The 1059171-nt window shown below is 42.0% G+C and overlaps 29 protein-coding genes, 1 long non-coding RNA gene and 5 pseudogenes across 38 annotated transcripts; 31 read left to right on the top strand and 4 right to left on the bottom strand.

Annotated features, from left to right (window-relative positions):
- Positions 1-1443: 1443 nt before the first annotated feature.
- LOC150060561 (uncharacterized protein C2orf78-like) lies at positions 1444-16889 on the top strand. Its single transcript, XM_090337561.1, is given in 5 exon segments — positions 1444-1504; positions 7881-7907; positions 7910-7963; positions 13019-13755; positions 15555-16889. Coding segments are annotated over 5 exon segments (2214 nt in total).
- Positions 16890-18622: 1733 nt separating this feature from the next.
- On the top strand, positions 18623-33977 carry LOC150060560 (uncharacterized protein C2orf78-like). Its single transcript, XM_090337560.1, has 5 exons — positions 18623-18683; positions 30216-30868; positions 31401-31422; positions 32662-33012; positions 33184-33977. The coding sequence occupies exons 1-5, from the start codon at positions 18623-18625 to the stop codon at positions 33975-33977; spliced, it is 1881 nt and encodes a 626-aa protein (XP_090193686.1).
- A 60521-nt stretch (positions 33978-94498) lies between these two features.
- On the top strand, positions 94499-107261 carry LOC150060559 (uncharacterized protein C2orf78-like). Its single transcript, XM_090337559.1, has 6 exons — positions 94499-94702; positions 99805-99874; positions 103391-104046; positions 104579-104600; positions 105947-106230; positions 106617-107261. The coding sequence occupies exons 1-6, from the start codon at positions 94499-94501 to the stop codon at positions 107259-107261; spliced, it is 1881 nt and encodes a 626-aa protein (XP_090193685.1).
- Positions 107262-120828: 13567 nt separating this feature from the next.
- Positions 120829-129817, top strand: LOC150060558 (uncharacterized protein C2orf78-like). Its single transcript, XM_090337558.1, has 5 exons — positions 120829-121692; positions 122141-122162; positions 123512-123727; positions 124599-124794; positions 128722-129817. Exons 1-5 carry the CDS (start codon positions 120829-120831, stop codon positions 129815-129817), a joined length of 2394 nt encoding a protein of 797 aa, XP_090193684.1.
- A 25702-nt stretch (positions 129818-155519) lies between these two features.
- On the top strand, positions 155520-156626 carry LOC150060557 (PRAME family member 8-like). The gene has a single exon (XM_090337557.1). It carries the CDS (start codon positions 155520-155522, stop codon positions 156624-156626), a length of 1107 nt encoding a protein of 368 aa, XP_090193683.1.
- A 17823-nt stretch (positions 156627-174449) lies between these two features.
- On the bottom strand, positions 174450-666268 carry LOC150060537 (uncharacterized). Its single transcript, XR_016536236.1, has 3 exons — positions 666179-666268; positions 641728-641803; positions 174450-174554 (listed from the first exon to the last, which is right to left on the bottom strand). It is a non-coding gene; the product is annotated as an uncharacterized LOC150060537 (long non-coding RNA).
- On the top strand, positions 220918-229915 carry LOC150060556 (uncharacterized protein C2orf78 pseudogene; annotated as a pseudogene).
- LOC150060555 (uncharacterized protein C2orf78-like) lies at positions 231643-247114 on the top strand. Its single transcript, XM_090336256.1, is given in 5 exon segments — positions 231643-231703; positions 238098-238124; positions 238127-238180; positions 243244-243980; positions 245780-247114. Coding segments are annotated over 5 exon segments (2214 nt in total).
- Positions 248840-264320, top strand: LOC150060554 (uncharacterized protein C2orf78-like). The gene is given in 5 exon segments (XM_090336255.1): positions 248840-248900; positions 255298-255324; positions 255327-255380; positions 260450-261186; positions 262986-264320. Coding segments are annotated over 5 exon segments (2214 nt in total).
- Positions 266046-281525, top strand: LOC150060553 (uncharacterized protein C2orf78-like). The gene is given in 5 exon segments (XM_090336253.1): positions 266046-266106; positions 272503-272529; positions 272532-272585; positions 277655-278391; positions 280191-281525. Coding segments are annotated over 5 exon segments (2214 nt in total).
- On the top strand, positions 283257-298733 carry LOC150060552 (uncharacterized protein C2orf78-like). The gene is given in 5 exon segments (XM_090336252.1): positions 283257-283317; positions 289714-289740; positions 289743-289796; positions 294863-295599; positions 297399-298733. Coding segments are annotated over 5 exon segments (2214 nt in total).
- Positions 317657-333137, top strand: LOC150060551 (uncharacterized protein C2orf78-like). Its single transcript, XM_090336251.1, is given in 5 exon segments — positions 317657-317717; positions 324114-324140; positions 324143-324196; positions 329267-330003; positions 331803-333137. Coding segments are annotated over 5 exon segments (2214 nt in total).
- Positions 334861-350333, top strand: LOC150060550 (uncharacterized protein C2orf78-like). The gene is given in 5 exon segments (XM_090336250.1): positions 334861-334921; positions 341320-341346; positions 341349-341402; positions 346463-347199; positions 348999-350333. Coding segments are annotated over 5 exon segments (2214 nt in total).
- Positions 352051-367667, top strand: LOC150060549 (uncharacterized protein C2orf78-like). The gene is given in 5 exon segments (XM_090336249.1): positions 352051-352111; positions 358511-358537; positions 358540-358593; positions 363797-364533; positions 366333-367667. Coding segments are annotated over 5 exon segments (2214 nt in total).
- Positions 392071-402019, top strand: LOC150060548 (uncharacterized protein C2orf78-like). The gene is given in 5 exon segments (XM_090336248.1): positions 392071-392113; positions 393015-393041; positions 393044-393097; positions 398149-398885; positions 400685-402019. Coding segments are annotated over 5 exon segments (2196 nt in total).
- On the top strand, positions 403743-419235 carry LOC150060547 (uncharacterized protein C2orf78-like). The gene is given in 5 exon segments (XM_090336247.1): positions 403743-403803; positions 410200-410226; positions 410229-410282; positions 415365-416101; positions 417901-419235. Coding segments are annotated over 5 exon segments (2214 nt in total).
- On the top strand, positions 438170-453646 carry LOC150060546 (uncharacterized protein C2orf78-like). The gene is given in 5 exon segments (XM_090336246.1): positions 438170-438230; positions 444626-444652; positions 444655-444708; positions 449776-450512; positions 452312-453646. Coding segments are annotated over 5 exon segments (2214 nt in total).
- LOC150060545 (uncharacterized protein C2orf78-like) lies at positions 455368-470858 on the top strand. Its single transcript, XM_090336245.1, is given in 5 exon segments — positions 455368-455428; positions 461823-461849; positions 461852-461905; positions 466989-467725; positions 469524-470858. Coding segments are annotated over 5 exon segments (2214 nt in total).
- Positions 472501-488082, top strand: LOC150060544 (uncharacterized protein C2orf78-like). Its single transcript, XM_090336244.1, is given in 5 exon segments — positions 472501-472642; positions 479047-479073; positions 479076-479129; positions 484212-484948; positions 486748-488082. Coding segments are annotated over 5 exon segments (2295 nt in total).
- On the top strand, positions 489727-505287 carry LOC150060543 (uncharacterized protein C2orf78 pseudogene; annotated as a pseudogene).
- On the top strand, positions 524211-539683 carry LOC150060542 (uncharacterized protein C2orf78 pseudogene; annotated as a pseudogene).
- LOC150060541 (uncharacterized protein C2orf78-like) lies at positions 541406-556875 on the top strand. The gene is given in 5 exon segments (XM_090336242.1): positions 541406-541466; positions 547857-547883; positions 547886-547939; positions 553005-553741; positions 555541-556875. Coding segments are annotated over 5 exon segments (2214 nt in total).
- On the top strand, positions 558600-573985 carry LOC150060540 (uncharacterized protein C2orf78-like). The gene is given in 5 exon segments (XM_090336241.1): positions 558600-558660; positions 564956-564982; positions 564985-565038; positions 570115-570851; positions 572651-573985. Coding segments are annotated over 5 exon segments (2214 nt in total).
- LOC150060539 (uncharacterized protein C2orf78-like) lies at positions 575727-591193 on the top strand. The gene is given in 5 exon segments (XM_090336240.1): positions 575727-575787; positions 582192-582218; positions 582221-582274; positions 587323-588059; positions 589859-591193. Coding segments are annotated over 5 exon segments (2214 nt in total).
- Positions 617673-626095, top strand: LOC150060538 (uncharacterized protein C2orf78-like). Its single transcript, XM_090336674.1, has 3 exons — positions 617673-617880; positions 621941-622699; positions 624027-626095. The coding sequence occupies exons 1-3, from the start codon at positions 617700-617702 to the stop codon at positions 625919-625921; spliced, it is 2835 nt and encodes a 944-aa protein (XP_090192800.1). The 5' UTR covers positions 617673-617699; the 3' UTR covers positions 625922-626095.
- On the top strand, positions 631130-666869 carry Stambp (STAM binding protein). 2 transcript variants are annotated; one of them, XM_090336677.1, is made up of 10 exons: positions 631130-631596; positions 636411-636627; positions 645155-645230; positions 646235-646330; positions 647392-647758; positions 652433-652557; positions 653637-653774; positions 661250-661362; positions 663655-663754; positions 666200-666869. In XM_090336677.1, exons 1-10 carry the CDS (start codon positions 631329-631331, stop codon positions 666254-666256), a joined length of 1557 nt encoding a protein of 518 aa, XP_090192803.1. In that variant the 5' UTR covers positions 631130-631328; the 3' UTR covers positions 666257-666869. The 2 variants fall into 2 exon arrangements, with proteins under 2 accessions (XP_090192803.1, XP_090192801.1); XM_090336675.1 differs by lacking the exon at positions 631130-631596 and adding an exon at positions 638083-638131 and having other exon boundaries at positions 636550-636627; positions 666200-666867.
- An 18079-nt stretch (positions 666870-684948) lies between these two features.
- On the top strand, positions 684949-704692 carry Actg2 (actin gamma 2, smooth muscle). The gene is made up of 9 exons (XM_090336673.1): positions 684949-685136; positions 692696-692857; positions 693492-693620; positions 696373-696483; positions 696725-696809; positions 698831-698992; positions 699947-700138; positions 703016-703197; positions 704473-704692. Exons 2-9 carry the CDS (start codon positions 692732-692734, stop codon positions 704614-704616), a joined length of 1131 nt encoding a protein of 376 aa, XP_090192799.1. The 5' UTR covers positions 684949-685136; positions 692696-692731; the 3' UTR covers positions 704617-704692.
- Positions 704693-711681: 6989 nt separating this feature from the next.
- On the top strand, positions 711682-744708 carry Dguok (deoxyguanosine kinase). Of its 5 annotated transcripts, XM_090336667.1 has the most exons (8): positions 711691-711886; positions 726533-726645; positions 734464-734651; positions 736879-737026; positions 740270-740353; positions 742342-742457; positions 743895-743994; positions 744466-744708. In XM_090336667.1, exons 1-8 carry the CDS (start codon positions 711745-711747, stop codon positions 744490-744492), a joined length of 918 nt encoding a protein of 305 aa, XP_090192793.1. In that variant the 5' UTR covers positions 711691-711744; the 3' UTR covers positions 744493-744708. The 5 variants fall into 5 exon arrangements, with proteins under 5 accessions (XP_090192797.1, XP_090192796.1, XP_090192793.1 ...); XM_090336668.1 differs by lacking the exon at positions 740270-740353 and having other exon boundaries at positions 711694-711886; XM_090336669.1 differs by lacking the exon at positions 726533-726645 and having other exon boundaries at positions 711756-711886.
- On the top strand, positions 719597-720436 carry LOC150060534 (large ribosomal subunit protein eL33 pseudogene; annotated as a pseudogene).
- A 24030-nt stretch (positions 744709-768738) lies between the features above and the next one.
- Positions 768739-872802, top strand: Tet3 (tet methylcytosine dioxygenase 3). Of its 3 annotated transcripts, none has more exons than XM_090336665.1 (11): positions 768739-769127; positions 781410-781469; positions 820373-822521; positions 842473-842563; positions 848228-848321; positions 854317-854525; positions 855847-855997; positions 859759-859848; positions 860846-860983; positions 863836-864172; positions 865208-872802. In XM_090336665.1, the coding sequence occupies exons 1-11, from the start codon at positions 768825-768827 to the stop codon at positions 866989-866991; spliced, it is 5406 nt and encodes a 1801-aa protein (XP_090192791.1). In that variant the 5' UTR covers positions 768739-768824; the 3' UTR covers positions 866992-872802. The 3 variants fall into 3 exon arrangements, with proteins under 3 accessions (XP_090192791.1, XP_090192789.1, XP_090192790.1); XM_090336664.1 differs by lacking the exon at positions 768739-769127 and adding an exon at positions 781022-781122; XM_090336663.1 differs by lacking the exon at positions 781410-781469 and having other exon boundaries at positions 768822-769127.
- A 12771-nt stretch (positions 872803-885573) lies between these two features.
- On the bottom strand, positions 885574-894325 carry Bola3 (bolA family member 3). Its single transcript, XM_090336125.1, has 4 exons — positions 894219-894325; positions 892055-892178; positions 889282-889370; positions 885574-885799 (listed from the first exon to the last, which is right to left on the bottom strand). The coding sequence occupies exons 1-4, from the start codon at positions 894270-894272 to the stop codon at positions 885734-885736; spliced, it is 333 nt and encodes a 110-aa protein (XP_090192251.1). The 5' UTR covers positions 894273-894325; the 3' UTR covers positions 885574-885733.
- An 8357-nt stretch (positions 894326-902682) lies between these two features.
- Positions 902683-921533, bottom strand: Mob1a (MOB kinase activator 1A). 2 transcript variants are annotated; one of them, XM_090336661.1, is made up of 6 exons: positions 921320-921533; positions 916439-916605; positions 911464-911557; positions 909491-909624; positions 905468-905631; positions 902683-903211 (listed from the first exon to the last, which is right to left on the bottom strand). In XM_090336661.1, the coding sequence occupies exons 1-6, from the start codon at positions 921331-921333 to the stop codon at positions 903134-903136; spliced, it is 651 nt and encodes a 216-aa protein (XP_090192787.1). In that variant the 5' UTR covers positions 921334-921533; the 3' UTR covers positions 902683-903133. The 2 variants fall into 2 exon arrangements, with proteins under 2 accessions (XP_090192787.1, XP_090192788.1); XM_090336662.1 differs by lacking the exon at positions 921320-921533 and adding an exon at positions 920090-920183.
- A 7616-nt stretch (positions 921534-929149) lies between these two features.
- Positions 929150-940154, top strand: Mthfd2 (methylenetetrahydrofolate dehydrogenase (NADP+ dependent) 2, methenyltetrahydrofolate cyclohydrolase). Its single transcript, XM_090336659.1, has 8 exons — positions 929150-929277; positions 933829-934013; positions 935622-935744; positions 936091-936243; positions 936855-936962; positions 937611-937703; positions 938070-938195; positions 939907-940154. Exons 1-8 carry the CDS (start codon positions 929177-929179, stop codon positions 940068-940070), a joined length of 1053 nt encoding a protein of 350 aa, XP_090192785.1. The 5' UTR covers positions 929150-929176; the 3' UTR covers positions 940071-940154.
- Positions 940155-942804: 2650 nt separating this feature from the next.
- Positions 942805-1044209, bottom strand: Slc4a5 (solute carrier family 4 member 5). The gene is made up of 27 exons (XM_090336660.1): positions 1044006-1044209; positions 1040441-1040495; positions 1023981-1024060; positions 1014537-1014728; positions 1004884-1005013; positions 984713-984873; positions 983754-983909; positions 982067-982162; positions 981059-981114; positions 978154-978311; positions 977703-977790; positions 976322-976476; positions 975852-976040; positions 973655-973829; positions 970548-970681; positions 969635-969906; positions 966482-966540; positions 964096-964296; positions 960068-960181; positions 958703-958864; positions 957576-957754; positions 956364-956436; positions 952333-952401; positions 951322-951495; positions 948528-948680; positions 945689-945756; positions 942805-943732 (listed from the first exon to the last, which is right to left on the bottom strand). The coding sequence occupies exons 2-27, from the start codon at positions 1040485-1040487 to the stop codon at positions 943567-943569; spliced, it is 3507 nt and encodes a 1168-aa protein (XP_090192786.1). The 5' UTR covers positions 1040488-1040495; positions 1044006-1044209; the 3' UTR covers positions 942805-943566.
- Positions 1024960-1025956, top strand: LOC150060528 (non-histone chromosomal protein HMG-17 pseudogene; annotated as a pseudogene).
- Positions 1044210-1059171: the final 14962 nt, after the last annotated feature.

Here is a 1059171-nt window from a genome sequence, read left to right as displayed (position 1 = left end):
AACTTGAAAGAAGAAATTGGATTGAGGGTGGAGAAAAGTTGCACTTGAATTGTGCATGGGAGGATTAAAGACATCAGAACCAACAGAGTCCAAGAGTAGGAAGAAAAAAGGAAAGGTCATTTTGTCTTTTAGAAGAATCATGGAGCCGTGTTATAAGACTGAATTTCTAAGGTTGGGTTCTAAATACTACTTAGAAAATACTTTTCAAAAATGGGAGAAAACAGCGCCTGGAGCATGAGCAAGTGGTAGAGTGCTTGCCTAGCATGCATGAAGCCCTGAGTTCAATTCCTTGTTACCACATACACTGAAAAAGCCGGAAATCACCCAGTGGCTCAACTGTTAGAATGCTAGCCTTGAGCAAAAGAAGCCCAAGGGCAGTGTTCAGGTGCTGAGATCAAGCTCTAGGAGTGGCAAGAAAAAGTACAGTAAAAGGCTCTGGGGTACTGTGAAAGATGTTGAGCTTTAGGGGGCAGGTGAAGCAGGGGACCCACACACTTTGAAGCCAGGTGGTCATGGCTCTTCCTTGTAATCCTAGCCAATCAAGAGACTGAGAGATGAATACTGAGACTCTAAGGCAGCAATGGCAGACAAATAAGTCATAAGCTCATTGTAATTTGAGCAGCATAGAGTGGAAAGGGAAGTTTACAGTAGCACTGAGTGAAAAAGATAAGTGAAACACACTGGCCCTCAATTCTACCCCCAGTATTGGCACACACACACACACACACACACACACACACACACACACACACACACGATGCAGTTATCTAAGATGAGAAGAAGAAAAGGCAAATGCATGATATGAGAGAAATCTACCACATTAGAGCCAAGAGCTCATGGTTATCCTGGGGACAAAGGCTATCCTGGGGCCTAGTCAGTGAAGCAAAGTAGCATAAAGTCCACCCTGAGAATGGCCTCATCATTTAGGATCATTTATTTATTTATTCAGTACCCATTTAATTATTCAGGGCAGCAAGATGTGCTATAATACTTCAATTAATCACTAAACACACAGGGCTAGTATCACTGGTCCACTTGATTTGTGAGGTTCAGCTGTGGGCTGGGATCACATTAAATTCAAAGGTCGAGGCCTCCAATGGAGGCCTGAGTGTCTGAATTCCTCAGAGAATGCAAGTGCACCCAGATTTCCAACCTAAATTTCCCAACTGAGGATCTGGAGTTAATGGGTGTACAAGATCAAATATGTGAAGTAGACAAAACACTAAATGTGTCCTGCAGTGCTCCTTCTTGCCTTGCTGGTTCCCAAACCACTCGCCGCAAAGGACCAGCACAAGCAAAATCTGCTCCTAGTGTCTATTTCAGGAGAACCCCAGGGAGACAGGCATTTGCACAGGCACAGCAGTGAGTCACTGCAGTCAAGCTGCAGGGCCCTGTGTTCCACTTCAGAGGCCACAAGAGGCACAGCTGGATGGGGAGTGGGCGATGGCGACTGAGAGGACAGGAAAGGAGAACCGAGTAGAAGGACACAGGGTGGAGGATCATTGTAGGAAGCTTACTAAATTGTGCTGAAAACAATTTCTTGAGCCATTGGCTCCTGCCTGTATTCCTAGCTAGCGCAGAGGCTGCGGACTGAGGATTGCTCTTCAATGACAGCCTATGCAGGAATGATCATTCCTGTGGCATAATTTTGTGTGACACTTATTTCTAATTTACCATCAAAAAGCCAAAAGAAGAGCTCTGGCTGATATGGTTGAGACCTGGCTTTAAGCCAGAAAAGCTCAGAGGGAGTGCTCAGACCCTGAGTTCAAACCACAGGACCCACACAATAAAACAAAAAACTTTCCTGAAATATAATTCATCACACCATTTAGACGTACACTAGTCAGAGGCACAATAGTACATTTTCAGAATGAAACCAAATGTAGTCTATATTGCATTGTTTTTTACTCATACTTGAGGCCAATGCACAGTCACTTGATCCATATCTACTTCTACCACTATCCTCGGGTCCCAGCTTCCTGAGGATTATTAGAATGGTTCACCAGTACCTCCCTACTTTTACACACCTGAATGTGTATCATTTCTCCTACTAGTCATTTTCACAAAGCCGTTACAATTGAATAAATTGATTTTAAAACGTTGAATTTTGGAGAAGATGGCAGATGGATAACTGACCCAACTAAGTCCCCTGAGGAAGCAGAACTTGAGGGTCCCATCAAGCTTTTCACATCTAGACAGTCACTCCAACGTAGCTATTCTTTATACAGAGATTTATACCAAAGAAGAAAATTATAAACTGCTCGCATAAGAAGACAGAATTCAGTACCCACGTACACTGATTGTGCCAGCAGTCACAACAGCAGTGGCTGCAGCCCTGGACCTATCCACGTACCTCTAGGAGGAACGTAAACACCAGGGATGGAGCCCACAGGCCACCTGGCTACACTGGGACAGAGACAACTCATCATATAATGGACCGGAAGCTGTTCTTAGGAGAGGATCACAAGGGCTCAATAGCTATGTACGTATGATCATAGAACGTTCTCTAGGATCAAAATGAACTCCAAGAAATGGAATCAAGAGATTTTTTTATTGTACTGTTTGCAATTCTTTCTTTTTTTTCTTTCTTTTTTCTCCTTGGTATATTCTCTTTTGTCACAATTTTTTTAAATATATGTATCCTTTGTATTATATATACGTTCATTTGGTTTGGGGAGGAGAAGGGAAAGCAGTAGGACAAAGGCTAAACCAATTCAGCAGTGAGACTCACTAGCCACTGTTGGAAATGAACTCTATAATCTGGCAGGGGCAGGGAAGAGGAAAGGGGAAAAACTGGGAGATAATGAGGGAGCAGATAATCCTGTTTAAAAGGCAATGTACTCATTAACTGATTTATCTGATTGTAACCCCTCTGTAAATCACCCTAACAGTAAAAATTTTTAAATTTCAAAAAAAACAGATGAAAAGAGGGCCGGGAGTTTGGCCTAGTGGTAGAGTGCTTGCCCAGCATGCACTAAGGCCCAGGTTCGATTCCTCGGTACCACATACATGAAAAAAGCTGGAAGTGGTGCTGAGGCTCAAGTGGTAGAGCTCTAGCCTTGAGAAAGTCCAAGGACAGCGCTCAGGCCCTGAACTCAAGTCGAGGACTGGCAAAGAAAAAAAAAGAGAGATGAAAAGAAATGAACAAATGTATATATAACGGCACAAAAGAAACTGATCAGTACCTTTGACATTGTCAAGGCGGCAATGTTACAACAAACATTGACAATTATGAAAAACTTCCCTGATTATAAAATTTCAATAAACATGAAAGTGAAAAGAAATCCCTAATATCATATTGGTTTGCAACTTACAATTGAGCACATTTATACTTCACATTAAATTATTAACAAATCTTTCCCACCAACCAAATGAAAAGATTTCTGCTTCTAACTCTTGCAAGTCAGGAAGCTGAGATCAGAGGACTGGGGTTGGAAATCAGCTTGGGCATGAAAGCCCCTTGGGCTCTTATCTCTAGTTAATCACAAATGAGAGTTGCAGTTTCAGTAGAGGTCTGATCATGAACAAAAATGCTCATGGACCAGGTCTGGAGTTTGCCCTAGCAGTAGAGTGCTTCCCTAGCAAGCACAAAGACCCGGGTTTGATTCCTTGGTACCACATACATAGAAAACGGGAGAAGTGGTGCTGTGGCTCAAGTGCTAGAGCTTCAGCCTTGAGAAAGCCCAAAGACAGTGCTAAGGCCCTGAGCTCAGTCTACAGGACTGGCTCATAAATAAATAAATAAATAAATACCATCCCTCATGGATCCCCCATCCTTTTAACCAGCATTGGTGGAATGTCTCACATGACCAGGTATTGTAACTATAGTATCTAAGAGAGTAGATTTCATCAATACAGCACAGCCTTAGTTGGATCATACCCAATGGGAAAATGCTATTTGATTTTTTTTTTTTTGATCGAGGGGTTTGAACTCAGGCCTTGGGCATTGTCTCTGAGCCACAGTGCCATTCCAGTTTTCTGGTGGTTAATTGGAGATAAGAGTCTCCTCGACTATGGTACCCAGGCTTCTTTGAAACTGTGATCCTCTGATCTCAGCCTCTTCAGTAGCTAGGATTACAGACATGAGCCACCAGCACCTGGCTCTTTTGCTACTTTCAAGACAAAATGTGGAATGCTGGTCTGTGATGTCCCACACCTCATGTCACACATGAACATCCCAAATGAACATCCTATGACTCCATCTTCTTAAAATAGACAATCACTAAGCCATTGGTTTGATTTCTGGAGCTCTTGATGGGAAATGGATGGTTGATACTGCCTTTGTACAACTATTTAAAGATAATAAAAATATACACAAGAATGAAAACAAAGATTGTTTCTATAATAAATGTGTCTTGTGTATATGCCTCTACAGTAGCTGTGGACTCTGCTAACAATCTGAACAGATGGCCTACTCATATGCTGTCTACCCAATACAGAAAACATGCAGAGACTTGGGGAATATCACAGAAGCTGGGCTGGAGATGTAGGCTCGAGAGGTCAGGCCTCATGAGGTTGAGCCAGTTATTACCATGGATAGTACTGATTTACCTAGGCAGGAGTAAAGTCATCTTGACATAGAAATAATCATCACAATTGTAGAAAGGTAACGCTAGTTGGTTTTCTGTGCAATGTTTCTCAGCAACTATAAGTACACAAACCAATAGATTACTATGTAGAGTTTGCAATAGGAGCCTTGCTCCAGAATATGATTGATAGTTTCATGTTAAGTAAAACCAGTTAATTTCAACTAGAATGACATCCTTTTTATCTTGGATTCCATATTCATTCCTTTTCTTCTGACACAAATTGTGGGGACTGGTCTGGCTATCACTGGAAGAAGCACAGAAATGGTGAGATAAAGGGTAAGCCAATTTAGCAGTGACACGGACTAGACACTATGTTGGAAATGAACAATATAACTTCAAGTGGGGAGAAGGCAAACCCGGGGGAGAATGAGGGAGGCGGTAACACTGTTCAAAAGGAAATGTACTCGTTACCTGACTTAAGTAACTGTAACCCCTATGTATATCATCTTTACAATAAAAGCCTTTTAAGTCAGACAGAAGTCTGCCTTCCTCTGTGTTTTCCATTTCTTTAGTATTTGCTTCTACTTTTCAAAGTATCAGGGCTATGCAAAAAAGAGACCTGTATCTCTAGGAGTTGACATCTATGAGTATGAGAATGCACAACTCGTGGTGTACTAGGGGCTCATGCCTGTAATCATAGCTACTCAGGAAGACCACAGTTCAAAGCCATCCCAGTTAAGAAAGTCTGTGACAAGACTCTTATGTACAGTTAAGCCACGAGCCAGAAGTGGTACTATGGCTTAAGCAATAGAGCACAGCCTTGATCAAAAAAGCTCAAGGCACAGAATCCAGAAAAAAAAATAAACTATAAAAGAATTGGTGGGGGGGGGGAAACCACACGGGTGGGGGGTGGGGAGGAGGGTAATGGGTACCAAGACATGTGAAAGTGTATCAATGTATGTGAATTAATGCACCTTCTATCTGGCAAATATCATGTAAAATTTTTATTAATTACAATAAAAAATTAAAAAAAAGAATTGCTGGGTGGGGCCTGGAGTTTGGCCTAGTGGTAGAGTGCTTGCCTAGCATGCACGAAGACCTGGGTTCGATTCCTCGGTACCACATATGTAGAAAAGACAGAACTGGTGCTGTGGCTCAAGTGGTAGAGCTCTAGCCTTGAGAAAGCTCAGGCCCTGACTTCAAGCCCCAGGACTGGCCCCCAAAAAAAAGTCCTTGTGAGATTCTTATCTCCAATCAGCCATTCAAAAACTACAAGTAGACTGGAATGTGGCTTAGTGGTACAGTGCTTGCCACACATGCATGAAACCCTGAGTTGGATTCCTCAGTACCATATAAACAGAAATAGCCAAAAGGGGTGCTGTGGCTCAAGTGATAGAGTGCTAGCTTTAAGCAAAAGAAGCCCATGGATGGTGCCCAGACCCTGAGTTCAAGCCAAAGAAGTGGCAAAAAAAAAAAAAGGATTGCTGGGAAAAGATCTTCCTTTTCAAGCCATATATGAAAGTCCTCATATCCAATATACGCAAAGAGCTTAAGAAACCAACCCCTACCAAACCTTATAAAGCAATCACTTAATGGGCAAGAGAGCTAAGTAGAGATTTCTCAGAAGAGGTGAGAATGGCAAAGATACACTTGAGGAAATGCTCATCAACCCTGGCCATAAAGGAAACGCAAATTAAAACAACTCTGAAATTCCATCTCACCCCTGTCAGATTGTCCAACATTGTGAATTTGAACTGCAAATATTGGTGGAAATCTTGGGGGGAAAGTAACTCTTCTACATATTGGTGGGAATGTAAAGCAGTACAACCTCTCTGAACAGCAGTATGGAGGTTCCTCAAAAAAACTAAACACAGACCGTTTTTATTGCTTCGCTATTCATAATAGGCAAGATATAGAGCAACTCAGATGCCCCACAATAGATGAGTGGATCCAAACTATGTGGTACCTATACACAATGGAATTTTACACAGCCATTAGGAAGAATAAAGTAATATCATCTGCAAGGAAATAGAACTAGAACAAACCATGTTAGGTGAGCTAAGCCAAACTCAGAGACACAAATCGTGCATATTCTTTTGGATGTGCAAAAATGAGATCTAAAATGCATTGGGATATAAATTAGAAAGGATTCTAGATAATCACAAACATTGAGAACAAAAGAGGGCACCATTAGGAGAGAAACAAAAATGCAAAGCCCATGTGCCTCTTTTTATTCATATAAAATTCAGAAATGAACTCCAAAAGGTGGAGGGAAGAAACATGCTTTTTCCCCCTTTCTTTTGTTTAGTTTTTAATTTTTGATGATCTGTCTTCTTTACCTTATGTATGGTGTATTCAAGTATACCTCTTCAGAAGGGTTTGGGAGGTGTACAGAACTCAAGGGTAAAATGACAAAAACAGCAGTGGAGCCCACTGGACACCAACGAAAGTGAGCTACATAACTTGTGGATAGAGACAAGAGGGACTGGGAGAGCATGAGGGAAGGGAAGATACTGTATAAATGGAAATATACTTATTACCTGACTTGTGTAATTGCAATACCTCTGTATACCACCACTACAATAAGAATAAAGTAAATTAAGTTTTAAAATGAAATAAAAAAGAATGCAAAACCTAATAGGTTTTCCAAGAACCAGTTCCTAAGTGAACAAGAGAAATATAAAGAGGGATCCAAGTCCAACATGGCTAGAACAACCCAGAATAAGGATTTCAGGGGCAAGAAACTAGAAAGCAAGTGCCTTAGATGACATCATCCTCTACAAGGTATCATCAACACTACTCTTCAACTAGGTAAAAGCTCTTTCATTCTGCTTCTACTATTTGAAAATTCAAATGGCTCAACTAAACGGTTTCAGAACAATGAAGTTTTCAATCTCAAAGTCCCTTTCCTTATCCCTCAAACATGTGAACTATATATGCAATATGTAATTATCATATAATATAGAAAGCAAAATAAGCAAATTAAAAATAACTATTAATGAACATTGGTGAGAAACACTGAGGTGATGTCCTCAATATAAGAACGTAGACGAAAGGGGATTTCCTGTCTGTCTTGCAGGACCTCAAGTCACCAAAGATCAAGCATTAGAGAGCTACTAGAGCTCTCCTGCCATTCTCTACCCAAACCCAGCTTCTGGTTCAGATTCTGATGTTGTGATTGGCTACTCCAGGCCTTTCAACTGCCTGAGTAATGACATCATTCTCCCACTGAACCTATCACTACTTGGTAGAATCTTGGGGTTTCCATGGCATCGTCCATGCGTATATTTGGATCATCGCTAGTGACCAGTGTCCAGTGAGCTCCGTACTGGACACACTCTTGCTCTTTAGCTTCAGCTACGCACACATCCTCTAGTGTCATTCTTCATCCCTTGTTTCTCCAGTTGATATTACCCATTGTCTCAGTATGTCAGGTAAGAAGAAAAAGGGATTTAGAGTTTTCATTAGACTCCCCTGCTCCCTAAATTTAATAGTAGAATGAAAACAGCTTCAAGTATTGAATTAGAAATGTTGGGCTGTGATGTTTACTAGGTATATATGACTTAGCCACATGATTTACTTTGTGACAAAAATCTGTGCTTTGTCTGCAACATGAAGAAAATGAATTGTTTATCTTGTGATAGCTTTGTTTTCCAGCACTGTATTTTTTTTTTGCCCGTCTTGGGCTTGAGCTCAGGGCTTGAGCACTGTCCTTGGACTTTCTCAAGGCTAGCAGTCTACCACTTGAGCCTCAGCACCACTTCCAGCTTTTTGCTATGTATGTGGGGTACCGAGGAATCGATCCCAGGTCTTCATGCATGCTAGGCAAGCACTCTACTATTAGGCCAAACTCCCGGCCCTCCAGCACTGTATTTTTAATGACATTTATGAATGGAGAATGAAGCTACAGATTTCTTCAGAGAGTCAATTTTAAACAAACTAATGGAGAAGGAAACCTAGTCGTGTTGAAATCCCTATACCAAGATACTTCATTTTTAACAATATCCTCTAAAAATTAGTTCCACTTTGGTATTTCAAATGTAGTAAAATTTTTTTAATTGGAGAATTTATTAACATTGATTTTTACATCATATTTTAAATGACAAGTTTAACCAACAAGTGTTCCAGGAGGGAATCTCTATTTACAATCACTGGGACTTAGTATTTAGAACTTAATCAAAACTAGGCTAAGGGATTGTATGTCATAGAAACATATTAATTTATGAAATAAAACATTATGTCTCTAGAGTCATAGGTTTTGATGTCTATATAGTTACGTTTATATCAAATGTCGTAAATTTAAGCATAGTGTGTGTTTCCATATTTCTGCTCAGACAAGGTAAAGAGAAAAACAGGAAGAGAGAGGGGATGACGGGACTAGAACGAGGCAGATGATCTAGAAGGAAAGGTTCACCAGGAACTAGAGGTGAAGAAAAGATGAAGAAGGTGATGAGAAATAAGACAGAGCCAAAGACATGAAGAGCATGGAGACATTCTCAAGAAAACAGCGGTGGTTTCAATAGAATGTTGAAGAGGATCAAACATTTTTAAATCCACACACAGAAAACCGAGGGCAATCTAACCAGAGCCAGGCAAAATGAAGTTAGTGTTAGCCACATTGATGGACCAAAAGCCAACTAAGGTTAAAACAGAGAATCATTAAAAGCAGTTTCTGAGATGTCACTTTTAGCTGGTTCCTGCTTTAGGTTTGTTATGTGTTTGTTTTTTTTGTCGTTGACTCTGAATACAGATGATGCTTTGAACGAGCCTTTTGTCAACCTGACTAACTTAGGGCCGGCACAGGTGCCAGCCACTCCTTTAGCTTTCTTTGTTTTACTTAGGTTTTTTTTGAAGATATGAAATTTTAGGTCAGGCAAATCTTGAACCATGATCCTACCACCTAGGAAGGACTCTCTTGTACCTTGGGCCACAGTCATGATCTACTAACAGAGGGCTTCTTTGATTGAGATGAGGTGTTCAGTAACCAGCCTAGATGGATCTCAAACCACTGTCCAGCAGACTGTTTCCCAAACAGGATTAGAGAAGGGAGCTACTGAGCCTTGACAGTTTCCAATGTAAACATTTTAGATATGTATTCCAAATTATTTTAAGGAATATTTCTTGAGAGGGATTACACAGAAGGTTCTGTAATATATTTCAACATTACTTTTCATTCTTATATTTAGACTTCATGGAAGTGTGTGTGTGTGTGTGTGTGTGTGTGTGTGTATGTGTGTGTGTGTGTGTGTGTTTGTATGAATACCAAGATTTAAACTCCAAGCTTGACACTGTCTCTGAGCTTTTTAGCTTATAGGTAGAGCTCTACAACTCATCAGGTCTCCAATTCCAGGTTTTGATATTTAACCGTTAATAAGAGTCCTACAGACTTTATGGGAAGGACTGGCTTGAAATAATAATTTTCAAACCTCAAGCTCCAGTAGTTAGGATTACAGCCTTGAATCATGAGAGCTGAACATGCATTTTTTAATAAAGTATTCTAATTTGTATCAGAAGCAGGTTTCAACTAAAAGCTGTAATAATGATGATAATGATAGACTTCTAAGTGTTTATTTTACATTTGTATCAATATTTTTCTCAGATTCGTTTTCAAACGTTTATATATGTATTTTTTACTGTTATATAAGGGTTACATGATATTTGCCAGATAGATGGTGCATTAATTCCCATTTCAAACGGTTTTTAAAGATTTTTTGATGCTGCTATTTATACTAAATTGATTTAAATACCCAGCTAGAACAATTACTATCTTTACATTGAGGTATGATATTTAGAGAAATCATTTTGGTTTGTCTTTCTTTGTTCTGATTTTTTCTTTTCTACATTTGTGCTATATTGTCCAATCTGGTATTAATGTCCTGACAAAAGTGATTGTCTGGGACTAGGAGTTTGGCCTACTGGTAGAGTGTTTGCCTCGCATGCACGAAAAAGCCAGGTTCGATTCTTTGGTACCACATAGATTGGAAAAAAAAAAACAAAGTCAGAAGTGGTCCTGAGGCTCAAGTGGTAGAGCTCTAGCCTTGAGAAAGTCCAAGGACAGTGCCGAGGCCCTGAGCTCAAGCCCAGGACAGGCAAAAAAAAAAAGTGATTGTCTAACCACACTATCCCATGTGCTAGGGATACTAGGTCTCCTGCACATTCAAAAATATTGATCTATGTCAATTATGACCATGTATATGGCATGAGGGATGATGTAAAAAAAAAACAAGTTACCTAACTTCCAGGATATAGGGTCAGAAGACAATGATTAATCATTCTCAAAAAGCAACTGGAAATTGAATTGAGAGTGCCATTTATACTACCAAAATTATGAGATACTTAGAATAATTACAAAAGATATGTGTAAGATGTACATGCTGAAAATTACCAAGCTTTGGTGAGAAAATCACTAGTCGAGTAAATGAAGAGTTATCCATGTTCATGAAAAGGAAGATTCACTATTGTCAATCCAGGGAGAAGAATGAGAGATGAGCGATATAAGAACAGATTGGAGTGGTATGCCTTTAAGTGGAGAAAGAAAGCTTTCGCTAAGGAAATTCAACAGCTTCCACAAGCTGAGAAAGACCAGAAAATAGAAATTCTGAGCCTCTGAGCTCTGAAAACTTTCACCGTGTAAACAGGATACAACAGTTACATAGCACATATTAGGCCCTATTGTCCAAAATAGTCCTTTCCAGAATTTTATCTTGAAAGTATAATTTCAAACATTTCACATGCAGAAGTATAAGAATAAAATCTGTATTTAAAAACAGCATGGGGGCTGGGAGTTTGGCCTAGTGGTAGAGTGCTTGCCTAGCATGCATGAAGATGCAGGATCAATTCCTTGGTATCACACACATAGAAAAAAGCTAGAAGTGGTGCTGAGGCTCTAGTAGTAGAGCTCTGGCCTTGAGAAAGTCCAAGGACAGTGCTCAGGCCCTGAGCTCAAGAACAGGACTAGCAAAAACAAAGCGTGACTGCTTGAATATTTACATTTAATGCATTTTTCTGCTTCCACACACATTACACCTATACCAACTTCAGTTCAACTCCCAGAATACAAAACACACACACACACACACACACACACACACACACACACGTGCACACACACAGGCACACACAGACACACACATATAATTCAAAACCACTTTCTAATCCTGTGATGGTTTTTGTCTGAAATAGATGAGAAAATGTTTGTTTTCACAACATTGCATATGTAATAAGATCACTTAATTTATTGGTAAGTATACTATAATGAATATTTGACATACATCCAAATTAGCTTTAATGTCTTTCTATTTTGTTCCATATCAGTCATGTATAATATGTCACTTACATTCATTATTCAATATTATTACTGATATCATTGTTTTCAGCATGTATAATATATCATTGATGAGTGACTTGAAGTTCAGAACGTCTCAGTCTTCTTTTTTTTTTGCCAGTCCTGGGCTCGAGCTCAGGGCCTGAGCACTGTCCTTGGACTTTCTCAAGGCTAGAGCTCTACCACTTGAGCCTCAACACCACTTCTAGCTTTTTTCTGTGTATGTGGTACCAAGGAATCGAACCCGGGTCTTCATGCATGCTAGGCAAGCACTTCAACCACTAGGCCAAACTCCTGGCCCCTTCCTTTTCTTCTTTTGTGTGGGTCATGGGTTTTGACAAGGGCCTGGGAGAATCCCTCAGCTCTTCAGCTCAGAGCTACCATCCTACCCTAGAGCCAAGTCCCAGTTCCCGTTTTCTGGAGCTTAATTGGAAATAAGAGTCTCAGGTCTTTTTGTGCTCCAGCTGATTTTGAACCTTAATCCTCAGATCTCAGCCTCCTGAGTAGCTAGGATTACCGGAGTGAGCCACCCAACCCAGCAGAGGGTTTCAGGTTTCCTACAAAAAGTATATTGGGAACTCTGAGGTGGTCATTGTAGACTTTACTTATCTTCTGGTCTGTGTTTTAAGTAAGCACTAAAAATTGGCCAGAGGTTTCGATAAGGTTACACAATAACAAGAAAAATGCAAACTATTTTCTCAAGACCAACATCTACTGGCTTATAGGAAGTTCAAGTTCTCCTGATTTCTGGGCATTCTTCACCTGCTCACCCTTTGGAACACGGTGCTCATAGTAATTCAAAAGAAGTACTTGAGCCAATCAGGCTGGCCTCTGCCCCTAGGTTTCCTGCTCTTGAATGGGTGATCTAACAAGTACACTGAGGATACCTGAGATTCAAAAGGCTCACATGCTAGGACACAGTTAGGAGTGACTCAGGGAAAGTCAGGACAAGAAGGAGAAGCCTGCTTCTGCCTAGGAAACAGCACAGGAACCACTTGGTGTCTCCTGTTGAACCTCTTTGCAAAGTTCATCAGAAGAATGTGGGTGGCTATTGGAATGAGAGCATTCCCAGTCAGTCACAGCCAGCTTCCAATATGCTGTTCCTCCAAAACAGGGAGAGTTGGGCAACCTTATCCATTTTTTAACCACCCCTTGCTTCTTGCAGACAATTTCCAGCATGCATCTTTACTTGGAGCTGCAAACTCACTACAGCTTCCTCTTCCTGTGGAGAACGATGCCACTTCTCTAACAGGCAACAGCTGCAACATCTCCACAGTCTCCACCCCAGCCTTCACTTCAGCATGGCCACTGCCATCAACCTCTGGCACCTCTTTGCAGCCACTCACGGGTCTTTGCCAACATTCCAGCACACCCATGCTGTCAGGGGTTACTGGCCAGAACCACATCTCCACTGCCGCCTCCTCCTGTGCCAGTGCTTTTGAATGGGAGTACACAGGACACAATAAAAAGTCCTCTGCACTGGGAGACTTCACAGTGACTCTCATTGACCAGGGCACAGCAGTCCCTTCAATGACTATGACATCTTGATATGCGGATGCAAATGCCATAGTCCCTCTGTATCCATCGCTGTCTGCCAGCCTGGTTCAGGGGACGTTATCTCACATCCCACAACAAGAGAGTAGTAGCTTGTTACTTCCCTGCCAACGAAACAGTCAAATTTACTACTATAACCGAAGCACAGTGGGCCCTCTGTTATCTGGAGAACCTGGTCCCTGCCTGCAATCATATGGCTCTGTGTCCTATACAGGGAGCAGGGTCTTTGCTCCTCAGCCAGAAATCGTGATGATGCTCCAAGAGGTTCAGCCCGCAAATGTCCCACCACCAGTCTCCACTTCTGGAATCTACTACTCTGTGTCTGCTCAACACCACCCAGAAACCAATGTTCAAGGTAAGCACAGACAACAGAAAGGAACAGGATTAGCAGCACAAAAAGGAGGGGCTGACCTGCATCTGCATAGAGTCTCCACTACTCCACAAATATAGTCTAAATCCTCAGTCTCACCCACCACACTCACAAGGAGACCTCCAATGTCTGCCATGAGGCAGAGGGCCAAGGGTATGGCTCCAGTGGTGGAGCACTGACTGCTTCAAACCTCAGTGCTGCCACTAATTGCACTGGATAATTAAGTAAATACATAAGTGAGGAAATATGGCTGTGCTGCTCTTAGATGCCACCCAAAGCACACTCAGTGAGGCCATGGTCTACATTGTCCTCACAATCCATTCTCCCTAATTAATCCCCTTCTTGTTCGAGTTCTTTGCTTTCATTGGAAAATATGTCAAACATTAGTTTTGATAATAGCAGATAAACTTGCTTTACTGTGTGCAGAGAACCTGCCCAAAGGAAGCAGGTGAGAATATATATTTTGCATATTTCATGGGCAGGAATTCCACCCTGAAGCTGAGCACCACTGAATCATGCCTGTGGCCTAGCTAATCAGGAGCCTGAGAGCTGAGGAACAAATTTCAAAGTCAGCCTGCAAAGTGTTTTCAACATCTCATTGTCAGTTCCCAAATGCAGACAATAGATGCCTAAAAAAAGCGAGAATACATCAGGCCTAAGGAAAAGTCAAGCAGCAAAAGAAAAAAGGCTGAGTTCAAGTCCCAGAAGCATCCAGTACATGATCACATTCTCTAGCTCTCTATTCTCCCCGTCTCTCCCTCACACACACATGCACATGGGCACACACTCAACGCTCAGAAATGCACTCAAAACATGCTAAACCTGTCCTCCCCTCCCTGACTGCCCCTCACTTGCCGTTCTCTCAGATCAGGGTGAGAATCAACACCTATTTTACTTACAGGACACTGGCAATAATCGACAACTATATAAATAGATGACACTTTATAAAGCTGGTTTTTTTGTTGTTTGAACCCAGAGTCAAGAACACAGTAAGGAACTACTTTACTTCTGACCCATACATGATGTCCAAATCATTTCCTACTTTTAAAACTTCTTTCATTTTTATTTCACTGACAACAATTCTATAGAGGAAAGGGGAAAAGAAATAATGACAATGAATTAGCACAAGTTTTACATAGAGTAGCTATCACGATCTTCCAACTCACGATCCTGTCCATGGTGCTTAAAACTAGCTGCTAGAAACACCTTGCTCAGTGATGACAATGCCCTTAAATCATTGGTGCATAAATGGAGCATCTTACTTACCAGGGACTGATTTCTGCTGTGATTTCTTTACATCAGTAGAAACTTCCATGGCAATGCATACACTTTTCTAGAATCACAACTTTCTAGAATCATAATTTTTGCCAGTCACAAACTGCAGACAACCCAAGTCCTACAAGCATAAATGTTGAAGTCCTTGAGAGAAACATGTGTCACCTGACTTTGGAGACATTCCAATATCAATCCAGTAGTAAACATTCCTAGTACCTTGGTCTTGCCTCCAGCAAATCCAGACACAGAGAATAAGCATTAGGATGAAATTGAAAGCAAGGTTTGAAAGCCTCTGGTTGCCTTTGAGAAACTAATAGAAAGTCAGGATACTCCACCTGACATTTAGCAGCTGCAGGTCGACATTAACCTTAGGGCCAAGAGAGAAGTCTACATGGAACAAGGCCAATTTGGATACTCTGAGTCTTGAGACAAATGGAATGGAATGTGACAGTGGGTAGCTAACAGATATCACTGTGATGGTCAAGACATTCATTTTAACCAGATTTTCACCTCCTTCACAGATTTTCAGCAATCCAATATTTCTACTATAACCCACATCAAAGATACAGACACCATCAATGAGATTCTGCTGCAGGAAAACTCCATGGTCACCAAGTATTCCACTGATCAAGTGTCCAAGAACAAGCACGACGCCTTGGAAAGTGTGGATGGAACTCCCGAGGCCAAAGGCCAGCAGCTGCAGCCACGGGGCCTGCTGAAGAAAGAGGAAACTGAGTGTAGCACCCCAGCCAGTGACAAGGCTTCCCTGAACACAGCCCAGCCTCCAAAGCCTGCATCCAGCAGGGTGAGCAAAACAAAGAGCCATGGGCAGAATGAGCCCAAAAGGATCAGGAGAAGCAATCCCAAGAAATGTGAAGAAACCAAGCAGTCAGGGAACAAACTGAAAGCAGAAGAGAAGGCAAGTATTCCCAAGATGAAGCACAAGAGAAGCCACCCTGAGCTTAGCCAAGAGACCTTCAAAAGACCTCGAACCAACCTAGGCGTGCAGATGTGGGAGTCAGTGCAGGTTTTTCATGCCCTAGGAAAGAAGAATGAGAAGAAAACTGCAAGCGGCACACGAGACTCTGCTATGAAATCATGGCTGGATATTCCACATGAGGGTAAAGGCCCTAGAAACATTCAAGTCAAGAAAAGGGAAAGGAGTGAAAGCCAGTGTCCATCCCCATCCCAGGATGAGCTGCCTCCCCCTGGCAAGGTCAAGTTGGTTCCTTTGCCTTTTCTAACCCCAGAGAAGCCTCAGGCTCGACCCGTTCCTCACAGGCCACAGTCTCTGGCCTCCAGGAGGCCCACTGTACCATACCCTGCACGGCCTCATGCTACCACGGCTCAACCTACCGCAGTCAGCCTGTCTCAACCAGCTTCTGCCAACACGAGTCTCAGAGGTTCCACCAAAGCATCTCAGCCAAGTGTAACCAATACATACACACAGGGATCGGCCAATGCTCCCCAGCCTAGTGTATCTCAGTCTGCTGTTGCTAGGCCTGAACCCCACTCAACCTCATCCAGCGCTTCTGTCCAGCACAAGCCTGTTTCCACTGCTGGGAACGAGTTCCGTTCACCGCCTAAGCCTCATAACCAGTACCTACTCCAAGATTTCAGCCGCCAACCAATTCCATGGAGGAAACCCGATATTCCTGGCCCTGTAGTATCAAATCCCATCACCAAGGAGCAAAGGCCAGAGCGTGAAGCCATGAAAAGGCGGGCCCAGCAAGAGCGTGAGAATGCTGCCCAATACACTGCTTTGGGGAAACTGCAGTTTTTTGTTCAGAGGCAAAGAGATATGGAAGTGTCTCACTACTATGGCTACACAGTGTAAGAGTTGCTGCGATTGTGGGTACCACATGTTTTCCCATGTATATATATATAAAAATATATATGTATATATATACAAAGATAAATATGAACATTTATATAGGCATATAGTATATGGATATAAATGCATAGATGTTGGTAGAATAATATTACTACAATATACCCAAAACTTAATAAACCTGAACGATTAAATGTAATGAAATTTAATATATGACTAATAAAGAACCCATTTGAGTTTTATGATATTGCAAAGTTTGGCTTCATTTTCGATAGAGTTTGGACTCAAAAGTTAAACTTGAAAGAAGAAATTGGATTGAGGGTGGAGAAAAGTTGCACTTGAATTGTGCATGGGAGGATTAAAGACATCAGAACCAACAGAGTCCAAGAGTAGGAAGAAAAAAGGAAAGGTCATTTTGTCTTTTAGAAGAATCATGGAGCCGTGTTATAAGACTGAATTTCTAAGGTTGGGTTCTAAATACTACTTAGAAAATACTTTTCAAAAATGGGAGAAAACAGCGCCTGGAGCATGAGCAAGTGGTAGAGTGCTTGCCTAGCATGCATGAAGCCCTGAGTTCAATTCCTTGTTACCACATACACTGAAAAAGCCGGAAATCACCCAGTGGCTCAACTGTTAGAATGCTAGCCTTGAGCAAAAGAAGCCCAAGGGCAGTGTTCAGGTGCTGAGATCAAGCTCTAGGAGTGGCAAGAAAAAGTACAGTAAAAGGCTCTAGGGTACTGTGAAAAATGTTGAGCTTTAGGGGGCAGGTGAAGCAGGGGACCCACACACTTTGAAGCCAGGTGGTCATGGCTCTTCCTTGTAATCCTAGCCAATCAAGAGACTGAGAGATGAATACTGAGACTCTAAGGCAGCAATGGCAGACAAATAAGTCATAAGCTCATTGTAATTTGAGCAGCATAGAGTGGAAAGGGAAGTTTACAGTAGCACTGAGTGAAAAAGATAAGTGAAACACACTGGCCCTCAATTCTACCCCCAGTATTGGCACACACACACACACACACACACACACACACACACACACACACACACACGATGCAGTTATCTAAGATGAGAAGAAGAAAAGGCAAATGCATCATATGAGAGAAATCTACCACATTAGAGCCAAGAGCTCATGGTTATCCTGGGGACAAAGGCTATCCTGGGGCCTAGTCAGTGAAGCAAAGTAGCATAAAGTCCACCCTGAGAATGGCCTCATCATTTAGGATCATTTATTTATTTATTCAGTACCCATTTAATTATTCAGGGCAGCAAGATGTGCTATAATACTTCAATTAATCACTAAACACACAGGGCTAGTATCACTGGTCCACTTGATTTGTGAGGTTCAGCTGTGGGCTGGGATCACATTAAATTCAAAGGTCGAGGCCTCCAATGGAGGCCTGAGTGTCTGAATTCCTCAGAGAATGCAAGTGCACCCAGATTTCCAACCTAAATTTCCCAACTGAGGATCTGGAGTTAATGGGTGGACAAGATCAAATATGTGAAGTAGACAAAACACTAAATGTGTCCTGCACTGCTCCTTCTTGCCTTGCTGGTTCCCAAACCACTCGCCGCAAAGGACCAGCACAAGCAAAATCTGCTCCTAGTGTCTATTTCAGGAGAACCCCAGGGAGACAGGCATTTGCACAGGCACAGCAGTGAGTCACTGCAGTCAAGCTGCAGGGCCCTGTGTTCCACTTCAGAGGCCACAAGAGGCACAGCTGGATGGGGAGTGGGCGATGGCGACTGAGAGGACAGGAAAGGAGAACCGAGTAGAAGGACACAGGGTGGAGGATCATTGTAGGAAGCTTACTAAATTGTGCTGAAAACAATTTCTTGAGCCATTGGCTCCTGCCTGTATTCCTAGCTAGCGCAGAGGCTGCGGACTGAGGATTGCTCTTCAAAGACAGCCTATGCAGGAATGATCATTCCTGTGGCATAATTTTGTGTGACACTTATTTCTAATTTACCATCAAAAAGCCAAAAGAAGAGCTCTGGCTGATATGGTTGAGACCTGGCTTTAAGCCAGAAAAGCTCAGAGGGAGTGCTCAGACCCTGAGTTCAAACCACAGGACCCACACAATAAAACAAAAAACTTTCCTGAAATATAATTCATCACACCATTTAGACGTACTCTAGTCAGAGGCACAATAGTACATTTTCAGAATGAAACCAAATGTAGTCTATATTGCATTGTTTTTTACTCATACTTGAGGCCAATGCACAGTCACTTGATCCATATCTACTTCTACCACTATCCTCGGGTCCCAGCTTCCTGAGGATTATTAGAATGGTTCACCAGTACCTCCCTACTTTTACACACCTGAATGTGTATCATTTCTCCTACTAGTCATTTTCACAAAGCCGTTACAATTGAATAAATTGATTTTAAAACGTTGAATTTTGGAGAAGATGGCAGATGGATAACTGACCCAACTAAGTCCCCTGAGGAAGCAGAACTTGAGGGTCCCATCAAGCTTTTCACATCTAGACAGTCACTCCAACGTAGCTATTCTTTATACAGAGATTTATACCAAAGAAGAAAATTATAAACTGCTCGCATAAGAAGACAGAATTCAGTACCCACGTACACTGATTGTGCCAGCAGTCACAACAGCAGTGGCTGCAGCCCTGGAGCTATCCACGTACCTCTAGGAGGAACGTAAACACCAGGGATGGAGCCCACAGGCCACCTGGCTACACTGGGACAGAGACAACTCATCATATAATGGACCGGAAGCTGTTCTTAGGAGAGGATCACAAGGGCTCAATAGCTATGTACGTATGATCATAGAACGTTCTCTAGGATCAAAATGAACTCCAAGAAATGGAATCAAGAGATTTTTTTATTGTACTGTTTGCAATTCTTTCTTTTTTTTCTTTCTTTTTTCTCCTTGGTATATTCTCTTTTGTCACAATTTTTTTAAATATATGTATCCTTTGTATTATATATACGTTCATTTGGTTTGGGGAGGAGAAGGGAAAGCAGTAGGACAAAGGCTAAACCAATTCAGCAGTGAGACTCACTAGCCACTGTTGGAAATGAACTCTATAATCTGGCAGGGGCAGGGAAGAGGAAAGGGGAAAAACTGGGAGATAATGAGGGAGCAGATAATCCTGTTTAAAAGGCAATGTACTCATTAACTGATTTATCTGATTGTAACCCCTCTGTAAATCACCCTAACAGTAAAAATTTTTAAATTTCAAAAAAAAACAGATGAAAAGAGGGCCGGGAGTTTGGCCTAGTGGTAGAGTGCTTGCCCAGCATGCACTAAGACCCAGGTTCGATTCCTCGGTACCACATACATGAAAAAAGCTGGAAGTGGTGCTGAGGCTCAAGTGGTAGAGCTCTAGCCTTGAGAAAGTCCAAGGACAGCGCTCAGGCCCTGAACTCAAGTCGAGGACTGGCAAAGAAAAAAAAAAGAGAGATGAAAAGAAATGAACAAATGTATATATAACGGCACAAAAGAAACTGATCAGTACCTTTGACATTGTCAAGGCGGCAATGTTACAACAAACATTGACAATTATGAAAAACTTCCCTGATTATAAAATTTCAATAAACATGAAAGTGAAAAGAAATCCCTAATATCATATTGGTTTGCAACTTACAATTGAGCACATTTATACTTCACATTAAATTATTAACAAATCTTTCCCGCCAACCAAATGAAAAGATTTCTGCTTCTAACTCTTGCAAGTCAGGAAGCTGAGATCAGAGGACTGGGGTTGGAAATCAGCTTGGGCATGAAAGCCCCTTGGGCTCTTATCTCTAGTTAATCACAAATGAGAGTTGCAGTTTCAGTAGAGGTCTGATCATGAACAAAAATGCTCATGGACCAGGTCTGGAGTTTGCCCTAGCAGTAGAGTGCTTCCCTAGCAAGCACAAAGACCCGGGTTTGATTCCTTGGTACCACATACATAGAAAACGGGAGAAGTGGTGCTGTGGCTCAAGTGCTAGAGCTTCAGCCTTGAGAAAGCCCAAAGACAGTGCTAAGGCCCTGAGCTCAGTCTACAGGACTGGCTCATAAATAAATAAATAAATAAATACCATCCCTCATGGATCCCCCATCCTTTTAACCAGCATTGGTGGAATGTCTCACATGACCAGGTATTGTAACTATAGTATCTAAGAGAGTAGATTTCATCAATACAGCACAGCCTTAGTTGGATCATACCCAATGGGAAAATGCTATTTGATTTTTTTTTTTTGATCGAGGGGTTTGAACTCAGGCCTTGGGCATTGTCTCTGAGCCACAGTGCCATTCCAGTTTTCTGGTGGTTAATTGGAGATAAGAGTCTCCTCGACTATGGTACCCAGGCTTCTTTGAAACTGTGATCCTCTGATCTCAGCCTCTTCAGTAGCTAGGATTACAGACATGAGCCACCAGCACCTGGCTCTTTTGCTACTTTCAAGACAAAATGTGGAATGCTGGTCTGTGATGTCCCACACCTCATGTCACACATGAACATCCCAAATGAACATCCTATGACTCCATCTTCTTAAAATAGACAATCACTAAGCCATTGGTTTGATTTCTGGAGCTCTTGATGGGAAATGGATGGTTGATACTGCCTTTGTACAACTATTTAAAGATAATAAAAATATACACAAGAATGAAAACAAAGATTGTTTCTATAATAAACGTGTCTTGTGTATATGCCTCTACAGTAGCTGTGGACTCTGCTAACAATCTGAACAGATGGCCTACTCATATGCTGTCTACCCAATACAGAAAACATGCAGAGACTTGGGGAATATCACAGAAGCTGGGCTGGAGATGTAGGCTCGAGAGGTCAGGCCTCATGAGGTTGAGCCAGTTATTACCATGGATAGTACTGATTTACCTAGGCAGGAGTAAAGTCATCTTGACATAGAAATAATCATCACAATTGTAGAAAGGTAACGCTAGTTGGTTTTCTGTGCAATGTTTCTCAGCAACTATAAGTACACAAACCAATAGATTACTATGTAGAGTTTGCAATAGGAGCCTTGCTCCAGAATATGATTGATAGTTTCATGTTAAGTAAAACCAGTTAATTTCAACTAGAATGACATCCTTTTTATCTTGGATTCCATATTCATTCCTTTTCTTCTGACACAAATTGTGGGGACTGGTCTGGCTATCACTGGAAGAAGCACAGAAATGGTGAGATAAAGGGTAAGCCAATTTAGCAGTGACACGGACTAGACACTATGTTGGAAATGAACGATATAACTTCAAGTGGGGAGAAGGCAAACCCGGGGGAGAATGAGGGAGGCGGTAACACTGTTCAAAAGGAAATGTACTCGTTACCTGACTTAAGTAACTGTAACCCCTATGTATATCATCTTTACAATAAAAGCCTTTTAAGTCAGACAGAAGTCTGCCTTCCTCTGTGTATTCCATTTCTTTAGTATTTGCTTCTACTTTTCAAAGTATCAGGGCTATGCAAAAAAGAGACCTGTATCTCTAGGAGTTGACATCTATGAGTATGAGAATGCACAACTCGTGGTGTACTAGGGGCTCATGCCTGTAATCATAGCTACTCAGGAAGACCACAGTTCAAAGCCATCCCAGTTAAGAAAGTCTGTGACAAGACTCTTATGTACAGTTAAGCCACGAGCCAGAAGTGGTACTATGGCTTAAGCAATAGAGCACAGCCTTGATCAAAAAAGCTCAAGGCACAGAATCCAGAAAAAAAAATAAACTATAAAAGAATTGGTGGGGGGGGGGAAACCACACGGGTGGGGGGTGGGGAGGAGGGTAATGGGTACCAAGACATGTGAAAGTGTATCAATGTATGTGAATTAATGCACCTTCTATCTGGCAAATATCATGTAAAATTTTTATTAATTACAATAAAAACTTAAAAAACAGAATTGCTGGGTGGGGCCTGGAGTTTGGCCTAGTGGTAGAGTGCTTGCCTAGCATGCACGAAGACCTGGGTTCGATTCCTCGGTACCACATATGTAGAAAAGACAGAACTGGTGCTGTGGCTCAAGTGGTAGAGCTCTAGCCTTGAGAAAGCTCAGGCCCTGACTTCAAGCCCCAGGACTGGCCCCCCAAAAAAAGTCCTTGTGAGATTCTTATCTCCAATCAGCCATTCAAAAACTACAAGTAGACTGGAATGTGGCTTAGTGGTACAGTGCTTGCCACACATGCATGAAACCCTGAGTTGGATTCCTCAGTACCATATAAACAGAAATAGCCAAAAGGGGTGCTGTGGCTCAAGTGATAGAGTGCTAGCTTTAAGCAAAAGAAGCCCATGGATGGTGCCCAGACCCTGAGTTCAAGCCAAAGAAGTGGCAAAAAAAAAAAAAGGATTGCTGGGAAAAGATCTTCCTTTTCAAGCCATATATGAAAGTCCTCATATCCAATATACGCAAAGAGCTTAAGAAACCAACCCCTACCAAACCTTATAAAGCAATCACTTAATGGGCAAGAGAGCTAAGTAGAGATTTCTCAGAAGAGGTGAGAATGGCAAAGATACACTTGAGGAAATGCTCATCAACCCTGGCCATAAAGGAAACGCAAATTAAAACAACTCTGAAATTCCATCTCACCCCTGTCAGATTGTCCAACATTGTGAATTTGAACTGCAAATATTGGTGGAAATCTTGGGGGGAAAGTAACTCTTCTACATATTGGTGGGAATGTAAAGCAGTACAACCTCTCTGAACAGCAGTATGGAGGTTCCTCAAAAAAACTAAACACAGACCGTTTTTATTGCTTCGCTATTCATAATAGGCAAGATATAGAGCAACTCAGATGCCCCACAATAGATGAGTGGATCCAAACTATGTGGTACCTATACACAATGGAATTTTACACAGCCATTAGGAAGAATAAAGTAATATCATCTGCAAGGAAATAGAACTAGAACAAACCATGTTAGGTGAGCTAAGCCAAACTCAGAGACACAAATCGTGCATATTCTTTTGGATGTGCAAAAATGAGATCTAAAATGCATTGGGATATAAATTAGAAAGGATTCTAGATAATCACAAACATTGAGAACAAAAGAGGGCACCATTAGGAGAGAAACAAAAATGCAAAGCCCATGTGCCTCTTTTTATTCATATAAAATTCAGAAATGAACTCCAAAAGGTGGAGGGAAGAAACATGCTTTTTCCCCCTTTCTTTTGTTTAGTTTTTAATTTTTGATGATCTGTCTTCTTTACCTTATGTATGGTGTATTCAAGTATACCTCTTCAGAAGGGTTTGGGAGGTGTACAGAACTCAAGGGTAAAATGACAAAAACAGCAGTGGAGCCCACTGGACACCAACGAAAGTGAGCTACATAACTTGTGGATAGAGACAAGAGGGACTGGGAGAGCATGAGGGAAGGGAAGATACTGTATAAATGGAAATATACTTATTACCTGACTTGTGTAATTGCAATACCTCTGTATACCACCACTACAATAAGAATAAAGTAAATTAAGTTTTAAAATGAAATAAAAAAGAATGCAAAACCTAATAGGTTTTCCAAGAACCAGTTCCTAAGTGAACAAGAGAAATATAAAGAGGGATCCAAGTCCAACATGGCTAGAACAACCCAGAATAAGGATTTCAGGGGCAAGAAACTAGAAAGCAAGTGCCTTAGATGACATCATCCTCTACAAGGTATCATCAACACTACTCTTCAACTAGGTAAAAGCTCTTTCATTCTGCTTCTACTATTTGAAAATTCAAATGGCTCAACTAAACGGTTTCAGAACAATGAAGTTTTCAATCTCAAAGTCCCTTTCCTTATCCCTCAAACATGTGAACTATATATGCAATATGTAATTATCATATAATATAGAAAGCAAAATAAGCAAATTAAAAATAACTATTAATGAACATTGGTGAGAAACACTGAGGTGATGTCCTCAATATAAGAACGTAGACGAAAGGGGATTTCCTGTCTGTCTTGCAGGACCTCAAGTCACCAAAGATCAAGCATTAGAGAGCTACTAGAGCTCTCCTGCCATTCTCTACCCAAACCCAGCTTCTGGTTCAGATTCTGATGTTGTGATTGGCTACTCCAGGCCTTTCAACTGCCTGAGTAATGACATCATTCTCCCACTGAACCTATCACTACTTGGTAGAATCTTGGGGTTTCCATGGCATCGTCCATGCGTATATTTGGATCATCGCTAGTGACCAGTGTCCAGTGAGCTCCGTACTGGACACACTCTTGCTCTTTAGCTTCAGCTACGCACACATCCTCTAGTGTCATTCTTCATCCCTTGTTTCTCCAGTTGATATTACCCATTGTCTCAGTATGTCAGGTAAGAAGAAAAAGGGATTTAGAGTTTTCATTAGACTCCCCTGCTCCCTAAATTTAATAGTAGAATGAAAACAGCTTCAAGTATTGAATTAGAAATGTTGGGCTGTGATGTTTACTAGGTATATATGACTTAGCCACATGATTTACTTTGTGACAAAAATCTGTGCTTTGTCTGCAACATGAAGAAAATGAATTGTTTATCTTGTGATAGCTTTGTTTTCCAGCACTGTATTTTTTTTTGCCCGTCTTGGGCTTGAGCTCAGGGCTTGAGCACTGTCCTTGGACTTTCTCAAGGCTAGCAGTCTACCACTTGAGCCTCAGCACCACTTCCAGCTTTTTGCTATGTATGTGGGGTACCGAGGAATCGATCCCAGGTCTTCATGCATGCTAGGCAAGCACTCTACTATTAGGCCAAACTCCCGGCCCTCCAGCACTGTATTTTTAATGACATTTATGAATGGAGAATGAAGCTACAGATTTCTTCAGAGAGTCAATTTTAAACAAACTAATGGAGAAGGAAACCTAGTCGTGTTGAAATCCCTATACCAAGATACTTCATTTTTAACAGTATCCTCTAAAAATTAGTTCCACTTTGGTATTTCAAATGTAGTAAAAATTTTTTAATTGGAGAATTTATTAACATTGATTTTTACATCATATTTTAAATGACAAGTTTAACCAACAAGTGTTCCAGGAGGGAATCTCTATTTACAATCACTGGGACTTAGTATTTAGAACTTAATCAAAACTAGGCTAAGGGATTGTATGTCATAGAAACATATTAATTTATGAAATAAAACATTATGTCTCTAGAGTCATAGGTTTTGATGTCTATATAGTTACGTTTATATCAAATGTCGTAAATTTAAGCATAGTGTGTGTTTCCATATTTCTGCTCAGACAAGGTAAAGAGAAAAACAGGAAGAGAGAGGGGATGACGGGACTAGAACGAGGCAGATGATCTAGAAGGAAAGGTTCACCAGGAACTAGAGGTGAAGAAAAGATGAAGAAGGTGATGAGAAATAAGACAGAGCCAAAGACATGAAGAGCATGGAGACATTCTCAAGAAAACAGCGGTGGTTTCAATAGAATGTTGAAGAGGATCAAACATTTTTAAATCCACACACAGAAAACCGAGGGCAATCTAACCAGAGCCAGGCAAAATGAAGTTAGTGTTAGCCACATTGATGGACCAAAAGCCAACTAAGGTTAAAACAGAGAATCATTAAAAGCAGTTTCTGAGATGTCACTTTTAGCTGGTTCCTGCTTTAGGTTTGTTATGTGTTTGTTTTTTTTCTCGTTGACTCTGAATACAGATGATGCTTTGAACGAGCCTTTTGTCAACCTGACTAACTTAGGGCCGGCACAGGTGCCAGCCACTCCTTTAGCTTTCTTTGTTTTACTTAGGTTTTTTTTGAAGATATGAAATTTTAGGTCAGGCAAATCTTGAACCATGATCCTACCACCTAGGAAGGACTCTCTTGTACCTTGGGCCACAGTCATGATCTACTAACAGAGGGCTTCTTTGATTGAGATGAGGTGTTCAGTAACCAGCCTAGATGGATCTCAAACCACTGTCCAGCAGACTGTTTCCCAAACAGGATTAGAGAAGGGAGCTACTGAGCCTTGACAGTTTCCAATGTAAACATTTTAGATATGTATTCCAAATTATTTTAAGGAATATTTCTTGAGAGGGATTACACAGAAGGTTCTGTAATATATTTCAACATTACTTTTCATTCTTATATTTAGACTTCATGGAAGTGTGTGTGTGTGTGTGTGTGTGTGTGTGTGTGTGTGTGTGTGTGTGTTTGTATGAATACCAAGATTTAAACTCCAAGCTTGACACTGTCTCTGAGCTTTTTAGCTTATAGGTAGAGCTCTACAACTCATCAGGTCTCCAATTCCAGGTTTTGATATTTAACCGTTAATAAGAGTCCTACAGACTTTATGGGAAGGACTGGCTTGAAATAATAATTTTCAAACCTCAAGCTCCAGTAGTTAGGATTACAGCCTTGAATCATGAGAGCTGAACATGCATTTTTAATAAAGTATTCTAATTTGTATCAGAAGCAGGTTTCAACTAAAAGCTGTAATAATGATGATAATGATAGACTTCTAAGTGTTTATTTTACATTTGTATCAATATTTTTCTCAGATTCGTTTTCAAACGTTTATATATGTATTTTTTTACTGTTATATAAGGGTTACATGATATTTGCCAGATAGATGGTGCATTAATTCCCATTTCAAACGGTTTTTAAAGATTTTTTGATGCTGCTATTTATACTAAATTGATTTAAATACCCAGCTAGAACAATTAATATCTTTACATTGAGGTATGATATTTAGAGAAATCATTTTGGTTTGTCTTTCTTTGTTCTGATTTTTTCTTTTCTACATTTGTGCTATATTGTCCAATCTGGTATTAATGTCCTGACAAAAGTGATTGTCTGGGACTAGGAGTTTGGCCTACTGGTAGAGTGTTTGCCTCGCATGCACGAAAAAGCCAGGTTCGATTCTTTGGTACCACATACATTGGAAAAAAAAAAAACAACAAAGTCAGAAGTGGTCCTGAGGCTCAAGTGGTAGAGCTCTAGCCTTGAGAAAGTCCAAGGACAGTGCCGAGGCCCTGAGCTCAAGCCCAGGACAGGCAAAAAAAAAAAAAGTGATTGTCTAACCACACTATCCCATGTGCTAGGGATACTAGGTCTCCTGCACATTCAAAAATATTGATCTATGTCAATTATGACCATGTATATGGCATGAGGGATGATGTAAAAAAAAAAACAAGTTACCTAACTTCCAGGATATAGGGTCAGAAGACAATGATTAATCATTCTCAAAAAGCAACTGGAAATTGAATTGAGAGTGCCATTTATACTACCAAAATTATGAGATACTTAGAATAATTACAAAAGATATGTGTAAGATGTACATGCTGAAAATTACCAAGCTTTGGTGAGAAAATCAAAGGAGCAGTCGAGTAAATGAAGAGTTATCCATGTTCATGAAAAGGAAGATTCACTATTGTCAATCCAGGGAGAAGAATGAGAGATGAGCGATATAAGAACAGATTGGAGTGGTATGCCTTTAAGTGGAGAAAGAAAGCTTTCGCTAAGGAAATTCAACAGCTTCCACAAGCTGAGAAAGACCAGAAAATAGAAATTCTGAGCCTCTGAGCTCTGAAAACTTTCACCGTGTAAACAGGATACAACAGTTACATAGCACATATTAGGCCCTATTGTCCAAAATAGTCCTTTCCAGAATTTTATCTTGAAAGTATAATTTCAAACATTTCACATGCAGAAGTATAAGAATAAAATCTGTATTTAAAAACAGCATGGGGGCTGGGAGTTTGGCCTAGTGGTAGAGTGCTTGCCTAGCATGCATGAAGATGCAGGATCAATTCCTTGGTATCACACACATAGAAAAAAGCTAGAAGTGGTGCTGAGGCTCTAGTAGTAGAGCTCTGGCCTTGAGAAAGTCCAAGGACAGTGCTCAGGCCCTGAGCTCAAGAACAGGACTAGCAAAAACAAAGCGTGACTGCTTGAATATTTACATTTAATGCATTTTTCTGCTTCCACACACATTACACCTATACCAACTTCAGTTCAACTCCCAGAATACAAAACACACACACACACACACACACACACACACACACACACACACACACACACGTGCACACACACAGGCACACACAGACACACACATATAATTCAAAACCACTTTCTAATCCTGTGATGGTTTTTGTCTGAAATAGATGAGAAAATGTTTGTTTTCACAACATTGCATATGTAATAAGATCACTTAATTTATTGGTAAGTATACTATAATGAATATTTGACATACATCCAAATTAGCTTTAATGTCTTTCTATTTTGTTCCATATCAGTCATGTATAATATGTCACTTACATTCATTATTCAATATTATTACTGATATCATTGTTTTCAGCATGTATAATATATCATTGATGAGTGACTTGAAGTTCAGAACGTCTCAGTCTTCTTTTTTTTTTGCCAGTCCTGGGCTCGAGCTCAGGGCCTGAGCACTGTCCTTGGACTTTCTCAAGGCTAGAGCTCTACCACTTGAGCCTCAACACCACTTCTAGCTTTTTTCTGTGTATGTGGTACCAAGGAATCGAACCCGGGTCTTCATGCATGCTAGGCAAGCACTTCAACCACTAGGCCAAACTCCTGGCCCCTTCCTTTTCTTCTTTTGTGTGGGTCATGGGTTTTGACAAGGGCCTGGGAGAATCCCTCAGCTCTTCAGCTCAGAGCTACCATCCTACCCTAGAGCCAAGTCCCAGTTCCCGTTTTCTGGAGCTTAATTGGAAATAAGAGTCTCAGGTCTTTTTGTGCTCCAGCTGATTTTGAACCTTAATCCTCAGATCTCAGCCTCCTGAGTAGCTAGGATTACCGGAGTGAGCCACCCAACCCAGCAGAGGGTTTCAGGTTTCCTACAAAAAGTATATTGGGAACTCTGAGGTGGTCATTGTAGACTTTACTTATCTTCTGGTCTGTGTTTTAAGTAAGCACTAAAAATTGGCCAGAGGTTTCGATAAGGTTACACAATAACAAGAAAAATGCAAACTATTTTCTCAAGACCAACATCCACTGGCTTATAGGAAGTTCAAGTTCTCCTGATTTCTGGGCATTCTTCACCTGCTCACCCTTTGGAACACGGTGCTCATAGTAATTCAAAAGAAGTACTTGAGCCAATCAGGCTGGCCTCTGCCCCTAGGTTTCCTGCTCGTGAATGGGTGATCTAACAAGTACACTGAGGATACCTGAGATTCAAAAGGCTCACATGCTAGGATACAGTTAGGAGTGACTCAGGGAAAGTCAGGACAAGAAGGAGAAGCCTGCTTCTGCCTAGGAAACAGCACAGGAACCACTTGGTGTCTCCTGTTGAACCTCTTTGCAAAGTTCATCAGAAGATTGTGGGTGGCTATTGGAATGAGAGCATTCCCAGTCAGTCACAGCCAGCTTCCAATATGCTGTTCCTCCAAAACAGGGAGAGTTGGGCAACCTTATCCATTTTTTAACCACCCCTTGCTTCTTGCAGACAATTTCCAGCATGCATCTTTACTTGGAGCTGCAAACTCACTACAGCTTCCTCTTCCTGTGGAGAACGATGCCACTTCTCTAACAGGCAACAGCTGCAACATCTCCACAGTCTCCACCCCAGCCTTCACTTCAGCATGGCCACTGCCATCAACCTCTGGCACCTCTTTGCAGCCACTCACGGGTCTTTGCCAACATTCCAGCACACCCATGCTGTCAGGGGTTACTGGCCAGAACCACATCTCCACTGCCGCCTCCTCCTGTGCCAGTGCTTTTGAATGGGAGTACACAGGACACAATAAAAAGTCCTCTGCACTGGGAGACTTCACAGTGACTCTCATTGACCAGGGCACAGCAGTCCCTTCAATGACTATGACATCTCGATATGCGGATGCAAATGCCATAGTCCCTCTGTATCCATCGCTGTCTGCCAGCCTGGTTCAGGGGACGTTATCTCACATCCCACAACAAGAGAGTAGTAGCTTGTTACTTCCCTGCCAACGAAACAGCCAAATTTACTACTATAACCGAAGCACAGTGGGCCCTCTGTTATCTGGAGAACCTGGTCCCTGCCTGCAATCATATGGCTCTGTGTCCTATACAGGGAGCAGGGTCTTTGCTCCTCAGCCAGAAATCGTGATGATGCTCCAAGAGGTTCAGCCCGCAAATGTCCCACCACCAGTCTCCACTTCTGGAATCTACTACTCTGTGTCTGCTCAACACCACCCAGAAACCAGTGTTCAAGGTAAGCACAGACAACAGAAAGGAACAGGATTAGCAGCACAAAAAGGAGGGGCTGACCTGCATCTGCATAGAGTCTCCACTACTCCACAAATATAGTCTAAATCCTCAGTCTCACCCACCACACTCACAAGGAGACCTCCAATGTCTGCCATGAGGCAGAGGGCCCAGGGTATGGCTCCAGTGGTGGAGCACTGACTGCTTCAAACCTCAGTGCTGCCACTAATTGCACTGGATAATTAAGTAAATACATAAGTGAGGAAATATGGCTGTGCTGCTCTTAGATGCCACCCAAAGCACACTCAGTGAGGCCATGGTCTACATTGTCCTCACAATCCATTCTCCCTAATTAATCCCCTTCTTGTTCGAGTTCTTTGCTTTCATTGGAAAATATGTCAAACATTAGTTTTGATAACAGCAGATAAACTTGCTTTACTGTGTGCAGAGAACCTGCCCAAAGGAAGCAGGTGAGAATATATATTTTGCATATTTCATGGGCAGGAATTCCACCCTGAAGCTGAGCACCACTGAATCATGCCTGTGGCCTAGCTAATCAGGAGCCTGAGAGCTGAGGAACAAATTTCAAAGTCAGCCTGCAAAGTGTTTTCAACATCTCATTGTCAGTTCCCAAATGCAGACAATAGATGCCTAAAAAAAGCGAGAATACATCAGGCCTAAGGAAAAGTCAAGCAGCAAAAGAAAAAAGGCTGAGTTCAAGTCCCAGAAGCATCCAGTGCATGATCACATTCTCTAGCTCTCTATTCTCCCCGTCTCTCCCTCACACACACATGCACATGCGCACACACTCAACTCTCAGAAATGCACTCAAAACATGCTAAACCTGTCCTCCCCTCCCTGACCGCCCCTCTCTTGCCATTCTCTCAGATCAGGGTGAGAATCGACACAGTAAGGAACTACTTTACCTCTGACCCATACATGATGTCCAAATAATTTCCTACTTTTAAAATTGCTTTCATTTTTATTTCACTGACAACAATTCTATAGAGGAAAAGGGAAAAGAAATAATGACAATGAATTACCACAAGTTTTACATAGAGTAGCTATCACGATCTTCCAACTCACAGTCCTGTCATTGGTCCTTAAGACCAGCTTCTAGAAACACCTTGCTCAATGATGAAAATGCCCTTAAATCATTGGTGCATAAATGGAGCATCTTTCTTACCAGGCACTGATTTCTGCTGTGATTTCTTTACATCAGTAGAAACTTCCCTGGCAATGCATATACTTTTCTAGAATCACAACTTTCTAGAATCATAAATTTTGCCAGCCACAAACTCCAGACAACCCAAGTCCTACAAGCATAAATGTCCTTGAGAGAAACATTTGTCACCTGGCTTTGGAGACATTCCAATATAAATCCAGTAGTAAACATTCCTAGTACCTTGGTCTTGCCTCCAGCAAATCCAGACACAGGGAATAAGCATTAGGATGAAATTGAAAGCAAGCTTTGAAAGCCTCTGGTTGCCTTTGAGAAACTAATAGAAAGTCAGGATGTTCCACCCGACATTTAGCAGCTGCAGGTCGACATTAACCTTAGGGCCAAGACAGAAGTCTACATGGAACAAGGCCAATTTGGATACTCTGAGTCTTGAGACAAATGGAATAAATGTGACAGTGGGTAGCTAACAGATATCACTGTGCTGGTCAAGACATTCATTTTAACCAGATTTTCAATTCATTCACAGATCTTCAGCAATCCAATATTTCCACTATAACACACTTCAAAGATACAGACACCATCAATGAGATTCTGCTGCAGGAAAACTCCATGGTCACCAAGTATTCCACTCATCAAGTGTCCAAGAACAAGCACGATGCCTTGGAAAGTGTGGATGGAACTCCCGAGGCCAAAGGCCAGCAGCTGCAGCCACAGGGCCTGCTGAAGGAAGAGGAAACTGAGTGTAGCACCCCAGCCAGTGACAAGGCTTCCCTGAACACAGCCCAGCCTCCAAAGCCTGCATCCAGCAGGGTGAGCAAAACAAAGAGCCATGGGCAGAATGAGCCCAAAAGGATCAGGGGAAACAATCCCAAGAAATGTGAAGAAACCAAGCAGTCAGGGAAAAAACTGAAAACAGAAGAGAAGTCAAGCATTCCCAAGATGAAGCACAAGAGAAGTCACCCTGAGCTTAGCCAAGAAACCTTCAAAAGACCTCGAACCAACCTAGGCGTGCAGATGTGGGAGTCAGTGCAGGTTTTTCATGCCCTAGGGAAGAAGAATGAGAAGAAAACTGCAAGTGGCACACGAGACTCCGCTATGAAATCATGGCTGGATATTCCACATGAGGGTAAAGGCCCTAGAAACATTCAACTCAAGAAGAGGGATAGGAGTGAAAGCCAGTGTCCATCCCCATCCCAGGATGAGCTGCCTCCCCCTGGCAAGGTCAAGTTGGTTCCTTTGCCTTTTCTAACCCCAGAGAAGCCTCAGGCTCGACCCATTCCTCACAGGCCACAGTCTCTGGCCTCCAGGAGGCCCACTGTACCATACCCTGCACGGCCTCATCCTAACACGGCTCAACCTACCGCAGTCAGCCTGTCTCAACCAGCTTCAGCCAACACGTGTCTCACAGGTTCCACCAAAGCATCTCAGCCAAGTGTAACCAATACAAACACACAGGGATCGGCCAATGCTCCCCAGCCTAGTGTATCTCAGTCTGCTGTTGCTAGGCCTGAACCCCACTCAACCTCATCCAGCGCTTCTGTCCAGCACAAGCCTGTTTCCACTGCTGGGAACGAGTTCCGTTCACCGCCTAAGCCTCATAACCAGTACCTGCTCCAAGATTTCAGCCGCCAACCAATTCCATGGAGGAAACCTGATATTCCTGGCCCTGTAGTATCAAATCCCATCACCAAGGAGCAAAGGCCAGAGCGTGAAGCCATGAAAAGGCGGGCCCAGCAAGAGCGTGAGAATGCTGCCCAATACACTGCTTTGGGGAAACTGCAGTTTTTTGTTCAGAGGCAAAGAGATATGGAAGTGTCTCACTACTATGGCTACACAGTGTAAGAGTTGCTGCGATTGTGGGTACCACCTTGAGTACCACATGTTTTCCCATATATATATAAAAATATATATGTATATATATACAAAGATAAATATGAACATTTATATAGGCCTATAGTGTATGGATATAAATGCAAAGATGTTGGTAGAATAATATTACTACAATATACCCAAAACTTAATAAACCTGAATGATTAAATGTAATGAAATTTAATATATGACTAATAAAGAACCCATTTGAGTTTTATGATATTTCAAAGCTTGGCTTCATTTTGGATAGAGTTTGGACTCAAAAGTTAAACTTGAAAGAAGAAATTGGATTGAGGGTGGAGAAAAGTTGCACTTGAATTGTGCATGGGAGGATTAAAGACATCAGAACCAACAGAGTCCAAGAGTAGGAAGAAAAAAGGAAAGGTCATTTTGTCTTTTAGAAGAATCATGGAGCAGTGTTATAAGACTTAATTTCTAAGGTTGGGTTCTAAATACTACTTAGAAAATACTTTTCAAAAATAGGAGAAAACAGCGCCTGGAGCATGAGCAAGTGGTAGAGTGCTTGCCTAGCATGAATGAAGCCCTGAGTTCAATTCCTTGTTACCACATACACTGAAAAAGCCGGAAATCACCCAGTGGCTCAACTGTTAGAATGCTAGCCTTGAGCAAAAGAAGCCCAAGGGCAGTGATCAGGTGCTGAGATCAAGCTCTAGGAGTGGCAAGAAAAAGTACAGTAAAAGGCTCTAGGGTACTGTGAAAAATGTTGAGCTTTAGGGGGCAGGTGAAGCACGGGACCCACACACTTTGAAGCCAGGTGGTCATGGCTCTTCCTTGTAATCCTAGCCAATCAAGAGACTGAGAGATGAATACTGAGACTCTAAGGCAGCAATGGCAGACAAATAAGTCATAAGCTCATTGTAATTTGAGCAGCATAGAGTGGAAAGGGAAGTTTACAGTAGCACTGAGTGAAAAAGATAAGTGAAACACACTGGCCCTCAATTCTACCCCCAGTATTGGCACACAGCACACACACACACACTCACACACACACACACACACACACACACACATACACGATGCAGTTATCTAAGATGAGAAGAAGAAAAGGCAAATGCATGATATGAGAGAAATCTACCACATTAGAGCCAAGAGCTCATGGTTATCCTGGGGCCTAGCCAGTGAAGCAAAGTAGCATAAAGTCCACCCTGAGAATGGCCTCATCATTTAGGATCATTTATTTATTTATTCAGTACCCATTTAATTATTCAGGGCAGCAAGATGTGCTATAATACTTCAATCAATCACTAAACACACAGGGCTAGTATCACTGGTCCACTTGATTTGTGAGGTTCAGCTGTGGGCTGGGATCACATTAAATTCAAAGGTCGAGGCCTCCAATGGAGGCCTGAGTGTCTGAATTCCTCAGAGATTGCAAGTGCACCCAGATTTCCAACCTAAATTTCCCAAATGAGGATCTGGAGTTAATGGGTGGACAAGATCAAACATGTGAAGTGGACTAAACACTAAATGTGTCCTGTACTGCTCCTTCTTGCCTTGCTGGTTCCCAAACCACTCGCCGCAAAGGACCAGCACAAGCAAAACCTGCTCCTACTGTCTATTCCGGGAGAACCCCAGGGAGACAGGCATTTGCACAGGCACAGCAGTGAGTCACTGCAGTCAAGCTGCAGGGCCCTGTGTTCCACTTCAGAGGCCACAAGAGGCACAGCTGGATGGGGAGTGGGCGATGGCGACTGAGAGGACAGGAAAGGAGAACCAAGTAGAAGGACACAGGGTGGAGGATCATTGTAGGAAGCTTACTAAATTGTGCTGAAAACCATTTCTTGAGCCATTGGCTCGTGCCTGTATTCCTAGCTACCGCAGAGGCAGCGGACTGAGGATTGCTTTTCAAAGACAGCCTATGCAGGAATGATCATTCCTGTGACATAATTTTGTGTGACACTTATTTCTAATTTACCATCAAAAAGCCAAAAGAAGAGCTCTGGCTGACATGGTTGAGACCTGGCTTTAAGCCAAAAAAGCTCAGAGGGAGTGCTCAGACCCTGAGTTCAAACCACAGGACCCACACAATAAAACAAAAAACTTTCCTGAAATATAATTCACCACACCATTTAGATGTACACTAGTCAGAGGCACAATAGTACATTTCCAGAATGAAACCAAATGTAGTCTTTATTGCATTGTTTTTTACTCATACTTGACGCCAATGCACAGTCACTTGATCCATATCTACTTCTACCACTATCCTCGGGTCCCAGCTTCCTGAGGATTATTAGAATGGTTCCCCAGTACCTCCCTACTTTTACACACCTGAATGTGTATCATTTTTCCTACTAGTCATTTTCACAAAGACGTTACAATTGAATAAATTGATTTTAAAAAGTTGAATTTTGGAGAAGATGGCAGATGGATAACTGACCCAACTAAGTCCCCTGAGGAAGCAGAACTTGAGGGTCCCATCAAGCTTTTCACATCTAGACAGTCACTCCAACGTAGCTATTGTTTATACAGAGATTTATACCAAAGAAGAAAATTATAAACTGCTCGCATAAGAAGACAGAATTCAGTACCCACGTACACTGATTGTGCCAGCAGTCACAACAGCAGTGGCTGCAGTGGTGGTCGTGTCTGAGCCCTGGAGCTATCCAAGTACTTCTAGGAGGAACGTAAACACCAGGGATGGAGCCCACAGGCCACCTGGCTACACTGGGGCAGAGACAACTCATCATATAATGGACCGGAAGCTGTTCTTAGGAGAGGATCACAAGGGCTCAATAGCTATGTACGTATGATCATAGAACGTTCTCTAGGATCAAAATGAACTCCAAGAAATGGAATAAAGAGGTTTTTTTATTGTACTGTTTGCAATTATTTTTTTTCTTTCTTTTTTCTCCTTGGTATATTCACTTTTGTCACTATTTTTTAAATGTATGTACCCTTTGTCTTTATCACATATTAATACTTAATCACTGTATAATGTCTTGATTATGGTAATTATAGACTGACCAGCTAATTCTTTTTTTGAAGATCATCCAAATAAGTGGAGTTTCTAAACTTAGTAGCTTCAACTTATTTGCAAATGGAATTAATAAGAACTATTACAATATACACTCTCGCCCATATATACACACACGATAAAAGTAAAATATGGTTGTAAAACATGGCCTGTTAAAAAATGACAAATCATGAATTCTCTCTCTTTCAAATTATTAAAAATAAAAGTTAAAAAATGTAAATGGAATTCATTTATCAATAAATTCTGTGTAAATCAAAAAGGCTGATATTACCCAGTAAAAATGAGAATCATGATTCTTTCCTTCTTTGATTTTATTTTCAGTTTACACATCTGTAGCAAGCTCCAAACTTATACTGCTATGGTCTAAAGATTTGTTTCTCAAATATCTTTCATCTAAAATGCAATGTTTTTGAAATAGGATAACTAATCTTTAAAATTCTATTCATCTACTCAACTTATTTTATGGGTTAAGCATTTTTATTTACTTGTTTATTCAAATTACACACCCCACCTGTTAACCATCTGCTTATAAAAATCATAGCTCTACACTGCTGAAAAAAATATATGATTGCTGAATAAAACATATCTAGCTTGTCATATAAAAGCATCCTAATAATGTGTTCTCACATAAAATCTCTTCATAAAACTGAATACATTTGTGTTACTGTATCTGGTTATACTCTAGACTAGTTTTATATAGTAAACACATTGTATGAATGAATATTAAGAGATTACTACATTCCAGGGATTTTTGCCTTCCTTGGGTTTATGCTTTAGTGTCAATACATAAATATACAGATTGAATCAGTTAAATTTAGAAAGATAAAGCACAGTGAATTCATAGGGAAATCTAATAAATAAAAATGACAGATAGTCTGGGTGGTAATGGGTCATGCTTGTATTCCTAGCTACTCTGGAAACGGAGGCTTGCAGATCATGGTTCAAAATCAGCCTTGGCAGAAAAATCTGTGAGACTCTTAATCTCTAGCCACTTAAAAGTCAGGAATGAAGTTATAAACTCAAGTGGCAGAATGCTGGCCTTTCACAAAAGAAGGGCCTGGGCACTGCCCCTGAGTTCAAATCCCAGAACTGGCATAACCGCGCACGCACGCGCATGCACACACACACACACACACACACACACACACACACACACTCACACACACATGGAATACATAGGACTGAACAAGGAATTGGCATCCATGGATAGAAAGGGAAGGAGATTGGTTCCGTATCTTTGCTATGGTGAATAATGCTGCAATGAACATTGTTGTGCTAGTGGATTTATTATGCCCTTGTGTCTGGATGGTTGGGTAAATGCCAAGTAGTGTAATTGCTGGGTCATAGGGGAGTTCTATGTTTAGCCTTTTGAGGCACTGCCACACTGCTTTCTATAGTGGTTGAACGAATTTGCACTCCCACCAACAGTGTAGTAGTGATCCCTCCTGGCCACATCCCCTCCAGCATCTGTTATTATTTGTTTTCCTGATCCTGGCCATTCTAACTGGAGTGAGGTGGAATCTTAGAGTTGTTTTGATTTGCATTTCTTTTATGACCAGAGATGTTGAGCATTTCTTCATGTGTCTATAGGCCATTTTTGTTTCTCTTCAGAGAAGACTCTCTTTAAGTCTTTACACAATGGAATTCTATGCTGCTGTCAGAAAGAATGACATCGCCCCATTTGTTAGGAAATGGAAAGACTTAGAAAATATCATATTAAGTGAAGTTAGCCAGACTCAAAGGAATTTAGGCTCAATGGTTTCCCTCATTCGTCATAATCAGTAGAAACCTTGGGCTCTACTAGCAGAGATCTGCAATAGAGCAAAATCTTGATACATAAGGCCATATAGTATGGAGCTAATTGAAAGGACCTCCAGGATATTGAAACAAAAGCCATATAGCGAAGGATTGTTGTCCTTAATGTACTATGTTGTCTCTCATCTCCTTTGCTGTCCCTTGGTTATCTCATATTGTTATAGTATCTCACCTTGTTATCTGATATATTGAATTTATTTGTATTTGGTTATTTGAAATTTGATAGGGAAGGGGGAAAACCAAGAAGGGTGGGGTGTGGGGGGGAGGGTAATGGGTACCAAGACATGTGAAAGGGTATCAATGTATGTGAATTAATGGACCTTCTATCTGGCAAATGTCATGTAACCCTTTTACTAATTACAATAAAAAAAAGAAATAGAAAAAAAGGGAAGGAGAACCCTCAATAAACTTGATAAGAACAATGGATAAAGGTACTGTGAAGATTTGCAGTTCTGAAAGGAAAAGATAAACCGTTAGACCTACCGAATAGCTTAAGTCTATATAACTGGTTTGGTCAAAAGTTTGAAGATATGCCTGGTACCAGGCTTATGCTGTAATCCTAGCTACTCAGGAGGCTGAGATCTGAGGATCACAGTTCAAACCAGCCATGAGACCCTTTATTTCCAATTAAGCACTAGAAAACCAAAAGTAGCCCTTTGGCTCAAAGTAGTAGATTGCTAGCCTTTAGTTGAAAAAGGTCAGGGACAGTGCCTAGGCAAAGAATTGGAACCTCATAACCACCACCACCAACAAAATTAGTTTGAAGATATTAAAAATGGTTAAGTCTACTTATGACTTTAGAAAAGCTGAAGTAAAAGAAGACAGTATCAGTGGAAAATATGGAGAGAGGCCATATAATGAGTGATTGTTGTCCTTTATGTACTACGTTATCTCTCATCTCTTTTGCCATCTCTGGGTTATCTCATATTGTTACAGTATTTCACCTGGTTATCTGATATATTTTATATGTGCTTAATTGGTTATTTGAATTTAGACAGGGAAGGGGGGAAATCAAATGAATGGTGGGAAGGGTGGGAGGGAAATGGGGACCATGTCATGAGAAAGGGTATCAATGTTTGTGAAGTTATGCATCTTCTACCTGGTGAATATAATGTAACCCTCTACCACTAGGCCAAACTCTCAGCCCTATGTTTTCTTGACTATTGCTTTTTACTATGTTTACTTTAGTGGATGTCTAAGTTCCTACTCCATATGTGTTTTATAATCCTTCAAACTGTGGTATGCAGATCACTTACTACAGGCATTGATACTATTCCAGTTTGATTATCCCCCTCCCCCACACACAGACAATGACCTTTTTGTTAGAATAATTTTTAAAATTTTTATTGATTGATTGATTGTGGGATTTGAACTGAGTCTGGATACTGTCCTTGAGCAACTCTGCTCAAAGCTACTGCCCTACCACTTGAGCCACAGCACCACTTCTATTTTTTGGTGGTTAATTGGAGATAAGAGTCTCATGGACTTTAGTTCGCCTGGCTGGCTTTGAACTGTGATCTTCAGATCTCAACCTCCTGAGTATCTAGGATTATAGGCATGAGCCTCTGAGCCCAGCCTGTTAGAGAAATTTTTTTTCATATATTTTTATTGTAATTTTTATTGTAATTAATAGAAGGATTACATTATATTCACCAGATAGAAGGTGCATTATGCATTACTTCACATACATTGATACCCTTTCTTATGTCTTGGTCCCCATTTCCCTCTCCCCCATCCCCACCCCCACCCCTCATCTTGTTTTTCCTCCTTCCCTATCCAATTTCAAATAACCAATTACAAATATATCTGATATATCAGGTAACAAAGTGGGATACTGTAACAATATGAGATGAGAGATAACATAGTACCTTAAGAACAACAATCATTCATTATATGGCTTTTGTTTCTATATCCTAGAGGACCTTTCATTTAGCGTCATACTATATGGCCTTATGTATCTAGGTTTTGCTCTATTGCAAATTTCTGCTAGGAGAGCCCAAAGTTTGTACTGATTATGACAAATGAGGGGAACCATTGAGCCTATGTTCTTTTCAGTCTGGCTTACTTCACTTAATATGTTTTTTTCTAAGTCTTTCCATTTCCTTGCAAATGGGGCGATGTCGTTCTTTCTGACAGCAGCATAGAATTCCATTGTGTATGAATACCACATCTTGTTGATCCACTCATCAACTGAGAGACATCTAAGTTGGTTGCATATCTTTGCTATGGTAAATAGTGCTGCAATGAACATCAGTGTGCTACTGGATTTAGTTTCTGGACAGTTGGGCAAATGCCAAGTAGAGGAATTATCTTAACTAAGAATGTAAAGGACCTTTTTGATGAAAACTTTAAAACACTAAAAAAGGAAATTAAAGCAGAACTAAGGAAATGGAAAAACCTCCCATGCTCCTGGATTGGAAGAATCAACATTGTGAAAATGACAATCTTACCAAGGGCAAGATTCTTTAAAGAAATAGAAGAGGCAATCCAAAATTTCATATGGAATAATAAAAGACCCCATATAGCAAAAACACTTCTTAGCAGAATGAACAGCACAGGAGGAATTTCAATACCAAACTTTAGACTCTATTACAGAGCTATAGTTATCAAAACAGCTTGGTACTGGCACAAGAACAGGCCTGAAGACCAATGGAATAGAACTGAGGACCCAGATATTAAACCACAGACCTATGGCCACCTACTCTTTGACAAGGGAGCCAAAAAAATAGACTGGAAGAAAGACAGCCTCTTCAACAAGTGGTGCTGGCAGAACTGGTTAAGCACCTGCAGAAAACTAAACTTGGATCCTTCTTTGTCACCCTGCACTAGAATTGACTCCAAATGGATCAAAGACCTCGAGGTAAAAGCTGACCCACTGAAAACTTTACAAGAAGGAATAGGAGACACACTAGGTCTCCTTGGCACAGGTCGAAAGTTTCTCAATCAGGACCAAGAAACACAACAAATCAGAGAAAGGCTGGATAAGTCAGACTGCAATAAACTGCAGAGCTTTTGTATGGCAAAGGACATAGCTCGTAAACTACTTAGGAAGCCTACAGAATGGAAGAAGATCTTCACCAACCATACGACAGACAAAGGCCTCATATCTAAAATATATCAACAGCTCAAAAAATTGAATCAATCCAAAACTAATCTCCAAAGTAACAACCATCCCATTAAAAGATGGACCAAAGACTTAGAGAGTCTTCTCTGAAGAATAACAAAAATGGCCTATAGATACTTGAAAAAATGCTCGACATATCTGGCAATAAAAGAAATGCAAATCAAGACAACTCTGAGATTCCACTTCACTCCAGTTAGAATGTCCATGATCAATAATTCTAATAACGACAGATGGAGGGGATGTGGCCAGGAAGGATCCCTACTACACTGTTGGTGGGAGTGCAAACTCATTCAACCACTATGAAAAGCAGTGTGGCAGTACCTCAAAAGGCTAAACATAGAGCTCCCCTATGACCCAGCAATTCCACTACTTGGCATTTACCCAACCATCCAGAATCTAGGGCATACTAAATCCACTAGCACAACAATGTTCATTGCAGCATTATTCACCATAGCAAAGATATGGAACTAACCTAGATGTCCCTCAGTTGATGAGTGGATCAACAAGTTGTGGTATTTGTACACAATGGAATTCTATGCTGCTGTCAGAAAAAACGACATGTACCCATTTGTTAGGAAATGGAAAGACTTAGAAAAGATCATATTAAGTGAAGTAAGCCAGACTCAAGGGAACTTAGGCTCAATGGTTTCCCTCATTTGTCATAATCAGTAGAAACCTTGGGCTCTACTAGCAGAGATCTGCAATAGAGCAAAACATACATAAGGCCATATAGTATGAAGCTAATTGAAAGGACCTCCAGGATCTTGAAACAAAAGCCATATAATGAATGATTGTTGTTCTTAATGTACTATATTATCTCTCATCTCCTTTGCTGTCCCTTGGGTATCTCATATTGTTACAGTATCTCACTTTGTTATCTGATATATTGAATTTATTTGTATTTGGCTATTTGAAATTTGATATGGAAGGTGGGAAAACCAAGACGGGGGGTTGGGGTTTTGGGGGAGGGTAATGGGTACCAAGACATGTGAAAGGGTATCAATGTATGTGAATTAATACACCTTCTACCTGGCAAATATCATGTAACCCTTTTATTAATTACAATAAAAATATATAAAAAATAGAGGAAATTCTTAAGCAGATTGGGCACCTTTTCTCTAGGACCATAATCCAAATATTCAAATAAAAAAAACTACTCAATAAGAAAATGTTTACTTAATTAACTGGTAAGTAGCTGAAATAAAAATGTAGCACATGGATTGCAAGTAAAAAATACCAACAAAGGCCGGGAGTTTGGCCTAGTGGTTAAAATTCTTGCCTAGCATGCATGAAGATCTGGTTTCGATTCCTCGGCACCACATACATAGATAAAAGCCGGAAGTGGTGCTGAGGTTCAAGTGGTAGAGCTCTAGCCTTGAGAAAGTCCAAGGACAGTGTTCAGGCCCTGAGCTCAAGCCCAGGACTGGTAAAAAAAAAATACCAACCCAGCATCTAATGAATTTCTAAACCTGATGCTCTTGGATCACTTACAGTATCCTAGCTACTCAGGAGTCTAAGATCTGAGGATCCCAATTCAAAGCTAGCATAGACATGAAAGACTGTGAGATTCATATCTCTAACCAGCAAAAAGTCAGAAGAGGAACTGTGGCTCAGGCTCAAGTGGTATAACACTACAATTAAGCATAGAAGGATCAAAGACAGTGCCCAGCAACTGAGTTCAAGACCTAGATCTGGCATATGCATGCGTACACAGATTTTCTATAGCTTATAATATTATATTCTATCAACATTTTGTAAATAAGCCTCATAGACATACATTCCTTCATGTAAATGTGGAATATTAAAATCAACACATGAAACAACAGAAAGGCTTGATACAAGCATGTATAAAATGTATTTTCTCAGTAAGTGCTCTATATCACTTACAATGACTGTGAAAGTATTTTTAGTTTCAGTATAGTTCTGTAGATAAGGTGAATTTCAAATACGTTGCACAAAGTAAGAGGCTGAAAAGAAATTATATGCTATATTGATTGAAACACAGGTGACCTAGGTGTCTATAAAAAGATCAAACAATAAATGATCCAGTAATCCTAGTCCTAGATTTGTAAACTTTTACCCCTGCAAAATGCAAACTAAGCACTATTCACTATTACCAAAGTATAAAATCGCCCAGATGCCCCTCAATGGATAAATATATTTTTAAAGATGTGGAATATATACAATAGGATTTTACATATGCATCAGAAGGAATGACATTGTTCCAGTTGTGAAGTCATGGAAAGACTTGAAAAAGAATATGTTAACTAATGTAAGTCAAACCCATATAGAAAAAGAATATGTTTCCCTTATATATGGACACAAGATTCACAAGTAAATATGCTGAATCTTATACAAATGTATAAAACTATAATGGCTAAAAAATGGTAGATTTATGGGAGATCTAAAATAGTGCAATTCTTTAGAAAATCAAGATCAAAAAGTAGCAAAATAAACACCAGTTTGCAGATATTCAAAAGAGGTGGGTTGGGTCAAGTGATGAAAGAAAAGAGAAGAGGGGGAAATACTGATAAGAATCCAATATATCCTACAAAATTAGGAAGATTGTAGGAAGCGGTGGAGGAGCAATGGTTGAAAGAGGTGAAATTGTATATAAATTTATATACAGTTGATCAACACACACACACACACACACACACACACACACACACACACACACACACGGAATTTGCCACAGACACCATAAAAGAGAATAGGTGTTTCAGTAAAAATCTTTCATGTTTTCATCAACAAATAAAAAGCAACAGTGATGTGGCTTGAATTTATCTACCACAATTTGTACATATTTGGTCTAAAAATGGCTAAATGTAGATGCTGTCTTAAAAATAATGTTAGTGTGTCTGTGATTTTTTGAGGATGAGATAAGCCATATATTAATTATTAATCAGGTAAATCTGTTGTCTAATCATAATAATTTCGAGAGAATTGATTAAATCTGAGTATTGTTATACATTTATGTAAGTGCTCTGGAATGCTTTGATTTAACAATATCCTGAGTAATGATTTATAGGAAGTAATTAGCAGAGCCATGAATTTAAACTTTATTTATTTGCCATGCATGCATTCAAAATCTTCTTGTCTAATGATTTGCAACATATAGTATTTTGTTATTTTCAATTCACTTTGCTGGAATGTGAGAACATGAGAGCTTATTCCTTGTATTAAACAATTGTGCTCATTGAACAACTTGTTCCCCTCCCCCTTTTTCCTGTTCTACCCAATCACTAGTGACCTCTATTCTACTCTCATCTTCCATTGTGATACACTCACTATTGAGATCAGCCATATGGTCTTTATCTTAACATGACCAACATGTGTCAATTAAGGTAATTTCTAATAGGTCCTCTGTGTTGTCACAAAGGACAGGATAGCATAAGGAAAACAAAAATGTGTGTGCGCACTGTGTTGAGGTAACATTGTCTTTACTAATTTATCTAAACATGGACCTCTAAGGTAATAACATATTCTGGGTATGATAAACATTGCTAAGATAAATATGGGATTATAAGCGTCTCCTTGAAGTAAGGTTGATGAATTTCTAACCCTTCAGCAATCTTAAATATTTTTTAAAAAAAAAGCAAGTCAGAAAAGAAAAAAAAGAAAAGCAGAGTGCTTAGAATAAAGAAAAATCAGTGGAAAGGAAAAAAAAGTCATTTTTTTAGATGGCTATAGCTAAAGCCCAAGTTAAAGTCTTTCAATTTCTATTGTTAAATGCAATGTAAGTCTAAACATCTCACCCTGTGGAATTTAGAATGGTTTATGAATACATTTTTGAAGTAAAAATTAAATTAGCTCCTTTCTTTTTTTTTTTTTTTTTGCCAGTCCTGGGCTTGAGCTCAGGGCCTGAGCGCTGTCCTTGGACTTTCTCAAGGCTAGCACTCTACCACTTGAGCCTCAGCACCATTTCCGGCTTTTGTCTATGTATGTGGTACCAAGGAATCGAACCCCGGTCTTCGTGCATGCTAGGCAAGCACTTTAACCACTAGGCCAAATTCCTGGCCCAAATTAGCTCCTTTCTTCTGTAAGTTCCTCCTAGAAAACATACAATAAATATCCAATAAAAAGCTAAATAAAATATTATCTACTATATCTGAAGGACCCTCAGTTTAATGACAGGCATGTTTGTAAGTGCAAACTCCAACAGAGCAAGTAACACTAGTTAGCAATATCAAATAAACTATTTGGGAAAGTAGATTCAAATGTTTATTAAACCAAGCCACTCTGTTTGACACAGGGGATCTCAGAATGAATAAATCCTTAGTCCTCAGGGAGAATACAGTCTAATACTATGTTGTGGAGTGACTGCCAATAACCGTAAAAAACTGCTAAGCAAATAAAACAGCCAGTTTAAGATATGTTTAAGTGTAAAATACACATTGGCCTTGGGAAATGTGTATTCTAAAAGAATTTGATTTCACACCAGTTGCATGTTAAGATTTTCATGCATTAATAATCCATAAATAATTTTTACCGGTTTAGTTGCACATTTTAATATGCTACTCAGAATCTATGTGATTCGTAGCTGTTGGATATGCTAGCAGAAGAAAATAGATTAGGAGGACTAGGCTGTAACAACATTTTCTAGGTACAGTATCAGTATAGTACTGACAGGAAAGAATAGAGCAAACTTTTTTATGGGGGGGGGTTATGGGCTTGAACTCTAGTTTGGGTGCTGTCCCTGAGCTCTTCAGCTCAAGGTTACCACCCTACCCCTGGGCCTGGGCATTGTCCCTGAGCTTTTCAGCTCAATGCTATGGCCCTACCCTTGAGCCACAGACCCACTTCCCCATTTTCTAAAGGTTAATTGGAGATGAGACTCTCAGCTCCTTTTGTGCCTAGGCTGGCTTTGAACTTGATGCTCAGAGCTCAGCCTCCTGAGTAGTTTGGATTACAAGCCTGAGCCACCATGCTGAGCTCAACATGTTCATGTTTTGTTTAAATTACCTACCTAGAGTTCTTCAACATCCTCCTTTTCCCCATAATTGTCTTTCTGATTCCTCTGTCACCAGCCAAAGTATGTCAAAAATGTGCCAGGTATGGCCTACAGGAGCAGCATGGCCAATACTCGTCGAGAGGAGCCCTGGTTCGATGATGTCTCTGAGCCTCCAGTCCCTCAGGTCTGGAAGAGCATCCTGAGCCTCAGGGACTCCCTGATCAGAATACAAATGTCAGTAAATATGGTGACAATGAAAGATACTTCTGTATGGAGTGACAACAGGAGGACACGTTGTAGGGAGAGAGCTGTGTTTCTTGGTATCCCTTCCTAGAGGACAACTGAAAGCCTGTGGGAAACTCTGGAGGCCACAGTTGTGTGAGGGAAGCCATGAAAGGTGTATGTAAAACTGCTCCTGTCCAACTAAAGCAGGTTCTACTCTTGCCCCAACAAAACTGAACAGTTAGATGGGGTTGGGACTGTAGGAGCAGCTGTCATCATGACTCCACCCATTCTGCCTGGATCACAAGACTCTGGTCACACCCCCTATTATTTCCTGTTTCTTTCCGACCAATGGGATAGGAGACTTGGGGCCACGCCCACTTTCATGTTGTTTATTAACACTGGGATTTCCTCTGTAGGCTTACACCACTACCAGCAGCTGATGGAAGTAGAGGTGGCTGAGTGGTGACCAGGAGAATCCGGGTGATTCGGCGATATACTAGAATAAACACATTTATTAGTGAGTGAGTGGGAAACCACAGGAGATTTCAGAGCCTGGGAATGTGGCCCATCCATCTTTCCCGTCCCAGAGCTAGGACATCTGAACAATCAAGACCAAAAAAAGGCAATGAAGAACAAAAAGGTCTGCAGGAAGAGCAGCAGAACAATTGTCTTCATGGAACTGAAAAATTCAGGATTAAAAAAAAAAATGAAAAGGGAGGTAACCCCAAGACCAACACCACTGGGGTCTGTGATTCACATGAGGGTGCAGCTAGAGACCACGTTGACCCTGAGACTTGCCTGCCTTCGGGCACAGTCGGAGCAGCCAGGGTTAAGAGTGTCACAGATCTGGAGATTCGCTACCAATGCCTGCTACTGGCCCTGGACTGGAGCAGACTAAGACACAAACATCTCTTCAGTGAAATCCACCAACTGAAGCAAGAAAAAAAAGACCTGCAGGAACAACAGCAGGAAGAAAATGAGAAGATGGCCCAGGAGCAAGAAATGCTGAAAGCAGAGTTAGAAGACCACAAGGTAGCCATCCAGACGTTGGTTTCAGAGGAAGGCCGCTTACAATCTGCCCTGGCCCACATGGAAAAGGAAGCCAACAAAAGTCAAGCGGAACATGAAGATCTGACCAGCCGCCTGCAGGCTTCTCAGCAGCACAGCTTAGACCTGGAGCTGGCCTTATCTGCACTCACCACCACGCAGAAGGACACTGAGCAGAAGAACAGACAGCTCATCCAAGGTCTGGGTGATGTGAAGCTGCAGCTCGAGGCAAAGAGCAGAAGCTGTGACAACCTGCAGGAGCTGAATGCAGCCTTGCAGGGGAAGCTGGACGTGCTCTGTACCCAAAAGTCCGACATGAAATTGAGAAGTGAGAAATTCCAACAAGCACTAGAGGAGCGGTCAGTACTGAAAGGAAGAGTAGAGCATATGAAAAGTGTGGTGAGTGCATTGAGGGTGGAGAGGTCCACATGGACAGAGAAGGTACGGTGGCTCTCACAGGAGATGGACCAACTCTCAGAGGAGTGGGAGGAAGACCTGTGGCAGATGGTGGATCTAGAGAAGAAGCTGGCAGAAATGGAGACGCAGCTGGCAGAGGCGCAGTGCCCCGCAGGACCATCTCAGGCTGATCAGCAGCACCAGGCCCAGGCCTGCCAGATGCAGGAAGACTTCAAGAACCTGCAGCAACAACTTAAAATCCAGGTTCAGGAAAATCAGAGCCTTAGTCTCCACAACCTGGAGCAGCAGGAACGGCTGCTGATACTAGAGAAGAAGGTAGAGGAGTGGGATCAGCTTGATGAGTCTCAGCCCAACATCCTTGACACCCAGAGATGCACAGATGGACAAATGAGGGAGCTGAAAGAGCAGCTGGAGCAGCTGCAGGGAGCTGTCCACAGGCTGAGCACTGAGAAGGACCAGCTCACCAGCCTCCTGACCTCAGAGCAACAGGAGAAGAAAGAGCTCCAGGAGAAGCTGGAGCAGCGAGAGATGGAGTTAGGAGAGTGGAAGGAGGTGGCTGAGAGAAGGAGCCAAGCGGCTCACAATCTACAGGAGCTCAATGCCCAATATCTGGCCCAGCTGCAGGAACTCGGAGCCACCTGTGAAGACAACATGGCCTCCACTCAGCAGCTGAGTGCAGAGAAGGAGGAGCTGCAGCAGCACCTGCTGAGGCACACCCAGCTGCTGGAGCAGCAGGAGGAGGACCTGACCTTGACCCAAAGCTTACAGGACACTTCCCAGTGTCTGGAAGCCAGTAAGGAAGAAAAGGAGCAACTCCAGGCCCAGCTGAGCTTCCTGGCTTTACCCAGAGAAGTTAAAGAAGGGGACAAGGAAGAAGCAAGGGCTGAGGAGGCAACTCCAGCCGCCATGACCATCCCAGAGGCTGTGGACAACCCACAAGTCATGCAGGCCTTTTACATAAAAGCAAAGTCAGTTGCTGAGGTGACCAAAAGGAAACTCAGCCAGCAGCTGCAGGAGCAGGAGGCCCGCTGCCAGTGCCTGGCCAACCTGGCAGCCCAGTGCCAGGCCAGGCTGGAGCAGCAGGCCCTGTTCCCCAAGAGCAGGAACCATGGTCCATCAGGGGACAGGAAGCAGGGCACGCGGGTGTCTAAGAAGAAGGCGAAAATCTGCTTCATGCAGGCCCCGCCTGACAAGGTGGAGCACCAGAGTCCAGTGGAGGACCTCCAGCACCAGTGCTCCCAGCTGTCCAAACACATCATAGCCCTCGATGACTCCATAATGGTGTACAAAGTAGGGATAGAAGTCCTAGACAAGCTCCATAAGGAGAAAGATGACTGTGTCAAGCAGCTGACCCAGGAGAAGGTGCAGAAGAAGAAGGAGCTGCAGGAACTCCTGGTCCTGCTTTTGGGAGAAGGCACGGAGTGCCTGGGCCAGATGCCAGCACTCCCCGAGACCCCTGCTGCTGAGGCCACTTCACACCTGCCAGGCCCTTCCACCACTGAAGAGAGCGAGGAGCAGAAAATCTTTGCAGATGCCCAACTCCAAGAGAGTGTGCAGCCTGCCCAGGTAGAGGCGGGGGGCTCTTGTTCCCTAAAGGCCTCCACCACAGAGCCCACTGTGATGCGGATGGCTGATACCCAGTCCCCTGAAGAGCTTTCTGGCCTGGGCAACGAGCGATCCCGATCCGCTCCTTTCTTCTCCAGGCTGAAGAAAATGATGAACTCGCGATAATGACTCTAAAGACTTGTCAGCCATCATGGCATACGAAAAAGATGTAAATATTATCTGCGGTATGGAAAATATTACAGAAAATCCCATGAGCACCCACTTTGTTTCATACCCTGTGATAAATGTGGAGCACAAGATTAATTAGTCCTTGTCTCTGTGATTAGAAGAACTCATGGCTCATTGAGAAAATAGGCTAATTGGTGAGCAAACTATGAAGTAAAAAGAATATTTGCTCCTTTCTTATGGCCAGAAATGGGCTGCAGTTAGAGACATATTAAACTATTTAGTTCCATCAAAAGTTCATAGGGAAAGTTGCATAAAAAAGTTACCAGAGCTTTGTGCCTTTTACAGTTTGGTCTTATGGGGAGCCAAGTGGCCTCACATGTCTGCTGGCACTTCTCCAGTGCATCACCAAACATTCTGTTCTTTTTTGATGTCATTCTGTTCTTTTTCTCTGTGACTCAAGTTTCAAAATCATCCCAAGGATGAATTTATAGTAGATTTTTAGAATAATGTGTTTTGTTCAAACCAGGTTTAATACAATGTAAAAAGTAAACTAAACCATACACAGTCACTCTGGAGGCATTAGAAATGCTTGACTTTTATGTCAAATACCAGTTCTTCCATTTACATTTTGCCCTCATCCTCATTCATTCTATCACTGAGTTTCTTCCTGCTGAAAAATGAGAGGCAGTAAGATGGTAAATACACATATAGTAAGAGTGTTGACTTGAAACAGAGAAAAATAAACAGTAATTAGTATCTAGTTCTTCATAAGAATTGCTAAATGATATACACGTAATCTGTGAACACTTATGTAGCATTACATTGTAAAGTTATAAACTCAAAGGGATAACCTAAATTAGTAGGGATGATTTTAGTTTATCATAGAAAAATAATGAAATGTAATCTCCAAAATAATATTTCATTCATTTAGATGATGACTGGTAAATTGTTATCTAACAGGTTAATATTAACTATTGCTTATTATTAAAATAGATAAAATAAAGGGTGCTGTCTGGCAGCATCAACAATATTATCCTAACCCGGTTAAATCAGAATAACTTAGTTTTTTTCTTACCAGACAAGTGATTTCTTTTTTACTTTGCAAAATTGGAAATGTGGGCAAAATAACTGAAAATTGTCTTGTATCTTATCTATTATTAAGGAAGAGTTTACTGTATGTTCTTGATCATTAAAAATCATAACTAGTTCACTCTATTTTGTTGTAACAAAATAAATTTTAAACATTGGGATCCACTAAATGATTCTTAATAGAACTGTAAGTATACTTTTCAAATAATGATTCTTTTTTCTTTATTTTGGAAATATTTTAGCTTTCTATTGTTTCTTTGACTTCCTATGGATGATATGCATGACAGTCTGCTTTCACTTTTACTCTCATGGTTTTATATTCTTTGAGTTATTCATGTTAATAGGCCTTCCTTTTTCATGCAACTTTGCTATATTTTATATCATATCTTTGTTTTGTCTGACTTTCCACTTCAATTTCATAGAGAAGATAATACTTGCTATTTTAGAAGATGTCAAATGTGTTTTTGAATATTTCTGTATTCATCCTCCATAAATAAATCACTTCTGATTAGTTCATCTTAAAATACAATGACCTTTCTTGTCTTTGTTTTATTATGTTAATTATTTGTTCTTCCTGGATATGTAATACAGAATGTAGTAAGTTCTATGAACAAAAGACATACTGTGAAAGACAATTCTGTAGATATTAACAGTGCCTGGATTATATAAAAAGAACCCAGTCATACACTGTCACAGTTCCATGTATCTGTATGTACCACGGGTTTTATTGGTGAACATTAATGAAGCCATTTAATTTGTACTGAGAATTGTTTTGATTCATTCCTGACCAACATAAATATAATTACAATTTCTGACCTAGTCCTTGATTAGAAATCACTTCTTGTCTTAATTTTTATTGAGATGAATAATAAGTACTATTTAATTTTGTACTATGCCCCTTTCCTAAGTGGACCAGCAATACGCATGTTCCTATGCACGTGCACACACATACATACATACAGACATACACATAGAAAAGATGAGAGAGAAAAAAAGGTGATGAAAGGTTTACAAAGTATCGGAACTTCATTTTTGAGCCAAATAATATTTATATGACTACAGGAATTATTCCAGTAATCATAAATTACTTGCAAAATTTCAAAGAGAGAATTGATGGAATATTGTATCTTGATAATCAAAGTTGTAGTCAATTAAGAAAATCAAATACTTTTCTAACCTCTTTTAGATTGAGAATTTTGTACATCATGAAGTAAAAATCTCTATTCTTTAGCCATTTTTGCTGTAGAATAATTTCCGTGGCATTCCATTCAAAGAAAGCAAGAGGGAAATGGGTGACAGGGAGAGAGGATTACTGGAAGGACAGAAAGAAAAAAGGAAGGAAGCAAGGGAAGGGAAAGTTTTGAGAATTTTCATCAAGACAAAGAATTATTTTAAACAGATCTGGAAAAAACTAATAATAAATTCATAATACCAATATGGAAAGCATGCTGTTAAGCATTGCTTGCAAGGATGCAATATCATGAAAAAAAAAACATGATCCCCCAAAATGATCAACTATAATAATGGCCACATGATAGCGAATTATATACTTCTTTAAACTATATCCATCATCTAAATTTGATAAAATGTTAAGTTCAATGGAGAATATTTGCATAGTATTTTTTTTTGTGGGGGGGACATGAACACACGGCCTCAGTGCTGTCCCTGAGCTCAGAGCTCAAGGCTACCATCCTACCCTTGGATCACAGCGCCACTTCCCATTTTTCTAGTGGTTAGAAGAGTATCAGGGTCTTTAGTGCCGGGACTGGCTTTGAACCACGATCCTCAGATCTTAGCCTCCTAAATAGTTAGAATTACAGGCGTGAGCCACTGGCACCTAGTTTTGAATGGTATATTTATTTTTATATTATTATTATTATTATTATTTTGCCAGTCATGGGGGCTTGAAGTCAGGGCCTGAGCACTGTCCTTTGACTTTTCTCAAGCTAGAGCTCTACCACTTGAGCCACAGCACCATTTCCAGCTCTTTTGTATATATATGGTACCTAGGAATCGAACTTGGGCCTTTGTGCATGCTAGGCAAGCACTCACTCTACCACTAGGCCAAACTCCAGGCCCTGAATAGTATTTTTAAAGTAACTCTTAGTGTTATGGTAATAGACTGATGTAGCCGACATCAGACTGCATACTTTACAAGACTAATAAATTAACAAATACGCAATTTTGAAAGAGAAGATTTTTTCAACATATTTAAAATTGAGAGGTTATAATTCCATGTGTAAGGAAATTTCAATGAACCTGGCACCTCCTTTTGTTTGCAGTCTTTCACATCATTTGCTTTCATGGGAGGTTTTTTTACCTTTGCACAATTCAAATTCTGATGTTGAAAAGAAAAATCTGTTTCGATTATTATATCATTGGGGGTTACTCTCATAACATCTGTCTTGTTTGAATTTCAGCGGAGGGGTCTTGAGAAGATTGCAAGCCTAGTTTTTTTTTTTTAAATACATTAGTAAAGAAAAGTGAACAAAGAGGCAGTGTTAACAAACTCCCATCTTGTTATACATGTAAAACCTTTTCTCAGAACACATATTTTAGGTACCATTTCATAGAATTGTTTCTTGGGGGCTGGGAATCTAGCCAGTGGCAGAGTGCTTGCCTAGCATGCACGAAGACCTGGATTCATTCCTCAGTACCACATTGCAAAAAGCCAGAAATCGTGCTGTGGCTCAAGTGGTAGAGCTCTAGCCTTGAAAAATCCCAAGGATAGTGCCCAGGCCCTGAGTTCAAGGCCCAGGATTGACCAAAAAAAAAAAAAAAAGAATTGTTTCTTGGGCTGGGCAGAGAATTCAGAAGCTTGGATAATTGAATATGTCAGTAGCCAAGAATGTGTGCCATTGGAAAAAATGCAGTTCAATCTCACTTTCTGTTTCAACATAAAAGATTATACAGAATAACTGTTTCCTGATGTATTTTTGTTTCTGGAAGATTATATAGGAGTAAATTATTTCTACCAAATTTTCTACTTAGACAATTTTCTCTTTAATTCTTTAATTCTGAACATTTCTTTCTCAGCACTTAAGTGACAAATGACAAACATTTCAGACATGGCAAATATATCAGTAAGGGGAAATTTGAGAGACGTAATTGAGAGGAGATATACAAACAAGTCTAATATACTTAATTTAATATGTATGTAGATTAACATCTCCTTTCTGGAGATTTTTTTGCAATTTTGACAAACTGAAAATTAGTAGTAGTAAAATGCAAAATTTATTGTAAAATGTGGGGTTTCAAAATATTAATGTACTAAAAAGGACATTTGGTTGATTCTTAAGCCAGTACCACCAATTGATTTCTTGGAATTCCTGACTCATAATGCATCATATTCATATTGTGAATAAATAGCTTCTGTTCCCAGAATTATCCTTCTAACTTCTTATTAGCATCAATCACTTTTATAAAGCAGAATTAGATAGTAGTTGTAAAAATGTACTTCGCCAGTGGACCATACTAGGTAGGCATTCCAGAGTCTCTGTTGAAGGAAAAGACTATAGCTAATAGACATAAAAGCTTAACTCCAGGCCGGGAGTTTGGACTAGTGGTTAAAGTGCTTGCCTAGCATGCATGAAGACCCGGGTTCGATTCCTTGGTACCACATATATAGAAAAAAGCTGGAAGTGGTGCTGAGGCTCAAGTGGTAGAGCTCTAGCCTTGAGAAAGTCCGAGGACAGTGCTCAGGCCATGAGCTCAAGCACAGGACTGGCAAAAAAACAAACAAAAAAAACCTTAACTCCATAAGTATCTGGCTTATGCATTATTTGCTCATTGCACTTGCTATTTGTGTATAGATGCCTATCTTTAATTGTTGACCACAGTGAATCTTTAGTATCAATCATTGTGTTCAAGTATTTTATGTCACAAAAATCAATACTCTACAGATATCACCTTCAATATATGTGCACATTTATGCATATTGCTGAATTTAGTGCTTATATATTATAGATTTATAATGCAACAAAGGGATGAGAAGTATTTTATATTCTTAGAAACATATACTACCCACATTTAGGTTTAGAAAAATGTTTATTTCAGTGAAGAATAAAATCATAGTCATGTAATGCTGATTTTGTACTTCTAGCAAATCAACAAGCTGAATTCAGTGGATCATGTTTCTTAGCCAGTATGGACAGAAAACTGCAAGAAACTCTAAATTAAAGTACCTAGCCAAAAGCTAAGCTAGAGCTATGGGTCAAAGGGTAGAGTGCTAGCATGAGTAATGCAAGTTGAATGAATAAGGCTCTGAGTTAAATTCCCAGAGTACCAAAAAAAAAAAAGTGTTCAAGAATTACAAATGTATGTTATGGCCTCAAAGGAAGACATTAAAGTCACAATTAGTTTCATTAATATCACAGATAACTTAGAACCACATTTTGTAATTATATGTTTATCAGGATTGATCTTTTGAGTCGGGAATGGTGGCTCACACCTGTAATCCTAGCTACTCAGGAGGCTGAGACGAGCAGTTCAATGCCAGCCCTGGGAACGAAAGTCCATGAGACTCTTATCTCCAATTAACCACTAGCAAACATAGAAAGCAAAGAAATTGGAATAAATTGCATAGTTAATAGTTAATAGTAATATACAAATTTTTCATCATTTGGGACACGTGTTTTATACTGATAAATAATGTTACTAGTATGGAAATTAGGTGTGGCTATTTGGAAACATAATGTCATTTCTTTATAAAGATCTTTGTATTGTGTACAACTATTCATGGGAGAAGAGATAGACTATACTTGTACAACATGGGAGAAATAAACAAAACCAATACAACCTTTGAAATATGAACCTAACGGCACCCCAGTATTTTCTTAAGTATTCTTAATAAAAATGATTAAATCCAGCTGGTTTTCAATCGCGATCTTCAGATTCAACTTTCTACTTAGATAGGACTACAGGCTTGAGACACTCACTACCAGCTAATTTTACTATTTTTATTACTACATATTTTACCAAAGGGTTAAGTGTGTAATTTCCAAGCATGCTTACACTGTACTTCCAAAGTCCTCCTCTGCTTTTCTCTCCTTTATCCCCTCTTCTTTCTTAAAACAATTATAAAATATTTTATTATACTAGATTCAAGATATTGACATGTAAAATGTTCAGTTTTAAAGTGTTAATGATGCATGCCATGAAGTATCTTAGTTAAGTTGTAAGTTAACTAGCCTACATTAAACTCATATTTTCTCCAGGTATAGTAAGTAGGGTCACATATACTACGGGAATGGAATACTTGTCTATAAACCTATCAGTATTAGGAAGTATTTCCCTCCGCATTTGCTGACAATATTGTTTAGTGTGGCAGGGTTTTTCAAGGATTATTTTTGAATTTAAATAGTGCAATGGATTTTTTAAAAAAGTACATTTTCTAAGGATTTCACTTAGGGTTACCAAATTTCAATACTCTCCAAAGAGTTATAAGGAACCCGGATAGAAGGGTAGAATGGGTTTACTAAACCAAGCTTTGCATAACTGACTGTTCACCCAACTTCTGAAAGTTGTGTGTTATTCAAAGACTTTTCAGCCAACCCTGTTCTGAATTCAGCTCGGAATCACTGCTTATACTGACACTGGCATGAAAAATTTCTGCCTTGAAAATAATGCACCAAAATAAATAAATTATTCCAAATTATTATTCCAATTATTATTTTCAGCCAGTGTTTCAGATAATGACAGCATCAACACACATATGGCTTTGAAATTTCAACTTCATCTTTGATCCTTCCCTTCATTTCCTGTTATTATGGTTAGAAAATATTTTTTAAAAATCAGATATTTAATTTCGCTGCTTAGAAATTATCATTATTAAAAATGTATTATATTTTATGTTATAAAACATTGTATGCTTATTGTAGAGAAATTAGGACCTGTAGAAAAATTAAGAGACTGAGTTACTCATAATCATACAAACCATGAAGCATTATCACTAAAATTATTTATTGCAATATATAATACTCTTATTAATGACTACAATTTTAGCAGAAACCATATGTATTAGATTAACATGTTAAATGTTTTATAAATATATTCTATTGCATAAATTGTTCCTCCAAGATGGCTTCTGTGTTTTGTTGTATATCACTAAAAGTAGTCTTTCCGGGAATGGACAGTTTTGAGTCATTTGACATCTTCTGCACCTTTGTCTGTTTTCCTTCAAACGTCCCACAAATATATTCTATAGTCATAAATGTGATGTTAAGGCATTCAAATATTTAGTTTTATTTTTTCAAATACTTCATTTTAATGAGTATTATCTTCCCCAATTTTGTGGTTCTACTAGAATTACATATATTCAACAGGGTAAAATTGTAGTTATATCTTTATCCATTTTGAATTAACTATCCATTTTGCCCCACTACTTAAGCATATGTGGCTTGTGTTTTATTTCTTTAATTTTATATTCAAGATTCATTATTTGTTGGGGAAGATTTCTAGGAGGGAAATACAGGGTGTACAGGGAAATAAAAGCCATTTTTTTAAAGAAAGAAATCAGTAAAAGTAAAAGGAAACAATTTTATGAAGAGGAAGAGATGAGGGTCATGAAAAGTTATTAATATTTTTATCCAAAGTTGACTTTTATCTTCTACTGTTTTCAATTGTTTTTCTTTTCAATACAAATTCATAGGTTTGATTTAACACTCAAAATTTTAATGGCATATAATTAAGAAACACAGTTTTATTATACAGAGTATTTTTGCATACATTCTTGTGCATAACAAAGAAAATTTTGATTATTGGTTCAGGCCATCTACATGTTTCAGCCTTCCCAAAACGTGACTACAGTTAGATAACATTTTGCTTTCTCTATGCTATTCTGACTATGACTTGACTTCCATATGTCAATCACATGTCATGTATCAGTACATACAATCAATCATATGGAGAACTTTTAATGATTTGTCTATAATTGTGAGCAATTGTTTGTACAACTATTTAGAGATACTAAAAATATAAGTTTTAAATGATCTCAATTTAAATGGGCATGTTTACTAATTGCTAAATGTTCTTTATTGCTCTTACTATAATAAATGAGAGTGAAATTCTACAAGACTAACAAGAGCTGCTCAATGGCCAGTATTTTCATCTTATTTCCTAGTAACTTTAAATTCCACCAACTTCAAGATCCAGGTAGCAAATCTGGAGAAGCAGGAAAGTAGGGGAAAATGAATTTATGATTTTGTTGGCATCGTATAAGCTACAGATGAAATTCTGAAAGCCATCTGATTTTGTAAATAGAAGAAGAGCTGCATTTTAAATGTATTGCCATGGATACTTTTGTGTTAGAATGTACAGTTGAGGGGTAGCATGAACAGAAACTATACAGTCCACAATGTTTAAAATATGGATCTTCAGAGAAATAAATCTTATGTTAAACCTTGTTCTGTATCAATAATTTGAAAGTATTAATATAATCTTTGCTGTACACAGTAAAAGTGAGGAAATTGGTTTAGAGCTAGCTTGATACTTCTCTTGTAACTGATTCAGATCATTACATTTCCAAAAATACTAGTCATGATGTTAATAATGTATCGCCACTATGTCAATGTGCTGGTGAGAAAAACTCCTGCCAATAAACTACTTTTCATTGGAATAAAAATACTGAAAGAATGGTTGGTGAAATGATAAATTAGGAGGGAAATCACAAAGCTATATATGAGACACACCAACAAAAATGCAAATTTTTAAATCCAAACCTTTATCCCAGATCAATTAAATAAAGTCTCTAACATAGATTAAGATATGGGATTTGTAACTCCTATTTGCAGCCATGAGCTGACTGATAATGCAGGCTAACATTTGACCCAGCTCCCTGTCTGCAGAGGTGTTTGAGATGAAACATGAGCAATGGATGATATTTGGGAGTAATTATGCTTCTATGACCATTTCAGTTATAGAAAATACTGTGAAGGAAGTGTACTTTGGAAGTGCATTGACCTATCTGGAATGTTTTAGATTTAAATGACCTTTGGGAAAGTTTGTGGGTTTTTTTTGTTGGTATGAATTTTAAGCATTTTTTTTGTACATTTGAAGATGAAAGTAGGAAGAGTTGAGGGAAAATGTTGCAATGGTGTCACATGCTATGTAATATAATAAAATTCAATGCACTATTTGCACAAACTAATCAATATTTATTTTAAAATGCTTGAAGCTCATCAAAACAGAGCTATAAAACAATTTTATTTTGAGAGGCATGGTGGCTCACGCTTGTAATCCTAGCTACGCAGGAGGCTAAGATCTGAGGATCAAGGTTCAGAGTCAGTCCAAGTACACAGGGACCTGAGACTCTTATCTTCAATTAACCTCTATAAAATGGGAAGTGAGGCTTGGCTCAAGAGTAAGGCAGTAGCCTTGAGCTGAAGAGCTCAGGGACAGCCCCCAGTCCAAGTTCAAACCCCATGACAGCCACCCACAAAAAAAGAAACAAGAAAAAGTTTTATTCTAATGCAGTGTATACAAATATATAAAAATGTAATTATGAATTAATCCTCATGAGGTCAAAAGGAAAATATATTGAATGACTAATTTGATTTCAATTACTATTTGATTTTTTTAACATTAAGAAAGAAAACAATGGTTCATTGAATGTCAAATAGGTGTAACGGGTAAAAAACAAGTGTACACTCAATCATTGTATGTACCTAAAATATAGTTTTCTTTAATTTAAAATTTAATGTAGATCAGGAATGGAATGTCAGGAATACAGATGCAATCACTAGATGGAGTCCTGTATCCTGAACGAATGAGAAATATCAGAAACGAAGACAATTTTGAATCTAGTGTTACCATGGTGACCCCTTTGGCTTTTTGTTATTCCATCTTCCTAAGCAATTTCTCCCCACTTTGTTCCTTTTAAATATGAGTTTTTCTTTTATACATATTGCTGCATGTTGTGTTAAAGTAAAAAATAAGAAATGCTCTGTGAATATTAGTGTTTGCTATGAATAATATGTGATATCTTCTCTCTGTATTAAAGGGAAGGTTAATTCATCATATTTACTATAAAAGAATTTACAATCTATTTTATGATAAAATAAGATATTAGTTGAAGATTAAACCCCAAAATAATAAGCCACCTCAAGGAATGCTTCCCTGTATATTAAGTGGACACTATTCTTGGGAAATGTGGTTGGATTTATAGGGCTCTTTGTTATGAATTATACGACAGGACTCTTTAATCTAGTAAACACTGATTTCATGCATTTTTTGAAGCATTAAAAAAATCTTCTTGACCAGAAAAATCTTCCAATGTTTCTACCTATATACTAGGTGTACCTGAATATGTAAGATCCAAAACATAACAGTATTTAGAAAAGGAATAAACTTGTCAAACCAAGGTTCAGAGATGGGCCTTCACAATTTACATTCATGTGAGCTGTGTGATTAACAATTTATATTCAAATATATTTTCAATTGATATGGTTTTAAATTCTAGGTGTCTTATAAATATAGGTGTCTAAGTTATAGATATCTATAAACCAAATCCAAAGGAAACATTTTTGTAATCTTTTAGCATTACTACATGAAATAATGTACACCTCAATCTTCCTTTTTTTTTTTTGCCAGTCCTGGGCTTGAGCTCAGGGCCTGAGCACTGGCCTTGGACTTTCCTCAAGGCTAGAGCTCTACCACTTGAGCCTCAGCACCACTTCCGGCTTTTTTCTATGTATGTGGTACCAAGGAATCGAACCCGGGTCTTCATGCGGGCTAGGCAAGCACTCTACCACTAGGCCAAACTCCCCGCCCTCAGTCTTCCTCTATGTAATGTAAAATTATTTTCTACTATGAACTACATGTTTATCTCCTTGAAAAATCACAAATCTAGTCAGATGCAGTGGTCACACTTGTCATCCTAACTGCACAGGAGGTTGATATTAGAAAGGTAACAGTTCAACACAAAAATTCAGTGAGACTATCAAATCTCATCAAGTAAACTAAATATGATAGTACTTACCTATAATAACAAGTATATGAAACCTATAGCTAAGAGAACCCGACTATAAAGACAGTCCTGAGCCAAAAATAATTAGCTCCAGACTGTATCTAAACAACCACTAAAGGTTTTTATAAAAGATCCAGGCGCAGTGGCTCACGCTTGTAATCCTAGCTCCTCAGGAGACTGAGATCTGAGGATCTCTGCTCAACTCCAGTCCAGGCACCAAAGACGGTGAGACTCACCTTCAATTAACCCCTAGAAAACGGGAAGTGGGGTTGAATTCCAGCCCCATGATCCATGGAGAAGAAGAAAGAAGAAGACGAAGAGAAGGAGGAAGAGGAGGAAGTAAAAACCAAAACAGCTAGAATAAGGAATGACTGATTAAAAAAGAAAAAAGTCTGACTAAAAACCACGGAAGCCTGAGATCAAATCCCAGTCCTAGCCTTCTCCTCCCAAATCATATCAAACCCCGAGCCCTGGTATATATGTCCACTGGGACTTTGGTAAGGTTGTGAGTGTTACCTTTGGTAATGGGGTGCGATTGATAGGATTAATGCCTGCAAGACAGGAAGCGAACCATTTCCAAGCTACATCTCCTCGTGGACTCTCTGATAAAAGCTGACAGGTCAGCTTTTATTGTGTAAGCTTCACAGTCTCTGCTTTTCTTTGAGCAAAGAAAAAAGGAACTGAGATGCCCACTTACAAAGAGTCACTGAACCCCAAAATCTAAAGATTTAGAGAATCCTTCACTATCACCACCACCCTAAATCCAACATAGTTGGTTCTGTCTTTCCCCACCCCAGACCCCAGGATCGTTTAGTCAGTCTCTTATGACAGCTGGATCTGCAACGTGTTCACTCTTTTCACAGGTAAGTACCCAGATGCTCTGCAACCTCCCCTTCCCTGGAAGATGCTCTCTTACCACAGAAAACCAAATGGTTAGAAGAAAGTAGTATAACCAGAAATACTATGTTAAACAATATTGGACTGAATTTTACATCCATAGAGTGAATTGTTTTTAATTATCTATATTTTCTAAACAGAAGAAAGATGTCCTCCTAGCAAATCACAGCTCAGATTCTTCCCTAGTGCCATATCCCAGGTAGTAGTCTCAGAGATGTTACATTAGAAACTGATTGACATGGATTTTGAAGTTCATATAAATCTGATCATAAAGCATGAAGTCTTTTGATGATAGCTTCTTTTGTTGAGGATGATGCTCATGAAATTCGTCAGATTATGCTTATTATTAACTTTTTTATTTGCCCAGTGAAATTGCCATTATGTGAATCTGACATGTGTGTTTTATTTATTCTAAGGTAGTCTTTGTTTTTCAAGGTTTTTATTTCTTTGAGTGAAACAGAAATGAACTTTCTTGTACATGAGTGTGCTCACAATATTTTCTCCACATATTTTTTGACATGTATATTAGATATTTTGATTTTACCATTTATCTTTCCTTAAATATGTGCTATTTGTTCTGATTTGTTCCTTTGGATGTTCCATTTAAGCATTTCCATTATTCTGTCTTGGAAATGACTAATCCTTCTTCATGTATTCTAAAATCTGAAATTGGAATATTCACTACGAAATTTCAAACGCTGGTTCTGAAAGGTCAAGAGATATTTGTGTTTAATACCCTTTGCTCTCCTTCACCATCATCCACCTTCCACTGATCATTTATAGCTGTGTTTATGACCATATTTGCCACACTCTAGTTGTTACATATCCTTTAATGTCACATTTATTGTAGGTTTAGTCCTGGTATTATTGGAAGGAAGTAAAATCTTGATTAGAAATAGCCCAATAGAAGAAAAAATGGTCATTGGAAATTTGCTGTGAAAGGCTATTAGAACATGCAGCCCCTTTCTGACTATCTGTATGTTTCATGACCGAAATGATGTTAGCAGTTAATCTGTGATAGACTCCACCTATGACAACCTGTGTTGCAGACCCAAAGAAAGGAAAGCTTTGCTGCTCATAGTTAATACAAATGCAGTCAGAGCTGCTTGGCTCAGGTAATTTGTACAATAAAAGAAAATTGTTTGACAAATTTTTGCTTACTCCAAATTTGGATTGTTTCTTGGTCTATTTCCCTTTTTTGACTTCTCATTAGTTACTGTATTGATTTTTTCATGTCTAGTAATTCTATATCACATTTTGCTTCTTACAGAGAGTTGAATATTGAAATTCAAAGTCTATTCTTCCACATAGTACAATTACTAGTAGTTTATTGTAAGGCTTATAGACCTTGGTGTTATTGAATTATGGTTGGTTCTGTACAGGATTTGCTCTTGCTCTAAGTTCAGAAGCCTTATCAGCAGTTGAAAATTAAGCATAGGGCATATTCTTTTTGGAGTTCCAACTGAAGGTCTCATGGTTGGTTCAATACCTTCATATACTTGAGTTACTTGAGAAGCATTTAGTCTTTTCACAGTTATTTTCAGGGGGAGAGAGAAGCTAATTTATCTAAAGCTATGTTTTACATTTGAAAAATTTTAAAAGCTGGTCCATATATAAACTTTTTCTCATGCTATTCTCTGAGAAGTTTCTAGCCAACTGATTAATGGTTTCAAAATTTATCTTAAATGAACAAAAAGGAAGAGTGAACATTTCCTGGTATTATGTATCATCTAAATATTGACAAGTTATTAGTAGCTCTATTTTATCTCCTTATAGTGTTTTATAGCAAGAGGATAAAATTCTGTTTAGGATATACTATTTGTTAGCTCATCATAAATAGAATTTAAAGTTTTCTAGGAGACCCTAACATTTAAGTTTAAAGTTATGGATAATCAATTTTCCTTTTTCTTTAACCATTTATTAACATTTTAACAAGCATAAAGGTGCCACCTACTGTGGAAAATAACTGGTAAGTGTTCAGGATACAGATGTATAAAATATCATATAAAAACACCATGAGGAGTGCAAAACACGCAGACTTCCTAAATCCTTCAATTATACATACAAATAAGTTGGTAGATTAGCCTCTTGTTCTTTGAATTTACTAGACTTGCATTCTCCAACAACCCTTTGGGCAGTAGCCCAAAGTAAAAGTGGAGGTAACATGCCTCTTATACCAAGGGGAACATTTTGATATCTGCCTTGGGAACACTTTGACATTTGTAAGGTGAAATATTAACATAGGAGCAAACTATGAAAGATTTACTAAAACATTATGTCTTCTGATAGTTCCAGGACTTCAGCTTAAGGTACTTTCCAGAATCATGTTTATACAGCCTAGAGAAGTGCCTCCTGTGTGACCTCCTGGGAATGGTAATTACTAATTTCATAACAGCTTCTGGGTTCCGGGGTGGGGAGTGCAAAGCAGTTTCAGGTAAACTGTTTGGGGGTGGTTTTTTAATTATTCATAATTCATTGGAAAAGTTAATTATTTCAAAATACTAAACGTTACCCAGAATAACTGAGTACAACGCCATTTCCCCATTGCTTCACTTGTTATTTTCACAAAAATAGTCATTTGAAAACAAAGCCATACTAAGGTCAGAGGACATTATATTTTACAATATTGATTCAAATTCTATGGCTGAAAGAAAATTTAGACCTCAACCTATTGAAATAAAGGTTGATCTGCTATTTTCAACTATTTTTCTACTGTCAAAAGCATTTCATTGAATTTTTTTTCTTTGTGGGTTTTAGAAGGACAAAGAAAGATTTATGAGACTATCGATTCAATCTGAGGTACTGGAAAAATGAGATACGATTTAAATGTGTTAATTATTATATGAGAAAACTTGGGGAAAAAAAAGACCTGAGAAAAGAAAGGAAGAAAGTGAAATGAAGGACTTACAATGTTATTTAATGTTACATTTGAATTCTTTTTTTTCATATATTTTATTGTAATTAATAGAAGGGTTACATGATATTTGCCAGATAGAAGGTGCATTAATTCACCTACATTGATACCCTTTCACATGTCTTGGTCCCCATTTCCCTCCCCCCCACCCCTACCCCTCATCTTGTTTTCTCCCATTCCCTATCCAATTTCAAATAACTAAATACAAATATATCCGATATATCAGGTAACAAAACGAGATACTGTAACAATATGAGATAACCAAGGGACAGCAAAAGAGATGAGAAATAACATAGTACCTTAAGAACAATAATCATTCATTATATGGCTTATGTTTCTATATCCTAGAAATCCTTTCATTTAGCATCCTACTATATGGCCTTTTGTATCAAGGTTTTGCTCTATTCTAAATCTCTGCTAGTAGAGCCCAAGATTTCTACTGATTATGACAAATAAGGGAAACCATTCAACCTAAGTTCCTTTGAGTCTGGCTAACTTCACTTAATATGATCTTTTCTAAGTCTTTCCATTTCCTAACAAATTGGGGCAATGTCATTCTTTCTGACAGCAGCACAGACTTCCACTCTGTACAAATACCACAACTTGTTGATCCACTCATCAACTGAGGGAAATCTAGGATGGTTCCATATCTTTGCTATGGTAAATAGTGCTGCAATGAACACTGTTGTGCTGGTGGATTTAGTATGTCTTTGTTTCTGATGATTGGGTAAATGCCAAGTAGTGGAATTGCTGGGTCATAGGGGAGCTCTATGCTTAGTCTTTTGAGGCACTGCCACACTGCTTTCCATAGTGGTTGAATGAGTTTGCACTCTCACCAACAGTGTAGTAGTGATCCCTCCTGGCCACATCCCCTCCAGCATCTGTTGTTATTCATTTTCCTGATCCTGGCCATTCTAACTGGAGTGAGGTGGAATCTTAGAGTTGTTTTGATTTGCATTTCTTTTATGACCAGAGATGATGAGCATTTCTTCATGTGTCTATAGGCCATTTTTGTTTCTTCTTCAGAGAAGACTCTCTTTAAGTCTTTGGCCCATTTTTTAATGCGATGGTTGTTACTTTGGAGATTAGTTTTGGAGTGATTCAATTTTTTGAGCTGTTGATATATTTTAAATACGAGGCCTTTGTCTGTTGTATGATTGGTGAAGATCTTCTCCCACCCTGTAGGCTTCCTAATTAGTTTACTAGCTATGCCCTTTGCCATACAAAAGCTCTGCAGTTTAATGCAGTCCCACTTATCCAGCCTTTCTCTGATTTGTTGTGATTCTTGGTCCTTATTAAGAAAGTTTCGACCTGTGCCAAGGAGGCCTAGTGTATCTCCTATTCCTTCTTGTAAAGTTTTCAGAGTGTCAGCTTTTACCTCCAGGTCTTTGATCCATTTGGAGTTAATTCTAGTACAGGGTGACAAAGAAGGATCCAACTTAATTTTCTGCATGTGCTTAACCAGTTCTACCAGCACCACTTGTTGAAGAGGCTGTCTTTCTTCCATTCTAATTTTTTGGCTCCCTTGTCAAAGATTAGGTGGCCATAGGTCTGTGGTTTAATATCTGGGTCTTCAGTTCTATTCCATTGGTCTTCAGGCCTGTTCTTGTGCCAGTACCAAGCTGTTTTGAGAATTATAGCTCTGTAATAGAGTCTAAAGTTTGGTATTGAAATTCCTCCTGGGCTGTTCTTTCTGCTAATTGTTTTTGCTATACAGGGTCTTTTATTATTCCATATGAAATTTTGGATTGCCTCTTCTATTTCTTTAAAGAATGACATTGGGATATTGATGGGTATTGCGTTGAATTTGTAAATAGCCCTTGGCAAGATTGTCATTTTCACAATGTTGATTCTTCCAATCCAGGAGCATGGGAGGTTTTTCCATTTCCTCAGTTCTGCTTTAATTTGCTTTTTCAAGGTTTTAAAGTTTTCATCAAAACTTTACATTCTTAGTTAAGGTAATTCCTAGGTACTTTATTTTCTTTGAGGCTATTGCAAAAGGAGTTGCTTTCCTGATTGTTGCCTCGTTCCTCACAATGTTGGCGTAGAGGAAGGCAGTTGATTTTTGAGGGTTAATTTTATAGCCTGCCACCCTTCCAAAGTTTTGAATCAGCTCAAGGAGCTTGGGAGTAGAGTCTATAGGTTCTTTAAATACAGGATCATGTCATCTGCGAAGAGGGAAAATTTTACTTCCTCTTTCCCTATTTGAATTCCTGCAAAGTATTTAGTCCACATCAAAAAAAAAAGGCCAACCTTTTGGGTGGGAAAAATAAATTTGAAAGCACATAGTTATTTCCTCTCTGTTGCTTGCTATATTTCTAATCATAGAACACACAAAAAATAATACAGCTCCTCATGTTTAATTTGACCATCCTTTAATAATATTTTAATACTTGTATTATAATTGTCCTTTGTATTTAGGAAGAAAGTCAGAATTGAAGTTTCTCATTTGTACTATGATATTAAAATTGGTGACTGACTTTGCTTTTAGTGTATCAAATAGATATTTGTTTTAGTCATGTGTTCTTCCTGGGAGCTGTATTCACTTGAAAAATTTATTCTGTGTGTGAGAAAAAGAACAATATCCAATATATTATATCTGTGCTATGAATTCATATGTGGAAGAAAAATTAGTTTTACTACTGAAGTAAGGAGATAATGGCAGGTACACAGCATCATCTTCTATGAAAGTACAGGATGTTTTAAACTATAATATTTACAAGTGATAAACAACTAGTCTTGATTCTCAAAGTCCATATGCAAATTTTACCCACTGAATTACATGAAATAAGAGATGAACACATAAAACCTGCCAGGCATCAGTAGCTCATGCCTGTAACCCCAGCTACTGAGTCTCCATGAGACTCTTATCCACAATTAATTACTCAAAAAAGAACAGTGGCACTGTGGCAAGTAGTGAAGTGCTAACATTGAACAAAAAGAGCTCAGGAACAACCCTCAGGCCCACAGTTCAATCCTCATGACTGAAAAACAAAAGCAAGTCTTGTAGGGGAAAGTTCATACCCAAAGATCCATCCTAAGTAATCTTTAGCACCACAGAGATCTCAGTCAGAGAGGAAAAAGGCAGAAAACGGGTACAAGAAGACAGCGTGGAGCTGTCAGAAAGAACTATATTGCCCTATTTGTAAGGAAATGGAAAGATTTAGAAAAAAATCTTATTAAGTGAAGTAAGCCAGTAAGGAACATAGGCTCAATGGTTTCCCTCATTTGTCATAATCGGTAGAAACCTTGGGCTCTCCTAGCAGAGATTTACAATAGAACAAAATCTAGATATATAAGGCCATATAGTATGACACTAAATATAAGGACCTCCAGGATAATGAAACAAAAGCCATATAATGAGTGATTGTTGTCCTTAATGTACTATGTTATCTCTCATCTCTTTTGCTGTCCCTTGGTTATCTCATACTGTTACAATATTTCACCTTGTTATTTGATATATTTTATATATGCTTAATTGGTTATGTGTGAAGTAATGTACCTTCTAGCTGGTGAATATTATATAACCCTTCTATTAATTACAACAAAATATATGAAAAAAAGATGAGTAAACCTGAGGAAGAATTTAAGTGCTAAAAAAAGAAAGCAATCATCCCCTAGTGTTACTATATCTGACTTTGGTGCCTGGTATATTGTATATTGTATATAGAAAAGTGAAAGGGAAAAACAAGATGATTGGGCAGAGGTAAAGTGGGAGAAAACATGGGAAGGGGTATCAATGTCTAAGTTTTAATAAACCAATTACCTGATGAATGTAACTGTAACCACAACAGCACCCTGACCAAAAATAATTTTTTAAAAAGCAGAAACCAAAATAAGAAAGTAATCATATGATAAATTCATATTAAACAAATACATAAAAATTGCCACATTGTGGCCCTGGAGTTGGCCTAGTGGTGGTAGAGTGCTTGCCTAGCATCCACAAAGAGCTGGGTTTGATTCCTCAGTACCACATACTTATAAAATCCAAAAGTGGTGCTGTGGCTCAAGTGGCAGAGTACTAACTTTGAGGAAAAGGCCTAAGGTCAGTACTCAAGCCCTGAGTTCAAGCCCCAGGACTGGCAAAAATAAAATTCTACCTTTTAGTCCATTCTCATAATTCTGATTATGTCTTAATTTGTTTTTTTCCTTATAAAAGTTCCAGAGTTGATAACATCAGTAATTTTCTTGTTAAATCCTCATCTCTGTGGTTTCTATCCATCTTTACCAACGTGTCTGATTAAATTCCAGACTTGACTTGATTCTATTGATGTTCAACTAAACATCAGAAAGAAAATATGAAACATACTTAATGTTCTCATTTCAAACTCAAGGAATTGCTGAAATTTCTGTAGAAATAGTTTACCCTAGTCATATGTTGTTTTTCTCTTGGTTATGTTATATACGCTTCTCCTTTCCCAAATTTCCACCGCTACTCTCAACTGAAGAATGTAATTACTATTTCACCCAAAAATGTAAAGCATTCTGAAAATAATTTCCACCACAATTACCACATATTCACTTTCTGTCCCTGCCTGTGTGCTGGGCAGTCATGTTCTTCTTAAGGGATCATAACTTAGTATTATCCAGAGATTTCCATCACCTCTTCCCTAATCAAGGGGGGATTGATCTACAATGATTTCCCAAGTCATAAATTGGTCTTCTTTCAGGTCCTCTTCAGCAATACGCAAAACATGCTAGTATTTCTCATGGGAAAACATTCTCTGCGAACCCTAATTCCCCTAGGATCATCATCATAACCACGTATTATTCTAGAAGTAAAAATTCCTCAAAAGTTCAATGCCCTCTTTATTCCCAAACTCTAAAGAAGTTGCTTTTGAGTCCCCTGAGTGATAATGTATGCCAGATTCAGACTTAGTTATAATCTAGTACATGAAAGTACTAAAGCATTAAATTGATTATTTTCCCATTGTATGTCTGAACAGAATTACTGTGAAATCTAAAGGCTTTTAAAAATCTGAATAATTATATTTCCTTTACCCTATTATAACATTTTCAGTATCAGAGTTTTCTGTCTTTAAGAATATAAAAATACTGTGCAAAATTTTCTTTCCTATTGGAAAATTGCTGTTAACCATTATAGGCAAATTTAATTATTTAAAAAAATGAATAGTTTTCTATTAATAGGAATTTTGTTAGACTGATCAAAAAACAGAAAAAAATTTCCATTACACAAACATTACATAAATTTTCACTTTGTTCTTTAAAATAATTGTAATTATATTTTAGATTTAGTTATCACATATGAGGAAAAAACATGCCCCATTTGTGTCTCTGAGCCTTGCTTACCTCACTTAACATAATTTTTCTAGGTCTAGACATGTCCATGCAAGTTACATAAAAAATTCTTTATGTAACCTGACTTATGGATTTGTAATCTTTCTGAAAAGCTAGTTAATAATAAAATTAAAAATAAAATACAATAAAAGGTTTTCTTGGGGAGGAACCTGAATTCAGGGCCTTGTACTTGTTAAGCAAGCATTCTACTTCTTGAATCATGAGTCTAGACAGTAAGGGGGTTTTGGATTGATAAAACTTGATTTTTGTGTCTGTAAGTATGTTTAGCTATTTGTTTATTGTTGATAAATTCTTCTTTTCTATCCCTAAAATTGCTCATCATTAATAAACCCTGATTTTGCTTTTCTCTGCCAATCTTGCCATTCCCAAATCCTTTCCTAGAATTCACAGTGAACTATTCAATCATGTTTTAAGTATGGTCAAGAGCTTTTTTTTTTCTTTACCCCTTATTTGACTTTTTTTTCTCATTTCCTTTTTATTACTCTTTTTAATGCTTTCTCATATGATAATTAACACAGTTAAGTTTTCTCTGAATTCAGGGAATCATCACCATTCTAATACTTGATAAATGCTACCAGCCATCATCATTATTATTATTATTATTACTATGAATTTTAAACAAGGGACTCAGTAACTGCCATAGTTTCACTGGAATTCTTGTTCTTCCAGAGTAGCTAGGACTACATAAATCCTCCAACAAGCTTAACTTCCTATATTAATTTAGTTATGCATTATTATAGATCAATTATTTCTAGACTCTATAATTATAATTTTTAATTTCTCTTTGAGCAACTACATAGAGGTGATTCAAATGTGTCAATTATAAGAAAAATGAAGGTTTATCTTCAATCAGAAATGATACACAAATTATACTGGCCAAAGTATGTAAGATTTCCATTCATGATCACATAAAAGCAATAATAAAATCATAATAAAAGTCAATAAATTGGGCCAGGAGCATAGACTAGTGAAAGATTGCTAGTCTAGCATGCATGAAGCACTGGCTTTCATTCCTCAGTACCACATACTCAGAAAAAGCTGGAAGTGGTGCTGTGGCTCAATTGGAAGGGCTTTAGCTTTGAGCAAAAAGTATCCAAGGACAGTGGTCAGGACCTGAGTTCAAGCCCCAAGACTGGAGAAAAAAATCAATAAATTTTAGTAAACTTATTTGCAACATTAAACCTCATTACAGAATACATTAATGCACGTTACATATACAAACTGCATATAATACATTTTTATAACTGTCAATAAGTGTTTATTAACTCCATGATTGAAGTCTGGCAGATAAGTCTCAATGAAAGTTATCTTTAATTCAAGTGAAAAAATTTATTTACATTCTCTTATATTGAATTATTAATTTATTCATTTAAAACATAAATAAAAATGTAATATTCCTTTTAATTTTTATGCATATTTGTATTAAAAATTCTATATCCTTTTATTTTATTTTATTGTCTGGGGTAAATGTATAGAGAGGTTACATTTTATTTGTCAAGTAATGCATACATTCCTTCTCCAACATTGACACCCCTTCTCATGTTTTTGCCCCCTTTCCCTCCCCCCCACACCTCCCAATCATCTTGTTTTCCTCCTTCCCTTGCCTATTTCAAATAAACATATATATATATATATATATATATACATTATACCAAGTAACAAAGTCAGATACAGTAAACCACATGAGATTAATAAGTAAGATCTGTCTCACTTTTTTATTGTAATTTTTTTCCAGTCCTGGGCTTGAGCTCAGGGCTTGGGAACTGTCCTTGGACTTTCTCAAAGCTACAGCTCTATCACTTGAGCCTCAGCACCACTTCCGGCTTTTTTTTTATATATATATATTTGGTACTGAAGAATCCAACCCCGGTCTTCGTGCATGCTGGGCAAAAACACTACCACTGGGCCAAACTCCAGGCCCCAATCTGTCTCATTTTTATAACCCTAAAATAAAATCATTTAATCTGTTTTTATGATGCAGATGTTTAAATAATTTTGTTGGTGTCATGACCTCTATTGAGCAAATTACTTACCGTGCCCAGTTCTGTTATTTTTAAGCTGGCATGAGTAATATACAATGCATAAATTATTATTATTCTTATGTTGTCAAAGTTTGATTTTGTGTTACATGTGTCTGTTTATTAAGTTTCACTGAATAGAAGGAGATGCTGGGAGAATAGATATCCTATTGTAAAATTTCCTGTTCTCTGATCCCAGTCTCACTGAAGTTTTCTCATGCAGTTTGATGTCACTTGTGACCATACTACTCTTTTTTTTCCCCGACCTTTCTCCGGCAACTAAAATTGGGGAAATTATTGCTTTGTGTGTGTGGGGGGGGGGTCATAGGGCTGGGGCTTGGCCTGGGCGTTGTCCCTGAGCTCTTCAACTCAAGGCTACCACCCTACCATTTAGCCAAGCCCCACTTCCCGTTTTCTAGAGGTTAATTGGAGATGAGAGTCTCAGGTCCTTTTGTGCCCGGGCTGGCTTTGAACCTTGGTCCTCAGATCTCAGTCTCCTGAGTAGCTAGGATTACAGGTGTGAGCCATCACATCCGGCTGAAATTATTGTACTTTTAACAACATTTATACATTCTGCTAGTTCTCTCTTTGAGTTTTCCCCTTCCTTTCCTCCTTCCCCTCTCCACCCTGTCACCCCCCTTTCCATTTCCCTCTCTCCAGCCCCTTTCACTCTCAACTCCTCCTTCCTTTTCCTTCCCTTTCTTATCCTCCCCTCCCTTCCCCTTCCCTTCCCATCCTGGAATGTAGGTGGAATTCAGGGCTTCATGCTTTCAGGACTAGTGATCTCCAATCTGAAAAATCCTTCCAGCAATACACTTTCCTCTGCTTATTTTTCAAATAGGTTCTTGCTCTTTACCTAGGCTGGTCTGGACTCCAGTCTTCCTGTGAACATTTCCCACAGAAGCTGGGATGATGAGTGGAGTGACTACACTCACCTTTATGGATTGAGCTAAGTGGTGGTCCCACTTTGATTGTCTAGGATAAGGAGAAGCCATGATGTCCCCAGTGTTAGCCTCCGGAGGAGCTGGGAGACTAACACATGTGAGGGGCAGAGCCTGGACTCTTCACTACAAACCTAGCAGACACACTTTCATTTCCTTTAATACACACCATTTGAGCAGCATGATAAAATGATTTTTATATCAATTTCATAAGAAAGCAAAAAGAATAAAAACTAATAGCCTCACTTCTGAGTACTTAGATTTTCTAAATTGATTTCCAAATTGGAGACCAAATGCAGCAGCATTGCAGGGAACCACTGCAAATATTTATACTCTGCAATTTGAGAAACATTAAAAGATGTACCCTACTGGACTTATGTATCTGTAACTCTTCTCCACATCACCTTTATAAAAATAATAAAAATTAATAAAGGAACTTTTAAAAGGCTGTAATTATGCCAATCGTGGCCATTCAAATGCAGAAAGGGGAAGGGTGTACTACCAGCATATTGTAATCAAAGAAAGTATTTTCTTTTTTGGGGGGGGGGAATTATTTTATTTATTTATTTATTTATTTATTTATTTTTTATAGTAATTAGTAAAAGGGTTACATGATATTTGCCAGATAGAAGGTGCATTAATTCACATACATTGATACCCTTTCACACGTCTTGGTACCAGTTTCCCTCCCCCCCCACACCCCCCACCCGTCTTGGTTTTCCCCCCTTCCCTATCAAATTTCAAATATCCAAATATAAATAAATTCAATATATCAGATAACAAAGTGAGATACTATACCAATATGAGATAACCAAGGGACAGCAAAGGAGATGAGAGACAACATACTACATTAAGGACAACAATCATTCATTATATGGCTTTTGTTTCACTATCCTGGAGGTCCTTTCAATTAGCTTCACATTATATGTCCTTATGTATCAAGATTTTGCTCTATTGCAAATCTCTGCTAGTAGAGCCCAAGGTTTCTACTGATTATGACGAATGAGGGAAACCATTGAGCCTAAGTGTTGGGGACCGACTGTGGGGTCAATGACCTTGGACCTGACCTTGGACCTACACAACGGTATACACAAGGAAGTAACTCTTATCAGGATGACTTTAAGCTATGTCAATCAGTTCTTATCATGATGACTTTAAGCAATGTCAATCTGATCTTATCATGATGACTTTAAGCTATGTCAATCAGTTCTTATCATGATGACTTTAAGCAATGTTAATCCTTTCTCAATTATCCTATATGTGATTTGTTTACTATTTTGTATGAATGTAGCCTCTGGCAACTCCCTAGTTTTAAGAAGAGTATTTAAGGTCGGAACTTAAAATAAACGGGACAGTCTTAAGCGGCAGTCTGGAGCTCACAGTCTTCTTGGACTGCTGACTTGGGCTGTAGTCCTCCCGAACTCCATCTGTTTGTCTCTCTTCTATTTTTTCCTAGTCCTTGCCCCTATTTCAGGAATCCCAATCCGCGAACCCTGGTTTGCTGCCGGCTGGCCCCGGCAACTGGCGCCCGAACAGGGACCTGAAAATCTGGGACAAGGTGAAGGACCCCCCCCTGTGGTGAGTAACACGTCGTAGGACTATTAGGAGAGTGTATAGTCAGGAGAAAAAATTATGGGTCAAGTTAATAGCTATATGTCATATTTACCGATCTTAACAGGCCTACTTGAAGCCCATGGAATGTGGGTGGAAAAAGGGGCACTTCAGAGCTTCCTACAGTTTCTCGAGGAGGCATGCCCGAGGTCTATAGAGGAGGAATTCCAAAAAGCCTGGCAGGGGATAGGAAAAAGAATTAAAGATTATTATAATGTATATGGCCCCGAAAAGACCCCAGTAGAGGCTATTGATGTATATAATTTAGTAAGTGAAGGCATAGATCCTGAACATGAGAATGCTGAATTTGAATTAAGGGAACTTTATGAATTAAAGGACCCTTCTGAAAAACCTGAAACTGAGCCATATGCCGCAGCCCAAGAGAGTCTAAGTGAGATCTTGAAAAGGGAACAACAACCAGTAGATATTGAGTATCAGAATTCAAATTTTAATATGAGGGAGGAAAGTTATGATGAGCCGATGGAGGACCGGATAGCTACAATAGAAAAGAGGTTAGAAGAAATGCTACATCTACTATCTAAAATGGGGATAGAGCAGAGAGCCCCTCCAGAAGTAGGAAGGAGATATGACCCTCAGGCCACTATGGTTTCTGATTCTAAATCCTATCCCTCACACCCACCGCCTCCGGCTGCAGCCTTACGGCCTCAATCCCTTTTCCAACCTTTCAAGCCTAAAGGCCCTAGCAATAAGTCCCTTTTAACAGGCACTACAACCAGGCACAGTGCATCGCAATTAAACCTGGCTCAGGCTGCTAGAGAGAGGGAAGATATTTCAGAGCCTCGATGCTTCCCTAGTTTAGTTGATCAGGATGAACAAGTATACCATCAACCTGTTACTGTTAAACTATTGCAGGATTTAAAGAGTGCCTGCTCCCAATATGGGCCAACTGCCCCTTTTACTCAAGTAATATTAGAGGCCGCGTGTGCTGGTATTGTATGCCCAAATGACTGGAAGCGGCTTGCCAGAGCATGCCTTAGTGCGGGAGAGTACTTATTATGGGAGACAGAGTTCACTGCACAGTGTCGGGCTAAAATTGAAACAAATAGGTCTAAGAACCTGCCTTACACTGTTGATCAGTTGTTAGGAGAGGGAATCTATAAAAACACCGAAGATCAATTGGGTTATGCAAAGGAAGCCTATTTACAAATAAATGCTGCGGCGAAAGAGGCTTGGAAAAGGTTACGTAATTCCAATCGTACAAAAAATTTAGTAGAAGTTAAACAGGGACCGAATGAACCTTATCTAGAATTTTTGTCTCGATTAATGGAGACTGCAGACCACCTAGTACAAGATGAGAACGCAAGGAATATTATAGTTAGACACATAGCCTATGAAAATGCCAACGCCGCCTGTCAGGCGGCTATCAGACCCCATAGGAATAAGGGAGGAATCACGGACTTTATTTCACTATGTGCTGATATTGGACCCTCCCATGTACAAGGCCTTACTTTAGCCGCCGCTCCTCAAGGAAAGACTGCTACTGAATTTCTAAAATATAGAGGCCAGAGGCCAGAGGCCCGGGCTGCTAGACCCCGAGGGCGTTGCTTCTCTTGTGGACAAATAGGACATTGGATGACGCAATGCCCACGCCAGGCCAGGTTAAAGAGAGAAAAATTACCTGGCACATGTCCACGCTGTGGTAAAGGGAAGCACTGGGCTAAAGATTGCAGGTCAAGAACAGATCGCAATGGCCGCCCGCTTTCGGGAAACTGGAGAAGGGGCCAGCCTCTGGCCCCGCAAAACCATGGGGCAGTCCCTCCCTCTTCTCGGCCACAAGTAAATCTTCTAACAACCCCCCAAAATCAGTCTCCAGCCTCTTCCGTGCCACCCGAGGCAGCGCAGGATTGGACCTCTGTTCCTCCACCTGCTCAGTATTGACCCCAGAGATGGGGACACAAGCTCTCCCCACGGGGGTCTTCGGTCCCCTTCCCCCGGGAGTGGCTGGATTGCTGTTAGGGCGAAGTAGCTCAGCCCTTAAAGGGATACAGATTACACCTGGCAAAATTGACCAGGATTTCACTGGAGAAATCAAAGTTATGGCCTCTGCCCCGAAACACGTAGTATCAATCCCAGCCGGTCAAAAATTAGCACAACTAATACTTGTCCCTTTATCTCATGGGGAGACTGCTAATTCTTCTGCCCCATGCGGACAGAGAGGATTTGGATCCTCTGATATCTATTGGGTACAAAGCATAAAACAAGAGAGGCCTGAGATGACTATATTTATACAAGAAAAACCCTTTAAAGGAATATTAGACACAGGAGCGGATGTGTCTGTAATATCTAAAAAGCATTGGCCAGCCCAATGGCCCCTGACAACCTCTATGACTTCCCTACAGGGGATTGGGCAAGCAACTGACCCACAGCAGAGCAGTGCGATCCTTGTTTGGAGAGATGAAGAAGGGCACTCTGGTCATTTTCAGCCATTTGTCTTGGATCATCTGCCAATTAATTTATGGGGTCGTGATATCATGGAAAAAATGGGAGTGTATATGTTTAGTCCTAGTGCTGCGGTCACTAAGCAGTTACTTGATCAAGGCCTCCTCCCCTTTAGGGGACTAGGCCGAGCAGCACAGGGGGAGCTAGAGCCACTCCAACCCCAGTCTCACCCTACGAGACAAGGATTAGGGTATTCTTTAACGGGGGCTGTTGTTTGTCCTGCCCCTCATGCTGATCCCATAAATTGGCTCTCGGAAGAACCGGTATGGGTCGAACAGTGGCCTCTTTCTCTAGAAAAGATCATTGCAGTTCAGCAGCTGGTACAGGAACAACTAGACTTGGGACATGTGGCCCCTTCTAACTCTCCATGGAATTCTCCAATTTTTGTTATAAAGAAAAAGTCAGGTAAATGGAGGCTGTTACAGGATCTGAGAAAGATAAATGCAACTATGGAACTGATGGGAGCCTTACAGCCCGGCTTGCCTTCCCCCATGGCAATCCCAAAGGATACTTATAAGATTATTATAGATTTGAAGGATTGTTTCTATACTATACCCCTGGCGCCTCAAGACTGTAAGCGCTTTGCCTTCAGCGTCCCCTCTGTTAATTTTAAAGAACCCATGAAGCGATATCATTGGCTTGTGCTCCCACAGGGCATGGCAAATAGCCCAACTTTATGTCAAAGTTTTGTAGCTAGAGCCATTTCTTCCACCCGTGAAAAATTCTCTTCTGTTTATATTGTTCATTATATGGACGACATCTTGTTGGCTTGTTCTGACCCTACCGTCGTACGACAAGCCTTTGGACAACTAAAGCAAGATCTGAGCCGCTTTGGCCTTATAATAGCAGCTGAAAAGGTTCAGGAACATCCCCCTTTTACGTATTTAGGCCATATATTAGGCCCACACTATTTTAAAAGCCAAAAAATACAATTAAAAACTTCACACTTAAGAACTCTTCATGATTTTCAGCAATTTTTAGGAGATATAAATTGGCTTCGGCCTTATTTAAAGCTGTCCACTGGAGAGTTAAAACCCCTCTTTGATCTCTTAAAAGGAGATACCAACCCTACATCCTTGCGCAATTTAAATCCTGACGCCGAGAGGGCCATCCAAATCGTAGAAAAGGCAATTTCCCAGCAACAAGTGAACTATTGTGACTACTCTAAACCATGGGGAGTTTACATTTTAGCTACTTCTCACTCCCCAACTGCTGTATTGTGGCAGGATGGCCCACTTTTATGGCTTTATCTACCATCAACACCTGGCAAAGTGCTGACCCCCTACTACGAATTGGTAGCTAATCTGATACATATGTGCCGAGTGGATTCCCGTAAATATTTAGGTCAGGAACCTCATTTTATCTGTGTCCCATATAATTCACAACAACAAGATTGGCTATTCGCCCATTGCGATTCTTGGGCCATTGCTTGGGCCAATTATACGGGAAAAATTTTGCATCACTACCCATCTAACAAACTCCTCCAATTTGCTGCGTGTCATACGTTCCTATTTCCTTCCATAGTACGGGCCTCGCCTTTATCTTCTGCCGCTTTAGTATTTACAGACGGATCCTCTAATGGAACGGCTGCTTTGACCATTAATGGGAAAACTCAATCTTGGGTTACGGGTTTTACCTCCGCCCAAGAGGTAGAGTTAGAGGCTGTTTTACAAGCACTCGTCCTGTTACAAGATGAGCCCTTTAACTTATACTCAGACAGCCAATATGTAATTCGTGCTCTTCAAGTCATAGAAACTGTTCCCTTTATTGGAACTACTAACTCCAATATCCAGACCCAATTTCGCCAAGTACAAACTTTGCTTTGTTCTCGCAACCACCCCTGTTTTTTTGGCTTCATTCGAGCTCACACTAATCTTCCTGGCCCTTTAAGTGAGGGTAACGCAGTTACTGATTCTTCCACCAGAGTTTATTTAACTCAAGTTGAACTTGCTAAGCAGTCACATGCCATCCATCATCAAAACAGCCGAGCCTTGCGCCGACAGTTTAAATTATCTAGAGAAGCGGCACGTCAAATAGTTAAAACTTGCTCCAACTGTGTGCCCTTCTCACCAGCTCCTCATTTAGGTATAAATCCACGAGGACTGCTTTCTAATCACATTTGGCAGATGGATGTCACACATGTTCCATCATTTGGCCGATTAAAATATGTTCATGTTACTGTAGATACTTATTCTAATTTTATCCTAGCCACCCCCCTTGCTGGGGAAGCTACTAAACATTGTATTTCTCACTGCATTCGATGTTTTGCTGTGATGGGGATTCCCTCGCAAATAAAAACAGATAATGGCCCTGGCTATGCAGGCCAAGCATTTCAGTCCTTCTGCCATTCTTATAATATCACTCATATTACAGGCATTCCTTACAATCCTCAAGGTCAAGGCATCGTGGAGAGAGCTAATGGATTATTAAAACATCAAATTGCTAAAATACAGAAAGGAGAGTCGTATCCCGCTACCCCTGTGAATATACTTAATCATGCTTTATTTGTTTTAAATTTTTTGAATCTGGATTCAAATAATTTATCTGCTGCTCAGCGATTCTGGGAAAAAAGAGAGCAGCGTGCTTTTGCCTTAGTAAAATGGAAGGATCCCCTAACTGGTGCTTGGCACGGACCAGATCCTGTTCTAACCTGGGGTAGAGGGCATGTATGTGTTTTCTCACAGGAAGAAAATGATGCCCGCTGGCTGCCCGAACGCTATGTTCGGATTGTGGAGAGTGACAGTGGTCATCCAAGCAGCGACCCACTGGACCTTCACCCCTAACCCTCCAGTAATGCATCCAGTAATGCAGAAAAGACCTGAATTCATGTTTTTGTGTTAAGTGTAAAAGTCTCTGTTTCTTTGTCTTGTTCATGTTACATATTTTTTCTTGTCCAGTTTTGTCTTTGAAATTGGTACCAGTTTTAAATATGGATCCTTATGTTTTTTCTAAAGTTTTGTTTTGAACCTGGTTCTCACCTGCAAGAGTAAAATTGGCAAAGCTCTCTTGACACAAACTTCCGGAAAATGAATGGCCAATATTAATTTTGTGCACTTTAAAATCTTTGAGTATGAATGTGTGTGAATGAGTGAGTGAACATGTTCAAGGTTTAATCAAGAAAATCATTTAGGTTTGAATTATTGCATTGTTTTAAAGAGGGGGGAGAATGGAATGTTAGATCAAAAAAAATGAACTTGATGATTGTATGACAGCTCTTAAGTCCCATTAAGAAGGTCGAATCAGTAGATTGGAGAGAGAACTCCGAGATCATAAAGGGAGGCACTTGGAGCAGAGAAAAGAGCCTCAAGAACCTACTAGTAAGGTCCCAGAACAGCAGAGACTGATCACGTTGAAAACGACTGCAGCTTCTGAAGAATGAGGAATTGCCAGCACTTCAGATCCACCAACAGCCAATATCAAGCCAACTGCTGTTGTTTCTACTCTAAGTAAAGTGACAACTGAAGCTATGGTTGGGAACAAATCAACACCTATGGCCAGTAGCCGTCCAATGGTCACATCTGCAACAGTCACCAATCGAACAACTCCGCAGATCTAAGCCCCAGATGGATGAATTCCCCCCCGAGAGGAATCGCAGTCAAGGATGGGATAAGAGGGGACGCTCTCTGACCAACCTAAGACAGGGCCTTCAGCTTGATCTGAAGAAGTTCCCCATGACGGGTAAGGCAGAGTCAGCGATCCACCCAACCTAAGACAAGCAAGTCGCATCTTTTAAAAGAAAGACGGGGGAGATGTTGGGGACCGACTGTGGGGTCAATGACCTTGGACCTGACCTTGGACCTACACAACGGTATACACAAGGAAGTAACTCTTATCAGGATGACTTTAAGCTATGTCAATCAGTTCTTATCATGATGACTTTAAGCAATGTCAATCAGTTCTTATCATGATGACTTTAAGCAATGTTAATCCTTTCTCAATTATCCTATATGTGATTTGTTTACTATTTTGTATGAATGTAGCCTCTGGCAACTCCCTAGTTTTAAGAAGAGTATTTAAGGTCGGAACTTAAAATAAACGGGACAGTCTTAAGCGGCAGTCTAGAGCTCACAGTCTTCTTGGACTGCTGACTTGGGCTGTAGTCCTCCCGAACTCCATCTGTTTGTCTCTCTTCTATTTTTTCCTAGTCCTTGCCCCTATTTCAGGAATCCCAATCCGCGAACCCTGGTTTGCTGCCGGCTGGCCCCGGCACCTAAGTTCCTTTGAGTCTGGCTTACTTCACTTAATATGATTTTTTCTAACTCTTTCCATTTCCTAACAAATGGGGCAATGTCATTCTTTCTGACAGCAGCATAGAATTCCATTGTGTACAAATACCACAACTTGTTGATCCACTCATCAACTGGGGGACATCTAGGTTGGTTCCATATCTTTGCTATGGTGAATAGTGCTGCAATGAACATTGTTGTGCTAGTGGGTTTAGTATGTCCTTGTTTCTGGGTGGTTGGGTAAATGCCGAGTAGTGGAATTGCTGGGTCATAGGGGAGTTCTATGTTTAGCCTTTTGAGGCACTGCCACACTGCTTTCCATAGTGGTTGAATGAGTTTGCACTCCCACCAACAGTGTAGTAGTGATCCCTCCTGGCCACATCCCCTCCAGCATCTGTTGTCATTCGTTTTCCTGATCCTGGCCATTCTAGCTGGAGTCAGGTGGAATCTTAGAGTTGTTTTGATTTGCATTTCTTTTATGACCAGAGATGTTGAGCATTTCTTCATGTGTCTATAGGCCATTTTTGTTTCTTCTTCAGAGAAGACTCTCTTTAAGGCTTTGGCCCATTTTTTAATGGGATGGTTGTTACTTTGGAGGTTAGTTTTGGAGTGATTCAATTTTTTGAGTTGTTGATATATTTTAGATATGAGGCCTTTGTCCGTTGTTTGGTTGGTGAAAGATCTTCTCCCACTCTGTAGGCTTCCTGATTAGTTTAGTAGCTATGTCCTTTGCCATGCAAAAGCTCTGCAGTTTAATGCAGTCCCACTTATCCAGCCTTTCTCTGATTTGTCGTGATTCTTGGTCCTTATTAAGAAAGTTTCGACCTGTGCCCAGGAGGCCTAGTGTATCTCCTATTCCTTCCTGTAGAGTTTTCAGTGTGTCAGCTTTTACCTCCAGGTCTTTGATCCATTTGGAGTTAATTCTAGTGCAAGGTGACAAAGAAGGATCCAGCTTCAGTTTTCTGCAGGTGCTTAACCAGTTCTGCCAGCACAACTTGTTGAAGAGGCTGTCTTTCTTCCATTCTATTTTTTTGGCTCCCTTGTCAAAGATTAGGTGGCCATAGGTCTGTGGTTTAATATCTGGGTCCTCAGTTCTATTCCATTGGTCTTCAGGCCTGTTCCTGTGCCAGTACCAAGCTGTTTTGAGAATTATAGCTCTGTAATAGAGTCTAAAGTTTGGAATTGAAATTCCTCCAGCGCTGTTCTTTCTGCTAAGAAGTGTTTTTGCTATACGGGGTCTTTTATTATTCCATATGAAATTTTGGATTGCCTCTTCTATTTCTTTAAAGAATGACATTGGGATGTTGATGGGTATTGCATTGAATTTGTAGATAGCTCTTGGCAAGATTGTCATTTTCACAATGTTGATTCTTCCAATCCAGGAGCATGGGAGGTTTTTCCATTTCCTTAGTTCTGCTTTAATTTCCTTTTTTAGGGTTTTAAAGTTTTCGTCAAAAAGGTCCTTTACATTCTTAGTTAAGCTAATTCCTAGGTACTTTATTTTCTTTGAGGCTGTTGTGAAAGGAGTTTCTTTCCTGATTATTGCCTCGTTCCTCTCACTGTTGGTGTAAAGGAAGGCAGTTGATTTTTGAGGGTTGATTTTATAGCCTGCTACTCTTCCAAAGCTTTGACTCAGCTCAAGGAGCTTGGGAGTAGAGTCTATAGGATTCTTTAAATACAGAATCATGTCATCTGCAAAGAGGGATAGTTTTATTTCCTCTTTCCCTACTTGGATCCCCTTTATGCTTGCTTCTTGCCTTATTGCACTGGCTAGGAATTCTAGTACTATGTTAAAGAGGAGTGGAGAGAGTGGGCATACTTGTCTCGTTCCTGATTTTAGAGGGAATGGCTTTAGATTTTCACCATTAAGTGTAATGCTAGCAGTAGGTTTCTCATACACAGCCTTTATTACATTGAGGAATGTTCCATGGATTCCTAGTTTCTCCAGAGCTTTTAACATAAAGGGGTGTTGGATCTTGTCAAATGCCTTTTCCGCGTCTATTGAGACAATCATGTGATTTTTGTCCTTGCTCCTGTTGATGTGTTGAATTGTATTAATTGATTTGCGTATGTTGAACCAGCTTTGCCTTCCCGTGATGAATCCAGTTTGATCATAGTGTATAATTTTTTTGATGAGTTGTTGTAGACGGTTGGCCAGTATTTTGTTGAGAAGTTTTGCATCGATGTTCATCAAAGAAATAGGTCTATAGTTCTCTTTCTTTGATGAATCTCTGTCTGGTTTGGGGATGAGGGTTATACTGGCTTCATAGAATAGTTTGGTAAGGAACCTTCATTTTCAATTTTGTTGAAGAGCTTGAGGAGTATTGGTGTGAGCTCTGCTTTGAAGACCTTATAGAATTCAGCTGTGAATCCATCTGGCCCTGGGCTTTTCTTAGGTGGAAGTTCTCTAATTGCCATTTCTATTTCAGAGCTTGAAATAGGCCTGTTGAGTTGGCTTAGTTCTTCTTGGTTCAGTGTGGGTATGTTAATATTGGCTAGGAATTCATCCATTTCATCTAGATTCTCAAATTTGTTGGCATAAAGGTTTGAGAAGTATTCCCTCATGATATTCTGGATCTTGGTAATTTCTGTCGTGATATTACCATTTTCATCTGCGATTTTGTTTATTTCGATATGCTCTCTTCTTTTTTTGGTAAGATTTGCTAAGGGCTTGTCAATTTTGTTAATTCTTTCAAAGAACCAACTCCTTGTTTTGTTGATTCTTTCTATAGTTTTTTTGGATTCCAAATCATTTAATTCTGCTTTGATTTTAATTATTTGGTTTCTTCTACTGGGATTAGGGTTGGTTTGTTGCTCTTTTTCCAGGAGCTTAAGGTGAGACATTAACTTGTTGGTTTGCAATTTTTCCAACTTGTTGTTGTAGGCACTCAGCGCTATAAATTTTCCTCTGAGTACTGCCTTTGCTGTGTCCCAAAGGAGTTGGTATTTTGTGTGCTCCTTACTGTTAAATTTCATAAACTGTTGGATTTCTGTTCTGATCTCTTCGATGACCCATTGGTGATTCAACAATGTGTTGTTCAGTCTCCATGAGTTACAGGGTTTTCATTGGTGGAGATGTGTGTTCAGTTCCAGTTTGATGCCTTTGTGGTCTGAGAGTGTGCATGGAATAATTTCTGTGTTTCTGAATCTGTCCAGGTTTGTTTTATGGCCTAAGATGTGATCTATTTTGGAAAATGTTCCATGTGCTGCTGAGAAAAACGTATATTGTGTTGTTGCTGGGTGGAATATTCTGCAGATGTCTGTTAGATCTAGTTGGTCTATATAGTTGTTCAGTTCTATGGTTTCTCTGTTGAGTTTTTGCCTTGTTGATCTGTCCATAGGTGAAAGTGGTGTGTTAAAGTCACCGACAATCACTGTATTTCGATCTATGTATGGTTTCAGTGTAAGTAAAGTTTGCTTGATGAAGTTTGGAGCTCTGGGATTGGGTGTGTAAATATTTAGGATTGTTATGTCTTCCTGGAGGAAAGATCCCTTTAGTAGTATGTAGTAACCTTCTTTGTCTTTTCTTACTAATTTTGCTTTGAAGTCTATTTTATCTGATATGAGGATGGCAACTCCAGCCTGTTTATGGGGGCCGTTAGCTTGATAGAGTTTATTCCAACCTCTCACTTTCAAAAGATGCTTGTTTTTTTGGGTAAGATGTGTCTCTTGAAGACAGCAGAACGATGGCTCTTGCTTTTTGATCCAACTAGACAGCCTATGCCGTTTAATTGGAGAGTTGAGTCCATTGATATTGAGAGTTAGGATTGAGAGATATTTATTAGATTCTACGATTTTTAAAAGCTTTTATTTGGGCCTGTGTCTTGACAGTTCTTGTGGTCCTTAGGTGGTATGCTGTTTAGGTGCCATTTCTTTCCCTATATTGCATTTATTTTGGTTTTCTATGTATAGAACATCTTTCAGAATTCTCTGTAGTGTTGGTTTTGTTGCAACATATTGTTGCAGCTTTTCCCTGGAATGGAATGTTTTTATTGTTCCCTCAGTTATGAATGAGAGCTTAGCTGGGTACAGTATTCTTGGTTGGTAGTTATTTGACTTAAGGGCATGACATATATGCTTCCAGTCACTTCTTGCTTGCATGGTCTCTGCTGAGTAATCTGGGGATATTCTGATTGGTTTTCCTTTATAGGTTACTGAACCCTTTTCCCTGGCTGCCTTTAGGATCCTTTTTTTGGTTTCTACTGATCCAGTTCGGATTATGATGTGGCGGTGGGATGTTCTTTTCTGGTCAGCTCTGTTTGGGGTTCTAAAAGCTTCTTGGATCTGGATGGGTCTGCCCTTCTGGATATTTGGGAAATTCTCTGAGATGATTCCCTGAAGTATATTTCCAATACCATTGACCTCTTTCTCCAGACCCTCCTCAATACCAATTAGCCTTAGATTAGGCTTCCTAATTGTATCTTTGACCTCCTGAAGCGCTCTCTCATTTTTCCTAGATTTGGATTGACTCATTTTCTGTTCTTTCTCTATAATAACTAAATTATCTTCAGCCCCGGAAATTCTCTCCTCTGCATTGTCTAACCTGCTATCAAAGCTATCTACTTTATTTTTCATCTCCCTTGCTACTAATTGCTCATTTTTGATGCCTTGCATCTCTTCTTTTAGATCATGTATGGATTTCTTTAGCTCCTTGATTTCCATTTGAGTGCTTAGCTCAGTAGCTTTATTTTCTTTGAACATTTGCTGGAGTTCGGTCACTTTTTATTTGTGGATTCTATGACTTCATCCATCTTTCTTTGAACAGCCTTTATTATGGCCTCCTTTATGGCTTCTTCTTTTTTACTTATCACCTTGTTTATGGTTTCCTCTTGTTCAGCTATGGCTTCCTCCCTTATCTCTTTCTTTATATTTTCACATTTTTCATTAATGATGTTTATCAATTGCATTTGTACAGCACTTGGAAGACTCTCCTCTAGGTTTGCCAGTGACTGTTCCATTGGCTGTTTACATTGGGTGGGGGAGGTGGGAGATGTTGTTTCTTGATTTGACATTTTTCTTGAGTTTCTTGTTCTGCCCATTTGAAAATGGGAGCAAGATTAATACTAAACACGATTATAGTTTTTCAGATATAACCAACCTAGACCTCTGTAGCTGGCAGACTCTAGATGTTCACAAGTTTTGATTGGTGTTATCACTCTTTCCTTTTGTGCAGTTACCGACTAGTCTAATTATTCACTGATAAGCGATTTATATCCAAAACAATAAGCCTCTCAATCCAATCTCTATTGTCTTTAAGTCCCTCTGAGCCTAGAGAATAATTAAACACCTAGATATACAATGTTGCTCAACAGCCATCAAGTGTAGATCCATGCAGTATAAGGGTTGAAAGACGAGCAGAGGTCCAGAGATAGAAAAATAGAATGAGAGAGGTCAGGGGGTAAGTAAGTAGAGTATTTGAGTACAAAGTTTGGAAAGTATTAGAATAAAACTTATGAGTTGCTGCGCGACTAGCTCTTAGCCCAACCAGTGACCTCACAGTGGACCATGGGATGGATCTGCGAGCTTCCATCTGAGCGCGGTTGGCGGACGTTTTCCTGTGCTGCTTCCAGGGGCGGCCCCAAGCCAAGGGTCTGGGGATTGAGAGTTTCAGGAGCTCTCAGCAGGACCAGCAGGAGGCCCCTCTGTTCCCAGGGGTGGGGCCCAGCTGGGGACGTGGGCTCCAAGGGCGGAGCTGCGCCTTTTTGGTTCTCAGAAGGGGAGCTTGGCTGCTGGTCGGCCCTTCAGATCCCTGCTGTGTTTCCACTGCTTTGTCAGAGTCTGTGACTGTGGGGGGGGCCCTCGGTGGTGTCTTGCTCAGGATTCCCAGCTGGAGGATGCCCCGCTCGAGAATTGAGGGGGGGCAGATGCTGGCTCCTATTTACCCACACCCCCTACCTACTGTTGTAAGGCAGGGTGCCACAGCCCTCCACTCTCCAGATCCAGTGGCCTGGGTGAGGAGCCTGGTGGGCGGGTGGGAGCTGGGACAGCTCCGCCTCCCCTGGTGGGGTGCTGAGTCTTAGGGTCTGCCCGCTTGTCAGTCTCCAGTCAGAGGGCTGGGGGTTGAGCCCGTTGGGCGGGTGGGAGTTGGGACAGCCCTGCCTCCCTTGGTGGGGTGCTGGGTCTTATGGGTAGCCCGCCTGTCAATCTCCAGTCAATGGCCTGAGGGAGGGGGCTGTTGAGGGGAGGGATAGGATTCTAAATTCCTTGCCCCCCTGCTCCCGCCAGTCTTTCTCAGGCGGGGTGTTGGGGTCTGAGTTAAGTTCTATTGCTTGGCACCCGCTCTGCTTTCCCGATGTGTTTGGGGATGCGCTGTATTACTCACATCTCTGCGTCCCTCTGCGGGTGCTCCACGGTGGTGGGGAGTCTTTCACTCCCCTCGGGTCTCCGCCGCCGCCTGTGTTCTGCATCTGGGTTCCACTGCTTGCTGTTCTGGTTTCGTATCTGAGTTCCCCTGCTTCCGCCGTTCGCTGGCCCAGTTCTGTGCTGGTTTCTGCAGCCGTTGGGCTCCCAGCCTGGTGCCCTCCACTGCCGCCGCTTTTCGTGGATTAGAGCCGGTGCCCGCACCCGCTTTCCCCGCGTGGAGCCTGTGCCCGCTCAAGCCGCTTTTCGCAGCTTGGTCTGGAGTGGCTTTCTGCGGTTTTGGGCGAGAGGTGGGGGAGGGGTCCTCGCGTTCCGAATTCTTTGAGAAAGTTGGATGTGAGCTTTATCTGGATTTCTTTTCCGCTTTGAGTCCTTCTCCGTTGCTTTTTGAGTTTGTTGTTGTGGATTTCTTTAGATAGTTGGCTCGTGGGACTCCCTGGTTCTCTCTTTTTGTCAGAGAAAACTAGGCAGCATCCCTATTGTCTCCACGACATCTTCCTTCCCTGGTACTTCATTTTTGAGGTTGTTGGGTTTTTTTTTTTTTTTTTTTTTTTTTTTTTTTTGGTCGAGGGGTGTGAACTCAGGCCTTGGGCATCGTCCCTGAGCCACAGTGCCATTCCAGTTTTCTGGTGTTGAATTGGAGAGAAGAGTCTCCTGGACTATGGTACCCAGGCTTCTTTGAAACTGTGATCCTCTGATCTCAGCCTCTTCAGTAGCTAGGATTAAAGACATGAGCCACCAGCACCTGGCTCTTTTGCTACTTTCAAGACAAAATGTGGAATGCTGGTCTGTGATGTCCCACACCTCATGTCACACATGAACATCCCAAATGAACATCCTATGACTCCATCTTCTTAAAATACACAATCACTAAGCCATTAGTTTGATTTCTGGAGCTCTTGATAGGAAATGGATGGTTGATACTGCCTTTGTACAACTATTTAAAGATAATAACAATGTACACAAGAATGAAAACAAAGAATGTTTCTATAATAAATGTGCATTGTGTATATGCCTCTACAGTAGCTGTGGACTCTGCTAACAACCTGAACAGATGGCCTCCTCATATGCTGTCTACCCAATACAGAAAACACGCAGAGACTTGGGGAATATCACAGAAGCTGGGCTGGAGATGTCGGCTCGTGAGGTCAAGCCTCATGAGGTTGAGCCAGTTATTACCATGGACAGTACTGATTTACCTAGGCAGGAGTAAAGTCATCTTGACATAGAAATAATCATCACAATTGTAGAAAGGTAACGTTAGTTGGTTTTCTGTGCAATGTTTCTCAGCAACTATAAGTACACAAACCAATAGATTAGTATGTAGAGTTTGCAATAGGACCCTTGCTCCAGAATATGCTTGATAGTTTCATCTTAAGTAAAACCAGTTAATTTCAACTAAAATGATATCCTTTTTACCTTGGACTCCATATTCATTCCTTTTCTTCTGACACAAATTGTGGGGACTGGTCTGGCTATCACTGGAACAATCTTTTGTCTTCTGTCTTCCAGGAAATTCTCCCCTAAGTCAATCCTGTCAAAAGAAAAGATAAGAGTTGTAGAAACTCAGGAACAGAACAAGATAAGCAGCATATGTCTACATAGAATTAAAATTGGGAAGTCCAGGGATTATCTCCAGGGTTTATGCACAAGTGACAGCTGAATTGTGCACCACATCCCTCTGACTCTCACATTCCTTCCTGTGGTAGCTTTAGAGTTCCTTGATGTCCATAGACCAAATAGAGATTAATCTGGTGTGCTGATGTTAAATATGGTATTAGCTATGAGTTACATATCAGTTTTATAGAATTTGCCTACTTAAAGTATGAAACTGATCCCAATGGAAGAAAAACATCTTCAAAACTTTATATACTTTAGATTGTCAAGTCCTCCAATGTCTCTTCTAACAAGCTTCATCAGCCACAGAATCATTCAAAGACTTCATACCTCAAAATAATTGGAAGCATTATTACAAGGGATGAGGAAATTTATCTTTGGAGGCCTACCTATGTGTTTGTCTTCTCACAGGCTCTTGGTATTTATATGTAGAATGAGTACAGCGCTAAGCTGCAATGATCTATACATGTCTTAGAGCTTACCACAAAGGAAAATGATTCTGTCCATACATTTCTTACCCTGAGCCAGCTCTTGCTCATGGAAATCATCAGAAACTCAGCCTCACTCAGTTTATCACAGACCAAGGGAAGTTAGTGAGGAGCCACAACTGAAGTCACAAGACAAATACTAACTGGGGGATGGGGAGCTAAGACAAAGCAGTGAGAGCTGGTTGGCTGACTACCAAATTTGATCCTGACCCTTGTTTGTACAGTATGACTCACAACAGTGCCTTTTCTAGAGCCTTTGTTTCAACAAAATCCAGCTTTGTTCAATGTGTTTCAAAATACATAATTGCCATGGAAAGAACATGCAATTAATTGGCGGTGGTGCTGTGGATCAAGTTGTGGAAGCGAGGATTGAGCAGGTAACACAAGGAACAGGGAAAGGAGCTGAGTGAGTTCCAGCCTTGGTACTATTTCCTCTCTATATTAAATAGGCTTTACTAGGAGCCTATGTCTTGGAACAGTAGTTCTAGCTACACAAGAAGCTAAAATCTGAGGATCAGAGTTCCAAGACAGTCTGTCAGAAATTCCAAGACAATGTTATAAAAATTAACCACCATAGAAAAGCTGGAGAAAAGCCAGGCATGATGGCTCACACATGTAATCCTAGCTAAATGGGAGGCTGAGATCTGAGCAAGGTTCAAAGCCAGGTGGGCAAAAAAGGACCAGAGACTCTGATTTCAATGAACCTCTAGAAAATGGGAATGGCTTGGCTCAAGGGTAGGGTGGTAGCCTTGACCTGAAGAGCTCATGGAAAACACCCAGGCCTAGGGATAGGGTGGTAGCCTTGAGATAAAGAGCTCAGGGACAGGGCCCAGGCCCACTTCAAGCCCCATGACCTACCAAAAAAAAAAAGTTTGAAATGAAGCCTGGCACAGTGAATCGTAGTTACTCAGGAGGCTGAGATCTGAGGATTGAGGTTCAAAGCCAGCACAGGCACTAAAGACCATGAGACTCTTATCTCCAATTAAACACCAGAAAACTGGACATGATACCGTGGTTCCAGGGGTAGGGTGGTGGCCTTGAGTTCAAGAGCTCAGGGACAGCGTCCAGGCCCAGAGATCAAGCCCCACAACCAAAAAAAAAAAAAAGAAAAAAAAAGAAAAAGAAAAAGCTGGAAATGTACCTGTGCCTCCAGTGGTAGACCGCTAAAGTTAAGCAAAAATGCTCAGTGCTATTGCCACCCTTTGAGTCTAAGCCTTACTATACAAGCATATACATAATCAAATAAAAAGCAGTACGTCTCAACTATATTGGATTACTAAGATGAAATAAGAAAATACAGTAGATAAAGCAGAAGGCTAGCGCTCTACCACTTGAGCCTCAGCACCACTTCTGGCTTTTTTCTATGTATGTGGTACCGAGGAATCGAACCTGGGTCTTCATGCATGCTAGGCAAGCACTTTAACCACTAGGCCAAACTCCCGGCCCCTAAAGCAGAATTTTTGAAAGCATTAAAAGTCTCAGAACATACTATTCAATAGCTTAAATGAGATATTTTACATAAACACAAAAAGAAAAACTATTCATATTTATCTTCCAAAATATTTCCCCTCATCTATACACCATCTGTACATCATCTTTATAATAAAAATTATATGTATTACTTATATAAATGCCTGAGTAGTTTCTGAACAAAGAGTACTAAATTGTATGATCCTTTCATACAAAATGAGGTTAAATTGTGTTGACTTATTTCAGGAGAAAAAAAAACCCTGATCACATGAACCTCTTTCTTTCCATATGCACATCTTTCCTGTGCTCTATTATTGTGTAGTTTCTCTGTTTGCCTCACTTTGCATATAGACAAGGGCCTCAGAATCCCATAGTAGTTCTCAATGAGGAGAAGGAAGCTTCAGGAACTGACACCCTTGTTTCACTTACAGGAGAGATAAAACAGCCTCCCTCCATGCTTCTGACATATGAAAGAACCAGACACTGGGTACTTGAATGGCCAAAGGAGCCAGGGATACAAATTTGAGCCAAAGAATTGTGTTTAAAGTGAGAAACATCTATCGGTACATTGAACAAATGAGAGAATCCATGTCTTCTGTTAGATAGTAAAAGACAAATAATTACACTTGGACATGGTTAATTAAACAGTACTCTAAACAATCTCACAGTGAGAACAAAAGAGGATATTCTTAGGAGAGGATCACAATGGCTCGATAATGATATCCAGCTGATTATGTAAAATTATGTTTATCATACTGAACTGCGAAAATGGAAGCAAGAGGGTTTTTAGAACTACCAGAGGAGGTTTTGTTTTTTAATTGACTATTTGTCCTGTATTTGGTTGTTGTTGTTTTTTGTTTGTTTTTGTTTTCTGTTGGTCCTGCTTTCCTTGAGCTTTACAGCTCAAAGCTACCCCCCCACCTCTGGAGCCAGAGCACCACTTCCAGTTTTATAGTGGTTAACTGGAGATAACAGTCTCCTGGGTTTTCATGTGTGGCCATTAGGGGCAACGGGCAAGGCAATGGTCTAAACACAGTCCTCACCACACACCGGGACCCCTGGGCAATGGAGAGGGCCATTGGAAAACTGACTGCCCCTCTGGGCTTAGATTACAGCAAGTAAGGAGGAAGGAAGGAAAAAATGAGAAAAGGAGGAAAGGAAGCAAAGAAGGAATGGAGGGAGGGAGCCAGGGAGGCAGGGAGGACAAAAAGAAGGAAAAAATCTAGTTCATGTGTTTGGATGTTGTTATAAAGTTGGGCTGCCTGTAGGACTTGGATTCTACACTGAAATGGAAGTGGAAATGCCTAGAGAGATTAACTTACAGGGTATGAAACCTTCTGTGCTCATTTGCAAAGGTAACTGGGCCATGTTGTTTATCCAAATAATCCTGTCACATTGCATCCATTCTGTTTGAACTCAATCTCTTGGTGAGACTCAGTCAAATTTGGATGGGGGTGGATCAGAAATTCCATCAAAAGCTGATCTCTGGTGGGTAGCCCGCCTGAATGGAGGGTGGGATCAGCTTCTCAAAAGGCCAAATGTTGATATCTCTTTGGTAACCCTCCCGTCTTGAGGGTGGGATCAGATAATCAAAAGGCAAAAGGGGACAGGGAAATGCAGAGTCCTGGAGCCTACAGTCAGTCACTCAGAAGCCCTGCACTCTGGAGAACTTCTGGCCCTCTTCTGATCCAGTTCTGATCCCTCAAGGTGAGCCTGGCTTCCATGCCCGTGAGCGTGAGATCCACAGCCTCGCTTCAGCACCTTGCCCTGCAAGGCCAACTGATCAACCGCTTCTTGGACTTCTAACTGCCCGATGACCTGCCAGGTCAGCTCTACCCCTCACTCTTTATGGAGGTATGTTCTAGGGGACACACAGAGGTGCTGAAGGCAGTCGTGCAGGCCTGGCCTTTCCCCTGCCTACCTCTAGGGGACCTGGAGGAAACTCCAGAGCTAGAAGCCTTCCAAGCTGTCCTGGAGGGGCTGGATCTGTTGCTTGCCGAGCACAAGCGCCCCAGTCGGTGGAAACTGCAAGTTCTCGATCTGAGGAAGGAGCACCCAAACATCTGGGTCGAGAGGCCAGGCACCTCCATGGCTCAGATCTCTTACCCTGACTCCTGCTCTTCAAGGATGAGTGAAGAGCAGCAGCCCTTGAGGATCACCGTGGAGCACGTCATCATCAAACATGGTGCCAACGACCCTTTGGAAGCACACCTGCTCCAGTGGGTCACCAAGAGGAAAGGCCGAGTCCACTTGTGCTCCAGGAAGCTGCAGATTCACTCAGGCTCTATCTACAGAATCCAGAAGGCTCTGCTGGCAGTGGGGCTTGATTGCATCCAGGAGCTGAACCTTCTGGACTCGAGAAACCATGAAGGCATTTGCTCCTTACCTGAGCCGGGTGAAGAACCTCCACGTGCTCAGCTTCTCCAAGATGAGTGTCAATTTCTACACTCGCAGGCACACGGATGCCTGGTATTCCTCCAAATACGCAGTCCACCTGGGGCAGCTGCAGCATCTGCAGGAGCTTCGTGTGCACCACGTCTTCTTCCTTTACGGAAGGCTGCCTGCCATCCTCAGGAGCCAGCCACCTTTGCAGATCCTGTCTCTGAGTTTTTGTCCACTGAAAGAAGCCGATGTGGAGTTTCTGTCTCGGTGTCCCTGCACCAGGCAACTCAGGCACCTGAGTCTGAGGAGTATGTTCATGGACTGCTTCGGGCCCCAGACCCTGCGATCACTGCTGCAGCATGTGGCCGGCACCCTGGAGACCCTTGCCCTGGAGGACTGTTCCATCACTGATGCCCAGCTCTTGCCCATGCTACCTGCCTTGAGCGAGTGCTCCAAGCTCACCTCCTTCAGCTTCTACGGAAACCACATCTCCATTGCTGCCCTTCTTAGTCTGCTGAGCCTCACGGCTAGGCTGGGCCATTTAAGCCAAGGCCTCTATCCTGCACCTCTAGAGAGCTACCAGCGTCCAGATCGGTGTCTGGTGAACACTGACCCTCAGAAGTTTGCCCAGGTTAAGGATCTGTTGCTGTCAACACTGACAACCCTACAGCCAAGCCAGAAAATCCAGATCTGCACTTAGTTCTGTCTTCGCACAAAGATGTGCAAACTGATTAGCTGGGAGCCCCAGGGCGACTGGTTAGTCACAGAGAGCTTCTTCCTGGCTTTTCTGCTCTGCCATGTTAGCCATGCCTTGTCTCTCCCGGGCTCCCTTCTGAGCACTCCCATATGAAAGCCAGGGGCCCAATCAACAAAGTTCCAGTGTTGGTGTATGACACAGTGTTTGCTCCTGACCTTTCCAGTGGAATAATAGCTCTGGAGCCTAAGGAGTTACTGAGTGCGTTTGGTGTTCTTTCCTCCTGTGCACACACCATCAGGAAACTGAACTGAGTTGAGCATGGACAGAACTGGATCACCATCTCATTTTTCTAAATGTAACCAATCGCCAAGTTGTGTACAAATCCCTAACTGTCTATAATTTGTGGTATCTCAAATTAAGTCAATGGAAATGAAAGAAAAAAAGTCTCCTGGTCTTTAGTGCCCGGTCTGGCTTTGAACCTCAATCCTCAGATCTCAGCCTCCAGAGTAGCTAGCATTACAGATATGTATCACCATGCCCGGCTTCCTTTTTTTCTTTGGTTTATTCCCTTTTGTCGCTTTTTTCTTTCTGTACCCTTTGTCTTGGATATGTTTATCTGATTTGGGGAGGGGCAGGAGAAGCACAGAAATGGTGAGATAAAGGGTAAGCCAATTTAGCAGTGACACGGACTAGACACTATGTTGGAAATGAACGATATAACTTCAAGTGGGGAGAAGGCAAACCCGGGGGAGAATGAGGGAGGCGGTAACACTCGTCAAAAGGAAATGTACTCGTTACCTGACTTAAGTAACTGTACCCCCTATGTATATCATCTTTACAATAAAAGCCTTTTAAGTCAGACAGAAGTCTGCCTTCCTCTGTGTATTCCATTTCTTTAGTATTTGCTTCAAATGGGCAGAGACTACTTTTCAAAGTGTCAGGGCTATGCAAAAAAGAAACCTGTATCTCTAGGAGTTGACATCTATGAGTATGAGAATGCACAACTCGTGGTGTACTAGGGGCTCATGCCTGTAATCATAGCTACTCAGGAAGACCACAGTTCAAAGCCATCCCAGTTAAGAAAGTCTGTGACAAGACTCTTATGTACAGTTAAGCCACGAGCCAGAAGTGGTACTATGGCTTAAGCAATACAGCACAGCCTTGATCCAAAAAGCTCAAGCCACAGAATCCAGAAAAAAATAAAGTAGAAAAGAATTGCTGGGGGGGAAACACCAAGATGGGTGAGGGGGGGTGGGGGGGAGGGTAATGGGTACCAAGACATGTGAAAGGGTATCAATGTATGTGAATTAATGCACCTTCTATCTGGCAAATATCATGTAAACTTTTTATTAATTACAATAAAAAATTTCAAAAAAAAGAATTGCTGGGTGGGGCCTGGAATGTGGCTTAGTGGTACAGTGCTTGCCACACATGCATGAAACCCTGAGTTGGATTCCTCGGTACCATATAAACAGAAATAGCCAAAAGGGGTGCTGTGGCTCAAGTGATAGAGTGGTAGCTTTAAGCAAAAGAAGCCCATGGATGGTGCCCAGACCCTGAGTTCAAGCCAAAGAACTGGCAAAAAAAAAAAGGATTGCTGGGAAAAGATCTTCCTTTTCAAGCCATATATCAAAGTCCTCATATCCAATATACGCAAAGAGCTTAAGAAACCAACCCCTACCAAACCTTATAAAGCAATCACTTAATGGGCAAGGGAGCTAAGTAGAGATTTCTCAGAAGAGGTGAGAATGGCAAAGATACACTTGAGGAAATGCTCATCAACCCTGGCCATAAAGTAAACGCAAATTAAAACAACTCTGAAATTCCATCTCACCCCTGTCAGATTGTCCAACATTGTGAATTTGAACTGCAAATATTGGTGGAAATCTTGGGGGGAAAGTAACTCTACTACATATTGGTGGGAATGTAAAGGAGTACAACCTCTCTGAATAGCAGTATGGAGGTTCCTCCAAAAACTAAAAACAGATCGCTTTTATTGCTTCGCTATTCATAATAGGCAAGATATAGAGCAACTCAGATGCCCCACAATAGATGAGTGGATCCAAACTATGTGGTACCTATACACAATGGAATTTTACACAGCCATTAGGAAGAATAAAGTAATATCATCTGCAAGGAAATAGAACGAGAACAAATCATGTTAGGTGAGCTAAGCCAAACTCAGAGACACAAATCGTGCATATTCTTTTGGATGTGCAAAAATGAGATCTAAAATGCATTGGGATATAAATTAGAAAGGATTCTAGATAATCACAAACATTGAGAACAAAAGGGGGCACCATTAGGAGAGAAACAAAAATGCAAAGCCCATGTGCCTCTTTTTATTCATATAAAATTCAGAAATGAACTCCAAAAGGTGGAGGGAAGTAACATCCTTTTTCCCCCTTTCTTTTGTTTAGTTTTTAATTTTTGATGATCTGTCTTCTTTACCTTATGTATGGTGTATTCAAGTATACCTCTTCAGAAGGGTTTGGGAGGTGTACAGAACTCAAGGGTAAAATGACAAAAACAGAGCAGTGGAGCCCACTGGACACCAACGAAAGTGAGCTACATAACTTGTGGATAGAGACAAGAGGGACTGGGAGAGCATGAGGGAACGGAAGATACTGTATAAATGGAAATATACTTATTACCTGACTTGTGTAATTGCAATACCTCTGTATACCACCACTACAATAAGAATAAAGTAAATTAAGTTTCAAAATGAAATAAAAAAAGAATGCAAAACCTAATAGGTTTTCCAAGAACCAGTTCCTAAGTGAACAAGAGAAGTATAAAGAGGGATCCAAGTCCAACATGGCTAGAACAACCCAGAATAAGGATTTCAGGGGCAAGAAACTAGAAAGCAAGTGCCTTAGATGACATCATCCTCTACAAGGTATCATCAACACTACTCTTCAACTAGGTAAAAGCTCTTTCATTCTGCTTCTACTATTTGAAAATTCAAATGGCTCAACTAAACGGTTTCAGAACAATGAAGTTTTCAATCTCAAAGTCCCTTTCCTTATCCCTCAAACATGTGAACTATATATGCAATATGTAATTATCAGATAATATAGAAAGCAAAATAAGCAAATTAAAAATAACTATTAATGAACATTGGTGAGAAACACTGAGGTGATGTCCTCAATATAAGAACGTAGACGAAAGGGGATTTCCTGTCTGTCTTGCAGGACCTCAAGTCACCAAAGATCAAGCATTAAAGAGCTACTAGAGCTCTCCTGCCATTCTCTACCCAAACCCAGCTTCTGGTTCAGATTCTGATCCTGTGATTGGCTACTCCAGGCCTTTCAACTGCCTGAGTAATGACATCATTCTCCCACTGAACCTATCACTACTTGGTAGAATCTTGGGGTTTCCATGGCATCGTCCATGCGTATATTTGGATCATCGCTAGTGACCAGTGTCCAGTGAGCTCCGTACTGGACACACTCTTGCTCTTTAGCTTCAGCTACGCACACATCCTCTAGTGTCATTCTTCATCCCTTGTTTCTCCAGTTGATATTACCCATTGTCTCAGTATGTCAGGTAAGAAGAAAAAGGGATTTAGAGTTTTCATTAGACTCCCCTGCTCCCTAAATTTAATAGTAGAATCAAAACAGCATCAAGTATTGAATTAGAAATGTTGGGCTGTGATGTTTACTAGGTATATATGACTTAGCCACATGATTTACTTTCTGACAAAAATCTGTTGCTTTGTCTGCAACATGAAGAAAATGAATTGTTTATCTTGTGATAGCTTTGTTTTCCAGCACTGTATTTTTTTTGCCCGTCTTGGGCTTGAGCTCAGGGCTTGAGCACTGTCCTTGGACTTTCTCAAGGCTAGCAGTCTACCACTTGAGCCTCAGCACCACTTCCAGCTTTTTGCTATGTATGTGGGGTACCGAGGAATCGATCCCAGGTCTTCATGCATGCTAGGCAAGCACTCTACCACTAGGCCAAACTCCCGGCCCTCCAGCGCTGTATTTTTAATGACATTTATGAATGGAGAATGAAGCTACAGATTTCTTCAGAGAGTCAATTTTTTTTTTTGCCAGTCCTGGGCTTGGGCTTAGGGCCTTAGCACTGTCCTTGGACTTTCTCAAGGCTAGAGCTCTACCACTTGAGCCTCAGCACCACTACTGGCTTTTTTCTATGTATGTGGTACCGAGGAATCGAACCTAGGTCTTCATGCATGCTAGGCAAGCACTTTAACCTCTAGGCCGAACTCAATTTTAAACAAACTAATGAGAAGGAAACCTACTCGTGTTGAAATCCCTATACCAAGATACTTCATTTGTTACAGTATCCTCTAAAAATTAGTTCCACTTCGGTATTTCAAATGTAGTAAAATTTTTTTAATTGGAGAATTTATTAACATTGATTTTTACATCATATTTTAAATGACTAGTTTAACCAACAAGTGTTCCAGGAGGGAATCTCTATTTACAATCACTGGGACTTAGTATTTAGAACTTAATCAAAATTAGGCTAAGGGATTGTATGTCATAGAAACATATTAATTTATGAAATAAAACATTATGTCTCTAGAGTCATAGGTTTTGATGTCTAGATAGTTACGTTTATATCAAATGTAGTAAATTTAAAGCATAGTGTGTGTTTCCATATTTCTGCTCAGACAAGGTAAAGAGAAAAACAGGAAGAGAGGGGATGACGGGACTAGAACGAGGCAGATGATCTAGAAGGAAAGGTTCACCAGGAACTAGAGGTGAAGAAAAGATGAAGAAGATGATGAGAAATAAGACAGAGCCAAAGACATGAAGAGCATGGAGACATTCTCAAGAAAACAGCGGTGGTTTCAATAGAATGTTGAAGAGGATCAAACATTTTTAAATCAACACACAGAAAACCGAGGGCAATCTGACCAGAGCCAGGCAAAATGAAGTTAGTGTTAGCCACATTGATGGACCTAAAGCCAACTAAGGTTAAAACAGAGAATCGTTAAAAGCAGTTTCTGAGATGTCACTTTAGCAGGTTCCTGCTTTAGGTTTGTTATGTGTTTTTTTTTTTTCTAGTTGACTCTGAATACAGATGATGCTTTGAATGAGCCTTTTGTCAACCTGACTAATTTAGGGCCTGGCACAGGTGCCAGCCACTCCTTTAGCTTTCTTTGTTTTAGCTAGGTTTTTTTTTGAAGATATGAAATTTTAGGTCAGGCAAACCTTGAACCATGATTCTCCACCTGGGAAGGACTCTCTTGTACCTTGGGCCACAGTCATGATCTACTAACAGAGGGCTTATTTGATTGAGATGAGGTGTTCAGTAACCAGCCTAGATGGATCTCAAACCACTGTCCAGCAGACTGTTTCCCAAATAGGATTAGAGAAGGGAGCTACTGAGCCTTGACAGTTTCCAATGTAAACATTTTAGATATGTATTCCAAATTATTTTAAGGAATAATTTCTTGAGAGGGATTACACAGAAGGTTCTGTAATATATTTCAACATTACTTTTCATTCTTATATTTAGACTTCATGGAAGTGTGTGTGTGTGTGTGTGTGTGTGTGTGTGTGTGTGTGTGTGTGTGTGTGTGTGTGTGTTTGTATGAATACCAAGATTTAAACTCCAAGCTTGACACTGTCTCTGAGCTTTTTAGCTTATAGGTAGAGCTCTGCAACTCATCAGGTCTCCAGTTCCAGGTTTTGATATTTAACCGTTAATAAGAGTCCTACACACTTTATGAGAAGGACTGGCTTGAAATAACAATTTTCAAACCTCAAGCTCTAGTAGTTATGATTACAGACTTGAGTCATGAGAGCTGAACATGCATTTTTTAATAAAGTATTGTAATTTGTATCAGAAGCAGGTTTCAACTAAAAGCTGTAAATAATGATGATAATGATAGAATTCTAAGTGTTTATTTTACATTTGTATCAATATTTTTCTCAGATTGGTTTTCAAACGTTTATATATATATTTTTTACTGTTATATAAGGGTTACATGATATTTGCCAGATAGATGGTGCATTAATTCCCATTTCAAATGCTTTTTAAAGATTTTTTGATGCTGCTATTTGTACTAAATTGATTTAAATACCTAGCTAGAACAATTAATATCTTTACATTGAGGTATGATATTTAGAGAAATCATTTTGGTTTGTCTTTCTTTGTTCTGATTTTTTCTTTTCTACATTTGTGCTATATTGTCCAATCTGGTATTAATATCCTGACAAAAGTGATTGTCTGGGACTAGGAGTTTGGCCTACTGGTAAAGTGTTTGCCTTGCATGCACAAAAAAGCCAGGTTCGATACTTTGGTAGCACATACATTGGAAAAAAAAAAACAAAGCCAGAAGTGGTTTTGAGACTCAAGTGGTAGAGCTCTAGCCTTGAGAAAGTCCAAGGACAGTGCCGAGGCCCTGAGCTCAAGCCCAGGACAGGCAAAAAAAAAAAAAGTGATTGTCTAACCACACTATCCCATGTGTTAGGGATACTAGGTCTCCTGCACATTCAAAAATATTGATCTATGTCAATTATGACCATGTATATGGCATGAGGGATGATGTAAAAAAAAAAAACAAGTTACCTAACTTCCAGGATATAGGGTCAGAAGACAGTGATTAATCATTCTCAAAAAGCAACTGGAAATTGAATTGAGAGTGCCATTTATACTACCAAAATTATGAGATACTTAGAATAATTACAAAAGATATGTGTAAGATGTACATGCTGAAAATTACCAAGCTTTGGTGAGAAAATCAAAGGAGCAGTCGAATAAATGAAGAGTTATCCATGTTCATGAAGAGGAAGATTCACTATTGTCAATCCAGGCAGAAGAGTGAGAGATGAGTGATATAAGAACAGATTGGAGTGGTATGCCTTTAAGTGGAGAAAGAAAGCTTTCGCTAAGGAAATTCAACAGCTTCCACAAGCTAAGAAAGACCAGAAAATAGAAATTCTGAGCCTCTGAGCTCTGAAAACTTTCACCTTGTAAACATGATACAACAGTTACATAGAACATATTAGGCCCTATTGTCCAAAATAGTCCTTTCCAGAATTTTATCTTGAAAGTATAACTTCAAACATTTCACATGCAGAAGTATAAGAATAAAATCTGTATTTAAAAACAGCATGGGGGCTGGGAGTTTGGCCTAGTGGTAGAGTGCTTGCCTAGCATGCATGAAGATGCAGGATCAATTCCTTGGTATCACACACATAGAAAAAAGCTAGAAGTGGTGCTGAGGCTCTAGTAGTAGAGCTCTGGCCTTGAGAAAGTCCAAGGACAGTGCTCAGGCCCTGAGCTCAAGAACAGAACTAGCAAAAACAAAGCATGACTGCTTGAATATTTACATTTAATGCATTTTTCTGTTTCCACACACATTACACCTATACCAAATTCAATTCAACTCCCAGAATACAAAACACACACACACACACACACATGCACGCACACACACACACACACACACACACACACACACACACACACACACAGACGCATACATATAATTGAAAACCACTTTCTAATCCTGTGATGGTTTTTGTCTGAAATAGATGAGAAAATGTTTGTTTTCACAACATTGCATATGTAATAAGATCACTTTATTTATTGGTAAGTATACTATAATGAATATTTGACATACATCCAAATTAGCTTTAATGTCTTTCTATTTTGTTCGATATCAGTCATGTATAATATGTCACTTACATTCATTATTCAATATTATTACTGATATCATTGTTTTCAGCATGTATAATATATCATTGATGAGTGACTTGAAGTTCAGAACGTCTCAGTCTTCCTTTTCTTCTTTTGTGTGGGTCATGGGTTTTGAACATGACCTGGGAGAATCCCTCAGCTCTTCAGCTCAGAGCTACCATCCTACCCTAGAGCCAAGTCCCAGTTCCCATTTTCTGGAGTTTAATTAGAAATAAGAGTCTCAGGTCTTTTTGTGCTCCAGCTGATTTTGAAACTTAATCCTCAGATCTCAGCCTCCTGAGTAGCTAGGATTACCGGAGTGAGCCACCCAACCCAACAGACGGTTTCAGGTTTCTTACAAAAAGTGTATTGGGAACTCTGAGATAGTCATTGTAGACTTTACTTATCTTTTGGTCTGTGTTTGAAGTAAGTACTAAAAATGACCAGAGATTTCTATAAGGTTACACAATAACAAGAAAAATGCAAACTATTTTCTCAAGACCAACATCCACTGGCTAATAGGAAGTTCAAGTTCTCCTGATTTCTGGGCATTCTTCACCTGCTCATCCTTTGGAACACGGTGCTCATACTAATTCAAAAGAAGTACTTGAGCCAATCAGGCTGGCCTCTGCCCCTAGGTTTCCTGCTCTTGAAAGGGTGATCTAACAAGTACACTGAGGATACCTGAGATTCAAAAGGCTCACATGCTAGGACACAGTTAGGAGTGACTCAGGGAAAGTCAGGACAGGAAGGAGAAGGCTGCTTCTGCCTAGGAAACAGCACAGGAACCACTTGGTGTCTCCTGTTGAACCTCTTTGCAAAGTTCATCAGAAGAATGTGGGTGGCTATTGGAATGAGAGCATTCCCAGTCAGTCACAGCCAACTTCCAATATGTTGTTCCTCCAAAACAGTGAGAGTTGGGCAACCTTATCCATTTTTTAACCACCCCCTTGCTTCTTGCAGACAATTTCCAGCATCCATCTTTACTTGGAGCTGCAAACTCACTACAGCTTCCTCTTCCTGTGGAGAACGATGCCACTTCTCTAACAGGCAACAGCTGCAACATCTCCACAGTCTCCACCCCAGCCTTCACTTCAGCATGGCCACTGCCATCGACCTCTGGCACCTCTTTGCAGCCACTCACGGGTCTTTGCCAACATTCCAGCACACCCATGCTGTCAGGGGTTACTGGCCAGAACCACATCTCCACTGCAGCCTCGTCCTGTGCCAGTGCTCTTGAATGGGAGTACACAGGACACAATAAAAAGAAGTCCTCTGCACTGGGAGACTTCACAGTGACTCTCATTGACCAGGGCACAGCAGTCCCTTCAATGACTATGACATCTCGATATGCGGATGCAAATGCCATAGTCCCTCTGTATCCATCGCTGTCTGCCAGCCTGGTTCAGGGGACGTTATCTCACATTCCACAACAAGAGAGTAGTAGCTTGTTACTTCCCTGCCAACGAAACAGCCAAATTTACTACTATAACCAAAGCACAGAGGGCCCTCTATTATCTGGAAAACCTGGTCCCTGCCTGCAATCATATGGCTCTGTGTCCTATACAGGGAGCAGGGTCTTTGCTCCTCAGCCAGAAATCGTGATGATGCTCCAAGAGGTTCAGCCCGCAAATGTCCCACCACCAGTCTCCACTTCTGGAATCTACTACTCTGTGTCTGCTCAACACCACCCAGAAACCAATGTTCAAGGTAAGCACAGACAACAGAAAGGAACAGGATTAGCAGCACAAAAAGGAGGGGCTGACCTGCATCTGCATAGAGTCTCCACTACTCCACAAATGGAGTCTAAATCCTCAGTCTCACCCACCACACTCACAAGGAGAACTCCAATTTCTGCCATGAGGCAGAGGGCCAAGGGTATGGCTCCAGTGGTGGAGCACTGACTGCTTCAAACCTCAGTGCTGCCACTAATTGCACTGGATAATTAAGTAAATACATAAGTGAGGAAATATGGCTGTGCTGCTCTTAGATGCCACCCAAAGCACACTCAGTGAGGCCATGGTCTACATTGTCCTCACAATCCATTCTCCCTAATTAATCCCCTTCTTGATTGAGTTCTTTGCTTTCATTGGAAAATATGTCAAACATTAGTTTTGATAATAGCAGATAAACTTGCTTTACTGTGTGCAGAGAACCTGCCCAAAGGAAGCAGGTGAGAATATATATTTTGCATATTTCATCGGCAGGAATTCCACCCTGGAGCTGAGCACCACTGGATCATGCCTGTGGCCTAGCTACTCAGGAGCCTGAGAGCTGAGGAGCAAATTTCAAAGTCAGCCTGAAAAGTGTTTTCACCATCTCATTGTCAGTTCCCAAATGCAGACAATAGATGCCTAAAAAAAGCGAGAATACATCAGGCCTAAGAAAAAGTCAAGCAGCAAAAGAAAAAAGGCTGAGTTTAAGTCCCAGAAGCATCCAGTGCATGATCACATTCTCTAGCTCTCTATTCTCCCCGTCTCTCCCTCACACACACATGCACATGCGCACACACTCAACTCTCAGAAATGCACTCAAAACATGCTAAACCTGTCCTCCCCTCCCTGACTGCCCCTCATTTGCTATCCTCTCAGATCAGGGTGAGAATCAACACCTATTTTACTTACAAGACACTGGCAATAATCGACTAAACTACATAAATAGATGACATTTTATAAAGCTGATATTTTATTTTTTGGACCCAGAGTCAAGAGCACAGTAAGGAACTATTTTACCTCTGACCCATACATGATGTCCAAATAATGTCCTACTTTTAAATTGCTTTCATTTTTATTTCACTGACAACAATTCTTTAGAGGAAAATGAAAAGTAATAATGACAATGAATTAGCACAAGTTTTACATAGAGTAGCTATCACAATCTTCCAACTCACAGTCCTGTCCATGGTCCTTAAGACCAGCTCCTAGAAACACCTTGCTCAATGATGAAAATGGCCTTAAATCATTGGTGCATAAATGGAGCATCTTACTTACCAGGGACTGATTTCTGCTGTGATTTCTTTACATCAGTAGAAACTTCCCTGGCAATGCATACACTTTTCTAGAATCGCAACTTTCTAAAGTCATAAATTTTGCCGGCCACAAACTCCAGACAACCCAAGTCCTACAAGCATAAATTTTGAAGTCCTTGAGAGAAACATGTGTCACCTGACTTTGGAGATATTCCAATATAAATCCAGTATTAAACATTCCTAGTACCTTGGTCTTGCCTCCAGCAGATCCGGACACAGAGAATAAGCATTAGGATGAAATTGAAAGCAAGATTTGAAAGCCTCTGGTTGCCTTTGAGAAACTAATAGAAAGTCAGGATGCTCCACCTGACATTTAGCAGCTGCAGGTCGACATTAACCTTAGGGCCAAGACAGAAGTCTACATGGAACAAGGCCAATTTGGAAACTCTGAGTCGTGAGGCAATAGAATTGAATGTGACAGTGGGTAGCTTACAGATATCACTGTGCTAGTCAAGACATTCATTTTAACCAGATTTTCAATTCATTCACAGATCTTCAGCAATCCAATATTTCTACTATAACCCACATCAAAGACAGAGACACCATCAATGAGATTCTGCTGCAGGAAAACTCCGTGGTCACCAAGTATTCCACTGATCAAGTGTCCAAGAACAAGCACGACGCCTTGGAAAGTGTGGATGGAACTCCCGAGGCCAAAGGCCAGCAGCTGCAGCCACAGGGCCTGCTGAAGGAAGAGGAAACTGAGTGTAGCACCCCAGACAGTGACAAGGCTTCCCTGAACACAGCCCAGCCTCCAAAGCCTGCATCCAGCAGGGTGAGCAAAACAAAGAGCCATGGGCAGAATGAGCCCAAAAGGATCAGGGGAAGCAATCCCAAGAAATGTGAAGAAACCAAGCAGTCAGGGAACAAACTGAAAACAGAAGAGAAGGCAAGCATTCCCAAGATGAAGCACAAGAGAAGCCACCCTGAGCTTAGCCAAGAGACCTTCAAAAGACCTCGAACCAACCTAGGCGTGCAGATGTGGGAGTCAGTGCAGGTTTTTCATGCCCTAGGGAAGAAGAATGAGAAGAAAACTGCAAGCAGCACACAAGATTCCGCTATGAAATCATGGCTGGATATTCCACATGAGGGTAAAGGCCCTAGAAACATTCAAGTCAAGAAGAGGGATAGGAGTGAAGCCAGTGTCCATCCCCATCCCAGGATGAGCTGCCTCCCCCTGGCAAGGCCAAGTTGGTTCCTTTGCCTTTTCTAACCCCAGAGAAGCCTCAGGCTCGACCCGTTCCTCACAGGCCACAGTCTCTGGCCTCCAGGAGGCCCACTGTACCATACCCTGCACGGCCTCATCCTACCACGGCTCAACCTACCGCAGTCAGCCTGTCTCAACCAGCTTCTGCCAACACGAGTCTCAGAGGTTCCACCAAAGCATCTCAGCCAAGTGTAACCAATACATACACACAGGGATCGGCCAATGCTCCCCAGCCTAGTGTATCTCAGTCTGCTGTTGCTAGGCCTGAACCCCACTCAACCTCATCCAGCGCTTCTGTCCAGCACAAGCCTGTTTCCACTGCTGGGAACGAGTTCCGTTCACCACCTAAGCCTCATAACCAGTACCTACTCCAAGATTTCAGCCGCCAACCAATTCCATGGAGGAAACCCGATATTCCTGGCCCTGTAGTATCAAATCCAATCACCAAGGAGCAAAGGCCAGCGTGTGAAGCCATGAAAAGGCGGGCCCAGCAAGAGCGTGAGAATGCTGCCCAATACACTGCTTTGGGGAAACTGCAGTTTTTTGTTCAGAGGCAAAGAGATATGGAAGTGTCTCACTACTATGGCTACACAGTGTAAGAGTTGCTGTGATTGTGGGTACCACCTTGAGTACCACATGTTTTCCCATATATATATATAAATATATATATATATATACAAAGATAAATATGAACATTTATATAGGCATATAGTATATCGATATAAATGCATAGATGTTGGTAGAATAATATTACTACAATATACCCAAAACTTAACCTGAATGTTTAAATGTAATGAAATTTAATATATGACTAATAAAGAACCCATTTGAGTTTTATGATATTGCAAAGTTTGGCTTCATTTTGGATAGAGTTTGGACTCAAAAGTTAAACTTGAAAGAAGAAATTGGATTGAGGGTGGAGAAAAGTTGCACTTGAATTGTGCATGGGAGGATTAAAGACATCAGAACCAACAGAGTCCAAGAGTAGGAAGAAAAAAGGAAAGGTCATTTTGTCTTTTAGAATAATCATGGAGCTGTGTTATAAGACTTAATTTCTAAGGTTGGGTTCTAAATACTACTTAGAAAATACTTTTCAAAAATGGGAGAAAACAGCGCCTGGAGCATGAGCAAGTGGTAGAGTGCTTGCCTAGCATGCATGAAGCCCTGGGTTCAATTCCTTGTTACCACATACACTGAAAAAGCCGGAAATCACCCAGTGGCTCAACTGTTAGAATGCTAGCCTTGAGCAAAAGAAGCCCTAGGGCAGTGTTCAGGTGCTGAGATCAAGCTCTAGGAGTGGCAAGAAAAAGTAGAGTAAAAGGCTCTAGGGTACTGTGAAAAATGTTGAGCTTTAGGGGGCAGGTGAAGCAGGGGACCCACACACTTTGAAACCAGGTGGTCATGGCTCTTCCTTGTAATCCTATGACTGAGAGATGAATACTGAGACTCTAAGGCAGCAATGGCAGACAAATAAGTCACATGCTCATTGTAATTTGAGCAGCATAGAGTGGAAAGGGAAGTTTACAGTAGCACTGAGTGAAAAAGATAAGTGAAACACACTGGCCCTCAATTCTACCCCCAGTATTGGCACACAGCACACACACACACACACACACACACACACACACACACACACACACACACACACACGATGCAGTTATCTAAGATGAGAAGAAGAGAAGGCAAATGCATGATATGAGAGAAATCTACCACATTAGAGCCAAGAGCTCATGGTTATCATGGGGACAAAGGCTATCCTGGGCCCTAGCCAGTGAAGCAAAGTAGCATAAAGTCCAACCTGAGAATGGCCTCATCATTTAGGATCATTTATTTATTTATTCAGTACCCATTTAATTATTCAGGGCAGCAAGATGTGCTATAATTCTTCAATCAATCACTAAACACACAGGGCTAGTATCACTGGTCCACTTGATTTGTGAGGTTCAGCTGTGGGCTGGGATCACATTAAATTCAAAGGTCGAGGCCTCCAATGGAGGCCTGAGTGTCTGAATTCCTCAGAGAATGCAAGTGCACCCAGATTTCCAACCTAAATTTCCCAACTGAGGATCTGGGCTAATGGGTGGACAAGATCAAACATGTGAAGTAGACAAAACACTAAATGTGTCCTGTACTGCTCCTTCTTGCCTTGCTGGTTCCCACACCACTCGCCGCAAAGGACCAGCACAAGCAAAATCTGCTCCTAGTGTCTATTCCAGGAGAACCCCAGGGAGACAGGCATTTGCACAGGCATAGCAATGAGTCACTGCAGTCAAGCTGCAGGGCCCTGTGTTCCACTTCAGAGGCCACAAGAGGCACAGCTGGATGGGGAGTGGGCGATGGCGACTGAGAGGACAGGAAAGGAGAACCGAGTAGAAGGACACAGGGTGGAGGATCATTGTAGGAAGCTTACTACATTTTGCTGAAAACCATTTCTTGAGCCATTGGCTCGTGCCTGTATTCCTAGAGACCGCAGAGGCTGCGGACTGAGGATTGCTCTTCAAAGACAGCCTATGCAGGAATGATCATTCCTGGGACATAATTTTGTGTGACACTTATTTCTAATTTACCATCAAAAAGCCAAAAGAAGAGCTCTGGCTGATATGGTTGAGACCTGGCTTTAAGCCAAAAAAGCTCAGAGGGAGTGCTCAGACCCTGAGTTCAAACCACAGGACCCACACAATAAAACAAAAAACTTTCCTGAAATATATTCATCACACCATTTAGACATACACTAGTCAGAGGCACAATAGTACATTTCCAGAATGAAACCAAATGTAGTCTTTATTGCATTGTTTTTTACTCATACTTGAGGCCAATGCACAGTCACTTGATCCATATCTACTTCTACCACTCTCCTCGGGTCCCAGCTTCCTGAGGATTATTAGAATAGTTCACCAGTACCTCCCTACTTTTCACACCTGAATGTGTATCATTTTTCCTATTAGTCATTTTCACAAAGACGTTACAATTGAATAAATTGATTTTAAAACGTTGAATTTTGGAGAAGATGGCAGATGGATAACTGACCCAACTAAGTCCCCTGAGGAAGCAGAACTTGAGGGTCCCATCAAGCTTTTCACATCTAGACAGTCACTCCAACGTAGCTATTGTTTATACAGAGATTTATACCAAAGAAGAAAATTATAAACTGCTCGCATAAGAAGACAGAATTCAGTATCCACGTACAGTGATTGTGCCAGCAGTCACCACAGCAGTGGCTGCAGTGGTGGTCGTGTCTGAGCCCTGGAGCTATCCACGTACCTCTAGGAGGAACGTAAACACCAGGGATGGAGCCCACAGGCCACCTGGCTACACTGGGACAGAGACAACTCATCATATAATGGACCGGAAGCTGTTCTTAGGAGAGGATCACAAGGGCTCAATAGCTATGTACGTATGATCATATAACATTCTCTAGGATCGAAATGAACTCTAAGAAATGGAATCAAGAGATTTTTTTATTGTACTGTTTGCAATTCTTTCTTTTTTTCTTTCTTTTTTCTCCTTGGTATATTCTCTTTTGTCACTATTTTTTAAATGTATGTACCCTTTGTCTTTATCACATATTAATACTTAATCACTGTATAATGTCTTGATTATGGTAATTATAGACTGACCAGCTAATTCTTTTTTTGAAGATCATCCAAATAAGTGGAGTTTCTAAACTTAGTAGCTTCAACTTATTTGCAAATGGAATTAATAAGAACTATTACAATATACACTCTCACCCATATATACACACACGATAAAAGTAAAATATGGTTGTAAAACATGGCCTGTTAAAAACTGACAAATCATGAATTCTCTGTCTTTCAAATTATTAAAAATAAAAGTTAAAAAATGTAAATGGAATTCATTTATCAATAAATTCTGTGTAAATCAAAAAGGCTGATGTTATCCAGTAAAAATGAGAATCATGATTCTTTTCTTCTTTGATTTTATTTTCAGTTTACACATCTGTAGCAAGCTCCAAACTTATACTGCTATGGTCTAAAGATTTGTTTCTCAAATATCTTTCATCTAAAATACAATTTTTTTGAAATAGGATAACTAATCTTTAAAAATTCTATTCATCTACTCATCTTATTTTATGGGTTAAGCATTTTTATTTACTTGTTTATTCAAATTACACACCCCACCTGTTAACCATCTGCTTATAAAAATCATAGCTCTACAGTGCTGAAAAAATATATGATTGCTGAATAAAACATATCTAGCTTGTCATATAAAAGCATCCTAATAATGTGTTCTCACATAAAATCTCTTCATAAAACTGAATACATTTGTGTTCCTGTATCTGGTTATACTCTAGACTAGTTTTATATAGTAAACACATTGTATGAATGAATATTAAGAGATTACTACATTCCAGGGATTTTTGCCTTCCTTGGGTTTATGCTTTAGTGTCAATACATAAATATACAGATTGAATCAGTTAAATTTAGAAAGATAAAGCACAGTGAATTCATAGGGAAATCTAATAAATAAAAATGACAGATAGTCTGGGTGGTAATGGGTCATGCTTGTATTGCTAGCTACTCTGGAAACGGAGGCTTGCGGATCATGGTTCAAAATCAGCCTTGGCAGAAAAATCTGTGAGGCTCTTAATCTCTAGCCACTTAAAAGTCAGAAATGAAGTTATAAACTCAAGTGGCAGAGTGCTGGCCTTTCACAAAAGAAGGGCCTGGGCACTGCCCCTGAGTTCAAATCCCAGAACTGGCATAACCGCGCACGCACGCGCACGCACACACACACACACACACACACACACACACACACACTCACACACTCACACACACATGGAATACATAGGACTGAACAAGGAATTGGCATCCATGGATAGAAAGGGAAGGAGATTGGTTCCGTATCTTTGCTATGGTGAATAGTGCTGCAATGAACATTGTTGTGCTAGTGGATTTATTATGCCCTTGTTTCTGGATGGTTGGGTAAATGCCAAGTAGTGGAATTGCTGGGTCATAGGGGAGTTCTATGTTTAGCCTTTTGAGGCACTGCCACACTGCTTTCTATAGTGGTTGAACGAATTTGCACTCCCACCAACAGTGTAGTAGTGATCCCTCCTGGCCACATCCCCTCCAGCATCTGTTATTATTCGTTTTCCTGATCCTGGCCATTCTAACTGGAGTGAGGTGGAATCTTAGAGTTGTTTTGATTTGCATTTCTTTTATGACCAGAGATGTTGAGCATTTCTTCATGTGTCTATAGGCCATTTTTGTTTCTCTTCAGAGAAGACTCTCTTTAAGTCTTTACACAATGGAATTCTATGCTGCTGTCAGAAAGAATGACATCGCCCCATTTGTTAGGAAATGGAAACACTTAGAAAATATCATATTAAGTGAAGTTAGCCAGACTCAAAGGAACTTAGGCTCAATGGTTTCCCTCATTCGTCATAATCAGTAGAAACCTTGGGCTCTACTAGCAGAGATCTGCAATAGAGCAAAATCTTGATACATAAGGCCATATAGTATGAAGCTAATTGAAAGGACCTCCAGGATATTGAAACAAAAGCCATATAGCGAAGGATTGTTGTCCTTAATGTACTATGTTGTCTCTCATCTCCTTTGCTGTCCCTTGGTTATCTCATATTGTTATAGTATCTCACCTTGTTATCTGATATATTGAATTTATTTGTATTTGGTTATTTGAAATTTGATAAGGAAGGGGGAAAACCAAGAAGGGTGGGGGTGTGGGGGGGAGGGTAATGGGTACCAAGACATGTGAAAGGGTATCAATGTATGTGAATTAATGGACCTTCTATCTGGCAAATGTCATGTAACCCTTTTACTAATTACAATAAAAAAAAGAAATAGAAAAAAAGGGAAGGAGAACCCTCAATAAACTTGATAAGAACAATGGATAAAGGTACTGTGAAGATTTGCAGTTCTGAAAGGAAAAGATAAACCGTTAGACCTACCGAATAGCTTAAGTCTATATAACTGGTTTGGTCAAAAGTTTGAAGATATGCCTGGTACCAGGCTTATGCCTGTAATCCTAGCTACTCAGGAGGCTGAGATCTGAGGATCACAGTTCAAAGCCAGCCATGAGACCCTTTATTTCCAATTAAGCACTAGAAAACCAAAAGTAGCCCTTTGGCTCAAAGTAGTAGATTGCTAGCCTTTAGTTGAAAAAGGTCAGGGACAGTGCCTAGGCAAAGAATTGGAACCTCATAACCACCACCAACAGCAAAATTAGTTTGAAGATATTAAAAATGGTTAAGTCTACTTATGACTTTAGAAAAGCTGAAGTAAAAGAAGACGGTATCAGTGGAAAATATGGAGAGAGGCCATATAATGAGTGATTGTTGTCCTTAATGTACTACGTTATCTCTCATCTCTTTTGCCATCTCTGGGTTATCTCATATTGTTACAGTATTTCACCTGGTTATCTGATATATTTTATATGTGCTTAATTGGTTATTTGAATTTAGATAGGGAAGGGGGGAAATCAAATGAACGGTGGGAAGGGTGGGAGGGAAATGGGGACCATGTCATGAGAAAGGGTATCAATGTTTGTGAAGTTATGCATCTTCTACCTGGTGAATATAATGTAACCCTCTACCACTAGGCCAAACTCTCAGCCCTATGTTTTCTTGACTATTGCTTTTTACTATGTTTACTTTAGTGGATGTCTAAGTTCCTACTCCATATGTGTTTTATAATCCTTCAAACTGTGGTATGCAGATCACTTATTACAGGCATTGATACTATTCCAGTTTGATTATCCCCCTCCCCCACACACAGACAATGACCTTTTTGTTAGAATAATTTTTAAAATTTTTATTGATTAATTGATTGTGGGACTTGAACTGAGTCTGGATACTGTCCTTGAGCAACTCTGCTCAAAGCTACTGCCCTACCACTTGAGCCACAGCACCACTTCTATTTTTTGGTGGTTAATTGGAGATAAGAGTCTCATGGATTTTAGTTCGCCTGGCTGGCTTTGAACTGTGATCTTCAGATCTCAACCTCCTGAGTATCTAGGATTATAGGCATGAGCCTCTGAGCCCAGCCTGTTAGAGTAAATTTTTTTTCATATATTTTTATTGTAATTAATAGAAGGATTACATTATATTCACCAGATAGAAGGTGCATTACGCATTACTTCACATACATTGATACCCTTTCTTATGTCTTGGTCCCCATTTCCATCTCCCCCATCCCCACCCCCACCCCTCATCTTGTTTTTCCTCCTTCCCTATCCAATTTCAAATAATCAATTACAAATATATCTGATATATCAGATAACAAAGTGGGATACTGTAACAATATGAGATGAGAGATAACATAGTACCTTAAGAACAACAATCATTCATTATATGGCTTTTGTTTCTATATCCTAGAGGACCTTTCATTTAGCGTCATACTATATGGCCTTATGTATCTAGGATTTGCTCTATTGCAAATTTCTGCTAGGAGAGCCCAAAGTTTGTACTGATTATGACAAATGAGGGGAACCATTGAGCCTATGTTCCTTTCAGTCTGGCTTACTTCACTTAATATGATTTTTTCTAAGTCTTTCCATTTCCTTGCAAATGGGGCAATGTCGTTCTTTCTGACAGCAGCATAGAATTCCATTGTGTATGAATACCACATCTTGTTGATCCACTCATCAACTGAGAGACATCTAAGTTGGTTGCATATCTTTGCTATGGTAAATAGTGCTGCAATGAACATCAGAGTGCTACTGGATTTAGTATGCCCTTGTTTCTGGACAGTTGGGCAAATGCCAAGTAGAGGAATTATCTTAACTAAGAATGTAAAGGACCTTTTTGATGAAAACTTTAAAACACTAAAAAAGGAAATTAAAGCAGAACTAAGGAAATGGAAAAACCTCCCATGCTCCTGGATTGGAAGAATCAACATTGTGAAAATGACAATCTTGCCAAGGGCTATCTACAAATTCAACGCAATACCCATCAACATCCCAATGGCATTCTTTAAAGAAATAGAAGAGGCAATCCAAAATTTCATATGGAATAATAAAAGACCCCATATAGCAAAAACACTTCTTAGCAGAATGAACAGCACAGGAGGAATTTCAATACCAAAATTTAGACTCTATTACAGAGCTATAGTTATCAAAACAGCTTGGTACTGGCACAAGAACAGGCCTGAAGACCAATGGAATAGAACTGAGGACCCAGATATTAAACCACAGACCTATGGCCACCTACTCTTTGACAAGGGAGCCAAAAAAATAGACTGGAAGAAAGACAGCCTCTTCAACAAGTGGTGCTGGCAGAACTGGTTAAGCACCTGCAGAAAACTAAACTTGGATCCTTCTTTGTCACCCTGCACTAGAATTGACTCCAAATGGATGAAAGACCTCAAGGTAAAAGCTGACCCACTGAAAACTTTACAAGAAGGAATAGGAGACACACTAGGTCTCCTTGGCACAGGTTGAAAGTTTCTCAATCAGGACCAAGAAACACAACAAATCAGAGAAAGGCTGGATAAGTCAGACTGCATTAAACTGCAGAGCTTTTGTATGGCAAAGGACATAGCTCGTAAACTAGGAAGCCTACAGAATGGAAGAAGATCTTCACCAACCATACGACAGACAAAGGCCTCATATCTAAAATATATCAACAGCTCAAAAAATTGAATCAATCCAAACTAATCTCCAAAGTAACAACCATCCCATTAAAAGATGGACCAAAGACTTAAAGAGAGTCTTCTCTGAAGAATAACAAAAATGGCCTATAGATACTTGAAGAAATGCTCGACATATCTGGCAATAAAAGAAATGCAAATCAAGACAACTCTGAGATTCCACTTCACTCCAGTTAGAATGGCCACGATCAATAATTCTAATAACAACAGATGGAGGGGATGTGGCCAGGAAGGATCCCTACTACACTGTTGGTGGGAGTGCAAACTCATTCAACCACTATGGAAAGCAGTGTGGCAGTACCTCAAAAGGCTAAACATAGAGCTCCCCTATGACCCAGCAATTCCACTACTTGGCATTTACCCAACCATCCAGAATCTAGGGCATACTAAATCCACTAACACAACAATGTTCATTGCAGCATTATTCACCATAGCAAAGATATGGAACCAACCTAGATGTCCCTCAGTTGATGAGTGGATCAACAAGTTGTGGTATTTGTACACAATGGAATTCTATGCTGCTGTCAGAAAAAAAGACATGTACCCATTTGTTAGGAAATGGAAAGACTTAGAAAAGATCATATTAAGTGAAGTAAGCCAGACTCAAGGGAACTTAGGCTCAATGGTTTCCCTCATTTGTCATAATCAGTAGAAACCTTGGGCTCTACTAGCAGAGATCTGCAATAGAGCAAAACATACATAAGGCCATATAGTATGAAGCTAATTGAAAGGACCTCCAGGATCTTGAAACAAAAGCCATATAATGAATGATTGTTGTTCTTAATGTAGTATGTTATCTCTCATCTCCTTTGCTGTCCCTTGGGTATCTCATATTGTTACAGTATCTCACGTTGTTATCTGATATATTGAATTTATTTGTATTTGGCTATTTGAAATTTGATATGGAAGGTGGGAAAACCAAGACGGGGGGTTGGGGTTTGGGGGGAGGGTAATGGGTACCAAGACATGTGAAAGGGTATCAATGTATGTGAATTAATACACCTTCTACCTGGCAAATATCATGTAACCCTTTTATTAATTACAATAAAAATATATATGGAGCATGAAGCTACAGATTTCTTCAGAGAGTCAATTTTAAACAAACTAATGGAGAAGGAAACCTAGTCGTGTTGAAATCCCTATGCCAAGATATTTCATTTGCAACAGTATCCTCCAAAAATTAGTTTCACTTTGGTACTTCAAATGTAGTAAAATTTTTTTAATTGGAGAATTTATTAACATTGATTTTTACATCATATTTTAAATGACAAGTTTAACCAACAAGTGTTCCAGGAGTGAATCTCTATTTACAATCACTGCGACTTAGTATTTAGAACTTAATCAAAACTAGGCTAAGGGATTGTATGTCATAGAAACATATTAATTTATGAAATAAAACATTATGTCTCTAGAGTCATAGGTTTTGATGTCTATATAGTTACATTTATATCAAATGTAGTAAATTTAAGCATAGTGTGTGTTTCCATATTTCTGCTCAGACAAGGTAAAGAGAAAAACAGGAAGAGAGAGGGGATGACGGGACTAGAACGAGGCAGATGATCTAGGAGAAAAGGTTCACCAGGAACTAGAGGTGAAGAAAAGATGAAGAAGGTGATGAGAAATAAGACAGAGCCAAAGACATGAAGAGCATGGAGACATTCTCAAGAAAACAGCGGTGGTTTCAATAGAATGTTGAAGAGGATCAAACATTTTTAAATCAACACACAGAAAACCGAGGGCAATCTAACCAGAGCCAGGCAAAATGAAGTTAGTGTTAGCCACATTGATGGACCAAAAGCCAACTAAGGTTTAAACAGAGAATCATTAAAAGCAGTTTCTGAGATGTCACTTTTAGCTGGTTCCTGCTTTAGGTTTGTTATGTGTGTTTTTTTTTTTTCTAGTTGACTCTGAATACAGATGATGCTTTGAACGAGCCTTTTGTCAACCTGACTAACTGAGGGCCGGCACAGGTGCCAGCCACTCCTTTAGCTTTCTTTGTTTTAGCTAGGTTTTTTTTGAAGATATGAAATTTTAGGTCAGGCAAACCTTGAACCATGATCCTACCACCTGGGAAGGACTCTCTTGTACCTTGGGCCACAGTCATGATCTACTAACAGAGGGCTTATTTGATTGAGATGAGGTGTTCAGTAACCAGCCTAGATGGATCTCAAACCACTGTCCAGCAGACTGTTTCCCAAATAGGATTAGAGAAGGGAGCTACTGAGCCTTGACAGTTTCCAATGTAAACATTTTAGATATGTATTCCAAATTATTTTAAGGAATAATTTCTTGAGAGGGATTACACAGAAGGTTCTGTAATATATTTCAACATTACTTTTCATTCTTATATTTAGACTTCATGGAAGTGTGTGTGTGTGTGTGTGTGTGTGTGTGTGTGTGTGTGTGTGTGTGTTTGTATGAATACCAAGATTTAAACTCCAAGCTTGACACTGTCTCTGAGCTTTTTAGCTTATAGGTAGAGCTCTACAACTCATCAGGTCTCCAATTCCAGGTTTTGATATTTAACCGCTAATAAGAGTCCTACAGACTTTATGGGAAGGACTGGTTTGAAATAATAATTTTCAAACCTCAAGCTCCAGTAGTTAGGATTACAGCCTTGAGTCATGAGAGCTGAACATGCATTTTTTAATAAAGTATTCTAATTTGTATCAGAAGCAGGTTTCAACTAAAAGCTGTAAATAATGATGATAATGATAGAATTCTAAGTGTTTATTTTACATTTGTATCAATATTTTTCTCAGATTGGTTTTCAAACGTTTATATATATATATTTTTTACTGTTATATAAGGGTTACATGATATTTGCCAGATAGATGGTACATTAATTCCCATTTCAAATGCTTTTTAAAGATTTTTTGATGCTGCTATTTATACTAAATTGATTTAAATACCCAGCTAGAACAATTAATATCTTTACATTGAGGTATGATATTTAGAGAAATCATTTTGGTTTGTCTTTCTTTGTTCTGATTTTTTCTTTTCTACATTTGTGCTATATTGTCCAATCTGGTATTAATGTCCTGACAAAAGTGATTGTCTGGGACTAGGAGTTTGGCCTACTGGTAGAGTGTTTGCCTCGCATGCACGAAAAAGCCAGGTTCGATTCTTTGGTACCACATACATTGGAAAAAAAAAACAACAAAGTCAGAAGTGGTCCTGAGGCTCAAGTGGTAGAGCTCTAACCTTGAGAAAGTCCAAGGACAGTGCCGAGGCCCCGAGCTCACGCCCACGACAGGCAAAAAAAAAAAAAAAGTGATTGTCTAACCACACTATCCCATGTGCTAGGGATACTAGGTCTCCTGCACATTCAAAAATATTGATCTATGTCAATTATGACCATGTATATGGCATGAGGGATGATGTAAAAAAAAACAAGTTACCTAACTTCCAGGATATAGGGTCAGAAGACAATGATTAATCATTCTCAAAAAGCAACTGGAAATTGAATTGAGAGTGCCATTTATACTACCAAAATTATGAGATACTTAGAATAATTACAAAAGATATGTGTAAGATGTACATGCTGAAAATTACCAAGCTTTGGTGAGAAAATCAAAGGAGCAGTCGAATAAATGAAGAGTTATCCATGTTCATGAAAAGGAAGATTCACTATTGTCAGTCCAGGGAGAAGAATGAGAGATGAGCGATATAAGAACAGATTGGAGTGGTATGCCTTTAAGTGGAGAAGGAAAGCTTTCGCTAAGGAAATTCAACAGCTTCCACAAGCTGAGAAAGACCAGAAAATAGAAATTCTGAGCCTCTGAGCTCTGAAAACTTTCACCGTGTAAACAGGATACAACAGTTACATAGCACATATTAGGCCCTATTGTCCAAAATAGTCCTTTCCAGAATTTTATCTTGAAAGTATAATTTCAAACATTTCACATGCAGAAGTATAAGAATAAAATCTGTATTTAAAAACAGCATGGGGGCTGGGAGTTTGGCCTAGTGGTAGAGTGCTTGCCTAGCATGCATGAAGATGCAGGATCAATTCCTTGGTATCACACACACAGAAAAAAGCTAGAAGTGGTGCTGAGGCTCTAGTAGTAGAGCTCTGGCCTTGAGAAAGTCCAAGGACAGTGCTCAGGCCCTGAGCTCAAGAACAGGACTAGCAAAAACAAAGCGTGAATGCTTGAATATTTACATTTAATGCATTTTTCTGCTTCCACACACATTACACCTATACCAACTTCAGTTCAACTCCCAGAATACAAAACACACACACACACACACACACACACACACGCACACATGCACACGCGCACATACACACACACACACACACACACACATATAATTGAAAACCACTTTCTAATCCTGTGATGGTTTTTGTCTGAAATAGATGAGAAAATGTTTGTTTTCACAACATTGCATATGTAATAAGATCACTTTATTTATTGGTAAGTATACTATAATGAATATTTGACATACATCCAAATTAGCTTTAATGTCTATTTTGTTCGATATCAGTCATGTATATGTCACTTACATTCATTATTCAATATTATTACTGATATCATTGTTTTCAGCATGTATAATATATCATTGATGAGTGACTTGAATTTCAGAACGTCTTAGTCCTCTTTTTTTTTTTGCCAGTCCTGGGCTTGAGCTCAGGGCCTGAGCACTGTCCTTGGACTTTCTCAAGGCTAGAGCTCTACCACTTGAGCCTCAACACCACTTCTAGCTTTTTTCTGTGTATGTGGTACCAAGGAATCGAACCCGGGTCTTCATGCATGCTAGGCAAGCACTTCAACCACTAGGCCAAACTCCTGGCCCCTTCCTTTTCTTCTTTTGTGTGGGTCATGGGTTTTGACAAGGGCCTGGGAGAATCCCTCAGCTCTTCAGCTCAGAGCTACCATCCTACCCTAGAGCCGAGTCCCAGTTCCCATTTTCTGGAGCTTAATTGGAAATAAGAGTCTCAGGTCTTTTTGTGCTCCAGCTGATTTTGAACCTTAATCCTCAGATCTCAGCCTCCTGAGTAGCTAGGATTACCGGAGTGAGCCACCCAACCCAGCAGAGGGTTTCAGGTTTCCTACAAAAAGTATATTGGGAACTCTGAGGTGGTCATTGTATTCTTTACTTATCTTCTGGTCTGGGTTTTAAGTAAGCACTAAAAATGGCCAGAGATTTCTATAAGGTTACACAATAACAAGAAAAATGCAAACTATTTTCTCAAGACCAACATCCACTGGCTTATAGGAAGTTCAAGTTCTCCTGATTTCTGGGCATTCTTCACCTGCTCACCCTTTGGAACACGGTGCTCATAGTAATTCAAAAGAAGTATTTGAGCCAATCAGGCTGGCCTCTGCCCCTAGGTTTCCTGCTCTTGAATGGGTGATCTAACAAGTACACTGAGGATACCTGAGATTCAAAAGGCTCACATGCTAGGACACAGTTAGGAGTGACTCAGGGAAAGTCAGGACAAGAAGGAGAAGCCTGCTTCTGCCTAGGAAACAGCACAGGAACCACTTGGTGTCTCCTGTTGAACCTCTTTGCCAAGTTCATCAGAAGAATGTGGGTGGCTATTGGAATGAGAGCATTCCCAGTCAGTCACAGCCAGCTTCCAATATGCTGTTCCTCCAAAACAGTGAGAGTTGGGCAACCTTATCCATTTTTTAACCACCCCTTGCTTCTTGCAGACAATTTCCAGCATCCATCTTTACTTGGAGCTGCAAACTCACTACAGCTTCCTCTTCCTGTGGAGAACGATGCCACTTCTCTAACAGGCAACAGCAGCAACATCTCCACAGTCTCCACCCCAGCCTTCACTTCAGCATGGCCACTGCCATCGACCTCTGGCACCTCTTTGCAGCCACTCACGGGTCTTTGCCAACATTCCAGCACACCCATGCTGTCAGGGGTTACTGGCCAGAACCACATCTCCACTGCAGCCTCCTCCTGTGCCAGTGCTTTTGAATGGGAGTACACAGGACACAATAAAAAGTCCTCTGCACTGGGAGACTTCACAGTGACTCTCATTGACCAGGGCACAGCAGTCCCTTCAATGACTATGACATCTCGATATGCGGATGCAAATGCCATAGTCCCTCTGTATCCATCGCTGTCTGCCAGCCTGGTTCAGGGGACGTTATCTCACATTCCACAACAAGAGAGTAGTAGCTTGTTACTTCCCTGCCAACGAAACAACCAAATTTACTACTATAACCAAAGCACAGTGGGCCCTCTGTTATCTGGAGAACCTGGTCCCTGCCTGCAATCATATGGCTCTGTGTCCTATACAGGGAGCAGGGTCTTTGCTCCTCAGCCAGAAATCGTGATGATGCTCCAAGAGGTTCAGCCCGCAAATGTCCCACCACCAGTCTCCACTTCTGGAATCTACTACTCTGTGTCTGCTCAACACCACCCAGAAACCAATGTTCAAGGTAAGCACAGACAACAGAAAGGAACAGGATTAGCAGCACAAAAAGGAGGGGCTGACCTGCATCTGCATAGAGTCTCCACTACTCCACAAATGGAGTCTAAATCCTCAGTCTCACCCACCACACTCACAAGGAGACCTCCAATTTCTGCCATGAGGCAGAGGGCCAAGGGTATGGCTCCAGTGGTGGAGCACTGACGGCTTTAAACCTCAGTGCTGCCACTAATTGCACTGGACAATTAAGTAAATACATGAGTGAGGAAATATGGCTGTGCTGCTCTTAGATGCCACCCAAAGCACACTCAGTGAGGCCATGGTCTACATTGTCCTCACAATCCATTCTCCCTAATTAATCCCCTTCTTGTTCGAGTTCTTTGCTTTCATTGGAAAATATGTCAAACATTAGTTTTGATAATAGCAGATAAACTTGCTTTACTGTGTGCAGAGAACCTGCCCAAAGGAAGCAGGTGAGAATATATATTTTGCATATTTCATGGGCAGGAATTCCACCCTGGAGCTGAGCACCACTGAATCATGCCTGTGGCCTAGCTAATCAGGAGCCTGAGAGCTGAGGAACAAATTTCAAAGTCAGCCTGCAAAGTGTTTTCAACATCTCATTGTCAGTTCCCAAATGCAGACAATAGATGCCTAAAAAAAGCGAGAATACATCAGGCCTAAGAAAAAGTCAAGCAGCAAAAGAAAAAAGGCTGAGTTCAAGTCCCAGAAGCATCCAGTGCATGATCACATTCTCTAGCTCTCTATTCTCCCCGTCTCTCCCTCACACACACATGCACATGCACACACACTCAACTCTCAGAAATGCACTCAAAACATGCTAAACCTGTCCTCCCCTCCCTGACTGCCCCTCACTTGCCGTTCTCTCAGATCAGGGTGAGAATCAACACCTATTTTACTTACAGGACACTGGCAATAATCGACAACTATATAAATAGATGACACTTTATAAAGCTGGGTTTTTTGTTGTTTGAACCCAGAGTCAAGAACACAGTAAGGAACTACTTTACTTCTGACCCATACATGATGTCCAAATCATTTCCTACTTTTAAAACTTCTTTCATTTTTATTTCACTGACAACAATTCTATAGAGGAAAAGGGAAAAGAAATAATGAAAATGAATTAGCACAAGTTTTACATAGAGTAGCTATCACGATCTTCCAACTCACGATCCTTGTCCATGGTGCTTAAAACTAGCTGCTAGAAACACCTTGCTCTGTGATGACAATGCCCTTAAATCATTGGTGCATAAATGGAGCATCTTACTTACCAGGGACTGATTTCTGCTGTGATTTCTTTACATCAGTAGAAACTTCCCTGGCAATGCATACACTTTTCTAGAATCACAACTTTCTAGAATCATAAATTTTGCCAGTCACAAACTGCAGACAACCCAAGTCCCACAAGCATAAATGTTGAAGTCCTTGAGAGAAACATGTGTCACCTGACTTTGGAGACATTCCAATATCAATCCAGTAGTAAACATTCCTAGTACCTTGGTCTTGCCTCCAGCAAATCCAGACACAGAGAATAAGCATTAGGATGAAATTGAAAGCAAGGTTTGAAAGCCTCTGGTTGCCTTTGAGAAACTAATAGAAAGTCAGGATGCTCCACCTGACATTTAGCAGCTGCAGGTCGACATTAACCTTAGGGCCAAGACAGAAGTCTACATGGAGCAAGGCCAATTTGGATACTCTGAGTCTTGAGACAAATGGAATGGAATGTGACAGTGGGTAGCTAACAGATATCACTGTGCTGGTCAAGACATTCATTTTAACCAGATTTTCACCTCCTTCACAGATTTTCAGCAATCCAATATTTCTACTATAACCCACATCAAAGATACAGACACCATCAATGAGATTCTGCTGCAGGAAAACTCTGTGGTCACCAAGTATTCCACTGATCAAGTGTCCAAGAACAAGCACGACGCCTTGGAAAGTGTGGATGGAACTCCCGAGGCCAAAGGCCAGCAGCTGCAGCCACAGGGCCTGCTGAAGGAAGAGGAAACTGAGTGTAGTGTAAGACACCCGACTCAGTGGGACGTCTTCCAGAAGGAGACCCTTCCCAAGGAACAACGAGACCACGCAGTCGGATGCAAACAGCAAGAGGTTTATTTGGGTACACGGGCGTCCGGGGCAACAAAGTCTCCTAGAAGACTTGCGCGCCGAGGCTGGGGAGAGGGGAGTATTTATGGGTAGCTGAAGCGGGGTTACAGAAGCAGAAGCATAGTTACAGGGTAGGGATTGGTTAATTCAAATGAGGCTGGGGGTTTACTCTGGGCAGTAGTGGAATTTTCCTTTTTGGCTAGAGAAGGGCTTACGTGTCCTTCTTCTGGTCATAACATGTTTTTCACATACTCCTTATCTTACTCCTTATCCTGTCTATACAATTTCAGTTCTCGGTCACTCTGACCGTGAACATCTTGCTGGTTATTTTTCAATTTCTTTTTATAACTAAACTGCAGCTGCTACACAAAATGGAGTCACTTCTGCTATCCTGGGAATTACAGTTAAAGCAGTTAAAGCCATACATCTCTCATTCCCCCATTTTCTTCTGGTTCCTTGAATGAAATCCTTCATTCAATGAAGACCGTCTCTTTATTTTTCACTTGCTGATATTGCTGGGTAAGGCTGGGCCACCAAGTGCCAGGAGTATGAATTTCGGTAGTTGACCAGACAACATCTCCTGTTTGAGATATTATTTGCCAAGTGATGGCTTTGGGAACATAGGGATTATCAGAAGCCAAAAGGAAAGGAAGTAGGCAAGAAAGGATTACAACTGAGAAAGTCTTATCTTTAAGGGGTTTTGGGTGCGCTGCAATTTCCATTCTGGGGTCTGGTTGGTGGAATTGTCCTGATCCTGACGAGCCGCTTTCACGTGGGAGGCGTGGACCCAGGCAGCGATTCCGTCTACTTTGAGAGCGGTGGGAGTTGTCAGCAGGACTGTGTTGGTTTGGTGTCGTCGCACCCACACGGAGTCTCCAATTTGGAAGGGATGCGGGACGATAGGCCTGTCCTGCTGCTCCCGATATGCCGCCACCAGGGGTTTCCAGACTTCCTTCTGGACTATCTGAAGAGCCTGTAAATGGGCCTGGAGAGAGGGGCTATTAGCATAATCAGAAACATAAGGATGGAGGAAGTTCACAAGAGGTGGGGGTGCTCCATACATAATTTCAAAGGGAGTTAGTCCATGAGGGCCCGGTGTGTTCCGGGTCCTATACAAGGGGAGTAGGGACACCCAATCCTTTACGCCAGTTGCTATGGCTAATTTAATTAAAGTCTCCTTTATGGTTCTATTCATTCTTTCTACCTGTCCTGAACTTTGGGGTCTGTAAGCACAATGCAACTTCCAATCAATCCCCAATAACTTGGCCACCAACTGACTTACCTTGGAGACAAATGCTGGCCCATTGTCTGTTCCTAGTACTTGGGGCATGCCATACCTGGGAAAAATTTCTTCCAGTAGTTTCTTAGTCACTACTCGGGCTGTTTCATGCTTGGTGGGGTAGGCTTGATTTCTGTAAAATTAATTTCCCAATGAACACCTGGGCGGTGTTCTCTCACTCTGACTCCAAGTCCAATTTTTGGCCCGCCCTGCGTTGACTCCAGCGCATGCAGAACACTGATCAGATACTCGCTGCAGGGCTTCATCTTTTCCCAAGAGATGGCCAAAGTTTTCTTGCCGGTCTATGAGAGTCTTCATTTTATTCTTGCTTAAGTGGGTTAAAGTGTGGAGATTAGAAATAAATTCAAAAGTCCACTTTTTGGGCCAAACTGTTTTCCCATCGAAAGTCCATTGTCCTTGTTTGGGGTCATAGGCCGCCCCCATTTTCTTAAGACACTCAATATCCTCTGGAGTGTATGGGAGTGGAGGAAGGTTGCAGAGGGACTTTTCTGTCATTGGGAGAACTCGCACTTGTGGAGTTCTCTGACCCTGGAGTGCAGCTTCCCGGGCCGCTTTGTCTGCTAGGCGGTTGCCTCTGGCCTCCATTGATTCCCCCTTTTGGTGGCCCGGGCAATGCATAATGCTCAGTCTTTTGGGCAAGAATAGTGCAGTCAACAGGGCTATAATTTCAGCTTTGTTCTTAATGTCCTTTCCTTCTGAGGTCAGTAAGCCCCTCCTTCTATAAATTTCTCCATGTATGTGAGCCGTTGCAAATGCATACCGGCTATCCGTGTAGATGTTGAGTCTCTTACCTTCAGCCATTTGGAGGGCCTTGGTCATGGCAATGAGTTCAGCTTTCTGAGCCGATGTCCCAGGAGGTAACCCTCCGGCCCAAATCACCTCAGTCTCAGTGGTGACAGTCACTCCCGCCTTCCGCTCTCCATTCTCCAAAAAGCTGCTGCCGTCTGTGAACCAGGTGAAGTCTGCGTCTCGGAGGGGAAGGTCTGTTAAGTCGGGCCGGGCCCCGTCTGTCTCCTCCCTGTCTATCCTGTCGCTGTCCTGTCACTACTGTGGCCAGTAACTTACTCATCTCCTTACTTCTTTTCCGGTCCCTAACATTCTCTCTCTCTTCTGCCTCCCTTCTTAGTCGCTCTTCTCTCTCTTCTCTGTCTCTGTCCCTCTGCTACCTCTCTCTCTTCTCTCTCTTCTCTACTGCTTCCCTTCTTCACTTGCTCTGTCCCTCTTCACTACTTACTGCTTCCCTTCTTCACTTGCTCTGTCCCTCTTCCCACTACTTACTGAGTCTCCCGCTTATACACTGCAAGAGACTCCTCACTTTTCTGGGTCACTTGCTTAACCTGAGCCAAATTGGTGGGGCGCCTGGAGGTCCCATGGAGACCCGCGATAAGCAACTGGCGATAAAGAATTAGATGGTTCCTACCTTCAGGAGTAGTAAATTCCCAATTAGGACACTCTAGAGGAAAAGCAGCGTTTATCTCATTGGGCAACTGGGTGGGGCGCCCATTGTCACCCGGTACATTTTTCAGAGCTTCCAGGAACACGTGCTGTTTTTCTTCCGAGGTCAGCAGTGCCTGTAACAACTGTTGGCAATCATCCCAGGTCTACTAAAATCTATTCATCTGGGGGTAGGACCTTGGGCTGTTTCTCAAGTTTCCTTTTTGGAGAGGCATTTTTTTTTCCTGCAGTTTAGGTTACTGCCTAAAACTCCAGCAACAGTTTAAACTCAAATAAGTTTTTTTTTTCCTCAATGCAAGAACTGCAAACATCATCAGTGCATCAAAAGTCTGAATCTGGACTTAGTTTCCTTCTTTTTCTGAAATACGTCCAATTGCAACCCAGTAACATACAGAGATAAACTTTTAAACATTCATTCCTTTTAAAATGCTAATCAGATTACCCAGATTTTACCATCAGACTTTCAGTGTCAGTCTGCAAAGAAAAAGAGCAAAGATGTGGATCTCAGTCCACCTGACCAGGTTAAGTGAACGGGCCTTCATTCCAGCTTATTTACCCAGAGCTGCATCTTTGCCAGTTCACCTCTCACCCCCCAAGATGGTCACACAGGACTATTCTAAGTTTTCCCATCCTTTCTCTTAGGTAAAGTCTCTGACATTAATAAATAAATTTACATTTTAATTCCTAATATTTATCTCCAAATTTTAACTTAAGGAAATAGATTCCAAATTCCCTAATACCTCTGGGCTAAACAGGACACAATGTTTACAATGTAAACAGCTCTATGCATATCAATATCAAATTTTTTTAATGCAAATTTCATTTAGAAAATACTTTTTACCAGTTTCTCTTTAAAACAATGCAATAACCCTTTGAGACATTGTAAAACATTTTAACCTAATAATTTTCTTGAAGTTTAGACTTAGATTTACCCAATTGCCTTTTTTTATTTCAAGTATAAATTTATCCATTGTTTTATACAGCATGCTGATAATTTAACCTTGAACATGTTCACTCACTCATTCACACACACTCATCAAAGTTGGCCACTCAGAAGAACAGAAAATCATCCATCTGTTTTTGCAGACTTCCACTGACAGATTGCTGGCCACGGTCCGCACATCCTTCCAATGCTGTAAAGTCAAACTTAAAGGGGTTGTCACAGTCTGTCCCATGTTAGTAGTCAGTTTCAGTCCCGTCACAATTAACACAAGAAACAAAAATACACAACAGACAAAAAAACTTCACAATGCGGCTTCGTTCCAAAACCGAAAGTAAACTGGTGTTTGGAAGAAACCCAGATGTTTCCCTTATCAGCTGGACTGAAGAGTCCTCAGACTGAGGCGAAGCCCCCAAAAAAAGAGAAACCAGACGGGTCAGAAATCTGACCCCAGATGCCTCAGGGACGTCTCCCAGGGGCTGCGGTCGGGAGTACGAGCTCGTCAGCTCCTCCACGGGTCCGCCAGATACAGATTGACACGGCCGAGTCACAGATTCCAGAAATACTCTTAACATAAGACAAGACATACAAAAGACAACAGAAATTTGCTGGCCAGCTTACCTCCCGGAGGTGGGTCGGTGGTCCCTGGGTGGGGGTGTCCTATCTCGGTGGGACCTCCAAATGTAAGACCCCCGACTCAGCGGGACGTCTTCCAGAAGGAGACCCTTCCCAAGGAACAACGAGACCACGCAGTCGGATGCAAACAGCAAGAGGTTTATTTGGGTACACGGGCGTCCGGGGCAACAAAGTCTCCTAGAAGACTTGCGCGCCGAGGCTGGGGAGAGGGGAGTATTTATGGGTAGCTGAAGCGGGGTTACAGAAGCAGAAGCATAGTTACAGGGTAGGGATTGGTTAATTCAAATGAGGCTGGGGGTTTACTCTGGGCAGTAGTGGAATTTTCCTTTTTGGCTAGAGAAGGGCTTACGTGTCCTTCTTCTGGTCATAACATGTTTTTCACATACTCCTTATCTTACTCCTTATCCTGTCTATACAATTTCAGTTCTCAGTCACTCTGACCGTGAACATCTTGCTGGTTATTTTTCAATTTCTTTTTATAACTAAACTGCAGCTGCTACACAAAATGGAGTCACTTCTGCTATCCTGGGAATTACAGTTAAAGCAGTTAACGCCATACATCTCTCAGTAGCACCCCAGACAGTGACAAGGCTTCCCTGAACACAGCCCAGCCTCCAAAGCCTGCATCCAGAAGGGTGAGCAAAACAAAGAGCCATGGGCAGAATGAACCCAAAAGGATCAGGGGAAGCAATCCCAAGAAATGTGAAGAAACCAAGCAGTCAGGGAACAAACTGCAAACAGAAGAGAAGGCAAGCATTCCCAAGATGAAGCACAAGAGAAGCCACCCTGAGCTTAGCCAAGAGACCTTCAAAAGACCTCGAACCAACCTAGGCGTGCAGATGTGGGAGTCAGTGCAGGTTTTTCATGCCCTAGGAAAGAAGAATGAGAAGAAAACTGCAAGCGGCACACGAGACTCTGCTATGAAATCATGGCTGGATATTCCACATGAGGGTAAAGGCCCTAGAAACATTCAAGTCAGGAAGAGGGATAGGAGTGAAAGCCAGTGTCCATCCCCATCCCAGGATGAGCTGCCTCCCCCTGGCAAGGTCAAGTTGGTTCCTTTGCCTTTTCTAACCCCAGAGAAGCCTCAGGCTCGACCCGTTCCTCACAGGCCACAGTCTCTGGCCTCCAGGAGGCCCACTGTACCATACCCTGCACGGCCTCATCCTACCACGGCTCAACCTACCGCAGTCAGCCTGTCTCAACCAGCTTCTGCCAACACGAGTCTCAGAGGTTCCACCAAAGCATCTCAGCCAAGTGTAACCAATACACACACACAGGGATCGGCCAATGCTCCCCAGCCTAGTGTATCTCAGTCTGCTGTTGCTAGGCCTGAACCCCACTCAACCTCATCCAGCGCTTCTGTCCAGCACAAGCCTGTTTCCACTGCTGGGAACGAGTTCCGTTCACCGCCTAAGCCTCATAACCAGTACCTACTCCAAGATTTCAGCCGCCAACCAATTCCATGGAGGAAACCCGGTATTCCTGGCCCTGTAGTATCAAATTCCATCACCAAGGAGCAAAGGCCAGAGCGTGAAGCCATGAAAAGGCGGGCCCAGCAAGAGCGTGAGAATGCTGCCCAATACACTGCTTTGGGGAAACTGCAGTTTTTTGTTCAGAGGCAAAGAGATATGGAAGTGTCTCACTACTATGGCTACACAGTGTAAGAGTTGCTGCGATTGTGGGTACCACCTTGAGTACCACATGTTTTCCCATATATATATATAAATATATATATATATATACAAAGATAAATATGAACATTTATATAGGCATATAGTATATTGATATAAATGCATAGATGTTGGTAGAATAATATTACTACAATATACCCAAAACTTAACCTGAACGATTAAATGTAATGAAATTTAATATATGACTAATAAAGAACCCATTTGAGTTTTATGATATTGCAAAGTTTGGCTTCATTTTGGATAGAGTTTGGACTCAAAAGTTAAACTTGAAAGAAGAAATTGGATTGAGGGTGGAGAAAAGTTGCACTTGAATTGTGCATGGGAGGATTAAAGACATCAGAACCAACAGAGTCCAAGAGTAGGAAGAAAAAAGGAAAGGTCATTTTGTCTTTTAGAAGAATCATGGAGCCGTGTTATAAGACTTAATTTCTAAGGTTGGGTTCTAAATACTACTTAGAAAATACTTTTCAAAAATGGGAGAAAACAGCGCCTGGAGCATGAGCAAGTGGTAGAGTGCTTGCCTAGCATGCATGAAGCCCTGAGTTCAATTCCTTGTTACCACATACACTGAAAAAGCCAGAAATCACCCAGTGGCTCAACTGTTAGAATGCTAGCCTTGAGCAAAAGAAGCCCAAGGGCAGTGTTCAGGTGCTGAGATCAAGCTCTAGGAGTGGCAAGAAAAAGTAGAGTAAAAGGTTCTAAGGTACTGTGAAAAATGTTGAGCTTTAGGGGGCAGGTGAAGCAGGGGACCCACACACTTTGAAGCCAGGTGATCATGGCTCTTCCTTGTAATTCTAGCCAATCAAGAGACTGAGAGATGAATACTGAGACTCTAAGGCAGCAATGGCAGACATGTAAGTCACATGCTCATTGTAATTTGAGCACCATAGAGTGGAAAGGGAAGTTTACAGTAGCACTGAGTGAAAAAGATAAGTGAAACACACTGGCCCTCAATTCTACCCCCAGTATTGGCACACAGCACACACACACACACACACACACACACACACACACACACACACACACACACGATGCAGTTATCTAAGATGAGAAGAAGAAAAGGCAAATGCATGTTATGAGAGAAATCTACCACATTAGAGCCAAGAGCTCATGGTTATCCTGGGGACAAAGGCTATCCTGGGGCCTAGTCAGTGAAGCAAAGTAGCATAAAATCCACCCTGAGAATGGCCTCATCATTTAGGATCATTTATTTATTTATTCAGTACCCATTTAATTATTCAGGGCAGCAAGATGTGCTATAATACTTCAATTAATCACTAAACACACAGGGCTAGTATCACTGGTCCACTTGATTTGTGAGGTTCAGCTGTGGGCTGGGATCACATTAAATTCAAAGGTCGAGGCCTCCAATGGAGGCCTGAGTGTCTGAATTCCTCAGAGAATGCAAGTGCACCCAGATTTCCAACCTAAATTTCCCAACTGAGGATCTGGAGTTAATGGGTGGACAAGATCAAATATGTGAAGTAGACAAAATACTAAATGTGTCCTGTACTGCTCCTTCTTGCCTTGCTGGTTCCCACACCACTCGCCGCAAAGGACCAGCACAAGCAAAATCTGCTCCTAGTGTCTATTCCAGGAGAACCCCAGGGAGACAGGCATTTGCACAGGCATAGCAATGAGTCACTGCAGTCAAGCTGCAGGGCCCTGTGTTCCACTTCAGAGGCCACAAGAGGCACAGCTGGATGGGGAGTGGGCGATGGCGACTGAGAGGACAGGAAAGGAGAACCGAGTAGAAGGACACAGGGTGGAGGATCATTGTAGGAAGCTTACTACATTTTGCTGAAAACCATTTCTTGAGCCATTGGCTCGTGCCTGTATTCCTAGCTACCGCAGAGGCTGCGGACTGAGGATTGCTCTTCAAAGACAGGCTATGCAGGAATGATCATTCCTGTGACATAATTTTGTGTGACACTTATTTCTAATTTACCATCAAAAAGCCAAAAGAAGAGCTCTGGCTGATATGGTTGAGACCTGGCTTTAAGCCAAAAAAGCTCAGAGGGAGTGCTCAGACCCTGAGTTCAAACCACAGGACCCACACAATAAAACAAAAAACTTTCCTGAAATATAATTCATCACACCATTTAGACGTACACTAGTCAGAGACACAATAGTACATTTTCAGAATGAAACCAAATGTAGTCTATATTGCATTGTTTTTTACTCATACTTGAGGCCAATGCACAGTCACTTGATCCATATCTACTTCTACCACTATCCTCGGGTCCCAGCTTCCTGAGGATTATTAGAATGGTTCACCAGTACCTCCCCACTTTTACACACCTGAATGTGTATCATTTTTCCTACTAGTCATTTTCACAAAGACGTTACAATTGAATAAATTGATTTTAAAACGTTGAATTTTGGAGAAGATGGCAGATGGATAACTGACCCAACTAAGTCCCCTGAGGAAGCAGAACTTGAGGGTCCCATCAAGCTTTTCACATCTAGACAGTCACTCCAACGTAGCTATTGTTTATACAGAGATTTATACCAAAGAAGAAAATTATAAACTGCTTGCATAAGAAGACAGAATTCGGTATCCACGTACAGTGATTGTGCCAGCAGTCACAACAGCAGTGGCTGCAGTGGTGGTTGTGTCTGAGCCCTGGAGCTATCCACGTACCTCTAGGAGGAACGTAAACATCAGGGATGGAGCCCACAGGCCACCTGGCTACACTGGGACAGAGACAACTCATCATATAATGGACCGGAAGCTGTTCTTAGGAGAGGATCACAAGGGCTCAATGGCTATGTACGTATGATCATAGAACGTTCTCTAGGATCAAAATGAACTCTAAGAAATGGAATCAAGAGGTTTTTTATTGTACTGTTTGCAATTCTTTCTTTTCTTTCTTTCTTTTTTCTCCTTGGTATATTCTCTTTTGTCACTATTTTTTAAATGTATGTACCCTTTGTCTTTATATACGATCAATTGATTTGGGGAGGAGAAGGGAAAGCAGTAGGACAAAGGCTAAACCAATTCAGCAGTGAGACTCACTAGCGACTGTTGGAAATGAACTATATAACCTGGCAGGGGCAGGGAAGAGGAAAGGGGAAAAACTGGGAGATAATGAGGGAGCAGATGATCCTGTTTAAAAGGCAATGTACTCATTAACTGATTTATCTGATTGTAACCCCTCTGTAAATCACCCTAACAGTAAAAATTTTTAAATTTCAAAAAAAAGAGATGAAAAGAGGACCAGGAGTTTGGCCTAGTGGTAGAGTGCTTGCCCAGCATGCACAAAGACCCAGGTTCGATTCCTCGGTACCACATACATGAAAAAAGGTGGAAGTGGTGCTGAGGCTCAAGTGGTAGAGCTCTAGCCTTGAGAAAGTCCAAGGACAGCGCTCAGGCCCTGAACTCAAGTCGAGGACTGGCAAAGAAAAAAAAAAGAGAGATGAAAAGAAATGAACAAATGTATATATAACGGCACAAAAGAAAGTGATGAGTACCTTTGACATTGTCAAGGCGGCAATGTTACAACAAACATTGACAATTATGAAAAACTTCCCTGATTATAAAATTTCAATAAACATGAAAGTGAAAAGAAATCCCTAATATCATATTGGTTTGCAACTTACAATTGAGCACATTTATACTTCACATTAAATTATTAACAAATCTTTCCCGCCAACCAAATGAAAAGATTTCTGCTTCTAACTCTTGCAAGTCAGGAAGCTGAGGTCAGAGGATTGGGGTTGGAAATCAGCTTGGGCATGAAAGCCCCTTGGGCTCTTATCTCTAGTTAATCACAAATGAGAGTTGCAGTTTCAGTAGAGGTCTGATCATGAACAAAAATGCTCATGGACCAGGTCTGGAGTTTGCCCTAGCAGTAGAGTGCTTCCCTAGCAAGCACAAAGACCCGGGTTTGATTCCTTGGTACCATATACATAGAAAACGGGAGAAGTGGTGCTGTGGCTCAAGTGCTAGAGCTTCAGCCTTGAGAAAGCCCAAGGACAGTGCTAAGGCCCTGAGCTCAGTCTACAGGACTGGCTCATAAATAAATAAATAAATAAATACCATCACTCATGGATCCCCCATCCTTTTAACCAGCATTGGTGGAATGTCTCACATAACCAGGTATTGTAACTCTAGTATCTAAGAGAGTAGATTTCATCAATACAGCACAGCCTTAGTTGGATCATACCCAATGGGAATTTGCTATTTGATTTTTTTTTTTGATCGAGGGGTTTGAACTCAGGCCTTGGGCATTGTCTCTGAGCCACAGTGCCATTCCAGTTTTCTGGTGGTTAATTGGAGATAAGAGTCTCCTCGACTATGGTACCCAGGCTTCTTTGAAACTGTGATCCTCTGATCTCAGCCTCTTCAGTAGCTAGGATTACAGACATGAGCCACCAGCACCTGGCTCTTTTGCTACTTTCAAGACAAAATGTGGAATGCTGGTCTGTGATGTCCCACACCTCATGTCACACATGAACATCCCAAATGAACATCCTATGACTCCATCTTCTTAAAATAGACAATCACTAAGCCATTGGTTTGATTTCTGGAGCTCTTGATGGGAAATGGATGGTTGATACTGCCTTTGTACAACTATTTAAAGATAATAAAAATATACACAAGAATGAAAGCAAAGATTGTTTGTATAATACCTGTGTCTTGTGTATATGCCTCTACAGGAGCTGTGGACTCTGCTAACAATCTGAACAGATGGCCTACTCATATGCTGTCTACCCAATACAGAAAACATGCAGAGACTTGGGGAATATCACAGAAGCTGGGCTGGAGATGTAGGCTCGAGAGGTCAAGCCTCATGAGGTTGAGCCAGTTATTACCATGGACAGTACTGATTTACCTAGGCAGGAGTAAAGTCATCTTGACATAGAAATAATCATCACAATTGTAGAAAGGTAACGCTAGTTGGTTTTCTGTGCAATGTTTCTCAGCAACTATAAGTACACAAACCAATAGATTACTATGTAGAGTTTGCAATAGGAGCCTTGCTCCAGAATATGATTGATAGTTTCATGTTAAGTAAAACCAGTTAATTTCAACTAGAATGACATCCTTTTTATCTTGGACTCCATATTCATTCCTTTTCTTCTGACACAAATTGTGGGGACTGGTCTGGCTATCACTGGAAGAAGCACAGAAATGGTGAGATAAAGGGTAAGCCAATTTAGCAGTGACACGGACTAGACACTATGTTGGAAATGAACGATATAACTTCAAGTGGGGAGAAGGCAAACCCGGGGGAGAATGAGGGAGGCGGTAACACTGTTCAAAAGGAAATGTATTCGTTACCTGACTTAAGTAACTGTAACCCCTATGTATATCATCTTTACAATAAAAGCCTTTTAAGTCAGACAGAAGTCTGCCTTCCTCTGTGTATTCCATTTCTTTAGTATTTGCTTCTAATGGGCAGAGACTACTTTTCAAAGTATCATGGCTATGCAAAAAAGAGACCTGTATCTCCAGGAGTTGACATCTATGAGTATGAGAATGCACAACTCGTGGTGTACTAGGGGCTCATGCCTGTAATCATAGCTACTCAGGAAGACCACAGTTCAAAGCCATCCCAGTTAAGAAAGTCTGTGACAAGACTCTTATGTACAGTTAAGCCACGAGCCAGAAGTGGTACTATGGCTTAAGCAACAGAGCACAGCCTTGATCAAAAAAGCTCAAGGCACAGAATCCAGAAAAAATATAAACTATAAAAGAATTGGTGGGGGGGGAAACCACACAGTAGGGGGGTGGGGAGGAGGGTAATGGGTACCAAGACATGTGAAAGGGTATCAATGTATGTGAATTAATGCACCTTCTATCTGGAAAATATCATGTAAAATTTTTATTAATTACAATAAAATTTTTAAAAAAAAGAATTGCTGGGTGGGGTCAGGAGTTTGGCCTAGTGGTAGAGTGCTTGCCTAGCATGCACGAAGACCTGGGTTCGATTCCTCGGTACCACATATGTAGGAAAGACAGTACTGGTGCTGTGGCTCAAGTGGTAGAGCTCTATCCTTGAAAAAGCTCAGGCCCTGACTTCAAGCCCCAGGACTGGCCAAAAAAAAAAAGTCCTTGTGAGATTCTTATCTCCAATCAGCCATTCCAAAACTACAAGTAGACTGGAATGTGGCTTAGTGGTACAGTGCTTGCCACACATGCATGAAACCGTGAGTTGGATTCCTCAGTACCATATAAACAGAAATAGCCAAAAGGGGTGCTGTGGCTCAAGTGATAGAGTGCTAGCTTTAAGCAAAAGAAGCCCATGGATGCTGCCCAGACCCTGAGTTCAAGCCAAAGAACTGGCAAAAAAAAAAGGATTGCTGGGAAAAGATCTTCCTTTTCAAGCCATATATCAAAGTCCTCATATCCAATATACGCAAAGAGCTTAAGAAACCAACCCCTAGCGAACATTATAAAGCAATCACTTAATGGGCAAGGGAGCTAAGTAGAGATTTCTCAGAAGAGGTGAGAATGGCAAAGATACACTTGAGCAAATGCTCATCAACCCTGGCCATAAAGGAAACGCAAATTAAAACAACTCTGAAATGCAATCTCACCTCTGTCAGATTGTCCAACATTGTGAATTTGAAATGCAAATATTGGTGGAAATCTTGGGGGGAAAGTAACTCTACTACATATTGGTGGGAATGTAAAGGAGTACAACCTCTCTGAATAGCAGTATGGAGGTTCCTCCAAAAACTAAAAACAGATCGCTTTTATTGCTTCGCTATTCATAATAGGCAAGATATAGAGCAACTCAGATGCCCCACAATAGATGAGTGGACCAAACTATGTGGTACCTATACACAATGGAATTTTACACAGCCATTAGGAAGAATAAAGTAATATCATCTGCAAGGAAATAGAACGAGAACAAATCATGTTAGGTGAGCTAAGCCAAACTCAGAGACACAAATCGTGCATATTCTTTTGGATGTGCAAAAATGAGATCTAAAATGCATTGGGATATAAATTAGAAAGGATTCTGGATAATCACAAACATTGAGAACAAAAGAGGGCACCATTAGGAGAGAAACAAAAATGCAAAGCCCATGTGCCTCTTTTTATTCATATAAAATTCAGAAATGAACTCCAAAAGGTGGAGGGAAGAAACATCCTTTTTCCCCCTTTCTTTTGTTTAGTTTTTAATTTTTGATGATCTGTCTTCTTTACCTTATGTATGGTGTATTCAAGTATACCTCTTCAGAAGGGTTTGGGAGGTGTACAGAACTCAAGGGTAAAATGACAAAAACAGAGCAGTGGAGCCCACTGGACACCAACGAAAGTGAGCTACATAACTTGTGGATAGAGACAAGAGGGACTGGGAGAGCATGAGGGAACGGAAGATACTGTATAAATGGAAATATACTTATTACCTGACTTGTGTAATTGCAATACCTCTGTATACCACCACTACAATAAGAATAAAGTAAATTAAGTTTTAAAATGAAATAAAAAAGAATGCAAAACCTAATAGGTTTTCCAAGAACCAGTTCCTAAGTGAACAAGAGAAATATAAAGAGGGATCCAAGTCCAACATGGCTAGAACAACCCAGAATAAGGATTTCAGGGGCAAGAAACTAGAAAGCAAGTGCCTTAGATGACATCATCCTCTACAAGGTATCATCAACACTACTCTTCAACTAGGTAAAAGCTCTTTCATTCTGCTTCTACTATTTGAAAATTCAAATGGCTCAACTAAACGGTTTCAGAACAATGAAGTTTTCAATCTCAAAGTCCCTTTCCTTATCCCTCAAACATGTGAACTATATATGCAATATGGAATTATCATATAATATAGAAAGCAAAATAAGCAAATTAAAAATAACTATTAATGAACATTGGTGAGAAACACTGAGGTGATGTCCTCAATATAAGAACGTAGACGAAAGGGGATTTCCTGTCTGTCTTGCAGGACCTCAAGTCACCAAAGATCAAGCATTAAAGAGCTACTAGAGCTCTCCTGCCATTCTCTACCCAAACCCAGCTTCTGGTTCAGATTCTGATCTTGTGATTGGCTACTCCAGGCCTTTCAACTGCCTGAGTAATGACATCATTCTCCCACTGAACCTATCACTACTTGGTAGAATCTTGGGGTTTCCATGGCATCGTCCAGGCGTATATTTGGATCATCGCTAGTGACCAGTGTCCAGTGAGCTCCGTACTGGACACACTCTTGCTCTTTAGCTTCAGCTACGCACACATCCTCTAGTGTCATTCTTCATCCCTTGTTTCTCCAGTTGATATTACCCATTGTCTCAGTATGTCAGGTAAGAAGAAAAAGGGATTTAGAGTTTTCATTAGACTCCCCTGCTCCCTAAATTTAATAGTAGAATCAAAACAGCTTCAAGTATTGAATTAGAAATGTTGGGCTGTGATGTTTACTAGGTATATATGACTTAGCCACATGATTTTCTTTGTGACAAAAATCTGTTGCTTTGTCTGCAACATGAAGAAAATGAATTGTTTATCTTGTGATAGCTTTGTTTTCCAGCACTGTATTTTTTTTTGCCTGTCTTGGGCTTGAGCTCAGGGCTTGAGCACTGTCCTTGGACTTTCTCAAGGCTAGCAGTCTACCACTTGAGCCTCAGCACCACTTCCAGCTTTTTGCTATGTATGTGGGGTACCGAGGAATCGATCCCAGGTCTTCATGCATGCTAGGCAAGCACTCTACTATTAGGCCAAACTCCCGGGCCTCCAGCACTGTATTTTTAATGACATTTATGAATGGAGAATGAAGCTACAGATTTCTTCAGAGAGTCAATTTTAAACAAACTAATGGAGAAGGAAACCTAGTCGTGTTGAAATCCCTATACCAAGATATTTCATTTTTAGCAGTATCCTCTAAAAATTAGTTCCACTTTGGTATTTCAAATGTAGTAAAATTTTTTTAATTGGAGAATTTATTAACATTGATTTTTACATCATATTTTAAATGACAAGTTTAACCAACAAGTGTTTCAGGAGGGAATCTCTATTTACAATCACTGGGGTTAGTATTTAGAACTTAAAACTAGGCTAAGGGATTATATGTCATAGAAACATATTAATTTATGAAATAAAACATTATGTCTCTAGATTCATAGGTTTTGATGTCTATATGGTTACGTTTATATCAAATGTAGTAAATTTAAGCATAGTGTGTGTTTCCATATTTCTGCTCAGACAAGGTAAAGAGAAAAACAGGAAGAGAGAGGGGATGAGGGGACTAGAACGAGGCAGATGATCTAGAAGGAAAGGTTCACCAGGAACTAGAGGTGAAGAAAAGATGAAGAAGGTGATGAGAAATAACACAGAGCCAAAGACATGAAGAGCATGGAGACATTCTCAAGAAAACAGAGGTGGTTTCAATAGAATGTTGAAGAGGATCAAACATTTTTAAATCAACACACAGAAAACCGAGGGCAATCTGACCAAAGCCAGGCAAAATGAAGTTAGTGTTAGCCACATTGATGGACCAAAAGCCAACTAAGGTTAAAACAGAGAATCATTAAAAGCAGTTTCTGAGATGTCACTTTTAGCTGGTTCCTGCTTTAGGTTTGTTATGTGTTTTTTTTTTTTCTTTCTCGTTGACTCTGAATACAGATGATGCTTTGAACGAGCCTTTTGTCAACCTGACTAACTTAGGGCCGGCACAGGTGCCAGCCACTCCTTTAGCTTTCTTTGTTTTAGCTAGGTTTTTTTTGAAGATATGAAATTTTAGGTCAGGCAAACCTTGAACCATGATCCTAACACCTAGGAAGGACTCTCTTGTACCTTGGGCCACAGTCATGATCTACTAACAGAGGGCTTATTTTATTGAGATGAGGTGTTCAGTAACCAGCCTAGATGGATCTCAAACCACTGTCCAGCAGACTGTTTCCCAAATAGGATTAGAGAAGGGAGCTACTGAGCCTTGACAGTTTCCAATGTAAACATTTTAGATATGTATTCCAAATTATTTTTAAGGAATATTTCTTGAGAGGGATTACACAGAAGGTTCTGTAATATATTTCAACATTACTTTTCATTCTTATATTTAGACTTCATGGAAGTGTGTGTGTGTGTGTGTGTGTGTGTGTGTGTGTGTGTGTGTGTTTGTATGAATACCAAGATTTAAACTCCAAGCTTGACACTGTCTCTGAGCTTTTTAGCTTATAGGTAGAGCTCTACAACTCATCAGGTCTCCAATTCCAGGTTTTGATATTTAACCGTTAATAAGAGTCCTACAGACTTTATGGGAAGGACTGGCTTGAAATAATAATTTTCAAACCTCAAGCTCCAGTAGTTAGGATTACAGCCTTGAGTCATGAGAGCTGAACATGCATTTTTTAATAAAGTATTCTAATTTGTATCAGAAGCAGGTTTCAACTAAAAGCTGTAAATAATGATGATAATGATAGAATTCTAAGTGTTTATTTTACATTTGTATCAATATTTTTCTCAGATTGGTTTTCAAACATTTATATATATATATATATTTACTGTTTTATAAGGGTTACATGATATTTGCCAGATAGATGGTGCATTAATTCCCATTTCAAACGGTTTTTAAAGATTTTTTGATGCTGCTATTTATACTAAATTGATTTAAATACCAGCTAGAACAATTAATATCTTTACATTGAGGTATGATATTTAGAGAAATCATTTTGGTTTGTCTTTCTTTGTTCTGATTTTTTCTTTTCTACATTTGTGCTATATTGTCCAATCTGGTATTAATGTCCTGACAAAAGTGATTGTCTGGGACTAGGAGTTTGGCCTACTGGTAGGGTGTTTGCCTCGCATGCACGAAAAAGCCAGGTTCGATTCTTTGGTACCACATACATTGGAAAAAAAAAAACAACAAAGTCAGAAGTGGTCCTGAGGCTCAAGTGGTAGAGCTCTAACCTTGAGAAAGTCCAAGGACAGTGCCGAGGCCCTGAGCTCAAGCCCAGGACAGGCAAAAAAAAAAAGTGATTGTCTAACCACACTATCCCATGTGCTAGGGATACTAGGTCTCCTGCACATTCAAAAATATTGATCTATGTCAATTATGACCATGTATATGGCATGAGGGATGATGTAAAAAAAAAAAACAAGTTACCTAACTTCCAGGATATAGGGTCAGAAGACAATGATTAATCATTCTCATAAAGCAACTGGAAATTGAATTGAGAGTGCCATTTATACTACCAAAATTATGAGATACTTAGAATAATTACAAAAGATATGTGTAAGATGTACATGCTGAAAATTACCAAGCTTTGGTGAGAAAATCAAAGGAGCAGTCGAATAAATGAAGAGTTATCCATGTTCATGAAAAGGAAGATTCACTATTGTCAGTCCAGGGAGAAGAATGAGAGATGAGCGATATAAGAACAGATTGGAGTGGTATGCCTTTAAGTGGAGAAAGAAAGCTTTCGCTAAGGAAATTCAACAGCTTCCACAAGCCGAGAAAGACCAGAAAATAGAAATTCTGAGCCTCTGAGCTCTGAAAATTTTCACCTTCTAAACAAGATACAACAGTTACATAGAACATATTAGGCCCTATTGTCCAAAATAGTCCTTTCCAGAATTTTATCTTGAAAGTATAATTTCAAACATTTCACATGCAGAAGTATAAGAATAAAATCTGTATTTAAAAACAGCATGGGGGCTGGGAGTTTGGCCTAGTGGTAGAGTGCTTGCCTAGCATGCATGAAGATGCAGGATCAATTCCTTGGTATCACACACATAGAAAAAAGCTAGAAGTGGTGCTGAGGCTCTAGTAGTAGAGCTCTGGCCTTGAGAAAGTCCAAGGACAGTGCTCAGGCCCTGAGCTCAAGAACAGGACTAGCAGAAACAAAGCATGACTGCTTGAATATTTACATTTAATGCATTTTTCTGCTTCCACACACATTACACCTATACCAAGTTCAGTTCAACTCCCAGAATGCAAAACACACACACACACACACACACACACACACACACACATGCACATGCACACACACACACAAATACGCACACACAGACAAACACATATAATTCAAAACCACTTTCTAATCCTGTGATGGTTTTTGTCTGAAATAGATGAGAAAATGCTTGTTTTCACAACATTGCATATGTAATAAGATCACTTTATTTATTGGTAAGTATACTATAATGAATATTTGACATACATCCAAATTAGCTTTAATGTCTTTCTATTTTGTTCCATATCAGTCATTTATAATATGTCACTTATATTCATTATTCAATATTATTACTGATATCATTGTTTTCAGCATGTATAATATATCATTGATGAGTGACTTGAAGTTCAGAACGTCTCAGTCTTCTTTTTTTTTTGCCAGTCCTGGGCTTGAGCTCAGGGCCTGAGCACTGTCCTTGGACTTTCTCAAGGCTAGAGCTCTACCACTTGAGCCTCAACACCACTTCTAGCTTTTTTCTGTGTATGTGGTACCAAGGAATCGAACCCGGGTCTTCATGCATGCTAGGCAAGCACTTCAACCACTAGGCCAAACTCCTGGCCCCTTCCTTTTCTTCTTTTGTGTGGGTCATGGGTTTTGACAAGGGCCTGGGAGAATCCCTCAGCTCTTCAGCTCAGAGCTACCATCCTACCCTAGAGCCAATTCCCAGTTCCCGTTTTCTGGAGCTTAATTGGAAATAAAAGTCTCAGGTCTTTTTGTGCTCCAGCTGATTTTGAACCTTAATCCTCAGATCTCAGCCTCCTGAGTAGCTAGGATTACCGGAGTGAGCCACCCAACCCAGCAGAGGGTTTCAGGTTTCCTACAAAAAGTATATTGGGAACTCTGAGGTGGTCATTGTATTCTTTACTTATCTTCTGGTCTGTGTTTTAAGTAAGCACTAAAAATGGCCAGGGATTTCTATAAGGTTACACAATACCAAGAAAAATGCAAACTATTTTCTCAAGACCAACATCCACTGGCTTATAGGAAGTTCAAGTTCTCCTGATTTCTGGGCATTCTTCACCTGCTCACCCTTTGGAACACGGTGCTCATAGTAATTCAAAAGAAGTATTTGAGCCAATCAGGCTGGCCTCTGCCCCTAGGTTTCCTGCTCTTGAATGGGTGATCTAACAAGTACACTGAGGATACCTGAGATTCAAAAGGCTCACATGCTAGGACACAGTTAGGAGTGACTCAGCGAAAGTCAGGACAAGAAGGAGAAGCCTGCTTCTGCCTAGGAAACAGCACAGGAACCACTTGGTGTCTCCTGTTGAACCTCTTTGCAAAGTTCATCAGAAGAATGTGGGTGGCTATTGGAATGAGAGCATTCCCAGTCAGTCACAGCCAGCTTCCAATATGCTGTTCCTCCAAAACAGTGAGAGTTGGGCAACCTTATCCATTTTTTAACCACCCCTTGCTTCTTGCAGACAATTTCCAGCATCCATCTTTACTTGGAGCTGCAAACTCACTACAGCTTCCTCTTCCTGTGGAGAACGATGCCACTTCTCTAACAGGCAACAGCTGCAACATCTCCACAGTCTCCACCCCAGCCTTCACTTCAGCATGGCCACTGCCATCGACCTCTGGCACCCCTTTGCAGCCACTCACGGGTCTTTGCCAACATTCCAGCACACCCATGCTGTCAGGGGTTACTGGCCAGAACCACATCTCCACTGCAGCCTCCTCCTGTGCCAGTGCTTTTGAATGGGAGTACACAGGACACAATAAACGTCCTCTGCACTGGGAGACTTCACAGTGACTCTCATTGACCAGGGCACAGCAGTCCCTTCAATGACTATGACATCTCGATATGCGGATGCAAATGCCATGGTCCCTCTGTATCCATCGCTGTCTGCCAGCCTGGTTCAGGGGACGTTATCTCACATTCCACAACAAGAGAGTAGTAGTTTGTTACTTCCCTGCCAACGAAACAACCAAATTTACTACTATAACCAAAGCACAGTGGGCCCTCTGTTATCTGGAGAACCTGGTCCCTGCCTGCAATCATATGGCTCTGTGTCCTATACAGGGAGCAGGGTCTTTGCTCCTCAGCCAGAAATCGTGATGATGCTCCAAGAGGTTCAGCCCGCAAATGTCCCACCACCAGTCTCCACTTCTGGAATCTACTACTCTGTGTCTGCTCAACACCACCCAGAAACCAATGTTCAAGGTAAGCACAGACAACAGAAAGGAACAGGATTAGCAGCACAAAAAGGAGGGGCTGACCTGCATCTGCATAGAGTCTCCACTACTCCACAAATATAGTCTAAATCCTCAGTCTCACCCACCACACTCACAAGGAGACCTCCAATTTCTGCCATGAGGCAGAGGGCCAAGGGTATGGCTCCAGTGGTGAAGCACTGACTGCTTGAAACCTCAGTGCTGCCACTAATTGCCCTGGATAATTAAGTAAATACATAAGTGAGGAAATATGGCTGTGCTGCTCTTCGATGCCACCCAAAGCACACTCAGTGAGGCCATGGTCTACATTGTCCTCACAATCCATTCTCCCTAATTAATCCCCTTCTTGTTCGAGTTCTTTGCTTTCATTGGCAAATATGTCAAACATTAGTTTTGATAATAGCAGATAAACTTGCTTTACTGTGTGCAGAGAACCTGCCCAAAGGAAGCAGGTGAGAATATATATTTTGCATATTTCATGGGCAGGAATTCCACCCTGGAGCTGAGCACCACTGAATCATGCCTGTGGCCTAGCTAATCAGGAGCCTGAGAGCTGAGGAACAAATTTCAAAGTCAGCCTGCAAAGTGTTTTCAACATCTCATTGTCAGTTCCCAAATGCAGACAATAGATGCCTAAAAAAAGCGAGAATACATCAGGCCTAAGAAAAAGTCAAGCAGCAAAAGAAAAAAGGCTGAGTTCAAGTCCCAGAAGCATCCAGTGCATGATCACATTCTCTAGCTCTCTATTCTCCCCCTCTCTCCCTCACACACACATGCACATGCACACACACTCAACTCTCAGAAATGCACTCAAAACATGCTAAACCTGTCCTCCCCTCCTTGACTGCCCCTCACTTGCCGTTCTCTCAGATCAGGGTGAGAATCAACACCTATTTTACTTACAGGACACTGGCAATAATCGACAACTATATAAATAGATGACACTTTATAAAGCTGGGTTTTTTGTTGTTTGAACCCAGAGTCAAGAACACAGTAAGGAACTACTTTACTTCTGACCCATACATGATGTCCAAATCATTTCCTACTTTTAAAACTTCTTTCATTTTTATTTCACTGACAACAATTCTATAGAGGAAAAGGGAAAAGAAATAATGAAAATGAATTAGCACAAGTTTTACATAGAGTAGCTATCACGATCTTCCAACTCACGATCCTGTCCATGGTGCTTAAAACTAGCTGCTAGAAACACCTTGCTCAGTGATGACAATGCCCTTAAATCATTGGTGCATAAACGGAGCATCTTACTTACCAGGGACTGATTTCTGCTGTGATTTCTTTACATCAGTAGAAACTTCCCTGGCAATGCATACACTTTTCTAGAATCACAACTTTCTAGAATCATAAATTTTGCCAGTCACAAACTGCAGACAACCCAAGTCCTACAAGCATAAATGTTGAAGTCCTTGAGAGAAACATATGTCACCTGACTTTGGAGACATTCCAATATCAATCCAGTAGTAAACATTCCTAGTACCTTGGTCTTGCCTCCAGCAAATCCAGACACAGAGAATACGCGTTAGGATGAAATTGAAAGCAAGGTTTGAAAGCCTCTGTTTGCCTTTGAGAAACTAATAGAAAGTCAGGATGCTCCACCTGACATTTAGCAGCTGCAGGTCGACATTAACCTTAGGGCCAAGAGAGAAGTCTACATGGAACAAGGCCAATTTGGATACTCTGAGTCTTGAGACAAATGGAATGGAATGTGACAGTGGGTAGCTAACAGATATCACTGTGCTGGTCAAGACATTCATTTTAACCAGATTTTCACCTCCTTCACAGATTTTCAGCAATCCAATATTTCTACTATAACCCACATCAAAGATACAGACACCATCAATGAGATTCTGCTGCAGGAAAACTCTGTGGTCACCAAGTATTCCAGTGATCAAGTGTCCAAGAACAAGCACGACGCCTTGGAAAGTGTGGATGGAACTCCCGAGACCAAAGGCCAGCAGCTGCAGCCACAGGGCCTGCTGAAGGAAGAGGAAACTGAGTGTAGCACCCCAGCCAGTGACAAGGCTTCCCTGAACACAGCTCAGACCCCAAAGCCTGCATCCAGCAGGGTGAGCAAAACAAAGAGCCATGGGCAGAATGAGCCTAAAAGGATCAGGGGAAGCAATCCCAAGAAATGTGAAGAAACCAAGCAGGCAGGGAACAAACTGCAAACAGAAGAGAAGGCAAGCATGCCCAGGATGAAGCACAAGAGAAGCCACCCTGAGCTTAGCCAAGAGACCTTCAAAAGACCTTGAACCAACCTAGGCGTGCAGATGTGGGAGTCAGTGCAGTTTTTTTATGCCCTAGGAAAGAAGAATGAGAAGAAAACTGCAAGCGGCACACGAGACTCTGCCATGAAATCATGGCTGGATATTCCACATGAGGGTAAAGGCCCTAGAAACATTCAAGTCAAGAAAAGGGAACGGAGTGAAAGGCAGTGTCCATCCCCATCCCAGGATGAGCTGCCTCCCCCTGGCAAGGTCAAGTTGGTTCCTTTGCCTTTTCTAACCCCAGAGAAGCCTCAGGCTCGACCTGTTCCTCACAGGCCACAGTCTCTGGCCTCCAGGAGGCCCACTGTACCATACCCTGCACGGCCTCATCCTACCACGGCTCAACCTACCGCAGTCACTCTGTCTCAACCAGCTTCTGCCAACACGAGTCTCAGAGGTTCCACCAAAGCATCTCAGCCAAGTGTAACCAATACATACACACAGGGATCGGCCAATGCTCCCCAGCCTAGTGTATCTCAGTCTGCTGTTGCTAGGCCTGAACCCCACTCAACCTCATCCAGCGCTTCTGTCCAGCACAAGCCTGTTTCCACTGCTGGGAACGAGTTCCGTTCACCGCCTAAGCCTCATAACCAGTACCTACTCCAAGATTTCAGCCGCCAACCAATTCCATGGAGGAAACCCGATATTCCTGGCCCTGTAGTATCAAATCCCATCACCAAGGAGCAAAGGCCAGAGCGTGAAGCCATGAAAAGGCGGGCCCAGCAAGAGTGTGAGAATGCTGCCCAATACACTGCTTTGGGGAAACTGCAGTTTTTTGTTCAGAGGCAAAGACATATGGAAGTGTCTCTCTACTATGGCTACACCGTGTAAGAGTTGCTGCGATTCTGGGTACCACCTTGAGTACCACATGTTTTCCCATATATATATAAAAATATATATGTATATATATGTACAAAGATAAATATGAACATTTATATAGGCATATAGTATATGGATATAAATGCATAGATGTTGGTAGAATAATATTACTAAAATATACCCAAAACTTAATAAACCTGGACGATTAAATGTAATGAAATTTAATATATGACTAATAAAGAACCCATTTGAGTTTTATGATATTGCAAAGTTGGGCTTCATTTTGGATAGAGTTTGGACTCAAAAGTTAAACTTGAAAGAAGAAATTGGATTGAGGGTGGAGAAAAGTTGCACTTAAATTGTGCATGGGAGGATTAAAGACATCATAACCAACAGAGTCCAAGAGTAGGAAGAAAAAAGGAAAGGTCATTTTGTCTTTTAGAAGAATCATGGAGCCGTTTTATTAGACTTAATTTCTAAGGTTGGGTTCTAAATACTACTTAGAAAATACTTTTCAAAAATGGGAGAAAACAGCGCCTGGAGCATGAGCAAGTGGTAGAGTGCTTGCCTAGCATGCATGAAGCCCTGAGTTCAATTCCTTGTTACCACATACACTGAAAAAGCCGGAAATCACCCAGTGGCTCAACTGTTAGAATGCTAGCCTTGAGCAAAAGAAGCCCAAGGGCAGTGTTCAGGTGCTGAGATCAAGCTCTAGGAGTGGCAAGAAAAAGTACAGTAAAAGGCTCTAGGGTACTGTGAAAAATGTTGAGCTTTAGGGGGCAGGTGAAGCAGGGGACCCACACACTTTGAAGCCAGGTGGTCATGGCTCTTCCTTGTAATCCTAGCCAATCAAGAGACTGAGAGATGAATACTGAGACTCTAAGGCAGCAATGGCAGACAAATAAGTCATAAGCTCATTGTAATTTGAGCAGCATAGAGTGGAAAGGGAAGTTTACAGTAGCACTGAGTGAAAAAGATAGGTGAAACATACAGGCCCTCAATTCTACCCCCAGTATTGGCACACACACACACACACACACACACACACACACACACACACACACACACGATGCAGTTATCCAAGATGAGAAGAAGAAAAGGCAAATGCATGATATGAGAGAAATCTACCACATTAGAGCCAAGAGCTCATGGTTATCCTGGGGACAAAGGCTATCCTGGGCCCTAGCCAGTGAAGCAAAGTAGCATAAAGTCCACCCTGAGAATGGCCTCATCATTTAGGATCATTTATTTATTTATTCAGTACCCATTTAATTATTCAGGGCAGCAAGATGTGCTATAATACTTCAATTAATCACTAAACACACAGGGCTAGTATCACTGGTCCACTTGATTTGTGAGGTTCAGCTGTGGGCTGGGATCACATTAAATTCAAAGGTCGAGGCCTCCAATGGAGGCCTGAGTGTCTGAATTCCTCAGAGAATGCAAGTGCACCTAGATTTCCAACCTAAATTTCCCAACTGAGGATCTGGAGTTAATGGGTGGACAAGATCAAATATGTGAAGTAGACAAAACACTAAATGTGTCCTGTACTGCTCCTTCTTGCCTTGCTGGTTCCCACACCACTCGCCGCAAAGGACCAGCACAAGCAAAATCTGCTCCTAGTGTCTATTCCGGGAGAACCCCAGGGAGACAGGCATTTGCACAGGCACAGCAATGAGTCACTGCAGTCAAGCTGCAGGGCCCTGTGTTCCACTTCAGAGGCCACAAGAGGCACAGCTGGATGGGGAGTGGGCGATGGCGACTGAGAGGACAGGAAAGGAGAACCGAGTAGAAGGACACAGGGTGGAGGATCATTGTAGGAAGCTTACTAAATTGTGCTGAAAACCATTTCTTGAGCCATTGGCTCGTGCCTGTATTCCTAGCTAGCGCAGAGGCTGCGGACTGAGGATTGCTCTTCAAAGACAGCCTATGTAGGAATGATCATTCCTGTGACATAATTTTGTGTGACACTTATTTCTAATTTACCATCAAAAAGCCAAAAGAAGAGCTCTGGCTGATATGGTTGAGACCTGGCTTTAAGCCAAAAAAGCTCAGAGGGAGTGCTCAGACCCTGAGTTCAAACCACAGGACCCACACAATAAAACAAAAAACTTTCCTGAAATATAATTCATCACACCATTTAGACGTACACTAGTCAGAGGCACAATAGTACATTTTCAGAATGAAACCAAATGTAGTCTATATTGCATTGTTTTTTACTCATACTTGAGGCCAATGCACAGTCACTTGATCCATATCTACTTCTACCACTATCCTCGGGTCTCAGCTTCCTGAGGATTATTAGAATGGTTCACCAGTACCTCCCTACTTTTACACACCTGAATGTGTATCATTTTTCCTACTAGTCATTTTCACAAAGACGTTACAATTGAATAAACTGATTTTAAAACGTTGAATTTTGGAGAAGATGGCAGATGGATAACTGACCCAACTAAGTCCCCTGAGGAAGCAGAACTTGAGGGTCCCATCAAGATTTTCACATCTAGACAGTCACTCCAACGTAGCTATTGTTTATACAGGGATTTATACCAAAGAAGAAAATTATAAACTGCTTGCATAAGAAGACAGAATTCAGTACCCACGTACAGTGATTGTGCCAGCAGTCACAACAGCAGTGGCTGCAGTGGTGGTTGTGTCTGAGCCCTGGAGCTATCGAAGGACCTCTAGGAGGAACATAAACACCAGGGATGGAGCCCACAGGCCACCTGGCTACACTGGGACAGAGACAACTCATCATATAATGGACCAGAAGCTGTTCTTAGGAGAGGATCACAAGGGCTCAATAGCTATGTACCTATGATCATATAACATTCTCTAGGATCAAAATGAACTCTAAGAAATGGAATAAAGAGATTTTTCTATTGTAGTGTTTGCAATCCTTTCTTTTTTTTCTTTCTTTTTTCTCCTTGGTATATTCTCTTTTGTCACTATTTTTTAAATGTATGTGTCCTTTGTATTATATATACGTTCATTTGATTTGGGGAGGAGAAGGGAAAGCAGTAGGACAAAGGCTAAACCAATTCAGCAGTGAAACTCACTAGCGACTGTTGGAAATGAACTCTATAATCTGGCAGGGGCAGGGAAGAGGAAAGGGGAAAAACTGGGAGATAATGAGGGAGCCGATGATCCTGTTTAAAAGGCAATGTACTCATTAACTGATTTATCTGACTGTAACCCCTCTGTAAATCGCCATAACAGTAAAAAATTTTAAATTTCAAAAAAAAGAGATGAAAATAGGGCCGGGAGTTTGGCCTCGTGGTAGAGTGTTTGCCTTGCATGCACAAAGTCCCTGGTTCGATTCTTCGGTGCCCATTACATGAAAAAAGCTGGAAGTGGTGCTGAGTCTCAAGTGGTAGAGCTCTCTCCATGAGAAGGTCCAAGGACACTGCTCAGGCCCTGAGCTCAAGTCGAGGACTGGCAAAGAAAAAAAAAAAAGAAGAGAGATGAAAAGAAATGAACAAATGAATACATAAAGGCACAAAAAATGATCAGTACCTTTGACATTTCAAGGCGGCAATGTTACAACAAACATTGACAATTATGAAAAACTTCCCTGATTATAAAATTTCAATAAACATGAAAGTGAAAAGAAATCCCTAATATCATATAGGTTTGCAACTTACAATTGAGCACATTTATACTTCACATTAAATTATTAACAAATCTTTCCCACCAACCAAATGAAAAGATTTCTGCTTCTAACTCTTGCAAGTCAGGAAGCTGAGATCTGAGTATTGGGGTTGGAAATCAGCTTGGGCATGAAAGCCCCTTGGGCTCTTATCTCTAGTTAATCCCAAATGAGAGTTGCAGTTTCAGTAGAAGTCTGATCATGACCAAAAATGCTCATGGACCAGGTCTGGAGTTTGCCCTAGCAGTAGAGTGCTTCCCTAGCAAGCACAAAGACCCGGGTTTGATTCCTTGGTACCATATACATAGAAAAGGGGAGAAGTGGTGCTGTGGCTCAAGTGCTAGAGCTTCAGCCTTGAGAAAACCCAAAGACAGTGCTAAGGCCCTGAGCTCAGTCTACAGGACTGGCTAATAAATGAACAAATAAATAAGTACCATTACTCAGGTATCCCCCATCCTTTTAACTAGCATTGGTGGAATGTCTCACATGACCAGGTATTGTAACTCTAAGAGAGTAGATTTCATCAATACAGCACAGCTTTCGTTGGATCATACCTAATGGGATGGCAGATGGATAACTGACCCAACTAAGGCCCCTGAGGAAGCAGAACTTGTGGGTCCCATCAAGCTTTTCACATCTAGACAGTCACTCCACCGTAGCTATTGTTTATACAGAGATTTATACCAAAGAAGAAAATTATAAACTGCTTGCATAAGAAGACAGAATTCGGTATCCACATACAGTGATTGTGCCAGCAGTCACAACAGCAGTGGCTGCAGTGGTGGTCATATCTGAGCCCTGGAGCTATCCAAGTACCTCTAGGAGGAACGTAAACACCAGGGATGGAGCCCACAGGCCACCTGGCTACACTGGGACAGAGACAACTCATCATATAATGGACCAGAAGCTGTTCTTAGGAGAGGATCACAAGGGCTCAATAGCTATGTACGTATGATCATAGAACGTTTTCTATGATCAAAATGAACTCTAAGAAATGGAATCAAGAGATTTTTTTATTGTACTGTTTGCAATTCTTTCTTTTTTTTCTTTCTTTTTTCTCCTTGGTATATTCTCTTTTGTCACTATTTTTTAAATGTATGTACCCTTTGTCTTTATATACGTTCATTTGATTTGGGGAGGAGAAGGGAAAGCAGTAGGACAAAGGCTAAACCAATTCAGCAGTGAGACTCACTAGCCACTGTTGGAAATGAACTATATAATCTGGCAGGGGCAGGGAAGAGGAAAGGGGAAAAACTGGGAGATAATGGGGGAGCAGATAATCCTGTTTAAAAGGCAATGTATTCATTAACTGATTTATCTGATTGTAACCCCTCTGTAAATCACCCTAACAGTAAAAATTTTTAAATTTCAAAAAAAAGAGATGAAAAGAGGGCCAGGAGTTTGGCCTAGTGGTAGAGTGCTTCCCTAGCATGTACAAAGACCCAGGTTCAATTCCTCGGTACCACATACATGAAAAAAGGTGGAAGTGGTGCTGAGGCTCAAGTGGTAGAGCTATAGCCTTGAGAAAGTCCAAGGACAGCGCTCAGGCCCTGAACTCAAGTCGAGGACTGGCAAAGAAAAAAAAAGAGATGAAAAGAAATGAACAAATGTATATATAACGGCACAAAAAAAAACTGATCAGTACCTGTGACATTGTCAAGGCGGCAATGTTACAACAAACATTGTTTCAACAAAATCCAACTTTGTTCAATGTGTTTCAAAATAAATAATTGCCACGGAAAGAACATCCAATTAATTGGCGGTGGTGCTGTGGATTAAGTTGTGGAAGCGAGTATTGAGCAGGTAACACAAGGAACAGGGAAAGGAGCTGAGTGAGTTCCAGCCTTGGTACTATTTCCTCTCTATATTAAATAGGCTTTACTAGGAGCCTATGTCTTGGAACAGTAGTTCTAGCTACACAAGAAGCTAAAATCTGAGGATCAGAGTTCCAAGACAGTCTGTCAGGAATTCCAGACAATGTTATAAAAATTAACCACCATAAAAAAGCTGGAGAAAAGCCAGGCATGATGGCTCACACATGTAATCCTAGCTAAACGGGAGGCCGAGATCTGAGCAAGGTTCAAAGCCAGGTGGGCAAAAAAGTACCAGAGACTCTTACTTCAATTAACCTCTAGGAAATGGGAATGGCTTGGCTCAAGGGTAGGGTGGTAACCTTGACCGGAAGACCTCATGGACAACACCCATGCCTAGGGATAGGGTGGTAGCCTTGAGATAAAGAGCTCAGGGACAGGGCCCAGGCCACTTCAAGGCCCATGACCTACCAAAAAAAAAAAGTTTGAAATGAAGCCTGGCACAGTGAATCCTAGTTACTCAGGAGGCTGAGTTCTGAGGATTGAGGTTCAAAGCCAGCACAGGCACTAAAGACCATGAGACTCTTATCTCCAATTAAACACCAGAAAACTGGAAATGATACCGTGGTTCCAGGGGTAGGGTGGTGGCCTTGAGTTCAAGAGCTCAGGGACAGCGTCCAGGCCCAGAGATCAAACCCCACAACCGAAAAAAAAAAAGAAAAAAAAAGGAAAAGAAAAGCTGGAAATGTACCTGTGCCTCCAGTGGTAGACCACTAAAGTTAAGCAAAAATGCTCAGTGCTATTGCCACCCTTTGAGTCTAAGCCTTACTATAGAAGCATATACACAACCAAATAAAAAGCAGTACGTCTCAACTATATTGGATTACTAAGATGAAATAAGAAAATACAGTAGATAAAGCAGAATTTTTGAAAGCATTAAAAGTCTCAGAACATACTATTCAATAGCTTAAATGAGATATTTTACATAAAACACAAAAAGAAAAACTATTCATATTTATCTTCCAAAATATTTCCCCTCATCTATATACCCTCTGTACAACATTTTTATAAGAAAAATTATATGTATTCCTTCTACTTATATAAATGCCTGAGTAGTTTCTGAACAAAGAGTACTAAATTGTATGATCCTTTCATACAAATTGAGGTTAAATTGTGTTGACTTATTTCAGGAAAAAAAAAAACCCTGATCACATGAACCTCTTTTTTTCCATATGCACATCTTTCCTGTGCTCTATTATTGTGTAGTTTCTCTGTTTGCCTCACTTTGCATATAGACAAGGGCCTCAGAATCCCATAGTAGTTCTCAATGAGGAGAAGGAAGCTTCAGGAACTGACACCCTTGTTTCACTTACAGGAGAGATAAAACAGCCTCCCTCCATGCTCCTGACATATGAAAGAACCAGACACTGGGTACTTGAATGGCCAAAGGAGCCAGGGATACAAATTTGAGCCAAAGAATTGTGTTTAAAGTGAGAAACATTTATCGGCACATTGTATAAATGAGAGAATCCATGTCTTCTGTTAGATAGTAAAAGACAAATAATTACACTTGGACATGGTTAATTAAACAGTACTCTAAACATTCTCACAGTGAGAACAAAAGAGGATATTCTTAGAAGAGGATCACAATGGCTCGATAATGATATCCAGCTGATTATGTAAAATTATGTTTATCATACTGAACTGCGAAAATGGAAGCCAGAGGGTTTTTAGAACTACCAGAGGAGGTTTTGTTTTTTAATTGAGTATTTGTCCTGTATTTTGTTGTTCTTTTTTGTTTCTTTTTGTTTTCTGTTGGTCCTGCTTTCCTTGAGCTTTACAGCTCAAGGCTACCACCCCACCTCTGGAGCCAGAGCACCACTTCCAGTTTTATAGTGGTTAACTGGAGATAAGAGTCTCCTGGGTTTTCATGTGTGGCCATTAGGGGCAACGGGCAAGGCAATGGTCTAAACACAGTCCTCACCACACACCGGGACCACTGGGCAATGGAGAGGGCCATTGGAAAACTGACTGCCCCTCTGGGCTTAGATTACAGCAAGTAAGGAGGAAGGAAGGAAAAAATGAGAAAAGGAGGAAAGGAAGCAAAGAAGGAATGGAGGGAGGGAGCCAGGGAGGCAGGGAGGACAAAAAGAAGGAACAAATCTAGTGCATGTGTTTGGATGTTGTTATAAAGTTGGGCTGCCTGTAGGACTTGGATTCTACGCTGAAATGGAAGTGGAAATGCCTAGAGAGATTAACTTACAGGGTATGAAACCTTCTGTGCTCATTTGCAAAGGTAACTGGGCCACGTTGCTTATCCAAATAATCCTGTCACATTGCATCCATTCTGTTTGAACTCAATCTCTTGGTGAGACTCAGTCAAATTTGGATGGGGGTGGATCAGAAATTCCATCAAAAGCTGATCTCTGGTGGGTAGCCCGCCTGTCTTGAGGGTGGGATCAGCTTCTCAAAAGGCCAAATGCTGGTATCTCTTTGGTAGCCCGCCTGTCTTGAGGGTGGAATCAGATAATCAAAAGGCCAAAGGGGACAGGGAAATGCAGAGTCCTGGAGCCTACAGTCAGTCACTCAGAAGCCCTGCACTCTGGAAATCTTCTGGCCCTCTTCTGATCCAGTTCTGATCCCTCAAGATGAGCCTGGCATCCATGCCCGTGAGCGTGAGATCCACAGCCTCGCTTCAGCACCTTGCCCTGCAAGGCCAACTGAGCAACCGCTTCTTGGACTTCTTACTGCCCGATGACGTGCCAGGTCAGCTCTACCCCTCACTCTTTATGGAGGTATGTTCTAGGGGACACACAGAGGTGCTGAAGGCAGTCCTGCAGGCCTGGCCCTTCCCCTGTCTACCTCTAGGGGACCTGGAGGAAACTCCAAAGCTAGAAGCCTTCCAAGCTGTCCTGGAGGGGCTGGATCTGTTGCTTGCCTAGCACGAGCGCCCCAGTCCGTGGAAACTGCAAGTTCTCGATCTGAGGAAGGAGCACCCAAACATCTGGGTCGAGGGGCCAGGCACCCCCATGGCTCAGATCTCTTACCCTGACTCCTGCTCTTCAAGGATGAGTGAAGAGCAGCAGCCCTTGAGGATCGCCGTGGAGCACGTCATCATCAAACATGGTGCCAACGACCCTTTGGAAGCACACCTGCTCCAGTGGGTCACCAAGAGGAAAGGCCGAGTCCACTTGTGCTCCAGGAAGCTGCAGATTCACTCAGGCTCTATCTACAGAATCCAGAAGGCTCTGCTGGCAGTGGGGCTTGATTGCATCCAGGAGCTGAACGTGGATACGTTCTGGCCTCGAGAAACCATGAAGGCATTTGCTCCTTACCTGAGCCGGGTGAAGAACCTCCACGTGCTCAGCTTCTCCAAGATGAGTGTCAATTTCTACACTCGCAGGCACACGGATGCCTGGTATTCCTCCAAATACGCAGTCCACCTGGGGCAGCTGCAGCATCTGCAGGAGCTTCGTGTGCACCACGTCTTCTTCCTTTACGGAAGGCTGCCTGCCATCCTCAGGAGCCAGCCACCTTTGCAGATCCTGTCTCTGAGTTTCTGTCCACTGAAAGAAGCCGATGTGGAGTTTCTGTCTCGGTGTCCCTGCACCAGGCAACTCAGGCACCTGCGTCTGAGGAGTATGTTCATGATCTGCTTCGGGCCCCAGACCCTGCAATCACTGCTGCAGCATGTGGCCGGCACCCGGGAGACCCTTGCCCTGGAGGACTGTTCCATCACTGATGCCCAGCTCTTGCCCATGCTACCTGCCTTGAGCGAGTGCTCCAAGCTCACCTCCTTCAGCTTCTATGGAAACCACATCTCCATTGCTGCCCTTCTTAGTCTGCTGAGCCTCACGGCTAGGCTGGGCCATTTAAGCCAAGGCCTCTATCCTGCACCTCTAGAGAGCTACCAGCGTCCAGATCGGTGTCTGGTGAACACTGACCCTCAGAAGTTTGCCCAGGTTAAGGATCTGTTGCTGTCAACACTGACAACCCTACAGCCAAGCCAGAAAATCCAGATCTGCACTTACTTCTGTCTTTGCACAAAGATGTGCAAACTGATTAGCTGGGAGCCCCAGGGCGACTGGTTAGTCACAGAGGAGCTTCTTCCTGGCTTTTCTGCTCTGCCATGTTAGCCATGCCTTGTCTCTCCCGGGCTCCCTTCTGAGCACTCCCATATGAAAGCCAGGGGCCCAATCAACAAAGTTCCGGTGTTGGTGTATGACACAGTGTTTGCTCCTGACCTTTCCAGTGGAATAATAGCTCTGGAGCCTAAGGAGTTACTGAGTGCGTTTGGGGTTCTTTCCTCCTGTGCACACACCATCAGGAAACTGAACTGAGTTGAGCATGGACAGAACTGGATCACCATCTTATTTTTCTAAATGTAACCACTCGCCAAGTTGTGTGCAAATCCCTTACTATCTGTAATTTGTGGTATCTCAAATAAAGTCAATGGAAATGAAAGAAAAAAAGTCTCCTGGTCTTTAGTGCCCGGGCTGGCTTTGAACCTCAATCCTCAGCCTCCTGAGTATCACCATGCCCGGCTTCCTTTTTTCTTTGGTTTATTCCCTTTTGTCACTTTTTTCTTTCTGTACCCATTGTCTTGGATATGTTTATCTGATTTGGGGAGGGGCAGGAGAAGCACAGAAATGGTGAGATAAAGGGTAAGCCAATTTAGCAGTGACACGGACTAGACACTATGTTGGAAATGAACGATATAACTTCAAGTGGGGAGAAGGCAAACCCGGGGGAGAATGAGGGAGGCGGTAACACTGTTCAAAAGGAAATGTACTCGTTACCTGACTTAAGTAACTGTTACCCCTATGTATATCATCTTTACAATAAAAGCCTTTTAAGTCAGACAGAAGTCTGCCTTCCTCTGTGTATTCCATTTCTTTAGTATTTGCTTCTAATGGGCAGAGACTACTTTTCAAAGTATCAGGGCTATGCAAAAAAGAGACCTGTATCTCTAGGAGTTGACATCTATGAGTATGAGAATGCACTACTAGTGGTATACTAGGGGCTCATGCCTGTAATCATAGCTACTCAGGAGGATCACAGTTCAAAGCCATCCCAGGTAAGAAAGTCTGTGACAAGACTCTTTTTTTTAAATATTTTTGTTGTTTTTTTATTTTTTTTATTTTTTATTGTAATTAGTAAAGGGTTACATGATATTTGCCGGATAGAAGGCGCATTACTTCACATACATTGATACCCTTTCACATATCTTGGTACCCATTTCCCTCCCCCACCCACCCCCCACCCTGTGACAAGACTCTTATGTACAGTTAAGCCACGAGTCAGAAATGGTACTATGGCTCAAGTAATACAGCACAGCCTTGATCAAAAAAGCTCAAGCCACAGAATCCAGAAAAAAAATAAAGTAGAAAAGAATTGCTGGGGGGGAAAAACCAAGACGGGTGAGGGGGTTGGAGAGGAGGGTAATGGGTACCCAGACATGTGAAAGGGTATCAATGTATGTGAATTAATGCACCTTCTATCTGGCAAATATTATGTAAACTTTTTATTAATTACAATAAAAAATTTTTTTAAAAAAAGTATTGCTGGGTGGGGCCTGGAGTTGGCCTAGTGTTAGAGTGCTTGCCTACCATGCACGAAGACCTGGGTTCGCTTCCTCGGTACCACATATGTAGAAAAGACAGAACTGGTGCTGTGGCTCAAGTGGTAGAGCTCTATCCTTGAAAAAGCTCAGGCCCTGACTTCAAGCCCCAGGACTGGCCAAAAAAAAAAAAGTCCTTGTGAGATTCTTATCTCCAATCAGCCATTCCAAAACTACAAGTAGACTGGAATGTGGCTTAGTGGTACAGTGCTTGCCACACTTGCATGAAACCCTGAGTTGGATTCCTCAGTACCATATAAACAGAAATAGCCAAAAGGGGTGCTGTGGCTCAAGTGATAGAGTGCTAACTTTAAGCAAAAGAAGCCCATGGATGGTGCCCAGACCCTGAGTTCAAGCAAAGAACTGGCAAAAAAAAAAAAAGGATTGCTGGGAAAAGATCTTCCTTTTCAAGCCATATATCAAAGTCCTCATATCCAATATACGCAAAGAGCTTAAGAAATCAACCCCTACCAAACATTATAAAGCAATCATTTAATGGGCAAGGGAGCTAAGTAGAGATTTCTCAGAAGAGGTGAGAATGCCAAAGGTACACTTGATGAAATGCTCATCAACCCTGGCCATAAAGGAAACGCAAATTAAAACAACTCTGAAATTCCATCTCACCCCTGTCAGATTGTCCAACATTGTGAATTTGAACTGCAAATATTGGTGGAAATCTTGGGGGGAAAGTAACTCTACTACATATTGGTGGGAATGTAAAGGAGTACAACCTCTCTGAACAGCAGTATGGAGGTTCCTCAAAAAAACTAAAAACAGACCGTTTTTATTGTTTCGTTATTCATAATAGGCAAGATATAGAGCAACTCAGATGCCCCACAATAGATGAGTGGATCCAAACTATGTGGTACCTATACACAATGGAATTTTACACAGCCATTAGGAAGAATAAAGTAATATCATCTGCAAGGAAATAGAACGAGAACAAATCATGTTAGGTGAGCTAAGCCAAACTCAGAGACACAAATCGTGCATATTCTTTTGGATGTACAAAAATGAGATCTAAAATGCATTGGGATATAAATTAGAAAGGATTCTAGATAATCACAAACATTGAGAACAAAAGAGGGCACCATTAGGAGAGAAACAAAAATGCAAAGCCCATGTGCCTCTTTTTATTCATATAAAATTCAGAAATGAACTCCAAAAGGTGGAGGGAAGAAACATCCTTTTTCCCCCTTTCTTTTGTTTAGTTTTTAATTTTTGATGATCTGTCTTCTTTACCTTATGTATGGTGTATTCAAGTATACCTCTTCAGAAGGGTTTGGGAGGTGTACAGAACTCAAGGGTAAAATGACAAAAACAGAGCAGTGGAGCCCACTGGACACCAACGAAAGTGAGCTACATAACTTGTGGATAGAGACAAGAGGGACTGGGAGAGCATGAGGGAACGGAAGATACTGTATAAATGGAAATATACTTATTACCTGACTTGTGTAATTGCAATACCTCTGTATACCACCACTACAATAAGAATAAAGTAAATTAAGTTTTAAAATGAAATAAAAAAGAATGCAAAACCTAATAGGTTTTCCAAGAACCAGTTCCTAAGTGAACAAGAGAAATATAAAGAGGGATCCAAGTCCAACATGGCTAGAACAACCCAGAATAAGGATTTCAGGGGCAAGAAACTAGAAAGCAAGTGCCTTAGATGACATCATCCTCTACAAGGTATCATCAACACTACTCTTCAACTAGGTAAAAGCTCTTTCATTCTGCTTCTACTATTTGAAAATTCAAATGGCTCAACTAAACGGTTTCAGAACAATGAAGTTTTCAATCTCAAAGTCCCTTTCCTTATCCCTCAAACATGTGAACTATATATGCAATATGGAATTATCATATAATATAGAAAGCAAAATAAGCAAATTAAAAATAACTATTAATGAACATTGGTGAGAAACACTGAGGTGATGTCCTCAATATAAGAACGTAGACGAAAGGGGATTTCCTGTCTGTCTTGCAGGACCTCAAGTCACCAAAGATCAAGCATTAAAGAGCTACTAGAGCTCTCCTGCCATTCTCTACCCAAACCCAGCTTCTGGTTCAGATTCTGATCTTGTGATTGGCTACTCCAGGCCTTTCAACTGCCTGAGTAATGACATCATTCTCCCACTGAACCTATCACTACTTGGTAGAATCTTGGGGTTTCCATGGCATCGTCCAGGCGTATATTTGGATCATCGCTAGTGACCAGTGTCCAGTGAGCTCCGTACTGGACACACTCTTGCTCTTTAGCTTCAGCTACGCACACATCCTCTAGTGTCATTCTTCATCCCTTGTTTCTCCAGTTGATATTACCCATTGTCTCAGTATGTCAGGTAAGAAGAAAAAGGGATTTAGAGTTTTCATTAGACTCCCCTGCTCCCTAAATTTAATAGTAGAATCAAAACAGCTTCAAGTATTGAATTAGATATGTTGGGCTGTGATGTTTACTAGGTATATATGACTTAGCCACATGATTTTCTTTGTGACAAAAATCTGTTGCTTTGTCTGCAACATGAAGAAAATGAATTGTTTATCTTGTGATAGCTTTGTTTTCCAGCACTGTATTTTTTTTTTTTGCCCGTCTTGGGCTTGAGCTCAGGGCTTGAGCACTGTCCTTGGACTTTCTCAAGGCTAGCAGTCTACCACTTGAGCCTCAGCACCACTTCCAGATTTTTGCTATGTATGTGGGGTACCGAGGAATTGAACCCAGGTCTTCATGCATGCTAGGCAAGCACTCTACCACTAGGCCAAACTCCCGGCCCTCCAGCACTGTATTTTTAATGACATTTATGAATGGAGAATGAAGCTACAGATTTCTTCAGAGAGTCAATTTTAAACAAACTAATGGAGAAGGAAACCTAGTCGTGTTGAAATCCCTATACCAAGATACTTCATTTGTAACAGTATCCTCTAAAAATTAGTTCCACTTTGGTATTTCAAATGTAGTAAAAATTTTTTAATTAGAGAATTTATTAACATTGATTTTTACATCATATTTTAAATGACAAGTTTAACCAACAAGTGTTCAAGGAGGGAATCTCTATTTACAATCACTGGGACTTAGTATTTAGAACTTAATCAAAACTAGGCTAAGGGATTGTATGTCATAGAAATATATTAATTTATGAAATAAAACATTATGTCTCTAGAGTCATAGGCTTTGATGTCTATATAGTTACGTTTATATGAAATGTAGTAACTTTAAAGCATAGTGTGTGTTTCCACATTTCTGCTCAGACAAGGTAAAGAGAAAAACAGGGAGAGAGAGGGGATGACGGGACTAGAACGAGGCAGATGATCTAGAAGGAAAGGTTGACCAGGAACTAGAGGTGAAGAAAAGATGAAGAAGATGATGAGAAATAAGACAGAGCCAAAGACATGAAGAGCATGGAGACATTCTCAAGAAAACAGCGGTGGTTTCAATAGAATGTTGAAGAGGATCAAACATTTTTAAATCCACACACAGAAAACCGACGGCAATCTGACCAGAGCCAGGCAAAATGAAGTTAGTGTTAGCCACATTGATGGACCAAAAGCCAACTAAGGTTAAAACAGAGAATCATTAAAAGCAGTTTCTGAGATGTCACTTTTAGCTGGTTCCTGCTTTAGGTTTGTTATGTGTTTTTTTTTTTTTCTAGTTGACTCTGAATACAGATGATGCTTTGAACGAGCCTTTTGTCAACCTGACTAACTTAGGGCCGGCACAGGTGCCAGCCACTCCTTTAGCTTTCTTTGTTTTAGCTAGGTTTTTTTTTGAAGATATGAAATTTTAGTTCAGGCAAACCTTGAACCATGATTCTTCACCTAGGAAGGACTCTCTTGTACCTTGGGCCACAGTCATGATCTACTAACAGAGGGCTTATTTTATTGAGATGAGGTGTTCAGTAACCAGCCTAGATGGATCTCAAACCACTGTCCAGCAGACTGTTTCCCAAATAGGATTAGAGAAGGGAGCTACTGAGCCTTAACAGTTTCCAATGTAAACATTTTAGATATGTATTCCAAATTATTTTTAAGGAATATTTCTTGAGAGGGATTACACAGAAGGTTCTGTAATATATTTCAACATTACTTTTCATTCTTATATTTAGACTTCATGGAACAGTGTGTGTGTGTGTGTGTGTGTGTGTGTGTGTGTGTGTGTGTGTGTGTGTGTGTGTATGTGTGTGTGTGTGTGTGTGTGTGTTTGTATGAATACCAAGATTTAAACTCCAAGCTTGACACTGTCTCTGAGGTTTTTAGCTTATAGTAGAGCTCTACAACTCATCAGGTCTCCAATTTCAGGTTTTGATATTTAACTGTTAATAAGAGTCCTACAGACTTTATGGGAAGGACTGGCTTGAAATAATAATTTTCAAACCTCAAGCTCTAGTAGTTAGGATTACAGCCTTGAGTCATGAGAGCTGAACATGCATTTTTTAATAAAGTATTCTAATTTGTATCAGAAGCAGGTTTCAACTAAAAGCTGTAAATAATGATGATAATGATAGAATTCTAAGTGTTTATTTTACATTTGTATCAATATTTTTCTCAGATTGGTTTTCAAACGTTTATATACATATATTTTATTGTAATTAATATAAGGGTTACATGATATTTGCCAGATAGATGGTGCATTAATTCCCATTTCAAACGGTTTTTAAAGATTTTTTGATGCTGCTATTTACACTAAATTGATTTAAATACCTAGCTAGAACAATTAATATCTTTACATTGACGTACGATATTTAGAGAAATCATTTTGGTTTGTCTTTCTTTGTTCTGATTTTTTCTTTTCTACATTTGTGCTATATTGTCCAATCTGGTATTAATGTCCTGACAAAAGTGATTGTCTGGGACTAGGAGTTTGGCCTACTGGTAGAGTGTTTGCCTTGCATGCACGAAAAAGCCAGGTTCGATCCTTTGGTACCATATACATTGGAAAAAACAAAAAAACAAACCCAGAAGTGGTCCTGAGGCTCAAGTGGTAGAGCTCTAACCTTGAGAAAGTCCAAGGACAGTGCCGAGGCCTTGAGCTCAAGCCCAGGACAGGCAAAAAAAAAAAGTGATTGTCTAACCACACTATCCCATGTGCTAGGGATACTAGGGCTCCTGCACATTCAAAAATATTGATCTATGTCAATTATGACCATGTATATGGCATGAGGGATGATGTAAAAAAAAAAAACAAGTTACCTAACTTCCAGGATATAGGGTCAGAAGACAATGATTAATCATTGTCAAAAAGCAACTGGAAATTGAATTGAGAGTGCCATTTATACTACCAAAATTATGAGATACTTAGAATAATTACAAAAGATAGGTATAAGATGTACATGCTGAAAATTACCAAGCTTTGGTGAGAAAAATCAAAGGAGCAGTCGAATAAATGAAGAGTTATCCATGTTCATGAAGAGGAAGATTCACTATTGTCAATCCAGGCAGAAGAGTGAGAGGTGAGCGATACAAGAACAGATTGGAGTGGTATGCCTTTAAGTGGAGAAAGAAAGTTTTCGCTAAGGAAATTCAACAGCTTCCACAAGCTGAGAAAGACCAGAAAATAGAAATTCTGAGCCTCTGAGCTCTGAAAACTTTCACCTTGTAAACATGATACAACAGTTACATAGCACATATTAGGCCCTATTGTCCAAAATAGTCCTTTCCAGAATTTTATCTTGAAAGTATAATTTCAAACATTTCACATGCAGAAGTATAAGAATAAAATCTGTATTTAAAAAGGCATGGGGGCTGGGAGTTTGGCCTAGTGGTAGAGTGCTTGCCTAGCATGCATGAAGATGCAGGATCAATTCCTTGGTATCACACACACATAGAAAAAAGCTAGAAGTGGTGCTGAGGCTCTACTAGTAGAGCTCTGGCCTTGAGAAAGTCCAAGGACAGTGCTCAGGCCCTGAGCTCAAGAACAGAACTAGCAAAAACAAAGCATGACTGCTTGAATATTTACATTTAATGCATTTTTCTGTTTCCACACACATTACACCTATACCAAATTCAGTTCAACTCCCAGAATACAAAACACACACACACACACACACACACACACACACACACAGACGCATACATATAATTGAAAACCACTTTCTAATTTTGTGATGGTTTTTGTCTGAAATAGATGAGAAAATGTTTGTTTTCACAACATTGCATATGTAATAAGATCACTTTATTTATTGGTAAGTATACTATAATGAATATTTGACATACATCCAAATTAGCTTTAATGTCTTTCTATTTTGTTCCATATCAGTCATGTATAATATGTCACTTACATTCATTATTCAATATTATTACTGATATCATTGTTTTCAGCATGTATAATATATCATTGATGAGTGACTTGAAGTTCAGAACGTCTCAGTCTTCCTTTCCTTTTTTTGTGTGGGTCATGGGTTTTGACAAGGGCCTGGGAGAATCCCTCAGCTCTTCAGCTCAGAGCTAGCATCCTACCCTAGAGCCAAGTCCCAGTTCCCGTTTTCTGGAGCTTAATTGGAAATAAGAGTCTCAGGTCTTTTTGTGCTCCAGCTGATTTTGAACCTTAATCCTCAGATCTCAGCCTCCTGAGTAGCTAGGATTACAGGAGTGAGCCGCCCAACCCAGCAGAGGGTTTCAGGTTTCCTACAAAAAGTATATTGGGAACTCTGAGGTAGTCATTGTAGACTTTACTTATCTTCTGGTCTGTGTTTTAAGTAAGCACTAAAAATGGCCAGAGATTTCTATAAGATTACACAATACCAAGAAAAATGCAAACTATTTTCTCAAGAACAACATCCACTGGCTTATAGGAAGTTCAAGTTCTCCTGATTTCTGGGCATTCTTCACCTGCTCACCCTTTGGAACACGGTGCTCATAGTAATTCAAAAGAAGTACTTGAGCCAATCAGGCTGGCCTCTGTCCCTAGGTTTCCCGCTCTTGAAAGGGTGATCTAACAAGTACACTGAGGATACCTGAGATTCAAAAGGCTCACATGCTAGGACACAGTTAGGAGTGACTCAGGGAAAGTCAGGACAAGAAGGAGAAGCCTGCTTCTGCCTAGGAAACAGCACAGGAACCACTTGGTGTCTCCTGCTGAACCTCTTTGGAAAGTTCATCAGAAGAATGTGGGTGGCTATTGGAATGAGTGCATTCCCAGTCAGTCACAGCCAGCTTCCAATATGCTGTTCCTCCAAAACAGTGAGAGTTGGGCAACCTTATCCATTTTTTAACCACCCCTTGCTTCTTGCAGACAATTTCCAGCATCCATCTTTACTTGGAGCTGCAAACTCACTACAGCTTCCTCTTTCTGTGGAGAACGATGCCACTTCTCTAACAGGCAACAGCTGCAACATCTCCACAGTCTCCACCCCAGCCTTCACTTCAGCATGGCCACTGCCATCGCCCTCTGGCACCTCTTTGCAGCCACTCATGGGTCTTTGTCAACATTCCAGCACACCCATGCTGTCAGGGGTTACTGGCCAGAACCACATCTCCACTGCAGCCTCCTCCTGTGCCAGTGCTTTTGAATGGGAGTACACAGGACACAATAAAAAGTCCTCTGCACTGGGAGACTTCACAGTGACTCTCATTGACCAGGGCACAGCAGTCCCTTCAATGACTATGACATCTCGATATGCGGATGCAAATGCCATAGTCCCTCTGTATCCATCGCTGTCTGCCAGCCTGGTTCAGGGGACGTTATCTCATATTCCACATCAAGACAGTAGTAGCTTGTTACTTCCCTGCCAACGAGACAACCAAATTTACTACTATAATCAAAGCACAGTGGGCCCTCTGTTATCTGGAGAACCTGGTCGCTGCTTGCAATCATATGGCTCTGTGTCCTATACAGGGAGCAGGGTCTTTGCTCCTCAGCCAGAAATCGTGATGATGCGCCAAGAGGTTGAGCCCACAAATGTCCTACCACCAGTCTCCACTTCTGGAGTCTACTACTCTGTGTCTGCTCAACACCACCCAGAAACCAATGTTCAAGGTAAGCACAGACAACAGAAAGGAACAGGATTAGCAGCACAAAAAGGAGGGGCTGACCTGCATCTGAATAGAGTCTCCACTACTCCACAAATGTAGTCTAAATCCTGAGTCTCACCCACCACACCCACAAGGTGACCTCCAATTTCTGCCATGAGGCAGAGGGCCAAGGGTATGGCTCCAGTGGTGGAGCACTGACTGCTTCAAACCTCAGTGCTGCCACTAATTGCACTGGATAATTAAGTAAATACATAAGTGAGGAAATATGGCTGTGCTGCTCTTAGATGCCACCCAAAGCACACTCAGTGAGGCCATGGTCTACATTGTCCTCACAATCCATTGTCCCTAATTAATGGTCTTCTTGATGGAGGTCTTTGCTTTCATTGGAAAAGATGTCAAACAATAGTTTTGATAATAGCAGATAAACTTGCTTTACTGTGTGCAGAGAACCTGCCCAAAGGAAGCAGTTGAGAATATATATTTTGCATATTTCATGGGCAGGAATTCCACCCTGGAGCTGAGCACCACTGGATCATGCCTGTGGCCTAGCTACTCAGGAGCCTGAGAGCTGAGGAGCAAATTTCAAAGTCAGCCTGACAATTGTTATCACCATCTCGTTGTCAGTTCCCAAATGCAGACAATAGATGCCTAAAAGAAGCAAGAATACATCAGGCCTAAGAAAAAGTCAAGCAGCAAAAGAAAAAAGGCTGAGTTCAAGTCCCAGAAGCATCCAGTGCATGATCACATTCTCTAGCTCTCTATTCTCCCCCTCTCTCCCTCACACACACATGCACATGCACACACACTCAACTCTCAGAAATGCACTCAAAACATGCTAAACCTGTCCTCCCCTCCCTGACCGCCCCACATTTGCCATTCTCTCAGATCAGGGTGAGAATCAACACCTATTTTACTTACAGGACACTGGCAATAATCGACTAAACTATATAAATAGATGACACTTTATAAAGCTGGTTTTTTTGTTGTTTGAACCCAGAGTCAAGAACACAGTAAGGAACTACTTTACTTCTGACCCATACATGATGTCCAAATCATTTCCTACTTTTAAAACTTCTTTCATTTTTATTTCACTGACAACAATTCTATAGAGGAAAAGGGAAAAGAAATAAAGACAATGAATTAGCACAAGTTTTACATAGAGTAGCTATCACAATCTTCAAACTCACAGTCCTGTCCATGGTGCTTAAAACCAGCTCCTAGAAACACCTTGCTCAGTGACGAAAATGCCCTTAAATCATTGGTGCATAAATGGAGCATCTTACTTACCAGGGACTGATTTCTGCTGTGATTTCTTTACATCAGTAGAAACTTCCCTGGCAATGCATACACTTTTCTAGAATCATATCTTTCTAGAATCATAAATTTTGCCGGCCACAAACTGCAGACAATCCAAGTCCTACAAGCATAAATGTTGAAGTCCTTGAGAGAAACATGTGTCACCTGACTTTGGAGACATTCCAATATCAATCCAGTAGTAAACATTCCTAGTACTTTGGTCTTGGCTCCAGCAAATCCAGACACAGAGAATAAGCATTAGGATGAAATTGAAAGCAAGCTTTGAAAGCCTCTGGTTGCCTTTGAGAAACTAATAGAAAGTCAGGATGCTCCACCTGACATTTAGCAGCTGCAGGTCGACATTAACCTTAGGGCCAAGAGAGAAGTCTACATGGAACAAGGCCAATTTGGATACTCTGAGTCTTGAGACAAATGGAATGGAATGTGACAGTGGGTAGCTAACAGATATCACTGTGCTGGTCAAGACATTCATTTTAACCAGATTTTCACCTCCTTCACAGATTTTCAGCAATCCAATATTTCTACTATGAACCACATCAAAGATTCAGACACCATCAATGAGATTCTGCTGCAGGAAAACTCTGTGGTCACCAAGTATTCCACTGATCAAGTGTCCAAGAACAAGCACGACGCCTTGGAACGTGTGGATGGAACTTCCGAGGCCAAAGGCCAGCAGCTGCAGCCACAGGGCCTGCTGAAGGAAGAGGATACTGAGTGTAGCAACCCAGCCAGTGACAAGGCTTCCCTGAAACAGCCCAGCCTCATAAGCCTGCATCCAGCAGGGTGAGCAAAACAAAGAGCCATGGGCAGAATGAGCCCAAAAGCATCAGGGGAAAGAATCCCAAGAAATGTGAAGAAACCAAGCAGTCAGGGAAAAAACTGAAAACAGAAGAGAAGGCAAGCATTCCCAAGATGAAGCACAAGAGAAGCCACCCTGAGCTTAGCCAAGAGACCTTCAAAAGATCTCGAACCAACCTAGGCGTGCAGATGTGGGAGTCAGTGCAGGTTTTTCATGCCCTAGGAAAGAAGAATGAGAAGAAAACTGCAAGCGGCACACAAGATTCCGCTATGAAATCATGGCTGGATATTCCACATGAGGGTAAAGGCCCTAGAAACATTCAAGTCAGGAAGAGGGATAGGAGTGAAAGCCAGTGTCCATCCCCATCCCAGGATGAGCTGCCTCCCCCTGGCAAGGTCAAGTTGGTTCCTTTGCCTTTTCTAACCCCAGAGAAGCCACAGGCTCGACCTGTTCCTCACAGGCCATAGTCTCTGGTCTCCAGGAGGCCCACTGTACCATACCCTGCACGGCCTCATCCTACCACGGCTCAACCTACCGCAGTCAGCCTGTCTCAACCAGCTTCTGCCAACACGTGTCTCAGAGGTTCCACCAAAGCATCTCAGCCAAGTGTAACCAATACATACACACAGGGATCGGCCAATGCTCCCCAGCCTAGTGTATCTCAGTCTGCTGTTGCTAGGCCTGAACCCCACTCAACCTCATCCAGCGCTTCTGTCCAGCACAAGCCTGTTTCCACTGCTGGGAACGAGTTCCGTTCACCGCCTAAGCCTCATAACCAGTACCTACTCCAAGATTTCAGCCGCCAACCAATTCCATGGAGGAAACCCGATATTCCTGGCCCTGTAGTATCAAATCCCATCACCAAGGAGCAAAGGCCAGAGCGTGAAGCCATGAAAAGGCGGGCCCAGCAAGAGCGTGAGAATGCTGCCCAATACACTGCTTTGGGGAAACTGCAGTTTTTTGTTCAGAGGCAAAGAGATATGGAAGTGTCTCGCTACTATGGCTACACAGTGTAAGAGTTGCTGCAATTGTGGGTACCACCTTGAGTACCACATGTTTTCCCATATATATATATATATAAATATATATGTATATATATATACAAAGATAAATATGAACATTTATGTAGGCAAATAGTATATTGATATAAATGCATAGATGTTGGTGGAATAATATTACTACAATATACCCAAAACTTAATAAACCTGGACGATTAAATGTAATGAAATTTAATATATGACTAATAAAGAACCCATTTGTGTATTATGATATTGCAAAGTTTGGCTTCATTTTCGATAGAGTTTGGACTCAAAAGTTGAACTTGAAAGAAGAAATTGGATTGAGGGTGGAGAAAAGTTGCACTTGAATTGTGCATGGGAGGATTAAAGACATCAGAACCAACAGAGTCCAAGAGTAGGAAGGAAAAAAGGAAAGGCCACTTTGTCTTTTAGAAGAATCATGGGGCAGTGTCATAAGACTTAATTTCTAAGGTTGGGTTCTAAATACTACATAGAAAATATTTTTCAGCCAGGAGTTTGGCCTAGTGGTTAAAGTGCTTGCCTATTATGCATGAAAGCCCAGGTTCGATTCCTCGGTACCACATACATAAAAAAAAACCGGAAGTGGTGGTGAGGCTCAAGTGGTGGAGCTCTAGCCTTGAGAAAGACCAAGGACAGTGCTCAGCCCCTGAGCTCAAGCCTAGGACTGGCAAAAAAAAAAAGAAAATATTTTTCAAAAATGAGTGAAAACAGCACCTGGACCATGACCAAGTGGTAGAGTGCTTGCCTAGCATGCATGAAGTCCTGGGTTCAATTCCTTGTTACCACATACACTGAAAAAGCCAGAAATCACCCAGTGGCTCAACTGTTAGAATGCTAGCCTTGAACAAAAGAAGCCCAAGGGCAGTGTTCAGGTGCTGAGATCAAGCTCTAGGAGTGGCAAGAAAAAGTATAGTAAAAGGCTGTAGGGTACCATGAAAAATGTTGAGCTTTAGGGGGCAGCTCATGCAGGGGACCCAACCACTTTGAAGCCAGGTGGTCATGGCCCTTCCTTGTAATCCTAGCCAATCAAGAGACTGAGAGATGAATACTGAGATTCTAAGGCAGCAATGGCAGCCAAAAGGTCACACACTCATTTTAATTTGAGCAGCATAGAGTGGAAAGGGAAGTTTACAGTAGCACTGAGTGAAAAAGATAAGTGAAACACACCGGCCCTCAATTCTACCCCCAGTATTGGCACACACACACACACACACACACACACACACACACACACACACACACACGATGCAGTTATCTAAGATGAGAAGAAGAAAAGGCAAATGCATCATATGAGAGAAATCTACCACATTAGAGCCAAGAGCTCATGGTTATCCTGGGGACAAAGGCTATCCTGGGGCCTAGCCAGTGAAGCAAAGTAGCATAAAGTCCACCCTGAGAATGGCCTCATCATTTAGGATCATTTATTTATTTATTCAGTACCCATTTAATTATTCAGGGCAGCAAGATGTGCTATAATACTTCAATTAATCACTAAACACACAGGGCTAGTATCACTGGTCCACTTGATTTGTGAGGTTCAGCTGTGGGTTGGGATCAAATTGAATTCAAAGGTCGAGGCCTCCAATGGAGGCCTGAGTCTCTGCATTCCTCAGAGAATGCAAGTGCACCCAGATTTCCACCCTAAATTTCCCAACTGAGGATCTGGAGTTAATGGGTGGACAAGATCAAATATGTGAAGTGGACTAAACACTAAATGTGTCCTGTACTGCTCTTTCTTGCCTTGCTGCTTCCCACACCACTCGCCGCAAAGGACCAGCAGAAGCAAAATCTGCTCCTAGTGTCTATTCCAGGAGAACCCCAGGGAGACAGGCATTTGCACAGGCACAGCAGTGAGTCACTGCAGTCAAGCTGCAGGGCCCTGTGTTCCACTTCCGAGGCCACAAGAGGCACAGCTGGATGGGGAGTGGGCGATGGCGACTGAGAGGACAGGAAAGGAGAACCGAGTAGAAGGACACAGGGTGGAGGATCATTGTAGGAAGTTTACTAAATTGTGCTGAAAACCGTTTCTTGAGCCCTTGGCTCATGCCTGTATTCCTAGCTAGCGCAGAGGCTGGGGACTGAGGATTGCTCTTCAAAGACAGCCTATGCAGGAATGATCATTCCTGTGACATAATTTTGTGTGACACTTATTTCTAATTTACCATCAAAAAGCCAAAAGAAGAGCTCTGGCTGATATGGTTGAGACCTGGCTTTAAGCCAAAAAAGCTCAGAGGGAGTGCTCAGACTCTGAGTTCAAACCACAGGACCCACACAATAAAACAAAAAACTTTCCTGAAATATAATTCATCACACCATTTAGACGTACACTAGTCAGAGGCACAATAGTACATTTTCAGAATGAAACCAAATGTAGTCTATATTGCATTGTTTTTTACTCATACTTGAGGCCAATGCACAGTCACTTGATCCATATCTACTTCTACCACTATCCTCGGGTCTCAGCTTCCTGAGGATTATTAGAATGGTTCACCAGTACCTCCCTACTTTTACACACCTGAATGTGTATCATTTTTCCTATTAGTCATTTCCACAAAGATGTTACAACTGAATAAATTGATTTTAAAACGTTGAATTTTGGAGAAGATGGCAGATGGATAACTGACCCAACTAAGTCCCCTGAGGAAGCAGAACTTGAGCGTCCCATCAAGCTTTTCACATCTAGACAGTCACTCCAACGTAGCTATTGTTTATACAGAGATTTATACCAAAGAAGAAAATTATAAACTGCTTGCATAAGAAGACAGAATTCGGTATCCACATACAGTGATTGTGCCAGCAGTCACAACAGCAGTGGCTGCAGTGGTGGTTGTGTCTGAGCCCTGGAGCTATCCACGTACCTCTAGGAGGAACGTAAACACCAGCGAGGGAGCCCACAGGCCACCTGGCTACACTGGGGCAGACACAACTCATCATATAATGGACCGGAAGCTGTTCTTAGGAGAGGATCACAAGGGCTCAATAGCTACGTACGTATGATCATAGAACGTTCTCTAGGATCAAAACGAACTCTAAGAAATGGAATAAAGAGGTTTTTTTATTGAACTGTTTGCAATTCTTTCTTTTTTTCTTTCTTTTTTCTCCTTGGTATATTTTCTTTTGTCACTATATTTAAATGTATGTACCCTTTGTCTTATATCTACATTCATTTCATTCGGGGAGGAAAAGGGAAAGCAGTAGGACAAAGGCTAAACCAATTCAGCAGTGAGACTCACTAGGCACTGTTGGAAATGAACTATCTAACCTGGCAGGGGCAGGGAAGGGGAAAGGGGAAAAACTGGGAGATAATGAGGGAGCAGATGATCCTGTTTAAAAGGCAATGTACTCATTAACTGGTTTATCTGACTGTAACCCCTCTGTAAATCACCCTAACATTAAAAATTTTTAAATTTCAAAAAAATGAGATGAAAAGAGGGCCAGGAGTTTGGCCTAGTGGTAAAGTGCTTCCCTAGCATGCACAACGACCCAGGTTCGATTCCTCGGTACCACATACATGAAAAAAGCTGGAGGTGGTGCTGAGGCTCAAGTGGTAGAGCTCAAGCCTAGGATCGGCAAAGAAAAAAAAAAGAGATGAAAAAAATGAACAAATGAATATATAACGGCACAAAAAACTGATTAGTACCTTTGACATTTCAAGGCGGCAATGTTACAACAAACATTGACAATTATGAAAAACTTCCCTGATTATAAAATTTCAATAAACATGAAAGTGAAAAGAAATCCCTAATATCATATAGGTTTGCAACTTACAATTCAGCACATTTATACTTCACATTAAATTATTAACAAATCTTTCCCGCCAACCAAATGAAAAGATTTCTGTTTCTAACTCTTGCAAGTCAGGAAGCTGAGATCAGAGGATTGGGTTTGGAAATCAGCTTGGGCATGAAAGCCCCTTGGGCTCTTATCTCTAGTTAATCACAAATGAGAGTTGCAGTTTCAGTAGAGGTCTGATCATGAACAAAAATGCTCATGGACCAGGTCTGGAGTTTGCCCTAGCAGTAGAGTGCTTCCCTAGCAAGCACAAAGACCCGGGCTTGATTCCTTGGTACCACATACATAGAAAACGGGAGAAGTGGTGCTGTGGCTCAAGTGCTAGAGCTTCAGCCTTGAGAAAGCCCAAAGACAGTGCTAAGGCCCTGAGCTCAGTCTACAGGACTGGCTCATAAATAAATAAATAAATACCATCACTCATGGATCCCCCATCCTTTTAACCAGCATTGGTGGAATGTCTCACATGACCAGGTATTGTAACTCTAGTATCTGAGAGAGTAGATTTCATCAATACAGCACAGCCTTAGTTGGATCATACCCAATGGGAATTTGCTACTTCATTTTTGAGGTTTTTTTTTTTTTTTTTTTGGTCAAGGTGTTTGAACTCAGGCCTTGGGCATTGTCCCTGAGCCACAGTGCCATTCCAGTTTTCTGGTGTTGAATTGGAGATAAGAGTCTCCTCGACTCTGGTACCCAGGCTTCTTTGAAACTGTGATCCTCTGATCTCAGCCTCTTCAGTAGCTAGGATTACAGACATGAGCCACCAGCACCTGGCAGTTTTGCTACTTTCAAGAGAAAAATGTGGAATGCTGGTCTGTGATGTCACACATGAACATCCCAAATGAGCATCCTATGACTCCATCTTCTTAAAATAGACAATCACTAACCCATTGGTTTGATCTCTGGGGCTCTTGATGGGAAATGGATGGTTGATACTGCCTTTGTACAACTATTTAAAGATAATAAAAATATACACAAGAATGAAAACAAAGATTGTTTCTATAATAAATGTGTCTTGTGTATATGCCTCTGCAGTAGCTGTGGACTCTGCTAAAAATCTGGTCAGATGGCCACCTCATATACTGTCTACCTAATACAAACAACACACACAGACTTGGGGAATATCACAGAAGCTGGGCTCGAGGGGTAGGCTCGTGAGGTCAAGCCTCATGAGGTTGAGCCAGTTATTACCATGGACAGTACTGATTTACCTAGGCAGGAGTAAAGTCATCTTGACATAGAAATAATCATCACAATTGTAGAAAGGTAACGCTAGTTGGTTTTCTGTGCAATGTTTCTCAGCAACTATAAGTACACAAACCAATAGATTAGTATGTAGAGTCTGTAATAGGAACCTTGTTCCAGAATATGCTTGATAGTTTCATGTCAATAAAACCAACTAGAATGATATTCTTTTTATCTTGACTCCATATTCATTCCTTTTCTTCTGACACAAATTGTGGGGACTGGTCTGGCTATCACTGGAACAATCTTTTGTCTTCTGTCTTCCAGGAAATTCTCCCCTAAGTCAATCCTGTCAAAAGAAAAGATAAGAGTTGTAGAAACTCAGGAACAGAACAAGATAAGCAGCATATGTCTACATAGAATTAAAATTGGGAAGTCCAGGGATTATCTCCAGGGTTTAAGCACAAGAGATAGCTGAATTGTGCACCACATCACTCTGACTCTCACATTGCTTCCTGTGGTAGCTATAGAGTTCCTTGATTTCCATACACCAAATAGAGATTAATCTGGTGTGCTGATGTTAAATATGGTATTAGCTATGAGTTACATATCAGTTTTATACAATTTGCCTACTTGAAGTATGAAACTGAGCCGAAAGGAAGAAAAGAATCTTCGAAACTTTGTATACTTTAGATTGTCAAGTCCTCCAATGTCTCTTCTAACAAGCTTCATCAGCCACAGAATCATTCAAAGACTTCATACCTCAAAATAATTGGAAGCATTATTACAAGGGATGAGGAAATTTATCTTTGGAGGCCTACCTATGTGTTTGTCTTCTCACAGGCTCTTGGTATGTATATGTAGAGTGAGTACAGTGCTAAGCTGCAAGGATCTAAACATGTCTTAGAGCTTACCACAAAGGAAAATGATTCTGTCCTTACATTTCTTACCCTGAGCCAGCTCTTGCTCATGGAAATCATCAGAAACTCAGCCTCACTCAGTTTATCACAGCCCAAGGGAAGTTACTGAGGAGCCACAACTGAAGTCACAAGACAAACATTAACTGGGGGATGGGGAGCTAAGACAAAGCAGTGAGAGCTGGTTGGCTGACTACAAAATTTGATCCTGACCCTTGTTTGCGCAGTATGACTCACAACAGTGCCTTTTCCAGAGCTTTTGTTTCAACAAAATCCAACTTTGTTCAATGTGTTTCAAAATAAATAATTGCCATGGAAAGAACATGCAATTAATTGGCGGTGGTGCTGTGGATCAAGTTGTGGAAGCGAGTATTGAGCAGGTAACACAAGGAACAGGGAAAGGAGCTGAGTGAGTTCCAGCCTTGGCACTATTTCCTCTCTATATTAAATAGGCTTTACTAGGAGCCTAGGTCTTGGAACAGTAGTTCTAGCTACACAAGAAGCTAAAATCTGAGGATCAGAGTTCCAAGACAGTCTGTCAGAAATTCCAAGACAATGTTATAAAAATTAACCACCATAAAAAAGCTGGAGAAAAGCCAGGCATGATGGCTCACACATGTAATCCTAGCTAAATGGGAGGCCGAGATCTGAGCAAGGTTCAAAGCCAGGTGGGCAAAAAAGGACCAGAGACTCTGATTTCAATTAACCTCTAGAAAATGGGAATGGTTTGGCTCAAGGGTAGGGTGGTAGCCTTGACCTGAAGAGCTCAGGAACAACACCCAGGCCTAGGGATAGGCTGTTAGCCTTGAGATAAAGAGCTCAGGGACAGGGCCCAGGCCCACTTCAAGCCCCATGACCTACCAAAAAAAAAAGTTTGAAATGAAGCCTGGCACAGTGGCTCATGATTGGAATCCTAGTTACTCAGGAGGCTGAGATCTGAGGATTGAGGTTCAAAGCCAGCACAGGCACTAAAGACCATGAGACTCTTATCTCCAATTAAACATCAGAAAACTGGACATGATACCGTGGTTCCAGGGGTAGGGTGGTGGCCTTGAGTTCAAGAGCTCAGGGACACCATCCAGGCCCAGAGATCAAGCCCCACAACCGAAAAAAAAGAAAAAAAAAGAAAAAGAAAAAGCTGGAAATGTACCTGTGCTTCCAGTGGTAGACCACTAAAGTTAAGCAAAAATGCTCAGTGATATTGCCACTCTTTGAGTCTAAGCCTTACTATACAAGCATATACACAATCAAATAAAAAGCAGTACGTCTCAACTATATTGGATTACTAAGGTGAAATAAGAAAATACAGTAGATAAAGCAGAATTTTTTTAATTTTTTTTATTGTAATTAGAAAAAGGGTTACATGATATTTGCCAGATAGAAGGTGCATTAATTCACATACATTGATACCCTTTCACATGTCTTGGTACCCGTATCCCTCCCCCCCCACACCCCCCACCCGTCTTGGTTTTCCCCCCTTCCCTATCAAATTTCAAATATCCAAATACAAATAAATTCAATAAATCAGATAACAAGGTGAGATACTATACCAATATGAGATAACCAAGGGACAGCAAAGGAGATGAGAGACAACATAGTACATTAAGGACAACAATCATTCATTATATGGCTTTTGTTTCACTATCCTGGAAGTCCTTTCAATTAGCTTCACATTATATGTTCGTATGTATCAAGATTTTGCTCTATTGCAAATCTCTGCTAGTAGAGCCCAAGGTTTCTACTGATTATGACGAATGAGGGAAACCATTGAGCCTAAGTTCCTTTGAGTCTGGCTTACTTCACTTAATATGATTTTTTCTAAGTCTTTCCATTTCCTAACAAATGGGTTGATGTCATTTTTTCTGACAGCAAGATAGAATTCCATTGTGTACAAATACCACAACTTGTTGATCCACTCATCAACTGAGGGACATCTAGGTTGGTTCCATATCTTTGCTATGGTGAATAGTGCTGCAATGAACATGGTTTTGCTAGTGGGTTTAGTATGTCCTTGTTTCTGGGTGGTTGGGTAAATGCCCAGTAGTGGAATTGCTGAGTCATAGGGGAGTTGTATGTTTAGCCTTTTGAGGCACTGCCACACTGCTTTCCATAGTGGTTGAACGAGTTTGCACTCCCACCAACAGTGTAGTAGTGATCCCTCCTGGCCACATCCCCTCCAGCATCTGTTGTCATTCGTTTTCCTGATCCTGGCCATTCTAGCTGGAGTCAGGTGGAATCTTAGAGTTGTTTTGATTTGCATTTCTTTTATGACCAGAGATGTTGAGCATTTCTTCATGTGTCTATAGGCCATTTTTGTTTCTTCTTCAGAGAAGACTCTCTTTAAGGCTTTGGCCCATTTTTTAATGGGATGGTTGTTACTTTGGAGGTTAGTTTTGGAGTGATTCAATTTTTTGAGTTGTTGATATATTTTAGATATGAGGCCTTTGTCCGTTGTTTGGTCGGTGAAGATCTTCTCCCACTGTGTAGGCTTCCTGATTAGTTTACTAGCTATGTCCTTTGCCCTACAAAAGCTCTGCAGTTTAATGCAGTCCCACTTATCCAGACTTTCTCTGATTTGTTGTGTTTCTTGGTCCTTATTAAGAAAGTTTCGACCTGTGCCAAGGAGGCCTAGTGTATCTCCTATTCCTTCCTGTAGAGTTTTCATTGTGTCAGCTTTTACCTCCAGGTCTTTGATCAACTTTGGAGTTAATTCTAGTGCAAGGTGACAAAGAAGGATCCAGCTTTAGTTTTCTGCAGGTGCTTAACCAGTTATGCCAGCACAACTTGTTGAAGAGGCTGTCTTTCTTCCATTCTATTTTTTTGGCTCCCTTGTCAAAGATTAGGTGGCCATAGGTCTGTGGTTTAATATCTGGGTCCTCAGTTCTATTCCATTGGTCTTTAGGCCTGTTCCTGTGCCAGTACCAAGCTGTTTTGAGAATTATAACTCTGTAATAGAGTCTAAAGTTTGGAATTGAAATTCCTCCAGCGCTGTTCTTTCTTAAAGCAGAATTTATGAAAGCATTAAAAGTCTCAGAACATACTATTCAATCGCTTAAATGAGATATTTTACATAAACACAAAAAGAAAAACTATTCATATTTATCTTCCAAAATATTTCCCCTCTTCTATATACCCTCTGTGCAACATCTTTAAGAGAAAAATTATATGTATTCCTTCTACTTATATAAATGCCTGAGTAGTTTCTGAACAAAGAGTACTAAATTGTATGATCCTTTCATACGAAATGAGGTTAAATTGTGTTGACTTATTTCAGGAGAAAAAAAAACCCTGATCACATGAACCTCTTTTTTTCCATATGCACATCTTTCCTGTGCTCTATTATTGTGTAGTTTCTCTGTTTGCCTCACTTTGCATATAGACAAGGGCCTCAGAATCCCATAGTAGTTCTCAATGAGGAGAAGGAAGCTTCAGGAACTGACACCCTTGTTTCACTTACAGGAGAGATAAAACAGCCTCCCTCCATGCTTCTGATATATGAAAGAACCAGACACTGGGTACATGAATGGCCAAAGGAGCCAGGGATACAAATTTGAGCCAAAGAATTGTGTTTAAAGTGAGAAACATTTATCGGCACATTGTACAAATGAGAGAATCCAGGTCTTCAGTTAGATAGTAAAAGACAAATAATTACACTTGGTCATGGTTAATTAAACAGTACTCTAAACATTCTCACAGTGAGAACAAAAGAGGATATTCTTAGGAGAGGATCACAATGGCTCGATAATGATATCCAGCTGATTATGTAAAATTATGCTTATCATAATGAACTGCAAAAATGGAAGCAAGAGGGTTTTTAGAACTACCAGAAGGAGGTTTTGTTTTTTAATTGACAATTTGTCCTGTATTTTGTTGTTGTTCTTTTTTGTTTCTTTTTGTTTTCTGTTGGTCCTGCTTTCCTTGAGCTTTACAGCTCAAGGCTACCACCCCACCTCTGGAGCCAGAGCACCACTTCCAGTTTTAGAGTGGTTAACTGGAGATAACAGTCTCCTGGGTTTTCATGTGTGGCCATTAGGTGTAACGGCAAGGCAATGGTCTAAACACAGTCCTCACCATACACCGGGACCACAGGACAATGGAGAGGGCCATTGGAAAACTGACTGCCCCTCTGGGCTTAGATTACAGCAAGTAAGGAGGAAGGAAGGAAAAAAATGAGAAAAGGAGGAAAGGAAGCAAAGAAGGAATGGAGGGAGGGAGCCAGGGAGGCAGGGAGGACAAAAAGAAGGAAATAATCTAGTGCATGTGTTTGGATGTTGTTATAAAGTTGGGCTGCCTGTAGGACTTGGATTCTACACTGAAATGGAAGTGGAAATGCCTAGAGAGATTAACTTACAGGGTATGAAACCTTCTGTGCTCATTTGCAAAGGTAACTGGGCCATGTTGTTTATCCAAATAATCCTGTCCATTCTGTTTGAACTCAATCTCTTGGTGAGACTCAGTCAAATTTGGATGGGGGTGGATCAGAAATGCCATCAAAAGCTGATCTCTGGTGGGTAGCCCGCCTGTCTTGAGGGTGGGATCAGCTTCTCAAAAGGCCAAATGCTGATATCTCTTTGGTAGCCCGCCTGTCTTGAGAGTGGAATCAGATAATCAAAAGGCCAAATGCTGATCTCTGGTTGGTAGCCCACCCGTCTTGAGGGTGGGATCAGATAATCGAAAGGCCAAAGGGGACAGGGAAATGCAGAGTCCTGGAGCCTACAGTCAGTCACTCAGAAGCCCTGCACTCTGGAAATCTTCTGGCCCTCTTCTGATCCTGTTCTGATCCCTCAAGATGAGCCTGGCATCCATGCCCGTGAGCGTGAGATCCACAGCCTCGCTTCAGCACCTTGTCCTGCAAGGCCAACTGAGGAACCGCTTCTTGGACTTCTTACTGCCCGATGACGTGCCAGGTCAGCTCTACCCCTCACTCTTTATGGAGGTATGTTCTAGGGGACACACAGAGGTGCTGAAGGCAGTCGTGCAGGCCTGGCCCTTCCCCTGCCTACCTCTAGGGGACCTGGAGGAAACTCCAGAGCTAGAAGCCTTCCAAGCTGTCCTGGAGGGGCTGGATCTGTTGCTTGCCGACCACAAGCGCCCCAATCGGTGGAAACTGCAAGTTCTTGATCTGAGGAAGGAGCACCCAAACATCTGGGTCAAGGGGCCAGGCACCCCCATGGCTCAGATCTCTTACCCTGACTCCTGCTCTTCAAGGATGAGTGAAGAGCAGCAGCCCTTGAGGATCGCCGTGGAGCACGTCATCATCAAACATGGTGCCAACGACCCTTTGGAAGCACACCTGCTCCAGTGGGTCACCAAGAGGAAAGGCCGAGTCCACTTGTGCTCCAGGAAGCTGCAGATTCACTCAGGCTCTATCTACAGAATCCAGAAGGCTCTGCTGGCAGTGGGGCTTGATTGCATCCAGGAGCTGAACGTGGATACGTTCTGGCCTCGAGAAACCATGAAGGCATTTGCTCCTTACCTGAGCCGGGTGAAGAACCTCCACGTGCTCAGCTTCTCCAAGATGAGTGTCAATTTCTACACTCGCAGGCACACGGATGCCTGGTATTCCTCCAAATACGCAGTCCACCTGGGGCAGCTGCAGCATCTGCAGGAGCTTCGTGTGCACCACGTCTTCTTCCTTTACGGAAGGCTGCCTGCCATCCTCAGGAGCCAGCCACCTTTGCAGATCCTGTCTCTGAGTTTTTGTCCACTGAAAGAAGCCGATGTGGAGTTTCTGTCTCGGTGTCCCTGCACCAGGTAACTCAGGCACCTGCGTCTGAGGAGTATGTTCATGGACTGCTTCGGGCCCCAGACCTTGCGATCACTGCTGCAGCATGTGGCCGGCACCCGGGAGACCCTTGCCCTGGAGGACTGTTCCATCACTGATGCCCAGCTCTTGCCCATGCTACCTGCCTTGAGCGAGTGCTCCAAGCTCACCTCCTTCAGCTTCTATGGAAACCACATCTCCATTGCTGCCCTTCTTAGTCTGCTGAGCCTCACGGCTAGGCTGGGCCATTTAAGCCAAGGCCTCTATCCTGCACCTCTAGAGAGCTACCAGCGTCCAGATCGGTGTCTGGTGAACACTGACCCTCAGAAGTTTGCCCAGGTTAAGGATCTGTTGCTGTCAACACTGACAACCCTACAGCCAAGCCAGAAAATCCAGATCTGCACTTACTTCTGTCTTTGCACAAAGATGTGCAAACTGATTAGCTGGGAGCCCCAGGGCGACTGGTTAGTCACAGAGGAGCTTCTTCCTGGCTTTTCTGCTCTGCCATGTTAGCCATGCCTTGTCTCTCCCGGGCTCCCTTCTGAGCACTCCCATATGAAAGCCAGGGGCCCAATCAACAAAGTTCCAGTGTTGGTGTATGACACAGTGTTTGCTCCTGACCTTTCCAGTGGAATAATAGCTCTGGAGCCTAGGGAGTTACTGAGTGCGTTTGGGGTTCTTTCCTCCTGTGCACACACCATCAGGAAACTGAACTGAGTTGAGCATGGACAGAACTGGTTCACCATCTTAGTTTTCTAAATGTAACCAATCGCCAAGTTGTGTGCAAATCCCTTACTATCTGTAATTTGTGGTATCGCAAATTAAGGCAATGGAAATGAAAGAAAAAAAGTCTCCTGCTCTTTAGTGCCCGGGCTGGCTTTGAACCTCAATGCTCAGATCTCAGCCTCCTGAGTAGCTAGCATTACAGGTATGTATCACCGGGCCCGGCTTCCTTTTTTCCTTTGGTTTATTCCCTTTTGTCTCTTTTTTCTTTCTGTACCCTTTGTCTTGGATATGTTTATCTGATTTGGGGAGGGGCAGGAGAAGCACAGAAATAGTGAGATAAAGGGTAAGCCAATTTAGCAGTGACACGGACTAGACACTATGTTGGAAATGAACGATATAATTTCAAGTGGGGAGAAGGCAAACCCGGGGAGAATGAGGGAGGCGGTAACACTGTTCAAAAGGAAATGTACTCGTTACCTGACTTAAGTAACTGTAACCCCTATGTATATCATCTTTACAATAAAAGCCTTTTAAGTCAGACAGAAGTCTGCCTTCCTCTGTGTATTCCATTTCTTTAGTATTTGCTTCTAATGGGCAGAGACTACTTTTCAAAGTGTCAGGGCTATGCAAAAAAGAGACCTGTATCTCTAGGAGTTGACATCTATGAGTATGAGAATGCACAACTCGTGGTGTACTAGGGGCTCATGCCTGTAATCATAGCTACTCAGGAGGATCACAGTTCAAAGCCATCCCAGGTAAGAAAATCTGTGACAAGACTCTTATGTACAGTTAAGCCACAAGTGAGAAGTGGTACTATGGCTCAAGAAATACAGCACAGCCTTGATCAAAAAAGCTCAAGCCACAGAATCCAGAAAAAAAAATAAAGTAGAAAAGAGTTGCGAGGGGGGAAACACCAAGACAGTTGAGGGGGGGTGGGGGGGAGGGTAATGGGTACCAAGACATGTGAAAGGATATCGTATGTGAATTAATGCACCTTCTATCTGGCAAATATCATGTAAACTTTTTATTAATTACAATAAAAAATTTTTAAAAAAAGAATTGCTGGGTGGGGCCTGGAGTTTGGCCTATGGTAGAGTGCTTGCCTAGCATGCACGAAGACCTGGGTTCGCTTCCTCGGTTCCACATATGTAGAAAAGACAGAACTGGTGCTGTGGCTCAAGTGGTAGAGCTCTAGCCTTGAGAAAGCTCAGACCCTGACTTCAAGCCCCAGGACTGGCCAAAAAAAAAAAGTCCTTGTGAGATTCTTATCTCCAATCAGCCATTCAAAAACTACAAGTAGACTGGAATGTGGCTTAGTGGTACAGTGCTTGCCACACATGCATGAAACCCTGAGTTGGATTCCTCAGTACCATATAAACAGAAATAGCCAAAAGGGGTGCTGTGGCTCAAGTGATAGAGTGCTAGCTTTAAGCAAAAGAAGCCCATGGATGGTGCCCAGACCCTGAGTTCAAGCCAAAGAACTGGCAAAAAAAAAAGGATTGCTGGGAAAAGATCTTCCTTTTCAAGCCATATATCAAAGTCCTCATATCCAATATACGCAAAGAGCTTAAGAAACCAACCCCTACCAAACCTTATAAAGCAATCACTTAATGGGCAAGGGAGCTAAGTAGAGATTTCTCAGAAGAGGTGAGAATGGCAAAGATACACTTGAGGAAATGCTCATCAATCCTGGCCATAAAGGAAACGCAAATTAAAACAACTCTGAAATTCCATCTCACCCCTGTCAGATTGTCCAACATTGTGAATTTGAACTGCAAATATTGGTGGAAATCTTGGGGGGAAAGTAACTCTACTACATATTGGTGGGAATGTAAAGGAGTACAACCTCTCTGAACAGCAGTATGGAGGTTCCTCAAAAAAACTAAACACAGACCGTTTTTATTGCTTCGCTATTCATAATAGGCAAGATATAGAGCAACTCAGATGCCCCACAATAGATGAGTGGATCCAAACTATGTGGTACCTATACACAATGGAATTTTACACAGCCATTAGGAAGAATAAAGTAATATCATCTGCAAGGAAATAGAACTAGAACAAACCATGTTAGGTGAGCTAAGCCAAACTCAGAGACACAAATCGTGCATATTCTTTTGGATGTGCAAAAATGAGATGTAAAATGCATTGGGATATAAATTAGAAAGGATTCTAGATAATCACAAACATTGAGAACAAAAGAGGGCACCATTAGGAGAGAAACAAAAATGCAAAGCCCATGTGCCTCTTTTTATTCATATAAAATTCAGAAATGAACTCCAACAGGTGGAGGGAAGAAACGTCCTTTTTCCACCTTTCTTTTGTTCAGTTTTTAATTTTTGATGATCTGTCTTCTTTACCTTGTGTATGGTGTATTCAAGTATACCTCTTCAGAAGGGTTTGGGAGGTGTACAGAACTCAAGGGTAAAATGACAAAAACAGAGCAGTGGAGCCCACTGGACACCAACGAAAGTGAGCTCCATAACTTGTGGATAGAGACAAGAAGGACTGGGAGAGCATGAGGGAACGGAAGATACTGTATAAATGGAAATATACTTATTACCTGACTTGTGTAATTGCAATACCTCTGTATACCACCACTACAATAAGAATAAAGTAAATTAAGTTTTAAAATGAAATAAAAAAGAATGCAAAACCTAATAGGTTTTCCAAGAACCAGTTCCTAAGTGAACAAGAGAAATATAAAGTCCAACATGGCTAGAACAACCCAGAATAAGGATTTCAGGGGCAAGAAACTAGAAAGCAAGTGCCTTAGATGACATCATCCTCTACAAGGTACAATCAACACTACTCTTCAACTAGGTAAAAGTTCTTTCATTCTGCGTCTACTCTTTGAAAATTCAAATAGCTCAACTAAACGGTTTCAGAACAATGAAGTTTTCAATCTCAAAGTCCCTTTCCTTATCCCTCAAACTATATATGCAATATGTAATTATCATATAATATAGAAAGCAAAATAAGCAAATTAAAAATAACTATTAATGAACATTGGTGAGAAACACTGAGATGATGTCCTCAATATAAGAACATAGATGAAAGGGGATTTCCTGTCTGTGTTGCAGGACCTCAAGTCACCAAAGATCAAGCATTAAAGAGCTACTAGAGCTCTCCTGCCACTCTCTATCCAAACCCAGCTTCTGGTTCAGATTCTGATGTTGTGATTGGCTACTCCAGGCCTTTCAACTGCCTGAGTAATGACATCATTCTCCCACTGAACCTATCACTACTTGGTAGAATCTTGGGGTTTCCATGGCATCGTCCAGGCGTATATTTGGATCATCGCTAGTGACCAGTGTCCAGTGAGCTCCGTACTGGACACACTCTTGCTCTTTAGCTTCAGCTACGCACACATCCTCTAGTGTCATTCTTCATCCCTTGTTTCTCCAGTTGATATTACCCATTGTCTCAGTATGTCAGGTAAGAAGAAAAAGGGATTTAGAGTTTTCATTAGACTCCCCTGCTCCCTAAATTTAATAGTAGAATCAAAACAGCTTCAAGTATTGAATTAGAAATGTTGGGCTGTGATATTTACTAGGTATATATGACTTAGCCACATGATTTTCTTTGTGACAAAAATCTGTTGCTTTGTCTGCAACATGAAGAAAATGAATTGTTTATCTTGTGATAGCTTTGTTTTCCAGCACTGTATTTTTTTTGCCCGTCTTGGGCTTGAGCTCAGGGCTTGAGCACTGTCCTTGGACTGTCTCAAGGCTAGCACTCTACCACTTGAGCCTCAGCACCACTTCCAGCTTTTTGCTATGTATGTGGGGTACCGAGGAATCGAACCCAGGTCTTCATGCATGCTAGGCAAGCACTCTACCACTAGGCCAAACTCCCGGCCCTCCAGCACTGTATTTTTAATGACATTTATGAATGGAGAATGAAGCTAAAGATTTCTTCAGAGAGTCAATTTTAAACAAACTAATGGAGAAGGAAACCTAGTCGTGTTGAAATCCCTATACCAAGATACTTCATTTGTAACAGTATCCTCTAAAAATTAGTTCCACTTTGGTATTTCAAATGTAGTAAAATTTTTTTAATTGGAGAATTTATTAACATTGATTTTTACATCATATTTTAAATGACAAGTTTAACCAACAAGTGTTACAGGAGGGAATCTCTATTTACAATCACTGGGGTTAGTATTTAGAACTTAATCAAAACTAGGCTAAGGGATTGTATGTCATAGAAACATATTAATTTATGAAATAAAACATTATGTCTATAGAGTCATAGCTTTTGATGTCTAGATAGTTACGTTTATATCAAATGTAGTAAATTTAAAGCATAGTGTGTGTTTCCATATTTCTGCTCAGACAAGGTAAAGAGAAAAACAGGAAGAGAGGGGATGACGGGACTAGAACGAAGCAGATGATCTAGAAGGAAAGGTTCACCAGGAATTAGAGGTGAAGAAAAGATGAAGAAGGTGATGAGAAATAACACAGAGCCAAAGACATGAAGAGCATGGAGACATTCTCAAGAAAACAGCGGTGGTTTCAATAGAATGTTGAAGAGGATCAAACATTTTTAAATCCACACACAGAAAACCGAGGGCAATCTGACCAGAGCCAGGCAAAATGAAGTTAGTGTTAGCCACATTGATGGACCAAAACCCAATTAAGGTTAAAACAGAGAATCATTAAAAGCAGTTTCTGATATGTCACTTTTAGCTGGTTCCTGCTTTAGGTTTGTTATGTGTTTTTTTTTCTAGTTGACTCTGAATATAGATGATGCTTTGAACGAGCCTTTTGTCAACCTGACTAACTTAGGGCCTGGCACAGGTTAGCTTTCTTTGTTTTAGCTAGGTTTTTTTTTGAAGATATGAAATTTTAGGTCAGGCAAACCTTGAACCATGATTCTCCACCTAGGAAGGACTCTCTTGTGCCTTGGGCCACAGTCATGATCTACTAACAGAGGGCTTATTTGATTGAGATGAGGTGTTCAGTAACTAGCCTAGATGGATCTCAAACCACTGTCCAGCACGCTGTTCCCCAAACAGGATTAGAGAAGGGAGCTACTGAGCCTTGACAGTTTCCAATGTAAACATTTTAGATATGTATTCCAAATTATTTTAAGCAATATTTCTTGAGAGGGATTACACAGAAGGTTCTGTAATATATTTCAACATTACTTTTCATTCTTATATTTAGACTTCATGGAACAGTGTGTGTGTGTGTGTGTGTGTGTGTGTGTGTGTGTGTGTGTGTGTGTGTGTGTGTGTTTGTATGAATACCAAGATTTAAACTCCAAGCTTGACACTGTCTCTGAGCTTTTTAGCTTATAGGTAGAGCTCTACAACTCATCAGGTCTCCAATTCCAGGTTTTGATATTTAACCGTTAATAAGAGTCCTACAGACTTTATGGGAAGGACTGGCTTGAAATAATAATTTTCAAACCTCAAGCTCCAGTAGTTAGGATTACAGCCTTGAATCATGAGAGCTGAACATGCATTTTTTAATAAAGTATTCTAATTTGTATCAGAAGCAGGTTTCAACTAAAAGCTGTAAATAATGATGATAATGATAGAATTCTAAGTGTTTATTTTACATTTGTATCAATATTTTTCTCAGATTGGTTTTCAAACGTTTATATATATATATATTTTTACTGTAATATAAGGGTTACATGATATTTGCCAGATAGATGGTGCATTAATTCCCATTTCAAACGCTTTTTGAAGATTTTTTGATGCTGCTATTTGTACTAAATTGATTTAAATACCTAGCTAGAACAATTAATATCTTTACATTGAGGTATGATATTTAGAGAAATCATTTTGGTTTGTCTTTCTTTGTTCTGATTTTTTCTTTTCTCCATTTGTGCTATATTGTCCAATCTGGTATTAATGTCCTGACAAAAGTGATTGTCTGGGACTAGGAGTTTGGCCTACTGGTAGAGTGTTTGCCTTGCATCCACAAAAAAGCCAGGTTCGATTCTTTGGTACCACATACATTGGAAAAAAAAAACAACAAAGCCAGAAGTGGTCCTGAGGCTCAAGTGGTAGAGCTCTAGCCTTGAGAAAGTCCAAGGACAGTGCCGAGGCCCTGAGCTCAAGCCCAGGACAGGCAAAAAAAAAAAAGTGATTGTCTAACCACACTATCCCATGTGCTAGGGATACTAGGTCTCCTGCACATTCAAAAATATTGATCTATGTCAATTATGACCATGTATATGGCATGAGGGATGATGTAAAAAAAAAAAACAAGTTACCTAACTTCCAGGATATAGGGTCAGAAGACAATGATTAATCATTCTCAATAAGCAACTGGAAATTGAATTGAGAGTGCCATTTATACTACCAAAATTATGAGATACTTAGAATAATTACAAAAGATATGTGTAAGATGTACATGCTGAAAATTACCAAGCTTTGGTGAGAAAATCAAAGGAGCAGTCGAATAAATGAAGTTATCCATGTTCATGAAGAGGAAGATTCACTATTGTCAATCTAGGCAGAAGAGTGAGAGATGAGCGATATAAGAACAGATTGGAGTGGTATGCCTTTAAGTGGAGAAAGAAAGCTTTCGCTAAGGAAATTCAACAGCTTCCACAAGCTGAGAAAGACCAGAAAATAGAAATTCTGAGCCTCTGAGCTCTGAAAACTTTCACCGTGTAAACAGGATACAACAGTTACATAGCACATATTAGGCCCTATTGTCCAAAATAGTCCTTTCCAGAATTTTATCTTGAAAGTATAACTTCAAACATTTCACATGCAGAAGTATAAGAATAAAATCTGTATTTAAAAACAGCATGGGGGCTGGGAGTTTGGCCTAGTGGTAGAGTGCTTGCCTAGCATGCATGAAGATGCAGGATCAATTCCTTGGTATCACACACATAGAAAAAAGCTAGAAGTGGTGCTGAGGCTCTAGTAGTAGAGCTCTGGCCTTGAGAAAGTCCAAGGACAGTGCTCAGGCCCTGAGCTCAAGAACAGGACTAGCAAAAACAAAGCATGACTGCTTGAATATTTACATTTAATGCAGTTTTCTGCTTCCACACACATTACACCTATAACAACTTCAGTTCAACTCCCAGAATACAAAACACACACACACACAGACACACGCACACGCACACACACACACACACACACACAGACATACACATATAATTCAAATCCACTTTCTAATCCTGAGCATAAGGCCCGGCCTCTCGTACGCCGCGCCGCCGCGGCCGCCACCATGGGGTTCCTGAAACTGATTGAGATCGAGAACTTTAAATCATATAAGGGTTGACAGATTATCGGACCGTTTCAGAGGTTCACCGTCATCATTGGACCCAATGGCTCTGGGTGCTGTGGAGTCTATTGCCATGAAGAACCCCAAGGAGAGGACAGCTCTATTTGAAGAGATTAGTCGCTCTTGGGAGCTGGCACAGGAGTATGATAAGCGAAAGAAGGAAATGGTGAAGGCTGAAGAAGATACACAGTTTAATTACCATCGTAAGAAAAATATTGCAGCTGAACGCAAGGAGGCCAAACAGGAGAAGGAAGAGGCAGACCGATACGAGCGCCTGAAGGATGAGGTGGTACGAGCTCAGGTACAATTGCAGCTCTTCAAACTTTACCATAATGAAGTGGAAATTGAGAAGCTCAACAAGGCACTGGCTTCTAAGAACAAGGAGTTTGAAAAGGACAAGAAGCGTATGGATAAGGTAGAAGATGAGCTGAAGGAGAAGAAGAAAGAGCTGGGTAAAATGATGCGGGAGCAGCAGCAGATTGAGAAGGAGATCAAGGAGAAGGACTCAGAGCTGAATCAGAAGCGACCTCAGTACATTAAAGCTAAGGAGAACACCTCCCACAAGATTAAAAAGCTTGAAGCAGCAAAGAAATCTCTGCAGAATGCTCAGGAGCACTACATGAAGCATAAAGGTGATATGGATGAGCTGGAGAAGGAGATGTTATCTGTGGAGAAGGCCCGACAGGAGTTTGAAGAACGGATGGAAGAGGAGAGTCAGAGTCAGGGTAGAGACTTGACCCTGGAAGAGAATCAGGTGAAGAAATACCATCGGTTGAAAGAAGAAGCCAGCAAGAGAGCAGCCACTTTGGCCCAAGAGCTGGAGAAGTTCAATAGAGACCAGAAAGCTGATCAGGACCGTCTGGATCTGGAAGAACGGAAGAAAGTAGAAACAGAGGCCAAGATCAAGCAAAAGCTTCGAGAGATTGAAGAGAATCAGAAACGGATTGAGAAGCTAGAGGAATACATTACCACCAGCAAGCAATCCCTAGAGGAGCAAAAGAAGTTGGAGGGAGAACTCACAGAGGAAGTGGAGATGGCCAAACGGCGTATTGATGAGATCAATAAGGAACTAAACCAGGTCATGGAGCAGTTGGGAGATGCACGCATTGATAGTCAGGAGAGCAGTCCCCAGCTAGCACCTGGCTAGGGCTTCTTGATTTTTTTTTTTTTTTCGGGTCCGGGAGGTCTGCAGCCCAGGCAAAAACTGCAGCGCCCCGTTTATTCTCAACTCAAAGCTTATATCCCTTCTTGAGACCAGGGCACTGCCAGGTGTTACATCCAGATGGTTAATCAGGGAACTGTTGGGGGTTACATTCGTATGGTAAATCTCAGATCAATTGAACAGGAAAAGGCCAAAAAACAATAAGACAATCAAGCAATTATCTGATGCAAATCAAAGTACAGTTTGGTTCCACTCTTGCTCCCAACATATCCCCCATCTTTATTTTAAAAGAAACACAAGTGCAATTTCTATTCTTTCCACTATCTCTAATTATCTCTAATTATCCTGTCTCACTTTCCAAAAATGACTGGTCCCTTCATCTAAACGGGGATTGATGGGTAGAGATTCAGCTTCTGTGACTTCTTCAAGCTGACTCAGGGGCGTTGTCTCTGTGCTTGACCAGGGACCTTAAGAAGCCTAGCCTGTTTTATCAGGGATTGCAAGGATTAGATATCAGGAATAATAATTTGCTCCAAACTGGAGATCATATTTAACATTTAACAACTGCACAAACCATCTTTGGCTACAATAGTGTAGCTTACATAGCACCCATTTGCAAAGGCCTTTTCTTGATTGTCTGGGGAACTAAATTGGTTTTTGTCTGAAATAGATGAGAAAATGTTTGTTTTCACAACATTGCATATGTAATAACATCACTTTATTTATTGGTAAGTATACTATAATGAATATTTGATATACATCCAAATTAGCTTTAATGTCTTTCTATTTTGTTCCATATCAGTCATGTATAATATGTCACTTACATTCATTATTCAATATTATTACTGATATCATTGTTTTCAGCATGTATAATATATCATTGATGAGTGACTTGAAGTTCAGAACGTCTCAGTCTTCCTTTACTTCTTTTGTGTGGATCATGGGTTTTGACAAGGGCCTGGGAGAATCCCTCAGCTCTTCAGCTCAGAGCTACCATCCTACCCTAGAGTCAAGTCCCAGTTCCCGTTTTCTGGAGCTTAATTGGAAATAAGAGTCTCAGGTCTTTTTGTGCTTCAGCTGATTTTGAACCTTAATCCTCAGATCTCAGCCTCCTGAGTAGCTAGGATTACCGGAGTGAGCCACCCAACCCAGCAGAGGGTTTCAGGTTTCCTACAAAAAGTATATTGGGAACTCTGAGGTAGTCATTGTAGACTTTACTTATCTTCTGCTCTGTGTTTTAAGTAAGCACTAAAAATGGCCAGAGATTTCTATAAGGTTACACAATAACAAGAAAAATGCAAACTATTTTCTCAAGACCAACATCCACTGGCTTATAGGAAGTTCAAGTTCTCCTGATTTCTGGGCATTCTTCACCTGCTCACCCTTTGGAACACGGTGCTCATAGTAATTCAAAAGAAGTATTTGAGCCAACCAGGCTGGCCTCTGCCCCTAGGTTTCCTGCTCTTGAAAGGGTGATCTAACAAGTACACTGAGGATACCTGAGATTCAAAAGGTTCACATGCTAGGACACAGTTAGGAGTGACTCAGGGAAAGTCAGGACAAGAAAGAGAAGCCTGCTTCAGCCTAGGAAACAGCACAGGAACCACTTGGTGTCTCCTGTTGAACCTCTTTGGAAAGTTCATCAGAAGAATGTGGGTGGCTATTGGAATGAGAGCATTCCCAGTCAGTCACAGCCAGCTTCCAATATGCTGTTCCTCCAAAACAGTGAGAGTTGGGCAACCTTATCCATTTTTTAACCATCCCCTTGCTTCTTGCAGACAATTTCCAGCATCCATCTTTACTTGGAGCTGCAAACTCACTACAGCTTCCTCTTCCTGTGGAGAACGATGCCACTTCTCTAACAGGCAACAGCTGCAACATCTCCACAGTCTCCACCCCAGCCTTCACTTCAACATGGCCACTGCCATCGCCCTCTGGCACCTCTTTGTAGCCACTCATGGGTCTTTGCCAACATTCCAGCACACCCATGCTGTCAGGGGTTACTGGCCAGAACCACATCTCCACTGCAGCCTCGTCCTGTGCCAGTGCTCTTGAATGGGAGTACACAGGACACAATAAAAAGTCCTCTGCACTGGGAGACTTCACAGTGACTCTCATTGACCAGGGCACAGCAGTCCCTTCAATGACTATGACATCTCGATATGCGGATGCAAATGCCATAGTCCCTCTGTATCCATCGCTGTCTGCCAGCCTGGTTCAGGGGACGTTATCTCACATCCCACAACAAGAGAGTAGTAGCTTGTTACTTCCCTGCCAACGAAACAGCCAAATTTACTACTATAACCGAAGCACAGTGGGCCCTCTGTTATCTGGAGAACCTGGTCCCTGCCTGCAATCATATGGCTCTGTGTCCTATACAGGGAGCAGGGTCTTTGCTCCTCAGCCAGAAATCGTGATGATGCTCCAAGAGGTTCAGCCCACAAATGTCCTACCACCAGTCTCCACTTCTGGAATCTACTACTCTGTGTCTGCTCAACACCACCCAGAAACCAGTGTTCAAGGTAAGCACAGACAACAGAAAGGAACAGGATTAGCAGCACAAAAAGGAGGGCCTGACCTGCATCTGCATAGAGTCTCCACTACTCCACAAATATAGTCTAAATCCTCAGTCTCACCCACCACACTCACAAGGAGACCTCCAATTTCTGACATGAGGCAGAGGGCCAAGGGTATAGCTCCAGTGGTGGAGCACTGACTGCTTCAAACCTCAGTGCTGCCACTAATTGCACTGGATAATTAAGTAAACACATAAGTGAGGAAATATGGCTGTGCTGCTCTTAGATGCCACCCAAAGCACACTCAGTGAGGCCATGGTCTACATTGTCCTCACAATCCATTGTCCCTAATTAATCCCCTTCTTGTTCGAGTTCTTTGCTTTCATTGGCAAATATGTCAAACATTAGTTTTGATAATAGCAGATAAACTTGCTTTACTGTGTGCAGAGAACCTGCCCAAAGGAAGCAGGTGAGAATATATATTTTGCATATTTCATGGGCAGGAATTCCACCCTGGAGCTGAGCACCACTGAATCATGCCTGTGGCCTAGCTAATCAGGAGCCTGAGAGCTGAGGAACAAATTTCAAAGTCAGCCTGCAAAGTGTTTTCAACATCTCATTGTCAGTTCCCAAATGCAGACAATAGATGCCTAAAAAAAGCGAGAATACATCAGGCCTAAGAAAAAGTCAAGCAGCAAAAGAAAAATGGCTGAGTTCAAGTCCCAGAAGCATCCAGTGCATGATCACATTCTCTAGCTCTCTATTCTCCCCGTCTCTCCCTCACACACACATGCACATGCACACACACTCAACTCTCAGAAATGCACTCAAAACATGCTAAACCTGTCCTCCCCTCCCTGACTGCCCCTCACTTGCCGTTCTCTCAGATCAGGGTGAGAATCAACACCTATTTTACTTACAGGACACTGGCAATAATCGACAACTATATAAATAGATGACACTTTATAAAGCTGGGTTTTTTGTTGTTTGAACCCAGAGTCAAGAACACAGTAAGGAACTACTTTACTTCTGACCCATACATGATGTCCAAATCATTTCCTACTTTTAAAACTTCTTTCATTTTTATTTCACTGACAACAATTCTATAGAGGAAAAGGGAAAAGAAATAATGAAAATGAATTAGCACAAGTTTTACATAGAGTAGCTATCACGATCTTCCAACTCACGATCCTGTCCATGGTGCTTAAAACCAGCTGCTAGAAACACCTTGCTCAGTGATGACAATGCCCTTAAATCATTGGTGCTTAAATGGAGCATCTTACTTACCAGGGACTGTTTTCTGCTGTGATTTCTTTACATCAGTAGAAACTTCCCTGGCAATGCATACACTTTTCTAGAATCACAACTTTCTAGAATCATAAATTTTGCCAGTCACAAACTGCAGACAACCCAAGTCCTACAAGCATAAATGTTGAAGTCCTTGAGAGAAACATGTGTCACCTGACTTTGGAGACATTCCAATATCAATCCAGTAGTAAACATCCCTAGTAGCTTGGTTTTGCCTCCAGCAGATCCAGACACAGAGAATAAGCATTAGGATGAAATTGAAAGCAAGGTTTGAAAGCCTCTGGTTGCCTTTGAGAAACTAACAGAAAGTCAGGATGCTCCACCTGACATTTAGCAGCTGCAGGTCGACATTAACCTTAGGGCCAAGAGAGAAGTCTACATGGAACAAGGCCAATTTGGATACTCTGAGTTGAGACAAATGGAATGGAATGTGACAGTGGGTAGCTTACAGATATCACTGTGCTGGTCAAGACATTCATTTTAACCAGATTTTCAATTCATTCACAGATCTTCAGCAATCCAATATTTCTACTATAACCCACATCAAAGATACAGACACCATCAATGAGATTCTGCTGCAGGAAAAATCCGTGGTCACCAAGTATTCCACTGATCAAGTGTCCAAGAACAAGCACGACGCCTTGGAAAGTGTGGATGGAACTCCCGAGGCCAAAGGCCAGCAGCTGCAGCCACAGGGCCTGCTGAAGTAAGAGGAAACTGAGTGTAGCAACCCAGACAGTGACAAGGCTTCCCTGAACACAGCCCAGCCTCCAAAGCTTGCATCCAGCAGGATGAGCAAAACAAAGAGCCATGGGCAGAATGAGCCCAAAAGGATCAGGGGAAACAATCCCAAGAAATGTGAAGAAACCAAGCAGTCAGGGGAAAAACTGAAACCAGAAGAGAAGGCAAGCATTTGCAAGATGAAGCACAAGAGAAGCCACCCTGAGCTTAGCCAAGAGACCTTCAAAAGACCTCGAACCAACCTAGGCGTGCAGATGTGGGAGTCAGTGCAGGTTTTTCATGCCCTAGGAAAGAAGAATGAGAAGAAAACTGCAAGCGGCACACGAGACTCTGCCATGAAATCATGGCTGGATATTCCACATGAGGGTAAAGGCCCTAGAAACATTCAAGTCAAGAAAAGGGAAAGGAGTGAAAGCCAGTGTCCATCCCCATCCCAGGATGAGCTGCCTCCCCCTGGCAAGGTCAAGTTGGTTCCTTTGCCTTTTCTAACCCCAGAGAAGCCTCAGGCTCGACCCGTTCCTCACAGGCCACAGTCTCTGGCCTCCAGGAGGCCCACTGTACCATACCCTGCACGGCCTCATCCTACCACGGCTCAACCTACCGCAGTCAGCCTGTCTCAACCAGCTTCTGCCAACACGAGTCTCAGAGGTTCCACCAAAGCATCTCAGCCAAGTGTAACCAATACATACACACAGGGATCGGCCAATGCTCCCCAGCCTAGTGTATCTCAGTCTGCTGTTGCTAGGCCTGAACCCCACTCAACCTCATCCAGCGCTTCTGTCCAGCACAAGCCTGTTTCCACTGCTGGGAACGAGTTCCGTTCACCGCCTAAGCCTCATAACCAGTACCTACTCCAAGATTTCAGCCGCCAACCAATTCCATGGAGGAAACCCGATATTCCTGGCCCTGTAGTATCAAATCCCATCACCAAGGAGCAAAGGCCAGAGCGTGAAGCCATGAAAAGGCGGGCCCAGCAAGAGCGTGAGAATGCTGCCCAATACACTGCTTTGGGGAAACTGCAGTTTTTTGTTCAGAGGCAAAGAGATATGGAAGTGTCTCACTACTATGGCTACACAGTGTAAGAGTTGCTGCGATTGTGGGTACCACATGTTTTCCCATACATATAAAAATATATATGTATATATATACAAAGATAAATATGAACATTTATATAGGCATATAGTATATTGATATAAATGCATAGATGTTGGTAGAATAATATTACTACAATATATCCAAAACTTAACAAACCTGAACGATTAAATGTAATGAAATTTAATATATGACTAATAAAGAACCCATTTGAGTTTTATGATATTGCAAAGTTTGGCTTCATTTTGGATAGAGTTTGGACTCAAAAGTTAAACTTGAAAGAAGAAATTGGATTGAGGGTGGAGAAAAGTTGCACTTGAATTGTGCATGGGAGGATTAAAGACATCAGAACCAACAGAGTCCAAGAGTAGGAAGAAAAAAAGGAAAGGTCATTTTGTCTTTTAGAAAATCATGGAGCCGTGTTATAAGACTTAATTTCTAAGGTTGGGTTCTAAATACTACTTAGAAAATACTTTTCAAAAATGGGAGAAAACAGCGCCTGGAGCATGAGCAAGTGGTAGAGTGCTTGCCTAGCATGCATAAGCCCTGAGTGGCAAGAAAAAGTACAGTAAAAGGCTCTAGGGTACTGTGAAAAATGTTGAGCTTTAGGGGGCAGGTGAAGCAGGGGACCCACACACTTTGAAGCCAGGTGGTCATGGCTCTTCCTTGTAATCCTAGCCAATCAAGAGACTGAGAGATGAATACTGAGACTCTAAGGCAGCAATGGCAGACAAATAAGTCATAAGCTCATTGTAATTTGAGCAGCATAGAGTGGAAAGGGAAGTTTACAGTAGCACTGAGTGAAAAAGATAAGTGAAACACACTGGCCCTCAATTCTACCCCCAGTATTGGCACACACACACAAACACACACACACACACACACACACACACACACACACAATGCAGTTATCTAAGATGAGAAGAAGAAAAGGCAAATGCATGATATGAGAGAAATCTACCACATTAGAGCCAAGAGCTCATGGTTATCCTGGGGACAAAGGCTATCCTGGGGCCTAGCCAGTGAAGCAAAGTAGCATAAAGTCCACCCTGAGAATGGCCTCATCATTTAGGATCATTTATTTATTTATTCAGTACCCATTTAATTATTCAGGGCAGCAAGATGTGCTATAATACTTCAATTAATCACTAAACACACAGGGCTAGTATCACTGGTCCACTTGATTTGTGAGGTTCAGCTGTGGGCTGGGATCACATTAAATTCAAAGGTCGAGGCCTCCAATGGAGGCCTGAGTGTCTGAATTCCTCAGAGAATGCAAGTGCACCTAGATTTCCAACCTAAATTTCCCAACTGAGAATCTGGAGTTAATGGGTGGACAAGATCAAATATGTGAAGTAGACAAAACACTAAATGTGTCCTGTACTGCTCCTTCTTGCCTTGCTGGTTCCCACACCACTCGCCGCAAAGGACCAGCACAAGCAAAATCTGCTCCTAGTGTCTATTCCGGGAGAACCCCAGGGAGACAGGCATTTGCACAGGCACAGCAATGAGTCACTGCAGTCAAGCTGCAGGGCCCTGTGTTCCACTTCAGAGGCCACAAGAGGCACAGCTGGATGGGGAGTGGGCGATGGCGACTGAGAGGACAGGAAAGGAGAACCGAGTAGAAGGACACAGGGTGGAGGATCATTGTAGGAAGCTTACTAAATTTTGCTGAAAACCATTTCTTGAGCCCTTGGCTCGTGCCTGTATTCCTAGCTACCGCAGAGGCTGCGGACTGAGGATTGCTCTTCAAAGACAGCCTATGCAGGAATGATCATTCCTGTGACATAATTTTGTGTGACACTTATTTCTAATTTACCATCAAAAAGCCAAAAGAAGAGCTCTGGCTGATATGGTTGAGACCTGGCTTTAAGCCAAAAAAGCTCAGAGGGAGTGCTCAGACCCTGAGTTCAAACCACAGGACCCACACAATAAAACAAAAAACTTTCCTGAAATATAATTCATCGCACCATTTAGACGTACACTAGTCAGAGGCACAATAGTACATTTTCAGAATGAAACCAAATGTAGTCTATATTGCATTGTTTTTTTACTCATACTTGAGGCCAATGCACAGTCACTTGATCCATATCTACTTCTACCATTATCCTCGGGTCCCAGCTTCCTGAGGATTATTAGAATGGTTCACCAGTACCTCCCTACTTTTACACACCTGAATGTGTATCATTTTTCCTACTAGTCATTTTCACAAAGACGTTACAATTGAATAAATTGATTTTAAAACGTTGAATTTTGGAGAAGATGGCAGATGGATAACTGACCCAACTAAGTCCCCTGAGGAAGCAGAACTTGAGGGTCCCATCAAGCTTTTCACATCTAGACAGTCACTCCAACGTAGCTATTGTTTATACAGAGATTTATACCAAAGAAGAAAATTATAAACTGCTTGCATAAGAAGACAGAATTCGGTATCCACATACAGTGATTGTGCCAGCAGTCACAACAGCAGTGGCTGCAGTGGTGGTCATATCTGAGCCCTGGAGCTATCCACGTACCTCTAGGAGGAACGTAAACATCAGGGATGGAGCCCACAGGCCACCTGGCTACACTGGGACAGAGACAACTCATCATATAATGGACCGGAAGCTGTTCTTAGGAGAGGATCACAAGGGCTCAATAGCTATGTACGTATGATCATAGAACGTTCTCTAGGATCAAAATGAACTCTAAGAAATGGAATCAAGAGATTTTTTATTGTACTGTTTGCAATTCTTTCTTTTTTTCTTTCTTTTTTCTCCTTGGTATATTCTCTTTTGTCACTATTTTTTAAATGTATGTACCCTTTGTCTTTATATACGTTCATTTGATTTGGGGAGGAGAAGGGAAAGCAAAGGGACAAAGGCTAAACCATCAGCAGTGAGACTCACTAGCCACTGTTGGAAATGAACTATATAACCTGGCAGGGGCAGGGAAGAGGAAAGGGGAAAAACTGGGAGATAATGAGGGAGCAGATAATCCTGTTTAAAAGGCAATGTACTCATTAACTGATTTATCTGATTGTAACCCCTCTGTAAATCACCCTAACAGTAAAAATGTTTAAATTTCAAAAAAAAGAGATGAAAAGAGGACCAGGAGTTTGGCCTAGTGGTAGAGTGCTTGCCCAGCATGCACAAAGACCCAGGTTCGATTCCTCGGTACCACATACATGAAAAAAGGTGGAAGTGGTGCTGAGGCTCAAGTGGTAGAGCTCTAGCCTTGAGAAAGTCCAAGGACAGTGCTCAGGCCCTGAAATCAAGTCGAGGACTGGCAAAGAAAAAAAAAGAGAGATGAAAAGAAATGAACAAATGTATATATAATGGCACAAAAGAAACTGATCAGTACCTTTGACATTGTCAAGGCGGCAATGTTACAACAAACATTGACAATTATGAAAAACTTCCCTGATTCTAAAATTTCAATAAACATGAAAGTGAAAAGAAATCCCTAATATCATATTGGTTTGCAACTTACAATTGAGCACATTTATACTTCACATTAAATTATTAACAAATCTTTCCCGCCAACCAAATGAAAAGATTTCTGCTTCTAACTCTTGCAAGTCAGGAAGCTGAGATCAGAGGATTGGGGTTGGAAATCAGCTTGGGCATGAAAGCCCCTTGGGCTCTTATCTCTAGTTAATCACAAATGAGAGTTGCAGTTTCAGTAGAGGTCTGATCATGAACAAAAATGCTCATGGACCAGGTCTGGAGTTTGCCCTAGCAGTAGAGTGCTTCCCTAGCAAGCACGAAGACCCGGGTTTGATTCCTTGGTACCACATACATAGAAAACGGGAGAAGTGGTGCTGTGGCTCAAGTGCTAGAGCTTCAGCCTTGAGAAAGCCCAAAGACAGTGCTAAGGCCCTGAGCTCAGTCTACAGGACTGGCTCATAAATAAATAAATAAATAAATACCATCCCTCATGGATCCCCCATCCTTTTAACCAGCATTGGTGGAATGTCTCACATGACCAGGTATTGTAACTATAGTATCTAAGAGAGTAGATTTCATCAATACAGCACAGCCTTAGTTGGATCATACCCAATGGGAAAATGCTATTTGATTTTTTTTTTTTGATCGAGGGGTTTGAACTCAGGCCTTGGGCATTGTCTCTGAGCCACAGTGCCATTCCAGTTTTCTGGTGGTTAATTGGAGATAAGAGTCTCCTCGACTATGGTACCCAGGCTTCTTTGAAACTGTGATCCTCTGATCTCAGCCTCTTCAGTAGCTAGGATTACAGACATGAGCCACCAGCACCTGGCTCTTTTGCTACTTTCAAGACAAAATGTGGAATGCTGGTCTGTGATGTCCCACACCTCATGTCACACATGAACATCCCAAATGAACATCCTATGACTCCATCTTCTTAAAATAGACAATCACTAAGCCATTGGTTTGATTTCTGGAGCTCTTGATGGGAAATGGATGGTTGATACTGCCTTTGTACAACTATTTAAAGATAATAAAAATATACACAAGAATGAAAACAAAGATTGTTTCTATAATAAATGTGTCTTGTGTATATGCCTCTACAGTAGCTGTGGACTCTGCTAACAATCTGAACAGATGGCCTACTCATATGCTGTCTACCCAATACAGAAAACATGCAGAGACTTGGGGAATATCACAGAAGCTGGGCTGGAGATGTAGGCTCGAGAGGTCAGGCCTCATGAGGTTGAGCCAGTTATTACCATGGATAGTACTGATTTACCTAGGCAGGAGTAAAGTCATCTTGACATAGAAATAATCATCACAATTGTAGAAAGGTAACGCTAGTTGGTTTTCTGTGCAATGTTTCTCAGCAACTATAAGTACACAAACCAATAGATTACTATGTAGAGTTTGCAATAGGAGCCTTGCTCCAGAATATGATTGATAGTTTCATGTTAAGTAAAACCAGTTAATTTCAACTAGAATGACATCCTTTTTATCTTGGATTCCATATTCATTCCTTTTCTTCTGACACAAATTGTGGGGACTGGTCTGGCTATCACTGGAAGAAGCACAGAAATGGTGAGATAAAGGGTAAGCCAATTTAGCAGTGACACGGACTAGACACTATGTTGGAAATGAACGATATAACTTCAAGTGGGGAGAAGGCAAACCCGGGGGAGAATGAGGGAGGCGGTAACACTGTTCAAAAGGAAATGTACTCGTTACCTGACTTAAGTAACTGTAACCCCTATGTATATCATCTTTACAATAAAAGCCTTTTAAGTCAGACAGAAGTCTGCCTTCCTCTGTGTTTTCCATTTCTTTAGTATTTGCTTCTACTTTTCAAAGTATCAGGGCTATGCAAAAAAGAGACCTGTATCTCTAGGAGTTGACATCTATGAGTATGAGAATGCACAACTCGTGGTGTACTAGGGGCTCATGCCTGTAATCATAGCTACTCAGGAAGACCACAGTTCAAAGCCATCCCAGTTAAGAAAGTCTGTGACAAGACTCTTATGTACAGTTAAGCCACGAGCCAGAAGTGGTACTATGGCTTAAGCAATAGAGCACAGCCTTGATCAAAAAAGCTCAAGGCACAGAATCCAGAAAAAAAAATAAACTATAAAAGAATTGGTGGGGGGGGAAACCACACGGGTGGGGCGTGGGGAGGAAGGTAATGGGTACCAAGACATGTGAAAGGGTATCAATGTATGTGAATTAATGCACCTTCTATCTGGCAAATATCATGTAAAATTTTTATTAATTACAATAAAAAATTTAAAAAAAGAATTGCTGGGTGGGGCCTGGAGTTTGGCCTATGGTAGAGTGCTTGCCTAGCATGCACGAAGACCTGGGTTTGATTCCTCGGTACCACATATGTATAAAAGACAGAAATGGTGCTGTGGCTCAAGTGGTAGAGCTCTAGCCTTGAGAAAGCTCAGGCCCTGACTTCAAGCCCCAGGACTGGCCAAAAAAAAAGTCCTTGTGAGATTCTTATCTCCAATCAGCCATTCCAAAACTACAAGTAGACTGGAATGTGGCTTAGTGGTACAGTGCTTGCCACACATGCATGAAACCCTGAGTTGGATTCCTCAGTACCATATAAACAGAAATAGCCAAAAGGGGTGCTGTGGCTCAAGTGATAGAGTGCTAGCTTTAAGCAAAAGAAGCCCATGGATGGTGCCCAGACCCTGAGTTCAAGCGAAAGAACTGGCAAAAAAAAAAAGGATTGCTGGGAAAAGATCTTCCTTTTCAAGCCATATATCAAAGTCCTCATATCCAATATACGCAAAGAGCTTAAGAAACCAACCTCTACCAAACCTTATAAAGCAATCACTTAATGGGCAAGGGAGCTAAGTAGAGATTTCTCAGAAGAGGTGAGAATGGCAAAGATACACTTGAGGAAATGCTCATCAACCCTGGCCATAAAGGAAACGCAAATTAAAACAACTCTGAAATTCCATCTCACCCCTGTCAGATTGTCCAACATTGTGAATTTGAACTGCAAATATTGGTGGAAATCTTGGGGGGAAAGTAACTCTTCTACATATTGGTGGGAATGTAAAGGAGTACAACCTCTCTGAACAGCAGTATGAGGTTCCTCAAAAAAACTAAACACAGACCGTTTTTATTGCTTCGTTATTCATAATAGGCAAGATATAGAGCAACTCAGATGCCCCACAATAGATGAGTGGATCCAAACTATGTGGTACCTATACACAATGGAATTTTACACAGCCATTAGGAAGAATAAAGTAATATCATCTGCAAGGAAATAGAACTAGAACAAATCATGTTAGGTGAGCTAAGCCAAACTCAGAGACACAAATCGTGCATATTCTTTTGGATGTGCAAAAATGAGATCTAAAATGCATTGGGATATAAATTAGAAAGGATTCTAGATAATCACAAACATTGAGAACAAAAGAGGGCACCATTAGGAGAGAAACAAAAATGCAAAGCCCATGTGCCTCTTTTTATTCATATAAAATTCAGAAATGAACTCCAAAAGGTGGAGGGAAGAAACATCCTTTTTCCCCCTTTCTTTTGTTTAGTTTTTAATTTTTGATGATCTGTCTTCTTTACCTTATGTATGGTGTATTCAAGTATACCTCTTCAGAAGGGTTTGGGAGGTGTACAGAACTCAAGGGTAAAATGACAAAAACAGAGCAGTGGAGCCCACTGGACACCAACGAAAGTGAGCTACATAACTTGTGGATAGAGACAAGAGGGACTGGGAGAGCATGAGGGAACGGAAGATACTGTATAAATGGAAATATACTTATTACCTGACTTGTGCAATTGCAATACCTCTGTATACCACCACTACAATAAGAATAAAGTAAATTAAGTTTTAAAATGAAATAAAAAAGAATGCAAAACCTAATAGGTTTTCCAAGAACCAGTTCCTAAGTGAACAAGAGAAATATAAAGAGGGATCCAAGTCCAACATGGCTAGAACAACCCAGAATAAGGATTTCAGGGGCAAGAAACTAGAAAGCAAGTGCCTTAGATGACATCATCCTCTACAAGGTATCATCAACACTACTCTTCAACCAGGTAAAAGCTCTTTCATTCTGCTTCTACTATTTGAAAATTCAAATGGCTCAACTAAATGGTTTCAGAACAATGAAGTTTTCAATCTCAAAGTCCCTTTCCTTATCCCTCAAACATGTGAACTATATATGCAATATGTAATTATCATATAATATAGAAAGCAAAATAAGCAAATTAAAAATAACTATTAATGAACATTGGTGAGAAACACTGAGGTGATGTCCTCAATATAAGAACGTAGACGAAAGGGGATTTCCTGTCTGTCTTGCAGGACCTCAAGTCACCAAAGATCAAGCATTAAAGAGCTACTAGAGCTCTCCTGCCATTCTCTACCCAAACCCAGCTTCTGGTTCAGATTCTGATCTTGTGATTGGCTACTCCAGGCCTTTCAACTGCCTGAGTAATGACATCATTCTCCCACTGAACCTATCACTACTTGGTAGAATCTTGGGGTTTCCATGGCATCGTCCAGGCGTATATTTGGATCATCGCTAGTGACCAGTGTCCAGTGAGCTCCGTACTGGACACACTCTTGCTCTTTAGCTTCAGCTACGCACACATCCTCTAGTGTCATTCTTCATCCCTTGTTTCTCCAGTTGATATTACCCATTGTCTCAGTATGTCAGGTAAGAAGAAAAAGGGATTTAGAGTTTTCATTAGACTCCCCTGCTCCCTAAATTTAATAGTAGAATCAAAACAGCTTCAAGTATTGAATTAGAAATGTTGGGCTGTGATGTTTACTAGGTATATATGACTTAGCCACATGATTTACTTTGTGACAAAAATCTGTTGCTTTGTCTGCAACATGAAGAAAATGAATTGTTTATCTTGTGATAGCTTTGTTTTCCAGCACTGTATTTTTTTTGCCCGTCTTGGGCTTGAGCTCAGGGCTTGAGCACTGTCCTTGGACTTTCTCAAGGCTAGCAGTCTACCACTTGAGCCTCAGCACCACTTCCAGATTTTTGCTATGTATGTGGGGTACCGAGGAATCGATCCCAGGTCTTCATGCATGCTAGGCAAGCACTCTACTATTAGGCCAAACTCCCGGGCCTCCAGCACTGTATTTTTAATGACATTTATGAATGGAGAATGAAGCTACAGATTTCTTCAGAGAGTCAATTTTAAACAAACTAATGGAGAAGGAAACCTAGTCGTGTTGAAATCCCTATACCAAGATACTTCATTTGTAACAGTATCCTCTAAAAATTAGTTCCACTTTGGTATTTCAAATGTAGTAAAATTTTTTTAATTGGAGAATTTATTAACATTGATTTTTACATCATATTTTAAATGACAAGTTTAACCAACAAGTGTTACAGGAGGGAATCTCTATTTACAATCACTGGGGTTAGTATTTAGAACTTAATCAAAACTAGGCTAAGGGATTGTATGTCATAGAAACATATTAATTTATGAAATAAAACATTATGTCTCTAGAGTCATAGGTTTTGATGTCTATATAGTTACGTTTATATCAAATGTAGTAAATTTAAGCATAGTGTGTGTTTCCATATTTCTGCTCAGACAAGGTAAAGAGAAAAACAGGAAGAGAGAGGGGATGACGGGACTAGAACGAGGCAGATGATCTAGAAGGAAAGGTTCACCAGGAACTAGAGGTGAAGAAAAGATGAAGAAGGTGATGAGAAATAACACAGAGCCAAAGACATGAAGAGCATCGAGACATTCTCAAGAAAACAGCGGTGGTTTCAATAGAATGTTGAAGAGGATCAAACATTTTTAAATCCACACACAGAAAACCGAGGGCAATCTAACCAGAGCCAGGCAAAATGAAGTTAGTGTTAGCCACATTGATGGACCAAAAGCCAACTAAGGTTAAAACAGAGAATCATTAAAAGCAGTTTCTGAGATGTCACTTTTAGCTGGTTCCTGCTTTAGGTTTGTTATGTGTTTTTTTTTTTCTAGTTGACTGTGAATACAGATGATGCTTTGAACGAGCCTTTTGTCAACCTGACTAACTTAGGGCCGGCACAGGTGCCAGCCACTCCTTTAGCTTTCTTTGTTTTAGCTAGGTTTTTTTTGAAGATATGAAATTTTAGGTCAGGCAAACCTTGAACCATGATCCTACCACCTAGGAAGGACTCTCTTGTACCTTGGGCCACAGTCATGATCTACTAACAGAGGGCTTATTTGATTGAGATGAGGTGTTCAGTAACCAGCCTAGATGGATCTCAAACCACTGTCCAGCAGACTGTTTCCCAAATAGGATTAGAGAAGGGAGCTACTGAGCCTTGACAGTTTGCAATGTAAACATTTTAGATATGTATTCCAAATTATTTTAAGGAATATTTCTTGAGAGGGATTACACAGAAGGTTCTGTAATATATTTCAACATTACTTTTCATTCTTATATTTAGACTTCATGGAAGTGTGTGTGTGTGTGTGTGTGTGTGTGTGTGTGTGTGTGTGTGTGTGTGTGTTTGTATGAATACCAAGATTTAAACTCCAAGCTTGACACTGTCTCTGAGCTTTTTAGCTTATAGGTAGAGCTCTACAACTCATCAGGTCTCCAATTCCAGGTTTTGATATTTAACCGTTAATAAGAGTCCTACAGACTTTATGGGAAGGACTGGCTTGAAATAATAATTTTCAAACCTCAAGCTCCAGTAGTTAGGATTACAGCCTTGAATCATGAGAGCTGAACATGCATTTTTTAATAAAGTATTGTAATTTGTATCAGAAGCAGGTTTCAACTAAAAGCTGTAAATAATGATGATAATGATAGAATTCTAAGTGTTTATTTTACATTTGTATCAATATTTTTCTCAGATTGGTTTTCAAACGTTTATATATATATTTTTTTTTACTGTTATATAAGGGTTACATGATATTTGCCAGATAGATGGTGCATTAATTCCCATTTCAAACGGTTTTTAAAGATTTTTGATGCTGCTATTTATACTAAGTTGATTTAAATACCCAGCTAGAACAATTAATATCTTTACATTGAGGTATGATATTTAGAGAAATCATTTTGGTTTGTCTTTCTTTGTTCTGATTTTTTCTTTTCTACATTTGTGCTATATTGTCCAATCTGGTATTAATGTCCTGACAAAAGTGATTGTCTGGGACTAGGAGTTTGGCCTACTGGTAGAGTGTTTGCCTCGCATGCACGAAAAAGCCAGGTTCGATTCTTTGGTACCACATACATTGGAAAAAAAAAAACAACAAAGTCAGAAGTGGTCCTGAGGCTCAAGTGGTAGAGCTCTAACCTTGAGAAAGTCCAAGGACAGTGCCGAGGCCCTGAGCGCATGCCCAGGACAGGCAAAAAAAAAAAAGTGATTGTCTAACCACACTATCCCATGTGCTAGGGATACTAGGTCTCCTGCACATTCAAAAATATTGATCTATGTCAATTATGACCATGTATATGGCATGAGGGATGATGTAAAAAAAAAACCAAGTTACCTAACGTCCAGGATATAGGGTCAGAAGACAATGATTAATCATTCTCAAAAAGCAACTGGAAATTGAATTGAGAGTGCCATTTATACTACCAAAATTATGAGATACTTAGAATAATTACAAAAGATATGTGTAAGATGTACATGCTGAAAATTACCAAGCTTTGGTGAGAAAATCAAAGGAGCAGTCGAATAAATGAAGAGTTATCCATGTTCATGAAAAGGAAGATTCACTATTGTCAATCCAGGGAGAAGAATGAGAGATGAGCGATATAAGAACAGATTGGAGTGGTATGCCTTTAAGTGGAGAAAGAAAGCTTTCGCTAAGGAAATTCAACAGCTTCCACAAGCTGAGAAAGACCAGAAAATAGAAATTCTGAGCCTCTGAGCTCTGAAAACTTTCACCTTGTAAACATGATACAACAGTTACATAGCACATATTAGGCCCTATTGTCCAAAATAGTCCTTTCCAGAATTTTATCTTGAAAGTATAATTTCAAACATTTCACATGCAGAAGTATAAGAATAAAATCTGTATTTAAAAACAGCATGGGGGCTGGGAGTTTGGCCTAGTGGTAGAGTGCTTGCCTAGCATGCATGAAGATGCAGGATCAATTCCTTGGTATCACACACATAGAAAAAAGCTAGAAGTGGTGCTGAGGCTCTAGTAGTAGAGCTCTGGCCTTGAGAAAGTCCAAGGACAGTGCTCAGGCCCTGAGCTCAAGAACAGGACTAGCAAAAACAAAGCGTGACTGCTTGAATATTTACATTTAATGCATTTTTCTGCTTCCACACACATTACACCTATACCAACTTCAGTTCAACTCCCAGAATACAAAACTCGCACACACACACACACACATGCACACGCACACACACACACACACGCGCACACACACACACACACATATAATTCAAAACCACTTTCTAATCCTGTGATGGTTTTTGTCTGAAATAGATGAGAAAATGTTTGTTTTCACAACATTGCATATGTAATAAGATCACTTTATTTATTGGTAAGTGTACTATAATGAATATTTGACATACATCCAAATTAGCTTTAATGTCTTTCTATTTTGTTCCATATCAGTCATGTATAATATGTCACTTACATTCATTATTCAATATTATTACTGATATCATTGTTTTCAGCATGTATAATATATCATTGATGAGTGACTTGAAGTTCAGAACGTCTCAGTCTTCTTTTTTTTTGCCAGTCCTGGGCTTGAGCTCAGGGCCTGAGCACTGTCCTTGGACTTTCTCAAGGCTAGAGCTCTACCACTTGAGCCTCAACACCACTTCTAGCTTTTTTCTGTGTATGTGGTACCAAGGAATCGGACCCGGGTCTTCATGCATGCTAGGCAAGCACTTCAACCACTAGGCCAAACTCCTGGCCCCTTCCTTTTCTTCTTTTGTGTGGGTCATGGTTTTTGACAAGGGCCTGGGAGAATCCCTCAGCTCTTCAGCTCAGAGCTACCATCCTACCCTAGAGCCAAGTCCCAGTTCCCGTTTTCTGGAGCTTAATTGGAAATAAGAGTCTCAGGTCTTTTTGTGCTTCAGCTGATTTTGAACCTTAATCCTCAGATCTCAGCCTCCTGAGTAGCTAGGATTACCGGAGTGAGCCACCCAACCCAGCAGAGGGTTTCAGGTTTCCTACAAAAAGTATATTGGGAACTCTGAGGTGGTCATTGTATTCTTTACTTATCTTCTGGTCTGTGTTTTAAGTAAGCACTAAAAATGGCCAGAGATTTCTATAAGGTTACACAATAACAAGAAAAATGCAAACTATTTTCTCAAGACCAACATCCACTGGCTTATAGGAAGTTCAAGTTCTCCTGATTTCTGGGCATTCTTCACCTGCTCACCCTTTGGAACACGGTGCTCATAGTAATTCAAAAGAAGTATTTGAGCCAATCAGGCTGGCCTCTGCCCCTAGGTTTCCTGCTCTTGAATGGGTGATCTAACAAGTACACTGAGGATACCTGAGATTCAAAAGGCTCACATGCTAGGACACAGTTAGGAGTGACTCAGGGAAAGTCAGGACAAGAAGGAGAAGCCTGCTTCTGCCTAGGAAACAGCACAGGAACCACTTGGTGTCTCCTGTTGAACCTCTTTGCCAAGTTCATCAGAAGAATGTGGGTGGCTATTGGAATGAGAGCATTCCCAGTCAGTCACAGCCAGCTTCCAATATGCTGTTCCTCCAAAACAGTGAGAGTTGGGCAACCTTATCCATTTTTTAACCACCCCTTGCTTCTTGCAGACAATTTCCAGCATCCATCTTTACTTGGAGCTGCAAACTCACTACAGCTTCCTCTTCCTGTGGAGAACGATGCCACTTCTCTAACAGGCAACAGCTGCAACATCTCCACAGTCTCCACCCCAGCCTTCACTTCAGCATGGCCACTGCCATCAACCTCTGGCACCTCTTTGCAGCCACTCACGGGTCTTTGCCAACATTCCAGCACACCCATGCTGTCAGGGGTTACTGGCCAGAGCCACATCTCCACTGCAGCCTCCTCCTGTGCCAGTGCTTTTGAATGGGAGTACACAGGACACAATAAAAAGTCCTCTGCACTGGGAGACTTCACATTGACTCTCATTGACCAGGGCACAGCAGTCCCTTCAATGACTATGACATCTCGATATGCGGATGCAAATGCCATAGTCCCTCTGTATCCATCGCTGTCTGCCAGCCTGGTTCAGGGGACGTTATCTCACGTTGCACAACAAGAGAGTAGTAGCTTGTTACTTCCCTGCCAACGAAACAACCAAATTTACTACTATAACCAAAGCACAGTGGGCCCTCTATTATCTGGAGAACCTGGTCCCTGCCTGCAATCATATGGCTCTGTGTCCTATACAGGGAGCAGGGTCTTTGCTCCTCAGCCAGAAATCGTGATGATGCTCCAAGAGGTTCAGCCCGCAAATGTCCCACCACCAGTCTCCACTTCTGGAATCTACTACTCTGTGTCTGCTCAACACCACCCAGAAACCAATGTTCAAGGTAAGCACAGACAACAGAAAGGAACAGGATTAGCAGCACAAAAACGAGGGGCTGACCTGCATCTGCATAGAGTCTCCACTACTCCACAAATATAGTCTAAATCCTCAGTCTCACCCACCACACTCACAAGGAGACCTCCAATTTCTGCCATGAGGCAGAGGGCCAAGGGTATAGCTCCAGTGGTGGAGCACTGACTGCTTCAAACCTCAGTGCTGCCACTAATTGCACTGGATAATTAAGTAAATACATAAGTGAGGAAATATGGCTGTGCTGCTCTTAGATGCCACCCAAAGCACACTCAGTGAGGCCATGGTCTACATTGTCCTCACAATCCATTCTCCCTAATTAATCCCCTTCTTGTTCGAGTTCTTTGCTTTCATTGGAAAATATGTCAAACATTAGTTTTGATAATAGCAGATAAACTTGCTTTACTGTGTGCAGAGAACCTGCCCAAAGGAAGCAGGTGAGAATATATATTTTGCATATTTCATGGGCAGGAATTCCACCCTGGAGCTGAGCACCACTGAATCATGCCTGTGGCCTAGCTAATCAGGAGCCTGAGAGCTGAGGAACAAATTTCAAAGTCAGCCTGCAAAGTGTTTTCAACATCTCATTGTCAGTTCCCAAATGCAGACAATAGATGCCTAAAAAAAGCGAGAATACATCAGGCCTAAGAAAAAGTCAAGCAGCAAAAGAAAAATGGCTGAGTTCAAGTCCCAGAAGCATCCAGTGCATGATCACATTCTCTAGCTCTCTATTCTCCCCGTCTCTCCCTCACACACACATGCACATGCACACACACTCAACTCTCAGAAATGCACTCAAAACATGCTAAACCTGTCCTCCCCTCCCTGACTGCCCCTCACTTGCCGTTCTCTCAGATCAGGGTGAGAATCAACACCTATTTTACTTACAGGACACTGGCAATAATCGACAACTATATAAATAGATGACACTTTATAAAGCTGGGTTTTTTGTTGTTTGAACCCAGAGTCAAGAACACAGTAAGGAACTACTTTACTTCTGACCCATACATGATGTCCAAATCATTTCCTACTTTTAAAACTTCTTTCATTTTTATTTCACTGACAACAATTCTATAGAGGAAAAGGGAAAAGAAATAATAAAAATGAATTAGCACAAGTTTTACATAGAGTAGCTATCACGATCTTCCAACTCACGATCCTGTCCATGGTGCTTAAAACTAGCTGCTAGAAACACCTTGCTCAGTGATGACAATGCCCTTAAATCATTGGTGCATAAATGGAGCATGTTACTTACCAGGGACTGATTTCTGCTGTGATTTCTTTACATCAGTAGAAACTTCCCTGGCAATGCATACACTTTTCTAGAATCACAACTTTCTAGAATCATAAATTTTGCCAGTCACAAACTGCAGACAACCCAAGTCCTACAAGCATAAATGTTGAAGTCCCTGAGAGAAACATGTGTCACCTGACTTTGGAGACATTCCAATATCAATCCAGTAGTAAACATTCCTAGTACCTTGGTCTTGCCTCCAGCAAATCCAGACACAGAGAATACGCGTTAGGATGAAATTGAAAGCAAGGTTTGAAAGCCTCTGGTTGCCTTTGAGAAACTAACAGAAAGTCAGGATGCTCCACCTGACATTTAGCAGCTGCAGGTCGACATTAACCTTAGGGCCAAGAGAGAAGTCTACATGGAACAAGGCCAATTTGGATACTCTGAGTCTTGAGACAAATGGAATGGAATGTGACAGTGGGTAGCTAAAAGATATCACTGTGATGGTCAAGACATTCATTTTAACCAGATTTTCACCTCCTTCACAGATTTTCAGCAATCCAATATTTCTACTATAACCCACATCAAAGATACAGACACCATCAATGAGATTCTGCTGCAGGAAAACTCTGTGGTCACCAAGTATTCCACTGATCAAGTGTCCAAGAACAAGCACGACACCTTGGAAAGTGTGGATGGAACTCCCGAGGCCAAAGGCCAGCAGCTGCAGCCACAGGGCCTGCTGAAGGAAGAGGAAACTGAGTGTAGCACCCCAGCCAGTGACAAGGCTTCCCTGAACACAGCCCAGACCCCAAAGCCTGCATCCAGCAGGGTGAGCAAAACAAAGAGCCATGGGCAGAATGAGCCCAAAAGGATCAGGGGAAGCAATCCCAAGAAATGTGAAGAAACCAAGCAGTCAGGGAACAAACTGAAAGCAGAAGAGAAGGCAAGCATTCCCAAGATGAAGCACAAGAGAAGCCACCCTGAGCTTAGCCAAGAGACCTTCAAAAGACCTCGAACCAACCTAGGCGTGCAGATGTGGGAGTCAGTGCAGGTTTTTCATGCCCTAGGAAAGAAGAATGAGAAGAAAACTGCAAGCGGCACACGAGACTCTGCCATGAAATCATGGCTGGATATTCCACATGAGGGTAAAGGCCCTAGAAACATTCAAGTCAAGAAGAGGGATAGGAGTGAAAGCCAGTGTCCATCCCCATCCCAGGATGAGCTGCCTCCCCCTGGCAAGGTCAAGTTGGTTCCTTTGCCTTTTCTAACCCCAGAGAAGCCTCAGGCTCGACCCGTTCCTCACAGGCCACAGTCTCTGGCCTCCAGGAGGCCCACTGTACCATACCCTGCACGGCCTCATCCTACCACGGCTCAACCTACCGCAGTCAGCCTGTCTCAACCAGCTTCTGCCAACACGAGTCTCAGAGGTTCCACCAAAGCATCTCAGCCAAGTGTAACCAATACATACACACAGGGATCGGCCAATGCTCCCCAGCCTAGTGTATCTCAGTCTGCTGTTGCTAGGCCTGAACCCCACTCAACCTCATCCAGCGCTTCTGTCCAGCACAAGCCTGTTTCCACTGCTGGGAACGAGTTCCGTTCACCGCCTAAGCCTCATAACCAGTACCTACTCCAAGATTTCAGCCGCCAACCAATTCCATGGAGGAAACCCGATATTCCTGGCCCTGTAGTATCAAATCCCATCACCAAGGAGCAAAGGCCAGAGCGTGAAGCCATGAAAAGGCGGGCCCAGCAAGAGCGTGAGAATGCTGCCCAATACACTGCTTTGGGGAAACTGCAGTTTTTTGTTCAGAGGCAAAGAGATATGGAAGTGTCTCACTACTATGGCTACACAGTGTAAGAGTTGCTGCGATTGTGGGTACCACATGTTTTCCCATATATATATAAAAATATATATGTATATATATATACAAAGATAAATATGAACATTTATATAGGCATATAGTATATTGATATAAATGCATAGATGTTGGTAGAATAATATTACTACAATATATCCAAAACTTAATAAACCTGAACGATTAAATGTAATGAAATTTAATATATGACTAATAAAGAACCCATTTGAGTTTTATGATATTGCAAAGTTTGGCTTCATTTTGGATAGAGTTTGGACTCAAAAGTTAAACTTGAAAGAAGAAATTGGATTGAGGGTGGAGAAAAGTTGCACTTGAATTGTGCATGGGAGGATTAAAGACATCAGAACCAACAGAGTCCAAGAGTAGGAAGAAAAAAGGAAAGGTCATTTTGTCTTTTAGAAGAATCATGGAGCCGTGTTATAAGACTTAATTTCTAAGGTTGGGTTCTAAATACTACTTAGAAAATACTTTTCAAAAATGGGAGAAAACAGCGCCTGGAGCATGAGCAAGTGGTAGAGTGCTTGCCTAGCATGCATGAAGCCCTGAGTTCAATTCCTTGTTACCACATACACTGAAAAAGCCAGGAATCACCCAGTGGCTCAACTGTTAGAATGCTAGCCTTGAGCAAAAGAAGCCCAAGGGCAGTGATCAGGTGCTGAGATCAAGCTCTAGGAGTGGCAAGAAAAAGTACAGTAAAAGGCTCTAGGGTACTGTGAAAAATGTTGAGCTTTAAGGGGCAGGTGAAGCAGGGGACCCACACACTTTGAAGCCAGGTGGTCATGGCTCTTCCTTGCAATCCTAGCCAATCAAGAGACTGAGAGATGAATACTGAGACTCTAAGGCAGCAATGGCAGACAAATAAGTCATAAGCTCATTGTAATTTGAGCAGCATAGAGTGGAAAGGGAAGTTTACAGTAGCACTGAGTGAAAAAGATAAGTGAAACACACTGGCCCTCAATTCTACCCCCAGTATTGGCACACACACACACACACACACACACACACACACACACACACACGATGCAGTTATCTAAGATGAGAAGAAGAAAAGGCAAATGCATGATATGAGAGAAATCTACCACATTAGAGCCAAGAGCTCATGGTTATCCTGGGGACAAAGGCTATCCTGGGGCCTAGCCAGTGAAGCAAAGTAGCATAAAGTCCACCCTGAGAAAGGCCTCATCATTTAGGATCATTTATTTATTTATTCAGTACCCATTTAATTATTCAGGGCAGCAAGATGTGCTATAATACTTCAATTAATCACTAAACACACAGGGCTAGTATCACTGGTCCACTTGATTTGTGAGGTTCAGCTGTGGGCTGGGATCACATTAAATTCAAAGGTCGAGGCCTCCAATGGAGGCCTGAGTGTCTGAATTCCTCAGAGAATGCAAGTGCACCTAGATTTCCAACCTAAATTTCCCACCTGAGGATCTGGAGTTACTGGGTGGACAAGATCAAATATGTGAAGTAGACAAAACACTAAATGTGTCCTGTACTGCTCCTTCTTGCCTTGCTGGTTCCCACACCACTCGCCGCAAAGGACCAGCACAAGCAAAATCTGCTCCTAGTGTCTATTCCAGGAGAACCCCAGGGAGACAGGCATTTGCACAGGCACAGCAATGAGTCACTGCAGTCAAGCTGCAGGGCCCTGTGTTCCACTTCAGAGGCCACAAGAGGCACAGCTGGATGGGGAGTGGGCGATGGCGACTGAGAGGACAGGAAAGGAGAACCGAGTAGAAGGACACAGGGTGGAGGATCATTGTAGGAAGCTTACTAAATTTTGCTGAAAACCATTTCTTGAGCCCTTGGCTCGTGCCTGTATTCCTAGCTAGCGCAGAGGCTGCGGACTGAGGATTGCTCTTCAAAGACAGCCTATGCAGGAATGATCATTCCTGTGACATAATTTTGTGTGACACTTATTTCTAATTTACCATCAAAAAGCCAAAAGAAGAGCTCTGGCTGATATGGTTGAGACCTGGCTTTAAGCCAAAAAAGCTCAGAGGGAGTGCTCAGACCCTGAGTTCAAACCACAGGACCCACACAATAAAACAAAAAACTTTCCTGAAATATAATTCATCACACCATTTAGACGTACACTAGTCAGAGGCACAATAGTACATTTTCAGAATGAAACCAAATGTAGTCTATATTGCATTGTTTTTTACTCATACTTGAGGCCAATGCACAGTCACTTGATCCATATCTACTTCTACCATTATCCTCGGGTCCCAGCTTCCTGAGGATTATTAGAATGGTTCACCAGTACCTCCCTACTTTTACACACCTGAATGTGTATCATTTTTCCTACTAGTCATTTTCACAAAGACGTTACAATTGAATAAATTGATTTTAAAACGTTGAATTTTGGAGAAGATGGCAGATGGATAACTGACCCAACTAAGTCCCCTGAGGAAGCAGAACTTGAGGGTCCCATCAAGCTTTTCACATCTAGACAGTCACTCCAACGTAGCTATTGTTTATACAGAGATTTATACCAAAGAAGAAAATTATAAACTGCTTGCATAAGAAGACAGAATTCGGTATCCACATACAGTGATTGTGCCAGCAGTCACAACAGCAGTGGCTGCAGTGGTGGTCATATCTGAGCCCTGGAGCTATCCAAGTACCTCTAGGAGGAACGTAAACATTAGGGATGGAGCCCACAGGCCACCTGGCTACACTGGGACAGAGACAACTCATCATATAATGGACCGGAAGCTGTTCTTAGGAGAGGATCACAAGGGCTCAATAGCTATGTACGTATGATCATAGAACGTTCTCTAGGATCAAAATGAACTCTAAGAAATGGAATCAAGAGATTTTTTATTGTACTGTTTGCAATTCTTTCTTTTTTTCTTTCTTTTTTCTCCTTGGTATATTCTCTTTTGTCACTATTTTTTAAATGTATGTACCCTTTGTCTTTATATACGTTCATTTGATTTGGGGAGGAGAAGGGAAAGCAAAGGGACAAAGGCTAAACCATCAGCAGTGAGACTCACTAGCCACTGTTGGAAATGAACTATATAACCTGGCAGGGGCAGGGAAGAGGAAAGGGGAAAAACTGGGAGATAATGAGGGAGCAGATAATCCTGTTTAAAAGGCAATGTACTCATTAACTGATTTATCTGATTGTAACCCCTCTGTAAATCACCCTAACAGTAAAAATGTTTAAATTTCAAAAAAAAAGAGATGAAAAGAGGACCAGGAGTTTGGCCTAGTGGTAGAGTGCTTGCCCAGCATGCACAAAGACCCAGGTTCGATTCCTCGGTACCACATACATGAAAAAAGGTGGAAGTGGTGCTGAGGCTCAAGTGGTAGAGCTCTAGCCTTGAGAAAGTCCAAGGACAGTGCTCAGGCCCTGAAATCAAGTCGAGGACTGGCAAAGAAAAAAAAAGAGAGATGAAAAGAAATGAACAAATGTATATATAACGGCACAAAAGAAACTGATCAGTACCTTTGACATTGTCAAGGTGGCAATGTTACAACAAACATTGACAATTATGAAAAACTTCCCTGATTCTAAAACTTCAATAAACATGAAAGTGAAAACAAATCCCTAATATCATATTGGTTTGCAACTTACAATTGAGCACATTTATACTTCACATTAAATTATTAACAAATCTTTCCCGCCAACCAAATGAAAAGATTTCTGCTTCTAACTCTTGCAAGTCAGGAAGCTGAGATCAGAGGATTGGGGTTGGAAATCAGCTTGGGCATGAAAGCCCCTTGGGCTCTTATCTCTAGTTAATCACAAATGAGAGTTGCAGTTTCAGTAGAGGTCTGATCATGAACAAAAATGCTCATGGACCAGGTCTGGAGTTTGCCCTAGCAGTAGAGTGCTTCCCTAGCAAGCACAAAGACCCGGGTTTGATATCTTGGTACCACATACATAGAAAACGGGAGAAGTGGTGCTGTGGCTCAAGTGCTAGAGCTTCAGCCTTGAGAAAGCCCAAAGACAGTGCTAAGGCCCTGAGCTCAGTCTACAGGACTGGCTCATAAATAAATAAATAAATAAATACCATCACTCATGGATCCCCCATCCTTTAAACCAGCATTGGTGGAATGTCTCACATGACCAGGTATTGTAACTATAGTATCTAAGAGAGTAGATTTCATCAATACAGCACAGCCTTAGTTGGATCATACCCAATGGGAATTTGCTATTTGATTTTTTTTTTTTGATCGAGGGGTTTGAACTCAGGCCTTGGGCATTGTCTCTGAGCCACAGTGCCATTCCAGTTTTCTGGTGTTGAATTGGAGATAACAGTCTCCTCGACAATGGTACCCAGGCTTCTTTGAAACTGTGATCCTCTGATCTCAGCCTCTTCAGTAGCTAGGATTACAGACATGAGCCACCAGCACCTGGCTCTTTCGCTACTTTCAAGACAAAATGTGGAATGGTGGTCTGTGATGTCCCACACCTCATGTCGCACATGAACATCCCAAATGAAAATCCTATGACTCCATCTTCTTAAAACAGACAATCACTAAGCCATTGGTTTGATTTCTGGAGCTCTTGATGGGAAATGGATGGTTGATACTGCCTTTGTACAACTATTTAAAGAGAATAAAAATATACACAAGAATGAAAACAAAGATTGTTTCTATAATAAATGTGTCTTGTGTATATGCCTCTACAGTAGCTGTGGACTCTGCTAACAATCTGAACAGATGGCCTACTCATATGCTGTCTACCCAATACAGAAAACATGCAGAGACTTGGGGAATATCACAGAAGCTGGGCTGGAGATGTAGGCTCGTGAGGGCAAGCCTCATGAGGTTGAGCCAGTTATTACCATGGACAGTACTGATTTACCTAGGCAGGAGTAAAGTCATCTTGACATAGAAATAATCATCACAATTGTAGAAAGGTAACGCTAGTTGGTTTTCCGTGCAATGTTTCTCAGCAACTATAAGTACACAAACCAATAGATTACTATGTAGAGTTTGCAATAGGAGCCTTGCTCCAGAATATGCTTGATAGTTTCATGTTAAGTAAAACCAGTTAATTTCAACTAGAATGACATCCTTTTTATCTTGGACTCCATATTCATTCCTTTTCTTCTGACACAAATTGTGGGGACTGGTCTGGCTATCACTGGAAGAAGCACAGAAATGGTGAGATAAAGGGTAAGCCAATTTAGCAGTGACACGGACTAGACACTATGTTGGAAATGAACGATATAACTTCAAGTGGGGAGAAGGCAAACCCGGGGGAGAATGAGGGAGGCGGTAACATTGTTCAAAAGGAAATGTACTCGTTACCTGACTTAAGTAACTGTACCCCCTATGTATATCATCTTTACAATAAAAGCCTTTTAAGTCAGACAGAAGTCTGCCTTCCTCTGTGTATTCCATTTCTTTAGTATTTGCTTCTAATGGGCAGAGACTACTTTTCAAAGTATCAGGGCTATGCAAAAAAGAGACCTGTATCTCTAGGAGTTGACATCTATGAGTATGAGAATGCACAACTCGTGGTGTACTAGGGGCTCATGCCTGTAATCATAGCTACTCAGGAAGACCACAGTTCAAAGCCATCCCAGTTAAGAAAGTCTGTGACAAGACTCTTATGTACAGTTAAGCCACGAGCCAGAAGTGGTACTATGGCTTAAGCAATAGAGCACAGCCTTGATCAAAAAAGCTCAAGGCACAGAATCCAGAAAAAAAAATAAACTATAAAAGAATTGGTGGGGGGGGGAAACCACACGGGTGGGGCGTGGGGAGGAAGGTAATGGGTACCAAGACATGTGAAAGGGTATCAATGTATGTGAATTAATGCACCTTCTATCTGGCAAATATCATGTAAAATTTTTATTAATTACAATAAAAAATTTAAAAAAAGAATTGCTGGGTGGGGCCTGGTGTTTGGCCTATGGTAGAGTGCTTGCCTAGCATGCACGAAGACCTGGGTTTGATTCCTCGGTACCACATATGTAGAAAAGACAGAACTGGTGCTGTGGCTCAAGTGGTAGAGCTCTAGCCTTGAGAAAGCTCAGGCCCTGACTTCAAGCCCCAGGACTGGCCAAAAAAAAAGTCCTTGTGAGATTCTTATCTCCAATCAGCCATTCCAAAACTACAAGTAGACTGGAATGTGGCTTAGTGGTAAAGTGCTTGCCACACATGCATGAAACCCTGAGTTGGATTCCTCAGTACCATATAAACAGAAATAGCCAAAAGGGGTGCTGTGGCTCAAGTGATAGAGTGCTAGCTTTAAGCAAAAGAAGCCCATGGATGGTGCCCAGACCCTGAGTTCAAGCGAAAGAACTGGCAAAAAAAAAAAAAGGATTGCTGGGAAAAGATCTTCCTTTTCAAGCCATATATCAAAGTCCTCATATCCAATATACGCAAAGAGCTTAAGAAACCAACCCCTACCAAACCTTATAAAGCAATCACTTAATGGGCAAGGGAGCTAAGTAGAGATTTCTCAGAAGAGGTGAGAATGGCAAAGATACACTTGAGGAAATGCTCATCAACCCTGGCCATAAAGGAAACGCAAATTAAAACAACTCTGAAGTTCCATCTCACCCCTGTCAGATTGTCCAACACTGTGAATTTGAACTGCAAATATTGTTGGAAATCTTGGGGGCAAAGTAACTCTTCTACATATTGGTGGGAATGTAAAGGAGTACAACCTCTCTGAACAGCAGTATGAGGTTCCTCAAAAAAACTAAACACAGACCGTTTTTATTGCTTCGCTATTCATAATAGGCAAGATATAGAGCAACTCAGATGCCCCACAATAGATGAGTGGATCCAAACTATGTGGTACCTATACACAATGGAATTTTACACAGCCATTAGGAAGAATAAAGTAATATCATCTGCAAGGAAATAGAACTAGAACAAATCATGTTAGGTGAGCTAAGCCAAACTCAGAGACACAAATCGTGCATATTCTTTTGGATGTGCAAGAATGAGATCTAAAATTCATTGGGATATAAATTAGAAAGGATTCTAGATAATCACAAACATTGAGAACAAAAGAGGGCACCATTAGGAGAGAAACAAAAATGCAAAGCCCATGTGCCTCTTTTTATTCATATAAAATTCAGAAATGAACTCCAAAAGGTGGAGGGAAGAAACATCCTTTTTCCCCCTTTCTTTTGTTTAGTTTTTAATTTTTGATGATCTGTCTTCTTTACCTTATGTATGGTGTATTCAAGTATACCTCTTCAGAAGGGTTTGGGAGGTGTACAGAACTCAAGGGTAAAATGACAAAAACAGAGCAGTGGAGCCCACTGGACACCAACGAAAGTGAGCTACATAACTTGTGGATAGAGTCAAGAGGGACTGGGAGAGCATGAGGGAACGGAAGATACTGTATAAATGGAAATATACTTATTACCTGACTTGTGCAATTGCAATACCTCTGTATACCACCACTACAATAAGAATAAAGTAAATTAAGTTTTAAAATGAAATAAAAAAGAATGCAAAACCTAATAGGTTTTCCAAGAACCAGTTCCTAAGTGAACAAGAGAAATATAAAGAGGGATCCAAGTCCAACATGGCTAGAACAACCCAGAATAAGGATTTCAGGGGCAAGAAACTAGAAAGCAAGTGCCTTAGATGACATCATCCTCTACAAGGTATCATCAACACTACTCTTCAACTAGGTAAAAAGCTCTTTCATTCTGCTTCTACTATTTGAAAATTCAAATGGCTCAACTAAACGGTTTCAGAACAATGAAGTTTTCAATCTCAAAGTCCCTTTCCTTATCCCTCAAACATGTGAACTATATATGCAATATGTAATTATCAGATAATATAGAAAGCAAAATAAGCAAATTAAAAATAACTATTAATGAACATTGGTGAGAAACACTGAGGTGATGTCCTCAATATAAGAACGTAGACGAAAGGGGATTTCCTGTCTGTCTTGCAGGACCTCAAGTCACCAAAGATCAAGCATTAAAGAGCTACTAGAGCTCTCCTGCCATTCTCTACCCAAACCCAGCTTCTGGTTCAGATTCTGATCTTGTGATTGGCTACTCCAGGCCTTTCAACTGCCTGAGTAATGACATCATTCTCCCACTGAACCTATCACTACTTGGTAGAATCTTGGGGTTTCCATGGCATCGTCCAGGCGTATATTTGGATCATCGCTAGTGACCAGTGTCCAGTGAGCTCCGTACTGGACACACTCTTGCTCTTTAGCTTCAGCTACGCACACATCCTCTAGTGTCATTCTTCATCCCTTGTTTCTCCAGTTGATATTACCCATTGTCTCAGTATGTCAGGTAAGAAGAAAAAGGGATTTAGAGTTTTCATTAGACTCCCCTGCTCCCTAAATTTAATAGTAGAATCAAAACAGCTTCAAGTATTGAATTAGAAATGTTGGGCTGTGATGTTTACTAGGTATATATGACTTAGCCACATGATTTACTTTGTGACAAAAATCTGTTGCTTTGTCTGCAACATGAAGAAAATGAATTGTTTATCTTGTGATAGCTTTGTTTTCCAGCACTGTATTTTTTTTGCCCGTCTTGGGCTTGAGCTCAGGGCTTGAGCACTGTCCTTGGACTTTCTCAAGGCTAGCAGTCTACCACTTGAGCCTCAGCACCACTTCCAGATTTTTGCTATGTATGTGGGGTACCGAGGAATCGATCCCAGGTCTTCATGCATGCTAGGCAAGCACTCTACTATTAGGCCAAACTCCCGGGCCTCCAGCACTGTATTTTTAATGACATTTATGAATGGAGAATGAAGCTACAGATTTCTTCAGAGAGTCAATTTTAAACAAACTAATGGAGAAGGAAACCTAGTCCTGTTGAAATCCCTATACCAAGATACTTCATTTGTAACAGTATCCTCTAAAAATTAGTTCCACTTTGGTATTTCAAATGTAGTAAAAATTTTTTAATTGGAGAATTTATTAACATTGATTTTTACATCATATTTTAAATGACAAGTTTAACCAACAAGTGTTCCAGGAGGGAATCTCTATTTACAATCACTGGGACTTAGTATTTAGAACTTAATCAAAACTAGGCTAAGGGATTGTATGTCATAGAAACATATTAATTTATGAAATAAAACATTATGTCTCTAGAGTCATAGGTTTTGATGTCTATATAGTTACGTTTATATCAAATGTAGTAAATTTAAGCATAGTGTGTGTTTCCATATTTCTGCTCAGACAAGGTAAAGAGAAAAACAGGAAGAGAGAGGGGATGACGGGACTAGAACGAGGCAGATGATCTAGAAGGAAAGGTTCACCAGGAACTAGAGGTGAAGAAAAGATGAAGAAGGTGATGAGAAATAAGACAGAGCCAAAGACATGAAGAGCATGGAGACATTCTCAAGAAAACAGCGGTGGTTTCAATAGAATGTTGAAGAGGATCAAACATTTTTAAATCCACACACAGAAAACCGAGGGCAATCTAACCAGAGCCAGGCAAAATGAAGTTAGTGTTAGCCACATTGATGGACCAAAAGCCAACTAAGGTTAAAACAGAGAATCATTAAAAGCAGTTTCTGAGATGTCACTTTTAGCTGGTTCCTGCTTTAGGTTTGTTATGTGTTTTTTTTTTTTTCTAGTTGACTGTGAATACAGATGATGCTTTGAACGAGCCTTTTGTCAACCTGACTAACTTAGGGCCGGCACAGGTGCCAGCCACTCCTTTAGCTTTCTTTGTTTTAGCTAGGTTTTTTTTGAAGATATGAAATTTTAGGTCAGGCAAACCTTGAACCATGATCCTACCACCTAGGAAGGACTCTCTTGTACCTTGGGCCACAGTCATGATCTACTAACAGAGGGCTTATTTGATTGAGATGAGGTGTTCAGTAACCAGCCTAGATGGATCTCAAACCACTGTCCAGCAGACTGTTTCCCAAATAGGATTAGAGAAGGGAGCTACTGAGCCTTGACAGTTTGCAATGTAAACATTTTAGATATGTATTCCAAATTATTTTAAGGAATATTTCTTGAAAGGGATTACACAGAAGGTTCTGTAATATATTTCAACATTACTTTTCATTCTTATATTTAGACTTCATGGAAGTGTGTGTGTGTGTGTGTGTGTGTGTGTGTGTGTTTGTATGAATACCAAGATTTAAACTCCAAGCTTGACACTGTCTCTGAGCTTTTTAGCTTATAGGTAGAGCTCTACAACTCATCAGGTCTCCAATTCCAGGTTTTGATATTTAACCGTTAATAAGAGTCCTACAGACTTTACGGGAAGGACTGGCTTGAAATAATAATTTTCAAACCTCAAGCTCCAGTAGTTAGGATTACAGCCTTGAGTCATGAGAGCTGAACATGCATTTTTTAATAAAGTATTCTAATTTGTATCAGAAGCAGGTTTCAACTAAAAGCTGTAAATAATGATGATAATGATAGAATTCTAAGTGTTTATTTTACATTTGTATCAATATTTTTCTCAGATTGGTTTTCAAACGTTTATATATATATATATATTTTTACTGTTATATAAGGGTTACATGATATTTGCCAGATAGATGGTGCATTAATTCCCATTTCAAACGGTTTTTAAAGATTTTTTGATGCTGCTATTTATACTAAATTGATTTAAATACCCAGCTAGAACAATTAATATCTTTACATTGAGGTATGATATTTAGAGAAATCATTTTGGTTTGTCTTTCTTTGTTCTGATTTTTTCTTTTCTACATTTGTGCTATATTGTCCAATCTGGTATTAATGTCCTGACAAAAGTGATTGTCTGGGACTAGGAGTTTGGCCTACTGGTAGAGTGTTTGCCTCGCATGCACGAAAAAGCCAGGTTCGATTCTTTGGTACCACATACATTGGAAAAAAAACAACAAAGTCAGAAGTGGTCCTGAGGCTCAAGTGGTAGAGCTATAACCTTGAGAAAGTCCAAGGACAGTGCCGAGGCCCTGAGCTCAAGCCCAGGACAGGCAAAAAAAAAAAAAAGTGATTGTCTAACCACACTATCCCATGTGCTAGGGATACTAGGTCTCCTGCACATTCAAAAATATTGATCTATGTCAATTATGACCATGTATATGGCATGAGGGATGATGTAAAAAAAAAACAAGTTACCTAACGTCCAGGATATAGGGTCAGAAGACAATGATTAATCATTCTCAATAAGCAACTGGAAATTGAATTGAGAGTGCCATTTATACTACCAAAATTATGAGATACTTAGAATAATTACAAAAGATAGGTGTAAGATGTACATGCTGAAAATTACCAAGCTTTGGTGAGAAAATCAAAGGAGCAGTCGAATAAATGAAGAGTTATCCATGTTCATGAAAAGGAAGATTCACTATTGTCAATCCAGGGAGAAGAATGAGAGATGAGCGATATAAGAACAGATTGGAGTGGTATGCCTTTAAGTGGAGAAAGAAAGCTTTCGCTAAGGAAATTCAACAGCTTCCACAAGCTGAGAAAGACCAGAAAATAGAAATTCTGAGCCTCTGAGCTCTGAAAACTTTCACCTTGTAAACATGATACAACAGTTACATAGCACATATTAGGCCCTATTGTCCAAAATAGTCCTTTCCAGAATTTTATCTTGAAAGTATAATTTCAAACATTTCACATGCAGAAGTATAAGAATAAAATCTGTATTTAAAAACAGCATGGGGGCTGGGAGTTTGGCCTAGTGGTAGAGTGCTTGCCTAGCATGCATGAAGATGCAGGATCAATTCCTTGGTATCACACACATAGAAAAAAGCTAGAAGTGGTGCTGAGGCTCTAGTAGTAGAGCTCGGGCCTTGAGAAAGTCCAAGGACATTGCTCAGGCCCTGAGCTCAAGAACAGGACTAGCAAAAACAAAGCATGACTGCTTGAATATTTACATTTAATGCATTTTTCTGCTTCCACACACATTACACCTATACCAACTTCAGTTCAACTCCCAGAATACAAAACGCGCACACACACACACACACATGCACACGCACACACACACACACACGCGCACACACACACACACATATAATTCAAAACCACTTTCTAATCCTGTGATGGTTTTTGTCTGAAATAGATGAGAAAATGTTTGTTTTCACAACATTGCATATGTAATAAGATCACTTTATTTATTGGTAAGTATACTATAATGAATATTTGACATACATCCAAATTAGCTTTAATGTCTTTCTATTTTGTTCCATATCAGTCATGTATAAATGTCACTTACATTCATTATTCAATATTATTACTGATATCATTGTTTTCAGCATGTATAATATATCATTGATGAGTGACTTGAAGTTCAGAACGTCTCAGTCTTCTTTTTTTTTTGCCAGTCCTGGGCTTGAGCTCAGGGCCTGAGCACTGTCCTTGGACTTTCTCAAGGCTAGAGCTCTACCACTTGAGCCTCAACACCACTTCTAGCTTTTTTCTGTGTATGTGGTACCAAGGAATCGAACCCGGGTCTTCATGCATGCTAGGCAAGCACTTCAACCACTAGGCCAAACTCCTGGCCCCTTCCTTTTCTTCTTTTGTGTGGGTCATGGGTTTTGACAAGGGCCTGGGAGAATCCCTCAGCTCTTCAGCTCAGAGCTACCATCCTACCCTAGAGCCAAGTCCCAGTTCCCGTTTTCTGGAGCTTAATTGGAAATAAGAGTCTCAGGTCTTTTTGTGCTCCAGCTGATTTTGAACCCTAATCCTCAGATCTCAGCCTCCTGAGTAGCTAGGATTACCGGAGTGAGCCACCCAACCCAGCAGAGGGTTTCAGGTTTCCTACAAAAAGTATATTGGGAACTCTGAGGTGGTCATTGTATTCTTTACTTATCTTCTGGTCTGTGTTTTAAGTAAGCACTAAAAATGGCCAGAGATTTCTATAAGGTTACACAATAACAAGAAAAATGCAAACTATTTTCTCAAGACCAACATCCACTGGCTTATAGGAAGTTCAAGTTCTCCTGATTTCTGGGCATTCTTCACCTGCTCACCCTTTGGAACACGGTGCTCATAGTAATTCAAAAGAAGTATTTGAGCCAATCAGGCTGGCCTCTGCCCCTAGGTTTCCTGCTCTTGAATGGGTGATCTAACAAGTACACTGAGGATACCTGAGATTCAAAAGGCTCACATGCTAGGACACAGTTAGGAGTGACTCAGGGAAAGTCAGGACAAGAAGGAGAAGCCTGCTTCTGCCTAGGAAACAGCACAGGAACCACTTGATGTCTCCTGTTGAACCTCTTTGCCAAGTTCATCAGAAGAATGTGGGTGGCTATTGGAATGAGAGCATTCCCAGTCAGTCACAGCCAGCTTCCAATATGCTGTTCCTCCAAAACAGTGAGAGTTGGGCAACCTTATCCATTTTTTAACCACCCCTTGCTTCTTGCAGACAATTTCCAGCATCCATCTTTACTTGGAGCTGCAAACTCACTACAGCTTCCTCTTCCTGTGGAGAACGATGCCACTTCTCTAACAGGCAACAGCTGCAACATCTCCACAGTCTCCACCCCAGCCTTCACTTCAGCATGGCCACTGCCATCAACCTCTGGCACCTCTTTGCAGCCACTCACGGGTCTTTGCCAACATTCCAGCACACCCATGCTGTCAGGGGTTACTGGCCAGAGCCACGTCTCCACTGCAGCCTCCTCCTGTGCCAGTGCTTTTGAATGGGAGTACACAGGACACAATAAAAAGAAGTCCTCTGCACTGGGAGACTTCACAGTGACTCTCATTGACCAGGGCACAGCAGTCCCTTCAATGACTATGACATCTCGATATGCGGATGCAAATGCCATAGTCCCTCTGTATCCATCGCTGTCTGCCAGCCTGGTTCAGGGGACGTTATCTCACATTCCACAACAAGAGAGTAGTAGCTTGTTACTTCCCTGCCAACGAAACAACCAAATTTACTACTATAACCAAAGCACAGTGGGCCCTCTATTATCTGGAGAACCTGGTCCCTGCCTGCAATCATATGGCTCTGTGTCCTATACAGGGAGCAGGGTCTTTGCTCCTCAGCCAGAAATCGTGATGATGCTCCAAGAGGTTCAGCCCGCAAATGTCCCACCACCAGTCTCCACTTCTGGAATCTACTACTCTGTGTCTGCTCAACACCACCCAGAAACCAATGTTCAAGGTAAGCACAGACAACAGAAAGGAACAGGATTAGCAGCACAAAAAGGAGGGGCTGACCTGCATCTGCATAGAGTCTCCACTACTCCACAAATATAGTCTAAATCCTCAGTCTCACCCACCACACTCACAAGGAGACCTCCAATTTCTGCCATGAGGCAGAGGGCCAAGGGTATGGCTCCAGTGGTGGAGCACTGACTGCTTCAAACCTCAGTGCTGCCACTAATTGCACTGGATAATTAAGTAAATACATAAGTGAGGAAATATGGCTGTGCTGCTCTTAGATGCCACCCAAAGCACACTCAGTGAGGCCATGGTCTACATTGTCCTCACAATCCATTCTCCCTAATTAATCCCCTTCTTGTTCGAGTTCTTTGCTTTCATTGGAAAATATGTCAAACATTAGTTTTGATAATAGCAGATAAACTTGCTTTACTGTGTGCAGAGAACCTGCCCAAAGGAAGCAGGTGAGAATATATATTTTGCATATTTCATGGGCAGGAATTCCACCCTGGAGCTGAGCACCACTGAATCATGCCTGTGGCCTAGCTAATCAGGAGCCTGAGAGCTGAGGAACAAATTTCAAAGTCAGCCTGCAAAGTGTTTTCAACATCTCATTGTCAGTTCCCAAATGCAGACAATAGATGCCTAAAAAAAGCGAGAATACATCAGGCCTAAGAAAAAGTCAAGCAGCAAAAGAAAAAAGGCTGAGTTCAAGTCCCAGAAGCATCCAGTGCATGATCACATTCTCTAGCTCTCTATTCTCCCCGTCTCTCCCTCACACACACATGCACATGCACACACACTCAACTCTCAGAAATGCACTCAAAACATGCTAAACCTGTCCTCCCCTCCCTGACTGCCCCTCACTTGCCGTTCTCTCAGATCAGGGTGAGAATCAACACCTATTTTACTTACAGGACACTGGCAATAATCGACAACTATATAAATAGATGACACTTTATAAAGCTGGGTTTTTTGTTGTTTGAACCCAGAGTCAAGAACACAGTAAGGAACTACTTTACTTCTGACCCATACATGATGTCCAAATCATTTCCTACTTTTAAAACTTCTTTCATTTTTATTTCACTGACAACAATTCTATAGAGGAAAAGGGAAAAGAAATAATGAAAATGAATTAGCACAAGTTTTACATAGAGTAGCTATCACGATCTTCCAACTCACGATCCTGTCCATGGTGCTTAAAACTAGCTGCTAGAAACACCTTGCTCAGTGATGACAATGCCCTTAAATCATTGGTGCATAAATGGAGCATGTTACTTACCAGGGACTGATTTCTGCTGTGATTTCTTTACATCAGTAGAAACTTCCCTGGCAATGCATACACTTTTCTAGAATCACAACTTTCTAGAATCATAAATTTTGCCAGTCACAAACTGCAGACAACCCAAGTCCTACAAGCATAAATGTTGAAGTCCTTGAGAGAAACATGTGTCACCTGACTTTGGAGACATTCCAATATCAATCCAGTAGTAAACATTCCTAGTACCTTGGTCTTGCCTCCAGCAAATCCAGACACAGAGAATACGCGTTAGGATGAAATTGAAAGCAAGGTTTGAAAGCCTCTGGTTGCCTTTGAGAAACTAACAGAAAGTCAGGATGCTCCACCTGACATTTAGCAGCTGCAGGTCGACATTAACCTTAGGGCCAAGACAGAAGTCTACATGGAACAGGGCCAATTTGGATACTCTGAGTCTTGAGACAAATGGAATGGAATGTGACAGTGGGTAGCTAAAAGATATCACTGTGATGGTCAAGACATTCATTTTAACCAGATTTTCACCTCCTTCACAGATTTTCAGCAATCCAATATTTCTACTATAACCCACATCAAAGATACAGACACCATCAATGAGATTCTGCTGCAGGAAAACTCTGTGGTCACCAAGTATTCCACTGATCAAGTGTCCAAGAACAAGCACGACACCTTGGAAAGTGTGGATGGAACTCCCGAGGCCAAAGGCCAGCAGCTGCAGCCACAGGGCCTGCTGAAGGAAGAGGAAACTGAGTGTAGCACCCCAGCCAGTGACAAGGCTTCCCTGAACACAGCCCAGACCCCAAAGCCTGCATCCAGCAGGGTGAGCAAAACAAAGAGCCATGGGCAGAATGAGCCCAAAAGGATCAGGGGAAGCAATCCCAAGAAATGTGAAGAAACCAAGCAGTCAGGGAACAAACTGAAAGCAGAAGAGAAGGCAAGCATTCCCAAGATGAAGCACAAGAGAAGCCACCCTGAGCTTAGCCAAGAGACCTTCAAAAGACCTCGAACCAACCTAGGCGTGCAGATGTGGGAGTCAGTGCAGGTTTTTCATGCCCTAGGAAAGAAGAATGAGAAGAAAACTGCAAGCGGCACACGAGACTCTGCCATGAAATCATGGCTGGATATTCCACATGAGGGTAAAGGCCCTAGAAACATTCAAGTCAAGAAGAGGGATAGGAGTGAAAGCCAGTGTCCATCCCCATCCCAGGATGAGCTGCCTCCCCCTGGCAAGGTCAAGTTGGTTCCTTTGCCTTTTCTAACCCCAGAGAAGCCTCAGGCTCGACCCGTTCCTCACAGGCCACAGTCTCTGGCCTCCAGGAGGCCCACTGTACCATACCCTGCACGGCCTCATCCTACCACGGCTCAACCTACCGCAGTCAGCCTGTCTCAACCAGCTTCTGCCAACACGAGTCTCAGAGGTTCCACCAAAGCATCTCAGCCAAGTGTAACCAATACATACACACAGGGATCGGCCAATGCTCCCCAGCCTAGTGTATCTCAGTCTGCTGTTGCTAGGCCTGAACCCCACTCAACCTCATCCAGCGCTTCTGTCCAACACAAGCCTGTTTCCACTGCTGGGAACGAGTTCCGTTCACCGCCTAAGCCTCATAACCAGTACCTACTCCAAGATTTCAGCCGCCAACCAATTCCATGGAGGAAACCCGATATTCCTGGCCCTGTAGTATCAAATCCCATCACCAAGGAGCAAAGGCCAGAGCGTGAAGCCATGAAAAGGCGGGCCCAGCAAGAGCGTGAGAATGCTGCCCAATACACTGCTTTGGGGAAACTGCAGTTTTTTGTTCAGAGGCAAAGAGATATGGAAGTGTCTCACTACTATGGCTACACAGTGTAAGAGTTGCTGCGATTGTGGGTACCACATGTTTTCCCATATATATATAAAAATATATATGTATATATATACAAAGATAAATATGAACATTTATATAGGCATATAGTATATTGATATAAATGCATAGATGTTGGTAGAATAATATTACTACAATATATCCAAAACTTAATAAACCTGAACGATTAAATGTAATGAAATTTAATATATGACTAATAAAGAACCCATTTGAGTTTTATGATATTGCAAAGTTTGGCTTCATTTTGGATAGAGTTTGGACTCAAAAGTTAAACTTGAAAGAAGAAATTGGATTGAGGGTGGAGAAAAGTTGCACTTGAATTGTGCATGGGAGGATTAAAGACATCAGAACCAACAGAGTCCAAGAGTAGGAAGAAAAAAGGAAAGGTCATTTTGTCTTTTAGAAGAATCATGGAGCCGTGTTATAAGACTTAATTTCTAAGGTTGGGTTCTAAATACTACTTAGAAAATACTTTTCAAAAATGGGAGAAAACAGCGCCTGGAGCATGAGCAAGTGGTAGAGTGCTTGCCTAGCATGCATGAAGCCCTGAGTTCAATTCCTTGTTACCACATACACTGAAAAAGCCAGGAATCACCCAGTGGCTCAACTGTTAGAATGCTAGCCTTGAGCAAAAGAAGCCCAAGGGCAGTGATCAGGTGCTGAGATCAAGCTCTAGGAGTGGCAAGAAAAAGTACAGTAAAAGGCTCTAGGGTACTGTGAAAAATGTTGAGCTTTAAGGGGCAGGTGAAGCAGGGGACCCACACACTTTGAAGCCAGGTGGTCATGGCTCTTCCTTGCAATCCTAGCCAATCAAGAGACTGAGAGATGAATACTGAGACTCTAAGGCAGCAATGGCAGACAAATAAGTCATAAGCTCATTGTAATTTGAGCAGCATAGAGTGGAAAGGGAAGTTTACAGTAGCACTGAGTGAAAAAGATAAGTGAAACACACTGGCCCTCAATTCTACCCCCAGTATTGGCACACACACACACACACACACACACACACACACACACACACACACACGATGCAGTTATCTAAGATGAGAAGAAGAAAAGGCAAATGCATGATATGAGAGAAATCTACCACATTAGAGCCAAGAGCTCATGGTTATCCTGGGGACAAAGGCTATCCTGGGGCCTAGCCAGTGAAGCAAAGTAGCATAAAGTCCACCCTGAGAAAGGCCTCATCATTTAGGATCATTTATTTATTTATTCAGTACCCATTTAATTATTCAGGGCAGCAAGATGTGCTATAATACTTCAATTAATCACTAAACACACAGGGCTAGTATCACTGGTCCACTTGATTTGTGAGGTTCAGCTGTGGCCTGGGATCACATTAAATTCAAAGGTCGAGGCCTCCAATGGAGGCCTGAGTGTCTGAATTCCTCAGAGAATGCAAGTGCACCTAGATTTCCAACCTAAATTTCCCACCTGAGGATCTGGAGTTACTGGGTGGACAAGATCAAATATGTGAAGTAGACAAAACACTAAATGTGTCCTGTACTGCTCCTTCTTGCCTTGCTGGTTCCCACACCACTCGCCGCAAAGGACCAGCACAAGCAAAATCTGCTCCTAGTGTCTATTCCAGGAGAACCCCAGGGAGACAGGCATTTGCACAGGCACAGCAATGAGTCACTGCAGTCAAGCTGCAGGGCCCTGTGTTCCACTTCAGAGGCCACAAGAGGCACAGCTGGATGGGGAGTGGGCGATGGCGACTGAGAGGACAGGAAAGGAGAACCGAGTAGAAGGACACAGGGTGGAGGATCATTGTAGGAAGCTTACTAAATTTTGCTGAAAACCATTTCTTGAGCCCTTGGCTCGTGCCTGTATTCCTAGCTAGCGCAGAGGCTGCGGACTGAGGATTGCTCTTCAAAGACAGCCTATGCAGGAATGATCATTCCTGTGACATAATTTTGTGTGACACTTATTTCTAATTTACCATCAAAAAGCCAAAAGAAGAGCTCTGGCTGATATGGTTGAGACCTGGCTTTAAGCCAAAAAAGCTCAGAGGGAGTGCTCAGACCCTGAGTTCAAACCACAGGACCCACACAATAAAACAAAAAACTTTCCTGAAATATAATTCATCACACCATTTAGACGTACACTAGTCAGAGGCACAATAGTACATTTTCAGAATGAAACCAAATGTAGTCTATATTGCATTGTTTTTTACTCATACTTGAGGCCAATGCACAGTCACTTGATCCATATCTACTTCTACCATTATCCTCGGGTCCCAGCTTCCTGAGGATTATTAGAATGGTTCACCAGTACCTCCCTACTTTTACACACCTGAATGTGTATCATTTTTCCTACTAGTCATTTTCACAAAGACGTTACAATTGAATAAATTGATTTTAAAACGTTGAATTTTGGAGAAGATGGCAGATGGATAACTGACCCAACTAAGTCCCCTGAGGAAGCAGAACTTGAGGGTCCCATCAAGCTTTTCACATCTAGACAGTCACTCCAACGTAGCTATTGTTTATACAGAGATTTATACCAAAGAAGAAAATTATAAACTGCTTGCATAAGAAGACAGAATTCGGTATCCACATACAGTGATTGTGCCAGCAGTCACAACAGCAGTGGCTGCAGTGGTGGTCATATCTGAGCCCTGGAGCTATCCAAGTACCTCTAGGAGGAACGTAAACATTAGGGATGGAGCCCACAGGCCACCTGGCTACACTGGGACAGAGACAACTCATCATATAATGGACCGGAAGCTGTTCTTAGGAGAGGATCACAAGGGCTCAATAGCTATGTACGTATGATCATAGAACGTTCTCTAGGATCAAAATGAACTCTAAGAAATGGAATCAAGAGATTTTTTATTGTACTGTTTGCAATTCTTTCTTTTTTTCTTTCTTTTTTCTCCTTGGTATATTCTCTTTTGTCACTATTTTTTAAATGTATGTACCCTTTGTCTTTATATACGTTCATTTGATTTGGGGAGGAGAAGGGAAAGCAAAGGGACAAAGGCTAAACCATCAGCAGTGAGACTCACTAGCCACTGTTGGAAATGAACTATATAACCTGGCAGGGGCAGGGAAGAGGAAAGGGGAAAAACTGGGAGATAATGAGGGAGCAGATAATCCTGTTTAAAAGGCAATGTACTCATTAACTGATTTATCTGATTGTAACCCCTCTGTAAATCACCCTAACAGTAAAAATGTTTAAATTTCAAAAAAAAGAGATGAAAAGAGGACCAGGAGTTTGGCCTAGTGGTAGAGTGCTTGCCCAGCATGCACAAAGACCCAGGTTCGATTCCTCGGTACCACATACATGAAAAAAGGTGGAAGTGGTGCTGAGGCTCAAGTGGTAGAGCTCTAGCCTTGAGAAAGTCCAAGGACAGTGCTCAGGCCCTGAAATCAAGTCGAGGACTGGCAAAGAAAAAAAAAGAGAGATGAAAAGAAATGAACAAATGTATATATAACGGCACAAAAGAAACTGATCAGTACCTTTGACATTGTCAAGGTGGCAATGTTACAACAAACATTGACAATTATGAAAAACTTCCCTGATTCTAAAACTTCAATAAACATGAAAGTGAAAAGAAATCCCTAATATCATATTGGTTTGCAACTTACAATTGAGCACATTTATACTTCACATTAAATTATTAACAAATCTTTCCCGCCAACCAAATGAAAAGATTTCTGCTTCTAACTCTTGCAAGTCAGGAAGCTGAGATCAGAGGATTGGGGTTGGAAATCAGCTTGGGCATGAAAGCCCCTTGGGCTCTTATCTCTAGTTAATCACAAATGAGAGTTGCAGTTTCAGTAGAGGTCTGATCATGAACAAAAATGCTCATGGACCAGGTCTGGAGTTTGCCCTAGCAGTAGAGTGCTTCCCTAGCAAGCACAAAGACCCGGGTTTGATATCTTGGTACCACATACATAGAAAACGGGAGAAGTGGTGCTGTGGCTCAAGTGCTAGAGCTTCAGCCTTGAGAAAGCCCAAAGACAGTGCTAAGGCCCTGAGCTCAGTCTACAGGACTGGCTCATAAATAAATAAATAAATAAATACCATCACTCATGGATCCCCCATCCTTTAAACCAGCATTGGTGGAATGTCTCACATGACCAGGTATTGTAACTATAGTATCTAAGAGAGTAGATTTCATCAATACAGCACAGCCTTAGTTGGATCATACCCAATGGGAATTTGCTATTTGATTTTTTTTTTTGATCGAGGGGTTTGAACTCAGGCCTTGGGCATTGTCTCTGAGCCACAGTGCCATTCCAGTTTTCTGGTGTTGAATTGGAGATAACAGTCTCCTCGACTACGGTACCCAGGCTTCTTTGAAACTGTGATCCTCTGATCTCAGCCTCTTCAGTAGCTAGGATTACAGACATGAGCCACCAGCACCTGGCTCTTTCGCTACTTTCAAGACAAAATGTGGAATGCTGGTCTGTGATGTCCCACACATCATGTCGCACATGAACATCCCAAATGAACATCCTATGACTCCATCTTCTTAAAACAGACAATCACTAAGCCATTGGTTTGATTTCTGGAGCTCTTGATGGGAAATGGATGGTTGATACTGCCTTTGTACAACTATTTAAAGAGAATAAAAATATACACAAGAATGAAAACAAAGATTGTTTCTATAATAAATGTGTCTTGTGTATATGCCTCTACAGTAGCTGTGGACTCTGCTAACAATCTGAACAGATGGCCTACTCATATGCTGTCTACCCAATACAGAAAACATGCAGAGACTTGGGGAATATCACAGAAGCTGGGCTGGAGATGTAGGCTCGTGAGGGCAAGCCTCATGAGGTTGAGCCAGTTATTACCATGGACAGTACTGATTTACCTAGGCAGGAGTAAAGTCATCTTGACATAGAAATAATCATCACAATTGTAGAAAGGTAACGCTAGTTGGTTTTCTGTGCAATGTTTCTCAGCAACTATAAGTACACAAACCAATAGATTACTATGTAGAGTTTGCAATAGGAGCCTTGCTCCAGAATATGCTTGATAGTTTCATGTTAAGTAAAACCAGTTAATTTCAACTAGAATGACATCCTTTTTATCTTGGACTCCATATTCATTCCTTTTCTTCTGACACAAATTGTGGGGACTGGTCTGGCTATCACTGGAAGAAGCACAGAAATGGTGAGATAAAGGGTAAGCCAATTTAGCAGTGACACGGACTAGACACTATGTTGGAAATGAACGATATAACTTCAAGTGGGGAGAAGGCAAACCCGGGGGAGAATGAGGGAGGCGGTAACATTGTTCAAAAGGAAATGTACTCGTTACCTGACTTAAGTAACTGTACCCCCTATGTATATCATCTTTACAATAAAAGCCTTTTAAGTCAGACAGAAGTCTGCCTTCCTCTGTGTATTCCATTTCTTTAGTATTTGCTTCTAATGGGCAGAGACTACTTTTCAAAGTATCAGGGCTATGCAAAAAAGAGACCTGTATCTCTAGGAGTTGACATCTATGAGTATGAGAATGCACAACTCGTGGTGTACTAGGGGCTCATGCCTGTAATCATAGCTACTCAGGAAGACCACAGTTCAAAGCCATCCCAGTTAAGAAAGTCTGTGACAAGACTCTTATGTACAGTTAAGCCACGAGCCAGAAGTGGTACTATGGCTTAAGCAATAGAGCACAGCCTTGATCAAAAAAGCTCAAGGCACAGAATCCAGAAAAAAAAATAAACTATAAAAGAATTGGTGGGGGGGGAAACCACACGGGTGGGGGGTGGGGAGGAGGGTAATGGGTACCAAGACATGTGAAAGGGTATCAATGTATGTGAATTAATGCACCTTCTATCTGGCAAATATCATGTAAAATTTTTATTAATTACAATAAAAAATTAAAAAAAAGAATTGCTGGGTGGGGCCTGGAGTTTGGCCTATGGTAGAGTGCTTGCCTAGCATGCACGAAGACCTGGGTTTGATTCCTCGGTACCACATATGTAGAAAAGACAGAACTGGTGCTGTGGCTCAAGTGGTAGAGCTCTAGCCTTGAGAAAGCTCAGGCCCTGACTTCAAGCCCCAGGACTGGCCAAAAAAAAAAGTCCTTGTGAGATTCTTATCTCCAATCAGCCATTCAAAAACTACAAGTAGACTGGAATGTGGCTTAGTGGTACAGTGCTTGCCACACATGCATGAAACCCTGAGTTGGATTCCTCAGTACCATATAAACAGAAATAGCCAAAAGGGGTGCTGTGGCTCAAGTGATAGAGTGCTAGCTTTAAGCAAAAGAAGCCCATGGATGGTGCCCAGACCCTGAGTTCAAGCGAAAGAACTGGCAAAAAAAAAAAAGGATTGCTGGGAAAAGATCTTCCTTTTCAAGCCATATATCAAAGTCCTCATATCCAATATACGCAAAGAGCTTAAGAAACCAACCCCTACCAAACCTTATAAAGCAATCACTTAATGGGCAAGGGAGCTAAGTAGAGATTTCTCAGAAGAGGTGAGAATGGCAAAGATACACTTGAGGAAATGCTCATCAACCCTGGCCATAAAGGAAACGCAAATTAAAACAACTCTGAAGTTCCATCTCACCCCTGTCAGATTGTCCAACATTGTGAATTTGAACTGCAAATATTGTTGGAAATCTTGGGGGGAAAGTAACTCTTCTACATATTGGTGGGAATGTAAAGGAGTACAACCTCTCTGAACAGCAGTATGAGGTTCCTCAAAAAAACTAAACACAGACCGTTTTTATTGCTTCGCTATTCATAATAGGCAAGATATAGAGCAACTCAGATGCCCCACAATAGATGAGTGGATCCAAACTATGTGGTACCTATACACAATGGAATTTTACACAGCCATTAGGAAGAATAAAGTAATATCATCTGCAAGGAAATAGAACTAGAACAAATCATGTTAGGTGAGCTAAGCCAAACTCAGAGACACAAATCGTGCATGTTCTTTTGGATGTGCAAGAATGAGATCTAAAATGCATTGGGATATAAATTAGAAAGGATTCTAGATAATCACAAACATTGAGAACAAAAGAGGGCACCATTAGGAGAGAAACAAAAATGCAAAGCCCATGTGCCTCTTTTTATTCATATAAAATTCAGAAATGAACTCCAAAAGGTGGAGGGAAGAAACATCCTTTTTCCCCCTTTCTTTTGTTTAGTTTTTAATTTTTGATGATCTGTCTTCTTTACCTTATGTATGGTGTATTCAAGTATACCTCTTCAGAAGGGTTTGGGAGGTGTACAGAACTCAAGGGTAAAATGACAAAAACAGCAGTGGAGCCCACTGGACACCAACGAAAGTGAGCTACATAACTTGTGGATAGAGTCAAGAGGGACTGGGAGAGCATGAGGGAACGGAAGATACTGTATAAATGGAAATATACTTATTACCTGACTTGTGCAATTGCAATACCTCTGTATACCACCACTACAATAAGAATAAAGTAAATTAAGTTTTAAAATGAAATAAAAAAGAATGCAAAACCTAATAGGTTTTCCAAGAACCAGTTCCTAAGTGAACAAGAGAAATATAAAGAGGGATCCAAGTCCAACATGGCTAGAACAACCCAGAATAAGGATTTCAGGGGCAAGAAACTAGAAAGCAAGTGCCTTAGATGACATCATCCTCTACAAGGTATCATCAACACTACTCTTCAACTAGGTAAAAAGCTCTTTCATTCTGCTTCTACTATTTGAAAATTCAAATGGCTCAACTAAACGGTTTCAGAACAATGAAGTTTTCAATCTCAAAGTCCCTTTCCTTATCCCTCAAACATGTGAACTATATATGCAATATGTAATTATCAGATAATATAGAAAGCAAAATAAGCAAATTAAAAATAACTATTAATGAACATTGGTGAGAAACACTGAGGTGATGTCCTCAATATAAGAACGTAGACGAAAGGGGATTTCCTGTCTGTCTTGCAGGACCTCAAGTCACCAAAGATCAAGCATTAAAGAGCTACTAGAGCTCTCCTGCCATTCTCTACCCAAACCCAGCTTCTGGTTCAGATTCTGATCTTGTGATTGGCTACTCCAGGCCTTTCAACTGCCTGAGTAATGACATCATTCTCCCACTGAACCTATCACTACTTGGTAGAATCTTGGGGTTTCCATGGCATCGTCCAGGCGTATATTTGGATCATCGCTAGTGACCAGTGTCCAGTGAGCTCCGTACTGGACACACTCTTGCTCTTTAGCTTCAGCTACGCACACATCCTCTAGTGTCATTCTTCATCCCTTGTTTCTCCAGTTGATATTACCCATTGTCTCAGTATGTCAGGTAAGAAGAAAAAGGGATTTAGAGTTTTCATTAGACTCCCCTGCTCCCTAAATTTAATAGTAGAATCAAAACAGCTTCAAGTATTGAATTAGAAATGTTGGGCTGTGATGTTTACTAGGTATATATGACTTAGCCACATGATTTACTTTGTGACAAAAATCTGTTGCTTTGTCTGCAACATGAAGAAAATGAATTGTTTATCTTGTGATAGCTTTGTTTTCCAGCACTGTATTTTTTTTGCCCGTCTTGGGCTTGAGCTCAGGGCTTGAGCACTGTCCTTGGACTTTCTCAAGGCTAGCAGTCTACCACTTGAGCCTCAGCACCACTTCCAGATTTTTGCTATGTATGTGGGGTACCGAGGAATCGATCCCAGGTCTTCATGCATGCTAGGCAAGCACTCTACTATTAGGCCAAACTCCCGGGCCTCCAGCACTGTATTTTTAATGACATTTATGAATGGAGAATGAAGCTACAGATTTCTTCAGAGAGTCAATTTTAAACAAACTAATGGAGAAGGAAACCTAGTCGTGTTGAAATCCCTATACCAAGATACTTCATTTGTAACAGTATCCTCTAAAAATTAGTTCCACTTTGGTATTTCAAATGTAGTAAAAATTTTTTAATTGGAGAATTTATTAACATTGATTTTTACATCATATTTTAAATGACAAGTTTAACCAACAAGTGTTCCAGGAGGGAATCTCTATTTACAATCACTGGGACTTAGTATTTAGAACTTAATCAAAACTAGGCTAAGGGATTGTATGTCATAGAAACATATTAATTTATGAAATAAAACATTATGTCTCTAGAGTCATAGGTTTTGATGTCTATATAGTTACGTTTATATCAAATGTAGTAAATTTAAGCATAGTGTGTGTTTCCATATTTCTGCTCAGACAAGGTAAAGAGAAAAACAGGAAGAGAGAGGGGATGACGGGACTAGAACGAGGCAGATGATCTAGAAGGAAAGGTTCACCAGGAACTAGAGGTGAAGAAAAGATGAAGAAGGTGATGAGAAATAAGACAGAGCCAAAGACATGAAGAGCATGGAGACATTCTCAAGAAAACAGCGGTGGTTTCAATAGAATGTTGAAGAGGATCAAACATTTTTAAATCCACACACAGAAAACCGAGGGCAATCTAACCAGAGCCAGGCAAAATGAAGTTAGTGTTAGCCACATTGATGGACCAAAAGCCAACTAAGGTTAAAACAGAGAATCATTAAAAGCAGTTTCTGAGATGTCACTTTTAGCTGGTTCCTGCTTTAGGTTTGTTATGTGTTTTTTTTTTTCTAGTTGACTGTGAATACAGATGATGCTTTGAACGAGCCTTTTGTCAACCTGACTAACTTAGGGCCGGCACAGGTGCCAGCCACTCCTTTAGCTTTCTTTGTTTTAGCTAGGTTTTTTTTGAAGATATGAAATTTTAGGTCAGGCAAACCTTGAACCATGATCCTACCACCTAGGAAGGACTCTCTTGTACCTTGGGCCACAGTCATGATCTACTAACAGAGGGCTTATTTGATTGAGATGAGGTGTTCAGTAACCAGCCTAGATGGATCTCAAACCACTGTCCAGCAGACTGTTTCCCAAATAGGATTAGAGAAGGGAGCTACTGAGCCTTGACAGTTTGCAATGTAAACATTTTAGATATGTATTCCAAATTATTTTAAGGAATATTTCTTGAGAGGGATTACACAGAAGGTTCTGTAATATATTTCAACATTACTTTTCATTCTTATATTTAGACTTCATGGAAGTGTGTGTGTGTGTGTGTGTGTGTGTGTGTGTGTGTGTGTGTGTGTGTGCTTGTATTTATACCAAGATTTAAACTCCAAGCTTGACACTGTCTCTGAGCTTTTTAGCTTATAGGTAGAGCTCTACAACTCATCAGGTCTCCAATTCCAGGTTTTGATATTTAACCGTTAATAAGAGTCCTACAGACTTTATGGGAAGGACTGGCTTGAAATAATAATTTTCAAACCTCAAGCTCCAGTAGTTAGGATTACAGCCTTGAATCATGAGAGCTGAACATGCATTTTTTAATAAAGTATTCTAATTTGTATCAGAAGCAGGTTTCAACTAAAAGCTGTAAATAATGATGATAATGATAGAATTCTAAGTGTTTATTTTACATTTGTATCAATATTTTTCTCAGATTGGTTTTCAAACGTTTATATATATATATATATATTTTTACTGTTATATAAGGGTTACATGATATTTGCCAGATAGATGGTGCATTAATTCCCATTTCAAACGGTTTTTAAAGATTTTTTGATGCTGCTATTTATACTAAGTTGATTTAAATACCCAGCTAGAACAATTAATATCTTTACATTGAGGTATGATATTTAGAGAAATCATTTTGGTTTGTCTTTCTTTGTTCTGATTTTTTCTTTTCTACATTTGTGCTATATTGTCCAATCTGGTATTAATGTCCTGACAAAAGTGATTGTCTGGGACTAGGAGTTTGGCCTACTGGTAGAGTGTTTGCCTCGCATGCACGAAAAAGCCAGGTTCAATTCTTTGGTACCACATACATTGGAAAAAAAAACAACAAAGTCAGAAGTGGTCCTGAGGCTCAAGTGGTAGAGCTCTAGCCTTGAGAAAGTCCAAGGACAGTGCCGAGGCCCTGAGCTCAAGCCCAGGACAGGCAAAAAAAAAAAGTGATTGTCTAACCACACTATCCCATGTGCTAGGGATACTAGGTCTCCTGCACATTCAAAAATATTGATCTATGTCAATTATGACCATGTATATGGCAAGAGGGATGATGTAAAAAAAAAAAACAAGTTACCTAACGTCCAGGATATAGGGTCAGAAGACAATGATTAATCATTCTCAATAAGCAAATGGAAATTGAATTGAGAGTGCCATTTATACTACCAAAATTATGAGATACTTAGAATAATTACAAAAGATAGGTGTAAGATGTACATGCTGAAAATTACCAAGCTTTGGTGAGAAAATCAAAGGAGCAGTCGAATAAATGAAGAGTTATCCATGTTCATGAAAAGGAAGATTCACTATTGTCAATCCAGGGAGAAGAATGAGAGATGAGCGATATAAGAACAGATTGGAGGGGTATGCCTTTAAGTGGAGAAAGAAAGCTTTCGCTAAGGAAATTCAACAGCTTCCACAAGCTGAGAAAGACCAGAAAATAGAAATTCTGAGCCTCTGAGCTCTGAAAACTTTCACCTTGTAAACATGATACAACAGTTACATAAACATATTAGGCCCTATTGTCCAAAATAGTCCTTTCCAGAATTTTATCTTGAAAGTATAATTTCAAACATTTCACATGCAGAAGTATAAGAATAAAATCTGTATTTAAAAACAGCATGGGGGCTGGGAGTTTGGCCTAGTGGTAGAGTGCTTGCCTAGCATGCATGAAGATGCAGGATCAATTCCTTGGTATCACACACATAGAAAAAAGCTAGAAGTGGTGCTGAGGCTCTAGTAGTAGAGCTCTGGCCTTGAGAAAGTCCAAGGACAGTGCTCAGGCCCTGAGCTCAAGAACAGGACTAGCAAAAACAAAGCGTGACTGCTTGAATATTTACATTTAATGCATTTTTCTGCTTCCACACACATTACACCTATACCAACTTCAGTTCAACTCCCAGAATACAAAACGCGCACACACACACACACACACACATGCACACGCACACACACACACACACGCGCACACACACACACACATATAATTCAAAACCACTTTCTAATCCTGTGATGGTTTTTGTCTGAAATAGATGAGAAAATGTTTGTTTTCACAACATTGCATATGTAATAAGATCACTTTATTTATTGGTAAGTGTACTATAATGAATATTTGACATACATCCAAATTAGCTTTAATGTCTTTCTATTTTGTTCCATATCAGTCATGTATAATATGTCACTTACATTCATTATTCAATATTATTACTGATATCATTGTTTTCAGCATGTATAATATATCATTGATGAGTGACTTGAAGTTCAGAACGTCTCAGTCTTCTTTTTTTTTTGCCAGTCCTGGGCTTGAGCTCAGGGCCTGAGCACTGTCCTTGGACTTTCTCAAGGCTAGAGCTCTACCACTTGAGCCTCAACACCACTTCTAGCTTTTTTCTGTGTATGTGGTACCAAGGAATCGAACCCGGGTCTTCATGCATGCTAGGCAAGCACTTCAACCACTAGGCCAAACTCCTGGCCCCTTCCTTTTCTTCTTTTGTGTGGGTCATGGGTTTTGACAAGGGCCTGGGAGAATCCCTCAGCTCTTCAGCTCAGAGCTACCATCCTACCCTAGAGCCAAGTCCCAGTTCCCGTTTTCTGGAGCTTAATTGGAAATAAGAGTCTCAGGTCTTTTTGTGCTCCAGCTGATTTTGAACCCTAATCCTCAGATCTCAGCCTCCTGAGTAGCTAGGATTACCGGAGTGAGCCACCCAACCCAGCAGAGGGTTTCAGGTTTCCTACAAAAAGTATATTGGGAACTCTGAGGTGGTCATTGTATTCTTTACTTATCTTCTGGTCTGTGTTTTAAGTAAGCACTAAAAATGGCCAGAGATTTCTATAAGGTTACACAATAACAAGAAAAATGCAAACTATTTTCTCAAGACCAACATCCACTGGCTTATAGGAAGTTCAAGTTCTCCTGATTTCTGGGCATTCTTCACCTGCTCACCCTTTGGAACACGGTGCTCATAGTAATTCAAAAGAAGTATTTGAGCCAATCAGGCTGGCCTCTGCCCCTAGGTTTCCTGCTCTTGAATGGGTGATCTAACAAGTACACTGAGGATACCTGAGATTCAAAAGGCTCACATGCTAGGACACAGTTAGGAGTGACTCAGGGAAAGTCAGGACAAGAAGGAGAAGCCTGCTTCTGCCTAGGAAACAGCACAGGAACCACTTGGTGTCTCCTGTTGAACCTCTTTGCCAAGTTCATCAGAAGAATGTGGGTGGCTATTGGAATGAGAGCATTCCCAGTCAGTCACAGCCAGCTTCCAATATGCTGTTCCTCCAAAACAGTGAGAGTTGGGCAACCTTATCCATTTTTTAACCACCCCTTGCTTCTTGCAGACAATTTCCAGCATCCATCTTTACTTGGAGCTGCAAACTCACTACAGCTTCCTCTTCCTGTGGAGAACGATGCCACTTCTCTAACAGGCAACAGCTGCAACATCTCCACAGTCTCCACCCCAGCCTTCACTTCAGCATGGCCACTGCCATCAACCTCTGGCACCTCTTTGCAGCCACTCACGGGTCTTTGCCAACATTCCAGCACACCCATGCTGTCAGGGGTTACTGGCCAGAGCCACATCTCCACTGCAGCCTCCTCCTGTGCCAGTGCTTTTGAATGGGAGTACACAGGACACAATAAAAAGTCCTCTGCACTGGGAGACTTCACATTGACTCTCATTGACCAGGGCACAGCAGTCCCTTCAATGACTATGACATCTCGATATGCGGATGCAAATGCCATAGTCCCTCTGTATCCATCGCTGTCTGCCAGCCTGGTTCAGGGGACGTTATCTCACATTCCACAACAAGAGAGTAGTAGCTTGTTACTTCCCTGCCAACGAAACAACCAAATTTACTACTATAACCAAAGCACAGTGGGCCCTCTATTATCTGGAGAACCTGGTCCCTGCCTGCAATCATATGGCTCTGTGTCCTATACAGGGAGCAGGGTCTTTGCTCCTCAGCCAGAAATCGTGATGATGCTCCAAGAGGTTCAGCCCGCAAATGTCCCACCACCAGTCTCCACTTCTGGAATCTACTACTCTGTGTCTGCTCAACACCACCCAGAAACCAATGTTCAAGGTAAGCACAGACAACAGAAAGGAACAGGATTAGCAGCACAAAAACGAGGGGCTGACCTGCATCTGCATAGAGTCTCCACTACTCCACAAATATAGTCTAAATCCTCAGTCTCACCCACCACACTCACAAGGAGACCTCCAATTTCTGCCATGAGGCAGAGGGCCAAGGGTATGGCTCCAGTGGTGGAGCACTGACTGCTTCAAACCTCAGTGCTGCCACTAATTGCACTGGATAATTAAGTAAATACATAAGTGAGGAAATATGGCTGTGCTGCTCTTAGATGCCACCCAAAGCACACTCAGTGAGGCCATGGTCTACATTGTCCTCACAATCCATTCTCCCTAATTAATCCCCTTCTTGTTCGAGTTCTTTGCTTTCATTGGAAAATATGTCAAACATTAGTTTTGATAATAGCAGATAAACTTGCTTTACTGTGTGCAGAGAACCTGCCCAAAGGAAGCAGGTGAGAATATATATTTTGCATATTTCATGGGCAGGAATTCCACCCTGGAGCTGAGCACCACTGAATCATGCCTGTGGCCTAGCTAATCAGGAGCCTGAGAGCTGAGGAACAAATTTCAAAGTCAGCCTGCAAAGTGTTTTCAACATCTCATTGTCAGTTCCCAAATGCAGACAATAGATGCCTAAAAAAAGCGAGAATACATCAGGCCTAAGAAAAAGTCAAGCAGCAAAAGAAAAAAGGCTGAGTTCAAGTCCCAGAAGCATCCAGTGCATGATCACATTCTCTAGCTCTCTATTCTCCCCGTCTCTCCCTCACACACACATGCACATGCACACACACTCAACTCTCAGAAATGCACTCAAAACATGCTAAACCTGTCCTCCCCTCCCTGACTGCCCCTCACTTGCCGTTCTCTCAGATCAGGGTGAGAATCAACACCTATTTTACTTACAGGACACTGGCAATAATCGACAACTATATAAATAGATGACACTTTATAAAGCTGGGTTTTTTGTTGTTTGAACCCAGAGTCAAGAACACAGTAAGGAACTACTTTACTTCTGACCCATACATGATGTCCAAATCATTTCCTACTTTTAAAACTTCTTTCATTTTTATTTCACTGACAACAATTCTATAGAGGAAAAGGGAAAAGAAATAATGAAAATGAATTAGCACAAGTTTTACATAGAGTAGCTATCACGATCTTCCAACTCACGATCCTGTCCATGGTGCTTAAAACTAGCTGCTAGAAACACCTTGCTCAGTGATGACAATGCCCTTAAATCATTGGTGCATAAATGGAGCATGTTACTTACCAGGGACTGATTTCTGCTGTGATTTCTTTACATCAGTAGAAACTTCCCTGGCAATGCATACACTTTTCTAGAATCACAACTTTCTAGAATCATAAATTTTGCCAGTCACAAACTGCAGACAACCCAAGTCCTACAAGCATAAATGTTGAAGTCCTTGAGAGAAACATGTGTCACCTGACTTTGGAGACATTCCAATATCAATCCAGTAGTAAACATTCCTAGTACCTTGGTCTTGCCTCCAGCAAATCCAGACACAGAGAATACGCGTTAGGATGAAATTGAAAGCAAGGTTTGAAAGCCTCTGGTTGCCTTTGAGAAACTAACAGAAAGTCAGGATGCTCCACCTGACATTTAGCAGCTGCAGGTCGACATTAACCTTAGGGCCAAGACAGAAGTCTACATGGAACAAGGCCAATTTGGATACTCTGAGTCTTGAGACAAATGGAATGGAATGTGACAGTGGGTAGCTAAAAGATATCACTGTGATGGTCAAGACATTCATTTTAACCAGATTTTCACCTCCTTCACAGATTTTCAGCAATCCAATATTTCTACTATAACCCACATCAAAGATACAGACACCATCAATGAGATTCTGCTGCAGGAAAACTCTGTGGTCACCAAGTATTCCACTGATCAAGTGTCCAAGAACAAGCACGACACCTTGGAAAGTGTGGATGGAACTCCCGAGGCCAAAGGCCAGCAGCTGCAGCCACAGGGCCTGCTGAAGGAAGAGGAAACTGAGTGTAGCACCCCAGCCAGTGACAAGGCTTCCCTGAACACAGCCCAGACCCCAAAGCCTGCATCCAGCAGGGTGAGCAAAACAAAGAGCCATGGGCAGAATGAGCCCAAAAGGATCAGGGGAAGCAATCCCAAGAAATGTGAAGAAACCAAGCAGTCAGGGAACAAACTGAAAGCAGAAGAGAAGGCAAGCATTCCCAAGATGAAGCACAAGAGAAGCCACCCTGAGCTTAGCCAAGAGACCTTCAAAAGACCTCGAACCAACCTAGGCGTGCAGATGTGGGAGTCAGTGCAGGTTTTTCATGCCCTAGGAAAGAAGAATGAGAAGAAAACTGCAAGCGGCACACGAGACTCTGCCATGAAATCATGGCTGGATATTCCACATGAGGGTAAAGGCCCTAGAAACATTCAAGTCAAGAAGAGGGATAGGAGTGAAAGCCAGTGTCCATCCCCATCCCAGGATGAGCTGCCTCCCCCTGGCAAGGTCAAGTTGGTTCCTTTGCCTTTTCTAACCCCAGAGAAGCCTCAGGCTCGACCCGTTCCTCACAGGCCACAGTCTCTGGCCTCCAGGAGGCCCACTGTACCATACCCTGCACGGCCTCATCCTACCACGGCTCAACCTACCGCAGTCAGCCTGTCTCAACCAGCTTCTGCCAACACGAGTCTCAGAGGTTCCACCAAAGCATCTCAGCCAAGTGTAACCAATACATACACACAGGGATCGGCCAATGCTCCCCAGCCTAGTGTATCTCAGTCTGCTGTTGCTAGGCCTGAACCCCACTCAACCTCATCCAGCGCTTCTGTCCAGCACAAGCCTGTTTCCACTGCTGGGAACGAGTTCCGTTCACCGCCTAAGCCTCATAACCAGTACCTACTCCAAGATTTCAGCCGCCAACCAATTCCATGGAGGAAACCCGATATTCCTGGCCCTGTAGTATCAAATCCCATCACCAAGGAGCAAAGGCCAGAGCGTGAAGCCATGAAAAGGCGGGCCCAGCAAGAGCGTGAGAATGCTGCCCAATACACTGCTTTGGGGAAACTGCAGTTTTTTGTTCAGAGGCAAAGAGATATGGAAGTGTCTCACTACTATGGCTACACAGTGTAAGAGTTGCTGCGATTGTGGGTACCACATGTTTTCCCATATATATATAAAAATATATATGTATATATATATACAAAGATAAATATGAACATTTATATAGGCATATAGTATATTGATATAAATGCATAGATGTTGGTAGAATAATATTACTACAATATATCCAAAACTTAATAAACCTGAACGATTAAATGTAATGAAATTTAATATATGACTAATAAAGAACCCATTTGAGTTTTATGATATTGCAAAGTTTGGCTTCATTTTGGATAGAGTTTGGACTCAAAAGTTAAACTTGAAAGAAGAAATTGGATTGAGGGTGGAGAAAAGTTGCACTTGAATTGTGCATGGGAGGATTAAAGACATCAGAACCAACAGAGTCCAAGAGTAGGAAGAAAAAAGGAAAGGTCATTTTGTCTTTTAGAAGAATCATGGAGCCGTGTTATAAGACTTAATTTCTAAGGTTGGGTTCTAAATACTACTTAGAAAATACTTTTCAAAAATGGGAGAAAACAGCGCCTGGAGCATGAGCAAGTGGTAGAGTGCTTGCCTAGCATGCATGAAGCCCTGAGTTCAATTCCTTGTTACCACATACACTGAAAAAGCCAGGAATCACCCAGTGGCTCAACTGTTAGAATGCTAGCCTTGAGCAAAAGAAGCCCAAGGGCAGTGATCAGGTGCTGAGATCAAGCTCTAGGAGTGGCAAGAAAAAGTACAGTAAAAGGCTCTAGGGTACTGTGAAAAATGTTGAGCTTTAAGGGGCAGGTGAAGCAGGGGACCCACACACTTTGAAGCCAGGTGGTCATGGCTCTTCCTTGCAATCCTAGCCAATCAAGAGACTGAGAGATGAATACTGAGACTCTAAGGCAGCAATGGCAGACAAATAAGTCATAAGCTCATTGTAATTTGAGCAGCATAGAGTGGAAAGGGAAGTTTACAGTAGCACTGAGTGAAAAAGATAAGTGAAACACACTGGCCCTCAATTCTACCCCCAGTATTGGCACACACACACACACACACACACACACACACACACACACACACGATGCAGTTATCTAAGATGAGAAGAAGAAAAGGCAAATGCATGATATGAGAGAAATCTACCACATTAGAGCCAAGAGCTCATGGTTATCCTGGGGACAAAGGCTATCCTGGGGCCTAGCCAGTGAAGCAAAGTAGCATAAAGTCCACCCTGAGAAAGGCCTCATCATTTAGGATCATTTATTTATTTATTCAGTACCCATTTAATTATTCAGGGCAGCAAGATGTGCTATAATACTTCAATTAATCACTAAACACACAGGGCTAGTATCACTGGTCCACTTGATTTGTGAGGTTCAGCTGTGGGCTGGGATCACATTAAATTCAAAGGTCGAGGCCTCCAATGGAGGCCTGAGTGTCTGAATTCCTCAGAGAATGCAAGTGCACCTAGATTTCCAACCTAAATTTCCCACCTGAGGATCTGGAGTTACTGGGTGGACAAGATCAAATATGTGAAGTAGACAAAACACTAAATGTGTCCTGTACTGCTCCTTCTTGCCTTGCTGGTTCCCACACCACTCGCCGCAAAGGACCAGCACAAGCAAAATCTGCTCCTAGTGTCTATTCCAGGAGAACCCCAGGGAGACAGGCATTTGCACAGGCACAGCAATGAGTCACTGCAGTCAAGCTGCAGGGCCCTGTGTTCCACTTCAGAGGCCACAAGAGGCACAGCTGGATGGGGAGTGGGCGATGGCGACTGAGAGGACAGGAAAGGAGAACCGAGTAGAAGGACACAGGGTGGAGGATCATTGTAGGAAGCTTACTAAATTTTGCTGAAAACCATTTCTTGAGCCCTTGGCTCGTGCCTGTATTCCTAGCTAGCGCAGAGGCTGCGGACTGAGGATTGCTCTTCAAAGACAGCCTATGCAGGAATGATCATTCCTGTGACATAATTTTGTGTGACACTTATTTCTAATTTACCATCAAAAAGCCAAAAGAAGAGCTCTGGCTGATATGGTTGAGACCTGGCTTTAAGCCAAAAAAGCTCAGAGGGAGTGCTCAGACCCTGAGTTCAAACCACAGGACCCACACAATAAAACAAAAAACTTTCCTGAAATATAATTCATCACACCATTTAGACGTACACTAGTCAGAGGCACAATAGTACATTTTCAGAATGAAACCAAATGTAGTCTATATTGCATTGTTTTTTACTCATACTTGAGGCCAATGCACAGTCACTTGATCCATATCTACTTCTACCATTATCCTCGGGTCCCAGCTTCCTGAGGATTATTAGAATGGTTCACCAGTACCTCCCTACTTTTACACACCTGAATGTGTATCATTTTTCCTACTAGTCATTTTCACAAAGACGTTACAATTGAATAAATTGATTTTAAAACGTTGAATTTTGGAGAAGATGGCAGATGGATAACTGACCCAACTAAGTCCCCTGAGGAAGCAGAACTTGAGGGTCCCATCAAGCTTTTCACATCTAGACAGTCACTCCAACGTAGCTATTGTTTATACAGAGATTTATACCAAAGAAGAAAATTATAAACTGCTTGCATAAGAAGACAGAATTCGGTATCCACATACAGTGATTGTGCCAGCAGTCACAACAGCAGTGGCTGCAGTGGTGGTCATATCTGAGCCCTGGAGCTATCCAAGTACCTCTAGGAGGAACGTAAACATTAGGGATGGAGCCCACAGGCCACCTGGCTACACTGGGACAGAGACAACTCATCATATAATGGACCGGAAGCTGTTCTTAGGAGAGGATCACAAGGGCTCAATAGCTATGTACGTATGATCATAGAACGTTCTCTAGGATCAAAATGAACTCTAAGAAATGGAATCAAGAGATTTTTTATTGTACTGTTTGCAATTCTTTCTTTTTTTCTTTCTTTTTTCTCCTTGGTATATTCTCTTTTGTCACTATTTTTTAAATGTATGTACCCTTTGTCTTTATATACGTTCATTTGATTTGGGGAGGAGAAGGGAAAGCAAAGGGACAAAGGCTAAACCATCAGCAGTGAGACTCACTAGCCACTGTTGGAAATGAACTATATAACCTGGCAGGGGCAGGGAAGAGGAAAGGGGAAAAACTGGGAGATAATGAGGGAGCAGATAATCCTGTTTAAAAGGCAATGTACTCATTAACTGATTTATCTGATTGTAACCCCTCTGTAAATCACCCTAACAGTAAAAATGTTTAAATTTCAAAAAAAAGAGATGAAAAGAGGACCAGGAGTTTGGCCTAGTGGTAGAGTGCTTGCCCAGCATGCACAAAGACCCAGGTTCGATTCCTCGGTACCACATACATGAAAAAAGGTGGAAGTGGTGCTGAGGCTCAAGTGGTAGAGCTCTAGCCTTGAGAAAGTCCAAGGACAGTGCTCAGGCCCTGAAATCAAGTCGAGGACTGGCAAAGAAAAAAAAAGAGAGATGAAAAGAAATGAACAAATGTATATATAACGGCACAAAAGAAACTGATCAGTACCTTTGACATTGTCAAGGTGGCAATGTTACAACAAACATTGACAATTATGAAAAACTTCCCTGATTCTAAAACTTCAATAAACATGAAAGTGAAAAGAAATCCCTAATATCATATTGGTTTGCAACTTACAATTGAGCACATTTATACTTCACATTAAATTATTAACAAATCTTTCCCGCCAACCAAATGAAAAGATTTCTGCTTCTAACTCTTGCAAGTCAGGAAGCTGAGATCAGAGGATTGGGGTTGGAAATCAGCTTGGGCATGAAAGCCCCTTGGGCTCTTATCTCTAGTTAATCACAAATGAGAGTTGCAGTTTCAGTAGAGGTCTGATCATGAACAAAAATGCTCATGGACCAGGTCTGGAGTTTGCCCTAGCAGTAGAGTGCTTCCCTAGCAAGCACAAAGACCCGGGTTTGATATCTTGGTACCACATACATAGAAAACGGGAGAAGTGGTGCTGTGGCTCAAGTGCTAGAGCTTCAGCCTTGAGAAAGCCCAAAGACAGTGCTAAGGCCCTGAGCTCAGTCTACAGGACTGGCTCATAAATAAATAAATAAATAAATACCATCACTCATGGATCCCCCATCCTTTAAACCAGCATTGGTGGAATGTCTCACATGACCAGGTATTGTAACTATAGTATCTAAGAGAGTAGATTTCATCAATACAGCACAGCCTTAGTTGGATCATACCCAATGGGAATTTGCTATTTGATTTTTTTTTTTTGATCGAGGGGTTTGAACTCAGGCCTTGGGCATTGTCTCTGAGCCACAGTGCCATTCCAGTTTTCTGGTGTTGAATTGGAGATAACAGTCTCCTCGACTACGGTACCCAGGCTTCTTTGAAACTGTGATCCTCTGATCTCAGCCTCTTCAGTAGCTAGGATTACAGACATGAGCCACCAGCACCTGGCTCTTTCGCTACTTTCAAGACAAAATGTGGAATGCTGGTCTGTGATGTCCCACACATCATGTCGCACATGAACATCCCAAATGAACATCCTATGACTCCATCTTCTTAAAACAGACAATCACTAAGCCATTGGTTTGATTTCTGGAGCTCTTGATGGGAAATGGATGGTTGATACTGCCTTTGTACAACTATTTAAAGAGAATAAAAATATACACAAGAATGAAAACAAAGATTGTTTCTATAATAAATGTGTCTTGTGTATATGCCTCTACAGTAGCTGTGGACTCTGCTAACAATCTGAACAGATGGCCTACTCATATGCTGTCTACCCAATACAGAAAACATGCAGAGACTTGGGGAATATCACAGAAGCTGGGCTGGAGATGTAGGCTCGTGAGGGCAAGCCTCATGAGGTTGAGCCAGTTATTACCATGGACAGTACTGATTTACCTAGGCAGGAGTAAAGTCATCTTGACATAGAAATAATCATCACAATTGTAGAAAGGTAACGCTAGTTGGTTTTCTGTGCAATGTTTCTCAGCAACTATAAGTACACAAACCAATAGATTACTATGTAGAGTTTGCAATAGGAGCCTTGCTCCAGAATATGCTTGATAGTTTCATGTTAAGTAAAACCAGTTAATTTCAACTAGAATGACATCCTTTTTATCTTGGACTCCATATTCATTCCTTTTCTTCTGACACAAATTGTGGGGACTGGTCTGGCTATCACTGGAAGAAGCACAGAAATGGTGAGATAAAGGGTAAGCCAATTTAGCAGTGACACGGACTAGACACTATGTTGGAAATGAACGATATAACTTCAAGTGGGGAGAAGGCAAACCCGGGGGAGAATGAGGGAGGCGGTAACATTGTTCAAAAGGAAATGTACTCGTTACCTGACTTAAGTAACTGTACCCCCTATGTATATCATCTTTACAATAAAAGCCTTTTAAGTCAGACAGAAGTCTGCCTTCCTCTGTGTATTCCATTTCTTTAGTATTTGCTTCTAATGGGCAGAGACTACTTTTCAAAGTATCAGGGCTATGCAAAAAAGAGACCTGTATCTCTAGGAGTTGACATCTATGAGTATGAGAATGCACAACTCGTGGTGTACTAGGGGCTCATGCCTGTAATCATAGCTACTCAGGAAGACCACAGTTCAAAGCCATCCCAGTTAAGAAAGTCTGTGACAAGACTCTTATGTACAGTTAAGCCACGAGCCAGAAGTGGTACTATGGCTTAAGCAATAGAGCACAGCCTTGATCAAAAAAGCTCAAGGCACAGAATCCAGAAAAAAAAATAAACTATAAAAGAATTGGTGGGGGGGGGAACCACACGGGTGGGGGGTGGGGAGGAGGGTAATGGGTACCAAGACATGTGAAAGGGTATCAATGTATGTGAATTAATGCACCTTCTATCTGGCAAATATCATGTAAAATTTTTATTAATTACAATAAAAAATTAAAAAAAAGAATTGCTGGGTGGGGCCTGGAGTTTGGCCTATGGTAGAGTGCTTGCCTAGCATGCACGAAGACCTGGGTTTGATTCCTCGGTACCACATATGTAGAAAAGACAGAACTGGTGCTGTGGCTCAAGTGGTAGAGCTCTAGCCTTGAGAAAGCTCAGGCCCTGACTTCAAGCCCCAGGACTGGCCAAAAAAAAAAGTCCTTGTGAGATTCTTATCTCCAATCAGCCATTCAAAAACTACAAGTAGACTGGAATGTGGCTTAGTGGTACAGTGCTTGCCACACATGCATGAAACCCTGAGTTGGATTCCTCAGTACCATATAAACAGAAATAGCCAAAAGGGGTGCTGTGGCTCAAGTGATAGAGTGCTAGCTTTAAGCAAAAGAAGCCCATGGATGGTGCCCAGACCCTGAGTTCAAGCGAAAGAACTGGCAAAAAAAAAAAAGGATTGCTGGGAAAAGATCTTCCTTTTCAAGCCATATATCAAAGTCCTCATATCCAATATACGCAAAGAGCTTAAGAAACCAACCCCTACCAAACCTTATAAAGCAATCACTTAATGGGCAAGGGAGCTAAGTAGAGATTTCTCAGAAGAGGTGAGAATGGCAAAGATACACTTGAGGAAATGCTCATCAACCCTGGCCATAAAGGAAACGCAAATTAAAACAACTCTGAAGTTCCATCTCACCCCTGTCAGATTGTCCAACATTGTGAATTTGAACTGCAAATATTGTTGGAAATCTTGGGGGCAAAGTAACTCTTCTACATATTGGTGGGAATGTAAAGGAGTACAACCTCTCTGAACAGCAGTATGAGGTTCCTCAAAAAAACTAAACACAGACCGTTTTTATTGCTTCGCTATTCATAATAGGCAAGATATAGAGCAACTCAGATGCCCCACAATAGATGAGTGGATCCAAACTATGTGGTACCTATACACAATGGAATTTTACACAGCCATTAGGAAGAATAAAGTAATATCATCTGCAAGGAAATAGAACTAGAACAAATCATGTTAGGTGAGCTAAGCCAAACTCAGAGACACAAATCGTGCATGTTCTTTTGGATGTGCAAGAATGAGATCTAAAATGCATTGGGATATAAATTAGAAAGGATTCTAGATAATCACAAACATTGAGAACAAAAGAGGGCACCATTAGGAGAGAAACAAAAATGCAAAGCCCATGTGCCTCTTTTTATTCATATAAAATTCAGAAATGAACTCCAAAAGGTGGAGGGAAGAAACATCCTTTTTCCCCCTTTCTTTTGTTTAGTTTTTAATTTTTGATGATCTGTCTTCTTTACCTTATGTATGGTGTATTCAAGTATACCTCTTCAGAAGGGTTTGGGAGGTGTACAGAACTCAAGGGTAAAATGACAAAAACAGAGCAGTGGAGCCCACTGGACACCAACGAAAGTGAGCTACATAACTTGTGGATAGAGTCAAGAGGGACTGGGAGAGCATGAGGGAACGGAAGATACTGTATAAATGGAAATATACTTATTACCTGACTTGTGCAATTGCAATACCTCTGTATACCACCACTACAATAAGAATAAAGTAAATTAAGTTTTAAAATGAAATAAAAAAGAATGCAAAACCTAATAGGTTTTCCAAGAACCAGTTCCTAAGTGAACAAGAGAAATATAAAGAGGGATCCAAGTCCAACATGGCTAGAACAACCCAGAATAAGGATTTCAGGGGCAAGAAACTAGAAAGCAAGTGCCTTAGATGACATCATCCTCTACAAGGTATCATCAACACTACTCTTCAACTAGGTAAAAAGCTCTTTCATTCTGCTTCTACTATTTGAAAATTCAAATGGCTCAACTAAACGGTTTCAGAACAATGAAGTTTTCAATCTCAAAGTCCCTTTCCTTATCCCTCAAACATGTGAACTATATATGCAATATGTAATTATCATATAATATAGAAAGCAAAATAAGCAAATTAAAAATAACTATTAATGAACATTGGTGAGAAACACTGAGGTGATGTCCTCAATATAAGAACGTAGACGAAAGGGGATTTCCTGTCTGTCTTGCAGGACCTCAAGTCACCAAAGATCAAGCATTAAAGAGCTACTAGAGCTCTCCTGCCATTCTCTACCCAAACCCAGCTTCTGGTTCAGATTCTGATCTTGTGATTGGCTACTCCAGGCCTTTCAACTGCCTGAGTAATGACATCATTCTCCCACTGAACCTATCACTACTTGGTAGAATCTTGGGGTTTCCATGGCATCGTCCAGGCGTATATTTGGATCATCGCTAGTGACCAGTGTCCAGTGAGCTCCGTACTGGACACACTCTTGCTCTTTAGCTTCAGCTACGCACACATCCTCTAGTGTCATTCTTCATCCCTTGTTTCTCCAGTTGATATTACCCATTGTCTCAGTATGTCAGGTAAGAAGAAAAAGGGATTTAGAGTTTTCATTAGACTCCCCTGCTCCCTAAATTTAATAGTAGAATCAAAACAGCTTCAAGTATTGAATTAGAAATGTTGGGCTGTGATGTTTACTAGGTATATATGACTTAGCCACATGATTTACTTTGTGACAAAAATCTGTTGCTTTGTCTGCAACATGAAGAAAATGAATTGTTTATCTTGTGATAGCTTTGTTTTCCAGCACTGTATTTTTTTTGCCCGTCTTGGGCTTGAGCTCAGGGCTTGAGCACTGTCCTTGGACTTTCTCAAGGCTAGCAGTCTACCACTTGAGCCTCAGCACCACTTCCAGATTTTTGCTATGTATGTGGGGTACCGAGGAATCGATCCCAGGTCTTCATGCATGCTAGGCAAGCACTCTACTATTAGGCCAAACTCCCGGGCCTCCAGCACTGTATTTTTAATGACATTTATGAATGGAGAATGAAGCTACAGATTTCTTCAGAGAGTCAATTTTAAACAAACTAATGGAGAAGGAAACCTAGTCCTGTTGAAATCCCTATACCAAGATACTTCATTTGTAACAGTATCCTCTAAAAATTAGTTCCACTTTGGTATTTCAAATGTAGTAAAAATTTTTTAATTGGAGAATTTATTAACATTGATTTTTACATCATATTTTAAATGACAAGTTTAACCAACAAGTGTTCCAGGAGGGAATCTCTATTTACAATCACTGGGACTTAGTATTTAGAACTTAATCAAAACTAGGCTAAGGGATTGTATGTCATAGAAACATATTAATTTATGAAATAAAACATTATGTCTCTAGAGTCATAGGTTTTGATGTCTATATAGTTACGTTTATATCAAATGTAGTAAATTTAAGCATAGTGTGTGTTTCCATATTTCTGCTCAGACAAGGTAAAGAGAAAAACAGGAAGAGAGAGGGGATGACGGGACTAGAACGAGGCAGATGATCTAGAAGGAAAGGTTCACCAGGAACTAGAGGTGAAGAAAAGATGAAGAAGGTGATGAGAAATAAGACAGAGCCAAAGACATGAAGAGCATGGAGACATTCTCAAGAAAACAGCGGTGGTTTCAATAGAATGTTGAAGAGGATCAAACATTTTTAAATCCACACACAGAAAACCGAGGGCAATCTAACCAGAGCCAGGCAAAATGAAGTTAGTGTTAGCCACATTGATGGACCAAAAGCCAACTAAGGTTAAAACAGAGAATCATTAAAAGCAGTTTCTGAGATGTCACTTTTAGCTGGTTCCTGCTTTAGGTTTGTTATGTGTTTTTTTTTTTCTAGTTGACTGTGAATACAGATGATGCTTTGAACGAGCCTTTTGTCAACCTGACTAACTTAGGGCCGGCACAGGTGCCAGCCACTCCTTTAGCTTTCTTTGTTTTAGCTAGGTTTTTTTTGAAGATATGAAATTTTAGGTCAGGCAAACCTTGAACCATGATCCTACCACCTAGGAAGGACTCTCTTGTACCTTGGGCCACAGTCATGATCTACTAACAGAGGGCTTATTTGATTGAGATGAGGTGTTCAGTAACCAGCCTAGATGGATCTCAAACCACTGTCCAGCAGACTGTTTCCCAAATAGGATTAGAGAAGGGAGCTACTGAGCCTTGACAGTTTGCAATGTAAACATTTTAGATATGTATTCCAAATTATTTTAAGGAATATTTCTTGAGAGGGATTACACAGAAGGTTCTGTAATATATTTCAACATTACTTTTCATTCTTATATTTAGACTTCATGGAAGTGTGTGTGTGTGTGTGTGTGTGTGTGTGTGTGTGTGTGTGTGTGTGTGTGTGCTTGTATGAATACCAAGATTTAAACTCCAAGCTTGACACTGTCTCTGAGCTTTTTAGCTTATAGGTAGAGCTCTACAACTCATCAGGTCTCCAATTCCAGGTTTTGATATTTAACCGTTAATAAGAGTCCTACAGACTTTATGGGAAGGACTGGCTTGAAATAATAATTTTCAAACCTCAAGCTCCAGTAGTTAGGATTACAGCCTTGAATCATGAGAGCTGAACATGCATTTTTTAATAAAGTATTCTAATTTGTATCAGAAGCAGGTTTCAACTAAAAGCTGTAAATAATGATGATAATGATAGAATTCTAAGTGTTTATTTTACATTTGTATCAATATTTTTCTCAGATTGGTTTTCAAACGTTTATATATATATATATATATTTTTACTGTTATATAAGGGTTACATGATATTTGCCAGATAGATGGTGCATTAATTCCCATTTCAAACGGTTTTTAAAGATTTTTTGATGCTGCTATTTATACTAAGTTGATTTAAATACCCAGCTAGAACAATTAATATCTTTACATTGAGGTATGATATTTAGAGAAATCATTTTGGTTTGTCTTTCTTTGTTCTGATTTTTTCTTTTCTACATTTGTGCTATATTGTCCAATCTGGTATTAATGTCCTGACAAAAGTGATTGTCTGGGACTAGGAGTTTGGCCTACTGGTAGAGTGTTTGCCTCGCATGCACGAAAAAGCCAGGTTCAATTCTTTGGTACCACATACATTGGAAAAAAAAAACAACAAAGTCAGAAGTGGTCCTGAGGCTCAAGTGGTAGAGCTCTAGCCTTGAGAAAGTCCAAGGACAGTGCCGAGGCCCTGAGCTCAAGCCCAGGACAGGCAAAAAAAAAAAGTGATTGTCTAACCACACTATCCCATGTGCTAGGGATACTAGGTCTCCTGCACATTCAAAAATATTGATCTATGTCAATTATGACCATGTATATGGCAAGAGGGATGATGTAAAAAAAAAAAAACAAGTTACCTAACGTCCAGGATATAGGGTCAGAAGACAATGATTAATCATTCTCAATAAGCAAATGGAAATTGAATTGAGAGTGCCATTTATACTACCAAAATTATGAGATACTTAGAATAATTACAAAAGATAGGTGTAAGATGTACATGCTGAAAATTACCAAGCTTTGGTGAGAAAATCAAAGGAGCAGTCGAATAAATGAAGAGTTATCCATGTTCATGAAAAGGAAGATTCACTATTGTCAATCCAGGGAGAAGAATGAGAGATGAGCGATATAAGAACAGATTGGAGGGGTATGCCTTTAAGTGGAGAAAGAAAGCTTTCGCTAAGGAAATTCAACAGCTTCCACAAGCTGAGAAAGACCAGAAAATAGAAATTCTGAGCCTCTGAGCTCTGAAAACTTTCACCTTGTAAACATGATACAACAGTTACATAAACATATTAGGCCCTATTGTCCAAAATAGTCCTTTCCAGAATTTTATCTTGAAAGTATAATTTCAAACATTTCACATGCAGAAGTATAAGAATAAAATCTGTATTTAAAAACAGCATGGGGGCTGGGAGTTTGGCCTAGTGGTAGAGTGCTTGCCTAGCATGCATGAAGATGCAGGATCAATTCCTTGGTATCACACACATAGAAAAAAGATAGAAGTGGTGCTGAGGCTCTAGTAGTAGAGCTCTGGCCTTGAGAAAGTCCAAGGACAGTGCTCAGGCCCTGAGCTCAAGAACAGGACTAGCAAAAACAAAGCGTGACTGCTTGAATATTTACATTTAATGCATTTTTCTGCTTCCACACACATTACACCTATACCAACTTCAGTTCAACTCCCAGAATACAAAACGTGCACACACACACACACACACACATGCACACGCACACACACACACACACGCGCACACACACACACACATATAATTCAAAACCACTTTCTAATCCTGTGATGGTTTTTGTCTGAAATAGATGAGAAAATGTTTGTTTTCACAACATTGCATATGTAATAAGATCACTTTATTTATTGGTAAGTGTACTATAATGAATATTTGACATACATCCAAATTAGCTTTAATGTCTTTCTATTTTGTTCCATATCAGTCATGTATAATATGTCACTTACATTCATTATTCAATATTATTACTGATATCATTGTTTTCAGCATGTATAATATATCATTGATGAGTGACTTGAAGTTCAGAACGTCTCAGTCTTCTTTTTTTTTTGCCAGTCCTGGGCTTGAGCTCAGGGCCTGAGCACTGTCCTTGGACTTTCTCAAGGCTAGAGCTCTACCACTTGAGCCTCAACACCACTTCTAGCTTTTTTCTGTGTATGTGGTACCAAGGAATCGAACCCGGGTCTTCATGCATGCTAGGCAAGCACTTCAACCACTAGGCCAAACTCCTGGCCCCTTCCTTTTCTTCTTTTGTGTGGGTCATGGGTTTTGACAAGGGCCTGGGAGAATCCCTCAGCTCTTCAGCTCAGAGCTACCATCCTACCCTAGAGCCAAGTCCCAGTTCCCGTTTTCTGGAGCTTAATTGGAAATAAGAGTCTCAGGTCTTTTTGTGCTCCAGCTGATTTTGAACCCTAATCCTCAGATCTCAGCCTCCTGAGTAGCTAGGATTACCGGAGTGAGCCACCCAACCCAGCAGAGGGTTTCAGGTTTCCTACAAAAAGTATATTGGGAACTCTGAGGTGGTCATTGTATTCTTTACTTATCTTCTGGTCTGTGTTTTAAGTAAGCACTAAAAATGGCCAGAGATTTCTATAAGGTTACACAATAACAAGAAAAATGCAAACTATTTTCTCAAGACCAACATCCACTGGCTTATAGGAAGTTCAAGTTCTCCTGATTTCTGGGCATTCTTCACCTGCTCACCCTTTGGAACACGGTGCTCATAGTAATTCAAAAGAAGTATTTGAGCCAATCAGGCTGGCCTCTGCCCCTAGGTTTCCTGCTCTTGAATGGGTGATCTAACAAGTACACTGAGGATACCTGAGATTCAAAAGGCTCACATGCTAGGACACAGTTAGGAGTGACTCAGGGAAAGTCAGGACAAGAAGGAGAAGCCTGCTTCTGCCTAGGAAACAGCACAGGAACCACTTGGTGTCTCCTGTTGAACCTCTTTGCCAAGTTCATCAGAAGAATGTGGGTGGCTATTGGAATGAGAGCATTCCCAGTCAGTCACAGCCAGCTTCCAATATGCTGTTCCTCCAAAACAGTGAGAGTTGGGCAACCTTATCCATTTTTTAACCACCCCTTGCTTCTTGCAGACAATTTCCAGCATCCATCTTTACTTGGAGCTGCAAACTCACTACAGCTTCCTCTTCCTGTGGAGAACGATGCCACTTCTCTAACAGGCAACAGCTGCAACATCTCCACAGTCTCCACCCCAGCCTTCACTTCAGCATGGCCACTGCCATCAACCTCTGGCACCTCTTTGCAGCCACTCACGGGTCTTTGCCAACATTCCAGCACACCCATGCTGTCAGGGGTTACTGGCCAGAGCCACATCTCCACTGCAGCCTCCTCCTGTGCCAGTGCTTTTGAATGGGAGTACACAGGACACAATAAAAAGTCCTCTGCACTGGGAGACTTCACATTGACTCTCATTGACCAGGGCACAGCAGTCCCTTCAATGACTATGACATCTCGATATGCGGATGCAAATGCCATAGTCCCTCTGTATCCATCGCTGTCTGCCAGCCTGGTTCAGGGGACGTTATCTCACATTCCACAACAAGAGAGTAGTAGCTTGTTACTTCCCTGCCAACGAAACAACCAAATTTACTACTATAACCAAAGCACAGTGGGCCCTCTATTATCTGGAGAACCTGGTCCCTGCCTGCAATCATATGGCTCTGTGTCCTATACAGGGAGCAGGGTCTTTGCTCCTCAGCCAGAAATCGTGATGATGCTCCAAGAGGTTCAGCCCGCAAATGTCCCACCACCAGTCTCCACTTCTGGAATCTACTACTCTGTGTCTGCTCAACACCACCCAGAAACCAATGTTCAAGGTAAGCACAGACAACAGAAAGGAACAGGATTAGCAGCACAAAAACGAGGGGCTGACCTGCATCTGCATAGAGTCTCCACTACTCCACAAATATAGTCTAAATCCTCAGTCTCACCCACCACACTCACAAGGAGACCTCCAATTTCTGCCATGAGGCAGAGGGCCAAGGGTATGGCTCCAGTGGTGGAGCACTGACTGCTTCAAACCTCAGTGCTGCCACTAATTGCACTGGATAATTAAGTAAATACATAAGTGAGGAAATATGGCTGTGCTGCTCTTAGATGCCACCCAAAGCACACTCAGTGAGGCCATGGTCTACATTGTCCTCACAATCCATTCTCCCTAATTAATCCCCTTCTTGTTCGAGTTCTTTGCTTTCATTGGAAAATATGTCAAACATTAGTTTTGATAATAGCAGATAAACTTGCTTTACTGTGTGCAGAGAACCTGCCCAAAGGAAGCAGGTGAGAATATATATTTTGCATATTTCATGGGCAGGAATTCCACCCTGGAGCTGAGCACCACTGAATCATGCCTGTGGCCTAGCTAATCAGGAGCCTGAGAGCTGAGGAACAAATTTCAAAGTCAGCCTGCAAAGTGTTTTCAACATCTCATTGTCAGTTCCCAAATGCAGACAATAGATGCCTAAAAAAAGCGAGAATACATCAGGCCTAAGAAAAAGTCAAGCAGCAAAAGAAAAAAGGCTGAGTTCAAGTCCCAGAAGCATCCAGTGCATGATCACATTCTCTAGCTCTCTATTCTCCCCGTCTCTCCCTCACACACACATGCACATGCACACACACTCAACTCTCAGAAATGCACTCAAAACATGCTAAACCTGTCCTCCCCTCCCTGACTGCCCCTCACTTGCCGTTCTCTCAGATCAGGGTGAGAATCAACACCTATTTTACTTACAGGACACTGGCAATAATCGACAACTATATAAATAGATGACACTTTATAAAGCTGGGTTTTTTGTTGTTTGAACCCAGAGTCAAGAACACAGTAAGGAACTACTTTACTTCTGACCCATACATGATGTCCAAATCATTTCCTACTTTTAAAACTTCTTTCATTTTTATTTCACTGACAACAATTCTATAGAGGAAAAGGGAAAAGAAATAATGAAAATGAATTAGCACAAGTTTTACATAGAGTAGCTATCACGATCTTCCAACTCACGATCCTGTCCATGGTGCTTAAAACTAGCTGCTAGAAACACCTTGCTCAGTGATGACAATGCCCTTAAATCATTGGTGCATAAATGGAGCATGTTACTTACCAGGGACTGATTTCTGCTGTGATTTCTTTACATCAGTAGAAACTTCCCTGGCAATGCATACACTTTTCTAGAATCACAACTTTCTAGAATCATAAATTTTGCCAGTCACAAACTGCAGACAACCCAAGTCCTACAAGCATAAATGTTGAAGTCCTTGAGAGAAACATGTGTCACCTGACTTTGGAGACATTCCAATATCAATCCAGTAGTAAACATTCCTAGTACCTTGGTCTTGCCTCCAGCAAATCCAGACACAGAGAATACGCGTTAGGATGAAATTGAAAGCAAGGTTTGAAAGCCTCTGGTTGCCTTTGAGAAACTAACAGAAAGTCAGGATGCTCCACCTGACATTTAGCAGCTGCAGGTCGACATTAACCTTAGGGCCAAGACAGAAGTCTACATGGAACAAGGCCAATTTGGATACTCTGAGTCTTGAGACAAATGGAATGGAATGTGACAGTGGGTAGCTAAAAGATATCACTGTGATGGTCAAGACATTCATTTTAACCAGATTTTCACCTCCTTCACAGATTTTCAGCAATCCAATATTTCTACTATAACCCACATCAAAGATACAGACACCATCAATGAGATTCTGCTGCAGGAAAACTCTGTGGTCACCAAGTATTCCACTGATCAAGTGTCCAAGAACAAGCACGACACCTTGGAAAGTGTGGATGGAACTCCCGAGGCCAAAGGCCAGCAGCTGCAGCCACAGGGCCTGCTGAAGGAAGAGGAAACTGAGTGTAGCACCCCAGCCAGTGACAAGGCTTCCCTGAACACAGCCCAGACCCCAAAGCCTGCATCCAGCAGGGTGAGCAAAACAAAGAGCCATGGGCAGAATGAGCCCAAAAGGATCAGGGGAAGCAATCCCAAGAAATGTGAAGAAACCAAGCAGTCAGGGAACAAACTGAAAGCAGAAGAGAAGGCAAGCATTCCCAAGATGAAGCACAAGAGAAGCCACCCTGAGCTTAGCCAAGAGACCTTCAAAAGACCTCGAACCAACCTAGGCGTGCAGATGTGGGAGTCAGTGCAGGTTTTTCATGCCCTAGGAAAGAAGAATGAGAAGAAAACTGCAAGCGGCACACGAGACTCTGCCATGAAATCATGGCTGGATATTCCACATGAGGGTAAAGGCCCTAGAAACATTCAAGTCAAGAAGAGGGATAGGAGTGAAAGCCAGTGTCCATCCCCATCCCAGGATGAGCTGCCTCCCCCTGGCAAGGTCAAGTTGGTTCCTTTGCCTTTTCTAACCCCAGAGAAGCCTCAGGCTCGACCCGTTCCTCACAGGCCACAGTCTCTGGCCTCCAGGAGGCCCACTGTACCATACCCTGCACGGCCTCATCCTACCACGGCTCAACCTACCGCAGTCAGCCTGTCTCAACCAGCTTCTGCCAACACGAGTCTCAGAGGTTCCACCAAAGCATCTCAGCCAAGTGTAACCAATACATACACACAGGGATCGGCCAATGCTCCCCAGCCTAGTGTATCTCAGTCTGCTGTTGCTAGGCCTGAACCCCACTCAACCTCATCCAGCGCTTCTGTCCAGCACAAGCCTGTTTCCACTGCTGGGAACGAGTTCCGTTCACCGCCTAAGCCTCATAACCAGTACCTACTCCAAGATTTCAGCCGCCAACCAATTCCATGGAGGAAACCCGATATTCCTGGCCCTGTAGTATCAAATCCCATCACCAAGGAGCAAAGGCCAGAGCGTGAAGCCATGAAAAGGCGGGCCCAGCAAGAGCGTGAGAATGCTGCCCAATACACTGCTTTGGGGAAACTGCAGTTTTTTGTTCAGAGGCAAAGAGATATGGAAGTGTCTCACTACTATGGCTACACAGTGTAAGAGTTGCTGCGATTGTGGGTACCACATGTTTTCCCATATATATATAAAAATATATATGTATATATATATACAAAGATAAATATGAACATTTATATAGGCATATAGTATATTGATATAAATGCATAGATGTTGGTAGAATAATATTACTACAATATATCCAAAACTTAATAAACCTGAACGATTAAATGTAATGAAATTTAATATATGACTAATAAAGAACCCATTTGAGTTTTATGATATTGCAAAGTTTGGCTTCATTTTGGATAGAGTTTGGACTCAAAAGTTAAACTTGAAAGAAGAAATTGGATTGAGGGTGGAGAAAAGTTGCACTTGAATTGTGCATGGGAGGATTAAAGACATCAGAACCAACAGAGTCCAAGAGTAGGAAGAAAAAAGGAAAGGTCATTTTGTCTTTTAGAAGAATCATGGAGCCGTGTTATAAGACTTAATTTCTAAGGTTGGGTTCTAAATACTACTTAGAAAATACTTTTCAAAAATGGGAGAAAACAGCGCCTGGAGCATGAGCAAGTGGTAGAGTGCTTGCCTAGCATGCATGAAGCCCTGAGTTCAATTCCTTGTTACCACATACACTGAAAAAGCCAGGAATCACCCAGTGGCTCAACTGTTAGAATGCTAGCCTTGAGCAAAAGAAGCCCAAGGGCAGTGATCAGGTGCTGAGATCAAGCTCTAGGAGTGGCAAGAAAAAGTACAGTAAAAGGCTCTAGGGTACTGTGAAAAATGTTGAGCTTTAAGGGGCAGGTGAAGCAGGGGACCCACACACTTTGAAGCCAGGTGGTCATGGCTCTTCCTTGCAATCCTAGCCAATCAAGAGACTGAGAGATGAATACTGAGACTCTAAGGCAGCAATGGCAGACAAATAAGTCATAAGCTCATTGTAATTTGAGCAGCATAGAGTGGAAAGGGAAGTTTACAGTAGCACTGAGTGAAAAAGATAAGTGAAACACACTGGCCCTCAATTCTACCCCCAGTATTGGCACACACACACACACACACACACACACACACACACACACACACGATGCAGTTATCTAAGATGAGAAGAAGAAAAGGCAAATGCATGATATGAGAGAAATCTACCACATTAGAGCCAAGAGCTCATGGTTATCCTGGGGACAAAGGCTATCCTGGGGCCTAGCCAGTGAAGCAAAGTAGCATAAAGTCCACCCTGAGAAAGGCCTCATCATTTAGGATCATTTATTTATTTATTCAGTACCCATTTAATTATTCAGGGCAGCAAGATGTGCTATAATACTTCAATTAATCACTAAACACACAGGGCTAGTATCACTGGTCCACTTGATTTGTGAGGTTCAGCTGTGGGCTGGGATCACATTAAATTCAAAGGTCGAGGCCTCCAATGGAGGCCTGAGTGTCTGAATTCCTCAGAGAATGCAAGTGCACCTAGATTTCCAACCTAAATTTCCCACCTGAGGATCTGGAGTTACTGGGTGGACAAGATCAAATATGTGAAGTAGACAAAACACTAAATGTGTCCTGTACTGCTCCTTCTTGCCTTGCTGGTTCCCACACCACTCGCCGCAAAGGACCAGCACAAGCAAAATCTGCTCCTAGTGTCTATTCCAGGAGAACCCCAGGGAGACAGGCATTTGCACAGGCACAGCAATGAGTCACTGCAGTCAAGCTGCAGGGCCCTGTGTTCCACTTCAGAGGCCACAAGAGGCACAGCTGGATGGGGAGTGGGCGATGGCGACTGAGAGGACAGGAAAGGAGAACCGAGTAGAAGGACACAGGGTGGAGGATCATTGTAGGAAGCTTACTAAATTTTGCTGAAAACCATTTCTTGAGCCCTTGGCTCGTGCCTGTATTCCTAGCTAGCGCAGAGGCTGCGGACTGAGGATTGCTCTTCAAAGACAGCCTATGCAGGAATGATCATTCCTGTGACATAATTTTGTGTGACACTTATTTCTAATTTACCATCAAAAAGCCAAAAGAAGAGCTCTGGCTGATATGGTTGAGACCTGGCTTTAAGCCAAAAAAGCTCAGAGGGAGTGCTCAGACCCTGAGTTCAAACCACAGGACCCACACAATAAAACAAAAAACTTTCCTGAAATATAATTCATCACACCATTTAGACGTACACTAGTCAGAGGCACAATAGTACATTTTCAGAATGAAACCAAATGTAGTCTATATTGCATTGTTTTTTACTCATACTTGAGGCCAATGCACAGTCACTTGATCCATATCTACTTCTACCATTATCCTCGGGTCCCAGCTTCCTGAGGATTATTAGAATGGTTCACCAGTACCTCCCTACTTTTACACACCTGAATGTGTATCATTTTTCCTACTAGTCATTTTCACAAAGACGTTACAATTGAATAAATTGATTTTAAAACGTTGAATTTTGGAGAAGATGGCAGATGGATAACTGACCCAACTAAGTCCCCTGAGGAAGCAGAACTTGAGGGTCCCATCAAGCTTTTCACATCTAGACAGTCACTCCAACGTAGCTATTGTTTATACAGAGATTTATACCAAAGAAGAAAATTATAAACTGCTTGCATAAGAAGACAGAATTCGGTATCCACATACAGTGATTGTGCCAGCAGTCACAACAGCAGTGGCTGCAGTGGTGGTCATATCTGAGCCCTGGAGCTATCCAAGTACCTCTAGGAGGAACGTAAACATTAGGGATGGAGCCCACAGGCCACCTGGCTACACTGGGACAGAGACAACTCATCATATAATGGACCGGAAGCTGTTCTTAGGAGAGGATCACAAGGGCTCAATAGCTATGTACGTATGATCATAGAACGTTCTCTAGGATCAAAATGAACTCTAAGAAATGGAATCAAGAGATTTTTTATTGTACTGTTTGCAATTCTTTCTTTTTTTCTTTCTTTTTTCTCCTTGGTATATTCTCTTTTGTCACTATTTTTTAAATGTATGTACCCTTTGTCTTTATATACGTTCATTTGATTTGGGGAGGAGAAGGGAAAGCAAAGGGACAAAGGCTAAACCATCAGCAGTGAGACTCACTAGCCACTGTTGGAAATGAACTATATAACCTGGCAGGGGCAGGGAAGAGGAAAGGGGAAAAACTGGGAGATAATGAGGGAGCAGATAATCCTGTTTAAAAGGCAATGTACTCATTAACTGATTTATCTGATTGTAACCCCTCTGTAAATCACCCTAACAGTAAAAATGTTTAAATTTCAAAAAAAAGAGATGAAAAGAGGACCAGGAGTTTGGCCTAGTGGTAGAGTGCTTGCCCAGCATGCACAAAGACCCAGGTTCGATTCCTCGGTACCACATACATGAAAAAAGGTGGAAGTGGTGCTGAGGCTCAAGTGGTAGAGCTCTAGCCTTGAGAAAGTCCAAGGACAGTGCTCAGGCCCTGAAATCAAGTCGAGGACTGGCAAAGAAAAAAAAAGAGAGATGAAAAGAAATGAACAAATGTATATATAACGGCACAAAAGAAACTGATCAGTACCTTTGACATTGTCAAGGTGGCAATGTTACAACAAACATTGACAATTATGAAAAACTTCCCTGATTCTAAAACTTCAATAAACATGAAAGTGAAAAGAAATCCCTAATATCATATTGGTTTGCAACTTACAATTGAGCACATTTATACTTCACATTAAATTATTAACAAATCTTTCCCGCCAACCAAATGAAAAGATTTCTGCTTCTAACTCTTGCAAGTCAGGAAGCTGAGATCAGAGGATTGGGGTTGGAAATCAGCTTGGGCATGAAAGCCCCTTGGGCTCTTATCTCTAGTTAATCACAAATGAGAGTTGCAGTTTCAGTAGAGGTCTGATCATGAACAAAAATGCTCATGGACCAGGTCTGGAGTTTGCCCTAGCAGTAGAGTGCTTCCCTAGCAAGCACAAAGACCCGGGTTTGATATCTTGGTACCACATACATAGAAAACGGGAGAAGTGGTGCTGTGGCTCAAGTGCTAGAGCTTCAGCCTTGAGAAAGCCCAAAGACAGTGCTAAGGCCCTGAGCTCAGTCTACAGGACTGGCTCATAAATAAATAAATAAATAAATACCATCACTCATGGATCCCCCATCCTTTAAACCAGCATTGGTGGAATGTCTCACATGACCAGGTATTGTAACTATAGTATCTAAGAGAGTAGATTTCATCAATACAGCACAGCCTTAGTTGGATCATACCCAATGGGAATTTGCTATTTGATTTTTTTTTTTTGATCGAGGGGTTTGAACTCAGGCCTTGGGCATTGTCTCTGAGCCACAGTGCCATTCCAGTTTTCTGGTGTTGAATTGGAGATAACAGTCTCCTCGACTACGGTACCCAGGCTTCTTTGAAACTGTGATCCTCTGATCTCAGCCTCTTCAGTAGCTAGGATTACAGACATGAGCCACCAGCACCTGGCTCTTTCGCTACTTTCAAGACAAAATGTGGAATGCTGGTCTGTGATGTCCCACACATCATGTCGCACATGAACATCCCAAATGAACATCCTATGACTCCATCTTCTTAAAACAGACAATCACTAAGCCATTGGTTTGATTTCTGGAGCTCTTGATGGGAAATGGATGGTTGATACTGCCTTTGTACAACTATTTAAAGAGAATAAAAATATACACAAGAATGAAAACAAAGATTGTTTCTATAATAAATGTGTCTTGTGTATATGCCTCTACAGTAGCTGTGGACTCTGCTAACAATCTGAACAGATGGCCTACTCATATGCTGTCTACCCAATACAGAAAACATGCAGAGACTTGGGGAATATCACAGAAGCTGGGCTGGAGATGTAGGCTCGTGAGGGCAAGCCTCATGAGGTTGAGCCAGTTATTACCATGGACAGTACTGATTTACCTAGGCAGGAGTAAAGTCATCTTGACATAGAAATAATCATCACAATTGTAGAAAGGTAACGCTAGTTGGTTTTCTGTGCAATGTTTCTCAGCAACTATAAGTACACAAACCAATAGATTACTATGTAGAGTTTGCAATAGGAGCCTTGCTCCAGAATATGCTTGATAGTTTCATGTTAAGTAAAACCAGTTAATTTCAACTAGAATGACATCCTTTTTATCTTGGACTCCATATTCATTCCTTTTCTTCTGACACAAATTGTGGGGACTGGTCTGGCTATCACTGGAAGAAGCACAGAAATGGTGAGATAAAGGGTAAGCCAATTTAGCAGTGACACGGACTAGACACTATGTTGGAAATGAACGATATAACTTCAAGTGGGGAGAAGGCAAACCCGGGGGAGAATGAGGGAGGCGGTAACATTGTTCAAAAGGAAATGTACTCGTTACCTGACTTAAGTAACTGTACCCCCTATGTATATCATCTTTACAATAAAAGCCTTTTAAGTCAGACAGAAGTCTGCCTTCCTCTGTGTATTCCATTTCTTTAGTATTTGCTTCTAATGGGCAGAGACTACTTTTCAAAGTATCAGGGCTATGCAAAAAAGAGACCTGTATCTCTAGGAGTTGACATCTATGAGTATGAGAATGCACAACTCGTGGTGTACTAGGGGCTCATGCCTGTAATCATAGCTACTCAGGAAGACCACAGTTCAAAGCCATCCCAGTTAAGAAAGTCTGTGACAAGACTCTTATGTACAGTTAAGCCACGAGCCAGAAGTGGTACTATGGCTTAAGCAATAGAGCACAGCCTTGATCAAAAAAGCTCAAGGCACAGAATCCAGAAAAAAAAATAAACTATAAAAGAATTGGTGGGGGGGGAAACCACACGGGTGGGGGGTGGGGAGGAGGGTAATGGGTACCAAGACATGTGAAAGGGTATCAATGTATGTGAATTAATGCACCTTCTATCTGGCAAATATCATGTAAAATTTTTATTAATTACAATAAAAAATTAAAAAAAAGAATTGCTGGGTGGGGCCTGGAGTTTGGCCTATGGTAGAGTGCTTGCCTAGCATGCACGAAGACCTGGGTTTGATTCCTCGGTACCACATATGTAGAAAAGACAGAACTGGTGCTGTGGCTCAAGTGGTAGAGCTCTAGCCTTGAGAAAGCTCAGGCCCTGACTTCAAGCCCCAGGACTGGCCAAAAAAAAAAGTCCTTGTGAGATTCTTATCTCCAATCAGCCATTCAAAAACTACAAGTAGACTGGAATGTGGCTTAGTGGTACAGTGCTTGCCACACATGCATGAAACCCTGAGTTGGATTCCTCAGTACCATATAAACAGAAATAGCCAAAAGGGGTGCTGTGGCTCAAGTGATAGAGTGCTAGCTTTAAGCAAAAGAAGCCCATGGATGGTGCCCAGACCCTGAGTTCAAGCGAAAGAACTGGCAAAAAAAAAAAGGATTGCTGGGAAAAGATCTTCCTTTTCAAGCCATATATCAAAGTCCTCATATCCAATATACGCAAAGAGCTTAAGAAACCAACCCCTACCAAACCTTATAAAGCAATCACTTAATGGGCAAGGGAGCTAAGTAGAGATTTCTCAGAAGAGGTGAGAATGGCAAAGATACACTTGAGGAAATGCTCATCAACCCTGGCCATAAAGGAAACGCAAATTAAAACAACTCTGAAGTTCCATCTCACCCCTGTCAGATTGTCCAACATTGTGAATTTGAACTGCAAATATTGTTGGAAATCTTGGGGGGAAAGTAACTCTTCTACATATTGGTGGGAATGTAAAGGAGTACAACCTCTCTGAACAGCAGTATGAGGTTCCTCAAAAAAACTAAACACAGACCGTTTTTATTGCTTCGCTATTCATAATAGGCAAGATATAGAGCAACTCAGATGCCCCACAATAGATGAGTGGATCCAAACTATGTGGTACCTATACACAATGGAATTTTACACAGCCATTAGGAAGAATAAAGTAATATCATCTGCAAGGAAATAGAACTAGAACAAATCATGTTAGGTGAGCTAAGCCAAACTCAGAGACACAAATCGTGCATGTTCTTTTGGATGTGCAAAAATGAGATCTAAAATGCATTGGGATATAAATTAGAAAGGATTCTAGATAATCACAAACATTGAGAACAAAAGAGGGCACCATTAGGAGAGAAACAAAAATGCAAAGCCCATGTGCCTCTTTTTATTCATATAAAATTCAGAAATGAACTCCAAAAGGTGGAGGGAAGAAACATCCTTTTTCCCCCTTTCTTTTGTTTAGTTTTTAATTTTTGATGATCTGTCTTCTTTACCTTATGTATGGTGTATTCAAGTATACCTCTTCAGAAGGGTTTGGGAGGTGTACAGAACTCAAGGGTAAAATGACAAAAACAGAGCAGTGGAGCCCACTGGACACCAACGAAAGTGAGCTACATAACTTGTGGATAGAGTCAAGAGGGACTGGGAGAGCATGAGGGAACGGAAGATACTGTATAAATGGAAATATACTTATTACCTGACTTGTGCAATTGCAATACCTCTGTATACCACCACTACAATAAGAATAAAGTAAATTAAGTTTTAAAATGAAATAAAAAAGAATGCAAAACCTAATAGGTTTTCCAAGAACCAGTTCCTAAGTGAACAAGAGAAATATAAAGAGGGATCCAAGTCCAACATGGCTAGAACAACCCAGAATAAGGATTTCAGGGGCAAGAAACTAGAAAGCAAGTGCCTTAGATGACATCATCCTCTACAAGGTATCATCAACACTACTCTTCAACTAGGTAAAAAGCTCTTTCATTCTGCTTCTACTATTTGAAAATTCAAATGGCTCAACTAAACGGTTTCAGAACAATGAAGTTTTCAATCTCAAAGTCCCTTTCCTTATCCCTCAAACATGTGAACTATATATGCAATATGTAATTATCATATAATATAGAAAGCAAAATAAGCAAATTAAAAATAACTATTAATGAACATTGGTGAGAAACACTGAGGTGATGTCCTCAATATAAGAACGTAGACGAAAGGGGATTTCCTGTCTGTCTTGCAGGACCTCAAGTCACCAAAGATCAAGCATTAAAGAGCTACTAGAGCTCTCCTGCCATTCTCTACCCAAACCCAGCTTCTGGTTCAGATTCTGATCTTGTGATTGGCTACTCCAGGCCTTTCAACTGCCTGAGTAATGACATCATTCTCCCACTGAACCTATCACTACTTGGTAGAATCTTGGGGTTTCCATGGCATCGTCCAGGCGTATATTTGGATCATCGCTAGTGACCAGTGTCCAGTGAGCTCCGTACTGGACACACTCTTGCTCTTTAGCTTCAGCTACGCACACATCCTCTAGTGTCATTCTTCATCCCTTGTTTCTCCAGTTGATATTACCCATTGTCTCAGTATGTCAGGTAAGAAGAAAAAGGGATTTAGAGTTTTCATTAGACTCCCCTGCTCCCTAAATTTAATAGTAGAATCAAAACAGCTTCAAGTATTGAATTAGAAATGTTGGGCTGTGATGTTTACTAGGTATATATGACTTAGCCACATGATTTACTTTGTGACAAAAATCTGTTGCTTTGTCTGCAACATGAAGAAAATGAATTGTTTATCTTGTGATAGCTTTGTTTTCCAGCACTGTATTTTTTTTGCCCGTCTTGGGCTTGAGCTCAGGGCTTGAGCACTGTCCTTGGACTTTCTCAAGGCTAGCAGTCTACCACTTGAGCCTCAGCACCACTTCCAGATTTTTGCTATGTATGTGGGGTACCGAGGAATCGATCCCAGGTCTTCATGCATGCTAGGCAAGCACTCTACTATTAGGCCAAACTCCCGGGCCTCCAGCACTGTATTTTTAATGACATTTATGAATGGAGAATGAAGCTACAGATTTCTTCAGAGAGTCAATTTTAAACAAACTAATGGAGAAGGAAACCTAGTCGTGTTGAAATCCCTATACCAAGATACTTCATTTGTAACAGTATCCTCTAAAAATTAGTTCCACTTTGGTATTTCAAATGTAGTAAAAATTTTTTAATTGGAGAATTTATTAACATTGATTTTTACATCATATTTTAAATGACAAGTTTAACCAACAAGTGTTCCAGGAGGGAATCTCTATTTACAATCACTGGGACTTAGTATTTAGAACTTAATCAAAACTAGGCTAAGGGATTGTATGTCATAGAAACATATTAATTTATGAAATAAAACATTATGTCTCTAGAGTCATAGGTTTTGATGTCTATATAGTTACGTTTATATCAAATGTAGTAAATTTAAGCATAGTGTGTGTTTCCATATTTCTGCTCAGACAAGGTAAAGAGAAAAACAGGAAGAGAGAGGGGATGACGGGACTAGAACGAGGCAGATGATCTAGAAGGAAAGGTTCACCAGGAACTAGAGGTGAAGAAAAGATGAAGAAGGTGATGAGAAATAAGACAGAGCCAAAGACATGAAGAGCATGGAGACATTCTCAAGAAAACAGCGGTGGTTTCAATAGAATGTTGAAGAGGATCAAACATTTTTAAATCCACACACAGAAAACCGAGGGCAATCTAACCAGAGCCAGGCAAAATGAAGTTAGTGTTAGCCACATTGATGGACCAAAAGCCAACTAAGGTTAAAACAGAGAATCATTAAAAGCAGTTTCTGAGATGTCACTTTTAGCTGGTTCCTGCTTTAGGTTTGTTATGTGTTTTTTTTTTTCTAGTTGACTGTGAATACAGATGATGCTTTGAACGAGCCTTTTGTCAACCTGACTAACTTAGGGCCGGCACAGGTGCCAGCCACTCCTTTAGCTTTCTTTGTTTTAGCTAGGTTTTTTTTGAAGATATGAAATTTTAGGTCAGGCAAACCTTGAACCATGATCCTACCACCTAGGAAGGACTCTCTTGTACCTTGGGCCACAGTCATGATCTACTAACAGAGGGCTTATTTGATTGAGATGAGGTGTTCAGTAACCAGCCTAGATGGATCTCAAACCACTGTCCAGCAGACTGTTTCCCAAATAGGATTAGAGAAGGGAGCTACTGAGCCTTGACAGTTTGCAATGTAAACATTTTAGATATGTATTCCAAATTATTTTAAGGAATATTTCTTGAGAGGGATTACACAGAAGGTTCTGTAATATATTTCAACATTACTTTTCATTCTTATATTTAGACTTCATGGAAGTGTGTGTGTGTGTGTGTGTGTGTGTGTGTGTGTGTGTGTGTGTGTGTGTGCTTGTATTTATACCAAGATTTAAACTCCAAGCTTGACACTGTCTCTGAGCTTTTTAGCTTATAGGTAGAGCTCTACAACTCATCAGGTCTCCAATTCCAGGTTTTGATATTTAACCGTTAATAAGAGTCCTACAGACTTTATGGGAAGGACTGGCTTGAAATAATAATTTTCAAACCTCAAGCTCCAGTAGTTAGGATTACAGCCTTGAATCATGAGAGCTGAACATGCATTTTTTAATAAAGTATTCTAATTTGTATCAGAAGCAGGTTTCAACTAAAAGCTGTAAATAATGATGATAATGATAGAATTCTAAGTGTTTATTTTACATTTGTATCAATATTTTTCTCAGATTGGTTTTCAAACGTTTATATATATATATATATATATTTTTACTGTTATATAAGGGTTACATGATATTTGCCAGATAGATGGTGCATTAATTCCCATTTCAAACGGTTTTTAAAGATTTTTTGATGCTGCTATTTATACTAAGTTGATTTAAATACCCAGCTAGAACAATTAATATCTTTACATTGAGGTATGATATTTAGAGAAATCATTTTGGTTTGTCTTTCTTTGTTCTGATTTTTTCTTTTCTACATTTGTGCTATATTGTCCAATCTGGTATTAATGTCCTGACAAAAGTGATTGTCTGGGACTAGGAGTTTGGCCTACTGGTAGAGTGTTTGCCTCGCATGCACGAAAAAGCCAGGTTCAATTCTTTGGTACCACATACATTGGAAAAAAAAAACAACAAAGTCAGAAGTGGTCCTGAGGCTCAAGTGGTAGAGCTCTAGCCTTGAGAAAGTCCAAGGACAGTGCCGAGGCCCTGAGCTCAAGCCCAGGACAGGCAAAAAAAAAAAGTGATTGTCTAACCACACTATCCCATGTGCTAGGGATACTAGGTCTCCTGCACATTCAAAAATATTGATCTATGTCAATTATGACCATGTATATGGCAAGAGGGATGATGTAAAAAAAAAAAAACAAGTTACCTAACGTCCAGGATATAGGGTCAGAAGACAATGATTAATCATTCTCAATAAGCAAATGGAAATTGAATTGAGAGTGCCATTTATACTACCAAAATTATGAGATACTTAGAATAATTACAAAAGATAGGTGTAAGATGTACATGCTGAAAATTACCAAGCTTTGGTGAGAAAATCAAAGGAGCAGTCGAATAAATGAAGAGTTATCCATGTTCATGAAAAGGAAGATTCACTATTGTCAATCCAGGGAGAAGAATGAGAGATGAGCGATATAAGAACAGATTGGAGGGGTATGCCTTTAAGTGGAGAAAGAAAGCTTTCGCTAAGGAAATTCAACAGCTTCCACAAGCTGAGAAAGACCAGAAAATAGAAATTCTGAGCCTCTGAGCTCTGAAAACTTTCACCTTGTAAACATGATACAACAGTTACATAAACATATTAGGCCCTATTGTCCAAAATAGTCCTTTCCAGAATTTTATCTTGAAAGTATAATTTCAAACATTTCACATGCAGAAGTATAAGAATAAAATCTGTATTTAAAAACAGCATGGGGGCTGGGAGTTTGGCCTAGTGGTAGAGTGCTTGCCTAGCATGCATGAAGATGCAGGATCAATTCCTTGGTATCACACACATAGAAAAAAGATAGAAGTGGTGCTGAGGCTCTAGTAGTAGAGCTCTGGCCTTGAGAAAGTCCAAGGACAGTGCTCAGGCCCTGAGCTCAAGAACAGGACTAGCAAAAACAAAGCGTGACTGCTTGAATATTTACATTTAATGCATTTTTCTGCTTCCACACACATTACACCTATACCAACTTCAGTTCAACTCCCAGAATACAAAACGCGCACACACACACACACACACACATGCACACGCACACACACACACACACGCGCACACACACACACACATATAATTCAAAACCACTTTCTAATCCTGTGATGGTTTTTGTCTGAAATAGATGAGAAAATGTTTGTTTTCACAACATTGCATATGTAATAAGATCACTTTATTTATTGGTAAGTGTACTATAATGAATATTTGACATACATCCAAATTAGCTTTAATGTCTTTCTATTTTGTTCCATATCAGTCATGTATAATATGTCACTTACATTCATTATTCAATATTATTACTGATATCATTGTTTTCAGCATGTATAATATATCATTGATGAGTGACTTGAAGTTCAGAACGTCTCAGTCTTCTTTTTTTTTTGCCAGTCCTGGGCTTGAGCTCAGGGCCTGAGCACTGTCCTTGGACTTTCTCAAGGCTAGAGCTCTACCACTTGAGCCTCAACACCACTTCTAGCTTTTTTCTGTGTATGTGGTACCAAGGAATCGAACCCGGGTCTTCATGCATGCTAGGCAAGCACTTCAACCACTAGGCCAAACTCCTGGCCCCTTCCTTTTCTTCTTTTGTGTGGGTCATGGGTTTTGACAAGGGCCTGGGAGAATCCCTCAGCTCTTCAGCTCAGAGCTACCATCCTACCCTAGAGCCAAGTCCCAGTTCCCGTTTTCTGGAGCTTAATTGGAAATAAGAGTCTCAGGTCTTTTTGTGCTCCAGCTGATTTTGAACCCTAATCCTCAGATCTCAGCCTCCTGAGTAGCTAGGATTACCGGAGTGAGCCACCCAACCCAGCAGAGGGTTTCAGGTTTCCTACAAAAAGTATATTGGGAACTCTGAGGTGGTCATTGTATTCTTTACTTATCTTCTGGTCTGTGTTTTAAGTAAGCACTAAAAATGGCCAGAGATTTCTATAAGGTTACACAATAACAAGAAAAATGCAAACTATTTTCTCAAGACCAACATCCACTGGCTTATAGGAAGTTCAAGTTCTCCTGATTTCTGGGCATTCTTCACCTGCTCACCCTTTGGAACACGGTGCTCATAGTAATTCAAAAGAAGTATTTGAGCCAATCAGGCTGGCCTCTGCCCCTAGGTTTCCTGCTCTTGAATGGGTGATCTAACAAGTACACTGAGGATACCTGAGATTCAAAAGGCTCACATGCTAGGACACAGTTAGGAGTGACTCAGGGAAAGTCAGGACAAGAAGGAGAAGCCTGCTTCTGCCTAGGAAACAGCACAGGAACCACTTGGTGTCTCCTGTTGAACCTCTTTGCCAAGTTCATCAGAAGAATGTGGGTGGCTATTGGAATGAGAGCATTCCCAGTCAGTCACAGCCAGCTTCCAATATGCTGTTCCTCCAAAACAGTGAGAGTTGGGCAACCTTATCCATTTTTTAACCACCCCTTGCTTCTTGCAGACAATTTCCAGCATCCATCTTTACTTGGAGCTGCAAACTCACTACAGCTTCCTCTTCCTGTGGAGAACGATGCCACTTCTCTAACAGGCAACAGCTGCAACATCTCCACAGTCTCCACCCCAGCCTTCACTTCAGCATGGCCACTGCCATCAACCTCTGGCACCTCTTTGCAGCCACTCACGGGTCTTTGCCAACATTCCAGCACACCCATGCTGTCAGGGGTTACTGGCCAGAGCCACATCTCCACTGCAGCCTCCTCCTGTGCCAGTGCTTTTGAATGGGAGTACACAGGACACAATAAAAAGTCCTCTGCACTGGGAGACTTCACATTGACTCTCATTGACCAGGGCACAGCAGTCCCTTCAATGACTATGACATCTCGATATGCGGATGCAAATGCCATAGTCCCTCTGTATCCATCGCTGTCTGCCAGCCTGGTTCAGGGGACGTTATCTCACATTCCACAACAAGAGAGTAGTAGCTTGTTACTTCCCTGCCAACGAAACAACCAAATTTACTACTATAACCAAAGCACAGTGGGCCCTCTATTATCTGGAGAACCTGGTCCCTGCCTGCAATCATATGGCTCTGTGTCCTATACAGGGAGCAGGGTCTTTGCTCCTCAGCCAGAAATCGTGATGATGCTCCAAGAGGTTCAGCCCGCAAATGTCCCACCACCAGTCTCCACTTCTGGAATCTACTACTCTGTGTCTGCTCAACACCACCCAGAAACCAATGTTCAAGGTAAGCACAGACAACAGAAAGGAACAGGATTAGCAGCACAAAAAGGAGGGGCTGACCTGCATCTGCATAGAGTCTCCACTACTCCACAAATATAGTCTAAATCCTCAGTCTCACCCACCACACTCACAAGGAGACCTCCAATTTCTGCCATGAGGCAGAGGGCCAAGGGTATGGCTCCAGTGGTGGAGCACTGACTGCTTCAAACCTCAGTGCTGCCACTAATTGCACTGGATAATTAAGTAAATACATAAGTGAGGAAATATGGCTGTGCTGCTCTTAGATGCCACCCAAAGCACACTCAGTGAGGCCATGGTCTACATTGTCCTCACAATCCATTCTCCCTAATTAATCCCCTTCTTGTTCGAGTTCTTTGCTTTCATTGGAAAATATGTCAAACATTAGTTTTGATAATAGCAGATAAACTTGCTTTACTGTGTGCAGAGAACCTGCCCAAAGGAAGCAGGTGAGAATATATATTTTGCATATTTCATGGGCAGGAATTCCACCCTGGAGCTGAGCACCACTGAATCATGCCTGTGGCCTAGCTAATCAGGAGCCTGAGAGCTGAGGAACAAATTTCAAAGTCAGCCTGCAAAGTGTTTTCAACATCTCATTGTCAGTTCCCAAATGCAGACAATAGATGCCTAAAAAAAGCGAGAATACATCAGGCCTAAGAAAAAGTCAAGCAGCAAAAGAAAAAAGGCTGAGTTCAAGTCCCAGAAGCATCCAGTGCATGATCACATTCTCTAGCTCTCTATTCTCCCCGTCTCTCCCTCACACACACATGCACATGCACACACACTCAACTCTCAGAAATGCACTCAAAACATGCTAAACCTGTCCTCCCCTCCCTGACTGCCCCTCACTTGCCGTTCTCTCAGATCAGGGTGAGAATCAACACCTATTTTACTTACAGGACACTGGCAATAATCGACAACTATATAAATAGATGACACTTTATAAAGCTGGGTTTTTTGTTGTTTGAACCCAGAGTCAAGAACACAGTAAGGAACTACTTTACTTCTGACCCATACATGATGTCCAAATCATTTCCTACTTTTAAAACTTCTTTCATTTTTATTTCACTGACAACAATTCTATAGAGGAAAAGGGAAAAGAAATAATGAAAATGAATTAGCACAAGTTTTACATAGAGTAGCTATCACGATCTTCCAACTCACGATCCTGTCCATGGTGCTTAAAACTAGCTGCTAGAAACACCTTGCTCAGTGATGACAATGCCCTTAAATCATTGGTGCATAAATGGAGCATGTTACTTACCAGGGACTGATTTCTGCTGTGATTTCTTTACATCAGTAGAAACTTCCCTGGCAATGCATACACTTTTCTAGAATCACAACTTTCTAGAATCATAAATTTTGCCAGTCACAAACTGCAGACAACCCAAGTCCTACAAGCATAAATGTTGAAGTCCTTGAGAGAAACATGTGTCACCTGACTTTGGAGACATTCCAATATCAATCCAGTAGTAAACATTCCTAGTACCTTGGTCTTGCCTCCAGCAAATCCAGACACAGAGAATACGCGTTAGGATGAAATTGAAAGCAAGGTTTGAAAGCCTCTGGTTGCCTTTGAGAAACTAACAGAAAGTCAGGATGCTCCACCTGACATTTAGCAGCTGCAGGTCGACATTAACCTTAGGGCCAAGACAGAAGTCTACATGGAACAAGGCCAATTTGGATACTCTGAGTCTTGAGACAAATGGAATGGAATGTGACAGTGGGTAGCTAAAAGATATCACTGTGATGGTCAAGACATTCATTTTAACCAGATTTTCACCTCCTTCACAGATTTTCAGCAATCCAATATTTCTACTATAACCCACATCAAAGATACAGACACCATCAATGAGATTCTGCTGCAGGAAAACTCTGTGGTCACCAAGTATTCCACTGATCAAGTGTCCAAGAACAAGCACGACACCTTGGAAAGTGTGGATGGAACTCCCGAGGCCAAAGGCCAGCAGCTGCAGCCACAGGGCCTGCTGAAGGAAGAGGAAACTGAGTGTAGCACCCCAGCCAGTGACAAGGCTTCCCTGAACACAGCCCAGACCCCAAAGCCTGCATCCAGCAGGGTGAGCAAAACAAAGAGCCATGGGCAGAATGAGCCCAAAAGGATCAGGGGAAGCAATCCCAAGAAATGTGAAGAAACCAAGCAGTCAGGGAACAAACTGAAAGCAGAAGAGAAGGCAAGCATTCCCAAGATGAAGCACAAGAGAAGCCACCCTGAGCTTAGCCAAGAGACCTTCAAAAGACCTCGAACCAACCTAGGCGTGCAGATGTGGGAGTCAGTGCAGGTTTTTCATGCCCTAGGAAAGAAGAATGAGAAGAAAACTGCAAGCGGCACACGAGACTCTGCCATGAAATCATGGCTGGATATTCCACATGAGGGTAAAGGCCCTAGAAACATTCAAGTCAAGAAGAGGGATAGGAGTGAAAGCCAGTGTCCATCCCCATCCCAGGATGAGCTGCCTCCCCCTGGCAAGGTCAAGTTGGTTCCTTTGCCTTTTCTAACCCCAGAGAAGCCTCAGGCTCGACCCGTTCCTCACAGGCCACAGTCTCTGGCCTCCAGGAGGCCCACTGTACCATACCCTGCACGGCCTCATCCTACCACGGCTCAACCTACCGCAGTCAGCCTGTCTCAACCAGCTTCTGCCAACACGAGTCTCAGAGGTTCCACCAAAGCATCTCAGCCAAGTGTAACCAATACATACACACAGGGATCGGCCAATGCTCCCCAGCCTAGTGTATCTCAGTCTGCTGTTGCTAGGCCTGAACCCCACTCAACCTCATCCAGCGCTTCTGTCCAGCACAAGCCTGTTTCCACTGCTGGGAACGAGTTCCGTTCACCGCCTAAGCCTCATAACCAGTACCTACTCCAAGATTTCAGCCGCCAACCAATTCCATGGAGGAAACCCGATATTCCTGGCCCTGTAGTATCAAATCCCATCACCAAGGAGCAAAGGCCAGAGCGTGAAGCCATGAAAAGGCGGGCCCAGCAAGAGCGTGAGAATGCTGCCCAATACACTGCTTTGGGGAAACTGCAGTTTTTTGTTCAGAGGCAAAGAGATATGGAAGTGTCTCACTACTATGGCTACACAGTGTAAGAGTTGCTGCGATTGTGGGTACCACATGTTTTCCCATATATATATAAAAATATATATGTATATATATATACAAAGATAAATATGAACATTTATATAGGCATATAGTATATTGATATAAATGCATAGATGTTGGTAGAATAATATTACTACAATATATCCAAAACTTAATAAACCTGAACGATTAAATGTAATGAAATTTAATATATGACTAATAAAGAACCCATTTGAGTTTTATGATATTGCAAAGTTTGGCTTCATTTTGGATAGAGTTTGGACTCAAAAGTTAAACTTGAAAGAAGAAATTGGATTGAGGGTGGAGAAAAGTTGCACTTGAATTGTGCATGGGAGGATTAAAGACATCAGAACCAACAGAGTCCAAGAGTAGGAAGAAAAAAGGAAAGGTCATTTTGTCTTTTAGAAGAATCATGGAGCCGTGTTATAAGACTTAATTTCTAAGGTTGGGTTCTAAATACTACTTAGAAAATACTTTTCAAAAATGGGAGAAAACAGCGCCTGGAGCATGAGCAAGTGGTAGAGTGCTTGCCTAGCATGCATGAAGCCCTGAGTTCAATTCCTTGTTACCACATACACTGAAAAAGCCAGGAATCACCCAGTGGCTCAACTGTTAGAATGCTAGCCTTGAGCAAAAGAAGCCCAAGGGCAGTGATCAGGTGCTGAGATCAAGCTCTAGGAGTGGCAAGAAAAAGTACAGTAAAAGGCTCTAGGGTACTGTGAAAAATGTTGAGCTTTAAGGGGCAGGTGAAGCAGGGGACCCACACACTTTGAAGCCAGGTGGTCATGGCTCTTCCTTGCAATCCTAGCCAATCAAGAGACTGAGAGATGAATACTGAGACTCTAAGGCAGCAATGGCAGACAAATAAGTCATAAGCTCATTGTAATTTGAGCAGCATAGAGTGGAAAGGGAAGTTTACAGTAGCACTGAGTGAAAAAGATAAGTGAAACACACTGGCCCTCAATTCTACCCCCAGTATTGGCACACACACACACACACACACACACACACACACACACACACACACACACGATGCAGTTATCTAAGATGAGAAGAAGAAAAGGCAAATGCATCATATGAGAGAAATCTACCACATTAGAGCCAAGAGCTCATGGTTATCCTGGGGACAAAGGCTATCCTGGGGCCTAGCCAGTGAAGCAAAGTAGCATAAAGTCCACCCTGAGAAAGGCCTCATCATTTAGGATCATTTATTTATTTATTCAGTACCCATTTAATTATTCAGGGCAGCAAGATGTGCTATAATACTTCAATTAATCACTAAACACACAGGGCTAGTATCACTGGTCCACTTGATTTGTGAGGTTCAGCTGTGGGCTGGGATCACATTAAATTCAAAGGTCGAGGCCTCCAATGGAGGCCTGAGTGTCTGAATTCCTCAGAGAATGCAAGTGCACCTAGATTTCCAACCTAAATTTCCCACCTGAGGATCTGGAGTTACTGGGTGGACAAGATCAAATATGTGAAGTAGACAAAACACTAAATGTGTCCTGTACTGCTCCTTCTTGCCTTGCTGGTTCCCACACCACTCGCCGCAAAGGACCAGCACAAGCAAAATCTGCTCCTAGTGTCTATTCCAGGAGAACCCCAGGGAGACAGGCATTTGCACAGGCACAGCAATGAGTCACTGCAGTCAAGCTGCAGGGCCCTGTGTTCCACTTCAGAGGCCACAAGAGGCACAGCTGGATGGGGAGTGGGCGATGGCGACTGAGAGGACAGGAAAGGAGAACCGAGTAGAAGGACACAGGGTGGAGGATCATTGTAGGAAGCTTACTAAATTTTGCTGAAAACCATTTCTTGAGCCCTTGGCTCGTGCCTGTATTCCTAGCTAGCGCAGAGGCTGCGGACTGAGGATTGCTCTTCAAAGACAGCCTATGCAGGAATGATCATTCCTGTGACATAATTTTGTGTGACACTTATTTCTAATTTACCATCAAAAAGCCAAAAGAAGAGCTCTGGCTGATATGGTTGAGACCTGGCTTTAAGCCAAAAAAGCTCAGAGGGAGTGCTCAGACCCTGAGTTCAAACCACAGGACCCACACAATAAAACAAAAAACTTTCCTGAAATATAATTCATCACACCATTTAGACGTACACTAGTCAGAGGCACAATAGTACATTTTCAGAATGAAACCAAATGTAGTCTATATTGCATTGTTTTTTACTCATACTTGAGGCCAATGCACAGTCACTTGATCCATATCTACTTCTACCATTATCCTCGGGTCCCAGCTTCCTGAGGATTATTAGAATGGTTCACCAGTACCTCCCTACTTTTACACACCTGAATGTGTATCATTTTTCCTACTAGTCATTTTCACAAAGACGTTACAATTGAATAAATTGATTTTAAAACGTTGAATTTTGGAGAAGATGGCAGATGGATAACTGACCCAACTAAGTCCCCTGAGGAAGCAGAACTTGAGGGTCCCATCAAGCTTTTCACATCTAGACAGTCACTCCAACGTAGCTATTGTTTATACAGAGATTTATACCAAAGAAGAAAATTATAAACTGCTTGCATAAGAAGACAGAATTCGGTATCCACATACAGTGATTGTGCCAGCAGTCACAACAGCAGTGGCTGCAGTGGTGGTCATATCTGAGCCCTGGAGCTATCCAAGTACCTCTAGGAGGAACGTAAACATTAGGGATGGAGCCCACAGGCCACCTGGCTACACTGGGACAGAGACAACTCATCATATAATGGACCGGAAGCTGTTCTTAGGAGAGGATCACAAGGGCTCAATAGCTATGTACGTATGATCATAGAACGTTCTCTAGGATCAAAATGAACTCTAAGAAATGGAATCAAGAGATTTTTTATTGTACTGTTTGCAATTCTTTCTTTTTTTCTTTCTTTTTTCTCCTTGGTATATTCTCTTTTGTCACTATTTTTTAAATGTATGTACCCTTTGTCTTTATATACGTTCATTTGATTTGGGGAGGAGAAGGGAAAGCAAAGGGACAAAGGCTAAACCATCAGCAGTGAGACTCACTAGCCACTGTTGGAAATGAACTATATAACCTGGCAGGGGCAGGGAAGAGGAAAGGGGAAAAACTGGGAGATAATGAGGGAGCAGATAATCCTGTTTAAAAGGCAATGTACTCATTAACTGATTTATCTGATTGTAACCCCTCTGTAAATCACCCTAACAGTAAAAATGTTTAAATTTCAAAAAAAAGAGATGAAAAGAGGACCAGGAGTTTGGCCTAGTGGTAGAGTGCTTGCCCAGCATGCACAAAGACCCAGGTTCGATTCCTCGGTACCACATACATGAAAAAAGGTGGAAGTGGTGCTGAGGCTCAAGTGGTAGAGCTCTAGCCTTGAGAAAGTCCAAGGACAGTGCTCAGGCCCTGAAATCAAGTCGAGGACTGGCAAAGAAAAAAAAAGAGAGATGAAAAGAAATGAACAAATGTATATATAACGGCACAAAAGAAACTGATCAGTACCTTTGACATTGTCAAGGTGGCAATGTTACAACAAACATTGACAATTATGAAAAACTTCCCTGATTCTAAAACTTCAATAAACATGAAAGTGAAAAGAAATCCCTAATATCATATTGGTTTGCAACTTACAATTGAGCACATTTATACTTCACATTAAATTATTAACAAATCTTTCCCGCCAACCAAATGAAAAGATTTCTGCTTCTAACTCTTGCAAGTCAGGAAGCTGAGATCAGAGGATTGGGGTTGGAAATCAGCTTGGGCATGAAAGCCCCTTGGGCTCTTATCTCTAGTTAATCACAAATGAGAGTTGCAGTTTCAGTAGAGGTCTGATCATGAACAAAAATGCTCATGGACCAGGTCTGGAGTTTGCCCTAGCAGTAGAGTGCTTCCCTAGCAAGCACAAAGACCCGGGTTTGATATCTTGGTACCACATACATAGAAAACGGGAGAAGTGGTGCTGTGGCTCAAGTGCTAGAGCTTCAGCCTTGAGAAAGCCCAAAGACAGTGCTAAGGCCCTGAGCTCAGTCTACAGGACTGGCTCATAAATAAATAAATAAATAAATACCATCACTCATGGATCCCCCATCCTTTAAACCAGCATTGGTGGAATGTCTCACATGACCAGGTATTGTAACTATAGTATCTAAGAGAGTAGATTTCATCAATACAGCACAGCCTTAGTTGGATCATACCCAATGGGAATTTGCTATTTGATTTTTTTTTTTTGATCGAGGGGTTTGAACTCAGGCCTTGGGCATTGTCTCTGAGCCACAGTGCCATTCCAGTTTTCTGGTGTTGAATTGGAGATAACAGTCTCCTCGACTACGGTACCCAGGCTTCTTTGAAACTGTGATCCTCTGATCTCAGCCTCTTCAGTAGCTAGGATTACAGACATGAGCCACCAGCACCTGGCTCTTTCGCTACTTTCAAGACAAAATGTGGAATGCTGGTCTGTGATGTCCCACACATCATGTCGCACATGAACATCCCAAATGAACATCCTATGACTCCATCTTCTTAAAACAGACAATCACTAAGCCATTGGTTTGATTTCTGGAGCTCTTGATGGGAAATGGATGGTTGATACTGCCTTTGTACAACTATTTAAAGAGAATAAAAATATACACAAGAATGAAAACAAAGATTGTTTCTATAATAAATGTGTCTTGTGTATATGCCTCTACAGTAGCTGTGGACTCTGCTAACAATCTGAACAGATGGCCTACTCATATGCTGTCTACCCAATACAGAAAACATGCAGAGACTTGGGGAATATCACAGAAGCTGGGCTGGAGATGTAGGCTCGTGAGGGCAAGCCTCATGAGGTTGAGCCAGTTATTACCATGGACAGTACTGATTTACCTAGGCAGGAGTAAAGTCATCTTGACATAGAAATAATCATCACAATTGTAGAAAGGTAACGCTAGTTGGTTTTCTGTGCAATGTTTCTCAGCAACTATAAGTACACAAACCAATAGATTACTATGTAGAGTTTGCAATAGGAGCCTTGCTCCAGAATATGCTTGATAGTTTCATGTTAAGTAAAACCAGTTAATTTCAACTAGAATGACATCCTTTTTATCTTGGACTCCATATTCATTCCTTTTCTTCTGACACAAATTGTGGGGACTGGTCTGGCTATCACTGGAAGAAGCACAGAAATGGTGAGATAAAGGGTAAGCCAATTTAGCAGTGACACGGACTAGACACTATGTTGGAAATGAACGATATAACTTCAAGTGGGGAGAAGGCAAACCCGGGGGAGAATGAGGGAGGCGGTAACATTGTTCAAAAGGAAATGTACTCGTTACCTGACTTAAGTAACTGTACCCCCTATGTATATCATCTTTACAATAAAAGCCTTTTAAGTCAGACAGAAGTCTGCCTTCCTCTGTGTATTCCATTTCTTTAGTATTTGCTTCTAATGGGCAGAGACTACTTTTCAAAGTATCAGGGCTATGCAAAAAAGAGACCTGTATCTCTAGGAGTTGACATCTATGAGTATGAGAATGCACAACTCGTGGTGTACTAGGGGCTCATGCCTGTAATCATAGCTACTCAGGAAGACCACAGTTCAAAGCCATCCCAGTTAAGAAAGTCTGTGACAAGACTCTTATGTACAGTTAAGCCACGAGCCAGAAGTGGTACTATGGCTTAAGCAATAGAGCACAGCCTTGATCAAAAAAGCTCAAGGCACAGAATCCAGAAAAAAAAATAAACTATAAAAGAATTGGTGGGGGGGGAAACCACACGGGTGGGGGGTGGGGAGGAGGGTAATGGGTACCAAGACATGTGAAAGGGTATCAATGTATGTGAATTAATGCACCTTCTATCTGGCAAATATCATGTAAAATTTTTATTAATTACAATAAAAAATTAAAAAAAAGAATTGCTGGGTGGGGCCTGGAGTTTGGCCTATGGTAGAGTGCTTGCCTAGCATGCACGAAGACCTGGGTTTGATTCCTCGGTACCACATATGTAGAAAAGACAGAACTGGTGCTGTGGCTCAAGTGGTAGAGCTCTAGCCTTGAGAAAGCTCAGGCCCTGACTTCAAGCCCCAGGACTGGCCAAAAAAAAAAGTCCTTGTGAGATTCTTATCTCCAATCAGCCATTCAAAAACTACAAGTAGACTGGAATGTGGCTTAGTGGTACAGTGCTTGCCACACATGCATGAAACCCTGAGTTGGATTCCTCAGTACCATATAAACAGAAATAGCCAAAAGGGGTGCTGTGGCTCAAGTGATAGAGTGCTAGCTTTAAGCAAAAGAAGCCCATGGATGGTGCCCAGACCCTGAGTTCAAGCGAAAGAACTGGCAAAAAAAAAAAGGATTGCTGGGAAAAGATCTTCCTTTTCAAGCCATATATCAAAGTCCTCATATCCAATATATGCAAAGAGCTTAAGAAACCAACCCCTACCAAACCTTATAAAGCAATCACTTAATGGGCAAGGGAGCTAAGTAGAGATTTCTCAGAAGAGGTGAGAATGGCAAAGATACACTTGAGGAAATGCTCATCAACCCTGGCCATAAAGGAAACGCAAATTAAAACAACTCTGAAGTTCCATCTCACCCCTGTCAGATTGTCCAACATTGTGAATTTGAACTGCAAATATTGTTGGAAATCTTGGGGGGAAAGTAACTCTTCTACATATTGGTGGGAATGTAAAGGAGTACAACCTCTCTGAACAGCAGTATGAGGTTCCTCAAAAAAACTAAACACAGACCGTTTTTATTGCTTCGCTATTCATAATAGGCAAGATATAGAGCAACTCAGATGCCCCACAATAGATGAGTGGATCCAAACTATGTGGTACCTATACACAATGGAATTTTACACAGCCATTAGGAAGAATAAAGTAATATCATCTGCAAGGAAATAGAACTAGAACAAATCATGTTAGGTGAGCTAAGCCAAACTCAGAGACACAAATCGTGCATGTTCTTTTGGATGTGCAAAAATGAGATCTAAAATGCATTGGGATATAAATTAGAAAGGATTCTAGATAATCACAAACATTGAGAACAAAAGAGGGCACCATTAGGAGAGAAACAAAAATGCAAAGCCCATGTGCCTCTTTTTATTCATATAAAATTCAGAAATGAACTCCAAAAGGTGGAGGGAAGAAACATCCTTTTTCCCCCTTTCTTTTGTTTAGTTTTTAATTTTTGATGATCTGTCTTCTTTACCTTATGTATGGTGTATTCAAGTATACCTCTTCAGAAGGGTTTGGGAGGTGTACAGAACTCAAGGGTAAAATGACAAAAACAGAGCAGTGGAGCCCACTGGACACCAACGAAAGTGAGCTACATAACTTGTGGATAGAGTCAAGAGGGACTGGGAGAGCATGAGGGAACGGAAGATACTGTATAAATGGAAATATACTTATTACCTGACTTGTGCAATTGCAATACCTCTGTATACCACCACTACAATAAGAATAAAGTAAATTAAGTTTTAAAATGAAATAAAAAAGAATGCAAAACCTAATAGGTTTTCCAAGAACCAGTTCCTAAGTGAACAAGAGAAATATAAAGAGGGATCCAAGTCCAACATGGCTAGAACAACCCAGAATAAGGATTTCAGGGGCAAGAAACTAGAAAGCAAGTGCCTTAGATGACATCATCCTCTACAAGGTATCATCAACACTACTCTTCAACTAGGTAAAAAGCTCTTTCATTCTGCTTCTACTATTTGAAAATTCAAATGGCTCAACTAAACGGTTTCAGAACAATGAAGTTTTCAATCTCAAAGTCCCTTTCCTTATCCCTCAAACATGTGAACTATATATGCAATATGTAATTATCATATAATATAGAAAGCAAAATAAGCAAATTAAAAATAACTATTAATGAACATTGGTGAGAAACACTGAGGTGATGTCCTCAATATAAGAACGTAGACGAAAGGGGATTTCCTGTCTGTCTTGCAGGACCTCAAGTCACCAAAGATCAAGCATTAAAGAGCTACTAGAGCTCTCCTGCCATTCTCTACCCAAACCCAGCTTCTGGTTCAGATTCTGATCTTGTGATTGGCTACTCCAGGCCTTTCAACTGCCTGAGTAATGACATCATTCTCCCACTGAACCTATCACTACTTGGTAGAATCTTGGGGTTTCCATGGCATCGTCCAGGCGTATATTTGGATCATCGCTAGTGACCAGTGTCCAGTGAGCTCCGTACTGGACACACTCTTGCTCTTTAGCTTCAGCTACGCACACATCCTCTAGTGTCATTCTTCATCCCTTGTTTCTCCAGTTGATATTACCCATTGTCTCAGTATGTCAGGTAAGAAGAAAAAGGGATTTAGAGTTTTCATTAGACTCCCCTGCTCCCTAAATTTAATAGTAGAATCAAAACAGCTTCAAGTATTGAATTAGAAATGTTGGGCTGTGATGTTTACTAGGTATATATGACTTAGCCACATGATTTACTTTGTGACAAAAATCTGTTGCTTTGTCTGCAACATGAAGAAAATGAATTGTTTATCTTGTGATAGCTTTGTTTTCCAGCACTGTATTTTTTTTGCCCGTCTTGGGCTTGAGCTCAGGGCTTGAGCACTGTCCTTGGACTTTCTCAAGGCTAGCAGTCTACCACTTGAGCCTCAGCACCACTTCCAGATTTTTGCTATGTATGTGGGGTACCGAGGAATCGATCCCAGGTCTTCATGCATGCTAGGCAAGCACTCTACTATTAGGCCAAACTCCCGGGCCTCCAGCACTGTATTTTTAATGACATTTATGAATGGAGAATGAAGCTACAGATTTCTTCAGAGAGTCAATTTTAAACAAACTAATGGAGAAGGAAACCTAGTCCTGTTGAAATCCCTATACCAAGATACTTCATTTGTAACAGTATCCTCTAAAAATTAGTTCCACTTTGGTATTTCAAATGTAGTAAAAATTTTTTAATTGGAGAATTTATTAACATTGATTTTTACATCATATTTTAAATGACAAGTTTAACCAACAAGTGTTCCAGGAGGGAATCTCTATTTACAATCACTGGGACTTAGTATTTAGAACTTAATCAAAACTAGGCTAAGGGATTGTATGTCATAGAAACATATTAATTTATGAAATAAAACATTATGTCTCTAGAGTCATAGGTTTTGATGTCTATATAGTTACGTTTATATCAAATGTAGTAAATTTAAGCATAGTGTGTGTTTCCATATTTCTGCTCAGACAAGGTAAAGAGAAAAACAGGAAGAGAGAGGGGATGACGGGACTAGAACGAGGCAGATGATCTAGAAGGAAAGGTTCACCAGGAACTAGAGGTGAAGAAAAGATGAAGAAGGTGATGAGAAATAAGACAGAGCCAAAGACATGAAGAGCATGGAGACATTCTCAAGAAAACAGCGGTGGTTTCAATAGAATGTTGAAGAGGATCAAACATTTTTAAATCCACACACAGAAAACCGAGGGCAATCTAACCAGAGCCAGGCAAAATGAAGTTAGTGTTAGCCACATTGATGGACCAAAAGCCAACTAAGGTTAAAACAGAGAATCATTAAAAGCAGTTTCTGAGATGTCACTTTTAGCTGGTTCCTGCTTTAGGTTTGTTATGTGTTTTTTTTTTTCTAGTTGACTGTGAATACAGATGATGCTTTGAACGAGCCTTTTGTCAACCTGACTAACTTAGGGCCGGCACAGGTGCCAGCCACTCCTTTAGCTTTCTTTGTTTTAGCTAGGTTTTTTTTGAAGATATGAAATTTTAGGTCAGGCAAACCTTGAACCATGATCCTACCACCTAGGAAGGACTCTCTTGTACCTTGGGCCACAGTCATGATCTACTAACAGAGGGCTTATTTGATTGAGATGAGGTGTTCAGTAACCAGCCTAGATGGATCTCAAACCACTGTCCAGCAGACTGTTTCCCAAATAGGATTAGAGAAGGGAGCTACTGAGCCTTGACAGTTTGCAATGTAAACATTTTAGATATGTATTCCAAATTATTTTAAGGAATATTTCTTGAGAGGGATTACACAGAAGGTTCTGTAATATATTTCAACATTACTTTTCATTCTTATATTTAGACTTCATGGAAGTGTGTGTGTGTGTGTGTGTGTGTGTGTGTGTGTGTGTGTGTGTGTGTGTGCTTGTATGAATACCAAGATTTAAACTCCAAGCTTGACACTGTCTCTGAGCTTTTTAGCTTATAGGTAGAGCTCTACAACTCATCAGGTCTCCAATTCCAGGTTTTGATATTTAACCGTTAATAAGAGTCCTACAGACTTTATGGGAAGGACTGGCTTGAAATAATAATTTTCAAACCTCAAGCTCCAGTAGTTAGGATTACAGCCTTGAATCATGAGAGCTGAACATGCATTTTTTAATAAAGTATTCTAATTTGTATCAGAAGCAGGTTTCAACTAAAAGCTGTAAATAATGATGATAATGATAGAATTCTAAGTGTTTATTTTACATTTGTATCAATATTTTTCTCAGATTGGTTTTCAAACGTTTATATATATATATATATATTTTTACTGTTATATAAGGGTTACATGATATTTGCCAGATAGATGGTGCATTAATTCCCATTTCAAACGGTTTTTAAAGATTTTTTGATGCTGCTATTTATACTAAGTTGATTTAAATACCCAGCTAGAACAATTAATATCTTTACATTGAGGTATGATATTTAGAGAAATCATTTTGGTTTGTCTTTCTTTGTTCTGATTTTTTCTTTTCTACATTTGTGCTATATTGTCCAATCTGGTATTAATGTCCTGACAAAAGTGATTGTCTGGGACTAGGAGTTTGGCCTACTGGTAGAGTGTTTGCCTCGCATGCACGAAAAAGCCAGGTTCAATTCTTTGGTACCACATACATTGGAAAAAAAAACAACAAAGTCAGAAGTGGTCCTGAGGCTCAAGTGGTAGAGCTCTAGCCTTGAGAAAGTCCAAGGACAGTGCCGAGGCCCTGAGCTCAAGCCCAGGACAGGCAAAAAAAAAAAGTGATTGTCTAACCACACTATCCCATGTGCTAGGGATACTAGGTCTCCTGCACATTCAAAAATATTGATCTATGTCAATTATGACCATGTATATGGCAAGAGGGATGATGTAAAAAAAAAAAAACAAGTTACCTAACGTCCAGGATATAGGGTCAGAAGACAATGATTAATCATTCTCAATAAGCAAATGGAAATTGAATTGAGAGTGCCATTTATACTACCAAAATTATGAGATACTTAGAATAATTACAAAAGATAGGTGTAAGATGTACATGCTGAAAATTACCAAGCTTTGGTGAGAAAATCAAAGGAGCAGTCGAATAAATGAAGAGTTATCCATGTTCATGAAAAGGAAGATTCACTATTGTCAATCCAGGGAGAAGAATGAGAGATGAGCGATATAAGAACAGATTGGAGGGGTATGCCTTTAAGTGGAGAAAGAAAGCTTTCGCTAAGGAAATTCAACAGCTTCCACAAGCTGAGAAAGACCAGAAAATAGAAATTCTGAGCCTCTGAGCTCTGAAAACTTTCACCTTGTAAACATGATACAACAGTTACATAAACATATTAGGCCCTATTGTCCAAAATAGTCCTTTCCAGAATTTTATCTTGAAAGTATAATTTCAAACATTTCACATGCAGAAGTATAAGAATAAAATCTGTATTTAAAAACAGCATGGGGGCTGGGAGTTTGGCCTAGTGGTAGAGTGCTTGCCTAGCATGCATGAAGATGCAGGATGAATTCCTTGGTATCACACACATAGAAAAAAGATAGAAGTGGTGCTGAGGCTCTAGTAGTAGAGCTCTGGCCTTGAGAAAGTCCAAGGACAGTGCTCAGGCCCTGAGCTCAAGAACAGGACTAGCAAAAACAAAGCGTGACTGCTTGAATATTTACATTTAATGCATTTTTCTGCTTCCACACACATTACACCTATACCAACTTCAGTTCAACTCCCAGAATACAAAACGCGCACACACACACACACACACACATGCACACGCACACACACACACACACGCGCACACACACACACACATATAATTCAAAACCACTTTCTAATCCTGTGATGGTTTTTGTCTGAAATAGATGAGAAAATGTTTGTTTTCACAACATTGCATATGTAATAAGATCACTTTATTTATTGGTAAGTGTACTATAATGAATATTTGACATACATCCAAATTAGCTTTAATGTCTTTCTATTTTGTTCCATATCAGTCATGTATAATATGTCACTTACATTCATTATTCAATATTATTACTGATATCATTGTTTTCAGCATGTATAATATATCATTGATGAGTGACTTGAAGTTCAGAACGTCTCAGTCTTCTTTTTTTTTTGCCAGTCCTGGGCTTGAGCTCAGGGCCTGAGCACTGTCCTTGGACTTTCTCAAGGCTAGAGCTCTACCACTTGAGCCTCAACACCACTTCTAGCTTTTTTCTGTGTATGTGGTACCAAGGAATCGAACCCGGGTCTTCATGCATGCTAGGCAAGCACTTCAACCACTAGGCCAAACTCCTGGCCCCTTCCTTTTCTTCTTTTGTGTGGGTCATGGGTTTTGACAAGGGCCTGGGAGAATCCCTCAGCTCTTCAGCTCAGAGCTACCATCCTACCCTAGAGCCAAGTCCCAGTTCCCGTTTTCTGGAGCTTAATTGGAAATAAGAGTCTCAGGTCTTTTTGTGCTCCAGCTGATTTTGAACCCTAATCCTCAGATCTCAGCCTCCTGAGTAGCTAGGATTACCGGAGTGAGCCACCCAACCCAGCAGAGGGTTTCAGGTTTCCTACAAAAAGTATATTGGGAACTCTGAGGTGGTCATTGTATTCTTTACTTATCTTCTGGTCTGTGTTTTAAGTAAGCACTAAAAATGGCCAGAGATTTCTATAAGGTTACACAATAACAAGAAAAATGCAAACTATTTTCTCAAGACCAACATCCACTGGCTTATAGGAAGTTCAAGTTCTCCTGATTTCTGGGCATTCTTCACCTGCTCACCCTTTGGAACACGGTGCTCATAGTAATTCAAAAGAAGTATTTGAGCCAATCAGGCTGGCCTCTGCCCCTAGGTTTCCTGCTCTTGAATGGGTGATCTAACAAGTACACTGAGGATACCTGAGATTCAAAAGGCTCACATGCTAGGACACAGTTAGGAGTGACTCAGGGAAAGTCAGGACAAGAAGGAGAAGCCTGCTTCTGCCTAGGAAACAGCACAGGAACCACTTGGTGTCTCCTGTTGAACCTCTTTGCCAAGTTCATCAGAAGAATGTGGGTGGCTATTGGAATGAGAGCATTCCCAGTCAGTCACAGCCAGCTTCCAATATGCTGTTCCTCCAAAACAGTGAGAGTTGGGCAACCTTATCCATTTTTTAACCACCCCTTGCTTCTTGCAGACAATTTCCAGCATCCATCTTTACTTGGAGCTGCAAACTCACTACAGCTTCCTCTTCCTGTGGAGAACGATGCCACTTCTCTAACAGGCAACAGCTGCAACATCTCCACAGTCTCCACCCCAGCCTTCACTTCAGCATGGCCACTGCCATCAACCTCTGGCACCTCTTTGCAGCCACTCACGGGTCTTTGCCAACATTCCAGCACACCCATGCTGTCAGGGGTTACTGGCCAGAGCCACATCTCCACTGCAGCCTCCTCCTGTGCCAGTGCTTTTGAATGGGAGTACACAGGACACAATAAAAAGTCCTCTGCACTGGGAGACTTCACATTGACTCTCATTGACCAGGGCACAGCAGTCCCTTCAATGACTATGACATCTCGATATGCGGATGCAAATGCCATAGTCCCTCTGTATCCATCGCTGTCTGCCAGCCTGGTTCAGGGGACGTTATCTCACATTCCACAACAAGAGAGTAGTAGCTTGTTACTTCCCTGCCAACGAAACAACCAAATTTACTACTATAACCAAAGCACAGTGGGCCCTCTATTATCTGGAGAACCTGGTCCCTGCCTGCAATCATATGGCTCTGTGTCCTATACAGGGAGCAGGGTCTTTGCTCCTCAGCCAGAAATCGTGATGATGCTCCAAGAGGTTCAGCCCGCAAATGTCCCACCACCAGTCTCCACTTCTGGAATCTACTACTCTGTGTCTGCTCAACACCACCCAGAAACCAATGTTCAAGGTAAGCACAGACAACAGAAAGGAACAGGATTAGCAGCACAAAAAGGAGGGGCTGACCTGCATCTGCATAGAGTCTCCACTACTCCACAAATATAGTCTAAATCCTCAGTCTCACCCACCACACTCACAAGGAGACCTCCAATTTCTGCCATGAGGCAGAGGGCCAAGGGTATGGCTCCAGTGGTGGAGCACTGACTGCTTCAAACCTCAGTGCTGCCACTAATTGCACTGGATAATTAAGTAAATACATAAGTGAGGAAATATGGCTGTGCTGCTCTTAGATGCCACCCAAAGCACACTCAGTGAGGCCATGGTCTACATTGTCCTCACAATCCATTCTCCCTAATTAATCCCCTTCTTGTTCGAGTTCTTTGCTTTCATTGGAAAATATGTCAAACATTAGTTTTGATAATAGCAGATAAACTTGCTTTACTGTGTGCAGAGAACCTGCCCAAAGGAAGCAGGTGAGAATATATATTTTGCATATTTCATGGGCAGGAATTCCACCCTGGAGCTGAGCACCACTGAATCATGCCTGTGGCCTAGCTAATCAGGAGCCTGAGAGCTGAGGAACAAATTTCAAAGTCAGCCTGCAAAGTGTTTTCAACATCTCATTGTCAGTTCCCAAATGCAGACAATAGATGCCTAAAAAAAGCGAGAATACATCAGGCCTAAGAAAAAGTCAAGCAGCAAAAGAAAAAAGGCTGAGTTCAAGTCCCAGAAGCATCCAGTGCATGATCACATTCTCTAGCTCTCTATTCTCCCCGTCTCTCCCTCACACACACATGCACATGCACACACACTCAACTCTCAGAAATGCACTCAAAACATGCTAAACCTGTCCTCCCCTCCCTGACTGCCCCTCACTTGCCGTTCTCTCAGATCAGGGTGAGAATCAACACCTATTTTACTTACAGGACACTGGCAATAATCGACAACTATATAAATAGATGACACTTTATAAAGCTGGGTTTTTTGTTGTTTGAACCCAGAGTCAAGAACACAGTAAGGAACTACTTTACTTCTGACCCATACATGATGTCCAAATCATTTCCTACTTTTAAAACTTCTTTCATTTTTATTTCACTGACAACAATTCTATAGAGGAAAAGGGAAAAGAAATAATGAAAATGAATTAGCACAAGTTTTACATAGAGTAGCTATCACGATCTTCCAACTCACGATCCTGTCCATGGTGCTTAAAACTAGCTGCTAGAAACACCTTGCTCAGTGATGACAATGCCCTTAAATCATTGGTGCATAAATGGAGCATGTTACTTACCAGGGACTGATTTCTGCTGTGATTTCTTTACATCAGTAGAAACTTCCCTGGCAATGCATACACTTTTCTAGAATCACAACTTTCTAGAATCATAAATTTTGCCAGTCACAAACTGCAGACAACCCAAGTCCTACAAGCATAAATGTTGAAGTCCTTGAGAGAAACATGTGTCACCTGACTTTGGAGACATTCCAATATCAATCCAGTAGTAAACATTCCTAGTACCTTGGTCTTGCCTCCAGCAAATCCAGACACAGAGAATACGCGTTAGGATGAAATTGAAAGCAAGGTTTGAAAGCCTCTGGTTGCCTTTGAGAAACTAACAGAAAGTCAGGATGCTCCACCTGACATTTAGCAGCTGCAGGTCGACATTAACCTTAGGGCCAAGACAGAAGTCTACATGGAACAAGGCCAATTTGGATACTCTGAGTCTTGAGACAAATGGAATGGAATGTGACAGTGGGTAGCTAAAAGATATCACTGTGATGGTCAAGACATTCATTTTAACCAGATTTTCACCTCCTTCACAGATTTTCAGCAATCCAATATTTCTACTATAACCCACATCAAAGATACAGACACCATCAATGAGATTCTGCTGCAGGAAAACTCTGTGGTCACCAAGTATTCCACTGATCAAGTGTCCAAGAACAAGCACGACACCTTGGAAAGTGTGGATGGAACTCCCGAGGCCAAAGGCCAGCAGCTGCAGCCACAGGGCCTGCTGAAGGAAGAGGAAACTGAGTGTAGCACCCCAGCCAGTGACAAGGCTTCCCTGAACACAGCCCAGACCCCAAAGCCTGCATCCAGCAGGGTGAGCAAAACAAAGAGCCATGGGCAGAATGAGCCCAAAAGGATCAGGGGAAGCAATCCCAAGAAATGTGAAGAAACCAAGCAGTCAGGGAACAAACTGAAAGCAGAAGAGAAGGCAAGCATTCCCAAGATGAAGCACAAGAGAAGCCACCCTGAGCTTAGCCAAGAGACCTTCAAAAGACCTCGAACCAACCTAGGCGTGCAGATGTGGGAGTCAGTGCAGGTTTTTCATGCCCTAGGAAAGAAGAATGAGAAGAAAACTGCAAGCGGCACACGAGACTCTGCCATGAAATCATGGCTGGATATTCCACATGAGGGTAAAGGCCCTAGAAACATTCAAGTCAAGAAGAGGGATAGGAGTGAAAGCCAGTGTCCATCCCCATCCCAGGATGAGCTGCCTCCCCCTGGCAAGGTCAAGTTGGTTCCTTTGCCTTTTCTAACCCCAGAGAAGCCTCAGGCTCGACCCGTTCCTCACAGGCCACAGTCTCTGGCCTCCAGGAGGCCCACTGTACCATACCCTGCACGGCCTCATCCTACCACGGCTCAACCTACCGCAGTCAGCCTGTCTCAACCAGCTTCTGCCAACACGAGTCTCAGAGGTTCCACCAAAGCATCTCAGCCAAGTGTAACCAATACATACACACAGGGATCGGCCAATGCTCCCCAGCCTAGTGTATCTCAGTCTGCTGTTGCTAGGCCTGAACCCCACTCAACCTCATCCAGCGCTTCTGTCCAGCACAAGCCTGTTTCCACTGCTGGGAACGAGTTCCGTTCACCGCCTAAGCCTCATAACCAGTACCTACTCCAAGATTTCAGCCGCCAACCAATTCCATGGAGGAAACCCGATATTCCTGGCCCTGTAGTATCAAATCCCATCACCAAGGAGCAAAGGCCAGAGCGTGAAGCCATGAAAAGGCGGGCCCAGCAAGAGCGTGAGAATGCTGCCCAATACACTGCTTTGGGGAAACTGCAGTTTTTTGTTCAGAGGCAAAGAGATATGGAAGTGTCTCACTACTATGGCTACACAGTGTAAGAGTTGCTGCGATTGTGGGTACCACATGTTTTCCCATATATATATAAAAATATATATGTATATATATACAAAGATAAATATGAACATTTATATAGGCATATAGTATATTGATATAAATGCATAGATGTTGGTAGAATAATATTACTACAATATATCCAAAACTTAATAAACCTGAACGATTAAATGTAATGAAATTTAATATATGACTAATAAAGAACCCATTTGAGTTTTATGATATTGCAAAGTTTGGCTTCATTTTGGATAGAGTTTGGACTCAAAAGTTAAACTTGAAAGAAGAAATTGGATTGAGGGTGGAGAAAAGTTGCACTTGAATTGTGCATGGGAGGATTAAAGACATCAGAACCAACAGAGTCCAAGAGTAGGAAGAAAAAAGGAAAGGTCATTTTGTCTTTTAGAAGAATCATGGAGCCGTGTTATAAGACTTAATTTCTAAGGTTGGGTTCTAAATACTACTTAGAAAATACTTTTCAAAAATGGGAGAAAACAGCGCCTGGAGCATGAGCAAGTGGTAGAGTGCTTGCCTAGCATGCATGAAGCCCTGAGTTCAATTCCTTGTTACCACATACACTGAAAAAGCCAGGAATCACCCAGTGGCTCAACTGTTAGAATGCTAGCCTTGAGCAAAAGAAGCCCAAGGGCAGTGATCAGGTGCTGAGATCAAGCTCTAGGAGTGGCAAGAAAAAGTACAGTAAAAGGCTCTAGGGTACTGTGAAAAATGTTGAGCTTTAAGGGGCAGGTGAAGCAGGGGACCCACACACTTTGAAGCCAGGTGGTCATGGCTCTTCCTTGCAATCCTAGCCAATCAAGAGACTGAGAGATGAATACTGAGACTCTAAGGCAGCAATGGCAGACAAATAAGTCATAAGCTCATTGTAATTTGAGCAGCATAGAGTGGAAAGGGAAGTTTACAGTAGCACTGAGTGAAAAAGATAAGTGAAACACACTGGCCCTCAATTCTACCCCCAGTATTGGCACACACACACACACACACACACACACACACACACACACACACGATGCAGTTATCTAAGATGAGAAGAAGAAAAGGCAAATGCATGATATGAGAGAAATCTACCACATTAGAGCCAAGAGCTCATGGTTATCCTGGGGACAAAGGCTATCCTGGGGCCTAGCCAGTGAAGCAAAGTAGCATAAAGTCCACCCTGAGAAAGGCCTCATCATTTAGGATCATTTATTTATTTATTCAGTACCCATTTAATTATTCAGGGCAGCAAGATGTGCTATAATACTTCAATTAATCACTAAACACACAGGGCTAGTATCACTGGTCCACTTGATTTGTGAGGTTCAGCTGTGGGCTGGGATCACATTAAATTCAAAGGTCGAGGCCTCCAATGGAGGCCTGAGTGTCTGAATTCCTCAGAGAATGCAAGTGCACCTAGATTTCCAACCTAAATTTCCCACCTGAGGATCTGGAGTTACTGGGTGGACAAGATCAAATATGTGAAGTAGACAAAACACTAAATGTGTCCTGTACTGCTCCTTCTTGCCTTGCTGGTTCCCACACCACTCGCCGCAAAGGACCAGCACAAGCAAAATCTGCTCCTAGTGTCTATTCCAGGAGAACCCCAGGGAGACAGGCATTTGCACAGGCACAGCAATGAGTCACTGCAGTCAAGCTGCAGGGCCCTGTGTTCCACTTCAGAGGCCACAAGAGGCACAGCTGGATGGGGAGTGGGCGATGGCGACTGAGAGGACAGGAAAGGAGAACCGAGTAGAAGGACACAGGGTGGAGGATCATTGTAGGAAGCTTACTAAATTTTGCTGAAAACCATTTCTTGAGCCCTTGGCTCGTGCCTGTATTCCTAGCTAGCGCAGAGGCTGCGGACTGAGGATTGCTCTTCAAAGACAGCCTATGCAGGAATGATCATTCCTGTGACATAATTTTGTGTGACACTTATTTCTAATTTACCATCAAAAAGCCAAAAGAAGAGCTCTGGCTGATATGGTTGAGACCTGGCTTTAAGCCAAAAAAGCTCAGAGGGAGTGCTCAGACCCTGAGTTCAAACCACAGGACCCACACAATAAAACAAAAAACTTTCCTGAAATATAATTCATCACACCATTTAGACGTACACTAGTCAGAGGCACAATAGTACATTTTCAGAATGAAACCAAATGTAGTCTATATTGCATTGTTTTTTACTCATACTTGAGGCCAATGCACAGTCACTTGATCCATATCTACTTCTACCATTATCCTCGGGTCCCAGCTTCCTGAGGATTATTAGAATGGTTCACCAGTACCTCCCTACTTTTACACACCTGAATGTGTATCATTTTTCCTACTAGTCATTTTCACAAAGACGTTACAATTGAATAAATTGATTTTAAAACGTTGAATTTTGGAGAAGATGGCAGATGGATAACTGACCCAACTAAGTCCCCTGAGGAAGCAGAACTTGAGGGTCCCATCAAGCTTTTCACATCTAGACAGTCACTCCAACGTAGCTATTGTTTATACAGAGATTTATACCAAAGAAGAAAATTATAAACTGCTTGCATAAGAAGACAGAATTCGGTATCCACATACAGTGATTGTGCCAGCAGTCACAACAGCAGTGGCTGCAGTGGTGGTCATATCTGAGCCCTGGAGCTATCCAAGTACCTCTAGGAGGAACGTAAACATTAGGGATGGAGCCCACAGGCCACCTGGCTACACTGGGACAGAGACAACTCATCATATAATGGACCGGAAGCTGTTCTTAGGAGAGGATCACAAGGGCTCAATAGCTATGTACGTATGATCATAGAACGTTCTCTAGGATCAAAATGAACTCTAAGAAATGGAATCAAGAGATTTTTTATTGTACTGTTTGCAATTCTTTCTTTTTTTCTTTCTTTTTTCTCCTTGGTATATTCTCTTTTGTCACTATTTTTTAAATGTATGTACCCTTTGTCTTTATATACGTTCATTTGATTTGGGGAGGAGAAGGGAAAGCAAAGGGACAAAGGCTAAACCATCAGCAGTGAGACTCACTAGCCACTGTTGGAAATGAACTATATAACCTGGCAGGGGCAGGGAAGAGGAAAGGGGAAAAACTGGGAGATAATGAGGGAGCAGATAATCCTGTTTAAAAGGCAATGTACTCATTAACTGATTTATCTGATTGTAACCCCTCTGTAAATCACCCTAACAGTAAAAATGTTTAAATTTCAAAAAAAAGAGATGAAAAGAGGACCAGGAGTTTGGCCTAGTGGTAGAGTGCTTGCCCAGCATGCACAAAGACCCAGGTTCGATTCCTCGGTACCACATACATGAAAAAAGGTGGAAGTGGTGCTGAGGCTCAAGTGGTAGAGCTCTAGCCTTGAGAAAGTCCAAGGACAGTGCTCAGGCCCTGAAATCAAGTCGAGGACTGGCAAAGAAAAAAAAAGAGAGATGAAAAGAAATGAACAAATGTATATATAACGGCACAAAAGAAACTGATCAGTACCTTTGACATTGTCAAGGTGGCAATGTTACAACAAACATTGACAATTATGAAAAACTTCCCTGATTCTAAAACTTCAATAAACATGAAAGTGAAAAGAAATCCCTAATATCATATTGGTTTGCAACTTACAATTGAGCACATTTATACTTCACATTAAATTATTAACAAATCTTTCCCGCCAACCAAATGAAAAGATTTCTGCTTCTAACTCTTGCAAGTCAGGAAGCTGAGATCAGAGGATTGGGGTTGGAAATCAGCTTGGGCATGAAAGCCCCTTGGGCTCTTATCTCTAGTTAATCACAAATGAGAGTTGCAGTTTCAGTAGAGGTCTGATCATGAACAAAAATGCTCATGGACCAGGTCTGGAGTTTGCCCTAGCAGTAGAGTGCTTCCCTAGCAAGCACAAAGACCCGGGTTTGATATCTTGGTACCACATACATAGAAAACGGGAGAAGTGGTGCTGTGGCTCAAGTGCTAGAGCTTCAGCCTTGAGAAAGCCCAAAGACAGTGCTAAGGCCCTGAGCTCAGTCTACAGGACTGGCTCATAAATAAATAAATAAATAAATACCATCACTCATGGATCCCCCATCCTTTAAACCAGCATTGGTGGAATGTCTCACATGACCAGGTATTGTAACTATAGTATCTAAGAGAGTAGATTTCATCAATACAGCACAGCCTTAGTTGGATCATACCCAATGGGAATTTGCTATTTGATTTTTTTTTTTTGATCGAGGGGTTTGAACTCAGGCCTTGGGCATTGTCTCTGAGCCACAGTGCCATTCCAGTTTTCTGGTGTTGAATTGGAGATAACAGTCTCCTCGACTACGGTACCCAGGCTTCTTTGAAACTGTGATCCTCTGATCTCAGCCTCTTCAGTAGCTAGGATTACAGACATGAGCCACCAGCACCTGGCTCTTTCGCTACTTTCAAGACAAAATGTGGAATGCTGGTCTGTGATGTCCCACACATCATGTCGCACATGAACATCCCAAATGAACATCCTATGACTCCATCTTCTTAAAACAGACAATCACTAAGCCATTGGTTTGATTTCTGGAGCTCTTGATGGGAAATGGATGGTTGATACTGCCTTTGTACAACTATTTAAAGAGAATAAAAATATACACAAGAATGAAAACAAAGATTGTTTCTATAATAAATGTGTCTTGTGTATATGCCTCTACAGTAGCTGTGGACTCTGCTAACAATCTGAACAGATGGCCTACTCATATGCTGTCTACCCAATACAGAAAACATGCAGAGACTTGGGGAATATCACAGAAGCTGGGCTGGAGATGTAGGCTCGTGAGGGCAAGCCTCATGAGGTTGAGCCAGTTATTACCATGGACAGTACTGATTTACCTAGGCAGGAGTAAAGTCATCTTGACATAGAAATAATCATCACAATTGTAGAAAGGTAACGCTAGTTGGTTTTCTGTGCAATGTTTCTCAGCAACTATAAGTACACAAACCAATAGATTACTATGTAGAGTTTGCAATAGGAGCCTTGCTCCAGAATATGCTTGATAGTTTCATGTTAAGTAAAACCAGTTAATTTCAACTAGAATGACATCCTTTTTATCTTGGACTCCATATTCATTCCTTTTCTTCTGACACAAATTGTGGGGACTGGTCTGGCTATCACTGGAAGAAGCACAGAAATGGTGAGATAAAGGGTAAGCCAATTTAGCAGTGACACGGACTAGACACTATGTTGGAAATGAACGATATAACTTCAAGTGGGGAGAAGGCAAACCCGGGGGAGAATGAGGGAGGCGGTAACATTGTTCAAAAGGAAATGTACTCGTTACCTGACTTAAGTAACTGTACCCCCTATGTATATCATCTTTACAATAAAAGCCTTTTAAGTCAGACAGAAGTCTGCCTTCCTCTGTGTATTCCATTTCTTTAGTATTTGCTTCTAATGGGCAGAGACTACTTTTCAAAGTATCAGGGCTATGCAAAAAAGAGACCTGTATCTCTAGGAGTTGACATCTATGAGTATGAGAATGCACAACTCGTGGTGTACTAGGGGCTCATGCCTGTAATCATAGCTACTCAGGAAGACCACAGTTCAAAGCCATCCCAGTTAAGAAAGTCTGTGACAAGACTCTTATGTACAGTTAAGCCACGAGCCAGAAGTGGTACTATGGCTTAAGCAATAGAGCACAGCCTTGATCAAAAAAGCTCAAGGCACAGAATCCAGAAAAAAAAATAAACTATAAAAGAATTGGTGGGGGGGGAAACCACACGGGTGGGGGGTGGGGAGGAGGGTAATGGGTACCAAGACATGTGAAAGGGTATCAATGTATGTGAATTAATGCACCTTCTATCTGGCAAATATCATGTAAAATTTTTATTAATTACAATAAAAAATTAAAAAAAAGAATTGCTGGGTGGGGCCTGGAGTTTGGCCTATGGTAGAGTGCTTGCCTAGCATGCACGAAGACCTGGGTTTGATTCCTCGGTACCACATATGTAGAAAAGACAGAACTGGTGCTGTGGCTCAAGTGGTAGAGCTCTAGCCTTGAGAAAGCTCAGGCCCTGACTTCAAGCCCCAGGACTGGCCAAAAAAAAAGTCCTTGTGAGATTCTTATCTCCAATCAGCCATTCAAAAACTACAAGTAGACTGGAATGTGGCTTAGTGGTACAGTGCTTGCCACACATGCATGAAACCCTGAGTTGGATTCCTCAGTATCATATAAACAGAAATAGCCAAAAGGGGTGCTGTGGCTCAAGTGATAGAGTGCTAGCTTTAAGCAAAAGAAGCCCATGGATGGTGCCCAGACCCTGAGTTCAAGCGAAAGAACTGGCAAAAAAAAAAAAGGATTGCTGGGAAAAGATCTTCCTTTTCAAGCCATATATCAAAGTCCTCATATCCAATATACGCAAAGAGCTTAAGAAACCAACCCCTACCAAACCTTATAAAGCAATCACTTAATGGGCAAGGGAGCTAAGTAGAGATTTCTCAGAAGAGGTGAGAATGGCAAAGATACACTTGAGGAAATGCTCATCAACCCTGGCCATAAAGGAAACGCAAATTAAAACAACTCTGAAGTTCCATCTCACCCCTGTCAGATTGTCCAACATTGTGAATTTGAACTGCAAATATTGTTGGAAATCTTGGGGGGAAAGTAACTCTTCTACATATTGGTGGGAATGTAAAGGAGTACAACCTCTCTGAACAGCAGTATGAGGTTCCTCAAAAAAACTAAACACAGACCGTTTTTATTGCTTCGCTATTCATAATAGGCAAGATATAGAGCAACTCAGATGCCCCACAATAGATGAGTGGATCCAAACTATGTGGTACCTATACACAATGGAATTTTACACAGCCATTAGGAAGAATAAAGTAATATCATCTGCAAGGAAATAGAACTAGAACAAATCATGTTAGGTGAGCTAAGCCAAACTCAGAGACACAAATCGTGCATGTTCTTTTGGATGTGCAAGAATGAGATCTAAAATGCATTGGGATATAAATTAGAAAGGATTCTAGATAATCACAAACATTGAGAACAAAAGAGGGCACCATTAGGAGAGAAACAAAAATGCAAAGCCCATGTGCCTCTTTTTATTCATATAAAATTCAGAAATGAACTCCAAAAGGTGGAGGGAAGAAACATCCTTTTTCCCCCTTTCTTTTGTTTAGTTTTTAATTTTTGATGATCTGTCTTCTTTACCTTATGTATGGTGTATTCAAGTATACCTCTTCAGAAGGGTTTGGGAGGTGTACAGAACTCAAGGGTAAAATGACAAAAACAGAGCAGTGGAGCCCACTGGACACCAACGAAAGTGAGCTACATAACTTGTGGATAGAGTCAAGAGGGACTGGGAGAGCATGAGGGAACGGAAGATACTGTATAAATGGAAATATACTTATTACCTGACTTGTGCAATTGCAATACCTCTGTATACCACCACTACAATAAGAATAAAGTAAATTAAGTTTTAAAATGAAATAAAAAAGAATGCAAAACCTAATAGGTTTTCCAAGAACCAGTTCCTAAGTGAACAAGAGAAATATAAAGAGGGATCCAAGTCCAACATGGCTAGAACAACCCAGAATAAGGATTTCAGGGGCAAGAAACTAGAAAGCAAGTGCCTTAGATGACATCATCCTCTACAAGGTATCATCAACACTACTCTTCAACTAGGTAAAAAGCTCTTTCATTCTGCTTCTACTATTTGAAAATTCAAATGGCTCAACTAAACGGTTTCAGAACAATGAAGTTTTCAATCTCAAAGTCCCTTTCCTTATCCCTCAAACATGTGAACTATATATGCAATATGTAATTATCATATAATATAGAAAGCAAAATAAGCAAATTAAAAATAACTATTAATGAACATTGGTGAGAAACACTGAGGTGATGTCCTCAATATAAGAACGTAGACGAAAGGGGATTTCCTGTCTGTCTTGCAGGACCTCAAGTCACCAAAGATCAAGCATTAAAGAGCTACTAGAGCTCTCCTGCCATTCTCTACCCAAACCCAGCTTCTGGTTCAGATTCTGATCTTGTGATTGGCTACTCCAGGCCTTTCAACTGCCTGAGTAATGACATCATTCTCCCACTGAACCTATCACTACTTGGTAGAATCTTGGGGTTTCCATGGCATCGTCCAGGCGTATATTTGGATCATCGCTAGTGACCAGTGTCCAGTGAGCTCCGTACTGGACACACTCTTGCTCTTTAGCTTCAGCTACGCACACATCCTCTAGTGTCATTCTTCATCCCTTGTTTCTCCAGTTGATATTACCCATTGTCTCAGTATGTCAGGTAAGAAGAAAAAGGGATTTAGAGTTTTCATTAGACTCCCCTGCTCCCTAAATTTAATAGTAGAATCAAAACAGCTTCAAGTATTGAATTAGAAATGTTGGGCTGTGATGTTTACTAGGTATATATGACTTAGCCACATGATTTACTTTGTGACAAAAATCTGTTGCTTTGTCTGCAACATGAAGAAAATGAATTGTTTATCTTGTGATAGCTTTGTTTTCCAGCACTGTATTTTTTTTGCCCGTCTTGGGCTTGAGCTCAGGGCTTGAGCACTGTCCTTGGACTTTCTCAAGGCTAGCAGTCTACCACTTGAGCCTCAGCACCACTTCCAGATTTTTGCTATGTATGTGGGGTACCGAGGAATCGATCCCAGGTCTTCATGCATGCTAGGCAAGCACTCTACTATTAGGCCAAACTCCCGGGCCTCCAGCACTGTATTTTTAATGACATTTATGAATGGAGAATGAAGCTACAGATTTCTTCAGAGAGTCAATTTTAAACAAACTAATGGAGAAGGAAACCTAGTCGTGTTGAAATCCCTATACCAAGATACTTCATTTGTAACAGTATCCTCTAAAAATTAGTTCCACTTTGGTATTTCAAATGTAGTAAAAATTTTTTAATTGGAGAATTTATTAACATTGATTTTTACATCATATTTTAAATGACAAGTTTAACCAACAAGTGTTCCAGGAGGGAATCTCTATTTACAATCACTGGGACTTAGTATTTAGAACTTAATCAAAACTAGGCTAAGGGATTGTATGTCATAGAAACATATTAATTTATGAAATAAAACATTATGTCTCTAGAGTCATAGGTTTTGATGTCTATATAGTTACGTTTATATCAAATGTAGTAAATTTAAGCATAGTGTGTGTTTCCATATTTCTGCTCAGACAAGGTAAAGAGAAAAACAGGAAGAGAGAGGGGATGACGGGACTAGAACGAGGCAGATGATCTAGAAGGAAAGGTTCACCAGGAACTAGAGGTGAAGAAAAGATGAAGAAGGTGATGAGAAATAAGACAGAGCCAAAGACATGAAGAGCATGGAGACATTCTCAAGAAAACAGCGGTGGTTTCAATAGAATGTTGAAGAGGATCAAACATTTTTAAATCCACACACAGAAAACCGAGGGCAATCTAACCAGAGCCAGGCAAAATGAAGTTAGTGTTAGCCACATTGATGGACCAAAAGCCAACTAAGGTTAAAACAGAGAATCATTAAAGGCAGTTTCTGAGATGTCACTTTTAGCTGGTTCCTGCTTTAGGTTTGTTATGTGTTTTTTTTTTTCTAGTTGACTGTGAATACAGATGATGCTTTGAACGAGCCTTTTGTCAACCTGACTAACTTAGGGCCGGCACAGGTGCCAGCCACTCCTTTAGCTTTCTTTGTTTTAGCTAGGTTTTTTTTGAAGATATGAAATTTTAGGTCAGGCAAACCTTGAACCATGATCCTACCACCTAGGAAGGACTCTCTTGTACCTTGGGCCACAGTCATGATCTACTAACAGAGGGCTTATTTGATTGAGATGAGGTGTTCAGTAACCAGCCTAGATGGATCTCAAACCACTGTCCAGCAGACTGTTTCCCAAATAGGATTAGAGAAGGGAGCTACTGAGCCTTGACAGTTTGCAATGTAAACATTTTAGATATGTATTCCAAATTATTTTAAGGAATATTTCTTGAGAGGGATTACACAGAAGGTTCTGTAATATATTTCAACATTACTTTTCATTCTTATATTTAGACTTCATGGAAGTGTGTGTGTGTGTGTGTGTGTGTGTGTGTGTGTGTGTGTGTGTGTGTGCTTGTATGAATACCAAGATTTAAACTCCAAGCTTGACACTGTCTCTGAGCTTTTTAGCTTATAGGTAGAGCTCTACAACTCATCAGGTCTCCAATTCCAGGTTTTGATATTTAACCGTTAATAAGAGTCCTACAGACTTTATGGGAAGGACTGGCTTGAAATAATAATTTTCAAACCTCAAGCTCCAGTAGTTAGGATTACAGCCTTGAATCATGAGAGCTGAACATGCATTTTTTAATAAAGTATTCTAATTTGTATCAGAAGCAGGTTTCAACTAAAAGCTGTAAATAATGATGATAATGATAGAATTCTAAGTGTTTATTTTACATTTGTATCAATATTTTTCTCAGATTGGTTTTCAAACGTTTATATATATATATATATATTTTTACTGTTATATAAGGGTTACATGATATTTGCCAGATAGATGGTGCATTAATTCCCATTTCAAACGGTTTTTAAAGATTTTTTGATGCTGCTATTTATACTAAGTTGATTTAAATACCCAGCTAGAACAATTAATATCTTTACATTGAGGTATGATATTTAGAGAAATCATTTTGGTTTGTCTTTCTTTGTTCTGATTTTTTCTTTTCTACATTTGTGCTATATTGTCCAATCTGGTATTAATGTCCTGACAAAAGTGATTGTCTGGGACTAGGAGTTTGGCCTACTGGTAGAGTGTTTGCCTCGCATGCACGAAAAAGCCAGGTTCAATTCTTTGGTACCACATACATTGGAAAAAAAAACAACAAAGTCAGAAGTGGTCCTGAGGCTCAAGTGGTAGAGCTCTAGCCTTGAGAAAGTCCAAGGACAGTGCCGAGGCCCTGAGCTCAAGCCCAGGACAGGCAAAAAAAAAAAGTGATTGTCTAACCACACTATCCCATGTGCTAGGGATACTAGGTCTCCTGCACATTCAAAAATATTGATCTATGTCAATTATGACCATGTATATGGCAAGAGGGATGATGTAAAAAAAAAAAACAAGTTACCTAACGTCCAGGATATAGGGTCAGAAGACAATGATTAATCATTCTCAATAAGCAAATGGAAATTGAATTGAGAGTGCCATTTATACTACCAAAATTATGAGATACTTAGAATAATTACAAAAGATAGGTGTAAGATGTACATGCTGAAAATTACCAAGCTTTGGTGAGAAAATCAAAGGAGCAGTCGAATAAATGAAGAGTTATCCATGTTCATGAAAAGGAAGATTCACTATTGTCAATCCAGGGAGAAGAATGAGAGATGAGCGATATAAGAACAGATTGGAGGGGTATGCCTTTAAGTGGAGAAAGAAAGCTTTCGCTAAGGAAATTCAACAGCTTCCACAAGCTGAGAAAGACCAGAAAATAGAAATTCTGAGCCTCTGAGCTCTGAAAACTTTCACCTTGTAAACATGATACAACAGTTACATAAACATATTAGGCCCTATTGTCCAAAATAGTCCTTTCCAGAATTTTATCTTGAAAGTATAATTTCAAACATTTCACATGCAGAAGTATAAGAATAAAATCTGTATTTAAAAACAGCATGGGGGCTGGGAGTTTGGCCTAGTGGTAGAGTGCTTGCCTAGCATGCATGAAGATGCAGGATCAATTCCTTGGTATCACACACATAGAAAAAAGATAGAAGTGGTGCTGAGGCTCTAGTAGTAGAGCTCTGGCCTTGAGAAAGTCCAAGGACAGTGCTCAGGCCCTGAGCTCAAGAACAGGACTAGCAAAAACAAAGCGTGACTGCTTGAATATTTACATTTAATGCATTTTTCTGCTTCCACACACATTACACCTATACCAACTTCAGTTCAACTCCCAGAATACAAAACGCGCACACACACACACACACACACACATGCACACGCACACACACACACACACACGCGCACACACACACACACATATAATTCAAAACCACTTTCTAATCCTGTGATGGTTTTTGTCTGAAATAGATGAGAAAATGTTTGTTTTCACAACATTGCATATGTAATAAGATCACTTTATTTATTGGTAAGTGTACTATAATGAATATTTGACATACATCCAAATTAGCTTTAATGTCTTTCTATTTTGTTCCATATCAGTCATGTATAATATGTCACTTACATTCATTATTCAATATTATTACTGATATCATTGTTTTCAGCATGTATAATATATCATTGATGAGTGACTTGAAGTTCAGAACGTCTCAGTCTTCTTTTTTTTTTGCCAGTCCTGGGCTTGAGCTCAGGGCCTGAGCACTGTCCTTGGACTTTCTCAAGGCTAGAGCTCTACCACTTGAGCCTCAACACCACTTCTAGCTTTTTTCTGTGTATGTGGTACCAAGGAATCGAACCCGGGTCTTCATGCATGCTAGGCAAGCACTTCAACCACTAGGCCAAACTCCTGGCCCCTTCCTTTTCTTCTTTTGTGTGGGTCATGGGTTTTGACAAGGGCCTGGGAGAATCCCTCAGCTCTTCAGCTCAGAGCTACCATCCTACCCTAGAGCCAAGTCCCAGTTCCCGTTTTCTGGAGCTTAATTGGAAATAAGAGTCTCAGGTCTTTTTGTGCTCCAGCTGATTTTGAACCCTAATCCTCAGATCTCAGCCTCCTGAGTAGCTAGGATTACCGGAGTGAGCCACCCAACCCAGCAGAGGGTTTCAGGTTTCCTACAAAAAGTATATTGGGAACTCTGAGGTGGTCATTGTATTCTTTACTTATCTTCTGGTCTGTGTTTTAAGTAAGCACTAAAAATGGCCAGAGATTTCTATAAGGTTACACAATAACAAGAAAAATGCAAACTATTTTCTCAAGACCAACATCCACTGGCTTATAGGAAGTTCAAGTTCTCCTGATTTCTGGGCATTCTTCACCTGCTCACCCTTTGGAACACGGTGCTCATAGTAATTCAAAAGAAGTATTTGAGCCAATCAGGCTGGCCTCTGCCCCTAGGTTTCCTGCTCTTGAATGGGTGATCTAACAAGTACACTGAGGATACCTGAGATTCAAAAGGCTCACATGCTAGGACACAGTTAGGAGTGACTCAGGGAAAGTCAGGACAAGAAGGAGAAGCCTGCTTCTGCCTAGGAAACAGCACAGGAACCACTTGGTGTCTCCTGTTGAACCTCTTTGCCAAGTTCATCAGAAGAATGTGGGTGGCTATTGGAATGAGAGCATTCCCAGTCAGTCACAGCCAGCTTCCAATATGCTGTTCCTCCAAAACAGTGAGAGTTGGGCAACCTTATCCATTTTTTAACCACCCCTTGCTTCTTGCAGACAATTTCCAGCATCCATCTTTACTTGGAGCTGCAAACTCACTACAGCTTCCTCTTCCTGTGGAGAACGATGCCACTTCTCTAACAGGCAACAGCTGCAACATCTCCACAGTCTCCACCCCAGCCTTCACTTCAGCATGGCCACTGCCATCAACCTCTGGCACCTCTTTGCAGCCACTCACGGGTCTTTGCCAACATTCCAGCACACCCATGCTGTCAGGGGTTACTGGCCAGAGCCACATCTCCACTGCAGCCTCCTCCTGTGCCAGTGCTTTTGAATGGGAGTACACAGGACACAATAAAAAGTCCTCTGCACTGGGAGACTTCACATTGACTCTCATTGACCAGGGCACAGCAGTCCCTTCAATGACTATGACATCTCGATATGCGGATGCAAATGCCATAGTCCCTCTGTATCCATCGCTGTCTGCCAGCCTGGTTCAGGGGACGTTATCTCACATTCCACAACAAGAGAGTAGTAGCTTGTTACTTCCCTGCCAACGAAACAACCAAATTTACTACTATAACCAAAGCACAGTGGGCCCTCTATTATCTGGAGAACCTGGTCCCTGCCTGCAATCATATGGCTCTGTGTCCTATACAGGGAGCAGGGTCTTTGCTCCTCAGCCAGAAATCGTGATGATGCTCCAAGAGGTTCAGCCCGCAAATGTCCCACCACCAGTCTCCACTTCTGGAATCTACTACTCTGTGTCTGCTCAACACCACCCAGAAACCAATGTTCAAGGTAAGCACAGACAACAGAAAGGAACAGGATTAGCAGCACAAAAAGGAGGGGCTGACCTGCATCTGCATAGAGTCTCCACTACTCCACAAATATAGTCTAAATCCTCAGTCTCACCCACCACACTCACAAGGAGACCTCCAATTTCTGCCATGAGGCAGAGGGCCAAGGGTATGGCTCCAGTGGTGGAGCACTGACTGCTTCAAACCTCAGTGCTGCCACTAATTGCACTGGATAATTAAGTAAATACATAAGTGAGGAAATATGGCTGTGCTGCTCTTAGATGCCACCCAAAGCACACTCAGTGAGGCCATGGTCTACATTGTCCTCACAATCCATTCTCCCTAATTAATCCCCTTCTTGTTCGAGTTCTTTGCTTTCATTGGAAAATATGTCAAACATTAGTTTTGATAATAGCAGATAAACTTGCTTTACTGTGTGCAGAGAACCTGCCCAAAGGAAGCAGGTGAGAATATATATTTTGCATATTTCATGGGCAGGAATTCCACCCTGGAGCTGAGCACCACTGAATCATGCCTGTGGCCTAGCTAATCAGGAGCCTGAGAGCTGAGGAACAAATTTCAAAGTCAGCCTGCAAAGTGTTTTCAACATCTCATTGTCAGTTCCCAAATGCAGACAATAGATGCCTAAAAAAAGCGAGAATACATCAGGCCTAAGAAAAAGTCAAGCAGCAAAAGAAAAAAGGCTGAGTTCAAGTCCCAGAAGCATCCAGTGCATGATCACATTCTCTAGCTCTCTATTCTCCCCGTCTCTCCCTCACACACACATGCACATGCACACACACTCAACTCTCAGAAATGCACTCAAAACATGCTAAACCTGTCCTCCCCTCCCTGACTGCCCCTCACTTGCCGTTCTCTCAGATCAGGGTGAGAATCAACACCTATTTTACTTACAGGACACTGGCAATAATCGACAACTATATAAATAGATGACACTTTATAAAGCTGGGTTTTTTGTTGTTTGAACCCAGAGTCAAGAACACAGTAAGGAACTACTTTACTTCTGACCCATACATGATGTCCAAATCATTTCCTACTTTTAAAACTTCTTTCATTTTTATTTCACTGACAACAATTCTATAGAGGAAAAGGGAAAAGAAATAATGAAAATGAATTAGCACAAGTTTTACATAGAGTAGCTATCACGATCTTCCAACTCACGATCCTGTCCATGGTGCTTAAAACTAGCTGCTAGAAACACCTTGCTCAGTGATGACAATGCCCTTAAATCATTGGTGCATAAATGGAGCATGTTACTTACCAGGGACTGATTTCTGCTGTGATTTCTTTACATCAGTAGAAACTTCCCTGGCAATGCATACACTTTTCTAGAATCACAACTTTCTAGAATCATAAATTTTGCCAGTCACAAACTGCAGACAACCCAAGTCCTACAAGCATAAATGTTGAAGTCCTTGAGAGAAACATGTGTCACCTGACTTTGGAGACATTCCAATATCAATCCAGTAGTAAACATTCCTAGTACCTTGGTCTTGCCTCCAGCAAATCCAGACACAGAGAATACGCGTTAGGATGAAATTGAAAGCAAGGTTTGAAAGCCTCTGGTTGCCTTTGAGAAACTAACAGAAAGTCAGGATGCTCCACCTGACATTTAGCAGCTGCAGGTCGACATTAACCTTAGGGCCAAGACAGAAGTCTACATGGAACAAGGCCAATTTGGATACTCTGAGTCTTGAGACAAATGGAATGGAATGTGACAGTGGGTAGCTAAAAGATATCACTGTGATGGTCAAGACATTCATTTTAACCAGATTTTCACCTCCTTCACAGATTTTCAGCAATCCAATATTTCTACTATAACCCACATCAAAGATACAGACACCATCAATGAGATTCTGCTGCAGGAAAACTCTGTGGTCACCAAGTATTCCACTGATCAAGTGTCCAAGAACAAGCACGACACCTTGGAAAGTGTGGATGGAACTCCCGAGGCCAAAGGCCAGCAGCTGCAGCCACAGGGCCTGCTGAAGGAAGAGGAAACTGAGTGTAGCACCCCAGCCAGTGACAAGGCTTCCCTGAACACAGCCCAGACCCCAAAGCCTGCATCCAGCAGGGTGAGCAAAACAAAGAGCCATGGGCAGAATGAGCCCAAAAGGATCAGGGGAAGCAATCCCAAGAAATGTGAAGAAACCAAGCAGTCAGGGAACAAACTGAAAGCAGAAGAGAAGGCAAGCATTCCCAAGATGAAGCACAAGAGAAGCCACCCTGAGCTTAGCCAAGAGACCTTCAAAAGACCTCGAACCAACCTAGGCGTGCAGATGTGGGAGTCAGTGCAGGTTTTTCATGCCCTAGGAAAGAAGAATGAGAAGAAAACTGCAAGCGGCACACGAGACTCTGCATGAAATCATGGCTGGATATTCCACATGAGGGTAAAGGCCCTAGAAACATTCAAGTCAAGAAGAGGGATAGGAGTGAAAGCCAGTGTCCATCCCCATCCCAGGATGAGCTGCCTCCCCCTGGCAAGGTCAAGTTGGTTCCTTTGCCTTTTCTAACCCCAGAGAAGCCTCAGGCTCGACCCGTTCCTCACAGGCCACAGTCTCTGGCCTCCAGGAGGCCCACTGTACCATACCCTGCACGGCCTCATCCTACCACGGCTCAACCTACCGCAGTCAGCCTGTCTCAACCAGCTTCTGCCAACACGAGTCTCAGAGGTTCCACCAAAGCATCTCAGCCAAGTGTAACCAATACATACACACAGGGATCGGCCAATGCTCCCCAGCCTAGTGTATCTCAGTCTGCTGTTGCTAGGCCTGAACCCCACTCAACCTCATCCAGCGCTTCTGTCCAGCACAAGCCTGTTTCCACTGCTGGGAACGAGTTCCGTTCACCGCCTAAGCCTCATAACCAGTACCTACTCCAAGATTTCAGCCGCCAACCAATTCCATGGAGGAAACCCGATATTCCTGGCCCTGTAGTATCAAATCCCATCACCAAGGAGCAAAGGCCAGAGCGTGAAGCCATGAAAAGGCGGGCCCAGCAAGAGCGTGAGAATGCTGCCCAATACACTGCTTTGGGGAAACTGCAGTTTTTTGTTCAGAGGCAAAGAGATATGGAAGTGTCTCACTACTATGGCTACACAGTGTAAGAGTTGCTGCGATTGTGGGTACCACATGTTTTCCCATATATATATAAAAATATATATGTATATATATACAAAGATAAATATGAACATTTATATAGGCATATAGTATATTGATATAAATGCATAGATGTTGGTAGAATAATATTACTACAATATATCCAAAACTTAATAAACCTGAACGATTAAATGTAATGAAATTTAATATATGACTAATAAAGAACCCATTTGAGTTTTATGATATTGCAAAGTTTGGCTTCATTTTGGATAGAGTTTGGACTCAAAAGTTAAACTTGAAAGAAGAAATTGGATTGAGGGTGGAGAAAAGTTGCACTTGAATTGTGCATGGGAGGATTAAAGACATCAGAACCAACAGAGTCCAAGAGTAGGAAGAAAAAAGGAAAGGTCATTTTGTCTTTTAGAAGAATCATGGAGCCGTGTTATAAGACTTAATTTCTAAGGTTGGGTTCTAAATACTACTTAGAAAATACTTTTCAAAAATGGGAGAAAACAGCGCCTGGAGCATGAGCAAGTGGTAGAGTGCTTGCCTAGCATGCATGAAGCCCTGAGTTCAATTCCTTGTTACCACATACACTGAAAAAGCCAGGAATCACCCAGTGGCTCAACTGTTAGAATGCTAGCCTTGAGCAAAAGAAGCCCAAGGGCAGTGATCAGGTGCTGAGATCAAGCTCTAGGAGTGGCAAGAAAAAGTACAGTAAAAGGCTCTAGGGTACTGTGAAAAATGTTGAGCTTTAAGGGGCAGGTGAAGCAGGGGACCCACACACTTTGAAGCCAGGTGGTCATGGCTCTTCCTTGCAATCCTAGCCAATCAAGAGACTGAGAGATGAATACTGAGACTCTAAGGCAGCAATGGCAGACAAATAAGTCATAAGCTCATTGTAATTTGAGCAGCATAGAGTGGAAAGGGAAGTTTACAGTAGCACTGAGTGAAAAAGATAAGTGAAACACACTGGCCCTCAATTCTACCCCCAGTATTGGCACACACACACACACACACACACACACACACACACACACACACGATGCAGTTATCTAAGATGAGAAGAAGAAAAGGCAAATGCATGATATGAGAGAAATCTACCACATTAGAGCCAAGAGCTCATGGTTATCCTGGGGACAAAGGCTATCCTGGGGCCTAGCCAGTGAAGCAAAGTAGCATAAAGTCCACCCTGAGAAAGGCCTCATCATTTAGGATCATTTATTTATTTATTCAGTACCCATTTAATTATTCAGGGCAGCAAGATGTGCTATAATACTTCAATTAATCACTAAACACACAGGGCTAGTATCACTGGTCCACTTGATTTGTGAGGTTCAGCTGTGGGCTGGGATCACATTAAATTCAAAGGTCGAGGCCTCCAATGGAGGCCTGAGTGTCTGAATTCCTCAGAGAATGCAAGTGCACCTAGATTTCCAACCTAAATTTCCCACCTGAGGATCTGGAGTTACTGGGTGGACAAGATCAAATATGTGAAGTAGACAAAACACTAAATGTGTCCTGTACTGCTCCTTCTTGCCTTGCTGGTTCCCACACCACTCGCCGCAAAGGACCAGCACAAGCAAAATCTGCTCCTAGTGTCTATTCCAGGAGAACCCCAGGGAGACAGGCATTTGCACAGGCACAGCAATGAGTCACTGCAGTCAAGCTGCAGGGCCCTGTGTTCCACTTCAGAGGCCACAAGAGGCACAGCTGGATGGGGAGTGGGCGATGGCGACTGAGAGGACAGGAAAGGAGAACCGAGTAGAAGGACACAGGGTGGAGGATCATTGTAGGAAGCTTACTAAATTTTGCTGAAAACCATTTCTTGAGCCCTTGGCTCGTGCCTGTATTCCTAGCTAGCGCAGAGGCTGCGGACTGAGGATTGCTCTTCAAAGACAGCCTATGCAGGAATGATCATTCCTGTGACATAATTTTGTGTGACACTTATTTCTAATTTACCATCAAAAAGCCAAAAGAAGAGCTCTGGCTGATATGGTTGAGACCTGGCTTTAAGCCAAAAAAGCTCAGAGGGAGTGCTCAGACCCTGAGTTCAAACCACAGGACCCACACAATAAAACAAAAAACTTTCCTGAAATATAATTCATCACACCATTTAGACGTACACTAGTCAGAGGCACAATAGTACATTTTCAGAATGAAACCAAATGTAGTCTATATTGCATTGTTTTTTACTCATACTTGAGGCCAATGCACAGTCACTTGATCCATATCTACTTCTACCATTATCCTCGGGTCCCAGCTTCCTGAGGATTATTAGAATGGTTCACCAGTACCTCCCTACTTTTACACACCTGAATGTGTATCATTTTTCCTACTAGTCATTTTCACAAAGACGTTACAATTGAATAAATTGATTTTAAAACGTTGAATTTTGGAGAAGATGGCAGATGGATAACTGACCCAACTAAGTCCCCTGAGGAAGCAGAACTTGAGGGTCCCATCAAGCTTTTCACATCTAGACAGTCACTCCAACGTAGCTATTGTTTATACAGAGATTTATACCAAAGAAGAAAATTATAAACTGCTTGCATAAGAAGACAGAATTCGGTATCCACATACAGTGATTGTGCCAGCAGTCACAACAGCAGTGGCTGCAGTGGTGGTCATATCTGAGCCCTGGAGCTATCCAAGTACCTCTAGGAGGAACGTAAACATTAGGGATGGAGCCCACAGGCCACCTGGCTACACTGGGACAGAGACAACTCATCATATAATGGACCGGAAGCTGTTCTTAGGAGAGGATCACAAGGGCTCAATAGCTATGTACGTATGATCATAGAACGTTCTCTAGGATCAAAATGAACTCTAAGAAATGGAATCAAGAGATTTTTTATTGTACTGTTTGCAATTCTTTCTTTTTTTCTTTCTTTTTTCTCCTTGGTATATTCTCTTTTGTCACTATTTTTTAAATGTATGTACCCTTTGTCTTTATATACGTTCATTTGATTTGGGGAGGAGAAGGGAAAGCAAAGGGACAAAGGCTAAACCATCAGCAGTGAGACTCACTAGCCACTGTTGGAAATGAACTATATAACCTGGCAGGGGCAGGGAAGAGGAAAGGGGAAAAACTGGGAGATAATGAGGGAGCAGATAATCCTGTTTAAAAGGCAATGTACTCATTAACTGATTTATCTGATTGTAACCCCTCTGTAAATCACCCTAACAGTAAAAATGTTTAAATTTCAAAAAAAAGAGATGAAAAGAGGACCAGGAGTTTGGCCTAGTGGTAGAGTGCTTGCCCAGCATGCACAAAGACCCAGGTTCGATTCCTCGGTACCACATACATGAAAAAAGGTGGAAGTGGTGCTGAGGCTCAAGTGGTAGAGCTCTAGCCTTGAGAAAGTCCAAGGACAGTGCTCAGGCCCTGAAATCAAGTCGAGGACTGGCAAAGAAAAAAAAAGAGAGATGAAAAGAAATGAACAAATGTATATATAACGGCACAAAAGAAACTGATCAGTACCTTTGACATTGTCAAGGTGGCAATGTTACAACAAACATTGACAATTATGAAAAACTTCCCTGATTCTAAAACTTCAATAAACATGAAAGTGAAAAGAAATCCCTAATATCATATTGGTTTGCAACTTACAATTGAGCACATTTATACTTCACATTAAATTATTAACAAATCTTTCCCGCCAACCAAATGAAAAGATTTCTGCTTCTAACTCTTGCAAGTCAGGAAGCTGAGATCAGAGGATTGGGGTTGGAAATCAGCTTGGGCATGAAAGCCCCTTGGGCTCTTATCTCTAGTTAATCACAAATGAGAGTTGCAGTTTCAGTAGAGGTCTGATCATGAACAAAAATGCTCATGGACCAGGTCTGGAGTTTGCCCTAGCAGTAGAGTGCTTCCCTAGCAAGCACAAAGACCCGGGTTTGATATCTTGGTACCACATACATAGAAAACGGGAGAAGTGGTGCTGTGGCTCAAGTGCTAGAGCTTCAGCCTTGAGAAAGCCCAAAGACAGTGCTAAGGCCCTGAGCTCAGTCTACAGGACTGGCTCATAAATAAATAAATAAATAAATACCATCACTCATGGATCCCCCATCCTTTAAACCAGCATTGGTGGAATGTCTCACATGACCAGGTATTGTAACTATAGTATCTAAGAGAGTAGATTTCATCAATACAGCACAGCCTTAGTTGGATCATACCCAATGGGAATTTGCTATTTGATTTTTTTTTTTTGATCGAGGGGTTTGAACTCAGGCCTTGGGCATTGTCTCTGAGCCACAGTGCCATTCCAGTTTTCTGGTGTTGAATTGGAGATAACAGTCTCCTCGACTACGGTACCCAGGCTTCTTTGAAACTGTGATCCTCTGATCTCAGCCTCTTCAGTAGCTAGGATTACAGACATGAGCCACCAGCACCTGGCTCTTTCGCTACTTTCAAGACAAAATGTGGAATGCTGGTCTGTGATGTCCCACACATCATGTCGCACATGAACATCCCAAATGAACATCCTATGACTCCATCTTCTTAAAACAGACAATCACTAAGCCATTGGTTTGATTTCTGGAGCTCTTGATGGGAAATGGATGGTTGATACTGCCTTTGTACAACTATTTAAAGAGAATAAAAATATACACAAGAATGAAAACAAAGATTGTTTCTATAATAAATGTGTCTTGTGTATATGCCTCTACAGTAGCTGTGGACTCTGCTAACAATCTGAACAGATGGCCTACTCATATGCTGTCTACCCAATACAGAAAACATGCAGAGACTTGGGGAATATCACAGAAGCTGGGCTGGAGATGTAGGCTCGTGAGGGCAAGCCTCATGAGGTTGAGCCAGTTATTACCATGGACAGTACTGATTTACCTAGGCAGGAGTAAAGTCATCTTGACATAGAAATAATCATCACAATTGTAGAAAGGTAACGCTAGTTGGTTTTCTGTGCAATGTTTCTCAGCAACTATAAGTACACAAACCAATAGATTACTATGTAGAGTTTGCAATAGGAGCCTTGCTCCAGAATATGCTTGATAGTTTCATGTTAAGTAAAACCAGTTAATTTCAACTAGAATGACATCCTTTTTATCTTGGACTCCATATTCATTCCTTTTCTTCTGACACAAATTGTGGGGACTGGTCTGGCTATCACTGGAAGAAGCACAGAAATGGTGAGATAAAGGGTAAGCCAATTTAGCAGTGACACGGACTAGACACTATGTTGGAAATGAACGATATAACTTCAAGTGGGGAGAAGGCAAACCCGGGGGAGAATGAGGGAGGCGGTAACATTGTTCAAAAGGAAATGTACTCGTTACCTGACTTAAGTAACTGTACCCCCTATGTATATCATCTTTACAATAAAAGCCTTTTAAGTCAGACAGAAGTCTGCCTTCCTCTGTGTATTCCATTTCTTTAGTATTTGCTTCTAATGGGCAGAGACTACTTTTCAAAGTATCAGGGCTATGCAAAAAAGAGACCTGTATCTCTAGGAGTTGACATCTATGAGTATGAGAATGCACAACTCGTGGTGTACTAGGGGCTCATGCCTGTAATCATAGCTACTCAGGAAGACCACAGTTCAAAGCCATCCCAGTTAAGAAAGTCTGTGACAAGACTCTTATGTACAGTTAAGCCACGAGCCAGAAGTGGTACTATGGCTTAAGCAATAGAGCACAGCCTTGATCAAAAAAGCTCAAGGCACAGAATCCAGAAAAAAAAATAAACTATAAAAGAATTGGTGGGGGGGGAAACCACACGGGTGGGGGGTGGGGAGGAGGGTAATGGGTACCAAGACATGTGAAAGGGTATCAATGTATGTGAATTAATGCACCTTCTATCTGGCAAATATCATGTAAAATTTTTATTAATTACAATAAAAAATTAAAAAAAAGAATTGCTGGGTGGGGCCTGGAGTTTGGCCTATGGTAGAGTGCTTGCCTAGCATGCACGAAGACCTGGGTTTGATTCCTCGGTACCACATATGTAGAAAAGACAGAACTGGTGCTGTGGCTCAAGTGGTAGAGCTCTAGCCTTGAGAAAGCTCAGGCCCTGACTTCAAGCCCCAGGACTGGCCAAAAAAAAAAGTCCTTGTGAGATTCTTATCTCCAATCAGCCATTCAAAAACTACAAGTAGACTGGAATGTGGCTTAGTGGTACAGTGCTTGCCACACATGCATGAAACCCTGAGTTGGATTCCTCAGTACCATATAAACAGAAATAGCCAAAAGGGGTGCTGTGGCTCAAGTGATAGAGTGCTAGCTTTAAGCAAAAGAAGCCCATGGATGGTGCCCAGACCCTGAGTTCAAGCGAAAGAACTGGCAAAAAAAAAAAGGATTGCTGGGAAAAGATCTTCCTTTTCAAGCCATATATCAAAGTCCTCATATCCAATATACGCAAAGAGCTTAAGAAACCAACCCCTACCAAACCTTATAAAGCAATCACTTAATGGGCAAGGGAGCTAAGTAGAGATTTCTCAGAAGAGGTGAGAATGGCAAAGATACACTTGAGGAAATGCTCATCAACCCTGGCCATAAAGGAAACGCAAATTAAAACAACTCTGAAGTTCCATCTCACCCCTGTCAGATTGTCCAACATTGTGAATTTGAACTGCAAATATTGTTGGAAATCTTGGGGGGAAAGTAACTCTTCTACATATTGGTGGGAATGTAAAGGAGTACAACCTCTCTGAACAGCAGTATGAGGTTCCTCAAAAAAACTAAACACAGACCGTTTTTATTGCTTCGCTATTCATAATAGGCAAGATATAGAGCAACTCAGATGCCCCACAATAGATGAGTGGATCCAAACTATGTGGTACCTATACACAATGGAATTTTACACAGCCATTAGGAAGAATAAAGTAATATCATCTGCAAGGAAATAGAACTAGAACAAATCATGTTAGGTGAGCTAAGCCAAACTCAGAGACACAAATCGTGCATGTTCTTTTGGATGTGCAAAAATGAGATCTAAAATGCATTGGGATATAAATTAGAAAGGATTCTAGATAATCACAAACATTGAGAACAAAAGAGGGCACCATTAGGAGAGAAACAAAAATGCAAAGCCCATGTGCCTCTTTTTATTCATATAAAATTCAGAAATGAACTCCAAAAGGTGGAGGGAAGAAACATCCTTTTTCCCCCTTTCTTTTGTTTAGTTTTTAATTTTTGATGATCTGTCTTCTTTACCTTATGTATGGTGTATTCAAGTATACCTCTTCAGAAGGGTTTGGGAGGTGTACAGAACTCAAGGGTAAAATGACAAAAACAGAGCAGTGGAGCCCACTGGACACCAACGAAAGTGAGCTACATAACTTGTGGATAGAGTCAAGAGGGACTGGGAGAGCATGAGGGAACGGAAGATACTGTATAAATGGAAATATACTTATTACCTGACTTGTGCAATTGCAATACCTCTGTATACCACCACTACAATAAGAATAAAGTAAATTAAGTTTTAAAATGAAATAAAAAAGAATGCAAAACCTAATAGGTTTTCCAAGAACCAGTTCCTAAGTGAACAAGAGAAATATAAAGAGGGATCCAAGTCCAACATGGCTAGAACAACCCAGAATAAGGATTTCAGGGGCAAGAAACTAGAAAGCAAGTGCCTTAGATGACATCATCCTCTACAAGGTATCATCAACACTACTCTTCAACTAGGTAAAAAGCTCTTTCATTCTGCTTCTACTATTTGAAAATTCAAATGGCTCAACTAAACGGTTTCAGAACAATGAAGTTTTCAATCTCAAAGTCCCTTTCCTTATCCCTCAAACATGTGAACTATATATGCAATATGTAATTATCATATAATATAGAAAGCAAAATAAGCAAATTAAAAATAACTATTAATGAACATTGGTGAGAAACACTGAGGTGATGTCCTCAATATAAGAACGTAGACGAAAGGGGATTTCCTGTCTGTCTTGCAGGACCTCAAGTCACCAAAGATCAAGCATTAAAGAGCTACTAGAGCTCTCCTGCCATTCTCTACCCAAACCCAGCTTCTGGTTCAGATTCTGATCTTGTGATTGGCTACTCCAGGCCTTTCAACTGCCTGAGTAATGACATCATTCTCCCACTGAACCTATCACTACTTGGTAGAATCTTGGGGTTTCCATGGCATCGTCCAGGCGTATATTTGGATCATCGCTAGTGACCAGTGTCCAGTGAGCTCCGTACTGGACACACTCTTGCTCTTTAGCTTCAGCTACGCACACATCCTCTAGTGTCATTCTTCATCCCTTGTTTCTCCAGTTGATATTACCCATTGTCTCAGTATGTCAGGTAAGAAGAAAAAGGGATTTAGAGTTTTCATTAGACTCCCCTGCTCCCTAAATTTAATAGTAGAATCAAAACAGCTTCAAGTATTGAATTAGAAATGTTGGGCTGTGATGTTTACTAGGTATATATGACTTAGCCACATGATTTACTTTGTGACAAAAATCTGTTGCTTTGTCTGCAACATGAAGAAAATGAATTGTTTATCTTGTGATAGCTTTGTTTTCCAGCACTGTATTTTTTTTGCCCGTCTTGGGCTTGAGCTCAGGGCTTGAGCACTGTCCTTGGACTTTCTCAAGGCTAGCAGTCTACCACTTGAGCCTCAGCACCACTTCCAGATTTTTGCTATGTATGTGGGGTACCGAGGAATCGATCCCAGGTCTTCATGCATGCTAGGCAAGCACTCTACTATTAGGCCAAACTCCCGGGCCTCCAGCACTGTATTTTTAATGACATTTATGAATGGAGAATGAAGCTACAGATTTCTTCAGAGAGTCAATTTTAAACAAACTAATGGAGAAGGAAACCTAGTCCTGTTGAAATCCCTATACCAAGATACTTCATTTGTAACAGTATCCTCTAAAAATTAGTTCCACTTTGGTATTTCAAATGTAGTAAAAATTTTTTAATTGGAGAATTTATTAACATTGATTTTTACATCATATTTTAAATGACAAGTTTAACCAACAAGTGTTCCAGGAGGGAATCTCTATTTACAATCACTGGGACTTAGTATTTAGAACTTAATCAAAACTAGGCTAAGGGATTGTATGTCATAGAAACATATTAATTTATGAAATAAAACATTATGTCTCTAGAGTCATAGGTTTTGATGTCTATATAGTTACGTTTATATCAAATGTAGTAAATTTAAGCATAGTGTGTGTTTCCATATTTCTGCTCAGACAAGGTAAAGAGAAAAACAGGAAGAGAGAGGGGATGACGGGACTAGAACGAGGCAGATGATCTAGAAGGAAAGGTTCACCAGGAACTAGAGGTGAAGAAAAGATGAAGAAGGTGATGAGAAATAAGACAGAGCCAAAGACATGAAGAGCATGGAGACATTCTCAAGAAAACAGCGGTGGTTTCAATAGAATGTTGAAGAGGATCAAACATTTTTAAATCCACACACAGAAAACCGAGGGCAATCTAACCAGAGCCAGGCAAAATGAAGTTAGTGTTAGCCACATTGATGGACCAAAAGCCAACTAAGGTTAAAACAGAGAATCATTAAAAGCAGTTTCTGAGATGTCACTTTTAGCTGGTTCCTGCTTTAGGTTTGTTATGTGTTTTTTTTTTCTAGTTGACTGTGAATACAGATGATGCTTTGAACGAGCCTTTTGTCAACCTGACTAACTTAGGGCCGGCACAGGTGCCAGCCACTCCTTTAGCTTTCTTTGTTTTAGCTAGGTTTTTTTTGAAGATATGAAATTTTAGGTCAGGCAAACCTTGAACCATGATCCTACCACCTAGGAAGGACTCTCTTGTACCTTGGGCCACAGTCATGATCTACTAACAGAGGGCTTATTTGATTGAGATGAGGTGTTCAGTAACCAGCCTAGATGGATCTCAAACCACTGTCCAGCAGACTGTTTCCCAAATAGGATTAGAGAAGGGAGCTACTGAGCCTTGACAGTTTGCAATGTAAACATTTTAGATATGTATTCCAAATTATTTTAAGGAATATTTCTTGAGAGGGATTACACAGAAGGTTCTGTAATATATTTCAACATTACTTTTCATTCTTATATTTAGACTTCATGGAAGTGTGTGTGTGTGTGTGTGTGTGTGTGTGTGTGTGTGTGTGTGTGTGTGTGTGCTTGTATGAATACCAAGATTTAAACTCCAAGCTTGACACTGTCTCTGAGCTTTTTAGCTTATAGGTAGAGCTCTACAACTCATCAGGTCTCCAATTCCAGGTTTTGATATTTAACCGTTAATAAGAGTCCTACAGACTTTATGGGAAGGACTGGCTTGAAATAATAATTTTCAAACCTCAAGCTCCAGTAGTTAGGATTACAGCCTTGAATCATGAGAGCTGAACATGCATTTTTTAATAAAGTATTCTAATTTGTATCAGAAGCAGGTTTCAACTAAAAGCTGTAAATAATGATGATAATGATAGAATTCTAAGTGTTTATTTTACATTTGTATCAATATTTTTCTCAGATTGGTTTTCAAACGTTTATATATATATATATATATTTTTACTGTTATATAAGGGTTACATGATATTTGCCAGATAGATGGTGCATTAATTCCCATTTCAAACGGTTTTTAAAGATTTTTTGATGCTGCTATTTATACTAAGTTGATTTAAATACCCAGCTAGAACAATTAATATCTTTACATTGAGGTATGATATTTAGAGAAATCATTTTGGTTTGTCTTTCTTTGTTCTGATTTTTTCTTTTCTACATTTGTGCTATATTGTCCAATCTGGTATTAATGTCCTGACAAAAGTGATTGTCTGGGACTAGGAGTTTGGCCTACTGGTAGAGTGTTTGCCTCGCATGCACGAAAAAGCCAGGTTCAATTCTTTGGTACCACATACATTGGAAAAAAAAAACAACAAAGTCAGAAGTGGTCCTGAGGCTCAAGTGGTAGAGCTCTAGCCTTGAGAAAGTCCAAGGACAGTGCCGAGGCCCTGAGCTCAAGCCCAGGACAGGCAAAAAAAAAAAGTGATTGTCTAACCACACTATCCCATGTGCTAGGGATACTAGGTCTCCTGCACATTCAAAAATATTGATCTATGTCAATTATGACCATGTATATGGCAAGAGGGATGATGTAAAAAAAAAAAAACAAGTTACCTAACGTCCAGGATATAGGGTCAGAAGACAATGATTAATCATTCTCAATAAGCAAATGGAAATTGAATTGAGAGTGCCATTTATACTACCAAAATTATGAGATACTTAGAATAATTACAAAAGATAGGTGTAAGATGTACATGCTGAAAATTACCAAGCTTTGGTGAGAAAATCAAAGGAGCAGTCGAATAAATGAAGAGTTATCCATGTTCATGAAAAGGAAGATTCACTATTGTCAATCCAGGGAGAAGAATGAGAGATGAGCGATATAAGAACAGATTGGAGGGGTATGCCTTTAAGTGGAGAAAGAAAGCTTTCGCTAAGGAAATTCAACAGCTTCCACAAGCTGAGAAAGACCAGAAAATAGAAATTCTGAGCCTCTGAGCTCTGAAAACTTTCACCTTGTAAACATGATACAACAGTTACATAAACATATTAGGCCCTATTGTCCAAAATAGTCCTTTCCAGAATTTTATCTTGAAAGTATAATTTCAAACATTTCACATGCAGAAGTATAAGAATAAAATCTGTATTTAAAAACAGCATGGGGGCTGGGAGTTTGGCCTAGTGGTAGAGTGCTTGCCTAGCATGCATGAAGATGCAGGATCAATTCCTTGGTATCACACACATAGAAAAAAGATAGAAGTGGTGCTGAGGCTCTAGTAGTAGAGCTCTGGCCTTGAGAAAGTCCAAGGACAGTGCTCAGGCCCTGAGCTCAAGAACAGGACTAGCAAAAACAAAGCGTGACTGCTTGAATATTTACATTTAATGCATTTTTCTGCTTCCACACACATTACACCTATACCAACTTCAGTTCAACTCCCAGAATACAAAACGTGCACACACACACACACACACACATGCACACGCACACACACACACACACGCGCACACACACACACACACATATAATTCAAAACCACTTTCTAATCCTGTGATGGTTTTTGTCTGAAATAGATGAGAAAATGTTTGTTTTCACAACATTGCATATGTAATAAGATCACTTTATTTATTGGTAAGTGTACTATAATGAATATTTGACATACATCCAAATTAGCTTTAATGTCTTTCTATTTTGTTCCATATCAGTCATGTATAATATGTCACTTACATTCATTATTCAATATTATTACTGATATCATTGTTTTCAGCATGTATAATATATCATTGATGAGTGACTTGAAGTTCAGAACGTCTCAGTCTTCTTTTTTTTTTGCCAGTCCTGGGCTTGAGCTCAGGGCCTGAGCACTGTCCTTGGACTTTCTCAAGGCTAGAGCTCTACCACTTGAGCCTCAACACCACTTCTAGCTTTTTTCTGTGTATGTGGTACCAAGGAATCGAACCCGGGTCTTCATGCATGCTAGGCAAGCACTTCAACCACTAGGCCAAACTCCTGGCCCCTTCCTTTTCTTCTTTTGTGTGGGTCATGGGTTTTGACAAGGGCCTGGGAGAATCCCTCAGCTCTTCAGCTCAGAGCTACCATCCTACCCTAGAGCCAAGTCCCAGTTCCCGTTTTCTGGAGCTTAATTGGAAATAAGAGTCTCAGGTCTTTTTGTGCTCCAGCTGATTTTGAACCCTAATCCTCAGATCTCAGCCTCCTGAGTAGCTAGGATTACCGGAGTGAGCCACCCAACCCAGCAGAGGGTTTCAGGTTTCCTACAAAAAGTATATTGGGAACTCTGAGGTGGTCATTGTATTCTTTACTTATCTTCTGGTCTGTGTTTTAAGTAAGCACTAAAAATGGCCAGAGATTTCTATAAGGTTACACAATAACAAGAAAAATGCAAACTATTTTCTCAAGACCAACATCCACTGGCTTATAGGAAGTTCAAGTTCTCCTGATTTCTGGGCATTCTTCACCTGCTCACCCTTTGGAACACGGTGCTCATAGTAATTCAAAAGAAGTATTTGAGCCAATCAGGCTGGCCTCTGCCCCTAGGTTTCCTGCTCTTGAATGGGTGATCTAACAAGTACACTGAGGATACCTGAGATTCAAAAGGCTCACATGCTAGGACACAGTTAGGAGTGACTCAGGGAAAGTCAGGACAAGAAGGAGAAGCCTGCTTCTGCCTAGGAAACAGCACAGGAACCACTTGGTGTCTCCTGTTGAACCTCTTTGCCAAGTTCATCAGAAGAATGTGGGTGGCTATTGGAATGAGAGCATTCCCAGTCAGTCACAGCCAGCTTCCAATATGCTGTTCCTCCAAAACAGTGAGAGTTGGGCAACCTTATCCATTTTTTAACCACCCCTTGCTTCTTGCAGACAATTTCCAGCATCCATCTTTACTTGGAGCTGCAAACTCACTACAGCTTCCTCTTCCTGTGGAGAACGATGCCACTTCTCTAACAGGCAACAGCTGCAACATCTCCACAGTCTCCACCCCAGCCTTCACTTCAGCATGGCCACTGCCATCAACCTCTGGCACCTCTTTGCAGCCACTCACGGGTCTTTGCCAACATTCCAGCACACCCATGCTGTCAGGGGTTACTGGCCAGAGCCACATCTCCACTGCAGCCTCCTCCTGTGCCAGTGCTTTTGAATGGGAGTACACAGGACACAATAAAAAGTCCTCTGCACTGGGAGACTTCACATTGACTCTCATTGACCAGGGCACAGCAGTCCCTTCAATGACTATGACATCTCGATATGCGGATGCAAATGCCATAGTCCCTCTGTATCCATCGCTGTCTGCCAGCCTGGTTCAGGGGACGTTATCTCACATTCCACAACAAGAGAGTAGTAGCTTGTTACTTCCCTGCCAACGAAACAACCAAATTTACTACTATAACCAAAGCACAGTGGGCCCTCTATTATCTGGAGAACCTGGTCCCTGCCTGCAATCATATGGCTCTGTGTCCTATACAGGGAGCAGGGTCTTTGCTCCTCAGCCAGAAATCGTGATGATGCTCCAAGAGGTTCAGCCCGCAAATGTCCCACCACCAGTCTCCACTTCTGGAATCTACTACTCTGTGTCTGCTCAACACCACCCAGAAACCAATGTTCAAGGTAAGCACAGACAACAGAAAGGAACAGGATTAGCAGCACAAAAAGGAGGGGCTGACCTGCATCTGCATAGAGTCTCCACTACTCCACAAATATAGTCTAAATCCTCAGTCTCACCCACCACACTCACAAGGAGACCTCCAATTTCTGCCATGAGGCAGAGGGCCAAGGGTATGGCTCCAGTGGTGGAGCACTGACTGCTTCAAACCTCAGTGCTGCCACTAATTGCACTGGATAATTAAGTAAATACATAAGTGAGGAAATATGGCTGTGCTGCTCTTAGATGCCACCCAAAGCACACTCAGTGAGGCCATGGTCTACATTGTCCTCACAATCCATTCTCCCTAATTAATCCCCTTCTTGTTCGAGTTCTTTGCTTTCATTGGAAAATATGTCAAACATTAGTTTTGATAATAGCAGATAAACTTGCTTTACTGTGTGCAGAGAACCTGCCCAAAGGAAGCAGGTGAGAATATATATTTTGCATATTTCATGGGCAGGAATTCCACCCTGGAGCTGAGCACCACTGAATCATGCCTGTGGCCTAGCTAATCAGGAGCCTGAGAGCTGAGGAACAAATTTCAAAGTCAGCCTGCAAAGTGTTTTCAACATCTCATTGTCAGTTCCCAAATGCAGACAATAGATGCCTAAAAAAAGCGAGAATACATCAGGCCTAAGAAAAAGTCAAGCAGCAAAAGAAAAAAGGCTGAGTTCAAGTCCCAGAAGCATCCAGTGCATGATCACATTCTCTAGCTCTCTATTCTCCCCGTCTCTCCCTCACACACACATGCACATGCACACACACTCAACTCTCAGAAATGCACTCAAAACATGCTAAACCTGTCCTCCCCTCCCTGACTGCCCCTCACTTGCCGTTCTCTCAGATCAGGGTGAGAATCAACACCTATTTTACTTACAGGACACTGGCAATAATCGACAACTATATAAATAGATGACACTTTATAAAGCTGGGTTTTTTGTTGTTTGAACCCAGAGTCAAGAACACAGTAAGGAACTACTTTACTTCTGACCCATACATGATGTCCAAATCATTTCCTACTTTTAAAACTTCTTTCATTTTTATTTCACTGACAACAATTCTATAGAGGAAAAGGGAAAAGAAATAATGAAAATGAATTAGCACAAGTTTTACATAGAGTAGCTATCACGATCTTCCAACTCACGATCCTGTCCATGGTGCTTAAAACTAGCTGCTAGAAACACCTTGCTCAGTGATGACAATGCCCTTAAATCATTGGTGCATAAATGGAGCATGTTACTTACCAGGGACTGATTTCTGCTGTGATTTCTTTACATCAGTAGAAACTTCCCTGGCAATGCATACACTTTTCTAGAATCACAACTTTCTAGAATCATAAATTTTGCCAGTCACAAACTGCAGACAACCCAAGTCCTACAAGCATAAATGTTGAAGTCCTTGAGAGAAACATGTGTCACCTGACTTTGGAGACATTCCAATATCAATCCAGTAGTAAACATTCCTAGTACCTTGGTCTTGCCTCCAGCAAATCCAGACACAGAGAATACGCGTTAGGATGAAATTGAAAGCAAGGTTTGAAAGCCTCTGGTTGCCTTTGAGAAACTAACAGAAAGTCAGGATGCTCCACCTGACATTTAGCAGCTGCAGGTCGACATTAACCTTAGGGCCAAGACAGAAGTCTACATGGAACAAGGCCAATTTGGATACTCTGAGTCTTGAGACAAATGGAATGGAATGTGACAGTGGGTAGCTAAAAGATATCACTGTGATGGTCAAGACATTCATTTTAACCAGATTTTCACCTCCTTCACAGATTTTCAGCAATCCAATATTTCTACTATAACCCACATCAAAGATACAGACACCATCAATGAGATTCTGCTGCAGGAAAACTCTGTGGTCACCAAGTATTCCACTGATCAAGTGTCCAAGAACAAGCACGACACCTTGGAAAGTGTGGATGGAACTCCCGAGGCCAAAGGCCAGCAGCTGCAGCCACAGGGCCTGCTGAAGGAAGAGGAAACTGAGTGTAGCACCCCAGCCAGTGACAAGGCTTCCCTGAACACAGCCCAGACCCCAAAGCCTGCATCCAGCAGGGTGAGCAAAACAAAGAGCCATGGGCAGAATGAGCCCAAAAGGATCAGGGGAAGCAATCCCAAGAAATGTGAAGAAACCAAGCAGTCAGGGAACAAACTGAAAGCAGAAGAGAAGGCAAGCATTCCCAAGATGAAGCACAAGAGAAGCCACCCTGAGCTTAGCCAAGAGACCTTCAAAAGACCTCGAACCAACCTAGGCGTGCAGATGTGGGAGTCAGTGCAGGTTTTTCATGCCCTAGGAAAGAAGAATGAGAAGAAAACTGCAAGCGGCACACGAGACTCTGCCATGAAATCATGGCTGGATATTCCACATGAGGGTAAAGGCCCTAGAAACATTCAAGTCAAGAAGAGGGATAGGAGTGAAAGCCAGTGTCCATCCCCATCCCAGGATGAGCTGCCTCCCCCTGGCAAGGTCAAGTTGGTTCCTTTGCCTTTTCTAACCCCAGAGAAGCCTCAGGCTCGACCCGTTCCTCACAGGCCACAGTCTCTGGCCTCCAGGAGGCCCACTGTACCATACCCTGCACGGCCTCATCCTACCACGGCTCAACCTACCGCAGTCAGCCTGTCTCAACCAGCTTCTGCCAACACGAGTCTCAGAGGTTCCACCAAAGCATCTCAGCCAAGTGTAACCAATACATACACACAGGGATCGGCCAATGCTCCCCAGCCTAGTGTATCTCAGTCTGCTGTTGCTAGGCCTGAACCCCACTCAACCTCATCCAGCGCTTCTGTCCAGCACAAGCCTGTTTCCACTGCTGGGAACGAGTTCCGTTCACCGCCTAAGCCTCATAACCAGTACCTACTCCAAGATTTCAGCCGCCAACCAATTCCATGGAGGAAACCCGATATTCCTGGCCCTGTAGTATCAAATCCCATCACCAAGGAGCAAAGGCCAGAGCGTGAAGCCATGAAAAGGCGGGCCCAGCAAGAGCGTGAGAATGCTGCCCAATACACTGCTTTGGGGAAACTGCAGTTTTTTGTTCAGAGGCAAAGAGATATGGAAGTGTCTCACTACTATGGCTACACAGTGTAAGAGTTGCTGCGATTGTGGGTACCACATGTTTTCCCATATATATATAAAAATATATATGTATATATATACAAAGATAAATATGAACATTTATATAGGCATATAGTATATTGATATAAATGCATAGATGTTGGTAGAATAATATTACTACAATATATCCAAAACTTAATAAACCTGAACGATTAAATGTAATGAAATTTAATATATGACTAATAAAGAACCCATTTGAGTTTTATGATATTGCAAAGTTGGGCTTCATTTTGGATAGAGTTTGGACTCAAAAGTTAAACTTGAAAGAAGAAATTGGATTGAGGGTGGAGAAAAGTTGCACTTGAATTGTGCATGGGAGGATTAAAGACATCAGAACCAACAGAGTCCAAGAGTAGGAAGAAAAAAGGAAAGGTCATTTTGTCTTTTAGAAGAATCATGGAGCCGTGTTATAAGACTTAATTTCTAAGGTTGGGTTCTAAATACTACTTAGAAAATACTTTTCAAAAATGGGAGAAAACAGCGCCTGGAGCATGAGCAAGTGGTAGAGTGCTTGCCTAGCATGCATGAAGCCCTGAGTTCAATTCCTTGTTACCACATACACTGAAAAAGCCAGGAATCACCCAGTGGCTCAACTGTTAGAATGCTAGCCTTGAGCAAAAGAAGCCCAAGGGCAGTGATCAGGTGCTGAGATCAAGCTCTAGGAGTGGCAAGAAAAAGTACAGTAAAAGGCTCTAGGGTACTGTGAAAAATGTTGAGCTTTAAGGGGCAGGTGAAGCAGGGGACCCACACACTTTGAAGCCAGGTGGTCATGGCTCTTCCTTGCAATCCTAGCCAATCAAGAGACTGAGAGATGAATACTGAGACTCTAAGGCAGCAATGGCAGACAAATAAGTCATAAGCTCATTGTAATTTGAGCAGCATAGAGTGGAAAGGGAAGTTTACAGTAGCACTGAGTGAAAAAGATAAGTGAAACACACTGGCCCTCAATTCTACCCCCAGTATTGGCACACACACACACACACACACACACACACACACACACACACACGATGCAGTTATCTAAGATGAGAAGAAGAAAAGGCAAATGCATGATATGAGAGAAATCTACCACATTAGAGCCAAGAGCTCATGGTTATCCTGGGGACAAAGGCTATCCTGGGGCCTAGCCAGTGAAGCAAAGTAGCATAAAGTCCACCCTGAGAAAGGCCTCATCATTTAGGATCATTTATTTATTTATTCAGTACCCATTTAATTATTCAGGGCAGCAAGATGTGCTATAATACTTCAATTAATCACTAAACACACAGGGCTAGTATCACTGGTCCACTTGATTTGTGAGGTTCAGCTGTGGGCTGGGATCACATTAAATTCAAAGGTCGAGGCCTCCAATGGAGGCCTGAGTGTCTGAATTCCTCAGAGAATGCAAGTGCACCTAGATTTCCAACCTAAATTTCCCACCTGAGGATCTGGAGTTACTGGGTGGACAAGATCAAATATGTGAAGTAGACAAAACACTAAATGTGTCCTGTACTGCTCCTTCTTGCCTTGCTGGTTCCCACACCACTCGCCGCAAAGGACCAGCACAAGCAAAATCTGCTCCTAGTGTCTATTCCAGGAGAACCCCAGGGAGACAGGCATTTGCACAGGCACAGCAATGAGTCACTGCAGTCAAGCTGCAGGGCCCTGTGTTCCACTTCAGAGGCCACAAGAGGCACAGCTGGATGGGGAGTGGGCGATGGCGACTGAGAGGACAGGAAAGGAGAACCGAGTAGAAGGACACAGGGTGGAGGATCATTGTAGGAAGCTTACTAAATTTTGCTGAAAACCATTTCTTGAGCCCTTGGCTCGTGCCTGTATTCCTAGCTAGCGCAGAGGCTGCGGACTGAGGATTGCTCTTCAAAGACAGCCTATGCAGGAATGATCATTCCTGTGACATAATTTTGTGTGACACTTATTTCTAATTTACCATCAAAAAGCCAAAAGAAGAGCTCTGGCTGATATGGTTGAGACCTGGCTTTAAGCCAAAAAAGCTCAGAGGGAGTGCTCAGACCCTGAGTTCAAACCACAGGACCCACACAATAAAACAAAAAACTTTCCTGAAATATAATTCATCACACCATTTAGACGTACACTAGTCAGAGGCACAATAGTACATTTTCAGAATGAAACCAAATGTAGTCTATATTGCATTGTTTTTTACTCATACTTGAGGCCAATGCACAGTCACTTGATCCATATCTACTTCTACCATTATCCTCGGGTCCCAGCTTCCTGAGGATTATTAGAATGGTTCACCAGTACCTCCCTACTTTTACACACCTGAATGTGTATCATTTTTCCTACTAGTCATTTTCACAAAGACGTTACAATTGAATAAATTGATTTTAAAACGTTGAATTTTGGAGAAGATGGCAGATGGATAACTGACCCAACTAAGTCCCCTGAGGAAGCAGAACTTGAGGGTCCCATCAAGCTTTTCACATCTAGACAGTCACTCCAACGTAGCTATTGTTTATACAGAGATTTATACCAAAGAAGAAAATTATAAACTGCTTGCATAAGAAGACAGAATTCGGTAACCACATACAGTGATTGTGCCAGCAGTCACAACAGCAGTGGCTGCAGTGGTGGTCATATCTGAGCCCTGGAGCTATCCACGTACCTCTAGGAGGAACGTAAACATCAGGGATGGAGCCCACAGGCCACCTGGCTACACTGGGACAGAGACAACTCATCATATAATGGACCGGAAGCTGTTCTTAGGAGAGGATCACAAGGGCTCAATAGCTATGTACGTATGATCATAGAACGTTCTCTAGGATCAAAATGAACTCTAAGAAATGGAATCAAGAGATTTTTTATTGTACTGTTTGCAATTCTTTCTTTTTTTCTTTCTTTTTTCTCCTTGGTATATTCTCTTTTGTCACTATTTTTTAAATGTATGTACCCTTTGTCTTTATATACGTTCATTTGATTTGGGGAGGAGAAGGGAAAGCAAAGGGACAAAGGCTAAACCATCAGCAGTGAGACTCACTAGCCACTGTTGGAAATGAACTATATAACCTGGCAGGGGCAGGGAAGAGGAAAGGGGAAAAACTGGGAGATAATGAGGGAGCAGATAATCCTGTTTAAAAGGCAATGTACTCATTAACTGATTTATCTGATTGTAACCCCTCTGTAAATCACCCTAACAGTAAAAATGTTTAAATTTCAAAAAAAAAGAGATGAAAAGAGGACCAGGAGTTTGGCCTAGTGGTAGAGTGCTTGCCCAGCATGCACAAAGACCCAGGTTCGATTCCTCGGTACCACATACATGAAAAAAGGTGGAAGTGGTGCTGAGGCTCAAGTGGTAGAGCTCTAGCCTTGAGAAAGTCCAAGGACAGTGCTCAGGCCCTGAAATCAAGTCGAGGACTGGCAAAGAAAAAAAAAGAGAGATGAAAAGAAATGAACAAATGTATATATAACGGCACAAAAGAAACTGATCAGTACCTTTGACATTGTCAAGGTGGCAATGTTACAACAAACATTGACAATTATGAAAAACTTCCCTGATTCTAAAACTTCAATAAACATGAAAGTGAAAAGAAATCCCTAATATCATATTGGTTTGCAACTTACAATTGAGCACATTTATACTTCACATTAAATTATTAACAAATCTTTCCCGCCAACCAAATGAAAAGATTTCTGCTTCTAACTCTTGCAAGTCAGGAAGCTGAGATCAGAGGATTGGGGTTGGAAATCAGCTTGGGCATGAAAGCCCCTTGGGCTCTTATCTCTAGTTAATCACAAATGAGAGTTGCAGTTTCAGTAGAGGTCTGATCATGAACAAAATTGCTCATGGACCAGGTCTGGAGTTTGCCCTAGCAGTAGAGTGCTTCCCTAGCAAGCACAAAGACCCGGGTTTGATATCTTGGTACCACATACATAGAAAACGGGAGAAGTGGTGCTGTGGCTCAAGTGCTAGAGCTTCAGCCTTGAGAAAGCCCAAAGACAGTGCTAAGGCCCTGAGCTCAGTCTACAGGACTGGCTCATAAATAAATAAATAAATAAATACCATCACTCATGGATCCCCCATCCTTTAAACCAGCATTGGTGGAATGTCTCACATGACCAGGTATTGTAACTATAGTATCTAAGAGAGTAGATTTCATCAATACAGCACAGCCTTAGTTGGATCATACCCAATGGGAATTTGCTATTTGATTTTTTTTTTTTGATCGAGGGGTTTGAACTCAGGCCTTGGGCATTGTCTCTGAGCCACAGTGCCATTCCAGTTTTCTGGTGTTGAATTGGAGATAACAGTCTCCTCGACTACGGTACCCAGGCTTCTTTGAAACTGTGATCCTCTGATCTCAGCCTCTTCAGTAGCTAGGATTACAGACATGAGCCACCAGCACCTGGCTCTTTCGCTACTTTCAAGACAAAATGTGGAATGCTGGTCTGTGATGTCCCACACCTCATGTCGCACATGAACATCCCAAATGAACATCCTATGACTCCATCTTCTTAAAACAGACAATCACTAAGCCATTGGTTTGATTTCTGGAGCTCTTGATGGGAAATGGATGGTTGATACTGCCTTTGTACAACTATTTAAAGAGAATAAAAATATACACAAGAATGAAAACAAAGATTGTTTCTATAATAAATGTGTCTTGTGTATATGCCTCTACAGTAGCTGTGGACTCTGCTAACAATCTGAACAGATGGCCTACTCATATGCTGTCTACCCAATACAGAAAACATGCAGAGACTTGGGGAATATCACAGAAGCTGGGCTGGAGATGTAGGCTCGTGAGGGCAAGCCTCATGAGGTTGAGCCAGTTATTACCATGGACAGTACTGATTTACCTAGGCAGGAGTAAAGTCATCTTGACATAGAAATAATCATCACAATTGTAGAAAGGTAACGCTAGTTGGTTTTCTGTGCAATGTTTCTCAGCAACTATAAGTACACAAACCAATAGATTACTATGTAGAGTTTGCAATAGGAGCCTTGCTCCAGAATATGCTTGATAGTTTCATGTTAAGTAAAACCAGTTAATTTCAACTAGAATGACATCCTTTTTATCTTGGACTCCATATTCATTCCTTTTCTTCTGACACAAATTGTGGGGACTGGTCTGGCTATCACTGGAAGAAGCACAGAAATGGTGAGATAAAGGGTAAGCCAATTTAGCAGTGACACGGACTAGACACTATGTTGGAAATGAACGATATAACTTCAAGTGGGGAGAAGGCAAACCCGGGGGAGAATGAGGGAGGCGGTAACATTGTTCAAAAGGAAATGTACTCGTTACCTGACTTAAGTAACTGTACCCCCTATGTATATCATCTTTACAATAAAAGCCTTTTAAGTCAGACAGAAGTCTGCCTTCCTCTGTGTATTCCATTTCTTTAGTATTTGCTTCTAATGGGCAGAGACTACTTTTCAAAGTATCAGGGCTATGCAAAAAAGAGACCTGTATCTCTAGGAGTTGACATCTATGAGTATGAGAATGCACAACTCGTGGTGTACTAGGGGCTCATGCCTGTAATCATAGCTACTCAGGAAGACCACAGTTCAAAGCCATCCCAGTTAAGAAAGTCTGTGACAAGACTCTTATGTACAGTTAAGCCACGAGCCAGAAGTGGTACTATGGCTTAAGCAATAGAGCACAGCCTTGATCAAAAAAGCTCAAGGCACAGAATCCAGAAAAAAAAATAAACTATAAAAGAATTGGTGGGGGGGGAAACCACACGGGTGGGGGGTGGGGAGGAGGGTAATGGGTACCAAGACATGTGAAAGGGTATCAATGTATGTGAATTAATGCACCTTCTATCTGGCAAATATCATGTAAAATTTTTATTAATTACAATAAAAAATTAAAAAAAAGAATTGCTGGGTGGGGCCTGGAGTTTGGCCTATGGTAGAGTGCTTGCCTAGCATGCACGAAGACCTGGGTTTGATTCCTCGGTACCACATATGTAGAAAAGACAGAACTGGTGCTGTGGCTCAAGTGGTAGAGCTCTAGCCTTGAGAAAGCTCAGGCCCTGACTTCAAGCCCCAGGACTGGCCAAAAAAAAAGTCCTTGTGAGATTCTTATCTCCAATCAGCCATTCAAAAACTACAAGTAGACTGGAATGTGGCTTAGTGGTACAGTGCTTGCCACACATGCATGAAACCCTGAGTTGGATTCCTCAGTACCATATAAACAGAAATAGCCAAAAGGGGTGCTGTGGCTCAAGTGATAGAGTGCTAGCTTTAAGCAAAAGAAGCCCATGGATGGTGCCCAGACCCTGAGTTCAAGCGAAAGAACTGGCAAAAAAAAAAAAAGGATTGCTGGGAAAAGATCTTCCTTTTCAAGCCATATATCAAAGTCCTCATATCCAATATACGCAAAGAGCTTAAGAAACCAACCCCTACCAAACCTTATAAAGCAATCACTTAATGGGCAAGGGAGCTAAGTAGAGATTTCTCAGAAGAGGTGAGAATGGCAAAGATACACTTGAGGAAATGCTCATCAACCCTGGCCATAAAGGAAACGCAAATTAAAACAACTCTGAAGTTCCATCTCACCCCTGTCAGATTGTCCAACATTGTGAATTTGAACTGCAAATATTGTTGGAAATCTTGGGGGCAAAGTAACTCTTCTACATATTGGTGGGAATGTAAAGGAGTACAACCTCTCTGAACAGCAGTATGAGGTTCCTCAAAAAAACTAAACACAGACCGTTTTTATTGCTTCGCTATTCATAATAGGCAAGATATAGAGCAACTCAGATGCCCCACAATAGATGAGTGGATCCAAACTATGTGGTACCTATACACAATGGAATTTTACACAGCCATTAGGAAGAATAAAGTAATATCATCTGCAAGGAAATAGAACTAGAACAAATCATGTTAGGTGAGCTAAGCCAAACTCAGAGACACAAATCGTGCATGTTCTTTTGGATGTGCAAAAATGAGATCTAAAATGCATTGGGATATAAATTAGAAAGGATTCTAGATAATCACAAACATTGAGAACAAAAGAGGGCACCATTAGGAGAGAAACAAAAATGCAAAGCCCATGTGCCTCTTTTTATTCATATAAAATTCAGAAATGAACTCCAAAAGGTGGAGGGAAGAAACATCCTTTTTCCCCCTTTCTTTTGTTTAGTTTTTAATTTTTGATGATCTGTCTTCTTTACCTTATGTATGGTGTATTCAAGTATACCTCTTCAGAAGGGTTTGGGAGGTGTACAGAACTCAAGGGTAAAATGACAAAAACAGAGCAGTGGAGCCCACTGGACACCAACGAAAGTGAGCTACATAACTTGTGGATAGAGTCAAGAGGGACTGGGAGAGCATGAGGGAACGGAAGATACTGTATAAATGGAAATATACTTATTACCTGACTTGTGCAATTGCAATACCTCTGTATACCACCACTACAATAAGAATAAAGTAAATTAAGTTTTAAAATGAAATAAAAAAGAATGCAAAACCTAATAGGTTTTCCAAGAACCAGTTCCTAAGTGAACAAGAGAAATATAAAGAGGGATCCAAGTCCAACATGGCTAGAACAACCCAGAATAAGGATTTCAGGGGCAAGAAACTAGAAAGCAAGTGCCTTAGATGACATCATCCTCTACAAGGTATCATCAACACTACTCTTCAACTAGGTAAAAAGCTCTTTCATTCTGCTTCTACTATTTGAAAATTCAAATGGCTCAACTAAACGGTTTCAGAACAATGAAGTTTTCAATCTCAAAGTCCCTTTCCTTATCCCTCAAACATGTGAACTATATATGCAATATGTAATTATCATATAATATAGAAAGCAAAATAAGCAAATTAAAAATAACTATTAATGAACATTGGTGAGAAACACTGAGGTGATGTCCTCAATATAAGAACGTAGACGAAAGGGGATTTCCTGTCTGTCTTGCAGGACCTCAAGTCACCAAAGATCAAGCATTAAAGAGCTACTAGAGCTCTCCTGCCATTCTCTACCCAAACCCAGCTTCTGGTTCAGATTCTGATCTTGTGATTGGCTACTCCAGGCCTTTCAACTGCCTGAGTAATGACATCATTCTCCCACTGAACCTATCACTACTTGGTAGAATCTTGGGGTTTCCATGGCATCGTCCAGGCGTATATTTGGATCATCGCTAGTGACCAGTGTCCAGTGAGCTCCGTACTGGACACACTCTTGCTCTTTAGCTTCAGCTACGCACACATCCTCTAGTGTCATTCTTCATCCCTTGTTTCTCCAGTTGATATTACCCATTGTCTCAGTATGTCAGGTAAGAAGAAAAAGGGATTTAGAGTTTTCATTAGACTCCCCTGCTCCCTAAATTTAATAGTAGAATCAAAACAGCTTCAAGTATTGAATTAGAAATGTTGGGCTGTGATGTTTACTAGGTATATATGACTTAGCCACATGATTTACTTTGTGACAAAAATCTGTTGCTTTGTCTGCAACATGAAGAAAATGAATTGTTTATCTTGTGATAGCTTTGTTTTCCAGCACTGTATTATTTTTGCCCGTCTTGGGCTTGAGCTCAGGGCTTGAGCACTGTCCTTGGACTTTCTCAAGGCTAGCAGTCTACCACTTGAGCCTCAGCACCACTTCCAGATTTTTGCTATGTATGTGGGGTACCGAGGAATCGATCCCAGGTCTTCATGCATGCTAGGCAAGCACTCTACTATTAGGCCAAACTCCCGGGCCTCCAGCACTGTATTTTTAATGACATTTATGAATGGAGAATGAAGCTACAGATTTCTTCAGAGAGTCAATTTTAAACAAACTAATGGAGAAGGAAACCTAGTCCTGTTGAAATCCCTATACCAAGATACTTCATTTGTAACAGTATCCTCTAAAAATTAGTTCCACTTTGGTATTTCAAATGTAGTAAAAATTTTTTAATTGGAGAATTTATTAACATTGATTTTTACATCATATTTTAAATGACAAGTTTAACCAACAAGTGTTCCAGGAGGGAATCTCTATTTACAATCACTGGGACTTAGTATTTAGAACTTAATCAAAACTAGGCTAAGGGATTGTATGTCATAGAAACATATTAATTTATGAAATAAAACATTATGTCTCTAGAGTCATAGGTTTTGATGTCTATATAGTTACGTTTATATCAAATGTAGTAAATTTAAGCATAGTGTGTGTTTCCATATTTCTGCTCAGACAAGGTGCAGAGAAAAACAGGAAGAGAGAGGGGATGACGGGACTAGAACGAGGCAGATGATCTAGAAGGAAAGGTTCACCAGGAACTAGAGGTGAAGAAAAGATGAAGAAGGTGATGAGAAATAAGACAGAGCCAAAGACATGAAGAGCATGGAGACATTCTCAAGAAAACAGCGGTGGTTTCAATAGAATGTTGAAGAGGATCAAACATTTTTAAATCCACACACAGAAAACCGAGGGCAATCTAACCAGAGCCAGGCAAAATGAAGTTAGTGTTAGCCACATTGATGGACCAAAAGCCAACTAAGGTTAAAACAGAGAATCATTAAAAGCAGTTTCTGAGATGTCACTTTTAGCTGGTTCCTGCTTTAGGTTTGTTATGTGTTTTTTTTTTCTAGTTGACTGTGAATACAGATGATGCTTTGAACGAGCCTTTTGTCAACCTGACTAACTTAGGGCCGGCACAGGTGCCAGCCACTCCTTTAGCTTTCTTTGTTTTAGCTAGGTTTTTTTTGAAGATATGAAATTTTAGGTCAGGCAAACCTTGAACCATGATCCTACCACCTAGGAAGGACTCTCTTGTACCTTGGGCCACAGTCATGATCTACTAACAGAGGGCTTATTTGATTGAGATGAGGTGTTCAGTAACCAGCCTAGATGGATCTCAAACCACTGTCCAGCAGACTGTTTCCCAAATAGGATTAGAGAAGGGAGCTACTGAGCCTTGACAGTTTGCAATGTAAACATTTTAGATATGTATTCCAAATTATTTTAAGGAATATTTCTTGAGAGGGATTACACAGAAGGTTCTGTAATATATTTCAACATTACTTTTCATTCTTATATTTAGACTTCATGGAAGTGTGTGTGTGTGTGTGTGTGTGTGTGTGTGTGTGTGTGTGTGCTTGTATGAATACCAAGATTTAAACTCCAAGCTTGACACTGTCTCTGAGCTTTTTAGCTTATAGGTAGAGCTCTACAACTCATCAGGTCTCCAATTCCAGGTTTTGATATTTAACCGTTAATAAGAGTCCTACAGACTTTATGGGAAGGACTGGCTTGAAATAATAATTTTCAAACCTCAAGCTCCAGTAGTTAGGATTACAGCCTTGAATCATGAGAGCTGAACATGCATTTTTTAATAAAGTATTCTAATTTGTATCAGAAGCAGGTTTCAACTAAAAGCTGTAAATAATGATGATAATGATAGAATTCTAAGTGTTTATTTTACATTTGTATCAATATTTTTCTCAGATTGGTTTTCAAACGTTTATATATATATATATATATATTTTTACTGTTATATAAGGGTTACATGATATTTGCCAGATAGATGGTGCATTAATTCCCATTTCAAACGGTTTTTAAAGATTTTTTGATGCTGCTATTTATACTAAGTTGATTTAAATACCCAGCTAGAACAATTAATATCTTTACATTGAGGTATGATATTTAGAGAAATCATTTTGGTTTGTCTTTCTTTGTTCTGATTTTTTCTTTTCTACATTTGTGCTATATTGTCCAATCTGGTATTAATGTCCTGACAAAAGTGATTGTCTGGGACTAGGAGTTTGGCCTACTGGTAGAGTGTTTGCCTCGCATGCACGAAAAAGCCAGGTTCAATTCTTTGGTACCACATACATTGGAAAAAAAAAACAACAAAGTCAGAAGTGGTCCTGAGGCTCAAGTGGTAGAGCTCTAGCCTTGAGAAAGTCCAAGGACAGTGCCGAGGCCCTGAGCTCAAGCCCAGGACAGGCAAAAAAAAAAAAGTGATTGTCTAACCACACTATCCCATGTGCTAGGGATACTAGGTCTCCTGCACATTCAAAAATATTGATCTATGTCAATTATGACCATGTATATGGCAAGAGGGATGATGTAAAAAAAAAAAACAAGTTACCTAACGTCCAGGATATAGGGTCAGAAGACAATGATTAATCATTCTCAAAAAGCAACTGGAAATTGAATTGAGAGTGCCATTTATACTACCAAAATTATGAGATACTTAGAATAATTACAAAAGATAGGTGTAAGATGTACATGCTGAAAATTACCAAGCTTTGGTGAGAAAATCAAAGGAGCAGTCGAATAAATGAAGAGTTATCCATGTTCATGAAAAGGAAGATTCACTATTGTCAATCCAGGGAGAAGAATGAGAGATGAGCGATATAAGAACAGATTGGAGGGGTATGCCTTTAAGTGGAGAAAGAAAGCTTTCGCTAAGGAAATTCAACAGCTTCCACAAGCTGAGAAAGACCAGAAAATAGAAATTCTGAGCCTCTGAGCTCTGAAAACTTTCACCTTGTAAACATGATACAACAGTTACATAAACATATTAGGCCCTATTGTCCAAAATAGTCCTTTCCAGAATTTTATCTTGAAAGTATAATTTCAAACATTTCACATGCAGAAGTATAAGAATAAAATCTGTATTTAAAAACAGCATGGGGGCTGGGAGTTTGGCCTAGTGGTAGAGTGCTTGCCTAGCATGCATGAAGATGCAGGATCAATTCCTTGGTATCACACACATAGAAAAAAGATAGAAGTGGTGCTGAGGCTCTAGTAGTAGAGCTCTGGCCTTGAGAAAGTCCAAGGACAGTGCTCAGGCCCTGAGCTCAAGAACAGGACTAGCAAAAACAAAGCGTGACTGCTTGAATATTTACATTTAATGCATTTTTCTGCTTCCACACACATTACACCTATACCAACTTCAGTTCAACTCCCAGAATACAAAACGCGCACACACACACACACACACACATGCACACGCACACACACACACACACGCGCACACACACACACACATATAATTCAAAACCACTTTCTAATCCTGTGATGGTTTTTGTCTGAAATAGATGAGAAAATGTTTGTTTTCACAACATTGCATATGTAATAAGATCACTTTATTTATTGGTAAGTATACTATAATGAATATTTGACATACATCCAAATTAGCTTTAATGTCTTTCTATTTTGTTCCATATCAGTCATGTATAATATGTCACTTACATTCATTATTCAATATTATTACTGATATCATTGTTTTCAGCATGTATAATATATCATTGATGAGTGACTTGAAGTTCAGAACGTCTCAGTCTTCTTTTTTTTTTGCCAGTCCTGGGCTTGAGCTCAGGGCCTGAGCACTGTCCTTGGACTTTCTCAAGGCTAGAGCTCTACCACTTGAGCCTCAACACCACTTCTAGCTTTTTTCTGTGTATGTGGTACCAAGGAATCGAACCCGGGTCTTCATGCATGCTAGGCAAGCACTTCAACCACTAGGCCAAACTCCTGGCCCCTTCCTTTTCTTCTTTTGTGTGGGTCATGGGTTTTGACAAGGGCCTGGGAGAATCCCTCAGCTCTTCAGCTCAGAGCTACCATCCTACCCTAGAGCCAAGTCCCAGTTCCCGTTTTCTGGAGCTTAATTGGAAATAAGAGTCTCAGGTCTTTTTGTGCTCCAGCTGATTTTGAACCCTAATCCTCAGATCTCAGCCTCCTGAGTAGCTAGGATTACCGGAGTGAGCCACCCAACCCAGCAGAGGGTTTCAGGTTTCCTACAAAAAGTATATTGGGAACTCTGAGGTGGTCATTGTATTCTTTACTTATCTTCTGGTCTGTGTTTTAAGTAAGCACTAAAAATGGCCAGAGATTTCTATAAGGTTACACAATAACAAGAAAAATGCAAACTATTTTCTCAAGACCAACATCCACTGCCTTATAGGAAGTTCAAGTTCTCCTGATTTCTGGGCATTCTTCACCTGCTCACCCTTTGGAACACGGTGCTCATAGTAATTCAAAAGAAGTATTTGAGCCAATCAGGCTGGCCTCTGCCCCTAGGTTTCCTGCTCTTGAATGGGTGATCTAACAAGTACACTGAGGATACCTGAGATTCAAAAGGCTCACATGCTAGGACACAGTTAGGAGTGACTCAGGGAAAGTCAGGACAAGAAGGAGAAGCCTGCTTCTGCCTAGGAAACAGCACAGGAACCACTTGGTGTCTCCTGTTGAACCTCTTTGCCAAGTTCATCAGAAGAATGTGGGTGGCTATTGGAATGAGAGCATTCCCAGTCAGTCACAGCCAGCTTCCAATATGCTGTTCCTCCAAAACAGTGAGAGTTGGGCAACCTTATCCATTTTTTAACCACCCCTTGCTTCTTGCAGACAATTTCCAGCATCCATCTTTACTTGGAGCTGCAAACTCACTACAGCTTCCTCTTCCTGTGGAGAACGATGCCACTTCTCTAACAGGCAACAGCTGCAACATCTCCACAGTCTCCACCCCAGCCTTCACTTCAGCATGGCCACTGCCATCAACCTCTGGCACCTCTTTGCAGCCACTCACGGGTCTTTGCCAACATTCCAGCACACCCATGCTGTCAGGGGTTACTGGCCAGAGCCACATCTCCACTGCAGCCTCCTCCTGTGCCAGTGCTTTTGAATGGGAGTACACGGGACACAATAAAAAGTCCTCTGCACTGGGAGACTTCACATTGACTCTCATTGACCAGGGCACAGCAGTCCCTTCAATGACTATGACATCTCGATATGCGGATGCAAATGCCATAGTCCCTCTGTATCCATCGCTGTCTGCCAGCCTGGTTCAGGGGACGTTATCTCACGTTGCACAACAAGAGAGTAGTAGCTTGTTACTTCCCTGCCAACGAAACAACCAAATTTACTACTATAACCAAAGCACAGTGGGCCCTCTATTATCTGGAGAACCTGGTCCCTGCCTGCAATCATATGGCTCTGTGTCCTATACAGGGAGCAGGGTCTTTGCTCCTCAGCCAGAAATCGTGATGATGCTCCAAGAGGTTCAGCCCGCAAATGTCCCACCACCAGTCTCCACTTCTGGAATCTACTACTCTGTGTCTGCTCAACACCACCCAGAAACCAATGTTCAAGGTAAGCACAGACAACAGAAAGGAACAGGATTAGCAGCACAAAAAGGAGGGGCTGACCTGCATCTGCATAGAGTCTCCACTACTCCACAAATATAGTCTAAATCCTCAGTCTCACCCACCACACTCACAAGGAGACCTCCAATTTCTGCCATGAGGCAGAGGGCCAAGGGTATGGCTCCAGTGGTGGAGCACTGACTGCTTCAAACCTCAGTGCTGCCACTAATTGCACTGGATAATTAAGTAAATACATAAGTGAGGAAATATGGCTGTGCTGCTCTTAGATGCCACCCAAAGCACACTCAGTGAGGCCATGGTCTACATTGTCCTCACAATCCATTCTCCCTAATTAATCCCCTTCTTGTTCGAGTTCTTTGCTTTCATTGGAAAATATGTCAAACATTAGTTTTGATAATAGCAGATAAACTTGCTTTACTGTGTGCAGAGAACCTGCCCAAAGGAAGCAGGTGAGAATATATATTTTGCATATTTCATGGGCAGGAATTCCACCCTGGAGCTGAGCACCACTGAATCATGCCTGTGGCCTAGCTAATCAGGAGCCTGAGAGCTGAGGAACAAATTTCAAAGTCAGCCTGCAAAGTGTTTTCAACATCTCATTGTCAGTTCCCAAATGCAGACAATAGATGCCTAAAAAAAGCGAGAATACATCAGGCCTAAGAAAAAGTCAAGCAGCAAAAGAAAAAAGGCTGAGTTCAAGTCCCAGAAGCATCCAGTGCATGATCACATTCTCTAGCTCTCTATTCTCCCCGTCTCTCCCTCACACACACATGCACATGCACACACACTCAACTCTCAGAAATGCACTCAAAACATGCTAAACCTGTCCTCCCCTCCCTGACTGCCCCTCACTTGCCGTTCTCTCAGATCAGGGTGAGAATCAACACCTATTTTACTTACAGGACACTGGCAATAATCGACAACTATATAAATAGATGACACTTTATAAAGCTGGGTTTTTTGTTGTTTGAACCCAGAGTCAAGAACACAGTAAGGAACTACTTTACTTCTGACCCATACATGATGTCCAAATCATTTCCTACTTTTAAAACTTCTTTCATTTTTATTTCACTGACAACAATTCTATAGAGGAAAAGGGAAAAGAAATAATGAAAATGAATTAGCACAAGTTTTACATAGAGTAGCTATCACGATCTTCCAACTCACGATCCTGTCCATGGTGCTTAAAACTAGCTGCTAGAAACACCTTGCTCAGTGATGACAATGCCCTTAAATCATTGGTGCATAAATGGAGCATGTTACTTACCAGGGACTGATTTCTGCTGTGATTTCTTTACATCAGTAGAAACTTCCCTGGCAATGCATACACTTTTCTAGAATCACAACTTTCTAGAATCATAAATTTTGCCAGTCACAAACTGCAGACAACCCAAGTCCTACAAGCATAAATGTTGAAGTCCTTGAGAGAAACATGTGTCACCTGACTTTGGAGACATTCCAATATCAATCCAGTAGTAAACATTCCTAGTACCTTGGTCTTGCCTCCAGCAAATCCAGACACAGAGAATACGCGTTAGGATGAAATTGAAAGCAAGGTTTGAAAGCCTCTGGTTGCCTTTGAGAAACTAACAGAAAGTCAGGATGCTCCACCTGACATTTAGCAGCTGCAGGTCGACATTAACCTTAGGGCCAAGACAGAAGTCTACATGGAACAAGGCCAATTTGGATACTCTGAGTCTTGAGACAAATGGAATGGAATGTGACAGTGGGTAGCTAAAAGATATCACTGTGATGGTCAAGACATTCATTTTAACCAGATTTTCACCTCCTTCACAGATTTTCAGCAATCCAATATTTCTACTATAACCCACATCAAAGATACAGACACCATCAATGAGATTCTGCTGCAGGAAAACTCTGTGGTCACCAAGTATTCCACTGATCAAGTGTCCAAGAACAAGCACGACGCCTTGGAAAGTGTGGATGGAACTCCCGAGGCCAAAGGCCAGCAGCTGCAGCCACAGGGCCTGCTGAAGGAAGAGGAAACTGAGTGTAGCACCCCAGCCAGTGACAAGGCTTCCCTGAACACAGCCCAGACCCCAAAGCCTGCATCCAGCAGGGTGAGCAAAACAAAGAGCCATGGGCAGAATGAGCCCAAAAGGATCAGGGGAAGCAATCCCAAGAAATGTGAAGAAACCAAGCAGTCAGGGAACAAACTGAAAGCAGAAGAGAAGGCAAGCATTCCCAAGATGAAGCACAAGAGAAGCCACCCTGAGCTTAGCCAAGAGACCTTCAAAAGACCTCGAACCAACCTAGGCGTGCAGATGTGGGAGTCAGTGCAGGTTTTTCATGCCCTAGGAAAGAAGAATGAGAAGAAAACTGCAAGCGGCACACGAGACTCTGCCATGAAATCATGGCTGGATATTCCACATGAGGGTAAAGGCCCTAGAAACATTCAAGTCAAGAAGAGGGATAGGAGTGAAAGCCAGTGTCCATCCCCATCCCAGGATGAGCTGCCTCCCCCTGGCAAGGTCAAGTTGGTTCCTTTGCCTTTTCTAACCCCAGAGAAGCCTCAGGCTCGACCCGTTCCTCACAGGCCACAGTCTCTGGCCTCCAGGAGGCCCACTGTACCATACCCTGCACGGCCTCATCCTACCACGGCTCAACCTACCGCAGTCAGCCTGTCTCAACCAGCTTCTGCCAACACGAGTCTCAGAGGTTCCACCAAAGCATCTCAGCCAAGTGTAACCAATACATACACACAGGGATCGGCCAATGCTCCCCAGCCTAGTGTATCTCAGTCTGCTGTTGCTAGGCCTGAACCCCACTCAACCTCATCCAGCGCTTCTGTCCAGCACAAGCCTGTTTCCACTGCTGGGAACGAGTTCCGTTCACCGCCTAAGCCTCATAACCAGTACCTACTCCAAGATTTCAGCCGCCAACCAATTCCATGGAGGAAACCCGATATTCCTGGCCCTGTAGTATCAAATCCCATCACCAAGGAGCAAAGGCCAGAGCGTGAAGCCATGAAAAGGCGGGCCCAGCAAGAGCGTGAGAATGCTGCCCAATACACTGCTTTGGGGAAACTGCAGTTTTTTGTTCAGAGGCAAAGAGATATGGAAGTGTCTCACTACTATGGCTACACAGTGTAAGAGTTGCTGCGATTGTGGGTACCACATGTTTTCCCATATATATATAAAAATATATATGTATATATATACAAAGATAAATATGAACATTTATATAGGCATATAGTATATTGATATAAATGCATAGATGTTGGTAGAATAATATTACTACAATATATCCAAAACTTAATAAACCTGAACGATTAAATGTAATGAAATTTAATATATGACTAATAAAGAACCCATTTGAGTTTTATGATATTGCAAAGTTTGGCTTCATTTTGGATAGAGTTTGGACTCAAAAGTTAAACTTGAAAGAAGAAATTGGATTGAGGGTGGAGAAAAGTTGCACTTGAATTGTGCATGGGAGGATTAAAGACATCAGAACCAACAGAGTCCAAGAGTAGGAAGAAAAAAGGAAAGGTCATTTTGTCTTTTAGAAGAATCATGGAGCCGTGTTATAAGACTTAATTTCTAAGGTTGGGTTCTAAATACTACTTAGAAAATACTTTTCAAAAATGGGAGAAAACAGCGCCTGGAGCATGAGCAAGTGGTAGAGTGCTTGCCTAGCATGCATGAAGCCCTGAGTTCAATTCCTTGTTACCACATACACTGAAAAAGCCAGGAATCACCCAGTGGCTCAACTGTTAGAATGCTAGCCTTGAGCAAAAGAAGCCCAAGGGCAGTGATCAGGTGCTGAGATCAAGCTCTAGGAGTGGCAAGAAAAAGTACAGTAAAAGGCTCTAGGGTACTGTGAAAAATGTTGAGCTTTAAGGGGCAGGTGAAGCAGGGGACCCACACACTTTGAAGCCAGGTGGTCATGGCTCTTCCTTGTAATCCTAGCCAATCAAGAGACTGAGAGATGAATACTGAGACTCTAAGGCAGCAATGGCAGACAAATAAGTCATAAGCTCATTGTAATTTGAGCAGCATAGAGTGGAAAGGGAAGTTTACAGTAGCACTGAGTGAAAAAGATAAGTGAAACACACTGGCCCTCAATTCTACCCCCAGGATTGGCACACACACACACACACACACACACACACACACACACGATGCAGTTATCTAAGATGAGAAGAAGAAAAGGCAAATGCATGATATGAGAGAAATCTACCACATTAGAGCCAAGAGCTCATGGTTATCCTGGGGACAAAGGCTATCCTGGGGCCTAGCCAGTGAAGCAAAGTAGCATAAAGTCCACCCTGAGAAAGGCCTCATCATTTAGGATCATTTATTTATTTATTCAGTACCCATTTAATTATTCAGGGCAGCAAGATGTGCTATAATACTTCAATTAATCACTAAACACACAGGGCTAGTATCACTGGTCCACTTGATTTGTGAGGTTCAGCTGTGGGCTGGGATCACATTAAATTCAAAGGTCGAGGCCTCCAATGGAGGCCTGAGTGTCTGAATTCCTCAGAGAATGCAAGTGCACCTAGATTTCCAACCTAAATTTCCCAACTGAGGATCTGGAGTTAATGGGTGGACAAGATCAAATATGTGAAGTAGACAAAACACTAAATGTGTCCTGTACTGCTCCTTCTTGCCTTGCTGGTTCCCACACCACTCGCCGCAAAGGACCAGCACAAGCAAAATCTGCTCCTAGTGTCTATTCCAGGAGAACCCCAGGGAGACAGGCATTTGCACAGGCACAGCAATGAGTCACTGCAGTCAAGCTGCAGGGCCCTGTGTTCCACTTCAGAGGCCACAAGAGGCACAGCTGGATGGGGAGTGGGCGATGGCGACTGAGAGGACAGGAAAGGAGAACCGAGTAGAAGGACACAGGGTGGAGGATCATTGTAGGAAGCTTACTAAATTTTGCTGAAAACCATTTCTTGAGCCCTTGGCTCGTGCCTGTATTCCTAGCTAGCGCAGAGGCTGCGGACTGAGGATTGCTCTTCAAAGACAGCCTATGCAGGAATGATCATTCCTGTGACATAATTTTGTGTGACACTTATTTCTAATTTACCATCAAAAAGCCAAAAGAAGAGCTCTGGCTGATATGGTTGAGACCTGGCTTTAAGCCAAAAAAGCTCAGAGGGAGTGCTCAGACCCTGAGTTCAAACCACAGGACTCACACAATAAAACAAAAAACTTTCCTGAAATATAATTCATCACACCATTTAGACGTACACTAGTCAGAGGCACAATAGTACATTTTCAGAATGAAACCAAATGTAGTCTATATTGCATTGTTTTTTACTCATACTTGAGGCCAATGCACAGTCACTTGATCCATATCTACTTCTACCATTATCCTCGGGTCCCAGCTTCCTGAGGATTATTAGAATGGTTCACCAGTACCTCCCTACTTTTACACACCTGAATGTGTATCATTTTTCCTACTAGTCATTTTCACAAAGACGTTACAATTGAATAAATTGATTTTAAAACGTTGAATTTTGGAGAAGATGGCAGATGGATAACTGACCCAACTAAGTCCCCTGAGGAAGCAGAACTTGAGGGTCCCATCAAGCTTTTCACATCTAGACAGTCACTCCAACGTAGCTATTGTTTATACAGAGATTTATACCAAAGAAGAAAATTATAAACTGCTTGCATAAGAAGACAGAATTCGGTATCCACATACAGTGATTGTGCCAGCAGTCACAACAGCAGTGGCTGCAGTGGTGGTCATATCTGAGCCCTGGAGCTATCCACGTACCTCTAGGAGGAACGTAAACATCAGGGATGGAGCCCACAGGCCACCTGGCTACACTGGGACAGAGACAACTCATCATATAATGGACCGGAAGCTGTTCTTAGGAGAGGATCACAAGGGCTCAATAGCTATGTACGTATGATCATAGAACGTTCTCTAGGATCAAAATGAACTCTAAGAAATGGAATCAAGAGATTTTTTATTGTACTGTTTGCAATTCTTTCTTTTTTTCTTTCTTTTTTCTCCTTGGTATATTCTCTTTTGTCACTATTTTTTAAATGTATGTACCCTTTGTCTTTATATACGTTCATTTGATTTGGGGAGGAGAAGGGAAAGCAAAGGGACAAAGGCTAAACCATCAGCAGTGAGACTCACTAGCCACTGTTGGAAATGAACTATATAACCTGGCAGGGGCAGGGAAGAGGAAAGGGGAAAAACTGGGAGATAATGAGGGAGCAGATAATCCTGTTTAAAAGGCAATGTACTCATTAACTGATTTATCTGATTGTAACCCCTCTGTAAATCACCCTAACAGTAAAAATGTTTAAATTTCAAAAAAAAAGAGATGAAAAGAGGACCAGGACTTTGGCCTAGTGGTAGAGTGCTTGCCCAGCATGCACAAAGACCCAGGTTCGATTCCTCGGTACCACATACATGAAAAAAGGTGGAAGTGGTGCTGAGGCTCAAGTGGTAGAGCTCTAGCCTTGAGAAAGTCCAAGGACAGTGCTCAGGCCCTGAAATCAAGTCGAGGACTGGCAAAGAAAAAAAAAGAGAGATGAAAAGAAATGAACAAATGTATATATAACGGCACAAAAGAAACTGATCAGTACCTTTGACATTGTCAAGGTGGCAATGTTACAACAAACATTGACAATTATGAAAAACTTCCCTGATTCTAAAACTTCAATAAACATGAAAGTGAAAAGAAATCCCTAATATCATATTGGTTTGCAACTTACAATTGAGCACATTTATACTTCACATTAAATTATTAACAAATCTTTCCCGCCAACCAAATGAAAAGATTTCTGCTTCTAACTCTTGCAAGTCAGGAAGCTGAGATCAGAGGATTGGGGTTGGAAATCAGCTTGGGCATGAAAGCCCCTTGGGCTCTTATCTCTAGTTAATCACAAATGAGAGTTGCAGTTTCAGTAGAGGTCTGATCATGAACAAAAATGCTCATGGACCAGGTCTGGAGTTTGCCCTAGCAGTAGAGTGCTTCCCTAGCAAGCACAAAGACCCGGGTTTGATATCTTGGTACCACATACATAGAAAACGGGAGAAGTGGTGCTGTGGCTCAAGTGCTAGAGCTTCAGCCTTGAGAAAGCCCAAAGACAGTGCTAAGGCCCTGAGCTCAGTCTACAGGACTGGCTCATAAATAAATAAATAAATAAATACCATCACTCATGGATCCCCCATCCTTTAAACCAGCATTGGTGGAATGTCTCACATGACCAGGTATTGTAACTATAGTATCTAAGAGAGTAGATTTCATCAATACAGCACAGCCTTAGTTGGATCATACCCAATGGGAATTTGCTATTTGATTTTTTTTTTTTTGATCGAGGGGTTTGAACTCAGGCCTTGGGCATTGTCTCTGAGCCACAGTGCCATTCCAGTTTTCTGGTGTTGAATTGGAGATAACAGTCTCCTCGACTACGGTACCCAGGCTTCTTTGAAACTGTGATCCTCTGATCTCAGCCTCTTCAGTAGCTAGGATTACAGACATGAGCCACCAGCACCTGGCTCTTTCGCTACTTTCAAGACAAAATGTGGAATGCTGGTCTGTGATGTCCCACACATCATGTCGCACATGAACATCCCAAATGAACATCCTATGACTCCATCTTCTTAAAACAGACAATCACTAAGCCATTGGTTTGATTTCTGGAGCTCTTGATGGGAAATGGATGGTTGATACTGCCTTTGTACAACTATTTAAAGAGAATAAAAATATACACAAGAATGAAAACAAAGATTGTTTCTATAATAAATGTGTCTTGTGTATATGCCTCTACAGTAGCTGTGGACTCTGCTAACAATCTGAACAGATGGCCTACTCATATGCTGTCTACCCAATACAGAAAACATGCAGAGACTTGGGGAATATCACAGAAGCTGGGCTGGAGATGTAGGCTCGTGAGGGCAAGCCTCATGAGGTTGAGCCAGTTATTACCATGGACAGTACTGATTTACCTAGGCAGGAGTAAAGTCATCTTGACATAGAAATAATCATCACAATTGTAGAAAGGTAACGCTAGTTGGTTTTCTGTGCAATGTTTCTCAGCAACTATAAGTACACAAACCAATAGATTACTATGTAGAGTTTGCAATAGGAGCCTTGCTCCAGAATATGCTTGATAGTTTCATGTTAAGTAAAACCAGTTAATTTCAACTAGAATGACATCCTTTTTATCTTGGACTCCATATTCATTCCTTTTCTTCTGACACAAATTGTGGGGACTGGTCTGGCTATCACTGGAAGAAGCACAGAAATGGTGAGATAAAGGGTAAGCCAATTTAGCAGTGACACGGACTAGACACTATGTTGGAAATGAACGATATAACTTCAAGTGGGGAGAAGGCAAACCCGGGGGAGAATGAGGGAGGCGGTAACATTGTTCAAAAGGAAATGTACTCGTTACCTGACTTAAGTAACTGTACCCCCTATGTATATCATCTTTACAATAAAAGCCTTTTAAGTCAGACAGAAGTCTGCCTTCCTCTGTGTATTCCATTTCTTTAGTATTTGCTTCTAATGGGCAGAGACTACTTTTCAAAGTATCAGGGCTATGCAAAAAAGAGACCTGTATCTCTAGGAGTTGACATCTATGAGTATGAGAATGCACAACTCGTGGTGTACTAGGGGCTCATGCCTGTAATCATAGCTACTCAGGAAGACCACAGTTCAAAGCCATCCCAGTTAAGAAAGTCTGTGACAAGACTCTTATGTACAGTTAAGCCACGAGCCAGAAGTGGTACTATGGCTTAAGCAATAGAGCACAGCCTTGATCAAAAAAGCTCAAGGCACAGAATCCAGAAAAAAAAATAAACTATAAAAGAATTGGTGGGGGGGGAAACCACACGGGTGGGGGGTGGGGAGGAGGGTAATGGGTACCAAGACATGTGAAAGGGTATCAATGTATGTGAATTAATGCACCTTCTATCTGGCAAATATCATGTAAAATTTTTATTAATTACAATAAAAAATTAAAAAAAAGAATTGCTGGGTGGGGCCTGGAGTTTGGCCTATGGTAGAGTGCTTGCCTAGCATGCACGAAGACCTGGGTTTGATTCCTCGGTACCACATATGTAGAAAAGACAGAACTGGTGCTGTGGCTCAAGTGGTAGAGCTCTAGCCTTGAGAAAGCTCAGGCCCTGACTTCAAGCCCCAGGACTGGCCAAAAAAAAAGTCCTTGTGAGATTCTTATCTCCAATCAGCCATTCAAAAACTACAAGTAGACTGGAATGTGGCTTAGTGGTACAGTGCTTGCCACACATGCATGAAACCCTGAGTTGGATTCCTCAGTACCATATAAACAGAAATAGCCAAAAGGGGTGCTGTGGCTCAAGTGATAGAGTGCTAGCTTTAAGCAAAAGAAGCCCATGGATGGTGCCCAGACCCTGAGTTCAAGCGAAAGAACTGGCAAAAAAAAAAAAAGGATTGCTGGGAAAAGATCTTCCTTTTCAAGCCATATATCAAAGTCCTCATATCCAATATACGCAAAGAGCTTAAGAAACCAACCCCTACCAAACCTTATAAAGCAATCACTTAATGGGCAAGGGAGCTAAGTAGAGATTTCTCAGAAGAGGTGAGAATGGCAAAGATACACTTGAGGAAATGCTCATCAACCCTGGCCATAAAGGAAACGCAAATTAAAACAACTCTGAAATTCCATCTCACCCCTGTCAGATTGTCCAACATTGTGAATTTGAACTGCAAATATTGTTGGAAATCTTGGGGGCAAAGTAACTCTTCTACATATTGGTGGGAATGTAAAGGAGTACAACCTCTCTGAACAGCAGTATGAGGTTCCTCAAAAAAACTAAACACAGACCGTTTTTATTGCTTCGCTATTCATAATAGGCAAGATATAGAGCAACTCAGATGCCCCACAATAGATGAGTGGATCCAAACTATGTGGTACCTATACACAATGGAATTTTACACAGCCATTAGGAAGAATAAAGTAATATCATCTGCAAGGAAATAGAACTAGAACAAATCATGTTAGGTGAGCTAAGCCAAACTCAGAGACACAAATCGTGCATGTTCTTTTGGATGTGCAAAAATGAGATCTAAAATGCATTGGGATATAAATTAGAAAGGATTCTAGATAATCACAAACATTGAGAACAAAAGAGGGCACCATTAGGAGAGAAACAAAAATGCAAAGCCCATGTGCCTCTTTTTATTCATATAAAATTCAGAAATGAACTCCAAAAGGTGGAGGGAAGAAACATCCTTTTTCCCCCTTTCTTTTGTTTAGTTTTTAATTTTTGATGATCTGTCTTCTTTACCTTATGTATGGTGTATTCAAGTATACCTCTTCAGAAGGGTTTGGGAGGTGTACAGAACTCAAGGGTAAAATGACAAAAACAGAGCAGTGGAGCCCACTGGACACCAACGAAAGTGAGCTACATAACTTGTGGATAGAGTCAAGAGGGACTGGGAGAGCATGAGGGAACGGAAGATACTGTATAAATGGAAATATACTTATTACCTGACTTGTGCAATTGCAATACCTCTGTATACCACCACTACAATAAGAATAAAGTAAATTAAGTTTTAAAATGAAATAAAAAAGAATGCAAAACCTAATAGGTTTTCCAAGAACCAGTTCCTAAGTGAACAAGAGAAATATAAAGAGGGATCCAAGTCCAACATGGCTAGAACAACCCAGAATAAGGATTTCAGGGGCAAGAAACTAGAAAGCAAGTGCCTTAGATGACATCATCCTCTACAAGGTATCATCAACACTACTCTTCAACCAGGTAAAAAGCTCTTTCATTCTGCTTCTACTATTTGAAAATTCAAATGGCTCAACTAAACGGTTTCAGAACAATGAAGTTTTCAATCTCAAAGTCCCTTTCCTTATCCCTCAAACATGTGAACTATATATGCAATATGGAATTATCATATAATATAGAAAGCAAAATAAGCAAATTAAAAATAACTATTAATGAACATTGGTGAGAAACACTGAGGTGATGTCCTCAATATAAGAACGTAGACGAAAGGGGATTTCCTGTCTGTCTTGCCGGACCTCAAGTCACCAAAGATCAAGCATTAAAGAGCTACTAGAGCTCTCCTGCCATTCTCTACCCAAACCCAGCTTCTGGTTCAGATTCTGATCTTGTGATTGGCTACTCCAGGCCTTTCAACTGCCTGAGTAATGACATCATTCTCCCACTGAACCTATCACTACTTGGTAGAATCTTGGGGTTTCCATGGCATCGTCCAGGCGTATATTTGGATCATCGCTAGTGACCAGTGTCCAGTGAGCTCCGTACTGGACACACTCTTGCTCTTTAGCTTCAGCTACGCACACATCCTCTAGTGTCATTCTTCATCCCTTGTTTCTCCAGTTGATATTACCCATTGTCTCAGTATGTCAGGTAAGAAGAAAAAGGGATTTAGAGTTTTCATTAGACTCCCCTGCTCCCTAAATTTAATAGTAGAATCAAAACAGCTTCAAGTATTGAATTAGAAATGTTGGGCTGTGATGTTTACTAGGTATATATGACTTAGCCACATGATTTACTTTGTGACAAAAATCTGTTGCTTTGTCTGCAACATGAAGAAAATGAATTGTTTATCTTGTGATAGCTTTGTTTTCCAGCACTGTATTTTTTTTGCCCGTCTTGGGCTTGAGCTCAGGGCTTGAGCACTGTCCTTGGACTTTCTCAAGGCTAGCAGTCTACCACTTGAGCCTCAGCACCACTTCCAGATTTTTGCTATGTATGTGGGGTACCGAGGAATCGATCCCAGGTCTTCATGCATGCTAGGCAAGCACTCTACTATTAGGCCAAACTCCCGGGCCTCCAGCACTGTATTTTTAATGACATTTATGAATGGAGAATGAAGCTACAGATTTCTTCAGAGAGTCAATTTTAAACAAACTAATGGAGAAGGAAACCTAGTCGTGTTGAAATCCCTATACCAAGATACTTCATTTGTAACAGTATCCTCTAAAAATTAGTTCCACTTTGGTATTTCAAATGTAGTAAAAATTTTTTAATTGGAGAATTTATTAACATTGATTTTTACATCATATTTTAAATGACAAGTTTAACCAACAAGTGTTCCAGGAGGGAATCTCTATTTACAATCACTGGGACTTAGTATTTAGAACTTAATCAAAACTAGGCTAAGGGATTGTATGTCATAGAAACATATTAATTTATGAAATAAAACATTATGTCTCTAGAGTCATAGGTTTTGATGTCTATATAGTTACGTTTATATCAAATGTAGTAAATTTAAGCATAGTGTGTGTTTCCATATTTCTGCTCAGACAAGGTAAAGAGAAAAACAGGAAGAGAGAGGGGATGACGGGACTAGAACGAGGCAGATGATCTAGAAGGAAAGGTTCACCAGGAACTAGAGGTGAAGAAAAGATGAAGAAGGTGATGAGAAATAAGACAGAGCCAAAGACATGAAGAGCATGGAGACATTCTCAAGAAAACAGCGGTGGTTTCAATAGAATGTTGAAGAGGATCAAACATTTTTAAATCCACACACAGAAAACCGAGGGCAATCTAACCAGAGCCAGGCAAAATGAAGTTAGTGTTAGCCACATTGATGGACCAAAAGCCAACTAAGGTTAAAACAGAGAATCATTAAAAGCAGTTTCTGAGATGTCACTTTTAGCTGGTTCCTGCTTTAGGTTTGTTATGTGTTTGTTTTTTTTCTCGTTGACTGTGAATACAGATGATGCTTTGAACGAGCCTTTTGTCAACCTGACTAACTTAGGGCCGGCACAGGTGCCAGCCACTCCTTTAGCTTTCTTTGTTTTAGCTAGGTTTTTCTTGAAGATATGAAATTTTAGGTCAGGCAAACCTTGAACCATGATCCTACCACCTAGGAAGGACTCTCTTGTACCTTGGGCCACAGTCATGATCTACTAACAGAGGGCTTATTTGATTGAGATGAGGTGTTCAGTAACCAGCCTAGATGGATCTCAAACCACTGTCCAGCAGACTGTTTCCCAAATAGGATTAGAGAAGGGAGCTACTGAGCCTTGACAGTTTGCAATGTAAACATTTTAGATATGTATTCCAAATTATTTTAAGGAATATTTCTTGAAAGGGATTACACAGAAGGTTCTGTAATATATTTCAACATTACTTTTCATTCTTATATTTAGACTTCATGGAAGTGTGTGTGTGTGTGTGTGTGTGTGTGTGTGTGTGTGTGTGTGTTTGTATGAATACCAAGATTTAAACTCCAAGCTTGACACTCTCTCTGAGCTTTTTAGCTTATAGGTAGAGCTCTACAACTCATCAGGTCTCCAATTCCAGGTTTTGATATTTAACCGTTAATAAGAGTCCTACAGACTTTATGGGAAGGACTGGCTTGAAATAATAATTTTCAAACCTCAAGCTCCAGTAGTTAGGATCACAGCCTTGAATCATGAGAGCTGAACATGCATTTTTTAATAAAGTATTCTAATTTGTATCAGAAGCAGGTTTCAACTAAAAGCTGTAAATAATGATGATAATGATAGAATTCTAAGTGTTTATTTTACATTTGTATCAATATTTTTCTCAGATTGGTTTTCAAACGTTTATATATATATATATATATTTTTACTGTTATATAAGGGTTACATGATATTTGCCAGATAGATGGTGCATTAATTCCCATTTCAAACGGTTTTTAAAGATTTTTTGATGCTGCTATTTATACTAAGTTGATTTAAATACCCAGCTAGAACAATTAATATCTTTACATTGAGGTATGATATTTAGAGAAATCATTTTGGTTTGTCTTTCTTTGTTCTGATTTTTTCTTTTCTACATTTGTGCTATATTGTCCAATCTGGTATTAATGACCTGACAAAAGTGATTGTCTGGGACTAGGAGTTTGGCCTACTGGTAGAGTGTTTCCCTCGCATGCACGAAAAAGCCAGGTTCGATTCTTTGGTACCACATACATTGGAAAAAAAAAACAACAAAGTCAGAAGTGGTCCTGAGGCTCAAGTGGTAGAGCTCTAACCTTGAGAAAGTCCAAGGACAGTGCCGAGGCCCTGAGCTCAAGCCCAGGACAGGCAAAAAAAAAAAGTGATTGTCTAACCACACTATCCCATGTGCTAGGGATACTAGGTCTCCTGCACATTCAAAAATATTGATCTATGTCAATTATGACCATGTATATGGCATGAGGGATGATTTAAAAAAAAAAACAAGTTACCTAACATCCAGGATATAGGGTCAGAAGACAATGATTAATCATTCTCAAAAAGCAACTGGAAATTGAATTGAGAGTGCCATTTATACTACCAAAATTATGAGATACTTAGAATAATTACAAAAGATAGGTGTAAGATGTACATGCTGAAAATTACCAAGCTTTGGTGAGAAAATCAAAGGAGCAGTCGAATAAATGAAGAGTTATCCATGTTCATGAAGAGGAAGATTCACTATTGTCAATCCAGGGAGAAGAATGAGAGATGAGCGATATAAGAACAGATTGGAGTGGTATGCCTTTAAGTGGAGAAAGAAAGCTTTCGCTAAGGAAATTCAACAGCTTCCACAAGCTGAGAAAGACCAGAAAATAGAAATTCTGAGCCTCTGAGCTCTGAGGCTCTAGTAGTAGAGCTCTGGCCTTGAGAAAGTCCAAGGACAGTGCTCAGGCCCTGAGCTCAAGAACAGGACTAGCAAAAACAAAGCGTGACTGCTTGAATATTTACATTTAATGCATTTTTCTGCTTCCACACACATTACACCTATACCAACTTCAGTTCAACTCCCAGAATACAAAACGCGCACACACACATGCACACGCACACACACACACGCACACACACACACGCACACATACACACACATATAATTCAAAACCACTTTCCATTTTATAAGAATAAAATCTGTATTTAAAAACAGCATGGGGGCTGGGAGTTTGGCCTAGTGGTAGAGTGCTTGCCTAGCATGCATGAAGATGCAGGATCAATTCCTTGGTATCACACACATAGAAAACAGCTAGAAGTGGTGCTGAGGCTCTAGTAGTAGAGCTCTGGCCTTGAGAAAGTCCAAGGACAGTGCTCAGGCCCTGAGCTCAAGAACAGGACTAGCAAAAACAAAGCGTGACTGCTTGAATATTTACATTTAATGCATTTTTCTGCTTCCACACACATTACACCTATACCAACTTCAGTTCAACTCCCAGAATACAAAACGCGCACACACACATGCACACGCACACACACACACACACGCGCACACACGCACACATACACACACATATAATTCAAAACCACTTTCTAATCCTGTGATGGTTTTTGTCTGAAATAGATGAGAAAATGTTTGTTTTCACAACATTGCATATGTAATAAGATCACTTTATTTATTGGTAAGTATACTATAATGAATATTTGACATACATCCAAATTAGCTTTAATGTCTTTCTATTTTGTTCCATATCAGTCATGTATAATATGTCACTTACATTCATTATTCAATATTATTACTGATATCATTGTTTTCAGCATGTATAATATATCATTGATGAGTGACTTGAAGTTCAGAACGTCTCAGTCTTCTTTTTTTTTTGCCAGTCCTGGGCTTGAGCTCAGGGCCTGAGCACTGTCCTTGGACTTTCTCAAGGCTAGAGCTCTACCACTTGAGCCTCAACACCACTTCTAGCTTTTTTCTGTGTATGTGGTACCAAGGAATCGAACCCGGGTCTTCATGCATGCTAGGCAAGCACTTCAACCACTAGGCCAAACTCCTGGCCCCTTCCTTTTCTTCTTTTGTGTGGGTCATGGGTTTTGACAAGGGCCTGGGAGAATCCCTCAGCTCTTCAGCTCAGAGCTACCATCCTACCCTAGAGCCAAGTCCCAGTTCCCGTTTTCTGGAGCTTAATTGGAAATAAGAGTCTCAGGTCTTTTTGTGCTCCAGCTGATTTTGAACCCTAATCCTCAGATCTCAGCCTCCTGAGTAGCTAGGATTACCGGAGTGAGCCACCCAACCCAGCAGAGGGTTTCAGGTTTCCTACAAAAAGTATATTGGGAACTCTGAGGTGGTCATTGTATTCTTTACTTATCTTCTGGTCTGTGTTTTAAGTAAGCACTAAAAATGGCCAGAGATTTCTATAAGGTTACACAATAACAAGAAAAATGCAAACTATTTTCTCAAGACCAACATCCACTGCCTTATAGGAAGTTCAAGTTCTCCTGATTTCTGGGCATTCTTCACCTGCTCACCCTTTGGAACACGGTGCTCATAGTAATTCAAAAGAAGTATTTGAGCCAATCAGGCTGGCCTCTGCCCCTAGGTTTCCTGCTCTTGAATGGGTGATCTAACAAGTACACTGAGGATACCTGAGATTCAAAAGGCTCACATGCTAGGACACAGTTAGGAGTGACTCAGGGAAAGTCAGGACAAGAAGGAGAAGCCTGCTTCTGCCTAGGAAACAGCACAGGAACCACTTGGTGTCTCCTGTTGAACCTCTTTGCCAAGTTCATCAGAAGAATGTGGGTGGCTATTGGAATGAGAGCATTCCCAGTCAGTCACAGCCAGCTTCCAATATGCTGTTCCTCCAAAACAGTGAGAGTTGGGCAACCTTATCCATTTTTTAACCACCCCTTGCTTCTTGCAGACAATTTCCAGCATCCATCTTTACTTGGAGCTGCAAACTCACTACAGCTTCCTCTTCCTGTGGAGAACGATGCCACTTCTCTAACAGGCAACAGCTGCAACATCTCCACAGTCTCCACCCCAGCCTTCACTTCAGCATGGCCACTGCCATCAACCTCTGGCACCTCTTTGCAGCCACTCACGGGTCTTTGCCAACATTCCAGCACACCCATGCTGTCAGGGGTTACTGGCCAGAGCCACATCTCCACTGCAGCCTCCTCCTGTGCCAGTGCTTTTGAATGGGAGTACACAGGACACAATAAAAAGTCCTCTGCACTGGGAGACTTCACATTGACTCTCATTGACCAGGGCACAGCAGTCCCTTCAATGACTATGACATCTCGATATGCGGATGCAAATGCCATAGTCCCTCTGTATCCATCGCTGTCTGCCAGCCTGGTTCAGGGGACGTTATCTCACATTCCACAACAAGAGAGTAGTAGCTTGTTACTTCCCTGCCAACGAAACAACCAAATTTACTACTATAACCAAAGCACAGTGGGCCCTCTATTATCTGGAGAACCTGGTCCCTGCCTGCAATCATATGGCTCTGTGTCCTATACAGGGAGCAGAGTCTTTGCTCCTCAGCCAGAAATCGTGATGATGCTCCAAGAGGTTCAGCCCGCAAATGTCCCACCACCAGTCTCCACTTCTGGAATCTACTACTCTGTGTCTGCTCAACACCACCCAGAAACCAATGTTCAAGGTAAGCACAGACAACAGAAAGGAACAGGATTAGCAGCACAAAAAGGAGGGGCTGACCTGCATCTGCATAGAGTCTCCACTACTCCACAAATATAGTCTAAATCCTCAGTCTCACCCACCACACTCACAAGGAGACCTCCAATTTCTGCCATGAGGCAGAGGGCCAAGGGTATGGCTCCAGTGGTGGAGCACTGACTGCTTCAAACCTCAGTGCTGCCACTAATTGCACTGGATAATTAAGTAAATACATAAGTGAGGAAATATGGCTGTGCTGCTCTTAGATGCCACCCAAAGCACACTCAGTGAGGCCATGGTCTACATTGTCCTCACAATCCATTCTCCCTAATTAATCCCCTTCTTGTTCGAGTTCTTTGCTTTCATTGGAAAATATGTCAAACATTAGTTTTGATAATAGCAGATAAACTTGCTTTACTGTGTGCAGAGAACCTGCCCAAAGGAAGCAGGTGAGAATATATATTTTGCATATTTCATGGGCAGGAATTCCACCCTGGAGCTGAGCACCACTGAATCATGCCTGTGGCCTAGCTAATCAGGAGCCTGAGAGCTGAGGAACAAACTTCAAAGTCAGCCTGCAAAGTGTTTTCAACATCTCATTGTCAGTTCCCAAATGCAGACAATAGATGCCTAAAAAAAGCGAGAATACATCAGGCCTAAGAAAAAGTCAAGCAGCAAAAGAAAAAAGGCTGAGTTCAAGTCCCAGAAGCATCCAGTGCATGATCACATTCTCTAGCTCTCTATTCTCCCCGTCTCTCCCTCACACACACATGCACATGCACACACACTCAACTCTCAGAAATGCACTCAAAACATGCTAAACCTGTCCTCCCCTCCCTGACTGCCCCTCACTTGCCGTTCTCTCAGATCAGGGTGAGAATCAACACCTATTTTACTTACAGGACACTGGCAATAATCGACAACTATATAAATAGATGACACTTTATAAAGCTGGGTTTTTTGTTGTTTGAACCCAGAGTCAAGAACACAGTAAGGAACTACTTTACTTCTGACCCATACATGATGTCCAAATCATTTCCTACTTTTAAAACTTCTTTCATTTTTATTTCACTGACAACAATTCTATAGAGGAAAAGGGAAAAGAAATAATGAAAATGAATTAGCACAAGTTTTACATAGAGTAGCTATCACGATCTTCCAACTCACGATCCTGTCCATGGTGCTTAAAACTAGCTGCTAGAAACACCTTGCTCAGTGATGACAATGCCCTTAAATCATTGGTGCATAAATGGAGCATCTTACTTACCAGGGACTGATTTCTGCTGTGATTTCTTTACATCAGTAGAAACTTCCCTGGCAATGCATACACTTTTCTAGAATCACAACTTTCTAGAATCATAAATTTTGCCAGTCACAAACTGCAGACAACCCAAGTCCTACAAGCATAAATGTTGAAGTCCTTGAGAGAAACATGTGTCACCTGACTTTGGAGACATTCCAATATCAATCCAGTAGTAAACATTCCTAGTACCTTGGTCTTGCCTCCAGCAAATCCAGACACAGAGAATAAGCATTAGGATGAAATTGAAAGCAAGGTTTGAAAGCCTCTGGTTGCCTTTGAGAAACTAACAGAAAGTCAGGATGCTCCACCTGACATTTAGCAGCTGCAGGTCGACATTAACCTTAGGGCCAAGAGAGAAGTCTACATGGAACAAGGCCAATTTGGATACTCTGAGTCTTGAGACAAATGGAATGGAATGTGACAGTGGGTAGCTAACAGATATCACTGTGATGGTCAAGACATTCATTTTAAACAGATTTTCACCTCCTTCACAGATTTTCAGCAATCCAATATTTCTACTATAACCCACATCAAAGATACAGACACCATCAATGAGATTCTGCTGCAGGAAAACTCTGTGGTCACCAAGTATTCCACTGATCAAGTGTCCAAGAACAAGCACGACACCTTGGAAAGTGTGGATGGAACTCCCGAGGCCAAAGGCCAGCAGCTGCAGCCACAGGGCCTGCTGAAGGAAGAGGAAACTGAGTGTAGCACCCCAGCCAGTGACAAGGCTTCCCTGAACACAGCCCAGACCCCAAAGCCTGCATCCAGCAGGGTGAGCAAAACAAAGAGCCATGGGCAGAATGAGCCCAAAAGGATCAGGGGAAGCAATCCCAAGAAATGTGAAGAAACCAAGCAGTCAGGGAACAAACTGAAAGCAGAAGAGAAGGCAAGCATTCCCAAGATGAAGCACAAGAGAAGCCACCCTGAGCTTAGCCAAGAGACCTTCAAAAGACCTCGAACCAACCTAGGCGTGCAGATGTGGGAGTCAGTGCAGGTTTTTCATGCCCTAGGAAAGAAGAATGAGAAGAAAACTGCAAGCAGCACACGAGACTCTGCCATGAAATCATGGCTGGATATTCCACATGAGGGTAAAGGCCCTAGAAACATTCAAGTCAAGAAGAGGGATAGGAGTGAAAGCCAGTGTCCATCCCCATCCCAGGATGAGCTGCCTCCCCCTGGCAAGGTCAAGTTGGTTCCTTTGCCTTTTCTAACCCCAGAGAAGCCTCAGGCTCGACCCGTTCCTCACAGGCCACAGTCTCTGGCCTCCAGGAGGCCCACTGTACCATACCCTGCACGGCCTCATCCTACCACGGCTCAACCTACCGCAGTCAGCCTGTCTCAACCAGCTTCTGCCAACACGAGTCTCAGAGGTTCCACCAAAGCATCTCAGCCAAGTGTAACCAATACATACACACAGGGATCGGCCAATGCTCCCCAGCCTAGTGTATCTCAGTCTGCTGTTGCTAGGCCTGAACCCCACTCAACCTCATCCAGCGCTTCTGTCCAGCACAAGCCTGTTTCCACTGCTGGGAACGAGTTCCGTTCACCGCCTAAGCCTCATAACCAGTACCTACTCCAAGATTTCAGCCGCCAACCAATTCCATGGAGGAAACCCGATATTCCTGGCCCTGTAGTATCAAATCCCATCACCAAGGAGCAAAGGCCAGAGCGTGAAGCCATGAAAAGGCGGGCCCAGCAAGAGCGTGAGAATGCTGCCCAATACACTGCTTTGGGGAAACTGCAGTTTTTTGTTCAGAGGCAAAGAGATATGGAAGTGTCTCACTACTATGGCTACACAGTGTAAGAGTTGCTGCGATTGTGGGTACCACATGTTTTCCCATACATATAAAAATATATATGTATATATATACAAAGATAAATATGAACATTTATATAGGCATATAGTATATTGATATAAATGCATAGATGTTGGTAGAATAATATTACTACAATATATCCAAAACTTAATAAACCTGAACGATTAAATGTAATGAAATTTAATATATGACTAATAAAGAACCCATTTGAGTTTTATGATATTGCAAAGTTTGGCTTCATTTTGGATAGAGTTTGGACTCAAAAGTTAAACTTGAAAGAAGAAATTGGATTGAGGGTGGAGAAAAGTTGCACTTGAATTGTGCATGGGAGGATTAAAGACATCAGAACCAACAGAGTCCAAGAGTAGGAAGAAAAAAGGAAAGGTCATTTTGTCTTTTAGAAGAATCATGGAGCCGTGTTATAAGACTTAATTTCTAAGGTTGGGTTCTAAATACTACTTAGAAAATACTTTTCAAAAATGGGAGAAAACAGCGCCTGGAGCATGAGCAAGTGGTAGAGTGCTTGCCTAGCATGCATGAAGCCCTGAGTTCAATTCCTTGTTACCACATACACTGAAAAAGCCAGGAATCACCCAGTGGCTCAACTGTTAGAATGCTAGCCTTGAGCAAAAGAAGCCCAAGGGCAGTGATCAGGTGCTGAGATCAAGCTCTAGGAGTGGCAAGAAAAAGTACAGTAAAAGGCTCTAGGGTACTGTGAAAAATGTTGAGCTTTAGGGGGCAGGTGAAGCAGGGGACCCACACACTTTGAAGCCAGGTGGTCATGGCTCTTCCTTGTAATCCTAGCCAATCAAGAGACTGAGAGATGAATACTGAGACTCTAAGGCAGCAATGGCAGACAAATAAGTCATAAGCTCATTGTAATTTGAGCAGCATAGAGTGGAAAGGGAAGTTTACAGTAGCACTGAGTGAAAAAGATAAGTGAAACACACTGGCCCTCAATTCTACCCCCAGTATTGGCACACACACACACACACACACACACACACACACACACACACACACACACACAATGCAGTTATCTAAGATGAGAAGAAGAAAAGGCAAATGCATGATATGAGAGAAATCTACCACATTAGAGCCAAGAGCTCATGGTTATCCTGGGGACAAAGGCTATCCTGGGGCCTAGCCAGTGAAGCAAAGTAGCATAAAGTCCACCCTGAGAAAGGCCTCATCATTTAGGATCATTTATTTATTTATTCAGTACCCATTTAATTATTCAGGGCAGCAAGATGTGCTATAATACTTCAATTAATCACTAAACACACAGGGCTAGTATCACTGGTCCACTTGATTTGTGAGGTTCAGCTGTGGGCTGGGATCACATTAAATTCAAAGGTCGAGGCCTCCAATGGAGGCCTGAGTGTCTGAATTCCTCAGAGAATGCAAGTGCACCTAGATTTCCAACCTAAATTTCCCAACTGAGGATCTGGAGTTAATGGGTGGACAAGATCAAATATGTGAAGTAGACAAAACACTAAATGTGTCCTGTACTGCTCCTTCTTGCCTTGCTGGTTCCCACACCACTCGCCGCAAAGGACCAGCACAAGCAAAATCTGCTCCTAGTGTCTATTCCAGGAGAACCCCAGGGAGACAGGCATTTGCACAGGCACAGCAATGAGTCACTGCAGTCAAGCTGCAGGGCCCTGTGTTCCACTTCAGAGGCCACAAGAGGCACAGCTGGATGGGGAGTGGGCGATGGCGACTGAGAGGACAGGAAAGGAGAACCGAGTAGAAGGACACAGGGTGGAGGATCATTGTAGGAAGCTTACTAAATTTTGCTGAAAACCATTTCTTGAGCCCTTGGCTCGTGCCTGTATTCCTAGCTAGCGCAGAGGCTGCGGACTGAGGATTGCTCTTCAAAGACAGCCTATGCAGGAATGATCATTCCTGTGACATAATTTTGTGTGACACTTATTTCTAATTTACCATCAAAAAGCCAAAAGAAGAGCTCTGGCTGATATGGTTGAGACCTGGCTTTAAGCCAAAAAAGCTCAGAGGGAGTGCTCAGACCCTGAGTTCAAACCACAGGACTCACACAATAAAACAAAAAACTTTCCTGAAATATAATTCATCACACCATTTAGACGTACACTAGTCAGAGGCACAATAGTACATTTTCAGAATGAAACCAAATGTAGTCTATATTGCATTGTTTTTTACTCATACTTGAGGCCAATGCACAGTCACTTGATCCATATCTACTTCTACCATTATCCTCGGGTCCCAGCTTCCTGAGGATTATTAGAATGGTTCACCAGTACCTCCCTACTTTTACACACCTGAATGTGTATCATTTTTCCTACTAGTCATTTTCACAAAGACGTTACAATTGAATAAATTGATTTTAAAACGTTGAATTTTGGAGAAGATGGCAGATGGATAACTGACCCAACTAAGTCCCCTGAGGAAGCAGAACTTGAGGGTCCCATCAAGCTTTTCACATCTAGACAGTCACTCCAACGTAGCTATTGTTTATACAGAGATTTATACCAAAGAAGAAAATTATAAACTGCTTGCATAAGAAGACAGAATTCGGTATCCACATACAGTGATTGTGCCAGCAGTCACAACAGCAGTGGCTGCAGTGGTGGTCATATCTGAGCCCTGGAGCTATCCACGTACCTCTAGGAGGAACGTAAACATCAGGGATGGAGCCCACAGGCCACCTGGCTACACTGGGACAGAGACAACTCATCATATAATGGACCGGAAGCTGTTCTTAGGAGAGGATCACAAGGGCTCAATAGCTATGTACGTATGATCATAGAACGTTCTCTAGGATCAAAATGAACTCTAAGAAATGGAATCAAGAGATTTTTTATTGTACTGTTTGCAATTCTTTCTTTTTTTCTTTCTTTTTTCTCCTTGGTATATTCTCTTTTGTCACTATTTTTTAAATGTATGTACCCTTTGTCTTTATATACGTTCATTTGATTTGGGGAGGAGAAGGGAAAGCAAAGGGACAAAGGCTAAACCATCAGCAGTGAGACTCACTAGCCACTGTTGGAAATGAACTATATAACCTGGCAGGGGCAGGGAAGAGGAAAGGGGAAAAACTGGGAGATAATGAGGGAGCAGATAATCCTGTTTAAAAGGCAATGTACTCATTAACTGATTTATCTGATTGTAACCCCTCTGTAAATCACCCTAACAGTAAAAATGTTTAAATTTCAAAAAAAAAGAGATGAAAAGAGGACCAGGAGTTTGGCCTAGTGGTAGAGTGCTTGCCCCGCATGCACAAAGACCCAGGTTCGATTCCTCGGTACCACATACATGAAAAAAGGTGGAAGTGGTGCTGAGGCTCAAGTGGTAGAGCTCTAGCCTTGAGAAAGTCCAAGGACAGTGCTCAGGCCCTGAAATCAAGTCGAGGACTGGCAAAGAAAAAAAAGAGAGATGAAAAGAAATGAACAAATGTATATATAACGGCACAAAAGAAACTGATCAGTACCTTTGACATTGTCAAGGTGGCAATGTTACAACAAACATTGACAATTATGAAAAACTTCCCTGATTCTAAAATTTCAATAAACATGAAAGTGAAAAGAAATCCCTAATATCATATTGGTTTGCAACTTACAATTGAGCACATTTATACTTCACATTAAATTATTAACAAATCTTTCCCGCCAACCAAATGAAAAGATTTCTGCTTCTAACTCTTGCAAGTCAGGAAGCTGAGATCAGAGGATTGGGGTTGGAAATCAGCTTGGGCATGAAAGCCCCTTGGGCTCTTATCTCTAGTTAATCACAAATGAGAGTTGCAGTTTCAGTAGAGGTCTGATCATGAACAAAAATGCTCATGGACCAGGTCTGGAGTTTGCCCTAGCAGTAGAGTGCTTCCCTAGCAAGCACAAAGACCCGGGTTTGATTCCTTGGTACCACATACATAGAAAACGGGAGAAGTGGTGCTGTGGCTCAAGTGCTAGAGCTTCAGCCTTGAGAAAGCCCAAAGACAGTGCTAAGGCCCTGAGCTCAGTCTACAGGACTGGCTCATAAATAAATAAATAAATAAATACCATCACTCATGGATCCCCCATCCTTTAAACCAGCATTGGTGGAATGTCTCACATGACCAGGTATTGTAACTATAGTATCTAAGAGAGTAGATTTCATCAATACAGCACAGCCTTAGTTGGATCATACCCAATGGGAATTTGCTATTTGATTTTTTTTTTTTGATCGAGGGGTTTGAACTCAGGCCTTGGGCATTGTCTCTGAGCCACGGTGCCATTCCAGTTTTCTGGTGTTGAATTGGAGATAACAATCTCCTCGACTACGGTACCCAGGCTTCTTTGAAACTGTGATCCTCTGATCTCAGCCTCTTCAGTAGCTAGGATTACAGACATGAGCCACCAGCACCTGGCTCTTTCGCTACTTTCAAGACAAAAATGTGGAATGCTGGTCTGTGATGTCCCACACCTCATGTCGCACATGAACATCCCAAATGAACATCCAATGACTCCATCTTCTTAAAACAGATTTCTGGAACTCTTGATGGGAAATGGATGGTTGATACTGCCTTTGTACAACTATTTAAAGAGAATAAAAATATACACAAGAATGAAAACAAAGATTGTTTCTATAATAAATGTGTCTTGTGTATATGCCTCTACAGTAGCTGTGGACTCTGCTAACAATCTGAACAGATGGCCTACTCATATGCTGTCTACCCAATACAGAAAACATGCAGAGACTTGGGGAATATCACAGAAGCTGGGCTGGAGATGTAGGCTCGTGAGGGCAAGCCTCATGAGGTTGAGCCAGATATTACCATGGACAGTACTGATTTACCTAGGCAGGAGTAAAGTCATCTTGACATAGAAATAATCATCACAATTGTAGAAAGGTAACGCTAGTTGGTTTTCTGTGCAATGTTTCTCAGCAACTATAAGTACACAAACCAATAGATTACTATGTAGAGTTTGCAATAGGAGCCTTGCTCCAGAATATGCTTGATAGTTTCATGTTAAGTAAAACCAGTTAATTTCAACTAGAATGACATCCTTTTTATCTTGGACTCCATATTCATTCCTTTTCTTCTGACACAAATTGTGGGGACTGGTCTGGCTATCACTGGAAGAAGCACAGAAATGGTGAGATAAAGGGTAAGCCAATTTAGCAGTGACACGGACTAGACACTATGTTGGAAATGAACGATATAACTTCAAGTGGGGAGAAGGCAAACCCGGGGGAGAATGAGGGAGGCGGTAACATTGTTCAAAAGGAAATGTACTCGTTACCTGACTTAAGTAACTGTACCCCCTATGTATATCATCTTTACAATAAAAGCCTTTTAAGTCAGACAGAAGTCTGCCTTCCTCTGTGTATTCCATTTCTTTAGTATTTGCTTCTAATGGGCAGAGACTACTTTTCAAAGTGTCAGGGCTATGCAAAAAAGAGACCTGTATCTCTAGGAGTTGACATCTAGGAGTATGAGAATGCACAACTCGTGGTGTACTAGGGGCTCATGCCTGTAATCATAGCTACTCAGGAAGACCACAGTTCAAAGCCATCCCAGTTAAGAAAGTCTGTGACAAGACTCTTATGTACAGTTAAGCCACGAGCCAGAAGTGGTACTATGGCTTAAGCAATAGAGCACAGCCTTGATCAAAAAAGCTCAAGGCACAGAATCCAGAAAAAAAAATAAACTATAAAAGAATTGGTGGGGGGGGAAACCACACGGGTGGGGGGTGGGGAGGAGGGTAATGGGTACCAAGACATGTGAAAGGGTATCAATGTATGTGAATTAATGCACCTTCTATCTGGCAAATATCATGTAAAATTTTTATTAATTACAATAAAAAATTAAAAAAAAGAATTGCTGGGTGGGGCCTGGAGTTTGGCCTATGGTAGAGTGCTTGCCTAGCATGCACGAAGACCTGGGTTTGATTCCTCGGTACCACATATGTAGAAAAGACAGAACTGGTGCTGTGGCTCAAGTGGTAGAGCTCTAGCCTTGAGAAAGCTCAGGCCCTGACTTCAAGCCCCAGGACTGGCCAAAAAAAAAGTCCTTGTGAGATTCTTATCTCCAATCAGCCATTCAAAAACTACAAGTAGACTGGAATGTGGCTTAGTGGTACAGTGCTTGCCACACATGCATGAAACCCTGAGTTGGATTCCTCAGTACCATATAAACAGAAATAGCCAAAAGGGGTGCTGTGGCTCAAGTGATAGAGTGCTAGCTTTAAGCAAAAGAAGCCCATGGATGGTGCCCAGACCCTGAGTTCAAGCGAAAGAACTGGCAAAAAAAAAAAAGGATTGCTGGGAAAAGATCTTCCTTTTCAAGCCATATATCAAAGTCCTCATATCCAATATACGCAAAGAGCTTAAGAAACCAACCCCTACCAAACCTTATAAAGCAATCACTTAATGGGCAAGGGAGCTAAGTAGAGATTTCTCAGAAGAGGTGAGAATGGCAAAGATACACTTGAGGAAATGCTCATCAACCCTGGCCATAAAGGAAACGCAAATTAAAACAACTCTGAAATTCCATCTCACCCCTGTCAGATTGTCCAACATTGTGAATTTGAACTGCAAATATTGTTGGAAATCTTGGGGGCAAAGTAACTCTTCTACATATTGGTGGGAATGTAAAGGAGTACAACCTCTCTGAACAGCAGTATGAGGTTCCTCAAAAAAACTAAACATAGACCGTTTTTATTGCTTCGCTATTCATAATAGGCAAGATATAGAGCAACTCAGATGCCCCACAATAGATGAGTGGATCCAAACTATGTGGTACCTATACACAATGGAATTTTACACAGCCATTAGGAAGAATAAAGTAATATCATCTGCAAGGAAATAGAACTAGAACAAATCATGTTAGGTGAGCTAAGCCAAACTCAGAGACACAAATCGTGCATGTTCTTTTGGATGTGCAAAAATAAGATCTAAAATGCATTGGGATATAAATTAGAAAGGATTCTAGATAATCACAAACATTGAGAACAAAAGAGGGCACCATTAGGAGAGAAACAAAAATGCAAAGCCCATGTGCCTCTTTTTATTCATATAAAATTCAGAAATGAACTCCAAAAGGTGGAGGGAAGAAACATCCTTTTTCCCCCTTTCTTTTGTTTAGTTTTTAATTTTTGATGATCTGTCTTCTTTACCTTATGTATGGTGTATTCAAGTATACCTCTTCAGAAGGGTTTGGGAGGTGTACAGAACTCAAGGGTAAAATGACAAAAACAGAGCAGTGGAGCCCACTGGACACCAACGAAAGTGAGCTACATAACTTGTGGATAGAGACAAGAGGGACTTGGAGAGCATGAGGGAACGGAAGATACTGTATAAATGGAAATATACTTATTACCTGACTTGTGCAATTGCAATACCTCTGTATACCACCACTACAATAAGAATAAAGTAAATTAAGTTTTAAAATGAAATAAAAAAGAATGCAAAACCTAATAGGTTTTCCAAGAACCAGTTCCTAAGTGAACAAGAGAAATATAAAGAGGGATCCAAGTCCAACATGGCTAGAACAACCCAGAATAAGGATTTCAGGGGCAAGAAACTAGAAAGCAAGTGCCTTAGATGACATCATCCTCTACAAGGTATCATCAACACTACTCTTCAACTAGGTAAAAGCTCTTTCATTCTGCTTCTACTATTTGAAAATTCAAATGGCTCAACTAAACGGTTTCAGAACAATGAAGTTTTCAATCTCAAAGTCCCTTTCCTTATCCCTCAAACATGTGAACTATATATGCAATATGTAATTATCAGATAATATAGAAAGCAAAATAAGCAAATTAAAAATAACTATTAATGAACATTGGTGAGAAACACTGAGGTGATGTCCTCAATATAAGAACGTAGACGAAAGGGGATTTCCTGTCTGTCTTGCAGGACCTCAAGTCACCAAAGATCAAGCATTAAAGAGCTACTAGAGCTCTCCTGCCATTCTCTACCCAAACCCAGCTTCTGGTTCAGATTCTGATCTTGTGATTGGCTACTCCAGGCCTTTCAACTGCCTGAGTAATGACATCATTCTCCCACTGAACCTATCACTACTTGGTAGAATCTTGGGGTTTCCATGGCATCGTCCAGGCGTATATTTGGATCATCGCTAGTGACCAGTGTCCAGTGAGCTCCGTACTGGACACACTCTTGCTCTTTAGCTTCAGCTACGCACACATCCTCTAGTGTCATTCTTCATCCCTTGTTTCTCCAGTTGATATTACCCATTGTCTCAGTATGTCAGGTAAGAAGAAAAAGGGATTTAGAGTTTTCATTAGACTCCCCTGCTCCCTAAATTTAATAGTAGAATCAAAACAGCTTCAAGTATTGAATTAGAAATGTTGGGCTGTGATGTTTACTAGGTATATATGACTTAGCCACATGATTTACTTTGTGACAAAAATCTGTTGCTTTGTCTGCAACATGAAGAAAATGAATTGTTTATCTTGTGATAGCTTTGTTTTCCAGCACTGTATTTTTTTTGCCCGTCTTGGGCTTGAGCTCAGGGCTTGAGCACTGTCCTTGGACTTTCTCAAGGCTAGCAGTCTACCACTTGAGCCTCAGCACCACTTCCAGATTTTTGCTATGTATGTGGGGTACCGAGGAATCGATCCCAGGTCTTCATGCATGCTAGGCAAGCACTCTACTATTAGGCCAAACTCCCGGGCCTCCAGCACTGTATTTTTAATGACATTTATGAATGGAGAATGAAGCTACAGATTTCTTCAGAGAGTCAATTTTAAACAAACTAATGGAGAAGGAAACCTAGTCGTGTTGAAATCCCTATACCAAGATACTTCATTTGTAACAGTATCCTCTAAAAATTAGTTCCACTTTGGTATTTCAAATGTAGTAAAAATTTTTTAATTGGAGAATTTATTAACATTGATTTTTACATCATATTTTAAATGACAAGTTTAACCAACAAGTGTTCCAGGAGGGAATCTCTATTTACAATCACTGGGACTTAGTATTTAGAACTTAATCAAAACTAGGCTAACGGATTATATGTCATAGAAACATATTAATTTATGAAATAAAACATTATGTCTCTAGAGTCATAGGTTTTGATGTCTATATAGTTACGTTTATATCAAATGTAGTAAATTTAAGCATAGTGTGTGTTTCCATATTTCTGCTCAGACAAGGTAAAGAGAAAAACAGGAAGAGAGAGGGGATGACGGGACTAGAACGAGGCAGATGATCTAGAAGGAAAGGTTCACCAGGAACTAGAGGTGAAGAAAAGATGAAGAAGGTGATGAGAAATAAGACAGAGCCAAAGACATGAAGAGCATGGAGACATTCTCAAGAAAACAGCGGTGGTTTCAATAGAATGTTGAAGAGGATCAAACATTTTTAAATCCACACACAGAAAACCGAGGGCAATCTAACCAGAGCCAGGCAAAATGAAGTTAGTGTTAGCCACATTGATGGACCAAAAGCCAACTAAGGTTAAAACAGAGAATCATTAAAAGCAGTTTCTGAGATGTCACTTTTAGCTGGTTCCTGCTTTAGGTTTGTTATGTGTTTTTTTTTTCTCGTTGACTCTGAATACAGATGATGCTTTGAACGAGCCTTTTGTCAACCTGACTAACTTAGGGCCGGCACAGGTGCCAGCCACTCCTTTAGCTTTCTTTGTTTTAGCTAGGTTTTTTTTGAAGATATGAAATTTTAGGTCAGGCAAACCTTGAACCATGATCCTACCACCTAGGAAGGACTCTCTTGTACCTTGGGCCACAGTCATGATCTACTAACAGAGGGCTTATTTGATTGAGATGAGGTGTTCAGTAACCAGCCTAGATGGATCTCAAACCACTGTCCAGCAGACTGTTTCCCAAATAGGATTAGAGAAGGGAGCTACTGAGCCTTGACAGTTTGCAATGTAAACATTTTAGATATGTATTCCAAATTATTTTAAGGAATATTTCTTGAGAGGGATTACACAGAAGGTTCTGTAATATATTTCAACATTACTTTTCATTCTTATATTTAGACTTCATGGAAGTGTGTGTGTGTGTGTGTGTGTGTGTGTGTGTGTGTGCTTGTATGAATACCAAGATTTAAACTCCAAGCTTGACACTGTCTCTGAGCTTTTTAGCTTATAGGTAGAGCTCTACAACTCATCAGGTCTCCAATTCCAGGTTTTGATATTTAACCATTAATAAGAGTCCTACAGACTTTATGGGAAGGACTGGCTTGAAATAATAATTTTCAAACCTCAAGCTCCAGTAGTTAGGATTACAGCCTTGAATCATGAGAGCTGAACATGCATTTTTTAATAAAGTATTCTAATTTGTATCAGAAGCAGGTTTCAATTAAAAGCTGTAAATAATGATGATAATGATAGAATTCTAAGTGTTTATTTTACATTTGTATCAATATTTTTCTCAGATTGGTTTTCAAACGTTTATATATATATATATTTTTACTGTTATATAAGGGTTACATGATATTTGCCAGATAGATGGTGCATTAATTCCCATTTCAAACGGTTTTTAAAGATTTTTTGATGCTGCTATTTATACTAAGTTGATTTAAATACCCAGCTAGAACAATTAATATCTTTACATTGAGGTATGATATTTAGAGAAATCATTTTGGTTTGTCTTTCTTTGTTCTGATTTTTTCTTTTCTACATTTGTGCTATATTGTCCAATCTGGTATTAATGTCCTGACAAAAGTGATTGTCTGGGACTAGGAGTTTGGCCTACTGGTAGAGTGTTTGCCTCGCATGCACGAAAAAGCCAGGTTCGATTCTTTGGTACCACATACATTGGAAAAAAAAAACAACAAAGTCAGAAGTGGTCCTGAGGCTCAAGTGGTAGAGCTCTAGCCTTGAGAAAGTCCAAGGACAGTGCCGAGGCCCTGAGCTCAAGCCCAGGACAGGCAAAAAAAAAAAGTGATTGTCTAACCACACTATCCCATGTGCTAGGGATACTAGGTCTCCTGCACATTCAAAAATATTGATCTATGTCAATTATGACCATGTATATGGCAAGAGGGATGATGTAAAAAAAAAAAACAAGTTACCTAACGTCCAGGATATAGGGTCAGAAGACAATGATTAATCATTCTCAATAAGCAACTGGAAATTGAATTGAGAGTGCCATTTATACTACCAAAATTATGAGATACTTAGAATAATTACAAAAGATAGGTGTAAGATGTACATGCTGAAAATTACCAAGCTTTGGTGAGAAAATCAAAGGAGCAGTCGAATAAATGAAGAGTTATCCATGTTCATGAAAAGGAAGATTCACTATTGTCAATCCAGGGAGAAGAATGAGAGATGAGCGATATAAGAACAGATTGGAGGGGTATGCCTTTAAGTGGAGAAAGAAAGCTTTCGCTAAGGAAATTCAACAGCTTCCACAAGCTGAGAAAGACCAGAAAATAGAAATTCTGAGCCTTTGAGCTCTGAAAACTTTCACCTTGTAAACATGATACAACAGTTACATAAACATATTAGGCCCTATTGTCCAAAATAGTCCTTTCCAGAATTTTATCTTGAAAGTATAATTTCAAACATTTCACATGCAGAAGTATAAGAATAAAATCTGTATTTAAAAACAGCATGGGGGCTGGGAGTTTGGCCTAGTGGTAGAGTGCTTGCCTAGCATGCATGAAGATGCAGGATCAATTCCTTGGTATCACACACATAGAAAAAAGATAGAAGTGGTGCTGAGGCTCTAGTAGTAGAGCTCTGGCCTTGAGAAAGTCCAAGGACAGTGCTCAGGCCCTGAGCTCAAGAACAGGACTAGCAAAAACAAAGCGTGACTGCTTGAATATTTACATTTAATGCATTTTTCTGCTTCCACACACATTACACCTATACCAACTTCAGTTCAACTCCCAGAATACAAAACGTGCACACACACACACACACACACATGCACACGCACACACACACACACACACGCGCGCACACACACACACACATATAATTCAAAACCACTTTCTAATCCTGTGATGGTTTTTGTCTGAAATAGATGAGAAAATGTTTGTTTTCACAACATTGCATATGTAATAAGATCACTTTATTTATTGGTAAGTATACTATAATGAATATTTGACATACATCCAAATTAGCTTTAATGTCTTTCTATTTTGTTCCATATCAGTCATGTATAATATGTCACTTACATTCATTATTCAATATTATTACTGATATCATTGTTTTCAGCATGTATAATATATCATTGATGAGTGACTTGAAGTTCAGAACGTCTCAGTCTTCTTTTTTTTTTGCCAGTCCTGGGCTTGAGCTCAGGGCCTGAGCACTGTCCTTGGACTTTCTCAAGGCTAGAGCTCTACCACTTGAGCCTCAACACCACTTCTAGCTTTTTTCTGTGTATGTGGTACCAAGGAATCGAACCCGGGTCTTCATGCATGCTAGGCAAGCACTTCAACCACTAGGCCAAACTCCTGGCCCCTTCCTTTTCTTCTTTTGTGTGGGTCATGGGTTTTGACAAGGGCCTGGGAGAATCCCTCAGCTCTTCAGCTCAGAGCTACCATCCTACCCTAGAGCCAAGTCCCAGTTCCCGTTTTCTGGAGCTTAATTGGAAATAAGAGTCTCAGGTCTTTTTGTGCTCCAGCTGATTTTGAACCCTAATCCTCAGATCTCAGCCTCCTGAGTAGCTAGGATTACCTGAGTGAGCCACCCAACCCAGCAGAGGGTTTCAGGTTTCCTACAAAAAGTATATTGGGAACTCTGAGGTGGTCATTGTATTCTTTACTTATCTTCTGGTCTGTGTTTTAAGTAAGCACTAAAAATGGCCAGAGATTTCTATAAGGTTACACAATAACAAGAAAAATGCAAACTATTTTCTCAAGACCAACATCCACTGGCTTATAGGAAGTTCAAGTTCTCCTGATTTCTGGGCATTCTTCACCTGCTCACCCTTTGGAACACGGTGCTCATAGTAATTCAAAAGAAGTATTTGAGCCAATCAGGCTGGCCTCTGCCCCTAGGTTTCCTGCTCTTGAATGGGTGATCTAACAAGTACACTGAGGATACCTGAGATTCAAAAGGCTCACATGCTAGGACACAGTTAGGAGTGACTCAGGGAAAGTCAGGACAAGAAGGAGAAGCCTGCTTCTGCCTAGGAAACAGCACAGGAACCACTTGGTGTCTCCTGTTGAACCTCTTTGCAAAGTTCATCAGAAGAATGTGGGTGGCTATTGGAATGAGAGCATTCCCAGTCAGTCACAGCCAGCTTCCAATATGCTGTTCCTCCAAAACAGTGAGAGTTGGGCAACCTTATCCATTTTTTAACCACCCCTTGCTTCTTGCAGACAATTTCCAGCATCCATCTTTACTTGGAGCTGCAAACTCACTACAGCTTCCTCTTCCTGTGGAGAACGATGCCACTTCTCTAACAGGCAACAGCTGCAACATCTCCACAGTCTCCACCCCAGCCTTCACTTCAGCATGGCCACTGCCATCAACCTCTGGCACCTCTTTGCAGCCACTCACGGGTCTTTGCCAACATTCCAGCACACCCATGCTGTCAGGGGTTACTGGCCAGAACCACATCTCCACTGCAGCCTCCTCCTGTGCCAGTGCTTTTGAATGGGAGTACACAGGACACAATAAAAAGTCCTCTGCACTGGGAGACTTCACATTGACTCTCATTGACCAGGGCACAGCAGTCCCTTCAATGACTATGACATCTCGATATGCGGATGCAAATGCCATAGTCCCTCTGTATCCATCGCTGTCTGCCAGCCTGGTTCAGGGGACGTTATCTCACATTCCACAACAAGAGAGTAGTAGCTTGTTACTTCCCTGCCAACGAAACAACCAAATTTACTACTATAACCAAAGCACAGTGGGCCCTCTATTATCTGGAGAACCTGGTCCCTGCCTGCAATCATATGGCTCTGTGTCCTATACAGGGAGCAGGGTCTTTGCTCCTCAGCCAGAAATCGTGATGATGCTCCAAGAGGTTCAGCCCGCAAATGTCCCACCACCAGTCTCCACTTCTGGAATCTACTACTCTGTGTCTGCTCAACACCACCCAGAAACCAATGTTCAAGGTAAGCACAGACAACAGAAAGGAACAGGATTAGCAGCACAAAAAGGAGGGGCTGACCTGCATCTGCATAGAGTCTCCACTACTCCACAAATATAGTCTAAATCCTCAGTCTCACCCACCACACTCACAAGGAGACCTCCAATTTCTGCCATGAGGCAGAGGGCCAAGGGTATGGCTCCAGTGGTGGAGCACTGACTGCTTCAAACCTCAGTGCTGCCACTAATTGCACTGGATAATTAAGTAAATACATAAGTGAGGAAATATGGCTGTGCTGCTCTTAGATGCCACCCAAAGCACACTCAGTGAGGCCATGGTCTACATTGTCCTCACAATCCATTCTCCCTAATTAATCCCCTTCTTGTTCGAGTTCTTTGCTTTCATTGGAAAATATGTCAAACATTAGTTTTGATAATAGCAGATAAACTTGCTTTACTGTGTGCAGAGAACCTGCCCAAAGGAAGCAGGTGAGAATATATATTTTGCATATTTCATGGGCAGGAATTCCACCCTGGAGCTGAGCACCACTGAATCATGCCTGTGGCCTAGCTAATCAGGAGCCTGAGAGCTGAGGAACAAATTTCAAAGTCAGCCTGCAAAGTGTTTTCAACATCTCATTGTCAGTTCCCAAATGCAGACAATAGATGCCTAAAAAAAGCGAGAATACATCAGGCCTAAGAAAAAGTCAAGCAGCAAAAGAAAAAAGGCTGAGTTCAAGTCCCAGAAGCATCCAGTGCATGATCACATTCTCTAGCTCTCTATTCTCCCCGTCTCTCCCTCACACACACATGCACATGCACACACACTCAACTCTCAGAAATGTACTCAAAACATGCTAAACCTGTCCTCCCCTCCCTGACTGCCCCTCACTTGCCGTTCTCTCAGATCAGGGTGAGAATCAACACCTATTTTACTTACAGGACACTGGCAATAATCGACAACTATATAAATAGATGACACTTTATAAAGCTGGGTTTTTTGTTGTTTGAACCCAGAGTCAAGAACACAGTAAGGAACTACTTTACTTCTGACCCATACATGATGTCCAAATCATTTCCTACTTTTAAAACTTCTTTCATTTTTATTTCACTGACAACAATTCTATAGAGGAAAAGGGAAAAGAAATAATGAAAATGAATTAGCACAAGTTTTACATAGAGTAGCTATCACGATCTTCCAACTCACGATCCTGTCCATGGTGCTTAAAACTAGCTGCTAGAAACACCTTGCTCAGTGATGACAATGCCCTTAAATCATTGGTGCATAAATGGAGCATGTTACTTACCAGGGACTGATTTCTGCTGTGATTTCTTTACATCAGTAGAAACTTCCCTGGCAATGCATACACTTTTCTAGAATCACAACTTTCTAGAATCATAAATTTTGCCAGTCACAAACTGCAGACAATCCAAGTCCTACAAGCATAAATGTTGAAGTCCTTGAGAGAAACATGTGTCACCTGACTTTGGAGACATTCCAATATCAATCCAGTAGTAAACATTCCTAGTACCTTGGTCTTGCCTCCAGCAAATCCAGACACAGAGAATAAGCATTAGGATGAAATTGAAAGCAAGGTTTGAAAGCCTCTGGTTGCCTTTGAGAAACTAACAGAAAGTCAGGATGCTCCACCTGACATTTAGCAGCTGCAGGTCGACATTAACCTTAGGGCCAAGACAGAAGTCTACATGGAACAAGGCCAATTTGGATACTCTGAGTCTTGAGACAAATGGAATGGAATGTGACAGTGGGTAGCTAAAAGATATCACTGTGATGGTCAAGACATTCATTTTAACCAGATTTTCACCTCCTTCACAGATTTTCAGCAATCCAATATTTCTACTATAACCCACATCAAAGATACAGACACCATCAATGAGATTCTGCTGCAGGAAAACTCTGTGGTCACCAAGTATTCCACTGATCAAGTGTCCAAGAACAAGCACGACGCCTTGGAAAGTGTGGATGGAACTCCCGAGGCCAAAGGCCAGCAGCTGCAGCCACAGGGCCTGCTGAAGGAAGAGGAAACTGAGTGTAGCACCCCAGCCAGTGACAAGGCTTCCCTGAACACAGCCCAGACCCCAAAGCCTGCATCCAGCAGGGTGAGCAAAACAAAGAGCCATGGGCAGAATGAGCCCAAAAGGATCAGGGGAAGCAATCCCAAGAAATGTGAAGAAACCAAGCAGTCAGGGAACAAACTGAAAGCAGAAGAGAAGGCAAGCATTCCCAAGATGAAGCACAAGAGAAGCCACCCTGAGCTTAGCCAAGAGACCTTCAAAAGACCTCGAACCAACCTAGGCGTGCAGATGTGGGAGTCAGTGCAGGTTTTTCATGCCCTAGGAAAGAAGAATGAGAAGAAAACTGCAAGCGGCACACGAGACTCTGCCATGAAATCATGGCTGGATATTCCACATGAGGGTAAAGGCCCTAGAAACATTCAAGTCAAGAAGAGGGATAGGAGTGAAAGCCAGTGTCCATCCCCATCCCAGGATGAGCTGCCTCCCCCTGGCAAGGTCAAGTTGGTTCCTTTGCCTTTTCTAACCCCAGAGAAGCCTCAGGCTCGACCCGTTCCTCACAGGCCACAGTCTCTGGCCTCCAGGAGGCCCACTGTACCATACCCTGCACGGCCTCATCCTACCACGGCTCAACCTACCGCAGTCAGCCTGTCTCAACCAGCTTCTGCCAACACGAGTCTCAGAGGTTCCACCAAAGCATCTCAGCCAAGTGTAACCAATACATACACACAGGGATCGGCCAATGCTCCCCAGCCTAGTGTATCTCAGTCTGCTGTTGCTAGGCCTGAACCCCACTCAACCTCATCCAGCGCTTCTGTCCAGCACAAGCCTGTTTCCACTGCTGGGAACGAGTTCCGTTCACCGCCTAAGCCTCATAACCAGTACCTACTCCAAGATTTCAGCCGCCAACCAATTCCATGGAGGAAACCCGATATTCCTGGCCTTGTAGTATCAAATCCCATCACCAAGGAGCAAAGGCCAGAGCGTGAAGCCATGAAAAGGCGGGCCCAGCAAGAGCGTGAGAATGCTGCCCAATACACTGCTTTGGGGAAACTGCAGTTTTTTGTTCAGAGGCAAAGAGATATGGAAGTGTCTCACTACTATGGCTACACAGTGTAAGAGTTGCTGCGATTGTGGGTACCACATGTTTTCCCATATATATATAAAAATATATATGTATATATATACAAAGATAAATATGAACATTTATATAGGCATATAGTATATTGATATAAATGCATAGATGTTGGTAGAATAATATTACTACAATATATCCAAAACTTAATAAACCTGAACGATTAAATGTAATGAAATTTAATATATGACTAATAAAGAACCCATTTGAGTTTTATGATATTGCAAAGTTGGGCTTCATTTTGGATAGAGTTTGGACTCAAAAGTTAAACTTGAAAGAAGAAATTGGATTGAGGGTGGAGAAAAGTTGCACTTGAATTGTGCATGGGAGGATTAAAGACATCAGAACCAACAGAGTCCAAGAGTAGGAAGAAAAAAGGAAAGGTCATTTTGTCTTTTAGAAGAATCATGGAGCCGTGTTATAAGACTTAATTTCTAAGGTTGGGTTCTAAATACTACTTAGAAAATACTTTTCAAAAATGGGAGAAAACAGCGCCTGGAGCATGAGCAAGTGGTAGAGTGCTTGCCTAGCATGCATGAAGCCCTGAGTTCAATTCCTTGTTACCACATACACTGAAAAAGCCAGGAATCACCCAGTGGCTCAACTGTTAGAATGCTAGCCTTGAGCAAAAGAAGCCCAAGGGCAGTGATCAGGTGCTGAGATCAAGCTCTAGGAGTGGCAAGAAAAAGTACAGTAAAAGGCTCTAGGGTACTGTGAAAAATGTTGAGCTTTAGGGGGCAGGTGAAGCAGGGGACCCACACACTTTGAAGCCAGGTGGTCATGGCTCTTCCTTGTAATCCTAGCCAATCAAGAGACTGAGAGATGAATACTGAGACTCTAAGGCAGCAATGGCAGACAAATAAGTCATAAGCTCATTGTAATTTGAGCAGCATAGAGTGGAAAGGGAAGTTTACAGTAGCACTGAGTGAAAAAGATAAGTGAAACACACTGGCCCTCAATTCTACCCCCAGTATTGGCACACACACACACACACACACACACACACACACACACACACACGATGCAGTTATCTAAGATGAGAAGAAGAAAAGGCAAATGCATGATATGAGAGAAATCTACCACATTAGAGCCAAGAGCTCATGGTTATCCAGGGGACAAAGGCTATCCTGGGGCCTAGCCAGTGAAGCAAAGTAGCATAAAGTCCACCCTGAGAATGGCCTCATCATTTAGGATCATTTATTTATTTATTCAGTACCCATTTAATTATTCAGGGCAGCAAGATGTGCTATAATACTTCAATTAATCACTAAACACACAGGGCTAGTATCACTGGTCCACTTGATTTGTGAGGTTCAGCTGTGGGCTGGGATCACATTAAATTCAAAGGTCGAGTCCTCCAATGGAGGCCTGAGTGTCTGAATTCCTCAGAGAATGCAAGTGCACCTAGATTTCCAACCTAAATTTCCCAACTGAGGATCTGGAGTTACTGGGTGGACAAGATCAAATATGTGAAGTAGACAAAACACTAAATGTGTCCTGTACTGCTCCTTCTTGCCTTGCTGGTTCCCACACCACTCGCCGCAAAGGACCAGCACAAGCAAAATCTGCTCCTAGTGTCTATTCCAGGAGAACCCCAGGGAGACAGGCATTTGCACAGGCACAGCAATGAGTCACTTCAGTCAAGCTGCAGGGCCCTGTGTTCCACTTCAGAGGCCACAAGAGGCACAGCTGGATGGGGAGTGGGCGATGGCGACTGAGAGGACAGGAAAGGAGAACCGAGTAGAAGGACACAGGGTGGAGGATCATTGTAGGAAGCTTACTAAATTTTGCTGAAAACCATTTCTTGAGCCCTTGGCTCGTGCCTGTATTCCTAGCTAGCGCAGAGGCTGCGGACTGAGGATTGCTCTTCAAAGACAGCCTATGCAGGAATGATCATTCCTGTGACATAATTTTGTGTGACACTTATTTCTAATTTACCATCAAAAAGCCAAAAGAAGAGCTCTGGCTGATATGGTTGAGACCTGGCTTTAAGCCAAAAAAGCTCAGAGGGAGTGCTCAGACCCTGAGTTCAAACCACAGGACCCACACAATAAAACAAAAAACTTTCCTGAAATATAATTCATCACACCATTTAGACGTACACTAGTCAGAGGCACAATAGTACATTTTCAGAATGAAACCAAATGTAGTCTATATTGCATTGTTTTTTACTCATACTTGAGGCCAATGCACAGTCACTTGATCCATATCTACTTCTACCATTATCCTCGGGTCCCAGCTTCCTGAGGATTATTAGAATGGTTCACCAGTACCTCCCTACTTTTACACACCTGAATGTGTATCATTTTTCCTACTAGTCATTTTCACAAAGACGTTACAATTGAATAAATTGATTTTAAAACGTTGAATTTTGGAGAAGATGGCAGATGGATAACTGACCCAACTAAGTCCCCTGAGGAAGCAGAACTTGAGGGTCCCATCAAGCTTTTCACATCTAGACAGTCACTCCAACGTAGCTATTGTTTATACAGAGATTTATACCAAAGAAGAAAATTATAAACTGCTTGCATAAGAAGACAGAATTCGGTATCCACATACAGTGATTGTGCCAGCAGTCACAACAGCAGTGGCTGCAGTGGTGGTCATATCTGAGCCCTGGAGCTATCCAAGTACCTCTAGGAGGAACGTAAACATCAGGGATGGAGCCCACAGGCCACCTGGCTACACTGGGACAGAGACAACTCATCATATAATGGACCGGAAGCTGTTCTTAGGAGAGGATCACAAGGGCTCAATAGCTATGTACGTATGATCATAGAACGTTCTCTAGGATCAAAATGAACTCTAAGAAATGGAATCAAGAGATTTTTTATTGTACTGTTTGCAATTCTTTCTTTTTTTCTTTCTTTTTTCTCCTTGGTATATTCTCTTTTGTCACTATTTTTTAAATGTATGTACCCTTTGTCTTTATATACGTTCATTTGATTTGGGGAGGAGAAGGGAAAGCAAAGGGACAAAGGCTAAACCATCAGCAGTGAGACTCACTAGCCACTGTTGGAAATGAACTATATAACCTGGCAGGGGCAGGGAAGAGGAAAGGGGAAAAACTGGGAGATAATGAGGGAGCAGATACTCCTGTTTAAAAGGCAATGTACTCATTAACTGATTTATCTGATTGTAACCCCTCTGTAAATCACCCTAACAGTAAAAATGTTTAAATTTCAAAAAAAAAGAGATGAAAAGAGGACCAGGAGTTTGGCCTAGTGGTAGAGTGCTTGCCCAGCATGCACAAAGACCCAGGTTCGATTCCTCGGTACCACATACATGAAAAAAGGTGGAAGTGGTGCTGAGGCTCAAGTGGTAGAGCTCTAGCCTTGAGAAAGTCCAAGGACAGTGCTCAGGCCCTGAAATCAAGTCGAGGACTGGCAAAGAAAAAAAAGAGAGATGAAAAGAAATGAACAAATGTATATATAACGGCACAAAAGAAACTGATCAGTACCTTTGACATTGTCAAGGTGGCAATGTTACAACAAACATTGACAATTATGAAAAACTTCCCTGATTCTAAAATTTCAATAAACATGAAAGTGAAAAGAAATCCCTAATATCATATTGGTTTGCAACTTACAATTGAGCACATTTATACTTCACATTAAATTATTAACAAATCTTTCCCGCCAACCAAATGAAAAGATTTCTGCTTCTAACTCTTGCAAGTCAGGAAGCTGAGATCAGAGGATTGGGGTTGGAAATCAGCTTGGGCATGAAAGCCCCTTGGGCTCTTATCTCTAGTTAATCACAAATGAGAGTTGCAGTTTCAGTAGAGGTCTGATCATGAACAAAAATGCTCATGGACCAGGTCTGGAGTTTGCCCTAGCAGTAGAGTGCTTCCCTAGCAAGCACAAAGACCCGGGTTTGATATCTTGGTACCACATACATAGAAAACGGGAGAAGTGGTGCTGTGGCTCAAGTGCTAGAGCTTCAGCCTTGAGAAAGCCCAAAGACAGTGCTAAGGCCCTGAGCTCAGTCTACAGGACTGGCTCATAAATAAATAAATAAATAAATACCATCACTCATGGATCCCCCATCCTTTAAACCAGCATTGGTGGAATGTCTCACATGACCAGGTATTGTAACTATAGTATCTAAGAGAGTAGATTTCATCAATACAGCACAGCCTTAGTTGGATCATACCCAATGGGAATTTGCTATTTGATTTTTTTTTTTTTGATCCAGGGGTTTGAACACAGGCCTTGGGCATTGTCTCTGAGCCACAGTGCCATTCCAGTTTTCTGGTGTTGAATTGGAGATAACAGTCTCCTCGACTATGGTACCCAGGCTTCTTTGAAACTGTGATCCTCTGATCTCAGCCTCTTCAGTAGCTAGGATTACAGACATGAGCCACCAGCACCTGGCTCTTTCGCTACTTTCAAGACAAAATGTGGAATGCTGGTCTGTGATGTCCCACACCTCATGTCGCACATGAACATCCCAAATGAACATCCTATGACTCCATCTTCTTAAAACAGACAATCACTAAGCCATTGGTTTGATTTCTGGAGCTCTTGATGGGAAATGGATGGTTGATACTGCCTTTGTACAACTATTTAAAGAGAATAAAAATATACACAAGAATGAAAACAAAGATTGTTTCTATAATAAATGTGTCTTGTGTATATGCCTCTACAGTAGCTGTGGACTCTGCTAACAATCTGAACAGATGGCCTACTCATATGCTGTCTACCCAATACAGAAAACATGCAGAGACTTGGGGAATATCACAGAAGCTGGGCTGGAGATGTAGGCTCGTGAGGTCAAGCCTCATGAGGTTGAGCCAGTTATTACCATGGACAGTACTGATTTACCTAGGCAGGAGTAAAGTCATCTTGACATAGAAATAATCATCACAATTGTAGAAAGGTAACGCTAGTTGGTTTTCCGTGCAATGTTTCTCAGCAACTATAAGTACACAAACCAATAGATTACTATGTAGAGTTTGCAATAGGAGCCTTGCTCCAGAATATGCTTGATAGTTTCATGTTAAGTAAAACCAGTTAATTTCAACTAGAATGACATCCTTTTTATCTTGGACTCCATATTCATTCCTTTTCTTCTGACACAAATTGTGGGGACTGGTCTGGCTATCACTGGAAGAAGCACAGAAATGGTGAGATAAAGGGTAAGCCAATTTAGCAGTGACACGGACTAGACACTATGTTGGAAATGAACGATATAACTTCAAGTGGGGAGAAGGCAAACCCGGGGGAGAATGAGGGAGGCGGTAACATTGTTCAAAAGGAAATGTACTCGTTACCTGACTTAAGTAACTGTACCCCCTATGTATATCATCTTTACAATAAAAGCCTTTTAAGTCAGACAGAAGTCTGCCTTCCTCTGTGTATTCCATTTCTTTAGTATTTGCTTCTAATGGGCAGAGACTACTTTTCAAAGTATCAGGGCTATGCAAAAAAGAGACCTGTATCTCTAGGAGTTGACATCTAGGAGTATGAGAATGCACAACTCGTGGTGTACTAGGGGCTCATGCCTGTAATCATAGCTACTCAGGAAGACCACAGTTCAAAGCCATCCCAGTTAAGAAAGTCTGTGACAAGACTCTTATGTACAGTTAAGCCACGAGCCAGAAGTGGTACTATGGCTTAAGCAATAGAGCACAGCCTTGATCAAAAAAGCTCAAGGCACAGAATCCAGAAAAAAAATAAACTATAAAAGAATTGGTGGGGGGGGAAACCACACGGGTGGGGGGTGGGGAGGAGGGTAATGGGTACCAAGACATGTGAAAGGGTATCAATGTATGTGAATTAATGCACCTTCTATCTGGCAAATATCATGTAAAATTTTTATTAATTACAATAAAAAATTAAAAAAAAGAATTGCTGGGTGGGGCCTGGTGTTTGGCCTATGGTAGAGTGCTTGCCTAGCATGCACGAAGACCTGGGTTTGATTCCTCGGTACCACATATGTAGAAAAGACAGAACTGGTGCTGTGGCTCAAGTGGTAGAGCTCTAGCCTTGAGAAAGCTCAGGCCCTGACTTCAAGCCCCAGGACTGGCCAAAAAAAAAGTCCTTGTGAGATTCTTATCTCCAATCAGCCATTCAAAAACTACAAGTAGACTGGAATGTGGCTTAGTGGTACAGTGCTTGCCACACATGCATGTAACCCTGAGTTGGATTCCTCAGTACCATATAAACAGAAATAGCCAAAAGGGGTGCTGTGGCTCAAGTGATAGAGTGCTAGCTTTAAGCAAAAGAAGCCCATGGATGGTGCCCAGACCCTGAGTTCAAGCGAAAGAACTGGCAAAAAAAAAAAAAGGATTGCTGGGAAAAGATCTTCCTTTTCAAGCCATATATCAAAGTCCTCATATCCAATATACGCAAAGAGCTTAAGAAACCAACCCCTACCAAACCTTATAAAGCAATCACTTAATGGGCAAGGGAGCTAAGTAGAGATTTCTCAGAAGAGGTGAGAATGGCAAAGATACACTTGAGGAAATGCTCATCAACCCTGGCCATAAAGGAAACGCAAATTAAAACAACTCTGAAGTTCCATCTCACCCCTGTCAGATTGTCCAACATTGTGAATTTGAACTGCAAATATTGTTGGAAATCTTGGGGGGAAAGTAACTCTTCTACATATTGGTGGGAATGTAAAGGAGTACAACCTCTCTGAACAGCAGTATGAGGTTCCTCAAAAAAACTAAACACAGACCGTTTTTATTGCTTCGCTATTCATAATAGGCAAGATATAGAGCAACTCAGATGCCCCACAATAGATGAGTGGATCCAAACTATGTGGTACCTATACACAATGGAATTTTACACAGCCATTAGGAAGAATAAAGTAATATCATCTGCAAGGAAATAGAACTAGAACAAATCATGTTAGGTGAGCTAAGCCAAACTCAGAGACACAAATCGTGCATATTCTTTTGGATGTGCAAAAATGAGATCTAAAATGCATTGGGATATAAATTAGAAAGGATTCTAGATAATCACAAACATTGAGAACAAAAGAGGGCACCATTAGGAGAGAAACAAAAATGCAAAGCCCATGTGCCTCTTTTTATTCATATAAAATTCAGAAATGAACTCCAAAAGGTGGAGGGAAGAAACATCCTTTTTCCCCCTTTCTTTTGTTTAGTTTTTAATTTTTGATGATCTGTCTTCTTTACCTTATGTATGGTGTATTCAAGTATACCTCTTCAGAAGGGTTTGGGAGGTGTACAGAACTCAAGGGTAAAATGACAAAAACAGAGCAGTGGAGCCCACTGGACACCAACGAAAGTGAGCTACATACTTGTGGATAGAGACAAGAGGGACTGGGAGAGCATGAGGGAACGGAAGATACTGTATAAATGGAAATATACTTATTACCTGACTTGTGCAATTGCAATACCTCTGTATACCACCACTACAATAAGAATAAAGTAAATTAAGTTTTAAAATGAAATAAAAAAGAATGCAAAACCTAATAGGTTTTCCAAGAACCAGTTCCTAAGTGAACAAGAGAAATATAAAGAGGGATCCAAGTCCAACATGGCTAGAACAACCCAGAATAAGGATTTCAGGGGCAAGAAACTAGAAAGCAAGTGCCCTAGATGACATCATCCTCTACAAGGTATCATCAACACTACTCTTCAACTAGGTAAAAGCTCTTTCATTCTGCTTCTACTATTTGAAAATTCAAATGGCTCAACTAAACGGTTTCAGAACAATGAAGTTTTCAATCTCAAAGTCCCTTTCCTTATCCCTCAAACATGTGAACTATATATGCAATATGTAATTATCAGATAATATAGAAAGCAAAATAAGCAAATTAAAAATAACTATTAATGAACATTGGTGAGAAACACTGAGGTGATGTCCTCAATATAAGAACGTAGACGAAAGGGGATTTCCTGTCTGTCTTGCAGGACCTCAAGTCACCAAAGATCAAGCATTAAAGAGCTACTAGAGCTCTCCTGCCATTCTCTACCCAAACCCAGCTTCTGGTTCAGATTCTGATCTTGTGATTGGCTACTCCAGGCCTTTCAACTGCCTGAGTAATGACATCATTCTCCCACTGAACCTATCACTACTTGGTAGAATCTTGGGGTTTCCATGGCATCGTCCAGGCGTATATTTGGATCATCGCTAGTGACCAGTGTCCAGTGAGCTCCGTACTGGACACACTCTTGCTCTTTAGCTTCAGCTACGCACACATCCTCTAGTGTCATTCTTCATCCCTTGTTTCTCCAGTTGATATTACCCATTGTCTCAGTATGTCAGGTAAGAAGAAAAAGGGATTTAGAGTTTTCATTAGACTCCCCTGCTCCCTAAATTTAATAGTAGAATCAAAACAGCTTCAAGTATTGAATTAGAAATGTTGGGCTGTGATGTTTACTAGGTATATATGACTTAGCCACATGATTTACTTTGTGACAAAAATCTGTTGCTTTGTCTGCAACATGAAGAAAATGAATTGTTTATCTTGTGATAGCTTTGTTTTCCAGCACTGTATTTTTTTTGCCCGTCTTGGGCTTGAGCTCAGGGCTTGAGCACTGTCCTTGGACTTTCTCAAGGCTAGCAGTCTACCACTTGAGCCTCAGCACCACTTCCAGATTTTTGCTATGTATGTGGGGTACCGAGGAATCGATCCCAGGTCTTCATGCATGCTAGGCAAGCACTCTACTATTAGGCCAAACTCCCGGGCCTCCAGCACTGTATTTTTAATGACATTTATGAATGGAGAATGAAGCTACAGATTTCTTCAGAGAGTCAATTTTAAACAAACTAATGGAGAAGGAAACCTAGTCGTGTTGAAATCCCTATACCAAGATACTTCATTTGTAACAGTATCCTCTAAAAATTAGTTCCACTTTGGTATTTCAAATGTAGTAAAAATTTTTTAATTGGAGAATTTATTAACATTGATTTTTACATCATATTTTCAATGACAAGTTTAACCAACAAGTGTTCCAGGAGGGAATCTCTATTTACAATCACTGGGACTTAGTATTTAGAACTTAATCAAAACTAGGCTAAGGGATTATATGTCATAGAAACATATTAATTTATGAAATAAAACATTATGTCTCTAGAGTCATAGGTTTTGATGTCTATATAGTTACGTTTATATCAAATGTAGTAAATTTAAGCATAGTGTGTGTTTCCATATTTCTGCTCAGACAAGGTAAAGAGAAAAACAGGAAGAGAGAGGGGATGACGGGACTAGAACGAGGCAGATGATCTAGAAGGAAAGGTTCACCAGGAACTAGAGGTGAAGAAAAGATGAAGAAGGTGATGAGAAATAAGACAGAGCCAAAGACATGAAGAGCATGGAGACATTCTCAAGAAAACAGCGGTGGTTTCAATAGAATGTTGAAGAGGATCAAACATTTTTAAATCCACACACAGAAAACCGAGGGCAATCTAACCAGAGCCAGGCAAAATGAAGTTAGTGTTAGCCACATTGATGGACCAAAAGCCAACTAAGGTTAAAACAGAGAATCATTAAAAGCAGTTTCTGAGATGTCACTTTTAGCTGGTTCCTGCTTTAGGTTTGTTATGTGTTTTTTTTTTCTAGTTGACTGTGAATACAGATGATGCTTTGAACGAGCCTTTTGTCAACCTGACTAACTTAGGGCCGGCACAGGTGCCAGCCACTCCTTTAGCTTTCTTTGTTTTAGCTAGGTTTTTTTTTGAAGATATGAAATTTTAGGTCAGGCAAACCTTGAACCATGATCCTACCACCTAGGAAGGACTCTCTTGTACCTTGGGCCACAGTCATGATCTACTAACAGAGGGCTTATTTGATTGAGATGAGGTGTTCAGTAACCAGCCTAGATGGATCTCAAACCACTGTCCAGCAGACTGTTTCCCAAATAGGATTAGAGAAGGGAGCTACTGAGCCTTGACAGTTTGCAATGTAAACATTTTAGATATGTATTCTAAATTATTTTAAGGAACATTTCTTGAGAGGGATTACACAGAAGGTTCTGTAATATATTTCAACATTACTTTTCATTCTTATATTTAGACTACATGGAAGTGAGTGTGTGTGTGTGTGTGTGTGTGTGTGTGTGTGTGTGTGTGTGTGTGTGTGTGTTTGTATGAATACCAAGATTTAAACTCCAAGCTTGACACTGTCTCTGAGCTTTTTAGCTTATAGGTAGAGCTCTACAACTCATCAGGTCTCCAATTCCAGGTTTTGATATTTAACCGTTAATAAGAGTCCTACAGACTTTATGGGAAGGACTGGCTTGAAATAATAATTTTCAAACCACAAGCTCCAGTAGTTAGGATTACAGCCTTGAGTCATGAGAGCTGAACATGCATTTTTTAATAAAGTATTCTAATTTGTATCAGAAGCAGGTTTCAACTAAAAGCTGTAAATTATGATGATAATGATAGAATTCTAAGTGTTTATTTTACATTTGTATCAATATTTTTCTCAGATTGGTTTTCAAACGTTTATATATATATATATATATATTTTTACTGTTATATAAGGGTTACATGATATTTGCCAGATAGATGGTGCATTAATTCCCATTTCAAACGGTTTTTAAAGATTTTTTGATGCTGCTATTTATACTAAGTTGATTTAAATACCCAGCTAGAACAATTAATATCTTTACATTGAGGTATGATATTTAGAGAAATCATTTTGGTTTGTCTTTCTTTGTTCTGATTTTTTCTTTTCTACATTTGTGCTATATTGTCCAATCTGGTATTAATGTCCTGACAAAAGTGATTGTCTGGGACTAGGAGTTTGGCCTACTGGTAGAGTGTTTGCCTCGCATGCACGAAAAAGCCAGGTTCGATTCTTTGGTACCACATACATTGGAAAAAAAAAAAACAACAAAGTCAGAAGTGGTCCTGAGGCTCAAGTGGTAGAGCTCTAACCTTGAGAAAGTCCAAGGACAGTGCCGAGGCCCTGAGCTCAAGCCCAGGACAGGCAAAAAAAAAAGTGATTGTCTAACCACACTGTGCTAGGGATACTAGGTCTCCTGCACATTCAAAAATATTGATCTATGTCAATTATGACCATGTATATGGCATGAGGGATGATGTAAAAAAAAAAAACAAGTTACCTAACGTCCAGGATATAGGGTCAGAAGACAATGATTAATCATTCTCAAAAAGCAACTGGAAATTGAATTGAGAGTGCCATTTATACTACCAAAATTATGAGATACTTAGAATAATTACAAAAGATAGGTGTAAGATGTACATGCTGAAAATTACCAAGCTTTGGTGAGAAAATCAAAGGAGCAGTCGAATAAATGAAGAGTTATCCATGTTCATGAAAAGGAAGATTCACTATTGTCAATCCAGGGAGAAGAATGAGAGATGAGCGATATAAGAACAGATTGGAGGGGTATGCCTTTAAGTGGAGAAAGAAAGCTTTCGCTAAGGAAATTCAACAGCTTCCACAAGCTGAGAAAGACCAGAAAATAGAAATTCTGAGCCTCTGAGCTCCGAAAACTTTCACCTTGTAAACATGATACAACAGTTACATAGAACATATTAGGCCCTATTGTCCAAAATAGTCCTTTCCAGAATTTTATCTTGAAAGTATAATTTCAAACATTTCACATGCAGAAGTATAAGAATAAAATCTGTATTTAAAAACAGCATGGGGGCTGGGAGTTTGGCCTAGTGGTAGAGTGCTTGCCTAGCATGCATGAAGATGCAGGATCAATTCCTTGGTATCACACACATAGAAAAAAGCTAGAAGTGGTGCTGAGGCTCTAGTAGTAGAGCTCTGGCCTTGAGAAAGTCCAAGGACAGTGCTCAGGCCCTGAGCTCAAGAACAGGACTAGCAAAAACAAAGCATGACTGCTTGAATATTTACATTTAATGCATTTTTCTGCTTCCACACACATTACACCTATACCAACTTCAGTTCAACTCCCAGAATACACAACACGCACACACACGCACACACACACACACACGCGCGCACACACACACACACATATAATTCAAAACCACTTTCTAATCCTGTGATGGTTTTTGTCTGAAATAGATGAGAAAATGTTTGTTTTCACAACATTGCATATGTAATAAGATCACTTTATTTATTGGTAAGTATACTATAATGAATATTTGACATACATCCAAATTAGCTTTAATGTCTTTCTATTTTGTTCCATATCAGTCATGTATAATATGTCACTTACATTCATTATTCAATATTATTACTGATATCATTGTTTTCAGCATGTATAATATATCATTGATGAGTGACTTGAAGTTCAGAACGTCTCAGTCTTCTTTTTTTTTTGCCAGTCCTGGGCTTGAGCTCAGGGCCTGAGCACTGTCCTTGGACTTTCTCAAGGCTAGAGCTCTACCACTTGAGCCTCAACACCACTTCTAGCTTTTTTCTGTGTATGTGGTACCAAGGAATCGAACCCGGGTCTTCATGCATGCTAGGCAAGCACTTCAACCACTAGGCCAAACTCCTGGCCCCTTCCTTTTCTTCTTTTGTGTGGGTCATGGGTTTTGACAAGGGCCTGGGAGAATCCCTCAGCTCTTCAGCTCAGAGCTACCATCCTACCCTAGAGCCAAGTCCCAGTTCCCATTTTCTGGAGCTTAATTGGAAATAAGAGTCTCAGGTCTTTTTGTGCTCCAGCTGATTTTGAACCCTAATCCTCAGATCTCAGCCTCCTGAGTAGCTAGGATTACCGGAGTGAGCCACCCAACAGAGCAGAGGGTTTCAGGTTTCCTACAAAAAGTATATTGGGAACTCTGAGGTGGTCATTGTATTCTTTACTTATCTTCTGGTCTGTGTTTTAAGTAAGCACTAAAAATGGCCAGAGATTTCTATAAGGTTACACAATAACAAGAAAAATGCAAACTATTTTCTCAAGACCAACATCCACTGGCTTATAGGAAGTTCAAGTTCTCCTGATTTCTGGGCATTCTTCACCTGCTCACCCTTTGGAACACGGTGCTCATAGTAATTCAAAAGAAGTATTTGAGCCAATCAGGCTGGCCTCTGCCCCTAGGTTTCCTGCTCTTGAATGGGTGATCTAACAAGTACACTGAGGATACCTGAGATTCAAAAGGCTCACATGCTAGGACACAGTTAGGAGTGACTCAGGGAAAGTCAGGACAAGAAGGAGAAGCCTGCTTCTGCCTAGGAAACAGCACAGGAACCACTTGGTGTCTCCTGTTGAACCTCTTTGCCAAGTTCATCAGAAGAATGTGGGTGGCTATTGGAATGAGAGCATTCCCAGTCAGTCACAGCCAGCTTCCAATATGCTGTTCCTCCAAAACAGTGAGAGTTGGGCAACCTTATCCATTTTTTAACCACCCCTTGCTTCTTGCAGACAATTTCCAGCATCCATCTTTACTTGGAGCTGCAAACTCACTACAGCTTCCTCTTCCTGTGGAGAACGATGCCACTTCTCTAACAGGCAACAGCTGCAACATCTCCACAGTCTCCACCCCAGCCTTCACTTCAGCATGGCCACTGCCATCAACCTCTGGCACCTCTTTGCAGCCACTCACGGGTCTTTGCCAACATTCCAGCACACCCATGCTGTCAGGGGTTACTGGCCAGAGCCACATCTCCACTGCAGCCTCCTCCTGTGCCAGTGCTTTTGAATGGGAGTACACAGGACACAATAAAAAGTCCTCTGCACTGGGAGACTTCACATTGACTCTCATTGACCAGGGCACAGCAGTCCCTTCAATGACTATGACATCTCGATATGCGGATGCAAATGCCATAGTCCCTCTGTATCCATCGCTGTCTGCCAGCCTGGTTCAGGGGACGTTATCTCACATTCCACAACAAGAGAGTAGTAGCTTGTTACTTCCCTGCCAACGAAACAACCAAATTTACTACTATAACCAAAGCACAGTGGGCCCTCTATTATCTGGAGAACCTGGTCCCTGCCTGCAATCATATGGCTCTGTGTCCTATACAGGGAGCAGGGTCTTTGCTCCTCAGCCAGAAATCGTGATGATGCTCCAAGAGGTTCAGCCCGCAAATGTCCCACCACCAGTCTCCACTTCTGGAATCTACTACTCTGTGTCTGCTCAACACCACCCAGAAACCAATGTTCAAGGTAAGCACAGACAACAGAAAGGAACAGGATTAGCAGCACAAAAAGGAGGGGCTGACCTGCATCTGCATAGAGTCTCCACTACTCCACAAATATAGTCTAAATCCTCAGTCTCACCCACCACACTCACAAGGAGACCTCCAATTTCTGCCATGAGGCAGAGGGCCAAGGGTATGGCTCCAGTGGTGGAGCACTGACTGCTTCAAACCTCAGTGCTGCCACTAATTGCACTGGATAATTAAGTAAATACATAAGTGAGGAAATATGGCTGTGCTGCTCTTAGATGCCACCCAAAGCACACTCAGTGAGGCCATGGTCTACATTGTCCTCACAATCCATTCTCCCTAATTAATCCCCTTCTTGTTCGAGTTCTTTGCTTTCATTGGAAAATATGTCAAACATTAGTTTTGATAATAGCAGATAAACTTGCTTTACTGTGTGCAGAGAACCTGCCCAAAGGAAGCAGGTGAGAATATATATTTTGCATATTTCATGGGCAGGAATTCCACCCTGGAGCTGAGCACCACTGAATCATGCCTGTGGCCTAGCTAATCAGGAGCCTGAGAGCTGAGGAACAAATTTCAAAGTCAGCCTGCAAAGTGTTTTCAACATCTCATTGTCAGTTCCCAAATGCAGACAATAGATGCCTAAAAAAAGCGAGAATACATCAGGCCTAAGAAAAAGTCAAGCAGCAAAAGAAAAAAGGCTGAGTTCAAGTCCCAGAAGCATCCAGTGCATGATCACATTCTCTAGCTCTCTATTCTCCCCGTCTCTCCCTCACACACACATGCACATGCACACACACTCAACTCTCAGAAATGCACTCAAAACATGCTAAACCTGTCCTCCCCTCCCTGACTGCCCCTCACTTGCCGTTCTCTCAGATCAGGGTGAGAATCAACACCTATTTTACTTACAGGACACTGGCAATAATCGACAACTATATAAATAGATGACACTTTATAAAGCTGGGTTTTTTGTTGTTTGAACCCAGAGTCAAGAACACAGTAAGGAACTACTTTACTTCTGACCCATACATGATGTCCAAATCATTTCCTACTTTTAAAACTTCTTTCATTTTTATTTCACTGACAACAATTCTATAGAGGAAAAGGGAAAAGAAATAATGAAAATGAATTAGCACAAGTTTTACATAGAGTAGCTATCACGATCTTCCAACTCACGATCCTGTCCATGGTGCTTAAAACTAGCTGCTAGAAACACCTTGCTCAGTGATGACAATGCCCTTAAATCATTGGTGCATAAATGGAGCATCTTACTTACCAGGGACTGATTTCTGCTGTGATTTCTTTACATCAGTAGAAACTTCCCTGGCAATGCATACACTTTTCTAGAATCACAACTTTCTAGAATCATAAATTTTGCCAGTCACAAACTGCAGACAACCCAAGTCCTACAAGCATAAATGTTGAAGTCCTTGAGAGAAACATGTGTCACCTGACTTTGGAGACATTCCAATATCAATCCAGTAGTAAACATTCCTAGTACCTTGGTCTTGCCTCCAGCAAATCCAGACACAGAGAATACGCGTTAGGATGAAATTGAAAGCAAGGTTTGAAAGCCTCTGGTTGCCTTTGAGAAACTAACAGAAAGTCAGGATGCTCCACCTGACATTTAGCAGCTGCAGGTTGACATTAACCTTAGGGCCAAGACAGAAGTCTACATGGAACAAGGCCAATTTGGATACTCTGAGTCTTGAGACAAATGGAATGGAATGTGACAGTGGGTAGCTAAAAGATATCACTGTGATGGTCAAGACATTCATTTTAACCAGATTTTCACCTCCTTCACAGATTTTCAGCAATCCAATATTTCTACTATAACCCACATCAAAGATACAGACACCATCAATGAGATTCTGCTGCAGGAAAACTCTGTGGTCACCAAGTATTCCACTGATCAAGTGTCCAAGAACAAGCACGACGCCTTGGAAAGTGTGGATGGAACTCCCGAGGCCAAAGGCCAGCAGCTGCAGCCACAGGGCCTGCTGAAGGAAGAGGAAACTGAGTGTAGCACCCCAGCCAGTGACAAGGCTTCCCTGAACACAGCCCAGACCCCAAAGCCTGCATCCAGCAGGGTGAGCAAAACAAAGAGCCATGGGCAGAATGAGCCCAAAAGGATCAGGGGAAGCAATCCCAAGAAATGTGAAGAAACCAAGCAGTCAGGGAACAAACTGAAAGCAGAAGAGAAGGCAAGCATTCCCAAGATGAAGCACAAGAGAAGCCACCCTGAGCTTAGCCAAGAGACCTTCAAAAGACCTCGAACCAACCTAGGCGTGCAGATGTGGGAGTCAGTGCAGGTTTTTCATGCCCTAGGAAAGAAGAATGAGAAGAAAACTGCAAGCGGCACACGAGACTCTGCCATGAAATCATGGCTGGATATTCCACATGAGGGTAAAGGCCCTAGAAACATTCAAGTCAAGAAAAGGGAAAGGAGTGAAAGCCAGTGTCCATCCCCATCCCAGGATGAGCTGCCTCCCCCTGGCAAGGTCAAGTTGGTTCCTTTGCCTTTTCTAACCCCAGAGAAGCCTCAGGCTCGACCCGTTCCTCACAGGCCACAGTCTCTGGCCTCCAGGAGGCCCACTGTACCATACCCTGCACGGCCTCATCCTACCACGGCTCAACCTACCGCAGTCAGCCTGTCTCAACCAGCTTCTGCCAACACGAGTCTCAGAGGTTCCACCAAAGCATCTCAGCCAAGTGTAACCAATACATACACACAGGGATCGGCCAATGCTCCCCAGCCTAGTGTATCTCAGTCTGCTGTTGCTAGGCCTGAACCCCACTCAACCTCATCCAGCGCTTCTGTCCAGCACAAGCCTGTTTCCACTGCTGGGAACGAGTTCCGTTCACCGCCTAAGCCTCATAACCAGTACCTACTCCAAGATTTCAGCCGCCAACCAATTCCATGGAGGAAACCCGATATTCCTGGCCCTGTAGTATCAAATCCCATCACCAAGGAGCAAAGGCCAGAGCGTGAAGCCATGAAAAGGCGGGCCCAGCAAGAGCGTGAGGATGCTGCCCAATACACTGCTTTGGGGAAACTGCAGTTTTTTGTTCAGAGGCAAAGAGATATGGAAGTGTCTCACTACTATGGCTACACAGTGTAAGAGTTGCTGCGATTGTGGGTACCACATGTTTTCCCATATATATATAAAAATATATATGTATATATATACAAAGATAAATATGAACATTTATATAGGCATATAGTATATTGATATAAATGCATAGATGTTGGTAGAATAATATTACTACAATATATCCAAAACTTAATAAACCTGAACGATTAAATGTAATGAAATTTAATATATGACTAATAAAGAACCCATTTGAGTTTTATGATATTGCAAAGTTTGGCTTCATTTTGGATAGAGTTTGGACTCAAAAGTTAAACTTGAAAGAAGAAATTGGATTGAGGGTGGAGAAAAGTTGCACTTGAATTGTGCATGGGAGGATTAAAGACATCAGAACCAACAGAGTCCAAGAGTAGGAAGAAAAAAGGAAAGGTCATTTTGTCTTTTAGAAGAATCATGGAGCCGTGTTATAAGACTTAATTTCTAAGGTTGGGTTCTAAATACTACTTAGAAAATACTTTTCAAAAATGGGAGAAAACAGCGCCTGGAGCATGAGCAAGTGGTAGAGTGCTTGCCTAGCATGCATGAAGCCCTGAGTTCAATTCCTTGTTACCACATACACTGAAAAAGCCAGGAATCACCCAGTGGCTCAACTGTTAGAATGCTAGCCTTGAGCAAAAGAAGCCCAAGGGCAGTGATCAGGTGCTGAGATCAAGCTCTAGGAGTGGCAAGAAAAAGTATAGTAAAAGGCTCTAGGGTACTGTGAAAAATGTTGAGCTTTAGGGGGCAGGTGAAGCAGGGGACCCACACACTTTGAAGCCAGGTGGTCATGGCTCTTCCTTGTAATCCTAGCCAATCAAGAGACTGAGAGATGAATACTGAGACTCTAAGGCAGCAATGGCAGACAAATAAGTCATAAGCTCATTGTAATTTGAGCAGCATAGAGTGGAAAGGGAAGTTTACAGTAGCACTGAGTGAAAAAGATAAGTGAAACACACTGGCCCTCAATTCTACCCCCAGTATTGGCACACACACACACACACACACACACACACACACACACACACACGATGCAGTTATCTAAGATGAGAAGAAGAAAAGGCAAATGCATGATATGAGAGAAATCTACCACATTAGAGCCAAGAGCTCGTGGTTATCCAGGGGACAAAGGCTATCCTGGGGCCTAGCCAGTGAAGCAAAGTAGCATAAAGTCCACCCTGAGAATGGCCTCATCATTTAGGATCATTTATTTATTTATTCAGTACCCATTTAATTATTCAGGGCAGCAAGATGTGCTATAATACTTCAATTAATCACTAAACACACAGGGCTAGTATCACTGGTCCACTTGATTTGTGAGGTTCAGCTGTGGGCTGGGATCACATTAAATTCAAAGGTCGAGTCCTCCAATGGAGGCCTGAGTGTCTGAATTCCTCAGAGAATGCAAGTGCACCTAGATTTCCAACCTAAATTTCCCAACTGAGGATCTGGAGTTACTGGGTGGACAAGATCAAATATGTGAAGTAGACAAAACACTAAATGTGTCCTGTACTGCTCCTTCTTGCCTTGCTGGTTCCCACACCACTCGCCGCAAAGGACCAGCACAAGCAAAATCTGCTCCTAGTGTCTATTCCAGGAGAACCCCAGGGAGACAGGCATTTGCACAGGCACAGCAATGAGTCACTGCAGTCAAGCTGCAGGGCCCTGTGTTCCACTTCAGAGGCCACAAGAGGCACAGCTGGATGGGGAGTGGGCGATGGCGACTGAGAGGACAGGAAAGGAGAACCGAGTAGAAGGACACAGGGTGGAGGATCATTGTAGGAAGCTTACTAAATTTTGCTGAAAACCATTTCTTGAGCCCTTGGCTCGTGCCTGTATTCCTAGCTAGCGCAGAGGCTGCGGACTGAGGATTGCTCTTCAAAGACAGCCTATGCAGGAATGATCATTCCTGTGACATAATTTTGTGTGACACTTATTTCTAATTTACCATCAAAAAGCCAAAAGAAGAGCTCTGGCTGATATGGTTGAGACCTGGCTTTAAGCCAAAAAAGCTCAGAGGGAGTGCTCAGACCCTGAGTTCAAACCACAGGACCCACACAATAAAACAAAAAACTTTCCTGAAATATAATTCATCACACCATTTAGACGTACACTAGTCAGAGGCACAATAGTACATTTTCAGAATGAAACCAAATGTAGTCTATATTGCATTGTTTTTTACTCATACTTGAGGCCAATGCACAGTCACTTGATCCATATCTACTTCTACCATTATCCTCGGGTCCCAGCTTCCTGAGGATTATTAGAATGGTTCACCAGTACCTCCCTACTTTTACACACCTGAATGTGTATCATTTTTCCTACTAGTCATTTTCACAAAGACGTTACAATTGAATAAATTGATTTTAAAACGTTGAATTTTGGAGAAGATGGCAGATGGATAACTGACCCAACTAAGTCCCCTGAGGAAGCAGAACTTGAGGGTCCCATCAAGCTTTTCACATCTAGACAGTCACTCCAACGTAGCTATTGTTTATACAGAGATTTATACCAAAGAAGAAAATTATAAACTGCTTGCATAAGAAGACAGAATTCGGTATCCACATACAGTGATTGTGCCAGCAGTCACAACAGCAGTGGCTGCAGTGGTGGTCATATCTGAGCCCTGGAGCTATCCAAGTACCTCTAGGAGGAACGTAAACATCAGGGATGGAGCCCACAGGCCACCTGGCTACACTGGGACAGAGACAACTCATCATATAATGGACCGGAAGCTGTTCTTAGGAGAGGATCACAAGGGCTCAATAGCTATGTACGTATGATCATAGAACGTTCTCTAGGATCAAAATGAACTCTAAGAAATGGAATCAAGAGATTTTTTATTGTACTGTTTGCAATTCTTTCTTTTTTTCTTTCTTTTTTCTCCTTGGTATATTCTCTTTTGTCACTATTTTTTAAATGTATGTACCCTTTGTCTTTATATACGTTCATTTGATTTGGGGAGGAGAAGGGAAAGCAAAGGGACAAAGGCTAAACCATCAGCAGTGAGACTCACTAGCCACTTTTGGAAATGAACTATATAACCTGGCAGGGGCAGGGAAGAGGAAAGGGGAAAAACTGGGAGATAATGAGGGAGCAGATAATCCTGTTTAAAAGGCAATGTACTCATTAACTGATTTATCTGATTGTAACCCCTCTGTAAATCACCCTAACAGTAAAAATGTTTAAATTTCAAAAAAAAAGAGATGAAAAGAGGACCAGGAGTTTGGCCTAGTGGTAGAGTGCTTGCCCAGCATGCACAAAGACCCAGGTTCGATTCCTCGGTACCACATACATGAAAAAAGGTGGAAGTGGTGCTGAGGCTCAAGTGGTAGAGCTCTAGCCTTGAGAAAGTCCAAGGACAGTGCTCAGGCCCTGAAATCAAGTCGAGGACTGGCAAAGAAAAAAAAAGAGAGATGAAAAGAAATGAACAAATGTATATATAACGGCACAAAAGAAACTGATCAGTACCTTTGACATTGTCAAGGTGGCAATGTTACAACAAACATTGACAATTATGAAAAACTTCCCTGATTCTAAAACTTCAATAAACATGAAAGTGAAAAGAAATCCCTAATATCATATTGGTTTGCAACTTACAATTGAGCACATTTATACTTCACATTAAATTATTAACAAATCTTTCCCGCCAACCAAATGAAAAGATTTCTGCTTCTAACTCTTGCAAGTCAGGAAGCTGAGATCAGAGGATTGGGGTTGGAAATCAGCTTGGGCATGAAAGCCCCTTGGGCTCTTATCTCTAGTTAATCACAAATGAGAGTTGCAGTTTCAGTAGAGGTCTGATCATGAACAAAAATGCTCATGGACCAGGTCTGGAGTTTGCCCTAGCAGTAGAGTGCTTCCCTAGCAAGCACAAAGACCCGGGTTTGATATCTTGGTACCACATACATAGAAAACGGGAGAAGTGGTGCTGTGGCTCAAGTGCTAGAGCTTCAGCCTTGAGAAAGCCCAAAGACAGTGCTAAGGCCCTGAGCTCAGTCTACAGGACTGGCTCATAAATAAATAAATAAATAAATACCATCACTCATGGATCCCCCATCCTTTAAACCAGCATTGGTGGAATGTCTCACATGACCAGGTATTGTAACTATAGTATCTAAGAGAGTAGATTTCATCAATACAGCACAGCCTTAGTTGGATCATACCCAATGGGAATTTGCTATTTGATTTTTTTTTTTGATCGAGGGGTTTGAACACAGGCCTTGGGCATTGTCTCTGAGCCACAGTGCCATTCCAGTTTTCTGGTGTTGAATTGGAGATAACAGTCTCCTCGACTATGGTACCCAGGCTTCTTTGAAACTGTGATCCTCTGATCTCAGCCTCTTCAGTAGCTAGGATTACAGACATGAGCCACCAGCACCTGGCTCTTTCGCTACTTTCAAGACAAAATGTGGAATGGTGGTCTGTGATGTCCCACACCTCATGTCGCACATGAACATCCCAAATGAACATCCTATGACTCCATCTTCTTAAAACAGACAATCACTAAGCCATTGGTTTGATTTCTGGAGCTCTTGATGGGAAATGGATGGTTGATACTGCCTTTGTACAACTATTTAAAGAGAATAAAAATATACACAAGAATGAAAACAAAGATTGTTTCTATAATAAATGTGTCTTGTGTATATGCCTCTACAGTAGCTGTGGATTCTGCTAACAATCTGAACAGATGGCCTACTCATATGCTGTCTACCCAATACAGAAAACATGCAGAGACTTGGGGAATATCACAGAAGCTGGGCTGGAGATGTAGGCTCGTGAGGGCAAGCCTCATGAGGTTGAGCCAGTTATTACCATGGACAGTACTGATTTACCTAGGCAGGAGTAAAGTCATCTTGACATAGAAATAATCATCACAATTGTAGAAAGGTAACGCTAGTTGGTTTTCTGTGCAATGTTTCTCAGCAACTATAAGTACACAAACCAATAGATTACTATGTAGAGTTTGCAATAGGAGCCTTGCTCCAGAATATGCTTGATAGTTTCATGTTAAGTAAAACCAGTTAATTTCAACTAAAATGACATCCTTTTTATCTTGGACTCCATATTCATTCCTTTTCTTCTGACACAAATTGTAGGGACTGGTCTGGCTATCACTGGAAGAAGCACAGAAATGGTGAGATAAAGGGTAAGCCAATTTAGCAGTGACACGGACTAGACACTATGTTGGAAATGAACGATATAACTTCAAGTGGGGAGAAGGCAAACCCGGGGGAGAATGAGGGAGGCGGTAACATTGTTCAAAAGGAAATGTACTCGTTACCTGACTTAAGTAACTGTACCCCCTATGTATATCATCTTTACAATAAAAGCCTTTTAAGTCAGACAGAAGTCTGCCTTCCTCTGTGTATTCCATTTCTTTAGTATTTGCTTCTAATGGGCAGAGACTACTTTTCAAAGTATCAGGGCTATGCAAAAAAGAGACCTGTATCTCTAGGAGTTGACATCTATGAGTATGAGAATGCACAACTCGTGGTGTACTAGGGGCTCATGCCTGTAATCATAGCTACTCAGGAAGACCACAGTTCAAAGCCATCCCAGTTAAGAAAGTCTGTGACAAGACTCTTATGTACAGTTAAGCCACGAGCCAGAAGTGGTACTATGGCTTAAGCAATAGAGCACAGCCTTGATCAAAAAAGCTCAAGGCACAGAATCCAGAAAAAAAAATAAACTATAAAAGAATTGGTGGGGGGGGAAACCACACGGGTGGGGGGTGGGGAGGAGGGTAATGGGTACCAAGACATGTGAAAGGGTATCAATGTATGTGAATTAATGCACCTTCTATCTGGCAAATATCATGTAAAATTTTTATTAATTACAATAAAAAATTAAAAAAAAGAATTGCTGGGTGGGGCCTGGTGTTTGGCCTATGGTAGAGTGCTTGCCTAGCATGCACGAAGACCTGGGTTTGATTCCTCGGTACCACATATGTAGAAAAGACAGAACTGATGCTGTGGCTCAAGTGGTAGAGCTCTAGCCTTGAGAAAGCTCAGGCCCTGACTTCAAGCCCCAGGACTGGCCAAAAAAAAAGTCCTTGTGAGATTCTTATCTCCAATCAGCCATTCAAAAACTACAAGTAGACTGGAATGTGGCTTAGTGGTACAGTGCTTGCCACACATGCATGAAACCCTGAGTTGGATTCCTCAGTACCATATAAACAGAAATAGCCAAAAGGGGTGCTGTGGCTCAAGTGATAGAGTGCTAGCTTTAAGCAAAAGAAGCCCATGGATGGTGCCCAGACCCTGAGTTCAAGCGAAAGAACTGGCAAAAAAAAAAAAAGGATTGCTGGGAAAAGATCTTCCTTTTCAAGCCATCTATCAAAGTCCTCATATCCAATATACGCAAAGAGCTTAAGAAACCAACCCCTACCAAACCTTATAAAGCAATCACTTAATGGGCAAGGGAGCTAAGTAGAGATTTCTCAGAAGAGGTGAGAATGGCAAAGATACACTTGAGGAAATGCTCATCAACCCTGGCCATAAAGGAAACGCAAATTAAAACAACTCTGAAGTTCCATCTCACCCCTGTCAGATTGTCCAACATTGTGAATTTGAACTGCAAATATTGTTGGAAATCTTGGGGGGAAAGTAACTCTTCTACATATTGGTGGGAATGTAAAGGAGTACAACCTCTCTGAACAGCAGTATGAGGTTCCTCAAAAAAACTAAACACAGACCGTTTTTATTGCTTCGCTATTCATAATAGGCAAGATATAGAGCAACTCAGATGCCCCACAATAGATGAGTGGATCCAAACTATGTGGTACCTATACACAATGGAATTTTACACAGCCATTAGGAAGAATAAAGTAATATCATCTGCAAGGAAATAGAACTAGAACAAATCATGTTAGGTGAGCTAAGCCAAACTCAGAGACACAAATCGTGCATATTCTTTTGGATGTGCAAAAATGAGATCTAAAATGCATTGGGATATAAATTAGAAAGGATTCTAGATAATCACAAACATTGAGAACAAAAGAGGGCACCATTAGGAGAGAAACAAAAATGCAAAGCCCATGTGCCTCTTTTTATTCATATAAAATTCAGAAATGAACTCCAAAAGGTGGAGGGAAGAAACATCCTTTTTCCCCCTTTCTTTTGTTTAGTTTTTAATTTTTGATGATCTGTCTTCTTTACCTTATGTATGGTGTATTCAAGTATACCTCTTCAGAAGGGTTTGGGAGGTGTACAGAACTCAAGGGTAAAATGACAAAAACAGAGCAGTGGAGCCCACTGGACACCAATGAAAGTGAGCTACATAACTTGTGGATAGAGACAAGAGGGACTGGGAGAGCATGAGGGAACGGAAGATACTGTATAAATGGAAATATACTTATTACCTGACTTGTGCAATTGCAATACCTCTGTATACCACCACTACAATAAGAATAAAGTAAATTAAGTTTTAAAATGAAATAAAAAAGAATGCAAAACCTAATAGGTTTTCCAAGAACCAGTTCCTAAGTGAACAAGAGAAATATAAAGAGGGATCCAAGTCCAACATGGCTAGAACAACCCAGAATAAGGATTTCAAGGGCAAGAAACTAGAAAGCAAGTGCCCTAGATGACATCATCCTCTACAAGGTATCATCAACACTACTCTTCAACTAGGTAAAAGCTCTTTCATTCTGCTTCTACTATTTGAAAATTCAAATGGCTCAACTAAACGGTTTCAGAACAATGAAGTTTTCAATCTCAAAGTCCCTTTCCTTATCCCTCAAACATGTGAACTATATATGCAATATGTAATTATCATATAATATAGAAAGCAAAATAAGCAAATTAAAAATAACTATTAATGAACATTGGTGAGAAACACTGAGGTGATGTCCTCAATATAAGAACGTAGACGAAAGGGGATTTCCTGTCTGTCTTGCAGGACCTCAAGTCACCAAAGATCAAGCATTAAAGAGCTACTAGAGCTCTCCTGCCATTCTCTACCCAAACCCAGCTTCTGGTTCAGATTCTGATCTTGTGATTGGCTACTCCAGGCCTTTCAACTGCCTGAGTAATGACATCATTCTCCCACTGAACCTATCACTACTTGGTAGAATCTTGGGGTTTCCATGGCATCGTCCATGCGTATATTTGGATCATCGCTAGTGACCAGTGTCCAGTGAGCTCCGTACTGGACACACTCTTGCTCTTTAGCTTCAGCTACGCACACATCCTCTAGTGTCATTCTTCATCCCTTGTTTCTCCAGTTGATATTACCCATTGTCTCAGTATGTCAGGTAAGAAGAAAAAGGGATTTAGAGTTTTCATTAGACTCCCCTGCTCCCTAAATTTAATAGTAGAATCAAAACAGCTTCAAGTATTGAATTAGAAATGTTGGGCTGTGATGTTTACTAGGTATATATGACTTAGCCACATGATTTACTTTGTGACAAAAATCTGTTGCTTTGTCTGCAACATGAAGAAAATGAATTGTTTATCTTGTGATAGCTTTGTTTTCCAGCACTGTATTTTTTTTGCCCGTCTTGGGCTTGAGCTCAGGGCTTGAGCACTGTCCTTGGACTTTCTCAAGGCTAGCAGTCTACCACTTGAGCCTCAGCACCACTTCCAGATTTTTGCTATGTATGTGGGGTACCGAGGAATCGATCCCAGGTCTTCATGCATGCTAGGCAAGCACTCTACTATTAGGCCAAACTCCCGGGCCTCCAGCACTGTATTTTTAATGACATTTATGAATGGAGAATGAAGCTACAGATTTCTTCAGAGAGTCAATTTTAAACAAACTAATGGAGAAGGAAACCTAGTCGTGTTGAAATCCCTATACCAAGATACTTCATTTGTAACAGTATCCTCTAAAAATTAGTTCCACTTTGGTATTTCAAATGTAGTAAAAATTTTTTAATTGGAGAATTTATTAACATTGATTTTTACATCATATTTTCAATGACAAGTTTAACCAACAAGTGTTCCAGGAGGGAATCTCTATTTACAATCACTGGGACTTAGTATTTAGAACTTAATCAAAACTAGGCTAAGGGATTATATGTCATAGAAACATATTAATTTATGAAATAAAACATTATGTCTCTAGAGTCATAGGTTTTGATGTCTATATAGTTACGTTTATATCAAATGTAGTAAATTTAAGCATAGTGTGTGTTTCCATATTTCTGCTCAGACAAGGTAAAGAGAAAAACAGGAAGAGAGAGGGGATGACGGGACTAGAACGAGGCAGATGATCTAGAAGGAAAGGTTCACCAGGAACTAGAGGTGAAGAAAAGATGAAGAAGGTGATGAGAAATAAGACAGAGCCAAAGACATGAAGAGCATGGAGACATTCTCAAGAAAACAGCGGTGGTTTCAATAGAATGTTGAAGAGGATCAAACATTTTTAAATCCACACACAGAAAACCGAGGGCAATCTAACCAGAGCCAGGCAAAATGAAGTTAGTGTTAGCCACATTGATGGACCAAAAGCCAACTAAGGTTAAAACAGAGAATCATTAAAAGCAGTTTCTGAGATGTCACTTTTAGCTGGTTCCTGCTTTAGGTTTGTTATGTGTTTTTTTTTTTTTCTAGTTGACTGTGAATACAGATGATGCTTTGAACGAGCCTTTTGTCAACCTGACTAACTTAGGGCCGGCACAGGTGCCAGCCACTCCTTTAGCTTTCTTTGTTTTAGCTAGGTTTTTTTTTGAAGATATGAAATTTTAGGTCAGGCAAACCTTGAACCATGATCCTACCACCTAGGAAGGACTATCTTGTACCTTGGGCCACAGTCATGATCTACTAACAGAGGGCTTATTTGATTGAGATGAGGTGTTCAGTAACCAGCCTAGATGGATCTCAAACCACTGTCCAGCAGACTGTTTCCCAAATAGGATTAGAGAAGGGAGCTACTGAGCCTTGACAGTTTGCAATGTAAACATTTTAGATATGTATTCTAAATTATTTTAAGGAACATTTCTTGAGAGGGATTACACAGAAGGTTCTGTAATATATTTCAACATTACTTTTCATTCTTATATTTAGACTACATGGAAGTGAGTGTGTGTGTGTGTGTGTGTGTGTGTGTGTGTGTGTGTGTGTGTGTGTGTTTGTATGAATACCAAGATTTAAACTCCAAGCTTGACACTGTCTCTGAGCTTTTTAGCTTATAGGTAGAGTCTACAACTCATCAGGTCTCCAATTCCAGGTTTTGATATTTAACCGTTAATAAGAGTCCTACAGACTTTATGGGAAGGACTGGCTTGAAATAATAATTTTCAAACCTCAAGCTCCAGTAGTTAGGATTACAGCCTTGAGTCATGAGAGCTGAACATGCATTTTTTAATAAAGTATTCTAATTTGTATCAGAAGCAGGTTTCAACTAAAAGCTGTAAATTATGATGATAATGATAGAATTCTAAGTGTTTATTTTACATTTGTATCAATATTTTTCTCAGATTGGTTTTCAAACGTTTATATATATATATATATTTTTTTTACTGTTATATAAGGGTTACATGATATTTGCCAGATAGATGGTGCATTAATTCCCATTTCAAAAGGTTTTTAAAGATTTTTTGATGCTGCTATTTATACTAAGTTGATTTAAATACCCAGCTAGAACAATTAATATCTTTACATTGAGGTATGATATTTAGAGAAATCATTTTGGTTTGTCTTTCTTTGTTCTGATTTTTTCTTTTCTACATGTGCTATATTGTCCAATCTGGTATTAATGTCCTGACAAAAGTGATTGTCTGGGACTAGGAGTTTGGCCTACTGGTAGAGTGTTTGCCTCGCATGCACGAAAAAGCCAGGTTCGATTCTTTGGTACCACATACATTGGAAAAAAAAAAAAACAACAAAGTCAGAAGTGGTCCTGAGGCTCAAGTGGTAGAGCTCTAACCTTGAGAAAGTCCAAGGACAGTGCCGAGGCCCTGAGCTCAAGCCCAGGACAGGCAAAAAAAAAAAGTGATTGTCTAACCACACTATCCCATGTGCTAGGGATACTAGGTCTCCTGCACATTCAAAAATATTGATCTATGTCAATTATGACCATGTATATGGCATGAGGGATGATGTAAAAAAAAAAAAACAAGTTACCTAACGTCCAGGATATAGGGTCAGAAGACAATGATTAATCATTCTCAAAAAGCAACTGGAAATTGAATTGAGAGTGCCATTTATACTACCAAAATTATGAGATACTTAGAATAATTACAAAAGATAGGTGTAAGATGTACATGCTGAAAATTACCAAGCTTTGGTGAGAAAATCAAAGGAGCAGTCGAATAAATGAAGAGTTATCCATGTTCATGAAAAGGAAGATTCACTATTGTCAATCCAGGGAGAAGAATGAGAGATGAGCGATATAAGAACAGATTGGAGGGGTATGCCTTTAAGTGGAGAAAGAAAGCTTTCGCTAAGGAAATTCAACAGCTTCCACAAGCTGAGAAAGACCAGAAAATAGAAATTCTGAGCCTCTGAGCTCTGAAAACTTTCACCTTGTAAACATGATACAACAGTTACATAGAACATATTAGGCCCTATTGTCCAAAATAGTCCTTTCCAGAATTTTATCTTGAAAGTATAATTTCAAACATTTCACATGCAGAAGTATAAGAATAAAATCTGTATTTAAAAACAGCATGGGGGCTGGGAGTTTGGCCTAGTGGTAGAGTGCTTGCCTAGCATGCATGAAGATGCAGGATCAATTCCTTGGTATCACACACATAGAAAAAAGCTAGAAGTGGTGCTGAGGCTCTAGTAGTAGAGCTCTGGCCTTGAGAAAGTCCAAGGACAGTGCTCAGGCCCTGAGCTCAAGAACAGGACTAGCAAAAACAAAGCATGACTGCTTGAATATTTACATTTAATGCATTTTTCTGCTTCCACACACATTACACCTATACCAACTTCAGTTCAACTCCCAGAATACACAACACGCACACACACACACACACGCACACACACATGCACACGCACACACACACACACACGCGCACACACACACACACACATATAATTCAAAACCACTTTCTAATCCTGTGATGGTTTTTGTCTGAAATAGATGAGAAAATGTTTGTTTTCACAACATTGCATATGTAATAAGATCACTTTATTTATTGGTAAGTATACTATAATGAATATTTGACATACATCCAAATTAGCTTTAATGTCTTTCTATTTTGTTCCATATCAGTCATGTATAATATGTCACTTACATTCATTATTCAATATTATTACTGATATCATTGTTTTCAGCATGTATAATATATCATTGATGAGTGACTTGAAGTTCAGAACGTCTCAGTCTTCTTTTTTTTTTGCCAGTCCTGGGCTTGAGCTCAGGGCCTGAGCACTGTCCTTGGACTTTCTCAAGGCTAGAGCTCTACCACTTGAGCCTCAACACCACTTCTAGCTTTTTTCTGTGTATGTGGTACCAAGGAATCGAACCCGGGTCTTCATGCATGCTAGGCAAGCACTTCAACCACTAGGCCAAACTCCTGGCCCCTTCCTTTTCTTCTTTTGTGTGGGTCATGGGTTTTGACAAGGGCCTGGGAGAATCCCTCAGCTCTTCAGCTCAGAGCTACCATCCTACCCTAGAGCCAAGTCCCAGTTCCCGTTTTCTGGAGCTTAATTGGAAATAAGAGTCTCAGGTCTTTTTGTGCTCCAGCTGATTTTGAACCCTAATCCTCAGATCTCAGCCTCCTGAGTAGCTAGGATTACCGGAGTGAGCCACCCAACAGAGCAGAGGGTTTCAGGTTTCCTACAAAAAGTATATTGGGAACTCTGAGGTGGTCATTGTATTCTTTACTTATCTTCTGGTCTGTGTTTTAAGTAAGCACTAAAAATGGCCAGAGATTTCTATAAGGTTACACAATAACAAGAAAAATGCAAACTATTTTCTCAAGAACAACATCCACTGGCTTATAGGAAGTTCAAGTTCTCCTGATTTCTGGGCATTCTTCACCTGCTCACCCTTTGGAACACGGTGCTCATAGTAATTCAAAAGAAGTATTTGAGCCAATCAGGCTGGCCTCTGCCCCTAGGTTTCCTGCTCTTGAATGGGTGATCTAACAAGTACACTGAGGATACCTGAGATTCAAAAGGCTCACATGCTAGGACACAGTTAGGAGTGACTCAGGGAAAGTCAGGACAAGAAGGAGAAGCCTGCTTCTGCCTAGGAAACAGCACAGGAACCACTTGGTGTCTCCTGTTGAACCTCTTTGCCAAGTTCATCAGAAGAATGTGGGTGGCTATTGGAATGAGAGCATTCCCAGTCAGTCACAGCCAGCTTCCAATATGCTGTTCCTCCAAAACAGTGAGAGTTGGGCAACCTTATCCATTTTTTAACCACCCCTTGCTTCTTGCAGACAATTTCCAGCATCCATCTTTACTTGGAGCTGCAAACTCACTACAGCTTCCTCTTCCTGTGGAGAACGATGCCACTTCTCTAACAGGCAACAGCTGCAACATCTCCACAGTCTCCACCCCAGCCTTCACTTCAGCATGGCCACTGCCATCAACCTCTGGCACCTCTTTGCAGCCACTCACGGGTCTTTGCCAACATTCCAGCACACCCATGCTGTCAGGGGTTACTGGCCAGAGCCACATCTCCACTGCAGCCTCCTCCTGTGCCAGTGCTTTTGAATGGGAGTACACAAGACACAATAAAAAGTCCTCTGCACTGGGAGACTTCACATTGACTCTCATTGACCAGGGCACAGCAGTCCCTTCAATGACTATGACATCTCGATATGCGGATGCAAATGCCATAGTCCCTCTGTATCCATCGCTGTCTGCCAGCCTGGTTCAGGGGACGTTATCTCACGTTGCACAACAAGAGAGTAGTAGCTTGTTACTTCCCTGCCAACGAAACAACCAAATTTACTACTATAACCAAAGCACAGTGGGCCCTCTATTATCTGGAGAACCTGGTCCCTGCCTGCAATCATATGGCTCTGTGTCCTATACAGGGAGCAGGGTCTTTGCTCCTCAGCCAGAAATCGTGATGATGCTCCAAGAGGTTCAGCCCGCAAATGTCCCACCACCAGTCTCCACTTCTGGAATCTACTACTCTGTGTCTGCTCAACACCACCCAGAAACCAATGTTCAAGGTAAGCACAGACAACAGAAAGGAACAGGATTAGCAGCACAAAAAGGAGGGGCTGACCTGCATCTGCATAGAGTCTCCACTACTCCACAAATATAGTCTAAATCCTCAGTCTCACCCACCACACTCACAAGGAGACCTCCAATTTCTGCCATGAGGCAGAGGGCCAAGGGTATGGCTCCAGTGGTGGAGCACTGACGGCTTCAAACCTCAGTGCTGCCACTAATTGCACTGGATAATTAAGTAAATACATAAGTGAGGAAATATGGCTGTGCTGCTCTTAGATGCCACCCAAAGCACACTCAGTGAGGCCATGGTCTACATTGTCCTCACAATCCATTCTCCCTAATTAATCCCCTTCTTGTTCGAGTTCTTTGCTTTCATTGGAAAATATGTCAAACATTAGTTTTGATAATAGCAGATAAACTTGCTTTACTGTGTGCAGAGAACCTGCCCAAAGGAAGCAGGTGAGAATATATATTTTGCATATTTCATGGGCAGGAATTCCACCCTGGAGCTGAGCACCACTGAATCATGCCTGTGGCCTAGCTAATCAGGAGCCTGAGAGCTGAGGAACAAATTTCAAAGTCAGCCTGCAAAGTGTTTTCAACATCTCATTGTCAGTTCCCAAATGCAGACAATAGATGCCTAAAAAAAGCGAGAATACATCAGGCCTAAGAAAAAGTCAAGCAGCAAAAGAAAAAAGGCTGAGTTCAAGTCCCAGAAGCATCCAGTGCATGATCACATTCTCTAGCTCTCTATTCTCCCCGTCTCTCCCTCACACACACATGCACATGCACACACACTCAACTCTCAGAAATGCACTCAAAACATGCTAAACCTGTCCTCCCCTCCCTGACTGCCCCTCACTTGCCGTTCTCTCAGATCAGGGTGAGAATCAACACCTATTTTACTTACAGGACACTGGCAATAATCGACAACTATATAAATAGATGACACTTTATAAAGCTGGGTTTTTTGTTGTTTGAACCCAGAGTCAAGAACACAGTAAGGAACTACTTTACTTCTGACCCATACATGATGTCCAAATCATTTCCTACTTTTAAAACTTCTTTCATTTTTATTTCACTGACAACAATTCTATAGAGGAAAAGGGAAAAGAAATAATGAAAATGAATTAGCACAAGTTTTACATAGAGTAGCTATCACGATCTTCCAACTCACGATCCTGTCCATGGTGCTTAAAACTAGCTGCTAGAAACACCTTGCTCAGTGATGACAATGCCCTTAAATCATTGGTGCATAAATGGAGCATCTTACTTACCAGGGACTGATTTCTGCTGTGATTTCTTTACATCAGTAGAAACTTCCCTGGCAATGCATACACTTTTCTAGAATCACAACTTTCTAGAATCATAAATTTTGCCAGTCACAAACTGCAGACAACCCAAGTCCTACAAGCATAAATGTTGAAGTCCTTGAGAGAAACATGTGTCACCTGACTTTGGAGACATTCCAATATCAATCCAGTAGTAAACATTCCTAGTACCTTGGTCTTGCCTCCAGCAAATCCAGACACAGAGAATAAGCATTAGGATGAAATTGAAAGCAAGGTTTGAAAGCCTCTGGTTGCCTTTGAGAAACTAACAGAAAGTCAGGATGCTCCACCTGACATTTAGCAGCTGCAGGTCGACATTAACCTTAGGGCCAAGACAGAAGTCTACATGGAACAAGGCCAATTTGGATACTCTGAGTCTTGAGACAAACGGAATGGAATGTGACAGTGGGTAGCTAACAGATATCACTGTGATGGTCAAGACATTCATTTTAACCAGATTTTCACCTCCTTCACAGATTTTCAGCAATCCAATATTTCTACTATAACCCATATCAAAGATACAGACACCATCAATGAGATTCTGCTGCAGGAAAACTCTGTGGTCACCAAGTATTCCACTGATCAAGTGTCCAAGAACAAGCACGACGCCTTGGAAAGTGTGGATGGAACTCCCGAGGCCAAAGGCCAGCAGCTGCAGCCACAGGGCCTGCTGAAGGAAGAGGAAACTGAGTGTAGCACCCCAGCCAGTGACAAGGCTTCCCTGAACACAGCCCAGACCCCAAAGCCTGCATCCAGCAGGGTGAGCAAAACAAAGAGCCATGGGCAGAATGAGCCCAAAAGGATCAGGGGAAGCAATCCCAAGAAATGTGAAGAAACCAAGCAGTCAGGGAACAAACTGAAAGCAGAAGAGAAGGCAAGCATTCCCAAGATGAAGCACAAGAGAAGCCACCCTGAGCTTAGCCAAGAGACCTTCAAAAGACCTCGAACCAACCTAGGCGTGCAGATGTGGGAGTCAGTGCAGGTTTTTCATGCCCTAGGAAAGAAGAATGAGAAGAAAACTGCAAGCGGCACACGAGACTCTGCCATGAAATCATGGCTGGATATTCCACATGAGGGTAAAGGCCCTAGAAACATTCAAGTCAAGAAAAGGGAAAGGAGTGAAAGCCAGTGTCCATCCCCATCCCAGGATGAGCTGCCTCCCCCTGGCAAGGTCAAGTTGGTTCCTTTGCCTTTTCTAACCCCAGAGAAGCCTCAGGCTCGACCCGTTCCTCACAGGCCACAGTCTCTGGCCTCCAGGAGGCCCACTGTACCATACCCTGCACGGCCTCATCCTACCACGGCTCAACCTACCGCAGTCAGCCTGTCTCAACCAGCTTCTGCCAACACGAGTCTCAGAGGTTCCACCAAAGCATCTCAGCCAAGTGTAACCAATACATACACACAGGGATCGGCCAATGCTCCCCAGCCTAGTGTATCTCAGTCTGCTGTTGCTAGGCCTGAACCCCACTCAACCTCATCCAGCGCTTCTGTCCAGCACAAGCCTGTTTCCACTGCTGGGAACGAGTTCCGTTCACCGCCTAAGCCTCATAACCAGTACCTACTCCAAGATTTCAGCCGCCAACCAATTCCATGGAGGAAACCCGATATTCCTGGCCCTGTAGTATCAAATCCCATCACCAAGGAGCAAAGGCCAGAGCGTGAAGCCATGAAAAGGCGGGCCCAGCAAGAGCGTGAGAATGCTGCCCAATACACTGCTTTGGGGAAACTGCAGTTTTTTGTTCAGAGGCAAAGAGATATGGAAGTGTCTCACTACTATGGCTACACAGTGTAAGAGTTGCTGCGATTGTGGGTACCACATGTTTTCCCATACATATAAAAATATATATGTATATATATATACAAAGATAAATATGAACATTTATATAGGCATATAGTATATTGATATAAATGCATAGATGTTGGTAGAATAATATTACTACAATATATCCAAAACTTAATAAACCTGAACGATTAAATGTAATGAAATTTAATATATGACTAATAAAGAACCCATTTGAGTTTTATGATATTGCAAAGTTTGGCTTCATTTTGGATAGAGTTTGGACTCAAAAGTTAAACTTGAAAGAAGAAATTGGATTGAGGGTGGAGAAAAGTTGCACTTGAATTGTGCATGGGAGGATTAAAGACATCAGAACCAACAGAGTCCAAGAGTAGGAAGAAAAAAGGAAAGGTCATTTTGTCTTTTAGAAGAATCATGGAGCCGTGTTATAAGACTTAATTTCTAAGGTTGGGTTCTAAATACTACTTAGAAAATACTTTTCAAAAATGGGAGAAAACAGCGCCTGGAGCATGAGCAAGTGGTAGAGTGCTTGCCTAGCATGCATGAAGCCCTGAGTTCAATTCCTTGTTACCACATACACTGAAAAAGCCAGGAATCACCCAGTGGCTCAACTGTTAGAATGCTAGCCTTGAGCAAAAGAAGCCCAAGGGCAGTGATCAGGTGCTGAGATCAAGCTCTAGGAGTGGCAAGAAAAAGTACAGTAAAAGGCTCTAGGGTACTGTGAAAAATGTTGAGCTTTAGGGGGCAGGTGAAGCAGGGGACCCACACACTTTGAAGCCAGGTGGTCATGGCTCTTCCTTGTAATCCTAGCCAATCAAGAGACTGAGAGATGAATACTGAGACTCTAAGGCAGCAATGGCAGACAAATAAGTCATAAGCTCATTGTAATTTGAGCAGCATAGAGTGGAAAGGGAAGTTTACAGTAGCACTGAGTGAAAAAGATAAGTGAAACACACTGGCCCTCAATTCTACCCCCAGTATTGGCACACACACACACACACACACACACACACACACACACACACGATGCAGTTATCTAAGATGAGAAGAAGAAAAGGCAAATGCATGATATGAGAGAAATCTACCACATTAGAGCCAAGAGCTCATGGTTATCCAGGGGACAAAGGCTATCCTGGGGCCTAGCCAGTGAAGCAAAGTAGCATAAAGTCCACCCTGAGAATGGCCTCATCATTTAGGATCATTTATTTATTTATTCAGTACCCATTTAATTATTCAGGGCAGCAAGATGTGCTATAATACTTCAATTAATCACTAAACACACAGGGCTAGTATCACTGGTCCACTTGATTTGTGAGGTTCAGCTGTGGGCTGGGATCACATTAAATTCAAAGGTCGAGGCCTCCAATGGAGGCCTGAGTGTCTGAATTCCTAAGAGAATGCAAGTGCACCTAGATTTCCAACCTAAATTTCCCAACTGAGGATCTGGAGTTAATGGGTGGACAAGATCAAATATGTGAAGTAGACAAAACACTAAATGTGTCCTGTACTGCTCCTTCTTGCCTTGCTGGTTCCCACACCACTCGCTGCAAAGGACCAGCACAAGCAAAATCTGCTCCTAGTGTCTATTCCAGGAGAACCCCAGGGAGACAGGCATTTGCACAGGCACAGCAATGAGTCACTGCAGTCAAGCTGCAGGGCCCTGTGTTCCACTTCAGAGGCCACAAGAGGCACAGCTGGATGGGGAGTGGGCGATGGCGACTGAGAGGACAGGAAAGGAGAACCGAGTAGAAGGACACAGGGTGGAGGATCATTGTAGGAAGCTTACTAAATTTTGCTGAAAACCATTTCTTGAGCCCTTGGCTCGTGCCTGTATTCCTAGCTAGCGCAGAGGCTGCGGACTGAGGATTGCTCTTCAAAGACAGCCTATGCAGGAATGATCATTCCTGTGACATAATTTTGTGTGACACTTATTTCTAATTTACCATCAAAAAGCCAAAAGAAGAGCTCTGGCTGATATGGTTGAGACCTGGCTTTAAGCCAAAAAAGCTCAGAGGGAGTGCTCAGACCCTGAGTTCAAACCACAGGACCCACACAATAAAACAAAAAACTTTCCTGAAATATAATTCATCACACCATTTAGACGTACACTAGTCAGAGGCACAATAGTACATTTTCAGAATGAAACCAAATGTAGTCTATATTGCATTGTTTTTTACTCATACTTGAGGCCAATGCACAGTCACTTGATCCATATCTACTTCTACCATTATCCTCGGGTCCCAGCTTCCTGAGGATTATTAGAATGGTTCACCAGTACCTCCCTACTTTTACACACCTGAATGTGTATCATTTTTCCTACTAGTCATTTTCACAAAGACGTTACAATTGAATAAATTGATTTTAAAACGTTGAATTTTGGAGAAGATGGCAGATGGATAACTGACCCAACTAAGTCCCCTGAGGAAGCAGAACTTGAGGGTCCCATCAAGCTTTTCACATCTAGACAGTCACTCCAACGTAGCTATTGTTTATACAGAGATTTATACCAAAGAAGAAAATTATAAACTGCTTGCATAAGAAGACAAAATTCGGTATCCACATACAGTGATTGTGCCAGCAGTCACAACAGCAGTGGCTGCAGTGGTGGTCATATCTGAGCCCTGGAGCTATCCAAGTACCTCTAGGAGGAACGTAAACATCAGGGATGGAGCCCACAGGCCACCTGGCTACACTGGGACAGAGACAACTCATCATATAATGGACCGGAAGCTGTTCTTAGGAGAGGATCACAAGGGCTCAATAGCTATGTACGTATGATCATAGAACGTTCTCTAGGATCAAAATGAACTCTAAGAAATGGAATCAAGAGATTTTTTATTGTACTGTTTGCAATTCTTTCTTTTTTTCTTTCTTTTTTCTCCTTGGTATATTCTCTTTTGTCACTATTTTTTAAATGTATGTACCCTTTGTCTTTATATACGTTCATTTGATTTGGGGAGGAGAAGGGAAAGCAAAGGGACAAAGGCTAAACCATCAGCAGTGAGACTCACTAGCCACTGTTGGAAATGAACTATATAACCTGGCAGGGGCAGGGAAGAGGAAAGGGGAAAAACTGGGAGATAATGAGGGAGCAGATAATTCTGTTTAAAAGGCAATGTACTCATTAACTGATTTATCTGATTGTAACCCCTCTGTAAATCACCCTAACAGTAAAAATGTTTAAATTTCAAAAAAAAAGAGATGAAAAGAGGACCAGGAGTTTGGCCTAGTGGTAGAGTGCTTGCCCAGCATGCACAAAGACCCAGGTTCGATTCCTCGGTACCACATACATGAAAAAAGGTGGAAGTGGTGCTGAGGCTCAAGTGGTAGAGCTCTAGCCTTGAGAAAGTCCAAGGACAGTGCTCAGGCCCTGAAATCAAGTCGAGGACTGGCAAAGAAAAAAAAACAGAGATGAAAAGAAATGAACAAATGTATATATAACGGCACAAAAGAAACTGATCAGTACCTTTGACATTGTCAAGGTGGCAATGTTACAACAAACATTGACAATTATGAAAAACTTCCCTGATTCTAAAACTTCAATAAACATGAAAGTGAAAAGAAATCCCTAATATCATATTGGTTTGCAACTTACAATTGAGCACATTTATACTTCACATTAAATTATTAACAAATCTTTCCCGCCAACCAAATGAAAAGATTTCTGCTTCTAACTCTTGCAAGTCAGGAAGCTGAGATCAGAGGATTGGGGTTGGAAATCAGCTTGGGCATGAAAGCCCCTTGGGCTCTTATCTCTAGTTAATCACAAATGAGAGTTGCAGTTTCAGTAGAGGTCTGATCATGAACAAAAATGCTCATGGACCAGGTCTGGAGTTTGCCCTAGCAGTAGAGTGCTTCCCTAGCAAGCACAAAGACCCGGGTTTGATATCTTGGTACCACATACATAGAAAACGGGAGAAGTGGTGCTGTGGCTCAAGTGCTAGAGCTTCAGCCTTGAGAAAGCCCAAAGACAGTGCTAAGGCCCTGAGCTCAGTCTACAGGACTGGCTCATAAATAAATAAATAAATAAATACCATCACTCATGGATCCCCCATCCTTTAAACCAGCATTGGTGGAATGTCTCACATGACCAGGTATTGTAACTATAGTATCTAAGAGAGTAGATTTCATCAATACAGCACAGCCTTAGTTGGATCATACCCAATGGGAATTTGCTATTTGATTTTTTTTTTTTGATCCAGGGGTTTGAACACAGGCCTTGGGCATTGTCTCTGAGCCACAGTGCCATTCCAGTTTTCTGGTGTTGAATTGGAGATAACAGTCTCCTCGACTATGGTACCCAGGCTTCTTTGAAACTGTGATCCTCTGATCTCAGCCTCTTCAGTAGCTAGGATTACAGACATGAGCCACCAGCACCTGGCTCTTTCGCTACTTTCAAGACAAAATGTGGAATGCTGGTCTGTGATGTCCCACACATCATGTCGCACATGAACATCCCAAATGAACATCCTATGACTCCATCTTCTTAAAACAGACAATCACTAAGCCATTGGTTTGATTTCTGGAGCTCTTGATGGGAAATGGATGGTTGATACTGCCTTTGTACAACTATTTAAAGAGAATAAAAATATACACAAGAATGAAAACAAAGATTGTTTCTATAATAAATGTGTCTTGTGTATATGCCTCTACAGTAGCTGTGGACTCTGCTAACAATCTGAACAGATGGCCTACTCATATGCTGTCTACCCAATACAGAAAACATGCAGAGACTTGGGGAATATCACAGAAGCTGGGCTGGAGATGTAGGCTCGTGAGGGCAAGCCTCATGAGGTTGAGCCAGTTATTACCATGGACAGTACTGATTTACCTAGGCAGGAGTAAAGTCATCTTGACATAGAAATAATCATCACAATTGTAGAAAGGTAACGCTAGTTGGTTTTCCGTGCAATGTTTCTCAGCAACTATAAGTACACAAACCAATAGATTACTATGTAGAGTTTGCAATAGGAGCCTTGCTCCAGAATATGCTTGATAGTTTCATGTTAAGTAAAACCAGTTAATTTCAACTAGAATGACATCCTTTTTATCTTGGACTCCATATTCATTCCTTTTCTTCTGACACAAATTGTGGGGACTGGTCTGGCTATCACTGGAAGAAGCACAGAAATGGTGAGATAAAGGGTAAGCCAATTTAGCAGTGACACGGACTAGACACTATGTTGGAAATGAACGATATAACTTCAAGTGGGGAGAAGGCAAACCCGGGGGAGAATGAGGGAGGCGGTAACATTGTTCAAAAGGAAATGTACTCGTTACCTGACTTAAGTAACTGTACCCCCTATGTATATCATCTTTACAATAAAAGCCTTTTAAGTCAGACAGAAGTCTGCCTTCCTCTGTGTATTCCATTTCTTTAGTATTTGCTTCTAATGGGCAGAGACTACTTTTCAAAGTATCAGGGCTATGCAAAAAAGAGACCTGTATCTCTAGGAGTTGACATCTATGAGTATGAGAATGCACAACTCGTGGTGTACTAGGGGCTCATGCCTGTAATCATAGCTACTCAGGAAGACCACAGTTCAAAGCCATCCCAGTTAAGAAAGTCTGTGACAAGACTCTTATGTACAGTTAAGCCACGAGCCAGAAGTGGTACTATGACTTAAGCAATAGAGCACAGCCTTGATCAAAAAAGCTCAAGGCACAGAATCCAGAAAAAAAAATAAACTATAAAAGAATTGGTGGGGGGGGAAACCACACGGGTGGGGGGTGGGGAGGAGGGTAATGGGTACCAAGACATGTGAAAGGGTATCAATGTATGTGAATTAATGCACCTTCTATCTGGCAAATATCATGTAAAATTTTTATTAATTACAATAAAAAATTTAAAAAAAGAATTGCTGGGTGGGGCCTGGTGTTTGGCCTATGGTAGAGTGCTTGCCTAGCATGCACGAAGACCTGGGTTTGATTCCTCGGTACCACATATGTAGAAAAGACAGAACTGGTGCTGTGGCTCAAGTGGTAGAGCTCTAGCCTTGAGAAAGCTCAGGCCCTGACTTCAAGCCCCAGGACTGGCCAAAAAAAAAGTCCTTGTGAGATTCTTATCTCCAATCAGCCATTCAAAAACTACAAGTAGACTGGAATGTGGCTTAGTGGTACAGTGCTTGCCACACATGCATGAAACCCTGAGTTGGATTCCTCAGTACCATATAAACAGAAATAGCCAAAAGGGGTGCTGTGGCTCAAGTGATAGAGTGCTAGCTTTAAGCAAAAGAAGCCCATGGATGGTGCCCAGACCCTGAGTTCAAGCGAAAGAACTGGCAAAAAAAAAAAAGGATTGCTGGGAAAAGATCTTCCTTTTCAAGCCATATATCAAAGTCCTCATATCCAATATACGCAAAGAGCTTAAGAAACCAACCCCTACCAAACCTTATAAAGCAATCACTTAATGGGCAAGGGAGCTAAGTAGAGATTTCTCAGAAGAGGTGAGAATGGCAAAGATACACTTGAGGAAATGCTCATCAACCCTGGCCATAAAGGAAACGCAAATTAAAACAACTCTGAAGTTCCATCTCACCCCTGTCAGATTGTCCAACATTGTGAATTTGAACTGCAAATATTGTTGGAAATCTTGGGGGGAAAGTAACTCTTCTACATATTGGTGGGAATGTAAAGGAGTACAACCTCTCTGAACAGCAGTATGAGGTTCCTCAAAAAAACTAAACACAGACCGTTTTTATTGCTTCGCTATTCATAATAGGCAAGATATAGAGCAACTCAGATGCCCCACAATAGATGAGTGGATCCAAACTATGTGGTACCTATACACAATGGAATTTTACACAGCCATTAGGAAGAATAAAGTAATATCATCTGCAAGGAAATAGAACTAGAACAAATCATGTTAGGTGAGCTAAGCCAAACTCAGAGACACAAATCGTGCATGTTCTTTTGGATGTGCAAAAATGAGATCTAAAATGCATTGGGATATAAATTAGAAAGGATTCTAGATAATCACAAACATTGAGAACAAAAGAGGGCACCATTAGGAGAGAAACAAAAATGCAAAGCCCATGTGCCTCTTTTTATTCATATAAAATTCAGAAATGAACTCCAAAAGGTGGAGGGAAGAAACATCCTTTTTCCCCCTTTCTTTTGTTTAGTTTTTAATTTTTGATGATCTGTCTTCTTTACCTTATGTATGGTGTATTCAAGTATACCTCTTCAGAAGGGTTTGGGAGGTGTACAGAACTCAAGGGTAAAATGACAAAAACAGAGCAGTGGAGCCCACTGGACACCAACGAAAGTGAGCTACATAACTTGTGGATAGAGACAAGAGGGACTGGGAGAGCATGAGGGAATGGAAGATACTGTATAAATGGAAATATACTTATTACCTGACTTGTGCAATTGCAATACCTCTGTATACCACCACTACAATAAGAATAAAGTAAATTAAGTTTTAAAATGAAATAAAAAAGAATGCAAAACCTAATAGGTTTTCCAAGAACCAGTTCCTAAGTGAACAAGAGAAATATAAAGAGGGATCCAAGTCCAACATGGCTAGAACAACCCAGAATAAGGATTTCAGGGGCAAGAAACTAGAAAGCAAGTGCCCTAGATGACATCATCCTCTACAAGGTATCATCAACACTACTCTTCAACTAGGTAAAAGCTCTTTCATTCTGCTTCTACTATTTGAAAATTCAAATGGCTCAACTAAACGGTTTCAGAACAATGAAGTTTTCAATCTCAAAGTCCCTTTCCTTATCCCTCAAACATGTGAACTATATATGCAATATGTAATTATCATATAATATAGAAAGCAAAATAAGCAAATTAAAAATAACTATTAATGAACATTGGTGAGAAACACTGAGGTGATGTCCTCAATATAAGAACGTAGACGAAAGGGGATTTCCTGTCTGTCTTGCAGGACCTCAAGTCACCAAAGATCAAGCATTAAAGAGCTACTAGAGCTCTCCTGCCATTCTCTACCCAAACCCAGCTTCTGGTTCAGATTCTGATCTTGTGATTGGCTACTCCAGGCCTTTCAACTGCCTGAGTAATGACATCATTCTCCCATTGAACCTATCACTACTTGGTAGAATCTTGGGGTTTCCATGGCATCGTCCAGGCGTATATTTGGATCATCGCTAGTGACCAGTGTCCAGTGAGCTCCGTACTGGACACACTCTTGCTCTTTAGCTTCAGCTACGCACACATCCTCTAGTGTCATTCTTCATCCCTTGTTTCTCCAGTTGATATTACCCATTGTCTCAGTATGTCAGGTAAGAAGAAAAAGGGATTTAGAGTTTTCATTAGACTCCCCTGCTCCCTAAATTTAATAGTAGAATCAAAACAGCTTCAAGTATTGAATTAGAAATGTTGGGCTGTGATGTTTACTAGGTATATATGACTTAGCCACATGATTTACTTTGTGACAAAAATCTGTTGCTTTGTCTGCAACATGAAGAAAATGAATTGTTTATCTTGTGATAGCTTTGTTTTCCAGCACTGTATTTTTTTTGCCCGTCTTGGGCTTGAGCTCAGGGCTTGAGCACTGTCCTTGGACTTTCTCAAGGCTAGCAGTCTACCACTTGAGCCTCAGCACCACTTCCAGATTTTTGCTATGTATGTGGGGTACCGAGGAATCGATCCCAGGTCTTCATGCATGCTAGGCAAGCACTCTACTATTAGGCCAAACTCCCGGGCCTCCAGCACTGTATTTTTAATGACATTTATGAATGGAGAATGAAGCTACAGATTTCTTCAGAGAGTCAATTTTAAACAAACTAATGGAGAAGGAAACCTAGTCGTGTTGAAATCCCTATACCAAGATACTTCATTTGTAACAGTATCCTCTAAAAATTAGTTCCACTTTGGTATTTCAAATGTAGTAAAAATTTTTAATTGGAGAATTTATTAACATTGATTTTTACATCATATTTTCAATGACAAGTTTAACCAACAAGTGTTCCAGGAGGGAATCTCTATTTACAATCACTGGGACTTAGTATTTAGAACTTAATCAAAACTAGGCTAAGGGATTATATGTCATAGAAACATATTAATTTATGAAATAAAACATTATGTCTCTAGAGTCATAGGTTTTGATGTCTATATAGTTACGTTTATATCAAATGTAGTAAATTTAAGCATAGTGTGTGTTTCCATATTTCTGCTCAGACAAGGTAAAGAGAAAAACAGGAAGAGAGAGGGGATGACGGGACTAGAACGAGGCAGATGATCTAGAAGGAAAGGTTCACCAGGAACTAGAGGTGAAGAAAAGATGAAGAAGGTGATGAGAAATAAGACAGAGCCAAAGACATGAAGAGCATGGAGACATTCTCAAGAAAACAGCGGTGGTTTCAATAGAATGTTGAAGAGGATCAAACATTTTTAAATCCACACACAGAAAACCGAGGGCAATCTAACCAGAGCCAGGCAAAATGAAGTTAGTGTTAGCCACATTGATGGACCAAAAGCCAACTAAGGTTAAAACAGAGAATCATTAAAAGCAGTTTCTGAGATGTCACTTTTAGCTGGTTCCTGCTTTAGGTTTGTTATGTGTTTTTTTTTTTTTCTAGTTGACTGTGAATACAGATGATGCTTTGAACGAGCCTTTTGTCAACCTGACTAACTTAGGGCCGGCACAGGTGCCAGCCACTCCTTTAGCTTTCTTTGTTTTAGCTAGGTTTTTTTTTGAAGATATGAAATTTTAGGTCAGGCAAACCTTGAACCATGATCCTACCACCTAGGAAGGACTCTCTTGTACCTTGGGCCACAGTCATGATCTACTAACAGAGGGCTTATTTGATTGAGATGAGGTGTTCAGTAACCAGCCTAGATGGATCTCAAACCACTGTCCAGCAGACTGTTTCCCAAATAGGATTAGAGAAGGGAGCTACTGAGCCTTGACAGTTTGCAATGTAAACATTTTAGATATGTATTCTAAATTATTTTAAGGAACATTTCTTGAGAGGGATTACACAGAAGGTTCTGTAATATATTTCAACATTACTTTTCATTCTTATATTTAGACTACATGGAAGTGAGTGTGTGTGTGTGTGTGTGTGTGTGTGTGTGTGTGTGTGTGTTTGTATGAATACCAAGGTTTAAACTCCAAGCTTGACACTGTCTCTGAGCTTTTTAGCTTATAGGTAGAGCTCTACAACTCATCAGGTCTCCAATTCCAGGTTTTGATATTTAACCGTTAATAAGAGTCCTACAGACTTTATGGGAAGGACTGGCTTGAAATAATAATTTTCAAACCTCAAGCTCCAGTAGTTAGGATTACAGCCTTGAGTCATGAGAGCTGAACATGCATTTTTTAATAAAGTATTCTAATTTGTATCAGAAGCAGGTTTCAACTAAAAGCTGTAAATTATGATGATAATGATAGAATTCTAAGTGTTTATTTTACATTTGTATCAATATTTTTCTCAGATTGGTTTTCAAACGTTTATATATATATATATATTTTTTTTTACTGTTATATAAGGGTTACATGATATTTGCCAGATAGATGGTGCATTAATTCCCATTTCAAACGGTTTTTAAAGATTTTTTGATGCTGCTATTTATACTAAGTTGATTTAAATACCCAGCTAGAACAATTAATATCTTTACATTGAGGTATGATATTTAGAGAAATCATTTTGGTTTGTCTTTCTTTGTTCTGATTTTTTCTTTTCTACATTTGTGCTATATTGTCCAATCTGGTATTAATGTCCTGACAAAAGTGATTGTCTGGGACTAGGAGTTTGGCCTACTGGTAGAGTGTTTGCCTCGCATGCACGAAAAAGCCAGGTTCGATTCTTTGGTACCACATACATTGGAAAAAAAAAAAACAACAAAGTCAGAAGTGGTCCTGAGGCTCAAGTGGTAGAGCTCTAACCTTGAGAAAGTCCAAGGACAGTGCCGAGGCCCTGAGCTCAAGCCCAGGACAGGCAAAAAAAAAAAGTGATTGTCTAACCACACTATGCCATGTGCTAGGGATACTAGGTCTCCTGCACATTCAAAAATATTGATCTATGTCAATTATGACCATGTATATGGCATGAGGGATGATGTAAAAAAAAAAAACAAGTTACCTAACGTCCAGGATATAGGGTCAGAAGACAATGATTAATCATTCTCAAAAAGCAACTGGAAATTGAATTGAGAGTGCCATTTATACTACCAAAATTAAGAGATACTTAGAATAATTACAAAAGATATGTGTAAGATGTACATGCTGAAAATTACCAAGCTTTGGTGAGAAAATCAAAGGAGCAGTCGAATAAATGAAGAGTTATCCATGTTCATGAAAAGGAAGATTCACTATTGTCAATCCAGGGAGAAGAATGAGAGATGAGCGATATAAGAACAGATTGGAGGGGTATGCCTTTAAGTGGAGAAAGAAAGCTTTCGCTAAGGAAATTCAACAGCTTCCACAAGCTGAGAAAGACCAGAAAATAGAAATTCTGAGCCTCTGAGCTCCGAAAACTTTCACCTTGTAAACATGATACAACAGTTACATAGAACATATTAGGCCCTATTGTCCAAAATAGTCCTTTCCAGAATTTTATCTTGAAAGTATAATTTCAAACATTTCACATGCAGAAGTATAAGAATAAAATCTGTATTTAAAAACAGCATGGGGGCTGGGAGTTTGGCCTAGTGGTAGAGTGCTTGCCTAGCATGCATGAAGATGCAGGATCAATTCCTTGGTATCACACACATAGAAAAAAGCTAGAAGTGGTGCTGAGGTTCTAGTAGTAGAGCTCTGGCCTTGAGAAAGTCCAAGGACAGTGCTCAGGCCCTGAGCTCAAGAACAGGACTAGCAAAAACAAAGCATGACTGCTTGAATATTTACATTTAATGCATTTTTCTGCTTCCACACACATTACACCTATACCAACTTCAGTTCAACTCCCAGAATACACAACACGCACACACACACACACGCACACACACATGCACACGCACACACACACACACACGCGCACACACACACACACACATATAATTCAAAACCACTTTCTAATCCTGTGATGGTTTTTGTCTGAAATAGATGAGAAAATGTTTGTTTTCACAACATTGCATATGTAATAAGATCACTTTATTTATTGGTAAGTATACTATAATGAATATTTGACATACATCCAAATTAGCTTTAATGTCTTTCTATTTTGTTCCATATCAGTCATGTATAATATGTCACTTACATTCATTATTCAATATTATTACTGATATCATTGTTTTCAGCATGTATAATATATCATTGATGAGTGACTTGAAGTTCAGAACGTCTCAGTCTTCTTTTTTTTTTGCCAGTCCTGGGCTTGAGCTCAGGGCCTGAGCACTGTCCTTGGACTTTCTCAAGGCTAGAGCTCTACCACTTGAGCCTCAACACCACTTCTAGCTTTTTTCTGTGTATGTGGTACCAAGGAATCGAACCCGGGTCTTCATGCATGCTAGGCAAGCACTTCAACCACTAGGCCAAACTCCTGGCCCCTTCCTTTTCTTCTTTTGTGTGGGTCATGGGTTTTGACAAGGGCCTGGGAGAATCCCTCAGCTCTTCAGCTCAGAGCTACCATCCTACCCTAGAGCCAAGTCCCAGTTCCCGTTTTCTGGAGCTTAATTGGAAATAAGAGTCTCAGGTCTTTTTGTGCTCCAGCTGATTTTGAACCCTAATCCTCAGATCTCAGCCTCCTGAGTAGCTAGGATTACCGGAGTGAGCCACCCAACAGAGCAGAGGGTTTCAGGTTTCCTACAAAAAGTATATTGGGAACTCTGAGGTGGTCATTGTATTCTTTACTTATCTTCTGGTCTGTGTTTTAAGTAAGCACTAAAAATGGCCAGAGATTTCTATAAGGTTACACAATAACAAGAAAAATGCAAACTATTTTCTCAAGAACAACATCCACTGGCTTATAGGAAGTTCAAGTTCTCCTGATTTCTGGGCATTCTTCACCTGCTCACCCTTTGGAACACGGTGCTCATAGTAATTCAAAAGAAGTATTTGAGCCAATCAGGCTGGCCTCTGCCCCTAGGTTTCCTGCTCTTGAATGGGTGATCTAACAAGTACACTGAGGATACCTGAGATTCAAAAGGCTCACATGCTAGGACACAGTTAGGAGTGACTCAGGGAAAGTCAGGACAAGAAGGAGAAGCCTGCTTCTGCCTAGGAAACAGCACAGGAACCACTTGGTGTCTCCTGTTGAACCTCTTTGCCAAGTTCATCAGAAGAATGTGGGTGGCTATTGGAATGAGAGCATTCCCAGTCAGTCACAGCCAGCTTCCAATATGCTGTTCCTCCAAAACAGTGAGAGTTGGGCAACCTTATCCATTTTTTAACCACCCCTTGCTTCTTGCAGACAATTTCCAGCATCCATCTTTACTTGGAGCTGCAAACTCACTACAGCTTCCTCTTCCTGTGGAGAACGATGCCACTTCTCTAACAGGCAACAGCTGCAACATCTCCACAGTCTCCACCCCAGCCTTCACTTCAGCATGGCCACTGCCATCAACCTCTGGCACCTCTTTGCAGCCACTCACGGGTCTTTGCCAACATTCCAGCACACCCATGCTGTCAGGGGTTACTGGCCAGAGCCACATCTCCACTGCAGCCTCCTCCTGTGCCAGTGCTTTTGAATGGGAGTACACAAGACACAATAAAAAGTCCTCTGCACTGGGAGACTTCACATTGACTCTCATTGACCAGGGCACAGCAGTCCCTTCAATGACTATGACATCTCGATATGTGGATGCAAATGCCATAGTCCCTCTGTATCCATCGCTGTCTGCCAGCCTGGTTCAGGGGACGTTATCTCACGTTGCACAACAAGAGAGTAGTAGCTTGTTACTTCCCTGCCAACGAAACAACCAAATTTACTACTATAACCAAAGCACAGTGGGCCCTCTATTATCTGGAGAACCTGGTCCCTGCCTGCAATCATATGGCTCTGTGTCCTATACAGGGAGCAGGGTCTTTGCTCCTCAGCCAGAAATCGTGATGATGCTCCAAGAGGTTCAGCCCGCAAATGTCCCACCACCAGTCTCCACTTCTGGAATCTACTACTCTGTGTCTGCTCAACACCACCCAGAAACCAATGTTCAAGGTAAGCACAGACAACAGAAAGGAACAGGATTAGCAGCACAAAAAGGAGGGGCTGACCTGCATCTGCATAGAGTCTCCACTACTCCACAAATATAGTCTAAATCCTCAGTCTCACCCACCACACTCACAAGGAGACCTCCAATTTCTGCCATGAGGCAGAGGGCCAAGGGTATGGCTCCAGTGGTGGAGCACTGACGGCTTCAAACCTCAGTGCTGCCACTAATTGCACTGGATAATTAAGTAAATACATAAGTGAGGAAATATGGCTGTGCTGCTCTTAGATGCCACCCAAAGCACACTCAGTGAGGCCATGGTCTACATTGTCCTCACAATCCATTCTCCCTAATTAATCCCCTTCTTGTTCGAGTTCTTTGCTTTCATTGGAAAATATGTCAAACATTAGTTTTGATAATAGCAGATAAACTTGCTTTACTGTGTGCAGAGAACCTGCCCAAAGGAAGCAGGTGAGAATATATATTTTGCATATTTCATGGGCAGGAATTCCACCCTGGAGCTGAGCACCACTGAATCATGCCTGTGGCCTAGCTAATCAGGAGCCTGAGAGCTGAGGAACAAATTTCAAAGTCAGCCTGCAAAGTGTTTTCAACATCTCATTGTCAGTTCCCAAATGCAGACAATAGATGCCTAAAAAAAGCGAGAATACATCAGGCCTAAGAAAAAGTCAAGCAGCAAAAGAAAAAAGGCTGAGTTCAAGTCCCAGAAGCATCCAGTGCATGATCACATTCTCTAGCTCTCTATTCTCCCCGTCTCTCCCTCACACACACATGCACATGCACACACACTCAACTCTCAGAAATGCACTCAAAACATGCTAAACCTGTCCTCCCCTCCCTGACTGCCCCTCACTTGCCGTTCTCTCAGATCAGGGTGAGAATCAACACCTATTTTACTTACAGGACACTGGCAATAATCGACAACTATATAAATAGATGACACTTTATAAAGCTGGGTTTTTTGTTGTTTGAACCCAGAGTCAAGAACACAGTAAGGAACTACTTTACTTCTGACCCATACATGATGTCCAAATCATTTCCTACTTTTAAAACTTCTTTCATTTTTATTTCACTGACAACAATTCTATAGAGGAAAAGGGAAAAGAAATAATGAAAATGAATTAGCACAAGTTTTACATAGAGTAGCTATCACGATCTTCCAACTCACGATCCTGTCCATGGTGCTTAAAACTAGCTGCTAGAAACACCTTGCTCAGTGATGACAATGCCCTTAAATCATTGGTGCATAAATGGAGCATCTTACTTACCAGGGACTGATTTCTGCTGTGATTTCTTTACATCAGTAGAAACTTCCCTGGCAATGCATACACTTTTCTAGAATCACAACTTTCTAGAATCATAAATTTTGCCAGTCACAAACTGCAGACAACCCAAGTCCTACAAGCATAAATGTTGAAGTCCTTGAGAGAAACATGTGTCACCTGACTTTGGAGACATTCCAATATCAATCCAGTAGTAAACATTCCTAGTACCTTGGTCTTGCCTCCAGCAAATCCAGACACAGAGAATAAGCATTAGGATGAAATTGAAAGCAAGGTTTGAAAGCCTCTGGTTGCCTTTGAGAAACTAACAGAAAGTCAGGATGCTCCACCTGACATTTAGCAGCTGCAGGTCGACATTAACCTTAGGGCCAAGACAGAAGTCTACATGGAACAAGGCCAATTTGGATACTCTGAGTCTTGAGACAAACGGAATGGAATGTGACAGTGGGTAGCTAACAGATATCACTGTGATGGTCAAGACATTCATTTTAACCAGATTTTCACCTCCTTCACAGATTTTCAGCAATCCAATATTTCTACTATAACCCATATCAAAGATACAGACACCATCAATGAGATTCTGCTGCAGGAAAACTCTGTGGTCACCAAGTATTCCACTGATCAAGTGTCCAAGAACAAGCACGACGCCTTGGAAAGTGTGGATGGAACTCCCGAGGCCAAAGGCCAGCAGCTGCAGCCACAGGGCCTGCTGAAGGAAGAGGAAACTGAGTGTAGCACCCCAGCCAGTGACAAGGCTTCCCTGAACACAGCCCAGACCCCAAAGCCTGCATCCAGCAGGGTGAGCAAAACAAAGAGCCATGGGCAGAATGAGCCCAAAAGGATCAGGGGAAGCAATCCCAAGAAATGTGAAGAAACCAAGCAGTCAGGGAACAAACTGAAAGCAGAAGAGAAGGCAAGCATTCCCAAGATGAAGCACAAGAGAAGCCACCCTGAGCTTAGCCAAGAGACCTTCAAAAGACCTCGAACCAACCTAGGCGTGCAGATGTGGGAGTCAGTGCAGGTTTTTCATGCCCTAGGAAAGAAGAATGAGAAGAAAACTGCAAGCGGCACACGAGACTCTGCCATGAAATCATGGCTGGATATTCCACATGAGGGTAAAGGCCCTAGAAACATTCAAGTCAAGAAAAGGGAAAGGAGTGAAAGCCAGTGTCCATCCCCATCCCAGGATGAGCTGCCTCCCCCTGGCAAGGTCAAGTTGGTTCCTTTGCCTTTTCTAACCCCAGAGAAGCCTCAGGCTCGACCCGTTCCTCACAGGCCACAGTCTCTGGCCTCCAGGAGGCCCACTGTACCATACCCTGCACGGCCTCATCCTACCACGGCTCAACCTACCGCAGTCAGCCTGTCTCAACCAGCTTCTGCCAACACGAGTCTCAGAGGTTCCACCAAAGCATCTCAGCCAAGTGTAACCAATACATACACACAGGGATCGGCCAATGCTCCCCAGCCTAGTGTATCTCAGTCTGCTGTTGCTAGGCCTGAACCCCACTCAACCTCATCCAGCGCTTCTGTCCAGCACAAGCCTGTTTCCACTGCTGGGAACGAGTTCCGTTCACCGCCTAAGCCTCATAACCAGTACCTACTCCAAGATTTCAGCCGCCAACCAATTCCATGGAGGAAACCCGATATTCCTGGCCCTGTAGTATCAAATCCCATCACCAAGGAGCAAAGGCCAGAGCGTGAAGCCATGAAAAGGCGGGCCCAGCAAGAGCGTGAGAATGCTGCCCAATACACTGCTTTGGGGAAACTGCAGTTTTTTGTTCAGAGGCAAAGAGATATGGAAGTGTCTCACTACTATGGCTACACAGTGTAAGAGTTGCTGCGATTGTGGGTACCACATGTTTTCCCATACATATAAAAATATATATGTATATATATATACAAAGATAAATATGAACATTTATATAGGCATATAGTATATTGATATAAATGCATAGATGTTGGTAGAATAATATTACTACAATATATCCAAAACTTAATAAACCTGAACGATTAAATGTAATGAAATTTAATATATGACTAATAAAGAACCCATTTGAGTTTTATGATATTGCAAAGTTTGGCTTCATTTTGGATAGAGTTTGGACTCAAAAGTTAAACTTGAAAGAAGAAATTGGATTGAGGGTGGAGAAAAGTTGCACTTGAATTGTGCATGGGAGGATTAAAGACATCAGAACCAACAGAGTCCAAGAGTAGGAAGAAAAAAGGAAAGGTCATTTTGTCTTTTAGAAGAATCATGGAGCCGTGTTATAAGACTTAATTTCTAAGGTTGGGTTCTAAATACTACTTAGAAAATACTTTTCAAAAATGGGAGAAAACAGCGCCTGGAGCATGAGCAAGTGGTAGAGTGCTTGCCTAGCATGCATGAAGCCCTGAGTTCAATTCCTTGTTACCACATACACTGAAAAAGCCAGGAATCACCCAGTGGCTCAACTGTTAGAATGCTAGCCTTGAGCAAAAGAAGCCCAAGGGCAGTGATCAGGTGCTGAGATCAAGCTCTAGGAGTGGCAAGAAAAAGTACAGTAAAAGGCTCTAGGGTACTGTGAAAAATGTTGAGCTTTAGGGGGCAGGTGAAGCAGGGGACCCACACACTTTGAAGCCAGGTGGTCATGGCTCTTCCTTGTAATCCTAGCCAATCAAGAGACTGAGAGATGAATACTGAGACTCTAAGGCAGCAATGGCAGACAAATAAGTCATAAGCTCATTGTAATTTGAGCAGCATAGAGTGGAAAGGGAAGTTTACAGTAGCACTGAGTGAAAAAGATAAGTGAAACACACTGGCCCTCAATTCTACCCCCAGTATTGGCACACACACACACACACACACACACACACACACACACACACACACACACGATGCAGTTATCTAAGATGAGAAGAAGAAAAGGCAAATGCATGATATGAGAGAAATCTACCACATTAGAGCCAAGAGCTCATGGTTATCCAGGGGACAAAGGCTATCCTGGGGCCTAGCCAGTGAAGCAAAGTAGCATAAAGTCCACCCTGAGAATGGCCTCATCATTTAGGATCATTTATTTATTTATTCAGTACCCATTTAATTATTCAGGGCAGCAAGATGTGCTATAATACTTCAATTAATCACTAAACACACAGGGCTAGTATCACTGGTCCACTTGATTTGTGAGGTTCAGCTGTGGGCTGGGATCACATTAAATTCAAAGGTCGAGGCCTCCAATGGAGGCCTGAGTGTCTGAATTCCTAAGAGAATGCAAGTGCACCTAGATTTCCAACCTAAATTTCCCAACTGAGGATCTGGAGTTAATGGGTGGACAAGATCAAATATGTGAAGTAGACAAAACACTAAATGTGTCCTGTACTGCTCCTTCTTGCCTTGCTGGTTCCCACACCACTCGCTGCAAAGGACCAGCACAAGCAAAATCTGCTCCTAGTGTCTATTCCAGGAGAACCCCAGGGAGACAGGCATTTGCACAGGCACAGCAATGAGTCACTGCAGTCAAGCTGCAGGGCCCTGTGTTCCACTTCAGAGGCCACAAGAGGCACAGCTGGATGGGGAGTGGGCGATGGCGACTGAGAGGACAGGAAAGGAGAACCGAGTAGAAGGACACAGGGTGGAGGATCATTGTAGGAAGCTTACTAAATTTTGCTGAAAACCATTTCTTGAGCCCTTGGCTCGTGCCTGTATTCCTAGCTAGCGCAGAGGCTGCGGACTGAGGATTGCTCTTCAAAGACAGCCTATGCAGGAATGATCATTCCTGTGACATAATTTTGTGTGACACTTATTTCTAATTTACCATTAAAAAGCCAAAAGAAGAGCTCTGGCTGATATGGTTGAGACCTGGCTTTAAGCCAAAAAAGCTCAGAGGGAGTGCTCAGACCCTGAGTTCAAACCACAGGACCCACACAATAAAACAAAAAACTTTCCTGAAATATAATTCATCACACCATTTAGACGTACACTAGTCAGAGGCACAATAGTACATTTTCAGAATGAAACCAAATGTAGTCTATATTGCATTGTTTTTTACTCATACTTGAGGCCAATGCACAGTCACTTGATCCATATCTACTTCTACCATTATCCTCGGGTCCCAGCTTCCTGAGGATTATTAGAATGGTTCACCAGTACCTCCCTACTTTTACACACCTGAATGTGTATCATTTTTCCTACTAGTCATTTTCACAAAGACGTTACAATTGAATAAATTGATTTTAAAACGTTGAATTTTGGAGAAGATGGCAGATGGATAACTGACCCAACTAAGTCCCCTGAGGAAGCAGAACTTGAGGGTCCCATCAAGCTTTTCACATCTAGACAGTCACTCCAACGTAGCTATTGTTTATACAGAGATTTATACCAAAGAAGAAAATTATAAACTGCTTGCATAAGAAGACAGAATTCGGTATCCACATACAGTGATTGTGCCAGCAGTCACAACAGCAGTGGCTGCAGTGGTGGTCATATCTGAGCCCTGGAGCTATCCAAGTACCTCTAGGAGGAACGTAAACATCAGGGATGGAGCCCACAGGCCACCTGGCTACACTGGGACAGAGACAACTCATCATATAATGGACCGGAAGCTGTTCTTAGGAGAGGATCACAAGGGCTCAATAGCTATGTACGTATGATCATAGAACGTTCTCTAGGATCAAAATGAACTCTAAGAAATGGAATCAAGAGATTTTTTATTGTACTGTTTGCAATTCTTTCTTTTTTTCTTTCTTTTTTCTCCTTGGTATATTCTCTTTTGTCACTATTTTTTAAATGTATGTACCCTTTGTCTTTATATACGTTCATTTGATTTGGGGAGGAGAAGGGAAAGCAAAGGGACAAAGGCTAAACCATCAGCAGTGAGACTCACTAGCCACTGTTGGAAATGAACTATATAACCTGGCAGGGGCAGGGAAGAGGAAAGGGGAAAAACTGGGAGATAATGAGGGAGCAGATAATTCTGTTTAAAAGGCAATGTACTCATTAACTGATTTATCTGATTGTAACCCCTCTGTAAATCACCCTAACAGTAAAAATGTTTAAATTTCAAAAAAAAAGAGATGAAAAGAGGACCAGGAGTTTGGCCTAGTGGTAGAGTGCTTGCCCAGCATGCACAAAGACCCAGGTTCGATTCCTCGGTACCACATACATGAAAAAAGGTGGAAGTGGTGCTGAGGCTCAAGTGGTAGAGCTCTAGCCTTGAGAAAGTCCAAGGACAGTGCTCAGGCCCTGAAATCAAGTCGAGGACTGGCAAAGAAAAAAAAAGAGAGATGAAAAGAAATGAACAAATGTATATATAACGGCACAAAAGAAACTGATCAGTACCTTTGACATTGTCAAGGTGGCAATGTTACAACAAACATTGACAATTATGAAAAACTTCCCTGATTCTAAAACTTCAATAAACATGAAAGTGAAAAGAAATCCCTAATATCATATTGGTTTGCAACTTACAATTGAGCACATTTATACTTCACATTAAATTATTAACAAATCTTTCCCGCCAACCAAATGAAAAGATTTCTGCTTCTAACTCTTGCAAGTCAGGAAGCTGAGATCAGAGGATTGGGGTTGGAAATCAGCTTGGGCATGAAAGCCCCTTGGGCTCTTATCTCTAGTTAATCACAAATGAGAGTTGCAGTTTCAGTAGAGGTCTGATCATGAACAAAAATGCTCATGGACCAGGTCTGGAGTTTGCCCTAGCAGTAGAGTGCTTCCCTAGCAAGCACAAAGACCCGGGTTTGATATCTTGGTACCACATACATAGAAAACGGGAGAAGTGGTGCTGTGGCTCAAGTGCTAGAGCTTCAGCCTTGAGAAAGCCCAAAGACAGTGCTAAGGCCCTGAGCTCAGTCTACAGGACTGGCTCATAAATAAATAAATAAATAAATACCATCACTCATGGATCCCCCATCCTTTAAACCAGCATTGGTGGAATGTCTCACATGACCAGGTATTGTAACTATAGTATCTAAGAGAGTAGATTTCATCAATACAGCACAGCCTTAGTTGGATCATACCCAATGGGAATTTGCTATTTGATTTTTTTTTTTTTGATCCAGGGGTTTGAACACAGGCCTTGGGCATTGTCTCTGAGCCACAGTGCCATTCCAGTTTTCTGGTGTTGAATTGGAGATAACAGTCTCCTCGACTATGGTACCCAGGCTTCTTTGAAACTGTGATCCTCTGATCTCAGCCTCTTCAGTAGCTAGGATTACAGACATGAGCCACCAGCACCTGGCTCTTTCGCTACTTTCAAGACAAAATGTGGAATGCTGGTCTGTGATGTCCCACACATCATGTCGCACATGAACATCCCAAATGAACATCCTATGACTCCATCTTCTTAAAACAGACAATCACTAAGCCATTGGTTTGATTTCTGGAGCTCTTGATGGGAAATGGATGGTTGATACTGCCTTTGTACAACTATTTAAAGAGAATAAAAATATACACAAGAATGAAAACAAAGATTGTTTCTATAATAAATGTGTCTTGTGTATATGCCTCTACAGTAGCTGTGGACTCTGCTAACAATCTGAACAGATGGCCTACTCATATGCTGTCTACCCAATACAGAAAACATGCAGAGACTTGGGGAATATCACAGAAGCTGGGCTGGAGATGTAGGCTCGTGAGGGCAAGCCTCATGAGGTTGAGCCAGTTATTACCATGGACAGTACTGATTTACCTAGGCAGGAGTAAAGTCATCTTGACATAGAAATAATCATCACAATTGTAGAAAGGTAACGCTAGTTGGTTTTCCGTGCAATGTTTCTCAGCAACTATAAGTACACAAACCAATAGATTACTATGTAGAGTTTGCAATAGGAGCCTTGCTCCAGAATATGCTTGATAGTTTCATGTTAAGTAAAACCAGTTAATTTCAACTAGAATGACATCCTTTTTATCTTGGACTCCATATTCATTCCTTTTCTTCTGACACAAATTGTGGGGACTGGTCTGGCTATCACTGGAAGAAGCACAGAAATGGTGAGATAAAGGGTAAGCCAATTTAGCAGTGACACGGACTAGACACTATGTTGGAAATGAACGATATAACTTCAAGTGGGGAGAAGGCAAACCCGGGGGAGAATGAGGGAGGCGGTAACATTGTTCAAAAGGAAATGTACTCGTTACCTGACTTAAGTAACTGTACCCCCTATGTATATCATCTTTACAATAAAAGCCTTTTAAGTCAGACAGAAGTCTGCCTTCCTCTGTGTATTCCATTTCTTTAGTATTTGCTTCTAATGGGCAGAGACTACTTTTCAAAGTATCAGGGCTATGCAAAAAAGAGACCTGTATCTCTAGGAGTTGACATCTATGAGTATGAGAATGCACAACTCGTGGTGTACTAGGGGCTCATGCCTGTAATCATAGCTACTCAGGAAGACCACAGTTCAAAGCCATCCCAGTTAAGAAAGTCTGTGACAAGACTCTTATGTACAGTTAAGCCACGAGCCAGAAGTGGTACTATGGCTTAAGCAATAGAGCACAGCCTTGATCAAAAAAGCTCAAGGCACAGAATCCAGAAAAAAAAATAAACTATAAAAGAATTGGTGGGGGGGGAACCACACGGGTGGGGGGTGGGGAGGAGGGTAATGGGTACCAAGACATGTGAAAGGGTATCAATGTATGTGAATTAATGCACCTTCTATCTGGCAAATATCATGTAAAATTTTTATTAATTACAATAAAAAATTAAAAAAAAGAATTGCTGGGTGGGGCCTGGAGTTTGGCCTATGGTAGAGTGCTTGCCTAGCATGCACGAAGACCTGGGTTTGATTCCTCGGTACCACATATGTAGAAAAGACAGAACTGGTGCTGTGGCTCAAGTGGTAGAGCTCTAGCCTTGAGAAAGCTCAGGCCCTGACTTCAAGCCCCAGGACTGGCCAAAAAAAAAGTCCTTGTGAGATTCTTATCTCCAATCAGCCATTCAAAAACTACAAGTAGACTGGAATGTGGCTTAGTGGTACAGTGCTTGCCACACATGCATGAAACCCTGAGTTGGATTCCTCAGTACCATATAAACAGAAATAGCCAAAAGGGGTGCTGTGGCTCAAGTGATAGAGTGCTAGCTTTAAGAAAAAGAAGCCCATGGATGGTGCCCAGACCCTGAGTTCAAGCGAAAGAACTGGCAAAAAAAAAAAGGATTGCTGGGAAAAGATCTTCCTTTTCAAGCCATATATCAAAGTCCTCATATCCAATATACGCAAAGAGCTTAAGAAACCAACCCCTACCAAACCTTATAAAGCAATCACTTAATGGGCAAGGGAGCTAAGTAGAGATTTCTCAGAAGAGGTGAGAATGGCAAAGATACACTTGAGGAAATGCTCATCAACCCTGGCCATAAAGGAAACGCAAATTAAAACAACTCTGAAGTTCCATCTCACCCCTGTCAGATTGTCCAACATTGTGAATTTGAACTGCAAATATTGTTGGAAATCTTGGGGGGAAAGTAACTCTTCTACATATTGGTGGGAATGTAAAGGAGTACAACCTCTCTGAACAGCAGTATGAGGTTCCTCAAAAAAACTAAACACAGACCGTTTTTATTGCTTCGCTATTCATAATAGGCAAGATATAGAGCAACTCAGATGCCCCACAATAGATGAGTGGATCCAAACTATGTGGTACCTATACACAATGGAATTTTACACAGCCATTAGGAAGAATAAAGTAATATCATCTGCAAGGAAATAGAACTAGAACAAATCATGTTAGGTGAGCTAAGCCAAACTCAGAGACACAAATCGTGCATGTTCTTTTGGATGTGCAAAAATGAGATCTAAAATGCATTGGGATATAAATTAGAAAGGATTCTAGATAATCACAAACATTGAGAACAAAAGAGGGCACCATTAGGAGAGAAACAAAAATGCAAAGCCCATGTGCCTCTTTTTATTCATATAAAATTCAGAAATGAACTCCAAAAGGTGGAGGGAAGAAACATCCTTTTTCCCCCTTTCTTTTGTTTAGTTTTTAATTTTTGATGATCTGTCTTCTTTACCTTATGTATGGTGTATTCAAGTATACCTCTTCAGAAGGGTTTGGGAGGTGTACAGAACTCAAGGGTAAAATGACAAAAACAGAGCAGTGGAGCCCACTGGACACCAACGAAAGTGAGCTACATAACTTGTGGATAGAGACAAGAGGGACTGGGAGAGCATGAGGGAATGGAAGATACTGTATAAATGGAAATATACTTATTACCTGACTTGTGCAATTGCAATACCTCTGTATACCACCACTACAATAAGAATAAAGTAAATTAAGTTTTAAAATGAAATAAAAAAGAATGCAAAACCTAATAGGTTTTCCAAGAACCAGTTCCTAAGTGAACAAGAGAAATATAAAGAGGGATCCAAGTCCAACATGGCTAGAACAACCCAGAATAAGGATTTCAGGGGCAAGAAACTAGAAAGCAAGTGCCCTAGATGACATCATCCTCTACAAGGTATCATCAACACTACTCTTCAACTAGGTAAAAGCTCTTTCATTCTGCTTCTACTATTTGAAAATTCAAATGGCTCAACTAAACGGTTTCAGAACAATGAAGTTTTCAATCTCAAAGTCCCTTTCCTTATCCCTCAAACATGTGAACTATATATGCAATATGTAATTATCAGATAATATAGAAAGCAAAATAAGCAAATTAAAAATAACTATTAATGAACATTGGTGAGAAACACTGAGGTGATGTCCTCAATATAAGAACGTAGACGAAAGGGGATTTCCTGTCTGTCTTGCAGGACCTCAAGTCACCAAAGATCAAGCATTAAAGAGCTACTAGAGCTCTCCTGCCATTCTCTACCCAAACCCAGCTTCTGGTTCAGATTCTGATCTTGTGATTGGCTACTCCAGGCCTTTCAACTGCCTGAGTAATGACATCATTCTCCCACTGAACCTATCACTACTTGGTAGAATCTTGGGGTTTCCATGGCATCGTCCAGGCGTATATTTGGATCATCGCTAGTGACCAGTGTCCAGTGAGCTCCGTACTGGACACACTCTTGCTCTTTAGCTTCAGCTACGCACACATCCTCTAGTGTCATTCTTCATCCCTTGTTTCTCCAGTTGATATTACCCATTGTCTCAGTATGTCAGGTAAGAAGAAAAAGGGATTTAGAGTTTTCATTAGACTCCCCTGCTCCCTAAATTTAATAGTAGAATCAAAACAGCTTCAAGTATTGAATTAGAAATGTTGGGCTGTGATGTTTACTAGGTATATATGACTTAGCCACATGATTTACTTTGTGACAAAAATCTGTTGCTTTGTCTGCAACATGAAGAAAATGAATTGTTTATCTTGTGATAGCTTTGTTTTCCAGCACTGTATTTTTTTGCCCGTCTTGGGCTTGAGCTCAGGGCTTGAGCACTGTCCTTGGACTTTCTCAAGGCTAGCAGTCTACCACTTGAGCCTCAGCACCACTTCCAGATTTTTGCTATGTATGTGGGGTACCGAGGAATCGATCCCAGGTCTTCATGCATGCTAGGCAAGCACTCTACTATTAGGCCAAACTCCCGGGCCTCCAGCACTGTATTTTTAATGACATTTATGAATGGAGAATGAAGCTACAGATTTCTTCAGAGAGTCAATTTTAAACAAACTAATGGAGAAGGAAACCTAGTCGTGTTGAAATCCCTATACCAAGATACTTCATTTGTAACAGTATCCTCTAAAAATTAGTTCCACTTTGGTATTTCAAATGTAGTAAAATTTTTTTAATTGGAGAATTTATTAACATTGATTTTTACATCATATTTTCAATGACAAGTTTAACCAACAAGTGTTCCAGGAGGGAATCTCTATTTACAATCACTGGGACTTAGTATTTAGAACTTAATCAAAACTAGGCTAACGGATTATATGTCATAGAAACATATTAATTTATGAAATAAAACATTATGTCTCTAGAGTCATAGGTTTTGATGTCTATATAGTTACGTTTATATCAAATGTAGTAAATTTAAGCATAGTGTGTGTTTCCATATTTCTGCTCAGACAAGGTAAAGAGAAAAACAGGAAGAGAGAGGGGATGACGGGACTAGAACGAGGCAGATGATCTAGAAGGAAAGGTTCACCAGGAACTAGAGGTGAAGAAAAGATGAAGAAGGTGATGAGAAATAAGACAGAGCCAAAGACATGAAGAGCATGGAGACATTCTCAAGAAAACAGCGGTGGTTTCAATAGAATGTTGAAGAGGATCAAACATTTTTAAATCCACACACAGAAAACCGAGGGCAATCTAACCAGAGCCAGGCAAAATGAAGTTAGTGTTAGCCACATTGATGGACCAAAAGCCAACTAAGGTTAAAACAGAGAATCATTAAAAGCAGTTTCTGAGATGTCACTTTTAGCTGGTTCCTGCTTTAGGTTTGTTATGTGTTTGTTTTTTTTCTCGTTGACTGTGAATACAGATGATGCTTTGAACGAGCCTTTTGTCAACCTGACTAACTTAGGGCCGGCACAGGTGCCAGCCACTCCTTTAGCTTTCTTTGTTTTAGCTAGGTTTTTCTTGAAGATATGAAATTTTAGGTCAGGCAAACCTTGAACCATGATCCTACCACCTAGGAAGGACTCTCTTGTACCTTGGGCCACAGTCATGATCTACTAACAGAGGGCTTATTTGATTGAGATGAGGTGTTCAGTAACCAGCCTAGATGGATCTCAAACCACTGTCCAGCAGACTGTTTCCCAAATAGGATTAGAGAAGGGAGCTACTGAGCCTTGACAGTTTCCAATGTAAACATTTTAGATATGTATTCCAAATTATTTTAAGGAATATTTCTTGAAAGGGATTACACAGAAGGTTCTGTAATATATTTCAACATTACTTTTCATTCTTATATTTAGACTTCATGGAAGTGTGTGTGTGTGTGTGTGTGTGTGTGTGTGTGTGTGTGTGTGTGTGTGTGTGTGTTTGTATGAATACCAAGATTTAAACTCCAAGCTTGACACTGTCTCTGAGCTTTTTAGCTTATAGGTAGAGCTCTACAACTCATCAGGTCTCCAATTCCAGGTTTTGTTATTTAACCGTTAATAAGAGTCCTACAGACTTTATGGGAAGGACTGGCTTGAAATAATAATTTTCAAACCTCAAGCTCCAGTAGTTAGGATCACAGCCTTGAATCATGAGAGCTGAACATGCATTTTTTAATAAAGTATTCTAATTTGTATCAGAAGCAGGTTTCAACTAAAAGCTGTAAATAATGATGATAATGATAGAATTCTAAGTGTTTATTTTACATTTGTATCAATATTTTTCTCAGATTGGTTTTCAAACGTTTATATATATATATATATATATTTTTACTGTTATATAAGGGTTACATGATATTTGCCAGATAGATGGTGCATTAATTCCCATTTCAAACGGTTTTTAAAGATTTTTTGATGCTGCTATTTATACTAAGTTGATTTAAATACCCAGCTAGAACAATTAATATCTTTACATTGAGGTATGATATTTAGAGAAATCATTTTGGTTTGTCTTTCTTTGTTCTGATTTTTTCTTTTCTACATTTGTGCTATATTGTCCAATCTGGTATTAATGTCCTGACAAAAGTGATTGTCTGGGACTAGGAGTTTGGCCTACTGGTAGAGTGTTTCCCTCGCATGCACGAAAAAGCCAGGTTCGATTCTTTGGTACCACATACATTGGAAAAAAAAAACAACAAAGTCAGAAGTGGTCCTGAGGCTCAAGTGGTAGAGCTCTAACCTTGAGAAAGTCCAAGGACAGTGCCGAGGCCCTGAGCTCAAGCCCAGGACAGGCAAAAAAAAAAAGTGATTGTCTAACCACACTATCCCATGTGCTAGGGATACTAGGTCTCCTGCACATTCAAAAATATTGATCTATGTCAATTATGACCATGTATATGGCATGAGGGATGATTTAAAAAAAAAACAAGTTACCTAACATCCAGGATATAGGGTCAGAAGACAATGATTAATCATTCTCAAAAAGCAACTGGAAATTGAATTGAGAGTGCCATTTATACTACCAAAATTATGAGATACTTAGAATAATTACAAAACATAGGTGTAAGATGTACATGCTGAAAATTACCAAGCTTTGGTGAGAAAATCAAAGGAGCAGTCGAATAAATGAAGAGTTATCCATGTTCATGAAGAGGAAGATTCACTATTGTCAATCCAGGGAGAAGAATGAGAGATGAGCGATATAAGAACAGATTGGAGTGGTATGCCTTTAAGTGGAGAAAGAAAGCTTTCGCTAAGGAAATTCAACAGCTTCCACAAGCTGAGAAAGACCAGAAAATAGAAATTCTGAGCCTCTGAGCTCTGAAAACTTTCACCTTGTAAACATGATACAACAGTTACATAGAACATATTAGGCCCTATTGTCCAAAATAGTCCTTTCCAGAATTTTATCTTGAAAGTATAATTTCAAACATTTCACATGCAGAAGTATAAGAATAAAATCTGTATTTAAAAACAGCATGGGGGCTGGGAGTTTGGCCTAGTGGTAGAGTGCTTGCCTAGCATGCATGAAGATGCAGGATCAATTCCTTGGTATCACACACATAGAAAACAGCTAGAAGTGGTGCTGAGGCTCTAGTAGTAGAGCTCTGGCCTTGAGAAAGTCCAAGGACAGTGCTCAGGCCCTGAGCTCAAGAACAGGACTAGCAAAAACAAAGCGTGACTGCTTGAATATTTACATTTAATGCATTTTTCTGCTTCCACACACATTACACCTATACCAACTTCAGTTCAACTCCCAGAATACAAAACGCGCACACACACATGCACACGCACACACACACACGCACACACACACACGCACACATACACACACATATAATTCAAAACCACTTTCTAATCCTGTGATGGTTTTTGTCTGAAATAGATGAGAAAATGTTTGTTTTCACAACATTGCATATGTAATAAGATCACTTTATTTATTGGTAAGTATACTATAATGAATATTTGACATACATCCAAATTAGCTTTAATGTCTTTCTATTTTGTTCCATATCAGTCATGTATAATATGTCACTTACATTCATTATTCAATATTATTACTGATATCATTGTTTTCAGCATGTATAATATATCATTGATGAGTGACTTGAAGTTCAGAACGTCTCAGTCTTCTTTTTTTTTTGCCAGTCCTGGGCTTGAGCTCAGGGCCTGAGCACTGTCCTTGGACTTTCTCAAGGCTAGAGCTCTACCACTTGAGCCTCAACACCACTTCTAGCTTTTTTCTGTGTATGTGGTACCAAGGAATCGAACTCGGGTCTTCATGCATGCTAGGCAAGCACTTCAACCACTAGGCCAAACTCCTGGCCCCTTCCTTTTCTTCTTTTGTGTGGGTCATGGGTTTTGACAAGGGCCTGGGAGAATCCCTCAGCTCTTCAGCTCAGAGCTACCATCCTACCCTAGAGCCAAGTCCCAGTTCCTGTTTTCTGGAGCTTAATTGGAAATAAGAGTCTCAGGTCTTTTTGTGCTCCAGCTGATTTTGAACCCTAATCCTCAGATCTCAGCCTCCTGAGTAGCTAGGATTACCGGAGTGAGCCACCCAACAGAGCAGAGGGTTTCAGGTTTCCTACAAAAAGTATATTGGGAACTCTGAGGTGGTCATTGTATTCTTTACTTATCTTCTGGTCTGTGTTTTAAGTAAGCACTAAAAATGGCCAGAGATTTCTATAAGGTTACACAATAACAAGAAAAATGCAAACTATTTTCTCAAGAACAACATCCACTGGCTTATAGGAAGTTCAAGTTCTCCTGATTTCTGGGCATTCTTCACCTGCTCACCCTTTGGAACACGGTGCTCATAGTAATTCAAAAGAAGTATTTGAGCCAATCAGGCTGGCCTCTGCCCCTAGGTTTCCTGCTCTTGAATGGGTGATCTAACAAGTACACTGAGGATACCTGAGATTCAAAAGGCTCACATGCTAGGACACAGTTAGGAGTGACTCAGGGAAAGTCAGGACAAGAAGGAGAAGCCTGCTTCTGCCTAGGAAACAGCACAGGAACCACTTGGTGTCTCCTGTTGAACCTCTTTGCAAAGTTCATCAGAAGAATGTGGGTGGCTATTGGAATGAGAGCATTCCCAGTCAGTCACAGCCAGCTTCCAATATGCTGTTCCTCCAAAACAGTGAGAGTTGGGCAACCTTATCCATTTTTTAACCACCCCTTGCTTCTTGCAGACAATTTCCAGCATCCATCTTTACTTGGAGCTGCAAACTCACTACAGCTTCCTCTTCCTGTGGAGAACGATGCCACTTCTCTAACAGGCAACAGCTGCAACATCTCCACAGTCTCCACCCCAGCCTTCACTTCAGCATGGCCACTGCCATCAACCTCTGGCACCTCTTTGCAGCCACTCACGGGTCTTTGCCAACATTCCAGCACACCCATGCTGTCAGGGGTTACTGGCCAGAGCCACATCTCCACTGCAGCCTCCTCCTGTGCCAGTGCTTTTGAATGGGAGTACACAGGACACAATAAAAAGTCCTCTGCACTGGGAGACTTCACATTGACTCTCATTGACCAGGGCACAGCAGTCCCTTCAATGACTATGACATCTCGATATGCGGATGCAAATGCCATAGTCCCTCTGTATCCATCGCTGTCTGCCAGCCTGGTTCAGGGGACGTTATCTCACATTCCACAACAAGAGAGTAGTAGCTTGTTACTTCCCTGCCAACGAAACAACCAAATTTACTACTATAACCAAAGCACAGTGGGCCCTCTATTATCTGGAGAACCTGGTCCCTGCCTGCAATCATATGGCTCTGTGTCCTATACAGGGAGCAGGGTCTTTGCTCCTCAGCCAGAAATCGTGATGATGCTCCAAGAGGTTCAGCCCGCAAATGTCCCACCACCAGTCTCCACTTCTGGAATCTACTACTCTGTGTCTGCTCAACACCACCCAGAAACCAATGTTCAAGGTAAGCACAGACAACAGAAAGGAACAGGATTAGCAGCACAAAAAGGAGGGGCTGACCTGTATCTGCATAGAGTCTCCACTACTCCACAAATATAGTCTAAATCCTCAGTCTCACCCACCACACTCACAAGGAGACCTCCAATTTCTGCCATGAGGCAGAGGGCCAAGGGTATGGCTCCAGTGGTGGAGCACTGACTGCTTCAAACCTCAGTGCTGCCACTAATTGCACTGGATAATTAAGTAAATACATAAGTGAGGAAATATGGCTGTGCTGCTCTTAGATGCCACCCAAAGCACACTCAGTGAGGCCATGGTCTACATTGTCCTCACAATCCATTCTCCCTAATTAATCCCCTTCTTGTTCAAGTTCTTTCCTTTCATTGGAAAATATGTCAAACATTAGTTTTGATAATAGCAGATAAACTTGCTTTACTGTGTGCAGAGAACCTGCCCAAAGGAAGCAGGTGAGAATATATATTTTGCATATTTCATGGGCAGGAATTCCACCCTGGAGCTGAGCACCACTGAATCATGCCTGTGGCCTAGCTAATCAGGAGCCTGAGAGCTGAGGAACAAATTTCAAAGTCAGCCTGCAAAGTGTTTTCAACATCTCATTGTCAGTTCCCAAATGCAGACAATAGATGCCTAAAAAAAGCGAGAATACATCAGGCCTAAGAAAAAGTCAAGCAGCAAAAGAAAAAAGGCTGAGTTCAAGTCCCAGAAGCATCCAGTGCATGATCACATTCTCTAGCTCTCTATTCTCCCCGTCTCTCCCTCACACACACATGCACATGCACACACACTCAACTCTCAGAAATGCACTCAAAACATGCTAAACCTGTCCTCCCCTCCCTGACTGCCCCTCACTTGCCGTTCTCTCAGATCAGGGTGAGAATCAACACCTATTTTACTTACAGGACACTGGCAATAATCGACAACTATATAAATAGATGACACTTTATAAAGCTGGGTTTTTTGTTGTTTGAACCCAGAGTCAAGAACACAGTAAGGAACTACTTTACTTCTGACCCATACATGATGTCCAAATCATTTCCTACTTTTAAAACTTCTTTCATTTTTATTTCACTGACAACAATTCTATAGAGGAAAAGCGAAAAGAAATAATGAAAATGAATTAGCACAAGTTTTACATAGAGTAGCTATCACGATCTTCCAACTCACGATCCTGTCCATGGTGCTTAAAACTAGCTGCTAGAAACACCTTGCTCAGTGATGACAATGCCCTTAAATCATTGGTGCATAAATGGAGCATGTTACTTACCAGGGACTGATTTCTGCTGTGATTTCTTTACATCAGTAGAAACTTCCCTGGCAATGCATACACTTTTCTAGAATCACAACTTTCTAGAATCATAAATTTTGCCAGTCACAAACTGCAGACAACCCAAGTCCTACAAGCATAAATGTTGAAGTCCTTGAGAGAAACATGTGTCACCTGACTTTGGAGACATTCCAATATCAATCCAGTAGTAAACATTCCTAGTACCTTGGTCTTGCCTCCAGCAAATCCAGACACAGAGAATAAGCATTAGGATGAAATTGAAAGCAAGGTTTGAAAGCCTCTGGTTGCCTTTGAGAAACTAACAGAAAGTCAGGATGCTCCACCTGACATTTAGCAGCTGCAGGTCGACATTAACCTTAGGGCCAAGACAGAAGTCTACATGGAACAAGGCCAATTTGGATACTCTGAGTCTTGAGACAAATGGAATGGAATGTGACAGTGGGTAGCTAAAAGATATCACTGTGATGGTCAAGACATTCATTTTAACCAGATTTTCACCTCCTTCACAGATTTTCAGCAATCCAATATTTCTACTATAACCCATATCAAAGATACAGACACCATCAATGAGATTCTGCTGCAGGAAAACTCTGTGGTCACCAAGTATTCCACTGATCAAGTGTCCAAGAACAAGCACGACGCCTTGGAAAGTGTGGATGGAACTCCCGAGGCCAAAGGCCAGCAGCTGCAGCCACAGGGCCTGCTGAAGGAAGAGGAAACTGAGTGTAGCACCCCAGCCAGTGACAAGGCTTCCCTGAACACAGCCCAGACCCCAAAGCCTGCATCCAGCAGGGTGAGCAAAACAAAGAGCCATGGGCAGAATGAGCCCAAAAGGATCAGGGGAAGCAATCCCAAGAAATGTGAAGAAACCAAGCAGTCAGGGAACAAACTGAAAGCAGAAGAGAAGGCAAGCATTCCCAAGATGAAGCACAAGAGAAGCCACCCTGAGCTTAGCCAAGAGACCTTCAAAAGACCTCGAACCAACCTAGGCGTGCAGATGTGGGAGTCAGTGCAGGTTTTTCATGCCCTAGGAAAGAAGAATGAGAAGAAAACTGCAAGCGGCACACGAGACTCTGCCATGAAATCATGGCTGGATATTCCACATGAGGGTAAAGGCCCTAGAAACATTCAAGTCAAGAAAAGGGAAAGGAGTGAAAGCCAGTGTCCATCCCCATCCCAGGATGAGCTGCCTCCCCCTGGCAAGGTCAAGTTGGTTCCTTTGCCTTTTCTAACCCCAGAGAAGCCTCAGGCTCGACCCGTTCCTCACAGGCCACAGTCTCTGGCCTCCAGGAGGCCCACTGTACCATACCCTGCACGGCCTCATCCTACCACGGCTCAACCTACCGCAGTCAGCCTGTCTCAACCAGCTTCTGCCAACACGAGTCTCAGAGGTTCCACCAAAGCATCTCAGCCAAGTGTAACCAATACATACACACAGGGATCGGCCAATGCTCCCCAGCCTAGTGTATCTCAGTCTGCTGTTGCTAGGCCTGAACCCCACTCAACCTCATCCAGCGCTTCTGTCCAGCACAAGCCTGTTTCCACTGCTGGGAACGAGTTCCGTTCACCGCCTAAGCCTCATAACCAGTACCTACTCCAAGATTTCAGCCGCCAACCAATTCCATGGAGGAAACCCGATATTCCTGGCCCTGTAGTATCAAATCCCATCACCAAGGAGCAAAGGCCAGAGCGTGAAGCCATGAAAAGGCGGGCCCAGCAAGAGCGTGAGAATGCTGCCCAATACACTGCTTTGGGGAAACTGCAGTTTTTTGTTCAGAGGCAAAGAGATATGGAAGTGTCTCACTACTATGGCTACACAGTGTAAGAGTTGCTGCGATTGTGGGTACCACATGTTTTCCCATATATATATAAAAATATATATGTATATATATACAAAGATAAATATGAACATTTATATAGGCATATAGTATATTGATATAAATGCATAGATGTTGGTAGAATAATATTACTACAATATATCCAAAACTTAATAAACCTGAACGATTAAATGTAATGAAATTTAATATATGACTAATAAAGAACCCATTTGAGTTTTATGATATTGCAAAGTTGGGCTTCATTTTGGATAGAGTTTGGACTCAAAAGTTAAACTTGAAAGAAGAAATTGGATTGAGGGTGGAGAAAAGTTGCACTTGAATTGTGCATGGGAGGATTAAAGACATCAGAACCAACAGAGTCCAAGAGTAGGAAGAAAAAAGGAAAGGTCATTTTGTCTTTTAGAAGAATCATGGAGCCGTGTTATAAGACTTAATTTCTAAGGTTGGGTTCTAAATACTACTTAGAAAATACTTTTCAAAAATGGGAGAAAACAGCGCCTGGAGCATGAGCAAGTGGTAGAGTGCTTGCCTAGCATGCATGAAGCCCTGAGTTCAATTCCTTGTTACCACATACACTGAAAAAGCCAGGAATCACCCAGTGGCTCAACTGTTAGAATGCTAGCCTTGAGCAAAAGAAGCCCAAGGGCAGTGATCAGGTGCTGAGATCAAGCTCTAGGAGTGGCAAGAAAAAGTACAGTAAAAGGCTCTAGGGTACTGTGAAAAATGTTGAGCTTTAGGGGGCAGGTGAAGCAGGGGACCCACACACTTTGAAGCCAGGTGGTCATGGCTCTTCCTTGTAATCCTAGCCAATCAAGAGACTGAGAGATGAATACTGAGACTCTAAGGCAGCAATGGCAGACAAATAAGTCATAAGCTCATTGTAATTTGAGCAGCATAGAGTGGAAAGGGAAGTTTACAGTAGCACTGAGTGAAAAAGATAAGTGAAACACACTGGCCCTCAATTCTACCCCCAGTATTGGCACACACACACACACACACACACACACACACACACACACACGATGCAGTTATCTAAGATGAGAAGAAGAAAAGGCAAATGCATGATATGAGAGAAATCTACCACATTAGAGCCAAGAGCTCATGGTTATCCAGGGGACAAAGGCTATCCTGGGGCCTAGCCAGTGAAGCAAAGTAGCATAAAGTCCACCCTGAGAATGGCCTCATCATTTAGGATCATTTATTTATTTATTCAGTACCCATTTAATTATTCAGGGCAGCAAGATGTGCTATAATACTTCAATTAATCACTAAACACACAGGGCTAGTATCACTGGTCCACTTGATTTGTGAGGTTCAGCTGTGGGCTGGGATCACATTAAATTCAAAGGTCGAGTCCTCCAATGGAGGCCTGAGTGTCTGAATTCCTCAGAGAATGCAAGTGCACCTAGATTTCCAACCTAAATTTCCCACCTGAGGATCTGGAGTTACTGGGTGGACAAGATCAAATATGTGAAGTAGACAAAACACTAAATGTGTCCTGTACTGCTCCTTCTTGCCTTGCTGGTTCCCACACCACTCGCCGCAAAGGACCAGCACAAGCAAAATCTGCTCCTAGTGTCTATTCCAGGAGAACCCCAGGGAGACAGGCATTTGCACAGGCACAGCAATGAGTCACTGCAGTCAAGCTGCAGGGCCCTGTGTTCCACTTCAGAGGCCACAAGAGGCACAGCTGGATGGGGAGTGGGCGATGGCGACTGAGAGGACAGGAAAGGAGAACCGAGTAGAAGGACACAGGGTGGAGGATCATTGTAGGAAGCTTACTAAATTTTGCTGAAAACCATTTCTTGAGCCCTTGGCTCGTGCCTGTATTCCTAGCTAGCGCAGAGGCTGCAGACTGAAGATTGCTCTTCAAAGACAGCCTATGCAGGAATGATCATTCCTGTGACATAATTTTGTGTGACACTTATTTCTAATTTACCATCAAAAAGCCAAAAGAAGAGCTCTGGCTGATATGGTTGAGACCTGGCTTTAAGCCAAAAAAGCTCAGAGGGAGTGCTCAGACCCTGAGTTCAAACCACAGGACCCACACAATAAAACAAAAAACTTTCCTGAAATATAATTCATCGCACCATTTAGACGTACACTAGTCAGAGGCACAATAGTACATTTTCAGAATGAAACCAAATGTAGTCTATATTGCATTGTTTTTTACTCATACTTGAGGCCAATGCACAGTCACTTGATCCATATCTACTTCTACCATTATCCTCGGGTCCCAGCTTCCTGAGGATTATTAGAATGGTTCACCAGTACCTCCCTACTTTTACACACCTGAATGTGTATCATTTTTCCTACTAGTCATTTTCACAAAGACGTTACAATTGAATAAATTGATTTTAAAACGTTGAATTTTGGAGAAGATGGCAGATGGATAACTGACCCAACTAAGTCCCCTGAGGAAGCAGAACTTGAGGGTCCCATCAAGCTTTTCACATCTAGACAGTCACTCCAACGTAGCTATTGTTTATACAGAGATTTATACCAAAGAAGAAAATTATAAACTGCTTGCATAAGAAGACAGAATTCGGTATCCACATACAGTGATTGTGCCAGCAGTCACAACAGCAGTGGCTGCAGTGGTGGTCATATCTGAGCCCTGGAGCTATCCAAGTACCTCTAGGAGGAACGTAAACATCAGGGATGGAGCCCACAGGCCACCTGGCTACACTGGGACAGAGACAACTCATCATATAATGGACCGGAAGCTGTTCTTAGGAGAGGATCACAAGGGCTCAATAGCTATGTACGTATGATCATAGAACGTTCTCTAGGATCAAAATGAACTCTAAGAAATGGAATCAAGAGATTTTTTATTGTACTGTTTGCAATTCTTTCTTTTTTTCTTTCTTTTTTCTCCTTGGTATATTCTCTTTTGTCACTATTTTTTAAATGTATGTACCCTTTGTCTTTATATACGTTCATTTGATTTGGGGAGGAGAAGGGAAAGCAAAGGGACAAAGGCTAAACCATCAGCAGTGAGACTCACTAGCCACTGTTGGAAATGAACTATATAACCTGGCAGGGGCAGGGAAGAGGAAAGGGGAAAAACTGGGAGATAATGAGGGAGCAGATAATCCTGTTTAAAAGGCAATGTACTCATTAACTGATTTATCTGATTGTAACCCCTCTGTAAATCACCCTAACAGTAAAAATGTTTAAATTTCAAAAAAAAAGAGATGAAAAGAGGACCAGGAGTTTGGCCTAGTGGTAGAGTGCTTGCCCAGCATGCACAAAGACCCAGGTTCGATTCCTCGGTACCACATACATGAAAAAAGGTGGAAGTGGTGCTGAGGCTCAAGTGGTAGAGCTCTAGCCTTGAGAAAGTCCAAGGACAGTGCTCAGGCCCTGAAATCAAGTCGAGGACTGGCAAAGAAAAAAAAAGAGAGATGAAAAGAAATGAACAAATGTATATATAACGGCACAAAAGAAACTGATCAGTACCTTTGACATTGTCAAGGTGGCAATGTTACAACAAAATTGACAATTATGAAAAACTTCCCTGATTCTAAAACTTCAATAAACATGAAAGTGAAAAGAAATCCCTAATATCATATTGGTTTGCAACTTACAATTGAGCACATTTATACTTCACATTAAATTATTAACAAATCTTTCCCGCCAACCAAATGAAAAGATTTCTGCTTCTAACTCTTGCAAGTCAGGAAGCTGAGATCAGAGGATTGGGGTTGGAAATCAGCTTGGGCATGAAAGCCCCTTGGGCTCTTATCTCTAGTTAATCACAAATGAGAGTTGCAGTTTCAGTAGAGGTCTGATCATGAACAAAAATGCTCATGGACCAGGTCTGGAGTTTGCCCTAGCAGTAGAGTGCTTCCCTAGCAAGCACAAAGACCCGGGTTTGATATCTTGGTACCACATACATAGAAAACGGAAGAAGTGGTGCTGTGGCTCAAGTGCTAGAGCTTCAGCCTTGAGAAAGCCCAAAGACAGTGCTAAGGCCCTGAGCTCAGTCTACAGGACTGGCTCATAAATAAATAAATAAATAAATACCATCACTCATGGATCCCCCATCCTTTAAACCAGCATTGGTGGAATGTCTCACATGACCAGGTATTGTAACTATAGTATCTAAGAGAGTAGATTTCATCAATACAGCACAGCCTTAGTTGGATCATACCCAATGGGAATTTGCTATTTGATTTTTTTTTTTTGATCGAGGGGTTTGAACTCAGGCCTTGGGCATTGTCTCTGAGCCACAGTGCCATTCCAGTTTTCTGGTGTTGAATTGGAGATAACAGTCTCCTCGACTACGGTACCCAGGCTTCTTTGAAACTGTGATCCTCTGATCTCAGCCTCTTCAGTAGCTAGGATTACAGACATGAGCCACCAGCACCTGGCTCTTTCGCTACTTCCAAGACAAAATGTGGAATGCTGGTCTGTGATGTCCCACACCTCATGTCGCACATGAACATCCCAAATGAACATCCTATGACTCCATCTTCTTAAAACAGACAATCACTAAGCCATTGGTTTGATTTCTGGAGCTCTTGATGGGAAATGGATGGTTGATACTGCCTTTGTACAACTATTTAAAGAGAATAAAAATATACACAAGAATGAAAACAAAGATTGTTTCTATAATAAATGTGTCTTGTGTATATGCCTCTACAGTAGCTGTGGACTCTGCTAACAATCTGAACAGATGGCCTACTCATATGCTGTCTACCCAATACAGAAAACATGCAGAGACTTGGGGAATATCACAGAAGCTGGGCTGGAGATGTAGGCTCGTGAGGTCAAGCCTCATGAGGTTGAGCCAGATATTACCATGGACAGTACTGATTTACCTAGGCAGGTGTAAAGTCATCTTGACATAGAAATAATCATCACAATTGTAGAAAGGTAACGCTAGTTGGTTTTCTGTGCAATGTTTCTCAGCAACTATAAGTACACAAACCAATAGATTACTATGTAGAGTTTGCAATAGGAGCCTTGCTCCAGAATATGCTTGATAGTTTCATGTTAAGTAAAACCAGTTAATTTCAACTAGAATGACATCCTTTTTATCTTGGACTCCATATTCATTCCTTTTCTTCTGACACAAATTGTGGGGACTGGTCTGGCTATCACTGGAAGAAGCACAGAAATGGTGAGATAAAGGGTAAGCCAATTTAGCAGTGACACGGACTAGACACTATGTTGGAAATGAACGATATAACTTCAAGTGGGGAGAAGGCAAACCCGGGGGAGAATGAGGGAGGCGGTAACATTGTTCAAAAGGAAATGTACTCGTTACCTGACTTAAGTAACTGTACCCCCTATGTATATCATCTTTACAATAAAAGCCTTTTAAGTCAGACAGAAGTCTGCCTTCCTCTGTGTATTCCATTTCTTTAGTATTTGCTTCTAATGGGCAGAGACTACTTTTCAAAGTATCAGGGCTATGCAAAAAAGAGACCTGTATCTCTAGGAGTTGACATCTATGAGTATGAGAATGCACAACTCGTGGTGTACTAGGGGCTCATGCCTGTAATCATAGCTACTCAGGAAGACCACAGTTCAAAGCCATCCCAGTTAAGAAAGTCTGTGACAAGACTCTTATGTACAGTTAAGCCACGAGCCAGAAGTGGTACTATGGCTTAAGCAATAGAGCACAGCCTTGATCAAAAAAGCTCAAGGCACAGAATCCAGAAAAAAAATAAACTATAAAAGAATTGGTGGGGGGGGAAACCACACGGGTGGGGGGTGGGGAGGAGGGTAATGGGTACCAAGACATGTGAAAGGGTATCAATGTATGTGAATTAATGCACCTTCTATCTGGCAAATATCATGTAAAATTTTTATTAATTACAATAAAAAATTAAAAAAAAGAATTGCTGGGTGGGGCCTGGTGTTTGGCCTATGGTAGAGTGCTTGCCTAGCATGCACGAAGACCTGGGTTTGATTCCTCGGTACCACATATGTAGAAAAGACAGAACTGGTGCTGTGGCTCAAGTGGTAGAGCTCTAGCCTTGAGAAAGCTCAGGCCCTGACTTCAAGCCCCAGGACTGGCCAAAAAAAAAGTCCTTGTGAGATTCTTATCTCCAATCAGCCATTCAAAAACTACAAGTAGACTGGAATGTGGCTTAGTGGTACAGTGCTTGCCACACATGCATGAAACCCTGAGTTGGATTCCTCAGTACCATATAAACAGAAATAGCCAAAAGGGGTGCTGTGGCTCAAGTGATAGAGTGCTAGCTTTAAGAAAAAGAAGCCCATGGATGGTGCCCAGACCCTGAGTTCAAGCGAAAGAACTGGCAAAAAAAAAAAGGATTGCTGGGAAAAGATCTTCCTTTTCAAGCCATATATCAAAGTCCTCATATCCAATATACGCAAAGAGCTTAAGAAACCAACCCCTACCAAACCTTATAAAGCAATCACTTAATGGGCAAGGGAGCTAAGTAGAGATTTCTCAGAAGAGGTGAGAATGGCAAAGATACACTTGAGGAAATGCTCATCAACCCTGGCCATAAAGGAAACGCAAATTAAAACAACTCTGAAGTTCCATCTCACCCCTGTCAGATTGTCCAACATTGTGAATTTGAACTGCAAATATTGTTGGAAATCTTGGGGGGAAAGTAACTCTTCTACATATTGGTGGGAATGTAAAGGAGTACAACCTCTCTGAACAGCAGTATGAGGTTCCTCAAAAAAACTAAACACAGACCGTTTTTATTGCTTCGCTATTCATAATAGGCAAGATATAGAGCAACTCAGATGCCCCACAATAGATGAGTGGATCCAAACTATGTGGTACCTATACACAATGGAATTTTACACAGCCATTAGGAAGAATAAAGTAATATCATCTGCAAGGAAATAGAACTAGAACAAATCATGTTAGGTGAGCTAAGCCAAACTCAGAGACACAAATCGTGCATGTTCTTTTGGATGTGCAAAAATGAGATCTAAAATGCATTGGGATATAAATTAGAAAGGATTCTAGATAATCACAAACATTGAGAACAAAAGAGGGCACCATTAGGAGAGAAACAAAAATGCAAAGCCCATGTGCCTCTTTTTATTCATATAAAATTCAGAAATGAACTCCAAAAGGTGGAGGGAAGAAACATCCTTTTTCCCCCTTTCTTTTGTTTAGTTTTTAATTTTTGATGATCTGTCTTCTTTACCTTATGTATGGTGTATTCAAGTATACCTCTTCAGAAGGGTTTGGGAGGTGTACAGAACTCAAGGGTAAAATGACAAAAACAGAGCAGTGGAGCCCACTGGACACCAACGAAAGTGAGCTACATAACTTGTGGATAGAGTCAAGAGGGACTGGGAGAGCATGAGGGAACGGAAGATACTGTATAAATGGAAATATACTTATTACCTGACTTGTGCAATTGCAATACCTCTGTATACCACCACTACAATAAGAATAAAGTAAATTAAGTTTTAAAATGAAATAAAAAAGAATGCAAAACCTAATAGGTTTTCCAAGAACCAGTTCCTAAGTGAACAAGAGAAATATAAAGAGGGATCCAAGTCCAACATGGCTAGAACAACCCAGAATAAGGATTTCAGGGGCAAGAAACTAGAAAGCAAGTGCCTTAGATGACATCATCCTCTACAAGGTATCATCAACACTACTCTTCAACTAGGTAAAAAGCTCTTTCATTCTGCTTCTACTATTTGAAAATTCAAATGGCTCAACTAAACGGTTTCAGAACAATGAAGTTTTCAATCTCAAAGTCCCTTTCCTTATCCCTCAAACATGTGAACTATATATGCAATATGTAATTATCATATAATATAGAAAGCAAAATAAGCAAATTAAAAATAACTATTAATGAACATTGGTGAGAAACACTGAGGTGATGTCCTCAATATAAGAACGTAGACGAAAGGGGATTTCCTGTCTGTCTTGCAGGACCTCAAGTCACCAAAGATCAAGCATTAAAGAGCTACTAGAGCTCTCCTGCCATTCTCTACCCAAACCCAGCTTCTGGTTCAGATTCTGATCTTGTGATTGGCTACTCCAGGCCTTTCAACTGCCTGAGTAATGACATCATTCTCCCACTGAACCTATCACTACTTGGTAGAATCTTGGGGTTTCCATGGCATCGTCCAGGCGTATATTTGGATCATCGCTAGTGACCAGTGTCCAGTGAGCTCCGTACTGGACACACTCTTGCTCTTTAGCTTCAGCTACGCACACATCCTCTAGTGTCATTCTTCATCCCTTGTTTCTCCAGTTGATATTACCCATTGTCTCAGTATGTCAGGTAAGAAGAAAAAGGGATTTAGAGTTTTCATTAGACTCCCCTGCTCCCTAAATTTAATAGTAGAATCAAAACAGCTTCAAGTATTGAATTAGAAATGTTGGGCTGTGATGTTTACTAGGTATATATGACTTAGCCACATGATTTACTTTGTGACAAAAATCTGTTGCTTTGTCTGCAACATGAAGAAAATGAATTGTTTATCTTGTGATAGCTTTGTTTTCCAGCACTGTATTTTTTTTGCCCGTCTTGGGCTTGAGCTCAGGGCTTGAGCACTGTCCTTGGACTTTCTCAAGGCTAGCAGTCTACCACTTGAGCCTCAGCACCACTTCCAGATTTTTGCTATGTATGTGGGGTACCGAGGAATCGATCCCAGGTCTTCATGCATGCTAGGCAAGCACTCTACTATTAGGCCAAACTCCCGGGCCTCCAGCACTGTATTTTTAATGACATTTATGAATGGAGAATGAAGCTACAGATTTCTTCAGAGAGTCAATTTTAAACAAACTAATGGAGAAGGAAACCTAGTCGTGTTGAAATCCCTATACCAAGATACTTCATTTGTAACAGTATCCTCTAAAAATTAGTTCCACTTTGGTATTTCAAATGTAGTAAAAAATTTTTAATTGGAGAATTTATTAACATTGATTTTTACATCATATTTTAAATGACAAGTTTAACCAACAAGTGTTCCAGGAGGGAATCTCTATTTACAATCACTGGGACTTAGTATTTAGAACTTAATCAAAACTAGGCTAACGGATTATATGTCATAGAAACATATTAATTTATGAAATAAAACATTATGTCTCTAGAGTCATAGGTTTTGATGTCTATATAGTTACGTTTATATCAAATGTAGTAAATTTAAGCATAGTGTGTGTTTCCATATTTCTGCTCAGACAAGGTAAAGAGAAAAACAGGAAGAGAGAGGGGATGACGGGACTAGAACGAGGCAGATGATCTAGAAGGAAAGGTTCACCAGGAACTAGAGGTGAAGAAAAGATGAAGAAGGTGATGAGAAATAAGACAGAGCCAAAGACATGAAGAGCATGGAGACATTCTCAAGAAAACAGCGGTGGTTTCAATAGAATGTTGAAGAGGATCAAACATTTTTAAATCCACACACAGAAAACCGAGGGCAATCTAACCAGAGCCAGGCAAAATGAAGTTAGTGTTAGCCACATTGATGGACCAAAAGCCAACTAAGGTTAAAACAGAGAATCATTAAAAGCAGTTTCTGAGATGTCACTTTTAGCTGGTTCCTGCTTTAGGTTTGTTATATGTTTTTTTTTTTTCTAGTTGACTGTGAATACAGATGATGCTTTGAACGAGCCTTTTGTCAACCTGACTAACTTAGGGCCGGCACAGGTGCCAGCCACTCCTTTAGCTTTCTTTGTTTTAGCTAGGTTTTTTTTTGAAGATATGAAATTTTAGGTCAGGCAAACCTTGAACCATGATCCTACCACCTAGGAAGGACTCTCTTGTACCTTGGGCCACAGTCATGATCTACTAACAGAGGGCTTATTTGATTGAGATGAGGTGTTCAGTAACCAGCCTAGATGGATCTCAAACCACTGTCCAGCAGACTGTTTCCCAAATAGGATTAGAGAAGGGAGCTACTGAGCCTTGACAGTTTGCAATGTAAACATTTTAGATATGTATTCTAAATTATTTTAAGGAACATTTCTTGAGAGGGATTACACAGAAGGTTCTGTAATATATTTCAACATTACTTTTCATTCTTATATTTAGACTACATGGAAGTGAGTGTGTGTGTGTGTGTGTGTGTGTGTGTGTGTGTGTGTGTGTGTTTGTATGAATACCAAGATTTAAACTCCAAGCTTGACACTGTCTCTGAGCTTTTTAGCTTATAGGTAGAGCTCTACAACTCATCAGGTCTCCAATTCCAGGTTTTGATATTTAACCGTTAATAAGAGTCCTACAGACTTTATGGGAAGGACTGGCTTGAAATAATAATTTTCAAACCTCAAGCTCCAGTAGTTAGGATTACAGCCTTGAGTCATGAGAGCTGAACATGCATTTTTTAATAAAGTATTCTAATTTGTATCAGAAGCAGGTTTCAACTAAAAGCTGTAAATTATGATGATAATGATAGAATTCTAAGTGTTTATTTTACATTTGTATCAATATTTTTCTCAGATTGGTTTTCAAACGTTTATATATATATATATATATATTTTTACTGTTATATAAGGGTTACATGATATTTGCCAGATAGATGGTGCATTAATTCCCATTTCAAACGGTTTTTAAAGATTTTTTGATGCTGCTATTTATACTAAGTTGATTTAAATACCCAGCTAGAACAATTAATATCTTTACATTGAGGTATGATATTTAGAGAAATCATTTTGGTTTGTCTTTCTTTGTTCTGATTTTTTCTTTTCTACATTTGTGCTATATTGTCCAATCTGGTATTAATGTCCTGACAAAAGTGATTGTCTGGGACTAGGAGTTTGGCCTACTGGTAGAGTGTTTGCCTCGCATGCACGAAAAAGCCAGGTTCGATTCTTTGGTACCACATACATTGGAAAAAAAAAAAACAACAAAGTCAGAAGTGGTCCTGAGGCTCAAGTGGTAGAGCTCTAACCTTGAGAAAGTCCAAGGACAGTGCCGAGGCCCTGAGCTCAAGCCCAGGACAGGCAAAAAAAAAAAGTGATTGTCTAACCACACTATCCCATGTGCTAGGGATACTAGGTCTCCTGCACATTCAAAAATATTGATCTATATCAATTATGACCATGTATATGGCATGAGGGATGATGTAAAAAAAAAAAAAACAAGTTACCTAACGTCCAGGATATAGGGTCAGAAGACAATGATTAATCATTCTCAAAAAGCAACTGGAAATTGAATTGAGAGTGCCATTTATACTACCAAAATTATGAGATACTTAGAATAATTACAAAAGATAGGTGTAAGATGTACATGCTGAAAATTACCAAGCTTTGGTGAGAAAATCAAAGGAGCAGTCGAATAAATGAAGAGTTATCCATGTTCATGAAAAGGAAGATTCACTATTGTCAATCCAGGGAGAAGAATGAGAGATGAGCGATATAAGAACAGATTGGAGGGGTATGCCTTTAAGTGGAGAAAGAAAGCTTTCGCTAAGGAAATTCAACAGCTTCCACAAGCTGAGAAAGACCAGAAAATAGAAATTCTGAGCCTCTGAGCTCTGAAAACTTTCACCTTGTAAACATGATACAACAGTTACATAGAACATATTAGGCCCTATTGTCCAAAATAGTCCTTTCCAGAATTTTATCTTGAAAGTATAATTTCAAACATTTCACATGCAGAAGTATAAGAATAAAATCTGTATTTAAAAACAGCATGGGGGCTGGGAGTTTGGCCTAGTGGTATAGTGCTTGCCTAGCATGCATGAAGATGCAGGATCAATTCCTTGGTATCACACACATAGAAAAAAGCTAGAAGTGGTGCTGAGGCTCTAGTAGTAGAGCTCTGGCCTTGAGAAAGTCCAAGGACAGTGCTCAGGCCCTGAGCTCAAGAACAGGACTAGCAAAAACAAAGCATGACTGCTTGAATATTTACATTTAATGCATTTTTCTGCTTCCACACACATTATACCTATACCAACTTCAGTTCAACTCCCAGAATACACAACACGCACACACACACACACACTCGCACACACACATGCACACGCACACACACACACACACACGCGCACACACACACACACACATATAATTCAAAACCACTTTCTAATCCTGTGATGGTTTTTGTCTGAAATAGATGAGAAAATGTTTGTTTTCACAACATTGCATATGTAATAAGATCACTTTATTTATTGGTAAGTATACTATAATGAATATTTGACATACATCCAAATTAGCTTTAATGTCTTTCTATTTTGTTCCATATCAGTCATGTATAATATGTCACTTACATTCATTATTCAATATTATTACTGATATCATTGTTTTCAGCATGTATAATATATCATTGATGAGTGACTTGAAGTTCAGAACGTCTCAGTCTTCTTTTTTTTTTGCCAGTCCTGGGCTTGAGCTCAGGGCCTGAGCACTGTCCTTGGACTTTCTCAAGGCTAGAGCTCTACCACTTGAGCCTCAACACCACTTCTAGCTTTTTTCTGTGTATGTGGTACCAAGGAATCGAACCCGGGTCTTCATGCATGCTAGGCAAGCACTTCAACCACTAGGCCAAACTCCTGGCCCCTTCCTTTTCTTCTTTTGTGTGGGTCATGGGTTTTGACAAGGGCCTGGGAGAATCCCTCAGCTCTTCAGCTCAGAGCTACCATCCTACCCTAGAGCCAAGTCCCAGTTCCCGTTTTCTGGAGCTTAATTGGAAATAAGAGTCTCAGGTCTTTTTGTGCTCCAGCTGATTTTGAACCCTAATCCTCAGATCTCAGCCTCCTGAGTAGCTAGGATTACCGGAGTGAGCCACCCAACAGAGCAGAGGGTTTCAGGTTTCCTACAAAAAGTATATTGGGAACTCTGAGGTGGTCATTGTATTCTTTACTTATCTTCTGGTCTGTGTTTTAAGTAAGCACTAAAAATGGCCAGAGATTTCTATAAGGTTACACAATAACAAGAAAAATGCAAACTATTTTCTCAAGACCAACATCCACTGGCTTATAGGAAGTTCAAGTTCTCCTGATTTCTGGGCATTCTTCACCTGCTCACCCTTTGGAACACGGTGCTCATAGTAATTCAAAAGAAGTATTTGAGCCAATCAGGCTGGCCTCTGCCCCTAGGTTTCCTGCTCTTGAATGGGTGATCTAACAAGTACACTGAGGATACCTGAGATTCAAAAGGCTCACATGCTAGGACACAGTTAGGAGTGACTCAGGGAAAGTCAGGACAAGAAGGAGAAGCCTGCTTCTGCCTAGGAAACAGCACAGGAACCACTTGGTGTCTCCTGTTGAACCTCTTTGCCAAGTTCATCAGAAGAATGTGGGTGGCTATTGGAATGAGAGCATTCCCAGTCAGTCACAGCCAGCTTCCAATATGCTGTTCCTCCAAAACAGTGAGAGTTGGGCAACCTTATCCATTTTTTAACCACCCCTTGCTTCTTGCAGACAATTTCCAGCATCCATCTTTACTTGGAGCTGCAAACTCACTACAGCTTCCTCTTCCTGTGGAGAACGATGCCACTTCTCTAACAGGCAACAGCTGCAACATCTCCACAGTCTCCACCCCAGCCTTCACTTCAGCATGGCCACTGCCATCAACCTCTGGCACCTCTTTGCAGCCACTCACGGGTCTTTGCCAACATTCCAGCACACCCATGCTGTCAGGGGTTACTGGCCAGAACCACATCTCCACTGCAGCCTCCTCCTGTGCCAGTGCTTTTGAATGGGAGTACACAGGACACAATAAAAAGTCCTCTGCACTGGGAGACTTCACATTGACTCTCATTGACCAGGGCACAGCAGTCCCTTCAATGACTATGACATCTCGATATGCGGATGCAAATGCCATAGTCCCTCTGTATCCATCGCTGTCTGCCAGCCTGGTTCAGGGGACGTTATCTCACATTCCACAACAAGAGAGTAGTAGCTTGTTACTTCCCTGCCAACGAAACAACCAAATTTACTACTATAACCAAAGCACAGTGGGCCCTCTATTATCTGGAGAACCTGGTCCCTGCCTGCAATCATATGGCTCTGTGTCCTATACAGGGAGCAGGGTCTTTGCTCCTCAGCCAGAAATCGTGATGATGCTCCAAGAGGTTCAGCCCGCAAATGTCCCACCACCAGTCTCCACTTCTGGAATCTACTACTCTGTGTCTGCTCAACACCACCCAGAAACCAATGTTCAAGGTAAGCACAGACAACAGAAAGGAACAGGATTAGCAGCACAAAAACGAGGGGCTGACCTGCATCTGCATAGAGTCTCCACTACTCCACAAATATAGTCTAAATCCTCAGTCTCACCCACCACACTCACAAGGAGACCTCCAATTTCTGCCATGAGGCAGAGGGCCAAGGGTATGGCTCCAGTGGTGGAGCACTGACGGCTTCAAACCTCAGTGCTGCCACTAATTGCACTGGATAATTAAGTAAATACATAAGTGAGGAAATATGGCTGTGCTGCTCTTAGATGCCACCCAAAGCACACTCAGTGAGGCCATGGTCTACATTGTCCTCACAATCCATTCTCCCTAATTAATCCCCTTCTTGTTCGAGTTCTTTGCTTTCATTGGAAAATATGTCAAACATTAGTTTTGATAATAGCAGATAAACTTGCTTTACTGTGTGCAGAGAACCTGCCCAAAGGAAGCAGGTGAGAATATATATTTTGCATATTTCATGGGCAGGAATTCCACCCTGGAGCTGAGCACCACTGAATCATGCCTGTGGCCTAGCTAATCAGGAGCCTGAGAGCTGAGGAACAAATTTCAAAGTCAGCCTGCAAAGTGTTTTCAACATCTCATTGTCAGTTCCCAAATGCAGACAATAGATGCCTAAAAAAAGCGAGAATACATCAGGCCTAAGAAAAAGTCAAGCAGCAAAAGAAAAAAGGCTGAGTTCAAGTCCCAGAAGCATCCAGTGCATGATCACATTCTCTAGCTCTCTATTCTCCCCGTCTCTCCCTCACACACACATGCACATGCACACACACTCAACTCTCAGAAATGCACTCAAAACATGCTAAACCTGTCCTCCCCTCCCTGACTGCCCCTCACTTGCCGTTCTCTCAGATCAGGGTGAGAATCAACACCTATTTTACTTACAGGACACTGGCAATAATCGACAACTATATAAATAGATGACACTTTATAAAGCTGGGTTTTTTGTTGTTTGAACCCAGAGTCAAGAACACAGTAAGGAACTACTTTACTTCTGACCCATACATGATGTCCAAATCATTTCCTACTTTTAAAACTTCTTTCATTTTTATTTCACTGACAACAATTCTATAGAGGAAAAGGGAAAAGAAATAATGAAAATGAATTAGCACAAGTTTTACATAGAGTAGCTATCACGATCTTCCAACTCACGATCCTGTCTATGGTGCTTAAAACTACCTGCTAGAAACACCTTGCTCAGTGATGACAATGCCCTTAAATCATTGGTGCATAAATGGAGCATCTTACTTACCAGGGACTGATTCTGCTGTGATTTCTTTACATCAGTAGAAACTTCCCTGGCAATGCATACACTTTTCTAGAATCACAACTTTCTAGAATCATAAATTTTGCCAGTCACAAACTGCAGACAACCCAAGTCCTACAAGCATAAATGTTGAAGTCCTTGAGAGAAACATGTGTCACCTGACTTTGGAGACATTCCAATATCAATCCAGTAGTAAACATTCCTAGTACCTTGGTCTTGCCTCCAGCAGATCCAGACACAGAGAATAAGCATTAGGATGAAATTGAAAGCAAGGTTTGAAAGCCTCTGGTTGCCTTTGAGAAACTAACAGAAAGTCAGGATGCTCCACCTGACATTTAGCAGCTGCAGGTCGACATTAACCTTAGGGCCAAGACAGAAGTCTACATGGAACAAGGCCAATTTGGATACTCTGAGTCTTGAGACAAATGGAATGGAATGTGACAGTGGGTAGCTAAAAGATATCACTGTGATGGTCAAGACATTCATTTTAACCAGATTTTCACCTCCTTCACAGATTTTCAGCAATCCAATATTTCTACTATAACCCATATCAAAGATACAGACACCATCAATGAGATTCTGCTGCAGGAAAACTCTGTGGTCACCAAGTATTCCACTGATCAAGTGTCCAAGAACAAGCACGACGCCTTGGAAAGTGTGGATGGAACTCCCGAGGCCAAAGGCCAGCAGCTGCAGCCACAGGGCCTGCTGAAGGAAGAGGAAACTGAGTGTAGCACCCCAGCCAGTGACAAGGCTTCCCTGAACACAGCCCAGACCCCAAAGCCTGCATCCAGCAGGGTGAGCAAAACAAAGAGCCATGGGCAGAATGAGCCCAAAAGGATCAGGGGAAGCAATCCCAAGAAATGTGAAGAAACCAAGCAGTCAGGGAACAAACTGAAAGCAGAAGAGAAGGCAAGCATTCCCAAGATGAAGCACAAGAGAAGCCACCCTGAGCTTAGCCAAGAGACCTTCAAAAGACCTCGAACCAACCTAGGCGTGCAGATGTGGGAGTCAGTGCAGGTTTTTCATGCCCTAGGAAAGAAGAATGAGAAGAAAACTGCAAGCGGCACACGAGACTCTGCCATGAAATCATGGCTGGATATTCCACATGAGGGTAAAGGCCCTAGAAACATTCAAGTCAAGAAAAGGGAAAGGAGTGAAAGCCAGTGTCCATCCCCATCCCAGGATGAGCTGCCTCCCCCTGGCAAGGTCAAGTTGGTTCCTTTGCCTTTTCTAACCCCAGAGAAGCCTCAGGCTCGACCCGTTCCTCACAGGCCACAGTCTCTGGCCTCCAGGAGGCCCACTGTACCATACCCTGCACGGCCTCATCCTACCACGGCTCAACCTACCGCAGTCAGCCTGTCTCAACCAGCTTCTGCCAACACGAGTCTCAGAGGTTCCACCAAAGCATCTCAGCCAAGTGTAACCAATACATACACACAGGGATCGGCCAATGCTCCCCAGCCTAGTGTATCTCAGTCTGCTGTTGCTAGGCCTGAACCCCACTCAACCTCATCCAGCGCTTCTGTCCAGCACAAGCCTGTTTCCACTGCTGGGAACGAGTTCCGTTCACCGCCTAAGCCTCATAACCAGTACCTACTCCAAGATTTCAGCCGCCAACCAATTCCATGGAGGAAACCCGATATTCCTGGCCCTGTAGTATCAAATCCCATCACCAAGGAGCAAAGGCCAGAGCGTGAAGCCATGAAAAGGCGGGCCCAGCAAGAGCGTGAGAATGCTGCCCAATACACTGCTTTGGGGAAACTGCAGTTTTTTGTTCAGAGGCAAAGAGATATGGAAGTGTCTCACTACTACGGCTACACAGTGTAAGAGTTGCTGCGATTGTGGGTACCACATGTTTTCCCATACATATAAAAATATATATGTATATATATACAAAGATAAATATGAACATTTATATAGGCATATAGTATATTGATATAAATGCATAGATGTTGGTAGAATAATATTACTACAATATATCCAAAACTTAATAAACCTGAACGATTAAATGTAATGAAATTTAATATATGACTAATAAAGAACCCATTTGAGTTTTATGATATTGCAAAGTTGGGCTTCATTTTGGATAGAGTTTGGACTCAAAAGTTAAACTTGAAAGAAGAAATTGGATTGAGGGTGGAGAAAAGTTGCACTTGAATTGTGCATGGGAGGATTAAAGACATCAGAACCAACAGAGTCCAAGAGTAGGAAGAAAAAAGGAAAGGTCATTTTGTCTTTTAGAAGAATCATGGAGCCGTGTTATAAGACTTAATTTCTAAGGTTGGGTTCTAAATACTACTTAGAAAATACTTTTCAAAAATGGGAGAAAACAGCGCCTGGAGCATGAGCAAGTGGTAGAGTGCTTGCCTAGCATGCATGAAGCCCTGAGTTCAATTCCTTGTTACCACATACACTGAAAAAGCCAGGAATCACCCAGTGGCTCAACTGTTAGAATGCTAGCCTTGAGCAAAAGAAGCCCAAGGGCAGTGATCAGGTGCTGAGATCAAGCTCTAGGAGTGGCAAGAAAAAGTACAGTAAAAGGCTCTAGGGTACTGTGAAAAATGTTGAGCTTTAGGGGGCAGGTGAAGCAGGGGACCCACACACTTTGAAGCCAGGTGGTCATGGCTCTTCCTTGTAATCCTAGCCAATCAAGAGACTGAGAGATGAATACTGAGACTCTAAGGCAGCAATGGCAGACAAATAAGTCATAAGCTCATTGTAATTTGAGCAGCATAGAGTGGAAAGGGAAGTTTACAGTAGCACTGAGTGAAAAAGATAAGTGAAACACACTGGCCCTCAATTCTACCCCCAGTATTGGCACACACACACACACACACACACACACACACACACACACACACACGATGCAGTTATCTAAGATGAGAAGAAGAAAAGGCAAATGCATGATATGAGAGAAATCTACCACATTAGAGCCAAGAGCTCATGGTTATCCAGGGGACAAAGGCTATCCTGGGGCCTAGCCAGTGAAGCAAAGTAGCATAAAGTCCACCCTGAGAATGGCCTCATCATTTAGGATCATTTATTTATTTATTCAGTACCCATTTAATTATTCAGGGCAGCAAGATGTGCTATAATACTTCAATTAATCACTAAACACACAGGGCTAGTATCACTGGTCCACTTGATTTGTGAGGTTCAGCTGTGGGCTGGGATCACATTAAATTCAAAGGTCGAGGCCTCCAATGGAGGCCTGAGTGTCTGAATTCCTCAGAGAATGCAAGTGCACCTAGATTTCCAACCTAAATTTCCCAACTGAGGATCTGGAGTTAATGTGTGGACAAGATCAAATATGTGAAGTAGACAAAACACTAAATGTGTCCTGTACTGCTCCTTCTTGCCTTGCTGGTTCCCACACCACTCGCTGCAAAGGACCAGCACAAGCAAAATCTGCTCCTAGTGTCTATTCCAGGAGAACCCCAGGGAGACAGGCATTTGCACAGGCACAGCAATGAGTCACTGCAGTCAAGCTGCAGGGCCCTGTGTTCCACTTCAGAGGCCACAAGAGGCACAGCTGGATGGGGAGTGGGCGATGGTGACTGAGAGGACAGGAAAGGAGAACCGAGTAGAAGGACACAGGGTGGAGGATCATTGTAGGAAGCTTACTAAATTTTGCTGAAAACCATTTCTTGAGCCCTTGGCTCGTGCCTGTATTCCTAGCTAGCGCAGAGGCTGCGGACTGAGGATTGCTCTTCAAAGACAGCCTATGCAGGAATGATCATTCCTGTGACATAATTTTGTGTGACACTTATTTCTAATTTACCATCAAAAAGCCAAAAGAAGAGCTCTGGCTGATATGGTTGAGACCTGGCTTTAAGCCAAAAAAGCTCAGAGGGAGTGCTCAGACCCTGAGTTCAAACCACAGGACCCACACAATAAAACAAAAAACTTTCCTGAAATATAATTCATCGCACCATTTAGACGTACACTAGTCAGAGGCACAATAGTACATTTTCAGAATGAAACCAAATGTAGTCTATATTGCATTGTTTTTTACTCATACTTGAGGCCAATGCACAGTCACTTGATCCATATCTACTTCTACCATTATCCTCGGGTCCCAGCTTCCTGAGGATTATTAGAATGGTTCACCAGTACCTCCCTACTTTTACACACCTGAATGTGTATCATTTTTCCTACTAGTCATTTTCACAAAGACGTTACAATTGAATAAATTGATTTTAAAACGTTGAATTTTGGAGAAGATGGCAGATGGATAACTGACCCAACTAAGTCCCCTGAGGAAGCAGAACTTGAGGGTCCCATCAAGCTTTTCACATCTAGACAGTCACTCCAACGTAGCTATTGTTTATACAGAGATTTATACCAAAGAAGAAAATTATAAACTGCTTGCATAAGAAGACAGAATTCGGTATCCACATACAGTGATTGTGCCAGCAGTCACAACAGCAGTGGCTGCAGTGGTGGTCATATCTGAGCCCTGGAGCTATCCAAGTACCTCTAGGAGGAACGTAAACATCAGGGATGGAGCCCACAGGCCACCTGGCTACACTGGGACAGAGACAACTCATCATATAATGGACCGGAAGCTGTTCTTAGGAGAGGATCACAAGGGCTCAATAGCTATGTACGTATGATCATAGAACGTTCTCTAGGATCAAAATGAACTCTAAGAAATGGAATCAAGAGATTTTTTATTGTACTGTTTGCAATTCTTTCTTTTTTTTCTTTCTTTTTTCTCCTTGGTATATTCTCTTTTGTCACTATTTTTTTAAATGTATGTACCCTTTGTCTTTATATACGTTCATTTGATTTGGGGAGGAGAAGGGAAAGCAAAGGGACAAAGGCTAAACCATCAGCAGTGAGACTCACTAGCCACTGTTGGAAATGAACTATATAACCTGGCAGGGGCAGGGAAGAGGAAAGGGGAAAAACTGGGAGATAATGAGGGAGCAGATAATCCTGTTTAAAAGGCAATGTACTCATTAACTGATTTATCTGATTGTAACCCCTCTGTAAATCACCCTAACAGTAAAAATGTTTAAATTTCAAAAAAAAAAGAGATGAAAAGAGGACCAGGAGTTTCGCCTAGTGGTAGAGTGCTTGCCCAGCATGCACAAAGACCCAGGTTCGATTCCTCGGTACCACATACATGAAAAAAGGTGGAAGTGGTGCTGAGGCTCAAGTGGTAGAGCTCTAGCCTTGAGAAAGTCCAAGGACAGTGCTCAGGCCCTGAAATCAAGTCGAGGACTGGCAAAGAAAAAAAAAAGAGAGATGAAAAGAAATGAACAAATGTATATATAACGGCACAAAAGAAACTGATCAGTACCTTTGACATTGTCAAGGTGGCAATGTTACAACAAACATTGACAATTATGAAAAACTTCCCTGATTCTAAAACTTCAATAAACATGAAAGTGAAAAGAAATCCCTAATATCATATTGGTTTGCAACTTACAATTGAGCACATTTATACTTCACATTAAATTATTAACAAATCTTTCCCGCCAACCAAATGAAAAGATTTCTGCTTCTAACTCTTGCAAGTCAGGAAGCTGAGATCAGAGGGTTGGGGTTGGAAATCAGCTTGGGCATGAAAGCCCCTTGGGCTCTTATCTCTAGTTAATCACAAATGAGAGTTGCAGTTTCAGTAGAGGTCTGATCATGAACAAAAATGCTCATGGACCAGGTCTGGAGTTTGCCCTAGCAGTAGAGTGCTTCCCTAGCAAGCACAAAGACCCGGGTTTGATATCTTGGTACCACATACATAGAAAACGGGAGAAGTGGTGCTGTGGCTCAAGTGCTAGAGCTTCAGCCTTGAGAAAGCCCAAAGACAGTGCTAAGGCCCTGAGCTCAGTCTACAGGACTGGCTCATAAATAAATAAATAAATAAATACCATCACTCATGGATCCCCCATCCTTTAAACCAGCATTGGTGGAATGTCTCACATGACCAGGTATTGTAACTATAGTATCTAAGAGAGTAGATTTCATCAATACAGCACAGCCTTAGTTGGATCATACCCAATGGGAATTTGCTATTTGATTTTTTTTTTTTTGATCCAGGGGTTTGAACACAGGCCTTGGGCATTGTCTCTGAGCCACAGTGCCATTCCAGTTTTCTGGTGTTGAATTGGAGATAACAGTCTCCTCGACTATGGTACCCAGGCTTCTTTGAAACTGTGATCCTCTGATCTCAGCCTCTTCAGTAGCTAGGATTACAGACATGAGCCACCAGCACCTGGCTCTTTCGCTACTTTCAAGACAAAATGTGGAATGGTGGTCTGTGATGTCCCACACCTCATGTCGCACATGAACATCCCAAATGAACATCCTATGACTCCATCTTCTTAAAACAGACAATCACTAAGCCATTGGTTTGATTTCTGGAGCTCTTGATGGGAAATGGATGGTTGATACTGCCTTTGTACAACTATTTAAAGAGAATAAAAATATACACAAGAATGAAAACAAAGATTGTTTCTATAATAAATGTGTCTTGTGTATATGCCTCTACAGTAGCTGTGGACTCTGCTAACAATCTGAACAGATGGCCTACTCATATGCTGTCTACCCAATACAGAAAACATGCAGAGACTTGGGGAATATCACAGAAGCTGGGCTGGAGATGTAGGCTCGTGAGGGCAAGCCTCATGAGGTTGAGCCAGTTATTACCATGGACAGTACTGATTTACCTAGGCAGGAGTAAAGTCATCTTGACATAGAAATAATCATCACAATTGTAGAAAGGTAACGCTAGTTGGTTTTCCGTGCAATGTTTCTCAGCAACTATAAGTACACAAACCAATAGATTACTATGTAGAGTTTGCAATAGGAGCCTTGCTCCAGAATATGCTTGATAGTTTCATGTTAAGTAAAACCAGTTAATTTCAACTAGAATGACATCCTTTTTATCTTGGACTCCATATTCATTCCTTTTCTTCTGACACAAATTGTGGGGACTGGTCTGGCTATCACTGGAAGAAGCACAGAAATGGTGAGATAAAGGGTAAGCCAATTTAGCAGTGACACGGACTAGACACTATGTTGGAAATGAACGATATAACTTCAAGTGGGGAGAAGGCAAACCCGGGGGAGAATGAGGGAGGCGGTAACATTGTTCAAAAGGAAATGTACTCGTTACCTGACTTAAGTAACTGTACCCCCTATGTATATCATCTTTACAATAAAAGCCTTTTAAGTCAGACAGAAGTCTGCCTTCCTCTGTGTATTCCATTTCTTTAGTATTTGCTTCTAATGGGCAGAGACTACTTTTCAAAGTATCAGGGCTATGCAAAAAAGAGACCTGTATCTCTAGGAGTTGACATCTATGAGTATGAGAATGCACAACTCGTGGTGTACTAGGGGCTCATGCCTGTAATCATAGCTACTCAGGAAGACCACAGTTCAAAGCCATCCCAGTTAAGAAAGTCTGTGACAAGACTCTTATGTACAGTTAAGCCACGAGCCAGAAGTGGTACTATGGCTTAAGCAATAGAGCACAGCCTTGATCAAGAAAGCTCAAGGCACAGAATCCAGAAAAAAAAATAAACTATAAAAGAATTGGTGGGGGGGGAAACCACACGGGTGGGGGGTGGGGAGGAGGGTAATGGGTACCAAGACATGTGAAAGGGTATCAATGTATGTGAATTAATGCACCTTCTATCTGGCAAATATCATGTAAAATTTTTATTAATTACAATCAAAAATTAAAAAAAAGAATTGCTGGGTGGGGCCTGGTGTTTGGCCTATGGTAGAGTGCTTGCCTAGCATGCACGAAGACCTGGGTTTGATTCCTCGGTACCACATATGTAGAAAAGACAGAACTGGTGCTGTGGCTCAAGTGGTAGAGCTCTAGCCTTGAGAAAGCTCAGGCCCTGACTTCAAGCCCCAGGACTGGCCAAAAAAAAAGTCCTTGTGAGATTCTTATCTCCAATCAGCCATTCAAAAACTACAAGTAGACTGGAATGTGGCTTAGTGGTACAGTGCTTGCCACACATGCATGAAACCCTGAGTTGGATTCCTCAGTACCATATAAACAGAAATAGCCAAAAGGGGTGCTGTGGCTCAAGTGATAGAGTGCTAGCTTTAAGCAAAAGAAGCCCATGGATGGTGCCCAGACCCTGAGTTCAAGCGAAAGAACTGGCAAAAAAAAAAAAAAAGGATTGCTGGGAAAAGATCTTCCTTTTCAAGCCATATATCAAAGTCCTCATATCCAATATACGCAAAGAGCTTAAGAAACCAACCCCTACCAAACCTTATAAAGCAATCACTTAATGGGCAAGGGAGCTAAGTAGAGATTTCTCAGAAGAGGTGAGAATGGCAAAGATACACTTGAGGAAATGCTCATCAACCCTGGCCATAAAGGAAACGCAAATTAAAACAACTCTGAAGTTCCATCTCACCCCTGTCAGATTGTCCAACATTGTGAATTTGAACTGCAAATATTGTTGGAAATCTTGGGGGGAAAGTAACTCTTCTACATATTGGTGGGAATGTAAAGGAGTACAACCTCTCTGAACAGCAGTATGAGGTTCCTCAAAAAAACTAAACACAGACCGTTTTTATTGCTTCGCTATTCATAATAGGCAAGATATAGAGCAACTCAGATGCCCCACAATAGATGAGTGGATCCAAACTATGTGGTACCTATACACAATGGAATTTTACACAGCCATTAGGAAGAATAAAGTAATATCATCTGCAAGGAAATAGAACTAGAACAAATCATGTTAGGTGAGCTAAGCCAAACTCAGAGACACAAATCGTGCATATTCTTTTGGATGTGCAAAAATGAGATCTAAAATGCATTGGGATATAAATTAGAAAGGATTCTAGATAATCACAAACATTGAGAACAAAAGAGGGCACCATTAGGAGAGAAACAAAAATGCAAAGCCCATGTGCCTCTTTTTATTCATATAAAATTCAGAAATGAACTCCAAAAGGTGGAGGGAAGAAACATCCTTTTTCCCCCTTTCTTTTGTTTAGTTTTTAATTTTTGATGATCTGTCTTCTTTACCTTATGTATGGTGTATTCAAGTATACCTCTTCAGAAGGGTTTGGGAGGTGTACAGAACTCAAGGGTAAAATGACAAAAACAGAGCAGTGGAGCCCACTGGACACCAACGAAAGTGAGCTACATAACTTGTGGATAGAGACAAGAGGGACTGGGAGAGCATGAGGGAACGGAAGATACTGTATAAATGGAAATATACTTATTACCTGACTTGTGCAATTGCAATACCTCTGTATACCACCACTACAATAAGAATAAAGTAAATTAAGTTTTAAAATGAAATAAAAAAGAATGCAAAACCTAATAGGTTTTCCAAGAACCAGTTCCTAAGTGAACAAGAGAAATATAAAGAGGGATCCAAGTCCAACATGGCTAGAACAACCCAGAATAAGGATTTCAGGGGCAAGAAACTAGAAAGCAAGTGCCCTAGATGACATCATCCTCTACAAGGTATCATCAACACTACTCTTCAACTAGGTAAAAGCTCTTTCATTCTGCTTCTACTATTTGAAAATTCAAATGGCTCAACTAAACGGTTTCAGAACAATGAAGTTTTCAATCTCAAAGTCCCTTTCCTTATCCCTCAAACATGTGAACTATATATGCAATATGTAATTATCATATAATATAGAAAGCAAAATAAGCAAATTAAAAATAACTATTAATGAACATTGGTGAGAAACACTGAGGTGATGTCCTCAATATAAGAACGTAGACGAAAGGGGATTTCCTGTCTGTCTTGCAGGACCTCAAGTCACCAAAGATCAAGCATTAAAGAGCTACTAGAGCTCTCCTGCCATTCTCTACCCAAACCCAGCTTCTGGTTCAGATTCTGATCTTGTGATTGGCTACTCCAGGCCTTTCAACTGCCTGAGTAATGACATCATTCTCCCACTGAACCTATCACTACTTGGTAGAATCTTGGGGTTTCCATGGCATCGTCCAGGCGTATATTTGGATCATCGCTAGTGACCAGTGTCCAGTGAGCTCCGTACTGGACACACTCTTGCTCTTTAGCTTCAGCTACGCACACATCCTCTAGTGTCATTCTTCATCCCTTGTTTCTCCAGTTGATATTACCCATTGTCTCAGTATGTCAGGTAAGAAGAAAAAGGGATTTAGAGTTTTCATTAGACTCCCCTGCTCCCTAAATTTAATAGTAGAATCAAAACAGCTTCAAGTATTGAATTAGAAATGTTGGGCTGTGATGTTTACTAGGTATATATGACTTAGCCACATGATTTACTTTGTGACAAAAATCTGTTGCTTTGTCTGCAACATGAAGAAAATGAATTGTTTATCTTGTGATAGCTTTGTTTTCCAGCACTGTATTTTTTTTTGCCCGTCTTGGGCTTGAGCTCAGGGCTTGAGCACTGTCCTTGGACTTTCTCAAGGCTAGCAGTCTACCACTTGAGCCTCAGCACCACTTCCAGATTTTTGCTATGTATGTGGGGTACCGAGGAATCGATCCCAGGTCTTCATGCATGCTAGGCAAGAACTCTACTATTAGGCCACACTCCCGGGCCTCCAGCACTGTATTTTTAATGACATTTATGAATGGAGAATGAAGCTACAGATTTCTTCAGAGAGTCAATTTTAAACAAACTAATGGAGAAGGAAACCTAGTCGTGTTGAAATCCCTATACCAAGATACTTCATTTGTAACAGTATCCTCTAAAAATTAGTTCCACTTTGGTATTTCAAATGTAGTAAAAAATTTTTAATTGGAGAATTTATTAACATTGATTTTTACATCATATTTTAAATGACAAGTTTAACCAACAAGTGTTCCAGGAGGGAATCTCTATTTACAATCACTGGGACTTAGTATTTAGAACTTAATCAAAACTAGGCTAACGGATTATATGTCATAGAAACGTATTAATTTATGAAATAAAACATTATGTCTCTAGAGTCATAGGTTTTGATGTCTATATAGTTACGTTTATATCAAATGTAGTAAATTTAAGCATAGTGTGTGTTTCCATATTTCTGCTCAGACAAGGTAAAGAGAAAAACAGGAAGAGAGAGGGGATGACGGGACTAGAACGAGGCAGATGATCTAGAAGGAAAGGTTCACCAGGAACTAGAGGTGAAGAAAAGATGAAGAAGGTGATGAGAAATAAGACAGAGCCAAAGACATGAAGAGCATGGAGACATTCTCAAGAAAACAGCGGTGGTTTCAATAGAATGTTGAAGAGGATCAAACATTTTTAAATCCACACACAGAAAACCGAGGGCAATCTAACCAGAGCCAGGCAAAATGAAGTTAGTGTTAGCCACATTGATGGACCAAAAGCCAACTAAGGTTAAAACAGAGAATCATTAAAAGCAGTTTCTGAGATGTCACTTTTAGCTGGTTCCTGCTTTAGGTTTGTTATGTGTTTTTTTTTTTTCTAGTTGACTGTGAATACAGATGATGCTTTGAACGAGCCTTTTGTCAACCTGACTAACTTAGGGCCGGCACAGGTGCCAGCCACTCCTTTAGCTTTCTTTGTTTTAGCTAGGTTTTTTTTTGAAGATATGAAATTTTAGGTCAGGCAAACCTTGAACCATGATCCTACCACCTAGGAAGGACTATCTTGTACCTTGGGCCACAGTCATGATCTACTAACAGAGGGCTTATTTGATTGAGATGAGGTGTTCAGTAACCAGCCTAGATGGATCTCAAACCACTGTCCAGCAGACTGTTTCCCAAATAGGATTAGAGAAGGGAGCTACTGAGCCTTGACAGTTTGCAATGTAAACATTTTAGATATGTATTCCAAATTATTTTAAGGAACATTTCTTGAGAGGGATTACACAGAAGGTTCTGTAATATATTTCAACATTACTTTTCATTCTTATATTTAGACTACATGGAAGTGAGTGTGTGTGTGTGTGTGTGTGTGTGTGTGTGTGTGTGTGTTTGTATGAATACCAAGATTTAAACTCCAAGCTTGACACTGTCTCTGAGCTTTTTAGCTTATAGGTAGAGCTCTACAACTCATCAGGTCTCCAATTCCAGGTTTTGATATTTAACCGTTAATAAGAGTCCTACAGACTTTATGGGAAGGACTGGCTTGAAATAATAATTTTCAAACCTCAAGCTCCAGTAGTTAGGATTACAGCCTTGAGTCATGAGAGCTGAACATGCATTTTTTAATAAAGTATTCTAATTTGTATCAGAAGCAGGTTTCAACTAAAAGCTGTAAATTATGATGATAATGATAGAATTCTAAGTGTTTATTTTACATTTGTATCAATATTTTTCTCAGATTGGTTTTCAAACGTTTATATATATATATATATATATTTTTTACTGTTATATAAGGGTTACATGATATTTGCCAGATAGATGGTGCATTAATTCCCATTTCAAACGGTTTTTAAAGATTTTTTTGATGCTGCTATTTATACTAAGTTGATTTAAATACCCAGCTAGAACAATTAATATCTTTACATTGAGGTATGATATTTAGAGAAATCATTTTGGTTTGTCTTTCTTTGTTCTGATTTTTTCTTTTCTACATTTGTGCTATATTGTCCAATCTGGTATTAATGTCCTGACAAAAGTGATTGTCTGGGACTAGGAGTTTGGCCTACTGGTAGAGTGTTTGCCTCGCATGCACGAAAAAGCCAGGTTCGATTCTTTGGTACCACATACATTGGAAAAAAAAAAAACAACAAAGTCAGAAGTGGTCCTGAGGCTCAAGTGGTAGAGCTCTAACCTTGAGAAAGTCCAAGGACAGTGCCGAGGCCCTGAGCTCAAGCCCAGGACAGGCAAAAAAAAAAAGTGATTGTCTAACCACACTATCCCATGTGCTAGGGATACTAGGTCTCCTGCACATTCAAAAATATTGATCTATGTCAATTATGACCATGTATATGGCATGAGGGATGATGTAAAAAAAAAAAAAACAAGTTACCTAACGTCCAGGATATAGGGTCAGAAGACAATGATTAATCATTCTCAAAAAGCAACTGGAAATTGAATTGAGAGTGCCATTTATACTACCAAAATTATGAGATACTTAGAATAATTACAAAAGATAGGTGTAAGATGTACATGCTGAAAATTACCAAGCTTTGGTGAGAAAATCAAAGGAGCAGTCGAATAAATGAAGAGTTATCCATGTTCATGAAAAGGAAGATTCACTATTGTCAATCCAGGGAGAAGAATGAGAGATGAGCGATATAAGAACAGATTGGAGGGGTATGCCTTTAAGTGGAGAAAGAAAGCTTTCGCTAAGGAAATTCAACAGCTTCCACAAGCTGAGAAAGACCAGAAAATAGAAATTCTGAGCCTCTGAGCTCTGAAAACTTTCACCTTGTAAACATGATACAACAGTTACATAGAACATATTAGGCCCTATTGTCCAAAATACTCCTTTCCAGAATTTTATCTTGAAAGTATAATTTCAAACATTTCACATGCAGAAGTATAAGAATAAAATCTGTATTTAAAAACAGCATGGGGGCTGGGAGTTTGGCCTAGTGGTATAGTGCTTGCCTAGCATGCATGAAGATGCAGGATCAATTCCTTGGTATCACACACATAGAAAAAAGCTAGAAGTGGTGCTGAGGCTCTAGTAGTAGAGCTCTGGCCTTGAGAAAGTCCAAGGACAGTGCTCAGGCCCTGAGCTCAAGAACAGGACTAGCAAAAACAAAGCATGACTGCTTGAATATTTACATTTAATGCATTTTTCTGCTTCCACACACATTACACCTATACCAACTTCAGTTCAACTCCCAGAATACACAACACGCACACACACACACACACGCACACACACATGCACACGCACACACACACACACACACACACACGCACACACACACACACATATAATTCAAAACCACTTTCTAATCCTGTGATGGTTTTTGTCTGAAATAGATGAGAAAATGTTTGTTTTCACAACATTGCATATGTAATAAGATCACTTTATTTATTGGTAAGTATACTATAATGAATATTTGACATACATCCAAATTAGCTTTAATGTCTTTCTATTTTGTTCCATATCAGTCATGTATAATATGTCACTTACATTCATTATTCAATATTATTACTGATATCATTGTTTTCAGCATGTATAATATATCATTGATGAGTGACTTGAAGTTCAGAACGTCTCAGTCTTCTTTTTTTTTTGCCAGTCCTGGGCTTGAGCTCAGGGCCTGAGCACTGTCCTTGGACTTTCTCAAGGCTAGAGCTCTACCACTTGAGCCTCAACACCACTTCTAGCTTTTTTCTGTGTATGTGGTACCAAGGAATCGAACCCGGGTCTTCATGCATGCTAGGCAAGCACTTCAACCACTAGGCCAAACTCCTGGCCCCTTCCTTTTCTTCTTTTGTGTGGGTCATGGGTTTTGACAAGGGCCTGGGAGAATCCCTCAGCTCTTCAGCTCAGAGCTACCATCCTACCCTAGAGCCAAGTCCCAGTTCCCGTTTTCTGGAGCTTAATTGGAAATAAGAGTCTCAGGTCTTTTTGTGCTCCAGCTGATTTTGAACCCTAATCCTCAGATCTCAGCCTCCTGAGTAGCTAGGATTACCGGAGTGAGCCACCCAACAGAGCAGAGGGTTTCAGGTTTCCTACAAAAAGTATATTGGGAACTCTGAGGTGGTCATTGTATTCTTTACTTATCTTCTGGTCTGTGTTTTAAGTAAGCACTAAAAATGGCCAGAGATTTCTATAAGGTTACACAATAACAAGAAAAATGCAAACTATTTTCTCAAGAACAACATCCACTGGCTTATAGGAAGTTCAAGTTCTCCTGATTTCTGGGCATTCTTCACCTGCTCACCCTTTGGAACACGGTGCTCATAGTAATTCAAAAGAAGTATTTGAGCCAATCAGGCTGGCCTCTGCCCCTAGGTTTCCTGCTCTTGAATGGGTGATCTAACAAGTACACTGAGGATACCTGAGATTCAAAAGGCTCACATGCTAGGACACAGTTAGGAGTGACTCAAGGAAAGTCAGGACAAGAAGGAGAAGCCTGCTTCTGCCTAGGAAACAGCACAGGAACCACTTGGTGTCTCCTGTTGAACCTCTTTGCCAAGTTCATCAGAAGAATGTGGGTGGCTATTGGAATGAGAGCATTCCCAGTCAGTCACAGCCAGCTTCCAATATGCTGTTCCTCCAAAACAGTGAGAGTTGGGCAACCTTATCCATTTTTTAACCACCCCTTGCTTCTTGCAGACAATTTCCAGCATCCATCTTTACTTGGAGCTGCAAACTCACTACAGCTTCCTCTTCCTGTGGAGAACGATGCCACTTCTCTAACAGGCAACAGCTGCAACATCTCCACAGTCTCCACCCCAGCCTTCACTTCAGCATGGCCACTGCCATCAACCTCTGGCACCTCTTTGCAGCCACTCACGGGTCTTTGCCAACATTCCAGCACACCCATGCTGTCAGGGGTTACTGGCCAGAACCACATCTCCACTGCAGCCTCCTCCTGTGCCAGTGCTTTTGAATGGGAGTACACAAGACACAATAAAAAGTCCTCTGCACTGGGAGACTTCACATTGACTCTCATTGACCAGGGCACAGCAGTCCTTTCAATGACTATGACATCTCGATATGCGGATGCAAATGCCATAGTCCCTCTGTATCCATCGCTGTCTGCCAGCCTGGTTCAGGGGACGTTATCTCACATTCCACAACAAGAGAGTAGTAGCTTGTTACTTCCCTGCCAACGAAACAACCAAATTTACTACTATAACCAAAGCACAGTGGGCCCTCTATTATCTGGAGAACCTGGTCCCTGCCTGCAATCATATGGCTCTGTGTCCTATACAGGGAGCAGGGTCTTTGCTCCTCAGCCAGAAATCGTGATGATGCTCCAAGAGGTTCAGCCCGCAAATGTCCCACCACCAGTCTCCACTTCTGGAATCTACTACTCTGTGTCTGCTCAACACCACCCAGAAACCAATGTTCAAGGTAAGCACAGACAACAGAAAGGAACAGGATTAGCAGCACAAAAAGGAGGGGCTGACCTGCATCTGCATAGAGTCTCCACTACTCCACAAATATAGTCTAAATCCTCAGTCTCACCCACCACACTCACAAGGAGACCTCCAATTTCTGCCATGAGGCAGAGGGCCAAGGGTATGGCTCCAGTGGTGGAGCACTGACGGCTTCAAACCTCAGTGCTGCCACTAATTGCACTGGATAATTAAGTAAATACATAAGTGAGGAAATATGGCTGTGCTGCTCTTAGATGCCACCCAAAGCACACTCAGTGAGGCCATGGTCTACATTGTCCTCACAATCCATTCTCCCTAATTAATCCCCTTCTTGTTCGAGTTCTTTGCTTTCATTGGAAAATATGTCAAACATTAGTTTTGATAATAGCAGATAAACTTGCTTTACTGTGTGCAGAGAACCTGCCCAAAGGAAGCAGGTGAGAATATATATTTTGCATATTTCATGGGCAGGAATTCCACCCTGGAGCTGAGCACCACTGAATCATGCCTGTGGCCTAGCTAATCAGGAGCCTGAGAGCTGAGGAACAAATTTCAAAGTCAGCCTGCAAAGTGTTTTCAACATCTCATTGTCAGTTCCCAAATGCAGACAATAGATGCCTAAAAAAAGCGAGAATACATCAGGCCTAAGAAAAAGTCAAGCAGCAAAAGAAAAAAGGCTGAGTTCAAGTCCCAGAAGCATCCAGTGCATGATCACATTCTCTAGCTCTCTATTCTCCCCGTCTCTCCCTCACACACACATGCACATGCACACACACTCAACTCTCAGAAATGCACTCAAAACATGCTAAACCTGTCCTCCCCTCCCTGACTGCCCCTCACTTGCCGTTCTCTCAGATCAGGGTGAGAATCAACACCTATTTTACTTACAGGACACTGGCAATAATCGACAACTATATAAATAGATGACACTTTATAAAGCTGGGTTTTTTGTTGTTTGAACCCAGAGTCAAGAACACAGTAAGGAACTACTTTACTTCTGACCCATACATGATGTCCAAATCATTTCCTACTTTTAAAACTTCTTTCATTTTTATTTCACTGACAACAATTCTATAGAGGAAAAGGGAAAAGAAATAATGAAAATGAATTAGCACAAGTTTTACATAGAGTAGCTATCACGATCTTCCAACTCACGATCCTGTCTATGGTGCTTAAAACTACCTGCTAGAAACACCTTGCTCAGTGATGACAATGCCCTTAAATCATTGGTGCATAAATGGAGCATGTTACTTACCAGGGACTGATTTCTGCTGTGATTTCTTTACATCAGTAGAAACTTCCCTGGCAATGCATACACTTTTCTAGAATCACAACTTTCTAGAATCATAAATTTTGCCAGTCACAAACTGCAGACAACCCAAGTCCTACAAGCATAAATGTTGAAGTCCTTGAGAGAAACATGTGTCACCTGACTTTGGAGACATTCCAATATCAATCCAGTAGTAAACATTCCTAGTACCTTGGTCTTGCCTCCAGCAAATCCAGACACAGAGAATAAGCATTAGGATGAAATTGAAAGCAAGGTTTGAAAGCCTCTGGTTGCCTTTGAGAAACTAACAGAAAGTCAGGATGCTCCACCTGACATTTAGCAGCTGCAGGTCGACATTAACCTTAGGGCCAAGACAGAAGTCTACATGGAACAAGGCCAATTTGGATACTCTGAGTCTTGAGACAAATGGAATGGAATGTGACAGTGGGTAGCTAAAAGATATCACTGTGATGGTCAAGACATTCATTTTAACCAGATTTTCACCTCCTTCACAGATTTTCAGCAATCCAATATTTCTACTATAACCCATATCAAAGATACAGACACCATCAATGAGATTCTGCTGCAGGAAAACTCTGTGGTCACCAAGTATTCCACTGATCAAGTGTCCAAGAACAAGCACGACGCCTTGGAAAGTGTGGATGGAACTCCCGAGGCCAAAGGCCAGCAGCTGCAGCCACAGGGCCTGCTGAAGGAAGAGGAAACTGAGTGTAGCACCCCAGCCAGTGACAAGGCTTCCCTGAACACAGCCCAGACCCCAAAGCCTGCATCCAGCAGGGTGAGCAAAACAAAGAGCCATGGGCAGAATGAGCCCAAAAGGATCAGGGGAAGCAATCCCAAGAAATGTGAAGAAACCAAGCAGTCAGGGAACAAACTGAAAGCAGAAGAGAAGGCAAGCATTCCCAAGATGAAGCACAAGAGAAGCCACCCTGAGCTTAGCCAAGAGACCTTCAAAAGACCTCGAACCAACCTAGGCGTGCAGATGTGGGAGTCAGTGCAGGTTTTTCATGCCCTAGGAAAGAAGAATGAGAAGAAAACTGCAAGCGGCACACGAGACTCTGCCATGAAATCATGGCTGGATATTCCACATGAGGGTAAAGGCCCTAGAAACATTCAAGTCAAGAAAAGGGAAAGGAGTGAAAGCCAGTGTCCATCCCCATCCCAGGATGAGCTGCCTCCCCCTGGCAAGGTCAAGTTGGTTCCTTTGCCTTTTCTAACCCCAGAGAAGCCTCAGGCTCGACCCGTTCCTCACAGGCCACAGTCTCTGGCCTCCAGGAGGCCCACTGTACCATACCCTGCACGGCCTCATCCTACCACGGCTCAACCTACCGCAGTCAGCCTGTCTCAACCAGCTTCTGCCAACACGAGTCTCAGAGGTTCCACCAAAGCATCTCAGCCAAGTGTAACCAATACATACACACAGGGATCGGCCAATGCTCCCCAGCCTAGTGTATCTCAGTCTGCTGTTGCTAGGCCTGAACCCCACTCAACCTCATCCAGCGCTTCTGTCCAGCACAAGCCTGTTTCCACTGCTGGGAACGAGTTCCGTTCACCGCCTAAGCCTCATAACCAGTACCTACTCCAAGATTTCAGCCGCCAACCAATTCCATGGAGGAAACCCGATATTCCTGGCCCTGTAGTATCAAATCCCATCACCAAGGAGCAAAGGCCAGAGCGTGAAGCCATGAAAAGGCGGGCCCAGCAAGAGCGTGAGAATGCTGCCCAATACACTGCTTTGGGGAAACTGCAGTTTTTTGTTCAGAGGCAAAGAGATATGGAAGTGTCTCACTACTACGGCTACACAGTGTAAGAGTTGCTGCGATTGTGGGTACCACATGTTTTCCCATACATATAAAAATATATATGTATATATATACAAAGATAAATATGAACATTTATATAGGCATATAGTATATTGATATAAATGCATAGATGTTGGTAGAATAATATTACTACAATATATCCAAAACTTAATAAACCTGAACGATTAAATGTAATGAAATTTAATATATGACTAATAAAGAACCCATTTGAGTTTTATGATATTGCAAAGTTTGGCTTCATTTTGGATAGAGTTTGGACTCAAAAGTTAAACTTGAAAGAAGAAATTGGATTGAGGGTGGAGAAAAGTTGCACTTGAATTGTGCATGGGAGGATTAAAGATATCAGAACCAACAGAGTCCAAGAGTAGGAAGAAAAAAGGAAAGGTCATTTTGTCTTTTAGAAGAATCATGGAGCCGTGTTATAAGACTTAATTTCTAAGGTTGGGTTCTAAATACTACTTAGAAAATACTTTTCAAAAATGGGAGAAAACAGCGCCTGGAGCATGAGCAAGTGGTAGAGTGCTTGCCTAGCATGCATGAAGCCCTGAGTTCAATTCCTTGTTACCACATACACTGAAAAAGCCAGGAATCACCCAGTGGCTCAACTGTTAGAATGCTAGCCTTGAGCAAAAGAAGCCCAAGGGCAGTGATCAGGTGCTGAGATCAAGCTCTAGGAGTGGCAAGAAAAAGTACAGTAAAAGGCTCTAGGGTACTGTGAAAAATGTTGAGCTTTAGGGGGCAGGTGAAGCAGGGGACCCACACACTTTGAAGCCAGGTGGTCATGGCTCTTCCTTGTAATCCTAGCCAATCAAGAGACTGAGAGATGAATACTGAGACTCTAAGGCAGCAATGGCAGACAAATAAGTCATAAGCTCATTGTAATTTGAGCAGCATAGAGTGGAAAGGGAAGTTTACAGTAGCACTGAGTGAAAAAGATAAGTGAAACACACTGGCCCTCAATTCTACCCCCAGTATTGGCACACACACACACACACACACACACACACACACACACACACACACACGATGCAGTTATCTAAGATGAGAAGAAGAAAAGGCAAATGCATGATATGAGAGAAATCTACCACATTAGAGCCAAGAGCTCATGGTTATCCAGGGGACAAAGGCTATCCTGGGGCCTAGCCAGTGAAGCAAAGTAGTATAAAGTCCACCCTGAGAATGGCCTCATCATTTAGGATCATTTATTTATTTATTCAGTACCCATTTAATTATTCAGGGCAGCAAGATGTGCTATAATACTTCAATTAATCACTAAACACACAGGGCTAGTATCACTGGTCCACTTGATTTGTGAGGTTCAGCTGTGGGCTGGGATCACATTAAATTCAAAGGTCGAGGCCTCCAATGGAGGCCTGAGTGTCTGAATTCCTAAGAGAATGCAAGTGCACCTAGATTTCCAACCTAAATTTCCCAACTGAGGATCTGGAGTTAATGTGTGGACAAGATCAAATATGTGAAGTAGACAAAACACTAAATGTGTCCTGTACTGCTCCTTCTTGCCTTGCTGGTTCCCACACCACTCGCTGCAAAGGACCAGCACAAGCAAAATCTGCTCCTAGTGTCTATTTTAGGAGAACCCCAGGGAGACAGGCATTTGCACAGGCACAGCAATGAGTCACTGCAGTCAAGCTGCAGGGCCCTGTGTTCCACTTCAGAGGCCACAAGAGGCACAGCTGGATGGGGAGTGGGCGATGGTGACTGAGAGGACAGGAAAGGAGAACCGAGTAGAAGGACACAGGATGGAGGATCATTGTAGGAAGCTTACTAAATTTTGCTGAAAACCATTTCTTGAGCCCTTGGCTCGTGCCTGTATTCCTAGCTAGCGCAGAGGCTGCGGACTGAGGATTGCTCTTCAAAGACAGCCTATGCAGGAATGATCATTCCTGTGACATAATTTTGTGTGACACTTATTTCTAATTTACCATCAAAAAGCCAAAAGAAGAGCTCTGGCTGATATGGTTGAGACCTGGCTTTAAGCCAAAAAAGCTCAGAGGGAGTGCTCAGACCCTGAGTTCAAACCACAGGACCCACACAATAAAACAAAAAACTTTCCTGAAATATAATTCATCACACCATTTAGACGTACACTAGTCAGAGGCACAATAGTACATTTTCAGAATGAAACCAAATGTAGTCTATATTGCATTGTTTTTTACTCATACTTGAGGCCAATGCACAGTCACTTGATCCATATCTACTTCTACCATTATCCTCGGGTCCCAGCTTCCTGAGGATTATTAGAATGGTTCACCAGTACCTCCCTACTTTTACACACCTGAATGTGTATCATTTTTCCTACTAGTCATTTTCACAAAGACGTTACAATTGAATAAATTGATTTTAAAACGTTGAATTTTGGAGAAGATGGCAGATGGATAACTGACCCAACTAAGTCCCCTGAGGAAGCAGAACTTGAGGGTCCCATCAAGCTTTTCACATCTAGACAGTCACTCCAACGTAGCTATTGTTTATACAGAGATTTATACCAAAGAAGAAAATTATAAACTGCTTGCATAAGAAGACAGAATTCGGTATCCACATACAGTGATTGTGCCAGCAGTCACAACAGCAGTGGCTGCAGTGGTGGTCATATCTGAGCCCTGGAGCTATCCAAGTACCTCTAGGAGGAACGTAAACATCAGGGATGGAGCCCACAGGCCACCTGGCTACACTGGGACAGAGACAACTCATCATATAATGGACCGGAAGCTGTTCTTAGGAGAGGATCACAAGGGCTCAATAGCTATGTACGTATGATCATAGAACGTTCTCTAGGATCAAAATGAACTCTAAGAAATGGAATCAAGAGATTTTTTATTGTACTGTTTGCAATTCTTTCTTTTTTTTCTTTCTTTTTTCTCCTTGGTATATTCTCTTTTGTCACTATTTTTTTAAATGTATGTACCCTTTGTCTTTATATACGTTCATTTGATTTGGGGAGGAGAAGGGAAAGCAAAGGGACAAAGGCTAAACCATCAGCAGTGAGACTCACTAGCCACTGTTGGAAATGAACTATATAACCTGGCAGGGGCAGGGAAGAGGAAAGGGGAAAAACTGGGAGATAATGAGGGAGCAGATAATCCTGTTTAAAAGGCAATGTACTCATTAACTGATTTATCTGATTGTAACCCCTCTGTAAATCACCCTAACAGTAAAAATGTTTAAATTTCAAAAAAAAAAGAGATGAAAAGAGGACCAGGAGTTTCGCCTAGTGGTAGAGTGCTTGCCCAGCATGCACAAAGACCCAGGTTCGATTCCTCGGTACCACATACATGAAAAAAGGTGGAAGTGGTGCTGAGGCTCAAGTGGTAGAGCTCTAGCCTTGAGAAAGTCCAAGGACAGTGCTCAGGCCCTGAAATCAAGTCGAGGACTGGCAAAGAAAAAAAAAAGAGAGATGAAAAGAAATGAACAAATGTATATATAACGGCACAAAAGAAACTGATCAGTACCTTTGACATTGTCAAGGTGGCAATGTTACAACAAACATTGACAATTATGAAAAACTTCCCTGATTCTAAAACTTCAATAAACATGAAAGTGAAAAGAAATCCCTAATATCATATTGGTTTGCAACTTACAATTGAGCACATTTATACTTCACATTAAATTATTAACAAATCTTTCCCGCCAACCAAATGAAAAGATTTCTGCTTCTAACTCTTGCAAGTCAGGAAGCTGAGATCAGAGGGTTGGGGTTGGAAATCAGCTTGGGCATGAAAGCCCCTTGGGCTCTTATCTCTAGTTAATCACAAATGAGAGTTGCAGTTTCAGTAGAGGTCTGATCATGAACAAAAATGCTCATGGACCAGGTCTGGAGTTTGCCCTAGCAGTAGAGTGCTTCCCTAGCAAGCACAAAGACCCGGGTTTGATATCTTGGTACCACATACATAGAAAACGGGAGAAGTGGTGCTGTGGCTCAAGTGCTAGAGCTTCAGCCTTGAGAAAGCCCAAAGACAGTGCTAAGGCCCTGAGCTCAGTCTACAGGACTGGCTCATAAATAAATAAATAAATAAATACCATCACTCATGGATCCCCCATCCTTTAAACCAGCATTGGTGGAATGTCTCACATGACCAGGTATTGTAACTATAGTATCTAAGAGAGTAGATTTCATCAATACAGCACAGCCTTAGTTGGATCATACCCAATGGGAATTTGCTATTTGATTTTTTTTTTTTGATCGAGGGGTTTGAACACAGGCCTTGGGCATTGTCTCTGAGCCACAGTGCCATTCCAGTTTTCTGGTGTTGAATTGGAGATAACAGTCTCCTCGACTATGGTACCCAGGCTTCTTTGAAACTGTGATCCTCTGATCTCAGCCTCTTCAGTAGCTAGGATTACAGACATGAGCCACCAGCACCTGGCTCTTTCGCTACTTTCAAGACAAAATGTGGAATGCTGGTCTGTGATGTCCCACACCTCATGTCGCACATGAACATCCCAAATGAACATCCTATGACTCCATCTTCTTAAAACAGACAATCACTAAGCCATTGGTTTGATTTCTGGAGCTCTTGATGGGAAATGGATGGTTGATACTGCCTTTGTACAACTATTTAAAGAGAATAAAAATATACACAAGAATGAAAACAAAGATTGTTTCTATAATAAATGTGTCTTGTGTATATGCCTCTAGAGTAGCTGTGGACTCTGCTAACAATCTGAACAGATGGCCTACTCATATGCTGTCTACCCAATACAGAAAACATGCAGAGACTTGGGGAATATCACAGAAGCTGGGCTGGAGATGTAGGCTCGTGAGGGCAAGCCTCATGAGGTTGAGCCAGTTATTACCATGGACAGTACTGATTTACCTAGGCAGGAGTAAAGTCATCTTGACATAGAAATAATCATCACAATTGTAGAAAGGTAACGCTAGTTGGTTTTCCGTGCAATGTTTCTCAGCAACTATAAGTACACAAACCAATAGATTACTATGTAGAGTTTGCAATAGGAGCCTTGCTCCAGAATATGCTTGATAGTTTCATGTTAAGTAAAACCAGTTAATTTCAACTAGAATGACATCCTTTTTATCTTGGACTCCATATTCATTCCTTTTCTTCTGACACAAATTGTGGGGACTGGTCTGGCTATCACTGGAAGAAGCACAGAAATGGTGAGATAAAGGGTAAGCCAATTTAGCAGTGACACGGACTAGACACTATGTTGGAAATGAACGATATAACTTCAAGTGGGGAGAAGGCAAACCCGGGGGAGAATGAGGGAGGCGGTAACATTGTTCAAAAGGAAATGTACTCGTTACCTGACTTAAGTAACTGTACCCCCTATGTATATCATCTTTACAATAAAAGCCTTTTAAGTCAGACAGAAGTCTGCCTTCCTCTGTGTATTCCATTTCTTTAGTATTTGCTTCTAATGGGCAGAGACTACTTTTCAAAGTATCAGGGCTATGCAAAAAAGAGACCTGTATCTCTAGGAGTTGACATCTATGAGTATGAGAATGCACAACTCGTGGTGTACTAGGGGCTCATGCCTGTAATCATAGCTACTCAGGAAGACCACAGTTCAAAGCCATCCCAGTTAAGAAAGTCTGTGACAAGACTCTTATGTACAGTTAAGCCACGAGCCAGAAGTGGTACTATGGCTTAAGCAATAGAGCACAGCCTTGATCAAAAAAGCTCAAGGCACAGAATCCAGAAAAAAAAATAAACTATAAAAGAATTGGTGGGGGGGGAAACCACACGGGTGGGGGGTGGGGAGGAGGGTAATGGGTACCAAGACATGTGAAAGGGTATCAATGTATGTGAATTAATGCACCTTCTATCTGGCAAATATCATGTAAAATTTTTATTAATTACAATAAAAAATTAAAAAAAAGAATTGCTGGGTGGGGCCTGGTGTTTGGCCTATGGTAGAGTGCTTGCCTAGCATGCACGAAGACCTGGGTTTGATTCCTCGGTACCACATATGTAGAAAAGACAGAACTGGTGCTGTGGCTCAAGTGGTAGAGCTCTAGCCTTGAGAAAGCTCAGGCCCTGACTTCAAGCCCCAGGACTGGCCAAAAAAAAAGTCCTTGTGAGATTCTTATCTCCAATCAGCCATTCAAAAACTACAAGTAGACTGGAATGTGGCTTAGTGGTACAGTGCTTGCCACACATGCATGAAACCCTGAGTTGGATTCCTCAGTACCATATAAACAGAAATAGCCAAAAGGGGTGCTGTGGCTCAAGTGATAGAGTGCTAGCTTTAAGCAAAAGAAGCCCATGGATGGTGCCCAGACCCTGAGTTCAAGCGAAAGAACTGGCAAAAAAAAAAAAAAGGATTGCTGGGAAAAGATCTTCCTTTTCAAGCCATATATCAAAGTCCTCATATCCAATATACGCAAAGAGCTTAAGAAACCAACCCCTACCAAACCTTATAAAGCAATCACTTAATGGGCAAGGGAGCTAAGTAGAGATTTCTCAGAAGAGGTGAGAATGGCAAAGATACACTTGAGGAAATGCTCATCAACCCTGGCCATAAAGGAAACGCAAATTAAAACAACTCTGAAGTTCCATCTCACCCCTGTCAGATTGTCCAACATTGTGAATTTGAACTGCAAATATTGTTGGAAATCTTGGGGGGAAAGTAACTCTTCTACATATTGGTGGGAATGTAAAGGAGTACAACCTCTCTGAACAGCAGTATGAGGTTCCTCAAAAAAACTAAACACAGACCGTTTTTATTGCTTCGCTATTCATAATAGGCAAGATATAGAGCAACTCAGATGCCCCACAATAGATGAGTGGATCCAAACTATGTGGTACCTATACACAATGGAATTTTACACAGCCATTAGGAAGAATAAAGTAATATCATCTGCAAGGAAATAGAACTAGAACAAATCATGTTAGGTGAGCTAAGCCAAACTCAGAGACACAAATCGTGCATATTCTTTTGGATGTGCAAAAATGAGATCTAAAATGCATTGGGATATAAATTAGAAAGGATTCTAGATAATCACAAACATTGAGAACAAAAGAGGGCACCATTAGGAGAGAAACAAAAATGCAAAGCCCATGTGCCTCTTTTTATTCATATAAAATTCAGAAATGAACTCCAAAAGGTGGAGGGAAGAAACATCCTTTTTCCCCCTTTCTTTTGTTTAGTTTTTAATTTTTGATGATCTGTCTTCTTTACCTTATGTATGGTGTATTCAAGTATACCTCTTCAGAAGGGTTTGGGAGGTGTACAGAACTCAAGGGTAAAATGACAAAAACAGAGCAGTGGAGCCCACTGGACACCAACGAAAGTGAGCTACATAACTTGTGGATAGAGACAAGAGGGACTGGGAGAGCATGAGGGAACGGAAGATACTGTATAAATGGAAATATACTTATTACCTGACTTGTGCAATTGCAATACCTCTGTATACCACCACTACAATAAGAATAAAGTAAATTAAGTTTTAAAATGAAATAAAAAAGAATGCAAAACCTAATAGGTTTTCCAAGAACCAGTTCCTAAGTGAACAAGAGAAATATAAAGAGGGATCCAAGTCCAACATGGCTAGAACAACCCAGAATAAGGATTTCAGGGGCAAGAAACTAGAAAGCAAGTGCCCTAGATGACATCATCCTCTACAAGGTATCATCAACACTACTCTTCAACTAGGTAAAAGCTCTTTCATTCTGCTTCTACTATTTGAAAATTCAAATGGCTCAACTAAACGGTTTCAGAACAATGAAGTTTTCAATCTCAAAGTCCCTTTCCTTATCCCTCAAACATGTGAACTATATATGCAATATGTAATTATCAGATAATATAGAAAGCAAAATAAGCAAATTAAAAATAACTATTAATGAACATTGGTGAGAAACACTGAGGTGATGTCCTCAATATAAGAACGTAGACGAAAGGGGATTTCCTGTCTGTCTTGCAGGACCTCAAGTCACCAAAGATCAAGCATTAAAGAGCTACTAGAGCTCTCCTGCCATTCTCTACCCAAACCCAGCTTCTGGTTCAGATTCTGATCTTGTGATTGGCTACTCCAGGCCTTTCAACTGCCTGAGTAATGACATCATTCTCCCACTGAACCTATCACTACTTGGTAGAATCTTGGGGTTTCCATGGCATCGTCCAGGCGTATATTTGGATCATCGCTAGTGACCAGTGTCCAGTGAGCTCCGTACTGGACACACTCTTGCTCTTTAGCTTCAGCTACGCACACATCCTCTAGTGTCATTCTTCATCCCTTGTTTCTCCAGTTGATATTACCCATTGTCTCAGTATGTCAGGTAAGAAGAAAAAGGGATTTAGAGTTTTCATTAGACTCCCCTGCTCCCTAAATTTAATAGTAGAATCAAAACAGCTTCAAGTATTGAATTAGAAATGTTGGGCTGTGATGTTTACTAGGTATATATGACTTAGCCACATGATTTACTTTGTGACAAAAATCTGTTGCTTTGTCTGCAACATGAAGAAAATGAATTGTTTATCTTGTGATAGCTTTGTTTTCCAGCACTGTATTTTTTTTGCCCGTCTTGGGCTTGAGCTCAGGGCTTGAGCACTGTCCTTGGACTTTCTCAAGGCTAGCAGTCTACCACTTGAGCCTCAGCACCACTTCCAGATTTTTGCTATGTATGTGGGGTACCGAGGAATCGATCCCAGGTCTTCATGCATGCTAGGCAAGAACTCTACTATTAGGCCACACTCCCGGGCCTCCAGCACTGTATTTTTAATGACATTTATGAATGGAGAATGAAGCTACAGATTTCTTCAGAGAGTCAATTTTAAACAAACTAATGGAGAAGGAAACCTAGTCGTGTTGAAATCCCTATACCAAGATACTTCATTTGTAACAGTATCCTCTAAAAATTAGTTCCACTTTGGTATTTCAAATGTAGTAAAATTTTTTTAATTGGAGAATTTATTAACATTGATTTTTACATCATATTTTAAATGACAAGTTTAACCAACAAGTGTTCCAGGAGGGAATCTCTATTTACAATCACTGGGACTTAGTATTTAGAACTTAATCAAAACTAGGCTAACGGATTATATGTCATAGAAACATATTAATTTATGAAATAAAACATTATGTCTCTAGAGTCATAGGTTTTGATGTCTATATAGTTACGTTTATATCAAATGTAGTAAATTTAAGCATAGTGTGTGTTTCCATATTTCTGCTCAGACAAGGTGCAGAGAAAAACAGGAAGAGAGAGGGGATGACGGGACTAGAACGAGGCAGATGATCTAGAAGGAAAGGTTCACCAGGAACTAGAGGTGAAGAAAAGATGAAGAAGGTGATGAGAAATAAGACAGAGCCAAAGACATGAAGAGCATGGAGACATTCTCAAGAAAACAGCGGTGGTTTCAATAGAATGTTGAAGAGGATCAAACATTTTTAAATCCACACACAGAAAACCGAGGGCAATCTAACCAGAGCCAGGCAAAATGAAGTTAGTGTTAGCCACATTGATGGACCAAAAGCCAACTAAGGTTAAAACAGAGAATCATTAAAAGCAGTTTCTGAGATGTCACTTTTAGCTGGTTCCTGCTTTAGGTTTGTTATGTGTTGTTTTTTTTTTTTTCTCATTGACTCTGAATACAGATGATGCTTTGAACGAGCCTTTTGTCAACCTGACTAACTTAGGGCCGGCACAGGTGCCAGCCACTCCTTTAGCTTTCTTTGTTTTAGCTAGGTTTTTTTTTGAAGATATGAAATTTTAGGTCAGGCAAACCTTGAACCATGATCCTACCACCTAGGAAGGACTCTCTTGTACCTTGGGCCACAGTCATGATCTACTAACAGAGGGCTTATTTGATTGAGATGAGGTGTTCAGTAACCAGCCTAGATGGATCTCAAACCACTGTCCAGCAGACTGTTTCCCAAATAGGATTAGAGAAGGGAGCTACTGAGCCTTGACAGTTTCCAATGTAAACATTTTAGATATGTATTCCAAATTATTTTAAGGAATATTTCTTGAAAGGGATTACACAGAAGGTTCTGTAATATATTTCAACATTACTTTTCATTCTTATATTTAGACTTCATGGAAGTGTGTGTGTGTGTGTGTGTGTGTGTGTGTGTGTGTGTGTGTGTGTGTGTTTGTATGAATACCAAGATTTAAACTCCAAGCTTGACACTGTCTCTGAGCTTTTTAGCTTATAGGTAGAGCTCTACAACTCATCAGGTCTCCAATTCCAGGTTTTGATATTTAACCGTTAATAAGAGTCCTACAGACTTTATGGGAAGGACTGGCTTGAAATAATAATTTTCAAACCTCAAGCTCCAGTAGTTAGGATCACAGCCTTGAATCATGAGAGCTGAACATGCATTTTTTAATAAAGTATTCTAATTTGTATCAGAAGCAGGTTTCAACTAAAAGCTGTAAATAATGATGATAATGATAGAATTCTAAGTGTTTATTTTACATTTGTATCAATATTTTTCTCAGATTGGTTTTCAAACGTTTATATATATATATATATTTTTACTGTTATATAAGGGTTACATGATATTTGCCAGATAGATGGTGCATTAATTCCCATTTCAAACGGTTTTTAAAGATTTTTTGATGCTGCTATTTATACTAAGTTGATTTAAATACCCAGCTAGAACAATTAATATCTTTACATTGAGGTATGATATTTAGAGAAATCATTTTGGTTTGTCTTTCTTTGTTCTGATTTTTTCTTTTCTACATTTGTGCTATATTGTCCAATCTGGTATTAATGTCCTGACAAAAGTGATTGTCTGGGACTAGGAGTTTGGCCTACTGGTAGAGTGTTTCCCTCGCATGCACGAAAAAGCCAGGTTCGATTCTTTGGTACCACATACATTGGAAAAAAAAACAACAAAGTCAGAAGTGGTCCTGAGGCTCAAGTGGTAGAGCTCTAACCTTGAGAAAGTCCAAGGACAGTGCCGAGGCCCTGAGCTCAAGCCCAGGACAGGCAAAAAAAAAAAGTGATTGTCTAACCACACTATCCCATGTGCTAGGGATACTAGGTCTCCTGCACATTCAAAAATATTGATCTATGTCAATTATGACCATGTATATGGCATGAGGGATGATTTAAAAAAAAAACAAGTTACCTAACATCCAGGATATAGGGTCAGAAGACAATGATTAATCATTCTCAAAAAGCAACTGGAAATTGAATTGAGAGTGCCATTTATACTACCAAAATTATGAGATACTTAGAATAATTACAAAAGATAGGTGTAAGATGTACATGCTGAAAATTACCAAGCTTTGGTGAGAAAATCAAAGGAGCAGTCGAATAAATGAAGAGTTATCCATGTTCATGAAGAGGAAGATTCACTATTGTCAATCCAGGGAGAAGAATGAGAGATGAGCGATATAAGAACAGATTGGAGTGGTATGCCTTTAAGTGGAGAAAGAAAGCTTTCGCTAAGGAAATTCAACAGCTTCCACAAGCTGAGAAAGACCAGAAAATAGAAATTCTGAGCCTCTGAGCTCTGAAAACTTTCACCTTGTAAACATGATACAACAGTTACATAGAACATATTAGGCCCTATTGTCCAAAATAGTCCTTTCCAGAATTTTATCTTGAAAGTATAATTTCAAACATTTCACATGCAGAAGTATAAGAATAAAATCTGTATTTAAAAACAGCATGGGGGCTGGGAGTTTGGCCTAGTGGTAGAGTGCTTGCCTAGCATGCATGAAGATGCAGGATCAATTCCTTGGTATCACACACATAGAAAACAGCTAGAAGTGGTGCTGAGGCTCTAGTAGTAGAGCTCTGGCCTTGAGAAAGTCCAAGGACAGTGCTCAGGCCCTGAGCTCAAGAACAGGACTAGCAAAAACAAAGCGTGACTGCTTGAATATTTACATTTAATGCATTTTTCTGCTTCCACACACATTACACCTATACCAACTTCAGTTCAACTCCCAGAATACAAAACGCGCACACACACATGCACACGCACACACACACACGCACACACACACACGCACACATACACACACATATAATTCAAAACCACTTTCTAATCCTGTGATGGTTTTTGTCTGAAATAGATGAGAAAATGTTTGTTTTCACAACATTGCATATGTAATAAGATCACTTTATTTATTGGTAAGTATACTATAATGAATATTTGACATACATCCAAATTAGCTTTAATGTCTTTCTATTTTGTTCCATATCAGTCATGTATAATATGTCACTTACATTCATTATTCAATATTATTACTGATATCATTGTTTTCAGCATGTATAATATATCATTGATGAGTGACTTGAAGTTCAGAACGTCTCAGTCTTCTTTTTTTTTTTGCCAGTCCTGGGCTTGAGCTCAGGGCCTGAGCACTGTCCTTGGACTTTCTCAAGGCTAGAGCTCTACCACTTGAGCCTCAACACCACTTCTAGCTTTTTTCTGTGTATGTGGTACCAAGGAATCGAACCCGGGTCTTCATGCATGCTAGGCAAGCACTTCAACCACTAGGCCAAACTCCTGGCCCCTTCCTTTTCTTCTTTTGTGTGGGTCATGGGTTTTGACAAGGGCCTGGGAGAATCCCTCAGCTCTTCAGCTCAGAGCTACCATCCTACCCTAGAGCCAAGTCCCAGTTCCTGTTTTCTGGAGCTTAATTGGAAATAAGAGTCTCAGGTCTTTTTGTGCTCCAGCTGATTTTGAACCCTAATCCTCAGATCTCAGCCTCCTGAGTAGCTAGGATTACCGGAGTGAGCCACCCAACAGAGCAGAGGGTTTCAGGTTTCCTACAAAAAGTATATTGGGAACTCTGAGGTGGTCATTGTATTCTTTACTTATCTTCTGGTCTGTGTTTTAAGTAAGCACTAAAAATGGCCAGAGATTTCTATAAGGTTACACAATAACAAGAAAAATGCAAACTATTTTCTCAAGACCAACATCCACTGGCTTATAGGAAGTTCAAGTTCTCCTGATTTCTGGGCATTCTTCACCTGCTCACCCTTTGGAACACGGTGCTCATAGTAATTCAAAAGAAGTATTTGAGCCAATCAGGCTGGCCTCTGCCCCTAGGTTTCCTGCTCTTGAATGGGTGATCTAACAAGTACACTGAGGATACCTGAGATTCAAAAGGCTCACATGCTAGGACACAGTTAGGAGTGACTCAGGGAAAGTCAGGACAAGAAGGAGAAGCCTGCTTCTGCCTAGGAAACAGCACAGGAACCACTTGGTGTCTCCTGTTGAACCTCTTTGCAAAGTTCATCAGAAGAATGTGGGTGGCTATTGGAATGAGAGCATTCCCAGTCAGTCACAGCCAGCTTCCAATATGCTGTTCCTCCAAAACAGTGAGAGTTGGGCAACCTTATCCATTTTTTAACCACCCCTTGCTTCTTGCAGACAATTTCCAGCATCCATCTTTACTTGGAGCTGCAAACTCACTACAGCTTCCTCTTCCTGTGGAGAACGATGCCACTTCTCTAACAGGCAACAGCTGCAACATCTCCACAGTCTCCACCCCAGCCTTCACTTCAGCATGGCCACTGCCATCAACCTCTGGCACCTCTTTGCAGCCACTCACGGGTCTTTGCCAACATTCCAGCACACCCATGCTGTCAGGGGTTACTGGCCAGAACCACATCTCCACTGCAGCCTCCTCCTGTGCCAGTGCTTTTGAATGGGAGTACACAGGACACAATAAAAAGTCCTCTGCACTGGGAGACTTCACATTGACTCTCATTGACCAGGGCACAGCAGTCCCTTCAATGACTATGACATCTCGATATGCGGATGCAAATGCCATAGTCCCTCTGTATCCATCGCTGTCTGCCAGCCTGGTTCAGGGGACGTTATCTCACGTTGCACAACAAGAGAGTAGTAGCTTGTTACTTCCCTGCCAACGAAACAACCAAATTTACTACTATAACCAAAGCACAGTGGGCCCTCTATTATCTGGAGAACCTGGTCCCTGCCTGCAATCATATGGCTCTGTGTCCTATACAGGGAGCAGGGTCTTTGCTCCTCAGCCAGAAATCGTGATGATGCTCCAAGAGGTTCAGCCCGCAAATGTCCCACCACCAGTCTCCACTTCTGGAATCTACTACTCTGTGTCTGCTCAACACCACCCAGAAACCAATGTTCAAGGTAAGCACAGACAACAGAAAGGAACAGGATTAGCAGCACAAAAAGGAGGGGCTGACCTGTATCTGCATAGAGTCTCCACTACTCCACAAATATAGACTAAATCCTCAGTCTCACCCACCACACTCACAAGGAGACCTCCAATTTCTGCCATGAGGCAGAGGGCCAAGGGTATGGCTCCAGTGGTGGAGCACTGACTGCTTCAAACCTCAGTGCTGCCACTAATTGCACTGGATAATTAAGTAAATACATAAGTGAGGAAATATGGCTGTGCTGCTCTTAGATGCCACCCAAAGCACACTCAGTGAGGCCATGGTCTACATTGTCCTCACAATCCATTCTCCCTAATTAATCCCCTTCTTGTTCGAGTTCTTTGCTTTCATTGGAAAATATGTCAAACATTAGTTTTGATAATAGCAGATAAACTTGCTTTACTGTGTGCAGAGAACCTGCCCAAAGGAAGCAGGTGAGAATATATATTTTGCATATTTCATGGGCAGGAATTCCACCCTGGAGCTGAGCACCACTGAATCATGCCTGTGGCCTAGCTAATCAGGAGCCTGAGAGCTGAGGAACAAATTTCAAAGTCAGCCTGCAAAGTGTTTTCAACATCTCATTGTCAGTTCCCAAATGCAGACAATAGATGCCTAAAAAAAGCGAGAATACATCAGGCCTAAGAAAAAGTCAAGCAGCAAAAGAAAAAAGGCTGAGTTCAAGTCCCAGAAGCATCCAGTGCATGATCACATTCTCTAGCTCTCTATTCTCCCCGTCTCTCCCTCACACACACATGCACATGCACACACACTCAACTCTCAGAAATGCACTCAAAACATGCTAAACCTGTCCTCCCCTCCCTGACTGCCCCTCACTTGCCGTTCTCTCAGATCAGGGTGAGAATCAACACCTATTTTACTTACAGGACACTGGCAATAATCGACAACTATATAAATAGATGACACTTTATAAAGCTGGGTTTTTTGTTGTTTGAACCCAGAGTCAAGAACACAGTAAGGAACTACTTTACTTCTGACCCATACATGATGTCCAAATCATTTCCTACTTTTAAAACTTCTTTCATTTTTATTTCACTGACAACAATTCTATAGAGGAAAAGGGAAAAGAAATAATGAAAATGAATTAGCACAAGTTTTACATAGAGTAGCTATCACGATCTTCCAACTCACGATCCTGTCCATGGTGCTTAAAACTAGCTGCTAGAAACACCTTGCTCAGTGATGACAATGCCCTTAAATCATTGGTGCATAAATGGAGCATCTTACTTACCAGGGACTGATTTCTGCTGTGATTTCTTTACATCAGTAGAAACTTCCCTGGCAATGCATACACTTTTCTAGAATCACAACTTTCTAGAATCATAAATTTTGCCAGTCACAAACTGCAGACAACCCAAGTCCTACAAGCATAAATGTTGAAGTCCTTGAGAGAAACATGTGTCACCTGACTTTGGAGACATTCCAATATCAATCCAGTAGTAAACATTCCTAGTACCTTGGTCTTGCCTACAGCAAATCCAGACACAGAGAATAAGCATTAGGATGAAATTGAAAGCAAGGTTTGAAAGCCTCTGGTTGCCTTTGAGAAACTAACAGAAAGTCAGGATGCTCCACCTGACATTTAGCAGCTGCAGGTCGACATTAACCTTAGGGCCAAGACAGAAGTCTACATGGAACAAGGCCAATTTGGATACTCTGAGTCTTGAGACAAACGGAATGGAATGTGACAGTGGGTAGCTAACAGATATCACTGTGATGGTCAAGACATTCATTTTAACCAGATTTTCACCTCCTTCACAGATTTTCAGCAATCCAATATTTCTACTATAACCCACACCAAAGATACAGACACCATCAATGAGATTCTGCTGCAGGAAAACTCTGTGGTCACCAAGTATTCCACTGATCAAGTGTCCAAGAACAAGCACGACGCCTTGGAAAGTGTGGATGGAACTCCCGAGGCCAAAGGCCAGCAGCTGCAGCCACAGGGCCTGCTGAAGGAAGAGGAAACTGAGTGTAGCACCCCAGCCAGTGACAAGGCTTCCCTGAACACAGCCCAGACCCCAAAGCCTGCATCCAGCAGGGTGAGCAAAACAAAGAGCCATGGGCAGAATGAGCCCAAAAGGATCAGGGGAAGCAATCCCAAGAAATGTGAAGAAACCAAGCAGTCAGGGAACAAACTGAAAGCAGAAGAGAAGGCAAGCATTCCCAAGATGAAGCACAAGAGAAGCCACCCTGAGCTTAGCCAAGAGACCTTCAAAAGACCTCGAACCAACCTAGGCGTGCAGATGTGGGAGTCAGTGCAGGTTTTTCATGCCCTAGGAAAGAAGAATGAGAAGAAAACTGCAAGCGGCACACGAGACTCTGCCATGAAATCATGGCTGGATATTCCACATGAGGGTAAAGGCCCTAGAAACATTCAAGTCAAGAAAAGGGAAAGGAGTGAAAGCCAGTGTCCATCCCCATCCCAGGATGAGCTGCCTCCCCCTGGCAAGGTCAAGTTGGTTCCTTTGCCTTTTCTAACCCCAGAGAAGCCTCAGGCTCGACCCGTTCCTCACAGGCCACAGTCTCTGGCCTCCAGGAGGCCCACTGTACCATACCCTGCACGGCCTCATCCTACCACGGCTCAACCTACCGCAGTCAGCCTGTCTCAACCAGCTTCTGCCAACACGAGTCTCAGAGGTTCCACCAAAGCATCTCAGCCAAGTGTAACCAATACATACACACAGGGATCGGCCAATGCTCCCCAGCCTAGTGTATCTCAGTCTGCTGTTGCTAGGCCTGAACCCCACTCAACCTCATCCAGCGCTTCTGTCCAGCACAAGCCTGTTTCCACTGCTGGGAACGAGTTCCGTTCACCGCCTAAGCCTCATAACCAGTACCTACTCCAAGATTTCAGCCGCCAACCAATTCCATGGAGGAAACCCGATATTCCTGGCCCTGTAGTATCAAATCCCATCACCAAGGAGCAAAGGCCAGAGCGTGAAGCCATGAAAAGGCGGGCCCAGCAAGAGCGTGAGAATGCTGCCCAATACACTGCTTTGGGGAAACTGCAGTTTTTTGTTCAGAGGCAAAGAGATATGGAAGTGTCTCACTACTATGGCTACACAGTGTAAGAGTTGCTGCGATTGTGGGTACCACATGTTTTCCCATATATATATAAAAATATATATGTATATATATACAAAGATAAATATGAACATTTATATAGGCATATAGTATATTGATATAAATGCATAGATGTTGGTAGAATAATATTACTACAATATATCCAAAACTTAATAAACCTGAACGATTAAATGTAATGAAATTTAATATATGACTAATAAAGAACCCATTTGAGTTTTATGATATTGCAAAGTTTGGCTTCATTTTGGATAGAGTTTGGACTCAAAAGTTAAACTTGAAAGAAGAAATTGGATTGAGGGTGGAGAAAAGTTGCACTTGAATTGTGCATGGGAGGATTAAAGACATCAGAACCAACAGAGTCCAAGAGTAGGAAGAAAAAAGGAAAGGTCATTTTGTCTTTTAGAAGAATCATGGAGCCGTGTTATAAGACTTAATTTCTAAGGTTGGGTTCTAAATACTACTTAGAAAATACTTTTCAAAAATGGGAGAAAACAGCGCCTGGAGCATGAGCAAGTGGTAGAGTGCTTGCCTAGCATGCATGAAGCCCTGAGTTCAATTCCTTGTTACCACATACACTGAAAAAGCCAGGAATCACCCAGTGGCTCAACTGTTAGAATGCTAGCCTTGAGCAAAAGAAGCCCAAGGGCAGTGATCAGGTGCTGAGATCAAGCTCTAGGAGTGGCAAGAAAAAGTACAGTAAAAGGCTCTAGGGTACTGTGAAAAATGTTGAGCTTTAAGGGGCAGGTGAAGCAGGGGACCCACACACTTTGAAGCCAGGTGGTCATGGCTCTTCCTTGTAATCCTAGCCAATCAAGAGACTGAGAGATGAATACTGAGACTCTAAGGCAGCAATGGCAGACAAATAAGTCATAAGCTCATTGTAATTTGAGCAGCATAGAGTGGAAAGGGAAGTTTACAGTAGCACTGAGTGAAAAAGATAAGTGAAACACACTGGCCCTCAATTCTACCCCCAGTATTGGCACACACACACACACACACACACACACACACACACACACACACACACACGATGCAGTTATCTAAGATGAGAAGAAGAAAAGGCAAATGCATGATATGAGAGAAATCTACCACATTAGAGCCAAGAGCTCATGGTTATCCTGGGGACAAAGGCTATCCTGGGGCCTAGCCAGTGAAGCAAAGTAGCATAAAGTCCACCCTGAGAATGGCCTCATCATTTAGGATCATTTATTTATTTATTCAGTACCCATTTAATTATTCAGGGCAGCAAGATGTGCTATAATACTTCAATTAATCACTAAACACACAGGGCTAGTATCACTGGTCCACTTGATTTGTGAGGTTCAGCTGTGGCCTGGGATCACATTAAATTCAAAGGTCGAGTCCTCCAATGGAGGCCTGAGTGTCTGAATTCCTCAGAGAATGCAAGTGCACCTAGATTTCCAACCTAAATTTCCCACCTGAGGATCTGGAGTTACTGGGTGGACAAGATCAAATATGTGAAGTAGACAAAACACTAAATGTGTCCTGTACTGCTCCTTCTTGCCTTGCTGGTTCCCACACCACTCGCCGCAAAGGACCAGCACAAGCAAAATCTGCTCCTAGTGTCTATTCCAGGAGAACCCCAGGGAGACAGGCATTTGCACAGGCACAGCAATGAGTCACTGCAGTCAAGCTGCAGGGCCCTGTGTTCCACTTCAGAGGCCACAAGAGGCACAGCTGGATGGGGAGTGGGCGATGGCGACTGAGAGGACAGGAAAGGAGAACCGAGTAGAAGGACACAGGGTGGAGGATCATTGTAGGAAGCTTACTAAATTTTGCTGAAAACCATTTCTTGAGCCCTTGGCTCGTGCCTGTATTCCTAGCTAGCGCAGAGGCTGCGGACTGAGGATTGCTCTTCAAAGACAGCCTATGCAGGAATGATCATTCCTGTGACATAATTTTGTGTGACACTTATTTCTAATTTACCATCAAAAAGCCAAAAGAAGAGCTCTGGCTGATATGGTTGAGACCTGGCTTTAAGCCAAAAAAGCTCAGAGGGAGTGCTCAGACCCTGAGTTCAAACCACAGGACCCACACAATAAAACAAAAAACTTTCCTGAAATATAATTCATCACACCATTTAGACGTACACTAGTCAGAGGCACAATAGTACATTTTCAGAATGAAACCAAATGTAGTCTATATTGCATTGTTTTTTACTCATACTTGAGGCCAATGCACAGTCACTTGATCCATATCTACTTCTACCATTATCCTCGGGTCCCAGCTTCCTGAGGATTATTAGAATGGTTCACCAGTACCTCCCTACTTTTACACACCTGAATGTGTATCATTTTTCCTACTAGTCATTTTCACAAAGACGTTACAATTGAATAAATTGATTTTAAAACGTTGAATTTTGGAGAAGATGGCAGATGGATAACTGACCCAACTAAGTCCCCTGAGGAAGCAGAACTTGAGGGTCCCATCAAGCTTTTCACATCTAGACAGTCACTCCAACGTAGCTATTGTTTATACAGAGATTTATACCAAAGAAGAAAATTATAAACTGCTTGCATAAGAAGACAGAATTCGGTATCCACATACAGTGATTGTGCCAGCAGTCACAACAGCAGTGGCTGCAGTGGTGGTCATATCTGAGCCCTGGAGCTATCCAAGTACCTCTAGGAGGAACGTAAACATCAGGGATGGAGCCCACAGGCCACCTGGCTACACTGGGACAGAGACAACTCATCATATAATGGACCGGAAGCTGTTCTTAGGAGAGGATCACAAGGGCTCAATAGCTATGTACGTATGATCATAGAACGTTCTCTAGGATCAAAATGAACTCTAAGAAATGGAATCAAGAGATTTTTTATTGTACTGTTTGCAATTCTTTCTTTTTTTCTTTCTTTTTTCTCCTTGGTATATTCTCTTTTGTCACTATTTTTTAAATGTATGTACCCTTTGTCTTTATATACGTTCATTTGATTTGGGGAGGAGAAGGGAAAGCAAAGGGACAAAGGCTAAACCATCAGCAGTGAGACTCACTAGCCACTGTTGGAAATGAACTATATAACCTGGCAGGGGCAGGGAAGAGGAAAGGGGAAAAACTGGGAGATAATGAGGGAGCAGATACTCCTGTTTAAAAGGCAATGTACTCATTAACTGATTTATCTGATTGTAACCCCTCTGTAAATCACCCTAACAGTAAAAATGTTTAAATTTCAAAAAAAAAGAGATGAAAAGAGGACCAGGAGTTTGGCCTAGTGGTAGAGTGCTTGCCCAGCATGCACAAAGACCCAGGTTCGATTCCTCGGGACCACATACATGAAAAAAGGTGGAAGTGGTGCTGAGGCTCAAGTGGTAGAGCTCTAGCCTTGAGAAAGTCCAAGGACAGTGCTCAGGCCCTGAAATCAAGTCGAGGACTGGCAAAGAAAAAAAAGAGAGAGATGAAAAGAAATGAACAAATGTATATATAACGGCACAAAAGAAACTGATCAGTACCTTTGACATTGTCAAGGTGGCAATGTTACAACAAACATTGACAATTATGAAAAACTTCCCTGATTCTAAAATTTCAATAAACATGAAAGTGAAAAGAAATCCCTAATATCATATTGGTTTGCAACTTACAATTGAGCACATTTATACTTCACATTAAATTATTAACAAATCTTTCCCGCCAACCAAATGAAAAGATTTCTGCTTCTAACTCTTGCAAGTCAGGAAGCTGAGATCAGAGGATTGGGGTTGGAAATCAGCTTGGGCATGAAAGCCCCTTGGGCTCTTATCTCTAGTTAATCACAAATGAGAGTTGCAGTTTCAGTAGAGGTCTGATCATGAACAAAAATGCTCATGGACCAGGTCTGGAGTTTGCCCTAGCAGTAGAGTGCTTCCCTAGCAAGCACAAAGACCCGGGTTTGATTCCTTGGTACCACATACATAGAAAACGGGAGAAGTGGTGCTGTGGCTCAAGTGCTAGAGCTTCAGCCTTGAGAAAGCCCAAAGACAGTGCTAAGGCCCTGAGCTCAGTCTACAGGACTGGCTCATAAATAAATAAATAAATAAATACCATCACTCATGGATCCCCCATCCTTTAAACCAGCATTGGTGGAATGTCTCACATGACCAGGTATTGTAACTATAGTATCTAAGAGAGTAGATTTCATCAATACAGCACAGCCTTAGTTGGATCATACCCAATGGGAATTTGCTATTTGATTTTTTCTTTTTTGATCGAGGGGTTTGAACTCAGGCCTTGGGCATTGTCTCTGAGCCACAGTGCCATTCCAGTTTTCTGGTGTTGAATTGGAGATAACAGTCTCCTCGACTACGGTACCCAGGCTTCTTTGAAACTGTGATCCTCTGATCTCAGCCTCTTCAGTAGCTAGGATTACAGACATGAGCCACCAGCACCTGGCTCTTTCGCTACTTTCAAGACAAAATGTGGAATGGTGGTCTGTGATGTCCCACACCTCATGTCGCACATGAACATCCCAAATGAACATCCTATGACTCCATCTTCTTAAAACAGACAATCACTAAGCCATTGGTTTGATTTCTGGAGCTCTTGATGGGAAATGGATGGTTGATACTGCCTTTGTACAACTATTTAAAGAGAATAAAAATATACACAAGAATGAAAACAAAGATTGTTTCTATAATAAATGTGTCTTGTGTATATGCCTCTACAGTAGCTGTGGACTCTGCTAACAATCTGAACAGATGGCCTACTCATATGCTGTCTACCCAATACAGAAAACATGCAGAGACTTGGGGAATATCACAGAAGCTGGGCTGGAGATGTAGGCTCGTGAGGGCAAGCCTCATGAGGTTGAGCCAGTTATTACCATGGACAGTACTGATTTACCTAGGCAGGAGTAAAGTCATCTTGACATAGAAATAATCATCACAATTGTAGAAAGGTAACGCTAGTTGGTTTTCTGTGCAATGTTTCTCAGCAACTATAAGTACACAAACCAATAGATTACTATGTAGAGTTTGCAATAGGAGCCTTGCTCCAGAATATGCTTGATAGTTTCATGTTAAGTAAAACCAGTTAATTTCAACTAGAATGACATCCTTTTTATCTTGGACTCCATATTCATTCCTTTTCTTCTGACACAAATTGTGGGGACTGGTCTGGCTATCACTGGAAGAAGCACAGAAATGGTGAGATAAAGGGTAAGCCAATTTAGCAGTGACACGGACTAGACACTATGTTGGAAATGAACGATATAACTTCAAGTGGGGAGAAGGCAAACCCGGGGGAGAATGAGGGAGGCGGTAACATTGTTCAAAAGGAAATGTACTCGTTACCTGACTTAAGTAACTGTACCCCCTATGTATATCATCTTTACAATAAAAGCCTTTTAAGTCAGACAGAAGTCTGCCTTCCTCTGTGTATTCCATTTCTTTAGTATTTGCTTCTAATGGGCAGAGACTACTTTTCAAAGTATCAGGGCTATGCAAAAAAGAGACCTGTATCTCTAGGAGTTGACATCTATGAGTATGAGAATGCACAACTCGTGGTGTACTAGGGGCTCATGCCTGTAATCATAGCTACTCAGGAAGACCACAGTTCAAAGCCATCCCAGTTAAGAAAGTCTGTGACAAGACTCTTATGTACAGTTAAGCCACGAGCCAGAAGTGGTACTATGGCTTAAGCAATAGAGCACAGCCTTGATCAAAAAAGCTCAAGGCACAGAATCCAGAAAAAAAAATAAACTATAAAAGAATTGGTGGGGGGGGAAACCACACGGGTGGGGCGTGGGGAGGAAGGTAATGGGTACCAAGACATGTGAAAGGGTATCAATGTATGTGAATTAATGCACCTTCTATCTGGCAAATATCATGTAAAATTTTTATTAATTACAATAAAAAATTTAAAAAAAGAATTGCTGGGTGGGGCCTGGTGTTTGGCCTATGGTAGAGTGCTTGCCTAGCATGCACGAAGACCTGGGTTTGATTCCTCGGTACCACATATGTAGAAAAGACAGAACTGGTGCTGTGGCTCAAGTGGTAGAGCTCTAGCCTTGAGAAAGCTCAGGCCCTGACTTCAAGCCCCAGGACTGGCCAAAAAAATAGTCCTTGTGAGATTCTTATCTCCAATCAGCCATTCAAAAACTACAAGTAGACTGGAATGTGGCTTAGTGGTACAGTGCTTGCCACACATGCATGAAACCCTGAGTTGGATTCCTCAGTACCATATAAACAGAAATAGCCAAAAGGGGTGCTGTGGCTCAAGTGATAGAGTGCTAGCTTTAAGCAAAAGAAGCCCATGGATGGTGCCCAGACCCTGAGTTCAAGCGAAAGAACTGGCAAAAAAAAAAAGGATTGCTGGGAAAAGATCTTCCTTTTCAAGCCATATATCAAAGTCCTCATATCCAATATACGCAAAGAGCTTAAGAAACCAACCCCTACCAAACCTTATAAAGCAATCACTTAATGGGCAAGGGAGCTAAGTAGAGATTTCTCAGAAGAGGTGAGAATGGCAAAGATACACTTGAGGAAATGCTCATCAACCCTGGCCATAAAGGAAACGTAAATTAAAACAACTCTGAAATTCCATCTCACCCCTGTCAGATTGTCCAACATTGTGAATTTGAACTGCAAATATTGTTGGAAATCTTGGGGGGAAAGTAACTCTTCTACATATTGGTGGGAATGTAAAGGAGTACAACCTCTCTGAACAGCAGTATGAGGTTTCTCAAAAAAACTAAACACAGACCGTTTTTATTGCTTCGCTATTCATAATAGGCAAGATATAGAGCAACTCAGATGCCCCACAATAGATGAGTGGATCCAAACTATGTGGTACCTATACACAATGGAATTTTACACAGCCATTAGGAAGAATAAAGTAATATCATCTGCAAGGAAATAGAACTAGAACAAATCATGTTAGGTGAGCTAAGCCAAACTCAGAGACACAAATCGTGCATATTCTTTTGGATGTGCAAAAATGAGATCTAAAATGCATTGGGATATAAATTAGAAAGGATTCTAGATAATCACAAACATTGAGAACAAAAGAGGGCACCATTAGGAGAGAAACAAAAATGCAAAGCCCATGTGCCTCTTTTTATTCATATAAAATTCAGAAATGAACTCCAAAAGGTGGAGGGAAGAAACATCCTTTTTCCCCCTTTCTTTTGTTTAGTTTTTAATTTTTGATGATCTGTCTTCTTTACCTTATGTATGGTGTATTCAAGTATACCTCTTCAGAAGGGTTTGGGAGGTGTACAGAACTCAAGGGTAAAATGACAAAAACAGAGCAGTGGAGCCCACTGGACACCAACGAAAGTGAGCTACATAACTTGTGGATAGAGACAAGAGGGACTGGGAGAGCATGAGGGAACGGAAGATACTGTATAAATGGAAATATACTTATTACCTGACTTGTGCAATTGCAATACCTCTGTATACCACCACTACAATAAGAATAAAGTAAATTAAGTTTTAAAATGAAATAAAAAAGAATGCAAAACCTAATAGGTTTTCCAAGAACCAGTTCCTAAGTGAACAAGAGAAATATAAAGAGGGATCCAAGTCCAACATGGCTAGAACAACCCAGAATAAGGATTTCAGGGGCAAGAAACTAGAAAGCAAGTGCCTTAGATGACATCATCCTCTACAAGGTATCATCAACACTACTCTTCAACCAGGTAAAAGCTCTTTCATTCTGCTTCTACTATTTGAAAATTCAAATGGCTCAACTAAACGGTTTCAGAACAATGAAGTTTTCAATCTCAAAGTCCCTTTCCTTATCCCTCAAACATGTGAACTATATATGCAATATGGAATTATCATATAATATAGAAAGCAAAATAAGCAAATTAAAAATAACTATTAATGAACATTGGTGAGAAACACTGAGGTGATGTCCTCAATATAAGAACGTAGACGAAAGGGGATTTCCTGTCTGTCTTGCAGGACCTCAAGTCACCAAAGATCAAGCACTAAAGAGCTACTAGAGCTCTCCTGCCATTCTCTACCCAAACCCAGCTTCTGGTTCAGATTCTGATCTTGTGATTGGCTACTCCAGGCCTTTCAACTGCCTGAGTAATGACATCATTCTCCCACTGAACCTATCACTACTTGGTAGAATCTTGGGGTTTCCATGGCATCGTCCAGGCGTATATTTGGATCATCGCTAGTGACCAGTGTCCAGTGAGCTCCGTACTGGACACACTCTTGCTCTTTAGCTTCAGCTACGCACACATCCTCTAGTGTCATTCTTCATCCCTTGTTTCTCCAGTTGATATTACCCATTGTCTCAGTATGTCAGGTAAGAAGAAAAAGGGATTTAGAGTTTTCATTAGACTCCCCTGCTCCCTAAATTTAATAGTAGAATCAAAACAGCTTCAAGTATTGAATTAGAAATGTTGGGCTGTGATGTTTACTAGGTATATATGACTTAGCCACATGATTTACTTTGTGACAAAAATCTGTTGCTTTGTCTGCAACATGAAGAAAATGAATTGTTTATCTTGTGATAGCTTTGTTTTCCAGCACTGTATTTTTTTTGCCCGTCTTGGGCTTGAGCTCAGGGCTTGAGCACTGTCCTTGGACTTTCTCAAGGCTAGCAGTCTACCACTTGAGCCTCAGCAACACTTCCAGATTTTTGCTATGTATGTGGGGTACCGAGGAATCGATCCCAGGTCTTCATGCATGCTAGGCAAGCACTCTACTATTAGGCCACACTCCCGGGCCTCCAGCACTGTATTTTTAATGACATTTATGAATGGAGAATGAAGCTACAGATTTCTTCAGAGAGTCAATTTTAAACAAACTAATGGAGAAGGAAACCTAGTCGTGTTGAAATCCCTATACCAAGATACTTCATTTGTAACAGTATCCTCTAAAAATTAGTTCCACTTCGGTATTTCAAATGTAGTAAAAATTTTTTTAATTGGAGAATTTATTAACATTGATTTTTACATCATATTTTAAATGACAAGTTTAACCAACAAGTGTTCCAGGAGGGAATCTCTATTTACAATCACTGGGACTTAGTATTTAGAACTTAATCAAAACTAGGCTAAGGGATTGTATGTCATAGAAACATATTAATTTATGAAATAAAGCATTATGTCTCTAGAGTCATAGGTTTTGATGTCTATATAGTTACGTTTATATCAAATGTAGTAAATTTAAGCATAGTGTGTGTTTCCATATTTCTGCTCAGACAAGGTAAAGAGAAAAACAGGAAGAGAGGGGGGATGACGGGACTAGAACGAGGCAGATGATCTAGAAGGAAAGGTTCACCAGGAACTAGAGGTGAAGAAAAGATGAAGAAGGTGATGAGAAATAACACAGAGCCAAAGACATGAAGAGCATGGAGACATTCTCAAGAAAACAGCGGTGGTTTCAATAGAATGTTGAAGAGGATCAAACATTTTTAAATCCACACACAGAAAACCGAGGGCAATCTAACCAGAGCCAGGCAAAATGAAGTTAGTGTTAGCCACATTGATGGACCAAAAGCCAACTAAGGTTAAAACAGAGAATCATTAAAAGCAGTTTCTGAGATGTCACTTTTAGCTGGTTCCTGCTTTAGGTTTGTTATGTGTTGTTTTTTTTTTTTTCTCCTTGACTGTGAATACAGATGATGCTTTGAACGAGCCTTTTGTCAACCTGACTAACTTAGGGCCGGCACAGGTGCCAGCCACTCCTTTAGCTTTCTTTGTTTTAGCTAGGTTTTTTTTGAAGATATGAAATTTTAGGTCAGGCAAACCTTGAACCATGATCCTACCACCTAGGAAGGACTCTCTTGTACCTTGGGCCACAGTCATGATCTACTAACAGAGGGCTTATTTGATTGAGATGAGGTGTTCAGTAACCAGCCTAGATGGATCTCAAACCACTGTCCAGCAGACTGTTTCCCAAATAGGATTAGAGAAGGGAGCTACTGAGCCTTGACAGTTTCCAATGTAAACATTTTAGATATGTATTCCAAATTATTTTAAGGAATATTTCTTGAAAGGGATTACACAGAAGGTTCTGTAATATATTTCAACATTACTTTTCATTCTTATATTTAGACTTCATGGAAGTGTGTGTGTGTGTGTGTGTGTGTGTGTGTGTGTGTGTGTGTTTGTATGAATACCAAGATTTAAACTCCAAGCTTGACACTGTCTCTGAGCTTTTTAGCTTATAGGTAGAGCTCTACAACTCATCAGGTCTCCAATTCCAGGTTTTGATATTTAACCGTTAATAAGAGTCCTACAGACTTTATGGGAAGGACTGGCTTGAAATAATAATTTTCAAACCTCAAGCTCCAGTAGTTAGGATTACAGCCTTGAGTCATGAGAGCTGAACATGCATTTTTTAATAAAGTATTCTAATTTGTATCAGAAGCAGGTTTCAACTAAAAGCTGTAAATAATGATGATAATGATAGAATTCTAAGTGTTTATTTTACATTTGTATCAATATTTTTCTCAGATTGGTTTTCAAACGTTTATATATATATATATATATATTTTTACTGTTATATAAGGGTTACATGATATTTGCCAGATAGATGGTGCATTAATTCCCATTTCAAACGGTTTTTAAAGATTTTTTGATGCTGCTATTTATACTAAGTTGATTTAAATACCCAGCTAGAACAATTAATATCTTTACATTGAGGTATGATATTTAGAGAAATCATTTTGGTTTGTCTTTCTTTGTTCTGATTTTTTCTTTTCTACATTTGTGCTATATTGTCCAATCTGGTATTAATGTCCTGACAAAAGTGATTGTCTGGGACTAGGAGTTTGGCCTACTGGTAGAGTGTTTGCCTCGCATGCACGAAAAAGCCAGGTTCGATTCTTTGGTACCACATACATTGGAAAAAAAACAACAAAGTCAGAAGTGGTCCTGAGGCTCAAGTGGTAGAGCTATAACCTTGAGAAAGTCCAAGGACAGTGCTGAGGCCCTGAGCTCAAGCCCAGGACAGGCAAAAAAAAAAAAAGTGATTGTCTAACCACACTATCCCATGTGCTAGGGATACTAGGTCTCCTGCACATTCAAAAATATTGATCTATGTCAATTATGACCATGTATATAACATGAGGGATGATGTAAAAAAAAAAAACAAGTTACCTAACTTCCAGGATATAGGGTCAGAAGACAATGATTAATCATTCTCAAAAAGCAACTGGAAATTGAATTGAGAGTGCCATTTATACTACCAAAATTATGAGATACTTAGAATAATTACAAAAGATATGTGTAAGATGTACATGCTGAAAATTACCAAGCTTTGGTGAGAAAATCAAAGGAGCAGTCGAATAAATGAAGAGTTATCCATGTTCATGAAAAGGAAGATTCACTATTGTCAATCCAGGGAGAAGAATGAGAGATGAGCGATATAAGAACAGATTGGAGTGGTATGCCTTTAAGTGGAGAAAGAAAGCTTTCGCTAAGGAAATTCAACAGCTTCCACAAGCTGAGAAAGACCAGAAAATAGAAATTCTGAGCCTCTGAGCTCTGAAAACTTTCACCTTGTAAACATGATACAACAGTTACATAGCACATATTAGGCCCTATTGTCCAAAATAGTCCTTTCCAGAATTTTATGTTGAAAGTATAATTTCAAACATTTCACATGCAGAAGTATAAGAATAAAATCTGTATTTAAAAACAGCATGGGGGCTGGGAGTTTGGCCTAGTGGTAGAGTGCTTGCCTAGCATGCATGAAGATGCAGGATCAATTCCTTGGTATCACACACATAGAAAAAAGCTAGAAGTGGTGCTGAGGCTCTAGTAGTAGAGCTCTGGCCTTGAGAAAGTCCAAGGACAGTGCTCAGGCCCTGAGCTCAAGAACAGGACTAGCAAAAACAAAGCATGACTGCTTGAATATTTACATTTAATGCATTTTTCTGCTTCCACACACATTACACCTATACCAACTTCAGTTCAACTCCCAGAATACAAAACGCGTGCACACACACACACACACATGCACACGCACACACACACACACACGCGCACACACACACACACATATAATTCAAAACCACTTTCTAATCCTGTGATGGTTTTTGTCTGAAATAGATGAGAAAATGTTTGTTTTCACAACATTGCATATGTAATAAGATCACTTTATTTATTGGTAAGTATACTATAATGAATATTTGACATACATCCAAATTAGCTTTAATGTCTTTCTATTTTGTTCCATATCAGTCATGTATAATATGTCACTTACATTCATTATTCAATATTATTACTGATATCATTGTTTTCAGCATGTATAATATATCATTGATGAGTGACTTGAAGTTCAGAACGTCTCAGTCTTCTTTTTTTTTTGCCAGTCCTGGGCTTGAGCTCAGGGCCTGAGCACTGTCCTTGGACTTTCTCAAGGCTAGAGCTCTACCACTTGAGCCTCAACACCACTTCTAGCTTTTTTCTGTGTATGTGGTACCAAGGAATCGAACCCGGGTCTTCATGCATGCTAGGCAAGCACTTCAACCACTAGGCCAAACTCCTGGCCCCTTCCTTTTCTTCTTTTGTGTGGGTCATGGTTTTTGACAAGGGCCTGGGAGAATCCCTCAGCTCTTCAGCTCAGAGCTACCATCCTACCCTAGAGCCAAGTCCCAGTTCCCGTTTTCTGGAGCTTAATTGGAAATAAGAGTCTCAGGTCTTTTTGTGCTCCAGCTGATTTTGAACCTTAATCCTCAGATCTCAGCCTCCTGAGTAGCTAGGATTACCGGAGTGAGCCACCCAACCCAGCAGAGGGTTTCAGGTTTCCTACAAAAAGTATATTGGGAACTCTGAGGTGGTCATTGTATTCTTTACTTATCTTCTGGTCTGTGTTTTAAGTAAGCACTAAAAATGGCCAGAGATTTCTATAAGGTTACACAATAACAAGAAAAATGCAAACTATTTTCTCAAGACCAACATCCACTGGCTTATAGGAAGTTCAAGTTCTCCTGATTTCTGGGCATTCTTCACCTGCTCACCCTTTGGAACACGGTGCTCATAGTAATTCAAAAGAAGTATTTGAGCCAATCAGGCTGGCCTCTGCCCCTAGGTTTCCTGCTCTTGAATGGGTGATCTAACAAGTACACTGAGGATACCTGAGATTCAAAAGGCTCACATGCTAGGACACAGTTAGGAGTGACTCAGGGAAAGTCAGGACAAGAAGGAGAAGCCTGCTTCTGCCTAGGAAACAGCACAGGAACCACTTGGTGTCTCCTGTTGAACCTCTTTGCCAAGTTCATCAGAAGAATGTGGGTGGCTATTGGAATGAGAGCATTCCCAGTCAGTCACAGCCAGCTTCCAATATGCTGTTCCTCCAAAACAGTGAGAGTTGGGCAACCTTATCCATTTTTTAACCACCCCTTGCTTCTTGCAGACAATTTCCAGCATCCATCTTTACTTGGAGCTGCAAACTCACTACAGCTTCCTCTTCCTGTGGAGAACGATGCCACTTCTCTAACAGGCAACAGCTGCAACATCTCCACAGTCTCCACCCCAGCCTTCACTTCAGCATGGCCACTGCCATCAACCTCTGGCACCTCTTTGCAGCCACTCACGGGTCTTTGCCAACATTCCAGCACACCCATGCTGTCAGGGGTTACTGGCCAGAACCACATCTCCACTGCAGCCTCCTCCTGTGCCAGTGCTTTTGAATGGGAGTACACGGGACACAATAAAAAGTCCTCTGCACTGGGAGACTTCACATTGACTCTCATTGACCAGGGCACAGCAGTCCCTTCAATGACTATGACATCTCGATATGCGGATGCAAATGCCATAGTCCCTCTGTATCCATCGCTGTCTGCCAGCCTGGTTCAGGGGACGTTATCTCACGTTGCACAACAAGAGAGTAGTAGCTTGTTACTTCCCTGCCAACGAAACAACCAAATTTACTACTATAACCAAAGCACAGTGGGCCCTCTATTATCTGGAGAACCTGGTCCCTGCCTGCAATCATATGGCTCTGTGTCCTATACAGGGAGCAGGGTCTTTGCTCCTCAGCCAGAAATCGTGATGATGCTCCAAGAGGTTCAGCCCGCAAATGTCCCACCACCAGTCTCCACTTCTGGAATCTACTACTCTGTGTCTGCTCAACACCACCCAGAAACCAATGTTCAAGGTAAGCACAGACAACAGAAAGGAACAGGATTAGCAGCACAAAAAGGAGGGGCTGACCTGCATCTGCATAGAGTCTCCACTACTCCACAAATATAGTCTAAATCCTCAGTCTCACCCACCACACTCACAAGGAGACCTCCAATTTCTGCCATGAGGCAGAGGGCCAAGGGTATGGCTCCAGTGGTGGAGCACTGACTGCTTCAAACCTCAGTGCTGCCACTAATTGCACTGGATAATTAAGTAAATACATAAGTGAGGAAATATGGCTGTGCTGCTCTTAGATGCCACCCAAAGCACACTCAGTGAGGCCATGGTCTACATTGTCCTCACAATCCATTCTCCCTAATTAATCCCCTTCTTGTTCGAGTTCTTTGCTTTCATTGGCAAATATGTCAAACATTAGTTTTGATAATAGCAGATAAACTTGCTTTACTGTGTGCAGAGAACCTGCCCAAAGGAAGCAGGTGAGAATATATATTTTGCATATTTCATGGGCAGGAATTCCACCCTGGAGCTGAGCACCACTGAATCATGCCTGTGGCCTAGCTAATCAGGAGCCTGAGAGCTGAGGAACAAATTTCAAAGTCAGCCTGCAAAGTGTTTTCAACATCTCATTGTCAGTTCCCAAATGCAGACAATAGATGCCTAAAAAAAAGCGAGAATACATCAGGCCTAAGAAAAAGTCAAGCAACAAAAGAAAAAAGGCTGAGTTCAAGTCCCAGAAGCATCCAGTGCATGATCACATTCTCTAGCTCTCTATTCTCCCCGTCTCTCCCTCACACACACATGCACATGCACACACACTCAACTCTCAGAAATGCACTCAAAACATGCTAAACCTGTCCTCCCCTCCCTGACTGCCCCTCACTTGCCGTTCTCTCAGATCAGGGTGAGAATCAACACCTATTTTACTTACAGGACACTGGCAATAATCGACAACTATATAAATAGATGACACTTTATAAAGCTGGGTTTTTTGTTGTTTGAACCCAGAGTCAAGAACACAGTAAGGACCTACTTTACTTCTGACCCATACATGATGTCCAAATCATTTCCTACTTTTAAAACTTCTTTCATTTTTATTTCACTGACAACAATTCTATAGAGGAAAAGGGAAAAGAAATAATGAAAATGAATTAGCACAAGTTTTACATAGAGTAGCTATCACGATCTTCCAACTCACGATCCTGTCCATGGTGCTTAAAACTAGTTGCTAGAAACACCTTGCTCAGTGATGACAATGCCCTTAAATCATTGGTGCATAAATGGAGCATCTTACTTACCAGGGACTGATTTCTGCTGTGATTTCTTTACATCAGTAGAAACTTCCCTGGCAATGCATACACTTTTCTAGAATCACAACTTTCTAGAATCATAAATTTTGCCAGTCACAAACTGCAGACAACCCAAGTCCTACAAGCATAAATGTTGAAGTCCTTGAGAGAAACATGTGTCACCTGACTTTGGAGACATTCCAATATCAATCCAGTAGTAAACATTCCTAGTACCTTGGTCTTGCCTCCAGCAAATCCAGACACAGAGAATAAGCATTAGGATGAAATTGAAAGCAAGGTTTGAAAGCCTCTGGTTGCCTTTGAGAAACTAATAGAAAGTCAGGATGCTCCACCTGACATTTAGCAGCTGCAGGTCGACATTAACCTTAGGGCCAAGAGAGAAGTCTACATGGAACAAGGCCAATTTGGATACTCTGAGTCTTGAGACAAATGGAATGGAATGTGACAGTGGGAAGCTAACAGATATCACTGTGATGGTCAAGACATTCATTTTAACCAGATTTTCACCTCCTTCACAGATTTTCAGCAATCCAATATTTCTACTATAACCCACATCAAAGATACAGACACCATCAATGAGATTCTGCTGCAGGAAAACTCTGTGGTCACCAAGTATTCCACTGATCAAGTGTCCAAGAATAAGCACGACGCCTTGGAAAGTGTGGATGGAACTCCCGAGGCCAAAGGCCAGCAGCTGCAGCCACAGGGCCTGCTGAAGGAAGAGGAAACTGAGTGTAGCACCCCAGCCAGTGACAAGGCTTCCCTGAACACAGCCCAGACCCCAAAGCCTGCATCCAGCAGGGTGAGCAAAACAAAGAGCCATGGGCAGAATGAGCCCGAAAGGAACAGGGGAAGCAATCCCAAGAAATGTGAAGAAACCAAGCAGTCAGGGAACAAACTGAAAGCAGAAGAGAAGGCAAGCATTCCCAAGATGAAGCACAAGAGAAGCCACCCTGAGCTTAGCCAAGAGACCTTCAAAAGACCTCGAACCAACCTAGGCGTGCAGATGTGGGAGTCAGTGCAGGTTTTTCATGCCCTAGGAAAGAAGAATGAGAAGAAAACTGCAAGCAGCAAACGAGAATCTGCTATGAAATCATGGCTGGATATTCCACATGAGGGTAAAGGCCCTAGAAACATTCAAGTCAAGAAAAGGGAAAGGAGTGAAAGCCAGTGTCCATCCCCATCCCAGGATGAGCTGCCTCCCCTTGGCAAGGTCAAGTTGGTTCCTTTGCCTTTTCTAACCCCAGAGAAGCCTCAGGCTCGACCCGTTCCTCACAGGCCACAGTCTCTGGCCTCCAGGAGGCCCACTGTACCATACCCTGCACGGCCTCATCCTACCATGGCTCAACCTACCGCAGTCAGCCTGTCTCAACCAGCTTCTGCCAACACGAGTCTCAGAGGTTCCACCAAAGCATCTCAGCCAAGTGTAACCAATACATACACACAGGGATCGGCCAATGCTCCCCAGCCTAGTGTATCTCAGTCTGCTGTTGCTAGGCCTGAACCCCACTCAACCTCATCCAGCGCTTCTGTCCAGCACAAGCCTGTTTCCACTGCTGGGAACGAGTTCCGTTCACCGCCTAAGCCTCATAACCAGTACCTACTCCAAGATTTCAGCCGCCAACCAATTCCATGGAGGAAACCCGATATTCCTGGCCCTGTAGTATCAAATCCCATCACCAAGGAGCAAAGGCCAGAGCGTGAAGCCATGAAAAGGCGGGCCCAGCAAGAGCGTGAGAATGCTGCCCAATACACTGCTTTGGGGAAACTGCAGTTTTTTGTTCAGAGGCAAAGAGATATGGAAGTGTCTCACTACTATGGCTACACAGTGTAAGAGTTGCTGCGATTGTGGGTACCACATGTTTTCCCATATATATATAAAAATATATATGTATATATATACAAAGATAAATATGAACATTTATATAGGCATATAGTATATTGATATAAATGCATAGATGTTGGTAGAATAATATTACTACAATATATCCAAAACTTAATAAACCTGAACGATTAAATGTAATGAAATTTAATATATGACTAATAAAGAACCCATTTGAGTTTTATGATATTGCAAAGTTTGGCTTCATTTTGGATAGAGTTTGGACTCAAAAGTTAAACTTGAAAGAAGAAATTGGATTGAGGGTGGAGAAAAGTTGCACTTGAATTGTGCATGGGAGGATTAAAGACATCAGAACCAACAGAGTCCAAGAGTAGGAAGAAAAAAGGAAAGGTCATTTTGTCTTTTAGAAGAATCATGGAGCCGTGTTATAAGACTTAATTTCTAAGGTTGGGTTCTAAATACTACTTAGAAAATACTTTTCAAAAATGGGAGAAAACAGCGCCTGGAGCATGAGCAAGTGGTAGAGTGCTTGCCTAGCATGCATGAAGCCCTGAGTTCAATTCCTTGTTACCACATACACTGAAAAAGCCAGGAATCACCCAGTGGCTCAACTGTTAGAATGCTAGCCTTGAGCAAAAGAAGCCCAAGGGCAGTGATCAGGTGCTGAGATCAAGCTCTAGGAGTGGCAAGAAAAAGTACAGTAAAAGGCTCTAGGGTACTGTGAAAAATGTTGAGCTTTAGGGGGCAGGTGAAGCAGGGGACCCACACACTTTGAAGCCAGGTGGTCATGGCTCTTCCTTGTAATCCTAGCCAATCAAGAGACTGAGAGATGAATACTGAGACTCTAAGGCAGCAATGGCAGACAAATAAGTCATAAGCTCATTGTAATTTGAGCAGCATAGAGTGGAAAGGGAAGTTTACAGTAGCACTGAGTGAAAAAGATAAGTGAAACACACTGGCCCTCAATTCTACCCCCAGTATTGGCACACACACACACACACACACACACACACACACACACACGATGCAGTTATCCAAGATGAGAAGAAGAAAAGGCAAATGCATGATATGAGAGAAATCTACCACATTAGAGCCAAGAGCTCATGGTTATCCTGGGGACAAAGGCTATCCTGGGGCCTAGCCAGTGAAGCAAAGTAGCATAAAGTCCACCCTGAGAATGGCCTCATCATTTAGGATCATTTATTTATTTATTCAGTACCCATTTAATTATTCAGGGCAGCAAGATGTGCTATAATACTTCAATTAATCACTAAACACACAGGGCTAGTATCACTGGTCCACTTGATTTGTGAGGTTCAGCTGTGGCCTGGGATCACATTAAATTCAAAGGTCGAGGCCTCCAATGGAGGCCTGAGTGTCTGAATTCCTCAGAGAATGCAAGTGCACCAGATTTCCAACCTAAATTTCCCAACTGAGGATCTGGAGTTAATGGGTGGACAAGATCAAATATGTGAAGTAGACAAAACACTAAATGGGTCCTGTACTGCTCCTTCTTGCCTTGCTGGTTCCCACACCACTCGCCGCAAAGGACCAGCACAAGCAAAATCTGCTCCTAGTGTCTATTCCAGGAGAACCCCAGGGAGACAGGCATTTGCACAGGCACAGCAATGAGTCACTGCAGTCAAGCTGCAGGGCCCTGTGTTCCACTTCAGAGGCCACAAGAGGCACAGCTGGATGGGGAGTGGGCGATGGCGACTGAGAGGACAGGAAAGGAGAACCGAGTAGAAGGACACAGGGTGGAGGATCATTGTAGGAAGCTTACTAAATTTTGCTGAAAACCATTTCTTGAGCCCTTGGCTCGTGCCTGTATTCCTAGCTAGCGCAGAGGCTGCGGACTGAGGATTGCTCTTCAAAGACAGCCTATGCAGGAATGATCATTCCTGTGACATAATTTTGTGTGACACTTATTTCTAATTTACCATCAAAAAGCCAAAAGAAGAGCTCTGGCTGATATGGTTGAGACCTGGCTTTAAGCCAAAAAAGCTCAGAGGGAGTGCTCAGACCCTGAGTTCAAACCACAGGACCCACACAATAAAACAAAAAACTTTCCTGAAATATAATTCATCACACCATTTAGACGTACACTAGTCAGAGGCACAATAGTACATTTTCAGAATGAAACCAAATGTAGTCTATATTGCATTGTTTTTTACTCATACTTGAGGCCAATGCACAGTCACTTGATCCATATCTACTTCTACCATTATCCTCGGGTCCCAGCTTCCTGAGGATTATTAGAATGGTTCACCAGTACCTCCCTACTTTTACACACGTGAATGTGTATCATTTTTCCTACTAGTCATTTTCACAAAGACGTTACAATTGAATAAATTGATTTTAAAACGTTGAATTTTGGAGAAGATGGCAGATGGATAACTGACCCAACTAAGTCCCCTGAGGAAGCAGAACTTGAGGGTCCCATCAAGCTTTTCACATCTAGACAGTCACTCCAACGTAGCTATTGTTTATACAGAGATTTATACCAAAGAAGAAAATTATAAACTGCTTGCATAAGAAGACAGAATTCGGTATCCACATACAGTGATTGTGCCAGCAGTCACAACAGCAGTGGCTGCAGTGGTGGTCGTGTCTGAGCCCTGGAGCTATCCAAGTACCTATAGGAGGAACGTAAACATCAGGGATGGAGCCCACAGGCCACCTGACTACACTGGGACAGAGACAACTCATCATATAATGGACCGGAAGCTGTTCTTAGGAGAGGATCACAAGGGCTCAATAGCTATGTACGTATGATCATAGAACGTTCTCTAGGATCAAAATGAACTCTAAGAAATGGAATCAAGAGATTTTTTATTGTACTGTTTGCAATTCTTTCTTTTTTTCTTTCTTTTTTCTCCTTGGTATATTCTCTTTTGTCACTATTTTTTAAATGTATGTACCCTTTGTCTTTATATACGTTCATTTGATTTGGGGAGGAGAAGGGAAAGCAGAGGGACAAAGGCTAAACCATCAGCAGTGAGACTCACTAGCCACTGTTGGAAATGAACTATATAACCTGGCAGGGGCAGGGAAGAGGAAAGGGGAAAAACTGGGAGATAATGAGGGAGCAGATAATCCTGTTTAAAAGGCAATGTACTCATTAACTGATTTATCTGATTGTAACCCCTCTGTAAATCACCCTAACAGTAAAAATTTTTAAATTTCAAAAAAAAGAGATGAAAAGAGGACCAGGAGTTTGGCCTAGTGGTAGAGTGCTTGCCCAGCATGCACAAAGACCCAGGTTCGATTCCTCGGTACCACATACATGAAAAAAGGTGGAAGTGGTGCTGAGGCTCAAGTGGTAGAGCTCTAGCCTTGAGAAAGTCCAAGGACAGCGCTCAGGCCCTGAAATCAAGTCGAGGACTGGCAAAGAAAAAAAAAAGAGAGATGAAAAGAAATGAACAAATGTATATATAACGGCACAAAAGAAACTGATCAGTACCTTTGACATTGTCAAGGTGGCAATGTTACAACAAACATTGACAATTATGAAAAACTTCCCTGATTCTAAAACTTCAATAAACATGAAAGTGAAAAGAAATCCCTAATATCATATTGGTTTGCAACTTACAATTGAGCACATTTATACTTCACATTAAATTATTAACAAATCTTTCCCGCCAACCAAATGAAAAGATTTCTGCTTCTAACTCTTGCAAGTCAGGAAGCTGAGATCAGAGGATTGGGGTTGGAAATCAGCTTGGGCATGAAAGCCCCTTGGGCTCTTATCTCTAGTTAATCACAAATGAGAGTTGCAGTTTCAGTAGAGGTCTGATCATGAACAAAAATGCTCATGGACCAGGTCTGGAGTTTGCCCTAGCAGTAGAGTGCTTCCCTAGCAAGCACAAAGACCCGGGTTTGATTCCTTGGTACCACATACATAGAAAACGGGAGAAGTGGTGCTGTGGCTCAAGTGCTAGAGCTTCAGCCTTGAGAAAGCCCAAAGACAGTGCTAAGGCCCTGAGCTCAGTCTACAGGACTGGCTCATAAATAAATAAATAAATAAATACCATCACTCATGGATCCCCCATCCTTTAAACCAGCATTGGTGGAATGTCTCACATGACCAGGTATTGTAACTATAGTATCTAAGAGAGTAGATTTCATCAATACAGCACAGCCTTAGTTGGATCATACCCAATGGGAATTTGCTATTTGATTTTTTTTTTTTGATCGAGGGGTTTGAACTCAGGCCTTGGGCATTGTCTCTGAGCCACAGTGCCATTCCAGTTTTCTGGTGTTGAATTGGAGATAACAGTCTCCTCGACTACGGTACCCAGGCTTCTTTGAAACTGTGATCCTCTGATCTCAGCCTCTTCAGTAGCTAGGATTACAGACATGAGCCACCAGCACCTGGCTCTTTCGCTACTTTCAAGACAAAATGTGGAATGCTGGTCTGTGATGTCCCACACCTCATGTCGCACATGAACATCCCAAATGAACATCCTATGACTCCATCTTCTTAAAACAGACAATCACTAAGCCATTGGTTTGATTTCTGGAGCTCTTGATGGGAAATGGATGGTTGATACTGCCTTTGTACAACTATTTAAAGAGAATAAAAAATATACACAAGAATGAAAACAAAGATTGTTTCTATAATAAATGTGTCTTGTGTATATGCCTCTACAGTAGCTGTGGACTCTGCTAACAATCTGAACAGATGGCCTACTCATATGCTGTCTACCCAATACAGAAAACATGCAGAGACTTGGGGAATATCACAGAAGCTGGGCTGGAGATGTAGGCTCGTGAGGGCAAGCCTCATGAGGTTGAGCCAGTTATTACCATGGACAGTACTGATTTACCTAGGAAGGAGTAAAGTCATCTTGACATAGAAATAATCATCACAATTGTAGAAAGGTAACGCTAGTTGGTTTTCTGTGCAATGTTTCTCAGAGTACACAAACCAATAGATTACTATGTAGAGTTTGCAATAGGAGCCTTGCTCCAGAATATGCTTGATAGTTTCATGTTAAGTAAAACCAGTTAATTTCAACTAGAATGACATCCTTTTTATCTTGGACTCCATATTCATTCCTTTTCTTCTGACACAAATTGTGGGGACTGGTCTGGCTATCACTGGAAGAAGCACAGAAATGGTGAGATAAAGGGTAAGCCAATTTAGCAGTGACACGGACTAGACACTATGTTGGAAATGAACGATATAACTTCAAGTGGGGAGAAGGCAAACCCGGGGGAGAATGAGGGAGGCGGTAACATTGTTCAAAAGGAAATGTACTCGTTACCTGACTTAAGTAACTGTACCCCCTATGTATATCATCTTTACAATAAAAGCCTTTTAAGTCAGACAGAAGTCTGCCTTCCTCTGTGTATTCCATTTCTTTAGTATTTGCTTCTAATGGGCAGAGACTACTTTTCAAAGTATCAGGGCTATGCAAAAAAGAGACCTGTATCTCTAGGAGTTGACATCTATGAGTATGAGAATGCACAACTCGTGGTGTACTAGGGGCTCATGCCTGTAATCATAGCTACTCAGGAAGACCACAGTTCAAAGCCATCCCAGTTAAGAAAGTCTGTGACAAGACTCTTATGTACAGTTAAGCCACGAGCCAGAAGTGGTACTATGGCTTAAGCAATAGAGCACAGCCTTGATCAAAAAAGCTCAAGGCACAGAATCCAGAAAAAAAAATAAACTATAAAACAATTGGTCGGGGGGGGAAACCACACGGGTGGGGGGTGGGGAGGAGGGTAATGGGTACCAAGACATGTGAAAGGGTATCAATGTATGTGAATTAATGCAACTTCTATCTGGCAAATATCATGTAAAATTTTTATTAATTACAATAAAAAATTAAAAAAAGAATTGCTGGGTGGGGCCTGGAGTTTGGCCTATGGTAGAGTGCTTGCCTAGCATGCACGAAGACCTGGGTTTGATTCCTCGGTACCACATATGTAGAAAAGACAGAACTGGTGCTGTGGCTCAAGTGGTAGAGCTCTAGCCTTGAGAAAGCTCAGGCCCTGACTTCAAGCCCCAGGACTGGCCAAAAAAAAAGTCCTTGTGAGATTCTTATCTCCAATCAGCCATTCAAAAACTACAAGTAGACTGGAATGTGGCTTAGTGGTACAGTGCTTGCCACACATGCATGAAACCCTGAGTTGGATTCCTCAGTACCATATAAACAGAAATAGCCAAAAGGGGTGCTGTGGCTCAAGTGATAGAGTGCTAGCTTTAAGCAAAAGAAGCCCATGGATGGTGCCCAGACCCTGAGTTCAAGCGAAAGAACTGGCAAAAAAAAAAAAAAGGATTGCTGGGAAAAGATCTTCCTTTTCAAGCCATATATCAAAGTCCTCATATCCAATATACGCAAAGAGCTTAAGAAACCAACCCCTACCAAACCTTATAAAGCAATCACTTAATGGGCAAGGGAGCTAAGTAGAGATTTCTCAGAAGAGGTGAGAATGGCAAAGATACACTTGAGGAAATGCTCATCAACCCTGGCCATAAAGGAAACGCAAATTAAAACAACTCTGAAATTCCATCTCACCCCTGTCAGATTGTCCAACATTGTGAATTTGAACTGCAAATATTGTTGGAAATCTTGGGGGGAAAGTAACTCTTCTACATATTGGTGGGAATGTAAAGGAGTACAACCTCTCTGAACAGCAGTATGAGGTTTCTCAAAAAAACTAAACACAGACCGTTTTTATTGCTTCGCTATTCATAATAGGCAAGATATAGAGCAACTCAGATGCCCCACAATAGATGAGTGGATCCAAACTATGTGGTACCTATACACAATGGAATTTTACACAGCCATTAGGAAGAATAAAGTAATATCATCTGCAAGGAAATAGAACTAGAACAAATCATGTTAGGTGAGCTAAGCCAAACTCAGAGACACAAATCGTGCATATTCTTTTGGATGTGCAAAAATGAGATCTAAAATGCATTGGGATATAAATTAGAAAGGATTCTAGATAATCACAAACATTGAGAACAAAAGAGGGCACCATTAGGAGAGAAACAAAAATGCAAAGCCCATGTGCCTCTTTTTATTCATATAAAATTCAGAAATGAACTCCAAAAGGTGGAGGGAAGAAACATCCTTTTTCCCCCTTTCTTTTGTTTAGTTTTTAATTTTTGATGATCTGTCTTCTTTACCTTATGTATGGTGTATTCAAGTATACCTCTTCAGAAGGGTTTGGGAGGTGTACAGAACTCAAGGGTAAAATGACAAAAACAGAGCAGTGGAGCCCACTGGACACCAACGAAAGTGAGCTACATAACTTGTGGATAGAGACAAGAGGGACTGGGAGAGCATGAGGGAACGGAAGATACTGTATAAATGGAAATATACTTATTACCTGACTTGTGCAATTGCAATACCTCTGTATACCACCACTACAATAAGAATAAAGTAAATTAAGTTTTAAAATGAAATAAAAAAGAATGCAAAACCTAATAGGTTTTCCAAGAACCAGTTCCTAAGTGAACAAGAGAAATATAAAGAGGGATCCAAGTCCAACATGGCTAGAACAACCCAGAATAAGGATTTCAGGGGCAAGAAACTAGAAAGCAAGTGCCTTAGATGACATCATCCTCTACAAGGTATCATCAACACTACTCTTCAACCAGGTAAAAGCTCTTTCATTCTGCTTCTACTATTTGAAAATTCAAATGGCTCAACTAAACGGTTTCAGAACAATGAAGTTTTCAATCTCAAAGTCCCTTTCCTTATCCCTCAAACATGTGAACTATATATGCAATATGGAATTGTCATATAATATAGAAAGCAAAATAAGCAAATTAAAAATAACTATTAATGAACATTGGTGAGAAACACTGAGGTGATGTCCTCAATATAAGAACGTAGACGAAAGGGGATTTCCTGTCTGTCTTGCAGGACCTCAAGTCACCAAAGATCAAGCATTAAAGAGCTACTAGAGCTCTCCTGCCATTCTCTACCCAAACCCAGCTTCTGGTTCAGATTCTTATCTTGTGATTGGCTACTCCAGGCCTTTCAACTGCCTGAGTAATGACATCATTCTCCCACTGAACCTATCACTACTTGGTAGAATCTTGGGGTTTCCATGGCATCGTCCAGGCGTATATTTGGATCATCGCTAGTGACCAGTGTCCAGTGAGCTCCGTACTGGACACACTCTTGCTCTTTAGCTTCAGCTACGCACACATCCTCTAGTGTCATTCTTCATCCCTTGTTTCTCCAGTTGATATTACCCATTGTCTCAGTATGTCAGGTAAGAAGAAAAAGGGATTTAGAGTTTTCATTAGACTCCCCTGCTCCCTAAATTTGATAGTGGAATCAAAACAGCTTCAAGTATTGAATTAGAAATGTTGGGCTGTGATGTTTACTAGGTATATATGACTTAGCCACATGATTTACTTTCTGACAAAAATCTGTTGCTTTGTCTGCAACATGAAGAAAATGAATTGTTTATCTTGTGATAGCTTTGTTTTCCAGCACTGTATTTTTTTTGCCCGTCTTGGGCTTGAGCTCAGGGCTTGAGCACTGTCCTTGGACTTTCTCAAGGCTAGCAGTCTACCACTTGAGCCTCAGCACCTCTTCCAGATTTTTGCTATGTATGTGGGGTACCGAGGAATCGATCCCAGGTCTTCATGCATGCTAGGCAAGCACTCTACTATTAGGCCACACTCCCGGGCCTCCAGCACTGTATTTTTAATGACATTTATGAATGGAGAATGAAGCTACAGATTTCTTCAGAGAGTCAATTTTAAACAAACTAATGGAGAAGGAAACCTAGTCGTGTTGAAATCCCTATACCAAGATACTTCATTTGTAACAGTATCCTCTAAAAATTAGTTCCACTTTGGTATTTCAAATGTAGTAAAATTTTTTTAATTGGAGAATTTATTAACATTGATTTTTACATCATATTTTAAATGACAAGTTTAACCAACAAGTGTTCCAGGAGGGAATCTCTATTTACAATCACTGGGACTTAGTATTTAGAACTTAATCAAAACTAGGCTAAGGGATTGTATGTCATAGAAACATATTAATTTATGAAATAAAGCATTATGTCTCTAGAGTCATAGGTTTTGATGTCTATATAGTTACGTTTATATCAAATGTAGTAAATTTAAGCATAGTGTGTTTCCATATTTCTGCTCAGACAAGGTGCAGAGAAAAACAGGAAGAGAGAGGGGATGACGGGACTAGAACGAGGCAGATGATCTAGAAGGAAAGGTTCACCAGGAACTAGAGGTGAAGAAAAGATGAAGAAGGTGATGAGAAATAAGACAGAGCCAAAGACATGAAGAGCATGGAGACATTCTCAAGAAAACAGCGGTGGTTTCAATAGAATGTTGAAGAGGATCAAACATTTTTAAATCCACACACAGAAAACCGAGGGCAATCTAACCAGAGCCAGGCAAAATGAAGTTAGTGTTAGCCACATTGATGGACCAAAAGCCAACTAAGGTTAAAACAGAGAATCATTAAAAGCAGTTTCTGAGATGTCACTTTTAGCTGGTTCCTGCTTTAGGTTTGTTATGTGTTGTTTTTTTTTTTTTCTCGTTGACTCTGAATACAGATGATGCTTTGAACGAGCCTTTTGTCAACCTGACTAACTTAGGGCCGGCACAGGTGCCAGCCACTCCTTTAGCTTTCTTTGTTTTAGCTAGGTTTTTTTTGAAGATATGAAATTTTAGGTCAGGCAAACCTTGAACCATGATCCTACCACCTAGGAAGGACTCTCTTGTACCTTGGGCCACAGTCATGATCTACTAACAGAGGGCTTATTTGATTGAGATGAGGTGTTCAGTAACCAGCCTAGATGGATCTCAAACCACTGTCCAGCAGACTGTTTCCCAAATAGGATTAGAGAAGGGAGCTACTGAGCCTTGACAGTTTCCAATGTAAACATTTTAGATATGTATTCCAAATTATTTTAAGGAATATTTCTTGAGAGGGATTACACAGAAGGTTCTGTAATATATTTCAACATTACTTTTCATTCTTATATTTAGACTTCATGGACGTGTGTGTGTGTGTGTGTGTGTGTGTGTGTGTGTGTGTGTGCTTGTATGAATACCAAGATTTAAACTCCAAGCTTGACACTGTCTCTGAGCTTTTTAGCTTATAGGTAGAGCTCTACAACTCATCAGGTCTCCAATTCCAGGTTTTGATATTTAACCGTTAATAAGAGTCCTACAGACTTTATGGGAAGGACTGGCTTGAAATAATAATTTTCAAACCTCAAGCTCCAGTAGTTAGGATTACAGCCTTGAATCATGAGAGCTGAACATGCATTTTTTAATAAAGTATTCTAATTTGTATCAGAAGCAGGTTTCAACTAAAAGCTGTAAATAATGATGATAATGATAGAATTCTAAGTGTTTATTTTACATTTGTATCAATATTTTTCTCAGATTGGTTTTCAAACGTTTATATATATATATATATATTTTTTTACTGTTATATAAGGTTTACATGATATTTGCCAGATAGATGGTGCATTAATTCCCATTTAAAACCGTTTTTAAAGATTTTTTGATGCTGCTATTTATACTAAGTTGATTTAAATACCCAGCTAGAACAATTAATATCTTTACATTGAGGTATGATATTTAGAGAATTCATTTTGGTTTGTCTTTCTTTGTTCTGATTTTTTCTTTTCTACATTTGTGCTATATTGTCCAATCTGGTATTAATGTCCTGACAAAAGTGATTGTCTGGGACTAGGAGTTTGGCCTACTGGTAGAGTGTTTGCCTCGCATGCACGAAAAAGCCAGGTTCGATTCTTTGGTACCACATACATTGGAAAAAAAAAACAACAAAGTCAGAAGTGGTCCTGAGGCTCAAGTGGTAGAGCTCTAGCCTTGAGAAAGTCCAAGGACAGTGCCGAGGCCCTGAGCTCAAGCCCAGGACAGGCAAAAAAAAAAAGTGATTGTCTAACCACACTATCCCATGTGCTAGGGATACTAGGTCTCCTGCACATTCAAAAATATTGATCTATGTCAATTATGACCATGTATATGGCAAGAGGGCTGATGTAAAAAAAAAAAAAACAAGTTACCTAACGTCCAGGATATAGGGTCAGAAGACAATGATTAATCATTCTCAAAAAGCAACTGGAAATTGAATTGAGAGTGCCATTTATACTACCAAAATTATGAGATACTTAGAATAATTACAAAAGATAGGTGTAAGATGTACATGCTGAAAATTACCAAGCTTTGGTGAGAAAATCAAAGGAGCAGTCGAATAAATGAAGAGTTATCCATGTTCATGAAAAGGAAGATTCACTATTGTCAATCCAGGGAGAAGAATGAGAGATGAGCGATATAAGAACAGATTGGAGTGGTATGCCTTTAAGTGGAGAAAGAAAGCTTTCGCTAAGGAAATTCAACAGCTTCCACAAGCTGAGAAAGACCAGAAAATAGAAATTCTGAGCCTCTGAGCTCTGAAAACTTTCACCTTGTAAACATGATACAACAGTTACATAGAACATATTAGGCCCTATTGTCCCAAATAGTCCTTTCCAGAATTTTATCTTGAAAGTATAATTTCAAACATTTCACATGCAGAAGTATAAGAATAAAATCTGTATTTAAAAACAGCATGGGGGCTGGGAGTTTGGCCTAGTGGTAGAGTGCTTGCCTAGCATGCATGAAGATGCAGGATCAATTCCTTGGTATCACACACATAGAAAAAAGATAGAAGTGGTGCTGAGGCTCTAGTAGTAGAGCTCTGGCCTTGAGAAAGTCCAAGGACAGTGCTCAGGCCCTGAGCTCAAGAACAGGACTAGCAAAAACAAAGCGTGACTGCTTGAATATTTACATTTAATGCATTTTTCTGCTTCCACACACATTACACCTATACCAACTTCAGTTCAACTCCCAGAATACAAAACGCGCACACACACACACACACACACACACACACACACACACACACACACACATGCACACGCACACACACACACATATAATTCAAAACCACTTTCTAATCCTGTGATGGTTTTTGTCTGAAATAGATGAGAAAATGTTTGTTTTCACAACATTGCATATGTAATAAGATCACTTTATTTATTGGTAAGTGTACTATAATGAATATTTGACATACATCCAAATTAGCTTTAATGTCTTTCTATTTTGTTCCATATCAGTCATGTATAATATGTCACTTACATTCATTATTCAATATTATTACTGATATCATTGTTTTCAGCATGTATAATATATCATTGATGAGTGACTTGAAGTTCAGAACGTCTCAGTCTTCTTTTTTTTTTGCCAGTCCTGGGCTTGAGCTCAGGGCCTGAGCACTGTCCTTGGACTTTCTCAAGGCTAGAGCTCTACCACTTGAGCCTCAACACCACTTCTAGCTTTTTTCTGTGTATGTGGTACCAAGGAATCGAACCCGGGTCTTCATGCATGCTAGGCAAGCACTTCAACCACTAGGCCAAACTCCTGGCCCCTTCCTTTTCTTCTTTTGTGTGGGTCATGGGTTTTGACAAGGGCCTGGGAGAATCCCTCAGCTCTTCAGCTCAGAGCTACCATCCTACCCTAGAGCCAAGTCCCAGTTCCCGTTTTCTGGAGCTTAATTGGAAATAAGAGTCTCAGGTCTTTTTGTGCTCCAGCTGATTTTGAACCTTAATCCTCAGATCTCAGCCTCCTGAGTAGCTAGGATTACCGGAGTGAGCCACCCAACCCAGCAGAGGGTTTCAGGTTTCCTACAAAAAGTATATTGGGGACTCTGAGGTGGTCATTGTATTCTTTACTTATCTTCTGGTCTGTGTTTTAAGTAAGCACTAAAAATGGCCAGAGATTTCTATAAGGTTACACAATAACAAGAAAAATGCAAACTATTTTCTCAAGACCAACATCCACTGGCTTATAGGAAGTTCAAGTTCTCCTGATTTCTGGGCATTCTTCACCTGCTCACCCTTTGGAACACGGTGCTCATAGTAATTCAAAAGAAGTATTTGAGCCAATCAGGCTGGCCTCTGCCCCTAGGTTTCCTGCTCTTGAATGGGTGATCTAACAAGTACACTGAGGATACCTGAGATTCAAAGGCTCACATGCTAGGACACAGTTAGGAGTGACTCAGGGAAAGTCAGGACAAGAAGGAGAAGCCTGCTTCTGCCTAGGAAACAGCACAGGAACCACTTGGTGTCTCCTGTTGAACCTCTTTGCAAAGTTCATCAGAAGAATGTGGGTGGCTATTGGAATGAGAGCATTCCCAGTCAGTCACAGCCAGCTTCCAATATGCTGTTCCTCCAAAACAGTGAGAGTTGCGCAACCTTATCCATTTTTTAACCACCCCTTGCTTCTTGCAGACAATTTCCAGCATCCATCTTTACTTGGAGCTGCAAACTCACTACAGCTTCCTCTTCCTGTGGAGAACGATGCCACTTCTCTAACAGACAACAGCTGCAACATCTCCACAGTCTCCACCCCAGCCTTCACTTCAGCATGGCCACTGCCATCAACCTCTGGCACCTCTTTGCAGCCACTCACGGGTCTTTGCCAACATTCCAGCACACCCATGCTGTCAGGGGTTACTGGCCAGAACCACATCTCCACTGCAGCCTCCTCCTGTGCCAGTGCTTTTGAATGGGAGTACACAGGACACAATAAAAAGTCCTCTGCACTGGGAGACTTCACATTGACTCTCATTGACCAGGGCACAGCAGTCCCTTCAATGACTATGACATCTCGATATGCGGATGCAAATGCCATAGTCCCTCTGTATCCATCGCTGTCTGCCAGCCTGGTTCAGGGGACGTTATCTCAAGTTGCACAACAAGAGAGTAGTAGCTTGTTACTTCCCTGCCAACGAAACAACCAAATTTACTACTATAACCAAAGCACAGTGGGCCCTCTATTATCTGGAGAACCTGGTCCCTGCCTGCAATCATATGGCTCTGTGTCCTATACAGGGAGCAGGGTCTTTGCTCCTCAGCCAGAAATTGTGATGATGCTCCAAGAGGTTCAGCCCACAAATGTCCCACCACCAGTCTCCACTTCTGGAATCTACTACTCTGTGTCTGCTCAACACCACCCAGAAACCAATGTTCAAGGTAAGCACAGACAACAGAAAGGAACAGGATTAGCAGCACAAAAAGGAGGGGCTGACCTGCATCTGCATAGAGTCTCCACTACTCCACAAATATAGTCTAAATCCTCAGTCTCACCCACCACACTCACAAGGAGACCTCCAATTTCTGCCATGAGGCAGAGGGCCAAGGGTATGGCTCCAGTGGTGGAGCACTGACGGCTTCAAACCTCAGTGCTGCCACTAATTGCACTGGATAATTAAGTAAATACATAAGTGAGGAAATATGGCTGTGCTGCTCTTAGATGCCACCCAAAGCACACTCAGTGAGGCCATGGTCTACATTGTCCTCACAATCCATTCTCCCTAATTAATCCCCTTCTTGTTCGAGTTCTTTGCTTTCATTGGAAAATATGTCAAACATTAGTTTTGATAATAGCAGATAAACTTGCTTTACTGTGTGCAGAGAACCTGCCCAAAGGAAGCAGGTGAGAATATATATTTTGCATATTTCATGGGCAGGAATTCCACCCTGGAGCTGAGCACCACTGAATCATGCCTGTGGCCTAGCTAATCAGGAGCCTGAGAGCTGAGGAACAAATTTCAAAGTCAGCCTGCAAAGTGTTTTCAACATCTCATTGTCAGTTCCCAAATGCAGACAATAGATGCCTAAAAAAAGCGAGAATACATCAGGCCTAAGAAAAAGTCAAGCAGCAAAAGAAAAATGGCTGAGTTCAAGTCCCAGAAGCATCCAGTGCATGATCACATTCTCTAGCTCTCTATTCTCCCCGTCTCTCCCTCACACACACATGCACATGCACACACACTCAACTCTCAGAAATGCACTCAAAACATGCTAAACCTGTCCTCCCCTCCCTGACTGCCCCTCACTTGCCGTTCTCTCAGATCAGGGTGAGAATCAACACCTATTTTACTTACAGGACACTGGCAATAATCGACAACTATATAAATAGATGACACTTTATAAAGCTGGGTTTTTTGTTGTTTGAACCCAGAGTCAAGAACACAGTAAGGAACTACTTTACTTCTGACCCATACATGATGTCCAAATCATTTCCTACTTTTAAAACTTCTTTCATTTTTATTTCACTGACAACAATTCTATAGAGGAAAAGGGAAAAGAAATAATGAAAATGAATTAGCACAAGTTTTACATAGAGTAGCTATCACGATCTTCCAACTCACGATCCTGTCCATGGTGCTTAAAACTAGTTGCTAGAAACACCTTGCTCAGTGATGACAATGCCCTTAAATCATTGGTGCATAAATGGAGCATGTTACTTACCAGGGACTGATTTCTGCTGTGATTTCTTTACATCAGTAGAAACTTCCCTGGCAATGCATACACTTTTCTAGAATCACAACTTTCTAGAATCATAAATTTTGCCAGTCACAAACTGCAGACAACCCAAGTCCTACAAGCATAAATGTTGAAGTCCTTGAGAGAAACATGTGTCACCTGACTTTGGAGACATTCCAATATCAATCCAGTAGTAAACATTCCTAGTACCTTGGTCTTGCCTCCAGCAAATCCAGACACAGAGAATACGCGTTAGGATGAAATTGAAAGCAAGGTTTGAAAGCCTCTGGTTGCCTTTGAGAAACTAACAGAAAGTCAGGATGCTCCACCTGACATTTAGCAGCTGCAGGTCGACATTAACCTTAGGGCCAAGAGAGAAGTCTACATGGAACAAGGCCAATTTGGATACTCTGAGTCTTGAGACAAATGGAATGGAATGTGACAGTGGGTAGCTAACAGATATCACTGTGATGGTCAAGACATTCATTTTAACCAGATTTTCACCTCCTTCACAGATTTTCAGCAATCCAATATTTCTACTATAACCCACATCAAAGATACAGACACCATCAATAAGATTCTGCTGCAGGAAAACTCTGTGGTCACCAAGTATTCCACTGATCAAGTGTCCAAGAACAAGCACGACGCCTTGGAAAGTGTGGATGGAACTCCCGAGGCCAAAGGCCAGCAGCTGCAGCCACAGGGCCTGCTGAAGGAAGAGGAAACTGAGTGTAGCACCCCAGCCAGTGACAAGGCTTCCCTGAACACAGCCCAGACCCCAAAGCCTGCATCCAGCAGGGTGAGCAAAACAAAGAGCCATGGGCAGAATGAGCCCGAAAGGAACAGGGGAAGCAATCCCAAGAAATGTGAAGAAACCAAGCAGTCAGGGAACAAACTGAAAGCAGAAGAGAAGGCAAGCATTCCCAAGATGAAGCACAAGAGAAGCCACCCTGAGCTTAGCCAAGAGACCTTCAAAAGACCTCGAACCAACCTAGGCGTGCAGATGTGGGAGTCAGTGCAGGTTTTTCATGCCCTAGGAAAGAAGAATGAGAAGAAAACTGCAAGCAGCAAACGAGAATCTGCTATGAAATCATGGCTGGATATTCCACATGAGGGTAAAGGCCCTAGAAACATTCAAGTCAAGAAAAGGGAAAGGAGTGAAAGCCAGTGTCCATCCCCATCCCAGGATGAGCTGCCTCCCCTTGGCAAGGTCAAGTTGGTTCCTTTGCCTTTTCTAACCCCAGAGAAGCCTCAGGCTCGACCCGTTCCTCACAGGCCACAGTCTCTGGCCTCCAGGAGGCCCACTGTACCATACCCTGCACGGCCTCATCCTACCATGGCTCAACCTACCGCAGTCAGCCTGTCTCAACCAGCTTCTGCCAACACGAGTCTCAGAGGTTCCACCAAAGCATCTCAGCCAAGTGTAACCAATACATACACACAGGGATCGGCCAATGCTCCCCAGCCTAGTGTATCTCAGTCTGCTGTTGCTAGGCCTGAACCCCACTCAACCTCATCCAGCGCTTCTGTCCAGCACAAGCCTGTTTCCACTGCTGGGAACGAGTTCCGTTCACCGCCTAAGCCTCATAACCAGTACCTACTCCAAGATTTCAGCCGCCAACCAATTCCATGGAGGAAACCCGATATTCCTGGCCCTGTAGTATCAAATCCCATCACCAAGGAGCAAAGGCCAGAGCGTGAAGCCATGAAAAGGCGGGCCCAGCAAGAGCGTGAGAATGCTGCCCAATACACTGCTTTGGGGAAACTGCAGTTTTTTGTTCAGAGGCAAAGAGATATGGAAGTGTCTCACTACTATGGCTACACAGTGTAAGAGTTGCTGCGATTGTGGGTACCACATGTTTTCCCATATATATATAAAAATATATATGTATATATATACAAAGATAAATATGAACATTTATATAGGCATATAGTATATTGATATAAATGCATAGATGTTGGTAGAATAATATTACTACAATATATCCAAAACTTAATAAACCTGAACGATTAAATGTAATGAAATTTAATATATGACTAATAAAGAACCCATTTGAGTTTTATGATATTGCAAAGTTTGGCTTCATTTTGGATAGAGTTTGGACTCAAAAGTTAAACTTGAAAGAAGAAATTGGATTGAGGGTGGAGAAAAGTTGCACTTGAATTGTGCATGGGAGGATTAAAGACATCAGAACCAACAGAGTCCAAGAGTAGGAAGAAAAAAGGAAAGGTCATTTTGTCTTTTAGAAGAATCATGGAGCCGTGTTATAAGACTTAATTTCTAAGGTTGGGTTCTAAATACTACTTAGAAAATACTTTTCAAAAATGGGAGAAAACAGCGCCTGGAGCATGAGCAAGTGGTAGAGTGCTTGCCTAGCATGCATGAAGCCCTGAGTTCAATTCCTTGTTACCACATACACTGAAAAAGCCAGGAATCACCCAGTGGCTCAACTGTTAGAATGCTAGCCTTGAGCAAAAGAAGCCCAAGGGCAGTGATCAGGTGCTGAGATCAAGCTCTAGGAGTGGCAAGAAAAAGTACAGTAAAAGGCTCTAGGGTACTGTGAAAAATGTTGAGCTTTAGGGGGCAGGTGAAGCAGGGGACCCACACACTTTGAAGCCAGGTGGTCATGGCTCTTCCTTGTAATCCTAGCCAATCAAGAGACTGAGAGATGAATACTGAGACTCTAAGGCAGCAATGGCAGACAAATAAGTCATAAGCTCATTGTAATTTGAGCAGCATAGAGTGGAAAGGGAAGTTTACAGTAGCACTGAGTGAAAAAGATAAGTGAAACACACTGGCCCTCAATTCTACCCCCAGTATTGGCACACACACACACACACACACACACACACACACACACACACACAATGCAGTTATCTAAGATGAGAAGAAGAAAAGGCAAATGCATGATATGAGAGAAATCTACCACATTAGAGCCAAGAGCTCATGGTTATCCTGGGGACAAAGGCTATCCTGGGGCCTAGCCAGTGAAGCAAAGTAGCATAAAGTCCACCCTGAGAATGGCCTCATCATTTAGGATCATTTATTTATTTATTCAGTACCCATTTAATTATTCAGGGCAGCAAGATGTGCTATAATACTTCAATTAATCACTAAACACACAGGGCTAGTATCACTGGTCCACTTGATTTGTGAGGTTCAGCTGTGGCCTGGGATCACATTAAATTCAAAGGTCGAGGCCTCCAATGGAGGCCTGAGTGTCTGAATTCCTCAGAGAATGCAAGTGCACCAGATTTCCAACCTAAATTTCCCAACTGAGGATCTGGAGTTAATGGGTGGACAAGATCAAATATGTGAAGTAGACAAAACACTAAATGGGTCCTGTACTGCTCCTTCTTGCCTTGCTGGTTCCCACACCACTCGCCGCAAAGGACCAGCACAAGCAAAATCTGCTCCTAGTGTCTATTCCGGGAGAACCCCAGGGAGACAGGCATTTGCACAGGCACAGCAATGAGTCACTGCAGTCAAGCTGCAGGGCCCTGTGTTCCACTTCAGAGGCCACAAGAGGCACAGCTGGATGGGGAGTGGGCGATGGCGACTGAGAGGACAGGAAAGGAGAACCGAGTAGAAGGACACAGGGTGGAGGATCATTGTAGGAAGCTTACTACATTTTGCTGAAAACCATTTCTTGAGCCATTGGCTCGTGCCTGTATTCCTAGCTAGCGCAGAGGCTGCGGACTGAGGATTGCTCTTCAAAGACAGCCTATGCAGGAATGATCATTCCTGTGACATAATTTTGTGTGACACTTATTTCTAATTTACAATCAAAAAGCCAAAAGAAGAGCTCTGGCTGATATGGTTGAGACCTGGCTTTAAGCCAAAAAAGCTCAGAGGGAGTGCTCAGACTCTGAGTTCAAACCACAGGACCCACACAATAAAACAAAAAACTTTCCTGAAATATAATTCATCACACCATTTAGACGTACACTAGTCAGAGGCACAATAGTACATTTTCAGAATGAAACCAAATGTAGTCTATATTGCATTGTTTTTTACTCATACTTGAGGCCAATGCACAGTCACTTGATCCATATCTACTTCTACCATTATCCTCGGGTCCAAGCTTCCTGAGGATTATTAGAATGGTTCACCAGTACCTCCCTACTTTTACACACCTGAATGTGTATCATTTTTCCTACTAGTCATTTTCACAAAGACGTTACAATTGAATAAATTGATTTTAAAACGTTGAATTTTGGAGAAGATGGCAGATGGATAACTGACCCAACTAAGTCCCCTGAGGAAGCAGAACTTGAGGGTCCCATCAAGCTTTTCACATCTAGACAGTCACTCCAACGTAGCTATTGTTTATACAGAGATTTATACCAAAGAAGAAAATTATAAACTGCTTGCATAAGAAGACAGAATTCGGTATCCACATACAGTGATTGTGCCAGGAGTCACAACAGCAGTGGCTGCAGTGGTGGTCGTGTCTGAGCCCTGGAGCTATCCAAGTACCTCTAGGAGGAACGTAAACATCAGGGATGGAGCCCACAGGCCACCTGGCTACACTGGGACAGAGACAACTCATCATATAATGGACCGGAAGCTGTTCTTAGGAGAGGATCACAAGGGCTCAATAGCTATGTACGTATGATCATAGAACGTTCTCTAGGATCAAAATGAACTCTAAGAAATGGAATCAAGAGATTTTTTATTGTACTGTTTGCAATTCTTTCTTTTTTTCTTTCTTTTTTCTCCTTGGTATATTCTCTTTTGTCACTATTTTTTAAATGTATGTACCCTTTGTCTTTATATACGTTCATTTGATTTGGGGAGGAGAAGGGAAAGCAGAGGGACAAAGGCTAAACCATCAGCAGTGAGACTCACTAGCCACTGTTGGAAATGAACTATATAACCTGGCAGGGGCAGGGAAGAGGAAAGGGGAAAAACTGGGAGATAATGAGGGAGCAGATAATCCTGTTTAAAAGGCAATGTACTCATTAACTGATTTATCTGATTGTAACCCCTCTGTAAATCACCCTAACAGTAAAAATTTTTAAATTTCAAAAAAAAGAGATGAAAAGAGGACCAGGAGTTTGGCCTAGTGGTAGAGTGCTTGCCCAGCATGCACAAAGACCCAGGTTCGATTCCTCGGTACCACATACATGAAAAAAGGTGGAAGTGGTGCTGAGGCTCAAGTGGTAGAGCTCTAGCCTTGAGAAAGTCCAAGGACAGCGCTCAGGCCCTGAAATCAAGTCGAGGACTGGCAAAGAAAAAAAAAGAGAGATGAAAAGAAATGAACAAATGTATATATAACGGCACAAAAGAAACTGATCAGTACCTTTGACATTGTCAAGGTGGCAATGTTACAACAAACATTGACAATTATGAAAAACTTCCCTGATTCTAAAATTTCAATAAACATGAAAGTGAAAAGAAATCCCTAATATCATATTGGTTTGCAACTTACAATTGAGCACATTTATACTTCACATTAAATTATTAACAAATCTTTCCCGCCAACCAAATGAAAAGATTTCTGCTTCTAACTCTTGCAAGTCAGGAAGCTGAGATCAGAGGATTGGGGTTGGAAATCAGCTTGGGCATGAAAGCCCCTTGGGCTCTTATCTCTAGTTAATCACAAATGAGAGTTGCAGTTTCAGTAGAGGTCTGATCATGAACAAAAATGCTCATGGACCAGGTCTGGAGTTTGCCCTAGCAGTAGAGTGCTTCCCTAGCAAGCACAAAGACCCGGGTTTGATTCCTTGGTACCACATACATAGAAAACGGGAGAAGTGGTGCTGTGGCTCAAGTGCTAGAGCTTCAGCCTTGAGAAAGCCCAAAGACAGTGCTAAGGCCCTGAGCTCAGTCTACAGGACTGGCTCATAAATAAATAAATAAATAAATACCATCACTCATGGATCCCCCATCCTTTAAACCAGCATTGGTGGAATGTCTCACATGACCAGGTATTGTAACTATAGTATCTAAGAGAGTAGATTTCATCAATACAGCACAGCCTTAGTTGGATCATACCCAATGGGAATTTGCTATTTGATTTTTTCTTTTTTGATCGAGGGGTTTGAACTCAGGCCTTGGGCATTGTCTCTGAGCCACAGTGCCATTCCAGTTTTCTGGTGTTGAATTGGAGATAACAGTCTCCTCGACTACGGTACCCAGGCTTCTTTGAAACTGTGATCCTCTGATCTCAGCCTCTTCAGTAGCTAGGATTACAGACATGAGCCACCAGCACCTGGCTCTTTCGCTACTTTCAAGACAAAATGTGGAATGCTGGTCTGTGATGTCCCACACCTCATGTCGCACATGAACATCCCAAATGAACATCCTATGACTCCATCTTCTTAAAACAGACAATCACTAAGCCATTGGTTTGATTTCTGGAGCTCTTGATGGGAAATGGATGGTTGATACTGCCTTTGTACAACTATTTAAAGAGAATAAAAAATATACACAAGAATGAAAACAAAGATTGTTTCTATAATAAATGTGTCTTGTGTATATGCCTCTACAGTAGCTGTGGACTCTGCTAACAATCTGAACAGATGGCCTACTCATATGCTGTCTACCCAATACAGAAAACATGCAGAGACTTGGGGAATATCACAGAAGCTGGGCTGGAGATGTAGGCTCGTGAGGGCAAGCCTCATGAGGTTGAGCCAGTTATTACCATGGACAGTACTGATTTACCTAGGCAGGAGTAAAGTCATCTTGACATAGAAATAATCATCACAATTGTAGAAAGGTAACGCTAGTTGGTTTTCTGTGCAATGTTTCTCAGCAACTATAAGTACACAAACCAATAGATTACTATGTAGAGTTTGCAATAGGAGCCTTGCTCCAGAATATGCTTGATAGTTTCATGTTAAGTAAAACCAGTTAATTTCAACTAGAATGACATCCTTTTTATCTTGGACTCCATATTCATTCCTTTTCTTCTGACACAAATTGTGGGGACTGGTCTGGCTATCACTGGAAGAAGCACAGAAATGGTGAGATAAAGGGTAAGCCAATTTAGCAGTGACACGGACTAGACACTATGTTGGAAATGAACGATATAACTTCAAGTGGGGAGAAGGCAAAACCGGGGGAGAATGAGGGAGGCGGTAACATTGTTCAAAAGGAAATGTACTCGTTACCTGACTTAAGTAACTGTACCCCCTATGTATATCATCTTTACAATAAAAGCCTTTTAAGTCAGACAGAAGTCTGCCTTCCTCTGTGTATTCCATTTCTTTAGTATTTGCTTCTAATGGGCAGAGACTACTTTTCAAAGTATCAGGGCTATGCAAAAAAGAGACCTGTATCTCTAGGAGTTGACATCTATGAGTATGAGAATGCACAACTCGTGGTGTACTAGGGGCTCATGCCTGTAATCATAGCTACTCAGGAAGACCACAGTTCAAAGCCATCCCAGTTAAGAAAGTCTGTGACAAGACTCTTATGTACAGTTAAGCCACGAGCCAGAAGTGGTACTATGGCTTAAGCAATAGAGCACAGCCTTGATCAAAAAAGCTCAAGGCACAGAATCCAGAAAAAAAAATAAACTATAAAAGAATTGGTGGGGGGGGGAAACCACACGGGTGGGGCGTGGGGAGGAGGGTAATGGGTACCAAGACATGTGAAAGGGTATCAATGTATGTGAATTAATGCACCTTCTATCTGGCAAATATCATGTAAAATTTTTATTAATTACAATAAAAAATTAAAAAAAGAATTGCTGGGTGGGGCCTGGAGTTTGGCCTATGGTAGAGTGCTTGCCTAGCATGCACGAAGACCTGGGTTTGATTCCTCGGTACCACATATGTAGAAAAGACAGAACTGGTGCTGTGGCTCAAGTGGTAGAGCTCTAGCCTTGAGAAAGCTCAGGCCCTGACTTCAAGCCCCAGGACTGGCCAAAAAAAAAAAGTCCTTGTGAGATTCTTATCTCCAATCAGCCATTCCAAAACTACAAGTAGACTGGAATGTGGCTTAGTGGTACAGTGCTTGCCACACATGCATGAAACCCTGAGTTGGATTCCTCAGTACCATATAAACAGAAATAGCCAAAAGGGGTGCTGTGGCTCAAGTGATAGAGTGCTAGCTTTTAGCAAAAGAAGCCCATGGATGGTGCCCAGACCCTGAGTTCAAGCGAAAGAACTGGCAAAAAAAAAAAGGGAAAAGATCTTCCTTTTCAAGCCATATATCAAAGTCCTCATATCCAATATACGCAAAGAGCTTAAGAAACCAACCCCTACCAAACCTTATAAAGCAATCACTTAATGGGCAAGGGAGCTAAGTAGAGATTTCTCAGAAGAGGTGAGAATGGCAAAGATACACTTGAGGAAATGCTCATCAACCCTGGCCATAAAGGAAACGCAAATTAAAACAACTCTGAAATTCCATCTCACCCCTGTCAGATTGTCCAACATTGTGAATTTGAACTGCAAATATTGGTGGAAATCTTGGGGGCAAAGTAACTCTTCTACATATTGGTGGGAATGTAAAGGAGTACAACCTCTCTGAACAGCAGTATGAGGTTCCTCAAAAAAACTAAACACAGACCGTTTTTATTGCTTCGCTATTCATAATAGGCAAGATATAGAGCAACTCAGATGCCCCACAATAGATGAGTAGATCCAAACTATGTGGTACCTATACACAATGGAATTTTACACAGCCATTAGGAAGAATAAAGTAATATCATCTGCAAGGAAATAGAACTAGAACAAATCATGTTATGTGAGCTAAGCCAAACTCAGAGACACAAATCGTGCATATTCTTTTGGATGTGCAAAAATGAGATCTAAAATGCATTGGGATATAAATTAGAAAGGATTCTAGATAATCACAAACATTGAGAACAAAAGAGGGCACCATTAGGAGAGAAACAAAAATGCAAAGCCCATGTGCCTCTTTTTATTCATATAAAATTCAGAAATGAACTCCAAAAGGTGGAGGGAAGAAACATCCTTTTTCCCCCTTTCTTTTGTTTAGTTTTTAATTTTTGATGATCTGTCTTCTTTACCTTATGTATGGTGTATTCAAGTATACCTCTTCAGAAGGGTTTGGGAGGTGTACAGAACTCAAGGGTAAAATGACAAAAACAGAGCAGTGGAGCCCACTGGACACCAACGAAAGTGAGCTACATAACTTGTGGATAGAGACAAGAGGGACTGGGAGAGCATGAGGGAACGGAAGATACTGTATAAATGGAAATATACTTATTACCTGACTTGTGCAATTGCAATACCTCTGTATACCACCACTACAATAAGAATAAAGTAAATTAAGTTTTAAAATGAAATAAAAAAGAATGCAAAACCTAATAGGTTTTCCAAGAACCAGTTCCTAAGTGAACAAGAGAAATATAAAGAGGGATCCAAGTCCAACATGGCTAGAACAACCCAGAATAAGGATTTCAGGGGCAAGAAACTAGAAAGCAAGTGCCTTAGATGACATCATCCTCTACAAGGTATCATCAACACTACTCTTCAACCAGGTAAAAGCTCTTTCATTCTGCTTCTACTATTTGAAAATTCAAATGGCTCAACTAAACGGTTTCAGAACAATGAAGTTTTCAATCTCAAAGTCCCTTTCCTTATCCCTCAAACATGTGAACTATATATGCAATATGTAATTGTCATATAATATAGAAAGCAAAATAAGCAAATTAAAAATAACTATTAATGAACATTGGTGAGAAACACTGAGGTGATGTCCTCAATATAAGAACGTAGACGAAAGGGGATTTCCTGTCTGTCTTGCAGGACCTCAAGTCACCAAAGATCAAGCATTAAAGAGCTACTAGAGCTCTCCTGCCATTCTCTACCCAAACCCAGCATCTGGTTCAGATTCTTATCTTGTGATTGGCTACTCCAGGCCTTTCAACTGCCTGAGTAATGACATCATTCTCCCACTGAACCTATCACTACTTGGTAGAATCTTGGGGTTTCCATGGCATCGTCCAGGCGTATATTTGGATCATCGCTAGTGACCAGTGTCCAGTGAGCTCCGTACTGGACACACTCTTGCTCTTTAGCTTCAGCTACGCACACATCCTCTAGTGTCATTCTTCATCCCTTGTTTCTCCAGTTGATATTACCCATTGTCTCAGTATGTCAGGTAAGAAGAAAAAGGGATTTAGAGTTTTCATTAGACTCCCCTGCTCCCTAAATTTAATAGTGGAATCAAAACAGCTTCAAGTATTGAATTAGAAATGTTGGGCTGTGATGTTTACTAGGTATATATGACTTAGCCACATGATTTACTTTCTGACAAAAATCTGTTGCTTTGTCTGCAACATGAAGAAAATGAATTGTTTATCTTGTGATAGCTTTGTTTTCCAGCACTGTATTTTTTTTGCCCGTCTTGGGCTTGAGCTCAGGGCTTGAGCACTGTCCTTGGACTTTCTCAAGGCTAGCAGTCTACCACTTGAGCCTCAGCACCTCTTCCAGATTTTTGCTATGTATGTGGGGTACCGAGGAATCGATCCCAGGTCTTCATGCATGCTAGGCAAGCACTCTACTATTAAGCCAAACTCCCGGGCCTCCAGCACTGTATTTTTAATGACATTTATGAATGGAGAATGAAGCTACAGATTTCTTCAGAGAGTCAATTTTAAACAAACTAATGGAGAAGGAAACCTAGTCGTGTTGAAATCCCTATACCAAGATACTTCATTTGTAACAGTATCCTCTAAAAATTAGTTCCACTTTGGTATTTCAAATGTAGTAAAAATTTTTTAATTGGAGAATTTATTAACATTGATTTTTACATCATATTTTAAATGACAAGTTTAACCAACAAGTGTTCCAGGAGGGAATCTCTATTTACAATCACTGGGACTTAGTATTTAGAACTTAATCAAAACTAGGCTAAGGGATTGTATGTCATAGAAACATATTAATTTATGAAATAAAGCATTATGTCTCTAGAGTCATAGGTTTTGATGTCTATATAGTTACGTTTATATCAAATGTAGTAAATTTAAGCATAGTGTGTTTCCATATTTCTGCTCAGACAAGGTGCAGAGAAAAACAGGAAGAGAGAGGGGATGACGGGACTAGAACGAGGCAGATGATCTAGAAGGAAAGGTTCACCAGGAACTAGAGGTGAAGAAAAGATGAAGAAGGTGATGAGAAATAAGACAGAGCCAAAGACATGAAGAGCATGGAGACATTCTCAAGAAAACAGCGGTGGTTTCAATAGAATGTTGAAGAGGATCAAACATTTTTAAATCCACACACAGAAAACCGAGGGCAATCTAACCAGAGCCAGGCAAAATGAAGTTAGTGTTAGCCACATTGATGGACCAAAAGCCAACTAAGGTTAAAACAGAGAATCATTAAAAGCAGTTTCTGAGATGTCACTTTTAGCTGGTTCCTGCTTTAGGTTTGTTATGTGTTGTTTTTTTTTTTTCTCGTTGACTCTGAATACAGATGATGCTTTGAACGAGCCTTTTGTCAACCTGACTAACTTAGGGCCGGCACAGGTGCCAGCCACTCCTTTAGCTTTCTTTGTTTTAGCTAGGTTTTTTTTGAAGATATGAAATTTTAGGTCAGGCAAACCTTGAACCATGATCCTACCACCTAGGAAGGACTCTCTTGTACCTTGGGCCACAGTCATGATCTACTAACAGAGGGCTTATTTGATTGAGATGAGGTGTTCAGTAACCAGCCTAGATGGATCTCAAACCACTGTCCAGCAGACTGTTTCCCAAATAGGATTAGAGAAGGGAGCTACTGAGCCTTGACAGTTTCCAATGTAAACATTTTAGATATGTATTCCAAATTATTTTAAGGAATATTTCTTGAGAGGGATTACACAGAAGGTTCTGTAATATATTTCAACATTACTTTTCATTCTTATATTTAGACTTCATGGAAGTGTGTGTGTGTGTGTGTGTGTGTGTGTGTGTGTGTGTGTGTGTGTGTGTGTGTGTGCTTGTATGAATACCAAGATTTAAACTCCAAGCTTGACACTGTCTCTGAGCTTTTTAGCTTATAGGTAGAGCTCTACAACTCATCAGGTCTCCAATTCCAGGTTTTGATATTTAACCGTTAATAAGAGTCCTACAGACTTTATGGGAAGGACTGGCTTGAAATAATAATTTTCAAACCTCAAGCTCCAGTAGTTAGGATTACAGCCTTGAATCATGAGAGCTGAACATGCATTTTTTAATAAAGTATTCTAATTTGTATCAGAAGCAGGTTTCAACTAAAAGCTGTAAATAATGATGATAATGATAGAATTCTAAGTGTTTATTTTACATTTGTATCAATATTTTTCTCAGATTGGTTTTCAAACGTTTATATATATATATATTTTTACTGTTATATAAGGTTTACATGATATTTGCCAGATAGATGGTGTATTAATTCCCATTTCAAACGGTTTTTAAAGATTTTTTGATGCTGCTATTTATACTAAGTTGATTTAAATACCCAGCTAGAACAATTAATATCTTTACATTGAGGTATGATATTTAGACAATTCATTTTGGTTTGTCTTTCTTTGTTCTGATTTTTTCTTTTCTACATTTGTGCTATATTGTCCAATCTGGTATTAATGTCCTGACAAAAGTGATTGTCTGGGACTAGGAGTTTGGCCTACTGGTAGAGTGTTTGCCTCGCATGCACGAAAAAGCCAGGTTCGATTCTTTGGTACCACATACATTGGAAAAAAAAACAATAAAGTCAGAAGTGGTCCTGAGGCTCAAGTGGTAGAGCTCTAGCCTTGAGAAAGTCCAAGGACAGTGCCGAGGCCCTGAGCTCAAGCCCAGGACAGGCAAAAAAAAAAAAGTGATTGTCTAACCACACTATCCCATGTGCTAGGGATACTAGGTCTCCTGCACATTCAAAAATATTGATCTATGTCAATTATGACCATGTATATGGCATGAGGGATGATGTAAAAAAAAAACAAGTTACCTAACGTCCAGGATATAGGGTCAGAAGACAATGATTAATCATTCTCAAAAAGCAACTGGAAATTGAATTGAGAGTGCCATTTATACTACCAAAATTATGAGATACTTAGAATAATTACAAAAGATATGTGTAAGATGTACATGCTGAAAATTACCAAGCTTTGGTGAGAAAATCAAAGGAGCAGTCGAATAAATGAAGAGTTATCCATGTTCATGAAAAGGAAGATTCACTATTGTCAATCCAGGGAGAAGAATGAGAGATGAGCGATATAAGAACAGATTGGAGTGGTATGCCTTTAAGTGGAGAAAGAAAGCTTTCGCTAAGGAAATTCAACAGCTTCCACAAGCTGAGAAAGACCAGAAAATAGAAATTCTGAGCCTCTGAGCTCTGAAAACTTTCACCTTGTAAACATGATACAACAGTTACATAGAACATATTAGGCCCTATTGTCCAAAATAGTCCTTTCCAGAATTTTATCTTGAAAGTATAATTTCAAACATTTCACATGCAGAAGTATAAGAATAAAATCTGTATTTAAAAACAGCATGGGGGCTGGGAGTTTGGCCTAGTGGTAGAGTGCTTGCCTAGCATGCATGAAGATGCAGGATCAATTCCTTGGTATCACACACATAGAAAACAGCTAGAAGTGGTGCTGAGGCTCTAGTAGTAGAGCTCTGGCCTTGAGAAAGTCCAAGGACAGTGCTCAGGCCCTGAGCTCAAGAACAGGACTAGCAAAAACAAAGCGTGACTGCTTGAATATTTACATTTAATGCATTTTTCTGCTTCCACACACATTACACCTATACCAACTTCAGTTCAACTCCCAGAATACAAAACGCGCACACACACATGCACACGCACACACACACACGCACACACACACACGCACACATACACACACATATAATTCAAAACCACTTTCTAATCCTGTGATGGTTTTTGTCTGAAATAGATGAGAAAATGTTTGTTTTCACAACATTGCATATGTAATAAGATCACTTTATTTATTGGTAAGTATACTATAATGAATATTTGACATACATCCAAATTAGCTTTAATGTCTTTCTATTTTGTTCCATATCAGTCATGTATAATATGTCACTTACATTCATTATTCAATATTATTACTGATATCATTGTTTTCAGCATGTATAATATATCATTGATGAGTGACTTGAAGTTCAGAACGTCTCAGTCTTCTTTTTTTTTTTGCCAGTCCTGGGCTTGAGCTCAGGGCCTGAGCACTGTCCTTGGACTTTCTCAAGGCTAGAGCTCTACCACTTGAGCCTCAACACCACTTCTAGCTTTTTTCTGTGTATGTGGTACCAAGGAATCGAACCCGGGTCTTCATGCATGCTAGGCAAGCACTTCAACCACTAGGCCAAACTCCTGGCCCCTTCCTTTTCTTCTTTTGTGTGGGTCATGGGTTTTGACAAGGGCCTGGGAGAATCCCTCAGCTCTTCAGCTCAGAGCTACCATCCTACCCTAGAGCCAAGTCCCAGTTCCCGTTTTCTGGAGCTTAATTGGAAATAAGAGTCTCAGGTCTTTTTGTGCTCCAGCTGATTTTGAACCTTAATCCTCAGATCTCAGCCTCCTGAGTAGCTAGGATTACCGGAGTGAGCCACCCAACCCAGCAGAGGGTTTCAGGTTTCCTACAAAAAGTATATTGGGAACTCTGAGGTGGTCATTGTATTCTTTACTTATCTTCTGGTCTGTGTTTTAAGTAAGCACTAAAAATGGCCAGAGATTTCTATAAGGTTACACAATAACAAGAAAAATGCAAACTATTTTCTCAAGACCAACATCCACTGGCTTATAGGAAGTTCAAGTTCTCCTGATTTCTGGGCATTCTTCACCTGCTCACCCTTTGGAACACGGTGCTCATAGTAATTCAAAAGAAGTATTTGAGCCAATCAGGCTGGCCTCTGCCCCTAGGTTTCCTGCTCTTGAATGGGTGATCTAACAAGTACACTGAGGATACCTGAGATTCAAAGGCTCACATGCTAGGACACAGTTAGGAGTGACTCAGGGAAAGTCAGGACAAGAAGGAGAAGCCTGCTTCTGCCTAGGAAACAGCACAGGAACCACTTGGTGTCTCCTGTTGAACCTCTTTGCAAAGTTCATCAGAAGAATGTGGGTGGCTATTGGAATGAGAGCATTCCCAGTCAGTCACAGCCAGCTTCCAATATGCTGTTCCTCCAAAACAGTGAGAGTTGCGCAACCTTATCCATTTTTTAACCACCCCTTGCTTCTTGCAGACAATTTCCAGCATCCATCTTTACTTGGAGCTGCAAACTCACTACAGCTTCCTCTTCCTGTGGAGAGCGATGCCACTTCTCTAACAGGCAACAGCTGCAACATCTCCACAGTCTCCACCCCAGCCTTCACTTCAGCATGGCCACTGCCATCAACCTCTGGCACCTCTTTGCAGCCACTCACGGGTCTTTGCCAACATTCCAGCACACCCATGCTGTCAGGGGTTACTGGCCAGAACCACATCTCCACTGCAGCCTCCTCCTGTGCCAGTGCTTTTGAATGGGAGTACACAGGACACAATAAAAAGTCCTCTGCACTGGGAGACTTCACATTGACTCTCATTGACCAGGGCACAGCAGTCCCTTCAATGACTATGACATCTCGATATGCGGATGCAAATGCCATAGTCCCTCTGTATCCATCGCTGTCTGCCAGCCTGGTTCAGGGGACGTTATCTCACATTCCACAACAAGAGAGTAGTAGCTTGTTACTTCCCTGCCAACGAAACAACCAAATTTACTACTATAACCAAAGCACAGTGGGCCCTCTATTATCTGGAGAACCTGGTCCCTGCCTGCAATCATATGGCTCTCTGTCCTATACAGGGAGCAGGGTCTTTGCTCCTCAGCCAGAAATCGTGATGATGCTCCAAGAGGTTCAGCCCGCAAATGTCCCACCACCAGTCTCCACTTCTGGAATCTACTACTCTGTGTCTGCTCAACACCACCCAGAAACCAATGTTCAAGGTAAGCACAGACAACAGAAAGGAACAGGATTAGCAGCACAAAAAGGAGGGGCTGACCTGCATCTGCATAGAGTCTCCACTACTCCACAAATATAGTCTAAATCCTCAGTCTCACCCACCACACTCACAAGGAGACCTCCAATTTCTGCCATGAGGCAGAGGGCCAAGGGTATGGCTCCAGTGGTGGAGCACTGACGGCTTCAAACCTCAGTGCTGCCACTAATTGCACTGGATAATTAAGTAAATACATAAGTGAGGAAATATGGCTGTGCTGCTCTTAGATGCCACCCAAAGCACACTCAGTGAGGCCATGGTCTACATTGTCCTCACAATCCATTCTCCCTAATTAATCCCCTTCTTGTTCGAGTTCTTTGCTTTCATTGGAAAATATGTCAAACATTAGTTTTGATAATAGCAGATAAACTTGCTTTACTGTGTGCAGAGAACCTGCCCAAAGGAAGCAGGTGAGAATATATATTTTGCATATTTCATGGGCAGGAATTCCACCCTGGAGCTGAGCACCACTGAATCATGCCTGTGGCCTAGCTAATCAGGAGCCTGAGAGCTGAGGAACAAATTTCAAAGTCAGCCTGCAAAGTGTTTTCAACATCTCATTGTCAGTTCCCAAATGCAGACAATAGATGCCTAAAAAAAGCGAGAATACATCAGGCCTAAGAAAAAGTCAAGCAGCAAAAGAAAAAAGGCTGAGTTCAAGTCCCAGAAGCATCCAGTGCATGATCACATTCTCTAGCTCTCTATTCTCCCCGTCTCTCCCTCACACACACATGCACATGCACACACACTCAACTCTCAGAAATGCACTCAAAACATGCTAAACCTGTCCTCCCCTCCCTGACTGCCCCTCACTTGCCGTTCTCTCAGATCAGGGTGAGAATCAACACCTATTTTACTTACAGGACACTGGCAATAATCGACAACTATATAAATAGATGACACTTTATAAAGCTGGGTTTTTTGTTGTTTGAACCCAGAGTCAAGAACACAGTAAGGAACTACTTTACTTCTGACCCATACATGATGTCCAAATCATTTCCTACTTTTAAAACTTCTTTCATTTTTATTTCACTGACAACAATTCTATAGAGGAAAAGGGAAAAGAAATAATGAAAATGAATTAGCACAAGTTTTACATAGAGTAGCTATCACGATCTTCCAACTCACGATCCTGTCCATGGTGCTTAAAACTAGCTGCTAGAAACACCTTGCTCAGTGATGACAATGCCCTTAAATCATTGGTGCATAAATGGAGCATGTTACTTACCAGGGACTGATTTCTGCTGTGATTTCTTTACATCAGTAGAAACTTCCCTGGCAATGCATACACTTTTCTAGAATCACAACTTTCTAGAATCATAAATTTTGCCAGTCACAAACTGCAGACAACCCAAGTCCTACAAGCATAAATGTTGAAGTCCTTGAGAGAAACATGTGTCACCTGACTTTGGAGACATTCCAATATCAATCCAGTAGTAAACATTCCTAGTACCTTGGTCTTGCCTCCAGCAAATCCAGACACAGAGAATAAGCATTAGGATGAAATTGAAAGCAAGGTTTGAAAGCCTCTGGTTGCCTTTGAGAAACTAATAGAAAGTCAGGATGCTCCACCTGACATTTAGCAGCTGCAGGTCGACATTAACCTTAGGGCCAAGACAGAAGTCTACATGGAACAAGGCCAATTTGGATACTCTGAGTCTTGAGACAAATGGAATGGAATGTGACAGTGGGTAGCTAACAGATATCACTGTGATGGTCAAGACATTCATTTTAACCAGATTTTCACCTCCTTCACAGATTTTCAGCAATCCAATATTTCTACTATAACCCACATCAAAGATACAGACACCATCAATGAGATTCTGCTGCAGGAAAACTCTGTGGTCACCAAGTATTCCACTGATCAAGTGTCCAAGAACAAGCACGACGCCTTGGAAAGTGTGGATGGAACTCCCGAGGCCAAAGGCCAGCAGCTGCAGCCACAGGGCCTGCTGAAGGAAGAGGAAACTGAGTGTAGCACCCCAGCCAGTGACAAGGCTTCCCTGAACACAGCCCAGACCCCAAAGCCTGCATCCAGCAGGGTGAGCAAAACAAAGAGCCATGGGCAGAATGAGCCCAAAAGGATCAGGGGAAGCAATCCCAAGAAATGTGAAGAAACCAAGCAGTCAGGGAACAAACTGAAAGCAGAAGAGAAGGCAAGCATTCCCAAGATGAAGCACAAGAGAAGCCACCCTGAGCTTAGCCAAGAGACCTTCAAAAGACCTCGAACCAACCTAGGCGTGCAGATGTGGGAGTCAGTGCAGGTTTTTCATGCCCTAGGAAAGAAGAATGAGAAGAAAACTGCAAGCGGCAAACGAGAATCTGCTATGAAATCATGGCTGGATATTCCACATGAGGGTAAAGGCCCTAGAAACATTCAAGTCAAGAAAAGGGAAAGGAGTGAAAGCCAGTGTCCATCCCCATCCCAGGATGAGCTGCCTCCCCCTGGCAAGGTCAAGTTGGTTCCTTTGCCTTTTCTAACCCCAGAGAAGCCTCAGGCTCGACCCGTTCCTCACAGGCCACAGTCTCTGGCCTCCAGGAGGCCCACTGTACCATACCCTGCACGGCCTCATCCTACCATGGCTCAACCTACCGCAGTCAGCCTGTCTCAACCAGCTTCTGCCAACACGAGTCTCAGAGGTTCCACCAAAGCATCTCAGCCAAGTGTAACCAATACATACACACAGGGATCGGCCAATGCTCCCCAGCCTAGTGTATCTCAGTCTGCTGTTGCTAGGCCTGAACCCCACTCAACCTCATCCAGCGCTTCTGTCCAGCACAAGCCTGTTTCCACTGCTGGGAACGAGTTCCGTTCACCGCCTAAGCCTCATAACCAGTACCTACTCCAAGATTTCAGCCGCCAACCAATTCCATGGAGGAAACCCGATATTCCTGGCCCTGTAGTATCAAATCCCATCACCAAGGAGCAAAGGCCAGAGCGTGAAGCCATGAAAAGGCGGGCCCAGCAAGAGCGTGAGAATGCTGCCCAATACACTGCTTTGGGGAAACTGCAGTTTTTTGTTCAGAGGCAAAGAGATATGGAAGTGTCTCACTACTATGGCTACACAGTGTAAGAGTTGCTGCGATTGTGGGTACCACATGTTTTCCCATATATATATAAAAATATATATGTATATATATACAAAGATAAATATGAACATTTATATAGGCATATAGTATATTGATATAAATGCATAGATGTTGGTAGAATAATATTACTACAATATACCCAAAACTTAATAAACCTGAACGATTAAATGTAATGAAATTTAATATATGACTAATAAAGAACCCATTTGAGTTTTATGATATTGCAAAGTTGGGCTTCATTTTGGATAGAGTTTGGACTCAAAAGTTAAACTTGAAAGAAGAAATTGGATTGAGGGTGGAGAAAAGTTGCACTTGAATTGTGCATGGGAGGATTAAAGATATCAGAACCAACAGAGTCCAAGAGTAGGAAGAAAAAAGGAAAGGTCATTTTGTCTTTTAGAAGAATCATGGAGCCGTGTTATAAGACTTAATTTCTAAGGTTGGGTTCTAAATACTACTTAGAAAATACTTTTCAAAAATGGGAGAAAACAGCGCCTGGAGCATGGGCAAGTGGTAGAGTGCTTGCCTAGCATGCATGAAGCCCTGAGTTCAATTCCTTGTTACCACATACACTGAAAAAGCCGGAAATCACCCAGTGGCTCAACTGTTAGAATGCTAGCCTTGAGCAAAAGAAGCCCAAGGGCAGTGATCAGGTACTGAGATCAAGCTCTAGGAGTGGCAAGAAAAAGTACAGTAAAAGGCTCTAGAGTACTGTGAAAAATGTTGAGCTTTAGGGGGCAGGTGAAGCAGGGGACCCACACACTTTGAAGCCAGGTGGTCATGGCTCTTCCTTGTAATCCTAGCCAATCAAGAGACTGAGAGATGAATACTGAGACTCTAAGGCAGCAATGGCAGACAAATAAGTCATAAGCTCATTGTAATTTGAGCAGCATAGAGTGGAAAGGGAAGTTTACAGTAGCACTGAGTGAAAAAGATAAGTGAAACACACTGGCCCTCAATTCTACCCCCAGTATTGGCACACACACACACACACACACACACACACACACACACACACGCACGATGCAGTTATCTAACATGAGAAGAAGAAAAGGCAAATGCATGATATGAGAGAAATCTACCACATTAGAGCCAAGAGCTCATGGTTATCCTGGGGACAAAGGCTATCCTGGGGCCTAGTCAGTGAAGCAAAGTAGCATAAAGTCCACCCTAAGAATGGCCTCATCATTTAGGATCATTTATTTATTTATTCAGTACCCATTTAATTATTCAGGGCAGCAAGATGTGCTATAATACTTCAATTAATCACTAAACACACAGGGCTAGTATCACTGGTCCACTTGATTTGTGAGGTTCAGCTGTGGCCTGGGATCACATTAAATTCAAAGGTCGAGGCCTCCAATGGAGGCCTGAGTGTCTGAATTCCTCAGAGAATGCAAGTGCACCAGATTTCCAACCTAAATTTCCCAACTGAGGATCTGGAGTTAATGGGTGGACAAGATCAAATATGTGAAGTAGACAAAACACTAAATGGGTCCTGTACTGCTCCTTCTTGCCTTGCTGGTTCCCACACCACTCGCCGCAAAGGACCAGCACAAGCAAAATCTGCTCCTAGTGTGTATTCTGGGAGAACCCCAGGGAGACAGGCATTTGCACAGGCACAGCAATGAGTCACTGCAGTCAAGCTGCAGGGCCCTGTGTTCCACTTCAGAGGCCACAAGAGGCACAGCTGGATGGGGAGTGGGCGATGGCGACTGAGAGGCCAGGAAAGGAGAACCGAGTAGAAGGACACAGGGTGGAGGATCACTGTAGGAAGCTTACTACATTTTGCTGAAAACCATTTCTTGAGCCATTGGCTCGTGCCTGTATTCCTAGCTAGCGCAGAGGCTGCGGACTGAGGATTGCTCTTCAAAGACAGCCTATGCAGGAATGATCATTCCTGTGACATAATTTTGTGTGACACTTATTTCTAATTTACCATCAAAAAGCCAAAAGAAGAGCTCTGGCTGATATGGTTGAGACCTGGCTTTAAGCCAAAAAAGCTCAGAGGGAGTGCTCAGACCCTGAGTTCAAACCACAGGACCCACACAATAAAACAAAAAACTTTCCTGAAATATAATTCATCACACCATTTAGACGTACACTAGTCAGAGGCACAATAGTACATTTTCAGAATGAAACTAAATGTAGTCTTTATTGCATTGTTTTTACACATACTTGAGGCCAATGCACAGTCACTTGATCCATATCTACTTCTACCATTATCCTCGGGTCCCAGCTTCCTGAGGATTATTAGAATGGTTCACCAGTACCTCCCTACTTTTACACACCTGAATGTGTATCATTTTTCCTACTAGTCATTTTCACAAAGACGTTACAATTGAATAAATTGATTTTAAAACGTTGAATTTTGGAGAAGATGGCAGATGGATAACTGACCCAACTAAGTCCCCTGAGGAAGCAGAACTTGAGGGTCCCATCAAGCTTTTCACATCTGGACAGTCACTCCAACGTAGCTATTGTTTATACAGAGATTTATACCAAAGAAGAAAATTATAAACTGCTTGCATAAGAAGACAGAATTCAGTACCCACGTACAGTGATTGTGCCAGCAGTCACAACAGCAGTGGCTGCAGTGGTGGTCATATCTGACCCCTGGAGCTATCCACGTACCTCTAGGAGGAACGTAAACATCAGGGATGGAGCCCACAGGCCACCTGGCTACACTGGGACAGAGACAACTCATCATATAATGGACCAGAAGCTGTTCTTAGGAGAGGATCACAAGGGCTCAATAGCTATGTACGTATGATCATAGAACGTTCTCTAGGATCAAAATGAACTCTAAGAAATGGAATCAAGAGATTTTTTATTGTACTGTTTGCAATTCTTTCTTTTTTTCTTTCTTTTTTCTCCTTGGTATATTCTCTTTTGTCACTATTTTTTAAATGTATGTATCCTTTGTCTTTATATACGTTCATTTGATTTGGGGAGGAGAAGGGAAAGCAGTAGGACAAAGGCTAAACCAATTCAGCAGTGAGACTCACTAGCCACTGTTGGAAATGAACTATATAATCTGGCAGGGGCAGGGAAGACGAAAGGGGAAAAACTGGGAGATAATGAGGGAGCAGATAATCCTGTTTAAAGGGCAATGTACTCATTAACTGATTTATCTGATTGTAACCCCTCTGTAAATCACCCTAACAGTAAAAATTTTTAAATTTCAAAAAAAAGAGATGAAAAGAGGACCAGGAGTTTGGCCTAGTGGTAGAGTGTTTGCCCAGCATGCACAAAGACCCAGGTTCAATTCCTTGGTACCACATACATGAAAAAAGGTGGAAGTGGTGCTGAGGCTCAAGTGGTAGAGCTCTAGCCTTGAGAAAGTCCAAGGACAGTGCTCAGGCCCTGAACTCAAGTCGAGGACTGGCAAAGAAAAAAAAAGAGATGAAAAACTTCCCTGATTATAAAATTTCAATAAACATGAAAGTGAAAAGAAATCCCTAATATCATATTGGTTTGCAACTTACAATTGAGCACATTTATACTTCACATTAAATTATTAACAAATCTTTCCCGCCAACCAAATGAAAAGATTTCTGCTTCTAACTCTTGCAAGTCAGGAAGCTGAGATCAGAGGATTGGGGTTGGAAATCAGCTTGGGCATGAAAGCCCCTTGGGCTCTTATCTCTAGTTAATCACAAATGAGAGTTGCAGTTTCAGTAGAGGTCTGATCATGAACAAAAATGCTCATGGACCAGGTCTGGAGTTTGCCCTAGCAGTAGAGTGCTTCCCTAGCAAGCACAAAGACCCGGGTTTGATTCCTTGGTACCACATACATAGAAAACAGGAGAAGTGGTGGTGTGGCTCAAGTGCTAGAGCTTCAGCCTTGAGAAAGCCCAAAGACAGTGCTAAGGCCCTGAGCTCAGTCTACAGGACTGGCTCATAAATAAATAAATAAATAAATACCATCACTCATGGATCCCCCATCCTTTTAACCAGCATTGGTGGAATGTCTCACATGACCAGGTATTGTAACTATAGTATCTAAGAGAGTAGATTTCATCAATACAGCACAGCCTTAGTTGGATCATACCCAATGGGAATTTCCTATTTGATTTTTTTTTTTTTGATCGAGGGGTTTGAACTCAGGCCTTGGGCATTGTCTCTGAGCCACGGTGCCATTCCAGTTTTCTGGTGTTGAATTGGAGATAACAGTCTCCTCAACTACGGTACCCAGGCTTCTTTGAAACTGTGATCCTCTGATCTCAGCCTCTTCAGTAGCTAGGATTACAGACATGAGCCACCAGCACCTGGCTCTTTCGCTACTTTCAAGACAAAATGTGGAATGCTGGTCTGTGATGTCCCACACCTCATGTCACACATGAACATCCCAAGTGAACGTCCTATGACTACATCTTCTTAAAATAGACAATCACTAAGCCATTGGTTTGATTTCTGGAGCTCTTGATGGGAAATGGATGGTTGATACTGCCTTTGTACAACTATTTAAAGAGAATAAAAATATACACAAGAATGAAAACAAAGATTGTTTCTATAATAAATGTGTCTTGTGTATATGCCTCTACAGTAGCTGTGGACTCTGCTAACAATCTGAACAGATGGCCTACTCATATGCTGTCTACCCAATACAGAAAACATGCAGAGACTTGGGGAATATCACAGAAGCTGGGCTGGAGATGTAGGCTCGAGAGGTCAAGCCTTATGAGGTTGAGCCAGTTATTACCATGGACAGTACTGATTTACCTAGGCAGGAGTAAAGTCATCTTGACATAGAAATAATCATCACAATTGTAGAAAGGTAACGCTAGTTGGTTTTCTGTGCAATGTTTCTCAGCAACTATAAGTACACAAACCAATAGATTACTATGTAGAGTTTGCAATAGGAGCCTTGCTCCAGAATATGCTTGATAGTTTCATGTTAAGTAAAACCAGTTAATTTCAACTAGAATGACATCCTTTTTATCTTGGACTCCATATTCATTCCTTTTCTTCTGACACAAATTGTGGGGACTGGTCTGGCTATCACTGGAAGAAGCACAGAAATGGTGAGATAAAGGGTAAGCCAATTTAGCAGTGACACGGACTAGACACTATGTTGGAAATGAACGATATAACTTCAAGTGGGGAGAAGGCAAACCCGGGGGAGAATGAGGGAGGCGGTAACATTGTTCAAAAGGAAATGTACTCGTTACCTGACTTAAGTAACTGTACCCCCTATGTATATCATCTTTACAATAAAAGCCTTTTAAGTCAGACAGAAGTCTGCCTTCCTCTGTGTATTCCATTTCTTTAGTATTTGCTTCTAATGGGCAGAGACTACTTTTCAAAGTATCAGGGCTATGCAAAAAAGAGACCTGTATCTCTAGGAGTTGACATCTATGAGTATGAGAATGCACAACTCGTGGTGTACTAGGGGCTCATGCCTGTAATCATAGCTACTCAGGAAGACCACAGTTCAAAGCCATCCCAGTTAAGAAAGTCTGTGACAAGACTCTTATGTACAGTTAAGCCACGAGCCAGAAGTGGTACTATGGCTTAAGCAATAGAGCACAGCCTTGATCAAAAAAGCTCAAGGCACAGAATCCAGAAAAAAAAATAAACTATAAAAGAATTGGTGGGGGGGGAAACCACACGGGTGGGGCGTGGGGAGGAGGGTAATGGGTACCAAGACATGTGAAAGGGTATCAATGTATGTGAATTAATGCACCTTCTATCTGGCAAATATCATGTAAAATTTTTATTAATTACAATAAAAAATTAAAAAAAGAATTGCTGGGTGGGGCCTGGAGTTTGGCCTATGGTAGAGTGCTTGCCTAGCATGCACGAAGACCTGGGTTTGATTCCTCGGTACCACATATGTAGAAAAGACAGAACTGGTGCTGTGGCTCAAGTGGTAGAGCTCTAGCCTTGAGAAAGCTCAGGCCCTGACTTCAAGCCCCAGGACTGGCCAAAAAAAAAGTCCTTGTGAGATTCTTATCTCCAATCAGCCATTCAAAAACTACAAGTAGACTGGAATGTGGCTTAGTGGTACAGTACTTGCCACACATGCATGAAACCCTGAGTTGGATTCCTCAGTACCATATAAACAGAAATAGCCAAAAGGGGTGCTGTGGCTCAAGTGATAGAGTGCTAGCTTTAAGCAAAAGAAGCCCATGGATGGTGCCCAGACCCTGAGTTCAAGCGAAAGAACTGGCAAAAAAAAAAAAAAGGATTGCTGGGAAAAGATCTTCCTTTTCAAGCCATATATCAAAGTCCTCATATCCAATATACGCAAAGAGCTTAAGAAACCAACCCCTACCAAACCTTATAAAGCAATCACTTAATGGGCAAGGGAGCTAAGTAGAGATTTCTCAGAAGAGGTGAGAATGGCAAAGATACACTTGAGGAAATGCTCATCAACCCTGGCCATAAAGGAAACGCAAATTAAAACAACTCTGAAATTCCATCTCACCCCTGTCAGATTGTCCAACATTGTGAATTTGAACTGCAAATATTGTTGGAAATCTTGGGGGGAAAGTAACTCTTCTACATATTGGTGGGAATGTAAAGGAGTACAACCTCTCTGAACAGCAGTATGAGGTTCCTCAAAAAAACTAAACACAGACCGTTTTTATTGCTTCGCTATTCATAATAGGCAAGATATAGAGCAACTCAGATGCCCCACAATAGATGAGTGGATCCAAACTATGTGGTACCTATACACAATGGAATTTTACACAGCCATTAGGAAGAATAAAGTAATATCATCTGCAAGGAAATAGAACTAGAACAAATCATGTTAGGTGAGCTAAGCCAAACTCAGAGACACAAATCGTGCATATTCTTTTGGATGTGCAAAAATGAGATCTAAAATGCATTGGGATATAAATTAGAAAGGATTCTAGATAATCACAAACATTGAGAACAAAAGAGGGCACCATTAGGAGAGAAACAAAAATGCAAAGCCCATGTGCCTCTTTTTATTCATATAAAATTCAGAAATGAACTCCAAAAGGTGGAGGGAAGAAACATCCTTTTTCCCCCTTTCTTTTGTTTAGTTTTTAATTTTTGATGATCTGTCTTCTTTACCTTATGTATGGTGTATTCAAGTATACCTCTTCAGAAGGGTTTGGGAGGTGTACAGAACTCAAGGGTAAAATGACAAAAACAGAGCAGTGGAGCCCACTAGACACCAACGAAAGTGAGCTACATAACTTGTGGATAGAGACAAGAGGGACTGGGAGAGCATGAGGGAACGGAAGATACTGTATAAATGGAAATATACTTATTACCTGACTTGTGCAATTGTAATACCTCTGTATACCACCACTACAATAAGAATAAAGTAAATTAAGTTTTAAAATGAAATAAAAAAGAATGCAAAACCTAATAGGTTTTCCAAGAACCAGTTCCTAAGTGAACAAGAGAAATATAAAGAGGGATCCAAGTCCAACATGGCTAGAACAACCCAGAATAAGGATTTCAGGGGCAAGAAACTAGAAAGCAAGTGCCTTAGATGACATCATCCTCTACAAGGTATCATCAACACTACTCTTCAACTAGGTAAAAGCTCTTTCATTCTGCTTCTACTATTTGAAAATTCAAATGGCTCAACTAAACGGTTTCAGAACAATGAAGTTTTCAATCTCAAAGTCCCTTTCCTTATCCCTCAAACATGTGAACTATATATGCAATATGGAATTATCATATAATATAGAAAGCAAAATAAGCAAATTAAAAATAACTATTAATGAACATTGGTGAGAAACACTGAGGTGATGTCCTCAATATAAGAACGTAGACGAAAGGGGATTTCCTGTCTGTCTTGCAGGACCTCAAGTCACCAAAGATCAAGCATTAAAGAGCTACTAGAGCTCTCCTGCCATTCTCTACCCAAACCCAGCTTCTGGTTCAGATTCTGATCTTGTGATTGGCTACTCCAGGCCTTTCAACTGCCTGAGTAATGACATCATTCTCCCACTGAACCTATCACTACTTGGTAGAATCTTGGGGTTTCCATGGCATCGTCCAGGCGTATATTTGGATCATCGCTAGTGACCAGTGTCCAGTGAGCTCCGTACTGGACACACTCTTGCTCTTTAGCTTCAGCTACGCACACATCCTCTAGTGTCATTCTTCATCCCTTGTTTCTCCAGTTGATATTACCCATTGTCTCAGTATGTCAGGTAAGAAGAAAAAGGGATTTAGAGTTTTCATTAGACTCCCCTGCTCCCTAAATTTAATAGTAGAATCAAAACAGCTTCAAGTATTGAATTAGAAATGTTGGGCTGTGATGTTTACTAGGTATATATGACTTAGCCACATGATTTACTTTGTGACAAAAATCTGTTGCTTTGTCTGCAACATGAAGAAAATGAATTGTTTATCTTGTGATAGCTTTGTTTTCCAGCACTGTATTTTTTTTGCCCGTCTTGGGCTTGAGCTCAGGGCTTGAGCACTGTCCTTGGACTTTCTCAAGGCTAGCAGTCTACCACTTGAGCCTCAGCACCACTTCCAGATTTTTGCTATGTATGTGGGGTACCGAGGAATCGATCCCAGGTCTTCATGCATGCTAGGCAAGCACTCTACTATTAGGCCAAACTCCCGGGCCTCCAGCACTGTATTTTTAATGACATTTATGAATGGAGAATGAAGCTACAGATTTCTTCAGAGAGTCAATTTTAAACAAACTAATGGAGAAGGAAACCTAGTCCTGTTGAAATCCCTATACCAAGATACTTCATTTGTAACAGTATCCTCTAAAAATTAGTTCCACTTTGGTATTTCAAATGTAGTAAAATTTTTTTAATTGGAGAATTTATTAACATTGATTTTTACATCATATTTTAAATGACAAGTTTAACCAACAAGTGTTCCAGGAGGGAATCTCTATTTACAATCACTGGGACTTAGTATTTAGAACTTAATCAAAACTAGGCTAAGGGATTGTATGTCATAGAAACATATTAATTTATGAAATAAAACATTATGTCTCTAGAGTCATAGGTTTTGATGTCTATATAGTTACGTTTATATCAAATGTAGTAAATTTAAGCATAGTGTGTGTTTCCATATTTCTGCTCAGACAAGGTGCAGAGAAAAACAGGAAGAGAGAGGGGATGACGGGACTAGAACGAGGCAGATGATCTAGAAGGAAAGGTTCACCAGGAACTAGAGGTGAAGAAAAGATGAAGAAGGTGATGAGAAATAAGACAGAGCCAAAGACATGAAGAGCATGGAGACATTCTCAAGAAAACAGCGGTGGTTTCAATAGAATGTTGAAGAGGATCAAACATTTTTAAATCCACACACAGAAAACCGAGGGCAATCTAACCAGAGCCAGGCAAAATGAAGTTAGTGTTAGCCACATTGATGGACCAAAAGCCAACTAAGGTTAAAACAGAGAATCATTAAAAGCAGTTTCTGAGATGTCACTTTTAGCTGGTTCCTGCTTTAGGTTTGTTATGTGTTTGTTTTTTTTCTCGTTGACTGTGAATACAGATGATGCTTTGAACGAGCCTTTTGTCAACCTGACTAACTTAGGGCCGGCACAGGTGCCAGCCACTCCTTTAGCTTTCTTTGTTTTAGCTAGGTTTTTTTGAAGATATGAAATTTTAGGTCAGGCAAACCTTGAACCATGATCCTACCACCTAGGAAGGACTCTCTTGTACCTTGGGCCACAGTCATGATCTACTAAACAGAGGGCTTATTTGATTGAGATGAGGTATTCAGTAACCAGCCTAGATGGATCTCAAACCACTGTCCAGCAGACTGTTTCCCAAATAGGATTAGAGAAGGGAGCTACTGAGCCTTGACAGTTTCCAATGTAAACATTTTAGATATGTATTCCAAATTATTTTAAGGAATATTTCTTGAGAGGGATTACACAGAAGGTTCTGTAATATATTTCAACATTACTTTTCATTCTTATATTTAGACTTCATGGAAGTGTGTGTGTGTGTGTGTGTGTGTGTGTGTGTGTGTGCTTGTATGAATACCAAGATTTAAACTCCAAGCTTGACACTGTCTCTGAGCTTTTTAGCTTATAGGTAGAGCTCTACAACTCATCAGGTCTCCAATTCCAGGTTTTGATATTTAACCGTTAATAAGAGTCCTACAGACTTTATGGGAAGGACTGGCTTGAAATAATAATTTTCAAACCTCAAGCTCCAGTAGTTAGGATTACAGCCTTGAATCATGAGAGCTGAACATGCATTTTTTAATAAAGTATTCTAATTTGTATCAGAAGCAGGTTTCAACTAAAAGCTGTAAATAATGATGATAATGATAGAATTCTAAGTGTTTATTTTACATTTGTATCAATATTTTTCTCAGATTGGTTTTCAAACGTTTATATATATATATATATTTCTACTGTTATATAAGGTTTACATGATATTTGCCAGATAGATGGTGCATTAATTCCCATTTCAAACGGTTTTTAAAGATTTTTTGATGCTGCTATTTATACTAAGTTGATTTAAATACCCAGCTAGAACAATTAATATCTTTACATTGAGGTATGATATTTAGAGAATTCATTTTGGTTTGTCTTTCTTTGTTCTGATTTTTTCTTTTCTACATTTGTGCTATATTGTCCAATCTGGTATTAATGTCCTGACAAAAGTGATTGTCTGGGACTAGGAGTTTGGCCTACTGGTAGAGTGTTTGCCTCGCATGCACGAAAAAGCCAGGTTCGATTCTTTGGTACCACATACATTGGAAAAAAAAACAATAAAGTCAGAAGTGGTCCTGAGGCTCAAGTGGTAGAGCTCTAGCCTTGAGAAAGTCCAAGGACAGTGCCGAGGCCCTGAGCTCAAGCCCAGGACAGGCAAAAAAAAAAAAAAAGTGATTGTCTAACCACACTATCCCATGTGCTAGGGATACTAGGTCTCCTGCACATTCAAAAATATTGATCTATGTCAATTATGACCATGTATATGGCATGAGGGATGATGTAAAAAAAAAACAAGTTACCTAACTTCCAGGATATAGGGTCAGAAGACAATGATTAATCATTCTCAAAAAGCAACTGGAAATTGAATTGAGAGTGCCATTTATACTACCAAAATTATGAGATACTTAGAATAATTACAAAAGATATGTGTAAGATGTACATGCTGAAAATTACCAAGCTTTGGTGAGAAAATCAAAGGAGCAGTCGAATAAATGAAGAGTTATCCATGTTCATGAAAAGGAAGATTCACTATTGTCAATCCAGGGAGAAGAATGAGAGATGAGCGATATAAGAACAGATTGGAGTGGTATGCCTTTAAGTGGAGAAAGAAAGCTTTCGCTAAGGAAATTCAACAGCTTCCACAAGCTGAGAAAGACCAGAAAATAGAAATTCTGAGCCTCTGAGCTCTGAAAACTTTCACCTTGTAAACATGATACAACAGTTACATAGCACATATTAGGCCCTATTGTCCAAAATAGTCCTTTCCAGAATTTTATCTTGAAAGTATAATTTCAAACATTTCACATGCAGAAGTATAAGAATAAAATCTGTATTTAAAAACAGCATGGGGGCTGGGAGTTTGGCCTAGTGGTAGAGTGCTTGCCTAGCATGCATGAAGATGCAGGATCAATTCCTTGGTATCACACACATAGAAAAAAGCTAGAAGTGGTGCTGAGGCTCTAGTAGTAGAGCTCTGGCCTTGAGAAAGTCCAAGGACAGTGCTCAGGCCCTGAGCTCAAGAACAGGACTAGCAAAAACAAAGCATGACTGCTTGAATATTTACATTTAATGCATTTTTCTGCTTCCACACACATTACACCTATACCAACTTCAGTTCAATTCCCAGAATACAAAACGCGCACACACACACACACACACACACATGCACACACACACACACATGCACACGCACACACACACACACACACGCGCACACACACACACACATATAATTCAAAACCACTTTCTAATCCTGTGATGGTTTTTGTCTGAAATAGATGAGAAAATGTTTGTTTTCACAACATTGCATATGTAATAAGATCACTTTATTTATTGGTAAGTATACTATAATGAATATTTGACATACATCCAAATTAGCTTTAATGTCTTTCTATTTTGTTCCATATCAGTCATGTATAATATGTCACTTACATTCATTATTCAATATTATTACTGATATCATTGTTTTCAGCATGTATAATATATCATTGATGAGTGACTTGAAGTTCAGAACGTCTCAGTCTTCTTTTTTTTTTTGCCAGTCCTGGGCTTGAGCTCAGGGCCTGAGCACTGTCCTTGGACTTTCTCAAGGCTAGAGCTCTACCACTTGAGCCTCAACACCACTTCTAGCTTTTTTCTGTGTATGTGGTACCAAGGAATCGAACCCGGGTCTTCATGCATGCTAGGCAAGCACTTCAACCACTAGGCCAAACTCCTGGCCCCTTCCTTTTCTTCTTTTGTGTGGGTCATGGGTTTTGACAAGGGCCTGGGAGAATCCCTCAGCTCTTCAGCTCAGAGCTACCATCCTACCCTAGAGCCAAGTCCCAGTTCCCATTTTCTGGAGCTTAATTGGAAATAAGAGTCTCAGGTCTTTTTGTGCTCCAGCTGATTTTGAACCTTAATCCTCAGATCTCAGCCTCCTGAGTAGCTAGGATTACCGGAGTGAGCCACCCAACCCAGCAGAGGGTTTCAGGTTTCCTACAAAAGGTATATTGGGAACTCTGAGGTGGTCATTGTATTCTTTACTTATCTTCTGGTCTGTATTTTCAGTAAGCACTAAAAATGGCCAGAGATTTCTATAAGGTTACACAATAACAAGAAAAATGCAAACTATTTTCTCAAGACCAACATCCACTGGCTTATAGGAAGTTCAAGTTCTCCTGATTTCTGGGCATTCTTCACCTGCTCACCCTTTGGAACACGGTGCTCATAGTAATTCAAAAGAAGTATTTGAGCCAATCAGGCTGGCCTCTGCCCCTAGGTTTCCTGCTCTTGAATGGGTGATCTAACAAGTACACTGAGGATACCTGAGATTCAAAAGGCTCACATGCTAGGACACAGTTAGGAGTGACTCAGGGAAAGTCAGGACAAGAAGGAGAAGCCTGCTTCTGCCTAGGAAACAGCACAGGAACCACTTGGTATCTCCTGTTGAACCTCTTTGCAAAGTTCATCAGAAGAATGTGGGTGGCTATTGGAATGAGAGCATTCCCAGTCAGTCACAGCCAGCTTCCAATACGCTGTTCCTCCCAAACAGTGAGAGTTGCGCAACCTTATCCATTTTTTAACCACCCCTTGCTTCTTGCAGACAATTTCCAGCATCCATCTTTACTTGGAGCTGCAAACTCACTACAGCTTCCTCTTCCTGTGGAGAACGATGCCACTTCTCTAACAGGCAACAGCTGCAACATCTCCACAGTCTCCACCCCAGCCTTCACTTCAGCATGGCCACTGCCATCAACCTCTGGCACCTCTTTGCAGCCACTCACGGGTCTTTGCCAACATTCCAGCACACCCATGCTGTCAGGGGTTACTGGCCAGAACCACATCTCCACTGCAGCCTCCTCCTGTGCCAGTGCTTTTGAATGGGAGTACACAGGACACAATAAAAAGTCCTCTGCACTGGGAGACTTCACATTGACTCTCATTGACCAGGGCACAGCAGTACCTTCAATGACTATGACATCTCGATATGTGGATGCAAATGCCATAGTCCCTCTGTATCCATCGCTGTCTGCCAGCCTGGTTCAGGGGACGTTATCTCACATTCCACAACAAGAGAGTAGTAGCTTGTTACTTCCCTGCCAACGAAACAACCAAATTTACTACTATAACCAAAGCACAGTGGGCCCTCTATTATCTGGAGAACCTGGTCCCTGCCTGCAATCATATGGCTCTCTGTCCTATACAGGGAGCAGGGTCTTTGCTCCTCAGCCAGAAATCGTGATGATGCTCCAAGAGGTTCAGCCCGCAAATGTCCCACCACCAGTCTCCACTTCTGGAATCTACTACTCTGTGTCTGCTCAACACCACCCAGAAACCAATGTTCAAGGTAAGCACAGACAACAGAAAGGAACAGGATTAGCAGCACAAAAAGGAGGGGCTGACCTGCATCTGCATAGAGTCTCCACTACTCCACAAATATAGTCTAAATCCTCAGTCTCACCCACCACACTCACAAGGAGACCTCCAATTTCTGCCATGAGGCAGAGGGCCAAGGGTATGGCTCCAGTGGTGGAGCACTGACGGCTTCAAACCTCAGTGCTGCCACTAATTGCACTGGATAATTAAGTAAATACATAAGTGAGGAAATATGGCTGTGCTGCTCTTAGATGCCACCCAAAGCACACTCAGTGAGGCCATGGTCTACATTGTCCTCACAATCCATTCTCCCTAATTAATCCCCTTCTTGTTCGAGTTCTTTGCTTTCATTGGAAAATATGTCAAACATTAGTTTTGATAATAGCAGATAAACTTGCTTTACTGTGTGCAGAGAACCTGCCCAAAGGAAGCAGGTGAGAATATATATTTTGCATATTTCATGGGCAGGAATTCCACCCTGGAGCTGAGCACCACTGAATCATGCCTGTGGCCTAGCTAATCAGGAGCCTGAGAGCTGAGGAACAAATTTCAAAGTCAGCCTGCAAAGTGTTTTCAACATCTCATTGTCAGTTCCCAAATGCAGACAATAGATGCCTAAAAAAAGCGAGAATACATCAGGCCTAAGAAAAAGTCAAGCAGCAAAAGAAAAAAGGCTGAGTTCAAGTCCCAGAAGCATCCAGTGCATGATCACATTCTCTAGCTCTCTATTCTCCCCGTCTCTCCCTCACACACACATGCACATGCACACACACTCAACTCTCAGAAATGCACTCAAAACATGCTAAACCTGTCCTCCCCTCCCTGACTGCCCCTCACTTGCCGTTCTCTCAGATCAGGGTGAGAATCAACACCTATTTTACTTACAGGACACTGGCAATAATCGACAACTATATAAATAGATGACACTTTATAAAGCTGGGTTTTTTGTTGTTTGAACCCAGAGTCAAGAACACAGTAAGGAACTACTTTACTTCTGACCCATACATGATGTCCAAATCATTTCCTACTTTTAAAACTTCTTTCATTTTTATTTCACTGACAACAATTCTATAGAGGAAAAGGGAAAAGAAATAATGAAAATGAATTAGCACAAGTTTTACATAGAGTAGCTATCACGATCTTCCAACTCACGATCCTGTCCATGGTGCTTAAAACTAGCTGCTAGAAACACCTTGCTCAGTGATGACAATGCCCTTAAATCATTGGTGCATAAATGGAGCATCTTACTTACCAGGGACTGATTTCTGCTGTGATTTCTTTACATCAGTAGAAACTTCCCTGGCAATGCATACACTTTTCTAGAATCACAACTTTCTAGAATCATAAATTTTGCCAGTCACAAACTGCAGACAACCCAAGTCCTACAAGCATAAATGTTGAAGTCCTTGAGAGAAACATGTGTCACCTGACTTTGGAGACATTCCAATATCAATCCAGTAGTAAACATTCCTAGTACCTTGGTCTTGCCTCCAGCAAATCCAGACACAGAGAATAAGCATTAGGATGAAATTGAAAGCAAGGTTTGAAAGCCTCTGGTTGCCTTTGAGAAACTAACAGAAAGTCAGGATGCTCCACCTGACATTTAGCAGCTGCAGGTCGACATTAACCTTAGGGCCAAGACAGAAGTCTACATGGAACAAGGCCAATTTGGATACTCTGAGTCTTGAGACAAATGGAATGGAATGTGACAGTGGGTAGCTAACAGATATCACTGTGATGGTCAAGACATTCATTTTAACCAGATTTTCACCTCCTTCACAGATTTTCAGCAATCCAATATTTCTACTATAACCCACATCAAAGATACAGACACCATCAATGAGATTCTGCTGCAGGAAAACTCTGTGGTCACCAAGTATTCCACTGATCAAGTGTCCAAGAACAAGCACGACGCCTTGGAAAGTGTGGATGGAACTCCCGAGGCCAAAGGCCAGCAGCTGCAGCCACAGGGCCTGCTGAAGGAAGAGGAAACTGAGTGTAGCACCCCAGCCAGTGACAAGGCTTCCCTGAACACAGCCCAGACCCCAAAGCCTGCATCCAGCAGGGTGAGCAAAACAAAGAGCCATGGGCAGAATGAGCCCAAAAGGATCAGGGGAAGCAATCCCAAGAAATGTGAAGAAACCAAGCAGTCAGGGAACAAACTGAAAGCAGAAGAGAAGGCAAGCATTCCCAAGATGAAGCACAAGAGAAGCCACCCTGAGCTTAGCCAAGAGACCTTCAAAAGACCTCGAAGCAACCTAGGCATGCAGATGTGGGAGTCAGTGCAGGTTTTTCATGCCCTAGGAAAGAAGAATGAGAAGAAAACTGCAAGCGGCAAACGAGAATCTGCTATGAAATCATGGCTGGATATTCCACATGAGGGTAAAGGCCCTAGAAACATTCAAGTCAAGAAAAGGGAAAGGAGTGAAAGCCAGTGTCCATCCCCATCCCAGGATGAGCTGCCTCCCCCTGGCAAGGTCAAGTTGGTTCCTTTGCCTTTTCTAACCCCAGAGAAGCCTCAGGCTCGACCCGTTCCTCACAGGCCACAGTCTCTGGCCTCCAGGAGGCCCACTGTACCATACCCTGCACGGCCTCATCCTACCACGGCTCAACCTACCGCAGTCAGCCTGTCTCAACCAGCTTCTGCCAACACGAGTCTCAGAGGTTCCACCAAAGCATCTCAGCCAAGTGTAACCAATACATACACACAGGGATCGGCCAATGCTCCCCAGCCTAGTGTATCTCAGTCTGCTGTTGCTAGGCCTGAACCCCACTCAACCTCATCCAGCGCTTCTGTCCAGCACAAGCCTGTTTCCACTGCTGGGAACGAGTTCCGTTCACCGCCTAAGCCTCATAACCAGTACCTACTCCAAGATTTCAGCCGCCAACCAATTCCATGGAGGAAACCCGATATTCCTGGCCCTGTAGTATCAAATCCCATCACCAAGGAGCAAAGGCCAGAGCGTGAAGCCATGAAAAGGCGGGCCCAGCAAGAGCGTGAGAATGCTGCCCAATACACTGCTTTGGGGAAACTGCAGTTTTTTGTTCAGAGGCAAAGAGATATGGAAGTGTCTCGCTACTATGGCTACACAGTGTAAGAGTTGCTGCGATTGTGTGTACCACATGTTTTCCCATATATATATAAAAATATATATGTATATATATATACAAAGATAAATATGAACATTTATATAGGCATATAGTATATGGATATAAATGCATAGATGTTGGTAGAATAATATTACTACAATATACCCAAAACTTAATAAACCTGAACGATTAAATGTAATGAAATTGAATATATGACTAATAAAGAACCCATATGAGTTTTATGATATTGCAAAGTTTGGCTTCATTTTGGATAGAGTTTGGACTCAAAAGTTAAACTTGAAAGAAGAAATTGGATTGAGGGTGGAGAAAAGTTGCATTTGAATTGTGCATGGGAGGATTAAAGACATCAGAACCAACAGAGTCCAAGAGTAGGAAGAAAAAAGGAAAGGTCATTTTGTCTTTTAGAAGAATCATGGAGCCGTGTTATAAGACTTAATTTCTAAGGTTGGGTTCTAAATACTACTTAGAAAATACTTTTCAAAAATGGGAGAAAACAGCGCCTGGAGCATGAGCAAGTGGTAGAGTGCTTGCCTAGCATGCATGAAGCCCTGAGTTCAATTCCTTGTTACCACATACACTGAAAATGACGGAAATCACCCAGTGGCTCAACTATTAGAATGCTAGCCTTGAGCAAAAGAAGCCCAAGGGCAGTGTTCAGGTGCTGAGATCAAGCTCTAGCAGTGGCAAGAAAAAGTACAGTAAACGGCTCTAGGGTACTGTGAAAAATGTTGAGCTTTAGGGGGCAGGTGAAGCAGGGGACCCACACACTTTGAAGCCAGGTGGTCATGGCTCTTCCTTGTAATCCTAGCCAATCAAGAGACTGAGAGATGAATACTGAGACTCTAAGGCAGCAATGGCAGACAAATAAGTCATAAGCTCATTGTAATTTGAGCAGCATAGAGTGGAAAGGGAAGTTTACAGTACCACTGAGTGAAAAAGATAAGTGAAACACACTGGCCCTCAATTCTACCCCCAGTATTGGCACACACACACACGCACACACACACACACACACACACACACACACACACACACACACACGATGCAGTTATCTAAGATGAGAAGAAGAAAAGGCAAATGCATGATATGAGAGAAATCTACCACATTAGAGCCAAGAGCTCATGGTTATCCTGGGGACAAAGGCTATCCTGGGGCTTAGTCAGTGAGGCAAAGTAGCATAAAGTCCACCCTGAGAATGGCCTCATCATTTAGGATCATTTATTTATTTATTCAGTACCCATTTAATTATTCAGGGCAGCAAGAGGTGCTATAATACTTCAATTAATCACTAAACACACAGGGCTAGTATCACTGGTCCACTTGATTTGTGAGGTTCAGCTGTGGCCTGGGATCACATTAAATTCAAAGGTCGAGGCCTCCAATGGAGGCCTGAGTCTCTGAATTCCTCAGAGAATGCAAGTGCACCCAGATTTCCAACCTAAATTTCCCAACTGAGGATCTGGAGCTAATGGGTGGACAAGATCAAACATGTGAAGTAGACAAAACACTAAATGTGTCCTGTACTGCTCCTTCTTGCCTTGCTGGTTCCCACACCACTCGCCGCAAAGGACCAGCACAAGCAAAATCTGCTCCTAGTGTCTATTCCGGGAGAACCCCAGGGAGACAGGCATTTGCACAGGCACAGCAATGAGTCACTGCAGTCAAGCTGCAGGGCCCTGTGTTCCACTTCAGAGGCCACAAGAGGCACAGCTGGATGGGGAGTGGGCGATGGCGACTGAGAGGACAGGAAAGGAGAACCGAGTAGAAGGACACAGGGTGGAGAATCATTGTAGGAAGCTTACTAAATTTTGCTGAAAACCATTTCTTGAGCCCTTGGCTCGTGCCTGTATTCCTAGCTAGCGCAGAGGCTGCGGACTGAGGATTGCTCTTCAAAGACAGCCTATGCAGGAATGATCATTCCTGTGACATAATTTTGTGTGACACTTATTTCTAATTTACCATCAAAAAGCCAAAAGAAGAGCTCTGGCTGATATGGTTGAGACCTGGCTTTAAGCCAAAAAAGCTCAGAGGGAGTGCTCAGACCCTGAGTTCAAACCACAGGACCCACACAATAAAACAAAAAACTTTCCTGAAATATAATTCATCACACCATTTAGACGTACACTAGTCAGAGGCACAATAGTACATTTCCAGAATGAAACCAAATGTAGTCTTTATTGCATTGTTTTTACACATACTTGAGGCCAATGCACAGTCACTTGATCCATATCTACTTCTACCACTATCCTCGGGTCCCAGCTTCCTGAGGATTATTAGAATGGTTCACCAGTACCTCCCTACTTTTACACACCTGAATGTGTATCATTTTTCCTACTAGTCATTTTCACAAAGATGTTACAATTGAATAAATTGATTTTAAAACGTTGAATTTTGGAGAAGATGGCAGATGGATAACTGACCCAACTAAGTCCCCTGAGGAAGCAGAACTTGAGGGTCCCATCCAGCTTTTCACATCTAGACAGTCACTCCAACGTAGCTATTGTTTATACAGAGATTAATGCCAAAGAAGAAAATTATAAACTGCTTGCATAAGAAGACAGAATTCGGTATCCACATACAGTGATTGTGCCAGCAGTCACAACAGCAGTGGCTGCAGTGGTGGTTGCGTCTGAGCCCTGGAGTTATCCAAGTACCTCTAGGAGGAACATAAACACCAGGGATGGAGCCCACAGGCCACATGGCTACACTGGGACAGAGACAACTCATCATATAATAGACCGGAAGCTGTTCTTAGGAGAGGATCACAAGGGCTCAATAGCTATGTACGTATGATCATAGAACGTTCTCTAGGATCAAAATGAACTCTAAGAAATGGAATCAAGAGATTTTTTTATTGTACTGTTTGCAATTATTTCTTTTTTTCTTTCTTTTTTCTCCTTGGTATATTCTCTTTGTCACTATTTTTTAAATGTATGTACCCTTTGTCTTTATATACGTTCATTTGATTTGGGGAGGAGAAGGGAAAGCAGTAGGACAAAGGCTAAACCAATTCAGCAGTGAGACTCACTAGAAAATGTTGGAAATGACCTATATAACCTGGCAGGGGCAGGGAAGAGGAAAGGGGAAAAACTGGGAGATAATGAGGGAGCAGATGATCCTGTTTAAAAGGCAAAGTACTCATTAACTGATTTATCTGATTGTAACCCCTCTGTAAATCACCCTAACAGTAAATATTTTTAAATTTCAAAAAAAAGAGATGAAAAGAGGGCCAGGAGTTTGGCCTAGTGGTAGAGTGCTTCCCTAGCATGCACAAAGACCCAGGTTCGATTCCTCGGTACCACATACATGAAAAAAGGTGGAAGTGGTGCTGAGGCTCAAGTGGTAGAGCTCTAGCCTTGAGAAAGTCCAAGGACAGTGCTCAGGCCCTGAAATCAAGTCGAGGACTGGCAAAGAAAAAAAAAGAGAGATGAAAAGAAATGAACAAATGTATATATAACGGCACAAAAGAAACTGATCAGTACCTTTGACATTGTCAAGGTGGCAATGTTACAACAAACATTGACAATTATGAAAAACTTCCCTGATTCTAAAACTTCAATAAACATGAAAGTGAAAAGAAATCCCTAATATCATATTGGTTTGCAACTTACAATTGAGCACATTTATACTTCACATTAAATTATTAACAAATCTTTCCCGCCAACCAAATGAAAAGATTTCTGCTTCTAACTCTTGCAAGTCAGGAAGCTGAGATCAGAGGATTGGGGTTGGAAATCAGCTTGGGCATGAAAGCCCCTTGGGCTCTTATCTCTAGTTAATCACAAATGAGAGTTGCAGTTTCAGTAGAGGTCTGATCATGAACAAAAATGCTCATGGACCAGGTCTGGAGTTTGCCCTAGCAGTAGAGTGCTTCCCTAGCAAGCACAAAGACCCGGGTTTGATTCCTTGGTACCACATACATAGAAAACGGGAGAAGTGGTGCTGTGGCTCAAGTGCTAGAGCTTCAGCCTTGAGAAAGCCCAAAGACAGTGCTAAGGCCCTGAGCTCAGTCTACAGGACTGGCTCATAAATAAATAAATAAATAAATACCATCACTCATGGATCCCCCATCCTTTTAACCAGCATTGGTGGAATGTCTCACATGACCAGGTATTGTAACTATAGTATCTAAGAGAGTAGATTTCATCAATACAGCACAGCCTTAGTTGGATCATACCCAATGGGAATTTGCTATTTGATTTTTTTTTTTTTTTGATCGAGGGGTTTGAACTCAGGCCTTGGGCATTGTCTCTGAGCCACGGTGCCATTCCAGTTTTCTGGTGTTGAATTGGAGATAACAGTCTCCTCAACTACGGTACCCAGGCTTCTTTGAAACTGTGATCCTCTGATCTCAGCCTCTTCAGTAGCTAGGATTACAGACATGAGCCACCAGCACCTGGCTCTTTTGCTACTTTCAAGACAAAATGTGGAATGCTGGTCTGTGATGTCCCACACCTCATGTCACACATGAACATCCCAAGTGAACGTCCTATGACTACATCTTCTTAAAATAGACAATCACTAAGCCATTGGTTTGATTTCTGGAGCTCTTGATGGGAAATGGATGGTTGATACTGCCTTTGTACAACTATTTAAAGAGAATAAAAATATACACAAGAATGAAAACAAAGATTGTTTCTATAATAAATGTGTCTTGTGTATATGCCTCTACAGTAGCTGTGGACTCTGCTAACAATCTGAACAGATGGCCTACTCATATGCTGTCTACCCAATACAGAAAACATGCAGAGACTTGGGGAATATCACAGAAGCTGGGCTGGAGATGTAGGCTCGAGAGGTCAAGCCTTATGAGGTTGAGCCAGTTATTACCATGGACAGTACTGATTTACCTAGGCAGGAGTAAAGTCATCTTGACATAGAAATAATCATCACAATTGTAGAAAGGTAACGCTAGTTGGTTTTCTGTGCAATGTTTCTCAGCAACTATAAGTACACAAACCAATAGATTACTATGTAGAGTTTGCAATAGGAGCCTTGCTCCAGAATATGCTTGATAGTTTCATGTTAAGTAAAACCAGTTAATTTCAACTAGAATGACATCCTTTTTATCTTGGACTCCATATTCATTCCTTTTCTTCTGACACAAATTGTGGGGACTGGTCTGGCTATCACTGGAAGAAGCACAGAAATGGTGAGATAAAGGGTAAGCCAATTTAGCAGTGACACGGACTAGACACTATGTTGGAAATGAACGATATAACTTCAAGTGGGGAGAAGGCAAACCCGGGGGAGAATGAGGGAGGCGGTAACACTGTTCAAAAGGAAATGTACTCGTTACCGGACTTAAGTAACTGTAACCCCTATGTATATCATCTTTACAATAAAAGCCTTTTAAGTCAGACAGAAGTCTGCCTTCCTCTGTGTATTCCATTTCTTTAGTATTTGCTTCTAATGGGCAGAGACTACTTTTCAAAGTATCAGGGCTATGCAAAAAAGAGACCTGTATCTCTAGGAGTTGACATCTATGAGTATGAGAATGCACAACTCGTGGTGTACTAGGGGCTCATGCCTGTAATCATAGCTACTCAGGAAGACCACAGTTCAAAGCCATCCCAGTTAAGAAAGTCTGTGACAAGACTCTTATGTACAGTTAAGCCACGAGCCAGAAGTGGTACTATGGCTTAAGCAATAGAGCACAGCCTTGATCAAGAAAGCTCAAGGCACAGAATCCAGAAAAAAAAATAAACTATAAAAGAATTGGTGGGGGGGGAACCACACAGTAGGGGGGTGGGGAGGAGGGTAATGGGTACCAAGACATGTGAAAGGGTATCAATGTATGTGAATTAATGCAACTTCTATCTGGCAAATATCATGTAAAATTTTTATTAATTACAATAAAAAATTTTTTAAAAAAAGTATTGCTGGGTGGGGCCTGGAGTTTGGCCTAGTGGTAGAGTGCTTGCCTAGCATGCACGAAGACCTGGGTTCGCTTCCTCGGTACCACATATGTAGAAAAGACAGAACTGGTGCTGTGGCTCAAGTGGTAGAGCACTAGCCTGAGAAAGCTCAGGCCCTGACTTCAAGCCCCAGGACTGGCCAAAAAAAAAAAGTCCTTTTGAGATTCTTATCTCCAATCAGCCATTCAAAAACTACAAGTAGACTGGAATGTGGCTTAGTGGTACAGTACTTGCCACACATGCATGAAACCCTGAGTTGGATTCCTCAGTACCATATAAACAGAAATAGCCAAAAGGGGTGCTGTGGCTCAAGTGATAGAGTGCTAGCTTTAAGCAAAAGAAGCCCATGGATGGTGCCCAGACCCTGAGTTCAAGCGAAAGAACTGGCAAAAAAAAAAAAAGGATTGCTGGGAAAAGATCTTCCTTTTCAAGCCATATATCAAAGTCCTCATATCCAATATACGCAAAGAGCTTAAGAAACCAACCCCTACCAAACCTTATAAAGCAATCACTTAATGGGCAAGGGAGCTAAGTAGAGATTTCTCAGAAGAGGTGAGAATGGCAAAGATACACTTGAGGAAATGCTCATCAACCCTGGCCATAAAGGAAACGCAAATTAAAACAACTCTGAAATTCCATCTCACCCCTGTCAGATTGTCCAACATTGTGAATTTGAACTGCAAATATTGTTGGAAATCTTGGGGGGAAAGTAACTCTTCTACATATTGGTGGGAATGTAAAGGAGTACAACCTCTCTGAACAGCAGTATGAGGTTCCTCAAAAAAACTAAACACAGACCGTTTTTATTGCTTCGCTATTCATAATAGGCAAGATATAGAGCAACTCAGATGCCCCACAATAGATGAGTGGATCCAAACTATGTGGTACCTATACACAATGGAATTTTACACAGCCATTAGGAAGAATAAAGTAATATCATCTGCAAGGAAATAGAACTAGAACAAATCATGTTAGGTGAGCTAAGCCAAACTCAGAGACACAAATCGTGCATATTCTTTTGGATGTGCAAAAATGAGATCTAAAATGCATTGGGATATAAATTAGAAAGGATTCTAGATAATCACAAACATTGAGAACAAAAGAGGGCACCATTAGGAGAGAAACAAAAATGCAAAGCCCATGTGCCTCTTTTTATTCATATAAAATTCAGAAATGAACTCCAAAAGGTGGAGGGAAGAAACATCCTTTTTCCCCCTTTCTTTTGTTTAGTTTTTAATTTTTGATGATCTGTCTTCTTTACCTTATGTATGGTGTATTCAAGTATACCTCTTCAGAAGGGTTTGGGAGGTGTACAGAACTCAAGGGTAAAATGACAAAAACAGAGCAGTGGAGCCCACTAGACACCAACGAAAGTGAGCTACATAACTTGTGGATAGAGACAAGAGGGACTGGGAGAGCATGAGGGAACGGAAGATACTGTATAAATGGAAATATACTTATTACCTGACTTGTGCAATTGCAATACCTCTGTATACCACCACTACAATAAGAATAAAGTAAATTAAGTTTTAAAATGAAATAAAAAAGAATGCAAAACCTAATAGGTTTTCCAAGAACCAGTTCCTAAGTGAACAAGAGAAATATAAAGAGGGATCCAAGTCCAACATGGCTAGAACAACCCAGAATAAGGATTTCAGGGGCAAGAAACTAGAAAGCAAGTGCCTTAGATGACATCATCCTCTACAAGGTATCATCAACACTACTCTTCAACTAGGTAAAAGCTCTTTCATTCTGCTTCTACTATTTGAAAATTCAAATGGCTCAACTAAACGGTTTCAGAACAATGAAGTTTTCAATCTCAAAGTCCCTTTCCTTATCCCTCAAACATGTGAACTATATATGCAATATGGAATTATCATATAATATAGAAAGCAAAATAAGCAAATTAAAAATAACTATTAATGAACATTGGTGAGAAACACTGAGGTGATGTCCTCAATATAAGAACGTAGACGAAAGGGGATTTCCTGTCTGTCTTGCAGGACCTCAAGTCACCAAAGATCAAGCATTAAAGAGCTACTAGAGCTCTCCTGCCATTCTCTACCCAAACCCAGCTTCTGGTTCAGATTCTGATCTTGTGATTGGCTACTCCAGGCCTTTCAACTGCCTGAGTAATGACATCATTCTCCCACTGAACCTATCACTACTTGGTAGAATCTTGGGGTTTCCATGGCATCGTCCAGGCGTATATTTGGATCATCGCTAGTGACCAGTGTCCAGTGAGCTCCGTACTGGACACACTCTTGCTCTTTAGCTTCAGCTACGCACACATCCTCTAGTGTCATTCTTCATCCCTTGTTTCTCCAGTTGATATTACCCATTGTCTCAGTATGTCAGGTAAGAAGAAAAAGGGATTTAGAGTTTTCATTAGACTCCCCTGCTCCCTAAATTTAATAGTAGAATCAAAACAGCTTCAAGTATTGAATTAGAAATGTTGGGCTGTGATGTTTACTAGGTATATATGACTTAGCCACATGATTTACTTTGTGACAAAAATCTGTTGCTTTGTCTGCAACATGAAGAAAATGAATTGTTTATCTTGTGATAGCTTTGTTTTCCAGCACTGTATTTTTTTTGCCCGTCTTGGGCTTGAGCTCAGGGCTTGAGCACTGTCCTTGGACTTTCTCAAGGCTAGCAGTCTACCACTTGAGCCTCAGCACCACTTCCAGATTTTTGCTATGTATGTGGGGTACCGAGGAATCGATCCCAGGTCTTCATGCATGCTAGGCAAGCACTCTACTATTAGGCCAAACTCCCGGGCCTCCAGCACTGTATTTTTAATGACATTTATGAATGGAGAATGAAGCTACAGATTTCTTCAGAGAGTCAATTTTAAACAAACTAATGGAGAAGGAAACCTAGTCCTGTTGAAATCCCTATACCAAGATACTTCATTTGTAACAGTATCCTCTAAAAATTAGTTCCACTTTGGTATTTCAAATGTAGTAAAATTTTTTTAATTGGAGAATTTATTAACATTGATTTTTACATCATATTTTAAATGACAAGTTTAACCAACAAGTGTTCCAGGAGGGAATCTCTATTTACAATCACTGGGACTTAGTATTTAGAACTTAATCAAAACTAGGCTAAGGGATTGTATGTCATAGAAACATATTAATTTATGAAATAAAACATTATGTCTCTAGAGTCATAGGTTTTGATGTCTATATAGTTACGTTTATATCAAATGTAGTAAATTTAAGCATAGTGTGTGTTTCCATATTTCTGCTCAGACAAGGTAAAGAGAAAAACAGGAAGAGAGAGGGGATGACGGGACTAGAACGAGGCAGATGATCTAGAAGGAAAGGTTCACCAGGAACTAGAGGTGAAGAAAAGATGAAGAAGGTGATGAGAAATAAGACAGAGCCAAAGACATTCTCAAGAAAACAGCGGTGGTTTCAATAGAATGTTGAAGAGGATCAAACATTTTTAAATCCACACACAGAAAACCGAGGGCAATCTAACCAGAGCCAGGCAAAATGAAGTTAGTGTTAGCCACATTGATGGACCAAAAGCCAACTAAGGTTAAAACAGAGAATCATTAAAAGCAGTTTCTGAGATGTCACTTTTAGCTGGTTCCTGCTTTAGGTTTGTTATGTGTTTGTTTTTTTTCTCGTTGACTGTGAATACAGATGATGCTTTGAACGAGCCTTTTGTCAACCTGACTAACTTAGGGCCGGCACAGGTGCCAGCCACTCCTTTAGCTTTCTTTGTTTTAGCTAGGTTTTTCTTGAAGATATGAAATTTTAGGTCAGGCAAACCTTGAACCATGATCCTACCACCTAGGAAGGACTCTCTTGTACCTTGGGCCACAGTCATGATCTACTAACAGAGGGCTTATTTGATTGAGATGAGGTGTTCAGTAACCAGCCTAGATGGATCTCAAACCACTGTCCAGCAGACTGTTTCCCAAATAGGATTAGAGAAGGGAGCTACTGAGCCTTGACAGTTTGCAATGTAAACATTTTAGATATGTATTCCAAATTATTTTAAGAAATATTTCTTGAGAGGGATTACACAGAAGGTTCTGTAATATATTTCAACATTACTTTTCATTCTTATATTTAGACTTCATGGAAGTGTGTGTGTGTGTGTGTGTGTGTGTGTGTGTGTGTGTGTGTGTGTGTGTATGTTTGTATGAATACCAAGATTTAAACTCCAAGCTTGACACTGTCTCTGGCTTTTTCGCTTATAGGTAGAGCTCTACAACTCATCAGGTCTCCAATTCCAGGTTTTGATATTTAACCGTTAATAAGAGTCCTACAGACTTTATGGGAAGGACTGGCTTGAAATAATAATTTTCAAACCTCAAGCTCCAGTAGTTAGGATTACAGCCTTGAAACATGAGAGCTGAACATGCATTTTTTAATAAAGTATTCTAATTTGTATCAGAAGCAGGTTTCAACTAAAAGCTGTACATAATGATGATAATGATAGAATTCTAAGTGTTTATTTTACATTTGTATCAATATTTTTCTCAGATTGGTTTTCAAACGTTTATATATATATATTTTTTTTTTACTGTTATATAAGGGTTACATGATATTTGCCAGATAGATGGTGCATTAATTGCCATTTCAAACAGTTTTTAAAGATTTTTTGATGCTGCTATTTATACTAAGTTGATTTAAATACCCAGCTAGAACAATTAATATCTTTACATTGAGGTATGATATTTAGAGAAATCATTTTGGTTTGTCTTTCTTTGTTCTGATTTTTTCTTTTCTACATTTGTGCTATATTGTCCAATCTGGTATTAATGTCCTGACAAAAGTGATTGTCTGGGACTAGGAGTTTGGCCTACTGGTAGAGTGTTTGCCTCGCATGCACGAAAAAGCCAGGTTCGATTTTTTGGTACCACATACATTGGAAAAAAAACAACAAAGTCAGAAGTGGTCCTGAGGCTCAAGTGGTAGAGCTATAACCTTGAGAAAGTCCAAGGACAGTGCCGAGGCCCTGAGCTCAAGCCCAGGACAGGCAAAAAAAAAAAAGTGATTGTCTAACCACACTATCCCATGTGCTAGGGATACTAGGTCTCCTGCACATTCAAAAATATTGATCTATGTCAATTATGACCATGTATATGGCATGAGGGATGATGTAAAAACAAAAAACAAGTTACCTAACTTCCAGGATATAGGGTCAGAAGACAATGATTAATCATTCTCAAAAAGCAACTGGAAATTGAATTGAGAGTGCCATTTATACTACCAAAATTATGAGATATTTAGAATAATTACAAAAGATATGTGTAAGATGTACATGCTGAAAATTACCAAGCTTTGGTGAGAAAATCAAAGGAGCAGTCGAATAAATGAAGAGTTATCCATGTTCATGAAAAGGAAGATTCACTATTGTCAATCCAGGGAGAAGAATGAGAGATGAGCGATATAAGAACAGATTGGAGTGGTATGCCTTTAAGTGGAGAAAGAAAGCTTTCGCTAAGGAAATTCAACAGCTTCCACAAGCTGAGAAAGACCAGAAAATAGAAATTCTGAGCCTCTGAGCTCTGAAAATTTTCACCTTGTAAACATGATACAACAGTTACATAGCACATATTAGGCCCTATTGTCCAAAATAGTCCTTTCCAGAATTTTATCTTGAAAGTATAATTTCAAACATTTCACATGCAGAAGTATAAGAATAAAATCTGTATTTAAAAACAGCATGGGGGCTGGGAGTTTGGCCTAGTGGTAGAGTGCTTGCCTAGCATGCATGAAGATGCAGGATCAATTCCTTGGTATCACACACATAGAAAAAAGCTAGAAGTGGTGCTGAGGCTCTAGTAGTAGAGCTCTGGCCTTGAGAAAGTCCAAGGACAGTGCTCAGGCCCTGAGCTCAAGAACAGGACTAGCAAAAACAAAGCGTGACTGCTTGAATATTTACATTTAATGCATTTTTCTGCTTCCACACACATTACACCTATACCAACTTCAGTTCAACTCCCAGAATACAAAACGCGCACACACACATGCACACGCACACACACACACGCAAACACACACGCACACACACACACACACACATATAATTCAAAACCACTTTCTAATCCTGTGACGGTTTTTGTCTGAAATAGATGAGAAAATGTTTGTTTTCACAACATTGCATATGTAATAAGATCACTTTATTTATTGGTAAGTATACTATAATGAATATTTGACATACATCCAAATTAGCTTTAATGTCTTTCTATTTTGTTCCATATCAGTCATGTATAATATGTCACTTACATTCATTATTCAATATTATTACTGATATCATTGTTTTCAGCATGTATAATATATCATTGATGAGTGACTTGAAGTTCAGAACGTCTCAGTCTTCTTTTTTTTTTGCCAGTCCTGGGCTTGAGCTCAGGGCCTGAGCACTGTCCTTGGACTTTCTCAAGGCTAGAGCTCTACCACTTGAGCCTCAACACCACTTCTAGCTTTTTTCTGTGTATGTGGTACCAAGGAATCGAACCCGGGTCTTCATGCATGCTAGGCAAGCACTTCAACCACTAGGCCAAACTCCTGGCCCCTTCCTTTTCTTCTTTTGTGTGGGTCATGGGTTTTGACAAGGGCCTGGGAGAATCCCTCAGCTCTTCAGCTCAGAGCTACCATCCTACCCTAGAGCCAAGTCCCAGTTCCCGTTTTCTGGAGCTTAATTGGAAATAAGAGTCTCAGGTCTTTTTGTGCTCCAGCTGATTTTGAACCTTAATCCTCAGATCTCAGCCTCCTGAGTAGCTAGGATTACCGGAGTGAGCCACCCAACCCAGCAGAGGGTTTCAGGTTTCCTACAAAAAGTATATTGGGAACTCTGAGGTGGTCATTGTATTCTTTACTTATCTTCTGGTCTGTGTTTTAAGTAAGCACTAAAAATGGCCAGAGATTTCTATAAGGTTACACAATACCAAGAAAAATGCAAACTATTTTCTCAAGACCAACATCCACTGGCTTATAGGAAGTTCAAGTTCTCCTGATTTCTGGGCATTCTTCACCTGCTCACCCTTTGGAACACGGTGCTCGTAGTAATTCAAAAGAAGTATTTGAGCCAATCAGGCTGGCCTCTGCCCCTAGGTTTCCTGCTCTTGAATGGGTGATCTAACAAGTACACTGAGGATACCTGAGATTCAAAAGGCTCACATGCTAGGACACAGTTAGGAGTGACTCAGGGAAAGTCAGGACAAGAAGGAGAAGCCTGCTTCTGCCTAGGAAACAGCACAGGAACCACTTGGTGTCTCCTGTTGAACCTCTTTGCAAAGTTCATCAGAAGAATGTGGGTGGCTATTGGAATGAGAGCATTCCCAGTCAGTCACAGCCAGCTTCCAATACGCTGTTCCTCCCAAACAGTGAGAGTTGCGCAACCTTATCCATTTTTTAACCACCCCTTGCTTCTTGCAGACAATTTCCAGCATCCATCTTTACTTGGAGCTGCAAACTCACTACAGCTTCCTCTTCCTGTGGAGAACGATGCCACTTCTCTAACAGGCAACAGCTGCAACATCTCCACAGTCTCCACCCCAGCCTTCACTTCAGCATGGCCACTGCCATCAACCTCTGGCACCTCTTTGCAGCCACTCACGGGTCTTTGCCAACATTCCAGCACACCCATGCTGTCAGGGGTTACTGGCCAGAACCACATCTCCACTGCAGCCTCCTCCTGTGCCAGTGCTTTTGAATGGGAGTACACAGGACACAATAAAAAGTCCTCTGCACTGGGAGACTTCACATTGACTCTCATTGACCAGGGCACAGCAGTCCCTTCAATGACTATGACATCTCGATATGCGGATGCAAATGCCATAGTCCCTCTGTATCCATCGCTGTCTGCCAGCCTGGTTCAGGGGACGTTATCTCACATTCCACAACAAGAGAGTAGTAGCTTGTTACTTCCCTGCCAACGAAACAACCAAATTTACTACTATAACCAAAGCACAGTGGGCCCTCTATTATCTGGAGAACCTGGTCCCTGCCTGCAATCATATGGCTCTGTGTCCTATACAGGGAGCAGGGTCTTTGCTCCTCAGCCAGAAATCGTGATGATGCTCCAAGAGGTTCAGCCCGCAAATGTCCCACCACCAGTCTCCACTTCTGGAATCTACTACTCTGTGTCTGCTCAACACCACCCAGAAACCAATGTTCAAGGTAAGCACAGACAACAGAAAGGAACAGGATTAGCAGCACAAAAAGGAGGGGCTGACCTGCATCTGCATAGAGTCTCCACTACTCCACAAATATAGTCTAAATCCTCAGTCTCACCCACCACACTCACAAGGAGACCTCCAATTTCTGCCATGAGGCAGAGGGCCAAGGGTATGGCTCCAGTGGTGGAGCACTGACGGCTTCAAACCTCAGTGCTGCCACTAATTGCACTGGATAATTAAGTAAATACATAAGTGAGGAAATATGGCTGTGCTGCTCTTAGATGCCACCCAAAGCACACTCAGTGAGGCCATGGTCTACATTGTCCTCACAATCCATTCTCCCTAATTAATCCCCTTCTTGTTCGAGTTCTTTGCTTTCATTGGAAAATATGTCAAACATTAGTTTTGATAATAGCAGATAAACTTGCTTTACTGTGTGCAGAGAACCTGCCCAAAGGAAGCAGGTGAGAATATATATTTTGCATATTTCATGGGCAGGAATTCCACCCTGGAGCTGAGCACCACTGAATCATGCCTGTGGCCTAGCTAATCAGGAGCCTGAGAGCTGAGGAACAAATTTCAAAGTCAGCCTGCAAAGTGTTTTCAACATCTCATTGTCAGTTCCCAAATGCAGACAATAGATGCCTAAAAAAAGCGAGAATACATCAGGCCTAAGAAAAAGTCAAGCAGCAAAAGAAAAAAGGCTGAGTTCAAGTCCCAGAAGCATCCAGTGCATGATCACATTCTCTAGCTCTCTATTCTCCCCGTCTCTCCCTCACACACACATGCACATGCACACACACTCAACTCTCAGAAATGCACTCAAAACATGCTAAACCTGTCCTCCCCTCCCTGACTGCCCCTCACTTGCCGTTCTCTCAGATCAGGGTGAGAATCAACACCTATTTTACTTACAGGACACTGGCAATAATCGACAACTATATAAATAGATGACACTTTATAAAGCTGGGTTTTTTGTTGTTTGAAACCAGAGTCAAGAACACAGTAAGGAACTACTTTACTTCTGACCCATACATGATGTCCAAATCATTTCCTACTTTTAAAACTTCTTTCATTTTTATTTCACTGACAACAATTCTATAGAGGAAAAGGGAAAAGAAATAATGAAAATGAATTAGCACAAGTTTTACATAGAGTAGCTATCACGATCTTCCAACTCACGATCCTGTCCATGGTGCTTAAAACTAGCTGCTAGAAACACCTTGCTCAGTGATGACAATGCCCTTAAATCATTGGTGCATAAATGGAGCATGTTACTTACCAGGGACTGATTTCTGCTGTGATTTCTTTACATCAGTAGAAACTTCCCTGGCAATGCATACACTTTTCTAGAATCACAACTTTCTAGAATCATAAATTTTGCCAGTCACAAACTGCAGACAACCCAAGTCCTACAAGCATAAATGTTGAAGTCCTTGAGAGAAACATGTGTCACCTGACTTTGGAGACATTCCAATATCAATCCAGTAGTAAACATTCCTAGTACCTTGGTCTTGCCTCCAGCAAATCCAGACACAGAGAATAAGCATTAGGATGAAATTGAAAGCAAGGTTTGAAAGCCTCTGGTTGCCTTTGAGAAACTAACAGAAAGTCAGGATGCTCCACCTGACATTTAGCAGCTGCAGGTCGACATTAACCTTAGGGCCAAGACAGAAGTCTACATGGAACAAGGCCAATTTGGATACTCTGAGTCTTGAGACAAATGGAATGGAATGTGACAGTGGGTAGCTAACAGATATCACTGTGATGGTCAAGACATTCATTTTAACCAGATTTTCACCTCCTTCACAGATTTTCAGCAATCCAATATTTCTACTATAACCCACATCAAAGATACAGACACCATCAATGAGATTCTGCTGCAGGAAAACTCTGTGGTCACCAAGTATTCCACTGATCAAGTGTCCAAGAACAAGCACGACGCCTTGGAAAGTGTGGATGGAACTCCCGAGGCCAAAGGCCAGCAGCTGCAGCCACAGGGCCTGCTGAAGGAAGAGGAAACTGAGTGTAGCACCCCAGCCAGTGACAAGGCTTCCCTGAACACAGCCCAGACCCCAAAGCCTGCATCCAGCAGGGTGAGCAAAACAAAGAGCCATGGGCAGAATGAGCCCAAAAGGATCAGGGGAAGCAATCCCAAGAAATGTGAAGAAACCAAGCAGTCAGGGAACAAACTGAAAGCAGAAGAGAAGGCAAGCATTCCCAAGATGAAGCACAAGAGAAGCCACCCTGAGCTTAGCCAAGAGACCTTCAAAAGACCTCGAACCAACCTAGGCGTGCAGATGTGGGAGTCAGTGCAGGTTTTTCATGCCCTAGGAAAGAAGAATGAGAAGAAAACTGCAAGCGGCAAACGAGAATCTGCTATGAAATCATGGCTGGATATTCCACATGAGGGTAAAGGCCCTAGAAACATTCAAGTCAAGAAAAGGGAAAGGAGTGAAAGCCAGTGTCCATCCCCATCCCAGGATGAGCTGCCTCCCCCTGGCAAGGTCAAGTTGGTTCCTTTGCCTTTTCTAACCCCAGAGAAGCCTCAGGCTCGACCCGTTCCTCACAGGCCACAGTCTCTGGCCTCCAGGAGGCCCACTGTACCATACCCTGCACGGCCTCATCCTACCACGGCTCAACCTACCGCAGTCAGCCTGTCTCAACCAGCTTCTGCCAACACGAGTCTCAGAGGTTCCACCAAAGCATCTCAGCCAAGTGTAACCAATACATACACACAGGGATCGGCCAATGCTCCCCAGCCTAGTGTATCTCAGTCTGCTGTTGCTAGGCCTGAACCCCACTCAACCTCATCCAGCGCTTCTGTCCAGCACAAGCCTGTTTCCACTGCTGGGAACGAGTTCCGTTCACCGCCTAAGCCTCATAACCAGTACCTACTCCAAGATTTCAGCCGCCAACCAATTCCATGGAGGAAACCCGATATTCCTGGCCCTGTAGTATCAAATCCCATCACCAAGGAGCAAAGGCCAGAGCGTGAAGCCATGAAAAGGCGGGCCCAGCAAGAGCGTGAGAATGCTGCCCAATACACTGCTTTGGGGAAACTGCAGTTTTTTGTTCAGAGGCAAAGAGATATGGAAGTGTCTCGCTACTATGGCTACACAGTGTAAGAGTTGCTGCAATTGTGTGTACCACATGTTTTCCCATATATATATAAAAATATATATGTATATATATATACAAAGATAAATATGAACATTTATATAGGCATATAGTATATGGATATAAATGCATAGATGTTGGTAGAATAATATTACTACAATATACCCAAAACTTAATAAACCTGAATGATTAAATGTAATGAAATTGAATATATGACTAATAAAGAACCCATATGAGTTTTATGATATTGCAAAGTTTGGCTTCATTTTGGATAGAGTTTGGACTCAAAAGTTAAACTTGAAAGAAGAAATTGGATTGAGGGTGGAGAAAAGTTGCATTTGAATTGTGCATGGGAGGATTAAAGACATCAGAACCAACAGAGTCCAAGAGTAGGAAGAAAAAAGGAAAGGTCATTTTGTCTTTTAGAAGAATCATGGAGCCGTGTTATAAGACTTAATTTCTAAGGTTGGGTTCTAAATACTACTTAGAAAATACTTTTCAAAAATGGGAGAAAACAGCGCCTGGAGCATGAGCAAGTGGTAGAGTGCTTGCCTAGCATGCATGAAGCCCTGAGTTCAATTCCTTGTTACCACATACACTGAAAATGACGGAAATCACCCAGTGGCTCAACTATTAGAATGCTAGCCTTGAGCAAAAGAAGCCCAAGGGCAGTGTTCAGGTGCTGAGATCAAGCTCTAGCAGTGGCAAGAAAAAGTACAGTAAACGGCTCTAGGGTACTGTGAAAAATGTTGAGCTTTAGGGGGCAGGTGAAGCAGGGGACCCACACACTTTGAAGCCAGGTGGTCATGGCTCTTCCTTGTAATCCTAGCCAATCAAGAGACTGAGAGATGAATACTGAGACTCTAAGGCAGCAATGGCAGACAAATAAGTCATAAGCTCATTGTAATTTGAGCAGCATAGAGTGGAAAGGGAAGTTTACAGTACCACTGAGTGAAAAAGATAAGTGAAACACACTGGCCCTCAATTCTACCCCCAGTATTGGCACACACACACACGCACACACACACACACACACACACACACACACACACACACACACGATGCAGTTATCTAAGATGAGAAGAAGAAAAGGCAAATGCATGATATGAGAGAAATCTACCACATTAGAGCCAAGAGCTCATGGTTATCCTGGGGACAAAGGCTATCCTGGGGCTTAGTCAGTGAGGCAAAGTAGCATAAAGTCCACCCTGAGAATGGCCTCATCATTTAGGATCATTTATTTATTTATTCAGTACCCATTTAATTATTCAGGGCAGCAAGAGGTGCTATAATACTTCAATTAATCACTAAACACACAGGGCTAGTATCACTGGTCCACTTGATTTGTGAGGTTCAGCTGTGGCCTGGGATCACATTAAATTCAAAGGTCGAGGCCTCCAATGGAGGCCTGAGTCTCTGAATTCCTCAGAGAATGCAAGTGCACCCAGATTTCCAACCTAAATTTCCCAACTGAGGATCTGGAGCTAATGGGTGGACAAGATCAAACATGTGAAGTAGACAAAACACTAAATGTGTCCTGTACTGCTCCTTCTTGCCTTGCTGGTTCCCACACCACTCGCCGCAAAGGACCAGCACAAGCAAAATCTGCTCCTAGTGTCTATTCCGGGAGAACCCCAGGGAGACAGGCATTTGCACAGGCACAGCAATGAGTCACTGCAGTCAAGCTGCAGGGCCCTGTGTTCCACTTCAGAGGCCACAAGAGGCACAGCTGGATGGGGAGTGGGCGATGGCGACTGAGAGGACAGGAAAGGAGAACCGAGTAGAAGGACACAGGGTGGAGAATCATTGTAGGAAGCTTACTAAATTGTGCTGAAAACCATTTCTTGAGCCATTGGCTCGTGCCTGTATTCCTAGCTAGCGCAGAGGCTGCGGACTGAGGATTGCTCTTCAAAGACAGCCTATGCAGGAATGATCATTCCTGTGACATAATTTTGTGTGACACTTATTTCTAATTTACCATCAAAAAGCCAAAAGAAGAGCTCTGGCTGATATGGTTGAGACCTGGCTTTAAGCCAAAAAAGCTCAGAGGGAGTGCTCAGACCCTGAGTTCAAACCACAGGACCCACACAATAAAACAAAAAACTTTCCTGAAATATAATTCATCACACCATTTAGACGTACACTAGTCAGAGGCACAATAGTACATTTCCAGAATGAAACCAAATGTAGTCTTTATTGCATTGTTTTTACACATACTTGAGGCCAATGCACAGTCACTTGATCCATATCTACTTCTACCACTATCCTCGGGTCCCAGCTTCCTGAGGATTATTAGAATGGTTCACCAGTACCTCCCTACTTTTACACACCTGAATGTGTATCATTTTTCCTACTAGTCATTTTCACAAAGATGTTACAATTGAATAAATTGATTTTAAAACGTTGAATTTTGGAGAAGATGGCAGATGGATAACTGACCCAACTAAGTCCCCTGAGGAAGCAGAACTTGAGGGTCCCATCCAGCTTTTCACATCTAGACAGTCACTCCAACGTAGCTATTGTTTATACAGAGATTAATGCCAAAGAAGAAAATTATAAACTGCTTGCATAAGAAGACAGAATTCGGTATCCACATACAGTGATTGTGCCAGCAGTCACAACAGCAGTGGCTGCAGTGGTGGTTGCGTCTGAGCCCTGGAGTTATCCAAGTACCTCTAGGAGGAACATAAACACCAGGGATGGAGCCCACAGGCCACATGGCTACACTGGGACAGAGACAACTCATCATATAATAGACCGGAAGCTGTTCTTAGGAGAGGATCACAAGGGCTCAATAGCTATGTACGTATGATCATAGAACGTTCTCTAGGATCAAAATGAACTCTAAGAAATGGAATCAAGAGATTTTTTTATTGTACTGTTTGCAATTATTTCTTTTTTTCTTTCTTTTTTCTCCTTGGTATATTCTCTTTGTCACTATTTTTTAAATGTATGTACCCTTTGTCTTTATATACGTTCATTTGATTTGGGGAGGAGAAGGGAAAGCAGTAGGACAAAGGCTAAACCAATTCAGCAGTGAGACTCACTAGAAAATGTTGGAAATGACCTATATAACCTGGCAGGGGCAGGGAAGAGGAAAGGGGAAAAACTGGGAGATAATGAGGGAGCAGATGATCCTGTTTAAAAGGCAAAGTACTCATTAACTGATTTATCTGATTGTAACCCCTCTGTAAATCACCCTAACAGTAAATATTTTTAAATTTCAAAAAAAAGAGATGAAAAGAGGGCCAGGAGTTTGGCCTAGTGGTAGAGTGCTTCCCTAGCATGCACAAAGACCCAGGTTCGATTCCTCGGTACCACATACATGAAAAAAGGTGGAAGTGGTGCTGAGGCTCAAGTGGTAGAGCTCTAGCCTTGAGAAAGTCCAAGGACAGTACTCAGACCCTGAGCTCAAGCCTAGGACTGGCGAAGAAAAAAAAAGAGATGAAAAGAAATGAACAAATGTATATATAACGGCACAAAAAAAACTGATCAGTACCTTTGACATTGTCAAGGCGGCAATGTTACAACAAACATTGACAATTATGAAAAACTTCCCTGATTCTAAAATTTCAATAAACATGAAAGTAAAAAGAAATCCCTAATATCATATTGGTTTGCAACTTACAATTGAGCACATTTATACTTCACATTAAATTATTAACAAATCTTTCCTGCCAACCAAATGAAAAGATTTCTGCTTCTAACTCTTGCAAGTCAGGAAGCTGAGATCAGAGGATTGGGGTTGGAAATCAGCTTGGGCATGAAAGCCCCTTGGGCTCTTATCTCTAGTTAATCACAAATGAGAGTTATAGTTTAGTAGAGGTCTGATCATGAACAACAATGCTCATGGATCAGATCTGGAGTTTGCCATTGCAGTAGAGTGCTTCCCTAGCAAGCACAAAGACCCGGGTTTGATTCCTTGGTACCACATACATAGAAAAGGGGAGAAGTGGTGCTGTGGCTCAAGTGCTAGAGCTTCAGCCTTGAGAAAGCCCAAAGACAGTGCTAAGGCCCTGAGCTGAATCTACAGGACTGGCTAATAAATAAATAAATAAATAAATACCATCACTTATGGATCCCCTATCCTTTTGACCAGCATTGATGGAATGTCTCACATGACCAGGTATTGTAACTATAGTATCTAAGACAGTAGATTTCATCAATACAGCACAGCCTTAGTTGGATCATACCCAATGGGAATTTGCTATTTGATTTTTTTTTTGATCGAGGGGTTTGAACTCAGGCCTTCGGCATTGTCCCTGAGCCACAGTGCCATTCCAGTTTTCTGGTGTTGAATTGGAGATAAGAGTCTCCTGGACTCTGCTACCCAGGCTTCTTTGAAACTGTGATCCTCTGATCTCAGCCTCTTCAGTAGCTATGATTACAGACTTCAGCCACCAGCACCTGGCTCTTTTGCTACTTTCAAGACAAAATGTGGAATGCTGGTCTGTGATGTCACACACCTCATGTCACACATGAACATCCCAAATGAACATCCTATGACTCCATCTTCTTAAAATAGACAATCACTAAGCCATTGGTTTGATCTCTGGGGCTCTTGATGGGAAATGGATGGTTCATACTGCCTTTGTACAACTATTTAAAGATAATAAAAATATACACAAGAATGAAAACAAAGATTGTTTCTATAATAAATGTGTCTTGTGCATATGCCTCTACAGTAGCTGTGGACTCTGCTAACAGTCTGAACAGATGGCCTCCTCATATGCTGTCTACCCAATACAGAAAACACGCAGAGACTTGGGGAATATCACAGAAGCTGGGCTGGAGATGTAGGCTCGTGAGGTCAAGCCTCATGAGGTTGAGCCAGTTGTTATCATGGACAGTACTGATTTACCTAGTCAGGAGTAAAGTCATCTTGACATAGAAATAATCATCACAATTGTAGAAAGGTAACGCTAGTTGGTTTTCTGTGCAATGTTTCTCAGCAACTATAAGTACACAAACCAATAGATTAGTGTGTAGAGTTTGCAATAGGACCCTTGCTCCAGAATATGCTTGATAGTTTCATGTTAAGTAAAACCAGTTAATTTCAACTAAAATGATATCCTTTTTACCTTGGACTCCATATTCATTCCTTTTCTTCTGACACAAATTGTGGGGACTGGTCTGGCTATCACTGGAACAATCTTTTGTCTTTTGTCTTCCAGGAAATTCTCCCCTAACTGAATCCTGTCAAAAGAAAAGATAAGTGTTGTAGAAACTCAGGAACAAAACAAGATAAGCAGCATATGTCTACATAGAATTAAAATTGGGAAGTCCAGGGATTATCTCCAGGGTTTATGCACAAGTGACAGCTGAATTGTGCACCACATCCCTCTGACTCTCACATTCCTTCCTGTGGTAGCTATAGAGTTCCTTGATGTCCATAGACCAAGTAGAGATTAATCTGGTGTGCTGATGTTAAATATGGTATTAGCTATGAGTTACATATCAGTTTTATAGAATTTGCCTACTTAAAGTATGAAACTGATCCCAATGGAAGAAAAACTTTATATACTTTAGATTGTCAAGTCCTCCAATGTCTCTTCTAACAAGCTTCATCAGCCACAGAATCATTCAAAGACGTCATACCTCAAAATAATTGGAAGCATTATTACAAGGGATGAGGAAATTTATCTTTGGAGGCCTACCTATGTGTTTGTCTTCTCACAGGCTCTTGGTATTTATATGTAGAGTGAGTACAGCGCTAAGCTGCAATGATCTAAACATGTCTTAGAGCTTACCACAAAGGAAAATGATTCTGTCCATACATTTCTTACCCTGAGCCAGCTCTTGCTCATGGAAATCATCAGAAACTCAGCCTCACTCAGTTTATCACAGCCCAAGGGAAGTTACTGAGGAGCCACAACTGAAGTCACAAGACAAACACTAACGGGGATGGGGAGCTAAGACAAAGCAGTGAGAGCTGGTTGGCTGACTACAAAATTTGATCCTGACCCTTTTTTGCGCAGTATGACTCACAACCGTGCCTTTTCTAGAGCCTTTGTTTCAACAAAATCCAACTTTGTTCAATGTGTTTCAAAATAAATAATTGCCATGGAAAGAACATGCAATTAATTGGCGGTGGTGCTGTGGATCAAGTTGTGGAAGCGAGTATTGAGCAGGTAACACAAGGAACAGGGAAAGGACCTGAGTGAGTTCCAGCCTTGGTACTATTTCCTCTCTATATTAAATAGGCTTTACTAGGAGCCTAGGTCTTGGAACAGTAGTTCTAGCTACACAAGAAGCTAAAATCTGAGGATCAGAGTTCCAAGACAGCTGTCAGAAATTCCAGACAATGTTATAAAAATTAACCACCATAAAAAAGCTGGAGAAAAGCCAGGCATGATGGCTCACACATGTAATCCTAGCTAAACGGGAGGCCGAGATCTGAGCAAGGTTCAAAGCCAGGTGGGCAAAAAAGGACCAGAGACTCTTATTTCAATTAACCTCTAGAAAATGGGAATGGCTTGGCCCAAGGGTAGGGTGGTAGCCTTGACCTGAAGAGCTCATGGACAACACCCAGGCCTAGGGACAGGCTGGTAGCCTTGAGATAAAGAGCTCAGGGACAGGGCCCAGGCCCACTTCAAGCCCCATGACCTACCAAAAAAAAAAAGTTTGAAATGAAGCCTGGCACAGTGGCTCATGATTGGAATCCTAGTTACTCAGGAGGCTGAGTTCTGAGGATTGAGGTTCAAAGCCAGCACAGGCACTAAAGACCATGAGACTCTTATCTCCAATTAAACATCAGAAAACTGGACATGATACCGTGGTTCCAGGGGTAGGGTGGTGGCCTTGAGTTCAAGAGCTCAGGGACAGCGTCCAGGCCCAGAGATCAAGCCCCACAACCGAAAAAAAAGAAAAAAAAAGAAAAAGAAAAAGCTGGAAATGTACCTGTGCCTCCAGTGGTAGACCACTAAAGTTAAGCAAAAATGCTCAGTGCTATTGCCACCCTTTGAGTCTAAGCCTTACTATACAAGCATATACACAATCAAACAAAAAGCAGTATGTTTCAACTATATTGGATTACTAAGATGAAATAAGAAAATACAGTAGATAAAGCAGAATTTTTGAAAGAATTAAAAGTCTCAGAACATACTATTCAATAGCTTAAATGAGATATTTTACATAAACACAAAAAGAAAAACTATTCATATTTATCTTCCAAAATATTTCCCCTCATCTATACACCATCTGTACATCATCTTTATAAGAAAAATTATATGTATTCCTTCTACTTATATAAATGCCTGAGTAGTTTCTGAACAAAGAGTACTAAATTGTATGATCCTTTCATACAAAATGAGGTTAAATTGTGTTGACTTATTTCAGGAGAAAAAAAAACCCTGGTCACATGAACCTCTTTTTTTCCATATGCACATCTTTCCTGTGCTCTATTATTGTATAGTTTCTCTGTTTACCTCACTTTGCATATAGACAAGGGCCTCAGAATCCCATAGTGGTTCTCAATGAGGAGAAGGAAGCTTCAGGAACTGACACCCTTGTTTCACTTACAGGAGAGATAAAACAGCCTCCCTCCATGCTTCTGACATATGAAAGAACCAGACACTGGGTACTTGAATGGCCAAAGGAGCCAGGGATACAAATTTGAGCCAAAGAATTGTGTTTAAAGTGAGAAACATCTATCGGCACATTGAACAAATGAGAGAATCCATGTCTTCTGTTAGATAGTTAAAGACAAATAATTACACTTGGACATGGTTAATTAAACAGTACTCTAAACATTCTCACAGTGAGAACAAAAGAGGATATTCTTAGGAGAGGATCACAATGGCTCGATAATGATATCCAGCTGATTATGTAAAATTATGTTTATCATAATGAACTGCAAAAATGGAAGCAAGAGGGTTTTTAGAACTACCAGAGGAGGTTTTGTTTTTTAATTGACTATTTGTCCTGAATTTTGTTGTTGTTATTTTTTGTTTCTTTTTGTTTTCTGTTGGTCCTGCTTTCCTTGAGCTTTACAGCTCAAGGCTACCACCCCACCTCTGGAGCCAGAGCACCACTTCCAGTTTTATAGTGGTTAACTGGAGATAAGAGTCTCCTGGGTTTTCATGTGTGGCCATTAGGGGCAACGGGCAAGGCAATGGTCTAAACACAGTCCTCACCACACACCGGGACCACTGGGCAATGGAGAGGGCCATTGGAAAACTGACTGCCCCTCTGGGCTTAGATTACAGCAAGTAAGGAGGAAGGAAGGAAAAAATGAGAAAAGGAGGAAAGGAAGCAAAGAAGGAATGGAGGGAGGGAGCCAGGGAGGCAGGGAGGACAAAAAGAAGGAAAAAATCTAGTGCATGTGTTTGGATGTTGTTATAAAGTTGGGCTGCCTGTAGGACTTGGATTCTACACTGAAATGGAAGTGGAAATGCCTAGAGAGATTAACTTACAGGGTATGAAACCTTCTGTGCGCATTTGCAAAGGTAACTGGGCCATGTTATTTATCCAAATAATCCTGTCACATTGCATCCATTCTGTTTGAACTCAATCTCTTGGTGAGACTCAGTCAAATTTGGATGGGGGTGGATCAGAAATTCCATCAAAAGCTGATCTCTGGTGGGTAGCCCGCCTGTCTGGAGGGTGGGACCAGCTTCTCAAAAGGCCAAATGCTGATATCTCTTTGGTAGCCCGCCTGTCTTGAGGGTGGAAACAGATAATCAAAAAGCCACATGCTGATCTCTGTCTGTGACAAGACTGTTATGTACAGTTAAGCCACGAGTCAGAAGTGGTACTATGGCTCAAGTAATAGAGCACAGCCTTGATCAAGAAAGCTCAAGGCATAGAATCCAGAAAAAAAAATAAAGTATAAAAGAATTGCTGGGTGGGGCCTGGAGTTTGGCCTAGTGGTAGAGTGCTTGCCTAGCATGCACGAAGACCTGGGTTCATTCCTCGGTACCACACATAGAGAAAAGCCAGAACTGGTGCTGTGGCTCAAGTGGTAGAGCTCTAGCCTTGAGAAAGCTCAGGCCCTGACTTCAAGCCCCAGGACTGGCCAAAAAAAAAAGTCCTTTTGAGATTCTTATCTCCAATCAGCCATTCAAAAACTACAAGTAGACTGGACTGTGGCTTAGTGGTACAGTGCTTGCCACACATGCATGAAACCCTGAGTTGGATTCCTCAGTACCATATAAACAGAAATAGCCAAAAGGGGTGCTGTGGCTCAAGTGAGAGAGTGCTAGCTTTGAGCAAAAGAAGCCCATGGATGGTGCCCAGACCCTGAGTTCAAGGCAAAGAACTGGCAAAAAAAAAAGGATTGCTGGGAAAAGATCTTCCTTTTCAAGCAATATATCAAAATCCTCATATCCAATATACGCAAAGAGCTTAAGAAACCAACCCCTACCAAACCTTATAAAGCAATCACTTAATGGGCAAGGGAGCTAAGTAGAGATTTCTCAGAAGAGGTGAGAATGGCAAAGATACACTTGAGGAAATGCTCATCAACCCTGGCCATAAAGGAAACGCAAATTAAAACAACTCTGAAATTCCATCTCACCCCTGTCAGATTGTCCAACATTGTGAATTTGAACTGCAAATATTGGTGGAAATCTTGGGGGGAAAGTAACACTACTACATATTGGTGGGAATGTAAAGGAGTACAACCTCTCTGAATAGCAGTATGGAGGTTCCTCAAAAAAACTAAACACAGACCATTTTCATCGCTTCGCTATTCATAATAGGCAAGATATAGAGCAACTCAGATGCCCCACAATAGATGAGTGGATCCAAAATATGTGGTACCTATACACAATGGAATTTTACACAGCCATTAGGAAGAATAAAATAATATCATCTGCAAGGAAATAGAACTAGAACAAATCATGTTAAGTGAGCTAAGCCAAACTCAGAGACACAAATCGTGCATATTCTTTTCGATGTACAAAAATTAGATCTAAAATGCATTGGGATATGAATTAGAAAGGACTCTAGATAATCATAAACACTGAGAACAACAGAGGGCACCATTAGGAGAGAAACAAAAATGCAAAGCCTATGTGCCTGTTCTAATTCATATAAAATACAGAAATGAACTCCAAAAAGTGGAGAGAAGAAACTTCTTTTTTCCTCCTTTTGTTTAGTTTTTAATTTTTGATGATCTGTCTTCTTTACCTTGTGTATGGTGTATTCAAGTATACCTCTTCAGAAGGGTTTGGGAGGTGTACAGAACTCAAGGGTAAAATGACAAAAACAGAGCAGTGGAGCCCACTGGACACCAACGAAAGTGAGCTACATAACTTGTGGATAGAGACAAGAAGGACTGGGAGAGCATGAGGGAACGGAAGATACTGTATAAATGGAAATATACTTATTACCTGACTTGTGCAATTGCAATACCTCTGTATACCACCACTACAATAAGAATAAAGTAAATTAAGTTTTAAAATGAAATAAAAAAGAATGCAAAACCTAATAGGTTTTCCAAGAACCAGTTCCTAAGTGAACAAGAGAAATATAAAGAGGGATCCAAGTCCAACATGGCTAGAACAACCCAGAATAAGGATTTCAGGGGCAAGAAACTAGAAAGCAAGTGCCTTAGATGACATCATCCTCTACAAGGTATCATCAACACTACTCTTCAACCAGGTAAAAGCTCTTTCATTCTGCTTCTACTATTTGAAAATTCAAATGGCTCAACTAAACGGTTTCAGAACAATGAAGTTTTCAATCTCAAAGTCCCTTTCCTTATCCCTCAAACATGTGAACTATATATGCAATATGGAATTATCATATAATATAGAAAGCAAAATAAGCAAAATAAAAATAACTATTAATGAACATTGGTGAGAAACACTGAGATGATGTCCTCAATATAAGAACATAGATGAAAGGGGATTTCCTGTCTGTCTTGCAAGACCTCAAGTCACCAAAGATCAAGCATTAAAGAGCTACTAGAGTTCTGCCATTCTCTACCCAGACCCAGCTTCTGGTTCAGATTCTGATCTTGTGATTTTCTACTCCAGGCCTTTCAACTGCCTGAGTAATGACATCATTCTCCCACTGAACCTATCACTACTTGGTAGAATCCTGGGGTTTCCATGGCATCGTCCATGCGTATATTTGGATCATCGCAAGTGACCAGTGTCCAGTGAGCTCCGTACTGGACACACTCTTGCTCTTTAGCTTCAGCTACGCACACATCCTCTAGTGTCATTCTTCATCCCTTGTTTCTCCAGTTGATATTACCCATTGTCTCAATATGTCAGGTAAGAAGAAGAAGGGATTTAGAGTTTTCATTCGATTCCCCTGCTCCCTAAATTTAATAGTAGAATCAAAACAGCTTCAAGTATTGAATTAGAAATGTTGGGCTGTGATATTTACTAGGTATATATGACTTAGCCACATGATTTACTCTCTGACAAAAATCTGTTGCTTTGTCTGCAACATGAAGAAAATGAATTGTTTATCTTCTGATAGCTTTGTTTTCCAACACTGTATTTTTTATTTGTATTTTTTTGCCCATCCTAGGCCTGAGCTCAGGGCTTGAGCACTGTCCTTGGACTTTTTCAAGGCTAGCAGTCTACCACTTGAGCCTCAGCACCACTTCCAGCTTTTTGCTATGTATGTGGGTAACAAGGAATCGAACCCAGGTCTTCATGCATGCTAGGCAAGCACTCTACCACTACGCCAAACTTCTGGCCCTCCAACACTGTATTTTAAATGACATTTATGAATGGAGAATGGAGCTACAGATTTCTTCAGAGAGTCAAGTTTAAACAAACTAATGGAGAAGGAAACCTAGTCATGTTGAAATCCCTATACCAAGATACTTCATTTGTTGCAGTATCCTCTAAAAATTAGTTCCACTTTAGTATTTCAAATATAGTAAAAAAAATTTTAATTAGAGAATTTATTAACATTCATTTTTACATCATATTTTAAATGACAAGTTTAACAAACAAGTTTTCAAGGAGGGAATCTCTATTTACAATCACTGGGACTTAGTATTTAGAACTTAATCAAAATCAGGCTAAGGGATTGTATGTCATAGAAACATATTAATTTATGAAATAAAACATTATGTCTCTAGAGTCATAGGTTTTTTTGTTTTCTTTTTTTTTGCCAGTCCTGGGCTTGAGCTCAGGGCCTGAGCGCTGTTCTTGGACTTTCTCAAGGCTAGAGCTCTACCACTTGTGCCTCAGCACCACTTCTGTCTTTTTTGTATAGACGTGGTTCCAAGGAATCGAACCCGGGTCTTTGTGCATGCTAGGCAAGCACTTTAACCACTAGGCCAAACTCCCGGCCGAGTCATAGGTTTTTATGTCTATATAGTTATATTTATATCAAATGTAGTAAATTTAAAGCATAGTGTGTGTTTCCATATTTCTGCTCAGACAAGGTAAAGAGAAAAACAGGAAGAGAGAGGGGATGACGGGACTAGAACGAGGCAGATGATCTAGAAGGAAAGGTTCACCAGGAACTAGAGGTGAAGAAAAGATGAAGAAGATGATGAGAAATAAGACATGAAGAGCATGGAGACATTCTCAAGAAAACAGCGGTGGTTTCAATAGAATGTTGAAGAGGATCAAACATTTTTAAATCCACACACAGAAAACCGAGGGCAATCTAACCAGAGCCAGGCAAAATGAAGTTAGTGTTAGCCACATTGATGGACCAAAAGCCAACTAAGGTTAAAACAGAGAATCATTAAAAGCAGTTTCTGAGATGTCACTTTTAGCTGGTTCCTGCTTTAGGTTTGTTATGTGTTTTTTTTTCTAGTTGACTCTGAATACAGATGATGCTTTGAACGAGCCTTTTGTCAACCTGACTAACTTAGGGCCTGGCACAGGTGCCAGCCACTCCTTTAGCTTTCTTTGTTTTAGCTAGGTTTTTTTGAAGATATGAAATTTTAGGTCAGGCAAACCTTGAACCATGATCCTACCACCTAGGAAGGACTCTCTTGTACCTTGGGCCACAGTCATGATCTACTAACAGAGGGCTTATTTGATTGAGATGAGGTGTTCAGTAACCAGCCTAGATGGATCTCAAACCACTGTCCAGCAGACTGTTTCCCAAATAGGATTAGAGAAGGGAGCTACTGAGCCTTGACAGTTTCCAATGTAAACGTTTTAGATATGTATTCCAAATTATTTTTAAGGAATATTTCTTGAGAGGGATTACACAGAAGGTTCTGTAATATATTTCAACATTACTTTTCATTCTTATATTTAGACTTCATGGAAGTGTGTGTGTGTGTGTGTGTGTGTGTGTGTGTGTGTGTGTGTATGTTTGTATGAATACCAAGATTTAAACTCCAAGCTTGACACTGTGTCAGAGACCAAGGAGTTAAACGGAACGAAGCAAAGACCCTCTAGCCTTGAGCAAATCGCATCTGGTTGAGTCATCTGCACAAAATATTTCTCGGAATAACCGCAGGTGGTTGCTTGGGTTAGCACAACGGCCAAAAGAGCAGCCTGACCCACCCCTAACCTTGAGACTTCTCCTTCTTGTTATCACAAAAACTCTCCATCCCCCCCCCCCTCTATACTCCCTTTCTTACACTCAGGGTATATAAACCCTGCTTTACTTTTAATAAATGAGACCTTGACGCGACTCAGATTGTCTCTGTCTTTCTTTATGCGCCTGGTCTCCTTCCTCTCTTTCCCCCATTGGTTTTCTTCTTTCAGGAGGTGCCTCTTCGAGCCGCATGAATAGCTGAACCCGCGGGTCGGGAGAACACTGTCTCTGGCTTTTTCGCTTATAGGTAGAGCTCTACAACTCATCAGGTCTCCAATTCCAGGTTTTGATATTTAACCGTTAATAAGAGTCCTACAGACTTTATGGGAAGGACTGGCTTGAAATAATAATTTTCAAACCTCAAGCTCCAGTAGTTAGGATTACAGCCTTGAGTCATGAGAGATGAACATGCATTTTTTAATAAAGTATTCTAATTTGTATCAGAAGCAGGTTTCAACTAAAAGCTGTAAATAATGATGATGATGATGATGAAGATGATGATGATGATGATGATGATGATAATGATAGAATTCTAGGTGTTTATTTTACATTTGTATCAATATTTTTCTCAGATTGGTTTTCAAATGTTTATATCTGTATATATATATATTATTGTAATTAATATAAGGGTTACATGATATTTGCCAGATTGATGGTGCATTAATTCCCATTTCAAACTCTTTTTAAAGATTTTTTGATGCTGCTATTTGTACTAAATTGATTTAAATACCTAGCTAGAACAATTAATATCTTTACATTGAGGTATGATATTTAGAGAAATCATTTTGGTTTGTCTTTCTTTGTTCTGATTTTTTCTTTTCTACATTTGTGCTATATTGTCCAATCTGGTATTAATGTCCTGACAAAAGTGATTGTCTGGGACTAGGAGTTTGGCCTACTTGTAGAATGTTTGCCTCACATGCACAAAAAGCCAGGTTCGATTCTTTGGTACCACATACATTGGAAAAAAAAGCAAAGTCAGAAGTGGTCCTGAGGCTCAAGTGGTAGAGCTCTAGCCTTGAGAAAGTCCAAGGACAGTGCCGAGGCCCTGAGCTCAAGCCCAGGACAGGCAAAAAAAAAAAAAGTGATTGTCTAACCACACTATCCCATGTGCTAGGGATACTAGGTCTCCTGCACATTCAAAAATATTGATCTATGTCAATTATGACCATGTATATGGCATGAGGGATGACGTAAAAAAAAAAAACAAGTTACCTAACTTCCAGGATATAGGGTCAGAAGACAATGATTAATCATTCTCAAAAAGCAACTGGAAATTGAATTGAGAGTGCCATTTATATTACCAAAATTATGAGATACTTAGAATAATTACAAAAGATAGGTGTAAGATGTACATGCTGAAAATTACCAAGCTTTGGTGAGAAAATCAAAGGAGCAGTCGAATAAATGAAGAGTTATCCATGTTCATGAAAAGGAAGATTCACTATTGTCAATCCAGGGAGAAGAATGAGAGATGAGCGATATAAGAACAGATTGGAGTGGTATGCCTTTAAGTGGAGAAAGAAAGCTTTCGCTAAGGAAATTCAACAGCTTCCACAAGCTGAGAAAGACCAGAAAATAGAAATTCTGAGCCTCTGAGCTCTGAAAACTTTCACCTTGTAAACATGATACAACAGTTACATAGCACATATCAGGCCCTATTGTCCAAAATAGTCCTTTCCAGAATTTTATCTTGAAAGTATAATTTCAAACATTTCACATGCAGAAGTATAAGAATAAAATCTGTATTTAAAAACAGCATGGGGGCTGGGAGTTTGGCCTAGTGGTAGAGTGCTTGCCTAGCATGCATGAAGATGCAGGATCAATTCCTTGGTATCACACACATAGAAAAAAGCTAGAAGTGGTGCTGAGGCTCTAGTAGTAGAGCTCTGGCCTTGAGAAAGTCCAAGGACAGTGCTCAGGCCCTGAGCTCAAGAACAGGACTAGCAAAAACAAAGCGTGACTGCTTGAATATTTACATTTAATGCATTTTTCTGCTTCCACACACATTACACCTATACCAACTTCAGTTCAACTCCCAGAATACAAAACGCGCACACACACACACACACACACACACACACACACACACACGCACACACACACACACACACATATAATTCAAAACCACTTTCTAATCCTGTGATGGTTTTTGTCTGAAATAGATGAGAAAATGTTTGTTTTCACAACATTGCATATGTAATAAGATCACTTTATTTATTGGTAAGTATACTATAATGAATATTTGACATACATCCAAATTAGCTTTAATGTCTTTCTATTTTGTTCCATATCAGTCATGTATAATATGTCACTTACATTCATTATTCAATATTATTACTGATATCATTGTTTTCAGCATGTATAATATATCATTGATGAGTGACTTGAAGTTCAGAATGTCTCAGTCTTCTTTTTTTTTTGCCAGTCCTGGGCTTGAGCTCAGGGCCTGAGCACTGTCCTTGGACTTTCTCAAGGCTAGAGCTCTACCACTTGAGCCTCAACACCACTTCTAGCTTTTTTCTGTGTATGTGGTACCAAGGAATCGAACCCGGGTCTTCATGCATGCTAGGCAAGCACTTCAACCACTAGGCCAAACTCCTGGCCCCTTCCTTTTCTTCTTTTGTGTGGGTCATGGGAGTGAGCCACCCAACAGAGCAGAGGGTTTCAGGTTTCCTACAAAAAGTATATTGGGAACTCTGAGGTGGTAATTGTATTCTTTACTTATCTTCTGGTCTGTGTTTTAAGTAAGCACTAAAAATGGCCAGAGATTTCTATAAGGTTACACAATAACAAGAAAAATGCAAACTATTTTCTCAAGAACAACATCCACTGGCTTATAGGAAGTTCAAGTTCTCCTGATTTCTGGGCATTCTTCACCTGCTCACCCTTTGGAACACGGTGCTCATAGTAATTCAAAAGAAGTATTTGAGCCAATCAGGCTGGCCTCTGCCCCTAGGTTTCCTGCTCTTGAATGGGTGATCTAACAAGTACACTGAGGATACCTGAGATTCAAAAGGCTCACATGCTAGGACACAGTTAGGAGTGACTCAAGGAAAGTCAGGACAAGAAGGAGAAGCCTGCTTCTGCCTAGGAAACAGCACAGGAACCACTTGGTGTCTCCTGTTGAACCTCTTTGCAAAGTTCATCAGAAGAATGTGGGTGGCTATTGGAATGAGAGCATTCCCAGTCAGTCACAGCCAGCTTCCAATATGCTGTTCCTCCAAAACAGTGAGAGTTGGGCAACCTTATCCATTTTTTAACCACCCCTTGCTTCTTGCAGACAATTTCCAGCATCCATCTTTACTTGGAGCTGCAAACTCACTACAGCTTCCTCTTCCTGTGGAGAGCGATGCCACTTCTCTAACAGGCAACAGCTGCAACATCTCCACAGTCTCCACCCCAGCCTTCACTTCAGCATGGCCACTGCCATCAACCTCTGGCACCTCTTTGCAGCCACTCACGGGTCTTTGCCAACATTCCAGCACACCCATGCTGTCATGGGTTACTGGCCAGAACCACATCTCCACTGCAGCCTCCTCCTGTGCCAGTGCTTTTGAATGGGAGTACACAGGACACAATAAAAAGTCCTCTGCACTGGGAGAATTCACATTGACTCTCATTGACCAGGGCACAGCAGTCCCTTCAATGACTATGACATCTCGATATGCGGATGCAAATGCCATAGTCCCTCTGTATCCATCGCTGTCTGCCAGCCTGGTTCAGGGGACGTTATCTCACATTCCACAACAAGAGAGTAGTAGCTTGTTACTTCCCTGCCAACGAAACAACCAAATTTACTACTATAACCAAAGCACAGTGGGCCCTCTATTATCTGGAGAACCTGGTCCCTGCCTGCAATCATATGGCTCTGTGTCCTATACAGGGAGCAGGGTCTTTGCTCCTCAGCCAGAAATCGTGATGATGCTCCAAGAGGTTCAGCCCGCAAATGTCCCACCACCAGTCTCCACTTCTGGAATCTACTACTCTGTGTCTGCTCAACACCACCCAGAAACCAATGTTCAAGGTAAGCACAGACAACAGAAAGGAACAGGATTAGCAGCACAAAAACGAGGGGCTGACCTGCATCTGCATAGAGTCTCCACTACTCCACAAATATAGTCTAAATCCTCAGTCTCACCCACCACACTCACAAGGAGACCTCCAATTTCTGCCATGAGGCAGAGGGCCAAGGGTATGGCTCCAGTGGTGGAGCACTGACTGCTTCAAACCTCAGTGCTGCCACTAATTGCACTGGATAATTAAGTAAATACATAAGTGAGGAAATATGGCTGTGCTGCTCTTAGATGCCACCCAAAGCACACTCAGTGAGGCCATGGTCTACATTGTCCTCACAATCCATTCTCCCTAATTAATCCCCTTCTTGTTCGAGTTCTTTGCTTTCATTGGAAAATATGTCAAACATTAGTTTTGATAATAGCAGATAAACTTGCTTTACTGTGTGCAGAGAACCTGCCCAAAGGAAGCAGGTGAGAATATATATTTTGCATATTTCATGGGCAGGAATTCCACCCTGGAGCTGAGCACCACTGGATCATGCCTGTGGCCTAGCTAATCAGGAGCCTGAGAGCTGTGGAGCAAATTTCAAAGTCAGCCTGCAAAGTGTTTTCAACATCTCATTGTCAGTTCTCAAATGGAGACAATAGATGCCTAAAAGAAGCGAGAATACATCAGGCCTAAGAAAATGTCAAGCAGCAAAAGAAAAAAGGCTGAGTTCAAGTCCCAGAAGCATCCAGTGCATGATCACATTCTCTAGCTCTCTATTCTCCCCTTCTCTCCCTCACACACACATGCATTGTGCACACACTCAACTCTCAGAAATGCACTCAAAACATGCTAAATCTGTCCTCCCCTCCCTGACCGCCCCCTCTCTTGCCCTTCTCTCAGATCAGGGTGAGAATCAACACCTATTTTATATTCAGGACACTGGCAATAATCGACTAAACTATATAAATAGATGACACTTTATAAAGCTGATTTTTTGTTGTTTGAACCCAGAGTCAAGAACACAGTAAGGAACTACTTTACCTCTGACCCATACATGATGTCCAAATAATGTCCTACTTTTAAAATTGCTTTCATTTTTATTTCACTGACAATTCTATAGAGGAAAAGGAAAAGAAATAATGACAATGAATTAGCACAAGTTTTACATAGAGTAGCTATCACGATCTTCCAACTCACAGTCCTGTCATTGGTCCTTAAGACCAGCTCCTAGAAACACGTTGCTCAGTGATGAAAATGCCCTTAAATCATTGGTGCATAAATGGAGCATCTTACTTACCAGGGACTGATTTCTGCTGTGATTTCTTTACATCAGTAGAAACTTCCCTGGCAATGCATACACTTTTCTAGAATCACAACTTTCTAGAATCATAAATTTTGCCAGCCACAAACTCCAGACAACCCAAGTCCTATAAGCATAAATGTCCTTGAGAGAAACATGTGTCACCTGGCTTTGGAGACATTCCAATATCAATCCAGTAGTAAACATTCCTAGTACCTTGGTCTTGCCTCCAGCAAATCCAGACACAGGGAATAAGCATTAGGATGAAATTGAAAGCAAGCTTTGAAAGCCTCTGGTTGCCTTTCAGAAACTAATAGAAAGTCAGGATGTTCCACCTGACATTTAGCAGCTGCAGGTCGACATTAACCTTAGGGCCAAGAGAGAAGTCTACATGGAACAAGGCCAATTTGGATACTCTGAGTCTTGAGACAAATGGAATAAATGTGACAGTGGGTAGCTTACAGATATCACTGTGCTGGTCAAGACATTCATTTTAACCAGATTTTCAATTCATTCACAGATCTTCAGCAATCCAATATTTCTACTATAACCCACATCAAAGATACAGACACCATCAATGAGATTCTGCTGCAGGAAAACTCCGTGGTCACCAAGTATTCCACTCATCAAGTGTCCAAGAACAAGCACGACGCCTTGGAAAGTGTGGACAGAACTCCTGAGGCCAAAGGCCAGCAGCTGCAGCCACGGGGCCTGCTGAAGGAAGAGGAAACTGAGTGTAGCACCCCAGCCAGTGACAAGGCTTCCCTGAACACAGCCCAGACCCCAAAGCCTGCATCCAGCAGGGTGAGCAAAACAAAGAGTCATGGGCAGAATGAGCCCAAAAGGATCAGGGGAAGCAATCCCAAGAAATGTGAAGAAACCAAGCAGTCAGGGAACAAACTGAAAGCAGAAGAGAAGGCAAGCATTCCCAAGATGAAGCACAAGAGAAGTCACCCTGAGCTTAGCCAAGAAACCTTCAAAAGACCTCGAACCAACCTAGGCGTGCAGATGTGGGAGTCAGTGCAGGTTTTTCATGCCCTAGGGAAGAAGAATGAGAAGAAAACTGCAAGCGGCACACAAGACTCCGCTATGAAATCATGGCTGGATATTCCCCATGAGGGTAAAGGCCCTAGAAACATTCAAGTCAAGAAGAGGGATAGGAGTGAAAGCCAGTGTCCATCCCCATCCCAGGATGAGCTGCCTCCCCCTGGCAAGGTCAAGTTGGTTCCTTTGCCTTTTCTAACCCCAGAGAAGCCTCAGGCTCGACCCGTTCCTCACAGGCCACAGTCTCTGGCCTCCAGGAGGCCCACTGTACCATACCCTGCACGGCCTCATCCTACCACGGCTCAACCTACCGCAGTCAGCCTGTCTCAACCAGCTTCTGCCAACACGAGTCTCAGAGGTTCCACCAAAGCATCTCAGCCAAGTGTAACCAATACATACACACAGGGATCGGCCAATGCTCCCCAGCCTAGTGTATCTCAGTCTGCTGTTGCTAGGCCTGAACCCCACTCAACCTCATCCAGCGCTTCTGTCCAGCACAAGCCTGTTTCCACTGCTGGGAACGAGTTCCGTTCACCGCCTAAGCCTCATAACCAGTACCTACTCCAAGATTTCAGCCGCCAACCAATTCCATGGAGGAAACCCGATATTCCTGGCCCTGTAGTATCAAATCCCATCACCAAGGAGCAAAGGCCAGAGCGTGAAGCCATGAAAAGGCGGGCCCAGCAAGAGCGTGAGAATGCTGCCCAATACACTGCTTTGGGGAAACTGCAGTTTTTTGTTCAGAGGCAAAGAGATATGGAAGTGTCTCACTACTATGGCTACACAGTGTAAGAGTTGCTGCGATTGTGGCTACCACCTTGAGTACCACATGTTTCCCGTACATCTATTCATATTTATATATATGAATATAAATATAAGCACAGATATAGACTTTTGAAGATATATATATAAATTGATCTCAATACATAGATTTTAATGTAATAAAATTACTCTATTTAAACTTTAATAAACTTTACTGTTGAATATAATGAAATTTCATTTATGACTAATAAAGAGGCCATTTGAATTTTAAAATATTTCTAATAATTGTCCTATTTTTGGATAGAATTGGGGTCCAAAACAGAACTTGGTAAAAGAAGCTGAACTTTGTGTGTGAGAACTAGTTAGGTAAAGAGAAGAATTAAGGACTGCAGAACTAATATGTTTGAGGCATAGACCAAAAAGAAGACATTATTTACCTTCATGAAAGATTCCTAGGACAACAAATATTAGAAATGACAGAATTTTTTTGAGGTTGAAGTCTGAAGAGTAAAACATAGCAAAAGTTAGAAAGTGGCAGCCTTAGTAATATAAAGCCTTATGTGTCATAAACCTCCAGATAAAACAAAACAAAAAGCACTTTGTAGCTAGATAGTGATGGCTTGCAACTCTAGCTTCTCTAGATGCTAAGGTCTGAATATGGAGATTCTAATTCAGCTTTGACAGACAAATAAGTCACAGTTGCAATCCAAATTTAGCAGCAAAGTGCAGAAGGGGTAGCTCAGGTTGATATAGTTAGCCCAGTAGCACTGATTGGAAGATGTAAATGAAACCTCCTGGCCTTGGTTCTAAGCCCAGTACTTGCGCGCGCACACACACACACACACACACACACACACACACACACGATGCAGTACAACTTCAACAGGCATGAGTTATCTAAGATGAGAAGAGGAAAAGGCAAATACATGATATGAGAGAAATCTACCACATTAGAGCCAAGAGTTCATGGTTATCCTGGGGACAAAGGCTATCCTGGGGCCTAGCCAGTGAAGCAAAGTAGCATAAAGTCCACCCTGAGGATGGCCTCATCATTTAGGATCATTTATTTATTTAGTACCCATATACAGGGCAGCAAGATGTGTTATAATACTTCAATTAATCACTAAACACACAGGGCCAGTATCACTGGTCCACTTGATTTGTGAGGTTCAGCTGTGGGCTGGGATCACATTAAATTCAAAGGTCGAGGCCTCCAATGGAGGCCTGAGTCTCTGAATTCCTCAGAGAATGCAAGTGCACCCAGATTTCCAACCTAAATTTCCCAACTGAGGATCTGGAGCTAATGGGTGGACAAGATCAAACATGTGAAGTGGACTAAACACTAAATGTGTCCTGTACTGCTCCTTCTTGCCTTGCTGGTTCCCACACCACTCGCCGCAAAGGACCAGCACAAGCAAAATCTGCTCCTAGTGTCTATTCCTGGAGAACCCCAGGGAGACAGGCATTTGCACAGGCACAGCAGTGAGTCACTGCAGTCAAGCTGCAGGGCCCTGTGTTCCACTTCAGAGGCCACAAGAGGCACAGCTGGATGGGGAGTGGGCAATGGCGACTGAGAGGACAGGAAAGGAGAACCGAGTAGAAGGACACAGGGTGGAGGATCACTGTAGGAAGCTTACTAAATTTTGCTTAAAAACCATTTCTTGAGCCACATGCCATTGGCTCATGCCTATATTCCTAGCTACTGCAGAGGCTGCGGACTGAGGATTGCTCTTCAAAGACAGCCTATGCAGGAATTATCTGTGTGATACTTATTTCTAATTTACCACCAAAAAGCCAAAGAAGAGTTGTGACTGAAGTGTTTGAGACACGGTCTTGTGCACAAGAAGCTCCAGGGAGGATGAGAGTTTGGCCTAGAGGTAGAGTGCTTGCGTAGCATTCAGGAAGACCTGGGTTTAATTCCACGTACACAGAAAAAGCTGGAAGTGGTGCAGCTCAAGTGCCAGAACTCCAGCCTTGAGAAAGCCCAAGGACATGACCCTGAGTTCAAGCCAAGGAGTACCAAAAACAAAGCTCAGAGGACATGCCCAAGGCCTGAGTTCAAGCACAGGACCCCCCCCACACACACACACACAGAAAAAACAAACTCTCTTGAAATAGAATTCATCACACTCACCATTTCAATGCACACTAGTCAGAACATGCACCATAGTACATGTTCAGAAATACATTCTGAATGATATACATTCTATTTTAAATTTTTGTGCCAGAGCTTGGATTAATCTAAGGCCTGGGGGCTGTTCCTTAGCCTTTTTGCACTCTAGTCCCCAAACACTTGAGCTACATCTCCTTCACTACAATCCTTAAGTCTCAGCCTCCCGAGTAGCTTGAATTATAGATGTCGTCACCTATGCCTCGCTAGTTTCACACTTTTAAATATACTTCATATTCCCTCTTTGCCATCTTCACAATGATTTTACAACTGTATAAACTGATAGAAAACATCAGAGTTATTAAAGGAATGAACAAATGAATGAATAAATAATGGGGAAAAGATACAGACTATTACCTTTGACATTTTCAAGGCAGCCATATTACAACCTATGTCAATTAACAAATATTTACAGTTCTAAAAAACTCCCCTGATTATAAAGGTCAGTATGAAAATCAAGATTTCCCTAGTGTAACATAGTTTTACAACTTAGTATTAGGCACATTCATACCTCATATTAAATTGTAAAATAATCTTTTCAGCCAGGTCTGGGTGGATCAGGAAACTGAGATTCACGGATTGTGGTTGAAAAGCAGTTTGGGCATGAAAATCCATGGAACTTTAATTTCCAGCTTATTGCTAAGTAGAGTTATGGCTTCAGTAGAGTGCTAGCCATGAACAAAAACACTCATGGACAGAGCCCAGACTCTGATTTTAAGCCCCAGAACTAGTACAAACAAACAAAAACTGCAGAGTAGAACAGCTAAATTTCATTTGCCTACATAGAATTCTTTGGTAAAACTCAGTATTTGAGTATGTGAGGGTTGCATGACTATAAAATATAACCTCATTCGGGGGTGGGGGGAAGGAAATGGGGACCAAGACATGAGAAAGGGTATCAATGTATGTGAAGTAATGCACCTTCTATCTGGTGAATATAATGTAACCCTTCTATTAATTACATTAAAAGTATATAAAAATATATAACTTCATCACAAGCTATATATGGATCTGGAATATCCCAAAAGGACCATGTGTGGAAGGCTTAATTCTCAGCATGCTGGGACTTGTAGTTGGTGGGACCCTCAGGAAGTGGAGTCTAGTGAGAGACTTGGAAGAAATTTTAAGTGAAATAAATTAGGCTCAGAGAGACAAAGACCCATGTTTCCTCTCATATGCGGAATTTAGATTTAGCTAAAAACTAAGTAAATATATTGGGTGGTATGCAAGTTTATACAAATGTCTTAATGAAATATGGTAGATTCAAAAGAGATCACTAATACTGTAATTCTTTAGAAAACAGAAGTCAAAGAGGGTATTTAAAAGGGGTAGGGTGGGGCTGGGAGTTTGGTCTAGTGGTAGAGTACATGCTAGCATGCATGAAGGCCCGGGTTTGATTCCTCAGTACCACATACATAGAAAAAAGCCAGAAGTGGTGCTGAGGCTCAAGTGGTAGAGCTCCAGCCTTGAGAAAGTCCAAGGACAGTGCTCAGGCCCTGAGCTCAAGCCCAGGACTGGCAAAAAAAATTAAAAGGGGTGAGGTGGGATCAGGAGAAAGGTGTAGAAAGAGTAGGTCGGGGATGATTGAGTGTGACTTTTGAAAGGGGTGATGTTAGTCAAGATAAAAGTATTGTATTCAAAGATTGCTTTGTTAAATGGCAACAACTTTATATAACTAATACTAATTATTTTTTAACCAAAGCAAAAAATAAAGAAAAATGACCCTTTCTATAAAGATGTATAACCCTAAGGTATTATGCACACAGCTTGGCTGTATCATATTTAGCAAACTATTTTATTCCAATTTTTAATATAAAGGGATTTTTAAATGACGTATCCTGCCTTTTATCAGAAATAGGTATCAAATAAGAGCTGCTTTTTGTCTTTACAATAATTTTCTTGCTAAAACAAAGCTTATTTACTAAGCATCACTAAGCTCATTTTCACCCAGGAATTAACAAGAAAGACCTTTCTACAGAAAATGTAATTCCATATTTGTAGTTCCATATTCATCTCTAACAGTTCTTTGAAGTCTGTTGGAGTTTTATACATTTCTTTTTTTTATTGTTTTTTTTTTTTTGCCAGTCCTGGGGCTTGAACTCAGGGCCTGGGCTCTGTCTTTGGACACTTTTTGCTTAAGGACCAAGCCATGTGAGCCACAATGCCATGTCTGGCTTTTTCTGTTTATGTGGTACTGAAGAATCAAACCCAGGGCTTTGTGCATGCTAGGCAAGTACTCTACCACTAGGCCACACTTAAAATATATGTATTTTTTTTTTTGCCAGTCCTGGGCTTGAGCTCAGGGCCTGAGCACTGTCCTTGGACTTTCTCAAGGCTAGAGCTCTACCACTTGAGCCACAGCACCACTTCCGGCTTTTTTCTATATGTGGTATTGAGGAATCGAACCCGGGTCTTCATGCATGCTAGGCAAGCACTTTAACCTCTAGGCCAAACTCCCGGCCCCAAATATATGTATTTTTATATTTTAAAAATATATTTGTTAAAATTATTTCTTAAAATATATATTTCTTAAAATAAATATATATATATTTCATAAAATAATTGGGGCTGGAGATACATATAGCTCAGTGTCAGAGCTCATGCTTACTATGTAAGGTGTTATGCACACACCTAGGCGGCATCAATTCTGGCATTCTATTTTATTCCTAGTCCAATTCTTAAAAGGATTTTTTAAAATATCCTGCCTTTCATATACTTTGTGCTGATGGGAACTTCCTTGGAAATGGACACTTCCCTATACCAAAATTTCCAAGTCCGAAATTTTGTGGGCCAGAAATTCCAGAAAGCCCCAAGTCCTGTAAGCATAAATACTCAACATATCTCATCTGACCTTGGAGATATTTCAATAAGAAATTCATTATTAAACTCTTCTAGTACCCTGGACTTTCCTTCAGCAAGTCTGTGAGCCTTATCGCCAACAAACTTCTCAGAAAAAGCCAGAAGTGGTGCTGTGGCTCAAATGACAGAGTGCTAGCCGTCAGTACAAAAAAGTTCAGGGATAGATCCTAGACTCTGAGTTCAAACCCCAAAATCTTCAAAGGAGGAAGAGGAAGATCAAGAGGAGGAGGAGGAGGAGGAGGAGGAGGAGGAGGAGGAGGAGGAGGAGGAGGAGGAGGAGGAGGAGGAGCAAATGCAAGTGAAATCTGCCCCAGATGAACCCAGCCCAAGGCACATGGGATTCAAAAGAGAAGTAAACTATATGACAGTTCCTACAAGGTGCCTTCAATGAACATTACCCTACTCTTCAACCAAGTAATGAAAGAACTCTTTTAGTCTTTTTTTTTTTTTTGGTATTTGAAAGTTCTAATACATTTCTTGATTATGTCAACTAAAATGGTTTCAGAACAATTGTCATTGTTCAGACTCCTTTTTTTTCCCCAAGGACATTAAATGTACATGCAGTATGTAATTATAATATACGCTATTAGGATATGAACTATAATGGGAAAATTATAACTTTATTCATGAACATTGGTAAACAATATTGAGATGATATCCCCAACCTAAAGGGTCTAAAAGAAAGCAGGTATCATGTCTCTCTTGTAGGACCTCGGTTCCCTAGCCATCAAGTGTTTAGGAGCCTTCAGAACTTTCCTGCTGTTCTCTGCCCAATCCCGTTTTCTGGTTCAGAATCTGATCTTGTGATTGGCTGCTTCATAGCTGTAAACTGCCTTACTTTATGACATCATTCCCCACCAAACTTATCATCGTCTAGTAGAATCTTGAGGTTCCAATGGAGTTGTCTGTAAATAAACTTGGATCATCGCAAGTGACCAGTGGCCAGTGGGCAGCATCCACTGAGCTTCTTACTGGTCATATGCGCTCTTTAGCTTCAGCCACCCACACATCCTCTAGTGTCATCTCCTCATCCATTGTATCTCCAATTGATGTTACCTCTTCACTCACCACAGCAGGTAAGAAGAAAAGTTGAGATTTTCTGTTAGATAACTCTTCCCTCTAAATTTTGTGGATCACAAATATCTTCAAATAATGAGAGGAAGTATTGAACGAGAAAGCTGGCGACCAACATTCAATTTTGGCTGTGATATTTACTAGATATCTGATGGTTAAAATTCTGATAAACTGTTGCTTCATCAGCTACATGAGGATAATGGACTTCCTGTCCTCTGTTTCCTTCCTTTTCTAATATGTTTCAAGAATAAAGTCACAAACTTCTTCTGAATATCTATTTTAATCACATTAACTGAGAACAAAACACAGATGATATAGAAAACTACAGGCCAACATACTTCATCTGTAACACCATCTCATTCCACTAGTATTTCTACTTTAGTATTTCAAATTTAGCATGGTTACAAAAGTAATATTAATGTGCCTTTTGGTTTTCTGTCTAGATGAAATAAAGAAATAGAGAGAAAGGAGGGATGATGACTAACAGACATTCTAGAGGAAAGAAGTTATTCTAGAGGAAAGAAGTTTGAGATTGTTTATAATAAGGACAAGTCAAACTAGAGAGGGCTAGAAACAATAAAGATGAGGGAGGACAAAAATAAAAAAAGAAGCAAGGAGATGAACTATGAAGATTTTTCTTAATCAAAGAGAAGTGGGGGGGGGGAGGGAGGGAGGGAAATGGGGACCATGTCAATGTTTGTGAAGTTATACACCTTCTATCTGGTGAATATAATGTAACCCTTCTATTAATCACAATAAAAATTATTTTTTAAAAAAAAGAGAAGTGGGGGGGCCAGGAGCTTGGCATAGTGGTAGAGTGCTTGCCTCGAGTTTGGCATAGTGGTAGAGTGCTTGCCTCGCATGCACGAAAGCCTGGGTTCGATTCCTTGGTATGACATACATAGAAAAAAGCTGGAAGTGGTGCTGTGGCCCAAGTGGTAGAGCTATAGCCTTGAGAAAAGTCCCAGGACAGTGCTCAGGCCCTGAGTTCAAGCCCCATGAATGGCCAAAAAAAAAAGAGAAGTGATTTAGGACTGAATGTTGAAGAGAAGCAGAGATTTTTAAATCAATGCACAGGAAGTACAGAATGCTACTCAGAGCAATGCAGAATGAAGATACTTTTAGCAATTGCTTAGTTTATTGAACTAGAAAGAAAACTAAGGTATAGCAGAGTATCATTAACAGCAGTTTCAGATAAATCACCTTTAGTTGTTTTCAGTTGACTCTTAAATACAGATAATGCTTGTCTTTTTCTTAGGCAGTACTGGGATTTGAACTCAAGATAAGGCAAAGTTCAGGCTAATCCTCCAGCCCTTGTGTTTTTGTGTTTTGTTTTGTTTTTTATTTTCCACACAGGATATTGAGTTTTTGCTCAGGACAGCCCTGAACCATGGTCCCCTACCTATGTCTCCCTTGACTTTGGGCCACAGGCATGACTACTACACCGGCTTAAGTTTGTGGAGATGAGGTATTAATAAATTTTGACTGGGATGGCCTCAAATTGCAATCTTGCTTTCTGTTTCCCAAGTAGCTTGGATTACAAGGATGAACTACTGAGCTCAGTCATGACAGTTTTGAATTTGAATGTTTTAGTAATATATTTTAGAGATGATTTTGCCTATAAAGATATTCAGGGAAAAGGTTATGCATAGAGATAAGTAAGGGCATTTTCATGGTTCTATTTCATTGATTTTTTTTTCTATTTATTTATTTATTTATTTATTTATTTATTTATTTATTTATTGCCAGTCCTGGGACTTCAACTCAGGGCCTGAGCACTGCCCTTGGCTTCCTCAAGGCTAGCACTCTACCTTTTAGCACCACTTCCAACTTTTTCTGTGTCTGTGGTACGGAGAAATTGAACCCAGGGCTTCATGCATGCTAGGCAGGCACTCTACCACTAAGCTACACTCCCTCCCAGCCCCAGGTTTTCTACTTTTAAAAGAACTGTTTGGGGCTGGGGATGTAGCTCCATGTCAGAGGTCATGCTTAGCATATATATGACCATTGTTCAATCCCTAGCACAGCTAGTAATAATAATAATAATATTTTGTTATTATTATAAAGTAGTTTTTTACTGGATTCTAAATGGTGATTATTTTTCAGACTTTGTTGGTGATATTTTCTTGTGTTGAAGATGATTATAAGCTATTTCCTAAGGATAAATATGAAAAATTTTGTAATCTTTTTAAAGTCATCTTTGCTACTTTTGTTTATGGCTATAATAAATAGAATACCTAAATAGAGTGACTAACATATATTACTTCACTGAAATATAAATAAGTACAATAAGGAGATTACTTTACTTTTGCTTTTCTGTCCATTGGACCCCCTAAAATCTTTTGGTTGGTTTAGGATTTTTGTTGTTATGCTCTTGCCCAAGCTAACCACAAATGTCTAAATTCAAGTGGTCTTGACACCTCAGCATCACAAGTGTTTTAATTGAAATATTTATCTACATAAGTTGTGGCACCTTAACAGTTCATATTCACTATATTTTCTTTCTTTCTTTCTTTCTTTTTCTCTTTCTCTTTTTCTGTCTTTTGTTTTGTGGGTCATGGGGCTTGAACTCTGGGCCTGGGCGCTGTCCCTTAGTATTCCAGCTCAAGGATACTGCCCTATCCATGGCCCTGAACGTTGTCCCTGAGCTCTTCAGCTCAAGGCTACTGCCCTACCCCATTGAGCCACAGCCCCACTTCCCATTTTCTAGTGATTAATTGGAGATAAGAGTCTCACAGCCTTTTGTGTCCAGGCTGGCTTTGAACCGTGATCCTCAGATCTCATTCTCCTGAGTAGCTAGGATTATAGGCATGAGCCACCACTCCAGGCTATTTTCTTCCTTTCTATATACTTTCTACTGATAAAGTTTTTCTGTCTCTATGAACTGGGTAAAAATTCATTGAAAAACAAGTTTAATAATGTCATACATGTCTATAATTCCAATCTCTTAGGAGACTGAGATTGGAACAATAAAAGTTTGATGCTAGACTGGACAACTTGCTGAGAACTTGTCTCAAAACTGTTTTTAAACTCAAAACCACCTTCTAATTGGGTTCTGTTTTTTGACATATTATTTACAAAAATGAAAATGATAGTTTACTTCCATAACATTGCACATATCAATTTAGAACTTCATTCCCTACTAAATTTACTAAATTACTAGATTATTTCTTTTTTTTCTAATTTCTTTTATTACTAGATTATTTCATGCTTAATATATATCCAAATTATAATACCTTTATATCTTATTTCTATATATTTTTATCTAACTTGTTAGAACTTTATGTCATCTTATACCTTTATTTGTTATTACTATTATTATCATATGAGTGAATAACCAGAAGCTTAGATAGATTAACATTTTCCTTCCAAAAAGATTTCATGATAAACACTCAAGTAGTCAGATCAGAAGTCAGTCCAGAAGAAGGTTAAAAAACACCCTTCATACAGCAACTGCCCTGTGTTTTTAAGTGAACTCTACAAAATGGCACATCACTGCACAAGGTGAGACACCAAAGATAATAACAGCAGCACTGTTTTTAAATGAACATAAACTGGTCTACAGAAGAGTTTCTGTCCCTTGTTTCTGGTCTTTGTTCACAGCACAGAGTTCTTGCAAGAGAGGTTCTCAGGCTGGTATCAACAAAATGCAAGTACTTGAACCAGTCAAACTGACCTCTGATCCCTCAGTTTCCTCATTTCTGTAATGGTGATATTACAAGTTCTCTAAGGATATCCTTGTTCTAAAATGCTTCCATGCTAAGACATAGTTATGAGTTAATACAAGGGCAGACCAGGAGAAGACAGAGCAGGAAAGGAGCAGCCTACTTCTAGCCCAGGCTACAACACAGGAACCAGATGACTCAGTATCCTTAGTTGCCCAGAATAGCAAATGGCTCCAGCACTTATAATCCTTCAAGTTAGTTGCTGATATTGATTATTGAAGGTGATTATTTGTAGTAGAGAGTTCCTGCTCATAGCCACATCCAGATATACTGTTCATCAAACACCGTGAGTTTATCAATGTCATTCATTTTTCCACCACCCTCTTGATTCTTACAGATAATTTCTACAATCCATCTTTACTTGGAGCTCCAAACTCGCTGCAGCTCTCTCTTCCTGTGGTGAGCGATGCCACTTCTCTAACAGGAAGTGTCCGCAACTTCTCTAGAATCTCAGCTCCAGCTGTCACTTCAGCATGGCTAGTACCACCAACTGCTGGCACCTCTTTCCAGCCACTCACGGGTAGTGCCTACCTTTACCAACATTCTAGCACAATGTTGTCAGGGGTTACTGGCCAGAGCTACATGTCCACTTCAGCTTCCTCCTGTCCCACTGTTTTTGAACGGGATACCACAGGAAACAATGAGAAGAAGTCCTCTGAACTTGGAGACTTCACTATGACTCTCATTGACCAGGGCACAGCAGTGTCTTCAGTGACTATGACATCCCAGTATGCTAAAACTGCAGATTCTAATGCCATAGTCCCTCTGTATCCATCACTGTCTACCGGCCTGGTTCAGGGGACGCCAACTCAGATTCCAAATCAAGGACATAGCCTGTCCCTTCCATACCAGGAAGGAAACCAGGCCTATTACTATGATCAAAACACACTGGGGCCTCTATTATCCGGAGAACTTGGTCCCTATCTGCAGTCATATGGCTCGGTGTCATACACAGAGAGTAGGGCCTCTGCCCCTCAGCCAGAAATAGTGATGGTACTCAAAGAAGTTCAACCCACAAATGTCCTACCACCAGCCTCCACCTCTGGAATCTACTACTCTGTGTCTGCTCAACCTGTCACAGAAGCAAATTATCAAGGTAAGTACAGACAACGACAAGCAAAATAGGAAAAAAAGCAAAAGAGGGTCACTTATAGAGCTGAGTTGTGGTGACCTCATAGAGAGGCAGGGCCTAAGTCCTGGGCCTTAGCCACTAGCCCCCTCAGGTCTCTCCAGTTTTCAACTCTACATAAGACAGATATGGCTTAGGACATTGCTCAGATGGTAGAGCACTGACTTGAGTTTAAACTTTAGTACTGCCACAAATGGAAGGAAGGAAGGAAGGAAGGAAGGAAGGAAGGAAGGAAGGAAGGAAGGAAGGAAGGAAGGAAGGAAGGAAGGAAGGGAAGGGAAGGAAAGAAGAGAAATATGGAACAGTGTGATCATCATCTGCAGTGCTCTTAGGTAACTGCAAGGCATGCTCAGGCCTTGCTTTTCAGTCCCCTCAAAATCCATTACACTGTAAGTGATCCACTACTATAATTTGGCTCTTTGTTTTCTTTGGACAAAACAATTTTGGGATAATAATGGTTAAATTTTTCCTAATTTCTTGTGTTCAGAGATCTTGTCTCAAAAAAAAACAAAACAGGCTAGAATATGTCCTTTTTGTGTACTTCATGAGCAAGATCTCTTCTTTGGGCACTGGTAGATAATGCCTATAGCCTTATCCACTCATGAGGCTAAGATCTGAGGATTGAGGTTCAAAGCCAAAATGAACAATTTTTAAGACTCTTATGACCATTTAATCATCGAATGTTGAAATTAGATGTTTAGCTGAAGTGGGGGTGAGCCAGCTCTAAGCAAACAAAGCCAAACACGAACAAAAAGGCTCTGAGTTCAAGACCTTAGTAATAGTGTTCATAAGCTGCACAGCATATGCACAAAGAAACTCACACAGAAGTCACAAGACTTTCCCTTTCTCTCATTTTAGGCTTATGGTGAGACATGAGACATGTTACTCATGAGACTGGCAAAAATTAACATCCCTTTATGAGAACATGAAGTTTTTTTTATAAACTGGCTTATTTGTTGTGACTGTGTTTAAACCCAGAGCCAACAACAGAGTAAGGATTGCTCTACCACTGAGTTACAACAGAAGTCCAAATTCTTTCATATTTTTAAGCCAATTTCACTTACAAAAACTCCTATCAAAAAACCCCCAAAATAATAAACAATGACACTTAATTGTCACCAGTTACAGCTAAGTGTTCATCATTTATCTTCCAATTCATGGCTCTATCCATGATTCTTGAAACAACCTACTGGAAATGCCATACTTAGTGTTAGCAGGTGCCTCTTTCATTTGTTGATATATAGGTGGCGCATCTCAATAACCAGAACTGAATCATTCCTTCGTGTCTTTGTAGTGATGGAAATTTCCCTTGGAATGGACACTTCCCTAAGACTGCACCCTCAAAGTCAGACATTCTGTCTGCCAGAAATTCCAGAAAAACCCAAATCCTTCTGTAGCATAAGTGATGAAATAATTGAAAGCAACATGCCACCTGAGCTTGGGGACATTTCAGCAATATCTCCAGTCCAAAGCTCTCCTAATATCTTGGCTTTGCCACCAGCACCAAGCCAGGAACAAGCAGAGAATAAGAATTTGGAAGAAACTCAAACAGGACTTTCAAAGACTCTGGATCCCTTCCAGATCTCCACAGACAGCCAGGATCCCCCACTACTTCCTTTAGAAATCCCTGACATAAATGAACTTCAGGCCTATGTCGATACTTTGGGCCAAGAAGAGATGCCTAACTGTGAAAATGACAATTTAGAAAAGAGTAGGCTCAGCCTTGAGGACCAAGGGACACTTGAAAAAGAAACTGAGTGTAGCAATGGTCTTGCTGATATTACAACACTGGTGGAAGACATTTACTTTCCCCAGATTCTCAACTCATTCACAGATGTCGATGAACCAGAAGTTTCTACAACAATACAAGACAAAGATGTGAGAACCATCAATGTGACACAGATACAGGAAAAATCAATCACCAACACTACCACTGATCAAATTCAAAATAACAAGCAGGAAGCCTTAGAGACCGTTAGTGGAGCTCAACACCCAAACCCAGAGTGCCTGCTGGAGGAAGAAGTGATTGTGTGCACTGTCCCAGCCAGTGACAAGGCTTCCTTGAACACAGCCAAGCATTCTACCAGCAAACCTCCAAAAGTTGCATCCAGTAGGGTCAACAAACCTAAGCAACATGGGCAGGAAAAGGCCAAAAGGATCAAGGAAAACAATCCCAAGAAATGTGAAGAAACCAAGCAGTCGGGGAAAAAACTGAAAACAGAAGAGAAGGCAAGCATTCCCAAGATGAAAAACAACAGAAGCCATCCTGAGCTTAGCCAAGAGACCTTCAAAAGACCTCGAAGCAATCTAGGCATGCACATGTTGGAGTCAGTTCAGGTTTTTCATGCCCTAGGAAAGAAGAATGAGAAGAAAACTGGACTGTCTTCCTCCAGAGTCTTGAAAAATGCAAGCAGTACACAAGATACCAAGTTTATCCCAGCTATGAAATCATGGCTGGATATTCCACATGAGGGTAAAAGCCCTAGAAACATTCAAGTCAAGAAGAGGGATAGGAGTGAAAGCCAGTGTCCATCCCCATCCCAGGATGAGCTGCCTCCCCCTGGCAAGGTCAAGTTGGTTCCTTTGCCTTTTCCAACCCCAGAAAAGCCTCAGGCTCGACCCGTTCCTCACAGGCCACAGTCTCTGGCCTCCAGGAGGCCCACTGTACCATACCCTGCACGGCCTCATTCTAACACAGCTCAACTTACCGCAGTCAGCCTGTCTCAACCAGCTTCAGCCAACACGTGTCTCAGAGGTTCCACCAAAGCATCTCAGCCAAGTGTAACCAATACAAACACACAGGGATCGGCCAATGCTCCCCAGCCTAGTGTATCTCAGTCTGCTGTTGCTAGGCCTGAACCCCACTCAACCTCATCCAGCGCTTCTGTCCAGCACAAGCCTGTTTCCACTGCTGGGAATGAGTTCCGTTCACCGCCTAAGCCTCATAACCAGTATCTACTCCAAGATTTCAGCCGCCAACCAATTCCATGGAAGAAAGCCTATATTCCTGGCCCTGTAGTATCAAATCCCATCACCAAGGAGCAAAGGCCAGAGCGTGAAGCCATGAAAAGACGGGCCCAGCAAGAGCGTGAGAATGCTGCCAAATACACTGCTTTGGGGAAACTGCAGTTTTTTGTTCAGAGGGAAAAAGATATGGAAATTTCTAGATATTATGGGTATGCAATGTAAGAGCTCCTATGATTCTGCATACCACTTTCAGTACCAGATATTTTTCTACATATACATGAAGATAGATGTAGACAATAATATGGACAAATACAAATATATCTAGATACATAGATAATTATAGAAGAAATTCACTATTCTGATATATCTCAAAACTTAATAAAACTGAACAATGGAATGTCATGGAATTGATTAATAAATCATTAATAAAGAAACCATTTGTGTTTCAAGATATTGCTTAATTTTGGGTTGTTTTGGTATAGAGGTTGGGGTCAAAGTCTGTATGCAAACGGGAAGGAAAAGGGTTAAGGACAGATGGAAGAATGTGGTCCCAATTCAAGAAGGCCAAAAGAGCAGATATTATATAGTCTTAAAAGATGAATCATTGGTGGACAAAATATCAGCAAGGCATAAAGTCTGAGATCAGGTTCGAAGAAAAAACTTAGAAAATATTTTTTAAAAATGTGCAGAAGATAGGTCTAGTTTGAGAAATGTAAAGCAATCTGTCATGGAGAATAGTCTTGTATCTCATAAACAATCAGATAAAACACTTTAGAATCAGAAGGCTTGTAGCTTGCCCTATAATCCTGACTAGAAACAGAGCTTATAGCTAAAGTGTTAGGGTACCCGCCTTTAGCAAAAATGTTATGGGAGAGCACCCTGAGTTCAAGCCTCATTACTAGCTTGCATACACACACATACACATGCACATACACATATATGTATTTATATGCATATGTATACACACTAACACTTTAGGAAGTAAGATACAGTACACAATTCCAAGAGGTTTTTGTTATATAGAATTAGAAGTGGGAAAGGTGAACACAAAATAAAGGACAGTCTATCACAGAAGAGGCAAAGGCTCAATTAACTGGTTACTGCATCAATTAAATTTGATTTAGGTTTGAAGTTCACTTGCCTGGGCCATGAGCACTTCATCTATACAAGGTCAACCAGAACATGGCATGAACATAAACCACCATTTACTCTACATCTGTGTAAGGGCAGCAAGATGTGCTACTTCAGTTAACCTGCAAATACACAAGACCAGTGGGCTTGTTTCACTTGATTAGTGAGCCTCAGCAGTTTGCTGGGTCTCATGTTACAGGCAAAGCTTCATGGCCGCCATTGGAGGTTTATGCCCCTAGCTCCCCAATCCTCCTTTTAGAGCACAAGCATCTGGAGATTATGGATGGACAAGATCAAATATATGAAGGGGACTAAATACTAAACTAGGGATTAGATCCTCCAAATCTTTGTACATGTTGCCTTTTCCAACTATTTCCAGTAACTGAAGAACCTGAAAGAAAATCAAATTACCAGCCAGGACATTTGGGCATGTGTAGTGAATCTCCTTCCTAACTGCAAGCACCAATGCCCAATTGCTGGGTTGACCCAGTGTTTCAGAAAGCAGATTGTGGGCATTGGGGGAGTCTAGGAAAGGAAGAGAGTGGGGAAAAGACATAGGGTGGAAGGTCATCATCATTGGAAAATTAGAAAATTGTGCTAAATTTTTTTCTTGAGTTATAATTCATTAAGTTCAGCATTTCAAAGTATACAGCACCTATTGTGAAATTCAGTGATATATTAGATTCTCCCAAAGGAAACACCGTTGCTCTTTTTTCTTTAATTGTTAAAACCAGATTCATCAGATCAAATTAGTTCACAATGCTTCAGAATAAATGATCACCATGAGAAAAGCCTCCAGTTGAAAGTGGATCTGTAGTCTGGAGGTTCCTCAACAAACTAAACAGAGACCTTCCTTGTGGCTCAGGCATAACATTCCTTGGCGTCTGCATTGAGCATCAGAAGCCAATGTTCATTGCTGCACTAGTCACAATAGCCAAGATATGAAAACAACTCAGATGCCCCACAATGAATAAGTGAATCCCAAAAATGTGGTAAAAGGTGGAATTTTACACAGCCATTAGAAAGATTAAAATAATGCCATTTTGCAGGGAAATGGATGGAACTAGAAGAATTCATGTAAAGTGGTAAGCCAAGCTCTGAGAGACAAATAGTACATGTTCTTCCTGATATGTTAATGTTAGCCTACAAGTATACTAATGAATGACATAAAAATAAGATATGATTAAAGTTTTTCACTTGCAAATTCATAGAAGTTTCAAAATACTGAATAATTTGAACTGTTAAAGACCTTCAGATAGAGAAAGAGAGAGAGAGAGACCAAACATTTTTAAAACAATACCCAGACATCACAGCGTGAAAAACTACTTAATTATGGAATAGACTGTCATTAAAAGCAATATAAGAGAAGTCACCTTTAGTTGATGACTATTCTGTTTGTTTTATTCTTTTTTCAGTTGATTCTGAAAAGTACTTGGCCATTTCTTTTTTCAACCCCACTATGACGTCAGTGTATGACTAGCCACTCTCAGGCCCCTTTCTGTTTTAGCTATTTTTCTTTTTTCAGATAAGATCTGAAGTTTCAGTTCAAGCCGGTCTAGAACTATGATCCTTCTACCTGTGCATCACTTGTACCTGGGACCACAGCCATGATCCACTACACGGATTTTATTTAATTGAGATGAGGTCTCCCAAACATTTAGGCTTTAATGGCCAGTAACTCAATCTTGCTCTCCGTTTTCCAACTAGTTAAGATTACAGAAATTAGGTACTCATACTTTCCTTAATAAGCAAATGTGTATATTTTAGGCATAAATTTAAGAAATGATTCATCCTATAAAGATACTAAGAAAGGGCTGGAGATGTGGCTTAGTTGTAAAGTGCTTGCCTAGCTTGCACGAAGCCCTGGGTTTGATTCCTCAGTACCACATAAACAGAAAAGGCTGGAAGTTGTGCTGTGGCTCAAGTGGTAGAGTGCTAGCTTTGAGTAAAAGGACAATGCCTAGGCCCATTGGGGGGGCAAAAAAACTAAGAAAAGGGATTATATGGAAGATTGTATAACTGGATGTTCAGTGTTCTATTTCATTCTGATTTTTTTTTTTTTTTTTGGCCAGTCCTGGGCTTGAGCTCAGGGCCTGAGCTCTATCCTTGGACTCTCTCAAGGCTAGAGCTCTACCACTTGAGCCACAGCACCACTTCCGGCTTTTTTCTATGTATGTGGTACCGTGGAATCAAACCCGGGTCTTCGTGCATGCTAGGCAAGCACTTTAACCACTAAGCCAAACTCCAGGACCTCATTCTGATTTTTAAACCACATTTTATTGTATGTGCTTATACTGAGGCTTGAAGTCAGGGACTGGGTGCTGTCCCTGAGTTTTTAGCTAATGGGTAGTACTCTACCACTTGAATCACAGATCCACTTCTAGGTTTTGGTGGTTAATTTGTGATAAGAGTTTCACAGACTGATTTTAAACTACATTCCACAGAACTCAGCCGCTTGAGTAGCTAGTATTACAGGCATGAGCCACAGCACCCAGAATGTATTTATTGTAGCCTAATTTTTATCAGAAGTAGGTTTAAACTAAAAGCTGCTTTTTATCTTTAAAATAATTTTCTGGCTAAAATAAATATATCCTTACTAAATAAAGACTTCTGTAAGAATAAAAAGCAAAAGTTATTCTCCATGTATCTACACTTACCTACAATAATTTTGAAATCTGTTGGGGTTTTTTGTTTGTTTTTGTCGATAGTGCTGCTTAAACTCTGGGCATGGGCACTGTCCCTGAGCTCTTCATCTCGAGGCTACTGCCCTACCCCTGGGCCTGGGCATTGTCCCTGAGCTACAATCCTACTACCCATTGAGCCACAGCCCCACTTCCTGTTTTCTAGTGTTTAATTGGAGATAAGAGTATCATGGTCTTTAGTGCCTGGGCTGGCTTTGAACCATGATCCTCAGATCTTGGCCTCCTGAATAGCTAGGATTACAGGCATGAGCCACCATGCCTGGTTTGGAGTTATCTATAGATAAAAGAATTGCTTGGGTCTGGAAATATGGCTCAGTATTACAACTGATGCTTGTATTACAATTGATAGACCTTGGTTCTATCCCCTATAGATATAATAATAAAAATAATAATAAGATTCTAATGGTAATTATTTTTTACTTTTGTGGTGATGTTTTCCCAAAAATTGAAGATAAGTTAGGTTTGGAGATTAAGTATAGGTTACACAATATTTTTGCTGCCTGTTTATGGATATATGAATTAAAATACCAGATAGAATGATTAATATCTATAACTGAATCTGTAATATTCCAAGAAATATGAATGGATAGAATAACAGAATTATTTTACATTTATTAATTTGCTGTCCACCATTGTATTTTGCCTTGTTTTTCCCTCTGCTTCGAGTACTGGATATTTTTCCACATATATATGAAGACAGATATGAACACTAATATAGGCATATGAAGATATGTAGATATATTGATATAGATATATAGATATGATAGAAAAAGTTCCTTATCATATTTTTTAAAACAATAAAACTGAGCAAAGTAATATGTGTTGAGTTATAGATAATAGAAGATTTTACTAATAGGAGGGTTGTATGGGGTTTCAGTTTTCATTGTTGTTTGTCTGGTAGTGCTGGGGAGCAGAGGAAAAAAAAAAACAACAACAAAGTTGCACTGGAGAACTAGATAGAGGAAGAATAATTAAGGACACAAGAAGAAATATTGCCCAGGAGCAGAAAGGCTAAAGAAGAGAGATCATAAGGCTTATATAAAGCATCTTGAATGGGCAAAATGACAGATGATGCGAAGTCTAAGGTTGTGTTCAGAAACACAGAAAATATTGAAATGGCAGGTAAGTCTACTGAGATATGTAAAAACAAAATCTAATAGAGAATAGCCTTATATCTCACAACCCACCAGTTAAAACACTTTCAAACGTGGATGCCAGTGGCTCACACTTATAATCCTAGCTACTTAGGATGATGAGATCTTAGATCTCAAGTTTGAAACCAGCTTGGGCAGGCAAGTACATGAGATCCCTTTCTCCAATTAACTAGTAAGAAATAAACCAGGAAGTGCTGCTGTGGCTCAAGAAGTAGAGCACCAACACTGAGCAAAAAAACCTAATGGAGAGCACCCTGGGATGAGTTCAAGCCCCAGGACTGGCATGAATGCGCATACACCTAATAGAAGATTCAGTATAAGTCCAAGATGATTGAGTTACCTAAGATGAGAAGAAAACAATATGAGAAATCTACCCCAGGGGAGGCCAGGGTTCATGGTTCGCCTGGCGGCAACGGTTCCTGCGCGTTCTAACCAACTGAACTGGCAGCGTGCGGCCCACCCACAACATGGCCGAACATAAACCAACATGTATTCAACACTCATGCCCAGGGCACAAGCTGAGCGGCCTCAATGAGCCTTCCAACACACAAGCCCGGTTCGCATTCCACTTGACTGGGCTGCGGTCACACCACAAGGGAAGGCTCGGGCTTCCATGCGAGGCCTGAGTCTCTCCGAGGAGAGATGACAAGTGTCCCTAGCTGTCCAACCTGGCTTTCCGAGCACAGCATCCGGAGCTTCTGTGTGGACATAATCAAGCATCTAAACACAATGATTGGCCGCGTCCTCCTCCGCTCATCCTGGCGCCTGTGGCCTTCCCCAACCTTCGCCATCAGCCACACAGCACGCGAAAACTCAGCTCCCGGGGAGTCCACGCCTGGCTGCGGAGAGCAGCTTTCGCGCTTGCGCAGTGAGTTGCCCTCCAAGCTTCAAGGGCCTGTGCGCAACCGCAGAGGTGCCTTGGGATGCTGCAGGGGGCGGGGGCGGGGAGGGGAACTGAGGTAGGAATAGAGTTGGAAGAGATGGGGTGGGGGGGGTCGTCAGCGTTGGATAATTGGTAAATTACGTTTAAAAATGTTGACATACAATTCACCATTTTAGAGTTTACACTTCAGTGGCATTTTGTACATCCCCACTCCCTCTAAAAAATTTAAAGCACTTCTTTTAGCAGTCATTTCCCTTAGCCTCTAATCTAATTAATGACTTTTTGATATTTCATTCCAATAGGGCATATAATATGTGACCTTTTAGATCTGAAAAAATCAGGGTTCATGCTGTATAAATGTGAGAGCCCTACATTCTTTTTGTGATTGCTTTTTGTGTGTGTGTTAACTGTGTTTTCCCCCCCAACGGTATAAATATGATGATTTGCAAGTTTTTAATCCCACATTTAATTTTTTTTTTCAGTCCTGGGGCTTGAACTCAGGGCCTGGGCACTGTCCTTGCACACCTTTTGCTCAGGGAATCAAATCCAGGGCTTTGTTCATGCTAGGCGATCACTCTACCACTAGGCTAGGCTCCCGTAAGTCAATATTTCTGAAAATCAATGCATGAAAATTTTAAATGTGCATTCAAATAACCAGAAAGGTTTTTTGGGGTTTTTTTGGGGGGTTTTTTGGTTTTTTTTGTTTTTTGCCAGTCCTGGGCTTGAGCTCAGGGCCTGAGCGCTGTCCTTGGACTTTCTCAAGGCTAGAGCTCTACCACTTGAGCCTCGGCACACTTCCGGCTTTTTTGTCTGTATGTGGTACCAAGGAATCGAACCCGGGTCTTTGTGCATGCTAGGCAAGCACTTTAACCACTAGGCCAAACTCCCGGCCCCAGAAAGGTTTTTATGTCAGTTAATGCTTCTTAAAATGTACTTAGAGAATGCCATGTCTACCTAAGGATTTTTTTTATTAAAGAATTTATTAACATTGATTTTTACATCATATTTCAAATGATGTGTTTAACAAGCATGTATTCAAGAAAAAGACAAGGATTTTTCATTATTAGAAAATAAATTCGTGTTGTAGCTAGGAGTTTGACCTAGCGGTAAAGTGCTTGCTAGCATGCATGAACACCAGGGTTTAATTCCTTGGTATCACATACATAGAAAAAGCCAGAAGTGGTGCTGTGGCTCAAGTGGTAGAGCTCTAGCCTTGAGTAAGCCCAAGGACAATGCTCAGGCCCTGAGTTCAAGCCCCGGGACTGGAAAAAAAAAGAACAGAAAGAAAAGAAGTTTGTGTAATTCACGTCTAATTAGCAGAAAATATGTCTAAAATAGAACTGAGTCCTCATGTACACGTTAAATCATTTTTAGAATATTTTTTAAAAATTGAGACAGGATCTATATAGCTTAGATTAGCTTCAAACTCGTGATCCTCCTGCCTTAACTCTCAAGCACTGGAATTACAAACATGTACCACCATTTCCATTTTAATTGTTTTTTTTTTTTTTTTTTTGACAATTCACACATAATAGTTTTTCCCCTCTGGTAGTTATTTTTCTCGGTGACAAGTCTTGGAACAAACTGCAGGTGGCGCCCCAAACCACAGATCTGTCTCTGCTACTGGTTTTTACAGTAGCCTCAATTTGAAGTCTTTTTCAAAGGACTTCAGCTAATAATTCCAACATAAAAGTTTCCGAATAGTGGCAAAGTTTTCCTAACAGAGAATGACTTGAAAGGTTACAGAACCTTAGGGGTTATGGATGTATTCCTTTGGAGACATGTGAGTGACCCTGAGTTTCATCATCAGCAACACGAACAGAAATCAAATCTTGTAAGAAAAAAAAAAAAAAATATATATATATATATATATATATATATATATAATCAAACATACGTACATAGACATGCAGAAAGTTCCACTCTGCATTTCGAGTATAAAACCACATTGCTTAGACTCAGGGATAGGAACTGTGCCATACAAGTTGTTTTTTGGTGTGTGTGTCCCCATTGCAGTTGCCTGTTCATCCTTAAAAGATTAAACACTTATTCGCAATACAGTCTATAGGTGCTTTGATTTTAAAGTCTTATTTTTTGTGTAAGCAGTAAATCTATTTCTTAGAACCCCAGACTGCTAATTTTTGTAGAAAGTAACACAAGCAAACTGAAAATGTCAAGTGCTCTCGTCTCTTAGTTGAGTTGTCTGTAGCTGTGCTTGGAACTGCAAACCCGCTTGGAATGCGAGAGTTTTCTGCGGATGATGGATGCAGAAATAGGAACTGGCAGGAAACCCCTACCTCAATTATAGTTTGTTCCTTTAATTTGGGTCGGCTCTCTTCCGGGTTTACCAAGAGGGCCGCTGCAGAGCTCGCTCTCCATTGGACGAAATTCCCACGGCCACGATTCCAGCCCCACCCACCAGCTTCCCTGGCCCGCTCCTAAATCCCAGGGAGTGTAATTGACAGCCTGGCTGGGTGGGCGTGGCACCGGAAGTGACGTTTGCGGAAGCGCCGAGTGTCATCCTCCAGGAAAGGTGGGAAGGGGTCCCGGGGATGTGGTGGGACCGGGGCTGTGAATGTGATGAGACCGAGGCCGGGAGGGAGGGAGACTGAGCCGCAGTGAGTGTGGGGCCTGCAGCCTTCTCCTCCCCCGCGAGCCTCTTCCAGGTCCGCTGCGCGCTTGGCACCCGAGGCTCCGGTTCCTCCCGTCCCTCGGGCTTCCCCCCCTGCTTCCTCCCGCCTCCCGCCACCTGCCAGGCCCTGCACTACCCGAAAACCTCAGAGGATTTCTGTCCGGGATTGGCAATTGGGGCTTGGATCCCTGCAGGAAGGGCACCTCCAGCACTTGTCGGTGGACCTCTCCCTGCAGTGTAGGCTCCACCTCCACTAGTCCCTGCTACTTCCTTTTGTCGCCTCTGTGACTTTCTCCAGGCCTGCCTTCCTCGCCACCTCTTCCTAAAGGGAGAAATGCCGGGGAAGCATCTTCTGTGTCAGCAGTTGACTCGTAGACTGTGCTGGGGTAGTTGGGATGCTTCTGCACTCCTAGTAGCACTCCCCAGCCTTTGCTGTTCATGAGGACGTTTCATGAGGAGCTTCGTGCAGGAAATGCGGCCCTCATATTGAAACCTCTGCACATGACTGTATCTGAGGGAATGATTAGAGTAGAAGGCAGAAAAAATTTGAGCGGCTAACCAAGTGAGATTGAGGTGAGATTATGTGTGCAAACTGGAACCCTGACGAGCAACAGCTTTCTGTTGGAGAGGAGTAAGGTACAAGGATAGAAAAAACAGGAGAGCAGTTGACATGGAGCCATGAACTCTAAAGTGAATTCTATAGCTTGTGCATTCTAGAGGGCGTTGGTTATAGTGGACTAATTCAGTGTGTATCGAATATCCTGGTTCCTTTGGAAATGACAGAGAATGGTGGTAACAGTGGAATTTGGGATCTGGTTCTAATAGCAGCAGTGTCTAGAAAGATAGTGGGATTACTGGAGTTTGGAGTTCAGGGAGGGAAAACATCCAGATTAAGGTGTCACCCTCTGCACTTTTTGCTTTTTGTTTTGTTGTTGTTTGCCGGTTGTGGGGCTTGAATTCAGGACATGAGCAGTCCTTGGACTTTCTCAAGGATAGTGTTCTACCACTTGAGCCACAGCACCACTTCCAGCTTTTTCTGTGTATGTGGTACTAATTGAACCCAGGTCTTTGTGCATGCTAGGCAAGCACTCTAACCAGTAGGCCAAACTCCTTGCCCACCCTCTCCAGTTTTAAGGTACTTTTGTGTCCTTTCGTTATTCAAAAAATACTTTTTGTGGATGAATTTTTGTTTTAGAGGCTGAAATATCTTATTCTGATAATAATGAATAATATATACTGTGTGGAATAGTGGTTTAATGAGCAGCGTTATAACTGTGAATATTCCCAGAATGCTTCCCTGGTTAACCTTGTATTCAAATATGGAAGTGTATACCTCCCCTCCCCCCCAAAAAAAGTCAATTACTATCAGTAGAATAAAAAATTATCACACTTGAAGTCACTTAATCCTTGTGAAAGTTCACTGAATGCACTCTTCCAAATACTGGAATAAGTGGAAGTAGGTAGTTGAAGAAAGAAATTATAAGAAAACTAGAAGATAGTATTCTTATGATCATGGTGCTCTAGACAAGTTCTTCTAATAGAGAATTGCAGACTGGAAGGGGCAGAACTGATCCCACTGTGGCCTATTGTAATTATATTCCTGTATCAGGCACAAGGATGGAGTTTCTGGTCTGCCAGTCTTATAATTTTTCAGGCTACCTTGAGGGTCTTGGTCTTTTTTAATAAAATAGTATATGTTAGCTATACAATGGGGAGATTACATACTGACATTTCCACACATGCTTACAATATACTCCAGCCAATCTCTCTCCCCTCTATCATTATCCCTTATGCCCTTACCCCTTCCTAATACAATTTCAACAGGTTTCATTGTCCTATTTTTATAGACACCAATTATCTATTTTATCCATATTCATCCTCTTTCAGTCCCAACCATTTCTTGCTAGTACCCTCCTCCCAAAAGACCCAGTCCCTCTCCCCTTGCGCTCCCCAACCCCTTATTGATCAACAGCTTTCATTTAGGTTCATTATGCTGTTTTTATACATGGTTGTATGTATCTCAAAATTATTCAGAGGGTCTCAACCCTTTTATAGGAAAGAGATTATTTGTCTGAATCACAGCACATAGTATATTTTTTCCTGTACTTTCTTAAGGCAGAGTTTTATGAATTATGAGATAAACATCTGTGCTAGACTGCAGGGATGATGGGACCCATGGTTGTGATTCTTTTCTTGTTTCTGTCTCAGGATCTCTTTATCCTGATGTCTGACCACGGAGACATGAGCCTCCCCCCTGAAGACCGCGTGAGGGCTCTCTCCCTACTGGGAAGTGCTGTAGAAGTGAATGAAGACATTCCACCCCGTCGATACTTCCGCTCTGGAGTTGAGATTATTCGGATGGCATCCATTTACTGTGAGGAAGGCAACATTGAACATGCCTTTATCCTGTATAACAAGTACATCACGTAAGACACCTACAGTTTCCTTGTTCTTTGCTGGTGGCTGATATCTCACTTATTCTGCCCTTGTGCTTCCTTATTCTTCTCATACTTGCTAAAAGGAGAGACCTTTATAACATATTTGCTATTAATCATTTTTTCCTAGCAGCTCCTACATACTGGTTGTCCTTGTCATTCAAAGACATGAGTACTGAAGAAGTTGTTTTCATGACTCATACTTTCATGAGTAAGAGACTTTTGGCCTATGCCTACATGGCTCAGCTGTTAGACAAAAGAGCTGGTAGTTACAGGACTTGTTACATATTGATGAGTGCTTTTACTGTGCTTTTTCTATTCACACAGCCAATTATGGGATTATGGTAGGTATATCCCAGCTCCAAAATTCCTTATCTCTATTTATTTTGAACAAAATTAAGTAATGTAGGAAAATCTTTTCTTCTTAGCCTTTACCATAGAAATAAAAATAATTAAGGACTGCTTACAATTTATATGGTTCGTCGTAAGAAGACCTTCCTCTTGAGTTGTTCATCATCTTAGAGTAGGCAGTAAAACTAGAAGATCTCAGTACCACTAACAGGGAGCAACTCCTAAAGCCTCAGTGACAAAGAATGATGCTTTGTTTAGCAAAGAAATAATGCTAAAGGTCTTATTTATCATTTCTAGTCTTGTTCTTTTATAATACCAAGGCCTATGAAAAGTAATTATATACATTTGTACAGCTCTTAGTAACTCATGGGTTATTTAAGCTGAATAATTCCATTGGTCTTCATGGGTCTGTGTGCACTGAGTAGGGCATGTCATCCTAGCATTCTTTATATGAGGAAGCAAGCTCAGAGTTGATTATGTTCCAATTCGGAGTGACAAAACCTAGGTTTTGTAACTCCTACTTCAGTGTGCATTTGACAACAAGATTATCACTGAGCTATATCCCTGACCCCTTGATTTTTTGAGTGGGCAATATATACATGTTATATAGAATTCAGAAGTCACCAAAGAGTATAAGTGGTTAAAAAGTTACAGGCACTGGTGGCTCACACTTGTAATTCTAGCAACTCAGGAGACTGAGATCTGAAGATTAAGGTTCAAAGCCAGCCCAAGCAAGAAAGTCCACTCTTGAGACCTATCTCCAATTGACTACCAAAAAAAGCTGAAGTGGAGCTGTGGCTCAAGAGGTAGAGCACTACCCTTGAGCAAAAAAGCTCAGGAACAGTGCCCAGGCCCTGACTGAGTTCAAGCTCCAGGACTGGCACCAAAAAAAAAAAAAAAAGTAACTTTCCTTCCTATGTCCTCCTTTCTTCCAATCTTTGTGTTTCCTTTCACCAGAGATATTACTCTTATTTTTTCTATAATTGTCCTTCCGGACAGATTTATATGTGTGTGTGTGTGTGTGTAGTCATGTGTGTATACATATCTGTTAATAACCTTAAGTTTTTTTTTTTTTTTATCACATCTTCCTCTTAGGATTTCCAACTTTGGCAGTGAAGAATTCATTATTCTGGAGCTGTCCTAGGTGTTGAATGTTTATAGTAGCATCCTAGATTTTTACCCCCATCCTAGCCCTGACCACCAAAAATGTCTTCAGATGTTAGCTAATACTGAGGTACAGAAATCACTCCAGTTAAGAATTCTCTAAGCAAAACTGTAGAAGAGTGAACTCTTTCATCTGTTGTAATTTTTCTCATGATGTGTTGGCTTTCCTTTTATTTATTTATTTTTTAAATTTTATTGTAGGGGTAATGTATAGAGGGGTTACAGTTACATTCATCAGGTAGTGGGTGCATTACTTCTCGCACATTGATACCCCTTCTCACGTTTGGTCCCCAACCTGTTGTGATTTTAGAGTGGAGAAGAAGAATGGCTAGATCCTTTTTGTTTTTATGTTTAGAAATATTGCCTGCTTCCTCAGCGTTCTGGTGATTCATTAAAAACCATAATGCCTTGTCTATGGCTTCATTGTTGATTGTATGTGTGAGCATGTGTGTGCACGCATACAAACATGTGTACCAGTAAGGAGGCATGAACTCAGGGCCCTTGTTATACTCTTGCTTAGCTTATTTCTGTCCGTTCAAGGCTAGCATTTTCCTACTTGAGCCACCCCACTTCTGGCCTTTTGCTGGTTAATTGGAGATGAATCCCTTCGATTTGGCTGCCCAAATCCTCGATCCTTAAATCTCAGCCTTATAAGTAGCTAGAATTATAGGTGTGAACCACCAGCACCTGGCCATGTTGATAAGTTTTTATAGAATTAAAATTATATGTGTGCTTCGTCTGGCTCTTTTGAGTTTTCATTCTTAGGCGCAAAATGTATTTTTCTACTAAGCTTCTTTGACTGTTATCCTCTTTATATACTTACTCTACTGCTGGACAAAATAATATTTTTGTATATTTCAGTTATCTTTTAGATTGTTTTCTCAAAATAAAACCTAGGACTACAGTTTAGTAAATTCATAGGATTTTTTTTGCCAGGTATTTTCTGAAGGATCTTCTGAGTCCTACTCCCTTATATAGAGAATGCTTTCAGAGTAAGGATTGTATTCATTCAACAAACATGTATTAAGTGTACCTACAATCTACTTGGCACTAGGTTTTAGATACACAGTAATCTCCAATTAACTAGTAAACAGCCAGGCTGGAGGTGTGGCTCAATTGGCAGAACACCAGACATGAGGAAGCAAGAACAAAATAATTTTAAAGGTACATGTGTTTGAATGGTAATCCCTTTGTTCAGCTACTTAAAGATATTTTTTAATGTATTTTTTGATCTTTGAATTTTGCCCCCAAAAATACATATGTGAGCTAGGTCCTGGTGGCTCCTATCTATAATCCTAACTATTCAGAGCTAAAATCTGAAGATTGAAGTTCAAAGCTAGCTTGAGAGACAAATCCCCAGACTCTTGTCCAACCAACCAGAAAAAAGCAGGAAGTGATAGAATGCCAATACTGAACTAAAAAAAGTCAAGCAAAAGCTAAAGGCCCTGAGTTCAAGGCAAATATGAGTGCCAAAAAGAAAAAGAAAGAGAGGGAGAGGTAGAAGAGGAGGAAGTGGAAGAGGAGAAAGAGGAAGGGTGGGGGAGGGAAAGGAAGGAAAAAAATAGTACATGGGAGGCTGGGATATAGCTCACTGATAAAGCAGGAGTTTACTTTATATAAAGCCCTGGGTTTGATCCCTAGCAAAACACACACACACAGAGTATATTAGTACATGGATGACTTGGATGCTCAAGAAAGTACTTTAAAAACAAACAAACAAAAAACTTCCCTATAAGGGGAGATCATTTAGTTGGATGAGCAAAGTCTAGGGGAGATTTATACCGGGGGGAAAGGGGCAGGATATTAATTCTTGATTAATTGAATTTGGGAATTAATTTGAGATTTCTTTTGGGTTAGCTTGGCCTGAAGCAATTAATAGATCTATCTTCATTTTTCTGGCTTCTGCTTTCAAGAGTGTGATTCTGATTCTGTGTACTGACAAGCACAGGAGTTGCAAAGAAGTTTTAACTCAGTGATCCTTAGCTCACTTTCCTACCATATATTACTTGGTATACCAGTGACAGTGGCTTACTGTGTCAGTTACTACAACTGTAGAGAGAGTGGAGAGAGTAGGCATGTACCTCAGCACTCTTCTACTCCCTCCCCCGACCCTGCTATTGTGAACATTTTTCTAGACCTTTTGTGGATACTACTTTGGTTCAGCATTTAAAAGGCATGTCTGTCCTTTCTCTTGGAGCAGTTCAGGCATCTTAATGATCTCAGACATAGTTCCCTTCTCAGTAGTTTCCCTGCTGAAGGAATGCTTTGCCTTTTGCAGACCCCAGTATAGAAGAAAGATCTTCAGCATATTAAATCAGTACATATTTTTATGATGAGCACAGACAATAAACTAGGCAGTGGATTCTTTCACAGCTTTTTATGGTCATCAGCTAGGCTACGAAGAAGGTACTTGGAGTATTCAGGCGGTTCGTGTTTGATGCGGGAGCCTGCTATAACACAAGTCCTCTTTTCTGAAAATAAATTGTCACCGTGTTGAAAGTGTTTGCTGGGATTAGGGTTTATAGACTGAAGAAGGGTTTACCTATGATCATGCTTTGCTGATTAACTTTTTTTGAAAGATTTTATTAACACTGATCATTACATCATATTTCAAATGTCTTGTTTAACAAACAAGTATTCAAGAAGGGAATCTATATGCAGTCACTGGCACATAGATTTTAGAACCTAATTAAAATTAAGCTGAGGGTTTGAATGTCATAGATACGTATCAATCTATATAATTTAACAGTATGTCTATAGAATATATATCCCATCATAGATTTTTATGTCTATGTAGTTATGTTTATACCTCCAAGACCATGTCCATAACCTTGGGTACCCAAATATTGAGTCATCACTCTTGGACTGTTTGGATCTAATTTCCACTTATTAAGGAGACCTTTTGTTCCTTTGGTCTTGACTTATCTTGCTCAACATTATTTGCTCTAGTTTCATGTACTTCCCAGCAAATGCTATTATTTTGTTTTGTCTGTTGGCTATGTATAATTCCATTGTATATATGTACCACATTTTTGTATCCACACATCTGTAGTAGGGCATCTGGGTTGTTTCTATTGCTTGGTTATTGAGAATAGTGCAGCAATGAACATGGCTGTGGCAGGTGTCCTTTCTTATCCTGGGTTATGATGCTCAGGATAGATGCACAGGAGTGATATGGTAGGATTGTAGGGAAGGTCTATTTTTAGGGGTTTTTTTGTTTGTTTGTTTGGTTTTTTTTTTTTGTGGGTCATGGGGCTTGAACTTAGCCTAGGCACTGTCCCTGAGCTCTTCAGCTCAGGGCTACCCCTGAGCCTAGGTGTTGTCTCTGAGCTCTTTAGCTCAAGGCTACCACCCTACCCTTGAGCCAAACCCCACTTCCCTGTTTTCTAGGGCTTAGCTGCAGATAAGAGTCTCAGGCCCTTTTGTGCCTTGGCTGGCTTTCTACCTTGATCCTCAGATCTCAGCCTCCTTTATAGCTAGGATTACAGGCATGAGCCACCACGCCCGGCTATTTTTAGTTTTTTAAGAAACCTCCAAGCTGCCTTCCAGAATAGCTATACTAGTTTACATTCCTACCAGCAGTGCAGTAGGGTTCCTCTTCTTTACATCCTCACCAGCATTTGCTGTCTGAGTTGCTGATTAACTTTTAAGCCTGCAAGAAATGAGATGAAAATCCTTACTACATTTATATTATAGAATTATTGCTTGACTTTTGAATTAATTGTTTTTAAGAAAATTAGTCAAGTAGAAAGAGAAATTTTACCCACCAGTGGAGACCAAAGAAACTCATGTGCATGGGTGGATTATACTCTGTATCCTGTTCTTCCTTCGCTTTCTTCATAATAGTGTCTGTCTATATCAACACATACTGAGCCATCTTACTCAGAGCTGGCTCTTTCTGCCTGAAACAGTCTAATTCCAAATCACTTCATGGCTTACCCTCTTCTAGTCCTTTGCTCTGATGCCACCTTCTCTTTTTTTGTTTCCAGGCCTGGGCACTGTCCCTAAGCTCTTCAGCTCAAGGCTACCACTCTACTCCTAGAGCTTCAGCACCACTTCCAGTTTTCTAGTAGTTAATTGGAGATAAGAGCCTCATGGTCTTTAGTGCCTGGACTGGCTTTGAATCACAATCCTCAGATCTCAGCCTCCTAAGTAGCTAGGATTACAGACATGAGCCACTGTGCCTGGCTTACTGTCAGTTCTGTATTGAGAACAAGTGAATAGAAGAGAACAGGAATGTTTTCATTGATGCAGGCTTCAATACCAAGCATTTTCAACCTGCTAGAGGTAGTAAATATATACCTTGGTCTTGAGGCTCAAGAGGAGGTTTGCTGCATTATAAATCTGTAGAATATAAGAACTATGTCTAACTTAGTATCCTCAGTTTGAACAAATGACTCTGTAATGACTTCAGATATAGAACTCAAGAAAACTTATCTTTTCCATTAAGGGAATATTTTTTCCCTTTTGAAACAATATTTAAAATGCCAGGAATGTGGCTTAGTGGTAGAGTGCTTGCCTAGCATGGATAAAGACTTGGAATCAATTTCTCAGTACCACACACACAGAAGTCCAGAAACGGCCCTAGGGCTCAAGTGGTAGAATCTAGCCTTGAGCAAAAGTAGCTCAGAGACAGTGCGTAGGCCCTAAGTTTAAGCACCAAGACTAGCAAAAAGAAAAAAAGAGCATTTTAATTTCTTATGTGTAAAATAGTATTTTTCTCAGTCATCTTATAAAAAGAAAAGCCAGATTTACAAAGGGAAATGGATTGCCCAGCAGAGTGGTGTATCAATGACAAAAAAATGAATGTTTATAAGCTAGGTCTGAATCCTGGCTACTCAGGAGGCTGAGATCTGAGGATCATAGTTCAAAGCCAGCCTGGGCAGAAAAGTCTGTAAGACTGGAAGTGATCTGTTGCTCAAAGAGCAAAAAGAACTCAGAGACAGCTCCTAGGCCCCGAGTTCAAGCCTCATTACTGACCAAGGAGGAGGAGGAAGAGGAATGTTTGTACACTAAAAAATTTAAATTCATTGAATAAAGCCCTCAAAATAGTGGGTACTTCAGGTAATGCTCCTGTTCAGTTTTGCTAAAAGGCATAGCAACAATTAGTCCCTCCTAAAGGGAAGATTTTTACAACCATTTTAGTTTTAGAATTACTCTTTCCCTAAGGAGGCAAATCAATTGAATTGGATTGGATTGAAATAATATTTGTATGTGCCTGAGATAGACCTGAATAGGATTTGTTTGGGTGGGGTTGTCTTTGATTTTTTTGTTTTGTTTTGTTTTTTTGATGGCCAGCCTTGGGTACTGAACTCAGGGCCTGAGCACTGCCCTTGTGCTTTTTCAAGGCTAGCATTCTACCACTTGAACCACAGCGCCACTTCTAGCTTTTTCTGTGTATGTGATACCAAGGAATTGAAACCAGGTCTTCAAGCATTCTAGGTGAGCACTCTACCACTAGGCCAAACTCCCGGTCCCTTGTCTTTGGTCTTATTGAGTCTTTTTCCTCCATGTACATCTCTCCAGGGGCAGAAAAGAGAAACAGATTTATCTCAACTGGAGTATTTAGAGGTGTGTGCAATATACCCTCTTGATCTCTATTACGACTTATTCTGTTTAAAGATGTATTTGTTCAGAACTCCCAAAGAATCTGTAGAGGCAGCATGACACACTGGCTAAGAACAGATTTCTGTAGCTGACCTGCTAGCGTTGAAATTCTGAGCTTGCCAGTTTCTTGCTGTGGCAAGTTAGTGGACTTCTTATTGTTTTTATTGTCGTTAAGAAGATGCCATAAATATTAAGAGGCCTGTAAGTTGATTCACTTTATTTCCCCCACTGAGCTTTCTAGCCAAGGCCAGTAACCGAAAGAGAAAATCCACCATCTGATATTTAAGCCTTTTTCATCGGAGATCATAAGGCATATAATATGTATGTTATGCACACAATACAGTTCTGTAACCGTAACACATACACTAAGCATATCCCTGTTTGGTATGGTACAAAGAAGTTTTTTTTTTCCTTTAAAAGAATATTATCCCTTGCTGAATGCTGATGCCTTATGCCTATAATTCTAACTACTCAAGAGGCTGAGATCTTGAGTATCATCATTCAAAGCCAGCTTGGACTGCAAAATGATGAGACTCATCTCAGATTAACTACCAAAAAGCCAGAAGTAATGATTAATGCTTTAATCTTGAGCACAAAAGCTCAGAGTCAGTATCTAAGCCCTGAGTTCAAGCCCCAGAACTGGCACTAAAATAAAATATAGCCGGCTGTGGTGGCTCATACCTGTATTCCTAGCTACTCAGGAGGTTGAGATCAGAGGATCACAGTTCAGAGGGCACTAAAATTCCAAAGTCCATGAGACTCCTATTTAACCACCAGAAAATCAGAAGTGGGACTGTAGCTCAAGGGGTAGGGTGATATCCTTGAGCTGAACTGCTCAGGGACAACTCCCAGGCCCAGAGTTCAAGTCCCACTACTGACAATAAATAAATAAAATAAAAACTGGCAGAGGTAACAGTTATAATAATAATAATGAACATGGTTTTTTATTAACCTTCTGCCCCAAGCTGCCAGACTGTCCTTTTAAGAACATTTTTTTTTTTAAACAAAGGCTCTTTCCTTTGAAAGCCTGTCATGTCACACTCACAAAAAAAATCTCTCTTTGGAAGTACATTTTGGGAACAGAATAGGCTTTGTCTGTCTGTCTGTTTGTATGTCTGTCTGTCTTAGGATTTTGTTTGTTTGACCATTCTCTTTAATTTAAAGACCTAGTGCTTGCTGTTCCATATCTGGTTTGGGAGAAGGCAAGGCTGTTTACTACTTCCAGGGATGCAGTTAGTATACAACATGGCCTGTCTAAATGTCCTTGTTCTCTCTTCTGTACCTCTAGAAACCCTTTATGGAGTGGCTTCAGGATAAAGGATGTGCATTGCTATATGGTCTCACAGACATTTGGGCATTCTCTCCATATGTAATTATTCTGATCCAATTTTCTTAGGCTCTTCATTGAAAAATTACCAAAGCATCGAGATTACAAATCATCTATCATCCCAGAAAAGAAAGACACAGTAAAGGTGGGTCTTCATTTTCATTATTGTCCATCTAAAAGCTTTAATAGACTTTAAGAGAAAAGTTAATAGCCAGGCGAGGTAGCTCACATCTATAATCCTAGCTACTCAGGAAGCTGAGATCTGAGGATTGTGGTTCAAAGGCAGCCTAGACACTAGTCTGTAAGACTTTTTCTTTTGGTTGGTTGGTCGTGGGACTTGAATTCTGAGCCTAGGCACTGTCCCTGAGCTCTTCAGCCCAAGGCTACCACCCTGCCCCTTGAGCTACAGCCCCACTTCTGGTTTTCTGGTGGTTAATTGGAGGTAAGAGTCTCACGACTTTAGTTTTCGTCCTGGCTTTGAATGGTGATCTTCAGATTTCAGCCTCCTGAGTAGCTAGGATTATAGGCATGAGACACAGCACTAGCTAGTGAGACTCATATCTCCAATTAACCACCAGAAAACTGAAAATGGCATTGTGGCTCAAGGGGTAAGGTGGTAGCTCAGGGACAATGCCCAGGCCCAGAGTTCAAGTCCCACAATCGATTGAAAAAAAAGTTATAGTCTCAGCTGGGTGCCAGTGATTCATGCCTATGATCCTATTTACTCAGGAGGCTGAGATCTGCAGATCACAATTCAGAGCCAGTACAGGCAGGAAAATCGGTGAGACTCTTTATCTCCAGTTAACCAACAGAACACCAGAAGTATCACTGTGGTTCAAAATAGTAGAGTACTAGCCTTGAGCAAAGGAGCTCAGGAACAGCACCCAAGCTGTGAGTTTAAGCCCCAAGACTGATAATAAAAAAAAGAAAAAAAGTTCTATTCTCTGAATCTGAGCAGCTATGGAGCCCAGGAGATGGAGATAAGGGTATCTCTCTATTTCTCCAGAACAGATATGAAATAGCAGGAGTGACTGGGCAGTGGGCATTTCAAATTAGTTTTTCAACATTATTGACTGTGCCAATTTATGTCTAGTGAATTAGATAGCATTAGAATTGTTCTGATTCTCAGTTTCTGTTTTTTAATCTCAGAAATTAAAGGAGATTGCATTTCCAAAAGCAGAAGAGCTCAAGGCAGAGTTGTTAAAACGATATACCAAGGAATATGCACAATATAATGAAGAAAAGGTCAGTATATAATAGCAGAGGAAAATACTTCAGTATCTTATGCTTTGCCCTGGGAGTACACTGTTATTTCAGCATATTCTGTGATTTTTAATATGTCAGTTAACTTTGGGGAGGTAAGAAGAGGCCAGTAACTCAGAAAAGGAGAATACCAGTGGTTACTCTGAGGATTCTGACATATATTTGGTTTAATTGTCCAAGAAGGTGACTTGAGGGACAGGAAATTTATTGCCTGTCTGCTATATCTTGAGCAAAAACCTGAAATGAAAGTGTTCACCAAAATTTGGGGGGGGGGGTACCATAGATTTTAGAGGTTTGAGTTACATTTGATTATACCCAAAGCAGTTTGTAGTAGTTGATTTTTTTCCCACCCATCTCCAATTGAGTCTTGTTAGGAAGATTCAGTTAAATAATGTGAAGAAATGCCCAGGGCACTGCAGTGGTCCCTTGTCAGACATCAGTACACACTGCAAGCATTTACATGTCATTTGTAGCTGTCTCCTGGGTTCTGTTTTGCAGTCTGGTGTTGAAAATCAGCAGAGGATGAATAGCTATAAAGCATACATTTCTAAGGCACTAAGTGAGTGAAAATTTCTTTTATTAGAGTTTTTCACTTAATGTTTCTTGTTAGTTTAAATGTCATTGTGTTGAACTGATTGTAGAAAATTTTTCAAGGCTTCATTCTGGGTTAAAATCTACCAGAGTTCTCTAACATAGCAGGTATAAATTTTGAATTGCTCTATTTTATAACCTTACCTGGGATGTATACATTCACACAGTTTAAGAATAGATCTATGTATGATGACGGTCATGGGGTACAAAAAATTAAAATACATCAAGATTTCAATAATGATAAGAATGCTTTAGAAGACTGAAGTACTAAGAGGACTGGGATTTTATCCTTGAAGATAGGTATGCTGTGTCTGAGTAGAAAGGGATAGTAACTCTATTCCATGGGTATTGATGTAGCAAAGGAAGCACAAGTACACACAAAAGTACATTTTGGAAATCTCCCTCCTGAGAATCCTTGTTCTTCTAAGGTGTAAATTGATCTGTCTTTGTAGAAAAAAGAAGCGGAGGAATTTGCCCGGAATGTAGCCATGCAGCAAGAGTTGGAAAAGGAAAGACAGAGGGTAGCACAACAGAAACAGCAGCAACTGGAACAGGAACAGTTTCATGCCTTTGAGGAAATGATTCGGAACCAGGAGCTAGAAAAAGAGAGACTAAAAATTGTACAAGAATTTGGGAAGGTGGACCCAGGCCTTGGTGGCCCCCTGGTACCGGACTTGGAAAAGCCCTCTTTGGATGTGTGCCCAACCTCACCTGTCTCATCTACACAACCTTCAGGCTGTAACACAACTGGAAGGCCAGTGAAGCCACCAGTGGTAGACAGGTCCTTGAAACCTGGAGCACTGAGCTACTCGGAAAGCAGTGAGTCCATTGCTGTCCCCTTCCATCTATTTTGCCACCATTCAGAGCATCATTCTGGGGATTCAGATTAGGAGTGCCCCCGTGATCCCACTTACTAGGCTTTGGTCACAGAGCCCTATTAAATACTTGCTATCATATTGTATCCTGTCACACTGGTTAGCTTGTAAAAGTGGCATTTACTCATATAGTTTATCTCAAACCTGGTTAATTTTCTGAAGACTCAATATTGTGCTTGAAAGTCAGACTCTCAAGCTTTAAGGGTGCTATAATATTTGAAATGTTCTATGAATTAGAGACCACAGATTTTTGTTGTTGTTGTTTGGTTTGGGGTTTTTTTGTGGGTCACGTGGCTTGAACTTGGCCTGGGAACTATCCCTGAACTCTTCAGCTCAAGGCCACCACCCTACCCTTGAGCCAAGCCCCACTTCCCTTTTTTCTGGAGGTTAATTGGAGATAAGAGTCTCAGGTCTGGGGCCGAGAGTTTGGCCTAGTGGTAGAATGCTTGCATAGCATGCACAAAGACCCGGGTTCGATTCCTTGGTACCACATACATAGAAAAAAGCTGGAAGTGGTGTTGAGGCTCAAGTGGTAGAGTGCTAAGCCTTGAGAACGTCCAAGGACAATGCTCAGGCCCTGAGCCCAAGCCCAGGACTGGCAAAAGTCTTTTTTTGCCTGGGCTGGCTCTGAACCTTGATCCTCAGATCTCAGCCTCCTGAGTAGCTAGGATTACAGGCATGAGCCACCACACCTAGCTCACAGTTTGGTTTTTGTAAAAGGAGATTTTCAGGGACCAGGAGTTTGGCCTAGTGGTAGAGTGCTTGCCTAACATGCACGAAGATCTGGGTTCAATTCCTTGGTACTATATACATAGAAAAAAGCTGGAAATGGTGCTGTGGCTCAAATGGTAGAGCACTAACCTTAAGAAAAGGACAAGACTCAGATCCTGAGCCAGTCTCCAGGACTGGCAAAAAAAGAAAAAAGGAATTTTGAAATGTATAGAACCACTGTGCAATTCAATGACTAATTTTAAAAATAAATGTAAAGCAGGCTACTGACTTTTGCCTGCCCCAAAACAGGAGCTTGGTAAAGATATAAATGATAAAAGATATATAGAGTGATAATACAGTTGACCCAAGATCACTATTGACAGTCTTTGCTCCTTTCATCAACAATTTGTGACAAGGAAATAACGATGGGACTGAGCGTTGGTAGCTTATGCCTTTAATCTTAGCTAGACAGGAGGCTGAGATCTGAGAATCATAATTGAGTGCCAGCTCAGGCAATATTCTTATCTCCAATTAACTACCAGAAAACTGGAAGTGGCCCTGTGGCTCAAAGTGATAGAGCCTTAACCTTGAGCATAAAAGTTCTTGGACAGTACCTAGGCCAGGGTTCAAGCACCATGATTGACATAAAGAAAAAAACCAATGGGATAAAGATAAATATATATGCATTTTAGAGTACATTTTAGAGAATTAGAATCAACTCCAAAACAATCATTAAGAGAAATTAACTTTATAGAAACTTCTTGTACAAGTGCAGTATAAGAAGAGAAGGGGAGGGCCGGAAGTTTGGCCTAGTGGTTAAAGTGCTTGCCCATCATGCATGAACACCCGGGTTCGATTCCTCGGTACCACATACATAGATAAAAGCCAGAAGTGGTGCTGAGGCAGAGCTCTAGCCTTGAGAAAGTCCAAGGACAGTGCTCAGGCCCTGAGCTCAAGCCCAGGACTGGCAAAAAAAAAAAAAAAAAAAAGAAGAGAAGGGGAGCTAGGCTTTGTGCCTGGCCTCTAAAACCTTCTTGCTCCAGTAAAGACTTGAGACTACTGTTTCTACATAAATCTGTTCTGAAGAGACTGGATACATAGGTTGTTAGGATATTCCCTAGCCTCTTGTTTACATTGCCTTCTACCTTTCTCTGTTTCTGCCTTCCCTACTTTGTGTGTGTGTGTGTGTGTGTGTGTGTGTGTGTATGTGTGTATGTGTGTATGTGTGTGTGTGTGAAGTTTTTCTAGTTCTCCTCCCTCAATCAGATTGACTCTGTTATCCATAAAACTCCCAGAGCTGTCTTTATCTCTAATATAATTTAGGTCCATTTACTTGATAATGCACAGTCATTTTTAACTTCTTACAGGTTAGGTCTTCAGTCTTACACATTTTTGTGGTCCCTATGGAATGAGCACAGTGTCCACTTATGTGTACTTAGTACATATAAGTGGTTATTGAAGTAAAGGAAGTGACTGTTGCAAACTTGATCATCCTTAGATACCATCATCAGACTGCCATGTGACTGTGTCTCCTGCTCTTACTTTGTTACTTCTCTGGCAGTTCCAGCTTTGTTGTCAAATGTGTAAAGATGCCTCCTACCCTTAGCTTGCTGGCTCTCAAAGGACTTTTCCATTGTGTTCAGGTACTGAGTCCCTTCTTGGCATCCTGAAGCAGATTTTATGAACTACTTTGTTAATGCTTTCTTGAAAGACCAGATGTTGTTAATTTTCCTTGGGTTCTTTTGTCTTTTAAACTTTCTTCTAAAAGCCTAAGTAAACCCAGAAGTAACATTTTCCATTACCAAGAATACACCTTAGAGTATTTCTTAAGAGTCATACTCCTTCATACACTTATAAATAAGATAAAGGAGGTGTTAAAAAAATTCACTCAAATGGAGAATTTATTTGTTAATTCTCAAATATCTCAAGAACTTTTTAAAAAATACTAGTTTACTCTTGTTCAATGATTTTTGTCTGTGTATGTACAAGTAATGGGGCTTGAACTCAGAGCCTTATATTCTCACTTGGCTTTTTTGATGAACGCTAAAACTCTACCTCTTGAGGATTTTTTTTTTTTTTTTGGTAGGTCGTGGGGCTCAAGCTTAGAGCCTGGGAGCTGTTCCTAAGCTTTTTCTTCTCAAGGCTAGTGCTGTACCACTTTCAGCCATAGTGCCACTTCAGTTTTCTCTTGGTTAATTGGAAGTAAGAGTCTCTTAAACTTTCCTACCAGGGCTGGCTTTGAACCATGATCCTCAGATTTTGGGCCTCCTGAGTAGCTAGGATTACAGACACTAGCACCCAGCACTTCTGGGGTTTTGCTAGTTAATTGAACATAAGAGTCTCATAAACTTTTCTGCCCAAACTGGCTTTAAACTGTGATCCTCAGATTTCGCCCTTTTTAGTAGCTAGGATTATAGACATAAACTGTTGGTGCCTGCCATTGTGTAAATGATTAAAGCCCGATTTTAGTTTTTTTTTTCCTTGAGTTATTAAGAGCATCAATTCAAAATTCAGTTCAATTGTAATTTAAAAGCCCAGGGCCTAGAGTGTAGCCTAGTGGTAGAGTGCTTGCCTAGCATGCGTGAAGCTCTGAGTTTGATTCCTTGATAACACATACACAGAAAAAGCTGGAAGTAGTGCTGTGGTTCAAGTGATAAAATGGTAGCCTTGAGCAAAAGTGCTCAGGGAGGATAGTACCCTGGCCCTGAGTAGCAGGACTGTCAGGGAAAAAAAAAAAAAAGTCCACAGTTTTATCTAAATCAAATATAAATGCAACAATCTATCCTTGCCCCACTGTAAGCCTATGAAATTAGCACATTATGTGCTTCCAAAATACAGTGATTAGAAAGATGCAGGATTGTCAGCCCCATTCCAAAAGGGAAAAATAGAGAAAAAGAAAGGAGTAATTGCTACTAAGTAAGTCCAAAACCCAACAAGGGAAATGACCTTAGGTCTGTAGCTGATGAATAATCTTTGACTCCAAGGCCACCATCCTGAGCACAGTTGTCAGGTGTTTGACCTCCTATATCTCAGGCAGCCCATCCCTGTGGACTCAGGCCACCCAGCAGTCTACCCAGTCCTTAGGGTACAGTCTCCTGCCACAGCTTTCCTTGGCTGGAGCAATATGATGATGGCCCTATGACGTTAGGGTCTCAAGAGGCTACCCTATTCCCATAGTTCTAAAAGGCATTTCTTGAATGAGGACTTTCTTTGCTAGTTCTGTCCCTCAGCCTACAGCCCCTCTACAACATCCTTTGAAAAGCAGGTAGAGGCCACTATGGCCCCATAGCTTTTAGAGGAATTGGCTTATATGAATATAGAGGTTGAGACATTCTGCAAGGCTTTCTGCAAGGTGGCAATTCTGAAATGCTGTTAGCATGGCTGAATCATCTTCTAAAAGCCTTAGAATCAGGGAAGTTGTGTGTCTGTTTCAAGATACATGCCTGAGAAGCTATAGTGCCACTGGTCAAATCCTAGAGCCCAAAGGCCAGAAAACCTGTAATTCTGATTATTTCCTTTGCTCATGCCTTTTCTCTTCTTCTAGGCCCCCAGCTGAGCGTGGAGCACCCACCCCAAAGGAAGTTATTCCCTACTCAGTCCGGTTGCACACACCTATCCAGTCTCCTTCAGAAACACCCTCACAGACATACTCAGTTCTCTGGTACTCCTTAACCCAGGCAAGCTGACACCTAAAGTTAACCTGTACAGCTCCTAGTCAGCTATGGCCAGAAGTTGGAAACAAGACTTTAACAGCCCATTTTGAGTATCTTTAAGATGGATGCCCACTCATTGCCTGAAGGTTGTAGATTCTAGTGGCAGCATTGCTCTCTTGGGGCTGTCAGCTGTAAAGACTGCTTAGGAAGATTCAGCTCCATGGTCTCAGACGTTTTCCCCTTCTCCATTACAGTTCCTACAATCAATGGATTGCGCCATGTGGTTGTACCTGGGAGGCTGTGTCCACAGTTTCTCCAGTTAGCCAGTGCCAACACTGCCCGGGGAGTAGAAACTTGTGGAATTCTCTGTGGAAAACTGGTAAAAAGAAAACCTACTCAACTTGAGACTGTGTCTTCCCCCTTTTCCTTCTCTGACTCTCAAAGAAGAAGATATCCAGGGACAGTTACCACCAGGCCCTCCACGGGCTATATATCATAGTCACTTTGAACTTGGTGACTTTGTATCTGGTTGCTTTTCAGTGTGCCTTGAATTGAACTACTGGCTTTAATGCTGTAGTTAGAAATACCTAATTCTAAATCTAGTAGGAAGATACACTTATTATGTTTATGTTGTATTCTGAGCACCTATTTTCTCGTAGATTCTAAGAATCTGAAGTGTTAGGCCCATGGTGTCTCCAATCACTTGGAGAAAAGGGAAATACAGGGTTGGAAGTTTGGCCTAGTGGTAGAGTGCTTGCCTAGCATGCACGAAGACCCGGGTTTGATTCCTTGGTACCACATACATAGAAAAATGTCGGAAGTGGTGCTGAGGCTCAAGTGGTAGAGCTCTAGCCTTGAGAAAGTCCAAGGACAGTGCTCAGGCCCTGAGCTCAAGCCCAGGACTGGCAAAAAAAAAAAAATGGAAATACACTGAGTAGAATGTGTAATTGAGCACTAATATGAGGAAGGAAAGGTCATTGAATGAAGGCACTAGAACCCAATCCTAAGCTGCTGCATCTATCAAAGAATGAAATGGAATAGACTTAACCTGAGCCTTAAAGGATAAGGACTAAACAGTGAAAAGTAAACTGCTTTAGACATGAATAAAGAAGGGGAAAAAAAGGTATTCTAACTGGAGCTTCTCAAGAAGCTACCAGGTCTACCATAAGTAGACCTGTTTGGTTGTATCCCCTAGGGTTGTGATGTTTACCTAAGCTGTGCGTCTGATGGGATTTCTGGGGTTGATCTCAGGATCAGTCACTTTATGGAGCAGCTCAGCAATGCCCATGAGTAGCTAGGTTTGTGGACCACTGAAATGAGGAATTCAGAGAGCACAAAGGAAAGTCATGCTTGATAGGAAGGGCCTTCACTGCACGGATGTGTAACTTTCCACTCTTATGACAGACACTTTTGCTAGAGTGCCAGGAGATTGTGATGAGTTGTTTTCTCCTTTGGCAGATGAGGAATGAATTTACCATCACGCATGTTCTCATCCCCAAGCAAAGTGCTGGGTCTGATTACTGCAACACAGAAAATGAAGAAGAACTTTTCCTCATACAGGATCAGCAGAGTCTCATCACACTGGGCTGGATTCATGTAAGCAAATCTGAGCTCTCAGGACTTGTCTCCTCTCCTTGTGCTTATAAACACACTGTTTGCTTCTTTCTTTGAACCAAGTAAATCATCTCCAGATTATTTTCCTTCCTTCAGATGCAATTGTCAGCATATTAACTGTTTGCACTCCATTACTAATTTCTGGGAACTACCTAGGACTTTTTCATTATTAATGTTCTGCTTGTTAGTTTTTTCTTAATAAAAATAAACTAATTTCTCTAGATTTCCAGTTTCCCTGTGCATGTGAATGCTGATAGGATGCTAGCCTAGAGTATATATAGGTATTGGCCCTAGAGACTATATCTGCCATATACAAGTGATGTTCTAAAAGAAATATATATCAAAATAGTTCAAAGGAGCCAAAGAATTAATTCAAGATGGTGGCAGCTGGCCTTTATTAAACAGCAAATACCTTCGTGTCAACCAGAGTTGCCACCAGTGTATACAATTTCCAAGTGTTTGCATGTCTTGTGCATCTAGTTAAGTAAAATAGAATTCTTAATTTTTCTTTCTGCTGCCCACAACACTTCATTCTCACTGATTAACTTGCTTTTCATATTGTGTTGACATTTGTGAGATGCAGACAATTCTTTGACTTGTTTCTGGATATGAAAAGATTGCGTATACTTTCATGTCAGAATTTACAGACCAATACTGACCTGTGAGACAGGCCCACGGGCATTCATCTTTTCTGCAGTTCAACAAACTTTTACTGTAGCTCCCCACTGTAATAAATAGGATAGAGATACTTATTTCCAATCTGCCAGGGGATATAAATATGTGAAATCTGATTTTAGTTTAATAGGGAGATTAACTAAATAGACAATAAACAACTCTTCACATGAAATCGAGTGTTCAGGGGGAACTGTGTTATTCAGAGGAAGGAAGTATATCTGCCGTGAGAATTTGGACAACTTGAGGGTAAAGAGGAGTCCATGTGAAGGGGACAGCAATGGGACTTGGCACTGGAACAATGAGTAGTTTGGTTTGCCTGGCTTTATGCTTTGCATCAGAAACAATGGTAAATAGGTTTTACCATGACACTGGAGTCTTTCTAGAAACCTTGCCCAGACATGCAGAACAATTCTACATTTTAGTAAATGGAGAATTCTGATTAAAATTATTTGAGGGGCCAGGAGTGTGGCCTAGTGGTAGATTGCTTGCCTAGCATGCATGAAGACCTGGGTCTGATTCCTTGGGACCACATACACAGAAAAAGCTAAAGTGGTGCTGTGGCTCCTTGAGAAAGCCCAAAGACAATGCTCAGGCCCTGAGTTCAAGCCAGGACTGGCAAAAAAAAAAAAAAAAATGAGCCTGGTACTGGTGGCTCATGCCTGTAATCCTAGCTACTCAGGAGGCTCAGATCTGAGGGTCCCAATTCAAAGCCAGCCCAGGCAGAAAAGTCCTCATGAAACTCTTATTTCCAATTAACTACTCAAACAATGAAAGTGGAACTGTGGCTCAAAATGGTAGAGTGTTAGCCCTGAGCAAAAGAGCTCAAGGATGGTATGTAGGCCTGAAATTCAAGCCCCATGACTGAAAAAAAAAAAAATGAGCAGAACAATGATAAGATCAAAGCCATACTTTAGAAAATTTAGCATGTTAACTTTAAAATCTAAAGGTCAGTTGAAACAGGAAGCTCATTTAAGGTTAAGGTGGTAATAAAATCTATTGATGATGAGAGCCAGGATAATGGTAGTGTGTTTGGCAAGAAGATGATGAACGTGGGATTTCAGAGGATTCAGGAATGAGTAATACAGGATGATGAGTAAGAGTTGGTGATGACTCAGATCTTTGGGAACTGGCTTATGGGGGTGGCAGTGATCAGCTCCTAAGTATAACTGGGGGATATAAGGATGACTAACTTTGGAATTGGGGTTCAATTCTGAGCATGTTGAATTTGAGGTATTTATGAGATATCAGATTTCTAGAGAAATTAGTTTATTTTTATTAAGAAAAAAACTAACAAGCAAGTCCTCAAGATCAAGGTCAAAGCAAGAAAGAATTCTGGGACTCTTGTACATTGAACCGGCCTTGGTAGCTTTGGAAGTGGCAGAGTTGGCAAGACAAAAGATTCAATGGCTACTGGGAAGATAGGCTACCAAGGGAGGTAGCAAACGTATCTACTATCAAAAGTGAAAGGTGTGTGAGGAAGCAGTGTGTGGGGGACAGTTTCATGTGCTTTGTGCTCCGGCATGGTGAAAACTTGAATCAGACAGTTGGATTTGCTGAGATCACTGCAGACCTCACATCAGTGGGTTTTAGGTCATGGTGGGCATAGACTTATAGGGATTATGTGGCAAAAGTGAAATGGAGATTACTACCTTAAAGAGCCTGGCTCTGGAGGAATGGGGAGAAGCAAGATGGTATCTTTTATATCTTGCTTCTTTTGCTCAATCTTTTTAGTGGTTCATCTTCTGTCATGTAATTGTCTGGATATATTTTATGCCCTGTGAGTCAGTAAAGAAGGAGGAAAAGAGCAGAAGTGACAAGGTAATATGACAAAAGGAAAGTGCCAAAACAGAAGTACTAAGGAAGAGTTCATCTTCCTACAGGGAAGAAAACATCCACTCCTCCTAGTCAGAATTAAAAGAGAGATAAAGACACAAAGAATATCATATCACAAAATTAGAAAAAAGAATTTGGGGATAATTAGTATTTAGAATATAGGTAGAAGAGCTAAGGCAGAAATAATTAAAGATACCTAAGTATGCATGAGGATCTAGCAAGAAAAAAAATTTAGAGCTAAATGGCTAGAATTTTAGGGTTTTTTTTTCATCTACTTGATGTTTCCGCATCATATCATCTACCTTTGGGATTAAAAAACAAAACAAAAAAGATAACCATAGATTTACTCATACCATAACATTTCAAGAGGGTCTGAGTGCTGTGGCTCAACCTGTAATCCTAGCTACTCAGGAAGCTGAGATCTGAGGATCTCAGTTCATAGCCACCCCAGGCACTAAAGTCCTCCTTGAGACTCTTATCTCCAAATAAGCACTAGAAAACCGAAAGTGGCACTGTGTCTTAAGGGGTAGGGCAGTAGCCTTGAGCTGATAAGCTCAAGGACAATGCCCAGGCCCAGAGTCCAAACTCCCTGATTGACACCCCCCCCCCCAAAAAAAAAAAATTTGTTTTCAAGAGGAGAATGCAAAAGGTCAGTACTTCTTTGTATACCTTAAAAACTACAAAATCAACTTCTCTCATCAAAAATTGTCACATATTGATCATTCACTGGCAACTCTTTGAGTTGGAGGCCATCTCCGTCCTGTCTCCATCCTTAGCCCTCTCACCTGACTGCCTTGCTCCTGTCTACACACCCAGACCATCCTCAGCCTTCACTTTTACATGTTTTCTCTTCCTGAAGGTGCCTGCTTCTCTCCCCAACAGAGTAAACATAATATACATTTGCTCAAGACAGTTGACTGTGAAGGAAAGAAGGTGAAAAGGCATACACAGTAGCATGGAGGAAGACTGAGGGGCAAAGAAAGAGCTTTTTTATTCAGCTTCAGTTATTCATTGAACCCCCGTCCCTTATCTTTCAAGCCACCCATCTGTAGATTTTAGGCGTGGATTGGTTTGTGTCATCCTAGTTTGCTCCCAGTTAGAAACCCAGGCTCTAACCATGGGATGAACTGGGTTGACATAGGCCATTGCTCCATAGCAGTCTGAAGGATTACATTATAATCAGATAGGAACGGTTCGAGCCTGTGGTCTCCAGCATTCTTTCATGTTCCCTAAGGGCCTGGGTGGACCAGTCCTGGGTGCTCTCTTAATAACCTTCTGCCCTGAAGACCTCTTACACCATGGTGAGCAAATCTTGGCCTTCTGGATAATGGTACTTTGCAAACAAAGCCACACAAAGAAATCATTTTGCAAGTTAATGAAAAGTGTAAGTGTTCACTCTCGTGATGGGTATTTGTACAGGTGGGGTATACTTTTGGAAAATTCCTTTCAGGAAAATTGAATTTTTCACAATAGGTTTAAAAACAATAAGTGATTTCACTAGCACACCTCTCTTTCTCTACCTCTCTCTCTCTTTCTCCCTCAATGCAGGTTGATGCATTTTTAAAATCATATCAGGTCTTTTTTTCCAGTCTGGTAACCTAAAATAATACCTCCTCTAAGATAAACATAAACCATTTTGTAGCTGTTAATTTATACTGGGGGAGGGGGGGCGTTGGCGGGAGTTTGGCCTAGTGGTTAAAGTGCTTGCCTAGCATGCATGAAGACCTGAGTTTGATTCCTCAGTACCACATGCATAGAAAAAAGCCAGAAGTGGTGCTGAGGCTCAAGTGGTAGAGCTCTAGCCTTGAGAAAGCCCAAGGACAGTGCTCAGGCCCCGAGCTCAAGCCCAGGACTGGCAAAAAAAAAAAAAAAAAAAAAAAAGAATTAAATGGAACCCTGATGGTTACTGTGATCCTAGGTACTTCAAGAGGCTGAGATCTAGAGGATCATGGGCTAAGGCTAGCCAGGCAGAAAAGTCTGAGAGACTCCATCTCTACAGAGATATGCACCTGTGATCCCAGCAACTAAAGGAAATCTAAAGTAGGCTAAATATAGTTCAATAATGTGCCAGGACAGGAAGTGAAACCTTATCTTAGAAGCAACCAACAGGAGCCAGCCTAGGTTCGGTTTAAATTGGAAACTTCTCTCCAACTTACTATCAAAAAAACCAGAAGTGGATCAGTGGCTCAAGTAGTAGCACACTAGCCTTGAAGAGAAAAAAAAAAGAAATCAAGGACATTGCCCAGGCCCTAAGTTCAAGTCCTAGGACAGACACCAAAAAACAACAACAGGAAAAACCAGCAACCAGGAGTTGTGGCTCAGTGATAGAGAACTAGACTAGCAAACTTGAGACCGAATTCAAGTACAGCCAAGAAAACAAAAAGAAAATAAATATGCTTTAACACACACACACACACACACACACACACACACACACAAAATAAATATCTTGAAACAAATGAGATAAACTGAAAGCACACTTGGACGTTGCTTAAACCGATTACCTTCAGCCTCTATTCTCCTTTCAAATAGATGGGCTCTTCTGCATAAATTAATTGGTCTCTGAAATCCCCATCTGCCATATCTTCTTGGCTACTGCTGAACGAGCAGACCTTTTTTCTTATATGCCAGGAGGAAGACTCATTTATCTACTTGGGGTGTATTAAGTCTGGTTCCCATCATGTCGAAATATTAGGCAGCATGTACCATCTGTTCTAGCAGTGGGTGATTCTTCATCATGTAGAGAGATTGCCAGGAGACAAATACACCTTAATCATTTGTTAGAAATTACAAAACTGCATCAATCAAAGCCTGAACCTTAGAAAGGATTTTTAAAAAGGAAACGTTCACAGGCCACTCTCGTGCTATTGATACTTGCTGCAGACACACACTTAGATTGTCCATCATGTTAACCCCACTACCAGAAGCCCCTTCAATCCTTCCAAAGCAGGAAGCAGCAAACCGACCCCTCTCCAGTCTCCAGGCCGGGGACGAAGGTGCCCTGGGCAGCTTTCCCCATTCTCCGGACCACCACCACACGAGTCTCCCGTCTCCTACCCAGAAGAAAAAAAAATGATCTCTCCTTGAACACCCGGGAGGACAGTTTCCTCTCCTACCACATCACCAGACTACTTCTGGTCTCCATGCTCCTGACCTTGGCAATGCCCACCTCACCTGTGTGCCTACACTAACGTCTCCACTCCCGTTTCTATAACCCAGGTGTCTTGCAGACGATGCTCTTGCAAGAGAGCATCCTGCAGCATCCGTCGCCCGTGACGGCGATGTCACGCGCATGTGTACATGCGCCTACCCCACCCAGGCTACCTAAGCTATGGGTCTCCTAACCTATGTCCAGGCACCTTGGGCTGCAAATGGAGTGCCCTGCTAGTCTCCACACCAGTCCTTTATCTGCCCAGAACTTCAGGGAAACCTTTGTTTGACAGTTGGGACCTAGACCTTAATTTACTTTCAAAAAGTCAGAACACATGTAATTAGAGCATGGCACAAGATGCCTTTCAGCCTAGGCTAGTTCTACTCAGACTTTTCTCAGGTTTTTCAGTGGTTTTCAAGTTTCAGTATTGCAGATCAATGTATTTCACACATGGTATTCCTGAGCTCTGCCCTCAAACCTGCACCATATCCTATTATCTAATCCTATTATCTCTTCTCCCCCAAGCTCTGCAGCCCAGTGCTCCGCCCTCATACCCCCCAAGATTTCCAGAACACATCAGATCTAATCAGTCTGAGTTCCCATTACAAACAGCCCAGAGAAAAGCTCTACCCCTGTGTTTCCTTCCCAATTTCTCTCTGCCTGTTTTCCCCTGCCCTTCTGCCACCACCCCTAACCATACACAATGAGTGTTTAAGCTGCCTAACACCTCCACTGTCTTCAATTTACTCATAGTCCACACAGGCTTACTTTCCTACGAGACTTTTCTCCCAGTAGTCAGATGGGTGAATTCAGTAAAAGGTGCTGTGTGATTTCATATTTATTGTCTGTACTGTGCTAACTGTAAGCGAAGACAATATGAGCACTTGCCCAGACTTAGTGCTGCCATGCATTCTATTAGACACAAATTACCCTCTCACAGCTTCCACTGAATCCAAAAACTATGGATCTGCACAGAGTAGCATTTCTGACACATCCAAGAGCTTGAGTAGAGGGTGCCCCCCATATTTATGTCATCTCACAATTTCTTTACAGAAAAACCCCACCTGTTCAGCTGCTTGTTCTGCCTAGATCCAAGTTAACTTCATTTCCTTAGTTGCTTTCACCTCCTTCCCCTCTCCAATTGTATTCTTCACTAGAGATAACTCTTCCCATGCCCAGTGTCCTCATATTTTTCCCAGTTTATTTACTCATATGATGTACAACATGTTTTGAAAGAGGTATAATTCTAGGATGCTAAATTAAGCTAATTAGCATACATTATGTTATATTTTTCTAATTTTTGGTAGTAGAATATTTAAAAGTGCCTCACAACTCTATTGTGTTGAGTAAAAAAAAAATCTTGAACTAAAAATGAACTTGAATGTCTTCACATATACAATACTTGTTTACAGTGCTGAAAAGGGTTTACTTAGTATGAACTTTAATCCATCATGGCTGCAAATAGCTTTGTACTTCAAACAGGTTGGGTCAATTGTTGAGAACTCTGGCTTTGCCTCTCTCCTCAGAGCCCAGGCATGGCTGGCTGTGCTTATCAATAGTTCTCCAGGGCCAGGAGTTTGGCCTAGTGGTTAAAATGCTTGCCTAGCATGCATGAAGACCCGGGTTCGGTTCCTCGGTACCACATATAGGAAAAAAAAAAAAGCCGGAAGTGGTGCTGAGGCTCAAGTGGTGGAGCTCTAGCCTTGTCCAAGGACAGTGCTCAGGCCCTGAGCTCAAGCCCAGGCCTGGCAAAAAAAAAAAAAAAAAAAGAGTTCTTTAGTTTGTTTTCTCTTTTCAGACTCATCCCACTCAGACTGCCTTCCTCTCCAGTGTTGACTTACACACTCACTGCTCTTATCAGATGATGTTGCCAGAGTCCATAGCCATCGTCTGTTCTCCCAAGTTCCAGGAGTGAGTACATGAGACATGGTCCTGACTATTATAATAGGGTAGTAGAAAAAAACGCCTTTGGGGGTTCGGAGTTTGGCCTAGTAGTTAAATGTTTGCCTAACATGTACAAAGACCTGGTTCAGTTCCTCCATACCACATACATAGAAAAAAGCTGGAAAGGGTGCTATGGCTTAAATGGTAGAGCACTAGCCATGAGAAAGCTCAAGGAGAGTGCTCAGGCCCTGAGTTCAAGCCCCAGGACTGGCACAAAGAAAGGAAGGAAGGAAGGAAGGAAGGAAGGAAGGAAGGAAGGAAGGAAGGAAGGAAGGAAGGAAGGAAGGAAGGAAGGAAGGAAAACAAGCCAGCTTTTGGAGCAAAGGCTTTTTTTTTGCCTGTTAAGTTTTTTTACTATGAGAAAGAAACAATAAAAATATTTTATCTACTTTAAAAGTATCACAAATCACCAACAGACTACAAATTATTTCCAAGGCAAATAGCTAGCAAAACCATTCTATATAAGAAAAATGCCTCTGCTTCATCTTTTTAGGACTATTTTGATATATTTAATATTTGGTATTTTTTATTGCTTCCATTTCTTTCAGGTCTAAAAACAATGTTTTCTAAATTGACCTTCCCAAAACATTTTGGTGATATGTGACCCAAAAGTTTAAATCTTACTGAAATATACATTGTAGTTCCATTGTAAAACCTTGCTATGGACAAACTAAATTGGATATATAGCATGTTGCTTACATTACAAATTGATTGCTTCCTATAATAGAACTTTACCATTCCAGTGAGCTGTTGCCCAGGAAAACAAAGGGCAAAAAACTTCATTGTTTTTTAAGGAACTTTCCAAAATTTTCTTTTTTTTTTTTTTTGCCAGTTCTGGGGGTGAACTCAGGGCCTATGGTATGGTCCCTGAGTCCTTTTGCTCAAGGTTAACACTCTACCACAGCTCTACTTCCATCTCTTTTCTTTTCTTTTCAATAATACTATTTTTATTTGTTAATTTTTTTTTAGTTTTTTTCATATATTTTTTATTGTAATTAATAGAAGGGTTACATGATATTTGCCAGATAGATGGTGCATTAATTCCCATACATTGATACCCTTTCACATGTCGGGGCAAAGGCTTTTTGTTGTTGTTGGTTTTTGTTTTTGTTTGGTTTTTGGTTTTTTTGTGCAGTACTGGGGCTTGTATTCAGTGCCTCAACAGTGTCCCTTAGCTTTTTCACTCAAGGCTAAGCACTCTACCCAGCTTTTTGGTAGTTAATTGGTGATAAGAGTCTCACAGACTTTCCAACTGAGCTAGTTTCAAATTGCAATCCTCAGATCTCAGTCTTGTGAATAGTTAGGGTTAGAGGCATAAGCCATCAGTGCCCTGCTACCTTTACTGTTGAGACTTTGCCTCTGTTTTTGTTTTTGAAATAAAATTTATAAGCTGTCATAGTTATTGCCTACTCTAAAATACTTCCTTTAAGCACCATTTCCTGATAAACCTAATTTCCTGTTTTAAAAGATAGCCAAGTAACAACTTATTATTTTTCTAAGAAAAGTACTCAAGAAATTTGAACTATCTAATTTGAAATAATAGGAATTTCAAGAATTTGATGTTGAATTACAGAATTCATTATCTCAAGAGTGTTACTTCTTATTTCAAATCTAGAAATACTAGGAATTGAACCCAGGGAAAATGTTCTACTACTTGAACTAAGTCCCCAGCCTTTTTGTTTTTTGTTTTTGAGATAAAATCTCACTTTCTTTGTCTGGGTTTGCCTCAAACTTCTGATCCTCCTACCTCTGCCTCCTGAAAAGCTAGGATTACAGGTATGATTCGCTACACCTGGCTTCATTCCAGATCTCATTATTTACTGTGATTTCCCAGCAAAACTATGTGTTAATAGAACTGAATCATTTTTTTTTTTGCCAGTCCTGGGCTTGAACTCAGGGCCTGAGCACTGTCCTTGGACTTTCTCAAGGCTAGAGCTCTACCACTTGAACCTCAGCACCACTTCCACCTTTTTTGTATGTATGTGGTACCAAGGAATCGAACCTGGGTCTTCATGCATGCTAGGCAAGCACTTTAACCACTAGGCCAAACTCCCGGCCTGAACTGAATCATTTTTTAATTACAATTTGTTTACCAGAGAAGAGACATGTTTCTTCTTTGTAAAACTATCTCAAGATTACCTTTGTCTTGCTGTGTGTATGTGTGTGTGTGCGCGTGTGCACGCACGCACGCACTCACATATATTCTAGGCATGGAAGAACATGTTTTCTTGACTCTGAGCCTGCCTTCTTTTATTTCAGAACAGGGTTTTTTAAATTAACCGACCATGGTCTAGAAGAGATTTCCTCTTGTCGACAGAAAGGATTTCATCCACACAGCAAGGATCCACCACTATTCTGTGTATGTATCTCTTAGAAGGACTGGGCACTATATTTCAACCAAGGAGGACAGTCATTGCTAAAGAGGGACACCATTCTTTCTGCCTCACTTAGATCAGCCCTGCTACTTATCTTCCTGGAGCTCCGTAACAAGGATGTACATGGGAAGCAGAGAAGGATAGAAATAGATTTTCTTTTTACTTTTGTGATACTAGGGATCATAAGTAAGGCTTTGCATATTGGGCAAGTGATCTAGCATTGAGTTATATCTCCAGCTAGGAATAGATCATACTTTTAGCTCTGACACTTAATACCCACATGTCTCTGAGGCTACTTTCCCTTCTTGAGACTTCATCTGTAAGGAGTAAGTAATAGTAATGGTACTAGTAGTAATAATACATACTTTGCAGAGTTGCTGAGGGGTTTAAATAAAGTAGGACCTGGGAGGTATAGTTTAGTGGTAAAACATGGACATAGTATACACAAGGCTTTAGATTCAATTCTCAGTATCACACCAAAAAAAAAAAGTACAGAAAGTATATACTTCAATAACTGGTTTGTTAAATATAAGGTTTTTCTGGTTGTGGTTTGGTTTGGTTTAGTTTGGTTTTGTTGCACATACTGGGGCTTGAACTCAGAGCCAAGGACTTTGCCTCTAGCTTTTCACTCAAGGCTGGTGCTCTACCACTTGAGCTCCACTCCTGGATTTTTGCTAATTAGAGATAAGAGTCTCACAGACTTCTGCCATGGCTAACTTCAAACTACAATTCTCAGATCTCAGCCCCCTGAGTAACCATGATTACATGTATGAGCCACTGGCGATTTTGTTTGTTCATAAGGTTTAGTACTAAGGGCTAACTGTAGTGTTGTTAAAACAAGAGATTTCATTGCAAAGGAAAAAGCCACATAAGAAAAGCAAATTGAGTATACTTGATTCTGAAATTGTGTTTATATAATAGGGATTTTATGACCTTCCTAGGAAGTTGGGTTTTTCCCAAGCTGCATTCTGTTATAACAAGTTTGATTAAGGATAAGATCAGTATATTTCCATTTGCTCCTGAGATCTTAAGCATTAGTGCTGCTTTACTGCACACTGGCCTGCTGGTGGTTACTATTTCTTTGAGTTCAAAGACAAGTGATCAACATGGAAAAGAGACTCCAAACTCTCACTTAAAAGGAACTGAGGGTGTTAGCAGAGAAATTCTAGGACAAATCTGAGTTGACCTCAAGTGGTAGAACAGGTGATATATAACCAAGTATTGGGTGTTCTTTATGCCAACCCCAGCACTAAACTGAGACTTTCTGACAGGGAGAACTTTCAGACAGATCCGTTTAAAAATAGATCAATCTGGCCAGGAGTGTAGCCTAGCAGTACAGTGCTCGACAAGAATGAACAAAGCCCTGGGTTCAATTCCTTGGTAACACATATACAGAAAAGACCAGAAGTGAAGCTGTGGGTCAAGTGGCAGAGTACTAGCCTTGAGAAAAAGTGTCCAATGAGCCGGGTGTACAGGCTTATGCCTGAGATCTGAGGATCGAGGTTCAAAGCCAGCATGGGCATAAAGTTTGTGAGACTCTTGTCTCCAGTTAATCACTAGAAAACCTGAGGTGGGGCTGTAGCTCAAGGGGTAGGATGGTAGCCTTGAGCTGAAGAGTTCAGGGACAGTGCTCAGTCCCAGAGTTCAAGCCCCATGACCCACAAAAAAAAAAAAAAAGAAAAAGAAAAGTGTCCAAGGACAGTGCCCAGACCCTAAGTTCAAGCCTCGGGAAGCTAAAAAAAAAAAAAAAAAATAGATGGATCTATCTTAGGATACTATAAATGTCTACATATGAAGGTGTTGAAATAGAGACTATACAACCAGAAAAATTATATCCTGGCACACAAGCACTGGTTTCTAGTTATGAAGATCCTTCTATGCCTTCTGAGCATTCTCCCAGGAAATAATAGGTGACCTTTATTTTCTCATTGGCAGAATGACCCCCATTCACCTTTTTCAATGTGCATTTTACAAATGACTCTAGAATACATTTGTACATGCGCTTGAAAAATAAAAGGTATATGGGCAGGTGTTGATTCAGTCTGTGAGCAGTAGATAGTGGGAGTGATCTGGCTTCTAAACTTAGAACTACCAGTTTTGAAATAAAGGGCTTGGGGTTTTTTTTTTTAATGGATTTTCAGGTCAGATACTGGTAACTCACGTCTATAATCCTGGCTTCTCAGAAGGCTGAGATCTAAGGATCATTATTCAAACTCAACCTGAGGAGGAAAGTCCATGAAATTTTTACCTTCAATAAACCACCAGAAAACTGGAACTGAAACTGTGGCTCAGAGTGGTAAAGCCCTAGCTTCAAACAAAAGAACTCAGGGACAGCACCCAGTCTCCACAAGTGACCCCTGAATCCCTCCCCCCCAAAAAAAAACCCTGAGAATTTTCCACAACTTTACCTTTCTTTCTCTCCATTACAGAACTGTAACCATGTGACTGTTGTGGACCGGGCAGTGACTGTCACAGACCTTCGATGAGTTTGACTCGCGGAGAACTACAAAATCACATCAGTGTACCGTCACCTCTTAAGCTTTCTGAAAGCTTTGGAAGCTTTTTAAGACAGAATAGAAAAGAAGGTACCTAGGGAAGAGCTTTTTCTATTTCTGGTTTGAAAAGAAATCATTGCATATATTTTAAAGGAAAATTAGAAAAGAATAAGCATGATTACACTAAAACAATTACGTCAAAAATTAAGTCAAAGGAATGGTGTAGTGAATATCTTATACACCCTTCTTTCTTAATCTCTTAATCTTTTTTTTTATCTCACCTGTCTTCTAATTTATCTACCAATTGTTTATTGTCTACCTTTGAACTAAATAACGGTATGTATGCAGAAGTTTGGAAAGTGTTTGGATTGCCTTTGATAATGACAGTGGAGCGGTTGACGAGGGTGAGGGACAGCTTATTTCATTGAGGTGGTCAGGAGACTCATAACCCTGAAGAATGAATTATGTTATTTAACACATGTTTCAGGATATTTTTTTCCTCTACAATAAAAGAACAACTAACTTAATTTGTTGTGCTCTAGAGTGATCCATTTAATCACACATCCCATAAACAAATTAAACAAAAGGTCTGGTTGTTCTGGGAGACGTGAGGGAAAACAGGATTTAAGAAGTACTGAAAATAGGACTTAAGAAGTTCACTTTTAGTTATGCACTATTTTCTTTCTGTCTGTTGCTGTCTTCTAAGAACATGAAATCATCTGTGTTCTCTTTGGTACTACCTCCAAAGGGTCATCTCACTGACTACCTCTTGAGCCCCACAAGATTTCAGCTTAGGAGAGTAGAGCCTTTGTTTGGAATACAGTTGTACTCTGTGTAAGTGATTCCATTTAGCCATTCACCCTACTCAATTCATTGTTGGGTAATACCTAGGAAAGCGTGTCAAGTTGTAGTTGATATTATATTTTTTTCTTATTATGACCTGAGGCTGGTGTGTTGAGGTGGCCTAGAAATCCTGATGGTATTTTTGACATTTCACACAAGGACATGAGAGACTAATACATTGGATAGAATGAATTCATTCTCTCTCAGAATCCAGGAGTGGTCTAGATGTTTTTGCTTCATTTTAAAGTTTTGTTTTGATTCAGGGCCTAGGGCTCTCACTTGACTATGTCACTCTAGGCTGGCAGGTTCTGCCTGGGCTGACTTCAAAGCAGGATCTTTAGAATTGCAGGCATACGCTGCTGATACCTGCCTTATTTTAAGGGTTGAATGTTCCATCTTTGTTGCTTAGATAAGTTGTCCTTGAATCTAATCCCTGCAAAGGAACAGTTGCTATATTCTTTCTTCTCTTGGGGTCTTAACTTATTAGAAATTCTTTCTTCTGTGGTGTTTGGTAAACATCAGAATAGGAGGGACAAGACAGTAGGTTTGAGCCAGCGGAAGATGACCGCCTTCTCTTCTTCTTGCCCTAGACAGTCCTGAAACTGTCTAGACTTGTGCTTTCTAGGAAATCTATCCCCTTCTCCCACCCTCGGGGCCACTACTTGATCTCAAGCTCTATTACCTTTAATTAGACTATTGCCTTAGGCTTTCACCAGGTCCTTGTTTTGGATGAATCTGCTCAGTACATTACAGTCTTCCTTACATTTTCTCACTTGCTCACTCTGCAATGGCTTTCTATTGATTAAAATCCCAATTCATACCAGGCACGGTGGCTCATACTTGAGAAGGCTGAGATCTCAGGCTTGTGGTTCAAACCCAGCCTGGCACTAAAGAACACAAGAGACTCTTATCTACAGTTAATCACTAGAAAAGGGGAAGTGGGGCTGTGGCTCAAGAGGTAGGGCAGTAGCTTTGAGCTGAAGAGCTCAGGCACAATGCCCAGGCACCCAAAAAAGTTCTGAATGAAGGTGAATTGGGTGTGTGTTTTTTTGGTTTTTTTATTTTTTTGTTTTGTTTTGTTTTGTCATGGGGCTTGTACCCTGGGCCTACGTGCTGTCCCTGAGCTCTTTAGCACAAGGCTACTGCCCTACACCTTGAGCCACAGCACCACTTCTGATTTTCTGGTGGTTAACTGAATAGTCTCACTGACTTTAGTGTCCAGGCTGGCTTTGAAAAGGTGATCCTCAGATCTTAGCCCCCTGAGTAGCTAGGATTATAGGCGTGAACCACAGTGCCCAGCTTTTCATTCAGAACTTTGCACTTACAGCCACATAAATTTCTTCTTCCTGACTGTACATTCAAATATCTGGAGAGCTTAAAGAGATCTTAATGCCTGTGCCCCACCCCATGCCAATTAAACCCAACTCTCTGGGATGGGACCCCAGACATTATTTTTGTTCTGTTTCATTTTACAATTTAAAAAAATATATTTTATTGTCGGAATAATGTATAGAGGCATTACAGTTACATTTGTCATTTTGCAATGTTTTTGAGCTGTTAGGATTCTCTAGTGGATGCAGGTTTGAAAACCACTGCATTAGTCCAATATATCATAAAGAGGCTATATTGATGATTACCAGACTGCCATATTTTCCTGTCTCTGCCATTATGTATAAGATATGGTAGTGGCTAGATGGGTACAAGAAAGTAGTCTGCACCTGTACCTGCTATCAGAGGCACCCTATCCAATTGTTTCAGTGTCTTTTTACCTTCCTCTGGAGGAAGAGATGAGCTAGCAATCAGCCTATGAAGAAGCAAGAAGATTAAATAAGATGGGAAAGAGCTGGGCACCAGTGCAGGCACAAAAGTCTATGAGTCTCTTCTCTCCAATTAACCACCAGAAAACTGGAAGTGGCGCTGTGGCTCATGTGGTAGAGCACTAGCCTTGAGCTGAAGAGCTGAGGGATAGCACCCAGGCCCAGAATTCAAGCCCCGCGACCTACAGAAAAAAAAAAAAAAAAAGGATGGAAACAAAAAGGAACTAGAATTGTAGGGAAAGGAGAAAAGGAATATTGTGAATAAAAGAGTCACAGAAAGAACGAGATCTAGAGAAACTGACACTTGGGCTTCTGAGCCTCAAAGGCCAGGAGCCTTTTCTGCCATTCTTAGCTGCCTGCTAAATAGTCTAGGCTATAAAGGGAGACAGAGACTGGTATTACAGCTGATTTCAGGGGATCTCTTCAAGTTGGTTCAGGTCCCAGCAGGAATTGTGGAGTTACTGCTCTCCTGGAGAAAAGCAAGGCTGGATTTTTCAGGTGATCCCTTACACACACTCCTAAATGGAAGCAAAGAGGAAGAAGAAACTCTTGAGCCTTGCAGTGCTCTCGAGGACACCAACCACCTTAAAAGGCAGTGTGTGAGAAGCATTCTTTAGTGGGGCCAGTGTTGGGGTGGATGTGCCTTGCTCGAGAGGCAAAATTCCAGCTTTCATTTACATACCACAAAATTCAAAATCAGAAGCACTTACCCCCTTTGACTATTGATGAGGTCTTCTGGCTTTCACTTTCCCCAGTAGGAGTCTGCTTTCAGGGAGAAGATGAAGTGAACGGAGACTGGAGTCAGAGTTCAGCGAATCTTGCAAGTCCCATCTGTTTGCAATTAATTTCAAGAACAGTTTCAAAACTCAGCCATAAGTGGTTTCCTATAAAATAGTGAACGTCCATTGTTGGCATTATGAGTCCCACTCCTCATGTCTCTCTGTTTTAACCCCTGCTGAGTGTGGAGGCAAGTTTGTCTAAGGATTTCTGGAGCGTGTGAGTTTGTGAGTCAAGGCTTATTTCATCTGTGAAGAGCTTTGTCTGGGGCACTGCTCTTCTCTGGAGAGGAAGAACTAGGCTGAACTCTGAAGATTTTGTTTCTAGGTCCAGCTACTCATTCCCCAGCAAGTCACTTCATTTCCAAACTTCCTTAAAAGCTACAAGCTAAGATAGGCCAGATATGTCACTCATAAGAGCAGAATATTTATATGCATATAAGGCCTAGGAGAATTGAAAGATGCTATGAAGTCTTACAGGATTTGGTTTACATCACTTGAAGTGATGACACTGAGGTGGAATTACATCGATCCAACTTCCACATAAATGACTGTTGAGCCAGGTCTGTGATCTTGATCACTGGCTGGGTTTGAGCATCAAAGCTCTAGTCTGCCCTGATGTTCTGAGCTGGGAAACTGAGGGCTTCAAGAAGCTCTACTCATCTTCTCTAGGGCCAAGACCAAAAGCCAAGATAAAAAAGGATTACATTATTTTCTTTCCCTTGGTTCTACCACATTCTTGTTTTAACTTCCTATCTTCATTGTTGTTATTTCATCCAGGGACCAGTTGTCACTTAGCTTTTACCTACTTGAGATGAGAAATGGGATCATGGTCCGGGAGTTTGGCCTAGTGGTACAGTGATAGAAAAAAACCTGGAAGTGGTGCTGAGGCTCAAGTGGTAGAGCTCTAGACTTGAGAAAGTTCAAGGACAGTGCTCAGGCCCTGAGCTCAAGCCTAGGACTGGCAAAAAAAGATCATAAACTTATAAAAAATGTCCAACATCATTCATTGAGCCCAGTTAGATCTAGAAGCCATCCCTGTGGCCTGTATGACCTCTGGCAAATGTGCTGTGTCCTTTGCTGATTGTATCTGCTTCCCTTGTCTGCACTCAAGTTTTATTTCCTCTAGTATTTTTCTCTCCCTGGTAAATGTTTCCTGAAACTCCATTTTCTAGTTGTATCTGTAGACTATTTCCTAAAATTTTGTCTGGGGACAGGATTGATTTTGTTTTTCTGTTTTGTAATGTTTTCTTATGGTTGTCTTATGTATCATGTCTCTGAAATTGCACATTTCAAATCTCAAATTGTAAATTAATGAAAAGTGGAGACCTTGTTTGCGTGTTTTACTCAGTGTAGTATTTCCTTATTGCTTAGCTTTTCCTTTAAAGTGCCCTTGTTTGGGTGCTGGTGGCTCATGCCTGTAATCCTAACTCCTCAGGAGATTGAGATCTAAGGATCTCTGTTCAAAGCCAGGGCAATCTGTGCAACTCACCTCCAATTAACCACAAAAAGCCAGAATGTTAGCTGAGGCTGAAGTGGTAGGATGCTGCTTAGGGACAATGCCCAGGTCCAGAGTTGAAGCTCCAGGACCAGCGAATGAAAGAAAGAAAGAAGGAAGGAAAGAGAGAGGGGAGGAGGGAGGGAGGGAGGGAGAGAGAGAAAGAGAGAGAGAGAGAGAAAGAGAGGGAGAGGGAGAGAGAGAGAGAAAAGAAAGAAAGAGAGGAAAGAAAAGAAAGACAAACCAGTGTCCTTGATTGTTGAGTCCCATGTTAGGAAGTCAGCTGTACATAGGCCTGACTTGAAAAGTTCTCCCATTACCATTTTGACACCACTTTCACTTCTTGACCATCACATCCCGGGCCTGTATTGCATTGAGCACTCTTCTAGCTGCAGGACAGATGGCTGGCTTGCTCCACAGGCTCTCTAGTGAATGAAATGTGTGGAGAATGCTGAAAAGAGGAGGTCAAAGAGGTAGGAGACAGGAAATAATGACCCTTTTCTCTTGACAGAAACCAAAAAAGGCAATAGACATCCATGCTGCCAAATGGCTCAAAATGAGTATTGTGTGCTAAATCTCAACATGAGCTCACAAAGCCTGGCAGATAGCAGATACCTTCCCAAACAACCATACCACTCTGTCATGGAACCTTCCTACTGAGTTGCACCAATACTAACTGAAATTATCCAGATTATTTCTAGTTCTCACATCTAAAGCTTACTTCTTGAGAACAGCAACTTTGTCTTGTTCACTTTCTTATTTTTAGCTACCAGAAATTGTCCTGATATGAATACATATGTAGACTTGCCCAGAATTAGCCAGCTAATACGTGTGAAGACTTTCCTTCCTTAAGGAACAGAGCAGTGAGTCCGTATAATGATTTTATAATGATTTTAAAAGCTCCAGTACTGCTATACACACATACAAATTTAATGTTGGATTCAATTCAGAAAAAAAAATTAAAAAATAAGAAAATAGTTGGGTGCGGTGGCTCATGCCTGTAATCCTAGCTACTCAGGAGGCTGAGATCTGAGGACTGCAATTCAAAGCCAGCCCAGGCACTAAAGACTGTGAGACTCTTTATCTCCACTAGAAAATGGGAAGTGGGGCTGTGGCTCAAGGGGTAGGGCAGTAGCCTTGAGCTGAAGAGCTCAGGGATGGCGCCCAGGCTCAGAGTTCAAGCCCCATGCCCAACAACAACAACAAAAAGCTGCTAGCATAGGACATCATAGAATGCAGTCAGCATGAACACATGAGAATGAGTCTTTCATTTTTAAAAAGTACTTTAAGATGAAAACCAACATTTGCTTCCATTTGTTTTATACTTCCCTGATAAATTAGCAAAAAATCTTAACATGATGCAAATGTATTTTCTACTATTCTTTTTATGTGCTGATGCTAGTGCTGTACCACTTCATGTCATGCCTCTAGTCTGACATTTTGCTGATTATTTTGGAGACAGAGTCTCTCAGAATTGTTTGTTTGTTTTGTCAATACTAGATTCAAATTTTAGCCTCCAGAGTAGCTAGAATTACAGTTGCCTTTTTTTTTAACCCTCTTTGGTCAGTTGTGAAGCTTGAATTCAGGACCTGGGCACTATTTCTGAGCTTTTGCACTCAAGGCTAGTGCTCTACCACTTTGAACCACAGCACCGCTTCCAGTTTCCTGGTGGTTAATTCAAAGTAAGAGTCCAGTCTTTCCTGGCTTGCAACCATGATCCTCAGACCTCAGCCTTCCCAAGTAGCTAGGTATAAATAGTACAGGAATGAGCTACCAGCACCCCAGCTGGGAACATGTTCCTAAGAAATACGTTGCCCCTGGTCCCTTCCTGTCTCTGTCCCTAAGACAACTTCCTCCACCACAGGCTTCCATCACAATGCTCTGTCTCACCACAGGCACAAAGCAATGGCTCCAACTGCCCTTGGACTACAACCTCTGAAAACCTCAAGCCAAAGGAGTTTTCCTTCCTTAATTATTTTTTCAGGTATTTACCACTGCAATAAAAAATTAACACAAATGCTAATTCTTTAATTAATCCAGAAATTTAAGTGCAAATCTTTAAAAAAAAAATCTCCTTTTCTTACCTTGAAAAGACTATGTTATAATCTAAAGTATATAAAATAACCATTAAAATTTAAAAATAAGGGCCAGGAGTTTGGTCTAGTGGTAGAGTGCTTGCCTAGCATGCACGAAGACCGGGGTTTGATTCCTCGGTACCACATACATAGAAAAAAGCCAGAAGTGGTGCTGAGGCTCAAGTGGTAGAGCTCTAGCCTTGAGAAAGCCCAAGGACAGTGCTCAGGCCCTGAGCTCAAGCCCAGGACTGGCAATAATAAAAAATAAATAAAATTTAAAAATAAAACTTGGGGAAATTTTTATGACCATTTAACTCCTGTTATAAAACCTGTAAATGTCAGATGTTGGTGACTTATACCTGTAATCCTAGCTGCTCAGTTACTGAGCTAGGATTACAGGTGTCTGAGAATCACAATGTGAAGCCAGTCCAGGCAAAAAAAATTCAGACTCCAAACTTCAAGTAACCAGCAAGAAGCCAGAAGTGAAGTGAAAGAAGCCAGTCTTGAGTGAAAAAGCCAAGAAAACCATGAGGCCTTGAGTTCTAGCCCCAGTACTGACATAAACAACCAACTAAGTACAAATAAAACCTGTAAGTTAAAAGTTAACTTAAAAAACCTCTAAGTTGGGGTTGGAAATGTGGCTTAGTGGTAGAGTGCTTCCTTAGCATGCACGAAGCCCTGGGTTCCATTCCTCAATACCATATACACAGAAAAAAAAAAAAAGCCAGAAGTGGTAGAGTGCTAGCCTTGAAAAAATTCAAGGACAGTTCCCACCCAGGCCCTGAGTTCAAGCCCCAGGACTGGCAAAAAAAAAGTAAAATTTCAAAAAACGTAGGGCTGGGAGCATAGTCTAGTGGTAGAGTCCTTGCCTACCATGCACAAAGCCCTGGGTTCGATTCCTTAGTACCACCTATTCAGAAAAAGCCAGAAGTGGCAGTGTGGCTCAAGTGGCAGAGCACTAGCATTGAGCAAAAGTGTCCAAGGACAGTGCTCGACACTCAGTTCAAGTCCCAGGACTGGCAAAATAATAATAATAATAATAATAATAATAATAATAATAATAGTAGTTGGACAAGGTGGCTCATGCCTGTAATCCTAGCTACTCAGGAGGCTGAGATCTGAGAATCTCGGTTCAAAGCCAGACCAGGCACTAAAGAACACCTGAGACTCCTTAATTAATCACTATAAAATGGGAAGTGGGGCTGTTGTTCAAGGGGTAGGGTGGTAGCCTTGAGCTGAAGAACCCAGAGACAGTGCCCAGGCCCAGAGTTTAAGCCCCATGACCCACAAAAATAATTAATTAATTAAGATCTATGAGTTAAAAATCCTAGTCAAGGACTACAATTAGCAAACTTCATTCTTGAAGGCAGGAATATTTAAAGTGGTTAATTTATCTAGCACCCTGGAGAACCAAATGAGTGGAGTTGGACATTCAAATCAACATGACCCACCATGCTAACATGTTGCCTTCCTAAATTACATGTGGACTCATGGATTAAGAAAAATGTGGAAGTTTATAATCCTAGCTATTCAGGAAGCTGAGATCTGAAGATTGCAGTCCAAACCCAGCCCAAGCAGGAAAGTCTATGAGATTCTTATCTTCAAATAACCACCAGAAAAACTGAAGGAATGCTGTGGCTCAAGTGCTAGCCTTGAGCAAGGACAGTGCACAGGTCCTGAGTTCAAGCCCCTCCACTGACAAAAAAAAGTGCAAAAATTATTCTTCAGAATACTCACAACTGTAAGTGATGGGACTATACTATGATTATTTTCTTCCCCCCTCTACCCTTTTTTGATTCTTCCACATTTATTACAGATAATATGTTTTGCATGAACCATTGGACCAAAAGTACAATACCTCTTATTTACAGATACAAAACACTGCTCCTTCAATGTGAAACTTCAGCCAAGCCCTGACTCTTGGACAGCACCAGTGAATGGGCCTTGGGAAAGCTTGTGGGCATAGCGGCAGAGCCTGTCATATATGGACACCTTCCATGAGGCTGACTTCATCCCTGGAGCCCATTCAACATAAACCATGCCTGCTTAAGCTAGAGCTAGCTGAGATCTTTGGGCAAAAACCTATACTGCAGAGAGCTGAGAAAGAAATGCCCCAGGGCCTAGAGAAATCCTGTCTAACCACCTGGGTTCCACAGATGTGAGTGATCAGTTCCCAGGGAAGGGTTGTTCTTCCCAGCCTCACCCTCCTCTAGAAGAACTCGGAAATGACCCAGAGTTCGTTCTCTCATTTTTTAGGCTTGAGTGAGAACCTAGGTATTACTTATGTTGACCAAGCTGTATTGGGTTATTAGTGCATAACAGAAGTGAAAACATCTCCCAAACAGGAAGCAAAATTGTTCTTAGATTTTTCCCATTGTCTGTAGTTAGCTTTGCCATCACCAGCAGCCCTTTGTCTTCTTCACAAAGTTAATGTTAGGCCGAAGATATGACTCAAGTGGTAAAGGACTTGCCTAGCATGAGAGGCCCTGAGTTCAATACCCAACACACACACACACACACACACACACACACACACACACACACACACACACACGTCAGTGGTATCAACCAGAGCACAATCCTGTCACAATACACCATTCCTTCTGTCACCAGCATTGGCCTCTTTGCCACCATGAACAGGTCCCGGCACCATGCTTAGCACACTGTGTCTAAAACTCCTCTCACCCAGCCTAAAGTTCTACACCTTTCCAACGACTGAGGAATTTTAAATTATTTTGGCCTGAACCTCGGTGGACTTGGGGATAAGGTCACACAAGTATTTTAGTTTGTTCCCAATCCCAGCGCTGTTTTGAAAGTACAAGTCCTCTGATTGTGACTTCAGATGGCCTAGGAAGAGACTATAGAATGAGAAAAGGATCCTGTTTTAGTTCAAATTGAAATGACAGAAAATTCAGCTCAAACTGGTATTCAGACATAGCTAGATCCAGCACCTACTGTCATTAAGACTCAAGGCTCATTTTGTATTCATCTCTTGGCTCCTTTTTCTTTTTGAGACAGGGTCTTACTATGTGATTTAGGATTTCCTCCAAGTTTTCATCCTGCCTAAGCTGGGGCCTAGGGCTGGGATTACAGAATTGTATCAACACATCCGGCTCATTTCTAGCCTCTTTCATGCCTAACTCTCACATATTTAATGTTTGTTTAATATGGTTAATTGTACTAAAGCTTTGATAACCACAGTTTGATAGCCCATTGTCTTGACAAATCCAAGAGTGAAAAAGAGAATCCCTGGGTCAGTGGTTCCTTTGATTATCACTTCATCCTTGATCCAGTCAGTGACTGTGGTCAGTGACTGAATGCTCCAATTGGTCAAGCCTGTATCATTTCCCTATTCCCTGCCTGAGCCACACGTACTGATACTGGAGATTTGTAGTAGGAGAAGAAGGAGGTGCTAGGCAGGCAGAGGCATAACATGTGCCTAGGCTCACTCTACTGCACACCACTTCCATGAGCAGCATGACCCAAAGAGAGTGAGGTAATAAAATGTAAATGGGAGCACCAAAAGGGCTTGACTTTAGATAATAGCATCTGAACTGTGGGGTGCTGCCTCTCCCACTTCCAAAGATAAAGGTCACACATATAGTTCATTCAATTTCCACCTATTCAGTACCCACTGTATACAAAGGTAGATGTTACTGTCACTGAACTCAAGTAGTTAGTGGAAAATAGGTGTTGGCACCTCACACCTGTAATCCCAGTCAACTGGGAGGTTGAGATGAGGAAGATTACTATTTGAGGCCAAAAAATAACGTTTACAAATCCCTTCCTTTTTTTTTTTTTTTGTCATTTGTGGGACTTGAACTTGGCCTGGGCACTGTCCCTGAGCTCTTCAGCTCAAGGCTATCGCCCTACCCCTGGAGCCACAGAGCCACTTCCAGTTTTCTGGTGGTTAATTGAAGAAAAGAGTCTCACAGACTTTAGTGCCTGGGCTGGCATTGAACCACAATCCTCAGATCTCAGCCTGAGTGGCTAGGAATAAGATCCCTTCTTGACCAATAGCCAAACACAATGGCCCATGCTGCTTATCTTAGCATAAATGGGGGAGTATCAAAACCCAGGGACATGTTCAGGCAGGAAACAAGATCTGATCTCAAAATCAACCACGCCAAGCCAGGTGCCAGTGGCCCACCCCTGTAATTGTAGCTACTCAGTAGGTTGAGATCTGAAGATTGTGGTTCAAATCCAGCCTGGGCAGGAAAGTTGGTAAGACTCTTATCTCCAGTTAACCACCAGAAATCTGGAAGTGGAGCTATGACTCAAAGTAGTAGAGCACTAGCCTTGAGCAAAAAAGCTCAGGGACAACCTATAGGTCTTTAGTTCAAGCCCTATAACTACCAAAAACCAAACAAAAAAACAGTGCATAAAGGGGCTAAAGATGCTACTCTGTAGTACAGTGTCTGCCTAGACAACATGAGTCTCTGAGTTCAAACACAGTACCATCAAGAAAAAAAAAGGCAGACCATGGGGTAAGACAAAGAACTCATATCTTCCTAATAGAGCACAAGAGCAAGTTCTCCCTTATTACTGAGTATATACCAGACAATGAACATTAACTTTTCCCATAAGTGTTGAGGAAGATATGAGTGTTTTCATTTTTTTATACTCTACTTACAGTTGAATAAATATTTGGTGCATACCTATTAAGTGCCAAAGCGCATAGATTGATATAGTAGGTTCCAGAGACTTCATAGAAATGTAAAATATTACAAAGAGAAAATAAATCTATTGTGGTGGGAAGGAATATGGAAATCGAGGATGCATCTAAGTGAATTCAGTAATAAGAGAAAAAATGAACTCTGATTACTTACATCACACTGTGGATTGGCTGCATGATGTATGAGGTCATCATTTGTATAATAAACACAACCATCAAAAAACACAGAGGGGCTGTGTTTTCCCCTACAAATGATGGCCTCTCACTAAAGCACAGTATGGAGTAAAACTCATTGCATTGACACTTGTGTGGGTATAGTGCATGCCAACTAAGACACTGGTATGCCACCCTAGCTTAGGGATATATTTTGTTACTCCTCTAGATGATGGGCTGGGAACACTTCAAACAACACCAAGTTTTCTCTAATTGATATTTCTAGTTGAATCGCAATCTTCACAAGTGTCTGAATACAACTGCCATTCTTAACTGTTGGCTGAGTAAGACTGAGACTTTTTTTTTGCCAGTCCTGGGGCTTGAACTCAGGTCCTGGGCATTCTCCTTCGACTTCTTAAGGATAGCACTCTACCACTTGAGCCACAGCACCACTTCCACCTTTTTTCTATGTATGTGGTACCAAATAATTGAACCCAGGTCTTCGTGCATGCTAGGCAAGCACTACCAGAAGGCTAAACTAAACTCCTGGCCCCAAGACTGAGACTTTTGACTGATTACTAATTTTGTTTGTTTTGACAAAGCTCATCCAGGTGGAGCCTGTGGCCCACTTACTATATTATGCACCGTTTCGCTTTGCAGTGGTAAAAGGGATTGCCATAGCCACAGTGTTTCTGCATCAGGGGAGTTTTGTGTAATGTGCTGTCTCAATTGCTTATGAAATTTGGCAAAGTGCTATTCAACAGCTGATTCAAAGAACGTAACAGATTTGGGTTGGAGGGGGAAGGTGCTAGGATTTCAATGCAAGACCTTATACATGCTTAGGCAACTGTTCTACTTGTACCATGCCCCCAGCACAGATTTTTTTGTCCCAGTACTGAGGTTTGAACCCAAGGCCTGTGTTCTTGCTTGACTTTTTCATTCAATGCTGGCATTCTACCATGTAAGCCACAGCTCTACTTTCTGGCTTTTTGGGGGTTTTTTGTTTTTGTTTTTTTGTTGTTGTTGTTTTCTTTTTTGTTTGTTTGTTTTTTTCCAGTCCTGGGCTTGGGCTCAGGGCTTGAGCACTGTCCCTGGGTTTTCTCAAGGATAGGGCTCCACCACCTGAGCCACAGCACCACTTCTGGCTTTTTGCTACGTATGTGGTACCAAGGAATCGAACCCGGGTCTTCGTGCATGCTAGGCAAGCACTCTACCACTAGGCCAAACTCCCGGCCCCTCTGGCTTTTTGTTTTGTTTGGTTTGGTTGGTTGGGTTTGTTTGTTTGTTTGTTCTTGGATCATTGGGGATAAGAGTCTCATGGACTTTTCTACCCAAGTTTCAATGGCAGTCCTCAGCTCTCAGCCTCCTAAGTAGCTAGGATGACAGGTGTGAGCCAACAACACCCAGCTATATTTATTTTATGAGTGCAAAAATATTTGGCTTCAGTGCTAAACCCAGACCAGCTCTCAGGAAAGCTGTTCACATGATTCTAACCCATGATGTAGCAGGGTCCATTCAATTCACCTATAGCCTAGAACTGGGGAAAGACCAATAAAAGATACAAGAAACTTGATATGACTGTTCTTGGACAAGTTAAGGTCCAATGTGTATATTTCATTAAGAGGATGGTATTGAATTTGGGTAGAATGGACCTTTTGTTTGAATTAGAAGAGGTGCTAATTGGCTTTAAGTCAGTCAGTCAACACTAATAAACAAAGCCAAGAATTTGGAGCCCATGATTTATTAACCACTCTAGAGTCAAGGAGTTCTTCGTTGATATTGTATGCAGCTCAAGGGAAAACTCCCTGGGCAGTGGACGATGGTGATTGAGCTTTCATTTGAGACAGGTCATATGTTCATAAGACTTGGCGCATTGACCTTGTTTGGTGAGAAGTGGGAGGAGAGAAGCTTCCTAGGTGTAATTTGGGCTAACTCATTGCCCAGGTAACTTATACAAGTCTTCCGGAGTCTGCCCTGGGACCAGAGTTACCACGAGATTCAGTTCTTACCATGGAGAGCTATTGAAGTTAAGAGCTTGAAAGCTTGTTCTTGCACTTTTATGAGGTCCTGAGTGTCCTCTTCCTATTTTGGTTTTTCCACACTTCTCCATTGGACTTGTTAAAGGTTATCATGGCTGCCTAAGAATTCTTAAGGGGAAAAAAAGGCCAGAAGTGGAGCTCAAGAAGGCTCAGTGTGTTGGGACCGGGAGTTTGGCCTAGTGGTTAAAGTGCTTGCCTAGCATGCATGAAGACCCGGGTTCGATTCCTTGGTACCACATACACAGAAAAAAGCTAGAAGTGGTGTTGAGGCTCAAGTGGTAGAGCTCTAGCCTTGAGAAAGTCCAAGGACAGTGCTCAGGCCCTGAGCTCAAGCCCAGGACTGGCAAAAAAGAAAAAGAAGGCTCAGTGTGGCTCAAGAAGTAAGAATGTTAGACTTTAGTTAAAAAACAACTGAGGGACAGCACCCAAGTCATCTAAAAAGGTGGACAGAGGGTCCCGACAGCCCAGATTAGTCAAGGCCCTATGTGTTTCTTGTAATTCCCAAAGATACCACAGCCCTAATCATGAAGGGAGAGATGTGTCCTTCTTCCACCAATGCCATCTTTCTAAACAGTCCTGGTAGATAGGGAAAAGCTTCATTTTTGTTTGGGGATCTTGTCTACAGGGGGTAGTTATTTTTGGGTTTGCTTAGTTTTGATTGGGTTTTATTTTAGTTTATTTTTTCTGCTGGTCCTCAGGCTTGAACTCAGGGCCTGGGTGCTGCCATTTTGCTCAAGGCTAGTGCTCTACCACTTGAGCCACAGCACCACTTCTGTCTTTTTCTGTGTATGTGGTACCAAGGAATTGGACTCAGGGCTTTGTGCATGCTAGGCAAGCAGTCTACCACTAGGCCACACTCCTGGCCTACAACTCTCTTTTCTTTTCTTTTCTTTTCTTTGTCTTTCTTTCTTTCTAGCCAGTCCTGGGGCTTGAACTCAAGGTCTGAGCACTGACTTTGGGCTTTTTTTTCAAGGCTAGCGCTCTACCACATGCTAGCCTTGCTGGATTTCTCCACCCAGTCCACATCTGTGTGATGAATCTTCCATAAAGACCAGAAAGGTTCCAGTAATCTAGATATATGGAGGTTCCCAGAAACAGCATGGGAGCTCTGTGCTTCTTCTCCCATCCCTGGTCTTCTGCGTCTTTTCACCTGCATATTTCCTAATATCCTTCCTAAGTACATAGGCTGAGCCCTCTAAGCCATTCAAGCAAATAAGTTGACCCAGAGGAGGAGACTGTGGGAGTCCCAATTTCCCAATTATGGCAGGTCAGCCAGAAGCACAGGAAAAACAAAAACCTAGCCCTTACAGCTGCATCTGAAGAGGTCTTGGGGACTGAGCCCTCAACCAGCCAGATTTAAAACAATCCCCAGGTGGTTAGAATTAGAACAGAAATGGACTTGGGGACCCCTTCCCCCAGTTGGTGTCACTGGATGTCAGGTATCTTCATCGCAGGTGTCACGAGTCTGTGGTGTTGATGGTAGTGTGAGAACATGGACATGTTGTTCCTTCAACAATCAAAGTATAGTATATAGCATACAATAGTATATAGTATAAATCATATACATACAGTATACAGTATAAATAGTATAATAGTATAAATAGTATATAGTATACAATATAGTATACAGACCAACACCTATAATTCTAGCTACTTAGGAGGCTGAAACCCGAGAACCAAGGTTTGAAGCCAAAAGTCCCCATGATTCATATTTTCTCTCTCTCTCTCTCTCTCTCTCTCTCTCTCTCTCTCTCTCTCTCTCTCTCTCTCTCTCTCTCTCTCTCTCTCTCTCTCTCTCTCATCATGAGGCTTAAACTCTGGACCTGTGGGCTGTTCCTGAGCTCTTCAGCTCAAATTTACCACCCTACCTCTTGAGCCACAGCACCACTTTCGGTTAATTGGAGATAAGAGTCTCATGGACTTTACTGTCAGGGCTAGCTTTGAACTGAGATCCTCAGATCTCAGCCTCTTAAGTAGCTAGGATTATAGGCATGAGCCACCACACCCAGCCCCATGAGACTTATGTCCAATTAACCACTCAAAAACCAGAAGTGACCCTGTGGTTCATGTGGTAAAACACTGACCTGGAGCTCAAAGAGTCTCAAGGACAGTGCCCAGGTCCTGAGTTCAAGTCCCACAACCAACCAAAGGAAAAAAAATCTAAGTATTGTAGCCAGGCACTGGTGGCTCATACCTGTAAACCTAGATACTTAGGAGGCTGAGTTGTAAGAACAGAGCTTCCAGGCTAAACTGGGCAGACAAATCCGAGAGACTCTTATTTCCAGTTAACCACAAAATAGCTAGAAGTGGAAATGTGACTCAAGTGGTAGAGCACCAGCCCTGAGTGAAAAATAGATAGATAGATAGATAGATAGATAGATAGATAGATAGATAGATAGATAGGAGTGTGAAGCCCTGAGTTCAAGCTAGTGGCTCATACCTATAATCCTAGCTACTCAGGAGGCTTAGATCTAAGGATTGAGGGTCAAAGCCAGCCTGGGCAAGAAAGTTTGTGAGACCCTTATCTTCAGTTAACTGTCCCCCCCCCCGAAAAAAAAAAAACAAAAGCCAAAAGTGGAGCTGAGGCTGAAGTGATAAAGTACCAGTTTGCAACAAAAATAGTTCGGGAACAGTATTCAGGTCCTGAATTCAAGTCCCAGGACTAGCACACATGGAAGAAAAAAGAAAGAAAGAAAGAAAGAAAGAAAGAAAGAAAGAAAGAAAGAAAGAAAGAAAGAAAGAAAGAAAGAAAGGAAGGAAGGAAGGAAGGAAGAAAGAAAGAAAGAAAGAAAGAAAGAAAGAAAGAAAGAAAGAAAGAAAGAAAGAAAGAGAAAGAAAGAAAAGAAAGAGGGAAGGAAGGAAGGCAGGCAAAAGAAAGAAGGAAGGAAACAAATTCAATGCAATACCCATCAATATCCCAATGTCATTCTTTAAGGAAATAGAAGTAATCTAAATTTCATATGGAATAATAAAAGACCCCATATAGCAAGAAATTCTTAGCAGAAAGAACAGCGCAGAAGGAATTTCAATGCCAAACTTTAGATTCTATTACAGAGCTATAGTAACCAAAACAGCTTACTACTGGCACAAGAACAGGCCTGAAGACCAATGGAATAGAACTGGAGACCCAGAAATCAACCCACAGACCTATGGCCACCTAATCTTTGATAAGGGAGCCAAAAAATAGAATGGAAGAAAGACAGCCTCTTCAACAAGTGGTGCTGGCAGAACTGGTTAAGCACCTGCAGAAAACTAAAGTTAGATCCTTCTATGTCACCCTGCACCAGGATTAACTCCAAATGGATCAAAGACCTCGAGGTAAAAGCAGATACACTGAAAACTTTACAAGAAGGAATAGGAGATACACTAGGTCTCCTTGGCACAGGCTGAAAATTTCTTAATAAAGACCCAGAAACACAATTCTCACCAGCCCACAACAGCACACGGAGCTCCTTGCTCCTGACAAGTTTTCATCACATTCTGCTTCTACTGAAAGAGAGGTCTCTGGGAGACTGGGTGTTGCTGTTGACCCTTGAAATCCCATGTGATTGTGTTTCCCCTGGAGTTCTAGGGGAACGCCTGAGAAGCTGCATTTCAGATACATGTCCACTTCGTGTGAGTGCTTCATGCTGGTGGCCTCACACTCTGGGAACGGTTGAGTTTGAAGATGGAGTAGGCAGAATTGGGAAGCTGTGCCCTACTCTGTGCCAGATAAAACCAGACATTGCTGGGTACCAGTGGTTCACACCTGTAATTCTAGCTTTGGAGGCTAAGGTCAAAGGATCCTGGTTTGAAACCTGCCTGAGCAGGAAAGTCTGTGAGACTCTTATCTCAAATGAACCACCAAAAAAGCTAAAAGTGGAGGGTGGCTCAAGTGGTAGAGTGCCATCCTTGAGCAAAATAAACTAAGAGATTATGCCCAAGTCCTGCAGTCAAGCCTCAGTTCACACACACATGCACCCACACAAGGACCATTGAGCAGCAGTTCAGGACAACCAGGAAGAATGCCCAGATGTCTGTAGGGGTGAGAGAAAGTGGCTTCTAGATTAGCTGCCATCTGGCTTCACCAGCTAAGAGGAAGGACAGGAAAGGGGAACTGGAAGACATCACAGCTTTGTGATCAAGGAAGCTCGGTCAGTTTAGGGAAACCGTGCTTCAGAACCCAGAATAGGTAAGTGAGTCTCTCCAATCAGCACTTTGATGATTTTAGTCAGAAATGGGTTATGAATTTGTGAGGGATAGAAGTGATTGCCACAAAGCTAATAGATAGCTGATAGCTGACAGTGTTAGACCTGGAACAACTTCCCAGGGCGAGTGAATTGCAAAACAAGGGGCAATAGCTCCAGGATTTTTAAGTCTTGTTAGGGTGTGCCTCTGCATGGAGACAAGTCCCCTGGTAGAGGGAATTCAGGGGAAAAAAAGAGAAATGTTTAGAAGAGAGTGAAATCTCAGTTCTAAGAACCCCAGGAAAGCAAGTGAATGGGGCACATGGGATTTCAGCGGTCCCAGGCTTGTGCTACAAGAGGCACACACCCATTCAGAAGATACTACTACCCAGGCAGAGCGGCAGGCTGAGGAGGGAGGGGTGGACAGAGAAGGCCCACTGCCATTCTTGGTATGGTTCTCACTCTAGGAGCTGAACCCCATCTGACCTCACTCTGGGCAGCTTATAAGGTCTGGTGTGAATTTTGTTTATGCAAGTACAGCATAAAAGGAACGAATCCACCAGCACTGGGGCTGTTGCCTCTTGAATGCTTTTGCATACATTTTTTCAAATGATAATTCACTCTCCCCCCCCCCTTCCTCTTCACTACCCTCCCCCCCAAGGCAGATTTATTGGGGAAAAAAAACCTTATATGGTAATATTGCTACCACACCGTCAGCTGGCCTTTTTAGGGACTCTGTTTAAAGAAGATCCGCCTCTGGGGTTTTATATTGCTCTGGTATTTCTGCCAAAGACACAGCGGGCCCTCACTCCCAGGACGAAGAACCCCGGTGAGTACTAGATGGCTTCCCTTCCTTTCTAGGGCCTCCTGGGTGCCAGAGATGCCTTCAGATTGGCCTGGCTTCTGTGACGCTGGCCTGGGTCACATGTCAAGCCCCTGGGTGGCAGTGGGGCCTCCAAGCCTGCTAGGAAAAGGCATTCCTGGCCAGAGAACATCTGGGCCCTCTGCTCCAGGCTTGCAGGCCAAGAGGTGGCTGGTTGATGGCACCTACAATCTCCCCTTGTCCTGCTCACCCTTTGTCATGTGTCCAGGAGGTGTTTTAAGGGAGCAACTACTTTGCAGGGGGGAAAAAGTAGCTTCTTCTGGAATATTTGAGTCAAAGCCAAAGATGATCCTGGAGTCTGAGTTGACCATGTTGGGAATAGAAAAATATTTCTATCCGAAATCCCTGGGGCCTCTTTAGCCTCTGATTTGTACCTAATTTGAGGTAAACAAAGGATTTTTTGTCTCTGAAGACTCTAAAGTCATGGTAGGGTGAGGAAAGTCAAGGATGAGGGAAAGACCTGTTCAATGGCATCGTGAAGGTTTGTTTTGTTTTTGTTTTGTTGTTTGCTTACTTACTTCTGTGCAGGTTGTGAGTCTGGGCACTGTCCCTGAGCTTTTTTGCTCAAAGCTCAAGGCAAATGCTCTACTACCTGCACCACAGATCTGTTGCTAGCTTTTTGGTGTTTAATTGGATATGAGAATTTCACAGACTTTCTACCCTGGATGTGTTTGGACCTCCAATCCTCAGATATCAGCCTTCTGAGTAGCTAGTATTACAGACATGAGCCACAGACATGATGTTTTAGGGCTAGAAGGAAATTGAGATCCAGCTGAGTCAAGCCATTCACGTCCAGCTGTGAATCCAGCTGTGAAATCACCTGCCAATGCCATCATTCATCTCACCCCCTAACATACATCCACATGCTGAGGGGCTACTGCCACAGACAAGCAGGCTGGTGTGGTACAGACCTTGGAGCCAGACTGCCCAGCTTCCAACATTACTGAGTGACCTCAGTTTCCTTGCCTATAAAATGGGACTAATTTGAATAATATTGATTTGATAGTACTATTGTGTATAAAGTACAACACTCACACAGTCTTCCTGAGCTTTCCAACTGCAAGGACCACCCGGAGGTTTGTTAAGGCTCAGATTCTGAGCCATAGGTTAAGGATTTGCATTCCTAAAGAGTTCCCAAATGATGCTCAGACTGCTGAGTTTGGCTTGGAACTAGGGTCCAAGGGAGACTGTGAACTCTCACTTTTACCGTTTGAATGGGATTTTCTTTTTGAGATTGGCCCTTATGATGAAAAGAGATATTGTTTCCTGCTGTGAAGATAGGTGGGTTCACCCGTCTGTTTCTGGGAGACAGCATAGAATTACTGGGAAAGATGGAGATACAAATGAGAAGCATGGAGTAGCTATGTAAAAGGTAAAAACTGAGGAGGTGCCCCTCACCCTGTTGTTACAGAAGGCTTCCTGGAGGAAGAGGTGCCTGAATTAAATCCTCAAGTGAGGTAGTCCTGGCAAAGAAGAAATAAGCATGGCAACTGATACTATCTCCACTGCATTTAGATTGCAAAACAAGAATCCGGAAAACTCCATTTCAGAGGGCTGCGTAGAGTTAGCCCTTTAGTTTTTGTGAAAACAAGTTAGGTAGGGAGGGAAGGAGAGGGAAAAGGGAAGGAAGAATTGAGTAATGAGACTCGCTTAGGGGCAAGAGTGCTACTGTGGTGAGTAATTGTCCTGATCTGGTGGATAGGTGGTGGGGAGGCAGAATTGAGAAGGGCTGTGGATGGTTGGAAGGGAAAAAGGACACAACAGGATATGGATTCCAGGTGGGTGGTGTGCCTCTTGGAGGGAGGCGGCAGGTAGAAGTTGGTGATGGGGAGAACATCCTGAGAGTGTTGTTTCCAGATGCCAGGGGCTGTAGGTGAGCAGATGAACAGCAGTGGGTCTGGAGCTCAGCAGAGGGACCAGGACCAGGAGTTGAGCTAAGGCAATGGATGAGAGGCCAGGGTAGGTCAGAACAGTGCCAGTGACAAATTCCTGAGTATCAAATTATCAACCAGACATTTTAAAGTGAACCCAGTGACATCCCTGAAATTACTATTTGTGATCCACTATAGCAGTGTTTTGTTTTGTTCTGTGAGGTTTCTTCCTGTCTGCTTTCTTGGTCCTATTGTGTTCATCAGCTTTCCATAATAATAACAAAATCCCTAAAATAATAAACTACAAAAGGTAAAACATTTGTTCAGCTTCCAGTTTTGGAGATTCCAGTCCATGGTTAATGGCTCTGCAGTTATAACATGGTAACACATTGTGATAGAAACAGTTGGCAAAGCAAAACTACCCACTAAACAAACCAGAAGCAAAGAAGAGAGAGGATTGTGGGGGTTCCACAATCTTCATCAGTAAAAATAATGACCTCCAGTGATATAAGGACCTTCCACTAAGCCTGTCTTTCTAAAGATATTACCCTGGAGATGCAAGCCTTTAGGGAACCTTTACTATCTGTACTATAGCAATATCTATATACATGTGTGGAGTCTCATCATAGAGAGGCAGATGAAGCTCTCATTCAAAAATATATCCCCCAACTATTCCTGTCTTTTTAGGGCTAGCCCTTTTCACTAAAATAAAAATGTCTCTGGGATGGGACCTGACATAATTCAAACTAGTAATACTATTTTGTAAAAGAAGAGACAAGATCTCAAGAAATCAAGTATATGATTTATTAAACAGATTATAGAATCCCTTCATTATAATAAGCTCCATCCTTTGACTAAGTTTTGGTGAAGAAGAATAAGAGAGATTAATAAGAATTATTAGCTTTATAGCCTTTTACAACAGAGAGTGACAAACTTAACTATTTTAGGCTTTGAGAGCTTGATAGTCTATTATAACCATCCTTAACTCTACCATTGTAAAAAAAAAAAAAAACAGCCATAGAAAATGTGGAAATAAGGGAGCACTCCTGTGTACCAATAAAACTTCATTTATGGATAGATACTGTGATTGAATTTCAGGTAATTTTCATGAATCTTAGAATATTATTCTCCTACTGCTTTTGTCTTTCAGCCATTAAAAATGTAAAAAATCAGTCTTAGCTCATGGGCTATATAAAAACAGGCTTATCCTGATTTACAGTTTTATGTGTGCATTTTGTCAGCATTGGAACTTGAACTAAGTCCTCAAACTCAAGGCATTATATTCTCACTTGACTTTGTTTTTATTTAGAGAATATTAGTTTCTGTAATCAAACCTACGGAGATAATACAGTGTGTTTACTCCTGTACAAATGAAAACAATTAAGTTTAACGTTTCTAGTCACTTGGCTTTTTTACTAACAGCTGGCACTCTACCACTTGAATCACTTCTGACTTTTTGTTAGTTTATTAGAGGTATAAGTCTCATGAGTTGGACACTGGTAGATGACACCACCATCTAGGGAAGCTGAGATCTAACAATCGCAATTTGAAGCCAGCCTAGGCAGGGAAGTCCAAGAGACTCTTAATCTTAAGCTAACCATTAAAAAAAAAAAAAACAGACTTGGAGCTCTGGTTTGAGTGGTAGAATGCCAGCGTTAAATAAAAAAGTCTTAGGGACAGACCCAGACCCTAGGTTCAAGTCCTAGTACACATACACACACACACACACACACACACACACACACACACACACACACACACACACACAACCTCTTCTGAATTTGTCTGCTTAAGCTGGCTTAGAATCTTGATCCTCAGGTCTCTGCCTCCTGAGTAGTTAGGATAGTTGTGAGACTGACGAAGTTGTTTCCATTTTGTAATGCAGAAAACTAGGAACCAGAGAAGAATAAGGGTAAAGAGAGAAAAGAGGTGAGAGAGGAGTGGTATAGCCAAACATCCCTTCAGAGTAGGGGCAAGGGTGGATTCCGTATCTCTGTCTTTACAATGAGCTGTGGTGGTTAAGGAGTTGTGTGAGTGAACACATTATTTGTACTTGTTATGTTAGGTTTTGAGCTGGCTTTGGAGGGGGTGGGGATAAAGCTGTATTTCTAACTTCCTGAGTCCTCAATGAAGCCTAGATATAATTCAGGTTTGTGGGTTTTTTTGTTTTTTTTGTTTTTTTTTTTAAAGTCAAGTCTGGGAGTTTGGCCTAGTGGTGGCGTGCTTGCCTAGAATGCACGAAGACCCAGGTTCTATTCCTCAGTACCACATACATAGAAAAAAGCCAGAAGTGGTGCTGAGGCTCAAGTGGTAGTTCTCTGGCCTTGAAAAAGTCCAAGGACAGTGCTCAGGCCCTGAGTTCAAGCCCAGGACTGGCAAAAAAAAAAAGAAAAGTCAGTATAATTCACTCAGCTGCCCTTAAGCATAAAGTAGCTGTGACCCCCAAAAAGCCACAGTGACTTTGGCTCAGGATCAGTTGCCATATTCAAGGCTAGCCACAAACTTCTAGAAAGTAGCTGAGGAAGATTTAGGATTTTGCTTACAGAGAGAGATGTTCCAGAGTCTGACTCCAGAGTGAAAGAGGCCCTTCTTCGCCTAGAGCCATTAGGCTTCACTCACTTGGCAGGCCACCTCTTCCTCCCTTTTCCTGCAGCTCTGCCTTCAGGAAAGTGAACCTAAAGGCACAAAAGAACTTTAGGTAGGCATTGAAGCTTGCAGTTTCTCTGTGGCTTGTCTTGGTGGCTCTACTTCTTGGGGAACAATCTCTAAGCCTTTCATCTTTCCCAACTGAAGGAATATCAGAAGAATTCATTGATCTGAGCACCTGTATATCATACTTGTCTTCTCAGTGTCTCTGGAGGTTGAGATCTGAGGATCTCCTTTCAAAGCCAGCCTAGGCAGAAAAGTCAATGAGACTCTTATCTCCAATTTACCACCAAAAAGCTGGAGGTAGAACTTCAACCTTCACCAAAAAAGCTAAGGAATAAAGCACAGGCCCTTGAGTTCAAGCACACATACAAAAGGAAGTTTGTTGAAAAGCCAGAGGAGCTCAAACTAGCAATCACACCCAAGGGAGTATGATGCAGAATGTGGAAGGGTCACAGGGAAAGACAGGCATGGACTTGTGGCTTTACCTCTCGGCCATCTTAGAACATTCAAAGCTGTTATCCCCTCTGGATGGACCAGATGCTAGAACAGAGGAGCTTAATGGTTTGCTGGCAAACTTAGGAAGAGAAGATTAAGCACCCAGGGAACCCAGGGGCAGAAAAGACAGAGCCTGGGATGGGGCTACTATGTTATCCAACTATGAGCATTTATCCTGTACTATACACCAAGTTAGGTGTTGGGGCACATGTGATCCAAGAACTCAGAGGGTCACAGTGAAAAAGAAACAGAGGCTTTTGTTTTAAGGCTTCTGCTGCCAATAGTTCTAGAGAAAGAGACAGGCAGAAGCAAAACCTCCAAACATGGAGAAGTTATGACGGTCCCACTGAAGTAGTGAGGGTGGCACAGGCTCAGGCTGTGGACCTGGCCTGGGTTGATGCCAGGCCTGGATCTCCTTGCATTTTCCTGCCTAGGAGGTCTCTGGCTGAGGTCTTTAAGTTTCCTGAGACGTGATTTGAAATGAGATTTAAAATACCTTTTCCTCAGGATTGCTTTAATGTTTAATTAGATAATGTTGTACATGTAAAGGGTCTTCAATTTTAAAAAAAATTGTGTTTCTACCAAACACAAAGGTACAATGTACAGATGTGTTTCACCTAAAAAGTCAACCTGAGCCTTTCCCATTGCTCTGAATGATTTTGCTCTCGTAGCTAGATAGAGACTTCTAGCAACTTAATTACAAGCCAGTAGACATAATAATGCTTTGTGCTTCAAAAGGAACATGCACTTTTGGGTCTGATTTTTTTTTCTCTTTTTACTGGGTGGAGTAAAAGGTGAGCACAGAAAAGGAGGGAGGAAGAGTGAACAAATATAGTCATGGTATCCTCTATAAACTATGAAAAAATGAACAGTGCAACCTGTGGGCAGGGATGGCAGGAGGAAACTAGGGAGAAAGCAAAAGAAGCGGTGATGCCAAAAAGAATTGTACTCATTAGCTGACATGAAATAGTAACTCCTTCCTGCAACACTTCCATAAAACCATATTTTAAATTTTGTAAAAAGAACATACACAATGGCTTTATTCTACTGATTGCTTTATCACTCAGAAGGTATAAAAACTACCTGTGTGAGTCTCTAAATCTTGCCCTTTTCCTTACTGTCGTAGAGTAGCCTATAATTTGGTCATTTATGTAGCTTCAAATTGTGCATCCAAATTATATGTTTTCCTAGCTAAAGAGTATAAGTTTTCCCAACATGTACCATAGAACTTTGAACTTTAATGATGCAACTATAATACATATGATATACTTCATATGATATGCTAGGTGGAAGATGGTTATATTTAATACCTAATGGGGCTGAATTAGACATTTTAACTTTTTCTGCCAATTATTTCCCTTTAGTTATTGATTTTCTGAACTCAGGGCCTGGCTGTTGTTTCTAAGCTCTTTTGCTCTGCCTCTTTGAGCAAACACCTCCCAGTGTTTGAGTGGTTAACTGGAGATAAAAAGACTCACAGGGGCCAGGAGTATAGCCTAGTGGTAAAGTGTTCGTCTAGCATGCATGAAGCCCTGGGTTAGATTCCTCAGTACCATATATATATATATAGGAAAAGCCGGAAGTGGCTCTGTGACTCTGTAGCAGAGTACTAGACTTAAGCAAACTGTGTTCAAGGTCAGTGCCCAGGTCCTGACTTGGCCCCAGGACTGGCCAAGAAAAAAAAAGTCTCACAGGAATCTGAGTGCCAGTGGCTCACACCTGTAATCCTAGCTACTCAGGAGGCTGAGATCTGAGGGTTGCAGTTCAAAGCCAGCCCAGGCACAAAAATCCAGAGAGACTCTTACCCCCAATTAATCACCAGAAAACCAGAAGTAGCACTGTGGCTCAAGTGGTAGAGCCTTGAGCTGAAGAGCTCAGGGACAGCGCTCAGATCCAGAGTTCAAGTCTCACAAGGACTTTTCCACCTAAGCTAGCTTTGAACCACAGTTGTCGATCTCATCCTCCTGCATGGCTAGGAGCCACTGGGATCCAGCTAGAATTTTATTTTCCAATAGTTCCAGAGACCAGTAATCTAAAGACAGGTGTTGGCAGGATTGATTTCCCCGAAGGCCCCTTTCCGGCCTGTAGATGGCCGCTTTCTTGCCATGTCTTCATGTTGCCCGGGGATCTGTGTGCTAGTTTGTTGTGACAGAGATACCTGCAGTGTGGGAGTAACCATATGGAGCACCAGCCACATTGAATTTATTGCCACATTTTAACTTAACTACCCTGTTAAAGACCCTATCTCCAAGCACACATTCTGAGGTAGGAGTTGGAATTTCAACATGCATATGTTGGAAAATACAATTCAGTCCATAAAAGCTAAGTAGAAGGTTAAGGTCTAGCAGCTGGAGAGTGAGGCCAGGTCCACACTGTCCCTCCTGGAACAGGATCCTGGTCGCAGGTGGTATAAGCTCTCAAATACATGACAGCTCTCTCCAGCCTGATTTCACAAATGACTGACTACTCTTCCTCTCCTCCAACTCCAAGGTGCTCCAGTCCCCAGTTCACTCTGCCACACTCACCATGTGTGAAGAAGAGACCACCGCGCTAGTGTGCGATAATGGCTCTGGCCTATGCAAGGCAGGCTTCGCAGGCGACGATGCTCCCCGGGCTGTCTTCCCCTCCATTGTGGGCCGTCCTCGGCATCAGGTGTGTGATTGTCCATCTAGATCCAAGGCTTTGAGCCCTAAGGACTAGACTACTGTGAAGGCTATGTAAGAGGGGTGTGTGTGAGAGAGAGAGTGTGTGTGTGTGTGTGTGTGTGTGTGTGTGTGTGTGTGTGTGTGTGTGTGTATAGTAAGGAACTGACAAAAAGTGTATACATGGATCTTATTTTCTCTCAAAAGAAATGAAATCAGGGCCAGGAGTGTGGCCTAGTGGTAAAGTGCTTGCCTAGCATGCATGAAGCCCTGGGTTCAATTCCTTGGTACCACATACACAGAAAAAGCCAGAAGTGGTGTTGTGGCTCAAAGTAGTAGAGCACTAGCCTTGAGAAAGCTCAAGGACAGTGCCCAGGCCCTAAGTTTAAGCCCCAGAATTGGCAAAAAGAAAAAAGAAAACATTTTAGAGGAAAAAAAGACTAGCCCATGGATGAGGACTCTATCTTTTCTTCCTAATTCCATTCCCCCTCCCATGTCTTCTTAACCTTGTCCCCTGCTGTCTTGTTCCAGGAAAGAAAAGCTCATCTGCTCCATCTTCTTCCTCCTTCTGAAACATTCCAGTACCTGAATCCCTCTGTTTAGAGTCCTCATCCAATTCACTTGTCTTCTCTTTTGTGTCGCAGGGTGTAATGGTGGGGATGGGCCAGAAAGACAGCTATGTGGGAGATGAAGCTCAGAGCAAACGAGGGATCTTAACCCTCAAATACCCCATCGAACATGGCATCATCACCAACTGGGATGACATGGAGAAGGTAACCTGAATCTCATTCTTTGACATGCTTATTTTCATGATAATACTCATGTCCCACAGCTTGCTATGTCCTGTCAACTTACTCTCACATGTTTTCTTCACCTTTCTGTCTCTCCTTTCTGTACTCTATTTTTCTTTCTTTCTTTCTTTCTTTTTTTTTGCCAGTTGTGAGGCTTGAACTCAAGGCCTGTGCACTGTCCTTTAACTTTTCTCAAGGACTTTTCTCTACACTTTTCTCTACACTTGAGCCTCAGCACCACTTCCAACTTTTTTCTATGTATGTGGTACCAAGGAATGGAACTTGGGCCTCCGTGCATGCTAGGCAAGCACTCTACCACTAGGCCAAACTTCCAGCGCCTATACTCTATTTTCCAACCTAGACAGGTAGTCTCTCTCCAGGACTATTGTATCTTGCCCTAATTCACCCAATTAATTCTCTGTTGCTGAAAACATTTTTCTTTCTTTCTTTCTTTCTTTCTTTCTTTCTTCCTTCCTTCCTTCCTTCCTTTTCTTTCTTCCTTTTCTTTCTTCCTTTCTTTTTTTTTCTAGTCCTGGGCTTGAGCTCAAGACCTGAACATTGTCCTTGGGATTTTCTCAAGGATGGAGCTCTACCACTTGAGCCTCAGCACCACTTCTGGCTTTTTTCTATGTATATGGTACCAAGGAATCGAACCCGGGTCTTTGTGCATGCCAGGCAAGCACTCTACCACTAGGCCAAACTCTCAGCCCTCTTCCTTTCTTTGTTTCTTTCTTTTTTCTCTTTCTTTCCTCCCTTTCTCCCTCCCCCCTCTCTCTCTTTGTCATCATGGGACTTGAACTCTGGGCCTTGGTGCTGTCCCTGAGCTCTTCAGCTCAAGGCTACCACCCTATTCCTGAAGCCACAGCCTCACTTCCTATTTTCTAGTGATTAATTGAAGATAAGAGTCTCACATTCTTTAGTGCCTAGGCTGGCTTTGAACCACGATCCTCAGATCTCAGGCTCCTGAGTAGCTAGGATTATAGGCATGAGCCACCACACCCAGCTTCTCTCTTTCTTCCTTTTTTTTTTTTGTGCTACTACTGAGACTTGAACTTAGACCCTGGCTTGTGCTCTACCACCCGAGCCACTGTTCCACTTTGGACTTTTTGGTGGTTAACTGGAGATGAGAGCTTCATGGACTTTTTTTGCCTGAGCTAGCTTCAAGCTGTAATAATCAGATCTCAGCTTCCTGAGGATCCCAGTCCAGGCCAGCTCTAAGAAAAACTCAAGTCTATCTATAAAAATAAATTTGAAAGAAAAATATGGTAAGGGGAGGACAGAGGGGAATAGATGGTAGATGATTTTGAAATACATTGCAACTATATATGAAGATAGCAAAAGGAATCTTAAGGAAAACTGTTAATTAGCAAGGTGCTGGAGAACAAAGAAAGAGAAACCACAAAGAGAGTTCTTTTGAGCAAACTAAAATATATGTACATCTTAAATATCATGATGAAACTACTTGTAAATGAATGAACAATCAAAAGCGAATGACGGGGGTAGGAGGCAGGGAGTTTGGTCTAATGGTAGAGTGCTTGCCTAGCATGCATGAAGACCTGGGTTTGATTCCTTGGTACCATCAAATTATCCAACCTTACATGTCAACAGTGCTGAGATAGTGAGACTCTGCTCTGAAGACCCAGCCCAATCAAAATATACGGTCAAAACTGATCCCAGGCATATCTGTTAGGTTCCCACCAAGAGACAGCATTTGTTGGTTTATTTGAGATTGATTAAATTAAATGAAAGATTTACAGGAGTTCAAGTAGGGTTAGTTAATTAGAAAGGCACTCAAGTGAGCTGGGCACGGAGGCTCACACCTGTAATCCTAGCTAAGAGATCTGAGGATCAAGGTTCAAAGCCAGCCAGGGCACAAAAGACCCAAGAGACTCTTATCTCCAATTAACCTCTAGAAAATGGGAAGTGGGGCTTGGTTTAAGGGTAGGGCAATAGCCTTGAGCTGAAGAGCTCAGGGACACTGTCCAGGCTCAGGAGTAGGGCTCAGGGGTATCCTTGAGCTGAAGAGCTCTGGGACAGCACCCAGGCCAAGTTCAGGCCCCATAACTCACAAAAAGAAAGAAAGAAAGAAAGAAAGAAAGAAAGAAAGAAAGAAAGAAAGAAAGAAAGAAAGAAAGAAAGAAAGAAAGGAAGGAAGGAAGGAAGGAAGGAAGGAAGAAAGAAAGAAAGAAAGAAAGAAGGAAAGGAAGGAAGAAAGAAAGGAAGAAAGAAAGAGAGAGAGAGAAACTCAAGTACCAGCAGCAAAGGGAGCTCCTAAGGGCCAAGTAGGGGCAATATCACTGAAGCCCTGTGAGAACTGGTGTCCTGAAAAAGGGCCACCCAACAAAGGCTGTGTTCATGGAGGGTCACATCATTGCCAGGAGAAATGGCCTGGCCTCACTCTGTCCTCCCGCTATCCAGCTAGTTTCCTGTAATAACATATCAGCCAAACTCAGCCAGAAGCTGGAAAACAAAGAACATTGCATGAAGCAATGTGACTGGCTTCCCTGTGGCACCACAGGAAAAATGGAAGAAGAGTAAAGGTTAAATATAAATAATAAATATACAAGTCTGATCTTCCTGGGAACCGTTGAAAATACACCCTCTAAATGTCCATCAAAAGTCCCAACAGTCTAGCTCCATTTGGCCACACTCCTCCAGCATGGTCATGTCAGATGTCAGATTTTTCCATCCTACTGGAAGTCTGCTGGATTCATCAGGTTTTTGTCTCAACCAGATCTGGCACCACTCCTTCTACAACGAGCTACGAGTAGCACCAGAAGAACATCCCACCCTGCTCACGGAGGCCCCACTAAATCCCAAAGCCAACAGGGAGAAGATGACCCAGGTAAGATCCAGGATGACTTACTTGAGCATGGGTACAAGAATGCAACACAAATGTTCAGCCAGGACTAGTCTGCAGGACTAGTGTATCCCAGACCAGGCCCAATGGGAATTGGGAATAAGATAAAGAAGCACCACCATGTTGGCATAATTCTTGTCTCAAATAAGATTGCAAACCATTCTGTAGGCTGGGATGTGCTTTGTGTTTTTTTCAGACAATCTTTTATCTCTCATTGTCCTTTTAGATCATGTTTGAAACCTTCAACGTTCCTGCCATGTATGTCGCCATTCAAGCTGTGCTCTCCCTTTATGCCTCTGGCCGTACCACTGGTAATATCTTATAACCAATTCCTTTCCTGACTTGAGGGGAAGTAGGGATGCACTAGATTCTCGCAAAGGATCTTGCTCAGAAAAATCAAAGAGAAAAATCAAAAATCAAAATCAGGCTGAGAGTTTTGCCTAGTGGTGAGTGCTTGCCTAGCATGCACAAAGACCTGGGTTCGATTCCTCAGTACCACATACATAGAAAAAAGCCAGAAGTGGTGCTATGGTTCAAGTGGTAGAGCTCTAGCCTTGAGAAAACCCAAGGACGGTGCTTAGGCCCTGAGACCAAGTCCAGGACTGGCAAAAAAAAAAAATCAAAGTTCAAGGGGAAATCTTGTGTAAGAATAACAGATAGAGCCAGGTATACTGGCTTACTCCTATAATGCTTACTACTCAGGAGGCTGAGATCTGAGGACCACAGTTCAAAGCCAGCCTGGGCACTAAAGAACATCAGACTCTTACCTCCAATTAATCACCAGAAAACTGGAAGTGGGGCTTGTAGCTCCAGGGATAGGGTGGTAGCCTTGAGCTGAAGAGTTCAGGGACAGTGCCCAAAGCCAGAGTTCAAGTTCTATGACCCACACACATACAAAAAAATAAAATAAAATAACAGATGGGAATGGTGGTGCTGAGCCTACTTGTATAGTTGGAAGGGATTTACATAAAGAGTGTAACTAGCATATTCAGAAAAGGCTGTTTCTACACAATGGACATTCCAGTAGCTTGTACATCCACTCCGTACTGGAATGCTTTGCTTCATGAAGCAGCAAATGGCGATAAGCAGCCTACGATGATGAAGTGTAAGTAAGCAAGCCTCGCTCCCTATAGAAGATTACTCCAGAAACAGAACCTCAGTGTGAAGCCTCTTAGCAGGGACTTGACTGTACACACTGTTCAAATATCACTTGTTCATGTCTTCAGGGATTTATTCATTCATTCATCCTTCAGCTATTTTCTATTACTTTCTATGATGTGGTAAACTTTGCATCAGACCATAAGCACACACTGACAAACAAGACATCCTGGCACTATGGAGCCAACATTGTAGTAGGAAAGAGATAGATGTGAAAGGTGATTTCACCACAGGTAATAAAGAACAGTGAAGGTAATATACAGTCTGGTATCCTAGGCTTAATTTTATAGTATAAACATTATAGTTACTGGACACAGGATAATCATTGTACAGTGATTCCATTCTGGCTCACAACGGTAACCATAGCTGCTCAGGAGGCTGAAATTTGGGGATTGTGGCTCAAAGCCAGCCCCTAAGCAGGGGGAAATCCACAAAACTCTTATCTTTAATAAAGTACCCAAAGAGCTAGAAGCGTAGCTTTAGCTCAAGTTGTAAAGTGCAAAAGAGGCTCAGGAACAGTGCCCACACCCTGAGTTCAAGCCTCAGGAGTGACATACATATACCCACAACAATCATTCTTCCTTTCATGGTTTACTAATATCATTCATAGAAAATGTTAGTCTTTTTCATGCTGTCTGGTTTTCATAACTCCTTCTAGGTTTGGCACTGTGACAGTAGGTATATGATATGTTCCATTGGCTCCTGAACGATGTGCAAATTACCCAATTTACTTTGAAGTGCACTGTGGATTTCATGCAAAATGACAAGCATGTATTACTATCTATGCCTGAGTACTTGGGCTTTCTCAAGGCTAGATCACTTGAGCCACAGCACCACTTCTAGCTTTTTCTATGTATGTGCTACCGAGGAATCAAACTTGAGTCTTTGTCCATGCTAGGCAAGCACTTTACCACTAGACCAAACTCCCGGCCTATGAGAAGACCTTCTATTTGCCTCTAGAAGCGTACAGTATTATGTGAAAGATAATTCACACACACACACACACACACACACACACACACACACACACACACACACTGATTGAAATCCTTGTGATGGGTAAAATTTCTCAAATGCCAAAAGAATATGGTCATTGACCATCATGTGGTAACAAATACGAAAAGTAAATGAAAGACAATGTGGTTTTCATAGGTCCTAACCTCTTTGTCCATAGGCATTGTCCTGGATTCAGGAGATGGCGTCACCCACAATGTCCCCATCTATGAGGGCTATGCTCTGCCCCATGCCATCATGCGCCTTGACCTGGCTGGCCGAGACCTCACGGACTACCTCATGAAGATCCTCACAGAGAGAGGCTACTCCTTCGTTACCACAGGTGAGCAGCCCCTGGCCTAAGTTGTTTTATTTCTTTTTTTAAACTCTTACATATATATTTTTAACTCATGCATTTTTATGTATTTTATTTATTGTGCCACTGCTAGGACTTGAACTCCGGCCTGGCCGCTGTCTCTTAGCTTTCAGTGCTTTAGCTGCCTCTGTAGCACTTGAACTACAGGTTTCACTTCCTCCTTTCCTGGTTCTAACTTGAGCTCAGAACAAAATCTAAAATAGGACCAGAAAGTTCTCAGCAGGGATAAGAAGTTTGTAGTTCTAAATCCTCAACGTCTCTGGGAGACAGACTGAACCAACCCTAGGCTGAGGCTGTGGCCTTGGGACAACACCAGAAGATTAAGGCAGCCTTGACTGAAGGAGGAAAGTTTCTACCAAGACACAAAGCACCCTGGGGGAAGTGAAAAAGGGTCAAACCAATTTCTCTAAGCAGCGCACTGTCAGTTCCTCCTTCGCTCAGCACTCCTCCCTTCCCAGTGCCTGCTGCCTCTGCTCATGTCACATTAGGATGTGTATTGGCAACCAGGCTGGACCACAGTGAGAAGCTAGTTCTGCATCTCATTACCTCGGGGTGTCTACAGTGTGTCTGAGAACAAATGCAACACAAGAGGTCTGAATTTCTAAGGTGCAGGCAGTCACCAGATCCTCCTAAACTAGAGGAAGTTTTAGGTAGGACCATGTAGGTTCTGTAAGATCACCAAGTGGAAATCAGACTCTTCACTGGAATGTGCCCACTAAGTTCCCCAGGGGACACACGGCTTGGTCAGACAGATGATGAGGACAAGGGGAGAATCATTGCAAAACCTTGTTTGGGAATCAAGCGTTTGAACTCCACTTTAGAAAGAAGAGTAAATGGAAATCTTGACAGGGAATAGAAGAAACCATGAATCTCTGGGAGACATAGCAGGGCTGCATGCCCACTTTCTGTCTTCCATTCCAGCTGAGCGAGAAATCGTTCGTGACATCAAGGAGAAGCTGTGCTACGTGGCCCTGGATTTTGAGAATGAGATGGCCACAGCAGCCTCATCTTCCTCCCTGGAGAAGAGTTATGAGCTGCCAGATGGGCAGGTCATCACCATTGGCAATGAGCGTTTCCGCTGCCCAGAGACACTCTTCCAGCCTTCCTTCATTGGTGAGGTGTTGCCTGCAGTCACTGATGATGGATGAGGAGGGCTGGGGGGTGCAGGTGGAGTGATGTGTAGAGGGGTGCCTGATGGGGCGAGGAGTGAGGTTTGGCTCAAGAAACACCTGGAGTCACAGACATTTTTTTCTATTAGTATACATTGTTGTGACAGTGTATCCCATTCAAACGCCCTCCCTCCGTTATTCTCCCTTCTCCCTCTTAAAACAATTTCAACAGGTTTCATTGTTCTAGTCCCATTCATGCAACTAAATTATGATGACTTCTTTATTAGCTCTCCCCAGTCCTGCCACCTAGTTTATCATATATACATACTCCACATTTCTCCAGGAAAGGACAAAACTGTATGAACAGTAAAAACAGATTAAAATCAAAATTTAAATATAAAGGTAAGGAAATCAAGATAAAAGAAAAGCAGAAAAAGAAATATAGAAATAAGAATGAGACCAGGTGCCAGTGGCTCACATCTGTAATCCTAGCTACTCAGGAGACTAGATCTGAGGGTGACAGTTTCAAGTCATCCCAGGCAGAAAAGTACCCGTGAGACTCTTATCTCCAATAAACCTCTCAAAAACCAGTAGTAGGACTATGGCACAAAGTGGTAGGACCATTAGCCTTGAGCAAAATAGCTCAAGGACAGTGCCCAGGCCCTGAATTCAAGCCCCATGACAGACATAAAGAATGAGGTTAATATATAATCAGAATCAAAATATTACTCAGATCACTTAACATGTAGGTTATAGAGGCCTTTATCTATATAGTAGTAAAGGATGTTTCTGGCTCAGATTTACTTTGAACATATTTCTGTCTCCAAATCATAGTTTTCTCACCTATAAAATGAAAATAATAATTCCTACCACATAATATTACAAGAATTAGGGAATGGTATTTACTACTTGCTACAAGGACAATGAAGAGGAAACCGGGGATCAACTGTTTATGTGTACGAGGTCTCTTTGGGGAGAATATTTAAATGCTCTAAAATTAGATGGTGTAATAATAGTTTCACAAACCTATAGATATACTAAAAACTACTGAACCGTACACTTTTCTTTGTGTGTCCAGTCTTGGGGCTTGAATTCAAGATTTGTACACTGCCCCTGAATTTCTTTGCTCAAGGTTAGCACTCTACTACTTGAGCCATAGTTCCACTTCCAGCTTTTTGGGTAGTTAATTGGAGATAAGAATTTCACGGGCTTTCCTACTAGCCATGGCTTCAAACTACAATCCTCAGACCTCAGGTAAGAGCTGAGGTCTGAGACAGAACCATACACTTACTTTTTGCCAGTCCTGGAGCTTGAACTCAGGGACTGAGCACTGTCCTCAGGCTTTCTCAAGGCTAGAGCTCTACCACGTGAGCCACACCATCACTTCCTGCTTTTTCTATGTATGTGGTACCTAGGAATCAGACCCCGGTCTTCATGAATACTAAGCAAGCACTCTACCACCAGGTCCAACTTCCAGCCCCAGAACCATACATTTTTTTTTTTTTTTTTTTTGGCCAGTCCTGGGGCCTGAACTCAGGGCCTGAGCACTGCCCTTAGACACTTTTTTTTTTTTTTCTCAAGACTAGCACTCTAGGGGGGAGGGAAACGGGGACCAAGACATGAGAAAGGGTATCAATATATGTGAAGTAATGCACCTTCTATCTGGTGAATATAATGTAACCCTTCTATTAATTACAATAAAAAATATATGAAAAAAATAAATAAATCACTTTCCGAAAAAAAAAAAAAAAAAGACTAGCATTCTGCCACTTGAGCAACAGCGCCACTACCAGCTTTTTCTGAGTATGTGGAACTGAGGAATCAAACCCAGGGCTTAGTGCATGCTAAGTGAGTACTGCCACTTGAGCAACAGCGCCACTACCAGCTTTTTCTGAGTATGTGGAACTGAGGAATCAAACCCAGGGCTTAGTGCATGCTAAGTAAGTACTCTACCACTAAGCTACGCTCCTGGCACCCCATACACTTTTTTTTTGGGGGGGGGGCCAGTCCTGGGCTTGAGCTCAGGGCCTGAGCACTGTCCTTGGACTTTCTCAAGGCTAGAGCTCTACCACTTGAGCCTCAGCACCACTTCCAGCTTTTTTCTATGTATGTGGTACCGAGGAATTGAACCCGGGTCTTCATGCACGCTAGGCAAGCACTTTAACCACTAGGCCAAACTCCCAGTCCCATAGCAATTTTTTTTTTCTTTTCCAGTCCTGGGCTTGAGCTCAGGGCCTGAGCACTGTCCTTGGACTTTCTCAAGGCTAGAGCTCTACCACTTGAGCCTCAGCACCACTTCAGCTCTTTTTATGTATGTGGTACCAAGGACTTGAACCCTGGTCATCATGCATGCTAGGCAAGCACTCTACCACTAGGCCAAACTTCCGGCCCCCCCATACACTTTTAAGAGTATAATATATGCTAGTGCCCCTGGTTTATTCATATAAATTCTAGCTATCCAGAAGTCTGAAATAGGAGGATCAAGACTCAAAGGGCAAGAAAGTCCATAAGACTCTTATCTCCAACTAACCAGCAAAAAGCTGGAAGTAGAGCTGTTGTCCAAGTAATAAAACAGAAAAATCTTAGGGACTGCACCCAGCCTCTGAGTTGAAGCCCCAGTCCCAGCACGTATATGAAGAATGAAATGAAAGATGAAATTGTTTATAGTATTAGCAATATCCCCAGAGGAATAGTATGACAACTCAGCCAGCTGGGTAAAAATGAAGGCTGAGCTATCACTAATGAGGGAGTGAATCTTGAGTTGGAGGCCCAGTGAACAGTCTGAGTGAGGGCAGCTGTAGCAGTAGGGGGATGGTTTGAAGAGCTGGCACTAAGAGTATGTATGAAACAGTGGGTGATGACCAGATCTGTGATTTCACAGGCATGGAGTCTGCTGGGATTCATGAGACAACCTACAATTCCATCATGAAGTGTGACATTGACATCCGTAAGGATTTATATGCCAACAATGTCCTTTCTGGGGGTACCACCATGTATCCCGGCATTGCTGATAGGATGCAGAAGGAGATCACAGCCCTGGCTCCCAGTACCATGAAGATCAAGGTGAGTCTTGTCCTAATTCCTTGTCTTGTTCTTTCTTCAAATACTTGCCTACCTAGGAGGTGCTGACCTCCGAGTTGGACCTAGGATCTTGATGGTTTCTGAGAAGCAGAATCAGCCTAATCAGTCTGAAACCTCAACTGTCGTCCTTAAGAACTGATGTGTATGTCTTGGTTAGAGACATGCTTAGTAAGGCCTGGTCAATTAACACATGGATGTCATAGGAAAAAGGGTTGAAAGAATCAGAGAAGAGAATATAGAAGGGTTGAAGAGAGGGGCTGGGAATTGGGCCTAGCTGTAGAGTGCTTGCCTAGCATACACGAAGACCCGAGTTTGATTCCTCAGTACCACATACATAGAAAAAAGCCAGAAATGGTGCTGAGGCTCAAGTGGTAGAGCTCTAGCCTTGAGAAAATCCAAGGACAGTGCTCAGGCCCCGAGCTCAAGCCCACGACTGGCAAAAAAGGGGGGGGGGTTGAGGAGTGATAGAAAGAAGAAAGTAACACCCCAATATCTGTTAATTTTAAAAATGACTTGCAGGTTACCTCAGTAGAGATAGAAAGCTCCAGCAAAAGAATGTTTGGTCATGGGTCTGACTGGATGCTATTATGGCTCCAGCCTTTCCCATGCTGCTTCTTACCAGTATGTATCTGAATATAAGAATGGAAATCCACCTGCCTACCACTTCTCCTTTGCCTCTGGTCTCCCAGCAATCATACAGACCTTTTTACGCCGTCTAGGGATTTTCCTGCCAACAGACTTTAAAATAGGCTTAGGAATGTGGCCTAGTGGTAGCGTGCTTGCCTAGCATGCACAAAGCCCTGGGTTCAATTAGTCAGTATCACATACACAGAAAAAGCCGAAGTGATGCTGTGGCTCAAGTGGTATAGTACTAGCCTTGAGAAAGCTCAAGGACAGTGCCCAGGCCCTGAGTTCAAGCCTCAGGACTGGCAAAGTAAAATATATGGTTGGGACTAGAAATAATAAATTGATGGAAAGTTCTAGTCTCACAATAAAGCTAGTGTCTGGGAAGGAGGCCTAACATGAGATTATGTACTCTGTCAATATTCTTAGAAACTTCTTCAGAAAGGAAGGATGCCCCCATGCTTCCTCTACCTAATAGATGGTTTTCATTACTATGAAACAAAGCAGAGCAAGCTATTTTGATTCTCCTGCCTCTGCTTCCAAAGAAGCTGGGATGATAAGTATATACCACTATACTTTCCTTACTTCCTTATTTGTTCTATTAGGGGCATTCACCATTTTTGCTCTTTGCAGATTATTGCTCCTCCAGAGCGGAAGTACTCAGTCTGGATTGGAGGCTCCATCCTGGCCTCTCTCTCCACCTTCCAGCAGATGTGGATCAGCAAGCCGGAGTATGATGAGGCAGGGCCCTCTATTGTCCACAGGAAGTGCTTCTAAAGTCAGAGTGGGCTCTTTGAGGATCCCCACAAGACTGCTGCCACCCATCATACAACATTAAAACCTGCAAGTCTTACTTTCCTGTGTATGAGTCTTTCATTCCTGAGCTGGATCTTAAACACAATGCTAAGGGTCTTTTACATGTTGTTTCCTAGTCCAATGCCCTTGAAACATAGGTATTATTATCCCCATATTACAGATAAGGAAATTGAAGCTCGGAGAAGTTAAAATCTTAATAAAGATTACAAAACTCAAGATCAAAATACTAGCATAGCCATCTGCAAAGCTAGTGTTCCTTCCACTGTGCCATCTTATCCTTTGGGGTGGTTTTTGTTTGTTTGTTGGTTTGTTTGGTGTTGCTCTCAGGACCTTGCAGGTGCTAGTCAGATGCTCTACCACTTGAGCCACCCAAAGCTCCTCAATGAGTTTGGAGGCCTTTTTAGCTTTAGCCATTTTCAGATAAACTTTCACATTTTTTCCCAGAGTCATCCTGGACTATGATCCTATTTATATCTCCTGCAGAGCTGGGATGTCTTATGCATTCTACCTTGGCTTGCTTATTAGTTGAGATGTAGTGTGGGGGGGGGGTCTCCCTAACTTTATGTCTGAGTTGGCCTTGGGCCATGATCCTCCTATGTCTTCCCCCACCCCAGTACCTAGGATTAAAGTTGGGTTGAAGAAGTTTGGGTTTTCAGAGATCTGTCTTAAGTCCTTGTTCACAAAGGGTGATGTACTAGAGAACATGAATTGAACACTTATATTATATGAGTTGTTCATGAAAAAAAGAAATTCATAATGGGCTTACGATCTCTGTGAGGTCCTTTGCCATGGAACATTAAATTGTATTTTGCCCCAAAAAGGGAACAGCATGCTTAGGAAGAAAATGTATTATCCCTCTCTACTCCTCTCCATTTCTTTCTTTACATCCCTCTATCCCTCCTTTTCTCTCTTCTAAACACACACACTCCACACACACACACACACACACACACACATCACACACACACTGCTCTTGGGTCTCAAAAGCCAACGATGGAATGGGATTTTGTCTAGAGGCAAATAATCAAGAAAATGTTCTGAAAGGACCCATTAAAAGACTAGTAGAGAAAGAAGAAGAAGGATGGGAGCAGCACAGAGGTAATCTCAGGCAAAGTTCTACAGAGAGCAGCTCTAGCCTGGTCCTTACAACAGTGTTCTGGAATATAGAGACAGAACAGAAGCCTCAGAACTGACATTCACAGTCCCAACTTGACAGGGATTGGTAGACATGCACCCAGGAGACCATAACGTTGGCTTTCTATGTGTGCTTCTATAGGAGAGGGCTGTTCTCAAAAGAGTGGCTGGTGGAAGAGAAAGCACAGGGAGACTAGACAAAGGAGCAGGGGCGGGAGTGCAAGTGCATGAGCACACAGGATCTGAGAACTGATAAATCCCTGACACTATCTGCTCTACAGCAATGCATCTCCACATGGAAGAAGATGGGCAGGCTTACTAGGCCCCACTCATCTCTATCCCCCACACTCCTGTACCTTCCTCCACCTTTTCCTCTACCCCTACGCCACTTCTGGTCACTTCAAGGAAAAAGAGCTATCCTAGATTCTTCAATGGATGCCAAGTTATCTATATTAAACTATTATTAAAACTATAATAAGGCACTTGAGGGCAGGAATGAGATAGGGTTAGGTGGGGGAAGGGAATAACGGAAGAAGTGAGATTGATCAAGAGGCAATGTACTTGTAACCTGACTTCTGGAATTGAAATGTTTTTGTACAATTACTTAATAATAAATATTTTTTGCCAGTCCTGCACACATAGGGCCTGGGCACTGTCCTTGAACACTTTTTGCTCAAGGCTAGTGCTCTGCCACTTCCAGCTTTTTCTGAGTATGTGGTACCAGGGAATCGAACCCAGGGCTTTGTGCATGCTAGGTGAGCACTCTACCACTAGGCCATGCTCCCAGCCCAGTAATAAATATTTTTAAGAGCTATAAGGAGCCAGGCATGGAAGTTAAAATCTGTAATCCCAGTTCTCAGGAAACTGAGACAATCAGGAAGCTGAGAATCACAAGTTCCAGGCCAGCCTGGCCAGCATAATAAGATCTTGTCTCACACACAAAAAAAGCAAAAAGTATAATAAGACACAAAGACACCATTCTACAGAGCAGACTGGATTAATATGAATTGATATTTTTAGTTTTAGAATAAGCAAAATTTTACTCACTAATAGTGCAATTGGTATAATCAGACACTGGAGCTATTTACTATTTAGAATATCCACTAAAGCTGAGCATATCCATACTTTATCACATAGCAGCTCTTCTTCCAGACATATTTCTTTGTTTAGCAGGCATTTTTTATTTACCAATAGATTTGTACAATATAGCTGATAGCAACACTATTTATGATATCTCAAATCTAGAAACTGAAGTGTTCATCAAACATAGAATGGATAAAATACACCAATAAGTGACATACTATGTAGCAAAAAGAATGAACTATAACTAATTCATACAGCATGCATCAATATCATGCTTGGAAAAAGCATTTATTAGATGACTTTATTTTTTTTGGCAGTCCTGGGCTTGAGCTCAGGGCCTGAGCACTGTCCTTGGATTTTCTCAAGGCTAGAGCTCTACCACTTGAGCCTCAGCACCACTTCTGGCTTTTTTCTATGCATGTGGTACCGAGGAACCGAACCCGGGCCTTCGTGCATGCTAGGCAAGCACCTTAACCACTAGGCCAAACTCCCGGCCCCTGGATGACTGTTTACATAAGGAGATGATAAGGACTGATCTCTGTTGTTAGAAGTCAAGCTAATGTTTACTCTTGAAAGTTACTAAATGGCAGGAAACATAGGAAGGAAGCTGGTAATCTATTTCTTTATTTAAATTTAAGTTGGTGAACATTTCGCTGAATTGTCCATTGTAATATATACCTTTGACTATGTATTACACTTCTGCTGGGGCCTGATCTCCATCTCTGAGGCCTGTCCATCATTCCCGCTCAGCAGCCATTAAAGGGCTTTGGCCAGGCATTCCTCGCAGTTCTTGCATACCTCGAGGCATCTCTGTGTTGGTGATTCAACTGAGCCCCTGAAGCAACAGCAGCACAGGTTCTCAGCCCGAGTGCTTTCCTGCACCGGTCCCAGTACTTAAAAGTTTGCCCTGACCCTTAGTGATAGCACGGTGGCCCTCTTCCTATTGGCTAGCTTCCCAGTTCCCACCTTCTCTTTCTCCAACAGTATATAACTAAGTGCCTGACGCAATAAAGGAGAGATCTGCTGCGCTTTCATGGCTGACACAGTGCCTGGCTCAATGTGGTTTTTTCCCCGGTAATTGGGGGAGGGCTGGGTCATGGATACTTGCCATCTCGCTGGGTTCCGGGGGACTTCAGGCTAGCCCTGGGTGTCCCTCCCCATACCCGAGTTGCCCGAGAGTAGCAACACACTTCAATATAAAGTTTCTTAAAATAACTTTCTGGAGCTCTAACTTTTTCTTTTTTTGCCAGTCCTAGGCTTGAGGTCAGGGTCTGAGCACTGTCCTCGGACTTTCTCAAGGCTAGAGCTCTACCACTTGAGCCTCAGCACCACTCCCAGCTTTTTTTTTTTTTTTTCTATGTATGTGGTACCCAGGAATGGAACCCGGGTCTTTGTGCATGCTAGGCAAGCACTCTACCACTAGGCCAAACTCTGGGTCCTGGAGCTCTTTTAGAAACAGGTCAGTTGCCTAAATGGACCTAACTCTTCAGACAACCTTTTTTCTTTCTTCCTTCCTTTCTTTCTTTCTCTCTCTCTCTCTCTCTCTCTCTCTCTCTCTCTCTCTCTCTCTCTCTCTCTCTCTCTCTCTCTCTCTCTCCCTCCCTCCCTCCCTCCCTTCTCTGTCTCTCTCCCTCCCTCCCTCCTTCCCTTCTTTCTCTCTCTCTTTCTTTCTTTTTCTTACCAGTCCTGGTGCTTGAACTAGGGCCTGAACGCTATCCTTGAGCTTTCTCAAGGCTAGAGCTCTACTACTTGAGCCAAAGCACCACTTCTGGCTTTTTCTATGTATGTGGTACCGAGAAATCAAACCTGGGTCTTCATGCATACTAGGCAAGCACTTTACCATTAGGCCAAACTCCTGCTCCCCCTTTTATTTTGCTGTTCTTTGGGCTTGAACTTAGGGCCCGGGCTCTGTCCTTGAGCCTCTCTGTGCTCAAGGCTAGTGCTCTACCACTTGAGGCACAATACCACTTCTGCCTTTTGCTGTTTATACAGTGCTGAGGAATCAAATCCAGGGTTTCATGCATGCTAGGCAAGCTCTCTACCACTAAGCCATGTTCCTAGCCCCCAAACTACCTTTGCGTTTAATCTTCACAGCATCTGGAGGCAGAGTGAACCAGAAGACCCCAGGAGCTTCTCAATTCTTGTTTAGACAAACATTTTCCAAGTCGGTTTTTACACAGGCAAAGAAATATAAGCAGCCAGGCACCAGTGCCTCACCCCTGTAATCCTAGCTGTTCAGAAGGTTGAGATCTGATTATCACAGTTCCAAGCCAGCTGGAAAAGAAAAATTCCCTTGGAGCCAAGAGTGTGGCCTAGTGGTAGAGTGCTTGTCCAGTATGCATTGAGCCCTGGGTTCAGTTCCTTAGTACCACATATACAGAAAAGGCTGGAAGTCGTGCTGTGGCTCAAGTGGTAGAGCAGTAGCCTCAAGAAAGCCCAAGGACAGTGCTCAGGCCCTCCGTTCAAGTGCCAGGACTGGAAAAAAAATTATCTCAAATTAACCACCAGAAAACTGGACATGGGGCTATGGCTTTAAGTAGTAGAGCACTAGTCATGATCAAAAGAGTTCTAGGACATGGCCCAGGCCCTGAGTTCAAGCCTCAAGATCAACCACAACAGAAAAATAAATGTAAGTAATATTACACAGAAATGACTGCAGGAGTGGAGATGAACCATGGACTTTGTAGGAACCCAGTTCTAGATATAGTATTTAGACCCTCAGCCCTTTCCCCAAATTAGATGTAGCCTATGCTACCCCCCCTCCCACAGGAAACTGCTCACAGAATGCTGTCTGCCCAGGTCTGATCACAATTGTTGACCCCTAGCCTATGTGATATCTATGATTCCCAGGGACAGCTGCATTCCAAGTGGCAGGGACTAAAGCAGCATGGCCAAGAGCAGCTTGACTTTTGGATGGGAGAGTGGAGAAGATTCTAGGAATAAGGAGAGTTGGGGTAGATCAGTCACATGTTTTTGTTTGTTGAAGGGAAGGGTAAAATAAGAATGTGGATCTTGTTTTGTGTGATTGCTGTTTGAGGTCACAGCTTGTATACTTTTTAGATTCTCACCAGGAAATTTCAGAAATAATCAAAAATTGAATAGTCTGGAATGTGAACCTTGTTCTGCTTGATGATTGATAATGGTTACCAAAATTGTTGTTTTGCTTAATAATTTATGACATATGCCTGAATTGTAATTGCTATTACTAACTGCTAATTTCTGCTTCTGTAACTTCACTTGCTTGCACATACACATCACCTGTGCCTGATTTTTGCCTTTAAAAACCCAACTGAGGGTCAGGAGTTTGTCCTAGTGGTAGAGTGATTGCCTAGTATGCACAAAGACCTGGGTTCAAGTCCTCTGTGTCACATACACAGAAAAAGCCAGAAATGGTGTTGTGTCCCAAGGACAGTGTTCAGGCCCTGAGTTCAAGCTCCAGGTCTGAAGAAATAAAAAAATAAAAAATCCTACTGAATGGAAGACTGGCACTGCATGGTAGCGGGTGTAGTCACCACCCGGCGATTAAACTCCTAGCTATTTTGAGTATTGGGTGACTCCCTGATTTTCAGAATACAACAGACTTGAGCTGCTCTGGCCTCCATCAGTGCACCTTCCAGATTATCTTAACAAGTTTTCAGTCTACTTAAGAATACACAAATGTGATTTTAGCCAATCCACATAAACATAAGATAAAAAATTATTTTGCAGTGATTTATCTGCAAACAGCTGCAGACTAGCTGACTATGTTGGTCTGTGTAGTACTGGTGTTACTTGTAGTTTCAGCGATGTAAACTGGAAGCTCCCTCTGAGATTTTCCAAATCATTACAACAGAGCATGAAAGGACACTTAGGCTTCTTTGGTGGCTGTTTCTCCACAAGCTCCACTTCTCCACTGACTTCAGGACTCACGTTTTGCTCATCACAAGTGTCTACAGTCTCTCTTCTCATCTCTTTTCATCCTAATTCCTCCCACTCATGTGGCAGAATCTAAGCCTACGAAAATCACTGTCAGGTGATATTATCTTGAGAGGGATTATTTTTGGTATTGTACAAATCAATTCCTTATTTTTTCCCCATTTTTCTGTTGTAATTAATAGAAGGGTTAGTTACATTCGCCAGATAGAAGGTGGATTACTTCACACACATTGATACCTTCTCATGTTTCTTGTCCCCATTGCCCTCCTCCCAGCCCCTCCCCTCATCTTGTTCCCCCCTTCTCTTTCCTATTTCAAATAAACAAATAAACGTATATACAATATACCAGATAACAAGTTTCTCATCTCTTTCGTTGTCCCTTGGTTATTATTCTCAATTCCCTTATTCAAGAGATAAAATTAGAAAATTTAGAAACGGGCTGTAATTAGTAAACTGATTTGTTCATTTACTCGAAAATAGTTCAGTGTTGTGATGGAACGAGGGGAAAAAAACCAGTGTTAAGTCATCAGCTTGTGCCACTCGCCCCCATTCCTTCACGTAGTAGAAGAGGAGACGAGGAACCACGAAGGGGGCCCAGTTTTTAAAGTTTTATTTGGGTTTGTCTATAAAAAGGAAAGTGTGCGGGACGGCAGCGTTATGTCTCTTTTCAGACGTTATCTCACCAAACACACACGCGGACCAAGCAGCGGCTCCAAAGTCCTCCACGGCGCTGGCGGGGTAATTCACGTCTCCCAGCGCCTTCCGGAAAACATCGCGAGAACCGAGCCGTCCTTTGAGCCCCGCCCTCGGGGTCAGCTCCACTCAGCCGCTTCCTTCCGGGCGACCTTCTGACGTCAGAGGCGCGCCGAGCCCCCCCCCCCACGCCGCCCCCGCCGGCGGTACCTAGGGCGGAAATGCACTTAGCGGAAGTGATCCCTACGCTAAGCGTGGGTGGGAATGGCTGCGGGTCGGTTCTTCTTGAGTCGTCTTCGAGCACCCTTCAGTTCCATGGCCCTGGACCTACTCCAGGGCGCGCCCTGCCCCAGGGCCCTGCATGCGGGGCGCGGCCCCCGAAGGCTCTCCATCGAAGGCAACATTGGTAAGGGCCTCACGGTGACTGCCGAGCTCGGGCCCCCTCCACGCGGGTGACTGACAGGCAGGGAGGAAGCTGAGCACAGAGACCTCCCCACCCCACTCCTGGCCGAGCAGCCCGCCCAGCCCGCCTTGGCGGAGCTGTCAGGGCTTTTCCTCCAATGCGCGCTGAAGGTCTTGCCGCTTTACTTTTATTGCACTTTGCCCACAGGGACGCAATAATTGAGGCATTAAAAAAACAAACAATCAACAACGACAAAAACAAGCTGTAGATAGGACCAGAATTCTCCTAAGTTCTTCTATTAGATCCAAATGCAAGCGACAGCCGGTTTGTTTTCCTCAAATAGGGCTGCCAGATTTAGCAAGGATATAAATTACTGGGCAGTTCAGATAGTAGTTAAGATAAGCGGCGAATCATTTTTAGTCTAGCACATTCAGTATTTAAGACTTACACTTAAAATGATTCATTAAATGTGATTAATTTCACATTTAACTGGCAACCCTATTCCAAGAGTACCTAAACTTCAGTGATTATTTTTTCCATACCCCTTTCCGAGTTGTACAATGATTTCTTGTTTTTTTTTTCCTTGAAAGGTTTCACTTTTTAAACTTAAAGTTCATTTTGTTAGAAGAGTAGGACCTCAGTATCTTAAATAAAAATGAAACATTTCAATTTAATGTTATTAACTTCCCTGGAACCTGCAAAGACACTGAACCATAAAAAAAAAAAAAAGGAATTAGCAGGTATTGAGTACTGAAGGTATTATGGCAGCAGACTGAGAATCTCAATGTTATTCATTGAACAAATCACCCTGTAAGCCACTTTATGTCACCACTATTCTTGACCCCTAAGGGTAACGTTGTGAACAGAACAAATAAAAGAGATAGTCAATAAACTACAGAAATTAAACAAGGTATTCATTGTTGCATAGTAAGTGATGAGTATGATAGAGAAAAAAATCAAGGATGAGGAATTGAGAGAAATAAATAGTCAAGAAAGGCCTCATTGATACTTGATCAAAACTGAAAAAGGGCCAGGAGTATGTCCTAGTGGTAGAATGCTTGCCTAATATGCATGAAGCCCTGGGTTAAATTCCTTGGTATCACATATGCAGAAAAAGTCGTAAGTGGTGCTATGGCACAAGTGGCAGAGCCCTAGCCTTTAGCAAAAAGTGTCCAAGGACAGTACCCAGGCCCTGAGTTCAAGCCCTAGGACGGACAAAAAATTAAAAAACCTCAAGAAGGTGAGGGAGTGAACCGTGTGGATAACTGGGGAAAGAACCTTCCACTCAGAGTGAGGAGTAAGCAGTAAGTCCCTGGTGTGTGTAGGGAACAGGAGGGGAACTCATTACACCTAGAGTGGAGTGACTGAGGAAGTAAGTGGAAGGAGACATGGCCAAATTATATAGACCTTTTAGTTCATTGTGGGTTTTTAATCTGATTGAGATAGGAAGTCATTGATTTAAGGAGACAAATCACCTGGCTGATAAATTGAAAGTGAAAGATATTAGAAGGCAATTGGAATAGTAAATTAGGATAAATTGGACAGGGTGAAAGTTACATTTTAAGGCAGGCCAACTGATCTTGGCAACAGGTGAAATGTGTAGTGCCCCCCAAAGAGTAATCATTTGGGTCTCAACAGCTTGAAAGATAAGAGTTTGGATATTATTTGTATTTCTGTTATGCTTTGCCACTGAATTACATCTCCAGTCCTTGTTTTTTGGAGATAAGGTCTTGCTCTGTAACCAGCCATGTATTAAACTAGTAATCTTCCTACCTCTCCTTAGAGTAGTGATTACAAGAATGTACACCACATGCCACTTAATTTTCTTACATGGAGAAGACTAGGAAGAACAGATTGGACCAGTGGTTTCAAGAGTTTAGTTTGAAACATACTGGATTTTTGTATGCCTTTTAGATATTCTAAAGTATTAGAGGTACTGTTGGATATAACTAGATTTTTAAATTTTTTTTAAATTTTATTGTTGGGGTGATGTACAGAGAGAAGGGTTACAGTTACATTCATCAGATCTCTAGAAATTTAGAGTTCTCTGAACTGGAGCTATAAATGAAGAGGATATTTAAAGCCAGGAGATACTGTTGAGTAAGAGGACTGAGCCCTGAGCATGCATATGTTTAAAGATAGAGGAGCTGGGAAAGAGCAAATGAAGGAGACTGAGAAGTATTACTGCGATAGAAAACTTAGTGACACTTTGGAATGATACTTTGGAAGCCAAGTGAGGGAGATATGCACAGGGAGGAAATAATGAGTTAGATAAGGTGGTTCGAGTGAATGAAGGTCTCAGGTAAAAGAACAATTTTAGGAGTTATAGGGGTGACCGCTTGATTGGCATAAATTCCAGGAGAATGGGAGGAATTGGGGAGGGTGTGTTAAGATAACTGTTGGAATACTTAGAAAAAGAAATCATGAGGCAGTAGCTGAAATTGATAAAAGGTTTGAGAGTTTGTGAATTACTTTTAGAGATTGGAGCATGTTTACAAGTTGAAAGAAATGTAGTGGAAAGGGGGAAACTGGTGAAATAGGGATAGAATTGCTGAGTGGTTTTCCTGTTCTAGGAATCAAACTCAGGGCCTCCTACTTGCTAGAAAGGCACTGTACCCCAGGAATGTTTTTTCTTTTGCAGGGAGTAGGAAGATGGTTTGAACTCAGGGCCTGGATGCTGTCCCTAAGTTCTGTTTTGTTTTTTGTCTTGTTTTGCTTGTGGTTAAAGCTCTCCCTGTTGAACCATACATTGCACAAGCTTTTTGGTGGTTAATTGTAGATAAGACTCTCATGGACTTTCTGCCCCTTTTCTGCCTGGGCTGGTTTCTAACTGTGACTTTCAAATCTCAGCCTCCTAAATAGCTAGGATTACATGTGTGAGCCATTAACTACCAGCTGGAATTAAGAAAATTTAAAAAAAAATTGATCTCTTTTCTAAATGAGAAGAGTTTAACTACATTTTATCCCTCAAAACCAAGATATGACAAAATACATGAGCTCTGACTGTATTAGATGTGGTAGGAACTTGGTAAGCTCTTTGTTTCTTGTCAGTTTTCATAGTGAAATATGAACAAAGATCTTGGAATGAGAGGAAAAGTCATTAAGTCCAATAAGTCCAATAAGTGAAGGAGGAAAATGTCAACTAGCTAGTAACATTAAGGATCCATTTGGAGTTAGTGGTCATGAATGTCAAATAAGACCTGTCACCATGGCTGTGAGTATTTCTCAGACAGAAATATTGAGTTATGGGAAAGAAAGGGTCTACTGCCTACCTGATCATATTATTTAAAATACTCTGTTCTGAGCTGGGCACCAGTGGCTCACACCTATAATCTTAGATTGCAATTCAAAGCCATACTGAGCAGGAAAGTTCTTGAGACTCTTACCTCCAATGAACCACTGAAAAGCCAGAAGTGGAGTTCTGACTCAAACGGCAAAGTACTAGCCTTAAACCTAAAAAGAAAAGCTCAAGGACAGCACCTAAACCCTGAGTTCAAGCCCCAGGACCAGCACAAAAAACCAAAACTTTTGTTGATGTTTTTGTTCTGTACTTCTTAAAGGAAGTTCTGCCCTCAGATATAAGAGAGGGGCAAGTTCATTTCACAAAATAAGTACTTCAATTAAGCAATCTGGCAATTTGGAGCCCCTGATTCTCTTGATCTTTTGCGTTTTCACCTAGTCAGATTTCTATGCCTTCTATTTTTTCTCATGCAACAGAGGATTGCAAGATGCCTTACCTAGAGTTTACTCTCTTGCTGAGCATTACAGTAATTGATACTGTTCCTGTCCTTAAAGGAGCTCACAACCAAGTGAAAGCAGACTTTTTAAATAATTTCCGTACTGTCAGGAGATCCATGATTGTATATAGAAACTTAGAATCTCTTGAGGGAAAAGAAAAAAAAAATTGAGGCTCAGGAAGTAACATTTGACAATATGTAAAGACTGAAGAAGCATGCAGTTTTATTAAAAAGGAAGTTGACAGCTGTGCCTCGAGTTTAAGAGGCCTGTGGGAGGATGGAAGAAATAAATGTTGGTAGGTTAAGATTTGCCAGATTTTGAAGAGCCAATGGACCATGCTACAAGTTTATCCTATTGGCATTGGGAAACTATTGAAAACTTGAAGTCAGTATGTGACATGACCAGATTAATTTAAGAGGGAAATTGGCTGTAATAACTGAAAAGAAAGAATGTTCATAAAGCAAACCTTTTCTTTGTCATGTTTGCTGCAGTACTCAGTGCATTGCATCCAGTTTGTTGGATGAGTATTAGAAATGCTTGACATAGATACAGGAGTTTTGTGGCTGTTGTAGGACTGGAGGGAGGAAAGTTGTAGGCCTGAACAGAGGAAATGGAAGGAGAGAAAATTATAGTCTGAAAGACATTTTGAAATTGGTATTGACAGGATTAGGCCACTGGAGGTGAGGGATAATGAGGAATAGAGGAGAATGACACTGAGCTTAGTAATTTGGATTCTGACTCAAAAGGCAGAAAATAGGAAAAAGGAAGTAGGGGGTGGTTAAGAATAATATATATTTCATATGAGGTACTTGTGAGACATACAGAAGTGGCTGTCCTGAGGCTGATTAGAATGTGTCCAGAGAGACTGGAGAGGAGAGTTGAGATTTCAGATATGGAAGTTGTATACCTGGTGAGGGTATCTGTTGAAGCCTCAGAAATGAATGCATTTACAAGAAAAGGATGATACAACATGGACTGGGGGATTTAATCTGACTCTGAATCTTTCTCCATCACCCCCATACCAGATGACTCCAAAAAGAATTAGTCACCCTTTCTCTGTGGGCTGCCACAGAGAACTTTGTATTCAACAACTGTGGTAACACTTGAATTCTGTCAAGGTTATTTGTATATTCAGTTACCCTCCCTGGGGTGGAGCTACCAGTATCCTGTTCATCTTTTTATTACCTGACACATTGTACTGTCCCTCTGCTGACACATTATTCTTATTCAGTGCTTACCAGATTCTTGAATCCTTTTGCTTTCCAAGTGCAAACGGAAGTTAGTCATTGGTACTCAGAGGAACATACTAAGTGATTTTTGGAAACAGGCTCTTACTATGTTACTCAAGCCAACCTCCAATAAATTGCCAGGCTCAAGCAATCCTCCTGCCTGTTTCTTGAGTAATTGAGACTACAGATATACACCAGGACACCCAAGTAGCTCTTTTGTTTGTTGGTTAGTACTGGAGATTGAACTTGAGGCCTTCTACTTAGTCAAGCATTTTTTTTTTTTTTTGCCAGTCCTGGGCTTGAGCTCAGGGCCTGAGCACTGTCCTTGGACTTTCTCAAGGCTAAAGCTCTACCACTTGAGCCTCAGCACCACTTCCGGCTTTTTTCTATGTATGTGGTACCGAGGAATCGAACCTGGGTCTTCATGCATGCTAGGCAAGCACTTTAACCACTAGGCCAAACTCCCGGTCCCTTAGTCAAGCATTCTGTCATTGACTCATCATGCCCCTAGTACCAAACTGTGTGGGGTGTTTTATTGTTTTGTTTTTGTCTTGGTAGATACTGGGGTTTGAACTCAAGGTCTAGGTGCTATCCCTTTGCTTTTTCTACTCTAAGGCTGGTTCTCTACCAGTTAAGCCATTGCTCCACTTTTGGCTTTTTAGTGGTTAGCTGAAGATAGGAATTTCATGGACTTTACTGCCTTGGCCAATTTCAAACTATGATTCTGAGATCTCAGCTTTCTAAGTAGCTTGGATTATTGGTGTGAGCCACTGGCACTCAACCCAACTGTGTTTTAAATCAAGTGCTTGAGGTAATATCCTAAACAAATCATTGTGAAAGTATACATTTGGGAATCCTTATCAGGAGAAAGTGGATCCTGTCCTTAATAAAGTTCAATGTGTTTAAAGTGGCCTTTCTCCTAGTCTTGCCATTCTGGCTCCCATTAATTCTGGTTCTGAAGTTTCAAACAGCAGCACATAAGGGATCTGTACAATAGCAACTATGGCATCTAAAATGACTTCTGAAGCCATATGTGATGTGTGATTGAAAGCCAAAAGCTTGGTACCTAGAAATTGTGAAATTCTAAACAATCAAGTATCTAGATTTTTTTTATATAATACTGTTCATCACCGGAATGTATTATTGTCTTCCAAAGACAATTGTTTTATGAATACATACATAAATTCAAAAACCCAGTAAGATAAAGGGAAACTGTTTTATTCTTTTAAGTCTATTTGGAAATGGTACATAAAACCATAGAGGGCTTCCCTAATCATGTTTCTTCCAGCATTCAAAATTAGTTATCTAACTCACTAACATTTAGTCTTTTACTTGCATTGAGTGTAAAAAATCAAGCAAAGAATCCAGGAGGTAAAGAATCTATCTATCTATCTATCTATCTATCTATCTATCTATCTATCTATCTATTTATTGTTAGTAGTGGGGCTTGAACTCAGGGCCTGGGTGCTGTCCCTGAGCTTTTTTGATCAAGGCTATCACTCTACCCACTTTAGCCACAATTTCACTTAGTTTTGGGTGGTTAAATTGGAGGTAAGGTCTCACTGGACTTTCATGCCCCTGCTGGCTTCAAACTGATCCTCAGATCTCAGCCCCCTAAGGAGCTAGTATTACAGGCACAAGCCACCAGCATCTAGCAAAGAACCTATTTGTTAATCAAACTTGATACCGGTTTCTGAGTTTTACCTTATCCTATCCATTCACTTCTATTCTTGGTACCTAGGTAGGTACTCAGATGCAGAGAGTTAGGTACAGTTTATCTTCAAAACGTGAGTTTTGAGTCTAACTGGAGAACATATGTGAACTAATAACTACATTGTTTTGACAAATCAGTGCAGACAGTAATTTACTCTATACTTAGGGATAAAGAAAGGCTAGATAGTTCAAGGGTAGCTTCATAGAGAAAGTATTAGAGGAATGAATCATGAAATAGACAAAGTGGGGGAGAAGAACCATGCCAGATAGGTGAGGCCCTTTTTTTTTGGGGGGGGGGTAGTCCTATGTCTTGATCTCAGAGCCTGGACACTGTCCTTGAGTACTTTTGCTCGAGGTTAGCCCTCTACTATTTGAGCTGCAGCACTACTTCCGGCTTTTTTTGTGTTTGTGGTACTGAGGAATTGAACCCAGGGCTTCATGCATGCTAGTTAAGCGCTCTACCACTACGCTACACTTCCAGTCCCAAAGTGTGTCATTGTAATGTATCTTTTTTTCATATATTTTTTATTGTAATTAATAGAAGGGTTACATTATATTTGCCAGATAGAAGGTACATTAATTCACATACATTGATACCGTTTCTCATGTCTTGGTCCCCATTTCCCTCTCCCCCACCCTCACCCCTCATCTTGTTTTCCCCCCTTCCCTATCCAATTTCAAATAACCAAATACAAATATATCCAATATATCAGATAACAAAGTAAGATACAGTAACAATATGAGATAATCAAGGGATAGCAAAAGAGATGAGAGATAACATAGTACATTAAGGACAACAATCACTCATTATATGGCTTTTGTTTCTATATCCTAGAGGTCCTTTCATTTAGCGTCATACTATATGGCTTTATGTATCTAGGTTTTGCTCTATTGCAAATCTCTGCTAGGAGAGACCAAGGTTTCTACTGATTATGACAAATGAGGGAAACCATTGAGCCTATGTTCCTTTGAGCCTGGCTTACTTCACTTAATATGATTTTTTCTAAGTCTTTCCATTTCCTAACAAATGGGGCGATGTCATTCTTTCGACAGTAGCATAGAATTCAGTAATGTATCTTTCTTTTCTCTCTTTCTCCTTTTTCTTTTTCCTTTTTGCTAGTCCTGGGGCTTGAACTCAGGGCCTGAGCACTGTCCTTGGCTTTCTTGAAGCTATCACTCTACCACTTGAGTCACAGAACCACTTCCAGCTTTTTCTGTGTATGTGGTACCGAAGAATCAAACTCAGGGGTTCATGAATGCTAAGCAAGCACCCTACTCAGGGGTTCATGAATGCTAAGCAAGCACCCTACCACTAGGCCATACTCCCAGCCTCAGTGAGACGCTTTGATGCTAAATGACTTAGTTTACAACGTACTCTGAACTGTGAGGAACTCTTTTATTTCCCTCCAGTAAATAGTTTTCCATGAAAAAAGAAAGAGCCAAGGTGCTCTCTCCGCCATCTTGGAGTCTGTGGAGGCCTGATGGGAACAGGACTTCTAAAAGGCAACATGTCCGGGAGGCTGTGGTGCAAGGCCATTTTTGCTGGCTATAAGCAAGGTCTTCGGAACCAAAGGGAGCACACGGCTCTCCTTAAAATCAAAGGTGTTTATGCTCGAGGTGATACCAATTTCTTCTTGGGCAAGAGATGTGCTTATGTGTGCAAAGCAAAAAACAACACAGTGACTCCTGGCGGCAAACCTAACAAAACCAGAGTAATCTGGGGAAAGGTAACTCGTGCCCATGGAAACAGTGGTATGGTACCAGCCAAATTTCACAGCAACCTTCCTGCTAAGGCCATTGGACACAGAATCCGTGTGATGCTGTACCCCTCCAGAGTTTAATGAAAATTAAATAAAGTAAAAAAAAAAAAAAAGAGCCAAGGTAAAAAAAGTTTGTTTTAGCCTGTTGACCGGTAAATTTTCCTGGAATGCTTTTAGACTCAGCTTTTTTGATGCTGAGTTCTTAATCTTAGGATTGGGGTAGAGGCTAAGATCTTAGCCTGGAACATTATTTTGGTTACATTACCTACCACCTAGTAGCTATTATGCAAACACCTGTAGATCTGATGCATCATCAAATGCAGTTCTTGAAATAAAGACTAAAATTTGGGAGGATTTAAAAAAAAATACATCTTAGCTGTATGCCAGTGGCTCACACCTGTAATACTAGCTACTCAGGAAACAGACTTAAGAATCACAGTTCAAAATCAACTAGAACGGAAAAGTCCATGAGCCTCCTATCTGAAATTAACCAGATTAAAAAGCTGTAAGTGAAATTGGGTGGTTCACACATCTAATCCTAGCTACTAGGAGACTGAGATCTGAGGTTCAAGGTTCAAAGCCAGCCCGGGCACAAAAGGACCTGAGACTTTTATCTCCAATTAACCTCTAGAAAATGGGAAGTGGGGTGGGGCTTGGCTCTAGGGTAGGGTGGTAGCTTTCAGCTGAAGAGCTCAGGGACAGCACCCAGACCTAGGGGTAGGGCGGTATCCTTGCGCTGAACTGCTCTGGGACATCGCCCAGGCCAAGTTCAAGCCCCATGACCCACAAAATAAAAAGGAAAAAGAAAAGCTGTAAGTAGAAGTGCAGCTCAAGTTGTAGAGAGATAACCTTTACCAAAAGAGCTCAGAGACGTTGCCTATACCCTGAGATAGATAGATAGTTTTATATTTATTGCTATTGTTTGACCTTGGGAAAGGATTTTAGAATTGGATTTTTCTTTCATGCTTTCCATTTTGTCAAGAAAAGGAAATGGCTGGGTGCCAGTGTCTCAGATACATAATCCTAGCTATTCGGGAGGCTGAGATATAAAGATTGTGGTTCAAAGCCACCCCAGGCAGGACTCTTATCTCTATTTTGTCACCTAAAGAAAACTGGAAGTAGAGTTGTTGCTCATGTGGTAGAGAGTGCTAGCCTTGAGCAAAAGAGGTCAAGGATAGTGCCTGTGCACAGGCAAAAAATAAGAAAAATAAAGAAAATGTCTAGGAGTGATAGTATACTTAAGATGTTCCAAAAAATTACCAGTGTATTAAGTTTAAAATAGTAGAATATATTATTTGGAGTGCTATATCATATGCTATTGTTTTATGTCTAGATTTTAGTATAATGTAACTATAGGAAGCATTATAGTTCAAAGAAAAACTTGTGGGAAGACAAAGTCATGGCTTACAAAAAGATGAACATTAACAACAGATTTCTCTGGCCCCACTTGTGAAATGACAATTCTGGAGCTAATAAAATTCAACATGCTGAAGTAATATACTCTAAGAAAGGGCCTCCCATCTTCTTTTAAAGTCATGGTACATAATAAAGTATACCGCTAGTCAAGGTCCTAAGGGAAGGCTTGATACTACTTTTAAGATCATCTGCCTCCCAAACATGATAGCATTAATTAACATGATGTTGAAAGGTAACAGGCTGATAGCTAACAAAACTGCTAAGTCTGAGATAAGGGCATAAGAAACCAGTGTTGTCTGAAGAAGTAAGGCTGTCTATGGACATGCATGTTCTTGTTAGTAGGAGGCCTCTGTGGCAGTAGAGAGCCAAATAAATGCTACCACTCTCACTAACTCCTTGGGAATTCTTTCAGACAAAAACATCCAAGAAAGAAAAAACAGCAGATCGTACAGTACTAGAAATGTTATGCTGTCAGTATTTCTAATGTAAATATTTAACTTTGCATTCCTTTTAAGTAATTATTCCACATCTGTGGGTAATTCCTAGCACAGCTTGGTTCCAGTAGAATTAGTTAAGGAAACATTGTCCTTTGGTGAACTACTCAGACCCTCCAAGCCCTTGCCACAGATGGCACAGCACTTAAGACCTTCTACTGATTACTGTCACTGTATGCTGAAGCTGACTTCTAATGACTAAACTGGCTTTCCAGAAGCCTAGAAATGGGATGTAGGGGTACTCTGGGCTTCCAAAGTGATAGTTCCGGTACCTGACACTGTATGTTTCTCATTACATCTAATGTACTGTATTCTAGATTTTGTGTGTTTAAATCACATGAGTCTGACTGCCCTTAGATGAATTCATAGTGTCTGATCCCACATATGAAGTTGGCATTTTCTTTGTTTGTTTTAGGGGCTTTTTTTTTTTTTTTGTCAGTCCTGGGCTTGAGCTCAAGGACTGAGCCAGATCTGTCCTTGGACTTTCTCAAGGCTAGAACTCTACCACTTGAGCCTCAGCACCACTTTTGGCTTTTTTCTATGTATGTGGTGCCGAGGAATTGAACCCAGGTCTTCGTACATGCTAAGCAGGCACTCTACCACTAGGCCAAACTCCCAGCCCTGAAGTTGGCATTTTCTAACCTCAGAGCCCTTTCCTTCCTCCTTCAATGGCTTATAAGTAATTTTTTTTCTCAGTACTGGATTTAACTCGGAACCTCACACTTGCTACACTGGCCCATTACTAATGAGCCATGCCTCAACCCTTCATTTATTACAGTTTGTTTTTAGGATAATGTTTTGCTTTCTTCCTGAGCCACTGGATTGTGGACCACCTATTTTAGGCTTTCTTTAGTTTCTGGGATTTTAGGTTGAGTCATCTCATTCAGCTTCCCTCTAGAAATGGAGTCCTGCTTGGACTGACCTGGAACCCTGATCCTCAGTCTCTCACATAGCTTGGGATAGCTGCTGTACACCACTGTGCTAGCTATAGATTGAGGAGTCTCATTAGCTTTGGGCCTAGGAATATAGTCGTTAGTCACCAGTACCCAGTTTTAGATTATTGTTTTTAATAATAAATCTAACAACCATTCAGTTTCAATCATTACCTTCACCTTCTCATATCATTTAAAATAGCTTTTCAGCCTTTTTTTTTTTTTTTTTTTTTTTTTTTTGCCAGTCCTGGGGTTTGCACTTAGGGCCTGAGCACTGTCGTTGGGCTTTCTCAAGGCTAGCACTCTATCACTTGAGCCGCAGTACCGCTTCTGGCTTTTCTATGCATGTGGTACCAAGGAATTGAACCCAGATCTTCGTGCATGCTAGGCAGGCACTCTACCACTAGGCCAAACTCCTAGCCCAAACGTAATATCTATCTTTTTTTTTTTTTTTTTTGCCAGTCCTGGCTTTGAACTTGGGCCTGAGTGCCTTAGGCTTTCTCTAGGCTAGAGTTCTACCACTTGAGCCACAGTACCACGTTCTGGCTTTTTCTGTGCATGCGGTGCTGAGGAATCAAACCCCAGTCTTCATGCGTGCTAGGCAAACACTCTACCAATAGGCCAAACTCCCAGCCCTGTTTTTCAGCCTTTAAGCAGGGACCATGTTTCAAACTTACTGAATGGCCTGCAATCTAGATACTGACTTAATCTAGGTCAAATATTTTAAGTTAAGGTGTCAGGCAGATTTTTGAAAATATGCAACCTCAACCAATTGGTAACTGACCAGTGTGGTAAGAATTGAATTTGAGCTAGAGAAATCTTGACCTTCGTGGAAGAGGTGATACCTTGAGCTTAGTAGGGAAGACATTTTACTCACTGATGTGTGGGAAAAACAGAGGCTGAGCAAAATGAAAAGGCACACATGTTGGCTGGAGGTGGGGACTAAGAAGAGCGTGACTGTTCAAAATACACACATTCATGTTGTTCTAATCCTGAGTATTCAGAGAAAAGTTTGAGTGGTATGTAATCAACGTCACATTGGATGTGTGGGCTCTTGTGCTGAAACATCAGCATGCCTGATCAGTAATCACAAGTGACTGACAGAATCAATTGGAAGGATGTTTTTCTTCTTTCGCTGGGTTCCATTTGAATTCTTCTCGAGGATGGATTCTACTTGATAAAGACCACTTCTGATAGAGGAGATGGATCTCTAAAATAAATTTCCAATGATCGCTTTCCTTGTAGTAGTGGTTGTTTTTCACAAATGTAAATTTCAGAGGAAACTGAAATTAACATGTGTTTTATTTGTTCTGGCATCACCTTAGGCTAGAGCTTTGTTCTCTTAACCTGAGGATCCCATCTTCTACTTGGAGAAGCACAAGTACAGTTGCAGTGATGGACTCATTTGGGATATGAGCCAAGCACAAAGGATGGTTAGCTAATCCAGTTGAGAGGTATTGGTTTGGAAAGGCTTACACAGGAGGTACAAGGGAGCAGAATCTTAAAGACTGAGTAGGAGTAGACCTGATGAAGAGCAAATGAAAAGCAATGCAAAGTCACATTTGCAAGAGAGAGCACAGTACGATTGTGGTTGCCTGTAGCTTGGTCCGGCGGAGTACAGGAAAACTACAGACAGAGAATACCTGCAGAGAATGCATCCTGTGTATCTCATAGATCTTGCATGCTAACAGGTTTGGATTTTATTATGAAGACAGTAGCAGTGAAAGGATTTTAAGCAGTGTTTCATATGCATTGTTGCTGCTGTGGAGGTTGTACTGAAGAGAACCAGCTTGAGTTGGCAAGGGAAGAGATGATTTTGAGATGGAAATGGGAATGAAGAGAAAAGGACAAATGAGGGCAAATAGCAGCAAAGGGCCACTTGGGGTTTGGCAAAGGAGGAAGTTCTGACAGTGAATGGATGATTGTTGCCATAGCCCCAAAGTCCAGGATACGGTGGGAAGCTCAGTTTGTTGGGTACGTTTGGGCAATATATTGACTGAGGTATTCATGGGATGTCCAAATGGAGAAATCTGGAGGGCTCTGTATATCCAGAGCTCAGGAGAGGTGTGGCCAACGGTTGATGTAAATGGAAAAAAGATAATTCTAGTGTTACGGTACTAGGTTGACTACCTATAAAATATTTCTGGAAGCAGCTACTTTGCATCTTCTTGCCATCGCTATGGTGAAGCTACTATAAACTTCAGACTGATCTGACTACTTCCGCTTCAAATCTCTTACCTAATGATCTTTTCTCTTTTTCTTTTCTTTGTTCTGGGGCTTGAAATTTTGGCCTTAAATTCTTGCTCAGCTTACTGGCTTGCGGCTCTACTACTTAAACTATGCCTCTAGTCTGACATTTTGAGATAGAGTCTCTTAGACTTTACTGCCTAGGGTTACTTCAACTCTTTATCCTCCCAGTTTCAGCTTCCAGGTAACTAAGATCACAGGAATTGGTAATTTCCCTGCCTAAATCCCATTCTCACTGAGTTTCCTTTGCCCTTCTTAGTCAAACTTCTTCCCATACCTGCAAGTCCTTGTGTGACTTGACCCTGAACTTACTGTCTGCCTGCCTCACTCCATCTTGAGCCACTTTTCTCCATCATGTGCCCATGCTGTAACCCTCCTACCTTCTTCTATAGACTCTGACTTCAATGTCCTGTCATATGCTGAGTCCTTTTTTTCTCCCAGGCCTTTGCTCATCCTTGTCCATGGATTATCCTTCTCTTGTCCTTGGTCTGTCTAACTTTTCATCTGTTGGGATCTTATTTCATATGCCTTTTATTTATTTAATTTTTTAAGGAGCCTTTCCTGACCTCTTGAAGTATATTAGATTTATTCTCCATTGTTCCTTCCTTACACAGTTTATTTGTATGTTTTAGTATCTGTCATCTGTACTAGTGCTATGAGTACAACATCCATTCAGTGTTTTGTTCACTATTATACCTTGGGGTTGGATAGTCCTGAGCACATAGCATCCCATAAAAATTTGTTAGATTTGTTAGATGAATGAGGATCATAACTGTTTTCATATCTACTTGTAATTTTTAGATTGGCATAGAACCAGTAGAACTGTGACTGAAGCTTTATAATCTATGTAACTCTTATGGTTCTGCATTTTTAACTGCTACTAAATACTCTGTCTCTGGGAGGTTGGCCATCAAATTTGCAAATCAGATCCTCAGAATTTCTCCTTCCTGTTACTTGAAGGTACTATGGTGACTGCCTCACCCATCAGTAACTGATACGTGTAATAAGTTTTGAAATTGGGAAGTCTGGTGCTTGTTTGTGTGAGTGACAGAGTGTAGTAGTAGCCTTTTTCCTTAGCCTGCTTTGGGACACATCCCAACACGTGCTGTTTGCATTGCAGCTGTGGGGAAGTCCACCTTCGTGAAGTTACTCACTAAAACTTACCCAGAGTGGCACGTTGCTACAGAACCTGTGGCAACATGGCAGAATATCCAAGCTGTTGGCACCCAAAAAGTAAGTTTCCAGTTGTGGTGGGTAGTTGGCAGGCATGGGTGAGTAATCTAATTATAATAATTTAATTTTCTCTGAGGAGATGAAGTAGCTCGGCTTGTCTCCTATTTAAAATAGCTTCATTCCAGAAAGTAGACCACATTTGCACCAGAAAGGATATGACTTGTTTGAATAAGTTTAGTTTTGATTTTTGTGGTTTTTATGTCTATGTAAGTGCTTGTCTCTTTTCTTTGTGGTTTCCCAAAACATGTTTAGCTTTGAAGATGAGTTTTGTCATTCATTACTACCCTTGGGTTTTCATATTATTTTGACTGCAGCTGACCATCAGAATCAATAATTAATGACAAAGTCTTAGAAATGGAACCTTAGAAAGCATCTTGTCACACTTTGAGTCAAAATAGAGGTAATAGCTAACATTTATAAAGTACATACTTAGTGTATGCCAGGCACTGTACCATGTTAAGCACCATGTGGTTTTGTGTTTTGTTTTGGTTTTTTTGGTGTTTTTGTTTTGTTTTGTTTTGCCAGTCCTGAGTTTGAGTTCAGGGCCTGAGCACTGTCCTTGACTTTCTCAAGGCTAGAGCTCTACCACTTGAGCTGCAGTACCACTTTCAGCTTTTTTCTATGTATGTGGTACCGAGAAGTTGAACCCGGGTCTTCGTGCATACTAGGCAAGCACTCTACCACTAGGCCAGACTCCCAACCCACCATGTGTTTGTTTTTATGCCAGTCTTGAGCCTTGAACACAGGGTCTGAGTGCTGTCCCTGAGCATTAATGCTCAAGGTTAGCACTCTACTGTTTGAGCCACAGATCCAATTCCAGTTTTTTGGTAGCTAATTGGAGATAAAAAGACTCATGGACTTTCTTCCTGGGCTGACTTCAAACCACAATCCTCAGATGACAGTCTCACGAGTCTCTAGGATTAGAAGCCTGAGCCACTGGCACTTAACACCATGTGTTTTGCGTGCACCTCATCACACAGGTCCCAGTAGCAGGCTTGCTTCTTTGGTAAAGACTATAGAGTTGCTTTCTACAGGAACCACATCTTTTTTAATGTGCAACCTTTAGTAGCTGAGGGAATGGTAGCACCATGGCCCATCAGGCTTTATGAACTCCTCAGTCTGAAGTAGCTTGTTTTTTCTAACTCTTAATTGTTAGACACTTCTTTCTTATATTGAAACACATTGATCATCTGACACTCTGACCTGGTTCAAATTCTGCCTCTTGAGTTCTTTAGCTTTACTACATGATAACGCTAGGTGTGGGTGAAGGCAAGGATAGCCCACTTTTTCTCTCTTCTTCAGTCTGAGCACTGTCCTTGGGTTTTCTCAAGGCCAGAGTTTGACCACTAGGGCATCACCCACTTCCAGCTTTTTCTGTGTATGTAGTACTAAAGAATCAAACCTGGGTCTTTGTGGCTACCACTAGGCCAAACACCTGGCACCCTCATGTTTTATTTCCTTGAAGCCAAACATTTCTCATTTTCCTCCAGTCTATTTTTCATTGTAAAATAGCTTTGTCTTATGTGATAAGTTCCTCATCTTTCATTTTCCACTTAGAATTTGCTGTGAATGGTATTCAGAGCTAAACAGGATTCCAGAAGGACTCTTAGTGATAGAAAGTAGTGTACACTTAATTGGTTATTTGAAATTGGATAGGGAAGAGGGGAAATCAAGATAAGCGGGGGGAGTGAGGGAGGGAAATGGGGACCAAGACATGAGAAAGGGTATCAATATTTGTGAAGTAATACACCTTCTATCTGGTGAATATAATAACCCTTCTATTAATTACAATAAAAATATATGGAAAAAAGTAGTGTATACATGTACATACATGCATGTGTGTCCACACGTATGTGTGAAATAAACTTTTTCATTTAGAAGTAAATTATGTCATTTTCTACATATGCCACAGGCAACCTGTTAGGATTTCGGAATATATTCACAAATTGTTTGACAGTCTTCCCTTCAAGACTTGAACCTCATTTTTCCTCTCCTCAGATAAGGGCTGGATTTTATGACATATTTTTAATGAATAGAATGGCAGAAATAACTGTGAAAGCTTCTATGGTAGGTCATAGAAGACACATAGCTCCCTGGGGGGGAGCCAGCTACCACATCATTGAGTATTGCTATCAAGCTCACTCAGCGAGGAACTGATGCCCCTTGCCAACAGGTACTGGAGTGGTCTTAGAAGTAGGGCCTTCAACCCCAGTTTAGCCTTTGATTTGTAGCCTCAGCCAACATCTTTCTTTTTTTTAATTGTTAAAGTGATATACAGAAGGATGACAGTTGTATACGTAAGGCAATGAGTACATTTCTTATCAAACATTGTTGCCCCCTCCATGGTTTTTCTCCCACTTTCCCGCCTCCACCCCCCGCCAAGTTGTAAAGGTCATTTCCAACATATTGTCTTGTGTCACTGTTGCATTGGTTTGCCCTTTGTATTTTGTCTCATCATTTTGTTGTTCCCCTTTTCTTCCCCAATTAAGATAAACAAGACACAGTGCACAACAAATATAAATACAGTGACAATGGGGATAAGCTAAAGGAGAAGAAAAAAAAGGAACTATCTTCAGACAGTACATTAAAGACCATAACAACAAAGAGAAACCTCTTATTTCTGTATCTCATTTCACTTAGCCTCACCTTACATAGTAATATGTACATACCTTTTAAGCTGGGGCCGGGAGTGTGGCCTTGTGTTAAAGTGCTCTGCCTAGCACACATAAAGCCCTAGGTTCGATTCCTGGTTACCATATATACAGAAAAAGATAGAAATGATGTTACGATTTAAGTAGTAGAGTGCTAGCCTTGAGAAAACCTGAAGACACTGCCTAGGCCCTGAGTCAAGCCCCAGGACTGGCACAAAAACCAACCATATTTGTTGAGCTATTGTGATCCTCTTCTAGGGCTATCTTAGACATGTACTAATTATTACAAATGAGGGAAAACATGTACTAATTATTACAAATGAGAGAAAACATGGAACCTGTGCTTCTTTGAGTCTGGCTTACTTCATTTAATATGATTTTTTCCAAGTCTTTCCATTTCCTTACAAATGGAGCATGTCATTCTTTCAGATGGGAGCATAGAAGGGCCGGGAGTTCGGCCTAGGGGCAGGTAGAGTGCTTGCCTAGCATGCATGAAGACTGGGGTTTAATTCCTTGGTACCACATACATAGAAAAAAGCCAGAAGTGGTGCTGAGGCTCAAAGTGGTAGAGCTCTAGCCTTGAGAAAGTCCAAGGACAATGCTCAGGCTCTGAGCTCAAGCCCAGGATTGGCAAAAAAAAGAAGAAGAATTCCATTATATATAACTACCACATTTTATTGATCCAATCATCTACTGAGAGGCATTCTGTGTTGGTCCTATATCTTCACTCTGGTACATAATGATGCAGTGAACATGGTTGTGCTGGTATCAGCCATCATCTTAACTGACATTTCATGAGAAAATTTCTGTCCCCATAGAGACTTTCTTCAGTTAAGCTATTACCGGTATCATTTGTGGCTTTGTTGTTGTTGTTGTTTTATATTGTTACGCCTTTTTTTTGGGGGGGGGTGTTGGTTGTGGGGTTTGGACTCTGGGCCTAGGCACTGTCCCTGAGCTCTTCAGCTCAAGTCTATTGCCCTATCCCTTGAGCCATAGCACCACTTCCGTTTTCTAGTGGTTGATTGGAGATAAGAGTCTCACAGTCTTTAGTGCTCGCCCTGGCTTTGAACCTCAGTCCTCATATATGCTTACATAAGCGCTTGTATATGCACATATGTGTTTTTGTTTGTTTCTGATCCAAGGGCTTAAACTCAAGCCCTGGGCACTGTCCATGAGCTTTTTTGGTTTGAGCCACAGCTCTATTTTTGGCTTTTTGGTGTTAATTGGAAACAAGAGTCTCAGGGACTTGCCTGCCCATGCTGGATTTGAACTATGATTCACCTGAGCAGCTGGTGTAAGCCACCAGCACCTGGACCACATTTGCTTCTTTAAAACAAAAATTGATAGACGAAGGCCTTCCACAGTAATACAGTTTCAAAAATATAGTATACCGTATAATACAAAATACTACCACCTAATTATCCAGTCCTATATTTTGAGAATTTAGCTTTCTATTTTCTCTATTAAGAACAGTGTTTCAATGATGAATATCCCTGTATCTTAACCTTTTTTTAATAATTAGATTTTGTGTGTGTATGCCAGTACTGGGACTCAAACTCACATAACATGGTCCCTTTAGCTGTTTTACACAAGATTGTGGTTTTACTGGAGCCACACCTCCACTTCTGGAGGCTCCCTCCCTCCTTCCCCCTCTTCCTCTCCCCTCCCACTTCTTCTCTCTCCCTTTCTCCCTTCCCCTCCCTCCCTCTTCCCTTCCCCCCTTCTTTCTTTCCTTCTTTCTTTGCCAGTCCTTGGGCCAGAACTCAGGGCCTGAGCACTCACTGTCCTTGAGCTTTCCCAGAGCTATCACTCTACCACTTGAGCCATAGTATACTTCCAGCTTTTTCTGTGTATGTGGTACCAAGGAATCAAACCCAGAGGTTCCTGCGTGCTAGGCAAGCACTCTACCATTAGGCCACACTCCCAGCCCCATCTTCATCTTTTTTATAGTGGCTTTTTGAGGTCTCATTATATGTAAAGAATACTAGCCCCCATATGCTGTTTGTATTTTTTCTTTCGTTTTTTGTTTTATTGCCAATCCTGGGGCTTGAACTCAGGGCCTGAGCACTGTGCTTGGGTTTTCTCAAAGCTAGAGCTCTACCACTTGAGCCACAGCACCACTTCCGGCTTTTACTGGAAGTGTGTGATACTGAAGAATCAAACCCAGGTCTTCATGTATGCTAGGCAAGCACTCTACTACTAGGCCAAACTCCCAACCATTAACTCCTAGTTTTATTACTGACCACTGTTTTTTCTTCACCATATTTACCCCTATCTTGTTTTCCTTTTTTTCATTTTCTTTTTTTTTTTGACATTTTAGCAAGGATTTATTTTAATACAAGGGTGAAATAAGAAGAAATTGAAAAAGAGAAACATTTTCTTCTCCCCACACAGATATAGGAATTAAAGACTCATTTCTTTTTGTTTTTGTTTTTGTAACAAGATCTTGCCATATATCTCAGCCTGGACTCAAATGTGCAATCCCCCTGCCTTAGCCTCCTAACTGCTGCATAATATCATAGCATGTGCCACCGTGTCCTGCTTCCTTCCTGTTTCTTCATTCTTTTTTTTTTTTTCCCAGTCCTAGGGCATTGAACTCAGCCTACTTACTGTCCTTGAGCTTCTTTTTGCTCAAGGCTAGCACTCTACCACTTAAGCCACAGCACCACTAATTAGCACTCTGGCACTTGAGCCAAAGTACCACTTCTGACTTTTTCTGTTTATGTGGTACTGAGGAACCAAACCCAGGGCTTCATGTATGCATGACAAGCACCCTACCACTAAGCCACTTTCCTAGCCCTTCACTGTTTATTTGGACTCATTTTTCATTTGGCTGGGATATATTCTAGTGCCAGTACTGGGGCTTGAACTCGGGGCTTTTCCACTCACCGCTGGTGCTATAACCCTTGAACTTCAACACTACTTCCACAACTTGCTTTAATGGTTAATACATAATGCCACTTGCACCAGCAAGACTTTTTTTTTTAGAAATGTATGTGGGTGGTATAATTTCTGAGTGTTTGGTGTTTAAAAATGTCTTTCTTCTGCCTTGGAATAGAAAAGGTAGCTTCTATTGTAGGAAAGTGTTACATGCATCCTATCAATGGTGTAATCATCTGCTGAAGCCTCTCAAAGGGCCTTTATAATCCAAGTTCTGTTTAGCCAGCTTGGACTACTTATTGTCACCTAATGTTTAATCTTTTTTTCCTCTCCTATATCTTTGTCTCTACTTGGACGTGCTGTCTTCCTAATTCCTATTTCCATCTCTGAACATTCCATAAACCATTTACTTCCCAGCTGATTGCTGCTTTCCCAGAAGCTTCCTGAGATTCCCTCCACAATACTTTCTGCCTAACCATCTGACTCTTTATATTCTAGTCATCCTTTTTTTGTGTGCATTTCATAAAGTCTCTGGAATGGTGTTTGTTTTAGTAAAGTGTAACCCTTCTGTGAAAGGTATAGATTTCTATTGGTTTTATTTGTTGGTTAGTTGGACTATGAAATAAGCAGTTGCTTTAAAAAGAAAACTACCTTAAAGTTTTAAAAAGAAATTGCTATAAACAGAGTCTCAAAAGAAAGTCAGACAAGGCTTGACACTTGGCTCATATCTGTAATCATCACTATTCAGTAGGCTGAGGCTGAGATCTGATAGTCTCATTTAGAAACCACCCCAGGCAGAGAGAATCTGTGAAACTCTTATCCCCAGTTAACAATCAAAACTGGGAAGCGGAGATACAAATAAATAGAAAAAAGTTAATATAGTGTTATGGTAAAAGGATTTTATTCCAAGTGGAATTGTATTTGCATGTGTGTTTATTTATTTAGTGCTGGTACTAGGGCTTTAACTCAGTGCCTGGGTGCTGATCTTTAGCTTTTTGCTCAGTTAGCACTGTACTACTTGAGCCACAGCTGTACTTCTAGCCTTTTTAGAAGAGATAAGTGTCTTCATAGACTCTTTTGGCCAGTCTGGCTTTGAGGAAGATCCTCAAATCTCAGCCTTCTGAGAAGCTAGGATTACAGGCATGAGCCATTGGTGCCTGGATCAAAGTAGAAATCTAAAGGGTCATTGACTGTTCACTCCTCCCACCCCTGACAAGTCCATGAATGAGTTTTGCTTATTCTCTTCTGTTATATTGAAGGTGGTGTGTAACCTCATTCTAACAGATTTTTGTCTAATAAGGCAGGAAAGTCTCTTCCTCAGGTTTCTAGTAAGCTGGAGGATCTGATTGTATTTTTTCATTAGCATACATTAGTTTTACAAGGGGGAGTTCATTGTGACATTTCCACACACATATACTATGTATTCCAATCAGTATCACCCCTCTGTCTCAAAACCCTTGCCCCCTTTTCTCTGTGCCCATGCTGGAACTTGAACTCGGGGATCTTGTGTTCTTACACAGGTTTTTGGCTCATGGCTGGAACTTAAACTGCTCCTCCACTTCTACGGTTAATTAAAAATCAGAGTTTCTCAGATTTTCTGTCTAGTCTGATTCTGAACCTCAATCCTCAGATCTCAGCCTCCGGAATAGCTTTTGAGATCTAGGATTATAATTATGACCTACTGAGGTGTATGTGTGTGGGGGGGTACCAGGGCTTTGTGATCTCAGGTCTCAGTCTGCTTGCTCAGCTCAGTTTGCTTGCTATTCAGTTTGCTCTACTACTTGAACCATACTTCCTGTTTGTCATTTTACTGATTAATTTGCCATGCAATCTCTTGAAGTGTTTTGCCAAGACTGACTACAAACTGCGATTCTCCAGGCCTCAGCTTGCTGAGGAGCTAGGATTATAGTGTAAGCCATCAGTACCTCCTTCTTAAAACTCTGCGGGTTTCATTATACTGTACCTTGTACTGAAAATTAACTACATCAACCATGTCCATGCTCATTCACTCCCTTTTGTAGCCATCCTCACTCCTACTGGTACTCACTCTTTCCTGTATTTTTTTAAGAAGGAAATTTGTTTTTTGTTTTTAATGGTGCTAGGGATTAAACTGGGTGCCTCATTCTACTGCCAGGCAAGTCTCTACCACTGGAAGCATACCACCAGTCCTTGAAATTTCTTTTTGCATTGAGTATTAAGCCTTTTGGGAAAAGGGCGTAGAGTTAACTATATACTGTGAAATAAACACACCTTCTAGGAAATTCTCTGCCTTTGTCATCCCCTGTAGGATAATACTACCCCACGTCTTGGAAACTTGCTGGACATGATGTATCAGGAGCCAACACGATGGTCCTACACATTCCAGACATACTCCTTTATAAGCCGTCTGAAAATACAGCTGGAGCCTTTCTCTGAAAAACTTTTGCAAGCCGAGAAGCCAGTACAGATCCTTGAGAGGTCTGTGTACAGCGACAGGTAAATCACCAAGCCTTCTGCCAGCTAGAAGCTCAAGTTCTGCAGTTCTCTCTCCTTTATAGATCTTGTACTGCTATAGCTATTGAAATCGTACTTTGGTGATAGGTACTGGTGACCTAAGTCTGTAATCCTAGCTGCTCAGGGGGCTAAAATCCAAAGGATTATGATTTAAAGGCAACTGAGGCAAAAAATAAAAAAAAAGTCTGTGAGACTCCAATAAAAAGAACAAAGGCAAAAAGCAGCACTGGAAGCATAGTTCAGATGGTACAACCAGAGTTCAAACTCTAGTATTGCCCATAAAACAAAATTGTACTTTGAAATTTTGTGTGTGTGTGGGGGGGATGCCTATTCAGTTTCCAGGTCTAGAATTTGAACTCAGGGCCTCATGTCTTTGCTCACTGGCTGGCACTCTATCACTTGAGTCATGCCTCTAGATTCCTAAACATCCTTTCTTGAAGAATGAAAAAGGATGAATAGCTTGGCATGGTGGCTCAACCCTGTCATCCTAACTACTTAGAGGCAGTGATCAAGGATTACGGTTAAAGTCCAGATCAGACAAAAAGAGTTTAAGAGACTCCATTTCAACCAATGGCTACATCCTATATTCAGGCAGAATCGGTCACAGAGGAGGCAAATCTAGTCCTTGACTCTCTAAGGATATTGTCCAATGAAGACTGGATATGTTCTCAGAATATCTGCTCATGTATGTGTAGTGTGTATATGTTCCAAAGGAAGAATAGGTATTGGGAGAGTGAATTACAAGGAGAAAGAAGTCTTTTTCTGATTGAATTAAAGGACACATGGGCATGTGATTTTAGAACAGAGTGCCCAAATATTCCTTATATTCTCTTCCTCTCCAAAGCCTCTTCATTCAGTCTACAGGTCTACCCCTACTGTTGGTACTCAATACCTCACCCCTTTTTTTTTTTACAGGTGGTCAGACCTGTAATCCTAGCTACCTAGATTGCTGAGATCTGAAGATCACAGTTTGAAGCCAGCCCAAATCCATGAGGTTCTTATCTCTATTTAGCCACCAAAAAAGGTGAAAGTAGAGTGTTGCCTGGTGGTTGAATGCCTGCCTAGCATGCACGAAGCCCTGGGTTCGATTCCTCAGTATCACATATCTCGAAGTGGTGCTGTGGCTCAAGTGGTAGAGTGCTAACCTTGAAAAAACTCAAGGACAGTGCCCAGGCTCTGAGTTTAAGCCCCAAGACTGGCAAAAAAAAAAAGGAAGAAGCTAAGGGACAGTACCAGCTCCAATATTGGTGCATGTGCAGACACACACATACATTTAGAAAGTTCCTCTGAAACCTACTATCACGACAACATTCACAGCTTTGTAGTTGGTTTTTTCCTGAGCCATTCATACATAAGGATTCTGAATTTCATTTTCCCAGATGTAGCCAGTTACTGAGTGTTACCTTAGAAACGAGTTCGTTGTTGAGGATGTAAATTGTGTTTTGTATTAAGGTGATTGAGAGGTGAAAGCGGAATTGACCCTTCTAAAGCTATGGTTTCTATTTAGCTCCATTTTGTAATATACTAGATTCTCCTTTTGTCAAAGTAAGCAAGGAGAACGCTGGATTTTCAGCTTTAGTCATCGTTTATCTGACTTAGAAGCTCAGCAGCAGAGGAAGCAAGCCAGCAAGAGTATTTTGCAGGAGTCTGCTTTCTTGGTAATACTGAAGTCAGTAGGAAATGGATTTCCTGTTCCATAAAGATAACACAGCGTAAAAACAGTTCCCTCCACTTTTTTAACCAAAGAATGGCTCTGAGTTGGAGATTCAGAAACTTTTAGTCCTTAAACGTGGCATTGGCTTCATCCTGCATTCACTTGATTTTTGTTTGGTGCCTTGATATAAAAATAATATCAAGGGTACACATTTACACAGACCCTCTGCTGAGGGCAGAGCAAACTGTTGGGGACCAGTGAATTCCTCTTATAGAATTCCTTTTCTTACATTGAATGACTACTCATCTGGAAAGCTGTGGTTTTAGTTTCTACATCTAGGTACTATTCCCCGTTGCAGTGTTGTGCAGGGAGGGAACTGTGAGTTTAGAATTGAGATTTCCTAAGGATTGATGAGAAGCCAGAAAGGTTAAGTGGTTTAGACAGACATGGAACAAGTTGGTTATTGACTTTTTTTTTTTGCCTCTTTCTCTGTCTTTCCATTTCCTATTATTTTCTTTCCTCCATATCCCATCTCCCACTTATGTTTCTAACTAGGTATATCTTTGCAAAGAATCTTTTTGAGAATGGTTCCCTCAGTGACATCGAATGGCATATCTATCAGGACTGGCATTCTTTCCTCCTACGGGAGTTTGCTAGCCGACTTTCAATACATGGCTTCATCTATCTCCAGGCTTCTCCACAGGTAACTCTTAACAAAATCCTTGGATTTTAGGGCCATATGAAAGTAGGAGATGATATTCTGAAGGCCTTTGATTAGAGCATAGAAGGCAATGATATTTAGCCCTATTTTAGTATTGTGACTCAGTTGGCTAGGTCATAGGCTCTTGTTTCTGGGGAGCAGAGTTTGGACTCAGATACTGGGACCTATATGAAAGCAGGCAGTTCCTCCCTCAATCTTCTTCTGTGTGGATTCTGATTGATATGTGAGAAGGGGCAGGATGGTGATGGTTGTCATGGTGGTGATTATTGTTGTTGGGTATCAAGTCTTTTGGGGGAGACTACTCCACATATTTCAGCCAAAGTAAAATGAGAGGAGTTGGAGAACTATTGTACTCTAATGACAGGAAAGAAAATAGCTTGTTTATTTTGAGATTTTTTAGTACTATTTTAATGGCATTAGGCCCAGGAACCCAGGTGTGTCTCTATCCTTCCCCTGAAGTCACTCTGGCTTCTCTTGTAAGACTCAGAGGTAACTATACGCAAAGAAAGAGCAAAATAGAAGTTAAAATGTCTCTAAATAAAAGCCCAGGCTAGTGTGCAATATTCTAGCACTGAGCCCTGCGGAGAGCATATGAGGTGGACCTCAGTAGAGCCTTTGGCTCCCTTTATTTCTAAAACCAAACTTGGGACTGGATTGGGGGTTGGGCAAAAGAAAAATGGCAGGGTATCATTGCTACTTAGAGTTAGTAAGAAGAGAGTACAGCTGGCCAGTGGGTCTCAGGAGCTTGCAGATAGTGACAGTGTGTGGTCAGTGCCTGCAAAAAATGTTACCTGAGTTTGGGACTTGGGATCCTGATGAGCAGACTGCAGTCACAGTCCAGTTCCTGTGTCCTCAAGAGGTCAACTTGGCTCTCCTTCCTTGGTAAGGAAGAAGGTTGGTAAAAGCATCCATCCCAGGCTATTTGCATTTCTACTGTCTTCAAAGTCAGGCATGTCTTCTCTGTGAGGACCAAGATGAAGTGTGCCCAAGTAAAAGCTCTGTTTCATCAGATCTTTTTTTTTTTTCAGTCTCAGAGCTTGAACTCAGGGCCTGAGCGCTGTCCTTGGACTTTCTCAAGGCTGGAGCTCTAGCACTTGAGCCACAGCACTACTTCCAGCTTTATTATGTGTATGTGGTACTGAGGAATGGAACCTGGGTCTTCATGCATGCTAGGCAAGCACTCTACCACTCTACCACTAGGCCAAACTCCCAGCTATCAGATCTTTTTTTTTAAAGAATTTGTGAAACTGTATCAGTACAGTAAGAATTATGCCACATGCTCAAAATAGGAGTTTATCTAGACTTCTTACAGGAAGAGTTTGCTCTATTATTGCAAATTAGTAGACTTGTTTAAAGGGACATGTTAGTCTCTTTTATGCTTATCTAAAAGCAGTGAGTGAATAATTATAAGTAGCTTTTATAAGAAGAATTTCTCTGTCCCAGGTATACTTGAAAACATAGCCATAACATTTTAAAATGTATTCACTCAGGTTTTTTTTTTAATCCTAGGAAAATTACATAGCTTTGCTATATCTAGCAAAAAAAAATAATAAGCTGCTTGCTGGTGGGGATATAAGTGCATTTGCTTCTCTCTTTTTTTGGTACTATATTGGGAGAATGAAACCCAAGGCCTTGTGTGTTCTAAGCAAGTATTCTGACACTTGAGCCCTAAGCCTTTCACTCTTTTTTGGCAGTAATTTAATTTAGTAGAACAGGGAGAAATAGAGAAAAAAAGAGAAGAAGATATGTGTGAATGGCTTGTGGCTTATGCCTATAATTCTTGTACTCAGGAAAGTGATATCTAGAGAATGGTGATTTGAAGCCAGCCCAGGCAGAAAAATCCTTCAGTCTTTTATTTCCTGTTAACCACCAAAAAGCCAGCCAAGCATGTAAGCTGAGCAAGTGCAAGGCCCTGAGACCAAACCCTGGTATTAGAAAAATAGAGAGAAGCTGGGTGCTGTGGCTCATGCCTGTAATCCCAGCTACTCAGGAGGCTGAGATCTGAGGATTGTGGTTCAGAGCCAGCCTGAGCACTACAAAGCCATGAGACTCTTATTTCCAATTAACCTCTAGAAAACTGGAAATGAGGCTGTGGCTCAAGGGTAGGGCGGTAGCCTTGAGCTGAAGAGCTCAGGGACAGTACCCAGGCCCAGAGTTCAAGCCTCATGATCTCCCCCTGACCCAAGAAAGAAGAAAAAGAAAAATAGAAATATTTTTTGTTCCCTACACAGGAAGAAATAGAATTTAAAAACTCCCACTTTAGCATGTGTGTGTGCCTATGCATTACTATACTGATGTACTGGTCCTGAGATTTGAACTCAGAGCCTAAATGCTGCCTGAGTTTTTTGCTCAAGACTAGCACTGTATCACTTCAGTCATATGCCACTTCTAGCTTTTTGGTTAGAGATAAGAGTTGCACTGACTTTCCAGCCTTAGCTGGCTTTGAACTTAGGTTCTCAGATCTCATCCTCTTGAATAGCTAGGATTATAGATGTGAGCCACTGGTACCCAGCTCCAGTTTATTTTTTTAATGTTATAATTGAGAATCTCACTGCTACTTTTGCATAGGTTGTTCTTGAACTTGAATTCTTACCAATTGAAAAAGTAGCTGTAGCCAGGAATTTGACCTAGTAGTAGAGTGCTTGCCCAGCATACACAAAGACCCAGGTTCAATTCCTTGGTACCACATACATAGAAAAGCCAAAAGTGGTGCTGTGGCTCATGTGGTAGCACGCTAGCCTTGAGGAAAGCCCAAGAACAGCGCTTAGGCCCTGAGTTCAAGCACCAGGACTGGCAAAAAAAATAAATAAAAGTAGCTGGGATTGACAAGTGTGAGTCACTGTGCCCAACCTAAATGGTCTAATTTATAGAGAGATAATTTGGCAGTATATTAAAGCACATGCTCATACTTTTTGGTCTATTAATCATTATACCATTGTTTGCAATAGCTAAGTATTAGAAACGGCAGTTATTAATTGAGGAAAGGAAAGGCAGTGATAAGAAGATTATTGAAAGTAGTGATCAGAGAGAACTGTGTCTGCTTATCAGTTTGGAAAGCCTAAAGAAAGACATTTCAGTTCCTTAGAGTAAAAAGGAAGACAGCAAAAATGGCAAATCTTTGAGAGTATTGCAATACCATGGTTGAGGATAAAGTTCACATTTTTAGGTATTTGAAAGAGGAAAATCCTAAGGTAATAAGTTAATTCATTAATACTTCCATTACAGATGACATTGAATAATGTTTTGCTGAACAGAATGAAGAACAAGGGCAATTCAGGCAAAACAAATATTTGGAGCAAAGGTTTTGAGGTATGAAGTAGCTTGGCTTGTCTTACAGGAAGGAGGCCAAATTTTACTGAAGCAGTGAGACCAGCAGAGGAACTAAGCAAGTTGAGGGCAAGTAGAATGTGTGGCTTTGTATAACAGGTAAAGAAGGAAACACTGTTTTCTGAGCCAGTGAATGACTTCAGACTTTCTACAGATGGATAGAATAGAATTCCACAAAGGAAAGAGAAGGAAATCAATGTTAAGCCTCACTTTTAAATATAAATCTCAGACTGGGAGTTTGGCCTTGTGGTAGAGTGTTTGCCTAGCATGCACAAAGACCTGGGTTCAATTCCTCAGTACCACATACAAAGAAAAAAAAGCCAGAAGTGGTGCTATGGCTCAAGTGGTAGAGCTCTAGCCTTGAGAAAGCCCAAGGACAGTGCTCAGGCCCTGAGCCCAACCCCAGAAATGGCAAAACAAAAACAAAAACAAAAAAAACCACTAAATATAATATCTGCTATCTATCTAAGATGGACACCAGTGGTTCATACTTAATATCCTAGTTGCTTAGGAGGCTGAGATCTGATGAAAAGGTTCAAAGCCAGTCCAGGCAGATAAGTTCTTGAGGCTCTTATCTCCAGATATCTGTCTGGCTGGCTGGCTGTCTGTCTGGCTGTCTGTCTACCTGTCTACCTAGCTATCACGTATATACACTAGGCATGGTGGCTTATTCCTGTAATCCTACCTACTCAGGAGTCTGAGATCTGAGAAATACAGTTCAAAGCCAGCCCAGGCACTAAAAAAAAGTCTGTGAGACTCGAGCTGGGAGTTTGGCCTACTGGTAGAGTACTTGCCTAGCATGCACGAAGACCCAGGTTCAGTTCCTCGTTACCACATACATAGAAAAAAAAAGCCAGAAGTGGTGCTGAGTCTCAAGTGATAGAGTTCTAGCCTTGAGAAAGTCCAAGGACAGTGCTCAGGCCCTGAACTCAAGTCCAGGACTGGCCAAAAAAAAAAAAGCAATGAATTTTTGCAAGGAGTTTGGCCTAGTGGTAGAGTGCTTTGCCTAGCATGCACAAAGTGGTGCTGAGGCTCAGATGGTAGAGCTCTAGCCTTGAGAAGGCCCAAGGACAGTGCTCAGGCCCTGAGTTCAAGGCCCAGGACTAGCAAAAAAAAAATCTGTGAGACTCATCTCCAATTAAACCTGATGTGGCGCTGTGGCTCAAGGGGTAGTTCAAGCCCTACGACTGGCCAAAACAAAACAAAAAACATACACACACACACACACACACACACACACATATATGTGGCATATATAGGTCACTTACATGTTACTTACTATTCCTTAAACCCTGTGGTTATGGCTATATCCACTAAGGAACTATATGAAATAAAATATTTCAAGCTAGGAAAGTAATGCTGTTCTATTGTGCAGTCCTATAGAAGTCTGGATTAAGGAAGCAGTTGAAAGGAGAGCAGTTCCTGAAAGGAACTTCACATGCCTTACCTTAGTGCGTCCTCCTAGTAGCCTGTGGGTGGGTACAGGATGGGGAAGTGGAAACCCACAAAGATTGTATAGCTAGTACGTGATGTAGACTGATTCTTAGATCTTCTGCCTGTAAGGACTGGGTTCTTTGCATGAACTTTCACCTGCAAGAGACAGCTAGGCAGAATGCTTTTGGCAAGGGTAGAAGTAAGAAGAGAAGAAATTAGAGAGATTAAAGAGAATTTATGAATTACTAATATTATTGAGAGAAAGAAGGGTAATCATAGGTTCCAGCCTTTGCCAAATGTTTGGATATTGTTTGCCATTAACCCACCATGGATAGTCCAGAGAAAAAATGGGTTTAAGACGGAAGTGGAGAAAATGGTGTAAAGCTTCAGGTTGAATAAGAAAGCAAAGCAGCAGACGCAAGGTCATGACTGACAGCGCCAGAGTAGACATGAAGATTTGTGTGTTTTAGGACCCACAAAACTGCATTGTAACAGAACAGCAGCCTAACTGAATGGGGCCTGGGATTGTCCTTTAGGTTTGCTTGAAGAGACTGCACCAGAGGGCCAGGGAGGAAGAGAAAGGAATTCAGCTGGCCTATCTCAAGCAGCTTCATAATCAACATGAAGACTGGCTTGTTCACAAGAAAACCATGTAAGTAGAGAAAAGAGCAAGACAGGGACTTGCTTTCTGAAGCCAGTTTATCAAAACAAGTTCAACATACAGTCCTGTAAGAAAAATAGAAAGGTACATTTTCCAACTCAGAAATTTTGAATTGAAAATAAATATATGTGAACCAGTTGTTCATGCCTATAACACTAGCTACTCAGGAGGCTGAGTTCTGAGAATCATGATTCTGTGCCAGCCTGGGCAGAAAAGTCCATGAGAGTCTCCAGTTATTCACCAAAAAGTCAAAAGTAGCTCAAGCTGTAGACTGCTAGCCATGAGCAGAAACGCTCAGAGATAGCACGTAGGCCCTGAGTTCAAGCCCCAGGACCAGCATCAAAACAACAAGTTCTGCAAAGGGGTTGCAATTCTAATTGCATGTTTCAAGAGAGTTTTTATTAGATTATATTTCTCTAGCCCCTGGGTAAACTTGGTCATATCCTCATACTCTTAGTCTCTTTGTTTTTTACGTTTCCCCAGATTGAATATTGGATTAATGCTTTTATTGTTGGCTCAGGATGAAGGAATAAAATTTTTAGGACAGATCAATGACCTTCCAGTTACTGCCTACTTTTCTTTCAAGCTTACTATATTGTCCACTAAAATGTTGGACCTCTGGCCTTCTGTATTGGTCTCAAAACTAAGGAGAAATCTGTTTTTCTTTCTTCATTCAACTTGATATATTGATTTTATATCTTAATAAATAAACACACACACACACACACACACACACACGTACTACAGTAGAGTTTGTGCTGAGAGCCTGTGTTTACAAAGACAAGCATGCTACCACTTTAAGCCCCACCTCAGTCTTTTTTAAGTTATTTTGTTGTTTTGTTTTGTTTTTGTACTGTTATTGGTATTTAAGCATAAGCTTTATGCTTATGCTTAAAGTCTGATGCTGTATCATTTAGCTTTTTTGCTGGTTAATTGAAGATAAGAGTCTCTTGGATTTGTCTGCTCTGGCTGGCTTTGAACCATGATATTCAGACTCCTGAGTAGCTAAGATTATAGGTGTGAGCCACCAACACCCAGTTAAATTTAAATTTATTTTGTTTATTTGTTTTTGGTGTCAATACTGGTGCTTGACCTCAGGGCCTGGGATTCTTGCTTCCCTTTTCCACTCAAGAATAGTGTTTTACCACTTGAACCACATGTCCATTTCTAAAAACTCAGTGAATTTTTCTGTGTACAGTGATACTAAGATTTGGATTTGTGACCTCAGACTTTCTAGGTACATACTATACCATTTGAGCCATGCTCTCTTCCCCTTCTTTATTACGGCTGTTTACATGAGGTTTCATTAAGAAGCTATATGAATTAAGGTCTGTTCTTTCAGTTATTATAATTTGGTGTGTGTGAAACTTGGCTCTAGTTTCTTTTTCTTCTTTTTTCCTGTCCACCTAATGTTTATGCTTCTTATAGTCTCCACTTTGAGACTCTGATGAACATTCCAGTGCTGGTATTGGATGTCAATGATGATTTTTCTAAAGAACTAGCGAAACAAGAAGAACTAATGGGAAAGGTAAGCAAGAAGGAACTGAACTCCTTCTCTGTTTCTCTCTCTGTTGTGCTTTCATCCTCTGCTTCATTTTACTGCATTGAATTTTGTGCTTTGTATCTCCAATTGCATTTCTCATTCCAAAGCCTATTAGATCTTGTTTAAGTTGCTTATATATATATAATCTCTATTCTTTAAAGCATGTTGGGTTAATAATATTTGCTGAATAATTGACTTGTAACATGTGCTTACCAGCTGACTTGCCCCTCTAAAGTATTGTAAAACCAGGGAAATGAGACTTCTGGATTCTATTCCCATGTTTGCCACTGGTGCTATATGACTCTGGACAGCTCACATTTCTTCTCCAGGCCTCCTTTCCCTTTCTTCCTCACAAAAAAATTAATGGGACTATATGTGTAGACATTGTGGGTGGACCACTGAATAGTCTGCTGAAAATGGGAAATTTAACCTTTGGGGTTTTTTTTTTCTTTTCAGGTAAACACCTTCATAAAGAATCTGTAACCAGTTATTAAGATGTTCTCACTGACCAGTTGTTAAGACGTGCTCTCTGACTTCCTGAAGCTAGAAAATATTGAGTCTCCTCTTTACATCCATCCCTATCCCCTTTTGTCCCTGGAGTACTCTACCTCTCAGGGGTATGGTGTATGGATTTTGCCATTGTCTTTTTCTTATATGTCAAAGGACTTTGAAAATAAAGTTAACTTGTTACTTTTCTAATCAGTTGCTCATTTATTTTCTGGATGTATCCATTGGTGCCTGGTCTGAACTCCCTGATAGATTAGATCTGCAGCTTCCCTTGAGAATTCTTAGCCATTCTTCCTCCTAAATCCTTCAGGAACCAGATTTCCTGTGTGTTCACTTGTTTCCTGTGACTTGCCAGGATAAGAATTGTTCCAAGAGCCTCATCTAAGCCCAGAATTGCATAAAGAAGAGAAATAATAAAATAGCCTAGTCAGATTATGAGCTTCAAAACTGGGAAATGGAGCCCCAAACTCTTGAAAGCATGATTCTTTCCTTCCATCTTCAGCTCTTGGTATCAGGAAGTAGGGGTGAGGAATTTATTTAGTCTTTTGCCTTAGATCTGTAAAGCTGTCATAAGAAAGGGAGAGAACATACAGAGCCCAAAAGTTCAGCATTTAATAAATAGGGTTCAGCCAGATGACCTTAATGGAGTGAATCTCTGTGCAGAAGGGAAGAAACTAACTGTTTAAAGTGTAAATAGTTTAAATAGAAAGTTTGCCCCTTTCTCCTAATACTTTTGTCCTTTCTGGGTGTCTTTGGCTTTCCCACCACTTGGTGCCTCCAGGGCTCTTTTTCTCCTCCCCTTTGAAAAGTGTTGATGTCCCCAAGGCACCCTTGCTTGCTTCATCTGTGTATTCTAGCCCTGTGAAAGATTTCAGCCTCTGAGTGATCTATTCATTTTCTATTGTTACCATATCAAGTTACAAATACAGCTGGTCTTTGGTGGGTAACACCTATACAGTAACCCTGAATTACTCACAAGGAGTCTGAACTCTGAGGATAGAGATTAGAAGCTAATAGAGGCAGAAAGGTTTCTGAGACTCTTACCTACAATTAACCACCAAAAAAGCCAAAAATGGAGCTGTTGTGGCTCAAGTAGTAGAGCACAGGTCTTGAATGAGAAAGCCAAGGGACAGCACCCAGGCCCTGAATGTAAGCTCCAATACTGGAACACATATAAATTTATATCTTGTGGGTCACAAGGTGCTAAACTCAAGTTAATAAAGCTGCCACCTTCCTGAATGTTTTAGAGGAATGTTTCTTATCCTTTCTGTCCTCTAGAGGTTGCCCACAATCCTTAGCTTGAGCCCCCTTCATTTTAAGAACTGTTAACATTGCATTTTTGACCACCACCAGTGAAGAAACTGGAAATCAGAGGGTCAGTAATTCACATAGAGCTGCACAATCAGTGAGGCTTAAACCCAGGTGCAAGAGTCTATTTTCATAACAAATTGGCATACAAGGGAGAGAAGATTAGACTTCTAGAAAAGAAGGCAAGCATATATTTCTTTGGCTGCCTGCCTGTATTGATTTATCAGCCCATGTTGGTGGTCTGGTCAGGAAGACCTTCAGTTTATCAGCACTACTAGGTGGAAGCCACCGGGTGCTTCCTAAACATTCTTTTGACCCATTGGAGACTTGAGTAGCCATATGATGCTTCTCCCAGTCATTAGATGTAGGAATGCATCTCGAAGCATAGATGAAAATTCTACAGTGGCTTTAAAAATATCTTATTTGGTAGGAAATATGGTCTAGCAGTAGAGCACTTACTTAGCATGCACGGAGCCCTGGGTTCAATTACTTGGTACCACATACACAGAAAAGCCAGAAGTGGTGTTGTGGCTCAAGTGGTAGAGTGCTAGCCTTGAGAAAGCCCAAAGACAGTGCCAGGGCCCTAAATTCAAGCCTCAGGACTGGCAATATATGTATGTATAGATCTTATTTCTACTTCCCACCTCATTATTTATACTATTGTCAGATGAATCTTCCGTTCTTACCATGTTCATTCATATATACATATATATGTACACATATACGTGTGTGTGTGTATACATATTGCCAGTCCTGGGATTTGTACTCAGTACCTGGGTACTGTCCCTGAGCAGCTTTTTTCTCAAGGCTAACTAGCACTCTACCATTTTGAGCCACAGCGCCACTTCCAGTTTTTTCTGTTTATGTGATACTGAGGAATCAAACCCAGGTCTTCATGCATGCTAGGCAAGCACTCCACTATTAAGCCACATTCTCAGCCCCATGTTCATATTTTTTAACAGGTTGGTATCCAATGGCAAAAGAGCATCCAATCCAGCTGCTGGGACAGAAAAGTAACATCTGTAGAAAAGCTAGTGAAATCTAAATGAAGTCTGGAGTTTATTAGATAAAGTAACATGCTATTATGAGCGTCTTAGTGGTGATAAGTATACCATGTAAAATATCAGAGTTAATAGAGGGTGTATGTGGAAAATTTTTAATGACTTTTCTACAAGCCAGTAATTATTTCAAAATAGAAGTTTGTTTAAAATGTTGTTGCTTCTTACAAGTTCATGATCAGGTTCTTTACATGGGCTTTGGGTCCTTAAGCCTAATCTTCCCCACCTATGAAAGATGCCTTTGTTCTAGCTAAGAGATTTTACTTACCATCCTCTTGAACAAAGCTGTCTCTCCTATTCCGTGCTTGTGCCTGACCATGTATGCTGCTGGACTGATAGGCCATCACAGAATTAGTCACGGTCCTTCATTGTAAACAGATTATGACCCACATGAAGCTTCAGTTTCAGGGCCTGATACTCACAAGACCCTGGGAAGGTCACCATGCTTGTTAGGAAAATGTGATTGCCCTGCAACTATTGCTGCTGTCACAAAAAGTTTCTTCTAAATCAAACTTGTGTAGATATATGCAAGGAAGTCTGGGAGAGGTGGTGTCAGATTTCATCTTTTCAGTGGGAAGTGGTCTCTAACTCCAACCAACATGATTCGATTCCCAGAAAGAGATTCATTCACTGGTGGCAGATATTTCCAACAGGTACATTTTCTAGCTTCAAAATTTCTCCTGGGAACCACTGAGCTCAGGTGGCATTTGTGAACTCCAGTGGGTTTGGCTTACTGGTTTGCTTATTACAGGCTGTTCTTGTAGTTAATTCACTGGAGCCAGGGTCAAAAGAACATCTGTTGAGGGCACATAAATTGAAACTCCTAAAATGACAGGAGCCAGGAGTTTAGCCTAGTGGTAGAGTGTTTGTCTAGCATGCATGAAGACCCGGGTTCAATTCCTCGTTACCACGTACATAGAAAAAAGCTGGTGGTGCTGTGGCTCAAGTGGTAGAGCTCTAGCCTTGAGAAAGCCCAAGGACAATGCTGATGCCATGAGTCCAAGCCCTAAGACTGGCAAATGAAATGAAGTGAAATGAAAAGGGCCTATGTGTTTTAGGAACAGATATGCAAGAGGGCAACCTATGCTCCTGTGAAGCTAGGCAAGAATGCTCTGGGAGAAGACTCGGTCATGGCTCTGCATTCTTCTAGCACTAGAGCTAAATAACTCAGAGCCTCTCATGACTCCTCTCCTCCCCACCATCCAAGTCATCACCAGATGCCACTAATTTCCCTAATATTCCTTATATCTATTTTGCTTTCACCTTCTCTTGTAACCCAGGCTCCTACTCAGTCTGTGCCTCTTCCAATCCCTATTTCATATGGCAGCCCACTGACCTTTGGAGACACTGATCTCTCCAGAACATGCAGATACATGTTCTGTTCTGGTTGACATGAAACTCTTTCCACTCTATGCTCCTTGCTACTCACAATGTGTTTGCTCCTGTTGCTCCCTCCCCTAGGATGTGCTCTGTTCTCTAAGCCCACTTGCAGAGCAATTGCTATCTTCAGAAATCTCGACCCACTCTCTCCTCAGCAGACTCATGTGTTCTATGTTGTGCTCCTGTTAAATGTATTTATCTTCCTGTCACACGGACTGTAAAGCATTAAAACGCTCTCTTTTCCAGGCACTGATGGCTCACACCTGTAATCCTAGCTACTTAGGAGGCTGAGATTTGAGGATCACAAATTAAAGCCACCCTGGACAGAAAAAGTCTTTGAGACTCATCTCCAATTAGCCAGCAAGAAGGCAGAAGTGGAGATGTGGCTCAAGTGATAGAATGTAGAATGCTACCCTTGAGTAAAAGAGGCTAATGGACAGTGCTCAGGTCCTGAGTCCAAGCCAGTAACCACACACACATACATTAGATCACAGAATACATCTTTGTAGCTCCAGTGCCTGGCTTATTGAAATAAGTCATCCAGTAGCATTTAGATGAATGTAAAGAAGGAAACTAAAGGTTTAATTGATAAGGGGCCCTTGTACTGAGCACATAAACAATATGATGTATCCAATATAATTTACACCTCCCCACCCTGTATTTGCCAGTCGCATACTACAGGTTTGCCAGGTTTCAGGCTAGCTTTCCTAGGGCTCTGAGAAGCCCCTGGGCTGTTTCATGATTGAAATCCTTAGAATGAATGGTATAAATAGAAGATGACAGTGATCCCTTTAATTCTATGCTCAGAGATCCAAGTGGCCACTTTGAACTATGAAGTATATCATAAAGAGAATTGCAGGAGAAAGAAGACTTGGTTCAAATGTGGTAGAATGGCATCATCTGCCTATAAACTCCCCTCCAACTTCTTTTGTATAAGAATGCTATCTTACTGTTATATAATAGTAGACTCATGCAACCTGTTGCTTAGAGCTTGCTCTTTTGTCTAATTTCGGACACTGTTTATAGCACATGTGGGTGTCAAGTGACTTAAAACTGGGGAACACCTCTGAATGTAATGGTAGCCCAGATTACCAGGGCATATGGGATAAACTAGGGAAGGGGGGTTAGGACAAATTATATTACATTAGATGAGTCCTCGGGCTTCTCTATCATAAGTCCCTTGCTTTAAAAATAAAGACAGCGAGGCTCTGCTGATTTGCAGCTATGATTCTGGCTACGCAGGAGGCTGAGATAGGGAGGATTGTGATGGGAGGCTAGCTCAGGCAGAAAAGTTTGTGAGATTCCTTCTCAGTGGATAGCTCATCACAATGGCATGGGTCATCCTAGCTACGGTATAAAATGAAAAATAAGAGGATCATAATCCAGGGTGTGTCTGGGCAGAAGGTTAGACCCTATCTCAAAACTAGCACAGAAAGATGAGGCAGGGCTCGGAGGAAATGTGCCTGCCTAGCAAACATGAGTTTAAACCCCACAGTACTGCCGAAAAAAGGAAAATGATTTTAAAGTTTTATATAATCTTATATTCAAAGTATTTGCTTATAAATAACATGAAATAGATGAGAACTTGGACTTAAGAAACCGTCAAAGCCCACTGCAAATCCTGCCTGCGCCTTGGCCAGCAGTGCACTGTATACAGCTTTCCTAAGCTCTCTCATCATGTTTTTTTTTTCTCTTTTTCCTCTGTCTCTTTTCCCTTCCCCCTTCCTCACCCATTCCCCCTTTCCCCATCTCTACTTCTCCTCTCCCCTCATTTCTCTCAGAACTGGGGCTTGAACTCAGGGAGCTGGGCCTGTCCCTTAGCTTTTTCATTCAAAGCTGGTTCTTTACCACTTGAGCCACACCTTTGTTTCCAGCTTTTTTGGTGACTAATTGGAAATAAGAGTCTTATAGACTTTACTGCTTGGGCTGGCTTTGAACTTTGATCCTCAGATCTCAGCCTCCTGAATACCTGGGATTACAGACATGAGCCACCAGTGCCTGGTGATGCTTATGTTTTCTTAAGGCTGAAAGCAAAACTAACTTTGCAGAATGCCCAATATGCTCTGGACATAGACTAGTCATTTAATAACTGGAGCTAGAAGGTGGGTACAAAGCAGGATAGTGTACAGGATAAAGCAGGGAATGTTTTGGCAGTAAGAGGGACATCCCAAGATGAGCAAAGGAGGAGACAGATGTGGCGTGATGACACAGTGGCAGAGACACTGTGATCCTCACAGGATCCGCATATCCCTGAGCCATGCACGGCAGACTGGAATAAGTGCTGCCCCATTGATCACATGGCATTTAAACTAGGAATCCAGTGGTAGCAGGACTGTGTTAGAGCAAGAGTTGATGTGCAAAGAGTTGGCAGTAAACACATAAGCAAAGGCAGAGAACTAAGAAAGGACCTAGGTGTCAGGCAGTGGGGGGAAAGAGGCCAGGAGAGTGGAGAAGAGGGCAATCATGGATTTGAGTTGCTTCAGTGTTTAAATAGTGCTTAGGAGAGACTGGCTGGCCAACCCTCTGCTGCTGTCCCTGCTCCTCTCAGCAGCTCTGAGCAGCTATGTCGTTCAGGCCACAGCTAGAATATCTGGGCTCCTTTGGACCACCCAACAGTGTGTGCTGGGCTTGCTAAGAAGGTAGAGGGCTGGGAGAGGAGGCAGGCATTGACTGCAGCTTACTTCTTTGCCTGGTGGCTGGCTGCATGCCCTGAATTTGGCCTCAGATGACCTGTGTATTGGAACTGGTCCAATGATTAGCAGCAGTTGGTTTGTCTTCAGCTTCTCCCCCACCCCTTCCTTTTAAAGTTGGGACTCTGCTGCTCCAGAAGACTTTCCATTCCCTGATGAGACTTTGCCTTCTTTCATGGTTCACAGTGTATCTACAGTTAGCAATCTTCTCCTTTTCTCAGTTTAGAATGCCGACTTTAAGAGACTCAATTAATATATAGATAAGGAAATAAGAGCTAAGAATTTAATAATGCATGTCAAATATTTTCCCCAAAATCACACTGCTAGTTAACAAGCATCAGAATAATGCAGGCAGGTATTCTCTGTCCTGGTTGTGAGCCCCTTAGCTCTGTGCACCTCAAATTCATTAAAGTACGAACATGTACACCTCAGCTCATTTGCAAGGCTGGATTAATACCTTAATGTCTTAAAATCCTTTTATGATAAGATATTATCAGGTGTTGTCATTAATAGCAGCATACTTGGACATTCTATGGATTGAGTTGACATGATAAATAGTTCTCAAAATGCCTGAAAATTTGTCCAGTATCACTGATTAGTGGTTGCTTTAAGAAAACTAACTCTAGGCCTGGCTTCAGAGACATGGATAGAATTGCTTAATTTTCTTGGCACCTCTATAAGGTGTAAACACAGTATATTTGTTGAGAAAGCATAATATTGGCTAGTTTCAAATGGGTTACCCTTGCTCAAAAATCTTTACTGAGCTCTCTTTGGTGTCAGTCAGAGGGTCTCAAATGCCAAGTTCTTTTAACCATTCAAAAAGGACATGTTGATGTGGCCATAGTACTCACTGGATACTATGTTGAAAGTGAAATGTATAACTTGTAGATGGGGATGGGGAAGACAGAAGTGGAAGAGCATGAGGAATGAGTGACATCCAAAAAGAAAGGTACTCTATCTGATTTACAGAACTGTACATCACCTTTATAATAACAATTTTTAAAAATTTTAAGGAAAAGATATGTTGAATGTCTCTGCTGAGCATCATGAATACAATGGATGGCAAAACAGACATGCATACCATTAAAGGTGACCTCCTTGGAACAAAATGTCTCACGTGTTTGAATACTACCTTAATCACCAGGTTTGGTTCAGAAAGATATTTTTGGCTGCTTTCCAAAAGTAAGGTATTCTTCAAAGGACAGAGGATGGTTCACTGGTTGAAAATATTCAGAAAAAGATGTAGCTTAAAAAAGGCAATCGTACATTAATGTACTATGTTGTCTCTCATCTCCTTTGCTGTCCCTTGGGTATCTCACATTGTTACAGTATGTCACTTTGTTATCTGATATATTGAATTTATTTGTATTTGGTTATTTGAAATTTGATAGGGAAGGGGGGAAAACCAAGATGGGTGGGGGGGACGTGGGGGGGAGGGTAATGGGTACCAAGTCATGTGAAAGGGTATCAATGTATGTGAATTAATGCACCTTCTATCTGGCAAATATCATGTAACCCTTTTATTAACCACAATAAAAAATTTTTTAAAAAAGGCAATCGTGGGGTCGGAAGTTTGGCCTCCTGGTAGAGTGTTTGCCTCACATGCATAAAGACCCGGGTTTGATTCTTTGTTACCATATACATAGAAAAAAGCCAGAAGTGCTGCTGTGGCTCAAGTGGTAAAGCTCTAGCCTTCTAGCCTTGAACAGTGCTCAGGCCCCGAGCCCAAGCCCAGGCCTGGCAAAAAAAAAAAAAAAAAAAAAAGGCAATCACTTGGCCAGATGTAATCTGGCTCAGGCCTGTAATCTTACCTGTGCAAAAGGCTGAGATCTAAGAATCATGGTTCAATCATAGTTCAGCCACATGGTTCAGCCCAGGCACTGAAGTCAGTGAGACTCTGCTCTCAAGTCAGCCACCAGAAAACCAGAAGTGGCACTGTGGCTCAGTGTGGTAGAGCACTAGCCTTGACTTGAAGAACCTCAGGGGCATGGCTCAGGCCTAGAGTTTAAGGCCCCACAACCAACAAAAGAAAAAAAAAAGGCAATCACAAAAGAGGAATGTGATGTGTTCCATTAAACTTTGTAAGACAAACTCCTCAAATGCTGTTAATAAGGATATTTATTTGGAAGTACACATTGTGGGATGTTGATTAAAATACAAAGGCACATTCTTGTAAGAATAGGATTTGGCTCTTGGAAGCCAGCTACCTTTCAAGGCAGTGGCCAGTGTTCTCTGCCCTAGATTTGTTGGCTTTCATCCACTGCCATTAGCCCTCTTGCTAGAATTGCCCCAGGCACAAATATTTGACATCTCCTGCCTTTGAGATCTCCAAATCAAATCAAATTACAAGACTGACATGGCTCAGAAAGGAAGTTGCTTATTTGCATGAGTTCCTATGTTGCCAAGGATATTCCAATGATCAAATATAAAAGTTATCATCTGATGTTCCAGACTCTACCTAGAATACTGTATGCTTTAATTACATGCAGTGCTTTCTCATCCTTCCCTTGAAATGGTAACACATATGATACATTAAATAGTCTCTTTCTACAGACAAATAAGGTTAAGATAATCACGTCTTGGAAAGCACACAGCTAGAGAACCACCTGTGGAGCAGGAAGCCAGGCTTGTGATAGTTGCTCTTCCAGGGAACTTCCACCAGAGAATGGGGTTTAACCCCTCGCCCTAATTCATGGCCAGTTCTGCAAGCAGTGGATGCACAATAGTGTGTGTTCCAAACCCAAGGCACGAGAAGATGTTGCCAAGGAGGCCAGCATAAGATGGGACATTCCAGGCCTTTCAACCAGAATCTTGGAGCGTAGGACGTGAGCATCAGTATTCCTTATACTCTCCAGGTCATTCCTGCGTGCATAGTCTCAATCTCTGTAATGAAGATTTGCTTCCTAGAGCTGGGCACTGGTAGCTTATGCCTCTAATCCTAACTATTCAGGATCTGAGGATCCACATTTGATTTCCAGTCCAGGCAGACAAGCACAAAAGACTTCTATCCTCAGTTAATAGGGAAAAGCCAGAAGTGGAAGTGTGACTCGAGTAGTACAACACCAGCCTTTGGGTGGGGTGGGGCAAATGAGAGCTCAAAGCTCTGAGTTCAAGCTACCGGCATCAAGAGAAAAAGAAAAAAAAAAAGAAGGAAGAAAGGAAATTGAGGTTGCACCTTTTGTAACTTCTTTGGTGACATTCACGTCCCATTTCCCTTGTGTGTCCATTTGTTTCTTTTTTTGGCCCCTTTCTCTTTCTGGCCCCGCTCGCTCCGGCCCCGCTCGCTCCGGCACGGCTAGGCCCCCTTTCTAGCTCAGGCCCCGCTCGCTCCGCTCGCTCCGGCCCCGCTTGCTTCCGCCCCGCTCGCTCCGGCCCGGCCCTGCTCCTGGCTTGCTCTGGCCCCGCTCGCTCCGGCCCGGGTCGCTCCCGCACGCTCCTGGCCCCGCTCGCTCCGGCCCGGCCCTGCTCCTGGCCCCGCTCGCTCCGGCCCGGCCCTGCTCCTGGCTTGCTCTGGCCCCGCTCGCTCCGGCCCGGCCCTGCTCCTGGCTTGCTCTGGCCCCGCTCGCTCCGACCCCTTCTCGCTCTGGCCCCGCTCGCTCCGGCCTCGCTGGCTCTGGCTCGGCTCGCTCCCGCACACTCCGGTCCTGCTCGCTCTGGCCCCGCTCGCTCCGGCCCCGCTCGCTCCGGCCACCACTCGGTTGGGCTCTGTTCACTTCCGCTCAGCTCGCTTCTTTCGCTCTCTGTCGCCGTCGCAGTCTTGTCTCTGCCACTTTTCCGGTTTGGTTGTGTCTCGTCTCTGCCACTTCCGGCTTGGTTGTGTATGTGGGATACCGAGGAATCGAACCCGGGTCTTTGTGCATGCTAGTCAAGCACTTTAACCGCTAGGCCAAACTCCCGGGCCCTCCATTTGTTTCTTATATGTTAGATATGCTACTTTCCTTGTTCATTTGAGCATTTGATTCCCTGTTCTTTTTATCTTTTAATTCATTGATATAATAGGATTTGTTTTAATGCTTAGAAATATTCCTTGATCATGTAGTTACCCATTCTTCTATCGGTCTTAATGGACAAATGTCTTTATAGATAGAAGTAATTTGTTTGGTTAATTACAACTATATTTCTCTGGAATAAAGCAAAAAATAGTTCATCTACAGGTACCCAACTATGTATATTGGTGTGAGAGAGAAAGGGGGTAGGTAGGGAGAAAAAGAACAGTAGGGTTTGAACTCAAGGCTTTGTACTTGCTGGGCAGAGTAAGGCTTCCAGCCCTAAACTACATTACTTTTAAAGAGTATTTAAACTAACTCCACCCTGGACTTGTTAATGTTAAAAGTATGTTGGTAGTTCTCACCTATAAACACTTTGCGAAGCAAACCATACAGAATAACATCACACAGAAGATTGTCCCACCCTTAAACTAACATTGTCCACCACTATTTCCGTTCAGCATTCAAAAATAGGGTGGGTCATAGATGGTACTGCTGGGCTCTCCCAACCCTGGGTGGAGACTTTTGTTTAACCCAAATTTCCTCTGGTCATGAGTGTGAGGACAGATTATTATGCTGAGCAGGATCTCTTGACATGAAATATTTAGGATGCATGAATGCCAAGATACTATATGTGCTTTATGTGACGTTCAAATTCAACAGTATTTTGTGTGTTTTTATTTACCAAATCTGGCTACCTTTAATCCTGAGGTTTTCCCTCAGTGTTGATGTTCCTGCCCACATCCCAGAATTGCCCACAGGAAGCAGACGACTGGCAACCCTCATGAAGTAATTTACCTGCTTGTTTCCAGAAAGGGCTCAGTGGCCAAAGGGAGCTTCCTCTCTGTGTCCCAGAAACATTTCTGGGCCCTCGCTGCATTTGTTTTGTAGATGAGCATGTACTTATAGAATCAGCTCTTCAGCCAGGCTTCAGGGTTGTTTTGTACATCATACAGAAGACTGTCCCACCAAAGGCCTCTCCTGCCTTCATTCTTTTCCTAGCCACGAGACCCATGGTGGACCTGGGGGCCTGGACAGGCCCTATTGGAGGTCCACCAGTGCCTGCTCAGATATCTTTCATCCACTACAAGTTCCTGTCTGAGCTGCCAGTCTACTGCTTCTGCTGTGGCCTCTTTCTGATTTTGACCATCTTATTTTCCTGTCTTGCAGATTTTCGTTGATTCACTCAGGGTAGATATTTGTCAGAGGCTGATGAGTATCATGAGTTAAAATTTAAATTTTATCGTGGTTTGAGAAGGCTGAGTGTCATGTCAATATGGGGTCACAGCCTAGTCTTGTCACCATTACAACAGTCCTACAGAATAAGAGGTGGCATGGCACTGGACACTGATGGCTCACCCCTGTAATCCTAGCTACTCAGGAGGCTGCTGAGTCTGAGGATCACGGTTCAAAGCCAGACTGGGCAGGAAAGTCTGTGAGTAACTTATCTTCATAAACTACTCCAAAAAAAAAAAAAAAAAAAAAAAAAGCTGAGGCCAGGAATTTGGGCTAGATACACGAAGACCTAGGTTCCATTCCTCAGTACCACATATATAGAAACAACCAGAAATGGTTCTATGGCTCAAGTGGCAGAGCACTAGCTTGAGAAAGCCCAAGGACAGTGCTTAGGCCCTGAATTCAAGCCCTAGCACTGCCCCCCCCCCAAAAAAAGCTAGAAATGGTTCAGGTGGTAGAGTGCTAGCCTTGAGCACAAAGAGGTTCAGGGAAAACATCCAGGCCGAGTTCAAGCCCCAGGACCAGCAAAAAACAAAATGAAACAAACCCTCCATTTCTAACTGGCCAGCACTTTGAAGGAATGTCCTAGTTTCAGACACTATTTAACACTAAAGAGCTGAAAAAAAAAAACCTGCAGGGCATGGAGGGGGGAGTGGGGGGGAGATACCCTTTACCTTCTCTATATTTGATAAGCCTCTTACAACTTCATAGTAAACAATGCCTTTGTTTTCTGTTTTGTTTTTTCTGACAGCCCCACCCATTTTGGGATATTTGGGGAAACTTGAGAAGAATGCAAATCACTCATCAGGGCACATTCCTGGTGATCAAATGGCAAATGCATGGCTTGGCTTCCTCACCTGGACTTTTTTTTTTTTTATATATATTTTTTGCCAGTCCTGGGCTTGAGCTCAGGGCCTGAGCACTGTCCTTCGACTTTCTCAAGGATACAGCTCTACCACTTGAGCCTCAGCACCACTTCCGGCTTTTTTTTTTCTACGTATGTGGTACCAAGGAATCGAACCTGGGTCTTCATGCATGCTAGGCAAGCACTTTAACCACTAGGCCAAACTCCCGGCCCCCCTCACCTAGACTTTTAAAGGTTTAATCTGAGATTCTTTTTTTTTCTTTGCCAGTCCTAGGGCTTGGACTCAGCGGCCAGGGCACTATCCTTGAACTTCCTCAAGGCTAACACTCTTACCACTTGAGCACCACTTCTGTTTTTGGGTTTTGTTTTTTTTTTTTTTTTTTTTTTTCTGTTAATGTGGAACCAAGGAATCAAATCCAGGGCTTCATATATGCTAGGCAAGAACTCTATCACTAGGTCCACCCTCGCGGACTGATATGAGATTTCAGCAAAGTATAAATTCAAAATAGAAAGAGCCACTGGATGCTGGAGACTCATGCCTGTAATCTTAGCTACTCAGTAAGCTGAGATCTAAAGATCATGGTTCAAAGCCAGACCAGACAAGAACATCAGTGACCACCTAAAAAGCTGAAGGTGGAGCTGTGGCCTCAAGTAATAGAACACTAACCTTGAGTAAAAAACAAAAACAAAACAAAACAAAACAAAAAACCCTCAGGGATAGCATTCAGGCTTTGAGTTCAAGTCCCAGGACCTGTGCACGCGCGCACGCGCACACACACACACACACACACACACACTTGAAAAAATCTATATGTTGGGGCTGATGAGTGGTTTAGGTGGTAGAGCACCTGTTCAGTAAGCACAAGAGCACAAGACCTTGAGACCAAACCAAGGTGCACGCTCACGCGCGCACACAGACACACACACACACGGCATGTTAAAATAATGGAGTCCATGTCATCCACCATTATTTTTCTATACTTATACAAATATATGAACAGAGAAAACACTTTACTTTTCTAATAAAAACCAGTCTAACTGCCTCTAAAGACCCTGATGTTTCTTCCCCAGCACTAGGGCATGCCCATTGGTTGCAACAGATATGTTAGTACTTTCCTACATTTTGTACTTTGTCTCCAGTACCTGACTCACTGACTCTCCAAACTTAGTAAAGCCTTCAATCTTCTCCTACCTTTCCGATGTGGCATAGGCAAAGAGGAAAACTCTGTAGGCCTCAGCATGATGGTACATGCCTGTGGTCCACGCACTGACTTACTACAGAGGACAATTCCGAAGAACGGGTGATTTAGAGGCCAATTTATACTACATAGACAGACCGTGTCTTGAAAAAAAGGGAGGGGGGCTTTAAAGAAAGAATACAATGTTGAGAATATAATATTTCTCCCCAGGAGTAGTGCTGAAGTGACCCCGGGATGACTCCATCCCTTGGAGCAGGAGTTTCTAGGAATGCCATCCCAGCTCAGTAAGGGGTATCGGAGTCTTTTTTGTCTCTACCCTAACTTGCCTTGAAAGCGGAACTGCTCTGTCACAAGGGAGCCCACTAATCTCCTAGAAGTCTCCTGAAAGTGCAGCTTTTGATCAGCAGCTTTGGAGCCTGCTCATACTGCGCTTCCATGGGCTCTCTGCAGAACCTACTGCCGTGCCAAGCCCATGGCCTGCACTTTGGGAAGCAATAATGGGAAACTAGGATGTCCCACCTGACTCTGGGTAGATCCACCTGTACCCAGGAGATTAGAATCAAAAGGCAGTGTAATCCATATCTGTAAAAAAGGGGACCACAGAGAGAGGGGAAGAGAATCCCGCTGGAGTGGGGAGAGCAGGCAGCCTGAGGGAGGGGACAAGTAAGTGCAGGACAGGTGAGAAGAGCTGACAAGACCCAATACTGATGGACTCTGATGGGAGAGATGGTTGATGAACTGCCTTCCCCAAATGAGGAGGTTAAATGGGCCTTCTTTTTAGGGCCAAGCTTCATTAAAGTGCATAATACATTATATTATCATTGGCTATTGTAGATGCTAACTCTAGTTGTCATGGTTACAGATAGTTTAAAAATATTGTAAGACTGTTTTTCTTGGGGTTGGGAAGAGGATGGAAGGATGGAGCAGTTTGGCACCTACTGTATACTAAAGTCCAAGATAGGCCTTGCCCGTCGGTGGCTCATTTGATCCTTCTGCAAAGGAACAGATTGGGGAGTGACTTATCTAGCACAGCAAAAAGCCGCTTCCTAGGGGAGCTGAATTGAAACTGGTATTCAAAAGAAGCATCTCAATATGTACAAGGAAAGGAAGGGGTGGGAGTGTGGCTCTCATGGTTGAGTACTTGACCAGGGAGCATGAGGCGCTGAGTTCAAAACTCCATGCAAAGAGAGAGGGGGGAGAGGGAGGGAAGGGAAGGAAGGGAAATGAAGGAAGGGAGGGAGAGAGAGATGGGGGAGGGGGGAGCTGGGAGCTGGTGACTCACACCTGTAATCCTTGCTACTCAGAGTTTGAGATCTGAGGATGGTGGTTCAAAGCCAGCCTAGGCAGAAATATCTATGGGATGCTTATCTCCAGTTAACCTGCCAAAAACCAAAAGGGAAGCTGTGATGCCAGTCTTAAGCAAAAAAACAACGTGAGAGCATGAGCACGAGGCTCTGGGTTCAAGCCTTACTAATCCTGGTGGAGGCTCCGAGAAATGGTGTTCCTGCATTGTGAAGTTTCTGTAAGCAAAACTCAAGAAGAGCCTCAAATATAAAAGGAGTTGTAGCGGTCAAGTCTCAGATGAGACAGGCAGGCTCCTGTTCCCAGGAGATGAGACAGGAACAATACAGAAATGAATCATGACTAATGTCTCAAGGATGCTGGGATTTTTTGGTTTGTTTTTGTTCTATAGATTCCTATGATCTGTAGCTCTGGAGCTTCATCATGTTTATAGTACATATATTTTCTATAGTACCCCAACCTCTGCCACACACAGTGCTTTCTACAAGTTTCTTTACAGAATGCTGACCTTGTTGGAGGATTCAGTATTGAAGTTTAGCTTGTTTGAGATGGAACTCACTATATAGCCCAATTGGCCTAGGATTCTGCCTGCCACAGCCTTCCTAGTACTGGAATTACAGGTGGGCAGAGCTACAAACAGCTTAATAGAAAAATTAGGCAAAAGGAAAATTATAAGATCTTCCAGCTAATTATCCTCCTCTTGAACTTAGGCTTTCTGAGTCTCTTTGTGCACATATGCATAGGCACCTCAAATAGGACATGTCCTGGCTGAACTTGTATGTGTCCCTTCTCTGGACTCCAATTCTCCTTTCAGTTCCTCTCCCTTTGTCCATCTCCTATCCTTGGCTCCCTAAATCTTTCCTCTCACTTCTCTCCCCACCTCCACTAACCCCAGTAGAAGCCATTACTTTTTTCTTGCTGAGATTTCTTTAACAGCTTTCAGCTAGCTTCTGCTTATATTCTAACACCTTACTTCAGTGTAACCCCTTCCAGCAGCCCGCTCTAACCAAGGTGTAGCTTCTCTCTACAACTTAGTGCTCAGATCAGGCATTCCTACTACATGACTGTCAGGCCCCTCACCCAGTCTCACAAGATCACCAAAGGCTTCCTGAAATGCCACCGGAAGAATGAGTGGAAGATAATGGCAGAAGGCAGGAAACACCTCTGCAAATGATAGACTGTTTTTTTTAAGAAATTCTAGTGATCAAATACGTGGGGTCACATCTTCCCTGGGTCCTTTCTTCTGCTGGATCCCTTTTCGCTGTTTACAAGTTAATTTCTACTGAGCTTACTCCATGGTCTCTTTCCTTCGACTCAGATACTTTTACCACAGTCTAAATCTCTGGACCTGCCCTAGTGTAAGAATGACAGTCTATTAGCGTAGGAATCATAGTCACAGGTCTCCAGGAGGGAGAAATCCCCTTGGAAAGGGGATGACTAATTGCCCTTACATTTACCTCAAACGCATGTGTGCATGTGCACACACAATCATACACATCTACCATATAACATTCCCTATGTGTTATTAACGCTGGTCACCAGATAATTCACTTGACCTTCCGAGTACTTGGCAAAATTGCACTTATTACATTTTCCTGCCCCCTGTTTGCTTTGGCCAGCGAGATGAAAGCAAAAGTGTTGTGCCACTGGGCCTGGAGTTTGGCCTAGTGGTAGAGTGCTTGCCTAGCATGCACGAAGACCTGGGTTCGATTCCTCGGTACCACATACATAGAAAAAAAGCCAGAAGTGGTGCTGAGGCTCAAGTGGTAGAGCTCTAGCCTTGAGAAAGTCCAAGGACAGTGCTCAGGCCCTGAGCTCAAGCCCAGGACTGGCAAAAAAAAAAAAAAAAAAGTATTTTGTCACTTCCAGGTTAACAGCTTCAAAAGCAAATGCTTGCCAGTGGCTCACACCTGTAATCTTACCTACTCAAGAAGCTGAGATCTGAGGATCAAGGTCTGAAGCCAGCTCAGGCAGGAAAGTGCATCGAGACGCTTATTTCCAAGTAACCCTCAAAAGCCAGAGGTGGAGGGCCTTGGCTCTGTGGTAGAGGCCTAGCCTCGAGTGAAAAGATCAGAAACAACACTTAGGCCCCGAGCACAAATAAACAAAGAGCAAGTGCTTGACTTGCTCCGCCCTTGCTTCCTGACTTCTAGGTTGAAGGATACAGGTCCAGTCACAGCAGTGTGGGTCCCTTGGTGACTATGGGAACTCCTATTGACCCAAAACGGGCATGTTTATGGATTGAGAAATATGCTTTTGTTATGTGTAACCACTGAGAATGGAGGACTGTTTGCTATTTCAGCACAGCTTAACTGATCCTGTCAATCAAGGTTTGGAAGCACCAACTTTTTTGTATCCCTGTTGAGTATTCAGCAACCTGGGTCTCTGAGTGGAGGAAATGTCCTCTCTTCCTGTTAGACCCTTTGAGTTGGAAGGTTTCCAGCTGGTTTCCTTTATTCACCACTATTATGGCTATCAATGTGTTCCCCTGGTAAGAAACACAGCCACCCCCCGCCCCTTTGTCAGTCATGGGGCTTGAACTTGGGGCCTGAGCATGGTCCCTGAGCATTTTATCCCGGCTCTGTCCCCACTCAAGGCCTGTGCTCCAACACTTTGAGCAACTTTGCCATTTCTGATTTTCTAGTGGTTAATTGGAGATAAGACTCTCATGAACCAGCCTCAGATAGCATCAGATAGCTTCACCTCCTAAGTGAAAAGGAAACATCCATGGATAGAAAGGGCTAGCAGGAGATATAGTAAACAATCTAGCATAGTTATATTGGGGTGAAATGTCCCCCTTCAAATTGCCTGTGTTGCCCATGTTTCTTTTAATGAATGTGTTTTATGAGTTTCTTAAAAACACTAAGAATCATTACAGGCATTATCCACCAGTGCCCAGGTAATACAGGCTATTTTACTCAACTGAATTCAAAGTGCAATCACAAAATTTGTTATAAAGAATATAAAAAGGTGAGGCCTGGAGTTTGGCCTAGTGGTAGAGTGCTTGCTTAGCATGCACGAAGACCCGGGTTCAATTCCTCAGTCCCACACATGTAGCAAAAAGCCAGAAGTGGTGCTGTGGCTCAAGTGGTAGAGCCCTAGCCTTGAGAAAATCCAGGGACAGTGGTTAGACCCTGTGCCCAAGCCCAGGACTGGCAAAAAAAAAAAAAAGAATATAAAGAAGGCCAGGAGTGTAGCCTAGTGGTAGAGTGCTTGCTTAGCATACACTAAGCCCTGGGTTCAATTTCTTGGTACCACATACAAAGAAAAAGCCAGAAATGATGTTGTAGCTCAAGCGGCAGAGCACTAGCCTTGAGCAAAAAGTGTCCAAAGGGCAGTATCCAGGCGCTGAGTTCAAGCCTTAGGACTGGTGGGAGGTGGGGGGAGAAAAGAATACAAAGAACAAAGGCTTTTTTATCGTCAGTCTTGGGGATTGAACTCTGGGCCTGGGCACTGTCCCTGAGCTCTTCAGTTCAAGCCTATCCTTCTGCCAATTCAGCCACAGTGCCACTTCCAGTTTTCTGGTGGTTAATTGGAGATAAGAGTCTCACAGAATTTTATGTCTGGGCTGGCTTTTGAACCACAATCCTCAGATCTCAGCCTCCTGAGCAGCTAGGATTACAGGCATGAGCCACTGGCACCCAGCCAAAGGCATTTTTGGACTTACCAAAAAACAGTCTAGATACTTTATATGTGCCAACACACCCAGGCCAATGAGCCTCCTTTTCCCCAAAAGTAAAATGTGAGCTTATTCTCCATCTCAGCCTTAGTCAAATTGGTAGGCTAATTTCAGAGATTCTGTCATTTAAGTTAATGATCTTGGGCAAATGATTTCTCTGATACCAAGTTCCTATATCTGAAAATTTATAATAATAATTATTCCACAGAAAAAAGGTAACTATTTTACACTTTCTGTTTAAGCTACTACCCAAACAGAACAGTAGTGTGTGGAAGAGCTTTGAAATGGAAACACTTCAAGCATCAACTGACTGTATGTTCAAAATTAAAACACACCCAAGGAAGTGATGCTGTGGCTCAAGTGGTAGAGCACTAGCCTTGAGTTGAAGTGCTGGGACAGTGTCCAGGCCCAGAGTTCAAGCCCCACAAAACAATGAAGACAAATGTAAATAAACCTCTAAAGTCTTCAGTCTTTAAAATATAGTCCATGTATAGTTACACTTCTAAAAACAAAACAAAAAAAAGTGCCAATATACATGCACAAAGCCCTGGGTTTGATTCCTTGGTACATACACAGTAAAAGCCAGAAGTGGTGCTGTGGCTCAAGTGGTTTAGCACTGCCCTTGAGAAAGTCTAAGGACAGTGCTTAGGCCCTGACAGCCCCAGAAGTGGCAAAAAAAAAAAAAAGTGTCCATATAAAGTATATTGTCCTTCAAAACAACCCGTTAGTTACTAGCTGATGACAAGAAATAAGGCTAAGTCCCTCTGAGGTTTGTTTCATTCAACCATTTGCAGGTTCAGTAAGCTCCAAGCAGTGTTAGCTTTGAAATCACTTTCAAAAGCTCATGCACATACATGCAGTTTATGCTGCTGGTCCCTTTCCTTGGCACAATATATCAAAGGAGTAACAAACTATTTCTCCACCCAGCTTTTCTTACCCTGATCCTAGCACCCCCTCCCACATCCCAGTTAGCTGTTGAACTTGCTTCTTGCTGTTTCCTCAAGCCTAATGTGTCTTTTCTTTTTCTTTTTAATCAGTGATGGGGCTTGAACTCTGGGCCTACGTGCAGTCCCTGAGTTCTTCAGCTCAAGGCCACTGACCTACTCCTTGAGCCACAGCGCCACTTCCCATTTTCTAGTGGTTAATTGGAGATAGAGTTTTATGGACTTTAGTGCCCCGGCTGGCTTTGAACAGAGATCCTCAGATCTCAGCCTCCTGAGTAGCTAGGATTTCAGGTGTGAGTTACCAGCGCCCGGCAAAACTAATGTTTCTTATAAGGGCTTGTTAAACAATTGATTGCTGGGCCCTACCCAGAGAGTAGCTGGTTCAGTAGGTTTAGGTGGGGCCCATGAAGAGCTTTTCACTGGTTCCCAGGTGACAGGGATGCTGCTAATCCTGGGGCGGTTGCAGTAGAAAATGCTAGACTCCTGTAATGCTGCTGCAGGCTATCCCCACTGCCTGCCTGCCTGCCTGCCTGCCTGCCTGCCTGCCCTGAGCTGTGAATCAGGTAAGGAACAAAGCAAGACCTAAGTGGTTAGGACTTGGTTTGGGGGGCACCCGTTAAAGGGTAAGGATTTGTGGTAAGACACTACATAGGAAAGAAACTTGGAGGCCTATGTGGTCGTGGGTGTTACTGGAATATTTCACTCAGGCATTACTGACCTGGTTCTTCATTCAACACATGGTGATCAGGTGCTAAGTCTAGGGTTACAGGCAAAGGGACAGGTCCTCTTACCCTCCAAGATGCTCAGTAACTAGGAGGGAAGTTTGAAAATAGTTACAATGCCCACAAGTGTTCTGTGGAGACAGCACCTTGAATTTCTCTGTGCAGGGTCCTTAGAGCTCTGGGATTTGAGTTACTGGAGGATTTTTTTTTTTTTTTAAGAATTGACATTTATGCTCACTCCTGCAGTATTTGTTGGAATCTGGCAAGTAGAATGACAATTGGGGAAATAGGGTAGGGGGTGGGGGGAGGAAGAGGCTTTCCCTAAGAAGCAATAGAATGTAGCAGGACTCCCAGGCATAAAGTTCTTGAGGGAAAAGTGATTGGGAAAGCTTGGCAAGCCTAGTGCCCTCTTACCTTTGGGTGGTTCTCTTGCCTTGCTGCAGTTCTCCTACTGTCCTTCATGGCCTGACCAATTGCTGGATGTATTTTCCATGGCAGAATACAGAGAAAGATGAGTCCATGACCTACTGGAGTGACCTTGGAAAAGTTACATTTCCTCATCTCTAAAATGGGTTTGGTGATGATATCTACCTCACAAGGTTATTTTACTAATCAAACAAGAAGTTGTTTATTGAGGCCTATTTTAATTGCTTTCTTTGGATTGTCTCAGAGATGGTGAGTACCTTGTGCAAGGTCACACTGTTAGCTAGGGGACAAAGCCATCTTCACATTGTCACATCATCTTTCCAGAATTTTTACCAAATAGGTAAAAGAGTGCATAATCACGAAGTAAAAAAAAAAAAAAAAAAAAAGGAAACATCCATGGATAGAAAGGGCTGGCAGGAGATGTAGTAAACAATCTATCATAGTTATATTGGGGTGAAATGTCCCCCTTCAAATTGCCTGTGTTGCCCATGTTTCTTTTAATGAATGTGTTTTATTAGTTTCTTAAAAACACTAAGAATCATTACACTGCAAATAAGTCCACAATGTCTGTTGTGCTAGTCCCACTTCATTGAACAGAAACGCATCAATTCTTCCCAAGGCCAAGGTAGAATTAGGCACTATAGTCATATTTGCCACCCACCCTGACAGCTGACAGCTTGGCCACTGGAGCAAGCTGTCAAAATCAGGCCTACAAGAGGAAATTCCCCACAGCCTGTGCTACCTCCACTGCCTAGGGCTTTCTGGACAACACTGAAGACCAGCTACGTTTCTGTCTTTTTCTAAATAGCCGGGCCCAATGTTCTTTTCCCAGTTCTGGCTGAGTTATTAGCATCAGCCGCGACCGGGATGCCTGCCAGGTACCTGGCTGGGTGAGCACCGCCCAAACTGGTCAGGTTAGTCCACCCCAGGGCAGTTACTGCCAGGACTTGCCCGTGTGTGTGTCAGAGACCCACCCTTCTCCACAGCAACCCAGGTAGATGTAAGGCAGCTTCGTCGGGCACCAGCCTGGCAGTCAAGCCAGATGGGGTGGAGCGCAATTAATGTAACCTGGAATTTCGACTTGGCCTGCACAACAGGTGAAGGGGAAAAACGCAGCAGAAAATAGGCAGTTTGGCAACTTGGAACTACTGCGTGCTCCTGGCCCCTTCAACCTCTGTCTGGAAGAGAGCCCAGGGTGACTTTTCAAAGTGTCTACAGCGGTTTTAGGGCTGGGCGCACCCTGGGTCCCACAAAGGTTATCCGAGCCTCACCCCCCACCCAGAGCAGGGTCCTCCGGGTTACCCTCCCAGACGCGCCCGCTCCCGCTCCTCGGGGAGGCAGGGCGGGGGGGGGGGGGTCGGATTAGTCTTTGTTTTCCACGCGAAAGAACCGGGCGCCACGCGAGGGGGAGGCTAGCGGGCCCCGGGGTCCCCGGGGAAAGGTGCTCGGCCGTGATCCCCTCGAGGGTGGCCCTGTCGGTGGCGCCGCGGCCTCTGGCCCCTGGGCATTCCCTTCTTGCGGGCCAGGCTGACTCGGTACGCAAACGCACGACGGCCCCATTGTCCTGCCTGGGAATGGCCGAGTGGCCGCCGGAGGGACACAGTCAGGCCCCCGACTCAGAGCTCGAGGAGGTGACCGGGCCGTCCCGGACCGCTCTTGGCCGCAGGGAGTGGCAGGAAGTGGGGACACCGAGGTCCGCTAGGCCGAGAGCCTAGGTTGGAGGTCCTCGTGCCCCTCCCCACCTCGCTTCGCCCCGGCTGCAGCGCCGAGGGAGGGCAGGGGTGGGCAGCCGGGGCGGGGGGGGGGGGTGAAGGGCGCGGCGGAGTCCCGAGAGAGCTGACCCGGAGGGTGGGACGGGATCGCAGGTGCAGAGACCCAGCGGCGCGGCGCGCTCCCCCCTGGCGCGGCCCGGGGCCCGGCGGCGGGGCCGGCGGGGCCGCACGTGCGCGCCCTCCCGGGCGGGGGAGTCCCCCGGCGAGCACGTGCCGCGGCGCGCGGGGGGCGGGGAGTCCCGCGGACGCCTTCATTGCTGCTGCTGCCGCCGCCGCGGCCGCCGCTGCCTCTTCCTTCCTCCTGCGCCGTCCCCTCCTCGGCCCGGGCGGGGGGCTCCGCGCGTCGAGCTCTGCTGAGCCGGGCGCTCCGGGAGGCGGACGCCTCAGGCGGCGGCGGCGGCGGCGGCCGCGACGGTGGTGGCGGCGGCCCGGGGCCGGGGAAACTTTGCCCCTTTGTGCGCTCCGCCCCGGAGGCGGCGGGCAGGTCGGTGCAGTCGGTGCCTTTCCGGCTCCGGGGGTGGGGGAGGGGAGGCGTGGGGGGGGGGGGTCTGGCCCGGGGCCGGCGCGGGGGGGGGGGCGGGAGGCCGCTACTCTGTGGTCGGGGGCCTGGGGGGGGGGCGGGCGTCGCCAGACGGGGTGCTGCGGGTCACCGTGTCGCGAAGCCAGGCGGGGGCGGCGAGGCGGGGGTGGCGGAGCCGGCGGAGCCTAGCGGCCAAGGCCCCAGAACAAAGGAGCCCGAGCGGCGGCGGCGGCGCGCGCGCGCAGCCCGGCCCGCGCCCCGAGCGCGCCCCCTCCCCGCTCCCCCGAGGCGGCGCGGGCCGCCCTCCCCCGACGGGCGGCGGGCGCTGCGGGGCGGCCGGCGCGGGCTCTCCGCGGGCGCGTCCCCACCTCCAGGCCGCTTCCGTGCCGGGGGCGCGGGGCATCCCGGCGGAGCGCGGCGCTCTGCAAACTTTATGTGGAAAGCTCCGCTGCCTTGGGCAGGGCCCCCGCCGTCCCCGCCGAGCGGGTGCGGGGCGCTGGTGGTGAAACTCAAGCCGAAGCGAAGAGTGCAGAGGGCAACTTTCTCAGAAATCCCACCTCGGTCAGCCTTTTTAATTCGTCGCCCAAGGCCCCCTGAGCACTTAGTCTGGCCGTAGGCCACCTCCCCGGTGCGTCCTGCCCCGAGGTTCTGGGGAGGACTTGGTTTGTGTTTGCCCCACTCTTCCCCCATTTTCTTTTTTCGTTTTCCCCCAGAAGCAGGAAGAGGTAACACGTGAAAGTTATCCCTGAACCCCGAGTGATACGCTTCCCCTTTCTGTCTTTTTCAGGCAGTGCTGCTGCCTTCATCATCCTTATCCCGGAGGAGCAATACCGGGAGGAGTCCTCCTCGCCCCGCTCTGCCCCACCACACACCCACCTTGCTCACCTCATGCCCGGGTCCCGGGTGGGTGAGGGTGAAGAACCCACCCAGCCAAGATGATCTTTTCCCTGGGGGCTGCTGCTGCTGCTCTCCTCCCCCAGATCCTGGGCCCCAGCAGGTGGGAGGGTGGCCCTGGAAGGAGCCCTGTCAGACTGCTGCAGAGGAGGTGAAGAGGGCTTAAGAAGAGGCACCCATCCCAGAGACGGAAGCTCCTTGGCTTCGCCCTTTAGATCTTGACTGTTTTAGGAAAGAAGAATCCGTTGGTGGGCCTTCCAGGCAGCAGAAAACTGGACCGTGGTTCTGCCTGGCACCTATGTCCCCGCCTCTGGTAGCATCAGCATCATGAGCCAGTTTCAGGTGCCCCTGGCAGTCCAGTCAGACCTGCCAGGCCTTTATGACTACCCTCAGGGCCAAGTGATGGTTGGGGGCTTCCAGGGGCATGGGCTTTCCATGGCTGGGAGTGAAGCCCAACTGAGAGGGGGTGGAGATGGGCGAAAGAAACGGAAACGGTGTGGGACTTGTGAGCCCTGCCGGCGGCTGGAAAACTGCGGGGCTTGCACTAGCTGTACCAATCGCCGCACACACCAGATCTGTAAGCTGCGCAAGTGTGAGATGCTGAAGAAAAAAGTGGGGCTTCTCAAGGAGGTAAGCTGGCCCTTGTTAGGCTCCCATCCCTTCCTCCAGGGTGTTGTAATCATGGAAATCTGATCAGAGACTCCTCTCATTAAGCCCATTCTCCCATTTCTGGTCTCCTTGGTTGGCCTTTGAGTGGGGCCTATAAGTAGGATCATAGCTGACTTTGCAAGCCCAGAGGGCTCCTTGGCAGGACTGATCATTGTATGGGAGTAACCAAGTCCCAGAGGGTGTCTGAAGTTTACACTTGATATAGGACAGTGCTGATCTGTGGAATCTAGTCTCATGATCTGCTTGCAGCCCCAGATGTTGCATTTTTAGTAAATGCTAATATCTAGGTGATATGGGCAGTGATGATGCCAGACAAGAGATTTTGGAAAGCAAACTGGAATGACAGGGCAATTCCGTGCCACCTTATGGAGTGGGATGTTCCTTCCCTAAATCTTTCCTTGAGTGCCATTGTTTTTCCTCAGATGGCAAGACGGTTGAAACCTGATGGGAGTTTCCTGGATGGGTTGTAGGCACCAGACATTAATGGTTCTTTGAGATGCTGTCATCTCAAGGAGGACCACTCTCTTTATTTGGGGTGGAGGTGAGAAGGAATTGGGATGAGCAAGGAGTGGGTGGTGGGGGTAAGCCTGCATTGGCCATCTTTCCCTCCTCTGGTGGTGGACTGCTGGCACGAGGTTGGTGGCAGCTGAGACAGCAGAGAGTTGGCAGAAACACAGACAAGCGAAGTTGAGCAGATTAGGCAGAGCAGTATAGCGGCTGAGGTCGCTTCAGACAGCAGAACTGGCGCTGGACAGAGACAGTCCGGAGCGGTTGCAAGGCTCCCCTGGCTCTGCCACTGATTTTTCCGGGAGCCCAAACAACTCGGGCCTGTCTTCTCCTTGGGGAAATAGAAGGGTTGTACTTGTTAGCCTTTGAAGCCTCCTCAGCTGGGCTGCCAGCTTCACGCTCTGAGAGCTGGGGCACCTGTGGCTTCATGGACTGGCAGCATGTACTTGGGATTTCCCTGACCGCTGAGTGCAGAGCTGTGCCTTGAGCTGGTGGGGCTGTGGTTCCGTGGCTAGGAAAAAGGATCCAAGTGTTGGAGGTTAGGGAAATGGTGGTACTGGATGTTTTTCTCCCTTTCTAATTTCCTATGTCCACTTGCTGTGGATGCTGTGTTTTGTGATTTGGACCACAGACTGCCCGTTTTTTTAAACCTTTTTTTTTTTTTAATTGTTTATCTACTTTTTTTGTGTGTGTGTGCCAGTCCTGGACTCAGGGCCTGAGCACTGTCCTTGGACTTTCTCAAAGATAGAACTCTACCACTTGAGCCTCAGCACCACTCCTGGCTTTTTTCTATACATGTGGTATGAGGAATTGAACCCAGGTCTTCGTGCATGCTAGGCAAGCACTCAACCACTAGGCCAAACTCCTGGCCCGACTGCCCGTTTTTTATCATTACTCACTAAAGCAGACATCTGGATCACTTCTACAGCTCGCCAAGCCCAGCCTGGAAGTTAGTACTCAAGTCCGTTTTAAGTTGCTAGTCTTGAAGACGGTGAGCATGCTGCTGGCCCAGTACCCTGCAGGTCACTTATGAAAGAGCTGAGATCTGGTTTAGGTCTCATTTCTGAGCGTGAAATCTGGCGATCTGGTGAAAGGAGAACCTGTCCCGTGTACTTTGTAAAACTTAGTTCTTTCTTTCTAGTATTCATTTCCTTCCCCACTCCCTCATTCCATTCCTCCCATAACCAAACCAGGGGAGTTAGAAGGTTGAGTTTTGTAGGCTGGTGCTCTTGAATCAGTGACCCTTGTGGATGGTGTTAAGTGCTTCTTTTGGCAACAACAGGGCAGGGCATACCTGAGTGAAAGGGGCTGGGAGTGGGGCCAGGGCCTGTCATCTCTGTGTGTAAGCTGCCAGCCCAGCCTGTCATGGTGGGTCATGGTAAAGATAACTTAGATCTGGGTTGGCTGAGGCTTCCAGACACTCTGGCTGAGAGATTTCTGCACTCTGTGGACCTTGTCATGACTGGTAGTCCCTCTTGTTTCCCAAATTGAGGTAAAATGGCTTGTAACATCCTAGGTCAGATGGTCTGTGAATCTGGCACCTGGTTTTGGTAAAAATAGTGCCATGGGAGAGGGAAGAGAATTTTCTCCTAAAGCTTCTTTTCTTTTGCCAGTCCTGGGGCTTGAACTCAGGGTGTGAGCAGTGTCCTTGGGCTTTCTCAAGGCTAGTGCTCTACCAGTTGAGCCACAATACCACTTTCAGCTTTTTCTATGTATGTGGTACTGAGGAATCTCACCTGTGTCTTCGTGCATGCTAGGCAAGGATTCTACCACTAGGCCATGCTCCCAGCACCCTAAGGCTTATTTTCTTTGATTTAAAGTATTTTCTGTTTTTATAAGATTTTTTTTATTTTTTTCTTATCAGTCATGGGGCTTGATTCTGGGCCTGGACACTGTTCCTGAGCTCTTCAGTTCAAGACTAGCACTCTACCACTTGAACCACAGGCTTGGTCCTTTCTTGATATTTAAAATGTGCTTTCTTTTACAAAGTGAAGGTATATATAGAAAAATCTATTTACTTAATCTTTGCTTAGTAAAATACAAAACGGAAACTAGTGGTCACTTTTCTTTTTCTTGCCAGTCTTGGTGCTTGAACTCAGGGCCTGGGCACTGTCCTTGGGCTTTCTCAAGTCTGGTGCTCTACCGTTGAGATATAGTGCTTTTTCCGGCTTTTTCTGTGTATGTGGTACCAAGGAATTGAACCCAAGGCTTCCTGCATGCTAGGCAAGCAGTCTTACAACTAGGCCATAGTCCTGGCCCCACATTGTCTTTTTTTTTTTTTTTTTTTTTTTTAATTGAAGGCTCGGGGCTGGGGTGTAGCTCAGTGACAAAGTGCTTGCCTAGCAAGTGCAATGTCCTGGGTTCGATCCCCAGTAACCCTCCCCGCCCCCGAAAAAAAAGAAAAAGAAAAAGCCACATGTGATGCTGTGGCTCAAGTCAAGTAGTAGAGTTCTGGCCTTGAAGGGGGGAAAACCCGAAAACAAACAAAAAACCAAAGACAGTGCTCAGTCCTTGAGCCCAAGCCCAGGACTGGCCAAAAAAAAAGACTTAAAGCTTGAGAGCCACTATCCAAGAGCCACCTCATTCAGTTGTTTCTGGCATAGTTGCAGGCTGAGACATACCTGGCTATCTGAGCAAAGGATCGGCAGTCCTGGGAGCTTGTTGAGGCCTTAATCATTAGATCATAGTAATGTGTAGCAGAAGGACCATATGCAAGGACTGAAGAGTCATTTTGGCCCTGACTCTTTTGGTGGGCTAGGGTACATCATCCAAGGAACCTCAGAAGTTAAAGTGTTTACACATATCTCTCCTCCTTGACATTTCCTCCTCATTTAGAGTGGTGTGCCTCTTCCTTTGCCCTGGCTTCATTTCTTCTAGCTGCCCTCGGGGCTTCCTTTGAGCTTTCTATTGACAGCTTCCTTGTGTCATCCTATAAGGGATGTCTTCCATTTGTATTCTTCATTTTTCCCTCCAGTGAGCTTTGGGAAGGAGACTGGAGGAATCCTTCTATTTGAAAAAGTAGTTCAGCATTTTGAGACTCAAGACAACTCTCCAGGGACAGGTGACCTAGTGTGATTTTGGGGAGAAGTTGATGGTAGCTGTAGGTAACATATCTGAAGAAGTTTAATTGCGTGCCATAGTCTACATGCCTAATTCAAGGAAGGAGTTAGATCCTAGGCCATTTGGCTGGCAATCTGCTTATATGAATGGTGACTCCTAGCAGAATAAGGGCAGCTGGTTAGAATAGTAGGACTGGATGTGGAGGCAGAGAAGGACTCAGAGTAGAGCAACATTATTTTTTTCAATTGTAAAATAGGGGTAATTTTAGTAGGTGTACAGAACAGTGAAAGATAAACTCTGTTTAAATAACTGTGCATTAATCTGAGTTGTAAACATGCAATACAAAACAAATGTTTATTCAAAATATTCCTGGCTTGCTGGAAGAACTATGGGACAGAACATAGGGGAAGAGGCTATATGTCATGCACAAAGTGCTATCCTGAGTCTGGGCCTGTCTGATTAGTTGCCCATTGGTGAAGAAATAAAGACCCCAATTGAGTAGAATGAACCTTTCAGGAGGCACTAAAAAATAGGAAGCAAGCAGGAAGCAAGACTGAGAAAACATAGGTGAAAATGGAAAGATGCATGGGTTGAGAATACTTTCTAACCCTTGGCCAAGAGGATTTAATGACTAAAACACAGCTAGTGCATGCTAGGCAAGCACTCTACCACAAGGCCACACTCCCAGCCCAGTTTTTTTTGTTTTTTAAAACAAAAACAGATGAATTCTTGCCCAGCCTGCTGGTACCTCTCTTTGAAGATAGCTGTGAGGAGGGATGTTGTTAGCAACAAGGAAGAACTGATCGGTGGAGAAGAGATGAGGATCTTTAGAATAAGAGGCACCATCTTGGCCTTTGTGAAGCCTCCAAGAAGACGGGGAAGAAGACCGACCATAGACTTTGGAAACTTGTCTTAGAAATGCAAGAGAGAGGCCAGCTGGAGGGATAGGATTGTTTTTTTTTAAAAGGAAAGGCTGACAGAACAGTCAGGAATGGTAGGAGCCTGTGGAGGAAAGTGGTGGCCGTGGTTAGGACTGAACCATCAGTGAGGCAGCCGGGTTACTTTCTACTAAGCACAGATGTAAAGGTCATAAATACTGGTGTTCAAGGTACTGAAGGCAGGTACACACACAAAGAGTGTTTAGCATCTTAGTTGTTTGTACATTCAAGAGCTAGCCCGAGAGGTGTTCTGTTTCCTGTATCTGCAGGTGGCTGTATAAAAGCAGGGTGCTGATGGGCAGGGACTCTTGCTAGGACTAGGTAAAGCATAATATCAGTCAGGTCTAGTCTGTGTTTCTTAGAAAATTACACTGCAGAAAAAACATTAGGCAATAACATTTCTTGACTAAGTTCTAAACTTTTTTTCTTTTTGTGATTCTTGGTATTGAATGATGTGAGCGGGCCTCAAAGTGCTTTACAACTGTGCTTCATGCCCAACTTTTAACCTAGACTTAATCTCAGATCTGAGTTGGGATAAGGTTTGTGAACTTTAGAAATTTTTAACCAAATGTTATGTGAGTATACAGGGGTGTGTTTTCTCAGGGGAGAAGGTCTGTGGTTTTTAGCAGATTTTCAAGAATTTCATAACCTCCTCATATTAAGAAAATAAGCCAGAGGCCTGTGTCTCACACCACTACTTCTAGCTACTCAGAGGGCTGAGATGAGAATCCCAGCCAACCTAGGTAGAAATATCTGAAACTCTCATCTCTAATCAACTAGCAAAAAATGTCAGACCTGAGGAATGATAGAGCCCCAGCTAAAATTGAAAAAGCTAAGTAAGAGATTGAGGCCCTGTTTTCAAGCACCAGTGTGAGGGAGAGAGGGAAAGGAAGAAGTAGGAGGAAAGGAAAAGGTAGAGGGGGAGGGAGGCAGAGAATGGAGGAGAGGAAGGGAAGGGAGGAAGAAGAGAGAATAAACCTGAGCTGAGCTGTCTAGTATGATAGCCATGCTATTTAAGTTTCAAAGCTAATTAACATTAAATTCAGTAGCTGTCACACTAGCTATCTTCAAGTGCTGTATAGCTACATGGGGCTAGTAGTTCACAAATTAGAAAGTGAATATAAACAATGTTCTTGTTGCTGTGAGAGATTTTATTAGGCAGTGCTGTGAGCTGGGTATAGAACCTTCTGTGTGGTGCTTGGACCCTCACCTCAGTCTCTTTTTAGATTAGAGAAATAGATATCTGGGTTGGCTGCTTTCAGACAGATTTTTGGTTTAGGATCATGGTCCCCACCCAGAAAGTGGTCAAGTCTGTAGAAGTCTGGGAAGCCATGATATCCTGGGTTCTAAAGAAGCTTGCTGTGTCTTGAAGGCACCATCTTTGTTTTACTTACCTGTTTTAGGGAAAGAATAATTGTAGGAGTGAGCTGTGACTTCCCGCAGCCCCCCGACTAGGAAAATGAATCCTCCCCAACTGATGTCCTGACCAGCAGCTCCAGTGAGCCTTGTTCATGTCAACTTCTAGTCCCAGGCATACTTGTTCATAGACTTTGTTCACAGTCCCTCTTGTGTCTTGGGACCTTCTATTCTTGAAGGTAGTGTGGTAAGTGGTGGATTGGCAGGCTAGGAATCTCAGGAGTTGTCCGAACTCCCCATTCCATTCCTCAACACTTTGTACAGCTGCCTGTGAAATGAAGGCAAGATGCTAACAAAGAGAATGGATTATAGAGAAAAGAAACACTCACCTTTCTCCTGTGTCCTGCTGCAGCCCAGGTGATGGTTCTGATAATTCTTAAGGTTGGGGTGTCTTCTGCTTAGGTGCATACATGCAAGGCTGAGGCGCTGCCATACCTGAAGTACACATACCCCTCAGTGATCCAGTCTCCTGTTACTTGCATGATAAGTTGTTTTTTGTTGTTTTCCTTTGTTTTTTGGTTTTTTGTTTTTGCCAGTCTTGGGGTTTGAACTCAGGGCCTGGACACTGTCCTTGGGTTTTCTCAAGGCTAGCACTCTATTACTTGAGCCACAGTGCCACTTCCGGCTTTTTCTGTGTATATGGTACTGAGGAATCAAATCCAAGGCTTTGTGCATGCTAGGCAAGCACTCTACCACTACTAGGCCACTTTCCCGGCCCAAACCTAAGTTTTCATTAATCATTGAGGGACAGGGACAGAAGCAGCCCAGTGCAGGCTTTTAGCCTGGCTTTCATAGGACCTAAGATCTTGGGTTTACTTGATTGTTTCAGATAATACCAACAGTAGTCTTGGACACTCTTGGATAGTTCTGTCCCCATGGTGCTTCTCTAGCTTGTATACCTCTCCCACTTCCTCCACACCTGCCCTGGGAGTTAGTGGACAAATGGTACAACTTCCCATGCTGTTAGAGCAGCAACACTGGATTCTTAGAATGGGATGGGAGTTTAAATGGATAGAGTCAGTTGGTGGCATGGGACCAACTACAGTTGTTTTCATAGGCCCCTGCCCTAAAACATTACTGCCAAGAGAAGCCTCAGGAAGGGTGTTTGGGGAAACTTTGTCAAACAGGAGGGAGAAAGTACTTAAGTCATTCTTGTCTGGAGAACATTGAGTTGCTTTCTTCTGTCTTTTTTTTTTTTTTTTAAATCTACCCTCTCACAGTAAGATTTGGGTACTCCAGTCCCCGCAATGAGACTAGGAATGATTCTGGAGCCCTGGAAGAGAGAGATAGTAGATTATCTGTGAGGGCTGGATCTGATCTGTATTGTGTTCACCCTTCAGGGTGAAGAGGGCTTGAGTGAGGGGAAGAGCTAGTACAGGACAATATCTGCTTTTACCTGTAGACATGCAAGTTGCTTTTCTAGCTCTGTTCAGTAAGCCATGCTTGGGACTGACTGGGAAATCACCGGGCAGAGTCTGAGCTAGGAGTTAGGAGAGGACAGTTAACTGTCTATCCTTAATAAGCTTGAGGTCTGCACATGCATGGAAGTGGATAATTACAGCACATTCTGGAAGGATTGTAAGGGAGAGGTGCCTTGAGGGCAAAAAGCAGTTTGGGTTCCCTTTGGGCCCCTTTTGGCCCTGCTATGGAGGAAAGGAACATGTCTTGAGAGATTCAGTGTAGCTAAGGGTGAGAAGGCTGGTGTCTGCCCATTGTGGAGAATGCTTGTGGCTGGTAGAAGGTTGAAGGCAGGCTGGTATTAACGGATTCTTGGGGTGGAAGGTTAGATGGTTTGTGTTAAATCCTCATGAAGTCATTTTGGGGAGCTATCTTAGATAGCTCAAGTATTAGCCTTCCTGTCTTCTGTGTAGCATCATATGGTCTTGAGATGCTTGCATGGGTCTTGGATATATCATGGTCCAAAACTTGGATTTGTGGTGTAGAGTTCCTGATTGGGCTTATAGAACATCTTATGGGTGTTTTAAGAGGGCTTTTGGGGTATAGACAAAATGGATTGCTATGTGTCAGAGTGCATGGATGCATCCTATTTGTTGGCCTGGAAGTAAGAGAATGGAATTGCTGGCTGCTTCTCAATGGATTGGTTCCCTTGGCCGCTGAAAGCTTTGGTTCAGTCTGGTTCTGTTGCATCTCAAAGTAGGGACACATTTTTTTCTTCTTCTTGTTGCTGCTACTCAGCTTCCTCGTCTCCCTGCGATTGCCTTTGACATAGACTTCCGCTGCCAAAGCTAATTGTGAGGCCTGATCAGTGAATGAAGGCAAAGGCAGTTCCCATGACAACCGCAAAGAGTTTCAAATATAGGGGATGATGTATGTGTGATGGGCTGCAATTACTTGGGTGGAAATGGATGCGTGGACACCGGGGACTTCAAACATAGGCTCTGAAGGTGGAGGGGGTGTTGGGTTTATTTGGCAGGATCCTTTGTGTGATCAAAAAGGAAGGAGGTCACAGACTTCCCTCACAGTTGATTCCAAGTGCCTTTCGTGGGTGGGATGTTGGCAAAACTGCATAGGAGCTTTGGACAGGCATGACTCTAGCCATTCTTGTTGGGAAGGCAAGACAGAGACACCTTCCAGGTGAGAAATGTTAGAAGTGATATAGACTGGTAGAAGGCTAGAGTAACCAGAGGTGGCCTCTTGGAAAAAGCATTGAAGGAAAACCCAGTAGAGGCCTCATTGAGGACACAGCCAAAGCAGGGGAAGAGGAGAAACCTGGCTGCCTCTATCTTCTAGCTACAAATGGAGTGGGTGAATTTGAACATCATCACATTAAACATAGTGGTCCTAAGTTGTCCCACCCTAAGTGAGGGGATACTAACTTCAGTGATTTTCTATCAGTGTAATCTTGGGCTAACCCTTTCTATCTCCTAGTCTCTCCAGCTGTAAAATGGGTCTGAGTAGTTGTTACCACATCAGTATGTTTTAAGGTTTAAATACTATATACAGTGCTTTCAGGTATGGACCCTCCCTCCATGTGTCCAGATGTGTCCTCAGTCCCTAGTCTTTATCTGTGTGAAGTCTAGCCTGCAGGTATCCATGTTCCTAAGGTTCTCAAAATGAGTCCTAAATGAGGTCTATTTCCCTCTCCCCAGTAGAAGGGCTGTGGTCCCATCCTTCTTGCTGGGAATGAAGTGGGTTGCAATGGAAGATGGGAGTGGATCCTATATGGAAGGGCCCCAAGTGCCTCCACAAATACAGATACAGAGTTGGGAGTAGGTCAAGAAGGGGTAAAATGTCCTAGATGGTGGCTGAGTGCCCTGGCATGCATTTCTGTCAAGCTTTGGCATTCCACGTGCCTCAGAAGAGGAAGGAGGCCAGAATGGGATGAGAATGACAGCAGGTAGATGGCCTTGTAGATAATAGTCTCCCTTGGAGTTGCCAAGGGCCACTGGAGTTAGCATATTATAGGGAGATAAATCAGAACTTGGCTCCGTGACTCTTAAAGGCACGTGAGGAAGGCCTCTGTTCGTCAGGTAAGTCGGACTTGGCTGTCGCTCAGCTGTGGCAGGTCTTGCCCCTTAGGGAGAGCACATGTCTCCTTAGATCTTTGGGGACCGCAATGAGAATGCTGACCAGGAGAATAGTCTCCCTACTTCAGTGCTCCACCCTCATGTAGAAACTGAGCTCTTTGCAGAGCCTACTAGACTAGGGAAGACAGGACCTTACCATGTGTTGAAGACTGTTGAGTAAGTAACAGTACTTGTGTATGACCTGTGTCCTAGAGGAGATAGTACAGTGCTCTGTGAGAACCCTGGAGGAGTCCATGATATGGAGGGAGGCTCAGTGGCTGAGAAATTGGCAGAGAGGAGGCACTATTTAGGTTGAACCTCACATCACATTTGCTTGCTTAGAGGTGAGAAGGAGGGCTCCAAGCAGGAGCAGCAGCATAGGGAATTCTCCCAGGTCTGAAAGAGAAGCTAAAAGGAAATAAATGATAATTTTAAGAGACCCCAGTCCTCTTTGTACCCCCCTGGGATTGGCAGAGATGAAGAATTAGACGGTTATAATGGGAAAGGCCTAGATTTAAATTCCAGCCACCACTTACCAGCTGTGTTGACAGGCAAGTAACTTAACATCCCTATTTCTCTGTTTTCCTGTAAGAAACAAGGTTGTATGTGGAAGTCAAATAAGATGATCCTGCAGTGGGATTGGCATAAGGCCTGTAGCAGGTGCTTGATAAACTGGCAGCTGTAGCAGCCACAGTATTAATTGGTACTGTCCAAGTAGTATTAGGCTGTCTTTTCTGGGTGTAGGGAAGCAAGATAACTTACAGCACAGGAGTTTGGGGGGCCAGAATAAAGGACTTCACAGGCTTCATTCTTGCTTTATCACCTGCCTCCTTCCCTGACCTAGGAGGAGCCTGGTGGAGCTGCCCTTTGTCCCCAGGGGGAGGCAGGTGTGGGCCCTAGGGCAGCCTGAAGCCTCCTTACCAGAGGCCAGCTTTGCTGACTGTCTCTACCAAAGTAGTCTATCCTGTTCTAAATACCCCCTGGGGCCCTGGGGAGGAAAGCAATTAGGCGTCTGTAAGGGGGTGGGTAAGAGCGAATCACTGGATCAGGAGGAGTGCTCACGCATCCCCGGGCCCTATGAGTCACTTCTCTCTGGCCTCAGCTTACTCATCTGTGAGAATGAGAGGTAGCACCCAGTGAGCTCCTTCACAAGTCAAGTGCCAGTAGCAAGCAGCACCCTCAGTGGAGCAGGGATGCACTGCATTTCTTCTTGGGAGCCCTGGCAGCTGTGTGAAGCTGCTGATATTTCCATTCTTCAGATGAGCAAGGAGAGGCGCACAGAGGTAAGTTATCACTAGTCAGGTAGAAGTGGAGCTGGAAACTAAATTTGGATTTGTGGGTGTCAGACAATAAGAGAAGATCTGGGGTGTTCAGCTCAGATATGCCCAGGCAAGCCTTAGACTCAATTCTAGGAATGGACTGCAGGACCTTTCTCTGCTCTGTTGTTGCTTCTCGGTTGTCTGCCCTTTAGTCTCCAGTGTGTTGCAGTCTTCATAGGCTTAGAGTCTAGCTGCTCTCTCTCCTCTGTCTCTGGGAAGCCCTAAGGTCTGGGGACCAGTGAAGTCTTGGGATTGGTACCTCCTGCAGCCTCTGGAAGATAAGAAATAATAGCAGGATGGGGGTGAGGGCTTGTTTTAAGCACCAGGTGTGAGTGAGCCTGGATGTGGGGTTACGGATGCAAGAAGCTTACTTGGGGAGGGAGGTTTGCGGCACCGGCAGTGTGGGCTCCCTGAAGCAATGTGTTTTCTAAGGTGGGTAGAGAGTAGAAACTGCATTGTAGTGAAAAGTTCGATCTTCAAAGTGAGACAGACCAGGATTGGAGCACACTGGGTTCTAGCTGTGTCACCTTGGGTAATTTACTGCCTTGCCTTGTTTTCTCGTCTGTGAAACAGGGTAAAGGTTCTTTCTGCCGCTTCTGCCTCCCCCCGCCCCCCTTCCTTTTTTTTCTCCTTGGAGGATTGAAGCTATTGAGATTATTGAGCCTCAAACTCCTCGCTGTGGCTGCCGGGTGAGGGTGGGGCGGGGTGGGGCAGGTGGGGAGGGGGGAGGGGAGGGCAGGGCAGGGGAGTGGGAAGGGCCCACTTGCAGATGCCCTACCCCAGTGCAGTCTTTGACCCTGACTGGGTAGGGGACGCCTGTGTATTACCTTGGGGTGTCCTCAGGAGCAGGCAGAGGGGCCCCGGAGGCTCCAGCCTGCCTGGGAGCCGCGACAGGCCTGAGAAGCTGCTTGGCGGCTCAGCTGCACCCTTGGGGGTGGCCCCGGCCTGCGGCTGGGCAGGTCCACCGGCGGAGGCCGGGCTGGCCGCGGGATTGGCTGGCGTGCGCGCCGCCCCCTCGCACACCAGCCGGGCGGAGGGGAGCGGAGGAGAAGAGGGGAGGGGAGCGCAGCCGGCAGCTGGCCGCCGCCTCCTCTGCAGTGCCTCCCTCTGTGCGCTCCCTCCGGCCTGGGGATAATGGGAGGCCCGGCGGTGGCGGCGGCGGCCGACGCACCGGAGAAGGCCGGCCGAGGTAGAGCGCGCTGGGCCTGGAGGGCCGGTCAGGCTGGACCCAGGCAGGGAGGGCAGAACCACCTTGGATTTTGGAAGGGTTGGAAAAGGAAAACAAAACAGTGGGAGCCAATGAGCCCACCAGCGAGGTCTGGGCGGCAGCTGGAGGCAGGAAGATGGTCCCTGCTAGCCTTTCTTCCCGAGGCCCCTTCCCTGTCGTGTCTCCTTCCCCTTCCGTGTGCTGCAGAAGGACTTTGCTGCTTTCCTGGTACCAGCCTGGCTCATCCGTGTCTCTGGCTTCTTTTGCAGGTGGAAATAAAGGCTGGTGAAGGAACGGGGCCGTGGGCACAAGGGGCTGCTGCTGTCAAGGTACCTTGCGTGCGTGTGTGTGTGTGTGTGTGTGTGTGTGTGTGTGTGTGTGTGTGTGTGTGTTGGGGTAAGTGTTCGACGGAATCGGATAAAAATAAAGGGTCTCCTCTGGTGATCCCTTAATCTCCCACTGTGTGTGTAGCAGCAGCTGAGGGGGAGGGGCAGCGCGAGTGTGGGCGGCCAATGAATTCTCAGGCCTGTGTGGGTTTTGTTTGGATTCTTTTTGCTTTCTCAGCTGGATGGTTTGGGTGCAGTTGGGGTTTGGTTTGTCGAACTGCTTTTTTTTTTTTTTTTTTTAAAGACATGCAACCCACTCCCCACCTCTGCCTGTGGAAATCTCTCGAGAATGTCCCTGGCACTGTTGGTTTGCATCCAATCTGCAGAAATCCCGGGGGGAGGGGGGTGACGGTAAGGGGAAGGAGGGAATTATGCTCCTGAGTCTGAAGCTGATAGGGTGTCATTAGTCATGCTGCTGTCACCATGGAGATGGCTGGAGATGAGAGGAGGTGGTGGGGGTGAGGATTATTTTGGGGAGGGTGGGGGCTGATGCAACGTTATGGCTTGGAAATCCAGCGGGTGTCTGCTGTTAGTCTGTGCCGCTTAGTGTCTGGGGGACTAGGAAGGGAGTGATTCCAGGTGTGTAGGAAGCAGACAAGGGGGCATTGAGATACTCCAGGTGGTTGGTTGCCTTGAGGGCATGAAGGGGTGCTGGGGTATTTGAAGGGGAATGGACAGTCTGGGAGGTCATTACTAGGATAATCCTGCCAGGTTGGCAAGGAACAGATCAGTAGGTTTCCTTGGGCTTTGCTCCTGCTTTGGGGGCCGAGAAACTGCTGTGAGTTTAGGATTACTCAGCAATATCCTCTGCTGGTCCAGAGTGGAGGAAAAAGTAGGAGGCAGCTCCATGTTGCTGTCTCTTAAGAACATAGAGACTGGGAGAGGGAGTATGAGGACAGGTGGGACTCTTCCTACTTGAGAGGAAGGGGAGAGGAGAGCCTGGTTGGTTGGGTACCAGGTGGGTGAGATGCTAGTGTTCCCTCATGTTTCTTCTCTCTGTAAGTCCTCCAAACACTTCATGAGAAAGCTGTGGGAAGCTTCACGGAGGTGCTAAAACTGGCACCCTGCCATCTCACTACATTGACAGGGAGGGGCTGACTGCTTCCCCATATGGCATGGGGGTTCCTGAATGAGGCTGAGGCTGCAAGGTAGATCAAGAGGCAAGGGTGGTTCCCTGGACCCATCCCAGATAATTTAAGGCTAGCAAGTACTTGGAGGAGGAAATGAATTCTGCTTCTGAAGCTTTCTAGAGGATGGAGATGAGCCAGGTAGCACCTGCTTCCCAAGGGAGCTAACATGTCTTAGTGAGGCTGAGAGTAGTGGGATGAGACTGGGAGGCTGCCCTGAGGCAAGCAGAGGATGATGTGTACTGATGATGCTGTGGGGACAGAGAGCTGTGAGCTTACCTTGGGTCATGCTAGGTCTCCTTGCACCTTTTCTGAGCAGAATCCTAAGATTCCACCTCTACTTCCTCTCTTGGCCACCCACTGTTGACTCAGGGAGTTGTAGTCAACCTGGGCACGGTTTTAGGGCTGTAGCCACTGGAGGTGTGGAGATTGTTGAGTGTACTCATTCTGCTTCCAGTCTGGGGAAAGCAGGCCAAGGGGATATGGACAGATGGACTCAGGGAGGAGGCATGTCTTTCCTCCCTCTATATTTCCAGCCTTGTCATCCTGAACTTCCTTTGCTGAGAGAAGAGACTGCTGGCAGGTCTTTTTACTCCCTAAAGCACCCCACCTGCATGCCTGCCTGCTGTAGTGCTGGTTCTCCTTGGCAGACCTGCTTCCCTTCTGTTCTTTGCCAGTGTGTTCTCTATCTAGTTCTCTGGCCAGTGTTCTCCTAGCTTGGGATGATGAGACCAGTTCTGCAGATCTGCTAGAGGCTTCTATTCTCGTTCCAGGTCCTTGAAGTTTTGGGTCTGTGGTAAGGGCTACTTAAAAAATCCAGGGGTTTACCTGTAATCCTAGCCTTGAGCTACTCTGAAGGCTGAAAGCTGAGGATTGTTGTGTGAAGCCAGCTCAGCAAAGTCTGTGAGATTCTTATTTCCAGATAACCACCAAAAAAGCCAGAAGTAGAACTGTGGCTCAAGTGGAGTAATGCAGGGACAGCACTCTAAGGCCTTCAGTTCAAGCTCTAGGACCCCCTCTACCCCAAAACCAGAGGAAGCCCTTCGAATAGTTCTTTCCCTCCCTTTTTCTCAGAGCTGGCTATGTTATTACAGCTCTGATATTGTATCTGCTTGTTTTTGTTGTTAAGTTGTCTGAGAATCCGCAGCTTTATCTCAGTCTGAGCACTGCCAGCACTTACGTCTGAGTGCTGCCAGTTCCTAGTTCTGCCTTCTCCCTCATAGGTTTTCTTGGGTGGCAAGTGGGAATGATGTCCTACATACCCTTCAAGGGGCACTTTTATGCACTCCTCTTCCATCACTAGGTTGTGGTATAAAGAATAAGGGTGAGATGTGTACTTGTTCTGAGATCACTGTGTATTGTGGGTGCCACAGTCTGGTCCCACACAATGGGAGGAAGCCTTTTGGAGAATGAAGCCAGAAAGAATATGTATTATCTGCTGTATGCCAAGTGTTGCCAGAGCTTTAGGACTAGCCTGATATATGGGTGTACACAGTGCCTGGAACAGGCAAGAGGATTGGATTTGATGAATACACATTGTCATTTTATTGTTTGGTGTGCTTCATGTGTACCATGACGTCCCAGCAAGCATGTCATAGCATACACTGTTGCTGCCTCCCTCCTCTTGGCAGTCTGGACAGGAGTGAGTGCCCAGAGCAGCAGGCCACCCTGTTTTTGGGCTCCCACACAGCTCCCACGCTCTGCCCCATGGGAACACTCCACTGCACTGGCTGAGGATGTCTGGAAACTATTTTGGGACTGTGCCCAGGATCTCTGCCTTCTGTCTCTCCTTTTGACCACAGCAGAAATGTCTTGTCAAGAATCTGAGATTCCCACCTTTTCACCCACTGTACATCACTCCTGCTAGTTGTTGCTTGTATTTTCTTCCTGCTCTCTTCAAGGATCCAGGAAGATCCTATTATATGTTTACAGGCAGTGAACTTGGAGATATGGAAGCAAGTAAGCCTATCAGGCTAGCGCAGGCAAGGGAATGAACTAAGAGGATTTCAGAGTTGAATATAATGATGGAGAAAGAGAGGGCTTCCCTGTGCATGATAAGGACTGGAGTTAAATCCCATAATTTACCTGCCTCTTTGGTGACCCAGCCTTTTTGTTTGTTTGTTTGAATATCACAGAAGAGGAAGACTTGGCAAGTGTATATGAGCTGAAGAAGAGCTGTCTTGTCCATGATAGTGCAGGAACCTGGGGCTGCATTCAGTGACTGCCATGGATGGCTATGCAGTTCTCTCACTGGCCCTGATGAGGAAGGGCATGAGTGCTAAGCTCCCTCCAGCTACAGATGTACATATCTGCTAGAAATAGGCTTTGTGGTCTTGCCAAGTCCCCTCCTATACCCTAGAGGCTGTAGCAAATGGTTTGGCTGTCTAGGGGGTGGTAAAGGACAGAGATTGGGGGGAGGTGCTTTGATTTGGCTCAGCTTTTGGGTCTTCAATCCTCTTAAATCCTCACTTTCCCACTCCTACCCTCCTGGGCTTTGGCCTCATTTCCTCTCACACCCAGACATCTGGCAGTCAGTTGAGGACTCCCCCTTGTTCCCAGCATCTCTGCAGCTTCTGAGGAGGTAGCTTTCTTGTGGATTAGTTTAGGAAGCCTTTAGACAAATACACAGGAATGTTTTGGTTGATTAAAACATGCAGATTGTTGTGGTGAAGAGGACTAGGACCCTATCCCCATCTACTTTATCTTCTCTCCTTGTCCCTTTGTCTTTCACTATTTGCCTGTCATTTACCACCTTTCCAGTTCAGTAGTAGGTGCAAGAAATTATTCTTCATCTCATAAAAACATTGGAAGTTAGAGACATTGGCTAAATTACTTAAAATCAGAACTCTGAGTGGGGAATGAGCATTGCCAATTTCCATTGTTATTCAATAAATGTCTTTGATCTTACTTTGTGTGTCTGGGGCAAAGCAGGGAAAACACCCATGTATATCCAGTTTTCTACCTTTGTTTTCTCTGGGCCAGTGACCCACAAGGGACTTTGAAGGACAAATCAACAAACCAACCTTGTTTTCAGTATGTTGGTATTTCTGGGATCTAGTGATGACAGTTTAGGGTAGTGGTTTAGAGATGGACTAGCTAGAAAGGGAGCTTTTAAAGCAATGTTAGGTTAAGTTTGACATCCAGAGAAAATGGAAATACTGTGCCTGTGCTGTTTATCTGAGTCTGAAATAGCTTTCAGCTTCAGTTGTGGGTCTTGTGTTTCTCACCTATAAACCTAGCTACTTGGGAGGCTTGAGATTGAAGGATCAAAGTTCTGGGCCAGCCAGAACAGAAATCTCTTTGTGAGATTTCTTCTCAATGCAAAGAAGCTGAGCACAATGGTGCCTATCAGTTATCTCTGTTGCAAGGCCCTGAGTTCAAATACCAGTACTGGAAAAAGTGGGGGCCATCTATCCAGCCTTTATTATTTATTTATTTATCTATTTATTTGGTGAGGGGGAGGGAGGATTCCAGTAATAAAAGGTGGAAGGTGCAGTTGTTTAATCTTTTTTCCTTTCTGTTTCCTCCTGTGTTACTATTCCTATCTTTGTCATTTCATTAGCTGAGGGAACTCACCAAGTGTATGGACTTCTTTTCCTCTATAGAGTGAAAGGGGGCTGCCTTCCAAAATTAGCTTTTCTCAAACTACACCTAGGGAAAGGCCAGTCCTTTTTTGTTTTTAATTTCCAAAACATTGCAAAGCCAAAACATGGTCTGTATAATGCTAACTCACAGCTTGCAGCGTGTGTAACACACTCACCTCAAACGGTCAGTACCATCCAAACTAGCCTGTAGCCACCAGCAGGGCAGGCCAGTGTTCATGCCCTTGGATGTTATGGTTGCTTCATATTGTTGTAAAGGTTTTAGGATGTTCTGTGTTGTGATGGACTATCGATAAACAGTTCATGGATCAGCCCTTAGACAGCATTGCTGGTGTGCTATGAGAGTGCATAGAAACCTTTGTTTTCATGCCTTCCTGCTCTTTCAGACATGGCTTCCCTGTTCCTATATACCGTCTGTTATACATATAGCTAAGCAAGATTCTCTGGAGTGCTGTAAAAGGGTCACCTGTACCTGAGCCTCTGTAGAAATAGATGCTTTCTGTGTTCCCTTTATCTCTGCAAGGCTAGGAATATAATGGCAGAGCAACAGAACCTTGAGCCCCCTGAAGGGCAGGATTCTGTGAATGAAATGTGTGTGTGTGTGTGTGTGTGTGAGAGAGAGAGAGAGAGAGAGAGAGAGAGAGAGAGAGAGAGAGAGAGAGAGAGAGAGAGAGAGAGAGAGAGAGAGAGGAGGAGAGAAAGGCAGAGAACACAAATGAATACTGTATATACTATATGACTTGGAGAAAAGGACAGTTTAGGGTCAAGTGTGTAGACCAATACCAGCATGGTCTTGTTCCCTAGATTCAAAATACCTTGACTTTTGAGTTTTTTCCGTTTGGGGATTCCTTTTTTGAGGGAATTACTCACAGGGGAATTTCATTGTTATGTTTCTACACGATTACAATATATTCCCATCGCTCTCACCCTCTCTATTTCACCCCCTTCTCATCTTTCCATTTTGGTATCCTTAATCTATTGGTAGATTTTTTTTTTTTTGTGGGTCATGGGGCTTGAACTCTGGGTCTAGGCGCTGTCCCTGAGCTCTTCAGCTCAAGGTACCACCCTACCCTTTGAGTCACAGCCCCCTTCCCATTTTCTAGTGGTTAATGGAAATAAGAGTCTCACATTCTTTAGTGCCCAGGCTGGCTTTGAACTGAGATCCTCTCAGATCTCAGCCTCCTGAGTAGCTAGGATTACAGGCGTGAGCCACCGCATCCTGCTCTCTATTGGAAGATTTCTGTAAAGATGGACACCTAATCTTTCTGATAGCTGAGTTTAAGCATCTTTTACCTACTTCCTCCAGCTGAAGGTTTTGGGCCTTTTTGTTTGAGATGTTAAATATTAGACAAAAATGTGAAAATACTAGGGTGGAGGAGGAGAATGATGGAAGAGATGACACTGGAATGCTTTGTCCACACATAAATGTACATATGGATTTCAATTCAGTATGTCAAACTATTTTAAAATAATCTTTAAAATTAAGTAAGTATGGGGATTGGGAGTGTGGCTTAGGGGTAGAGTTCTTGCCTAGCATTTATGAAGCCCTGGGTGCAATTCCTCAGTACCACATAAACAAAAAGTAATAATAAAATATATTAAAAATTAATTAAGTAAAAATACTAATTTCTTTCTTCCCAACTGTCTCATTCTAGAGGAAAGGAGGGGGCTATGGGATCAGTAATGCTTTCTTGCCACAAAAATATTCCTCGCTAAGGATAGGAGGATTAGGGTCTACACAAATACCATGTCTATGGCCTGGAACTCTTGTGTCCTTGGTATTTAAGTAATTGGATTTCTCTACCCCACCTCCAAGCATTTTCACATATAATCCTAACCTCCTGGACTTCACAAGGAAACAAAGTCATTGGAAGGGTTTGCTTATTGTTCCTGACAGTGAGCTCCTGAACTCTGTGCCTCTGAAGCTATCTACCACCTCTTTCTAAATGCCTGTCCCTGGAATCCACAGACTTTGGTTCCCGGCCCTGCTAAGCAGATGGAGTTTACAGAGGAGCTGTCTATTGCCAGTCACTTTCCTGTACCCCAGGAAGGTTTCATTTTGATCTCTTAACACTTTTGACTACCCTGCAGAAGGGCAAGAGCCAGAGACGCCAGTAACACCTGTCAGAGGCAGAGAAAGAGGCTGAGAAGATTGAATACCTTAGATCTGTTTCCCTATACTAGTATATTTTTCCTTGGGAGTGTCCCTTGAGTGAAATCACTTCTCTGCTGGCTTGAACGAGTTCATCCTGGGGAGCAGAGGTCTCCCTCTGACTGCAGCAGGCAGAGGAGAGTAGGCCTTCACTATATGAGTTGTCACTGCCCAGCATACTAAACTCTAGGGAAATAGACATTGGTAGAGCTGGCCATGGTGCCGGCAAATGCCAAACCTGTTTTTCCTAACTTTGTTTTCTTCTGTTATCCTCTCTATCAAAGGATCATCATTCAGGGCTTCAGCCCAACTCCATTCCCACTCTCATGCTTTGAGCGTGGCTGAGTCCTCAATTGAACAGAATGGGCCTCTCAGAGAACACTTTGGAAATGTGGGTCTAAGACTCCTTAAATCAGAATCATCTCAGGAACATGTAAAATGCCATGTGGCTGCCTGATTAAGCTAGTTATCTTCTAGGTCAAAGCCCATGGACTTTACTTCTTTTCTCTTTGTATCTCCCTCCCTCCCTCCCTCCCTCCCTCCCTCCCTCCCTCATCTCTCATCTCTCTCTCTCCTCCCTCTTCCCCCCCTCTTCCCCCCCTCTTCCCCCCCTCTTCCCCCCCTCTTCCCCCCTCTTCCCCCCCTCTTCCCCCCCTCTTCCCCCCTCTTCCCCCCCTCTTCCCCCCTCTTCCCCCCTCTTCCCTCTCTTTCCCTCCCTCTCCCTCCCTCTCCCCCTCTTCCTCCCTTTCCGCCCTCTTCCTCTCTCCCTCCCTCCCCCTCCCTCCCCCTCCCTCTCTCTCCCTGCCCCTCCTTACCCCTCCCTTCCCCTTCCTCCCTCTCTCTCTCACACCTTCTCTCCTTCCTTCCTTCCTTCCTTCCTTCCTTCCTTCCTTCCTCCCTCCCTCCCTCCCTCCCTCCCCTGCCTCTTCTCTGTGCACATGCATGTATGTGTGCATGTGTGGTAGAATCCTGGGGTTTGAACTCGAGGTCTTGCACTTGTTAGGCAAGTACTATCATTTGAGTCATACCTCCAGCAAGTCCATGATTTTTATTGCATTTAGTGTCAACAGAGAACCAGGATACCATTTGAGTTTCCCAGATTGTAGTGCTGGAGGTTCTAGGCAGGCAGACAGGTAGGCCAGCCATGTAGCATCCTCTTCCTTGGTCCTGCTGTTTGTCTCTGAACTAGGTCCTAGCTGCTGAGCTTTTTGTTGACCTCTGCCCTATGGCCTTGCCCTCTACTAGTATTCCTTAGTGGTTTCCTGTTTTCTAGCTGTGGGTTTTCAGAAATATCATTTGGACCCTGGGTAGTAGTTAGGGTTTAGCTCTGGGGTTGTGTGGTTGGAGTGGCGAGTGTCTTGGGGCTGTCCTGGCAAATGGTCCAAGAGCAATCAGCACACCTTGGCTAGTAGCCAGAACCCAGGGTTTTGTGTCCAACCCTGGGGAGACCCTCCCCCATCACTTACAGATGCTGTGTCCTCTACAAGGTTGTAGGAGAGGTGTTAGTCTCCCCATTAAGCCTCTCTGCCTGAGGTTTGGGGAAATGGAATATAAAGGAGGACTTGGCTGGGTGCCAGAACATGCCAGCTTTGAACACTCCTACCCCCACAGCTTCCTCCAGAACAGACAAGAGGCCATGCTTCAACTTGCCTAAAGAGTTTCCACTGGCTAGTCCCTCTGGTTCAACTAGTTTAGTGGTTCTCAGCCCCCGCTGCATATAAGAACCCTCTGATGAGATTTTTAAAAATTAGCATACATTTTACAAGAGACGGAGTTTATTGTGAGATTTCTACACATTAAATTCATGTATCCTGACCAATTATTGAAGTTGCTCTTAAAGAAAGATGTTGGTGCCCTGGCCCCAACCTTAGAGACATTTGCCAGATACATAGAAGTGATTGATTTGGAGTGGAGCCAGTCCCAGAATTCTTTGAGGCTACCTGGGTGATTAGAATGTACAATTTAGGTTGAGAGCCACCTCATCCAGTTGGACTTTCCCTGTCTCTCCCATAACTATGGTTATCCCAGAATGTTTTTCTCATCTGATGATAGTTTTAGTGATAATACAAAGTCTGGAAAAGTTAAGACAGACATGACACACTGGATTGAATGTTCCGTGAGACTGATCCATGAGTATGAACTCTGGTTATTAAAACCAGAATTTCAGAGGGAAATTCTGTAGCACATGATAGAAACTAAGTTTCTCCTCGCAGCTTTTAATATTTAAAACTTTTAATTGAAATACAGCATGTGCAGAAAAATGTATATATATATATATATATATATATATTTTTTTTTTTTTTTGCCAGTCCTGGGGCTTGAACTCAGGGCCTGAGCACTGTCCTTCCATCCTTGTCTTTTTCCTCTAGGCTAGCACTCTGCCACTTGAGCCACAGCAGCACTTCTGGCTTTATTATGTATGTGGTACTGAGGAATGGAACCCAGGCTTTTGTGCATGCTAGGCAAGCACTCTACCACTAAGCCAAACTTCCGGCCCCAAAATTGTATTTTTATATAACACGTACATACATACACGCTGTACATATTGGATATAGCAAGGTGAATTTTCACATGCATACATATTTATCCAACATCTGGATTTAGAAATGATCTTAATGCTCAGAATTTCTGTGGCATTTGGACAAAGTCTAGATAGTGTAGCGGTGTATGCTAGCTTTGTGCCTGGAGGGTTTTAGCTTATCCTGTTCCAAGCATATATCAAAAAACAATTCTCTTGCTGTTATAAAGGTGCTATACAGAGGGACTACGTTACTCAAGTCAAGTAAATAGTACATTTCTTTTTGGACAATGTCATCCTTTCCCTCTCTCTCCCTGTTTTCCCCCTCATCTCTACTCATAAGTTGCATTGTTGATTTCCAACATAGTGTAAGTACCACTGCTGCCTTTGTTTACCCTTTGTCCCTCCATTTTCGCATAATTGAAAAATACCTTCTCACATCTATCAATGTGGGTACTCTGAAACAAGTGAGTGCCAGTTTTAAAATAAATTTTAAAAACTATTTTTGTGCTGGTTCTGGTGCTTGAACTCAAGACCTTGAACTCTTGCTTAGCTTTTTCCACTCAAGGCTGGTGCTCTTCCTACCACTTGAGCTGTGCCTCCACTTGCAGCTCTTTGCTGTTAATTGAAGATAAGAGTCTTTCAGATTATGTCTGACCCCTGCTGGCTTCAAACCTCTATCCTCAGATTTTAGCCCCCTGAGTAGCTAGGATTATAGCTGTGAGTCACTGGTGCCCAGATAACTTACATCTTTTGGCCTTTTATCTTCCATCCTTTTACCCTCCCCCCATCTTTTTTTTTTTGGCCAGTCCTGGGGCTTCGACTCAGGTCCTGAACACTGTCCTTGGGCTTTCTCAAAACTAGAGCTCTACCACTTGAGCCACAGCACCACTTCCAGCTTTTTTTCTTTTTCTTTTTCCATATATTTTTTTAATTGTAATTAATAGAAGGGTTACATTATATTCACCAGATAGAAGGTGTATTACTTCACATAGATATCCTTTCTCATGTTTTGGTCCCCATTTCCCTCCCCCACCCCCGCTCCTCATCTTGTTTTCCCCCCTTCCCTATCCGATTTTAAAGAACCAAATACGTATATATATGGTATATCAGATAACAGGGTGAAATACTGTAACAATATGTGATAACCAAAGGACAGCAAAAGAGATGAGAGATAACACAGTACATTAAGGACAGCAATCAGTCATTATATGGCTTTTGTTTCTATATCCTGGAGGTCCTTTCATTTAGGGTCATACTAGATGGCCTTATGTATCCAGGTTTTGTTCTATTGTAATTCTCTGCTAGGAGAGCCCAAGGTTTGTACTGATTTTGACAAATGAGGGAAATCATTGAGTCTTTGTTCCTTTGAGTCTGGCTTACTTCACTTAATATGATTTTTTCTAAGTCTTTCCATTTCCTTACAAATAGGGCTATGTCATTCTTTCTGACAGCAGCATAGAATTCCATTGTGTATAAATACCACATCTTGTTGATTCACTCATCAACTGAGGGGCATCTAGGTTGGTTCCATATCTTTGCTATGGTATAGTTTCCAGCTTTTTTTTTTCTATGTATGTGGAACTAAGGAATCGAACCCAGGTCTTCGTACATGCTAGGCAAGCACTCTACCACTAGGCCTAACTCCCAGCCCCTCTTCCCTTTCTTTTTGTGGCACTGGGATTTGAATTTAGGGCCTCCTGCTAGCTAGTTAGGCACTTTATCACATGCCCTACTGCCCTTTGCTTTATTTTGATAATGTCTTGCATTTATGTATGTGCTGGCACTAATAGACTATGGACTATGCTGGACTATGATTCTATTTTACATTCCTGTGTAGCTGGGATGACCGGGTTGGTTGAGATGAGAATCTCACTATTTTTTTTTATAATTTTTTTATTGTGATTAATAGAAGGGTTACATTATATTCACCAGATAGAAGGTACATAACTTCATAAACATTGATACCCTTTCTCATGTCATGGTCCCCATTTCCCTCCCCTCTCCCCTGATTATCTTGATTTCCCCCCTTCCCTATCCAATTTCAAATAACCAATTAAGCGCATATAAAATATATCAGATAACAAGGTGAAATATTGTAACAATATGAGATAACCAAGGGATGGCAAAAGAGATGAGTGATAGCATAGTACATTAAGGACAACAGTCACTCATTATATGGCTTTTGTTTCCTTATCCTGGAGGTCCTTACATTTAGTGTCATACTATTTTTTTTTTTTTTTGCCAAGCTAACCTTCAACCAGAATTCCTCCCAAGTAACTAGGATTGAAGTTGTGAGCTACTGCACCTTGCCATGCTCTTTTTAACTATACAGATAAACATGTTCTTTGGAAAAATTAGAAAACAGAAGTAGAAATGGGAAGGGAAGAGGTTGCTCATAATTTTACTACTATCTCTCTTACCCATAGTACTCATTCAGAATTTTATATTTCTGCATACTGTATACCTGTATGGTGTTGAAAAATGTAATCATGCTGCACAATAGCCACTTTACCTTAATACTAGAAGTCATGCTGTTAATGTAGCACTTAAAATGTACAAGATGAGCTTGTAGGCAAAGTTTTCATAGTTTCTTCTTTTAGTTCTTATGGTAACTCAGGTAGGGTAGCCCTATTTCCCAACGAGCACACTGAGAATCAGGCCTGAAGCTTGACCTGGGGCTGACATCTCACGAGTAGAGCTGGAGCTGAGACTCCCTTGCTACTAAAACGGAGTTGCCAAATGTTTACTGGGTAGAGAGCATCTCCTTCAGAAGTGTTTATTTTTCTTTTTTCTTCTTCTTCCTCTCCCTCTTCTTCTACCTCCTCCTCCTCTTCTTATTCCTCTTCCTCTTCAATGTACATGAGTAGTTTTTTCCTTAAACATTTTACCTTTATGCATTTTTACCTGTTCACCTGGCATTGCTGATTGATTGGTTGCTGTTTAATATTTTTTCATATATAATGTTAAAGAAATGTTCTCTTCCATTTTAAGAAGTTTTTTTCGCTACTACTACCAGTTTTTCATTTTGTCTTATTTAGTGCAATTTGAGGATCAAGAGCTATTTCTGCTTTGCTTTTAAAGTTATGGTAATACATTTCTTTTTTTAGGTAAAGATAATAGAAAAAGGTTATTGAAAGATTAATATAATAGAAAAGGAGCACGTGGCATAGATAGATGCCATTTTGGCCATATTCAGCCATCTCTTTGTTAATGTTTCTTAACGTCCAACTGTCTTTGCTTTCTTTGAGTATACCATACCTAGTAATGGAGTTTAACATTTAACATGGTATTTGATTTATGAACATGAGCACTCCCTGCCTATATTTGAGTGATTAACCTATAATATTTCTTTGGGGTTTTTGTTGTCAGATATTAATTTTAGAATAATAGTAACTTTACAATAGATCGTAATGCCTTTATTTATACTACAGTATAATTTGGGTAATACAATACAATTCTACTTGGTAAGAATTTGAATTAAATGAAGCCATCACAGCTTGTGATATCTATCTCCTTCCTTCCTTCCTTCCTTCCTTCCTTCCTTCCTTCCTTCCTTCCTTCGCCAGTCCTGGGTCTTAAACTCAGAATCTGGGCACTTTTTACTCAAGGCTAGCACTCTACCACTTGAGCTACAGTGCCACTTCTGGCTTTTTCTGTTAATGTGGTATCAAGGAATCAAACCCAGGATTTCGTGCATGCTAGGTGGCTTTCTACTCCTAGACCACACTCCTGGCCCATTATCTTTTCTTGGTTTTTTATATTTTTGATCGGTCATGGGACTTGAACTCTGGGCCTGGGCATTGTCCCTGAGCTCTTCAGCTCAAGGCTACCACCATACCTCTTGAGCCACAGCGACACTTCCAGTTTTCAAGTGGTTAATTGGAGATAAGAGTCTCATGGCCTTCAGTAGGATTGCAGGGGTAAGCCACTGCGCCTGGCTTTTTTTTTTTTTTTGTGGTGGTGGTGGTGATCCTCTGGCTTGAACTCTATGCTTGGGCATTGTCCCTAAGCTCTTCAGCTCAAGGCTAGCACTATACCACTTTGAGCCACAGTGCCACTTCCAGTTTTATGGTGGTTAATTGGAGATGAGTCTCATGGACTTTTATGCCCAGGCAGGCTTTGAACCACAATACTCAGATCTCAGCCTATTGAGGATTACAGACATGAGGTACCAGGGCCTGGTTAAAGGCTTTTTTTTTTTCCCCTGTAGTTACTGATGTGTAATTCTACTTCCTATACATTGATTCATTTTCAAATTTAACATTTATGTACATATTTCCCTCACTACTCTAATTTTCCCCTCTTCGGTATTTTCAATTGATAGAATTTCAAAGGACATAGATGCATTAAAAAAAAAACCCATTCATTTCTGCTTTATTTAGTCTTTCAGACAATCTATCACTTGAGCCACATAGTTTTAGTTTTAAATTGCCTTTTCCTTAGGTTTATTTGGTATGTCTTTATTCTAGATCTTAGAATTACCCCCCCCCCTTTTTTTTCTTCTTTGATAACCTACACGTTTAAATATAGGACTTTTTTCTCATAAGTTCAACTCTGACTTCTTGTCTAGGCTTTAATAATTTATGTCTGCTGGAGTTGTGGAAGATAGGACCACCTTGTAAATCCCAAGTCCTGGTTTAGCCTGACCACTTCTTACCAACAGGGCTCTGAAACTCTTTGAAGGTCCAAGGACAATTGCCTCAACAGCATAGGCCTAATGTTTAGAAGGCAAGGGCTACTACTTGAACAATATCAGAAGCTCCTTTTTTATTTTAGATAAGTTTTGAAGAGTCTCATTTTTTCCCTCAGCTGGCCTCAGCTGTGATCCTCCTGACAGGTACCTGCCACCATTCCTAGCGTATTTTTTCAGGGAAGGGGTTTTATTAACTTACTGCCCAGGTTGGTTTTAAACTATGATCTTCCCAAAGTACCTGAGATTGGAGATTGTTCCCAATATAGTTCTTGATCAAAGCCCCTAGACATGTGAAAAACTTTTTTTTTTGCCAGTCCTGGGGCTTGAACTCAGGGCCCAAGCACTGTCCTTGGGCTTTCTCAAGGCTAGAGCTCTACTGCTTGGGCCACAGCACCACTTCAGCCTATTTTTTCTCTGTTTGTGGGGTACCAAGGAATCAAACCCAGGTATTCATGCAAGGCGAGCACTAGGCCAAACTCCCAGCCTCCTGGAAATCTTTTTTTTTTTTTTTTTTTTTTGCCAGTCCTGGACTTGAGCTCAGGGCCTGAGCACTGTCCTTGGACTTTCTCAAGGCTAGAGCTCTACCGCTTGAGCCTCTGCACCACTTCCAGCTTTTTTTCTATGTATGTGGTACTGAGGAATCGAACCCGGGTCTTCGTGCATGCTAGGCAAGCACTCTACCACTAGGCCAAACTCCAGGCCCCTGGAAATCTTTTTAACCTAAGCAAAATCTGTGAATTTGTTGTGTACAGTGGGAGCATACTGTAAGCTAACATGGAAATTTTAGTAATGACATTTAGAAAAACCTCATATATTAACACTAGAGAAATCTAAGGACAGGTTGCTTTTTTTGTTTGTTTTTGTTTTTGTTTTTTTGCTGTTGTTTTGTCTTTTCCTGTCCGGGGCTTGAACTCAGAGCCTGGGCACTGTCCTTGGATACTTTATGCTCAAGGCTAGCACTCTGCCTCTTGAGCCACAACTCCATTCTGGCTATTTCTGTGTGTGTGGTACTGAGGAATCGAACCCAGGGCTTCATGCATGCTAGGTGAGCACATTACCACTAGGCTATGCTCCATGCTGGTTGCATGTTATTTTGCTCCTTGTTTTCTTTCATGCATCCCTAGAAAATACAGCCCAAAAGGTAACCTTTAAGCACCAATGAATATTCTAAGTTAGAGAGGGAAAGATATTAGAAGAAATAGAGTGAGGGATCTCTGTGGCACTGCTTCCAGTTCTCTTTCAGATCCCATTTCCATATTATTGCCAGAGGTCATTTTTGCAGGGAACCAAGGATCCATATTGTGAAGGCTCAGTTTCCCCTGTGTGGGCCTAGCAGAGCCTGTTGTGGTCCTGAACTTGTCAGGGCATCAGAGAATGGCTTGGCCCAAGGTAGGAAGTACAATGCATATTTGAGGGATGATTTTCTTGCCCTTCATCCTGGCAACTTGCCACAAAAGGCAAGAGAGGTTATGAACAGTAGATAGAGAAGTGTGGATTTAGGAATAGAAATATTTTTGAATTTTAAAAGTAATATGTCCATTTAAAAAATGTTTGTTTTTTAGCCGGGCGTAGTGGCTCACACCTATAATCCTAGCTACTCAGGAGACTGAGATCTGAGGACTGCGGTTCAGAGCCAGCCTGGGCACTAAAGACCATAAGACTCTTATCTCCAATTAACCACTGGAAAAATCAAAAGTGGTGCTGTAGCTCAAGGGGTAGGGTGGTAGCCTTGAGCTGAAGAACTCTGTGACAGCATCCAAGCCCAGAGTCTAAGCCGTACAACTGACAAAAAAAAAAAAAATCGTTTTTTGTGTGTGTTATTACTGGGACTTGAACTGAGTTCAGCTTATGGTGAGCCATACCTTCACTTCTGGATTTTTAATGGTGAATTGTGTCAGATTTGTTTGCCTAGACTAGCTTTGGATCATGAGACAGGGTCTCACTTTGTAACTCAAGCTGGCCCAGAACTTACTGTGTAGCCCAGGATGGTCTCAGACCATCCTACTTCTACCTCCCAAGTGCAAGGGTTACAGGTTTGTGCCACCATACCAGGCAATTTTATTCTTTTAATTGCCACAATTTATTTTATTTTTGCCAGTCCTGAACCTTGAACTCAGAGCCTGAGCACTGTCCTTGGGCTTTCTCAAAGCTAGAGCTTTACGACTTGAGCCACAGCACCACTTCTGGCTTTTTTTCTGTGCATATGGCACCAAGGAATTGAACCCATGGCTTTATGCATGCTAGACAAGCACTCTACCACAAGGCCAAATTTTCAGTCCTAATTGCCACAATTTTGAATGCAACAATATAGTTGCATTAAAAACCTCCCCCACAGCATTTGTTTGCCTTTATTTGAGTGTGTATGGTATCATTTCTCCAAATCAGCTTATGAACATCTTGTCCATTCTGTGAGAAAAAGTTGGGAGTTTTCTATCTGAATCACATGGAAATTACATTTTCAAGGGGAGAATGGCCAGCTTTGTATTGAATCTTTCCATTCAGAAAGAGAAGTGTCTCTACTCTAGGCCTTTTGGATCTTCATTGAGGTTTTAAAATTTTTCCTTTGTATAGCCATCACACATCTCTTTGTTTTTGCTGTTTGGAATAGGGTCTTTTTGTTGTATCTCTTCCTCCCCAAGTGCTGGGGATTGAATCTGGGCCTCACCCATGTCATGGAAGTGCTCTGCCACTGCAATTCGCCTCCAGCCCCAGTTGAACTTTTTAACCCATCTCTAAAGGATTAGCAATCAGAATTGTTTCTGTTTTTCCTCAGTGGCTCTAGGCTGTTGTCTGACACTTGGGTGGCCCTCAAGTCGCTGTAGCTCATTCTCTGTACCTCTGTGACAGCACTATATAGTGCCTTGATGAGGGCTTCTGGAGATAGGATATAGTATGTGGCACAAAATCTATCATACGGTAAACTCTTTTAATAAGTGCTTATGGAAGCAGTTTTGTGAGAAAGGCAGTGAACTTTACCTCTTCAAAGTGTGTAGTCTGGACCAAGTCAAGGACTAGAGCCTAAGGTCTTCCTGGCTCCAAGCCTGGAGTTTGTGATCTGGATAACAGATGGGATGCTTTCCCTGTCTGCACAGGAAAAAGAAGGTCCTAGGCCATTTTCCCACATGGAGACATCAGGGAGGGGCTCACACCTCATAATTACCCTGGGACAACAACTCACTGGTTATTAACCCTCATTAGCACTAACTAGTAGGGAGACCTGCTTTCTTGTTTCCCAAATGCCTGAAGGCAGCCCTAAACAAACATTTGCCACTCTTCTTTGAGTAAGAGGATTTTCATCAAGGCTTGAAGCAGAGCTTGTAAAGACCACTGGCAAAAGCCAGACTTGGTGGTTCATGCTCATAATCCCAGCCATTTGGGAGGTAGAGATCAGAAACATGTGGTTCAAGGCCAGTTCAGGCAAAAAGAAAAAAAAAAAAGTATGATCCCTTCACGACCAAAAACTGAGTGTGGTGGTACAATCCTGTCTGAAAACTAACCAAAGACCAAAGAAAAAGGTCTAGGGCATGGCTGGTGGTAGAAGTTCCTACCTAGCAAGCACAAATCCCAGACTCTAATACAACCCAAAACCGCTATGACACAACTGGTGAAACAAGCTCTGTGTCTCCTGTTGCATTCTCAGGATCCTCTCTCATAGCATCTTTTCTTCCTTCACCCTTCTCCAGAATCTATCCCTCAAGTGGTTCCTAGTTAGGTTTATGCCAGCAACATGCTAATGTTTCCCATGGTGTTTTAATGCAAGGTGCTGTTTCTAATGACACTGTCACAGCATGCTGTCCCTGCTCTCTCAAGACCTTGGGGTTTTCAGGTCCTGATCTCTGCTGTCCAAGTTTCCCAGTGGTGATGAAGCCTGGGAAGGCTGAGCACTTCTGGACCATGATGGCTATGCATTTGGGAGATTTGGTAATCCCTGCGGTTGTTATACAGGAGCCAGCATTTCTGCCTCTTGACTTGCATAAAATCAAGATGAGGGCTGAAGATGGCTGCATCTGGATTCCTAATCCCTCTATAAGAGCTTTGTGTCTACAAAGGCAAGTTTCACTTCACTGCTGCATTGAACTGTTATTCATTTACTCATTTACCTGGTAGTCAGGGCTCACTCTACCTTCCTGTTCCCACATCTTAGGGCAGTGGAGGAGATGGAAATGCTTCTCTGGCTCCTTTACTAGGCTTAATTCTTCTAAAACAGGAACAAGGGTACATATATCCAAGAAATGTTTGGGGATGGGGAAGGGAGAGCCCCTGTCGCATTCAGTGTACATCTTATCCCCTAGTGCCCCCAGGGGCAGACCATATGCTGGGTGCCCAATGGCCCCACGATTAGGAGAAAGGGCCTCTCCTGGCAGCCGTGGCTGTTTCTCTGCCAGCTCTGGAGGAGCTGCTCTCTGAGTGCTTAGCAGAAACTCTGACAGATGGACCTTCATGAACCCATGGAGTTGTTCCAAATGCTTTTTGAGTGCATTCTAGCAGTGAGGCTGCAACATGGAGTTGCTTAGGACTTCATTCAACTCACCTGTCAGACAAAGCTTTTAACCACCCCTGCCTCCACTATGAGGCACTAGTCATTCTCTTTTTTTTTTTTTTTTTCTAGTCCTGGGCTTTTGCTCAGGACCTGAGGACTATCCTTGGATTTCCTCAAGGCTAGAGCTCTACCACTTGAGCATCAACACCACTTCCAGCTTTTTTTCTATGTATATGGTACCAAGGAATTGAACCCGGGTCTTAGGGCATGCTAGGCAAGCACTCTACCACTAGGCTAAATTCCCAGCCCGAGTCATTCTCTTTCAAAGAACAGAGGCACGGACTACTGACTGGTCAAGCCCGAGTGTGTACATAGGAGATAAGACTGTCCTGCCAGCATGTAAGAGCCCTAGTTCACTCAGCTGAGGGTTTCCCCTGCCTGCACTTACCCTTGCCTCCATAGGGTTTTTGAAGCAGGATAGCAGGATTCTCAAAGAGTATTTCAGGTAGTCAGATTTCTATAGCCAGATTTCTAGAAGCAATTCTGTGTACACAATTGGATTTTGAATACTGCTGGCCTTTAAATGCTGTGAAGAGGCTGTGAAGACTTGAGGAAAGACCAGGCCTTAAATGCAAACACTTGTGTATGAAAACGAGAGGGATTTAAAACTCAGGTGTAAAAGCTATCAAACTTAGGAAGTAAAACTTTTTCCCTGGTGTCTGCAGATTCACTGAAGAAAAATCTAAGCAGATTTTTTTTAAATTCTTAATTTTCTACTTATAACTCATATACTCTTAATATTTTGATCTTTCTAGAACAATATTTTAATGTTTTTTGACTTTATGTATCTGTTACCAAACTAATATAAAAAATTCCCTGATAGAGATAAAAATGATGGGAAAAAGGCTGATTTACAGATCTTTTTTGTTTAGTTTTTTGTGAGTATGTTCTTTTCTGTTTTTTTCTTTTGTATGAGTTTTCTTATGAATTCCTAAGTTACATATGTTAGTGTTAACAACTTGGCAAATACTACAAATTTCTTTTCTGGAGAGGGATTTTTTTCCCCCCAGTTCTGGGGCTTGAACTCACACCTGAGCACTGTCCTTGGGCTTTCTCAAGGCTAGAGCTCTAACACTTGAGCCTCAGCACCACTTCTGGCTTTTCTGTGTATGTGGTACCAAGGAATCGAACCCCAGTCTTCGTGCATGGTAGGCAAGCACTCTACCACTAGGCCAAACTCCCAGCCTTAGGAAAGGGATTTTTTTATGACAATTTTTAAATACAGTGGATGATCAAATCTAGCTTTATTAGTTTGAGTTGATCCCACACACACATACTTTTGGTTGTGCAAACAGAACAGAGTAGGCACTGCTATAGCTAATCTTGAGGGACTGAAGAGAGGTTGGGTAAGTATGGGCCCAAGTAGGGCTTAGATTTTAAGGTTTAGTAATTTAGGGGTCTTAGTACAGTACATTTTCTAACTTACAGGGTAAGACCTGAGTCTGACTTTCTCAAATGCTCTCAGGTGATGATATACTATGCTGCCAGGTCTTAGACCACACTTTTTTTTTTTTTTTTTTGTACCAGTCATAGTGCATGAACTCAGGGGCCTGGGTACTGTCCCTAAGCTTTTTTTCCCTTTCCTTCCTTTCCTCTTTCTCTCCATCCCTTCCTCCCTCCCTTCCTTGTGTGTTTAATTGGAGATAAGAGTCTCACAACCTTCTCTTGGCTAGCTTCAAATCATCTAAGACCACAGCTTCCTGAGTAGCTAGGATAATAGGCATGAGCCACTGGCACCTGACAAGACCAGACATATATGCAATTTGGGAGGTGAGGGCTGCTTCTGACAATGTTAGACTATGTGACTTGAGTCCCAAGTCTGGCTGTCTTAGACACAATGGCTGAGCCCCGTATTCCTTTTTTGGACAGAAAATGAAGAAAATAGTATTTATCTCATAAGGATCTGCATAATTAAATAGAGGAATAGAAGAAGTCAATTATTGGTCCTGGAGATTAGGTCTCTGGCAGTTGATTTTCAGTGTTTCTGTCTCTCTTGAAAAAAAAATTACTCATATTTACAAAGCTTTTAAAAACATTTCAAATTCATGGATAGTAATCATTCTAATATTTACCTTTTTTCTGTTTAAAATAAGTATTGTCAGCGATTTCTTCATTGGTCATTTGGAGAACCATCTTTTGATTTCATTTATAAATATTACCATATTTTGCGTTCTGTTTTCTGGACAACTACAGTAAGCCCACTAATTTGCACTCAACAATACTCAGTCTTAATACATAACCTTACTACTTAATAGTTTTGACCAAGGGCAATCAAAATAATAAAAAAAAATTGGCAGTTTGAGTTCAGGACTTGGCACTTTATTGGGTAGATGCACTTCAATTTGAGCTGTGACTTCATCCCCCGCTCCTTTTTTTGTTGTTCCTCTGGTTATATTTGAGATAGGATCTTGTTTTTATCTGAGCTAGTCTGGGCTACGATTCTCATACTTTATACTTCCCCCATAGCTGGAATGATAGGTATGTACTACTATGCCTAGCTGAAATGGGAATCTTAAGAACCTTTTGCTCAGGCTGGCTTTGAGCCAAAATCTTCCATATCTCTTCCTCTTGAGTAGTTAGGATTACAGGATGAGCCACTGGCTCTGGCCCTAAAAACAAGAATTTTATATTTCCACATATATATCACACAGCTCAGTTGATTCAGAGAAACTCTTAGCCAGTTAGTTAACATTAGGCTTAGCAGCTGTTTATGTGATTTGAGCTGTTTCTTTGTGTTTAATTTTATGAAAATGCATTTCCTCAAAAACAAATGGTGCCAGGCACCAGTGGTTCATGCTTGTAATGCTAGTTACTCATAAGGTTTAGATCTGAGAATTGAGGTGGGAAGCTAGCCAGGGTAGTCAAGTTCATGAGACCCTTGTCTCCAGTAAACTACCAAAAAACTGGGCATGGAGCTATGGCTCAAGTAGCAGAGCACTAGACTTAAGTAAAAATGCTCAGGGACAGCACCCAGGCACTAAGTTCAAGCCTAGGACTGGTACTTGCATGTGTATAAAAGAGCTGGATAAGTTAATGTGCTTAATTTAAATGTGATTATTTTTAAAAACATGATTTTTTTGCACATTATGCAAGATTGGTCAGCTGTCACAATCTCTTATGAGAGAAGTGTCACCATATTTCAGCCTATATTCAGTGGTAAGGTGGTTTTCAGGATTTTGTTTTTGTTAATTTTGTTTGTGTGTATGTACCTATACTTGGGCTTGAACTCGGGGCTTTACATTCATTCTTGGCTCCCCTTATCCTTTATGGTTGACACTATCACTTGAGCCATGCCTCCAGTTCTAGTTGTTTGCTGGTTATTTGGAGATCAGAGTCTCTGACTTGTCTGCTTGGGCTGGCTCATAGGCAGTAGCCATTTCGTCCTTTTCTTTTCTAAGGTCTTTTTTCTTTTTTTAATATGACATAGATTCTGGTTTTCCTGATTTTTAGGAATTATTTTTAAACTTATAAGGAATATAAGACCAAAATAGGTAACAATTACTTGTTTAGGGATTGCAGCAACAGTCTTAGAAGAACTGGGGCAGGACTCTACAACCTGTGATTCTGTCTTCACCACCCCTTGTTTTGTGTCATTAGACAAGTTTGCAGGCTCAGAGGTGGAGCTGGGCCATCCTCCCAGTGAACTGTCTTCTTTTACTCTTTGCTTCTGCTCCAATCAGCAATGCCAGGCCACAGCCCTAGCCCCACCCTTCCCTGAGCCGGTTTGTTGTTGGCCTGGGATCAAGGACCTACCTGGGGCCGGAGGGACTTTAAAACTGGTCCATCCACTCTGAGAAAAGTGTGAGGAGCAAGATCACTGCCCTGGGTGGGGTAAGGCTGCTGCTTTCTGAGGAGTAACAGCTTGAAGTCGGGGATGTGAGTTTTGGCCATGCTTCTTCTCACAACCATAGTTTGGGGTCAGTGGCTGGGACTTGTTTCTTCCTATACAGAGTTAGAGCCTGAGATATATCTGAAGTAAGATATGTCCAGAGGCAGGGCCAGAGTCACAGGGCCACCTGCTGTAGATCAAGTATGGCTGAGTGTCATTTACATTACAAGGGAGATGCTTAACAGGCAATTGACCTTATAGGTTATCTCCTTTGTATTAAGAACTAATTAGTTGTTTTTCAACAAATCATTTGCATTTAACTTTCTTGCCAGGGGCCCTATGAGGGTAGGAATTCATCCTTTGCCTAGGTGTGAGACTTGTGCTCTCTTTGTCTTTGATTAAAAAGGAACTGCTACTGGGGGAGGGGGCACCTGTAATGCTAACTACTCGGGAAGCTGAGATCTGAGGATCGTGGTTCAAAGCCAGCCTGGGCACTAAAGTCTGAGAGACTTTTTTTTTTTTTTTTTTGCCAGTCCTGGGCTTGAGCTCGGGGCCTTAGCACTGTCCTTGGACTTTCTCAAGGTAGAGCTCTACCACTTGAGCCTCAGCACCATTTCTGGCCTTTTTTTCTATGTATGTGGTACCGAGGAATCGAACCTAGGTCTTCATGCATGCTAGGCAAGCACTCTACCACTAGGCCAAACTCTCAGCCCTGTGTCTGAGAGACTTTTATCTCCAATTAACCACTAGAAAAGTGGAAGTGGTGCTATGGCTTGAGGGCAGGGCCCTTGCCCTGAGCTGTAGAGCTCAGGGACAGCACCCAGGCCCAGAGTTTAAGCCCCACAACTGGAGGAAGAAAAAAAGAATTGCTATCTGAAGTCAAAAGGCAGAGTCCACCTGTTTTCACTTTCCCTGGTACCCTAGTGGGGAAATAAAATGAAACTTTAGGAGATTCCCAAGTATCTGGGCTAATGGGCTGGGCTTAGCTTTCCACTCTGCCTTTATTTGAGGATAAGCTCAGCATTCAGTTCTTCATCCTCTGTGTTTGTCATAGGCTGCTTGCAGAATCAAAAATAAAAGTTTTCTCTAAAAGCACTTTCTTTTCTAAATTAGTTTTATTAAGATAACAATACATATGACATACAACTCACCCATTTAAAGTGAGCAGTCAGGTGATTTTTTTTTAGTACTTTAAGAATTGTGCAACCAAAAGTGCTATATTTCGTACAATTTTCTATCACCCCCCAAAAGAAACCTTGTGAAAAATAGCACTTGCCTCTCTACCTTTGTCTCCTTCGTATCCCTACCCAGTCCAGACCCTGGCAGCCATTAGGCACCTGGCTGGAGAAGACTTTACAAATATTAGAAGTGGTGATGTAGCTCAAAGTGGTAGTGCTAGTCCAGGCTGTGAGTTCAGGCCCCATGACTGACCAAAAAAATAAGTAAATCAAAAAGGCAAAACAAAACAGGGCTAGAGGTGTAGTTCAGGAATAAGAATGTAGGCACAAGGCCCCAAGTTCAAACCCTAGTAATAGAGACAGATAAGAGAGAGAGGGGAGCAGGAGGGAGAGAGAGAAAGCTTTTTGAGTGAAAGCAGATCTGAAATGCTCACAGCAGTCATGCTTGGCAGGTTTCCGGATGTTTTGCATGTGGAAACATAAAGAAGCATTGATGGTGATGGAATATTAGAATTACAGTGTTTAGGAATATGGCTCTTATAGGAATTTTTAAAAAAGGGATGTTCAGAGGAAAGGGGGACAGGTGTTTAAAATAAGTTTAAATGTGGGGGCTTCAGGTGCATCCAAGTGGTAGCTGGAGAGTGGTCGAGGAGAAAGGAAGCTTTTGGCAGAGTGTTGGATAGAGGTGGAGTTTCCAGGTGGAATGTGGATTGCTGAGAGGATGAAATGGGGAGGATTGAGAGCAGCAGCTTGAGTGGATGGATGAAGGAGGTCTCGGAGAACAGAAGAGAGTTAGAATTAAGCAGGGTCACAGAAAACTAGGAAGGAAAAAGAGGTGAGGAGTAGGGAAAGTGGTCTGCCTAGTGTTTTCTCTATTTTTCTTTGTCAGCTCTGACTCTTAGGGCAGAATGGATAAAATGGCAACAAGTGTCCTATTCTCGGTCTCCTTTTCTCCACTATTGAAGATAGGACTTTGAGATGCCTCAGTACTATCATCCTTCAGTTATGTGGACTAACAGACTAGCAGTGACTAGATAATGAGGCTTGATTTTGAGATGTATGGTATGATTTTTCAGGATCGGAGGTTTAGAATAAAGCACTTACTTGCATTCCTTGATTTTCTGCCCTCTGACAGCAGCACATTTCTAATGGCAGAAACGTTCCTTTTTTTATTTCTTAGACTGCTAGGTAAAGTTGGTCTTATGACTGTTAAGTAGATGCCTCTTTCTTTGCCCCAAATTAATTTTCCTCCAGATTTTGGAGTCATTGCTTTTTAAGTGAATTTAAGTTTTTAAGTTTTGAATCCTTTTTGTTCTTCTGGTAGTGAGCTTAGGACTCAGGGACCTACAACTCCCTGATCCTCCACTTGTTGTTGCTGGCTCTCTGTCACTTGAAGCACACATCCAACATGGCTTTTTTGTTGGTGGTGGTTATTTTGGAGGTGGAGTCTATTGGACTTTTCTGCCTGGGCTGGTTCCAAGTCTCAGTGTCCTAAGTAGCTAGGATTACAGACAACCAACAGCACCGACTCTCTTGAGTTCTTAAGGACTAGGTGAGTAGGGGGCAAATTCATCAGGGCTTTGAGGGGGTAATTTAAAGCCCATTAATGGTTATTATCGCCTACTGCAAATGTGGGGGCTCATTCTCAAAAAGAATGGTAGCTGGGAAGCCAGGGATCCCCACATGAGCGCAGGAGATGTTGGATCCCATTTTTACCGCTTGGCAATTTTGAGCCTTGGAATTGGTCATTCTGTGTCTCATGTGCTCATCTGCTAAAATAGATGTGGTCTGCTGAAGAATGGGAAGCTTACATTTAAAGTGGAAGTGTTTGCTTTAGCCCAGCTTGCAAGTAGCACTTGGAGCTGTTATTTGCCACCTCCCTCACCCTCCTCCCTTAATTGACCCTGAGTTTTGAGAAATTTGAGACCCCTTCAGGAAACATGCATGGGGCCATTCGCCAAGGATTGGCTGGCTCTCTGTCAGGGAACTGTGGCGCTAGCAATGTTTGCTTTCTGGTTTCCTTAGGCTTTTAGAGTTGGAGGTGCTGGTGAGGGCTGGGTGTGGGCAGCTGGGTGGGCGTGGCTGTGCGGGTGCCCCGCCCACCGGGAGCTGATGGGGGCTCCGGCCGAGGGACGTGCGCGGCGTGGCTGGGCGGATGGCCCCCAGCTCCGGGGCTGCGTGCGTGCGTGCGCGCCCGCCCGCCGGGGAGCCCTGGCCTGGGGGGCAGAGAGGTGGGGGAGCCGCCTGCGCGTCATGACCTGGTTCTTGTGCGCTGGCTGCCTCGGAAGGCAGCGGCTTTTTGCCAGGCTTCAGATGTGGTCGGGCTCGATTTCCTCCCGCTGGCCGCCGGCCGGGCCGCCAGAGGCTGCGTGAGGCCAGGGGCTTACATCTGTCCCGAGAGCTGGATTCTGCCCCCTGGCCCTGGGCTTACAGGCTAGGGGTGGCGAGGGGGTGTGCGCAGCACGACTGGGACTCTGGTTCTGTCCCTTTTCATGTCTGTTTGGCCACTAAGCCCTTGGGGAGGGGGGCAGCTGGGAGGGGACAGTTCTGGGTGGTCAGTTGTGGCACTGTAGTTTGGAATTCTTGTCGAGCCTCGCAAGTTACAGAAGTCTTTGATGGATAGGGAGCTGCTGGCTCAGAACCCCACTGCTTCTGCCCATTCCCCAGTGCTCTTTATCTTTGAGACATCTGCTCAGCTTTCTTACCTCTGCATGTGTGATCTGCTTGCCTCCGTGTGTGTTGTAAAGCAAACAACTTTAGCAGAAATAGCACACAAAAAACCTCACCCACAAATTCCTGTCCCAGAGGCTTCCTTCTAGTCTTGTTGGCAAGCCAGTGTCATTTGCACAGGTTTCAGCTGTGCAGGTAGGTTCTCTGTTCTTAACACCCTTCTCCCTAAACATGAAGTATAGTAAGTTTTGGAGGCTATGAACAAGAAAGTACATCCATTCTCTACCTTCCAGGGGTAAGTATCACTCACATTTCTATATATTCTTTTGATGTGTTATGTGTGTGCACATATATGTGTTGTTAATGGAGTTCATTTGTTAAATTAGGCGATATCTTGAATCCTCTGATTTTTTTTTCTTTTCCACTTTAAATTGTACTCACTTTCCCCATCAAAAAAACCTTAGAAAAGTATCCATGAAAGTAATCTAAATATATTCTGAGTGTCCTTTTTAAAAAAAAACACATTTCCTTGTGTTTTTATATGTTCCTACTATTTATCATTTTAAACTGTTGTACATCAACTTATGAAATGTTATTTCTCATGTGTATATAAACATACTATAGCTAGTATTTATATGTGTATATATGTATTTTATTATGTGTATATTAAACAAAGCATAACAATACAAAAACCACCTGTGAATTTCTCCCTACTCAAGTTGAGTGGGATGCTCAACATTACTGAATCTACCTGTGTGTTTTCTTCCAGTCATCTCAGCATCATCCTCAGAATAATAACCATTGAATTTTGTGTTTATTTTCCTTTTGCCTCTAAGGTTTTCATCATGTGCTTATATTCCTTTACATTTAACTTGGCTTGTTTGTTTATTAGAGCGCTATGGAATCAGCAGAATTTATTCAGTCCTTCAAACCTTGTGTTAAAAAATCTTAATTTTGGCCGGGAGTTTGGCCTAGTGGTAGAGTGCTTGCCTAGCGTATACAAAGACCCAGGTTCAATTCCCTCAGCACCACATACACAGGAAAAAGCTGAAATTGGTGCTGAGGCTCAAGTGGTAGAGCTCTAGCTTTGAGAAAGTCCAAGGACAGTGCTCAGGCCCTGAGCTAAAGCCCAGGACGGGCAAAAAAAAAAAACAAAAACCTTAATTTCTGGGCCCGGAGTTTGGCCTGGTGGTAGAATGCCTGCTTATCGTGCTCAAAGACCCTGTTTCAGTTCTTCAGTACCACATGCATAGAAAGCAAGAAGTGGTGCTGTGGCTCAAGTAGTAGAGCTCTAGACTTGAGAAAGCCAAAGGACAGTGCTCAAGCCCTGAGTTCAAGCCCCATGACCGGCAAGAAAAAAGGTCTTAATTTCTGAGATTCATTCATGGTGCCGTGGTTTGTTCATTCTTACTGCTATATACTATAAAGTTACATATTCTGTAGTTGGTGAACGCATTTTAGGGTTTATATGTAGTATAGTCCACAACAATTTCCTTCTTTTGCCTTCTTGCTAGGAAAGGCTGCTGCTAAATCCCATCAGCCATTGGTGTTAAACTAGAATAATCTTTGTGCTGACACAGTGCTTTGTGTGTGTGTGTGTGTGTGTGTGTGTGTGTGTGTGTGTGTGTAATCCTCCTGACAGCTTTTTGAGATAGGTACTGTTAATAGTGTCCAGTTTACAATGTGGAAATGCAAGTGCAGAGAGATTGACCAGTTTGTTTAAGCTCACACAGCTAGTAAGTGGTGGGGGAAAGATTCAAACTAACTCTTCCTTTTTGTAAGTCCTGTATGATGCACATAGAATGGAATATCAATATACTTGTTTCCTTCCTTCCTAGACAGGGTCTCATTATGTAGCATGGCCTCAAACTTGCAGTTCTCCTGCCTCAGCTTCTTAAAGAGCTGATATTACAGGAATGAACCATCACACCTAGTCTCATTGTAGTCTTTATTTTGTAGCTCTCTAATTATTAATAAAGTTGAGCGTTTTCATTTGTTTATTCCTCATTTTCTTTTCATGAAGAACTCTTAAAAACTATACTTGGTGGGGCCAGGAGTGTAGCATAGTGGCAGAGTGCTTGGTTAGCATGCATGAAGCCCTGGGTTCTATTCCTTGGTACCACATACTCAGAAAAAGCTGTGGCTCCAGGGGCAGAGTGCTAGCCTTGAGCAAAAAGTATCCAAGAACAGTGCCTAGGCCCTGAGTTCAAGCCCTAGGACTGGCAAACACACACACACACACAATATATTTCTGTTCCTGAAACACTAAGGTGGTAGTTTTTCTGTTAATGCTTCAGAGAAAAAAATATAAATATGTATTTTTTTTTGCCAGTTCTGGGCCTTGATCTCAGGGTCTGGGCACTGTCCTTGAGCTTTCTCAAGCCTAGTACTCTACCACTTGAGACACAGCATCAATTCTGGCTTTTTCTGTGTATGTGGTATTGAGGAATAGAACCCAGGGCTTCCTGCATGCTAGGTAAGCACTCTCCCATTTGGCCACACTCCTAGCCCGAGAAAATCCTTTTTTTATATCTAACTGTTGTCTTATTTTTGCATTTTCTAAAGTAAAATTAAGAGTACTTTGTAGTATTTAGTACTTAGCAGTACTACCTTTCTGGTTTATTGTGTGGTACAGAGATATCACTTCTGTGTTAATTTCCTTATCTAAGGTGTCTACCCAGTAGTTTGTGATGAGGGGCTAGGAATGTGGCTTAGTGCTTGCCTAACATGCATGAAGCCCTGGGTTTAATTCCTCAGTACCATATAAACAGAAAAGGCCAGAAGTGGAGCTGTGGCTTAAGTGGCAGAGTGCTAAGCCTTGAGCAAAAGAAGCTCAGGGACAATGTCCAGGCCCCGAGTTCAAGTCCCAGAACTGGCCAAAAAAAGTTCGTGATGATTAAATCAGATAAATGAATATGGAATAATTAGCAAAATGTACTCATAAAGGTGTTCCATCAGAGTTTTGCAGATCTTCCTGTTACTTCATTCTTTTCTTGTTTGAAGCCACATAAATTACTCTTAGGTGAGAAGGCATGAAAAGTTTTGTATTTTTGCCAGATACAGTTACCTCAGAGAATAAGGCCCATTTCAGCATTTTCCTGAGTATCCTCCACACCACTAAAAGGTCTTCTATATCTGTCCATTTTGTAGTAGACTCAAATATTTTACAGATATGTACCTAGTAACCAAAAGAACCACTTCTCCCCTCACATAAAAATGCCCTCCGATATTGTACATAGTGGTTCCAGAAGTTAGGCATAACTGACTTGGGTTTCCTGTCTTAGTACTACCAGTTTGGTGATGGAGGGGTGTGTGTGTGTGTTATCTCTGTCTCAATCTCAGTCTCAGTCTCTTTGTCTCTGTCTCTGTCTGTCTGTCTCTTTCTTTCTCTCTCTTTCTCTCTTCTTCCCTCCTTCCCTCTCTTCTGCAATAGCAGGCAAATGTACATATCCTCTGCAAGAGTAGAACGCGCTCTCTCTACTCACAGATTGGCTTTGCCAGTAAATCCCAGGAGGGAGGATCTTCTTAAGAGATAAATAATTGATCAGCTCCAGACAGACTGTGCCATAAATATGACCCATGTGCTATTCGAGGGAATGGGGCAGCCCATTTTGAGGACGAAAGAAGGACTTGGCCTCATGTGGAGGAGAATGCTGAACTCTGGGATTGAAGGAAAGGGTGGTGCTGGAAAGTTCAAACCCTAAACAGCTGTTGTCTGAGCAGAGGAGTAGAGCTGGTGGGAAAGCTCCAAGTGGGATTTAGTAGCCAGCTGGCAGGGAAACAGTCACCATTATCTTGGAGTCACATGAAAATTCACTCTTAGAGATTCCACTTTAGAGCACAGGGCACTGGCCACTGAGGAGGTTGGTGGCAGGTTTATTCTTTCTGGCTGAATCCCTCTTTGGACATGTTTCTTCTGACATGGCGTATAATTGCTGACAGCACTAAGCCAGCCCTCCCAATGCTCTTCCTCCCTAACTTTAGTTTCTCAGAGGCCCTAAGAAGGTATAATCAATGAAGACTTTGCTTTTCTAAGAAAATGTCTTCAATCTTCCCTATTCCCTTCTATTTCCCTTCAGTGGAGAATTGCTGCTCAGTCTCCATACGTTGTTACTGTGAGTTGGGAAAGACTTAGGAAGCTAGTGTCACTTCTGCACTCCTCATGATGGCCAAATAAAGTGTTTGTGGAGTGGAGTGCCACTATTGTTCATCCTTGCTCCATATCTAGGGTCTCTGAAGCCCCCAGGAAGGCAAATTGCCACTGTTGAATCCCTGCAGATGTCTAAGGGTTAGTGGGGATTTGGGAATCTAGGAAAGGAGTTTGCTGTTGAAATGTAGGTAGTAATTGAATATTTACCAGCCAGGATACAAGGGCTCCTAACAGAAGTTCCTAGGGCCTGGTGGAAGGTGAAATTGGGACTTAGGTGACAAAGCTGTGTGTACACATCAGCTCCTCAGGAAGTGGTAGACTAAGAGCATAGGTCTCTTCTTGGATTGTAGAAAGATACTTCTTCACCTGAGTAATTTTTACCACTTTACAGTTTTCCTGATAATAAATCCCTGATGAGGGAAGTCAGTTATATATTCTTCTATAAAGGTCCCTAACAGAAGGCAGTCATGAATAGTGACACTGGACTCTGGGGTGTACACAGAATCAATAGACTCTCTTCCTTGTCTTAACTCCTTACAGCTACGTTTTGCCTCCTTAACTGTTCTTCATCCCCATCTCCCTGCCAGTGTCTTAGAGCTTTACTTTCATAGATTTGGACAGTGATCTCACTCTTCCTGGTCTTTTTGTAGTATTTATGCTGTGGCCCATGTCCTTGCCTCCTCCCTTTTGAGGAACTACTCAGTAGTTTGTCCCCAGGCCTGCCTGAGCTTATTATGATTGTAGTTTTCTCTTAAACTGTTATTATAAAAGAGATGTACAGAGGGGTTACCACTTGATAAGTCAGGTAATGAGTACATTTATTTATCAACAGTGTTATCCTTTCCTTTGTGCTCTTCCAGTTTTCCCCTCCTTTCCTCACTCAAAAGTTGTGTACTTCATTTTTGATTGTGGGTTTTTGTTTGTTTTATTTGTGCCAGTCCTGGGCTTTGAAGTCAGTGTTTGGATGCTGTCCTTGAATATTTTTTGCTGAACACTTGGTCTCTACCACTTGAGCCACTTCCCTTTTTTGGTGCTTTACTGAAGATAAAGTGTTTCACAGACTTTCCTGCCTGGCCTAGCTTTGAATCGTGATCCTCAGATCTCAACCTCCTGAGTTGTTAGGATTATAGCATGAGACACCAGCTTCCAGCTATGACTATGCCTTTTGTGTAGGCTATCCCTTTCATCAAGAATTCTACCACCTCCACCTTTTCTTTCTCTTTTTCCTCTTCCTCTCTTTCAAATGCCTGTATGATTTTACAGATGAACTTTTCTGGATACATGTATGTCCTCATAGAAGAAACAGACTCCTCCCCTCCCCTCACAGGCCCAGGTACACTCTCCTTTCACTGATATGCTTTAAGACATTATTTGGCCACTGCTCTCCTTTCATCTCATATTTTTGAGGTTCCTGAAATACAGTCTGCTCTTTTGTTGTAACAAACCACCCCAAAACAGGCATAATGTGCCAATCACTTTATTATGCTCTTAGATTCCATGCATTAGTTAGAAAAAAATGACCCCGTTTGGACGTATTTCTTTTGTTTTTCTTTTTTTCCCTTAGAATCTATTTCTTAATGTTTAGGGTCTTTGTTGGCAATGCTTAAAAGCTACAGGTCACTCAGCCTCTGAGTCGGGATCCTTAAAGGCTCCTTGGGAAGACTCCTGCGTTGGACTTCTTGTGGTTATAGGTGTCCTCACAGCATAGTGGTTTGTTTTCGGGAGTGTTGGGACAGTACTAGGAGAGGTTGTCTTCCTTCTTTTGATCCATCTTTGAAAGTCATGTAGTGTCACTTCTATCATTGTCACAAGCCCACCCAGACTGAAGGAAGGGGAATGGAGATCCCCACAGTTCCATGTGAAAAATGCCAAAGTCCAAATGAGAGGAACTTACAGGATAGATATATTGCTGGGGCCACACTTGGAAAATACAGTCTGCCATACATACTGAACACTTAATGTGCATCTTTAAAATAGTCCTTAAAATCTGAATTCAGGTAGAAAATGATGGCTGGGAGCATACAGGAAGGATGAGGTATGTCCTCCACCTACAGAGATCATAGGTGGAGAAATGAGTGCCGGGGTGGGGGCGTCTGTGTCTCGGATGGAAGAGAGGGATAGGGTGTGCAGAATTCCTTAAAGGAGCCACTGTTCATGGGACAGTTGAAAAATACACATGAGCTGGGTGCCAGGAGTTCATGCCTGTAATCCTAGTTACTCATTAGGCTGAGACCTGGATTGAGGTTTGAAGTCAGCCCAGATAGGAAAGTTCATGAGACTTTATCTGCAGTTTAACCACCAAAAAGCCAAAAGTGGAGCTGTGGCTCAAGTGGTAGAGGATTGTTCTTGAGAAAAGAAGTTCAGGGACAATGCCCTGGTCCTGAGTACAAACCCCAGGGCCAGCATGTGTGTGTGTGAGTGTGCACATACAAATGTGCACACATACACAAAGGCCTGATTAGAGGAGAAAGCATGATGTGGAGGGAGATAAACGGTTCATGTTTAGGGCTCTTTGGCTATGGTGACTGGGCTTGTTGCAAGAACACAGGTAATGTTTGGATGGGAAACATTGGTGGGTACAAAAGTAGAAAAGTTGGAAAAGGAGATGGAAAGGGAGCGTTTAGTTCACTTTTGCACAGACTGCCCCTTGTTGGGTTGGAGTTAAGAGAACAGTTAAGAAGTGTAGTCAGAGCACCTGTGTGGATAAGCATCCTTATAGTAGTGTTTGCTGGAGCCCCAATGGGGAATGTGAAGGGTTTAGGACTGGACAAATCTGAGCTGGGGCTCTAAAAGGACCTGAACTGACCTCCTTCCCTCTCATGCACTGCTTGCCTTCCTGCCGATACTTGCCAGACAGCTGCTGGGTTTCCATGTCACTGTCTCCATGGAGAAGAACTCATTACTCTTGGCTGTTAGAGGGATTGGGTTCATTGCATTTTTGAATACTGGAATATTAAGAAAATCTTCTGTAAATGGAGACTAAATTCTATGTGCACAACTTTAACAATTTTTAAATTCCACCCTTTAGGGCTACTCAAAACAAATCTAATTCTATGCTATAACCAAGTGGAACCTCTTCCTTGCATGAGTCATTTTTATAATTTTATAGTTGTGTATATTTATGGGTATTGTTACAATTAGAGCTGTTCTGCTCGTTTTATTCTGTATCCTCCAAGAATGTGGCTCCACATAGGAGCCTGTGTTCAAGTACAGAGAAGGCAGAGCAGTGCTGTCACACACATCTGCCATGTAAGTTGTCACACTGAGGGATCTGTTAGACTATCAACTTAAAACACTGCAGTCTGAGCCAAGCTGAGATTGAGAGGACCATGATTTTAGACTTACCCAGGCAGAAAAGCCTGTAAGACTCCATCTCAATGGGAAGAAGTAGGGCATGGTAGTGTAGTACCTGTCATCCCAGCTACAACACGAAGCCCAAAATAGGCTGATTATGGTCCTGGTGCATGCCTAGGCAGGAAGTGCTGCCCATCTCAAAAATAACCAGCCAACAGGGGCTGGGAATTTGGCCTAGTGGGAGAGTGCTTACCTAGCATGCACAAAGACCCCGGTTCGATTCCTTAGTGCCACAAACATAGAAAAAGCCAGAAGTGATGCTGTGGCTCAAGTGGTGGAGCTCTAGCTTTGAGAATGCCCAAGGACAGTGCTCAGGCCCTGAGTTCAAGCCCTAGGACTGACAAATAAACAAACAAACCAGCCAACAAAAGGCTGTGTATCTCGGCGGTAGTGCTCTCAGCTAGCAAGCATGAAGCTCAGTTTAAATCCCAGTACTGAAAGAAGGAAGGAAGGAAAGAAAGAGAGGGAGGGAGAGGAGAGAAGGAGAGAGAAAGAGAAAGAATGAAAGAAAGGGAAAGAAAAGACAGATTGCAGCCTGCCTTGAGCAGGGAGGAAAACAAAAAGGCATATTAATTCAGTAGTAAGCAGGGAGGTATTATGCCTAATGAATTACAGTATAAAATGTATTTCTTACCATTCATTGTTAGGAACTTTGAATTAACATTGAGCCACAGGGCTGAAACTGCTATATCACTTCATACTGAATGTACCACCAGTTAACTGTCAGCTTTTTATCTTTCTTGATTCCTAAGACATTCAATGCACACTGCTGACATTGTGCTTCTATCTGTTGTTTGCATAGATGTTGTTTAGGGCCTTAGTATGGTACCATAATTTCCCTGTTAGGTTTTTTATCTATAGGTTTTTTATCTATAGTCTGTTGACCTGTTGGCACCTGGCACTCAGTTTTTTGTTTTGCTTTTGTTTTTCCCTTAAGCCAGTCCTGGGGCATGAACTCAGGGCCTGGGCATTGTCTTTGAACACTTTTTGCTCAAGGCTAGCATTCTGCCACTTGAGCCACACACCACTTCTGGCTTTTTCTGTGTATATAGTACCAAGGAATCAAACCCATGGCATTGTGCATGCTAGGCAAGCACTCCTACCACTAGGCCACATTCCAGGCCTAGCACTCAGTTTATCCTTCCTGTTTTTGCCATCAGCCTACTCAGTAAATGTGCCTTCTGTATTATTTTGCTTAAGTGTACCTATCAGGACTAGTCCAAGAACATCGCCCTGTTGCAGACTACTGGAGATTTTCCCCCTCACCAGTAAATACACCACTTATACCATTTGTAGATGATTCTCTAGCCAAGAATGAGCCCTTAACTCTATGTAGCTTTCTTCAAAGGGGTCACAACAGACCTTGTGAAATTTGACTGAATTACAGATTTAAATGCTTGCAAGGGCTTGGCAAGTAGCACAGTGAATGATGTGATAATTCAGGCAATTAGTAAGTCATCAATCCATGACCCCTGGCCTTGGTTTTAGAAAGCAATGAGGATGGTGAAATCTGGGTGTGAGGTGGAGATATTATAATCTGTGTAACTAGTAGCCACTGCTCTGTTAACAAATTTTCCAGGGCAAAATGAGAACCTTTATGAAAATCCAGGTATGTGCAGATTGATTTTTTTTTAATTGTGACAAAACAATAATAGTACTGTATGAACCAAGCAAAAGTTTTGTGGCATATTTGGTCCCAGATTTGTGAACTATCAGCTATGGTATCTCCCTATCTACTAGTCTACTGATTACGTGACATGAGGCATGGTTTGCCACAGAACCAGACTTCATGTGCTTTCTCTGTTTACTCATTCAGGAAACCATCGCTGGGAGCCAGGAGTGTGGCCAGTGGTAGCATGCACAAAGCCCTAGGTTCAATTCCAGTGCCACATACACAGAAAAATCCAGAAGTGGCGCTGTGGCTCAAGTGGAAGAGCACTTGTCTTGAGAAAGTCCAAGGACAGTGCCCAGCCCTGAGTTCAGGCCCCAGGACTGGCCAAAAAAAAAAAAAAAACCTACTGGTTTCTTAACATCAGTAGATTAGGTGTTGGGAATGATGCTTTCCTACTGTGCTTGTTGGCAGTTTACTCTAGGACTGGAAGGTGCTGAGAAATGCCAGTGGGATCTGTTGGTCAGGAAACAGTACTTAGGGTCCCTTGAAATCTCCCATCTATACTTGATGAATGTAACTGTAACCCCTCCTCTATACATCGCCCTGACAATAAAAAAGAAAAGGAAAAACAAAAAAAAAGAAATCTCCCATCCATACTGGCTTCACTTGCTTCACCTCACAACCTACATCTATTTTTTCCTTCTCTTTTTGGTCTGGAAGCATTGTGTGTGTGTGTGTGTGTGTGTGTGTGTGTGTGTGTGTGTGTACACATGTGTGTCCGTGTGTGTCTGAACACACACACACACACACACACACACACACACACAATACCAATCTTGGAGCTTGAACTCTAGGCCTGGGCAATGTCCCTGAGCTTTTTTGTTCAAGGTTATGAAAGCATTTTCTTTTTCAGGAAATTCAGAGGCACATAGCTAGCCTTACCCCTCCTTTGTTCTTATGCACACACCAAAAATACCTTCTTAAATCCCTTTTTAGCTGACCTGACCATTTTGGGGAAGCCTCTGCTCATGCAGCATTAGTCTTTATGACATTGTTTTTGTAAATCCATTTTATTCTTTCATGTTTCCTCTTGGTTATAGGCGCTTGTCTTTTGTACAGAGGTATATAAACTTTGACTTCAGATTCTGTAGTCTCTATTAGCCATGTCTATGTAGGTTTCTGAGAAAGAAGGCAGTGCTGGCTCATTAGCCCATCTTAGGTATTAGAAAGGTAGTCTTTTACCAGTGTCAGTCAGGGCCAGACTATTCCCTGACCAGTAGGAGAGGGAGGTCTTATCTTCTCTCAGGAGTATGAAACTGCCTCAAGTACAAGCAGAAGACATAGAAATCATTAGGATGTGGACCTTGCCTGAAGGAGCTACCACTAGATGGGAGAGGCAAATGCTTGAACAGGAAATAGTTGTGGCATGTGGTAAGCACTCAGAGGGTCCATGGGAACCTAGGAGCCACTGTGTACAGGGTGTGCTGAGAGCTCAGAGGCAAGGGCCACAAAAACATTTGCTAACTGGGTAAGAGAATAGGTGATAATAAGCTAGACCTAGAAAGATAAGCCAGAGTAACTCCTCTAAGATGCTGGAAAAGCTACATGTACAAAGCTCCATGATAATTTTAGGACATGGCCTATTGGAGACACAAGAGAATCAATCCCCTTGTAGCCAGAGCAGGAGCTGTAGGCTGGGTCTCACCTCCCAAAGACTGTCCCCAAGTCCCTGTTTCCTTCACTACCTTGGAACCCGTCATCACCATATCTGAAAGTCTTGGGTCTGGCTTTTTTCTAGCTACCCAATTAAAGCACTTTGTGTTCTGCCTGAAGGACTAAATCCTCTTTAGGTTTTAATTTTGATTGGATTTTTTTGAAACTTATACAAAAGTTGCAAGAATAGTAATTGGAACTCCAACATGCTCAAAAGTTGACATTTTGCCTCATTTGCTTTATATTTTCTCTGCATATTTTTATGTATGCAGATTTTTTGGATCTGATTGAGATTAAGTTAAAAAAAACTGTATCTCTTTAGTCCTAAATACGTCTGTGTATGCTCTGAGAATTAGAACATTTCTCATGTAACCATAGTCTGATGATCCAAGTCAAGAAAATTAAGATGTTCACAATATGATCCATGTCTGTATTCAAATTTTATCTCTTGTCCCCACAATATATTTTATTGCCATTTCCCCCCATTTTAGAATCTAAACAATGAGTATGTATTTTGTCTCTCAAGCTGGAAGAGATTTTTGACTTTGAGATTTTTGAAGAGAGCATTCTAAATATTTTGTACAACACCCTGCACTTTGGGTTTATCTAACACCCAGCAGTTTGGGTTTATTTTACATTTCCTCATGAATAGATTCAGATTCTAAATTTTGTCAGGAGTTCTGTGTGACTGGTGTTATCAGTATATAATTAAGAGGCACATGATGTCAGTCTGTACCAATATTGGTGATGCCAACCTTGCTTATTCAGTTAAGGCAATGTCTATTAGAGTTCTTTGCTATTAGTCAGCTTTCTATTGCTGTGATAAAATACCTGAGACAAGCAGCTTAAAATAACTAAGGCAAAAATGGTAGGAATATGTCTCAAGGAGTCCTTGCTTTACAAGAGCAAGGTTCTGTGTTTAAAACTGAAAAAATAAGTCTTATAAACTCAGTTTTATGTCTTTTACCTGGTTGGACTGGGACCTCCTATGTCCCTTTCTGACATGCCTTCTCTTTTGTGTGTTTTGCATATATTAGGTGTATTGTATACATGGTGTGTATCGATGGCTGTGGTGGGGGTGTGAGGTCTGAATCTTTCCAAGCTGCAACACAAATGTCCTCAGCATGACTGGCTCTACGTGGGACTAAACATGCACTGTATAGGAGCATCAGTGTTTTCTTCAGGCCTGGGGCTGTGTCCGTAATGTGATCTGTTACTAGCTCTCTAAGGTCAGCATGTACTTAAGCAAAGGTTTGACAGGGAGAGCAAGGGTGATGGTATAGCTGAGCCCTGGTCAGTTGAGGGAAAACAGCTTTCCCTACCCCTGAACAGCATATGAACTTGGTTAGTTTTCTTTCTCTCTTGACAAAAAGTTAAAGAAAACATGATCGTGTTTGACTCTGATCATTGATAGTTAGGGATCTTTTTCTGATATCTTACTTTTGTGGGACTCCTGTTAGAGGGATCAAACTGGGCATACGCAACATGAGATTTCACATCAGGGTTCTCTTAAAGAGGTTCCCCCCCCCCTTCCATTTTTGCTGTTAAACCAACCACGGAATAGAGTGTGGGAAGGTGAACTGAGGCCTGTCAGCTCAAGAGAATTTGTCAGGGAAAGGGGGTTTGGAAATGCTCCTAGTGCTGTGAAGCAGGGAAATGCTTTTCCAATAGTATGGTTCATTTTTTTTTTTTCATTTTTTTTCAGACAGGCTCAGAGCTCAGTCCGGTTGATGGACCTGTTCCAGGTCAGATGGACTCAGGGCCAGTGTACCATGGGGAATCAAGGCAGCTAAGCACCTCAGGGGCGCCGGTCAATGGTGCTAGAGAGCCCGCCGGACCCAATCTACTGGGAGCTACAGGTCCTTGGCGGGTAGACCAGAAGCCCAACTGGGACGCTGCCCCAGCCCCAGCTCACACTGCTCGCTTGGAAGATGCCCACGATCTGGTGGCCTTTTCGGCTGTGGCCGAAGCTGTATCCTCTTACGGGGCCCTTAGCACCCGGCTCTATGAAACCTTCAACCGTGAGATGAGTCGCGAGGCTGGGAACAACAACAGGGGCCCCCGGCAAGGGCCTGAAGGCTGCTCTGCTGGCAGTGAAGACCTTGACACCCTGCAGACAGCACTGGCCCTTGCACGGCATGGCATGAAACCACCCAACTGTAACTGCGATGGCCCAGAATGCCCTGACTACCTCGAGTGGCTGGAGGGAAAGATCAAGTCTGTGGTCATGGAGGGAGGGCAGGAGCGGCCCAGACTCCCAGGAACTCTGCCTCCTGGAGAAGCAAGCCTTCCAGCACCAAGCACCAGGCCACTCCTTAGTTCTGAGGTCCCCCAGGCACCTCCCCTGGAGGGCCTGCCCCTGTCCCAGAGTGCCCTGAGCATCGCCAAGGAAAAAAACATCAGCCTGCAGACCGCCATCGCTATTGAGGCACTCACCCAGCTCTCCTCTGCCCTCCCTCAGCCTTCTCATTCCACCTCCCAGGCTTCTTGTCCCCTCCCTGAGGCCTTGTCCCCTTCTGCCCCTTTCAGGTCCCCCCAGTCCTACCTCCGGCCTCCCTCATGGCCTGTGGTTCCCCCTGAGGAACACCCACCCTTTGTTCCCAATAGCCCAGCCTTCCCTCAAGCAACTCCAAGGACTGAGTTTTCTGAGGTCTGGGGCACTGAAACCCCACCAGCAACGAACCCCCGGAACTCCTGGCCTGTTCCCCGTCCCAGCCCCGACCCCATGGCTGAACTGGAGCAGTTGTTAGGCAGTGCCAGTGATTACATCCAGTCAGTATTCAAGCGACCTGAGGCCCTGCCCACCAAGCCCAAGGTCAAAGTTGAGGCGCCCTCCTCCTCCCCAGCCCCATCACCATCCCCCAATTTCCAGAGAGAGGCTCCCCCACCATCATCAGAACCTGACACCCACCAGAAGGCTCAGACTGCCCTGCAGCAGCACCTCCACCACAAACGCAGTCTCTTTCTAGAACAGGCCCATGATGCCTCGTTCTCTGCTCCATCAGAGCCTCCTGCTTCTGGCTGGTGGGCCCCACCAAGCTCACCTGCTCCTAGGCCCCCAGATAAACCACCCAAGGAAAAGAAGAAGAAACCCTCGGCACCAGCTGGAGCTCTTGTGGGAACAGAGAAAGCCATCCCTGGGATCAAGCCCAGTGTCAGAAAGCCCATTCAGATCAAGAAGTCCAGGTCCCGCGAAGTGCAGCCTCTCTTCCTGCCTCTCAGGCAGATCATCCTGGAAGGGCTGAGATCCCCAGTTTCTGAGGAAGTGCAGGCACCTCCACCAGCCCCTCTCCCTGACCCTCTCCCTACCACACAGGGCTCTGCCACCCCCTTGCCCCCAGAACCTTCTCTTGCGCTATTTGCACCTAGTCCCTCCGGGGACAGCCTGCTGCCCCCTACTCAGGAAATGAGGTCCCCTAGCCCTATGGCAGCACTGCAGCCAGGCTCTACTGGCCCCCTTCCCCCTGCTGATGACAAGCTAGAAGAGCTCATCCGGCAGTTTGAGGCTGAATTTGGGGATAGCTTTGGGCTTCCTGGCCCCCCTTCTTTGCCCATTCAAGACACCGAGAACCAGCCAACTTGTCTACCAGCCCCTGAAAGCCCTTTTGCTACCCGTTCTCCCAAGCAGATCAAGATTGAGTCTTCAGGGGCTGTGACTGTACTCTCAACCACCTGCTTTCATTCAGAGGAAGTGAGCCAGGAGGCTACACCCACTAAGGCTGAGAATCCACTCACACCCACCCTCAGTGGTTTCTTGGAGTCACCTCTTAAGTACCTGGATACACCCACCAAGAGTCTGCTGGACACACCCGCAAAGAGGGCCCAGGCTGAGTTTCCTACCTGTGATTGTGTTGGTAAGTCCAACTTCCATGTCAAGAAAGGGCAAAGGTGGCAGCATCGTGAGTTTGGATTTCTAGGTTCTTCAATTGGGCAAATTCTTACCATGTGCTGATCACCATGCTGGATCCTAGGGACAAAAAAAAAAGAAATGAGCTTATTGGCTGGTAGAAAAGACACTGGATAAAAGGTGATAGTGATGTTGTAATATGTGTGCCATATAGGCTTAGGTGTGCACCGGTTCTCTGTCATACCTCCCCATGGAGGTGGGGGCATTATAGAGGCCTTCCTGTAGGAGGTCTTGTCAGTGTTGAGCCTTACTAAGCCATCAGGTAGAAAGGAGACATTATAGAAAGAGTGAGTAGCTTGGACTGAAGGAAGATGGGGCTTGTTTGAATTGTTCTTGGTCTGGCAGGAAGGAAAGGTAAAGAAGAAACAGTGACTGGAAGGATAAGGCCAGGGTCAGATTGATTAGGCCACAGAAGTGCAGGTCAGGTGCTGGACTTAATGCTGTGAGTAGTAGCAAGCTCCTGAGGGTTTGAGAACAAGGAGGAAATACTGGTGGGGAAACTGTAAGAAAATTGTCACCACCTAGGAAAGAAATGACGAGGGCCTGCCTGAGAGTGGGTGGAGGAGGCAACAAACCAAGCACCTTTTACAGGGAAAATTAGGGCAATTTGGATGCGGGCTTTGGTGGTAATGGGTGCTGGGGGCAGAGGCTTGGGTGAAGGTATTGCACCCCATTTGGACAGGCTGAATCCCAAGTCTGTAGTTGCTCAAGACTGTAATGTTGGGGTCTGAGTCTTTTTTAATTGGCTTAGGTATGGGCTATGCGAGCACCTGTACTACAGGTCAGAATACTAAAAAGCCAGCCCACAGGAGGTCACTGGTGTGGTGGTAGACTAGGTAGACTACTGTTAAGGAACTTAAAAGACATATGCATATCATATGTTAACAGAAAAGCACATTGATCCTTGGCAAAAGTGGTTGAATTTTTGCGACTTCATGATATACAAATGGATCTTAGGAAAAAGCCAGCTGTTTTCTCAAAAGTAAATTATGTCATTTATTGGGATGCTGCTTCCCAGGAAATGAGGATGGGCTGGTCTGGCTGTCCTTCTGTTCTAAGTATCCTGAGTTTGAAGCCAGTGACAAGGAGTCATTTGGGAAATAAAATTGGCCCTCGTGCTTCTTTGAGGGGTGAAGACATTCTTGCCAGATGTTCACAGACATATTCTAGGATCTTGGGTCCCACTATTCTCATTCTTTTTTAGATATGATTAATAATAAAATGACCTAAGGATCTCCCAATATTTGGAAAAGCTTGTTCTTTGGGATCCCAGGAATTAGTCTTTTGTGTATGTGTCTGTCCCCATTACCTTAGCGTGGTGTTAAAGTTTCTCCTTTAAGATCAGGAGCATCCTTACCTAGTACTAGGGACTTCCTGTAGTAAATGTTCAGTTGTTGCATTCAATTACTTGGATATCAGAGCTGGTCAAGTTAGTTGTTGTTTTAATTTTAATTTTAACTCACCAGCTGGGAGACTTGAAGCACTTTAAGTAACCTCTCAGAATCTGTTTTCTCCAGTGCACAATGAAAATGATAATGACATTCACTCTTCAGACTTGTTAATGTTAATTTTTGCAAGTATTTAGAATTGTCTCTGACACACTGTAGGACTATAAGAGCCCAAATAACAAGAAAAAGCAGTAAAAACAACAGAGAGAAGAGCCAAGTATGATACCTTATATATGTAATTCTAGCTACTCAGGAGGAAAAGACAGGAAAGTGTGTTTCATGGCCAGCTGGGGCAAAAAGTTAAAGACCCAACTGAAAAAATCAGCCAGGTAAGCCGAGTGTGGGGGCTCACACTTGTAATCCTAGCTACTCAGGAAGCTGAGATCGGAGGATCAAGGTTCAGAGCCAGCCCAGGCACTAAAGATAGTGAGATTCTTATCTCCAATTAACCTCTAGAAAATTGGAAGTGGGGCTGAGGGGTAGAGCCATAGCCTTGAGCTAAAGAGCTCAGGGACAATGTTCAGGCCCAGAGTTCAAGCCCCACGACCAGGGGAAAAAAGCCAGATACTGAGTATGGCGCAAGTAGTAGAATACTTACTTAAGGACTTTCACTAGCCAAAAAAGAAAGGGAAGGGACTGGCCAACCGTGGTAGCATAGTCCTAGCTAGTTGAGAGGCAAAGGTAGGAAAATCATGCCCTAGGTTATCTCAGGCAAAAGTTAGAGAACCTACATACAAAGCGATTTTAGGGCATGAACCAGGCACTGGTGAATCAAGCCTGTACTTCTAACTACTCAGGAAGCTGAGATCTAAGGATCACAGTTCAAAGCCAGCCTGGTCAGAAAAATCCAATTAGCCACCAAAAAGCTGGAAGTAGAGCTGTGAAGTAGAACACTAGCCTTCAGCATGAAAGCTCAGCCACATACCAAGCCGTGAGTTCAAGCCTCGGTACAGTATAAAAGGATTTGAGGGCTTGACTCTTGAGTAGTAGAGCATTCACCTAGCAAGCTTAAGGCCCCGAGTTCAAATTCTAGCATCACAAAAATTTGAAAAAAGAAAAGAGTTGACTGTTCTCTTAGCATTCATTTATTTTAATTATAAAAATGAAGAGAAATGGCTCATCATTGAATAATTTGGTAGCTTATTTGAAAAGACAAAATTGGTGACAAAATAGCCAATGACAATTCCACATATTTTGTTGTGTGCCTCTTTGTATCAGCATTGTACTGTCATGAGGAAGTGGCCACATGAAGAAAACATGTATAAAAACCAAACTCAGTCCTATCACAGAGGGCAATATTTCACAGGAAGCTGTTGTTCAGAGATGGTTCTTGAAAAATAAGAAATGTGAAAAATGAAGTGAGCAAATATGGGGAGAGTTGGAAAGTGGTCCCTTCAGACTAAGGATGTATGAGCAGAGTTAGGGGCCTGAGCATGTGGGCAGGATGAAAGACTGGTGGTTCCAGGATGGCCCTGAAACCTCAGTGTTCTGTTGTGTTCTCCGAGGGGTCCTCAGAGAAGGTGCATCCCAGCTTGAAGCCAGGGATTGCAGAAGACAGTAAACATCTGAGAGGCTGAGCAGTTGTAGCGCAGCATGGCTGTGCCTTGGCAGGTGGGGGTATTGGCAGGTGGCGTTTTCACTCAAGCTTCATCCTTGCTAGGCAGTGCTCTACCACTTAAGCCATGCCCCCAAGTTCTTTTTTTTTAATCCTTAAAGTCTTGATAACATTTTGCTCCAGTTGATTCTGATCCATAATAATCTTTCTGTCTCTGCCTCCCAAATTACTGCAATTCACTTGGCTTTCACTGGCTCCATTTTAACAAGGAGGATACACTGCTCATGTTAATTTTTCCAGGGTTATAGAAATGATGGTACATGTGAAATTTGAACCTAGACAGTTAGACTCCATCATCAGGACATATTGTGATTGAAATTGGTTAGCAGAAGGAAAAGGATTTCAGAAGTCTGGCCTGAATAATTTCTAGAAAGGCCCAAAGTTTGTATTAGGGAAAGCTGTCTTCTATTCTAGAGTATCTGGATAGGATACAATATGTTTTGGTGAGTTTAGACTCAAGACAAGGAGTAGAGACAGAAGTACTCATTCTGAGATTAGGCAGGGCTGGGAGCATTGGTGTTCCAACAACTCCTCCCTCACCAGTCGCTGGTAGAAGATGTTGCTTTTTGGTTTTTTGTTTTGTTTTTGACATGCTGAGGACAGAATTTAGTCTTAAACTCGCTGATCTTCCATTAAGTTAAATCCCTAACCCCCTCAGTTGCAGGGGCTTTTTGTTGTTGTTGGGTTTCTGCCAAACCTGTGGCTGGAACTCAGGGCCTGAGCACTGTCCTTGGGCTTTCTCAAGGCTAGAACTCTACCACTTGAGCCACAACACCACTTCCAGCCTTTTCTATGTTTGTGGTACTGAGGAAGCAATCCTGGGTCTTTGTGCATGTTAGGCAAGGATTCTACCACTAGGCCAAACTCCTGGCCTATTTCTAATATTTTGAAGCATGCATTTGAGAATGGCCAACCATTCTCAGTCTGTGATGGCTTTTGTCAGAGGTGGGATCTGAGCTGCAGGGCTCCATGGGCGTGCGTCTTTGTGCCTTGTATCAGTTCCCAATAATGAGAAGTTCCCAGAGGAACCAGGTTAGGATATGAGTCCAAATGGCTTTTTTAGTAGGAACAACATCCTTTGAGATGCTTCATGCTTTATGCTTTTTTCATCACTTTATAAATGAGGAAACCGTCTACATTAGCTTCTAAGTGTTGTCCTGACGTCTCTGAGGAGCATCTGATAGGAAGCTACAGAGACTAAACCTGAGTCCAGAGCGAGCAGGAGGTTAGGAGATGTAGATTTTAGCTGCCTCTATAGATATACTACAGTTTCAGCCCGTTGATTATCCTGCCTGAAGAAACAGCCAGAAGAAAAAAAAAAAAACCTTCTTTACCTGACACCTTGTAAGTCTCAATAAGGGAGTGGCATTGTCAGCAAGTATGGCTGATTTCAGTGTCTGCCAGGAGACTTCAGTAGGGACCACAGTCCTGAACAGGGGCTGTTAGCAATCATGTTGACAGTCATGTAATCTGTCTGCTGTATTTTTTGTTGTTTTTATGACAACTTACCCTCTCTGTCCTTATATTCAATTTGAGATAAAGAGGAACTTCTTATGTTCTCAGTATTTTTTTTGAGACAGCAAAATAGTTAGGAATCAGGGAATCTGACTCTGGGAAGAGAGACATTAGGAGTCTTCCTGAAGGTGACGTCTGAGATTTAAAGGATCAGGAAAAAATACTGAATGCTAGGCAGAGGGATGTGAAGATCATGGAGATGGAAGACATACAAAATGACATAAAAATATGGAGATGAGAGAACACTGGGAAATGCAGGTAGTTTTATATGACTGGCATGTTAGATGGAGAATTGGGAGTGGCCAGAAAGCAGTTTCAGGGAAACTGAAGATGATACTAAAAGCAGCCAAACTAGTTTTCAGGCTCAAGCATGAAATAAAGGGTGCCTACAGTGATGGCTGAGCAGGAATGGATGAAAGAATAAAAAAAATTACCTGCTTTGGCAACAGGATATAGGGGTAAGCAAGGAGAAGGGGCAGTCATAGGCATCCCCGGAGGTTCCAGGTTGGGAGACAAGATGGAGAGTGGTGCATTCACTGAGACTGAAAATACTGGAAGAGAACCAGTGTAGCATCCATGGGAGGTGCCTGGTGGCATCAGTGGATGGCAATGAATGGTAGAGCCTGTCATGGGCATTTGCTCAGGCTGAACCAAGAAGACCAAGAAGAAGCCTGAGAATAGAGGATACCAACATTGAGGGCAAAGGGACTCTGTGGGTCATGTGGAATAGATATGGTAAGAAAAGGTGAAGAGAGTTAAGTTAAAGAACCCAGATCTAGCATCAGTGCCAAGAAGTTGTCAGGATTTACTGCTGCTGCTTTGTCTGACTTCTTCCTGTGCACTGTGGACTGTAGGTTTGGGGGCATGTGGCTCAAGTGGCAGAGTGAGGCTCTGAGTCCAAACCTCATGCTGCTGCCAGTCAGATAATAAAAGAACAAGGACTGTGAATTGTTTCTAAAGCAGCTAGGTTAGTGCCAAGAATATGGCAAGCACCTGAGTAGTTTTGGTTAACCAATCAGCCTCATTTTACCTCTGTATTTCTTTTCTTTTCTTTTTTTGCCAGTCCTGGGACTTAAACTCAGTGCCTGGGCACTGTCCTTGCACACTTTTTTTTTTTTTTTTTTTTTGCTAAAGGTGAGCACTCTGCCACTTGAGCCACAGCTTTTTCTGTGTATGTAGTTCCAGGGATTCAAACCCAGGACTTCATGCATGCTAGGTGGAGCACATTACAACTAGGCCACGCTCCCAGCCCAGCCTCTGTATTTCAACTCTATAAAAATATCATAACCATTTCACATGATTCTTCACTGTTAATTCAGTTATTATAAAGATATTTATATCTATTACTAGGAGTCCCAGCATGCAGCCCAGACTCATGAGCAGCTGACCTGAGCTTTTAGTGTGAAAAACTTAACACATCCCATAATCACAATTAAGTCCCTATCACCTACTTACCTCTTTGGACATCCTGCTATTGGTCACTGATTCATTGACATGGATTTAGATCTATTTGGCTGTGCACCTAAGTTGTTCAACACTAAGTCCACTGAAATTGCAGTAGAAAACCAAAGTAGCATTATAGATGACTATTTAGAAAGAGAACTTCTTCTCTTTCACTATTGTGTGATTTTGACATCTGTGCATTAATTGTGTAATGTCTTTATGCCAATGTCATTTTTGTAAGTGTATCAGAGTTGTGCTCCCATGTACGATTCTATTTCTAGTCTTTGAGTTTTCCCTGGGAACATGTGGATGCCCTTGTCTGTGTAGACAGGGAGGGAGGGAACGTGGAAGGTCATTTAGAAACGGAGAGTTTCTCTTTCTGTTAGTAGTAATGATTAATTTGTTATGTTTAATATCTCTTGCTGATAGCAAAATAATTCATTTTCCCCCTTAGCCTGCAGAAGTAGAACAGCATATTTTTCCATTTTAATGAGTATAAAATTAAGTTCACAGGGTTAAGAAAAACACCTAGAGCCATGAAATCAGGATTTCTCAAAAATTGAATCTTGTTCTCTTGAGGTCTCCCCCAGAGCTTTCTGTTATATATTCCAGAAAAAGCTATGTCTTGTCTCGCTGCTCAAAGTAAGACATGCAACAGATTTTCTTTCTTTTCTTTTTTTCTTTCTTCCTTTCTTTCTTTCTTTCTTTCTTTTTTCTTTTTCTTTCTTTCTTTCTTTCTTTGTCGGTTGTGAGGCTTGTCTAGGCCTGGGCGCTGTCCCTGAGTTCTTCAGCTCAAGGCTACCACCCTACCCCTGGACCAGGGCATTGTCCCTGAGCTCTTCAGCTCAAGGCTACAACCCTACCCCTTGAGCCACAGCGCCACTTCTGCTTTTCTAGGGTTAATTGGAGATAAAAAGTCTCACATCTTTAGTGCCCGGGCTGGCTTTGAACCGCAATCCTCAGTTCTCCTGAATAGTTAGGATTACAGGCATGAGCCACTGTGCCTGGCTTTGCGACAGATATTTCTTTTTGAATTGTTGGGTTATAGAAGGGTTACAGTTACATTTGTGCATTACTTCTTGCACATTGATACCCCTTCTCATCTTTTTGTCCCCATTTCCCACCCCTCATCCCCTCGCAGTCATCTTGTTTTCCCCCCTTCCCTTTCCTACTTCAAATAAACAAAAATGTATATACAATATACCAGGGGACAAAGTCAGATACAGTAACCACATGAGATTAACCATAAGGGGAAAAAAAGAGAAAAGAAATAACATAAGTACATTAAGAAAATAACACAAAGATAAACAAACCTCTTGTTTCCGTATCCTAGAGTTCATTTTGTTTAGTTTCATCCTATATGACCATATGTTCATAGCTTTTAAGCTATTGTGATCCTCTGCTAGGAGAATTCTAGATGTGTGCAACAGATATTTCTATAAGAAGATTTGAGCTATTTCTCTGCTGTTCCACTTTACCTATATGGAGAAGAAAGAAACATTACACTGGGAACTGAAAGGAATAATGGAGTCCTAATGGCAAGATAGCAAAACACTCCTTTCCTAAAACCTAGTGAAGGAAGAAAAAGAAAATTAATAAAACAGCTAAATTTGGTTGCTTTTTGGTCAGTTGTAGAGCTTTAACTCAGGACCTAGGTACTGTCTCTGAGATCTTTCTTGCTCAAGGCTAATGTTCTACCACTTTTAGCCACAGTTCCACTTTTCAGTTTTTTGGTGGTTAATTGGAGATAAGAGTCTCACAGACTTTCCTGCCCAGGCTGGGTTTAAACCATCATCCTCAGAACTCAGACTCTTGAGTAGCTAGGATTATAAGTATGAGGCACCCAGCACCTGGCTGCCAGGTAAAAAAAATGGTGATAGCTATAATCTTTATTGTTTCTATTTTTTCATTGTTATTAAAAAGGTGATTTGCAAAGAGGCAGAAGTTACATAAACCAGGTAACAAGTGCATTTCTTTTTGGACAATGTCACCCCTTCCCTCACTCTCTCCCAGTTTTTCCCTCCTCTGAGCCACAGTCTTAAGCTATTACTTCCAAGGGGCCTGTCAGTATAGTATCAAGTTAAAGATACACTAATTGTACACACTAGAGTATGTAACTCCCAATGAGGGAAACAATTGTTAAAGCTCAGAGAAGTACTGCATCTTGGAGAGTGGGCTGGAGACCACCTAATGTAGAAGGTGTGCTCTGTGGAAAGCAAGCAGGTGACGTTATCCCTCTACTCAGCTTCTGGCAGGGTGAAGTGTGGTCTGAGTGGGTTGGCTGAAGAGAAGAAACCATATGCCAGGAGCCAGCTCTGCAGCTGAAGTCCAGCAGCACCAAGAGCCACTGACAGAAATTATTTTTTTTAACTGAGCCACCAAACAAAAATTCTACCAAAATTGAGGCTTTTAAAGAATATGATCTTATCAGAGTGACTGGAATGGACCTTTTTGAGGGAATAATAATTTTAAAAATCCCATCTTCACAGAGCATATAACTCAACTTATAACACACAACACACAAGCACACATAGAAACTTAGAGGCATTGACTAGCAAATTGATATGCATGCAGATAGACTTCCCAATTGGGGCTGTCTAATCTAGAGCCAGTCCCACTTCCTTTCATTACCTTATACTGCTGAAGTTTTGAACTAATAATTAATTGCTTAAGACTGGCATTCTTTTTTTTTGGGGGGGGGGTGTCGGTGGGGCTTGGACTCTGGGCCTAGGTGCTGTCCCTGAGCTCTTCAGCTCAAGGATATCACCCTACCCCTTGAGCCAGAGCACCACTTCTCATTTTCTAGTGGTTAATTGGAGATAAGAGCCTCATGGTCTTTAATGCCTGGACTGGCTTTGAACCCCAGTCCTTAACTCTTAGCCTCCTGAGTAGCTAGGAACGACTGGCATTCTTACCACTTGAGCCATGCTCTACTTCTGGCTTTTTGGAGATAAAAATCTCACAGACTTTTCTTCCCTGACTTAGCTTTGAGCTGTGATCTTCAGATTTAGCCTCCTGAGTGGGTAGGATTCCAGGCATGAGCCACCAGTGCCAGGTTTGCACTGGTTATTTCTGAGATAGATTTTTGCGTTTTCCTTAGGAAAACCTGGTCTATAGTCTTCCTTTTTGTGCTTCCCTGAGTGGCTGGAATTCACTAGCACTTGACTCTCAGCCATTATACTTCCCCTCTTGCTGGGATGACAGATGACAAATAAGTATGCCATTATGTCCAACTATTTGTTGAGATTTAGTTTCACAAACTTTTGGCCTGCAAAATACGTAATCCTCCAGATCTTTACCTCCCAATTCACCAGAGCTACATGTGTCCTGCCCTAGACACTTTTTAACTAGCAGCTGTTTTTTTTTTCCCTCTCCAAATATGAGACATTTGACAGTGTTTGAATAGATTTTTAGTTGTCACAGTGGGTACAATACTGCTTATATCTAGAAGCCAGGAATGCTACTAAGCTCCTGTCACACAGTAGACAACATCAGCTGACAAGCATGAGAGGTAGAGTGAAAGAACATTTATTTATTTATTTAACCAGTTCTTGGGCTTGAACTCAGCCTGGGCACTGTCTTTGTGCTTTCTCAAGGCTAGCACTCTACCACTTGAGCCACAGCATTACTTCCGGCTTTTTCTGTGTATGTGGTACTGAGGAATTGAACCCCAGGGCTTTGTGTATGCTAGGTAAGCCCTCTACCACTAGGCTACCCTCTTGGCTCCTGGACAAACTTTTAGAGATGAACTTCCCCTATTAAAATACTCATTAACATGGCTTGTCATATCTGTAATCCTAGCATTTGATAGGTAGAGGCAAGAGGAATGAAAGTTTGAAGCCAGCTTGGAAAATGACTGTCTCAAAATATGAGACAAAACAAAGCATTAACTGAAGTTGGAGCAATTAATATTGAACTTAAGATGGAAATTTACATTGTAAAACAAGAGTTATTTGGGCACATTTATACTTGAAGGGAAAAAAAAAAAACCTCTTGAAAAAACATTTATTGGAAGCTGGAGAAGTAAAATCAGAATCGTAAGAAAAGCAAATCAGGGGAGGGACCAGCATAAAAGAGTATGCCAAGACAAGTTCAAAACTGAAACCACCATAAAAATGAACGCCATCAGACTCAAAAGGAGAGAGACACTGGGCCCCACACACAGTCGTTCTGTGGGGACTGGGAGCTGTCCACTGGTCACGTTCCTAGCAAACAGCATGGAACTGAAGTAAGGTAAAGACCCAGAATTACATTGGAAAACTTATCAGATATTAAAAATAAGAACTTTAAGAAATCACCATATCCTGGAGTGAATTAGTAAAACTTTTCAAATAATGATTCTAGTGAATAATTCTAATTTTTTTAAGTAAAACTTTTTTTTTTTTACTGAAATACAGGAAAGCTTATAAATCTCAAATGTACAGCTCAATACAAGTTTACCAAAGGTATGGCCTTGTATAACAGATGTTTACTAACAGGCCAGAATGTCTCCCATCCAATCCCTAGACATCATGCCATGCACTAAACCTGAGGTTGGCTCACATCTGACAGTAAAAAAAAAAAAAAAATAGTTTTTAAATGGTTGAAAAAAACCAATGCTATTTTATGACTCAAAAATTACATGAAATTGGCCTGTGTCCATGGCCTAGTATAGATCTCAGGCATTTGGGGTCATTGTTGTGGGGTGGGGGGCACTGGGGTCCTTGGCCCTGGCCCTCAGGGTACAAGTCCTGTACTGTGGTGCTTGAGGCTACAAGCCCACTATCTACAGGAAGATGAATTTCCCCATGTCTGGACATCTGTGGTAAGGGTGTACCACAGATCACAGAAATTCCTGTAGACTCTTGATCCTTCCTCCATGTTGTTGTGGCTTCAGGATGGGGACAGAGATCAACACCTTTAGGTTTCGCTTCTGTGTGAGAGAGTGAGGACCCCTGATCACCTCTGCCCACCTCCCTTCTTCCTCCCACCTCGTTTCCCCACCACCTTCTTCCCCCTCTCCCACATTTCTCTTTCCCCACCACCTTCTCAATTTTGTAGGAGGCAAAGCTCCAGGGTCCATAAGTAAAGTTACATTGAAGCATACCCATTTATATATCATCCAAACTTGTTCTTCAGTACTCTAGCAAAGCCTTCCAAGTCCTGCAAAACCTAGAAATTTTACCGTGTGGCTTTCATAGTGTAAGTGTATTGACCCCTGTCCTAAGATAGCTATTAAAACTTCTCATGACACTATTTTTGTGTGTACTTGAACTTTGTATGTATGGAATTGTGCGTACATAATATGTGCTTTTTTCTTTTTGGGGTCAGTCCTAGGCTTGAGTTCAGGACCTGAGCACTGTCCTTGGGTTTTCTCAAGGAGCCACAGCATCATTTTTGGCTTTTTTTTTTTTTAATGTATGTGGTATCAAGAAATGGAACCTGGGTCTTCGTGCGTGCTAGGCAAGCACCCTACCACTAGGCCAAACTCCTGGCCAATATGCACTGTTTTAAAGTTTGGTTTTCATTCAGTGACATTCATTATGAGGTTCATTGTGTTTATGTGTGGCAGTATCTGTGGCTCATTCATTTTATGAATATGCCACCGTGCAGATAGTTTGTAAGTGGTCATTCCCAGATAAGGGTTATTATAAAGCATGCAGATCTAAGACATTCTTTTATTTTTATTTTATTTTTTGCCAGTTGTGGGACTTGAACTCATGGCCTGAGTACTGTCCTTGGAGTTTTCTCAAGGCTAGAGCTCTACCACTTGAGCCAAAACCACTTCCAGCTTTTTTCTATGTATGTGGTACTGAGGAATCCAACCTAGGTCTTCGTGCATGCTAGGCAAGCACTCTACCACTAGGCCAAACTCCCAGCCCCCAGATCTAAGACATTCTTAATTCACATGTCTTGGTGTATTAGTGTACATGTGTATGCTTCTACTGAATTTATTTCTAAGAAGAAAATTGTGTATGTTTAGCTTTAGTAGGTACCATCACTTTCTAGAGTGGTTATAACTCCTGCTAGTATGACTCACCAGGAAAGAGTGCCAGTCATTCCCTTGTTACAGACATATAATAATATCTCATTGTGTCTAATATACACTTTTTTGGAATGGCTGTACAGATTGGTTTGCCTGTTTCTCCAGCTTTGTGTTTCTATCTTTTTCGTACTAATTGGCAAGTGTCTTTGTTGTAGATATGAGTCTTTTGTTGCAACATTCAGATCAAAATGCTGAAATAAAGTTATCCAAGAATTCTCTACCCAATTAAATCACCATTCATATATTGTAAAGACTTCATTAAGACATTTCCAGGGCTGCAGAGTAGCCCTAATGGTAGAATGCCTGCCTAGCAAGCACACAGACCTGAGTTCAAACTCTAGTACATTTATAAATATGCAGAAACTAAAATTTTCTGGAAATGACTAAAAATAATGATGGAGAAGTTGTACATTAACTATTCAAATGTAAAGTGTAAATTTAAACAACTGTATTTTTTCTAAAACAAAGGCTATTTATACTTGAAATTTATTTTTATATCATGTCTTATAGAGGGAGAAATATGTACATGAGTATACCAACAAAAATCAGAAGAGAAAATCAAGAAAAGATACAGGAGAAACTTTTGAAGTGCTTTTAAAGCCCTGTTAACCCAGGTGATGTGGTCACGCCTGTAATCCTGGTTACACTGGAGGTAGAGATCTAAGGATTGTAATTGGAAGCCTGCCTGTGCAGGAAAAGTCTGTATGACTCTTATCTCCAATTAAGCACCAAAAAGCTGGAAATGGAGCCATGACGCAAGTGATAGAGCACCAGCCTTTAATGAAAAAGCCAAGGGACATAGTTCCAGGCCCCTGAGTTCAAGTTCCAGTACTGGCAAACATACACACACATTTATTTTCCAAGGAGTGGTACTAATAGAAGAATAAAATCCATGGCAAAGATAAAATAAGATAGACACAGTTTAGAGCACATGTTGCATGTAGAATATTACCCCAACTTTGCAGAATATATTCTCTTCTGTGGCACCATAAGAACAAGCTCGTTAGCATACTGTGTTAGCTGCAAATTAAGTTTTAATTACAGTCCTTTGCAAGGCACATAATAATTACAGCAGTGATATGTCCATAGATGGTGGTTTATGCAGAGCAATGCTTGAAGGGAAGGCAAATCCATGCCCAAGATTCATTGTCAAGAATAGGGCTAGTTATCTGGTATTTTGTGTGGTCATTGTAGATTTGTATTGCTGCTTAATGTATTCCTCTGTTCCTGTAGACTGGTAGTTAGATTCAAGGACTTGAGTGGGCTCTGGTGAAACTCTTTCCCTCCTAGGGGCCTGATTGTCCCACTGTTTGTTAATCTCTATATGAAGAGTCTGACCTTGGCATTATAAAGTTGCTTTTTTTATTTCCAACACCTTTTTTCACTTTTGTTTAGATTGCCAGTCCTGGGCACTGTCCCTGAGCTTTTGTGCTCAAGGCTACTGCTCTACCACTTGAACCACAGCTCTGCTTCCAACTGCTTTATGTAGATTATTGGAGAGAAGAGTCTCATAGACTATCTTGCCCAGGCTGACTTCAAACCATAATCCTCAGATGTGAGCTTCCTGAAGAGCTAGGATTATAAGTGTGAGCCACAGGCAACCAGCTGCATCCAGCATCTTTAGGGACTGGAAAGAGATTATTTGCTTATTCTATCATTCTTATATTTAATATCTGGCATTTTCTAAATGTGAATAGACCTAGAACACATTACATTAATTGAAGTATGTCAATCACAGAAAAACACATGGTGGGGGCCGGGAGTTTAGCCTAGTGGTAGAGTGCTTGCGTAGCATGAATGAAGACCTAGGTTCAATTCCTCAGTACCATGTACATAGCAAAAAGCTGAAAGTGGTGCTGTGGCTCAAGTGGTAGAGCTCTAGCCTTGAGAAAAAAAAATCCAAGGACAGTTCTCAGGCCCTGAGTTCAAGCCCCATGACTGGCAAGAAAGGAAAGGAAGGCAGGCAGGCACGCACGCATGCACGCACGCACGCACGCACATAGGCACATGGTGGTTGCAGAGGGTGGGGGAGAAATGGGAACTTGTTCACTTGACAATAGTTATAGTTGTCCACCTCAAGTAAGCTATAAAGATCAGTACAGCACAGTGTCAATAGTTACCAATACCACCTTGTGTGCTTAAAATTTTAAGAGGAAGCCTGACACTGGTAGCTCTTGCCTGTAATCCTAGCTACTCAGGTTCAAAGCCAGCATGCGCAGGAAACTCAGTGAGACTCTCTTCTCTAACCACAAAAAAAAAAAAAAAAAAAAAAAAAACAGAAGAAGAGTGTGGCTCAAGTGGCAGAGGACTAGCCTTGAGCACAGGGACAGCACCCAGGCCCGAGTTCAAGTCCTAGGACTGGCATCAAAATGAATATAATAGTAATAATAATAGGATAGAGCCTTTATAAAGTGTTAGTACCAAAAAGTATGCTTTTCTTCACCAGAAAACTGAGATAATTCATAGATTTCCTTCCCTTTAATGACCAATTACCAGAATAAAAGGATGACATGTATGGGTATAAGTATACTTTAAAAATGCTTAACATGGGCCGGGAGTTTGGCCTAGTGGTTAAAGTGCTTGCCTAGCATGCATGAAGACCCGGGTTCGATTCCTCGGTACCACATACATAAAAAAAAAGCCAGAAGTGGTGCTGAGGCTCAAGTGGCTCAAGTGGTAGAGCTCTAGCCTTGAGAAAGTCCAAGGACAGTGCCCTGAGCTCAAGCCCAGGACTGGCAAAAAAAAAAAAAAAAAAAAAAATGCTTAACATGTCTGAAGCCAGGACAGCTTATACTCAATGATGTCTTGCATACAAGTTGTCAGCCAGACCACTGTGTTACAGGTACATACTTAAAATCTGGACGTAGTTTTTCATACTATTATCTTTTAAATCAAGTTATAAATATTGTTAACATTACATTTATTAGGTTTAATTGCTGTTTAAAATGTCTTCCAAGCTGGGTACTGGTGGCTCACACCTGTAATCCTAGCTACTCAGAAGGCTAAGATCTGAGGATGGTGGTTTGAAGCCAGCTCAGGCAGAAAAGTCCCTGTGAGACTCTATCTCCAGTTAACCATTCAAAAACCAGAAGTGGCATTGTGGCTCAAGTGGTAAAGCACTGCTCTGGAGCACAAGGGAAGACATAACACTGTCCAAAAGAACTGTTCTCATTAGCTTATTTATGTAACTGCCACCCCTCTGCACATCACCTTTACAATTAAGTAATAGCCTTATTTCCAAAAGATGGGTTGGAAGTGTGGTTTAAGCAATAGAGCTGGTGCCTAGCAAGTTGTGCAGCCCTGAGTTCAAACCCTAGTATTGTCACCACTCCCCCTCCAAAAATAGTTTTCAAGCCAAATGTGGTTGCTATGCCTATAATCCCAGGTGTTTGGAAAGATGCAGTTTGAGGCCAGCCATCAGCAATCAGTAAGCCAGTGTGGTGGTATATGCATGTGATCCCAACGATGCAGGAAGCCACAGTTAGGAAGAGCATAGTCTGTGACCCGCCTCTGTATCTGCACGTGAACAATTGAAAGCATAAAAGGATTCAGGTGAAGCCCTGAGTTTAACATCAGGACTGGTTTAACAAAACTTCAAAAATGTGTCATGATTCAGCATTGAAACAAAGTTAGTGTGTGCAAAAGCATGTAAATTCAGCCTCAGGCTGTTACGGTATTAGCAAGGTAAAAGTTGATAGTCTAGTGGCCACAGTCCATGTATTGTAAAGTACTTTACATGGAAATGAACATATAAAGCCCAAACTACAAAAATAAGGAGATACTTAAATAAGAAGTAATTTTCTCAGTGGGTACCTGTACATGTATATAGATAGATTACAATATATACCCAGGTGATTTTTTTTTCTTTCCCTTGTTTACTGTTACTGGGGCTTGAACTCAGGTCATCACTCTTGCTCAGCTTCTTCACTCAAGGCTGGTACTGTTCTGCTTACGCTACACTTTTACTTCCACAGAGCTCTGAATATTTTGTTTATTGGGGGGGAGGGAGGCAGAAGGATTGCAGCTTGAACTCAGGGCTTCATGCCTGCTAGGCAGTTGCTCTAAAACTTGAGTTACGCCTCTAAGCCCACACTAGTTTCATAACTATTTCTTCACATGTAACCTTCTCCTCCCAGAGGAAGTATATTCTCAGAGAAAGTGATGCAATTAAAAGAAACAGTGTTGGGAGGGAAATGGGGGCAAAAACATGAGAAAGGGTATAAAAGTGTGAGAAGTAATGCACCTACTACCTGACTAATGTAACTGTAACCCCTCTATACATTATCCTGACAATTTTTAAAAAATTTAAAATTTAAAAAGAAAAGAAACAATGTTTTTACAACACTACTGGGCTACCTTGCAAATCGCTGAAATTGGTTTTAGTTTTGCTTGGCTCTTGTAGTGTCTTCCCAGGGTGTTTCTGTGGCTCTCCCAGAGAAACCTGACAGGCCGGTTTCCATGCTGACTCGGTTTATATCTTTTTTTCATTTGCAGCTACTGAGATGGAATTGCCAAGATTTAGTAACTAGTCTTTGAATGTCGTCTTTTTTGCCTTAGCTTTGAGAGTTTTGAGTTTTCCCATTTGAGGCAGAAAGTAGTCACCAAAAACTATATTATGTTCCAGTTCTCACATAAGACTCTGTAGTTAATTCATTGCTTTGACTTTTCTCAAGACAGTAGAAAGTGGAACAGAAGTCAGAAGTTCTGGTATATGCTTATATTCTATTTTCTATATATTGTATGGTCCCTAGGCATCTCTGAAGGGCTTTCAGACCGCTGCTTTCAGCACCCCCCTTCTCTTGACTGGTCCTTCCAGTCCTCCCCCACTCTTCATTTATATCCGTCTATATTAATTTTTGTTGTTTTTGTTGTTATCGGCTGTGAGACTTGAACTCTAGGCTTAGGCATTGTCTCTGAGCTCTTCAGCTTAAGGCTATTGTGCTACCCCTTGAGCCACAGGGGCACTTCCAGTTTTCTGGTGGTTATTTGGACATAAGACTCTCATGGACTTTTGTGCCTAGACTGGCTTTGAACGGCCATCGTCAGATCTCAGCCTCCTGAGTATCCAGAATTACAGGCATGAGCCACTGGCGTCTGGCAATAAACGTATTTTTATGGGTCTAAATAGTATATATTTGGAGCCATTCATTCATGTAACAGTAAGCTTTTAACCTTACATTTCATCTCATTCTCTAACATTTTAAATATCAACTGCTTTAAAGTTTCTGAAGGGTTGTATAACTGTACATCATATAGTCTTTTGACAGATTAATAACCTATTGAGTTCAAATTACAGGCCCCAAACTGTGCCAAGTCCTGTAGTATATTTTACTGTGAAGGCATGAGTAGAGAGATCAGGAATGAAGCATACCACACTTTCCCAGGTCTGTCTGCACCTTTGTGCTGGTCTGTTCCCCACAACAGTTCCCTGTGGGTCACAATCCATGTTGCTATTGCATACGTGGATTTTTCAGGTATCCTGAAAAAGTTAAGAAGGCTTTGCCTATCAGGTGATACCTGAACTTTTTCCAAAAAGAGAAGGCAGTGTTTTTGCAAGAAAACAGATAAAAACACAAGGCATTATGTGGTTGTTTGGCAGGAGGTTGCATGGCGGGGAGGTGTGCAGGGGTGAGGAACTGCTGACAGTGCTCTGGAATTTGGCTTCTGTCCTCTGCCTAGTATGGAGCTGTCAATGGGAGGTAGGGTTTTGGTGGCATTGGGTAGGATGGTTTCAATGGGGATCAAGCAGGAGGTCATCATAGTCCATGACTGTAAGAAGGGATAAGTAACCTGCAGCCTTCATGACCTGGAATTAGAAACAACACAATCCATTCACAACTGCACATATAACTGCCACTCCTTTTTTTTGGGGGGGGGTGCAGCACTGGGTTTTGAACTTAGGGCTTTGCACTCTAGCTATTCAGCCTGCTTGCAGTCGAAATTAGAGGAGCTCTACTCTCAAGACCACTTACTTTTTTAAAAGTCTCACATCCTAGTACCATCACATAGAACTTTGGGAAGGCGCAAACAGACATTCCATCTCTAGTAGATTGTTTCCAATTTTGACTGTTGCCCAACTGTCACTATGAAAATCCTTTTATATGTTTTGATGTGTGTGAGACCAGTAGTTATGTTTCATTATGATCTCATATTTTTTGCCCAAGTCTGGTTTCACATTGCAATCTTTCTTAGTAGATTACAGACATAAACCATCATGCCTTGTTTACTAATTGAAATGAGAGTATCTGCCTGGGATAGCCTCCTGAGTAGCTTGGATTGCAGGTGTGAGCTACTGTGGCCTGTCAGGCTTTCTTATAGGACACAATCACAAATTAGAGCTCACTACATGGTTTTGGTTTTTTGTTTTGTTGTTTTTATTTAGAAATGCTTTTTTACATTTATAGGCGAGTTTCCAAGTTGGTAGGCAGTGCTCCTGTATATCATTTTCATACATTCCCTAATATAAATATTTTATGGTGGTATAGTACTGTTAACTACAGATTTTTAAACTTCCATTACTGTTCTTTCTGTTACAAGATCTAGACAAAATGTGAAATGCAACTACATTGCATTCAGTTGTCCTTTCTCCTTAGACATGAAACAAACTTACCAATTGCAGAACAGTGGTCTACTATGTGTAGAATTCTTCTTGTTTTTAACCTTATAGTATCCAGTCAAAACACTGTTTAAACTAAGTTGCTACTATGTAGCCTTTGGGTTCTGTTGTCTTTCACTTAGAAAAAAATCCTTTAAATCTAATCTACATTGTTGCATGAATCAATAGTTTGTTCAGTTTTAAAAATTGGACTTCACATAACAAAATTAACCAAACAATCCAGTTGCACTGAGTTTTCACTGTACAGTGTGGTAGAGCTACCACTCAACTCATTGGGAAGCACTTTACTTTTCTGAACTTAGACTCCATGCTGCTAAGTAGTGACTCTCATCAGCCACCTTCCCCTGCCCTCAGCCACTCTACTTCTATTGCTCTATCTGTTCTGCATCTTTCATAGGAGTGGAATGATACCAAATATGATCTGGCTTGGCAATGGACATAACGTTTCCTCAGTTTATCCATCTGATAATATGTATCTGTACTTGCTTCTCTTTTTATGGTGGTAAACAGAACAGAATTGGCCATTTTAGTCATATTCAGGCATACATACTGTTTAGTGGCATTGATTACATTTATAGTAATATGCAACTCTCAGTAGCATTTCCACAGCTCGTGCTTCACAACAATTCCCCATAGTGCGCTAACTCTCCATTCTCACTCCTCCCTGCCCCTGTAACTCTGTCCTACTTCCTTTCTTTATGAATTTTCCTCCTCTAGGTAATGTGTCACAGTGGACTCCTGTATTTATATTTTTGTATCTGACATATTTTACTTAGTATAGTATTTAAGGCCAGTGTGTGGTTCCACTGCACTTAACCTGTCTTCTCCCTGTTGTTTTCACCTTTTACTTGTGGAGTCTGGATATTAAGTTCATTAGGAGCAGAGCTCTAGAGTGCATATGTAGACACGGAATTGCTGAGACTTGCAGGGTGCAACTTGTAGCTCTACTGGGAAGGGGAGCTGACTTCCAGAGTGGTTAGACCACAGGCTTCACTTGTTTTTTATCAGATGTCTAAATTTTGGCCCATTTTGTGGCTGTGTAACCAGTTTTATTGCGACTCTAATTTGTATTTCCTCATTTCTAAAGGGATTAAACACATTTGTACATGTTTACAAGCCACTTGAGTTTCCTGTTTTGTAACATGCCTATTTTTCCTACTGGTAATTTTGTTTTTCTAAATTAATGTTGATTAATTGACATCTCTAAATAATGCCTACTCTTTGGTTTCTCTGCAGAACAAATAGTAGAGAAAGATGAAGGTCCATATTATACTCACCTGGGATCTGGCCCCACAGTCGCCTCTATTCGGGAACTGATGGAAGAGCGGTGAGTATTGCACAGATACCTGAGGAGAAATGGGTGGGTGATAGAATGTGAATTGTAAGCACTGCTGGTTTGTGTTGCTTTGTAACGATAGTGTTCAGAATAGAAATTCTCCTAATTCAGGTTGTAGCAGGTTAATAAGTATAGGGACATCACTTCCAGGCCTGTGTTGTTCTATGTGCTCCCCCATCCCCCACTTTCTCTTAGTCCTGATTTTTTTTGTGTGCCAGTCCTGGGCTTGTGAGATATATATGTATATATATATATATATATATATATATATATATATATATATACATATGGCCTTTCCTGAAATATTTTATTGGAAAAATGCGTGTGTGCACGCACACACACACAGAGATGTCTACAGAGTTAGTTTCCCCTAGCTTGAGTTTTGCTGATAGCTATTCTATGATATTGTTTAAAATGTTCTCTCTGCCCTCTAGAAGGCCTATATAAATTGGTAGTCAGAGCTAAAGGCCCAATTGTAATTTTTCTTTCTTCTTCAAAACTTATTCATAGGTAGTATCATGTATTTGATTTCTTGCATGTCAAGATGTTCTAGACTCATGAAGTGCACATAGTCAAGAAGTCCTGATTCATTCGAGAAAAAAAATCATTTAGAAAAGTGACTTGGTACTAAGGGGATGTGTTCTCATTGCTACAGTTGGTTGTCCATTATTTTTAGGCCATTTTCAGTAGCAAGACTGAAATTGTAGATTGATTGATTGATTTGCCAGTCCTGGGACTTGACTTCAGGGCCTGAGCACTGTCCTTGGACTTTTCTCAAGGCTAGAGCTCTACCACTTGAGCCACAGCACCACTTCTGGCTTTTTATATGTATGTGATACCGAGGAATCAAACCCAGGGCTTTGTGCATGCTAGGCAAGCACTCTACCACTAGGCCAAACTCCTGGCACTGAAATTGTGGATTTTTAATTGTTATTATTGTCTAGAGATTGTGTACATCTTAAGCTTACATTGACACTCCCAATTCAAATTCAGGATTTTAGAGGGGTTGTTGTTGTTCTTTTTAGGCAATGCATATAGATGTGTGTTTTTTTAAGCATTTCATATAGACTTTAAGGTCTGTGTCTGTGGTTGTAACCCATAATAGATACTCCTGAGGTGCATACACTGTGGGAATGTTGAGAGGGTGCTCTGTAGTGCCATGTGGGAACCACAGAGTATCTGTTGTACTTCCATATGCTTGCACATTTCACTTTAAAAAGAAAAGGACACAGGGGTCGGGAGTTTGGCCTAGTGATAGAGTGCTTTGCCTAGCATGCACAAAGACCAGGGTTCGATTCCTCGGCACCACAGATATAGAAAAAAGGCAGAAGTGGTGCTGAGGCTCAAGTGGGAGAGCTCTAGCCTTGAGAAAAATCCAAGGACAGTGCTCAGACACTGAGCTCACGCCCAGGACTGGCAAAAAAAAAAAAAGGAAAGGACACAATAAGTACTAGTACTTCAAAGAAAAAAAAGGCAAAGGTGATACAAATATAGCCATGTGTTTGCTAATATATACAGGCAGTACAGTGGAAGATTGAGTGGCTTAAGAGTTTCCACAGATACGGAAATGAGATTTTCTGTGACTTGGAGATAGTTGTGTCACTGTAGTAGGGAACATGATTGAGATGTCAGACAAGATAGGTTGAGGTCAGTGTTCTACAGGAATCACTCCTAACTTTTTGTCATCTGGAAATATTCTGCTTAGAATAGCTCATCAGAAAAGCATTTGATCACAGAGCCACTCAGTGATTCAGATCTGATTTAAAGGCACCTCTAAGTCCAGGAGAACAAAGCAGGTTTAAAGCAACGTGTATTGTATATGCTACTACATGTACCTACATACATATCTCCTGGAGTTTCCAGGCTGGACAAGTCATTATTGGGCTAGGGAGGTTTTTCATTTTTTCTTCTCTTCTCTTCTTTTCTTTTCTTTTCTTTTCCTTCCTTCCTTCCTTCCTTTCATTCCCTTCCTGGGGCTTGAACTCAGGGCCTGAACACTGTCTTTAGGTTTTCCTCAAGGCTCATCCTCTACCACTTGAGCCACAGCACCACTTCTGGCTTTGCTATGTATGAGGTACCAAGAAATCAAACCTGGGTCTTTGTGCATGCTACACAAGCATTCTACCACTAGGCCAAATTCCCAGCGAGTTTTTTGTTTTTTTGAAAGGAATGTCAAGCATGTCATTTGCTGCAAAGGAGTCAGATGTATGTTTGGTCTCAAATGGCTTTTTTTTTAAATTTTTGCATTTAATTTTACATTTTTGCAGAAATAATAATAAGATTTCCAGACAGCATTATAAATAACTTTTAACTCAAGCAGCATATATCCCAAAACAAGGATCATTAGGCAGGATAAAGTTGAGAATGTATTTTTTTTTTCCCTGATTGCTTTAGAAATAGCAGCCAACTATAGATTCTCTAGAAACATCCAAGGGAGGAATTCCTCTCAAGAATACACCACGAATACTTGTGGTTTTCTTCAGCAACTGGTTTATTTTTATCTTAAGAACCTTGTAAATCATGTAACAGATTGCATTTCCATCTTTATGTTGGCTGCTTATAAATGTAGAGTCAGCATTGTATTATCACTGCCATAGCCTCCTCCCTGCGTGTGCGTGTACACACACACACACACACACACACACACCTCTAGCCCTGGCCTAAAGAGTCTTTAGTAATGTTTTTGATTTCTACTATGATAATGTATTCCAGGCTTATATGTCAATAATATACCCTAAATCCCACCAATTATATTTTATATACCTATATATCAGTCCTTTTCTGTGCTTTTCCCTTTTTTAATCACTTGTTATTTTTATCTTATAGGTGTACCCAGTGCTATACTACATTCTTAGCCCCCCCCCTTTTTTTTTGCCAGTTGTGGGACTTGAACTCGGCCTGAGCACTGTCCTTAGACTTTTCTCAAAGCTGGATCTCTACCACTTGAGCCACAGCACCATTTTCAGCTTTTTTCTATGTATGTGGTACTGAGAAATCAAACTTAGGTCTTCGTGCATGCTAGGCAAGCACTCTACCCTTAGGCCAAACTCCCAGCCTCCACATCCTTAGCCCTTTAAAGGTCCTTAGTGGAATCAAAGAGGGGAATGAATAAATGAAAATACTTATCGGGGAGGGGGACGTCTGTGAATGGCCTTAGCTATATTTCTCTCCATTTCCTTTTCCTCCACCATTTTTTGATGGGGAGGAGGTTGGTGATAGGGCTTGAACTCTAGGTCTAGATGCTGTCCCTGAGCTCTTCAGCTCAAGGCTAGTATTCTACCATTTGAGCCACAGCATCATTTCCAGTTTTCTGGTGGTTAATTAGAAATAAGAATCTCATAGACTTATATGTCCCAGCTTGCTTTGAACCATGATCCTCAGATTTCAGCCTGCTGAGTAGCTAGGATTACAGGCGTGAGCCATGGGCACCTAACCCTCCACCATTTCTTATAAAGGACCACCATACTATGACAGGAGTTGACTAAAGCCAGAGAGGGGGAAATAAACCGAAATTAAAGAGCAATTGGTAGTTTTTGGTTTGTGATATAGCTCTGGGAAAGGAGAGAAGGTAAACAGCAAATCCTAGAGTATCCCAGTTTCTTTATGGACTTCATACTCGAATACTTCGGTACCGAGGGTCTTCATTGTCACAGCTAATTGAAATCAGTTGTCAGACTTGAGCAGTGTATCTTGGAAAGGGAACCTCCACGTCCTAGTAGTTCAATAAATGCTTGTTCTAGAAACAAAGAATCAGCCCTGTATTTGCAAGTTGCTGAGCTGTGGGAGAACTGATCTCAGCAGGGTGGCAGAGCTAACCTTGGAGAAGCAAAGCTTTAGAGCCAGGGATTCTTAAAGTCTAGAGGCATTGGAAACTCCAGAGGGCTCATAGAAGCACAGAGTGCTAGACTCTACCAAGCTCCTCACCAAGTGGATCTAGGATGAAACCACAGAGCCTGCCTCCTACTTCTACCAAATTTCCAGGTAATATGGGTTAAAGATCATGTTTTCATCCTTAGAGAACACTGGTTAAGATCTTTAATTATCTTTAGAAAAAAGAAAGCTTAATAGAACCCCTTTATTATCATTTTTAGTTATAATAATAAAAAGAGATTCAAAAATCTAAATATAGGCCAGCTATAGGGGAGCACACCTGTAAATTCCAGCATTCAGGAGGCTGGGGCAAGAGAATAGTGAATTTGAGGCCAGCCTTGGCTACATCACTAAGCCCTGTCTCAAAAAAAAAAAAAAATTCAAGTACAAAGCAAATAAAATTTTATTATTCCTCCTGCAGGACCCTTCATTAAAAGTTTAATGTTAACATTCAGTCTTCCTATCTACAAAGATATGTATATCGCTTAGTCAAGTAGGATTAATTGTACTTTTATACCACTGAGCTACACCCCCAGCCTGAGGCATTATACCTTCATAGTAGATTAAAATAAGGTGCCATGATCACATTGAAGGCATTACAAAAAAAAAAAAAAAGGATGACTTGACTTATACAGTGTGTTAAGCATATTATGTTAATTTATCAAAGAAGAACAGCTATTCAACAATTGTCTCCTTAGTTGTTAAAATGTATTTGATAAAGCTGGTTCTTGATTTAAAATGTTTAGAACAAGTAGCCCATGCTCAGTAATGGGTTCTTGAAATATTTTCAGTGAAGGGGATACATAAACAAAGATGTTTACTAGCATGCTAGCATGTCAGGAGAGCGGGAGCTGGTACAGTGACTGGCTGGAAGGAGGGGGCCAGGAGTTTGGCCTAGTGGTAGAGTGCTTGCCTGGCATGCATGAAGACCTGGGTTCGTTTCCTTGGTGCCATATACATAGAAAAAAAAGCCAGAAGTGGTGCTGTGGCTCAAGTAGTAGAGCTCTAGCCTTAGGAAAACCAAAAGACAGTACTTAGGCACTGAGCCCAAGCCCAGGACTGGCAAAATAAATAAATATGTAAGAGTCAGAAAGAGGGTGTGACTACAGCCTTTGGAAAATGACTGGGCTGGGTCTCTAATCCTGCATAGCTGACCTCCCAGGCTATGCTTCAACCACCATTGCTCAAGTGTAGCTGTGGCCTTAAGCAAGTAAGTTTGGCTCTGTGTCATACTTTTATCCTTGCTCAGATGGTGTCAGAAACCTGAGGCTTTGAGCACTCGGGATAGGCCCAGGGAAGTGGGTATGTGCAGCAGACTCGATACCATCTGGGAGAACCTGGACATTGGTACTTGTGTGTGGCCAGAGCACTCCCTCAATCTTGTCATGTTCATAGGTAGCTGGGATAGTTAAGTAAATGGTCTCCCCATTTGTTTTGTGTATTGTATTTCCAAATAGCTAACGCTCAGATAACTCTACCAGCAGGGATGGGTGCAAATGCTTCTCCTGATGTCACTAATCAAGGATTCTGTCCCCTGTCCTGGGGGACTAGAGATTGGCCAGATGAATGTGAACAGAAGATGGATACTTAAACAGAAGCCAGCCTAGGAACCTGGAAGTAGTCCTTGTATCTCAAGGGCCTCTGATCACAGAATAACCATTAAATAGTTCTCTTGTTTTCCAAGTAACTAGAAGCTTAAAAGGCACTTGGGCTGGCCTTCTTGCCATGGGTTATTTTCCTGTGGGACTGCACTATACTGATGGCACCCTCTGTTTCTTCCTCTAGGTATGGTGAGAAAGGGAAAGCCATCCGGATCGAGAAGGTCATCTACACAGGGAAGGAGGGAAAGAGCTCCCGTGGCTGCCCTATTGCCAAGTGGGTAAGTGTTCAGTCCCTACAGCCAAGAGGTGCCTGGCTCATCTTTGCTCCTGAGTTCATATAGCAGAGCAGGTTTCACACTAGCAAAGGGGTGGATATGTTTGTAGGAAACAGGTATGTTTACCATGAAGAGACTGTGCAGCCAATGCCTAATACTTGGTTAGGCTCATTTTCTCCTGGTATAAGCTGCTTGTCTTCATCTTGATTAAATACTAGTTCCCTGATATCCTGCGCTGGCTTGTAATCGTGGTAATCATTCTGCTTAGTACATGTGGCCTGTGCTTCAGAACTATACAAAAGAAAAGGGGAGCTAGAAATGCTGCCATTACCCTGAGGAAATGGGGCCCCTGAGGAGTCTCCTCCTGTCCCTTCCCCATGTGCTGTGGAGTGGCCTGTGCTCCTGGAACCTGAGGACTCTGAAGGTTGCCCAGCTGTGATCCAACCTGAAGGATGAGGCAATGTCCCTGGGTAGTATTGTGCCCAGCCTCTGAGCCACTGTGTTTCTTGCCAGGAAGCCTTAGTCTTCAGCAAGGAAAATTAGCACTTATATAGACTCCAGTTACCAAAAACAAAGGCCAGTTCTCCTGGCTTTCCCTTCTCACTCTAGGAAGCTCTTTAAGTTTCTGCTTCTGCTGAAACCTGGCTCTTGGAATACCTATGAGCTTAACATATGCTGGACACTCAATGAGGGTATACAACCAAGTTCCTCATGCCCATCTGCCTCTGAAGGTTCAAGTTCAAGCTATTTATGCTTTATAGACCCTCAAAGTAATAGGGACATAAAGAGATGGGATTTAATTTTGAGAGGCAAACGCGTTACTGTAGGAGTCAAGAACAAGGGACCGGAATGGCAGGATTTGATGTTCAGGTTAGATATTCCCAAGAAAGTAGAGCTGTGAAGCCATGGGCACTGGGCCATAGTAAGTGGACTGGGAGGTGATGGGAGCATTCCAGTGAGAAGGTTGTGTGAGCAGAGTCAGAGGGCCAGTGGACACAAGGCTGACATGGAGGACACTAGCAGGATGACCGTCGGCACTCATCCACCTGTACACATGCCCGTGTAATCAGCAGACCTTTGGCCTCCATCTTCGCATTTAGTGGAAATAGAAGGTGTGTGAAATTTTAACCATCACATGCCTGTGGTTAGCAGTTTTCAGTCTCTATTGCAGCATTACAACAAAAGAATCTATGCTACTTACAGATATGACAGATATTGTCCCTATTTTTGTGTCTGCTATAAAACTGGCAAGAGAATGACAGTGCCGAGTCTTTGTTTGGTTTTTGAGAAATTCAAGTCTTTGATTAGAAACTGAAGGTCCTTGGACCACAGAAAGGGCTAGAGGTGTGTTCAGCCTCAGACAAGTTGGCAGCTTAAAGAGAGAGGTGGCTGGGTATGTGGATAGCATTAAAAAGTGACTATGTATGTTGGGAACCTAGAAGTGGATGGGGAAGCATCTGTTCCCGACCATACTTTCAGGACTCAGCCCAGGGCTGAAAGATCGTGTTTATGGGCAGGAGCTAAAGGACAGAAGTGACAAGCACCATCCTCAGTACAACGCCCCCTCAGGGTCTGAGCACGTGTAGCACAGAACCTGAGGTTCATTCAAGGATAGAGCAACTGAAGGGGATTTCCCCCAAACCTTATAGATGGTGCATAGAAGGGGATGCATGCAAGTGCAAGAAAATGTCCATGCTAATAAATAACAAAACAAGAAAGCTTTTTTTTTTTTTTTTGCCATTCCTGGGGACTGAACTCAGGGTCTGAGCACTGTCCTTGGACTTTCTCAAGGATAGAGCTTCACCACTTGAGCTACAGCACCACTTCCGGCTTTTTTTTTTTTTTTGGCCAGTCCTGACCATGAGCTCAGGGCCTGAGCACTGTCCTTGGACTTTCTCACTAGAGCTCTACCACTTAGGCCTCAGCACCACTTCTAGCTTTTTTCCAAGTACATGGTACCAAGGAATCGATCCTGGGTCTTTATGCATGCTAGGCAAGCACTCTACACTAGGCCAAACTCCTGGCCCCATCCAGCTCTTTTTTTATGAATGTGGTGGTGAGGAATCAAACCGGGGTCTTTGTGCATTTGAGGCAAACACTCTACCAATAAAAAAGAAAGCATTTTTTTTTTTATGGCAAGAACATACAGGTGGTTGGTCACAAAACTGTTAGTGGTGAGAAAGTAATAGTGCTGAGGATTTGGGGTTGTTTTGTTTTTTTCTTTTCTAGCCACTCAGCTGTAGGGCTACTGTACAAAGTTCTACTTCCTTTGAAAGTTGAGAGGGGGTAGGTACTCCCTCTACTCTGACCTGCTATGGAAGTGACTCAGAAGTGCTTTAAAGGGCGGATTATTGTTAGTGATAGGTTGGCATCAAGCACTTAATCTGATGCTCTGTGATCATGGTAAGTGGGGGAACCATTCAGCTGCCTGGGGTAGGATCGCTTCCTGTGGGGTCACTGCCCAATGGTCTTGGAGTCATGTTTTTAGCCAGAGTTCATGTCTGTGTTTTTGTAACAAACACCTCTACCCTCACCTCAGTACATTTAGCTAAAAGAAGTTGTTGGGATTTAGGGGATAAAGTCAATGTATATCATAGGTATCCAGGTGGTATATAGATATGAGCATGGAATGGATCAGCCCAGAAAGCCATCAGGTAACTAGTAATTTGAAGGTAGCCAGGCCCCTCGGGGAGAGTAGATTGGACTCTGCTGGTGTCATGGTACTGATGTTTCAGTGTCAGGAAATTCTTGCCTAGAACCTAGGTGAGATGTTTGTGGTTTTCAGACAGAATGGGTTGCGGTATCTGGATATGATGGTACTGTGCCCTTCATTCTCCTTAGACTTTTATATTTTTACTTATTTCTTCCTTCCAGGTTCCTTCAGTGGTGTGTGGGCATGAGCAGCACCTTTTTTTGCTTTCTAGGTATACCCATGTATACCCATGACCAGAGAGAGTTGTCATTCATCTGTGACATTTATGTTTGCCACTTTGAAAAAAATAGAGTGACATGGCTTTGGCCGGTTGGGTATCTTGCTGTGTGGTCTAAACACATGCGCATGGGGGTCGCCAGCCTGTGACCTGCTGCAAGCCGTTAGCATTGGTTGACCATAACACTGGAAAACTGTAGTCCAAATACCATTGCAAGTCAGTGTCCACAGATAGTGTTGACAGCCCTGAGTCCAGCCCAGTCTGCATAATCAGGAAACTACACAGAGTTCTAATACAACATCTGACTTAATATGTGTGTTCCTGATTCCCAGAATGCAGTTCTTGAAATGATGCACAGTTGATGATTCAAAGGGAAATGCTCACCAAAAATGTTTTCCTTAGCATAGAAAGTATCCTTTAAAAGTTTATAGGAAGGGCCAGGAGCATGGCCTAATGGTAGAGTGCTCACCTAGCATGCACCTTGGTACCGCATATACAGAAAAATCCAGAAGGGATGCTGTGGCTCAAGGTGTAGAGTTCTGCCCTTGAGAAAACCTGAGAACAGTGTGCAGACTCTGGGTTCAAGCCCTAGGACTTGCAAAAAATGAAGAAGGAGGAAGAAGAAGTAATTGCAGGAAATCCCTCTGTATATCACTTTTATAATTAACAATAAAAACAGTTGACAGGAATCAAGTGCTGGGTTGGTGCCTGGTCTGTAATCCTAACTGCTCATGAAGTTGAGATCTGAGGATCAACTCTTATCTTCAATTAGCCACCAAAAAAAAAAAAAAAAAAAAAAAGCCAAAAGTGGAGCTGTGGCTCAAGTGGTAGAGCCTGGCTTTAAACACAAAAGCTTAGAGTAAACACCCAGGCTCTGAGTTCAAGCCCCAGGACTGGTACCCAAAAAACTTTTTTTTGTTTTTCAGGAAATTCTTTTGCATGCTATGTGACGGGACTAAGAAAAGTCAGTCATAGGGGTTGGAGGCTTGGCTCAGTTGGTAGAATGCTAGTCAATGAGCAAAAGCATCAGGGACAGAGTTGGAGTCCCAGTCTTGGACTCTGCCACTTGAGCTACACCTCTGCTCTGGCATTGTGTTGGTTAGAACCTCTTGGATTTATCTGCCCAAGCTGGCTTTGAAACAGGATTTCAGCCTCTTGAGTAGCTAAGATTATAGGGCAAGAGCCACTGGTTCTTGGTGAGTATATCATTTTTTTTAAATGATGGTAAAATACACACAACATAAAATGTACTGTTTTGACTATTTTGTGTTCGTGTCAATCTCATTAAGTACATTGACATCGTGTGCCACCTCAGCATAGTCTATTTACAAAACTATGTGAAGCTCTGTCCCATTAGCAGGAGTTCTGACAACCCTAACCCACTTTGTCTGTCTCCAGTCGTATTCAGGTACCTCGTGTCAATGGAATCATACAATAGAGTTTCCACACCCAGTTCCTTGGGTAATATTCCAAGGTGTAAAATTGCTGGATTGTATGCTAATTCTGTTTTGTTTCTTGAGGAGCCACAAACTGCTCTCCCAAGTGCCATGCCCTTGTTTTTAGTCTAACAAAAACCACACAAGTGTACCACATTTTCTCTGCAAATGCTTGAGGATACCATCAAGCTTGCTTTGATGTAAGCGTGTCATCCTAACTGCTTGGGAGGCTGAGGTCAGGAGGATCATAGTGCTAGGCCTGCTCCTGTGGAAAAGTCCACACAAGTCCATCTCAGTGGGCACAACCCAGCCATGCTGGGAAACCCAAAACAGATCATTGTCATGTCCAGGCTCATGACCAGGCAGGAGGGAGGCCTTATCTCAAAACTAACAGCAGCAAAAGGGCTGGAGCCAGGGTTTAGCAGCAGAGAATACTTGCCACTTAGCAAATATGAGTTTAAATCCTAGCAATGCAAAAACCAAACGTTAAACAAGCTCTGACTATGTTTCTGACTTATGAAATTTGCATAGTTTTATTCTTGAGTCTGAGTATCTTAGACTTTATACTAAAATTTTTTTAAGGGGGGGTCAGTTATGGGACTTGAACTCCGGAGCTGGGCTCTTCAGCTAAAGGCTACCACCCTACCCCTGGAGCCATAGTATGCACCACTTCTGGTTTTCTGGTCGTTAATTAGAGAGAATCTCACAGACTTATAGTGAGTGCCCAGGCTGCCTTTGAACCTTGATCCTCAGATGTCAGCCTCCTGAGTAGCTAGGATTACAGGAGTGAGCCACTGGCACCCGGCTTGTACCACTGGCACCCAGCTAACATTCCACTTTTTTGTCAGTCCTGGGCTTGAGCTCAGGGACTGAGCACTGTCCTTGGGCTTTCTCACAAATCTAGAGCCCTACCACTTAAGCCACAGCACCACTTTGGTTTTCTCTCTCCCTCCCTCCCTCCCCCCCCCCCTCTCTTTCTCTGTGCGTGTGTGTGTGTGTGGTACCAAGGAATTGAACCTGGGTCTTCGTGCATGCTATCAGCAAGCACTCTACCACTAGGCCAAACTCCTGGCCCCTATACTAATTTTTATTCTTTGAAAAGGACTGTGGATTTTTGTTGTTGTTGTTCTGTGATTGTATCCGTCTTCTTAGTCTGTATGGTTGCTGTTGGCAAGATGTGGCACCCACGGGACATTGTCCTAAAAGACCGGGCACCCCAAGTCTGTGTGACAGTGGCAGGCAGATGATATCAAGAAGGGGACATGGGGGCCAGGAGTTTGGCCTAGTGGTAGAGTACTTGCCTAGCATGCACGAAGACCTGGTTCAATTCCTCAGTACCACATACATAGAAAAAAGCCAGAAGTGGTGCAGAGGCTCAAGTGGTAGAGCTCCAGCCTTGAGAAAGCCCAAGGACAGTGCTCAGGCCCTGAGCTCAAGCCCAGGACTGGCAAAAAAAAAAAAGAAAAAGCCAGAAGTGGTGTTGAGGCTCAAGTGGTAGAGCTCCAGCCTTGAGAAAGCCCAAGGACAGTGCTCAGGCCCTGAGCTCAAGCCCAGGACTGGGGAAAAAAAAAAAAAAAAAAAAAAAAAAAGAGACATGGCTCCCGCAGTTACCTGAGCCCTCCATCCCTGCAGGTGATCCGCAGGCACACACTGGAAGAGAAGCTTCTATGCCTGGTGCGGCACCGCGCGGGTCACCACTGCCAGAATGCTGTGATCGTCATTCTCATCCTGGCCTGGGAAGGCATCCCTCGCAGCCTAGGAGACACCCTTTACCAGGAGCTCACAGACACCCTCCGGAAGTATGGCAACCCCACAAGCCGAAGATGTGGCCTCAATGATGAGTACGTAGCACGGTGGCAGTAGGTGGGCAGTACCAGGGGACCAAGGTCCTCCACTAGGCCCAGGCAACAGGTTCAGTAATTCTGGACAGCCCCAGGTTGGTGCACTTCTCCCTGGGAGCCATGTGTTCTGCAGACCTAGGGCCATGGCTGAGAGACCATTGCTCAGCCACAGACAGACCCCAGGGTGAATTCTGGCTCTAGCTCTGCCTCACTGCTAAACTCCAGATCACTACTGAGTCTTGATTGTTGTTAACAAAAACAGTGCATGTGTCCCTCAAATATATGGTCTTGATATCTATGAAATCTACCTTCTTTTTTTTTTTGGAAAGTACTTTTCACTAAACTTAAGCCTTTTAGATAGGTACTTTAGAGAGTTTTATCATTTACAGTAATGTTCCATCACTCCTGCAGGACCGTTCAGGAACCCTTTTCCAACCACCAATCTCGTTTCCTGCCTCCCTAGGTTTGCTTTCACAAGAAAGCTACATAACTGGAATCATACTGCATTATGGCCCCGAACCTGACTTCTTACATTGAGCATGATGTTTCTGAAACTTATTTGGTTGGCATGTCAGTAGCTCACCCACATCTATGTGGATTTGTTGTTCTTTATCCATTCGCTAGTTGAGGGACATTTTGGTTTCTGGATTTTGTTGAGTATTGAATTTTAATGTGTCTATTGGGTTTATTGTTTTTTTAATTGGAGATGGGGCTTGAACTCTGAGCCTGGGCATTGTCCCTGAGATCTTCAGCTCAAAGCTAGCACTCTACAACTTGAGTCACAGTATTATTTCCGGTTTTCTGGTGGTCAATTGGAGATAAGAGTCTCACAGACTCTTTGTGCCTGGGCTGGCTTTGAACCATGATCCTCAGATTTCAGCCTCTTGAGTAGCTAAGATTACAGGAGTGAGCCACTGTCACCCAGATTGTCTATTGGTTTTAAGACCTGTCAGTATCTGAGCTAAAAGAGCAAGCGCATTCAAGCTTTAGGTCTCATTCCATTTCTGTTGGCAGAACTCCATTGGGGCTGCCCAGATATTAGAGTTAAGGCAAAGCATGAACCTTTAGGCTTTTACTAGATTCTCAACCCACGTACTTTCCCCAACAATAACCTCTAGTTAGACTGGCAGCTTACGATTGAAGACTAGCCAGTTGCTTTCTTCAAACTCAAAAAAAAAATCTGAGGAAGGAGTTTGGGTTTGTTAAAGAGGTGCTGGTAGCTGGGATGCCAGGCTTCATCAGAGTTTCCCCTTAAAGGAGGAAGAAGATTCTGACAAAAAGATACCATATTCATAAGCCTAACCTGTGATGTTCATTACAGCCGGACCTGCGCTTGCCAAGGCAAAGACCCAAACACCTGCGGTGCCTCCTTCTCCTTTGGTTGTTCCTGGAGCATGTACTTCAATGGCTGCAAGTATGCACGAAGTAAGACACCTCGCAAGTTCCGTCTCGCAGGGGACAATCCCAAAGAGGTGAGTGGAGCTGAAAGCACACAGGCTTCCCTCTCACCTTTTCCTCTCTGGGATCCTGGGTGGTTAAATGGGAAGTAGGATTGATACACCACAGATGGGTTCAAGATGTAAGTTACTTGACTTTGTTCTTTTAAACTGGCCATATCTTCCTGTGAGGCAAGAGGTGTAGTGGCATGAAAACTTAGACTTACTACCTCAGATTTGCACTTTAAACAACTACTTCAGGGTAACTTCTAAAGACTTACGTATTCAAATTCCTCATTGGAATGTGGGCCTGTCAAAGGATTAGCTTTCTTCCTGAAACATCTTTTTGAGTGCAGAAGTTACAGCAGAAAGAGGGGTCTTTAGTCCATGCATCATCCTCTTGCATCTTGGAAAGACTTTCTTAAATATCCTGTGATTTGCCATCTGTAGGGCATTTGTCTGGTCATAATAGGGCTTTACTGTTTCCATGCTGGGTCCTGGACCTGAGGCTGGGCTGGCGTGGACTTTCTCTCTGTAGCTATCTCGCCTGGGTCACTGCCCATAGTACCTATCCTCGATCCCCGGAATAACAAGACTAGGGCCCCTGAGTCTCTACTACAGGCTTTACTAAGGATGAAGGAGTCATGAGCCTCACCATTTCTTCTCTCTTGTTCATGTTGAATGACCATCCCAAGAAGTGACCTCAGAATTTGAAACACAAAGCAGGCACATTGTTAAGCTTCTTGTCATCTTACCTCTAGCCTCCTCCTCTTTTGCCAGTAACTCTGAGGGATTGATGCTGGGTCCCTTTGCTAGGATCTAGACAAGCATCATGAGCCTGGTCTCAGCTTCCCAGTATCCCAAGTTCCTGGTAGCAGAAGAGCTTCCCACTTTCCTGTAGTGCAGGAGCATCACCACAGCTCACGTAAACACTCTTCTCCAGCTCTCTTCTTCTGGAACAAGCATTTTCAAATGAAGAGTTTTTGGTTTGCAAAAAAAAAGAAGAAGAAAAAAAGAAACCTGATGTTTATTTTGTGAGCTTGAGTCTAATTTGATAGAATACTTTTTTCCTTTGTGGTACTGGAGTTTGAACTCAGGGCTTCTTGTTTGCTTGCTCAACTTGCTTGGCTGGCATTCTATTACTTGAGCCACATCTATTATGGAGATGGAGCCTCACAGACTTTTTCTACCTGGGCTAGCTTCAAACCACAAACCTCTGTGTTTTAGCCTGATAAAGAACTGTATAAGAAGCTGGCTCATGCCTGCAATCCTAGCTACTCAGGAGATTGAGATCTGAGGGTCTCAGTCCAAAGCCAACCTGTTCACAAAAGTCCATGAGACTCTTGTCTCCAAATAACCACCAGAAAATCAGAAGTGATGGTATGGCTTAAGGGGGAGAGAGGTAGCCTTGAACTGAAGAGCTCAAGGACAATGCCCAGGCCCAGAGTTCAAGTTCCATGACCGACAAAAAAAAATTGTATAAGATAGAACCTTCCTTCCACACGAAGCAGCAAATGAAGTTGTTTCAATGGCTAGAGAAGCACCATGGTTACCAACAGCTAAGTATTACCAAGAATGAAAAGCCACTGGCTTAATTTGTCACAGATACTAGCTTGATTCAGTCACCATTTCCTGTGTAACTGTGATATGCTGGATACGGTTGGTGCTGAGTACCTTACAGGGATTTGAGTTCATTCTAGGATCTCCCAGTGAACTGGGCACTCTTCCTCACTTTACTGAAGTCTAAGTAGTTTACATAAGTACTGTGGCTAAGTCAAGGTGACAGCCAGATTCCATGTCAGGCATTTGTTTCCCTAGAGCTCTCAAATCTCATCTCTAACTATGTGGCTTCAAGCCCTCTGTCTTGTCATCAGCTGCTAGACAGCAGCCAGGGAGGTAGCCAACCCACTAGATTGACAGCTAAGCTATGACTCAATTTTCATTTCTAAGGTTGTCTACTTACCTTTGTCTCTTCTCCCTACCATCTTCTTAAACCCTTAATACCTTTGCTCAAGGCCTCCTAGGAGGTTTTGCTGCTACCCTGTGAGGTTACTCAACTCTGCCTATTGTAGTGAGATGCTGCTGCTTTGTCTAGAGCAGCGCCATGTAGTGGAATATTCACTGTAATGGAAACATCCTACATCCTCTGTGTGTCTCCTGTTTAGGACTGGACAGCAGTAACTGAGCATATGAAATGTGCTAGTAAAACTGAGGAATAGAATTTATAATTTAATCTTAATTAAAATTAATATACATTTCAGTAACCACATGTGGCTTGTGAGTAACACAAATAGTATGTCTGGTTGCTAAAGCTTTGGGATTCCTTAGAGCACCTGGTAGGCTCTGGTCCAGGCCAGCCATAGACTTCATAGCAAAGGAAAAAAAAAAAAACCTCTGCTTGCCTTTTGCATAGGAAAGATTTTTTTTTCTGTCTACCATATACTGCATTTGTGGCAGGAAGTTGAGCACTGGAAACAAGTGCCTACTTTATGAATCATGGCCTATACTGGGCTGTGGCTCAAAGGAACTGTAGGTAGCCCAGTAGACAAGATAACTGGACCTTTCTGGCAGTGAATTTTCTTGTTGAGTCTGTCTCCAACTTAAAAATGGCTATGGTAGCCATGTTCATCACTGCACTGTTCACAACAGCCAAGCGATGGAAACAACCCAGAAGCCCTACTGCAGATGAATGGGTACAAAAACTGTGGTACATATATACAATGGAATTCTACATAGCCACCAGACCAGATAAAATCATGGTATATGTGGAAAAGTGGGTCAAACTAGTGCAAAACATGTTGAGTGAGATAAGTCAAGACCAAAGGAACAAAGGCACATGGTCCCCCTTGATATGTGGATATTAGATCCAAACAGTACAAGAGCAATGACTCAGTACCCAGGTACTCAAGATCATTGACATGAACTTGGAGATATGAATATATCTATATAGACATAGAAATCTATGCTGGGATATATACTCTATAGACATAATGATATGATACATCGATAGGTATCTATGACATATAAACTCTCAGCTTAATTTTCTTTTTTTTTTTTTAATTTTTTTATTGTAATTAGTAAAAGGGTTACATGATATTTGCCAGATAGAAGGTGCATTAATTCACATACATTGATACCCTTTCACATGTCTTGGTACCCGTTTCCCTCCCCCCCCACACCCCATACCCGTCTTGGTTTCCCCCCCTTCCCTATCCAATTTCAAATATCCAAATACAAATAAATTCAATATATCAGATAACAAAGTGAGATACTATACCATTTTGTTCTTAAATGTATGTGCCAGTGATTGCATATAGAGATTCCATTCTTGAATACTTGTTTGTTAAACTTGACATTTGAAATATCAGGTAAAATAATCAGTGTTAAGAGAGGGAGGGAAGCTGCCGGAGTGGGGAGGGAGGCTCACGGCGGGACTGACGGCTGCAGTAGCGGCAGTATGGCTGCGTTCTACGGGGGTGTCCAGGGGGGAGGCACACGTTCCAAGGTCCTTTTACTGTCGGAAGATGGGCGCATCCTGTCAGAAGCCGACGGACAGTGCACAAACCACTGGGTAAAAAAGTTACGCGGAGGGTCCTAGAGGGCTTTGTTGTGATTTTATTTCTTTAACTCCAGTTGAGGAGGTGGCTGTGGTAGAGGAACCCTATAAAATCCCAATGGCAGTTAACTTCCCACTTTCCCAGTGATTCCTGGGGATGGGAATGGATGGAGGTCACTTTTAACATGTGAAGTTCTTCAAACAGGACCACTCTGAATATGTATGACTGTTCTCTCTGCAGGAAGAAGTGCTCCGGAAGAATTTCCAGGGCCTGGCCACTGAAGTCGCTCCCCTTTACAAGCAGCTGGCCCCTCAGGCCTATCAGAACCAGGTACTAGGGCCTAGACAGCATGCCATCTCCACCCAGGCTCCCTGAAGTTATGAAGTGGAAATGTGTGCTTCTTTGGGTCTTTCTCCCTGCCTTAGGCATGTCCCTGAGCCACTATCCTACTACTTTAGGCATCCTGTCATTGCTGGAATCATAGGCACATTCCACCGTAACTAACTCTCTTCCATGGACTCTTAGTGAACTTTTCCTGAGTTGACCTGGAACCACAGTTCTCCCAGTCTCAGATTCCCATATAGCTTGGGATGAAAAGCATGGATGGACCACTGTACCCTGCTCTGGGTTGAGAAGGAGTCATGCAAACTTTCTTGCTGACCTTGAACCTCAATTCTCCTGTTCTTAGTCTCACAAGTAATTATGATTACAGGAGTAGGTTACTGATTCCCAGCTCCCCACCCCCCTTCTCTTTTTTTTGGTCCTGGGCTTTAGCCCAGGGTCTAGATGTTGTCACTGAGCTTTTTCAGCTCAAGACTAGCTTTTTACCACTAGAGCTATAGCTCTACTTCTGGCTTTTTGGTGCTTAATTAGAGTCTCTGGGCTTTTCTTGTGCAGGCTGGCTTTGCACCGCAATCCTCAGGTCTGAGCATCCTGAGGAGCTAGGATTACAGGCATGAACCACCAATGTCTAGCCTTCTTTTTTTCTTTAAATTTCATGTTTAACTGCATCCAACACCACCTCTGAAAACTCACTCTATATGGTATCCTCCTAGTAGTCTTCCCCCTTCTCTGATCTCATTTCACTATGAAGGACAAAGCTTATCCCACTACCCTGCCTCTCCCAAATGAGACAAGAGGTGCTTGACATAATGTAGAAGAAAATGATCATTGCTCTTGGAGGTTTTCTGGTTGAAAAGCTCTAGCTCTAATGTCAAGGCAACTGTGATCTTTAACCTCCCTCCCTCTAATACCTAATTCCCCATGTGCAGAACCAAGAACTTTCACCTCAGGTTCTATAAGCAGCTCTCCTTGGCCATTCCCACAGGTGACGAATGAGGAAATAGCAATAGACTGCCGCTTGGGGCTAAAAGAAGGACGCCCCTTCTCCGGGGTTACAGCCTGCATGGATTTCTGTGCCCACGCCCACAAAGACCAGCATAACCTCTACAATGGGTGCACCGTGGTAAGGAAGCTTTTGTCTGTTCACAGCACCACCTGTAGGGTGATGTTGGGAGGAAATCCCAGCTGTGATTCCTGTAGAAAATGCACTTAGAATAGTGAGGGACATGGAGACCATGTTCTCTGTGACATGTCTGATCAAATAGGAAACAACTTTCAGGAAAAAAAAAATAGACAGTTCCAGGCAGGACTCTGAATTAGATGAATTCTGGATCATGCAGCTGCTTAGTCACCTGAAGTCTCTGGTTATGTAAGGTCTAGAAGTGTACTTCTAGGTCTTAATGAACACTTGGTTTCATAGCCCAAAAAAGTCCTTGAAACATTAAACACTTATTAAGTATCAACAGGCCACAGGCCCTGTCTAGATGCTAGCCACCTTAGGTAAGTGCTGTAATAATGTTGAAGACCATGAGAGGAAATGAAGTAGAGTAAGGGATAAAGTGATAGGAGATGCTCAGCAGCTGAAGAGTGTAGATGCCATTCCACAGACTGGTAGCATAACAAGAAGACCAAGTTTGGGTGAAAAGTCAAGAATTCAGTTTGATATACCTGCTAGATGTGCAGGTAGGTTGCGGAGGAGGAGGACTTGAAAAGCCTAGGACTCAGTACAGGTGGAAAGTGAGTACAGAAGGAGGAGAGACAGTGGGAATCTCTCAAAAGGATGATGTAAGTATTCTGCTCTGCTTTTTAATGAGACCCCTTGTAGGGATGATGTTCTTTTCGAAGGATCTGTGAAAGGGGAAAGGTAGCCGTTAGATTCTGTTTTCAGCTCTTATTCTTGTGGGGATAGATGTTCCCATCCCAGGATTTCATTTTTATTCCTTGTCTTCTCTCTGTATTCAAGACTAAGAAGCAAGATGGATCAGGCTCTTGTCTACATCCTGTGTGACATCTTCTAGCTGAAATATATAGAAAGGAGAGATATCAGGGTTAAGAGAGAAGTCAAGAAAAGGCACTGGGAAATAGGAGAGAGTGAGCACAATGAGATTGCTTGAATCTCAAAGCTTCTGGGGTTTGGAGTAAATAAGTGTAATTTTTTCCCAAAGTGAGAAATATTATCTTTTAGCTAAATAAAGTACCAACTTTTAAATGATATTTTTTTTAAAAAGTTGCCTAAAGTCTTATAGCCACTGTTAGCATTTGATGACCATCTATTCAGAGAGCTGAGTGAAGGGCCCTTATAGTAGACTTCACACAAATGAGAGCAAATTGTATCTAGTGCTCTATGGTGTGCTTTTCTCAATTGAAGCTTTTTGTAGCAATGATACAGATTTATACCCACAATTGCCATGGCTGTGTGTACAGTTTTCCATTTCCAAGTATTAGATAGCTCCATGTGGTGCCAGAGTATCAAGAACACAGAAACTAGGGGCTGTGGGCCCAATTCAGGTGCTAGAACACTTTCAAAAAAAATCCAGAAAAATAAAAATTATAGAATAAATTGAGGGGAGGAAGGCAAGCTAGCCCCATTAAGAAAGCAAACAACAATAATAATGAACAAAGTGTTTTTTGAAGAAAATAATTATAGTTGGTGCTGGTGGCTCACATCTGTTGTAATCCTAGCTTCTCAGGAGGTTGAAATCTAAGGATCATGATTCAAAGCCACCTTGTGCAGGAAAGTCTATGAGACTCATCTCCAATAAACCATCAGAAAGCCAGAAGTGTAGCTGTGGCTCAAAGTGGTATAGAACACTAGACTTGAACAAAAAAAGTTCAGGGACAATGCCCAAGCCTTAAGTTCAAGCCCCACAATTGACTAAAATAAAATATTAATTGCAATAATATAGAAAAAATACGTTTCATTGCATGAATAGAAAACTGAATCATTTTGGAGGGCAGTTTGGCAGTATATAGCAGGTCTGCTTTACAGACCTAAAAAATTACCTTAGAAAACAAGTTCAAAGGAAATCTTTGTGTGTGGGGGGGGGGGGGGTCATGGGGCTTGAATTCTGGACCAGGGCACTATCCCTGAGCCCTTTCAGCTCAAGGCTACTACCCTTTGAGCCCCACTTCCCATTTTTTAGTGATTAATTGAAGATAAGAGTCTCATGTTCTTTAGTGCCCGGGTTGGCTTTGAACCAAGATCTCAGCCTCCTGAATTGCTAGGATTACAGGCATGAACCACCACACCCAACAAAAGGAGATTTTTGAAAAGTATTGTTAGGATAGGGAAAATTTGGAAACAAGTGGGAATGTAAGTGATTGGTTAGGTAAACTAACACACTAATAGAAAAAGCAATACTATGAAGATCCTGACTCATTTCAAATATATTTAGTGCGTAATAAAGTCATCATAGTTAAGAAAAAATGTTATTGATAATTGCTGTATGCATAATACCTATCTGAAGATACTACCAAAAATTAGTTGTGTATGGTATATGAACAGTGTCTACAGTAATTATTTCTGGGTAGTGAGATTATGGAGATAGCTTTTTCCTTTTTGCTGACAATTTTGTATAGCCAACATATAGCTTTTAAAATAAATAAAAATAAAATTATCTTAAGAGCAAAAGGAGCAAAGGTAGAAGATCCAAGGCTCCGTGCAGTGGCAGCAGTGCAGGGTTACAGGGCAGAGCAGGCCACCTGGCCTACCCTCTGGTCAGCATGCTCACTGCCAGCCATCACACCCCTCTCAGCAGCACAAGGACATGAAGATAATAGGAAAGCCACAGCAATAGTTACTTGTTGCTGATACTGCTGCTTTTCAGAGCCTCTAGGAAACAAGAGAAAGGGGTAGGACCAGTTAATGGCTGAAAGTGGGGCTGTGTGGGGAAAGAGGTCATCTGTTTGGGACGTGGACCCCCCCCCCCACCATGGTCTCCCAGCCCCATGACTTCTCCCCCTTCTGTGGGGCAGGTCTGCACCCTGACCAAGGAAGACAATCGCTGCGTGGGCCAGATTCCTGAGGATGAGCAACTACATGTACTCCCACTCTACAAGATGGCCAACACAGATGAGTTTGGCAGTGAGGAGAACCAGAATGCCAAGGTGAGCAGTGGAGCCATCCAGGTGCTCACGGCCTTCCCTCGCGAGGTCCGGCGCCTGCCAGAGCCTGCCAAGTCGTGTCGCCAGCGGCAGCTGGAAGCCAGGAAGGCAGCAGCTGAGAAGAAGAAGATTCAGAAGGAAAAACTGAGCACTCCTGAGAAGATCAAGCAGGAGGCCCTGGAGCTGGCTGGGGTCCCCACCGACCCAGGTGTGTAGAGAGAACACAACCAGGACAGGCATGAACCTCTTCTATCCCACCTTCCTGCATGATGATGGTCACTCAGGCAGAAAGTCCTGTGGCCCCCGGGCCATTGTGTCATAGGGCCTGGTGTGGCGGCACACTCCTGAAAACACCCAGCTACTTGGGATGTAGAAAAGAGAAGATCCCATTTCAAGAACAGTGTGGGGAAAGTTAGGGAGACTCTATCTTAACCAATAAGCCAGGCACTATGGTTCATGGCTAACACCCAGAGGTAATAAGATTGTGGTTCATGTTTGGCCCTGATCAAAATATGAAATACTATTAAAAATAAAGCATAGGCCAGGAGTTTGGCCTAGTGGTAGAGTACTTGCCTAGCATACACAAAGACCCAGGTTCGATTCCTCAGTACCACATGCATAGGAAAAAGCCAGAAGTGGTGATGCAGCTCAAGTGGTAGAGCTCTAGCCTTGAGAAAGTCCAAGGACAGTGCTCAGGCCTTGAATTCATAAAGCATCAAGGATTGGGGGACATGGTTCAAGTGGTAAAGTGCCTCATAAGCATGAAGCCCTGTGTTTAAACTCCCATACTGAAAAGGGAAAGGGGATAAATAATAGAATGGCCTGAGAAAATGAGTGCAGAACTTCCTGATTATCTTCAGGGAAAGAGCATGTGGATTCCCCTCCAGCCTGCTCATGCCCTCTCCATGTGGGAAATAGAGCATTATTAGCCCAGGGCTCAGACTAGGTGGCAGCGTTGTAGGCAGCTGTCATTTCTCCCCACCAATATACGGGGAAGGAGGCTGCTTCAGTGAAAACTGGGTTTCATGAGGAGAGGCCATACTGCAAGGACCCCATGAGCTGTGCAAGGCACCCCCAGGAATGGGGCCTGAGCTTAGGGGTACCTAGGGAGAATTGCAGACTCGGCTTGGGCTCTCTCAGCACTCATCCTCCATCTTGCCTCTTCTGACAAGACTCATCTCAAGGAAACAGGGAAATTGCATCCCCAGCCTTCTGCCTTACCCCTTGCCTTCTGCTTTTCCAGGCCTATCTCTGAAGGGCGGCTTGACCCAGCAAAGCCTGAAGCCCTCACTGAAGGTGGAGCCACAGAACCACTTCAGCTCTTTCAAGTACAGCAGCAATGCAGTGGTAGAGAGCTACTCGGTGCTGGGCAGCTGCCGGCCCTCAGATCCCTACAGCATGAGCAGTGTGTACTCTTACCACTCCCACTACGCCCAGCCCGGCCTAGCCTCCGTCAACGGCTTCCATACCAAGTACGCCCTCCCCTCCTTCAGCTACTATGGCTTTCCATCCAGCAACCCCGTCTTTCCCTCCCAGTTCCTGGGTCCTGGTGCCTGGGGACATGGTGGGAGCAATGGCAGTTTTGAGAAGAAGCCAGACCTCCATGCTCTGCATAACAGCCTGAGCCCGGCCTACGGTGGTGCTGAGTTTGCCGAGCTGCCTGGCCAGGCTGTTACCACAGAAGCCCATCACCCTGCACCTCACCACCAGCAGCCTGCTTACCCAGGCCCCAAGGAATATCTGCTTTCCAAGGCTCCCCAGCTCCACCCCGTACCCAGGGACCCCTCTCCCTTTGCTCAAAGCTCCAGCTGCTATAACAGATCCATCAAGCAAGAGCCAGTAGACCCACTGGGTCCAGCTGAATCCATACCCAGAGACTCTGGAAAGATGGGCAAAACACCTTTGCCGGAAGCATCTCAGAATGGGGGACCCAATCACCTATGGGGGCAGTACTCAGGGGGCTCAAGCGTGTCGCCCAAGAGGACTAACAGTGTAGGTGGCAGCTGGGGTATGTTTCCTCGAGGGGAGAGCCCTGCCGTTGGGTCTGACAAGCTTAATTCTTTTGGGGCTAGTTGCCTGACCCCATCACACTTCCCAGATGGCCAGTGGGGACTGTTCCCTGGGGAGGGGCAGCAGTCAGCCCCCCATCCTGGAGGACGGCTGCGAGGCAAGCCATGGAGCCCCTGCAAGTTTGGGAACAGTTCCTCAGCTTTGGCTGGGCCTGGTCTAACTGAGAAGCCATGGGGAGTGGGAGCAGCAGATTTCAACTCCGCCCTGAAAGGTGGTCCTGTGTTCCAAGACAAGTTGTGGAATCCCATGAAAGGGGAGGAGGGAAAGATTCCCACCTCTGGCTCAAGCCAGCTGGACAAAGCCTGGCAGGCCTTCGGCATGCCCCTGGGCTCCAGTGAGAAGCTCTTTGGGGCCCTAAAGTCAGAGGAGAAGCTGTGGGATCCCTTCAGTCTGGAGGAGGGGATGGCTGAGGAGCCCCCCAGCAAAGTGGGGGCAAAGGAGGAAAAGGGCGGCCCAGCTGTGGAGGAGGAGGAAGAGGAGCTGTGGTCAGACAGTGAACACAACTTCCTAGATGAGAACATCGGCGGCGTGGCCGTGGCCCCGGCCCACGGCTCTATCCTCATCGAGTGTGCCCGGCGCGAGCTGCATGCCACCACACCGCTCAAGAAGCCCAACCGCTTCCATCCCACCCGCATCTCGCTGGTCTTCTACCAGCACAAGAACCTCAATCAGCCCAATCACGGCTTGGCCCTCTGGGAGGCTAAGATGAAGCAGCTGGCGGAGCGGGCGAGGGCACGGCAGGAGGAGGCTGCAAGGCTGGGCCTGGGCCAGCAGGAGGCCAAGCTGTATGGGAAGAAGCGCAAGTGGGGGGGCGCAATCGTGGCAGAGTCCCAGCACAAGGAGAAGAAGAGGGCTGTCCCCACCCGGCAGGCCCTGGCCATGCCCACAGACTCGGCGGTCACCGTGTCCTCTTATGCCTACACAAAGGTCACTGGCCCCTACAGCCGCTGGATCTAGGTGCCAGGAGCCAGCGTACCTCAGCGTCGGGCCCCGCCCGAGCTGCCTCTGTGGTGCTTTTGCCCTCACATCTGGGGGCGGGTTGGGGGTGCAGAAGTCTTTCTATATCTACATATATGGATATGCCTATCATATATATGTATTTATGGTCCAAACCTCAGAACTGACCCGCCCCTCCCTTTCCTACTTCCCCAGCACTTTGAAGAAGAAACTACGGCTGTCGGGTGATTTTTTTCGTGATCTTAATATTTATATCTCCATGGGTTTTTTTCCCCTTATCTGAGGGGCTTTTTTTTCCTTTGTTTTTAAAACTCTATCCTTGTATATCACAATAATGGAAAGAAAGTTTATAGTGTCCTTTCACAAAGGAGTGGTTTTAAATTCCATTTAAAATGTATATTTATTGGATTTTTTTAAAGCGACAATAGTAATGGTAGCGGCTAGACAGGAGAGGCAACAGTGCTGTCCCTGCCAGCCAGTGCAGCTTCCTGGGAGCTGATGGGTTCTCAGCCATCTGCCCCTCCGAGCTGAGGGCGGCGGGTGCCCCCTCCCTCCACCCCTCCCTGTGTGCAGGGACTGCTCCGCTCAGGACAGCCTCTGTCTTCTCTGTAGGGTTGGAAAAGCTATACACAAACATCTGGGGGTCCCTGTCCAGCTGGCAGTGGGCCTGAGGCACCCCAGGTCTGGCCGGAGATGCTAGTGTAGATCTCCCCAGAAACCAGATCGGAAGTAGACGGCTTCAAGCTTGCTAGTCTCCACACTGAATCCTCTCTGTCCGTTATTTATCAAGTACATGATGTCCTGGTTCCCTAGATGGCACCTCGTGCCAGAGCTAGCGTTGAGAGGCTCCCGGGAGCCCTTTCCACCACCTTAACAAGCCAATGCATGTTGGGCTGAAGGAATCTTAGTGGCAGTTTTTAAAAATCGCCCCACAGTTTATGCTCATAACTGAAAAAGGGCTACTGTATTTTTAAAAACAAGAAGCTGAACCCAAGCTGTGAAGAGCCAGCCAGGCTCTGTGGCTCTGTGTTTGGTGCTGTGTGGTGCTGTAAGTATTGTGCTGGAACTTTCCTGACTCTAGGGTCAGGCTGGGGCCTGCGGGAGCTCAGTGAGCCAGTGTAACAACGGTTAACACATCTGTCCTTATTCCTAGACCTCCACCTCGGACAATGGTGCATGCCTCCCCGGCCCCAGCCTGTTCTCATGTGGGGAGGGGCCTGTATTTAATTTCCAAGTGCAAGAGTCAAACGTTTTCAACAGGTTGCTAGGATTTTCTTCCTTCATTGGTGCCAGTTCTCCATCCGATCATTTTTCTTTCTTTTCCTTCCCTCTCCACCCCCTTGTAACACACCCATTCTAAAATTCTGGTGCATTTGTTTAGTCCTTCGATGAGAATGTGGTGCTTAATTTTTGTGGCATTGGCAAGAGAGGTTGGGTCTGTCTGGTAGAAGCAACATTGATTTACGGCAAGTCAGACTTCTTGGAGTGTTTGCTTTCCTATGGTATTCACAGAAGAGATACCAGGCTACCCATGTGGATATGTGTGGTGAGTCGGGAGCTTCATGAGGACACACAGGGGGGACATGGCCACCCACTGAGTGACAACCAAGCCCTGAGGGGGAAAAATCAGGTATTTAATAAGCAGTTTTATTCAGATGTGGGTCTTCATGAATCAAGCTTAACAATCAGATAGCAATGCTAAAGGCAAGTTCCTGAGCTTCCAGGTGCCTTGTGTCCGAGCTGAGAACCGCCCCGCTGGGTTTACTAGAAGCTTTGGAAGCCCTGGCGGAGAGTTTCTGTAAGATGTCCTGAGCATTCGTGTGGTCTGGTTTTATCTGTAAATAGTGAAAGATTTTTTTAAGCACTTTTGCCTAGATTTAAACAGCAACTTGGGAGGGGGGGGGTAAAATACATTTTAACATGTAATTGTGGGAGAAATTGTAAATAGTAGCTAAATATTTAACGTGCTTTGTCTATCCTCCACTTTTACCATATTCTGTAAAGTTGCATTTATTTTACAGGACAAAAATGAAATATTATTGCTTTTGAAATAAATACCCAAGAGCTTATCAGGATTTAGATTTATTCAGAACTCAGATTTATAGGAAAACCTCTGACCTTCAGTTTGACAAGCGAAAGGAGGCAGAGTCTTTAAGAAGCATGCTGATTTTCTAGTTTTGAGGAAAAGTTGGGTCCTTTAAATGCTATTTTGCTTATCGCATCAGTACTTTTACGCAGGTCTCATTTGACTCCTTGCTTAGGTAGATGCGGGGGTGCCTTGAAAACTTCATTTTAAATGATCTTAAGCAAGAAATACGCTATTTTGCAAAACATTTGGAGAATGTGACCGTCTGGATGGCTCGTGGAAGCCTCGGGTTGGCTGTGGGTTTGGAAGGTCCTGAGTGTAACCCAGGTGATTCTGATACTTGGCATGTGTGAGTCTCTCTGACGTGTGTTCAATATACTGTTGTCACCCTTCGGTAGCAAAGCCATTAGATGAAAGAAACCAATACAAGCTAAGAAGCATGTGACGTGTGTCCCCCTGGCCACACAGCCTTTGTTCCAAGGCCAGGCGAGGTGAGGGAGAGGCAGTCTGAGTTGGGTGTCCCCAATCCCCTCTCTCCCCCAGTGAGTGCTGTTCCAGAGTTAGGGGGTGCTGTGGCCATGCATTTGCCGTGCTGACTTCCACACACTACATGTATAACCTACCTCAAATCTCAGTCATTGAACCAAGCATGCTTTAGACGTATATTGAAGTAACTATGCACAGCTCTTTAGCCCCCTCCCCTTGCTGCTGAAGGCTTCTTAAAAAGAAAAATCAAATTTTTATTTTTTACTGGCACTAATCATTTTTTTAAGCCCTAAAGGTGATTGACAGACATTTTTATCATGAGAAGAAAAATGAAAGCCATTGCAACTAAAGAACCTAACAGCATGACCAAGTTTTAAGAGTACGATGTCATGGGAAAATGAGTCTTACAGTCATCCCCCAGGGTGCCGGACCCCCGACACCATCCACACGCAGTTCGTATGTCTGCTCATTCTTTGCTTTGTTTTGTTTTCCCTGCTTGTTGCATACCAGGGAAGTACTTGCGAAGTTCAATGTAAGAGACTTTAAAGTAAAAATTAACCTTGCAGCAGGTTCTCACAAACTAACTGGTGCTAGCTTAAGAAACCATCTTAACCATCAGAAAGCTCCACTAAGGGTGTTGCATAGATTTGGGGGAAGGGGGTTCTTTTCAGGCCTGGTTTTCAACAGGTCCTACGTTCCCCATACCCAATCTCCTGGGTGCTACTTGCCTTCTAACTGAGATGACAGCGGTGTGTGTGGAAAGGGATTTTGCCAGCCCCTCTGACCCTCCTATCTGCCTCTTGGAAACAGTCATTTGCAGAGCAAGAGATTAGTTTTAAAGGTGCTGAAGCAAGAAAGGAAGTAGCAGCGTTGCGTTGCTTTGTATCAGACAGCAGTAGGTGCATGAGGATGGTTGTAATCTGATGTCAATGAAAATCCAGCCAGACTTTGTTCTTGAAGCTTAACTCTTCAAGATCTCACACCAAGGCAAAAGTGGTGGGAAACTCCCATATCCCTGACGTGCCTCAACCAGTACCTTTCCTTTTGTTATTGAAATGTGTTTTATGGACTAGGAAGCATTTTTATGAATTGAAATAGTCTAAATAAAATGGTGCTACGGTGTTTTAATGTGACTGTCCCTGATCCTGTCTTGCTGAGGTGCTATCAGTGTTCTGAAACCACAACCAACCAAAAACAAGGTGGGCTCCAGTCTCTCCGCTTTTTATTTTCCCCCCTCCTCTTTTGGTGCTGTCTTCTTAGACCTCTGTTTACCATGCTATAATCTGCTCTGAACAGGTTTTGGTTTTGGTTTGGTTTATTGTTGTTCTGGTGGTTTGTTCTTACCTTGGTGGCCAAAGTAAGGCAAGTATAGAAAGCAGGCCCCTTCTTGGTCAGGGAGGCAGTGAAGAGTGGGCACTGTGATTTTGTACCCATCTTTTGGAGCCAGGTGAGAGAGGGTCTGGGGGAGATGCCTTAGAAGAAGGGGATTCAGGTACTCCTGCCTCTTCTAGCTGGCAGGCATCCTCCTGTGGCCCAGGGAGCTAAGCAGATGACATTGGAGCCTTGAAGGAGGAAGAGCCAGCTCTTTCCTCACCAGGCACCAGGACCATGGCAGCCAAGCGGCTTGCTCCTTGGCTCACCACAGCCTTTGGCTAGCATGGCTTCTGTTGCTCTTTGACAGCTCCTTGAATTCAGACTGGAGGTTTAGCGCCTTTGTCCTTCGGTGCCACTGAGGCTGCTTTTTTAGTTGGTGCTAAATTTCTCCATGGGTCCACAGAAGTTGGATGTTTTAAGAACACAACAGGAAGCTCCATTTTTGCATCATCCATGATCACAATTTTTTTAAATACCTCAAAAACAGGACATTGTGACAACTTCAATAGGTTCTCTGAGCATCTGATGCCTGCAGGTTATCCATTTGATGACATACTTGACCTTGACAAATCTAAGGTCATTTGGGTTTTCATTCTTCAGCAGTTACAATGGCAAAATGCCAAAAGGAAAGAGCATGGTTGATTTTATTTTATTCTCCTTATGTTTTCTTGCTTTTGAATAAAATGTGAATTTCCAATGCCTATCTCGTTGAGCTTCCTCATTGTGGCTGTCATTTCAAATGACTTCCCCTCAACACCTAGTTTTATTTGCCAGCTGCACGTGCTGCTGTCCACGGCCTATTTCAACATACCCCGGACCAAAAGAACAGTTTTGAGGTGCGAACCCTTGCAAGGCTCCCAGCCCTACACCCCCATTTGCATTTGTTTCCATGAGTACGACCTGTCTGGCACACCCACCCAGCCCTTCCTCCTGCAGAGCTGCCGGCAAGGGCCAAGCAATAGGCTTTTCCCCCTGAGCAAAGACCTTGGTGGCCATGCCAGGTCTGAAGTTGATTTGTGCCTAAGAATCAGCGAGCTATTGGCCTGGTCCTCATGTGCTTCTATTCTAATATCAGGGACGCTTTTTATATTGCTCATGCTCTTCTCATTTTGACTACCATCACTTAGGGACTCATCATCACTCTTCACATGGACACTTAAAATACTAATTGGCTCAATTGGACATCTCAAATTTTCTTGGTTCTAATTAATTTCTTTTTTCTTTTTGGGGAAGAGGGGAGAAAAAATGGAGTGGTGTCATTTTTTTTCCATGTATTTAAAGAAACAAGGACTGGTTGTCTTGTGGCATTTTAATGCAGTAGACTTAATCTAGAACCCTTGTAGCTTTCGGATGTGGTTTATTTCTTATCTGTTTGAATCCTGTTTGGTTACTTGGCTTCCAATGGAGGTGAACTTAACAACCATACTTGAATATTCCGTCTTGACTTTGTAAACTGTGGCTACTTGAAATGAAGTTTTATCTGGGGTTGATGGATGAATGGTAGATTTTTTGCAATGTCTCAAGGCAATAGGATGTGTATTATTAAACTGTAGATATTCTTAGTACAGTAAATTTATGCTGATAATTTTATTTTGTATAATTTTTACCTTTTTGTTAATATTTTTCCTTCCTTCCACTTTATATTGGTTTGCCTCCTGAGCTATCCCTCCTTTCCCTTCCTTCTCTCCCAGTGTTTCAGTAAATTTAATTTAGGGTGCCTAGAAATTGCAAGTATGTATCCTTTTTTGATTTGTATTTTATTATAATTTACACAAACAACTGGGTTTGTGAACTGTATTACTCCTGGTATCTTTAAAATATTGTGGGTGTTTTAATAAATTTTATATTTATTTTTTGCACTCAAATTCAGTGTGGGTCTTTTTTTTCTTTTGACCTTGGGCTTGATTGTGACATTGAAAAGATCTGTAGCTCCTCTTGTAGCCTCTGTTGTAGAAACACAGCCAATGTGGCTCAAGTGGTAGAGTGCTGGCCTTGAAAGCACAGGGACAGTTTCCAGACCCTGAGTTCAAGCCCCAGGACTGGCAAAAATAATAATAATAATAATAATAATAATAATAATAATTAACTTTAAAAAAAAAAGCACAGCAGAACCTCTGACTCCCCAGTGAGGGGAACTGTCCTCATAACTCTGCCATCTGGTAAGGGTGCCCACACCCTGTCTGTTGGTAAACCTGGCCTTCCCCTACCATTAAAATTTTACTTTCCAATATTACACTTGCTAATGATCACTGAATCCTGTCTGGTTCCAGTGTAGGAAGAGGGGAAAGATGGAGCTCTCCTTTCCTTCCCTGGGAGAGCAGAGCTCCGGTCCCTCAAGCCCAGTGTCCCTAACTCATAGTGCCAGTTCTGGTAGTAGCTCTTGAAAAGGGAACTGAGTGGAGGAAGGAGAAAAAAGAGAAAGGAGTAAGAATCTGCCTCTTCATCCAATGAACACACACACACACTATATCTGAGACAAGCAATTCAATCTCCATTAGACCCCCCAACAGCCCACTAGGTCAGTGTAAACAGGCACATTTCACTACTGAGGGTCTACCAATAAAACAGAGCTATATCTTTAAAAAAACATCTATTGTATAGATGGAAACATTTTAAACATCGAGTTCTTTAAATATCAAGTTCTTTCGGGATTCCAAATCGACATGGTGCAGTTATGAATTAAACTAATTCACATATACTTCAGTGTAAGCCCACTCTTCCTATGGCAGCAGCGTCCCAGTAAGACCCCTCCACTATATGAGTCCAGCCCTGTTGGATCTCAGGACAGGACATCTGATTCCAGGTGGGATCAGGTTGCTCAGTCCAGCACAGAGATACCAACAACCCCACAGTATAGTCGTGATATTTTGATAAGTGCTCATCAATGTTGCTTAGCTTTTAAAGCATTCAGAGTATTAAAGCTCAGGAAAGAACATGCATGACTCTCTTGCGCATGATTTGAGATGATCAGTTCTGTCTCCCTATATTATTCTCTGCCAATAAGTTGCTAACATAAAATAGATGAGAAGGCCAAAAAGGTACCGCAGAAGTAAAAGCCCCAAGCATTCAGCACATAGCCGGTAAGAACCATTATGACTCTTAACAAATCTTTTCATCCCTGAAGGGTCCAAGAATAATATTAGACCACATCATGCCTTCTGCTGTGAACTCCCAACTTGTGAATTCCCACTTTTTTAGTGTTCACACAGCATTTGAATTTCAGCCATTTTAAGTGGTCTAACTCCTCTCTGCCTGTTTTGAATGTTGATGGTTGGGGGAGTATCAATTGCTCCTAGCTCCTAGCTGGTTATACCAACTTAGTCAACAACCTGATAAAAAGTGTTGTTGCTACCCCTGGAGGCTGTGAACTTGGGAGAACTGTGAATCGTCTTCTCGCCTCCCAGTTTAGTCTGCAAAGAACAGGCACTCACCACTCTGGAGGAGGAACTAGGCCCGGAGAGTATATTCAACCCACACAGACCCACTGTGACACTGTGTCAATGCTGTGAGGGCACCGGAGATGACAGGAAAGACAGGAACACAGCCTGGACAAACTAGTTTTCTCAACCCCATCCCACAGCCAGAAGTCTTGACAGGTAGAGACCCCTCTCCTACCTGACTCCCCCAGCCTCCCATTCTTCATTCACTTCCCCGCGTGCTGTTGCTGGGGAGGCGGGAGATACCTCATCTGTTACCCCAGCTCTTCAGCTTCTCCCTTTCCATGCACTTTCCGTGCTCAGCCCTAATCCTGCTGCCCTTCCCCCACAGGCTCACATTGTCACATCCTTTCCCCAGCTTCCTGTCATGTTTCTGCAAGCAGAGACACTTCCCAGCCTCTACTTTGATTCCACTCACTTGTCCATGCCCTGGCTTCTCCAGAAATAAAAGCTGATTCCCAGGCCAGACAGCCTCATCCTCATTTCATTTCTAAAACCTTGGCTTAGTCCCCTAACCCAACTCTGTTCCTGGGCTCCCGGGGCCTGAAACTGCACTTTCCCCTTCACAGGCCCTTTGGCGCCTTGCACCCTTTAAACACCAGTTTTCCCTGGAGAATCGACTCAGTCTTGATGGTCTTCAAGCCTTCCTTTCAAAGCCCTTGTTCACACACACTAGGCTTCAACTATGTCCCCAATGTCCATGATTTCCAAAGCAATGTTTAACCAACCCTTGCTCATGAGTCTTGGCAGCTGGACTAGGATCTAGATGGCCGTTTACCAGAGCCAAAACCTTAAACTGCACCACAACTAAAACAGACCTCTCCACTCTGCCAATTTCTCCATCTAATATCATCCTGATACTCATCAAATCTTGATGTCATCCTAACTACTTGTGAAGACGGGAAGAGCACACAGGTCAAGCCAGCCCCGGCAAAGCATCAGCTAGAGCCCATCTCAACAAAACAAGTCGGCATGACGGCACCTTTCTATTAGCAACATAGCTTTCCAAGAGGCATAAGCCAAAGGATCAAAGTCGAAGGCTACCCCTGGGAAAACCTGAGAACTTTGAAAAATGACTGGACTAAAAAAGGCGGGAGGCATTGCCCACCTAGTGAGAGCACCTGCCTAGCAAGCATGAAACCTTGAACTCAAACCTCAGTACTGTGAAAAAAAATTAAAATTAAAAAACACCACAACAAAAACAAAACAAAATACCAAAAAGAGCATCACATACTCAACTAGGTCCTCTCTAGCCAAACATACCATGAATAGTGTTACAGTGTTGAGGACAGAATTCACTACAGAACATAAAGGAGTAGAGTGTTGACAGAGCACTTACCTTGCCTACATGAAGTCCTGAGTTTCATCCTCAGAGCCAATGAGGGAGAGGGGGATTGGGAGAGAGAATGAAAGATTATATACTAAAATGCAAGTGGCTATTAAAAATCCTACTAGAGCCGGGCGCAGTGGCTCACGCCTGTAATCCTAGCTATTCAGGAGGCTGAGATCTGATGAGGATAAGGTTCAAAGCCAGCCCAGACACAAAAGGACCTGAGATTCTTATCCCCAGTTAACCTCTAGAAAACAAGAAGTGGGGCTTGGCTCAAGGGTAGGGTGGTGGCCTTGAGCTGAAGAGTTCAGGGACAGCACCCAAGCTAAGTTCAAGCCCCATGACCGGCCCCCCTACACACACAAAAAAAATCCTACTAGAGGGGTTGGAGGCTTGGCTCAATTGGTAGAGTGCCATCCAATGAGCAAAAGCATCTGGCACTGAATTTGAGTCCCAGTCTCAGGCTGAAAAAAAGAAAGAAAAAAAGAAATCCCACCAGAATAGAACATTGAAATACCCCTTGAGAATATTAGGGGTTCTCGATAAAGGACAAGAACACATGGTTCAGAATCAGACCTGCAGCATCAGGCAAGTGGCTCATTCCTAGCTACTGAGGGAGCGGAGATCTGAGAATCACAGATGAATCTGAGACATCCTTATCACCAATTAACCAGCGTAAAAGCTGGAAGTACAGGTGTGCCTTAAGTAGTAGAGTACCAGCCTTGAGTGAAACAGCCAAGCAAGGCCCAAGTTCAAGCCCCAGTACTAAAACACTGCTGCTGCTGCTACTACTACTACCACACACACACACACACACACACACACACACACACACACAGAAGTTAACTTCCCTCTAATCAACTGGCATTTTCACAAAATGTATCTTGACTCTTTCAGTACATTCACATTTGAATTGCTTGAACCACAGCTCTGGGTTCAACTATAATCTCTCTCTAATTCCTGCAGAACCACACATCCCTGCTTTAAACAGTCCATTTGAAATGAAAATGCAATACTCTAATTACAAAGGATAAAGAAAAAGAAATTACTTCAATTTTGTTATTCTATGGCTGTCATCACTTGGAATTTTCATGTGTGTTTAAAATTATAATTGAAGGACTTTTAAATTTTTTCAATTGTTATTATAAAGGTGATGTACAGAGGGGTTACAGTTTCATTAGTCAGGCAAAGAGTACATTTGTTTCTGGACAATGTTACTCTTTCCCTCACTATCTCCCAGTTAGGGGACATTTTAAATCCTATGGAATCCATCTTTTACAAAAAAAAAAAAATACATGAAGGCGTGAGTGTGGCCTAACGGTAAAGTGCTTGCCTAGCATGTATGAAATCCTGGGTTCAATTGCTTGGTACCACGAACACAGAAAAAAAAAAGCCGGAAGTGGTGCTGTGGCTCAACTGGTAGAGCATTAGCCTTGAGAAAGCTCAAGGACAGTGCCCAGGCTCTGAGATCAAGGCCCCCAGACTGGCAAAAAAAAAAAAGAAAAGAAAAAATACATGCATATTATTTTAACCTGTAGAATTCATTGGGAAACTTACCTACTTGTTCATAACTCTATGTGTGCTTCCTCCTCAACCAGCGATGAATGATAGATTCAGTGGAGGTAGACACACCTGCCTACACCAATCAAACCAGACTATGCAAAGATGAGCACTTGTTTGTTTGTTTTTTTTGATGGTATGGTACTTGAACTCTGGGCCTGGGCATCGTCCCTAAGCTCTCCAGCTCAAGTCTACTGCCCTACCCCTTGAGACATTCTGGTGGGTAATTGGAGATAAGAGTCTCATAGACTTAGTGCCTGGTCTGGCTTTGAACCTTGATCTTCAGATCTCAGCCTCCCGAATAGCTAGGATTACAGGCGTGAGCCACCACACCCGGCAAGATGATCACTTTTGACAGTCACTGACAAAGCTACAAAAATTAGGTCTTGAAAGAAGAAATTGGGGGGTGGGGGGGAGGGTAATGGGTACCAAGACATGTGAAAGGGTATCAATGTATGTGAATTAATGCACCTTCTATCTGGCAAATATCATGTAACTCTTATTAATTACAATAAAAAATTTTTAAAAAAAGAAGAAATTAAAATTTGATTGTGTGTTAAAATTGCAGATAACATGGTGATACAGTTTTCCCCGACTTCTTAAAGGGATATATGTTAAGCTTACTAGAAAATATTAAGCCAGGTGCAAGTGGCTCATTCCTAGCTTCTCAGGAAGCTGAGATTTGAGGATGCTAGCCCAGGCAGGAAAGTCCATGAGACTCGGTCTCCAATTAGCTATCAAAAAGCTGGTGGTACATCTGTGACTCAAGTGGTAGAGTGATAGCCTTGGGCAAAAACTCTCAGGACAGTGCTTAGCCAAGTTCAAACCCTGAGATCTAGACTGAAAAAATGATATTGCAGCCAGGTGCTAGTGCTCACACTCTAATCCTTCCTACTCATAAGGCTGACACATGGAGGATCTTGGTTTGAAGCCTTCATCAAAGTCCATCTATGCCAGGTGCTGGTGGCTCACGCCTGTAATCCTAGCTACTCAGGAGGCTGAGAACCGAGGCTTGTGGTTCAAAGCCAGCCCGGGAATGAAAGTCAATGAAATTCTTATCTACAGTTAACCACCAGAAAACTGGAAGTGGTGCTGTGGCTCAAGTGGTAGAGTGCTAGCCTTCACTGAAGAGCTCAAGGACAGCACCCCAGGCCCAGAGTTCAAGCCCCACAACTCTATCTTCAGTTGAGCAGCAAAAAAGCTGGGCTAGGGCTAGGAATGTGGCTTAGTGGTAGAGTGCTTGCCTAGCATGAAAGAAGCCCTGGGTTCAATCCGTCTGTACCATGTACACAGAAAAATCCAGAAGTGGCACTGTGGCTCAAGTTGTAGAGTGCTAGCCTTGAGAAAGATCAAGGACAGTGATCAGACCCTAAGTTCAAACGCCAGGACTGGCACAAAAAAGCTAGGCTGGAAGTATGACTCAAGTGGTAGAGCACCAGTAAACAAAAAGGTCAAGGCCCTAAATTCAAACCCCAATATTTTTGTTCCTTTTGTTTGTTTTTTTAGGTGTTGAACTCAGGGTTTTGTACTTCAAGTGTTCTACCAATCGAGCCATTTCCCCAGCATTTTTTTAAAATTTAGTTTATTTTTCAGATAGCATCTTGTGCTTTTCCTAGATTGACCTTGGACCACAATACTCCAAACTCTACCTCCTGAGTAGATGAGATTACAGGCATGCACTCCCATGCCTGGCCAGTTTGTATGTTTTTACATAATGTGAATAGTGGGATTTTAACTCTTCATCTGTAGAATTGTTGGGTACTGGTATTCATAGCAAAATGAACTAATTATATTTTGTCTTCTGTGTGATTCATTTTAAAATTAAATCTTAAATATTTCCCCCATCCTTATTCATTTATATTTTAAACATGCAAAACATTAACGTACTTCAAAACTCAAACTATATAAAAAGGCATAGTGAAAAAAGTCCCTGTCAGCCACTGGAAGATGAGGCTCAAGCCTGAAATCCTTGCTACTCAGGAGGCAGAGATGTGAGGATCATGATCCTCAAAGCCTGGGCTGGCTTCAAACCATGCTCTTCCAGATCTCAGTCTCCTGAGTAAGTAGTTAGAATTACTGATGTGAGCTACCAGATTCAACAATATCTACAGTACATCTTGATGTCTAGTGGAGCTAGCGTCTCTGTGCTTTTTAGAGGTTATTGGCTCTTCCCGGATGGTTTTCTCCCATTTCTCCTTTCCATATGAACTTTAAAATGAACTTCTTTATTGTTTGAAGAAAAAAAAAAAGTTGGGCCGGAAGAAAGAGATTAAAAAAAGAAAGAAAGAAAGAAAAAGGCCAGGAGTGTGTCCTAGTGGTGGCAGAGTGCTTGTCTACCTGCTCAACCACCTGGTGTGGTTATGATCAGCCAGGCACGGTTCAAAGCCAACCCCAGGCACGAAAGTCCAGGAGTCTCTTATCTCCAATTAACCACCAGAAAATCAGAAGTAGAAATGTAGCTGAAAGTGGTAGAGTAATGGCCCTGAGCAGAAAAGCTCAGAGACAGTGCCCAGGCCCCATAATTAAAAGAAAACAAAACTGTTTGGCCAGGAGTTTGGCCTAGTGGTGGAGTGCTTGCCTAGCATGCACTAGAAGCCAGGTTTGATTCCTTGGTACCACACACATGGAAAAAACTAGAAGTGGTGCTATGGCTCAAGTAGTAGAGCTCTAGCCTTGAAAAAGCCCAAGGACAGTGTCCAGGCCCTGAGTTTAAGCCCCAGGACTGGCACACATACACAAAAGCTGCTATTTTTATCTGTATCAAACTGAGTTTGTACATCAACCTAGGTAGAAATTGATACAGCCATGCTACTCAATCACTGCATCCATGAATGAGGTTATATTTTCCACTTACTTGAGTTTGCTGCTATATCTTTTCAGAATATGTTCAGTATTAGATTATGCACATGGAACCTGCACATTTCTCATTAAATTCATTCATAACTATTTCCTTTTAATTTTAGGTTGATTTTTAAAATCTGTCTTCTAACTGGTTAATGGTTTCACGTATGAAAGCTGTTGGTTTTGTATTAATCTTCTAGGTTATTGCTTTACTAAATTCTTTTATTATTATTTATCAAGTCAGTTCTGGGAATTGAATTTAGGGTCCGAGTGCTATCCCTGTTCTTTTGCTCAAAGCTAATGGTCTACCACTTTGAGCCATAGCACTACTGTTTTTTGTTGTGGTGTGGTGGTGGTGGTGGTAATTGGAGATGAGAGTCTCAGAATTTTCTGCCCGGGTTGGCTTTGAACCATCATCCTGAAGTGTCAGACTACTGAGTAGGTAGGATTACAGGCATGAGCCACCCAGCATAATGATAAATTTTGTTCAAAGGTCTTTCAGCACATATGAACAAAAAATGGTGAATTATACTATTGGATTTCCAAATATGAACTATCTCTGGAGGGTTTTTTATGGTTATTTTTGTACACAACCTACTTGGTCATAATTTATCTCCCTAATGGGTTTTGAATTTGGAGTTTAGTATTTTAATCTACTCTTAAGTATTATTATCTTAGTTATTTTTGTGTTGGTTGTATCAGATTTAAATGTGCATTTTTTATTTACTTTACAAAAGGTTTTTGACAATGTCCTTCATTTTCTAGTCTCTGGAGAAATTCATGTAATATTAGGATTATTTAACATTTAAAAGTTTCGTAGACTTCTATATGCATTTGGAAAATTTCTGATAAAGTATTATTTTCTTTTTTTGTTAGATCCGGGACCTGAACTGGAATTTGGTACCTGACAGCTGAGCCATGCCTCCAGTCCTTCTCTGGTCTTTAATAGAGATTTGTTTCTGATAATGTTTTCTATCACTATCAGGGTCAATTCTTAATTTGGGTTGAATTTTTATTATATTTAAGTACTTGTACAAATGGGTTTCTAGTCAACACATCAACTTATCTGCACAAAGCATCTTGGACAGTGTCATGCCTTGCATTCTTCTCCCATTCCTATCCCAACCCCACTCCAACCCTCAAGTTACCAGGCTCCATTTCCACATACGTACATTGAATACGATGGCAGTATTTGCCCACTTTTCCTTTCTTCACTCACTGACCCAACAATGTACTAAACTATGCGTTAGGCTGTTCAAAGGAGTTCCACCATTGCGATGTCCTCCTGCGTATACCATATTTTAGACAATGTGTGTGTATGTGCGTGTGTATACGTATATATATATATATACATACATACATACATACATACATACATACACATATGCCTGTGGCTTACAAGGGTCAATTTTGGTGTATTGTATTTCCTTTTGAGATCATTCATTTTGTTTCCAAGCTCATTTGTATGAAGTTATAGAAATCAGCTGGGTGTGGCATGTTTGTTTTCTCTTCTGTCCTGTTGCTTATGTCCCCTTAGCAATTCTTGTTTTGTGTTTTCATGATTCTTTCCTGTTTTTCTTTATCAGTTTAATGGTTTGTCTTATTAACTTCTCAGTAATTTTATTTCTACTGTATTCTGCTAACTCTCTCGCATACACTTTTTCCCCCCAGTCCTGAGGCTTGAATTCAGGGCCTGGGCATTGATTTTGAGCTTTCTCAAGGCTAGAGCTCTACCCCTGGAGCCTCAGCACCACTTCCGGCTTTTTCTGTGTATGTGGTAACCCAGAGCTTCGTGCACAGTAGGCTGCTCTCCTCCTTTGGGCTGACGTAGAGCATCAGAGCATCGCTGAGCTTCAGTTTCGCTGAGCTTTTTCTTTTCTTTTCTTTTCTTTTTTTGTCAGTCATGGGGCTTAAACTCTGGGCCTATGCACTGTCCCTGAGGTCTTCAGCTCAAAGCTACCACCCTATCCCTGGAGTCTCAGCACCACTTCCGATTTTCTAGTGGTTTATTGGAGATAAGGACTTCAGTGCCCCGGCTGGCTTTGAGCCTTGACCTTCAGATCTCAGCCTCCAGAGACGCTAGGATTACAGGTGTGAGACACCACGCCCAGCTGGCGAGCTTTTAAAGGCAGGCACCACAGGTGGTGATCACAACCACACCCAGGTGGCTGGGCAGGTGGACAGCACTCTACCACTAGGACACACTCCGGCCTTTTTTTTTTTTTTTTAAATCTCTATGTAAAAAGTGATGAGCAAGGGGGTTACAGTTACCTAAGTAAGGTGAGGAGTACATTGGCTGATCATGAATCGCTCCACCTCATGCTTCCAGCATCTTTCAGAATGTACGTTTTCTTCTTTCTTTCTTTCCTTCCTTCTTTCCCCTCCTCCTCCTCCTTTCTTCTCCTGTCCTGGGGGCTATGGTGTAGCTCATTAATTGTCACAGTTAACCCACTTCAGAGCCTTCTGCAACCAACCACAATTCAGCGGTGCATTAGACCCTGTTGGGCCATCTCAAACTGTGACTTTCCCCTGTCTCCATTGCTCCCCACGTGAGCGTGTGACCACTTGGCGGCGTCCTGCAGTGGTGCCCACAGGTGCTGGGGCCCTCAGCACCAGAGATCTCTGGGAGCTCCCTTAAGGTACAAGGTAGAGATGCAGGGTTGGAGGCTCTGAAGCCTCAAAGGGGTGGCAAGAATTGACCTTGGCCCTTCAAGAAGGGCTCTGCATAATCACCATGCTACTTTTCCATTATTTGAATTATCCAGTTCCTCATGCGGGTGGAAATAGAGATCCTTTAGAAATGGAAGCTTTAGTGCTCTTAGGAAAGACCATGTGGCCACCTGGTCCTCCATAAACCGTGCTTACCATTGAGCCCAACTCCTTTCAGAGACCAGTCTCATTTCTCTCAAAGGTGACCAGCACTGTCCATGAAGCAGGCCACCACACCTCAGGCAGCCTGGCCTGAGGGCCTCGCGGGTTCACTCTAGCAGCTAGACGTGACGGCAGTTGTCTTGCGTCTTAACCGTCACGACTGCCCACAGTAACCTGGTGTGTCTTCCCCAGTCCTGCTGTACTCTAGACAAAGCCATTCACATGGCTTTATGATGGAGCCAGGTGCCAGCAACAGCTCCTGTGCTCACCATCCTTGGTGTTAGTTTGAGGCAAAATAGACATGTGCCACTTAGACCACGTCATGCTTGTTTCAATCATAAGTGTCCCCCCCCCTTGTCCAGGTGACAGGGACCCACTGTCTTGCAGTCCCCTAGGGCCACAGTGCTGTTTCCAGTCACACGCACTCTGCAATCCTGGGTCTGCCCATCTCTCCCTTGTCAACAGCACCAGGTTTTCCCAGGACTAATCTTAGTAGTCTGGCTTTTAGAATACTGGGTGAAAATCTGTCAGTGCATCTAACTATCCAGTCAATTCCTGTTTCCCCAATAGAATTTTAAAATTCTTAACCCAATTATATAATCCCAAAGAGATTAAACCTGTACTTGTCAAAGTCCTTTCCAGAGATCCTAGAAGATTAAAAACTTCAGGCCTGAGTGAACAATTAACCAGTTTCGACAGGAGAGCTCATTACACTAAGACAAAGAAATGCAGTGGCTTCTGTTGGAGTGGCCACACCTGTAATCTTCACTACTCTGAAAGCTAAAATCAGAAAGACCACAGTTTGAGACTAGCCTAGGCAAAAGTCTACAAGGTCTCAGCCAATAAAAGAGACAACAAGTAACACAGGAAACATAAATTAGAATCCTGAGGTCCAGAGTAGCGTGGGCATAAAATTGAGGCCCTATTTTTAAAAACAATGCAAGTAAAACAGGCAAAGGGTAGGGTTCTTGATAGCATATATTGCTAACCCTGAGGGGAGAGAAAGAGAAAGAGAGGGAAGAGGAGGTAGATGATAAAGACAAAGAGGAGAATGAGGAGGAGGAAGAAGGGAGAACTAGAATTCGGATAGTATTGTCAGGAGTATGAGATTGTTATGGATTTCACGTGGCTCCTCCTATGTATAGTATGAAGGTAACAGGCCCTTAAACAGGTGGGAGAGATAGTTCAGTGTTCTGGGGAGGAACAAGGGTGTGGACAGGCCAGCATCAGGGCAAGAGTGGCCCTGCCTAATGGAGCTGTAAGGAGTTTGAAGTGATCTTACCAAAACCCACCCTTGAACCCAACTTTTGTGGTTTCTTATCAGCCCCGCCCCCTCCTCCCCTCGCTTCCTTTTCCTAACCAGCCCCTTAGGCCTGGCAGGGACCCATGTGTAATTTAAAAATATTTAATTTGCAGCTAGACTGAGGATGCCATGGCACCCTTGTTTCAGAGTCTGCTTCCTTCTAACCTGAGCTTGCCATGGACCCTCGTTCATATCCTTCAGTCCAGTGTTTCAGCCCTAGCTTCTCTTCTAGTTTTCCGATTACATTTCTGATTTATTTTTGCCTTGAACTTGCTACCGTTGTTAGCCTATGGAGTGGCTGTCGTTGGCTCCATTACTCCCCCTTCCCAGTTTGGACTTTCTCCTCCCCAGGTTCAAGTATCCCCAGTCCTCAGTTCTGCTCCAGAATGTGAGAAATTGAGGTTCCCAGGTTATTCTTGGGAGATGTTAGGGTGGGAAAAGAACAGTGATAAAACTACACTAGTAGCCAAAGCAAAGGATCTCTCTTGTTTTTAAGGTTAAGTGGCTTAGCAAGTCGCCAGCAGTTCATTTCTAGCTACTCAGGAGGCTGAAATCTAAGGATCAAGGTTTGAAATCAGCTTAAGTAGAAGTCTGTGAAACTCATTATCTCTAATTAATCATCAAAAAGTTGAAAGTGGAGCTACAGTTCAAGTGGTAGAACACCAGCCTTGAGTGATAAAGCTAAGGGACAGTGCTCAGGCCCTAAGTTCAAGCCCTAGTACCAGCACAAAAAAATAGAATAAAATAAAAAGGGAAAGGGCCTGAACAGTTTCACAGGAGGAAAGGAAGGAAGAAAGGAAGGGAAGAAGGAAGAAAGGAAGGTAGGAAAGAAGGAAGGAAGGAAGGAAGAAAGGAAGGAAGGAAGGGAGGGAGGGAGGGAGGAAGGAAGGAAGGAAGGAAGGAAGGAAGGAAGGAAGGAAGGAAGGAAGGAAGGAAGGAAGGAGAGAAAGAGCTGGGCCCAGTGGCTCACCCCTGTAATTCTAGCTACTCAGAAGGCTGAGATCTGAGGATCTGAGACTCTTATCTCCAATTAACCTGTAGAAAACAGGAAATGGGGCTGTGGCTCAAGGATAGGATGGTAGCCTTGAGCTGAAGAGCTCAGAGACAACTCCCAGGCTGAGTTCAAGCCCCATGACCCACAAAATAAAATAAAATAAAATAAAAAAGAAAGAAAGAACCTCTTCATAAGACCAAAGCCTAGCCAGCCTTCTGTGTCCGGGTGTAGGACAAGAACTATCCAGAGAAGAGAGTGCTACAGACCAAAGGTTTCTAAAATAAGGGAACTTCTGAAGTGTTAAGGTGTCTGCAGCTTTTAATTAACATCTAAATAGTTAATGTATCTTCTATAAGTATAATACAGAAATGTCTATGGACAAGTACAGATAACGTTTCGGCAATGCTGTGGAAAGAACGCTGTGGGTGGCTGCTCCAGGGCTCCCGGGCGGGCGGCGGGGTCAGCACTTGGGGGTGGAGGTGAATATCCGCAGGCCATGCATCCCTTTGATTTCTTCCTTCAGTGCCTGAGGGAGAGAACATCGTCACTGCTTTGCCTGCATTAGACACTGATTACAGTTCATGTAGTTCGGTATCAGAAGAGGACGACATACATATGCTTTAAGTAACTTTTTCTTCATAATTTTTTTTGGCTTGAACTCAGGGCCTAGGTATTGTCTTTGGACACTTTTTGCTCAAGGCTAATGCTCTGCCACTTGAGCCACAGCACCATGTCTAGCTTTTTCTGTGTATGTGGTAACCAAGGAATCCAGCCTGGGGCTTCATGCATACTAGGCCACACTCCCAGCCATTCATAATTTTTTATCTTTTAAATTCAATAATAGCTAAGCTAGATTCAGGTACAGTGGCTCACATGTGAAATCTATGTCCACAGTCAGGAGGCTAAGATCAGGAGGATCAAGATTCAAGGCCAGCCAGGGCCAAAAGTACTTAAGACTTCATCCTAACCAATAAAAAGCTGAGTATGATGGTGCACATCTGTCCTCCTCAGCAGGCACGCACACGCACCCACACACGCACACGCACACGCACGCACACGCACACGCGCACACGCACGCGCACACGCGCACATACACACACGCGCGCGCACACGCGCACACCCATATGCATACGCACACACACACGCGCGCGTGCGCGCACACACGCACGCACACGCACACACATGTACACGCACGCACACACACATGCACATGCACACGTGCACACGCATACACACACGCGCACACGCGCGTGCACACGCGCACACGCACATGCATACACACGCACACACACACGCGTGCGCGCACACACGCACGCACACGCACACACATGTACACGCACGCACACACATGTACACGCACACACATGCACACACGCACATACACACACACGCACACACACACTACGAAAACAAAAAACCCATGAAACCCCAAGCTGGGCACAGCACACATGTCTTCCAAGTTCTAGCTATTCAGGTGTCCAAGGGAAGACAAGTGGTGATACTCTGCCTCAGAAGAAAGAAATGTCCTGTAAATCTGCAGAAAGTACACAGTCCTACTGGGAAGTCCCCCTCCACACCTGTCCTCCAAACCCCACTCCCCACTCCCATCCCCCAACAGAGAATGGCTGTTTGTTCCGTGTGCATCTGTAGGGATTTCAAAATGCACAGTTAAGCAAGGCGCTGGCAGCTCACACCTGTAATCATAGCTACTCAGGAGGCTCAGACTGAGGATTGCAGTTCAAAGCCAGCCCAGGCACAAAGTCCAGAAGACTCTTTGTCCAGTTAACCACGTGAAAGCTGGAAATGATGGTGTGGCTCAAGTGGTAAAGCGGTAGCCTTGAAATGAAGAGCTCAGGGGACAGTGCCCAGGCCCAGAGTTCAAGCCCCATGATTGACAGAAAGAAAGAAAGAGAGAGAGAGAGAGAGGGAGAGAGAAAGAGAGAGGGAGGGAGGGAGGGAGGGAGGGAGGGAGAGAGAGAGAGAGAGAGAGAGAGAGAGAGAGAGAGAGAGAGAGAGAGAGAGAGAGAGAGAGAGAGAGAGAGAGAGAGAGAAAAGCACAGTCAAGCTACTATGAACATATATTCCAGTCTGGTACCTTAAAAAAACACAAATGAGGGCTGGCATTTGGCCTAGTGGTAGAGTGCTCGCCTAGCATGCATGAAGACCTGGGTTTGATTCCTCAGTAACCACATACAAGTGACAGGGCCATCTACTTCAAACAGGAGAGGGAAAGTGCCACAGAGGCCCCGAGGACACTTTGAGTCCAAGATGATGCAGATGATGCTTCCTTAAACTCAAAGAGCATCTGCCCTCCTGGCTGCGATGTTAGAGCACAATGACCACGGTGACAGCACTGACTTGAGGGCAAACTATGCATCAGGCACGGCTCTCCATGTGCCTTACCACTGGTCCCTCCCACCTGAGTCAAGTCCTGTTCCCCTGTGAGAGTCGAGGGAACTGAGGCACAGGGACCTTCAATCACTTGCTCAAGGGATCTCTGCTAGAAAGTAGCAGAGCCCAGATTTGGACGGCGGACATTAACTCCAGAACCCACATCTTGCTACTCTAATTTTGGGGCAAAGGATAGGCATAGCTAATGTCATCTAGGAGTCCAGTTCTGCTAGGCAGTAGCCATCATTTGAAAACAAAACAAGGCCACTGGTTGGGGATGAGCTGGGTCGGCTGAGCCTCCTTGACCTCTCCTACCTGGACCCCAACTCCTGAGATCATCTGGAGGAGCCAAGTGGTTCTGTCCTGCCCCAGCCTGCCTGTCAGACCCACGGCTTTAGAGCTGTGGGTGTCATGTTTAAGATGAAGGGACAGGTACCTGAGAAATGGCAAAGCGGATCTGAAAGGGAACCAGCCCGTGAAGGGTTGACAGGCTGAAAGGGGCAGACTGAGCAGCTAGGTATTCAGGACACAAGGCAGAAACATTAGCAGCAGAAAAGAGGGAGTCAGAGGATGGGGAGCTCCCTGCTCTGCCACAGGGCAGGGCAGCATTTGAGCTAGGGGAGGGGCAACCTTGCAGGGAGATGCACCTGGGCTAACAACTAGATGCACAAAGAAAGGCCAGTAGGCAGTGGCATGCAGGAGTGGGAGTCCTTAAACAGTGGCACAGAACACTGGACTTCACTGAATGAGGGGTTACTGAGACCCTCACAGCCAGAGCTGTGCTTTACAAAAATCAAATTATCTCACAATGTACAAGACCTTGCAGAATAATGTCTATTACATCTGCCAAAGGTGGGGAATTTACAGATAGAAGAGTGAAAACTGATATGAAACCAACTATACTAAACATGGAAAACAGATGAACTGAAGACACATGGCATTCAGACCTCAAATTTTCTGTCACTGGGTTGGGGCAGCTATAGCAATTCTCAGCTATGCTGTGCATTAATCAATTTACCTGTACGCAGATCCAAAAAAAAGGCAAAAAGAAAACCACCAAATACAAATACAAATAAAAATCTTTTAACATGCTCACAAATGTTATTCAATATAGGACAACAGAAAGCATTGGATGGGGTATAGTGGCAAAGCCCACCTAGGCAGGAAAGTCCATGAGACTCTGATCTTCAATTAACTGTCCAAAAGCCAGAAGTGGAGCTCTGGCTCAAGAGACACAGAGCCATCCTTGAGTGAAAATGTTCATGGACACTGCCCAGGCCCTGAGATCAAGCCCCAGGACTAGCACACATACACATACATGTGCGCATGTGCTTGCACGCATGCATGCGAGCGCGCGCACGCACACACACACACACACACACACAGTAAACATCAATAGTATTTTATAATTAATTACAGTGTAACTACTAGGTGGGTGGCTTATTTGCACAATTTTGAGTAAAATCTACAGATTCCAGTGAGTCCCAGATTGTACTTTTCTCAGGTCTCTGGTTGTGGTACTGCATTCTTCCTTGGGACTGCTGGTGAAAACCCCAACCCACTCAGCCCTCTGAGGACCAGAGGTTGTTCTTCCAGGGGTGTTGTTCCTCCACTGACCTGATTGACCATCTGATGCTGCTGGACAGTCCTCTTCTCCTTAAATTCTTCAGATTCAATTTTAATTTCATACATGGCCCCACAGCCTCCTAAAACAAACAGGAATGAAAGGTGTTTCAATGCTGAAGTATGGTAGTCATGGTTCCATATGTCCCGGAAGTGCCATCCAAACCTAGAGGTCTCAATATTCTTGCTCAGCAGAAACAAAAGCACCAGTGGCTCATGCCTGTAATCCTAGCTACTCAGCAAACTAAGAACTGAGGACCGCAGGTCAAACCCAGCCTAGGCAGTAAAGTCTGTAAGACTCCTATCTCCATTCAACAGCAAAAGGCTAGAAGTGGAGCTGTGGTTCAACTAGTAGAGCATTAGCCTTGAATGTAAAAGCTAAGAAACAGCATCTAGGCCACAAGTTGAAGCCTACATTGGCACTAGGAAAAAAAAAAAAAAAGGAGAAGAAAGAAAGAAAGGAAAAGCTTCAAAGAGGTGGAGGAAACAATCCTGGCTTCCAATATGCGACTTCCACCACTTGCCTTCCTGGCAGACTGCCCCCACCCACATGTGCTCTTCTTTGCAAGGTCAATGTGCTACACAGGATTATTACATATGGGCAGGCAGGAAGGAATAAAGCATGGAAAGTGTAGCGGAGGGGGGGGTTGTAGAGCAGGTCATTTTTGCGGCCCCAAAAAATGCCATATTTGGAATAGAGCAAGCGGACTGAACTGCAGTGTTCCATCTCCTGAAGGACCTGAAATCAGTTTTCTTAAAGTGCAAAACTATCCCATGATTTGATGTAAAAGTGTCTACGATGCAGTCCAAAAGAACAGAAAGGAACAAAGAGAACCAGGGGCACTGTAAACCTGCCATGCTAAGAGCTGCTAGGGGCAGTTGTGGTACCTCCCCATCCAGCTGGACGGGCTGGAGGGCTGCTGAGGCGATGGCGCCATGCTGCACCAGTCCTGGACACAGACAGGAGACCACCCTCTGCCCGGGAAGACCAGCCACCATAGGAGAAGTCCTACTCAACATGCTTTCTTTTGCTCCACTAACAGTGCGCTCTAGGATTCCATGTTTTTGCTACACTGAGATTCCTGGCCTCAGTGACTGAGCACAGAGAAGGAAAATCATTCAATTGCAGCTTCTCTTCCATACCTGTGTGATCTCACAAAGTGGAGCCATTTCTCCCCACTAAGCCACCAAGTAATCCTGCAGGCTGGGTGTCCTTCTGGCCAATTCAGTTCTGACACTATCCCCCCAGTCAGATGCCTGTTACAAGCTCCAGGATGTTTCACCTGTGCTCTGACTCACCAGCTGCACAGGAGTTCCTGTAATCCCCTCTATGAGGTGGCTTAGCTGTTCGTTTGGCCCAGAGAACTCAGGGAAAACATTTAAATGTACTGACTGATTATAACAAAGGCTGTAGGTGGAGAAACTAGAGAAGACGTATGGAGCCTCTACGCCCTCTCTAGACAATCACCCTCCAGCAATCTGTACGTATTTAGCTACCCTGACTTAGCTAGTCCATCCTTTTGATTTTTTATAGACTTTCATAGGCATGGCTGCTCTTGGACTGAAGCAAACATAGAAAGATCAATCAGGTTCTGTGCAACATTCCAAGGTATGGTGCAAGATCTTTTCTGGAATAGAAGTATTAATTCAGTGAGTTTCTTTATGGCCAGCTCCAAGATAGAAAGAGGAGGGAAGATTCAACTTACGGAATTAGTTTGTATTAGCCTCTGCAATGCTACATTTAAAGGCCTACACTTATAGATTCGTTTCTATGACCACTCTTGGAAAAGAAATTCTGGTTTCCCTAGCCTGCCTTGAGAAAGGAACTATAAGCCAGGACCTGTGATCAGAAACCGAACTATATATAACAATATCACACTGACTTCTGCATTCTGTCTCGGATGAGGCAGAGATAAAATAAAGGTCAAGTTTCCAGGTCTTCCCTGGACCTGGGGCAGGTATAGACCCCATAACATCAAAACTTCAGCCTAGCCTGGAAACCCCTCAGGAAACCAATTTCCAAATGCTCTCTCAACCATGTAATATGCTCCCAGGGAAGGTAGCAGGCCCTGTGGCAATACCAAATGACCAAGTGCAGCTGGGTGTGGATTCAGGCCAATGTCTATCTAGCTGCTTGCAGCCGACCTGTGTGTCTGGATAAGGGCCTAAGTCCCTCCTACTGGGTGTGCAAGCCAGCAGCTGACACAGAGCTGGCCTGAACTTCACAGGGATGGTGACTTCCTAAGGAAAGCAGGGCCTGGCTCACTAGTAGGCACGCTTAGTACAGAGTTTGCCCTGCATCCTGGTTCTGTATGACTCTTGTATTATCTCCTCCCTGGGAGTGGCTGAGAAGGTCTTTTACCTTTCTATGTTTGTCCTCTCCTGGAGAAAATAGGGCAGTTGACAAAATCTGCCTGAGGTCTCATTCTAGCTCTGCTATTCTAGGGTGACAATACTATGGAGATTAAATGAAGGTCCATCTTATAGGCAAATGAGACCATGGGCCTGGGCTTTGAGTGACTAAAGGTTCTCATTCAAGCTGGGCCAGGAGAACCCTCCCCTCAGCTGGGGCTATCCATTTCTAAGGTTTCCTCACCCCACTACCCCATCAGGTAAGAGAGCCTGAGTTCCATTTGTCAGAAGGCAATACACACTGAGAAGCTGCTGAGAATTCGCTGCCAGCAAATTCAAACTCTTTACCTTCTGCCCTTCCACAGTCAAGACCTTACAAAGCTCTAACAGAGGCAAGGATGAGAGAAGGCCTTACCTGAAATGTCAGTGACTTTGATAGCTGTGGCTCGAGGAAACTTTTCTTTGAGGATCTGGGTCACTTTGAGCTCTCCCTCAGTCTGGGAGGCAAACATCCGATGGACACCATGGAGAAGAGGAAGCTGTCACAAACAGAGAAAAAGGTTGTGGCAGAGTAAGATGACCCTGGACCAGTCACTGTGCAGGTCTACTTGGTCACTTCTCAGCAAGACAGGCCCTGGGCTCTTCCCAGCCCAGCCCTGGGCTAAGCCAGGGAGTTCTGTGGTATGATCTAATATTTAGCTTCTGAGGACACTGAATAGATGTTTTTGCTGAGGGGAAAAAGCTACTTATACTTTCTTTCTTTCTTTGTTGCCAGTCCTGGGCTTGAGCTCAGGGCCTGAGCACTGTCCTTGGGTTTTCTCAAAGCTAGAGCTCTACCACTTGAGCCTCAGCACCACTTCTGGCTTTTTCTATGTATGTGGTAACAAGGAATCAAACCCAGGTCTTCATGCACGCTAGGCAAGCACTCTACCATACTTTTTAATTGGATTCCCTGCCCTACATACTTTGTTTCTAAAGACAGTAAGGCCTCAGACTTAATTCAAGAGATGTTTGTTTGTGATGAAGTTGTGAGAGACACTATTTTGATGATAGTTTTATAGATTAGGAAACTGAGGCATAAGATTGGATCTGTCAGGAAGATACAGTCATGGGTGAGGCCAAGCAGCCTGTCTCACACCTACCCCACTGAGCCAGAGCTTTGCACAGGTAAAGTTAAATTCCACCTAGCCCTAGAGGCTCGATTAACACTACCCACTCCTCAGCACAATGTCACCTTAGAACCTCATGCCAGCTCTCCTTGACACACTGCACTCACTGGGGAGAAGCAGCAGAATTCCATTAAGTGACATGAAGGAGGAACATTCTTGGATTAATCATCATTGGCAATGTCAAGCGAGCAAGTGCACCTGTTGAAGCACAGTGTGAACAGAAAGTCCATGCAGATCATGAATGCCACAGGCTAGAGATTTTGAACTTGTTACTCATGCGACCTGGGCACTCAGCATCCAAGTAAGCTGCAGGAAAATGCCCTGTGCAGCTAGGCAGGAGATGCTTAGGCATCACCCTAACATGCATTAGTGAGGGGAAAAGGGATCAAAGACTGGTTCCTTCTAGCATGGGAGGCCAGCTGAGAAACTACCAGGGCTGGTCCTGAAGGTACCACCCTATCACCTCTCAATCCTCCCTGAGTCAAGCTGTTCCTAATAGCTCAGAACAGGTTGCTCTTGGACAATCTCAGAGTGTGCATGGCTTTTTAACAACTAGTCTTAAAGGCCAAAGATGGAGCCTGTCCAGCTACAGCAACTTTCAGAGCTGACCCTAAGGCAGGCCCTCCAAAATACCTAAGAAGGGGAACAATGAATGTGCTGATTAGGTGCGTGCCTGCTGGGTACAGGCAAAGATGTCTGGCAGGGAGTTCAAATACAAGTCGGGAAATGCTCTGAGTAGAGGGCACACACTTGATGTTGTGACACTGGGTGGGACTGCCGGGCTGGGGAGTGGGTGGGGTTCTTCTGAAAACAGGGTCTCAGAGGACAAACACAGAGTAACCAGAAGGCAGGGGCAGGCAGCCCTGTTAACAGACAAAATCCCCAGATGACCACTGCCCACACGGAACATTACAGGGGGGAGGAGTGTTGAACTGCCGCCAGCCCAGCACCGGAGGGGGCAGCCTGAAGATCCACGGCACAATCGGAGGAAAAGAAAGAAAGGAAGGGAAGCCAAGGACGAGCCAGGGAAGAGAGGGTGCCTTCTGCTGGGCTTCTACCCCGGGCTGCAGGCTTTGCAGGGTGAAGGTCGCAGGCCCGGCCGGCCTTCCCAGCGCTGCGGCCCCTGAGGGCTCAGCACCACGCCCAGACCTCGGCGCTTTCCGCTCCAAAAGCTAAACGCCGACCGGCCAAGGGCCTGTCCTCGGGCGTCCCGCCTCCACCGGGCCTGACTGCCCCGGCCCGCCCGTGTCGCCAAGGGAGGACGGAAGGGATGAATTGAGAACGGAGCGTGGCTGCCCCGGTCCTGCCCGCGTCCTCCCGGGGCGCGTCCTCCAGCCCTGACAGCCGCCGGCCCCGGCCCCCCACCCGCAGCTCCGCCCCGCGGAACACAGACCGGGCCCCGCCGCTCACCCCGCGGCTCCCGCGGAGCAGAGGCACAGACACGACCGGGCACCATGCCGCCATGCCCGGCCGACGCGACCCGCTGCCCGAGGTCACCGTGTGGTCGGAAAAGACGTGGGCCCAGGACCGAAAGCGCCGCCGCCGCCGCCGAGGTTGCCCCCTGCTGCCCGGAGGCCGCCGGGCCGCCAGGCCCCGCCCCGTAGCCCGGCCCCGCCCCCGAGGCCCAGCCTGAGAACAGGCAGCACGGCCAGGTGGAGGCTATTTCCTGGGCCGCCTCAAACAAGCTGAGGTCTGAGCATCAGGGTACGAAGCTAGCCTGGGCAGCAAAGTCTGTAAGACTCATCTCCAATTAAATCACAGAAAGAGACGGAAATGGCACTGTGGCCCAAGTGGCTGAGTGTTAGCCTTGAGCAAAAGGAGGACTGAAATGGCAGATGAAAACGGATCCCAGGCTACTGCAGTGTCCAGTGATGCAGGACAGAGGGGTGGAGTGGGCTGTAAGGATTGAAGGTAGGTAGAACAGTGACTGCATATGAAGACCCAGAAGAAATGACTCAACTTCTAGTGTTGAACAATGAAAACAGATGGAGGACCCGATATATTTAGTTTTGGATTTTCTGGAATTTGAGGAGCATTGGGCACTGACAGCGCGGGAGTGATGAGCCCTAAGAATGTAGGGAAGCTGATCTTGACAAACCCATCTTCTCCTGGAGTAAATGGACAAGTCAAGGAGAAAATTCAACCTGGATTGATTATCAGCTTTTTCTCGTATTCAGTGAATATCTTCAAATTTTCATCTGGATAGATCAAATCCACATGTGTTCTTGCATTCATTCTAGTACTGGTTCCAACCTTCATTTTTCCTTTTACTTCTGTTTGATTTCTTAAAAGTTATGGGTTAGTGTGACTAGAACAACTCATAAATCTTCATTGATATCAACGATACAACTAAATCTATGGGAAAATTATTCCTAACAGTCTAGTTATGAACTATCTTTTGACATTCAAACCAGATGGTTCAACTGAGACAGACCCATCCCTAGTTCTAAAAGTGGGCATATCCAGGTGTTAGTTAAGTAGATGGTGATTATGCCAGTAGGAAATCTGAAACTGCTGGCCACCATGAGTAGAGCTGTTTGGATATGAAGCAGACACAAAAGAAAGCAAAGCTAAAAGGAGACAGATGTTTCACATTCTTTATGCAAGGAGGCCTGTAGCCCTGGAATGAACACTAAATCCAATTCAGATGAGTTTGAAACTTAAAACTAACCCAGGTTATGCTCACAGTTTTGTATTTGCAGAACTACTTTTTCTTTATCAAAAGTGATACTTGTTTTTTTATACCAACCTTCTTCCCCATAACTTAACACCTACCCATATAATTCTTTGTTTTTTTTATACCAACCTTCTTCCCCATAATTTAACACCTACCCATGTAATTCTCTTTGTCCCATCCTGCTTTCCTGTTTCCACAAGACTATTTTCATGCAAAATGAACATATTTACTACCTAAAATCCTTCAGACTTCCTATCAATAAATGCCTAGGCAATAACCCACCTTCTTCTACAGGATTTAATCCTTACCTACCTGATCACCTGAAATCTACTGTTCAGAAACACTGGAACCAAACCTATGTGTTTAGTTATATAATTACCCATCTTTTTATTTCTTTTTTTTTTTTTGCCAGCCCTGGGCTTGGGCTCAGGGCCTGAGCACTGTCCCTGGATTTTTTCTCAAGGCCAGGGCTCTACCACTTGAGCCACAGCACCACTTCCGGCTTTTTGCTACCTATGTGGTACTGAGGAATCGAACCCAGGTCTTCATGCATGCTAGGCAAGCACTCTACCACTAGACCAAACTCCCGGCTTACCCATCTTTTTAACCAACACAGCCTCATCTCCTCTGGGGGTCACCACTAACCACCCCACAAGAAAAGTAGGGCCTAAAAATTGTACTTTTTTACTGTCCTTAGAGCCCTTTAGAATACTTAATTGTGTTTTTCCATAAGTTCGAATTAAAAGAAGAGAGAAAGTCTAGGGGGATACTCTCACCAGTCTTGGGCTTTCAAATTAGTTCTAATATAACAGTTCAAGTATATTTTTTAATGGCAAAAGCAGATGAAAGATATTTTACTTTGTTATCGTTAAAAGTAAAATCTTCAGTCCCAGGCTTTCTGTATTTTGTTTTCTTTTGCTATGGACTTGAGATGTCTTCATCTTTACTTGTATTGGTCCCTCATTACTCCCAGCTTTCATAAAGATGCTCAAATCTGAAAGAGGAGGTGAGATTGATTGGGATGTATTGTACATATATGACAATACAGTATGAATGAAATCACCCTCTGTATTACTAACATAAGCTGAAATTTTAGAAGAAAATATGAAGCTAAAAAAAAAAAGAGAAGCTGGGCACAGTGGCTCACGCCTGTAATCCTAGCTACTCAGGAGGCTGAGATCTGAGGATCAAGGTTCAAAGGCAGCCGGGGAACTAAAGTCCCTGAGACTCTTATCTCTAGTTAATCACCAGAAAACTGGAAGTGGCACTGTGGCTCAAGTGGTAGAGCACTAGCCTTGAACTGAAGAGCTCAGGGACGGTGTCCAGGCAAATCCATATAATTCTCAATTACCACCACTTCCCTAGGCTGTTATGAGTTAATGTGATAGCCTACTACAGGACTCCCCTAAAACAGGCTTGTTTCCCCAGTTTAGTATATAAAGTGCTAGTTTGTCACAGGAATTTGGTTGGAATTTGAATAATTTTCCTTCACGTAGTATGCTACAAAAATAAGACAGCTAGGGCTGGGAGTTTGGCCTAGTGGTTCAAGTGCTTGCCTAGCATGCACGAAGACCTGGGTTCTATTCCTTGGTACCACATATGTAGAAAAAGCCGAAAGTGGTGCTGAGGCTCAAGTGGTAGAGCTCTAGCCTTGAGAAAGTCCAAGGACAGTGCTCAGGCCCTGAGCTCAAGCCCAGGACTGGCAAAAAAAAAAAAAAAAAAGAAAAAGAAAAAGAAAAAAAAAGTCAGCTAAAGTGAATTGTGTATTTAATAAGTTATTCTGGTGAATATATATAGAGATCTATCTATCTATCTATCTATCTATCTATCTATCTATCTATCTATCTAATTCCTGTTCTCTCCAAGAACAGGAACAAAAACTTCATAGATCAGCATCCTATCTGACCTTGATTTTTGCTATCAGATCCACAGCTCCAAATAAATGACAGATACCTTTTCAAGGTTCTTTTATATACAGTACTAATTGCCGGTAACAGGGGCCAAGAGTTTGGCATAGTGGTAGAGTGCTTACCTAGCATCCACAAAGATTGGGGGGGGGGTTCAATTCCATGGTACCACATACATTGAAAAACCGGAAGTGGTGCTGTGGCAACACACACATACACTAAGAGACATCCATGTTGTTTTTTTAACAAGGAAGATACACAAAAAGAAGGTACTAGGTAAGCTAGGTGGTAGTGGCTCACATCTATAATTCTACTCAACAGACTGATATCTGAGGATCACTGTCTGAAGCCAGCAAGGGCAGGAAAGTCTATGAGACTCTTAACTCCACCTAACCACCAGAAAATCAGAAGTGAAGCTGTGGCTCCAAGTGGTAGAACGGTAGCCTTAAGAAAAGAAACTCTGGGGCCAGGAGTTTGGCCTTGTGGTAGAACACTTGCCTAGCATGCATGAAGACCTGGGTTCGATTCCTCGGTACCCCACATACATAGCAAAAAGCCAGAAGTGGTGCTGAGGCTCAAGTGGTAGAGTGCTAGCCTTGAGAAAGTCCAAGGACAGTGCTCAAGCCCTTAGCTCAAGCCCAGGACTGGCAAAAAAAAAAAAAAAAAAAAAAAAAGAAACTCTGGGACAGCACTCAGGCCCCGAGTTCAAACCCCACGACTGCATCCCCCCTGCCCCACAAAAAAAAAAAAAAAAAAACTTTACTCAGAAAAGACTGTGGACACTGACCCTAGCAGCTAGCAGTAGCAGTGCAGACAGCAGTGTCCAAACCCAGGAGGCACAAGGCAGGATCTGGACATGGCTTCTTGGCTGTGATACTTCTAAACCTGACTGCTGCTCCCAGAGATCATCTATGCTAATCTATTGGTCTTTCATAATGCTTCAAATTTCCTTCAGATAGCCAGTATATATCCTTACAAGCACTTTTTTTTTTTTTGCCAGTCCTGGGCTTGAGCTCAGGGCCTGAACACTGTCCTTGGACTTTCTCAAGTCTAGTGCTCTACCACTTGAACCATACCTCCACTCCCAGAAGTCTGGTGGTAGTTAATTGGAAATGAGGCTCATGGACTTTATTGCGTGGGCTGGCTTCAAACTGGGATCCTCAGATCTTAGCCTCCAAAATAGCTAGGATTACAGGTGTGAGCCACCAGCACCCTGCCCTAACAAAAATTTCTGTGATTGCTTTTAAGTCTACTGAAATTCTAAAAGCTTTTTAAAAAATACAAAACTGATTGGTAGCAATCCCATATCTCAGACAAAGTATTAGGAAAAAAAGTCAGTTATGGTGCTTGAACTTAAAGCACTGTCCCTGAGTTCTTTTTGCTCAAGGCTAGGACTACCACTTTGAGCCACAGTTCTGCTTCTATTTGCTGAGTCTCATGGACTTTGCTGCCCAGGATAGCTTTGAACCATGATCCTCAGATCTCAGCCTCCTGAATAGCTAGGATTACAGGTGTGTGCCACCAGTACTCATCTAAAGTGAATATTAACCCACATGTAAATACACTCAAGATTTTTTTTTTGGTAGTGGTGGTTGTTATGGGGCTTGAACTTGGGGTCTGCGAACTGTCCGAGTGCTTCTGCTCAAGGCTAGTGCTCTAACATTTTAAACCTCAGCTCTATTTCCAGTTTTCTGAGTCTCAAGGATTTTACTGCCCAGGTTGGATTTGAACCACAATCCAGAGATCTAGGCCTCCTGAGTAGCTAGGATAAGAGGCACGAACCACCAAGCACTTAGCATTTTAAGTTTTTAATTGCTCCAAAAAAGGTCAGAATACTTGTAGCACTGCCATTTAAGACACAAAATATAGCTGTTAAAGGTCTAAAATTACATGATATGTAAAGACAGCCTTTCTGTACTGTCAGTCACTTCTCTTATAATTTCAATATCAAGGAAACAAAAATTTTAGTAGAGGAAAAAAAAGATAACCTTTTAAATTTTCATAAGATCGGTAGAACCTGAAAAAAACTTTCAATTTCAATATTTACGTAGAAGTGTGTTGAGACATATGCATTAGTCATTTTTTGCTTTCAATATATTTTATTCTGATGAAATTACAAAAGTAGATACAAAATAACTTTTATTTTGAAAAGTACAGTTAACTGACTTAGAAAAATAGAAAGCCCCAAAAATACAACTTAAAATTTTATGTAAAGAACATTCAAAAATATTTTAGATGGTAACTAAGACTAAATTATGGAAAACTACTTTTCATGTAGGCCAAACCGTACGTTGTTCTACAATCAGTCTGTAACACACTGGTAATTCATTTGGAGTTGCAGAATACTTGTTTGGAATAAAATCTGATGAGAAAATGCAAGGGAATTGCAATGCTTCAGTAAAATTGCTGTCATGTATATTATCCTCCAAAGCTGATTACAGTCCAAAAATACCAAAACCGAGTATGAAACTAGGAAGATGATGCTCATTACATGTCCTGTTTGAAGCCGTTTTACAATAGGAAAACCAAACCCAAATCTACGTGCTGTCTTGATCTCGGCAAGAAGGAATGCTCCTGTGAAAGGTGCTCTGGGTTTGTCTGGTGTACAGGGCCGACCCAGCATCATTCTGGAGCTGCTTACAAACACATTCCTAGGGCTCCCACTCTTTAGGCCTGACTTGGTTATGCTTCTGAGGTAATACGTTTCAAAAGTTCTTCTTCTAGTATAACTTCATTATCAGAATGAAGCCAATCGTATAATCAGGAAACCTCAACAAGTCTGCAAAAAGTTGCCTTGTGTCTGTACTTCTAGGGAAACTCTACTTTTGTTACCAGTCATGTAGAAGAAAGATCTGCATTTCTCCAGTAAGGAGCTGTCTGAACTAGAGCTCTTAAAAGTCTAAGATAAAATGAATACCTTGTTAGCTGGAAGCCTATAGTCACTTCATGTACAACGTGAAGAAGAATAAATGATGTATTTTTGGCTATCAATATAAAAAGTATAGTACAAGAAGTATAAATATTTTTTAAAATCTATACGTGTTGTCCAAGTTTTTCTTAAAAGCCTGAAAATTAAAGCACCACAGGATTAGATTCATAATTTCGTAAGCACTACAAGACCAGATACTGAGAGATGATTTCTTAGGAATAAAGGAAGTGAATGCTGTAGAACAGGCAGACCCGGGTACAGGCAAATAAAGACATTGACTCCTTCAAATACTTGTCAAAGAGCGGCTCTCCAGCCACTCAGCAAGGTGCTGTCCTTTCCCATTCTCTTCTCTTCCTCCACTTCTCCTCCTACCCACACAAATAAATAAGTAACACATTATTTAGGTACATCGCTGTTTAAGCCAGACTGGTTTGAAAGGCTGTTTTCATTTTTTAAAAAAATGCATAGATTGGAAACATGTTTGGGGAGAAAAATGGAGGGAAGAAGGGTGAGCAAACCCAGTCACTGTATTCAATGTACATTATGTAAAAATGAACTGTGTAACTTGTGGGTAGGGACAAAAGGAGGAAAAATCAGGAACAACTAAGGAAGAGGTGACTTTGACAAAAGCATTGTACTCAACCTGACTTAAGCAACTGTAACCCCTTTGTACAACTATTTAATAACAATAAAAGGCAAAAAGAAAATCAAAAGACATTGTAAATTTCAAATTGCCAGCAAACTTTTGACTTCTACTCCACTAATAAGCTACTTATACTACTGTCCTAGCATGTAACTATCTTTGGTTCATGTTGTGTCCTAGTCATAGAGAGAGGACTTCTATCACTGAAAACGTATAGAAAGAAATGAGAATCTCTTTACTTGAGAATATCTTTTTAAATATTAGGGATAATAGTACAATGGTTGTTGAAAAATTTCATTCCTTCGGAACTTAAAAATGAAAGGTTATGAAGTCATTATGCTCTAGGTAGAGCTTAGAAACCTGCCTTAAGTGTGTAAACAGTCAACATAATTGTATAGAACAGCTGACATTTAGACCTTCAGAAAAACAGGCTGGAATGTATCCTAAAATGTAGAAGGGTGCTGTCCTCTTCTCTCCCTAAGCAACGATCTCACTCTTAAATTCAAGCAGGGATGCATGGTTTTAGCCTCAATTAGATGAAATAGTTCCTTCATAATTCTATGCATTTTAGGAACTTTCTGAAATTGAGTTATTAAAAATGGGTTTTCTATATACTTCTTTACAGTCTACTGGAATAAAATAAATAACCAAAAAATCCTAATCAAAATCTAACCTTTATCAAAGGACAGTGGTGAGTGCTTTGCAAAATCACAGCTCATAAGGTTTTGCCAGTCTGGCAGGTCTTCCAGGAAATCTATGCATGGTATATCTCAAGTGTGAAAAACAAGCAAGTCTTCACTAAAGGGAAAGATTCTTTTATCCAATACAAAGCATTTCAAGTTTTGATGCATCATTTAAAACAGGATAAAACTCCCTATGCAGACTCAATTCATCCTTAAGTATTAGTGGAATTGAGTAAGATTTTAAGCTTACTTCTCCCATTTTGTCTCCTTTAAACTCCCGCCCCACCCTATTCATGGGTGTGCCTATTAAGGTATGCCCTTAAGTATTTTGTTTTGTTTTTTAAGTCTTGTTTGTTCTTATTGGTGATAAATCAGTGCATTCCTACACTACTCATACAAACTGCCAAGTCACAGCAAAAAACATTAAAATAAATTTTTAGGAAACAAAATAATTAAGTACTAAATACTTTTCCATTCTCTTATGCAGAACTGCAAGGCTTATGAATAACAATATGAGCAAAAGTAGTGGTTTTGAGATCTACAACTGTCTCAATTTTTTGAAGTTTTTTTTCTTAGCTAAAGCAACATAATTTGAAAGCTGAATTTAAAAATTAAAATTTGTAAGATTATCCTTAGAAATCATAGAAAAATTATTTCTGATATACTCCTGTTTAGATGTGAATACAATTCAAATAAAGATTAAAATTGTCATTGAAAAATAACTTTGTCAGTCCCATTCACATATGCCATAGGATTTTAACTGAAATCCTAAATTCTTAAAAAATGGTTTTTTTTGTTCTAATTATTTATTTATTTATTTATTTGAGACAAGGTCTTACTAAGCTGCCCAGGCTAGTCTTAAACTTGTGATCTGCTTGCCTCAGCCAACCAAAAGCTGGGATTACAGGTGTGCACCACCTTGCCTGGCTGAAAAATGGTATATCCTCATCTATAAAAACACAAGCACACAGCCTAAAATTAAAAGGGCTATCTAAATTAGCCCGGAAGTTCTAAATGATAAGGAAATCTAAGTAGCCCTGAACTTCTAAATGATAAGAAAACAAAAAAAAAAAAGTATTTAAAAACTAAGAGAATAAAACTGATTTAACTGTTTTAAGAAATGTGTTTAGGAAACTTATTAATAAATTATTGCTAAAAATCCTAATATCCATTATGCTGTCATCAGAAAGAAATCCAATTACTTTCTTGAGTGGAAGAGTAAGTCAACAGGTTATTTGTCACATGTAGCAACCAAGAATGACAGTAACAAGAATGGTTACCCGGGTCCTTGGTCTGGGCTGTGTCAAGGTCTCACTCTGAAGCTATCAGGGCACCCTCCCTCTTTAGGACAATTTCATCTGCAGACACAGACAATGGGTGTCTTTTTCTGTTTTCTTAAAGTCTGTATCTAGTTTATACAAGGTAGCAATGAGAAAGATCTAGCAGGAGATGAAGCAAGAAGGTAACTGTGTTCTGGAAGAAAAATTTATCTGTCTTTTGATCCAAGCTTCTCAATTAACTCCTGAAGAGGTGCCAACTCACGCCTGTCAATCAGATTAAACTCCTAAAAAGAGAAGAAAAAATAAAAGTTTACAATAGACCTAAGTCATGATTTTCTATTGTTCTGGTAGTATGAGGGACTGACCGCAGGGCCTCATGCTTTATTTTACCACATTCCCTGGCCCCAGTCCACCTTAACATGCTTTTTAGAAAAGCTATTTCTAAACCTAGCTTCCATAAATCCAAAAGAAAGATTAAATGATCACTATAAACATTTTAAAAATGGAATTTGCTTTTATTCCTTTTTAAAACATGGGTATGACATTGTGGTACACACTGGTTTTCCTCCATTTCCTATCAGCTCCTTTCAGAAACACCTGATCCTCTACACTGACATGTCTTGTGTGCTAATGGTATGGCTGGTGGCTGTGAGAGCATCAGTTGGTCACCAGAACCAAAATATGAGTATTACAGGCCAGATTCATATTCTCATCCCCCCCCCGCCTCTCTCTCTCTCCCTCTCTCTCTCTCTCTCACACACACACACACACACACACACACACACACACACACACACACACATTTTCTTTGTGCTGTACATAGAACTATAAATAGAATATCTACTAAAAAGAAATCACTTTTTATCATAAAATGCTATATAGACAATCTAGAGAGATAATACTTTGTGTACAGAATTATAGAACTCTAAAGTTAAATCAAAGGAACCTGGTTCTTTGCTTTTACAGTTTTGCTAGATAGTCAGGGCTAGCCTCAAATTTACAATCCTCTTGCCTCAGAAACACTGTGATTATAGACATGTCCCACCATGTCCAGCCAATTCTTTGATATAAGAAAAAGGAATCTTTTCTGTCAAATCAAAATGTCTCTATCTTGTAACCACTCACCATTCTGTACTGGTATTTCCTGGAATGATCTGCTTCTTGACTTCAACTGTAACTATCAGCTGTATTGTTTGTTGCCAGCCAGTCTGAGTCCTTACTAATGTAGTTAAAGGATAGAAGAACCCCCACCCTTGAGTGGGAACTTTCCACTGACTTTACCAACCTCTTTCAGCTGTAACCATTAGCTGCCTGCTTCCAGCCAGGTGTGAAGTGTCAGACCATCTATAAGTGGTGAGAGTGCCACTTTCCTTGTATTACCTCATCATTCTGGTAGCCAATTGTAAGTAGAAATGTGAGTCTGACTCCTTAGCAACAAGGAGAAGGGACAATATCACCCCTTGGTTTGGGATAAAATTGAGCAGACCACTCCACCCAGTGTGCCTGCTTAACTCTGGAGAGAGTGGTAGTGTATCCTCTGTGCAGAAGTAAAATGCCTTAACAAATGTGTCTATTCATTTTCTTTTTATTTGCCAGTCCTGGGGCTTGAACTCAGGGCCTGAGAACTGTCCACTGGGTTTTTCTCAAGGCTAGAGCGCTACCACTTGAGCCACAACACCACTTCTGACTTTTTCTATGTATGTGGTACTGAGGAATTGAGCTCGGGTCTTCATGCATGCTAGGCAAGCACTCTACCACTAGGCCAAACTCCCGGCCCTCTATTCATTTTCTGATACAAGAGAGTCAATGTTCCCAACAATATTACACACAAGGAAACAGGTCATATCATTGAATGCTACAATCTCATCAGAGACCTGGGGAGCCAGAAGTAGAAGGGTTAAAAAAGGATGACGCATTTTATGTTGCTGTAGTACACACCAATGAAACATTATGGAAAGACAAAAGAATAATGTTTGTACTTAGCTGCTCTCCCTCTATAATAAGGTATACTGCTATTGTTTCATTTTGGTTTGGTTTTGGTCAGTTGTGGGGCTTGAACTCAGGGCCTGGGTACTATCCCTGAGCTTTTTTGCTCAAGGCTAGCACTTTGAGTCACAGCCCCATTTCTGGTTTTCTGGTCATTAACTGGAGATAAAAGTCTCAACAACTGGGGCTGAGAGCGTGGCATCGTGGTAGAGTGCTTGCCTAGCATGCATGAAGACCCAGGTCTTCCTTGGTACCACATACACAGAAAAAGCTAGAAGTGGTGCTGTGGCTTAAGTGGTAGAGCACTAGCCTTGAGAAATGCCCAAGGATAGTGCTCAGACCCTGAGTTCAAGCCCCAGGACTGGCAAAAAAAAGTCTCAAGGACTCTCCTGCCTGAGCTTGTTTGGAGTAGCAACCCTCAGATCTCAGTGTCCTGAATAGCTAAAATTATAGGTTAGAGACATTAAGTGCCCAGCTATACACACTGCTCTTCAATATTACCAATCCAAACAAGTCCAAGTCAGAGGACACAGAAATCAACCCAGCTCACCTACCTGAACAAAGAAAATAAAGTGCTTAAAGGAGGTGTTGAGATGAGCCTCCTCTTGCAGCTGCATCACTGAATCAAAGTGCTGGTGATAAATATGGGCATAAACCCTGAACAGACGCTTCAGAATGGTCTTTGCCACAGACATAAAGTTTTTGGGAAATGGTACACCTGCAATCAAATGCACATATATAGCAATTAGTCTTCTACCTAACTAAATGTCAGCAAGAGCTAAGAGCAACTACATCACATAAACATGCACAGACAAGCACATATTCGTGCACGCATACACACACACACACACACACACACTCACTAATACACAAATCTATTTCTGTACTAGGCCAGGCATCAAAATGACATCTGATGCTCAAAGTTTAAACATAATTTTATTTTATTATGAGTTTCTCCCTAAGTAAATGCAATAATAAGCATTTCTAATGTAAATAGAGCATTACTTTTGTAACCTGTAGTTCTATAAAATTACACAGACATACACGTGTACACCCACACACACTCAATTGGGACTAGAAACTCTCCTAAGCAAAGAAGGAGATAGCATCATCTACATGTAAAGTATTTTATCTTCTAAACTGTTCATTTTCCTGTAGCCTAGAAAAGAAGTATCCTAGCTGGGCATGCTGGCTCACACCTGTAATCCGAGCTACTTTGGAAGCTGAGATCTGAGGATCTAAATCCAAAGCCAGCCTAGGCACTAAAGTCCGTGAGGCTCGTATCTTCAATTAACCACTAGAATACCAGAAGTGGTGCTGTGGCTCAAGGGGGTAGGGTGGTTGTCTTGAGCTGAAAAAGCTCAGGGGTAGGGTGGCAGCCTTGAGCTGAAGAGCTCAGGGACAGTGCCCGGGCCCAGAGTTCAAGCCCCACCACTGGAAAAAACAAAAACATAAGAAGTATCCTTACAGTGGATATGTTTTCAAAGAAAAAAGACAGCACCAATGGCTCACACCACCTATAAGCTTAATACTCAAAATTCTAAGATCTGAGGATAGCTGTTTGAAGATAGCCAGGGCAGGAAAGTCCATGAGACTCTTATCTCCAATTAACCACCAAAGAGCCAGAAGTAAAACTGTGGCTCAAGTGGTGGTATGTCAGCCTTGAGTTCAAGTCCCAGTACCAGTAGGTGTGTGTGTGTGTAGTGTGTGCCTGTGCACACAGCACACTGGGAATGTAGTTCAGCAGTAGAGTACATGCTTATGTGAGAAGTCCTCAGTGCAACCGCTGGGGGGGTGGGAGGGGAAGATGACAAAAACTCTACAACCATGTCCGATTTTTTAAAAAATTATTTTCTTAATATAAATGGATTTTATTGCTGAAATACTAGAAGTATTTCAGTAAAAGAAAACCAAAGAAAGAATGGCCATTATCACCGTAACTCAGCATTGCTTTGACATACTTATTAGTGCAATTAGATAATGCACAAAACAAGAAAAACATGTATCACAACAGGGCTGTACATATACAAAACTCCAAAGAACTAACCAAAAACTAAAAAACTGAAATTCACAGAAAACACCTACAATGGCTTTCCTATATGTTAATATAACATATATAAAATCTAAAATAAAAACAATAACCAGTTGGAAACCAAGTTCTAAAAGATAAAATCGATAGATATAAACTTAAAAGACTAATGTAAAGGAAAGCAACTGACTATACAAGAGAAAAAAAAAGGTAAAAATAAATGAATGGGGCTGGGAATGTGGCTTACTGCACTGTGGGTTTGATTCCTCAGTACCACATAAGCAGAAAAAGCCAGAAGTTGCATTGTGGCTAAAGTGGTAGAGTGCAATCCTTGAGCAAAAGAAGCTCAGGGACAGCGCCCAGACCTTGAATTTGATCAAGCCACAGGATTGGCAAAAAAAAAAAATCAGTATTTGTGAAGTAATGCACCTTCTATCTGGTGAATATAATGTAACCCTTCCATTAATTACAATAAAGATATATGAAAAAGAAAAAAAAGAATAAATGAATAGTATGTTTTTGGTTAAGAAGACAGCATTGTAAAGAGAAAAAAATCCTACATTTATTGAAAAAAACAGATACTATCATAATTTAAAACTTTTTTTACCTTGAGAAATTGATTCTAAGTTTTTTTGGAGAACAAATATGCCAGAATAGATGTGAATATTCTGAAAAAGAAGAAAAGGATGGAAAGACTAGCCCTTATATAATGAGTAAGAACTGAATTTTTTTTTTTCTTTTTTTTTGTTGGTCATGGGGACTCTGGGCCTGGGTGCTGTCTCTGAGCTCTTCAGCTCAAGGCTACCGCACTACCCCTGAGCCACAGTACCCCTTCCGGTTTTCTGGTGATTAATTGGAGATAAGAATCTTATGGTCTTTAATGCCTGAATTCTCAGATCTCAGCCTCCTGAGTAGTTAGGATTACAGCCACCAAGCCTGGTTAAAACTGTGAAATTTTTATAGGAACAAATAAAGAGAATGTGAAATCCTGAGACATGTATTGCTGCACACATCCAATAATACAAAACAAATTGGCTGCTTTGGGTCTGGAAAGAATGATGTCAGCATTCAGAAATGAAACTCCTGACAAGGCAAAGATTTAAATGGAAAAAATCAAAAACATGAAAGTATTAAACATTCCCATAATCTGACAACTCTATTAAAACTCAAGTTATACGCTGGAGATGTAGCTCACTGGCAGAGTACTTATTTAGCATACATTCATAAGGACCTGAGTTCTCTCTCTAGTACTACAAAATAAACAAAATAACCCCTCTTAAAAGAAATGACTCAGGGACAGAAGTTTGGCTAGTGGTAGAGTGCTTGCCTAGGATGCACGAAGGTTCAATTCCTCGGTACCACCTACACAGAAAAAAGCCAGAAGTGGTACTGAGGCTCAAGTAGTAGAGCTCTAGCCTTGAGAAAGTCTAAGAACAATGCTTAGGCCCTGAGTTCAAGCCCAGGACTGGCAAAAAAAAAAAAAAAAAAGACTCATAGGACAAAATGAGATGTATATAGAAAAGTGCCCCTTAACAAAACAAGACCAAAGGTAACCTAGAGAAAAATATACAAGATATGTGTAACAAGGAGATAATATCTTTGACATAAAAATAGACAAAGAGGGGGCAGGGAGCATGGCCTAGTGGTAGCATGCTCATCTAACATGCACAAAGCCTTGGGTTTAATTCCCCGGAACCACATACACAGAAAAAGCCAGAAATGGTGCTGTGGCTCAAGTGGCAGAGTGCTAGCCTTGAGCAAAAAAGTGTCCAAGGACAGTGCCCAGGCCCTGAATTCAAGCCCTAGGACTGGTCAAAAAAAAAAAAAAAAATAGACAAAGAGGGGCTGGGAGTGTGGCCTGGTGGTAGAGTGCTTGCCTAGCATGCACGAAGCCCTAGAGTCAATTCTTTGGTGCCACATACACAGAAAAAGCAGGAAGTGGTGCTGTGTCTCAAGTGGTGAGCACTAACCTTTGAGAAAACCCAAGGACAATGCCTAGGTCCTGAGTTCAAGTCCTAGGACTGGCAAAAAAAAAAAAAGACAATATAACAGAGAACCAAATTATCAATAAGCCAAAAACTGGTTAAATACATCAGGCTTATACCTGTAATCCTAGGTGAGATCCAGAGGATTGAAGCTGAGCTCCAGAGTCCATACTGGACAGGAAAGTCCATGAGTCAAATATAAATAGCAAAGAGCAATGCTCGAGGTCTGGGGCCAAACCAAATAAGCAACTGAGTGTGAAAAGCCTAACTTCAAACCTCCATGCCAGGAAAAAAAAAAAAAAAAAGCTCATATACATGAATATTGTTAAGATGTACATTCAAACAAAAATTTACTCAGACAAATAGGAGAAGATTAAACAGTGAGTAATAATGTAATAATCAGTACGGCAAAGAAACAGGCAGACACAAACACATTGGATGGAGTATATATTGGTAAAGTTACTTTTGAAAAGGAATGTGTCAGTCTCTATTAAGTTATCTTAAAAGAAGAGTATGAAAATACTACAAGTTTCATTCAGAATAGTTCTACAACATTAACTTACCAATCTTAGAAGGAAAAAGAGTTTCATCATCAAGCTGATCCTGAACCCACGTCATTAAATAGTCAATGTATTTTGGTGCAGAACATTTGATGGGCTTCTTGATATTAGTTCCATCTGCCCAATGATATTCATATCTGGAGAAAAAAAATATGTCCATGATAGTTTTCAAAAACCTTTACAGCCCGGCATGGTGCTCATGCCTGTAATATTAGCTACTCAGGAGGCTGAGATCTAAGGATCAAGGTTCAAAGCCAGTCTGGGCACAAAAGGACCTGAGACTTTTATCTCCAATTAACCTCTAGAAAAGGGAAGTGGGGCTTGGCTCAAGGGTAGGGTGGTAGTCTTGAGCTGAAAAGCTCAGGGACAGCACCCAGACCAAGTACAAGCCTCATAGCTCCATGATCCACACACAAAAAACACTTTATGACTGGGGCCAGGTAGAGTGGTAGAGTGCTTGCCTAGCATGCATAAAGCCCTGAGTTTGATTCCTTGGTACCACACACAAGTGGTAGAATGCTAGCTTGGATAGAGCTTAAGGATAGTGTCCAGGCCCTGAGTTCAAGCCCTCCCCCGAAAAAACAACAACTACTGCTGTGGCTCAAGTGGTAGAGCACTGGCCTTGAAAAAGCTCAAGGACAGTGCCAAGGCCCTGAGTTCAAGCCCTAGGACTAGCAAAAAAACAAAAAAACAAACCTAAGCATGAATGTTCCCTACAATACAGCCAGCCATACTACTCCTGGGCATTTACCCTGAATATCACAAGCCAGGATATAGTAAAGATACATGCACATCTACATTCATTGCTGCATTATTCACAATAGCCAAGTTATAGAAACAGCCCAGATGCCCTATAACACATGAATGGACTCAAAATCTGTGGTACCTATACACAATGGAATTTTATACGACCATTAGAAAGAATAATATGCTATTTACAAGGTAATGGACAGAGCTAGAACAAATCATGTTAAGTGCATAAGCCAAACTCAGAGAGACAAATGAAGCATGTTTTCTCTCACATATGAATGCTAAATCTAATATACATGATAAATTATAAAGTACTATAGGAATTTACTATAGTGAGACCAAGGGGTACCCTGTTAAGGGAGGAACACAGAAGTGCAATATCTCTGTGCTTCTGATCATATAAAATAATACTGATTCAAATGAACTCCAGGAAATGCAAACAAGATTAATTCTTTCCTTTTTATTTTCTTCATTTTTTTTCTGACTTTGGTGGGGATAGAGGGACCACAAAAATGGAGTGAACATATGCAACGGTGGTACTCAGTAGAAACCATGTTGAAAATGGAATATATATTATACATATACATATACACATACATATGTTAACTGTGGGTAAGTACAGGAGTGAAAATGGGGAGAACAAAGGAAGGGATGACACTGTCCAAAAGAAATGTACTTATTATCTGTTTTGTGAAATGTAATCCCTCTGTACATCATTTTTATAACAATAAATTTTTAATCAATGTTGCTCTTAATGTACTATGCTATTTCTCTTCTCTTCTGTTGCCCTTTGGTTAATTTCATATTGTTACAGTATCTGACTTTGTTACCTGGAATATTGTACATACGTTTATTTGTTCATTTGAAATAGGAAAGGGAAGGGGGGAAAACAAGATGACTGAGAGTGGGTTGAGGGAGGGAAATGGGGCCAAAAACATGAGAAGGGGTATCAATATGTGAGAAATAATGTACCCTCTAACTGGTGAATATAATTATAACCCCTCTATACATTATAATAAAAAAGAAAAAAAAGAAAAAAATTTTTAATCAAACACTGAGTACCCACACAAACATAGGTATTTAATGATAACAGCTAACAGCAAGTATTTACAAACTATTAAATGAACTATATATAAACAAAGGGACAATAAAATCTGTCATTAACATTATTTGACTATCAGTGATAGAGCAAAAGTAATCCTCTATGTAACAGGCCATACACATACCTGGGACCTGCAGACATAACTGGGCAGCTGGCTTCAGTACAGAATTCTGTAATAGTTCCATATAACATATTGATCTGGTTGAAGAAGTCCACAGCTGCAGAGATAATAGCAAAATTGTATTACACACACACACACACATTCTTTTTCCTTTTCCTGGTTTCTCCCCCCCCCCCCCCACGGGGAGGGGAAGGGTGGGGTTAGTTCTACTAGGCTGGCTTAACACTGTGATCCTCAGATGTCATACTCCTGAGCAGCTAGGATTGCAGGTGTGAGTCATCAGCACCCAGCTTATATTTAAATATCTTAAATAATCATCGTATTAAATAGTGAAAATGTATTATAGGTTTGTATAAATACAACAAAAACATCAGACCTGTCAGTTGAAAAGAAGCTAGGCAGTACTTTTGGAGATGAAGTCTTGCTAGGTTTCCCAGGCTGGCCTCAGCATCCCAGTGAGGCAGAACTTGTTCTACTAAAAGTTAACTTATATAAAATTTCTAACCAACATATAACACTAGGAAAGAAAATACTGGAGATAATTTGAACTTAGTAGTGACTTATTACATCTTTGAAGTATATCATTTCATTATAAAATCATTGGATTATAAATCATATATGAGGAAAACATTATATATGAAAAAATTCATAGCTTCTTATCAATTTGAACCAAATAATATCATTGGCTAGCAAAGATTTAAAAAAAGTGTTGTAGAATACAGTGTAAGACAGAGGTATACCAGCTGTATCAACAGGTAACAGGCAGTCAAAACATCCAGTTTAGCTAATTGGTATTTAGGAAAACTGGATATCCATATGTAGAAGACCAAAACTGGATCCCTGTCTGTCAGCTTGCACCAATTCCAACTCAAAATGCATCAAAGACCTCAACATCAGACTTTAAACTTTAAACTACTACATGATAGTGTAGAAGAAACATTAGAACTTACTGGTATAGGAAATATTATAATAATGTAAGTAAAGTAAGCTAGGTTCATGTTTTCTCTCATTTGTGGAATTTAGATCTAATATACTGTTAGGTCCGCCTGGAAGAAATGACTTCTTCCCTTGGCTCTCTCCCCCTGTACCCTGGAAATCCCCACCCAACACCTGTAACCCTGGCAACTGGCATGCCTGGGGGCAGTGGGAGGTCCCCCAGTCTAAGGTAATTCCCCATCCTCTGAGATCACATCCATTTCTGCTGTGGCTTACCCCTTCCCCTATATAATCTCTCACTTCCCACCACAAGCTCACACACACACACACACACACACACACACGCTGGGAGTGTGGCCTAGTGTTAGAGTGCTTGCCCTGGGTTTGATTCCTTGGTACCACATACACAGAAAAAGCCAGAAGTGGTGCTGTGGCTCAAGTGATAGAGCCTTTAGAAAGCCCAAGCACAGTGCCCAGGCCCTGAGTTTAAGCCCCAGGATTGGCAAAGAGAGAAGAAGGGAGGGAAGGAGAGAGGGAGGGAGGGAGGGAGGGAGAGAGGGAGAGAGGGAGAGAGGGAGAGAGGGAGAGAGGGAGAGAGGGAGAGAGGGAGAGAGGGAGAGGGAAGAGAGAGAGAGGGGGATAATAAATAGAAAGTAGGAAGAAAAACATGGGAGGAGGTAACAATGTTTGACAAGAAATGTACTCACTACCTTACATCAACCTGACAATAAAATTAAATTTAAAAAAAATTAAAAAGGGAAGCCAGGAGTTTGGTCTAATGGTAAAGTGCTTACCTAGCATGGACAAAAACCCAGGTTCGATTCCTTGGTACCACATACATAGAATAAAAAGCAAGGAGTGATGCTGTGGCTCAAGCAGTAGAGTTCTAGCCTTGAGAAAGCCCAAGGACAGTGCTCAGGCCCTGAACTCAAGCACCAGGACTGGCACACACACACACAAAAAAATAGAATGATATAGGAAATAAGGAGAACAAAACACTTAATACTCGTTTCTATAACAACAAATAATCAAGGCATATAAAAGTGAAAGTAAAGAAGTTTAAAGATCACTTCAGCTTCCTGAAATTTTTCCTTTGTGAATTCTAGAGAAGACAAAGAAATAAAATACTTAGTAAAATGTTTATGAGTATTTTAATGTTACTTAAGAGTTTTTTTCCCCTTGTTTGCCTAAGATTAAACACAAACTTAAATGCTTAGTAGGCAAAAAAATTGTTCTCAGTCTAAGGAAGTACCTAAAAAAATTAACTAGGACTTTACTACAATTCAAAGAGGAATTTTACATAAAACACCCTCACATATTAACCTTCCTCTTAGCAATGTTTCTAAGAATGTAACATTTAGCCCTGGAGAGTCTCCCAAAGCAGAGTATGACCAGGCAGTGACTCTTTTGGTTCAAAGTCACTGTTCTCAAAATGTGGTCCAGGAAGGTCATACCATCTAGCCAGATTTATGAAAAGGAGGAACTTTATGAAATAATTAAAATTGTCCATTTCATCTTCATTCTCATGTAGTTTAAATATCAAAACAACATATAAAAATATATAAAAATTGGCCAGGAGTATGTCCTAGTGGTAGAGTGCTTGCCTGGCATGTATGAAGCCTGGATTCAACTCCTTGGTACCACATACACACAAAAAAGCAAGAAGTGGTACTGTGCCTCAAATGGTAGAGGGTTGCTCAGGCCCTCGGTTCAAACCCCAGGACTGGAAAAAAAAAAAAAAGTGTGTATACACACACACACATGTAAATTCCAGTAATGCAATTCCTTTTTTTACACTTAGGTTAACTATTTTTGTATCCTGTTCCTTAAGTTCTTTTACCCTTTCTTATACAAAACAGCTGGACACTGGTGGCTCATACCTATAATCCTAGCAACTTAGGAGGCTGAGATCTGAGGCTCACCATTTGAAGCCAGTCCTGTCAGAAAAGTCTGTGAGACTTTTATCTACAATTAACCACCAAAAATCCGGAAGTAGAGCTGAGGCTCAAGTGGTAGAGAACTAGCCTTGAGCACAAACCTACAGGAACAGTCCCCAGGTCCTGAGTTCAACTACCAGCACAAAAACAAACAGAACTAGTCTCAATCATAATCCCAGTAAGTTGTTTTATAATTTTCAAAAATCTGTTATAAGCAAGGTGCTGGTGGCTCATGCTTGTAATTATAGAAACTTGAAGTTGAGATGTGAGGAAAGTCTGTGAGACTCTTACCTATAATTAACCACCAAGAAAACAGAATTGGAAGTGTTGCTCAAGTGGTGGAGTGCTTGTTTTGAGAGGAAAAATAAAGCTCAGGAACAAAACCTAGGACTTGACTTCAAGTTCTGGGACTGGCATGCATATATGTCCATGTACCTTTGTGTGTGCAGGCATGTGTGCACACACCCACACCCACACCCTAGTTCTAAAGTTTATATGAAAAAGCAAACTACCTGGGCAGTCAGTAGTAGGAGGACTGACACTGCCCCATTTCAACACTTAGGTACAGAACTCCAACCAGTGCAGTGCTGGTAAAATAACAAATAGGTTAATGGAACAGAATAGAGAACCTCGAAACAGACCTGTCAAAGGAACAAAGGTGATGAAATATAGAAAAGGCAGTCTTTTCAACAGAGTGCTGGAACAACTGAAAATCCACATGTAAACAATGAAACAAGTCAGAGATCTTAAATCCTTTATAGAAATGCACATTCAAAATTGGGCTCTGAGTATTACTCAAATGTAGAGCGCCTGCCTAACAAGTGAAACCTTGAGTTCAAATCCTAGTTCAAAAAAGGAAAAAAGCACTTGAAAGCAATTACAGACCTAAATATAAAATGAAAAGTGTAAGGTTCTAGATAATGAAAGAAGAACATAGGAGAAAATCTAGGTGTCTCTGAGTTTGGCAATCACCTTTGGGATAGCACACCAACAATACATTTTATGCAAGAAATGGTAAGCTAGATTTCATTGAATTAAAAGTTCCTGCTCTGCAAAATACACCATCAAGAGAATAAAAAGAGAAATAGGAATGGATACTCATAGCCCATGCCTATAATCTTAGCTACTCAGGAGGCCAAGCTCCGAGAATCGTGGTTTGAAACCAGCCTGAGCAAGAAACTCTGTGAGACTTTTATCTCCCAAGAAACTATTCTTCCTCACGCCCCCCCCCCAAAACAAACAAAAAACCTGGGAGTAGTGGAGCTGTGGCTCAAGTGGTAGAGTCCCCTTGGGTAATGAAGCTCGGGGACAGTGCTCAAGCCCTGAGTTCAAGCCCCTGACACACATCGCTCACTCGTGCTCTCTCTGTTTGTCACACACACACACACACACACACACAAAGACAAATAGGCTAGAAGAAAAAATATCTGCAAAAGACATATGTAATAAAAGACAGTTATCCAAAAGATACAAAGAACTCTTAAAACTTAACCATAAAACTAAAAAATGAGCCAAATAACCTTAAACCTGACCAAAGAAATGTATGTAGATGACAAATAAATACAGGAAAAGGTGTTCATCAGGAAGATGCATACTGTCAACTAGAAACTGGAATGTTCCAGGGTAAAATTTTATGAGCTATTAAAACACAAAAAGATAGGAAAGAACCAAGTAAGTACAAGACCATCCCTAAGCCACAGTGAATTACTAACTGCCCACAGGAACTACAGTTGACGTTTTCTTCCTGTGCAGGCCAATGAGGGTTCCAGGGAGGCGAGGCAAATCCACAAAGACAGACTTCCTATAAACTCATGTTCCAAAGTAGAAACTCTGTACTTACCAATCCTTCAGCTGACTGAGCCCTTCAGCTTCATGGTTTTCTCAGGAATTACATCTCATTCATTGTTTCTCCTCAAGTCTCTATTCAGTCTCACAAGCCACTACCCAATACTCCAAATAACACAGTTTGGGATGTGTTTGTACTACTGTTTCTTTACAGATAACTTGCTACATTACAATAGTTATACCTGTACAAGGAAATTGATCAACAACAATATTTTAACAAAATCTATAAACCACTAGGTTGAATGTTGTTGAAAACCTACTGTTAACAGCAATCCACTCATTGAGGTCCTCTCCCTCTGGTAACATTACAGCTTGTCTCAGATTTCCACTTCCTAGAGTTGCTTCAGCATGTTTCAAGAGTTCATACTGATGAGATCCTTCAGGGATATTCTTCTTGGGCTTGAATGTTTTAGAAGAGCGGCTGCTGCTGTTGGGTTGAAAAAAGGAAGTATATATTTTGAGGACTAAAAGCATAATTTTAGGCAGATAAATGAAGTAAAAGAAAAAAAAAACACTCCCTGAAATGTGTCAGGATGGAAAAGGGATAATCACAATAAGAGGATATTTTAGGGCTGAGAATATGGTACAGTGTACAATGCTTGCTTAACATGCATGAGACTGCAAATTCCATCCCTATCAGTACACACACACACACAGTTTGCTATTATTTAATTTTACAAGACAATTTTGTTATACCCCCGGCAGACATCTGATATAAGGGACATCTTAACTAAGAGTTTATCCTGGATTCTAGCCCTTGATCTACTAACTCTGTGACTAAAAAACCAAAACCTTCTTTTAGACTCAATTTCTACCTATAGAAAGGGATGGAGGGCTGGACACAGTGGCTCATGCCTGTAATCCTAGCTACTCAGCAGTCTGAGATCTGAGGATTGTGGTTCAAAGTCAGCCAGGGAGACTTTTATCTCCAATTAACTATCAGAAAACCAGAAGTGGTGCTGTGGCTCAAACTGGTAGAGCAATAGCCTTCAGTGAAAAAGCTCAAGGACAGCGCCAGACCCTGATTTAAATTCTCATGACTGACAAAAAAAATGAAAAAGAAAAAAAAGGGGGGAGGCTCAGGACTCTTAGTTCAAATTCCAACCAGCACAAAAGAAAACAAACAAGTTAGCCCTAAGGTTTTCAGTTCCAGGGTTCAGTTTCCTTTACCAAAATTATTTGAGATGCCGTTAAAACAAGTAATAATAAGATCAAAGGTAAAGAAATACTACCATTTTGAAATTTTAAAAGGATAAAAAAAATGAGACAGACACAACTGGCTGATGGAAGAAAGTAAGTTTTTCTTCATATCTTACACCATCCACAAGGTCTTCCCAGCATTATATAAACACTGAAGACAAAGAAAAGGAAAGGAAAGAAAGGAAGATAATCTTAACTTCACTAAGTGAAGCAATACAAACCTGTATCCCAGCACTAGGGAGGCTGAGCAGTTCAAAGCCAACTAAACTACTTAATGAGATCCTGTCTAAAACAAATCTAAAATATACTATCAGAGAAAGTTGAATATAGTAGGAATAAAAATTTAGTTTTCTGAGACAGTTTTTAATGTGAAAAAACCTGGAAAAAATTCTAAGTAGAGGAACAAATAAGTAAACATGTTACATCTACAACTTGTAATACTGTACAGTAGAAAAGAAGATAGAATATAAGCATTCACATAAAGAGATCCTAGTAAAAGTGGAGCTGAGACTCAAGTAGCAAAGTGTTAGCTGGCCCTAGGCAAAAGAAAAGCTCAGGGACAGTGCCCAGGCACCGAGTTCAAGCTCTAAGACCAGCACCAAAGAAGAGAGAAAGAGAGATTCTAAACATGCTAATGTCATTATAAAACCACATTACAGCAGAAACCTATTTCAGTAATGCATAGAAAGTATCAGAACAGTACACATCAATGACTACTTCCAAGGGAGGGAAGGGACCAGAGCTGTGGCTTTCACTTTACCTGAGGAATCTGTTTTGGGTAAGAGTGTAAATTATAAAATAGAATTGTGAGCCAGGTTTGAAGGCTCAAGCCTATATATAATCCTAGCTACTTGAAAGGCAGAGGTTCAGGCATAGCAGTTTAAGGCCAGCCAAGCATAAAAATTCTCCAGCCTGGGGCCAGAAGTTTGGCCTAGTGGTAGAGTGCTTGCCTAGCATGCATGACCCAGGTCGATTCCTCAGTACCATGTATACAGAAAAAACTGGAAGTGGTGCTGTGGCTCAAGTGCTAGAGCTCTAGCTTTGAGAAAGCCCAAGGATAGTACTCAGGACCTGAATTAAGCCCCAGGATTGCAAAAAAAAAAAAAAAATCTCTAGGCTAGCTCTGCTAATGGCTAGATTGAGTTACACCTGTCATTTCAGAGGATGTATAAAATCTGAACAAAGTGCTCTCAATCTCAGTGGAATTAAAACCATTTGGGGCCATAAGGTGAGACCCTGCCTCAAAAGTAACCAAGCTAAAAAGGGCATGATTTGGCTAGAAAAGTATTGGAAATCTGCTCCTGTAATTAGAATACATGTGGGGAGGAGGAACAAAACAGCAAAGCTAATACAAAAATATTTTAAGAAAAATACATAAAGAAAACATTTTTATATATATTTTGAGACAGGATGTAGCTCAGGCGAGTTGAACTTAATATCCTTCTGCCACAGACTCATGAGACACCATACACAGCTTGATTTGTATTTAATGTATATATTCTATATAAATATGAACAATCTAGTTAATATATTCTCAGCAGTAAATAAAATAAAACTAAAGATCTAGGAAAGAAAAAAAAAGTGAGGGGGCTGGAGGCATGTTCCTAGCAGGCCTGAGCACAGTATCACCAAAAAAAAGAGAGAAATTGAATGAAAGGAGAATGTGACATGGTGAAATTTCAAGGTTCAATATGACTTTTGTCTAAATTAAGACATTTATGCTTTAATAACATTATCAAGACAATGAAATGATTTACAAGAAGGAAGTAAATATTAATACATCACAAGTATGATGAGACTTGTATCTATCTATCTTATAACTCAAAAACAAAAAGGTAGGAGGACAGGATGGACATGACGAATACAAAATTCATACATGTATGGAAAAGTCAGCGACGTCCACTAATTTCTCCAATTAATAAGTGTTAACAAAAATTTTAAAAATCAGGCTGGGATGTAGCTCAGTGGCAAAGCACTTGCTTAGCAAGTGCAACGTCCTGGGTTCGATCCCCAGTGCCAAAAAAGAAAAGACAAAAAAAAAATACAGTTAAAAATTTTTTTAAAAAATCAATCAACTTAAAAGTGGACAAAAGACTTGAATAGCTTTACTCCAGACAATATGTACAAATGGTGAGTAAGCACACAAAAGAGATGCTCAACATTATTAATTAGGGTAGTGCAAAACTAAAGCAGGAAATTCCACTTCACACTTAGATGGCTGTAATGAAGTGACAGAGCAGAAGCATAAGACTGGGCAATTTGGACCCTTCCTATAGTACAGTGTGAAGATAAAACAAGGTAGCACTTTGGAATAGTTCAGCAGTTCCTAAAGAAAGACCAGCAATTCCATTAATTCCATTCCTAGGTCTACAACCAAGAGAAATGAACACACACATACACGCAAAAAACAAATACAAATGATCATAGCATTATTCATAAGAGGAAAAAACAATCCATGTCCATCAACAAGACATTTAAAAGAAAAGCTCAGAAGTATATCCAAAAGCAATATGTATCCACAAATCAATAAGTGAACGAATATATGTGTATGTGTAATACACATAAAGTATGTAATTAAAGCTAAAGAATACAGATTTTTAACAAAGCATCATTTTTCAGGGCCAATACCCAGAGTCAAGTGAAATTTCAATGAAGGTATTTTTAGTAAAGCTATTTATAACAGCAAAATACTACAAAGAATCCAAACTTACCACATTAAAGAATTAAGCAGGGCTGCTGGTAGCTTATGCCTATAATATTAGCTAAGATTTGAGAATGGTAGTTTGAAGTCAGCCAGACTGGAAAGTCCATGAAACTCATATCCAATTAACTACCAAAAAGTAGAAAGTACAGCAGTGGCTTAAGTGGCAGACCATAGCCTTGAACAAAAGACCCCAGGGACAGCACCCTGACCTAAGTTCAAGCTCCAAGACTGGCACAGAAAGAAAAGAAAGGCCAAGAAAAGGAATGAGTAGGGCTAGGCACAATATTTCAAGCCTACAACAGCTACTCCAGAACAGATTGGATCAAGGTTCGAGGTCAGCTTAAAAAAAAAAAAAAAAGCCTCTGAGACCCCATCTCACCCCAACAAACAAGCCTGGTAATTCCAGCCATGAAGTCAAAACTACATCCTACCTGAGAAACAAACTAAATCAAAGAGAGCTTGGAGACCCGGCTCAATTGATGGGACTATCTGTGTGAAAACAGTCCTGAGTGCAAAAACCGTAGTACTGAGGGGGGAGGCTGGAGTTGGGGATGGGAGGGAGAAGCAAAACCGGTGGAGAAACACAATGTAACTCAAATTTAATTAAAACGACAAGCTTCTATTTCTAACCCAAGGCGTACAACGATCCCCTCACACCTCACAGTTACGCGATACACCAGGTAAAACCCCCCGAGTAAAGTGATGGCTCAAGGGTTCCAGTAAGGACCGGTCACAGGGTCCCTTGGTCGCCGGCGGGCCGGAGCACGGCACCCAGGGGTCTGGCTGCCGGGCCCACCGCGAGCAGCCAGGTCCTCGCGCTACCACAGGCATGTCCCCGGGACGGCATGTTTTCCGCGGGGGTAATTTAAGGACATTCACGAGGCCGGACGAGCGAGGGGAGAAAAGAAAAGCTGCCGCAGCCCGGACCCTCACCGGGCTAGAGCCGACCTAGACTCGAGCGAGCCCGGGGGCCGGCGGCGGGGGCCGGCGGCGGGGCCCGGCGCTCGGTCCGCCCACCGTCTCCCCGCCCTTCGGGGCGCTGGGGCGGAAAAGTTTGGAGGCGCTACCGGCCCCGGGGTTTTTCCGGCTCCCCAACTTCTCACTCCGCTCGCTGGGGTTCTCCCCCACCCCCAGACCGCCCCCGTGGCCCCGAGACGGGCGCGGCGACGCCGGGTCTCTCCGCCCTCCGCCCCGGGTTCCCCCGCCCCCCCCACGGCCGGCGCTCGGCCTCACTCACAAGAGGAAGCTCATCTCCGGTGCTCAGGACAGGGGTGGGGGCGCTGGCCCCCGGCCCCTCGTCAGGACTAGGCGCCCGCGCGGGAGCCGACAGGCGGAGGACCGTCCCCCGGACTGCACAATAGCGGGGTGGCCCGACCTCAGCCGGGATTCGAGCCGCGACGAGCGGGGACCCCAGCGTCCAACTCGCCCGCCTCCCCACCACTTTGCAGACCCGAAATACGGAACCAGCAAAATCTCGCGAGCCGTGGCTTCAACCCGCCTCGCCCCGCCGACAGCGGCTGGACACGCCCCCTTTCGTCCCGCCCTCCTTTGGAGATTAGCCAATCAGCTTTCTGTAAGCCGTACCTTCCCTCTCCCGGAGGCGGGGCGAGGGAGGAGGTCCAACAGAAGCCTGAGCCCCTCGGAGCTTCAACTATGGCAATTTTTAAAAATTAAATGTAGGTGTTACTAGGGATATAGTTACATAGTGGTAAAGTCTCTCTGTTAAAATGTATGCTCCAGGGCTTGGAATGTGGCTTACTGGTAGAGTGCTCGTCTAGCATGCATGAAGCCCTGGACTCCTCAGTAATACACAGAAAAAGCTGGAAGTGACCACTGTGGCTCAAGTGGTAGACTGCTGGCCTTGAGAAGGCTCAAGGACAGTGCCCAGGCCCTGAGTTCAAGCCCCAGGACTGACAAAAAAGAAAAAAAAAACAAGGAAGTGTCATTTATATAAAATAAGATAAAGTGTATGTTCCACGATTCTGTGTAATTCACAGAGTATGAATTCACAGAGTCGTGCAACCATACTGTTATTTAATTCTAGAACATTTTTGTCTTTCCTCCTGTCTCTTTTTTCTCAGATCCTACCCCAGCTCCTGGCTAACCCCACTAATGAACTTCCATGTTCAGGTACAGGTTTTCATGTGAATTAACATGCATTAACACAGGGCAAAAATAAGAAAACAAGAAGGGATAGCTGACAAATGTAACTGTAACCCCTCTATACATTACCCTGACAATAAAATTTCTTTAAAAAAGAAAACAAGAAGGGAAATTGTGGAAAAGTTGAGCTTAGTAAATCAGGGTACAGAATGCATACTGTAAAAAGACCTTGCCCTGAATCTATTACTACAATACTTATGAGTTTATTTCATTCAAACATCATTTGTCATAGTAAACTAATGATGTTAATTTGTGCACATGCACACATGTGCCGGCTTGTGTGTGTGTGTGTGTGTGTGTGTGTGTGTGTGTGTGTGTGTGTGTATGTTGGTCCTGGAGTTTCAACTCAGGGCCTGTACACTAACCCTGAGCTATTTTGCTCAAAGCTTATGTTTTAACACTTGAAACACAGCTCCACCTCTGGCATTTTGCTAATTAATGGAGATAGTATTACAGACTTTCCTGCCTAGGCTGGTTTGCTCAGATCTCAGCCTCCTGAGTAGCCAGAATTACAGGCATGAGCCACCCCACCGGGAGCCCAGCTAAAGATGCTACTTTTTAGTGAGGCAGCAGTAGCTCTCGCCTGTAAGCCTAGCTACTCAGGAGGCTGAGCATCATGGTTCAGAGCCAGCCCTGGCAGTAAAGAACTAAAGAACGTTGAGACTTTTGTCTCCAATTAACCACCAGAGAACCAGAAGTGGCGCTGTGGCTCAAGTGGTAGAGTGCTAGCCTTGAGCTGAAGAGCTCAGGGACAGTGCCCAGGCCCAGAGTTCAAGTACTAAATTATTTTTTATATATTTTAATTTTTGGTAATTTGGTTTCAAGTTAATGTTATTTTTGTGGTGGTACTGGTGCTTGAACTCAGGGCCTGAGCACTGCCCTAAACTTTTATGTTCCAGGCTAGTTCTGTACCACTGAAATCATAGCTCTACTTTCAGCTTTTTGGTGGTTAAATGGAGATAAAAATTTCACTGACTTTAATCAGTAGAAACCTTGGGCTCTTCTAGCAGAGATTTACAATAGAATAAAACCTAGATACTTAAGGCCATATAGAATGACTCTAAACAAAAGGACCTCCAGGATATAGAAACAAAAGCCATATAATGAGTGATTGTTGTCCTTAATGTACTATGTTATCTCTCATCTCTTTTGCTGTCCCTTGGTTATCTCATATTATTACAGTATTTCACCTGGTTATCTGATATATTATGTATATGCGTATTTGGTTATTTGAAGTCGGATAGGGAAGGGAGGAAAACAAGATGGGAGAGGGGGTGGGGGTAAGGAAATGGGGACCAAGACATGAGAATGTATCAATGTTTGTGAAGTAATGCACCTTCTATTTGGTGAATATAATGCAACCCTTCTATTAATTACAATAAAAAATATATGAAAAAAAAAGAATTTCACTGACTTTTTTTGCCCAGACTAACTTCAAACTACAGTCCTCAGATCTCAGCCTTCTAAATAGCTAGAATTACAGGTGTGAGACACTGCCATCCAGTTGTACTGGTTTTCTTTTTAATTTTTTTGGTATTATTATAAAGTGATGTACAGAGGGGTACAGTTACATACAGCACATTTCTGTTACATATAGCATTTCCTGGTTATATACAGCATTTCTAGGTTGGAAATATGGCTTAGTTGGTAGAGTGCTTGCCTAGCATGAATAAAGCTCTGGATTCAATTCCTCAGTACCACATACACAGAAAAAGCCAGAAGTAATGCTGTGGCTCAAGTGGGAAAGTAATAGCCTTGAGCCAAAAGAAGCTCTGAGACAGTGCCCAGGCTCTGAGTTCATCAAACCCCAGAATTAGCAAAAAAACAAAACAAAAACCAACAAGAACACTTTCTTTTTAGACAATGTCACCCCTTCCCTGCACTCTCCCGGTATTTCCCTTCTATCCCCACCCACAAGTTATATAGTTCATTTCCATTTTCAACATAGTGTCCAGTGAGTACTATTGCATTTGCCGTACTGGTATTTTCCAGGTAGGGTTCTGTTATTTGCCTGGACTGCATCTGGATTATGATTCACCTATTTTGTGCTAGCCATTGTAGCTGATATAATAGATATGCACCACTGTGAAAAACTTCTGTTGAAATGGAGTCCCATGAGTTTTACTGTCTACTAGTCTAGTCTGGAGCCATAATTCTCTAGATATCAGCTATGCATGTAGTTACAATTATAGGCATGAGCCATCCATGTCCAGCTTTGACTTTTGCTTTTAATCTTATTAACATCTCATTATTTGTAGATAGTTTGAAACATGTGCTTTGTTACATCATATCGAAGGTATAAACATAAGGACAGACTTATACTTATTTATTTATTTTGTCTGTTACGAGGCTTGAACTCTGAGCCTAGGCGCTGTCTCTGAGCTCTTCAGCTCAAGGCTACCACCCTACCCCTGGAGCCACATTGACACTTCTGGTTTTTTAGTGGTTAATTAGAGATAAGAGTCTCACAGTCTTTAGTGATCGGGCTGGCTTTGAACCATGATCCTCAGATCTCAGCCTCCTGAATAGCTAGGATTACAGGCATGAGCCACTGCTCCTAGCTTAAGACTCATACCTTTAAAATAACTTCCATTATTTAAATAGCATAAGATACAATGTGAGATTTTTAAAAATTGAAGAATATTTTTCCTCTTTAATGGAATGTTCAAGTTGGAGAATTACTAAATTTATACAAGATATGATATTAGAAAATATTTCCACTATAATTAGACTTAGAGAAGAAGAGAAGAAGCCTTAGGCATTGCATTAGGGGAAAAAAATCTCTGGATAAAATTTGGCCGGGATATTTATGTAGTCCATTTAGAGATCAAAGATAAAAATCTTCTAGGGAGAAAATTACTAATTGCCCATTGCTGCAAGGCAATTTGTTTCCCATGAGATAGAGTCCACACAAAGACTGGGAAAGTTTTTTCCTTCCTTGGTTTGGTCAGACAGAGAGATCACTGTACACCACGTGTTCACAGCAGATACTAAAAACAGAAACTAAGCAGCCGGTTACAAAGGTATGGGTTTCACCTCTTTGGAACCTCACTCCACCCCCACACACATCCCACCTGCCTTCCCTTTTCTCCAGCTTAGAGAGGATATGCAACCTCTGCGTAACAGCCTTGTTCCTTTGTTTGCAAAGCTCGTCTTTACCCTAACTACCTCCCCCCAATTTCCTCACTCACATGAAGATTCCTTTCCCAATCAGTTGGAACTCCTAGGGACTCCTATTTTAGCCTCAGTCATAGGTAAGTGGAAAGAAAAAGAGTCAACGAAGCTGTTCCTGCCCGTTATCTTAGGACTTAGGTTGCAGACAGTGAAAGGGAAACTCCAATTTGTCAGACACCAAAAACCCACTCAAGCAAAGAAAGCCACATAGAAGTGTCCCTTCCAAAAAATGTCTTAAGCCCATGATTAGACCTCTCTGTACTTTCTATATACACTGGTGAACAGAGACATTTCATGATCTCTGCTCTCTTTAATCAGATAAATGACACCATCAGATAATAGGTAATTATAAATGGAGATAATTGCACAGAATGCAATTATGAACATTAAGAAGCCAGGCACTTGTGACCTGTAATTCTAGCTACTAAGGAGTCTGAGATCTGAGGACTTTTAGAAGCCAACCCAGGCACAAAAGTCTGTGAGATTCTTATTTCCAATTAACTACCAAAAAAAAAAAAAGCAGGAAGTAGATGTAATTCAAGTGGTAGACCATCAGCGTTAAGAGACTGTGCCAAAAGAAATCCAAGAAATGTTATAATATTTTTATGTTACTTAACATGCCCTTAAGTCCCTGGATGATAATTAGCCAAATGAAGAAAAAGATCAGAGTCAACCACCCGTGCAAAGCACACACAGGGAAGAAAGCCCAGGAGTTTGCTACTATCAAGGAACTGAAAGAAGCCCATATGACAAGCCAGGGGGAAAATACAGAACATGAAACCAGTCACCAAGATGCTCAGTTTATTCAAAGCAAGGTGTCCAACCGTTGAAAGGGTTCCAGATCTACTCTTTAAAAAGATGAAGCAGTTAAGAGGTTCAGCTTATTGGATTTGACAGGGTAGGAGACAGAGGAGGTCAGAAATAGGCCAATGAAGAGAGAGGTAGGTGAAATTGAGACCTATTTTGGAGAGACATTTAAATAAGTTCCAATGAAGAGCTGGAAATGGAGGCCTAAAGACCAGGTTTGTAAGTCTTATGCCCTGAGGGTGCAGCTTTGAGGCATGAGTGACCACAGTTTTGTGGGAACAGAGAGAGGAATACAACCAAACAGCATATAGGACAAAATGTGCTCTGGGCATGGATAGCAAAGGAAACAGCAGAAAAACTGATTTAGGGTGGGGGACAGAAGGGCATGAGGACCTTACTCCACAGAATCTGGTCCAATGATTGGGCTTTAAGTATTTGTTAAACAAGTGATATGTCTTAACACTATGAGAAGTATAGAAGCAAGTTCTTTCATTAAGCATATTAAAAATCTATAATCAAGTTGAGGGTACATCTCATCAGTAGAGTGCTTGCCTAGCATTCACTAGGCAAATCTATAATAAGGTTTACAAATAGTTGCACTCTTACATATTTCAGGAAAAGAAACATTTGGGAAAAGAAAATATTTGCAGGGAAGTAAGAAGGTTAGGTGTTTTGATATTAATTTGTCACAGTCATGGTTGTATAGCAGGTTAGATCAGAGAAAATGAGACATGGGACACAAGCAGCCAGGAATTCAAAGACTAATACAATATTATACATATTGTATTATTGAATTAATAAAATATTGTATTAACAAATTCATTATCTTTGTCTTGAACTTTATATTTTCTCAAGAGTTATAACATTTTGTAGAAAAGAAAAAAACAATTCTCTTTCTCTGACCCTGTCTACATACCCAGCTAATAGCATACTGTAAAACGAAGCAAGGAAATCTGTTTTTTTTTTTCCTTTCGCTTGTCCTGGGGCTTGAACTCAGGGTCTGAGCACTGTCCTTGGGCTTTCTCAAGGCTAGAGTTCTAGGGCTGGGAGTTTGGCCTAGTGGTAGAGTGCCTTTCTAGCAAGCACGAAGACTCAGGTTCGATTCCTCGGTACCACATACATAGAAAAGCTGGAAGTGGTTCTGTGGCTCAAGTGGCAGAATGCTAGCCTTCAGGAAAAAGCCCAAGGACAGTGCTCAGGCCCTGAATTCAAGCCCCAGGACTGACAGAAAAAAAGAAAAAAGAAAAGGCCTGAGCTCTATCACTTGAGCCACAGCATCATTTCCAGCTTTTTTCTATGAATGTGGTACTAAGGAATTGAACCCGGATCTTCATGCATGCTAGGCAAGCACTCTACCACTAGCCAAAATTCGCAGCCAAGGAAATTTTAAAATAGTCATGAATTCTGGGGAAATGACTATTTTGGGCACAAAAGGTGTTTACTAAGAAAAATATTTGTCTCACGGTTGGATATCTGTTCTCCTTTGGTTAGAGAGAAGTCCTGACATCAATAACTTGAGATTGGAGGAAAATTCCACTCTATCAGTGACCCAAATTTGAACAGTCCAGCCTTGAGGTCTTTTGGCCCAGTTGATAAAATAGTGTAATTGGCAAAATACCAGGTGTCTGAACATAGAGAAACACCTGCCCTAAGGTGAATTCGAGCCAAACTCATTATACCTATTAGCCTGCACACAGTTATTTTGACAACCTTGTTGATTCTGAAGTTCTTTACTATGACTTTGCCAAATTGTGATCTTTCATATTTGATCTACATTTCTTTGTCAATAGTATAGCTAGTTTGATTTTGTGGTACAGAGGTATAAAACTCAGAGCTCCTTCTTGCTAGATTGTCTAGTTTCTGCCTATTCATCAACCTGTTGCTGAGCCTGGAAGTGCCCAGCACGCAGTAGGTGCTTATCTGTTCAATAAATTAATAAATGAATCTCTAAAATTAAATTGTTACTGTAAAGGTGATGTACAGAGGGGTTACAGTTTAATAAGTCAGGTAAAGAATACATTTCTTTTTGGACAGTATCACCCCTTCACTCTATCTCTCCCAGATTTTCCCTTTCATCCTTATCCACAAGATTTATAGTTCATTTTCAACAAAGTGTCCAGTGAGTATTTTACTGCATTTGTTCACCCTTTGTCCCTCCATTTCTGTGCCTTCCCGAGTACTCCCAAGCACATATAAACAAGCAGAATAAAAAGAAAAAAAAGCAGCAGAAAGAAAGCAAAAGTTCTTATTTTTATTTCTTGGAGTTCATTTCGATAAATATTATTATTCTATTTTTGTTGGTTGTGAGTCTTGTACTCAGGGCCTGGGCACTCTCCCTGAAGTTTTTTTTGCTCAAGACTAGCTCTTCTATCACTTTGAACCACAGAGCCACTTCCAGTGTTCTGGTGGTTAATTGAAAATAGGAGTCTTACGCATTTCCCTGCCCAGGCTGGCTTTGAACCAGGATCCTCAGATATTAGGAGGCCTCCCGAGTAGCTAGGTTTACAGGTGCGAGCCACTGGCGCCCGCCCTATTTTGGGTGATCAGAGGCATTGTGCCTTTCTGTTCCTCTAAGAGAGCATTCTCCTTTGGCCTCACAGTGTGCTAATGCCTACTGTTCTTTATCATAGAATGAACTTCTATCTTCCGTCTACCAGGCTTGGATGACAACAGCTGCATCAGACAGGGGCTTGACTTCTTCAGCCAATCAGGGCGTGCTACAGAGAATTCAGCGCCTTCTCCAGCTCGGTTGCCGGCTCCTCAAGTTCCAACGATCAGCACGGCTTCTCTGGATTCAGCTTACGTTTAATGGTGACAGCTTATTGGCTTCCACGGCTCCACGAGGACCAATGGGAGCCTGAGGGGGCGGAGCCTAGCACGGGACCGCGGTATAAGCGCGCGAGCAGCCCGCGCGCGCGGTCCTCTCCCGGCACGGCTAGTGGCGTGTGCCATGGCTACAGCTTCTCTCTTGTCCGCATTGGCTGCCCGGCTGCTCCGACCTGCGCACAGCTGCCACCTCCGCCATCACCCCTTCCATCTTGCCGCAGTCCGGTAAGTGAGTCGGGGGAGCGGCTCAGCGTGGAAAGTCAGTCGAGACGGAGGACGAGGGCCACCTGGACTCCCTGGGGGCGTCGAGGGGCCGCCTTCTTAGCATCACCCGGCCGTGGCTGTCGGGGAGAGAGGGGTGTGGCGGGGCCGACGTGGCACCCCGCGTGGCCGCAGCCGGCAGTGCGGGGGGCGGGGAGGGAGGACAGGGGGCGGGGGCCGGAAGATCTCGGGAGCCCCGCCGTCCCTGGGGTCGGGCATCCCCCAGGCTGCAGTGAGCAGCTCTCCCGGGGAGTCCGTCGGCGAGCGCCGGGTGGGTTCGGAGGAGCAGCCCGCGCTCGCGGTACCCTGCCTCGACCCTAGCGGCGGACGGGGTTGGTGCAGTCTGATGAAATCCCCGAGCCGGCTTGCTGGAGGGGTGTCCGCACTTCCCTTCCCCTCCTCCCCCCCTCCTCCTCCTGCTGTTCTTCCTCCTTCGGGGATGGGCGTGGCGGGGGCTCCGCTCCGGGCTGCGCTCGGCGGCGGTGGGTGAATGCGCCGTGGTCCGTGCCAGCCTGGGTAACTTGAGGTGAGGACCTCCGGGAGGCTGCCGGGGGCGGCTGGGAGGGGCGGGCAGGGGAGCGGGCGGTCCACGGGGAGCTCCGGAAGCGGTCTGTGGGCCTGAGTGTTAGGAATGGTCAGTACCTCCTCAGCATGCACTTAAAAGCGGTCAGGATGGTAGGGTTCATGTTATACGCGGTGAATGAGAGAGCACTTGGGAGGTGGACAGGGAAAACGGCTTGGCCTCAGGGAGGTGGGTCTAAGATTTCAAACTGAAATTCTTACCTGGGTAAGGGGCCTGAGGCTGTGATTTCTGTCTTTGTGACCTCTTTTCTGTCAGTCTTCAGAGCACTTGTGTTCAAATGTTCTTTTAAGACTTTTCCAAGGCTCTACTTGAAGACTTTTCCTTGGTCTGACCATGGTCAGTCTTTACAGTTCCGTCCCCCCCCCCTTTTTTTTCCTGTTTTCTTGAGTTGGTGGCCACATGTGCCTGTGGGTGAGACCTTTCATAGACTTTTTTGGTTGAAAAGGTATTTATGAAAATACCTTTCATTCATTCATTATCTAAAGACATAGAACAGTTTGCTTATACTCTAATAGCAAAGGCTTTCCTTTTGCTTGCCTCTCTGACAGCTGTGTGCTCCACAGCTCTGTATATAATCCAGGTTATCTGAGCTGCACATTTGATATTTACATCACGGCATTGCTGTTTCAAAACTACAGTGCTACTTTAGGAACATAAACCTCATAGTTAGAGAGTTAGTACCGTAGCCTTGGAGACAGAGGGGCATAGGGGCAAATGGACTTTGAATCTTGTTTCTAAAGTCCGTAGTTTCTTCTTCTGTACAGCAGACAGACTGATTATTATAATACTGCCAAAATAAAAAGAATCAAGTTTCATAAATATTAGTTTCTTTTCCATTTGTGTCTTCTCACTGGTCCCATTAATTGGCAGACAACAGAACTCTTCTGGAAAGCTATATAAGCATATCTATCTATCTCTATATATAATGATTTTTTTTTACAGAATTTTGAGAAGCAGAGAAGGGCTAACGTGCATTTATATTATGGAAGTTCTTTATTACATTGTGCCTTTGTTTTCAGTTGTGTTACTTTTTTTTTTTTTTAAAGCAAATTGGCATAACATCCAGAACCTGTCTTTGGAAGCAAAGATTGGGACTTGGAACATTGGCTTTTCCCGGAACCCTGTGTCCTGATCATTAGCGTGTCATTTTTAGTCCAACTGGGCTGCTATGACTTTCTCTAAGTTAACTGCTGTCAAGAGAATCTTTTTATGAAGTTCTGTGTTCTTCTCACAAGTATATGTGTGTTAACACACATACATGTACATGTAATTTCTTATAAGTATGTATAAATATACTTATGACATATAAAGGATATAGATAGATAGGTGATAGTAAGAATTCCTTTAATTGAACACATGTACCTGGCACGTTATATGTTACTTCATTGAATGACTATCGTAAGTTTGTTTTTTTTTAAGTAGTCTTGACTGTAACATTCCAGAATTGAGAATGTATTTCTGGCCAAGGGTAGATATTCCACTTACTGATATAGATCACAGGGTTGTTGCCAGGAATATATGTATCAGCAAAGCTGTAACTCGCCATTCTACTTCTGAAATAGATTTGTAAATATTAACATGTTTTTACTTCCTTAATGTACACTGAGTATAAATTAAGTGTGGTCCCATAGTTATATGAAAACATTACATAAAATCTGAGTTAAAATATTGGTTTGGGGGCCAGGAGTTTGGCCTAGTGGTAGAGTGCTTGCCTAGCATGCACAAAGACCCAGCTTTGATTTCTCGGCACCACATATACATAGAAAAAGCCAGAAATGGTGCTGTGACTCATGTGGTAGAGCTCTAGCTTTGAGAAAGCCCAAGGACAGTGCTTAGGCCCTGAATTCAAGGCCCAGGACTGCCCCCCCCCCAATATATATATATTGGTTTGTTAAACATTATGAGATAGTCTTAATATCTTGAAACACATAGTACAGGTTAATATTAATTTTAGATAAAAGCTTGTATTAAAAGTTAGAAGTAGGGGGCTGGGATCTTAGCCTAGTGGTAGAGTGCTCACCTAGCATGGACGAAGCCCTAGGTTCAATTCCTCAGTTCCACATACTCAGAAAAAGCCAGAAGTGGTGCTGTGGCTCAAGTGGCAGAGTGCTAGCCTTGAGCAAAAAGTGTCCAAGGGCTCAGGCCATGAGTTTCAGCCCCAGAACTGGCAAAAAAAAAAAAAAAGAAAAAGAAAAGAAAAGAAAAAGAAGTTAGAAGTAGGTACTAAGTTTAAAGTAGGCATTTGGTCATAAGGAAAATAAGCAAGCATAGAAGACTTAAAAGTTGTAAAAGCTTTAAAATTCTATTTTTAGTAGTGGAGTTGAGAACTAATCCTGACAGTAAGAGGAATCCAGTGCTTTGATACAATTATTGGTGAGAACTAACATCTGCTGCCAGGGGAACATGAGGTTGGAGCAATCTTCCTGTGATAGAGGGCAGATGCCTAAAGAGAAAAGAACTATTTTCATGGGATCTTTTTGCTTAAAGAAGAGATATTTTTTTCAAGTAATGACAGTTATATAGAAAAAAGAAAACAAAAACAAAACCTGGACTCTTAACCTTTGGCCTTCATGGAGCCCATTTACATTAGGAAGAGAGCATTGCTGAGGTTCAAGCACGGTTTGGGAACTACAGGTTCCTCTAGGTGGCTGAGCTTTCTCATTGTCCTGCTGCCTGCACCAGATCTCTGGTCCCCTTGCCCTAATTGTTGCCAACTTGATGGAGTTGATATTCTCTGATCTCACCTTCTGCTCTCATACACAGGTCTTCTGTGGTTCTAGTTTGAAGAGCCTCAGGGCGGAGCTCTGCCTGTCTGGTTAACTAGTACTGCTCCTGTTGGAAGCTTGTGCACCAACGAGACTGCTGGCCAGCTTAGGAAGTGTGGCCCTTGGCATCAGACACTCACTGCTGGTCAGCTGATGGGTACAAGGTCCTGGGGTAGAACACACTACCATCTTAGGGAGGATTCTTCCACTCTTACCAGAAGCTTTTCCCACAAGGGTCTGTGAGCAGCCTTCTAGGCACCTTGAGGTTTAATGTGTTCACTACAGAGGTTATTGATCTGATTACAGGACATAATTTTTGTATAGGTGATGTCTTATCTCTAGATTCAATCACCTGTATATGGAATATGTATTGGGGGGGAAAGCTTTGTCTAACTAAGCATATATATTTTTAGATTCCTTAAACAACACGCTAAAGTAACCACTCATGTATCTTTGCATTGCATTAGATTATTTAAGCTGGGCGCTGGTGGCTTATACCTACAATTTTGGCTACTCAGGAGGCTGAAATCTGAGAATCACAGTTCAAAGCCAGCCCAGGCTGGAGCTGTGGCTCAAAATGGTTGAGTGGTAGCCTTGAGCAAAGAAGCTGAGGTACAGCACCCAGGCCCTGAGTTCAAGCCCCATGACTGGAGGGGGGGATATTTAAAGTATAGGGGAGGATGTGCATAGATGATATGCAAATATCATTTTATGTGAGTAGCAAAATGACAAGTCCTGGCAAAACAAATGACAAATGGTATGTCAGCATTTAGATGAAACTATTGAGTCTTGTAGGGAAAAACCTCATAGTGTAAGAAGAAATTCAGGTTGAAAGAAAAGTCTCATAAACTTTGGTCAGGAAGCTGTGAGGTAGAGCATTAGGAGTGTAAACTGATTTGGACCCCACCTGGCCTTGTACGGTCTGTCATTTAAACTTTCTGAGCTCAGATGAGCTAGTTCAATCCAGTTTATCTCCAAATCTGCAGTTGAACCCAAGGGTACCACTTAAGTCTGTCCTTCAGATTTCAGTTGTCTTTCGGATTAGGCATTTAAAACTTAAATTGAAGGCTTTTAGTTTTTTGTGTCAATAACCTTTTGTAGTTTGAGCTTTACATTTTATAGAAATCTAAACTCCTTGTTTTTGTGTCTCTGTTGCCCCTGTTACAGAAATGAAGCTGTTGTCATTTCTGGAAGGAAACTGGCCCAGCAGATCAAGCAGGAGGTACAGCAGGAGGTGGAAGAATGGGTGGCATCTGGCAACAAGAGGCCACACTTGAGTGTGATTTTGGTTGGTGAGAATCCTGCCAGTCACTCCTATGTCCGCAACAAAACCAAGGCAGCTGCAGATGTGGGTACGTGTCATTGTTAGGCCCTTTCCCGCTGTTCTCTTGACGTTTATCTGAAGCAAAGGTCATTGGAATTTATGGTATCGCTTTCTGATTAGAAAATGTAGGGCTGGGAATGTGGCTTAATGATAGAGTGCTTGCCTAGCATGCATGAAGCCCTGGGGTTGATTCCTCGGTACCACAATAATAGAAAAAGCTGGAAGTGGTTTTATGGCTCAAGGGGTAGAGTGCTATCCTTGCACTTCAAATGATGCTCAGGGACAGTGCCCAGGTCCTGAGTTCAAGCCCCAGGACTGAAAAGAAAAAAGAAAACCCAGACAGAGGTGCCTAATGGGATTGAAATATCCAAAACCTTGTCATAAAGAACTTAGGCCCTGTATCTGCTTCAGCACTGTGTCTTCTGGAATACAGTCTAAATTCTGTTTTTAGCCCTACTAATTTTCACAGATGACAAGTCTTGCATCTGTTTTCCTTAAACAAAAATGAGAGTCTCTTGACTTGGATACTTGAGATTTAAAGTCATAGAGACTTCAGACAGATTGAGCAATGGAGTCAGGAGATGTCAGTGATATGGCTGAACAGACACAGATTGAAAGGAAATGACTAACTTCTGGAATATGCCTTTTGATTTCTTAACCGATTTGTTCCAAAGCTAAGCATGCTGTAAAAGTAGTTCAGATTTGGGTGATGGGAGATTGCAATGATAGTACATATATTCTGGTACAACAAATTACCATATATCTGCAAATAAAAGGCTCAAGATTGGGGCCTGGAGTTTGGCCTCGTGGTAGAGTGCTTACCTAGCATGGATGAAGGCTCGGGTTCTATTCCTCGGTACCACATACATAGAAAAAAAAAAAGCTGGAAGTGGTGCTGTGGCTCAAGTGGTAGAGCTCTAGCCTTGAGAAAAAAAAGTCCAAGGACAGTGCTCAGGCCCTGAGTTCAAGCCCTAGAACTGGCAAAAAAGAAAAAAGCTCAAGATTTAGGTTTCTGCTCACTCATCTGTGGTTCATTAGTTTGAGAACCATGTATTCTTCCTTCTGGTGAAGCTGGCCCATGAACCACAGGTCTATTTTATTTTTCATCACTGCCCTTATCAGTCGAAAAGTTCTAGAAAATGGCATGCTATGATACTGGGAGGAAGCCAGATGCATGTGGCGGCTCATGCCTATAGTCTTAGCTATTCAGGAGCATGAGCTCTGAAAGATCTTTGTTCAAAACCAGCCCAGGTGCCAGCCTTGAGCAGAAAAAGCAGTGTCCAAGCCCCAACATCAGTGCAGAGGAGGGGGGGATACTGAAGTAGCATGGTACAGGAGAAAGAACATGAGCTTTAGAATAAGAAAGATGGCCCATGTGATTAGCTGGCTCTTATTCTGAGACTCAGAGTTGATGAGGAGTACTTAGATCAGAGCCATGAACAGCACTGAACAGGTATTCTCTAGTGCACGTTTGTGAAGGTAGTTTTTTAGGTTGCGGTGAGTCAGTTCAGGTTTTCAGCTACCAGGGTGGTGCAGTGGTAGCACAGCAGTGGCAGGGCACAGCAGATAATACAGTAAGTAAGGCTTATTAACTAGTTCAGGTTTCTTTTGTAACCTTGACATTTTCTTGTCATAGGAATCAACAGTGAGACTATTGTGAAACCAGCTTCAATCTCAGAAGAAGAGCTGTTGAATTTAATCAATAAACTAAATAATGATGACAATGTAGATGGCCTCCTTGTTCAGCTGCCACTCCCAGGTGAGTTCTGGTCTCTACCAGTGAGAGCCTTGGCTTGCTTATACGCCTTGTACTTTATGTGGATTTGACCTAGAAGGGGAGGCGAACTCAGAAGATGAAATATTGTATTAGAAATATTAATACTAATTATATGATCAAATATTAATTTAATATCGACAATTTAGTATTGGAATCGACACAAAAGGCAGTGAAAGGAAGCAGTGGGATAAAAGGTACTTATTGCTTTTCATATTTGGCATTTTACATTTTGTTTAAATTCATTCTGCGCAGATGATTAGCAAATCAGATAAGCTTGCGTCAAGCAGCACAATAGTGATTTGAGGCCACTGCCCAATTTCTTTTTCAGAACATATGGATGAGAGAAGAGTCTGCAATGCTGTTTCTCCAGACAAGGATGTTGATGGCTTTCATGTAATCAATGTGGGAAGAATGTGTTTGGACCAGTATTCCATGTTACCAGCGACTCCCTGGGGTGTGTGGGAAATCATTAAGCGAACTGGTAAGTATATCCCAGAATTGTGTCTGTCCCTAACCCCAAAGTGGGAACTCACATGCTCTGAAATCCAAAACTTTTTGAACATTGTTGACTTTTGGGTTAGGAAAATTAATCTGGTAAAGTCTGGGCAGATATTACAAAATCTGGAAAATTTGGAAACTTGAAAACAATTAACAGCCAGAAGTATTTCAGATGAAGAATATTTAACTTATACTTGTAAATGACAAAAATTTCTACAGTGCCAAAGTGTGGAATCTCTGGCATCATCCTCTGCCCCTTTTACAAGCTGACTCGTAGCGGATGCCTATAACGGTTCTTCCTCTGCAATCCAGAGGCTTTAGGGAAAGGAAATTTAGGATTTTTCTAGTGACAACAGTGTACACTTACGTCACATTTTGTAGTTAGAGTGTTTTCTCCTATGTTCTCTTCAATCCTTTCTATGTATGGCAAGTGATAGCTCTGATTGGCTGATAAGCTAATAAACTTACAAATGTCATTATTAAAATTAGATTCACATCCTTGGCCATTTGACTTCTTTTTGTGTTTATTCTAAGACAGCAACAATACTTTTAATGCATATATATTAATTTAATTAAAAAAAAATTTTCCCATAGGTATTCCAACCCTAGGGAAGAATGTAGTTGTGGCTGGGAGGTCAAAAAATGTTGGAATGCCCATTGCAATGTTGCTACACACAGATGGGGCGCATGAACGTCCTGGAGGTAAGGAATTGCTTTCAGAACAGTCTGCTCCATTTTGTGAGAACCTTCCAAGGCCTTTCTGTGGATATTTAGGAATGTTAATTTTATATTTGCTATAATTTTGTTAACTCATATTAACCTTTGTGTGGAAGCTGTACTCAGTGCCACCAAGCGGAGTCCCTTTATTATGGAAGTAGCCTCAAGTGTGAGTTTTAAATAAAGTATGGCTGTAGACAATTAGAAATGGTCAGCTACTGAGCTCAGAACATGGCTCAAGTGGTATAGTGCCTGCCTAGCAAGCATGAGGCCCTGAATTCAACCCCCAGCACCACCCCAAAAGAGAGAAATGTTCCGATATTGCTTTGATAGTTGGAAGTAAGAAACAATTCTTATTTGAAGTTGGTATCCATGATCTGTGTCATTTGGTGGGGGGGGGGGGAATCTTAGACCACTGCAGTGAACTAAATTGATTGAACTGTAGTGTGTCATGTTACAGTCTATTATTTTGTGTACCACAAAGTTTCATGAATCAGTTGCTACAGGTAACCACTTTAGTTGTACCCCAGCCTAAATCAAGGATGAAGTTTCTGCAATGACTTGAGTTGCTGAGCCCTAATCTAATCCCAGGCTTTGATTCAGCAGGTGTTTTTGGTTGTTTTTTCTTTATAGGTGATGCCACTGTTACAATATCTCATCGACACACTCCCAAAGAACAACTGAAGAAACACACTATTCTTGCAGATATTGTAATATCTGCTGCAGGTAAAATTCAACAGAGGGTACAAAAGGACTTCTTTATGAAGAGTGAGATTATACGTCTTAGAATTTGCCTGCCTAACTGCTTTTCCATCCATCTTCCTCCTCAACAGCAAAGATGTGGGTGGAGTTGTGGGTTGAATACTGGTTTCCATTGTAGGCTAGGTATTTGAAGCTTCCTTCTGATGGCCTCAGAATATGACCATTTTCTCTATGAGATTAAATGGTTTCCTGGTTAATCTTTCTAGTAGGTTTTTCTAAAATATGTTCTTGAGTTCTCTTGGGTGTCTGGAAATGGAATGACAAGAATTCTAGTATTTGGAATCTTTTTTTCAGTACTAGGTTGATGATTTGTTCTATCTCCATTACCAGGAATTCCCAATCTAATCACAGCAGACATGATCAAGGAAGGAGCCACAGTCATTGATGTGGGAATAAACAGAGTTCAGGACCCTAAAACTGCAAAACCCAAGTTGGTTGGTGATGTGGATTTTGAAGGTAAATGTGGTCATTTTTTTTAAAATTACAAAACCCATAAATACTGCTTTTAATGGACATTTAGGATTTATCATTTACTTTATATTTAACTTTTAAATTTGAGTTATAGAAATACTGTCTATTTTTCACAAGAAATATGAGAATTCTTTTTAAATGACATCTACTTTAAAAATATTTTAGATGTTTGTATCATAAAATTATGGAAGGCAGGTATTCATTTCTCAAGGAGTTTTGTTTTCTTTAGACTGAATAACGGAAACAACTTCATAACTTTCAACCAGTCTGATAATTTAATGAAATGATTTTCTTAAACTAAATTTCCTAAAATGTTAACAATTTTTCACTTTCATTGAAAGGAAAGATTATAGACATAGAATGCTAAGATGGTCCATGAGGAAGTCCTGTAACTTCCTTTAGTTCTTAAGACGTTTGCCTGAATTTTATGCTGATAATCTTTAAAAAAATGTTTTAATTTAAAACATGTTCTATTTCCTAATTTTTTTATTAAAGAATTTATTAACATTAATTTGTACATCATATTTCAAATAACATTTAACAAGTATTCAAGAAGGGAATCTTCATATATAATCACTGGCACTTAGATTTTAGAATATAATTGAAATTAGGCTGAGGGTTTGTATCTCATAGACACATATTAATCATGTATTAAAACATTATGTCTAAGAGTCACAAATTTTTATGTCTATTTAGTTGTGTTTATATTTCCAGTACCATGTCCATAGGATTGGTTACATGAATAATGAGTCCTCGCTCTTGTACTGTTTGGTACTGGGTTTGAACTCGGGTTCCTGCATGCTAAGTAGGCATTATGAGCCACACCCAAGCTTATGCTGATGATTCTATTTCTAGCTTTTTGTTTCAGGTTTAGGTATCCTAAGTCTGCGTGTGTGTGTGTGTGTGTGTGTGTGTGTGTGAGAGAGAGAGAGAGAGAGAGAGAGAGAGAATATTGTGGGCTGAACTCTAGGCCTGAGCACTGTCCCTGAGCTCTTTTGCTCACAGCTAGCACTCTACTACTTAGAGCCACAGCACCACTTTTAGTTTTCTGGTAGTTGGAGAGAAGAGTCATGGACTTTCCTGCCTAGCTTGGCTTTGATCCTCAGATGTCAACGTTCTGAATAACTAGGGTTACAGGTGAGAGCTACCAGCACCTGGCTCTTAAGTATTTTCTTATTAAGAAAAAATTTTTGGAGGTCGAGGGATGTGACTTAAATGTATTTAATGTGGTGAAAAAGTTAGCTGCTAAGCTATACCACTTTTTTTTTTTTTGGTGGGTCATGGGACTTGAACTCGGCCTGGGTATTGTCCCTGAGCTCTTCAGCTCAAGGCTACCACCCTACTGTTGAGCCAAGTCCCACTTCCCATTTTCTAGAGGTTAATTGGAGATAAGAGTCTCAGGTCCTGGCTTTGAACCAGACTGGGTTTGAACCTTGATCCTTAGATCTCAGCCTCCTGAGTAGCCAGGATTACAGGTGTGAGCCATTGTGTCCGGCTACCACTTATTAAATGTACACTCATTGACTGTGCACTAAATGCATTTGGTTTTCAAAACATTACCCTTGATTAATGTACATCTAATTTTTTTCGGGTGCATATTTGTTACTGTTTCTTTCTTTGCACACTTCTTTCATACTATGTTAAGTACAGATATATTCTTTTGCCACCTGAAGCTGCCTGTCTTGTTTCTTTGCAGAAGTCAAGAAGAAAGCTGGTTACATCACTCCAGTCCCTGGGGGTGTTGGTCCCATGACAGTGGCAATGCTCATGAAGAATACCATTATTGCTGCAAAAAAAGTGCTAAGGCCAGAAGAGCTGGAAATGCTGAAGTCTAAGGAACGTGGAGTCGCTACCAATTAACTGTGTCATGAACAACACTCCACGCCGATCTTTGAAGTAAATTGGCCAACAGAAATGCAATATCTTTAATTTATTCTACTGAAATGCTTTGTATTTATTGAAAGCTTAAATAGGTGTGTGTGTGTGTGTGTGTGTGTGTGTGTGTGTGTGTGCGTGTGTGTGCGTGCGCGTGTGTGTGCATGCATGTGCATGCTTGCCTCTGCAGTAAGTCACCAGGAAGCCCTCTGGTGTCATATTGGATCATCTGATCTAGACAAGAGAAGCTCTTTACCTGAAGATAATCTTCGAGATGCTGTCACACTGAGAGTGGATGCCTAACTTTGTCATGTACTTCAGTTAAAAATCTGCCTTTTCTAGGAATGCATTTCCCAAGTGCTATTCCAATAAGAGTTGATACTCATTTTAGGTTCCAACCCTTTTGAGTTCAACTGGTCAAACCAAAGGAAAAATGTTGCTAGCAAAAATTAGGAAGAAGGTAAAAAGGATTTAGTGGGGAAAGTGATTTATTGGAGAAAAAATGACCTTGACTTCTGTATAATACTGAGTGTAACTAATTTTATCTAAGGACATGAGTTAGCTAAGTATAAAGGAAAGCTGTGTGTGAATGTGCTGTCTTTTTGTGGCTTAGTCATTAGGGAAATGTGGCCCTTGTATGTATGTTATCTTTTAGGGAGCTCTTCTCATTTTAGTTTTCTGGGACTCAAAGGCTTATTTTGTAAGTTATTTGGTATATTGTCATATTTGGCTTTTGCTGTATCCTTAAATTTTGTTGCTCAAATTTTTTATTGTTAGGAGGAGCCTGTGTGGTTTCTCTGTTATATCTTGAACTTATTTTTGAAAACACTTGGACTTGATAATCACTAGGGCAGCTTGTATAAGTGTGCAACTTACTTTCCACCAAAGATGCAGCAGCAGCTGCCTGCTTTTCTTTACATACCCTGTTGGCTTTCCTGAAAGATACTTAAAATCTTTAGTTAATGTCAAAGTTAATCAGACTTTCTGGTTAAAGGGTTGTTTTGTTAATAAAACACATCCGTCTGGTGTGGAATGAGTTTCTGGAATACTCTTTTCTTACTGTCTTAGTTACGATCTAAACAGTCACTTTTATCACGGGATACATCTGGTTATTTCTATATTTGGTAACACCCAACCTGTAACTTTAAACAAATCTGTTTGAAGAACTAGGGAGAAACCAGCCTAGTTCTTTCACATACCAATAAGAAATGCTAACAAGGGGGAAGCTTAATATCTAAGAGTCATTTAAGAGGTTCTAAGTGCTTTGTCAGTCCAGCATTCAACTTAATATAACAAAGGATTTTCTTGTTGCTGAGTTCTCAAAATGTGTACATAATGGAAAAAAGATATATCCTATGAGCATTAGTTTGATTTAGTGGATATTTGCTAGGCATATTTCCAGGTAGGGATAGGTTGTGTGCTATCAAAAAGAGTTGTTTGGAGTTTGTTCATTCAGGAAAAAGGAGCTCCTGTCCTAGTCAGCTTGACCTCCTCCTTCCTTGCACCTCTGCCAGTGTCACGAGTTTGCTGGGGAGGTTTTTGTAAGTGAGTTATGGCCCATATATGCTGAGCCTGCTGACTTACCTAAATTATTAAACATGGAATAAGATGAGCAGACAGGATAAGGCTTTATTGAAGCATGCTTACATTAAAAGTGTGTGTGGGGGGGAGTACTAACAACATGGAGAAACAACAATATGTCATTGCGTTGAAAGCTACTGAAACAGTTCATATTTGTACAAAATATAAATGATGTGTAAGGTAAAAATTACATGAATCAAGTTACAATAACAACATAAAAGCTAACATTGCAGTTTTCCAGCTTGTTGGATTAATCAAGCATATTTACTCCTGAATCCATAACATTTCTACAGTTCAATGTGGCAAAAGTGCTACTGCATATCAGCTAGGCTTTTAGGCTGAAATGTTAAGGATGCATTGGTACAAACAAAGAATTTAAAATGAAAAATAATTTAAGTTTGGGGGTGGGGATCTTGGCCTAGTAGTGGTAGAGTGCTTGCCTTTCATGAATGAAGCCCTGGATTCAATTCCTCAGAACCACATATACAGAAAAAGCTGGAAGTGGTGCTGTGACTCAACTGGTAGAATACTAGCTTGAGGAAGTCCAAGGACAGTGTCTAGGCCCTGAGTTGAAGCCCCAGGACTGGCCAAAAAAAAAAAAAAGAATTTAAGTTTGTTATGCTTTCAGATTAGTGTTGCTATCAGGAGTGGTGGAGGAATAGAGCTTTACCTCTTGGCAGTATCTTTTTGAAGGGGGTTATGATGAACTTTAATCAACACTTAATAAGAACTTTATATGGGCCACACACTATGCTAGACTGAAGATGTTCTGGAATTCACAGTGTTAGTGATCTAGTGTCATTTTTCTTTAAAAACAAAATGAATGAATGAAAGAGTACCTGCATTTGTCATCTTGAATAAATGGAACTAACCAAGGTGACTGGATTCAAATCTATAGTTGTTTTTGAGAAAGAAAATGTCAGGCTCTGGGGGCTGGGAGTTTGGCCTAGTGGTTAAAGTGCTTGCCTAGCATGCATAAAGACCCGGGTTTGATTCCTCGGTACCACATACATAGAAAAAAGCCGGAAGTGGTGCTGAGGCTCAAGTGGTAGAGCTCTAGCCTTGAGAAAGTCCAAGGACAGTGCTCAGGCCCTGAGCTCAAGCCCAAGACTGGCAAAAAAAAAAAAAAAAAGTCAGGCTCTTTGTAGCTGTAGAGTTATGTAGACATTGTTGGTGCTCATTAAATGTGGAATTGAAAACCTGCTTCATTAATAGCTAGTTTAACATAATTTACCCAAATAGTTTCCAATCATTACTTTAAACTAGTTTGATCAATATTACAGTTATTATCTTCCAAAATGTTTTCTAACATAAAATGTTCATGTGAATGGAAGTTTGATTTTGGGGGTCAGCCACAGAAAATTGCAGGAAAGACCTACCCAAATCACACTTTGATCCCAACTGTGAGAAACCAGTGATACAAGTTTAAAGGGTCATTTTCTTGTTCTAACAAGGTTGAGATTGCACTTTAGTGAGCACTATTTAGTCAGATGCACTAGTTCTACCTTAATTCTTATTAACTGACTAAAGTTCTTTCAAAACATCTAGACTTAAATACAACTTTTTAAAATGTAATTGGTAATTGGTGTTTGTTTTAGATATAAATAGACTATTCCTCATTTATCTTAGGATTTGGTAAGACATTCATTTAAAAAGAAATATAACTTATCTGGAGTACATTATAAAAAGAGTGTTCTATATTAGGTATTTAAATAACTGCAGAGGGAAGGAAAGAGCTAAGCATCTAAGTAGACTCATGGAAAGATCTCCGGCCTTCTATCAGGCAGGAGAACTCATAAGGAAACAGGCACCAAGAAGTTAAGGATTTGACCCAGACTTCCACAATGAAGATTCTTAAGGCCTCTCACCCTGTCCCCAGCCTGGGAGAAGCTGTGTTGTCCTACAGTGTGGTTTCACCAGCAGTCTCTTTTCCATAGTCATCTATGTCTGTGAAGTCATAATCAGATTCCATTTCTATCTTCACCTGTGGCACCATGAAGACAGGATTCCGTGGGTAACTGAAAGCAGGTGAAGCTGGACAAGAGATTTTGAAGTGCAAGGTGATGCTGCATGAGGAAAGGTAGGAAGATAATGATTATGTAGTTGTGTTTAAAACTATCCTGACGGGGGGGGGGGGGGAAGGAGAGTGGGAGAAAAACATGGGAAAGGGTAACAATATTCAAGAAATACTACCTTATGAATGTAACTGTAACCCCTCCATATATCACCCTGACAAAAAAGTAAAGTAAAAAAATAAAACACTATCTGCCCTGACTCCAAACAGACCTTCAATGTAAATAGTCCTTGTGCTAATGAACTCTTTGTTTAGAACTACCCTACATTGAACATATAAACCTAATGTATCCCTGGGAACGAAGTGTTCTATCTTCTGTGCTTTCAGTCACAGTCAATGAACTAGCCTCATTCTCAATCTATTCCCCAAAAACCACAGCCAAAATGACCACTAAGTCATAAATTTGGCTCCCTATAGTTCAAAGGAAATCATATGCACAACACCCACAATTACTCACCCATCCTGTATTTGCTCTTTTTACTGTGTGTATGTTTTCAAATAGTGCTTCAAGCATATTCTCATTGCCTAAAGACACTCCTTTGCTCTGCCCTGCTCTAAACATTGGGCAGGGAACTATTTACTGGTCCTAGATACTTCAGACAATCTCTTAGAACCATCCTTTGTCTTCTGCATACTATTACTGCACACTATGATTCATGTGTATCTGTCATTCTATATCCCCAGGAATCAAGTATCAGCCTTGGTAAATAGCTGGCACTTAATCTTTGTGAAACTACATTATGTTGCTAAGCTTTTGCTTTGCTGAGGTATAATCCTGCTATTTAGTGGCTTTTGCTTCCTTCAGTTTTGATTTAATGTCATGTTTTATTTTGATATTGATGCAGTTGGGAAGCGACATCTCTAGTTACCAAATTTTCTGCACTCTAGTTCCATTAGTTTAACAGGTTTGGGGAACTGCCCTATTGTGGTTTAAATTCTTTTGGCTGTCTGGAATTGGGACAATTAGAGATTTGATTTAGACACATTACTTTTCTCTTAACAGGAATTTGGCATGATCAGTTTCATTCAGAGCAAAGGAGCCTGCATTAGGCATGTGGGACTAAAGGGCACATACTCTGGCATGTGGCACTCCTAAACTAGAGTGACTTTGGAACTGTGTGGTAACTCCTGATGCTAGCAATATAACCATTTTCCTCAGAATTCATGAGATCAGATGCTTCCTGTAAAGCACACACACCTCCTGGGTGGATGCTAAGTCTGGAGATTTATCTGCCTCTGATGAGGTATCCTGTGATCTAGTTCATGTTGGATCTAGTACCAGGTGACCCCTGTCCATTTTAGAGCACGTGGAGGAGGAGGACTGCTCCCCAGCTTCCCTAGTATAAACTGATGCAGACTTCTGTGGTTGATTCTTTTTCACTTCTCAACATCCTGTGCAATCATAAAGTAGTCCCCTTTTTTCATGTTTAGGTTTTGATCATGAACACCACATAATCACATTGTTGGCTTGGGAGCGTCTGGCATTTGGGTGTCAACTCCTTTCCTGACTGTTCCTAGCTCCACTTAATTTTTGTTAGATTTATGTTTCCCCCATTTCTGATCATTGTTATTTTATTCCATACAGTACTAAAGATTCTGGTATTTTTATCCTTTACATACATTCATTCTGCCTTTCAGTAATAGGTACTTACATGATGTCTAATTTTACTACATCCAGTTTCATTTTTTCCAATGATCACTTTCAATATTTCATGTAATATTTGTAGCAAGTCCCTCTACTAAAGTTGAATACCTTTGTGAGTTTTAACCACGTGTTGATGTCTGAAGAAGACTCATTTGTTTCCCCCAGCTATGAGGCTGATCATCCTCTGTCTCCCAGTGTTGTGGCATCAAAATCCATAGTGTGAGATCCTAGTCCCTCAACCTTCCGGACATTGCTTAGTCTCTCTAACACCCAGGAGTCTCTGATCCATTTCTGAGCCTTTACCTTCGATCAAGTTCTGAGCCACTGAAGGAAGAATCAGAGTGAGTAACTCCAACTGGAAGATCTTTTTCCTGGCAGAAAAATTTAATGTCAGATGTGAAACAGGTTTAAGTGAAATAAAAGAGAATATCCTATTTCTCTAAGGTCTCCCCCACCATTTATTTTTTTCATTCTCTAACCCTAAGTACAACACTTATATAAGAGAAATACTGAGATCTTCAGAACTGGGTGGCTTCTGGCTCCATCCTTCACATAGAAGGCTCTTGGCTGGGTAAGGGGGGAGTGAGGCATGGGGAGGAAGAGGGAGTAAAGAGATGACAGAAGTAAACAGATGGGGATTGGGAAAGAGTGTGAGGCCCTAGGAAAGATCTTGAGATATTATGATGGAGAATGGTTCTAGGAAATCCTCAAGAGAATTGAAGGTGAAGGTGGGATCCCAGGGAATCCAGCCATAACCACTGTGGTTGAGAGAGCAAAGAGGCATCAGGGTCAACACAGGCTGGAGCTTTCCCACACGACTGTCCACCACTTGTGAGGGATTAGAATGACAGACTTTCACAGGGTCTATATAAGCAATCCTCCATCCTTCCCTGGCAGCCTCCTCCATTTCTGCATAGAGCAGCTTCTTGTGATCCACATTGGGTATCTTTGGTTCTGACTTACCATCCAGATATCTACCTGTTTCTCTAAAGATGGAAAATGATTTGAAGGCTACATCATTTCAACAGCCCCCCAGAAAATATGAGTGGCTCAGGAGGCCATGTTTAGGGCTCATGTGTTTTGAAACAATTCAGAGGAGGCCAAGTAGGCCAGAGGTGCCACAGGAATGGCAAGCAGGGTTTGGCTTCAAGTGAGATTGGTCCTAGGAGTCTTCAGTGTGTGCTTTGGGGTTCCATTTGGTGGATCCAGTTGTTTGATACCTGTCTAGAAACAGTCCTCTACTGGCCAAAATGATCAGATTCCCATGTAACAGGTTTTAGAAGTTCCTTAGGGGAATAGATGGAGGATTAGTAGGGAACAGGAAGGGAGAAACACCAGGTGTTTTACTTACTGGCAATGCAGTGGATACCATTTTGGGGATCTGATTGGACACTTTCCATAGGAATCTTTATAACTGAGGGAGGAAGGAACTGGGGCTGGAGAAAAACAGTGGGAAAAGCTGATAAACACCACCAACATAACCACTTTGGTTTTCTTGCCAAGATGGAAAATGCATATATCTACAATGTGCAGATTGCCATCTTCGTCACATCCAGACTAAGCATCAGGGTGCTAGCACTCTAGAGACCTGGAGGGCAGTGAGCAGTGTAAGTGCACTTTCTAGACATTCAGGGAACAAGAAGGAACTTGTCGTGAGATGTCACTCCTCAAAACAAGTTTCATCTGTTAACATAGCCAGTCATTGGGAATGAACTTTCCAGTGTTCCCAGTGTTGCTATAAAGATGTGCACAAGATGAATCTAGGAATTTCACATTCTTTCACTGAATATAGCAGATAATGCAGAGATACTTTTCCCACACCTCCAACCCGGTGTAGTTCTGTCAATGTGAAAGCTACATAGATACTTATTAAATGAACCAACGAAAGAATATTATTTGTAAAGACATTTGAACTCTTTGTTTTCAAAATCTATCTTTTCCAAATTATCTCTCTGTCCTGAAAAAGGACAGTAATTAAGGGACAGGGGAGTTAACTGGTCAGCAAGGATTTACCAATTAGTCTCCGAGGATTTGCCTGTTAGCAGCTTTCATTTGCAAAAAGTGAGATCACCAGAACAAGGTAGGCTAATTCAGGTCAGACTGAAAGACCAGGAGCTAGGCATTAAGAGATGACATGGACCCAGGAGCTGGTGGCTCATATCTATAATCCTAGCTACTTAGGATGCTGAGATCTGAGGATCACAGTTCACTGCCAGCCCGGGCACAAAAGCTTGCCAGTCTTATCTCTAATTAACCATTAGAAAATTGGAAGTGGCACTGTAGCTCAAAGTGGTAGAGCACTAGCCTTGAGCTGGAGAGCTCAGGCCCAGAGCTGGGCCCAGGCCCAGAGTTCAAGCCCCACGACCGAAAAAAAAAAAATGACATGGGGGCAGTTCAGTATATTGGAAATCAGGTTTTAAAGTCAGGAATGACTTTAATTTCCTCCTAGACAGCTATTGCTCATCATGGGTAAGTTACTTCCCTTTGGGGTACTGTGTCATCATTTGTAATGAACACTTGAACCACATAGTCTTGCCTAATGTTTTGAGATACATGGTAACTTCTAGAATGGCTCCAGAACACTCACAGAGTATTTTGGGGGTGGGTGTAGAAGAAGCAGGTGAGAGTAGCAGGGGAAATGGGACAACTAGGTGGTCCTAGGCATCTGGGAAATGTCACTCTCCTTTCAGTGAGGACACACACTTCTTGCCTCACTTCATCTTAATACCTGGGGCATATGAGATACGCTCTTTGCTTGGATAGGCCCAGGGAAAACTTGTCCTCCTCTCTGCCTGTATGTAAGCTCTTACCAGGTACCTTCTTCCTAAGCCTATCCCAATCCTACATGTTATAGCTATCTTTCCTCAGGGAACTGCACTACTAGTTGGTAACCCACAAGAACAGGAGAGTGGACTTGGTCAGTCACGTATTTTAGGGCAGGGAGGGTCACTGGCTCTGGCCACCCTGAAGATATTCCTATGAACAGATGGACTCGTAACCCCAGATGAAGGTAGGAAGAAGCCCAAGCTCATCCTTGATTGAATCCAAGCATTGCTGCAGGCCATTCTTCCCTGGTAGAGGCAGAAGTGAAGGGAAGGTCTCTAGACCTCTCCCCTTTGCTCAAGCATCACATCTTTCCCACCTCCTCATCACTGTCCTCATGGGTCCCTTTTCTTTTCTTTTTCTTGTCTGTCTCCTTTTTCTCCTTCTCTGGGAGGATGTTGTCAATCCAGGCCAGGTCATGCTGGGAGAAGATGAAGTCCAGAAGCCTTCGAACAATGATAAGTCCTAGGATCTGTGGTGGGTAGAAAGAGAGACTGAAGTTTTGAGAAAGCTCAGAGGGAACTATTGTCCACACCATGCTTGGCTCCCAGTCTCCCAATGTGACCTGAACTCATCTACCTGTTCCAGTGATCTCACCTTTTTTACAAATGAAAACTATTGGTTCGTGGAGGTTAAGTCCACAGGATAGTTTTTTCTCTTGTTTGTGTATTTTTTGTGGTTAATTCCTTGGAGCCATTTGAAAGTTTCTACAAACCATCATTCACCCCTACCTAGGTATCTCTTAAATCTAGTCTTTCTTCAAGTTATCAATTACTGAGAGGGACAGGCCTGTGACAGTTGAAGTGGGGATCCAGGATGGAAACCATGGGTTGGATAAACACAGTACTTCTTTAAATTCATGGTTATCAGACATGAGTGTGCTCCAGAGTCACTTGGAGGGCGGATTAAGACACAAATTGCTGATGCAATAGTAAAATCTCTAGATCAGTAGGGCTGGGGTGGGGCCTGAGAATTTGTACCTCTAATACATTTCCCAAGTAGCTCATGGATCAACCTGTGGGATTCATTGTCCCTCTGCCTCCATTTCTGTGCTATCAATCTCTTAACAAAACTGAATAAAGTATAGTAGGATATCTAATTTTTTTCTTTTTTGAGATACTAGGGATTGAACTTAGTGTTCTCTGCATTTGCCAGGCAGGTATTCTTTTACTTCTCATACCCCAGCAGGATAATTAGGATATTTACTTTTTTTTTTTTTTCCGGTCAGTCATCGAGCTTGAACTCTGGACCTGGCCATTGTCCCTGAGCTTTTCAGCTCAATGCTCTACCACTTGAATCACAGTGCTACTTCAAATAACTAGAATATTTAAAGGGAAGTTTAGAAAGTTCTAGTTAAGATACACAATTTAAAAAGAGTGCTCTGTAGGGAAGATTTAAAACCAATTTTTTGTGTGCCATTATTGAAGCTTGAACTCAGGTTTCTGTTCTCTCAGCTTATGGCTGACATTCTACCACTTGAGCAACACCTCCACTTCTAGCTTTTTGCTAATTATTAGGAGATAAAAAAAAAAAACTCTCAGATTTGCCTGGCAGATCTCAGCCTCCTGACTTGCTAGGCTATACTTAAATTAAAAAAAAAAATCTGTGGTCAAGGTGAGGCTCTTGCTCTGCCCTATCCTGGCTGTGTGACCTGGGTTACCTCCTCATGTTCTTTGAGTCTTAGCTGTATCATCATTAAAACAGGATTGCTGAATGTACTTCAGGGATTGTTGTATATCTTTACTATTATTATCCCACTTTTTCTCATCTCTGAAGCCCATGAGCTTCCGCCAGGGGGCGGAAGCATTTCCCTTCCCTTGGGAGGGTCATTCTTAACCCTGGCTACATATTTATACTCACCTGTTGACTTTCTAAAAATCACTAAAGCCTGAGCTCCCCAGGAGATTATGACTGAATTGATCAGTGGTAATCTGACCCAAATTTTTTCAGGATCAAGAACCACTTAATAATGTATCCTCCAAAGAATACACATTTAAAGTCCTATTTATTTTATTTTTCTTCTTTGGTGTTAGAGATTGAACCCAGGGCCTAAGCGTCAATTTGTCTACCATTGGCCTACAGGCCCACCTCCTTAAAGTTATACATCTGTGTCCTTACTTTGGCCTCTAGTCTAGACCTGTAGGTGCTCCACCAGTATTAGTCCTCACACTGGTCCCCAGAAGAGACTAGGCCCCTTTCCACACAAAGAGTTATCTGGGGGAACAGATGCAGCATATTTCATTTTCTTTCTTTCTTTTCCTTCCTTCCTTCCTTCCTTCCTTCCTTCCTTCCTTCCTTCCTTCCTTCCTTCCTTCCTTCCTTCTTTCCTTCCTTCTTTCTTTCTTTCTTTTTTTTGGCTGGTCCTAGGGCTTGAACTCTGGCCACGAGCGCTGTTCTTGAGCTTCGCTAGCACTATACTAGTAGAACCACAGCACCACCTTGGACTTTTTCTGAGTAGTTTATTGGAGATAAGAGTCTTACAGATTTCCTGCCTGGGCTGGCTTCAAACAGCAGTCCTCGGTTTTCAGTTTCCTAAGCTAGGATTACAGAAGTGAGCCACTAGCACCCAGCTCCTTTCAGTTTTTCTTTTGGAATTTTAGAGTTCTATAACATTTATAATAGTCAAAGAAGTTCTGTATATCTTTCCCCAGCTCAAACTTCATAGTCATTGGGTTCTGAAAATTTTGATCCTGTTCTTCCCCCAAGCCACCTCACTATTTCTCTTTATTTTAGTGCTCTTGAATGGGATGGCATATTTGTCAAATTCAGTTACTTTGCTTGGTGAAAGGACTTACAGTCAGCATGTATGTACTTCTGAGAAGAGGTGAGGGTTGGCTGTGGGGAACTTTATTTGCAGGTTGAGTTTGTCCTTCAGCCCCACGCTGATCCCTATGCTAGCACAGATACTGGGTGGCTTTTGCCCTGACATCACACTTGGGTTGTCACTGGAGGGGCATCTGGCACAGTGGCACTCTTCCTCTTTACCCTTCAGAGTTGCATAGCATCTGGCCTGGCATTAACCGCTAAGCTAGTTCTGCAGTTCTGTACAGGCTAGATCTTGATACCTGCACAGACCTAACATGTGGAAGTAGGGGAATCTGAGCCAACTTTACCATGACTGGGAAGATGATGGCAGCCACAGTAGACTTGAGGATCCACAGCACCGCCAAGCAGAGGATCTGCACGAGGGTAAAGAGGTGGATGCGGCGCAGAGGCACATGGCGCAGGAAGGCATAGTCCGGCTGGTGCTTGGCAGGCATCAGGAAGAGTTTGCAGCGGTCCCAGAACTGGCAAGGACAGTGCAGGGCTCAGCCAGGCAAGCCAAGCCCTGAGGAGATAGGGTGTGGGGGTACAGGGTGTGGTGTGGTGGGGGGGGGGATGAGGTAGGTGTGAAGGCCTGCTGGAACATGAGAGTAGGGGGTGGGATATCTTGATAGGGAGCTCCGAGAGGCAACTTTTGATCAGATGTTAAGATGCACTACAGAAGGGATAGTTGCACAATAAATGTGCTCCATATTCAAGGAAAACGCATTACAAGTATGTCACACAAAATCTTTTCTTTTTCAGGGCTATCTTCTGGAGGGGAAGGTGGAGGACAGGGCAAGTATAGTGAAATGCTCACTGGAGTTAGCTGAGTTTTGAATTCTTTTTTTTTCTTCTTTTTTTTGTCAGTCATGGGCCTTGAACTCTGGGCCTGGGTGCTGTCCCTGAACTCTTCAGCTCAAGGCTACCTCCCTACCCCTGGAGCCACAACATCACTTCCAGTTTTCTAGTGGCGAACTGGAGATAAGAGTCTCAACAGTCTTTAGTGCCCAGCCTGGCTTTTGAACCGTGATCATCAGATCTCAGCCTCCTGAGTAGCTAGGATTACAGCCACTGTGCCTGGCTCGGGTTTTGAATTCTTAGCTTCAGTTTCCCCATCTGTAAAATGGGGATCAAGGATCTAATTATATGGATTAAATTACATGACACCTGCCTAAATAGGTACTTTACCTGGAAGTTTATTTTGCCTAGTAACCGATGGCACTATTATTATTATTATTTTAAAACTGGATGAGGCCTTCATCATATGGGAGTTGACATGGAGGGATTCGAGGTCACATGAGCCTGGGAGGAAGTCTTACCTGTATGCCATTCAGAGAGGCCACACCCATGTAGAGGAAGACTCCATACAGTACTGGCATGGGGATGTACTGAAATGAGAGTTGTTGTTGGGTCTGGAGTGGGTCCTTGGACAGCTGCTCTGGTCAAAGATGCTCCCAGAACACTAAAGCTGGGGAGCTGGTTTTTGGAGGCACTAAGGGTCTGAAAGCAGATCTGGAAGCACAGTAGCAGAGGTGGGGCAGGAGTGGGAGATGGGGGTTGCTGGGCACCACTGCTCCCTCTCTAGCTAGGATAGCTAGTTGAACTCCTCTCCTAGCCCTATATGGTCTGGTAGAAGATACTCCTTCTGAAAAGTGAGAAAACCCCATATGCTTCTGTCTGCTCATTCCTGCAGGGCCCCTCACCATGTCCTCCTTTCAGCCCCCAGAAGCTACCCAGCCTACAGGGGCTAGTGACCTTTGGTGAGCTGACCTACATCAGCAGGGCCCAGGACATGTATCAGAAACCACACATCATACACAGATGCCAGTGAAGCAAAACAGAAGCATGTTAAATAATTGCAACTGCTTATAACTATCTACTAAGAGTTTGGTGGGTCTCTTTTTCAAACATAAGAGACAGTGGTAATTGGTTTGCTTTTTCAAAAATATAATCATATAATTCATATTGTCCTATAATCATGATTCAAATCTTCTTTTTCCTCTTTTTTTGGTGCCAAGCCTTGGGCTTGGAGTCAGGATCTGAACTTCTTGTGCTCAAGGTGCTCTACTACTTGACTTCCAGCTTTTTTGGGTAGTCAATTAGAGATGAGTCTCACAGACTTTCTTGACCAGTCTGGCTTTGAACCACAACGCTCAGATTTCAGTATCCTGACTAGGTACGATTACAGATATCAGACACAAATATAAGCACAATTAAAAATCAATATAGGAGCCAGGCGTGTAATCCTAGCTATTCAGGAGGTTGAGATTTGAGGATCACACTCCAAAGCCAGCCTGGGCACTACAAAGCCGTGAGACTCTTATTTCCAATTAATCAGTAGAAAACGGGAAGTGGAGCTGTGGCTCAAGGGTAGGGTGGTAGCCTTGAGCCAAAGAGCTCAGGGACAATGCCCAGGCCCAGAGTTGAAGCCCCATGAACCCTCCCCCACAAAAAAATCAATATAGGCACATTAACAACACTGGTAAATCAAATCCAATTTACACTCTCTATAGTTTACAGTATCAGCAATACTACTCTGCTGTTGGTAACATAAGCAAAAATTAGAGATTCTAACTGCAGTGTTATCTTCAGTAGACAGCTCTCCAATGTTAGATCCATCCCTCCCTCCCTCCCTTTCATTCTCTTTCCCTCCCTCCCTCTCTCTTTTTCTCCTTCCTTCTTTTTTCCCTTCCTTCCTTCTTTCCATAGCCTTGTGCATGCTAGGCAAGTGCTCTATCACTGAGCTGTAGCCATTGCCCCAATGTTCTATGGGTCTAACACTCACCTCTACCTAGGATGACGGACAAGCATACAGTTACAAAAAAGTTAAATAGTTTATAAGAAGATATATTTATTGGAAATAAATAATGATTAAATCTAGGCCCTCTCATGTTCATTAAATTATGTTCTGTTGAACTGGCTACATCAGATTTTTCCCCCCTTAACATGGGATTTGGTATTTGTATCATCTAGTGATAAGGTTTATCCACTTGACTATTTTTTCATAGAATAATAATCATTTTTATTACATAAATTAAGATAGGCAGGAGGACTATTTGCCTCTTTAGGCCTTGATTCCTCAAGTAGAACACATCTGTTTGCTCTCTAACCATGTGTATGGCCATACTGGCTTGATACAATGAAGACAATACATTTGCCCTTCTCAAACTGTGCTTCTGGATAATTGATGATTTGGGCTTATTTTCCTTTGATTATATTTCTTTTGAGCCTTAAACTAGCATTGGACCTGTGTGGATCCTTGAAAACTTTCGTGGAAAAGTCATGGAACAGTTACAGCAGTAGTTAACATTTTCTCATAATTGGCACTTTTTTTTTTTTGGTTGGTTGTGGGGCCTGAGCACTATCCTTGGAATTTGTCAAGGCTGGAGCTCTACCACTTGAGCCACAGCACCACTTTCGGCTTTTTCTATTTATGTGGTACTGAGGAATGGAACCCGGGCCTTAGTGCATGCTAGGCAAGCACTCTACCACTAGGCCAAACTCCCGGCCATATCTGGCACTTTCTATAGCCTATTTTATAAATGCACAAATCAACATAGTAGAAATTCAGTTCATAGTTGGAAAGCATTACAACATCTGGGTCAAAAACGATAGCTGACAGGGAATTTCCATTATGCTCAAAATGTGAAACTATTAAATGCCACTCAGGAATGAATAATGTGACCATACTTGGTGTGTGTGGGGGTGGGGTACTGAGACATGAACCCAGTGTCTTGCACATGCTAAACAAGTGTTCAGCTGCTGAGCTGCACCCCAGCCATCATTTCAAATTATACTGCTGTAGGCAAGCTACCCATACTAAGAAGATAGACTATTTTAGTGTAAAAACAAAAAATTACTAAAAGGAAATGTCAAAAGCCTAGAAAAATGTATACACAGAATATAATAAATGTGTTCACAAAAGAATTGATGATGTGGTAAATGGAACAAAAGGAAGGGAATCTGTAGGGGAATTTTCTGACTGCTTTGTGCTCCATTCAAATCCACACAAAAGCTCATGTAAAATGGCTGAATTGCTGAACACACAAACAGCTGGAGCAGAGCCCTGGGATTGCCTAAGGTCTGAGTCCCAATCATAGGAACTCTGGAGCTTCTGACTCCTGGTGTTTAAAGGAACTTTGAGTTATCCTTAGGTTAAGGCGTTGTTTTTATTTTGATAGGAATGTTTGTCAGATAGTATGAAGACTGACATATTCAATTCTTTGAAGTCCTTTCCATAAAATTAAATATTCATTTGCCATTTAAAATAACTTAGCTAGCTGCCAGTGGCTCACACCCATAATCTTACCTACTCAACAGTTTCAGATCAAGGTTCATGAAGCCAGATGCTCAATCTCCAATTAACCAGCAAAAAAACAGAATTGGAGCTGTGGCTCAAGTGGTAGAGCACTAGTATTGAGCAAAAAGGTTCAAAGACAGTGCCCAGGCCCTGAGTTCAAGCCTCAGGAACAGCACACAAAAACAAACAAACATAAACAATTAACTTTCTAAATAAATAATATGCCTGCCCACCCATGAGTGATGTGTTTCCTGAATAACAAAAATATTCCTTTAAAGCCAGTCAGCCTTATATATTCTGCTCCAGCATACCCAAGACCAATTCTTAAGCAAGAAATGTATTTGGATCAATTACATTATGTTTTTTCAGTCTTTGTTTTTCACAAGTTCCCAACTCATGAGCTGTTTTGCAATATTCAAAGGAAGTAAATGGTACAGCATGTTAGTCTAATACCTTAACTCAAGAAAGAAGTCTAATGTAATACTAGGTATTGAACCTTAGCCTTGCACATGCTAAGCAAGCACTCTGCCACTAACATGGCATTAGCGGAGAGAAAGGGCCATTGATAGGTGATTCAGTGGAGGACAGAGTGGAGAGACCTTGTAGGAACCCCCATTCTTGATTAGAAAGCAATGGCTCTGGGGAACATCTACCACATATGTACCCTTGCTGTAGGTAGTTTCTTCCATCTGGCTAGGTGGGACACGAGTAAGAGGAATTTCAAACATCAAACTCACTTATACACTCAAGACACTGAGACAAAGGAGTGGAGAACAAGCTTAGCAGAACTAGGGAAGTTTCCTGCTGCAAAGTTTAAACTTCAGAAACGGAGCAAACAAGAAAGCACAGTCACAAACCACAACATGGACACACCCAGCTCAGGAAGGTTTTGATCTAAGCAGGAATAAGACTGCCAGAGAGAACACTGTCTTCCAGAAAGATAAGAGTGGATGCTGAGTGGGGTGGATGAGACTACATTGGGGTTAGATAAGGTTTTGATCTGATAAGATTTTTAGGCAATGTGGACTGTAGTTGGTTGCAAGGTCTTACCTTCAGGATAGGAGCCAGGAAGACAGAGATTCCCGTCAGGATGAAAACAATGATACCAGTTACTCTCTGTTCCCTGGTGAAGAACAACACACTGTCAGAAGTGACCCACCAAGTGCTCAGTGACCATTTCTAGCCCCGTTTTTCTGTGGGCTCTGAAACTTGTGTATAAAGCCATGATCTCACAGACCTTCTCCACTGGGCTTTGCCTTATAGCCTGAAACCCTTCTGACCCACACAGGGGAGACAGGGAACCCACTGACCAAGATCAGGGTATTTTGTAGGGACATACTGGAGGTTGGTGAGAATATTGCTTAATGGCTGGGGTGCCTAACCCATCAGACTTAGTTTGAATCTTGGTCTGCTACCTGTCATGTGGCATCAGGCGAGATGGGTTAAATAAATGAAAGTAATAGCATGTACAAGAAGAGATTGTTGTGACATTTAGCACTTATTACTCTACTGTTTGGTGATAAGCTCCTTACTCTTGTGGGCCACAACTGGTGAAAATCTGGGATAGACATACATCTACTGAGAGAGCAGTCATCAGGGCTGGGTTAGCAGGTTTGCCTGAATGTCCAGACCCTGGCACAACCTAGGTTGGAACCCTGAACTTTAGGAACAGATTGCTTAAGTCTAGGAGTTCAAAAACACTACCTTATCTAGTCCTAAACCCTCAAATTAGGCTAACAGGCAGGAGGAAGACGTTTCCAGGGAAGCTATTTAAGGAAATGCCAGGGTCTGCTGTGAGTACATATGCTTCATTCCTGAAATAGCTTGGGGACCTGATATGGGACAAGGGAAAGAACAGAAACAGGTCAGGGTCACAGGACAGGCAATGAGGGTGGACCCAAGAAAGCTTTTTGAATGGAGATGGAGCAGAGCAAGAGAGCACAGGGATGCTTGGGGCTTGGAGAGTGACATAAAGTGCAGGACAGGTAAAGTCTTTAGTATAACCTGGTGAGACTCTCTAAAGATAAACTGTATTGATGGGTATGGGCATGCGCACTACTAGGAGACTACTGAGCAAAGTACCAAATGGAACTGAATTCTTCCTTTCTTCCTTCTCTCCCTTTAGGGTATCACTCCTGTCCCTATAGTTTCTAAGCTGTCTGAGTTAGGGGCCTTTGCCCAATATCCTTGATGGTAAGCAAAACCATTTCTCCTCCTGCAAGCATGTCTCTCCTGTTTGATTTATGCCCTGTTCCTTCCTACCTGACCCCCAGGAACTGAGGCTGCTCCCCAGGGGCGCTGGTCTCCGTCTCCATCTTGAGGCTGTCAATGTGGGCGATGGAGATGACTGTGGCAGCTACGTACCAGGGGAGCCCCGTGAAGGAGCACAATGCCATGAGGATGCCCACCCACAACAGGTCCAGATGGTAGCCAGCAGCTTTCTGTAGGAGCAAGAGGAAGGAGAAGCCTCTGGGAACCTACTCATTCTCAATGTAGCTATTTTGTGTGTGTGTGTGTGTGTGTGTGTGTGTGTGTGTGTGTGTGTGTGTGTGTGTGCGTGCTAGTCCTGGGGCTAGAACTCAGAGTCTGAGCACTGTCCTTGGGCTTTCTCAAGGCTAGAGCTCTACCTCTTGAGCTACAGCACCACTTCTGTTTTTTTTTTCTATGCATGTGGTACCGAGGAATCGAACCTGGATCTTTGTACATGCTAGGTAAGCACTCTACTACTAGGCCAAACTCCTGGCCCTCAGTGTAGCTATTTTATAGAATAGGGTTCAAGGGCTCCCCCTGTCTCAGAGGTGCTCTGGATGAAGACTTTAGAAGCATGGGTCTCACCACTCCCAGAGGTGGCTTCAGTTGCCACCTTGCCTAAAAGGTGAACCAGGCTAAGGATGCAAGTAATGGAGGTGGGGGTATTTAGGCTTAGAAAGGCCCCTATTCAGGCCACTGATCCCCACTCAGCAGCCACGGTATCTCTACAGTTCCTGGACAAGGGTCCCCAGCTAAAAAAGGCCTTCACCAACCCTGGAGTGGGGTTGGGGACAGGCAGTCTGAGTGTCTCAGACCCAGGGAGGGGAGTTTTGGTGGGGGAAGTAGTGCTTCCCTCATTATTTAAGATCTATCCCCTGTCGGCATCTTCTTAGATTTCCAAGTTCATTGTCAAGAGGTACAGAGGTGGAGGGGTACTTTAGGAGAGGCAAGGGGCCTGTGCCCAGTTGTCCAGTGTAGTCTTGGTCTGGTCATCAGACCAAGCACCATGTTCCTGTTGAGAGGCACTTCCCACCCATTCCATCCATTTAAAGTAGGAACTGATCTTTTCTCCAATTATTAAGAGAAAAATCATTGCCCTCTGCTATTCATTCTGGCTTTGCTCCTAACACCAGTCTTACCCTCAGCTTGTTTTCCTTCCGGTTGACAATGACAGCTGTGATCTGCTGGTCCATGAAGATCAAGATGGTCACCAGCAAGGCGGGCAGGATGCTCGCCAGGTACACCCACCATGGGTTCTTCCCAAAAGGGGCCACGAACCAGCCTCGGTCAGGCCTCGTGGGCTGGGTGGAGCAAATGGAGAGGGCCCTTTCTTTTCTCCCTTGTCCCAGGCACTTGCCTGCCGGCCCACTCTCCCACCTCGGTATATGTTTCAGGTGCAGTTTCCCTTACAAACATTAGGCACATGCAACTTTAAAGAGATCATGGAAGAAGGCAGACATAGGAAGGAGCATGAACACAGCTGAGGGCTGCAGAACCAAAGGATACTTAGCTGCATCTGGGGTCGAATGGAAAATAGGAAGGGAAGTTCAGAGGGCAGCCAGGAGAGGGGCATGCAAAAGGACAAAAGCAAGAGACCAAAATGATAAGAATAATGCATTTATGGGCCCAGTGTCTGACTCTTCACTTGTCTGAGGAGCACTGTAGAATTGTCTGTAAAACACCAAACATCAATTCAGACTACATCGTGAGAATAAGGAGTTATCTGTGAAGAAACTGACATTTATCTTTTGTTGTGTTATGAGATATACAGCAGGAGGCTAACATGATTTGTATAGAATGTGCTCAAGCTACTCAGGAAAATGTATATAATAAATATAATATTTTAAAGGTCAAGACTGACAAGGTAGGGAGGTTAAGTTTGAACTCTCTGCCCTAGTTAGATAGTTGGTGCACTTGCAAGGTAATCAACCAGACTTGAGCTTAGCTGTAAGCAAACTGCAGTACCTGCTCTGGATTAGTAGATAAACTCTGGCCTAGTGGGAAATTTCTGAAGGTGTGGTTCTCAACTTGAGCATGCTCAGAATCACCTGAAGGGTATATTAAAATGCACATTACTGTGCTCTGCCCCAGTTTCCTAAGGTCTAATGCAGAACTGAGAGTTTGTATTTCTAGCATGTTCCCAAGTGAAAATGATACTGAGACAGGGATTACATATTAGAAATCATTGTTCTAAGGAATCCTCTATAACAAATCCCAAATGGCTGAGCAGGTGACCACAGGGAAACTCTCAAATAAAAATCAAGAGGCTACAACTGGGCTGGACAGTAGATTCCAGCATCTTCTCTCTCCAAAGATGCATAACAAGAGATCATGGTGAATTTGTCCCCGACTCATACCTCAGAAGCTGGGCAGTAGAGGAACACACACAAAGAATCACTAGGGTCTCTTCGCTAAGGGAAGTAAGTTTGGTGAGGATAGAGGAGAAAGGTTCTACAGCTAGTGGGTGAACATAATGAGTGTCCAGAGTGGTGTGAGGGGCAAACCTTGATGACATTAGGTACGTGCAGTTTGGGGGTTTCCAGGCCAAAGCAGGCATCAATTCCACAGAACATCAGGATGGAGAAAACAATGGAAAAGTCAGCTACCAGGGCCCGGACCTGCCAAAAGACAAGCAGCAAGTGAATGAAGAACCTGCTGTGCTCCATTTAGGCTGGGCCAGCAGCCCAAGTCAGCAGGCCCAAGTTCAAATCCTGGTTCTGCCCCTGGCTGGCTGTGACTTTGGGGATCATGGCATCTTTCTAAGCTTCAGTTTCCTCACTTGGGAGACAGAGATAGAGACAACACCCACTTTGAGAGGCAGAAATGAGCTATGCATGTATAAAGTGGTTGGGATGTGGTGGTTGGAGTATGTACTGTTAGGATGTGGGTAGCCCTGACAACATGTACTCGTGTGACAAACTGCTGAACTCAACAGTAGGTATGGTAAGGGCAAGGGTTGAATCCAGACAGAAACCCTGCCCCTGTCCAAATATGACCAAAAAAATAAGACATGGCTGAGGGTCCAAATGGACCCTCTTGTAATTCTCAGACCTTCTGTCTACCAAGTCTCTTGCCTCTTTCCTGTTTCCAGGAGTCCAAATCCTATTCTAGTCCTAGACCTGGCCTCCCTGCACATTCTGAATCAGTGTCTCCTGACCCATCTTACTCAAATTCCACGCACAGAAATACAGGGTACAGGGTCTCCCTTTTTCTTCCTGGTGTGTGTGTGTGTGTGTCTGTGTGCATGTGTGTGTGTGTGTGTGTGTGTGTGTGTGTGTGTGTGTGTATGTGTGCACACGCACCTGCTGGTTATTTTCAAGGCAGGTTCTTGCTTCCTATCCTGGCATGTGCTAGGGCTATAATACCTATTTTAGGCTTTTTTGTGATCACTAGAGTAATAAGCCTGTGTTAATTGACTCAGTTTCAGTTGATAAGGGATCTTATAAACTTCTTCCTATCTGGGCTGTCCTCAAATCAAAACCTTCAAATCCCAGCCTTCTAAGTAGCTAGGATTACAGGCATCAGCCAGCAGTACCTGGGTATATCCTTCTACCTTAAAAAAAATAAAACTCTAGCCATTCTGTTGATGCTTTTTGTCATCTACTAGCCTCCTTGAAAGTGTTCTTTTTTTTTTCCAGTCTTGAGGATTGACCTCAGGCCCTAGGCACTGTCTTTGGGCTTTCTCAAGACTGGCACTCTACCATGTTAACCACAGCACCATTTCTGGCTTTTTCTGTGTATGTGGAACCAAGGAATTGAACCCAGGGCTTCATGCATGTTAGGCAAGCACTCTACCACTAGGCCAAACTCCCAGCCCCTTGACAGTGTTCTTTATACAGAAAGCATTGGTCTGGACTTGGGGGTTTACTATTACCATATATCTTTATACTTTTACTAAATACATGTATATCCATCAATGAAATATAGCATTGCTACATTTGAAAATTTTACACAAATGTCTGCATATCTGTAATTTTCTGCAATTTCCTTTATTTTCTCATTATATTTTTTGGATTATGTTTCTCTTTCTCTTTCTCTTTCTCTTTCTCTCTCTCTCTCTCTCTCTCTCTCTCTCTCTCTCTCTATATATATATATATATATATATATATATATATATGTTTCCAGGATTTTTCCATTTTTTTTCTCCTGTTAATGGATACAGTCTGATGATTTTCATGCCTTCCTCTAAGTGTTTGTGTAGTTATTCTTGCATACATGTGAAGAGTTTCTCTGGAATATACTGGAAGTGGTAATGCTGTTCTGAAGACCACAATATTTATAATAGCACAAAACAATAATTATCTAAGAAAATATCTAACAAAAATGCTTTAAACCTCAAAGCCAAAATCTATAAAACATTATGGAGAAAGAAAAGTTCAAAATAAATAAAGTGTATCATATTCATGCATCAGGAGCCTCAAATCTGAAAGACACCAGTTCTGCCAAAATTATCATATAGGATCAACATAATCCTACTAACATTCCAAGAAGTAGGTAATTTCCGTGATAGTGAAAATGATTCTAAACTTCATTTGGAAATGCAAGAGCCAAGATAATATTGTTAAAACACAAAGAGAGGGATGGGAATGTGGCTTAGTGATAGAGTGCTTATCTACCATGCATGAGACCCTGGGGTCAATTCCTTGGTACCACATAAACAGAAAAAGCTGGAAGTGATGCTGTAGCTCAAATGGTAGATTGCTGGCCTTGAGCACAGAGAGGCTCAAGGACGAAGTACAGGCCCTGGTTTCAAGTCCCACAACTGACCTCCTTGCACCCCCCTCAAAAACAAAAACAAAAAACAACCACAAAGAACAAAGAGGGGGATTTTTAGCCTATAAGATAAAAAAAAAAAAACTTGGCCAGGAGTTTGGCCTAGGGGTAGAATGCTTGCCTAGCATGCACAAAGCCCTGGTACCACATACATAGAAAAAGCTGGAAGTGGTGCTGTGGCTCAAGTGGTAGAGCTCTAACCTTGAGAAAGCTCAAGGACAGTGCTCTGGCCCCATGACTGGCAAAAAAAAAAAAAAAAAGATAAAAGACTTAGGCTGGGAGTTTGGCCTAGTGGTAGAGTGCTTGCTTAGCATGAATGAAGACCTGGGTTCGATTCCTCGGTACCACATACACAGAAAAAGCCAGAAGTGGCACTGTGGCTCAAGTGGTAGAGCTCTAGGCTTGAGAAAGCCCAAGGACAGTGCTCAGGCCCTGAGTTCAAGCCCCAGGACTGGCCAAAAAAAAAAGAGATTAAAAACATTATAGATTGTAAAATTGAAGACATTCATACTGGTATATTAAAAAAAACAAGATTAAAAAAACCATAAACAGACTTATACAGGAACTTTTGATATATGGCAAAAAAAAGTCTTGCTACATGGTCTTGAAACAATGATCTTTATATATTAAAAAGTACTGACTGGAACAACTGGCTATTTATATAAAAACACAAAGAAACATTATCTCACATTATACATCAAAATCAATTCTGATGGATTATAGATCAAATGTGAAAAGAAAAACAATGAAACTTTAAGAAGATAACACAGGAAAATTTCTTTATCCAAAACTTTCCTTGTAGAAAATTTCATTGTATTTGGGCACAGTAAAACTAAGAATATCAACATATACCATTAAGATAATCAAAAGGCTGGCCACAGAATGAGAAAAACTATTTGTGTTGCAGGGGCCAGGAGCATGACCTAGTGGTAGAGTGCTTGTCTAGTATGCATGAAGATGGGTTTGATTCCACAGTACCACATATGTAGAAAAAAGCCAGAAGTGGTGCTGTGGCTCAGGTGGTAGAACTCTAGCTTTGGGAAAGCCCAAGGACAGTGCCCAGGCCCTGAGTTCAAGCCCCAGGATTGGCAAAAAAAAAAGCAATTTGGGTGATACATATGATCACAAAACTGCTTCTATCCATAATATATAAAAACTCTTGTAAATCTGTGCAAAAGAAGAATGCACTAATGTTCAACAAGTAAAAACAATTTCTAATATGAAAATCAATGGTCTAATGGCCCATAAATGCATGATGTTTTGAAATTCATCTATCATCAAGGTAATGATAAAAACTTTAAAATACAATGATCCACTTCTTCACAAAAGGCTAAAGATTAAAGCCTGAAAACAGTGTTGTCAAGGTAATCCTGCTCTCCATGAATCCAAAATCTGCATTCCTTTTTGTTTTTCTTGGTCATGGGGCTTGAATTTTGGGCCTGGCTGCTGTCCCTGATCTCCTTAGCTCAAGGCTAGCACTCTACCACTTGAGCCACACAGTCACTTCCAGTTTTCTGGTGCCCAAGCTGGCTTTGAACCGTGATCCTCAGACCCTCATATCTCAGCCTCCTGAGTAGCTAGGATTACAGGCGTGAGCCACCAGTGCCAGCTCAAAAATCTGCATTCTTAATTTGTAAAAACTACAGTGCCAAGCGGGTATCTATCCTGTCATGAGTCAGAACCTTTTGGGGCACTCAAGAGGGATCCTACTAATTAGGGTCTGGATGCAGGTTCCTCTTAACTGCAGGGTATATTTACCTTGGTAGGAAAATAACGGCTGAATTTGAATTTCTTCAGTGTTAAGGTCATGGAGTATGTCCCAAAGAAAAGGATGAAGGACATTAGTGCCAGATCTGGAATGAACTGGCATGAGTTTCCCAGCAGGCGGCCACCATAGCTCAGACATTCCTTCTTGCTCAGCAGGGACCAGTCCAGAGCTGTGAGGTTAAGGGGGTTGTACTTGGAGACCAAACACAGGAGAGAAAGGGTTAGCAACTTCCTGGTGGGTTAGATGTAGGCTCCCTCCACCTCCTGCTGACATAGGCAGCTTATACACCTACTCACACTCTGAGAATCCCAAGCCTTCCTGTCTACAATGGAGCCCTCAGCAACAGACTAGTATTCCTGGGGACAGTCTGGCTCAAGGAAGCTCAGGCAGGCAGCTCCCTGGGAAGATTAGGAGCTAATACACATTTCTTCAATGTGTTCTAGGATGAAGGGTTTTGCTAGCAAGAAGGAACGAATAATGCCTTTCCTTCAGTAGGTTTGGCTCATATCCTAGTCAGTCTATTAGAGGTCCTACTGATGATACTTCTTTCCTAAAGCCAGGAAGCCACTGGATGTGGAAACAGTTGGAGGTATGGCTCAGCAGTAGTGTCTGCATAGGCAGCATGAGGTCCTGAGTTCAAACCTCAGTACTGCCAAAACAAAAACTAAAAACACAGTACTACCAAAATAAAAATAAATAAAATGCTCTCTACGAGCCGGATTTGGTGGCTCACATGTGTAATTCCAGCTTACTTGGGAAGGATAGATTGGAGAATCAAAGATCAAAGACAACTCTAGGCAAAAAGTCCTTATCTCAATCAATAAGCTAAGTATGGTAGCACACAACTGCTGTTCCAGCTACTAGGTAGGCATACCTGAGAGTATCTTAATTTGATGTTAACACTGAAAAAAAGTTTAAGATGTCATCTAAATATAACTATAGCCAAAAGGGATTGGAGGCATAGCTCAAGTGGCAGAGTACTTGCCTAGCAAGCATGAGGTTTCCAGTTCAAACTCCAGTACCAAAAAATAAGTTTTTCTTTCTTTTTTTTTTTGCCAGTCCTGGGACTTGAACTCAGGGCCTGGGTACTGTCCTTGGACACTTTTTGCTCAAGGCTAGCACTCTGTCACTTAAGCCACAGTGCTAATTCCAGCTTTTTCTGTGAATGTGGTTCTGCGGAATCAAACTTGGGGCTTTGTGCATGCTAGGTGATCACACTACCACTAGGTCACATTCCAGGCCCCAATAAGTTTTAAAAGTGGAACGTAAGAGCTGGGAGTGTGGCCTAGTGGTAGAGTGCTTGCTTATTAGCATGCATGAAGACCCAGATTCGATTAATCGGTACCACATACATAGAAAAAGCTGGAGTGGCTCAAGTGGTAGAGCACTAGCCTTGAGGAAAGCCCAAGGATAGTGTTCAGGCCCTGAGTTCAAGCCCCAGGACTAATAAAAAAAAAAGTAAACTTGAGAACAGGGGACATATTGTCTGATTCATTCATTTACTAAGTTGTAGTGTTAAGTGACACAACTCAGGGCCACCTCTGAGCTACACCTCAGACATCTTTTTAGCCTTCAGTACTCACATCATCTTGCATGTAATAGATACTGAGAAATGGGCACTGCCTCATGTTCTTCCTTCCCTGAATCTTTAATTGGGAAAATCTTTGGTAGACTGTCAACTGAGATATGTGTAGATAGAGTCATCAGAAACACTAAAAGTCTATAAATTTTCCCCAAGTGCTAACTTATATCTGGATTTTAGCATGTCACCATTAGCCCACTTAGGCTGAGACAAACAGGAGCCCCTGAAGGCTACCACATATCATTAGTGGGAAAGGCAAACCAGACCTAGAGGGGATTAAGGATGAAAGAAGTACAAAGGACAAGTCCTGGTCATTAGGGATGGGAGGGGAACACTAATAAATATTCTGGGGATAGAGACAGCATTGCTGGGTGGGAACTAGGGCTCCTAGGCAGATAGAAAGCTGGAAGTGAAACTCTGCTTACAGACTGGTGTATTTTTGTGTATGTGTGTGTGTGCACATGTGCGTGTGCATACACGCGTGCGTGCACACACACCCACACACACACACCCCACTCTATTTACCAATCCTCACCTCTACCTCACCTTCATTTGTAAATATTATATTTATGTACATGGACTTAATAGGAGGAATGTTTTAAAATGCTTATAGTTATGCTTAATATAAAACAAATATATATATATATTCACAAAGATATGCAGGAATCTCAAACTTGACCTCTGAGATTCTGGGATGCTATCAGTTGGTTTCAGCTTCCCAAATTTTTTCTTTTTAACCACTTCCCCCACAAGAAGAAATGAGTGGACGGTACATCTAAGAGGAAACAACTTACCAGAGAAGCACTGGTGTTTGGTGCCAGTGGGGCTGAGGCATTGAACACAGTTGTATTGGCTGTAGATGAGCACACAAGTATGGGAAAGGGTCAGTGACTTCTGGGTAGAAAGACTTCAGGATCCCCAAGGACCCCCCACCCTTTCCCATCTTCCTCCACTGCTTTAGTGCCACTGGCTCCCACCATAGGGGCAACTAATAATGCCTTGTCCCTCTCCACTTCTCCATTTTGCCCCTGTGAGGAAAGGATGGTAGGAGTAAGCCTGGCTGCAGCTTAGACAGAATAGCTAGGACAATCCAGGACTGCCTTGGCCTGATGATAAACAACTAGTTGTAAAAAGTGAAAAACAGAATCTGGTGCTGAGACAAATTTATGAAAAATGTGCCCTGTCAGTCCCTTCTAGTCACTAAGCACATTTCTATACTGTTTGACATTAACATTCTTAGAGAATAAATGTCATACCATGCATCATGCCAAACAATTGCAAAGTTCTGGGATCTCCACAAAGTACTCCATTTTACGGATGAGGGAATGGTGGCCCTTCTAGGTTAACTTGCCCATTGTCCAGGGTCCCAAAGCTTATAATTGGAGCTATATTGGCAGCTCAGTCTGGCTAGCCCAGACCCTATAAAGATCCAGCTCTATCCATTAAGCTTTCATTCCCTTTTCTCCATCACTAACATTTTCCTGTGGCCTCTTTCACAATTCCTTCTCTGATCTCCATTGCTCCTTCTGGTGGGGAGGGTTCAACATCATGGGCTAAGCTCCCTAGTGGATGTGGTTTCTCACCACAAAAGTAGGCTTTGGAAGACCAAGGATGGCTGAGCTTTCCTTCTTCCTACTTAGCAGTTTTGTAACCACTGAGTCTGAAATGTAAGCTCTGGATGCTCCTGCTGGCTCTCCATATTTGGTAAGAAACTCAAAGAGGTAATCTTGAGGCCTCTCCAACCTCTGGCTAGCTGTTCATAGGGCCCCTCAAAATTGTTGTCTTCTGAAATAGCTGGGATGGGTGAGTGGCTAATAAACTCAGCCTTGACACAGAGCAAGACAGTCCAATGAACTCTACAAACACAGAGGTTTGTTAGAATTGCTCAGTTATTAGAAATCAGGGATATCTGATTCACTCCCTCATATCACTCACCAAGAGAACTTGATACAAAGTTAAACACTTGAGAGAGGGAGAAACCTAGGCTAGGAGGCTGACCTGTCACTACCTACTCAAGTGCTTCAGAACTCCCTGCTAGGTCTCAAGCCTGGGGACTTCAGACATATCCCTACTACCTACTATTTTGAGGCCAAATATCCTCATAATGACTTCTGGTTTAGGCTCATCAATTTTTTTTTTTTTAATGAGGGAGGAATGTTGAAGATTGAACCCAGGGCCTTGTACATGCTCTCCATCTCTGAGCTATATCGTTAGTTCTCATCATTTTTTATTTTTTGCCAGTCCTGGGGCTTGAACTCAGGGCCTGGGCACTGTCCTTGGGCTTTCTCAAGGCTATCGCTCTGCCACTTGAGCCACAGCACAACTTTGAGATTTTTTTGTGTATGTGGTACTGAGGAATCAAACCCAGGGCTTTGTTCATGCTAGGTAGGGACTCTACCACTAGGCCATAGTCCTGGCTCATCAATTTTGTTTTTTTTTGTATCAAGAATTTCACAGAGGTTATTTGAAAGTCATGAGATGAAAAATGGAAGAAATACAACATGGAAAAGTCTAGAAAGGTCAGCTGGGCTCAGTGGTTCACGCCTGTAATCCTAGCTACTCAGGAGGCTGAGATCTGAGGGTCAAGTTTCAAAGCTAGCCAGGGCAACACAAAGCTGAGAGGCTCTTATCTCCAAGCAATCACTAGAAATCCAGGAAGTGGGGCTGTGGCTCAAGGGCACAGCCTTTGATAGCCTTGAGCTGAAGAGCTCAGGGACATGCCCAGGCCAAAGTTCAAGCCCCAAGACCCCCTCCAAAAAAAATTCTAGAAAGGTCTCAAGTATGGAATACTGTAGAAGTCTAGCATTCACAAAATGGTACTCACTTGAGGTTGAAAGCAGCCAAATCAGAATTTGCGGCATTCATAAACAGAATACAAATCAGTTACAATGTATGCAACATTAGAGAAACATGAGAGTTCCTCCTTATAAACTTTTATGAGAAAGAGTTATAAAGTAAGATCATATTCTCAAGTAGAAGTGGGTGGGACTTGGTTTTGCTGCTAAGGAAGGAAGCAAGTAGAAAGTAGGTACCACAGAGACTAGAAGAAACCACAGTTGCTTCCCCCCGGCATCCTAGTTTTCTAAGTGTCTAGAACTTTTCTTTTTGTAGTCCTCTAATCAAAACTAACCTGTCTTGGTTCCAGTTTCTGTATTTTGCTGTGAAGAAACAAGATCTAATCTTACTGGGGTTAGTAGCTCATAATGGCTTTATAATACCAATTAACATTTTAATAGAGCAGAGGTTTTCAAACTTGAGAGTACACTAGTTGCCTCTGGAAGGCTTAATGTACACATAATTAGACAGTGTGGGGAAGCACAATGACTGGGCACAGTGGCATGTGACTGCTATTCCCAGCAATGCAGGGAAGTACAAGTATGAAGATTGCAGCCCAGGCAGCCCTAAGTGAGATCCTACTTTGAAAACAACCAACCAATAAGAGAGCTGGAAGCATTACTCATGTGGTAGAGCACCTGCCTAACAAGCTCAAGACCCTGAGTTCAATCTCTAGTACCTCTGACGTGATCTCACTTTAAAGGGCATGCAATCACACTGGCAGCAATGTGTTGGGGAGAGCTGTCATGCACTGATGCCTGGGAAAGGTTTTAGGTACCATCAGGTTACCTGTGCCTTGTACAGCACTCCTGACAATGTGGCCTTCACAAGCAATTTGCCTCACTCCACACTGAGACAAATTATGCCTTACTCATTCCTTGTGGCCTTGTACCCTTCTGACTATAAATACCTTTACCAATATTGTGATTCTTATTAGGGCTACTGACCCCTTGATTTCCTCCCCCAAACTAGGGTAAGGCCCTTGCATTTTCTCCTTTGGAACAGTGAATACCTGGATGAAGAGGGCCTCCTAAGAAGGATCACTCTCCTGCTGTGGTGGTAGGGGAGAATGAGTGAGTGGGGCCCAGGGCATGTCTGGGGCTACCACTCACCTGTGTCTGGGGCAACACACTCGCACTTGTAGGTGGTAATGGAGTCAGGCTTGAAGTCCATGTTGATAGGGTAGTACCTGAAGGCACCAATCATCTTCTTGATAGCATCGTAGATGAAGATGAAGCTGATGAGGGTGGAGAATCCCTCCTCTGTGAAGCGGGTAATATATTTGATGATAAAGCTGGCATCTGTAGCCACCAGGATAAGGCACTGGATGGCTGAGTGTAGGCCAATCCAGAGTCGGAACTCCATGTAGTCCAAGCCATTGCCTCTGAAAGACAGAGGGAAGTGAGGAGCCTCCAGCTCAGGGGTCTGCCTGTGCATGGCTCTCCAAACCTACCCTGATGAACTGAATCCTCCTGGCTGGAACAGATGCCTTTCTAGGACTGTAAAATCACTAGGGGCAAGGACAATTCCTGAGAGGAATGGCCTGATCTCTGGGATTTTTAGAAAGGATCTCACAGAAGTGACAAGAACACTTCAGTTCATGTAGTTGGTAATAGACATCCAGAATAAATGAACGATGTGAGATTTCTGATGAACAGAAATGGAGCAGGCCTTAGAAATAGGTCCACCTCTAATACTATAGATGAGACAGTTTTGCCTAGAGTGATGGAGCCTACTTGGGTCTGGGTGCAACTTTTTGACATTTTGGCTGAGACTTTTCATATACTATACTTTCAAAGTGCTCATGAGTAGATTTCCTCCTCTTACCTTGCCTGAATTTTTCTTTATGCACTGATTCGACTTAAAGGCAGGAAGCTGGCAAGAGTCAGCTTGCTGCCTGATAGCTCTTCCTGTGGTTAAAGATGACTTTAGTACTGCCTCCCCCCACCCTCGCCTCCCTCTTGAACCTATTGTTCTATCTTGGCCAGCCTAAATGCAGAAAGAGGGCCCTACTGGGGTACCTACTTGCTGAAGTCAAACAGGAGTTTCTCAAAGATGAGGATGGGTCCTGTGCTGCTGAGAATGATGAGAGGCTGTCCCGCGAAGAGGCAGAACAAAGAGCCAGCCATGGCAGTGCCCAGGAAGCTCTCCATCACTCCCTGGGGACACAGGAAGTGTGTGACTTAGTGGAGGCAGGAGAAGGGAGTCTCTTCACATCGGTTGCAATGCAGCAATGTGCTGGGCTCCATGAGCTCAGATATATTCGTTCTTTGTTCTGGGCCCTTTTCTTCTTGGATTGTGCTCCCTATACCCTATTCCCCAATTTTCCATCTCAATTTAATTTGGATAATGATCCCCCTTGACTTCCTTTCAACTTGGAAAACATGCTTGTTCCTTATCCTATTACCAGAGGACAGGCCATTTATCCATAGTATTGTTTATTCATTCAAATGTGTTTAATGCTTAAGACCTCAAACTGTTCATTCACTCAAGATCCATTAAGTGCTATGTTTCAAGCATTGTGTTAGATCTCAGAGATTGATCAGTGAGCAGTAGGACACATTTTTTTCTCTAGCAGATATAAAGACCAGTAGTCAGTTTCTATCAGCCGACCTTTTGAACCTCAGCAGTTTCAGGCTAGATCATTCTCTATGGTGGGGTCTGTCTTGTGAAGTGTAGGATATTTAGCAGCACCCATCTTCTTTACATACTCATAGCCATCTCCTTCCAGTTACAACAAACAAAAAAAATTATCTCTAGATATTGTCAAATGTCTCTCAGGGTCAAAATTGCCCCTGGTAAGAGCAACTATCAAATATTGTGATAAGCTGGGGTGGGCTCTGAGTGGCTCAGGAGCACACAGCAAAAGAAAACAGCTAGAAAAAAGATAACAGGTGATAAGGAAGATGACTGTAAATACAGATGTATGGAAGCTAAAACATGAGCCAGGATTGGTCAAGAGAACAGGGTCAAGATGAGAAAGGCAGCATGCCTTTGAAGAACTTAAGACAGGATAATAGAAAACAAATTGTAGAATGTGTTATAAGAACAGGAATGCTGAGAAAGAGAATGCTGGCTTTATAAGCAAATAGGGCCATGCCATTGGGGTAAAAGCTGATACTTAGGAATTAAGGATAAGGCCTAATTTCTGACATAAACAGCTAAGGGAAGTGTAGTGTCACTTGTTATGCTGGAAAGGACCAGAGATAAAAGTGAGGAGAAAAGATAATATTTGCAACATTGCCTGTTTGAATTGGGAGACATCAAGAGGCAGCCATGTGGATATAGTGGAAGGCAGCTGAATATGAACCTGAGCTTGGAAGAAATGATCTGATGATAAGCATTCTTCTCAACTTATCTAGGAAAAATGGGTCTTTTCTTTGGTGCTCTGTGCTTTCTAACAGTTTTGCCCCAAAAGTCACCACTGGAAAAGACCATTGTCTAGAAAATGGGTAGGCTGTCATGGCATTGGCTTAATAATTTTCATATAAATGTTTGAAATCCAAGCTAAGAAATCAGTTATTTTTATTTTTTAAGTGTAGGAAAAAGACCACAATTAGAAAGTCAACTGACTATGCTAAGTTCCATCAAGTTTTAATAAGGAAAATACCAAATAACAAAGTAGATGATTCTCCTTAAAAGTTTTTTCTTATTAACAAGAGCAGTTAAACCAGGTGGGGTTACCAGAATTCCTCCCCACCCTACCCCCCTTGGCCTGCCAGGAAACTCCCTCCCTTTCCTTCTGGCAGTGCGCCAGAAGCCCACCGAGATGATAGGTCCGTTCAAACAGCAAAGGTGTCAGTGGTTGCCCCAGACATCAATCAACTATGTTGAATTCCATTGGCCACTTGTGTATGGCCAGCCCAACCACATGGCTGGCGGTCTATAAAAGTATCCTGTAAGATTAGGCGGGGTCGATCTCTCACTCACATCTTAGAGACAACCCTGACGGGTCACTATGATTCTCAATGCTAGGCGTGGAATAAAATTCTGTTTAACTTCAAAAAAAAAAAAAGTTTTTTCTTGTTTTGTATTTTCTAGATTTTCCAATGAAAGATACTAATTTACTTCCCCACAAATGTTAAAGTTACAATAGATTAATGATTTTGTTGAAGAAACATTTTCTAATTGTACAATGTAGTATTTGAATTTTCTGACAACAGCCACAATCTTCCTATAGTTTCCATTAACATTGGAACCACTTCTGATCCCTTAAATGCTATAATCCTCAAACTTTTGAGATGTCTAGATGTTAAGTTCTTTTTGAAAATGATACATGATTTAGAACTGATTTAATTTTCATGCATATAGCAAAATCATTCATCTTCCTTTTTTTTTGTGTGTGTGTGTGTGGGTCATGGGGCTTGAACTTGGCCTAAGCGTGTCTCTGAGCTCTTCAGTTCAAGGCTACTGCCCTACTCCTGAGCCTGGGCATTGTCCCTGAGCTCTTCAGCTCAAGGCTACCACCCTACCCTTGAGTCAAGCCCCACTTCCGTTTTCTAGAAGTTAATTGGAGATAAGAGTCTCAACTCCTTTCATCCTTGGGCTGGCTTTGAACCTTGATCCTCAGATCTCAGCATCCTGAGTAGCTAGGATTACAGGTGTGAGGCACCACGCCCCACTCATCTTGCTTTTTGTTTGTTTGGTTTTTGTTCTTTCGACACAGGGTCTCAGTATACCCGATATTAGCCAGGCTGCCTCAAACTTTCAGCCCTCCAAAGGGCCAGTGTTACATATGTGTGTGATCACACTTAGCATTCCTCTCAAAAGCTGGATCATTTATATCATTCTTAAATTTCATTCTTCCCCCTTTTGGGGGAAGGATTGGACTTGCATATGGGTAATATTAGGATTATGAGTTAAAAGCTCCTTACTGCCACCAGATGGCAGATATTTTTTTGCCAGTCGTGGGGCTTGAACTCAGGGACTGAGCACTCTCCTTGGGCTTTCTCAAGGCTAGAGCTCTACCACGTGAAACACAGCACCACTTCCAGATTTTTCTGTGTATACAGTACCCAGGAATCCAACCCAGGGATTCGTGCATGCTAGGCAAGCACTCTACCACTAGGCCATGCTCCCAACCCCAGAAGATTTTCTTGATGCTTGCACTCACATCCCTGGCTCATGCATACCTGATAATTGTCAGTGGCATCCCCCAGAAGCCCACCAAAGGTGATTGCATTGGTGATACAGCCGAGGTAGATGAATAGGATGGCAGAGATGGACTGGAGGTGGAAACCATCATAGAAGTCACTTGGGAACCATGGAAGCTTCCTCTTCACATCCAGACAGAGTCCGCCAAAGAACCTGCTTGAGACAGGCCCAAAAGCTGCTCTCTTCCCATAAACACTAGCAGGGAACAGGAGTAATTATAGAATCCTTTGGATTCTGGGGTAAGGAAGGGATGACCAGAGAGGGATGGAGATAAAGATCCTTCAAACAGAACACTTAGGATCAGAGATAAATCTTGTTAGATGAAAAGTTTATAGTCAGCGCAATCTACACTGAGGATAATGGATATAGTCAGTTCAGGAGAGTGAAGTTTTGTTTGTTTTCCCAGTCCTGGACCTTGAAATAGGGCCTAAGCACTGTCCTTGGGTTTTGTCAAGGCTAGGGCTCCACCACTTGAGCCACAGCACCACTTCCAGCTTTTTCTATGTATGTGGAACTAAGGAATCAAATCCAGGTCTTTGTGTATGCTAGGCAAGCACTCTACCACTAGGCCAAACTCCTGGTCAGAGAGGGAAGTTTAAATGAGAGCATTACACCATAGGGTCCACAGAAGGTGGTCCTTTTAATATGTCTGGCTATCTACAGGGCTGCTATGTTTAGCAATCAGGTGTGCCCAACTATAGGCATAGAGACATCCCAGATTACCGCACACATTAAGGTGGGGAGGGCAGATACTAAACCTCATAACTGATTTCTTTGCTTTCCCAACTGTCTTTGGAGTTTTTAGATTGGGAAGGGAGTCAGTGTATACTAGAGACTCTACTCCTTATAGCTCCATACCTGGCACTTGTATAGCAGGAGTTTTCTGCCTCAGTACTACTAATTAAACTGGCTAATCCTGTGCTGTCTTGTGCACTGTATATGGTTAGCAGTGCCCACTAGATGGCAGCAGCATCTCCCCTACAGTTGTGGCAAATGAAAATGGCTCTGGCCCCTGCCAAAGTGGGAGTCAGGAGGTACAGAGTGAGGGGCAAGAGAATAAAAGAGAAGCAAAAATGTTTTCAATTGCGAGCTATTGGTATAGAGTCAAGGACATATAAATCATGACTTCATTCTCAAAGTCATAGCTGTGTTCAGAGCTACCTTGTTTTCCAAATCTAGGTTGACCTGAGTGATTCTAAGAGCTAGCAAAGAGTCTAGGCCAGGAGAATATTCTCTTGTTCTTTTTTAAATTTAAATTTAATTTCATCTTATTTTTGGCCAGTCATGGGGCTTGAACTCAGGGCTTGAGCACTGTCCTTGGACTTTTCTCAAGGCTAGAGCTCTACCACTTGAGCCACAGCACCACTTCCAGCTTTTTTCTATATATGTGGTACTGAGGAATTGAACCCGGGACTTAGTGCATGCTAGGCAAGAATACTACCAATAGGCAAACTCCCAGCCCCTGGTTATTTTTTTTTTAAGTTTTTGAATAGGTGGCATTTTTTTTTTCCAGTTCTGGGTTTGTGCTCAGGGCACAAACCACTAGGCCCAACTCCCGGCCTGGAATGTAAGTTTTAAAAGGCAGTGTTATGAACTGAACTGTGTCCTTCACAAAGATATTCACAAAAGCCCAAACCTTCAGTACCTGTGAATGTGACTTCACCTAAAAAGAGATTTTGCAGATATGATTCAGTTACAATGAAGTTATTATGGTAGGTTGTAATTCAGTTCTGCTGGTGCCTTTACAAAAAGAGACAAGTGCTATGTGGGCTATGTGATGACGCTGGAGTGATACACTACAAGCCAGGGTTGTCTGGTATACTAGAAAGTTGGAGGAGGGGAAGTGGCGCTGTGCTCAAGGCTGTAGCCTTGAGCTGAAGAGCTCAGGGACAGTGCCCAGGCTCAGAGTTCAAGCCCCAGGACTGACAAAAGGAGAAAAATAAAGTTGGAGGAGGCATGGAGGATTCTATCTAGAGTCTCAGATGTGTTTATCTTCTTTTGAAGCTTCCAGCATCTTATGATACAACTCTGCAGACTCCAAGAGGAGTTTTGAGCACACAGGGAGGGAAAGACTGCAGTGTTTGGACCCATGGTCTAGGAGCATGCTACACAAGAGGATGGGAAGGAGAGACGTCTGAAGTAGAACAGGGTCTCCATCAGGCACAGGGTGGGCACCTTCCTGTCCAGATAAGCTCCTCCCCGATTTCATGCATAGCCGGCATCTCTGCCTCATCCCTGCTGCTGGCTCCACCTGCCCCGCTGCCGCCAGCTGCACCGCTGCCACTTCCACCTCCAGCCCCGGTGCCGCCTCCACCCACAGAGCCGTTCATGTGGCCTAGCTCAGCAAGAGAGAACACCGATTTCCTGGAAGACAAGAGGGATGGGGAAAAGGGGCCCCCAAAGCTGGGTAAAGCCAGCTCCTCCAGGACTGTCGCTGGAACACCCCTTACCTCTCCAACAAAAATTATAAAGTACACAAAGGACATGTAGAAGAGGATCCAACAACCCCCCTCCACTCCCACAGGGTACCCAGATTTTAGAAATGTTTACATTTAGCCATATTTACTTCTGAAATTTTACAGAGAAATAAAATGATACCAAGGAAGCTCTCTTTGTCTCCCTATCTCCTCTACCCTTATACACACCTCTTGTCAGCAGAGGGCACCTTCTTGGGTGGCTCAATTCGAATATTTGGGTCCCATTCTCCAGGGGGGAGGACAATGACCTCATCCAGAAACTCATCGATCCCTGCAATCAGATCTTCCCGATTGCGGGCTTTATAGGCCACACCACTAAAGAGCTGGGGAGAAACAAACAGGGACAGGAGAGTGTCTGTTTTTTTCCTGGCATCCCTTCTTACACACAACTGCTAGTTTCAAAGGAGTCTCTTGTAGCTACTGCTTCTGATGCCAACTCACTGTCAGTTTGGGGGATGAGAAGTTAGCACTGCAGGGAAAATGGGCCCCCATGGAAAAGAGCTAGCACCCAATATTGAAGTCCATGTCTCCATATTCCTTCTGTAGAACTTTGAGTTACTAAGTCTTTCTCATTGTAGTTTCCCCCAGGAAAAGCATGTTAGAAGACTTTTTTTTTTGGTCAGTCGTGGGGCTTGAACTCTGGGCCTGGGCGCTGTTCTGTGAGCTCTTCAGCTCAAGACTAGTGTTCTACCACTTGAGCCACAGCATCACTTCCAGTTTTCTGGTGGTTCATTGAAGATAAAAGTCTTATAGACTTTACTGCCAGGGCTGGCTTTGAACCAAGATATTCATATCTCAACCTTCTGAGTAGCTAGAATTATAGTCATGAGCCACCAATGCCCAGTACATTTATTACTTGCTAGCCCTTTACCCTTGCATATAGTTTTCAGAGAATGCTTTCTGACTTACAAATACAATCAGGTTATATCTATTGAAGTTTGAAGTACTTAGGGCTCCCCATCAGTCTGAAGACAGAATATGAATTTAGGCTCTGCTCTCATCTATGTACTGGCACTCCCTGGAAGCTCTCAATTGAGCTACTTCCATCCAGCTTCTTTGAGCCTTAATCCCTGTTCCCTTTGTCTGGAATGCTTGCCTCATAAACTCATTGCAATTCCACCTTCTTCCTTAGCTTTTTTTTTTTGCCAGTCCTGGGTGTGGGCTCAGGATCTGAGCACTGCCCTTGGGTTTTCTCAAGGCTAGAGCTTTACCACTTGAGCCACAGCACCACTTCTGGCTTATTTTCTATGTATGTAGTACCGAGGAATCGAACCCAGTCTTTGTGCATGCTAGGCAAGCACTCTACGATGAGGCCAAACTCCCAGCCCTCCTCCTTAGCTTTTTATCAATGACACTCATGTTGACTCCCTAAGGAGTCAGTTAATTTTATTATGGGTCTGTCTTTCCCACTGTGGTGCTCCTAAAAGATAATAGCTAGTCCCTGAATCTCCTAATCTTTAGTGTGTGCTCAAATGTGTCCGTTAGAGAACTTAGTGGTGTGCTGGGAGCCATTAGCACTAAGGATCATGGAATTTCTGTTAGCACTCACATCATCCACCATGAGGGTTGCAATGGCACGACCAATCTCATTGTAGGACTTTGCTCTCCCAGAAGGTCCCAGCAGTATGAATAGAAATCTGAAAAGAAGAGGAGAAAGGAGGAAAGAGAGTAAGAAGGAAAAAAAATAGAAGCATCAAAGGGAAGAATCTTTGACTCTCAGCTGTTAACTCTTCCACATTTCTCCTTTGAAGCTTATATTTGCTAAAGCAAAAGTTCCTTTTCTGTTCCTGATAAACTCCCCCAAGGCCTTTCTCATCTTTGTCTTGCTGCCTAAGTCTACCTAACAGCTTCTCTCACTGCCACTGCGTTTCCCTTTTACAACTATTTTAAACATTCTTAAATTCTCCCCAGCAATCCTCTCTTCTAGCAGCAATGTTGGCTGACTGCATAGACAGCTGGCTCTCGGAAAACGGGCAAGGTGGCAGGATTCAGTGACTCACCTGGTAGGAACAGGTACCTCAGTCACTCCCCCGAGCATAGCAGAATGGATGAGACGCACAAATGCAATGAATGGTTGGTCCAGGAAGTCCACCTCACCCACGAGCACATTGGAAGCTTCTGAGTCCTTAGGGATCTTCTTCATAAATTTGTTTTTCCGCTGTTCAGAGAGAGGAAAATGAGATACCTAAGAATATTCCACATGCTTTTACTTCCTCATCCTACTTCATACTGCACTGGAAGTTGAACCTGAAAAAAAAATTCTCCCAGCAGTTCTCAAGAAACTGAGAAATAACCAAATACTCTCCCGGGTTTTACAGATTAGGATATTTAATGTTAGTTAACCCCAAGACTAATCAAGTCTTTCTAGATAGGAAGGATGTGGCCCTAAAACACTCAACTGGTCTAAGGGGGTGCAGAAGAGTCCTGGTTTTTGCTGGATCCAGACCTGGACTATAGCTTCCCTTACTGCACCTGAGTTTGTAGCATTCACAAGGCCAGCTGCCTAGACCACTCCTCTGTGGTGGCAGAGTGAACAAGGAAGCCTGTTCTAATAGTCATAGTACAGGCCTTGTTTTTTGTTTGCCACCAGTGAACTCTTCCACTAGTCTCCAAGTTTTCACAAGGCTTCCATATCTTTAGGTTACTTCCAGAAAATGCATTAACTTCTGAGTCTTTCCAACTGAGTATTCCTCTAGTCCCTCTGAATACTGTCTGTCCAGGGCAGGAAGGTTAAATAGACAGATTTACAAGGTCTGTTATAATTCTCAGCTATTAAAAAAAGTCCTTGGCCCAAACTTAATCCTACTCATGTTTAGGACTTCACATCTTCTGAGCCTCTTTCTATCCCCATTGAGGGGTCAGTTGTTGGAAAGGCAGATAAGGGAATGGCCAACAAGTCCTCCTTCTTTGTTGCTACAACTATTTCCTGATTTATCTCTTGGGGGTGGGGATGATGAACACTTGTTTAGGTGGCATGAGGAAGAGCTAGGGTTATATCCTTATAACAAGCCACCACCCCTCCATAATGCCAAGTATCAAGTTGGATTTGAAAGTCCAATGGAAAGGAGAGGGTAAAATGGGCAGGAGTTCTCTAAAAATAAGGTTTTTAATAGAAATAATACTTCACAGGGACCCAACCAATCCACTTGTAATCCAAAAAGAAGGCCTTGATCCTTCCATACAGGTTGTGACATATTTGATTAAGAGGTCTTAGTAGTAGTATCCCAGAAATGTGGTGTGCTGGTATACTGGCCAGCCTGGCTTAGCCACAGTCTGAACATGGACTAGGACTTCAACTAGGACTCCACTGACCCTATTCCTAACCCCCCAGAGACTCTGGTGCAGCTCTGCAGCACAGTCACTGAAGCACAGCGATGCTATCTGCACCTACTTTCTGTTCACTGGGAACTCACAGGCTAGGGGAGGCCTAGAGTTTTGCTTTGCAAAAAAACAACAATGTTGAGTCTTCAGAAAGGTGCCTCTGGGCTTATAGCTAAAGAGCATCCACTGTTAAAGCACTGGTGCCACAAATTATAAATATGGAGAAGCATCACTGGGTATCAGTCAGGAAAAACAGACACTGGTTACCAGGTATTAGGTTCTTGGCTCTAAATCAAGGAAGCACTGCCTAATAAAAGTGACAGCTTGTATGATTATATCCACTAATATTTAAATGGGTTATGAAAGCCTTTTACTAGGTAAAGCTTTCATACCATTGCTCCACTGTACATGTGTATAACTATAACAAAGACTGTTTGTTTCTCAATATGTCAGAACACTGACTAGTTCCTAACTTACTCTGAAGTGAGTGCTCTGGAATCAGACTTCTTTGGTCAAATCATGGCTCTGCCATCATTCAGCACTATGGACTTGAGTATGTTACTTAACTGTTTTCAGCTTCAACATTATCTCATCAGCAAAAAAGCAGTGCAATATATTCAGAATGTGGCCTTAAATATTGGTTCATGTCATTGCTATTATTTTAGTATTTTAACCACAAAGGGACCTCAGGATACTAATTTGAGGGCCTGATTTTACTTTATTTTCTAACAGAGTTAGGGGTACTTAGAAAGTACTTGATTACTCCTAACCAAGTTTCAGGTGTCCTTTGGGGAAGGGTACAAGTGAACCTTCTGTCCTGAGCAGTGTAAAGTTAGAATTGAGCTTCTTCAGTTGTCATGGTCACAGAGTTCCTGGCTATGGGACTTAGGGGTTGGCCTCAACTGATAGCAGGATTCTGATCTCACCATAGATGCTTCTGCCAAGCTGGTGGAGACTAGGGTAGATGTTTTGCCCTAGATTAAAAAGAAGATATTGTACAGGGCAGTCCCACTAATTAACCATCACTGTCTCTCCATGGAGAGGACCCACTTCTTCCTCTCTGCTATCTCTAGTTCTTATCTTTAAAGAGCCTCATGGAGGGCCGGGAGTTTGGCCTACTGGTAGAGTACTTGCCTGGCCTGCACGAAGACCCGGGTTTGATTCCTCGGTACCACATACATTAAAAAAAAAAAAAAGCTGGAAGTGGTGCCGAGGCTCAAATGGTAGAGCTCTAGCCTTGAGAAAGTCCAAGGACAGTGCTCAGGCCCTGAGCTCAAGCCCAGGACTGGAAAAAAAAAAAAAGATCCTCATGGACCATAAGGGGAGATGGAGATTAGGGGAGATTAAGCTATGTGAGCTATGTGTACTGTGCTGACTTTTTCTATCTAGTCCCAAACTTAGAGATAGCTGTCACTTCATCTGATCACATTCTCTGTTACTGACTAGGGTCTGGCACAGAACCAGTACCCAAGTCTCAGAACGGGAGACTTACTACTGCTACCCCTGCCGGCCCATTCGGGGTCTGTGCTCCCAAGGCTTTTAAGAAGAAGCTTCCATTACAGCCAAGTGCAGGGACATTCCTACCTGGTCTGTGTTTGGAGTATGGGAAATGTCATTCATGCTTCTGCTCTGGGCATGACCTAGGAAGAAGAAAAGAAGGTCTAAGAGAAGATAGGCTCTCGTAAGTCCTTTTTCCTTGGTCCTTACTCTTGCCTTTCCCAGATGCCTTCCCACTCAATCCTGCATCCCACTTAAGCTAGCATCTACTCATTGTCCTTCCCCCTGATGGCACTTTCCTGAACAAATAACTAAACTTCAGATTCTACTTCTTCCTTCTGTTTTCCATCTTCTGCACTCTGGTCTCTACCATTTTGCCGCACCATTTTTGTCTATAGCAGATGCCACCTCTGTGCCAGGTTAGATGTATTTTCAATATGTAGGTATCACTAAACTTAGAAATTTGTTGGTGAGAAAGATGAGTAGCTAGGATTATAGGCATGAGCTAGTAGTAGCTAGAATGTCATCCTTTTTTTTTTTATTATATTTCTTTTTTTTTTGCCAGTCTTGGCCTGAACTCAGGGCCTGAGCACTGTCCTTGGGCTTTCTAAGACTAAAGCTCTTGAGCCACAAGACTGTTTCTAGCTTTTTCTATGTATGTGATATTGAGGAATGGAAACAGGGTCTTCATGTATGTTAGACAAGCACACTACTACTAGGCCAAACTCCCAGCCCCCTCATCTATTTTTAATCTCATTTCTGATAAGGCTCTATACCAGAAATCAAGGTGGAATTATTGGTTTAGTGAAAAAAAAAAAGGTAAAGACGAAGATATCAACCTCCTTAGAACATAGGATCAGTATTGATTATGCCTGAACTGATTTAGAACTTCATTTTTTCCAGAGGAATCATCTGGAACATTATAGTAGTATACCTGAGAGGAACCCAGTTTTAGGGTACAGTTAGATTTCTCCTGGTGATGTCCAAAGAATTTTAGATCATGAGCTCTACCTTCTCCATCTATGAAAACGTGGACTTTCTACAGCCATGCCAGGCAGCACAGACTTGTCACTGAGCAGCAGAGAATACACTCACACAAATGTCCATAATTTGCTCTTTGCCGTATCCTCAGGTCCTCAGTGGATCGGCGTAGACTTGGGCCAGCTGTGGGGCTCCGGGCAGGGCTGCGATCTGAGAGCAGAAACAGAAGGTACTTGGTTTCACAGTTTCCAGGCCAAATCCATATCCATGTACAGTTACTTCAACTAAGCAATGTAGGACTATAATATATGTCTCTTCCCTTCTGAGGAAGAGCTTTTTTGAGAAAGTAAGCTAACAGTCTGCATAAGATTTAAAAATATAGATAAATAAAATTTAAAAATAAGAAAGGAAAAACTAAGATAGATTAAATAAGATGGATTAAATAGACACCCAGCATAGTAGACTACCTGAATTGATCACACTAACTGTGTGATGTTACATAAGCTATTTTGTGCCTCCAGCACTTTCTTTAGGGATAAGGAGAATAGTACTTACACTACAGATATAGTGAGGGTGAGGTGAGTTCATACAGGAGGGGCACTTCCACCAGTGCCCACAACATAGTAAGTGTTGTTTATATACCTATTGCCCTTTCCTGCTTTTTTCACAGTTCATTTAAAGAGTTTTTTTTCTTTTTTCTTTTTTTTTGGCCAGTCCTGGGCTTGAGCTCAGGGCCTGAACTCTGTCCTTGGACTTTCTCAAGGCTAGAGCTCTACCACTTGAGCCTCAGCACCACTTCCGGCTTTTTTCTATGTATGTGGTACCGAGGAATCAAACCTGGGTCTTTGTGCATGCTAGGCAAGCACTCTACCACTAGGCCAAACTCCCGGCCCCAATAAAGAGGTTTTTTTTAAGAGTTTTTTTTCCCCAGTCCTGGGGCTTGAACTCAGGGCCTGAGCACTGACCTTGGGCTTTTTCCTCAAGACTGAGGCTCTGACACTTAAGCCACAGCACCACTTACAGCTTTTCTATATGTGGTAGCGAGGAATTGAACACAGGTCTTGGTGCATGCTAGGCAAACACTCTACCACTAGGTCAAACTCCCTCCGTCCCCCAAGAGCTTTCATTTTGCAATTTTATCATCTTTGTTTTGGTTCCTGATGTTAAATTATAGGTCTACCAGAACCAATGTCTCCAAGCATTTCCACTTAGGTATTGAGAGAGGAGAGCTGGAAGGAGACAATGCACTCTCCTTTATGGCCCCAGACTCTGCTGAGAATGACATCAGCTGCCAGATATACCAGCCCTGGCAGCTTGGAGGTATATCCAGATCCTCTTACCACCTCTATGTGCTCCATATTCTGTTGAAGCATCCAATATCTCTTGGGGGTTCATAGGTAAAACTAGGACCTTTCCTAAATGAACACATCTAAATATATAATGTTGGGGTGTAATCTCACAGTGTTTTCTATCTCACCTCTCTGCCAAACCAAACTCCAGACAACTGAATCCAGCATTTTAGGAAAGGGCTCAGACATTAAAGACACCTTCAAGACCCAGGCTGAGCACCCAAGAACATTTCCAAGGAACTGCTCTAACTGTGGAGATAGAATTGTAGTCCCCAGAAGTCTGCCAGACAGAGATAAGCTGAGGGGTTTCAAGAACCTCAGTTACTGTGGGATAGTTAAGACAGTCCCAGCTACCAAGCTGGGCTTACCGGAGCTCACATCCTCCATCCCCACCCCCATTCTCTCCCCCCTCACCCCCCACTCAATCACCACCAGCAGTTAGCCCAACCCACTTGTGGTGGAAGAGACCGACTTTCCAATGTCCACTAAGGAGCGGTGGATGGGCTTCTTGGTTTGATGACGATGCTTCCTCAGGAGGACATAGCTGACCCGTTCCCGGAGCTCTGGTCGCAGAAGCCCATCTTCAATCTGCTTCTCAATAACATCATCTGAAAGGGAAACAAGCATACATAGTCTGTGTGGGACAGAAGGGACCCAAAGTGTGGAGGTGTTGGGTTTCACCTATGATTAGTGGAATTGAAAGTGAACTAAAAGTGGCATGGGATATAGAATAGTCCTGGCTTTGCTGCTTGCTATCTGTGAAAACCTGGACATATCACAAGTCCAACAGCCTCTTCACGTACTCTATGGTTGTGCTTCAGGCATGTGTAGAAGTCTCTGCTCTTTCTATAAACAGTGTGAAAAGCAAGTGAGACAGTACATGTGAAGGTGCTCTAGGAAGCACAACAGTACTGTGTCTAGTGATTTTAGTCCTAAAATGAATTATTTTTAGAAAAGCATTTTGAGCATAATACTTCTGGCAAAATCAGATGTGCTAGGACAAAACTAGTCTAATTTTTTAGGGACAATAAAGCAGTCAATCTCCTACTTCTGACATTCCACTAAGTGAGAGCCAATTTCCTAGAGATGATGATCCATTTTTCCCTGTAAAGAAGCAGGTTGTCATAACAACAGGTGTTTTTGACCATGCTAGGAGCCCTTCTCCGTTTTTTGCTGCTTTGCTGGGTGGAATTTCAGAGGACGACCTCTTACTCAATGATAGAACTCTATGTGATATTAAAACTTGGGAGTGGCCGGGACACTGCCTGAGAAGCACCAGAGCCAAAGCTTAGATCTCTGCAGAACCAGGCACAGGCTATTCACATGGACTCACAGGTGGGCTCACGGTGGGAGGAGCTGTCCTGATTTGTGGAGACCACGGGAGAGATGCCTGCAATGGCCCTTGCCTCACCTATGATCTGTGGTAAGGAGCCACTGTCCAGATCCAGCAGTACTGTCCCTGTCTGCAGGCAGGTACGGAGCTCGAAGAGGCTGTGCAGGGACAAAGTGGACACGTAGGGCTTGCTCCAGCGTTCACCACCTTCCTCTACCTTTTCTTCAAATTTTATCCACCTGGAAGAGGTAAGGATGAGGCTTAGCAGGGCCGATGCCTTCAGGAGGAGGCCCTACCCAGGTCTCTCTAGCAGATATAGGCCTAAGGGCCCATGTGCTTGGGATATTGGTCCTACAGTCATAGGCAGAGTCCTAGGTATCTGTCTTAGGGATGTCATAGTCTGTGCCCACAGTTTTTGATGCTGTCATGCTAGATACAAGGTAACCTTCAAAGAATAGCAAAATAGGCATGAAGAATTTTTCTGGGAGTAACCAATGGTTTTAAATAGGAAAACAGTGGTAGATGAACAACTCACATTTATTAAAACTAACAATAGGGGCCAAGAGTGTGGCCTAGTGGTAGAGTACTCGCCTAGCATTCACGAAGCCCTCAGTTCAATTCTCCAGTACCACATATCCAGAAAAGGCCTGAGGTGGTGCTATGGCTTCAATGGTAGAGTGCCAGCCTTGAGAAAGCTCAAGAACTATGCCCAGGCCCTGAGTTCAAGCCCCAGGACTGGCAAAAAAAATAGTAACATAATGATGAGGCAGATTTAGTAATACTATAACAATTTTTTAAAGTCTCAACTGGAACCTGGTTATTCTAGGCTGATCACCTACGAGGGTGTAGTGTGGTTTGCTGGGAGGTGGAAAAATTATATATGGAAAGTATTTCTTTTGGTTCTGCTGTGATAAGTGAGGTTTCCATACTTCTCACCCTTTGATTTGACTCTGAAAATTCAGGATGAAGTCTAAATGTCATTTGGAGAAGGAAAGGATTTAAGGGAAGGATGTGTAAAAATTTGTTCTTTCAACAATCACAGACTAGGATGGTGATGAGTGGGACAGAGGCAGCATCGGGCTATACCTCCCTGTCAGAGGTGACTCCAGCCAGCTCCCAGCCAGAGGGCTGCCAGGGGAGCCAGGTGTCCTCTCTGGAGACTCTTAACCCACATTTGTAAGGCATCAACCTCATGTTAGTGGGTATTTTAGACTATGATTATCTAATTCCAAACTACCCTGCAAAAGCAAATTGCAAAGAGCTGAGGAAACATTTTGAGAGTAAAACAAGGGGGATGAGACATAAATCAGTACATACAAAAACTTGCTTTCAAGAGCTTGAGTAATGTGGCCAGCTATAGACAAAAGGACTAATGGAACAAACTTGAGTACCCAGGAGAACTTGGGTTTTGATGACAGAATTGTTTAAAATGCAACCAATCTAAAAATAAAGCTTTACTTAAAAAATAATAAATCCGGGGCCAGGAGTGTGGCCTAGTGGGAGAGTGCTTGCCTAGCATGCATGAAGACCTAGGTTCGATTCCTTGGTACCACATACATAGAAAAAACCAGAAGTGGTGCTGTGGCTCAAGTAGTAGAGTGCTAAACTTAAGAAAGCTCAAGGACAGTGCCCAGGCTCTGAGTTCAAGCCTCATGACCAACAGAAAAAAATGAAAAAGAAAATGGTCAACTTTACTAGTAATTTAAAGGGTCTTAAATTAGTGCAAATTAAATAGCATTCTACATTTCTCATATTGGCAATAATAAAAAAGATGGACAGTGCTCACTCTGGTAGCACATACACCAAAACTAGAATGAGGCAGAGAAGTATTCCATGTTTTTACATCACCTTCATACACACACACACACACACACACACACACACACACACACACACACAATGGGACAACTTCCCATGTAGGTGTAAACTTGTACACATTGCCACACATGGACTGCATGTCTAATGGCAAAGCCTTCTTGATGTTTGCATGCCTTTTGACCCAATGGCTCCATTTCTAGTAGACTATCATAAGAATTCCTTAGGACTGGCTCTGTTAACAACAGCTGAAAAGGTAGAGTGGGATCACCAGAGCCTTCTCTTCATGCTTTAGTTTTCGTAACTTTGTGACTAGAGTCTATGTACAGTTTATACTCTACAGTCTATGTAAATCCATACTCTACATCATTATGTATCTGTATGTCCCTATATTTGTATATCTTCCATGTACTTTAATGTATATGAGTTTCAGCAAAATGTAGATTTTAATCAGCAGGTCTAGAATGAGGGATCAAGATTCTACATTGTCAACAAGCTCTCAGGTGTCTCATGACACTCACATCTGAATGTCATGAAGAATGCATGATTTCATGTTTCCCATTGCTCAGCTAGAGGGTCACCTCTTCCACAAGGCCTACATGTATTCTGTTTATTTCTTCTATAACAAACACCCAAGGATGGTGGCCTGCAAATGACATCAAGAGAGCTTGCAAAAACAGAGCTCACAGAAAGCATAGTTTCTGAGTTCGTGTCTTGAGGTAGAGGAAGGGTTCTCAAGGATAAGAACTTTAAACTTGGGGGGGGGGTAGGAGAGTAGGGAGGGGTAAGCAGGAGAAAATGAGGGATGGATTAAAAACAGATGTATTTGCCTGGCACAGTGGCTCATGCCTATAATCCTAGCTACTCAGGAGGCTGAGATCTGAGGATCACAGTTCAAAACCAGCCCTGGGCACTAAAGATCCTGAGACTCTTATCTCCAATTAACTACTGGAAAACTGGAAGTGGTGTGGTGCTGTGGCTCAAGGGTAGGGTGGCAGTCTTGAGCTGAAGAGCTCAGGGACAACACCCAGGCTCAGAGTCCAAGCCCCATGACCCACAAAAAAAAAAAAAAAAAAAAGAAACTCATTACCTTACATATGTAACTGTAACCCCCTGCTCATCATCTTTTCAATGAAGATACATATAAAAAAGAGTTTGTTGGGAAAAGTTTGATCCCCAGCACTAAAAAAAAAAAAAACAACAAAAAAAGAATAAATTTGAACATTTCAGTTAGGCATGGTGGCTCATCCCTATAATCCCTGCACTTGGGATGATAAAGCATGAATTTAAGGTCAGGGTCCAGGTTATATCCTAGATGAAATTATATACCAGCATATCTGGAATAGGGCCCAGGCTTCACTGTAGTACTACAAATTGTTCTGGGCAAAGTTTCTGACTTAGGCTTAGCGCCTCAAGTAATAATTAATTATAGTCAATCTTACTTTCTAATTATTTTAGTATACATCAGATACCAAATAGACTTCTTCCTGTTTCCTCTCTAGCATCACTTGCCCAGATCAGATGCTTGCTATCTCCTGTTTGAAAGGACTTACTAATCACTCCGAGTAAAGTTTGACTTTGAAAAGAAGGATGATGAGTGTGGAGAGGGAAATGAGGACAAAAACATGAGAGGGGGTATCAATGTGTGATACTACCTGACAAATGCAACTGAAACCCCTCTATACATTATCCCAACAATAAAACAAAATAAATAAATAGATAAAAGAAAGAAAAGGATTATGACAAATATATCAGGTAACAAAGTGAGATACTGTAACAATATGAGATAACCAAGGGACAGCAAAAGAGATGAGAGATAACATAGTACATTAAGGACAACAATCACTCGTTATATGGCTTATGTTTCTATATCCTAGAGATCCTTTCATTTAGCGTCATACTATATGGCCTTATGTATCAGGTTTTGCTCTATTGCAGATCTCTGCTAGTAGAGCCCAAGGTTTCTACTGATTATGACAAATGAGGGAAACCATTGAGCCTAAGTTCCTTTGAGTCTGGCTTACTTCACTTAATATGATTTTTTCTAAGTCTTTCCATTTCCTAACAAATGGGGCGATGTCGTTTTTTTTCTGACAGCAGCATAGAAAGCGTATCAATGTATGTGAATTAATGCACCTTCTATCTGGCAAATATCATGTAACCCTTCTATTAATTACAATGAAAAAATATAGGAAAAAAAGAAAGAAAAGGATGAGGGTAAAAAGAGCTTGAAACCCATGTGGTTTAAGTAGTCTTCAAAATACTCAGAACACCATGACATCATAGTCCAGCACATCAGCCACATGGGTGCAGAGATCATTGGACATGGGCTGCCCTCTGGTGGATGTGTACACCACCAGCTATGAAATAGTCTTGTAGAAGGTCAGACAGGAATCAGATAAACCTGGGCTTAACAGGCCCAGTTTACAGGAAATAGAAAGGGTAGAGCAACATGTTAAACACCACCCCCACAGTGATACAATGAATGAAATTTACAGTGACAAATGATGTCAATTTATTCAATATTAATTGCAAGGGAGAAAATAAAAGAAGGGAGGTTATGACCTTAAAATGATTAAGACACATTTTCTGATGCAATTAATAGACAACTGTACTTTTAAAATAAACAAAGTGATCTGGGAAAATTGAATACTTCCTACATAATTTTATGAGATTAAGGAATTCTTGATAGTTCTTTTCAGATCAGATTTGGTTCTTTTAGTTATCTTTTAAAAACAGATACAAAACATTTACAGATGGAATGGTTTGGAGGCTGGGATTTGTGTTAACATGAGGTAGGGTGAGTATCTGGAACAATGAGTATGGATAGAGAAGTAAAACTGGCTATGAATTAGTAATGATTGAATTGGGATGATAGACATATGGGAGCTCATTTTATTGATACTACTTTTATGTGAATTTGGATTTTCCACAATAAAGCATTTAACAAGTAGGCACTGGTAGTTCATGCCTATAATCCCACCTAGTCAGAAGGCTGAGATCTGAAGTCTGCAGTTGAAAGCCAGCCCCACCAAGAAAGTCCATGAGATTCTTACCTCTAATTGGCCATCAGAAAACTGGAACTGACATTATGGCTCAAAGTGATAGAGCACTAGACTTGAGAGAAAAAGCTCTGGGACAACACCCAGGCCCTGAATTCAAGTTTTACAAAATAAAGGTATGAGTTCTTTAAAAAGTCACTGGTCAAAACCAGATTTAAGAACTCATGCGATCCTGATACAATGATGTCGGGAGCAAGAGTGGAATCAAACTGTACTTTGATTTGCATCAGATAATTGCTTGATTGTCTTATTGTTTTTTGGCCTTCTCCTGTTCAATTGATCTGAGATTTACCATATGAATGTAACCCCCAACAGTTCCCTGATTAACCATCTGGATGTAACACCTGGCAGTGCCCTGGTCTCAAGAAGGGATATAAACTTTGAGTTGAGAATAAACGGGGCGCTGCAGTTTTTGCCTGGGCTGCAGACCTCCCGGACCCGATGTGTTTGTCTCTCTTCTATTTTTTCCAGTCCCTGCCCCCTATTTCAGGAACCCCAATTTGCTGCCGGTAGGCCCCGGCATCTGGCGCCCGAACAGGGACCCTGAAAATCTGGGACGACGGTGGAGGACCCCGCTGTGGTGAGTAACACATCGTAGGACTATTAAGAGAGGATCTTAAGAGAGTGTATAGTCAGGAGTAAAAATTATGGGTCAAGTTAATAGCCATAGGTCATTTGTACTGATCTTAACAGACCTACTTGAAGCCCACGGAACGTGGGTGGAAAAAGGGGTGCTTCAGAGCTTCCTACAGTTTGTCGAGGAGGCATGCCCGAGGTTTTTAGAGGAGAAATTCCAAAAAACCTGGCAGCAGATAGGAAAAAGAATTCAAGAATATTATAATGTATATGGCCCCGAAAAGACCCCAGTAGAGGCTACTGATGTATGGAATCTAGTAAATGAATGCATAGATCCTCAACATGAGAATGCTGAACTTAATCTTGAATTAAGGGAAATTTATGAGTTAAAGGACCCTTCTGAAAAACCTGAGGCTGAGCCATATGCAGCAGCCCAAGAGAGTCTAAGTGAGATCTTGAAAAGGGAACAACCAGTAGATATTGAGTATCAGAATTCAGGTTTGAATATCAAGGAGGAAAGTTATGATGAGTCAATGGAGGGCCGGATGGCTACGGTGGAGAAGAAGTTAGAAGAAATGCTACATTTTCTATCTAAAATGGGGATGGAGCAGAGAGCCCCCCCAGAAGTAGGAAAGAAAGATGACCCTCAGGCCACTATGGTGTCTGATTCTAAACCTTACCCCTCACACCCACCGCCACCGGCTCAATCCCTTTTTCAACCTTTAGGCAAGCCTAAAGGCCCTAGCAACAAGTCCCTTTTAACAGGCACCACAACCAGGCGCAGTGCATCACAATTAAACCTGACTCAGGCTGCTAGAGAGAGGGAAGATATTTCAGGGCCTCGATGCTTCCCTAGTTTAGTTGATCATGATGAACAAGTATACCATCAACCTGTTCCTGTTAAACTATTACAGGATTTAAAGAGTGCCTGCTCCCAATATGGGCCAACTGCCCCTTTTACTCAAGTAATATTGGAGGCCGCGTGTGCTGGTATTGCATGCCCAAATGACTGGAAGCGGCTTGCCAGAGCATGCCTTAGTGCAGGAGAGTACTTATTATGGGAGACAGAGTTCACTGCACAGTGTCGGGCTAAAATTGAAACAAATAGGTCTAAGAACCTGCCTTACACTGTTGATCAGTTGTTAGGAGAGGGAACCTATAAAAACACCGAAGATCAATTGGGTTATGCAAAGGAGGCCTATTTACAAATAAATGCTGCGGCGAGAGAGGCTTGGAAAAGGTTACGCAATTCCAATCGTACAAAAAATCTAGTAGAAGTTAAACAGGGACCGAATGAACCTTATCTAGAATTTTTGTCTCGATTAATGGAAACTGCAGACCGCCTAGTACAAGATGAGAACGCAAGGAGGATTATAGTTAGACACATAGCCTATGAAAATGCCAACGCCGCCTGTCAGGCGGCTATTAGACCCCATAGGAATAAGGGAGGAATCACGGACTTTATTTCACTGTGTGCTGATATTGGACCCTCCCATGTACAAGGCCTTACTTTAGCCGCCGCTCCTCAAGGAAAGACTGTCACTGAGTTTCTAAAATATAGAGGTCAGCGGCATTCTCGGGATGCTAGACCCCCAGGGCGTTGCTTTTCTTGTGGACAAATAGGACATTGGATGACGCAATGCCCACGCCAGGCCAGGTTACAAAGAGAAAAATCACCTGGCACATGTCCACGCTGTGGTAAAGGGAAGCACTGGGCTAAAGATTGCAAGTCAGCAACAAATCGCAATGGCCGCCCGTTTTCGGGAAACTGGAGAAGGGGCCAGTCCCTGGCCCCGCAAAACCATGGGGCAGTCCCTCCCTCTTCTCGGCCACAAGTGCATCTTCTAACAACCCCCCAAGATCAGTCTCCAGCCTCCTCCGTGCCACCCCAGGCAGTGCAGGATTGGACCTCTGTTCCTCCACCTGCTCAGTATTGACCCCAGAGATGGGGACACAAGCTCTCCCCACGGGGGTCTTCAGCCCCCTTCCCCCGGGAGTGGCTGGATTGCTGTTAAGGTGAAGTAGCTCAGCCCTTAAAGGGATACAGATTACACCTGGTAAAATTGACCAGGATTTTACTGGAGAAATCAAAGTACAGTTTGATTCCACTCTTGCTCCCGACACAATGATAAATGTAGTATCTCAGGATACATTATAAAGTGACCTTTATTATATAGTTAGCTTCAAAAAGCGGGGAATTAGAGTTGGAAAAGCAGGTCAAGTGGAAACAAAATCTCTGGGCTGGAAAAAGCTTCTTGAGGGATTTGGCCCAGATCTAGCAGTGGCATAACACCCCTGGCACACACAGGCAAGCATTCGGTGCCTCTTTCTTGGCTAGAATGTCATTAAACAGAACCTAGAAAAATCACATGTCACAGAAACAGTTTTCTGTCACGCAGAGGGAAGTCTAGAACTGAGACCTGTTCTGTGCCTAATAACTCAGTCACAAATGAGATTAGACATTGCAGCAGTTCCAGTAATAACAACAGGAGAACAGGTCACAGAGCTCGCTACCAGGTACAGCCAAGGAACATGGGCTTTGTGCATGCTAGGTGAGCACTCCACCACTAGTCTATGCTCCCAGCTCAGTCTTTTTATCATTCCAACGATGATGACTAATGGCATTCAGTTCGTAAGAGCTGATGTATATAAACCTAAAGGCCAATTCATTTAATTATGATGATTTATAATAGTTACAGTAGCTAATTACTTTTATTTTACATCCCATGCATTCTCTCCTTATAGGCAGATGTATAGAGAAAGTCAGGTTATCGTCAGCATATTATATATATATATATATATATATATATAGATAGATAGATAGATAGATAGATAGATAGATATTGAGTATATTGCTGAGTGCCACTGGCTCATGCCTATAATCTCTAGCTACTCAGGAGGCTAAGATCTGAGAATTTCAGTTCAAAGACAATCTGAGAAGACAAAGCTGCAAGACTCTTTTCTTGAATTAACCAGTAAAAAACTAGAACTGGAGGTGTGGCTCAAGTGGCAGTGTGCTAGTCATGAGTAAAAAAGCTAAATGAGATTGCAAAGGCCCTGAGTTCAAGTTCTAGACCAGTACTGAAATTAAAAGGAAAAGGATGTTGTTGAGGATAGAATAAGAATGAAACACAGCACATCAGATAATTGATTCAAGTACTTAATAGATTCGGATAAGGTATCTTAAATCCCCTGTCTCTAAAGATGAGACATGCCTGAGATTGGAACCAGACAGATTGGGACCTCTACTTTAAAACTGTTCTGGGGGGCCAGGAGTTTGGCCTATTGGTAGGGTGCTTGCCTAGCATGCACAAAGACCCAGGTTTGATTCCTCGGTACCACATACATAGAAAAAGCCAGAAGTGGTGCTGTGGCTCATGTGGTAGACATCTAGCCTTGAGAAAGTCCAAGAACAGTGCTCAGGCCCTGAGTTCAAGCCCCAGGAATGGCCAAAAAAATCTTCCCACTAATCCTAGAAGACCAAAATTAATAGGGCCAGGAGTTTGGCCTACTGGTTGAGTGCTTGCCTAACATGCACAAAGACCTGGGTTTGAGTCCTCGGTATCACATACATAGAAAAAGTCAGAAGTGGAGCTGTGGCTCAAGTGGCAGAATGCTAGCTTTGAGGAAAAAGCCCAAGGACAGTGCTCAGGCCCTGAGTTCAAGCTTCAGGACTAGCAAAAAAAAATAAGATTTAAAACTGTTCTGGAACAAATCCACTTTCTTTCATGACTGCCAATCCCCATATTTAAAAGTCTTTCCTTTTGCTGACTTAGGAACCTGGCTAAGAGCCTCTGCTCGGTACATGGGCATTCCTGGATAGCTACTAGAGAAGTGACTGGCTGTAATATGCAGCTAGTAGGATGGGGCAGAGGAGCTGTATTCCAGAAAGCTGTGATGAAAGTTCCATTGTGTTGCACATCATGTTTTTGCTCAGAGGGTGAGGTTATCCCCAGCTAAGTGGATGCCATCAGATAAAGCTACTAGAAAAGTTGGAATGGGCTTTCTCATTCAGGCAAAGGCTTCTGCCACTAAACTACTCTGAGAACCACTTATCTGTTTAGTTACCCAATGGAATTGACAGTCATGATTTTGCCAGTCTCTTCAGAGTCCATTGGCAACTTTTCTCCCTGCTCTCAGAAAAGGTTTGTGTTTCCACCTTCAAGTCCTCTCTCCCATCTTTGCTATTTAGGATACATTCCAACACATCTCTTCCCCAGGGACCCAGCCTAAACAGAACACTTCTCCCATTCACTTTTGTGCCATCATCACATGGCATTTACTAATAATCCCCCAACTGATCACATGAGGTAAGTCTTCTACTATTCCCATTGCAATGGGAAGAGACAGATTCTTAAGAATAAGCAACCTGCCTAAAACCAGGCAGCTAATGAGTGACGGAGTTTGAGGGCAAGTTTTCTGGCTCTAGAGCCTAATCACTGGTCTATTTTTGATAGTCATCTAGCCAAAAATATTTTGTGTATTGACAAGGAACTTGCGATTCTCACACCTCAGCCTCTTCTGGAGGGCTAGGATTACAGGAATGAATCCATATGCCCAGTTACCACATATTTAAAGAGCTGAAAAAGAAGAAGGAGAAAAGGAAAGGAAAGAAGGTAATAGGGAGTTAATTATTTATGCATAAAAGCCTAACATCCGGGGGCTAGGAGTTTGGCCTAGTGGTAGAGTGTTTGCCTAGCATGCACAAAGACCTGAGTTCAATCCCTCAGTACCACATACACAGAAAAAAAAAAAGCCAGAAGTGATGCTATGGCTCAAGTGGTAGAGCTCTAGCCTTGAGAAAGCCCAAGGACAGTGCTCAGGCCCTGAGCCCAAGCCCAGGACTGGCAAAAAAAAAAAAAAAAAGGAACAAGAAGAAAAAGCCTAACATCCTTTCTCTCTGGCCTTTCCTTCTTTCTCTCTTTCTCTTTCTCTCTTTCTCTCTTTCTCTCTTTCTCTCTCTCTCTCTCTCTCTCTCTCTCTCTCTCTCTCTCTTTCTTTCTTTCTTTCTTTCTTTCTTTCTATATTGTAGGTCATGGGGCTTGAACTCAGCCTGAGTGCTGTCCCTGAGCTATTCAGCTCAAGGCTACCACCCTACTCTTGAGCGAAGCCCCACTTCCCATTTTCAAGGGGTTAATTGGAGATGAGTCTCATGGCTTTATAGTGCCCGGGCTGGCTTTGAATCTTGATTCTCAGATCTCAGCCTTCTGACTAGCTAGGATTACAGGTGTGAGCCACTGTGCCCAGCTTCTCTCTGGCCTTTAACAGAGAAATTTTCCAGAACCTATGCTAGATCATTAGTATTTTAAGAATAGATTCACATCTCATTCATTTTTTTTTAAAGTGTGAATTTATTTGAAAGAGTAAGGAAAGCCATGAAAGAAAGCAGTAAGCCCCTTCACTGGAGAGGGGCCCCAGAGAGGAATTCAACTTTATTCATTTTATTTTATTTTATTTTTTTGCCAGTCCTGGGCTTGGGCTCAGGGCCTGAGCACTGTCCTTGGACTTTCTCAAGGCTAGAGCTCTACCACTTGAGCCTCAGCACCAATTCCGGCTTTTTTTTTTCTATGTATGTGGTACCGAGGAATCGAACCCGGGTCTTCATGCATGCTAGGCAAGCACTTTAACCACTAGGCCAAACTCCCAGCCCCATTTTATTCATTTTAATACTTACCCAGGACCTAATATAATATGCCTTCAAGAATTTTTAGAAGAAAAGAAGAAGATGGAAAAAAAAATCAGCCCTTTCTAGGTTTTGTAAACTGAGATTGTTTTAAAGGTTGATGAGATCTATGGTGATATCAGCTCCATAGGTGCCTTCTTCTGCACCTCCTCCCCAAAAAGGATGAGTTGGCACTCTCTACCACCTATACTGTCATGTGTACCTTGGAGCATTCTGAAAGTCCTCACTGGTAGTAGAGGCATGACTATGACCAAGGGACTGATTATAGTAAGTGCATGTCTCTACCACTACTATGTGTTGAAGACTTATCTGAGGTGCTTCTCTGCCTACTGTTCATGGAGATATGCTTTTCTTTCCTGTACCTGCCCCAACTTGTCACAATGATGGGACAAAGTTAGAAGATCACAGGCTCTCTGAAGGATTTTGAATTGGGAACCCAGTATTGAGGTAATCCTAGCACTCAGATGGCTGAAGCAGGAGGATTAGGAATTCCAGGCCATCCTGGGCTACAAGGTGATGAGAAAAAGAGGAAAGGGAAGAGGAAGAGAAAGAGGAAGAGGAAGAAGATGAAGAGGAGTAGAAGAAAGAGGAGGAAGAGGAGCTAAAGGGGGAGAGGAGGAAAAAGGAAGGAAAAGGAAGGTAATGGGGAGGGGAAAGAAAGAGGGAAGGAGAGAAAGACAGAAGAAAAAAGAGGGAGGAGGGAGGGAAAGAGAGGGGAAGGAAAAACAAAGAAGGAAAGGAAGGAAGGAAGGAAGGAAAGAAGGAAGGAGAGAGGAAGGAAGAAGGAAGAAGGGAGGAAGGGAGGGCAGAAGGAGGGAGAAAGAAAGAAAGGGAGGAAAGGAAAATTTTGGATTGTGGGATGATCCTTGGAGTAGAGGACTGGCCAGGGGAAGAAACAGAGGAAACCAGCCGCAGAGGAGTAAAGAAGAAACAGAGAGGCAGACATCAAAAGTAGAGAAGGAGGAGCAAGCTGGCTTTCTAGGCTGAGTCCTTAGGTAACCAAACTTCCCCTGGTATCATGATGTAACCTAGTTTAAGTTAGTTTGGCTGAGCTGTTACTCACTCAAGGACAAGGAACATCATCAACAGACAGACCACTTTTATGCCAAGACACTCACTTGTTTATATTTTGATCTCTATCCATAGAATAAGAGTTAACTTATACATACATATACACATCATATACACATATACATACATCTATATACATATACATACATAAACACATCATATGCATACACACACATATATATGTTTTACATACATATACAATTCTTGATAGTGAATGGCATTTCTTTCCTCCTTAGATACCAGATACAGTTCTTGACAGCTCAAATGGACTCAGATTGTATGGACTGGAGCTAGACATAACAGATGGGTGCCCTTGACTTCAGCATAAAGTACTGTTGCCAAAATGTTTTCATGATGGGGAGTGGGGACTGTTCGTTTGGCTTTCCTAATATCTGACAGCTCTGGATATAACAAGATAGAATTCATAGCCACTCAAATCAAACTAAAACTTTTTAAATATTTTTTGTTGCAAAGTAAAAGCAAAAGGTTTTTTGAGACAAGTGAACTTGAATCTAGTCATGATATCCAAACATATTGAGGAATTATTTTCAATTTTGTTAAGAGACATATGGTGTTATGGTTGTATTTATAATCAAAATCTAATTTCATAGAGATGCATACTAAAATATTCATGACATCTGTTATTTTTTAAATACACCAGCAAAATCAAACTGAACAAAAATCCCTAAAAATAACCCATCCACAAATGATAGTAATAGTCACTGATGAAGCTGAGTGATAGGTATATTATACCATTCTACTTTTTTGTGTTAAATTTTGCTAACAATGGATAATAGAAGATAGATAAATAGCTAGATAAAGTATAGATAGATGTATAGATATGTACCTGGGATATAGATAGAAATAAAATTATAAATAATCCAGTAAATATAATTCTTGGTATAAAAGTGATCTGATGATGGAGTCTCTCCTTTCCTGATGGAAAGTAAGGGAATTTTCCAAATGTCTTTGTTTGAGACAGGTGGTCCCTCCTGATACCCACCTTTCAGCATTTCTGAGAAGCTACCAGCCAGTGAAACTCCATCTGGAAAGAGATCTGTTGAGTGTGCCAGTCCCTGTGATCTCTTCTTATGTTATTAACCTAACCTTTCTTTCACACCAACTTGCCAATTAATCAAATTTACTCCCGATATCCTTGTATCACTACTTGGCTGTTCCCTTGGGTGTAGATGGGTGATTCTCTAGCCTGTCGTGCCTTTAAAGGCCTTTAAGTGATCACTCCCTTGGGGAGAACAAGCATAGTCCCTCTTTTGGGTTCTATAACTAGCAGGTGAGATCAGAAACCAAGGCTTTAAGACCTTAAGGAACCTTATCTCTTTTACCTGGCACTTTATACAGATTTGAGATTCATATTCTTAATCTCTTTTCCTTGCACCTAACATAAGCCTGGTAAGGAGCCAGGTTAGATACAAGATGCAAAAGAACCTTAATAATAACAAACAAATGATTATTCAAACCAGCAGATGGCCAAAAGATGGAAGACAGACTACAAATCTCCATGCACAACTTCACTGCAATGAAACAGGACAGTCCTAGTCGTGGGGCCTGGGCCTGCTGTCCTGCCTCGGGACTCCATCAATCATCAGCTCCTGCCATCTGCTCTTCCGCCCTTTTCACTCCTCATACTAGGGATCAGCCTGGAGTTTTTCCCACTGTCTGTGGGGAGCTCCTCCATCTACAATCAGAGTCTGTCTTCATCCAGCAATCTCTTATACATCCTTTGTACCCCCTTAAATTACTCTCTTCTGGCCAACTCCTATAAACCTGCTCACCTCTCCAATTCTCAAAAACAACAGTCAAAGACTCACCCCTTGAACCCAAATTCTCTTTAAGAGATTGGTTTCTCTCCTGCCTTTCCCAAACAAGTATCTTGGCAGAATTGTCCAGATAAGCCACCTTTTCCTTTTGACTCTCTTCTCAACCCACTGCCAAAAAAACAGAAAACAAAAAACAAAAAACAAAAAACAAAACCAAAAAACCAACCTGTGCCTCTATTTGCTTTTGTTGCTCCATTCTATGAATGCTCTTCAGTTTTTCTTCCATTTATGGGCTATTCCCTGCATCCTTCCTGGTTTCTAGGATGGAGTTCTCTTATTCTCTGCCCCCTCAATTCTCAGGCTTCTCCTTCTAACTTTCCTTTGTGGATTTCTCTTCCTCTGTCCATCCCTGAAAGTTTTGGGGTCTGTCCTGAGCTCTCCTCTCATTTCACAGGCCTCCACCTTTTTTCTGTGGTTTGATTTCCATTAACATGCTTATACCTGGGGTATCAATGTATGAGAAGTAATGCACCTACTACCTGGCAAATATAACTGTAGCCCCTCTATACATTACTCCGACAACAAAAAATAAAAACATGCTTTATCCCTCACAGAGCTCTGTCTCTACTTAAGTCCATAGTTTGATGACAATGTGATGACCTGTTAGACATCACTGAGAGTTTCCTAAAACATAACCTGCCAGAAGTAGGATTCATCATAAGCCAGCTAAAATTTAAAAAAAATCACCAAATACATCAAAACTTGGCACTCCTATGTTTCAAAAACAGCTATAAGGTACCTACTTGCTCAGATTAGAAACTTGAGTATCTCCCTTGCTTACTCACCTGTATCAAGTCTTGTCAATGCTACATCTGAAAGAGAACCTCACATCCATTCCTTCTTTCCCCTAGAATCTTGTCCAGAGAGTCATCAACCTTCCTGTGACCTAACTGGCCACTTCTTTCTTCTTTTCCTCTTTTCTCCACATGAAAGCCAGATAATCTCTCTCATACACATGCATAACTCCTCTCTTTTCCTACCCTAAACTCCTTCAGTCGTCCTTTGACAATTTCAGCATTCAATCTGCTCAGCATGGCCTGCATAGGACCTGCATGGTCAGCAGTATGGCCACAGTCTGCCTGCTCCTCAATGTGACTGTTAATCTTCTCTGCCCTGCCTGCTGTCTCTGAGCTCAGTGTAACTCCTGGAAGCCTTTCTTGACACCTCCCTGTCAGGGGTAAATACCCCTGTGCTGTGCAGTCACAGCATCTATGTGCCTGCCACTCCTTGGCCACTCCTTGTGTTCCATTAAACTAAAAGCCCAATTGAGCAGGGATGGCATCTGTCATGGTCCATTTTTTAACTCTCTAGTAGCTGGCTCAGGGACTGTCGATAGCAAGAAACTTGCTTGTAGACAGTTAAAACTTAGTATATATTAGCGGAATGAATTAAGTTTGCCGATTCTGCACTGAAGCTCTTTAGCATCTCATTTTGCTTTATGGCAGTTCTGCCTACACCCAAGATGGATTCTAGATAGGTGTTAAGATCAGAGGAGTGGGGATGCATTCTTCCCCACATCAGACAGGGAAATGACTCCAAGAAGGTATTATGTGAGATTTTCATTGGGAGCAAATTCAAGATTGAGAAAATGGAAACTTCCTCTTCCATACTGTATGGAGTGAGAAAGTGTTCCTGCCTACATATGAGAGCCATTTGGGGCTTTTGGTCTGTTTGACCCAACTAGCTGATCCACTTCTCATGCTCCTCTGTCTGCCCTCGCCTTGACATCACAGGAATGTTCTCATATGTGTCTCATAAGAACCTTCTGGCAAGTTTATGCTTTGGGGCTGCTCTGAGTTGAGGCCAGAGAAGCTTGGATTTGGAATTTGCTTTCAGAGCTTTTGGAAGGCGCTAAGCTCTGTTTATTCCTGAGTAAACACAAAGGGCCCTCCACACTTGGGTGGGTTCCAGCCTGGGTCATTCTTCTGTACAGTCAGGCAAACCTGAGAAAGGCCAGAAATCTGGGTGAGTTGTTTGTTCACAGTGTGGGGGGTTGCACTCCCTACACCTGACCTAGCCCTCTCTTTAGGCAAGGTCATTATCAGCAAATAGCTGGCTGCTTTTCTCTCATGGCAATGCTAAAGAGGCAGAGTTAGTAAAAATCTATCTTATTAACAGCTGACCTGACAGCATTAATCACATTAGAAATGACCCTGCACACACAGTCCTTGTTATATGCACGGGACAAGGCTCAGCAGAACTCAAAAAGCCACTTAAATCTGCAGGATTGACTCCTCCAAGGACCTAAAATGAAACATCCCTCAAACTGTTACACCCCCTCACCCCCCACCCCAACACTGCCAGGGAAAATTCCTTGGGGATTTGAGATTTTCACTCACTTAATCTCCTAACTCAATAAAGCAAACACTTGCTGCAACAAATTAAATACTTTCATTAAAGGGCTCCCTCTCTTAATAAAAGTACTCTCTTTGATGTGGGTGTTATGAGTCATTAACTTCCCAGGGCTTGAGTGTGTGCATGAGGGGCTGTTCCTACTCCCCACTATTCTCTTCTGTTATCTCAAGGAGAATTTACTGAGTCTTAGATTCTGGAAACTTCTGATATCTCTAGCTTTCCTGTGGTGGTTCTCATAATTTGTTAGCCTATTAACTGAGGACAGGCTTCACATTACCATTTTGTTTTTCCTTGTGGTGTTCATACTGGGGACTGAATGAAGCCTTGTACTTGCTGGGCTCTAGCACTTAGGCCACATCTCTAGCCCTTTTTGACTTTGCTTTATGCTAAGGCTGGCCTGGGCTGCAATCCAGCTTATGTTCCCTGTGTCTCTGAGTATAACAAACACATACCACTGCACACAACCAGCCATTGAGCTTCTCCTCAATAGCCAGAATAACAGGTTCTCACCACCACCCCCAGGAATTAGTTGAGATGGAGTCTTACAAACTTCCCCAGCCCCACTCCTACCTCTGAGGTGGCCTCAAACTGCAATACTCTGATCTCTACTTCCCAAGCAGGCTTGAGCCACCCTGCTCTGGGTCTTCACCTTCTTCTGATAGGGTGACAGGCCCAAACAGATCTGGCTAGCCATCTCTACTCTTGCCCAAGCCCTACATGTCCAGATCAGAGTGGACTTTGTGACCAATGGTTAAACTCTTCCAGCTTCTGTCAGGGATTCCTGGGGATACTTTGAGGGGTTGCTGAAAAGCAGATGGAGTTAGCTGGACAAAAGATTACAGGAAGGTAGAGAATACAGAAGAAGGAGTAAAGATGCAGAGATCCTCACATATTATTCCCCTCTTCCCACTGCTTCCTGCCCCCTAACTGGCCCTCAGCTACTCCCTTCTAGAATGTGACTGAAACTGAAATTGAGTCCAGCCATTTGGATTTCTAGTCCCCACTATCTTTGTACATATATCTGCACCAGATACTCTGAGTCCCTTACATGGTCTTCCCACATCCTGCTATCAGAGAGCCTGCCTTTCAGGAAAACCCAAGTACCTGAATGTGATAACTACGGTTTAATAGGCAACAGACACCTTATAGTTCACATTGATCTCTTATAGTTCATTGATCTCTAGCGTAGAGGACTTTGTGGATCCTCAGAGAGAACAGAAACAGAGTATGTCTGGTCTGTGGTCATTCCTGTGATGACCATTTCCTTCTTAGGACTGTGAGAAGGCTCCTCCTGGGAGCCACCTTGGGGGGCAGAATAGATCCTTACCCAGAGCAGACAGTAGTTTCAGGCCCCAGCCCCTGAGAGGCATTAAGCCAGAATAGCCAGGGGTAGAAACTGGTCATTTGAAATGTCCTTCTTCCTACATAGCTTGGGTAGATGTCCTAGGCTTTTCAGCAGTCCTCATTTATCTCCAACTTCAATAAAAGTGCCTCCAGATCTATGCTCTACCTTAGAAGTCCAAACAGTTCCTGGAAGTTGAAGCCAAGGAGAGAAATGGCTGAGAAAATTGAGGAAAGTATGACAAAGTACATAAGCCCTCATGCTGGGAAGTCAGGCAGTCCTGGGTTGAAATCCAGACTTAGTTAAGTGCATGTTCTGACCCTTGGCAAGCTTTCTACACCACAAAATTCCATCTATATAATGGGATGACAGCTCCAACCCCCTCAGAGTAAACGAAGCTTGAATGAGATGCACCTATAAATCATGTTAGAGTTCAATGAACCAGTTGAAGGGAAGAGGCTCCAGAGCTTACATAAAGGGACTAGGCTTGCTTGTGTATAGGGCAGAGAATGTATGGTTCTCTGAGGGCTGCAAGTCTTTGCTAGTTTACCCTGTGATCTTTTTTTCCCACGCCCCTGCAGGAAAGACAAAACAAGAAAACCTGGGGATGTTGAAGTGAGATTTGTTCCTTCTTTTCAAACAGGGAGGGAGGTAGGTAAGGGAAGAGTCCAAGTCATACCTGGAGAAAACTATCAGACTCTAGGTTTCAGAGTGGCCCCCAAGCAGAGCCAGCCTTGGGCATACCTGGGAATTAGTCTATAGATTCTCAATGGGAACATTATTGCCTCCCAAGGAACAGAAACTAGTTCTTGGAGAAGCAAAATGTTAGCTGGAACTAACTACTAGGGTTTTTCAGTAGTCCAAAGTTCAACTCTATTTGACAAACTTATTCCTTAGTATTTAATTTTGCTCATTAAAAATACATTAATTTTTTTTTCTTTTTGGTGCTGGTACTAGCCCTTAAACTCAGGGCCTGGGCACTATCCCTTAGCTTTTTTGCTCAGAGTTGGTGTTCTATCACTTGAGCCACAGCTCCACTTCTGGCTTTTTAGTGGTAAGCTGGAGATAAGAGTCTCATGGACTTTCCTGCCTGAGCTAGCTTCAGTGAGTGATCCTCAGATCTTAGCCTCCTGTGTAGCTAAGATTATAGGTATGAGCCACCAGTGCCCAGCTGGTTAAATTCATTTTTAATTTAATAGGATTTTTGTCAGTCATGGGACTTGAAATCTGGGCCTGGGCACTATCTCTGAGCAATTCAGCTCAAGGCTACCATCCCCTTGAACCTCAGCCCCACTTCCTGTTTTCTGGTGGTTAACTGGAGATAAGAGTCTCATGTTCTTTAGTACCTGGGCTGGGCTCGATTCTCAGATCTCAGGATCCTCAGTAGCTGGGATTACAGGCATGAGCCACTGCACCTGGCAAATAGCTTTTTTTTTCCTCTTGAAGAGGAAAGGTATAATCTAAAACAAAAGAGACATTAACAGACTGCCTTCCAAATTCTCTCAGCATCCTCCTGGTGTCCTTCCTGCTGCTCTTATCATCTCCTCCCATTCTTAACCATCTCCTCCCTTTCCATGGGAAGAAGTCTACGCAATACTGTCCTGGGCACTGGGGATGTGGGTAGTGCTAACAACTCCTTACTTAGATCCTTTGTCAGTTCCTATGACTTCACCATGTGGCTCTCCCTCAAGCTTGCTGGATCTCCTATTCCTTCTCCTGTTCCCCATGCTTTCCTCTACGGCTCCACTCTTGAAGCTCACTCTGCTTATCTATCTCCAAACTCTGCCAAGTCTCTTTTCTTCAGGGGCCCACTAGACCTTCACATTCACATTTTTATTGCCACTCAGACTTCGTGTGCCTGGCACACATTCTCTTTCCTCTAAGAAGCCCTCTTCTGCACCATTTAGTTCAGGGTTTTTTTGTTTTTGTTTTTTTTTTTTTTTCCTGCCAGTCCTAGGGCTTGAACTCAGGGTTTATGCACTGTTATGTGGTGTTCTCAAGGCTAGATCACTACCACTTGAGTCACAGCACCACTTCTGGCTTTTTCTATGTATGTGGTACCAAGGAATCAAACCCGAGTCTTTGTGCATGCTAGGCAAGCACTCTACCACTAGGCCAAACTCCTGGCCCCTGCAGCATTTAGTTCAAAACATTTGACATCAAACGTTTTACATATATGTGTGTATGTATGAGTGTGTTTGTGTGAGTGTGTGTGTGTGTGTGTGTGTGTGTATTCCTTATTGTTCTTCTAGTCTTATAAGTGACTATTCTATCTCCTGACTTTAATTTTCATTTCTTTGAAGATAAAGACAAGATCACTTGTGTCTGTTCCTTTGTGTCTAACACAGTTCTAGTCACAAAGAAAGGCGGGTGGGGAGGTCTCTGTGGATCACTAAGCTTCCTGAATGAACTCAAGATTCCAAGTTCCACTTCCACCAGAAGGATCAGTACAGCCTGAGCCCTGAGCACCCTCTACTTCCTACCTCCCTCCTTGGATTTTGTCTCACCTGGCTGACTCCTTCCACTCCATCTGGTCTCCATCATGCTGCAGAGTGTCCATCTCTGTGAAGAGGGTGGGGTTGGGAGCCTCATCTTCCTCCCCCAGGATGTCCTGGAGCTGCTCGGCAGCTGGAGACACTGTAAAAGGAAGATTTCATGGTCCATAGAGTGCTTTATGGAAGGCAGGAGGGCCACAAGGCCAATAGAAATAGAGCAGGTACCGATGATAAATGAAAAGTATCCCTCTGCCTGGTCTACCAGTGGTCCACTAGAAGTCACTTGGACCACCAACTTTACTAATGGAACTAAGTCTGACTTCTAGGACAAGCTGGATTAGAGACAGGTGGGATATCCTTTGAGATAAAAGAGAAGAAAGGATTTGGTCTGTATTTTGACCCAACTCTTGTAGTTGACCATGAAGAAGGATGGAATATGGCCAAAGTCATGGCAGCAGCAAGAATCAAGAAGAGTATAAAACTGAAGTGGGAATCACTCCGTCCTGATTTTGCATGGCACACCCAAGGGGACTGCTTTCCTGCTGGGCTCCAAACCAGTCAATTACCAAAGGGGCACTCTACCTTTCAAAAGCATTGTACCTTGTACCACTGTGCCATATGGGTCTACCTTGTTCATGGTAAGGTAGCCTTGTTTCTTTCTTTCTTCCCTTTTTTTTTGTGGGTTATGGGATTGAACTCTGGGCCTGGTCTCTGTCCCTGAGCTCTTCAGCTTAAGGCTAATGTCCTACCCCTGGGCTTAGGTGTTGTCCCTGAGCTCTTTAGCTCAATGCTACCACCCTACCTCTTGATCTACAGCCCCACTTCCCCTTTTCTAGTGATTAATTGGAGATAAGAGTCTCAGGATCTTTAGTACCTGGGCTGGCTTTGAATCTTGACCCTCAGGTGTGGCCCTCTTGAGTAGCTAGGAGTACAGGCATGAGCCATGGCGTCCTGCCCTGGTAGCCTGGAGCCGGGAGTTTGGCCTAGTGGTAAAGTGCTTGCCTAGCATGTGGGTTTGATTCCTAGGTACCACATACATAGAAAAAGCTGAGAGTGGTGCTGTAGCCCAAGTGGTAGAGCTCCAGCCTTGAGAAACTCCAAGGGCAGTGCTCAGGCCCTGAGTTCAAGCCCCAGGACTGGCAAAAAAAAAACCCCAAAACAACAACAACAACAACAAAAAACCCTCTTCCTATTATCTAGTGGCCCATTTGAAACCTCTTGGGGTACCATTTCTGAGTGTCTATCTCTCAGGTATCTTTAAGTAATGCTTAGCACTGTGAGGGAAGAGGTGACATTGTCAGAAAAGAAATGTATTGTAACCCCTCTGTACATAACCTTTATAATATAAAAAAAATTAAAGTAATGTTCAGAGGCTGGGAATGCAGCTTGGTGGTACTGAGTGTCTAGCATGCATGAAGCCCTCAGTATCACATAAACAGAAAAAGCCAGTGGTACTGTGGCTCAAGTGGTAGAGCACTAGCCTTGAGCAAAATAAGCTCAGGGACAGTACCCAGGCCCCAAGTTCAAGCTCCAGGACTAGAAAAAAAAATAATGTTCAGCATTCTAGTACTGAAAGTCTTTTCCTCAAATCTGTTTCTCCCTCTCTCTCTTCCTTCCCTCCTTCATTTTCTTTCCTTCCTTCCTTCCTTCCTTCCTTCCTTCCTTCCTTCCTTCCTTCCTTCCTTCCTTCCCAATAGTTAATGAATGCCTTCTATGTGTCATGCAAACACTGTTATAGGTATTAGAAATAAAGTTGTGAAGAAGATCCATGTGTCTTCACTCTTCTAAGTCTACATTCTAGTGTTAGAGACAGATAATAAACATAATACACAAGTAAACAAATCCATAAATGACCATTTCAGGTCATGATAAGTGCTCTATGACCAAATACTCAGAATTTTCAGGAGAGCTACAGGAGATAACATGGTTAAAAGAGGACTCTCTAAGGAATGGTATTTGAACTGTGCCTTGAACAATGAGAATGAACCACTTCTGAATACCTAGAAGAATGTTCAAGGGTCCTGACACCCTGAGGTATTAATGTGTTGGTTAGTGTGGCTGCAGCATGGTAAGCTGAGAAGAAGGATGATATAACGTCACAGTGGTTACCAATACCTTGACTATTGGCATCCCTATCATCTACTGCACAGACCAGACACCTTGAGTTTACCATCACCTCACCTCTTCCCTGACCTCTGCCTCCATACTAAAGAGATGTACTAAGGTTTGAACTCAGGGCCTCCCACTTGGTGGGCAAGCATTCTACTACTCAGCCAGGGTTCCTGTCTTTGGGGCAATGGATTCTTATTTGGGCAATGGTTAACTGGTTTTATTAGACCATTAAATGGGAGAAAAATAGAAGGAATAATGAAAGGCAGCTGAACTTGATCACTGGGAGCCCACTGAGAGAAACAATTGAGGATGGTGCATCTACTAAACTAAGGCGATAAGAAAAGAGAAAGCGAAAGAGTTGATGAAGACCTGGGAAAAATTGATGGGCGACTGCACCAGGGAAGGGTGCAAAGAAGAGCTGGCAAAGAGATGTATTCTTAGAAACTCTATGTACCTGCTATGTTCCAAAATAATTTAGGGGGGCTGGGGATTTGGCTCAGTGGAAAAGCACTTGCCTAGCAAGTACAAGACCCTGAGTTTGGTACTCAGCTCTGAAAAAAAAAAAAAGCAAGCAAGCAAGCAAGAAAGAAAAATCAAGAAAAAGAAAAGGCTAAAAGAATGGGCATTTTATTCTCATTATCTGATTTGTTTCAACAACCCTGTTCACTTAAACTAAATTATCTCATAAATAATTTGTAACGCTACAATTCAAATTCATATATAGATTGATTAGAAGTCTGCTGTTCATCCTGCCTCCCCTACAACGCTCAGACACAATTCCAGAGATCAAATAGATTCTCCCTATCATCCTGTAATACAGTGGGTACATAACTCCCATCACTGCCAACCCCAACAGAAAACCACTCAACTTTGCAAATGGGGATTTCTGCCTCTGGCAAAATTCAAGTACAGAAACCTTCTACTCACCTTCGTCAGAACCCTTTCCCATGCCACTCAACGTCTTTATTTTTAACCTTGGCTCTTTGAGTTTCGTGATCTCTTACCCAACCTCACCAAGACAATAAAAGCCTTAAAGCATAAAAGCCATTAGATTTTTCTCATTTAGTCCTTCTGTGTCCTTATCCCTGTTGCCATGCATCTTCGAACACAATAAATCCATTCTCCTGAGTAAGCCCTGGTTTTATCCATTTGTCTATGCTTCCCACTGTTTCTGGATGCCCCTCCCTTTCAATGGCCTAGCAGCAATGCATTTATTTATTTACATTTATTTATCTTTTTTTTTAAAGACAGGATCTCACTTTGTAGCTCAGAGTAGCCCAGAATTCATGATCTTCCTGCCTCTTCCTCTAGAGTGTACCACCATACCTGGCTTAGTTTGCTTTAATAAGCATTTTATGACTTCTGGGAGTCATAATACTCTTTGAGAAGCACCAGAAAACATAGTACCTGAGTTAGAAATACTTTTATTAATAAAAACCACTATTAGTTTATCTGACTATATAGATCAAGGTACTTTATTGAAGCAGATCTTATTTCAAAAACTATTATTTTTAACATTTCCTTCTCATTGACTTATTGATTACTGATATTTGCTAGCACATACTGAAGGTTTAAGATATATTGTAGAAGGAAATCAACAATTGATAAAACAATTTTTTTCTTCAAATTGGGAGAAATCATAGTTATGATGGCTTGATTCTGACAGGGTTATACCAATTTTCCATGGAATCACAGTTCAGTAACTACCCTCTCTCTCTCTTTCCCTCCCTCCCTCCCTGTCTTCCTTCCTTCTCATCCTTCATTTTCAGTGCTAGGGACTGAACCTCAGCAACTCTACCACTGAGCCATACTCGCCTGCCCTCCATAACTACATTATTTTTCACATACTGGAGTTTGAATTTAGGGCCTTTTACTTGCTTAGCCTGATTGGTCAACTAGTGCTCTATCACTTAATCCATGCCTTCAGCCCAGCTTTTTGCTGGTTATTTTGAAGATGGAGTTTCTTGAATTTTCCTACTTAGTCTGGCTTCAGACCTGGATCCTGTGGATTTCAACCTCCTAAGACCCTCAGCTAAAATTACAGCCATGAGCCCGTGGTGCCTTGCTCATAACTATCTTTAAAATGTAGATTTAATCATATCACTATCCAAGGGAAATTTTTTCCATGGTTCTGTCTAAAGCCTATAGCAATTAATATGGCTCCAAACATCCCTTGTCTAAACTCAATCCTGGAACTCAGAAACCTTGGACATCAGTAGTCCTAGACCCTCAGCCACCCTGACTACCACCCACTGTGACAACATCCCGTTTTGCAACATAACTTTCTTGGGCCCTATTCCTGCCATTCCACAAGTCTGAAATGCCCTTCCCCTTCAAGGCCAGAATGAAGGCAAATAACTGGGACAGATCATGGAGAGATGAGACAAGGCAAGAGCAGACGGCTGGAACCAGACTGCCTGGTCATTACCTGCTCCCTGGAATAGTTGAGTGTTGGAATCTCCTGCCGTCAGTGCTGCCCCTGGCCCCAGCCTGTTTCTGCTGCTGCTATCCTGGCTGCTGCCTCCACAGGTCCCTTTCCTCATGTAACAAACTCACTTCTGTTTCCAGTTAAGCAGCCAGGGGGAGGTGTGGAGAGAGGGGGAGGAGAAAGAGAAGGAGGAGGAGGAGAGAGAGAGATTGAGGAGATGGGAGAGAGGGGAAGTATGTAAAGAGAATAAAGATATAATAAGCATAGAAGATTGTGAAATATGTGACAGAAAAATGAATTAAAGATCTTATGAGTGGGTGTGTGTGTGTGTGTGTGTGTGTGTGTGTGTGTGTGTGTGTGTGTGGTGTGATGTAAGGACAAGGTGCGGGGAGAAGGAAGGTGGGAGGAAAGCAGGATGATTTTAGGGTACTGGAGACAAAAGAGCTCAGGGATAAAGTAGAAGTTCAAACAAAAGGGCTGGGTCTCCACAGCAGCAAGGGGTAGAGCAGCAGCTCCACTCAGCAGCAGCTAAGAGTTGAGAGAAGATAAGCAGAACTAGCCCTCTACCTGCTTCTTCTTGTCCCTTCCTCCCCAGACCTGAGGGTTCTAGAAAAGCCCAGGCACCTCTCATCAGTTTCCTTTATAAAGGCAGCAGTAGGATTTAAGCTTTTTCTTGTGATTCCTCAGGGCCTCTTTAAAAGTGTTGGCCACAGTTGAGCTAGCTGAATAACGCCTCCTGTTCCTCTCAGTGGTACACAGCTCCAGCCCCTGGGTTGAGGGTGGGTTGCAAGAGTGAAATGTTTGCAGTGGGGTCTCATATTTCACAGCAAACAATGTTTCTGGTCAATAGTGTTCCTTTTGGCTGGTTTCTCTCCTTTCTTTAAACCCAAACTCTGGGTCTTCTCTCTATTCACCTATGTGCAGGGTCAAGTGGCACCTGTTACTGCTCAGTGGGTATTTTCTGAGAGCCTGTGGATGGTGGAAACTGGTCACTTCAGGAACCCACCAGGAATTACATTGCTCCTCTGAGAAATTCCTAATCTCCTGGGTTTGGTTCAAGCAAGTGCTTACTAAGGACTTAGAATATGCCAAGGTTGATTAGAGGTCAGCGAGTAGCTCCTGTTCCAAGGACCTGCAAATCCTAAACACACTAGGTCTTAGAACTGGAAGGGAGCTTATTCTAAACCTTCATTTGACAGATGAGAAAACTGAGCCCCACAGCAGGAAAGTGGAGCCTGGAAAAAGTCAATTTCTTCAGCCATCCTCTGTTGGGAGCCAGAGTGGAATCAAACTGTACCTTGACTTGCATCAGACGATCGCTTTATTGTCATATTGCTTTCTGGCCCTATTCTATGTAAATGACCTGAGAATTACCATATGAATGTAACACCTGGAGGTTCCCTGGGTCAGGAGGAGGGAAGAAGGGGGAGTGGAAAATAAACGCGGCAGTCTCGGCAGTCTTTGCCTGGACTGCGGACATCCCGTACCCGGTGTGTCTGTCTCTCTTCTTTTTCTTCCTAGTCCTTGTCCCCTATTTCAGGAACCCCAATCTGCGAACCCTGGTTTGCTGCCGGTTGGCCCCGGCAATCCTCTATGCTACCCTGCCCTGTGCTGGCTCCATTGACCACAAGCTTGTGGTTACAGCAGGCCCATCATAAAGAGGAGGAAATGAAAACAGAGGATCAACATCATGTGTTGCATGCTGGGCTCCAAGCAAAACCACCATCACATAGGCTCCTATAGCAGGCATCACAGGAGTTTCTGCTTTGGTGAACAGTGAAAGACTGGGTCTCACTGAGGTCCTGGGGTCCACATGTTTACCCTGTGCTGGGTTGGGCTTAGTCAAATTCTGCAAGGAAGCCACTTCAAGTGTGTGTGTGGGGGGGGCTAGGGACACCTCAACATCATAGAAAGATTGCTGAGGATGACAGAACTCTGTTAATATATTTGTACTATATGAACCCAGACCTGGGTTCAATTCCTGATGCTGTCATTACTAGCAGCAGCATCTTGATGAGATATTAATTCATGAGCCTTAGTTTCTTCACTTATAACTTGGGAATAATCATATCACCTCTCTGGATTGTGGAGGGACAAAATGAGACAGTATAGATAATGTGCTGGCACAATGTTTGGCATATGCCAGTCACTTGGTAAATGATAGCATTATTATTGTTTTCTGTGGGTGTGACCCCTCCTCCTAACCTGCCCCCTCCCAAACATTCCAAATCACAATCCTTTTCAGTTTCTAAATCATCATGTTGCTTCCATGTACTTCCTGTTTCTCTGCTCCTGGCCACTCTTCTCTCAATACTCCTGTTTCCTGCCCTCATGCTGGGCTTCTGCAGTAGTGTCTGTCTGTCTTTCTTTTCCTTCCTTCCTTCCTTCCTTCCTTCCTTCCTTCCTTCCTTCCTTCCTTCCTTCCTTCCTTTCCTTCTTTTTTATTGGTAATGGGGCTTGAACTTGGGGCCTAGATGATGTCCCTTAACTTTTTTACTGAAGTTTAATGCTCTACCACTTTGAGTGTCAATTCTGGTTCTGGTTTTCTGGTGGTTAATTGGAGGTAAGTGTCTCATGGACTTTCTTGCCTCGGCTTTGAACATGAAGTATGTCCAAACTAATCTACATAATGACAAATGCCACGGGAAATAACCCTCCTGTTCCATAACTGTGGAAGACACATGGCATGAGTCCAACTTTAGGAATGGACTCATTCAGCCACTGCTGGGAGAAATATAAGCTTAACAGGGGTGAGCTTCAGTAAGCACACAAAAGAAATACAGAGAACAGTGCTGTTACTGAATTGCTGCATGATCCAAGCACAAGACGATCTAGTGGACTGCAAACCATCAAGTAGTAGAGACTTTGAGTCCTAGAAAAAGACTGGAGAGGCATTTATGGTCACCAACAAGTCAGTGTGTCTCATGGCCCTCAGTGAGAGATCCCTTGTCTCTTGAGCTCCATGTAGTCACTGGACAGTGTGCTTTGTAAGGTCAGGGTCTGACTTGTTCATATCACACTGCTGGGTCCTTGGAACTCATACAATGTGGGCTCAATAAGCCTTTGCTGGGTGAGTGAGTCTGATGGATTAATACTCATAAGCACATCAGATGGAAATAGCTGCTGCAAGACAGAGTTTAAGAATGAAGAAGACGAAAGGGCATGCAAGGAAGGTAGTGAGGGTGAGATAGCCTATGCATGGCTCAAAGCCACAGGATGTTGAGGTGCCAGGAGACAGAACTTGTGGGTGTCAAGGTCTTTCTTGCCAATTATGTGAAGTGGGTGTTCATGCAGGGATGTGGGAGCCTCAAGTCCTATTTTCATGGATAATGAAGATCTTGTTCTCTAAAGCTGTATGTAAACATCAGTGAGAACAGAATCGGCCCACTTATGCTTATGGGAATCACTTGGGTTCTAGGTAGCTTTGGAAATTTCTACACAGGTCATGTCCTGAACTCCCACAAGGATCACCCCCTGGAGTCTCTCTTTGGATAACACATGACTTATGCTCTCGGCCACAGTTAATTAGATGAGGAACAGTTAATTGGCCACCTGACCCAAGCCTGGATTTTTTATTTTTGTAATACTAGGGTTTAAATTCAGGGCCTTGTGCTTACTAGTCTGATAGGTGCTTGATTAGTTTAGGCACACCATAGCCCTTCTTTATTTTTCAAATAAGGTCTCAGGCTTATGTCTAGGTCCAACCTCAAATCAAAATTCTCCTACATCTAGATATCTGGGTCTGACAACGTTTTAACACTGAAAGTTCAGTCTTCCCTCATTATTGGATACCCCTCCATTCTGAGCAGATGGAGACAACTGGGTACCTTATATAATCTTTTATCTGAAAGATGAGGGTCTCCCAGATTAAGCTTGACCAACTTCGTTGTGTTGCTCTCACTGATTCTCACTATGTCTTCGAGGTTCCATTCCTTATATACACCCTGCTTGAGGTGAGTTTCTAAATAATATTCACCCTTAGAATAGGAGATGGTAAGGGACAAGGTGAGGAAGAGGGAAAGAAAGAGGGAGAGGATGAGAGGAAGGAAGAAAGAATATGCTATTTTAGTCCTTTCCCTGCCTGTCTTTTTCATCATAATATATTTCTGTTACTTAAGAGAATGCAATTCTCAGTCCATGTCCAATATGCTGTCTGTAAAATGACCACTGATGTCTTACAAAGGAACACAGTACTACAGTAAGATGTTTGAATTTCACTGTTGCAAGATCACCAGCTGCACTATGCTATAGCACTTTGATATTTGCTTTCTAATCTGAAGATGGGAAAACAGCATGCCTCCTTTTTTTTTTTGCCAGTCATGAGGCTTGAACTCAAAGCCTCAGCACTATTCTTGGACTTTCCTCAAGGTTAGCACTCTACTACTTGAGCCACAGCACCACTTCTGGCTTTTTCTATGTATGTGGTACCAAGGAATCAAACCTGGGACTTCATGCATGCAAGGCAAGCACTCTACCACTAGGCCAAACTCCCTGCCCATGCCCCTTTTAATGTTGGAATGAGCACTAACTGAGAAAATGTATCCCTGATTTCAAATAATATTTTATAGTTATCATAATTAAAATAGCATGGTATATGGGTGCCAGTTGTTCACATCTATAATCCTGGCTGCTCAGGGAAGCCATAGGATAAGCACAGAAAAAGAAAAAAAAAGATAATAATTTTCTTATAAAGAAGTAAAATACTGATGTGTGTGTGTGTGTGTGTGTGTGTGTGTGAGAGAGAGAGAGAGAGGGGGGGGGAGAGAGAGGGGGGGGAGAGAGAGAGAGAGAGAGAGAGAGAGAGAGAGAGAGAGAGAGAGAGAGAGAGAGAGAGAGAGAGAGAGAGAGGAGGGAGAGAGAGACAGAGACAGAGAGAGTCTGTCCTGGGCATGAATTCAGGGTCTAGACACTATCCCTGAGCTTCTTTTGCTTAAGGTGAGTACTCTACCACTCGAGTCGAAGCTCCATTAAAAGAAGGATACTGTTATCCCATCTTCAGATTAGAAAGCAAAGATCAAAGAGCTAGAACATGGCATGGACTTACCCAAATCTTGCCTTGACTTGCCTATCTGAACCATCAACAGGATGGCTTCCCAGAAAGCAACCCTTCTCCCTGAGAACTCACGAGTTCTGTTGATAAGATCCAAGCTGCCACCTTGACTGCTGGTCCCTTTTCCTGAGCTGGTCAGTTCCTGCTGGGGTTTGTCTGGCTGAAGACCCCAGTGAACTTTTTGCAGGCCTGAAGGCTGTCCTTTCTGATCACCTTTTCTTTTTGAGCAACTGGAGATTGGAAGTCCAATATGAATGGCAGGGTGGTCTATGGACATAGCACAAAAGAGGGGGAAGACCAAGTTAGTAAACAATGGCATTTCTGCAATATCCACCACTAACAAAGAGATGAGGCCACAGAAGCCAAATGGAAGATGTAGGGGTCAGCACAGAGCCGAAGGTCCAAGACAGCTTCAAACCACAATTCTCAACTCTCAGATTCCTATGTCTTGAGTAGCTAGGATTACAGGCATGAACCACTGATGCCAATTTGACTCATCTGGGGCCGGGAATTTGGCCTAGTGTTAAGAGTGCTTGCCCAGCATGTACGAAGACCTGGGTTCAATTCCTTGGTGTCACATACACAGAAAAGGCCAGAAGTGGTGCTATGGCTCAAGTGATAGAGCACTAGCCTTGAGGAAAGCCCAAGGACTTGAGTTCAGTCCTCAGGACTGGCAAAAAAAAAAAAATGTGCATATCGCCAGGTGTGGTTGCTCACGCCCATAATCCTAGCTACTCAGGAGGCTGAAATCTGAGGATTGCGGTTCAAAGCCAGCCTGGACACTAAAATCCGTGAGACTCTTGTTTCTAATTAACCACTAGAAAACCAGAAGTAATACTCAAGGGGTAGGGGTAAGGAGAGCAGTAGCCTTGAGACAAAGAACTCAGGGACAACACCCAGGCCCAGAATTCAAGCCCTACGACCGACCAAAAAAAAAAAAAAAAGTGGATATCAAGTTCTAGTCGTTTGTGGAAAGATCAGTTAACTACATTTCATAAGTCCATTTCTGAGGTTTATTTTATTCCATTGACCCTTCCTTTCTTCATTTCCTTTTCTGGTCCTGGGGCTTGAACTCAGGGCCTGAGTCCTGTCCCTGAGCTCTTTTGCTCAAAGCTAGCATTCTACCACTTAAGCCACGGCTCTACTTCAAGTGAGTGATTAATTGGAAATAAGAGTCTCACAGGTACTTTTCTACCCGGACTGGCTTTGACCCATAACCCTCAGATCTCAGCCTCCTGAATTAGGTAGGAGTATAAGTGTGAGCTACTAATGTGTTTTATAACAGGTCTTTAGATTCATTTGTGTTCATTCACCTGTTCTTCAGTATTGTGCTGGTCCTTCTGGACCTTTTGCTCTAGAATCAATTTGTCAGTATCCCAAACTACTGGGATTTTGAAATCAAGTTAGAAACAGTCACCTTAACAATATTGAATCTTTTTGTACCTATTCACTTAGATCTTTTATTTTTATTATGTGTTATAGTTATCCTCATAAAATTTCTAAAATTTTAAAATGAGAATGTAAATGTTTTTTAAATTTCAAATTCCAATTATAGTACATAGAGAAGCCATTGGCTTTGCATATTTACTTTTAGTCTGTAATCCAGTAAGATCCTAAAAAGGGTGGGGGGGAGTGGTAAGAAGGGGCATCCTTGCCTCATTCCTGATCTCAATGGGGAAGCTTCAAGTTTCTTATCATTAAGTATGATGTTAAGTAGTGTAGGTTTTATAAATTTTTTAAATCAATATTCTAAGTTTACTGAGACTTTTTACACTATGAATAGTGCTGGAGCAGCCTGGAGGTTGGCCTAGTGATAGAGTGCTTGCCTTAGCATGCCCTGTGTTAGATTCTTGTTACTACTTGCACAGAAAAAGCCAGAAGTGGTGCTGTGGCTCAAGTGATAGAGTGCTAGCCTTGAGCAAAAGAAGCTCAGGGACAGTGCCCAGGCCCTGAGTTCAAGCCCCAGGACTAGCTAAATAAATAAATAAGTAGTACTGGATTTTTCAAAAACATTTTTCTGTATCTATTAATATAAACATATGATCTTTTTTTCTTAACCTATTGATGTGATTACACTTGTTGATTTTCAAATATTGAATCAGACTTGTAAAGCTGGGATAAATCCCACCCAGTCAGACTGTGTAATCTTTTTAAATTTTATTGGAGTGGATTTGATGTTTATTATATATTTTTGGCAACTATGTTCATGAGATATATTGGTCTGTAATTTTCTTTTCTTATATTTGAATTTGGAATTGGGTTAACTCTGACCTCTCAGAATTTTACAAGTGATTCCCTCTTTTACTTTCTGAAAGAGCTCTTTAGAAAATTTTATCATTTCTTCTGATGTTTTCTTTTTTGGAAATACATTTATTTATTTGGAATAAACCTATCCATATTCCCTCTTTCTCCTAGGTGAATGTTTAAATGTAATTTTATTATCATTACTAAGGTACTGTTGGTTTACAATTCCATAAGTCAGGTCATGAGTACAATTCTTTTTGACAATGTCACCACTTCCCTTACTTTCCTTCATCCAAGGTAAAAAAAAATTTTCAGACATGGGGCTTTAACTCTGGGCCTGGGCACTGTTCCTTAGCTCTTCAGCTCAAGATTCGTGTTCTAACACTTTAGCCACCACTTCCAGTTTCTTGGTAGTTAATTGGAGATAAGAGTCTCATGGACTTTGGTGCCTAGGCTGGCTTTGAACTGTGATCCTCAGATCTTACCTTCCAGAGTAGCTAGGATTACAGGTGTGAGCTAACAGCACCCGGCTCCCATCCTAGCTAAATTGTGATAGTGTTTTCCAAGAATTAATCCATTTCGGGCCGAGAGTTTGGCCTAGTGGTTAAAGTGCTTGCCTAGCATGCATGAAGACCTGGGTTCGATTCCTCGGTACCACATACATAGAAAAAAGCCGGAAGTGGTGCTGAGGCTCAAGTGGTAGAGCTCTAGCCTTGAGAAAGTCCAAGGACAGTGCTCAGGCCCTGAGCTCAAGCCCAGGACTGGCAAAGAAAAAGAAAAAAAAAAAAGAATTAATCCATTTCATCTAAGATACCACTTCTGTGGCTTAAGGGATTCTTTCATTATTCCTTTTAAAATTATCCTCTTAATATCCATTGACTCAGTAATGATAATATATGTCTCCTCTTCTCCCCCCACTTAGCTAGTCACTAAAGATCTATCAACTTAACTAACCTTTTCAAAGAATCAACATCAGTGTCATTGATTCTCCATTGTTTTCCTAATTCCAATTTTACTGAAATTTCTAATTCATATTCATTTTCCTTCTTGCTTTAAGATGATTTTTACACTTCTCTTTTTTCTAAAATGGAAGCTTAGATTGCTGATTTAAGATCTTTTTCCTTTTCTTTTTTTTTATACAAGAACACCAGACTCTTTTTCCTTTTCTAAAACATACATTTAATATTATAAATTTCTGTCTAAGTAAGAATAAGATTATGTCATTTGAAAGGGAAATGTACGGACCTAGAACAAATCATGCTAAGTGAAGCAAGCCAAGCTCAGAAAGACAAACAGCACATGTGTTCTCTCCCATGGGGAAGCTGAGTCTAAAATACAACTGGAAATGACAACCTATACAGGACTCTACGCATTTATACAGTTACACTTAGGGGGAGGAATCCAAAGGTGGAAATTCTCTAAACACTTAAGATACTATTTATCAAAATAAATTCCAGGAAATTGAAATATAAGTGTTTTATTATTATTGGTGGTGGTGCTTTGGGGATTTTTAGTGGCTCAAAATGGGGAGCCAAAAGGGAGAGAAAGAGGGTAAATAAATGCTATTCAGTATGCTATGTGTGGAAAGCGAGCTACGTAACTTTCAAAGATGGAAAAGGGAAACTGGGGGAAAGTGAAGAAAGGGGCAACATTGTCTAGAAAAGGAAATATACTCACTGCCTGATTATGAAATGGTAGCACCTTAGTAATAACAATAAAATTATATTTCAAAAATTTCTCTCTGGACAGGAACATAGCCTGGTGGTAGAGTGCTGGCCTAGCATGCATGAAGCCCTAGGTTCAATTCCTTGGTACCACATACACAGAAAAAGCTAGAACTGGTACTGTGGCTTAAGTGGCAGAAAGTGTTCAAGGACAGTGCCCAGACCCTGAGTTCAAGCCCCAGCATTGGCAAAAAAAAGAAAAAAAAATCTCTCTAAGCTGGGCACTGGTGGCTCATGCCTATAATCCTAGCTACTCAGGAGACTGAGATCTGAGGATTGTATTTTGAAGCCAGCCAGGTCAGGAAAGTCCATGAGATTCTTATCTCCAATTAACTACTAAAAGAGATCAGATTGGACCTATGGTTCAAGTGGTAGAGTACTAGCCTTGAGCACAAAAGCTCAGGGATAGTTCCAGGACTATGAGTAGCACATAATAGTTTTTTTTCCTAAGCACTGCTTTCACTGAATCCCACAAATTTTTCTTTCTTGCCAGGAATTCCTTTTTTACTGAGGCTTGAAACTCAGAGGCGGGCCCTTGCTCAGTTTGCTTGTTTGGTTGATGATCTACCACCTCTTGAGCTAGCCCTCCAGCCCAGCTTTTTGCTGGTTATTTTGGAGATGAAGATCCTTAGACTTCTCTGCCCACATTGGCTTCAAATCACAATCCTTTAGCTTTCAGCCCCCTGGTAGCTAGGGTTATAGATGTGAGTCACCAGCTCCTCCTCTGCTTTTCATTGAATATTGTACATGATTCTATTTTCCTCTCCTGTAAGCATGTCAATTATACTTCTTTTGTAAAAATTCTACCAGTTGGGGCCAGGAGTTTGGCCTAGTGGTAGAGTGCTTGCCTAGCATGTATGAATACCCGGCTCCGATTCTTCAGTACCACATGCATAGAAAAAAGCTCAAGTGGTAGAGCCTTTAGGAAAGCCCAAGAACAGTGCTCAGGCCCTGAGTACAATCCCCAGCACTGGCAAAAAAAAAAATCTACAAGTTGCTCTAAAACCTCCAATGTACCTGTATTACTAATCTAAGTCACTTTCAAAAAACAGTATAGTATTTCTTGGGCAGTATAGGCACCTCATAGCAGAGTGTTTTCAATTTCTCCCATCCCTGTAATTCTGCTTCCTTTCATCTCATTTATCCATATGCTATAACCACCCAGTATATCATTATTATTATCACCTTCAACAATATAGTTACTGCCAGGCGCTGGTGGCTCACATCTGTAATCCTACCTATTTAGGAGGCTGAAATCTAAGGATAGCAATTTGTTGCCATCCCAGGCAGTCCCTGAGCCTCTTATCTCCAACTAACCACCAGAAAGCCAGAAGTAGCACTGTGACTCAAAATAATAGAGTACTGGCCCTCAACATAAAAGCTCCTGAGCAGCACCCAGGCCCTGAGATCAGGCCCCACAACTGACAAAACAAACAATATAGTTATGTATTAAATTAAATAGGAATAGTAAGAATAATATTTTATCTTTGTTTATGTCTTCTCTAATGTTTTCTCTTGCTTTGTGTACATTTGAGGGCTTCATCTATGTATCTTTCCAACTTTCTGAAAAACACTTCTTAACAACCAGCAACAACAATAACAACAAAACATTCATTTTCTGGAATTCATTCTGATAAATAGTATTTTAATTTTCAGAGAGGTTACACTGTTGGTTTCCCCCATCCCAAGTGCATTTCTCTTTTAGTCTGTTTGTATATGAATGCTTGGAATGCTTGTATAAATTATCATGTCCAAATGTATTTTAAATCTAATTTCCACATATGAGAAAAAAAAACATGCACTGTCTCTGAGCTTGGCTTACCTCACTTAACATGCTAAGACTATTAATGAGCTCATAAAAGGCATTCTTCATTTCTATAATAGTGTTTTTGATACCTAGCCTTTATTTTTTTTTCATTTTTTGGAGACTTTGTCTTTGCTCATGTTACACATCTGAGTCTACATGATGCCTGGAAATTATAAATTAAAGATATTTTTGGTACAAGACAAAGCTTTAATATTATGTTTGTGTGCCTAGTAGTTAGTCTGTGTTTGCTGCAGCAGTAAATATAAGACGCTTCAATTTCCTCTAGAATTCTTGTTATTGTATCCTCTGTTGCTCTCAGGTTTCCCTAGAAACTCCCCAAATAGTCTGAGGTTTGTAGTTCTTTTGCTTATAATCCAGTGTTATTATACAGAATCTCTCTTGAAGTGGTAACAAGGTGTTGGGGGAAGGGAAGCCATTCTATAATCCTATAATTAGGTCTTAAGTCTTTTAGCAAGCTGTGATTTTCAAAAGTGCTTCCTTCCACCCCACCCCACATTTTAGGTGAGATAGGAAGACTAGAGAGAGCTGGAGTTGTATAATTACTCTTCCACCAAATTTGGAATAGGGTCTGGAAATTTTTGTTTTTGTTTTTGGTCAGTTGTGGGGCTTAAACTCTGGGCCTGGGCGCTGTTCCTGAGCTCTTCAGCTCAAGTCTACCACCCTACTCCTTGAGCCACAGTACCACTTCTGGTTTTCTAGCGGTTAATTGGAGATAAGAGTTTCTGGGTCTTTAGTGCCCAGGCTGGCTTTGAACTGTGATCCTCAGATTTCAGCCTCCTGAGTGGCTAGGATTACAGGCATGAGCCACCTCTTGGCTTGTTTTGTTTTTCTTTATTGGGTAGGTCATTGTGGATAATGTTCTTTTTTTTTTTGCCAGTCCTGAGCTTGAGCTCAGGGCCTGAGCACTATCCTTGGACTTTCTCAAGACTAGAGCTCTACCACTTGAGCCTCAGCACCACTTCCGGCTTTTTTCTATATATGTGGTACCAAGGAATCGAACACAGGTCTTCGTGCATGCTAGGCAAGCACTTTAACCACTAGGCCAAACTCCCAGCTTATTTCAACAAGTTACATTTTCCCTTCTCCTGGGGAAACAATATTTTTCTCTGATCTTCAGTGAGCAAACAGGGGTAAAACTCAGTAAGGTGTGAGGGCTCCTAAGACTTCAGTCGTAGTAGTTTTTAATCTAAATTCTTGATGCATCTAAACAAAGTGATTTTTCAAATTTTTTGTTATTATAAGGGTAAAAGTTACAACTTTGAAGCTCTTTACAAGTCAGAGTAGAAACTAGAAGTGTTGGTAGCCATTTTTAATAGTTACAATTTTGTGTGTATATATATATATATATATATATATATATATATATATTTCTGGTAGAACCAGAAATACATTTCTGGATAGACCTCTCATTGCTCAAGGTTGGTTGGTTAGCTCTACAACAGTATCTAAATGATTGGCCCCACTTAATTCATTTGTTTCCTCTTAACTATAATGTGACTTCCCACACTTTTGATTGTGGCTATTGTTACTGTTCTTGTTGTTGCATTGGAAGCTGAACCCATAGCCTTGCTCATGCTAACAGGAATTTTACTACTGAATTGTACCCTAGATCCTATACTACATTTCTTAAGCAATCTAGGTAAGACTTTGGCAGAAGCATTTAGAAGTGAGTAGTTCCACTCTAATGTCTTAGCATACTTGGATCTATTTTTTTTTCCCTGAGAAAGAAACTGAATGGAAAGTTTCAGGTATATGAGAAAGGCCTCTACCCCTCGTCACAGTTACCCTAGGTGCTCTCTTAAAATGCCCTTGTTCTGTGGCCACAGGCAGCCTGTTCCTCAGTGTCCTCTTCTGTAACATGAAAATGAAAATCTATTTATTGCCAAGATTTTTTTGACCAGTCCTGGGGCTTGAACTCAGGGGCTGGGCACTGTCCTTGGGCTTTCTCAAGGCTAGAGCTCTACCACTTGAGTCACAGCACCATTTTCGGCTTTTTCTATATTTGTGGTACCAAGGAATCGAACCCGGGTCTTCATGCATGCTAGGCAAGCACTCTACCTCTATGCCAAACTCCCAGCCATAATGGCAAGATTTTTGAGAAGACAAAATAGGGTCATGAGAAGTAGGGTGCCAGTGGCTCATGCCTGCAATCCTAGCTACTCATGGCTGAGATCTGAGGATTACAATTCCAAGCCAGCCCTGGAAGGAAAGTCCATGAGGCTCTTACCTCCAATTACCCACTAAAGGCCAGAGGTGGAACACTGGCTCAAGTGGTAGAGCGTTATCATTGATCAAAAAAAAAAAAATCCAAAGACAGGACCCCAGACTCTTAAGTCCCCAAGACTGGAACCAAAAAGATAGGATCATGTTTGAAAAATAATTATGAAAATTGTAATCAAAGGATGATATATATGAAAACATGCTTATTAAAGAACACAAGAGGGCCGGGAGTTTGGCCTAGTGGTAGAGTGCTTGCCTAGCATGCACGAAGATCCAGGTTTCATTCCTTGGTACCATATACATAGAAAAAGCCAGAAGTGGTGCTGAGGCTCAAATGGTAGAGCTCTAGCCTTGAGAAAGTCAAAGGACAGTGCTCAGGACCTAAGCCCAGGCCCAGGACTGGCAAAAAAAAAAAAAAAAGCACAAGATACCTTTCAAGGAAATATTTTACTTTTTGTCCTAAATATAACGGTATCTGTTCCTGGCTCCTACCATAATCATTAGTGCATGATTATTTAGCTAGTGAACTGTGGGGAAAGAAACCTTTCCCAAGTCCAAACTCCCCTTCAGTTCTGTAGATCCTCTCCTCTCTCTGGGGCATCAGGTAGAGTTTGGCTCAGGACTCATGCCAAGCTCTTCTAGGAACTCTTCACTTCATTCCTCTTGATCCATCAACAGCCCCAGAGTGCTCTACACATTCCTTAGTTCAACAAGCATCCGCTCAGCAACAAGATCAGTGCTTCTTTCAAGTGAGGCTACTATAATGGTGGGGTCAGCAGGTTCATCAGACTGCCTCTACTCTGTAGAGTACAGATATTCCCCCAATTTACAATGGGTATGTCCAAATTTGTTAGTCATAAATTGAGTACCTCCTAGGTCGAAAAGGCAGTTAAAGCACCTAAGCTTTGAAGTATCTTAGCCTAGCTACACAGTACACTAGAGGACATCAAGGGTTTCCCCTTGTGGCAGCTCCCACAGCCCAACATCATGACAGTATACTGCTAGCCCAAGAAAAGATCAAACTTTTTATCAGTACTACCTTCCTCTGCTTTTGAATCATCCTAAAACTGAAAAAGTATCAAGTCAAACCATGTTAAATCAGAGGTCCATCAGTACAGGAGGGCTCAGAGCCAGGACTTCTGTAACAAAGGAAATACGTTTTCCAGCTTCCCTTCCCCTTGTTTTAATATTGTGCTGTCATTTTCAAAATCTAATAATGTTGCTACTTGGCATTAATCATGGTTTATAAATTGGTGAAATTACATGAATCTAAGAAAAGATATCATCTTGGCAAAGTGCCAGTTTCCTGTCTCCTACCCAGTCACATGGTCCCTTAAAGACACTGTGAAAGGCAGGTCCCATAAGTTTGAAGAAGTCACTGTGGTGAATCAAGGAAGACAACAGCTCTCCAGGTGCTCCAACTGGAGCTCCTGTAAAAAAAAAAAAAAAAAAGAATTCTCAAACTTTCCTGGGATTTGCAACAAGTTTTCAAAGTGTCTTTACCTTGACCTGGATGTCTTCTTTTGTAGCTTGTGGGGTCCAGCTTTCCTACACCAGCCTTCTCCTCTTCTACCTTCATGACTCTAAAGTAAGAGAAACATTGCCTCAAAATGTATGTAATAAAAAGGGCACAATTTCAAGAATAAATGGTAAAAAAAAATACATATTCAAGCTAGGCACAGTAGCTAATGCCTGTAATCCTAGCTACTCAGGAGGCTGAGATCTGAGGATTGTGGTTCAAAGCCAGCCTGGGCACTAAATAATGTGAGACTCTTATCTCCAATATATCTCCAGAAAACCGAAAGTGGCACTGAGGCTCAAGGGGTAAGGTGGTAGCCTTGAGCTGAAGAGCTCAAGGACCAGAGTTCAAGTCCCACAATCAACAAAAAAAATTATATATATACATACATGCATATGATAGGAGGAGACAGACAGACAGACAGACAGACAGACAGACAGACACACACACACACACACACACACACACACACACACACACACACACAACTAAAGCAAAAGAAGAATCTCAGTCCAGACACAGTATCTGGTAATTCTATCACTGAAGTGTAGATGTGATGTCTGAAAGTACAGCAGCTCTCTTGCCACAGTTTGATCGGAAAGTTTAATTACAAATGTTCTCTTTCAGAGATGTGATCTCACCCTTTACACTTCTCCATTGTGTCTGGCTAACTAGTACCTATCATTCCCCAACCAAAGACTCTGAGAAACCTTGAAATCTTCTAGGGAACAAGGAGTCAAACTCAGTCTTTGACTACTTCCTGCTGGTATGAAGCACAGACCTAGAAGACCTGCAAGTTTTACACTATTACTGGAAAGTGAATGAAAACATATGAAGACATAAATAATTTTCTAAATAAGATTCCTATAACTCAAGAAATAACAGTAAAACTGACAAGTGGGATTGCATCCTGTTTACAAAGCTGCACAGCAAAGAAAACAATTATGAGAATAAAGAGACAATCTACAGAGCAGTGTGAAGAGGAGGCGAGGATGACCCCGGACCGACCAAAGCCGCGCGTCGCTGCAGCCCGCCCAGCGCCTCCGTCCCGCCGCCACCATGCCCAAGAGAAAGGCTGAAGGTGATGCCAAAGGAGATAAAGCGAAGGTGAAGGACGAGCCACAGAGAAGATCCGCCAGGTTGTCTGCTAAACCTGCTCCTCCAAAGCCAGAGCCCAAGCCTAAAAAAGCCCCTGCAAAGAAGGGAGAGAAGGTACCTAAAGGGAAGAAGGGCAAAGCTGATGCTGGCAAGGATGGGAATAACCCTGCAGAAAATGGAGATGTCAAAACAGACCAGGCACAGAAAGCTAAAGGTGCTGGAGATGCCAAGTGAAAGTGTGTGCATTTTTGATAACTGTGTACTTCTGGTGACTGTACAGTTTGAAATACTATTTTTTATCAAGTTTTATAAAAATGCAGAATTTTGTTTTACTTTTTTTTTAAGCTATGTTGTTAGCACAAGGAACACTTGTTTTGGGGAAAGGAGCATCTGTCACTAACAGAATGTCTCCAAAACTGGATAAATAGGGGAGAACACCTTTCCCTGCTAGTTTTGAGAGGCTTCTGTTGGCTCCCTGGAGGAGGAATTCCCTTGTGTTGACACACAGCAACCTTGGCACAAATACTTTGTGAGCTGGGAAAACTCAAAATCATTTTTGTCCTCCTCCTTCTCCATACTCAGCATAGACTTAACTCCCTTAAATCCAGACGCCAGTTGGGACCTTGACCTTCCCTGCCCCCAGTTGGTTTTTCCAGTGTGCCAGGCAGTCTGGACTTCACAGTGGCATCACTGAAATGACGTTCCCTAAAAGAGCAGTGGTTTCCTTTTCTAAATCGTGAATTTTCAGATTGATAATTCTGCCATTTTCATTTCCTGAAAGTCAGGGTCGGCTTGTGAAAAGTTGTTAAACAATATGTTTAATGTGAAATTTCAACCCTCACTCTAAACTTCCCCTATTCAGAGCATCAAGTGAAGACATCATTGGGTTTTATAATGGCTTTCTGATTTTGATAGACCATCCAAGAAGGGAGTTTGAAAGTTGTTGTATACTGTTTAAAAAAAAAAAGATTGTCTGCCCATGTCCTGCCTGAAATACCATGATTGTTTATGAAAAGTATCTTTAATAAAGCTGGATACAGTTTGGCTTGGAAAAAAAAAAGACAATCTACAAAATGGCAGAAAATCTTTTTTTTTTTTGTGCGCTCTGTCCTTGAGCTCTTCAGCTCAAGGCTACCGCCCTACCCTTGAGCCAAGCCCCACTTCCCATTTTCTAGAGGTCAATTGGTGATAAGGGTCTCAGGTCCTTTTCTGCCCAGGCTGGCCTTGAACCTTTAATCTCATATCTCAGCCTCCTGAGTAGCTAGGATTATAGGCATGAGCCACTGAGCCTGACTCAGAAAATCTTTTGGCAGTTATTCACCTAATAAGGAATTGATATATAGATACATAAACATCTCAAATAATTAAATACCAAAAGAAAGAATAATCTAAATAATAGACAAATGAATGCTTTGAGACTACAAAGCAGCTAACACATGAAATAGTCCAACATACTCTGTCATAAAGGAAATATTAAAAACAATGCCCAGATTCTATTTCATCCCTGTCAGAATGGCAACAAACAAATATCAAACAACAAATGCTGTGGAAGATAAAGAAGAGGGGGGAAGGAATTCTTTTTTTTTTTTGATTCCTCTTTTTTTTTTATTGTAATTAGTAAAAGGGTTACATGATATTTGCCAGATAGAAGGTGCATTAATTCACATACATTGATACCCTTTCACATGTCTTGGTAAGGAATTCTTTTACATTGTTAGTGGAAATGTAAATTGTTCCAGTCAGTATGGAAATCAGTATGGAGGTTCATCAAAAAAACTAAAAATAGAAACACCATATGATCCTTCTAGAGTACTCCTAGGCATATATCTGAAGGAATGTAAGCCAGTATACAAAAGAGTTTCGGGTTCAGTAAGCCTGGGAATCTGTATTGCCAACAAGTTCCTAGCTGTTATCTATGGCTGTTATCTATGTAAATCCAATATCTTTAAAAATCCAATATCTTGAGGAAATAACCCCTAACTTATAGTTTTAATTAAAATGGGTCAGTTGTGGGGCTGGGAATGTGGCTTAGTGATAGAGAGCTTGCCTAGCCTTCATGAAGCCCTAGGTTCAATTCTTCAGCACCACATAAACAGAAATAGCCAGTAGTGGTGTTGTGGCTCTTGAGCACAGAGGCTCGGGGACAGTTCCTAGTCCCTGAGTTCAAACCCCAGACTGGCAATAAATAAATGGGTAAATAAGTAAATTATAGGTCAGTTGACAGTTTTTAAAAGTTAATCTCTTCTTCCTGCACATAGTATTGGTAGTTAAGAAGAGTAGAGAAGCTACAGATCCTCATTCCCATACAAAAGCACCTCCAAATGGCTTTAGAGAAGCCAAGTCCTCTTTTCCCCAGTCTCAAAAAGGAAAGGCAACATGATCTAGACGTCATCTATGAAACACTCCCCCATTCCTAGCCACAGATGAGTTCTATATGTCCAGAGCTAGACAGATCAGAATTCCTTACATGACATTTTTGCTTGATCCCAAAACATTGCTCACTCTGGCACTGCTAAGGGATAAGTTTTGGTGCCCTTATTTTGCCTGTGTCATGGAAAAAAGCATTCAAGAAAAAAGGACAAACAGTGAATTCATGAGCCAATTAAGCTCTAGACCAGCCTTCTTGGTTGTGCTGTTCGCTCATGTTTGGGTTACGTTTCTGACATTTGCACTTAAGAGCCCTGACTAACAATAAGTGATGATAGAGTTTTTCAGAATGTTTTTAAATGTCCCCTTTCATAAATATTAGCCCATGAGATCCTGAGTACATTCACAAAGTTGTCCTGTGAGTAGGTCAGTGTCAGGAGGCCTATTTTGCCAGGTTGTTTGTCCTGCTTTAGCAGTGAGATGGCCTCTCAGCCTGATTCCCTCCAGGGCAACTTTCCTATTGGCATATTTCTTCTGCTGTTATGCATTGATAACTACTGACTAGTTCAATTATTTTTCCAAGGATGGAAATGCTGAATTGTAGTTCCATCATTTCTCCTGCTTTCATATATTTTTTTTGGCAGTACCAGGGCTTGAATTCAGTGTCTCACACTCTTGTTCAATCTTTTTGCTCATAGCTGATGCTGCACCATTTGAAATATGCCTCTAATCAAGAATTTGTCTAATTGGAGATGTATTTGCTGAGGTATTCCTGCATAGGCTGAATCTAGGTTTCAGCCTTCTGGGTAGCTAGGATTATAGGTATGAGCCACTGCATCTGGCCTCCTATTTTTATTAACAGGAAGTCTCTATATTTCCTTTACCAATGGGATATTTGATTAAAATTTGATTAAAATTCAATCCAGGGGCTAGGAGTTTGGTCTAGTGGTAATGTGCTTGCCTAGCATGCACGAAGACCCGGGTTTGATTCCTTGGTACCACATACATAGAAAAAAAAGGCTGGAAGTGGTGCTGAGGCTCAAGTGGTAGAGCTCTAGCCTTGAGAAAGTCCAAGGACAGTGCTCAGGCCCTGAGCTCAAGCCCAGGACTGGCAAAAAAAAAAAATTCAATCCAAAGAGGAAAGGCATAAAAGAATATTTGCCTATTTTGTCCAATGATGTATCTCAAGTGCTAGAAGATTATCTGGAATGTATAAGGCTCTGCAACACATACTTTTTGCAGTAAATATTTTTGAATTGAATTAAAATCCAAACTTTGGAATACTGTGTTAGTTGTTTGTTGTTGTTGTTTGCGGGTGCTGAAGCTTGAACTCCAAACCTAGACTCTGTCTCTAAGCATCTCTGTGGTCAAGACTAGTGCTCAACCATGTGAGCCACAGAATCACTTCTGGCTTTTTCTGAGTAGTTCATTGGAGATAAGAGTTTCAGAGACTTTCCTGCCCAGCATGGCCTTGAACCATATCCCCAGATTTCAGCCTCCTGAGTAGCTAGAATTACCATCCTGGCCACCAGCAACTGGCTTGTTAGTATTCTGAAAAAGATAAAGTAAATCTATATCTCACTGCACTGGTATGATACTCATAAATATCATTGAATGAGTAAAACAGGTTATACAGAATTAAATAGGATGTCAATTTTATTATGTATATTTTAAATGTATTAAAAATAGGATGAGCCATGTGCTAGTGGCTAAAGCCCGTAATCTTGATTCATATGGATTCTCAGGTAAGAAAACAAATGAATACAAAATTATGATATTGATACAAAGTTAAGAATTCTATAATACTGCAGAAGTACAGAGATATAATGAAACTAACAGTCAGACAAAGTATGCCTCCCAGCTCTGACTGTCACCCCAGTCCCTCTTCTTGCCAGTTGCCACCTTCTCACAGATTGGAAGAAGCTCTCTTCCAGGAATGGATAAAAGTAGAATCTCCTTTAAAGGAGGTCAGCCATGAGTGTTGGCCGTATGGAAAATACTTGTATCAGCTATTCTGATTAGGAGCTGAACTGCTCACCCCAAAATCTCCTGACATAAAATCAGAAACAACTTTATTTCTCCATCTTTTTATATAATGAATAGTCACTGATTTTATTTTCATGATCTCATTTAGTCTTCACTAGAATTCAGTGACACTCAAATTTTTTACTCCATTTATAATTGAAGAAATAGAAACAAAAAGAATTAAGTAATTTGTCCTAGGTCATAGAGCCAGCTATGTGGAAGAAATGAAGGGGAGGGAAGGAAAGGAAACAGGAGGAGAGGGGAGGGAGTGGAGAAGGGGATAAAGAGAAGTAGTGGGACCAGGAGGTTGGCCTAGTGGTAGAGTGTTTGCCTAGCATTGCACGAAGACTTGGGTTCAACTCCTGATTATCACATACATAGAAAAAGCCAGAAATGGTGCTGTGGCTCAATTGGTAGAGTTCTAGCCTTGAGAAAGCCCAAGGACAGCACTCAGGCCCTGAGCTCAAGCACCAGGACTGGTATGGGAGGGGGAGGGGGAGAGAGGGAGAGAGGTGCAAAGATGTGAAGGTAGAGAGTGTATGGTATCAATTTCTGACAGCCTTGTAATTCTGAGGCCTAGCTCAATTCCCATATACAAGACAATGGCCCCAATAGCCTCAAAATGGAACACTCTTTTCTTTTCAACTAACTTCAGTTGAATTGAGTTACTTGCCTCTAAAGAGTATTAACCGATCTACTTTACTATGTTGCCAAAGAAACTGTGGTAAAGGCCCTTGACACACAGCAAAGGGAAGAGCTTATAAGCACAGCTTTTCCTACCATCAAGCCCTTCACTGCCCAACTATCTCATTATTATCCTCCCATCCATCTTAGATCACAGACCTAAATGATCAGAACAACAAATCCTCTCTGTCTTGAGTCATTAAAAGACCTCTTTCCATTTCCCGGATCTTACCACCAGTCTGGAATCACATCTGGGATCCCTGAAAGTCCAAAATGCTACTGACAGAATCAGCACCCTAAGCCTGGAAGGCTTAGGAGCATAGTGTACCCCTTGTGAATGGACACACAGGGCCCTACTAAAGCAGCTTTCATGGTCAATGCAGTAAGGAGATAGTAGTGATTCAGCCAGCCTTAAGATGCTGGGCACATAATTCAGCAGTGATACTCACTAGACACTATTTTGAAAATGAACTATACAGATTGCAGGGAAGGGGGTTAGGAGGGGGGAAAAAAAACAGAAAATGAGGGGAAAGGCAACACTGTTCTAAAAGAAATGTACTCATTATGGGACCAATGTAACTGTAAAAAACAAAAGATACTCAACACATTTTAGCCATCAAAACCCCGGTGACATTCAGTTAGATTGGCCAACATCATGTATTTGGACAATGACAAGTATTAGCAGGGATGTGGGGGAAAGGGAACCCGATTCTACTGTTGATGGGAATATAAACTAGTACAACCAATATGGATAGCAGTCTGCTGGTTCCTCAGAAAAGAATTAAACAAGAGATCGTCCCTACAACCCAGTCATAAGACTCCCAGGCATCTGCCAGGATACCATAAAGACACTTGCACATCTATGTTCATTGCTGCCCTGTTCACAATGCCAAGTGTGGAAATGGTCCAGATGCCCTCCAATAGATGACTGGATCCAAAATACGTGAGACCTACACACAATGGAATTTTACACAGTCATTAGAAAGAATAATATGTAGGGGTATCAATGTGTTAGAAGTAATACACCTACTATCTGGCGAATGTATCTGTAACTCCTCTACACATTACAACTAAAAAAAAAACAGAAAAAAAAGAAATAATAATATGTCATTTGCAGGGAAATAGATGGATATAGCCAATTCAGCTAGACAATTGACAGTTTTCTCTCATATACAGAAGCTAGATTTAACATACACTGGAGCATGGGAAATTATATAGGACTCTAGACATTTACACACCATGAGGCCAAAGGAGGATACTCTTAGGGGAGGAACACAAAGGTACAATGCCTATGTGCATCTGATCATATAAAAGAATAGTTATTGAAATGAAGTCCAGGAAACGGGAATGAAGTTTTTTCCTTGTTGCTGTTTCAGTTTTTTTATTTTCGCCTTGTTTGTTCACTTAATTGTCTTTAGGATGGTAAGTGGGGGCACGGAAATGGATGAACAAAGGGTGAACAAGTGCAGCAGTGGTACTCACTAGACACTATGTTTAAAATGAACTATATAACTTATGGGTGGGGATGGGAGGGAAAAACTGGAAGAGAGCCAAGGAAGGGGTGATATTGACGAAAACAATGTATTTGTTCTCTGACTTATGTAACTATTTAACCCCTCTGTATATCACCTTTATAATAACAATTTTTGAAAATCATGAAGAAAAACAGTAACAGAATCATCTGCAGTTAGGCACCTACTCCTAGCCCACCTATAATGGCATAATAATTGACTCTACCAAATTCTTAATGAGCACCCACTTTGACTCAGCTCAAAACAGTTAATTATTAGGTGAAAAAGGCAAAGTATGCTAATAATTTCTCAATACTAGATATGTGTGCCAAGAGAAAATTGTAACATAATCACTGGTCATTCCTTTGAGAGCTTTTCCTTTTTCCCTGTCTATTAAAACATTCCCTTTATATTTAAGAACTCTAAACCAGCCAACATGGTATCTGGTGACCTCTTCAAGAATAAAAAGAAGGGCTGGATATAACGAATGATTGTTGTCCTTAATGTACTATGTTGTCTCTCATCTCCTTTGCTGTCCCTTGGTTATCTCATATTGTTATAGTATCTCACTTTGTTATCTGATATATTGAATTTATTTGTATTTGGTTATTTGAAATTTGATAGGGAAGGGGGGAAAACCAAGACGGGTGGGGGGTGTGTGTGGGGGTAATGGGTACCAAGACATGTGAAAGGGTATCAATGTATGTGAATTAATACACCTTCTATCTGGCAAATATCATGTAACCCTTTTACTAATTACAATAAAAAAATAAAATATAATAATAAAAAAAGAAGGGCTGGGAGTTTGGCCTAGTGGTAGAGTGCTTGCCTAGCATGCACGGAGGCCCAGGTTCCATTTCTTGGTACCACATACATAGAAAAAAGCCAGAAGTGATGCTGAGGCTCAAGTGGTAGAGCTCTAGCCTTGAGAAAGTCCAAGGACAGTGCTTATACCCTGAGTTCAAGCCCAGCACTGGCAAAAAAGAAGAAGGAAGAGGAGGAGGAGGAGGAGGAAGAGAAAGAGGTAGAAGATAAAGTATTTCAAGAAAGGACTTCCTTGGGCTTACCTGAGATTATTTTGTGAATTAAATCCTCAAGAATGATATAAAGTCATACTGGACTTAGGAAGCTAAGATAGAAACCAGGGAAAGGCCACCTTCTAACTGATGCCTTGTCCACTGCCTCAAGGCCTGCAGGACAAGCATACCATGCATGCTGCCAGGAAAGAAAGACAAAACAAGCAAACAAAACATCCTTGAACAACTGGACATAATGATGCCAGGTCCATATTCAAAACCTAGAAACAAACCTGTAATGAAAGGATGTTAGCCATTATTGTTTTTTGTCTCAAGGTGTTGACAAGTGTAATCTGTTTTCACACTATGATCTGAAAATCCTCGGCCAGGAGTTTGGCCTAGTGGTAGAATGCTTGCCTCGCATGCACGAAGACCAGGGTTCGATTCCTCGGTACCCCACATTCATAGCAAAAAGCCGGAAGTGGTGCTGAGGCTCAAGTGGTAGAGCTCTAGCCTTGAGAAAAATCCAAGGACAGTGCTCAGGCCCTGAGCTTAAGCCCAGGACTGGGAAAAAAAAAAAAAAAAAAAAGAATGCTGGGGGCCGGGAGTTTGGCCTAGTGGTTAAAGTGCTTGCCTAGCATGCACAAAGGCCCAGGTTGGATTCCTTGGTACCACATACATAGAAAAAAGCTGGAAGTGGTGCTGAGGCTCAAGTGGTAGAGCTCTAACCTTGAGAAAGTCCAAGGACTCAGTGCTCAGGCTCTGAGCTCAAGCCCAGGACTGGCAAGAAAAAAAAAATCTATCAGATATATTTGTATTTGGTTATCTGAAATTGGATAGGGAACGGGGGGGGGGGGGGGGAACAAGATGAGGGGTGGGGGAGGGGGGAAGGGAAGTGGGGATCATGACATGCGAAAGGGTATCAATGTGTGGGAATTAATGCACCATTTATCTGGCAAATATCATGTAACCCTTCTATTAATTACAATAAAAATATATTTTAAAAAATCCTCGGGCTTTTGTATACATCATAAATATTTCAGTCAGTCTCTCAAATTTGGCAAAGATAACAGAAAGATTCTTAGTTCCATCAGATGACAGCAAGGTAAAAGTAATTCACCAGGGTGTCAAGAGAGTGCAAGACTCCTATCATTTCGGTTAACTTGGATAAGGGATTTGTATCCAAATCCAATGAGAACTTCAGGCACTAGAGTTACAGATACAGTATGATTTTTATAGGAAAGGCAAGCATGCAATGTTTATTTAGAGGACTTATCCCACCTTTCTGGTATTCTACTTCTCAGTATATATGAAGTTCATTCTTAAATCTTCTGTGCTCCATATTAAGAACCTCCCCCCTCTTTCTCTCTCTCTCTCTCTCTCTCTGTGTCTCTGTCTCTGTCTCTGTCTCTCTCTCTCTCTCTCTCTTTCTCCCCCCCCCCCCCCCCCCCGCCCCACACAAGCATGCTTCAAGCTGCAAACTTACCTTTGTGTTCTTAGCACTAAACTCTAGGATCTAAATCCTAGGAAAGTCCAAAGCCACTTTCCTTCTTCGTTCCTGGTGGGTGGCAAGAAGGGCTCTCTATGGTCTTCAGGCAGAACAGTATTTAGGGCATTGGAGATTGACTTCTGGGGCTCAGTGGCGGTCAGACATGTGACCCGAGTGGGGGAAGGGGCCCTCCTACAGGGTCAGGATGGATGCCTGTTGGTGACAGACTAGCAGACTAGAATATAGCTGGATCTGAATAGAACAGGCCACAGTCATAGTAGATGACTCGCTTACTGATCTCTTCTTGGATTTTAACTGATTTTTATGGCAGCAGTATAGTCCAATCTTGATATATAAAGGTTGATTTTGCTCCCTGAATTTTTGTTTTGGTGGGTCATGGGGCTTGAACTGAGCCTGGGCTGAACAGCCCCTGGACTCCTCAGGTCAAAGCTACTGCCCTACCTTGAGCCAAGCCCTATTTCCCATTTTCTAGGGGTTAATTGAAGATAAGAGTCTCAGGTCCTTGGGCCAGGAGTTTGGCCTAGTGGTAAAGTACTTGCCTAGCATGCATGAAGATCCAGGTTTGATTCCCCTGTACTACATACATAGAAAAAAGCTGGAAGAGGTGCTGTGGCTCAAGTGGTAGAGCACTAGACTTGAGGAAAGCCTAAGGACAGTGCTCAGGACCTGAGTTCAAGCCCCAGAACTAGCAAAAAAAAGAGTCTCAGGTCCTTTTGTGCCCTGGCTGGCTTTGAACCTTGATCCTAAGGTCTCAACCTCCTGAATAGCTACGATTACAGGGAGCCACCTGTAATCAGTCACCAGCCTGGCTGAATGTTAATTTTTTTAATCTTATAGTGTTTTTTTTTTAATTCTGTATTGATGGATGTTACAGCTAGAAGGCACTGGAAATGATTTCTCCCTATCCTGAGATTATTGGGGAAAACTGAGGCCCAGAGAGTGGCATTTCCAGGAGCCCAGAGACCTAGGCCTTAGTATATACTGGAGTGGCCCCAGTGGCTCAGCATTACAGAGCACTTGAATGTCTTTGACTTTTGGGTAGCTAGACCTTTAAGGATTGCTGTGATGCTGGCATGGATCCTATGGCATTGCAAATACTTACATTTTCAGGTATCAGATTTTGGTATGGACAAGGAAGTATAACACTCAGTAGTATAGCCAGCAAGTATGCATGTACATGTGTATTTATGTTTAGGCTCCACTTTCTCAATCTTTATAAAATGCATGAAAATTATCTTTGTAGAGGGATCCAGTGGCATCAAAACGTGGAGAGACTGATCTCAAAAACTTTGGAGAATTCTCTGTGTGCGGTGGTGAAGCCTTCTGGTTCTCACCTGCCTCTCTACCTTGAGCATAGCTGCTGGCTGCCTGCTGACAAAGAATAATTATGAAGGAACAAAAGACAAGTGTGGTATTGGTCGTAGAAGTAACAGGATGATAGAGGAGGTGGAGGTGGAGGTATGAGGTTAGATGGGAGGGTGAGATATACATGGAAGTGTGGAGTATGGAAGTTATGAGGCAGAGGTAGAGACGGAAGAGTGAGATACAGATAAGTATGTAAGGTATAGAAGGGGCCTGAAGTCTACATGGAAAAGTAAAGTGCAGATGGACATGTGAAATGGAGGTTGATAGATGTAATAGCAGTGGAGGTGATGTAGTAGGTTACAAATCCTCTTGAGCAACAGGAGACTCTGGTTAGTATTGAGTAAAGAAATTCAACCTGTTCTAATGACTTGTGTGAAATCATAAATCCTTGTCATTGGCTGTCTGGAAGATTTTATTATGTCCCCAGAGCAGTATGTTCTTCATGAAATCACATTGCCTTTTGGGGCCTTAGTGTCTATAGTTGGCATTTACTTATTGGTAGTCATTAGGTAGCAGCCTAACAACTCTCTCCCTCAAGGTATTTTTCCTTTGCTCTGTAAAGTAGAAGTCTGAAGTATTGTGAAACTCACTTCTTAGAGCCACATGACTGTAATCCTGGCTATTCAGGAGGCTGAGATCTGAGAATCATGATCCAAAGCCAACCTGAACAGGAAAGTCCATGAGACTCTTATTTACAATAAACTACTTTAAAAAAAATCCAGAAATAGAGTTGTGTCTTAAGTAATAGAGTGCTAGCCTTGAGCAAAAGAAGTTCATGGGCAGAACCCAGGTGCTGAATTCAAGCCCCAGGACTGGCACACACATGCACGCACACACACATGCACAGAGACACACGCAGACTTATTTCTCTATCTCCACACTCATCCTCCCTAGGACGAATGAGGATCCTGTGTGCTTGGAGAACTTGTAGAATACAATGTGCCTGTAATCTGGACTTTTCTGGTTGTTTTTTTTTTTCCTCCTGGGAATACATGCCTCCTTGACTCTATTTTTCCCTCTAAACTTCCTATGGTAGGTGCTTACCTTGCAGAATAGAGAAAGATTCAACTTCTAGATACATACATTTGACTATAGGAGAAAGAATTACAAGGCCTGATTGTGTATTCTATACAACATTCTCCAAACATTCTATCGTAAATATATTTTTCAGTTTTAGCAGCTTGGCTTCTGCATCTTATTTTTCAATTGACTCCAAGCAGAGAGAACTGAAAGTCAGTACTGATGAATTAATACAAGAACCTGGTCTCTAAGTTTCCTTCAAGATCTAATATCCTATGATTCTATAAGTCTACATGGACTTCTCTCTAGAGCAGAACAAACATTATATTGATGTAGCTGCATCAGATATTAGGACTTTAAGTAGACAACTTCTTTCTTTCCTGCTTTTCAACCTACTGAGGTCTTCTAATCTTTTTTGCAGTACTAAGATTTGAACTCAGAGCCAAGCACAGTGGCTCACGTCTGTAATCCTAGCAACTCAGGAGGCTGAGATCTGAGGATCAAGGTTCAAAGCCAGCCAGGGCACAAAAGGACCTGAGACTCTTATCTCCAATTAACCTCTAGAAAATGGGAAGTGGGGCTTGGCTCAAGGGTAGGGTGGTAGCCTTGAGCTGAAGAGCTCAGGGACAGTGCCCAGGTCGAGTTCAAGCCCTATGACCCACAAAAAAGAAAAAAAAAAGAAAGGAAGGAAGGAAGGAAGGAAGGAAGGAAGGAAGAAAGAAAGGAAGGAAGGAAGGAAGGAAGGAAATAAATTTGAACTCAGGGCTTCATAATTGTTATGCAGGTGCTCTGTCACTTCAGACCACACCCCCTACTTATAATGTCTAAATTTCAAACATCTTTCTTTTCTTTCCATAAGCCAGGGACTTTAAGTGTCTTTTACTTTCCCTTCTGGTTGGACTGACAGATCACTATTCCTTCATTGACATTCAGAACCTCTTACTCCTGCCCTATCAATCTCTAGTCTAATTCAGTCCATTCATTAACTTTCTCTTCCTTCATTAAATTCTTTACTACTGGAGAAAATCAGTCTTTTGTGGAAGAGAACTCAGTGAAACAGCGAATATACTGAGTGAGGATCTGTAGAGTATGGGTACGTGTGTATGAGACAGATCTGTGGGAGACCCAGCCTGTGGTCAATCCCATCCCTACCCATTCCCATGATTTAATTTTGTGAGGCAAAAGATACTGAAGAGATCCACAGGCCACACCCACCCTTTTATTTCCTCTTTTATCCTCTGGCCTTCTTCCATATCACCCCCCCCCAAGGAGGCTGGGGGGTGACAGTCAATACTTAGAAGTGTTTTGATCCTTCCTCACCACCAGAGTGGCAACAGTTGAGACTCATGCAATGGCTAGGGGAAAGGGGAAGGACTGGTTCCAGTGCTCCTCAGCCAGACAACATTCGGTGATGCCTGGAGATCACTTTGGTTTCAGTGGGGAAAAGAGTCCTTACTGGAGGGCATGTGGTACTAGGATGCTCTAATATCCTACACTGCCCAGAAAATCTCTGGACAGATAACTACCTGGCCTCAACTATCAATAGTATCATAATCAAGAAATCCTGTATGAGACCACTAATGCTTCTCTATCCTAGGTCCTAACCTAGGCCAAAGAGCACTCCACATGGGCTTACTTCACTCACCAGGAGAGGGAGCCAAAGATTAGCAGTAATTTATAGCATATGAGCTCTGTGCCTTCAGTGTATTTCCTTAGCAAAGGCCATTTGATCTTTAATATATGGTAGAGTTTAGGCAAATTTGCTAAGGAACTTGGTATGGGGGTGAAATTTCCCAAAGTCAGAAGCAGCTCTCTACCCTGGAGAGGCATGCAGGCCTATGCCCTAGTAAGTGCAAGAAAGGAGTCATTAGGAGGACAGGAAAGTTTTTCTAGAACTTTTACCTATGAACAGTTTCTCTAAGCCAAGCCAGACTCACTCCAATATGTGCAATATTTGGTTCCCAGATAAAATGTGCCTAGTTTTGGCAGGTGATAAAATAACTGGCCACCTCAGATTCTTGCCAGCTTTAGATGTTTGTGCTGTATCCAGCATTGAGCAAAGAACACACTCCGATGTTAGAACTCCACAGGTGGGCAGAAAGATGAGAGAGATCTTAAGAGGAAAGCTGTGAATGGATATTCTTCCTTCCTCATCTATCTCTACTCCTTGATGGCTGCTGTGGCTTATAAATAGGGCTTACTCTGCAGATACCTTATTGTTCTTATAATATCCTAATCTCATTCCCAGCTCAGGACCTTTGCATCTACTGTTTCTCTTACCATACTTGATACTTCATATATTCAGTATTACAGTCCAAGATGGCCTGGACAGAAATGTAAGATTCTGGGGGAGGGAAATGGGGACCAAGACATGTGAAAGGGTATCAATGTATGGGAATTAATGCACCATCTATCTGGCAAATATCATGTAACCCTTCTATTAATTACAATAAAAATATATGAAAAAAAGAAATGTAAGATTCTATTTGAACAAGTAAAGCAAACACCATCTGCCCAAGAATGCTTTCTATAACCAGAGCATAATTTCTCCCTCTGTCCCCCCTCTCCCTCTCCCTCTATCTCCCTCCTTCTTGCTCTCTCTCTCATATATATATAAATATATATAGGTATATATAGCCAAAAGAAATATTATATAGTTGTTTATTTGCATATTGTCTGTCCCTCAAATATAGCGAGGATTTTGTTTTGTTCACTGATACTTAGGATAAAGTCTGGTTGGTAAATGGCTGAGTTCAAATTCTAGTCTAAGCCCTAGGGCCCTGGGAAAGTTATTTTTTGTTTTCTAGGTTTTGCTTCAATTTCTTCAACTTGAACATAAGAATAATAAGCAATTCAATCTGATTGAATCAATGAATGAGAAATCCCTGTTCAGTGGCTGGACCACAGTATCTGGATTCATTAGTGTTAATTAGTAATACTGTAATCAGTACACTGCTGAGGGGTGGCAACAGGTCCATAGTCAGGAGGTAGACAGGGCAGTAAATAATATAGCAACAAGCAATATAGTATTTTTGTTGCTTCTCTAGGAATCAATATCCCCTGCAACTCTGAACCAAGGTCCTTTCTTCCCATCTTGCCTGCTTGCTGCTGCCCTCGGAAGTCTTAAATGGAGGCAGGCTCACTTGCTAGACCACTTGAGCCACATCCTTGGCTGTTTTCTGCTTTACTTGTTGTTCAAATAGAACCTCACATTTCTGTCCAGGCCATCTTGGACTGTAATCCTCCTACTTATGACTGCCATGTCAGGTACATGTCATCACATCCAGCTTTTTCGTCGAGATGCGGGGGGGGGTCTTGAACCTTTTATTGTTTTCCTTCAACTTCTATCTTCTAGATTTCTACTCCTGGATCTAGGATTAACTCTTTTTAAAGTAGTGTTGAGGGCTGGGATGTAGCTCAGTGGTAAAGTGTTTGCCCTGCAAGTGCAACATCCTGTGTTTGATCCCCAGAACCAAAAAGAAAAGACAAAAGAAAGTACAGTTAAAAAAACAAGCAAACAAACAAACATAAAATGTGGTATTTGGGGAATGTCAGGCTCTATCTAAGAAATAACCTGAAACAAAGGCAGTGTGGCCACAGTGGTAGAACACTTGCTTCACAAACACAATGATCTGAATTCCAACACCTTACCATGGGGAAGAAAAAACAAAAGGAAGAGAGAAGAAAAACAAATTCCAGCTGTATCAATGTCATATTGGCAAATAAAGATTTGCAACAGCCTGGCAGGCAATGGGGTCTTGTATATACACTTGCCAGTGAGGCTGAGGATAGGTACAGCCTCAGTGGACCACTTTGTCAATATTTGTATGATTTCAAAACAAACATACCTTTCAACAGTAGCAATTCTCTCGCTAGAAAGTTGTCTCACAGCCATGTTTTCACCTGTGGACGAAGACAGAAGCATGGTTTGAAGCAGTTACTTGCCTTCTGTATTTGTGTTGGAAAGTTGCTATAGGAATTCAATGACTTACTACATGGAAAAAATTTGAAATGATGGCCTCACACTTTCATTCCACCACATGAACCATGCCATCAGTCTGGCATTTTGCAGGTTAATGGGAGAAGGAGTCCTTCAAACTTTCCTGCGTGGCGGCTGGCTTTGAACTCTGATCTTCTAGGTCTCAATCTAAGCTGTTTTGCTCAAGGCTAATGCTCTACCACTTAAGCCACAGTTCCATTTTCAATTGTTTTTGGCAGTTAATTGGAGATAGAGTGTTTTCACAGGCTTTTCTACCTGAGCTACCTTCAAACCCTAAGCCTTAGCTCTCAGCCTCCTAAGTAGCTAGGACTATAGGCATGAGCCACCAGCTAAACAGTTAGGTAACCTTAATAATAAAAATATTCCTTTAGCCGGGAGTTTGGCCTAGTGGTTAAAGTGCTTGCCTAGCATGCATGAAGACCCAGGTTCAATTCCTCAGTACCATATACATAGAAAAAAGCTGGAAGTGATGCTGAGGCTCAAGTGGTAGAGTTCTAGCCTTGAGAAAGTCCAAGGATAGTGCTCAAGCCCTGAGCTCAAGCCCAGGACTGGCAAAAAAAACAAAAAAAAAAACAAAAAAAACCCAATATATATTCCTTCATTACACTGGGGTTGTGTTAAATGCTGAGATTTGTCACAAGAAGCTGTATAGTTACAACAAATAACAGTCCTATTCAAAAAAGGACTTGGTCTCATTTTCTACGCCAGATAGACAAGCTTAGCTCTACTGGTTGGCTGTTTTGGGGATTTGTGATACAAAATCAAGTTTCATTCACACTAGCAGAAAGAAAGGAAAGGAAGAGGCCTTCTAATCTTATCCCAGGAGGCATATGTGTCCTATGGGACAGTTACACAACATTATCTTCAATTGTTAGTTAATATGCACATGTATCTTGCCTCTCTCATACAGAGAGGCTCTCTGATGCTCCTTATCATCATATTGTTAACAAAACCTAGCAAGATGCCTTCCATGGGCACAGCAGGTACTAATGTGGCTGCCTACTGCACTGCCCATCAAGAGGGGTTAGCACAAGGTCAGCATCACCATGCCATCCCTCTACTTATACCATGTTTGCCACACAACAGGTAAGTGCTGCTTCAACTGAACTGACTCTTCCTAAAGGCAGAATCTGTGTTCCAGGGAGTCTGATAATAACATTACATGTTACCCAGACTTAGGGAAAGGCGGGCAGAAATGAAGATGGCTGCACCTGACTTAGCTTACATCCTGTGACCGCAGAAGTCAGTATTACAATGATCTACTGAACTTACACTAAATTGAATCCGTTGTGGGGGGAGGATGGAGGCATGAACTCAGGATCTCATGTGCTTACCTAGTTTTTTTTCACTCAAGACTGACACTCTACCACTTGAGCTTTATCCCCACTTCCAGCATTTTACTGGTTACTTGGAGATAAGAATCTCAACCTCCGGAGTAGCCAGGATTACAGGCATGAGCCACCAGCACCTGGCCAGAATCCACTGTTGAGTATCAGAATGTTAAAAGGTTCTATCTTCAAAATTAAAATATAAAGATATCCAAATTATATATTTGAGATAATTAGCGGAAACAGCACAGAGCCCCACTCTCAAGATAAGGGGATATATTTTAAGATAGCCTGAGAAACAAATGAAGGAAAAGTACATTTGGGACCAGTTCGTTCTAGTTTAGGGAGTGGAAACACTAGAGAACACACTCTACTGTCCATTTCTTGTGATGACATCATCTGTGCTAAAGGAACTCCTTTACTGACATGGTCACTATTCCTGTTCCTAATACATGGCAGGGAAAAGGTCTCCCTTTTCCCTGGGAATGTCTCCATTACTAGTTGCTTTATTACACTTTTCTAGGAGGACAAACAAGTGCAGCAAAGATGGGCAGACATTCTGCCAAGCAGGAATCCACTTCTTGAGTGTGCTGTCAGTGGACTTTTCTTAAAATGGAAAGTCCAAAATAAGTGAGTAGGGGCAGTTCTTCAGTATATACTTGAATTCTCAAGAATATCCCTCAGCTCAATCCTGGGAATTACAAATCTCAGAATGTCTGCTTGGAGAAAAAAATGGTAAAATACTCTCAAGCTTAGATTATTGCAAAGCTACAAGTACTAGGTTTCTAAGATAAAATTTTACCAAAGACTGGGTGATAGGGCCGTTGAGTTTGGCCTAGTGGTAGAGTGCTTGCCTAGCATGCACAAAGACCTGGGTTTGATTCCTTGGTACCACATACATAGAAAAAAAGCCAGAAGTGGTGCTGTGGCTCAAGTGGTAGAATTCTAGCCTTGAGAAAACCCAAAGACTGCTCAGGCCCTGAGTCCAAGACCAGGACTGGCCCCTCCAAGAAAATACTGGGTGATTTCAGAAAACCAACTGATCCCCAAGAATCATAATGTGAATGATAGTCTGTCATTTCCAGGAAGTAGAATCTGAACAAGTTCCTTGGACCCTCTTGCATGCTCCTTCCTTCATCCTCTAAAGCCCCCCCCAAAAGGATGTTTGAAGCCAGGTACTATTAGCTCAAGTCTGTAATCCTAGCTACTCAAGAAGCTGAGACTTGCAGTCCAAAACCAGCCTGAGCAGAAAAATACGTTAGACTCATATCTAATAAGTCTCCAGAACAACCCGTGGTTGAACCGGTGGTTCAAGTGGTAAAGTGCTGGCCTTGAACAAAAAGAAGCTCAAGGACAATACCCAGATCCTGAGTTCAAGCATCTGTACTGGCAAAAAAGAAAGAGAGAGAAAGAGAGAGAGAGAGAGAGAGAGAGAGAGAGAGAGAGAGAGAGAGAGAGAGAGAGAGAGAGAGAGAGAAAAGAGAGATTGAGAGAGAGAGAGGGAGGATTGCTGATAAAAAGTATTCTTCCTCCAGGCTAACAAGCTTAGCTTTAAGTAGAATTTTTTTTTAAAATACAAGACTACATCTTTTCAGTATCCCTAGGAGATTTGGAGAGGATGTTATAAATAATCCTTTACCAAAATGAAAGGAAGAGTCTCTGTGAGTTCCAAGGTTCAAAAACAACTGATTTGAGAGGGACCATTGAATCTTTAGGCAGAGAATAATGACAAGATGCAGCCTCTTCACTGTAGAAATCTGACATTGCAAAGATGGATATGCACATCCTTGGTTCTCTCCTCCAAATGAGAGAAAGGCAAAAAGTGGACAAGGGAGGGCTCCCAGACAGCCTCATTTTTCTGATGTTATCATTTCCTACATTGGGATAGCTATAGATTAATTTAAACAAACTAATTGCTACATACTTGCCAGACCTTTAGTTAAAAAAAAAAACAATTAAATTCTTACCTGACCTTCCATGACCTCAGAATTCCTCCTGTTACTGTTCTATTTGCCTTCACTTATATCCCAAGCCAGAAGCTATATCAGGCTGGAACTTCATACACTTAAAATTCACTCTACTCACCAGAATGCCATGGCCTATGGCTTGTGGGCCTTGAATCCAATTGTTTTAGGTTGAGTCTTGCTGCTGGAACTCACTTATGTCCCCTTTCTTCTACCTCTTCTATTAACATAGCCCCTCCTCTATTATCTCACCACCCAACCATTTTTGAATCAAAAAGTCTTTGTCTAAAAGTAACATTCATTTTATGGTTTTTAATCTACTATCTGTATGTTCAATAGTTTTCATTGGCTTATCTAATCAGCATGTCCTAGGGAGGGCTATGACTTGACTGCTGAGCTTGTCTAAGCAACACAGCAGAGGCATTTGCCAAAGAAGAATCAGCAACTTTAACAGAAAATTCTCAGACTTTTTGTCTCTTTACTCAGTGGGCCTGAGATTAAGAACATTCTACCTACTATTACTACCTTAGCACTATACATCCCAAATTCTGCCTCTTCAGAGAAGGATTTGAACAAGGAAAACTGGATATTGAAGCGGCTCAGGTGTAGCTTAGGGGAAGAACAAAATAGCATGCGCACAGCCCTGGGTTTGATCCCAGTACTGGGAAACAACTCCTTCAAGAGAAACTTTGCATACTTGAATTTTCTAGGTTTCATATCAATTTTGGTCTGATTGTTTTAAAATTAATTCCTTTTGTGAGCGGGAAAGGTCTGAGGGACAAAAAGTAGAAAACAAGTTTAGATGGAAGTGGAAAGAAATAAGAATCAGGGAGTTAGATGTTAGGAATAAAGAAGCTGGAGCGAGAGGTTGTGGGGAGGGACACACTAGGGGACAAAAAGCATGCCAGGAAGTCGCAGCATCTCCAGACCCCAGAAATGGTGTTTGAATATATACATGCTTCTCTCACAGGAAGTTCTTAAAAGTCCTGTGGGAGGGTCTTCTCATCCATAACATGTAGATTTGGGACTGAGGCTTAGAGAATAATACTTGTCCATAGACTTATAGATTGAATAAAATGTGGCCAGATGTTGGATCTGTAATCTTTGCTACTTAGGAAGCTGAGATCTGAAGAATGAGATTTGAAGCCAATCACGGCAGGAAAATTCATGAGATTCTATCTCCAATCAACTACCCCCTTAAAAAAAAAAAAAACAACTCTAAGTGAAACTGTGGCTCAAGTGGTACAGCACTAGCCTTGAGCAAAAACAATCAGGGATAGCACCCAGGGCCTGAGTTCAAGCTCCAGGGCCAGCACAAAAAGAAGAGAAAAGGAAGGAAGAGGAGGAAAGAGGAGGAGGAAGAGGTGGAGGAGAAAGAGATAGAAGAGGAGGAGGAGGAGGAGGAGAAAGAGGAGGAGGAGGAGGAGGAGGAGGAGGAGGAGGAGAAAGAGGAGGAGGAGGAGGAGGAGGAGGAGGAGGAGGCGGCAGTGGTAGAGGATTTGCAAAAGGGTGTGAGGCCCCAAATGAAGCATGGAGGGAGGGATGCAGTGAAAGAAAACCACGTTTGGAGAATTAATTCAGACCACAAATGTTCACTACTTATCTTCTAAGGACCTGGTCCTTGCCTAAGCCTTGTTAAAAGCTTCATGGAGAAAATGGTCTTGGAGACACGCAGTGAAGGAGTAGTAATATGATGCAGTAGAATTTGTAATAGCAGAGCTACCATGGAGTATTTGAGGCAGAGGAAAGAAACCTTAGAACTGGAGAACTATTTCTCTGGGCAAGTTTGGGAATGCCAAGGCTTGGACATGTAAAGATGGGCTGGGTCACTTGGTATTGGCACAAAAACAGATCAGTGAAGATCAATGGAACAGACTAGAAGACCCAGAAATATACCCATTTACTTATATCATATTTGATAAGGAAATCAAAGACATATGGTGAGGAAAAAAGCCTCTTCAATAACTGGTGTTGGAAAAATTGGGTATCCGGGGCCGGGAGTTTGGCCTAGTGGTTAAGGTGCTTGCCTAGCATGCATGAAGACCCGGGTTCGATTCCTCGGTACCACATACATAGAAAAAAAGCCGGAAGTGGTGCTGAGGCTCAAGTGGTAGAGCTCTAGCCTTGAGAAAGTCCAAGGACAGTGCTCAGACCCTGAGCTCAAGGCCAGGACTGGCAAAAAAAAAAAAAAAAAAAAAAAAAGAAAAGAAAAAGAAAAATTGGGCATCCATATGCAGAAAACTGAAAGTGGATCCCTGTTTGTCACCATGCACTAAATATCAATTTAAAGTGAAGAAAAAACCTCAACACCAGACCTGAGATTTTGAAATTACTGCAAGAAGGAATAGGAGAAACACAAGAACTCATAGGCATAGGCAAAACCCTTTTTTTTTTTTTTGCCAGTCCTGGGGCAAAGTCTGAGCACTGTCCTTGGGCTTTCTCAAGGCTAATGCTCTACCACTTGAGCCACAGCACCACTTTCAGTTTTTTTCTATGTACGTGGTACCAAGGAACAGAACCCAGGACTTCTCGCATGCTAGGTAAACATGCTACCACTAGGTCAATGGGTGGAAGAGCTTTCTTTCTTGGATGCATGAAAAAAGTAGCCTGATAGAGGAAATAGGAAAGGAACTGCCCTGGTGGCACTGTCTTTTCCTCTTGGTGCCCAGTGTCCACGGTGAAGTGGCTGACACACTGCCTGTTTACCTGCCCAGCCCTAATGCCATGTTAGCTATTAACCTAAGAATGCTCTGTAATTTCTTTGAGAACCTTCCTGTCTTGCTACAAAAGGATGAGTACCTGACTGTTCTGTGTAAGCAAAAGACAAGGCAGAATGAAACCCCTCAATTACCACCAACTGCCACAAAGTTCTGTGACTACTCTGGCGCTGCTGTTTCTGAGCCTGGTTTCCCGCTCCACTTGCCCCTGGTTTACCCATTTCTTGGGTAGAACACAGGTTTCTCAGCAAATGTGATGTAAATGTGTGTCTAGTAGGTGGAACTAAATTCACATCTACATCTCTAGTAGAAAGAGGTTCAAAGTAATGTTTTTTTGGCTCTGTAATCATTCCAGTTAGAAGAATGAAAAGAAAGACAGTACTTGAGGAATCTTCTATAGGCTTTCTAACTCTGAATTTAACAAAGGTGCATTAGGCCTTCTTATTGATTTTCATGAGTTTATTTCATGAGATAATCCAAGGAGAGATAATTAGAAGATAGCTCTTAGTCTTAACTGTGCCCATGCTAGAGTCATTTAGTCATGGCTTAGTTGCTAGCTCTATGTAAGAACATGGCTGTCCCACATGTACCACATGACTAAAGTAGGGATAAAAGGCTTTTCTGTAGAAGGTAGATAAAGTCACAGCAAAATATTTGTTTTTCAGCACTGCTTTAGGATTTCTGCCTTTCCTTCTCTTAAAAAAAAAATCTAGCCTGAGAGATGGCCTAGTGATAGAGTGCTTGTCAAGCTTATACAAAGCCCTGGGTTCGACTCCTTAGTACCACATACAAGAAAAAGCTGGTAGTAGTGCTGTTGCTCAAGTAGTAGAGCTCTAGCCTTAAGAAAGTCCAAGGACAGTGCTCAGGCCCTGAGTTCAAACCCTAGGACTGGAAAAAAAAATCCACTTCAACTCAGAGTGGAAAAACAAGTAAGTATAAGAGCTCAGTTCTTCAAGCTGAACAGGAGTTTTTGTCCATGATACTCTTATCTCCAATAAACTACTCAGAAAAAGCCAGAAGTGGTAATGTGGCTCAAATGGTAGAATGCTAGCCTTGAACACAAAGAGGCTCAGGGATAATGCTCAGGCCCTCAGTTCAAGTCACTGAGTTTAAGCCCCAGGACCAGAAAAAAAAAAAAAAAAAAAAAAGGCTCAAGAAGCACATGAGGCCTCAAGGCTTCAAGTTCAAACCCCTAATCCTAGCACACACTCATATACACACACGCTCAAAGAAAAAGACAAAAATTATTTAAATTATACAGTTGCCCCTTGATATCTATAGGGAATTATTTCCTAACCTCTTCCTAGTTACCAAAATCCTTATTCTATTCCCTTATATGATGTAGCATTTGCATTACATTAACCTGTATGCTTTTAATAAACAATTTCTACATTACTTATACCTAATACAATCCTATGTAAATAGTTTTTTTTTTTTTTTGCCAGTCCTGGGCTTGAGCTCAGGGCCTGAGCACTGTCCTTGGACTTTCTCAAGGCTAGAGCTCTACCACTTGAGCCTCAGCACCACTTCCGGCTTTTTTCTATGTATGTGGTGCCGAGGAATCGAACCCGGGTCTTCATACATGCTAGGCAAGCACTTTAACCACTAGGCCAAACTCCCAGCCCGTAAATAGTTTTTATACTAGGAGGAATGGTGAGCCTTTTTCTACCAAGAGTCATCTGGATATTTATGTCATTGTGGACCATACAAAAAATTATTAGCCAGATATGTGGTGGCTCACACCTGTAATCGTAGCTACTCAGGAGGCTGAGATCTGAGGATCAATGTTTAAAGCCATCCCAGGCACAAAATGACCTGAGACTTATCTCCAATTAACCTCCAGAAAACGGGAAGTGGGGCTTGGCCTATCGGTAGGGCAGTAGCCTTGGGCTGAAGAGCTCAGGGACAGCACCCAGGCCGAGTTCAAGTCCCATGAACCACAAAAAGAAAAAAAAATTACTAGCACAGGTAGATAATGGGTAGCAATAGGAAGCATTTGAGAAACATATGTGCCTGTCTATCATGGACCAACTGGATTTTTCAGGTTGTAGACAAGACAGTCCCCATCCCTGGTAGGGAATAATGGTACAAAAAAATTTGTGTATATTCAGCATGGCTGCAATTTTTCTCTGAATACTTTCTGAAAATGGTTAAACCCATAGATTCAATTCAGACATGAAGGGCACATTGTACTGTAAGTATTTTTGTTGTTTTTCCTTCATTTCTTTTTATGTTAGTATGTGTGAGGGTTTTAGAGGTAGGGTTTTATTATGTTGCCTAGACTGGCCTTGAACTCCTGAGCTCAAGTGATATACTTCAGCTTTTGGAATGGAATTTCATTTTCAGGTACGTTACACTGTGCCCAGCTGAGTGTGATTTTTCTTTTCTTTTTTCTTTTTCTTTTTTTTTTTGTCAGTTGCAGGGCTTGAACTGGGCCTGGACTCGGTCCCTGAGCTCTTCAGCTCAAAGCTAGTGGTCTACCACCTAAGCCACAGCACCATTTCCTACATGTGAATTTTAATGGAGTAAAAGTTATCCAGCTTTTCCTCTAAGGTTTACAGTTTTATTGCTAGTTTTAGAAAAGTCTTAGCCAATCTCAAATTTACATCCCTCCATGTTTTCTTTTAGTTTTAGGGTTTTTTTTTTCTGTTCTGGATTTTTTAAATAGATGACTAGGCAATCCATCTGGACTTTAATTTGATGTATCGTGTTAGGTAAGAACTTTATTTTTTCCCATATATTACCACCATCTGTCAAATTATGGATCCTGTACCCACTGGTTTGAAATCACATACTTGAATGCCCATTAAGTGTGATTAGATACTAAATGTTTGTGTATACTTGAATCTATTCCTGGCCGACTGCACTCAGTTTCCTTTTCCCACCATACACTCCCTATTGGATCACAAACATTTCTATGGCAAAGCAAATCATCGGACTCCTGATTTCATTTCTGGGTACATGGTTCAATTAGCAGAGTGTCTGCCTAGCAAGCACAAAGCTCTGAGTTCAAACCCCCATTATCAACAATAAGACTTTTCTAATTACCCAAGGTCAACAAGATATCTTTCAGGTCTTTTCTTAATAGATTTCTCTTTTGCATCTGATATTACTGCCAATTTTTTAAGGAGTATTTTTTTAACCTTTGTTTTGCTTACATTTTGAAACACCTGGGCCACTGGGTTTGTTCATTTTTCACCTTTGCTAAATAATGTTAACTGTTTTCCAAGGTGGTTTAGTTTGTGCCCCTGCCAATAGTGTGTAAGAATGGAACTGGATTATGTAAAGAAACAAACTGGTAGATATTCAATGTTCCCATTCTCTGTCCCTGTATTCCTTTTGTGCCCCCCCACCTCAACCCTCCATAAATCTCTTCTGTGAACTTGACTCCTGCCTCTGGTCTAAGCCAGTCCTACCACTATCACCACCCTGCCCCCAACATAAACCAATCAAAGAGCTTTAAAGACTCACCTTCCTAAAACCTCGACTTTACATTTTGTTCCCTGTTCCAAAATTGCCAGTAGCTTCCCAATGTAGTTAAAGTTGAATCTCCTGAGATTAGTACTGAATGCTTTCTCCAGACTGGTTTCCTTATTTCTTCCCAGTCTTATCTTCCCACCTCCTCAACCCTCTCCCCAATGTAGCCAAGAGGTTCTGTCCTGCTCATGAGGGTGCAAACCGGTATGGCCACTCTGCAAAAACAATGTAGCAATATTTAATAAAAAATGAAAACACACATATCAAATGACCAAATAATTTCACTCTGTACAGAAACTTTTGCCTATGTATACTAGAGCAAATGAACAAGAAAGGATGTTTATATTGCATGTTTTATAAATACTCAAACTTGGAAGCAACCCAAATGTCCATCAAAAGTAGAGTAAGTTCCAAGCCGGGTGCAGTGGCTCACACCTGTAATCCTAGCTACTCAGGAAGCTGAGATCTGAGGATCCAGGCTCAAAGCCAGCCCAGGCACAAAAGGACCAGAGACTCTAATCTCCATTTAACTTCTAGAAAATGGGAAGTGGGGCTTGGTTCAAAGGTAGGGGAGTAGCCTTGAGCTGAAGAGGTCAGGGTCAATGCCAGGCCCAGGAGAAGGGTGGTAGCCTTGTGCTGAAGAGCTCAGGGACAATGCCAGGCCCAGGAGAAGGGTGGTAGTCTTGAGCTGAAGAGCTCAGGGACAGCACCCAGGCCTAGTTCAAGCCCTGTGACCCACAAAAAAAAAAAAAAAGGCAGAGTAAGTTCCAGTCTTTTCAACGCCCCTCCCCCCAATTCTACCTTCCCACTGAACTTGGTGTTACTTTTTTTCAGACAAACTATCCTCATTTAAAGCAGGAATCAAACTACCTTCTTTCCAGAATAGTTAGGGTTTTTTTCCCAATAAAAAAATGAATTCTCAATATCATTATTTACACACACAGACACACACACACACACACTTCATTAAAGCTATGGCTCAAGTGGTAGTACATTAGCCTTGATCAAAAATGCTACGGCACAGAGCTCAGGCCCTATCATATATCTATGTGACACATATATATATTTTATATAGACAAGCAAATTCTACCCTTTTAGTTTTCAGTTTCATGAGTATTAACACTTGAATGTACACAGCCTATTATTTGCTTTTTACTTTTCACAAAGGAATGTCAAGATGGATTAAAAGTGATTTACTTTAGATTTGTTCACTAAGGCTTTAGAAAACAAAGTTGGTTTTACAATGTAGCAAGCAAGTTATGTTTACTCCAAGAGTTCACAAAAGTTCAATTCCACCAGTTGGTCCCAGCAGCTAAACTAGAGTAGGCCCTGATTACCAAGCAGAATGGCTAGTTCTGCACTGACCCTTTCTACTAAGATCAGAATGGTCTCTTGAAAAAACAAGCCTAAGTTGTATTCTCCAAAGTACCCAGACAAGCTAGTGCTACAGCTCAAGGGCGTAGTCAAGGATCTTTCTAAATTAATCTTTGATTGTGCAGTATGTAAGTGACCTAAAATTGCAATCTCTGATAAGTCTGCCATATCTTAGCTACTGATCTTCTACAAAGTATCAAAATTTGATAGCTAAGCATTGGAGGGAACATCCCCTCACTTTCTGAAAGACAGGGACCACTGAATCATGAGTGATTATATAGTTTTAAAAGACCATTTAGTCAGTATAGTGTTTAATCATAAGTTCACCATTCCATTTCTTCTGACATTACAAACACACGCACACGCGTGCGCTACTTCTAAACTTTCAATAATAGAAAAGAAAAACCTAACTTAAAAGTTTGAAGTCAGGGGCTGGGAGTTTGGCCTAGTGGTAGAGTGTTTGCCTAGCAAGCACAAACACCCGAGGTTTGATTCCTTGGTACCACGTATATAGAAAAAAGCCAGAAGTGGTGCAGTGGCTCTCAAGAATAGAGCTCTGGCCTAGAGAAAGCTCAAGAACAGTGCTCAGGCCCTGAGTTCAAAGCCCAGGACTGGCAAAAAAAGTTGGAAGTCAGAGACAAGAATCAAGAGTTTGAGGCCATCCTGGACATTAGTGGCTTATACCTGTAATCTTAGCTACTTAAGAGGCTGAGTTTGCTATTTGAAGCCAGCCTAGGCAGAAAGGTCTAGTTAGTCAGAAAAATACAAGATTAGGAGCATGGCTATAATGGTAGAGCTCTAGACATGAGCAAGAAAGCTGAGATCAAGAGGCCCTGAGTTCAAGCTCTGATAACAGGAAAGGAAAGGAAGAGGAAGATGGAGAGGGAAAGGGAGAGGGAGGGGGAGGGAGGGGGAAGGAGAGGGCAAGCAAAATCTAGAAATTATAAGTATGTCATCTCACCAAGAGAACAACTACTGTGACCTTTCTCATCCCAATTGTTTTGACCTTTGTTTCAATGGGTAATTTCACAGAAATTCAATGCTGGGCCTCACTGAGAGGGTAATGGTTAATGAAAAGACTCTCAGTTAATAGAAATAAGCATTTCTTAAGGCTCCCCAGCAGCTGCTATTGGTCAGGGGACACATTTTGAGAGTCACTCTATATCCAACCAACAGAAGTAAGAAATGCAGAAGACAAAGGAACACATTAATACCATGAAGGTGAATTCTTTTTAATGTTGAGACTTTGATAAATATTACTGCAACAAATAAATTACAAGAAAAAATTACAAAACAAAAAAAAGAACTCAGAGACTAAAGGAGACTCAATAAGTACAAAGAGAAGAGCCAAAATGTCTACCTATTTCATGCACAGCCTATCCTGTGCATGAGCTGGATATCAACATCTACCAAATTCTGCTCCAGGCCTCCCCAATAGTGCCACTGGAATCTGAGTCTCCAACTGAGGCTGTCACTTTCAAATGACTTCAAAAGACTATCTATGACAATTGGGATATAAAATATCAACAATTACTAATCAGGTTCCAGTAGATTGATATCCTGGCATTACTGAGGAGACAAAACACATTCCAGCTTATTCTTTGTAATGTGATTCCAGGACAACACACAGTGGAGGCACAATGCTTTCATTGACATTGGCTTCAAAGGTCAGTATGATGCTTTGAACTTCTTACAAAATTACTTCAAGTAGGTGAAGCAAGTATAAGATGTTCAAAGCATCTTAGGGAAAGAATATTTGTCTCAAATTGGGATCTAGTCTTCAAGGAAGGATAGACCATAAAATTGAGTAAAGGAACTATTTCACAATAGCATGTTTCTAAGTCCAAGACTGCAAGGGACTGCAGGTCTAAGCTTATTCCAGCCTCATCTGGAGGCAAGTCACTATTCCCCCTCCATCTTCTGAGCAAAGGCAATCATGTCACTTTATTAGCCATTCCAAATCTAACTTTAGAGGCAATATGTGGCTATCTTTTAGGCTGGGACTCTCTTGCTTCTGTCATAACAGCAATGTCAGCCCCAGAATCTGAGAGCAAAGACTTGGAAAGAAACAAGCACTGGGCTCTCCTAGCACAGATTCACAATAGAACAAAATCTAGATACATAAGGCCATATATATAGTATGACACTAAATGTAAGGACCTCCAGGGTATAGAAACAAAAGCCATATAATGAGTGATTGTTGTCCTTGATGTACTATGTTATCTCTCATCTCTTTTACTGTCCCTTGGTTATCTCATATTGTTACAATATTTCACCTTGTTATCTGATATATTTTATATATGCTTAATTGGTTGTTGGAAATAGGAGAGGGAAAGGGAGAAATCAAGTTGTGATGAGGGAGCGGGGGAGGGAAATGGGAAATAGGACATGAGAAAGGGTATCAGTATTTGTGAAGTAATGTACTTCTATCTGATGAATATAATGTAACCCTTCTATTAATTACAATAAAAATATATGAAAAAATATACAAAGTAAGAAAAAAGCACTGTATCCATCTCTGCTCCAAATATGGAATGATAGCCATTCTCATCTAGTTGTAAGTAACATTGTCAATGGATTTGAATAAAAATGACCTTGGGAAGATGGAGAAAAAGAAAAGGAAGATGAGAAGAAGAAAAAAAGCAAGAGATAGTAAAAAGAGACTTCAAAATTCTTAAGAAGCTGGACGCCAACAGCTGATACCTATATTCCTAGCTACTCAGGGGGTTGAGATCTGAGGATCACAGTTCAAAACCAGCCAGGGCACAAAAGTCCATACGACTCTTATCTCCAATTAACCACCAGAAAACTGGAAGTAGATCTGTGGCTCAAAGTAGTAGAGCGCTAGCCTTGAGCTAAAGAGCTCAAGGACAATGCCCAACTCCTGAATTCAAGCCCCAGCACCAACCAAAAAAAGAAAATTCTAAAAACAATGTGCTGGAACCAGTAGCTCACACTTCTAATACTCATTGATCAGGAGGCTGAGGATCTGAGGACCTTGAGGATCTTGGTTAAAACTAGCCTGAGCACGAAAGTTTGTGAGACTTTTATCTTTAACCAGCAAAAAGCTGGACATGGAGCTGTTTGCTCAAGTGGTAAAGTGCTGACCAGCCTTGAACACAAAAGCTCAAGAATGTGCCCAGGCCCTGACGCCAAGACCCAGGACCAGCACACATATAAAACATAACAACAGGGCTGGAAGTTTGGCCTAGTGGTAGAATGCTTGCCTAGCACGCACAAAGACCCGGGTTAGATTCCTTGGTACCACATACATAGAAAAAGCCAGAAGTGGTGCTGTGGCTCAAGTGGCAGAGTGCTAGCTTTGAAGAAAAAGCCCAAGGACAGTGTTCAGGCCCTGAGTTCAAGCCCCAGGACTGGCATCAAAAAAACAACTAAACAAAGCATAACAACAACAAAAACCCTTTTGCGTGCTAATTAGATAAGAAGGCTAAGTATAGTTGAAGATTTCCTTGACATGAAAAGATTTAGAGATTGCTAGTTATTTACTATGAATAAAGTAATGAAGCAAACTAGAAAAGCATTTAATGAGGATACATTTTTTGTTTGTTTTGTTGTTTGCTTTTTTACTATGTGAAGCTTCATTTTGAACAACTGTATATAGTAACTATGTTCTACAAAAAGGTTGATATTTAACCATGTATACATATAAACACAAAGTTTTTGTATGTTCAATTTTAGACTGATATTTGAGACTTGTTGTATGACTTTATAACTACCATACTTGAATTATTTATAACTATGCAATTCCATCTCTTTTTCCCCTAGGGATTAAACCTAGGGCTGCACACATGATAGGTAAGCACTTTATTACAGATAAGCCTTACTTTTAGCTAAGTAAAACTGTTTAATCAGGTGTCTATGTGCCATTGTAGTCTCTACTACAGTTAATATGTAGACTCTAAATGACATGAAGCAAATTTGAATACTAGTCATTTGATGAGTTCTTTTTTTTTTTTGCCAGTCCTGGGCCTGGGCTCAGGGCCTGAGCACTGTCCTTGGGTTTTCTCAAGGCTATAGCTCTACCACTTGAGCCACAGCACCACTTCTGGCTTTTTTTAATGTAGTGGTACCAAGGAATTGAACCCGGGTCTTTGTGCATGCTAGGCAAGCATTCTACCACTAGGCCAAACTCCCAGACCTTGATGAGTTCTTTTTTAAAAGTATAATAATGGTATTACAATTTACTATTTCCTTTTCTTTCTTTGTGTTTAATTTTGACAGGGAGACTACCTGCCAGTTCACTGGGCATCTGGAAATCACTGTGTCTACTTCCTATAACTCATTTGCCTTTTGAACTCCTCAGTCTCTGTCCTCTCTTGGTTCTGGCATATTTTCCCAGTGGGTCCGCTGCTCTCAGTGGATGCTCCTTCCAATGCTGCTGTGGATTAATTCTAAGAGCTGCCCAGGACGCTCCACCTTCCTCACATCTATGCTCTCTCCCATCGTGACTTGCTGCTTCATCTTTTCTCAACTTGGATTCCCAGGTCCAATTGCTACTCTGCTCTGACTCAATTCTGTCAGTCCAATGCCCACATTCTGTTCCCCTCAGCACTTCAGGGCTTGTATGAAGTGCCATGCTGCACACTACCCCAGAAAGTGAGAGAATGCTACCACCATCCAGAACAAACTCTGAGCAAAGGACAAGAAGGAGACAGAACAGGTAAACTTCCTCTTCTTCCCTTCATCAATATTAAGCATGGTACTTCTGTAGAGTCTACCCAATCACTTCATGTCAACAAGCCTGTATCTTCATGAAGCAGTGGCTAATTCATAAGAAAACTTTTGATTTCCTTCTTCTCTTTTCTTTACTGTTCTGAGACTGCAGCTTCCAATAAAATCTTAGCATTTAAGCTTGGCCTCAGGTTTTCTAAGAAACCTAAATTATGAGCGTGAACTCACCAGGTGCTAGTGTAGTAGTTCATATCTGTAATACTGGCTACTCAGGAGACTGAGATGTGAGATCAGAGCCAGCCAGAGCGGGAAAGTCAATGATATTCCTGTTGCCAATTAGCTGCCAAAGACAGAGCTCCAGCTTTGAACAGAAAAATGTGAGACAGTGCCCAGTCCCCGAGTTCAAGCAAACCATTCCCTCACCCACCACTGACATGTTCTAACTCATTTCCCAAACATTGTCTCCACTTTAGATTTTGTTGAGCTCCAAACCCACTTGGATCCAACTACCAAATGGACATCCAGTTCGATATTCTCACAGCCACCTTAAACACATATCTAGAATAAAACAGCCTCAAATGTGTGTACTTCTGTGTTTTGGGGGATACAGAGGTAGAAGATACCCTTAGGAACTCTCTCTGTCAAACAGGGGAAACAGAGGAGTTAACAATAATAATAGACACAGATGCTTACTGGTATAGAGGAGAGTGGCAGGAGTACATATTGAGGAAGAGAAGCAAGCACACTGTGTGTCAGGCACAGTGCTTGACGCTTGTATGCACTAGCGCTCATCTAGCCTTCACAACAATCCTGTAAGGTATCATTATTCTCATTCTGCAAATAAGAAAACATTATAGATTAGAAACCTTACAAAGGTCATAAAGCAACTAAATCCAAATTTACCTGGAAGGTCAACATTTTTGCTGCTTTCAGAGAAGCACCTAAACCTAACAAACTAGGCTTGGAGGTTCTCTGAGGTGGTAACACCAGAGATCTCTCAAAAAAAAAAAAATGTGGGGGGGGTGCGGGGAGGGAGGAAGGGGGAGAGAAAGAAAGAAGAGAGCCAGACAGTCGGAGAGGTGGGAAGGAGCAAATGGCATTCTCCTCTCATACCATGGGAAATAAGAGGGTGACAAAGAACTACAGGGTCCACTAGATACGCACAGAAAACCAAAAAGCAGCCTTGTAAGAGACTAGAGACATAGGCAAGCCCCTAAATCATAAATGGCATTGTGTACCATTCTAATGAATTTAAATTTTCAGTTCTAGTCACTTACATGAACCATTTTAGAACTTTTAAAGTTTTCATCAAATTGGAAGGACCATTTTAAGATTTAAGACTTGACAGTTTGCATTTTGATTCCTCTAGCATCAGAATGGAGAATTGCTTTGTAGAGGCAACAGAAGTCTAGTAACAGTTTAAAGACTGCTAAAGAGGGGCTGGGAGCATAGCCTAGTGGTAAAGTGCTTGCCTTACATGCACAAAGCCCTGGGTTTGATTCTTTGGTACCACATACACAGAAAAAGCCAGAAGTGGTGCTGTGGCTCAAGTGACAGAGTGCTAGCCTTAAGCAAAAAGTGTCCAAGGACAGTGCTCAGGTCTGTAGTTCAAGCCCCAGGACTGGCAAAAAAAAAAAAAAAAAAGACTGGAAGAAAGAAGTTATATACCAAGTTAGAAGCAGCTGCAAAGAGTAGACAGATGTGAGAGATAGTAAAGAGAGGAATTAAAAATAGAGGTAGGTTGTGTGTGTATGTGTGTGTGTGTGTATGTGTGTGTGTGTGTGTCTTGGGACTTACAGTTATGGTTTGAGTATTATCTCTCAGTTTTTCTGTTCAAGGCTAATGCTTTACCACTTGAGCCACAGCTCTACTTCAGGCCCTTTGGTAGTGAGTTGGAAAGAAGTCTCATGGACTTTCCTGCCCCAGGCTAACTTTGAACTGTGATCCTCAGATCTCAGCCAACTGAGTACCTAGGACTACAGGTAAGAGCATGGAGCCTGCAAGGTAATTAAATTTCTGAGGTAGAAGAAAAGGGTCAAACATATTCAGTTTGGTGGTTTATGGCATCTAGGATACAGAGGAAATGATTCCAATTTTGGACATGCTAACTGAGACAAATCTTTGTGGGGCAATTAACTTTAGGGTTCGGGAGAAAAGTAGTTCAAGGGAAAAGAAACTGCTACCATGGGGGGAAAATGGATTTTAAAAATCCTGTTCTCTTCTCAAAACCTAGCATTGGTCCTTAGTGTCTTAACCCCCAATCAAGACAGACACTTGGGTAGAAAGGACAGCAACACAATCCAATCCCAAGGAAAAGGCAATGTGGCCTGAAATTTTCTCGGTACTAGAGAAGCTCAATTCAAAGAGAAGACAATCAAGTATAAAGATATAATTCTTAGCTGGGCATGGTGCCTCATGCCTGTAATCCTAGCCTCTCAGGAGGCTGAGAACTGAGGATTGAGGTTCAAAGCCAGCCTGGGCACTAATGACTGTGCCCTCTAGAAAATGGAAAGTGGGGCTGTGGCTCAGAGTAGGGCAGTAGCCTTCAGCTGAAGAGTTCTGGGACAGTGCCCAGGCCCAGAGTTCAAGTCCCATGACCTCCCACCCCTCAAAGAAGAGACAATTTTTGTCAACCAGTTCTACAGGACTGAAGCTCTAAAATTCCATGGCATTCTTCCCTGTAATATTACCAATTACATCTTACACATCTAGCATGTGTCAGTCATGTACTATCCTTGAAAGTACTCAAGAAAGCCCCTCAGATTACCTGCTTTTGAAACCCCAGCTAAGAAAGGCTATATCCACTGGCCTTCCCAGAGAGTGTTCTAATTGAGAATGTGCCTCCTGACCTCTCATCTTATTTCCTTCCTCTTGTCTTTCCCTGCCCCTCAAGAAAGACAGTACACAAGTAAAGAGTCTGGCCCAGCTAGACTGCTCCAAAGCACCTAGGGCCTCTATCTGTATTACAGACCTTTGGAAATGAGAGTTAAGATTTTTCCCCCCATGTGGACAATAATAATAAATATC

The sequence above is a fragment of the Megascapheus bottae genome, chromosome 7, assembly GCF_031878675.1.
Source record: "Megascapheus bottae isolate mThoBot1 chromosome 7, mThoBot2.hap1, whole genome shotgun sequence".
NCBI classification, from domain to species: domain Eukaryota; kingdom Metazoa; phylum Chordata; class Mammalia; order Rodentia; family Geomyidae; genus Megascapheus; species Megascapheus bottae.
The sequence above is the reverse complement of the archived record's forward strand: the minus strand, read 5'-3'. Positions and strand labels throughout refer to the sequence as shown.

Coding starts and splice junctions, on each gene's coding strand:
- Tet3 (XM_090336665.1), top strand. CDS start 768,825: ATGAGCCAGTTTCAGGTGCCCCTGGCAGTCCAGTCAGACCTGCCAGGC. Junction 769,128..781,409: donor AAGTGGGGCTTCTCAAGGAG/GTAAGCTGGCCC, acceptor CTTCTTTTGCAG/GTGGAAATAAAGGCTGGTGA. Junction 859,849..860,845: donor CTCAGGCCTATCAGAACCAG/GTACTAGGGCCT, acceptor CCATTCCCACAG/GTGACGAATGAGGAAATAGC.
- Mthfd2 (XM_090336659.1), top strand. CDS start 929,177: ATGGCTACAGCTTCTCTCTTGTCCGCATTGGCTGCCCGGCTGCTCCGA. Junction 935,745..936,090: donor TGTTCAGCTGCCACTCCCAG/GTGAGTTCTGGT, acceptor TTTCTTTTTCAG/AACATATGGATGAGAGAAGA. Junction 936,244..936,854: donor GGAAATCATTAAGCGAACTG/GTAAGTATATCC, acceptor ATTTTCCCATAG/GTATTCCAACCCTAGGGAAG.
- Bola3 (XM_090336125.1), bottom strand. CDS start 894,272: ATGGCGGCATGGTGCCCGGTCGTGTCTGTGCCTCTGCTCCGCGGGAGC. Junction 892,179..894,218: donor TGCTCCGCGGGAGCCGCGGG/GTGAGCGGCGGG, acceptor TGTTTGTGACAG/CTTCCTCTTCTCCATGGTGT. Junction 889,371..892,054: donor CAAAGTCACTGACATTTCAG/GTAAGGCCTTCT, acceptor TGTTTGTTTTAG/GAGGCTGTGGGGCCATGTAT.
- Stambp (XM_090336677.1), top strand. CDS start 631,329: ATGACAAGTGTCCCTAGCTGTCCAACCTGGCTTTCCGAGCACAGCATC. Junction 631,597..636,410: donor AGGGCCTGTGCGCAACCGCA/GAGGTGCCTTGG, acceptor TTCTGTCTCAGG/ATCTCTTTATCCTGATGTCT. Junction 636,628..645,154: donor CTGTATAACAAGTACATCAC/GTAAGACACCTA, acceptor CAATTTTCTTAG/GCTCTTCATTGAAAAATTAC.
- LOC150060538 (XM_090336674.1), top strand. CDS start 617,700: ATGGAGTTGTCTGTAAATAAACTTGGATCATCGCAAGTGACCAGTGGC. Junction 617,881..621,940: donor CTCTTCACTCACCACAGCAG/GTAAGAAGAAAA, acceptor TGATTCTTACAG/ATAATTTCTACAATCCATCT. Junction 622,700..624,026: donor CACAGAAGCAAATTATCAAG/GTAAGTACAGAC, acceptor GTGTCTTTGTAG/TGATGGAAATTTCCCTTGGA.
- Slc4a5 (XM_090336660.1), bottom strand. CDS start 1,040,487: ATGGCTGTGAGACAACTTTCTAGCGAGAGAATTGCTACTGTTGAAAG. Junction 1,014,729..1,023,980: donor AAGAAGACATCCAGGTCAAG/GTAAAGACACTT, acceptor CTATGTCCATAG/ACCACCCTGCCATTCATATT. Junction 978,312..981,058: donor ATACTCCAAACACAGACCAG/GTAGGAATGTCC, acceptor CTCTCTGAACAG/CGGAAAAACAAATTTATGAA.
- Actg2 (XM_090336673.1), top strand. CDS start 692,732: ATGTGTGAAGAAGAGACCACCGCGCTAGTGTGCGATAATGGCTCTGGC. Junction 696,484..696,724: donor ACAGGGAGAAGATGACCCAG/GTAAGATCCAGG, acceptor TTGTCCTTTTAG/ATCATGTTTGAAACCTTCAA. Junction 700,139..703,015: donor CTTCCAGCCTTCCTTCATTG/GTGAGGTGTTGC, acceptor GTGATTTCACAG/GCATGGAGTCTGCTGGGATT.
- Mob1a (XM_090336661.1), bottom strand. Junction 911,558..916,438: donor TGAGTGGATTGCTGTTAACA/GTAGGTTTTCAA, acceptor TTATCTCTGCAG/CTGTGGACTTCTTCAACCAG. Junction 905,632..909,490: donor TCTTTTTCCTTCTAAGATTG/GTAAGTTAATGT, acceptor ATTTGATTGCAG/GTGTACCATTTCCCAAAAAC.
- LOC150060559 (XM_090337559.1), top strand. CDS start 94,499: ATGCTACCTGCCTTGAGCGAGTGCTCCAAGCTCACCTCCTTCAGCTTC. Junction 104,047..104,578: donor TCGTGATGATGCTCCAAGAG/GTTCAGCCCGCA, acceptor TACTGTGTGCAG/AGAACCTGCCCAAAGGAAGC. Junction 104,601..105,946: donor AACCTGCCCAAAGGAAGCAG/GTGAGAATATAT, acceptor ATTCATTCACAG/ATCTTCAGCAATCCAATATT.
- LOC150060560 (XM_090337560.1), top strand. CDS start 18,623: ATGGCGACTGAGAGGACAGGAAAGGAGAACCGAGTAGAAGGACACAGG. Junction 18,684..30,215: donor ACACAGGGTGGAGGATCATT/GTAGGAAGCTTA, acceptor TGCTTCTTGCAG/ACAATTTCCAGCATGCATCT. Junction 33,013..33,183: donor GGGAAACAATCCCAAGAAAT/GTGAAGAAACCA, acceptor TTCATGCCCTAG/GGAAGAAGAATGAGAAGAAA.
- Dguok (XM_090336667.1), top strand. CDS start 711,745: ATGGCTGCGGGTCGGTTCTTCTTGAGTCGTCTTCGAGCACCCTTCAGT. Junction 726,646..734,463: donor AAGCTGTTGGCACCCAAAAA/GTAAGTTTCCAG, acceptor CATCCCCTGTAG/GATAATACTACCCCACGTCT. Junction 742,458..743,894: donor CTTGTTCACAAGAAAACCAT/GTAAGTAGAGAA, acceptor TGCTTCTTATAG/TCTCCACTTTGAGACTCTGA.
- LOC150060558 (XM_090337558.1), top strand. CDS start 120,829: ATGTGGGTGGCTATTGGAATGAGAGCATTCCCAGTCAGTCACAGCCAG. Junction 123,728..124,598: donor GAAGGAAGAGGAAACTGAGT/GTAGTGTAAGAC, acceptor TTCACGTGGGAG/GCGTGGACCCAGGCAGCGAT. Junction 124,795..128,721: donor CTGGACTATCTGAAGAGCCT/GTAAATGGGCCT, acceptor ATCTCTCAGTAG/CACCCCAGACAGTGACAAGG.
- LOC150060557 (XM_090337557.1), top strand. CDS start 155,520: ATGGCTCAGATCTCTTACCCTGACTCCTGCTCTTCAAGGATGAGTGAA.